Source organism: Epinephelus lanceolatus, chromosome 15, assembly GCF_041903045.1.
Source record: "Epinephelus lanceolatus isolate andai-2023 chromosome 15, ASM4190304v1, whole genome shotgun sequence".
In the NCBI taxonomy this organism is placed as follows: domain Eukaryota; kingdom Metazoa; phylum Chordata; class Actinopteri; order Perciformes; family Serranidae; genus Epinephelus; species Epinephelus lanceolatus.
The window spans coordinates 36,805,460-37,917,500 of record NC_135748.1 but is presented as its reverse complement, the minus strand read 5'-3'; the positions used below and the strand labels follow the sequence as shown (position 1 = coordinate 37,917,500).

The window sequence follows — 1,112,041 nt, the reverse complement described above, 5'->3', positions numbered from 1 at the left end:
GTGATATCTTTTTAATGCTAACAAGCATCATGAGACCAGTAGCTTGTTAGCTGCTGCCTGTAGTACACCCTGGGGGACCCGATTGTGTGTGAGATAAAATAAGATACACTGAGATATGATTAACTTTATTGATCCCTGAAGGAAGATTCAGTCATTGCAGCAGCAGACAATAGACAAGCAGATTGGACCACAGAGACCAGGAAGGTAATAAGGACTGGAATATAAAACTTAATAATCCCTGAAAATAATATTCATAATGACAGAGTCTCTGCGATGCAAATATTATGTTTCTCCCCAATGAGCTAAAAGGGATTTGTTCTATGATTGCAATCAACAGATTGGCAAATACACAGTCAGAATGCAGAGGTATCACACCCACTTTAAATCAGCAAAAAGCCCAAATAAATAACATTTCATCACCCACAAATGACTCACTGTTTCTCTGCAATCACCAAATAAAATCTTCAAACAGGAAAACATTTTCCAAGAAACACCATGCGCAAAAATGTTAAATATTAACAGCACTGAGGGTGCTGATGGCAGTATTTTGAAATAAAGATAGTGGGATATGTGCACCAAAATTCAAGTTAAATTTCCAATTTGAACACTGGTTTATATACCTCTTTGAGGTGGGTGCAGCTCAAGTTGTCTCGCAGGTTGGTGACTTGTTCTTCAGTTCCTCCTGTTCACATATATGTGTCTTGATCAAGACATTGAAGAACAGAAACATGATAAATTAATATATTGTAATGCTTAGATTCATTTTGAGATTGATTAAAGCTCTATAAACTCGTGTCTGCTCATGAAAATTACATTTCAGTCAGGAACACTTTAGTCAAAGAAAACTTAATTTCCATTTGTAGTATTATATTTGGTGGTATGGCTCTGTTCTGGGGCCCCGCTGCCTTTTCTCAGGCCTACGCAGAAATCCTCTTCCAAGCACCTACATGGAAAGTCTAAGGCAGAGAAAGAGCACACCTCCCTGCCCTTCTACGCGCAAACAAGGGAAGCATTAAGGCGGAGAGATCAAACCTCCCTGCCCTTCCACATGCAAACAAGGGAAGCATTGAGGCGGAGAGAGCACACCTCCCTGCCCTTCCACGCGCAAACAAGGGAAGCATTAAGGCGGAGAGATCAAACCTCCCTGCCCTTCCATATGCAAACAAGGGAAGCATTGAGGTGGAGAGAGCACACACCTCCCTACCCTTCCACGCGCAAACAAGGGAAGTATTAAGGCGGAGAGAGCAAACCTCCTTACCCTTCCACGAGCAAACAAGGGAAGCATTAAGGTGGAGAGAGCAAACCTCCCTACCCTTCCACGCGCAAACAAGGGAAGCATTAAGGCGGAGAGAGCAAACCTCCCTGCCCTTCCACACGCAAACAAGGAAAGCATTAAGGCAGAGAGAGCAAACCTCACTGCCCTTCCACATGCAAACAAGGGAAGCATTAAGGTGGAGAGAGCAAACCTCACTGCCCTTCCATGTGCCCACATGAAAGGCCTAAGGCAGAACAGAGCAGCATCAACGACAAACAGAAATGACAGTGATAAGTCAGACACAACATGAAAAGGAGGAGCTGGGGTGGAGGCAGGGTGCAGTGGGGGGTGCAGGGAGGCAGTATCAGCTGACTCCGTTCCATCAATCAGCTGCTCCATCAGTTGATTGGGCTGTTTGAGATCAGCTGATGCAGCTGGGATGTGAGCTGAGCTTAACGTCGTGTCCTGCCTGAACTAACGCTGTGCTCAGTATTTATAAGATTTACATTAAAAACACATTCCTGTGTGCCCTTAAATGGTTTGATTGTAACTCTTCACCTTTGCCTCATTTAGTTTGCCGCTCACCTGCAGCTCAAGGGCACCTCCTCGCCCAACCTGTTCTCATTTCCAGGTTGTTAAATACTGACACTTTATCACAGCCCTTGGCATGTGGAAGTGACAGACAAGGCACCTGTTTGCATCTCTATGTGATACAGAGCTGATAAACATGGTAACACCAGTTAATTAATGTTGTAATTAACGGTCGCGTTTAGGTAACAACACTACTTGGTAAGTTTTGGGGGTTTTTTTATAGATTTTATTTCTTAGTTTTTAAACACAAACAGACATAAGAAATCCAGGACAAACAACAAAAACTAAAGAAGAAGAAAGAGAAGAAATTATAAGATAAAGGATAACACACTGACAGTTAAAGGAAAGAAAGTACAATTATATGCCAGTTCGTACTATGAGTAGGTTTTCCACAGGAAGGTTGAGGCTCAAAGTTGGCATCCATGGGATAAAGACCGTGGGTGGTCAGGGGAAGGTCCAGCAGAGGCCTGGTGTCCTGGTGGATTGAAGCACAGTGTTACTGTCCAATGCAAAGAAGCAGTCCAATGTAGTTAGTCTGCTTGACTCTTCACCCTTTTGATATGTTCAATGAAGGGTCCCCAGATTTTAGAAAACTTTATGAGGGATTGTTACGTTCGTACGTACCAATGCTAACGCTGGAGTGTTCTTGACACTGTCACTAGTGCACTGCAGTTACAAGGTGAAAATGCTCAGTCATTGCATTGACTGATTATTTCGCCCATGATGTGTCGCAGTAGCAAATACTGAAACATTATATGTACACGTTAACAAGGTTAAAGACTTGATATTCAATGGAGGGATGCCGTTTTTGTGTGTCTGACTGTACCAGTATTTCTGATTGGCAGTTCTGAATACCCAGAGCACCACCATGATTTTTTTGTTAACAAGATTGAAAACATGACCTGAACTTGTATTTAAGCTGAAGCTGTGTGGGTCTGAATGTGGTTAGCAATTTAACGTGTTTTATAATTCCACCTCAGGGACAGGTAAGCTTTAGAGGTCAATTAACCCAAATAGTCATTACATTAATTATTGAAGCCATCCAGATGAGATCATTTGGTTATATTCACATTACACCGTATGTTTCTTTAATAAATCGCTATTGGCAGTTTGACCCTCTAATGCTGAGCCTGACTCCCTCTGGAATATCTGCCGCAGCTCTCTGATTGGCTCAGAACAAATGGAGCTTATCAGTGACATTGCAGGGTGTTTCCATTGTGCCCATTCAACCCAGTGTTGCAAATCCCTGCCCACGTATGAAGCGTGTGTATCTATAGGAGAGGTCAGAGGTCAGCCAGTCACTCTGCCTTCTCCTGCCTCCTTTTGTCTCCTGCAGGGACCTCTGGTGTTAAACTGACACATCTGTCGGGCCCCTGGCCGGGCCTCCTCTTTGCTGGAGCATCAGAGCAGAAGGCAGGAGAGGAGGAGGAGGAGGAAGAGGAAGAATGGAGCTCGTGCCTCCACACAAGACTCTTGCCACACACTCCATCTGGCCCGTGCCTCAACAGATGCTCTGACAGAGACCTCCTACACATGAGAAAACACACAGGTAGACTACCCACATGCACCGCAAATACTAACAGATGCATACACACACATCCTACAACACACACACACACACACCTTGTGGCAGCAGGTTTGTCCTTTTCATACCTCATAAGTCAATCAGTTCCTCCCACTCACCCAAGAAAAGCAATTAAAGCCATTCACAGTCAGCTCCTGTTCCTCCGTCGGCTCTCGCCAAAACACCATTATGTCCCCCCGTCGCCTCCCTCACCTCCCCTCCTGTCACCGTGTCACCTCCCCCAGATCCCATATCGCAGGCATTATTAGAAACCAACAAAAGGCTTCGCTATGCAAAGCCAGGGCCTCTCAGCCATGTCTGGTTATTGTGGCTGCACACTCTGCCTCCACATTCCTGCATACTTAAAGGAACATGTGCTCACGCTCACTGATAGAGAGATAGTAACATTAAAAAAATAATCACACACAGACATTAGCATTAAAGGGTAAATGTGAGATACTTTTCCTGCAATCTAAACAGCAATTAAAACCTGACATCCAGTAATTTCAGTTATATCTAAACCATATAAACAGGAGGTTTGAATAGTTTCTTTGTTGTTTCACTCCTCAACTACATTCAATGTTTTCTGACTTGAAAAGAATAATGATGACTTGTGGTGATTAAAGCCAGTGCCTTGAAATGTTTACGAAGGAAACTGTGCTGTATGTCGAAGGTGTTTCAAAATACAGAAACATTGCAAAGTCAAAAACACACAAGCCCAGAAAGCTACAGAGAGCGGGATTTATACTTCTGCCTCGAACCTACGGTGTAGGCTCTGCATTGTAAGTCTTGTGTGTGATTTATCCTGGCTTCATATGAGCAGAGGAAATCTCTGCAACTCGCTAGGCTAATTAATGCGATGTAAAATGCCATAGGCTTGTGCTAATAACGTTAGCATGTTATATTTGTTTGGGAAACGTGTTTAGTATCAGACAGTTGTTTTGTTGGTGAACCTTGTGAGTTGTAATGGAAACAAATTTTGTAACGTTACCTTTGTTAAATGTTGCTGTTGTCCCTGGCTTCATATGAGTAGAGGAAAAGTCCAGTAGCCGCTCGGCTAATTTGTACAATGTAAAATGCCATAGGCTTGTGCTAATAACGTTAGCATGTTGTATTTGTGGGGTAAATGTGTCCAGATAAAGACAAGTGTTTGTCTGTGAATGCTGCGAGTTACAGTGAAGCTGATTTGTGCACTTATGTTTGAAATTGTCTCTATTAAACCATGTTTAATGTGTGTTTAATGTGTGTTTTGAATCAACTAAACAACTAAGCCCAACACAGACTAGTGTTTCAGAGGTGTAACTGCAGAGTGACACAGACACGGTGTAGGTCACATGCCTAGGCTACAGTGTAGGTTCTGCATAGAGCTGACGCACAAGTATAAATCCTACTTAAAGGATAACTTCGGTATTTTTCAACCTGGGCCCCATTTCCCCATGTGTATGTGTACGTCTGATTCATAGATACAACTCGTTTTAAAATTGGTTCAGTATTGAGGGAGCCGGCAGCCGCGAGGTAGATATGGGGGCAAATGTGTCCCGTATAAGTTTGTGCATTAAAAGTGCTTTTTTCCGGTTCAGATCGCCAGTGCTATCTCTGTAAATAGCATACTAAGCGTTTCCCTTACCCTTCACTTCCTGTGGGCTGTGTGTGACGTCATCTTCCGAGAGCTTTGCTTGTTGCCGGAAGAAAACAGAGGAGCTATGCTGAGCGCCGCTCAGAGTGGCGCTGGTTGTCCCGGAGTACAGTTGAGAGTTTTACTGCATCAGTATCATGGCTGCATATTTACCTGATTTCGAGAATGAAGATTAGCCCTTTTATTACGATGGCCGCCCGTACTTATTTGAGCCCGAGTATACGGACGAGGAGCTCCTACAAATTGAAGAGCAGACGAGGATAGAGAGAGAGAGGGCCAACGAGCAGACGAGGGTGAAGCAGCGGCTGCACGAACGCGAATCTCTGAGGACTGGTGGTGCTCCTGTGGTTGCTGTGACTCCATGCCCACAGAGGAAGAATGTCTGTGTTGCAATGAGTGGGACCTGCTGCCCAGTATTCATGGTCTCAATGTGTCTTGGGATGATACAGAAACTACCAAACGCTGTGTAACTACGTTAGAGGATTCCCCCCCTCTGATCAACAGGGCAGTGCTGGATACCTTTTTTCATGTGCCCAAAATAAATTGGAGGAGGCGGCCAAAACCACAGGGACCAAATGGTCAACTATCCATCAAGTAAGTATAATAATATGTCTTTATGCATGTAATACTGATACCTAGAATCGTCTCCGAGACGCACATTTACTGTTGCATACTTTGCCCTCGTATATATCGTACTCTGTTTTCTTCCGGCAACAAGCAAAGCTCTCGCGAGATGACGTCACAGCTGGGAGGAGGTGAAGGGTCAGGGAAACACTTAGTATGCTATTTACAGAGATAACACTGGTGATCTGAACCAGTCAGCGGCAGAAAAAAGCACTTTTAATGCGCAAACTTATACGGGACGCATTTGCCCCCATATCTACCTCGCGGCTGCCGGCTCCCTCAATACTGAACCAATTTTAAAACAAGTTGTACCTATGAAACATACGCACACATACACATGGGGAAATGGGGCCCAGGTTGAAAAATACAAAAGTTATCCTTTAAGGCCAAATGTAAAAGAAAGAATATGTGGCTTTTTATGTCGTCTCTTTACAACACTTTTATTCACGCTGCAAAACAACAAAAAACAACAAGCATCTGTTGCTGTATTTGTGTTTTTGAATTGACGTTGTTTCTGAAGCTGCAGCTTGTTGATGGAAATGTTTTCGGCAGTTGTGGTGTGTTTGCCCTCGTCAGCCACCACAGAAGTGGCCTCTAGAGGCCATGCTGCACCTCACCAAACCAAAATGATTTAAAGCTACTGAGAGCACAAACAACAAAAAATGCAGACGAAACAAGCGGTAATGAAACGACACGTCTCTGGCTTGTTGCTGGGATGATAAAAATGGTGATTTCTCTACTTGTACTTGACTTTCTGAAATGAAAGAATGTGGGTACATGGTGTTCTCTCAGGGATAAGAGAGCACTGATACATTTATCATCTCATCCAGCCGACATTTATCATCTCGTCAAAGACGTCGCAGCCACTTCGAGGTCTATTTTTGCCTGATATAGGGAAGTAGTTCAGCTTGTGAAACTGAGAGTGGTGACAATGATTTAACGTGCTGCACAGCTGAAGTTGTGTGACTTGGAGTGCAAACAGGGGCCTCTGAAAAAGTCCAAAATGTGAATATTGAGCATCCACAACATCCAAACTACTTCAGAAATAATCTAAAAGAGTGCAGTCCTGCGTGGTTTACCCTCTAAGAGTTCAATTCCCTGTGCAGTGTTGAGTTTTGTATTAATGTTGCAAGGATTCATGTCCCACTGGGACTACCCATGCTGAAAATACATGCACTGATAGTCCTGTAAAGAGGCTTAAAGCAGTAACAGCATGCTGGTGAGGAGCTGATGTTATTTAATGTCTGTGTGGGAGAGAAATGTAGGAACAAAGGAAAGCCTGATTTATAGCAAGAGACTATCACAACTGTGGGTTTTCTCCCTCCTCACTGTGGCTCAATTAGCATGCTGCAGCAGGGTGAGAGTGAGGCTGTTACATGCTGAGCATCTAAATGTAGGAAATGGAAGCTTTAGAAGTTTTAATGGAGTGAGTGTGTTTGTGTGTGAGAGGGAGCTTAGTGAGGAGGGGGGCGGGGGGAAATGGGGAGATGAGCGATAATGCTGAGTCATATTGTACCGAGTCGTTCTGACCCAGTTCTCACTCACATCCTATTTGCCATCACAATTTATTCATTCGACACAGCGCTGGTACTTTCTCAGAGATGCAGCTCTTAATAATGCATGTCGACCTAAAGTGGAATTGGGAAAGCGGAGCCCAAAAGGCTGAGAGATATTGAAAACACATCCATTCCTCTGTTTTTCTACACTCAACTCGCACTCTTAATAAAATCACAGAACGCTGTGTCGATCTGGGGAAATGTTTTATTCTGTAGCATGAAATTGGCAAAGGTCGGAGTCTGAATTGTTTCAGTTGTCACGGATTTGCACTCACAGGGCCTCACGTACAGTCTGACAGTGTACAGATACAGATATACCTCTGACAGTAAACTAGAGGAGAGGAAAAGTTACTCACCTGTTGGCTAATGCTGGTTACTTAAACAGAACACATCTTTTAATGTCACCTCCAGTGGTGGAAGAGGTATTCAGATACTGTTCTTAAAGCGATTTTTTGAAGTGGGGTTGTATGAGGTACTCATCCATTGTTAGTGTGCTACATCCAGTAGATGGCAGTTGTCATGCCCCCAGTTTGAAGGCGCGGGCTGCAGTCCAGCCTTGAAGCTAAGCAACTAAACATATTAGAGCCCCTTAAAGAAGTCCCACCTAAAAAATAAATATCAGATTAAGTGCACGCTATATTGAGAGTATTTTCACTGCCTGACCTTTCCATCAAACTGCCTGTTTAGACAGGGAAGCCATTATAGCTTCAGTTCCCCGTCTATGCTCTCGTCAAAGCCAGACTGCATTGAGAAAAACACTAATTTTGGCTCTCTGAACACAGGAGCTGCTGGTCTGCTGCTGCCTCAAACAGGTAGTTCGTTTGTGTTAATGTGTGACTTTGATGAATCTGAATGAAACCTTAATGCCTTGACCAGTGGTCTGCAGCTTGGCAGGTGTCTCACAAGGTGCCATGCCACCTACCATTCCCTCCACTCTGCGATAACAAAGTCAGGCTATATACTGTGCCTCTTTAGAAATGTTGATACGATTCATATGAAACATAGAAATGTGAAGTATCTGAAACGTGCAGTGCCAACATTTTCCTTTGGCTTTCCTAAGATGTTCCAGCGCAGACAGTATGGAACATCTGCTTTAATGCATGTAAACATGTTCTGGTAGAAACCCAAAACCCAAGAATGAACCTGAAAATTAGCATATTAGGTCCCCTTTAAAATAATTAAAAGGGAAAGCAGAAAATCCTCACGTTAAAAGCTGGAATCTGCTTAGCAACCTCAGACGCAACCTGCTGCTGCACTCTTGAAAGCTGGCACAAGAGTAGCACCCAGCGCCCAACCTCGTGTTTTCCAGGCAGTTAAAGCCGCAGCATGTTTACGGGCCCTTATGTTTTCGCGTGAAAAACGACTTAAATGATTACTGAAATACTTGCCAATTAATTTTCTGCCAGTTGATCAGTTGTGTCATCTTTAATATTGTTCGGTAACTTCATGTATGGCAAAGCATTTTTTGAAAACATTTTTCATATTTCAGAAGATCCTAATTTGTAAGCTTTCAAATAAATGTGGTGCAATATTTCCCTCTGAGATGTGGAGGAGCAGAAGTACAGAGTGGCAGAAAATGGAAATGCTCAAGTAAAGTAAAGGTGCCTGAGTAAATGTACTTAGTTACTTTCCACCACTGGACACCTCTGAACAAATGGAGGTGTAATTACTTTTTGTGATGTTAAGATGACCAGCAGCAACAAGGACGCAGCTAATATTACTTATATATATATATATATATATATATATATATATATATATATATATATATATATATACTATGTAATCAGAATATTTAACTTTAAAAAATCTAATAATAATAATTTCTAACATTATTTGTCTCATCCTCTGATCTGATGCTTTTCTAACAAAAGTACATATTTCAACTGTTTGGTAACTGTGACTCTTGAACTCTTCAGCAGAGGCTGCTTATAAAGTTGATGATACAGGAATCAGATCTGATTCAGATTTTTCACTCGGCACAAGGCACTCTGGGTAAATGTGTCAGCTAAATGGCTACAGTGTAATATGAATGGAGAAGAAGTGGGGCATTCGCCTCCCACGCCTCCCTTATCTGAACATCACAATGAAGAAAATCAAGCTGACGCATAAAAAAAGTGCTGAGGAAACAAGACAGGCGCATCACATCGCTGCTTTATTCTCGCCGGGTTCACACGCAGGTCTGGAAAGTCTGGTGAAGTATGAGAAACCAGGTTGATAACTTCAAGGCTTTTAAAACTTTTGGCATCTCACAATAGAATCAATATCACCATCTCATGATCTGCATGCACGATTCTGCGGACTGAGCAGACTCTTAAAAGTTAACTGGTGGAAGCACGAAAAATGTGTGGAACATGAATTATTAAATGGAAACGCTGAAGGAACTCTGATCTTTCTGGACCTCAGAGGCTCCACAGAGAGCGGTGTGTCTGTCCGAATGTGTTGTTGCTGTAAGGTTGACCTTCATTGTGGTGTAGTTACACGGGGAGCTGGTGTGGATATCATTCATAGTTTGTAGCCTTGTTTGTTCTGCTACAAGTAACAGCTGTATAAAGTCAAATTTTGACACTATAAAAGTTTATTTTCTTAATCTTTTATGTGACAAGATAAAATAATTTCTCAAGTTGATTAAAGAATAACACATTAGTGACCTTGGCCCTATTTTTTAAGCATTTTTAAGTGACAGAGGTCAGAGGAGAATGGTCAGACTGGTTCAAGATGATAGAAAGAAAACAGTAACTCAAATAACCACTGGTTACAACCAAGATCTGCAGAAGACCATCTCTGAACCAACAACACCTTGTCCAACCTTGAAGCAGATGGGCTACAGCAGCAGAAGACCACACCAGGTGCCACTCCTGTCAGCTAACAACAGGAAACTGAGGCTACAGTTCACACAGGCTCACCAAAACTGGACAATAGAAGATTGGAAAAACATTGCCTGGTCTGATGAGTCTGGATTTCTGCTGCCACATTCAGATGGTAGGGTCAGAATTTGGCATCATGGATCCATCCTGCCTTGTATCAACGGTTCAGGCTGCTGCTGGTGGTGTAATGGTGTGGGGGAGATTTTCTTAGTACCAGCTGAGCATGGTTTAAACACCACAGCCTACCTGAGTATTGTTGCTGAGCGTGTCCATCCCTTTATGACCACAGTGTACCCATCTTCTGATGGCTACTTCCAGCAGGATAACGCACCATGTCACAAAGCTCACATCATCTCAAACATGACAATGAGTTCACTGTACTCCAATGGCCTCCACAGTCACCAGATCTCAATCCAGTCGAGCCATTTGCCAGTTGTTGAAGAAAGATTATCAACCCTAAACCACTGACACATGAACTCCAAACCATCGAGGCTCTTTTTAAACGGATGTTTATTTTATAATAAACTCAACATCTTTCATACCTGTGCTCAAACACAAAAATGAAAGACAGTCTGTAGCCAACTTGTGATCATAAAAAGGATCCTGTGAGTCAAAAAGTGACGGCTGTGATCTCTGCATATAGCTCGTTTGTGTCCATCGGCAGCTCTCTTCACCTTCACAAAGGCCCTGCAGCAACACTTTGAATCCCTCACCTGCCTACTTCGGATTACAGCGTCAGCCAAATGCTTAAAATGTAAATGTGTCTCCAAAGTGTTGTTTTTTTTCTTCTCCTCCCACCGGTGTATTTTTTATTCATTACCTTCCAGCTGTCTCCTCCAGGCTAGTGGGACGCCTCAGAGGAATTGGCCAAGTACCTCGTAGTTTTGGGGCCTTTGGGAACAAGGGATTTGGCTGTTATGGAGGCCTCAGGGAGCTTTGCTCAGTAACATATTGTGCCATATTTACTTAGTAGCGTAGAAGTCATGCTTACTACCCACACAGCTACACATTGGACATCTTTAACACTGAGGAGGCAGATTAAAGAAGCTCAGCAGGGGTCAGATATCCGTCATTCATGTTACTCGGAGAGAACTTTCAAATGTCTAAAAGTAACAAGAATCATTTGATGAGGAGGGGGTCAGAAAGGGAGCTACGGAAGGATAGAGATTGATTTGTTATTTCTATCATTTATCAGAGTTAATGGCCTCATATACCTTCGTTAAGGATCAAAGTGTTTGAATATGTGATGTCGAAGGTTCGTGATCCCTTCGTCAAGGTCTCTTAAGAAATTAAACTTCCTTTATGCTGTGATTGTCTACAGGACTTTTTTGGGTGCATTTCTTTTGTCACAGTCTGTCTTTGGGTTCATCCCAATATCCCTCCTCAACTTCTCTATTCTCCATCTTCGATCACTTGACAGGGAAATTGATTGACACCTGCCATCTTGAAGGACATCTCAATTCTTTAAATGCGCTCCGAGGAGTCAAGGAGAAAAAGGTTCCCCAAGGAAAGGCGAGGATACATGAGTGCAGCCTTTGCAGAAGACTTTAACTGACTGACACCCCCCTGACTGGATATCAGCTATTGATTCAGCAGCTGATTGGACCGATCTGATACATCACAGTATTAGTGGAGTTTTATACCAGAGGGAAACCAATAAGGGATTGAACTCAAGTGTATCACCCCCAAGTTCTATACTTTATTTGTTTTCTGATTCAACATCGATTTAAAAATCTGAACAAGGCTCTTTCAGTTATAGCAATAGCAGCTTCAGCATGGTGTAGCGCCTGACTTACCATCGATGGCTGTCCTACATCACCGCCTCCAACAAAACCAGACTGTCCCGGACGCCTGGTAACCGTTGATAAAGCCTCCTGATAGCTGATCCAGCTGTGATCAGCTGCCGCCGTCATCAGAAACAGACGCTGCTTCTAAAGGCATACATCCTAGTTTCTTCTCTCCTCCCATCCCATCCTCACATCTCTTCCCTGTGTCTTACAAGGGCGGAGCTAAGACGTGAGGAAGAGATGGAAGGGGGGGAAACGTGGATGTGAGATCAGGTATTGGGATGAGCCCTCTCTGTCCCTCCTCTCCAGCCCCATTACCTTACCTCAACCAAACCTTTCTCCATCCACTAGATGCCCTCGGACTTTCCTTCCTTTCCCCATCACCTGTCTGCCCTGCCCATCTACTCACCTGTTCCCACTTTTTGTCATCAGCCCTGCAGTTACCTGTGAGTCCTCGCCCATCAGCTCACCTGTCCACACTTTAAACCAGCTCATTTTTGTTGACTTCGTCCTTGTTGCTTTCTTGTTTTGTGCTTTTGTTTCGAGCGTCTGGTGTTTGAATGTTACCTCGACCTTCACCTACCTGCCTGTCTGCCTACCAGCACCTGCCTATTTGCCTACCATCACCTGCCTGTAAGCTGTCTGTGCAGTATATCACTGAAATCATCCTCAGCTGTTTGCATTTGAGTCCAATCCTTGTTCCCAAACTCCCCGTGCCATGACATCTATTTACTCCTCAGCTGTGCATTGTCACCAACACACCCTGCCAAACCATTCACAGTTTCTTTGCTTTTTTAAAAAAAAGAAAAAGGTGATGAAGATCTAAATTTCAAAACGCAAGCTACTTAACGGTGATATTCTCTTCATTCCACAAGATATCAGCCTGAAAATAGCCCAATCCATCAGATTTGGGGCACTTAGAAAGAAAATGAATTTTGGACACTTTACAAGGCCCCAACAGAAAGACTCATAAGTCAGATTTATTTCACCTTCTCCAGTTCTAAATTCGCAGCCCCCTGAAGTCTGTCTCCCTCCTACCAAATCACTTTCGCAGGTCATGAGGTTCAGCGTGTTGTTTGACACGTTTTCAGGCCAAGTCGTGATGAGATGATCCAACAGGGAGCATTTACACCAGCATTAACATGCAATATGTATCTTCTTACATTATCTGTATAATGACATCTGATTTACATTTACACATCATTATAATGATTCTCCACACATCATGAACAAAATTAATATGCAGATTTGGAGAGTAGAGCTGACAGACTTGTCTACAAACAAGGTGCTTCTCTGCTCAGTGGATGTGATGTGGGATACTCCAGAGGGACCGCCATGATGTGCACAGCGAGGGTATCATGACAGACAGTTGAAGGCATCCAGAGGCTACTTTTTCCTAGCCTTGCTAACGGGGCTAACGTAATACGTAAGGTAATAAGTGCCAGGGGAGAAGCTGTCTGTAGCGGAGTAAGGTGATCTTACACTTTCTTTGGGTGGATGTTTTTCTCAAGACTGTGGCCAGAATGTACAGATGCTATATCCCCTGCACTGACATGTGTGTTTACTTATCCAGGGTGTAAATGTTGTCATAGTGACAACCTGAAAAGACACATGCCATGTTTTAATTTGGATACTCTCCGTTATTATACCTTCATGTAGTACACTGTGTACATGATTTACTTGCTTGCGTAGTGCATGAGTTTCACCATGATAGTGTTGTCTCAGACTGAACACAGCTGGGCCGATGTCACAATGACATCATTTTATTATCTGGCGGTAAAGCTGCCTCTGTGTTACTGGGAGCCAGAATAGAAGGAGTCATGGCTCAAAAGCAGACGCCACTGCCTGTCAACAAAAACAAAGACAACTATGGTTAAATGTGATAAGACCAAAGGACTGGACGGAGGCCACCATCAGAAATGCTCACATGTGCAGCGCACACTTCATATCAGGTTAGGGAAAAAGTATTTCCTGTTGTAGGGATGAATAACATTATGTGTATTAAGGGTTATCATGTCCACCTCATCAGAAACTGGGGAGGGATTAAAGCCCATTCTCATTGAGGGCAAATATCCACACGGATTATTCTCGCGGAAAAATATAAAAGCTGATTTCATTGGTTCTTATGGAAGTTTCGTGCGGTGAAAAAAGATTCCGCCCGGACTTTTACCCCTGCGGAATTCACCAGCAGAACTACACAGCTGGGCCAATGAAATTGTTTATAGTGACGTCGCGCAAACCCGTTTCACAGCACCTCGTTTCACAGCACCCTGTCCTTTTTGATAAAAGACGGGATGATTTTTATGAACATTGAATTAAAGGACGTCTGGCAGTCCATTGTCCAGCTTGGTGGCTGCGGTGAGAGTGGTAAGTGCAAAAGAAAGTTGATGTTGACGCTTGTTAAACGTTAGCTTGCTAGCTTGCTGCTGCTGCTACTCTCGTCCACGTTCACCCACACCCGTTCACACTGTGTGGAATTGGAACACAACAACGCGAAATTCCGCACCGCGTCCATACCGTGGCTGTGTGTATGATTTAAACGCAGAAAAGCGCTGCACAAATATTCTGCATATCCGTCCCGCATTTCCGCATCAAGGCAGTGAGAATGAACCTTTAAGAGGAATATTGGATTTCTCTGGAACGCTAACTTTTTAGCACATTAGCTAACGTTAGCTTCCATAGCAAAACAAACTGGAGGAAACTGTTCAAGTGTCGTCCTCCTTTGTAAGATTGACTTCCTGTGACATCATCCATCCGCTGAGTGAGAGCATACGGGTCAGCCAGTCTGGTCCCGTTGGTCAGTGTTTACTTATCCAAGTAACACTGGCGGTCCCAGAGAGTGAGTGACCTGACTTGATGCGTTGGTAAACTCTGTCTGACGCTCTACACTAAAATGAGAGCCCTGTTGGTGGAAGAAATGGAGCGTTATATTTCTACATGAATTAACTAATGGTTAAGTTAATCACATATCACTCCACTCGGCGCTCTGCTGCTCCGTCTTGACAGCCAGGAGTGTCCAGAGTGCTCTCTGCTACTCAGAGAGTGCGGTGCTCTGGATAACCGCATGGTACATTGTGACAGCGTGAACAGCACAAACTGGAACAGTTCACTTTGTGCCAGAGTGTGCGCCGACACCCGGAATGAGTATTTCTGAATGCACCACTCACATCATCTTCCTCCATTGTCAAAAACAAGCCAACAGAACTCTCTAGCTAGCGCTGGCTAATGTCTGTGGAGAATTGTTTTGCCTCCAGCTAAGCCCTGCCCACCAAAAAACATCATACTGTTTGCTAATAGTAAAAGGGTCTATACTGTGAAGTCTGATCCTGGTAATGATGAGGAAGTCCAGAGGAAGATTTGCTTTAGTTGCCCAGGTTTATATGGATTTTCTCTTCAGTGCTGCTTTAAGCTTTGTTTTTTTGTGTGTGTGTTGTGAAGCTCATAACTTCACTAACCTTTGAAATCATTGTCTCAGTTGTATCAAAGCAGAACAGAAATCTTCTTTAACCATCTTCTTCTTTCTTCTCTCCTGGATGGCTGGAGTGGATTTAACCTCTGAAATCAATCGTGGATCAGTGGGATTCCCCCGGTCAGTGTGTTTCATGAGAGGAGCAGGTGCTCTTTGTGTTTGCTGTTCTTTGCGTTTAAAGCCGACTCTTATCTGCTCTGCTGCTGTAACACCTCATCAAACGGGACTCTTTCTGTTGCTAATGTTTCTGGGGGGTTTCTTGTGTTGCAGATCACAGAGCAGATCCTTTTCTATAAAACCTGCTGCACAAATACAGCTTGACTGATTGTCAAAAGTTGTGGCAGGCAGCTCCCTCAGGTCCAGCCAATCAGTATTCAGCTCTGGATCTGACCTGTCAGCACACGCTCGGTGGAGGCGTCGGACATTTGATCCGCCTACATGGCAACTGAACATTCAGACATATCCAGACGTGTTGGGTGGATTTGGGATAACCCTCTGTGTGTGTGTGTGTGTGTGTGTGTGTGTGTGTGTGTGGGTGTGTGTGTGTGTGTGTGCGTGTGTGTGTGTGTGTGTGTGTGTGTGTGTGTGTGTGTGAGTAAGTGCACTGTTGTGCTTCTAAATTCAGGAGACGCCCCCTCAGGCCTCACTCATGACCCACACACACACATATACACACTTGGTTTGTTGTAGATGCCCACACAGCTTCCCATGCATGCACGTGTCCACATGCGTGCACACACACACCAGATGACCTCAGAAAGAAAGAGTTCAGGCTGCAGATGTCTGCTTGTCGGAGGTGGTGATTGTGGATGTGTATGTGTGTGTGTTACCCCCTGACCCCAGCACACACCCTGAAAACACACACACTTTCACCTTCCGTAACCCCACCTAACCTCACTGACACACACCCGCACAAAAGCCGCCCACCCCGCAAAGCTGCGAGGGCTTTGTGTTCTTCTCTGCTTCCAGTTTGGGTCAGTAGATCCGAACAGGAATCTAGTCGAAGGTTCAGCTCTTTTGTTTTGATTTCACAGCGATGAGTTTGAGTCATTTATTTTTAGAACTCATTTGCCAGTTGCCTAATTGAGCGTGCACACTCTTTTTTTTGGTTGCTTCATTTTTATACGGTTCGATTTAGTCCAAACAGGACTGTCAGAACGAGTTTAAGTGACAACTTTTCAATCCAACCAGATCTGATCTCAACCTTCCTGTTGAATAGAAATTCACAGAGGGTCCCATCTCTGTAAAGTTGCAAGTCACACATAGGTCTCAAGTCTTTGCGCTTAAGTTCCAAACAAGTCACAGTGCACTCTTCACGATTGTGATGCCAATGCACGTTAGACATGTTGCAGTCTGTTTTTTGTTGACCACCGCCCAGTTTTGATACGTGAAGGAAAATATCTTTGGCATCATTTTCCAACTGACGCTCAGTAAAGCGACATGTAGGCTTGTCACGATACCAGAATTTCAGTAGTCGATACCAACACCAGTGAATTTTCACGATTCTCGATACTCATTCGATACCACAATAAAAATCAACAAACAGAGCTCATGTATTTCTAAATTCACTACTTTATTAAAACTGTTTCAAACTTTAACTCTAAGGCCTCATTTACACTGCAAGCGATGCGGCAGCACCATGTATTCACACCAAAACTGAACAGATGCGTCGCCCAGCAGCTGCTGCTGTCACGTCGAAATACAAATCATACCCGAACAGTTGGTGGCGGTAGTGCACCGTGTTTGCAAATCTTCAATAAACCCCAAAGAAAAAGAAGTGAGTTTGAACCCAAAGCTCAGGGTGGACAGGTTCGCGTGCCAGTGATTAATCCAATGCTTGGAGAATTAATATTTAGCACTACAAATGGGTAAGTACATGAAACATGTGCCTGTCAGGTCTCGCTTGGTTAAGGGGGAGATGTCTACGGTGGCAGAGAGAGGTCACAACCCACGCAAACTCGTGTTTTTTTGTTGAATACCGTGACCATTTGCTCACGACAGGTACCAACATATTTTTTGCATGTTGGCATCAACTCGAAGTATCGGTTCTCATGACAACCCTAGTGACGTTAATTCTCTCCTGCTACATGATTGGATGGTGTCAGATATGTTCAATCACACTGGATTTAGGGAAATAAGTATTGACTAGCAGGGAATGAATAGAGTTAACATTAGTTGATTCAAGAAATTAAGGTAAATAAATTGTTCTGTGTCCCACTTTTAAAATAACATACTTTATAATCTTTGGGCTCGGCAGAAGGTGTCAAGTATTTTCAAGTCAAAAGGTTCAAGTTCAAGTGAAGTCACGAGTCACTGAGGTTAAAATCAAAGTTTAGTTGCAAGTCTTTTCTGATTTTACTAAGTGTAAAGTCATCAAATTTGTGACTTGACTGTGACTTCAGTTCAAGTCATGTGACTCGAGTCCACAGCTCTGTATATTGATAATATAGTCGCAACAGTTTGTTGGTTCACAAATTCGGTCCCACCCACTGGATGGATTGACGTGACGTTTGGCCCAGATATTCACGTTCTCCTCAGAATGTGTTGTAACAACGTTGGTGAACTTTTTACTTTTCATCTAGCGCCATCGTCATTTTGATTTTCAACATTTTAATTTATGCAATACTTTCATTTGTGTCCAAACACCAAGCGACAACCTTCCAGCCTGGAAAATAAAGCTGATGCAGAACTTCCAAAAACTGCAGTTCCTCTAATGGCCACATGAGGCTGGCTTCAAAAGTAAGTAAATCCCCACAGACCCCCCGATGTTAAAATGCTCACCTTTACAGCAGAAATAAATATGTTTACAGCCTGGTACAAAAAATGCTTTTCCTCTCCAGAGCTAATTTCCGCGTTCGTGACAAATGTACAAGGGGTGAATTTTTATATAACTCACCCATTTAAGGCTTCAAGTTCTACATAATGAAGGCCGTGGCTGCTTTTAGTGACAGGTGGATACCATCCATTGACAACTTGCTACCACAGCGATCAGCTTGGTTTGGTAACGTAACCATGAGGTAACCTCAGATTGTTAGAATATAGCTGTAGCTTTCGATATTTCTCACATTCTAACAACGTCTTGCATTTGATTGTAGTAAAAGTCCTTCTAAGAAGTCTGATGTTTAGTTTTTTTTATAAGTACACTTTGTGTTTTAAGCATGTTTGTCGCTAATAAGAATAAGTATTAGCATTATCACAGTTAACCATAGCTGGAAATGCATCTTACTAAACAGGCTAGCAGCTAGCGTTAGGGTTATGTCCACCCTCTTATCCAAATGTGGTCACATATGGCTCCAAAAATCCTAAGACGGCCATGGTCAAAATACCAAACTCGAGGCTTCAAAATGGGAGTTCACTAACCAATGGGTGACGTCACAGTGCAAACACCCATTATTTTACATAGCCAAATACCTGCAAAACTAATGGCACTCCGATCAGCCTCTGATGTACTTTGTGTTTAGTGCTAATTAGCTAATTGATTAACGTTAACATGCAAACACGCTAAACTAAGATGATGAATATGTTAAAATTATACCTGCTAAACATTAGCATGTTATTGCATTATTATTCTGTGCATGTTAGCATGCTGACATTAGCATTTGGCTCAAAGTAGAGCCTCACAGTGCACCTAGCATCGCTGTATCTATAAATCCAATCCATCTATTTGACAGTAGAAATAAGAGAAACAGAAATCTATTCGATGCAAAGGATTTATACTTTAAACATGAAACAAACTACTTAAAGTAAATTTCTCTTCCCAGGTGAACATGTATGGTGTGTTTCAGATATGCAGGGAGGATCTCCTTTTCTTCTGTATGTATACATAACACACACTCACACACTTACACGTGTGAAGAGGTACTCATCTCACACAGAGGAGCTCTCATAAATACTACATCAGAAATACCCACGTACACGTGTTGCCTATAAATATGTAGAGCATCGCTGCGGGGGAATACGCAGGGTCACAGAGCAAGTGATGGTATGGGATAGATATGGATGTGTGTGTGTGTCAGTGTGTTGTTGTAGTGATACTCATTGATGAACTATGAACTTTTATCTTGTGGGATCGCCACGAGGCGAATAACCTCTACCACTTTAAACACACCATACACTGTAAAAACTGGTTCAGAATCATCAGTGTTTTATTGTTTATTTAGTGTTGGTTCCATTGGTACCATCCACAACTTTTCACAGTGGAAACAGAAAAAGGCGTACTGAACTGAACCGTACCGTACTGCTTGGTGGAAACAGGCTTTAAATTGAGACTCAGTTGCATTAAATAGCAGTCCACCTCTGTGTTTTGGTACAGTTGGTGTTCATACCTGATGTCTACTGTACGAAAGTACACAAAGTACACATGAACGTACTAGCGACCACCCAGTCAAGTGAATTAGGGAGCAGATTGGCGTACCATGCCTGGTAAGGTGCACAGTGTTTGCACTAATCAAATCAACTGGAGTCAAGTGTACTCTTACGAATGTGAAAGCACCCCAGTCTAATGGGGTCGGTTAGGGTCCTGTAGTAGTCTGTCATCCCTAATAAATTGGTGTGTCGTCATCATAGCAGAAAAATAAAGTTTGTTTGAGACACATGGAGAGTATGATTTGTGAAGTGCAGGAAGCATTACATGTTGGACCATAGCTGCTTGTTAATGGGTGGTGTGTTGTGCTGCTGTTTGTCTTGCTTTCTTTGTTATGGGATCTGTTCTGGTGAACCATATTTTGGGTCAAGTCTAATTACCAGGATTCAGGTTTCTCTGGGCCCTATTGGATTGAGTCCTAAATATTTAGACCAGCGAAAGACTGTTTCAAGTTCAGACTCCAGCATTTTGTTGCAACAGTTAGGTGGTAGCTTTAATGATGTTTCTACATTATAGTCTTTAGAGCATTAATACACAAATACAAAGTTTACAAAGGTATTTGTTCTGGGAATATATTTTGGTAAGAAAATCTGGGAAATATTTGGATCTCAGTTCCCGATATTCAATTCTTGAAAACTCTGGTGCATAATTATGAAAACTCCGATTGAAAGTCTTATTGCAACCCCCCCAAAAAATTTTACTAAATACCAGCAACCCTGGTGTCTGTCTGTAATTGTCAAACATTGCAGCGTTCATTAGCCTGGTTGCGCTGCCGTGCATATTTCCACACTTTGGACAACCAGTCTGTACTGTTGTGGGTGATTATGCGGCTGTGTTTTGAACCGGCGGCAGGTTTGCCTTTGTTAGCCGTCAGTCCTCCGGGGGTTAATGACCTAGAATCTGTCATCTTCTTATCCTCACCGATATGAAAAGAGACATTGTTTACATACATCTGCCTTCAAAGGGGAAGGCGCCCAATTTAGAAGCAGCAAGTCAAACACTATGCAGATGAGGCAGCTGAATGGAGTGAATAGACGACTCCCGACTGGAGGCACGCACGCCTTCACCCTCCTCGCCAGTCGTGTCCTGTGGGTGAGGATGGGGGGGACAGAGGCAGGTGCTGTCTCCCCCCCTGCAGAGCTCCTGCATTGTGGCTACTCTCAAAAAGGACAGCTGTTGTGTCTCGCACCCCCTCCAGTGTTGGCTGTCGTGTGTGTGTGTGTCTGGATGTTTATCAGAGTGTGTGTTCTATGAGCTATGTTTCAACAGGCTGTTAAAGAACTGAGGTGAAGTCATTTCTGCCCTCAGCTGTTGAGAGTTCTGCTTCTCTCGTCTGGAATAATTGATAATATTCTCACTTCTCACGCTTCCTGCTTACTTTGTCTGTTTACTTCATACTTTCATTTATTTTCACTCATTTAACGACTCCAATTTTTGACCTCTCTTCACCTCTCTGCAAATTGTAAATTCAGTTTATATAAAACTTTTTTCTCAGAGGCAGAGCTGCTCGGGAGCCATAAGTAATCTCAATGCAGGAATTAAAATGCAGGTTCAGAGTGAGATCAGTGAGAACCGTTGGTAATCAAGACAATCCTACGAACCCTGGCTCTCTTGCTGATGTAGAAAATCTTATACTCTTCATCAGTCTTCATTTTAACGAATAATGTGATAAACTTGAGGAGCCACAGTTGATCTTACTTGAATATATGTTTATTACAACACAAATGCACATGTGCATGGACAGAGACATACAGAGCAATGATTCAGCTCTATACAGTACATTTCGTACTACTGTGTCTAATATTGGAGTCTAAGCTTCTACAAAGTCTGGATGGTGTAGTATCTTTTTCCTCCACTTATCCTTTTTATTGATTTGTCCACAGAACACAGCACATTCTCACATAGAAACAAATCCCATCTAGTCCATCATAACATTCCCAGTTTTTTGTTCAGCTACATCTGCTGTATTTCCTCTCTAGAGTCCTCAATCAACAGATATTGAAACCATAACTCCAGTAGCACGTATGAAGTAAAGGTCAAATCTGGTCAGGTGTGAGTTCCTAAACAGCCCATCAAATCATTTTGTTTCTCTTCTAAGATGTCGCAATCCAGGGTAAATAGAAAACAAGCACAATTTTTGGTAATTAAAACAAATAAATTGTCCTGGTTATGGTTTACCTAATCTTATGGTTTGTATTTTCTTTCCTGCCTCTACTTCATTACTTTTTGAAGTTGTGATGTTGCAGTATCTTAACCTTCAGACACCCTGGAGCTCTACAGAGGACTCTGAGGTCTTCAAAAATATCTAAACCACTACCATGGATGAATTCATACGTCTCCATACAGTTATTATTATTCACATACTTTCACATGTGGTCATTTTCCATGACACTGATATATCAGGCCCGACCCTACACAAACCTGCATAGTTTATGACTAAGCCGAACATGAGCCTGAACCATGGCAGCAGTTTTAGGCCCCCGAAATTTTGTTGTAAATTCTTTTTTTTTGTAATATTAAAAAACTTATTACAAGCTCAAGTCCTAAACGTCTTTTCAGTGTGGTAACAGACATTTAAAATAAAGGGTGCATTTATAATTAGCTACTCAGAGCGCACTCTGACGCAAACTGGACCATTCAGAAATTCATGGCGCTATTTGAATCATCTTTTTGTTTTCTGGGCTGCCATCAGAGCTGTTTCTCTACCACCCTCCAGTTGTTTCCATCCATGGTTAACCACTCCAACAGTCATTCATTTTGCACCTGATGAATCTAAGTCCAATATTGACTTTTCTTTTAGCTCTGTTTTTGTCTCCACCAACTCCACCAAAAATATTCAGCTGTTAAACCCAAAGCTACGCGATAAAAGAAGCTGAAAAGCTTTGTAGAGCTGTGGAGTTGGTGATAATAGGTTTGTCACAATAAGCAGCCCCTCTCACATTACACATTCATTTGATCCAGTACTAATAAAGACACATATTGATTAGTGTTGCTTAAATAGTCATTGACTCAGTCCAATCTGTCTCTTTCTGCTCAACCTGCTCCACCCCCCAAAAAACCTACTTTATCCCGTCTTTGCCTCTGTCTCTCCCAACTCCTCTTTGAAGAGCTTTGGGGGTAACAAGCGTGTCTGGGGTTAAGATGAGCCCCTGGTGGGCTGACAGTCTGCCCCTTTGTCCTCTCCCACAGCCCAGATGCCTCCATTCGCCCCTCCAGTTTGTTGGAATGACCACATCGGCATCAGCGGAATGGCACCAGGAATTCTTTTGTGTCCACCCTGTTTAGCCTCCGCCGCCCATGCTGGCAGCTACCGTCCTCACCCCTCCACCCTCCACCCTCCACCCTCTAATTGAATCAGCTCAGAGTAGAAAAACACACAGTCTCGGTAAGAACGTCATTGTTTGGCCTTAATGTGAACAGGCAGCTGATGGGGTAATGGTTACATATCCGTGGGAATGTTGTCGTCATATGACACATTCTTTGGTTCGAGTGAAAAGACAAATATTTGGGCATTTTTGTGTATGAATCATGAGGTTCCACTGCCTAATTACAAGTCAAACATGTTTGTGAAATAGACATGTAAATTTATTGAGAAGAAGAGTCCAAATTCCATATTACACACGAATCAGGTTTTGTATTATGGCGGCTGTTCATGTTGAATAAGTGACCAAGTAAAATATTCTCAGAATATCAGTTCAAGGCTCGACATATGCCACATATTTTGCACTCTCAAATCTGTTGTTGTCAACATTGACATGTGCAAGGCCCACTTAAAATTGAGAGCAAGTGTTCCCAAGTGCATATTTTTCAGGGCACCACAGTACATGCAGGAAAGCTGAACATAAGAGAAGAAAAACTACATTCCAGTCTACTATGACCTACATAAATGAAGCACCTGTAGTTTTAACAGAGTTTTGCAGAGCTAGACGACTGTGTTTTTCTAAAATGATGAACAGGATCATACATAATATCTACACCGTACATGCCTTGGTTGACAAGCTTACAAACCTCTCAAAAACCGACTGCTGCAGAACTCCTTTCTACAGGGAAATGTTGCTTGCTTTTTGTGTTGAAAAAAAAAAAAAAAGAATCCAAACTATTAGACCATCAACACCACAATGAAAATATGCCATCTCTATGACCACCTAGATTCTGGTAGGTTATAGTCGCTGAGCAACATCAGGCGCAACACGTTACATTTTTACATTAAATTTGTATCATATTGACATTTCTAAATTGACGTAGTGTATGAGATGTTGTCCTTGGGAAGTGGAGGGGATGGTGCATGGCTTGTCACCTAGGCAGGACACATGCCAGGCTGCAGACAAATGTTTGAGACCAACAAACAACAAAAAACAGTTGTGATTTAATGAGTCAGTTCTGTTTCCAGCAGCTTTTTAGGCCCCAAACGTGTTTTGAGGCAACCCGTCACATATTCTGTGGGAATAACCCCCAAATTCCACTAGATGCATGTGGGTTGCGTCCACACTCCGGAATGGCAGCGGAGCCAATACATTTCAATTCTAGTCAATGTGTGAGCTTCCACCGGGTGCTTCTGTGCTGCGTTCCGGCTCCGTCACAGCTGCGGCGCTCCGGAGCCCTCCGCAGGACTTCTATTTTTGCCGGACGCCGGAACAAAACGCAGCAGTTCAGCACAGAGCAGATCGTGTGGGGCAGGAAGTCCTGCACAGAAACAAAATAAAACATCCGGTTAATTTTCAAAATAAAATACACAGTGTTCACGGCGGATCATATTTCCCTGCACTACACCTTGAAAACGTCGTAATAGGAGGAGGCAGGCCTGAAGTCAACAGGTCAGAGGTTTTCAGACGTCATTTCATCCCGTTGACACCATGGACGAGGAGATGTTAATCATGGAGGTACACCGAGATGTCTTCCTACTACTCCTCTGGTTTTGTGTTTCTGTTTATAGAAACTACATCTTGTTACATTGCGCGATTATGCGTGAATTCGCGAGATCTCGTGGGTCCTCGTGACACCTGCTGTCTGGCAGAGCTGCACCGCTCCGCACAGCAAACACAGCCATTGGGTGTTGACGGACAGCGGAGCACGCAGCAGATAACCAGCGCAGCCGTTCCATAATGGACACACATCCAGTGGAATTCCGGCGTAATACCTCCCCAAAACTGGTTATATTAAGCCAAAACGTGATCTTCTCTTGACCATAACCGAGTAGCCACATCAGGGGTGGAAGCAGGGACCCTCTACAACATATACTGTATAAAATTTGGTTGCATATTGAGCTGGGCCTACAATAACGTCCATAGTGTCATGTATTAACATACCCTTTTATGTTGCATTCAATACTGAGCTACTATAAAATTACTGGCAGATTTATATATTTATACATCATGTTTGTTTCTGAGGTGGAAGGTGTGTCAGAATCTTGTTCGAAAAGGTTAGAAAACGATCCATTGTGACCCACAAGAATGTCAGTACCCTTTGAAAAGTCATACGACTGATTGATCAGTATGTTTTGATAGTATGCAACTGTTAGCTAACTTATTTGCCGTGCCGTTATGGCTAACTGCCACACAGTGATGTAGTGCTAGCTAGCTAACATTATTATGCAAGGATTCATGGGTAACAGTTAGCCTGTCATTCATGTTATGTACTGTAAATTTTTCTTTTTCCCAAATAGGCCAATTTTTATTCACTGAAAGTACATTGGATTTATTTCAATTTGTATTTTCAGACATGTTTTAATTTTGGGGGGGGGGAAGAACGACAAAAGTTTAGATTTATACTTAAATTACCAAACACCCAACCCCCTGCAGTAACTCTGAGGACCCTCTGGGGGCCGCGGACCCAGTTGCTACATCATAATAAGTGACAATAGAATGAAATAAAAATATCTGAAACATTAGTAAACAGTATTTATAAAAAGATGGGTAAGGACAACTGTTGTATCCGACATCATGAACGTTTTTACCAGTAAAACAGCATTTTTATTAGCAGTTTAAATCACTGGCTTTGTCGGGATTGGGTTTCTTTCCTCTCAGACATGTACTGGGTTCAGGTCTGTCATATCTCAGGCAAAAACAGGTCGAGTAGTTAAGAATGTTGTGGGTCCCTTGGCATCCAGGTCCTTCATTTTGCCCTGTGAGGACCTCCACCTCTGACCCCATGACCCCCGATCAAATTGATTTTACACTGTACAGCAAGAAACATACTGTATAATCTTTCAACAAGGGGGATTTGAAACTCTTAGTCTTTGTTTACCAAGGTGGAATTTATTACAATAATCTGATTAAGGCAGTAATATGTGTCAGTTGCCATTACGGTCATGGTTCATTATGTTGTTTTGACTTAATTACACCAGCAGCTGTAACAAAGCTTTACAGTCACTCTGCATGAGAGCGTGAGCTAAATGCTGTAACAAACTACAGATCAGTCTGCAGGTATTAAAACATATCGTAATACAAAAATCATTCACATTTTCATCACTGAATTACAACCTGAATTACCCTGACAGCGCGGCATCATTGTGTTTAGTGTTTAGATGAAAGCTGTCATTTTCAGGACTTCAGCTCTGGCTTCATGTGTCAAAACACCATCCGCCTCCCAGCCACACGACCACGCCACCCTTCATCCACTGCCGTCCCTCATGATCGTCTCTGACAGCCCGATGGTTGATGTGTAAGCGAGCCTAGTGCCCAACAATAGCTTTAAAAATGGCCTCACGTGCAGCCAGACAGAGGTACAAACTAAGAAGTGTGTGTATCAGCCAATGGTCCTTTTTTTTTTTTTTTTTTTGATGAATTGATTCTCGCCAGACGTCAGCCTTCAGCGTGTGAAGTGATGAATGGGTGATTAATGTGGCCAGGATACAGAGCAAATCAATTTCTGGTGACCCGCCTTGTAGCGCTGACCCAGAAGGCAAGGCGCGTGGGAGTGTGTGTGTTACGGGGGTGAGAGGGAGAGCAGGGACCCACCAGGAGCTGCATCTGCATTAAAGGACAATTTACATTTTTAACATTTATTGTTTTTATTGATTGAACAGCAGGAGGAGGTGCTCGCTCTGTTTCGGCCACAAAAACACTTCTTTTCTGACACAGTGCCGCGCACAGAACGAGGCGTATAAACCTTTTTCATTTTCTCCCTCCCACTCACTCGTTGGATCAATCCTGACTCCATCAGCCATTAACATCCAGCAGTCACTGCACCTAAACCTTTGGGAATTATGTCCTAACCAGAGGTTGAAGTGGTTGGTTTGCTGCACAGCATGTTCTCACTGAGGTTCCTGTCCGTCTTCTAGTCATTGTTAGTTTGTTTAAAGCATGAAAGCAATCTTTCTTTAGATATTTGTTGCTCACAATCAAATGAAACTTAACTCCAGAGGTGGCAGGAGTTGTTTTAAGAAAAATAAGATTTAATCAGTTCGTTTTAAATGTGTTTGTTTGTTTGGGTTTTTTTGCATTTTATCTGGAGAATAGAGTTACAATGACAGGAAACTCTGGGGGAATTCTACAATTTTGTGTCTGAGTGACTCATAGGAACATGCATTTTTGAAATTGGTCCAGTGCTGAGGGAGAGTACTGCAGCGGTGACACAGGCTGCTGCATAAAGCCCAGTTCAGACCAAAGATTTGTGATGAAACGTTCTAAAAACCTGCCTGTTCACACTAATGCAACTAGATGAGTCGAGCTTGATTCGAGCTCAGACTGTCTAGTTCACTCCGCTGCAATTTTTCTCTGCAACGTTCTGAAACGGTTTTATCCCGTCGCGAATTTTGGTCTGAACTGGGCTTAGGCAGTCAGGGCATGTTCGCACCGTGAATGTACATCCGTTCTAAGTGTTTGTTTTTGACACTAATTGGCTCAGATTGTTATTGGGAGTGTCTTACAACAAAGAACCCTACAGAGAAATGAAATGGTTTTACTTACCCTTTGACTTGTTCCGGACTGTGTTTGCCCAAGTCTCAATGAGGGAGAAGTCTCACTCTTAAACTTTATGAGAGGTGGTTTGTTAAAGGAAGGAAACTGTGTAAAGGAGAGTGGAAGTTATAGTCATAGTTTGTTGTGTTGGAGTGGAGAAAGCGTATCTTACTCTGATCTTAAAGTTTTTCAGTGTTGTGCCTCAATATTTAGCTGATTTCAACAATGTTTAAAAAGTCTGCAAGATTTCTAAATGTGACTAACTTTAACAAAAGACAGACCAGAAAAAAGCAAAAGATAAGTTTTGATGATCGTACACCCACGTTATATGATGGTATATGTGTGACGTGATAGCTGTTGGCTGTAGGCCAACTGTTAACAGTCCTGTAACGTTACTCCCAGTCACCATGTTTTTCAGCTCAGCCTGTAGACACTGACCTCTGGTGGTGCATGATGTGCATTACATACAACTAGGGATGGGTCACGATTTTCGAATTTCGAATAGTCGTTTTATTTTTGAAAAATCGATTTTTTAATGCGACTATTATTCGCCGTCTTATTCCCCCCTTTATTTGACATGCAATTCAGCTCCTAACCGCACGAGGGCAGTATAGGATTGCTACAGCGGTGTGAGATGGGCTACCAGCTAGTTTGATGCTCTTCTACAAACAGGAGAAACATGCAGAGACTACTACTCCGCGAGGAATGTCCGCAGTCATTCGGGCTTTCATAGTCGAGCGCACTTCCACGTTGTAGTTTCCTGTGAAAAATCCCTGCGATGTGAAAAATACATGCCGAGCAGTCATTGGTACGCGGAGCTTTGCGCGCACAGGGCTTGCGGATGTCCGCTTTGAGTCCGCGAGGACCTCCGTGGGGGGCGATTATTCGAAAAATTGTCAAATAGTTGCCACGATTTTCGAATAGTGTTTTTGCTTGTGCTGCCCATCCCTACATACAACACATCACCTCAATAAAGCATCCCCTCTCGAGGTTAATAGAAAGATGAGCATCTGCATTTCTGACGATAATTGAAAATCATATCATCGTCATTTCTAAATACACTGGTTTACCTTAATACTGGGTCCCTGTAGTGTCCTTTCAATCATTTTGTAAGACGCTCATAATAACAATCTGAGCCTGTCAGTGGCAAAAACAAACACCTTCAGTGGGCATAAATTGACGGTGCACACCTGCCCTGAGTGGTTACATTGCGGCCTGTTTCACTGCTGCCGGCTTCAGCACTCTCTCTCAGCACTGGACCAGTTTGAAAATTTCTCTCTCCATTACTCACTAAGGGTGCTTTCACGCCTGACCCGTTTGGTTCGGTTCAATCAAACTCAAGTTCATTTGCCCCCTAAATGCGGTTCGTTTGGGCAGGTGTGAACACAGCAATCACACTTAATATGCACATTCAGCACATCCAATGCATCAAAACATTGTTTTCTAGTTGCAGCCGCGCCTCGTTTTTAAACTGTATGGTTTGACTAAAATGAACAATGACAGCAACATAGTCCACGATGAGCAGCGCTAAAATCAACCTGCGTAGTTGTCCCTCCATTGTGACATTAGAAAGTGTCACATTTATCTTGCAAGTGTACTCTTCTTCAACGTTTGCTTTACTTCCTGGATTTTTCTCCCTTGAAATTCTGGCCAATCAAGAGCAGCTTTCTCACACAAGGCATTTGAGTCATTTCAGTTTGACATCTGTCAGACACAAGGGGTTACACTTAACAGTATTTTAATTGTAGCTCTGGGAAGTGAACAGAACAGACATAATATTCTTCTCTTGGTGATGCCATGTAACAGTAATGCTGAAAGCTCCATACATCTGTGTCAGCATCTCTGCTGCACCAAAACGAGAAGGCTGTTTGTTGGCTCAGTCTGGTTTATATTGTTCTTCTGCATTCAGCTTCCCTTTAATGTTCTTTGTTGTTGTTGTGAATATGAGTTTCCTGCACAGCCTCATATCTGATAAATGTTAGAACAAGGTCACAGATAATTGTTGTTCTTGTAATATGGTAATATTTATTTTAAAAAGAACAGCATCGATTATTTTTGTAGCAACCTTGACTTTTTCTTGTCCAAACAAATGCCGGTTTCAGGCGTAGGAGTTTAACAAGTCTGACTGCTGTCTGAAAACACAGACTTGACTTGAGCAGTCCACAAAGGGACACTGGAGCATTTACCTCTCCCCTCTTCATTAACTAGCATCAAGGTGCCCTTGAGCAAGGTGCTTAACCCCCCACTGCTGCAGTGCATCTGCTCAGTGGTCAACAGTACACGACTTTGGCTGTACCGGGCAGATCCCAGATGTAGGCGTTTGTGTATAAATGAGTCTAATGAGCATTAACCTCGCAGAAATCATTCACAGCTACAGGCTGGAAGCAAGATCATGTAAACTGTACGTACTGTAATAAAACGCACAGTCTCTGAAGCCACTTTCTGTTTATGCACACAGCCATTTTACTCACAGTTTGACTCTTGGAAATATTAACAACCCTCACAGCAGAAAAGGACAAACTCCCCAAAAGAAAACCTTTAACAGGGGAAACATATGGTAATCTGTGCCATCTTATCACCTATGTATTTATTTCTGTAAATATATTGCACCACAGTAATTCCTTTATTGTCCATATTTACCGTAAAAAGCTGTATTAATTTTCTTGTTGTAGTGGTTGTCCTAGCTACTCGGCAGCAGCCATGAAGCTGTAAGCACAACACTGACATGTTGGCGCCTTACAAAGTTGATACGCCTCCATTTGCATACTTACATATCCAGAAGTTACAGAGCAACATGATAATTAATTTGGAGTCATGTTTGTGTCCACCTGTACCCTGGAAATCCAGAGTTCTCGCTGGAGCACAATTTGAATTTGCTCAGCGAGTCACTCTGGCAATCAGTAATGATGCTCATTACCCATGCCCCTGGAGCCGAGCTGCACCAATCACATCGGTGTATCTGATATAGGCGGGCCAGAGGCGAGCTAAACAGATGATGACAGTGCTGCGATGACGAAGTCCAGAATCAGTCAGTAAACATTGCAAGATGGCTACGGATGAACACCAGTTGTTGGAAACGGCTTTGGCCGCAGCAATGAACAAGTTAGACTTGGCTTTTTCTCTAAAAGAGGAACAGAAGATGGCGCTCAAGTCTTTCCTTTGCAAGAAGGACGTTTTCGCTGTTTTGCCGACCGGATACGGCAAGAGTCTAATCTACCAGTGAACTCCACTGGTAGCTAAGCTCTGGATACGTCACCCCGTGTATTCTTCTGATTGGTCGTAGTGTTATCCAATTGCGTGCAGTGATATTTACAAATGCATGCTTGGTGCCGCCCCTCGAGTTGGGCCATTTGCATTACTCATGGCCAGACCCTAAATCTTTCTAGATTTGGGTCTGGATTTCCAGGCTAGTCCACCTGATGAATAAAAGTCCAATATTCACTCTCTTTTAGCTCTATTGTTGGAATATCTGACTTACATTACATAATAACGGCCTAGTTGCCAGAAAAAAATGTTGGCATTGTACGTTTTAATAACATAGTAAAGTGTATGAGCTGACTTTGTCATTGGCAGGTAGAGGGGATGGAGGATAGCATGACATCTAGATGAGACAGCTGCCACGCTGTAGACCACTGCAAACTACTGTCGAGTCATCGTAGCATTTTCAGCAGCTTTTTAGCCACCAAAGGTAGGTGTTTCTTCATGACCTGCTGCTATGAGACTTTTCAGGATGGTGCCACTAAAAGCGGTTGTGTTTTATTACTGAGACATTGTTGAGTTTAAGCTGGCATTGTGCCACCAAAACCCACTTTTTTTAACCCCAAACCAAGCCACAGAGCTGAAAAACAAAGCCAACATAGAAGTGCAAGACTGCAATTCCTCTAATGGCCACTCGAGGCTGGCTCCAGAAGTCAGTCAATCCCCACAGACTCCCATAAATATGTTTACGGCCTGGTATAAAAAAAGTTTTTGGTCTCTATATCTAATTTCCCCATTAACAACATAACTATAACTTAGCTGTTTACATTTTATGAGGCTTACAGTTACACATAATTAAGGGCGGGCTGCTTGGCTGACAGGGTGTCTGCAAAGCGTTGCTACCATCTATGAGTCAGATCCATCCTTTGCTCCATCACAACACTCTCATGTCCAAATATGGTCACTGACTGTTATTTACTGTAAGATTAGGATTTTTTTCTTCCAATGATCACATCTTTGACATGGAGAACAGCTGCCTGCTGTGACTGGGAACTATGTTGATGAGAGTGGTGGCACAGAACCACAAAAAGTTTTATAGAATTAAACCAAAATTATGAACCACAAGATGTTAAATCCCTCCATAGAGCTGATGGGAACCTCAAAGTCTGTGACATTAAAAACAATAAAACAGCTGTTGTCTGATACAGAGCCATTAGACTGAAATTATTCATCGGATGTGACAGTATCTTTACATTGCAGCCTATTTTTAGAAACTCTGCTTGTTCTTTTGTTAGCACTGGTCACTGTAATACTCCCCCTGTCCTGTCAAGACTTGGATTCAAACACCTCCTCGGCGTGTCCTCGCTTTCCACTCCACTGCTCCTGCTGACACAAACCGAGAGAAATCTGCACTGTGGGAGACGATTAATGGGGTTCAGGTGCTGTTCTCTGTCTCTCTTTGTCTCCCCTTTGACTCGTGACCAGAACTCCACCCTGCGTGTTCACCACAAGGGTACAATATGGACACGAGCCGCTTTATCAGAATCACTCTATATGTCAAGGTCAGGAAATGTAAAACAATTCACCTTTGAATATTTCTCTGCTGAAGAGGGAAACTGCAGAGTGAATGTGTGCTGTCTTGAGTTCAGCACTGACACAAGGATGAGCAGGTTACCTTCTGTGAATCTAAAGGTGAGGTTTAAATCTCTAGCACATATGTTTTTTAAGATTTTTGGTATTTTGGCATGACTTAAACAATTCAGTAGTTGCTACAGAAAATCATCCAACAGCCGCCTTAGGATATAAATCATAGACATTTTTTGACAGCTAACGTTATATCAGCCCATTGCGTCTTTATAGCCGTCGTAGTTCTTGACAAAGCTTTGACTGTATAAATATTTTCTCCCTTTTCTGGTCCCCTTGTGACGGACGCTGCTAAGTTTTTGTTAACCTCTCTAACTCCGCCAGGACGCCGACGTCATAAATTTCTTTTATTTATTATGTATTTCGCACCAGAGCAGCCTAAACACACAAAGTCCAAAATCGCGATGAGTGGTGACAAGCCTTGTCTTTTTTTTGTGTGTGTTTTTTATTGTCTCTCCTCGATGACATTCACTTATAGTAATGAGTGGATCTTCAAACGTTTAAAAATATATATATTAATTTCCACCAGGTTATGTGAACTACATATATTCTAATCCTCACTCAGAGAGAAAAGCTCTGGCGATTTGCACTTGCCTGAGGAGGAGTAAAAGCACAAACCCACTATTTTTAAACATAATCGTGAGGGTCTCAGTCCAGTCTGGCCTTTTTTGTTGAAAATGTTAGCGCGCACCCTTGCTCTGCGGACAATAAATGAGGTGCAGAAGTGTCTATACTCCTACCATATAGCTCTGATCCAAAAATTATAGTTAATTTGTACTGAAAAATCTCCAACTAATTGTACTGGCACATTTTGTGACATGTTTTATGAAAAGGAGATATGATTTTGGCAGCTAAGAACAGTAAGGAGACAAAGGAGAACAGTGCCCTCCTTTCCTTGTGCTCCCCCTCTTTCTTCAACTCTTCCTCCTTCACCTCTACCTCTCTCCTGATGTCTTGGTTTAATATCTCAATTCACCAGCCAATTTCTCTTCCTCTCTCTCGCTTTCGCTCCCCCCACCCGCTGTCCTCCATCATCATGCCACTTCACAGTGGCAGCTTTGGAGGAAGAGGAGGAAGTGGAGGTACCTCGTTGGTAACATGGTCTTTAGCAGATCCAGTCATCACATGTTAACATAAGAGACATTCTGCTCTCTTGATATGCTCATGGTGATTGTAGAGAGTACACAATGTGTGGAGATGATTAAGATGATTAAATGGAGGCAAAAAGGGGAGTGAATGTAGGTGAAGAGCTCAGGCATCTGGAGGGAGCTCGGAGTAGAGCCGCTGCTCCTTCACTTTTTGATTTTGACTTTTGATGTCTGTGTCTACACTGTGGTATTACAAGTTTAATTCAAGTAAAACATCTGAATACTTCTTGAGTTACTGGGCTTAACTCTAAGGGTGCTTTCACACCTGCCCTGTTTGGTTCGGCTCAGTCAAACTCAAGTTCGTTTGTCCCCTAAATGCAGTTCGTTTGGGCAGGTGTGAACACAGCAATCACACTCAGGTGAGCACCAAAACAGCCAGACTGAGACCTTCTTGAAGAGGCGGTCTCAGTCCGGTTACAAACGAACTCTGGAGCGGTTGGTTTGTGGTGAGAAGGTGTTCCGACCTGGATGTGAAGCAACTGCAGTCACATGACACATTGTTTGGGTTAAACATGAGCATGTTACAGTCCTGGAGGATTATTAATGTGCACCTCCTCCTGGAAGTGCACTCTTCTTCAACGTTTGCTTTACTTCCTGGATTTTTCCTACATGGAAATTCTGACCAATCAAGAGCAGCTTTTTCACACAAGGCATTTGATCTGGTCCTCTTGTAAATGCTGCCGTGAGAACACGAACCAACTCTAGGCAATTATACAACTTTGTAATAAAATGAGTCCCTGATTCAGACCAAAACAAGACAACTCTAGGTCTGAAAGCACCGTAACAGACTTAAAAGCTCCGTAGAGCTGCAGAGTTGCCTATGATTCTTTGTGCTGCTGTGGTCATTTGATTCAAAATAATGATTAGTGGAGCTTTAAGGACCACTACAACCTTCAGCTCATGTAAAAACACAACCAGTTACAGAGTGGACTTCCAGTATCAGGTTATTTTTCTAATGGCAGTGATTCCAGAAATGGCCTCGGCTGCTCACACGTGAGGAGCCAGAGAGGAGCGGATTATTCTGTGTAATTGAGTTAACCTGGAACATGAGAGTGAGGTGTTGTGTTGAAGATGGAGAGAAGAGGAGGAGGAGGAGGAAGAGGGAGGGAGAGTGAAAGGCTACATTAGTTTTTTTGTATCCCAGCGAATGAGTCAGAGAATCAATCTCTTTTCTTTGAGACGACAATAAAGGAGGAAAGAGTCACTCATTATATCATTATGAAGCCGGCGTGTTTCTGACTGAGTGCCCTCGACGGGCCAAGAGTTAACTCTACACTGATATTATTTCATAATAATGTTGGCCTGTAATTAAATTTTCCCAATACTAACACACATTATGTTTTGTTACCATGGAAACGTAGATTCCAGGAGGCACATTAACCGTTAAATCACTGTATTCGTATTTTTATTTTTCAAATGATAGCACATAATTAGCAAGCAGTAACAAACAGCTCACTTCACAGAGTTATGTTTTATTATTTCAGAGGGAAAAAGTATTTGTTTTTAATAAAAAGAATATAATAATAATAATAATAATAATAACCTTTATTTATACAGCAACTTTCAAACAAGATGTGCAGCATAAACTGGTTTGCAGTAAGGGCAGTATAAGCACTGAGTGCTTCACATGAAAATAGACATAATGAACGTAAACAGACAAACAGGGCAGTTCAATATAAAAGGACATTTAAAAACAGTTTGAAACATGGATTAACTGATAATAATTTTACTTCCCAGAAGTGGTGATTTGAGATCCTATTAATCAAAGTCTCATATAGTATTTCTTCTTGTTGTCACCCTCTAGGCCTTCAGACGTCATTAACAATCGGAGCCTATAATTCCCAACAGGCACAGACTCACCAACAGACATTGATTCACCAAAATAAATGTCTTTCAGATTACTCCCAAACGTCTTCCCAAGAGTTAACCTCGCTGCAGGTATTGACTGTGCCGACTAAACTCACCACAGTCTTTCGTCATCAAATCCACCACCCACTAATCATAGCAAGACCATAAAACTTAAAATTATTTTTAAAAAAAAAAGGTTTATGACAAAATCACTTGACAACACCAACTCCTGTGTGCGCATGGTGAGAGAGGAGAGGGAGAGACGCTGTGCTGCTGCCAGAGAAGCCACTGAATGAGTTCACTTTGAGCGGTAAGTCACTAAGAGTCTGAGAACTCCGGGGCTGTTCATAAAACATTCAGGACGCCACAGTTTATTCCACACTACTGAAGCTGCTCCTCTTTTTGGAACCACCGCAGAGTTAGTAATAATTTAGCTTTAAGCCATGTTTGTTCTTGCCGGGGGTAACAATATGACATCAATATGTCAACAGGTCGAAATATTGCGAGTGTCATATTAAAAATTCTACCGGTATTTCCGTGAACGAGATGATATGGCACAGCCCTAATGAGTAGTGCTGGCAGTAGTGGTTATGTTGCAGTAGAGAAAAGTACAAGGCTGCTCAGCCACCAGGGGTCCTCACAAACAAAAATTGAACTTAAATTTGACCTCTTTTGGACTTTCTCTGTTAATTGTTTTATCATAAGTTTTAAGTATCTGCTCTTACTGGAATCAGCCTGTACAATACTCATGTTTTAACTAAATGGAAAACGTCTAAATTAGTTTGTTTTAAATTGATGCATCATCAGTTTTGATGATTTCAATTTCCAGAAACTGAAGTTAGCTTGTTATTGGACACATTTGTACATTTAGGGGGCAGGTTAGAGTTGTCAGGTCCTGCTAAGGGCCCTAAAGAGGCTTGGACAGGCTCTGCAGTAAACAACAGTAGTAATTGTTGTGTAGTTTTGGCAGTAGCACCTGTAGCAGATGTAGCAGTCTAAGCGCAGATGTTTATCCTGGTTAATTTCTGACCATGATGCCCTGTTTCATATTCATGAGCCTTTCCAGAATCCAGTTTACAATGGAAAAAAAAAAAAAAAAACCTGAAGATGTAGTTTTAGGATTTAATTGTTCATGGAAATTATCAGTTTAGGAATTAAAATATTATCAGGCATCACTCCAAAGCTACAAGAACTTCTATCCCCAGTCGCAACATCACAGTCATCATGCTGAGCCACATGACGCAGCACAGGAACCTTTTTTAACCACTTTGTCCTTAAATACCTGATAAACTGACAAACTTCACTGTGTGACATCAGCAAAGTTGAAATATGAGCAATAATTAATGAACGATAAGCCCTCTGTGCCTCTCTGCATATGAATAAATGTGAGGAGAAGCAGGGAGACAGCTGACCTGGACCAACCTGCAGTGACAGAAAAGTGATGGTCAGTCAGCGCCATCCAGTGGTGGAAAGACAACACTGCATCTTTGACTTTAGATCATCTTTTTCTTTGCTTCACTCCCACTTTATATTATTCAACTTAAAGTTAGATTTATTTCACATGAATGAGTAACAGCCATTGTTACAAAGGAAAGACATGATGCAGTGTGAAAAAGATAATTACATGATGATGGATTTTAATTCGTCTTGTGTCCCCCATTCTCCCTCCACCTTTTTTAAACTCCCCCTTGTTTCCCTCTCTTAATGTGAAATCAACAACTGATCAGTCATCATGTGTCTCATATATGTTTATAAACACATGTTCTGTGTGTGTGTGTGTTCTGCTGTACAAGCATATTTTGTTCAGCATATTAATTCCTTCCTTCCTTCCTCCCCTTTTCTCCTTTCCATTGCTGTTGCTATATTTCTGAGTTTTGAAATGGTTGTTTTATGCTTATTTGTGTCTGATTTTGATTGACGCACACCTGACTTTCTCTTCTCTTCTCTTCTCTTCTCTTCTCTTCTCTTCTCTTCTCAACCTTCCTAGCCCCCTCCTCCTCCTCCTCCTCCTCCTCATCCTCATTCTCATCTCTCTGTGCGTGTGTATATATACATATATATATATATATATATATATATATATATATATATATGTATATGTGTATATATATATATATATATATATATATCTATCAGGAGCAGTGGAGCACCTCCTCAGGCTGCAGAAAGACCAATTAATTAAAAACACTAATAACCCTTTCTCAGAGCATTTTCCTCCTCATACATTATTAATGTGGCTCTGTATGATCATTTGCAGGTAGTGTGTGTGTGTGTGTGTGTGTGTGTGTGTGTGTGTATGTGCAGTTTCTTGCTTAACCAGTGCCACTTTGAACAGATGTGTGTGTGATGGTGATTTTCACTTGGCGGTGCTCATTAAGAGCCAACCAGCTGAGAGTGAGTGAGTGAGACGACCTGGGTGTATATGGTAGTTCATGTTATTTGCATGGTAAGCGCTGGCCTGTGTGTGTGTGTGTGTGTGTGTGTGTGTGTGTGTGTGTGTGTGTGTGAGTGTGTGTGTGTGTTATCTCATTTGCAACCCTCGTTACAGTAAGTGGCAGCTGAGAGGACCCCGGGGCCACTCAGATGCAAAGAGGAGGAAATATCAAGTTAAGAGGTTAATGAAAAGGTTTTGCGATCCTGATCTGCTCCCTGTAGTGTTTCTCTGTCGTTTGATGCATAGTCGGGAAAAACAGGTGACACCAAAACCAAAATGCAAAAATCTGAAATACACCCATCAAATCACATACTTGTGTCCTAAAAAGTTCAAGAACCTTTGGGGCCTTGTTGATGAGTGAGGGCAGAATGGAGCATGAGATGGATCGGTGGTTTGGTGCGGCTTCTGCACTGATGCGGGCACTGCACCAGACTGGAGCTGAGCCAGAAGGCAAAGCTTTCGATTTACTGGTCCATCTATGTTCCAACCCTCACCTATGGTCATGAGCTCTCGGTTGTGACTGAAAGAATGAGGTTGCAGGAACAAGCGGCTGAAATGAGTTTCCTTTGTGCGGTGGCTGGTCTCAGTCTTAGAGGTAGAGTTAGGAGCTCGGGCATCCGGAGGGAGCTCGGAGTAGAGCTGCTGCTCCTTCGCGTTTGAAAGGGGTCAGTTGAGGTGGTTCGAGTATCTGATCAGGATCCTCCTGGGCGCCTCCTGTTAGAGGTGTTCAAGGCATGTCCCACTGATAGGAGGCCCCGGGGCAGACCCAGAACACTCTTTTTAGTGTCCACTATGAACCCGGTCAGACTGTTGAACGTCCAAGTGCTCATTAATCCCTGATTTTTACCACTGGCTGACTTGCTGTTATCGTAGGGTACTACTTATGCCACCTGTTGACTATAAATGACAAGCAATTGAAAAGGACCCGAGTCGAGACTTCTGCCAGTCAAAGCCAGTGGTGCATTCACATGCTCCTCCCATGGTTGTTGTTTTGACTCCGGTGTGTTCATGAGCTTCAAGTTGTACTGTGAAAATAACATAGATGCTACAAAGATGTGTTGTATTTTATTGCTCACAGCCGTTAATAATACGTTAATAACAAAGAGCAAAAGAAACACATCTGGTGAGTCTTGAGATGTGACCGGGAACTCATTTTTCAGATTGGCACGAACTATAACAGTGTCACAGAGTAAGTGACATCATATCCTGCAAATGCATCAGCTCAAAGGAACTGATACTGTGAAAAGTATTGGTTTGCCCGCTACTATGACGGAGCTGAAACGAGGCGGAGCAAGAACTGGACAGGTAACACTCAACATCAGACTCCTGCAGTGAGACTGAAAGTTAGTGAACTCGACAGGAGCGCTGCAGTCAAGACACATCTTGCCGTGTCTCATTAAAGAAAGAATAACTAAACTAAGCTCTCAGCATCTTTCTAAGCTACACGACAGAGTTTCTGCACATTGGTGAGTACAGCTGATCATGTCTACTGTGTTAAACAACCAGCATTACCACATACCTGCACTGTGCTCGCACAGGGTGTGTCACCTTTTCATTTAAGAACAAGACTTGTTAAATGAAACTTTTACTTACAGTACAGGCCAAAAGTTTGGACACACCTTCTCATTCAATGCGTTTTCTTTATTTTCATGACTATTTACATTGTAGATTCTCACTGAAGGCATCAAAACTATGAATGAACACATGTGGAGTTATGTACTTAACAAAAAAAGGTGAAATAACTGAAAACATGTTTTATATTCTAGTTTCTTCAAAATAGCCACCCTTTGCTCTGATTACTGCTTTGCACACTCTTGGCATTCTCTCCATGAGCTTCAAGAGGTAGTCACCTGAAATGGTTTTCCAACAGTCTTGAAGGAGTTCCCAGAGGTGTTTAGCACTTGTTGGCCCCTTTGCCTTCACTCTGCGGTCCAGCTCACCCCAAACCATCTGGATTGGGTTCAGGTCCGGTGACTGTGGAGGCCAGGTCATCTGCTGCAGCACTCCATCACTCTCCTTCTTGGTCAAATAGCCCTTACACAGCCTGGAGGTGTGTTTGGGGTCATTGTCCTGTTGAAAAATAAATGATGGTCCAACTAAACGCAAACCGGATGGGATGGCATGTCGCTGCAGGATGCTGTGGTAGCCATGCTGGTTCAGTGTGCCTTCAATTTTGAATAAATCCCCAACAGTGTCACCAGCAAAACACCCCCACACCATCACACCTCCTCCTCCATGCTTCACAGTGGGAACCAGGCATGTGGAATCCATCCGTTCACCTTTTCTGCGTCTCACAAAGACACGGCAGTTGGAACCAAAGATCTCAAATTTGGACTCATCAGACCAAAGCACAGATTTCCACTGGTCTAATGTCCATTCCTTGTGTTTCTTGGCCCAAACAAATCTCTTCTGCTTGTTGCCTCTCCTTAGCAGTGGTTTCCTAGCAGCTATTTGACCATGAAGGCCTGATTGGCGCAGTCTCCTCTTAACAGTTGTTCTAGAGATGGGTCTGCTGCTAGAACTCTGTGTAGCATTCATCTGGTCTCTGATCTGAGCTGCTGTTAACTTGCCATTTCTGAGGCTGGTGACTCGGATGAACTTATCCTCAGAAGCAGAGGTGACTCTTGGTCTTCCTTTCCTGGGTCGGTCCTCATGTGTGCCAGTTTCGTTGTAGCGCTTGATGGTTTTTGCGACTCCACTTGGGGACACATTTAAAGTTTTTGCAATTTTCCGGACTGACTGACCTTCATTTCTTAAAGTAATGATGGCCACTGGTTTTTCTTTAGTTAGCTGATTGGTTCTTGCCATAATATGAATTTTAACAGTTGTCCAATAGGGCTGTCGGCTGTGTATTAACCTGACTTCTGCACAACACAACTGATGGTCCCAACCCCATTGATAAAGCAAGAAATTCCACTAATTAACCCTGATAAGGCACACCTGTGAAGTGGAAACCATTTCAGGTGACTACCTCTTGAAGCTCATGGAGAGAATGCCAAGAGTGTGCAAAGCAGTAATCAGAGCAAAGGGTGGCTATTTTGAAGAAACTAGAATATAAAACATGTTTTCAGTTATTTCACCTTTTTTTGTTAAGTACATAACTCCACATGTGTTCATTCATAGTTTTGATGCCTTCAGTGAGAATCTACAATGTAAGTAGTCATGAAAATAAAGAAAACGCATTGAATGAGAAGGTGTGTCCAAACTTTTGGCCTGTACTGTATGTGCACTGTAGCTATATGTTATAAAGAAGACTCATAACATTGAAGTAATCCTACTTTGATATTTTCAAACAGATAATCAAGAATTCTGTCATTCTAGTTTTGCTTTTTCACACTTTCATTGTTGCTCTCATTGTTTAGATATGGCTGCTGCCGACAGTTCACTGTCTGAAGATCAGTTTCTGTGCTCCATCTGTCTGGATGTGTTCACTGATCCAGTCAGCACACCATGTGGACACAACTTCTGCAAGAACTGCATCACTGATCACTGGAATATTAATGCCCACTATCAGTGTCCCAACTGTAATAAGGTTTTTGACACAAGACCTGAGCTGCAGGTCAATACTCTTGTCTCTGAGATGGTTTCTCACTTCAGACAGTCAGCTCAACAGAGAGCCAGCAGCTCAGAGCAACAAGCTGCTGAACCAGGAGACGTTCCCTGTGACGTCTGCACTGGACCCAAAGTGAAGGCCCTGAAGTCCTGCCTGGTGTGTCTGGTCTCCTACTGTGAGACTCACCTGGAGCCTCATCTGACAGCGTCAGGCCTGAAAAGACATCAGCTGATCGACCCTGTGGAGAACCTGGAAGGCAGGATGTGTACGAAGCACGATAAACTGCTGGAGCTGTTCTGTAACACCGACCAGATGTGTCTGTGCATGCTCTGCACAGTTTTGGATCACAAGTCACATGATGTTGTTCCTCTAAAAGAAGAATATGAAAGAAAAAAGTCCAAGCTTGGGAAGACAGGGGCTGAAATTCAGCAGATGATCAAGGAGAGACGACTCAAGATCCAAGAGTTCAAAGATTCAGTCAGCATCAGCAGGGCAATTGCAGACAGAGAGATAGCAAACAGAAATCATGTCTTCACCAAGTTGAAGGAGGCTATTGAGAGAAACCAGGCCAAACTTATTGAGTCGACTGAAGAAAAGCACAGAATGACAGAGAAACAGGCTGAAGGCTTCATCAAAGAGCTGGAACAGGAAATCTCTGAGCTGGAGAAGAGAAGCGATGAGCTGGAGCAGCTCTTATTCTCAGAAGACCATCTTAACCTCGTCCAGAAGTTTCCATCCCTGGATGCTGCGTCACCCACCAAGAACTGGACACAGGTCAAAGTCTGTCTTCCTTCATATGAGGGGACTGTGAGGACAACTGTTGATCAGTTGGTGGAGATGTTCAAAAATGAGATGAAGAAGCTTCTCACAGAGTTTGAGTTAAAGACAGTCCAGCAGTCTGCAGTGGACGTCACACTTGATCCTGATACAGCACATCCCCGACTCATCCTGTCTGAAGATGGGAAACAAGTACATTGTGCTCATGTGAGGAAGAATCTCCCAGAAAACCCAAAGAGATTTTCTCGTGGTCTCTGTGTCTTGGGGAAGCAGTTTGTTTCTTCAGGAAAATTTTACTTTGAGGTTCAGGTGAAAGGGAAAACTAATTTGGCTTTAGGAGTTGTCAGAGAGTCAGTCAACAGAAAGGGGCCAATCACTGTAAACACAAACAATGGTTACTGGACAATATGGTCGATCAATGAAAATATCTGCCATTCCGTTACCGAGTCCTTGGTCCGTCTCTCTCAGAAGTCGAAGCCTGAGAAGGTGGGGGTGTTTGTAGATTATGACGAGGGTCTAGTCTCCTTTTATGATGTTGATGCTGCAGCTCTCATCTACATCTATACTGGCTGCTCCTTCACTGGAAAACTCCACCCATTCTTCTCTCCCTGTGCAAATCAGGATGGTGAAAACTCTGCCCCTCTGATCATCTGTCCTGTCAACTATACTTAGTGGAATGATGTCGTTTTCTGCAGACAGACTCACTTTGAGATGAGATGAGATAAGATGAACTTTCTTAATGCCAAAGGAATATTTTGCAGTTTTTGCTCCTTAAAGCAGCTGTGTGGAACTTTTTACTATTAATAAAACTGTCCCTAGTTCGTATTACCCCCCCTTGAAGATCCGCATATTTATTTGAACCCAACAGCGATAAAAAAGCCTTTCTCTATATGGCTCTTTAGCATAGCCTAGCTCGGGTCGGACACACAGCGGAAGTCATCAAAGCAGAATACAGCACCCGATGCAGAAGTGATTCTGCTCGCCCGCAGCGGCCCGCAGCGATTAAACCTCAGAAGAAGAAGGAGCCGTGTTTACAGTGTGCAGTACGCAACGGGCATTGCTGAACACATAACACCTAACAGTTTTACCAGAGATGTATCTATGAGGACTTGGTTGTACTTTTGATGTTGTGGCGGATAACGAAGGAGCATCATGTAAAATTATCTGTTACTGTGACCATGAACACAAATATACAGCAGGCAGTTGTCCTCAGTTTGTAAGAAATTCAGAGCTACACCAGAACATTTATGAACAGGTCTTACTTTACTACTAATTTGTGTGTAACTTTAGCATGTTAGCATGTTTCCACTAATTACTTGGACTGACCTAACGTAAGTAGCGTTAGCTTTGCAAGTGAAGGCTGCAGGTAACAGCTTTGCTGTGTTGGGATTATGTTATGTCTTCCCTGTGTATCTTCACATAAAAGAATACTCCAACGATTTGGGAGTTATGCCCTTTCTCTATCATTTTCATATTGAGACAACATGATCAATATCTTTTTTGTGCCTGTACGTACAGTGGCTGGGTCTCAGCGGTTAGCATTGCGCTTATAGGGGGTCAGTACGTCCTGCGCTGTGATCTGCGGAGGGATACACCGGTGAGCAGGCACAGATGTAGCTTGTAAACAAAACTCAGCTGTTTATTTAGCCTAGCGATATGTCCGGATTTTGGTAGCTGCAATGGACGACTTTGAACGCGATTTTGAAGAGTTTCTTGTAGCGGACACAGATCCAGAGCCATACCTGTTTGAGCCGGAGTACACAGATGAGGAACTCCACGTGTTGAATGCGAGAAGACAGGCTGAATCCTCCGCTCAGAATGGGATTCGGTGCTGCCATCGTTGGGGAGATATATCATCAGTAGGAAAAGCGCCGCAGAGAGTGCATCACAAGGAGTGAAAACTTTGCAGCAATCACTAATCCTGGCGTGATTTAAACTTTTTTTCATGTTCCTAAGATGAACTGGAAAAAACGCCCCAGGCCTGCAGGAGCTGATGGACAGCTTTCAGTTGGGTGAGTAATATCGTCCGTGTCGTCTCTCTGTTTGCTTTACCCAAGTGACCTAGCGTACCTGTCCCAGAGTCAGCTGCAGCTGTTGCTCACCGGTGTATCCCTCCGCGCAAGATGCACTGACTGTGCCATGCTAACCGCTGTCTCAATATGAAAATGATAGAGAAAGGGCATAACTCCCAAATGGTCGGAGTATTCTTTTCACATAATAATGCGGACTCAGTAGATGACTTGTTAACTGTTTATTCCTCCTTACAGCGAACGTACACAGCTGCTTCTCATTGTTTCCAGTAGCACAACAAGGGTTACTACATTACCCAGAATAACTTGAGGCTCACACTACTACGGTAGCCTTGGTAGCTCAAAATACACAACAGATTAGATTAGATCAGAACAGAAACACGACAGGAGAATTTACTGTCATTTCGCTGTTTCCACTAATTACTTGGACTGACCTGACGTTAGTTAATCCTCTCGCTCTCCAAAACAAACGCATGCGGTAATTTCCGGCTGCAGTCGGAATTTTACAACACCAGGCTGTGGGTGCCATACCGCTTTGACCAAAGGGGCGCTATAATCAACAAAAACGAAAAGTTCCGCACACCTCCTTTAATGTAATAAATCCGATAATTTAGTAGTAATATACAATGTCTGTTTTCTTCTGATTATAATTAACAGTGATTTTGCCGTCTTTATTTTATTATTATATGCAAAAAAGAAAAAAGTAATTATTTTGACCGGTATTGTGATTGCAATATGAGTCACAATTTTAATGGGAATGGTCATTTTTGGAGTTCATATTCAGTGGAAAAAAAAAAATATATATATATATATATATATATATATATATATATGTGTGTGTGTGTGTGTGTGTGTGTTAAAAATATAAAAAGATAATGTGATTTTTGCTGGTGTCTGTACCAAACGAGCATGTTTCCTTATGTCTGGAATATGATTTGTAGGCTCGGGGATCTCTGTAAACATGACTTCATTTATAGTGGTACGTTGTGACACATTTTGCCTTTATCCAAACATTGCAGCTCCTGTGGTTTGAATATTGCACTTGGCCATAATGAGATTTTGGTAATATTTTGATTAATAGTGGAGACCTTTATTACACATCCCATTGCTACTTTCTGCTGCAACACTATGATTTGATAACAAGTAGTTTTATTGATCTTGTATAATGTCGTGTAATCGAAGTGTTAAAGTGGTTCTTTGTTTATTTAGCTGAGCTACCTTCTGTTGTTTTGGATACTTTATATGCAAGTTCATCTCTATTTTTGTGTAACTGCCTGTTTGCCCAAACTACATCTGCTGTGATTTTTAAAAACTGATTAAAATTGAAATCAAACAGCAGGTGACCTTCATGCCTTTAGCCTACGTGTTCTATCAGTTTTAATCAATTTTTATTTAAAAAAGAACATAGATAATTTTTCAAATACAACTTTTTTTGGGTGACATGTATTAAATGGTGGATGTCTATGGTTAAAAAAAGAACTTCTCATGTCATTATTTTAAAAAGTTTGTAAAATTTCAAACATGACCTCCTTGTGTCAGAGCAACAGCCATATTATCTGTCTGCCCGTATGTCTGCGTATGCTGTATAATGAATCATTAGCAATAATAAATAACAAGTGTATTGTAGGCCTCATAGGTTTTTATTAAGCCAAGCATGTAGATAGGACTTTGTTAGTCATGATTTTAATACATCCAATGATACTTTTGATGTAAACATAAAGGTTAAAAGTCCAGCATGTAACGCTGTGCTCTGTTTCCATTAGTAAGGTTAAAAATGATAAGAAGCAAGTGGCACTGTCCCCGACAAAGGACATGGGTCAAAATGTGTATTTTAAAAGGATTCAAATTAACATACACTTCTAAAACCTTAATATGATATAGTTAAGACTCTCATAAATGAAAACAACATCCTTATGAAGAACAGAGACAAAGATATTTATACATATATATCAATTATCTCCCTTCCTGCCACTGCATGGCACACTGAGTGCTGGGCGGCCCTGTGAGCACCTTTATATCCAGGTGGGTGGCCACGCCTCCACCTCTCTCCTTCCTCTCCATCTGATCTCCCTGTGGTGGTGGCTGCAGCCTGGCACGGTGGAGCCTTTGTTTGGCGTGGGCGACAGCGTGGCCTGGCACACTTTTGGCACCCTCCTCATCCATACAGGTAGTTGTGTTGTCTGACTTTTCTCCATCTTGTCTGTCACACGGCTCCCAGCTGATTATCACAGCTGATTAATGCTATGCTTTATTGCTGCAGTGTGATGGAGCCACAGACCTTTGCTGCTCACACCCTCCTGTCTCCTATGAGGCTGTGCCTTGGCTCATTGGTATCTATGTGTTAAATCACTCCAGGAAGTAGACTAACCCTAAAAAAATGTATGATTACCAAAACTATGGATGGCATTCATTTGGTCCTATTTTTAGGCTGCAGTTTAGTGTGTGGTGTGTCACTGGGCCACCACACCCTAATATCTGCAGCTGTTGTGGCATTCAGTGTTTCTGGCTCTTTTGGCTCACAGCTCTATCTCCTGTGTCGTGGCTGCTTTGGTGTTTTGGCTGTTCAGGTCTTTGACAAGCTCCTCATGCCGTGTCGTCAAGCTAGTTTGCTGTCTCTGTCAAGTAGCTGTCTGTTAGTCACTCACTCTACAACAGGAAACAGCACTTCCTGCACATGGCTTACTGAGACACGTGAATAAACTGAGCTGTCTTTGTTGTTGATGATGACACCAGTGCTTTGCTTTTCCTGCTATAACAAGTCAAAATGTGTAAAAGAAAAGAAAAAAAAATACAGTATGCTCCTGTATTTCATAGACTGACCTCATCTGTTGTCTGTCTGTCAATGTATGCTCTATTAGCTGCTACAGAATCGTGTTTCAAAAGAAAGATGACTTTAAAAAAAAGTCTGCAATTATTACAGGGTGGCTGTATATAGCTTCCTCTACTTGGCTCCAATAGAGCTGAAACGAGGCGGAGCTACAACAAGACAGGAAAACAACAAGACTTCAACGTCCGACTCCTTCAAGGAAACTAAAAGTCAACGGGAGAACTGTAGTTGAGACACATCTTGCTGTTTGTCTTTGAAGATAGAATATAGGGAACTAAGCTCCCAGAGTCTCTGCACACTGGTGAGTACAGCTGATCATTTCTACTGTGTTTAAACAACCAGCATTACCACATACCTGCACTGTGCTCACACAGGGTGTGTCACCTTTTCATTTAAGAACAAGACTTGTTAAATGAAACTTTTACTTATGTGCACTGTAGCTATATGTATAGTCATTATACTTTCATATTTTCAAACAGATAATCAAGAATTCTGACATTCTAGTTTTGCTTTTTCACACTTTCATTGTTGCTCTCATTGTTTAGATATGGCTGCTGCCAGCAGTTCACTGTCTAAAAATCGGTTTCTGTGCTCCATCTGTCTGGATGTGTTCACTGATCCAGTCAGCACACCATGTGGACACAACTTCTGCAAGAAGTGCATCACTCAACACTGGAATATTAATGTCCCCTATCAGTGTCCCAACTGTAAAAAGATTTTCTACACAAGACCTGAGCTGCAGGTCAATACTTTTGTCTCTGAGATGGTTTCTCACTTCAGACAGTCAGCTCAACAGAGAGCCAGCAGCTCAGAGCAACAAGCTGCTGAACCAGGAGACGTTCCCTGTGACGTCTGCACTGGACCCAAAGTGAAGGCCCTGAAGTCCTGCCTGGTGTGTCTGGTCTCCTACTGTGAGACTCACCTGGAGCCTCATCTGACAGCGTCAGGCCTGAAAAGACATCAGCTGATTGACCCTGTGGAGAACCTGGAAGGCAGGATGTGTATGAAGCACGATAAACTGCTGGAGCTGTTCTGTAAGACCGACCAGATGTGTCTGTGCATGCTCTGCACAGTTTTGGATCACAAGTCACATGATGTTGTTCCTCTAAAAGAAGAATATGAAAGAAAAAAGTCCAAGCTTGGGAAGACAGGGGCTGAAATTCAGCAGATGATCAAGGAGAGACGACTCAAGATTCAAGGGTTCCAACGTTCAGTCAGCATCAGCAGGAAAAATGCAGACAGAGAGATAGCAAACAGCAATCATGTCTTCACCGAGCTGAAGGAGGCTATTGAGAGAAACCAGGCCAAACTTATTAAGACAGCTGAAGAAAAGCACAGAATGACAGAGAAACAGGCTGAAGGCTTCATCAAAGAGCTGGAACAGGAAATCTCTGAGCTGAAGAAGAGAAGCGATGAGCTGGAGCAGCTCTCACGCTCAGAAGACCACCTTAACCTCGTCCAGAAGTTTCCATCCCTGGATGCTGCTCCACCCACCAAGAACTGGACACAGGTCAAAATCTGTCCTCCTTCATATGAGGGGACTGTGAGGACAACTGTTGATCAGTTGGTGGAGATGCTCAAAAATGAGATGAAGAAGCTTCTCACAAAGTTTGAGTTAAAGATAGTCCAGCAGTATGCAGTGGACGTCACACTTGATCCTGATACAGCAAATCCCCAACTCATCCTGTCTGAAGATGGGAAACAAGTACATGATGGTACTGTGTGGAAGGATCTCCCAGAAACCCCAAAGAGATTTTCTCATGGTCTCTGTGTCTTGGGGAAGCAGTTTGTTTCTTCAGGAAAATTTTACTTTGAGGTTCAGGTGAAAGGGAAAACTAAATGGGCTTTAGGAGTTGCCAGAGAGTCAGTCAACAGAAAGGGGTTATTTAGTGTTAGCCTGAAGAATGGTTACTGGACCATACGTTTGAATAATGAAAATATCTACCATGCTCCTACTGAGTCTTTGGTCCTTCTGTCTCAGAAGTCAAAGCCTGAGAAGGTGGGGGTGTTTGTAGATTATGACGAGGGTCTGGTCTCCTTTTATGATGTTGATGCTGCAGCTCTCATCTACACCTATACTGGCTGCTCCTTCACTGAAAAACTCCACCCAGTCTTCTCTCCCTTTGCAAATCAGGATGGGAAAAACTCTGCCCCTCTGATCATCTGTCCTGTCAACTATACTTAGTGGAATGACATGTCATTCTCTGCACACACACCCCCTTAACATATCTTTTAGGTGAGGTGAGGTGAAGTAAAGTAAGGTAGAGTAAGGTAAGATAGACTTTTATTATTACTGAAGAAAATTTTTGCAATGTCTGCTTCTCAACGTAACAAATCCCATAATTGAGTAGTACAGTGTTTGTTGTCAATCCTACATAGCAGAATAACCATTTGATTCTCTTGAAAAGTAAAATTCATGTAGCAAATCTCCATAGTTGATGGTGATGTACAGTATGTGCTTGTTTTCTTCAGATTGTAATTATTTGCAATGATTTTTGCCTTTTTTTTTTTTTTTTTACACATCCCATTGTTGCTTTCTACTGCAACACAGTGATTTAAAAAATAATTGAACTTTTGTGGTATAACAATGAATCTAAGTGGTATACATGTCTTTAGAGTCACAGGCCCAGCTTGGGGATTTTTTATTTAGCCCAGTTACCATATGTTGTTTTCCATGATTTTTATGTAGATTGATGTCTATTTTTGTGTAACTGCCTGCTGGCTCAAACATCATTTCCTGTGATTTTATAAAAATGATTAAAATTCAAATTAAATAGCAGGTGAATTTGATGCCTGTATGTGTTCCTGAAGTTTTCCAATTTTAACATTATTTATCATTTAGAAGAGACAGATAATGAGATGATGACTTTTTTTTAAGTTTTCCTGGCACAGGGAGAAAAAGGGTAACACCCGCATACTAATATGTATGTATTTTTTATTTTAAAAAACATTTCCAGAGCAGTGTTTTAGAGCCAGTTTAACAGGTATTTAGGATTTCTCCTGTTCTTCCTTTAAATTAATCCAATATGTTATTGAACACAGGTGGTGTAGACTCATATATGGGATAATTGCTTTGGTATAATGTTTTATATATTAAGATATGTGTGTGTGATATTTTCTGGTACGTCTCTGTATTGCTATTTTTTTCTATGTACTTTATTGAATTGTTGGTTGTGAGTTTTATCACCATGAGAGGTGTTGATGGTTAACCACACCTGTCATCATAGAGCTCAAAGATTTTGAAGAATGATAGATGAAGATCTAAGTAGAATTGAAATGTTGTCTTGATTAAACTTTTTTTAGCATGGAGTAAATGTGCTGGCGTTACCTTTTTCTTTATGTGTGCTGTTTTTTGATAAGATAATACTTTATTTATCCCACACCTGGGAAATTCACGTTACAGCAGCTTAAGAGTCAGAAGCACAAGAAAAAAAGTTTTTAAAAAAGTGATTGAGTGCTACAAAACATACAAATATTACAACAGTACAAATAAAATAAAACAAAATAAAAATATACACTACATACACCTTTCACTTATACAGATACTGTATGTCTATGATTGATAGTTGCACAGGATAACTGAAATACACTCATGGTGTGTAGTTTATTTACTGTAGATATATAGAAATACAGCCTGTAAATATTAATGGCCAGAAAGTGGTAAAACATTATCACAGTAGGAAACTGCACAGGCATGTCATACAGTATAGATATAAGGATATGGCTACATACATGTAGATGTGAATATGTATGATTATGAATAAATTGTCCTGCACCTACATGATGAGCATATAATTAATCTCCTTTAAATTTTTTGTAGGTGACATTAATGAAAAGATGACTGTCTAACATTGGAATAGAACTTCTCATTTATGCATTTTAAAGAGTATGAAATTTCAGACATCACATACATGTGTCAGAGCAACAAGCGTGTCGCTGACATCTGCTGTGCACATTTATTCTGTTGTGCTTTGCCTCTAGATATGTGTTATACACTCTGGATCTCTCATTACTAGGATGTTTGAATAATAGAAGCTATTTATAAGTGAGAAAAGTGGGATTATTGTGCCTCTGTGTGGCATATCAAACCAGTGGGAAGAACCAGAGTTGAAGCTGTATGAAATAATGTATGAATAAAGAAGGAGTGCGCTGATTCTGTTAGATTTTTTTCTACATTTATTATTTTTACGGCTTTCTTTTAATAAAAAACAAAACAAAAAATGGATGACAATATGCAACTTAAAGCCAGAACAAAAACAGAGACACAAACAGTAGGTTAAGGTGAAGAAAAAGTAAGTAACTATGTCATAAATAGAGAAAATTCAATAAAGTAATAATAGAACAGATCACGGCAAAAGAAAGTGGATATTGGGCTTTCTTTCAGACTTTTTGCATTTATGGATGAAAAACTTTCCATATAAAATGAGAAGATTCAAAATAAAACATGTCCAGATCATTTTACCATAATAAAAAGATAACATCTGTCTCATACCAAAAGTTGCTCAGCTGAAAACAGAAAAAAAAAAAGTCACCAACAAAGCTGAAACATGGGGCGGAGCAAAAGCAAGAAGTGATTTTAAACGGCAGACTCCTGAAAGGAAACTGAAAGTGAACAGAGTAGCAGGAGCAAACCAACAGGAGTATTACAGTTGAGACACGTCTTGCTGTTTGCTGTTAAAGATAAATTATGGTAAACTAGGTTCGCAGGGTTTTTCCAGACTACACGACAGAGTTTCTGCACACTGGTGAGTACAGCTGATCATATCTACTGTGTTTAAACAACCAGCATTACCACATACCTGCACTGTGCTCACACAGGCTGCGTCACCTTTTCATTTAAGAACAAGGCTTGTTAAATGAAACTTTTACTTATGTGGACTGTAGCTATATGGTATAAAGAAACCTCATAACATTGTAGTATTCATACTTTGATATTTTCAAACAGATAATCAAGAATTCTGTCATTCTAGTTTTGCTTTTTCACACTTTCATTGTTGCTCTCATTGTTTAGATATGGCTGCTGCCAGCAGTTCACTGTCTGAAGATCAGTTTCTGTGCTCCATCTGTCTGGATGTGTTCACTGATCCAGTCAGCACACCATGTGGACACAACTTCTGCAAGAACTGCATCACTACACACTGGAATTTTAATGCCCACTATCAGTGTCCCAACTGTAATAAGGTTTTCAACACAAGACCTGAGCTGCAGGTCAATACTTTTGTCTCTGAGATGGTTTCTCACTTCAGACAGTCAGCTCAACAGAGAGCCAGCAGCTCAGAGCAACAAGCTGCTGAACCAGGAGACGTTCCCTGTGACGTCTGCACTGGACCCAGACTGAAGGCCCTGAAGTCCTGCCTGGTGTGTCTGGTCTCCTACTGTGAGACTCACCTGGAGCCTCATCTGACAGCATTAGGCCTGAAAAGACATCAGCTGATCGACCCTGTGGAGAACCTGGAAGGCAGGATGTGTCCGAAGCACGATAAACTGCTGGAGCTGTTCTGTAAGACCGATCAGATGTGTCTCTGCATGCTCTGCTCTGTTTTGGATCACAAGTCACATGATGTTGCACCTGTGAAAGAACAATATGAAAGAAACCTGGCCAAGCTGGGTAAGACAAGGGCTACAATTCAGCAAATGATCAAGACGAGACAATTTAAGATCCAAGAGTTCAAAGATTCAGTCAGCATCAGCAGGGAAATTGCAGACAGAGAGATAGCAAACAGAAATCATGTCTTCGCCAAGCTGAAGGAGGCTATTGAGAGAAACCAGGCCAAACTTATTAAGACAGCTGAAGAAAAGCACAGAATGACAGAGAAACAGGCTGAAGGCTTCATCAAAGAGCTGGAACAGGAAATCTCTGAGCTGAAGAAGAGAAGCTCCGAGCTGGACCAGCTCTTATTCTTAGAAGACCACCTTGACTTCCTCCAGAACTTTTCATCCCTGGATGCTGCTCCACCCACCAACAACTGGACACAGGTCAAAGTCTGTCCACCTTCATATGAGGGGACTGTGGGGACAGCTGTTGATCAGTTGGTGGAGATGTTCAAAAAACAGGTCAAGACGTTTCTCAAGGCGTCTGAGCTGAAGACGGTCCAGCAGTATGCAGTGGACGTCACACTTGATCCTGATACAGCAAATCCCCGACTCATACTGTCTGAAGATGGGAAACAAGTACATGATGGTACTTTGTGGAAGGATCTCCGACATAACCCAAAGAGATTTTCTCACGGTCTCTGTGTCTTGGGGAAGCAGTTTGTTTCTACAGGAAGATTTTACTTTGAGGTTCAGATGAAAGGAAAGCCTGATTGGGGTTTAGGAGTTGCTGCAGAGTCAGTCAACAGAAAGGGGCTACTCAGTGTAAGCCCTAAGAACGGTTACTGGACAATGCATTCGAGGAAAGGAAATTTCTACCATTCTTTTACTGAGACCTTCGTCCCTCTCTTTCTGACATCGAAGCCTGAGAAGGTGGGGGTGTTTGTAGATTATGACGAGGGTCTGGTCTCCTTTTATGACGTTAATGCTGCAGCTCTTATTGATGCCCATATTGGCTGCTCCTTCACTGAAAAACTCCACCCAGTCTTCCTTCCCTGTGCAAATCAGGGTGGTAAAAACTCTGCCCCTCTGATCATCTGTCCTGTCAACCCTACTTAGTGGAATGACATGTCATGTTCCGCAAAAAGACTGACTTTGAGGTGAGATGAGATGAACTTTCTTAAGACAGATGGAAATTCATGCAGTTGCAGATCTGGGCCCGTATTTACAAAGATTCCTAAGACTAAAAGTAGCTCTTAGTGACGTCATTCTAAGAAAAATCTTAGAATTCCTCTAATTCTAAGATTTTTCTTAGAATTTTCCCTTGGTAACATAAAGTTATTCACAAAGCATCTTAGGCCTTAAGAGAGCTCCTAATGTGAAAAACTGTTAAGAGGAGGGAGGGGGACTTTTAAGAAGCCTAAAAGTGTCTTAAACAGAGAAGATGGCAGTAAGACAGAGAGGAAGGAGAGATATTCTCCGTATATTGAACGACAGTGATTTAATAAGACGCTACCGGCTTGATCGTGCAGGGATAATGTTTGTGGTTGACCTCATCAGGGATGAGCTTACTTTTCCCACCCAGCGTAGTAACGCAATAACGCCTGAGATGAAGGTCATCACAACATTGCGATACCTGGCTACGGGAAAAATGCAACAGTGTAGCATTGATGACTTGGGTCTGTCACAACCCTCTGTCAGCAGAGTGGTCAGTCAGACCATTAGGCTACGGCGCTTTCACAGCCTCGTTTTGCTGCAGTCTCCGCTCTCGCTTTGGATTGCAGCACGTACCAGCACTTCTCGCGCTCATCGCTTGTGTGTAAAAGGAGAGGGAAGGACGCATTGATGTGTCTGGCAATGCGCTCCCAAGTCTGTCTCTTTGTGCCTTGATCCCGGGACCAAATTTCCCTCTTAAAACTCCTTTGTTCTCCTCCTCGAGCTGTGCCAACAGCAGGCACTGCTCTTCTGTCCAGTTCGACTTTCTCATTCTTTTTTTCTCCATTTTGTTTGTTGTTTTGGTCATTCTGCCAAATCAAACTGCTTTTTACAAGGAGGCCAGCAATCACAGTAATTACTGACAGCTGAGTCTGCATCCACCATTAATATCAAATAGATTAAGTAGTAAAATTACCAGCATGGCGAGTAAACATAACAATAAGCAAATCAATATAATAATCGGCATGGGAATGAGGTATGTTCAAACTTTTTGAAGCTATGTAACAATTAATTTAATTTTGCTGATCATGACATAAAATTATTTTCACGATTATACATTTCTTAATACAGTCTAAGTTCTATGAGAGGTTGATTTCACTGTCCATTCATTACTAGGAGCACATTTGTTTTTGTTTTGTTTTGTTTTTTTCTTTTTTCCTTTTTGTAACAACCAATCACAGCTTTTAGAAGACTGCGTCATACCTAGCAACAGGGTCAGCCACACCTCCTCACTAAGATAAAAGTTTCTGTCCCCTCCTTGCTCAGAGTTGCTCTCAGAAACTTCCTGAATCACTCTTAAGCTAAGATTCCTTGCTAGGAATTTTTAGGCTAAGTTATGAGCTCTCTGAGAGGACTCTTTGTGAATACGGGCCCTGATGTTTGATGTAAGTGTTCCCTTAATTAATTTTCTTGAGCAGTGTATTTTGGTTAATTGTGGAGACCTTTAATAAACATCCCATTGCCACTTTCTACTGTAACACTATGATTTGAAAACAAGTAGTTTAAGTGTTAAACCTGTCTTTAAACCTCAAAACATTACATCAGACCTAGCTTGGGTATTGTTAGCTTGGGAGTTACCTTATTTTGTGTAACATACTTTTTATGTAAGTTCATCTCTATCTTTGTGTAACTGCCTGTTTGCCCAAACTACATCTGCTGTGATTTTAAAGAACTGATTAAAATTGAAATCAAACAGCAGGTGACCTTCATGTCTTTAGCCTGCGTGTTCTATCAGTTGTCCAGTTTTAGCATACGTTTTTATTTTAAAAAAAAGAACATAGATAATGATATAATGACATTTTTTCAAATGCAACTTTTTTGATGACAGAGAAATTACCATGTTATCTGTCTGTGCATATGTCTGCTGCGGTGAATACATGTGTGCTGTCTAGATATCAGTTATACATGCTGCATCTCTCATTCCTAGGGTGAATAATAGAAAATATTTATGAGTTAGAAAAGTGGGATTATTGTGCCTCTGTGTGGCGGATCAAACCATTGGGAAGAACCAGAGTTGAATCTGTATAAAATGACATATGAATAAAGAAGGAGAGCACTGATTCTATTAGATTTTTTTCTATACTTATTATTTTCTACTGTTTCCTTTTTTGTAAGAAACCAAGGCAAGTAAGACTTCCCTGCTTTTCAAATAGCTTTCATTTAAATAAGATTTAAGAATTTTATTTGTCATATTATCATACATTAAATATTTTGTGGCCGGTAATTTATTTTAACAATGATTGATTTGCTACATAAGTGAAAAACTGATGTTTAAAATTGCCATTTTTACATTGACTCCAATTGTTCACATTAGAGCAAAATTCAACATGCTGTCAAAAATTCAGTTATTAAGACAAAAATCTGAAAATACACATATTGCATCTAGACAGCATGGAGATGTTGGTAATTTGTTTGTAACAATGATTGATTTGCTCCACAAGTGAAAAACTGATGTTTAAAATTGCCTTTTTTTGACTCCAATTGTTCACATTAGAGCAAAATTCAAAAAGTTTTTGAGATAAAATTCTGAAATTTGCCACACATCATATACCATGACTCAAGAATTTTGTCCTTTTTTTCATGAACATTGAAGATTTGTTTAGCAAGAATTTGCATGTATATGTTTACAGTACCGTTTACAGTCAAACATTTTGATGCACTGTAGGTTCAATTTTTTGATAAATAAAAAATCTGAGAAACATAGTTTTTGTAGGACAGTCTGAAGATGCTCTGTAGCAAGTTTGGTGTCAATTGAGCAAAAATGGTGGGAGGAGATAGGTTTAAGAAGTTTTACAGTTTTTGAAAAAACCTGATGAACTTCATAATTTTTAATAGGTTTAAATGTACAAAAGGTTTTTTTTTCAGTATTGGGGCTACAGTTTGATGGAAGTTGTGAAGTTGTAGCACATATAGTTGATTTGTTATGAATTTTCAAAGCCACCATCAGGACTATTGGCTTGAGTTTACAGCTGAAGATATCTGGCATGAGACTGGACCTTTGTGCAAAGTTTGGTGAGTTTTCACCCATGGGAAGTATGATTTCCTCGGAAGACGAAGAAGAAGAAGAAGAAGAAGAAGAATACCTAGGATTACAATAGTGTCCTGGCAGCTTAGCTGGCCGGACCCTAATAACTCAGAACAAAAGGGGTACAAATACTCTTTGAAATTAGGAAAAAGGGTTTTAAGGTGTTGTAAATATCCATAATTGACGTAGCTTTTTGATTTGTTATTTTAGTGTTTCAAAGTGCAGTTTCAGTTCATGTTTAACGTGGTGGATATTGGGCTTTCTTTCAGACTATTTGCATTTATGGATCAAAAACCATCAAAAAGATTTAAAATTTTGACAGATCATGTTTTACACAACAAAAACATGTCTTTTATGTTTTAATGACCTTAGTTCCACACAACATTTCAAAAACATGTTAAACATCAATCCAGAAGAATTTTCCAGCCTGTCTCATTTGTCACCTCCTCTTTATAGAAACAGTCTCTTCTTCACTTTTCATGACTTTCCTCAGATGAGCGAAACAGCGACCCCTTGCTAACTGCTGGTAAATGTCACCCAGCCCGTGTGGTCAAACGTGGTATTGCACCCTGCGAGGTCCACTCGATAAACAGGTGAAGTTAACAATATGTGATTAATAAATAAATAGCATGTAAATGCGGTCAGTGTCAAACTGCTGCAAAACAGAGAATGGGCAAGTCTCTGGAAAAGAAACCCTGAAGTTAACTGTGAAGCCAGTCATATTGTGACCTCACAACAAACAAGGAAAAGTTAACTACAGTTTTTAAGAGGAAACTAATAGGAGAGTTACAGTAGCTTGTTTGCGGTGATGCTAATGATGCTAGCTAACGTGTCTCCATAGTTGTCTGTTTCCATCTCAGTATTTTACAATCGTTTGGCTCTGTTCTCACAACAGAGTTTAAATTGGGGAAAATAAGAAGCAAAACTGGAACATTTAATTTAATGTGATTGAAATGCCTTCATGAACTGTGAACCGCTTCCTGTACTTTGCTTCCTGTTACTAGGACCAGAGCGATAGATAGAGTGGCGACACTCCCATAGGACTCCGTTGTAAAACATGGCGGACAGAATTTCAGGGTTATGGAGCCCTCTATAGTTCCAAACATTCCTCCCGTGGAGTCACACTCCGTTTATTTCAATGGCCGCACAACGAGAAACTCCTGAGATAAGGTGATGAAATATTGACCAATTTTAAGTCATTACGTGTGTTTATTATATCGGAGGTCCTTTATTATGTAGATATTGATTTTTTTGTATGTTCACAATGTAATTATGTTTTTTTTTTTGAGTCAGGAATTATGATCGGTTTTCAGCCATTGCCTGCTAGTTCATTAGCTCAACGTCGCCAGCTGTGGAGGTTTAGCACCGTTTAGCAGCTAACATTTGTGGTGTTCCTGTTTGATTAATGAATCACAGACAAATCACATATAGTTGGGATGATTAATAACGGGTTTTATTTAGATTTTATCATCCGAACCTGACGGTGTTAGCTAAGGGTAACGTTAATAGGATGTGTTAGCTTTTATTAGTTTTCTCAACTGTTCCATAAGAAGATAATGTAGGACAGGCACACATACTTCTGCCTGAGCCTTTATCAAATACCTAACGTTATGTACGGTGTATTCTTTTTATGTTTACATAAGAGTGTTATTATCTTATAATTTAATTCCTGTTTATATGTATGCCGTGTGATGACAGACTAAAATAGGACTACTACTACTTCACTACTACTATTACTTCTGTCAGCATTTAAGGCATATATTATGTTTAACTTGGAACTATGTCACAGTCACACTATAGAGGCTAGACAGCTTAAAAATGCTATTTCAGCTAGTCTTTGAATGTTACATTCATAAACTTAATCGTACAAGACCAAAACACTGCACAGTGGTTGAAACACTACGGGAGTATATCACAACACCTTTTACCACTGAATTAATGATATTATTTACCTCTGATTTAAAAATATTACATGTTTATATGGAACGTTGAGTTTAATTATTTCAAATTGTGTCTGTTAGGTGATCCTGAAAGAGCCCTGTGAAGTTTCTGCTGTCAAAAGACTCCACAAGTGAGGTAGCTAGAAATTACATGAGCAGCAAATTATTTTGTGGCTGTTCCTTTTCTTAGTTGTGTATGTGTGTCATGTTTTCTTCTTGCAGGGTTTGCTGTTCCTAAAGCTAAGCCTTTTCCAGCTCCAGGGATGGGAACAAAGTGACCACCCTTTGCTGAGTCACTTTTTTTTTTTTAGGTTTAAGGGTCTCTCCTGCCCCTTAGCAGGAGGTTGCATTGTCAGGCACTTTGAAGAGTAATCTTAGTACCAGGTACAACAGTAGTGTTACTGTTTTTACAGAATATGTGCTCATATTCTCTGTAAGCGTGTAAAAGGAGCTTGTGTTCCACTAGCGTGAGATAAGTTGCTCTTTGTTTATCTGGTGTTTCTATGGTGAATCGGGGCATACAAAGGTTAACATATTCAGAGTTTATTCAACCAATTCAGATCAGCTGTTCTAGAACTGAATGCTCAGTTTCCCATATTCAGAGTTCAATGTTAGACTGAGAGTTTGTTGAACCTCTGGAATACCTCTCAGAGCTGTTATAATGCTGACTGTTGCTATTCCTCAACCAGGCATCTCAGACCATCATTGGGTCCTTCACTAAAGATGTGAATGGCAGATAAGATAAGAATAATAACAATAAGAATAACTTTATTCAATTGTCTGTCAGCTCATTTATTATTTGCAAAAGAATTAAGCGTGATGGCTGTAGGTATGTAGGATCTTCTGTATCTCTCTGTCCTGCATTGAAGAGAGAGGAGCCGTCCACCACTATTTTTTTGTTCCATCAAGGTGTTACGGAGTGGATGAACCGGGTTATTCATGATGGCCTTGAGCATCTTCAGTGTGCATCTCTCCACCAGCTCCTCCAGTGTGTCCAACCACAACTTGAAGAGTTGTGTACATAGTTGTGCCTGCAGTAAATCTCATATGGCTTTTTTTTAACCATTTCATAGCCCCACCTTTGTTCTGCTGTCCTAATGCTGGAATATGATCTCTGTTAAATAAAATTGTTTTTCTTCTTGTTCTTAATGCCAAATTTATAATTTTCTGTGATGTAAGAGCCTTCATACATTGTCTTTTAATTTTTTCTTGTTCTCACAGACACACAGTTGCTCTTATTGTCACATTCATCGTTTAAATATATAAAATGTTTAACTGAAAACCATCATTTATCATCATTGTCCAATGTCTGGGAGTATTCACAAATAGCCTACATTAATCTCATGTAGCTACATAAGAGATGCATTGCACCAGATTACAGTTTAGTTGCTAATTTATCTGCAGTCCATGAAGCTAACACAAAGCTTTCCCTCCAAAAAAAAAAAAACACACAGAAAAACATGTCTAATTACGTTTTTAGTTGTTAGGCAGCCACTCAATACACGTAACTGACATTGATGTATACACAGTAATTCAATAAGAGTTGTAAATGTACCTGTGTACGGTTTATTTTAATATTTACCATTCAAAAGCGAGCTCACTGCTGTCTGTCCCAAAGAACATGACAGCGGAGACTGTGTTTGGAACTATTGAGGCTTACATGAACCACGTGACCGCTCTGGCGGCGACATCAAAAGCTGTCGCCACTCTGTTCTTATCTATCGCTCTGACTAGGACCCTACAATACCAGAGTGATGACACTTCCATTGACTCCTGTGGAATACTGAAGTTAAGCCTCAGGCACCCTCTAGTGGGGCATGAGCGCATTACCTTACAGTATGTCTGATGTGCACTTGCTTGTAAGTTGATGAAAATGGCCTGTTTTTACTTGTTTTTTCTTGGTCATATTAAGTCATGCTTATAATTTGTTTATTTCATAATGTAGAGAGTAACATTATGGTAGACAGCTGTTTTAAGAATCTACTAAGTGATAAACATGCATTAACATCAAGCTATTGGCCAAACTGCATGGATAGACATAATATACTGATGTGCTATGATACTGTTGGATGCATCACATACAAGTGCCTGTGTAGCTTAGTCAGCATATAGCATTCACATCAAATTGAAAGGTTCAAGGTTCGATAGGCTCCACCAACTCAATGTATGAACAGCTTGAGAAACTGTTTCTGTATTCCTTTTTTAACAGTACAGTACTCTTTTTAAAAGCCATATTCACTTGGTTTATTACAATATATCTGCATTTATATAAATGAAATGAACATGAAAATCTGTTTGTTCCAAGTGTCCTGAAGTATTACTATAGTTTATGAGACAGAAGAACATCTGCAGTTAAATGCCACTGACCTTACAGGTAAATAATCTCAGTGGCCTTCTCCAATGAAAAAAATAACTTACTTCACGAACAATGAAGCTGCAATAACTGAAACATTCAGCAACTAAGATATTTGCTTTGTTACATTGATGGGATTGCTGATGTTGTAATGTAGTAGGCTTGACTGTAATTTTTGCAGATGAACACATTTGAAACTTTTTTTTAATTTGAATTTTTTTTTTAATTTAGCGTGCAAACTTGCTTAGCATGTTAGCCATCCATAGAGTTGTGGAGCCACTTGAAAGTATATCATTATTAAAACAGCAGGCATTCATCACACAGCAATTAATGACCATTTGTTAAAATTTACCTGTAAACAGGTCACCGATAATCCTATTATGGTAGATTATGGTAGATTATGCTTTTAGGTTTGCTTGACTTTGGACTTGGTCGGATATGCAACGCGCTATCCCACCACTAGAGGGCATGTGACCAACTTACCGCTTTACCAATGTGTGTCACTATTCTGGTATTGTAGGATCCTACCTGTTACAGGTGTGTCATGCCAAAGGTTGCTCAGCTGGAGACAGAAAAATGTCACCAACAAAGCTGGAACAAGGGGCGGAGCAAAAGCAATACATGAGTTTAAACGTCAGACTCCTGAAAGGAAACTGAGAGAGTAGCAGGAGCAAACTAACAGGAGTACTACGGTTGAGACACGTCTCACTGTTTGCTGTTAAAGATAAATTACAGTAAACTAAGTTTGCAGGGGATTTCCAAACTACGTAACAGAGTTTCTGCACACTGGTGAGTACAGCTGATCATTTCTACTGTGTTTAAACAACCAGTATTACCACATACCTGCACTGTGCTCACACAGGGTGTGTCACCTTTGTCATTTAAGAACAAGACTTGTTAAATGAGACTTTTACTTATGTGCACTGTAGCTGTATGTTACAAAGAAGCCTCATAACATTGAGGTTATTATACTTTCATATTATAAAAACAAATAATCAAGAATTCTGTCATTCTAGTTTTGCTTTTTCATACTTTCATTGTTGCTCTCATTGTTTAGATATGGCTGCTGCCAGCAGTTCACTGTCTGAAGATCAGTTTCTGTGCTCCATCTGTCTGGATGTGTTCACTGATCCAGTCACCACACCATGTGGACACAACTTCTGCAAGAACTGCATCACTACACACTGGAATATTAATGTCCCCTATCAGTGTCCCAACTGTAAAAATATTTTTGACACAAGACCTGAGCTGCAGGTCAATACTTTTGTCTCTGAGATGGTTTCTCATTTCAGACAGTCAGCTCAACAGAGAGCCAGCAGCTCAGAGCAACAAGCTGCTGAACCAGGAGACGTTCCCTGTGACGTCTGCACTGGACCCAAAGTGAAGGCCCTGAAGTCCTGCCTGGTGTGTCTGGTCTCCTACTGTGAGACTCACCTGGAGCCTCATCTGACAGCATCAGGCCTGAAAAGACATCAGCTGATCGACCCTGTGGAGAACCTGGAAGGCAGGATGTGTATGAAGCACGATAAACCTCTGGAGCTGTTCTGTAACACCGACCAGATGTGTGTCTGCATGCTCTGCTCTGTTTTAGACCACAAGTCACATGATGTTGTGCCTCTAAAAGAAGAATATGAAAGAAACTTGGCCAAGCTTGGAAAGACAGAGGCTGGAGTTCAGCAAATGATCGAGGAGAGACGACTCAAGATTCAGGAGTTCAAACATTCAATCAATATCAGCAGAGAAAATGCAGACAGAGAGATAGCAATCAAAAATCATGTCTTCACCGAGCTGAAGGAGGCTATTGAGAGACACCAGGTCAAACTTATTAAGATGGCTGAAGAAAAGCACAGAATGACAGAGAAACAGGCTGAAGGCTTCATCAAAGAGCTGGAACAGGAAATCTCTGAGCTGGAGAAGAGAAGCGATGAGCTGGAGCAGCTCTCACGCTCAGAAGACCACCTTAACCTCGTCCAGAAGTTTCCATCCCTGGATGCTGCTCCACCCACCAAGAACTGGATAGAGGTCAAAGTCTGTCCACCTTCATATGAGGGGACTGTGGGGACAACTGTTGATCAGTTGGTGGAGATGTTAAAAAATGAGATGAAGAAGCTTCTCACAAACATTGAGTTAAAGACAGTCCAGCAGTCTGCAGTGGACGTCACACTTGATCCTGATACAGCACATCCCCGACTCATCCTGTCTGAAGATGGGAAACAAGTACATGATGGTGCTGTGTGGAAGGATCTCCCAGAAAGCCCAAAGAGATTTTCTCTTGGTCTCTGTGTCTTGGGAAAGCAGTTTGTTTCTTCAGGAAGATTTTACTTCGAGGTTCAGGTGAAAGGGAAAACTAAATGGGGTTTAGGAGTTGTCAGAGAGTCAGTCAACAGAAAGGGGCCAATCACTGCAAGCCCTCAGAATGGTTACTGGACAATAGGTTTGATGAATGAAATTATCTACCATACTGTTACTGAGTCCTTAGTCCCTCTCTCTTTGAAGTCGAAGCCTGAGAAGGTGGGGGTGTTTGTAGATTATGACGAGGGTCTGGTCTCCTTTTATGATGTTGATGCTGCAGCTCTTATCTACACCTTTACTGGCTGCTCCTTCACTGGAAAACTCCACCCATTCTTTTTTCCCTGTGCAAATCAGGATGGTGAAAACTCGGCCCCTCTGATCATCTGTCCTGTCAACCTACTTAATTTAATGACATGTCATGTTCCGCAAAAAGACTGACTGAGATGAGATGAGATGAGATAAGATGAACTTTCTTAATACCAAAGGAAAGTTTTGCAGTTTCCACTTCTTAATGTAACAGATCCCATAATTTAGCAGTAATATACAGTGTTTTTTTTTTTGTTTTGTTTTCTTCTGGTTATAATTAACAGTGATTTTGCCGTCTTTATTTTATCACAATATGCAAAAAAGAAAAAACATTATTTTGACAGATACTGTGATTGCAATATGAGTCACAATTTTAATGGGAATGGTCATTTTTGCAGTTCATATTCACTGAAAATATATATGTTAAAAGATATAAAAATGATAATGTGATTTTTTTTTGGGTGTCTGTATCAAACAAGCATGTTTCCTTATGTCTGGAATATGATTTGTAGGCTCGGGGATCTCTGTAAACATGACTTCATTTATAATGGTACGTTGTGACACATTTTGCCTTTATCCAAACATTGCAGCTCCTGTGGTTTGAATATTGCACTTGGCAATAATGAGATTTTGGTAATATTTTGATTAATAGTGGAGACCTTTATTACACATCCCATTGCTACTTTCTGCTGCAACACTATGATCTGATAACAAGTAGTTTTATTGATCTTGTATAATGTCGTGTAATCTAACTGTTAAAGTGGTTCTTTGTTTATTTAGCTGAGCTACCTTCTGTTGTTTTGGATACTTTATATGTAAGTTCATCTCTATCTTTGTGTAACTGCCTGTTTGCCCAAACTACATCTGCTGTGATTTTAAAGAACTGATTAAAATTGAAATTAAACAGCAGGTGACCTTCATGCCTTTAGCCTACGTGTTCTATCAGTTGTCCAGTTTTAACATCAGTTTTTATTGAAGAAAAAAAAAAAAGGACAAATATAATGACATAATGACGTCTTTTCAAATGGAACTTTTTCTAGGTGACATGTATTAAATGGTGGATGTCTATGCTTAAAAAAGAACTTCTCACTTCAACATATTAAGAAGTTTGTAAAATTTCAAACATGACCTCCTTGTGTCAGAGCAACAGCCATATTATCTGTCTGCCCGTATGTCTGCGTATGCTGTATAATGAATCATTAGCAATAATAAATAACAAGTGTATTGTAGGCCTCATAGGTTTTTATTAAGCCAAGTATGTAGGTAGGACTTTGTTAGTCATGATTTTAATACATCCAATAATACTTTTGATGTAAACATAAAGGTCAAGGACATGGGTCAAAATGTGTATTTTAAAAGGCTTCAAATTAACATACACTTCTAAAACCTTAATATGATATAGTTAAGACTCTCATAAATAAAAACATCATTCTTTGGAAAGACAAAGATACAGTATTTATAAATGTATATCAATTATCTCCCTTCCTGCCACTGCATGGCACACTGAGTGCTGGGCGACACTGTGGGCACCTTTATATCCAGGTGGGTGGCCACGCCTCCACCTCTCTCCTTCCTCTCCATCTGATCTCCCTGTGGTGGTGGCTGCAGCCTGGCACGGTGGAGCCTTTGTTTGGCGTGGGCGACAGTGTGGCCTGGCACACTTTTGGCACCCTCCTCATCCTCACAGGTAGTTGTGTTGTCTGCCTTTTCTCCATCTTGTCTGTCACACGGCTCCCAGCTGATTATCACAGCTGATTATCACAGCTGATTAATGTTATGCTTTATTGCTGCAGTGTGATGGAGCCGCAGACCTTTGCTGCTCACACCCTCCTGTCTCCTATGAGGCTGTGCCTTGGCTCATTGGTATCTATGTGTCAAATCACTCCAGGAAGTAGACTAACCCTAAAAAAATGTATGATTACCAAAACTATGGATGGCATTCATTTGGTCCTGTTTTTAGGCTGCAGTTTAGTGTGTGGCGTGTCACTGGGCCACCACACCCTAATATCTGCAGCTGTTGTGGCATTCAGTGTTTCTGGCTCTTTTGGCTCACAGCTCTATCTCCTGTGTCGTGGCTGCTTTGGTGTTTTGGCTGTTCAGGTCTTTGACAAGCTCCTCGGCCACAAGTGTCGGCTCTCCGCCCACCAAAGGCTGGGCTTGCTGCCCTATATCTTTTATTGTAATGAATGTATACTGCTTTACTGTGTATATATATATATATATATATACAGTACAGGCCAAAAGTTTGGACACACCTTCTCATTCAATGCGTTTTCTTTATTTTCATGACTATTTACATTGTAGATTCTCACTGAAGGCATCAAAACTATGAATGAACACATGTGGAGTTATGTACTTAACAAAAAAAGGTGAAATAACTGAAAACATGTTTTATATTCTAGTTTCTTCAAAATAGCCACCCTTTGCTCTGATTACTGCTTTGCACACTTTTGGCATTCTCTCCATGAGCTTCAAGAGGTAGTCACCTGAAATGGTTTTCCAACAGTCTTGAAGGAGTTCCCAGAGGTGTTTAGCACTTGTTGGCCCCTTTGCCTTCACTCTGCGGTCCAGCTCACCCCAAACCATCTCGATTGGGTTCAGGTCCGGTGACTGTGGAGGCCAGGTCATCTGCCGCAGCACTCCATCACTCTCCTTCTTGGTCAAATAGCCCTTACACAGCCTGGAGGTGTGTTTGGGGTCATTGTCCTGTTGAAAAATAAATGATCGTCCAACTAAACGCAAACCGGATGGGATGGCATGTCGCTGCAGGATGCTGTGGTAGCCATGCTGGTTCAGTGTGCCTTCAATTTTGAATAAATCCCCAACAGTGTCACCAGCAAAACACCCCCACACCATCACACCTCCTCCTCCATGCTTCACAGTGGGAACCAGGCATGTGGAATCCATCCGTTCACCTTTTCTGCGTCTCACAAAGACACGGCGGTTGGAACCAAAGATGTCAAATTTGGACTCATCAGACCAAAGCACAGATTTCCACTGGTCTAATGTCCATTCCTTGTGTTTCTTGGCCCAAACAAATCTCTTCTGCTTGTTGCCTCTCCTTAGCAGTGGTTTCCTAGCAGCTATTTGACCATGAAGGCCTGATTGGCGCAGTCTCCTCTTAACAGTTGTTCTAAAGATGGGTCTGCTGCTAGAACTCTGTGTGGCATTCATCTGGTCTCTGATCTGAGCTGCTGTTAACTTGCCATTTCTGAGGCTGGTGACTCGGATGAACTTATCCTCAGAAGCAGAGGTGACTCTTGGTCTTCCTTTCCTGGGTCGGTCCTCATGTGTGCCAGTTTCGTTGTAGCGCTTGATGGTTTTTGCGACTCCACTTGGGGACACATTTAAAGTTTTTGCAATTTTCCGGACTGACTGACCTTCATTTCTTAAAGTAATGATGGCCACTCGTTTTTCTTTAGTTAGCTGATTGGTTCTTGCCATAATATGAATTTTAACAGTTGTCCAATAGGGCTGTCGGCTGTGTATTAACCTGACTTCTGCACAACACAACTGATGGTCCCAACCCCACTGATAAAGCAAGAAATTCCACTAATTAACCCTGATAAGGCACACCTGTGAAGTGGAAACCATTTCAGGTGACTACCTCTTGAAGCTCATGGAGAGAATGCCAAGAGTGTGCAAAGCAGTAATCAGAGCAAAGGGTGGCTATTTTGAAGAAACTAGAATATAAAACATGTTTTCAGTTATTTCACCTTTTTTTGTTAAGTACATAACTCCACATGTGTTCATTCATAGTTTTGATGCCTTCAGTGAGAATCTACAATGTAAATAGTCATGAAAATAAAGAAAACGCATTGAATGAGAAGGTGTGTCCAAACTTTTGGCCTGTACTGTATATATATACATATGTGTGTATATATATATATATATATATATATATATATATATATATATATATATATATATATATATATATACATATGTATATATATATATATACATATGTATAATGTTAATTTTCCATTACACTGCTTTTGGCCTTAGTTGGAATTAAATGTAAAATTCATGTAATTATGTACATTTATATTAAGGTTTGGGGTTTTGTAGCACTGGTCAATTGAGTGTGAGTGAATGTGTGAATGAATGTGGGTGAGTTTTATACATATTGACCTTTGTGTTTTTCTTGTGTTTTTTCACCAGGATGATCCATAGCACCTCATGGCAGGGTTTCAATCACCCTCCTTTGCTGTGGGCGTAGGGTGGCAGTCCAATCACCTGGTGGTGGTGGTGTTTCTCACGATTTGTTTTTTGCATTGGTGTGCAGAGTCACAGGTCGTAAGTTTGCGGACCGCTTCCCCCTTTTTTGATTCTCAGCCACCTGTGGTCAGCCCCAGCTCTGATCTCACTTCCCTAAATTCTCCTGCCTAAGTGCTTGTTATTATCAGTTATTATCAGTTATTAGTTTATTGCTAAATCCTAGTGTCCATGACATTTTAGTTTTAAGTTTGCATATTGTTGGTTAATTTTTGTCAAAAAATATCCTTCTTTTTATGGTCACACATCTCTGACCCTGTGGATTCATTCAAACCTGTGTGACCTCATTATTTTAAAGCAGTGGTTCCCAACTGATCCAGCCACGGGTCCAGGTTTCTCCTTCCTGATTAGTTCAAGGTCCACACAGTTTGATATATTCAGCATCATACTTGCTTTATGCCGTGTCGTCAAGCTAGTTTGCTGTCTCTGTCAAGTAGCTGTCTGTTAGTCACTCACTCTACAACAGGAAGCAGCACTTCCTGCACATGAATAAACTGAGCTGTCTTTGTTGTTAATGATGACACCAGCACTTTGCTTTTCCTGCTATAACAAGTCAAAATGTGTAAAAAAGAATACAGTATGCTCCTGTATTTCATAGACTGACCTCATTTGTTGTCTGTTTGTCAATGTATGCTCTAGAATGCTACATGCTACAATGCTGCTACAGAATCGTGTTTCAAAACAAATATGACTCAAAAAAAAGTCTGCAATAATTACAGGGTGGCTGTATACAGCTTCCTGTACTTGGCTCCAATAGAGTTGAAAGGAGGCGGAGCTACAACAAGACAGGAAAACAACAAGACTTCAAAGTCCGACTCCTTCAAGGAAACTAAAAGTTAGTAAAATCGACGGGGGAATTGTAGTTGAGACACGTCTTGCTGTTTGTCTTTGAAGATATAATATAGGGAACTAAGCTCCCAGAGTCTTTCCAACATACACAGCAGAGTCTCTGCACGCTGGTGAGTACAGCTGATCATTTCTACTGTGTTTAAACAACCAGCATTACCACATACCTGCACTGTGCTCACACAGGCTGCGTCACCTTTTCATTTAAGAACAAGACTTGTTAAATGAAACTTTTACTTATGTGGACTGTAGCTATATGGTATAAAGAAGACTCATAACATTGTAGTATTCATACTTTGATATTTTCAAACAGATAATCAAGAATTCTGTCATTCTAGTTTTGCTTTTTCACACTTTCATTGTTGCTCTCATTGTTTAGATATGGCTGCTGCCAGCAGTTCACTGTCTGAAGATCAGTTTCTGTGCTCCATCTGTCTGGATGTGTTCACTGATCCAGTCAGCACACCATGTGGACACAACTTCTGCAAGAACTGCATCACTACACACTGGAATATTGATGTTACCTATCAGTGTCCCAACTGTAATAAGGTTTTTGACACAAGACCTGAGCTGCAGGTCAATACTTTTGTCTCTGAGATGGTTTCTCACTTCAGACAGTCAGCTCAACAGAGAGCCAGCAGCTCAGAGCAACAAGCTGCTGAACCAGGAGACGTTCCCTGTGACGTCTGCACTGGACCCAAAGTGAAGGCCCTGAAGTCCTGCCTGGTGTGTCTGGTCTCCTACTGTGAGACTCACCTGGAGCCTCATCTGACAGCATTAGGCCTGAAAAGACATCAGCTGATCGACCCTGTGGAGAACCTGGAAGGCAGGATGTGTAGGAAGCACAAGAAACCTCTGGAACTGTTCTGTAAGCCTGATCAGAGGTGTGTCTGCATGCTCTGCTCTGTTTTGAACCACAAGTCACATGATGTTGTGCCTCTTAAAGAACAATATGAAAGAAACTTGGCCAAGCTGGGTAAGACAAGGGCTACAATTGAGCAGATGATCAAGATGCGACAGTTAAAGATCCAAGAGTTCAAAGATTCAGTCAGCATCAGCAGGGCAATTGCAGACAGAGAGATAGCAATCAGAAATCATGTCTTCACCAAGCTGAAGGAGGCTATTGAGAGACACCAGGCCAAACTTATTAAGACAGCTGAAGAAAAGCACAGAATGATAGAGAAACAGGCTGAAGGCTTTATCAAAGAGATGGAACAGGAAATCTCTGAGCTGAAGAAGAGAAGCTCTGAGCTGGAACAGCTCTTACTCTTAGAAGACCACCTTAACCTCGTCCAGAACTTTTCATCCCTGCATGCTGCTCCACCCACCAAGAACTGGACAGAAGTCAGAGTCTATTCCCCTTCATATGAGGGGACTGTGGGGACAACTGTTGCTCAGTTGGTGAAGATGGTCAAAAAACAGGTCAAGAAGTTTCTCAAGGAGTCTGAGTTGAAGACGGTCCAGCAGTATGCAGTGGACGTCACACTTGATCCTGATACAGCACATCCCCGACTCATCCTGTCTGAAGATGGGAAACAAGTACGTGACGGTACTGTGTGGAAGGATCTCCGACATAACCCAGAGAGATTTTCTCACAGTCTCTGTGTCTTGGGGAAGCAGTTTGTTTCTTCAGGAAGATTTTACTTTGAGGTTCAGGTGAAAGGAAAGCCTGATTGGGGTTTAGGAGTTGCTGCAGAGTCAGTCAACAGAAAGGGGCTACTCAGTGTAAGCCCTAAGAACGGTTACTGGACAATGCATTCAAGGAAAGGAAATTTCTACCATTCTTTTACTGAGACCTTCGTCCCTCTCTTTCTGACATTGAAGCCTGAGAAGGTGGGGGTGTTTGTAGATTATGACGAGGGTCTGGTCTCCTTTTATGACGTTAATGCTGCAGCTCTTATCGATGCCCATATTGGCTGCTCCTTCACTGAAAAACTCCACCCAGTCTTTCTTCTCTGTGCAAATCAGGGTGGTAAAACGTCTGCCCCTCTGATCATCTGTCCTGTCCACCCTACTTAGTGGAATGACATGTCATGTTCCGCAAAAAGACTGACTTTGAGATGAGGTGAGAGGAACTTTCTTAAGACAGACGGAAATTCATGCAGTTGCAGATCTGATATTTGATGTAAGTGTTCCCTTAATTAATTTTCTTGAGCAGTGTATTTTGGTTAATTGTGGAGACCTTTAATAAACATCCCATTTCTACTTTCTACTGTAACACTATCATTTGAAAACAAGTAGTTTAAGTTTTAAACCTGTCTTTAAACATCAAAACATTACATCAGACCAAGCTTGGGAGTTACCTTATTTTGAACATAGATAATGACATTTTTTTCAAATGCAACTTTTTTTGATGACAGAGCATCAACAGTGTTATCTGTCTGTGCATATGTCTGCTGTGGTGAATACATGTGTGCTGTCTAGATATCTGTTATACATGCTGCATCTCTCATTCCTAGGGTGTTTGAATAATAGAAAATATTTATGAGTTAGAAAAGTGGGATTATTGTGCCTCTCTGTGGCGGATCAAACCAGTGGGAAGAACCAGAGTTGAATCTGTGTGAAATGACGTATGAATAAAGGAGAGCACTGATTCTGTTAGCTTTTTTTTTCTATACTTATTATTTTGTACTGTTTCCTTTTTGTAAGAAACCAAGGCAAGTAAGACTTCCCTGCTTTTCAAATAGCTTTCATTGTCATTTAAATAAGATTCTAGAATTTTATTTGTCATATTATCATACATTAAATATTTTGTGGTTGTCTCAGTTCATAGTATCTGTTTTTTTCTGAACTTCCTTCATTAAGTCGTCTTAAAAAGAATTATACCAAGAATAACTCAGAACAAAAGGGGTACAAATATTCTTTGAAATTATGAAAAAAGGGTTTTAAGGTGTTGTAAATATCCATAATTGACGTAGCTTTTTGATTTGTTATTTTAGTGTTTCAAAGTGCAGTTTCAGTTCATGTTTAACGTGGTGGATATTGGGCTTTCTTTCAGACTATTTGCATTCATGGATCAAAAACCATCAAACAGATTTAAAATTTTGACAGATCATGTTTTACACAACAAAAACAACATGTCTTTTATGTTTTAATGACCTTAGTTCTACACAACATTCCAAAAACATGTTAAACATCAATCCAGAAGAATTTTCCAGCCTGTCTCATTTGTCACCTCCTCTTTATAGAAACAGTCTCTTTTTCACTTTTCATGACTTTCCTCAGATGAGCGAAACAGCGCCCCCCTGCTAACTGCTGGTAAATATCAGCTAGCCTGTGTGGTCAAACGTGGTATTGCACCCTACGAGGTCCCAATTCCAATCCGATCCCTTACAGACTCACTGACTTAGAGGCGCGTTCATGTGAAGTGCGTGAGTGTGTGAGGGCTGTCCCATTGTCAAATTGTCAAGTCAGTGAGTCAGTGAGTGAGCCCTTTATGCCCCCTTACCGTAGGTCAACATCGATGCGGACTTACGGTAAGGAAATTACCCACAGTTCATAGTGTTGTGACGTCAAATACAGGGGTTGCCCTCGGAACACCGGAAGTAACACGGTCGGCAGATATGCAAACATTAACGTTATGGAAGGAGAGTGAAAAAATAGATAGATAAACAATGAAACATTACATTAACAAGGATTTAAGATGGTACATAAACACACATGAAGTCAGAGGAATACCAGTGGTTATATTCCACACACAAAGAATATATATATAGATCGATCGAGCTATCTATCTATCTAGATATCTAGATATATATAGATATATATTCTTTGAGTGTGGAATATATGCTGACAATAACCGATAAATGATCACGCCCAGAGCCGCCAATGTTAACAACATTTTGTAGAGAGGGGGATAAGTGCTGTCCCATTCCTATTTGTAGCATCCGGAGCCCTTTCAGACTCTCACACTCAATCACTTACAGCTGACGTCAGTTAAGTCAGTGAGGGTTCAGGGCTTGAGTCTTTAGGGGCCGGATTGGAATTGGGCCTAACAATATGTGATTAATAAATAAACAGCACGTAAATGCGGTCAGTGTCAAACTGCTGCGAAACACAGAATGGACAAGTGTCTGGAAAAGAAACCCTGAAGTTAACTGTGAAGCCAGTCATATTGTGACCTCACAACAAACAAGGAAAAGTTAACAACAGTTTTTTAGAGGAAGCTAACAGGAGAGTTAGCTTGTTCCCGGTGATGCTAATGATGCTAGCTCACGTGTAAGCTAGCAGCAGGTTGAAGAGGAGAGAAGAACCACTACAGCAACAAGTGTAATGAGACATTATATGATGTGGACACTTCATCTCCATGACAGAGACGACAGCTGGGCTGAACATCAAATAACGTGAGTTAAATATATGTTTCATCAGTCTGTTTGGTCTCTGGTTTCTCCGCTGATGGTGAAATGTCTCCATAGTTGTCTGTCTGCAGAATTTTACAATTCTTTGGCTCTGTTCTCACAGCAGAGTTAAAATTGGGGAAAAGACATTTAATTTAATGTGATTGAAATGACTTCATGAACTGTGAACCGCTTCCTGTGCTTTGCTGCCTGTTACAGGTGTCTCATGCCAAAGGTTGCTCAGCTGAAAACAGAAAAAAGTCACCAACAAAGCTGGAACAAGGGGCGGAGCAAAAGCAAGGCGTGAGTTTAAACGTCAGACTCCTGAAAGGAAACTGAATGTCAACAGGAGTACTACGGTTGAGACACGTCTTGCTGTTTGCTGTTAAAGATAAATTATGGTAAACTAAGTTTGCAGGGTTTTTCCAAACTACACAACAGAGTTTCTGCACATTGGTGAGTACAGCTGATCATATCTACTGTGTTTAAACAACCAGCATTACCACATACCTGCACTGTGCTCACACAGGGTGTGTCACCTTTTCATTTAAGAACAAGACTTATTAAATGAGACTTTTACTTATGTGGACTGTAGCTGTATGTTATAAAGAAGACTCATAACATTGAGGTTATTATACTTTTATATTTTATAAACAAATAATCAAGATTTCTGTCATTCTAGTTTTGCTTTTTCACACTTTCATTGTTGCTCTCATTGTTTAGATATGGCTGCTGCCAGCAGTTCACTGTCTGAAGATCAGTTTCTGTGCTCCATCTGTCTGGATGTGTTCACTGATCCAGTCAGCACACCATGTGGACACAACTTCTGCAAGAACTGCATCACTGAACACTGGAATATTAATGTCCCCTATCAGTGTCCCAACTGTAAAAAGATTTTCTACACAAGACCTGAGCTGCAGGTCAATATTTTTGTCTCTGAGATGGTTTCTCACTTCAGACAGTCAGCTCAACAGAGAGCCAGCAGCTCAGAGCAACAAGCTGCTGAACCAGGAGACGTTCCCTGTGACGTCTGCACTGGAACCAAAGTGAAGGCCCTGAAGTCCTGCCTGGTGTGTCTGGTCTCCTACTGTGAGACTCACCTGGAGCCTCATCTGACAGCGTCAGGCCTGAAAAGACATCAGCTGATCGACCCTGTGGAGAACCTGGAAGGCAGGATGTGTACGAAGCACGATAAACTGCTGGAGCTGTTCTGTAAGACCGACCAGATGTGTGTCTGCATGCTCTGCACAGTTTTGGATCACAAGTCACATGATGTTGTTCCTCTAAAAGAAGAATATGAAAGAAACTTGGCCAAGCTTGGATGGACAGAGGATGAAATTCAGCAGATGATCGAGGAGAGACGACTCAAGATCCAAGAGTTCAAAGATTCAGTCAGCATCAGCAGGAAAAATGCAGACAGAGAGATAGCAAACTGCAATCATGTCTTCACCGAGCTGAAGGAGGCTATTGAGAGAAACCAGGCCAAAGTTATTGAGTCGACTGAAGAAAAGCACAGAATGACAGAGAAACAGGCTGAAGGCTTCATCAAAGAGCTGGAACAGGAAATCTCTGAGCTGAAGAAGAGAAGCTCTGAGCTGGTGCAGGTCTTATTCTCAGAAGACCACCTTAACCTCGTCCAGAATTTTCCATCTCTGGATGCTGCTCCACCCACCAAGAACTGGACACAGGTCAAAGTCTGTCCACCTTCATATGAGGGGACTGTGAGGACAACTGTTGATCAGTTGGTGGAGATGTTCAAAAATGAGATGAAGAAGCTTCTCACAAACATTGAGTTAAAGACGGTCCAGCAGTCTGCAGTGGACGTCACACTTGATCCTGATACAGCACATCCCCGACTCATCCTGTCTGAAGATGGGAAACAAGTACATGATGGTGCTGTGTGGAAGGATCTCCCAGAAACCCCAAAGAGATTTTCTCATGGTCTCTGTGTCTTGGGGAAACAGTTTGTTTCTTCAGGAAGATTTTACTTTGAGGTTCAGGTGAAAGGGAAAACTAAATGGGGTTTAGGAGTTGCCAGAGAGTCAGCCAACAGAAAGCAGTTATTCAGTGTTAGCCCTCAGAATGGTTACTGGACAATAGGTTTGATGAATGAAATTATCTCCCATTCTCTTACTGGGTCATTGGTCCCTCTCCCTCAGAAGTCAAAGCCTGAGAAGGTGGGGGTGTTTGTAGATTATGACGAGGGTCTGGTCTCCTTTTATGATGTTGATGCTGCAGCTCTTATCTACACCTATACTGGCTGCTCCTTCACTGGAAAACTCCACCCATTCTTCTCTCCCTGTGCAAATCAGGATGGTGAAAACTCTGCCCCTCTGATCATCTGTCCTGTCAACCCTACTTAGGGGAATTACATGTCATTTTCTGCAAACTGACTGAGTTTGAGATGAGATGAGATAAGATCGAACTTTCTTAATACCAAAGGAAAGTTTTGCAGTTTCCACTTCTTAATTTAACAAATCCCATAATTTAGTAGTAATATACAGTGTTTGTTTTTTTCTGGTTATAATTAACAGTGATTTTACCGTTTTTATTATCACAATATGCAAAAAAGAAAAAAAAAACTTATTTTGACAGGTATTGCGATTGCAATATGGGTCACAATTTTAATGGGAATGGTCATTTTTGGAGTTCATTTTTCATAAATATACATATATATATATTGAAAAATATAACGATGATGATTTTTGCTGGGATCTGTACCAAACAAGCATGTTTCCTTATGTCTGGAATATGATTTGTAGGCTCGGGGATCTCTGGAAAACTAGTTCATTTATAATGGTACGTTGTGACACATTTTACCTTTATCCAAAAATTGCAGCTCCTGTGGTTTGAATATTGCACTTGGCAATAATGAGATTTTGGTAATATTTTGATTAATAGTGGAGACCTTTATTACACATCCCATTGCTACTTTCTACTGCAACACTATGACCTGAAGTGGTTTTATTGATCTTGTATAATGTCGTGTAATCTAAGTGTTAAACCTGTTCTGAAATTTCAGATCATCACATCAGGCCCAGCTTGGGTGTGTTTTGCTGTGATTTTTAAAAACTGATTAAAATTGAAATCAAACAGCAGGTGACCTTCATGCCTTTAGCCTACGTGTTCTATCAGTTTTAATCAATTTTTATTTAAAAAAGAACATAGATAATTTTTCAAATACAACTTTTTTTGGGTGATATGTATTAAATGGTGGATGTCTATGGTTAAAAAAAGAACTTCTCATGTCATTATTTTAAAAAGTTTGTAAAATTTCAAACATGACCTCCTTGTGTCAGAGCAACAGCCATATTATCTGTCTGCCCGTATGTCTGCGTATGCTGTATAATGAATCATTAGCAATAATAAATAATGAGTGTATTGTAGGCCTCATAGGTTTTTATTAAGCCAAGTATGTAGGTAGGACTTTGTTAGTCATGATTTTAATACATCCAATAATACTTTTTGATGTAAACATAAAGGTCAAGGACATGGGTCAAAATGTGTATTTTAAAAGGCTTGAAATTAACATACACTTCTGAAACCTTAATATGATATAGTTAAGACTCTCATAAATAAAAACATCATTCTTTGGAAAGACAAAGATACAGTATTTATAAATGTATATCAGTTATCTCCCTTCCTGCTACTGCATGGCACACTGAGTGCTGGGCGACACTGTGGGCACCTTTATATCCAGGTGGGTGGCCACGCCTCCACCTCTCTCCTTCCTCTCCATCTGATCTCCCTGTGGTGGTGGCTGCAGCCTGGCACGGTGGAGCCTTTGTTTGGCGTGGGCGACAGTGTGGCCTGGCACACTTTTGGCACCCTCCTCATCCATACAGGTAGTTGTGTTGTCTGCCTTTTCTCCATCTTGTCTGTCACACGGCTCCCAGCTGATTATCACAGCTGATTATCACAGCTGATTATCATTATGCTTTATTGCTGCAGTGTGATGGAGCCGCAGACCTTTGCTGCTCACACCCTCCTGTCTTCTGTGAGGCTGTGCCTTGGCTCATTGGTATCTATGTGTCAAATCACTCCAGGAAGTAGACTAACCCTAAAAAAATGTATGATTACCAAAACTATGGATGGCATTCATTTGGTCCTGTTTTTAGGCTGCAGTTTAGTGTGTGGTGTGTCACCGGGCCACCACACCCTAATATCTGCAGCTGTTGTGGCATTCAGTGTTTCTGGCTCTTTTGGCTCACAGCTCTATCTCCTGTGTCGTGGCTGCTTTGGTGTTTTGGCTGTTCAGGTCTTTGACAAGCTCCTCAGCCACAAGTGTCGGCTCTCCGCCCACCAAAGGCTGGGCTTGCTGCCCTATATCTTTTATTGTAATGAATGTATACTGCTTTACTGTGTATATGTATATATATATATATATATACAGTACAGGCCAAAAGTTTGGACACACCTTCTCATTCAATGCGTTTTCTTTATTTTCATGACTATTTACATTGTAGATTCTCACTGAAGGCATCAAAACTATGAATGAACACATGTGGAGTTATGTACTTAACAAAAAAAGGTGAAATAACTGAAAACATGTTTTATATTCTAGTTTCTTCAAAATAGCCACCCTTTGCTCTGATTACTGCTTTGCACACTCTTGGCATTCTCTCCATGAGCTTCAAGAGGTAGTCACCTGAAATGGTTTTCCAACAGTCTTGAAGGAGTTCCCAGAGGTGTTTAGCACTTGTTGGCCCCTTTGCCTTCACTCTGCGGTCCAGCTCACCCCAAACCATCTCGATTGGGTTCAGGTCCGGTGACTGTGGAGGCCAGGTCATCTGCCGCAGCACTCCATCACTCTCCTTCTTGGTCAAATAGCCCTTACACAGCCTGGAGGTGTGTTTGGGGTCATTGTCCTGTTGAAAAATAAATGATGGTCCAACTAAACGCAAACCGGATGGGATGGCATGTCGCTGCAGGATGCTGTGGTAGCCATGCTGGTTCAGTGTGCCTTCAATTTTGAATAAATCCCCAACAGTGTCACCAGCAAAACACCCCCACACCATCACACCTCCTCCTCCATGCTTCACAGTGGGAACCAGGCATGTGGAATCCATCCGTTCACCTTTTCTGCGTCTCACAAAGACACGGCGGTTGGAACCAAAGATCTCAAATTTGGACTCATCAGACCAAAGCACAGATTTCCACTGGTCTAATGTCCATTCCTTGTGTTTCTTGGCCCAAACAAATCTCTTCTGCTTGTTGCCTCTCCTTAGCAGTGGTTTCCTAGCAGCTATTTGACCATGAAGGCCTGATTGGCGCAGTCTCCTCTTAACAGTTGTTCTAGAGATGGGTCTGCTGCTAGAACTCTGTGTGGCATTCATCTGGTCTCTGATCTGAGCTGCTGTTAACTTGCGATTTCTGAGGCTGGTGACTCGGATGAACTTATCCTCAGAAGCAGAGGTGACTCTTGGTCTTCCTTTCCTGGGTCGGTCCTCATGTGTGCCAGTTTCGTTGTAGCGCTTGATGGTTTTTGCGACTCCACTTGGGAACACATTTAAAGTTTTTGCAATTTTCCGGACTGACTGACCTTCATTTCTTAAAGTAATGATGGCCACTGGTTTTTCTTTAGTTAGCTGATTGGTTCTTGCCATAATATGAATTTTAACAGTTGTCCAATAGGGCTGTCGGCTGTGTATTAACCTGACTTCTGCACAACACAACTGATGGTCCCAACCCCATTGATAAAGCAAGAAATTCCACTAATTAACCCTGATAAGGCACACCTGTGAAGTGGAAACCATTTCAGGTGACTACCTCTTGAAGCTCATGGAGAGAATGCCAAGAGTGTGCAAAGCAGTAATCAGAGCAAAGGGTGGCTATTTTGAAGAAACTAGAATATAAAACATGTTTTCAGTTATTTCACCTTTTTTTGTTAAGTACATAACTCCACATGTGTTCATTCATAGTTTTGATGCCTTCAGTGAGAATCTACAATGTAAATAGTCATGAAAATAAAGAAAACGCATTGAATGAGAAGGTGTGTCCAAACTTTTGGCCTGTACTGTATATATATACATATGTGTGTATATATATATATATATATATATATATATATATATATATATATATATATATATATATATACATATGTATATATATATATATATACATATGTATAATGTTAATTTTCCATTACACTGCTTTTGGCCTTAGTTGGAATTAAATGTAAAATTCATGTAATTATGTACATTTATATTAAGGTTTGGGGTTTTGTAGCACTGGTCAATTGAGTGTGAGTGAATGTGTGAATGAATGTGGGTGAGTTTTATACATATTGACCTTTGTGTTTTTCTTAGCATCCATAGCACCTCATGGCAGGGTTTCAATCACCCTCCTTTGCTGTGGGCGTAGGGTGGCAGTCCAATCACCTGGTGGTGGTGGTGTTTCTCACGATTTGTTTTTTGCATTGGTGTGCAGAGTCACAGGTCGTAAGTTTGCGGACCGCTTCCCCCTTTTTTGATTCTCAGCCACCTGTGGTCAGCCCCAGCTCTAATCTCACTTCCCTAAATTCTCCTGCCTAAGTGCTTGTTATTATCAGTTATTATCAGTTATTAGTTTATTGCTAAATCCTAGTGTCCATGACATTTTAGTTTTAAGTTTGCATATTGTTGGTTAATTTTTGTCAAAAAATATCCTTCTTTTTATGGTCACACATCTCTGACCCTGTGGATTCATTCAAACCTGTGTGACCTCATTATTTTAAAGCAGTGGTTCCCAACTGATCCAGCCACGGGTCCAGGTTTCTCCTTCCTGATTAGTTCAAGGTCCACACAGTTTGATATATTCAGCATCATACTTGCTTTATGCCGTGTCGTCAAGCTAGTTTGCTGTCTCTGTCAAGTAGCTGTCTGTTAGTCACTCACTCTACAACAGGAAGCAGCACTTCCTGCACATGGCTTACTGAGACACGTGAATAAACTGAGCTGTCTTTGTTGTTAATGATGACACCAGCACTTTGCTTTTCCTGCTATAACAAGTCAAAATGTGTAAAAAAGAATACAGTATGCTCCTGTATTTCATAGACTGACCTCATTTGTTGTCTGTTTGTCAATGTATGCTCTAGAATGCTACATGCTACAATGCTGCTACAGAATCGTGTTTCAAAACAAATATGACTCAAAAAAAAGTCTGCAATAATTACAGGGTGGCTGTATACAGCTTCCTGTACTTGGCTCCAATAGAGTTGAAAGGAGGCGGAGCTACAACAAGACAGGAAAACAACAAGACTTCAAAGTCCGACTCCTTCAAGGAAACTAAAAGTTAGTAAAATCGACGGGGGAATTGTAGTTGAGACACGTCTTGCTGTTTGTCTTTGAAGATATAATATAGGGAACTAAGCTCCCAGAGTCTTTCCAACATACACAGCAGAGTCTCTGCACGCTGGTGAGTACAGCTGATCATTTCTACTGTGTTTAAACAACCAGCATTACCACATATCTGCACTGTGCTCACACAGGGTGTGTCACCTTTTCATTTAAGAACAAGACTTGTTAAATGAAACTTTTACTTATGTGGACTGTAGCTATATGGTATAAAGAAGACTCATAACATTGTAGTATTCATACTTTGATATTTTCAAACAGATAATCAAGAATTCTGTCATTCTAGTTTTGCTTTTTCACACTTTCATTGTTGCTCTCATTGTTTAGATATGGCTGCTGCCAGCAGTTCACTGTCTGAAGATCAGTTTCTGTGCTCCATCTGTCTGGATGTGTTCACTGATCCAGTCAGCACACCATGTGGACACAACTTCTGCAAGAACTGCATCACTACACACTGGAATATTGATGTTACCTATCAGTGTCCCAACTGTAATAAGGGTTTCGACACAAGACCTGAGCTGCAGGTCAATACTTTTGTCTCTGAGATGGTTTCTCACTTCAGACAGTCAGCTCAACAGAGAGCCAGCAGCTCAGAGCAACAAGCTGCTGAACCAGGAGACGTTCCCTGTGACGTCTGCACTGGACCCAAAGTGAAGGCCCTGAAGTCCTGCCTGGTGTGTCTGGTCTCCTACTGTGAGACTCACCTGGAGCCTCATCTGACAGCATTAGGCCTGAAAAGACATCAGCTGATTGACCCTGTGAAGAACCTGGAAGGCAGGATGTGTAGGAAGCACAAGAAACCTCTGGAACTGTTCTGTAAGCCTGATCAGAGGTGTGTCTGCATGCTCTGCTCTGTTTTGAACCACAAGTCACATGATGTTGTGCCTCTTAAAGAACAATATGAAAGAAACTTGGCCAAGCTGGGTAAGACAAGGGCTACAATTGAGCAGATGATCAAGATGCGACAGTTAAAGATCCAAGAGTTCAAAGATTCAGTCAGCATCAGCAGGGCAATTGCAGACAGAGAGATAGCAATCAGAAATCATGTCTTCACCAAGCTGAAGGAGGCTATTGAGAGACACCAGGCCAAACTTATTAAGACAGCTGAAGAAAAGCACAGAATGACAGAGCAACAGGCTGAAGGCTTTATCAAAGAGATGGAACAGGAAATCTCTGAGCTGAAGAAGAGAAGCTCTGAGCTGGAACAGCTCTTACTCTTAGAAGACCACCTTAACCTCGTCCAGAACTTTTCATCCCTGCATGCTGCTCCACCCACCAAGAACTGGACAGAAGTCAGAGTCTATTCCCCTTCATATGAGGGGACTGTGGGGACAACTGTTGATCAGTTGGTGAAGATGGTCAAAAAACAGGTCAAGAAGTTTCTCAAGGAGTCTGAGTTGAAGACGGTCCAGCAGTATGCAGTGGACGTCACACTTGATCCTGATACAGCACATCCCCGACTCATCCTGTCTGAAGATGGGAAACAAGTACGTGACGGTACTGTGTGGAAGGATCTCCGACATAACCCAGAGAGATTTTCTCACAGTCTCTGTGTCTTGGGGAAGCAGTTTGTTTCTTCAGGAAGATTTTACTTTGAGGTTCAGGTGAAAGGAAAGCCTGATTGGGGTTTAGGAGTTGCTGCAGAGTCAGTCAACAGAAAGGGGCTACTCAGTGTAAGCCCTAAGAACGGTTACTGGACAATGCATTCAAGGAAAGGAAATTTCTACCATTCTTTTACTGAGACCTTCGTCCCTCTCTTTCTGACATTGAAGCCTGAGAAGGTGGGGGTGTTTGTAGATTATGACGAGGGTCTGGTCTCCTTTTATGACGTTAATGCTGCAGCTCTTATCGATGCACATATTGGCTGCTCCTTCACTGAAAAACTCCACCCAGTCTTTCTTCTCTGTGCAAATCAGGGTGGTAAAACGTCTGCCCCTCTGATCATCTGTCCTGTCCACCCTACTTAGTGGAATGACATGTCATGTTCCGCAAAAAGACTGACTTTGAGATGAGGTGAGAGGAACTTTCTTAAGACAGACGGAAATTCATGCAGTTGCAGATCTGATGTTTGATGTAAGTGTTCCCTTAATTAATTTTCTTGAGCAGTGTATTTTGGTTAATTGTGGAGACCTTTAATAAACATCCCATTTCTACTTTCTACTGTAACACTATCATTTGAAAACAAGTAGTTTAAGTTTTAAACCTGTCTTTAAACATCAAAACATTACATCAGACCAAGCTTGGGAGTTACCTTATTTTGAACATAGATAATGACATTTTTTTCAAATGCAACTTTTTTTGATGACAGAGCATCAACAGTGTTATCTGTCTGTGCATATGTCTGCTGTGGTGAATACATGTGTGCTGTCTAGATATCTGTTATACATGCTGGATCTCTCATTCCTAGGGTGTTTGAATAATAGAAAATATTTATGAGTTAGAAAAGTGGGATTATTGTGCCTCTCTGTGGCGGATCAAACCAGTGGGAAGAACCAGAGTTGAATCTGTGTGAAATGACGTATGAATAAAGGAGAGCACTGATTCTGTTAGCTTTTTTTTTCTATACTTATTATTTTGTACTGTTTCCTTTTTGTAAGAAACCAAGGCAAGTAAGACTTCCCTGCTTTTCAAATAGCTTTCATTGTCATTTAAATAAGATTCTAGAATTTTATTTGTCATATTATCATACATTAAATATTTTGTGGTTGTCTCAGTTCATAGTATCTGTTTTTTTCTGAACTTCCTTCATTAAGTCGTCTTAAAAAGAATTATACCAAGAATAACTCAGAACAAAAGGGGTACAAATATTCTTTGAAATTATGAAAAAAGGGTTTTAAGGTGTTGTAAATATCCATAATTGACGTAGCTTTTTGATTTGTTATTTTAGTGTTTCAAAGTGCAGTTTCAGTTCATGTTTAACGTGGTGGATATTGGGCTTTCTTTCAGACTATTTGCATTCATGGATCAAAAACCATCAAACAGATTTAAAATTTTGACAGATCATGTTTTACACAACAAAAACAACATGTCTTTTATGTTTTAATGACCTTAGTTCTACACAACATTCCAAAAACATGTTAAACATCAATCCAGAAGAATTTTCCAGCCTGTCTCATTTGTCACCTCCTCTTTATAGAAACAGTCTCTTTTTCACTTTTCATGACTTTCCTCAGATGAGCGAAACAGCGCCCCCCTGCTAACTGCTGGTAAATATCAGCTAGCCTGTGTGGTCAAACGTGGTATTGCACCCTACGAGGTCCCAATTCCAATCCGATCCCTTACAGACTCACTGACTTAGAGGCGCGTTCATGTGAAGTGCGTGAGTGTGTGAGGGCTGTCCCATTGTCAAATTGTCAAGTCAGTGAGTCAGTGAGTGAGCCCTTTATGCCCCCTTACCGTAGGTCAACATCGATGCGGACTTACGGTAAGGAAATTACCCACAGTTCATAGTGTTGTGACGTCAAATACAGGGGTTGCCCTCGGAACACCGGAAGTAACACGGTCGGCAGATATGCAAACATTAACGTTATGGAAGGAGAGTGAAAAAATAGATAGATAAACAATGAAACATTACATTAACAAGGATTTAAGATGGTACATAAACACACATGAAGTCAGAGGAATACCAGTGGTTATATTCCACACACAAAGAATATATATATAGATCGATCGAGCTATCTATCTATCTAGATATCTAGATATATATAGATATATATTCTTTGAGTGTGGAATATATGCTGACAATAACCGATAAATGATCACGCCCAGAGCCGCCAATGTTAACAACATTTTGTAGAGAGGGGGATAAGTGCTGTCCCATTCCTATTTGTAGCATCCGGAGCCCTTTCAGACTCTCACACTCAATCACTTACAGCTGACGTCAGTTAAGTCAGTGAGGGTTCAGGGCTTGAGTCTTTAGGGGCCGGATTGGAATTGGGCCTAACAATATGTGATTAATAAATAAACAGCACGTAAATGCGGTCAGTGTCAAACTGCTGCGAAACACAGAATGGACAAGTGTCTGGAAAAGAAACCCTGAAGTTAACTGTGAAGCCAGTCATATTGTGACCTCACAACAAACAAGGAAAAGTTAACAACAGTTTTTTAGAGGAAGCTAACAGGAGAGTTAGCTTGTTCCCGGTGATGCTAATGATGCTAGCTCACGTGTAAGCTAGCAGCAGGTTGAAGAGGAGAGAAGAACCACTACAGCAACAAGTGTAATGAGACATTATATGATGTGGACACTTCATCTCCATGACAGAGACGACAGCTGGGCTGAACATCAAATAACGTGAGTTAAATATATGTTTCATCAGTCTGTTTGGTCTCTGGTTTCTCTGCTGATGGTGAAATGTCTCCATAGTTGTCTGTCTGCAGAATTTTACAATTCTTTGGCTCTGTTCTCACAGCAGAGTTAAAATTGGGGAAAAGACATTTAATTTAATGTGATTGAAATGACTTCATGAACTGTGAACCGCTTCCTGTGCTTTGCTGCCTGTTACAGGTGTCTCATGCCAAAGGTTGCTCAGCTGAAAACAGAAAAAAGTCACCAACAAAGCTGGAACAAGGGGCGGAGCAAAAGCAAGGCGTGAGTTTAAACGTCAGACTCCTGAAAGGAAACTGAATGTCAACAGGAGTACTACGGTTGAGACACGTCTTGCTGTTTGCTGTTAAAGATAAATTATGGTAAACTAAGTTTGCAGGGTTTTTCCAAACTACACAACAGAGTTTCTGCACATTGGTGAGTACAGCTGATCATATCTACTGTGTTTAAACAACCAGCATTACCACATACCTGCACTGTGCTCACACAGGGTGTGTCACCTTTTCATTTAAGAACAAGACTTATTAAATTAGACTTTTACTTATGTGGACTGTAGCTGTATGTTATAAAGAAGACTCATAACATTGAGGTTATTATACTTTTATATTTTATAAACAAATAATCAAGATTTCTGTCATTCTAGTTTTGCTTTTTCACACTTTCATTGTTGCTCTCATTGTTTAGATATGGCTGCTGCCAGCAGTTCACTGTCTGAAGATCAGTTTCTGTGCTCCATCTGTCTGGATGTGTTCACTGATCCAGTCAGCACACCATGTGGACACAACTTCTGCAAGAACTGCATCACTACACACTGGAATATTAATGCCCACTATCAGTGTCCCAACTGTAAAAAGATTTTCTACACAAGACCTGAGCTGCAGGTCAATACTTTTGTCTCTGAGATGGTTTCTCACTTCAGACAGTCAGCTCAACAGAGAGCCAGCAGCTCAGAGCAACAAGCTGCTGAACCAGGAGACGTTCCCTGTGACGTCTGCACTGGAACCAAAGTGAAGGCCCTGAAGTCCTGCCTGGTGTGTCTGGTCTCCTACTGTGAGACTCACCTGGAGCCTCATCTGACAGCATCAGGCCTGAAAAGACATCAGCTGATTGACCCTGTGGAGAACCTGGAAGGCAGGATGTGTACGAAGCACGATAAACTGCTGGAGCTGTTCTGTAAGACCGACCAGATGTGTGTCTGCATGCTCTGCACAGTTTTGGATCACAAGTCACATGATGTTGTTCCTCTAAAAGAAGAATATGAAAGAAACTTGGCCAAGCTTGGATGGACAGAGGATGAAATTCAGCAGATGATCGAGGAGAGACGACTCAAGATTCAAGAGTTCAAAGATTCAGTCAGCATCAGCAGGAAAAATGCAGACAGAGAGATAGCAATCAGAAATCATGTCTTCACCGAGCTGAAGGAGGCTATTGAGAGAAACCAGGCCAAAGTTATTGAGTCGACTGAAGAAAAGCACAGAATGACAGAGAAACAGGCTGAAGGCTTCATCAAAGAGCTGGAACAGGAAATCTCTGAGCTGAAGAAGAGAAGCTCTGAGCTGGTGCAGGTCTTATTCTCAGAAGACCATCTTAACCTCGTCCAGAATTTTCCATCCCTGGATGCTGCTCCACCCACCAAGAACTGGACACAGGTCAAAGTCTGTCCTCCTTCATATGAGGGGACTGTGAGGACAACTGTTGATCAGTTGGTGGAGATGTTCAAAAATGAGATGAAGAAGCTTCTCACAAAGTTTGAGTTAAAGACAGTCCAGCAGTCTGCAGTGGACGTCACACTTGATCCTGATACAGCACATCCCCGACTCATCCTGTCTGAAGATGGGAAACAAGTACGTGATGGTGCTGTGAGGAAGAATCTCCCAGAAAGCCCAAAGAGATTTTCTCTTGGTCTCTGTGTCTTGGGGAAGCAGTTTGTTTCTTCAGGAAGATTTTACTTTGAGGTTCAGGTGAAAGGGAAAACTAAATGGGGTTTAGGAGTTGTCAGAGAGTCAGCCAACAGAAAGCAGTTACTCAGTGTTAGCCCTCAGAATGGTTACTGGACAATAGGTTTGATGAATGAAATTATCTCCCATTCTCTTACTGGGTCATTGGTCCCTCTCCCTCAGAAGTCGAAGCCTGAGAAGGTGGGGGTGTTTGTAGATTATGACGAGGGTCTGGTCTCCTTTTATGATGTTGATGCTGCAGCTCTTATCTACACCTATACTGGCTGCTCCTTCACTGGAAAACTCCACCCATTCTTCTCTCCCTGTGCAAATCAGGATGGTGAAAACTCTGCCCCTCTGATCATCTGTCCTGTCAACCCTACTTAGGGGAATGATGTCGTTTTCTGCAGACAGACTCACTTTGAGATGAGAGAAGATAAGATACCAAGATTCATACCAAAGGAAGTGTTTGTAGTTTTCACTTCTTAATGTAACAGATCCCATAATTTAGTAGTAATATGCAATGTTTGTTTGTTTTCTTCTGGTTATAATTAACAGTGATTTTGCCGTCTGTATTATCACAACATGCAAAAAGAAAAAAAACATTATTGTGACAGATATTGCGATGTATTATCATACATTAAATATTTTGTTGATGTCTCAGTTCATAGTCTGTTTTTTTCTGAACTTCCTTTATCAAGATGTTATAAAAAGGATAATACCAAGAATAACTCAGAACAAAAGGGGTATAAATACTCTTTAAAATTATGAAAAAGGGGTTTAGGGTGTTGTAAATATCCATAATTGACGCAGCTTTTTGATTTGTATGTCCGTTCAGTGTTTCAAAGTGCAGTTTCAGTTTATGTTTAAAGTGGTGGATATTGGGCTTTCATTCAGACTGTTTACATTTCTGGATCAAAAACCTTCAAAAAGACTCAACATGTCAACAGATCATGTTTTACACAACAAAAATAACATGTCTTTTATGTTTTAATAACCTTAGTAAACCTTTAAGTTAATTTAGAATAAAACAATTTTATATGTATTTATATACATATATTTATATATATATATATATCTATATATCTATATATATATATATATCATGTATATGTATATATATTAAAGTGTGTTTCCGGCAGTGTATAACCACCTAAAAATAAGAACTGTGTTTGTTACTTTAGAATGAGCCGTTTATCTCAATATATGGAGCGAGTCCTCATCTTTAAAGACCACCATGTTGCACTGCAATGATTCAGTTGTCCAGGAGGGACAGACCAAACACTGGCTCTACTCAAGGCCATTCATGTTATTTCATCGGCTGCCGTAGTACACAGTCCCTCAGTGATGAGAGTCAATAAAGTATTTAACATGAAACTGCTGTATTCGGTGTTTTACTGGTATAACCTGGTTTTGGAAATAAGGAGACCTCTGCGGATAATTCAGGTCACAGTAAAAACCTTGTGAACGTCTGGATCTGAAATAACGTGAGCAGGTGCTGGGCAAAGCGGCCACCTGCGATGTACCAAACAATGAAGGAGAAACACTGATTTGTAATGTGACACTGCTTTATTCAGTGGTTTTATTGGTTTTAACCACATGGTCAGATTGTTTTAGAGACGTAGAGACCTCTGCTGATAATTCAGCTCCTAGTAAAATCCTCCTGAACAATGAACATTGAAGGAATTCTAACCTGGAGGAGTTTCAGCTGGTTGCAATGTGCAATCCTCACCGGTGGATGTCACTAAATCCCTCTCACTCTTACACACTGGACCTTTAAATCTGTGATTGTTTTTAATGGCCAGAGCTCGTGGTATTTGGACAAAAATGATCTGTCGACCCCATGAGTTAGTTTTGTGGGTACCTGGTCATAAACCAAAGGAGTGAGTGAATTAAAAATTTGGCCAGATGATGGCATCATTAGATTTTATCCTCTGGTGATCTTGAATATAGATACAAATGTCCATGGCGGTCCATCCAGTAGTTGTGATATTTCAGTCTGGAGCAAACATGGTGGATTGACAGATTGACTTACATCGTCATACTTGGAGCTACTCTGCTAGCATGGCTAAAAGTGTTTCTTAATATTTCAGTTTTTATTGAGCTTTTATGGTGCGTACATATTACCAAGAAACTGTAGAAGTGATCAGGTGGCCACAAAGTCATTGCAACACAGATAATTTGAGGTCTTTTCGGCCCTTAGTTACTCAACATTCTCCGTTACTAATCCAGCCTTGGCCAGAAGCACTGCTGATTAGTGCAAATTCACACGTGATCTCTTTGTTTATAATTCCCCGCCAAGCAGATTTCTTTAGGTATGAGAGGTGAACGCACACATCTTCACAATAATTCACAGGCTATATCAGAGATTAAATTAGAATAAGTACATCCCTACTGTTTCCTTTTCCCCCTTTTCACTCATCGCACGGCTCTTCACAGAGAAAAGTGGTCGTTTAATCTTGAATATGCCCCAAAGACTCCAAACTGTGATTCAAGAGGATGTTTAGGGGCCCTGAATGGGGCTCGTCTCGTCTACTCTCCCCTTCTGAGTCAGACTAATCCAATATGACTGCTAATTAGATCATTCAAGTGTCTGCCACCCTGTCTGCAGCTCGCTAATGCATTACCAATACCTGCCTATACTGTCAGGATGAAGGAGAGCTTCTGTGACGAGACAGGAAATAGGGCAGATGATGGCCTATGACCGATTAGTCGATTGAAAGAAAATAATAAGATAAACTATTTTGATTAGCAATTGTTTCAGTCATTTTTCTAACTCTTTGTCATTTAATGATAGTAAATGAAGAGTCTTTGGCCTATTGGTTGGAAAAAAGAAGCAAATCACTTTGGGCTCTGGAAAATTGTGCTGATCTTTTTTTTTTTGCCATTTTATAGAGTAAACAATTGCCAATAATTACCAATAATTGGCACATTAATTGATAATGAAAATAATCATTAGTTGCAACCCTAGTGTAAAGTCTGGAGCTGCCATAGACAATGAATGAGACTGATTTTTTGGACTTACATGAGTTTTGAAAATGGGCGTAGTTGTAGTTCCCCTTCAAGGTGATCTGTAGTTTTAACCCTTAATACACAGTTTTGCCACCAGGTGGCAGAAGCTATGTTTAAAATACTGCGTAAAAACCATGCAAGTCACTGAATTCTCTGCAACAAGTTCCTGCAAATATTTCACAATAAAATACTTTTTTATAACATGAAAGATTCCCTCCGCCGAAATGATAAGGTGCTTTTAATTTTAAATAGATACAGGAAGTGTTGAGTTCAGGGGCCTCGCTGGCGTAGTGGTTAGAGCATTCGTTCCAGGGTTCGAATTCTGCTGGGGTCAACGTCAGCAAAGGTGTGCAGTTGCAAGAGGTTCCCACCGCCGAATCAAACGGGATCCGATAAATCGCGCCAGCATTTTTCTTTTAAAACTCTGTCAAGGAGGAACAGCACTCATTCTCATTCACGATCTCAGCTGACACCGTAGGACCGGCGTGTCGGGCTGTATTCGGGCTGATACTGTGTAGTCTGAGCCCAGCGTAAAGTGGAACACAGCCTAAATTATGTGTTATTTCCATGGCCCAGGAGAGTTCAAACAAAATTGAATGAAACAGAAAATGTACCCATAAACTCAGAACGTTCCTCTGGGTGCTCTCAGTGTCACCTGGAACATCTTACACCATTCATCGTCTGTGAAGATTTTACATTTCTTGTGCGTAATTTTACACACATTCTCCCACAGTCAGGCAGATTTGGTGTCTTCTTCTAACACTTTTGGTTCTCCAGTAGAATTTAAAATGAAGGCCTGTGGGTTTAACAGAGGTTTGGCTCTACAGCTGTTAAAGTGGTCACTATGTTGTTTTTTTTCCAACAGTATTTTTATTGATTTTAACAACAATAAACAAAGACATACATGTACATGCTAATGAAAAGGACACCAGAACAAAATCTTGGTACAATCGATGAGTATCAAACACTCATGTAATCCACCCCCACCCCAAAAGTATGACTTTAAAGATAAATAAATAGATAGAATAAAATAAATGATGAATGAATAAATGAGAGAGGAAATAGATAGAGGTTATATTAATGTACAAATTTTGACAATAGATAACTGGTTGTTTTTATACTGACATCATTCAGAGGGATATATTTTAATGGTGTTAGTGATACAGCTTATTGATTGGTCCTTGGCTAATTTACATGAGACATTTATATGAAAGTAAAGTACAGTTACTTTAAGATGATAGGTATCAGGTGTCAAATGTGCTTAGTTACATCTCATCACTGGTGTTATGTGCAGTACATACAGTTTCATTATTTGCCAGCAGATGGCACTGTTGTCTTGGCAAAGTTTCCCAGGTCACATGGAGCTGATTAGTGTTTTACTTTAGTCAGCCTGTGTGAATCCATCCATTGCAAACACACACACACGCACGCACAGGCGCGCGCGCTTGCTTGTTGTCAGGTATCAGGTGTCAAACTACCAACCACACACACTTGAGGGAGTGTCGCCACAACACCTGAGAAGCTGCGAAACCCCCTCAGAGCTCGGAGGGGACAGCAGGGAATGATAATGTTTATTTGTAAAGAGCTTTTTAAAACAGTCACAGTAATGATATGAGAAATGTTAAATACAAACAGAATCGGTCATTATATCAGAGAAAAAGAATTTATCATTTTTCTCCAGCACATTAAAAAACTCAATCAGTTTTACATTTATGAGGGTATTGTCCAAGACGTCACCATTGTCCCAAGATGTAAAACACATTTATTATAGTGTTCACCACATGATTTTTACCACAGAAAATACTTATTAGTGCAGATTTTATGATCTCTAAGCTACTGTGGGTTGAATCATAACCACTTGGATAATAAATCAGACATTCAAGGATTTTGTTAACCTCTTAAAACTCAGATTCTCTCTTATTATTTAGTAGTAGTTTTGGAAAATAAAAAAACTGGAAAAATAAAGAGGCTCTGTCTTGAAGTAACAAGTTTGTACTGATATGCCGACGGAGTCAAAGAGGAGAGGTAAGCTGTGTTTGGGTTTGTTAGGCTGCTATTTTTCATTATCACTAATGAAAATGCATGTGAGAATTTCCCAGAACCCAAGTTGACATGATAATATTGCCTTTTTTTGTTCAAACAATCCAAACCGCAAATCTATTCAGTTTACTAACAGCAAATATTCACATTTTAGAGGCTGGAATCTGTAATTTTGTAAATTTTTGCTTTACAATTGGTTTGAATTTAACCGATTAAAAACATTGACAAAAAATTCCCGTTGGATAATTGTTTCAGCTGGAATGTTCAGTCTCTTGTTTTTTATGTGTTCTGTTCTGTTTACTCAGTCTGATTAGACAAATAGATTTTTAAACATGGATGATGCACAGATGGAGTAGTTTTTTTTTTTACATTAACTCAGACAGTTACAGTGCCCTTTATTAGGCTTCTTTCCTCTGCTGTTTGGTGCACAATTTATTTGAAATTTTATCTAAAAATATTTAACTTTATGATCATTTTTCTGGAAGATTTCTTGTTGTATTTGCGATGTAGGCTGGGCCAAATGTTTGGCATGCCACTGAACTACCCAACCTCCTGAAACACGTTGGCATTGTATGTTCCTGCAAACCACGGATACGTTACAGTTGCACGTTATTTTATATCAGATACATTGACGTATAACGTTTTAACACTATTGAGGTTAATGTGTGGTAAGGTTAAGGGACAAAAACCTCTTGGGTATGGTTAGGAAAAGGTCATGTTTTGCTTTAAATATTCGGTTTTGGGGGCACAATTCCTGCTGGAAATGTGGTGATATGGTGGTAATAAACAAATGCTTTACATGGCACTATCTCCGCTGGAAGAGCAGCTGTGAGTCACTACCAAACAGCCACGCTTGGTGCCTAAAAAAGCTGCTGGAAACTCAGCAATGATTGGCTAAATCACAACTGGTTTTGTTGGTCTCGAACAGAGGTCTGGAGCTTGGCAGGCATCTCGCCTCAGGCTGTTCTCACAAACTGTTCATACGTCTTCCTACAAAAGTAATCCACCCAAATTTGAACATATCCCACGTATTTTGAAAGGCATGACCAATACACTGTAAACATGGAAGCAGTCCTGAGCAGTGTTGTAAGGAGGGTGGGCTGATGGATGGGTCACAAAAATTTGGACGTTCACCCGGGACTTTCCCCTGGAGTCGCAGGATCAAGACCATCTGAACTTTGAGTAGGGTTTGGATTTTTTAAGGTATGTCCTCACCATGTTCCTTTTCCCAAATCAAACCTCCGTAACTTTACATTAATTATGTAACAGTACATAACATCATTTGTGGGGTGCTATTTTGTAGGATATCATATGAAATACTCTATGAGAATACGTTGCTCGCCTAGATGTCACACCATCCCCCACCCCCTCCACCTCCTGATGACATAGTCAGCTCAGTTTATATGTTGATATACCAGCACCTGCCCACAGCAGCAGCACTCAGCTTATGGGGAAATGGGTTTCCTCTTTTGTTCCAAGCCCGGAGTAGGGGGTTGGGCTTTGTTGTTACAAGGCTTTGAGGTTACCGGCAGTTCAGTTTTCGGGTTTTGTTTCGCTTAGCTTCAGTTTCGATCTTTAGGGGTACGAGCTGGGTCTGACGGCTTACTTCGTGGTTGGCCCAAGGACTCCCCATCTTTTGTTTCTTTCGGCCGGGATCTCCAACCCTCTTTTGTTCCTTCCTTTTGAGTTGTAAGGATGGTTTGTTTCTTCTGATAATAATCGAATTTTGGTTATTTCCCCTTTGCAAATTGTGTCCAGCATCCTTCATATGTTCCGGTCTCAGCTGAGCCTTTTGTCTGTTAAGTGAGGCCGTAGAAGATACGTATGAAACATGCATACATATATCGTATTCGTGGTTTGCAGTAACATACAATGCCAAGATTTTCTTCTAGCAACCGGGATGCTCTAAAATATAAATTAATGAACTGACTTCTGTGGATTATTTAGTGATCGATTGATTGATAGTTGCAGTTTCTTCTAGTTTACTTTATTTTGAAATTCCATCTGTTATTGACCCGTGCATGTGTGCATGTGTGTGCAGAACACTCACAGGTACATGAGAGTATAATTTCTTGTTGGCAGCAATGAGAGTGAGTGCACTCTGTATAATATTATTCACCTTGCTACAGATGACCCCCACATGAAAAGCTGAATTTCCGTTACTCTGTGAAAAAGGACAACAGAGTTAATCTCACCCACTCAGGCCTACCTGCTGTCGCCGGGCGAACGCTACAGTAAACGTACTGATTGGCCATCGGCCTCCTGCTCCATTGTTGTGGCCGCGCTCCTGTTGTCTCATACCTCAACAGCTGTAATGAGAGAGGGAAGGCAGGGAGGTGGGGGAGGCCTTTTTCCCCTCCTGTAGGGAAGCTGTTGAGCTTAATGTTTAATAAGCCACTGGACACAGAAGGAAACCCGATCCTCTCCAGAGAGTGTGTTTTTGTGTTTGTGTATTTGTGTGTGTGCCCTCTCCGCGCATTTGTTGTGTGAGTATCCAAGCGTGCTGCATTATTCTCTGGTCAATGTGTGAATCAGATGCACTGTGTTGATTGGGCTGTGTTGTAATCGACTCTTTATTCAACTCAAGGCCAGATAGTATTTCTCCTCAGAGCCCTGCAGCTCCTGACAACACACAAGACTCCTTTTTCGTTTTGTCTTTTCAAGCTCAATTGATCAGGATTTTTATAAACAATGAATCAAGTGACTGTATCACGTGAAAGCCGCAGTTTCTTGTTTTGATGAATCCACAGGAAATTATCATCAAATCCTCTTTTTACAGCACGAATACTGTAGATCCCATTTTCACCAGGTATTAACATGTAATCTGTTACCTGTAAAGAGAAAGGCAGAAGATTATTGGATCGGACAGACCACTTCTGGAGGTGGTATTGCTGGCATCGTAAATGGATTCTAGCCAGGTGTTTATGACAACTGTACAGTTTGACCAGTTTTACACATAGCCACATAAACATCTCTGTTTGCCAGATCACAAATCAGATGAGAAAGGTGGACACACTGCACCACCGATTGAGACACATCCCTTTTAATGCATCAAGTAACTAATTAAAACCAAAGTTACAGACAAATGACAACTTAAGCATGATAAGAGCTACCTAAAATGACGGAAACAGTCTCTGGGATAAAGTTATCTAATGTGTGCTTTGATTTTTTTATTGCGGCCCATGTCTCATACGCAAACATGGAAGCGGCGGGGTTTATGACCTGTTCTACAGCCAGCCACCAGGGGGCGATGGAGATGTTTTGGCCTCACTTTTTTGGAGCTGTCATGTTGTCGATCTTTATTATACAGTCTGTGGTGTTAACCAGTAGCTGGCATGGGTGTTATAAAAACAGTGCTGTTGTGGCTAGCTAACATTAGCGTAGATGCTAGCAGAGCTGAGTTTTTTTCTTTTTACCTACAGTGGAGAAGGTGTGACCTGCCCTACTTTGCCTTACTTTGCCTCCAATTGGCTTACCCTGACGTAAGGTTGCAGCGATATACTGGTTTTGTGGTATACCGTGATTTAAAAGTTGACGGTTACCATACTATGTGCATTTGCTTATCTGCGATACTGAAACAAAAAAATGGACGGACAATCTCCTATTTATTTTAGTTATTTTCGAAGGGGAGACGTTTTACGCATGCTTCCATGAACAAAATGGTTTCAAGTTTTAATTACAGTTATAAAATGTTTGTTTAACTAACAATGACCCCTCCAATTTTTATTCCTTTAAGGGTCACTCTGACTGATGATAAAATAAATTCTGTAATACCGTGACATCGTGAAACTATGATACTTTCTGAGACGATTATCGTACCAACCCTACCCTGACAATCTCACCCTAACCAATGTTACTCCTATTAATTAAACTTACCCAATCCAACCAACGTAGGCAACAAGCAACAAGTACTAGCCAATCAGACGGCGGGTAGGGCAGGCAATGTGGCGAGCTAACGTTAGCTAAGGTGCTAGTGGAAATGGGATGTGGTCAACTAAAGTCCATAGTAGCTAACGTTAGCTGAGTATGTTAAACTGAAGTCCACAGTGCTAATGTTAGCTGAGATGCTAGTGGAGATCTAAAATCCGGGTCCATGTCATTGGTTCGACATCCCATTAGTCCGACTGTCCGCGGTGGTGAACGGCCCGCGGCGGGCGTATGGTGCGCCGCGACCGGCTTGAGGCGGAGCAGGCTCACGGCTTATGTGTTTGTCAATTTCTTTTTCATTTTAACCCACACCATGATCTTTTCCTGACCCTAACCAAGTGGTTTTTGTGCCTAAACCTAACCAGACCTTAACCACAGGGCATCATGATGATTTCGGAACGGACTTCGGAACAATGAGTTTAATATGGTCGGAACAATGGGCTGTCGAACCAATGGGCAGTTCCCCTAAAATCCACAGTCCTTGCTAACGTCAGTTGAGTGTGTTAAACTGAAGTCCACAGTGCTAATGTTAGCTGAGATGCTAGTGGAGATAAGTTGGTGGGAGGCCTGTGAGGGCAATGAGGTGCGATGGGACCAAAATTAATTATTGCAGCTTTAAAATGACATGCTTTGATAGGCATTAATTGAAGTGTCTTGTAATGCTGGTGGCTTGTTTGTCGTGCCATCATCAGTTTTGAAACACCAATGTGAGGGAAGGTTTTGATCAAACTAAGGGAATGTGAAAGTACAGTAAGTTCAGGAAACATTTTAGTGAGTTTCCACTGCGTCCTCGAGTGTGCAGTAAAAACTAGTTTAATGTGTAGTGACCCTTTCACTGCTGTCCCTCCTCGGAATGAAAGAACAAACAAACAAAATAAAACAGGAATACCGTGCATGCATTCTTTTGCTTAACTTGATATTGTTATTAAGAGCTGACTTTTTTTCCAGAGAGAAGGAAAGTTACCTTCCAGCAGCTGCAGGTTGACTCATCACATTGTTCCTCCCTTCATTACGGCACCGCTGCACCTTTTACTTAATACCTCATTGAGACCTTTTTTATTGTTTATCCACAACAGCGGAACAACCCTCTTTTTCCAGTTGAAAGACGTTAACTTCCCCTCTTCCATCATAGGATGAAACGTTTATGCCAGCATGCCATCCTTCTCATATCCCCTGAATCATATCCCCTGCATTGCATCCTTAGCATCTGTCTTCATCCCTTTTATCTGCTCTCATTAAAAATGTCTGCGTACAAGTCTTTATTCTGCTTCAGTTTTTTCAGCCTTAGCCTTGTTTTTTAGCTTTGGCTCCCTAGTCGACCGATAGTCGTCATTTAGGGCCATCAGTCGACTAGTCTCCTGCATGTTTACAGTATTAATGTAATGACTAAATGATATATTTTGGAGGTTTGAGTTGAAGGTGTGAGAAAGAATAGTATCAGTAACATTGTTAACACTGTGCTACATTACAGAGAAATACAAAACCGTACTAATGAACCTTCATTAATATAGGCCTATATTTTATCTACAAGTGCACGTCACACACTGAGCGAGCCGCCTGTTAATGACGCTGTGGGCTAATGGGCATGTAGCTACTTCCATGTTTCAGATGATACGTCATGTTTGTAGTCGACCAATGAAGATGAGTTTACATATCACCTTGGGTTCATCCTTCACCTTCTCAAAATGATCCCACACTTTGGATTTCCTGCCCGACATGTTATTAACTAGCCTGTGGAATAACCGCAGGTACCAGCCCTGGAAATTAAAGGCCATAAGCATGCCGGGTCTTTAACCTCCTGGAAAACGTGACCGCTATTCAAAAGGGGTTTTGATACTGGTATTGGTATGAGCTTAAACTGAGTCATCTGTGTGACTACATCCATTATAATAGCTGCTGGTTGGCTTTCAGTCCTCTAATTATGCTATCGTGGCATTCATGTGTGTATTTTGGGACCAAATATTTGTGTCTATCATTGGTAATGAACTACTAAAGGCAAAGAATGTAAAGATCATTCTGGTCCTCGGGGCTTTCAGCTGCACCTCATGGTCTTTATCAGCAGATTGAGTTTGCTTAGTTGTCATCACGTGACCTAAATATTTAAGTTAAAGGGCGGGTTCCATGTTTTTTTTAAATGGGGAAAGCCCACTCAGCTGTTAGTATAAAAGGAGTGATGTAGTTTAGAGTGGCAATCACTGATACTGAAAGCACTAATTCAGATAATTCGGAGTTTGGTTGTATAACGTATTTATCCACAGTCCACGTCATATTGTCACAGCTTTACTCTGCCGTCAGCCCTTTCCTACGGAGGACTAAAGCCGTTATTGCACTCTTCAAAGTCTTTGCAGAGCAACGGAGCTGTCGGTCGATCTCTGCCTCGATTGGTTAGTCATTTGTGTTGCTGTGTGACTTTCAGATCTGTACTAACCTGCCGTCCACAGCAGAAACACTGCTTAGCTTCGAAGATTAGTCAAGAAGATTGATGACATACAATTCTCAAAGACAGTGTGGCTCAGTCACGAAGATGCACATTGAGAGGGGGAATTATTCGTCACCATGTATTATGTCAGGCCACGAGGAAAAACGTTTTTAGAAAGGCTTGCAAAAACAAAATTCTGACACTAAAAGCTGCAGAGCGATATAAAACCTCAAAATAATGGACCCGCCTTCGAGGTCAGGTGCCAACGAGGGGTCAAACCCAGATGTAACCTTTTTGTTTCTGTTTATAGAAGATATTTGGTGTCCAGTCGTTGTAACACTCTGCTCCAGAAAGGATAGTAGATAGTAAGATGGCCTTGAATGTCACTGTCAAAGAAATGAGTTGAAACACATGGTCAAAGGACACCAGATGAGGTATCTGTTGTCATATCGTCCAAACTCCGAAGAGCCAGCAGATCACACACATTGCTCTCCCTCCACAGCTGTGTGCACCAGAGCAGCTGGACGCACACTGAGGCTACAGTTTAGGCACCAGCCAGCTAAGCATTCATATCAACCACATGGCGTTTGACTGGCGGTAATAATACAGCTTTTACTCATCAACGGTCACACTGAATGGCTATTCTGCTGCGGTCACGTGTCCCTTGTTGGCTGAAGCTGCTGGCCTGCCTCCTGTCCTGCGACTCGGGTAGAGTTACAGGGCAGCTAAAGCCTCTGATCTATTATTCATCTACTCATGTCAGATATTACAGGGGAACAGGGTGACGTGGGGAGGGGGGTGGCATGCACTGCTGCACCACAGGGTCAGGAAGTGGACACAAACACAGTGGCAAGTGAGCAGGCTGGCAATCAGATAGATGAACAGGCAGCCAGGCAGGGACTGAAGGGCTCTGTCCCTTACGATGCATCTGTCACAGTGTCCCTGAAAACACTGTGGTCCCTCTCCTACAAATGTCCCATCTGTTTCCCTGTTGTTGCTCTCAGTCCAAACTTCAAGAGTGACTGCAACCTTCACTGTAAGTTTGTTAAATATAAAGCCTGTATAACCAGAACTTTAACATATCAAAGACAAGTGCCATTTCTCAGTGGTGGAAGGCTTTTCTATTGGCACACCTGGCCACGCCGACTCAAACCATGCAGCTTTGATTCGCGCTTCCATTACCACTTTAAACATGCTGACTTGAGTCAAGTTGTGCCCGAGATGGGCCATCTCTTGAGTCCGGCCAGAATGCGCCCAACTGCATCCGAACAGTTTGTGGTGATGTCAGATGCATGAGCTTCGTCATCATTATTCAGGAGCAACATTCAGTGACGATTCACCAACATGTTTAAAATGGCCTCTATTTCCAGACATGGCAGATACTTCATCAGTTTTTACCATAGAATGAAACATATGAACGTATGTTCTGTAACGTCACATTGATTTGTAGACTTTTAATGAATTAACACCAACTGATGCACAGCAAACATGGAGCAGGGTTGTATTTTAGCATAGGAGCACAGCTTGGTTTCTGGGACTGTGGGCAGAACGTGGCTTACGCCTCCGACAGACTGTCAGATTTTAGCGATCTTTTAAATGTAGTGCAGCTACACTGTGTGACATATATCTGATAAACTTAGGTACGACATCAAGTTTGATGTATGCAGACTGTACGATGACAACGCCTGCTGAATTGCAGACTACAATGGTACGTCCATCGTCGTCAGTATGCATGTACAAAACATCATTAGCATGTGTCTTCCATCTACGCTGCCGTAGTGGTAAGAGAAAAATAAAAACAGACATGAACCCCTGCTATGGTGGTATTTATGTGTCGAAAAAAGTCTCAGGAGGAGAACGTGGACCGGGTCGTGTCTGGGGAAGAGAGGCCAACTTGGCATACCAATTTTGCTATGAGAGCTTGAAGTGTTTTTAGTAGCGTCTACTAGCTTTTAGCATTATTGCGCTGATCAGTGCTTTGTTCATGCTGCATTTCTATTGGTTGGTTAGTAGAGTAAGGTCGTAACACCAGCCACACAGTGAGATGGTCATCCCAAATTTCTGACACTGTTAGAATTTTATCCCAGGCTGTCTTTGATCGCAAGACTGTGACAGCAGCCAACCTCTCTCACTGTGAGACGTAGGACCGCTGTTTTAGAGCCACGACCAAAGATAGCACCACCTGTCTTTTACCTTGGTCATCTTGCGTCTGGCATAGCCCAAAATCACACAGTGTATACCGGGCTTAAATGTCAGTTTGGGTCTTCAGGTCAATTTTGCACAAGGAGTTCCAGCTGATTAAATCTGATCCTAGCTACACAATTATGTTTGTAGTCCAGTTGGACTCAATGACGAACTGATTAGATTTTGGTGGTCAAAGGTCAAGGTCAGTGTGACCTTGCATCCCTCTCATTCTCATTAACACAATATCTCAAGAACACCTTTGGGAATATCTTCAGATTGACACAAACGTCCTCTTGCACTGAAGAACAGACTGATCAGAAGTTGGTGGTCGAAGGTCAAAGGCTTCACAAAGATCTGTTCTTACTCAGTAATTCAAACGCTTCACACAAATGTCTTATAGGAAAAAAATGATGAAGTGCTGACATTTTACATCTAAAAGGTCAAAGGTCAGCTTCACTGTGACATCATAATGTTCTGCATAAAACACTTTTCTGGCCATTACTCAGCGTCATACCTCAGGAACAGAAGGAGAGACATTTGGTCAGATAGAGAATTGGTGACTCTTTGGTCCACCTTGAAACTGTGGCGACTTCCCTTTGATAATCGTTGACATACTGTATCTCAAGTTTGTGGCCATGATTTGTGTTCATTCAGTTATTTCATAAACTAATACAGATCCTCTCTATAAAAGGCTGTTTTTGCTGTCTGGTTTGGTAGTTAGTTGACTTTTTCCACAGTAGATCTTAGAAGAGAAAGGCATTATCATCATCATTGTATTGGCGTCACAGCATTTGAATGGAGACCTCTGGACGTTGGTCCAATAACGGGCCAGGCTGCACACCAGTCAGACGTCCTCCTGTGTTCCCAGTGAGACCTGGAATTAGCAGAGCACCCGTTGCCAGTGTGATCCATTTCTCTGTACGCATAACATGTGGAGGAGGGGGAGAAAAGACGGTTCTGAACAGGGTGAAAAAAAAAAAAGTTAAAACCTGACCCTGTCCCTGCACACAAAGCCTGGGGGTATGTGAGGGGTATGGGAGCAATAATAGCCCTGCCTAAAAATAAAAGGGGCAAAATGACAGTGGAGGATACCGTTACAAAGAGCTCCAGTGGACAAATAGGAGGGCCAGCGCTTTGAAGAGTTTCTCACAAAAGACGGACCACACACTCCCCCCCTCCACCTCCGCCGCCCGCTCGGCTCTCCCTCCGATCAGGTTCCCATTATCGGCGAGGCCACACGGTGGAGAGGGCAGGAGGGGTTTGAAATGCCTGTCAGAAGCCGCTCGCCTGTGTCCGGCCTGCATGGCTCATGTGAGGCACACACACACTCACACGTCCACACACACACACACACAAACAAACACATGCATGCCTGCCTAGTAATACTTCAAGGTAGTAGGACTTTCATTGATAGTTTATTTCCAGATCTTTTCTAAACCTGATCCTGATTTAACTACAACCTTTTCCTAAACTGTATTAATTCAGGGTTGCATTCTTGTCAATTGCAAGTTAAAACCTGCACTGGCGAGTAAAAAGATTGAGGTCAGTTGTCATCGATAGGTTGGTGAGTATGTGGCGGCACTTTGTCGGAGTAGATCGGCCTAAAAGGCAAAATGAAGAGCACAGCAGAAGCACTGTTAAAATAAATAAAATCGAGAAGTATTACTTGACAGATAAGGGGGAGGAGAGATCAGCTTTTTCGTGACAGCAACACCAAGATAAAGAGCTCTAGCCTTTACTGCAGGTACTCGACAGATCTTTTGTTTGTGTTCATTTTTATCTTACACAGTTTTATGGCCGATTGGAAAAAATTGTGGCCGATATTTTTTCAGTTTACTGGTCATTGGCAAGTGCATTTATTATTTGATATTGATATGTAACTAACAATGTGAGCAGAGTGACTCAAAGAATACTAATGTCGTTCTGTCAGTCCACTACTTAGCTTCAAAGTAGAGATGCACGATATTGGATTTTTTGCCGATATATAACAACCTATTCAGCCAATAACCATGGGAATGAGAGGCGTTTCAAAAATAAGGATTTCTCTCTGAAATAAATGTTGGTCGGTGGCTCAGACACACTTTTTCTTTTCTTTTTCTCCTCCTTTTCCAAAGAACAAGAGGACCAAGACTTATTCACGTTGTTGTACCTCCCCCAGAGTCCCCTCCATGACTTCTCCTGTAGCGACATAATCAGGTCAGAACTTTGATTTGTTCAATACTTTGGTTGATGACAAAATACCTGCATTATAATCCAGTGAAAACGTTGCCCTGCTGATGACACTCGAGGAAAATACAGGGGGTGGCCAAAGTCAGCAAAATGCAAAATGTCATGGCAATTCATGCAACAGTTATGGAGATATTTCAGTCTAGAGCGTAGACATCCTTATGAGCACTCGTAAATTGCCTCCAGTCTGTCACCTCACAGGTTCTGGGCAGTGTCACACAAAGAATAAAACCGTCTTGTGCTCCATTAAGATTTCTGTCAGGCCAAATTAACTGCAAGTGACCCCACTCTGAGAGCAGCCGCAGATTTACAGTTATATTAGGATTGTAGCCTAGAACCAGATGGGTGGGAGTTTTCAGTGTTTAAGGCCAGTTGTCACTCACAGGAAGGTAAACTGAACAAACTGAAACAATATTTTCCTGTGATTGAACGCCACGCTGCTCATTGTATTCTCTAATGTGGTAAACCACACCCATTAAGCAATTCAAAAGGCTTAAATAAACCATAAAATGCTTTCATACTCAAAGACAGAGTGACTGACAGAGTAGCTGTAGTGAGGCCTGGTTACAGGTGTGTGTGTGTGTGTGTGTGTGTGAGAGGGGGCCCAAATGTTGGACTACATTTACATGTCCAGGCATGTCTCTCGCTCTCTGTGTCCCACAGTTGGCCTCTGTAATTAGGATCTGAGAGGGTAATGGCCCTGTGCTCGACTCCCTAACACTCGCACCACCAACTCTTTCAGTTCAGAAACAGCAAATCTTTGTTGTTTTTTTTAAGGCAAAAAGTCAACAACTGTTTGCATTGTCTTGGCATTTCAGTTAAACCATTTTGATTAGATGCCTATTAAATTTTCCATGTCAGATTCCATCCTCATGAGTCCTGTTTAAAGGCAGCAGTGTGACAAACACAATTTGTGATCAAAACTAATTTATATATCCAGCACTGGCCGTGGTTGTTTGGTCACCTTGGGTATAAGACAGTGTGAATGTTTAAGATGATACAAAATCTCCTTGTTTGATTTCCTTGCAGACGCATCTGTATTATAGAAGCATGATATCCTTAGTTAGTATTACCCATTAGATGTTTACATGACTGGTATTCATGAGCCAGAAAATACTGCTTACAATGTCATTTCTGAAAACCGTGGTTACCCTACATACGTTTCACACTTCTCGATATTTTAGAGTGGCCTATTATATGAGCTGACTTTGTTATTTGGAGATTGAGGGGATGGTGGATGGTGTGTCATCTAGGCAAGATGGCTGCTAAGCTGTAGACCACTGTTCAAGACCAGCAAACAGAAAAAACACTGATTGTTTTCTAGTCATTAATATTTTTCCAGTGGCTGCTCAGCCACCAAACATGGGTGTTTTTTAGTGACCCGTTGCTGTGTTTCCAACGTGGACATTGCCACGAAAAATTGTGTGTTCTGTCTGGTGTTGAGTTCAAGCCAGGATTGTGTCTTCAAAAGCTGGTATTTCAGCCAAAACATGATCTTTTCTATCTTTTCAACGTATCTGCCACACAATTACATACAAATAAAACAGATTCAAGCTTTGCAGAAACGCACAATGCCAACATTTATTTTGGAAATTGGGTTAAGAAAATGATACAGATACCTTTATTCCACCCAATTATATGTACAGTATGTGGGTTTTTTAAACCTGCGATAACCTGTTAAAATATGCCGTCCACTATTTGGAAGATCAGCGGTTCAATCCCTGGCTCCTCTATTTCATATGCTGAAGTATTCTTGAGCAAGATACTGAGCCCCAAATTGCTCCTTAAGGCCGTTCCATTGGTGTGTGAGTGTGTGAATGATGACTGAGTAGCAGGAGGCACCATGTGCAGTAGTCTCGGCCTTGGAATGTGTGATTTGGACTCGTAGTGTAAAAGCACTTTGAGTGTTCGGAGGATTAGAAAAGCGCAACATAAGTGCAGTTCATTTGCCATTTCCTATATCTAGACCTGCGTACATGGCTCTGCAGTTGATGAGTCGGTCTTTCTGGGCTTTTTTGTTGTTGTTCTTGTTTTTCTCTGGTGTGTCACGTTCAGCGTCACAGCGGCTGTAAAGCAGGATAGTCAACAGTAGAAAGCAGCATGCAGGCCAGAGAAAAAATTATACGGTGGTTGCTTATTTTTAATACCTCTCTCTCAAACTGCCAACTACATTTTGAACAATGTTGGAGAGCACTGCTTGGATGGAGATGGACGGTATTTTGTGGTGGCGCATTATTGCATCGCTAAAAGGGGCTAAAATGAGCATGTCTACCTGGGTGTTATATTTGTATCACTGCTGGTTGAAGCCAGTCGGAGCCGATAAATACCTGTGGCTGCTGCAGAGTGATTTGTGATTACATCTTTTCTCTAAGTCCCTTTTATTTTTTACTGTAAGTCATTTACCCGTAGAGGACTTGGCGGTGGCTGACATCATGCATGTGTCACTCACGGTAGAACAGTTTGTACCGTGGCGCACCCCTTCTCCTCCTCACAGCCTCGTGGCAGGTGCTTATCAGGCCCACCAGCCGGACCACTCCTTCGGTACGGAACCGGGCCGGCCGGGGGAGGATAACGTGGCCCACTCCCATTTTCAACACAACATTGTTGTGCCTGGCAGCGCACTCCGCTCAGATTGAAATCTTGCGGGAGAAAGTGTCATTTCCTTAAGCTAAACCCACCCGAGTGCGGCCCACTGCCACCTTCCTAAGAAAGCCGGGAACTCACATTTCCAGCCCGTCTGTCACTCAGTGCAACACAAAATGACCATGTATTAACAATGCTGCTGCACCCTCTTGAGATCCTGGGCAGCGATAAACACACATCCACACACCCATGAACACATGTAGTCACACAGCTTTGGCTTTTTGACCCTAGACTCTCACATTTTCTCAGATCCTGATGGCTGTGTCTGTCTTCTGCTGTAGTCTTTAATCAAAGTTCCTTTTATGTTTTATCTTTTTGGTCATTTCCTGTTAAAGGATGAATGAGTGTAAGAGGGAAAGGTCAAGTGGAAATGGGGAAGCAAGAGAACCTGAATGCTAAAAAACCCAAAAGTAGACTGTATGTGCGATGTGAAGTGTACACAAGAGGAAGTTATCTTTTTTACAGCGAAGATGCGCCGAACGTCAGCACACTCAGCTGTATTTTGTATAAAGTGGACCCCTTGAGGACCAAATATGAGCCAGCTTGGACCCATATATGGCTCCTGGATTTAATGAGGTTTTGAGGGTGTGGACGCAGCTAAAGTTAGTAGCACTTATGCCAGCTTTGGGCCGGTATCAGCAACCGGAAACCAACCACTGAAGTTGAAGACTGATGTCATTTATCTTTTGTGTGCAAACTTGTGCAGAGTTTAGTCTGCTGTTGGGGCTGAAAAACACCCCGTGAAGTAATGTCTTTTTTTAAAATCTGATTTTAAAAATTCCCGGTTTTACTGACCCCGTGTGCAAACATCGGCTGCTTGGCGAGCAGCGTGTATAACAGTACTGCAGCTACTTTGAAAAAGAGGCATGACGTATTTTTTGCCTCTTCATTGTATTGTAGTAATGTGTTGAGCCAATCATGGTGTCGTCGTCGGATTTATATGCACTTGCATCAGTTGTACAGCTGTAGAATAGCAAAGCCCCTCCGGTGGAAGCTTATCTCTGAAGAAACATGTACAGCGATACATAAATAATTTTTTGATCCCGTTTGAATTGTGCTATGAATTACACACATGGTGTTTGTCAGCTCAAAAGATAATTTTGCAAGTCAAGAAAGTCGCTGTTTGGCGTAGGTGTCTGTAGCACCATTTAGTTTTGTGAGAAACTGCTCAGTAAACTACATTTCTTGTCTCGCACATTACACGTCACCAACACCAGTTAGCTAGCAAGCTGGATAACTTGGCTATATTCCTCACACAAATGTACAACTTAAGGTCTTTTAATTGGCGGGTTACGTGAAAGAACGAGCAAGACCTGTTGGTCACTCCCAGGCATCGTAGCTTCATGCTGTCACTTATGTGATTTGTGTAGTTATACTTAAATAGTTTGCCAAATTGTGACTTCCTTGACTTGCAAAATTATCTTTTAAATTGTCAAACACCATGTGTGTAGTCCATGATACAATTCACATGAGATCAAAAAGTCATTTGTCTCTTGCTGTCGACTAGAGCTGCACAATTAATCATACATTTATCGAAATTGCAGAGCTTCAGTTTTATTTAGAGGTAAAATGTGTAACAACATAGCGCTATAAATAAGGCACCGAGGAGCTATAGAGGTGCCCAGGCCCACAAATCATATTCCAGATTAGAGCTGCCACTAACGATTATTTTCATTGTCGACTAACCTGACGATTATTTCTTCGATTAGTCGACTAATTATTTTATCGAAAAATGTGTTAAAATGTTGAAAAATGTCGGTCTGTCTCACCCAAACCCCAAAATTATGTTATCTAATGTCTTGTGTCGTACTCACGCCAAAGGGTTTTAGTTCACCGTCATGGGAGAGTGTGTAAAGCTGCCAATATGTGAACGTAAGATGCTGCAGTAAGAGTATTTTGAGGTAGTTTTATAGCACTTTTCTATGGAAAATGACTCAAACCGATTAGTTGACTCCTAAAATAGTCACCAATTATTTTTATAGTCGATCAGTCATCGATTAGTCGACTAATCATTGCAGCCCTATTCCAGACATGAGGTAAGATGTTTGTTTGGCACAGAATCCCCCAAAAAATCCCATTATTTATATATTGTTTTCAGTGATAATGCAAAAAATGACAATTCCCACAAAAAATACCACTCAAATTGCAATCACAATATGATTTTTTTATATCTTGCAGCAGTACTGTTGACTACTGTCCATATTCTTTTTTAAGATAGGGTCCCATAGTGGTCCAGCAGTAGGGAAGGGGCTTCACCTCTCTATGCATATTTACTTTTGAAAGGCTTAATGAGATAAGTTTTTTGTTTTTTTTATTCTTCTCTGTTCTTTTTAAAAAACCGTGCCTCTGTTTCTACATTTAATAACACACAAAAACATTATCTCCAGTGGGACCATTTCATGATTTCCTCTCTTTTGGTTATTTTGGCCTTTTTTCCCCATCCTTTCTTCCTTCCGTCCTTCTGCACAAACTCTTTTCATTATCTCTTATCTCTTTTTTTTAATTAAAATAAAGTAAAAGTTTTCAGCCAACAGTTAAACTGACCTGTGCTTTTTTTAAACATTTGTAGGTCTGATCCAGGACCTTCATACTGTGCACGACTGTCAGTACAATCAAAGATGGCAGAGGAGTTCTTCCCTGGCCTCGGACTGGAGCACCTCTCAGCAGCAACTTGACACTGTCCGAACTGCGCCGACGCTGTGACTCCACTGGTACCTGCTCCACACAAACTTCACATTCCTCTAAAGTTAAAAAGTAATTTTTGCATCTAGAACCAGAGGAACTCACGAGAGGACACATGACAGTTTGCTCAGTCAAACTCAAGGTTCTCTTAGTTTTTTTTTAGAATTTCTGGGCGCGCCTGCTGTCTATATCACAACCTAATGGGGATTCAGAGTCACAATAGGGTGGTATAGACCTTTATGTGGGGGTCCCCTCCCTCTGAAGAGACATATTAACAGGCTTCTGTGACTAATGGATGTAGTGGGATCTAATTTAAAACCAGGAGGGTATCAAATCCACGCTTGCACAAAGACATTAAAGGAAATCCTCCGGGAGGCCGCAGAGTTTTGATCCCTGCCACCCCTCGTGGGACGCCCAGCCGTTCATTATGTCGGATAAAAACCAGGGCACAGAAAAGAAAATACAGTATTCTGTGCCTCTAATGTCCCTGTAATTTATCGAACGATACACAGCGTGTGTAGTCTGGAATCATCAGCATGTATCATGTCTCAGACAGGAAGTGTGGTGGGTGTGTGTCTGTGTGTTGCACTTTGTTTTTGATGTGTGGTGGGGGAGATTATGGCCCTCAAAGAGAGCAGAGCTCAAGAGAAATGAGTCAGAAACAATGGTGCCATTTTCAGCTTTTTTTTATTTTTCACATCTAGCAAACAATTAAACAATAAGTTTAGCGTCTACCTGGCACTCCTTACCAATCATTGCTCTAAACCAAGGTCGGCAACCTGCAACTCCAGAGCTGCATGCAGCTCTTTAGCCTATCTCCAGTGGCTCCCTCTGGCTTTGACAGAAAATATATGGATTGTTTTTGGCCTTAAGTGATTCTTTTCTTAGCATTTCATCTTAATAACTCTTAAGTACAAGTGTTAGCTGTAAGGGTCATTTCTAGCCCGTTCCTGTTGCCAGGTCATCATATATTGGCACTTTGTCATGCCCACTCGTCGCGTGTTATCAACAGCCTCTTGCGTCTTTATGACATGCACCAGGCTTTCAATCTAACTCCAACGTAAACCCATCCACGGCAGTGCCTGACGCTGAGAGCAAATGATGATGAAAAAGAGCGAGGAAGTCGTAGTAGTTGTGTTGCCTAAACCTAAGAGCAACTGTTTCACAACATAAACCACATGTTGCAACGTGGGTTTAGCTGGGCATCACCAGTGTTACTTTCACTGACGAAAAGTATGACGAAAATCTTTCATCAACGAACTTGGAGACGAAAAGGAGACGATGATGAACTGAAAATAGATCTTGATAATGAAAACTAAGGTGGAATCTATGTTTCCTTTTTTTGACTAAAACTGTGAAGAATAAAAATGACTGAAGTGTGACTGACACTAATAAGCATTTTTGTTCCATGACTGAGGCCTCATTTACACCGCAAGTGATGCGGTTGCGAAGCGGTCCATAATGTAAGCGTAGCGGCAGCACACATGTATTCACACCAAAACCGAACAGATGCGTCGCGCAGTGGCCGCTACTGTCCCATCAAAATACAACCCACACCTGAACAGTTGGTGGCGTTAAATCTCCAATAAACCTCAAAGAAGAAGAAGTGAGTTTGGACCCAAAGCCCAGGGTGGACAGGTTTGCACACCAGTGATTATTCCAACGCTTGGAGAATTAATATTTAGCACTACAAATGGGTAAGTAGTGTTTGTCTGCTTTGTATTACTACTAAACACGTGTTTGCGTGTTGTGACCTCTCTCGGCCACCGTAGATGTCGATTTTTTGTTGAGTACCGCGACCATTTGCTTGCAACTCGCGCAAAAAATTGGCATCTCTTCTATTTTCGAGCTTGCTCGCGAAAGCAGAGCGACTCGAGCAACGTGTCGAACGGATGCGTTGTGAATGCTCTAACCTGTTAACATGAAAATGAAATGAAAACGCGAGTAAACAGCAACCGTTTGCGAGCGCTACGCAAACGCATCGCTTGCGGTGTAAATGAGGCCAAAGACTAAATCTAAACAAGCAGTCAAAAATAACACTGGGCATCACATAGAGAAACTAAAGGGTGCCTTGTGAGTTGCTATGAGATGCTGAGGGGCGTGACAGACAGTTGGTATTTGACAACCTGGGAATGGAATGAGAACTGGTTGTCGTTTCACCCAAGAGGAGCTCTATCCTATATATTTTCATTGGTTGATTATCTTCTTGTACCGGAGGCCTTTCTCCTCATGGTGTCTGCAAGATTTGATCGAAGTCTGATTCGATCCTGGGTCTTTGAATTCAGAAAGTTGAATCAGGACTCCAAACTCGACGAGGCAGTTCAATCAGTTTACAGCAGGAGCAATGTTTTTGCTGACATCATGAGCTGAGTCATGCTGTGGTGATACACATAGTTTGATTTTGACAAACAAATAAATTCATTGTTTGCAGTGATAAAAATCAAAAATTATTTTAATAAAAAGATTATATTAAAATAATTTTTGATAAAAATCAAAAATTATTTTAATATAATCTTTTTTTGTTGCTGTTTTTTGCATCAAGCACCTACTTGTGATGAGGTAGCTGTGCTTTGGATTATTTCTTCGTCACACAATATGATGTGTGTCCAAGAAGTGATTTAAGAGATTTTTAACATGTTGCACCTGTTATTCTCACTGTGCATTTATAATAAAGAATGTTATATGTTTTAATAATAGAGTAATTTTTCCTGAAGCACGGCAAGATCTGTACATTTAAGGCACCAAAGGGACACAGAGACAGTACTGTGTATGTTAACTACCCAATAAAGACGTGAGCTTTAACTTCACCTTCAGCCCGGCCACTTTGGCCAGTAAGAAATGTACTTTTTGACTTTGACTTTTTTAGTCTTCCGAAAGGATATTTTACCTTTAGAGAGCAGAGATATTTCAATCAGGAGAGACAGGAGAGTGAAGTAAAGATAATATTTAAGAATATGAGTGTACAGATTAACAGATGATTTGTTCTGATTGAGATTTAACAGAAGTCTTATGACCGAGGGACATCTGAGCAGCAGCAGGATAAAACCCCCCATGGTGTCCAGACACTGGTGGTGGTGGCTGATGACTCTGAGGCTGATGGCTGATGAGGCAGAGGAGGCTGATGAATCCGTAAAGACTATGTGGTGATGGGCAGGTGGAGGGCACGACCGCAGCAGCAGAGAAAGAACCATATTTAAGATGAGGAGCAGTAACATGATAGGCTGACAGAGAAGGTGTGTCACTGTGCTATTGGTTGATTGTGAATCAGCTGATGACTCAATTGACCAACCCAGACAATGACACCCAGAGACAGTGAGTGAGCATGCATGCAAGGAATGAATGGCAGGATGAGAAAGAAACTTATATAAAAAGTATTACCTTCCTGACTGAACTTTTGCTAGAGTTTCTTTACCTTATCACTCATAAGATTGTTTTCGCCGGCCAGGGCCAGCTTCCTTGATGGCTTATTAAAAATTTAAATGTGGTGGCACTATGAGTTGTAGGAAAAATTCAAACAGTTGTGAGCCTTTGCCTTTGCTGTCACCAAAGAATCACTTTGGACCAAGTGTGGACTTTGAGTCGGGACAGTTCTGTGGATCTAAACGATGTATATCTCAAAACCTCTGCAAGTAAATGTAGAACCACCTACGCGGCCGGATGTTATGAAGAGTGAGTGGGAAAACCCTAATTTTTGATTGGTGTGAACCGACCCTCACATGCCTTCAGCAACACTTCTCTAACTGGGTTAACTGCTGCTGTAAATTAAAGGGACACATCGATCAATAAAATCTGGAGGCTGTCGTTCACTGTCAAACGCTCTGCAGTTCCAGTATCTCATCATAATTCCACACACCTGCTTTCAGCTGATTTAGACAGACTGTAAATCAGAGAGGACTGCAGGCTTCCACATGCTGCTGACTGCACTCAGATGTCTTTGCTTCATTCTGGCTTTTTAAAAATTGCAGATTAATTGTTCCATATTGGATGTAACAGCAGTGCTGAACTCCAGCATTAACATTACACAGAATGGCTCCAGGGGACCAACAGTTATTATTCTATAAAAATAGAATAATTCTGTATGACGTTTAAAACAAACAGACTTAATCATTTGCAAGATATCATGATTAAATTTGCCTTTTTTAATAACATATTATTAACGAGTTGTCCTTGGATTCAGTATTGCCTGAAAGAAGTTTCAGAGGCAGTTTTCCTTCTGCATACATATTTATTTTATTTTAATTTATTTAACTAAGATTGCATTTTTGAACGTTGCAGAGAAAAGTTGCAGCGGCGTGAACTGGCTCGTCTGAGCTCGACTCAAGCTGGCTGATGGTGTCACCTGCAACTGGTCAAATCACTGGCAGCTGGTTTTAGAACATAACGTATGTCACCTGTTTCTACAGCCAGTCAGCTTGTAGTGAAGTCTGCTGGTCAAGTCAAACAGACCACAGACGGCTTGTTTGCTTGCTGCAGCAGGTGCTCCGTCCCCGCTGAGCCCTCTGTTTCTGTCCTCACAGTGTGCCAGTGTCAGATGGTGGGTCACTGCTGCTGCTCGCTGTATGTGCTTGTGCTTATTTTAAGAAGCAAATTATATTCAATCACAAAATAAATCTGAAAAGCTGAAAATCAGAACAGAAGTACAGAGAGTTGTTGCATAGAGATGATACACCGTCTCAAACCAGCAAGTTTTTAGAATGTTGCAGAACGACGCATTGCAAGTTGTTTGTTTCAACTCGTCTCGTTGTGAATCGTTGGTCTGAGCTGGGCTTAAAATCCAATTTCAGACCCCAGTGGCTATTAGTCTGACAATAATAAGCCTCTGTGGGCGACGGCCAATATTTTGGGAGATTGCAAAAATATATGCAATTTGTTTTGTACAACTCATTCAAAATCAAAGGCAACATCTTTCAGTGAGAATAAAACCGCACTGTGATGACTTTGTGATATATACTAACCAAACTTTACCAATGGCCATGCATATTTAATCTAACTCACCTTGATTCTTTGAGCACATGCATTAGATCTGTATACAGCAGCTTCTGTCATGGGGATTTGTCTGTCTGATGTCTCCACATTTCAGCCATCTTCCAGTGTGTAGCAGTAGAAAGGTGTTTGTGTTCCACTACAAGTTACACATGGTGCAAAACAGCTCACCTAGGCTGTCCTGCAGGACATCAGGGAATCGCCTCGCACAGTCCTAAGCAGTCATTTTTGTTGGTAAATTTGAGTTGTTCCTGTTGCACGTCTGCATCTTTAGAAACTGAAACATGAAGCAGAGATGGGGACTCGAGTCATTGTGACTTGGACTCGAGTCGCTGTTTTGATGACTTGTGACTTGACTTGACAAAAAATAAAAGACTTGAGACCTGACTCAGACTTGGAAGTTAAAGACTCGGGACTTGGCTTGACTTGAGACACGATGACGTGAATGACTTGAGTGTTATTCACATCATGTTTTCGGTTAGAATATAAAATTAATAAATTAATTTAAAAAATAATGTCGATTACCTGGTAGGAGCGCAGGCTGAGAATGGCGTTGTCATGACTGGATCACTACCCTGTCAATCAGTCATGCCCTCTCTACGTACCTTATGTGTTTATTGGAGAAACAGGCCCTCTTATATCACATAGGCATCAACATGTCAGCGGGAGGGGTACCCAGAGTCATCGTCTTTTGTTATTACTATTATTACGGCAAAAGACGAACAGCACAGTGCAAGACATGTGGCATAAACATTTCGGACAGCCAGGCAACAACTTCAAACTTTGTTCGTCATTTGAAGAGCCATTCTGCCCAGTAAGTGCTCGTCAATTAGCTAATATTATCTGGTTAGTCGGTAGTTAGTTAATGTTAGCTTATACGATAAGGGGGTGGGGTGGGCGGGTTAGTGGAAGTTTTATTTGCCAAAATTAACCCCAGAAAACGTGAGCAAACATTCCGACCGGTTCATCACAAGACCAGCTGTATGTTTTATGAACGAGCAACACGGGGTTAAATGAGCTAAATGGGTGATTTTGGCTGCTGCCTTGGTTAGTGTGTGTGTGTGTGTGTGTGTGTGTGTGTGTGTGTGTGCGCGCGCACGCATGGGGGTCTTCCCTGCAAAGTAAACATTGCAGCGATGAAGTCAATGTTTACTGATAGTTACTTATATCTTGTCTTTTCACTTTATTAAGATCAGATTCTGCAGGTAAAATTGCAATAATAAAGTGACTTGACTTGGACTTAACTTGACCTATTACAGGACTTGACTTGACTTGACATAACCTGTGACTTGACTTGACTTGACTTGACTTGCCCAAGAAAAAATGACTTGGGACTTACTTGAGACTTGCACATGTGTGACTTGGTCCCATCTCTGACATGAAGTGAGTTTGGTGAAATTATGCGGGGAAACTGCTACAGTTGGTAAAACTCACAGGAAACTACAACGATTCGTCAAATCTGTGGAAAAGTTGGACACATTTGCATGGTCATGCCATAAAGTGTTGCAATTGTGACATCACACCATCCTGGAGTCGCTCAGATATCTGCATATGAATGCAGATGAATAAAAAAAAAGTGCTAAATGGTTAAAGACAACCTACTTTCATTTAAAATTAAATGATAAAAAAAACCTCAAAGCCCTTTTTTTTGCTCTGCACATGGACTGTTGATCTGCTGCTCAAATGTGATCAGTCAGTACCTCTAAGACTACAAGTCTCTACTGTAGCATCATATGATACAGGTATACTGCTATCGTAATGGCCCACCAGCAGATGGAGACATGAAATACAATACCTTTCAGTGTATGTAATATTCATTGATTGTGCAAATTAAAGAAAAAGCAGGGTGGCCGATTGTGATCGTTCATTTTAAAGCCGACACTGAAGATGTACCGATATTATTGGGAATCCCTAATATTAATTTAATTTAAAACCCACATGCAGGTCTCGTATAGGACTGTTTTCCACTGTGGCACAGCAACTTTAATAAAAGACTTTAATTATTTTTCTCCCAACTGGTGACAACTGGCCTTGGCTGCGTGTGGCTGTGTTTTCACGGTGCATGACAGTAACCACTTGCATACAGTGATGAACCGCTTTGCATGCGAGTGCCTGTGTTTGGCGACACACATCATGGTGTTTAGTACAGTGAATTGTGGGGTAGAGCAGTTATGACTTTATGGTTTAATTGCTCCTCTGCCCTGCTGCTGCGGTCGACAGCGACACGCCCAGCCCTTCCCTCTGCAGTAGGATATTTTCACAGGAGGTGGGCACCTGCCTCAGCTTCCTCACTGATTGTTTCCAGGACCGGGGGCCTCTATAGTCCTGACATTTTTTGCACTGAGGTAACGTTTCCTTGCATTATGGTCGCAGAATAGCTCCCCTTGTCTATTGTGCTGCACGTTAAAACTCCTTATGGATTCGTGAACAGTGATGGGGGAAAGTGGAGGGAGGGAAGGGGGGAGATTCCGGGGAATTCCAACGGCATTCCTATCAGATTGCCTTCCTCGCTCTTTTCTTTTTTCTTTCAGCATAATCAGTGCAGCTCTGTGGTGTCAAGGTCGTGTCAGAGCTCCCTGCTTGGCGAAAACTATTAACAAGAACCTGCGTGCTTTTGCACTTTGATGAGCATCTAAATAAATAAACGGTGATCGGAAATTAGGAAGTGAGAAACAGATTTATTTTCCTGAATGTTTTAAAAATAAAGCAATGTGAAGACAATGTTCGATTCAAGAACATTTCTGAAGCAGTGTAATTTAAAAAAAAAAAAAACCCTAAATGATCTTCTCCCAGTGGAACATTTTCTTTAATTGGTTTAAATTAAATCAAATTATTCAGTTAAAGCACTACCTGAGGCACGAGAGCAGTATGAAGAGACTACTGAGACAAACAACAATATATCTGGGTTTTTCCATCCCAAGCAGACGCTTAACGTGCAAACACTTTCCCACTTAAAGTATTCTGAGACAATCACGCAGCCATGCGAGTACCTGCCGCATCAGGTTTCAGAGCGATTAGACCCAGAATCCTCCAACAAAGTGCCCACAAATGATGCTGGAGGTTCTCTCATCCAAAGAAGAAAAGAGACAAAAGGAAAAGACAAATAAACACAATCCGAGGTGGAAAAGGCTTTTTATCTGTGTTGACGGTAAACAGAGAGAACAGAGAGTGTGCAGTCAGAGAGGAGCAGAGATGGGAGGTCAGTCTGAGTGCTGTAGGTCTGATGGTGGAGCGGCTCTGAGCGGGTCACTGTGTGTTTAACCAGTGCTGCTTGGGTTGACTCAAAAGCCTCAAAGCCAAATCCACCGTGCTGTTACTGGTTTCTGATCATGCAGCCATCCACCAATATTCATCAGTCATTAACAGTAGAGGAAAAAATACTCAGAACTAGAAAGTGTTATATTCAAAGTTTTACTCAACCAATTAGCAGCAAATTGTAAAATATATGTATCAAAAGCAAAAGTACCCATTATGTAGAAGCTGTGGGGGCTGAGAGAGCTGAATGCACTGCAGCTTAACAAACATGAACACGACATCTGCACCACTTTGACAACACAGACAACATTTAGAAAAGAAATGCTGCAAATGATTAAAACACAAGACAATTAAAACGTATTCGCAAATCTGACAACAAGAAAAAAAACTGATGAATTTCATTTGCAAAACGCAGTTTATAGACATCTTCAGTAACACTGGAATCATGCAATCACAGTGTAAAAATAAAATAAATGGTGTTACATATATCAGCACCAATACAGTGCGTCAATAGCAGAAATTGTGTGTGCCATATCATCTCGTTCACAATAGTACCGGTATAATTTTTAATACCATATGAAAAATTCATATCGTGATACTCGTGCTATTTCAACTTGTTTTACCCACGGCAACAACAAGCATGGCTGAAAGTTAAATTATGACAGACTTTGCGTTGGTTCCACAAAAAGAGGAGCAGCTTCAGTAGTGTGGAATAAACTGTGGCGTCCTGAATGTTTCATGAACAGCCCCGGACTTCTCAGACTCTTTTAGTGACTTACCGCTCAGAGGGAACTCAGTCAGCGGCTCCTCTGGCAGCAGCACAGCGTCTCTCCCTCAAACAACTCAATCATGTAGGATTTTACTAAAAGAAGGGAATCACCTGTTGATTTTTTTTTTATTTATTTGTGTATTTGGGAGCTGTTTAAATGTGTAATCTGTGGTAGATTTTATTGTGTTGAACTATTAATATTGTAACAGAATCTGAATCTCACTCTGAGTTACTGTTGTTGTTCACAAACTAAAGAAATGAGAGATCATTTTAGTTTTTACTGAATATTTGAAGCAAACTGTAAAACGATATCACTTATTTTGTTCTTAAATTAATAATAAAATATTTTTTAAAATTTATATCATCAAGAATATCATTATTGCAAAAATACCCTGAAATATATATCAATACCAAATTTGATACCACGTAAAAAACAAAACAATAAATCCTTTGTAATTGAATATAAACTTCTTTATCAAAAAACATGTAATTTCATTTATTTAAATTTTATTATAAATCCCTGATGATCCATCTCAAACACAAAGTAGTGATCTATGTGGGTTCATGATTTTGATATATTAACATAGACAGCAGTGGTCCAGCCACAGGGTCCAGATTTCTCCTCAGTCATTAGTTCAAGGTCCACACAGTTTAACATTTGGCATCATACTTCTGTTTGGCTCTGGTGGAGTTAGTTTGCTGTCTCTGTCAAGTAGCTGTCTGTTTGTCACCTTCTCTACAGCAGGAAACAGCACTTCAAAATTAAAGCTCTGTGGATGAAATTCACTGTACTTCAAAATAAAGTGTGTTCTTTACAAACTTGACACGTTCACGAGTCACTTGTGGTCCATTCAGAGTGGTTGTACGACCCACTAGTCGGGAACCACTGCCTACAGTGCCTATTTCAACTCCGTTCATCTCGTGTATGGTCAGATGTGACAGTTGGTCTTTGTGGTATTCTATTTGTCCCGCCCCTCCTCCACTGTGATTGTATGGCTGGGTAAAAAGTGACAGTGACGATGCTCAGCGCCTTGTCATGCTGTTTGTAGCGTGGTGTAAATATGCGGTGCTACCATTGCAGAGAATAAACAATTTATGTAAAAATATCTCAGGAAAAAACTATTTTCTTTTTGATGAGCCGAAGCGCAGCTGAACTTGTCGCTGTTCTTCAGTGTGTTGTTCTTCTTCTTCGGCACTGGTAGGTGTTCTTCTTCTTCCTTTGGCGTGTAACGGCAGACTAGAACACTTGTAGGCGTGTATGCTGCCTCATCAGGTCTGGAAGATTTGCATCCCCCTGTAATGGAATTTTAGCATTGACTTGTTACGGAAGAATCAATTCTCGTGATGTGCCTACGAGTGAGAAATCTTGAAGATGGCGTGTCTGAATTAACCGTCATTATCATAAGTGACTGTCATAGTGAGTAAAAGATGTATAAAATTTTACCGTCTGTTCAGCAGGTGGGATTCATGGAGCTTTGAGTTGTCAGTTCAGAAATTTCTTGATTCAAATCCTACCTGACCAGATCACATAAGTTCTGTAGTTACCACTACGAGTTATATCCTTCTATACAAGGTCCAACAATAAGCTCTGACATTTATTTTCCGCCTTAAACAACCCTACCCCTCCTGCATCCACAATTAAACCCCACAATATTACATCAGATAACTTCTAGTAAGCGACGCAGCTCCTAGACTACCACCTGATTGTTTCACGTCCTTTATAAATAATAGAGAAAAGCTAAATAAAGAAATAAGAAGCTGGCAGGAAAAGTGTCTCTCCTTCATGAGACAAGAGCCGGATTAGGTCCAAGTTCAGGAGGAAGGTTGGACAGAGGGAAACGTTGAGTGTTTGGAGGAGAAGGCCCCTGCTTGGATCAGCTCCAAAGCTTCAGCTCTTGTTTTTTTTTGAGACAGTGCCTGTGATGTTTGTCACTGCTGCCTTAATTCATCCTGCCACTGGCTCCTTGTCTGAGTACTTTTCTAACTAGGCCTGCATGTAACGTGTCAGGACTGCTGGCATGAAAATCCAGGACTCTGAGGAGTGAACGTTTGTGCGTGCGTGAGTCTGATGTCTCTCTGTACAGTATCTGTGTGCAGGCTCGCAGGTCCCCTCCACATCTGTATTGTATGTGTTTGTGTATTTGTGTGTGTTCGGGTGCTCCAGAGAGCACACAGGAACATTTTCCCACTGCTCCGTGGAGCCGCCATTCTGTTGTCGCGAACCCGCAGCCGCGCTGGTCATTGTATTTGTGTCCTGTGTATCACTTCCTGCGTCAGATTGTGGATTGTTAGCGAAACAATGGTGTGTTTCGCCTTGAAAGGACACCTCAATCATTTACCACTAAGCTGTAAACGCAGACGTATACGGCGCTGTTGCTCTGAGACAATATGTATTTTTCCCCCTGTGCTGTCACTTGAATGCAGCCTGAGCCCACAGTCGACGTAATGAATCATAATTTAGATATGAGCATAGACCTGATTTTTTTTCCCTGCAACATCTAAACACAATACAGCAAACTGCAACTGGCGTTCACAGCTTTCCCCATCAAGCATCAGGGTGCCAAGCTTCCACATCCCTCCCATTTCTGTTGATAAAAGAAAGCAAAAAGCAAAAAAAGGAGAGATCCTCCCAGAGATAATACAGGCAGTGATATATATTTACAGACAAAAGAGATGATTAATGTCTTCTCCTGGTGTTACAAAAGAGCCAGACTATAAAACAGACATATTTCCTGTGAATTCAGCCAGTGTGGGCTCTCACCTACTGTACTTAACCAGAGATAATCGTGTGAGCCAAAGCAAACATGCCCACCTCCACAAATATGCAGTCAAGCACACACTTGTCGCTCCTGGTTGTGGTTGTGGTGATGGTGGTGAGAGTGAAGCCTCTCCCGCATCCCAGCTCACCTCCCACCGAGGATGTTGTGCATGCAAAGGTCAAAAAAAAAAAGAGAGAGAGAGAGAAAAGAAATCAAAGCAAAATAAAGGCCAATGAAAGTCTGTCAGAAAAGCTAACGTGTTGAGACCAAATGGCATTCTTCAGGTCAGGAAGTCTGTCTTTATTGGGCTCCGACATGTTGCTGCTGCTGCTGTTGCATGACTGCAGTCTGTGTAGGCATGGAGAGTACAGTAACTCAGCGTCATCCCAATAACTGTGGCTAAGTACAGTATTGAAGTTACGGTATTTCAGTTGAGCTTTTTTGAAATTCTCTTTTTATTCATTTATTTCAGGGTCCAGTCAGACAGCTTCGTACACTCAAAGACCTTCTGTAGGACACCGTTACAGCAGAAAGTAGCATTAAAGTGCGTGTTAATGTGTAATACAGAGGCCAAAATGGACTGCTAAATTAAATGTAAATATAAGTATGAATACAGAAAAAACTTAAAGGAGAAGTCTGGTATTTTGCACTTTGAGCCCCATTTCTGGGGCTCAAAGAGGGCCAGCTGGCTCAAAGAGGGCCAGCAGATGAACAACACAAAGGCCTTGTGCAGATAAAACACACGAGACTCAGATCGCAGTGAGATACGGATGATACCTGCCATCCATTCAGGTGGTAATGGTGAGGATTTGACACCTTCAAACTGCGGAGTCCCTCTCACAGACCTTCAGATCTTTGTGTTGAGTGCACTGTGTCCTATAAGAGCCCAGCAGAGCGACACTCAATGGGTCACAGAGACCAAAGTCCTGATCTGTCCGCCCCCTCTGTTGACCCTGCGACTCATCACGCCCTGCTTAAACCTGCTTTGAAAGGGGACACGAGACATTTATTTTCCTCTGTCCTCTTTCCCTTCACGTTGTCCATGTGTGCAGTCATATAGCCATTATTAAACGCTTGTGTTTAGATGTTTAACCACACAAGTATTTGATCTACATGCTCACTGATGTGACTCCTCAGGTGTGCAGGATGCAGAGAGCTTCGTCCATACCTTTAAAAGCTTCCACAGAGTTCACAGAAAGCCCCTTGAGCTCGTGCAGGTATTAATTTGCAGTGATTACCTGTAGCTTCACAGGACCTGCAGCACCTCCAGCCCGCAATCTCAAACGGGGGCCTAATTGACACTGTCTGTGTGGAGGGGGTGGAGGAGGGTGCTGTTGTTTTGTCCCTTCCTTTCATGGCTGAGGGCTCCCCACCCTGCAGAGCTTAATGAGATGTTTACATGGAGCTGGGTGTGGGAACCGGGGCCCATATGCTGCTGTGTAAGATGACAGGGACCTGCTTTGTGTTTTTGGCCTTGTTAAGAGGTTTTAGTGTTGAAATCAGAGCCCTCGGCCCTCCGCCGACCTGCAGCGAGGTGAGAGACACTCGGCATAACATCTGCTGTCAGTCACAGTGCTAAAGCTGAATGGAAGAAAAGGGCTCCCTTTATGGAAACCCAGTTAAAGCCCACTTGAAAGAGACATGAGGTTCCGGCTTTTCGCAAGTAGGCCAACTCAGAAAGTTGCTTCAGTTTAACAGATACACTTCATTTCCTTGCCTTTTTAGTGAATTTTGAACAGCAGGTTCCCCTCTAATTTTTCTGGTTCATTGCCAGTATAGTACCTGCATTTTGGGCCGATAACAAAATGCTTCTTCTTTCCAATGCCGTACTTGCAGGAATACAGACGTGCCTTTTCCACAAAGCCCTTGAACAGTTCTCAGAAGTGACAGACATTGTCTAAAAGGTGTGGAGGGAGTTGGTTTCCAGACACTATCTGACCATCTGACAAGCAGTTCTGGCAGAGTATAATAGTGTCTTAATCCCTCAAGTGTGCCCAGTTGGATATGCTTGGAAACCATCTAGCCCAGTGGTTCCCAACTGGTCTAGCCCAGGGTCCGGATTTCTCTTTAGTCATTAGTTCAAGGTCAACACAGTTTAATATATTCAGCATCATACTTGCGTTTGTCCATGTTGTCGAGCTAGTTTATAGTCTCTCAGTGCTTCTCAAAGGATGCTTCCTTGTTAAGATGGGTCCAAGTCGGGTCCTACAGGGACTAGCAATGTGTCTTGGCATTCAGTGAACACATACGAGAGCGAGGTGTGCATCAGGTGAGCATCACTGAAGAGGCCCCGCCTTTAATACCAGCAAATTGTGCACAAAGAATTCTGGGTACTTCATGGCCGCTGAATTCTTTGAAGGAGGGATTCTGTCCTCGGTAGAATTCAAAGGATACTTGACACTGGAACTCCAATTTGCCTTCCCAAATCGCACTCTATCTCACCTTGACTCGTCAGCAGCTCATGATATGTTAACTCCTGACTCCCATCCTCACCTCATCACAAACTGTAGCCCGCGCCACTGCACACTGGTGGTTGAACTACTTATCCCACTGTTGTTGCAGCTTTAGGTACACTCTTCCTCTACCAGCCTTTATCAGAACTACTTGTCAAGCCTGCATTACATACCTTTGCATTCAGGAAAGAGACACTTGAACAAACTGACAGACAGATGGACAGACAGACAGACAGACAGACAGAGAGGTGTAAAGGTTTCAGTCTCCATCCTCCTGCTCGCTGCTGCTGATAAAGGCAGTAAACCATCAAGGCTCCAGTGTTATCAGACACACACCTTTAGAGCTGCTGCACCTGCTGTTGCTGCTGCTCACACACTGACCTCAGCTCAGAGGAACTGAACACACACCTGCTCACCTGCCACCTGCCCCATATGGGCATCTGCATTAGATATACTTGTGTGTGTGTAGGCGTGTGGGTGTAGATGGGTGTGTGCTGGTCGGAGGGGTGGTGTTGAGATTTCTGTGTGTTTGTGAGACAGTATGTTGGAGTGTGTGTGAGCATGTGCCATATGGTTTTATCTGTCGGAGAGGGTGTGTGTCGTGTTGAACTGTCTTTGAGGTTGAATATTTGTGGTTTTCAGGAGAGCTGTCAGAGTTGTGAATAGGGATGTTGTTCACTGGAAAAACCACAAGGACACACTCCTCATTTGACATTTTTAAGCTATGATTCAGACTTCTAATATTTCAAACCAAACCAGCAACTAGTGTCAGTAAGTCTGCTGAACCATCGCTGTGAAAAACTATTCCTATGGACAGTGTCAGGGGTAAAAGTAACAGGTTACAGTGACATATAGTAATATATTTACATTTACAGTGTCACTTGCAAGAAAGTTTTTTTTTCATTTTTCCACACTGATCCACTTCTGCCACTGCGTCACCACAAAAAATATCCCCTGAAGGTAATCGTGTCTTGTCATGTCATTACAGACTACATTACAGAAGGGTGTCGGTGCTTGCCACGTTTGGCGTTATCATGTTCAGTGTGTTTCCTGCAACATCTACAACATATCCCGTTCTGCTTTCCTGTTCTAAGCTTGCTTGAAAGCAGTGGGGATAAGGAGCTGGCCTCCAGTTTGTTTTTTCCTCATCCCACCCAGATAGCACACGAACATCTGGCCAACGTCAGCCTGATGTATCAAGTTTAGATCGTTAAGACGTAGCAGGGAGAGCGTTTGCTCATTGCCAAGACGTCGCTGAGACGTCGGCCTTTAATCGAAAATGACCACCACGCGACGTTCAAACGATCAATAAAAGAAGCTGCGCTCAGTAGGCGTTCCTTCATTAATATTCATATGCTTCGTTAACTACGACCTTTATTCATTTAGGTCGGACCTTTCAAACTACAAATATTTCACCATTCAATGTGAGAAATCAATGCTAACATTGAAAAATAGCTGACTGTTACCCTATTTCGTGTGTAAGTGTGCACAATGAAGAGACAAAAGTCAATTTGACAAACTTTATTTTCAAATTTCCACAAAAAATATCTGATGGCCATTTTTAGCATTTCAGCTGTATTTTAGCCAGATTGAAGGCTTTGGGTCCGTCACTCTGCTTCATTTAGTGTTGAAACTGTTAAATAACGGGATCCGGCGTTAACTCCGTTAACTGTTAACAGCAGCTCAACAATCAGTCCTTCATCTCGGAAAAACAGTGGTTTCAAAACTGTGCTATTACCTGTAGCCACCGGGTCAGTTTGCTTTGCAGAGGAGACCTCGACTGATAAATTGTCCATAAAATCACATTAACAACATACCGAAGGCATCCTTAAACTTCACTATTTGACCTGCGCGCTCCTCTCTGCTCCTGTCACCCACACTTGAGCACCCGTCCAGGGCCCCGGAGGTCAGGCCGGGGGGCTGCGGGACCACGGGTGGCAGCTCTGGGCACTTCCACTTTAACCCAAAACGAGTGCTCACGATAACCAGATGAGCAGATAACGTCAGCTAGGGAAAATAAAATGAAAACACCACAGTTGTAGTCTGTTAGCTAACATGAGCTAAACTGCTAAACTAGCTAACAGCTAACGAAAGATAACATTAGCTGGTGGGGACCTGTGCTATATACACCCAGTCGTGCCTCGCCATTCACCAGGAACCTCTTTTAACGGTCACAGAAGAAACAATAAAGCTATTTTCTGCCAATTTATTCCAGTTAGCTTACCTGAAACCAACTGCGATGAGATGCTGTGTCCTGCGAGCTCAGTTCCAAACAAACACTGCAGAGATGAAATTCAGCCTTTTGTGGTGACTTCCGTATGTGGGCGGGTATATTCTACGGCACTGGGCCCACCCAAAGCCGACGTAACAGAGACGTTTGATGAGCTGGGACAAAAGAGTATTAAAATTCCGCCCATGCGGCCGACGCTTGTCAGACGCTATATGTGTCGTCCTCAGGCCAACGTCGGCCATATGTATGTGTGCTATCTGGGCAGTAATCGGCACAGCCAGGTGATGCCATCAGATGTGCGTTAGTGTGTTCGCTGTTTTTCCATTCACATCCCTCACAACTGCAGGGCAACGCTGGCACACCGTCCCATTCTTATGCATAACTCTCTCTCCAGTACTGTTGTAGCTGACCGGCACACAGATGGGTCTTCCAGCTCTGGTGTATTAATTTTTGTTCATTATAAAATGCTCCAGGGATGATGTTTTTCTTAAGGCTGATGTGAAAGTTGGCATTGCACTGGTTCCCTCATCAGAAAGCCTATGAGTTTTCCATTGCTGAAAATAAGCTCTGTGACAAAACAAATGTTTAGGATAATTAGATGTTTTGTTTGGCACGATAATTTTCACAAGTAAACACCGTTTTCAGGATTACTGACGTCTAAAGGCCCTGACACACCAAGCCGACAGTCCGCCGTCAACCAAAAGTCGGGCCGTCGGTGAGCGTCTGTCGACCTTGTTTTTGTGGTGTGTCCTGCACCGTCGGCACTTTGGCCTCTGAGCTTGTCAGTGAGAGAGATCACTCTGATTGGCTGTTCAGGTTTAATTTCCTCGCCCCTGTAGTGAGTGAATCTGCCTATAGTGAAACCGGTGCTAACCGGTGCTTCCTCCTCAGGCTCCACTTCACTCAGCTGCCCACAGATCCGCTGCTTCTTCCCACTTTAACCTGAATAACAAACCGGAGCTAGCTGGGAGCGGCTAGTGGAGTGCCTCCGAGCTAGCCCCGGCTCTCCGTTTGAATCCAAACCGTTTGAATCCAAATGGAGAGCCGGGGCTAGCTTGGAGCGGCTAGTGGAGGGTTAGCCGCAGCATGACCGGAGGGAAGCACAGCCAGTTAGCCTCCGCTAGTCTCTGAGCTAGCCGACGTAAACAACGTAACAGTTGGCTTTCGTCGCCGTTAGTTCTTTGATGTCGGTTTGGTGTGTCCGCACCTTAAATGAATTCGCTAGAAGTTAAAAGTTAACATTAGGCCGAAACAAACTACACTATGGTCGCATGACCTAATGTCACCGCTAGGGATGAGCGAGTACACTATTATCTGTATCTGTGTCTGTATCTGTTTAATCAAATAATATATCTGTGTCTGTACTCAGAACGAGCAGTTGTTATTTTAAGCCTGAAATTTATATGGGTTGATCAGAAGTTGGAATATTTATTACCTATGAGAAAAGTATTTACAGAGCAGCCTTAGAATTCAGCTTCAGATCATTTAATAGATTAAACATTAATGAGGATTTTCCTTTATCAGCACAGATATTGACGATTGATACAATACTTGTATGAGTAAAAAGTGCATTATCTGTACCAGATACTCCTTTCAAGCTTCAAATTTCACGAGTGGGATATTTACTGATGTATTTTATGTTGCAGAATAAAACTTGAAAGTGTCTTAAGCTTGTGTTAACCACAGACCTTATTTCAGGCATCTAACCAAAAACCCATTCAAGACTTGAGATGAGGGAACCGTTAGTGGAGAAATGCTAACTCGTTTCTGTGTTTTAAGGCTCATTCTTGGCGGACACTGTAGGGACTGACTCGCACGCCAATCTGTTTGTTGTGCTAACCTCAACATTTGTTTATTGTCAGCTGCTGGAGTGGCTCCTGCATCGCAGACCACCTTGAATTTGTCTTTTTGCCTGTGGCTAGAGAACCATGATGTAATAGTAAAGTCTGAGGTGTTATAATGTAGAAAATCACAGACACAGCAGTGGATATTTTTGGCTTATTTTATTTAATATATCAGGACACTACATCAAAAGTACAACACAAAGAAATAAACTATGCCTCAACACCAGCAGTAACATGATGAACAACAGTGTGTTTAACTGTGTGTTTTAGTGTATCAGTGGAGCTTGGCTGATACATGAATGCTCCTTGTTACCATGGCTAGATTCTCTCATTTGCCACCAACAGCCAATCATGACGCTACTTAGCCTAGCAACCGCAAAATCATGAGATTTTGATTCCAGCCATTCAAGGCTCTTTATGTAAAAGCATCACTTTCTGCAATGCACAAATAAAATAAAATAATGATTGTGGGATGTGGTAAAACAACAAAAAAGTATTAAGTCTAAAGCAATAACATTGTGATGTTTATTTTAGCTTAATTAGTATGTTGATGTATTTTGACTGCGATAATTTGTAAGTGATACTGTATAAAATTAGTATGTATGTCTTATGGCTCCTTATTATTCTGTGACACTGTCTGCACCGTCTGATATGGTTCTTAATTCATGTATTTAGCTTGAAAGACAGACGAGTTGTATTGAACCATTATTACAAATTCACATTTAATACACATTAACCTGCTGTCTGAATGATATGAAACTGATCAGCTGGCTATTGGTTTAAAAAAACAGGCCACATGATCCCAGGTTATCTCATTGTTAGGAATGTTTCCACGGGCTGCATAAGACCTACGTAAACAGGGAAAACATGTGTGTGTGGGGGGTGTGACTCAAACACACACGGCAAGAGGAAGGTTAGTGAGGCCAGTGAATAATGCTTCATTTAGAATGCCTGTTCCAACAGTTCACTCGTAAGGTGCAGGTGTGTGTGTGTGTGTGTGTGTGTGTGTGTGTGTCTGGTCGGTATGTGCAGAGGTGGAGAGTGGGCTTCCCGTCTGTCAGCGAGCTGTCAGGTGATCAAACAGCCTTTCCTCTAAAGGTGTGAGCCTTTAAAGCAGAGGTGAGAGGAGGCGCAGACTAAGGTCAAACAGGTTTCTACTTTTTGACCCTGTCTACCTGGAGGAGGTCACATGACTCAGAATTCTGACTGTGGTTAGCTTCATCAATTTATAACACTCCAGCTGGCATAAAATATAACCTGTTGGCCACGACTTTTGAGAATGTAGCCTGTCAGAGTCAGTATTCATGCAGAAAAGTACGTCGGGACAGATCCCTCTTGACTTCGGATCTTTAACACAGAGAAAGTTTCTTTTTCTTAATAAATACGTAATTCAGAAATATTGTATTTGTGCATTTGCATCTCTGCAGCATGAATTCAAGGTTCGTGATTAGGAATAATTTTAACCGTAAAATTGCACATTTGTGTTGAGCTCTCGTCACTGACTACACACACATCTGTCAACACCTTCAGAAACACCGCCGTCCTATTTCCCAACATTAGTATCTGTTAATTCTCCAGAAATCATAAATGTTTCATTTGCCGCCCAGATTGGCCAATCCTGCCTACTGCACCTTGACAGCTTTTGCCTATACAGCACCTTCACTGCAGCTGTCACCCAACATGATGCTACATGATGCAGCCAGTGTGTCTTACCCTTTAAGATATGTTCTCAACCAGCAGCTTAGTCCTCACAGGAAGTATGTCCGAAGTGGACAATTCCAACACCTCATGATTGAAGGCCATTCCACACCAAGTGCGTATTTTTGTCCAAAGTTGCTGCACATTTGAAAATGAAAATGACCTCCCCACACTCTCAGTAACCCCATCTCATCAGGCCCTGGTTCGTCTCAGTCCATGGCAACAGCAACATTGTTCTGCTTAGTTTATGTCTCGTTCTCACATAGAAAAACTTTTCTGCAAAGTGTCCCCCAGCAATTCATCAGGGGATCTGCACTTCTCTTGGGTCCTTATACCCTGGACATCCTTCACCAAATCTCCTCCTTTACTGCTGTTCTCCTGTGGTGGTTCTTCATCACTGGCTCCTCCTGTGATGGTGACAGGTCACTTACTGGTGACAAGTCAGGTAGTCGATAATCACCTCCGGTTCTTCCCCCTCCTTTTCTTCTGCTGGACCTTCAGTGGTAGAATGGGCTTGCTGGGGTTTTTCCTTTTCATTATGTTCTTCTGCTGCTTCTGTGTTTTGCTCGTTTTGTGTTTGTGGTTCAGCATTGCTATTGTCTGGCCTTTTTCTCTTATGGAGGCTTCGAGGCTATAAGGCCTTCTGGATTTAGCATTGACGTCTGTTCTTGGACACGTTTGTACACTGGCTGTAAAACTTTTGTCCATTTGGATTTCCTTAGTTTTTTTTGCACTCGTCTTTCTCTTAAAGCCTCAGGGTGTAAAAATGGTGAGTAACAGTGACATCAGCGGTCAAATTCTAGATTGCAGCACTCACTCGCGCTCACTCACTCACCCCTCCCGTCGGGTAAGTGACGGTGGCCTTGTAGGACAAAAAGCCTTGCGCAGACAGATTTTTTCGAGTTTTTCAGGAGTATCTAGTGACGAGGTGAATATTTATTTAGGAATCTAAACCATGTTACGATATGATATAGCTTACCAGTGAAATATAGGTTATCTGTGAGATATATGTTAGGAGTGTTTTATTTCTAATTGTTAGCACAATAATGCTAAAATAACACATTTTATGTGATAGTCACGGTACAGTGTGGCAAATATAGGTTGGTACGATTATAATATATGCGTTTCCAGAGTGTTCTTCCACAGGACACAGGAAGAGGAGGAAGACCAGGGAGAGGAAGGGGGCGAGGGGGTAACGTTAGAGGCGGTGCAGGAACGGCCAGGCGAAGAGGTGTGTCTCGGCTACCCAGAGGGAAGAAGAGGAGGAGAGGGTGGCAGCCTTCGCAGCAGTGCGAGAGGAATCAACAGATTAGGCTGTAGGCTAGGCTAACCATTTAGCTGTAGCTCTGGGATAACGTTAGCCAAGGCTAGGATAACGTTAGCACGTAAACGTAGCCGTCACTCAAACTTAGACGAGAGCGAAAAGTAGTTGCAAACATGAAGCCAAAATGATTTTAAAATATCAGATTGAATAACCTGTCTAGCAGAAAGCAGGCAACCTCCACATCCCTTGTGAAATCCTTCTCATCAGGAGTTCTTTCCACCTGCAATAAGCAACGCCGATATTCACTCGCGTTTTGTCCTGTCCTCGCTTATCTGATCTTTTTCTTTTATTTGGTGGTGTGGTTTCCCTCTTACAGGGCAAAACGTGTGTGCTCCTCCATTTAAAGTGCGACAGAATCATAAAAGTACAAAGCAGGTTCACGCAGAAGCGCCCCGGATTGAGCTTCACCTTAACCGTCTCCAGTGACGGCAAGTTCTAGGTAAACGTGAAAGGCGAAGCGCGTGTATCTCTTTCGGCCACTGTATTCAAATATGGCGACACAAGAGGGCAGCCTCCAGCAGACCGCGCCCTGCCTGTGTATATATAGAGAAATCATTCTAAGCCTATGAGAAAGCTTCCATTTGTATGTGAATTGCATTATACTTCAGTAAATATATATTTATGAAAGCAATAGTTGATATTTGCTAATAAACAACCACTTAAATTACACATTGTAACTTTAAACTGATTTTTTTTTATCAAGAAGCAGTGAAGGAAATGTGGCATAACCTGCAGGACACATACACCCACAACAAGAGAGAGGAACAGGGCGCACAGAATCATTTCATAACTCAGATAGCCTGCTCTCAACAGGTCGGATAGTAAGGGTGTGTGGGTGGTGGGGCATAAGCACATAGCGAGCGGCAGCAGCGACCCACCGTCCAAGTACACTGCGAGGACAAAAACAGAGGGCTGGGCAGGGACGGAACACCTGCAGCAGCAAGTGAACTCACTGTCTGCGGCCATTTTGACCTGACCAGTGGACTTCACTACAAGCTGATTGGCTACAGAAACAGGTGATGTGCTTTACTTTCAAAAACCAGCTGTGGTAATTTGACCAGCTAGTTGCAGGTGGTGCCATCAGCCAGCTTGAGCTGAGCTCAGACAGGCCAATTCACACCACTGCTACTTTTCTCTACAACGTTCTTAAACAGTTTCATCTTATCATGAATCATTGGTCTGAACTGGGCTTTAAGAAACCAAAGTTCTGTGTCATTATTTTTGTCCTCTTTTTCTCAAACCTCCCAAACTGACAAACTGCAGATGCACACGTGCTGCAAAATCCTTATCATTATTTACTATTTTTGCCTCCAGTTTGTTTTCCAATTTGATTATCTGACTGTGTAGCTTGTGAGTGTGATGCTAATCAGCAGCCAACACTGAAGTTTTCAGAGGTTTGCACTGGCACATAAATGCAGCACAGACAGAGACAAGTGGACCAAGAGCACAACATGTCTGACAACATTCACGATTATTGGAGCTTTGCTTCCAGACGCTGATCCACATCTGAGTGTGACGCGCTTGTTCCAGACTGCCTGATAACTTACCTGACAGGACCTGAGGACTCCTGCTCCTCCAGACAGCTCACAGCTACTATGTGACCCAGACCTTGACCCCGCCCTGTGTTGAGCAACAGTGATCAGTCAGAGGGATAGTTGCTGCTTTGGGAATTGAGCATCACACGTTTGAATCCCTGCTGGGAACATGAGAGTGAATCAGTTACTGTCTCCACTCCCTAAACAACATCTTCACATGCAGACAAGGCACCGAGTGTGTGAATATGTGTAATCCTTTGTGTTTTTCTCAGGCAACTAACCCCTCCTGAGCTGCCTCTGTAAGCGAATGCATTTCAGTTCAAGTTGCTGGGTTATGCAAGGATTGAAAAACTAAGGCAATCACCTATTCTGAGGAAACGATCCTCCAATGTGCCGTCTTAGTTGAAAGACCACACAGGCAAGCTGCAACAGGACTGTCTAAAGTTTACTCTTTTGTCAGATAAGAGCTCGACTCAGTTCTGTTTGCATTCTTCAGGACGGGACTTGTAAACGTTTCTGTGGCAGCTCTCTCAGCCTGTTTGTGTGCTGTTGTACTCAACATTGTGTGCAGGAGCCGTGGGTGAAGGTGAAAGCGATTGTGTTTTTTGGAGCATATTCCTTCCTGAAAACACATCAGTCTTTGATATTTAACAAGATCCTTGAAACACAGTAGCTGCCGGGTCATAAAGAAAGAAGAAGAAAGAGCTGGAGGTCGGAAAGGGAAGTCAGGGGGTTCACAAAAAACGGAAAAGCAAATATGTGAAGACTCTGTCCCAGATTAGAAAAGAAAACTGATACCTAGTCTTAGAAAGTGATGTAGTTTTAGTCATCAGCAGAGTTCTGCTTTCAGGATTTGAGCTGTATGTTTTTGAGGCTCGTGCCAGCAGAGATTCTGTAATATTGGCAAATGAATTGAGGAAGTGAAAGAGATTTATAGCATCACAAAGGGAAGTCAAAGAAACTCAGAAGTTCAGAAGGGGCTTTATTTTTCTAGTTCTAGTTAATCAGGCCTGTAATAACTGGAATAGTGCACTCAGTAGAATCCAGATCTCCTCTCTGTGGCCGCCCGAGCCAATTGACCAATGGCTAAGTCCCATCCTTAAACACGATGAGCCAATCACAGTGCGTATAGCCATTCCCATACACTCAGACATTCTCTGCCTGGACGTTCATTGAAATGCATTACAGAAAGTCAGTTTTGTTCGGTTTTATGAGCTTTTTCTGAGATTTGAAGTATAAAAATGGTCAAACGGTGTGCATGGGGTACATGCAACTCCGACACAAGGTATCATGAGAGGCTGGGCGACTAGGTGTATTTTTTACACTTTAAACCACATCTCAACTGAGAAAAGTGTCTCCTTTGGATAAAGTTGTGTGGTAACGTTAGACCACAACATCAACTCAACGTGAATAAGATTAACAATGATGTCTACATCTGTTCTAAGGTAAGTCAACATCGTGTTTGAGGCAACAAATAGAAATATAAAGGAAAGAAATATAAAGTTATCTTTAACATCTCTAGCTAACATTAGCTAAAGTTAGCCTAACGTTAGCTCCTAGCTGCGTTGTTCATCATGTCACCTTGTTTGCTGGGAGTTCATTAGCCTATTTTGTTCTAGTTTTGTACTTTGGTGATCGTACATCATTGTTAGCTGTTGTCCAAAGGGCTCTAGTTAAGCTAACGTTAACTTCTGGAGCTTAGCTTCATTAACTTAACTTATCTGTAATGGCAGAGATAATAAAGGTTGGCAAACGTTATGCTGAATGATTCAGTGTAAATACTGTAGCACCAAACTAACGGAGAGACACTCTTGGTAAAGATGGTAAAAAGGCCGTTATCCTTTTCTCATATTCTGAGCCAAAAACCTTAACTTCAGTGGCACTTTAACTTGCTGTCTTTGATGGTGACGTCAACGAGATGCGGATCACAAGCGTACACTGTGACCTGTAAATTTTGGCTTGTAATTTAAGCTTTTCATCGACCTTCTCAACAATAAAATGATGAATATATCCCTCCAATGCGTAGTTTAGGCCCTTGTGGTTACTTCTCAATGACATCTGATCGTTATGTCCCCAAAAATCATCAATTGCCTCCTGCGAAATGCCGTGTACTGTGACACCTGCCATAGCGCCGGTCACTGAATGTTGATAGTTTGTCCGAGTGAGTGGAGGGGTCGTGGCTTAGCCATAGGTCAATTGCAGCCATTCTAGGACATGTTGGGTGTGGAATATATCTGCAGATTCTCCGGTTCAAAGAGAGACTTTTTTCTGGATGTCACAGCCTAAAAGTGCCAGTCCACCAGCCGAAATTCCCTAGACAATGCAAAGTACCCATTTTGGGTCATCTGACAAATTTTTGCTTACGGCACAGGCAGGAAGTTCCTGGTGCCACCAGCACACTGGAAAGCCAGACGCTGTTTATCTGCACACACTTCCCACACCACAGTGACACAGACCTGGTTAGAAATCAGTATTTAGGATCCTTTTTAAAAGATCTTTTGGTCATGCAGTAAGGTTATTTGAAGTCCAAGTGGGAAAGTCCGATATCTGCAACTATGAAATCAGCTGATAAACATTTCTACTCTGTTTGGTCAGAAAATCCAGTCTGTGTCTTTGAGTGAGGTATGCATAAATCAAGACATAACTCAGCTTTGAAATCCCAACCTGAGCTATTAAACATGTAGATGGTGTATATTTGGAAAAGTCAGATAGAGTTTGAGCAGAGTGAGTCGGTGCTAAATGAAGCCATCAGATCAACTTATTGGAGCAGTGAAAAGTGAAAGGGAGTCAGAAATCACTGACTTTTCCCGAGCAGGTTGGCACACGTTGATCTGTCCTCACCTGCAGAGCTGACTCAGGACTTCTAACAATGACAGAGGGAGTCTGAATATTTCATGTCCACTCGGATTGTAAAATACAGTCATCAGGCACAATTACTTTAATCACCAGGTGTGATTAATGCACAGGAATCTGTATCAGTGGAATTTGTGCAGAGACAGACCTGAACATGTAATGTAGTGCAGGACACACGTCATGGAAGGTATGTTATAACTCCATAGACAGTAAAGAGTGTATCTAACTATATAAAGACATCAAACTACGGCTGCATGACCTGTCCTCTGTTGGCACATTTACAGTCTGGATCCTCCTTTTTCTTCATTATGGATAAACCTTAAAACAATGACTTCATGCCCTCAGAGAAAACACCTGTGGATAGTAGCTGAAGTATCTGAAGTGACGCTGTGCTCGTAAACAGCGGCATCATATCTACACTGCGGCACATATCAGATCAGGTTGTGTAGACTTCAGCAGGGCTCTTGTTTAGTCTTTGCTCCGCATTAGAGGCCCCAGCAATGTGAGATGGGACTTTATCTTCCGCTGAACTTCTTAATCCTTCAAACATTCAACTGCAGAAAATGAAAACAGGCTTTTTTCTAGTTGTACTCATCCATCTCAAAAACAAAAGCCAACATGTACAGTAGATCTACACATACTGTACTTTACATTGTCCAACCATTCATGATCCCAGAACTTTTACAGGCTTTTTAGGGCATTGTTGTGGCCTAAAAGTCCTAATTTCATGGCAGTTGTTCTAAAAAAAAGTGATGCACAATTTTTTTATCAATTAAATTGTAGGACCAAGTGAAAATTCATTCATTCATTCATTCATTCATCTTCTAACCGCTTCATCCTCTTGAGGGTCGCGGGGGGGGCTGGAGCCTATCCCAGCTGACATCGGGCGAGAGGCAGGGTTCACCCTGGACAGGTCGCCAGACTATCGCAGGGCTGACACATAGAGACAAACAACCATTCACGCTCACATTCACACCTACGGACAATTTAGAGTTATCAATTAACCTAGTCCCCAATCTGCATGTCTTTGGACTGTGGGAGGAAGCCGGAGTGCCCGGAGAGAACCCACGCTGACACGGGGAGAACATGCAAACTCCGCGCAGAAGGGCTCCCACGCCCAGGATCGAACCAGCAACCCTCTTGCTGTGAGGCGAGAGTGCTAACCACCACACCACCTCCTCTCATTCTGCTTCCATACCACTCCTACCTGCCAGCCAGCCCCCCGTCAATACATTCCCCACTCTTGCCTGTCCACCATGCCCACCTCATCAAGGCAACTCAGTTCACCTGCTCCTTAATACTCACGAGCTTCGTGAAATTGAAGAACGGAGGAGGAGAGAGAGAGAGGCACAACAGGTAGAGGACGAGAGAGGAGGAATGGCTGCTGCAAGGCTGCGTAGCTCTGGAGATTGGTGGTGTACCTGTGAATGCTGTGCCCCAGTGCCCACAGAAGAGGAATGCCTCTGTTGCAAGGAATGGGACCGGTTGCAGCCTTATTTTCAAGGTCTGGATGTGACCGAGGACAAGACATCTCCACCTGGAGTAGTATCCAGCTGGGCTTTATCTAGAGCTGGCGAGATTTATTTTGGCTGCGCTTTGGAAAGCAGAGCTAGATGGTAAACAAACATAGCAGCACATCTGTAAGGTAAGACAACACATTTACATGTCGTTTTCTATATGTTCTCTGACATTTATCCTAACGATATGAGGCGGTCTTTGTGGAAAAAAAGCTTGTTTAGTGGACTAACTTTGCACTTGAAGGTTGCCCGTTCACTTACGTTTTAACAGGTCTGACGCTACTATGCGCCCCGGCTGTATCTAGGCTAACGGCTAACATGCTAACTATTATTTCTATGTCACTAGTCACTTGAAACAAATTTAGGACGATAGGAGACAGGTTGAAATAAACCAAAATTTCCCTTTAACATTGCGTGTGAGTACTTACCTGCTGGCTTCTTAACCATCCACCTGGCCACAACCTGCCTTCTGCCTGTTCCCTTCTGGTACATCTATGGGGGCCATGTATTTATCTACCTCTGGATGTTCTGCCTCCTCGACTATTTCCCTGCCTGCTCCCTCACAGTACCGTTACACACAGTTGAACTTTCAGGTGTGTGTGTATGTCCTCCATATGCCGGTGTCTCCCCTGCTCTCAGCTTCAGCATGGCCCACCGAAGCTTTTGGATTGCTCTCGTGCTGCAGGAGGACTCAAACTGAGGAGTTGAACTTCCTCACTGTTTCACTAAGCTGCTCGTTCTGTGTTTCTCAAAGTGGTGCATTTAAGACTAAAGCTGTGGTGCTGAAATGGGGTCCAAACCACACTTACATACATGGTCTTTACCAGGTATTTTTATCGGTAAATGTGAGACGCTCATGTTGCCCATGTCTGCATCTTCACAACCAGAAACAAGGAAGTGAGTTTGATGACGTTATGTGGCGGACTGCTATGATTAAAACTCAGGAAACTAGGATGATTGGTAAAAGTTGCGGTGATTGAACAAGATTGCACGGAGATTCGTTGAGGTAAAGTTAATTGTTACGATTGCAAAATCCTGGAGGGGCCGCCAGAGGATGAAATCCTCTGATTTCAGTAACTCTTCCAAAAGTTCCTTAAGAAGACAAATATACAGCTTTAATTTGAAGGAATGCATCGCTTGTAAGAAACAAAACATTCACTGGGAACAGGCCTTTTTAAGTGTAAAAACACAGCACAGAGACCTACAATTACTTGCACTCATTTTCATTTTTTGGGGGGGCCGTGCCATGGAGTAGAAGCCTGTTTAAAAGCACGATTGAATGATTGTATGTGTTTTATGTGTCAGAAAGAAGCCAACTTTCTGTCATCTACAACTTTCTCTTTAAACACAGGTTTGGCTCTCAGTGTGCCCGATTACACAATACAGGTGTTGTCAGTCACATTCTGTAGCTTAAAAAAAAGGAGCAATTAAATGAAAAGAAAGGAAGGAAAGCGTGATGGTATTATTGTATGTTTTATACGCTCATCTCTTGTTGAATATGAAATAATAGTCTGCAAATTCTATATTTGTTCTGCAGTTCTGCAAGTCACTGCAGCTGTCAGTGGAGTAAGTGGTGCAGTACTTTCATCTGGAATGTTGTGGAGACAAAAAGACTTAAGACATAAAGTACAAGTATCTCAGAGTTACACCAACAGAAGCCTACTCCCACTGTCAGAGCTGCCTTTATGTGAGACATATGCAGGGTGGACGAACAGAGCTGTAAGTTTGTGGTGTGACCACTGATCCTCAGCTACAGTCAGAAGCAGAGGATTCAGTTTTATGCAGCTAATTAACCTCATTACTTCCCCAGTTTATCTGTCTGAGCGGTGTTTCCCATACTTCCTTATCGCTGCTGATAAGAGCTGTCGTAAAGGGATGGACACAAGACATTTGTGTCTGTGTGCAGGCATGTGAATGAGTCATGTGTACACAAGTATGTGCAAATGACAAAATGTGTGTGTGCGTGCGTGTGTCTGCACCTGCTTCCCTGGGAGGAAACATCTGCTGCAGGGTGTCAGAGGCCACCTGTCTGACTTCGTCCTGACTGACCAGCCTGCAGAACTGATCTACTGTCTGCACCAGCTAAAGCTGCAGCAGGATGATGTGTGCGGGGAGAAACAGCTGTCTTATTAGACCATCCCCTGGCCCGCCATCTGAGACAGTGTGTGTTCGCTCCGTTGACCCAAATGAAAGACTGGTGTGTCGAATATGGCAGCAACAGGAAATCTTCTCTGCATGCTGGAAGTAACAGATTGACAGGGTTTTCATTCATGCTGGAAGGCTTGAAATTGCAGCTTTCCAATCTGGAAATGGTCGAAAGGATGGGAAAAATTGCCAGAAAATATCTTAAGCCCCCAACGCTCGACAAGAACAAGATTGATACCAGAAAGTTGTGCAAAGTCTGATAATAACAACTTATTTAAACATTCATCTATATTTTGCATGGCTACAGGAATGCCAGTATCTGTTGGATCTGAACCAACTGCAGTCACATGACACATTGTTTGGGTTAAACATGAGCATGTTACAGTCCTGGAGGATTATTAATGTGCACCTCCTCCTGTACTGCCTTAATATGCACATTCAGCACATCCAATGCATCAAAACATTGTTTTCTAGTTGGAGCCGCGCCTCGTTTTCAAACTGTATGGTTTGACTAAAATGATCAATGACAGCAATATAGTCCACGATGAGCAGCGCTAAAATCAACCTGCGTAGTTGTCCCTCCATTGTGACATTAGAAAGTGTCACATTTATCTTGCAAGTGTACTCTTCTTCAACGTTTGCTTTACTTCCTGGATTTTTCCGGCATGGAAATTCTGACCAGTCAAGAGCAGCTTTCTCACACAAGGCATTTGATCTGGTCCTCTTGTAAATGCTGCCGTGAGATCATGAACCAACTCTAGGCAATTATACAACTTTGGAACAAAATTAGTCCCTGATTCAGACCAAAGGAGACGACTCTAGGTCTGACAGCAGCCTAAGTGTGTTCCATATATTCCATAGGTGTTTGTATTTTGACGTCCATTGCAGGTAAAGGCATTTGCTTGTGAGCTAAACAGCTAACTGCGCTAGCAACAAACAAGTTGTGTGTAGAACAAACTATTTTTGAGCATTTTATATCTTAATAGGGTTGTAGAGTTGGGCCAATAACCAGTTTTGCCAGTGATACCAAATCGGCTGAACCAGCATTTGTCATTATGACACGTTTTGGCAGATTAAAAGAGTAGCCTACATCAGCAACCTGCTGACGGTGTCATCGTACAAAAAGAATTGATAGAGAGCAAGAATGAAAGGCTGCAGGTGAGCCGCTGTTGCTAGGTCCAGCGTTGAATCAGCAACCTGTGCCAATGGCGTCACGATGCTGAATCTAACTTGTATTGCATCAGTAATAAGCAACATGACAATGTAAGTGACGAAATGTGTTTGTTTATAAATGGACTAACGGAGCCACTTGTGTCAGACAGGCCTCATGCAGTTTACTGCCGAGGCGAGGCTGAACATGAAAGAGATCACATTTCAGTAGACGTAGGGGGGATGAAGATGCACACGGCATATGTTGTGTTTGTGTTTTTTAGGGGGTGGAGACAAGAGGGCTATCTCAAGCCTCCTTTATATGGCCTGTTCAAGTCAGGAATGTTGCACAGTTATTCTATTGTGACATTCTGTATTAAAACGCACAAACACCTAATGGGAGGCATTGTTGTTCTGATGAAAAATTCTGTATACTGGTCCAGTGTTTGGCTTTATATCAAACCAATTTGAAGTGTTTTAAACTGGCCCAACCTTAGAGGGTTGACAGTAGGGAGATAATGGGAAATGAGAGGGCAGACTGGTCCCCAGCTGGACGTTTGGATTGATGGTTGCTACCTTAAAACCATCAGCCTTCAGGGAGCTCCACGGTGTTTAATACTTTTAATCTGCTGCACAACTTGGTCTCCATTAGAATCCATTGTAACAGTTTTAAATTTAGGCTAATTACAGCTACCGTCCTCCACAGAGGAACAAGATACAACATTATCAAAGCCACTTTTCAAAGCCTGCAGGTGTTGAGCGTTTGATAGTTTTACTACAACTGGATTTTTGTTCAAGACGAGGCACAGTTTGGCCTCTCAGGTGTCTAAGTTGGACGCTCTGCTTACCCCTTCACTACCCCTTAAACTTAATTTATTGGTGCTGAACGCTGGCCTCGTTTGTAAATAATGTTTTGCAGAAACATGAATCCTTGGAGCACTTAGCATCACATTGAGATTCTGACAGTTTAAAATTTGGGTGTACTGTCACAATACCCCAAAGGTGTTTGGGCATACAGCAGCTTACAGGTGTCCTGTAAAGTTATTTACAAATTTCTGTCAATTATAGGGAAGCTGTCATGATTTAGATTTCCTAATGTGGGGCCAATTTCATAAACATAACTATATCAACAAGTTAACAGTTCAGGTTAGTCCCCCTAATGATCCATACAGACTTTTGTTTGAAGACATGTTCTGTTTCTAATAACTTGTCCATTTTATCTTTTAATTGAAAAGTAATGCATCTCCTCAGTTTTCAATTAGTCGTCAGTATTTCATCGGTCCCTTAGTCACAAAAAAGAACAAAAACATGAAACTATGAGGAACTGAACTTTGTCAAAATAAATCCAAACCTATATGACTGGACCATGTGTGAATTTAATGTGAAAGGACAGACACAGGAAGTGTCCACGCTCAGGTTAATCTCCAGGGTTGGTACCTGTGGTTATTCCACAGGCTAGTTAATAACATGTCGGGCAGGAAATCCAAAGTGTGGGATCATTTTGAGAAGGTGAAGGACGAACCCAAGGTGATATGTAAACTCATCTTCATTGGTCGACTACAAACATGACGTATCATCTGAGACATGGAAGTAGCTACATGCCCATTAGCCCACAGCGTCATTAACAGGCGGCTCGCTCAGTGTGTGACGTGCACTTGTAGATAAAATATAGGCCTATATTAATGAAGGTTCCTTAGGACGGTTTTGTATTTCTCTGTAATGTAGCACAGTGTTAACAATGTTACTGATACTATTCTTTCTCACACCTTCAACTCAAACCACCAAAATATATCATTTAATAATTACATTCATATCGTAAACACGCAGGAGACTAGTCGACTGATGGACCTAAATGACAACTGTTGGTCTACTAGGAAAATTCTTAGTCGAGGGCAGTGCTAGAACAGAGCATAGACACGTTTTTCTGTGAGCTCAGTTCCCCGTCAGAAATGACTAAATGTTTCTTTAATGCTTTCTAGCTTTTTTAAATCCTTCATAACTGTTGTTTTAATGTTCATGTATTTACCTTTTACGTTATGTCCTGGATATCCACATGCAACTTTGTATGTCCAAGATAGATAGATAGATATACACTGTAGATAGATAGATAGATAGATAGAAAGCATGCCTTCTTTATGTTTTAAAATCAGCTGAAAGAGGAGGGAAAGAACTACTAATTTTCTAGGATATAAAGTACAAAACAAAATCGAAATGTCTCTGAAATGGAGTGGAGCAAAAATAAAAAGTCTTCTTCAAATGAAAATACACAAGTATACCTAATAAACTCCAGTATTTGATTAAATGTAGTGGATCATGTTCCTCTGACCTCTGCACTGTATTTGGTGTTGCTGAGCGGTCAGTAGAGGGCGCTAACAGCCATGTTTCCTGTGCCTGCAGGCCAGTGAGCAGCAGCTCAGGTGTCCGTCACTACACACAACATGTTCCACACTCTGCGTGTTTTTATTGATTATTTATGGGTCACATTTAAAGCTTGACCTGTGTGTTTGTTTTATGTGTTAATATATATATATGAATTACAATCCTGTGTAGAAGCTGCAACAGAAACATATTTAGACCCAGATTAATCTCTTGGATATTAATACAGAGCGACAAATATGTTCAATAAAGGTGCATTTTACAATGTGAGCGTGATAAAATGACAAACACAAGCTCCTGTGTGAGAAAACTTGGATAATAAATCCATCAGCGGTCCTCCCCTTACTCCTTCCCGCCCCTGCTCTCTGATTGGCTCTCAACTACAAACGTCCCACCCAGGCGGCTTGTGATTGGTGCACGCTGCTGTCCATCATCGGGGGAGCGCCCGACTCTGGCTTTTGGCAACAGAGACGCACCGCTGCTCCCCTTCTCTGCTGTTTAGTGCGTCGAGCGGCGGAGGGAAGTGGAGTTCGCGCGTCTTGTTGTGCGTCCGTGGACCAAACAGCAGCAGCAGCAGCAGCAGCGGTGCGCCTTTCCTCCTCCAGAGCCGCAGGCATCCCGGGGAGCAGCCGCGCCGTGCATGCCTCGGACACCAGGAGGAGGAGGATACTGCCTTTCTTCTTCATTATTATTTTGACTGATTGAGACATAGATATTCTTCATTTCCCTCATGGTAACCAACACCGAGCAGCCGGAGACATGTGGAATAATCTGGGGAAACTGCACCGCTTCTCTCTAGTGTGTCTTCTCCTGACGCTGTGGGCTGAGGTGAGAACTTCATCTGACTCATCTCACAGGGACATGATTTTTTTATTGGTGCTTTAACTTATCAATCGAGTGGAAGTTTGCTTTTTGGAGGGGGTTAAATTCCAGTCTTAATTGAATCGCCTGCTCGGCAGTCGAATCATGTGATCTTAGAATTTCTAAATGTGCGCTTCCCTCGGGAGATAAATTAAGTTTAGAGACGGTTTCTAAAAACATCTAAGTGTCAGAGAACACAGATACTACAGTAATCAGCTGCCTTCTTGCAACATACACCCTTAGGTTATGATAATATTTGATTTAAGTGATCTATTAAGTTTCATCTTTGCCATTAAGTGCGTTAATTGGTGTTTTAGTGTTGTGAAATGCTCGGTGACGCAAACATTTGGGTGAAATAGCTTCACATGTCTGCAGTGTTTCACCTGTGTGCACAGTCGCAGAAGTCAGAGCGCGACCAAATCTTTGTTAGCTGTTTCCACTTCTTTTAGGAACAGTCCGGCTCTGACTCAGACCACAGGTTTTGTTAAGGTGGATCTTTTGTAGTGTTGAGCTGCAGCCTGATCTGCAGACTGAGCTAAATTGGAGCGCTGGGTCTCATTAACGAGCCCTGGAGTTCAACTGTGCCAAATGTACAGTAGTGTGGGCTGCAGAGCGGCTGCACGCTGCAGAAAATAAGTTACTTTACTGTTAAATCTGCTCATGGTGAGATGATTTAAGTTGTTTCCAACGGGAATGTCACTTCTGGTTGGTCAACTGGTATTTTCATGATCATGCCCTAATTGCCATTTGACTTATTAACCCTTAAAACACCAGGAAACCTGCATTAGACTCTAACAGAAATGAGGACATTATTGCACTGCACGCCTTTTCAGCCTCTCCCACTCTCCTCCCCAGGTGTCTCAGTCCACGGGTTACTTCGAGCTGCAGTTGATTTCGGTGGAAAACCCCAAAGGTCAGCTCCTGAACGGCGAATGCTGCGACGCGGAGAAGAGCGCGGCGGAGGGCCACTGCGGCGCGGACGAGTGCGACACGTACTTAAAAGTGTGTTTAAAGGAATACCAAACGGAGGTCACGACCAGCGGACCGTGCACCTACGGCTCGGAAACTACTAAGGTTATCGGTGGGAATACTTTTCAGTTCAAGGGCGGACAGAAAACCGGACAGAACCGGAACAATGACGCTGGGAAGATCATCATCCCCTTCCAGTTCGCGTGGCCGGTAAGTGGATCCCAGTGTCTCAGTGTGCAGGTGGAGAGTTGTATGAGTTGTTAAAAGTTGGATTTCAGAGGAGAGATTGCGTAAAAGTTGCAAAACATTCACCTGGATGCGCCATCAGCACTCATACACCATCATAAAACATGGTTTCCTGTTTATAATCTTCCATGCTGTGTTCCAAAAAAAAATGTAGAATTATCAAAGGGAGTTTGGATGTTTTGGTGGTGAATCATGACGCAGCCTTGAATGCTCAGCCCAGCTCGCACAAAGTGTAATTTGGCACATTTTGGCACAGTTTTCTGTTACAAGTCTGTCATTGCTGTCTGGGTCTGTGCATGCCGCTCATTCTTCCCTCCGCGTGGCAACTTTTGGCGTCTCTACATGATCAAACATCTCGTGAGGGGCAGCGCATTCCTCTCTTTGAGCTTTTGAGTGGATGTCTGTGTGTGTTTCTGATCAGGCCGGAGCCCTGAGCGCGCATGACGCATGACTTTTACGCACAGCCGCGGCGCAGTTGTGTCTCGGTTTGATGAGTTACCAAACAAGCTGCTGTTTGTGTGGCTTCAGTTACAGTGTGTGCAGGGCAGAGGAGGGGCTGCGGTGCCAGTGTTTGAAGGGGGGAAATAAGGGTTTCCAAGAGAGTGTTGATTAAGAAGTGGCAGGTAACTTATTATCTTATCTAAAGAGAGCAGCGGAGCCAATCAAAACCCGCTCCCGCGCCTTATTTGGAGAGCCAGCGTGGGAAACAGGAACAGTCCTGACAATCAGAGCTGTTAGGCCAAACAGATTGCTGTGTAACGAGGTTTAATGGTGAGAGTGACGTCCTGGGGGGGGGAAACGTCACAGGTTTGATTCCCAGAACAGCTGAGTGATCTGTCAAAATAAGAGTTATTGGTCACTGTGAGTCACAGTGGGAAACAGTAAAAGAGATGATTAAAGTCTTTAAATACTGTCAATAATCATGACTTTCTTTTAGTTTGCTGTCCTTTAATCGACCAAGCAGCCAAGAGAAAAGTAGTTTATGACTCTTTAGAGTGAGAATTTACTTCTCACCAAGTAACTGAGCTTTGATTGAGTTGTAAAAGTCATATTTTCTTAAATCAATTAAGATTTTAACACTTTATAATAACTAGTTTTAACTAATTCCTATGATTTTGTATCATTTGTCCTAATTGTAATGCAGCAATGTGACTAAATGTGTCATTGTTTTTACATTCTGACACATAGTTTTGGAAGAATTAGTTGGTTTTTATTGTAAACAGGTTGAAATAAGAAGAATGTAACACTCCGCGATTGAGAGCAATGATTTGGAGACATGGACTTTTGGAGTGAATGAAGCAAAAAGACAGACGAATTCGTGATTGTAGCTTCTCCAATGTAAAGATTTGCTATTTTTCTCTTCTTCAAATAACTGCAAATTGAGTATTTTGGGCTTTTTTTAACGGTTGCTTGTATGATATAGGCAGTGTAATGACTTTACTTTGGCTCTGGGAATGTGTGATGGACATTTGTTGTAAAGTTTTGACATTTACAGACAAAAAAATATGAAATACTCAGTAAATGCAGCCCAAGTTTTTGCACACATGCAGCAGCAAAACATTTAATTGCTTTTTTGAAATGCTCCAAGCTTGCAATCACTCAACTCCGATGCTCATTTCAGACATTCTTGCTGTGAAAAGGCAGAAAGCCCGTCTGTGTGTTCATGTCAGAATGTACATATCGTACATATCGGGTGCTTTGTGTGCCCGGCCGGCTACGTGACCTCTCCATTCATCACTCCTCATGGTCAGCTGTCAGCAGAGGGGAAGATGGAAGTAGTAAGTTGGGGCCCTGCGGGGGGATACGGTTACCACTAAGTTGTGTGTGACACAGGCGGTGGATATCAGTGTCACTGACTACTCAAACAAGTGAAGATCCTCGGTCAATCTGGGCTGGGGGATGCCTTTACCTCGCCGCCTCTCAGGTTCACGCTCTATCCGTTATTGGGTCATTGTCTCACTCGGCGTGTGTGGGGTCAGTATTTTCCACTATCCGTCCGGGAGGGGGTGGAGGAGTGTGTGTGTGTGTGTGTGTGTGTGTGAGGGTGGCACAAAGGAAGGAGGGTATCAGTGTTCAGCAGCTTCTTCTGATGAGGCTGTCAAGGTCGAAGCAGTTTAAGGCTTTTAAAAAATGTCATCACGCTTCATGTTTTTTAATCAGACGGCTCATAAAGTTTTCACTGGTTGGTTGTTAAATGTCTGTGACACGAACCTCTGTGCATTAAACACAACTGCACTGAAGGAAGCACACACGATGCCTTCTGCAGGCTGCAACTCGGGATCTGCTGTCAGTTAATTAATCTGTTAGTGTATGGAATAGAGCGGTGCAGGGATGGCGTCTTTTGTAAGCCAATTCAGAAGTTAACATCACTCTGGTTCCCTTGTCAAAAAGCCAGTGGGATTTTTCCATTGGAAGCTGAATTATCACAGAAAATAAGCTCTGTGGAAAATGTGTATGCTACTTTTCAGCAAGGTATTCCTCACAAATCAACATCACTATCACAAGACTTCAACGTCACCACCTCAACGAGGCGGCGTGACAACGTTCTGTGGTCTCGTTTAGTTTTTTGTAAGACATGTAAGAGCTTCAAAATTCACAAGTGGGGTATTAGACGCATTTTATGTTGTAGAACAAAACCTAAAAGTCTCTTAAGCTTGTGCTAACCACAGACCTTATGTCAAGCAATTAACCATAAACCCACTGACTGCAATATAAGGGAACTGGAAGTGCTAATCTGCTAACTCGCTTTCAGGTTTAAGGAGTCATTGTTGCAGCAAACTGTGTCTACAGAAGAGTGAAAACTGTCTGTCACTACTTCCCAGAGGTTCCCAAGGTGATGTCTTCATATGTCTTGTGTTGACCAATTGACAGTCCCAGAGTCAAAGATATTCAGTTTACAAGATATAAAACAGAAAAGCAGCAAGTTGTGCTGCACAGTCTGAGGAAAATATGTGATAATGTTGCTGAATATCATGATAACGATCTAACTTGTGATGAATGAACAGATATTAAAGTGTATAAGTTGGATTTTATGCTGCTAAACTCCAACAGATTGCTTGTTGAATGTAACATATAGGGTTTACAGTGTTTTTATTGAGCAAATTGAACACTGACCTGAACACAAACGCATCAAGTTATGTCTTAAAGTGCAGTTTTCTACACATACTCTCTTTTAACCAACTCAAAAAATCTCAGAGTGCAATATTGCAGTCGTTTGCAGTGTGTCTATGGCACAAGTTGACATCCTGATGATGATAAAAAAGCAATATATTGTGCAGCCCTTCTTTAATTAGTCCCTTGATTCAACTGATCAGATTTTGATTTTACTTTTATCATATCTAATGCCTGTTGATCCTTGAGAAGCGATCCCTCCTCTGAGGTTTTCCCTCTCTAATAACTCAGGGTGTTGTATATAGTTTGATTGCACAGCCTTCTCAGGCAATCTCCTCAATAAAATTAGGTTTCCTTTTCTGTTTGCACGTTGATCAAAAGTTTGAGACAGATATGAAATGACAGATGCCTCACTCTCTTCATACTTCACAACGCCAAACCGCGTCCTCCTCCCGCCACAGACTGCAGCTCGCACTGTGGTATGCTGTCGGCCAACAGACAGCGCTGACAGTCGCTAACAGAGTGTGTTTGTGCGAGGCCGTGGCCTGTAGCCTCTGGTGCTGCTATAGTGGACTCCCTTGGTCGGCCCCAGTATCTGGGCCACTGGTCCTGACATGAATTAGCCGCTGAGGAACATAAAAAAAGAAGGACATTGTTCTGCCCTCTCCTCTGCCGATCATTCCCCTTCATGCTAACCCCTCTGGCTGTTTGGGTCTTTAGTGACATCTTTTTCATGAAAGGGACGGGGGGGAGGAGGGGGGAGGGATTGACCGAGGGAAGGAGGGATGATGGGCACCAGAGAGGAAGCAGCCCCCTCTGTCAAAATAAAAAAAAAAACCCTCCACCCGGCTTCCTTGTGAGGTTTCTGTCACGAGGGAGGTGTATTTTTAGGACAGAAACTTAAGATGCTGCTTTTTTTTTTTTTTTTTTTACAGTCGCGAGTAAAGCAAAAACAAGCATTTACTTCTTCTCCTCTTCCTCCTCTGTTGCCCCCCTCTCACCCAAACCTTCCCCAGTGTCTGCATCTCTGTCTCCCTCTCTCCTTATGGGGTATTTTTAGAGCTGCTGTCCTCCCCTCACCCCTCTGTGAGTAAATCAAGGATCAAGGGTGCGTACTCCTTCAGTTTCATGGCCCGTTTTTTATTTATTTATTTTATTATTTTCCCTCCCCTCTGCCCCCGCTTGCCAGACTTTCCCCCTCAGCCTGGCAGATCTGAGAGGACAGAGGTGGAACAGCTGTTGTTTGGAGACCTCCTCCTCCTACTAGAATAAATGTTTTAGTGAAAAAGCATTAGGAAAACAGGCTATGATTACAGCGGTACCGAGCAAAGATCACCTCACCCGGAGGAGTATCAGTGAGCAATCACAAAGTGCAATGTTGGATGATGGTCTTCCTCGCTTGTTCCCTCGATGCCGTCACTGCCGGCGGTTGGCTCGTTTGGCTCATTTGCCGAGTGTGTCCTTGGCGCGCTCACCTGCTCTTCCATCAGGAGCTCTTCTCGGTTTGGCAATGCTTTTATGGTTGATTAGTTTTGGGAAAAGAGGAGGAGGAGGGTGTGATGTCCTCGTGAGTAGAGGTGTAGGATTGTTGTGGTTGGGTGTGTGAGAGAGATGATGTGTTACAGTTGGACTCCAGTGATGATCCTGCAAAATGCAGACGGACTGAAATGTCATATTTTTAGGCCGACAGATGCAAAGCAGCTGTGCAACAACAGGACCAGATGCTGCAACTAAGTAAAACCATGATATCCAGTCAGCTCAATAATTCATCTGCTCCTGCTGTTGGTGCCTCTGCTGATGTCATCAACAAACAATGTGTCTTTGTTCGCTCGACTGTTTGTGAAGACACGATGGCGAGTTTTGCAACAAGGTTGTCGGAGCCAGTGAGCCACCTGAAGCTGCAGCAGGTGTGCTTTCACTGAAACGAATCATGTCACAGTTTATGGGACTGTCATGACTCAAGAGAGCTACACTCTTAGAAGTAAGGGTGCTAACTAGAACCATAGAGGGTTCTTTGGGTTGCCCTCATTGGACAACACTTTTTGGTTTCTGGAAGAACCTTTTTCTGAACGTTCAACCTGGAACCGTTTGCAGCTGCAGCACTGGACTGTTAAACTGTAAACCATGGTATGAAAATTCACAGCTATCATACCATGTAGGCTACATTTGCTTGTCTAAGATGTTATGGTAAAGCATTTATTCAACCCCCCAAAAACATCCTGATATAATTCCTTTAGCAGTCATTGTAACTGATGATAATAATATTAATTGTGCAACACTGTGACCATGATGTGTGAAACCGTGATATTTTCAGAGATGGTTATTCATTCATTCTCTGTGACCGCTTATCCTCTTGATGGTCGTGGGGGAGGCTGGAGCCTATCCCAGCTGACATTGGGTGAGAGGCAGGTTTCACCCTGGACAGGTCACCAGGGCTGACACATAGAGACAGACAACCATCCACACTCACATTCACACCTACGGGCAATTTAGAGTCACCAGTTAACCTGCATGTCTTTGGACTGTGGGAGGAACTTCCAAACTCTGCACAGAATGTCTCCCCCACCCCGGGGTTTGAACCAGGAACCCTCTTGTTGTGAGGCAACAATGCTAACCACTGCATCACCCTGACGCCTGAGATGGTTATTGTACCGTGAAAATCTTCCTAGAACCCAGCATAAAGGGTTTTACCAAGAGCCATCTATGAAAGGACCCACCCACCCCCTTGTGAGAGATTCTCCAGAGAACCCTTCCTCTGTGCAGTAGTTCCACCCAGACCCCTCTCTGGGGGTTCAAATCTGAGCCTTTATGCCTTCTGAAGGTGTGAACAAGAACCTACCTGGGGGATCGACCAAGAACCTATTTATATTCCATGGGTTTCATCTAGAACCCACCCAGGGAGGCTCTGAAAACAGTAATTGACAACATTTCCATAAATCTCTCTCACACTAATCATGGTTCTAGTTATGCAGGTCAGCCTGGAGCCACGGGAACCACATCCAGCAGCCTTGGGCCTCATGAGGCTCCTAAAGGGCGAAGGCTGATGTGGTCCATGTGATCATGTTTTCAGGGGGTGAATATTTCATGAAATCATCACTCTATAGTTTTTACTATTGCAGCAGTGCAGTGGTTTTATATTAGAACCGAATATAAAATGCCAAGTACCAAGTACCAGGTACCGGTGATGGTAAAGATACCAACTAGAGGTTGAGGATCTTTTAAAAGCCATGCTTTCAAGAACTTGAAGAACTCAGGAAAAGGTTATTTGGATTTAAATGGTTCTTTGTGGAACCCTTAGTCTTGTCAAGACCCTTTAAAGAACCCTTTCTTCTCAAAAAGGGTTTTTTCAGAAGCACATAGTTCTGGGTAGAACCCCAACTCTTCAAGATGAACCCTTATTTCTAAGAGTGTACTGTAATGTAGTTAGCCATCTACAGCTACTTTTGCTTTCTGACCGAATCATCCTGTTTGTTTCAGTGTGTGTGTGACAGCTCTGGTTTGAACAGACTTTATTGGCACTGCCAGGAATGAGACTGACGAGCAGGACTTTGCTTCATGCATTCATGAATATACAACATCAAAACTCTAAAGGTTTTGTCTCAGAGGCGTGTTCTGCAGGTCAACCATGTTTCTCCTTTATAAGACAACAAATTCAGACCACAAAACGTACCCCGCTCCCTCTGCATCCCCCCCCCGCTCCGTGTGTCTTTAATAAGCCTAAGAGCCTGCAGCAGGCCACAGCGGGGCTCTGTTACGTGGTGTGTGCCGGCCAGGCGAGGCGGTTGAGCGCTCTCTGCTCGGTTAACTGCGGTCAGGACGGGCCTGCTCATCTTTCCCACGCTGTCGCTGGTTCCATGTCAGCTGACCTGATTCTGAGGCGTATAAATGTGTGATTAGCTGCTCAGTCTGTCCAGATGATCGATTGTCGATGCCGCGGGTGGATTTGGTTTGATGTGTGACTGAGGTGTCTGTATGGGCAGCTCTGTGTACCTGTGAATAAATCTGTTCTCACAGTTACATCATGGGCACACTTGGTTTTAGGTTTAGCTTAAATCTCTGGAGAGTGAATGTAAGTTCATTCAGAGTCCTCCTAAAATGCACTAAAGTTTGTGTGTTTGTGAAAGAGAGACCAGCTTTTTCCTGATCTTAACTTGTAAGCAGTCACTGAGGAGAAGTCCTGAAGTTCTTTAGAAGGAAATCGTCCCAACTACTAAACAAGCATGTCTTTAGATGGGATTGTTCTGGGAAAGCTGACTCATGTATACAGTAACTTCAAAGGCTTAGTGTGCTGTTTTTCAACCTGGACCCTATTTTCCCTTGTTTTTGTGTCTAATCAACTAATGGGAACAACGATTTGTTAGGGCTGCAGCTGGCAGTGCTGCAACAAGCTGCTATGTTACCAATCGAGGAATTGTGCTCCATTAATGTACGTCCACTAAAAGTGCTTGTTTTTGTCACTGACAGGCTCAGATTATTATAAACGTCTGACATCATTATGGAAAGGATCCCGACAGAGATAGACCTTTCTGTTAATGAGTAAAGTCATTTTTGTTTAACCAAATTCAGCCCTGAAATCACCATCGTCAAACCCACCAGACTCCATTTAAATAAACAGTGATTTTAGCGTGTGTGGATCCAGTATGTTTTCACATGTAACTGGGTGAATTAAGGGTTAATTTCAGCCAAACCAGAGTTTGTAATTGATGGTACAATGGAAAGATGAACCAAGAAGGTTTTTGTAAGTTTTATTTTGTTTCTGTCGACTTAAAATGAAGTGTGTTTAGTGTTTTTTTGAATGGGGTTTGGTGTGTTTGGCGATAACGATTTCAGGGCTGTTTCAGGTTAAACAAAAAGGATCTTACCCTATGACAAAAAGATCTTTTTCTGTCGGGATCCTGTTCATAATGTTGCCAAACACTTGGAGTAACAATCGGAGCCTGTCAGTGGCAAACACATTTTTAGTGGACGCAAAGTGCCCTGAGTGGTTACACTACAGCCTGTCTCTTTCAATACTGGACGAGTTTCAAAAACTGTTGCTCCCATTAGTCACTTAGAATAAAAAACATTAAAAAAAAAAGGTTAAGCTGTGATATCTCAACATGATAATATCGCCACTATGACTGTACAGAGAAATTGCAAGCGACAGCGCCCTTACAAAGAGCACCACAATGTGAGCGAAGCAGTCCTCCACTGAGTCCATTACCTATATCTGGACAGACGTGAAGCATTAGCATGGTTGCTATGGTTACCCGCTGTTTATCCTATACTGGGCACTGATATAGAACCGGTGGTTAAACTTGCACTATGTTTGAGATGTCCTCATATACCATTTCAATGGATGCCCGCCAGCCAATCGGGAGTGTTTTCTGCCATAGCCATGGTATACTGCTGAATCACTGCCAAGCCCGCTGCGTACAGTATGTACAGATCAGTTTCATGCATGTGAGTTTGTTTGCATGTGAAATGTGTGTGCAAGCTCATGTATGCAGTAAAGGAGCTTTTGCATGCATGTCTTTACAGCCCCATTTACACCAGTTATTAATAAGTGTTGTGTGTCCTGTTGTGTCGATCCCGTCCATCTCATTCGGTGCATTTGTTTCATAAGAATATGGATGTTTTTTAGATCTGATCACAGTGCGAGTCAGTCCGCCTACAGATATGGTTTTGCTGATCCCATAGTGTCCCCGTTGCAGTGCGTTCTGGGTGCATTTACACTTTGTATTAACATGATTTTTTCCCTTATCCAGATAAGACATCCACTCACAGTTTACATGCTAATCCCAGGTGTAAATGGGGTCTGTGTGTGTATGGTCATAATGTATGTATGTATGTATGTGTGTGTTTAGGCGAGGCCGGGGTAATGAAATGCATGCGTTGTGAGTACTGAGGGGAGCAGTGGTGATTAAAGCATGAGACACACACACACACACACACACACACACACACCTTAATTTCCCACTTGACTCCCAGTAGTTGTTCACAGGGCTAATGCAGCTCAGCTGGACCTCACTGAGAGACAGAAAGAGAGACGTTCTGAAAAAGGAAAAGGGCAGGATGGGAAATTATGTACATGACCAACCCCTCCATTGTTGCTGTATTTGTGTATCTCCTAATATCTCATATATCTCTTGTTTGCCTTGTCCATCTTCTCCTTTCTCTCCTACCAGGAGAAAACCCCGTAGCTACATATTTCGTGCTTTAGAAATCATTTGGCTGCCGTGTTCCTGTTCTGTTAGCTTGTTTTGCTAGCTTTGAGGGTGTGATCGCACCTACAGTTTGCTTTCTTTGGTCTGGAACAGAGTGGGAAAAGATCTTTGTGTTGTATTTTTGTATTTGGCTCATTCAGGCTCACATTGTGAAGCAGCTTATGAACCAAAGTTGCACAGAGTCAGAAGTAGAGGTTTGGATTCCCATCACGCACGAGGTTAGGGGATTTGTAAGCCATGGCCTGATTTTTATGGTAGTTTAACAGAGTCATTTGTGCTCACCCAGTTGGAAGATCTTTGTGATTAAAGGGGATTTTCTTGTGGTGTATTTTCAGCTGAGCATGAGAGCATTCTTCTCTGGAGTTTGTCCCAGTAAGGAGCACGTGAAGTGGTAGCTGGAAATGAACGACTTCCTAACATGACTATCGTTATTTATGCAGACAAATAAACCGAATTAAAGAAGTAAACATTTGAATTCAAGTAAACCGCTGCAACGTGAATGCACCATGACTCATCACTTGGCTTTACAGAAGTATGCTGGAGAAATCAAAAAAAGGCAAATCTGATGTCCCCTGACAAGTATTACTACAGCATTGTTCTTCTTCTTCTGCTGCTGTACGTTGCTGCAACGTGGATGTCATGCAGCCTGTCCTCTCCAGAGGGATTGGGTGAAGGTTCAGCAGGGTTTCTCAACACATCTGGGGCCAAAATCTCTGTCAGTAACCTTAGTTACCCAACTTCCCACTTCATGGAGAAACCCCTGTAGCACTCTCACACCCTTATGAATCTGCAGTATGTCAAAAAACTCTGCTCATTAGAGGTGTTTCATGTGTGTCAGGGAAAGTTCTGGGTTGATATGCGCAACTTAGATCGGTCTCAAAGGATAATGCTGGTTTATTTTAATTTGGGTCTTTGGGTCTTATTTTTGTAGATTTTCTATCAGCTATGATAACAGCAGGCAAAAGATCCAAAGCAAACGAATATAGCTGGCTTTACACCAAACAAACAGATTCCCAGTGTCAGCTGTGACACGCTCCCATGATCTTGAACGTTTGGTGTAAGTTGGTCATAAAACTCAGTCTGAGCTCTCTTAATCCAGTCTTTTCTTCATCTTGACATTCCAACAGAATCAAACATGTTTTAGATTAGGGATGCATGGTAATATTGGCACGTCATCGGTATCAGCTGATATTGGCTTTAAAATGAAGAGTCAGCCAATATGCTTTTTCTCAGGGTGCTTTCACACCTGCCCTGTTTGGTTTGGTTCAATCGAACTCAAGTTCATTTGCCCCCTCAGTGCGGTTCGTTTGGGCAGGTGTGAACACAGCAATCACACTCAGGTGTGCACCAAAACAACCAGACTGAGACCTTCTTGAAGAGGTGGTCTCGGTCTGGTTACAAATGAACTCTGGTGCGGTTGGTTTGTGGTGAGAATGTGTTCCGACCTGGATGTGAACCAACTGCAGTCACATGACACATTGTTTGGGTTAAACATGAGCATGTTACAGTCCTGGAGGATTATTAATGTGCACCTCCTCCTGTACTGCCTTAATATGCACATTCAGCACATCCAATGCATCAAAACATTGTTTTCTAGTTGGAGCCGCGCCTCGTTTTCAAACTGTATGGTTTGACTAAAATGAACAATGACAGCAATATAGTCCACGATGAGCAGCGCTAAAATCAACCTGCGTAGTTGTCCCTCCATTGTGACATTAGAAAGTGTCACATTTATCTTGCAAGTGTACTCTTCTTCAACGTTTGCTTTACTTCCTGGATTTTTCCCACATGGAAATTCTGACCAATCAAGAGCAGCTTTCTCACACAAGGCATTTGATCTGGTCCTCTTGTAAATGCTGCCGTGAGAACACGAACCAACTCTAGGCAATTATACAACTTTGTGACTAAACTAGTCTCTGATTCAGATCAAAGGAGACAACTCATGATGTTAATTCCACTACAGAAGAGACTTGATGATCACTAAAATTAGGTGGGGAAAAAGTGGCATTATCGATATCTGTATCGCTTATTGGTCAGATGAGTTGTTACTAGTGTTACACGGTATACCGGTACTAAAATAGTACCGCGGTACTAGAGTATTCCAAACGGTACTATACTGCATTTGGAAAATACCGGTACTTTGAAATTGATTCAATTCATTAATTTAGTTAATTTATTTTACTCATTTATGCACACAAATGCCTTTCTTGTTCCTATTGGAGCACAGATTGCGCAAGTGGTGTGTATGACAACACCTGTATCAACATTCGCAGCTGGCCCAAGAGAAAGTCTGCCTCGCAAAGGGAGACAACACGAGACAACACCAACTTAGTGAAACATTTGAGCAACCAAACCGTGACGTCCGTACCGAGGTACTTACCGAACCATGATTTTTTTGGTACCGTTACACCCCTACTATTCATTGTTCTAAAGGTTTGTATCCAAAAGGACTTTTCCTTAGGAAAAGTACCGAAGAGTATCAAAAAGTATCGCAATTCATATTGGTATTGGTACCGAAACAAAGATTTTGGTATCGTGACAACACTAGTTGTTACATATCAGCATATCAGATATCAGCAAAAAATCTAATATCGTGCATCCCTATTTAGCATATAATATAATTAATTTTCGGTCCTGGCTTATGCAAATAGTGAAGTTTGACGACATGAACACCAGCGACTGATAGCTGCACTCTCTCCAGCACCAAACAGGAAGCAGCAAACTGAGTAGACAGTAAACATGGAGAGGACTCTTGGGGAGGCGCAAGTATGTGAACAAGTCTTGGTTCTCATGTTCCGTGGAAAAGGAGGAGAAACTGATTGAGTTGTGGAGTCCATGTTTACTTAGATGAGTATCTGATCCACCAAGCAGCACTTATTTCAGGGAGAAATCCTAATTTTTGAAACCCTTCTCATTCCCACGGTCTCCTCCCACTAAAATAGCGCAGCTGACCAACAGAGGCTGGTAGCGTGTTGAGACGGCAAAATCCAAAATGTAAAGTTTGTACAGTTTATCTTTAAGGATTGAATTGATGCTGCATTGACAAGAATATTGTCGACATATGGTGCCTTTTATCTTGTGTTTCTGGAGTTGCATATTTTTGCAGACAAGTAAGGAATTCTTAGTATTTTATATTCTTAAAAGGGACTTTGGTGTGGTATTTCCCACCAGATGCGGAATGGGAAATATTCTTACAAGGAATCTTGTGGTAGTCTTGCAGTTTGTGACCCTGCGAGATCCCTAAACTTTGCAACATCTTATAGTGTGTAACTAAAAACTCACATTATCCTCACATGCGAGAAGGTGTCAGACTTTGGTGACATTCTTTTCAAAGTATTTTTAAAGTCTTGTAGTAGGCACAGGTCGGCCTTGAGTTAAGATTATTTTGTCAGTTGTAAAACCACATTTAGTAAATTAACTGAACTACATGAGTCAACATTTCTTTTAGTTTACTGCACTCTTCATCTTCTTCTCTGACTCGATGTATCTGTGTCTCTTTCTCTTTGTGCTCATACTTAAATGAACACAATGACACCTGTCCAACTCTGCACCTGAACTGCTGTCACGCCACTTGAAGTTTCTCCTCCCACTGAAGAGTGTATGTTAAAACAACAGTCAGAGTTTATGTTGCACGCAGCAAACTGTGGTCTCTCTCCTTCCACCTCCTCTCAACATGAAGCAGTTTTATAAGTCTTTACTGTTTGGTGCAGGGGGGCGTTTATTCGTCACATCTGCGCTCAGGTGGATCAATGATGAAGGAGCCGGTCGGGGTTTTCCCACGGCGTGAATATCACTTTCCCAGCAGCGCTGTGGAAACGAGGGCTGCCTTAACCTCTTTGTCACGGCACCTTTCAGCGGGAACAATGACTTTATACCTCGGCTTTTGTGCCCAGATATTGAGTTATCAAGACGAGCGCAGGGAGAGAAACGGAGAGCTGGAAGAGAGAGATGGAAACAGAGGGAAACGGAGATAGAGGAGGGCAGCTGCGCCGGGCAAAATGTCAGGAGTGGATTTGAGAGCGTTTACATAAGGCCTCTCTTGTGCTGCTCTCTGGAGTGCAACATGCTGAATCTGGTATTCACGCCTGCTTCAGGTGTTGGCTTCTCGCTTGACACGGAGCTCTGAATTTATAGCTGCATCCAGTTGTTAGCAGACGGGGATGAAAAGCCTTATTTAGGATCCATCTCAGCAGCTGCTGGTGTTCGTGTGTCATCTGCTGGGCCTCCCAGAGCGTCCCATCCACCTGATTTCCAGATCTTTCACTACTTTACAGAAACTAGAGCAGTGAGGAGATTACAGGGAAACATGTAATACAATGTCAGGCATCAGATGTGAGTCCCTCTTGCTTTGTGGTGACATTTGAGTTGTCGCCTGAACCCAATATGTCATCTTCCAATCACTCTGTGTGACTCCAAGTTAAAAGTCCTGAAGGGATTTAATTAATTTGATATTATATGAGATAAAAAAGAAAAAAAATATCCATACCCTCACCTTGCATTGAGCACATCATTTAAAAATTCATCAGGCGATTTGTCATTTTCTCCTGCATATTTGTGTTTGTGCTGTGGTTCCGTTGTAGCTGTTGCTTCCTCACGCTGTAGGACATTTGCGTAAGTGCTATATGTAGGCAACTGGACTTGTTTGAGTTTTCAAGCAGTGACTGGATGACTGAGAATGTTCACCAACACGACATTTGCGTAAGAACTACTTTACTAGTCTCCAAACCTAAATAACAAAATTTGTCATTCGCAGTTGGAAGCAAAGGAAACAGTTCTGTACATAGCACTCGCCTCAGCTCGCTAGTTTTCTCCACTTTGCATTAACGAAAAAAAACCAACCAATTGTCGAGTCCAGTGTTTCTCCATAGCACCCCTAGGGGTAATTTTGGAGTACTGCAGGAAGTACATAAGAAACTGTCAGAGCAACTAATCAATTACATGATGACAAAAATTGTCTTGCCATAAATTTAGTGATGGATTCTGAACATTTGATATGTTGCATTTCATTTTTTCCAGTTATGAGCTTGTAGTTTAGTAAACCAGACACCGATGGCGCAGCAATGTATTGTACCTTTTTATGTAGGCTTTTTTTTTTTGCCGCAGCCAGCAGGTTTATAGCTCGGTTGGTCGGTCAGCCCACAAACATGTCCCCAGCCATTGGCAGCCACAGTTTTTACCATAGGAGGCTGAAATTTTGCATGGAGGTCACAAATATTATGACTTCACAGTTGTTTTTCTTCCAAAATTGTCTGCACAATTTGAATAAACATTTAAATGTTTTGTTTTTTCCATGTCCAAAGAGTAAATCTTGAATAAAAAGTGACGCCTTTTTTTCTGTCAGTGTGCAGTGTCCTCGTGGGGACGTTTCGGTCCCCAGATTTAGCTGCAGAGTGAGTAACGCTGTAACGCTGCTCATCGGTGCAGGCAGCTGCGTACACGGACGGGCAGCTGCCTAGTGGAAGAGTCGTTCCTTGGTCAAACTCCAAGATATCTTCTGCCCTTTGTATTAAAGTGGTTGCTCACAGCAACTTGATATGATACAATCACAGGCCTTTGTTTGATATGTAGTGTCTGCAAAAGATGTTGTTGCACATTACAATCTGTTGTTAGCATAGTTAGCTTACCCATTCAAACTCTGTATGGGGAAAAAAGGAACCAATAGTCCAATATTCATATTGAAAAGGTCAAATCTAATTCGACTGACAGAATTTCTGAGTCAGGTACAGCCCTAGTTGAAAGTCAGTCTCCTTTTGATGCTCTGCTTTTTCTCAGTTAGCATCTTTACACCTGTGATGCCGCCGGTTCCTCCTTGTGTCGCAGGTTTCTACTGGTACTGGCATCCTTATAGCTCCATGTCTGAGTACACACACACACACACACACACACACACACACACACACGTACACACATCCATGTCATTTCAATCACGTCAAAGTCTCAATCATGCTGTGAAAACCTACTAAATCTCCTCAGTGAGTCACTGTGGACTTTTACGGTCATGGTTGGTCTGAATTTGTCTCTCTCCTTCTCCTTCTCTCTCTCTCTCTCCTCTCTCTGTCTCTGTCTGTTCTTTTCTTCCACTTCACTCTGTTTACAGCCTGTTATCGAATCAGTAGCTTCAGCCAAGCATTTGAACTGGTCACAGACACATTCCCAGTATTACACGAGTTTGTAGAGAATCTGTCAGACAGTCCACATTTTCACAACTGTTGTATAAAGGCCTTAAATATCTGGAGGACAGTTTTCACAGGGACTGTGGGGACTATTTTGCACCAGATAATTAAGTGAGCTTTATCTGAGAATTAATGCTGTAATGAGATTAAATATTCACTTTTATTATTTAATTTCTCTGTTCTTTATGCTCTGTTTCTGACAACCTTGCAGCCTTCCTTTATAAACTCTCTGTGCCCTGCTGTCACCGTGTTATAAAGCACAGACGCCAGAATCAAAACCACGGTACCTATTGTGATGCATATACCCTGAAGGAGATTCATAAACACCTCTGAGTCTAAGATTATGAGCTGTGAGATGAGTGATAAGTGATTGTGGTTGTGATGTGAGGTGAAGTAGTGAAAGATAAGACAGCATCTCTGCTCCTTCTTCGTGGTTGCAGTACACCGAGCTGTATACGCACCGTGGTGGTTGAGAGAGTGGGAGTGTAGGTTGAGTCGGTGCAGCCAGATTCCCGGCGGCAGCATCTGATTACAGACGATTTGACGAGGAGGTAATAAAAAACTGAGCACAGTGTTGTACTCAGATTTAATCTATGTACGTGCTGTGACTTACAGAGATCATCGGGCTGTGTTTGAAGTCTTTGGCACCTTTGTTTAATCAAGAACAAACAGAAATTGTGGAAACAAGTGGAAATACTCACCATGAGTTAGAGTCATTTTTTATCTTACTGTGTATCCAAGACTAAAAGAGTCATCTGTCTTTTCAAGTGTGTCACTGCATCAGAGGGCTAACCAATGGATTTAAGGCGGTGTTTTCCCCCACTGCTTTCTTTACACAACATACATCGATTTACTATAAAAGACAAATTCTCAGAATTCCTCTCCGTCGCTGGAGGAGCCGGCGTAACCTGGAGCGACAGAAATAGCTTTTCACGCGTTTGGTGTGGGAAAAGTGAATTGGGTCATTTTTCCATTCTGCAGCTCAGTATAAAGACCTGATTAGATTAGCTTTGATTAGATTTGCCGTCTGAACGAGGCCTCCTGGGGGAGGGCTGGTGCGGCGGGGCCTCCTTAGAGAGAAGAGGTGGTGCTGGTGGTGGCGGGTGGAGGAGGAGGTGGAGGGGTGGTGGGCTTGTTCTGTTAATAATGTGCTAAATTAACCATCCCAGCTCCTCTCTGCCGGGAGCGACATGTTTTATTCATGTCAATAGACTAACAGGTGTGACGTGACAGGTGTTGCCGCTGCTTTTTTTTCTTTTCTCCTCTGATCACAACTCGGGAAAAGTTGTTAATTGGGTCTCAGGATTTTTCTTTCTTTTTTTTTATACCACTAACGATTCCCCGCTGCTGTGAATTTTCAATTAAAGGAATATTCCTCTTGATTTTAGTCTACCTTTAAGTGGGAAACTCTGCTTTAAAGCGAAAATGTTCCAGATATTTGTGATGCTAAACACACATTGTGGTGTTTTCAACATCTTGTCAATCAGTATTTGATACCAGAACTTCTTTGAGTGTCTGCTGGTGATATTTTTGTCGCTCATTTTAGCTTCCCCGTCATTCTTCTGTTCATTACAAGCAAACCAAAAATGTTTTTCCCATTGAAGAGTCACCAAACACTGGGGATGGGTATTGTTAGGATTTATGATATTGATACCAAGCGGTAGTCTCTGGGGCTGAAAAATTAAGCCAACATGGAAGTGCTAAAAACTGCACTTCCTCTAATGGCCACTTGAGGCTGGCTCCAAAAGTGAGTCAATCCCCACAGACCTCCATGTTAAAATGCCCGACTTTACAGCAGAAATAAACACGTATACAGCCTGGTGCAAAAACAGTTTTAGTCTGTATAGCTTGTTTCCCCGTTCCTGACAACTGTACAGGAGGGTATTTTTTTTACACAACTCGCCCGTTAACATTTTATTAAGCTAGAAGTTACGCATAATTAAGGGAGAAGCCGCTGAGAGAAGGTCGTCTACTTATAGTGTCCTCGGCTTCTCAGTCAGATCCACCCCTCACTGTTCCACAGTGCCAGCCTCTCGCCCAAATATGGTCATGTCTGGCTCCAAAAAAGCCAAAATGGTTACAGCCAAAACGCCAAACTCAAACCAGTGGGTAACATCAAGGTAGCTATGTCCATTACTTTGACAGTCTGTGATCGATACTGGAAGTGCTTATCTATACTCTTATTGAAGTGAATCTCCATATTTTTTGCAGAAACTAAAGACATGACATGAAAAGATGTGGAAAGACTCACCAGTTATTTTATTATTTATCTGTTTTTACGGAAATAACGAGTTTAATTGTTTCCTGAGTTCCTTGTAAATCTAACGAAGGAGTAACTGTTACCAATGTCTGATCAACAGATGTCTGGTGCTGATGTGATGTAATGCTGCTTCACTACCAGAAGCTGAACTTAATCAATATTATAAATTAACAACAGTCCTTGAACTTCTCCAGAGCTAACAGAAATAGATGCAAAAAAAAATAGCTTGATGCTGGTAGCTTTCCTATCATCAGGGGACAGTCAGGAATATGAAAATGATGGCCGTGTCAGAATGAATTAATAATACATAAATTCAGATAGCAGCACTCTCCTCGGCTGCTCGATGATCCTCCTGACAGAAACTTTATAATCTGTCCATGTCAGCGCTGGTCCTCAAGGACGTCTCTGCTGACATCCAAAATTTATGACTGCACATGTGGACCATATGCACCGACTTCACATATGTGAACATGTCTGCTTATGTGTACAACCACTGTAGTGCAAACACTGAGCAGGCTGCAAGGAATGATTATTTTCATCATAGATTAAATCAGCTAATTGGTCATTTCTTGATGCAATATTTTTGAAAAGGACTTAAATTACTTAAATGTGTTTTGATATTCCAAGGGGACCTATTATCATGTTCATGTTTATTGTTGTATTTTGGGTTAATCTAAATTAATCACATACATCAACTTTTGCTATGAAAGTATCAAAATTTCAATTCAAATGAATTTTGGCAGATGTGTCGTAGCAAAGCTGCTGGATTTTGGACACGGACACTGCAGAGGACAGTGCTCCTATCAACAGTTCCATCTGGGCGGTTTTTTTAAATGTACATGTTCCATTCACGGGGCCAAGCAGTGTCATCTCGCCTGCCTCCATCATGCGACAAAGCCACTGCGGCCTTTAATGACACACCGGGTCAAAGTGCATCACGTAACATGATTATTCAATGTTAATTTTTGCAATACATTTTTTTTCTGTGATTAATTAATCGAAATTGATGCATTTTTTTGACAGCACTATCAAAAACATTTTCATTTTCCTCACACCTGTCTTCACCCTTTGCCTTAAACGCTCCATTTTAGCTTCAGTCTCTTTAAGACCTTCTCCCAAAAACAGCTCAGTCAGCACATCTCGGCATCTTTGCACCATCACTGCAGCTAGGAAATGACTGTAAAGGAGCATAGCAGCACTTTCTAGCGTGAAACACCACCAATTAAAGCTTCTAAACCAAAATCTTCAGAACTGGACATGGTCCAGTAGAAATACAATTCGAAATCAGGGAGAAATTGACAACATCAGCAATAGAGATTACATGTTTCCCTGATGTTAGCATGTAGCTACATGTAGCAATGTACTTGAAAAAAATCAAAGCTTCTAAACCAAAATCTTCACCATTAGACATGTTCTAGCAAATATCTGATCCAAAACTGGGGAGAAATTAACAAAATTAGCAACCAAAATAAACATGTTTCCCTGACGTTAACATGTAGCTACATGTAGCAGTGTACTTGCAGCCAGGGAATGACTGCGTTAACGGCACTTTCTTCTGTTAAAAAAGAATAATAAAAGCTTCTAAACGCAACCGGGCATGTTCCAGCAGGGATATGATGTAAAATTAAGGAAAAATTGACACCATTAGCAACCAAGATTACATGTTTTTCTGACATTAGCATGTAGCTACATGTAGCAGTGTTTGTAATGTGAGCACTTGAAGTAGCATGCCGGGAGCAGATGACCATATAAGGAGATCCATCACATTGTGACATCAGATTGTAGCTAAAGTAGGAAAAATGTTGGAAACAGAGTATTGAGAACGTTTTTTTGCTCACAGAGGTTTCTTTTACGTATACTTACTTCATTATTCGAAACTTTGGCCACATTGAATATGAACATCTGGCATTGTAACATTACATGTATGACAGAATAAAAAGCATAATAGGGCCCCTTTAACATGTGATATTTTCTGTCAATCTGCTCTTACCATTAAGTCTGTCCTGTTTTTCTAGTATGGAATGTGATAAATTATTATAGGACTGTTTGATTTGTATACAAGTGGCTTTTCTTGTGGTTTTATTTCCCACATCAATCTTTGTGTACTGTCCAGTAGTTCTCCAAATCATGGGGAAGTGATTTGTTTCCACTTCATAAACACCACACCCAATTTAAAGGCCACCAATGGTACATTATAGGCCAGACCATGGCCGCTTCAAAGTGGAATATTAAATTTTTTCACAGACAATAAATCAAGAGGGGAAGTGAAAGTGACTCAGAGAAGTGTTGTAGCAGCAGCGGGGGTACTGAGGAATAAATCTTATTAGCATGTATAGAAAACAGAATTCACAGAGCAGCTCCAGACTGTACAGTATATTCTCAGCAGAGCTGTGTGTTGCTGGCGGCTGTTCCTGCCGTAATTTATTCATTGAACAGGTGAAGGCGGCGAGGAGTGGGCTGGTTTCTCCTCGCCTAATGAAAACTCAAATCCCTCTGACTCCTGTAAATTGGTTAGGAGGTGTCAAGTGTCTCCCAACACGTCCCCACCCTCCCCACCCCTCCTACATATCACACACACGCATTTAAAGAGCACACACACACACACACACAGTCACAGTCACAGAGTCGACTCATAAGGTCGTCTCACTGCAGACAGCAGGGACGTGACACTTTGATCCTCCAGCTCCTGTCCTTCAAGGACACACACACTTTAGTCACACACACTCAAAAATGTATACACACACATGATACACACACTGGTGTCAGGCTGCTCTGAGGCCGTGGGACAGCCCCATCTGTCTGGCAGCCAGCGGCGGTGACATTTAAAATTGATTACAAAGGGAAAGATTGATTATGATAATGTCCACTTATTTTCAGTCATTATGGAGTTATGGCCCCTCGCTGGGCTCATTAATCACTGCGCTGTCATCTGGAGCTGATGGAGACGAGCCTCCGTCTGAGGTCATCGTTTGTGGGTTATTATATTCAAACTAATCCGAGTGTAGTTGTGAGACTCTGACCCAAGTAGTAAGGAGTGCACGTACTATTAACACTGCGCTTAATCATCTTAATTGAACAACTATAAGTCCGGTCTTTTCCCTCATCACTCCAGTTGGTGTGCCTTTATGTCATGCTGTGTCCTGATCAGTGGTGGAATGTAATCAAGTATGTGACGTCTCCTTTAAATCTACCTGGTTTTGTGACAGAAAAAGATCCACGAAGTTTCCTCAAGTCTTGTTAAAAATACGCGGTTTTGTCGCCAGAAAAAAGTTCGCTAAATTTTCTGATGCCTTGTTATAACTACCTAATTTTTTTCACCTGATTTTTTTGACTGAGAAACAGCTGCCACATGTCCTGACATCTCGTTAAAGAATACCTGGTTTTGTCGCCAGAAAACAGCTGCTAAGTGTCCCAACGTCTCGTTAAAAATACTTGGTTTTGAGATAGAAAAACGTCTGCTAAATGTCCTGACTTCTTGTTAAAAATACCCTGTTTTCTCAAGCACTTTTACTTTTCATGCGCTAAGTGCATTTTGCTGATTATACTTACATACTTTTGGAGTTCTTCTCCACGTTCGGCCCTAATGGTGTGAACGGGAACAGACAACCTGCTTACACCCTGTCTGAGACCCACCTGATGAGATTTACATGATAGTGTGATCAGTTTTCAGCTCCACAGGATGGCTCATCACATTTTTATTTGCAAAATAGAATCCTTTAATATATTGCTGCAGTTTTTCGTTTTATGACATCATTTTAGTAAAACCTGTGCGGGCACATTGCATTACATTCAGTTTTTCTGACTAAACATTGTTACATTAAAGTCTAGTAGAGATCAGGGCTGTCCTGAATGCTTTGAAGCATCAAAGCTTCAATTGTTGCCTTGGTAATTGGCGTTCAAATCAGTGTTCAGATGCTTCCACTTTTGTTTTTCACCACAAAAATGGTGGAGGAAATTGAAAGGAGGTGGCCAGTGTTGGTCGCAGTCAATGACCTCCACTGCAAGCATTAAATTGGTGGTCTGACAAGGAGAAGGAACACGTGACATGAATTGTGGATGGGTATCTGCGGCTGCCAGTTTTAGTGAAGCACTTGCTTTGCATTGACATTTCGAGTCAATAATAACCTACAGTAATATTGCTTGCAGTAGTCCACCTCCACACATGCAGGGGCGCAAAGTCCTACTAATGTTGGCTCAGGTGTTTGATTAGCATATATGAATTTGACTGATTACCATCAGCACTGTGTCCTGTCAGAGCTTCAAATATCTGTGGGTAGTTACCGCCCTAGGGAAGATGCCAAGTGGAGAAACAGGAGGTAAACCAGTACCAAAAAATGTAGACGAACTGCACTGTAACTGGAAGGAATATGGTGACCGCTTTGTGTTTGTTGCCTCGACTCATTTGTTTGGCCAATCAGGATCGGAAGCACTGTTAGCATTGTCTGAAGGTACAGAGAAACTGGGTTTAATCAGCTCCTGAGCAGGACTGAAATGTAGCTTCAGGTCAAAGTATGCGGAGAGCATCGACACAAAATCAAACATGGACACAACACATTATACAACTCTTTCTTTAAAGGTATAATATGCAGGAAATGTTGGCTACTGTTTGTAAGCAGTATTGCCAGCAAAAGTGAAAGTGATAGCCAACCCCAGAATCACTATAGTTGAGTTTCTCGGCACGGCAACTGCAGTTTTTGTGGCTTTCTCTTGGATGCCTGGTGCTTACAGTCTCACTACTGTTTTTGAAAGTCTTGAGATCACCAGAGCACTGTGCCCAGGAACTTCCCAAACTGTTTTTAGGAAACTCCTGCGTAGTATACCTGTAAAGTTCTGTCATACAATGGAGAAAAAGAAAGCTCTGTAACTCTGAACAGTTCTGCTGCTTGATGCTACATTATATTACTGCAGCAGTACTAACGTCCAGCAGTGCAGTGAGGCTCCTCCACCAGGTGGTTGAATGAAATATTTCCAGCAGTTGCATTTACAGTGTGAAGAAGAGAAGTTTGAAGCCTGTCACACACAGTGTCCCTGTCACGTCTTACTGTAGTGATATGACTGCCAAGCTCTACTGGCTCTCTCATGATGATGGTGTAAAACACGCTCAGAGGGGAAAGATGGTAAAACATAGGACTGTGAAAAAGCTGCTCTCTCTCTGGAAGTTACATGATGTTACATGGACACCTTCAGGCTCACAGAAGCTGTCTGATTTGCCTGTTGATTTACCAGGTGTGTGTCAGATTGGTCCAGCTCTGTGTTTCAACATTGGCAAATGAACTGAATCATAAGGGTTGATGAGGAACTCCAGGAAGTTCCTATAGACTCATGTGGGTTCAGAGGCTGAGGGTCTTGCTCCATCTCTAGGTATTTGTTGCTTAGTATGGATCAGGTCAGCATGTGTTTGAGGGAAAAGGAGACCTCAGCCTGCTTTCTTTTCCAAAAACTACCTTGATATTTAGTCACATAAATGTCTGTTCTCATGTATATGCACTGGTTATTATATCCTCTTTGTTCTTTTTACAGTTTTGACATTCAGCCACACATACAGCAAAACTGTGATCAGATCTTTTTCACTTTCCAATGACATCTTTGTGGGGAAACTTTACGCCGGCAAACAACAGTTTTAGCATAGTCATTGAATTTAGTCACATTTAGGGCTCTAGTTTCGTAGACCGGGCGCAGCGCACCTGCGCTTCGCCAACTGGGTGTGGCCAGGCGGATTTTGTAAGTTTGGCACACCGTGTGCCCTGGCGCAGCTACTCCTCTTTCCCACCTCCGTCCCTCCTACCGGCACAAGTCGGAAAGAGGGAGGAGAGAAGGCGTGGAGTGTGTTTTACACACATCACGCCAATCAAATGAGCCCCTCTCCTCACCCTTAAATGCGCCGCGCGAAGGCGTAATGAGAGTTTACTCAATTCACCATGGCAGAAGAGAGCAGCAGCGTCAGACGGCCAAACTTCTCCCAGGAGGAAACTGATGTTTTGGTCCGGGAGGTCCAAGCTCGCAGTGTCCGAATATACAGAACTGCGAGCAGACCTCCATGGCTGATGATGCAAAGGTAGCCTGGGGGGAGGTCACCACAATTGTAAATCAATGTTGTGTTTCTCTCGTGCGCGCTCTCTCTCTCTCTCGCAGTCTCACTCTGTTTCTTTTCTTTTGACTTTTCTAAGATGACAGATGCTGAATATATACTCCCTATCTGATGCTGTGGCTGTTTGTGGTTGGCTGAGAGGGATGTGAACTCATTAGTTTGCAGGCTGTGTTAATCAAATCAGGTTGGGCTTTCATTACGCGTGCCAAACGTGCCAAATGGTGCCAATCCCCTTTGATCTGACATCAGATGTGACGGGACAGTCGATATAGAGATACATTTATGTGCTGATTGCAGATAGTTGCATTGAATAGTGGTTTTTGGGTATTTATTGCATTATTAATGTGCCTGATATTCTGGAAACCTGCCTGTGAGGTTTTGGTGACGTGTGCGCACTGTCCGCCGGTCAGCCAAACTTCGGCTGCGCTCCCCCTGCGCTGACAGTAGACCTGGTTTTAGATAGCGAGCTTTTAGCGCACCTTCGGCGAAGCCTTTTGGCACGAAACTGTCACTGCGCCAAGCTGGATCTGTCGACACCTCCCCCTGCTGCGCCGCCACACCCATCTCAGCGCACCTTGGTCTGCCAAACTACCAAACTCAGTGCGCCTCAGGTTGCGCTGCTTGAAACTAGCTCTGCGCGGGGTTCGCCACCCTGCGCCACCTGCGCTGCGCCGGGAAACTAGAGCCCTCAGTCATTGAAGTAATGAGTGCGACTAGCAGTGACAACAGTTTATTCTTGACTTTGAAAATAGCATCAGACAAATAGTGTCTTTTTTGTTGCTATTTTCCAACATTTAATGTGACAAGAATTCATCAAAAAATGAAAATAATCATTCATTGCATTTCTACTGTGGGCTTCTTTCTTGTAGATGATGTCAGTAACATTTCCTTTCCTGGGGACCAAGTCCTGATTTTTAGGCATCTGACACCTTGTCGCCTTTCTAGTCTTCCGACCAATCAAAGCGCTTTTTATACTACGAGTGTAAATAAAATACACAATAAAACATGACTGCAATATATTGCGATTTATACCCTTTTTTCAACTGTAAATAATTTCCACAAAGGAAAACTTTGTCAGCATCTGTTTTATCTAAGAAGGTGAAGTTTTCAGTCTGTTCGTCTCACTGCAGCGATTATTTTTTGCAGCAAAACGTATCTAGTGGACTGAAAAAGCACTTGATGATATTATTCTAGGAGGTCACCTAAAGTTTAATTTGCATTTGTCATATTAATAATTTATATAACAAAAAAAAATAGCTGGCACTGTCTGACAATACAATAGTCACATGGCTGTTTCAGTGCATTTACTGTAAAGGTCAGAGTACAGGGGCACTCCAACTTTAGTGTGATGCGAGTGACGGCTAGCTGCCTCTGGACAACTGAGAAGCACTCAAGGACAGGATTTGATCCAGCTTGCCTGACTAAGACAAAGACTGCAGTCAAGCTAGCTGTCACTCCAATCTCCATGGTCAAACCAGCCGCTGCCAAAGTTGGGGACAGACGTGCAGAACAGAGCGAACTCCTTTCGACTAGAGAAGACGTAGTAATGTTGCTCGCAAAGCATCACACACAAACCAATTCTGACTCCTTCCTGGTGTTTTCACATGATATGCAATGGTGATTTAAAAGAATTAAATAGGGGGCATATTTGCAGGTCAGACTGGTGCACCTTGTCATAAAATTTAGTTGCACTGTCTTCAAAATGGTCGCAAAATGTGCCTCAATGGTCGCAGTCTGGAGCCCTGCAGCTCCAAACCTGCTTGTTGTGAACACACCCAAAAGCAACAACCGAATACTTGTAACAACATGGTTTCATATCTGACTCATGACTTGGTCTCTCCTGTGTCTTTTCTGTCTCTTCCAACTGTGAACTACCCAAATCTGAGCGCCATAAAATGACCTTTAAAGTGCAGTAAAACACTTAAGCCTTCTACCTTGTCGTTTCATGTTTCTGTCTTCTCCCTGTCTCTAATCTCTCCCAGCACCACTTTGTAACCTCCCCTGTAATCTTCCCTGCAGCCCTCACTCACTCTGAGTCAGACTTGGGTCATGGGAACTCACAGCTGCTCGTCCGGCCCCATGCAGTTGACAGACTGCGAGCTCCATTTCGGTTTGTTTGCTGATGCCCGTGAAAAAAAGGAAAAAAATAGCCCTGCACCTGAAACAATCCAGAGTTTGAGTTTGTTGCTGTGGGATGGCGGAGTCAGTCTCCTCTGGGAAGTAGGGCATAGTGTGCAGGCATGCTGCGCCTTTACACACAATATCCTCACAATACTGAACTGCAGCACCTAATAGTGTTTAATAATTGATTTAATGTTGGTATTAATCTACACAATACTAATAGCATTTCCTCTAATGAATGTGTTAACGTCTGTCACTGAAACAGACCCAGTGAAGAGTCCACCTGATCAACTTTAACTTCAGCTCAATGCTTTATGTACAACACGTGTCTAACTGGTGACTCTTAAGCGTTAAAGGGACAGTTCACCCGAAAACCAAATATGCATATTTTTCCTCTTACCTGTAGAGCTGTTTATCAGTCTAGATTGTTTTGGTGTGAGTTGCTGAGTGTTGGAGATATCGGCCGTAGAGATGTCTGTCTTCTCTCCAATATAACAGAACTAGATGTCACTCAGCTTGTGGTGCTCAAAGAGCCAAAAATATATTTTAAAAAAACTCAACAGCAATGTCTCTTTCCAGAAATCATGACCCGGTTACTCAAAATAATCCACAGATCTTGTTGTGAGCAGTTTTATGTGGGAACTATTTTCTTTCTACCGAACTATTCCACAAAGAAGGAGGCATGCATCTACTGCTAGCTCACCTAGCACCATTAAGCTAGCTAACGTTACTTTAACGCCATTAATTTTTATATCTCATGCTGTCATAAGCGCAAGCCTCTCGTCCATGAGTAGATGCACACTTCCTTCTGTGCAGGGATACGGTTGACCGGTTAGCACCACAAGCTGAGTGCCATCTAGTTTTATTTTATCGGAGACGTCAGACATCTCTACGGCTGATATCTCCAACATTCGGCAACTCACACCAAAACAATTTAGACTGTTTAAGAGCACTAATTGTAAGAGGAAAAATATGTATTTTTGATTTTGGGTTAACTGTCCCTTTAAGAAAACTTTAGCCTTAGGTACATTCGGTCTGAAAAAAATACGGTTTCTGGCGTGCAACAGACTTTGAGGTACGTTTTGTCTTGTTTGGTGGGTGTGTCAGGGGTGTTGCCCAATCAGCAGTGACGTGTAAATAAACCAAAGTCTAGTTGACCCTTACTTATTGTACATACAGTTTTTGTTTTGGCATTGTAAACATATTTCCCATGCAAGTAAAGCCCGTTTAAATTGAATTGAATTGAATTAAACCCTGTGGCATTAAAAGGCTTGTGTAAAACAACAGGTTGTTAACGCACCACCATTTTTCTTTAAAAGAACGTTTTGCTAAATTTTCGGGAGCGAGCTGAATGCAAGTTTTTTTAACCAGAAGGGAAAAATTTTCTGAAATTTGATATGACAAGAAGTAGTCAAAAAAAAAGTTAATAATCATTCATAGCAGCTCAAGTCCTGATTTTTAGGTATCTGTCACTGCAGTTTTGAATGTGATCGTCTCACCTGATGAAAGACGAATTTATTAAGTTAACGCTGCCTCATCTGAATATAAACTTCAGGGCTATGGACTAACTTCTCCTCTAGTAGCACTGCTGCTCCTTACTCAAAATCTGAGGAGCATCAGCACAAAAATTTGGAGCACCACTCAGATCATTGTATAGACTGGGGATCAAACTTGATCAGTGACTGAGTATTGAATACTATCATACTTTACTTCCCTAAGAAATGTGCAGTAGCCATTGTGTATACAGACTAGGGTATTAACGACTTTTTCAGGTCGACTTATCTGTCAATAAAGTCTAAGTCGAGTCGACAAGTCATTTGATGATGTCATCACATTGACACGGCGGAGGAAAGTGAAGTATCTCCACACATGTGATGTGTGTCTGTCACTCTCAAGGCCCGAACATACTCGGGCGTACTATTAGCGGAGTGGACTCCGCGAGGAATGTCCGCAGTCATTCGGGCTTTCATAGTCGAGCGCACTTCCGCGTTGTAGTTTCCTGTAAAAATGTCCGTGAAAAATTCCCTCGATGGGAAAAATACATGCCGAGCAGTCACTGGTGCGCGGAGCGGAGTCCGCGCGGTCGTAAAATCTGAGCTTTGCGTGCACAGGACTTGCGGACGTCCGCTTTGAGTCTGCGCGGACCTCCGCGGAGTCCATTCTGCGTACGTTCCGCTCGAGTATGTTCAGGCCTTCAGGTGTTTTCTCAGGCCTATCACCTTCTACGTTCTCTGCAGCCATGCCTCTTGTCTTGTTGTGGTCTTGTGTTAATTTCCCCTCTACGCGCCAAGTAACGTTACCGCCCTTTTTATGAAGTGACTATGACTATTGGTTAAGTCAAGGATAAAGTATCAGTGTAAGCCAATCAGAGGCAGCGATTGCATTCTGTACACAAGCGAGAGAGAGAGAGAGAGAGGGAAAAAACACACGACTTGTCAACTCCTCCCGGGGGGTGTCGACTTGTGCCACTGACGTCGACACGTTGACAAATTGACTTTTCTGTTAATGCCCTAGTACAGACTTAGTTAAAAAAAAGTTTTGTTATGCTGAGACAGTCTTTATTTCAGGCCACAGTATGCTGCAAGAACCTCTGAACATTATTGATTCCATCATCCCAAATGTCTCCCCTGCCACTTGAATTAAAAGGCACACACAGTCTTTGCCAGATCCCCGTGGAGAGGGCAGGAAAACCAAATTTCCCCATCGGAAATCAATACATTACCACACAAAGTGCCCTTGAGCAAGTCATCAAATCCCTGCTAGTTCCAGGGGCGCTGACCTCCCTGTGGAGCTGAGGAAAAGACGAAGATACACCCGCTGGGATCAATACAGTGTGATCGAGAGAGAGAGAGAGAGAGAGAGAGAGAGAGAGAGAGAGAGAGAGAGAGGGTGAATCCCTGCCTGAACTGGATTCAGATTTTGGCTCTGAAACCAGATTATGATAATAAAGCTGAGCCGTGTGGTGAAATATGAAGAAGGTGTTGGTTTCCAGGTGAATGTTTTGTTCCTCGGCAGAACAGTGGCTTCACTGGTTAACTAGCCCGGGGCACATGGAGGCTAATCAGTGACAGCAGTGTGGGAACGAGACTTACTTTCCCATCGTTATTCAGCTTTTATGCAGATTATGTGTGTGTGTGTGTGTGTGTGTGTGTTTGTGTTTGATAGTACATGTGTGTCTGTTTATGAGTGACGGCAGCTCGTATCTGAGTTTCTGTGCACGTCTGCGTCTTCAAGTGGGCATATCTGAGTTTCTGTGTGTGTATGTGTGTGCTGTGTTTCTGTATTAGCGTGCACTGTGATAACCTCTGCCCCCTCCCTCTGTGTGTTTCAGCGAGCGTACACTGTGATAGTGGAGGCGTGGGACAGGGACAACGGCACACACAGCAATGGTAAGGATCACCCTGCTGGACTGTTTTAAAACTCCTCTCTGCTCTCCATCCCTAATCACTCTGTCCTTTCACCCTTCTTCCTCTTTCGAAATGCTTTTTTTTTTACATATTAAAGCTCTAATAAATGTGATTTTGCTGATGTCACAGTATTTGTTTCATATTTTGGCTCGCCTGGCGGGTAACTATGGCTTCCAGATATGCTGCTATTAAGGAGTCTAGTTCAGTCCATATCTGATTGTTCACTGCACAGGAGATGATGTGTTCCTTTGCCAATACGATTGTCCTTGTTGAATAAGACCTAGCTAGCAAATGCTAAGTTGGTTGGTTGGTTTGTACACTGACACCTTTGCAGACGCAGCAGATTTGGATGAGCTGGCAGTAGCTTGAAAAAGACCAGAAACAGTGGAGGGAACGCTAACCTAATTCATGACATGAAACACCTGCTGTCTTTTGACCGAAATGAAAATCTTGTCATGTTTTTGGATCGTTGCTTTGTGCGAGAATGTCGCTTTCATGTGCACGTCTTACGTTCACATGACCTTCATTTTACAAGCCATCTCTGTTCACATTAGAACACAAAAACGACTCATCTGGCGTTAGCTGTCTGCCTTAGTCTGACATTGTTGCAAATGTTAAAGTGTACAGGCTAACGTTTCCTATTTCAAAACACCTTTTGGAGCTCTCATCATAGTCGATTCCCCTTTGACATAAGGACGTAGGAGCTCACTCAAAGGTACTAGTGGTAAGGGTTAAACGATTATCAGCCTGGCCGATTATTGGCTGCGATACTTAGCATTTTTACGATAATCGAATTAGGGCTGCAGCGATTAGTCGACTAATCGATGACTAATCGACTATTAAAATAATCAGTGACTATTTTAGTTGTCAACTAATCAGTTTGAGTCATTTTTCATAGAAAAGGACTTTAAAAGTACCCCAAAATACTCTTATTGCAGCTTGTTATGTTCAAATATTGGCAGCTTTACACACTCTCCCATGACGGTGAACTAAAACCCTTTGGCGTGAGTACGAAACAAGACATTAGATGACATCATTTTGGGGTTTGGGAGAACATTTTAACACATTTTTCGATAAAATGATTAGTTGACTAATCGAAGAAATAATCGACAATGAAAATAATCATTAGTTGCAGCCCTAAATCGGATGTCATAGCCGGTAAATAACTACAGCTCTGATGCCGCCGCCTCCCTGTCTGCAGTCTCCACATTGTTGCCTCCCTCATTGTCCCCCCCAATTACATTTTGAAAAAGTTGCTAGGCTAATTTTGCAATGTAGAACATCACAAGCTAATAACGTTAGCATGTTGTATATAGTGGGAAAAACATGTCTAGCTAAAGACTTGTTTTCGTCTGTGAACCTTATGAGTTATAATGAAGCCAAATTTTTCCCCCTTTGTTAAATACTGTCACAATGCAGCCGTATTTAATGCGTGTTTAAGGTGTGTTAGTTGAATCAATCAAACTTAGAGAGTAACCCCATCACCAGCTTTTGCGCCATTTAAGTAAATATAAGTTGCTTCAAGGCAACTCCAAGTGTTTATCGGTTCCAAATATTGGTTATTGTTGTCCTTGATGACTAATTATTGGTATGAAAATGGGCACTGAAACAAATGTATTAGTCCATCCCTAACAACTGATGCTTAGGACATGCAAAAGTTTTCCTTCCACGTCTCATCGTCAATAATCCCACTTTTGAAATTGTCCCTTTATCTGCTGGTTTGACGGGGCCTGATCCAACACTTTCGTTTCTGGCAGACTTCAAACCGTGGACACTGAGGTGGACTGACTAACACTGGGCTCAGCAGACACCTCAATTCGTCCATGGGGTGGTAGCAATATTAAGTTCTAATGTAAAGTAGTCGCTAGACCAATGAGTGCTAACAAATTGACAATCAAACTGGTCGTCTGCCATTGTTTTTGTGGTTTATGGTGCATGGTCATTGCACAAAGCAGCAGTAGGCATGAACTGAGGAGATGACGTCATCATTTCCCAAGCGCTCCATCTTACACGTCCAGATGGATGCAAAGTTACCAGAGATTTGAGTTGTCAAAAACTTAAGAGTGAATCTAAAAGTGAAGTGAATCTTTTTTTCTGTGCAGAGGCCAACACATAGAGGAAAGCATCCATTTTAAAAAGATATAGAGCCTTAGAAGATGAACAGCCGTCCCAAATATCACCTGTGAGCCGAGGCTTCCCGTACAGAGCTCTGACTTATGATTGACAAGTAGCCTGTTTGTGCTCCACCACCTTCTCCCCTTTCTCACCCTCTTCAGGGTCACTCAGACTGTTTTCGGCTCTCTTCTATATTAAGCCCGTGAGAGCATTGCATCGTTAAGCCATTAATTACAGACCGCAGCGCTCTTTTTTCGTCCCCCACCCCCCTCTACACTCTTTCCTCTGATGTCTGTCTCCTAATTAGCATCCCGACAGCTGTCCGGCTACCGCACGCCACTTCATTATCCAGAAACACTGTGACAGGCTGGCATCCAGACTGTCGTGCCTCGGCCTGGACGGCAGCTCTGCTGGTGGGACACTAAAGTCTCTGCCCGCTCGGCCACCTGTAGATGTGCCGGTGCGATGTCCAGAGGGGTTCTTTATTAATACTCATAGGCGGGAAGCTAGGAGGCAGTGACAGGCAGGCAGGAGGCACTGACGTCTCGACTGCCATGTCCCGTCTCGTAGGCTTGGACTGAGTGTTTTCTCATTGCGTGATCACGAGTTTGATTCCTGAATCTGTCAGTGAGTCTGTCAGCAGCCAAGTGTCAGAGTGAAACATTACCTGCTCGCTTTATTGCAAGTCATACTGGATAAGCTAAAAATATAAAGCTAATAAACTGAATTCCTCCATGAATCTTTGTCTGTGACGGTCCGCAGAGTTACATCAGGAGACAGTTGAAAGTTAATGGTGATTCTTTACTTTTCTGTTTCATTTTCACTCCTGTTTCTTGGATTTCCGACATTTTCGGGAATTACTTTGGACACACAGAGAGCAGGCATGAACCTGTCGCATCCAGCGTCAGTGATACTGCAGCATAATTAGAGAGAGAGTTGTCATGTGTTATGGGCCAGGTGTGCACAGCAATAAGAATCTGAGGATGCCCCGATCAAGTTTTGTTTTGCCCGAGAGCCCATTCCCAGTCCTCTGATTGTCTGCCAACACAAGTCCTCACAACACCGGGCTGTGTTTTCATACGTAATACAGCTCCGCATTTAATCTAAAGTGGAGCAGCAGTAAATTAAGTTAGTGAAACCAATTGTGACAGCTAGATCACTCTGCATCAGGAAAACACTTTGACAACTATTTGTGTTGTTGCCAAATATTTTGTACAGTACACAGTGATAGGGAGAGAGTTGACAGTGGGGATCTGAGAGGTTTGGACAGGATCTGTGCTGAGGTGATGAGGCTTATATTCAATTGGATGTTGATAACAATCTTGACAATTAAATGTTCAAGTCATTCATTAAGAAAATTGTCGATCATTCTCAGGTGTTTGGATTTTTTGCTGCTTTTCTCACTTCCGCCTTTCGTATTTTTCACTATCGATCAGTCTTGATGAATCAATTATTTGTCAGAAAAATGTCCAAAAATAGTGACAGATTTTCAGCCCAGTTCTAAATTCAAACACCCACAGTATTTTATTGACTTTATTTACAGTCATGGAAGAAAAATGTTTACACCTAAGAAGCTGAAACCAGAAAATGTTTTGTATTTTTGACATGAAAAATTAATCAAAATTGTTGCTACTAATCAATTTATCAGTTAATCTTCTAGCTCTGTTCAGCTTCTTATCATCTTAACTCAGATATTTTTGGTTGTTTGAACTGTTGGCCGAACAAACCCAACAATCTGAAGTAGGGCTGCGACGATTAGTCGTCTAATCGATGACTAATCGAGTATTAAAATAATCGGTGACTATTTCAGTCGTCGACTAATCGGTTTGAGTCATTTTTCATAGAAAAGTACTATAAAAGTACCCCAAAATACTCTTACTGCAGCTTCTTACGTTCAAATATTGGCAGCTTTACACACTCTCCCATGACGGTGAACTAAAAACCTTTGGCGTGAGTACGAAACAAGACATTAGATGACATAAGTTTGGGGTTTGAGAGCGATGGACCGACATTTTTCAACATTTTTCGATAAAACGATTAGTCGGCTAATCGAAGAAATAATCGACAGATTCGTCGACAATGAAAATAATCATTAGCTGCAGCCCTAATCTGAAGACACCATCTTGCGCTGAGGGCACAATTTTTGTGCGTTTTCTAGACCAGTGGTTCTCAAACTTTTTATCCCCAAGACACACCTGTATAAATATCTGTGCACAGAAGCGTCTATAATGTTTGTTGTCCTTCTTACACCAACATAACTGTTTGCTTTTATTCACTTATATCAAATAACAATTGACAACCAATCATTACTCATGAAATACTTATCAATAAAATGATTCAAGAATTCATTTTAAACGTTTTAAAATTACAAAAAAGCATCAATAATGGTGACAAATTACGTCACACCATTTTAGAAACACTGTTCTAGACTAAATTAATGAATTGGAAAATCAGTTGATCAAGTAATAAAAAGTTGGGATGGGACGAGTCTGATTCAGACACTTTTGAAACAGCGTCTGAAAAAAAGAAACAAATATTTTGGTGATTTTATGCACACTCGTTTCATTTCAGCTCTGCGTGACCATCATTACTGCACTTTGCTGTTATTTACAGTAGCACCCGCACTGCCCCGCCTACACATACATAAGCACATAACTTCGTAGCACAGGAGAGGACAGACAAGTGAGGCGAGCGTTACTTGAGTTAATGGAAAGTCGTTACGTTACGTGCAAGATCGCTGCCAATATCTTTTTATTACCAAGAAACGTATGGAGCATAAACACAAGGCAGTTTCGTAGCTGTTTCCAGGTGATGTGTGTAAATTTCTTAGTGTTGACATAACGTTTCAAGAGAGAAACAATGCATCTAAGAAGTGATCGTCTCGGGCCCCAAAATCTTTAGTTTCCAAAAAAAAGAAAATGCTAAAACTCTCTGTCAGTGTAAAGATGACTTCTGTACTGGTTCCTGCTTTGTGTTGCTCACTTGTTTTTCCCATTAGGAAATGATTGCAGTAAAAAAAAAAAAGCAAAACAGTGCTTCATATTGTGACTCATTTAAAGATCCCTTCATCTGTGAGAATCTCTCAGGACATCCTAATAAGGAATAAAGTCTGCCAAACAAAGAAATAATGAAGTCATCAGGATGATTACAATAATAATGTGATTACAGCAAGGTGTCTCCAGGTGAGGACCTGAAGGTAGTTTCAGTGTGTGAACAGGTCCAGGCAGCAGCAGGTTGGAGAGGCCTCGGGAAAGAGAGGCTCTGTGAAGACTGTTTATGCTTCAGGAAGCCCCCGCCTGTTTCAAAACAAGACACACAGGGCAGGAGATGTTGTTGACTCTGTGCGTCGGTGGATTGTCGGCTGGCGTGGAGACTCAGTGGAGGGTAGAGATATGCCGATACTGGGCATGTGTCAGGTGCTGGACTGTCAGGAGAATATCCAAAACGTGTGTCCACATAGAGGTTTTCTTTGGCAGGAAAGCAGCGGCAGGGAGCTGGGGATGCTTAATATTATGATATTAACGTTAGCGAGGTGTCTAACCTGATGCTACATTAACAGAGGGTGGACTACACAGTTAACAACAGGCTTACAGTGCTTAAAGTTCAGATATTTTCAACCAGAAGCGCTCAGAGCGGCTGCACAAAAAAGCTGGAGCGCTCTGAAAAAAGAAGCCTGGCGTGGCGCTTTTCTTCAGACAGCTATCTAAACTGCTGAATGAGTGTTGCTGATTTTTCCTCCAGGTGTGACAGGCTAGGATTCATCTTTCACGTTATTAGAATTAACTTTAAATTCTGTCCGATATCTGAAGTGTTTAAAACCATGTGAAATGTAACACTCGTCCCTCTGTATGTTCTGATATCATCACCATAACTGCTGAAGTTTGACAGTGTAGAAAAAGACTCCATTTTCCACGCTGTCCTGATTTACTGAGTCTCTCTGCGAGCTAACACACTGCCACAGATTTCAGTCCCACACCCACCACCTGAAACACCCAGGCACTCACTCACTGCTGTTCATCTCCAGCAATTAGATATAAAAATATAGACCAATCATGAGCTCTCTCTGTACTGGAGGAGACGCGCTAAGAGGGGCCGTTGTTACTAGGGAGAGCAGGAGAGAGTGGGCCATATAAAACCGGCTTATATAAACAACGAGGGGCTTCAGATCTGAGCAGCTGATCGAGTCGAGAGCAACATGATTGTCTGTGTGAAGAGAAGATTCGTTTTAGGAACAAAGCCTGGCTGTTTTTTTACAAAGACTGTTTTTTAGTTGTGTGCAACAAGCTGCTTGTAACTGGAGTGTTTTGTTTGGGAGCTGCAGCACTTTTGCTTTGACCTTTGACCTCTTTACAACTTGTCGCTTGTAACAGTGGTGATCTTTGAACTCAAGTCAGGACTGTGTTCACACCAACACTTTTTTTGTTTTCCCTCACCTGGCATCTGATGTTTTCAGAACGATGTACTCTCATTCTTTCTACATGATCCACAAAAGGTCTAAAATACTTAAATGCTCAAATTAACCCTTTGAAACCTGGAGTGATGTCACTTTTCTCGTGCTGCTCTCACACACCTCTCCCAGGTATTCAAACCTTTGAACCCTGAGCAAATTGATGCAATTTCTTTCAAAAACACGGGGAAAAAAGCAACGAGCAACTTGGTAAGAAATGTCCCACAAATTGCAAAACAGAAAAACAGATTTAGAAAATTATTTAAAAACAAAAACTCGGAAAAACACCACAAAAGATAATAATGATTCTTATTATTACATTTTAATATTATGTCACAAAATTATTTAAGCACTCTTTCAAGGTCATTTCCTCGTTTTTTGGTTGTTTTTGAACTTTTATTGAACTAACTGACTTGTTCTTAATTTTCTCTTTTTACTAATTTCTTGCTGATTTTTTTTTTTTATTTTCAATTTTTTGGATAATTTCTTCTTTCGTTGCTCATTACCTTCTTCCCGGGTTTTTAAAAGAAATTGAGTCATTTTGCTAAGGTTTCAAAACATTAAAACATCAGCACTCAACATTCAGGCCTTACTTTTAGAAATACATGCACTTACTTACAAAAGCCCCTGTTTTAATTTTACCAACGAAACCAAAGTTGTAAACGTGTTAAATGTTACCTAAAGAAAAGCAGCTGTACAACAACTTTTCAAAATAAAATTATGTAAAACTCAATTTTTATTCTTAGTTTTCAATGGTCAGTGATACAAACGTGTTTTACTCTGTCCCCCCCCAAAAAATGTTTTTTACGCACAGTGGTTTTAATTCCTAGCAAGGAACTTTTTTTTTTCAAAAAAAAAACAACTTTCCAGTAGTTTTATTTGAAGTAAATGAAAAATTAATTTGAACTTTTAAAATGACACAAAATGTTACATATTCATCAAACAAACTATGATTCAAAGCTGCAGGATTTGTCCTGCATAGAGAATTAGGCGGCGGCCATCTTGAGGTGGCAACATCTTTGCCACCACAAAAACACAAAAGGGAACAAAACTCCTTTCCCTGCCACCCTATCATGTTTTCATATATTTGTATATCGCCAGCTGGCGAGTTAAAACTGCAGTCAGCGTTCACGTACCTCTACATGTATGCCCTAAGGCCGTCTTTATGGCGACTACAACGTTTACACCAGTAAAATATAAGGAAATTAAACAGGTTTAAATCAACTTTTTCCCACTTTACTGAACACAGAAGTTTAAATAGACACCTGTAAAACATGATAGTTCAGCACAGTGCACCTGTAAACATGAGAGCCACATATACCGATAAAAGCATTTAAATTAGTAGGTAAATACTCATTATAAAGTGTCCTGATTTGTTGCGAGCAAAATCAAACATATTTCCAGGTGTGGGTACAAAAGGACTCGAGGACTGATACCCAGCTCTAGTTGTAATCGTCATTTTCCTCTATCATCAAATTTTTACACCTCCAACAGTAGATGATGCCAAACAACCGCCACTCCACCCAGCTTGGTCTTGGCAAAGTGCTGGAAACATCACTAAGTCCAAATTAGTAGAAAAAACTTCTGCACACACTTAGTGAAAGTGAAAATGTGTTTTCTACCAGTTAGAACTCCAACAGTAAAACACATAGCTTGTAAAACACCAGTTGACGGCACGGTGCACATGCAGGTGCACTGCTGTGTAACTGTTTACAACTTCAATGTGTTGTTGTCATATATAAAAGCACACCTGGAATGAGAAAGTCAGAACATCACTCTCACCTCAGCAGTGATTCAGCGATGAGAACCTGGTTGTCAGGCGGTTGTTTTGTTTGGAGGCGTCTTCCTCGAGGTGGTTCAGCGCTGCGCAAACAAACTTCTACAGCAACTATAACAAACCAATCATCTCTCATTTCATCATTACATGTTTATCAGAGGAGATAAAAGAGGCAGAAATGACCAGTGGGTCCTCTCTTCTCTGTGTGGATGTGTTTTAACCTGCCGCTGGGTGGAGTTAAAATTATATGGCACCAAATAAATTGCACTTAATCAGCTTTGATATGCTCCCCTGTGATTGCCAAAACGTTATAATGAACCTTTTTATTGCTACATGCAGCGCGCCGTGCATTCCACCTCAGTTAAGATGCAAATTACCTAATTTTGCCCACCTCAATCTTGATCATTATACGAGCTTGGCGCCACTTTACTTTTCCGATCGTGTAGAGTTAGATGCTGTTTGTGTGTGGTGACATAAATCAGTATCTGACACTGGGCTCTGCAGTTTATGTGCAGTTTTCCTGCCAAAACAGTGCCAGAGTTTTAGTCCCAATACATTTTCTGATACCTGGGGTGTTTTCATTTAACAAATTAGACAGGAAGGAAGCGAGCATTTTATTTTTATTACAATCATAACCTTTAATTAAACAGGAAAGGCCTTTGAGAGAAAGCTCTTTTTTACAAGGATGTCCGCAGTTCATATGAAACAGTAGAAGAACATGAAAGTAAAACTATGTATTAGCAAATTATTCAAGAAACAGGACAAGGACATCAACATCTGCTCATGGACGAGAGAGTCGTGTTCATGACAGCGTAAGATTAATGGCGTCCTCCTTGGCTGAGCTGTAACGTTAGCTAGCTCAGTGGTACTAGGTGAGCTAACAGTAGATGCACACTTCCTTCTTGTTGTGAGGAGTTTCATGTAGGAACTATTTTTTTTCAACCTAACTACACCCGCCAACTGAATCACTGTGCAGAAGGAAGCGTGCATCTACTGCTAGCTCACCTAGCACCACCGAGCTTGCTAACGTTACAACTCAGCCGAAGAGGATGCCATTAATGTTTGCATATCCTACCGTCAACAGCACGAACCTCTTGTCCATTAGTAGATGCACACTTCCTTCTGTGCAATGATACAGGTTTAATTTGGTGGAAGGATAATAGTCCCTACATGAAACTGAAACTATTTTCTTTCCACCGAATTACACCCCTGTCACTGTGCATTAGCAAGCATGCGTCTACTCATTGAGCTGTAACGTTAGCTAGCTCAGTGATGCTAGTTGAGCTAGCAGTAGTTGCACGCTTCCTTCTGCACAGTGATTCAGTTGGCAGGTGTAGTTAGGTTGAAAGAAAATAGTTCCTACATGAAACCGCTCACAACAAGGTCTGTGGATTATCTTGAGTAAGCAGGTCATGATTTCTGGAAAGAGACGTTACTGTTGAATTTTTCGCAAGCATTTTTTGGCGCTTTAAGACCACAAGTTGTATTCAAACACAATAAAATCGCAATCTCCCATTTATTTAGAGTTTAGAAAAGTCTCTTAGTGTCGCAAAGTGAAAAACCAGGCCATTTATCATCGCTCATGACAAACTGGATACGCAGGAAGTCATTGATATGTGGGGTAAATATGGAGGGAAATGTCTGTAGTCAAACCTGGTTGTTGAAGTTGAGCTTATACTGGCTACCGCGATGGTTTCATGTTATTCTCGGTTGATTTAAACCATCAACTCTGTCTGTGTTGGCGCTTTGCTCAACCCACGGAGGACAGCAACACTGTGAGCAGTGAGGATGAGCTCTTCCTTCCAGCTCTGTCTCATCCAGGTCACACTCTGCTCTGCGAGCCACAGAGGCAGAGCCTGCTGGGTCACGCTTCTTCTGTTCCTTGAGAACAAGCTAAAGGGCCTTTCCTATGTCGCCCTTCCTCGTCTGTTCCACGTCTCTTATTATTTCCGGCCTGGCTCCGATGGAGTCGGGGCTGGATATCCTGAGAGGGGGAAGCGAGGGAGGGAGGGAGGGAGGTAGGGGGGACAGAAAAGCATTTTACCAAGCAGGAAAAGTGAAAAAGCATTTGGTTTATCAAGCCCTCGCAGACCTCGCTCCTACACCCTCTGTTTGTGCTCGCTTCATTTTCCTATTCTTTCCCCCTTTTTCCTCTTCTCTTTTTTCTTCTTCCACATTCTTGGTGGAACAGAGTGAGGTTTGACTGGAGGTTACACCTTCCCTCTGATGTGTGCTAACAACAGGCATTCTTCGAAGCCTTGTGCGCTGTCTTATCTCACTAAACGCCGGGTTGTTGGGTCAAATCCCATAGCCGGACTCAGCCCTGCTCCTTGGAATGTCATTCAGAATTTTTGTTATTTAGGCTCTCCTATCTAACTGACCTAAATACCTGACCTTTTGAGTGTTTCTTTTTTCTGCACTGCTAAAATAGTAGTCGATTAGTCAGTCGACTGTTCAGTAAAGAACTCAACAGTGGCGCTGCTCTAGCAATGATTTGTTTGTCTTTCTTTCTCAGATGAGGAGCTGCTGATTGAGCGCAGCATCCACAAAGGGATGATCAACCCCGGAGAGGAGAAGCAGCCGGTGGAGTATAAAAGCTTGATCGCCAGCCTTGAGTACACCATCCGGGTACGCTGCGATGAACACTACTACGGCAGCAAGTGCAACAAAGTTTGCCGTCCCCGCGACGACTACTTCGGCCATTATGTGTGCGACCAGTTGGGGAACAGAGGCTGCATGGAGGGCTGGACGGGGCCCGACTGCAAAACAGGTACACGGAAAGACATCGATCATACCTAAAACAAGGGCTGCAACTAACCTGCTGATTATCTTTATGGTTAATCGATTAATTGTTTAGTCTATAAAATGTCAAAAAAAATGTGACTAACAGTCCAATACCCAAATATTCTTCATGTACTCGCAAAAATGACAAAGAAAGGCAACAAATTTTCACATTTAAGGAGCGGGAACCAGCAAATATTGGACATTTTTACTTGAAAAATGACTGAAACAATTAATCAATTATCAAAATAGTTGGTGAATAATTTTCTGTAGATTGACTTAACTTTAATTGGCCAGTCATTGAAGCTCTACTGTGAACACATGCAGCAATTCATAGGCTAATGAGGCTCCTCATTTTCACTTTTTACTGATTTATACTGAAAAAAAATAAACAAATAAATAAATAAAATAAAATATTATCAAAAATATTACCAATATCATAACTAAAAATTACCAATAAATAATTCAAATGGAGCCAAAAAATAATTGTAAAGCATTATTATTTCATGTGTGGATTGTAGTTTATGTATTTTATCGTGCCCTCCGTATTTACGTTGCATTGTGTATGTGTATGAAGGGTTTTAAACTGTACATTTTTAATTACATTTAAGGTCTACATTAAAAGCCCAACTAGGGACAAGAGTTGAAAATTAGCAATAGCTATAAACTCGACACATTAGTCCCATAGTCTGTATCGGACTTATGTTAAATTGCATCGTCCTTATCGAATAAAATAAAAAATAAAAATGAATAAATAAATACAGTTACGTTAGTTTAACTGCTGGTTAGCTAGCTTAAAAAATAATATTTTTTGCTTTCCTTTCATTGAATTAAAAATATCAGAACTCTGTTAATTTTACTGTTCTACGCATCTTTTCATAACTAAGTTTGTTTTCAGTTCCTTTGTTAATTAACTAGGCTCAGAACATGATTCTGAAAACAAAAAATTCAACAGGTTTTCTCTACGTTGGTAACTTTTATTTAAAAAATAAGTGTTATGATACTCAAGCAGCACTAAATGAGACAAATAAACTAGGAAGTTTAGTGTTTTTTTTCCTCTTGTGTATGTATATAATTTGATTAATTAACACTCAGTGACACTTTTTATGTTAGAAAAAAAAGCAAAAAGGTTAAATAAAATATTAATGATAAAAGAAAACATGTTTACAGCTGCGTTAAATGCCATCAGAGGTACTAAAGGAGGAAGAAGATGATTTTCTTTGTCATGTAATACTGTTAAGATGTAGTGACAGTTTCATCAAATATGACAAAAGGTTGTTTTTATAAAAATAACCTACTGTAACTTTAAATGCAAAAGCGTTAAATGGTTAAACTTGAGTTCCTGTGCTGCAAACACTGTGTTTAAAACATAAACCTCTCTCAGAATTCACATCTTACTCACCATATCTCAGTCTCACTTTTTTTTTTAAGAGTTAAATTGAATGTTCAAACTGCGGTCACGTGGACAAAGCTTTCTCAGACTCTACCTCCCCGCTGTCCTTTTCGGAAAACGTTTGGAAGTTCATTGCAGTTCATGTCAAGTGTCACTTTGTAAGAATCCAAAGAATGTTTGGAAACTCTCGTCACTGCTGGAGACACCTTCAATTTTCCAAACAACAACTTGCCATCCATTGTTACTGCTGCAGAGATTCTCGTCCTTCTTACAAACAAGAAAACACGGGAAATGAGATTTTAATGATTTGACCATCTGCACAGCGAGGTGCCAGACGAGAACTCAGAGACGATTGGACGTTAGTGGTTTTTAAAAATTGCTGATGAAATGGTGACAGATTGTGGAACTAACACAAACTTGTCACTTTCTCTTTCCTCTCCCCAAAGCCATCTGCAAGCAGGGATGCAGCCTCCAGCATGGGACGTGCAGCGTGCCGGGGGAGTGCAAGTGAGTCGGCTCTACGAGCTTTTGTTGTTTGTTTGTTTGTTCCACCTTGTTCGCCACAGAGAGCGCGGCTGTCAACTGATGTAAAATATGCTCTTGTTTGGATGGAAAGAGTTTAATGAGGTTAACAGTGGTGACACAACACAGTGATGAGGCGGCGAGGGAGGGAGAGTTGTTGATAACATACCACCGCCCCATCCTAGTTCTGTGAAGTGCCCCCCCATCCCTCCACCTCCATCCCTCAGCTCCACTCTGATCCAGAAGCCATTGTTCTGCTTCCTGTTCTAAAGCTGGCCTGCTCCTGCCTGCACACACACACACACACACACACACACACACAGAGGCCTGTTTTTTTGCTATATGTTTCCTCCCTCGTCGTCCTCCAGCAGCACGGAGGCACTGTGCCCCTTCTCCCTCCCCCTGCACCTCCCCTCTAATATCTACAACCCCCATCACCTCTTCCTATCCCGGGCCTTGTTATGGCTGGCACTCGCCGGACTCCACGCAACGAGCTGCAGACAAAAGGCAGGCAGAGAGAACGCAGCTAATCCGACACTTTAAAAGGGTAGAAAAACTCCCAAAGTAAATACATATATTAGTTACATAAATTGTCCCTAGGTGTGAATGGTTGTCTGTCGGATGATAGTCTAGTGACCTGTCCAGGGTGTACCCCGCCTCTCACCCAGTGTCAGCTGGGATAGGCTCCAGCCCCTGTGACCCCTAACAGGATAAGCAGTTAAGGAAAATGAATGAATGAATTTGCAGATAAAAATCTGTGCTTGGCATGATACGGCTTTTACTTGGAATGCTGTTTGTTTTGGCACTATTTGGCTTGCCTGCTAGAACCTGTGATATTTTCTCGTAAACTTACCCAAACCCAAACTGACCCTCGCAGTGGAGGACAGTCCAGTTACTCACAAAACTGTAAAATGGACGCATAGTGGACTATGAGCTTTTTAAAAAAAAGGCTTGCTTGTTGAACAGGAGAGGAGGCTGCGGAGGGAAATGTAGATTTGATTACATGTGGAACTGAAGTGTACATTCAGACAGACACACACACACACACACACACACGCACACAGAGGAATATGGAGAGGGCAGAAGAGGGGAGGGAGGTGAGGGGTTTACACAGAGGCAGGTTTGATATAGTTAAGATCTCACACAAAAAAAAAGAAAAGAAGGCTGACATTTCTCATTGGAAATGGCCGGAGGATTGAAAGAGAGAGGAACACCCTGGAATGTGCCTCAACATGTGATTTGGAGCTTCATCGCAATCAGGGGCACACACACACACACACACTCACACTGCTGAGAAACAGGAAGACAAACATCCATCCAACAAGCAGATGGATGCAAAGAGAATAAAAGATGTTTTTTTCATCGTGGATTCATAAAAGTCCTCATTAATCACAACTTGACACACTGACATCATCACTGTAAATTTACAGCTGTTAGCGCTAAAGCTAGTTAGCATCAAAACATAAAATATCAGCAAAATCATGGATTAGAGATTTTATAATTACTAGCTTCTTTTTTTTTTTTTTAACGCTTTCAGCTACATTTCATAGACATCATCAACAGATGTTTGCTCAGTTGTCACTAAGAAGGCTTCAGGCTACGTTCAGACTGCAGGCAAATCAGATTTCCTTCTCAAATCAGATCTCTAAGACAGACTGTCCACACGTTATTTACAAGTGATTTGTGTCCAGACATCACCAACCTATCTGCATGGGTTGCTGTGGTAACAATGTAGGAACCGGCAACGTTGTAGGTGCGCTGGAGATGCGGCTTTCCAACGCAGAAGCATGAGAAAGAGGTCCATCATTTCGCCCGCCAAACAATCACACTGTCAGGTCATGGTTATTTAGTGGTGCAGTGGTTAGTATTCCCGCCTCACAGCAGAGAGTTTGCATGTTCTCCCTGTGTCAGCGTGGGTTTTCTCCAGGTGCTCCAGTTTCCTCCCACAGTCCAAAGACATGCAGGTTAATTGGTGACTCTAAATTGTCCGTAGGTGTGAATGTGAGTGTGAATGGTTGTCTGTCTCTATGTGTCAGCCCTGTGATAGTCTGGTGACCTGTCCAGGGTGAACCCTGCCTCTCACCCAGTGTCAGCTGGGATAGGCTCCAGCCCCCTGCGACCCCTAACCGGATAAGTGGTTAAGGAATATGAAATAAATGAATGACTAAATGAATTGTTCTGCATGCGCAACACTGTGCTGGCAGCAGCATGGATACCTGTCAGCACTTCCATCACTCTGGATTTGACATCATCGTTGTGTTGCGAGTGACACAAAAGACACTTTGAAATCTGATTTGAGTGGCCAGAGCATAGAGACAGAGACATATCGAACCACCTGCATGTGTGGTTTGACTAGCATTTGCTAAAACTGCATTTCATGTGTCTCTTTTCCTTTTTTTATTTTGGCTATCCAGACTTTCAACAATCAATCTGGATGTGCCAAAAAATACTTTTGTTTTGGCAGTCTGAACAAGGCCCAGTCAAGTATTAAACTTGAACCATGCACGACTGTCAACAGTCGGTCATATCTGGTCACAGTCATATATTTTGAAAGCTTCAGAAAAAAAACCTTAAGTTGAGATTATTTTTTCAAACAGCTCGTCTAATTCCCATCCAAATATGGGAAAAAAAAGTGTCAGAGCTGATAGAAATGATTTCCAAAACTACAAAATAATACCCAAGTTTTAAGTTATCCTTAAGTTAAACAATACAATCAAATCTATACAACATACTCTAAACAAATGAGGGTAAATGTGATGTCAGAGAACGTGAAAGAGAGACAGAGAAGCAGAGCCTGAAGGGTTAACGACAGAGAGAAGCAGTGAGAAAAAGAAAGGGAGAGAAACAGCCTGGCAGAGGAAAACTAAAAATGTGTGTTTGGTATCTTGTTTCTTACACACAGCGCATTCACAACCTACGCTCCCTCATGTGACACTACTAAACATGTAGCTAGGCAACAGCGGGCTAAGTCCGTCCGCTGGATTTGGGCGCGAGGCCTGCCTGTAAATAATTCAGCGGTCCCACACACACACACACACACACACACACACACACACACACACACACAGGCCCCTCTACCTCTACCCCTGCCCACCGTCCCGTCCTCTGGGTGTGGTTTGTCTGAGGGGCAGCAGCAGAGCGGGGGTTTGTGGGCAGGCGGGATATTTTCGGCTCCGGCTGGCCCCCGCGGCCCCTTCCATTGATGGGACGGCAGCAGGCCGGCGACGGGGCTTGTGGGTAATGCCACCCTTGGCCTGTGGCTGCTCGAAACCATTTCCCTGCTCTCCCACACTGCAGCCAGACAGACTGTCCACGCTGCCACCGCTGCTGCACGGCTGACAGTGTGCAGGGCACCACCGCCGACCGCAGTGCCGGACAACACCACATACTGTAGTAAACAATAACAGCGCTGTCACACACACACACACACACACACACGCACAGGCACATAACTGGGCTTCACTCAGCGAGCAGCATCAGATTAAAGTTGTTGCGGTCGTGCATGCAGTTAAAGGCGTTTCAGCTTACAAATTGTGCATGAAGCAAAACTTGTGCATGTTTTAACACAACCAGACTTTCATCCTGGCTGCATTTTTATCATGTGAGTGTCTGATGAGTCCCTCATATCTACCCATATAAAAGATCCCCATGTCACAATAGGTGTTGTAAAGGCCCCATATTCTAAAAATGTCTGCATCTGAAAAATTGGACTCACAAATTCAAAACTATCTGCATGAATGAAAAACAGTAGAGATCAATAGAGTCCGGCAACTTGAAAGACAATATAAACCAGAGGTGTGGACTCGAGTCTCATGACTTGACTCACAAATGTAATGACTTTAGACTCCACTTGACAAATTCAGAGAACACTTGCAACTTGACTTGGATTTTAACACCATTCATTCAGTCATTCATTATCTGTGAGCCCTTCTCCTGGTCGGGGTCGCGGGGGGGCTGGAGCCTATCCCAGCTGACACTGGGTGAGAGGCAGGGTTCACCCTGGACAGGTTACCAGACTATCACAGGGCTGACACATAGAGACAGACAACCATTCACACTCACATTCACACCTACGGACAATTTAGAGTCACCAATTAACCTGCATGTCTTTGGACTGTGGGAGGAAGCTGGAGCACCTGGAGGAAACCCACGCTGACACAGGGAGAACATGTAAACTGCACAGAAGGGCTTTGAACCCCCCCACCCTGGGTTTGAATCAGGAGCCCTCTTGCTGTGAGGCGATTTTTTCTTAGACTTAAGCCTTTTGACTTGAAAATACTTGATACTTCTCCCAAGCCCAAAGATTGAAAAGTATGTTTTTTAAAAAGTGCCTTGAATCAGTTCTTTCCCTGAATCAGCTAACGTTAACACCAAATATTCCCAGCAAGTGGACACGTAATTGCTTACATCATGCACTTTATTTGAACCAATGCAACAGCATCGTGTCAAGTTGTAGGAGAGAACCATGAGGAGATACTGTAACGTTACTAAGCGCCAGTTGGAAAACATGCGGTGGTAAACAAAAAATTGATTTCAGTATGTTAACTGTGTGGGTCGAAAATTACAGATGGAGACACAACAAATGCCAACAAACTTGTTTTAACCAATAAAAGCAAACTGTAAAAAGATTTTGTAAATTTGCTGTACTAGTACTCAGTTGTTAAAATGGCATTACATTTGGTGAGGAGTGCTTTATGACTTGTTTAGGACTTGGAATTTGACTGGGGACTTGTCAGTCTTGACTCAGGGCTTGTCTTTCTTGATTAGGGACTTAAGTGCAAAGAAGTGCTGCGAATCATCTTTATTTTCAAAATCAATTAATCTGCAGATTATTTTTCAATTAATCTTTTGGGCTACAAAATGTCCAAGAATAGTGACAAAGGTCCATCCTAGTATCTCATAGTCCAAGGTGATGTCTTTAAATGTCTTGTTTTTCAGTCCAATTCCCAAAGTTCTTCAGTTTAATATGATATAAAACAGAGAAAAGCCGGAAATCTCCATATTTGCAAGGCTGAGAACAGAATTTTCTGCCATTTTTTTGCATGAAAAACTTCTTTGATTAATCAACCATCAAAATAGTAAGCAATTATTTTTCAACAATTAGTCAACCAATCATTGTAGCTGTGGTGCAAAGACTTGAGACTTACTTTTGACTTGCAAAGCACTGACTTGGTCGCAGCTCTGCTATAAAAAACAAGTAGAAGGTTCAAGTTTGAAAAGCCCAATGAGTAAAACTACAGTAGATGACACAAAGTGCAACAATCAGAGGTTTACTATAGTTCATGGTTAATCGCAGCAGTTGATTCCAAAAAAGGGCCGAGGTTCAGCGCCCTGCCCACCAGCGTGGTGCCTCCAGTCTGTCACTGTCTTCAGTTACTACTGCAGCTCACTACAGAGCAGCACACCACTGCTGCTAAGAGAAGTGTTTGGGTGGCATCCATTTTGAAGTGTTTGTGAGCCGGAGTGGAGGGACAGTGGTGGGGGTGGGGGTGAGGGTGGGGGGTGGGTCGCTCCCTAAAATAGCCCCGACGGAGAAATGACAGGACAGGTGGGGCAAGGTTACCACTGGCCTTGGAATAACAGAGTGCTGCCATAAACCAACAGATTAGCTAACCCTTCGCTGGCCTCCCCTTCGAGACGACTAACCCTCGTTCCACAAACCCGCCGCTCATTCCAAGTCTGACCTCTACGGAGCTCACGACACAGGAAGAGGGCTGAGAGGAGACACGCAACACATGACTCAAAAAGCAGCTTCTTAGTGAGTCCTTTTTGTCTGCAGTCTGAGCAGAGCTGAATATCTTTGTTTTCTGAGCAGTGCTGAAACAAAATCAGTACAAAATTATTGATGATCAGTTATTTGGTCAAAATGCAAAACTTTTCTGGCTCCAGCTTCCCTTTTTTTCACTCTTACTGGACAAAACAAGCAATTTAAAGGTGTCAACTTGGCATATTTCACATTTGATATTTTTTAGAATAGAAGAAGATGAGAGAAGTTGATCTTTATTGTCCATCAGGGTGGAAATTTGTCTTCGGCTCATCAAACACAAGACACAACATACAAAGCAGACAAGCAGTTAATTAAACAGACATAAAGATGTTGTTTCAGGATGCAGACACTAATTTCTAGTAAGTTCTTGAAGCAAGCCGATTTCGATTTCAAAAATCACTGGAAAAAACACAGTCCCTTTGAATTAAAAAAAATAAATCTTAGGATTCATTTAAAGACAGAAATGACTTCATAAGAAACATTTTTTTTCCAAAGTTACTCACAGCAACACTTAAAAATAGGCAGTACACTCTCAGAAATAAAGGCGACATCTAGAACCATATAGGGTTCTTTGGCTCGTCCCCCTAGGAGAACCCTTTTTGAATCCTGGTAGAACCTTTCAAAGGGTTCTACCAAGAACCCAACATAAACAGTTGTACCTGGAGTCATCTGTTACAGTTTCCACACAGAACTTGAAACAGGTTCCTGCACCTAATTTTGGAGCCCATCCCACAGGGCTCTAACTATAGTAATTGACTCCATTACCTTTAGACATCACTAGTACTACTCACGGTTTTAGTTTAACAGGTCAGCAGGGGGCAAAGAGAAGTAAGTCCAGCAGCCTCGGGCTTCATGAGGCTCCTAAACTACTGGGGCTAATTTGGTCCAGCAGAACCAACAACACACATGGTTCCCAATCAATTTTTCGGGGGTTAAATCTTCGTGAGAACACTACTACTACTATAGTCGTCACTGTTTCAATGGTGCTGTCGGGTTGGGAACTGAAACTCATAGGTCCCGTTTATACGACAACGATTTCAACTGAAAACAGTAAACTTAAGTTGCGTTTTGGCTGATCGTTTACATGACAGCGGTGTTTTGGGTGCCTGAAAATGCAACGTTTTGAAAACGTGTTCCAGAGTGCAATTTTTTGGAAACAGCAACGTCTCCATTGTCGTGTAAACTTGCAATATGCCGTTCCTCTGAAAATGGAGACTTTTCGCACATGCGCATTACACTTCCAGTCACTAGGCATGCACAAGAAAGTCAACCATCACAACAACAATGGCGGACTCCCGAGCTCTGCTTGTGCTGCTCACCCTGTTGAATTTATTAACGCTTCCCCATCATAGTGTAGATTTACTGTAGCAACTCCACCTCGTCGTCCGTCCAGACAAACGTTTGTGCGGTTGCCATTTTGTTTGTTTATACATCGCCACTCTGTAGAAGGAAGCGTAAGCGTCACACCACCAACTACTGGTCTGGCATGTATACTGCAGCGTTTTTGGTCATTTTTGTGGATCCGTGTGCACGGCGATTGTTATCAAAACGTTGTCGTCTAAACGCGGATTTTTTTTTTTCTTTCAAAACGAAAATGAGAAACGATTCTGTTTGCAGTGGATCGTTTTCGTATAAATATGGCCTGAGTCTCAAGCCTCATTTATACGTCCATTTCAAACGCTGTAAACGCCACTGCCCTCATACTTCCATGTGTTTTTTATGTTGGCGTAGATACAGCCAATAAAGGGGGGAATTAAAAGTTTTACACAACAACTAATGAGCAAACAGTGGTGGAGATTATAATGATGTACCTTGGAGCGGGGCAGCATTGTAGATGGCGGTGCACTGTGTGGCTGTTGTATACATGGCAACATATAGATGGAGAATTCTTGTCATTATATCACCAATTCGTTCCGCCATTACTTGAATTTCTTTGTCCTCTCCTACGCTTGAGAACTACCCTACACTGCCTCCACGATCTCCAGTGGTACTGCTCTGTTTCATCCGTATCCCTAAACTTTAAGAAAACGTGAACAAATATGGGCGAGATGAACGCAGACTACAGACAGAAGAACCCTTGAAGAACCCTTTCTTCTAAAAAGGTTTATTCAGAAGCAAATGGTTCTGGGAGGAACCTTCAGCCCTTCGGGAAGAACCCCTGAAGAACCCTCTAAAAGCATACAAGATAACTAGACTAGATATTCTCTTAGATTTTGGATGTCATGACATCGTTAAGTGTCGTCTTGACCTGGTTGTAAAGGCTGCTTTACAGTAAAGTGATGTCGTTTTCTAACCTTACCAGACTGTTCTAGCTGTTCTATTATTTGCCTTCACCCACTCAGTCATTATATCCGTGTTACTGATGATTATTTATCAAAAATCTTATTGTATAAATATTTTCTTAAAGCATCAATAGTCAGCCCTAGAATATCGTTATTTGGTGAAACATATCGTGATGTTTGATTTACACCATATCTCTCAGCCCAAAGATTACTTTACATGAATGCTTGCATGTCTTAAAAGCAGCATGACAGGACACACACGCAACACAAACACACTCTTGTTGCTGAGGAATGTCCCCTGGCTCTGTGTCCTAAGATTAGGCGCTGCAGCAAACGTGTCATTCACCTTGAGGAAGACGTTCTGTCCGGCAAATTACTGCTGTGACATTCAGCTGTGACTCAATCAGCTCTCCTGTGTCTCCTGAACCTGTCCACTCAGCATGTGTCCTTTCTTTTTTCCCATGAGTTGAAATGGTTAAAATGCATTTCCCTTTTCTGGCACCTACAGCATTCTTGGTGTTGACTTGGGGACGTTTGACTGGCATACTGCCCGACATCAAGGGCTCCTCTGTGTTTTTTTACACATAGTAAAAGTATTAAATTACTTGTTTGTTATCACTGCATAACTATCACTGTTTTTTCATGGCAACTCCCTGTGCGTTATTAAGTGCCTCTGTGTGCCTGATATTCCCTCAGGCTGGAGCTGTAAATAAGAACACATTCTCAGTGTGCTTGTGAAATAAGAGGCACTTATTTTACTGAAGAATCTACTCAGCCACTGTTGCACCCACTGAACTCTGTGCTCAGCAGACGGTCTTTTGATCGTCAGTGGTGGCACGAGCATTTGAGTATTTACTGAAATATTAGCAACATTAAAACAACTGAAGGAAATCTGAAACGATGGAGCACAGCTGTGTTGTTGTCGGACCCTGGTCTGAGTGCCCAGTGCTACGTTATGTTAAGCACAAGACTAACAATCAATCCAAAACATTGAGTTTAGTCTTACGAAAATGAGATTTCTCATTTAATAGATGAGCAACCATTTTAACTATGTGACGTTTATTTACAGTGTTTGGTGCCGATGGCAAAATACAGTGTGTACGCTAACTGAACCAAATGAAAAATGCACCAATCTTAAACTTCACTCCCGAAAGACGGGATGAAGGATGAAGTTTAGTTTGGCTGTTTGGGGAAAATACTCCCTTCTCTAGTTTGGGGTTTCAGGTCACGTCAAGAAGGAAGGAAAGAGGAAATGTAGGACAAGATGAAAAGAGGAAATGAAATAAGATAGGAAAGGGAAAAGGAGGATGGGAAGGAAGGGGGAAGAAAGAAGAAATGCATTACAGTATCATATTTCCTCCCAGGTGTACAGTATGTTTCACTGTTGAACTATAAAAACTAACCGTCCTCTCTGCTGTGTGTTGCAGGTGTAACTACGGCTGGCAGGGTCCGCTCTGTGACGAGTGTTTGCCGTATCCTGGCTGTGTTCACGGCACCTGCAATGAGCCCTGGCAGTGCACCTGTGAGAAGAACTGGGGAGGTCTGCTCTGTGACAAAGGTCAGATCTCTTTCTCACACATCCATCCATTGGATATCTACACTTGAGATGTACAGGGTGTTGTCCCCAACAACTCAGTTTCAAGTTTGCCACGTGTATTCCACGCTGTGTGGAAACAAATGATGGAAAACAAAAGTTGCAAAGACAGAACGTCTGAGACGCCACAGTATGATTTGCAGAACACATAAAAACAGAGCTATTGTTAAGTATTTTTTGATTTCCAGTGCGTGAGCTAAAAAAATCACCTTTGTGTTACGCCACATCAGTGGGAAGAGGACACCGTGTGATTTGTCAAGATGTAGGGGACGAAAGTAGAAGTGACATTTTCTGTAAATATCTTTCATTGTTTTCCTGGTAACCCGAAATCAGATGCTTTGGAAGAGAGAAATGAGTGAAATGGAGCCTGTGAAGTTTTTATGTACGACTGTTAAAGAGCACAAAGCTGCAGAGTGATGAGAAGTTTAACCATTTAAATTACATTTGATTAAGTTTGTGTCAGGTAAGTTTTTTGCATTGATGCACACAGAGTGGGTCACATCAGCGTTCTTTGCTTTGCAGATCTGAACTACTGTGGGACCAACCGGCCCTGTAAGAACGGAGGGACGTGTATGAACACAGAGCCGGACGAGTATAACTGCGCCTGTCCCGACGGCTACTCGGGCAAAAACTGCGAGATCGGTGAGTCTCTAAATCAGGGATACTCAACTTGCTTTGCCTGGGGGCCGCTTTGGAAAATGATAAGTGGCCAGGGGCCAGTCTCAAAAGCCCTGCACAGGTCAGGTGTAGGCAGCAGCAGTTCTTGGATTTGAGGACTTTTGGGGTTTAGCCTGGACCTCTGTTGGGCTTTCAGGGGACCCTCCACTTTTGGTCCTTTTTATGCACCCTGGCACCTTATTTACATTAAAGATGAAAAAAAGAATCCTTTTGGGAATCAGCTTATTTTCACTGCTCCAAATCAAATAAACTTGGTTCCAGAATCCAGGTTTTTGTGCCACTTCACTTTCAGTGCAAATTTCTGAGGAACCGGATGGATCTGATGAGATTTCTAATTATTTTTACTCATGTTTCTCTCTTAATTTTTCTCTTCAGCGGAGCACGCCTGTGTGTCCAACCCCTGTGCCAACGGAGGGACGTGCCATGAAGTCCCCTCAGGATTTGAGTGTCACTGTCCGGCAGGCTGGTCTGGGCCGACCTGTGCTAAAGGTGAGGGGAGTCTACAACCCGTTTAACTCTTCTACAGACAAGATGAGGCAACCGTATCGTCTGTTCGGTTGCATATAACTGATCACTGTTTTACAGAGGGTCTGTTTTCAGTGACCTAAAGCACAGTTTGCATGCGGACAAAAGGCTAAAATGCATAGAAAAAGCTACATTTTCAAATATACATCTGTACATTTGGACTAGGCCTTAATTTCTCCAGTTGTAGTTGTAGTTTTCTCCAGTGATCATGGCTGCAGTATTCATTGTGGTTCATATTTCAGACACAGATGAATGTGCCTCTAGCCCCTGTGCTCAGGGAGGAACCTGCATGGACATGGAGAACGGCTTCGAATGCGTCTGTCCTCCGCACTGGACGGGCAAGACCTGCCAGATAGGTAGGTGATTCATATGTTGGTGCTTTTCAAATGTTGAGCAGGGTTGTTTATGTATATGGGATTATTATTAAATATTAAGTGGCATTTATTAAAATTTGATTTGGAACATTAAAATGTCAATACTCTCTGAAATCCTGTTTCAAAGTGTTGTTGCATGCTGGATGATATTTTGCTGTGATAAAGCCAGTGTGTTTCTGTGTGTTGCGCCGACAGTGAATGCCATGCGTCCGACTGTATTCCAGGAATCCCATTTGCTTGCAGAGTTACAGCATATCTGGGTGTTTGTTTATCCTGCTGTGTCGTTTAACCAGTAGTATGACTGCGGGAGGGCCACTAATTTCAAATGAGTGTGTGTTTGTGTATACGCACACCGAACGGAGACACTCGCTGGGTATCGTCTACAACTCGAGCCAGGTGACTTGAGTAAAGCTAAAAATAACCTCCAGCCTGGCAACTGCTAGCCTTGGGACAAAATATACTCCACCAGGGGGTTATCTTTGGCTCCAGACTGGGCGTAACCGGGTTGTATGTACGCTACGGTGAGGCGACACCCCGACATAGCGGAGCCCTCACCCCCTTCGACCTCAGCCAGGAAACACTTTATAATCTGTAAACATGCGCAGGGAGCAGCCGAAATGATTTGGTTTGTGTTACTGATTCTGTCATTCTCAGCACGCCTCCCCTTTCAGGGAGCAGGGTGGTACCTGGGAGAGAGCAGCGTGAGGAAGAGGAGGAGGAGGGCTGGTGGTGGTGGGGGAGGTTGGGTTTTTGGGAATGGGTTGGGGTGTTTAGTTTCAGCAGCCCAACAGGTGCCGCTTACCTCCTGGGAGTAGTATTAATGCACTGTGTCGGTTTATAGTGAGGGAGGCGGCGCGGCGATAGCTGCCTCTGAAACTGACCACTTGGAATGCCGCAGGTTGGCCTTCAGGGAATGCAATAGAGAGACATTAACCCTGAGGGAGGGGTGGGGGGGTGAGGATAGAGCAGTGGAAGACATGAAACCCTGTCAGACATGAGCTTCACCCTGTAAATGTTCTGGCAGTTTTACATGTTTGAAAAAGACCTTGAGTCGTTTACCCATAAAAGTCATAAAAGCAATCTGACAACATGGTGCCAAGTAACGTAACTTAATCCAGTCACATTAAGATAAAGGCTTCACCACACACACAGGCTCAAATATGCATATTAGAGACTTTTAATGTTCCACACTGTAGTAAACGTCTCTCTCAGTTATCATTCCTGATGCACGAGGAGATAAAGTCCTTTTAATAACCCATGAAACTCTGTGAATGAGCCTGTTTTAATTTGTAGTTCTTCTGACGTCAGATGAGCTATTTCTAAGGGTGTGTCTTCATTGTAGCTGCAAAATGGCTGCCAAAATAGCGGCTTCAGTTAACATAAGCTCTACCCCACAGAAGCAGAAAACAGTTGGAAGTCAGAGTTTAGAGAAAACCTCATTTCAGTGCGCTGTACGACTTGAAGCTAGGCTTGGTGGTGGGGCTTCTGAGCAGGTCCTCAGCTCTGTCATTCATTCTCTCTGTGTGTCTCGTCTCCATTTTTGCAGACGTTAATGAGTGTGCGGGGAAGCCTTGCCTCAATGCTTACTCTTGCAAAAACTTGATTGGTGGATATCACTGTGCCTGCTTTCGTGGATGGGTTGGCCAGAACTGTGACATCAGTTAGTATCAATCCAGCGGATTATTTAGTCTGCAGCTTCCTGCGACTCACCTGTAGCACCGAGGAGACTCGAAGCCTGTCATCTTTGCTGGCTACCTTCTGTTCCACTAGCTTCTGATCGCTTCTTGTCTTCTTTATAGGCTGAAACACTGGGTTTTCTCACCGTGATATAAGATAAATTAGAAGTTATTATAATGGACGGTAAAATTTTGACAATATTCTGAAGAAAAGTTTGTATTTATTTTTAGGTGCAGCTTCCGTAAGCTTCCATTCAGCATGCTAATAGCTAATAGCTACAGAACGTCAACAAGCTGAACACACATCTGCAGCCTCGTTGTGGTGGTGACGTTGAAGTCATGCGACCGTAGTGTAGTTCGTTTTGCAATAATCCAAAACCCAATCAAAAAATCCCGTAGGCTTTTTGACGAAAGAACCAGTGCAATGCTAACTTACTCTTTAGCCTATAGAAAAACGTCATCCTTGGAGCACTCTATGTGAACAAAAAAATAAATTTGGGCCCTTTAGATGATTTCTTTATCTTAGACTATGGACAGAAAAACACAGTAACATGTGTTGTGACTATTCAGAAAAAACGATGAAAAAAAAACCCTGTATGAGAAAATCTTTTAAGTTAAAGGTGCTGGTGGAACAGAGGCTAGCAAGCAAAGTTGTCTGGACTTCAGCTCTTAATTCACCCTCCTTTCTCTTGCCTCTCGGATGGCTGTTCATACCTGCCACACCCTGGCCTAACTCTTCTAAGTTATGAGACTAAACCTTTTTCATTTTTTCTGACTGTTGTAAATCTTTTCGAGAAAATCTTGAGGGGTAGTTTTGACTTCTGCGGTTTGGTCTTATTGCATGTTCTCACTGCACCTGTGAATCTGTATCTGACATTTCCTTGGGCATGGACCACTTTGCTTTGTTTGTGTTGACCACTTCTCTGTAGCAGCTGCATGTTCCAACACCACTGCATGTTCCATCTTCTAGTTCGTCAAACTCAAACCTGATGTTTCCTCTGTTTGTTTCTTTCTTAGATATGAACAGTTGCCATGGTCAGTGTCAGAATGGAGGGACCTGCAAGGTGAGATTCACAAGCTCTCAAGAACACTGAGGTCTTTGTTGGATTTATATACATATGAATGTAACCTGATGCAGCAATGGAGCTGGAACAAGATCATAGCTGATCGTCAAAGTACCTGTCAGAACGTAAAAAATATGCTCGGGGGTATTTTGAAACATTGGTTATCAACTTGTTCGGCCTGAAAGGGTTTTTTTTTCATTTTCTGGTTTTAGTGAAGAAGTAAAAAATAAAATAAGGTGCTGTCAGGAGGATTTTAACAAAGTGCAAGTACATGTTTTGACACAAACATTTATACAGCTACCTGAATCAGTGTTGAAAACCATCCTGAATACAAAGCATTCATAGTTGTCCATTTCTTTTTGACCCACGTATCTCAAATATCATTTTTAATTTGAATCACGCTAGGATTAATTCTCACAATTTCAGATTGTTAAACATACTATCCCAGATGTTTTTGTAGCTCCCAATATCCCCAAGTCTCTGTCTAGCTTAGTGTTGATGTTCTGAAACTCAGCGTAGTCCATAAAAGGCTGTCTAAAGCTTTGCTTGTGATATTGGGTGCCAGAATAAACCAGAATGATAGAGGACACTTCTCACTTTATCTTAAGAAAAGATTATAAATTTGAAGCTCTGACACTTTGATCATCTGCGTCTAAATGAAATGTGACAGCAGAGTTTTTGATAACTTCTCGTTCCAGGAGGTGGCCAGAGGCTACCAGTGTGTTTGCCAGCCAGGATTCGTGGGTCGGCACTGCGAGGTTCAGAGAAACCGCTGTGCCAGCAGTCCATGTAGGAACGGTGGCCGCTGCCACGCCCTGCTGGACGGGTTCATGTGTGAATGCCTGCAGGGCTTCGCTGGTACAACTTGTGAGGTGAGGACTGGATCCAGCCAGTTAGATACACTGTAAAAAAAAAGAGAGAACAGTTTGGTGCTTACACTTTGGTGTTGTGTTTCACTGCTGGGGAGGACACACCCCTAACTCCCTGTTTTCCATCTGTAGGTGCAGAATGACCCCTGCAGCCCGAACCCATGTCACAATAAGGCCCAGTGCCACAGCCTGATGGGAGATTTCTACTGCAGCTGCCCCGACGATTACGAGGGCAAAACCTGCTCAGAGCTCAAGGACCACTGCAAGACCAACCGCTGTCAAGGTAACAAAGCACAGATAGAATCTTGTAAATGATTTCAAGATATGTTTTAAAGGAATACTTCATCTACCAAATGAATGATGTATATCAGTAACTTACCCCGTGTTAGGTTGATTTTGTGAAGGAAACTCTTTTATCTCATACCTCTGGTGAACAAAGAAAAGTTCTTGATAACTTGAAGTTGTAGAGGTCCATGTTTAACAACAGAGAAACTACAGCACATTATCCATTTACAAAGTCACACAACTCATGCAGTATAATCCAAGTCTCATTAATCCAGTCATGTGATCTGATAGTGAAACTTATCTATGCTCTCTTCAAAGCCAGACTCCATTTACAAAAGTCATTTTTCCTTGCTGAACACAGGAGCTACTGCTCTACCACTGCCTCGATAGGTTAGAGTATTTGTGTTCATGTGTGACTTTGGTGAATGCGAACTAACTGTTTAAACACCAACGTCAGACAATAACACAAATCAACTAATTGATTGAGGCAATGGTAGACCAGCAGCTCCTGTGTTCAGTGATGTAAAATTACTGTTTTTGTCAATGGAGCCTGGCTTTGAAGAGAGTATAGATAAGTTTCACTTTTAGAAAGGCTCGTCTGTTTGGGAAGCGCTCAGCATAAAACTGGATAAATGGGATATTGCGGCTTCCAAATAACTTAAAAAAATAGCCGCCCATAGACGCCATAACGGGAGATATGATGAACTCACTGTCTTTGGTTTAGTTCTACTCACTGTTTGATGATTAAGGGTGCTTCGGTTGGTTTAAGAGTTGACTGATTTGCAGGATGTGGGGAGAGCTGCAAGATAATGCTAACTGATTGTCTTGACTGTCGCAATCAAAAGAATGAAACATTCCCCAAATAACCAGGCCTTTACTCAAAAAATAATAGGAAACCAGGACGTGCTAGAAATGGCTCTAACATGGGACTTGGATTATACTGCACAAGTTCTATGAGAGTTTATTAAACATGGACCCTTATGACTTCAGTTCATCAAGAATATTAGCTTTTGTTGGATTTGTTGTCACTGTCAAGTTTAAGTGACGAATAAATTGTAACACAGGTTGAGTGATTGATATACAAATGGTCATTCGGGGGGTGAACTATTCCTTTAATCAACGCATACGTTCTATTCTAACTGTCCGCCCTGCTCATTTTCTTCACCTTCAGTGATTGACAGTTGCACTGTAGCCGTGGCAACCAACGACACCCAAAAGCGGGTGTGGCACATCTCATCCAATGTGTGCGGTCCTCACGGCCGCTGCATCAGCCTGCCTGCTGGGAACTTCAGCTGCTCATGTGAGCCGGGATTCACTGGCACCTACTGCCACGAGAGTGAGTCATTATTAGCTCGCATCACACACACACACACACACACACACACACACACACACACAACTCAACACACAGACTATATTTATCATCAGTTACCGTCACTGGTAACCACATGATTCTTACGGTAATTCAGACTCCAGTTTCACTAATCATCACTCTCTGAGTTTGGTTCAAAGCAGAAGGAAAAAATAACAGAAAACGGAAATCCAGAGGAAAACATAAACTGGAAAATGCTGAGGAATATTTCACGTCCGATTACTCTGTGGGTTTTGATTATGTACTCTCACAGGATGCTTTTCAAATTTTGTTTTCAAAATCCAACTTCCTCTAATTCAGAAAAGCTGATAGGAACAGGAAAAAATAATTTTGTAATAATTTTTGTGTTTACCTTTAGAATATCAAAAAGACTAAATAGAAGTGGTGGATATTTTCACATTTTAGAAATTTTATCAGATGACAATATGTGTGTATCCAAGATGCCAAAAAACCTGAAATATTTGGAATTCTTTGGACCTAATGCATTTTGAAAATTGAATCACTAAGTCCAGAAAAAAAATTAAATGAATAACTTGACATCTGTGAATATCTCACCTCTCTCTGCCCACAGACATAAACGACTGTGCATCATCCCCCTGTAAGAACGGAGGCACTTGCATCGACGGGATCAACTCCTTCGAGTGTTTCTGCCCAGACGGCTGGGAGGGCAGTCTATGCGATATTGGTGAGTAAGTGTGTGTGTGGGTGAGTGTGTGTCTGAGAGAACAGGGTTTTTGGGGTCAACGTGCTCAGCTCAGGTATGCAAATTTTAGGGCAGGCCTTGCTAAGTCATGCTTCTGCCGGTGAGTCACACATCCTGGGAGAATTCATCAGTGGCCTCCAGCAGCAGAGGAATGATCAGCAGTCTGAGAATCTTATGGAAGACAAAACAATGGAGGATTTGTTTTGGAGATGAAAGGAAGCGGAAAAATGTGGCAGCTTAATCAGCTGACTGATTCTAAATCTGTTTTGTAACAAGCACACAGCTGCTGACATTGTTTGGTGTGCACATTTGCAGATGACACGATTACCTATTTGAATATTGAGAGGGAGAGCTGGTCCAAAAGCAGTGATGAATATGAAAAATGTAATATATTTGCTTATTAAAACTTTATCAATATGGCAATCTTAGGTATCTGATGCAAATATAAAACAACCACATGCAAGGCCATAGTGTTAAAGTCTATTATAGTGTTGTTTTTGGGCTTACAGACATTTGAAGATGTAGCTCTACATTATGAAATAGATTTAAAAAGTCATTGTAGAATCAGTAGCTTAAATACTTGCACTGACACACTGTGATTTTGTTCCAGATGTGAATGAGTGCAACAGGAACCCCTGTCAGAACGGAGGCCAATGTGTCGATCTGCTCAACGACTTCTACTGCAACTGTGTGGACAACTGGAAAGGAAAGACCTGCCACTCACGTAAGTTGATATAAACATGTGTTAGTGATTGTTGAAACACTTGTGACTGTATGTTGTGTGTTTGTGACGTCTTCATAAAAAATCATGGGCACTGCTGAGGTGCTGTTGAGCAAGACACCGAATCCCGAACTGCTCAGGGTGTCTGTCCAAAGCAGTCCCTTCAATCCGACATTTCTCCATTTGATGCATGTATAGGTCCTGTTTGTGCATGTGTGTGTATTTTGGGCCTGTGTGTGTATGACAACAGAATAAAAAAGAAATTGATATATAGAGTATCTTCTTCTTCTAATACCAACCAATTTTAACCAATAATGTCATGACATCCACCAACTTTTAGCCGCACAGAGCTAAGAGCATAGACTGTATAAAGTAATAGAAGCGGCTACAGTGACGTCAGCCATTAGTTTGTGGACTCTCTTTTGAAGCCTTGAGTCTGGCATTTTGAGGGTCGCCATCTTGTTACAGAGCCAGAGGTGGTCACATTTGGATGAGAGGGTGAAGCGGACTCATAGATGGTTGCGACACCTTGCAAAGAGCCTGTCACTCAAGCGGTCCCACCCTTAAATACAAAGCATAACTTGAAGCCTTAATAAAATGTTAATGGCGGAGTTATATCAAAACTTTTACACCATACAGTTGTCATGAATGTTGAAGTTAGCTATAAAGAGCAAAACTATTTTATGTACCAGGCTGTAAACATGTTTATTCCTGCTGTTAAATTGGACATTTTTCGTGGGGATTGACTGGCTTCTGGAGTCAGCCTCAAGAGGCCATTTGAGGAACTGCAGCCATGTTGGCTTCATTTTTCAGCTTTGGATGTCACTGCGTGGATAAGATAGTTCACTAGCAAGCATTAGCATGCTCAGTCAGTGTTTTGCTTCCCCAAAATTGCTTCCCCATTTTGAATTAACTGGTGTCTGTGACAGCTTCAAGGCATTTTACAGTGGCTTGCTTCACTTTGTAGTGATCAAATCAAATTTCTCCCAACATTATATCCCCAAGCCTGTCCCGTTTCACTGGGAAATACATCAGGATAGGGACGCCAGATACTCATAAAATTCACTTTCATCCTTACTGCAATTGTTATAATGGAGTACGTGAACAAAAATTCAAGTGTAGCCCATGAGTAGCGTCTTTGTCCTCTGTTTCTATGTTCTCCAACATGTCAGGTCTTATATTCTTTAACTGCCTCAGCCTCTAAATCTTTCTGAAGCATGATGCCCTCACTGCTGGCTGCTGTGCAGGCTTGTTCTCCGCTCTGACGGCGTCTCTGAACTATACTTTGGAGCTGAAGAAACACTGGCACAGAGTCAAATGCTTAAAATGTGTTTCCCATGCTGCCTTATTCCAGGTGAGAGCCAGTGCGACTCCACTACCTGCAGTAATGGAGGGACGTGTTACGACCACGGAGACTCTTTCCTGTGCAGCTGCCCCTCAGGCTGGGGTGGCAGCACCTGCAACACAGGTCAGGCGCTCACTGCACTCTAATTACACTGTTGTGGCTCTGGTAATAACAGTGATAATACAAAGGGATATTACGTAGTTACAATCTGTCAGACTGTGATCACAGGCCGGAGAGCAGCTCTCACACTGTGGGCTGGTCAGAATAAAAACATTATTTATACAAGGGAATCTTTGGTTTTGTTTTTTAGCCAAGAACAGCACATGTGACTCGGGTCCTTGTGAGAACGGAGGGACGTGTGTCGGAGGGGGAGACGCCTTCACCTGCATCTGCAAGGACGGCTGGGAGGGACTCACCTGTGCACAGAGTATGTCACTGTTAGAAACCATGATCATGTCGTAACGGCTGTGAAGTGGAGATGGGAATATTTACAACTTGAGAGTGCTCGCGTCATCGGCAAGTCAAGGCAGTGGCATAATTGTAGAGGTGGTCGTGTGAACATTAAAGTACTTTTATACTACAAATTTATCCAGTAAAGTTTAATCACCTTGACTTTAGCTGCGTTTAGCTCCGTATTATTTAGTGCCAAGGCAGATAAATCAGGGATTTCTGATTTCCTTTCCATAATAACAACTCGGATGTTGACATGAACCTGCTTGTGGAACTCCTAAATGTAGCTGGAATAACTTAGAACACTCCTTAATAATTAAGTTATCACTTTCGGGGGCGTCGGTGGCTTAGTGGTAGAGCAGGCGCCCCATGTACAAGGCTGTTGCCGCAGCGGCCTGGGTTCGACTCCAGCCTGTGGCCCTTTGTGCAAGCCTGAAAATGAAGGAAATCTGAAACGATGGAGCACAGCTGTGTTGTTGTCGGACCCTGGTCTGAGCTGGCCCAATGCTACGCTATGATTTGCCAGTCTGCGTCCAGGGGCGGGACTTAGCGAAGGATCAGTTGCAATTTAAAACTTAGTAATTTGGTCTTCTTTATCTCTCTTTCAGATGTCGATGACTGCAATCCCCATCCTTGGTAAGAGCGATTTCTTTTCATTATTATTCTATTCTTTTATTTTCATGGCTGTGTAGAAAGTCCAGTGTTAGTGCTGCTAGTTGCAGTTTTCTGACAAAGTCTCAAAAATCTCTCTTTGTTTTAGCTGGATTCTTTTTAACTGTAGAAACCTGTTTATGGCGTCCAACAAGTTTTTTATTGATCAGTTGGAAGTTGACGTGTTCAGTACAGAAGCCCTGCAGACAGATCATCACCTCTTTAACCATTTTCTGCCTGTTTTGGTGCTGAATACGAGTCAGATTCCTCTGTTATCTGATAGTTAGTTAAAGCTGAACTCACTTGATGCTGTAATTTGATTCAACTGTGGTGGTCTGGACAGAAGCCCTAATTTCTAGTGACTATTTATTACTGCTGGGTGCGGCACCTTTGATCCTTACCTCCGCTCTGTTGACATTTGTATTTTGTGTGAGTCACTCTGGGAAAAACTCCAACAACCTGAGATTCACTGTTTCGACTTGAGAGTATGAAACAGAGCGTGGAGCAGCTACGAGGTCTCCCAGTGATTCTCACGCTTTCAGATCTGATTTAATGCCCAGAATTTTCCTGTTAAAGATTGTGGATGAAAATGTGCAACATTGTCTGATTCTCAGATGGGAGGTTTTGCTGCTTTGACTTTAATTCAAATAAAAGAGAATACCTCACCCCTTAAATGACCATTTGTACATCAGTTATGCACCTTGTTACGCTGGCATTGTGAAGATATCCTTGTTTTTTCACATTGCAAAAACGGATAGAAGTCTAGATGAATTGAAGTCCTGGGTTCCCACATGGACAACAGGAAAACTATATCAAAACATCTGTTCTCAAACTCTCACGCCACTCATGCAGTGTAATCCAAGTCTCATTTATCCAGTTGCATGCTCAGTACTTCCCAAACACACAGCCCTGTCCAACGAGAAACTAAACCGTAAGTGAGACTTATCTGTGCTCTCTTCAAAGCCAGACTCCATTGACAAAAACAGTAATTTTACCTCAGTGAACACAGGAGCTGCTGGTCTACCTCTGCCTCCATCAGTTAGTTTGTCTGTGTCATTGTGTGACTTTGTTGTTTTAAACGGTTAATTCAGATTCTCCAAAGTCACACAATAAAACAAACAAGCTAACTGACAGAGGCAGCGGTAGACCAGCAGCTCCTGTGTTCAGCGAGGTAAAATCAATGTTTTTGTCAATGGAGTCTGGTTTAGAAGAGAGAGAAGAAGGATTAGCGAAAGTTCATGTGTTTGGGAAGGATGGAGCGCAGGACTGAATAAATAAGACTTGGATTATACTGCATGAGTTGTGCCAGAGTTTGTAAACAGATGTTTTGATGTAGTTTTGCTGTGGCCCCCTATGACTGCTGTTAGTCAAGAATTTTCTCCATTTTTGGACTCTTCGTTCATCATGATCTGAAGCAAGGAAAACAAACTTATCTTCACAAATTCACCTTAACACAGAGTGAGTAACTGATATACAAATGATCATTTGGGGGGTGAAATATTCCTTTAAAGGTGTCAACTTGAGTTTAAGGAAATTGCAATTAGCATTTTTAGTTGTATTTTTATCATTTTATTGATACAAAAACACTCAAGCAAAGAAAAACTAGGGACTCCTGATAGCTCCACTGGATCCGAGAGGCTTTCTAGGACAAAAGCCTCCCCTTCCCCTCCCCCTCCTCCCCTCCTCACCCTCCTCTACAATGACTGACAGGTGGATTAGTGGTGGTTTTAGTTGGAGAGGGTTGAGGGAGAGGCGGGCAGGAGAGTGTGAAGAGACACCCCTCTCACCATTCACCAGCCTCGACCTGGGGGTAGCTGTGAGGAGTGGAGGTGTCAGGGGGGCTCAGTATGTGGTCAGCAGGGATTTACATATGAAGTCTGGACATTGATCAGGGATCAGCTTCAGCCTGCTGACACTCAGAGTCTCTGCAAACTCTGCGGGAAAAAAAGAGTGATGGTTTGCAGCTCAGAGGGCAGAACACGAGACAAACCAGCGGAGTTACTGACCTCGAGGGTTTAATGTGACAGACGCTTGTGTAGCAGTGTAGATGTGTTGATGTAGTAGAGTGGCTGTTTGGTGTGAGGATGATTATGAAGGACAGATGATGAAGTTTTTTTCAGAGCTAAACCTGCTACAGTTACTTTCATAATCATTTCCTGCAAAGAATTTCACCGGATCAGTCATTTCTAAAGAAGTTTTCTTGAGGATTTAATGTTGTTGTTATCGTAGTAACATGAAGTGAGAGTACAGATGGCACAGATGATGAGATTCTAATATTGGATCATAGTTATACAGAAAAGGGAAGTTATATTGGTGAATTTGTGACATTAGTGTTTATGAAACTTCCTGGGGAATAACCTTCTTCCATGTGAGCTCCTTTTAGGAACTATTAGAAAGTGAGGAAACCAAAACCATCAACTAAATTGACGTCATGCAGCCCAGTGGGCAGGATGAGATGCACTTAAAGGTTTAATTTCCACTGAATTTCTGCAGGACTTGTGGTTAAAGGGACAGATCACCCCAAATTCAAAACACATATTTTCCTCTTACCTGTAGTGCTGTTTATCAATTTAGATTGTTTCGGTGTCAGTTGCCGAGTGTTGGAGATATCAGCGGTGTTAAAGCCATTTCTAGCAAGGCCTAGTTTCCTATTATTTTTTGAGTCTCTCTAATGCACCACCTGACCTGGCATCTAGGGAGTCTTTAATTAAAGGCAGGTGTGCTGAAGTGAGTGTGGAGCATGGAAGACGCCACGGGGTTACAGTTGTTAACCGCCGTGTGTTTGGTTAATCTTAGTTTTTAATTGTTTGTTGAAGTCGTTTAATGCCCCATTGATTTGAACTTTGTTTCTGTAAAGGCCTGTTTATTTGGGGAGTGTTTGTTCGGGGGACAGTGACAGTTAAGACAGTTAAGACAATCAGTTCGTAGCGTCATCCTGCAAATCTCCATTCATCCCCCAAATCAATCAACTCTTAAACCAACCGAAGCACCCTGGTTGATCAAACTGAGGAAAACGAAACCAAAGACAGTGAGTTCATCATAGCTCCCGTTGAGGTGTCTGTAGGCGGCTATTTTTGAACTTAGCGGAAGCTGCAATAAGCTGTAGAGATGTCTGCCTTCTCTCCAATGTGATGGAACTAGATAGGACTTAGCTTGTGGTGCTTAAAGACCCAAAAAACTCAACTGCAATGTCTCTTTCCAGAATCATGACTCAGTTACTCAAGATAATCCACAGACCTTGTTATGAGCAGTTTCATGTAGGAGCTGTTTTCTTTCTACCAAACTACATCTGCCAACTGTATCACTGTGAAGAAGGAAACGTGCATCTACTCATGGACGAGATGCTCATTTCTCGTGACAGCGGAAGATGTAAACATTAATGGCGTCCTCCTCGGCTTAGCTGTAACATTAGCTAGCTCAGTGGTGCTAGGTGAGCTAGCAGTAGATGCCCTCTTCCTTCTGCGCATTGATACGTTTGGTGTAGTTTGGTAGACAGAAAATAGTTCCTGCATGAAACTGCTCACAACAAGGTCTATGGATTATCTTGAGTAACTGAGTCATGATTCTGGAAAGAGACATTGCTGTTAAGTTCTTTAAATGTTTTTGTTTTTTTTGGCACTTTGAGCACCACAAGCTAAAGGACATCTACTTCCATTATATCAGGAAGGAAGGCAGACATCTCCAACACTCGGCAACTCACACAGAAACAATCTAGACTGATAAATAACACTACGGTGAACCGTCCCTTAAAAGAATCCACTTAATTGCCAGAATTAGTCCACAGTGACACATTATGAGCTTTTCATTATATGTGAAGCCTGTCTGACGGACGTAAACTAATATTACTAAATCTTGAGACGTGTATTCCAGCCAGGGGATGTCAACACCAAATTCCTCAGAGTCAAACATATCTGCAAGTGAACTTCTTCAGTGAAATGATTTAGAGTGTTGACAGTGATTTACAGTTTTCTAAATGCACATCTGAAAGAAGAGCGTTTTTCCCCTCAGGGAAGAAACGCAGAAGGAATTCACTTTTTCAGTGTCTCTTTGAACCTGTGTGATGTCTGCAGCAGCACTGAACTCACATGTTGCTTTCTGTTTCCTTCTCTGCAGCTACAACGGAGGCATCTGCGTCGACGGTGTGAACTGGTTTCGCTGCGAGTGTGCCCCAGGATTCGCCGGACCCGACTGCCGCATCAGTGAGTCCCTGGGAACTGGAGGGGGGCGTGTGGAGGGGTCAGGTGGGCGGGGGGTCAGAGGTGAAAGGCCGCGGCGGGGGAGCGTGAGCCGATTGTCTCAGGGCGACAGATTAGGAAGCCTTTTAGGAAGACGGTCTTAACCTCTCCCCTCTGCGCTGAGCCGAGGTCAGAGCTGAGGCTCGTCAGACGGGTCGGTGCGTTCTCCCGCGGCCTTTTGGGAGAAATCTCCTCAGAAAAGCCTTTTCAGAACCCGAGTGTTATCCAATTGAAGCGTTTCAAACCAAACTGCTATAAACCCTTTGTGCAAAGAGCGATCCTCCGAATTCCATCACTCATTGAAGATATTTAAATATAACGGTCGGATCTCTCAAAGCTCAGTTTTTTCTCAGCGAGAGTTAAGCTTCGGAAAGACTTGAAGAAGAGATCAACAATGCCAGTAAGACCTGTGTGAAATGTATGAATTTAGATGAATAGATCTGCTACTGAAAAGGTGCTGCAGCTCTTTCCATCAGTCCGTGGATCAGTCTTGTCTTTTCTCCATATAATTAGAAGTTTTTTTATGACAAAAATTGGTGACAGATCATAGTTGTTATCTGGACACTCGGTTTCCAGCTGCTGTGGCAAAAAGGGGCCCGATGACCTTAACGGGATGGTGCAGATCTTTTTAAGTTGGGTTGTATGATGGACTTATCTAGACTTGGTGTATTACCTACAGCAGATGTTTGTTGGCAGGCCCCCAGTTTGGAGAAGCAGACAGGAGTACTGACATGGAAGCTAAGCAGTGTACTGCTGTGGATGGGGGCAGCAGCAAAACATGTTTTTGCCACCTACAAAAAGTCATTGTAAGTACATGCTATATTTAGAATAGCCTCCGTAGCGGTACTCTTGTCTGCTTCTTCAAACTGGGGGTGTGCCAAGTGACATCTACTGTGGGTAATACACCAACCGCACACACACCCCCACCCCTTCAAAAACAAACAAAAACTTCTGTACACTGTGTGTATTTAACATACAGCTCTGTGGTTTCTCTTACAGACATAGACGAGTGTCAGTCGTCTCCTTGTGCCGAAGGTTCGACCTGCATGGATGAAATCAACGGCTACCGCTGTGTTTGTCCTCCAGGACACGCTGGACCTCGCTGTCAGGAGTGTGAGTACCATAAGTCTGGATCACAGTGTTTGCCACCTGTTGAGTTACAGTTACTTTATTAGGTTTGGTGGATTTCCAGCAGGTCATTGGTGAAGTAAATGTGAAGATTGACAACTGATCCACTTCCTTTTGTTCTCATCCTCTTTTTTATTCTCTCCAGTTATCGGACTCGGGAAGTCATGCCGTCACGCTGGCCTGCAGTTTCCTCATGGCAGCCGGTGGGAGGAGGAGTGTAATGCGTGCCAGTGTGTCAACGGATACGTTCGCTGCTCTAAGGTCAGGGTCACAATGAGGACTGTTATTTTACCAAAGTAATGATGTTGTGTAGTGATGACCCAGCACGTGTTCGCCATTGTTATCACAGTGTTCGTGCAGCCAGTTTTATGAGAGCCACATCAGTAAAAATCCCTGTATCCATGTTCTTCCAGGTGAGGTGTGGTCGTCGGCCCTGCCTCCTCCCAAAGGCTCTGCCTCCTCCTGCGGACACAAACGCCCCGTCTTGCCCCGGAGGTCATGAATGTGTGGAGCATCAGTTCCTCACCTGCTTCTCGCCGCCATGTCACCAGTGGGGTGTGTGTTCAACGCCAGACCCTCCAACGCCCCTGCACACCCAGTGTGAGCCCAACAGTGGTTACCTTGACAACAGCTGTGCTCGCATCACGCTCATCTTCAAAAAGGACAAAGTGCCTCAGGTAAGGCATTGAGACAACTTTCCTTGTGTAGATAAAGAAATAAACAGGTGATATACCACTGTAACTCTTCATATTTTTGAGTTTTGTACTGTCAGTCAGACTGAAAAAGTAATTTGAAGATGTTGCTTGGGGAATATGGACATTTCAATGGCTGTTTTTCACAACTTGTGACATTTTATACACCAAAAAAATGAATCAAAACATTAAAGAAGTGGCCTCGACCATCGACAGCAGGGTCAGTTAGGCTTCCCTATGTCTCAACATCTGCTACCACTTTGCTTTTTAGCAACACTTTTCTAAAATTCTTGGTGGTCCAGAGTGCAAATCTGTGGTTTTTACACAGAAGTCACATTTTTCGATGCTTTTTAAGTTAAGAAATCATGAAACATGTCAAAAACGGCCTCAGCAGTAACAAAAATGACGGGTGTTGTTTTTAGAAGTTATGTTTAACGGTAACAAACATATGATTTTTTTGCGAATTAAATGTTCTGTATCAAAGCAGGACTTTAAACACAGAGGTTGAAGCTCTGTTGTGAATTAAGAGACCGACATTTTATCAGCCCCGTTAGCACTGCTGTAACTAGAGTGTGTACGCTTTCGATGAGCTCTCCCTGAGAGAACAGTCTGAATTAAGGCCGAGGAGACAGTTGGAAACCACCAGTGAGCCTCCGATCCAATCATCAAGTCATTTTTCATTCTTGTTGATATGTCACGTCATAACAACACATTGGAAATCATTTTCCTACCACCCTGGATTGTTAACATTTGATAATTGCTGGATTGTTAACAATTGGGGGGCTGGTAGAAAATGACTTCAAATGTCTCGTTGCTTGAATTTGCAACCGCAAACACGTACACACACGTGTCGTTCCTCACTGTATACAGATGGGGGTCAGTTTTTGACTTTCGACAGCTTGCCCTTGGCCGTGCGTTATGTAACTTCCCAATGAAGACGCTGATGTTTGGATGCCGAGGAAACAAAATCACGGAGGGAAGAAAGTCAGTGAAGCTGCAGTGTTAATCAGATTTGGACGTCGTTTTTGTTGATGAAAAATAAAAATAGCTGACGGCAATCTGAAAGGGGCAGCACTACAGTACATCTTCTCATGGACGAGTCTCTCATGCTTGTGACAGTGCAAGATGTTCAAGGCCCTGATCACACAAACAAAGTGTTTTAGCAGCTGGAGGCGCCTTTTTGTATTTGTGTTTAATGAGAATGAAGCTTTTTGCTTGCGATTTTTGCATCATGACACACCTCGTATTTCTGTGCTCTAGCGCCTGCCATTTTTGCTGGAGTGCTCTGAACGCCTCAAGTTTAAAAAACGTAAACTCAAAGCGGAAAAGCGCCCCACGTCATCTCTTTTTTCGAATGATTTGAGAGGCGGGCCTTCTGTCATGGTCACAACAAGTTTACAGTTGGTAAACAATGGAGTAGAAACTGGTGGTGGCGGTTGCTGGATACCCAGAGCTATATGGCCCAATGATAGACAGCAGGTTGTCAAACTGCCCCTGAGTCATCCTAAAATATGCCTGGAAACAGCCATCATGGAGGAGAAGCTCCTGGACCAACTGGTGGTACTCCCCATGATCCAGCCTCTTTTTTAGGGTCTCATGTACCCACACAGATCTCTGTTTATCTGCTGACAGCCTGTCACCCTCAACCAGAGCTACAGACAGCACCCTCTGCCTCAACATGTCAGGAACTAGCTAATAATTACTGTCAAATGACTCAAATAAATAAGCAGCGCACCTCACGTTTTGCAACCAGCAAAATGTTCTCTGTATGACTGGGGCCCAGTGGTGTCGTCCTCAGCTGAGCTGCAACATTAGCTAGCTCAGAGGTGCTAGGTGAGCTAGCAGTAGATGCACTCCTCCTTCCTCACAGTGATGGTGGGTGTAGTAACCAGGTCATGATTTCTGGAAAGAGACTTTGCTGTTGAGTTTTTCAAATATATTTTTTTGGCGCTTTGAGCTCCACAAGCTGAGTGCCATCTAGTTCCATTATATTGGAGAGAAGGCAGACATCTCTACAGCCAGTATCTCCAACACTCGGCAACTCACACCAAAATAATTTAGCTCTATAAATAGCACTACAGGTAAGAGATAAAATATGTGTTTTTGATTTTTGGGTGAACTGTCCCTTTAAAAAGACACAGTTTCAGTCAGGACTAGTTTATCTTAAAGCCGCCTCTCCTGGCCCTTTTATGGAGAGAGAAACTTAAACTGCGGTGAGAAATAAAGTCCATAAACGTCCAGTTAAAGTAGCAGACGTGTTCTGTTGTTAACGAAGCTTGAATCTTCTCCCTCTTGTTGGTCCAGATGGTGTTTTTGTTGTTTACTACTGTATCATGAAACCTTAACTGGCCCCCTGCGGCAGGTCTGAATAAAGTTTTATGAATGGAAATGAATCTGTTCCTCTGACGAGATACTGATCTGAGATCTGAGCCACAGTCTCCCCTGCTGGGCGAGGCCCTCTGATTGGCTGCATCTGAATCAGACTTAGGAGGAATTAGAAGCTGATTGTTCCTCGCCAGCAGTGCAGATACTAATCTGTCTTATCTGTGTGTGTGTGTGTGTGTGTGTGTGTGTGTGTGTGTGTGGCAGGGCACCACTGTGGAGAACATCTGCTCCGAGCTGAGGTACCTTCCTGTAACTCAGACGCTGGCCGAGGAGCGAGCGCTGCTCATCCTCTGTGACCTGTCCTACTCAAACAGTGATGCCGTGGAGGTCGCCATGGTGATTATTACACACAGACACACACATGCCTGCCCCAACTGTCTCTGTGGTGGTCTTATATTATCTTGATACATGGTCAATCTGTATACTGTAGTTTATAATATTTTGCTACAGCAGTTTCAGTCTCTGAATTTAAATGCTTTGATTTTTGTCAATAATATTAATATGAAGTATTGAATTTTATTTAAGAAACAGTAAGATCCAAAACATACTCAAAGCCAAAAATATAAACAAGTTAACGGTGTGGTTTATAGATATGTGTGAGGAGTGGCTCATAGCGATGTAGGTACAATATCAAATCTAAAGTGCAGGTAAGTGAATATTAATAACAATTTTTTTCCTGGTTGTTACTACATTAAAGTGTGTTAAGCAGGAGAAGAAATGCTACTTTTCCCTCGTGATGATACACATATTTCAGGATATACAGATGCATGACAAAGATAAGACAGTGTACAGCACACAGTGAACGTAAGGAGTGAAGTATATCAAGCTAATTGATCTTCAGACATGATTTCATTAAGTTATAAAACAGAAAAAATTGTGACAAAAACCTTAAAACAATCTTGAAAACGTGTCTGTTGAAGAAAAGACTGCTTGAAGACACACAGCTTCTGAGACACGCAGTTTTATCCAAGACAGCTCATGCTTCAGACGTAGCTTTGGCTGCTAGTGCAACACCCCAGCTCAGTCTCTCCTAACACTAACTTTAACATCACACACCACATCATTCTTTTAAAGGATAAATGTGGTTATTTTTTGCTTACAACTTTGGTCTTAGTTTCATTGTCATGTCCCGTTTTTTCTATCGGTTGCAATAATGTTGTACTCACCAAGTTAATTGCTGAGATCTGAGAGCATAGCATTGTTGTCTAACGTATCAAGAAACGCAAAACAGGTTGAAAACAAGCCACCAGTTTAGGAAGATTATCTAGAACAGTGGTTCCCAACTGGTCCAGACGCAGGGTCCAGATTTCTCCTCAGTCATTAGTTCAAGGTTCACACAGTTTAATATATTCAGCGTCATATTTGCATTTGTCGTCCAGCTAGTTTGCTGTCTCTGTCAAGTAGCTGTCTGTTAGTCACTCACTCTGCAGCAGGAAACAGCACTGTGCACTGTGCACACATTCACTGTACTTCAAAATAAAATGGTTTTTATTTTACAAACCTGACACATAAGCAAGTCACTTGCGGTACATTCAGGACGGACCCGTGACCCACCAGTTGGGAACCACTGATCTAAAGCAATTTATTCAGCGATAAGACTGAAAGTTAAAGGGTAAGTTCGGTATTTGTCCATGTTTGTGTCCAAGTGACTAATGGAAACAGCCATTTTTGAAATTGGTCAAGTATTGAGCGCTAGTGCTGCAGCTGGCAGAGTATGAATCACTCCAAGCATTTGTGCACCGTCGATGTACGTCCTCCACAAGTGTTTGTTTTTGCCAGTGATAGGGACAAATTATTATTCTAAGTGCCTGACAACGTTTGGAACCTTACAGAGATAGACCTGTCTTGTAACCAAGATACCCATATCGAAATCACCATTCCCGAACCTACCAGACTCCATTTACAAAACAGTGATTTTATTGTCGTACAACACACTTTATTAAAAGCCAACAGAAACAAAATCAAAATCACAAGAGTCATCCTAGTTTGTCTTTCGACTGTTCCAACAATCGCCAACTCTGGGTTGGTTGAAATTAACCCTTAATTCACCCTGTTAGATGTAAAAATATGCTGCTCTATACAGGCTAAAATTACCATTTATTTAAATGGAGTCTGGTGGGTTTGATGACAGGGATTTTGGTGCTGTTCTGGTTAAACAAAAATGATCTTACTCTTAGGTCTATGTCCGTAGGGATCCTTAACATAATGTTGTCACACACTTACAATAATAATCTGAGCCAGTCAGTGGTAAAAACAAGCACTTTTACTGGACGTTAATTGGTGATGCATAATAGAGTGTGCCAGGGCTGATGTCAAAACCTGGAAGTTTAGCATTGTGCTGTTTCCCGGAAAAGAAAGTGAATGTGATTTTTGCATTGCGTTTTGGATTATGTCAGAAAATAAGCTCTGTGGCTAACACAAGTTTATGATACTTACAGGTTTTGTTCAGCGAGATAATCTTCACATATGAACACCTTTCATACCGCATTTGAAGCTTAAATGCGATCGCCAGAAGTAAAAAGCTAACGTTAGGCTTTAACGGACTACATTGCTACTCCACGGTTGCATTACACATGTCGGACTGTATAAGCTAAATAAGAAGCTGTAATGGCGGACTGCCAGCACTCTCGCCTGTTCGGGGGTGATGACGTTTAATGTCCCCGACAGGGTTTGTAGTCGTATTGAGCAACTTGTTAGCAACCGCCTTTTTTACAACACGTAAAAGCTTCAAAATTCACAAGTAGGGTATTTACTGACGTGTTTTATGTCGTAGAACAAAACCTGAAACTCGCTTAAGCTTTTGTTGACCACAGACCTTATTTGAGGCATTTTTCCAAAATCCCATTCAAAAAACTTTTAGACGAGAGAACCGGAAGTGCTAAAAGCGCTAACGGAGTTCCGGGTTTACTGGCACACTCTATTGCCCCAAGTGGTAACACTGCAGCTCTGTCGTTCAATACTGGACTAGTTTTTTTTAGCAATGTTGTTCCTTTTCATCACTTAGACAAACAAACGTGGGAAAATGGAACTTACCCATCAACACATCTGAATTTATTATCCAGTACAAGATAACACACACACACACACACAGATTTAGACGATGCTTCCTTCGCTCCTCCTCACTTTCTCTCTTTTCTTCTCCCATTTTGTCAAATCACACTTAATTTGTCACTGCAAATCGTTTCCAGAGGAGTCCAGTAAAGTCTGAGCGTTTTCTATTTCCAGTTTCTTTCCTCTTTGTTTTAATAAAAGAAACACAGAAGAGAAAAGACAGAGGAGGGAGAGGCGTTTGAAACTTTTAACAACATCTGGATGAGATTTAGCTTTTCTGTTGGGACACCTTGCTGATCTTTGTCTCTGCTCTCCCTCGTCTTCCTCTCTTCCATTCTGTCTTTTTTTTTTTACATGTCCTGCATTCAATTGCTCCTTTTTTGTTTCTCTTTCTCTCACTCTTTCTTTGCTGCTGTCTTGTCCACCCCTCTCCCTCCTCTCTTGTCTTCCTCTCTCCTCTTCTCTCCCCTTCCCTCCTTCCTCTCCTCTCGGCCACCCAGGCTCGGGGGAAATCAGTCACTTCAGGGCTCTAAGCTTTTAATGGAGGGGATTAGTTCCCTTTCCTCTGATGTTTGCAGGCCTGTTTTGAGCGACAGATACAGGAAAAGGAGTGGCGAACCTGACATCCACCCAAACCCCACAACAAGGCTTTCACGAAAAACCTCACTCCCACTCGCTGCCGACTCGTGTTGCAGCAAAATGTCAGCGCTCATTTCCAAGTGTGGGTGAAATCTCTATAATCCCACCGAGCCTCGCGGAGTGCGGCCGCTTGTGTCGATTTATTCCCGTCCAAAAGGCTCTCAGTGTGTTTGTAAACCCCTGAAACGCTCTGCTGCGAGGCCTCCAACCTGAGCAGGAAACAAGTGGTTCAATATGTTGCAGTGTGTGTGTGTGTGTGTGTGTGTGTGTGGGGGGAGGGAGGAGAATGAGGAGAATGAAGAGCACTCAGTTTGTCTTCATTTGGAGAGTGAAGCGTCCCCGCTTTATCTTGAGTGCGTTGGAAGGAAGATCAACAGATCTGAGAGTAGTTTTTCAAGTAGTTTAAGCAAAATATTTGGAGGCAACATTCAGACGTGCTGTTGGTGAAGCCTCGAAAGTCAAGTTTAATTTTATTCTCCATCAAGTCTGAAAGTCTGCCTGAAATTCGTTCTCAAAATGGGCAGGATTCCCCCTGAAATGCTTCACATAGACGAATTCATACAGTTTCTGGAAGCTTAACTACACTTACAACATCCTTGTACTATTCTTACTTCAGATTGCATTTCATGGCTCACCTCAGGGTCCTCTTGAACATATACGTTGCAGTAATTTGTCTGTTTCTTCTCCTCTCCAGTGATTGTCTCTTTGAGCTGCATCAGTGTTCCTCATCTTTCTTTTGGTTGCTCCCTCTTCTCTCTTGCTTTCATGCTCTGTTGTTTCCCTGTTGTATGAAAAACGGCATTTGCGTGGCAGCTTAAAGTTGAAGTCTGTAACTTGGCTGGTAAAAGTCACGCTGTACGTTATCAAGCAGCTTATTTTACCGTTGTTAAGTTCAAGTCATGGATATGTTTGGAGCCATTTGGCCTGAGGGTTGGCCTGTGTTCACACCGAACGTGAAGCACGTATCGGGCCACTGGAGTGTTTTTTGGAGTACTTTGCATTTGCAGAATATCCGCCATTGACAGCTGTGCTAATGGTCCTGCTAACCCACTTGGGAAGGAAGCTAATGGCTAACTTGGTTTGCAGTAAAGTGCAACCGATAGCTTGAATCAAGTGATGTGAAAACAGTTAACACAGAGGCTCCGTTCTCTGAACCAAGACAGTATCACAATTTATTATTTTTCATACCATCGCGGTAGTACATTACACTTCTCCTTTTTTGATCTGTCTCTGATAGGGCTGTACCCAAATATTCGAATATTCGTTTCTATGGGTAGGTATTCGTTATGACAATTTGGTATTCGATATTTGTGTTTTTATTTATTTATTTATTTTACATATTTTTTGGTGCTAAATGTAGTCTTTTTGTTGTTGGTAAATGTAGGTTATCAATAAAAATCAAAACTTTTAAATTGCATTGTTAAAAATGTGAAAATATAGTATCGCCTACCAACTGAGCTTGTGCACACGGCACGCTTGAGCGCATCTGTCTGAGGCTGTGGATCAGTGCCAAGTTTTACCACTTTATCACTATTCCCTCTAACTTGTAGCTGTTTTTTCGTCATCTTTTGAATTTAATATGAATTATGGAACCGTTTTTGTCAACATTTGTTTCCCCTGTTTTGTACAATAAATTATTGTTTAAAGTTTCAACAAGTTTCTTTTGCAGTGCGTGACACAAGTGTGTTTTGAAAACGACCGCGGACTGTCACCTGCTCAATGCATCAGTACCTTCGGACGCTATGACAGTAATAGATTATAGATTAATAATAATGTCAAAATATCATTTACAGACCGATTTAACAGACGATCACTGCTGCCCGACCCGCAGGTCCATTTGCGGGACCCGCGGGTTACGGGTCGACCCGCGCATCACTACTCAGCTCAGTCTATAAAGGCTGTACACAACAGTAAGGCTATAGACATTATATTCTATTCAGGCCGGCAGAACCAGCAGCGCATCGGCTCTACAGTGCACAGCACTGCTGATTAACCATTTTATTGCAGCACAGAGTGTCTGCCAGCAACCAATTACTTGCAGAGGCTTCCTACAACTAGTTTCAAAGGTTCCGATTTAATCAGAAGACAAATTAAACAGGATGACTAGCCAATGTGAAAATCAAAAGAAAGCATAGAATAATGTACTGAAGGAGACTGTTGTGCCATCACATTTTTTTGTGGTTTGAGAGCAAAGATCCGGTCGCCACTGTGCAAAACTCCGCAACACAATTAGGTCCGAAAAAACCCCGGAGTAATTCTGCACAGGTGCAAATGGTAGCTGAAATTTATTGGACATCACCTGTCACAAAATGTGTGTGAGAATTTCTTACATTGTAAGTGCTAGATTTGCGGTGATCGATGAACTAATGCGCAATACCTGCAATCTGAAATTCAGGCCCTGATAAATGATAAACTTAAAATCAAGGTCTTCATTGCTTGTTCAATTGTAAATTTAAAATGCAACTTAACAAATGAAAGGATAAGTTTAGCCCATGAAGACACACATGAAAGAAACAACAACAGTGGACTGTATCCTAATTTATCTACCAACAAGCATTTTGTGTGTATCAAAGCCTGATATGTCCTAATCTTCTGTGCCATAGCTCTCCATTGTTGTCCAAAAATGACTATAAACACATCAGTGAGTGTCACTGTTGCACTGGGTGACACACACACTATAGTTTATTTTTATCCCACACACACTGTCCTGCTGCCCCAAACACTCACTGGAGCACCAAATGTGGATTAATCCACTGTTGAAAGTAGTCCCTGACTAATTCACTGTTTCCTCCTGTTTGTGTGATGAAGACCACAGTGAGCAGCTGTTTGTGCTCTGCCAGGTGCAAAGGTTATATAATAATTATTAGCAAACATTATCAAAATGACACCATGTGATACAAGTGTATAAGGAACAATATTTTTAATGATAAGTGAACACTGCAAAGAAGCTGCCAAGCGTTTGATCCCACCTTTCAGTAGGTGATCATTGTGGATACTCAGCCTCAGTCAGCAGTCCTGAGGTCGGATCCTCGGCCTCGTCTCGCTGTGATGTGGTCTGTCAATCACTCTGGGGGCGGGATTAGAGGTGTGTGAATGAGCTGCTGATTTTCTCAGGAGAAGAAAAGAGGAGTGTTTGTCCCCGGCCGAGCAGGGAGCACAGCTGGCCTGTTCTCTATTGTTTGTCCTAATTGAACTGCACAGCACACAGCTAATCCCCCTCTGCCCCCCCCCCCCCCCCCCCCCCCCCCACCACCTCCCTGCTCTCACCCTCAGCACCTTATTAGGCAATTAACTCCACCCTCTGTGGTCTCAGCGGGGGGGTCCGCAGCCTGCCAGATGTTAGGATGAGAATCTCTTTATTCTGACAGATGAATGTGTTTTTTCTTTCTCTTTCTTGTTGTCCTGCGTGGCCTCAAGCAAGACTGAGACCATTTGGCAAATGGGCTTTATTTTCTTTCTCTACTGTACTGTTGAATCTGTGCTCTCAGGTTGTTCTCTAAACCCAGAGCTGTAGCATGTTTCACCCATTACTGACAAATCAGCTTTTCTTTAAGTTAATGCAGACCAGATTTTAGGATTCTCTGTAATTGAAACAACTTTTAGGTGCTCAACATTTCCTTAAAGTTGACTGAAACCTGTCTGATGCACCAAACCACCAAATACACATTAGTCTTGTCATGGTGGCCCTAAAATAACATCACAATATTTCAGGGGTTTTTTGTGACAATGATCTTCTTATCAACGTGACAGTAAAAAAATATAATTATTACTTTAACAACATAGAAGTGCAACAAAATAAATGATCTAGTTTTACAGTTTCCTTCAAATATTCCATAAGAAATTAAAATGATCTCTAATTTCTTTACTTTGTGAACAACTACAGTAACTCGGAGTGAGATTCAGATTCTGTACACAATATTAATACCTCAACAAAATAAAATCGACCTCAAATTACACTTTTAAACAGCTCCCAAATACAAAAAATGTCCCGTTTTTTTCCCACCTGGATGAGCCTATGAAGTAATGGACACAAAACAGCACAACTACATGGAAGTCGTGCCTGTGTGACGTACAGCGTCTCCAAATCTGAAATGTGAAAACACTCAAGCTAATTGTTTTAACATTAAATGCAAAACAAATTGACTCCTGTCCTTCATCTCTCTGTGTCTCTCTGTCTCCATCTATGCAGTCCTTTGAGCAGGACGGGCGGTCGAAGGACAGCGATCGTGGACAGATCCAGAGGGCAGCGAGCGCCATCATCAACGCCCTCTCCAAACGCCACAACAGCACCGTCATGCTGGCCGTGGTGGAGGTCAAAGTGGAGACGCAGGTGGAGCCGCCGCCTGTCGGTGAGTCACATGATCTTGATTTTTGTTGAATAGGTAAATAATAAAACTGGAGAGAAAATCATGTTGTTCTGTCCTCAAGACCAGTGGTTCCCAACTGGTGGGTGGCGGTCCAAAGTGGGTCATGGGTCCATTCTGAATGGGCCACAAGTGACTTGCAAGTAGTAAAGTAAAAAAACACACTTTATTTTTAAATACAGTGAATTTCTGGCACAGCGTTTTGATTTTGATGTGCCGTTTTCTGCTGTAGAGTGAGTAACAGCTACTTGACCGAAACAGCAAACTAGCTTGACAACATGGTCAAAACGCCAAAACGTCAAGTGTGACAGTGAATATATTAAACTGCAGGACATTGAACTAACCATTAGGAGAAATCTGGACCCTGGGGCTGAACCACTTGGGAACTACTGCTCAAGAAGATAAAAAAACGTCTTTGCAGTAGTGGGCTGGGTGTTCTGGGTGTAAATGCATTTTGAGGGTAGGGTCAAGTCCTTATTATTTCTCACTCAGAAATGTCCTTCTCACAGGTTACCTGGTCCCGGTGCTGTGCGTCGTCTTCAGCGTCCTCTGGATCTTCTGCATCGTTGTTTGCGTCTGGTGGACCCGCAAGAGGAAGAAAGAGCGCGAGAGAGCGGCCCGATCCGAGGACACGACCGTCAACAACCAGCTGGAGCCGCTGCGGAGCAACGCCCTCAAGGACAACCGTGACAAAGACATTCAGTACGAATGCAAGAAACTGATGGGCCCCTCCGACAGGACGGGCGACGGGGCCGAGGGCGAGGAGGAAGGGGAGCAGGAGGGGGAGCAGGAGGAAGACGAGGAGAGGGCGCTGGGCATGGGGGAGAAGTGTCCGCCGCAGAAGTGCTCCATAGCGGGGGCGCAGGACAGGGGGGTGATGGGTAAGGGAGGGGTGATCTGCACGTCACGCAGCGGTCCGGTCAAGGCGCCGCACCGGACAGCGTACAGCCCCAAAGACAACCGGTGTAAAAACCTGAACGCCGCCAAGCTCAGCGAGGACATTAAAGACCACTATGTATGAACACATGAGCGGAGGAGGAGGGACCTTCCTGAATCAAAGAAAAACAAACTGCGATGTCTTCAGCGTCACTGACTTTTCAACTCTTAAAAGCACCAAAAGTGAAGATTACAGATGCTTTAATTTTCTATTTTTGTTTGTCACATCTTATTTAACGTCTTTGTCTGCAGCACGGAGGCTTATTTTACTAAAAAACTACAAAAAAAATACAGAAAACAAACAAAAAAAAAAGACGGAAAATAAACAACACAGCTTCTGGATTTCTGGTTTTCTCGTCACACTGTTGGAATCAAGAAGAATTTTCTTTTCACGGCTCCTGATTTTTTTTCTGTTTACAAACAGTTTTCATCAGAACTAACGCTTCCCTTCTGTTTCTCTGTCGGAGATCTAACTGGACGCCATCGGCTGGCAGCTGTTAACATTGTTTCTACTGTTCCTGTCTGCCTTAGCCCAAACCTGCGGGCCTTTTCTACACTGTCTTGATATCGTGTCTTTTTATAAAAGAAAACTCAAAAAAAAAGTTTTATATACATTTAAGTCCTTGAAAGTTGGCACAGAGAATCCACTGTATGATACCCGGCATGAGCATTTTTTTTTTTGTTTACATTCATAAACATCTTTTCCGTTTTGTGTTGAGGCTTAAAGGTTCTTACGTATATCCTTTGAAATGATTATGTCACTGCTTCCTGCGAGTCCACATGATGATTTTTCAGTATTTGCTTTGGTAGAAAAGTGCCTTCAGCCCTTATTTTTTTCTCCTTTCCTCTCCTCCTATAGAGTTTATGCAGAATTTAAAAACATATAAAGGGAAAGATGTCCTAGTAACAACTCTTCATACCACAGTAAAGGTTATTTTCTTTGCGATGTGTACATATGTAAATATGAGAAAAAAATGGCTGTGTATATTTGAATTTAGTAACTTAAGTGATGCTTTGTATGATAGTTATTCTAAAGACTGTTTTTGTGGTTGATGTTTTTTTTTTAATGATGTCATTCCGTTTATTAGTGTCTGTCGACACTAGGACAGGTTTTATACAGATGTTCGGACTGTGTCCAGGGTCCCACTGAATCATGAGCATTGGTTTAAAAAAGAAAACTGTTTGTTTTTATGTGTTATGGTTATTTGTTACAGCTGTTCAGAACACAGACACAGAGTTTGGAGAGCTGTTTGTTCGGCCTGTCAGTCATTGTGAGAGGTTGTTAGGATGTGAGAGGCGTCGACTACCAGCTCAGTAGTCAGTGTTACCTCCATAGAAACCTCCTCTCCAACAGTCCTGTTCATTTCAACTGTTTTTTGATCGTGTAAAAAACAGACTCCCCCTCATATGCAAGATTTCTTTAACAGCTATTAAAGGTTTAGGTTTCTGAGAGTTCAGACTATTTTTAAAAGCCCTTATACGCTTAAAAATCTGTATGTCTTCTGGGCCACCGTACGTGCAAAAATCACCCTTGGAAAACCATTTAATTTTTATTAAATGGCTCAAGTATGTCAGTGGGCAAATTGTGCTTTAACCACAACCCTCCAAAAAACAATCTGAGATCCTGTTTACAGCTGGTATTAAAACACGTCTTTGGCCATCTGATCACAGTGGACAGCACTAAATACAAGTGTCAACGACCACCAAGATGCATTGTGATCCGATCAATCAAACCACTTGCTGAAGTGGTCTAGGACGCATTTGACCACATATCTTTTGTGGTGTGAACACTAAGATGTCCTGATTCGTCCCCGAGAAGGACGTAACAGGAAAATCCGTCATCAGTTTAGGACGTGGTGGTTGTTTTTGGGACAGAGGTGGACGAAGTGTTGCATGACTGTCCATCGTCTTGCCCCCTAGAAGGAGATGTGTTGATCTTCTTCGGCGTTATCTTTTTCCGACATCTTCGGTGATCTGATCTCAGTGGACAGCGCCAAACACAAGTGTAAACGACTACCAAGAGGCATTGTGATCCGATCATTCAAACCACTTGACAAGGTGGTCTAGGGCACGTAAACACTAAAACGTTCTGATTCGTCCTTGACAAAAATGTAACTTGAAAATCTGTCATCAGCGCAGGACATGGTGGTTGTTTTGGTGACAGAGTTGGATGAAGTGTTGCATGACCGTCACTCAGCCTAGAACGCATTTGACCACATGTTTTGCCGCGTGAACACTAAAATGTCCTGATGCATCCTTGACAAGGATGAAACATGAAAATTCGTCGGCAATGCAGGACGTGGTGATTGTTTTGGGGATATGATGCATGACTGTCCATCGTTTTGCCCCGTGGAAGGAGATTTGTTGAATACCCCTGAGCAGCAGTGTCTTTTCCAACGCAACCGCTAACATGAATAGCAAGCATGCTAGCAAGCAGTTAGTGAGAGTGTGGACGAAATAACTGTGCATGGCGCTCTTTGACCTTCTAGCCTAAGTCATGTAGGGGATAACAAAATCTGAGCACAAGTGTAAGAGAAGCGTGATGGACACAGGTGTCAACGGTGATGTTTTTCTCGGCTGTCCACTTGTGTTCGAATCACCAAAACGTGTCTTAATACCAGGTGTAAACAGGTGTAAATGTTTTTTTTTTAGTAAGACAGGTTCTAAACGATGCTTGTGGAAGTACTTTGGCAAATTGTGTTAGTCTGTTTCCGTTTTTTCCACATTTCATGCTGGTGTTTCACGTCCTTCTGGCTGTATGTTTGTATGTAAATATTAAGAACACCCTGTTAGCGTCCTGTTGAAGAGCATCAGTGCACAGGGAGGTAACACCTGAGAGCAGCCAGCAGGCCTTTTTGGTTTCTTTTTGTGTAAGATTTTTGTTAACGGATAGAGCTACGTGTCTTTCTCCAAAAGTCTGGAGAAGTGAGACATTGCTTGTTTATTGTGGCAAGTGCCCGAACCCTCCTTATTGATCCAGAGTTCACTTTACTTTGAAATGATGCTGCAGGTTGAACATTTCTGCACTTTTTTGTTCAATAGTACGACGGAAAATGACTTAAGTCCAGAATTACTCCCTTATTTGAGTTTTAAATACTTCCAACATAAAAAAACAGTCAGCTTCTTTATAGTGAGCGATATATTGAGATGTATGGACACTCTGTCAGAAGTATCGGACACACATCTCTTAATTTTGTGATTTCACAGCGTCCATTTTGTTACATTTTTTTCATCCCTTCTAAATATTTAGAGACCACTAGATCAAAAGTTCTGAGGAGCTCTGCTGCCTAATCCATCACCTGCTCTTATAGGGACTCCAAATGGTGCAAACTACAGTAAAGTATCCCTGTGCTGCATCAGAGAGTCAGGTTTTGACCCAGCGCTGATGCATCTGATTTCTATTTTCAATACTCACTTTTACGGGTCACAGGGTCCAAACAACTTTGAAGCACTGCTGCCAGTCTCCGTCTCTTCGGCCTTCTCGTACTTCAGTTATAAATCTAGTATTTCACAGTGTGTTGACAGTGGAGATGCCATGCAGGGCAGCAGGGTGTTTAGTGAGTATGAAAACCCTTCTTGTGCTGCGCCCCCCCCCCCGACATGCCCTGCTACAACACACTGAGTCCCCGTCATAGACAAAAGGTGTGTGGTTTGAGTGGGAATCGACTCACAGCGGACGAGTGTGAATCCTAAATGTTTTTCCCCATTTAGCCCCGCCTCTCCTCGTGTATCTATTCTGGTCTAATGAAGGGAACAAGTTGTATTGTTGTTGATGTTGTTGTGGTTGTTGTTCAGTGTTTGTAAAGAGTCTGTTTCTGCACTAAGAACACACAGGAGAAGAGAAACGTTTAGCATTACCTCCACAGTGGTAGTGAAATTAAAAAGAGTCAGATATCGTCACTATTTTGTGGATGAACATTATGTTTTCAAGATTTTATGTTTTTGTTAATAATGCTGATGCAAATCATGTAAAACCCAAATTCATACTCTGTCAGTAAATCTTACGTTGTGTGAGTCCCACAGGAGGGGCTGAATGTGCAGAACATTGTAATTATTTTGTACAAAATTTGGTAAAAGTCTTGGTTTGTTAGTGGATTTTTTTTTTGTTTGTTCTTAGAACAATCCTATTATTTATTAAAGTATTTTATACCAAAGTTCATTTGGTTTGTCTTTTTTTATGTGAACATATTTCAGGCAAAAGTGTCTCATGACTGGTCCTCACTAAAATGAATGTTGGAGATATCAGTTGCAGAGATGTCTGCCTTCTCTCCAATATAATGGAACTAGATGTCACTCAGCTTGTGGTGCTCAAAGTACCCCAAAAAATACATTTGAGAAACTCAACATCAATGTCTCTTTCCAGAAATCATGACCTGGTTACTCAAGATAATCCACAGACCTTGTTGTGAGCAGTTTCATGTAGGAACTATTTTCTTTCCACCAAATTACACCCATATCACTGCGCAGAAGGAAGTGTGCATCTACTCATTAACGAGAGGCTCATGCTCGTGACAGCGGGAGATGTAAACATTAATGGCACCCTCCTCAGCTTACTTGTAATGTTAGCTAGCTCAGTGGTGCTAGGTGAGCTAGCAGTAGATGCACGCTTCCTTCTGCGCATTGATACAGTTGGTATGTCTCTTTCCAGAATTCATGGCCCGGTTACTCAAGATAATCCACAGATGATGTTGTGAGCTGTTTCATGTAGGAACTATTTTCTTTGTACTGAACTACAGGACAGGTGCATCTACTGTTAGCTCACCTAGCACCGCTCAGCTGACGAGGATGCCATTAATGTTTACATTTCTTGTATTTTTTTTTTTTGTAAATCCTTTTTTGAAATTTAAAATAACAAAGAACATGAGGTTGTCGTGGGTGTTGCAAGGACAAATCGCAGTACATTTTCACTTACATCCTGGCATACAGTGTCACACTTTTCTCAACGATTTTTATACCCAATGTTTTGTACAGTTTTCTATCTCAAGCCTTAAAATAAAACTCTTTCCATACGGTATATTTAGTTTATAATCTACAGCAAGTTGTGGCTTTCCTGCTACTTGACAAAAGTATCTTTAATAAATATTTGTCTTTGTGTGGGACAGTTACATCTCTAACTGTCTGGAGGATGAGCCTCTCCTCCATGAGTAGATGTGCACTTCCTTCTGTGTGGTGATACAGTCTGTGGGTGTAGTTTAGTAGAGAGAAAATAGCGCTATGTGTAAGAGGCAAAATATGTATTTTTGATTTGGGGGTGAACTGCCCCGTTGACTTCTTTCAAATGTATGTATTTTACAATAGAGAAGGATTTGGGGATGAGGACTAACTAAAGAGGTTGGCAAAGTCATTCAGGTTTAAGGTTTTAAGTGGAAGACAAACTCACCGTCTTGAAGTTTAGTTCTTGTATTTTAGGTTTCGGAAAAGCAATAAAGATGCTTGATACTATATAAGATATTTTAAATAGGCTAATATATGGCCAAACAATTGGTGTTTGGGTTACAGGTTTGGCAAATGGTCAGTTGCTTCATTAATACTTACTAAAGAAATGTTTGTCGTTGTCGAAGGCTTTTGGATTCAAAATGAGACATCCAGATTTTGTAAAAAAAAAAAAAAATCCCATGTATCCAAAATTATTTAAATATATATATCAATAATTTTGTCTGAGATGGAAATTCATCTGTTTGAAAATTAAGTCTTGTACAGTCTCCAGGTAGCCAATCAGCCACCTCTCTGCCACCCGCCTCATTTAGCGCCACACCAATGAGGTGTGTCCTTAGCGTGCCTCCATCTGCCCCTTTAACGACACTGTGGGAAATGATTAACATTAGCCCGCTCTGCATGAAAGCCTCCCAGCAGCTGTGCTGGATATCCATAATGCTTGGTGGGACATTATGTGCCGTGCTGTGTGTTCATTAACCCGACAGTTGTTTTGGGAAGAATGGGAAACGTGTCTGGAATCCTGGATGGCGCGGCGCTCGGGTCACACGCACGTACAGCGCACGGTCGCTGACCTACTTGGAGAGGAGTACAATGAAGGAGAAGGAGGGATAATGGTGTAGTAGTAGGAGGAAGGGCCGGTGGTGGCATTAGGATCGCGTGTCATCCTACAATGCAGCGTGTAAGCTGACGCCAGATTCATACAGGAGCTGGTTATAGTGAAGGCTGCTGGTACACAGGTTCAGTTTCCATGATGGGCTTTGTGATGTCTCAGGAACACAGAGAGTGTGTGGAGCTTTGGGTCTGAGCATGACAATGACACACCTGCATTAAACTCTTCATAGAGCAGGAATATTATTGTTATATGCAATTAAATTAAATGATCTTCATCAGCAGATCAAGTCGAGATGTTTAAATTCCACCCTTAGTGTACCAAATCTCGTCCAAACTCAGAAGCTAAGCAGGGTTGGGCTGGTACAGTACCTTGACGGAAGACTGCCTGGGAAAACCTGGTGCTGGGCGGTGTGGTGCTGCAGTGGTTAGCATTGTCGCCGCACAGCAAGAGGGTTCCTGGACATGCAGGTTGACTGGTGACTCGTGACTGGTGTTCAGGGTGTACCCCTCCTCTCGGCGTCTCAGTACCCCCCACTGTCAGCTGGGATAGGGTGGATGAGAGTCGAAATGTCTTTAAGAAATGCAAGCAAGTCCAGTTGCCTACGATATAGCACTTAGGAAAACAGGAAGAGGATAGCGCTTTTATTTTCCATGATAGCTATTGGTAGCTATCCCCAGTTACCAAATCAGTGTAAGTTCTCTGCAGTAGCTATCCCCAGTAGTGGAAATAGCAGGTGGTGGAACAGCCGAAGTAACTGTGGAAACTGTGGTAGATGTTGGGCTCTGAGACAAACAGAACGTGATCAGGTTGTCTTTACAACAGCGACACCAGCAGTAATACCACTGTGAAACGCTGGGGGATCATGGATCTTCCTGTCCGTGTTGGGGCATCTACAGCTCTGGGTAAACTCCATCTGCCTCTAAAGATCGTGTCATATAACTGAAGTCCAGAACAATTGCTAAATGAACAACTATTGTGATGAGACTGTTTTCTCAACTTGTGTCTCCAAGGTCAAGAATGAACCTTGGAGACACAACTTTCACACCAACCAAGACAAGAAGTCACTGAAATTTAAAAAAAAAAAAAAAAAAAAAAGTTAACACTTCCAATGTAAAGGATAAGTGTTAAAATCCAAAGTTTAGATCTGTTCGATGTATATCCAGTATCAAATCTGAACATTTTTACATTCATTGATGGGAAATAGAGGTTTGCGCTTACTGCTGTAATGCGCATGCGCACGCACTTGACCGTTACAGCTTCGTGTAGTTCAAATGCACAGATACGTTGCGGATCAGCGGGACTGTTGGACCAGGGGAGAAGGAGCTGACGGAATAATCACGCTACCTACAGACTTTGTAAGTACCTGTGCTGCTGTATTTCAATAAAAGAAACCAGGAATTAGCACTATTAGTTTTATTTTAGCCGCTCACGATGCGGGCTAGGCTGCCGCTGTGCCAAGCTAGCTTGGTGTTAGCATGCTAGCTTGGTGTTAGCATGCTAGCTTGGTGTTAGCATGCTGAGGTGTGGACCAACAGTAAACATAAACATGCTGCTAGACTGCTTTCCCCGCACCTGTGTGTGTGCGCGTGCGTGTAATATTGGCTTGTGTCACATGGTCTTCATTATCTCTTAAGTGGAAGCTGTAAATGTGTTAATATAACTAAGTATGACTGTTGTGTGCTGCTGCCGCTGTTGTTGTCACCCTTAAGTCAGAACCACCTGTACAGGTAAATATTACTGTAAGCATTTTGAGGTTTAAAAGGGTGATGGTGAAAAGACGTTCAGAAAAGGTTCAAAAGTGAAAGTACTTTCACTAACTATTTAAAGACATTGGTTGAACTGTTACATTTAGATCATATTTCAGTAGGATTTATAATATTGACTTTCAACTGACAAATTTGGATGTGGTTTTTTTAGTCAGGCTTCTACGGAAGTGTATTGCATTCACTGACAAATAAGAAAAAGCCTGGTTTTTCTGATTTTTTTTTTTCGTTTTTCTGAGTAATTTTTTCCCTGTTTTTCAGGGTATTTTCTTCTGTTTTTTTTTGTGGTGATTTTTTTTTCCCGAACAAGGAGACGAGATACTTCAAAATCTCGCGAGAAGCTCCCACCTGGCACCTGCAAGTGACCCCTGCATCCATGGTGACTCCTGCTCATGGATGTATTTTGCATCCGTGCTCCTGCTCCTACACAATTTCAACTACGGGATCAATAAGGGTAAGGCACGTAATTAGTTACACACAGGGTATGATAATCTAGCTATGTTTTCTACTGCATCCTTCTAGTGTAGGCCTATGGCTCAGTGTAACAGGTTAGGTTAGTAACAGGTTGTAACAACGTTAGCTGACAAATGTGTATGGGCATGATTTCAGTTGTCAGGTAACGTTAAGCTAACAGTTTTTTCCATCATGTTGGACATTGTTACTCATCACAAATTTGTTAGCTAATGTTGTTACAATCTGTTACTAACCTAACCTGTTACATTGAGACTAGAAGAATTGCAAATCTCAGTGAAATATGGTCTAAATGTGAACGTTCAAAGTCTACAAATAGCCTAGCTGGTGAAAAAAAGTTTACTTTTGACCCATTTCTTAACGTCTTCTCACCAGTGACCATAGTCGTTTTTAAATGTTTTTTTCAATGAAAAAATGTTTGCTGGGGTGTTTATGTGTTTTTGGTTAGATACCTGACAGAACGTCTGTGGTAACACAAGCTTAAGAGGTTTGTACGTTTGTTCTAAGAAAAATACAATACAGTAAATTCCTTACTCGTAAACTTTGAAGCTTCTATGTGTCTTGCTAACAAGTGGCTAAATGAGGCTGCAGAACGTCATCACGCCAACATGGACATCTTAACAGCCTTGTTGTGGAGGTGATGTTAAGTCATGCAACTGTAGTGTGGTTTGTTCATAACCTAATGTTAGCTTTTACTTCTGGTGATTGCATTTAAACTTTAAGAATTCTAAGAGTTGTGTTTGATTGTGAAGATTATTTTGCTGAACAAAACACTTAGGTATCATAAACTTTTGCTTGTGACAGATCTTATTTTCTGATGTAAACCAACATCCAATGGAAAATTCTCACATGCTTTTTGTCGAAGGAACCAGGATGATGTTAACTTCAGGGTTAGCCTAAAACAAAAAAACTTCATCCCTTCAGCACTCCATTCACAAATTGCGGCCTTTTGGTGTTTTCATATTGTGTTTACCAGCCCATTAAATGACCTGCAGATGTGTATTTGTGACCATGTTAGTGGAAGGTTTTTTAACCCATTTGTTGCTGACTGCTGTTGATTCATAAACAAGACACTGGAATGTTAGAAAACAATTTACCATTCTGTTGAAAGTAAAAACCCTGTTTGTATGGACAGTTGTCAAAAATACAACCCCATCAGTTACATTTGAAAGCAGCTTTTAGCTCATCACACAGTTGTTCATTGGCTGTCTCAGCTGTCACTCACTCGTGTGGTTATTCATTGGCTCTCCACAGGCCACATGGCATCAGGTTATCCAAAGAGCAGCAAAACTCTTAACAAAGTGACAGGAAAGAGCAGATTTCAGGAAGTGATTTATTTAGTGGTATTTTAGCAGAAATGAATGTGTACCTGTGAACCTGTGAACACCTGAGCTGAGGAAGCGGCTGCAGCAGTGCTGTGGTGAGTGTCTGCTGGAGGTTCATGGTCACATTGTTTGTTGTTGTTCAGTGGCTGCCACATTGAGAAAGTCATTTGTGTGTGTGCGTGAAGAACTAGAGTGGTGACATGTGTTTCCACCTTGTGTCTCCAGCTGAGGAGGATGACTGTAGTGATAGTCATGGGATGAAGTGTTATGTTGAGCCACCAGTTGATGAATAATGTCCAAGTGTAATGTTGTTGGCTCCAGCTCCTCTCTTGTCCTGACTAACTGATAATCAGGCTCCACCTGAACTGAGGCACACAGTTAAAAACACACCTGTAAAACAGCTGCGTGCAAACACCAACAGTGCTTTGTTGAAGCTGTCTTATTGGACTGAATACATTTAAAAGACATTCATGTTTGGTGTTGTGATTGTGTCCATTGTAATGAAGGGTGTTGTATGCTTTGTGTCGGAAACAAGATAGTTCATCTCAAGGGGCTATCCACTAATAAACTTTGTTTAATTTCAAACCAGAGACGCTTTAAATAAGCCAGAGCATCTACATGTAAAGATTTACAATTTACAAGACAAGTATTACGATCTGTCCAAGTTTCCTGTCACCATGGCAAACCATCCTAAATCCAACTGCCATTTGACAGAACGTGACGGTTTCACGGTCCATTTGATGCTCGTCCTCTTGGATCGTTTGAACGACCAACACAAAGTGGTCTCCATGGTGACACGATGAAGGGTTAGCTTGATGTTTAACTGAAGTTCTCACATCTTCTTCATCCGCACAGACGACTCACTGTGGCAGATAATCTGCTGGGAAGATGGACGGCTGACACACCACAGTCACCAGATGTTTGGGAGCAGTGACGACATCTGGGTTAATAAGGTAAGAGGAGCAAAGACGCTGTGGATGGATGGATGGATGGCTGGATAACAGTAGCAAACCTTTGTTTTAAAGTCAACATTCTGGTTGTTCCACATAAAATAGGAAGTCATTACATTATTTATTGTCATATTTCATAGACAGCGATTCCTAATGAAGAGTTATTTATTGATTCTACTCAAGCATATATAAACTAAATAACTAAGTTTATATTGAAAACAAAATCATAAGGCTTGAACCAGTAGTTGTGCTTTAGTCCTGCCCTGAATGTAGCAGAGCATCTTCTCACAAGTCCAAATAGGCCAGAAATGTCCAGCAAATTCCTCCAAACAGTTTGTAAGGTTGAATCTTTCTTTTCATTGTTGCATCTCAACTTGAGGTGATGCTGGAATGTAACGGCATGCACAGACTCTCTGCGGCAGTTTTTATTCCTCTGCGCTGGCAGTAGCTGTGGTCAGGGGCATTATGTTTTCGAGTTGTCCGTCCCTTTCTCATGAACGTGATAGGGAATTTCTTCTAATTTTGCACAAACGTCCACAAGCATCAGGCTTGTTTAGATGTTCCTTTGCTTCTGATGCTGAATTTTATGATGAGGCCACACGAAAGGTTTTCTTCTGATGTGATGGTACTCTTCCATGAAGGTCATATTTGTACAGGTGTCACAGTAGAACAGTGCACCACCACTCCAGAGTCTGCTAAATCATCCTGCAGGTCTTTTGCAGTCAGTTGGGAGTTTTGATTTGCCTTCTAACAATCCCACGAGCAGCTCATTTAGAACGTTTTTCTGGTCGCCCAGACCTCAACTTGACCTTTACAGTTCCTGTTAATTGTCATTTCCGCAGTACATTATTAACTAAGGGGAAACAGCTACCTGAAAACACTTTGCTATCTTCTTATAGTCGTCTCCTGCTTTGTGGGCATCAGTTATTTTAGTTTTCAGTGCTAGGCAGCTCTTTAGAGGAGCCCGTGGCTGCTGATTGTTGGGACAAGGTTTCAGGGGTCAGAGTATTTATAAAGCTTTAAAATTTGCATCATCTAACAAGCTAATTAAGGTCTGAGACCCTGTAAATGTTGTCTGAGAGCTGAAATGTCTTTGGGTGCCCTAACTTTTGCATGATGCTTTTTTTCATTTTTTCGCTCTAAAATGGTACAAAGAAAAATAACACTCTAATCTTCCTTGAAATGTTTAAAAGCATCTTTAACTTCATGCCTTTTGGAGGATCAATTCATCTTCTACTTATTCACAGTAAACAAATTCTGACCAGGGGTGCCCAAACTTTTGCAGCCACTGTACACTTTGAATATTATATGAAATGGCTGGAGAAGGTGAGGTTAAGTCACCGTCAGACGGGTATCCGAGCAGTGCCAGCCTCGTCGGGGTATCACAGTAAAATCCGAGGTATTCCCTGACCTGCTGCTCTGGCGCCTCTCAGCTTCTAAACACAATGACCCAGATATAATGAAGCTGAGAGGCTCAGTGACTTTCCACGGCCTCCTCCGGCTTCTCTCACACACACCCTGTCTCCGCACACACACACCTGTTTTCACCGGATCACCAGCAGCGTGCTTTAGTCTCACACACTCGAGTGATGATGAAATACTGCCACAACCGCTGCTGCTGGACCACGTCCCTGTGAGTGTCTGTGTCAGGATCCAGCTCAGTGTCCACATCACTATTAATAAACTTACAGCCTGCTGCTCTCGTTGGGTTTCCAGTCAGAAGTGGTGCAAGTCTCCAGTGAATCTCTTAAGTTCTGGCAAAATAAAGTGAAGTAGTGTATCAGCTAGTTTTAGACAGATATAATATCTTTGCTCTTCTTTGTAATATGACCAGTGGCTTCATGTTATTCATGTATGTGTTGCCCCGCACCGCCACACAATAACTTAAATATGGTATAATAAGTGAACAGTACAAAATTCTCATTGTCTTGTGTTCTAACACATACTTTGCTTTGTTCAAAACAACACCTTTGTCTTTACATATTCTATACGAGATTTCTATGACAGTTTATCATCCATTTTTACACCCAACAATCTGAACTGAGACACCCTTTCAATGTTAAGTCCATCTATAGACAATGAGACCATTTCATCCTTATTTCAGTTAGCAAAAACCATAAATTTAGTTTTATTCACATTTAAGGATAACTTCCTGCTTCCTGCTAACACTCTTACATAATGTCCAGAAATTAAAAGATTGTGTCATCGCAAACAACACAATATATATTTGACGTTTCACATATATCACTGATAAACAATATAAAAAGTCTAGGCCCCAAAACAGAGCCTTGTGGGACTCCACATTCAAGCTTCAATGACTCAGATGTACCACCAGCAAACTGTACATATTGTTGTCTGGTATCTAAATAAGTTCCACAAACATTAACCAGTATAAATGTATGATATCTATACTACCAATTATTTTATTATTTAATCAACTTGTTCTGCTATGTTTTTATTTATTAATGAAATAATTTGTGGCTTCTGATTCATGTAGACCCTGTGTAGTTTTTATCAGCTGTGATGATGGCGTGCAGGGTGACATGACACAAGGTTAGAAACTGAACTGGTGATGCTGCAGTTATATACACCTCAACAGCTTTACTGTGTTTGTCTTTCTGGTGGAGTGGAGGGCTGTAATAGTAAGTGGCTGCATGACATGAATGCTTTGTCAACAACAGAAGCAGAGGCAGGTATACAATGGCAGTGAATGTGAAAAAACACGTTTTCACCACAGCCAGGCATTAAAAAGTAGCTTTTTCCCGTTGTTTCTGGCCCGTCTTTGATAACTGCTAATTTGTATTACATATTTTTATATGTCGTTCAAATAAGCAGCATTATTTCTCTAATTAATTACATTATGAGCTTCTGTACGAAAGACAAAAGTACCTGCTAATGCCCTGTTTGTATGGGACTAGTGTTGCCTGGAGACCTCTAGTAATTTGTAATATTTGCGGAGGTTGTCTGTCTGTGATCTTAATCCTGTGTGAATCTGGCACGTCTGTGATTTGTCAAGGGAGTCTTGATTTACAGCTTTGGAGTGTTGGAGATATCGGACCTAGAGATGTCTGCCTTTCGTGGTTCGAACCCAGGGTGGGGGAGCCCTTCTGTGCCCTTCATGAAACTGCTCACAACAAGGTCTGTGGATTATCTTGAGTAAAAGAGTCATGACTTCTGGAAAGAGACATTGAGTTTTTCAAATTCATTTTGTGGTGCTCGGAGCACCACAAGCTGAGTGCCATCCAGGTCCATTACATTAGAGAGAAGGTAGATATCTCCAACACTCAGCAACTCACAGCAAAACAATCTAAATTGATGAATAGCACTACAGGTAAGAGGGAAATAGGTAATTATGATTCAGGGGTGAACTGTTGCTTTTGACAGATGTACACCTGATACCTGGGCTCCATGTAGCTACATTCAAATATTCAAATGCAGTCACTTTGCCTAAAGGAGCTGCTAACCCTAAAATAATGTAATCTCTTTAGGTTTCTGAAGTTAGAGGATGATTTCTGACAAAGAAACATGAACCCCTTCAGGACCCAATATCAGCTGAGCCCTCATGTACCAATGAGATGTGTTTGACGCAGATGCTGCAGAGGCTCAGGGTTCAACAGCATGTTAGGAGGAGGTGAGGGGAAACTTGCACATGGATAGGGAGACAGGGAGGGAGGCAGGAATGCTCGGTGGAGCTCCTGAGGACAGCAGGAGAGCCGGATTCCTCCTCGGAGCGACCACGCCTCAGCTTCTCAGCTGGCGGTGAGCCCTCCAACTCCTCCCAGGGTTAGGGCCGAGTCCACATGTTCAAACGGAGATGAAAGGCCCCCGGTAGGAAGGTTGTCGGTGCCAATACCAACCGCCTGCCAAGTAAGCCCTGCTTAGCGGCGCTCTCCCAGATGTTCCCGACACTGAATATTCTGCTCTTCGCCTCTCCCCTGGGGACGAGGAGGGAGCCTCCGCTTGACCCCTTCACATCAAAGTGTGGAGGAGGACTCAAAACAATGAGCACTTCCAGAGAGAGAAGGAGTGAAAGTTGTGTGTGTGTGTGTGTGTGTGTGTGTAGAGAGTGAATCAATGATTTAGGAGGGTAAGAAGTGGGTTGGGCCCCTCATCAGAACAGCTGACGTTAATGCCTATGTCCTGTGGGTATGTATTCAGAGAGCAGAGAATAGGCCAACACATACTTTGAGCCCACGCCCGCATCCTTTTGCTAACAACTTCATCCATACTGTACTGAACACACACACACTATGCTGTACACACACACTGCACTGTATAAACTGTACTGTAGAGAGAACATTTTTTACTGTTTACTCATTTTGTAACCCGGATGCAAAATGCAGCCTGTTGCTTTAAGAGTAGGTCATAATGTCATGTGACTGCTTGCCGCCAATCAGTACAGCATAAAGTTGTTTCAGGAAATAGCCTCCGTGCTGCCGAGCCGCGGTCGTGACATATGTTTGCTGCAGGAGCTGCCTACCGTATCACCGCGCTACCGCTGTGTTCCGAGGTTGTCACTAAAAAGTGAACTGGCCAGGTTTGATGGCGAGCTACAGGACATGTTAACCTGCCCGGAACTACAGCCAAGCTACCTCAGCCTAGCGGCCTCACTGCCGGTCCTGGTAGGAGGCTCCTGGCAGCCATAAATAGACACTTAAGAACATTGCCCATACTGCCCCTACACCCACCAACACTCTGCTCAGATGGACTCTGCTGATACACTCACTTGAACTATTGACTCTCATAACCTGGAAGGAGGACGTATTAATTTGGGTCGTTTTAGGTTGCTTATGGTCTATGGCTTGGGGTTGAATATGAAATGAATTTGAATTTGAATTTTTTTTGCTTAATATTGTTTATTTATTTGTTTTGTTTATTTATTATTTCAATACATGGTACCACACCAAATAACATTACTGCCTTCGTGTGTGTGATTCACGACTGTCCACTTCCTCCCTGAGCCGAACCAGCCTCTTCTGTTACCTAGCCTAATTAACTAATCAAGTATAGCAAATCAGTTGAGCTAGCATTCAAGCTAGCACAGTCGTCTTTTATTCATATATGCTACAATTTACTCAGAGATTTTTTTTTTACCTACATATGTAATATCTTTACTAGGATTGCCCTTGGCTAAGAATTTTCCTAGTTGACCAATAGTCGTCATTTAGGGCCATTAGTCGACTGGTCACCCGCAGGTTTATGATATGAATGTAATGATTAAATGATATATTTTGGTGGTTTGAGTTGAAGGTGTGAGAAAGAATAGTATCAGTAACATTGTTAACACTGTGCTACATTACAGAGAAATACAAAACCGTACTAATGAACCTTCATTAATATAGGCCTATATTTTATCTACAAGTGCACGTCACACACTGAGCGAGCTGCCTGTTAATGACGCTGTGGGCTAATGGGCATGTAGCTGCTTCCATGTTTCAGATGATACGTCATGTTTGTAGTCGACCAATGAAGATGAGTTTACATATCACCTTGGGTTCGTCCTTCACCTTCTCAAAATGATCCCACACTTTGGATTTCCTGCCCGACATGTTGTTAACTAGCCTGTGGAATAACTGCAGGTACCAGCCCTGGAAATTAACCTGACTCCTGTCTGACTGCTGAGCGTGGACACTTCCTGTGTCTGTCCTTTCAAATTAAATTCCCACATGGTCCAGTCATATAGGTTTCATTTATTTTGACAAGGTGCAGCTCCTAATAGAGTTTCATGTTTTTATTTTTTTTTCTCGCGACTAAGCGACCAATGAAATTTTGCAGACTAATGACCTTTATGGTTGCCCTAATCTCTAGGCAAATGACCGACATGTGTCTGCTATCATTTTGAGGAATGACGCCCCATGTGGACACTTCCCACTGTTTCAGCTGAAGCGCATGAGTCTTAATTAGAGCATTTTGAGCTACAGTTGTAACAGAGCTAAAAACAGCATTGAGTACCAAAATGCGGGAATGAGTTAGCATTTTAGCACTTCTGGTTCCCTTGTCTTAAAGTCTTAAAGTTTTTTGAATGTTTTTTCTTTGGATGTCTAAAATACGGTCTTTATTTTTTAAATTTTTATTTAAAATATGTTTATTGATTTTTAAGGGGAAAACAATACACATAACACTAACAGAACATACAAACAAAACAGCTGGACTCACATCTATGAATGGAAGAGACTCGGACATTACACACTAAAACCAAAAGAAAGAAAAATGAATGAACCCCCTATTACTTAAACTCTCTTATAAGAGCAGTTGAAATATCTAATCCAGTAAAAAAGGCTCCCATGTTCTGTGGAGCACATCGTCTTTCAAATGCAGGATACATGCCAAATGATCCAAATATATATATTTAAGTATTATCTCACATCACTGCGTTTTAGTTGGAACACGATTCATACTTGATACATTATCTGCATTATCTTGTGTTGCAACCTGCCAGACACTTTTTGTGTGATCGGGGCCCTAAAGTGCTGGATGAAATCATGGTACCCACTGAGCCTGCATGTCAACAGATCCGTTACCATGACAACAGAGCAAACTCTATCCACCGCAGAAGACAGCATAGTTGACAGACCTACAGCTGGTGCTGTATCACAATTTCCAGGGTGAAAATTGAACTTTACTGTTTAAATTTAAATACACTGCTTGGGTGATTTAATCTAAAACAATGCATGTCATTATCAGAACTGAATTTCTTTCTTTTTTTTTTTTTTCTTTCATAAAATCTAAATCTGCAAAGTAACTAACTATTAGGGGTGGGAATCTTTGGGCACCTCACGATTCGATAACGATTACGATTCAGGGGCTACGATTCGATTATAAAACGATTATTGATGCATCTTTAATTTATGTATATTGATGCACTTTTTCACAACACACATTTCTTTTTGTCTCACTGAATAAGCAGTCAACACTTGCAATTTTTAAAAACAGTGCATTTGTAATAAAGAGTTGAATTCATTTCCATTATATTTTATTAAATATATATATATATATATATATATATATATATATATATATATATATATACATATATATATATATATAAATGGAAATGCGTGCAAACTGGAAAAGTTACAACTTTGTTGTACGGAACCAAAGGTAACAACAGATATCTTAAATCACAAGATAAAATGCGCAGTTAGAGTAACAAATGATTCGGTGGCGACAGACGTCCACGCATCACATGTAACTGCGATCATACCTGCCTTCAACAGTGAGGCCATGACTTCTGTTTTGGTTTGGTTGTAGAGTGTCGGTGAAATAGCGTTGGGATGGGATGGTGTATCTGGGCTCCAGTGTATGCAGCAGTGCTCGTAATCCCTGATTTTCCACGACAGAATAAGGACGCAAATCCTTGGCAATAAATGCTGCGATGGCCTTCGTAATTCGCTTCGCCTTTTCAGATGAGGGTGGCAGCTTTCTAATTGCTTCCTCGATTGTTCTCTGGTCAGTAGCGCCACTAGTTGCCGCAGCAACAACAGCCTGCCGTCTCCCTGACTCCTCCGTCAGGTGGAATCGAGTTACATGGCTTCTCATGTTTGTTGTGTTGCCAAAGTATTTTATTTTAGCACGACACAGCTTACATATAATGTAGCTCTTGTCCAGTTCGCTTCCGCCGTCAACGTTGTAGAAGCCGAAGTATTTCCACACATCTGCTTTTAAATAAGAAGGAGCTGTTCGGATCTCACGGCGAGGTGGGTGGCGGTCAGCCATGTTTGTTTTCCTCTGTGCACGTGTCGGCGTGTCTGCTCCAGGTGCGCATCCCAAAGTGTCCCAGAGATGACACGTACCGCGGTTCTTAGTTCCGCATTATTTAGAACCTTCTGTATTACTCTAATTAACAGATTTAAATAATCGAAATTTGGACGTTTGTGAATCGATTCAGATTCGTCCACATCCGAATCGCGATGCATCTATGATCCGGAAATTTCCCCCACCCCTAGTAACTATATCTGTGAAATTTTTGTAGTGGAGTTAAAAGTACACTGTTTTCATCTTAAAGGCGCTGTATGTAAGAATGTGGCCAAAACGGTTACTGCACTCAAATTCAAAATACTGCCGCGAGTCGTGTCCGCCCCCCCTCCCCTACAGATTCGAGGTTGCTGGACAGCGGCACGCTGGAGACTGATTTGTTTGCCCATGGGCGGCTGCCGTGGCAGGGCCGCATTGCCACATCCTTGATCTTTGGTTTTCAAGCGGACCGTTCGAGCAAGTCCGGCTTCTCTGCTGCTAACGCTGCTGCCAGGATACAGCTGAGGAGACTGCTAATGCTATGTACCGGGACACTGCTAATGCTGCTTGCCGTGCTGCTGTAGCTCAGTTGTAACTGTAACTGATGCTGAGACTCTACTGACTGCGTGACTGGTAGGCGGCAGTGGGTGGCGCAACAGGCCAAAACACAAATTCAAAACATAAACATGATTTGCGGACCGTAATTTTTTTTTTAAATGCGAATATTCTGGCTGTACTATTGTTGTCGGTGAGATCAGTATGTTATATGAACATTATTCCTTAGTCTCTGTAACATATTAGGATGATTTTACGAGTATTTGCTTTAGATTTCTTACATATAGCTCCTTTAAATGGAGTGACGCTGAAGAATTAAGTAGCATAAACTGAAGGTATTAAATGGAAAATGTGCAGGTGAATAATTACGTTTAATTGACTGCATAATCATAAGTGTCCCTGAACATTTTTCCTCTTAGCCTGATTAAAGGAAGTATTCCATATTTGAATGAGCATGAGTTTACCTCAGTGCACACCTACTGTATTTTATCTAAACACTAAAACGTGTCTAAGTAAGCAGTAATAAGAAGTAATAAAATCAAACACACAGGGTGGTTAGTCAGAATCCAGTGAAACAGTTCATTTCATTGCCTTTTGAAATTGAAAGGAGTTTGATGCGGCACGCCTGACGTACATGCACACCACCCAAGGCTACACATTTTATAGACAAGCCTCGACTGAGAGAGGAACGCCGTAACTCCCAACATCATCCACCTATTCATCACAACAAGTGGACTGGATCTGTTTCATGTCAGAGTTTTACTGCACACACATAATGAAAGCTGTGGAGACGCTTCCACTATGAGGAGAAAAGTATTGTGTCACTGTAAAACACATTATCTTGATACGCTTACATAGTTGTGCGTGCGTCACGCTGTTAATTTGCCAAATGATGTGTGTCTATAAGATTTCAAAATGTTACAAAAACAGCCTGAAGGTGAAAGGAAAAGTTCAGCTCTGGTCGATCGTCATAAAAGTCAGTGTGGTTTCTGCACTCGCACGTACAGATGCCGAAATTCAAAGCACGTATTTTAAATAAATACTATCATCAGTTCAGCAAAAGTATGCGAAACACAAAAAGTAAACAAAAGTGAAATATTTTTACATCAGAGATTTTACAAAGTGTATTTGTCTATCACTATGTTCAGAATATAAGAATATACAAAATGATGTTAAACAAAGAAAATACATGCAGATAATATACAAAAATAAAGAAATAAATTAAAATAGTAAAAGTACTACATTTCTGTCTTTGAAATAGTGTGTAGTGCATTTCAGAATAAAAATACAGAAATATAGTATGCAAATTACCATGCCCATACCGACATTAATTAAACTATATATTTTGGGTATATATTATTTATACAGGACTATATAAAAGACAAACATTTATTCTAACATTAAAAAGCTAAAAAAAAAAAAATCAAATAAATTTAATTAGTAAATAAATAATTTAATTTCACCTTTCAGATGATGTGGGACGCCTCTGATGCAGAAATTAAAGCATTTTGAATTTTTTTTACACTTTTTTTACACAGTAGGTTTATAGGAAAAAGTAATATTGCAACGTTGGGCCCACCTGGGAGGAAAACCTCTGTATTTCTTCTCACAATGTCTGAACAAATATACAGAACAACTGAAGCTTCATTTAAAGACATAAGTATTATAAAGATAATAATGAAAATAAGCATATCTGATACATTACAACCCAATCACCAGAAAAATGTTGGCATTGTATATTTCTGCAAACCACGCATACATTTGTACATTATATACAAACTTAGATTTCAACCACACTATGGTTAATGTGTGGTTATGTTTAGGCACAAGAATCACTTGGTTATGGCTAGGAAACCACAGGAATCAAACACTTTTGGTGGCTCTATCCTGGCAGGAAATGCAGCCATTTCTCTGTGGAAAAAAACAAAACGGCTTTTCACTGCACTGTCCCGGCAGGAAATGGAATTATGTCTTGCTAAAAAACAACCGCTTTTGCTGGCACTATCCCAGCAGGAAATGCAGCGATGTCCAAGTAAAAAACAAACACTTTTGGTGTCATTATCCTGGCAGGAACCACAGCAATTTGTTGGTAAGAAACACTCAATTGTGTGCTACTTTTGTGCCTTGTCTTTGCCAGCTTTCAAGAGCACAGCGGCAGGTTGCTTTAAAGTTTCTGAGCAACCTTAAAGTGCACCCAAAAATTAAAATTCAGCCATTATCTACTCACCCATATGCCGAGGGAGGCTCTGGTGAAGTTTTAGAGTCCTCACATCACTTGCGGAGATCCCAGGGGAGAGTGGGTAGCAGCACAACTCCACCTAATGGAGGCTGACGGCGCCCCAGATTCAAACGTCCAAAAACACATAATTGAAACCACAAATAGTATGGAGATATTTTGTGGTTTCAATTATGTGTTTTTTTTAATCTGGGGCGTCGTCATCCTGCATTAGGTGGAGTTGTGCTGCTACCCACTCTCCCCTGGGATCTCCGCAAGTGTTGTGAGGACTCTGAAACTTCACCAGAGCCTCCCTTGGCATGAGGGTGAGTAGATAATGGCTGAACTTTCATTTTTGGGTGCACTTTCCCTTTAACAAGCATTGTATCATAGCCTACTTACCTGAAAACCTGAGTGCAGAGCTGATCTTCTTCCAGACGCTGCTTGTGTGTAGGCCTATCGTCCGTGGGACAGATGTAAAGCTCTGGCAGCTCTGTGTTCCAGAAGTTGAACTCTGTTTATCTCAGGGTGCAGCCATTGCGCCCAGAGAAACAGGTGCACGTGTGCACGCTGTGATGTGTTGTTCAGGTGTTGCCGCACATCTGCATTAAAAACAACGAATTCAAGGGTGCAAAAAATGCAGCATGTGTGTGAAAACGTTTTTATTGTTTGCTGGTCTTGAACAGTGATCTGCAGCTTGGCTTGTGTCTCACCTCAGTGACACGCCATCCACCATCTCCTCCACGTCCTGATGACAAAGTCGGCTCATATATTAAATGTCACTTCTGAAATGCTGAAATGACACGTCTGAAACGTAACGAATTCATGGTTTGCAGAAATGTACAATGCCAACATTTTCGTCTGTCCACTGGGCTGTACATAGTGTATGTCTGACTTTGAGCAGTGTGAACCAGATCAACAGACTGACTTTCTGACCTTTCACTCCCCTCTCCTTTAGCCTGTACAACACACACACACACACACACACACACACACACACACAGACATGACACGGGGCGAGCCGGACCTTACGTCATGCCATTTGCACGCTGTGAGGTCGAGCCCTGGGGCGTTTGGGTTGAGACAGCGTGGTGGACGGACCACTGTGTCATCAGTTGGCCGGAGGTGCAACAATAAGGCTTAATGCGTGATTAAGTCCCAAATCAGCTCTCATTATGAGTGAGCACATCAACTGTGAGTGCAGCGCGGCTCCCTTTCAGAAAACTGAACCCTGCATCCAAATCACACACACACCCCTCCCTCTGAACTCGTACTGTGGCTCCACTGGTTTTTGCTGTTTTAGTCTCTTTGCATCTTTGAATCTGTCGTCATTAGCAGGCGTCTGTCTTCTGATACTTTATTTAAAGCTGTAACACGCGACCTTTCAACATGAGTCAACACATATTGTTGGTGCCGCCTTTAAGTTCTCGCTCCAGCGCCTGTCATTCAACTTGATGAACTGTCTAAAACATGTAGCCCGAGGGCGAGGTAACCACCATCCCAAAATCCCTCACACATACTAAAGACACATATTGTAAATGTGCCAAACCCCATTCAAACGTGTTTCAAAAATAACCCCTGAGGTTGAGTTTTTAAATGCTTACGGTCTGCAGTTGTTTATCTTCACTGTTAATTCTGCTTTTTGCCAATTTGACTTTGATTTTTGACATTTTCAAATGACTTCCCTCTACGTTAATGACCTCTGACCTCACTGTGAGCACCACAAGAGCCTTAAGTCATCAAAAACAGTAATGAAAATAACACTAATATCTGCTGCTTTAATTGATAGTCTTTCAGTCAATACCCAGAGTTCATGACCATAGCTAATGAAGGGTTTTAAGATGTTATATAATCAAATATAAACTTCATTTGTGAAGTTCTGATCACAGCACTGAATTTGCTGATGAACTGTGTTCAGTGGCTCACAGTGTAGCTGGAATGTGAGCTGAGCTTGAATTGTCCTGTCTGAACTTATGCTATGCTCAATATATGCAATTTTTTGTCTTTGTACATACACGCAGTGCTTATCATGAATCGACAGAGATTTATGCATCAGGCCCCTGGGGTAACAATTACATGATAACGCAGTGCGCGTGTTAGTAGCAAGGAGCAGTTGATGTAATGATTTTATTGACGTTCGAGAAAATACGCAAAGTTGGACTGTGCTGATTTCAGCTAGTTTCGAGGTGAGATAACGTCCCTGATCTTAATCTCTCCCACAAAGTAGTGTTGCAGGGTATACTGGTACTGACAGTAGGCCGCGGTACTAAAACACCACAGTACATATGATACCATAATGTTGAAGTACCGTAGTACCACGGTACCTCACAGTACCACTACTGTGGGAAAAGTTCAAAGTCCAGTCGCAAGAGGGTGAGTGTCCAATAATGGCACGTGCTGGCCACCTGGCACTCAATATGCTGCTGCAGTGGTTTGTATCCAGTGACATTTCAGGTATTAGCTGAGCTACTGAGTATCTTTAAGCAGTGAAAGTTATTATTTATTTCTTTTTACTTGTGGGCTAAATTTGTTTATATATGCTACAGTGATTTGTTTTCCACAGAGCTCTACGGTGCGAGCATTTTACTCGCATTTGCAACTAAAAATAGTTTTGTGAGAGCAAAAGAAATCATTCAGGAGCACGCTGTGTGAGTACAGATTTCAACCAGCAGCAGAAACGAAAGGCGAATCCTGCCGGTTGTGGGTTGAACGGGGGTCACAGACAGGAATACGGCAGAGCACTATAGCCACAGCAAGATAACGTGGTTTACCAGCGACGGAGAAACCCGGCTCCAGGTCCAATACTTTCCTCTTCCAAAAGTACCTGAACAGCGCACTTTAGGGACTGTTCTTTACTTGTCAGGGGAGGAGGGTGGCTGGTTGATTTTTATTTTATTTATTTATTTATTTTATTTTGATCCCCCCTATGTTCATCACTTATTGATGCTGTTTTTGAAGTATGAATAAGTCAGTAAGTAATTTTTTCCATTGAAATATCAGTGATGTATTATAGAAAAGTGATTTATCTTTTTATAAATGACAAAAGACACATCTGCCTCATTTTTGCTGTGGTATCATGATACTACTCAGAACCGTGATATTTTCACTGGTATCGTACCGCGGGTCCCAATTTTGGTACCGTGACAACACTACCACAAAGCTCTGATTGGTCTTTTGTTTCTTCAGCCTGGGGCAGCAGCTGTCAATGACCTCCCAAGATTCATCAGAGTTGCTGAAAAAAAAAATATATATACTGTGTCTCCAATGTGGGTGCTGTTTCAGACATCTGGGACCGGGACATAGCTCCTTAGTTGCACCCAGATAATCTGCCCAGCACAGTCACAGACAGACATGGTGATGATAAGTGGTGACCTGAGTTCTCTTCACTGTATCTCACAAAACAAGAAGAGTGCTTGGTGTTTTGCCATCTTTGTAATTCAAACATAATCTCAGTAACCACAGCTGTAAGTGTTGCGGTGAAAGCGTTTACCTGTGGGTCTGTAGGCACATTTTGTTCATGCTACCTGTGTACTCCTCCCTATGCTTACTTTAATTACCAAAGGCCAAATATAAAGGAATTCTTCTTGATGATGATGAAAAAAACATTTTTGCAGCTTACACAATGTTTTTTTTTTAAGTTCATGCATTGTAAAGCAATATGAAAACAGGGTGAGATCTGTTATTGTGAGTAACAAAAGGCTTGACCAGTATGGATATTTGACAGCAGAATGAATTTTTGTGCGCACAGAATTCCTAAAAGTAATTTTTGCTTACATTATTTCATGTATTTAAATGGATACATTTATAGAAAACAAATTAAAAAAAGAAAAAGCTTTGCTGTAATTTTTACTAGATTTGTTTACATGGATGTTTACTGTATCTAGGCTGTCCAACTAGTGCACGATGATAATTTAATGTTACTGACCTACAGCAGAATCATATCATGATATTAATCTCTTACGTTCATTGCCAAAAAGTCAACAACAGAGAGACACAAAACAACAACAACAAAGGGATGCGAAGCCAGTACAAAGACACGCAAAATGACTTTAAAGGGGACATTAAACAACTGCAAAGAGAAGCAACATTTCTAGAGGGGGACAAAAGACAACAACTACAGAAAGACAACAGTAAACAACTTCAAGACAAAACAACAAGATACAAACAACAAAGACTCAAAATAACTACAAAAAGATGCAAAACAACTACAAAGACATGAGAAATGACTATGAAGACGACATTAAACAACCACAAAGAGATACAAAACAACAAAGATACACAAAGCAACTACAATGACGCACAAAACAACAACGAAGAGATACAAAACAACTACAGAATAATTACTATAAACATAAAACAACTTGCAGAACAACATGCTCAAACAACTGAAATAAACAACAGCACTGAGATATAATACAATCACAAATGGACACAAGATGACAACAACAACAACAAAAACACATGACAACTTGAGAGATGCAAAACAGCAAGATACAAAACAAATACAAAGGCGTAAAACAACCACAAAGAGACACAAAACTTTACCAGAGTGACATAAAACAACTACGAAGGGGCACAAATCAACAACAAAGAGACAGAAAACAACTACAGAAAGATGACGGACATAAACAACTACAAGACATAGAAAACAACAAGGTACAAAACAACTACAAAGAGACAGAAAACAACAACAAAGTAACATAAAACAACTACAGAAAGATTATAAACATAAACAACTACAAGACAGAAAACAAGGTACAAAACAACTACAAAGACTCAAAACAACTGCAGTGACATAAAACAACAAAGAGACAGAAAACAACTACAGAGAGAGACAATAAACATAAATGACTTTGAGACATAGAAAACAACAAGATACAAAGCAAATACAAAGATGTGAAACAACTACAAAGAGACGGAAAACTTTACCAGAGTGACAGAAAACAACTACGAAGGGACACAAATCAACAACAAAGAGATACAAAACAACTACAGAAAGATGACGAACATTAACAACTACAAGACATAGAAAACAACAAGGTACAGAACAACTACAAAGAGACAGAAAACAACTACAAAGAGACAGAAAACAACTACAGAGAGACGACAGTAAACATAAATGACTTTGAGACATAGAAAACAACAAGATACAAAACAAATACAAAGACGTAAAACAACTACAAAGAGACGCAAAACTTTACCAGAGTGACATAAAACAACTACGAAGGGACACAAATCAGCAAGAAAGACATTCAAAACAACTACAGAAAGATGACGAACATAAACAACTACAAGACAGAGAAAACAACAAGGTACAAAACAATTACAAAGAGACAGAAAACAACTACAGAGAGACGACAATAAACATAAATGACTTTGAGACATAGAAAACAACAAGATACAAAACAAATACAAAGACGTTAAAACAACTTCAAAGAGACGCACAATGACTACAAAGTGACAAACAACAACAAAGAGACACAAAACAACTACAAAGAGAAGATTATAAACAAAAAATGACTATAGTGTGACATAAAACTACAACGAGATACTAAGTAACTCCAAAGAGACATACAGTTGTTTCAAAGAGACAGACAACGACAACAAAGAAACCCCAAAAGATTCAAAGGAGATGCATCTTTGTGTTGGGAATGATTTGAACCACATCACCTTGTCCTATGACCTACATTTAATAGTAGGTCAAAGTCAAGCCACGACCACAGATTACACTTGTGTCTCGTAATATGATGGAGTGGATGGTGCATAAGATGAGTTTCAGGAGAGGCTCTTAAAGACAGTAATGGTCTTTCATGCAGCATGTCTCCGTATGTTTTCCCCCAAAAAAGTTCTTTCTTCTTCTCTGACATTCATCAAATCCAAACTCCCCTTAAGTGAAACATCACACTCATCTGTACATTGTATTCCTGCATCTGCCTCATCGGGCACATTTTACCCGCACAGCACCAGTTCTCTTTTGTGATGTGTCTCACACTTTCTCTCCCCTCTCTCCACGCTCACGTCTTGCTCGCACTTTCATCAGACTCCAACCTTCCATCTCCCTCCACAGAAACTGCCAGATTTGGTTGGTGCCAGGCAACACCTCTGTAACATTAAATCTGCCTCTGTCTTGCTCTCGTTAAACCCCATCCTCAGTGAAGGAGAGCATTGTCTTGGACTTTATATCTGTGCTCTCGGCTCCCAGGGCACATTTCACTCATACCACTTTATGCTACCTGCCTATCATGGCTGCACCACATACGCTAGGTGCAGTGCCATAGTTCGATGTGATCAAAGGCTGATGGAATGATAAACCAAGCTCCTTTTTTTTTTTTTTTAAGCCCAGGCTAATCATTAGAAACCTCCTCCACTACCCTCAGGATTTTGGAGGAGCTGAACTGGCATTTCACATGGCATTTAAACATGTTGAGATCCGCCTGTCTCAGAGTGCAGCGAGAAACGAAAGAGAGTTTGCGAGAGAGAAAAAGTTACCTTATAGCTGCTGTCAGATGAGACACTGCTGCAATTTTGACGACTTTTAGCGTGCTTCTGCTTGAGTTGAAGGATTGATTGTTTGTTTTTGGGTTGAGGAGGTTTTACGACCCTTGGGCTGACGAAGCCCTTTGAACATTATCTGCTAAATTTCCCAGATTTATGGCTGTCAATCCAAAAGCTGCTCTCCCAAAGTCCTAATTCTGCAGAAAGAAACAGAAAGAAAGGTTTTACCCAACATCAGGGCAACACTTGTCCTGAATTTATAGAGCGAAACATCAGATTGCAGATATACAGATATTGTATATTCATCCAGCATCAGGACAGTTACGCAACAGACATGAGGACATATTACTGTAAGAGGCCCTCTCTGATCGCCAACATATTTCTATTTAGGTTGGTTCCCTGATCCCACTGGACTGCACCATGTGTTCTGCACGTAAAAAACACATATACAGATATTTCTGGTTATGATAAACATGAGGGTTCTGATGATGAACATGTGAGATGCAGTCTGTATCCCTCTGGTGTCTATCTGTCACACCCTGCACAGCTACAGACAGGTCTGCCAGTGCACAAAGTGTACTACACATGTCAGCGGTGTAAGGTAGTTACGATGGGCCCCACTGCACGCTATTATGACGGGCTCTAGTGCCCCCTAGTTACAAGCAATGAAGCACACGCAGAGTTTTAGGCCTATATATGCTGCTTTTATGTTCAATCTGCTCGCAGATGTGCCCAGCTTGTCAGTGTGCAACATGCGCTTCCTTCTACAGAGCTGTCATGTATGAACAAACAAAATGGCAACCGCACAAACGTTTGTCTGTACAGATGACGAGGTGGAGTTGCTACAGTAAATCGACACTTTGCTGGTGAAGTGTTGATAAATTCAACAGGGTGAGCAGCACAAACAGAGCTCAGGAGTCCAACATTGTTGTTGTGATGGTCGACTTTCTCTCACATGCCTAGTGACTGGAACCGTAATGCATATGTGCGCATGTCTCCGTTTTCAGAGGAACTGTAGCCTGAGTGTCAGACTGAAGCTCCCAGAACCTTCAGTCTGACATGGCTTCCTTTGAAGGCGATTTACAAGGGGGAGGGAATTTGATTTTTTCCCTAACCAATCAGTAGAGATCAACGACTCACCCAGAATCTGACGTCATTAGTATCCATGACTCGGAGGTGCCGAAAACAAGCGAGCATTGCCCGTTTAAAATGTCTCCGTCGTCATGCACGCCCAGCTGCATCGCCATTAAATCCAGTTTAGCAGCTTCCTTAATTTGGTCCTCCATTAACGCGAGTAGTGGCGAAATACCTCGATAGCGTCGTTAATGTGGTCTGTAGGATCTGTAGCGGTCGCCATTGTTGCTATCCTCACCAGTTACCCACCGGCGTACAGCTTGACATCAGCGTGGCGGTGATTGGCTAATCGCTAGACCCCCGGCGTTCATTGGTCCGTCCATCGTTTGGACGAGATAAATCGCAAATTCATTGAAGTATGCCAGACCAGTAATGCAAGCCTACTCAGTTGAGTGGGCGGGGTCTATGGTCTGGAACCAGGCTAGAGGAACTGCATATTGTAAGTACATGACAACGGAGACGGTGCTGATTCCAAAAAATTGCACTCTGGAACCCGTTTTCAAAACGTTAGGTTTTCAGGCACCCAAACGTTGCTGTCGTGTAAATGATCTGTTGTTGCATAAACAGGTCCTCAGAAAGTAAATTCCACCACATTATGGTTTTATTATTCTTGCAAGGTAACATGTGAATGTTTCTGCTGTCCTATGTGGGCCACCGTCGTGACTTTGATGAGCCCAGGGACCACTGCTCTGCAGACAAGTCAAATGTAGCACCTTTATTCACACCTGAAGCTGATTGTTCTTCTGATTCTGCGCCATTTTTTATATACTATGGTTCAATACTAACACATTTGATGTCAGAGAGAAATAAGCAGATGTAAAGCTGCCAGCAGCCCAGTGGTGCAAAGTAACTAAGTACATTTAGGGCTGCCACCTAAAAGTCGATCAAACGTTAGTCGACCAGAAAGGTTGCTAGTTGGCAAGATTTCATTGGTCTCTTAGTTGCACAAACAAACGTGAAGCCCTATCAGGAGCTGCACCTTGTCAAAATAAACCCAAATTTATATGACTGGACCATGTGGGAATTTAATTTGAAAGGACAGACACAGGAAGTGTCCACGCTCAGCAGTCAGACAGGAGTCAGGTTAATTTCCAGGGCTGGTACCTGCGGTTATTCCACAGGCTAGTTAATAACATGTCGGGCAGGAAATCCAAAGTGTGGGATCATTTTGAGAAGGTGAAGGACGAACCCAAGGTGATATGTAAACTCATCTTCATTGGTCGACTACAAACATGACGTATCATCTGAAACATGGAAGTAGCTACATGCCCATTAGCCCACAGCGTCATTAACAGGCGGCTCGCTCAGTGTGTGACGTGCACTTGTAGATAAAATATAGGCCTATATTAATGAAGGTTCATTAGTACGGTTTTGTATTTCTGTATTTGTATTTTCTTCTGTTCATAGTCGAGACTTAGTACTTTGTGATGGCACGGTGGTGTGGTAGTTCGCATTGTCGCCTCTAAGCAAGAGGTTTCCCTGTTCGAACCCAGGGTAGGCGGTTTGAACCCCAGAGTGGGGGAGCCTTTCTATGCAGAGTCTGCATGTTCTTTGTGCGTCAGCGTGGGTTTCCTCCAGGTACTCCAGCTTCCTCCCACAGTCCAAAGACATGCAGGTTAATTGGTGACTCTAAATTGTCCGTAGGTGTGAATGTGAGTGTGAATGGTTGCCTGTCTCTATGTGTCAGCCCTGTGATAGTTAGACGGTTACGGAAAATGAATGAATGAGTACTTCATCCACTGTAGCAGCTTTTGGGACTTTGCCAGGTCCAAACCATCAGGCCTCGTTTTCAAACCTGAACACAAAACCTAATTTTTAAATCTCTGAGCCTGAGTATTGCAGTGCAGTGAATAACATTCAGATGATGAAATCTTTGCTGAACTGTACTTGATGATTCACAGACGCTCAGGTGTGAACATGGTGTCATCAGTAATCAGTTTGGCAAACCCTTGAATGTTCTGTGATTTACTTCACTTTGGTATGAACACGTCATCGCTGAGGCTGAGTTTGCCAGACCCTCCTTAAAATCTTCACCGTAGGAAACATACAAGCATTGAGTTGGTTTCATGAGGAGTTCTACATAATCGATGATTCATTGGATTCTTTGGTAGCAACACTGAATAGTTACTATCAAGGTGGGGTCTGACTATTTGTTGTCTTTGACTGTGGGGTTGACTAACATCCAGCCAAGTTATTGTATAATTTATAACTCTGACCACAGCAGCTGTCAAAGTACAGAAAGGGTTGAGTATAAACACGGATCAATCTGACAGGGGAACACGACCAGCATATAAATCTTCTCTCAGTTCCTCGGCTTTGATGTCCGACAACAGAACAGACGAGTGTTTTTCTACCCTGCAAGTGAAACCAAAGACCTGAGCGACTTTTGAGGAGGTGGTCGAGGACTTGTTTCTGCTGACCTCGACTCAGAGAAAGCCTTTGAACTGAACACCTCTTAGCAGGCTTGTTGTCCCCTTTTTCTGCTGCCGGTCCTGGATGGATGACGGGTGGGATGGATGACTTCTCTTGAAAGGAGAGGTTCACTACTCTTTAGAGGGAGCTGAGCTGAGACAACAGCAGCAATGCTAAGTGGCTCCTGTGAAGAGGCGTGCAGACATCCAGACGGGGGTTAATGGGCCACTTCACCTTAGAGTTTCCAGGTCAGATCTCAAGATAGACATCAGCTCTGAGACACAGGCGAACCACGACCCACACGAACACCCTCAGCTCAGGCAGGAGGGACGAGACGAAACCTTTCTGAAGACAGCTGCAGTGATGAATTGATTGTTGATAGTTGTCCACTGTTATAATTGCCACCAGATCTGATAATCAGTCAATCAGTTTGAGTTATTTTTGAAGGAAAAAAAGTTGCACTCAGCTGCAAAACTTTATGGCCATGTTTGTGCTATACTTTTGTGCATTGGACCCTGAGAGTGGGCAGGTAGTGTTTGCAAGTGATGCATGGCGCTGTCAGCAGCCGCAGTTGATTGTGAGTTTGCCCCTTATGTGTCTCAGCTTTACCTGCATGCCTCAAAATACAATGTAAATGCAAAATGAATCCACTGCCAGGCTGAGTCAGATTTTATTTACAGTTCAGCAGCAGAGAATTAAAGTCTTTTCTGTGTGGAGGCAGGTGAAACATTCAACTCTTTGTGTCTCAACATGGTTCACTGCTTCTTCCACACATAAATAACTAGGATGCTTCTTCTAACTGCAATGGAATTTTAATGCCTGCTGTAAATGGATCCATGTGACATAAATCATCATTCCCTTCTGCTTCAACATGTGGAACCTGAACATCCCAGTTTTCACAGAGCAGAAAGTGTTAAAGTCTGTGATACAGACATGGGCAGAAAGAGAGAAGAAACCACATCAGTGTATGTAAATCAAGACATATTTCTGTACTTCCTGTGCGATCTCCACCCCCCTGCAGCCATCCTACACCTCAGCCCGGCCAGTGCGGGCAGGTCGGTGTGTTGGCCTGCGCTTCAAAGCTTCGACTTTGCTTTTAACCAAAGTCTGACAGAGGGAGAGTTGAGTCCCAGATGCTTCTTGTGGAAGTCCAGCAGAGTGCCAGGGGATCTGAATAACTGACAGACAGACGGAGAGACAGACAGTCCGCAGATCCTGGTTATCGCTCTGGTGTCTCCAAGCTGCTCGACACTCTTCTCACTTCAGTGAAACACAACTCTTATTTTAACACCATGATCGACATGTAGACCTCGTAACAGGAGGAGGAAATACCCGCTGCAGAGGCATGCAGATGGGAAATTTGGCCTCAGCATTAAACTTACTGATTGTTTCCAAAGCCAAATGTATTAATAGAGCCCACTTGAAGTCAAATTTATTAGTTGAAGCAAAAGTCGTTTGTGTTGTCAAATAAAGTAAAATATATTACGCATTACTCTTTTTAAAACTAATTATACTACTTCACTTATTACTCCCTGCCGACAGTAATTTGTTACATCACTCGTTATAGTACTTTTCCATTACACCCCATAAAATTAGTAGTGGCGTATCTCCCCAAAATTCAGATATGTGCCTCTGTGTGTATGTCAGGGTGATCATCATTAAGTGTAGCTAAGGCTAGATAGCTTATTTTCAACCTGGGTGTTTTTCTGTTGCCCTTGACCGTTATTTTCCTGAGGCTTTACCTGAAAGACAGAGAGTCACTCGTGGAGCAACATTTCATCCACAACATATCCAGCCACCAGCTTCGTTACTTCTTTGCAGCTGCAGCTGTCCACGAGTAAAATCCAGTTTTGGTTGTTGAGCCAGTGTAGCGGTACAGCCAACCTCTGTGGCCGTGGAGGGCTCTCCTTTGGTGGGGCGTATTTCCTGGATCTTCATGTTGTTGTGTTGTCTGTCATAGTAGCTGAGGTGTTTCAGACCAGAGGTTTGAGGACGTGTTTATTTGCAGTGGAAAGAGTTTTAGTCCGACTACCTGCAGCAACAGGGTTCTTGTCAAAAGCGGAGTTTTTTAGCGAGTCACGGCTGTGTTTCCTGCAGGGAAAGTGCCAGAGAAGGGCGTTGTTGTTTTTTACCAGGCTATCCCTGCATTTCTGCCATCATTTTTTTCATTATTTATTTATTTTTTTTTCCAAGACAACGCTGGGCCTCCTCTCAGGATCGTGCTGCAAAAAGCGTTTTCTTTTCTTGTTTTTTCCTGAGCCATCGCAGCATTTCCAGTGGGGATTCGTGCATGTATGTCACCTGGAATGACAGCTGCTCTACTGCTGTTAGAGACCCTTACAATTCTGACACAGTCACTAAAATGCGTTTATATAGACAGAAAAAAGCAGCACCTACATTCATTTGAATGAGGCCACGCTGTTGATGTAGCAGGGATCATATTTCCGAGGCTTCAGGCAAAATACTGAAGGGTCGTCTAGCAAAAAAACAAAAAAAGCTGCCTCAAGTTATGCCAAAATGCAACACGCTGTAATCCCACATGGCTGATGGCCAGTCAAATGTATGATTACATTGTAAAGTAAACACTATTTCTACTGATTACCTCATCATCACTGTGGTAGATGATAAAATGATTATTGTCGTGATAACTTTCCAAAACATTAAAATCCTTCCTCATAACATTATAAACCACTGAATGGTTGTTTTGGTATGTGATAAGCCTACAGACTCATAGACCTGTTACTCCGACTGCCTTCCCTAATTGTTTTTCATCATCTGTCTGGTACCTGAAACAACATGCTCCCACCAACACAAGCCCTCACATTCTTTAAATGCACTTTGTGGTCCTGACACCCACTCATGTTCCTACTGTAGTGATGCATATAGTCTTACTAAACAGCCCTCATCTTTAAACCTTCAGACCCTAAAATATTCCCTTTCACTTTTGTACATTGTTTAGGATGCTTCATCATGCGTTTAATAAATGTGCTTTAATTACGCAATGTCACACGAGGGAGTGTTGATGTACTGAATATCAGCACGGCTGGATTCAGTCATAGGCACAAGCTCATATTCAGAACAACAGCACGACCTCAAATTTGATAATACTTTCATACAGCAGTTCTACAAGCGCCATTTATTAGTAAGGGACTGAAAGAATGAGGTTGTGGATACAAGTAGCTGAGTTTCCTCTGTGGGGTGTCTGGGCTCAGCCTTAGAGATAGGGTGAGGAGTTCGGACATCCGGAGGGAGCTTGGAGTAGAGCCGTTGCTCCTTTGTGTTGAAAGGGGTCAGTTGAGGTGGTTCAGGCATCTGATCAGGATCCTCCTGGGCGCCTCCTGTTAGAGGTGTTCTGGGCACGTCCCACTGGTAGGAGGCCCCGGGGCAGACCTAGAACACACTGGAGGGATTACATATCTCATCTGGCCTGGGAACACCTTGGGGTCCTCCAGGAGGAGCTGGAAAGTGTTGCTGGGGAGAGGGACGTCTGGGGTGCTTTGCTCGGCCTGCTGCCCCCGCGACCCAGCCCTGGATAAGCGCGTGACAATGGATGGATGGATGGTTGTTACTTTAATCACTTATTAGGCTCTGCCAACACAAAAGGTTCTGTGACTAGACAGTTGCCAAACAACATGAACATTCTTGCACACTAGCTTGTAACTTTGTCTAAGCTAGGTCTACTTTGTATTATTTACATTTATCTGTATATTTATATTTATCGTACGACCAGTGAAATCAGAGTCTGCTGACAGTCGCTTTGTTGGTGTGTTTGTAGTCGACCAATGATAGACAAATGTTTGCCTGCAAGCGGTTACGGAAAATGAATGAATAAAGATAAATGTACATAGAGCAAAGTACCTGGCCCGTGGTAACATGTAGACCTAGCTTACGCAAAGTTGCAAGCTAGTACTAGCTAGCACTGCTGAATTTTCTCTGAAAGTTTCGAATTCATGGAAACTGACCAAAAAGTAACAGTGCTTAAAAACCATGGTACTCTAGTTAACTATGTGGAGAAATCCAGTTTGGGTTTCAAGGCCAGTTGAAACAGCTGCCTCCATTACTTGCTCTAAAGGATTGTCATCAATATTGCGGGTGATTAGCGCCTTAATAATGCTGCCTACCCTACTTTCAGTGACATCCCTGGCAACCCAACAAAACCCGTTGAGCACCATCTGATACGAGCACATTGTTCGGCTGCAGCTCAGGTTTCCACACTGTCACCTTCCACATACAGCTGGACACCAGCTCTGCACTATTTTTACCAGCTAAAACACACCTGCTTCTGATTCACTTACACACATGCTGCACCGGTGATCATCACCAGCAGGTCGGTTTGCTCATCCTCCCAGAGAAACGTGCGCAACAGAGGAGGGCTGGATCCACTCATGGGGAAAAATGAAGGCTTTTATTTCAAAGCCCGATCCGTTTTCAGGAATTCGTCAGTCAAAACTTCAAAGATGCAGATGACTGAATCCCCCAAATATGTTAGAATTTGGTTGGCAAAGGGCAACTCTCATGAGTTTAATGCTTCAAAATGACAGTGATTCTCATTCTTCGCAGTTAGGGAAGTTAAAGTGGAACTAAGCTTTCCTTTATGCAAACTTGGGGCCGAATTCACAAAGGATGGATAGCACCATGCATTGTGTATCACTTGCAACAGCTACCCGCCTGATCTTAAAGTCCAATTCACAAAAGATATATTGCGCTAATGATATTACAGTACAAACATGCCAATAATGTTTTGCCTCTGAGTGCCATTTGCCTTTTCATTGCATCTGATCGCTGTTATCCATTTGGCAAAGTATAAATGTTGCCTATGTGCCAAAAACGCAGGAGGCAGAACAACTGCAGAGAGAAAAAGAAAACTGAGATTTTCAGATGTCGAGCTTCAGGTCCTGACAGACAAAGTGCAGAGGCATTCCTCAAAACTTCAGGCAAGGAATTTAAATGTGACAGAGAGAAACTGTACGTGACCACAAACTCTCTGAAGGTGCTAATAATTTCGCTGTAACTGTGTGTGGCTATTAGGGCTGATCTTTGTGAAGTGGACTGTTTTTGCTATGAAGCTCATTTGCATAGAACGGGGCAATTTTGCACCAAACGTGTGCATCTTGGGTGGCAGTAGCTCAGTCCATAGGGACTTAGGTTGGGAACCGGGGGCTTTACCCATTCTACCTTCACTTGGGGCAGTTTAACTTGCATATTGTTGATTCATTTTTGTCACATGAATTCCTTCTTTTAATGGTAACACGTCTCTGACCTGTTGATTGATTCGAACCTATGTGACCTCACTAGCTCAAAGCACTCTTGATAATTTCCTTGGGTGTAGGTGGCCAAGGTGGCATTGTCACAACAAACTCCACTCTCCTCCTCACACGACACTGGCTTGTATGTTGTTATTTGTAGTCTATTAAAAACATGGGTATTTTTGTACACGTAGCTTTTTTCAATGTGTTTTGCCTTTTGTCGACACGCAAAACTACGTCTTAGGTCTCTAAAAGCAAACCTTTTGTGAAACTCTGTCCAGGGGGAAGATTTTCTGAAACTCTGTGCACCATTGTCCAAATATTGTCTTGTCCTGTACAAGAACATTAGGTCCCTTTTCAGAAAACTTTACTTGCAATAACCAAATTGTCAGTCCATCCTTGACAGTTTGAAAGAATAAAGTCAAATAGAAGTGCTATATTTGCTGAGATCAAGACTAATTCTTAGTAAATACTGATTTTATCTTGGATTTGGTTACAAAGGTGCATCCATCCTGTTCAGCTCTAAACTCAGCGACACACTGACTTAAACTCATAGTCTTTTATTGCTGCATGTGTGGATTCTGTCAAACAGGAAATAGCTACCAGATCCATGTGGCGAGGAGTGAAAACATTACAAGCCGTGATAGCTGCATACCTCGTCTGATGCCAAGTGCCGTAACAGCTGGAGGCCAAGCATTAGCGTCGAGTGTCATCATCTGTCTTTTTCTTTTAACGTCATTTTATGTGTCAAACTTTGACCTCAGAGTTTTCTGTGCAGACTTTTCAGCTCCACTTACATTCCCCCTGTGCTGTGCTCCTACAGTGCTGATCCTCGACAGCTGATTTAGAGAGTTAGTCCTTCGTCAGGTCTAAAAGGTGCTGTAAAATACAACAAAGCATCAGATCCAAGTCCAGTGCAACGTCAAAACTCAGCAGTAGTAGTATTGTTCTGTCTTAATAAGTTTTGTAGCAATTTGTGAAAACTACATTTATTCTCAGCCCAGTCGTCAGAATGTTTTCATTTCACATTTCTGTAAATGATGATGCAGACATGATCTAGCCTGGTTCCAGACCATAGACCCCGCCCACTCAACTGAGTAGGCTTGCATTACTGGTCTGGCATACTTCAATGAATTTGCAATTTATCTCGTCCAAATGATGGACGGACCAATGAACGCCGGGGGTGGGGGCGGGTCTAGCGATTAGCCAATCAGCGCCACACTGATGTCAAGCTGTACGCCGGTGGGTAACTGGTGAGGATAGCAACAATGGCGACCGCTACAGATCCTACAGACCACATTAACGATGCTATCGAGGTATTTCACCACTACTCGGTTAATGGAGGACCAAATTAAGGAAGCTGCTAAACTGGATTTAACGGCGATGCAGCTTGGCGTGCACGACGATGGAGACATTTTAAACGGGCAATGCTCGCTTGTTTTCGGCACCCCCGAGTCATGGATACTAATGACGTCAGATTCTGGGTGAGTCGTTGATCTCTACTGATTGGTTAGGGAAAAAATCAAATTCCCTCCCCCTTGTAAATCGCCTTCAAAGGAAGCCATGTCAGACTGAAGGTTCTGGGAGCTTCAGTCTGACACTCAGGCTAGACATGATCCTTTTTTTTCACCAACCCAAGTAGTTTTGTTGCTTTAACCTAACAGCAACCGTTTCACGTTAAACATGTGTTACAACATGTTTTAGCTGTGCATCACACAGACATGCTAAAGGGTGCCCTTTGCATCACTATGAGACACAGAGGTGTGACAAAGTGTCACAACTTTACAGCAGAAATAAACATGTTTACAGCCTGGCACAAAACAAACAAACAAACAAACAAAAAAACGGTTTTGGTCTCTATAGCTAATTTCAACCTTCATAACAACAGTAAGGGGTGCAGATTTTTATGTAACTCACCCATTAACATTTATTAAGGCTTAATAACACATAATTAATAGCAGGCCACTGTGAGTGAGGTCTATGTCTATGAGTCATATCAGAGATATTGGATAAAGCGAGATACCCCACTCAGCTCATTTTCTGATTCAGTGACGTCAGCACCACGCCCCCGTAGGAGACTTGCGGCAGCTCTGAATGTATTGTCGTCAATGAGGAAAATGAACGTGATCACAATTTATGGTCAATTCTTTCGCCTTGTAGTCACTAAAGTAAATATTGGGTTCATTTTCCACAAGCCACACATCTTACCAACATTCTGACACTAAAGCTGCATTTTTCATCCGCACAGATCAAGAGAAAATTAACTTTGTTTGAGCCCTGTCCATCTCAGAAAACAAGTTCTCGCAAGATCTTGTGATCTTGATAAACAGGCGGTAAAATCACAGTTAGCTTACAAACAGTTATTTACCGCTAGTAATAAATAAAAAATGCCCAAGCTTTGTGCAGTAATAGGCTGCAATAATAGGAAGAATGTATTTTCATTCCACCTGCTTCTCGATCCGCATACACAGACATCCACAGAGCCTCTGTTCAACACGGTGGTGGGGAGGGGGGGGTTGAGGGAGAACAGGCTCTGATTGGAGGGAGAGCTAACCACGCCCACTTAGGAGACAGGAAGAGTAACCGTTTTCTTAACATTGGATAAGCCTACGGTGGGGTATCTCCTTTATCCAATATCTCTGGTCATATCCACCTCTCGCTCCTCCACAGCTCCACCTTCTTGTCCAAATATGGTCACTTCTGGCTTCAAAAAACCAAGATGGTGACTAGGGGTTTGCCATATCACCTCGTTCCAATAATACCGGTTTAACTTTTTAATATGATATGAAAAATTCAGATAATGATACTTGATACTTGATTACTTAATACTGTTGACGTCATACTGTTACCCACAGCAACAACAAACATGGCTGAAAGCGAAATTATTACAGACTTCGCAGTAGTTTCAAAAAGAGGAGCAGCTTCAGTAGTGTGGAATAAACTGTGGCGTCCTGAATGTTTCATGAACAGCCCCGGACTTCTCAGACTCTTTTAGTGACTTACCACTCAGAGGGAACTCATTCAGCGGCTCCTCTGGCAGCAGCACAGCGTCTCTCCCTCTCCTCTCGCACCGTGCGCACACAGGAGTCGGTGTTATCAAGTGATTTTGTCATAAACCTTTGGTAGTGTAAACCTACGTGACGCTCCATATATGTGACTGTGTGATAGTTGTGGTATCATAACAGCCTGTCACAGGTTACAGCGTGATGATTAGAGGAGAAATGGCAGAGCATAAAGGTCCAGGTGGAAAAAAACAACTCAATCATTTAGGATTTTACTAAAAGAAGGAGATCAACTGTTGATTTATATATATAGATCCCAGGGGACATTTTTGTATTTAGGAGCTGTTTAAATGTGTAATTAGTGGTAGATTTTATTTAGTTGAACTATTAATATTGTAACAGAATCTGAATCTCACTCTGAGTTACTGTTGTTGTTCACAAACTAAAGAAATGAGAGATCATTTTAGTTTTTACTGAATATTTGAAGCAAACTCTAAAACTATATCACTTATTTAGTTGCAATTCTATGTTCTTAAGTGATTTTTTTTATATTAATTTGTCATATTATCAAGAATAGTGTTATCACAGAAATACCCTGAAATATTATGGTATTATTTTAGGGCCATATCGCTCACGCCTACTGGTGATAGCAAAAATGCCAAACTTGTCCATTATTTCATACAGTCTATGGGTGGTATTTGGCAACCTGGAAATGAGAGAGGGTTGTCAGCTCGGTTTGAAAATTCATTGACTGAGATTTGTTTGCACATGTACTGAACAAGCGGACTGGATGACTGCTGACTGAATATGAGGAGCTGCTTTAGTCAACCTCTGTCTGGAATGGAAAGTAGGCTTCTGCTCCTGATGAGCCTGACCAGGATGAACTGGTGTAAAAATGGATGGATGGATAGAAGTAAAACTAACACTAGGACAGTGCTAATATATGATATAATACTATTTTAAAATTGCACTTAAGTATAAGACTTGGCGTGAATGTACGTACATCCCATCAGTACCTGCAGTTAAACTTTCTTGACGATTTGTGTGTGTGAGAATTTAAAAAATGTAAAACTGAGAGCACAACACTCACAAGAATACCAGTCAATGAAGAAGAGACAGTAACTGTGTGTGTGTGTGTGTGTGTGTGTGTGTGTGTGTGCTGAGGACATACCATGCCTGATTATTCATGCTGTGAAGACAGTGGCTGGGCTTGAGGTCTGCAGCAGCTGTTCTTTTCGTGTGTGTCTGCGTGTCTCAGAACAAAGCAATCATGACAGTTTGACTGTGGTGATGTTCATGAATTTACCGTACTGAACGTCTGACTGACCTGACTCACTCACACTGACTAGACTCAACTCATCACATCATCACACACGTCTCCTGAAAGGTGAACATTCTATATCAGACACACATGCGAAGAAAGTACAATATGACCTGATGATATCTATACAAGAACAATGAGCTAAGATGTGAAACTCGTTCGCAAGAAGTGTCACATTTTCTATATTTAACTATTGTTGCATGGTGCATTCAAGGACGACCCAATGTTGAGGATTTAAAAGTTGGCTGCTAAAAAGCATGCCACTCATGACATCAAACTGAAAGGACAGATGATTAACATCTATAATAGAAAGGATGATCTGACTTTGGTTGCAGTTGAATGATCTAATCATATTATTTTTTTAAAATTGTAATTGAAGCCTAAAAAGTGAGCATGAGTGTAAATCAGCTTTACCGTAACCTACAGTGTGATGTTACCGTGGTGTTGTGACCTTTGAACACCAAACAGTAAACCAAGACTACTGGCCAAAACTCTGCATCACCACTAATCCCATCTCACATCACACTTCCCAGAGAGCGGATTAGTCGGTTCTGTTTGCTCTGTAACCTGGAAACATGATTTCCACTGACTCTGTGGATCTGCCAGTCATCTTTGAAAAGTTGTAAACTGAGACATAAACAAACGAATCAGATATAGCCAAACGTTTTTTTGTTCCACATGTAGTACTGTAATCAGTGCTGCTGCTGCTGTAAAGCTTTTTCTCCGTTTCCACTGTGAAAAATTGTGGATGGTACCAGTGGGACCGTTCCGTACCACCTCCATATTTGGTCCCCCCTCTGTTGGGGTACCTAGCACACAGATCTGGTACTAAAAGGTGGAGTTGTGAACACTGCAGTCTGATTGGTCAGTAGAGGACGGTCACTCTGCTCAGGGCTGAGTTGTGGCTGGATCTGTAACCACTGTTCATACACACATGGTTGGGTTTAGGCAACAAAAGCATGTGGTTGGGTTTCAGAAAAAGAGCAGGGTTTGGCTTTAGAATCTTATGGGATGTGAACACTGCTCTCTTGGGTGAAAGTGTTTGTTGGTTTGGTTGTTTAAGGTAGCACATGGTGAGTAATTGATATACAAATGGTCATTATGCAGGTCCTCCTTTAAGGAGTCACAAACCAAGTAATCTCTCTGCAATTCTGCAATTTACATTGTAGAATCTGTCGGCAGCCCTGTGTGAAAGACGGCTAGAGAGGGGGGAGGGTGGGGCTTTGAGTTTGAACGATGCTGCGCTGTAGCCAATCACAATGGAGGGGCCGTGGCCAAGACGTGCAGGTGTCCCCAGGAAATGTGTACCTACAGAAACAGCAAGCTCTGCGTCCATGGCGACCGCTCCACCCAAAACGCCGTCTCGTCAATGTGAAAAAATTTTTTTTTTCCAGCGGATGTCTGAGTTACAACATGATTGAGCTAACTGGAGTAGTTTCATGTCGTATCCGACAACGGGAGGCTTTTAACAGATCACGTCCTGATGTTAGCTTTGCTAACCGTTCCTGTCAGCTGCAGCCACTGATGCTTTTTAGACATCGTGATTTCCCATAACTGAATAAATACTACACATAGCAACACAAAACTGCTTTGCTAGCTCAATCATGTTGTAACTAAGATATCCGCTGGAAAAAATATTTTATTCACGGACTGTTTATTGAGTTATTACCTTATTTTTATACAGTCTGTGGTTATTACAGACACCGCTAACGGCTAACATTAACAGCTAACGGTTAGCCCAGCTAATCTACGATAACCATGTTATTAATTACAAAACGTGCACACAGAAATAGTAACATTTGTTCAATCATTGTGTTTATAGACTTAACAAACATCAGATTAGTCTACACGGTGATATAGTGACGTGAAAAATGTGATATATAGCTAAACACGGCGATTCCCTGGGGGCACCGGCGTGGGCGATCGCCGAGGCCCCTGCACTGCCTCCAGAGGTAAAGGAAGAAAAAAAAAAAGTTGTTTTTTTTCCCCAATGGATTTCCAGATTGCAAACCAAGAAGCTTGAGAACCACTGTGTTACACGCTACTTAATATTATTTGTACTGCAAAGCTATAGGTAATTATGTCTGTAATCCAGTCATTGTTCTTACAAGTCCTCATTTTTTATTTACTAATTACTCACCAGTCTTGTCTTCACAAACCCGTATCATGATTAATCAAACTTCAGGCTCAGTTGCTGACTCACTGTGTGGGAACCAGCTGTTTTTTCACGTTCAGTACCCCGACAACAGTAATTTCATGTTTGCTGTGGTGAATCTGGTGAAACCACGACAAACTTTCTCAAGGAATTCACCAAAAGCGTATAATCACCTTTGTGGTTGCAAAGAAAAGAAAACAAGAGCTCGGTGTCTCCAGATGGTTCTTTACATCCACCAATTATCGTTTCTTCACAAACGGCTTCAGACCGGAACATCAACAGCTTAAATACGTACAGCTGATCCGCTGCGTGGGAGACATATTTTTGTATTCTACTATGACTTCTCTTTCTTGATCTAATGATGATCCTTTCACACGCTTGTGGATTGCCAACACAAACCTTAGAGATTGGTGTAATTCATCGCTGATCCTCTGGAACATCGGGAGAAAAATATCCTTCTGTAAGAGACAGGAACTTTTCTTTGCCATGTTTGTCAGCAGGAGACGCTGGTGTGTGGCAGTCTTTAAGTCTTGTCACATTTTTGGTGACCTGATCTGATAGATATGATATCAGCCGATGCAAGTGCTCTACCTTAACTAATGCAGTGCTCTTTCTCCTCTATCTTTCTAATGGACTTTAATGGTAACTTTGTTGTTTTTCAGCCTGGACCCTATTTTGCCATGTTAGCTGCGAGTCAGGCTGCAGTGAAACCACTTGGGGCAGTATGCACCCTCAATATACGTCCACTAACAGTGCTTGTTTTTGCAATTGACAGGCAATTATTGTTACGTGTCAGACAACTTATGTGAAGGATCCCTACAAAGATGGACCTCTTTGTTAAAGAGTAAAGTCCTTTTTGTTTAACTAGGACCAGCTCTGAAATCACCATTGTCACACCCATCAGACTCCATTGAAATAAACAGTAATTTTAGCGTGTATAGAGCCAGGATGTTTTGACATTTAAGGGTTTACTTTAACCAAACCAGGGTTGGTGATTGTTGGAACAGTGGAAAGACGAACCAAGATGGGTTTTGTGAGTTTCATTTTGTTTTTGTTGATGATGATAAAATTACTGTTTATGTAAATGGAGTCTGGTGGGTTTGGCAATAGCGATTTTTGGGCAGTTTGTGGTTAACGAAAAGGATCTTACTCTTTAACAGTCCATTGTGTAGGATTTAGGGGGATATATTGGCAGAAATGGTATAAATATTTAGAACTATGATTTCATTAGTGTATAATCACCTGAAAATACAAATCGTTCCTTACCATTCATTGTTATCTTAGATTGAGACATTTATATCTACAGGTGGGAGTGGGTCCTCTGCTACAGAGTCCACTACGTTGTTGTAAGTGTTAGGGGTAACGCGTTACAAAACCAACATATTAAAGTAATACATTACTTTTTAGCAGAAATGAAGTAATATAACGCATTACCAACAGGATTTCAGGTAATAATACCCATCCACCCCTCCTACCTACTTTCCTTGGACTTTCACTGCCTTACATTTCATTCTTGTCCTGCTGTGTTCCCCAATGAACGCTGCAGAGCGCTGTTAAGTGTCAAGCCGACGTTGAAGGACTGCTTTTTTCAGTGTCTGGATTTCGACAACTTCGGAGCAAGACCAAGTTGAGCATATGTGACATAGGCAGTAATGAAATCTGAACACAACTGGAGATACATGATTGACATGGGTGTGAACAGCGATGTGTCTTAGCAGTCCACTTGTGTTTGGATCACTAAAATACAAGTCAGTGTCAGGTTTAAACATTCTTAAAATTCTGGGTGCATGATGATGATGTTCAAACTAAACACAGAAATCCAACAAAGTCACATCCTTCACTATAGCTCCAAAGAAAGAAAATGTACAGTAAATGTGAGTTTCAGAGGAAGTCTCAGAGAAGGAGCACTTGTCAGTAGGCCATAAAGAAGTTTGGAAATCTACCAGTCACATATTTTCTGTCAGCATCCATAGACCAGAATGTCAACAACTGAAGCACGCGTGGGAGACGCAGCATATTTTGATATTTCTATGGAGTCTGTATTAATCTGGTGATTACCCTCATGAAAACCTGCCAACACAAACCGCTGCAGCCAATGGACTCCAGCACTGACTCCAACCAAAACCACTTTTCTCTCTTGGTCGCTGATCCTCAATGAAAGAGAAGGACGACTTAGTGTGACAGAGACTTAGGAGTGATTAATACTCTGAGGTGTGCTTCTTTGTTCCTCTTTTGAACATTACTGTCAGCGAGCTAAACCCTCTTCCCTGCCTAAACACGCCGCCCTTGCCGTGCCTACCTGTGCTTGTCTGGGCAGACAGCGCGTTGAGGCCGAGAGTGATGCAGTGATGGGTGAAATACTTTGGCACAGATATAAACATCTTTTACACATAGCCGCGGGGGCCCATGCGCTTTTCCCAAGTGACTCAACAAGAGAACCTGCATGAGAGGGCGATTTGGCTTTTTCTCTCTGTGTTTGAAGGGAAGGAGAGGCTACCGGTGGCACGCCCATATCTGAAGGTTTCCCTGGCAACTTCCTGTAAAGATCCTGCAAGAATTGAGACGCCACAGAGGAGAAGAAAAGAATAGTGCTTTAAATGCTTTGACCTTTCTTTTGCCTTGACATAAGTTTTAGCTGTATAAAAGGCATTTGAGGTCACATAATCCTGTAATTCATTCTGAAGATGTTATCTTTCTGAATGATGAATGGTGTCAAAGAATTCAAAAATGTCTATAACATTCGAGGACATTCGAGTGAACCCAGTGACATTTTCCCTCTTTAGAGATGTTTTCTTCTGTGAAAAGTCACAAGATTATCTGATGGTAGAGATAACTGAGAAAAGGGCTTCATAAGGCACAGAGTCATTCTGAGATCTGCACAAAGGCAACAAAGGCATAGAGTCAAAATAGTAAGGTCCCCTATTGACCAATCCTAAGAGATGTTCCCACAGTTTCTTTTGCACATTGGAAAACCTCTTGTTCAGTAATATTACATCTGTTCTGTTAAAGCTACAGTTGGTAACTTCTATAAAAATGATTTTCTGTTGTATTTGCTAAAACTGTCAGTACATCCACACAGTATAGACCCTTTTAGGGTCAATATCACAATGTTGCGTTTTATTAGCTGAAGGCAAAACACAACTTGCCCCCACCGGGCTGTAGGCTACACAAGAGTCTTGAAATTTCATCTTGTTGTGTTATTGGGAGCCAGAATAGAAGGAGTCATGGCTCAAAACCAGCCGCCACTGCCCGACAACAAAAACAAACTATGGTTAAATGTGATAAGACCAAAGGACTGGACGGAGGCCATCATCAAAAATGTGTGTATGTATTAAGGGTTATCATGTCCACCTCATCAGAAACTGGGGAGGGATTAAGTAGAATATTGGATTTCTCTGGAACGCTAACTTTATAGCACATTAGCTAACATTAGCTTTGATAGCAAAACAAACTGGAGGAAACTGTTCAAGTGTCGTCCTCCTTTGTAAGATTCATCCATCCATCCACTGAGTGAGAGCATACGGGTCGGCCAGTCTGGTCCCGTTGGTCAGTTTTATATATTTAAGTAACACTGGCGGTCCCGGAGAGTGAGTGACCTGACATGGTGCGTTGGTAAATTCAGTCTGACGCTCTACACTAAAGTGAGAGCCCTGTTGGTGGAAGAAACAGCGTTATATTTCTATATGAATAAACGAACAGTTAAGTTAATCACACATTCATGCTTCTTGGTGCTCTGCTGCTCCGTCTTCCCAGAGTGCAGACGGTGTGCTCTGACACTCTAAGAGTGCGGTGCTCTGGATTACCGAACGGTACATTCAGACAGCACTCGAATTTACGAACCGTCCAGTTTGTGCCAGAGTGTGCTCCGACACTCTGACTTTCTGAATGCACCACTCACATCATCTTCCTCAAACCAACAGAATTTGAAAGCTAGCTCAAGCTAATTTCTGTGGAGAATTGTTTTGCCTCCAGCTAAGCCCCGCCCACCAGAAAATGTCACACTGTGTACTAGAGTGAAAGGGTCTATTACATGAGACACATGTTAGGATGTGTTCAATAGCTGCACAGACCACCACCATCCATAACGCTGCTTTTGTTTCAAGTACAGCATTATGACTTCCTCTACCGTCCCCTCATTTGTTGTTGTATGAAACTTTTGACTCCACCCTTTAATGCCATTAGCTGGCTGTATTGACACCAACATTAAGGACACATGGACGTATGTGGGCAGTGATGTTCACAATCTTTGAAACAGGCACGTCTATTTTCGTAAGTTAAGGGAGAATAAATTGACAGGGCTGAAAAATGGGGCCAACGCCAAGTACCAAAAACTGCAGTTCCTCTAATGGCCACTTGAAGCTGACTCCAAAAGCAAGTCAATTCTCATAAGCCGTCATGTTAAAATGTCCAGCTACAGCAGAAATGAACAAGTTTACAGCCTGAAACTAAAAATGGTTTGGTCTCTGTGTCCAAATATGGTGACTTCTGGCTCCAAAAAACCAAGATGGCAATGGCCAAAATGCCAAACTCAAGGCCTCAAGATGGGAGTTTACAAAACGAGTGGGTGATGTCACGGTGGCTTTGTCCATTATTTTTATAGTCTTTGTCTGATTCACTCATGTCATTTAACTGGCTTTGTTTTAGGATCTGGAAATGGAATGAAAACACTGTCCACTGGTTTTTGATACCAGAAAACTATCCAATTCGCCCAGCAAGCGTGAAGTGGCAAAGTATAAGTGGTGTATTACGTATCCCCTAGGCACATGTTTTGACCATCTTCAAAGTATCTTTGTAGTTTGTAATCTGGCACAAGAATAGGCTTTAAAAAGCCAAACCATTAGATTGGAAAGCTGGAGTTTGGGCTGGAGACGTGCTGCTGTTAGCAACTTGCTAGTACACACAACACATTTGCGACTAAAAATAGTTTTGTTCGAGCAAATTAAATCATTAAGCACGCTGTGTGAGTACAGATTTCAACCAGCAGCAGAAACGAAAGGCGAAACTTACCGGTTGTGGGTTGAACGGGGGTCACAGACGGGAATACGGCGGAGCGCTATGACCGCCGCAAGATAATGTGGTTTACCGGCGTTTCGCCATACGTGAAGAGCCTGGTGACGCAAGGCTACCGGCGACCGAGAAGCCCAGATCCAGGTGAATAAGTTGGTGTCATGACTGCCCAGTAGTACCGGAACAGCCGAGCCATAGCGGCACACAGGTATGTGATGTGTCAGAGGAGAAACGAGCTGTTAACATTTCCACAAACCTCACCGCACTTTAGGGACTGTTCGTTACTTATGAAGGGACTGTTCTTTACTTGTCAGGGGAGGAGGGTGGCTGGTTGATTTTTATTTTATTATTTTATTTTATTTTGATCCCCCCTATGTTCATCACTGTTTGATGCTGTTTTTGAAGTATGAGTAAGTCAATAAGTAATTTATTCCATTGAAATATCATTGATGTATTATAGAAAAGTGATTTATCTTTTTATAAATGACAAAAGGCACATCTGCCTCATTTTTGCTGTGGTATCCTGATACTACTCAGAACCGTGATACTTTCACCGGTATCGTACCATGGGTCTCAATTTTGGTACCGTGACAACACTACTGAGGACTGTATGAACAGTGCCTTGCGTTAAAAGACACGGCAGGGACATCTGGGGCCTCCTGTGTCAAGCCCAAGCAAGGTCGGATTGCCGATGCATTCAGTAACATAATGCCATACCAATCGATGTCCAGCAGGCACAAAGACATTACAAATGCTATAACGTACCATATTGCTACACATGATTCCCGTGTATTCAGTCATTAAAGAGGGCTTCCAGAAAATGGTTCGGACTCGTTTTTTTTTTTTTTTTTAATTTTTTATAAAGAATGCTTAGTTTTCACTGAACCCATAGTCATATCGTATCGTATCGGTATCGAGATATCTGGCATAAATATCGAGATATGAAATTTTCTCCACATCGTTCAGCCCTATTAGTAGGATGTTTACCTGCTTTCGTGTTCAAAAAACGCTTTATTCTCCTCATGCTGTCTGTGCTGGAACACTTGAATTCAGTGGCGGAAGGTAGTGGGTAGCCCTGCAAGGTAGCCCCAGTGCACGCTATTATGAGGGACACTAGTGCGTCCCAGTTACTAGTTATGAAGCACACACACAGAGTGTGTATATATATATATGTGTGTATATATATATATGTGTATATATAGTGCGTCTTACTGCCACTTGTAAGTTATATCCACTCGCAGATGTGTCTAGTTTGTCAGTCTTGAGAGATTTTGCACCTAACCTAGCTACTGTAAATCGTTTAGTCTCGTTACATGATTAAACAGAGGCTTGATATTGGACATCATCATACAGATTATCCAACAATCATCATTACATATCTGTATATGACAAAACTACAGAAGAAAATAGGAAATTACTAGTTTAACGAAATAGTTTTTTATATTTAATGTAGAATAAGCATATAATTTGTTATAGATTGTTACTGTTTTACAAAAACAGAAAGCCATGACGGACATCAGTTTTCCTTTTTGAGGGCTTATATAGAAAATCACACCATATTTAATTTAATGTGAATTCTTTTATGAACAAGGGCGTATTTCAAGGTCTCAATCAGGCCCCTCCACCTCACGGACCCCAGTGCCTGTTTTTTTATTTTATGTATTTAACAGGGACAGTTCACAGCTACTTAGCTGCACCAGAGTTAGCTATAAGCTAATTTTCATCTGTAGTCCCTGGGCAGGAAACAGAGACTAATTTATCTGCTCAAAGACACTATTTTATTAAAAAATACAATTACAAAATAAAACACAATCACGAGACAACGGCTTTGGCAACAACAATAAAACTACAACATTAAGATATAACAATATTTCATAATGTTAGATCAAGTGTTTGAGTTCATGTGTGATGGGTACATGATTATGTTGATTTTAGCCATGATTTTGTCTTAATTTTAAAATCAACAATGTCTTATCTCACTTGGTACTGCGTTCCAGTAGCTCGAACAGAGAAGACTAATCTACCAAACTCAGCATGTCTGTGCTGAACTGCACTGTCGCCTCTGTTGGTCGTCCTAGATGTTCTCCCATTATCTGAGCGTAGTTTTATAAACTCTTCTAATGGAGGTGCAGCCAGATCATTAACACCACTGCTTGTATTCATGCTCATTCTGAAATGCTCCATTTTTGGTGCCTTTCTCCTAAAGACCCCCACTTGAAAAAGCCCAGTCTGCTCTGATTGGTCAGTGTTTCTGGGTCTTGCGTATCTCTACACTGTCATTGCAGCCAGGAAATTACTATAACGGAGAAGCAGTCCTCCCTAACGTGAAATGTCAACAATAACAAACACAACCGGACATGCTCCAGCAGGAATGTGATTCAGAATTGGGGAGAAATTAATATCTGCAACCGCAACCAAGATTACATGTTTCTCTGACGCTAGCATGTAGCTACATGTAGCAGTGTCTGTAATGTTAATACGAGCAGTAGCGTGCCTGCAGCAGGTGACCATGTAAAGAAATCTGTCACGATTAGCTTGTAGCCAAAGTAGAGAAAACATTGGAAACCGAGTACTGAGAAAGGTCTGAGTCTGAGGTTTTACTTTTACATACATTTACCTCAGTGTTTGTAACTTTGGCCACATTAATGTGAACATCCGACATTATACACATTATCAGAAAATAAGGGAAAACATAATAGTTCCTTTTTGATTTTAGTGCCGAGATGACCCTGCTTTGCAGAGACACTTTCAAGGTGTGATATGCAGACTCTGAAATGTCAGTAAATCAAATTACTTGTGCAACCCTGGTGCAATTACATTAAACAAATAAAGCCATGCTTGATATGGCCAGTAACCTAATCTCATACCTGTGGTATCACTGATACTGTTCCTCAAAATTAAGACATTCCACTCAACCATGTTCAAACAGAATATGTGCTTCCTCATCATTTCTTTTCTCTTTGGTTAATGAAGAGAAGAAGAACAGGAGATGTCTAGATTGATTTGACTATGAGCCATTTGCCTTAACACACTGCCAATAACAGAGATCTTATTGTAGGTATGTTCAAACTGATGAAACAGCGCCCTCTTTCTGTTTCTTCTTTTTCCCATTAAACCCACAAGATCCCATAAGAGTTCAAACTGTGGTAAAGAAGCCAGAAAGGGTTTTGTTGGCTTAATTATACTTTCACAGTAAATTTGATGGTGATATATTACAGCTGAAATGGTAAACGTCACACCACCATTGTTTGCGTCTCCTTGTCATTCATTGCAGAGCACAAGTTCCCAGAGGATGAGGATTCTGTCAGTATGTCGTGTGGTTCAGAGGGAAGAGTTCCCACCTTTGTGCAGTCGGGATTCACAGACCTTGCTCTGCTGTGGCGGCTCTGTAATGGCCTCTTCCACTCTTGTTCTCACATGTTGTCTTTAGTTTGGCTCAGAAAATGAATGGGCACTTCCTTTGGCAAAAAGGGGAGAGCAGTGCGTCTGCTTTTTCCGGTGGTTTGGTCGGTAATCATCACCTCTCAGTTTCTGAAGATTTGCTAAGCGTCATGTTTGAAAACCACTTACTGCATCATTTGTTCAAACTCTGTCAGTTTTAGATTCGCTAAAGATGGGGAGCGGGCACAGAGCCAGAGGGAGTGGAGGCTTCGTGTGTGTGTGTGTGTGTGTGTGTGTGTGCGCTGCATCATGTCAGAAAGGCTGAGTGCTCTGTTATCCATATGAACAGTATGTTTCAGCAACTCTGAGTCGGTGTGTTAACATGTTTGTGCATGTTGCATATCAGTGTGTGTGTGTGTGTGCGTGTGTGTGTGTGTGTGTGTGTGTGGTGTGTGTGTGTGTGTGTGTCAGCAAAAGTATGGAGGTGTTAGTGTAGAGGTTGTTCTTATGTCATCCAGATTATTATACAGTAGCTCTGCTTGGAAATGCCCTAAATGACTCAGTGTGTGTGTGTGTGTGTGTGTGTGTGTGTGTGTGTGTGTGTGTGTGTGTGCTCATTTACTGGACTCCTATCTTTGTGGGGACCTATTTGAATCATAGACCTTTAAAAGGGATGGGGTTTTTTTAAATGAAGGGGCTGGTTGTAAAAGTGCTGACTTTGTGGAAAGGTAGGACATGTTGCAAAGTGGGCACATTGTTAGGAGGTGGGGACATTTTGGAAAATTGGGACATTTGGTGAGTGAGAAAATTATAGGGAAGCAAGGATATCTTGGAAAATTAAGGCATTTTAGTAAGTGAGCACGTTATTTGGAAGCTGGTACATATTGGAAAATTTGGACATGTAAATGGGCATTTTTTAGAAGTGGGGACATTTTGGCAAATTTGGACATGTTCAAATGTGCAAATTATTTTTGGGAAGCGTGGACTTTTTAGAAAGAGAGCACATAATTTAGAAGTGGGGACATTTTGGAAAATTTTGACATTTTGGTAAGTGAGTATATATTAAAAGGCGAGCATATTTTTAGGAGGTGGGGACATTTTATGAAATAAAAGAGGTAAGAGGTTTTTTTTTTAACCTGAGGACATTATGAAAGCATCTGATCTTTTAGAAATCTTTTAGGAAATAAAGTCAGTTTTAAGAGTGTGGGCCTTTTTGACAGTGAAGAGTTGAGATCTCAGGCTCTAGTTTCCCGGCGCAGCGCAGGTGGCACAGGGTGGCGAACCCCGCGCAGAGCTAGTTTTGAGCAGCGCAACCCGAGGCACACTCAGTTTGGTAGTTTGGCAGACCGAGGTGTGCTGAGATGGGTGTGGCGGTGCAGCAGGGGGAGGTGTCGACAGATCCAGCTTGGCGCAGTGACAGTTTCGTGCCAAAAGGCTTCGCCGAAGGTGCGCTAAAAGCTCGCCAGCTGAAACCACGTCTACTGTCAGCGCAGGTGGAGCGCAGCCGGTGTAAGCCGAAGTTTGGCTGACCGGCAGATAGTGCGCACACGTCACCAAAACCTCACAGGCAGGTTTCCAGAATATCAGGCACATTAATAATGCAATAAATACCCACAAAACCACTATTCAATGCAACTATCTTCAATCAGCACATAAATGTATCTCTATATCGACTGTCCCGTCACATCTGATGTCAGATCAAAGGGGATTGGCACCATTTGGCACGTTTGGCATCCGTAATGGAAACCCAACCTGATTTGATTAACACAGCCTGCAAACTAATGAGTTCACATCCCTCTCAGCCAACCACAAACAGCCACAGCATCAGATAGGGAGTATATATTCAGCATCTGTCATCTTAGAAAAGTCAAAAGAAAAGAAACAGAGTGAGACTGCGAGAGAGAAAGAGAGAGCGCGCACGAGAGAAACACAACATTGATTTACAATTGTGGTGACCTCCTCCCAGGCTACCTTTGCATCATCAGCCCGTGGAGGTCTGCTTGCAGTTCTGTATATTCGGACACTGCGAGCAGACCTCGCGGACCAAAACTTAAGTTTCCTCCTGGGAGGAGTTTGGCCATCTGATGCTGCTGCTCTCTTTTGCCATGGCAAATTGAGTAAACTCACATTACACCTTTGCGCGGCGCATTTAAGGGCGAGGAAAGGGGCTCATTTGATTGGTGTGATGTGTGTAAAACCCACTCCACGCCTTCTGTCCTCCCTCTTTCCGACTTGCGCCGGTAGGAGGGACGGAGGTGGGATAGAGGAGTAGCTGCGCCAGGGCGCACGGTGTGCCAAACTTACAAAATCCGCCTGGCCACACCCAGTTGGCGAAGCACAGGTGCGCTGTGCCCGGTCTGCGAAACTAGAGCCCATAGTCTCTTTTTTAAATGAAGCAAAGTGAAGATGAACGACCTGTTAAGACTTACCTTTTAAAAACCTATGTTTTTATTGACTTTTTTTTATTAGTTGTGATATAAATTCATCTGTTGGACCTTTATGTTGCATCAGCTTGTCGTATTGTGAAGCACTTTGTGACAGTGCTATAACCGAAGTGTCATTATTATTTTGGGAATTTGGGACATTCTTCAAAGAGCTGTGACCTTACCATTAACCCTGTTCTGACCCCAGAGCTACTGTAGTGTGTGAAGCCTTGTCTAAAAGGCTGAGGAATGCATAACACACTTAGCGAACACTGTGTGCAGAGTAATCTCAAGGTGAAGTGGACAAATTCATACAAACACAGTCATGATAACTGTGTGTGTTTAGCGGCATGTGCATAGTTACTTTGCTGGCCGAGACTATTTACTGGAGTTTACCTGCCTGTCACTCATGCGATATTTAAAGATAATTACAAGCACAGCCGCTCTCAGCTTTCAGTGTCTGATAGTCCACCACTAAAAGTTTTGTTACGTGTCGTCAACAAAAATGAAACATAGATTTTGTCCTAGGTTTTATCATCAAGATCTATTTTTTGCTCATCATCTTGTTTTCGTCATGGAAAGAAGATTGTTGACGAAAGCTTTTCGTCATAGTTTTCGTCAGACGCTAAATGGAGCCTTGTGCGTTGGCATCAGATGCCCAGGGGCAAGATAAATCTGTATATAATGACCTGGGAGTAAGTCCAGGCTGATATATACACTATATATACAAATGTCTGAACTAAATGAGTGACCAGCATGGATTTTACAATACCTCTGTCATCAAAAGGAAACACTAGTTGTGTTGGCAACAGAAGGCAGCAGGTCTCACACACACTGTGTGTGGGTTTAAAAACTGGGGCACAACTTTTGGCACAGCGCCCCCACCACCCTAAGATAGCAAATTAGAGTACAGATGAATCAACAATGTTACTAAGGAGTTAATTTATCACCAGTAAGGGAAATTGCTGTGATGCAGATTGCTCCTTGGTAGCACCAAACTCTGAAGCGTTCAGGTAGGTGGGGAGCTGGTGGTTAGATTTTATTGCAAAACAAAACAATTAGTATTTGATCAACATCCCTGCAGTGCCCTGCAGAGAAAATGTGGGGCAGTAAAACTCGTTCCCCCCTTTTTTTACAGCCTGCCAAGAAAAGTGCTCGAGTGCTGAGCAGCTCCAGACTGTCTGTGGGAGTGGCAGACTGATGACTGGCTCCTAGCGCTAGACACTGACATTCCCATCCTTCACACACACATACACACACACACACACACACACACACACACACACACACACATCATGTCTACACAGGTGTACATGTGTGCACATGTGAACCTGATCACATGTATCAGCCCCACCAGTCTGCACCTGACTGCTTTGCATGCAGACGCAAACATACATGTACACACACCTCACAGTCATTAGAGCGCCCACTCACACTGACACACACCCTTTCCTCCCTCTCATTATCAGTGCTCTCTGGCACCAAACTGCAGGTAAAAGAAGACCAAAGCAAAGCACCTTCATTACTATCTGAGGCTAATACAATAACTACCACGTATGTCCCCTTTGTCTCTCTGCGTCTCTGTCCCGACCTCAGCCGAGTCATTCTGACTCCACCCTGCAACTTGTTATCGGAAGATATATTTCTGCTTTTATGCAGTAGTTGTAGTACTTGTATTTTTGTTGATTTGTCATCACAATATTTGCTCATAACTTTTTACTTTCTGCAGTAACATTATAACACTGGACATGCAATACGAGTGGCCGGATCATCGGACTTTTTTAAAAAAACAAACCCTCGCCATTTCACCAAATCCTTTAAATAAATTATTTGGTTGAGAAAAGTCTCCAAAGCCACACAACACCCAGACCATATCATTGTCTCCACCCTGCCAGGAAAATAATTTTCATTTAAGCAGTGCACTTACAGCAGGTGATGTTTAAGGCTCATGTACCTGAGTTTCAGTTTAGGGAATGAGCTTCCCATTTCCTCTCTAAACAAGAAAATTATACCAAAAGTAATATTTTGCAATGCAGTATTTTGGGTTTAACTTTCTGTTGTCACGCAGGGATAGTCTCCAGTACTCATTGACCATAAAAAGAAATAAATAAGTATCAAAATGTCTCACAATGAACATTTTCACATGTAGAAGTAAAAGCATTGATAAAATTTATACATTGATGAATCATCATTCATGTCATTAACAAAGCAAACCTACTGCAAGCTCCATATAGTAGCTGCTCTGGAGGCTTTGATCATATCACACCAGTATTTATAACGAAATCCTCAGTGAAAATTGTCTTAGCTGCATGTATAGCAGTGTGTACACTAATGTGTCTGGGGTCATACTGAAGGACCACCTATTCAGCTGATGCTTATCCGACTCCCTAGTGGCCAGACAAACTTTCGGTTGCTGCTGTTACAGGGGGTAGACATAGCACTGAAGGACTGTCTCCTGAGCTGCTCTCCTCCTGGCAAATGGTCAGTTCAGTGTCTGTCTGGCTAGCACAAGCGAAAACAGAAAAAACTGTTTAACAAGAAGATATACTTTGTTAATCCCGAGGGGAAATTCAGTTTTTTCCACTCTGTTGTCATACACACACACACAGGCCCAAAATGCCCACACATGCAGGAACAGGACCTACACATGTATTTAATGGAGAGATGTCAGGGTGGGGGGGCTGCCCATGGACGGGCGCACTGGAAAGTTGGAGGTTCAGTGTGTTTTCTTGGAGGCGAACTGGCACCTCTGCACCTGCCACTGGCAACTCTCTAGTTCCCATCCCAAGTCATATGGACTGAGCTACTGTTGCCTGAAACAGCCCCAACAGTCCCAACAGACTCACACTGAAACGGCTCCACTCTGTCCTTAAACCCGTTTATAACTGTTGGGTAACGTTAGCCATGTAATGCTAACAGTTAGCGCTGTCACTGTGTGTGTGGGTGGGTGGACTTAAATCAAATGTCCCTTGGTGCGGAGCTCACACTTGCGCAACATTAGTCTCCTATTAAATGAAATTATGTATATGTTTATTTGCATATAGAGCAGTGAAGTGAGATCCCATCATAAGTGGTCGATTCACTTATGGAGACAAACTCTAATGTGAGCAGAGTTAGAGCTGTCCACTTGTGATCAGATCACCCAAGACGTAGGTATGTTAATAGCAGGTGAAAACAGGCTCAAAGTTTATCCTTGAATGAATGTCGCAACTTTCCAATTGAGTTTCAATCTCCAACTATTAATGTTGTGAAGAGCCAAAGTCCTGACACACTTCCAGGTTAGTTTCTGTCTCAGTAGCTTTCTGTGCTTTTTATATTTTTCCATAAAATGACTTTTACCTTGGTCTCTTTGAAATCCTGACTCATGCTCCTGGAATTTTCTGTCCAGAGAGATACATAAATATCTACTACTGTACTAAAATTGCAGACGTTGTTTGAGACAGCTCATTAAAATGGTCAGAGTCGATGGTAACAAAATAAATCAACTTGGAATAAGGACAGGAAGTTTTTGTGTTTTCAAAAAAGATCCAATCTGGCTGAAGCTAATGGAACAGAGGCTTACTGAAATAGTAGGACAGGACACTTTCTGCCAATGCAGTTCAAGATGTCTGCTGTGTACTGGGTCGGAGATGCAAACAAATTGCAACATGAAAATGTCTCCATTTTAAATGTGTATATAAAAAAACCTAAATCATAATAGTGGACAGTTTTTTCATGATATTTAGGAAGTGAAGTTTTTGAAGATGTCACAAAATTACACATTCTTTAAAAGTAATAAACTCCAGCTACCAGGACATATTGAACAAAGCACAACTGAAACTTGTTGCTGCTTGTCACTTTCAAAGCCAAGAAATTAGAGGTTTCATTTGGATATGTGGTTGTGATGCCTCAAAAATGTGCCAAATTGCTTTTGGTTGAAAATGCTTTTAGATACGGGTCCTTGGAGCATAAAAAACTTGTGGAACGGTGAAGTAAAAATATACATTTTCAGCATTTCTCTGTAAATATGTACATGTCACAATAAGACACGCTGGCTTGGGAGGTGAAAAAGGTTAACTTAATGATGATTTCATACACTGAAATGAGAATAAAACATGATTCAGTGGAATAAGGCTCAAACATATAAATAACTAGAGTCCCACTTTCTGTGGAAACATCAGCGTTTGATTTGTGGCATGACTCAAACTCATGGCGCTGAAGTCAAAGGACTGTTGTTTACATAATTTGATTTAAGGTGTGTCTCAGTAACTAATTATCAAATATCATTATTGCCCCAGAGCTTTCCTTTGAATTCCCATTAGTAACAGTGAAATATTTTAATTTGTTCAACGCAGGGAGAAGCAGAACCAAACCACCCATTTCAAAAGTATTCACCCTGAGGGGTCCTTTCCTTCAAAACTCCATTGTGTTCAGGTACACTGTGAAACTACTAATTTTAGGTCATCTGCATGTTTCTGAAGGAGTGCATGCAAGAGCTAGTGTGGAGTAAATGTACACTCATATCCCAACCTGAGGCAAGTGAATCCCATGGATTATATGACTAAGAAGTGCTACGTGTTACGTGGCCCTTGACATTTCCTCAAGCACCTAAAACATGGTGATTTTTATATTATTTTATTTTTAATTAGAAGTACAGTACACAGAATCTAGAACTGTTGACATTTATTTGCTCTCTCTCTTGTACTTGCAGGTTCTTTTGGTGCTCTGTAATTGTCATTTTATGTGTGCCACTTGGTTGTCACCTGACTCATTTCACGACACATAGTGAGTGATGATGGATTTCATCAGCTGATGGTGTGACCAAGAGCTGTATTCAAAAGCCAATGTGATGTCATCCCTACTTGTCATACTTTGAGGCCTGGGCAGAATCCCCCCACATCACTGTAATGACACTGGGAGCTGCCATTTTCATTGTATCTTGACATGGAAGGGATTTGGGGTGAGATTTAGGCAATTTAATACAGACACTAAAGGGTCCCCCTGGTGTCATTAGCCTATAGTGATGGACACTGCCCAAGTGGAGTATTTTTTGACACCTTATGAGTGAGACAAGGCTGCAAAAACTCACATAAACCGTGTTTATGGTTTGTTTGTCCAGGAGCTCTGGCTAACAAATAAAACAGAAGAAGTCTGAGGAAGAGTCATGTGGCTCGAAATGTCACTCTGCATCAAAATCCTTCTAAACAGGAGCTACTTGGTGTGAGGACTTACTTGTCTTTTACTTTGCCAGACAGTTCTTTGGTCCAGCATCCACTCCACTGGACGTTAGGATGTGCGTGTCTTTTGTACTGTTTTGCTGGTATTATTATCTGTGCTAACTGGTTGTCCCAGCCCACCTTAAAGTTCGGGCCTCTTGCTAAGGCTGCTAACCCTCCTAGGTAATGTGCTGAGAGAGTTCAGTCTTGGTCAGTTGTTTTCCCGATTTAAGGCTAGTACACATTACAAGATTTTGAGTGTTGAGTGTCTTTTGAGTCTACCAGTCTCGCCAACTGCGTTACGACCTCTGTGTGCACACCACAAGATTTCTCCACCGAGCCCTCGCCGACAGAGCCCCAGATAATGTGGTGACGTCACCAAACTTGGAGACGACACATCATAAAGGCATGGATATTCTTCCTGGCAAAGTAATGTGTATTTCAGGCAGAGACGATCTTTGGTCACGTAACGCCAGGGCCACACCGCCCGCGGAAGCGCTGTGAATAGCCTCGAAGTGCCTAGAAGCGAAGCCAGTTTCCTTTCAGCGCCCATGTTAACCAATTGTGTCATCCACACCGGCCGCGGAGCTGCCCTGCAGTGATCGTTTCGGCGTCTGGTCTCTTTTCTGCGCGAGCCGCGAGTGAATGTGTCAAGCCGGGCAGTTACCCATGATGGAAAAACAGCCCCAAATGTGATGGAGACAACAGCTGGGAGCAGAACCGCTTGTTGACCGGCGTGGAGAAATGCGCGTCTGACGGCCGAGATCCACCGGGCACGTCAGCAGCGCGACACGTCTGCAGCGCGAGTCCCGTAGCAGCTCGCCCCCCTGTTAATCAATTACAGCGGCTCCACCGGCAAAGGGAGCGGCGCGACAACCCCCGTCTGCCGCCTGACAACTCTCTATTTTAGGCTGCTCTTCTATTTTTGTTGCGCTACGCTCCCCTACGTAACCCTCCAGCAGATAAAAACTACATGAAATAGTGTGCTAAAGGAACACAATGTATTTTTAAATGAATAAACCATTATCAGAGGTGATATGTGATGATTTTTTTTCAGGCATTTACCCATGTTTATCCGTGACATTGTGTAAATGTCTGTGGCGGACATTTGAAAGCGAGTAGATGACAAACAGTAGCCTACAGTAAACTTGTAGATAACTCAAATATATGTAATAACTTAGGTGGAAAATGCTTTAACATTTCATGGCTCAGCAAACGGTAAACAACCCCGCTGGCTTCTCTATGTGTTGCTTCCACGCAGTCAGTGGAGCCCAAATGAATACGCCGCGACGCTACACTGACGTGACGCTTTGCAGCCGGTGGAACCCGGCCGTAATGTGAACGGGCTCGCGTGAGAATTTCGGTGCGCTGCGATCGCTGCCCAAACGTACCTGAACAGCCGAGCACACAGGTATGTGTTGTGTCAGAGGGGAAACGAGCTGTTCACATTTCTCTCTTTGTGGCAGGTAACCATCCACAAACCTCACTGCACTTTAGGGACTGTTCTTTACTTATGAAGGGACTGTTCTTTACTTGTATGTTAATCAGTTGGTGCAGTTTCACTTAAGTAAAAAAAATGACTGAACAACTTTCACTTGTATTGGAGTAATATTTGACCAAGAATATCTTTACTTTCACTCAAGTCATGTCGTTGAATACTTTGTCCACCACTGGTCAGACATTCATGTTTATATAGGGCAGGCCCTGCTGTTGCAGTCTGGTCGAGCTCAAATCTTATGTCTCAACTGTCCAAAGGGGACTGAAGTCAGTGATTCATGTAAAATTCCTTAATGAAAGATTCTTTTTGTACTGTAGTAAGAATACTACAGAATTTAGTAACCCAAATATTACACTTAACTATTGAAACAGTTATTCATATTTTAGCATACATTATTACTAATATTAGTGCACACTATTAAAATATTGATTGAGAATTGCATACAAGACCCAAATGACATGCTAAATAATACTGATAGCAAATTACAACACTTAAAAAGCAATTTTTATTTTGTTGGCTGGTAAAATATTTGCCTGGCTGGTAAAAATTTCACTTACCAGCCAGCCTGGCTGGTAAGTGAAAAAGTTAGTTTTGGACCCTGGACGGATATATATAGAGAAAGGTGACATTTAGAGGGCAAGCCCAAAAAAGCAACTCCACTTTAGAGACGAGCCCAAAAAAACACAACCCACGACTACCAATATTTGTAAGCGACAAAAAAATAAACCCAAAGTCGCGGCTAATAAGCGGACCTAGCAACCCTGCGGCTTGTCCTCCTCACATTTCTTCCGTCCTCCTGCGTACTGACGTGGGACGTATCCCTCCTCTCATTGGCTGATGCTCTTTGTCAGTCGTGTCAGACTTCTCCAGTTTTCTAGCATGCCAGATATCCAGTCCCAGTCACAGATGAGGGGGCGACTTGCTCGTAGGCTTGTTCACACATGAGGACTCGTCGTGGCAGACTATCGGCCGACTCACCTCCGACCCAAGGTGGCTCTCAAGATCCTCTGTGACATCACAATCACGGTGAAAATCGTGTAATGTGAACTAGGCTTTAGCCAACTCCAAAATTTTAGCTTCTTTAGCTTAATTTTGTTTTGTTTGTTTCATAACTGAGACATATCAGTATAAAAGCCTCTGACCTGCGCTGAGTTTGCGCTTGAGTACAACACTGTGTAGGTCAAACCGGCCTGACAGAGGTTTAATGTTCTGTGTGTGTGTGTGACTACAAAGCGTGAGAACATGGAGGTTATCATTTGCTGCTTTGTAGTTTTTTGCATCGCTGCTCGCTATATTCTGACATTTGCGAACGGCCCGGTGGAGGTCAAACGCCAACAGTGATATACTGTTGTGTGTGTATCTGATTTACTGTGTGTGAGAACGTGGAGCCTGTCATTTCACAAAACCACATGACTGGCGCTAAAAAGAGGAGGAGGAGGGGGATGTGTGTGCGGAGGAGGGGGGGGGGTTAAGACCGCATTTGGATATGTTAAGAAGTCCTTGAAGGGTGGTTATAATTGTCAGATATACCAGCCTGACTCATTGTTTACGGCTCGCGACAAAGGCCCGTGTGTACTGTAGCCTTCCATTCATCACGCTACCATTACTGATTAGGCCTGTGCTGAGTTATGGTGGGAACCAGTAACATTTCCTCCCTCATGTAGACCCGGGTTCCTGCTGATAACAAACAACCGCACAAAGCCCTGGTGTGTGTACGTGCACCGCAGCCTGTGTTGTGTTGCATTGCAAGGAGAATGGTGCATTTGAAGGCCCCGTTGCATTCACATTGGTGGCGGGGTATTAATAGATTTATGAGACATGGAGGACCCTTATATAAACCAGGAAATACACATCAGAAGGAGGTTCCTCCCAGTGCCACTTATTCTATTTTCTATTCAATCACAGTCCTTGTCAACACGTGGGCGAACTTTGAGTGTGTACCTGTTAACTCCAGTTGAGGATTTGATTCATATACTGTTATTAAACACAGTGTTTCCTTCTGTACGTGACGTCCTTTATATTTTCACGTTATATTGTTTCACACAGAGGACACTCTTTTTAAGAAATTAATTTAAAAGACTTTTTAGTGACCAAGTCTCATGGACATTTCATGGAAGTCATAAGGTTATTGACTTACACTTAAAAAAAGATGAGAGTGGAACGCATCATATCATAACATTATCATTTGAAGTTAACTTGGAATTACAATAAAACGTCCTTCAGCGAGCTCACCAGAAACAAGTGAACGTGTAGAGCTCTGATATTGTTATTTTGCAATGTATATGGTCTGAACTTTTAGGGCCTGTACACATGCCACGTTTTTGCGCTTTCAAATTCATTTTTTTATGTACACGACATGTCATTTGACGAGGACCAACCAATCAGAGCCAACACACATCTTTCCCTTCGGTTAATATCAGTCTGTGATAAACATGGAGAAGAAGTTAATCATTATGCTTTAGAGCTGCCAGAGCTTTACATCTGTCTCACAGACGATAGGCCTACACACTTATAAACAGCTCCTGGAAGAAGATCAGCTCTGCACTCAGGATTTCAGATAAAGAGGCTACAATACAGTGCTTGTTAAAGTTGCTGCCACTGTGCTCTTGAAAGCTGGCACAGAAAAGGCACAAGAGTAGTGTCCAGCGCCCAACCTCGTGTTTTCCAGCCAGTTTAAGATGCAACATGTGTACGGCCCCTTAAGTACTCTATGCATTGTAGATTCTAGCATATTATATTCATGACAAAGTTATGCATGTCTCTGTCATTGTTATTTTTTACAGTTATGCCCTTTTGTTGTAATTGGTTATCTTTATGATTGCTAGTGTTTGCTTCTGTCAGCTGTCAAGCCATCTGCGGCTCAGTCATTGTGATGTATCGTCCACTGTGCAGAGGATTGTGGGTCAGAATAGCCAGAAAGGCATGCTGGCTTGAATACTGCAGAATCGACTGTATGCAGTAGGACATCCTGGTATATTTGACATACTGCATTTGAAATACTATGTACTAGGACATACTAAATCTTTTTCTGCCACACTAAATAGTATGGTAGTTTGGGTATTGGACGCACTGCAAAAAAGAAAACAAATGTCGTTAGTGTGCATGTTCATGAAACCCACAGTGTCTCAAACCCTTAAATGATGATGATCCAACACAGTTTCCACAACCAGAGCTGTCATTCTATCCACCAGCTACTAGCAACTAGTGTTTTTCCAATCACTTGTCTTTATGTGAAATCAACAGTGTGGAGGTGACAGGAAATAACAAGGGAGAGATGAACAGTGACATGCAAAGGCCCTTAGCCAGACTCTACTGTAAGGCCAGTGGCTCAACCAAGAGAACACCCCATTACTGAGATAGCTGAGAAAAATGTTTTGCAACCCTGTTCATTATTATTATATTTATCCACACTAATACTAGAGACGTGTCTTTATGGATGGCAACATCAGTTTGTTGGTCTCTCAGTCCACCATTTTGGGCCAGATTTAATTATATGAAGAACTATTGGATTGATTGTCATATAACTTTAACTTTCATGGTCCCAACAGGATGAACCCTGATGACTTTGGTGATTCCCTGACTTTACCTTTTCCATGATGTTGACATTTTAGGTTCCCTGTTTGATGTATACATACGTTTAGGCCTAGTTCACATTACACAATTTTCACCGCGATTTTGATGTCGCAGAGGATCTTGGGAGCCACCTTGGGTCGGAGGTGAGTCGGCCGATAGTCTGCCATGATGAGTCCAAATGTGTGAACAAGCCTACGAGCGAGTCGCCCCCTCGTCTGTGACTGGGACTGGATATCTGGCATGCTAGAAAACTGGAGAAGTGTGACATGACTGACAAAGAGCATCAGCCAATGAGAGGCGGGATACGTCCCATGTCAGCACGCAGGAGGACGGAAGAAATGTGAGGAGGACAAGCCGCAGGGTTGCCAGGTCCGCTTATTAGCCGTGACTTTGGGCTTGCTCTCTAAATGTCACCTTTCTCTTTATATATCCATCTAATAAGTTATTTAAACGCACGACAGTCGCTTTCGGTTTTTTTTTTTTTTGGGCTTGTTTCCATAGCCCTGGTTGCTTGTTTCTCTCCCAAGATCTGGCAACACTGACAAGCCAGCAAGCAACAACAATGGCGGTGTCCACAGGATCATGGGGAGCGCAACACTGGGAAGAATATCCATGCCTTTACGATGTGTCGTCTCCAAGTTTGGTGACTGTGACGCTAATGCTCACCATTTTGATGCACACTTCCCGTTCACCAGTCAACCCAGCGCTCATCTTCCATAGCTAGATTTGTCTTGTTTTAGTGCCGTGCCAGCGCTGCAGAAAGTGAAAGTGAAACAAGCAGTGGTAGTGGGCCAGATCCAGATTTTCTTCTTATATTTTTTTATTTTTTTGTGGGGAAATCCATGTTTAACAAAATATTAATCATACGAAAGTACTTATAAACGTGTGTGAAGACTATACAGTTGTATAAATACCTTAGTTCTTGTACGTTATAAAAAGAGTCTGTGCATCTGAGCTGGAGATTTCACGTGTTTGTTTATGGAGCCCATACATTCATTATACCAGTTTTATGTGGTTTTATGGCTTATGCTACTTTATGTTTATATTACATCTTACTTTATTGCTGCACTAAATCAAAGTTAAATTCTTTTGGTTGTTGCATTGACTTGTTTTCTTCCCCACAGGGACCAATAAAGTTTCATCTCCTGCCTCCTCTACAGCCACTCCTACAGGCTGTTTCTGTAAGTGAGAATATGTTCTCTCTCAATCTGCCAAGTACAATAACCCTTTAAACTGTATAATGCATTAATGAAGACAAATGGATCTGTGTGTGTGTGTGTGTGTGTGTGTGAGCTCCTCTCTCCTTCTGTTCCTCTCTGAATCCACTGTGTTTGGTTTGGTCTCCAAGCACCCGGATCATGTTTGACGGCGGCTTAGAAGGAAACAAAAAAATATCTTTGCACTCAAGGTGCTTTGGAGAGGTTGAGCCCTGTTTGTTCACCTGTGTTGTGTTGTGCCTTTTGGGTACAACAATCAGCGCAGTGTCTGCAGGGAACATTAGCTAAGATCCTTTGTAAGCCAGACTAATTACCATGAAAGACCTCCACTGGAGGAGCTGATCACATGTTCAGCTGCACGGTGGTGGTACATGTTTAGCTCCTGGCTAAACAACACAAACCTGTTTAAAGTCGGTAAGGGTTTGAGCATGTGATTTTTTATTTTTTTTTTTGCCATTTCTATTAGGCCTTGTGCAAAATGATCTGGTAAGGATTATACTGTATAATGTGTCAAGTAGGTGTACTCGTGAGAGATATGAAAGAAGTCAGTACAGCACGTGTGCATGCGCTCATGAAACCAGGTTACGCTGGTAATCGGAGAATGAGTTTACATGCACTATGGGAGCTTAGTGACTGTAAATCTACGTGTGCGTGCAGCAGGTCAGTAATCAGATTTCTCCCCTGCCCCCAGTCGTATTTTTGAAACATAACTTATTTAAAGGGTCTTAAAAAACATGTCTTCTTAATGGGGTTCTTATCAGGGATGGGATCCTCCACAAACACACTATTTATTACCTCTGTGGAGTTTGCATGCTCTTCCAGTGATAGTGTGGGTTTTCTTCAGCCTCCTCCCACTGTGCAAGGGTTTATTGTTGACTGTAAATTGAGGTGTGAATATGACGGTAAATTAGCCTTGCATGGCCAAACCAACTTGCAAACTCTGGAACCTCTCAGTTTATTTTCATTATCAACAGCCATAGATGCTTTTGGATGCTTGTGGTAGACCTACAGCCAATCAGAGCAACCAAATGTAACGTGACATCAGTATGTCTGTGAATGAGTGTTGCCATTTTTGCCATCAGAGTTTGAAAATAGTGCTGCAACAGAAAGTTCCACATCAGCAGCGGCCATCTTGGTCATTTTCAGGCCTCTTCTTCACTGAGCTAGGTTTATGCTTGCCATAGTGTCCCTTGCTCAAGGGTGTGCAAACCGAAAATTACATCATCATATACTTTGCATTAAGTGAGAAGGCTCTTTAGGTTGTCAGTCATCATATCAGACCCGCCCTGTATTAAATAAAGGGCTGTGACTGGCTGGAAGCAGGTCAGATCGGGTGGAAAATCTGTTTGTTTAATTGAAGGGGACCACACACACGCACACACACAACTGCCAGAGCAATTAAAACATGAGCTTTCAAATTCATCTGGTTCCCAAGCTAAAGTTGGATTTATACTTGTGCATCAGCTCAATGCAGAGCCCACACCCTAACCTACGCATGTGACTTAGGCTGTTGTGAGCATTTATACTCATGCAGTGGTGTGTCTGTGTCACTCTGCAGTTACATCTCCAAAACACTAGTCGGCGGCGGGGTTTCCTTGAAGTGCTGTAAAGTTTAGTTGATTCAAAACACACATTAAACACACATTAAACATGGCATTATAGAGACAATTTCAAACACAAGAACACAAATCAGCTTCACTGTAACTCGCAGCATCCACAGACAAACACTTGTCTTTATCTGGACACATTTTCCCCACAAATACAACATGGTAACGTTTTTAGCACAAGCCTATGGCATTTTACATTGTATAAATTAGCCTAGCAGCTAGCAGACATTTCCTCGACTCATATAACGCCAGGGACAACAGCAACATTTCACAAAGGTAACGTTACAAAATTCAGCTCCATTACAGCTCACAAGGTTCACTGACAAAACAACTGTCTGATACTAAACACGTTTTCCAAACAAATATAACATGCTGACTTTATTAGTGCCAGCCTATGGCATTTTACATTGTATGAATTAGCCTAGCGATTAGCGGAGATTTCCTCTTCTCATATGAAGCCAGGATAAATCACACACAAGACTTAAAATGCTATTTATGTGGAGGCTTTATTGTCTTCACAATTTATTGTTTCTTATCTGTGAAATTAAAGTAATGTTAAAGTTTCCACTGAGGGAAATGGTTTCAGCTTACAGAAATAAACAGGAGGTCTGTGTCACCGCCACTTGTAGTGACATTTCTGAGGAGGTGCACGTCAGGCTACGGTGTAGGTACGGCCTCACACATGTGAAAACCCAATTAGAAACCTCAACGTGAGTACTGTGTGTGGCCAGGGAATTTCTCTGACAGATAACAATATATAAAAACAACGGCGGCAACTTAACAAACCAACAACACGATGTTAACAGCATGATGTTAAATCTGCAGCTCTTGGGTGACGAATTTAGCTATTTTCTCTATGACCTTCCGTATGTACAAAACAGTATATTGTATCTTTGTAGACTACAGCTGTGTGGGAGAAAAGAAGTGTCTGTGACTGGTAGCGGCTAACAACAGGACAAGCCTGATTAGCGAGACACAGAGGAGCGCTGGCTCTGCATTCCCAGCTGCCTCTGTCCTGAACACACTGTCAACAGCACATCAGCAAACCCCCCCAAACCCCACCCTCCCAAAATCACCCTCCAGAGAGGTGACACACATCCACTGTCCTGCAGACCTGGGTAGTGTCAGCAGCATGGCAGTGGGGACAACATGTCCCTGCTCTGCTGAAGTGCTCCTGAGCAACTGTAAGGACTGAAGTACAGACGGTCACTCTGGGGGTCAATAAAACAGTCTCTAACACAGGATGAACATCTGCTGGATGCTTCCTGTCCTTTTTAATAAGATCTTGATGCTCTGAATCCTCTCTGAGTCTGTCATGAGGACACAGGATCTTCAATGATACTAATTTCAAGCGATACAGACTCTCAGAAGTTAAAAGTTGGCGGCTAATTGTGTTTGCGTTGTGAAATTTAACTGCTTGAATGCACAATTTCCCTCTTCCTTCAGTCAGGATTAAATGAGGCAGCGGAGGAATGTGGCAGAAGGTGTGATGCATTTTTGGCAGGAACTTAAAAGTTTGCTTGCCAAATCAGGAAGTAATACCTCAAACACGTACAACACTGGGAATTTCACGAGCTCATCTTCATGTAGTGGTGTGTTAATTTCTTCTGCCAAAGATGTTTTCAGTCTCATTTGTCTGTCTTGTGGTGCAAAGTTAGAGCCACGGGCCAAAGACCAAGTCATTATTCTTTTGGTTCATTCAGACTTTTCTTTTTTAAAGCAGACCTGTTTTTCTCATCAGCTCCTCGTCAAGCAATGGGGTCCTAGATGAACACACTGTTAATGGCCAAAGTAAGAATGATTCTGATTAAAGAAGGGCTTTGTTTGGGGAAAGGTGACATCAGGTATTTCTAAGCATCTATCAGAATTTAGTAATTGGAAACCAAACAGACACATTTTAAGTATGGATTTGTTTTGTGTAAGAAGAGTTGTTCAGTCAAGTTTTCAGGTGCTTTTAAAGGAAGTTTTGACATTCAGGACCTATGCTTAGTGACTTTTCTTGCCAAGAGGTAGGGTGCTGTCAGACCTAGAGTCGTCTCCTTTTGTCTGAATCAGGGACTAATTTTGTTCCAAAGTTGTTTAACTGCTTAGAGTTGGTTCATGTTCTCACGGCAGCATTTACAAGCAGACCAGATCAAATGCCTTGTGCGAGAAAGCTGCTCTTGATTGGTCAGAATTTCCATGTGGGAAAAATCCAGGAAGTAAAGCAAACGTTGAAGAAGAGTACACTTGCAAGATAAATGTGACACTTTCTAATGTCACAATGGAGGGACAACTACGCAGGTTGATTTTAGCGCTGCTCATTGTGGACTATATTGCTGTCATTGTTCATTTTAGTCAAACCATACAGTTTGAAAACGAGGCGCGGCTCCAACTAGAAAACAATGTTTTGATGCATTGGATGTGCTGAATGTGCATATTAAGGCAGTACAGGAGGAGGTGCACATTAATAATCCTCCAGGACTGTAACATGCTCATGTTTAACCCAAACAATGTGTCATGTGACTGCAGTTGGTTCACATCCAGGTCGGAACACCTTCTCACCACAAACCAACCGCACCAGAGTTTGTTTGTAACCGGACTGAGACCACCTCTTCAAGAAGGTCTCGGTTCAGTTGTGATAAAATGATTTAATCTTGCGTGCTCTTCCAGTCTTTCCAAAAGTTATCAGACTGAATGGATTAAATTCTGATAGTGAAACGAGTCATTTCGTGGGGGTTGTGACGCTCATTAAAATTATTCATATCCTTTACAATGCAAGTCTATGAGAAAAGGTCTTTTTGGGCCCAATGGCATCATGAGAAAGACATAGAAGTTGTAATTCCACAGTTTTGCCACCATGAGAATTGGCTTAAAAGTGCAGTGCCAGTTCCTGGGGGCTTGGTAGAAAGCAAAAGTGAAATATACTGCCAGCACCGGTGGTTGGCAGGGCGAGATCAGGAGGCCAGGTCCAGGATTTCTCAATGAAGGAGCAAGAGTAGATCTGCTTCCGGCCTCTCTTCAGAGTATTTTTACCTACTTTCAAACATGTCTGGGGGAGATTTTAATCATACACAAACAGATCTAAAAACAACAATTTGTGTTGAGTTACAAAGCAACGTTTGAATGTCAAATATAATCAAAAGAAGATGTCAAGGAACCAAAGTGGTCTGAAACCAATGGTGTCAAGGACAAAGTAACACTAGGGGCTAGAAATTATTTAAAAAATGAACAAAACTAAAGGTTATTAAGGCTTTAATTTATTTTTATACAATGGTGTTTTTGAAGCCGGATGTACTTCTCCAACCCTCACACATGTTTACAGTCAATGTTGTCGTCTGGAGCACATTTCCTATTCATCACGCATCAATCTTCTCCGACATACACACACATACGTCCTGCAAATCTGACAACTTTATTGTCCATTACATTGACAACATATGGAACTCTGTCTCTGGCATAACAACATGGCGGTTAAAAATAGATTTAAAGCAGGGTCTGACAGATTTACAGTTCATGACATAAATAACATAAGATCCTTACAACCCCGCGGACACCATATAAACCAACAGGTGTCCTCCGCGGTATTGTTCAGATTGTTCTTTCAATCACACTCTGTCTTCTGCTCACATATCCATGTTCAGGCTATGTGTGTGCAGAACTCAACAGAAATTGATTTTTAAAGAATACACCAAGTACTGGATTACAGGCTTAAGCAAATAAATTAAGGACTTTAAAACGGTTGCAATTCTTGCAGTTAAGACCAATTTTACCACTGAAAATATATCTGAAACAGTGTTCAACATTTAACCTCTTGGATTTCCCGGTCTCCTCGGCAGCATTAGGAGCTAAAACATAAATAATTCTCACTGATTCGTGCTCTGGCTGTTGATCACTTGACATCATGACACACAGGGTTCTTTCATCTGAAGAATCACTGTGTTATTCTGAGGAAGTCATTGGTAACGGTTGGTATTTGTCTTCATGCTTTCCTTGTACCTGTCGATCTGAAAAGCTGTGAGCATGGAGACGAACGAGTCAAGCCTGGATTCAGATCATCTCCACTTCCTGCCCTTTGAGCTACGTGAGGTTTAGTTTGGTTTGTGTTTGCCATCTTAGGTGATAGAATTGTGGGTCATAAAATGGATGCTCAAGGTCTTGGATTACGAATGGCTGAGTTGCATTGAAGGCTGTTTTTAGATACAGCTGTGATGGTGTTACTGTTTCAATTAGTCTCAAATTATTGTCATATGGGAAGCAGAGCAAGACGGGCAACAGCCCAACAGAAGCATGAATCATTTATCATCCACTTGGACCAGAACAGTCAGAAGTATGCAACACTGTCTTTCAATGAATGCACAAAAGATACAGGCAAAAGATAAACAGGGAGCCAATGGGAAGTTATGATTGAACAGCCAGGGAACCCACTGTGCCATGTAACTTTGTTGGAGAAATACCGGTCGTTGCTGCCACCCAGTCCACCTTTTATCTCAATCCAAAGAGGACAAACTACACCAACAATCTGTGGTAAGTTAACACTTCAGTAGTGTATTATCAATTAGTTCATTATTAAACCCTGGTGTTCATGACATCCATCCATCCATCCATGCATTTTCAACGGCTTATCCAAAGATTGGTGGTGCAGGCAGAAGACTGAGCAAAGTACCCCAGACATCCCTCTCCCCAGCAATGCTTTCCAGCTCCTCCTGGTGGATCCCGAGACCTTCCCAGGGCAGACTAGATATGTAATCCCTCCAGCATGTTCTGGGTCTGCCCCGGGGCCTCCTACCAGTGGGACCTGCCCATAACACCTCTAACAGGAGGCGCCCAGGAGGATCCGGATGGGATGCCTGAACCACCTCAATTGACCCTTTGATGTGAAGGAACAGCAGCTCCACTCCGAGCTCCCTCCGGATTTCTGAGCTTCTCGGCCTATCTCTAAGGCTGAGCCCAGACACCCCACGCAGGAAACTCATTTTGGCAGCTTGTATCCGCAATCTCATTCTTTCGGTCACTACCCAGAGCCCATGACCGTAGGTGAGGGTTGGGATGTAGATGGACCAGTAAATCAAAAGCTTTGCCTTCTGGCTCAGCTCCCTCTTCACCAGGATGGTCTGTCACTGCAGAGGTTGCACCAAGCCGCAGATCCATCTCACGCTTCATTCTGCCCTCACTTGTGAACAAGACCCTGAGATATTTGAACTCTCTCGCTTCGGGCAGTTTAAGTTGCATATTGTTGATTAAATTTTGTAAATAAATTCCTTCTTTTTATGGTAACACGTCTCTGACCCTGTGGAACATATGCGACCTCATTAGCTTAAAGTACTCGTAATAATTTCCTTGGGTGAAGGTGGCCAAGGTGGCGTTGTTGCAACAAACTTCACTCTCCTCCTCACGCCACACTAGCTTGTATGTTTTTATTTGTAGCCTATTAAGACCTAGCCCACACAATTATTTGTGTACATGTAGCTTTTTTCAATGTGCTTTTTTCAAAGTTTTACATCTTTAAAAACAAACCTTTTGTAAAACTTTGTCTAGAATGAAGATTTTCAGAAACGTTTTCAGCGTTGACATGTAGACAAGGAAAACAGAGTTTTTGGCTTGTGAGTGTTTGCTGTTATTCCTTTAAATTCCTGTCGCAAAAAAAAAGAATTTCCCCTCATGGGGATGAATAAAGTATATAAGATAAATAAGATAAGTAAACATCGGGCAGCAGTAGCTCAGTCCAGACCAGTTGTGACCAGAATAGCACTGGTTGCTAACAGGCGTTTTCGCAACAGAGATTTGTTCATAACTGTGTGTGGATTTGTTTTTTGAAAACGAAGATGGGAAAAAAACTCTTTAAAAAAAATACTCATTACCAGCTTAATTAGACCTTATGCTCCCCTTTCTCTAGCTAAGTTGTCAGTTGCTAGCTAACGGGGCGACACTGTAACAAAATTGATATCATAAACAAGTGAAGACTACTCAGGGAAAGTGAGAATAATAGCTGCCAATGGTAGATACATATGTGGTTATAATATGTGGTAATGTAACTGCAACATGATCAGATGGCATGTTTTAGCAGCCTGGGGCAGCTTTTTGAAATTGTTTTCAATGAGAATGAAGTGTTTTGCGTGCTGTTCCTGCATTGCTGAGAGCCTTGTATTTTTCCACTCTGTCTGCCTCGCATTTTTGCAGGAACACCTTAAGTTCAAAAATATCAAAGGAGAAAAATCTCCTGACGTCAATGGCATTTTTCCCCATTGTCCAATCAGATTAAGTGTAAGGCGGGCCTTCTGTGGTGGCAATAACAAGTTAGCAGGTTTCAGCTAGCATGGTTTGTGTTAAGTTAACTTAAGCTCAGTTTCAACGTTGTCCTAGGCAAGCTGCAAGACATATTGGGTCCATGTTGCCACGGGTTTGTAAAACAGTTGACACTTTCAACTGCATCTGTGTGTTGCTTGGCAACCATTCTGCTAAATGTTGCTGCAGAGCTACTTTGCTTGGCAGAGAATGATTATTTGTTATCAGTGGATTAGCCAATCACATTTTTTGTTGATTAGTGTTTTGTTTTATAAAACATCGCCAGGTACATGTAGTACCCTTTGCTCCATGTTGTACCTTACAACACCCAAAAGCTGTTCTGAAATCTCTGTAAACCATTTACTGTCTTGGTTTGTTGCTTAATTTTGAAACGCAGAATAAAATATTGTCAGAGACATAGAGCACAGAGCAACAAGGGACGGGACTTTTTCCCAAAAAAATCGATTGATTTTGACTTATTGGCAATTAAATGACAATTGTTTAGAACATAAAGAATACATGGATCAACTGTCTGACTGCAGGAGACTCATTAGAATCTACAGTAATTATTATGAATCCAAGTTGACTACAGCTGCCATCATCCAATAAAAAAACAAACCACAAACCCCTACAGGAGGTGATTATTTCATACTCTACAGAAAGCTTTTCAGTGGGGTAAACCTTTAATGATTAAGGACGTTTGTAGCAGCAGTTGCTGTACAGTTGTAGACGGACTAATCAGATAAGGAGGCCATGCCAGGCAAAAGTCAGGAGCCTTGAAGGAGTGAAATCCAATCTGTGGCGGGGTGGAAAGGATGTTCTGCCAGTCAGCCACTCTCTTATTAGGACATGTGGGACCAGCTGTTTGTGTATGTTTGTTCCTTCGCCTGGCTGAGCACTTGAAGAGAGCGATTCAATGCTTCTTTGGCTACAGACGGTGCAGATCCAAAGACAAACGAGTGCACAAACACATGGAAGTATGAGCATGCATGCACACAATTATCCGGCACTCAGACAAACAAGCACCTGAACACCACCACATGTGGAAACTCAGCCTCACAAGCAGATTATCACGCAAACACACTCATAGTTCATTTAGCAGTGTCGTGGTAACGGTCCCTGTTTCTCCTGGTTGCGGTTCATTGGTCCTGTTTCTTTCCTCCTGGTTGTGAGGTTTCGCAGCACTCGGCTGACCTTTCTGCTGACGAGCTGGTTAGCTGCTACAATGAGCGTGTTAGCACTTGCTGACCTGACTTCACATCAGCTATTCATCGTGATTGTTCATTCACTGTATCACAAGCAGAAACTTAAAGTATTTTTTTCTCCTTCCTTCCTGAAGAAGCTTTTCCATTGGTAGTGTGTTTTTTCCTTCCTTACGTTTTCAAGGGACCTGTTCAGGGTGTACCCTGCCTCCTGCCCAATGTCAGCTGGAAAAGGCTCCAGTTTCCCTGCAGCCCTGAATGGGATAGGCAGTTAGAGATAATGAATGAATGACTGAATGAATTAACATTTTCAAGGACCCAAAGTTCATGAAACTCTTGAAAGATATAAATAACCATACAAATCCTTAGTACGGGAATCAGAGCTACTGTAGTACTCTGTGACAGCAGAGATATGGAACAAACAATGGAGCTGGAATTAGTCTGGCCCAGTTACCAGAACAGAATGTTGGCATTGTGTGTTTCTGCGAACCACAGATATGTTACACTTGAAGGTTTTATACATAGCACATCAACATTTCTACATAAACATTTCTAGATGTAAATGGAGGTAGAGGGTATGGTGGATGGCATAAAACCTAGGCAAGATGGAAGCCAAGCGGCTGCAGACTGTTACTACTGTTTGAAGCCAACAAATGACAAAATGGGTATTTTCTAGTGGAAAAAATAGTAGCATTTACAGCTTTGATGGTTGCACCAGAACCAGGTGTTTTTTGCAAGACATTACAGCATTTCCAGCAGCGATTAAGGCACCAGAACTGGGTATCTGGGTATTTTTTAGCAAGACATTGAGCCTATGTAGACCTGGTATTAACTTATGTTTTGGGTGATCCTATCACAAGTGGACAGTGCTAAATACAACTCTAAACGACACTGGACAATCAAATCACCACATACCTTTTGTAGTGTAAACACTGATACATCTTGATGCAAGGACTTCGTCGTCAGTGGAGGACGTGGTGGTTGTTTTGTTGACAGTGTGCTAACGCTTAATAATCTATCACTCGAGTTGGATGAAGTGTTGTATGACGATCCCTTATTTCGCCTTATGGAAGGAGACTTATTGAATTCTGCTGACAGCGGTACCTCCAGCTGTACTGACGCAATTGCTAATATGACTAGCAAGTATTCTGTCCAGAGCAGCAAGCAAAAGTGTGGATGTAGTAACTGTGGCAGTAATGAAATCTGAACAGCGATCAGCTGGATGATGATAGGCAGATGTGTGAACAGTGATGTGTCTTGTGTCCACTTGTGTTCGGATCACTGACACACATGTTAATATCAGGTCTGAACAGGCTCATTGGGTCATTTTGAGCCCCTTTTGCTGCACCAAAACATTTGATTATTTACAGCCGCAATTGTTCCACCAAAACTGTGTGTTTTTTAGCAAGACATCGGGGCATTTCCAGTTATGATAGTGGCACTAAAACTTGGCGTTGTTTAGTGAGACATGGGGGCATTTCCAGTGGTGGTTATGGTGACAAAACCAGGTATAATAACCCCAAACACGAACTTTTCTTGACTTTAACTCAGTGATTTTTGTGCCTACACCTTGACACCTAACCCCACATTAACAACAGCGTTGTTCAAACTTGAAGAAATGTTGAGTTGTGTTGATTACTCACAAGAATACATTGAAGCATGAAATACCAGCAGTGCAAAGTGTTTTTGGTTTCACTGAGTGTGAAAGTTCATTCAATTTAAAGTTCAATAGACGATTGCTAGATATGCTCGAAAGTTGCACAAAAAGCTTTCGGGTGGACCTTGAGTTAAGACTTATTTGTCAAAGAAGAGGTTTATTTGTTGTTGTTTTCTGTCAGGACATGTTTCACTCAAAGATGTCGTCATCATTAGCACGTCAGGAGGCAGAGAGGTCATGATTTAGTGTGACACACCCAGGTTGGTAAAGAGTAAATAAACCATTTTTCTTACTGAGTTCTTTACAGCTACAAAATAGGTGTTAATGCACAAATCTAAAGGAGCTGCTGTATCGAAATCTCACAGCATAGACGTGGGGTTTCATGGTGTCTGTTAAACCTGCACGTTCACAATCATATCAATGCAAACATGTCGGCATGCACGTAAAAGACACGTGTGCATTCACATATACAATGGTGCATATACACAAGCATGCTTACAAACATTTCTACACAAACACACTTGCTCCAGACTCCTCCTGACACACACACACATTACACACACACACCTAACACACTGTACAGATTTTCCAGAGAGCTCCCCTCTGACGCCGGCTGAAAATAGCTCCATCTCGGTGTGTGAAGTGTCCAGGCTCTCAGAGCTGATTGTGTGGCCCGGAGAGAAACAGTGTGAGGCTGTGGGATGTGACAAGAGCGCCGCCGTGGGTGGAAAAAACTTCTCTTAAAGGAAAATTCCACCCACTAATCCTCTTCGATATCAGCAAGTGTTGAGGCTCGCTCTCCTGGAGCTCAGTCTCAGCTGTGGGCCGTACGTGGGTAAAGTTCTGATTGTGCTCTGTAGACAGTTGAGTCTAACTGAGCGTTGATAGCAGTGCTTGCAACTTAAAATAAAATATTCTTGAATGTTTATGTGCTTTCAAAGTTATTGGATGCATCAACGGTTGAATGTGATTGGCCAGAAACACACACCAAAACAAAAATAATGAACCCAGAAATGTGCTGTTTCTAAGCCAGAACATTTAGGGTGGTTTTTCCTTTAAGAGAAAACACCTACACATGGTATTAAATGCATAAACACACACATGCAAACACATACATGCACACAAATAATTAAGAACTGACACATTTATCAGGTGTTTATTAATCAAAGACTGAGTTCTTAGATCTGGTTGTGTGTGTGCATGCAAGCATATGTTCATGCATGTTCAAGATTGTGTGTGTGATCATGCATGTGCTTGCAATTGTTTGTATTTTCAGCATGTGAACAACAGTAGCGACTGCGTGCATCTATTATGAAAGCCTGTGTGGGTGTAAAGCGTCTGTACACAACAGAGAACACCACAGAGCAGCAGCATCATCACTCAGTTTAACAGCCACAGTTAGCAGCAGTATGATTAGCATTGTTGCTAAAGCGTGAGAACGTCCCCCTGGTTTATGTGTGTGTGTTGTCCTCCACAATCCAAACTCTTTCATCTTTCTGTTCTCACGCCTGTCAGGACTTCCTGCTCACGCCCAGCTGGCCCCGCCCTCTGCATGGCCGTCAGCCCGCCCGCACGCTGTCACTGCAGCGTGCATGTCCTTCCCTTTAATCGTATCAACCCCTCTAATTGGTCTTCTGTGTCTTTAAGATATTGTTGTGCATTATCCACTCTGAGATGTGTTTATGTTCCCTGTGTGGTGTCTCTTATTGTGAAAGGCAGTGCATGTGTTTGTACACAGTGCGGTGAGTAAAACAGAGGAGAGTGTTACATCTGCGGGTAACCAGACACTGTACTGTAAGGAAATGCAGTGGGTGTAATTATCTACAAACACATCTGTAGGTGCAGGCGTTGATTTACAGGATAATAAATGACAGAAATAATGTTTGAGAAGTGTTTAGTTTATGATGCGTTATATAATCCTGCATCAGGACATGAGGTTACTTTGATTGGATCACTAAAACAGACTAAAGCTTATAGAACATAGATATGAATACTTATTAATTTATTATTAATTGATAAAGTATTTTCCTGAAGTTTTAATTTTGATATATTTATTTATCTTCATGAATCATCAATCAGCCTTTACAAAAAATCGCAAGAGTAAAAACATTTAAAACCTTGACAGTGACCTTTAAAGGACCATACCTGTCATTTTACATATTTAAAACGAATTATACTTGGCATATCTTAATCTTAAGGTTGTTTTCCAGCGCAGTATATACACCATGAAAAGTCAACTTGCAGAGGTCTGAAGCATGTTTGAGTTTGGCGACTAATCAAAGTATCATGTTTTCTTATTTTATCATCAAGTTCAAACATGAAACCATTAATACAAAAACAAAGGGCGATAGTGCAGAGACAACAGTTCACTAATAGTAAGAGAAAAACTTAAATAACCTCTCGGGCCGGTTGCACAAAACACCTCGGGTAAGATTTTCCTTGAAGTCCATTTTAAGGCTTTCTTACAATAAAATCAGTTGCACAAAACACCTCTCCTTAAGGTTTTCTTCAAATGTTCACCTAAGTATTTGAGGTTTTCTCCTTATCTTGATCTAATACTTAAGGAATCCCTTAAAGTTAGTTGAACTGTCGCACAAAAGACTTTAGGAATCACAAGCTTGAGCGCAGGCAAACAAATGGTTGTCATGGAAACTGTAATATTTTATCACTGTAAAGTCTCTCAATGCAGTAAATGCCTTAATGTTTTTACTTAACTAAGGAAACCTACTGAGGGATTCTGTGCAACACCCTTAAATAAGTACCGCAGCCTAGAAAAAAATGTGTTAAGTGTCATACTAAAGGAGAAAATTTAAGGTGCCAGGAGCCAGGTGCAACTAAAATAAAGTGTATTCAGACACATTGTTAGTGTGTTGCATTGACCAACAAAAACCTGGTCTGAAGTCAGAGTGGTGCCGTATTTTCCTGCTGTTTGAAGGGTGCATCATTCAAATAGTAAGATGTATCTACACAGGCGGGTTCACAGCGCATGTGGACTCTGCTTGTTACGCACACAGGGATGCACTGGTGGTGGGTGAAATAACACATCATGAATGAGAAGGATATTGATAACATATTCTCCAAAATATGAACGTAGCAGAGAGCAGAGCAGAGCTACAGTCTGACTCCCTATAAAGAGAAGATGTGCCCATATAGGCGGGTTCACACATGTGTACACTGTGCTTGTTAGGCACACAGTGATGCACCATTGGGTGAAATAATAAATAATTATTGAGGAAAATATTACATTCTGTAAAATGTGAACATAGCAGAGAGCAGAGCTGCAGAGCTGCTGTCTGACTCCTCGTTAAGAGATGGCTATCTCCTCCTGGTCTTCTTCTATAGAGAAAATCAAGATCATTTTGTGTGCGCAAAATGGACTCTAGAGCTCTTTGCATTTTTATTTTTATTTATCTATTTTTTATTTATTTATTTATTTTTTGGTATGTGTGCATCTGCACCTGTTGACTGACTGATATATTTGGTAACTATCATGAGAAGACTGCAACCTCACAATGTCTTAAACCTGTCTATATGTGTTACATCTTTAGCTGCTTGAGGGGGGGTGGGGGGAGGGATATCTGTTTTGTATTCTTTTTCTTCTGTGTATTTGTTTTATGTATTTGGATTGAAACTTCAATAAAAAGTTGAAAAGAAAAAAAAAAGAGATGGCTGTGCACATTTACGTGAGGAGCAGTGTAACTTAATTGCTTACTTCAGAAGCTAAAAGTTTAGTTCTGTTTCCTCTGTCAGGTTTATAGCTACAATTTTTAGTTTTGCTGCTTAAATGTTCCACCATATTTGCTGCAGCGACATTACAGCTGTTATTGCATTTCTCTTAGCAGAAAACCACTTGCTTCTGTTCCTTTATTCTAAACCCAGCCACGTGTTTTTGTTATTGAAGGGGGAAAAAGTAAATTTGCCGCATTTTACCAGCGTAGTGTGTTTATTTTGAAAGAAGACAATGCATGTAACAGGCAGAACTTGACACCATGTCCCAGAACGTCAACAACCACTTAGGGTACCTTGGACGTTGTATACGTAGAAAGTCCATGACCAAACGTTGATATGTGACGAGGTTGGAGTGAGAAAGTGTTGTGTACTCAGATAAAATGTTGCTTCAAGCTAAATTATAACGGCAGCATGCTAATAAGCTTAAATTACAATACTAACGTGATGTTTGCCATGGTCGTCATCGAAACCGAGCTTAACTAACATTTGTCACACAAGTCCAAGGGTATTTGGTCATAAATCCAAGTATTGGACAATTAAAATACTTGAAGAAGAAGAAGAAGGCTTCAGTTCTTGTTTTCACTCGCTAACATCTTCATAGTGACATGTATGCTTTGGAGAACAGGTTATTAGTGGTGTAAAGTCTTGTAGATTTGTTGTAAGGAAAGTAAAGTATACCAAAACTTCATAATGCTCCTTTAAGCCATTATAAGTGAATATCTTTCAGTGTTATAACCATACGGCACTGCAGTGTTTTTGCAGAAAGTGTCATTAGACTTTCATAACCATGTTTTTCTTTTATTGCAACACCAATAGTATCCCATAATCCTACACTTCAAAGCTCTTTGGCTGCTGCTCTCATCATTTTATCACGTTTTTCTCTCTGTGAGAAACTGACTACATGACTCATTGTTGTGAAGGTGAGAAAATGAGTGAGAGATGACTAAGTTCACAGGCAGGCACCACATGATTCTCAGTGTGCTTAACGTCTTCATGCAGGCAGGCTCTGCTTTATTGCCCCCTCTGTGTGACCCCGGTGTAGTTTGGAGGGGCCGACGCTATCATTAGCAGGACCTTTGGCCCTCCCCTTCACTCTGCAGCCGGGCAGCCAGCTGGTCCCGCACTCCCTCATTAGCCCCAGTCCATCTCATCTCCACTTTACCTGCTGGTCATGTTACTACCCTCCTCTTATCACAAACACCACGTAAGCGGCTCTCTTTAACCTTGCCCCCCCCTCGTCTCTCCCCCGCCTCCCCCATATCTTAATCTGTCTAATGTGTGTAAATAACGCTTGCGTGGTCCAGATAGCTTTTGTTTTACCATCAAACAAGCCCCGACCATGGGAACCTGGTCATTAATTACCATGTGATTCATGGTTATGGCTCTGTGTCTCGTCTCGCCACTAGTCTGTCATTAAGACTTTCCCAGACTTCCCATCCCGGGCCTCTCCCAGCTAACAGCTCACCCACACCAGCACTCAGCCCAGCTAAATCATCACCACCACTCACACACAATATCAGCACCTTCTCTTCCACCAGGAAGTACACACTTGTTTTCATGCATATTACAATTACCACCACTGTTGCTCTAAAATGAAATGTGGAAATTGGGCCATTACAGCTGCAGGAGTACGATGTTAATCCACAGATTTACCTGCAGTTATGTGGAGGTGGAGCCAGTATCATGACTGTGAGAGAAAACTTCTGGGTTTAAAATAAATCTTAGGGTTTATAGATTATCAAGGTCTAGTTGACTCAAACTAAAGTTTCTGTCAGCATTAGTAAAACCATTTCTTTTTCTCAGTCATGATGTAACGTTGGTTTACAATTTCAGAAATCAAAGAAGACAGTTTTCAAACAGTTTCATCTTTAGATTGTGATTAAATTAGACTCCTGCAGTTTTTTTAAGATTATTTTTTGGCCAATTTTTGCCTTTATTGATAGGACAGATAAGATAGACGTGAAAGGGGGATGACATGCAGCAAAGGGCCACAAGATGGAATTAAACCAGGGCTGCTTCAGAGGACTCAGCCTATATGGAGAGCACGATCTACCAGGTGAGCTAGAGCAGTGGTTCCCAATCGGTCCAGCCACTGGGTCCAGATTTCTCCTCAGTCATTAGTTCATGGTCCACACAGTTTAATACATTCTGCATCATACTTGGATTTTGCCATGTTGTTGAGTTAGCTTGCGGTCTCTGTCAGCAATCTGTCCGATAGGCCCTCACTCTACAGCAGGAAACAGTACTTCAGAATAAAAGCTCTGTGCCGGAAATTCACTGCACTTCAAAATTTAGTGTTTTTTACAAACTTGAGTAGTTTAAGAGTCACTTTTGGTCCATTCAGAACGGACTCGCAACCCACCAGTGGGGAACCACTGAGCTAGAGGTCACCCCTAGACCCCTGCAATTTAAATGAGCTGTGTTTTCTCCTCTGTAGGTTTCTGGTTTCAGAAGAACCTTGTGTCATAATGTTCAAGATTGCTGGTTAGAAATGTTAGAAACTAGTTTGGGAAGCTCCAGCCCATCCTTATCCCCAGGTCATCAAATATAGATGCTTTTGGTGGTGTTTGTGCATGGTGTTTGTTGGCGGTGTTTTTGTGTACCCAAATGTTGTTGTGACAGTTTGTGAAAATAAATTTCCCCATGGGACAATAAAGGCCATCTATCTATCTATGCTTTGTCACGCTCTCAGTGTGTGATATCCATGGCAGAGGCAACCTTAGGCATCTTTATGAGACACACCTGGCTTTCAACTAACTCCAATGTAAACCCATCAGGGTAATACTTGGCTCTGAGAGCAACTGACGTAGTATAGAGAGAGAGAAATTACATGTTGGGTTGGATGAGTCAAACAAAACCAGACTTTCATCCTGGAGACTGCTGTTTGTGTCCAGTGTGAAACCAAAAGTTAAAGTTGTTTTAACGTAATGTTATGCAATGTACATACGGTCATCACGCACTGACGTCATTCATGTTACATACACTCATTAGGTACACCTTGCTGGTACCAGGTTGGACCCCCTTTGCCTTCAGAGCTGCCTTAATTCTTGGTGTCATAGATTCAACAAGATGCTGGAAACATTCCTCAGAGATTTTGGTCCATATTGACATGATGACATCACACAGTTGCTGCAGATTTGTCGGCTGCACATCCATGATGAGAATCTCCCGTTCCAGCACATCCCAAAGGTGCTCTATTGGACTGAGATCTGGTGACTGTGGAGGCCATTGGAGTACAGTGAACTCATTGTCATGTTTGAGATGATGTGAGCTTTGTGACATGGTGCGTTATCCTGCTGGAAGTAGCCATCAGAAGATGGGTACACTGTGGTCATAAAGGGATGGACACGCTCAGCAACAATACTCAGGTAGGCTGTGGTGTTTAAACCATGCTCAGCTGGTACTAAGAAAATCTCCCCCACACCATTACACCACCAGCAGCAGCCTGAACCGTTGATACAAGGCAGGATGGATCCATGACGCCAAATTCGGACCCTACCATCTGAATGTGGCAGCCGAAATCCAGACTCATCAGACCAGGCAATGTTTTTCCAATCTTCTATTGTCCAGTTTTGGTGAGCCTGTGTGAACTGTAGCCTCAGTTTCCTGTTGTTAGCTGACAGGAGTGGCACCTGGTGTGGTCTTCTGCTGCTGTAGCCCATCTGCTTCAAGGTTGGACAAGGTGTTGTTGGTTCAGAGATGGTCTTCTGCACACCTTGGTTGTACCCAGTGGTTATTTGACTTCCTGTTGCCTTTCTGTCATCTTGAACCAGTCTGGCCATTCTCCTCTGATCTCTGGCATCAACAAGGCATTTTGGCTCACTTGATATTTTCTCTTTTTCAGACCATCCTCTGTAAACCCTACAACCCATGTTGTTGCTGTGCAGTTCTATATTTGCAAGGTGCTGACACAGTTTGATACATATGTTACAAGAGGGATAGCTCAGTGCTTAGTGTATGCGCAGCAAATTTGAGGTCAAGCATGAGAGAGTCACGGATGCACTCAGAGCAGACAGGTGTTGGTGATCGGAGCAGGCAAGAAATTAGCAGTTAAGTTGTCAACTGCTAGTAAATGAAGGTGCAGGTTTCAGTTTGTCTATGAATAAATACTGCAGCTCCCCAAACCCCAAGCAAACAGTCTCCCTTGTGCTTCCTGGCCACGGTCAAGAAGCTGAAGCTGGACAAACATTTGAGGCTGTGGGCATGTTCATAATTGTCATGGAATGCAGTGTAGGTCTGATTAAAGACCTAGAATTAAAACAGTCTTCAATTATTTGTCTCAAACATCAAATGATATGCTACTTTAGTACACTGAGATCAATCTGGCCACAGTTTAGCACACTGCTCAGCCATATACTTGGTTTCCACCTTGTCTCGTTTCCTGTTGTATTAAAGACTGAAGCTGCCACTCACAGGAACAGAGGGGCTGCCGTCAGTCTGCTGTCAGTTGCTGCTCTCAGTTTGAGGTTTAGTAACAGCTACAGACTGGATGGGGATCAGGCCAAGAGGCTGGCAGGAGTAATCTTACTGCCACCCCCCCAAACACCACCTCTCACTTTGCTCTCAGTGTTTCTGCTGCATGTGTCTGCAGCCTATATGGAAGCTCGCTAGTGACAAAGTCAGTTGGGCCCAGAGTGTTATTTTGAAGTTGTGAGCCACCGCCAGCAGTTTTGATCCACAGAATAATTTGTTCTATGAATAGTAGGGTTAGGAACGATTAACCAATATGACCGGATATCCGGTTTGACAAGCGAGAGATACGGCTGCGTCGGTAGCAGCCTCCTCAATCAATACGAATCAGCCATGAATCCTTAGATGAATCATATATGTAGGCCTAATAACTTAGGTGGAAAATGCTTTCACATTTCATGCAGCCTACATGCAGCCTCTCGGCTCAGCAAACGGTAAACAACCCCGCTGGCTTCTCTACGTGTCGCTTCAGTACGCAGTCAGTGGAGCTCAAATGAATATGCCACGACGCTACGCTGACATGACGCTTACGTTTGCGGCCGGTGGAGCCCGGCCGTAAAGGCGAATCCTGCCGGTTGTGGGTTGAACGGGGGGTCACAGCCACAGACAGAAATATGTATTCCTGTCAAATATGGCAGCCATAGTGCTCCGCGGCGCAAGATAACGGCTTACCGGTGACCGAGAAGCCCGGCTCCAAGTCCAAGAAGTCTTCGTCGGTGTCATGACTGCCCAAAAATACCTGAACAGCCGAGCCGTGGCAGCACAGGCACACAGGTATGTGACGTGTCAGAGGAGAAACGAGCCGTTAACATTTCTCTCTTTGTGGCAGGTAACAGTCCACAAACCTCAGCGCACTTTAGGGACTGTTCTTTACATGTCAGGGGAGGAGGGTGGCTGGTTGATTTTTATTTTATTAATTTATTTATTTTATTTTGATCCCCTCTATGTTAATCACTTATTGATGCTGTTTTTGAAGTATGAATAAGTCAATAAGTAATTTATTCCATTGAAATATCATTGATGTGTTATAGAAAAGTGATTTATCTTTTTATAAATGACAAACACAGAGTGTAGCAAACACAGAGAAATAGTCTGACATGGTTGACACCATGTCAGACTATTCTGTGTTAAGCTGCTAGTCATCACAGTCCATGATATCAACTAATAACAGGAGATGTCAGATTCTGCCCCTACATTGCATGTTATTATTTTATTCTGCTTTATGTTGATATTGTACAGCGTTATGATGAACTTTATTCCAGACTCAAGTCCATATAAGATACATACAAAAACACAGACAATGTGTGATTTTGTTGCTGTTTGACTTTTTATTTTATTTTTGCCAGTGCCATACAGCAACAATGCTTGGGGATGTGGTCATATACAAATTTGAAAATACTGTAAGAATGTCACTTTTATAGAATTGGCTTCTTTATTTTATAATATATGATTAATGTCTACATCAACAAACGTGAACCATAGAATCGTATCAAATCGTATCGAATCACAACGTTCCTACACTGTATCGAATCGTATTGAATCATTCTGTATTAAAAATAAATCGTTTTTGAATCGTGTTGTAACCCGTGTATCTAGATACGTATCGAATCGTCTATCACAGAGAGATTCCCAACCCTAATGAATATATAAACAGTTTATACATGAAAATAAAGAAGAGGCCTTCTGTTTTTAAAAACAAAAATGTTTTATTCTATCTTATTTTTTATAAGCACTTGAATTTCTCTTTGAGGTATAGCGGAAGACATTGCCATGTTCAGTGATCGTTCAGTGTTCTGTTGTCTCCGTCTCCTCTGTGGTCGTCTTGTCCGTGTGTCACTGTCACCGTCATAGAGATCCCGTTTCATCCCACCAAACTCGTTTGCTTCTTCGTCATTAGCTTGACAGGCATCTCCCCTAGGTGTCCTGCTATCCAACATCTCCTCCCCTTCCCCATGATGAAGTCAACTCCTACACTACATCACTATAGAAATGTTGACATAGTACGTATGAAACGCACAAATGTAACGTATCCGTGGTTTGTAAAAATGTACAATGCCAAGATCGTCTTCCAGCGACTGGGCTGATGCTGATTATAGTCAGAATCTGCTCTTGGCTCATGCGGTAGTTTGGGCACTAATAACCCTCCATATCTGTCTTGGCTGTGTGTGTTTGTATACTGTATGTGTCTGTGAGTGCTTGGTGTTTTTTGTGTGGGTGTTGCTCCAGCTGCCCCAGACTGTAACTTACTCTACCCACGGTCTGTGCCCACACACACATACACATACACACATACACACACCCTACTTGACCCCCTCAGCCCAAACAGTTGCTCACGTCACTTCACTGAAGGCGAGAGCAGTCAGACTCATGACTGTAAACCCTCTGCACGATCATCAAATGATATTAGCAAATAAATTCTGGTTTCAGGTGTCTCGACGTCTCACTTTGCACAGTTTGTGAGGTCCTGCTGTCCTTGAAATGTGTGTGCGTGTGTGTCAGCATGGACATTGAATCTCTGCCTGCATCCACCCCATGGCATTATCACTCTGATTTTTGACTGTAGTTCTTTAAGCTCTCAGCAGAGAGTCAAAGCGTGTTGGCAGATTTAGAGCTTAAATGCTGCAGCTTTCAAACATCCTTTCAGATAATGTAGTAACTGATGTTTTAAATGTCCACTGTGTAGGATTTGTGGAAAATCGTTGAAATGGAATATAACGCAATTAGTGTGTTTTCTTTAGTCTATAATCACTTGAAAATAATAATCATTGTGTTTTTGTCACCTTAGAATGAGCCGTTTTTATCTAGATAGGGAGCAGGTCCTTCTTCATGGTGAACGCCACGATCAGTGCCATGTTTCTACAGGAGCCCAGAATGGACAAACCAAACACTGACTCCAGACAGGGCTATTAGTAGACAAGCAGTGGTAGAAAAACACCAATGTTTTTTTTAACATTTAACGGCATTATTCAGTGTTTTTACCGGTTTAAATCACCTGGTCCATTTGTTTTAGAGCGGAGGAGACCTCTGTGGCAATTTGGCTCATGGTAGAAAACCTCCTGGATCAGAAAAAAGGTGAGCGCACATTAGGTTATCTGAGAAAGTGTGAGCACACATAGCAGGTGCTGGGCTAACGACCCATCTGCGACGTCAGACATCAGAGAAACATTGATTTCTAACGTGAAACCGCTTTATTCTGTGTTTTTAATGGTTTTCTCACCCCAACCTCGTCACATATCGACGTTTGGTCATGAACTTTCCATGTGCAGATACGACATGAAAGGTACCCTGGGTGCGTTGGTTTTGACGTTCTGGAACGCCGTGTCAAGTTCTGCCTGTTACATGCATTGTCTTCTTTCAAAATACACTTGTTTTCACAGGGTATTTATCATTTACATACAGTCTCTTTCAAAATAAACGCACTACGTTGGTACAACACAGCAAATGGATGGTTTTTGCCTCCAACAGCTAACGCATGTGGTTAGGTTCAGTAAAAAAAAAAAAAAAACAGGGTTTGGCTTTATAATCTTACGGGACGTGAACACTGGCCTCCCGTGTTTGTTGAACCCATTCACCACCCCTCCCACCCGCCCTACTTGGACTTTTGTCACCTTGACTTCTGTTCATGTCTCTCCGTGTTTCTCTCTGATGCCGCCAAGCGCCTTTAAACTATAATGGCAACTGGCCATGTATCATGCCAAAGTTAAAGGACGGCTTTTTTGTCAGTGTCTGAAGCCACAAGTCACTGCCCCAAAGCCGGATTCTGACAATTTCGGAGTGAGTCCAGGATGCCCAGCAAAAACTTCCTGAAGGTTTGGCTCTTACGTTATCAGAGAAAAAAGGTGAACACACTTTAGCAGGCACTAAACTCGATTTGTAACCTCAAACTGCTTTATGCAGTGTTTTAAATAACTTAAGTCATCAGGTCTGTTTGTTTTGGAGAGGAGGAGACCTCTGCGGATAATTGTTTCTCGGTAAAGAATCCTGGACGATGAAAACTAAAAGAATTCTAACCGAGAGAAGTTTGACGTGGTTGCAATCTGTAGTCTTCACAGGTAGACGCCACTAAACCCCCTAAACCGTACACATTGTACCTTTAATGCTCATATCCTGCAAAAAAATAATTGTAGTAACTTTTATTGCTTAAAAAAACAAACAACAAATAAATATCAGACAAACATGACATCACAATAGGGAAACTTGTACTGATAGTTTTCTCATTCAAGCAGTCTCAACAGTGACACACATACATGCACACTAAAACACAGGAAGTATAAACACACACACCGTCATACAACAGGAACATGACACTCAGGGGACAACACACACACACACCTGTACACACACACACACTCAGAAACACACTGACGAAAGAATGTGCAGCCACACACAAACAGCGATGTTGTGAATTTATGCTCACACACACTCAGAGTGTGAAGCTCTGGTTCCAGCAGGTTCTTCTGATCCTTTATGTGCTTCCTCTATTTTTAGACACCTCATTAAACTGGTGCTAATGATTCTTAGCCGTGTAAATGGTCTGATAAGCTAATTATTGGAGGAGAAAAACCTATTTCCATCCCACCCACATAAAGGCCTCTCTGCGTCGCTGCTCTGTTAAAGCCTGTGTGATTAATAGCAGAGGTTTGGCGTGTGCTGGGTGTTTTTATTATCACTGGAGAGAAATTCCCTGCATCCACCGACAGTGGAAACATTTACATAGTGAACATCAGAGACGGGCTTCAGCTGATCTAGTGGTTTCTATTTGTTCTTCATATCGACGTGTTGAGAGGTTTGAATCACTGATATCGTTTGACTGTGACTGAGGATTACTTTGAAATGGTTTCGCTTTCCTCCTTTCTCTTCCTTAATGTCAATCATTGCCTTCCCTCATCATACCTCCTCTATGTTATATCTATGTTTTATGTCAGTCTGTCTCATTCATGTTCTCCTAATTTTTCTGTCTCGAACTGAAGTGAAAAGTAACCCAATACATTAAGGTACTCAACTTTTATACTATAAAAAAAGAGAAAGTCAGAAGGAAATAAGGGGAGAAACAGGAGAAAAAGATCAGTGCACCACTGGGATCAATTTGTGTTCACATGTCTAGATAAAAACTAAAACAAGTCTGCGGCCAGAGCAGCTCTGTGAGCAGAAGTAAAAACATTAGCATGCATGCAGTGGCACTGCTAACATGCTAATGGTAATAATATTGCTGATAATATTAACTTGGATTTAAATAGCATTTTTCAAGGTACCCATGGCATATTTTGTGGTTTGAAATCTTTGCACATTTAAGACAAAATGCAAACTCAGATAGTTTTTTTTTTTTTTTTTTCAACAGGTTTGATTTTCTGTGTTTTTCCACATCTGTCAAAAGTCTTTGTTTTACCAAGAAGCAGTGAACAAAATGTGGCATCACCTGTTGGATACATCCGCCACAAGAAAGAGGAATGAGAGGCATGGTATCATTTCATAACTTAGATAGCTTAAATCACCAGGTCAGAAAATAAAATTTAGCCAGGGAGGGAACTTGAGTAAAGAGAAACAAGGGAGCCAATGTGTCTTTACATTTTGTCTTGTATTGTGAATTTTTGTAACAAATTGAACAATGAAATGCATCAGAGTCAGTGCACAAGGTTTCTGTGCGTAAGATTTTTATTGTATGGCAGATAATTGTCAGCATTACCACCTTGTGGTGGTATACCTCCGTATGTAAGTCAAGTTGCAGTTACAGTTTACATTCAGAAAAACGTCAATCAATCAGTCAGTTTTATTTATAAAGCCCAATATCACAAATCACAGTTTGCCTCACAGGGCTTTACAGCATATGTCATCCCTCTGTCCTTAGGACCCTCACAGTGGAAAAGGAAAAACTCCCCCCAAAAAAGCCTTTAACGGGGGGAAAAAAACGGTATAAAAAAACATGGGTGCTTCACACACATCACGTATGTTTTGACCACCAAATTCTCATCAATTCATTATTGAGTCCAAGTGGACGTTTGTGCTAAATTTGAGGAAATTCCCTCAAGGATTTCTTGAGATAATGCATTCACTACAATGTGATGGATGCAGGGTAACATTGTCCTTGACGTTTGACCCATGACCTACGACCTCCAAAATCTAACCACTTCATTGTTGAGTCCAAGTGGACATTTGTGCCAAATTTAAAATAATTCCTTCAAGGTTTTCTTTAGATAACACAAATACAAGAATAAGACAGACAAGGTCACATTGTCCTTGACCTTTGATCTATGATCTACGACCACCAAAATCTAACCACTTGTTGATGTTTGTGCCAAATTTGAAACAAATTCCTCAAGGTGTTTTGAGATATCATGTTCATGAGAATGGAATGGATGAATGGACAGTCAACATGAAAACATTAAAATGCATACGAAAAATATGGACTTGGTAAACATATGCCTTTAGTTCAGGATGTTAGCATGCTAACATTCGCTAATGAGCACTAATCACAAAATACCATCTGAGGCTGATGGGAAAGTTGTTGGTTTTGCATGTAAAGTTAACGGATCACCAACGGGAATGTATGAACCAAATTTTGTGCCAGTACATCTGGTAGATGCTGAGATATTTCACGCGATAAGTGAAAAATTTCACCAGTGGTGCCAGAAAAAAAGTCAGGGTCTGAACCAAAGTAGTGGTCCAACAACCTTGAGGCCAGAGACAAAAATGTAAATCTGAAACTGTTGAATTAATAATAAAGGTCCGACCTGTGTCATATGAGGAACAAAAATCCAGTTTGTGAAGAGCATCATAGAAACAGCAGGTCTGTGCTCAGTGGGCCGTGCTGCAGTCACCACCGTGTAGCCAGAGGACAAGCCCAGGCATGTGAGCTGACCCTGCTACACATCTCAGGATCCACAGGAATGTGAGCTGTATGCATGTGCTGAGGGGTGGGGTGACAGTGGTGGAGGTGGTGGCTGCAGTGGCGGTACACGGTGCAAAGGTCCATCTATATAACTGTCGCTCTGGTCATCATGTCGGCTTACAGAGGGAGGAAAAAGCGGAGGAGGGGTTCAGTTACAGCGCCTTAAATCATGTTAGCATGTTTGGTGTTTACATGGATGCTTCAGTGACATCAAGTCTTCATTTTTCATCAGTACACACACACACACACACACTGATGTGTTACAGTGCAACACACATAGGAGAGTGACTGTAGACACTGAGGCCTTAAACTGTGGGAGGGTCAGAAAATGACATCTATATCACTGAAGGCCTGTATTACGAAGAAGGATCAGAGCCATGTTAAAGAAAAAAAAAAGGTCATAGATTTCAAGAATAAAGTCAAGAATAAAGAATAAAGAGAATGAAGTCGTAAATCTAGGAGACAGAAAGTAATATTACGAGAATAAAGTCGTAAATCTACAAGAATAAAGTTGTAAATCTGCAAGAAAGAATGTCAATATTTCGAGAATTAAGTCGTAGCTCTACAAGTCCATTGCAAATCATAGAGAATAAAGTCATAATATTACAGGAATTATGTCGTAAATCTGTGAGAATAAACTCGTAAATCTACGAGGATAAAGGTGTAAATCTGTGAGAATAAAGTCAGAAATCCACAAGAAAGAATGTCCGAATATCACATGAATACAGCCGTAATCTGTGAGAATAAAGTCGGAAATCTCCGTATAAAAGAAAGTGATAATATTACGTGAATAAAGTTGTAAATCTACGAGAAAAAAATGCCATAATATTGCGAGACAGAAGGTGTAAATCTACGAGAATAAAGTCGTAAACCTACATGAAAGAAAGTTATAATATTACGAGAATAAAGTCGTCATTCTACGAGAATAAAGTTTTGTGTCAATATATTTTTTCAAACTCTTGTTTTTGTCATGAGAACTTTAACACGGAATGCCAACATTACCTGGCCAAAGAGCGACATTATTCATTTATTTATTTTTCAGAACAAAGTTGATTTTTCTGAGCTTTCGCACTGTGAGTAAAGGAATCAGCCCATCACGCTGTGCAGAATAACAACATGGAGGCTCCATAGTCTGAACCAAGACGGCAAACGTTATTACTCCTTTCAGCCTTGACAAAGGCGGCACATACCAGATATAAATCTTATTCATGATTTATAGTTTTACAACTCTATGATCTTATGAATCACTTCTGTTTCATGATCATTATGTCTGTTTTCACGTGAAGCACTCAGTGGTTATAATGACCTTATTGTAAAGTATTATTAGTAATATTCTTAATATAATAAGGACCCATTCTCCACCTGACACATTGTTGGATGGTTCACTCTTTCTTTGGGCAACTGCACTGCCTGTCACTGTCTATATTTATGCCCCTGAGGTAAAGTACTGATAGTGAAGAAGAGCAGCCTGATGTAGCTCCAGTTTTGGGGATTTTCATGCTTCCAGATAATCTGAAGAAAGAAAAGAAGGAAAGAAAGGAGGAAAGATAGAGGGATAAGGAATGAGGAGAGAAGGAAGGAAGGTACGATTGAGAAAAGAGGACCGGAATAAGGAATAAACATGGAGACAACGAGGGGAGTGAGGGTAAAGGGTACATACAAAAAGAAGGAAGGGACTAAGAGGAAAGTGAAATCTGCAGAGAGCTGTATTTTCCAGTTTCCATCAAGACGTGTGAACGCAGTCTGACCCCAGACCCTTTAGTTTGCGGCTCAGTGTCAGCATACATGATCTGTTTTGGCACGAGAGACGCAAATATGAGCCGCTCTGGCCAATATATGTCTGCCAGTTTAGACAGATTTCTTGTCCCTGAACAGAGCAGCGCTGTGCCTGATACATTGGTAAATCCAGGCTTTAGGCCCTGGCTGCGTAAACTACGGGTTTCCAGAGGTGTGTCACGCAGCTGAAGTGGCCCCCCGGGGCAGTTTGGGGCTTACTGACTGGCACTGCCTGTGCTGCCTGCACCACCAGCATTCAGCGGCGTGTTTACAGCCTCCTATCAGGCTGCGTTCACTCTCTCAGGTTACAAGTGATAAAATGCTCGATTAACTTGGGGTTAGTTATCTCCGTCAGAAAATGTCACACGCTAGGACAAACCAACCAGAGCTGCACGTTCACTTTTCCTGCAAGACTGATTTCAAAGTGGTGAACAGTGTTAATACCAACAACAGTCATTTAAAGGTGCATCCATCAATTTGAGAGTCTTCTGCTATGATTAAACGCTTTAATAAGCTGCCTCGGCTGCGAGCGTTGAAAACAAAGTCCGTCCTGCAGAGTAATTTGTTTAAACGGACCAGTGAAATCATCATCAGTGATTACGGTCATCAGCAGCTGACCAGCTTAACTCTCATGACAGAGCTGGACATTTGGATGCTTGTTACATCTCCCAGACTTGTGTTTTCGGTCACCCTCTTCCCGTCTGCACCTGCTGACTGTGTTTCTCTCCGTGACGCCACTGTCGCCAGTAATCATAACCTCTTGTGAACAAGCATAAACAGACATTAAGCCTGCTGCTACTCCAGCCTGCATTTAAAAGATTGAGCCTGGACGCAGATTTGCCCCCGTATAGATTTTCCCCCACCAGTGTACAGTAATTAAAGAGATCAGCTCACCATAGTTGAGGTTCAGCAGGCTGTGAGCTGCAGCATGTTGCTGTCTGTAGCGCCCCCAGGTGGAAAAGCATCATATAGAAACTCTGATTTAAAAAGAAAGTCACTGTTGCCTTTTTGTGCTTTGTGTTTTTAGATTGTTGCAGTGATTGTGGCACCTATTCTGTGTTAGGGAGCTGATTAGGACGCAGCACCTGGCTGTTGGTGTGGTCTCACATGGAGGTCAGAGGTCAAGAGGTTGTTGGCCTTTGACTGAGACGTCAGGCGGCAGACAGCCAGTCTCACCTCTCACTTCACCTCTCGTTGCTCCCGGCTGATTTACAAAGTGTGAAATATTGAGGAGGGTGGAGGACTGAAGGAGACGGCACGAGGAAATCCACAAAAGACCAATAATATATTTGCATTTTAAATTATTGTTCACATTTTCTGTTTTGATTCTTCCTGCTGTATGTTTCGTTGGTGAATCTTCTACTCCCTGCATTCTATTATTAATTGCGCCTTCATGCGTAATTGTATTCATTTGTTAGTTTATTTCATACAGCAAGAGCTTTGCAACAGACTATAGGCACAGTTGGCAGCACAGGGGGGCACTGGGAGGGGTAATGCTCGTCCAACCCACCCCAGCTTCCTGGTTTGATCCCGCTGGCCAATTGGGGTCCTTCTGTGTGGAGTTTGCATGTTCTCCCTGTGTCAGCGTGGGTTTCCTCCAGGTGCTCCAGCTTCCTCCCACAGTCCAAAGACATGCAGGTTAATTGGTGACTCTAAATTGTCCGTAGGTGTGAATGTGAGCGTGAATGGTTGTCTGTCTCTATGTGTCAGCCCTGTGATAGTCTGGTGACCTGTCCAGGGTGAACCCTTCTTCTCTAGGCTCCAACGCCCCCTGCGACCCTCAACGGGATAAGTGGTTATGGGTAATGAATGAATGACTGAATATCAGTTAAAGTATAAACTATATTCAGAAAATTTTCACCTCTTCGCTCTGTTGTCAGACAGTCCATTTTGACAGGGTGCTGAAGCTGTTGCATCCATCTGTCACAAAGCCAGACTTCATTGACATAAACAGTAATTTTACCTGGAGCTGCTGGTCTACCACTGCCTTGGTCAGGTCATTTGTGTTATTGTGTGACTTTGGTGAATCTGAACTAACCCCAGCATTTCCCAAACATTCATTTATTTGTGGCGACCCACCACAAAATCAATATCACCTGCTACATATGGATTTAATGTTTCTGAAGGTGCAAACATTGCTCTCACTGTCTCTGTGTCTCTGGCTTTTAAATAAAGTTAACTAAATAGACAAATGGACAACAGGTGCAGGATTAAAACAACATAACAGAACACATAAAACAGGCCGTGTGTGTGTGTGTGTGTGTGTGTGTGTGTGTGTAATGTACATGCGAGTGCAGGCGTCACAGATCAGGCGTGTGTAAGTGTGACAAGTGCAGAGTGTTTAGATGCCTTTAAACATCTGGCTGGGGCGACAGATGCAACTTTCCCCTCCAGGCTTAAGGTTCATCACGATTTGTGTCGTATTAATATCCTGAAACATCAGGTGTTAACTCTCAGCTCTGTCCACTGTCTTCACATTAGTTTTGTCGCTGATTGTTTGGATCTGATAAAAGGCTGGAGACAGCTGGGCTATGTATTTATGAAGAGGACTGTCTCTGGATGAGACATGTTGCAAGTGCATTTGTTGAGGGCAGATTTAAACTGGCAGTGACGGGGAAACAGTGCCTCAGTCCATAGAGAGTCGTAGGGTCACTGGTGTAGGTCCCAGTGGCTCGAGGCATACTGCCTGTGCTTCCAAGACATTCTAAGCAAGCTGGAGGAGATGGGCATCCAGTGTATGTTCGAGCAGTGTTGGGAGGAAATCAAAAAGTTCAGACAACACTACACAAAAGTTGCTGACTTCATAAAGCCAGTGGATCAGGCAGAAAATGTTCATTGGTTCACGAGCACTTCATCAGCTGAAGACACCTTCAAGCAGGTAGCGCTGTTTTATGGAGATGCAAATCCCTGCTGGGTCAAGTTGAGCCAAGCCAGCACATGTGTATGTGAAGCCCCACTGGTGCCCCTTGGCCCCTAAGGGTCTGGGGCCCAGGGGCAGTTGCCCACTTTGCCCTGCTGGTGGTAATCCAACTTTGCATCTGACTCTGCATGAAATGTTTTTTCAGATTACAGTTTTGTTTTTTTTAAATTGTTGATTCACATCTTTTTTTGCTTTGATTAATTAGCTTAATTCTTATATAATAAATCACATGACAACACTGACAGCAAAGCAAACTTTTCTCACCACAAATGTTTCTAGAATCCAGTGATCACCTGGTGACTCTATTTGCTCAGCAACACACCGTCCTGTTTGATCTATCCACCCGGCCTCACCCCTCCCTGCTGTGTCACCGGTGATTAGAGATGTGTGTGTGTGTGTCTCCTTTGAACTTCGCCCTAATAGGAGGCCGGGCTGCGTGTCGGCCGAGCTTCAAACCCAGTTGTGTGGCCCCGAGTGGCCGACCTGAGGGCCCGAGTTTGTTTAGCTGCCATTCAAGTGCTCTTAAATGGAGATGTCTGCTGCCGTGTGTGTGTGTGTGTGTGTGTGTGTGTGTGTGTGTGTGGTGGGGGCATATGGTGGCAGTAGACCTCGGGGTGATGAATGGCTTGTCTCCCTCCCCCCTCCCTCCCTCACTTCACCCATTTGCAGCTGATCACCTGTTCTCTGGTCACAGGGAGGGGGGTCTGAGGGTTCGGAGGGGCGCAGTACATGTTATTGATTTTCTCCTGGAGTGTTGGTGGTAGCTTGTTGCAGCCGGCTCTGCAGTTGGTCTGTGTGTGTGTGTGTGTGTGTGTGTGTGTGTGTGTGTGTGTGGTTCTGTTTGAGATTCAGACCCTGAAAGTGAGGACATTCCTGACCTCATCAAACAGCTTTTTGAGTGTTAAAATTTGGTTTTAAAGTTGAGGTTTGCCCTGGGTTTAAGTTTAATAATAAGTTTAGGTAATGTTGAAAGAATCTAAATATAGAACCTCAAGAGTGTGTGTGAGTGTGTTTGTGCCTCAAGTGTGAGAGAGCAAAAATAGAGATGTGAATATGTGTGTGAGAGTGAAAATGAGCAGTGGTGGAGGAAGTTTTCAGATCCTCTACTTCAGTAAAAGTACAAATACATGTACTATTAGAAAACAGATTCTTATGCTGTGTGGGCAAATTCAGAAGTTCAATTGTTTGAATCAACTTAACATTGCAAGTAAAGCTGGATTTATACTTGTGTGTCAGCTCTATGCAGAGCCTACGCTGTAGCTGCATGTGGCCTACGCTGTTGTGAGCATTCATACTTGTGCAGTGGTGTGTTTGTGTCACTCTGCAGTTACACCTCCAAAACACTAGTAGGCAGCGGAGGTTTCTGTTAAGTGCTGTAAAGTTTAGTTGATTCAAAACACACATTAAACACACATTAAACATGGCTTAATAGAGACAACTTCAAACAGAAGTACACAAATCAGCTTCACTATAACTCGCAGCATTCACAGACAAACACTTGTCTTTATCTGGACACATTTTCCCCACTAATACAACATGCTAACATTATTAGCACAAGCCTATGGCATTTTACATTGTATAATTTAGCTGGGCAGCTAGCAGACTTTTCCTCTGCTCATATGAAGACAGGGACAACAGCAACATTTAACAAAGGTAACGTTACAAAATTCTGCTCCATTACAACTCACAAGGTTCACTGACAAAACAACTGTCTTATACTAAACACGTTTTCCAAACAAATATAACATGCTAACGTTATTAGCGCCAGCCTATGGCATTTTACATTGTATAAATTAGCCTAGCGACTAGCGGAGATTTCCTCTGCTCATATGAAGCCAGGATAAATCCCACACAAGACTTAAAATGCTATTTTTGTGGAGGCTTTATTGTCTTCACAATTTATTGTTTCTTATCTGTGAAATTAAAGTAAATAAAAGCTTTGTTTCCACTGAGGGAAATGGTTTCAGCTTACAGAAACAGACAGGAGGTCTGTGTCGCCCCCGACGAGTAGTTACATTCACCGCGTTGATTTGATGCATAAGTATAAATCCCTCTTAAGATGAACTATTCCTTAAAAAGGTAGAGGATACACTTCTTCAGACTGATGGAGACGCAGGTCAAACCCACACCAACCCTCCTCCCAACCAGAGCTGGACGTAGGTCTTTTCCCGTGTGTGTGTGTGTGTGTGTGTGTGTGTGTGTGTGTGTGAGAGAGAGAGTGTGTGCTGGGGACGACACACTCCTGCATGTTGGCATTTTTTCTGTCTGCAGGAACGACAGATTAATTAGAGTGTGTGAGGCAGAGTTACAGCAAATGAAGAGGAAAAATAGGAAGTGATGAATAACTTTTTATAACTTGCAGAGAAAATAAAGGTCTAATCAATGTTTGTATTAACAGTCAGCGAAAAAATGATACATACATTTAAGTAGGCCTGCTGTGTGTCTTGCTCCTCCCCAGGACAAGATGATCTCCAAAGGAAATTCATGGGATGATAAGGTTGCTCTGTTAAATTTATGTATACATTGCAGCTGTTTGCTACATTTACCAGGTGGATATTGGTTAGTTTTGTGTTTACGATGTGTTGTGTCGCCCCCAGGTGGCAAAAAAATCAATTCATGCAGGTTTAAGTTATACACATGCTGCATGATTTTATCATTCTAATATTTGCAGTGAATTAGTATCAGTAGACAAGTATAGAAGAACGTTAATTAGGCAGTTAAGTACAACAGACAAGAACAAACAGCCAAATCATGAATATTTTCAAGTAGGGTTGGGTCGGTACTTTTTTTTTTTTTTTTTTGAGACCGACCGGACCACATACGTCATTTTATAGCCGTAAAGGCCCAAACATACTCGGGCAGAACGTACGCGGAGCAGTGTCACACAAAAGACTGCTTGGCATGTATTTTTCACATGGCGGGGATTTTTCATGGACATTTTTACAGGAAACTACAACGTGGAAGTGCGCTCGACTATGGAAGACTGAATGACTGCGGACATGACTCACGGAGTCTGCTCCGCTTATAGTAAAGATACTGGATTACTACCGCCTTTGCTTATAGTACGCCGAGTCTGTGAGCACCTGTGTCTGCCTCTTCGCCAAGTGCACAGCGAGCAGGAGAGAGGGGGGTGGGGCGGGGACTGAGCTAGGGGGTGCGAGTGCGCATGCGCCAAGGCCTCTACTGTAGCCTGGAGTTTGTTTAACAGTGACGGAGAGTCGATAATGGCGGACAAGTTCGTCTTGAAGAAATAAAAGAATGCGCCAATATGGCAACACCTTGGCTTTGAGCCAGACAAAGGAGGCAACCCTTGTTTGCACTGACTGAGTAAGCTGCAAATTTATTTGTAAGGAATAAAAGAAACAACTTGTTACTGTCACTCTGTTGTCCTGTGGTCATTTTTTTTTATTTTAAATGAGTCAATTGTGCCCCCAAGTGGCGAAAATCCGGTATTACCGACTTGATGCATTTTTTTTCACAAAAACCGGACCGTTCTTTTTTTTCTCATACCGACCCAACCCTATTTTCATGGCAAGCAATTATTTGTTAAATTTTACATTCATATTGAATGGCGCACAGTGATTCACAATTCAGCAGCAGTTAATCTTTTTTCAGATAATATGCAGGCTTCACATTCATACTGCACGGCGCAAAGTGTCTAGTACTTCAGCAGCATTTAAAGCCCGACATGGTTGTTGAAAATTGTGATTAAAGGCTTCAAAGGGCCCTTAATGAAATACTTAACAATAAATTGTGCTAAATTTTGACTGTTTTCTGAGGAACCTATTAGGAACCTCATATCCAAGTGTGTGCTAAAGCACTTAAAGCTACTCTTACCTTTCTTTCATTTCACAAAGCACTTAGAAAAAAATTGAACATCCACAACTCCCGCCTCCCTCCAAAGTCCCATCCTCCTCCTGCAACTCCACTTCCCTCTAAAGGCCTACTCCCCCCTCCTCCATTACGTCCTCATTACGTCTATGATAGACGTAGGCGTTGGCAAGGTAACATTAGATACACGGAAGAGGAGAGTGAGTGTAACGTTTAAACCAAGACAGTCAAACACAACCCTGCAGCTTTAAAACTCAACCAGACTCAGTGATGACTGATGAGTTTTAGAATAAGGTTACAGTTCTAGTAGTAGAACGTTACTAGTAAGTGGAAACACACAAGGAAGATAACGTTAATGTTTCAGAGGCTACGCTACAGTAGGCTAACGTTAGCCATTAGCAACTGGATGCTGTGTTGTCATATAACGTTATATGTTATATTAGAAGCACACTAAACATAATGTTACCTGTCCTGCACAGGCAAACGCAACCCTGGAGTTTTGAGATTTATCCGGGGTCAGTCATTACTGATGAGTTTTGTAATATAACGTAAATGCTAACGTTAGATAGTACTGGTGATGGGCAACAAACAAGGAAGATAATACGGAGGCTCAGGCTACGTTAAGCTACAGTAGGCTAACCGTTAACAACTGGATGCTGTGTTGTCATATATAACGTTATAGTCTTACATTAGGCTCGAGGTAAACTAAAAATACCTGTCCAGCAGAAACTGTTATGGGTGGGCTGTTGCACGAGCGGTTATGTCAGTCGGTGGCCTCCACATGGGGAAGACAGACAGGACGCTCAATCATTGCATTCAGTCCGAATGCAATGATTGGCCAGAGTTTTCTTTGAACCATATGAGAATGGTATAATTATGAGTTTTTATCTCTGGTGGAATCCACTTACATTTCAGTGTGCCATCAGCTTATTAATAACATTTTAACCTAAACAAAGAAAAGCGTAACATTTCCAGAAAGGTAAGTGTTGCTTTAACATACCATTTCCTAAATACTGTTATTTTCTGACATTTCCAAAAAACATGAGAATGGTCTACATCAGAAGACACTCTCGCCAACATTTCTGGCATCTATAGAAGTGCTTACTTTTCAATTTTGGTGTAATAAAGAAACAAATCAGATTCTTCCATGAGAATCCCCCTCCAGATTCACGAATTAGGGTTTGAGTGGTGTATCTTATCTTTATATCTTATGCCTATCTCCGTCTGAAATTTCTACATTGACTTATCTCTCCCATTTCACCTTGATGTATTTAGTTGAATGTTTGTCATTTGTGTTCAGTCCTTGATATCCTACTTCAGCTTTAAATACTGTTTTCCTTTTGCATGTAAGACATACAGGTTCAATAAGTCACTCCAAACCCATTGACACAAAACATTTAGAATAATGGTATATGACACATACTAAACTTTCTAACTGCCGTTACATTGATTTTCTTATTTGGTATTTTCAGTTTTGAAGCAGTAAACCTTCAGGTTTGGTGCACACAGTGAAGTTAAAACATGAAGCTGTGTTGTGCAGAGGTGTGTAGGATGTCTGTTTGTGTCGTTGTCAGCAGTGCAGCTGCAGGATTTGTCTCTGAGTGACATCACCACAGACAGTTCTGCCTCTGTTGTTTGCAGCTTTTTGAAGGAGTTGTTTATATTTCAAAATTCCCAGATCACAGGCAGGAAGATCATCATTATGCTCGCAGATCACAGGAGTAATGTAGGTGACGCGTGTTTTAAGTTGGATTTTCCCTTTAAGCCTCTTAAGGCCTGCACTTGAGAAACAGCTGTAACTCTATGATCCTTGTTTGTATTCATCCTCCCGACTTCCAGCAGGAAAAAAAAAAGAGAAGCGTATCGGCCGCTTTTTTCAGCTCCTTTGTTGTTTGGGGTCTTCACAAGAAATCAAATCTTGTGTGATGGCGGAGCACCTCTTTACAGAGACCTAAAAAAAACAGAGCGCAGCCATTGATGATGCTGACACACAATACCATATCAACGCAGCCCTCCATTGTTCCGCACAGAGTAAGGCGATTCTGCTTGTCATCTTTGGCAACAAAAGCTACCAGCTGCCTTTGTGCGGCCAACAAGTGTCGGTATTCAGCCGCACAAACGCGTCAGTCAACTTAGACAGTGGTGGGTTGAGACATCTCTATAGGTTGAGTGAGGCGATGTTCTCCTGGTAGCTGAAGGGGCCCGCGAGGCAGGTTTCCTGGCAGGAGACGTGGGTGGGTGTTGTCGTACACGTCTATATCACAAGAATGGGGAGTGCTGAGGCTCCTCGCCCTCACATTCCTCTCTGCTTGTTGCTTGTATTGTCAGCAACCGAGAAAATTATCAAATTAGACTGTTGTAATTTCGAGTCTCTGTGGTGGCCGTTGAAGTGGAGAAGAGGTTGCTGTAACAATCAAACAGCTGTTTTTCTCAATAACTCGTAACTTTCTCAATAAAGTCCATTACATCAGTATGATTCCTCATGGAAAACTGCTCCACTGCGCTGGGATCTGCATTATACTGTAATTTTAAGAAGTGCTTTATCAGACTCTTGGAGGTCTGGAGAAAAATTTAATGAAATATATTGGGGTGTTCCCCAGGGTGTGATTCCAGAAGTCTAATTCCTGGTAGCGAGACCTCTGGCTTGGTACTGCGTTCCAAAATAAAGAGCAATAGGCCACGTTACTGGATGGAAGGTCGGGCAGGGGTTCATGTCCTTGTACTAGTAAGGGTTACCTGTTCTGTGAGGGACTAAAGAAGAACTAAAGGCCAGGGTATGCTAGAAACAATTTAGTTTTTGTGAAGTGTTGTCTCATTTCATGTAAAGGCAAAGGGCTGTTGTGTAGGATGAGTTCGTCTTTTGGTTTCCTCTCTGTTGTTTCTGCCTTTTACTTTCTTATTTGTAGCACAGTGTTTATGACACTATTTGTTTCAGCTGCTTGGCGAAGGTGGAAAGAGGTTGTGAAAACAACATTGACATATAATCACCTTTAAAGTCAGTTTGGTAAACTTTAGGGCTGCAACTAACGATTATTTTCATTGTCGACTAATCTGTCGATTATTTCTTCGATTAGTCGACTAATCATTTTATCGAAAAATGTGTTAAAATGTTGAAAAATGTCGGTCTGTCTCTCCCAAACCCCAAAATTATGTCATCTAATGTCTTGTTTCGTACTCACGCCAAAGGTTTTTAGTTCACCGTCATGGGAGAGTGTGTAAAGCTGCCAATATCTGAACGTAAGAAGCTGCGATAAGAGTATTTTGGGGTACTTTTACTGTACTTTTCTACTCAAATTGACTCAAACCAATTAGTCGACTACTAAAATAGTCTACGATTATTCTAATAGTCGATTAGTCATCAATTAGTCGACTAATCGTTGCAGCCCTCGTAAACTTACTAGCAAACTGATGCTTTTTCACACATCCAGCAGTGACAGAGCAGTGTGATGCATGATGGGCAGTTTCCTGTCGGGGCCGTAACAATTGCCATTAAAGCCTGTTATTATAATAACTGGGAAACATGCGGGCTAACAGGGCTCTGGTGCAGCTAGGTAGGCCGACCCCCTTCTCACTGGATAGCAATTACTATAGAAATAGCCATGATATATCTACAATGGTACTCCACTAGGATAGAAACTGTTCACTTCAAGTAAGTCAGTTCCAGAGCAACATGATCACTCATTCTGAGTTATGTTTGTGTCCACCTGTTAAATTTAAGTCCAATATTCACTCTCTTTTAGCTCTGTTTTTGGTCTCCACCAACTTCTGAGGGAAATATGTGTCTCTTTAGCCCCTAAATGCTCCACTATGTTCACCAGCTAATCTCTCACTGTGTCTGGTTGCTGTTTACAGGTGGTGCACAGTAAGTTCTTCAACTTTAGTCTTTGATTCAAGTAGAGTTGGGTTGATTTTCAGGTTTGCCGGTCTAGTGTACGAGCTTAAACTGGTTTTATTTTATGTAACCTAGCTATACTGGAAATTTTCCTTATGACACGTCCTGGCAAATTAATAAATAGCCGACATCGGCAACCTACAATATTGAGAAGATCTAATTTAAGAATGAGCAACACATGGCGTGCTACTTAAGGTCTAGTAAAAAGATAATGTGTTTTTTATGGTGACGAGACAAAACACAGCAGAGTTAGTCTCAAAAAAACCTCGAGCTGCACCAATATTTTGGATTTGAAAGCGATGGGATAAGTGAGTCAAAAAAATAAAAACTGCAAAAACTCCTCCCCTCACTCTTCCCCAGTCCCACCCTCTTGTCCAAATATGGTGACTTCTGGCTCCAAAAATCCAAGATGGCGATGGCCAACACCAGCAAAATAAAGGAGATCAAATGTAAGTAGAGAAGGGAGCGAGGTAGAGAGATGCACACTGTCTTTAGATGCACAGCTGAATAATTAAGCCAACACAGTAATGCCAAAAACTGCAGTTCCTCAAACGGCCACTCGGGGCTGACGTTAAAAGCACATCAGTCCCCATAAAACCTGATATTAAAATGCCCAACTTCGCTACTCCACAGCCCCACCCTCTTGTCTTAATATGGACACTTCTGGCTCCAAAAATCCAAGATGGCGACGGCCAAAATGCCAAACATAAGGCTTCAAACCGATTGATTATATGTCTGTTATTTTAAACAGTCTGTGGTGTACACACTGCAGGAAAAAGGTGGTAGTAATACATCTAACTTGCACGCAAGATTCATTACGTTCTACTTCGGATTGGCTGCTGAGTCAGTTGCAACACCTAGTGGTAAAATTCTGTATAGCTGGCTTAATATTGAACCGGTATACAGAATGTTTAAATCGGCCCAACTCTACCTTTAATGCATTTGTGAAATTGCATATAGTCAGTGTGACAAACACAGGTGGAAGGCAGAGCTCTGCACCAACACTGAAACTGTAAACCTCCATGTTCCTTGGAAGAGCTTTGATTTAAAGTGATTCTGTATGTGAGATGTTGAAAGTGGCATCAGGTGTGATACGAAGCAGCGCTCAGGTCTCGTGTTTCTGGGTCTCTCTTAAACACACAGCGAGTGTTGGGATTATCTTGTGATCTGCAGAGCAGTGCTGGGCGGCTTTGTGCTGTACAGGAAGTGTGTAAAGATATCCCAACGCTTCCCCGTATCCTGGGGGCTGGAAACCACATAAAGGAGAGAGAACAATACCGCCAGCGCCGGAAATCCTGCCATCACAGACAGGTGGGGTGACAATGGCTGTCCTCCCTCCATGTTTCTGTTCCTCCCTCCCTCCTTCCCTCTCTGCCTCATCCATCACTGTTTTCTTTCACCTCTCACTTCTCCTCCTTATCTCCCTTCCATCACACTCTCACCTCCTTTATTTTTGTCTCTCCACGTTCTTTCTCCTCGTCATTTCTCTCACTTTCTTCTTTCATTCTTTCTCCCCATGTCTCACTTCCTACTCTGTCTTTTCTTTTTCTTTCCACCCATCCTTCTATTTTTTTTACTTTTCTGTACTTTCTCGCTCCTGCTTCTCTTTTGCTCTCATAGACACGCCTTCTCTGCCTCATTCAAGATGTGAAGCACATTTTTGTAGGCGGCACGACTGCGTATGAAGTCAATACAAAGACACAACTGGACACAAAGAGAAATTCACCAGAGCAATATTTTGTGAACATAAGTACTCTTACAGAGCAGTTTAAAATCCTTAAAATATTAAATGCATTAAAAATATGAGGAAGGAAATGCATTCTACTCATTCTGGTTTGTTGGACCTCAAGAACAAACAATTTGTTTTCGTTGAACTAAGCATGACCACAGTAGTTTTAATATACTGTCGATAAAAAATAATAAATTAAATAAGATGTATACAGTTTTCTTTTTCCTTCGTTCATCTCTCTGCCCGTCTTTCTCAAACTCCTCTGCAGCCCAAGCTACGAGAATATGTTGGCCTCGTGTGTTTTTTGTTACATTGGTATGTTCCATAGGTATTAAAGTTTCTAAAGTGATGCAGTTCAAATAACATATATGTGCTGATTGTCATTGGGAGGTGGAGGGAATGGTGTTGGTGTGACACCTAGGCAAGAGAGCTGCCAAGCTGGAGGCCAGGGCAAACCCAATTCACAAAACCAGTTGTTTCTAGCGAAACCTTGGCGGTATTTCCAACGGCAATTGTGCCATCAACTGGATGTTTTTTAGCGAGACATTAGCAGCATTTTTGGCCATAATTGGGCCACCAAAAGCACATTAATTTTAGCAAGACATTAGCAGCATTTCTAGCAGTAATTGTGCCACCAATACTCAGTGGTTTTTAGTGAAACATTGGTGGCATTTCTGGTGGCAATTATGCCACTAAAACTGGATGTATTTTAGCGAGACATCAGCAGCATTTCAAGTGAAAATTGCACCACTGAAATGGGATGGGGTTTTTTTTTAAGTGAGACATTGCCAACATTTTTAGTGGAATTTGAGTTGACAAAACCGATTGTATTGTAGCTACATATTGGCGGCATTTCTAACAGTAACTGTGCGACAAAACTGGATGTTTTTTAGCGAGACATCAGCAGCATTTCTAGCAGCAGTTGTGCCACCAAAACCAGATCTTTTTATAGCGAGACATCAATAGCATTTCTAGCAGCAGTTGTGCCACCAAAATTGGATGGTATTTAGCAAGACATTGGTGGTGTTTCTAGCGGCAATTATGCCACCAAATTGATGTTTTTGAATGAGACATCAGCATTTCTAGCTGTAATTATGCCACCTAAACTCTGTGTTTTTTAGCGAAACATTATGCCACTAAAACTGGTTGTTTTAGAGAGACATCAGCAGCATTTCGAGGGGAATGATGTCCCCAAAACCGGATTTATTTTAGCAAGACATCAGCAGCATTTCCAGCGGTTATTGTGCCCCCAAAACAGGATGTATTATAGAGACATCAGCAGCATTTTTAGAGGCAATTATGCCACTAAAACCAGATGTCTTTTAGCGAGACATCAGCAGCATTCCTAGCAGTATTTGTGCCACCCAAACTCAGTGGTTTTTAGCAAAACATTGGTGGCATTTCTAGCAGCAGTTATGCCACTAAAACTGGTTGTTTTTTTAGTGAGACATCAGCAGCATTTCAAGCGGTTATTGTGCCCCCAAAACAGGATGTATTTTAGCAGTTCATCAGCAGCATTTCCAGCAGCAATTATGCCATTAAAACTGGTTGTTTTTTAGTGAGACATCAGCAGCATTTCCCACAGTTATTGTACCCCCAAAACAGGATGTATTATAGAGACATCAGCAACATTTCTAAAGGCAATTATGCCACTAAAACTAGATATTTTTTAGCCAGAAATCTGCGGCATTTTCAGTTGTACCACCAAAAGTGAGTGTTACTTAGTGAGCATTTCCAGGGGCAATTGTGCCATAATGCCTAAACATAACCACATGTTAACACAGTGTACAACATATCCGCTACATAATAACATACACACATCTGTTGTCTAATGTTACATATCCTTTGTTTGCAGAAATATACATTACCAACATTTATTCTGACAGGTGGGTCGTCCTCCGCTTCCTCTTCACTTCTACATTCCTATTTCTTGTCTTTACCATCCTTTCTTTCTCATTTCTACATTTTTTTCTTTTCATTTTATTTAATCTCATTTCTCCACTTCTCTTTATTTGTCTTCCCTTCCCTCTCCCCCTTTCATCCACCTGCCCTCATTTTCTCTTCCCTCTCTCCTTTCCTACCTTTTATCACCTCGATCTTACTCACATGTCACCTCCTCATTTCTAATCGCCTTATCTCCCCTCCTATCTGTGTCTCATCCCTCCTTCCTCTCACCCTCCTCCTCTCCCTGTCTCCCTGCCTATCTGTTACAGCTTCTCTCTGTTGTTTTGGCTTTGTCTCTACCATTGCATAATCGCCATCAACCCGGGCTCTGCCACCAGCCGATGGCTCGCCTCGGGTTGATTGACGGTGGGAAGAAAAGAGAGAGTGTTTATTTTGATTCCTCGCCTGTCTTATCTGACGGGACGCGTAATTATCTCCTCAGAAGAAGGAGGTTTGTGGAAGGAAATGGATTCTGCAGAGTTTGAAGTGACAGTGGAGAAGATGTGTGTGTTTCTGCTCAGACATAATGTGTAATCATGTTTTAGGGTGTGTGTAAACAGATTTCTCACAATGACAGTTTTCATATCCTGCTGCCACAACAAGGTAGTTTCAAATAGATATAATAGAGGAGTGTTGTGTGACATAAACACCCTGTGGTGGACACACAGCTCTGTGGCTTCTGATTAACAATAGCTGTGAACATCTTGATTGCTATCTGCTGCTTTTGTTGTCACAAAACTGATCATTTTCACTATATTTAATTATTTTGTGATAACATCATAACAGCTTATTTGCTTCAAGATATCTGTTCCATTCAGCCTCAGCGAGACAATGACTCATGCAAGGATGTTCTTCTCTTCTTGTCCTAAACTTCATGTAGATTTTCCATGAGGTCTGCTCATAGGGATGCTCCAATAGAGCTTTTCTAGAGGTACTTTGGGCCGTGTCAAGTCAAATCGTCCCTAAATTTGGCAGTACATCCATCTGTCCTCGTGACTGCACAAGTTGGTCAAGATGATGAAGTGATGTCAGGCCAAGACCCTGGTGAAGATGACGAGCATGAAGATGAGCCTCCCTAAGATGATCTCTTACAGTTTGTGCAGTGGATTGCTGATGTGGTGCGTGACATGGAAGGAGAGGAGTAGCAGGGGACTAGGGTTCAATCCCCCAAGCAAAGGGTAGCGCACCAGACCTGAGGGCCGAGGAAGAGGCATGTCCAATTTTATTTTTGAGTGGGTGGTGGCTATTTGATGGTTTGACTGAGGGGGCGGAGTCCCGGTTGATTCTGTGGTTATGTTGGAGGTGATGTTGGGTGACGGTGGAGTTGTGGTGGCTTACTGTAAAAATGAGTGGCTTGGCTGTGGCAAGTTGAGGTTCGAGTCCCAGTCCTGGCTGCACCAGTTCCCCAACCTGTGGGCCCCCCAGGCAGGCAACACCCAAACATAAAACATATATCATTATTATTATTATTATTATTATTATTGTTGCAAAACACACAAGAAACAATAGCTCGTACATTATGAGTGGGAGTGTGCTATTGTAGAATTAAGAGAATTCACAAGTGCTAAAAGTTGTTTAAAATATCCAGTCATAAGGCCACTCCTTAAAAACTCATAAAACCATGAAAAGGGGATTTTTAAGTGCTTAAAGTAATTAAAAAGTACACACAACTATCACACATTCACACATGGAGTTTTTTGTGGAGCCCCTAGCGTCACATAGGTTTACATTACCAAAGGTTTATGACAAAATCTCTTGCCGAAAACCAACTCCCGTGTGCGCACGGCGAGAGAGGAGAGGGAGAGAGAGAGAGAGTGCTGCCAGAGGAGACGCTGAATGAGTTCACTCTGAGCGGTAAGTCGCTAAAAGAGTCTGAGAAGTCCGGGGCTGTTCATGAAACATTAACTCACTCACTCACAAGTTCTCCAGCAACACATGTTGCACGTGCTACGCTAAATCACGGACGTGAACCAGCTCCTCTTGCTCCGCTGTCTCTGTGCTCGCAGCCATTTTCACACTGAGGCAGGTGCGATGATGTCATCGACGATAGGACGGTAGAGCGCAAATCTCCACCGTGGGCCAAATTTATATCATTTCTACCGTCTACCGCATATACCGTGCAGCCCTACATTTAGCTCTGCTTTCCAAAGCGCGGCCGAAATATTGCGAGAACAAGCAGTGATCTCATACCGTCAGCTAACTATTATTTTTATGTCACTAGTCACTTGAAACAAATTTAGGACGATAGGAGACAGCTTGAAATAAACCGAAATTTCCCTTTAACAGAAGCAACACTGGAGATGTGTTGTGGGAGTGAAAACGAACATTCAGTTCACAGGCAACAGCTCTGGTGACATTCCTGCAGTCAGCATGCCAATGGCACACTCCCTCAAAACTTGTGACATCTGAGGCGTTGCAACTGCACATTTTAGAGTGGCCTTTTATTGTGGCTATCACAAGGCACACCTGTGTAGTAATGATGCTGATTAATCAGCATATTGATACGCCACACCTGTCAGGTGGATGGATTATCTTGTAAAAGTAGAAGTGCTCATTAACACGGATGTTTTTGCAGTGACACGGACACTGCACCAGACCATCGTGGTGAAGAGGGAGCTGAGCTGGACGGTGAAGCGTTCGATTTACTGGTCCATCTCCATACCAACTCTCACCTATGGTCATGAGCTCTGGGTAGTGACTGAAAGAAAGAGGTTGCGGATACAAGAGGCCGAAATGAGTTTCCTCTGTGGGGTGGCTGGGCTCAGCCTTAGAGATAGGGTGAGGAGTTCAGATATCCGGAGGGAGCTTGGATTAGAGCCGCTGCTCCTTCACGTCAAAAGGGTGGTGGTTCTGGCAGCTGATCAGGATCCCCCTGGGTGCCTCCTGTTAGAGGTGTTTCGAGCACGTCCTGTTGGTAGGAGGCCCTGGGGCAGACCCAGAACACCCTTGGGTTTCCCAGGAGGACCTGGGCAGCGTCACTAGGGAGAGGGACTTCTGGGATGTTTTGCTTGAATATGAGAATAATGATGAAAAAAATATCATACCTTCCAATGTCACAAATCATATCAAAATTGAGATACCAGTCGCGCCCAAGATGGACCATTTCTGCCGTCAGGCCAAAGCACGCCTGACAACCTCCAAGTGGTTGGATGCAACCGTGTATTGGAGGCAGGGCTGTGTCCATTTCTATGAAAGTTGCCCAGTTATTTTTCATGTACCAAGAACATCTTCCTTGAGTCTTTGTTCAGACTCTCCTCACTGAAGAAATGGCAGCACTGGCCCTTTGGTCAAACACTGTAAAGGACCTAGTTGTCATCCACCATAAGTAACCTCCTGTGGTCGAATTAATAATGACGTCTGTCTCTAAAAAATTGTGTGACAACCCTGGTAAATCTATTAAGGATGAGGTCTGGGTCAGTGGTTGGACGCCGAAGTCAACAATGGTTTCTTTTAAAGATGATCGTCCCCTGAATGTTTCCTAAACATAACCACACATTAACCATCAAGTTGGCAGATCACAAACAGTCATGAGTCATTTTTTTAAGTGGTGGCGGTCGACTCAGTTCGTCCTTTAGGTTTGAGGACTTGCTTGCACCAACAGTGTTTCCGTCTAGCTGTTTGTCCTTTAAGTGTCCGGTTGCCTCAGACAGCAGCGCCTGACCCTCAGTGGCATCTCGACCTGACAGACGCTCTCTGTGTTTGTCTGGCTGAGGATGAGAGGTGTGTGTGAGGGAGCTCAACAGGTGACACTAAACCACCAGTCAGAGGAGGACAGGCCTGGGACGTGTGTGTGTGCGTGCGTGTCCTTGTGACCATGTGTGAAGACAAGTGAGTGAACATATATCATGTGAGTGATTGGAGGGTTAAAGTGTGTGTTCTTTTCCCTGTGTGAGTGTGATGCCTACATGTATTTCTGATCATGTTTGTGCTGTATGCTCTGTGTGTGTGAGTGTTCCAGGAAAAGCATTCATTGTATGTGTGTGTGTGTTTTTAGTTTGACTGATGACTTGACAGCCGTCAGCAGCACAGACTCCTGGGAGTGTGCAGAGCAGATGCCTCTGAAAGTCGATCCCATTGTCTCATCTTCAGTCTCCTTTACTGCATTTTCAGTTGTTGTCTAGAAAGAGAGGACAGGGCAGGGAGATAGGGGGGTGTACAGTTTAATAAGACTGTTTTCACAGTTGCTCCTCTTCTCCTGGAGACCGCCTGCTAAAGCCGACCTCGCTGTCGGCCTGGGGCTGAAGGTCAGGGCATCCTGATCTCAGGGGTTCCAGTTCCTCGTTTGTAATCCTCATCATAAAGTCTAAAAAACAGAGATGTAACATGTAAAGTTGGGTGTTGGTGAATCTTTTCTGATGCCAATACTCATTGTTAACATTCAAATTAAAGAAAACTTAGGTTAAACTTGATTAAAATTGTACTTACAATCTTACAGTTTGCACATGTCTATAAAAACATGAAGATCTACAAAATCAGTTTCCTGAAATATGACATTAAATATTGGCCAGAAAAGTGTTTCTGCAGAATATTATGATGTCACAGTGAAGTTGACCTTTGACCTTTTGGATATAAGATGTCATGACTTCATCATTTTATCCTGTTAGACATCTGTGAGACGTTTTGACATGATTCATGTATGGATTTTTAAATTATGGTCAAAAACACGTTTTGTGAGGTCACACTGACCTTGACTGTCAACCACCAAAATGTAATCAGTTCATTGTTGAGTCCAAGTTGACGTTTGTGCCAAATTTAAATTATTAAATTTCCACTCAGTGTTTTCTGAGGAAACTCCCTGTGGGCCTTCTTGAAATACAGTGTTCACAAGAATAATAGGGATGCAAGGTCACAGTGACCTTGAACCTTGGCCACTTAAATCTATTCAGTTCATCATTAAGTTCAAGTGAAAGTTTGTGCCAAATTTAAAGAGATTACCTCAATGCATTTCAAAGATATCGCCTTTATAAGAATAGAACAGACATGAGGTTGCAGTGACTTTGATCATTGACCTTGAGCCAGCAATATCTAATCACTTCATCCTGGAATCCAAGTGAACGTTTCTGCCAAATTTGAAGAAATTCCCTCAAGGTTTTCTGGAGATATGGCATTCACAAGCATGAGACAGAAAAGGTCACGGTGATACAGACCTCCTGTCTGTTTCTGTAAGCTGAAACCATTTCCCTCAGTGGAAACAAAGCTTTTATTTACTTTAATTTCACAGATAAGAAACAATAAATTGTAAAGACGATAACACCGAAAATTGCATTTTAGGTTTTGTGTGTGATTTATCCTGGCTTCATCATGAACAGAGGAAATCTCCACTAGTCACTAGCCAAATTAAACAATATAAAATGCCATAGGCTTGTGCTAAAACATTAGCATGTTGTATTTTTGGGGAAAATGTGTCCAGCAAGAGACAAATGCTTTGTCTGTGGATGCTCCGACTTAAAGTCAAGCTGATTGGTGCACTGAAATTGTTGCTATTAAGCCATGTTTAATATGTGTTTAATGTGTGCTTTGAATCAACTAAACTTTACAGCACTCCACAGAAACCCTGCTGCCGACTAGTGTTCTGGAGGTGTAACTGCAGAGTGACACAGACACATCACCGACCAAGTATAAATGCTGACAGTGGTGTAGGCTCTGCATAGAGCTGACACACAAGTATAAATCCACCTTAGCACAGGGTGTGTAATTGATATATAAATGGTCATTTGTGAGTGAAGTGTTCCTTTAAGTGACACAGACTGAAGCTCAACCTCTGGTTGTTAGGATCTAAACTTAATGTCTGTCCTTTCTATTTTTGTTGTAAAGTCAACACTGATAAATCTCAGTGCTTTGATACCAACAGCAGACGGGTGGCACAGTCACTGACGGGGTGACTGAATGTGTTTGAAATGTAGCGCACCACACACACTCCTCAGCCCCTCCGTTTTACTGCGTTAAACTGCCTTTTAAATGCACTTTCACAAATAACCTCACCACATCTTGTGTCTTTAAGTGCCGACACTCATTCCAGCTTGATTTATTGATCGAGGCGGTCTTTGTAGAAACGGCTGTAATTTTTTTTCTAATGCAGTAATTACCCTCATGTGGTTATCATTCCATGTCCAAAAACCCTCCAGAGGGCTTTTTAATCTGCGTGCCAAGACATGATGTAGTCAGTCAGAGAGAGCGAGGCGGGGACGACAGGCGAGAGACGAGACGCAAGACAATGTGGAGACACTGGGGCTCTCACGGCGGCACCAGGTCTGTCAAATCTGCTTTTTCCATCCACCACTACTGTTAATAAAAGTCAAATGTTGGGGGATTTTTTTATTGACTTTGGTGTTAATCAGACCTCTCCTGCATCAGACGGCTCTCCCTGCTTGGCAGCGTTGGTGGCTTTAGAGCCGTAAGAGGGTGATGCTTTTGAAATTCAAGGGCCGGGGAGTTTTTACTGCCATGCATGCATTGACATACACAGTTTCTCAAAATAGAAACACTCAGAGTCATTTTTCTGCTATGAATCATACCAGTTAAATAAATGAGTCCCTGCACTTCCTTGTAAACATTGGAGGAGATGACAGCATCCCAACAGCCTGGATGAAGTTATTGGCTTCAGTGATTGCTGTGACATAATTGATGTTTTAAATGAATGCACGGCACAAGCAACGACACAATTTGGCATTCTGCGTCAACAGTGGTGGATGACTTTTGAATTTATGGCACATCAGAGTCACTTTGCTGAAATCATGATTTGAGACTTTCTTAAAGACCGTGAACTTCGGGATGCTGGTACTTTTTTCTAATTCAGGAGTTTGGACAGTTCATTTTGGGTTTCTACTAGAGCATGTTTACATGCTTTAATGTTCAGAAAACATTAACATTTTTTGTAGCAGACTGTAAACATGTTTATTTCTGCTGTAAAGTTGAGCATTTCAACATGGGGGTCTGTAAGGATTGACTCACTCTTGGAGGCAGCCTCAAGTGGCCATTATAGGAACTGCAGTTTTTGGCACTTCTACGCTGGCTTCATTTTTCAGCCCTGCAGGTCGCCGCTTGGTAGCTACATGTAGCAGTGTACGAAATATACACACATACAGTTGCGTACCTGGAGCATATCGTCACATAAAGAAATACATCACAATCTGACATCATCTTGTAGCCAAAGTAGAAATAAACATTGGAAACAGAGTATTCAGAACAGTCTGACGCCTGAGGTAGTTGCTCACAGGGATTGTTTTTTTTACATATGTTTACCTCATTATTTGAAACTTTGGCCATGTTTAACTTGAACACCATTATAACATGTGATTATAATATGTGACTCTTTGCAGCTCTGCCCTGATAAAGGTGCAGTTCCACGCTGAATGTGACGCTGTAGGCTGAGTGAAGGGTGTGATCCTCGCTCTCAGGCCTCAGTGCTTAGAAAACAGAGGCAGCGGAGAGCTGACTCAGCATTGGATAAACCTGCTACGATCAATTAGCCGGCGGAGGCACACGACTGTAGCTCATAAAATGTTAAAACAATCTGTCGTTAATCTTTCCATCACCACCTCAAGTGGAGCTTGCCAAGCCAAGGCGTTCCCCAACTCACCATGACAGAGTTTGTCTTCAGGCTTGCGGAGGCGGATGATCCTCCCTCCTGTCAGAGGAACAAAGCACCAAACTTTAATCATAGCAACAAGAACTTCAAGCAGGATTTGAAAACCTACATATAATGAGCTACACAGACCGAATCTTTGATCCAGAACAGCTCTTTACTTACTGTTCTGTGGCCTGAACCAGGAGGATCATGTGAATCCCAGAGTTAACAGTTTGTTCTGACTCCAAGAGCGTCAAAATACGTTGGTTGGGTACTGTCCCCCTTTGTTGCTATAATGGCGCAGTGGGCATTGTTTAGTGTCTGTGTAAGACGTATCAGGCTTTCAGCCAACTCCAATGTAAACCCATGCTCAGGTTTGGCTGGAGGGGAGTTGACTTGGTCCAACAACCATCAGACTTTGATCCAGAAGAGCTGTTTTCAAGACCAACAATCAACAACATTGGTTGCAGCATTTGTGACACTCAAAGCCAGGTGTTTGTTTTGTTGGCGACATCCACAATATTTTCTTCACTATTACCAAGTTATTTACTGCCTGAACCTAACCACCGGCTTCCTCTCACTGTTGCATTTGTGTCACTCAAAGCCAGGTTTCTAAGCAATATGCCACTGCCTTACAGACTGCGTTTGTGACTCTCAAAGCTAGGTGTCTTTTGGCGGCACTTCACTGCCTTTTCGGTGGCATCTGTGGGACTCAAAGCCTGGTGTTTTTTTGTTGACATCCATAATATTTTCTTAACCATAACCAAGTAGTTTTGATGCCTAAACCTAACCGCCAACCCCTTCATACAGCTGCGTTTGTGCCTGTCAAAGCCAGGTTTATTGGCAATATGCTGCTTCCTTTCTTGTAGCCTTTGTGGCGCGCAGAGTGGGGTGTTTTGGGTTAGGGTTTAAGCCACGTTTGTAGCACTTAAAGCCGGGTGTTTTTTAGCGACTGCTGCTTCCTTTCCGATCGTGTTTTTTGGCGACACCCACAATATTTTTGTTGCCTGGAACCTAACTGCCGACTCTCTCTTACTGCTGCATTTGTGCTACTTAAAGCCAGTGAGTTGGTGCCTAGGTTTAGGAAACAAAACTTCTTGGTTATGGTTGGGGGAAAAAAAACATCCAGTGGCAAAAGTGTTGCCGAAATGGCAGCAGTGTGGTGTTTAAAACCATCTGGCTTTCAGTGTCACAAAGGTGGCCAAAAAGGCAGTGACGTGCTGCTAAAAAACACACCAGTTTGCCACAAACGCAGCTAGGAAGGCAGCAGCATATTGCTTAGATGCCTGGTTGGGATCGAGGTCGGAACATGTTCTCACCACAAGTGCGAATATTGTGTTCATGCCTGCCCAAATGAACCACAGTTCGACTGAACCAAACCAAACAGGGCAGGTGTGACAGCACCCTTATTTGTGGTCTGATAAACAAAAAAAGAAAGAGTGAGGCAAGGAGGAGCTGAGCTAATGCGCTGCACACAACTCCACAATGAAATAAGATTATATAAATCACTGTATGGCAAACACTGGGTTACTACATGAAACATGTGCGTATGCCCGTGGTCATCTGGTGGGAGGAGCTGCAGGAGGAGGGTGTACGTTCAAATTCTGCACTTTTTTTTTTTTTTTTCTTTTTCCAATAAACCAAACACCCCAGCTTTAACGAGCTCTCCAGAAACTCTCCCTGTGCTCCTAATGGACAGTTTGGCTTATTTTGGAAGGCATCAACAAATGAACAGTTTTGTTGTTAAGGTTTGGTCACTTGTTAATCGAGGAGTTTGAGTCCCTACTGCAGTGGGAAACTGTTGGGTTTAATGGACAGAGACTTGTAGACCGCTCCCATAGGACACACAGTAGTCGGCGGGGTAAGAGAGCACAGCTGTGATTGGACCTGCCCTTTTGATTACGCCTTTGTTTTTGAGTAACATAATTTTGAGCAGCGAGCGGTGCCAGGAAGCCATGAAGAGATATTTAAAGTTCATGACATCAGCTGAGATCACTGCAGCTGTGAGTAAGTGAACAATTAGCTACGTTTTATTAGCACTTTGTGGTACTTTATTAACGCTAACGCCCTGTCACAATGCAACAAACAGATCCTCCATCTGCTCTCGTTGAGCAGAAGTGAAGTTCTCGGTGTCTGTTCTGCCTCAGAGCTGAATTAAACTTGAAGGAAAATGTTGTGTGTGCAGAGAATCAAGTATAAATACTGTTTTCACTGCTTGCAGACCACATATCCTCTTCAAATTTAATGCCATGGTGAAAATGAGGGTTGCAGTTGCAGTTTGCCTCCACCGTCCACCACAGTCTCCTAAATCATGCCGGGGAGGAGGGTGAGGGGGGTTGTGGGTAAGTCAGCATGTTTGTTTTACAGTGATTAGCCTATTATGCGGTCCGGCGCTGCCAAGCCCCGCTGAGCGCTACACGCATGCCTCTGTGACCTCGCTGAGCCCAGTGGGTAAGTCGCGGGCGTCGTTATGGTCGCTGCCCTCTACGGCTGACACTCAGCCGGGCGGGGCTCGGGCTCCGTCGCTGTCGTGGAAACCGAGGGGACGGAGGTCAGAGAGGTCTGTGAGTTCAACGGTGGAGAGGTCACAGCAGGTCAAACACACTGTTTCTGTGGTGTGTTGTGTCAACACTGTTAAAGTGACACGGCACAGGGGACTGTGTGTGCTCGTGTGTGTGTGTGCAATAATAAAATGTAGATTTCCTCTTCCTCTGAAACCCAAGAGAGGAGCAGTTGTTTATAGGCACCAATGACAGCTATCTAATCTGTGGTCATTTTGGCTTCAGCGACCGATGGAAACACAGGATGAGTGAGGGGGACTGGCTGGTGTGTGTGTGTGTGTGTTTTCTTGGCTGCGTGTGTGTATGTGTGTGTGTATAGCCTGGTGGCTTCAATTGCGTGTCCATAAAATTGCGAAAGAGAAAAGCTGCATGAGGCCGTCGGTCAGATTTGGCCCGTGTCGTCGGCCTCATGGATTTCCTAAAACAAACTCCGGCTCTGACAACTTTATGGTTTGACTTGAAGCAAACAGGCTACAACTGCATTTACGTAAGAAACACGGAAATCAAACAGTAGCAATTTAAAAGTAGCAGCGTCTAAAAGAGTCTCGAGGTGCTCCACTTTTACTCTTTCCTCATTTAAACTCAACATAATACAAAAGAGTTGACTGTTTTTGTCACATGTTGTAACATCTGAAGAAGAAAAATACAACTGTCTCTATTTAACTGTGTTTGTAACTTAAATGTGTATTGTGAAGATCTGTTTTTTATTTGAGATTGAAAGTCCATTCTTGTCCTTGCACACCAACTCAATCTGCTGAAGATGTGTGTGAAGCTCCAGAACAGCTACAAAACTGACTATTGGGGAAATGTCAATCTTTCGTTTATACTCTTATAATCTCTTACACATAACTCTCTGTGATCTCATCCCCACATGTCATATTTTGCTGCTTGGGCAGGAGCCCCAGGCGTTTCTAAAATGACACAGAGCCTTTTGCACTGTCTTGGTGCAGAAGGGGTTGGCAGAAAGAGCGAGCTGGTGCTTAGGTTTAGGCAACAAAACTACTCGATTATGGTTAGGGAAAACAAAAACACCCAGTGTCAAAAATGTGTGTTGTTAAAAACCATCTGGCTTTCAGTGTCAGCTGAAACCAACTGCAGTCACATGACACATTGTTTGGGTTAAACATGAGCATGTTACAGTCCTGGAGGATTATTAATGTGCACCTCCTCCTGTACTGCCTTAATATGCACATTCAGCACATCCAATGCATCAAAACATTGTTTTCTAGTTGGAGCCGCGCCTCGTTTTCAAACTGTATGCTTTGACTAAAATGAACAATGACAGCAATATAGTCCACGATGAGCAGCGCTAAAATCAACCTGCGTAGTTGTCCCTCCATTGTGACATTAGAAAGTGTCATATTTATCTTGCAAGTGTACTCTTCTTCAACGTTTGCTTTACTTCCTGGATTTTTCCCACATGGAAATTCTGACCATCTGAATTACAATATGGTCAAAGTTTATTGTGGGGTTTTTGCTTATTGACTTCAAGATGAAACTGCCTACCCCAGCTTTAAGTATGTACTACCAGTTACCTGGTGTTAATTAAACATGCAGTTTTGTTACTGCATGTGAGCACTGTCAGCTGATGTCTATCTGTGTATGATAGTGCTGATACTTTGAACAAAGTGAACTAACCATGCTGTACAGAAAACAAATTAATGTGACCTTGGCAGCATGGTCATTAGATGTCAGGGAAACTGCTGTGGCTCAGCAAGTGGAGCAGTTTGTCCACTGTTTGCCTTGCATGGCAGCTTGCTGTGAACATGAAAGTGAACTCTTTGACTTTCTCTTAAAGCTGTCATGTCACCTCGTGGTTGTATGCCTCTGGGAACCAGTCGAGTTGTAGTTACAGTTTATATCCATGTTTGTCTTGATTCATTACAATGCTTCAAGTATGGATGTTGCTGCAAAGAAGCTACATATTTTAAAACACTGATGCTTCACACACTTCTTTAACCCAGCAGCACAAATCTGTACAATCAGCACAGTTTCAAGAGTGACATCGATTCAGTATCTGACCAAATGTTTCCCCATCTGTCCCTGAGTTTTGACATTACAAATGGCCAGAAAAGTTTTTGTAGATTATAATGATGTCACAGTGAAGCTGACCTTTGACCTTTTGGATATGAAATGTCATCACTTTTCAAATTTTGTCATAATTCACATATGAAGACTTGAGTTATGGCCAAAAACATGTTTTGTGGGGTCACCATGACCTTCACCTTTGACCTCCAACCACCATAATCTAATCCTTGCATCCAAGTGGACATTTGTGCCAAATTTGGAGAAATTCAAAGAGAGATATTGTGCTCACGAGAATGGGACAGGCGAGGTCACAGTGACCTTGAACCTTGACCTTCAAACACCTTAATCTGATCAGTTCATCTTGAGTTTAAAGAAGCAACAGACAGCATTTTTGCCTGTATGTATCATTATGAAAATAATGTGGGTTGCACAGAGTAGTATACACAGTAAAATCAGACTATCAGCGTTTACATAGGTTACTTAGTGACTTTGCAATAAGCTTCTGCCACCGGGGACGAATTTTCGCGGAAAAAAATCTGCTTTACGGCAGGAAATGCGTCATGTATTGCCAAACTGGTCAGTCAGCCAATCAGGGACTTATGAGGAGTTGGGCATGAAATAGCTGAGTCAGGAGCACAATAGCAGACGGACAAAGTTTGGAGACAAGTGAAAAACGGCCTCCCAAAAGAAAACAAGCTCCTCTGTCTGAGGAGGCGAGGATGCACAAAAAGGAGAGTGATAAAAGAAGAGGAAAAACAAGAGTAAACCTCAGTCAGGCGTTCAAGAGATGGAGGGAGCTCCGTGACCAAAGAGGCTTCAAAACCGGTGTCCAGCTAGCTTTCTTTCTGATGGATCAGTAAGTAACACGGCTAAATGTTAGCTAGACCAGAGAGGACTGTACTGTACTGGCTGCTAGTTCATTCCTAGCTGGCCAGCATCGCAAATCGCCGCAACCAGGGAGCGGGTAGCGAGTGTTGGTCAGCTGACATCCTCGTTGCCATTCTACTGCAGCCCTCGGACAGTGATATTACCCTGTTGTTTGAACTGATACTGTACATATTGGTATCATTTACTGTGAGCTGTTTGTACTGGTACTGTGCATTCTGGTATAATTATTTGCATTACTACTTGTTTTTTTCCAAAGATAAATCTGATAATTGTTGCTCGGTCTCTTTACTCATTTATTTAGTAGAGTGTCCACACATCTTCTCATTCTACATATACATAGAGGTATACTGGTGGCTTTACAGCCTACATTTTATTGATTATCTCTGATCCCGACGGTCAATTTGGTCTTTGCGACAGTGCGAGCAACACCACTGACGCTAGGTGGCGCCAAGCTAAAAAAAACCCCGAATCCTATCTGTTGCCTCTTTAAGTGGACATTTTTGCCAAACTTGAAGAAATTCCTTCAAAGTGTTCTTGAGATATCACGTTCACAAGAATGTGATGGACCAGGTCACAGTGACCTTGACCTTTGACCACCAAAATCTGATCTGGTCATCCTGAGCCTAAGTAGATGTTTGTGCCAAATTTGAAGAAATTCCCTCGAGGCATTCTTGACACAACAACCTTGCCCTTTGACCACCAAATTAAAATGGACGGTTTTGCCATAATTTGAAGAAATTCCCTTATTGCGTTTACGAGAATGAGACAGACCAGGTCACAGTGACCTTGACCTCTGACCCTCGACCACCCAAATCTGATCTGGTCATCCTGAGCCTAAGTGGATGTTTGTGCCAAATTTGAAGAAATTCCCTGGAGGCATTTTTGAGATATCACGTTCACAAACAATGGGACTGATGGCTGGACGGACCACCCGCAAACATATTGTCTCCGGCTGAGGATATCACTGGCTTATATGTGAGGCATGAAAATAAAATTGCAGCAGACAGAAGTTGTGCACAACCTGACATGTGAAATCAGTCGGACATCATTGCGAACAGAAACCAGACTTGCTCTCACAGTTTGCTCTGTCCATGCGGGGGGGTGTAGAGAGCTGTTGGCAGGGAGCAACCAAACCTTAGACTCAGTGTCCACTCTCGTAGTAAGAGCAGCAGTTAACCATTGTTGCGCCACTTGAGTGTATTTGTGCACCCATGAATACTGTCCACGGTTTCACCATGCACAGTCGTTTCCTAACTCCCAACCATCCAGCTGGTTTCCAAACAGTTGTGACTGCGACGGTGAAAACACAGCGTGCGTATGTTCACTTTCTATTCAGGTCAGTTGTAGCAGTGTACACTGGCACGCAGCATGGTACTTCTGTAATATGTCATTATGGCTGTATGGAAGCTTTTGGAAGAGCCCATGTCACCAACAAATAACATAGCAGAGGAGAGGGACTGTTTTTCCTGCCTTTGGCTACATTTGGACACCCCCAACCCCCCGCCCCCGCTCCCGCCCCCACCTCCACCCCCCCGTTGTGTAATCCTACCACTGTCACATGCATGTCCCTCTGTGTAATTGAAGTGGTTGAAAAGAGAGGAGGGAGGGGAGGGCAATAAGAATAAGAAGCGTGGTTACATTTCAGCCCGCCTGGTGCCAAGCTCCTATTGAAAATATATGGGTCCGGGCCTAACCCCCACGTTTCCATGCCTCCCCCTGCCATGGCAACAAAACATGGAAATGTGAAAACAATGTGAGCGTGAGCAGTTTGAGCCATGCCCACCACCACAATGAGCCGCGCAATTAGCCGTTTGGGCCGAGGAGGGGGCCACTTATTGGATTTGAGAGGGATGAATTGTGGATGCGGGCCACTTGAGGGATGCCGCTTGATAACGCCGGTGCAGGATCTGGTCCAGGATCTGGTGTTCGGTGCGGGTAGAGTGCCACTACCTCCCAGTTCCAAAGGCAATTAGCCTAATGGAGCTCTCAGCTGGCTGCACATTACTGGTTTGGATGAGGAGCGGGTGTCACTACTCCACATAATCAACTCTGTTTGCTTTATTTTCTCCTCTCTGGTCCTATTATCTTATATTCTGAAATATCTGCTGAGCCCATTGACCTACAATTGTGGCTGACAACTGAGAATAAAAAGCAGTTTTCATTTGGAGATTTTTAAAACAAACTCTACATCAGCTGTTTGCTTTATAATATCTCATGGCAGTTATTTTGAAAGCAAAATCTGTGAGGCGGCGAACACAGTCTGTTGTTAACAAAATATACCCAGAGGTGTCAGATCAGATCAGGTTACACCAATTTAATCTGGATTTTATGCCTTTGAAAATGTATTTTCTGCTGCGAGTATTCACTGATCTCTGCAGATTACATTAACTGAAGTTCTGTTGCAATAAATGTCAGATAACTTTATTCATCTCCACAGGGGGAACTAGTGTGGTCCACATGCACAGAGACAAATAACAAAAATCAGACAATAGAAAAAGTATTCAATAAAATCGCTCAGAAACTAAAGAAAAGGCGATCTGTAACTGAAAACAGGGGCATAAAAAAGGTAATAAACATGAAATTAAACCTGAAAGATTTGATCTAAAATACAATACAATATTTGTGAAAGAAATAAAGTATCTTTTCAGAAGACCTTTAAAATTAATCTGGGGGGATCTCTGCATCTGTAATGAGTCACTCAGCAGGAGAAACATGTTTTGTGTCTTTTCAAGAAAGACTTCACGATATCAGCCTGGTTACAGCCCAACACAGCATTGTACGGTGTCCACACAGATTGTGAATGACAACGAATGTCGTATGCGATAATCCATCCTTTCATCTGTGTAGTGTGTCATAGTAGACGACAACTGACGCCATGTCTGGGACTCCTCACGACGCTCCAACAGAAAGTCTAGCATGTTTGAATTTCTTCTCCTGTTACAGCCGTCAATTCGACCAATAGGAACACAGTGATCTGCTGCTAAGACAACTGTATGACAACAACACCCGAGCCTTTTAAATATTTCCTCTAGAGACGTTACCACAGAGTAAAAAAGGAAAAATGATGGCGTGAAACAACAGAGGCACTTTGTCAGCCTGCTGAGTACTGCCATTAGCATCAAGCTAGCAAACAGTGTTACTTTTTCATAATGGAGGATATAAAGTAATGAAAATATATTTATCAAGTTCAGGCCGGTAGATTTGACTCTCTGCTGGCGGCTTTAAGGTGAAACAACTCTGTTCCCCACTCATTCCGTGTTTGTATCTTTTATACAGAACAGCAAAGCGGAATAACGGTTTAACATTCCCGCCTTGAACAGGCAATGTAAAGAGGTTACAGACTGTGGTGACACATACAGACAGCCTGTCACTCATGCTACTCGGTTAAGGGAGCGTATCTATGTTCCCAGGGTTCTATGTTTCCCGGGTTCTATGTTCCCCACTTAACCCTGCAAAAAAGGTTCTATGTTTCCCGGGTTCTATGTTGCCCGCTCAACCAAGTGGGAAACATAGAACCCTTTTTGTGTAAGCGGGGAACATAGAAGCTTTTTTACAGGGTTAAGTGGGGAACATAGAACCCTGGGAACATAGGGATGACCCCCTCGGTTACTTGGGGGAGTTTGAATGCTAAAATATTTTGTGCTGACTTCCTTCATTTGCGCAAATAACGTCATATGAGCAGGAAATAGCTGAAAAGATAAATAAACTTCCGCTGGCACATCCTCACCTTCATACGTCCTCGGAGGATCTCAATGCTGATTGGCTATCGCGGCGCAAATTGGTCGCTTAAGTTAAGATTTTTCAACTCTTGCGAAAAAGCATATGATGTGAAATTGCGCTACTTACTTCATTTGCACCACTTAATTTTTGTATTTTGCATCATTCGCATTGCAGCTATCGCGTCCATTGCGTCACCCAGCAGGAATTCGCGTCTAATCACGTTTTTACATCGACTTTACGTGTAATTCACTTGTGTAAATTGTTTTATTCATGCCTCATGTGAACACAACATAAGAGTTAATAAGATGTAAACACTTGACTTATATAAAAAATCACCTCCTGTACAGTTTACATGAATGTTGAAATAATCTGTAGAGTATAAAGACTTATTCTCGGAGCCAGCCTCTAGTGGCTGTTCCAGGAACTGCAGTTTTTTGGCTCTCATTTGTTGGCTTTATTTTTTCAGCCTCGTAGGTTGCTGCTTGCTCCAAACTGAAGTATAATTCTTTCATTGTAAACCTTTTGAATTATTTTGGGAGGAAAAAAGAGAGAAAACTTAAACAAAAATAAAATACAAAGTTGATGTTTTACTCTCGATCACGTGTGTTTTTATAAGAACAGGACAGACACAACACATGGCAGGACAAACACAATAAATAAGATGTCTTCACATGTACCCACATGCTATTATTAAACCAACTCAGGTTGACACAGGATCCCCTCTGAAGAGCTTGCGCAAGGATCAAAAGTACCTCAGATTCCAGTCTCACTGTCTCCCCTCCACTTCCTGCCAGAGGAGGAGGAGGAGGAGGATGACATGATGTCAGAGATAAACTGGATTGTGAAAGTGTACATGTGTCACATCGGCATGTTGCGTGTGTACAACGCTTCCAGTCCCCCTCGGTGCTTTGTGCCAAACACTTAGTGTAATGTTGTAACAGCGTCTCTGTGGCGAAAGTCCTCGTGGAGCTTGTAAAGTAGGTCTTGTTCTGAGTGTCGTTTCATCTGCAGTCAGATTCAGTAACTGCTCCAGTGCCTGAGCTGTGTGCTGACAGTTGCAACAGTGGTTCATGGTGAAGAGGAAGCAGTGGTAATACTGTTAATGCCTCTAAGCTGGGAGAGCTTTTAGATATCTTCTGGTGATATGAGCACAGTGTCCGATAAGTCATCAGTTCTGAACAGTAATATTCTTTGTGCCCTTCGTCAGTTTGTTCACAATCTGATCTGCCACGTTGGGTACATTTAGGTAACTTGCAGACTCCACACCAGCCCCAGTGCTCTTTTAATTTTTTTGTGCGCATCAGTTATGCAACTACAGCAACTCTAACTATTAGAGAAGCTTGTCATGATGGTGAAGAAGGAACCAGTGTTCAGTTGCGTGTGAATGTGTGTAGTGGTGTGAGTGGGCGCGTTTGTGTAAAGAGATAAGATGAGTCGGGAGGACAAAGATAAGTGCATGACAGAACATGTGGAAGGATTACATCATTGCTTCTTAAATTTAATTTTTGGGAAAGTTTGAGACTTTCTGTGGTTATTTAACGTCACATCGCTTCAACCTTTGTCACCTACGACCCTAATACACTCAAAAATTGACACATTGTTTAGCTTCACTCAGAGCCCACAGGTGGGTGCTGAGATGGAGGTGAAGGTGGGGCAGCGAGCAGTAGGAAAAGGTTAAGCAGAGCACTGACGGCTGAAATACACTGTAACACAGATCCAACATCCTCTGAGGCTTCACTTTAGCGCTGACACACTGTCACCATCAGAGCTGTTAACAGAGATCAGCAGGTGTCTGTCTGTGTTTATGGTCACAGAGAATCATGAAGACGCTCAGAGGTCCCACTGAACACTCTGTAAAATGTTCACTGCTGACAGTATAGATGGTATCTGTGAGGCAGCACTGCACTCTAGTGGTGTGTTGAGGGTACTACACCTTAGTAGATGAGCCTTTTTGTGGTCTTCTTAGGCTCTCATACTTATGTGATCGGAGGTCATTTAGATGTTCTTTCATTCAAACCTTTATTTAAAACTTGGGAAATTAATTTTATTTATTTATCTGGATCCCCATCAGTCAGTACTAAGGTAGCAACTACTCTTTCTGGGGTCCACACAAGCAAACGAATACATAATTAAAAATCCAAGGCGAAAGGAAATGAATTACAACATGAAACACCACAAAACAATGATTAAAAAACAAACAAAAAAACAAACTCAGTTTAAAAAAAAACAACAACATTCATGCCCACAAATACATAAAGCACTGTTAAGAGGTCATGTCCACTTCATGTATCCCTGTGAGGCTCTGTTGACACATCATACACATGACTGAAGACGTTCAGCAGGCTGAACACACACTTATGAAACACAACTCCTGTGATTTAAGTAGAAACATGCTGTTCTGGAAACAGGAGCGTGATGACCGCGTAATGAGTTTTTCTCCTGAAAACCCGGCAGCTTAAATTAAGTTTTAATTCACCTGCAGCGTTATTAAAAATGTTCATAAAAAGCCAAAGTTCAGATGAGAAATGTATTCCTGTTTGGTTTGATTTGATTTGATTGCTCAGAATGATTAAAAGCTGCTGTGTGTTTAAATTCCTGCTGCGATAGGTCAAAATATTCTAATGTGCAAGGAGATTGGATTTTGATGAGTTTTCTGTCAAATGATGCTTTTAACCTGTTTAAAGCAACAGTTAAAGAGTGGACAAAGTGTGTGTCTTTTTTGGGGGGCTCAGAATTATGATGTATTGTGAAAAACAAGCAAGATTTTGCGTCATTTAATTCTTATCAATGCATATTAATGAATGAGTTTATCGTCACACATTGCTCTGATGTTTGGTGCAGCTTCTGCAGTGATGTGAGCGTTGCGTTGGACCGTTGTGGTGAAGAGAGAGCTGAGCCTGGAGGCGGTACTGGTCAGTCTACATCCCAACCCTCACCTATTCTGTCTGGTTTTTATAACAGACAATCTGTTCATCAGAGCTGTGCCTGTAAATAATTCAGAGTAGAGCCGCTTGCGTCAGCCAGGTGGATGTTTATGGACGCCAGTGATGCTCTGAGAGATTCTGGGAAGCGCTGAGAGCAGATTCTTAGAAGGCAGCCTGTCGTTGTACAGGTGTACACAGCTGAGTACATCCAGTCCTCTGCACCCACCAAACCTGGAGCCAGGATAACTGTTGGCGTTGTGCCTTTTTGCAAGCCATGGGTACGATCCATTTGTACGCTATTATGTTAGTGGATACATTTAAACTTTTCATGTTTTTATGTTTCAAGAACACTGTGGTTAATGTGGGGTTAGGTTTGCACAGAAACCGCCTGGTTATAGTTAGGAAAGGATCATGTTTTGCCTAAAAGGTCTTGCTTTCGGTGGCACAGTCGCCACTGAAAACAAGATGATGTCTCATTAAAAAGAACTGCTTTTCATGGCAGTAACCCAACAGGATTCAGAGCAATGTGCTGGTAAAAAACATTCACTTTTTGTGGCACTACCCCTGGTGGAAATGCAGCGATTTCTCAGTAACAAACAACCCCTTTTCACGGCACTATTGTGGCAGGAAGCACAGCAATGTCTTGGAAAAAATGACCACTTTTCATGGCACTACCCCGGTGGAAACACAGCGACGTCTCAGTGAAAAACAACCACGTTAATGGCACTGTCGTGGTAGGAAACACAGTCACGTCTCAGTAAAACACAACCACTTTTTGTGGCGCTATTATGACAGGAAACACAGCAATGTCTTGGTAAAAACACCCATGTGGCAGGCATTTCATCTAATAATAATAATAATAATTATAAAAATAAATGTTGTTTATAGAGCATTTTTCAGAGCACTCAAAGACACTTTACATTAGTTAAAAACAATCATAAAATATAAAACACTGAAATAAATTCAACATTATTCACGCATTAAAAGCTGTTTTGAAAAGTTTCGATAAGTGGTTTGAACCGGGACATGTCGGTGCAGTCTTCAGTGTGTTTGGGTAGAGTGTTCCAGAAGGAGCGGGCAGCTAGGGAGAAGTTTCTGTCGCCCCAGGTCTGGTGCTTGGTCCTGAGTGGTGGAGTCAGGAGGCTGGCAGTTAAGGAGCAGAAACTGTGGGCAGTGAGTGTGGTGGTGGAGCAGGTCAGTGAGGTTATGGAGGGCTTCATGAGTGAGGAGAAGGAGTTTGAGTTGGATGTGATGAAGGCATGGGTGAGAGTTTCGCCAGCAGAGGGGGAGAGTGATGGGCGGAGACTAGTCTGAGTGGCCTGAAGTTCGTTGCATAGATCAGCCTCTCATTGGGCGGAACAAGCCACCTGCTGAAGTCCCGCCCTACCACCTCCGGTTGTGTAGCAGTTTTCAACCGTTTTCAACACGTCCTTTACTAACTTTTGCGGTGTTTGATCTTGCGGGGATGTAGCCATTTTTCTGCGATGGTTCACGTCCTGTAGGTGATATTTTTGTGGGCGTGTTACACCAAAACCTGTTTCCCCCCAGCAATATTTTTGCAAGCGCACCGTTGCTGTGGCACCGCCCAGAACAATCTTAAAGTGAGAGTTGGCGCAGCCAGACCTTTCTTTTCTTGAGAAAGGTCTGGTGAGCGAGACTAGGCAGAGACAAGCTATGCTTTTTAGGTGGAAGAAGGCAGTACTGATGGTTTGATTGACATGTTTTTCAAAGGAGAGGTTGCAGTTGAAAATAAGGTTGCGGATCCCAATGACAAAGTCAGCTTTAGAAACGTTGACATGATATGTATGAAACATACAATTCAGCATATTCATGGTTTCCAGAAATACACAATACCAACATTTTCTTGCAGCGACCGGGCTGGTTATAATCAAGACTGTGACTAGACGACGACTTTGAGGGGTTGAAACCAAGTCAAGACCAGACCTGTGTGACTCCCACATTGCATGAAACACTTACGATAAAATGTGAAACATGCAAACCATACGCACTCCTCAAATTAATGTGAAAGATCCACATTCTCATAAAAACGCCTCCAGAAAACAAAAGACGATTGATCTTTTATTCACATTTATTTTGCTGTGCCATTTTAATGTGTGCTGCACAGACATTTAGCGACATCCCTGCAGTTGTGGTCTTGACCACTCTTGAAATAAAATGAGTCCTGTTTGTCTGAGACTGCGACTCATTGTCTCCAGACCACCTCTGAAGTGTACTCCACTGGCACCCATCCATAGCGGAGGGAAAGTAAAATGCATGAGGTTTCAGAGAGGACGCTGAAAAGTTAGAAATTATATGATTATATGTTCATCATTTACGTGTCTGAAAAACAATGTGGGGATGTTATCATTATGTCAAGCTCTGAGTTAAGTCACCCTCCGTCCGTCCACAGTTACCACAATTTGTTTCAATTTAATGCAGTCAGTCAATTCCCAAGTGTGGCTGTCACTTTAAATGGATCAGACTTTCATTTTACAACTTCTTCATGTGCAAAATAGAGAAAAAAAAAAAATTTGGAGAAAGTTTGAAAAGAAATTTCAAATGATGATTTTTCGGCAGCTATTTGTGAGATTCTGACAGGGAATTTTCCTGCAGATGGGCGGGGCTGCTGCAGGAGCCGAGAAGGAGTCTAGCACGTATCAGAATTAAGGTACAACAATAACTCCACACTGTTGAAACTAGTAATTAAAAACAAGCCCAGAATTCAGTTATATATCAACATAAATATTTCTGAATGTTCTTTCCTTTATTTTTCATGTGTAACTTCATTTTCGAAAAACTTTGTCAGTGAGCAGAGCGGAGCAGTTAATGTGTAAGTCTTTTTTTTTTATTGATTATTGATTTATATGATGATTATAACACATGCACAACATGTTACTGAAAGCATCTTATTTTTTCTTGTTAGCGTTGATGTTTAATAAACGTGCAATAGCTTGAACTGCAGTGCACCAAATGTGCCACTGTCAGTGGGTATCTGTATATAGACATTTAGCATTTTAAAGAGATGAACCACTCTGAAATAAAATTCACGTCTGTTTCTCGACTGATTTGGGACAAAAAAATCGTAACAAACTCCTCCAGTAAAGTGTGGCTGCTGTTGTAGAGTCTCCGCAGGTTAGAGCAGCTCCAGGATTTTAATCTGGACAACATCACAACAGTCTGTCACTCAACTTAAAGCTCATTAATGGACCTTGTCTTGAGACTTTGTCAAACTATTAGCCACACTGATAATGAAGCTGTTGTCCGAACATATAACATACTGAGGTCTGCAGAAAAAATGAAGGTAAATGGTTTCAAAAGTGAAACTGAGCAGAAAAACTTGTTCCTTATCAACAGATGGCGCCATTAAGCCTCCTCACACCTTCGTCTCTCTCCTACAGTGACAAACTCCAGCCAAGCAGAGATTTCAGAGTGAAGGTGAGACACGCTGTCTGATTATCACTTTTCCTGGGTGGTAGACACACACACACACACACACACACACTTTACTTTACCATCATAACTAATTCTGCTCCCCCTAACTCTTATCCAAACTTTTACCAAAGTCTAGTTCTAATCCGAAACCAGCTAAAGCCAGCCTTTCCAGCTCCCAACCACATCCAAAATTGGGCCACCTCTCTCCCTCCAAGACCTGGAAACAGTCACCCATGCTCTCATCTCCTCTAGTTTAAACTACTGTATCTCTCTGTACACTGGTATCAGTCAGTCCTCTTTGTCTCTCCTCTTACTAGTCCAGAACGCCACTGCCAGTCTCCTCACACGTACCCGGAGGAGAGACCACATCACACCTGTATTGGCCTCTCTCCACCGGCTGTCTGTAAAGTTCAGGATTGATTTTAAGGTTCTCTGGTTTGTTGACAAAGCCACAATGGTCTGGCCCCACCCTACATCGCAGACTTTCTAACCCCTTATTCTACGCCCAGGTCCCTCAGGTCAGCTGACCAGGGACTTCTGGCTGTCCCACGCTTCAGATTGAAGCTCAGGGGTGATCGTGTCTTTGCTGTGTCTGCCCCCAAACTGTGGAACATTATCCCCCTCCCAATTAGATCCACCCCTGCCATTGACTCTTCTAAGTCCAGGCTCAAAACCAATTTTTATTCAACAGTGTTTGAATCCCCCTGATGTGTTTTTTTCGACGTGTGCTTTTGTGTGTTGTGTTTCTGAATGTATGAGCTGTGTACCTGACAGTTATGTTGCCACTTGTGTGTGTGTGTTTTTAGCATCTTACTCACTTTGGACAGCACTTTGTTTTTAAATGTGCTTTATGAATAAATTTGATTTGAGTTGAAACCTCAAAACTATTCTTGACCCTAAGGGTGCTTTCACACCTGCCCTGTTTGGTTTGGGTCAATCCAACTCGAGTTCATTTGCCCCCTCAGTGCGGTTTGTCTGGGCAGGTGTGAACACAGCAATCACACTCCAGTGTGCACCAAAACAACCGGACTGAGACCTTCTTGAAGAGGTGGTCTCAGTCCGGTTCCAAAGGAACTCTGGTGCGGTTCATTTGTGGTGAGAACGTGTTCTGACCTGGATGTGAAGCAACTGCAGTCACATGACACATTGTTTGGGTTAAACATGAGCATGTTACAGTCCTGGAGGATTATTAATGTGCACCTCCTCCTGTACTGCCTTAATATGCACATTCAGCACATCCAATGCATCAAAACATTGTTTTCTAGTTGGAGCCGCGCCTCGTTTTCAAACTGTATGGTTTGCCCATGCTTGCTGTTTAACTGCAATTCAAGATTGTTTGTCACCATTTGGTTGCCATATTGCTTCCTGTGGAAAAACACACATGCCATCCATAGATATAGATGCCGCACCCTGGCCTGTGTGCTGCGTCAATACCGGCGCCATCTTGCCTAGGTGCTCTGACCGGTTCAGACCCGTGTCAGACTCGGCAAAAATGCCACATTTTTGCTCTGCATTTGGGTGTACGAACGAAAGAAGTGTTAAAACCAAGCAGAAGGGAATAACATTCCACAGGTAAGAAGTTGTTTTACAATATTTTACTGTTACAAACATGTTTAATGAGATATATATCTCAAAAAGTGATCCTTCTTTTAAGCTAATCAAGTAAAGTAACTGTCCTGATCTGGTCCTAATGCCAAGTTAAGCTAACGCTATGTCACACAACTTAAAGAAAAAAGGTTAACCTTTATATAATATTACTTATAATTACTTAATTATGATGCTTTGTCAAACAGCTATGTCGGTGTATGTGTTGTTCCAAATTGTCAACTATCTGTTTCATGGCACCAACGTGACATAACGCAGTATAACGTTAGTAGTTAACTTGTGGCCTGAATTGTAACTACAAATTATGTGGAACTGCGTTTTTCTGACACACTTATTTTGTGTGTAGTTTCCCAAAAACACACAGATAGGAGACGGGCACGGGTAGCAGCAGTGAGGAGAAAGGACTTTGTCCCGAGTGACTCCTCAGTCATCTGCAGCTGTCACTTCAGACCTGAGGACTTCGACAGGACTGGGCAGACTGTCCGTTTAAGGGATGGAGTGACTCCTTCAATTTCAATTCAATTTTCAATTTTATTTATAAAGCCCAATATCACAAATCACAATTTGCCTCACAGGGCTTTACAGCATACGACATCCCTCTGTCCTTAAGACCCTCACAGCGGATAAGGAAAAACTCCCCAAAAAAAAACCCTTTAACGGGGAAAAAAAAACGGTAGAAACCTCAGGAAGAGCAACTGAGGAGGGATCCCTCTTCCAGGACGGACAGACGTGCAATAGATGTCGTACAGAACAGATCAGCATAATAAATTAACAGTAATCCATATGACACAATGAGACAGAGAGAGAGAGAGAGAGAGAGAGATGCAGGTAATGACAGTAGCTTACAACAACATTAATGAAAGTAATAATATTATAGTTATAGTTCTGGCTACTGTGGTACAATATGTTGAAAGTATGTATTAGTATCAGACAGTATACTTGTGTGACAATAGTCATATGTGTATAATAACAGTAGAAGTATGACTAATGACTAATGATGGCAGCAGCAGCAGGAGGCATCTGGCAGGACCACGGCAGCAGCACAACCACACACGTCACACTGTCCAGGCACCGCTGCGGTATGAGTTATTCTGAGAGACAGTGGAGCACAAAGGCTCCGGAGAAGAAGCCGAGTTAGTGACATCCAGAATGGCCGAGTTAGCAAGATGCAGTAATAGGATGAGAGTGAGAGAGAGAGAGAGAGAGAGAGAGAGAGAGAGAGAGAGGGAGAGAGAGGGAGCCCGGTGTATTATAGGGGGTCCTCCGGCAGACTAGGCCTAAGTCAGCCTAACTAGGGGCTGGTACAGGGCAAGCCTGAGCCAGCCCTAACTATAAGCTTTATCAAAGAGGAAAGTCTTAAGTCTAGTCTTAAATGTGGAGACAGTGTCTGCCTCCCGGACCGTAACAGGAAGATGATTCCACAGGAGAGGAGCCTGATAGCTGAAGGCTCTGGCTCCTGATCTGCTTTTGGAGACTTTAGGGACCACGAGTAACCCTGCGTTCTCAGAGCGCAGTGTTCTGGTGGGATAATATGGCACTATGAGCTCTCTAAGATATGACGGAGCTTGACCATTTAGAGCTTTATAAGTTAACAGTAGGATTTTAAATTCAATTCTGGATTTTACAGGGAGCCAGTGCAGAGAAGCTAAAACAGGAGAAATATGATCTCGTTTCTTAGTTCCTGTTAGTACACGAGCTGCTGCATTCTGAATTAGCTGGAGAGTTTTTAAGGACTTACTAGAGCTACCTGATAATAGAGAGTTACAGTAATCCAGCCTTGAGGTAACAAAAGCGTGGACCAATTTTTCTGCATCTTTTCGGGTCAGGATAGGCCTAATTTTCGCAATATTACGCAGATGAAAAAATGCAGTCCGTGAGGTTTGCTTTAAATGAGAATTAAAAGACAAATCTTGATCAAATATTACTCCGAGGTTTCTTACGGTAGTGCTAGAGGCCAGAGCAATGCCATCTAGAGAAACTATGTCATCAGATAAAGAGTCTCTGAGTTGTTTGGGGCCAAGAACAATAACTTCAGTTTTGTCTGAATTTAACATCAGGAAATTGGTGCTCATCCAATTTTTTATGTCTTTAAGGCAGTTATGGAGTTTAGTTAATTGATTACTTTCTTCTGGCTTCATCGATAAATACAACTGTGTATCATCCGCATAACAATGGAAGTTTATAGAGTGATTTCTAATGATGTTACCTAAAGGAAGCATATATAGAGTAAATAGGATTGGTCCGAGCACAGAACCTTGCGGAACTCCAAAACAAACTTTGGTACGTAAGGATGATTCATTACGAACGTCAACAAATTGAAAACGATCAGATAAATAAGATTTAAACCAGCTTAGTGCTGAACCTTTTAGGCCAATTAAGTGATCCAGTCTCTGCAGTAGAATTTGATGGTCAATTGTGTCAAACGCCGCACTAAGATCTAATAAAACAAGAACAGAGACGAGTCCTTTGTCTGAAGCAATCAGAAGGTCATTTGTAATTTTAACTAGAGCTGTCTCAGTGCTATGATGCACTCTAAATCCTGACTGAAATTCCTCAAATAAATTATTATCCTGGAGAAAATCACACAGCTGGTCTGCGACTACTTTCTCAAGGATCTTTGACATAAAGGGAAGATTAGATATTGGTCTATAGTTGGCTAACACCTCTGGATCCAGGGTGGGCTTTTTTAGGAGAGGTTTAATTACAGCTACCTTAAAAGACTGTGGTACATAGCCTGTTAATAGGGATATATTGATCATATCTAATATATGAGTGTTAACTAAAGGAAAGACCTCCTTAAGTAGCCTAGTTGGGATGGGGTCTAAGAGACACGTTGATGATTTAGATGAAGAAATCACTGCGGTCAATTCTTGAAGAGAAATTGGGGAGAAGCAATCTAAATATATATTAGATTCTACAGCTGTGTTTGAGGTTAGATAGGTAGGCCTACCATCCGAGGGCAGGAGGTCATGAATTTTGCCTCTAATAGTTAGAATTTTGTCATTAAAAAAGCTCATAAAATCATTACTGCTAAGGGCTAAAGGAATACAAGGCTCAATAGAGCTGTGACTCTCAGTCAGCCTGGCTACAGTGCTGAAAAGAAACCTGGGGTTGTTCTTGTTTTCTTCTATTAATGCTGAGTAATAGTTTGCTCTGGCATTGCGGAGGCCCCCTCTTATAAGTTTTGAGACTGTCTGTCCAGATTAAACGAGATTCTTCCAGTTTGGTTAATCGCCAATTCCTTTCAAATTTTCGCGATATTTGTTTTAACCTACGGGTTTGAGAGTTATACCAAGGAGCAAACTTTCTTTGCTTTGTTAACTTCTTTTTAAGAGGAGCTACAGAGTCGAGCGTTGTTCGCAGCGAGCCTACGGCGCTATCAACAAAATGATCAATTTGGGAGAGGTTAAAGTCGGCACGGGAAACCTCTGTTACTGAAGGTATTGGTATTGAATTTAACGACGAAGTAATCTTTTCCTTAAATTTTGTGACAGCACTATCTGATAAACATCTAGTATAGTAACTGTTGCTAAGTGGCGTGTAATCGAGTAAAAAGAAATCAAAAGTAATCAGATAATGATCTGATAGCAAGGGATTCTGTGGAAAGACTTTTAGGTTATCAATTTCAATTCCATACGTCAGAACTAGATCGAGGGTATGGTTAAAACAGTGAGTGGGTTCATGTACACCCTGACTGAAGCCAATGGAGTCTATTAATGAGATAAACGCGGTAGCCAGGGAGTCATTATCAACGTCGACATGAATGTTAAAATCGCCTACAATAATAACTTTATCTGATTTAAGAACTAAACTGGATAAAAACTCTGAGAATTCAGATACAAATTCAGAATACGGGCCAGGAGCACGGTACACTATAACAAATAAAAGTGGCTGCGAGGTTTTCCAGGTCGGATGTAAAACACTAAGAACGAGGCTTTCAAATGAATTATAATCTAGTTTAGGTTTAGGGCTGATTAACAGACTAGAGTTAAAAATGGCTGCAACTCCCCCTCCTCGGCCGCTGCCTCGAGGAATGTGGGTATTATTATGACTGGGAGGAGTGGACTCATTTAGACTAACATATTCATCTTGACACAGCCAGGTTTCAGTGAGACTGAGTAAATCAATATGATTATCTGATATTAATTCGTTTACTAACACTGCTTTAGACGATAGAGACCTGATATTTAACAGTCCGCATTTAATTCTCCTGTTTTGTCTTTCTGTCACAGAAGAGGTTTTAATTTTTATGAGGTTGTTATGCACAACTCCTCTTTGTTTAATTTTAGATTTAAATAATTTAGGTGGTCGGGGGACAGACACCGTTTGTATAAAACTATGAAAACTATGGCTGGGTAACTGAACTAGAAGCTCAGAGAGGCGTTTAGGACTGCAACTCTCTGTCCTGGTCTCAACTCTGGGTTGTCAGGGATTTAAATTACTAATAAAATTTGCCAGGTTCCTAGAAATGAGAGCAGCTCCATCCAAAGTGGGGTGAATGCCGTCTCTCCTAATAAGACCAGGTTTTCCCCAGAAAGTTTGCCAATTATTAACAAAACCCACATCGTTTGCTGGACACCACCTGGACAGCCAGCGGTTAAATGATGACATGCGGCTAAACATGTCATCACTGGTCAGATTTGGGAGGGGTCCAGAGAAAACTACGGAGTCCGACATCGTTTTTGCATATTCACACACCGAGGCAATATTAATTTTAGTGACCTCCGATTGGCGTAACCGGGTGTCATTGCCGCCGACGTGAATAACAATCTTACTGAATCTACGTTTAGCTTTAGCCAGCAGTTTTAAATTTGATTCAATGTCGCCCGCTCTGGCCCCAGGGATACATTTGACTATGGCCGCTGGTGTTGCTAATTTCACGTTCCTCAGAATAGAGCTGCCAATAACCAGAGTTTTATCCTCAGCGGGTGTGTCGCTGAGTGGGGAAAAGCGGTTGGAAACGTGAACAGGCTGGTGGTGAACCGTGGGCTTCTGCTTGGAGCTGTGCTTCTGGCGAACCGTAACCCAACCTCCCGGCTGAACGGGAGTTACCGGAGGACAGTTAGCAGAGGCTAAGGCTATGCTATGTGGCTCCGCACCGGCTACAGGGGGCTGGCTAACTACCGCAGCTTTTGAATGGTTTTCCATGGTGCGGAGCCGCGCTTCTAATTCACTAAGCCTCGCCTCCAACGCAGCAAATAAGCTACACTTATTACAATTACCACTGTCGCTAAAGGAGGCAGAGGCATAACTGAACATTTGGCACACCGGGCAAGAAAGAGCAGGAGAAGGAGAAGCCATGGCTAAGCTAAAGTAGCTAACAAGGCTAAGAGCGTGCAAACAACAGCTAAGAGATTAGCGAGAAAGTCGTAGAAAGAAGGAGAGCTATAAGTGCTTAAACAGAACCAGTGTGGGTTATGACTTGAAGTAGACGTTAAAGCAGCGTTAAAGCAACTGAGGTGAGAAAGCAGGCTAGCAGAATTCACCAGAGCAGTACAGAGACACTGTCACAGAAACACCGGAAATGACACAACTCGCTTGCGGTAAGCGTCAGTGTATTATATTTTCCAGAGCATCTCTGCAAGGACTCCTAAAAATAATACTACTGTACACTGTATTTTTTGTAAATATGACATAATAATGTAAACAGTTCTGTGTCCAGGCTCCCATGAGCACTGTGGTGTTATACGTATGAGATTAAAGCAAAATTTTGTGTAAACATGCAGCTCTAAGTCATTTATTTTCACTTGTACAAAACCAGCATTTGTTAATCAGAATGTGTAACTACACTGCAGCTCGGCACAACCCTGCTGATACACTATTTTTTGCACATTGTGTGAAAATAAAATGTGAATAAACATTTATAATCAAAATTAATAATTAAATGACATCATGGTGGGCATTGTACATCTAGTAAGAAAAAATATTTATTACATGGGGAAAGTTTAGTTTAAATGTGTTGTAGAACTATTACTGTTACTTTATCTACATAAGATCAAATGTTTTGGTATGAAAAGCTGCATTTTTTATTTAACCAAGTATCCTGTATCATAACTACATGTCTGACGATTGTAACAAACCAAACCGCATGAAAATCGGTTGAGAATTCAGCGAGTAATGATGATTTTAATCATAAATAATCTCCTGCCTCAATAGACATACATGCATTAGGCAGCGCGGCTCCACCTGGGCAAGATGGCGGCCGCGTTGACGTATCGCTTCAATGAGGAGCGCCGTTGAATGCAGCATCTACGTATATCTATGCACGCCATCACCCACCAGCGGGAGCATTTATTGGTCCAGTAGGCGCAGTGCATTGTGGTAGTTGTATATCTTCTACCTCTTGAGCAAAAGCGAATGCCACAGCCCATTTCCTCTGTTTTCTCTGATCATGTGGCACCAGTTTAAGAAGCATTTGCATCTTGTTACTGCACAAAGAGCCCAGTTTTATAAAAAGGCCGTCTTTCCAGCAGTGAAATATTTCTTAACGTGCTGGGCGATTACCAAAACAACGACCTAAAAGAGGCTAAAATGCGACGTAGAGCTCAGAGGACCTGCAGAGGCGGTAAGTTTGTCACATTTCCATTGTTAATAGAAAAATAACGATGTGTGTAGCTGTAAACAAGTCTCCAAAGCTGTTTGATCGGAGCAAGTTATCACACAGCAGCTCAGTGAAAATGGATATGGCACTGTGAGGATGAACCACGCCTGTGTTTGCACAGATGTACAGTTCTTATAACACAAGATGTTGTGATGTCCATACATGTCGGCTTAATATGAAACAGGCAACCAGTAGATCATCACACCTGGTGCTGTCTCATTCCTGTCTTACGCAGAAAGAGAGACCGGGTCTTTTCCCTGATTGAACGGCCTCCTCCTTTGTGTTGCACACTATTCCCTGATTTTACTCTGGATTTCAATTTCCATCACATCTGGACACTGAAAGGCCCCTTTGTGCGACGAGAGAACAATGAAGACACAGAAAAAAGACGGCGAGTGAGGAAGAGGAGTTCGAACCTTTCCGAATATACTTTTCCTAGCACCAAACTTATATTAACCTCCTCCTGTTCCTTTGTCAGAGATAGTGCGGTGCCAACAGAGAAAAAAAGGTCAGCGCTGAATAGTGTCATTGCTTTCGTGAGGCAAGGAGAAGCCCGCTCTGTGCATTTAAGTGTCTGCCAGTTCCCAGTGAAGACAGTTATTTGGGAAGGAACAAGAAAGAGGAAAGAAAAGAAACGTCTAATAAAAAGGTTGATGGATGAAAAAAGAGGAAACTCTATCTTTTTGACAGCAGGTTCACCAGTAAAGCCAGAGTCAAATGAAGGGTATTAGATCTCCTCGGAGGAGACGTCTGATTTGCTTGCATGAGTATTCAACTGTCACCTCTGCGTTTCTCCCATAAAGCCCTCAGGATTTTATTGAAAGTGAGCAAACACTCCTCTCCGGTTACAGCTCTGTGCTGTAATAAACTGTGTTTACTTTATCAGTCCCAGAATTAATGAGACTAAATGGTTGGCTGAGATTATCTGCAGGGATGAAGCAGATAAGCTGTTCTGAAAATCTGCAAAGTTTCATGGCTCAACTACTGTAGTTTACAGGAATAAGAAAAGTTACAGCGTCAGGAGAACGATAGACTCTTGACACCAAATTCAGTGATGATTTTATGAGTGAAAAAGACAAAAACACACTAGAAAAACCGTTTTGTATGACAGTTGCAGCTGAAACACTTAAAGCAATCAAAGTGTCAGCTGAAGTTGAAGCACTGATGGATCTTGTTGGGAAGTATCAGAGGAATTGTAAAGGCCCAGACACACCAAACCGACATTAAAGAACTTGAGGCGACAATGGCGAACTTTTGCATCGCCTCATGTCGCAAGCGTCTTAGCCAAAAAGTTGCACCTGAACACACCGCAGAGTACAGCCAATGGCTGACTAACGTTCTGAAATAAGTCTCCATGCCAGCAGGTGCCGGTAGTCTGTATTCGTCATTCAAAAAGGTAAACCGGAAGACAGCATTCAAGACGCCAGTTAGCACGTTAGAACAAATGATATTAACCGTGTGCTATCACACAACAACACAAACCATGATGAACTGTTTCTGCTGAAGAGCTCAAAGGCTAAAAACATAATATTACTTAATATAACTAGTTTGTTTCATTGCACAGCCTCTTGACTGTAGCCGTTTGTTTGATTTCGTCACTTTAGTTTCTCTTCTTGTGCACAGAGCTGAACTGCCAGTAGGAGTAATTTCATTCACCAACTGGCTCCATTGTCGCCGACGCCAATTCAACATGTTGAGTCGGCAAAGAAAAAAAAACAAGGACAAGGGCAGCACGAACGGACGACTCTTGGCTTGGTGTGTCAGGGCCTTGACTAGTGTAACAGCAGCAGAAAATGGTTTGCTTCCAGCAGCAGCCAACAGTGCAGAACACACAGCAAAAACTAGGGCAAAAACACTCACCGACAACCCATCACTGATTGAAGGCCCACTGTCAGCTTGATTTGTCAGGACCAGTTGAATTTAGTTAAAGGGTAACGTAGGCATTTTTCAACCTGGACCCTATTTTCCCGGTGTAAATTAGTCAAAGTAAATTAGTCACTGTATGTCCATGTAAAGTGGTTATTTTCACCACACACAGGCTCAGATTTTTAAGTATCTGTCTCCCCTGTAGCTGTCATTTTTGCATCAAGTTTCACGTCAAACCGTTTTCGTTTTATCTTTTTGGATGGTTCTAACATAAAAATGACAGAGTTAACAGCACCTGTTACCTCCCTCCAGACCTTTGATTTACCTGTCCCTGTCACACCACTACTAACAGAAGAAAATAAAATGGTTTTTCTCAACCCCACTTCATCTAAAATAACTTCAATCTCACTGTCAAAAAAGTTTTTCTTTCACTCCCTGTCTTTCTTTGTTGACTCCATGTTCACAGGTCGACAGGATGCACCTGTCCTTAGTAATTATGGCCTCCATATATGGCGGCCACTGGCTATTCATGGGTGGGGATGTAGGCTAATTGCTGATAAACGGAAGCGTGCTGTCAATTTGCAATTGATTGGCATTCATGAACATACATACATACCTCCGATCAGATCCTAGTTTTCTGTGGCGTTCATGAATCCGCGGTAGGGTTTTAGTACCGAGGTTTTTTATGTGCAAATCTACTCGCAGATTTATGAACATTTCATGAATGAGACCCAATATACCCTGCTCTGCTCCGCCTATGTGACGCAGTGCCCCGTGTGTTTCAGCTGTAAGAGCTGAAAAAAGGTCAGAGTCAGCTGAAGAGAGTAAAAGATGAAAGCAGCTGAAATGTGAGTCCATGATCAAGCAATGAAAACAGTTAAACTGTCATTTAAAGAGCCAGAGATTAAAGTAATCCAAATCTGAGTTTGAGTGGTGGAGTAGTTGAAGAGTGTGTGGTGGTAATGGTTATAGTGTTTAAGTTGCTGTTTCAGCAGTGACAGCTGCCGTTGATCTGTCACTTTAGGAAGTGTCGGCTGATGTGTTGAAGCTAAGTACAGTTGAACAAAGAGAGATCTTACGTACGATTGTGTTCTCTGTAAGACGATAGTGATCTGCTGTAAATGCCATTTGGTTTTTGTATCTGCTGTAAATCCTGATCCTTTTACTAGAGCTGCACCTGCTGCACATTATAAAGAAACAGAGAACACGACTCAGCTGCTGAGAAACCTTTCCTCCTAAAATGTATTCACAAGCAACTGCAGATAATGTGGCCGGCTTTTCACCTGCACATCTACTCTGCTCAGCAACTGATAAAATCCAGCTGTGTGTCACAATTTCACACTACGTACTAACAGTATACGGTATACATTTTATTACCAGTGCAGTTAGAATACATACAAATTAATTTACAAGATGTTTGCCAGTGGATGTCTATCAGACTTAGAGGCTTTAAAATACCTCTGCTAATTAAAGGGTGACTGAAAATATTCAAAGCTGGTCCCAAGTGACTAATGGGACCAATCATTTTTGGAAGAGGTCCAGTATTGAGCGAAACCGCTGCAGCGAGCACCAAAAGAAACGGGCTGCAATGTAACCACAATTTACGCTAGACATCTAGAGATGGGTCAGTGGTTTGGTGCGGCATCTGCAGTATTGCGGGTACTGCACCGGACTGTCATAGTGAAGAGGGAGCTGACCCAGATGGGGTAGCTTTTGATTTACTGGACCGTCTACGTCCAAACCCTCACCTGTGGTCATGAGCTCTGGGTAGTGACCGAAAGAATGAGATCGTGGATACAAGCAGCTGAAATGAGTTTCCTCCGTGGGGTGTCTGGGCTCAGCCTTAGAGATAGGGTGAGGAGCTTTGACATTTGGAGGGAGCTCGGAGTAGAGCCGCTGCTCCTTCGGGACGAAAGGGGTCAGTTGAGGTGGTTTGGGCAACTGGTTAGTGTTACCGGTTCAACCTTTCTTCCCTTTAAGGGCGGTGGCCTTGTGGGTAGCCTGTCAGGGTGTGACGTGTGCTCTGGTGTGTGTGGAGGGAAGCAGCTCTCTCGCAGTGTCATGGTGAAGATGGCATTCAGCAAATAGTGATGACAGCAGTAGTACTGAGTGTCTAGATAAACTCAGGGCTGCTGTTGGACCTCATGAGAAGGCCACGTTTGTTGTCTTGCGGTGAAGACTGCAATAAAGCCAATGTTAGTTGAACGGCATCTGATCGCCTCACCATCCTTCCTTCTGTAGAGTGGTCCAGAAGCTACTTACCAGCTGATGACGAGCCAAGTTAAATTGACCATAGGTGAGGATTGGGATGTGGATGTTCCCAACTACAGTTCAGAGCCAGTAAGCTGTCACTGAGAGAGGTAGCATAAAGGCCCATTTATGCTCAACGTTAAATACGGATCTGGATATGGATGGAGCCTTCTGTCCGTGCTTCGCGGTCATTTCGTCTGTATTTCTGCACGTTTCCATAAAGCTTACGGATACGGGCCAAACGGAGCAGTACTACCGGGAACCGTGGGGGCAGTGTTGCTGTCACTACCCGATACGTAGCTCTAGTGAGACACGAAGAAGAAATAACAATTCAATTTCTCTCATCGGCAGTACTAGAGAAAAGAATTCTCCGTCCTCCAGTTGTGATGTATTTAACGGCCTCACCGACCACCGCCTCCTACAACGCTGCCCCTGTTTTTGTCTTTTATACAAGAGGTACATAATCAGTATCTCCTCCACAGTCGCCATGTTTGTTTTTGAGTTTGTTGTTGTCATAAACTTTTGACGCTGGGCTGCCTCCTGGTGGATATATTGGTTGACATCCATGCCGACGTAAAGGGCGCATGGAAGTATGTGGGCAGTGACGGTAACATCGTTTGAAACGGACGTGTACATTTTCATACGTAAAGGGAGCATAAATTAGCCTTTAGGATGCTCCATGGGCACCGTTAGAGGTGTTCCAGGCTCGTCCCACTGGTAGGAGGCCCCGGGGCAGACCCAGAACATGCTGGAGGGATTACATATCTCATCTGGCCTGGGTACACGTTGGGGTCCCCCAAGAGGAGCTGGGGAGAGGGATGTCTAGGATGCTTTGCTTGGCCTGCTGCCCCCACGACCCAGCTCTGGATAAATGGATGAAAATGGATGGATATAAGACAGAGCAGTAAGATTATCATACAGGTTTTAAACAAACTCCTATCTTAGCCAGACTTACTTGAAAAGAAAATGAATTATTGGTTGCAAATATTCATCACAGTCAATGGGCAAACCTCCTTGTGCAGTCAGAGATTATTGCAAATAATTCAGATGTACTCTCTTCAGCTTTTACCTCCAAATAAAGTGGTTTGTATAAAGTTCAAGATAAAAGTATATTTTACTTTCCTCACAGGCTTCTAAACATGAATGAAGGAACAAATATGTTACTAAAAACCTTTTTTTGCTTCCCCACAGACGTATCTGTATGTGCAGCTTCTCTTTTCCAAACATCCGTGGGTCTTTGGCCCCCTCATGTCTTTATAATCTTGCTCTTTGACATAATTCAATGTCATTTAGATATGAATCCTTCTATTAGAGCTGGGCATGACTTGAAAGCCTGCCCAAGGTTTAAATGATAATATTTCATACGCTGGACCTTCTGTGTGTTACTCCATGTTCTTGGACAAGAACACTTGACTATAAATTACCACTCAAGGCTTTTATACCAAGGAACAGTCTTCAAAAATCCCACAAAGTCACATGCAGCAAACACATGGAGCTTCTCTGTGACGGCTTGAAAAGAACATGTGCTCTCAGAGTTAAAGGTTTGAATTCAGACTGTTTATCAGCGGCAGAGCCCTCCGGCAACTTCTTTTCTTTAGACTCTCCACTGTATCTGATAAAGTCTTTATACTCATTAAATAAAACATCAGAAACTTCTACACTCAAGTGTGTAATACTGCAGAACAAAGCACCCTCATCCACAAAAGATGAAAAAGTAGCCTTAGTGTCATCAGTTGTTTGGAAGCCAGTGAGGGATCACACCCTGTTGCTACACAAAAATACCTGGTCTCTGCCATCAGGTTAGGGTAGTCCATATTTAGCAATTCACACACTACTGGTTTCATACAAAGGTTTTAGTCGTACTAAAAAAATATCACAAACTGTTTTAACATACTAAATAGCATTTTAGTGTGGAATTTTGGATGCAGGCTTTGTGCCTATCTGATGATACAGCCCTTGGTAACTCACACCAAAACAATCTAGATTAAGTAATAGCTGTAAAGGCAGGGAAGGACAAACATGTATTTTGATTTTGGGGGGTGAACTGTCCCTCCAGGTCTGAGTTTTTGCAAAACATGCACTCAGTTCTCTCTGATGGGTCGTCATGTTCCCTCGTCTTCTGTTTCAGAATGGTCTTCTCATCATTTTCTGCAGCAGCGTGCTGAGAGACCACCTCCAACTTCCACTTGTCTGTTATTTTCGATATCATTATCCTGTTTGTTACCATGTATTAGGTACAAATGTTGATTTGTGGCTTCTACGTCATTCTCAAAAAATTGCGTTGCATAGCAACCAGGATGATACTGATGCTTGATGCCCTCTTGCTCTTTCTGTTCTGGTGACACACACACAGCAGAACTTGGTGTTTCAACTTGAGAAATATGTTCCTCATCTGATCAGAGCTTTTAACAGCAACACAGTGTCTGTGTGTCTGCAAACTTTGATTAAATGAGTTGTCATCCACTTAAAGTGATGAACTGCAGCTGTAACAAACATCAGGTTTGACCCTGCTGGTGTTCATTAAACAACGCAAGTGCTCTGGAGAACATACATACCATTAATGACACATTTTCAGTATGTCACACAATGCAATCAGAGCCATGTAAGAAATATTTCCCTGAGACACAAATACTAATTTGAACCTAAATACTTAATGGTAACCCTTAATAATAGGTATTTATGAATGAATAAATTCATTCATTCATTCATTTTGATTTCAGGTCTTGTCAAAAGGACGCCCCATCCTGTCACAGTTATGACACAAACAGAGAAGTAAAACATACATATGTTTACACATAACACATAAATCACACACACAGGTGGAAGTTAAAGGGACTATGGATGGCGTGACACCAAGGCACGATGGCTACCAAGCTGCAGACCACTGTTTAGGACCAACAAACAACAAAACTGGTTGTTTTTGTAGGGGCTAAACACGGGTGGTTTGTAGCAACCAATCATTGTGTTTCCACCAGCTTTTTCGGCACCAAATGTGGGTGTTCTGTAGCAACTTGTTGATGTGTTTATACTGGCTTTTAAAGGCACCAAACATTGGTGTTTTGTAGCAACTCCTACTGTGTTTCCAGCAGTTTTTTAGGCACCAAATGGTGCTAAAAAGCGCTTTATATACACCAAGCATTGGTGTTTTGTAGTGACCCATCGCTGTGTTTCCAGCGGATTTTTAGGCACCAAACGTAGGTGTTTTATAGCTACCTGTCACTGTATTTTTGTGGCTTTTAAGGAACCAAACATGGGTGATTTGTAGCAATGCATCGCTGTGTATCCAGCAGCTTTATTGGCACCAAACAGCGCTAAATAGCACTTTTTAGGTACCAGTCATTCGTATTTTGTAGCAACCCATGGCTGTATTTCTAGTGACTTTTTAAGCACTAACAGTGCTTTTTTTCTAGCTACCTATGGCTGTGTTTCTAACGAATTTTTAGGCACCAAATGTGGGTGTTTTGTAGCAACCTGCCACTGTGTTTCTAGTGGCTTATAGGGCACCAAACATTGGTGTTCTTTAGCAACTCACACTGTGTTTCCATCAGCTTTTTAGGCACCAAACATGAGTGTTTTGTAGCAACTGTCCCTGTGTTTCCATCAGCTTTTTAGGCACCACATGTGGGTGTATTGTAGCAACCTGTCGCTGTGTTTCTAGTGGCTTATAGGGCACCAAACATTGGTGTTTTGTAGCAACTTACACTGTGTTTCCATCAGCTTTTTTGGCACCAAATGTGGGTGCTTTGTTGCAACTTGTAATTGATAGTATTTTACAGAGGCATCACTGCTTTTCCAGTGGGAAATGTGCCCCAGAAACCTAGTATTTTCAGCAAAAGAGAAAGTGAAAATTCTTCAAGTTACTTCACCAAGATCACAGTAACTACCTTGATACCATAAACACCAGTACTTAAGTTTGAATCCTTAATGACATATTAGGTGGAATTTAAATGCTGTCTGTCTTCACCACAAGGTGATAAAGGAATGGTAGAAGGAAAACATGTGAGATGGATATGATTGAGGTGGGCGAGGTAGATCTTGTCATAGAGTTGAGATTTGAAACATGGTAAAAACATACCATATCAACGCAGAGAACTATTTTAATGCAGTGGAAAAATACAAGTTGAATCAGTTCACTTTCCCCTGTGCGCGACGCCCAGGTTGGGTAAACAACCTCCACGTCTCCATGGCAGCAGAGAGCTGCGAGCAGTGCAGCAATGATGCAAAAACACCCCCAGCTCCAAATGTAGAATTTCACTTTGGTCTTTTCTGTGTGACCAGGCATTTCTAGAAGATGTACCTGTTTCACCCATGTGACAGGACAGATGTGATGATTATGAATTAATCAGATTTTGGTTACGTAAAACAGCCCTCATGCTCTCTGGGCTTGGTCGAGGGCCAACAGCTCAGCTGCCACTGTGGACTGTGATCAAGGTGTGAGACGTTGGAGGAATTCCAACATAAAGGTGACTCCTTGGTTTAGATGATGCAGGCAGATCTGATTGTTTGATTTTCATTTGTATGACTCACTTCGGTAAAAAAGTTGGCGTCCTATAGCTTTAGGATCATTCCGTTTTAAATGCTCATTGAGGTTAGATTTCTGGTTTGTTTGGTTATCTCAGAAAGCTGTCAACATATTTCATGTACATTTACCTCAGAGGTCTGGGGTGGACTATTTTTTGTAGCAGATTCAGATTCTGTAACATCATGTTGCCACACCAGTTTTATCCTTATCACTTTTTTCTGCCTTTTTTTTTTTTAATCAGACTTTTTTTCTGATGCAGAACAATCACCACTCCACCCAGCGTGGTCTTTGCAAGGTGCTGGAAACATCAATGTTTCACTTTATTGTTGAGCTTTCTGTCTGCTTAACCTTCAGAGCATACATACTGTAAGGCAACAATGGACAGGCAGGTAAAAGTGAATGACTCAAAACTCCACCAACTGCTGCTGAAGAAAAAAGTAAAGAGTTCCACCTGTGCTGCGTTCATGGACCCGCACAAACCTCTGAATTTAGAGAGGGAACACAGACTGATACACAAGGACATGCACACAGGCAAAAAAAGTCTGGACATTACTGGACCCTGTTTTCCCAAAAACAGTACCTCCTCTTTCTTAAAATAGGATAATTAAACAAATTAATTCACTGAATTGCTCCCAGATGGCCTGATATTTAGGATTTCAGTATTTCAGGACCACATCAGGCTGTGGTGTTTTTATGTGAGTGTGTCATAACTGACTAAATTACTCATCTTCATCTCCTCTTTAAATTTTAAGTTTTTACCTCCAAAACTGCTTAAATGAAAATAAACACTTTGGCTGCTCAGTAAATGGCAGAGAGCTCCATGAATGTGTACTGAGATGATTAAAAACAGATTAAAAACTGATGACTCACTTTCCAATTTTCACCGGCGCCCATACCCCAACACACACACACACACACACACACACACATACACACACACACACACACACACACACGGTGATGTCTCCTCTCCCTTAACCTTATTTGTGTTCCTGTCCCTGTCCTCTGTGTGTCTGTTTGTTGGCTTTAAAGGTTCAGCGTGGGTGAGCGAGGGGTGACTGCTAAAAGTCCCATAGCAACAAGCAAATAATAAACAGATTCCAGTAAACAACATGGATGGAAGGTAAACTGGATCGACCAGTTTCTGTTTCTGTCCCTAAGTCTGTGTGACTGACTGTTTTCTGCAAACACAGGACAAATACATCTGTCATTGTGTGTCCTGTGAGTTAGGTACATGCTTTTTTATAACCATAATTAAAGGGGAACTAATGTGTTTTCCAACCTGGGCCCTATTTTTCGATGTACTTTTGTCTAAATGAGTGATAGGATGTTCAATATTTGACATTTCTCCAGTACGAAGCTAGGGCTGACCTGCCTGCAGCCCATGTGCATGCGCTATATTAAATAATAGGCCACTCAGACTGCATCAAACAATGTGCATTTTTTTTCACACAGATAGGCTCGGATTGTTGGTATAATTATCCGACAACATAACGGAAAGGAGAAATGAACATCTGTTTTTACCTTTAGCTGGATTCGGACATGTTCGTCTGCCTGTTGCCGCTCCCTCTCTCTCCTCGTCCGCTCTTCAGTTTCAATGAGCTCTGCGTACATGTACTCCGTGTTCAGATAAATACGGGCAGTCATCAAATTCAAATGGCTCATCCGGATCCAGTTGGTCAAAATTGGGTAAAAATTTGGACGTGTTTGTTGTGGCAAATAAAAACACTCACTCAGAGAGTGAAAGTCTGGCTCTGAAATCTCACGTCTTGCGAGATTTGAGTTGTTGCAGGAAGTTGCCGCTGGACTTACCTTACAAACGCAAGGAGCAGTGGTGTGCACAGACTTTTTGAAGGGCAGGGTCAAAAAGAAGAAAAAGGGCACATACACCGCATTCTCGCCACCTTTTGGCTCCCAGGAGGGCACTTCAGCGCGCGTTTTGGCTCCCAGGAGGGCACTTTAGTGCGCGTTTTGGCTCCCAGGAGGGCACTTTAGCACGCGTTTTGACTCCCAGGAGGGCACTTTAGCGCGCATCTTGGCTGCCAAGAAGGCACTTTAGCATATGTTTTGGCTCCCAGGAGGGCACTTTAGCGCAGGTTTTGGCTTCCAGGAGGGCACTTTAGCGTGCATTTTGACTCCCAGGAGGGCACTTTAGCGCATGTTTTGGCTCCCAGGAGGGCACTTTAGTGCGCGTTTTGGCTCCCAGGAGGGCACTTCAGCGCGCGTTTTGGCTCCCAGGAGGGCACTTCAGCGCACATTTTGACTCCCAGGAGGGCACTTTAGTGCGCGTTTTGGCTCCCAGGAGGGCACTTTAGCACACGTTTTGACTCCCAGGAGGGCACTTTAGCGCGCATCTTGGCTGCCAAGAGGGCACTTTAGCGCATGTTTTGGCTCCCAGGAGGGCACTTTAGTGCACATCTTGGCTGCCAAGAGGGCACTTTAGCGCATGTTTTGGCTCCCAGGAGGGCACTTTAGTGCGTGTTTTGGCTCCCAGGAGGGCACTTTAGCACGCGTTTTGACTCCCAGGAGGGCACTTTAGCACGCATTTTGACTCCCAGGAGGGCACTTTAGCGCGCATCTTGGCTGCCAAGAGGGCACTTTAGCATATGTTTTGGCTCCCAGGAGGGCACTTTAGCGCAGGTTTTGGCTCCCAGGAGGGCACTTTAGCGCACGTCTTGGCTGCCAAGAGGGCACTTTAGCATATGTTTTGGCTCCCAGGAGGGCACTTTAGCGCAGGTTTTGGCTCCCAGGAGGGCACTTTAGCGCAGGTTTTGGCTCCCAGGAGGGCACTTTAGCGCACGTCTTGGCTGCCAAGAGGGCACTTTAGTGTGCGTCTTGGCTGCTAAGAGGGCACTTTAGCGTGTGTTTTTCAACAGTTGGGCCAAGGGGGGGGCAACCGTCCACCGTTAGTGGACGTTGTTTGACGCTGTCTGAGAGCCCTATTATTTAATATAGCGGGTGCTGACTGGCTGCAGGCAGGTCAGCCCTAGCTTCGGACTGGAGAAATGTCAAATATTGAACATCCTATCACTCATTTAGACAAAAGTAGATTGTAAAATAGGGCCCAGGTTGAAAAACACATTAGTTCCCCTTTAACCATTTTACTCACCGGCTCAGTCGCCAGCTGGATAATTCTACTGTAGAAACGTTATCTTTATTGATTTTAACAACACTCAACAAAGACATACAAATACAACCACTGAGTATTTAACACCAGTGTTGGGGAAGTTACTTTTAAAAAGTATTGTTTGCTCGTTACTCGTTACTTCTTAAAAAAAGTAATCCCTTACTTTACTTAGTTACCCTCTGTGAAAAGTAACTTTTTGCGTTACTCGTTACTTTTATGTTACTTTTATGGTGCTTGACTTTGGGTAGAACCCCATCTCATTTCCTAAATGTGAAAAAATGCGAGTTTCCCACTGGTATTTACCACTTTGGTGATAAAATAAAGATTAAAGAGTGAGAGTTAATTTGTGTTAACTAGGCTACATGAATTTGTTACATGACAGATTACTACTACTAATAGCCTATTTGCCAGACCTGCTGCATCACTGAATGAGGAAAATATTAATATTCACAGACACTATCTTTGAACAAATAGTGTCATATTCATGAATAAATAATTTTCTGTTCTGTTATTACGTGTGTAACTGTGAGACTGTGTTTGTGTAACAGACTCATACTTTGCAGTAAGCTACAGACCTGCACGAATAAATTAATTCATTTTCTCTTCTGGTACAGCGCCAGGAATGTAGGCAGGTTATGACTGTTGTTTTCTGCCAACACAATGCTGCATTTTATTGATGTTTTGGGGGTCGTTTTGATTTCCTTTGAGGTTCCGGGGTCGTATGTTGCCCATGTCTGAGGTCTGACTAGCGAGGTTAACGTTACATTAAACAACACTTACCCAGCCATACAAGTGCAGTTCGCTGTCAGTATATAGTTGGTCGACTTTTTCAGAATCGCCCAGGTCTTGTACATTAGTTAACGTTACTGTTTTGTGTCCTTGTCACTGGCTCGGCAGTACTTCGGTCCGTAGAGCACAAAAACCATCAGATAAATCCCGGTATTCAATATCTTGGACATGACCGCAAAGTACAAAATTATATACATCAACGGATTTATATGCCTTGAGTTTTTCATGCGTATAAACGCTGGGTTTCTCCACAAGATATAAAAAAATGTCCGGCCACTGTAGCTTAGGCCATTTCGTTGGGTCGGTGACCCACTGACCCGACATTAAGTACGGGTCAGGAAACCTCACTCCGTTGCTAATTGTTAGCTTATTACAATAAGCTAACCTGTCTTCGGTTGACAAACCGTTAAAATAATCCGAGGAGGCGTGTGTATCTTCCATATTCCTCATACGATTCTTGATTTTGGCACTCCTGTCTGTACTGTTGACATGGCAACTGTCACAGTTCCTGCCTAGTGCGCAGCTGAGGCAGACAGGCAGTGTCACTGTCAAATCTGTCCCCGGGAAAAGTAACGTTGTGCCCAACTGACAAAGTAACTACGTTCCGTTACCATATTTTCAGTAGTAACGCGTTACACTACTTTTTACCCAATTAAAGTAGTTACGTTACTGTAACGCGTTACACACAACACTGTTTAACACACATGTAATACACCCCCAACCCCAAAAGTATAGCTTCAAAGTCAAATAAAATTCAAAAAATGAATGAAAAAGAGAAGGAAGAAAATCATAGATTACAGGTTGAGGATTGTATTGGCGCAATACAATACACTTCAATTTAAACACACGTTACATTAATGTACAAATTTGAGCTTGCATTTCCTCTTGTTTCATACACTAATGTTTCCTCTCCCTGAAAGAGTGCAGCAATCAGCTCACTGCCTAAATTATAAAATGTCATGTCTGTCATGCAGCTCATATCCTTGCTGAACAGGGAGTTTCTCATGGAAAACCGCCGTCTGGGGTTTTGTGTCTGGGGGTCAAGGACCGTATGCAGCCCGTGTCCTGCCAGAGAATTTAGAGAAAGCCCTTAAATTTCACGGACAAGAGAAGGATTTCCACAAGACTGGAGGTACAAGAGTTCAAGGTAACCTCTCCTGCCGCTCCTCCTCACTCCCACACTGCTCTGCTCCGCGGATCCACATCACAATTAAAAGCCGGCAAAAGCTCAAAGACGGTTTGTTACAGTTGTGAGGGAAGGAGGTGATGTAACTCAGGACTGTTTACGATGTATTTTTACTTCTAGTGTGAGTGTTAAGTGATATTAAACAACAGATCTTTTTTTGGAATGATAGCTTTTAGCCTGATAGTTTCAGGATAACTTTACATGTTTAAGGACTTAAAGGTTGTAAATTACTTCTTTAGTGTGATCTGTAGGATTTATATAAAAACTAGTTAAGGCTGATATTGTGCAATGTAGCCTGCACCAGTGTTCTTTGATAGGAAAGCAGCCTTGTCGACTTTTCCGTCATCCAGAAATTCCAAATATGCAGAATGTGTCCACTCCAGTTTTGGTTGGTTATCAACAAAATCTCATAAACTTAAGCTCATGTGTCTGCCTGCAGTCCGTCTTCTCTGACATCTGTTGACCGTTTTATGATGTATGAAAAAGTTTTAAAGCGGCATTCGTTTTTTTCTCGACCATTTGGGGGCAGAAGAACTGCATGATAGGCTAAACAACACATCTGGCAAATCACTGCCTTATAAAGATATTAACTGATATATTTACTGTCGCTCTTTTAGTAGATCCAGCAGAGCGAAATTATCAGTCATCTGAAGTCATATTTGTGTCCACTTGATCAGTGAAAGCCTTAAACTCATGTCCGCTCTGTTTTGTCTCTACCAAATGTTTAATCATTACAATAATATATTCAGGGGATTGTGTAGCTTTGTTGCATGTGCAGGATAGTTCCCCAGACACATTTTGTGCGGCCTCTAAAAATGACCTGAAATACATGTATTATTTTATTTGATTGGTTTACATCATCCACATTCCATTTCATTACTTTCAATACTTTCACTTTGCTTCCATTTCATACACCGCTCAGCTACTGCATCAAACTGCGCCCTGTCAGGTTTGAAATGACAGCTTGTAGAAAGCCCCCCAGTCGCCAGAATAAAATATCTGCATTGTACATCTCTGCAAACCACAGATATGTTACATTTGTACATTTCCTACATATAATATTAACATTTCTAAAGTGTTGTAGTTTAGGTTATATGTCCATGAGCTGAGTTTCTCATCGGTAGGTGGAGGGGATGGTGGATGGCGTGACAACTGCTGCCAAGCAACAGACAGCAGCAGACAACTGCTCGAGACCAACAAATAAGAAATTGGGTGAGTTTTGACGAGATGTCAGGACATTTCCAGCTGTGTTTATTGCAACAAAACCCACGTTTTTTTAAGCGACACGTCAAGACATTTCCAGCCCTGCTTTCTGCGACAAAAGTTTTTTTTGGTTTGTTTTTTTAACATGTCAGGACATTTCCAGCCACACTTGTTATTAAGATGTTGGAACTTTTTCAGCCATGCTTGTTGCGACAAAACCGTTTATTTTTTTGATGGCACGTCAGGATATTCCCAGCCATACTTGTTGCGAGGAAACTGGGTATTTTTTTAACAACACGTTGGGACATTTCCAGCTGTGCTCATTGTGACAAAACCATTTTTTAACAACATATTGGGATATTTCCAGCCATTGTTGTGACAAAACCAGGTATTTTTTTGACGACACAGTGGAACATTTTCAGCTGTTTGTTGGGACAAAACTATTGTTTTTTCAAGCTGTGTTTGTGTCAACAAAACCAGGTATTTTAAGGCAAAACATGATGTTTTCCAAACCTTAACCAAGAGGATTTTGTGCTTAAACCCAACCACACATTAACCACAGCTTTGTCGCAACATAAAGATAAAAATTGAAACATAAAGTAACATGTCTGTCTCAACATATCCACCACACATTAAACATAATATAGCATATCTGTTGATGTACGGTGTGCAGAAAAATACAATGCCAACGTCATTCTGGCATTTGGGTCGCAACTAGTGGCACCTTGCGAGCTTTGCAGGTATGATGTTCTGTTATCAATGCTAGTGCTATTAGCTAAGATAAGTGATTTTGGTGGACAAGTCAGCAGTTTAATGTGGAAGTGAGATGGAAAAGATATTTTGTTTTATGTGTGCACTTCTCCAGTGCTGCCCTCAGTCACACGCTGGCTCTCTGAAGTAGCACTCAGTCATCAAAACTACCACCTATGTAGAGTACGTGCCCTCAGCGTGAAGTCATGTTTAAAGTGTTAGCGTGTTAGTTTCCTGCTCAGTCTCAGTCTAACATTACATTCACTAAGCAGAGGCTTTTGTCCAAAGTGACTTGCAACAAGTGCATCACCCAAGACTGGAAGTGCATCCCCAAACTTATATTATTTCTCTGTAATTACACATAAACACACACACACACATACACACACACACACACAAACAAACAGTGAGCAGGAAGTAAAATGAATGAATTCCAGTTACTGAAATACTACTTCTACATACTTGAATCGGTCCCATTTGTGCTCAACTTCAAAATAAATGAAGAATAAATAATTTAATTAGAAACCAGGAGAGATTTAAAATCCAGCTCTGACCTGAGCACAGCTCTGAGTTCCCCTCTGGACCCAGTGAGATGATACATTCGTTTTTCCTGCGCTCTGCTCTGCTCCTCTCTCTCAGAAGACAGCTCTGTCCTGATACTAATAATCCATCTGTCCCCTGACTTAACCTTTGATTCACCTCTTAGTGCATGCAGCAGAATATTTGGTCTATTACTGGAGTAATAGACAGATGGAGAATGAAAGCGCTGAGAGTCCAGCCCCTTCTATCTGTCCGTCATTACTGCCCGAGCAGCCGAAGCACAGAGGGCCGCTGAAACTAATTCAGACATGATTAAGGACAAAAGATGGGCAGAGGATGAATCAACTTACATTTACAAAAGAATTTGGACTTGAGAGAACCAGAGCGGCTCCACATCGATGGAGATACACGGTCTGAACACATGACACATTCGCTCAAACACAGAGCGAAATTCACAGCCCTCCCACACACACATTTCCCTGTCTGAGGGGGAGGGCACGTTTATCTTTCTCTCTCCGTCTCTCACTGGTCTCTGTGCTACTGGAGCAAAGGCTAAAGGAGAAGAGAGGACACAGGAGGGAACACACAGTTCCTCCCTTCACTCAGGAGTTTTTGGAAAGGAAATAGTCCGCTGGTGCTGCCTCGTATAGCACAACATCATGCTGCAGTGTGTGTCAGCGGCGAACACGGCAGATAGAATTATCAGAGGATAATTGAAGTGGGCAGAGAAAGAATCCATGAATCAGAGGAAGTATTCTGTGTTTCTAAAGGACTAAAAGCCTGAATGAATGAGTCATATGAGGCAAACATGTAGAGAGGAGAAAACAAAGCTGGACTCTATTTGCTGCTTTCTCCTCCAGCCTTTCCTCTGTTCAGCATGTCACATTTAAAGTATTCAAACACTCCTCATAACAAACTTGCAGCTGCTGCAACATTTGACTTTGTTCCACTTCAGTTGTATATATTTCACATAGATCCGTTTTTTCCTGACTCAGATCTATTTTTATTTGGGGGAAAACAGTTGAAACAACTGAACAATGAAGCTGATTCTTTTAAGTTAAAGCTGCTAATAACTTGTTTTGTTGACTGACTCATCCCTTCACGCTGTCCTCCAAACCCTTAACCCATCATATCTGTTATAGCTTACGGTCAGTCATGAGACAGGGTTAGAAGCGTGCCATTCACACCTTGTGTGATGGGGTCAAAAATTCACTTTGCCGCCATGTTTTGCTGTGTTTATCATTTATTTGCATGTTCTTATCAGTGTGCTGTGCTTCTATTTTACCCTGTGAGTTTTTATATGATTTTATTTATGGTTTTATTTTTAATCGCTTTGCTTGTTTTTGGTCTGTTTTGACGTGTGTTTTGTTCTGTTTTTTAAACAGCGCACTGTTGAACTGTCATGACCCTGAGTAAACCAAGCAACTGAGAGACGAGCAGCCCTCCCGAGAGCCATCAGCCACATCCACGAGAAGTGCAGCAAGGAGATGTGCAGCTGACAGCGTCTGCCAGTGCCGTTCTGCTCAGGCCTGGGTCTGCAGCGGGAAGTCTGTAGCCCAGGAAGTTGCAGCAATTTGGGGTCAGCATGAAAGTCGTGTAAGGCTGGAGTTGGCGAAAGGGTGCCGAAAGGGTGGATGACGACACGGAAGGAGTTGCTGAATGGGACTGAACTGCTTGATAGGGTTTTAGCTGACTGTTGAACAGCCATTTTTAGTGTTTTAGCGAGCCCGAACTGTATTTTACTGTTTTTAGTATTTTATTAATGGTGTTGCTTTTATACTTCAACACTAGTAACTGATGGTACCATCATTGTTTATTCTTAAATGTGACAAATTCCATTTTAAGTGACTTTTATTCTCCTGCTTGGTTTTTAAATCTGCTCCCCTGATTTTTTGTAGAGCACGTGTGGTGTTGTCGGTATTCAATTCCATCTAAATTTCTAAATTAATTTTAAAGCACAAAACAGTTTAGTTGCTGGGCTATAACCATATTTCCACGCGTGCTCACTCTATCTCTAGCTGTCATCGCGCGGGGCTGTCAATGGAGTCACCTGCTGTTCTACTGCTGATTCACAATCAACCAATTGCACAGTCCTTCTCCGTTGGCCTAAGGCAGTAAGATGATAGGGTAACACTTTACTTGAAGGTATCTACATAAGGGTGACATGACACTGTCATAACTATGACATGACACTGTCAAGAACTTGTCATAAACATTATGTACATGTCTATGACTGCTGTCATTAAGCGTCATTCGGTTTTTGTAATGACAAGTTGACATTGTTTGGGTTGTCTTGATTATGACAACTTGACATTAATCAAAGTGACATTACCAGAAGTTGTCTTTGTCATGACAAATTGACATTAAATTTGTTTGGGATGTCCTTATAATGACAACTTGACATTAACCAGGATGACATTACCAGAAGATGTCTCTGTATCAATTATTATGTCACCTGGTCATAAACGCAAAAAGAGGTGCATTTCTTGTTAATGTCAAGTTGTTATGACCAAGACATCTTCTGGAAATGTCACTTTGATTAATGTCAAGTTGTCATAATCAAGACAACCCAAACAATGTCAACTTGTCATTACAAAAACCGAATGACACTTAATGACAGCCGTCAGAAACGTTTATGACATGTATATAATGTTTATGACAGGTTCATGACCGTGTCATGTCATAGTTATGACAGTGTCATGTCACTCTTATGTAGATACCTTCAAGTAAAGTGTTACCCTATCATCTTACTGCCTCTCGTTTAAATCTGTTTTTTTTCTGCCTGCAGCGGTGCGCACCCTCCACCTCCCCATCACCGCCTAGTCTTCTCAGATTCATCAGCCATCATCCTCAGAGTCATCAGCCACCAACACTTCCACCAGTATCTGGACTCTATAGGAAGATTTATCCTGCTGCTGCTCAGATGTCCCCCAGTGTCCAAGCACCAAAGACTTCTGTTACATCTTAATCAGTATAATCATCTTTTAATCCGCACGCTCATATACTATATGAAACAAATCTTCGCTTGATTCATCTGTCTCACCTGGTTGAAATACATAATTAATATGTTTAAGTCTTGTTTAGTTACCAAGAGCACATGTGGTTGAGCAAACACAGCTGAATGTCGCTGTGACACTTTCTGGGCTAAAAGGGAACATTCTCCACCATCATTTTATTGTTACAAGGCGGCATTGACAGTAGACTTTACACAAAAGGCCCAAATGAGTCTGACTTACCCTTTTGGCCCTTTTTAAGTGGCCTCAGAAACTATTTTAGAAAATGTCAAACAAGCTCTGAAATTCAGGTCAGTGAAATGATCTCATTTCAGCTGTAAAATATGCAACTGTACAACTCTGAGCAGGCTGACCACCTCGGCTGCATGCAGATTATGGCTGAAATAAGGCAGGATGACCTTACAGTGCTGAGAGGAGTTTGGGAAATATAAATCAGGGCTGGAGATCTAATGAAAAGGCCCGTTGAGAAGCTGCAAATCCTCCCGAGCCACATCACACTGCCTCAACTTAAAACAATGGTTTAATTTAATCACATCTCCACTGTTTGTGAAAACAGCACATAGGCAAACAAAAATACTATTTTGAGTGGTTTGTTGGTGAATTAAGCACTTAAATATGAGGGAGTCATGTGTATAAACCCCTCCAGTGTTTCTATTCTAACATAGTTAACTCTACTCTAAAAGAGCTGTTGCACATTGGCAGGTCCAAGTGGCAACAAGAGGGAACTGTTTTAAAGGTGTGACACTTTCAATCCACCTCAGACAGCATGTTAATGTTTACTCGCGATAATTTATAAGAGAGAAAAGACAGAAGAATAACTGATGTTGTTAAAGGAAATGTGAGCAGAATCAGCAAAAGAACACTTAACAAGTTAGGGATTTAAATTTTATGTGTGGTAAATTATTACCTGTGCAGAATAAGGACAGACAGCAGGTATTGTAACTCTCTGACTAAGGTTTCTTGATCTAATTGTAAAAGCCACAGAAAGTCACCTGGATAGTCTACAGGTACATAATGACAAAAAAGGTGTCCATCCATCCATCCATCCATCCATCCATCCATCCATTTTCATCCGCTTATCCAGGGCAGGGTCGCGGGGGCAGCAGGCCAGGCAAAACACCCCAGACGTCCCTCTCCCCAGCAATGCTTTCCAGCTCCTCCTGGAGGACCCCAAGGTGTTCCCAGGCCAGATGAGATATGTAATCCCTCCAGTGTGTTCTGGGTCTGCCCCGGGGCCTCCTACCAGTGGGACATGCCTTGAACACCTCTAACAGGAGGCACCCAGAAGGATCCTGATCAGATGCCCGAACCACCTCAACTGACGCCTTTCGACGCAAAGGAGCAGCAGCTCTACTCTGAGCTCCCTCCAGATGTCCAAGCTCCTCACCCTATCTCTAAGGCTGAGCCCAGCCAGAAGAAGGTGTGTGGAATTTAATTCAGAAACAACCATTCCTGTATGAAAACTCATAAGTGTATCAGATCCACTGGAAGAGGTGTAAACTACTTAATGTCTAAGTTCTAACCCTTTGGCTTCAATTTTGTTTATCACGTCCCGCATCATATTTGACCGTGAGTCTCTCCAAACTTGTTTGGGTGTAACATTTTTTTAACTTGTGACTTGTCTTGAAAAAATGTGCTGAGATTTCTAATCAGTCACCTCAACAAACACTGTTAACATCTCTGTTGTCACCGTGCCACAGTGTCGCCATTTTGGCACCTTTCAGGTACCTGCAAAAGGAGGAAGTTATGAAGTGGATACAGTAACATGAGCACTTTTTAAAACTTTGCAAAGCAGCGCAACAACGCCCTCAGAAATTACCGCAGAGTTGAATCAACACAAAAATGAACACAAATCAGTTGTAAGGCTGTTATAAATTGCACAGATGCTCAGGCTGCCAAAGGCAAAAACTGAGGCAAAGAGCAAAGTGCAATAAACAGTGATTTGACTAGAAAAACAAGCTTTTTAATATCCAGGCCAGCAGAGAGCTTTAATTTCAGATATTTCTTCTTGTTGATTTATCTAATCTTTAATAGATTGACAACAGTGGTGTAGTGGAGGGTATATGCAGGTATTCAGGGTATACCCATCTCTTTTTCTGGCTGTTAAGAGTATACTCACCTATCAGCCAAAAAGCAATTGGAATATATAAGAGAGTATACCCACTTTCTCCACAGTAACCTACCCATCTACCAAGTACTTCACTCACCTCATCGACTACCACTACACCACTGACTGATGCCAATATTAGAAGACATGGTCTTGTTTCTAAATTGTAATACAGGCTCATAATCTGATAATTCTCTCAGGCTCATTTGTCTTGTTGGCAGATATCATATTCATAAAGCTAGGGTGCTTTAGATAACACTTAATATCTGTCTGTTTTGTGTTTAACTACAATATATCTTTGACTCTATTTTTAAGATGGCAACAAACAAAGCTTTTAAAACATCTCAAATAATTGGGAAAATTATGTTGATTAAAACATGATTTTTTTGTATTAGTGTATTAGTTTGTTTCATGTTCTTCCTTAGTTGTTTGATATTGTTGTTTCACATATGATGTAAACAATTATCATTTTAAATAAACTGAAATGTATATAACTGTGCACAGTGTACTGTTTTATTATTTTTTTATTTTATCATAGTTTATCGTACTTTATTTTATCTCATTTTTAAAATTTAATTAATTTAATTTGAATTTATGTTTAAAAATAAATTTATTTTGTTTTTTTATTTAATTTTATTTTATCGATGAATTTAAAAAAAAAAAGTCTCTTCTTCCCTCTTGGTCCTGGTGGAGGTAAGGAGCATGCGCAAAAGCATAGAGGCTCACCCAATCAAATAAGGTTATTTTCTACATTTGACTTGTAAACGAGTGTGATTTGTTCCCTTAAGACGTCACTCTTACGTTACGGCCAATCAAAACTACCAAATGAGTGTGGGCGGGGCTGACCTTGCCAACTGCAAGTTGAAGTTTGTGTGCGCCGTTGGTTCGGTTTCGCCAAGTACTTGCTGAAGGAAGTCAGACATATCATGACGTTTTCCGTGAAATTAAAAAACACAGGAGGAGCTACTATTTTTTTTAATTAACATGTTAAAGCTAATGTCCATAGCAACATGTTTAAGGATATAACGGTTGGAGGAGGACGTACATGAAACGAGTTAGCATTTGGTTAGCTTAAATTAAGCTAGCAGGAGAGGAACTGTAATGGCCGCCATTATGCTCGCAACAACACCGGCTAACTCGGCTTTACCGCCAACAACTCCCTGTTTTCACCGAGCAGCTGAAACACAAAGTAAAATCATGGATGTAAGATATTTTCCCAATAAGAAACTCACTCCTAAGAGTCATTGCCAAACTTTTAATGGCGTCTCGCTGTTGGGAGAAGGCGTTGTCCACAACAAACAGGAGGACACAGTGTCTCTGAGCATCAATGAACACCTTCACTTTACTGACAGAGTCATGGGATTAATTCACCTCCATATTCAGCAGGCAGCTTCTCCTCCATAAGACACCAATGGTAAGAGGAAACTACTTCAGTGCGGGCTGTGGCAGTTAAACGACTGTAATGCTCACAATATATGCTCCAAATGAATATGCACTGGAGTCATGACTATTGTGTTGTTGGTATTGTATTTATAGTGATTAAATAATCTGCATAAGGCTTGATGTTTGGTTAGTTTAGTTTAGGCGTGGTTGGTTTTCCTTTGGCTTTAGGTCTGTACATCTCAACTGTTTTTCTGAGAGCATATCACCTGCCAAGTGCATGTGTCAATGCATGTTAGAGCCTATTACAAGCCTGCAGGAAGGAAGTAAAATAAATATTCAAGTTTCTTTTATTATTGTTTCTTTGGTGTCACTTTAGTACATTTGGCATAGCAGGATGATCATGGAAAATGTAGACTTAGGCCTATCTTTTTTTTTATCACTAGCCCATATGTCTTTTAAGATAAGACTTAAATGATCCCACACTACAACACAGCAGCTCAAATAGCACAGATATAAAAGCAAGTTGAATGGATTACTTTTAGAGGAAAGATAAAATACAAAAAGATATACATCAGAATTAGAAAAATATGAAATATAAAGTACTAAATTTAGACACAGCTATACACTCAATACTATTTACTCTATACACACCCTTCACTTGTGCACACACGAGAAGAAGAATATGAATATATGCAGGGTATATATATATTGACAGCTGTACAGGATACTTGCACATTGGATGTAATACACATGGTGTGTAGCTGCGTGTAAACTTTAAAACAATGCAGAACGATTTTAACAGTGTTGCCTTGCAAGAGCAGATACCATAGGGAGGTGTACTGCAGAGAATATCAGTAGCAGACATTTTGCACTGGGGAATAAAGGTTCACACTGGGGAATAAAGTAAGTATATATTGCACTGAATTCACAGTGTAGAGATACTGTGTTGGTAAGGGAAGAGTAAGGATTGCTGTGGTTATACTTCTTCAAACGGCACTACAGCTTATGTGAGGTTTCAAAATGTTAAAGAGTATGAAGCGGCCAATAAATAGAAAAATATGCCGCGTGTAACAGTCATAAATGAGCATAAACAAAGTTGGCAATTGACCTAGGGCCCCATCCTCTCCCCAAGGCCCCTGGGTCACCATGCAGCAATTAGTTTGTGGTAATTGACTGCTAATTGTGTGTTAATAGTGTATGCAGCACTGATTTACAACACAAACTGACATGATAGGGGCCCTGAAGCATTTTAATGTCTTGTGGAAGGGCCCCAAGTTAAAAGTCTTTGCAGGATGTTTTGTATTTTTGTGCTTTTTAAATAAATTAGCACTAATAGATACACAATACACACAGATTTGGATTTGGGTTGATCCGCCCTGACCATTATGGAAACACCAACAAACAGCAAACATCTGTGGCTTCAGATAATATAGATGTTTTATAGTCTTTATCGTGACATCAGTGACTGCTTACTGGAATTTTGCTTGATCAAAATTTATCCCTGTGACTCGGATGTTGCTTTAAAGTGTAATTTAAGAATAGAGAGGTGGCTGAAATGAATCATCCAAACCAAAGATGCTGCAGACGGATTTATGTGAGTAATGTCACGTCAGTTCTGCTCTTTTCTCTTTGTTATAAATGTAATACACTTTTATATGAGCATAAATTGTCTTGGTGGAGACGCATTGTGCTCTCTGGCCCTGTTGGCCTCATGTTGTTTTGATTGTGCTCCATCTCTTTTAATCATTAACTGAGCAGATGAAAGAGGCAGGGAAATCACGGAGATATGTCCGGGTCTAGCCTCTATAGTATTATTATTTGTTATTATTAATACATGACTTAATACATGACAAACGTGTAGTGAAGAGAAATTAACATGCAGCATTTTATTTTCGGGGTTTTACCAACATTAGAGTAAAGTTTGTGACCCTTCTCCCGTGCGCAGCGCAGCGCCGCCGGGCAGCTCTCCAAAAAGGCGTGGCCAGTGACGTCTCCAAATCGGCCAAACCTTAAACCTGGCACTTTGAGGAAGGAGAGGGGATGAAGGGAAATATTAATGACACGCCAGGAATGGAGAAGTTCCTGGAGGAATAACACGGAGGAATAAGCGCCGCGCCGACCCGTGATGTCCGATCATAGTTTCACTTTTACGCATCACGCTTTTTGTTTTTCTGCCCTCACTGACTGTGTGCAGTAGCAACGGAGGCGCTGAAACCTCCGTTAAAAGTCCGACAGCAGCTGCTAATCTTTGCCTCTGATCACCGCCGGGACCCAGTGACAGGTCTGTGACATTAAAGCAAAGGTTTTTATTAATAACTTTTCTTACAACAGACGCAGAAAGAGAGTTTGACCGCAGTGCGTTTAGGAGTAAAAGTAAGCAGTGTTCTCCAGTCTGACAGGTGCAGCTCTGCTCTGTTCCTCATAGTTATGTCTTTTTTTTTTTGACTGAGTAGAAACAGCTGGCTCTAACTTTACGTGGTGCTTTGCAGCTTCAAGTGTATAACAAATTAATTAGGTTAATAGTTGTGGTTAGCTGTCGGGGTGCCTTATTTAGTAATTGTTCTGCTGTGAAACAGGCAAAAGGTCAAATATGGTTAAAGCAAAGCATGCACTGATTCATCATGCAACTGCAGGACAGGTGTGTAATTCCACTAACTCAAACCCACCCGGGAAGTCATAGTCGAAATAGTTATAAAATCAATTTTATGATTATAAAACTTATCGGGATTTTATTGAAGTTCACTCCAGAGCTAATAGAGCAAAATCATGATTAATACAAAATTATTCTGTTTGCTTTATTGATTAAAAATAAAGCGTAGAGCTCTACAGAGAGACTACCAGACACAAAGCATGTCAGTAGTAGACAGAGCAATCTCAACACAAAGTCCATTTCTGCTCTGGAGCTTTCACTCGTCCCACCCAAACATCTTCTGCAGACAAAGTAGACGTGGAATTTTAGATTTTAAAATTTCCATCTTTATACACAAAGAGTAATATTTGTACACATTACATAGATTAATTGCGTGTAAAAATGAATGTCCCAATAGAGAAACAACAGAGACCTTAGACATGGACTAATTGGCTGCCCCTCCTTCCTTTTCATATGGCTGCATCTTCCTCAGTGTCTCAGACACGAGAAAGTGGAGACCTGTGAGCCCTAAAGTGGAGCCCAGATACCGCTGGTCGTCCACCAGCAACATGGGGAGTATTTGAATTTCAGTTTTTGTTACACTCTTTAGAAACTAGCACAGTGACATCATGTAATGCAAAGACTGGGGCTGTAAATGCTGATGCTGATATTCTGAGCCCAATTTTCATATTTACATCCTCAAAAGGTCAGAGTATTTTTGTCGAAATTTTACTTGTGATGGAGAGAAAAGACTGTAAACGCATAAAAAGATGTATGATAGAGATGAGTGAAAACTAGACAAGCATTTTATTAGAATAACTTGTGTAAAGAACCTCCTCTAAAGAATTAGTCGTAATAAATATATGTCAAAATACATATCTGTTCCATCACATATCTCAGTGCAGCCCTAATAAGGATGACAGTTGTACGATTCTTCTGTCTCTGCAGAGCTGCACTGCAGCCAGTTTGTGCACTAAATCTTTTTCTGCAGCTGATGCGCATCCAAGATATGAAAGAAGTTTGCAAACCACAAAACAGCAGGCGTAATTCACTCCAATCAGATCTGTCAGTTCAGTTTTCCTCGCTGAAAATCTCCTTAATATTTCCATTCGGCTCCTGCAGGGAGTTAACGCGTGTCTGCAGAACTATAGAAGTGACTTTACATGTGTTTTTATGTTTCTTCGTGAACTTCCTGCAGACCCTCACATGCTGTTACTATACAGTTTATTACAACATTACTGTTGTTTTTTTGTAGGGGGTAGTTTCTAATCTTTTGACGCCGCTGGTGATTATTTTATCGCATCAACAAAACCCGCCCTATCTGCTCCTGTGCATCAGGCGCTGGAAACCAGTGAGGATGTAAGCTTGTCAGCCTCCTCTCCTCAGCCTTGAGACTGCTCACGGTGTAATTATAATCTGGATGTTGCTGTAAATACCAGATTCCTTTTCCACTCACAAATAACTTTGCAGTGGGGGAGTCGAAAGTGTGTGTGTATGTGTGTGTGTGTGTGTGTGGAGGAGAGGATTCAGGGAGGTCCTACTGCCATTACCAGAAATAAAAAGTCGGACTTGAAGTACGTCCCCTTCCGTTATCCAGGTTTCACCCACATCGGAAAGTACTCCGCCGGCCAGCACCAAAAACTTGCCAAGGTCACGCTGCTCAACAATTCCTGATACCTCCCCCACTCCATCCAGGGGTCATCCATCATAACCCGAGTACAGAGTGTAACTAAAACTCGGTGCTGTGCATTTCTTTCCTCACTGCGGTGGCCATCAGTGGGTGTTTCCAGGCAGGTTAGAGGAGGGTGTGGTGCCGTCACTGTGTGTAGTATCAGGGTGTAATCACACGTTGGAAGCGGTTTCTTTGATATCTTTATTGTGTTCATTTGATTTGTGTTGCAGCAGTTTACCACAGACCTGAGCATCCTGAAAAGATGTCTGACCTCTGAGCAGAAAACTGGTGTAATTTGAGCCACTTTAGGCGACAGAGAGGATATCTGGAAAGCTGCACGTAACTCTGTTGGTCAAAATGAACTCAGTGAAAACCGTTGGATGGACTGATGCTTACAGCTGCTTCCTGCTGTGATTCTGAAGGAATATTTCAGTAGTTTTGACTTCTTGAAGTTTAAGGCACTCCAGTTTAGAGCTGAAACAATGTTAGAAATTAACTGGCGGCAATAATTCCTGCTTCTCATGCGTGCTGTGAAAACTACCTTTAGATTAAACTCAAAGCTTTTTGAGACAAGACGTTTTCCAAACAGTTTTTTGTAAGTGTAGTGAAGGTGTTGGTAGTTTAATATGGGAAAACATAATAATGCACAGTAACTGTGAGACTGAAAAATGAGTAGAGTCTACATCGGCACTGTGCAGGTTGGGTTTCAGAGCGAGAAGTGGATGGAAATGGCACTGGCTGAATATGACGAGAAGAAAACTGAAAGCTGCTGTAAACAATGCAGGTTACTGAGCATTTATAAACGGCTTTGCGCAGAGAGTGAGAGCAGGGCAAGGAGGGGCTGAGCGAATCAACAGGTGGGCTCCATTTCAGTGCGCAGGTGCTCCGTAATTGTCAGCTGACAAACAGACAACAATGTTTTAAATTATTCCACAGGCTAGTTAATAACATGTCGGGCAGGAAATCCAAAGTGTGGGATCACTTTGAGAAGGTGAAGGACGAACCCAAGGTGATATGTAAACTCATCTTCATTGGTCGACTACAAACATGACGTATCATCTGAAACATGGAAGTAGCTACATGCCCATTAGCCCACAGCGTCATTAACAGGCGGCTCGCTCAGTGTGTGACGTGCACTTGTAGATAAAATATAGGCCTATATTAATGAAGGTTCCTTAGGACGGTTTTGTATTTCTCTGTAATGTAGCACAGTGTTAACAATGTTACTGATACTATTCTTTCTCACACCTTCAACTCAAACCACCAAAATACATCATTTAATAATTACATTCATATCAGAAACATGCAGGAGACTAGCCGACTAATGGACCTAAATGACGACTATTGGTCGACTAGGAAAATTCTTAGTCAGGGACAGAGTGTAGGTAGATGTTTTGTGTGCAAACCTGTGTGTGTGTGTGTGTGTGTGTGTGTGTGTGTGTGTGTGCACTGTGTCTGGCTTGTGGGTGGACACCTGAAGAGTTTTAACACCTAGCAGTGCATGAAGTTCAGACATGGTTCGACATAAGCATGACCTTTTCTTTATGATGTTAAAAATACACATTGAGTGGGATTCATACACCTACACTGATGGACGGACGATACAGATTGCTGACGTAGCCACATTTAATGGGCTAACTTTCTGAACTAAGTTTGGCCTCTTCATGTAGCCTGTATCATGTTTGATTCTCATGGATAGATAGATAGAGAAAATGTACCCGTTATTGGTCTCTTTTGGATAGGGATGCACCAAAATGAAAATTTGTGGCCGAAGCTGAATAAAATTAAACACTTGGCGGAATGCCGAATACCGTTGTTTAGTTTTTCATTAGTTTTAGCAGATGAACCCCCTCCAGATTAGTGTTGTCATCGTACCAATATTGGGACCCACTGTATGATACCAATGAAAATATCATGGTTCTGAGTAGTATCACGATACCACAGCGAAAATGAGACAGATGTGCCTTTTGTCATTTATAAAAAGATAAATCACTTTTCTATAATACATCAATGATATTTCAATGGAATAAATTACTTATTGACTTATTCATACTTCAAAAACAGCATCAACAAGTGATTAACATAGGGGGGATCAAAGAAAAATAAATAAATAAAATAAGAATCAACCAGCCACCCTCCTCCCCTGACAAGTCCCTTCATAAGTAAAGAACAGTCCCTAAAGTGCGGTGAGGTTTGTGGACCGTTACCTGCCACAAAGAGAGAAATGTGAACAACTCGTTTGTCCTCTGACACGCCACATACCTGTGTGCTGCCACGGCTTGGCTGTCCAGGTACTTCTGGGCAGTCATGACGCCAAGAAGAGGACATTATTGGAGCCGGAATTCTCCGCCGCCGGTAAGCCTTATCTTGCGCCACGAAGCACTATGGCCGCTGTATTGTTGCTGCTGGTTGAAATCTGTACTCACACAGCGTGCTGAATGATTTATTTTGCTCGCACAAAACTATTTTTAGTCGCAAATGCGAGTGTGGTGACGGACGGAGTAAAATATAGTCACACTGCCGACATTTTACTCCGTCCGTCACCGCACACTGTTTGATTGCATTATCAAAACATGCCGCTATCATTCGGCCTTGCTTTTCACTTTTTCTACCGAATACCGAATGTGTGTTTTTTGCAATATTCGGCCGAATATATTTGGTTACCAAATATTCGGTGCATCCCTACTTTTGGATCATTCATCAGATGCAACAGGTCTCAGGGTGAAGGTCAAAGGTGTCTTGCTCAGTGTCACTTTGGCAGTTTGGCAGAACATGACTGTTGTCTGTTGTCAGCTTCTGCTCTGCTGTTTGCTGTCTTCACTCTGTGTGGTGTGTGTGTGCTTATGTTGAGGTCAGACCTCACACAGAGGCTGCAGCATCATAATAAATGACAACAAAACGTTAGAAAGTCTCAGTAAAAGAACTGATAATGTCAGAGCGAGGGTTGCAGCAATATACTGGTTTTAAGGTATACCGTGATATAAAGTTGACAGTTATCATACTGTACATTTGCTTATCTAGGATATTTAAAAAACTGCAACTGGACCGAGAATCTCACCTTTATTTTAGTTATTTTTATCAACAAAATGGTTTCAAGTTTCAATTATAGTAATAAAACGTTTGTTCCATTTTTGTTCCGTTAAAGGTTTTTCTGACTCATAATAATATAAAGTCTGTAATACGGTGAAACTGCAATATTTTCTGAGATGGTCATTGTATCGTGTTGTACCGTTGCTCTCTAAAGGACAGTCTCTACCGGAGAGTAAAACCTGTGAAATTTGTTTCTACGGACCAATACTTTATTTTCAGGCTGTAGTCATCTATCAGTCAATCTAAATTATGTAATATAAACACATGAAATAAAACTAAATTAATATTAATTTTGAGAACAGGTTGATGCTGCTGCTGTTCTAAAGGTATATTTAACTGCGGGTAACCGTAGCAACAGTACATCTGACTGGAGATGTTGATCTTTATCAACAGTTAAACTTTACACTGTAAAAATATCAGTCATGATTGGTCTCATCTTTTTGTTGTTGACATTGTATCAGCACAATAATGCACTCTGAGCTGTTCTGATAACTGCAATTTTTTAAAAATTATTTAGGGACTGTACACATGTCAAGTCTTTAATCGCCTTGGAAACGTAAGGTTGGATACTGGGCGCTACTTGTCCATGGGTCAGATGTAAAGCTCTGGGTAGCCCTGCACTAAAATGAACTTCTCCATCTTTAACACAGACTGATGTTTACGGAAGAAGAGGACGGTATCTGTCGGCTGTGGTTGGTTGTTCCTCGTCACATAACATGCAGTGTGTGCTGCCAAAAGCTGATCTTTGTTTATCTCAAGGTGCAGTTGTCGCGCCTGAAGTGTCTAAAGTCGGCGCCTGGAAGTGGGCCTGTAGGCTCCCGAACTTGAACCTCTTGTCTCTTGTCAGTTGTCCTCAGATGTCGATTCTGATATCTTAGGCTCAGCTAGTAAATACTTAAAGAAACACTGGAAACAGGCAAAGTCTGATGCAATCAAGTTTAATGTGTCAACAGGCTCTAACACATACAACTTAGCGAGTCAGACTCCGGAGTGTGACTGAAAACTTGGCTTATATGCTGGTGGAGATTCAAATGAGTCTCCACCTCTTTTTGCTAATCCTTCCCACTCAAGTCCAATTCTACTGGTGGAAAACTTTCCTTTGTGTCCAATTCTGATTGGGCCCGTTTTTAATGGTGTAATGCAGCCTGGAATTTCCCAAATCTTCTACCCTTAGGTCTGGTTTCGCTTTCACTCTATTTTTAAAAAACATGTGACTTTTGGGGACTTTTTATACAGTCCTTAGTGCTCTCATTCTTATACAAAGTGAACCTTTAGAATACAATATGTGAATGTGTGTGTGTATTACAACATTTGAGTATGTTTCATCATTAACCAAGACATAGTGTTTTCTTTCAGTAGGTGCATACAACATGATTATATAGTCTAGTGCTATGAATACTTTGACATATACAACAATGTTTTATCATATTCAGATGCAGATCAAGGAGTCTTATAATGCCTTGTACATGAAACATGATTATATGATCTTTTTGTCTCTTAATCAACTTATGTATCTTAACCTTGTTACTTGATTTGTTGGACACAAACTTTTACACTACACGCCCTGAAAAATAGGCATGTGCATTACATTGACAACATTGAAAACAATGCGTTTGAGGGCACAAAAAATGCAGCATGTGTACCGGCCCTTAGCCTGTTTTGTAAAGTGCTGCAGCAAATGATTATTTTGATTGTCGATTAATCTGTCAGTTATTTTGTTGATTAATTGATTAGTTGATTGGTTTATAAAATGTCTAAAAAAAAAAAGGTGAAAATTTTCAGTCAGTGTTTCCCAAAGCCCAAGATGTTGTCCTCAGAGGTCTTTTTTTGTTGTCAACCCCAAAGATATTCACTTTACTGTCGCATAGGGAGTAAAGAAACAAGAAAATATTCACCTTTATGAAGCTGGGAACAGAGGATATTGTCTTTTTTTAATAACTCAAATTAATGGGTGATTAGTTTAATAGTTGACAATAGGGATGCATAATAATAATAGCATGTCCGTGGTATCGGCCAGCATGCTTTTTCTTAATTTGCACAATGAATGAATATTACTTACATACATTGAAAAGTGTTTGATAAGGAAAAATATGGATATATATCAATATCAATATGGGTTATCAGACAAATTACTTGCTATATATCAGATATTGACACCTAATTAATTGCGGCTTGAGTCTACAGGTAATACATTACTGCCAGACATGCCAAAAATTATCAGTAAAATTTCCCAGCGTCCAGTGCAACTAAATCTAAGTGCATATTTTATCTCTCTGACAGTCCAAAACTCAGTATATCAGTTTACTGTAATGCATGACCTCACATTTAAGAAAGGGAACTTAAAGGGATAGTGCACCCAAAAATGAAAATTCAGCCATTATCTACTCACCCATATGCCGAGGGAGGCTCAGGTGAAGTTTTAGAGTCCTCACATCACTTGCAGAGATCCCATGGGGGAGTGGGTAGCAGCACAACTCCACCTGCAGGGCTACAGGCCACAATGAGGCTAAAAACAGAGTTCAAATGATGTTTTTCCAAACAGCTTTTTATGTCGGGGCTTCAGGACACTTGGATCACTATGGACGAGCAGTATGGAGATATTTTGTGGTTTCAATTATGTGTTTTTGGACGTTTGAATCTGGGGCGCCGTCAGCCTCCATTAGGTGGAGATGTGTTGCTACCCCCTCTCCCCTTGGATCTCTGCAAATGATGTGAGGACTCTAAAACTTCTTCATTTTTGGGTGCATTATCCCTTTAATAACTAACGGCATATTCGCTTATAAATGACATGAACTAATTGTTTCAGCTCTACTTAGCCCCTGTATTGCCCTGTGTTTTAATTTTTTAGACATTTGTAAGCTATCACAGTTAGTTTGACTGAAATAAACTTGGCACCTTAAACCATTTTAGTTTAATATTGTAGTAAAATAATTTAATTTCTGATATTTTACTCCTGAGGAAAAGAGAGACACTTGATAAAAGTCTGAAAAGACGATGAAATGACTCACTAAGGATGTGGTGTATTTTTTGGAGTACAGTACAACAGCAGCCGGAACAGACCTGTCTGTCAGGTAGATAGTGCAGCAGCAGTGACAAGTACAATTACTCCAAATCGTGACACTTTAATCAGCTTGTCGATTCTGCTGAAGCCTCTTGCTGTCCAGCTCCTCCCGCTCCCATGTAATCTGTCCACCTCTTCAATTCAGCTCAGCCCGTCTCCTCCAGCAGCTCCTTGTTGGCTTTGTGAGGCTCGGAGAATGGAGGAGTTGAGGCTGGCTAATGGTTTTACTGGGGGTCTTTGTGTTTCGGTATGTGCTGCTGGCTGTAAGCCTTCTTCTGAGGGGAGGAGGGCTCCACGCTCTTTTATACACAAGAAATAAACAGGTTTTTGATATACTGGCTGCACACCGTACCCTCAGGAGAAACTTATTGTGTTTTCATTCATGTCATGTGTCCGTCTTGTTTCGTGCAACCCACTCCTGATATTTCTTGTTGCTGACTCATGCTTTGTTAATGCCTAATAGCAGTGTGTGCCCCCTCAACTTTTCATGTGCATGTGCTGAAACTGATATATTTTATTTCAAAGTGCAGCTCTGACAAAGATATTTGTGTTGGTGAAGACGGACAGACTTTGACCTTATCTACTATCCTCCAGAGGTGGCAGACCTGAGCTACCTTTGTGGTCAGAAACATTATCAACGTTTTATTCCTCATGTGAAATCTCATTTTTAGGAGAAAGAACACTCTTTTTTTTCAGTGTGAACAGGGTCTTGGACTGACTTTATTTCTCTGACTGGAGTCTGCAGGGTGTTCCAGGTTTTTCATTATTGTTCATTCATAAATCACAATGGAGTGCCAGTTTATTACAACATATTTGAGCTTGATATTAAAATCAATCTACTAATACATGCTTACTTGTAATGTAAATAACTTATTAACATCTGTCAATCTGTCATTTTCATTTATGGCTCAGACCTTGGATTATGCTCTTGTACAGAACAATTTAAAGCCGCTACAAGGAACTTTTAACTGGATATGCAAAAGTCTCTCGTTTCTGCTGATGTCTGTGCGTGACCTACAACAGCAAATGAGACCATCGGTGTGAAGATAAGCTATTTCTATATAGTGTATATCCATACCTTTAGGAAACTGTCTCCGGGTCCGCCCCAGGTCGCTTCCAGGACGAAACAATTTTCGGCACTCAGACGGCACACGTCATCTTACCTAGCTGCTTACATTTATAGTGACTCTTATAAATAGTCGCTATTCCTCCTCCTCGACCCGACGTCCGCGGGGAGTTAAAATAGCAGCAATCATCGGGTAAAAGTTCTGTGAAAGCACTGGACTCATCAACAGTCAGCCACGTCTCAGTCACACAGAGAAAATCCAATCCTCGGGAAGTCAGGAAATCCTTCAGGATAAACGTTTTGCTCGCTAGTGATCTAGCATTTACCAGCCCAATCCTGGCAGGAGCCAGTGGGTCCACGGCGTTAGCTGTCTGGGGTGCCACACACAGAGACCGCAGGTTGTGCATATTCACCCCGCGCCAGTGGGCGAGGAGAGCAGGGGCCGCGGGGCTGGAACACCTCATCCGGGCCGACGACAGGTACCAGCCAGGCGTCGACAGGGTCCAGCGAGTGCAGAGAAATAAAGAGGCGAGGCACTGCTCCATACTCAGTCCAAGAAGCTGTGGAAGTGCTCGCCAAACAGGCCTTCAGCCTTACCAGCCGACCGCTGCGTTTACCCCAGCGGCAGTGGCGCTTATGCCGGAGAGGTGGAGCTGGGGCGCGGCAGAGGTGAGCTGGGATCCCCGATTGGAGCGGGGGCAAATTTTTCCCGTCTTGTTGTTTCATTCATCCCCAAAACAAACGCGAGCCAGGTAAGCGTCTTTACGACAATACGCGCTAGAGCTCATGGGAAATGTAGGCTTCATTCCGGCAAAACACTACCGCTTTTGTCCACAGGGTCGCCAAAATCAACTCAAAATTAAAGTTCCTTGTAGGGGCTTTAAACATGGGTAAGAGTAGAAAGAAGAATATTTCTTAACCTCAGTATTTTTCAACCTGGACCCTATTTTCTTGTGTTTTGGGATCAAATAGAAACAAGCGTTTTTGATGGCAGCAGTAAAACAGGCTGCAGTGTAACCACTCTGAGCATTTGGCACCCTCAGTATACATCAGTACACAGTACACAAAAATGCTCTATTTTACCACTGATAGGCTCAGATTATTATTATGTGTCTGACATTATAGAAAGGATCCCCACAGAGATAGACCTTTTTGCGAAAGACTAAGGGTGCTTTCACGCCTGCCCTGTTTTGTTCAGTTCAATCAAACTCAAGTTCGTTTGCCCCCTAAGTGTAGTTCATTTGAGCAGGTGTGAACACAGCAATCACGCTCAGGTGTGCACCAAAAAAACAGGACTGAGAAGTTCTTGAAGAGGTGGTCTCGGTCCAGTTACAAACGAACTCTGGTGCGGTTCGTTTGTGGTGAGAACATGCTCCAACCTGGATCTGAACCAACTGCAGTCACATGACACGTTGTTTGGGTTAAACATGAGCATGTTACAGTCCTGCAGGATTATTAATGTGCACCTCCTCCTGTACTGCCTTAATATGCACATTCAGCACATCCAATGCATCAGAACATTATTTTCGAGGCTTTGGAGAGCGATGAGAGCCTCCGTCTATTTATGATTTTTTGCCTGGCATAGGTCCAGCATAGGGGTCTTGTAGGCAAGGAGGCTCGCCGGGCCTGTAGCATTGTAGGGGAAACACTGCGATCAAAATCCTAAACAGTCAATCATCGATAATCGAAAATCGATGCCCATCCCTAGTCTGCGAGCTGAGCTGCAGCTAACATTAGCTCAACTTGTTTCACTACTAACTTAGATCCTCCTTCATCAGGTTAACCCTTTAAAACCGGCTGGACCGCCCGCGATCCCATTTGCATATTGATTTTTAAATGCCGGTAGAATTGCAACCAAATAAGATAGAGCAATAATTCTTTTTGCATTTAAAACCGGAGGAGTTACTCTAACTTATCATGCATTCATCATGTCCCAGAGTGCTGTTTCCTTGCACTGACAGGTTTGTAGAAAAACAGAAAAAGCGCTAAGAACAAAAACATTATAATCCTGATCGCGGGTATTCACAGCACTTCCTATATTGGACTAAACGTCATCATGTTGTGAGCATGAACTGTCACGTTATTTTCTTGCGTGTCTTTCTCACGACACTACCCGCGGCAACAAGGAGTGACGTCATTTCCGGGGAATTCCTCTCTTTCTTCCGCGGTAAATATTTCTCTCAGCTTGCAGTCACATACTCGCTCTCGTTTTGTATTTTACTCTTTCACAACAACACTTAGACACACACACACACAGATACTCACCACACACACACACACACACCAGACACTCACCACATACTCGCACACATATATTTATGGAACCACAACAACCCGGATGCGCGAAACGGCTTTTCTCCCGGTGCGAAGCTTTCGAGCTAATTACAGCGTCGGATGAAGATTCAGTCCACTCATCTGGTCCGGATTCTGCCGACAGTGGAGATGACGCCGCCCTCATCCAAGGGAGAGATACCTCCTATGGCATGTATGTATATATTCATGAAATATTGTTTGTTTTTGAGTTAGAGTAAAGTAAAGAAAATATATATGTAACACAACTGAAAGCATTTTGCACTAAATACGCACCATTATTGTCTTACTCTCATGTTGAACACATCTAGCACACTGTGTAACATCTGTATGCAGAGTTGACGATGATGAGGAGGAGGAAGTGGGGGGGTCTCCTCGCCCTGCACCCCGGAGGGAGGCAGAGGGGGAGGAAGGAGTCGGTCTCCAGCAAACAGAGGCTCCAGGTCAGAGACACTCCCTGGCAATGCAGCTGGCTGGAGAACCAAAAAGGAGCCTGACATCTTGCCACATCCCCTACCACATTTTCTGCCCAAAAGGAGGCCAGGTGTGCAGCCACCCCTATCACAGTATGTGGACAATCCCTCTCCATCTGAGCTGTTCAGGATGTTCTTTCACCGGGCTGCCATCAAAACACTGTGTGCTAACACCAATAAAAATGCAGCAAAAATATTGCTCATCGTGGACAGGAACTGTCACAAGACCTGTCACAGCTCCCCTGGTGCTATTGAAAAGTAATGTTTGACTTTGAACTCGGAACTTTGGTTGTTCTATTGTAAATAGTTTATTTTGATGTACATGTTGTATTTTTGCTAATTGTGCACAATATGCATTTAAATTTTGTTTTTGTCACATTTTATAAAAATGAGTGTATCTCAAAAATTAAGTTATGAAAACACTCAAAATAAATTTTCTGTGGTTTGAAAGGATTTTGTACAACTTTTTTACATTTACAATTTTGAGGGATACAGTCATGATATTTCTGTATTTAGAAAAATATGTGTAAAAACAAAAACGATTTTCATTTTTTTAGTGGTTTATTGCACTTTTTAGCAATTTCTTTCATTAGTATGGACATATGTCCACACATATTATTAAAATTTGGGATTTAAGGGTTGTATTGGTGTATAGCATATTAAAATACTCCAAAAAATGGCCCTACAGCAGGAAAAATTGTAAAGATATGCTCTGGCGGACTTGTTCTATGGTAGGTCATAAAGGGTTAATAGATACAGTTTCGATCAAGTTCTAAAAAGTGATGGTAACCTGACTTGAATCAGTAATGTTTTAATGTCTACCCATCTGCTTATGAAAACATCTAATGACACTTGGTAACTGTTAATGAAAACAGAACTGGTTATAGAGGTTAAGCATTTGGGCCATTTTGAGAAATAAATATGTGTGATTTTGCAACCACTGGGTTAGATTTCCCTCCAGTTGTATTCACATATTCAAGACACTATCAAAGGTGTACAGCTGAATTTGAATGTGTTTTCAAATTGAACTTTGGACAGCACCAGAGGATTGTCCTCATGTGTCTATAAATTGGTGTGCTTTTCTTTGTATGTTTGTTTAGAGACCAGATTAACATTCATATGTGAATAAATAAGTATAATAAAACACAGAGTTGCATTAAGACAGTGTCCTTTGACCCTTGCCTGTCTGCTGGTTTGCCATGGAAGCCTGCCATGAACAATAGTCTGTCCAAAGCTCAAACTTCGGCTCGAGGTTCTGGCAAAACAGTTCTTTCACACAGTCGATGGGTAGAGCCTAACTGTCGAGCCACGCAGCCCGCAGTAGTACGTGAGTCATTGAATCTTTTTCCAATCATTTCTTTTGGTTCATTGTGACGTTTTTGAGCTTGTGAATGACATGTGGTTGGCGAAATGTTTAACTGTGGACTTTCACATTAAAAACAGACTGAATTTTAATTTAGTTTAACCAAATAAAATCTGATTTGGGCAATTCTGAGAAGATATTCAGGTGTTAACTGTCAACCAGCCTGTAGACAGTTTTTTTAAAAACCATAATTGTTTCTTTTATTGTGCATCTCAAGATTATTCTCTTAACAGTCTAATTTTCTGACTTAGAACCAGTCTGTAAAATTCACCCCTCCTTCAGTGTAGTTGCTTGTTTTATTGGCCTTGATCTGGTTTATTAGCTCTTAAAATTCAGTTTTCATGGGCAGGAAAACATTTTCATTTACCGTACCAGTGGATTTATCTGATAGCATTATCCATGGTCACTCACAAACAAGGTAACAGCAGAATAATGAGTGTGAGTAGATAGCAAAATATGGGCTAACAGGACAGTTTTGTCTACCGGTCAGAGGCCTATCAAATCAGGCCTTCAGATCTGTTTGAAGCTGCAAAGCCAAAAAAAAACTAGGTGAATTTTATGTATCGGACAAAGTCTACCATCTCAAAGTTGCTTAAATTAATATGAATGTATTTTAACCCCCTATAGTCAGGAATTTTTCTTCTTTCATGGTGTTTCTAATAGGAAATGTGGACCTACATTACAGTTAAAGGAGGAATGGACAAATACTGGACTGGAAGGTATACAGAGTCTTCTACAGTCATTGCCAGTTGCTGTTGACAGAAAGCTTATTTTTGTTGAATTTTATTGGGTGTTCTGTCCCTTACTGTTCAAACAATGTATAATGCTGCTTTAAATAGTTCAGGGGGGTCTGGAGCTTTGAGTATGATTAAGTCACATCATCTAAATACTTGCATTAGTGAGCTATTTGTTGTGGTAGAGTTTGAACTGTAGGTGGTCAGTCTCAATGGATGTCTTCCAGACTTAAATCTGATAGTGAAAACTGTTTGTGAGCTGATATAAGCTGCATCCCAATGTAGGGGCTGAATTTACCCTTTGCTAAGTCCCTCCCCTGGACGCAGCATCAGGTCGACTCAGACCAGGGTCCGCTCCATTGTTTCAGATTTCCTTCATTTTCAGGCTGGTTTTGTGGATTTGGAGTTAATGTTGTGCCTGGGGAACGTCGTGTATTAATGATACTCGTTACCTGGAGAGGTTGGAAAAAGATAAACGTTTCTTCCCTGTTCCAAAACCAAAATCAGACCCTGAAAAGTGTAGGGTTAGCTAGCTAGCTACTGAAGATATAGCCTACTGAATGTATACACATGCTGCTTTTGAACCAGTGAAGGGAAGCAGGGAAACTTTGCTGATATTCAACCAGCTGTGTGTCATCACATTGTGCGCAGATTAATGTTGTTGCTGGAGATCACTGCCCGTCCGGCGGCGGATGTCCAGGTGCTGGCAGAGACACGGGGGCGAAGCCAAACCCCGTTCATCTGCACACACTGTGATGCCACACAGCTGGTTCAGTATCAGCAAACTTTCCCTTTATATTCATTGTCTTGTGTGGCGATCAGCAGTGATGTGGTGGTTCACTTTTACACTGTGATCTGTAGCCTATAGTTCGGCTTTAGCTTCTAACTATCTTTGTCTTTTTAACCTGTTGTTGCTGCACAGACTGTAGCCCCCTCTGCCTGCTTCTCTCTGGAATCAATCTTTCATTTCTCCAATAATATGATAATATTTCTTCAGGGAGTGCAGTTAGTTACAGTGTGGGCTCTATGCTTACTCCGACAGCTTGTCAGACCATCACAAAGGGGCGGGGCTTAGTGAAAGGTCATTTTATACCTTGACCTTGACCTTGAACTTGAACTGTACAGCCTCAGAGACCAAGACTAATGATGTGTTCAGTTGCTCAAAAGTTTCCAAGTCACTAGGAAGTTGTTTCCAAAGAAGGAAACTAGGACCATGATAGCTGAGTTTACAGTACAAGCTGTGATGTTTAACATCAATACATGATCGACAGCTGACAAACAGTGTATTAAGTGAACAGCAAATATCCTGCATCTATGTAAATGTATCTGTAATTTCCTGTGATTATCAAGTTTGAGCAGGTTATGTGCATAATGTGGCCATGTGATGAGCATACAGTCATTTGTGGGACACTGCGAGGCTGCAAGGGTTGTAATGATAGTGATTTGCACGGTACTATAACCATGTCAGATAGTATCGCGGTTTCATTGTATCATGGTATTACAAAATTTATATTATTATCAATCAGAATGACCCTTAAAGGAAGGAGAATTAATTTTTGGTTTAAAAAAAACCGTTCTGTTAGAATAATAGTCATAATACGTCTCCCCTTTGAAATTAACTCCGTCCAGTTGCATATTCTTTTTCAATATTGTAGATAAGCAAATGTACGCAGTATGATAGACGTCCCTTTTTTTTATCACGGTATACCTTGAAAAAAGTATATTATGGAGTTAGATTTGTCTCATTAATACCTGTAAATGCACAGAGGGTGATCTACAAATATTTCTTGATCTGCACACGTTTCATAATTATGTGTGTGAACAGATCGACAATCTGTGTGTAAATGTGTAATCTGTAAATATAAAACACATTCCACAAATACAAAAAATATCTGTGAATACATTCAATTAATTTGCAAATAAATGAAAAGCATTTGTGAATATCTTCCTAACATTTACAACTTTCGAACAGGCATTTGTGAACTCAGTTTTTATTTGTGAATCGAAAAAACATTTGTGGATCTCAGTTCTACGCATGTGGATTTGCTTTTTACACACACAGATTTTTGAGACAAACTTTCTGCTGGTCCGAACGAAAATGCACTTGTATCACTCGGCCATCTTCGGATAGCACGTGATCACCCAGCTGATGACGTCATTTCCACATGTGAAAGTAAGAGCACGCAGTCTTTCTATGAGCTGTTTTTTGTTGTTGTTTTTTTAATAATAATCAGCGATAAGTAACGTGCATTCATTGTTTTATGTTAATGTCATACAGTGAGTATTAGTGTGTGTTTATTTGTTCTATGTATCTGGCACACACTTTTGTATACATTTCTGTTTGAGTATGAAAGGCACGGTGGCTTGGCTGCTTCTTCAGTTGGCAGTTATCAGCCAACTCATCCTTTATATTTTTCATTTCGAGTAGGATTAAAGTCACAAAGCACTTCACATCTTATTATTAGTGTACTCTTACTAATGTAGTTGTAATGTCTGTGCTGACTGCACCGTGTTTAGTTAGGTTACATCGTTTCAGTGAGGTTACGTTAACTGTTGTAAGATATGACAAGTGGCAACACCCTGGTTAAGGTCTTTGATAGAACAGCTGTTGGTGTTGGTAGCTCTTTTTGTTTAGAAATGTAATATTGTAGTTGTATTGTTCGTTGTTAATATGTAGATTGCGCTAAGCTAACGTTAGCTACTGAAACAGCATCTGTTTCCATGGCAACAGTAAACATTTATGTTGCGGGCTGGGGGGACAAAAGCAGGGTGCAGCATTTTATACATTGTAAATAGACCAGAAGTCAGTACCATCCAACCTGTAAAAGATAACTTGTGTCATGTTTCACTTACCATTGCATTTATTGTAATCATGCACCACATTTGTTGTTTTTAGCATAATTGGTATTTTCTATATGTATAATCAGTTGGCAGTTGTTTTTGTTTGGCCAGCAGACCTGCTACCGCCATCTACTGGTCAAAGTGTTTTTGTGTCATCATGACTTACGGCTCTATTGAAACTAGAAAACTCAGCAGTTAGAACATAGACTGTATGGGTTAGATCAGATGTAGGTACACTTATATTTTGCATTTTTATTCATTCTTATGAATACAAATATATTTTATGAATAGCTGTATTTATTTTCTATTATTGTTTAACGATAAAATGGTCTTTTAAATGCTGTGCTGAAAATGTCTAAATCTTAAACCCCATAATTTTGTACTGATTACACTAGCATTGAAAGGTTGTGGAAAGATGTCTGGATGTCAGTTACCAGCATCTTCTACCGTGGCCCTCTTTACAGGTTGGATGGTACTGACTTCTGGTCTATTTACAATGTATAAAATGCTGAACCCTGCTTTCGTCCCCCAGCCCGCAACATAAATGTTTACTGTTGCCATGGCAGCAGATATTGTTTCAGTAGCTAACGTTAGCTTAGCGCAATCTGCATATTAACAATGAACAATACAACTACAATATTACATTTAGGGATGCACCGAAATGAAAATTTGTGGCCGAAGCCGAATAATATTAAATGCTTGGAGTACCGAATACCGAATATCGTTGTTTAGTTTTTCATTAGTTTTTGCAGATGAACCCCCTCCAGATTAGTGTTGTCACGGTACCAAAATTGGGATCCACTGTGCGATACCAATGAAAATATCATGGTTCTGAGTAGTATCACGATACCACAGCGAAAATGAGACAGATGTGCCTTTTGTCATTTATAAAAAGATAAATCACTTTTCTATAATACATCAATGATATTTCAATGGAATAAATTACTTATTGATTTATTCATACTTCAAAAACAGCATCAATGAGTGATTAACATAGGGGGGATCAAAATAAAATAAATAATAAAATAAGAATCAACCAGCCACCCTCCTCCCCTGACAAGTCCCTTCATAAGTAAAGAACAGTCCCTAAAGTGCGGTGAGGTTTGTGGGCCGTGAATGGCTCGTTTCTCCTCTGACACGTCACATACCTGTGTTCGGCTGGCTCGGCTGTTCAGGTACTTCTGGGCAGTCCACACGCCAAGAAGAGGATATTATTGAAGCCGACTTATCCGTCGCCGGTAAGCCAATGGCTGCTGTATTTGACAGGAATACATTACTGTCTGTGTCTGTGACCCCCGTTCAACCCACAATCGGTGGGATTCGCCTTTCGTTTCTGCTGGTGGTTGAAATCTGTAGGCTGCTCGCACAGCGTGCTGAATGATTTAAGCCTATTTTGCTCGCTCAAAACTATTTTTAGTCGCAAATGCAAGTGCCGTGACGGACGGTGTTATAAAAATTATGATTACATTGTTTAAGCATGCCATTGTGTTGTGCAAGAGTGGAGGATTGTTCCTGTTTCATTCTATAGCAACTGCAACATCAGTAGGTAGTTAAGGTTAAGGGAAGTCCGACACTATATCTGTAAGAGGAAATGAGAGAAACAGAGGGTCGGAGACAGGTCGGGGACAGTGTCATCTGGAGGACAGTGGGACAAGACGTCACACCAACTGAAAACCATTGTTATCAATGAAGTCTGTACTTGATAGATTAGGGGAACTGAAACACACGAACTCCAACGCCCAATTATACTGTATAAAAGCTTGCAGCAGATGCTCCTCACGGAGCCTTTTCTCTGTAACCTCATCTTGTGTGTTGCACTGTGAAACGCTCCTCTTGTACAAGATAATAAATTTTGTTAAACTTTGATATTTCAGCTCCGGTCTCTATTGTCTTAAAGGTCATTACAAACAAATTCTTATGACAGATGGATCGCCACACTGCCGACATTTTACTCCGCGCGTCACTGCACGCTGTTTGATTGCGTTATCAAAACACGCCGCTATTATTCGGCCTTGTGTTTAACTTATTCCACCGAATACCGAATGTGTGTTTTTTTGCAATATTCGGCCGAATATATTCGGTTATCGAATATTCGGTGCATCCCTAATTACATTTCTAAACAAAAAGAGCTACCAACACCAACAGCTGTTCTATCAAAGACCTTAACCAGGGTGTTGCCACTTGTCATATCTTACAACAGTTAACGTAACCTCACTGAAACGATGTAACCTAACTAAACACGGTGCAGTCAGCACAGACATTACAACTACATTAGTAAGAGTACACTAATAATAAGATGTGAAGTGCTTTGTGACTTTAATCCTACTCGAAATGAAAAATATAAAGGATGAGTTGGCTGATAACTGCCAACTGAAGAAGCAGCCAAGCCACCGTGCCTTTCATACTCAAACAGAAATGTATACAAAAGTGTGTGCCAGATACATAGAACAAATAAACACACACTAATACTCACTGTATGACATTAACATAAAACAATGAATGCACGTTACTTATCGCTGATTATTATTAAAAAAACAACAACAAAAAACAGCTCATAGAAAGACTGCGTGCTCTTACTTTCACATGCGGAAATGACGTCATCAGCTGGGTGATCACGTGCTATCCGAAGATGGCCGAGTGATACAAGTGCATTTTCGTTCGGACCAGCAGGAAGTTTGTCTCAAAAATCTGTGTGTGTAAAAAGCAAATCCACATGCGTAGAACTGAGATCCACAAATGTTTTTTCGATTCACAAATAAAAACTGAGTTCACAAATGCCTGTTCGAAAGTTGTAAATGTTAGGAAGATATTCACAAATGCTTTTCATTTATTTGCAAATTAATTGAATGTATTCACAGATATTTTTTGTATTTGTGGAATGTGTTTTATATTTACAGATTACACATTTACACACAGATTGTCGATCTGTTCACACACATAATTATGAAACGTGTGCAGATCAAGAAATATTTGTAGATCACCCTCTGTGCATTTACAGGTATTAATGAGACAAATCTAACTCCATAGTATATCGCTACAACCCTAGATCCAGGAACTAATTTAGGACTTCGTATAATTGTGACCCTGTTCAGAGGCAACGGGGAAGGGTGCATTGTTTTGCTCAAGAGGCCACTTTGACCGGGCATGTGCGATGCACATGTTGACTGTTGATGCGATTAACCTTGGGACTATTTGGCATGGTGTCTCCTGGTTGCTCTGCAGTCACCTCTCAGCCATTGAGGGCTTTCGAATAACAATGTCTGAGCTTTAAATCTCTCCATCATTATTTCCAAGTCCAGTTTTGGTAGACTTCAGAATCTCTCGAGGAAGTAGTGGTTATCAGCAATCTTTTTGTTCTGAAATATGCATTTATCCACTTAATTTTGGAGCCATTTTAATTCATCGTCACATCTGCTTAATTTAGGATGTTTTTTTTTTTCTAGTTTCTTGTTTGACCTCAGGAAGGGGAGAGGCAAACATGTCTTTAAAAACTTTAGAAGTTGTATGTCACTTTAAAAGAAAAGCAATGAGCAATAAAATGTGCCCGTACATGCGGTGTACTCAGGGGTTTTGCTGCTACAGCCTGACTTGGTCTGGGAACAACTGTAGCTCATGGTCGCTAATGTTAGCCAATGTTTGCAAACTTTGAATAGATATTGCCGTGTTAGTGACATAACTGAGGCAGTTTTAACATTCATCAATATCTTGTAATTATGACATGTTGCTAGAGTTGTTGCTATTCTGTGACAGATTTGCTCACTTAAATGTGAATTACTGTAAAACCAAAATGTATAGCTTCATGTCGACTTCTTTTGCCACCAGAAAAAGTATTCTCTATCTTGCTCTGTATTCTGTGCTCAGTAATTCTTTCTCTCAAAGTGCTGTGGATGATCAAATTGAGGCAAAAATATCTGAAAGCACAATTGACATAATAATAGAATAACTTTATTTATTGGAACAACAGAAAGCCAAATAGTCCTACCCAAGCCAGACAAAATGAAGGTGAAATTAAGATCAAATTAAAACAAGAAGACAAAAAATGGCAGATGCAAAATGTCAGTATAAATAATTACAATTAAATAAGAATAAAAAGAATAAAAGTAATAAAAAGACAAAATAAAAATCAGTAAAAAGACGACATCACATAAAAGCAAGTCTATAGAGTGCTCCAGAGGACGTTTTTCTGTAGGCTGACGCATAATTTAGCTTTGCCCTGGTTCCCTTATCAAAAGCCTGTGGGATTATTGCAGAAAATAAACTCTTTGGCAAACAAACGTTTATAATACTTGCACGTTTTGTTCCGCAAGATAATGTGCACAAATGCTCCTGCCAACAGTAAAGTGCTGTAGGCTGTAAATGACATACTCTAAGGTGGCATGATTTAACATCCATGCCACAACAAGGCTGTGAAGCCGTCCGTGTTTGACTTGGTGATGTTCTGTAATCTTACTTAGCCAGTTGTTAGCAACCACCATTTTTAAAGACACTCAAAAGCTGACGTACTTTATGTTGTGGAACAAAACGTGAAAGTCTCTCAAGCTTGTGTTATCCACAGACCTTATGTCAAGCATCTGACCAAAACCTATTCAAAAACCCATTGACTTTAAGACGTGGCAACTGGGAGTGTAAAAATGCTAACTTATTTCAGGGTTTTAGCACTCATTCCTGGGGCACTCTATAAAGATGAGCCTATCTTGGGAACAGCCAGGAGGGCCCTTCAGGCTGTGAACTGGCTCATACTGGGACAAGATTTCTGCTATGTAGCTTCTAAAGTGATCAGTAAAATCTTGAAATCAATTCTAAAACAATCAAGGAGCCAGTGGAGAGAAGGCAGGATTGAGGTGATGTGATGTGATCAGTTAAAACCAGTAAGAAGCCTTGCTGCCGCCCCAGACATCCCAGCTGTGTGTTTGTGGACTTTGTGGTGTCTGAGGGTCAGTGTGCAGAGCTGCTGGCTGCTGCGCTGCGGATTCTTGCACTGATTAACCAGATGATGGCTTCTCTGGCACACTTTGGTTACAGTATTTTCCAAGCTGCGCGAGGTCACACAAGGTTTTCACATTTTATGCTTTTATGTTCTTTCTCATAAACAAGGATGTTCCCAATATGCTAATTTTCCTGAAGTTTAAATATTAAATACTTGGACTAGCTTTCTTGTCTCAAACAAAGAAAACACCCAGGAAACAGTCAAAATCTCACACATTTTTGTCTGAAAAATATTGGTTGTATTTTAACAACCATTTGAAATCATTAATTTCATTTTTTAATAACTAAACAATAGGGATGCACCGAAATGAAAATTTGTGGCCGAAGCCAAATAATATTAAGTGCTTGGCCGAATACCGAGTACCGAGTACCGAATACCGAATATCGTTGTTTAGTTTTTCATTTGTTTTTGCAGATGAACCCCCTCCAGATTAGTGTTGGGACCAAAATTGGGACCCACTGTGCGATACCAATGAAAATATCATGGTTCTGAGTAGTATCACGATACCACAGCGAAAATGAGACAGATGTGCCTTTTGTCATTTATAAAAAGATAAATCACTTTTCTATAATACATCAATGATATTTCAATGGAATAAATTACTTATTGACTTATTCATACTTCAAAAACAGCATCAATGAGTGATAGGGGTGGGGGAAATTTCCGAATCTTAGATGCATCGCGATTCGGACGTGGACGAATCTGAATCGATTCACAAATGTCCAAATTTCGATTATTTAAATCTGTTAATTAGAGTAACACAGAAGGTTCTAAATAATGCGGAACTAAGAAGCGCGGTACATGTCATCTCCGGGACACTTTGGGATGCGCACCTGGAGCAGACACGCCGACACGCGCACAGAGGAAAACAAACATGGCTGACCGCCACCCACCTCGCCGTGAGATCCGAACAGCTCCTTCTAATTTAACAGCTCCTTCTACAACGTTGACGGCGGAAGCGAACTGGACAAGAGCTACATTATATGTAAGCTGTGTCGTGCTAAAATAAAATACTTTGGCAACACAACAAACATGAGAAGCCATGTAACTCGATTCCACCTGACGTAGGAGTCAGGGAGACGGCAGGCTGTTGTTGCTGCGGCAACTAGTGGCGCTATTGACCAGAGAACAATCGAGGAAGCAATTAGAAAGCTGCCACCCTCATCTGAAAAGGCGAAGCGAATTACGAAGGCCATCACAGCATTTATTGCCAAGGATTTGCGTCCTTATTCTGTCGTGGAAAATCAGGGATTTCGAGCACTGCTGCATACACTGGAGCCCAGATACACCATCCCATCCCGACGCTATTTCACCAACACTCTACAACCAAACCAAAACAGAAGTCATGGCCTTACTGTTGAAGGCAGGTAGGATCGCAGTTACATGTGATGCGTGGACGTCTGTCGCCACCGAATCATCTGTTACTCTAACTATGCATTTTATCTTGTGATTTAAGATACCTGTTGTTACCTTTGGTTCCATACAATGAAGTTGAAACTTTCCAGTTTGCACGCATTTCTATTTATATGTTTAATAAAATATAATGGAAATGAATTCAACTGTTTCTTATTACAAATGCACTGTTTTTAAAAATTCCAAGTGTTGAATGCTTATTCAGTGAGATAAAAAGAAATGTGTGTTGTGAAAAAGTGCATCAATATACATAAATTAAAGATGCATTAATAATCGTTTTATAATCGAATCGTAGCCCCTGAATCGTAATCGTTATCAAATCGTGAGGTGCCCAGAGATTCCCACCCCTAATAAGTGATAGGGGGGATCAAAATAAAATAAATAAAAAAAAAAAAAATGATTTAAGCCTATTTTGCTCGCTCAAAACTATTTTTAGTCGCAAATGCGAGTGCGGTGATGGACGGATCGCCACACTGCTGACATTGTACTCCGCCCGTCAAGGCACGCTGTTTGATTGCATTATCAAAACACGCCACTATTACTCGGCCTTGCTTTTAACTTATTCCACCGAATACCGAATGTGGATTTTTTTGCAATATTCGGCCGAATATATTCGGTTACTGAATATTCGGTGCATCCCTACTAAACATTGTTTTGGTTGAAATGTGTGGCATTATGCCTCATGAACATTACACATTATCCTACAACACATATCAGCAACTCCCTAAATAGAATTTTCAGATGATACTAGGGCTGTACCCAAATATTCGGATATTTGAATATATGTTTCTATGGGTAGATATTCGTTATGAAAATTTGGTATTCGATATTCGTTTTTTTATTTACTTTTTTATTTATTTATCTAATTATTTTTAATTTTTTTATATATTTTTTTGGTGCTAAATGTAGTCTTTTTGTTGTTGGTAAATGTAGGTTATCAATAAAAATCAAAACTTTTAAATTGCATTGTTAAAAATGTGAAAATATAGTATCGCCTACCAACGGAGCTTGTGCGCAGCACGCTTGAGCGCATCCGTCTGAGGCTGTGGATCAATGTCAAGTTTTACCACTTTATCACTATTCCCTCTAACTTGTAGCTGTTTTTTCGTCACCTTTTGAATTTAATATGAATTATGGAACCGTTTTTGTCAACCTTTTTTTTTTACCGTTTTGTACAATAAATTATTGTTTAAAGTTTCAACAAGTTTCTTTTGGAGTGCGTGACACAAGTGTGTTTTGAAAACGACCGCGGACTGTCACCTGCTCAACGCATCACTACCTTCGGACGCCATGACAGTAATCCAGTAAGCCGATAATGTCAAAATATCATTTACAGACTGACACCCCCCACTCGCTCTCTCTCCCCCATTTCACTCTATCCTGTACATTAAAGGCAAAAAGCCTTTAATGTACAAAAAAACACCACTGTTAATTTAAATGAAGTCTGGTGGGTTTGATGATAGTGATTTGGGGCTGTTTCTGGTTAAACAAAAAGGATCTTTACCTGTTTAGAGTCCTTCCCATAAATGATCAGACTATGGTTGGGTGATAAAATGATCTTGATAGGGAGAATCTTATGTCAATAAGGATGATAAACTTTGTACACTTTTACTTGATATGAATGGATCTAAGAGCATATAAATGCAACAACAGTCAGCCAGTCTGCAGCCTCTCTTCTCTCTGCTCTGTGTCGCTGCTGCAGGAGGGCAGAGCATTTTAAGCATGCTTTTAGCTATCTTGTCCTACATAGGCTATCCCTGTATTTGCAAGACATAAGGTGCTCTCAGGCTGTGTGTGTTTGTTGCTTAAAGTAGAAAAGGAAATGGTTAGCATTTTGATGCATTTGGTATATCAAGTTTTGCTACCATAATGCTACTGTTTTGGTTAGGAACAGCTGTGCTTCATGTTAGAGGCTAAGATCAGCAGCAAAGAAGGCAATGACGGTCCTAACATGCTGATGTTTACCAGGTCTGTTTACCTTTTTCACTGTTTAAGCTTAGACTGTTAGGATGCAAGTGTTTGTTAATTAGCTCATAACAAAAAGTCCATTAGTTTTACAGATATCTGGTGATAAATCAAAGTACTTGACACATTTTAATTTTGACTTGATGGTGCTAGACGGGCAGGGTCTGAAATTAACACCTGCCAAGTGCAAATGTGGAGGTTGATTTCTGTTTGGTGAGTAAATCTCAGAAGACTGTCCACCACACTGGTGGGTAAATGTTTGTACCAAAATCGTGTAATTTAAAATTATGCTGTGACTCTCGACTGCGTTTTGGTGTCATAAAGAGGCACAATGTTCTGTTGCTTCCAGGCTGCTCCTGTGCCATATATGTAATGGTGCCAATGAAAAAGACCATCTAGAGTGCTCCTAGTTTTGCGGCACTGTTTTCCAACACTGGACAACCATTACTTGCTGCTGGTCTGCTGCTAGCTGCCATTGCACCCGTACTTATAAAGGTAATGAAATAATAACAAGGAGGCCATGTAGTCTGAACCAAGATGGCAGACCGTAGTGCCTCCCACATTGTCAGCAGCAGCTCATCAGCTTCGCTTCTTCTATTGTTACCTTTCACAATAAGAGCCTTGGACATAGAGGGCCTACACCGCATCACTGCTTATCAGAGGAAATATTCAATCCATTCAATAGTAGATGCAATATTTCAGTGTGGTTTTAAGTGTTTGACCAACTGACCATCGTTGTCCCTGCAGCTTCACTGCATGGCTCAGGAAAACTTTGGACACATCAGCTCTTGGCAAGATATCATGGCCCACTTTTGTTTTCCTTGTGGTTCACTTGTTGGTCAGCTAACAGGATTTATTGTGCTGGAAGATATATTTCAAAATGTCAAATCAGTGCTTAGTGGGAGCTGCTGAGTTGATAGTCAACTGAAAACTCCTTTATGGCTTATACTAAACCCAGAACTGTTGTTTCCTGTGAACTTTCGTTAATAAAATGTCATCGATTTTGGAGTTTGGAGATGATATTTGTGTTTTGATGTCCAGAAATCCACCTTTTGCCGTAACCAAATCATGCAACCTTTCACCTTTATCATAATTAGTAGAGAGACCATGACGCGATGGAACAGCGACATGAGACTGGGCGTTTGTGTCATCGTTTTTGGCCATAATAATATGCCATGTTTGATTTAAATTGGAATTAATGTTGTAACTGTAACACAGCATGTCTCCCCCTCTGCCACAGGTTTCACCTACACTAGAACATGCAATAAAGGAACCAGCTGCTTCATCATACTCATCACTGTGAACACATACAGTTGGTTCCCCCTGACATGGCCTCCTCCCCTGAGCTGGATGCTGACTCCTTACCGCTGCTTCAGCTACAGGAGGTGGACTCCAGCAAATCCTCAGAGAGGCCAAGCTCCCCCGGAATGTATAGCACCTCTGTGGGCATGGACAGCCACACCATCTGCATCCCCTCACCGTACAAGAACAGTAGCCACGAGTACAACCATGGCCATGGGCCTCTGACCTTCTACAGCCCGTCTGTGCTGAGCTATGCTAGGCCGCCCATCACTGACAGCCCGTCATCTCTGTGCCCCACCCTTAGCCCATCAGCCTTCTGGCCCTCCCACAGCCACCCCAACATGCCTTCACTGACTCTGCGCTGCCCTCAGCCTCTCGTCTACAATGAACCCAGCCCACATGCAACCTGGCTGGAGCCTAAAACCCACAGCATCAACGCCAGCAGGTAGGTTTACCGACACTGACCCATGGATGGAAATAGTACAGTAATAATTAGGGATAGACCGATATGGATTTTTTAGGGCCGATGCCGATACCGATTTTTTTCCATCACCCTTAGCCGATGACCGATTATGGACTGCCAATTTTCTTGAGCCGATATTTGGGGCCGATAATGCTTTTGCTCCCTCAATTTACATCAAAAAAATGACACAATGATAACAAATATTACAGGTCTCAAGTTTAAAATAAGAAACATTTATTGAACAGTAAAAAATACTAAAACAAGATGGAAAGTTGAGGTAGAACAGGTAGAATATTATTATTATTATTATTATTATTATTATTATACATTCAAATAAAAAAAAGAGTTCAGTGCTCTTAAATCTTCCAGTAATGTCTTTATAAAATAAACAAATATTTAAGCTGAAGCATAAATAAAACAACAGCTACTGTACACAGTAGGTTTCAACAGCTTTGTTCAACTTAACCACATACTTTCAAATGAAAAAAAGTGCCAGGGAAAAATAAATCCGCGAACCCACGCACGTATCAGCCGATGCCGATACAAGTAAAAAACTCAAATATCGACCCGATATATCGGCCGACCGATGTATCGGTCTATCCTTAGTAATAATAACTAAAAAAAAATATTAATAAACAAGGGTGTTTGAGTGGGAGTGAAAAATGGTCGGCCATAGCTTTCTGTCCTTAAACAGGCCTCCAGGAGCTTTGTCCCATGCCTGTTATAAAGCAAGTTTTGTGGCAAAAGAAATGTGGTTTCATATTTGGATTGGAGTCTTTAGAGCTGTGCAGTCCAATCTAAGTATGTGACGTGGCAGTCTTCAATGAATCCTGCTGATGTGTGCTTTTGGACTGTGATTAGTTCATTGCAAGAATACCCTAATCATCAATATTTTTTTCATTTCTTTGCCTCAGAACTGAGCGTTTTCCTTTTAATATACTAGTGTTGTGCCCGTTCAAAACATGCCTGTTCAGAACAGGCCGAGTGCTTGGCCTGTGGTGTTACTGCTCGTAGCTTTCTCAAGAACCGCTCATACTTCACACCCGACACCGTGCTTCCTTTGGTCCTGAGCAACACACCTGGATCTAAACAGCTATAGATTACTTATGACATTTAGATATGAAAAACATTAACTTATGTTGCTGTTCTTACTCGTTGTACCCAGAAATATTGTACAAAAGGCCCCCAAAACACTTTAAAAATGTACTTCAACGGTGTACTACTGACTTACTGTGTAGGTATATTCCTACATCTACTTCAGAGGAAAACATTGTACCACAACATTTTCCCAACAGTGACATATTACTGGTTACATTACAAATTCAGGTTTTATTTAGAAAATATAAATACAAAGCTTTATGCCTGTCTTTAACTTCATGTCAAAATTAGGATGCAGGACCGGTGCTATGTGTTATTAACTCTCAACTCTCTCTCCCCACCCTTGCTGCTGCATAGAGCCACAGAGCACTGTTTTGTGTTTATTTAAGGCTTATTAATATTGAATATATCGCTTGTCCAAATGGCACCAATGATGGTGCCATGATGCATCGTCATGCATCTGAAAAATTTCATTTCTATATATGACTTATTTTCTTACTATGTGAGTACTTGCTACTTTTAAGATATGGCATACTGCATTTTTAGTAATCCATAATTAAATAACAGGTGAATTTACTTGAGGTACCACCTGGCTCTTGTACAGGTCCCCTTTCCCTTCAGTCTTACAGCCAAAATGCTTCCATACCCAAGCTTTTAAATCAGTTGTATTGTGTCCATCTGTTGTTGGATATCGCACTGTAATATTTCACTGGAAATAGTATGCAGTTAGCCTACTACTAATTTTACAGCTTTACTTTGCTGTTGACAACCCTTTCCGACAGGGAACTAAAGCCGTTAGCTATGCTCTCTTCAAAGCCACCAGACTCAACTGACAGAAACAGTAATTTGACCTCACAACACATGGGAGCTGGTCTACTGCCAACTGTTCATTTAGATTTTTTGTTATTGTGTGACTTTCGGAACCAAACTAACTGGTTCCCAGCAGTATGTGGGTTTATACTGTATGTAGCAACGACTTCACGCAGAAACCCTCATAAGATCATGGGGTCATTGCCTGTGTGTCCTTGTGTATCAGTCTGTGTCCCCTCTCTAAATTTGGAGGTTTTTGTGGGGTCTTGACCGCAGCACAGACAGAACTCTTCTTCTTCTTCTTTTTTTTTTCTCCTCAGCAGCAGTTTCTGGAGTTGAAACCCACTGTGATGATGAATAGTAGGCTGACAGGTGTGTTCCTGCTCGATCTTAGACAAATGATTTTCACTCACTGATTCCAGTGGATGGATTAACTCTCAACGCAACAACTGATTTAGGATTCATCCCTTTTTTCTGTTGCTGTTATACTTTATATTTAGTCATTATCTGTGCTACCAGAAGGTAGTCATGATGGCACTGGCCTTAGACTGAAGATTTATAAGCCCATTGTCTTTCAGTAATAGCCGCTGTGAAGTTTTATGACTGAAATGTGGTTTTGGAGACATTTTCAGCAGCAGAGTTGGAGGACTAATGATGGGTGAATGAAATTCCAAATGTCAGGTTGTCCCTTTTCACAGTGTTCGTATTTCCTCCTGCAGCTCCATCATCAGCAGTGACAAGCTGCTGGCGAAGAGATCAGGGGACGGAGAGGAAGGCATGAACTCCTCCTTGTGTTCATCCGCAGTGGGGAAAGCCGACATGCACTTCTGCGCCGTGTGCCACGACTACGCCTCGGGTTACCACTATGGTGTGTGGTCCTGTGAGGGCTGCAAGGCTTTTTTCAAGAGGAGTATCCAAGGTAGCAACTCTGTCTTTCTGTCCATGTTTATTCACAGTGTATTCTTTCTTCTCGTCCATCAAACTAATTCTGTCTCTCCTTCTCAGGACACAATGACTACATCTGCCCCGCCACTAATCAATGCACTATTGACAAGAACCGACGTAAAAGCTGCCAGGCCTGCCGGCTACGTAAATGCTATGAAGTGGGCATGATGAAGTGCGGTAGGTGCTCATCTGTTTTTATACTTATTAAGGTTCTTGATGATTTGTCATCTTACAGCAGCACAAAGGTTCAAGCACTGAAAGTGAAAAGTCGAGTAGTGCCTGTCAGCTCAACCGTTTTTTTGCACAAGGCTGTAAACATTTCAGCATGTTTCTGCTGTAAAGTTGGGCATTTTAATACAGGGGTGTATGGGGATTTATTCAGCCTCAAGTGGACATTCAAGGAACTGCAGTTTTTGGCACTTGCGCATAGGCTTCATTTTTCAGCCTCGGAGGTTGCTGCTTGGATAAAGACAAAGATTCTGTTTGTTGAACCAGACCCACCAGACTCCATTTAAAACCATATTTTTATCATTGTAAAACAAACTTCATTCAAAGTCGGCAGCAGCAAAATAAAACTCAAAACAACCATCTTGGTTCGTCTTTCCACTGTTTCAACAATCACCAACTTTAGTATGGGTGAAATAAACTCTTAATCCACACAGTTTGATGTAAAGAAATATGCTGCCTCTATACTCACTAAAATGACTGGACTGCCTGTGTCCTGAGTGGCGTTAGAATTCTAATCTGTGTATATCAGTGGCAAAAACAAGTGTTTTTAGAGGACATAAAGAGGCAGTGCACTGATGCTGCTCATTAGTCACTTATCATAGACACAAAACATGGTAAAATAGGGGATGTTACTTGTTAATTTCTGTTAAGTGAGTTGTTGTACAATAATGTGCAAAGTTCAAGTTCCTCACACTCGGTGTCATCTAAAATAAGATTTGGTTATTGAAACATTAAATTAATGATTTCAAATGGCTATTCAAATATAAGCAATATTTTTCAGACAGTGATTAAAATGTGTGAAATTTTGACTGTTTCCTAGATGTTTCAGACAAGACAGCTAGTCGAAGTTTAAACTTCCATCTAAATGTCAAGGAAATTAGCCATTAGGGACATTTCTGTTCCCGAGACAGAGTATAAAAGAACAAAATGATCACCTCATGTGACCTCACGCAGCTTGGTATATACTTTAACCAAAGTGTGCTGAGCAATTTAGGGACTTGGGACTTTAGAGACTGTACAAAGTCTGACATCTTCACACCTCTAGCTCTCCACTCATTTAGAGTCCTTCGCTTATGATGTATATTAAAAACAACGTTTAAAAAAATGTAAAATAACAGTCTGTGTATTCTTGTCCAGTCAAGAGTGCTGATGTCCAGACTTGAGTTGGCCATTTGAAAATGCTCCTTGTACATTTGTCTAGCTGATTCCTGACAGCAGCGCTCTGCCCTTGAAAGCAGCATTTCCAGGAAATTTTGACTATCACTATTTATAACAATTTAAAGCTGACCTTGAGATTTCTGTTACTTGTGACATATTTTATGTTATGACACATTGAGCGCTTTATATTTTAAATCTGGTCTGACCCTGGTTTGTTATTTCCACACTTAAACACTTCTTGTCCAAGTAATACAACCGAACCAGCTATCGGAGGTTCTGCTCATAAGTACAGACTCTGCTATGCTCTAGCGGTCATACCTCCCTGACATTTCACCAGGGTATATGGCAGGGGTCGCGTTAACCGGATATTCTCGGTCATTGACCGTTTTTTTACAACAATGACCGGAAAACCTGAAGGCCGTCGATCATTTTGACCGGTTGCAATTACCACCCCTGCCCACTTGGCGGTGGAGTGCACAGTCAGTAGTTTAAGTGGCTGCCGTTTTCACACTGCAGAGAAAAAGTCATTCATCTGCTTCATGTAGCGTTGTTGACATAACGCCCTGGACACACCGGACGCGGAACCGAGGCGCAGCACCCAGCAGTGGAGGCAGTTTTCAATCGGTACCCATGTTAACCTATCTGACTGTCCACACAGGCCGCTGAGCAGAGCCCGCGGAGGCAGCGCTTTAGTTTGGCGTCTGGTCTATTTTTCACGCGAGCCGCGAACGTTTCTGTCAAGCTGGATCGAGCGGATCGTACCAAACAGGAAGTCGGACACAGAAAAGACGAGAGAATCCGGCCAGTTTTCAAAATAAAATAACAACAGCACGCACTGTGGAACGCGAGGAGAAAATACCGTGTTTATAATTTAAAAAACACAACAGTGCATAACCGAACACATTTTTCAATACCATAATCACTTCATTACAATGTCACCAAGCCTACAGGCATAACTACATAGCACCCTGGACACACCGGACGCATTAGTGCCGTCCGGTGTGTCCAGGGCGAAGCCTAATGGCACGGGTGTGTGGATGTCTGTTTATCTTTTCGTTCATGTCCTTATTAATGCACACCTTATAACTTGCTTGTTGGATTTATTAAAAACGAACGAATGAAAACTAAATGTCTTTGAATATCTTTATTATCATTTAAAAACGAAAATTAAAACGACCGGTAAGAATAGATTATGACCAGATTTTTTTGACCCTGTCGGTCAAAATGACCGACGACGAAAAAGTCTAGCGCAACGTCTGGTATACGGTATATGACAATATATTTAAAGCAGTTTCAGGTGGGATATGTGCTTGAGTGTCGAGTTTGCTTCGTTCATTAAGCTCTCCTAGCTTTTTTAGTGCAATAAATAAAGAGAATAAGAAGTCATCACTAACATCACAGCTAATGTGACAGTCCATTCTCTTGCCGTCTTCATCCTCCAGGTGTAAGGCGTGAACGCTGCAGCTATCGAGGAGCCCGACACCGCCGTGGTGGACTCCAGCATCGGGAGCTCACAGGCAAGGGTTTGGCCAGAGTGGGGCCAGGATCTCAGGCTCAGCGACATCACCACCTGGAGGCCCCACTCGGCCCTCTCCCTCAGGCCAGCCATGCACACAATTTGGTCATGAGCCCAGAGGAGTTCATCTCCCGCATCATAGAGGCGGAGCCTCCAGAGATCTACCTCATGGAGGACATGCAGAAGCCCTTCACTGAGTCCACCATGATGATGTCCCTCACCAACCTGGCAGACAAGGAGCTGGTTCTCATGATCAGCTGGGCGAAAAAGATCCCTGGTAAGACCCAAACTGTCAAGTTCAATTTTAATGACTACAGAGCCGAGCCTCTTCCAAGCTATGATAATATATTTTCACTTTTTAAATCATACTTATTTTGATATACATTTATTACACAAAGTAACTTTATATGTTTTTGTTCAACTGATTTTTACTTTTTTATAGATTAAATTTCTATATGAAATACGTTAGATATCTAAAACAAGATAAATGCAGAACATATTGGCGGAACCTTTATGGTAAAAAGAACGAGGCGCCTTCCGCCACGGGAGGGGCTGTTGATGACGCTGCATGTGCAACCCACTGGCGGTGGACTAACAGGAAACAGCTGATAGCAGGAATGAGCAGCTAGTAGCAAAAGGGAAACAGAAACCTGAAAGACACTGTAAAAATGAGCAACTGAGGAGACAAGGAATTGCGCGCCCTCCTTGTCCTCGCAAGCGAAGGGGCCATTAACCATCAAATGACGGGGATGGTGAAGGACGGGCTGACTTGTGAGAGAATCGTCAGTCGCGGTTTCCCTCGGAGTACGTCACTGTTTATGTCACACACTGAGCACACGTTTTGTTACTTGCTCACGCCCCCCATTGCCCCGAGAAAGGCGCATTCTGTATGAATAAAAGTAGGCAGGCGTCATTTTGCTGCACTCCCTGATTTTGTTTTTATACTGCCAATGCTGAAAGAAGGCTTTCCTGCAAATTTGCACAATTCCTATTTAAAAAAGAGCTTTAATTTAGTCTCAGTATAGACTTGGGCTTCAGTGAGGAACTTTAAATTGAGACCAGTTTACAACAAGACTGGAGACACTCTGTGTGGCTTTGCTAAGTAAAAGAGCCGTGTCAAGGTTAAGGTCAGGGTAAACATCAGGGCCATGTGTTCACTGGTCACAATTCTAGGTCAGTGGAAGCACTTTGGCTCTGTCACCATCAACAGTGTGTGGAAGTCAGGCTTGCTGAGAACCAGAAAACAGGAATGAGGGTTATAAAGGTAAAAACAAAGCTGAGGCAACAGTAAACACAACCTCCACCCATCATTCATGTCAGTGTGTCAGATGATACGTGTGATAAACAAACAAATGAGATAATGGCTGCACGGATAAACAGAGACTAATCATAGAATATAATCGCTAACCTTTTCCATCTAAAGTCGTGAATGTCTTTATTTCTTGACTGATCCTGGTTCCCTTCCCTCACGTTCATATCCCTTTTTATATGTCTTACTCTCCTTTCCTCTGCTCTCCTCCTCTCAGCCAGTGTTCGGCTCAGCAGGTAACTCCCCAGGAGAGGTGTTAATGTGAGGGGATCACAAAGACTCACTTTTTTGAATAGAGACCGTACTCCCTGACTTTTTTTTCTTCACTCAGACAGAAGTGAAAATGAGTGTGCATTGTCGGATTTATAAAAGATCCAAGAAAGCACTGACAGGTGAGCGAGGTGCCGTCAAGCTAAATTTATAGTTGCTGCAAAGTGATGTCATTGTCACAGTTAGCTGCTACAGCAGTGCTGTCTGAGATTAGGGCATTTCTGTTAATGTCTAAAACTTATAAAGAAATGATGGATGGATGTGGTTTTAACAAACACTTTTTAACTTCACATACTTTTTTAACAGCCAATAAATGAGAAGACCGATAGGAATGTGATCTTTATGTGTTCAGGTAGGCGATACAGAACACTGTATACCAAGTCTTTTTTTTTCCACTTAAATCTTTATTAAAACTGTTTTGTGTCATTGACATGTCAGTTACAACAGTATGATAAAATAATAAAATTACTGAAAAATGAGAAGGACCAATGGAACACAAACTGCCTGGGTAAATACACATTTTTACAGTCTTAATGATTAGTGTATCTATTGATTATTATTCCAGTCTAGTGTCTTTTTGACTCTTGTATAGAGCCTATTTCTTCCATTTTCTTTCTAGTGGTGCTTCTTGTAGTCTCAGTATAGTTCCTTTTCCACTGTAGGAACTTTTTTCATTTACCCGAGGTTTTGAAAAGCCTCGGCGTGTTTCCACCAGGGTAAAAACCTTTCCCTCAACCCCAAACTTTCCCTGAAAAAAGTACCTAGTAGGGGGGTTGGACTTTTCAGATTACCTGGAATTCTTGCTGAAGAACGCTGATTGGTGGTACACACACTTGCAGCGTTCTGCACTTCCTGGCACAGGCAGCCGCTGCAAACTTTATTTAATTTCTACAAGCTTCACTTCGTTTGTGTTTTGATTAAGGATGGATACAGAAACCCAGTACTAAATTAGCCCCGGGGCTAAATTATCAGAGACCGTAGTATTGATAAGCGCTAACGGTATTGGTTTGTTTGTGCCACCGCTGAACACCTCCACATCGACACACAAACACACACACACACCGATACGGTAACTGGTGAACAACCAAGCGGCCCCGGTAGAAACAAAGTGAAGATAACTCGAAAATGACAGCGAGTTGACGGCAGCTATACTCGTTACTGTAAGTGACATTAACCCTTAGCGAGTAAAAAGCCAATACTTTATCAATACATGTGTTCAGTAAGCATAAACATGTAGACAGTGATATTCAGTGTGCTTCGCCCACAGTCTCTCATCCACCGACACTGACGTTATGTCTTACACAAGGACAGCACGCTAGTTCAGCTGATAGTGAATTGTTACTAATAAGCTCAGATAACATCTGTCTGTATGTAGACTAACTTAGTTTGACACTTATCTTAAAATACTTTTAAACTTAGCTGCTGGGTGAGACAAATCATCTACGTCATCAAATATCTATCACTAGCAAAAACATCTTCAGAATATTTACATAGGTAAAGCACCAAACAACAGGTAGGAACCTCATATCTTAGTGTATGCTGAAGCTCTTTACATAACATTTCCCAAAATACAGTTAGTTTCTGACATTTCCAAAAAACACACGTGGTCTACATTAGAAGACCCGCACTCGCCAACATGCTTACTTTTCAGTTTTGGTGTAATAAAAAAACGAATCAGACTCTTCCATGAGAATTCCCTCCAGGTTCATGAATCAGTAGTTGAATGGTCTATCTTCCACATTTTCTGCCAATCTTCCGCTGAAATTTCTACATTGAGTTCTTTCTCCCATTTCACATTCATGATATATTTAGTTGAATGTTTTTCATTCGTGTTCTGTCCTTGATATAATGCCGAAATTATTCTTGTGTTACTTTCCTGATATGCTTTAATTATTATTTCGATAGCACCATTCACCTCCTTGGAAGAATCTGATTTGATTCTTACATCCTTTTCCAAAACACACCCAGCTGTTATTCCTTTTACTCCCCATTGCTTAAATCCTTGATTGTATTTTGCAGGTTTCAAATTTCTGTCATAAGCTACTCATCTTAAAATATTTGCCTCATTTTGAATCTTATTCTTTTTGATTACTTAAAACCACAGATCTAATGTGTGCACAGTTATTGGAGCAATGTTAGATTTTAGTTCCTTGTATAGTTTATCATCTCAAATCATACTTTGATTTGGAATTTGGTTTGTCTCTTTTTATATATCTTAACATTTTATATCTTAACAACAGGTGAATTTGGCCTTAAATGCAAAGTGTAAATATGTCCCAGCTACTTAAAGCACTTCGGAATCCAGGCAGAGTATGGATATGATGTCATTTATGTTATGTTTTTCTCTGTGTGCTGTGTCCTCAGGCTTCGTAGAGCTGTGTCTAGCTGACCAGATCCACCTTCTGAAGTGCTGCTGGCTGGATATCCTGATGTTGGGCCTGATGTGGAGGTCGGTGGATCATCCTGGAAAACTCATCTTCTCTCCAGACTTCAAACTCAGCAGGTTAGCCGGTTTGGCAGCTTTCATACTTCTGTCATCAGCAGTCTAATGCGCAAGTAGCTGATTTGTTGGATGGCTTTAAGTGTTTTCATGAAGTTGTTCACGGGCCAGTGCGCAGGTCTGATATCACTGGGTAATGTCTCTGTGAGACAGGCTCCTCTGACTTCTACTCCCGCAGGCTAAGGGTTGTTAACTTTTGCAGGCAGTGTGTTTCTTCATGTCCCTGTACAGGATGTCTGCCAGCTTTAATGAGTCCTTGGGTTGTTTTGCAAATGAATGTGCTGAACAAGCAAGATAGTTCTGTTTGATTTCTCTGTTTGTGTCTAGGGCTGCAACTAACGATTATTTTCATTGTCGACTAATCTGTCGATTATTTCTTCAATTAGTCGACTAATCATTTTATTAAAAAATGTGTTAAAATATTGAAAAATGTTGGTCTGTTACTTCCAAACCCCAAAATTATGTCATCTAATGTCTTGTTTCGTACTCACGCCAAAGGGTTTTAGTTCACCGTCATGGGAGAGTGTGTGAAGCTGCCAATATTTGAACATAAGAAGCTGCAATAAGAGTATTTTAGGGTACTTTTATAGTATTTTTCTATGAAAAATGACTCAAACCGATTAGTCGACTACTAAAATAGTCACCGATTTTTTTGATAGTCGATTAGTCATCGATTAGTCGACTAATCGTGGCAGCCCTATTTGTGTCATAGCATTGGTAAAGCAAAGCTATTTGTGACGTTACCGAGTACTACTTTATTGTTTTCCTGAACATAATGTGAAGTATGTTTTGAACATATGAAGTTAGTCCTTTTACCAGTGATCTGCTTGGCTGAGATGGGACAGGTAGACCAGTGAACTACAGTAACATTTATATTGCGTACCAGGGCTTAAAGGAATACTTCACGTCACCTGGGGGTTGAAGTGTTTCTCTTAGTTAGCTTTGCTCTTCTTCCTTTTTTAAGTACTTTAGCATTTCAAAAGGCATTATGGAAACCTGACTACTAACTATTCGTAAGGCCTGGGAGAACAGGTGGGTCTTAAGCTTGACTTTAAAGGATCACACAGTTGGTCTCTGTCTGCTTTCTCTCCAATATAATGGAACTGGGTGGCACTCAGCTTGTGGTGCTCGAAGAGCCAAAAAAAAAAAAAAAAATAGATATGGAAAACTCAACAGCAATGTCTCTTTACACAAATCATGACCCAGTTACTCTAGATCAGTGGTACCCAATTGATCCAGCCACAGGGTCCAGATTTCGTCTTTGTTTCTAGTTAAAGGTCCACACAGTGTCGTTGAACTAGTTTGCGGCCTCTGTTACGTAGCTGTCTGTCGTTCACTCACTCTACAGCAGGAAACGGCACTTTAAAATAAAAGCTCTGTGCTGGAAATTCATTGTACTTCAAAATAAAGTGTGTTGTTTTTTTTTTTTACTAACTTGACACATTTGTGAGTCAATTGTGATCCATTCAGGATGGACCCAGGTCCCACTTTTGGACTGCGACCCACCAGTTGGGAACCACTGCTCAAGATAATCCACAGACCTTGGGTCTGTCCCAAGTCTCTTATTTTATAGTGCTACTGCTAGCTCTTCGCTTGAACCGGAAGTCGTTCGAGGTCCGCCATCTTCTAGGCCGTCCCAAGTCTCTTATTTGTACAGCGAGGAGCTAGCGCTAGGAGCTAGCAGCAAGCTTTAAGCAGCTACGAGCTAGGATGGTCGAGAGCTTCCTATCCGTAAGAGTTTTTCAGCTGAATGCCATGATGTATAAATACCCGCCCTCTACATCTGGCACATTTGAACGAGATGGCGGAGAAACAGTACAAGAGTAAGTACCCGTTACATGCGTTCTTTGCAATGAATCGCTGTAATTCACGTACTTACTTCAGAGAGTCATGATATTTCATGCAAGATTGTTATGTTGCAATTAGGTTTATTTCAGTCACAATCCGTTGTGTTGTTCATCGGACTGTCGGTGATGTGCAGCTGCTACATGCAAAAGTGTGTGACCAGAGTCATGACGGCGGGGGGTGGGGGCTACTGTTTTGGTCAGCAAATATAATGAGACTTGGGATGTACCCATAGTAACGGCAGACGCCGGCTGCATTACGGAGCAGATCCAGTGGTGCCGCCGTCATCAGGAATGGACGTCGCTTCACGTGACGCTTCAGTGGAAAGGACGTCTCATGTCTCTTAAACTGACAATGCTCGCTCATCACTCCTAGTGCTAGCTCCTCGCATTTTTTCCTAGGTGGGAGGGGCTAAACAGCTAGCAAAGTCGGCTAGGTAAGATAACTAGCAGTAATTTAAGAGACTTGGGACGGACCCCTTGTTGTGAGCAGTTTCATGTAGGAACTATTTTCTTTCTACCGAACTACACCCACCAACTGAATCACTGTGCAGAAGGAAGCATACATCTACTGCTAGCTCACCGAGCACCACTGAGCTAGCTAACGTTACAGCTCTGCTGAGGAGGACGCCATTAATGTTTGCCATGAACAGGAGAACTTTAATACATGAGTAGATGTACACTTCCTTCTGCACCATGATTTGGCTGGTGCATTAAGTTTGCTGGAAAGAAAATAGTTCCGACATGAAAGTGCTCACAACAATGTCTGTGGATTATCTTGAGTCACCAGGTCAAGATTTCTGGAAAGAGACATTGCTGTTGAGTTTTTCAAATGTATTCTTTTGGTACTTTGAGAACCACAAGCAGAGTGCCATCTTGTTACATTGCATTGGAGAGAAGGCAGATATCTCTACAGCCGACATCTACAACACTCAGCAAATCACACCAAAACAATCTAGACCGATAAACAGCACTACAGGTAAGAGGGGAAATATGTATTTTTTGATTTTGTGGCGAACTGTCCCTTTAAATTAGATTATGCAGTACTTCCTCCACACATTACTGTGTTGGAAATCCCTTTATTTGAGATTTTATGGCACTTGAACTGTCCCATGTGCAGCCGCCATGTTTTCCATAACAGTGATGGTGGTTACAGTACAGTCTCCCGACGTTGTCACAGTCTGATGCATTGACATCACACAATAAGCAGGGAGTTTACTCAGACCTTGAAACAGTGAAGATATCAGCAACACATGTTGCAGATATATCTTTGATTCTCCTGAGCTGCCAACTCTTTTCTTGTATTTTATCACTCCCTGTTCCTTTCCACAGTGACCTTCAACTTTGGCCAAACAAGGGTTGGCAGCTTCTGGCACTTCACCTCACCCTTTGTATTCAGGGCAAACATGCTGTAATTAGGCTGCCACTTTACCAGCGCTGTGGATTCCTTACGAATCCTAGTAAACCTGTGATCCTGTAATTTGTCAGCAGTACCAGTTAATGACACATTAAATCATCATGTTCATTGTGGTGTTCAAAGTGCAGAGGACTGGTGACAGGAAGTCAAGCTCAGATTATTGGCTGTAACTGTAGTTAATGCATTTTGCAGAAAGGTGTGCATGACCGAATCAAACATACACAAACACACATGACATGCTGTCTTTGTGTGAGTGCATTGTCTATGATGGTGACATGTTTTTTATATATATTCCTTTACATTTTATAAGTTTTTATGTTTGCTGTTGTGGTATAATTTTCTTATTGTCAACAAATCCAACAGCTGGACCCAAACCAACAACGTTAGTGTGTCTCTCAAAGCTGTCTGGCTTCCTGTGTGTGCTCTCAGCCCTAAGCCCACCGGTTCCTCCTGAAGATTAAAAGCTTTAAATACAGAGAACAAATACAAAGTTTATGTTTTAATAAAGGTCAGTAATTTTCTAAACAGGAGGATATTGTGCATTTTTTAGGAGAGTATTTACAGTTGTGGATTAATCCACATTTGGTGCTCCAGTGAGTTTTTGGGGCAACAGGATAGCGTATGAGGGATTGAGGCAGAGTAAACCAAAAAGTGTGTTAATGGTAGGGATGTCAGTTCTGGTTAGTTTTGCTTTTGATAGCCTGATGACTATAAACCAGGTAAAGTTTTAGGAGAAAAAAAAAAAAAAGCAAAATGACATGAATTCCGAGACCTTTCGTTTGGTGCTCCATTGACTCAGTGAGCCTTATCGCCGCATATCGAAGCATTATCCATTTAGAGGTGGTTACACTTTATTGTCTTGTTTTGTCTATGTTTCGCCTGTAATGTCATTTTCTATTGGCTTTGCCGACAGACAGCCAATTTGGTGCATCAGCATATGGAAACATGGTGCCCTCTGCCCACCCTCCGGTCTTCACTAGATAGCTAGCCGCCCTACAGTTCGGGGGGGGGGGTCAGAAAGGGGGCACGATGTTTAAACAGCAACACCATCATGGGTCAGGGTGGCCTTACCAGTGGTAATTGCCAAATTAAAAACTCATTAGCTTTGCTGTGGCACAACATAATGCTGATACTACTACTAAACTGAAGGGTGGCATAATTAACCTGCAGACAGACGTGGGTAACCGCTTTTCATCTTATGTGGACACTAGTAGAGCCCTGTAAGATATATCTGGCTCTACTTGTTACATCCATTGTTGGGTTTGGTCTTTTAACAAAAAGAAAAATACAGAATAATGCAGCCTGTTCCTGGTGTGACAAAGAGAAAGTAGACTGAGATAATGAGATTACATTTCTGTGAGGACAGTAGGAAGTCTTTCTTCCTCGACTGGTGGGGTGAGTTTAGTGTTGACCTTTCTTCCCCCACTGCCACGGAAACTATCACTATAGACTTAGGTTAACCTTGATGTGTTTTCATAACACAGCCTTATTTTTCTCTGTTGAGTGGTCCCTGTCAGCCTGTGGTAGCCCTTTCTCCTTGGACAGTCCAGGAAAACATCCTGGATGCTAATCCGTTTACTTAACACAACAAGAGGCTCAAACAAACACAGAAAACAGATTTTTTTGTCTCTAATCAACTCCCCTTGTGCCCTTTGGATCTTTTTTCTCCATCACTATTTTACTAAATTATCCGCATGGTTTTATACTAAATTACTCTTTTCCTTTTCAGCCAGTTTGTATTTAAGACTCAAAGGACAAAAATGTGTTATAGAGAGAAGTCACCACATTGTGAACTGCATAGTTGGAAACCATTTGCTGTTGGTGTCTCTGAAACAGAATTTGTCAAGTTGAAGGTGCAAAGTTTTGAAGATAACAGGACGATAGTAAATGTTGTAACCAATCAACACTTGATGTGAGGAATCTGAGTAAAGTTGATTCATCCAGCGCCTGTACACCGCATAAATTTGCATCACAGTTGTAACGCCAGTGATCAGATCCAGATCCTCAGAGTTCATTTTGCATCTTTAATGTGCTGTTCAATGGTAAAAAAACATCAGTATCAGAGCACTTAGGTTCACTTTGACAGTTAGTTTGCTCTCTGTGCCAACTAATAAGCTGCAGTGTTATCATGTGTGATAACACACCTGCCAACAAGGAAGTTGTTGAGCTGGATCAGGTATTGTTTTAGATGCTAGTATGATAACCTAGTTTCAGGACTATGAATTCACATCCAGCAGTTGAAACAGTGAAGTGAAAGGAATTATTATTACTATTTACATGTCCTCACCTTGGCTCACTCGCCTTGGCACAAACTTGGCAGTGAAAAATACAATGACGTGCATCCCAAATGCTGCAGATTGACTGACAGCTGTCTGTTAACTATAGTTTGTCATCGTCATCGACATGCATTTTATTGTAATCCCATTTCGAGATTGTTTTATTGCCCAGCCCCAATCTTTCTCTCGTCTGTCTCTGTCTTCTCTTGTTTGTCCTTTTTTCTTTTTCTTTCCATCTGTTTTTAAATTTTTGTTTCCCCTTCCTCTTCATCTTTCTTCCACTTTTCATTCCATGTTCTCTTGTCAGTCAAATTTAGATAAATCATATTGGCATAAACGTCACATTACAGTTACATTATTGCCAAAACTAAATCACATATTCTCTCTTTGTCTTCTGGCGATGGCTCCTCTCTTCATCTCTCTTCCCCTTCTGTGTTTTATCATTTAGTTTTCCTCCTCTTTTCACAATCTCTCTGCTGCTTTTCTCTTTTGTTAATGTCATCCCTTCTCTCTGACTTTCCTATGTTCTCAGTTTCACCCTCTGTCTCCATCTGTGTCTCCGCAGGGAGGAGGGACAGTGTGTGGAGGGCATCGTGGAGATTTTCGACATGCTGCTGGCAGCCACCTCTCGGTTTCGTGAGCTGAAGCTTCAGAGGGAGGAGTACGTCTGTCTGAAGGCAATGATTCTCCTTAACTACAGTGAGTTTTGCTGACACAGACAAACCGCGGTCTTCACTTTTTTTTCCCCTGTGACAAATGAGTGTGTTTGCAGCGAGCCTCTCCAATCCATGTATCAGAATGTGTTTTTGGTTCTTACATAACCCTGATAAGCGTGTCGCTCTGCGTGGCTGTGGTTGCTGACATTGTGATCTGGAACTGAGTGGGTCAATGACACCTGTTACATATCTGACCCACATGATGGAACAGATCTGAGCAGGAAAAAAAACAGACTGAACATCATTATTTAGTTTAAAGTTGTTTCCATTTGATTGTCTTATTCAACTAATGTCTTATAGATGTGGTGCAAAGTTAAGCCATAAACTACAAAGCTGGGCTGCAGATGGCCCCACCATATTGCCTTTGATGCAACACACAACATTTTTACTCATAACTCCTCAACCTCTGAAGCCCAGTTCAGACCAAAGATTCGCAATGAAAAGAAACCATTTAAGAACGTTGCAGAGAAAAGTTGCAGCGGTGTGAACTGGCCGGTCTGAGCTCGGCTGATGGTGTCACCTGCAACTCTGCTGGTCAAATCACTGGTGGCTGGTTTTAAAACGTAAGGCACGTCACCTGTTTCTACAGCCAGTCGGCTTGTAGTGAAGTCTGCTGGTCAAGTCAAAATGACGGCGGGGACAGAGCACCTGCCACAGCAAGCAAACACACTGCGTTTGCTTGCTGTGGCAGGTGCTCTGTCCCCGCTAAGCCCTGTGTTTCTGTCCTCATGGTGTGCCGGTGTCAGATGGTGACTAAAGCCTAGTTCACATTACACGATTTTCACCCTGATTTTGACGTCGCAGAGGATCTTGAAAGCCACCTTTGGTCAGAGGTGAGTCGGCAGATAGTCTGCCACTACGAGTCCTCATGTGTGAACAAGCCTACGAGCAAGTTGCCCCCTCGTCTGCGACTGGGACTGGATATCTGGCATGCTAGAAAACTTGAGACGACTGACACGACTGACAAAGAGCAGCACGCAGGAGGATGAAAGAAATGTGAAGAGGACGAGCCGGCAAGCAACAACAACAATGGCAGCGTCCACAGTAGAGCAGGGCGCAAATGACCTGCACGCCTCCAAGCTGTCGGACATCCCTGTTGACAAGTAAAGTTTAGCACCAGGGAACTTCATAATATCCTGTTTTGTTCAGGCGTGACAAAACCTAGTTTGGTGACATCACTGCATAATCTGGGCTCTGTTGGTGAGAGTTCAGTGGAGATATCTTGTGGTGTGCACACAGGTCGTAACACAGTTGGCGAGATTCCCGTTGACAGAAACACACGTTGCCAAGTATGAACACTCGAAAGATTACAATAGTCTCTGCGACTCAAGACTGGTCGGCCAGTTGTGTAATGTGAACTCGCCTTAACTGACTCACTGACTAAGTAATTGGCGCTGGTTATTTATATTATTGTGGTGTATTTATTATGAACACAGTCCATCTGATGCTCGTTTTGTTTCTGTTTTCCACTGTTTCATCACTACAAATGCAGCTGTAGCCAGTATCTCACTATCACTATCCTCATTCATATTTTAAGAAGCTACAAATTATATTCAGCCATAAAATAAACCTGAAAAGCTGCAAATCAGAACCGAAGTACAGAGAGTTGTTGCATAGAGATGATACACCATCTCATTTAGTTGCATTGGTGTGAACAGGCAGGTTTTTAGAACGTTGTAGAACAGTGCATTGCAAGAAGTTGCCTGTTTCATCTTGTCTCGTTGTGAATCTTTGGTCGGAGCTGGGCTTGAGGAAAAGAAGACAAAAAGGATTTCAGATTGTATACAGTTGTCACAGATTTGGTTGTAAGACACTGAAAGAAGTTATGCCTCTTTTTGACACCCCACTTTAAAATCCACAAATAAATTTATTTGTGGGAAACCCTGCATTGCTTACAGGTGGCATTACATCAACATGTTAGATTTAAATGACCATGGTGGTTGATACACTGATACAAAGCCTTCATATTCCTTTTTCAGTTAGTTAAAGACTAGTGTAAGTAATGGAGAACCTCATAATAAAAACCATTTTGCAACCAAGTTTGGTGCTCCAGGGTTTCTCTACACGAGTCCTTGGATATGGTTTTATTAAAAGTCTAGGTGATCCTCCCACAGAAGTCAGATTGGCAGAACTTTCGGCTCGTTTGAAGAAGGCTTTGGATGAAATGACCTGTGGAGATGGACTTTATTGGTGCAACGCTTTTGTTTTTTAACCTTTCACGTGTTCCTGGCGGTCACTGCGTCCTCTCCCAGCACCGCCCGTGATCACTGTACAGGTTTCACTGAGGTGAGCGACCTCTCTGCATGTCCTAACAGAGTTTAACACAGTTCCTCCCTCACAGACGCACACAGGGTCCCTGCCAGACTCTGTTCTCTCTGTTGACTCTGCTCCTCTGCAGCTGGGGTAAAAAAAAGAACAGATTGTGAAAGAAGTGAAATCGAGTTTGAAAGTCAAAGAGAACAGGGAGGAATTTAAGGATTTATGTATTTGGACAGATGGAAGGTTGTGGCTCAACAGCTCAGTCTGTCCTGGTGGGTGGACAGCTTAAACTTTCTGCTGCCCTTTAGTCTTTCATCTGAAGTGTCCAAGTGGTGGTCGCTGTTATTAAATTAAAGAAATACAGCTGTTAGCATGTGATTGTTTGTTGGTTGTGTGAATGTCACAGCTTGGATTGACACACAGATGGGGTTGTACCATTTATAATCTTTCGGTTTTCAGTCTTATCACATGCACGGCGTCCAGAGCCAGACAGGAAGATGTCAGCAAGCACAATTTAAGTTTCTGGTTACTGTTAAGAGTTGTCACTTTGACCCAGAGTATAAAAAATACTGTCTTTACTTTGATTAACCATGTTTAGTCAAAGACGGTAGCTGCCAGTCAAACCTGTGGACTTCTCTACCTGTGGATCAGAATACACAAGTGTTTTATTGAAAGTCAAACCTGTAGCTAAGTGCAGTGTTTGGAAGATGAACGAAAACAGCCGTGTTGATTAAAATAAAGGCCATTCTTAAGTGTAAACTGAATTTGGATTTGGAGAACGTCATTGATTCTCTAACTTTGTCCTGCTGTGAAAGATGGAGATATTAGCTGAGCGGTGAAGTCTGTTGGTTCTGATGTGTCTAATTGTGCTTTCACATTTAACCAGTTTTAGTTTGGTTCAAACGAAACGTCTGTTGGCCATGGTAGTGCAGTTCATTTGGGCTGGTGTGAAAGCTGTCAGTGGAACCCTGGACCCGCACTGGGCCATTGGTGAGCATCTGCCACCCTCGTGTGTGTCACGCACTGATGACCCACGTCGGCCCCGTAGGCTTTTTTTTTTTGGGGCCGACTCAACATGTGAACCCCAGACCAAACTACGAATCCGAGAGGACTCTGTGGTTTGAAAGCAAACAGACAACAGGATTTTATGATAGCAGATAAGTCGTTTGAGCATGTTACAACCCAGCTTGTAAAGAGAAAGGGAGGCGACAATAAACCAGATTTTCTTTTCTTCTTTTCAGCAAAATAAAGTTATTTATTAACGGAGTGTGAACATTTTGTACAAACAAAAACGTGAGTCAGACTACAAAGGCGAAGGGCTTGTAAACGTTACTAATCTGACCTAAAGAAAACCAGAAACGAAAATAAAAAACCTGTTTATCCTAATTTACCAGGTGGAAAACAAAAAACGGATGAAACACCAACCCTTTACCTAGTGTTTTTAACAGGAGAAATAATGCTGCATACGTGCCTGCATTCATTCATTCATTTTCCATAACCGCTTATCCCATCAGGGGTTGCAGGGGGGCTGGAGCTTATCCCAGCTGACACTGGGCGAGATGTAAATATTAGAGTACTAAGAGGAGATATCCTGCCATTATGTCAGATCTTAACTATAGGAACAGGTAACATGTCAGTGCAGGTTAAAAGCTGTTGAAACTGCTGTGCTTGTACTCAACTGTGTGTTTTTCAGTTCATTAAGTCCATTAAAAGTTCGTGTCAGATCACACAGTAGGGAGTCCTGAATCGTTAATGGTTTTGCCCTGATGAAGACGGTCTAGTTGAAACGTTGGTACTTGAATAACAGAAAATATTTTTGCATCGAGTCTTAGAGTGTGCGCCTGACATCTTTTTCAAATTTGTATTTTTTCGTCAACGGTCAGCATCTCTCCCACCTTGGTGTGCGCTCCTCCTCGCTCTCTACCTCTGATGTAAAAATGACAAACGTGTGAGTCTGCTAAAATGTTGCTGTGCTGTGTGTTGCAGATCTGTGTACGAGCCCCCCCCAGACAGCCGAGGAGCTGGAGAGCAGGAACAAGCTGCTGCGTTTGCTGGACTCCGTGATCGATGCTCTGGTCTGGGCCATTTCCAAACTGGGCCTGTCGACCCAGCAGCAGACTCTGCGCCTTGGACACCTCACCATGCTGCTCTCCCACATCCGCCACGTCAGGTACAGCCAGAGACGGCAGGAAACAGTCAATCCGCAGCAGAGTCCAGAGGGGGGAATCGAAAAAGCATGCATACTTTGAGACGTTTAAACACTGGCCAGCTTTATATCTGTTTTATTAGTTCACTCTCACAAATGCATTCGTACCTCAGTGCTCAACAGATTTAATTAATCACATACAGACACGACATTTTAGACTTTCCAAAAAGCCAATAAAAACATCCTTGTTGCAGTTCAAGATTCAAGATTCGAGATTCAAGATTCATTTATTTAGTCCCGAAGGAAATTTGTGTTGGACATGCACAGGCTGCTACCTAGTTGATAGTGATGGTAATAAAACTTTATTTATACTGAACTTTTCATACAAGAAATGTAGTCAGTGTGTTTTTTAGCTTAAGTTAAAGAGAAATGTGACACTTAAACACTAATTAAAAAATAAATAATTCAGCTTTATGAAGCTATACAGACAAGACAAATAATATTCATTTTGGGAATTATTATGGAATTGGTTTTAGAAGCTTTTATGAGCCCAAAGGGTTAAAATTTGGAGACCACGAAGGAGCGTACCATCCTGTCAGATCTGTATCTAATTTTGGGGGGATTTTCATTCTTAAATATAATGTTTTCACTTGATTATGCCAGGAGGGGATCGTGTGTTTGGTTGTGTTTGTGCATGTGTTGGTGTGCGCACATGGATGCAGGTGTGTGAGTGTGTTTGTCTGTCCATAGCTAATCTTGCAAAGAACTGGACCAATCAGCCTAATAATTGGTGTGCACATATGTGATTGTATGCTCAAGGACGTCTCAATGGTGCAGAAATTGTCTGTGGTCAGCTGGGGTGGCTGCCTGGCGGAGCTCTGGACTCTGAGTGCACTTTTCTAGTTAATAAGGAAACCTCTCAGGTTGATAAATTCCCTTTTAAAAGTTAGATTTTATAATAAAAAATTCATGGATATGAGTTTCCTCCAGGTGCTCCAGCTTCCTCCCACAGTCCAAAGACATGCAGGTTAATTGGTGACTCTAAATTGTCCGTAGGCGTGAGTGTGAGTGTGAATGGTTGTCTGTCTCTGTGTGTCAGCCCTGTGATAGTCTGGTGACCTGTCCAGGGTGAACCCTGCCTCTCACCCAGTGTCAGCTGGGATAGGCTCCAGCCCCCAGTGACCCCCAAGAGGATAAGTGGTTAGAAAATGGATGGATGTACAATGTTAACAGGTGGACTGTTTGTCAATTAACATCAATATTCCAAGATGCAGAACAAAGCAGGAGGCAACTGCAAACAACACTGACCCACATATTGGGACACAGTAGCTTCCACAAAACACACGTCTACACAGTCACAGAAACCACCAATGTGTTGGTTTGTAAAGACGTCAGTTACTATTGCTACAGAGCACCCAGCTCGTCTACAGTGTATCAGCTGTTTCCAAACTCCTCCACATCCTTCCTGAGATACTAAAATAACGCCACAAGTTAGAAACACAAACCACAGCTCTGAGACTTGTGATCCACTCTGTCCGCTCGCTCAGGGTCTCTTTGGTCTTCTCTTCCTCTGTAGTAACAAAGGCATGGACCATCTGTCCTCCATGAAGAGGAAGAACGTGGTGCTCGTGTACAACCTCCTCCTGGAGATGCTGGACTCCAGCACGTTCAGCAGCAGTAGTCAACCGTCATCTTCGCCAAGCTCTGAATCTTATACTGACCAGCACCAGCACCATTTTCCCCAACCCCCGTCTCACCTGCAGCCGGGTTCAGAGCAGACCCTTGCTGACCACACCACTGTGCCTCCACATGGACCTGCCGAATCCCAGATGCTTGACAGACACCTGCAGACTCTGCCCCTCCAGTCCTCTCCTCCTTTTCAGAATTTAGTGGCGGCTCACATGGACAGCAACGAGTAAGTCACAGCGGTGGAGGGAAAACTTTGATCTTTAGTTAAACTTAAATGGTAATGCCACCAACTTGATGTAAATGTAAAAGTTATTCAAGTAATTTTCATAAAGTTTCATAGTGAAGAGAAGAAATTTGGTGTGAGGTAAAAACTCACATCAACAGTTTTCATGCTGTAGGTGCAGTTGAACGGAAAAGATTTACTTGAGTAAATGTACTCATCTGCTTCACCTCTGGTAAATAACTGTATAACTCTCCCTCACAGTTACAGCCATCCGAGCACTGGTCAGTGGATACAGGAGACGCAGGTCCATCAGTGGAACCAGTAGACTACATCATGGCTGATCGAGTTGCCATGGAAACTGCCTGATAAGGGTGACAGGACTAAAAAGAGACTAAACTGAGACTGAACCCTTAATGGCTCTCCGTCCCCCAAAGATCGTGAAGAGGAAGAGAAGAGGAAAAACACAAAAAAAAGGATTTTAAAAAGTGCTTTTGTGAGGTAACATTTTTTTTCTCCTGTCGAGATGTTTTTAGTCTTTGAAAAAAAAAAAGTTTTGATCGAATGTATATTTTGCGTGCATTAATATTTCTTGTGAATGTGCACTACAGTCGGTGTTCGCGAGGACATCGCTGAACCTCTGCCAGTCAGTTCGAGCTCTTTTTTGATATACTGTATTTGTATCTCGTTTTTCACCTTGGTGTAACGTCAGAACAAACTACGATCTGCAGTGACTCACAGAAAGGTGCATGTAGTCAACACGGTTCACATCCATTCTCATAAGGGTTGTTGGTCATACAGCTAAAAGAAAAAAGGGGGCAGTGTTTTCTATCACTGTGGTGTTTTTCTCCTTCACTACTTCTGTGTACTTTGGTGTTTTAATCTGTGCCTGTTCATCCAGGATTTTTCTACTCTCTTTGTACAAACTACAAGTTGCAGTGGAGTCAAGATGCAGCAGTTTGTGGCCTTTTAACACGATGACTGTTAACACTAGCTTTCTTCTCTGTACATCTGGTTAAACTAAGGCTGGATTTACACACTGCATGTGTGGCAAAGATTCAATCTAGGAAACACACCTCACCTGTTGGTTTGTGGACTGCTCTGAAGCCTCAGTTTGGCATTTTGGATGAGCACCTAAACCATTATCTGTATCTGTATCTGTTCCACAGACTAAATTATCTGTATAATGTACCTGGAATGGGTGGGGTTAGAACCGGGTGTGGGTGTGGCTTAAACTGGAAATGGGTGGGACCAAACCAGAAGTTATGTTGAGCCTGTAACTAATTAGTTGCTACTTCATTACTAATTATTTATTAGAAAACTACTTACAGAACAAACACAGGATTGAGCTACCCATATAAGGATTTTCCTTCATCACTGGTGCAGATATTGACACATTTTACGTACTCGTAGAAAGTACATTATCTGTACCGGATTCACCAAAAATTTGTTTAATTTTTTCTCTTAAACCCCTGCCACCAGCAAAACTGAACAAAGTCTAATTTAACTTGACAGACTTCGGTTGATGACAGGCTAAACTCTTAAAAGGTAAATGTAAATATATCGAACAGATAACAGTACGCTATATTTCGTGCCACAACATCAGCATTACCTTCCACATAATGATTTGTTACTTTTGACCCTGCACGCCCTGCTCTTACGCATTCTCCCTCTCAAACACATCAGCCCGTCCGCGTCTGTCGTTTTTCCAGTCTACTTAACATGAAACCGACTGTGTTCCCATGGTAACTGGAAAATATGACACCTACAGTAGCTTATAAAATAGCTGTGTGAGGCACTGAATTTGATCAATTCTGTGGTTTTTTAGACCACAAATGAGATAAGAATTAGCTCGTTAGCACACCCCATGGAACTCTACCAGCAGCAGCACTGGGTCAAACTTGTGTAACAGCAGCAACAGAAAGTTTGCAGATCAAGCACACAGCACCAACCATCAACCCAGTCAGCATGGAGACATCTGAAGTGGTGTTTTGAACATACCTACCAAAATTTACGTGAATGGGCCAGATGGTGGAGCTGTAAGGCTGACATTGGAAAGGCTACGCCCCTCACTCATTGAGCCCGAATAATTTGAAATGTGACACGCACGTCCAGCTTAATAGCTCTACAAAAATGCCTCTTGGACCGTTGGATGTTCGGCCTCCTGAATTGTTTTAAAAACGGTCAAATGAATAGAACTTGAATTCGATGAAGATCGATCAAATGATGAAAGATCGGCATTAATGACAAACCTTGGCAAGGGTAGGATTTAGCAGGAAATAGGCCATAACTTGAGTGTCCTTTGAGCAGTCCAGATTAAACGAATTAGCAGCTTTGCTACAATCCGGCATGTTTACAGAGATGTTTGATCAGTGTTCATTAATGTGCATTGTCCCTATCCAAATAAAGTAAACTAAACTAAACGTGATGGACACCTTAAGTACTAACATCTGAACGTACAGACCGAGTTTCGTTCATTTCTGATAAAAGGGGGCGAGTGGTGAGATTTTTTGTGCTGTTATTAAAATGCTGCTTACATTGTAATGGTGGGACTTCTTTAGACAAATAAAAAAGCAGAACGTATTTTGCTCAGTCTTGTGAAGCTAAAAACCTGCTTTCTTCTGTTGGCTGAAAGGGCTTGAACCCTTGGATTGACGCTTGCGGCTATATTATTAGTTGTTGCTATTATTATTGAATCCGAAGTACTTACAGATTTTCTCTGAACATTCCCTTTTTGTTTTAGGAATTAGATTTGCATATTGGAAGTTTTGTCTTTGCCCTATTTAACCTAATTAAACATGATGAAATTATCAGTGTCCTTCACATTGATTTATGCACTTCCCAAATGGATACCACATGAACAAAGAGCTGAATATAAGCATGAGTCCAGAACTGGCTTGTTTTGTTGTTCTTGGCTTCACAGACACCAGAAACTGTTGGCTTAAACTTTCTGTCCTCTTACACGTTTAAAGCCTCGTGTTTTATTTGCTATGGTGGTTTTGATTATGTTCTCATTAACCACACCACTGTTCTCCTGGAGGAAGAAACCAGTCACTTATTTTGCACCATCCAAGTTTGAATCACTTTGCTTTGATCGGGCCAAACAAACTGAAAGAGTCGATCCTTCACAAAATTGGATTTGTCCCCCAAACGCATCATTTAGGTCCTTTTTGGACGTCTCCTCAAGAGCTGTACCACTTTTCTGCCAATGTAAATCCAGCCTCAGTGCCAGAATGTCCTACTACTGCTGATAGACAGATACATGTTCACTATCCTTTCTTTCCTGATGTCTGTAGCTTGTACATGCACGCACACACGCACACACACACACATTCATATCTTGTGTAAGTTTCTGCCTGTCCGTTCTGAGCCTGGGTCTTTCTCTAACCCAGCGATACCGTAAACACACAACCACAAATCATGGCAAACACAGTTTATTGTCAATCAAAAAAAAGGACAATCTATACATCCCATAAATAAGAGTTCACAAAATAAATCAAACTTTACACACTGTTTGTTGTTTGTTTCTGTTCTGCTGAGTGTGAGGTGAGGCTGAGAGTATGTACAAATCAGGATCAAACACTGAAGTTCAAATCAAATCACACACACTTTTTAACATTTAGGATCCATAATAATAACATTTAATGATCTTTGATTGTGCATGTACACAGCTACATTTAATGCCCAAAGGATCACTTACATTCATGTTCTACTCCAAGTCTGACTCGTGAGGTTTTGACACTGGTCCTTCAACTGCATGACTCAAGAGTTTTAAAGCAGCGTTCAGGTAAATCACTCATTTACTTTATAATATAAACCAAAAGCTGTACTTTTAAATGTCAGGTTTTGTTTTAACCTGTTGGATGTGTCATGTCTGCAGGGCTTTACTCCACAGGGCTCGGAGGACTTGGGACAGCATTGGGTAAGTTCTAAACTTATAAACTTCGTAAAAGGGTAAAGTATAGATCATTTAACATAAGATGACTCAGCCATTTAGTTGTTAATGTCTCAACACAGGACTTATTATCAAATCCCAACACAGATGAACCTCTCTTTAGAACGTAGATAATACTTTTGATATTACAATGAATGAACTGCAACTTAAACCCACTGAGGATCAACTCCTAACTCTAGAGCTGTACTGAACTTTAAGCCTGTTACAGGTAACCGTTTTGGTTTTATAGCTGCAGAAAGATCAGTTGGCTGAATCTGTGTCTGTTGGATGTGTTAGGGCCCTGACATACCGAGCCGTCGGGTGATGCTGGTGAGCATCTTTCCCTTGGTTTTGTGCTGTGTCCTGTACTGTACTGTTGGCACTAGTTGGCCCTTGTCTTCTGTTGTTCGGATGCTTCAGCGCGTTGAAATGTTGCCGCGCCCTGTGGAGCCTGTCGGTGAGTGAAATCACTGTTTGTTTTCCTCACTTCTGTTTTATCTTCTCGCACACTGAGCTGAACTGCCAATCAAAGGACTAGAGTCCGGAGGGTATAAGATCGACTTGCTATTTTTGGTACGATTTTTTTTTTTTAAACTGTTGATCTTTCAGCAGAAACGGTTCGTACTTGTTTGTGTTTGTTTGCTAGCACACAGTAAATAGCCTTTGTTCCGTCAGCATCAGGTTGTGTTGTTAATATGCTAACTGGCTAACTAGCATGTCGAGTCCGTCCTATCCAGGCCTCCTGGAAGTGCCCCAGGCTTTGAAGCCAATTTTCATAATGGCCAAACCACATAACTACAACTTTTGGGTCCGTCACATGGTGCCATGGGACCCAAATAGACTTTTCCCAATGACAGGAAAGAGACAGCTGTAAATCAGTGGATACATTATTTTGAGAGAGTCAGCCCCTGTGAAGTGGCTCATTTCAAGATCAGGATTTAATCCATTTGGTCCACTTTCATTTCTAAAGTGTAAAAGAGACGCATGATTAAATATTTGTCACCATTCAAGTTAGCAGAGCGCTAAATCTGAAGGTAACAGCTCGGCTGCCGCAAGTCTCTAGTGTGCTTGCTCTGTGGGCCCCACAGTATGGAGATCTGGGTACTTTAATACCGCAGACACTGAGCTTTTTTGGCTTCACGCGCAACTTTTATAGAAATGAATGGGGGCCGACCTCCAATGCTGTATCCAGTTCTCTTTATACACCCATGGTCCTGTTGGTCTTCTAGTTCCCCTTTCTGAATGACGAATACAGACTACTGCCGCCTGCTGCTATGGAGAGTTATTTCCTCTCATGCAGGCACATGAATGTACATGCGAGTTGGCTGTTGGTTATAGTCATTGTGGTGTGTTCAAGTGCAGCTTTGTGGCTGAGAAGCAGGCGATGTGAGGTAACGGAACAGTCGGCTTTCCTCGCTACTAGCTCCTTGATGCTGGTTTGGTGTGCCTGGGCCTCATGTAGGCAGTTTGTAATGCTACCATGTTGGCTGAAAGTACTTGCTGTTGTTTTAGCAAGGTATGTTTTGACACTTTCTGCCCCCTGGTGGTCAAGAATTACATAATGCCAATCTTTTAGGTTCAGCGATCTGCTAAAATACTTGAACCTCCAAGCCACTGGTCATAAAGTTCACACACTCATAGGAACAAATCTCAAACTGTAAAATCAAATTACTTTGATTATATTTCAGTGCCACACTCAAACTTAAATGCAGAAACAATAATTTAGCTATTTCTTTCTCAGTAGTTTGCCCTTATATACAAAAATCATCAGTAACATAAAGAACATTATCTGATAAACTTACGGTTGTTCAGTTGGCTACAGAAAGGCATGTCTGCAGATGAGTCACTGCCATCATTTAAAAAAAAAAAATTCATCTTACAGATCATTTCTTCTTAAATATCTCTAAATCAACTCTTCTGTACAAAATGTGCTAACAACAAGAGGCTGCCTTCTATGAAAAACAGTACAAATAGCTGCAGTGGTAGAAAATGGCTGGTGTACTTAATTTCTGGATGCTTTGGTAAGAACTGTCGTTTATCCTTCAGATTAGATCCCACAGACTGTAGTGAAAGTACAAAAATGAAAATATACTGTAGGTATTAAAATAAATCTCAAGACCTTTTTCTCTTTGCACCGTGTGTTGGAGATGTTTGGTGGGGACGTTAGACAGTGACTCTACATATAAAAATGACAAAACTTTAAAACAAACCAGTGATATGGCTTCTTTTTGTTTAACTGTGGAACTCCACAATCAATAAATACGTATTTAAATACACCAATAATATTTAGTTTAAAAAAAAAGAAAAAAAAGATGAGGCCTCTACACCTGAAGGGTGGTGCCTCCTTGTGTGGCAGGGAGAAGGTGTCTTTAAATGTACACCATCACACTGTGAAGGATTACAACCTCACATTTGATTAAGTCCGTCAGTCCTCCCCAGATCATGGGAACTCGCTGGGTGTTGTGGCAGTGCTCATGTGGGCGGAGGGCCGTTGGTGTAGCGCAGCATGGGGTAGAAGGAGCGGGCGAAGTTGTTGGACAGTGTACAGCTGTAGTTCTCTTCAGACAGAGGCACCAGGCAGGCCAGAACCAGCAGCATGAAGAAGAGCAGGTGTAGGGGGAAGGCAGCTCGTAGAACCCGGTAGAAGAAGGGTCTCTGTGGGGAAGAATCCCTCCTCTCCTCCCTGGATGGGAACAGATGTTATGGTTGTGGGTAAAAGATCAGTTTTGCAGTAGTTTCACATACAAAATAACGTAACTTGCAATTAAAAAAATCAAGTAATACACAAACTGAAGTTAGATTAACTTTACCTTCTTGTGGCAGGCTGTCCAACTGCAGCTGCCTGTAGACCTGCAGCCTCCTCCTAAGGAAAGAAGTCAAAGATGTTAATCACTTGTTATCACTTACTCCAACTCATTACCTCACCTCTATAACAGAAACAATAAACAAGTACAATTTTCCACTTGTCCAACACTGTGGCCGAGAGTGCTATTGAAATCATTAATTTAAGTAAAAGTAGAAATACCCCGTGGCATGTTTTCTTAAGATATGTACATTTGTGTTAGAGGTTCAAATAATGTAAAGAGGGTCCAGTTTGCACTAGGGCTGTCAACGAATATTCTAAATTTGAATTTAAATTCGAATTTGAAAAAAAAAATTGGACCTTCGAATGTGAAAATTGATATTCGATTGTGGAGAAGAAAAAAAAAAACCACCGCAGCTGTCCTCTTTGCAAGTGGGCGTTGGCCTGGGCCGCTGCACTGAAAGCACTGCATAAGGCCACACCTCATGTGGAGGTGCTGCGAAGTGCAGCGCACCGAAATTCTTGCACGAGCCAGAGCACTTCCGTTCACATCAGACGCGCATTTCTCCATGCTGGTCGACAAGCGTTTCTGCTCCCAGCTGTTGTTTCTGTCACCCGGCTTGACGCATTCGCTCGCGGCTCGCGCAGAAAATAGACCAGAGCCGGCCACGGAGCTGTGCGGCGCGGCGGATGACAACGGTTAACATGGGCACCGAAAGGAAACTGGCTTCACTTCGAGGCTCTTCGCAGCGCTTCCGTGAGCGGTGTGGCCTGACGGGTCGGGGGTCCTTGTATTAGTTTGAACTCTTGTGGACATAATGCGAAAAAAAAAATTCGAATGGTTCGAACCTATGAGTTATTTTTAGAAGGAATATTCGAATGTCATTTTTGAGCAATTTTGACAGCCCTAGTTTGCACATTGGGAATTTTTTATGAAATTTTCACGTTTTGACGACATGCTATACTATGACTTTTTTTTCATCATTTTTGACGTCATGCTATACTATGACTTTTTCCATCATTTTGGATGACATGCTATACTATGACTTTTTTCATCATTTTGGACGACATGCTATACTATGACTTTTTTCATCATTTTTGACGACATGCTATACTATGACTTTTTTCATCATTTTGGACGACATGCTATACTATGACTTTTTCCATCATTTTGGATGACATGCTATACTATGACTTTTTTCATCATTTTGGACGACATGCTATACTATGACTTTTTCCATCATTTTGGACGACATGCTATACTATGACTTTTTCCATCATTTTGGACGACATGCTATACTATGACTTTTTCCATCATTTTTGACGACATGCTATACTAAGACTTTTTCCATCATTTTGGACGACATGCTATACTATGACTTTTTCCATCAATTTTGACGACATGCTATACTATGACTTTTTTCATCATTTTGGACGACATGCTATACTAAGACTTTTTTCATCATTTTGGACGACATGCTATACTATGACTTTTTTCATCATTTTGGACGACATGCTATACTATGACTTTTTTCATCATTTTTGACGACATGCTATACTAAGACTTTTTCCATCATTTTGGACGACATGCTATACTATGACTTTTTCCATCATTTTTGACGACATGCTATACTATGACTTTTTTTCATCATTTTGGACGACATGCTATACTAAGACTTTTTGTCATCATTTTTGACGTCATGCTATACTATGACTTTTTTCATCATTTTGGACGACATGCTATACTAAGACTTTTTGTCATCATTTTTGACGACATGCTATACTATGACTTTTTTTCATCATTTTGGACGACATGCTATACTATGACTTTTTCCATCAATTTTGACGACATGCTATACTATGACTTTTTTCATCATTTTTGACGACATGCTATACTAAGACTTTTTTCATCATTTTGGACGACATGCTATACTATGACTTTTTTCATCATTTTTGACGACATGCTATACTGAGACTTTTTCCATCATTTTGGACGACATGCTATACTATGACTTTTTCCATCATTTTTGACGACATGCTATACTATGACTTTTTTTCATCATTTTGGACGACATGCTATACTAAGACTTTTTGTCATCATTTTTGACGTCATGCTATACTAAGACTTTTTTCATCATTTTGGACGACATGCTATACTAAGACTTTTTGTCATCATTTTTGACGACATGCTATACTATGACTTTTTTTCATCATTTTGGACGACATGCTATACTAAGACTTTTTGCCATCATTTTTGACGACATGCTATACTATGACTTTTTTTCATCATTTTGGACGACATGCTATACTATGACTTTTTTCATCATTTTGGACGACATGCTATACTATGACTTTTTCCATCATTTTTGACGACATGCTATACTATGACTTTTTTCATCATTTTGGACGACATGCTATACTATGACTTTTTTCATCATTTTGGACGACATGCTATACTATCACTTTTTCCATCATTTTTGACGACATGCTATACTATGACTTTTTTCATCATTTTGGACGACATGCTATACTATGACTTTTTTTTCATCATTTTGGACGACATGCTATACTATGACTTTTTCCATCATTTTTGACGACATGCTATACTAAGACTTTTTTTCATCATTTTTGACGTCATGCTATACTATGACTTTTTTTCATCATTTTTGACGTCATGCTATACTATGACTTTTTTCATCATTTTGGACGACATGCTATACTAAGACTTTCTGTCATCATTTTTGACGTCATGCTATACTATGACTTTTTTTCATCATTTTTGACGTCATGCTATACTATGACTTTTTTCATCATTTTGGACGACATGCTATACTATGACTTTTTTCATCATTTTTGACAACATGCTATACTATGACTTTTTCCATCATTTTTGACGACATGCTATACTAAGACTTTTTTTCATCATTTTTGACGTCATGCTATACTATGACTTTTTTCATCATTTTGGACGACATGCTATACTATGACTTTTTTCATCATTTTTGACGACATGCTATACTATGGCGTTTTCCATCATTTTGGACGACATGCTATACTATGACTTTTTTCATCATTTTTGACGACATGCTATACTATGGCGTTTTCCATCATTTTGGACGACATGCTATACTATGACTTTTTTCCATCATTTTGGACGACATGCTATACTAAGACTTTTTTCATCATTTTTGACAACATGCTATACTAACTAAGACTTTTTCCATCATTTTTGACGACATTCTATACTATGGCGTTTTTATCACTTTTTTCAACATATTATACTATGGCGTTTTTATCACTTCTCATTCGGAATGAAATAAATCTGAATGAAATCATTCAGAATTAAAGTCTTTCCAGGTAGTTTACATGGGAAATATTCATTCCGAATGAGGGTTTACATGGGAGATCAGTTCAGTCGCCTGTATTCAGGTCTGTGCAAGGTTTGGGGCAGGGAAGGTTTCTGATTGGATAGGGGTGGGGCGGATGTTATGTGTTTACGTTTACCGGAAGAAAACACTGTAGTCCTCGCTCCGGATAACAAGATGCTTGACGGCGCCGTTCTTAGTGCGTTTTTCGGGCTTGTTTTGCTTATATTCGTGAAGCAGCAGTACGACAACAACCTTGTTCTGCTAATGCTTCGTCTGTTGAGGAGGAGAAGGGAGGTAGAAGGTCAAAGAAGAGAGATAGAAGACCGTGCTGTGGCGAATGGAAACCGATGAGTGCAACAAGTCCAACTGTTCTATCTCAGCCTGTTGCTATGCAGCCCGTTGCTATGCGCGCTATATACGTCATCGCGCCAGAAGGGCAAGGAAACGAGCATGCGCAGAAAGACCGGAATGAATTTAAAGAGGAATGAGTGTATACATGCACACAAAATTCTTTCATTCGGAATGACAAACGGAATAAACCACCCCCTTTAATCGGATTTAATTTTCAATCGGAATGACCGTTTACATGATCACTTTTAATCAGAATGGCCTTTCATTCAGATTAAAAGTGGAATTAAACTGTGCATGTAAACGTACTGAATGTTGGGATGGGGCTCTGACACCTGGACAGTATCTACACCAACTGCCTGAGAAAGAGAGCCAGCAGCTTGTCCAAAGACAGAAGTCATCTCAGCCACCCACAGTTTGAACCACTGACTGAGGAAAAGCTTCTTCCCCGAAGCTGTGGCCCCCATTATACCTCACAACCCCCTACCCCACCCACCCACAACAGTAACTCAGACTGATAACACACCCACCTTTAGGAATGACTACTGATGCAATATTGCACCATTAGATCCAGCAGAGCGTCTCCTCAGGGACTGCTTTTACATGTTAATATATGTATGTGGCTGTCCTGCAGATACTATGAAAGTAGTACTTGTTTGTGTCATATGTATTTATGTGTTTGTTTAAATGTTGATCCTTGCACAGATGTCACTCAAAGCTTTGTTGTACCTTGTAAATTGACAATAAAGTCCATTCTGCTATATAAAGTCCATTCTTGTACTTTTTTCGAAATACTACTATGAAGGTTTTTTTTTTTTCACTTTTTTTTGACATACTATGATATTTTTACCACTTTTTTCGACATACTATACTATGGCGTTTTTACCACTTTTTCTGACATACTATACTATGGCGTTTTTACCACTTTTTCTGACATACTATACTATGGCGTTTTTACCACTTTTTTCGACATACTATACTATGGCGTTTTTACCACTTTTTTCGACATACTATACTATGGCGTTTTTACCACTTTTTCTGACATACTATACTATGGCATTTTTACCACTTTTTTCAACATAGTATACTATGACTTTTTTTTATCACTTTTGTCGACATGCTATACTATGGTGTTTTTACCACTTTTTTCAACACACTACACTGTGACTTTTTTATCACTTTTTCGACATACTATACTATGGCATTTTTACCACTTTTGTCAACATACTATACTATGGGATTTTTATCACTTTTTTCGACATACTATACTTTGGGATTTTTATCACTTTTTTCGACATACTATACTATGGCGTTTTAATCACTTTTTCGACATACTATGATATTTTCACCATTTTTTGCGACATACTATGGCCTTTTTTTTTTTTTTTTTAAACTTTTCGACATACTATACTATGATATTTTTACCACTTTTTTCGACATTACTATACTATGATATTTTTACCATTTTTTCGACATACTATACTATGGCATTTTTACCACTTTTTTCAACATAGTATACTATGACTTTTTTTATCACTTTCGTCGACATACTATACTATGATATTTTTACCATTTTTTGCGACATACTATACTATGGCATTTTTATCACTTTCTTTGACATACTATGATATTTTTACCACTTTTTTCGACATACTATACTATGATATTTTTACCATTTTTTGCGACATACTATACTATGGCATTTATTTTTTTTGACATACTATACTATGGCATTTTTACCACTTTTGTCAACATACTATACTATGGCATTTTTACCACTTTTGTCGATATAGTATACTATGGCATTTTTACCACTTTTTTCGACATACTATACTGTGACTTTATCACTTTTGTCGACATGCTATACTAGGGTGTTTTTACCACTTTTTTCAACACACTATACTGTGACTTTTTTATCACTTTTTCGACATACTATACTATGGCATTTTTACCACTTTTGTCGACATACTATACTATGGCATTTTTACCAATTTTGTCGACATATACTATGGTGTTTTTACCACTTTTGTCGACATACTATACTATGGGATTTTTATCACTTTTTTCGACATACTATACTTTGGGGTTTTTATCACTTTTTTCGACATACTATACTTTGGGGTTTTTATCACTTTTTTCGACATACTATACTATGGCGTTTTAATCACTTTTTCGACATACTATACTATGATATTTTTACCACTTTTGTCGACATACTATACTATGGCCTTTTTTTTTTTTTTTTTTTTTTTTTTTTACTTTTTTCGACATACTATACTATGATATTTTTATCACTTTCTTCGACATACTATACTATGATATTTTTACCACTTTTTTTGATATACTATACTATGGGATTTTTATCACTTTTTTCGACATACTATACTATGGTATTTTTACCACTTTTGTCGACATACTATACTATGGGATTTTTATCACTTTTTTCGACATACTATACTTTGGGGTTTTTATCACTTTTTTCGACATACTATACTATGGCATTTTTAACACTTTTTGACATACTATACTATGGCGTTTTAATCACTTTTTCGACATACTATACTATGATATTTTCACCATTTTTTGCGACATACTATACTATGGCCTTTTTTTTTTTTTTAAACTTTTTTCGACATACTATACTATGATATTTTTACCACTTTTTTCGACATTACTATGATATTTTTACCATTTTTTCGACATACTGTACTATGGCATTTTTACCACTTTTTTCAACATAGTATACTATGACTTTTTTTTTTATCACTTTTGTCGACATACTATACTATGATATTTTTACCATTTTTTGCGACATACTATACTATGGCATTTTTATCACTTTCTTTGACATACTATACTGTGACTTTATCGCTTTTGTCGACATGCTATACTATGGTGTTTTTACCACTTTTTTCAACACACTATACTGTGACTTTTTTATCACTTTTTCGACATACTATACTATGGCATTTTTACCACTTTTGTCGACATATACTATGGTGTTTTTACCACTTTTGTCGACATACTATACTATGGAATTTTTATCACTTTTTTCGACATACTATACTTTGGGGTTTTTATCACTTTTTTCGACATACCATACTTTGGGGTTTTTATCACTTTTTTCGACATACTATACTATGGCGTTTTAATCACTTTTTCGACATACTATACTATGATATTTTCACCATTTTTTGCGACATACTATACTATGGCCTTTTTTTTAAAAAAAAAAAACTTTTTTCGACATACTATACTATGATATTTTTACCACTTTTTCGACATACTATACTATGATATTTTTACCATTTTTTCGACATACTATACTATGGCATTTTTACCACTTTTGTCGACATACTATACTATGGCCTTTTTTTTTTTTTTTTTTTTTTTTTTTTTACTTTTTTCGACATACTATACTATGATATTTTTATCACTTTCTTCGACATACTATACTATGATATTTTTACCACTTTTTTCGATATACTATACTATGGGATTTTTATCACTTTTTTCGACATACTATACAATGGTATTTTTACCACTTTTGTCGACATACTATACTATGGGATTTTTATCACTTTTTTCGACATACTATACTTTGGGGTTTTTATCACTTTTTTCGACATACTATACTATGGCATTTTTAACACTTTTCGACATACTATACTATGGCGTTTTAATCACTTTTTCGACATACTATACTATGATATTTTCACCATTTTTTGCGACATACTATACTATGGCCTTTTTTTTTTTTTTTAAACTTTTTTCGACATACTATACTATGATATTTTTACCACTTTTTTCGACATTACTATGATATTTTTACCATTTTTTCGACATACTGTACTATGGCATTTTTACCACTTTTTTCAACATAGTATACTATGACTTTTTTTTTTATCACTTTTGTCGACATACTATACTATGATATTTTTACCATTTTTTGCGACATACTATACTATGGCATTTTTATCACTTTCTTTGACATACTATACTGTGACTTTATCGCTTTTGTCGACATGCTATACTATGGTGTTTTTACCACTTTTTTCAACACACTATACTGTGACTTTTTTATCACTTTTTCGACATACTATACTATGGCATTTTTACCACTTTTGTCGACATATACTATGGTGTTTTTACCACTTTTGTCGACATACTATACTATGGAATTTTTATCACTTTTTTCGACATACTATACTTTGGGGTTTTTATCACTTTTTTCGACATACCATACTTTGGGGTTTTTATCACTTTTTTCGACATACTATACTATGGCGTTTTAATCACTTTTTCGACATACTATACTATGATATTTTCACCATTTTTTGCGACATACTATACTATGGCCTTTTTTTAAAAAAAAAAAAAACTTTTTTCGACATACTATACTATGATATTTTTACCACTTTTTCGACATACTATACTATGATATTTTTACCATTTTTTCGACATACTATACTATGGCATTTTTACCACTTTTGTCGACATACTATACTATGGCCTTTTTTTTTTTTTTTTTTTTTTTTTTTTTACTTTTTTCGACATACTATACTATGATATTTTTATCACTTTCTTCGACATACTATACTATGATATTTTTACCACTTTTTTCGATATACTATACTATGGGATTTTTATCACTTTTTTCGACATACTATACTATACTATGGTATTTTTACCACTTTTGTCGACATACTATACTATGGGATTTTTATCACTTTTTTCGACATACTATACTTTGGGGTTTTTATCACTTTTTTCGACATACTATACTATGGCATTTTTAACACTTTTCGACATACTATACTATGGCGTTTTAATCACTTTTTCGACATACTATACTATGATATTTTCACCATTTTTTGCGACATACTATACTATGGCCTTTTTTTTTTTTTTTAAACTTTTTTCGACATACTATACTATGATATTTTTACCACTTTTTTCGACATTACTATGATATTTTTACCATTTTTTCGACATACTGTACTATGGCATTTTTACCACTTTTTTCAACATAGTATACTATGACTTTTTTTTTTATCACTTTTGTTGACATACTATACTATGATATTTTTACCATTTTTTGCGACATACTATACTATGGCATTTTTATCACTTTCTTTGACATACTATACTGTGACTTTATCGCTTTTGTCGACATGCTATACTATGGTGTTTTTACCACTTTTTTCAACACACTATACGGTGACTTTTTTATCACTTTTTCGACATACTATACTATGGCATTTTTACCACTTTTGTCGACATATACTATGGTGTTTTTACCACTTTTGTCGACATACTATACTATGGAATTTTTATCACTTTTTTCGACATACTATACTTTGGGGTTTTTATCACTTTTTTCGACATACCATACTTTGGGGTTTTTATCACTTTTTTCGACATACTATACTATGGCGTTTTAATCACTTTTTCGACATACTATACTATGATATTTTCACCATTTTTTGCGACATACTATACTATGGCCTTTTTTTTTTTTTTTAAACTTTTTTCGACATACTATACTATGATATTTTTACCACTTTTTTCGACATACTATACTATGATATTTTTACCATTTTTTCGACATACTATACTATGGCATTTTTACCACTTTTGTCGACATACTATACTATGGCCTTTTTTTTTTTTTTTTTTTTTTTTACTTTTTTCGACATACTATACTATGATATTTTTTATCACTTTCTTCGACATACTATACTATGATATTTTTACCACTTTTTTCGACATACTATACTATGGCGTTTTTATCACTTTTTCAACATACTATACTTTGGGATTTTTATCACTTTTTTCGACATACTATACTATGGCGTTTTTATCACTTTTTCAACATACTATACTTTGGGGTTTTTATCACTTTTTTCGACATACTATACGTTTTTATCACTTTTTCGACATACTATACTGTGATATTTTTACCATTTTTTGCGACATACTATACTATGGCATTTATTTTTTTTTACTTTTTTTGACATACTGTAATATGGCATTTTTACCACTTTTTTCGACATACTATACTATGACATTTTTATCACATATCACTTTCGACATACTTTAGTATGGCTTTTTTTTTTTTAATCACTTTTGTCGACATACAATACTATGATATATTTACCACTTTTTTCAACATACTATACGTTTATTTTTTTTACTTTTTTCGACATAGTATACTATGGCATCTTTATCACTTTTTCTGACATACTATACTATAGCGTTTATCTTTTCTACTTTTTCGACATACTATACTATGGCGTTTTTACCACTTTTTTCGACATACTATACTATGGCGTTTTTACCACTTTGTTCGAGATACTATACTATGGCGTTTATTTTGTTATTTTTTTCGACATACTATACTATGACGTTTTTACCCCCTTTTTTTTTGTTTTTAAACCAAATTTTTATGCTGCAGCATACAATAACATTTTTTCAGTTTGATTAATTTTGGCATACTCTTCTATGACAGTTTAAAGTAAAACTAACCTATGATATTTTTATGGCATACTATGAGTTTATCATGAGTTTATTCATGAAATTATGCTTACTATTGTATGACATTTTTTGTTTTGATAATCAGCATGTATGTGCAGGAATGTTCGGTTGCAATTTAGCATTTTCACTGTGAAATACTGCATTTTTTACTTAAATAATTTGAATTCTTTCTACAGCACTGTAATTTTTGAGGCAATATCAATAAAATATATCCTTACATTAATCTAGACAACAAATAACCTGACCTAATGTTAGTGTTTGAGTTAAAGTTCATAAGTTACTGTGGGTCACAGTTGTAAGCCTGCAGCCTGTGGAGGGTAGAAAGGAAAGGTAAATATGAATGTACCTTGTGCAGCAGCAGAGGAGAGTGGAGTGTTCCCAGACCAATGCTGTCCAACTCCGAGCTGGTTGAGCAGGTTTCCTGACACACAGACAGCAAACAGACCATCAGATAAGACTGATGAAGGCCTTACTTTAACTTTGATAATATCTCATTTATGGTTTTTGTTTTGTGGAATCTTGAACACTAAAGTGACATACATACATTCATTTTATTTTATCTTTTTATTTCCCTCTGATACAGACAGATATTTCAACAGATGTCAGATGCTACTTGTCAGGTCAGGTTTATTTATATAAGCCAGAGTCATAAGTTTTTCCCTGCCTTAAGGTTTTCCTAGGGTTCAGTCTATAAAAACAAATGTCCATTTTACCTCTTAATTACTAAGTGATACTGACAGGCAGGTTATAAAACATTATGTAATGACCTGAGCAGTGTCTGTGGCAACAAGCACCTCAAACTGAAGGTGTGCTTTATATATGTATATGTTAAAAATGTATACAGCTGTAATTTACTTTGATCAGCTCATTACATTTTGATCTCTCGCAAATTTTAACACCATCTGTCAGGAAAAACACTGAGAGTATGAAAACTACATCACATCATAGTGTAACCAGACTGAGAGAAGGACCCACCAGTCTCCCCTGCAGCGTGTGCAGGTCAGCAGCCACCTGTCGCAGAAGGAGATGCAGTTTGTTGCCGATGACGTGGACCTTCTCCTTGGCCTCCACGCTGTCTTCTCCGGTGGCCTCCAGGAGGAGCTGAGAGGAGATCTCCTGCAGCGAGGAGACCTGCCGCTGGCGGCTGCAGAGCTCCTCCTGCAGAGCCTGCAGCAGGGGGCGACAGAGAGCACAGCAGTCAGGTCACAGCTGAGACTCAACAGACAGTTAAACATCCTGGAATTCTGTGTCTGATAAATGAGTTTCAGTTCAGTCTTCATTGGGATCAAAGTAGGGTTTGTCAAATTATTCATGTACATGTGTACATGTTCAGATTTATGCAGATTTGTTCCTGTTAAAGCTCAGGGCAGACTGGAATACACATGCCACTGATGATATTGTAACATCTGTATCTAGTAAATTAAAACTGAGCTTTGGTCAACATAAACATGTCACACCTCTGTTTTCTCTTGTCTCATTTGTTGGCTGTGAGTCTGTTTGCACAACACAGGTTTTGGTTTTTGTGAAAAACTGTGCAGCAGACATTTTTTTTCTACCTACAGTCAGGTCCATAATTATTTGGACAATGATACAGTTGTCATCATTTTGGCTCTGTACACCACCACAATGGGTTTTAAATGAAACAATGAATACCTGCTTAAAGTGCAGACTCTCAGCTTTCATTTAAGGCTTTTTTCAAAAATGTAGTATGAACCGTGTAGGAATTACAACCATTTCTTCACACAGTCCCCCGACTTTAAGGGCTCATAAGTATTTGGACAAACTAACATAATCATCAATTAAACAGTCAGTTTTAATACTTGGTTGCAAATCCTTTACAGTCAATGACTGCCTGAAGTGTTGGACACATAGGCATCATCAGATTCTGGGTTTCTTCCCTGGTGATGCTCTGCCAGCCCTTTACTGCAGCCGTCTGCACTTCCTGCTTGTGTTTTGGGTGTTTTGCCCTCAGTTTTGGCTTCAGCAAGAGAAACGCTGAAGTGTTTGGGGCGCCATTATCTGCTCAGATTCAACCAAATGCTTCAAAACTCATTAGACGATGCTTCACAGTGCAGTTGGACAATGACCTGAAGCATACTGCAAAAGCAACCAAAGACATTTTTAAGGCAAAGAAGTGGAATGTTCTGCAATGGCCAAGTCATATCATCTGACCTGAATCCAACTGAGCATGCGTTTCTCTTGCTGAAGCCAAAACTGAGGGCAAAACACCCAAAACACAAGCAGGAAGTGCAGACGGCTGCAGTAAAGGGCTGGCAGAGCATCACCAGGGAAGAAACCCAGCATCTGATGATGCCTATGTGTCCAACACTTCAGGCAGTCATTGACTGTAAAGGATTTGCAACCAAGTATTAAAACTGACTGTTTAATTGATGATTATGTTAGTTTGTCCAAATACTTATGAGCCCTTAAAGTCGGGGGACTGTGTGAAGAAATGGTTGTCATTCCTACACGGTTCATACTACATTTTTGAAAAAAGCCTTAAATGAAAGCTGAGAGTCTGCACTTTAAGCAGGTATTCATTGTTTCATTAAAAACCCATAGTGGTGGTGTACAGAGCCAAAATGACGACAACTATATCATTGTCCAAATAATTATGGACCTGACTGTAATTCCATGATTTCATGACAAATAATTGAGACAAAGTTGTATTGGGGCTGAACAATATGAAGATATTATATCAGTATCAAGATATGAGACAATATATCATGCTAGATTTTTGATATTGCTGTATTGTGATATAGCATAAATCGTGTTTTTTCCCTCCTGATGTAAATTTGCTCACCCTCAGCATGTCTCTGTGCTCCAGCAGGGCGGCGCGTGACGTCGACTGGTCGCTGACATTCACAGCGCTGAGTGTGTTCTCAGCCTGAGCGAGCCACAACAGCAGGGAGTGCAGCGTCTCATTAAACTCCTGAAGAAGAACACAGAGGTCAGAGGTCGTAGGAGCAGCTCGTCTTTCGTTATTCATTTAAATGTTAATCAAAACTATGTGTATTATTTTGACTCTGTATTCTAAGCTGTACATGTGTTCATCGATGACAGACAGGTTTAACTGCAGTGAGTGTCCATGTCTGACCTGACACTGCATGAGTGCAGAGTGCAGCCTCCTCTCCCAGCTCTCCAGGCCACTGCAGGCCTGCGTCCAGCTGTGATTGGCTGAGCTGAGAGCCTCCTGCAGCTCCCGCAGCTCGGCGCTGTCGCCCCGCAGGAAGTGGCGGCTGCTCAGGTTGGCAGAGATCATGAGACACTTGTAGCTGTTGAAGGTTTTCTGCATCTCCTAGATGAAACAGGCAGGAGATAAATATCAGTGTGGATGTGATGAAGTGTGTATCTGTCTATATGATTAGACGGTGCTGCTGCTGCACCTTATGTTTCCTGATGTTGATTTCGATGTCTCGGATACTGGTGGACGGTGCGATCCGCTGTAGCCTCTCCAGCTCTGGCAGCACCCTGCCCAACCAGGAAGTGACGTCACAGAGGTCAGAGTTCAGCTTCCGCCACTGCTCCAGGTCCTGCTTGATGTCCGTCTCGTTGTTGAACTTCTGTGCTTGTAGCAGCTCCCAGCGCTCGATCACACCTGCACAGACAGTCACAGTTAATGAAACACTGTCGAACACTGCTGTGAAGTGATTCATGATATATTGTTAGATTGTCATTTCAACTTGCAGGACCTCCATCAGAGTGACACCTCTCACTCTGCTGTTTCCTCTCAGTCAGCGTACCTGTGCTGGTCTGTTTGTCGGCCGTGCTGCTGGTCAGACCCGAACCCTCCAGCTCCTCCTCATCGTTCAGGATCAGCTTGACTCTCTTCACGGTGTTGATGCTGCCACTGCACTCCGACATCAGCTTAACCTGAACACAGTGTGCGTCCACATCACTTTAACCTCAAACACTTAAATTCCTTTGGACACAGAAGCTTTAAGATGTGTGACTCTTGGTTTGTGCGTCCTTACGTAGCCCTGCTGGTGGAATGGAGTGCTGGTGGTGTGTGTGGGAGATGAGCTCAGGCCTCGGATCATCTCTCGGGGGACTCGTTTCCTCTCTGGGGAGCCGGGCTGGTGCCAGCTAGGCGGGTCGGTCACTGACTTCACTGAGGAGAGAGAAAAGGAAAGAGTTCAGTAAAAATGTTGTAACAAATAAGAAGAAATGGAAAGAGGAGTGAAACCAAAAAGGTTAAACAATGAACCACAGAGAGAAAACAGAGCGATAATTGAAAAACAAAGACCATAAGAATCATCCCTGAGGTATCACACAGTCTTATGAACAAACAGAACACCTGACGCATGCGTAAAACTGAAGTTTCTGTCAAATACAACATGCAAAAACAGCATCAAAACAAATGGACTGCACAAGTAAACAGCACCCATTATCACATCATGCAGGTCTTTGTACTTTATATGTCATTGATATCAGTCAATGATAAATTGTCGTAGTGTGCAGCTACTCCTGTAACTGAAGGTACACAACATGAGGCAAAACTAGGAAAAACAAGGAGTCTGTGACTTAGATGAGGGATGGGGATGTGGGGTTGCTAGGAGACGGGATGCAGGCCCATAAGCACACAGTGAGGCAGACGCATGCAGCAGGCAGAGTGCCTACCCGACGCAGCTTTCACTGCTCTGACAGTCGCTCTAACAAAGGACTCTGAGCTCTCTGTGACCTTCATGTCTGTAAGAAAGAGTGGAGGTCAACAGTGTCTGGAACGAGCTCCACACGTTATGAAGCCCTGTCAAGTATACCGAAGGAATATTTCACCTCCCAAATCATCATTTATATATCACTTACTTGTTGAATTTATGGAGAAAATTTTCTACATAAACAGCTCAGGCATGCTACTCGTCCGTGCATGAGACCGTTTATGCGTTTTAAATTGTAAGGTTTTAGCAAAAATGCATGTGTTTACCTGACAGGGCGCTGAAGAAGGTGGAGTCTTCGTCGTCTTCGTGTGACGACGATCCTCCCACATCAACAGTGTGGTCCCACTCCAGCGGGATGGAGTCCACGCTAACGGGGGTCTCTCTTCCCGACCGCTCCAGAGGGGGCGCTAGGAGGTGGCACATGACCTGCCGTCCAGCTGAGACTCCACCTCCTGCTGAAACCTCCCCCTCCTTCTTCCTCGCCTCGCTCCAGGAGGTCCCGTTGGTCAGATCAGGTGAGTCGTCCAGGTCTGTGTCGTGGTCTGACAGCTCCCTCTCCTCCTCCAGAACCTACACAAACACAGAAGAAGGAATTAAGTATTTAAAGCTCATGTTGTCTGGTGAGATGTTCATCTGTCATCAATCCTGGCCTCAAACATCTGTGAGTTTGGGTGTAATTAAAAAGATAAATGTATATATTTGGCACTGACTGGGCGTCTGTTGACAAGGCGGTGGTGGAAGCGAGCCACTCTGCCGAACACCTCCTGGCAGTAGGAGTGCAGCTCCTCCAGCTCGTCCTCGATCAACACGGCGTCCAGAGGAGCGCTCTTCTGGATCAGGTTCTCCCCGAACACGATCAGGGCGTCGATCTTGTTGGTGTTGAGGGTGATCTCCTGCTGGAAGCCCTGCAGAGCGTGGCATGACGAGAAGAAAAAGATTCAGTTTGGTTAAAGATGAGAACTGGGTGCTAATTTCTGACACACTGCAGGTGATCATTTATCAAAAGTGTAACAGTCAGTAGCAGACTTACGTTCAGCTGTCTCATCTTGTCTTCGATGTCGCTCTCGGAGAAGTGCTCCACGTTGGTGAGCTGCAGGTCCATCTCTGTCAGCCAGACCAGGATCCCCTCACGAGTTCCCTCAAAGTCTTCTCTCTGAGAGGTGAAGTGCTGCAGGAAGACGGATATCATTATTGAATGCTGTTAAGATACTCAGAGCAGTATGACTAACAGTAGTTAAGAGTATTTTTAAATATCCCACGGAGAGAGACTCTCACTGCAGCCTGTTTTAGTTTGTTCTGAAAATGTCGGCGTGCAGCCTCGTTCTGTGGACGATAAACAGGAAACCCTAGGTACCATGTCTGAAGGGTTACTGTTGGCTACAAAGGTGCCATACTGAAAGTGTTTGGTGGGAACAGAGTTTATGTTACACCACTACAGAGAATAAAAATGGGAATTATTACACACATCCTCTGTCTGTGGTGCTGAACTCAAGATTTAAAGTCACAGATAAGAAAAATCGAGGAGCAAATGTATGAATTGAATGAATTCCTGATCTCAACACCATGATATATCCAATTTGAGCCCTTCTCTTCTTCCTCTCAGTCGGCCTATGTTCATTCTCTCTCGTACATTAATCACAGCTGACCCTGGTCCGCTGCACATATCTGTAAATGTGAATATGGCTTATAGGGGCCGAGCCCGCAGAGGTCAACAGCACCAGTCAGAGTTCTTTGATTACATGCAACCTTTATAAAGCAACATAAACATCCTCCATCTGCTCAACGCCACATGCCGCCATGCAAACGGCTTCCTGCCAACGTGACGCCTCGTGCCTCGTCACCGTCTGAGAGGTGACCTAAATCCTGACGGCTTAGAGCTGAGAGCGGGGAGATGCTCCACAGATCAGCTGCAGAGGGCCGACACATGCTGATGTTTACTCTCTGACAGTTGATCTCACTCATTTGTTTTCAATTTCATGTTTGTTGCTGCTGATTTATCAATCTTTAGCTGCTGTTTGAGGAAGCTTCCAACACAGCTGTAAATATATGCTGTAGTGTAAGATCTCCTCCTCGTCTCACCTTGAGTCTGCGCAGAACAGAGGCCACCCTCCTCTGCAGGCTGTCCCACCTCTGGTTTCCCTCATGGACCATGACTTTAAGTTTGCTGGCAGCATCAGTTCGGTTCTCCCGGGCCAGACGGCGATACTGTTTGTTCACCAGCTCCAGCTGTGTCAGACGCTCGTGAACCTGCCGCTGGAACGCCTGAGAGGAGAACGGAAATATGAGTACAAATGAAAAAGTCTTCTGTTGAAGTTTTCAAGAGGTCACGTAATTATTTTCAGTTGGTGTTGTGTGAGAGATTTACACAAGTTTCTCCTTAAGAGGCATTTTAGATTTCCAGATGTGGCACCCTGGATTGAACATTCAACGGCCGAAAACATTTCCATTTGGAGAAACGTGCTGCAGCTCCAGAAGCAATGCAAATTAAAAAAAAAGCTTCTGAAAATCCAAAATAAATAGAACAAAATGTATAACGGGAACAAAAACATATTTGTTTTCAGGCTTTGTATGTTTGTGACTTTGCATGGTTTCTGTATTTGCAACGTTTGTTGTGACTTTTTTTGTTTTGATTTTCTGAAGCAGATTTTTTCATTTGCAGCATGTTTCCATTGTTGTATTTATTTTGACTTTTCATATGTATCTGTTACAGGGTATATGCAGGAATCCTGAGGTTAATTTCAATACCTTTTGAAGACATTTTTAAGACCTTCCAAAAAAACCTTAAGACCTCATCGCCACTTTAAGCTGTCGTTAGCAGCAACGCGTCTTTAACTTAATAAACAGTTGTAGTTTGCAATTTAATCTATGGAGCACAAACATACAACAGAACTCAGATAAGATGAGAAGGATTTTTTATTGTCTTTTGCTCCTCTGTTTCGTCGTCGCGTGATGTCGCACAGGTACGCGCACGGCCCGAGCGGCAGTCCGAGTGTGTCTACCTACACACCGTTTGTGATAGTCACGAGGAGGAAAATAAGTTATACATTCATGGATACTTTTTGTCCAAGTTTGAATGCCAAGAAAATTTAATACTTCATAAAATTGCAATTAAGACTTTTAAATACTTTTTAAGGGCCTTCATTTTCCAACATTTGATTTAGACCCTGCAGACACCATGTTTTAACTGGCATCATTTCTGAAGCTGCAGCATGTTTCTCCTTGTGGAAATGTTTCTGGTCATTGTTGCACATTTGCCCTTGTTGGCCACCGTAGGATTGCTCCCACTTGTGAAACACTTCTCATCCAACATAAAACGTCTCTGATTGGAGCTTGAATGACTAATTGAGTGACTGATTTATGTACATAAATACGTTTTAAATTAATGCAACATCAGATTTTGAACTTAAAAGTCCAGCAGCCAACCAAAGGCTATGATCGAGGGCCAAGTCTGGATTTTTGGGAAGGGAGGGATAAAAAAAGGAAGGAAGGGAGGATAAAACCAAAAACAAAGTACACATGCTCTTTTTCTAACATTTAAATAAAGTCAGTCTACAGTCTGACAGAGTCACACACATCAGGCCTCCACCAGCAGCTGCTCCGCAGGATTAACAACCTCTCCCAGTCACTTTATGGATTTGAAGTTGACTCTAACCATTACGCTCCCACAGCTTCCATTACACGTCTCTGATGGCCAGTATGTAGGTCACTGGTCCTCCGAAGGATGAAGTGTGTTTAAATATCACCACCATCTATACTGGATCCCTGTTGCCGTGGTGATGAGGGCCCTTTGGCAGAGTCCAGATTACCAAATGCTAATCTGTGTTTCTAAATCCAGACTGACACATCAGAGGTTACCTCCGAGTGTCAGGGCAGCACAATACACCTGAACCTGACGCTGCAGCCACACTGGGACATGTGGTGTGTAAGATGAGTGTTTGAAACAGCAGAGTGAGACACAGATCTCTGTTAGTGCTGAACTCCATCTTCCAAAGCTGCGGTGCATTTCTATCATTTTATTTTCTGACAAAGTAAACAACAGCAAACTGGTCCCAGATGTTGGACACTTCCACTGGCCTGTTGTGGAACATATGAGTCCAAATGCTGCTGTGCGAAGATGGAAAATATTTCACTTTGGGCTCATTTTAAGAGGAAAGAAAACAAAAAGACACAGCTGACTGATATTAAAATGGAAAAAAGAGCAGTGCTGAATTTCTGTTTGTTGTTTCTTTGTTTTACGACATTAAGTCAAGTCAGAATAAAAAATATTAGTCTGAGTACATGTTTACTTTACTTTGTGCTTGTCAACATTTGCAAATAAAAAGATGGTATTTATAAAATCTAGAATCATAAATTACATATCTGCCTCAGTTTTATGATCTGAAGAGGGGCTTTAAAAGACTACATCAGTAGAATTAATACTCACTTTTCTTACTTTCTAATTTCATTTTTCTCAATTTGTTCTCCAACAAATTATTGGATGGTGATGTTGGTCCTTTAATTTACCCTGTAGAACATTTTGGTCCAGGCAAAATGTTGCAACTACTGGACTACTTCATTTATTGTACCCAGAGGATGAATCCTAGGGCTCTGTTTAAACAATCTATAACATGGTCTAAAGTGCATGGCATGAGAGCATATAGGGAGAGTCCAGCTCCACATCTGCTCGTCAAACGGTGCATAATCTGAGCGCAAAGTGAGGCACAAGGGGCAAAGGGGTTGTATTCAGTCCCTTAATTAATCACAGGTGTGTTTTGGGTGTAAAAATTATACAACCAATCTCCTGTCATCCTGAAAATCAAGCCTAGTAAATCTAGAAGCATCTCGATATGTAGAGGGAAGTTAAGTGATAGGAAGTTTGTCATAGATGATGAGGACATCCCAACAATTAGGGAAAAGTCAGTAAAGAGCTTAGGTAGGTGCTACAATGTAGAGTTGAATGATAAGGAACAGGTGGTGAAATTTAGAAAAGATGTGGCTGAAGGATTGGATAGAATAGATAAATCAGAACTTCCAGGAAAGTTGAAGTTGTGGTGTTTGCAATTTGGGCTATATCCTAGGTTAATGTGGCCATTGTCAGTTTATGAAATTCCAATATCTGTTGTGGAGAGAATGGAAAGGTCGGTTAGCTCCTATATTAGGAAGTGGTTGGGCGCTCCTAGGTGCCTAAGTAGTGTTGCATTGTATGGAAAAGGGATACTTCAGCTGCCAGTATCTAGTTTAACAGAGGAATTTAAATGTACCAAGGTCAGGACAGAGCTCTTGTTATGTGGGAGTAAGGACGTGGTAGTTAGGAGTGTGGTTCCAAATCCAACCAAGGGGAGGAAGTGGAACCCAAGATCGGCAGTTCAGGAGGCAGAGGCAGCTCTTAGACATGCAGAGATTGTAGGTAATGTTCAGTTTGGCCGGGGAGGCCTGGGGCTTGGCTCAGGCAAACCGGTATGGAATACAGCAGGCCTCAAAGATAAAAGAAAGCTGGTTGTAGAACAGCTACGCAGACAGGAAGAGATAGTAAGGGGTGCAAAGGTAGTGGCCCAGGCTAAACAGGGACAGTGGTTGAATTGGGAAAGTGTAGAGAAGAGGAAGCTTAGTTGGAGGGACCTGTGGAGTATGGAGGAGAATCGTATTAGATTCCTGGTAGGGGCTACATACGATGTGTTACCAACCCCCCAGAACCTAAAACTGTGGGTAAATGAGGACCCATCATGCCCATTGTGTTCACGTACCGCAACTTTAAAGCATATTTTGTCAGGCTGTAAAGTTGGCTTGTCACAAGGCCGATATACATGGCGACATAATCAGGTGTTGAAATGTTTAGCTGCAGGCATCGAAAGGAAACGAAGACAGGTGAATTCAGAAGGTGTTAAGGATAGGGGCTTAGTAATTCAGTTTGTCCGTGAGGGAGAGAAATACAGAAGGGATAAGTTAGTGAGGAGGCAAGGGTGTGGCCGCCTAGAAGGTGCTTGTGATTGGGAAATGCAAGTAGATTTAGGGGGAAAGCTTGTTGTTCCTCAGGAAATAGTCTGTACCAGGCAGAGGCCTGACTTAGTGTTGTGGTCAGTGAGTCAACAGATAGTTTATTTCATTGAGCTGACAGTTCCTTGGGAAGACTCAGTGGAAGAAGCCTATGAAAGAAAAAAGCTTAGATATGCAGACTTAGGAGCAGAAGCTGAGCAGCGAGGATGGAAGACTAGGATTTGTCCAGTGGAAGTGGGGTGTAGGGGATTCATAGCAAGATCAACTGTCTCACTCCTGGGGGAACTCGGAGTGCGGGGACAGAATTTGAGGAAGACAGTGAGGGAAATGTCAGATGAAGCAATTAAATGCAGCCAGTTTATCTATTACAGAAGAAATAATGTCAGCTGGGGGCCAGCAGGGGGAACTACTAAGCAGGGCACATAACTCCTTGAGATCAGGTGGAGAGATCCACTTCCTGTCAGGAGAAATCCAGGAAGAGGAAGTATTTAAGTGTGGGAGTGGCCTATTGGAATCCATTTTGTTTGAGGCCATGCGGCAAGGTGAGTGTGCTTGCTGATCCTGTAAGTCCTTTAACTTTAGCTTATATTGTAGTTATGCTATGTAGTGTGTGAAATAGAGTATGGTGAATGTGACAGGAAAGCTAGTATCAGCATTGCTTCTGCCTGGAGCTCGCATGTATGGAGCCTGGGTTTGGTTGAAGATGGCAGTGCTGTTTGGGCTGAGAAAGCCATGTGTAAGTAAGAAGGAAATCCAGGAAGAGGAAGGTTATTTAAGTGTGGGAGTGGCCTATTTGAATCCATTTTGTTTGAGACCATGCTGCAAAGTGAGTGTGTTTGCTGATCCTGTGAGTTCATTTATCTCCTTTAACTTTAGCTTACATTGGAGTTATGCTATGTAGCGTGTGAAATAGAGTATGGTGAATGTGCTAGTAAAGGTAGTATCAGCATTGCTTCTGCCTGGAGCTCGCATAAACGGAGCCTGGGTTTGGTTGAAGTTGGCAGTGCTGTTTGGGCTGAGATCACTGTCCAGCCTCCTGGAGGTGTCATTGTTGTGAGGGCTCGTCCTGGGGAGGTAGACTGTACAGCCTAACCCGGCGGGGGAGTGTGATAGCCTAACAAGGCTTCCTTCCCTGGGTCTACCTCCTCTGTGGTAGTATAGGTAAGGTAAAGGAGGTTGTTGGGTTGGTGTGGGGAGCAGTGAGACCTGGCATTAGGGGAGTGTCTCTGGGACGCCAGAGATCACTGTCTAGCCTCCTGGAGGTGTCGTGGGACTAACTAGACGAAACACCGGTGAAAGGAGGTTCCCACCCGATGACCCCAAAGACATGCTAGTTATCACTGCTCACGGGTCTGTATAGTTAAGCCTTGCCATAATAGCTTATCGTAGGGCTTAGGAGGATTATTCACTGAGCGCTGATCCCTTTTTTTTTTTTTTATTATTATTAGAGCACAAACTTCTTGTGTTTATTTGAATCCTATTCCCTTTAAAAGTCAGGCGCACCTGCACCTGACACCTGACAACATAATGGCAACTAGCAAGGACCCAAAAATCTTTGTTTATTCCCTGAACCTTTCCCCTGGTGCCAACATCCGGTCAAAACGTCATGCGTACACAAATAATTTGAATCTAATAGTGAGTTTACTGTTACATTTACACTCATGCCCCCCAGAGGATGAGTTTTTAAGGTGGCGGACACTGTTAGTGCCACCATCAAGCTAAAAACTAGAATTTACAGAGCAGGTTAGCAACCAGATAAACTCTTCTGATTTTAATGAATATGTTCTTTCTGTACCATCGTCATCAGGACAAACATCAAATCATTTATGTAAAGTGAACGGACATGTAACTGGTCTTCATGTTAATTTATGGTCTTTTTTTCCTGTATTCTGCCAAAGTTTAAAGTTTGGAAGAATAATAAATTTAAAGAAAAAAAAAAAAGAGCGAGAGAGATTTGTCCCCTGACCTCAAACTTCTTGAGCTCCTCCTTGGCGCTGGTGTAGAGGACGTCAGAAGAGTCTGGGCTCGCTGCGGTGAGCTCAGCTGTCTTCAGCCAGTCTTCAAAGCGAGAGAAGTCGTCCAGGAACTTACACCACAGACGCCACGTCTCCTCAATCCTGGAATCAATCAGTCATTTAATTTTTTTTGTGTGATGACAAAGGTCAAGTGAGCAGCTGAGACAGTTCATTTAAATACATTCATTTAAAAATATGTTTCTGTGTCAACTGTTCTTCATGAAACATGCAGTATAAAGATCGACTGACTGATCACTTAAGTTCTATATAAATTTATGTATGTTTACTTTGTGTAGGAGTATTAACAAGTGTCTATATAAATATAACCAAGTTAAATTTAAGACTTTTTAAGACCTTTTTATACCATCTTATATGAAATTTGGAGAAATTTACAGTCATAGGACCGAAAATATTTAAGACCCATCAAATCTAAATGAAAGACAATTTAAGGCCTTATTTTAGGAGACTTAATTTAAGACATTTTAAAGGGAAATTTCGGTTTATTTCAACCTGTCTCCTATCGTCCTAAATTTGTTTCAAGTGACTAGTGAAATAAAAATAATAGTTAGCATGTTAGCCGTTAGCCTAGATACAGCCGGGGCGCATAGTAGCGTCAGACCTGTTAAAACGTAAGTGAACGGGCAACCTTCAAGTGCAAAGTTAGTCCACTAAACAAGCTTTTTTTCCACAAAGACCGCCTCATATCGTTAGGATAAATGTCAGAGAACATATAGAAAACCACATGTAAACGTGTTGTCTTACCTTACCGGTGTGCTGCCATGTTTGTTTACATTTAGCTCTGCTTTCCAAAGCGCAGCCGAAATATCGCAAGAGCAAGCAGCGATCGTGCCTGAAATTTCTATAGCTCTAGATAAAGCCCAGCTGGATACTACTCCAGGTGGAGATGTCTCGTCCTCGGTCACATCCAGACCTTGAAAATAAGGCTGCAACCGGTCCCATTCCTTGCAACAGAGGCATTCCTCTTCTGTGGGCACTGGGGCACAGCATTCACAGGTACACCACCAATCTCCAGAGCTACACAGCCTTGCAGCAGCCATTCCTCCTCTCTCGTCCTCTACCTGTTGCACCTCTCTCTCTCTCTCCTCCTCTGTTCTTCAGTTTCACGAAGCTCTTCGTCAGTGTATTCTGGCTCAAATAAATAAGGGCGGCCATCAAACTCTGCAAAATCAAATTCCTCCTCCACAAAGTTGAAGTCTGGCAAAAAGTCAGCCATTATTCTATAAATCTTTCATAAAATAAATGAATGAAGTTTTCAGGCTACTGTCCAGTTCTGCCTTCCAGCTGTTGCTGCTTGTTCAGGCACGCTATGAGATCACTGCTTGTTCCGCGCTTTGGAAAGCAGAGCTAGAGGGATAAACAAACATGGCAGCACACCGGTAAGGTAAGACAACACGTTTACATGTGGTTTTCTATATGTTCTCTGACATTTATCCTAACGATATGAGGCGGTCTTTGTGGGAAAAAAAGCTTGTTTAGTGGACTAACTTTGCACTTGAAGGTTGCCCGTTCACTTACGTTTTAACAGGTCTGACGCTACTATGCACCCCGGCTGTATCTAGACTAACGGCTAACATGCTAACTATTATTTTTATTTCACTAGTCACTTGAAACAAATTTAGGACGATAGGAGACAGGTTGAAATAAACCGAAATTTCCATTTAAGACTTTTTAAGGACCTGTAAACACCCTGATTAGGTCACCATGTCAGGTCTTATTTTTCTGTTATGACCAAACCTGACATTATAAAGACATCATCAGGAGATTTCACTTTATTTTTAGACCCTAATTAAACATTAACGCTGCATCTGACTGCTCACCTCATCCTCCTCTCCATGGACATGGCACATATGTTCCTCCAGCGTCGGTCCAGGCTGCGGGTGGTCTGCTGGATGGAGTCGTTCTCCGAGTCGCTGCCGCAGGCATCTGCATCGTGGAGCAGGACGTCACAGAGCGTCAGCACCGACGCCACGCTCTCTGTGTGCTGCTCGATGTCCCGCTGCAGATCCTGCAGGTCAAACAGCACAGATACACTTCAGTCACATGGACTCACATGCAGCTCATTTACACATTGATACAACAAGATGCTTAGAAGAATACAGTAATAGTTTTCAGCTGCCCAAAAAAAACCCAACTATAATTTAGACAAGCATTTGTTCCTGAGTGCAACAGATGATGTTCAGAACAACAGTCATTCCTAAAAGCAGCAGTGGAGTGAAACAGGGAAACAACAAGACTTAACAAACATTAACTTCTAATGTGCTGATGGTTTTCACTGTCAGTCGTCCACAGAGCTCTGAGATCATTACAGGACTTCAACAACACATTGGGACTTCTTTGGTGAGAGGGAATTGGTACGTAGCTCCTTCTGAAGACTGACAGCACTTTTGTTGTTCAAAGTTACCACTCTCTGGGTTGCCATGGAGACAGATGAAAGCTTAAAGAGCCCATCCACACAGGAGTCATTTCAGCCATCCTTCATCCTCTAATGGAGAGAGCTGCAGCCTTTTCTGAGGCGCCGTCTCTTTCAGCCGGCGCAGCTCTCTGCTGTGCTTCTTCCTCACTTTTTACCAGTTCACTCGTGTTTTCTTTTTTGCATGTCCGTCACACGTCTCTCCCTCTCTCTTTCACGGACCATTTCTTTCTCCAGACATGTATTCTTTCCTCAGATATGTCTCTGTCCAAAGTCAGACAGGCTGCTCAAGATTTCAGGTGAATTTTATTTTTCTGTCAAAACCCTCGTTGCACACGTGTTAAGTGTTTTGGAGAGGAGAGAAAATGATTAGCAGGAAATCATCAGTGCCTTCAACAAATGAGCATCTGACCAATTTTGTTGTCATGAGAACAAGGTGCCCCGCACACTTTCTGTGTGAGAGATGCATTTTTATGCCATTAAATTCAAATGTAGAGAGCCAGTCAAAAGTCCCTACGCACTTTCTCATTCAAGTAAACAGTAAAGTGAAAATTAAAATTTCCCTCTTATCTTTTTTTTTCAACTTATGCCTGGCCCTAAAAGTCTTGTGTAATAGAAAGAGGCCTTTACGCTGATGGCAGTTTGAGAGACTTTTTGGTGTTTTTTTTCTGACAGTACTGTCCTTGTTGATATGTTGCTGTGGTGTAATCTTATGTAGGTACATGAGGTCATTATTTCTCACTTTTAAGGTGGATTTATACTGCCGTAGCCGACACACGTGGCCTACGCCATTGTGAAGTAAAGTGCTGTTTAGTTTAGTTGATTCAAAACACACATTAAACTCACATTAAACACACATTAAACCCACATTAAACATGGCTTAACAGAGACAATGTCAAACACAAGTACACAAATCAGCTTCACTATAACTCGCAGCATTCACAGACAAACACTTGTCTTTATCTGGACACATTTTCCAAACAAATACAACATGCTAATGTTATTAGCATAAGCCTATAGCATTTTACATTGTATAAATTAGCCCAGCAGCTAGCTGACTTTTCCTCTACTCATATGAAGACAGGGACAACAGCAACATTTAACAAAGGTAACGTTACAAAATTCAGCTCAATTACAACTCACAAGGTTCACTGACAAAACAACTGTCTTATACTAAACACGTTTTCCAAACAAATATAACATTCTATCGTTATTAGCGCCAGCCTATGGCATTTTACATTGTATAAATTAGCCTCTGCTCATATGAAGCCAGGATAAATCACACACAAGACTTAAAATGCTATTTTTAGGCTTTATTGTCTTCATAATTTATTGTTTCTTATCTGTGAAATTAAAGTAAATCAAAGCTTTGTTTCCACTGAGGGAAATGGTTTCAGCTTACAGAAATAGACAGGAGGTCTGTGTCACCCCGAAGTGTAGTTACATTCCCGGGGAGGTGCATGTCAGGCTATGCTGTAGGGTATGACGTAGCGTAGGTATGGCGTCAATTCGACGCAGAAGTATAAATCCTGCTTTACATTTGACACAGTCTGATACTGGTGAAGTAGAAAACCTGCCAAAAGATCAAATCTCATTTTTCTTCTGTCTGAATATTTCTCTTTCTAACCCTTTCCACCCCTCCACCTCCTCTCACACCCCAAACCTTTCTCCTCTCAGTGAAGTAGCACAAGTCCATTTTCTTTCTTTGGGCTGCAGTCTGAGGCCGAGCTCTCAGTCCATTTACCATCTCTCAGCCCAGTGTGACAGCTTCCTCCTTCACAAACACCCCTCTGTCCTGCAGCTTGCTGAGATTTTACTTAGCAGCACACATTACGCTGCTCCTCTGTTATTATGCCGTGAACCACTACAGGGTGGCCGAAACACAAAGGGTTTAAAAGCCGGCGTGCATCACTAGTGTGTGAGTAAGGTACTTCCCTGCCATGTCTCCCCTTTAAGTGGAGTCTCCACTCTGCCCTGAGCCATCGTAAAGCTTTTTAAGCCTGTTTTCACCTGGAGGATGTCTGAGCTCAGTGGTTAGATGGAGGTGTCAGGTGGGAGGAGGTGCTGTTCCATATTTGCTACCGCTGTGAATTACCATTTAAAGTTTTCTTTAACTCATAAGTCTCATCATCCCTTCACAAAGACACACCAGAGTCTCCTGTTATGCTTATTTATTGTACCTTTGTTCCTGAACTCTGTCAGTTTGGTTCGGTGAATAACTCTAAACATAATAAACCATTTAGCATCTGTCAATCTGATGCTGACGGAGAAGTGAGACAGAGGCAGGAAACTTTGAAGTGCTCACCTAACATTCAGTACGTTTACATGACATCAGAGGAAATCAATTTATTGTGTTTGTCCGACTAAAACAGGACTTTTAAAACACATTCAAACAAGTTAGTCTGACTGAAATCGACCAAATCAAACTTCTCAAAGTTGGACTAAGGGGCCGGACACATGCCGTGTTTTTTGTGCCCTCAAATAAGTGTTTTCAATGTAGACGTGCAGCAGACATGCTCAAACGCCAAAGCGACGCCGTCCCAAGGACAATATTTTTGGCCTAATGCACTCTTACAAAACAACGTCTGGAAGAAGATCAGCTCTGCACTCAGGATTTCTGGTACGTAGGGCATGATACAGTGCTGGTTGTGGTTGTTTAGCAACCTCTGACGCAACTTGCCTCTGCACCTTTAAAAGTTGGTACATAGTAGGCACAAGAGTAGCGCCCAGTGCCCAACCTCTTGTTTCCTAACTAGCTGAGGCACTCGGCACATGCTCCACAGTGTCCGTCCCAGTTGGATCAGCCTGTGATTTCAATTTTTTTGTTTGATTTTCGGTGTGATTTTGAATCCAGCCCTCAGTGGGCTGATGATTTTGGTTTTCATTGACCGTAGTTATGCCATTTTGTTCTCAACAAATTGCACAGTGTACGTCAGTAAAGATTTTCAACTTGAATAATTCATTCATCAAGATCTGATGTGTGTTTTAAGGGTTCCCTTGATTTCTTTGAGCAGTGTAGTTTTGCTGTTGTTAATCATCAATCATCAACAATTCATCAAGAATTTTCTCCTTTTTTTGGATTTTTCGTTCACTTTGAAGGCGTGCGAAAAAAACAAAATTTTACTTACAAATTCAGTGTAAGACAGGCTGAGTAACTGATATACAAATAGTTATTTGGAGGCTTAAGTACTCCTTTAGCTAATTTCTATATGCAGAACTGGCCACCTGAAAAAACCTCTCCCAATTTGCTTCTGTATGGAACCACAGCCCATCTGACCTCACTTTTTCCCTTACTAGATATGTGACCACTTTAAAACTTTGTACACACTTTCATGATTGAATAATAAGCTGCTCAAACAGAACTGTTTGTCTTCACCCACCTGCTGCTCAGCAAGTTTCCTCTGAATCTCATCGCTGTGGCAGACGTTGTAGACCACCGGCTTGGCCAGCTCCGCCTCGATGCGAGACAGCCATGTCCGCAGGTTGCTCATGTTCTTGTCGAGCTGCTGCACCGTCACCAGCGTCTCCTTCAGCTTCCTCACCCTGCGGAGAGAGAGATGTCACGTTACAGAAGGTGTCCCTTGAGTTCCGCTGGTCAAAGATCATCAAAGCTGAGATTGGTCAACTGGTTTTGTTCTTCTGGTCTTCATTTCCTATAAAACTGGTCTGAACTTTGTACATGATTCCAGTATCATACAAAAGTCCTCCTGGGTTGTGACAACTCTATTATCAAATTATTCGAAATGTTTCTTCGGCTAAATCGCTTCAATTTTCATCTCTCTTGCAAGCGAAGGTTAAGACGCATTTTCTGCATATGTTCTCAATCTTTGCAGATATTAATCCCCTTTTATTTAAAGCATGGTCTCTGACATCGACAGGTCAACTCTGTGCATCTTTGCACTGTTCAAACACATAAATAATCAGAGTTGGGACTCTGACATGCAGCGGGAGGACAACCTTACATTTGGCAGTCCGTACTCAGAATCACACCCATCACCCTGCCATTGTTAGCACTACACTCGGCTCTTTGCCACAGATTATCACTGTGGCGGCTCGTCGCGGTGTCTGAGAAGAGCTGCTATCATTCTCACGTATGACACAACAGGAGGCATTATAGCAGAGCTATGGGCTGACCTACATCTGACTGGGAGCTGGGTGGTGTCTGGGAGAGAGGCTGCATTCCAGTTCAGCTCTCAGGTCAGGTCACTAACCAACACAATGCAGAGAGGGTGACACTGCACCGTCATGTGACTGCAGCCGGTGAGAGCATGCATCCAAAATCCACCTCTCTGATCAGAGTGTGTGTACATGCGTGTGTGTGAGAGAACGGGGGGAGGGGGTGTTTGATGGGGGGATCAGACTGCACTGTAGACACATCCAGAGTTCAGTCTGCCTGTGCCATCGTTGCCCTGAACAAAATATGTCGCTGGTCATTCTGAATGTGACACTAGTGATAGGTGACTAGTGTAACGTGGAAATCACACTGACAATCACATTTCAGCTGTGGACAGGGTTTCCCACACATTCATTTATTTGTGGAGGCCCAGCACGATATATCAACACCTGGTGCCAAATATTGATTTATTTTTGGAGCTGGACCAACATTAGGAGCGCTGTTGGAATATATACTGTTAAGTTATTCATTGCTCCACACTCTCAGTGTACGGTGTACTCTGGGCACAAATGGAGCAAGTGCGCTGAGTCTAAAACTTTGCCTCCACTCGCCTCTCTGCTCCTTTCATCCATCGATCTGATGTCCCCCCACGACTCAAACTACACAATCTGCTGCTGAGGAGAAAGTACTCATGAAAGAGTTTCTGCATTCACAGACCCGTAAAACCTCTGAATTTAGAGTGGACACGCACAGACACCCATTTTCGACTTGTCTTACTTGAAGAAAAGCCACTAATTCAGTGTTAAACACATTTCATTGATCATAGATTCCTCACAATAAAAATCCCCCGTTATTTCGTTGGGTATAAACTTTTATTGTGAAGCAGCAAAATAAGGAAATGTCGAGCTTTCAAGCAGCAGCTTCACACAACTTCCAATACGGCTGATAGCAAACATGAAACAGTAAAATAAAGCAGATGTCTAAAGTAAAAACAGGACGCAGGAGAGAAACTAAACTCCAAACCACAGAGATTCAGTTAGAGGCTACGAAATGATACAGGAGGCAGCAGGTTGTGCAGACAGACTGCGCCACAAACAAACACATTACAATCACTTCACAAGTTCATGGTGATGTTCTATTGATATTACCACTGATAACTCAAATGTAATGTTTTATGCTGGTTCAGAAACTATTTAAGGTGCCCAGTGTTGATCTAAGCCAGTGCACCTGACTGATGAAACAAAGCAGCAACAAGCAGCTGACATCCAGTCGTCACTGAAGCTGCGTTTAGCTGTGATTTCTGGCCACACACGGAAAACTATCAGACAGGAAATTAAACAGTCAGATGCTGACGCTGCAACAGCAGAGACTGTAGGGGGTGATGTTCCTGTTCCTGGCTGTTCCTGTCCTGTTTTTGGCTCCTGATGCATCTGCATGCATGTGTATGTGTTTGTGTACGTGCATGCAGGTGTGAGCTCGAGGATGCATGTCTCCACAGTGTGTGAGGACGTGGCAGTACATGGAGGGGCGGAGAGCAACATCAGTGACATCAAAAGCATGCTACTGCGATCACTGATGGACATCTATAGGCTCAATGCATCCACACACACACACACACACACACACACACACACACACACACATCTGCTGTCCAAGCTGCCTCCTAAATACCAACACACACACGCGACGACTCGAGCTGTGTTCTCCACTGAATTTGCTCTGAATGACTCTGCATGCGTCTGCCTGTCTACATGCCTGCACCGACAAAGCCCAGCCCATCCCCCTTCGCTCTTGCTCTTCGTGTCTCATCCACCTCCTTCTCCTCCTCCTCCTCCTCTTTATCACAACACAACACCCGATCGGCTCCCCTTTCACCCGCCTGCCTCCTCAGCCTCGTGCTAGCCGGGTGCACCGGGGCGCGATGAGGGAGAAAGGTACTTACGGGCTGGTGAGGAGGCTACTCCATGATGATGGCTCATCCGCTGGCAAGCACTACCCCCCCTCCACCTCCTCCATCCCTCCCCTCTCTCTCTGCAGTCTGTCTCCTCCTCCTCCTCCTCCCCTCTTTCCAAACATCTGGACGCAGTAACAGGTTCACTCAGGGTTACACAGCATCAGGAGCTAACTGACTATGACTAAATTATTTTCATTATTTATTCTTGTGTTTCTACAACAAATATATTTATTATCTAGTCTGAAATGTTCCACGTCATTCTCCACCTCTTTCCTTTTTGAAATATACAAATGAATTTTTTGTTCCGTTAGTTGGTTAATCTTGAGAATGTAAAGCAGGGTTCCCACACCTTCTGCAACATCAAATTCAAGAACTTTTCAAGGACTTCCCAGGCCCAGTGCCTACAAATTCACCCCGTTCACCTGCAGCCATCATATCCAGAGTCCAGGACGAGCTCAACAAAGGTTCATTCCTCTACTCATCCAGAACATCAGCACTTCTCCATCTTCCTCTCATCTTATCTTCACCACCTCTACCACCACCAACGTCTAGACCGAGGGTGGTTCCCTATTCAACTATGGATTCATCACCCTCCTTTTATCATACCATCTTGATGGGGACTAATCGCCAAATCATCCACATTTTTCATTCTCATGTGCACATGTTGATAAATATTCTTTTTACTATAAAAGTGAATCTCTCCTGATTGAAATAAAGCTTTAGCTCCAGCCCAGGCACCAGAAGAAAAAGTTGGAATTGTACGTTTCTACAAACCACAAATACGTTTGTACGTTTCATACGCAACTTCAACTCAGCAGGACCAAAGATCGTCTTTGAGGCACTTCAGAGTGGAACCGATTTAGGTTGGAAACAAGCCAATCTGTGAAACAGTATTATCACTTTACACCACCCTGCAACAACAAACAACAACAAGCCAACGAGCAGGAACAAAGAAACAGAAGCCCATTAAAGTCAGTCAGGTCTTGAGCAGATTACAGGTGCAGCTGTCGATCGCTGTTACTGTTTACGGGATACAACCTCGGACATTACCGCCAACAGGGCTGACACAGACAGACCCAGCGGGGAACCTCAGTCTGGAAAAACCTCCATCTGCCACTGTCTTCCATTTCAATTACCCCAGCCTGGGGTTCAGCGCTCTATGAGCGAGTCGTATATTACAGGGCTGAATGATGAAAACTGGTAAGGGCCACAACAGGTGGAGGAGGAGAGGGAAGAACTACACACGAGTACAGAGAAAGAAAACGTAAATCTGAAGCCCCTTTTCAGACATGGGATACATATCACGGCCGCCTTCGACTGTCTGTTACAGTAATGGCTTCATGATCATGTGATGTTTGGCACCTGGTGCGAGAGACGGAGCGGCTGCACGTCTGTAAAACAGCAGCGAGTTGAAAAGTAATGATATTAAGGAGGAGTGTTTTTGTTCCCTCACAGGCTGCATGTACTGCTTAAATAATTACCGCCGTGATTCTAAAACTTCTCACAGTGAATCACCTCATACATTTCATCATCATCGTCACTAGTGTCATCGTCTAATAGAGAATTCTGCTGCCCTATCTTACACCTGGGACAAAGCCGTGCAAAGTGCAGCACAGCTACCTTTTCTGGTTTCAGACCAATGCAGTTGACATTATCTCAGCACCCACGTTGTGTGGGGAGCCAAATTGCTTGCACCCATCTGTTTGCCCATGGGTGTGCAGGGCTTAAAATGAGGTGTGTTCAGGTGCATTGTTGGTGTGTTACTATTTTGAAGCAGCAGAAAGCGATTGTGCCATTGACCAACAAAAACCTCGAGTCTCATTTATAAAACAGTGCATAGGATCCATAATAAAATTTTACGTACGGACAAAAGCCAAAAAAGGCGTGCGCCAAAAAATATTTTCACAATCAGGCTTCCACCTCACCAACTGTGTCACCAGTTAACTGTCTCCAACATGTTTGTAAGTATGGGTCAAAGTTTCTCCCGTCAAGTCTGTTTTTATAGATCACAACCTTTGCTTGGGAAGTCGCATACACATCTTTCAGGCCTCATTTTGTGCGTACACAATGTTTATAAATGAGTATTTTCCTGTTGTTGAAAGGCGCATTATTCAGATAGAAAGATGCACCTTCATAGGCGGGTTCAGGGTGTGTGCACCCTGCCTGTTACACACCCTGGGATGCGCAGATGGGTGGCAGGTGGGTGAAACAGTACATCATTAATGAGAAAAGATATCAAGGACATTCTGCATAATGTGAACATAGCAGAGATCAGAGCAGAGCAGAGATGCTGTACGACTCCCCATTAAGAGAGACGCTGCGCACATTTACACACTAGGAGCAGCGTAACTTCGCTTCACAGCTGAAAGCAGTTGTGCCTGGTCTAAAGTCAGAATGGCACAGTATTCTGCTATGGGGTGCATCATTAAGATAGTAAAATGTTCCTACATACTGTAGGGGGGTTCTTAACCTGTGGACACTCTGCTTGTTACACACAGGCACACACCTGCATGCACATACACAGAGAAAACGTCTGGCAACAAAGCAACGCCTCTTGCATTTTTTAAAAGGACACACCCTCTCGGAAATGTGCGCTCCCGCTTTTCTCGTCCGAGCTTGAAAATGGATGCCGAGAGATTTACCTCCGTTTTATCAAACGTGTGCTCAGTCCACAAGATTGTGGAAATGAAGGACTTACAGTGACTTTGTTTAAAACTTTTAACGCAGTCCGACTATGTTTACGAGCACAAGAGTTCAGTGAGCCACCGAAGGACAACCCTGCGGATTTACTATTGGTTCTGCAATGTAGGGAGTTTTTTTAAACTCTGAAATTGTATCCGCCCATCTAAACACAAAATCAGGGAGAAAGTCATCAGTCTTTAGTTAAGCAAAGCATCTAAAGACTGACTTGTGAGTCTAGGTTGCAATTGGGTGAAATAATACATCATTAATGAGGGAAATATTAATGACATTCTATAAAATGTGAACAAAGCAGAGATCAGAGCAGAGCTACTGTCTGACTTCCCATTAAGAGAGACGCTGTGCGCATTTACACAGGAGGAGCAGCGTAACTTCACTGATTATTTCAGAAGCTAAAAGTTTAGTTCTGTTTCCTCTGTCAAGTTTATAACTACAGCTTTTAGTTTTGCTGCCTAAATGTCCCATGACATTTGCTGCAGTGACATCACCACTCTTGTTGCATTACTCTCAGCAGAAAACTGCTCGCTTCAATGATTTGCTGAAACTCCATCTTCTCACAGTCCTGTGTTCAAACACAACAAACCACTGCATTAAGCGAGCCAAGCCAGCGTCATGAGAAGTGCACCATCATCACCATGACGACCAGATCTACGACTTGAAAAGAGAGCCGAGCAGTCGTAATTAAGCACTGTGTTGTTTTAATGTCAGTATTAAACTGCCACAGAACATGACACTAAATAACATGTAAAAGCTCCACTTGAAATTAACGACTCGATTAACCATAGTTTAGAAACAAAAACACGCTGTGTGACAGTGAAAGCAGGAGATTTGCTGCACCAGGTGTGAGGAGACGCAGACTGAGACGGAGGAGGCTGGAGAGCAGAGACATTGCTTTTTAAAGACAAACATCTGCCTCGCGTGCATCTTATTCAGACAATGAGGAGAGAGGATGGTGGCCCCTGAGGCTGAGGGCCCGTCGGCACAAAGGCTCGTGTCAGCAGACGGCAGCTGCTGGGCTGGGTGACGGAGCACCCGGTTTGTTCTGGGGGACAAAGGCGAGCAGCGGGCCAGTGTCAACGCATCTAATCCCTCTACAAGTCAAACCTCAGCAGTCATCTGCTGTAACTTAGCTGGGCAGGACGCAGACAAAGGCTGAGGGTCAGTCATCACTGACTCTGAATCAGCTCCTCTTCAGCTCCATCAGTGCTTATCAAAACGTGTGACTCAGTGCTGCAGGACTGTGGCAACGAAAACACTGACTCATTCAGGTCTGTGAAGTAAACTACTTCATTTTATGTTGTGCAGAAGAAGAGGATTAATGATGGAAAGAAATAGTGACATGGAGACAGGGTTAAGATTGAGAGATGTGTACTTTAAACGTGACCTGGGTATCTTTCAACCTGGATCAAACTTTCCAGTGTTTTTGTGTGTAACACATTTTTTGAATAGGTCCAGTAAAGAGCAAGACTGCTGCAGCCTGAAAGTACTTGTTTTTGCCACTAACAGAACCAAATTATTATTCAAAGTGTCTGACAATTTATGGAAAGGATCCCTACAGAGAAACATTTTTGTTGAAGAGTTAGATCCTTTTTGTTTAACCAGAAACAGCCCCAAAATCGCCATTGCTTAACCCACCAGACTCCATTTAAATAAACAGTAATTTTATCGTTATAAAGCACACACAATATTAAAAGCTGACAGAAACAAAATTAAACTCACCAAAGCTGTCTTGTTTTGTCTTTTGGCTGTTCCAACAATCACCAACTCTGATTTGGTTGAAATAAACCATCATTTTACCCATTTAGATTTGAAAATATGCTGCCTCTATACACGCTAAAATTTGTGTTTATTTAAATGGAGTCTGGTGGGTTTGGCAATGGCAATTTCGGGGCTGTTTCTGGTTAAACAACAACGATTATACTCCTTAACAAAAGGTCTATCTCTGTAGGGATCCTTTCCATAATGTTGTCACTTCTGGCCAAACAAAATCTCCAACCTTCAACTGTACAAGAAAACAGATAGCTGGAGCATCATCAAGGAAATCACACAAACGTTTGATGGCATGTTCTAAGAACAGAACAGGGTCACATCACGAGAGTTGCCTTGAGATGGACACCACCAGAAAAAAAAACAAAAAAAAAAACAAACATGAAATGGCCCAAAACCACCTGGTGCAGAACTGTGACACTGGAAAAGATAAACCTGTCATGGGGTGAGACACAAAATGCTGCCAAGGATTGAATGCAATGGAAATAGCTCATTGAAGACTTAGGTCCCATAGACAATAAAGAGGAGTAAGTAAGTCAATTGATGGCGCACAAATGCCCTGATTGGTTATTTTGCAACCTGGCACTCGTTCAGTACTGGCCTAGTTTCAAAAAATGTTATTCCCATTAGTCATTTAGACACAGAGACATGGAAAAATAGGGTCCAAATTGAAAAATACTAAAGTTTAAATAATGAAATGTTTCGGGAGGGTTTGTTTGAGACTTCATGAATTAACTTAATACAGCCTGAGACTGTTTTTGCACCTAGTGGCTATAAATGGTACTGCATATTCAGGCATCTCTGCTTTGGTGATGCAAAGGTTCAATATTTACTGAGTCGGACCACTGAAAACAGAGTGCAGGTGTACTCAGCACCTTAATTCTAACCAGCCTCCTGCAGCACGTGTTTCATTGGCTCAAAGAGTTGGGGTGTGTCTTCTCTCAGCGTGCGGGTGGATTAGGCTACAGGAGGGTTAAGTGAGGGCTGGAGCCCAGTGATCTACAAAGCTACTTTTAGCTGTGTCTTTACTTTTTACCCACCACACACACACACACACAATGCTCAGATTCAGGAACATGTTATAGTAAAGCTGATCATTAATGAATAAACACTTAAAGTTCTGATCCTGAAACTGCTCCGATGGTTTCGAGGTGAAGAGCATGGACGTGACAATAGTAAAATGGTTCCCTGATCGTGCTAAGCAGCTTGTGAAGACTCCCCATGTTTATCAGCTTAGAGGCTTTTCACCCCCTCCACTCCAAAGCAGATCCTGAGCCTCAACTCCCACTGTAGGTTTTGGCTCCCAAGATGATCATTATAATATGACAAAACATATTCAGTGAAGCGCTAATAGGTTAGAGATATTCACGGCTGTCTATAAACTTTGATCAGGAGCTGTTTCTCCTGGTTTGGGCCCCTAATGAAAAGAAATGTTAATGCTACAGTAGCAACAGTATTTCAGACAACAGTTTTTGTGTCGTCATCTTGGCCCCTGTGCACGAACGTTTTTCACAAATAGAGAATTGGCCAGCCTGCACAGAGCCCTAACCCCGACCCCCTCCACCGCCTCTGGGATGAACCAGAACACCAACCGAAATGGTTATTGTCTGTAGCTGTGGTGTTATAAAATCTAAATCAACAGTGTGACAACGGCACATTCCATCACAGACACGAGGCTCGTGCCTCAGCAGCGGCTCATTAACAGGCTTAGCCTCGTTATGCTGGTCAGTCCCTGAGGGGGCAGAGGGGGGGGGGGGCAGCTGAGGGGAGGGGAGACGAGGGTAAATCCACTATTGTGTGTCCCGCTCCCTCTCCACCCCGGTCCCCTTTCTATTGTGTAAGACAGAGGGCACATCTTTGAACTAACAACCTGTCAGTCATGATGAAGACTCTCACCCTCGTCTGCCTCGTCGCTCTCTGTCAGTTTTTGCTTTGACTGGAGATTTGGGTTTTCAGGTTTGTAAGGCAGCGGATGACTCAACCTGTCTTTTTCAACAGCTTCCACTTTAGTGAGAAACGATGAAAAAAGTCACACGTAATGAAAGTGAATAGACGACTGACTGAACGTGGAAAAACGTACAGTTCATTTGATTTGTAAATGGATAAACGTTTTCAGAATGTACTTCCTCTTTACACTAAAAAAGGGAAACATTTGAAGGGCATGTTATTTGTGGGTTATTATGTAAGGTTTTACTGGTCCAGTCCACTTGAGATCACAGTTGGTTGCATGTGGCCCATTAACTAAAATGAGTTTGACACCCCTGCTTTAAACCAATTACAATTGTCTTGGGCGGCTCTACGCCCAGGATGCAGCGACGGTGCTCTTGCAAAATAGTGTCGGGAGGGTGAGCTCTGGCGTTAACGTGGTCAAATCCCTGCAAAAGAAAGGGCCACAGAAAACAGTATGAAGACGTCTAGAGTGCAGGTTACTAGCTCTGAGGCTGTTGTTTTTTCATGCAAAACGCTGAAACAAAGTGTGGAGATAGGTCTGGCTATAGCTATAACTGTAGCTGTAGGTTAAACTATCATTTATAACAGTCAGAGAGTCTTAAAACAAACCGTTATTAAGATGAACTTGCTAAAATAAGGGAGATAAACAGAGGCTAAGGAGCAACAGAGTAGCCACAGTCACCAAACAGCCACCATATGGCAGATCTAAGTCAGTCATTCCCATAGAGGATAAGTCACCTCTACCCCCACCCGACAGGTTTAACCCATCTGGCTCCAAGACAACAGTCCACTGTCACTCAGCTTCACTCAGTTCAGCTCAGTTTGCTCTGATCTCGTGGATTTTATGAACTTGCAGAACTCAGAGTGCATTACGGTCACCAAACAGGTTATTATCAGTCATCAGTTTAAACTCACTGTCCTGTTTTTTGCCAGATATGTGCCAGTAATTGCTGTGCACTTCACCACCCTGCATCCAGTCTGCTGCTCAGTGATGACACCGCTGATAATAATTGCTGTGCTGTTTGACAATGGGAAAGCGAAGTCACTGAAAAAGAGCAAGAAAAGTCAAAAAACATGCACTAATGTGGTTTCCAGGATCAACTGTGTAAACGCTGAGAACGCAGAATTATCTTGAAAATTAAAGAGCACTCAAACTAACACAGATCTGAGACAGAAGATTCACATTATGGCATCAGTTAAACAGTGAAGCCAACTGTTGACTGACAGGTGAATTTTGGAAAGTACAGTGCAGAAATGCTGATGAGTCACACCACGACACTGAGCACCAAAAATTAAGACAAACTGCCAAAATAAATAAATAAATAAATAAAATAAAAATATTTGCAACATGTAAATCAATGCAAGGCTGCTCCAGGTTTCAGTCTTCTGATTGGCCAACATCTTCGTCTTTGCCTGGCTTAAGGGTCACAGTAATATTGCCACCTATAGGTTGGCACACTCGTGACAGTGCTTCAATTGTGTTTTTGCATTTTCATTTGGACAGAGATTTCTTTAAACAGTGCTTGTGTGGACAGGATTTTTCGAGAACGAAGGAGGAAAAACCCTGTTTGCAAAAGTACCTCTGCACATGTGGATCAGAAATAGACCCTTTTCCCAACCATTTTCCATAACTTTCCAAACCCAACAATCACACCTGTTCTACAACAACAATTGGCGAGGTGTTCGGAGGAGCAACAGTGAGCAGGGTTGGAGTTTCTCAGGTTCTCTCTTCATTCTTCATACCTTGAATGTCTTCTAGGGGATGATCGCTACCTTCAGATGGAACTTGTGAGATCTTGGTTACCACATGGGAAGCCGTGTACACCGTATGTTTGGCATTCAAGTGGTTAAAGTGTAAGAGCACCACACCTAGGCAACAGCAACTGGACACTACTGTCACCAAGGCAGGAAATACAAAGGCATAATGACAGAGAGATGAGGTTGTTGGGAGTATCAAAATTTCCCTCAGACATATAAGGCCCTGTTTAGACGGCAGCAGTTTCTCTTAAAATGGAAAAGTCTGTCCTTTGTGTTTTAAAAAACTTCTGCGTTTATATGACGATGTTATTGAAACGATCACACGGAGCCGCAAAATCTACTGGAAACGCTGTAGTATGCACGCCAGGCCCAATGGGTGGCAGTGTAAATTTGCAAAGCAACGCCACGGCATGACGCCATGCGCCTGCGCTGAAGCGCCTTCCTCTTTGCTACAACACGATTATTACAAACCAAAACAAAGAAGACACAATGGCGAAAGCACGCACGGATAACTTTGTCTGGAAGGACGACGAGGTGGAGTTGCTACAGTAACAGATCTACACTTCACTTCAAATCAACAGGGTGAGCAGCGCAAACAGAGCTCGGCATTGTTGTTGTGACGGTCGGCATGCCTAGTGACTGGAACCGTAATGCGCATGTGCGAAAAGTCTCCGTTTTCAGAGGAACTGCATATTGCAAGTTTACATGACAACGGAGACGCTGCCGTTTCCAAAACATTGCACTCTGGAACCTGTTTTCAAAATGTTGCGTTTTCAGGCACCCAAAACGCCGCTGTCGTGTAAACGATCGGCCAAAACGCAACTAAAGTTTACCGTTTTCAGTTGAAATCGTATAAACGGGACCTAAATTTACGAAGAACACGTCTATACAACTAAAATAACAATATAAAACCTTTTCATCCACCAAGAAACGTCCACAGCTTTCACCATTACGGAAACATCAGCAAACACATCACAACTTGTGAACTCTGCCTTTAGATGTGCTCAGAAAACCAACTTCGTTTGAGTCAAACTGAAAACAGCAGGACACGATCAAATTGCCAATTCAATTCAAATCAACTAAACAAGACCTCCTTCTTTTCCTTCATATTTACTGTGTCACAGTGGATCAGCCGATGGTTCATCTCACTGTCACTGTGTATATTCACCTTGTACCTATCAGTCACACTGCACAATGCTGCTCCATGTAGATCAGCAGTAGAGCGGCACTAAGCTGAAGCATGAACATTTCACCCGCTTCCAGGCACCACTCATCTGTGTATTGGACTGAGATTTGCATTTATGGATTAATATTAATGTCACTCTATCTTCTGTTGGCTCTGAGCTTTTCCATTTTAATCTGCAGCCACAGTAGAATAACAGCTGTGCTCTGCCTGCTCCTGCTCTCAGAGGTGAAAACCAACAACGCACAGATAAAGCTGCATGGGTTGAACTGCAGCAGCAAGCAAATTTGGACTTTAAATAAGTCTGTGATGCCTTATAACAAAAGAAAGATTCAACAGGTTTCATGGGACATGGAGTCTTAGATTTGAGAAGCATTTGTTAGCAGCTGATGATCATCTTACAGTCCAAAACACTTACTCTCAACAAAGCACGTCACAGAACAGACAGTCACAGGAGACAAAAACATCATTCATAAAAGATGCTAATTCCCCCTTACTGTTCATTCTGCAGCACCTACAGTGTGACTTTAAAACAGAGTTGTTCACACTGTGTCGCAGCTAGCTGGGTAACGTCAGTGCTCTCTATAAAAGAGAAGCTGGTAAAAGTCCAAAGTACAAGGCTGCAGTTACTTCACCAGCAGAGAATTCCTCACAGTTATCACTGAGTCTGTTTTCAAGTGGGGTTGTTAAAGTCTTACGATCAACAGAGTCATATGAATCACAGTTATAAAGAAAAGGAGACGTGATTTTCCAAATGAGGGCGAGGTGATGTCGTTATCACAAGGTAATGGTCTGGTCAGAATGACAGACCTCTGATTGGTGCAATAACACACGATTATGTTGCATTCATGTGGTGTCTGAATATTATGAAAAAATTAGTTGACTGGAAAAATTATGTGATTGTCTCCACCAAATCGGAACATCACTTCGGAAAGTCAGTGCAAAATGTGGGGACTGTCAATTGTTCTAAAGCCTTGTTAGTCCTAAAAATGTCCTACTAGTCAGACAGCCCATTTCTCTGACAGTTCTTCATCCCCAAATCAAACGTCCATTGTTGTGAAGTTACGTTTCTCCAAAAATGCACACTCCTTGCAGTTGGACGATTCAATCGACACAACAAATCGCTGTGTTGATCTTGAAATTAGGTTTAGGTACAAAATCCACCTGGTAAAGGTGAGGAAAAGAACATGTTTTGGCTTAAAGCACCATGTTTAGTGGCACAAAAGTCACTGGAAAAGCAGGGACAGGTCAGAGAAAAACTCCCAGGTCTGTGGGTCAAACGCTGCTGGGAAATGATGCTAAGGGTTGGTAAAAACATCCACATTAAGTCCTCAAATGCTGCTGGGAAACACCTCTAAGGGTCTGTAAAAACACCTGGGTTCAGTGGCTCAAATGCTACTGGGAAACGGCACAAAGGGTTGGTAAAAACACCTGAGTTTGGTGCTCAAACAGCGCTGGAAACACCTCTAAGGGTCAGTAAAAACATCTAGGATTGGTGGCTCAAACGCCATTGGGAAACTGAAACTAACTGCAGGGAGTTTATTTTTGGAGAAGCTAGACTTCAGAGCAATGGGCGTTTCTTTGTGGGATAACGGGCTGTCGACAAAAATGGACTTTTAGTCCAGCGGGACATTTTCCAGACTAATGGGCCCTCAGGGAACAATAAAGTATATTGTATCTATTGTATCTATCGTATCGCACCATTTATCACTTTTTTGCCCACATGTAATTTGTAAAATAGTACTTAAGTTTGTAACTGTTATTTGCTGTCCACGTAGAGCGTATGAGATTAGTTAGAAAAGTTGCTAACCTCAGGTAAAGCAATATTTTAGAGGTTTTATAAAACGCACTGGTGCAAAAACAAGTCTGGGACAAAATCACTTTGTAATGTGAATCTTCACTGGGACGTTAAACGCTCTGAGCCATACAGCATCCATTTTGTTTCCACAGTTTGACCTAAAAGCTCATGAACACAGCAAAATCGGAAGAATGATTTCCCATCTCAGGAAATGGGATCATCCCAGGAGCATGTGAATGCAGCATAAAGATAGAGCTCCCATATAGACGGCAAACAGAATTGTTATCATGGTGCTCTTGGAATGTTGACACACAGTTTACCAAGGTTTCCTCCATTTTTCTTCCCACCATCGTTTCTTTTCTTACCTGGCCTCTATGTGGTCAAACAGATGCTGCCAGCGGTCGTTGATGTCCTTCAGCTTGTCGTTGATCTCCGTCTCTTTCGTCTTGTTGCTCGCTGTGATGAGTTGTTCTCCGAGCTGCTTCAGATGGGTTTTATTCTCACTGAACAGGTTGATCTCTTCCATGCAATCCTAACGGAGAGACACAGAAGACATAATCATTTTCAAATGATATGAAATGATATGCTTATATGTACTAAAAAAACTTCATAACTTCTCTACAGGATTCAGTACATTTTTTTCACTGTGCTGCTGTGAGTATGACATTAAGGACAAGGTTAGCTTTATGATGGCTCAAGTAAGGATAAATAAAAAAGATGTGGCATTCATTTAAAACCAGATCAACTACACTTTTACTAAAATTAAACTTAATTTACCCCCAATTCAGCAAAAATCATGACACCTTCAGACTCTGGAAGTTTGCCAGAAAGCAACACAACTCAGGGAAAGACTCTAAATTTAAAGCTCCAGAGCCTGAAAAGATTTAAACCCCCCGCCAGGGCAATAAGTTTGGGTTTCTATAACAGCAATCGCCTTTACTGCTCTCCTCTCCCCTCCCAGTCACCCTGCGCACAGCGTGACAAATGAAAGGGGCTGTGAGTTCGACACAAAACAAACCCGCGTGGCCCTGCTGGGGCTCAAACAGCTGTCGTCTCTTTAACAATCAGGAGGGAATTCACAGCTTTTTGAAAATCCCAGACCGTCCCTCTGCCACCCGGCCCAGCGTGCCCCAGTGCAGAGCGCAGAGCTGACGCAGCAACATGAATCTAACATCACATGTTCTGCTCCATAACTTAACTTTGTTTCAAATATGTTCTGCTAATAAAACTTTATTTTATACAGTGACAGAGCAATATCACTCTCACTAGAACTGTTCAGTTTCATAACAACAAATACCCTTAAATAACCTGAGAAAAGCAACATCTCATTCACACAGTGAACTTTGATCATCAGCTCTGATGAACGATGATTTTACATCCACCTTAATTCATGGCATTAATCCAATCTGTATCAATCACTCCACTGCAACTCAGTACCTACTGAAAGTGTGAATGGGAGTGTCTTCGCTGCAGGCTCCTACCTTTTTGAGCTTCTCCACCATCTCCTCGATGTTGAGGTCCGAGTTGTGCGCGACCTTGTTCTCCATCTGTGTCAGCCACTCGCACAGCTCCTTGTTCTTCTCGTTAAAGATGATCCACGCATTCAGACGATCTGCGATCTCCTGTTTACGCAGAGACACCTGACACAAAGAGGATTGGAGGGAAGAAATTAAATAAGCTTTATTACTTTAAGACACTTAGTCGCACTGTGTATGCATAATCTGCGTCTTAATGTTACTGATACAGATGCACCCAGTCATATTAATTTACTATCGTTTTAATTTGATTTGAGCTGTAGTGGACAGAGTTGGGAGGGGCGGAGAAGTTGGATGGCATGTACAAATGTGTTTATAGCTGATCCAAAAGGCCACCCTGGAATAGAGCCAAATCAAGTGCCATAATCTTTAAAATTTGGGGATAATGGCATACATTTTTGAACAGTCTTTCCTGGAGGGTGTTCACAGTGTTGCAGTTGGTTGTAAAGGAAAAGGGACGCAAGTAATTGTATGAAGAATGAAGGACTAGAGCTTGAAAGAAAAAGTCTGAACCCTGCTTACTTTCACACCTCCACACACACCTGGGCAATCACAGGGTAAAGTTAGTTTGTCCGTTGAACTGAATGTTTCAGAAAGTTACAGACACTGAAAGCCCCCCGTTTCCAACACTTGAGAGATGTCAGGGAGCGTGTTTCAGACACTGTTCCACAACATGACAAATATTTTGTTTTCTTTCCAGGCATGCAACCTGATTTAATCCCTACTCGCCATATTCCGATGCTTGGGCAGAAACCTCTGGCATTATTATAATGACAGCAGGGCCTTTTGTGTTGAATCTTGACATAGAAGGGGACGGCAGATCTTGATGCAGAGGGGGTTGGATGTAAGTTATATTACTTGGAAGGGGTCAGCGATTAGGTTTTGGCAACAAAACTTACTTGGTTATGGTTTGGAAAAGATCAAGGTTAACTAAAGACTCGTGACAAAATAACTTGACAATGACTTTAAAGCCCCTTTTACACTGCCAGATTTTCTGTGAATGTTGGGCCGATTTGGCGGCCAGCTGCAAGCGTTTAGACACACAGAGCTGGATTGGCGAGTTGATCCGAGGCGCCCAATTTTCCGCCTCGTAGGGTAGTCATATTGGCGGAACCCTTTAAGTTTAAACAGACGGAGGCAGCCTTCCATAATGGTAGGTGCTGGTGATGACTTGTGGGAGGAGCTGTTGATGACGCCGCACGTGCGAGCCACTGGCGGTGGATAAACAGGAAACAGCTGATAGCAGGAATTAGCAAGCAGCTAGTAGCAAGAGGGAAACGCAAACCTGACAGATACTGTGAAGATGAGCAACTGGGGAGACAAGGAATTGCGCGCCCTCCTTGTCCTCGCAAACGAAGAGGCCATTAACCGTCAGATGACGGGGACGGTGAAGGACGGGCCGACTTTTGAGAGAATCACCACCTGACTAGCCGCAGCTTCCCACCCACGTCACTGTTTACATCACACGCTGAGCTACACGTTTTGTTACTTGCTCACGCCCCCCATTGCTCTGAAAAAGGCACATTCTGTATAAACAAAAGTAGGTAGGCGGCATTTTGCTGCACCCCCCGATTTCGTTTTTATACTGCCAATGCTGAAAGAAGGCTGATTGGGCTTTCCTGCAAATTTGCACAATTCCTGTCTAAAAAGGGCTTTAGTTTCACACGGGACACAAACACCAGTCTCCTGAGTCAAAGTCCTGTGCTTGTTGAGCCATGCCAAAATGAGCTCACTGCTACCCCAATGTTGAATGAAGGCAAAACTGAAGATCACTGATGTGGGTGAATGTTTTCCATTATTAAACACAGGGGGCAGCACTGAGATCATTACTGCTTGGCACAAAAAAAATGAGATGAAGAAGACTTTGAATTCCAACAACAACTTTGAAACCATGGGGTTTTTATGCTTGGAGTACTTTAAAACAGGCTTCAAACTCTCACAGAAATATATCTGGGTGACTTTTCTACCTTCCCTGTAAAGCAGCACACAGACACTTAAATATTAGGCCTGATGTGGATGAGACAGCCCCAAACAGGGCTGTAGGTGCAAATACACAAACAAAGACTAAGTCAAATGCAAACACACAGACAGTAAAAAGTGAAAGTCAGTATGATCACGACGACTCCCCATCCCCCAAACTCATTTCAATACACAAGCTCCTCTTCTTGAAGCCTCTCAGCTCATTACAACATTTCTCTCCTGTCACCATCTGTTCCCCACAATGCCCCTCATCCCCTCTCAACCCCCCCACCCAGACCTGTTGGTCTCTTCAGTCGCCCTAAAAAGACTCACAAGATTTACTAACTAACACCTCATTAAAGGCTTTGACTTTAACACTGATGACTGGAAAACAAAGAAACCGTGAACTCTGTTGAAACTCAGTGTGGCGTATACACTGTAGCTCTGAGAGCTGTCAGGAACATGTCTGCTCTCAGTAAAAACTAACTTTGATTTCATAAAGAAAAGTTCTGCTTTGCGCCTTTTAGTCGCCGCACCAACTTTCCCTCGCTGTCTGCTCGTCCTGGAGCAGTTTGATGAGCTAAACTATCTCACCTGACCTGCTGCTGTCCAAAACACACACACACACGTTCACTAAGAAAACAGAGTGAGTCACTGTTTGGGCTGAGCTGGTTACACGTGTTAACTCCTCATTGACAAACCTTCCACAACCTGCAGTCCTATATAGTTTTCAAACAGAGTCTATGGTGGATCCAGACAAGCAAAAAGTTTGACGACAAGGTGTCTGGTTGTGCAGCCTAATTTTTTAACTTTATATGAACTCTTTCTGTTCTCAGGTCATGATTAATAAGGAGCCATAGCTTTCCAAAAACAACCGGTATTTGCACCAGTAATACTTTGAAATTACTACCCTTGGTGATTTAACTTCATTTGATGTAGAACAAATTACACATATCACTTAAAACACATACTTTCCAATCTGTCCAGTCACCTCATGCTGTGCAGCCAAACTTTGTTCCACAACACAGGAAGATATTTCAAATTTTAATAAAGATCCCAAAGTTTCCAGTGACACCAAAACATACTGAGCTGAATTTGGGCAACTGTGTATAAAACGATGAGACATCGACATGACTGGAGCAGTAATAAAAGTCTTAGGTTGAATACTGTACTTATCGTAAACATAAAACAGCTTTGATTAAGAGCTGAAGCAAGCTAATAAAGAATATACGACACGATACTATGAGATACTGTGGAATATCATCATTTTCCAAACCCTTAAAATACATAATATCAAAGGAAACCATATGTTAAGGTGTTAAAAATGGGTCGCCAAGTGAGAAAGAAGTTGAATGACCAGTGTTATTCACTCTTACCGTGCACTTTATATGAATTTCTGCACCGCCAATGTGTTAAAATTACTTTCCTGGATAATTCAACTGCATTTAAGCTAGATAAAACACTTAAAGTAGAAAATTTAAGCAAAGATGTTAAAGAACTTGGTAATTTACTTTGTCATGTTTTGCCATTGAACTAAATATAAGAAATAAAAGCAGATAAAGAGCAGAAGCAGCTCATTCTGACAGGTGAAAACTTCACCACACATGAGTCCCATCTGGTTTTATCTTCAGGCAGCAGGAGCTGAGAGCATCACACCCATCACACTAACCTTGAGGCAGAGTTCCTCCCACTGACAGTGCAGGTGCTCCACCTGCTCCTGCAGCAGTAGGACATCGTCTGCGATGATGTACTGGGACAGATCCGTCTTCATGGTGCTCAGCTCCGTCAGGCTCTCAGCCCAGTCCTCCAGGGAGTCCTCGTTCTCCTGCATACCATAACACACCGACAGCCACAACAGAACCGTCAGGGACCCCCTCCAACAGCTCGCGCTCTCTCACAGCTACTCCCTAATGTCCCTCTGTGTCCAGCCCCTTTCTCTTTCTCTCTCTGTCACTCTTTTCTCTCTGTCTCTCCGCCCAGAGAGGATTAAGGGCCACAGGCTGTGGGCCGACTGGGGGAGGGGTGAGTGTGGAGGGGGAGGGGACTGAGGGAGGGGTGGAGGATGATAGGTCAGAGAGGATGAGTTGAGTCAAACCTGTTTCAAACTTGGCTTTGCTCTTTTGGAACTCTAAGTGACTGTTTCCTGCCACACTCACACTGTGTTTTAGGTCTTCCACTGTTTCCTGACGTCCTTACACTAAATGTCTAGATCTTAAAAGGAGGCTTACTTTGTTTGTTTTTACTATAAACCTTTTACAAACAACTGTTTTGCCTGCAAGACACAGTGTAGACACAGACTGCTAATGATATGAAAAGTTACATGAATGGGAGCATGTCATATATGTGTCGAAAGATCAGACTCTTTTTAGTCATTGTGTTCATTTCAAAAAGATTTCTCTGTTATGAAAATAATCCTGGAACAATGCATAACAGAGTATACACCCACAACATTAAAGGAATAGTTCAACATTTTAGTGTATATTTCTATTTGAGGGTTCTGGGTTCAAATTGGTTTTAAATTATTTGATTATTTCAGAAAATCCAGGTAAATCTAGTGGAAATGTAAAATGTAAATAACTCTTAAAGCTGGACTGTGGTGGTTTTGTCTCCCCTTCTGTGTGGCTACACAAACACTGTCAATGTGTGCTCGCAACATATGCCTACAGGTAAGTTTGATGCATTTCCTCCGCCCCCCAGGAGAGCTCTCTTCAGCCCTGTTTCCACCGAGCAGTACAGTACAGTTCATTCAATTTTTTTCATTTCATCAATCCTTCCACTGAACATTTCTTTTTTATGTGGTGCATCCGCTTCAAAAACTTTTTCTGGATGCTTCTCAGGATTTCCTGCCACAGTTTCTGCCAACTCCCGGCTGCTGCTTTGTCGCTTTGACTCTGCCTTATTCATTTTTAGGCTTATTTTTAAACTTAATTTCAAACTGTAGAAAATTATAGTATCTGGAGAAAACATCAGTCACGCACATTCACGCCCTCACAGGTTTAACTGAGCCAATGAGATTACTGCTGCCTCCACAGTGGATCTCCACAGAATGTTTCATGTAAATAAAACTCTGCTAGTGGACAGAGAAATTCTAAATCTATTTCAGTGATGTGTGATATTTTGTGCTGAGTTGTGTTTGTGTGACCAGCTGTGTGCACCTTGTAATATTTCTCGGTGCTCTGCAGCTCATCGTCAAACTCCGGCATCGACTGGTTCAGTCTCGTCTTCACGTCCTTCAGCTGCAGCATGCTGTCAGCCAGTCCGGCCTCGCAGCGCTCCCAGTTCTGAGACAAAACAAAAACAAACTCGCTGATCAAACAGATCAATGGTCAGAGTTCTTACACAGCTGATTGGCTTTGAGAACGACCAGAGAGCCGTTACACTCTTTTGTCTTTGACTTCCTAAACATGTCCACAGTCATTAATTAGAGCAGATTGGATTAACTTGGCTGCTCTCAGGCAAACAGAAACCATCAGAGGCTGCAGGGGACAGATGGAGGACTCATGTGTGTCTCTACAGTCAGAGAGGACAGGTGTTTGTCCGGGTATAAATAAACAGAAACTTAACTCTTGCATCAGACTTGTGTATCACAGCGACCTGCAGCTGATCCAGAGACACTGAGAAGGCGGCAGATTTATAAAACCACAAGACGACTGTTTATGTTGTAATGTTCTTTCCTGTTACTTCTTATTTTAGGGTATACCTTCCTGCAACATGCCACATTTCACAGGTCCACAATATAACCACACACTTTGGAAACTGTGGGCTGCAGTGGAACTATTTGAATATCTTTATGGCCTGTAAAAATGTTGCTGTGACTCGTACCTGCTCTTGTATCTTGTATTTTGCTGTACGTGCAAATAAAAATCCAGACCCCCTGCCTTAAGAGAATACCTGCCACGTTGTTACTTGCGCAATTCAAATGGAAATCTGACAGAATTAGAGGAATGCGGTCACAAATAGTTGATCACATTTCATCTTTAGTTAAGGAAATAGAAATGCAATAAAATTTGAATAAATATCTGACAGAATTTAAGAGTAAGAGGATGATGTAACGTCTCAGGAGACCAACAGTGCAGCACTCTAGCTGATGGATGCGTCCACTCAACAGATCATGTTTCTAAACTGCATTGATTCTGTATATCCAGTGGAATCTGACTCTCCCATTGAACTGACTAGAGGCCACTGACTTGGTTTCATGCAGCTGAACCTCCAAGAAAAAAGAGTCATCCAGCGATAAAAAGGTCATATTTAGGTCATATTTAAAGAGATCTGTACCAAGATCACATTTCTGCACATGTTCATTACTGTCAGATTTCTCTTTTTCTCTGCTCTCTGTTTTTAAACTTACAAAAACCACAGATATGTATTTGTTGAAGATAATTAACTGAGCATAGTTAGGGACAATTTTTGAAAATGTTTGTGTAATGTTGGGACAGAACTCACGATTCAAACACGTTCCCTCCTTAGGCATGACTTAATTAATATTGCAAATAAGATAAAATATATAGTTAAGAAAATCTGAGAACCACAACATCAATTACAGCAGTTTGTAACTGCAAAAATTCAATAGACCAAATCACCATGACATCGCGCCAACAACAACAATCACGTGCAGGTAGACAAGTGGAAATTTATGTCAATTGCTGAGATTAAGAAATCAGTAAACTTGTTTATTTCTGTCGTCATTTTCAGCTGTAACTGTAACGTTTACAGATAAATAGTTAAACACGCTGGTCCGCTCTCTAATGGTTCTGCTGTGCTTATTTTTTGTACTTGCTTTACTAATGTTGTTGACAAACCAAATCTACTTGCACGGAAGCTAAAGAATGCACTGCTGTGCACAGGGCTGCAGCAAAATGTATTTTAGCCGCTAAAAAAAAAATCAAAATCAGTTCAATTGTAGCTTATATTTGAAATGTTTTCTTTGCTCTACCTTACACACTAATTGATGGAGGCAGCGGTAGACCAGCAACCAGTAAAATTATTGCCTTTGAGGTAATGGCTTCAGCCCCCAGTTGGAAGGAGCAAGCAGCAAAAATATTCTAAATATAGCGTACACTTTAACTAATGTGGAGTTTTTGGTTGGCATTTTTAGGTAGCTTACACCTTACTTACTGAGGTAGCATTTGCTCAGCAATCACAACTGTCAACAAACATTATGATATGGTGCATAAAAAGGCGATCAGCACTGCCCAGAGGCCAAAAGATGTCTTAACATAGCTTGTCTTGTCCAACCAACAGTACAAGACCCCAAAAAATATTTAATTTACAACAATATGAAGCAGGAAAAGCAGCGACGTCACATCTATGAGAATGTAAACAGAGAATGTTTGACATTTGTCTTGCACCACCAGATGCATTTCTTTCTGCCCTGAGAACAGACCACTTATAACTGATCCATTTTAGGCCCAGTCCAGGAGCAGAACCTTGGGTTTGAGTCCAGATCAGATCCAAATAAGGTCAGTTAAACCAAGTCAAGCCACATTAATAGCTAAGACCAAAAAAGGCAGCAAACAAAAACAACAGCCGTGGAGCTGATACAAACCACATGCAACATACTAGAGTAATGCCACTGAGATCCAAACTGTCTTGCACTTGAACACACATCCAAGATGTTCCTGAAAGCATCACTTCATCCACAGCTAAACCACAGTGAGACGCAACAACTGGACACAAAGTGACTGAGTACCTTGACGATCGCCTCGGTGAGGTCCATCCTCCGGCCCAGCAGGCTTTGCAGGTTGTCCCACTCCTCCTGCAGGCTTCCCAAATCCGTCTGCAGCTGAGTCTGGGTCTCCTCGTCCCCCATGGAGAAGAGCTGCCGGCCGACCTCCAGAGTGTGGATGAAGCTGCACTGGTACCTCTGGAACAACAGCTCTGTGTGCTGAGGAGCAGGACGGAGGACGAGAAAGGTTAAAGATGGTTTTAAAAAAAGGAGAGGGGAGGAGAGACAGAGAGCTAAACAATAATCTGTGATCTTTTTAATGAAGGGCTGCTGTATCTTCACTGACAATCAATTCAAATCTCATCTCCTCTTTTCATAGTAATCAGAGACTCAAAAAGAATCAGAATGGAAAGTGTCTTCCTCGTCTCTTTTGATGTAAATGTAATCAGCAGCGGTCGTTTCTTTTTCCCACATCAGTCCTCAGACAGATGTTTTCTCTCCTGTTTGTTTCAACCAGATCTTTATCTGGATTAAAAACCACTCTACAGACCATCAACTCTCTGCAGGCGTCTTTTACAGTTATGACAATGCACATAAATCAGTTTGGTTGTTTCTGAAGGGTCTGAAAAATCCACAAAGTAGTTTTAGGGAAAGAGGTGGAAACTAACCTTTGGTCAAGCACTGTACTTGTAGTTAACTCAGAAAAACATTTCACTCAGAAACATGAAATGTATTGAAGACAGTAATGTAATGTGACGTCATTACCACCACAGTCACGTCACAAACACACCAAGAAGCAGAGAGGTGCGGCCTGCTTCAATAATTGTATTTCTCTGCAGCTGGGAGATTTGTTCATGTGTTTCACGTGGGAAGAAATGATTTGTAACATAGGTCAACATATCAGGAGTCACAGGACTCTGTTTACCAATTGGCTGTGGGTATTCTCTAACCACAATATCGCCAGCTTTTAGATTGGCTGCACTTTGCTGCACAATCGGATGGCTGCAGCTCGCTGAGCTCGGAGCAGCCGCTGCAGCTTTCCATAACATGGAGATACACCACATGCAAGACCTGCCCGACGCCCTGATGGTCTCGCTTGCTTAAGCTGGTGGGCGGTGCTTGGTTTTGGCCAGGCTGTTTTCAAGATGGCGGCTGGGTCACAAACCTTGTCATGGGTGCGTTCCAAATTGCATACTTTTTCAGTTTTACTTTTATTAGGTATTGCAGCTGTCCTTAAAAAGTAGGGGTGTCCTCGGCTAAGAATTTTCATAGTCGAATCTGATTTGACAGATTTTTCCTTTAGCCGACTAATCGTCAAATCATGTTGTTTCCCCCTCATTGATTAATGAGCTCATTTGCGTCAGTTTCCGCTCCAGAGAAAAGAGCTAAAACACCCAAATAAACAAATTTAATTCTTCAGTTGGCATAATAAGATAATAATAATAAAAGTAAAAGGGTTATCATTTTATCTTTATCTTTATTCCTTTCACTTCATCAAGGTATGATACTCTAGATGAGCAGACGCGCTGTAGCCTCATCCATGTCTTTAACAGGAGTCGTTTCTGACCCGTCAGAACTTGCCATTTCATTCACAAATAAACATCCAAAAAAATCATCAAAAGGTTTAGAAACAGTTTTCCTTCTTTCTGACTTCAAGTTACTTCATTAATCAACTCAGGTTCATAAAAGTTCATCCACACGGACAGTGCGTCACCACTCTCAATTGTTTGGCCATGTCGGACAAAAAGTAGCCAAATAAAAAATCAGAGTCTATCAAGAAAACAATCAGCGGTGAAATTCATTTCAAGACACTTCAGGTAAACAAATAATCCTTCAAAAAAGTTTGATTTGAGAGCACATACCTCCTCCACCGTAAATCATCACTACATGATTCCCGAGCGCAGCACCACTGCTGCTCACTGCTCCCTCAGGGGATGGGTCAGATGCGGAGAACAAATTACACACACTCAGGTGTGCGACAATCAGTGGGACTTTAACTTTAAATCACCCTAGGCCTCGATGCTGCTCTGATGGTCCTGCAGTGCACTCACTCACCTCAGCTTATTTGGATCAAGCAACTGGGTGATTTATTCATGCGTAATAATGATTATGCCTACTGATTAAACGCACGCGTCATTTTCAATTTTTTATTAACAGAAATTAGGCTGATGTTTGTATCAAAATAGGCTATATATCATGAATTACTAGAAAACAAAAACATTCTATGTCAAATCAAGATGTTCAGCAGCAGTGAGCACCCCCATATAGCCTAGTCAGAATGGTACGGTCTTGTTTCATAACCACATTTTGCGACGATTCGTCGGCCAGACTGGCAGTCGAATCAGACTTCTCCAAATCGAATCACTGAATCATCGACTATTCGGGGTCACCCCTATTAAAAAGTGCGCACTTTTGTATGCAGTCTGCACACAACTGGGACATACTACTTCCCCATAACATTATGCCCTGAACTTTGACCTTCTTACTTGTATATCTGTTACCATGGAGATATAACAAAATGCAATTCACAGCTCTGCTGTTGTTATTTTGCAGTATGTTATAACTGCATACACTGTAGATTCTAACATATTCACAATCGTAAAATTACAGAGCCTGCACATTTCTCTGTCACTGTTATTTAATACTCTTGTCCTTTTATTGCTGGTTATATTTCTGATTACTTTATATTCCTATTATTACAAATCAACTGGTCATCAGTAACCTGAATGCGTTGTCGTCTAGCATTGCAGCTTCTGACAGCTGATCTTCAGCTGCGCAGAGGATTATGGGTCAGAATAGCCAGAAAAGCATGCTGGCTTGCAGACTGCAAAATCGGCCTCAATGTAGTAGAACATCCGGGTATCTTTGGCATACTGCATTTGACATACTATGTATTGGGACGTACCAAATCTTTTTCTGACACACTAAATAGTATGGTAGTATGGGTTTTGGGACACACAGCATGTTACAGCTGAACAGTACACTAAAATCTGTTTCTGAAAACATCTGAGGTGAGAAATCGGCAATGTAGTAACAGAATCTTGATTCATCTTTAATCAGTGCTGCCTAGTTTAACAGTTTGATCTGAGTTTTGTGTTGCAATGGATGGATCTTATTTGCAAAAGTTGAGTTATGCAAATTCAGACATGGGAAATGATCAGTCAACTCGCCATGTTGTATCCAATATGCAACATGTGGCTGGATCTCCTGCTCTCCATAGAAAGAGAATATGATACGTTGATATGAACGTCAACAGACCCAGTGTATCTCCATCAATAGACACTGCATGGCAATTCGCCGCTGCTTGGTGTGTTTTTCGGTGTCAGGCTAAAATCTTTCATCTGATGGAATAAGGATTTGTCAGTAAGTCACATTTTTACAACCCTGTTAAGTGACTTCATTCATCCTTTAACTTCGTAACAAAATTTGGAAAAATTCCATATTTTTACTCCCTGGTATTTAATCTAAATCTCCAGATATTCCAGGCCGGCAGCCGTCCGTCTCACCTGAAGGTCCTGGAGCGAGTGTCGTAGCTGCTGCACGCTGCAGTGGGCAGGTGTGGTGGGAGGAAGGAGTGTCTGTGTCTCTGACAGGAACCTCTGCAGCTTCCTCAGGCTGCGGCTGTACAGGTGCCACTGCTTCACCAGCCCCTCCACCAGGGAGCGCCGCTGGTCGGCCCGCTGCACCGCCCCCTGCCAGTGCTCCCTGAGCTGGGCAAGCTTCAGGATGAAGTCACTCCTGGATACAGCAACACAGTCACAAAGGTCTAAACTTTTTCCCTTCCCATATCATACATGTATTTTACTGTAAGATTTTCTCACCTGTCCTCCACCTCTCCTTTCTGCAGCAGTTGGAGAGCCTCAGTGATGACTGAGTGAAGGATCTGGTGACCAGTGGACAGCTCTGCCTGAAACCGCTGAAACATCAGGAGAGATCAGGATTATATCTCTGTGTGTTTTTGATAAATCTATGAGTGAGTCTGTTAATCATGTATGATACCTTGTGTGTACAGAGTTGCTGTCTAAGGCCGATGTAAGAGCCGGCCACATCTACAGCCAGGCTGTCCTCCATCCTCTGTAGGAAAGACATCCAGCTCTCACACTTGCGCTCAAAGCTTTGCCACCTCAGAGCCTCCGTCTGCAGCTCACTGCACCACGAAAAGCAAAAAACACCATTAGAGACACTTTATCTGTAATCTAAGAAAGAAAAGTACATTTTATTTCATGCATATTTACGCCCCAATCTTGTATTGGTTGTCAATGAGAGTGCATTACTGAGTGCATCCCATTTTTCTGCTTCATGTGTATTGTGTTTTTGCAGGAGCACCCTGAACACCTCGAGTTGAACCATGAATTCCTACTTCAATGCCTACTTAAATGGCTTTCTGGGTAAAAAAAAAAAAAAAACTGGCTTCAAATGTTTAATTTTGTACAATTTCACTGAGTTCTGTGAGTTTTTACACATTTACCACTTCTGCATTTTCTTTTTAGCATGACAACTATGTTTTTTTTCCACCTGGGTGTCTTAGTGGAGTACAAAACAGCTTTTGGTGCTCAAAGTGCCAAAAAATACACTTGAAAAACAAAGGATCTGACCTGCAGGCCTCCTCAGCTCTGGCGGACGCGTCGGCCCAGCAGCGGTTGAGACGTTGTAGGCGGCGTGCTGCAGCGTCACCTAGCGTCACGCTGCGGCTCTGCTCATTCAGCACATCCAGGTCAGCAGACAGGCCGCTCAGCTCCAGGAGGCCAGACTGGAAACATATGGTGGCACCTCAGATCACAGGGGATCACAACAGTCTGGACTACTGCATGTGTGACATCACAGCCGAGGAGCACTACACGCTTCTCACACGGTCTTCGTTCCTCTGTTTCCATTTTCTCTTACACTGAGTTTTCTAGTGACTGAAATTTCTCCTCTCAGGTGCAGACAAACCCCTGATTATTGACTTAAGTCGTCCCCTTCCATTAAAACCAAAATTTAACATTCATTCTGCAAATAAATTTACACATCTTTGGCTTGATTACTGAGTAAGTCTTTCTTTTTTCAAATAAACCTTTAAAAGCTGTCAGCTGGGCGTGATTGTTTCAACCTGTGATAAATACAAATAAAACTTTTAAAGACAACTGAGATTTAAAATTCAGTCTTGACCTCTAAAACGTCATTCATTCATTTTTGTTGGAGGCTGCGGGGGGCTGGAGCCTATCCCAGCTCACACTGGGTGAGAGGCGGGGTTCACCCTGGACAGGTCACCAGACTATCACAGGGCTGACACATAGAGACAGACAACCTGCACGTCTTTGGACTGTGGGAGGAAGCTGGAGTACCTGGAGGAAACCCACGCTGACATGGGGAGAACATGCAAACTCTGCACAAAAGGGGAAACAGCAATTGTCAAAAAATCTCACCACAAGGTCCATTTAGTAGCTGGTCTGAAGCTTTTGACACCAACACAGATGACAAATCTTTAAAGTGCTTACTAATGGAATATGAACAATTCAAAAGCTCCAGAATAAGTCCAAATTTTTGGTTTTGGAGTGTATATATAGATTGTATCTGTAGCAGGTACAACATCACATTTATTTTTTCAGGAAGCCGAGGTCATCTGGAGCAAACAAACAGATCCTAGTATATTTCCCAGAGTGTTAGGCAGTATGGGATCTGTGCATGGCACTAGGGAGTTGTGATATGCTGATAGTGGCGACAACTGTAATATTGACATCAGGTTAATAATACACATATGATAATATTGTGTAAGTCAGTGGTTCCCAGCTCACCCAGCCACGGGGTCCAGACTTCTCCTTAGTCATTAGTTCAAGGTCTGCACAGTTTAACATATTCAGTGTTATCCTTTAATTTGGCCATGTCGCCAAGCTAGTTTTTGTCTCTGTTAAGTAGCTTTTCATCATTCACTTATTTTAAAGCAGCATCCAGCATTTCAAAATAAAAGCTCTGTGCTGGAAATTCATTGTACTTCAAAATAAAATGTGTTTTTTACAAACTTCACACATTCTGGACCATAAAGAATGGACCCGCTACTCAATATTGGACTGCGACCAACAGTTGGGAACCACTGCTGTAAGTAATTCAGTGTCTCTTAAATCATCTTTCTGTTCTCACTCTGTCTTCTCACAATGCCACCTGGTTGCCTTTCCACTATTTATTAAGTGTACTTGCTCTTTTTGTATATTTTTTTACAGTCATAGTCACATAGTCTCTCCCTGCCTCCGTAAATGACACAAAATGCACAATGAACAAAGATTTGACTGACAGCGTTTTTCCCCCCTACAAATATCACCATAATATCATTATCGTGAACTCCTTGGCCACGAAAATCATGTAGTGAAAATCTGATATGGTGCCAGCTCTACATGGTTCAGTTGACTCTCCGTTCAGCTTAAAGCTAGACCACTACAGATCTGCTCAAAGACTGTGGGTCAAACACTTGGGTCACATTCCCAAACTTAAATAATGTTGTCTCTGGCTGGTAATATTACATCAAACTCTCACATTTTATATGAAGTATATCAGCTGTTTTCAGCACACAGAAGATTCAGAGTCCCACAGGCTCGACTCAACAGGCTGAGGAACTCTTTTGTTCTTCAGTTTGTCAAACTACTAAATCAGAGTTTGGGTTTAAAGTAGCGTCAGTGACACTTACACCTCCCGCTGCAGGAGGAAGACCCATAAGCCCCGTTTCCACCGAGCAGTACGGAACAGTTCAGTTCGCATTTTTTCCATTTCCACTGTGAAAAGTTGGGGATGGTAGCAATGGAACCGTTCTGTACCGTCCCCATGTTTGGTCCCCCCTCTGTTGGGGTACCTAGCACACAGATCTGGTACTAAAAGGTGGAGCTGTGAACACTGCAGTCTGATTGGTCAGTAGAGGACGGTCACTCTGCTCAGGGCTGAGTTGTGTCTGGTTTTGAGGCTCATGTAACCACTGTTCATACTGTGGAGAGTTTTATTAGTAAACTGTAACTATAAAATGAAAGGATGTTTTGCTGCCTCTCACAGCAGCTGGAGTCTGAGAAAAAATAACTTCATTCACTGGGCCGACTGCCGGCAGCTTTTAAGGTGGAAGGTTAACTTGTAATGTTACTCAATGCATGAGTTGATGACGTGAATCCATCAGCACACCTTAAATTTCACTGTGACAACTCTGACTATCACTTTAGTTTTTATTGTCTCTCTTAGATGACAGACACTTTTAGTAATGAGTGGATCTGCAAGCGTTTAAAAATATATATTAATTTCGACTGCATTATGTAAACTGTGTATATCCCAATCCTTGAGGAAAAAAAAGCATTGCGGAGCGTTGTTCCTGTGGGCTACAGCCACACTAAACCCCTGAGCTTGCCTGAGAAGAACTAAATGCACAAAGCTGCTATTTTTAAATATCCCATGGAGAGAGACTCTCACTGCAGCCTGTTCTATTTTGTTCTGAAAATGTCGGCGTGCAGCCTCGTTCTGTGGACGATAAACCAGGTGCAGAATTTCATCTGCGTACCGATAATGAGGAAATACAACGAGTGAGTGACAACAACCCCGCCCACATTTAAGAGTACTGCTTGTGGTGGAAACACTAGGGTCTAGGTACCATGTCTGAAGGGTTACTGTTGGATCCAAAGGTACCATACTGAAAGTGTTTGGTGGAAACGGGGCTTGAATGTTGTAGAAAACACCCGCCACCCAGCACATCGCCTTCTCTCATTCCTTCCCTGAGGTAAACTTCTTCACAGCATCAGAGCTCAGACCAGCCCCCTCAGACAGTTTTTATCCCCAGGTGGTTAGATTACTGAACAGGAAGTGCTTTAAATAACTCAGTGTTGTCGGTCACAGGACACATATCTAGCACTTTATACATCTATAAGTGCTGTGAGGGTCCTTATTATTGGTGGCTTGTATTTACTCTTATTTACATATAGTATTACGTGCTCAGAGAGCAGGGAGGTGCATTTCACTGAAATTAAATGTACAATGTACATTTAAAACAAGCAGCTACAAAACAGACTCTGTGGTGAGATTGTTTGGACTAATTTTAAAGAAATAATTATTTTGTATTCTGATAAAAAAAAAACACTGGAACGATTAAATTCATGAAAAATTATGACATGAAAAATCTTAAAACAACCTGATTCATACAGAGAAAACATTTCCAGCTTTCCAATATATCTAAAACAATAACAGTCCAGACGTGTGAGTATCTTGTTCTTGTGGCTTTAAGTATAAAAGAATAAGAAGCAGCACTACAGTCATTCATAAACTTCCATTCATGCCGTCTCACCTGGTCTGCTGTCCAGCCCACATCGCGCAGACGCTCCTGCCAAAGCTCCAGGTTCCTCTCCAGTGACTCCAGGGCGTTTCCAAACTCCTGCAGCCGCTCGAGCTCCTCCTACACACAAACATGGCACATGACTCACGACCATCTGTGTCTTAATTTGTAGGTCAGTGTGACACTTAGTGCACACAGGTGGCAGGTTAGGACACAAATGCACAGGTAAGGCAGCACTATGAAAACATGCCTGTGTCACAGTCCTAAAATATGTCGACCTTATACTTTCTAATCAATTTAAGAATAATTAATAATGTTAATAAATCCTTTTGGATGATCAATAAATAATAATAAAGCAAAAAACTGCATGAGGTTACGATTAACACTGTCCTCAGGTCAGATATCTCATGTCTTCATGTATCACTGTGAGCACTTTGCTCTGACTCTGACTTTGCTGAATCCCATAAATAGCCTCATTCATTCATGAAGTCGTACCTGCAGCTGACCCAGCTTCCACGTCACCGTCTGGCTGAGCTGCTGAACACCACGTGACAACAACCGGCTCTCTGATTGGACCAGTATGGCAGCTGAAGGCTCCAGGTTGCTAATTACGTCCTTGGAGGCCCCCAGCACCCCCTCCAGGTCGGACTGCAGAGTGTCCGTCCTCTGCAGGAGACTCTGGAGCAGAGGTGGACAAACAGGGACACAGGTTTAAGTGAAGAAACATGAGGACTGGAGAGTTTCTATAGTGTTATAGTGAGCAGTTTGATTGTTCTGCAACTGTAAGGTCTGGTTTTGCGTATTAATTCAATCTTTGCCAGCTGAAGCAGTAAATTCAGAATGCAGCAGGCAGGCTTTCTACTGGTTTTAACAGACGACTTCACATCACCCCAATCCTGCTTTTTCTCCATCATCTCTCTGTTTATTTGAGTATTTATTTTAAATTTTACAGATCATTTTTAAAAGGTACAGTTGGTAACTTTTATGAAAAGTTGTGTGTCATATTTGCTGAAACTGTCATTATATTATAAAAGAAGTACATGTGACAGATACTCCACTTCCTGTTGCCTTTAATGGCATTTGCTAGAAACACCGTGTCACCAATAACCAGTCAGGGCTGAGGAGTCTCTAACGCAGCTGTCAGTCATGTCACAGCTGGTGAGTTTGTCAAACTAGGCAGCGCTGATTAAATATGAATCAAGATTATGTTACTGCATGGCCCATTTCTCACCTCAAATGTTTTCAGAAACATATTTTACTGTTTAGCTGTTTAGCTGCCCACCTGCTGGACTTAGCTTCTCATTTTATAGCTAAACAGTACACTAAAGCCCCTTTCCCCACTGGACAAAAAAACCTATTAACACCCACTAACATCAGGCTTTTGTATTTAATGCGAAAGCTTATAATTTGCATTAATTCCCAAGACATACAGGTATTTATCAACTCCAGCTCTGATTGGCTCAGATGGGCAGTAATGGAAATACAATACAACACGCTAATTTTAGCCCCTTTGATGGTGTAACGCAATGTCATACTGGCACAAAATACTATCTGTCTCTGTCCAAGTGCTCAAAAATTGTTCAAAACTGTGTAAAATTGAGCTGTGTGCACGGCTCTGGTCTACGGGCAATGGGAAAAAAGTCCATCACCTGTTTTTAAAGGGTGTTCCCACACTGAAGAAACCAACAAACGCGCCCTAATTTTGGTGGAAAAAAGGGTAGAAAATGTTTCTGAAAATATCTGAGGTGAGAAATAGGCAATGCAGTAACAGAATCGTGATTCATTTTTGATCAGTGCTGCCTAGTTTGACAGTTTGACCACAGTTCATAAGCAGTGATTGACATGATTGACAGCTGTGTTAGAGACTCCTTGCCTCTGACTGGTAAGGCCCTTAGGATTGCTACAAGGCAATAGAGTAGGCAGAGGAATATTTTTCCACATATTATCAGTCTCATTTAGTGCTGTGTGAATACAGAGACAATTTCAGCAGATATGACAAAAAGTTATTCTTCATACAACTGACCAACTACTGCTTTTAAATCTCCTTCGGGTCTGGCCCCGAGCTACAGAGCAAAAAATGTTGACCCTTTATGAGGCAGATACAGCCTTCGATCCTCAGGTGAGGCTCTTCTAGCTGCTCCACAGTCGAGGCTTGAATCTAAAGGTGACTGTGCTTTAACCATCAGCGTCCCTCGGCTTCAGAACAACCTGCCTGAGGAGGTAAGGCTCACAGAGTCAGCTCATCACTTCTTAAAACCCATCTTTATAGGGTTCCTGTTATGTAATGTCATCTTTTTCTTTTCTTTTCTCTGTATCACTTTTGTTGCTTTTAATTTTGTTTAATTTTCATATTTATTAATATTGCAATTTCGGTGTCTGCATCTTATCTTAACTTTACTTTAAACTTTTGTCTTGCTTTTATTTAGCTTTCTGTACTTCCCTCTCAGTATCTTGCTTTTACTTTGTCTGTCAACCTCAGTCGCCAGAAGAAAATGTTGGCATGGTACATTTCTGCAAACCACAAACATGTTAATTTGCACGTTTCATACGTATCTTATCAACATATCTAACGTGGCGTGGTATATGAGCTGACTTTATAATCAGGACATGAAGGGGATGGTGGATCACCTAGGGAAGACACCTGCCAAGCTGCAGACCACTGTTTGGAACCAACAAACATTTTGTGATTTAGCGAGTCATTGCTGTGTTTCCAGCAGCTTTTCATTTAGAGGACATAAACTGGAGCTGTTGGAAAAGAAAAGTTTTGCATTGCTGTATTTATTTACTTACTCACCTGAACGCTGCAAATCTTCACAGCAACCTGCTCCACAGTGTTATCGTCTCCAGGTGCTCCACTCAGCGCTGATCTGACGTCACTCTGCAGCGTCTGCAGCCGCTGGGAGAAAGACGCAGCCAGCTGGGCGTAGACCTCCCACACCTGCAGGACGCTGCGACTCCTCTGGAGCTGCTGGTCCAAGGCTGCGGACACCTCAGTCCAGCTGGAGGATTGATTGATTGAGGAGTGTGACAGTGTGTTGTTTCTGTATGTGTGTGTGTGTGGTTGCATGCAATCTGTCTCACCTGTCTCTTTGTCTGTCCAGCCGCTCTGTGAGGAGGGCGGCGGCAGCAGGACTGATGATGTCTTTGAGGGAGGAGGCGGTTTGACTCAGTTCGTCCCACTCTGCCTCTGAAGCTCCTGTCTCCTCACGAAGAAGCTGCTTCGACACAACAAACACCAGTCAGTCATCACCGGTACAATATCAACAAGATCTGAATATGAGTTATGTTCTTACTGACACTGGAGCCAGAAACTTGTTGTCCGTACTCCAGAACAAGCTGGTTTGAATATGAGGTGCACCGATCCTACCTGCAGCTTCTCATGGCGATCTCTGTGTGCCTGCAGGGAGAGCTGAGGGCCGCTGTGATACTCAAGAGTCTGAGATGTCCTTACTGTTTTCAGCAGCATCTGATTCAGTCGCTTCTCCACGCAGCTCCACAGCTGCTGGGCTCCAATCAGCCTCTCTTTCACTGCATCGTACTGTTAAAGAACAGACAGGATGATCCAATAATTAGGGCTGCAACTAACCATTATTTTCATCGTATATTAAGCTGTCAGTTATTGTCTCGATGAATCAGTAAGTTTTGCCTATAAAATGTCACAAAATGGTGGAAAATGTCTAAAGATGAAGTCCTCAAATGTCTTGTTTTGTCCACAAGCCAAATATATTTAGTCTACTGTCATTACTGACTAAAGACGCCAGAAAATATTCACATTTAGGAAGTTGGAACCACGAAATTTTGATTTTGTTTTTCGTGCAAATGTCCTCAAATCAACTAATACATTATCAAATTAGTTAGTCTAGTTTTTTGTGTTTGCTTCTTCCAAGAAAGATAAAAGTTATACAGCCCTAAGTATCGGTCATAAACTAACAAAAACTACACTAAAACACAAACATTTCACTTTCACTACATTTTCCCTCAGTGTCTGTTACCCGTTGTGTGAGAGCAGCACAGGCCTGGATGGATTTATCTGTCTGAGAGATAAAATCACAGCTGCTGTTTCCTCCTTCACCATCAACTTTGTTTCTCAGCTCCAGAAGAGCTGCAGACTTCTGCCTGATCGTCTCCTCTAGACGCTGAAACACAGACAAAACAAGGAGCTGAAACCCTCTCAAAAGCAGTACGACTCTTTGTGACTGACATATTGAACCTGAAATGTCAGATGTGGTTCAGGTGTTGGGATTGATGTCAGAGACAGATGTGACCTCTGACCTGGCAAGTGTTGATGCTCCTTTGCAGCTCCATGTGGCTGCTGGGTGTCTGAGCTGAGTCCATCCAGCAGTTCTGATCTGTGATCCAGCTGTTGATGTGCTGCAGTCGGGCCTCCTGCTCCGCTCTGCTCCTCAGCTCCTGCTCCGCCTCCTGGATCTGAACACAAACAACAACAGCAGGTCAGACATGTTTCCTCTAACAGGGAGTCCTAACAGTGCTATGGATGAAATCATAACTGCTGCTGAGCTTGCATGCCAAGAAATCTATCACCATAAAAACTGAGCATACTCCTGATGAAGACTATTTGATGTAGCTGAAAGCTCCAGATAAAGCTAGTAAGTCAGCATTGATTTGGAATAGTTTGGTCACATGTTCATGTTTGTATCTGACCTGAGAGTTGAGCCTCTCCTGCAAACTGAGCCACTGATGGTTGAGACGACCCTGCTCCTCTGCAAACTGCTTGTGTTCGTAGCGCCTCCTCTGGCCCTCCTCAGTACTGCATGTCTCTAACGGCTGGCTCACGTAGTCCAGTGTGGCCTGATGGGCCGACATCTCTGCCTGACACTCCTGAGACAAAGAGACAGAGAGAGTCAGTCAAACCAGATACAAGATACCAGATGCAAGTACACAGACTCTTACCAGGACCTGAATTAATGCACTTAAAAACTCCCACTGGCGGCTGAAAACATTTAAGTACTCAGGCAGAACACTTGTAGCTGTCCATCATTAAGTCCTTTCCTACCTTGCAGTATTTCAGGAGCTGACTCAGATCAGTGTTAGTGGACGAGGTTTGGTTGATTCTGCTGCGATGCTCCTCCAGCAGGATCTCAGCAGCTTCCAGCCAGGCCTGCAGCTCCAGCAGCGCCCCCTGCTGGGTCGACGTCTCCATCCATCGCTGAGGAGAAGAAAAAGATGTCAGTCTTTATTGACACGGCCAAAATACTACAAACTTTTCTGCTCCCACAAACACAAGTGGTGACTCTGCAGTGTTTCAGTTCTCCGATCTCCATTAACTTTAAAGTAAAAACTTTTTGTACTCTAAAAAAGCCAGAAAAAATTTAGCTAGTCCAGGATCTTGCTGCCCCTGTTGGAAAGTAGTTCCAGTCTGACAGTGTCTCTGTTACGTTTCAGGGTCCTCAGAAACAATATCCTTTACTGGGCTCTTTTGATGATGTGGGAGGTGTTCAGACTCCAGGTCAGGTCCTCAGCTATGTGCACCCCCAGGAACTTAAAGCCTGCGACCCTCACTGCCTCTTCCCCGTTAACGTACAGTCAGCTGTGATGGGTTTTGTTTTAGTGTTTGTTTCTGAGAGACCTGTGTGATGCATTTATCTGAAATAAGCTTAAAAACTTTATCTCTAAAAAGTTTATCTCTTGAAATTAAAGGCAGAAAAAAGTAAAAGGAGGAGAGAGGACGATGAATCGAAGGAGTCGACAAAAACTGAAGTGAGGAGAAGAAACTAACAAGAACAGCAGGAGGAAGAGACGAGAGGGAATGAAGAAGAATAGGAAGAGAGCTGAGAGGAGAGGAGGTTGGGAAGATGGGACAGAAAGGCTGAGGAAGAGGAGAGGATGGAAGAAGACTGGAAGAGGCAGGGAAGCAGAATTAAAGAAAGAAGGATCCAGACAGACAGATGGATGGGGGGAGAATGGTTTCACACCAATAAGGGCGAGAAGAGTCCTCAGGATGGCTTTGTGCTGCGCGGTGGGGATGTTTACAACTAATTGGTGACAGGAAGAATGCAGCGTGGTTTTTGAATATGTTCTGTGCACATGGGCAAGAAGAAGCAAATTTAGGATCAAATTTTACATTTTAGAAATTCGTGAGGACGAAAAAAATTAATTTCTTTTGTTATTTTGGTCAAAAATACCACAATAAAAAGGTCAATGAATATTAAGAAAAAGTTGTTGAAGCCAAGAGAGCACAAACACCATCCGTCTAAGTGACAGCAAATCAATTTAAGTATGGCTTCAGGCAGCAATTTTCGAAGTTCAAGCCAACTTAGAACGATAGAAGTTAAAAGCAGCGAAGGATTAAGACCTTTGATGGTGTCTGATACCTGTGTTTAAAAACAACGAATAGGTTTTACGACGATCGGATGGAAGCTTATTCATTTATGACCACACTTGTGCTGGACCATGCTCTTCTTCGGCCGTGACCCTGCATTGGTCAAAAACATTTTGCGCACATTTCAGAAGCTTAGTTAAAATATCCACTGAGTTTGGTGACGTTTGGACAAACTGTCATTAATTTATGGCCAAATTTGCACCAGGACGGTGCACATGTTTGGATGTGGTGGCGCCCCCTACTGAGCATTTTCAAAATAGTTTAACACACGTGGTTCAACATTGTTATGAAACATATCCTGTGAGTTTTGTAATGACTGGACAAACAATTTTTGATTTATAGTGTGATTTGTATCGAGCCACGCCCTTTATATGTTTTATTTTATTTTATTTTTAGAGAACGCTAATGAAAAAGTCTATGGAATTTTAAAGACAGCCGGCCAACCTGAGCATACAGGATACAGTGATGAGTTAGAGGCTTACACGTCCAAAGTTTATTGGTTAAAAGCTTCAAAACGAAAAGATTAAAACGAACTTGCAAACTTCAATAAGCTTGGTCCAGAAATGATCCACAGAAAATTAGGCAGAAATTGGACCTACAGTTTAAGAGGAGACGTCAAATATGTGTCTTCAGAAATTCAAAAAGGCAGAATATCTAGTCAGGTGGACTTTAATGTTCCTTGAGGCAAATTTGAAGAGTGTGTATGTAACAAGTTCTGTGCATATTAACTTTATGGAAGTCACAAACTACTAGTAAATCTCCTCACCTTATGCAGAGCTTGTTGCAGGACAGGAACATCAGCCAGCAGACTGGACCAGTCCAGCTCTATCTGTCTGAGGTGTGATTCAATAGAGCAGAGATTTGGGTCTGAAGTCTGAGAGAGTGAAGTGTCTTTGTCCTCTGGGAATCTTTCTGAGTCTCCGTCTTCCTTCCTCAGCTGGAGCAGCTGGGTTCCAGCACCGATTACAGCCACCTTCAGGTCAGATTTGGCCTCAAGCTCTTTGGTCAAAGTCTAAAACAGAACAGGTTTGTTATTGTGTTTTGCACGACTGGGTAGTCTGTGGGGTCATTGCCAAAATATCTGATATTTTCAACTTACTTTTCAGCTTATAAACACTCTGACTTTTTGCAATTATAGGAGGTCCAGTGTCCAGTGTGTAGGAGGTTCTGACTACACAGCGGTTGAGAGATCGACTATCATCAAAATGGTCAATCTCTCAACCGCTGTGTAGTCAGAACCTCCTTTTAATCCTATTTCATTTTCTGACTTCAGGAATCCGAAGGCCAAGACTGTGCTCAAGTCTTCATCATTACAATATATGAGGTATTTTAAAATGTATGAAATGTTAAGGAGCTCTTTTCTCAGTGGAGTTTGTTATGTATAATGAGTGAGTTTTTTGGGTGTCTCTCCAACTGCTGCTCACCACAAACTGGAGGTATTGGTCACGCCTCTGTCTGATGTCCACCTCCTCCTCAGCTGAGACAGAGAGCTGACTGCATCTGTCTATCAGCTCTCTGGCCCCGCCCATCCAGTCAGCCAGTACAGCAGAGTCACGGAAAAACCTGTTTATTAGTGGAAAATAGAAAATGTTTGATTAACGAATCCACCACAATACTGAGTTGTCTGAATATGTTTTATTTAAAGTTTACTGTATTAAAATTCTCATTTAAATTGTACTGCATATATAGATTGGGGGATTAATGTCAACATTTCAATGAAAATCAAAAAATACAAGTCAAAACTAAGCCTTATGAAAAATATTTGAAACAATTAATACTCCTTACAGTTTTCTTTAGTCGAAACAGAGGACAAGTGTTTCTCATCTCTCACCTGCTCCTCAGCTTCCTCTTCCTCTCTACATCTGTGCATTTGTGCTCCATCTTCCTGTGCAGAGCTCTCCAGCAGGTCTTCAGCTCTCTGGTGGACACGCCCACTCCTCTGCATCCCGCCGCCTGCAGCCAGAGCCCCACCTCCAACATCCGACTGAACCGCGCCTTGTTCCCCTCCAGAACCCCACGCAGCTCCTGTCACAAAGACTAAAGTTTATAAGCACTTAACACTTACTTGATTACTCAGTTAAAGAGTTAGTCGAGAGGATCACTGTAACTTTCATGTTTTTGTGTGTTTGGTACATAGACTGTATAAAATAACGGAGATAGCCACAATAAACTGAATTTAAAGGTCAACCAGAGGCGAAAAGCTTAGCTTAGCATAAAGACAAGAAGCAGGGAAAAACAGGTAGCATGACTCCATCCAAAGTTTGAAAATACACTGCCTAGCACCTGTAAGCTCTCAAATTAGCACACTGTATCGCAGTACAGCCAAAACTGATGTAAAACTGAGTAAAGTTGAGCCTGGTGTTGTAAAACTGAGTGTAACACACTGAGTCTGAAATGTCTCCCTCCCTCACTGCCCCCTTCCCCACATCTTTCACTACATACACTCTTTGTTGACCGCTGAACACGCTGCAGTGCCTACTGTAGTCCATCTCAGGCGAATAAGAGACACATTTCCAATCCCACAGCAGAGCAACAGGGAATATGAACCATAATGCTTTGTAGATGGAGGTCTCTGCTTGGCTAATAACTCACATCAAAGCACAGGGAACATCATGTACCCCTGAAGAAAACAACCCATTTGCTTGTATTTAATTGAGCCAATTAGGTTTTGAGTGCAATGCACGAGGCGCAGCATGGAGAGTGCCCAACAGTCTCCAAATGAGCAGAATGGAACATTGACAAAATGCGCTCGGTCCGATGGTCGCCTGCTTGTTGGTAAATCACAATTATCCTCCAACAGAAAGAACATAAGTATTAATCAAAATTACCTGGTAGACAGAGAGCTTCTCTGATATCTGCTCCTCACAATCAACCCCCTCGTGCGTCTTGGGAAATGAAGTCTCAATGGATGTCAGCAGGGATCCTGACCAGGCGCTGTCCTCCTCCCACTGTGACCACATCTGAGACAGATGGAGAAATGACGGTAGTCAGAAGAGACGTCTCTGTTTATTCAGTTTAACTCTGAGATTGTTAATGATTCTTCTGATTCTAATACTAATATGTTTAAATCTAAGAGTCGACAGTAGGGCTGCCCCCTTATAGTCGACCAAACGTTAGTCGACCAGATAGGCCAATAATCGGCAAGATTTCATTGGTCACTTAGTCGCAGGAAAAAAACAAACAAACAAAAATCGTGAAACTCTATTAGGAGCCGTACCTTGTCAAAATAAATCCAAATCTATATGACTGGACCATGTGGGAATTTAATTTGAAAGGACAGACACAGGAAGTGTCCACGCTCAGCAGTCAGACAGGAGTCAGGTTAATTTCCAGGGCTGGTACCTGCGGTTATTCCACAGGCTAGTTAATAACATGTCGGGCAGGAAATCCAAAGTGTGGGATCATTTTGAGAAGGTGAAGGACGAACCCAAGGTGATGTGTAAACTCATCTTCATTGGTCGACTACAAACATGACGTATCATCTGAAACATGGAAGTAGCTACATGCCCATTAGCCCACAGCGTCATTAACAGGCGGCTCGCTCAGTGTGTGACGTGCACTTGTAGATAAAATATAGGTCTATATTAATGATGGGTCATTAGTACGGTTGTTCTGTCCCCAGCAGGACATTATTTTTCTTTAGTTCAGTTATCTCCTCTTGCTGTCAGTAGTTTGTATTATTGTAGTGTGTGCCTTTAAGTATCTGATCTTTGCACCATGTGACTCAGTAAGGCAGTTTATAACGAACAGGGCAGCCACAGGACTGCACATGCTGTTTCAATCTGCTGCAATCTTAGACGTCTCTGGTAGCATTCTCGGTATGTCAAATGAAAGTTGAAGTATTGTTCCTTTGCTTCTGTTGCATATTATTGTTCAGTTTAATGTACAATACGATTATTTTCATGATTGTTAGCTCACATGGCACCATGCTAGCATGCTACAGTACGCTAGTAGGCTAGTCTTGGTTTGTATTGTGATACATGCACATTTATTTAAATATGTGATAGAGGTTGTTTTACTGTACATACAGTACTTTGTTTATTATCGCACTAGTTCATATTATTTTGCAAGCTTTAGATTGGCTACACCGTAGGTTAGCTACACTTTATGTTAGCTACTCTGCTGGCTGATATATTTTCTAATATATTTTGGTGATTGTGCTTGTTTTTTCAGTTTCACCCTTTTTCTCCGTCAATAAACTGACATTCGAAGATTTCAGTCTCCAGTACTTGATGGAGGAAAGTGTTTAGCTGCTTGTCAGTTTGCACAGGGTTACGTGCATGTGGGACAAGACAACGGTTTTGTATTTCTCTATAATGTAGCACAGTGTTAACAATGTTACTGATACTATTCTTTCTCACACCTTCAACTCAAACCACCAAAATATATCATTTAATCATTACATTCATATCGTAAATATGCAGGAGACAGCAACGGTGCGCTTGCAAAAATATTGCCGGGGGGAAACAGGTTTTGGTGTAACACGCCCACAAAAATATCGCCTACAGGATGCGAACCATGGCAGAAAAATGGCTACATCCCCGCAAGATCAAATACCGCAAAAGTTAGTAAAGGACGTGTTGAAACGGTTGAAAACTGCTACACAACCGGAGGTGGTAGGGCGGGACTTCAGCGGGTGGCCTTATGAGATGATGCTTAGCAAGCAGCAGCCTCTGCGGCTGAAAAATGAAACCAACATGGAAGTGCCACAAACTGCAGTTCCTCTAATGGCCACTTGAGGTTGGCTTCAAATGTGATTCAATCCCCACAGACCCCCATGTTAAAATGATTTTAAAGCAGAAATATACATGTTTAATTCCTACATACAAAGTTTTGGTCTCTACAACTAATTTCTATGTTCACGACAGCTGTATGGGAGGTGAATTTTTATATAACTCACCTGTTTACATTTCATGCATGAGGGCAGGACAGCTTTGAGTGACAGCCTGTGCCAAGGTGTTTAAGGCGCGAATGTCACGTTATTCAGCCTTGCTGTTCTGTATAAAAGGTACGATCCCAGAGTGGGAATGGAAAACAGAGTTGTTGCTGCGCTGTCACCTTTAAGCCGACAGCGCAGGGAGTAACAGCACCAAATCAACATCAGTGTAAAAAATGTGAGCCACCAATACCAGACATGGTCTGATGGAGGTGCCGGAAAATTTCAAAAGCAGCCAGCAGCAGTTAGCAGTTGATTCACAGAGTAAGAATAGCAACTGAAAATGTCCGCGAATTGAGATAGCAATCAGTCTCGGGAGCTCCTTCCCCTTCCAACAGAGGACAAGATCAACCGCCATATAACAGGGACAGTAAATGATTGTTAATGCCATGTTGTGCCTTTGTGTTTGTTTAGAGAGCCCTGCCCAATGTGTTTATGTCATACTAAAGGCCGATGATGTCTCCTTCGCTTCCAGAATGCCAGCATGCTATCTAAAATCATACTCTGGGGTGACATTATGCGGGCATTATTTGGTTCTGTATTAAACAGCACAGGTGGCATACTGGATGGAATTCATTATAACCCCATCATGGGATCTTTGTGTCAAAGGGGCTTATGAGTCAGATCCACCCCTGACACCTCCACAGCTCCCCTCTCTCATCCAAATATGGTCACTTCTGGCTCCAAATATCCAAGATGGCGATGGTCTAAATGCTGAACTCAAGGCTTCAAAATGGGAGTCCACAAACCAACTGCTGTCTATGATGCTGATGCTTTCATTCTTACTTACTCCTCAAATAAATAAGCTGCGTTCCATCCACTACCTGTAATGTTTCCTGCATCCTGGCCCCTTTCTCCAGTCCATGCTGCTGCAGTTGGGTCACTTCCTCCTGCAGGCCCATCACTACACCCTCCCACCTCTGGAGGGCGCTCTCAGGGACTCTCTGGGTCAGATACTGCAGGATCTTAAAATGATGCCCCAGGAGCTGGAAGAACTTCTGAAAACAGAAATGGATGTTTCATTTAAAGACTGTATTCTTAAGCTTTTACTTTTAGAAACTGAAACTGTGTTTTCTTTGTATCCCACAGACTGACCGTGTGACTGCTGAGCTGCTGCTGGAGCTGAGCTCTGCTGTGGAGCTCTGTGTCAGGCTGCTGCGCCAGGCGCTCAGAGCCCAGCGCGAGCAGCTGCTCCAGGCTGTGGACCAGCCGCTCATACTGCTGCTGCAGCTCCACACTGTTCTTCAGTTCCTCACAGAGGGAGCGAACACCACCCACAGCACTGGTCAGCTCCCCCTGCACACAGAACGGAAACATAACATCAAGATGTAGACATGCTTGTGGCAACTGGATGATCGCTTATTTAGTTTTATCTTTAGGGAGTAAATTTCCACACAGCAGACTGAGATTTAACATACATTAGCTACAGAATCATACCTGCAGCTGTGAGGCCTGGTGGATGAAAGATGCAGGCAGGTTGTGTCGGTCAGACTCCTCCAGCAGGGAGCTCACCTGCTCCACCTGCTGCTGCAGAGACTCCTGCATCTGAACCACAGCCTGGAAGATAAACACACATTTACACTGTGTCCAATACAAACTTCATGACAAGCAGTCGGACCTGTTGAATCACTTATCTGAACATGCCTACGTCTCTGGCTAACCCTCAAGTTGTTTAGTTATTTACATCTCACCGTGCCAGCATCACAAACAGCTTGCTGCATGAAGGTAAATACTTCTCTACCACAGTGTCAGTGACACAAACACAACACATACTGGTACATGGTCTACAGTAGGATGTTACCAATTCAGTATCTCTGTGCTATGACTCACAGTGTTTTACTTACCGCAGTGACATTCATTTTGACACCTCTTAAACCTCTTAAAACAAACTTTCATCGGAGAGCCTTTCCTGATTTTACTTGAGTTTTAAGTGTTTTTTATTTCCTCCTATTTAAGGGTCACTGTGATTGATAATAAGATAAATTCTTCAACACCGTGATACCAAAAACTGCGCTATTTTCTAAGACGTAAAAATCTAATGCCATTGCAACCCTATTTGTAAGCAATAATCACAATGGTTGCTGATCGATTTTCTGTCAATAGCCTAATCTCTGCAGCTCTTAAACCATCAAACATTCACTCAGAATCACTCAGATTATGAGCAGCATGTTAAAGTTAAATATCTCTATGGAAACAGTACCTGTAGTTGTTTGTTAAGGCCCAGGCTTCCATTGAATTCATGAGTTATTTGGTGAACCGTCGCCTGGTTAGAAGTGAAGGCTGCATGCAACTCATTTAGTTGTATCTGTTGGTTAAACACACACACACTGTGTCTGTAAACTGTGGCATGCAAACATCAAAGGTTTCATTTTCAATAACAGGAAAAGATTATTTCTGTTTTCAGACTCCATTTAAAAGTTTATAATAATACTTGTGATATAAATATATTAGATAAGGTAAGTGTGGGACTCGTTACATAGAGGAGGTGAGTATAATTATAATAAAGGACAGTAGGACAGCTAACACAGGTTATAAACATAGATACAGTCAACATTAAAATAAGATTAAATATGAGCTTATTCAAATATCCCATGGTGCATCAGTGTGTTCTTGTTTTCACTTGTGAAATTTAATTAAAGTTAGTGATGATATCTGACCTGTTGCTTTGCCGTCTCCTCCTGCAGGTGTGTGAGCTGCTTCTCTCTGCTGCTCAGCGCAGCCTGGACCACAGGAAGCACTCGACACAGGTCATCCACACACTGCTGACCACACTGTGACCCCAGGACACGGCTGACCTTTGACCCCTGAGAGGACAGCTCGCTGCCGAGGGTAGTCAGCTCTGCCGAGAGACTCTGTAAAGGAATCAGAGGAAGGCCTGTTTAGAGAGAATCTGCACCAGAGTTCGTTTCGACCACCTCTTCAAGAAGGTCTCAGTCCAGTGTGATTGCTGTGTTCACACCTGCCCAAATGAACGGCACTTAGGGGGCAAATGAACTTGAGTTTGATTGAACCGAACCAAACAGGGCAGGTGTGAAAGCACCCTTAGTCCAGACCACAGCAGTGCATCGCCTCACCCAAGACCAATCCCAAAATAACTGAACCCTGCTGAGTGTTTGCTGTGGTTAGTCCGACCTGCAGCTGCAGCAGCTTCAGCTGTGTGTCTTCTTCATGCGTCGTCCGAGCAGGCGACTGCAGCAGGTTGTTGATAGAGGACAGAGACAGGGACGCTCCGTGTAGCACATGAAACAAACCCTCGTCCAGCGTCTGATGGGCGCCGTCAGCAGCTGAGGCCTGGGGTCGGACAGGTTAGTCAAGCTGTTAAAGACTTACAGACGACAAAACTTTAAATGATGCAAGTATTTAATCAATCAGGTGGGAATGTGTTGTTGCTTTTTCTGACTGTTGTCATGATGCATTTAATGTCAGATCGTATACAGAACATCAATCTGGAGGAAGAGGAGGAAGAGGAGAAGCTGGTATCCTCCTAAAGGGTGTTGTTTGAGGAGGCACGACACGCATCACTCTCAATGATTTTCTTTCGTGTTTGTTGTTTCCTGCTCTTCATCTTGTTAAGTGTGATGTCAAAATGTGTGTCCTGTGGTGGGCTAAGACAAAAAAAACATGTCGGGGAATCCATCTTTCATTTCCAGCTCACAAGATTTCAAACAAAGACAAATGTGGTTTGAAATCTGATCTACAAAGACTCAGTTGTGTTTTTTACGCTCTAATACAAACAGCACTACTCTTCTTAAATGTGTCAGTGTTTATTAGAGTTTCTGGGCTCTCTTGTGGAATCTGAAGTTTCTTTTTTCTTCTGTACTATTCATCACTTACAGTATGGGACCTTATAAGAGAGATATAAGTTAGGAGGAGCTGGAGACCGAACCACTGATCTCACGATTAGTGGACAACCTGCTCTACCTTCTGAGCCACGGCCGCTAAAGTTTACATCAACCCAGTCCTCCTCTGATTGGGATTTAATGTATCTAGTTCCTGAAATGTTGAGGCAGAGGGTACGTGCTGTGGCTCTGGTTGAGGGTGAGAGGCTGCCAGTAAATAGTTTGTTGGGCACAGGGAAACAGAGACCTGTGTGGGTACATGAGACCCTAAAAAAGACGGTGGATCATGGAGTACCACCAGTTGGTCCAGGAGCTTCTCCTCCATGATGCCTGTTTGCAGGCATATACCAACGGGCCGTATAGCTCTGGGTATCCAGCAACTGCTGCCACCAGTTTCTCCTCCATTGTTTACTAACTGTAAACTTGTTGTCGTGACCACCACAGAAGGCCCGCCTCTCAATTCATCCGAATAAAGAGATGACATGGGGCGCTTTTCTGCTCTGAGTTGAAGTCTTTTCAGTTTGAGGAGTTCAGAGTGCTCCGGCTAAAATGCCAGGTGCCTAGAGTGCAGAAATGTGAGGCGCATTGCAACGCACAAACCACAAGCAAAAACCTCTAATCTCATTAAAAAAAGTTACAAAAAGCTGCCTCCAGCTGCTAAAACGCTTTCTGTGTGACCGGGACCTAACTGTGCAGAGGGAAGCATGCATCTACTGCTAGCTCACCTAGCATCAGTGAGCTAGCTAAATGTACAGCTCAGCTGAGGGAATCTTTAGTTACAGTCACTCAGTACGTTTACATGCACAGCTTAATCGAGCTATGCTCAAAATTCGATTTTGGCGTCTAATTGGACTTCTGTGAGAAAATTGAATTACTGACGGGAACGTGTTTTCCTCCTCAACACTATGTGGCGATATGCGTCGTTTCAGCTGGTTAATACGGCCCCCTTTCCGGTTAACCTATTACGTCACTTAATAATAAACAACTGGAGTCAGGCGGCAGACCGGCATTTTCGAACAACAGCAAGATGGATAATCGTACAGCTTTGTTCATCTCGTACGTAATGTATGCGTTACTACTATCCTTCGTGGTCATGGTGATTTTGAGAGGCAGACAAGAACGCCATATGCTGTTGGAGGGCTACAACAATAGCATGTCTTGTCTGTTCCGAGGTCATACGCCAGCGCGGGGGATGTGGATCATGCGCACATGCATTGTCTAGTTTAACTCCGATTACGGCGTATACATGCCGGAGAAAATCGAATTCCAATCGCATTATCTGGGTGTCTTAATCGGAGTCGGAGAATTCCGATATTAGTCGGAGTAAGGCGTTTACATGCACTTCAGTTGTCTAGTTATAGTCGGATTAAGGCAATAATTCGTTTTTTTCAAGTGTGATGTAAACGTACTGACTGTCCAGTTGGGGTCACGTCCCATCATACATCTTCTCCGATAAACAGCCATGATAACTTCCCTGTACCTGACTCTGAGTCTCTGTCGCTGTGTGTCCCAGCTCTCTCAGATGGCTGATGTGGGTTTGGAGCTCTTTCAGGGTTTGTGTGCCAATCATGTGTCCTGCTGTTCCATCACCGCGCCTCGTAGATGAGTCTGTCACCTTCAGAGAGAGAGAGACAGAGAGAGTCATAGACCAGGAGACAGGGAGAAAAACATCAGAAGCTGGAGACGCCCACGACTCTTAACAAGCCCCGCAGGAGTCCCCATAACACCACCGAGACAACAAAGTGCCTTTCGGCTCAAAGAAGGTGATAATCAAGCACGGTGAGAACACCAATTTTCCTTTTCTCTTTTGTATTTGAAAAGTGATAATCAAGCACTTCACGATGAAGGCCGTACCTGAGAGGGAGGAAGAAGCCAGCTCTCTTCCAGAGCCAGCAGCCGACTATGAAGGCCATCCCACCTCCTCTGAGCACAGTCCTCCTCCACATCGGCCACAGCAGGAGGCGACCTTCAGGGGAGGACAAGGCTGGAAACTAAGATTTCATTTTACTTCATCACCTTTCTGTCTCTTTCTTTCCTTCCTTCTTTCATTAAGGAGCCTTTGATTGGTGGTAGGCTAGTTTGAATCTGATGTCTATTTCTCTCTCAATCCTCAAATTAATTTCAAATCTAATATAGTGTGTTATCTGTATGTTATAGTATGTTTTGTATTATTTATCTCATTCTACTGCAGCTGTGGTCTGTCCTGTTGTGTTAAAGATGCTGATACTCATTTCTTGAAAATTCAGGGAAAACAAGTTGATTTGTGCTAAATTGAAATTGAATTTGACAATATTTTTAATTTATTTTAAGTAGAAATAGACAAGTTTTTTGCTCTAACTTATCACTGTAAAGTAAACGTTGATAGTGACACAATCAGCATTTTGATTTACTCCCAATGAGTCTTGTTTTTACAATGCAAATCTGCCACCAAGTACGATCTTCAGAGAAAATGAACGCTTGATTTACGGCACAAAGAAAGTGCATCAACCACCAAAACAGGAAGAAGACGGAACTTTTGTTTTCCCTGATAGCGAAAAAAACCAAAGTAACTGTGAAAAAAAAGCAGTGTGTCCTGTGTTGTTGGTAGTTGCTCGGTTCTGGTTGTCTGTTCCCACTTTAAATAAAGGCACAACATGACTTGTTACAATAAAAAAGTATTATTGTGTAGGGAAACTGGAAAGAAGAGACATTCAAGCTAAAATAAAACATAAAATATAGCCCATACACTCTGTAATATAAATACTTAGAATATATATAATACTGGTCCATACCCATTGAGTGCACAGTTTCACATAGTGTGTGTTTGGGATACAGGTCATAGGAAATTGCAGATTAAATAGTCAGCTGAACCCATTAAGAAGAGCAATGCATTCAGAGTTTTTGTGAATGTGACAGTACAATTGCTTTATTGAAAGTACAGTAGTACATTTTTCTGTTGTTATAGCGCCGCCCAGTTGCCAATTAGAGTTAAATTTCTCCAGTCACCTTGAGGCGTCCTGTTCTACATATCTACCAAGTTTAGTAAAAATCCATATGGCGGTTAGGCCTAGATAATAAATTAGCTCTCCAGCGCCCCCATTTTGTTTGATGGGGTCAATAATGGAGGGGTCCCCTCAGATTATGTGTGGTCATATGCCTACAAAGTTGCGTGGTGATGGGTGAAACCCTTGAGATGTTATACACCCTTATGTGATGAGCCACGCCCTCCGCAATATTCATTGCCTTATAGAAGCTCAGTTTTAGTAAGTTTTCCAACTTTTGCCAAGAGGGAACTTTAGATATTGGTCCCTAGATTATGTTCACCCAGTTTCATGCAGATCGCTCTAACTTCCTAGGAAGAGATCAATTTGAAGTGTTTTTCAAAAAATTCAAAATGGCGGAAAATCTATATAACCGGAAGTTATGGGTTCTTGAGGCAAATGTGTTCCTCATGAGGAGAGGCATCTCTGTGCAAAGTTTCATGTCTCTACGACATAGAGGGCATGAGATATGCCCATTCAAAGTTTGCAATTTCAATCGGTTGCTATAGCGCCCCCCTTTGGCCAATTGATGTAATATTGCTTCGTTCGCATCCTCCCATGACCCTCTACCACTGTGCCAAATTTCACATGGATTGACCAAGTCAGTGAGGAGAAAAACGTGGAACTGACACACAGACAGTTTTCGCCATTATATAGTAAGATATATTACAGTGTAATGGTTGTTACCATGGTGACACCTGGCTGTGGTCCTCTGGTTCTTGACTGTTGAGTCGAGCTCTGCTGCCCTGCCTGGCGATGGCCTGAGTCAGTCCTCTCTGCTCAGTCAGCTCCTGCTCCAGCTCCTGCACAACAAGCAACAACAGGGTGAACAGTTAAAGGTTCAGTGTGTCAGATTTAGGGCGATTTAATGGCATCTAGTGTTGGGGATTGCAGACTGCAACCAGCTGAAACTTTTCCCAGTAAGAATTTCTTCAGGCTACCCGTCACTGAACTGCTGCTTGCTACAGTGGCCGACACAAAGGGTAAATGTCTCTGTCTAGAGCCAGTGTTTGGTTTGTCCGATCTGGGCTAAAATGTTGCATCAATGGGACCGTTCACCTCAGCAGTCAGTAGAGTTCAGTACCTTCTGCTGCTGCAGGCTGCTCTGTCTGAGCAGTTTGTTTCTGGGTGAGGAGAAGATCTCCTGAACACTGCTGCTGCGCTTCAACCTCGACTCCGGGCGGCGCTCTGGCAGAGGTACAGACTTCTGAGGAGAAACAGGTGAAGAAGAAACAATGAGGGAAAGATCACTGTTGTAGCTCTCAGCATTATCTAGTTCATTATCCGTGTATAGAGTAGAGTCTGACACAATAACTGCCTGATTGCAGTACCAATCATCACCCTGAGGATATGTTATTTTGGAGATTGAGGAAGTAAAAAAAAACTTGTCATCAATTTAAAAATATCTGATCACAATCTGTTGTGATTTGGACTAAATTCACCAAACATGAGGACTTCAAACTTGACTTGGACAAAACTGCTCTAAGACTTGACCTTCGCAAAATCTGGCCTGACTTGACTTTGACTTGAGACTTGAAAAAACAATAAACAATAAAACATTACTAACTCAGCGACAGGTGGGCCTCGGTCTCAGTAAACACAGCAGACATGGACCTTTAATATTCAGCACTCAGACTTTAAAGACTTTCATTCTGACTTTCAAATTGCTAATTAAGACTTGTGACTCGACCTGCAGGTGTGAAACCAAACAAACCTGCTTTCAGTGCTTGTGAGCCTGTAATGCTTTATCAGAATCAGAAATACTTTATTGATCCCTGAGGGGAAATTATTTATGTTACAGGTGCTCCTTAGAAGAGAGGAAAGATACATGAAAATATAAGAAATTTAAAAAGCCAGCACAAATACCAAACTTAATAAAGCAAAAAAGTAAGAAAACCGAGAAAAACAAGCAGGAGCGACTGCAACAGGCTGCACGCGCGGGCGCATGCGCACTAACTAATCTATTTTCAAAGGTGTTATTAATAATTATCAGAGAGTGACTTTGCCATATGTGCACCAGCTGCTCCGCTGTCAGAAACAAAAACACCTCAACATCCTTTTAAACATGTAACCTACACAAAAATGTCAAATGAGAAAGGAAACGTCCAGAGGAAGGATGTTGATGACTCATATGTAAGATTATCAAATAAATAAATTATTTTTTGTTTTTCAATCCTTTGAAACCTGAGCACATTGGCTTGGTTTCCTCAGAGTTAAAGCTGAGTAAAGTACAGAGCTGTTAGCATAAGTTACCATGGTGATTTATCCCGGTAAAAAGAGAACCAGCTTTGTAGAACTGAAAACCCAGAGTTAACCCTGAAGTTACCTCGCTAACTCCAAATCCTGCTTCGTAGTACAGACCTCTGGACAAACTTTCAAAGCTTTTCCATGACTTTTAAAGGACTTATGTTAACAATTTTTCCTTCTTGCCCCATTTGCCTGGCATTTTTCAAACAAATTATATTCAAATTCCACTTAAACATAATTTCAGATAGCTGCCACACCTCAAAGGAGAGAGGGAACGCGAGGAGAAAATGGAGATATGATGGTAAACACATCGACACGCATTTCAGCTACGCCTACTTGGGAAGTTATCCAGAGGAGATTACTGTCACAATGTCATACACACAACATTCCATGACTTTTCCGGGTTTTCCATGACCCTGGGCACCTTGTATCCAGCCGTACAGACTGCATGTACCTGTTCCTGCAGCTCCTTGTGTGCGATGAGTCTCTCCTCGTCCTGTCTGTCCTGCAGCAGCTGTTGGAAGGAGACCAGGTTGGCCTTCAGGAGCTCCAGTTTAGACGAGAGCAGCTCAGCCGCCTCCTGCTGGGACCCCACAGCTCCCAGTTCATCCTGCTGCTGCTGCTGGTGGTCGACTGCCTGGCTGTGCACTGACAGGCCGGCAACCCTCTGCTCGATCTCCAGGAACATCTCCTGCACATGAACACACACACTGGTGTCAAATCATTCATTCTTTTAATATACATATCAGAGAGAGACTTTAATTTTGTCTGTGTGACATTGACAATCTCTGATCTGAGGTCAGGTGTAAATACTGCAGCACAAAGGTTCATGTATCATTTTGTAAGCTGGATCTGGGTCATGAATGAAGCGTCTCAGTGAACGAGCTGCTTTAGTTTATCTGAATAGGAGACAAGATCTCATCAGCTGCTGTTTGTTTTCCCACAATGCTTCATTCAAACGTGACGTGTGACGGAGGGACGTGTTTAACCTCTGAAACTTTAATGGAGGCTCCAGTTACACTGTGTGGGTCAGCAGGGAGTGACTCCTGGGAGGGAAGACCTGCCAGAGCTTTGAATGAAGACACAATAATGAAGCCTGTGAGGGCATGACTCTATTGACTGAGAACTATTACACCACAGACTGAATAACAACCAAGCGTCAAACATCCATAACGAACTAAAGTCTGTCATCAAGATTGTACTCGTTTTGTACTGTACAGGTACCTCAAAGGTTTTGATGAACTTGTACTCTGCATGAGTATTTCCACTTCTTATCAGAGGCAAATATTCTATGTTTCACTTCACCATATTTATCTGATAGCTGCAGTTACTTTGCAAATTCAAATTTTTTTATTCAACACGAGATAAGCTCATAAAATAAGGATTTTGGCAACATGCTGAAAACATAAAGGCTTCACTATGAAGCCCATTTCTACCAATGTGCTGGGGAAAAAAAAAAAAACAGCACCCAGTGTCACAGCAGGCTGATGGCCAGCAGCTGCGCCGGGTCTAACCAGTGTAACAGCAGCAACAGAAAGTTTGCCGACCCAGCTTGGAGTTGGGTGGCTGTCTGGTCCCCTAGAGCTGGGGTTTGGGCTTGCTGGATTTCCTGGGCTTGCTGAAGATCCTATAAGTCATTATAATGAAAAACTCGTTTGAAGTAATGACATGGTTTGTCATTATGATGAGAAAGTTTGCCGTTATAATGACTCACAGGATATTTTTTTGTTCACAACATTGGCTGAAATGGGTTTCCGTACTTAATCATGGGAGTTTAGAAAATTTACCAAATATTTGCAGTGTATGTCCAATTTTATATCTTTTTAAATTAATTTTTACACCCTAAAAATTTGTCTCCTCCTGATTTCTTGGATGATCCTTACGGAAGCAACAGAAACATAAAAACACTCTAAATTCTTATTATCAATATTGTATTTTTGCAGAAAAGTCATTCCCTCTTTTAACTAAATACAGACATACAAAAGTTTGTGAATATGTAAGCGATGAAAATAAAAGAGTTTTTACATGTCATCTCTGTTAAGGTGATATCATTTCTCTCTTTGTGAGCTTAGAAAATTCTCCTACATCTTAGGCTTAATAAACATTTAAAAACCCACTAGATATTCAGGAAAAATATGGAAGCCTGTAGCGACTTTATTAAAATGGTAATGTAAACTTGAAAATGAAACCGCAATTCCACAATAACACTATAATTTTCAATGTGTCGTATTTGAGTAAAAACAAAAAATGCAGTAATCCAAATTTCATTTTCACATATTTCTATGGGTGTTCCATGACGATTAAAATCAAAAGGGAAAACCTGTGTGACATTTAATCTTCAAAGTTGTACTCTCTGTACAGTGGACAATATTCAAATGTTAAGTCAAATTTAAAAATGCAATATTAACAATATACCTGATTTCCATTTATGCAAACAATGATCAAGTCAAAATGAAAATAAAAATGCATTCGACATTTAGGGCCTGTTTATTGGTTTCTATGGAAACGTGGACAGGAGAGACGGAGATTTTGGAAAACGATGAAGTTGCAACCCAGTTTGCACATGCCCATTAGGCGCCTTGGAACCACAACAACAATGGCGGATATATGCCGGGTTGTTTACGTATTGTTAGCACTTTTGGGGCTACTTACGAGCTTACAAATGAACTTAGCACTGCTGCATCAACATCACCGCTACATTGGCGCACATAGACGTCTGCTGTGCCCAATATTAGTAAGTGCATAGCAGCTAACTATGCTACATGGGGTTAAAATGTAGTTTATCATTGTTTATATCACGAGCGCCAAGAGGAAAACAAATCACTGTGCATGTGCAGAACGTTCTTATATGGTGTTTGACATATGGCGTATCGCCACCTACTGGCCTGGCATGCTAATTGCAGCAAAAATCTGCCGTTTTTGCGTTTTCATGTAAACAGGGATATCGTTTTCACAACTGATCGTGTAAACCCAGAATTTTTTTATACGGGATAAATAACAATCCGTTTTTATTTGTATCGGTATCCGTGTAAACAAGGCCTTAATATTCAAAAATTTCAACTGCTGTAAAGGAGAAGATATTGAATCCAGTTTGAAAATTAAAATGCAGTGTAAGAAATGTAACCTAATTTTCCATTTGTGCATGGAGAGGAGTCTGGAAAATCAAAAGGTTTGGCACAGATGGGATGCACATTTATCATTTATATCATGTAAATATATCCTTTAGATTGTTTATATAAGATTACCAGTGTGTTTTCTTGCCAGATTCGCTCACAGCTCGCAGAGAAAATGGACCAGACATCGAAACTATTGCTGCAGATCACCACTTTCATTTTAATATGGTCATTCAACACCTACAACAAGTATGTTACAATGAAACCTGGATTACTGCGTTGTAAAATTTTAATATTTATTTATACGTGTGTGGAAAATTATAACGCTATTGTGGAATTACATTTTCACTTTCAAGTTCACATAATCATTTTAACAAAGTCCCCTGCCCTCGTCCCTATCAGGAATTTGGCTCATGGAAAGTTCCCTTTTTCACAGGACAGCAACAATATGACTAAAACACTGTGTTAAAATATCTAATATATATTGATTATACAAGGTAGTTCATTATTTTAAAAGTAACTTTGGGGGCTTCTGCTGTGACGTCTGCAGCCTGTTTACATGTGTTTGTTTGGTCGTCAGGATGACCTGGCAGAGTTCAAATCTACAACACTTGATTAGTTGGTTTCTGAGACCTTTGCCAGTGTGGTCACCACCTCTGCAGCCACACTGCACCCTCAATGCAAATACCAGCAGCTGGCATCTGGTGTTTGTTAAACTCTGAACTCTACAAGTCATTTGTTTTCTCAGCTGACGACTGCAACGTCCAGTGAAGTGGAACTAGAAATGTTTAACTAGCACATCGCTGTACAACAATACATTACTGTCTGATTAAAGCTGCTTTGGGTTGATGTTTAATGAGGCAACTGTTGTTTCACTTTCTCCAGCAGTCCTGGTTTGAATGGACAGACAATGCTTTTTACAAGCTGACGTAAAGCAAACTTCAAAGGTAATAAAATCAGAGCAGGTGACAGTTGATGAACCCTACTCTCTGGATCAGAAACAGAAATACGTTACTGATCCCAAAGGAAACTGTGGAATTCCACTGTGAAAAACAAACCAGAACTCTCTCTAAGAGCAGGTTTAAGAAGGGCACAGGTTAATAAGTGACTAGTTGAAGAAATGTTTGAAAAAAATGTTTTCAACTGCTTATCGAAAGCCAGGTCATGGGCGCAGCAGGCCGAGCAAAGCACCCCAGACGTCCCTCTACCCAGCAAAGCTTTCCAGCTCCTCCTGGGGGACCCCAGGGTGTTCCCAGGCCAGATGAGATATGTAATCCCTCCAGTGTGTTCTGGGTCTGCCCCGGGGCCTCCTACCAGTGGGACATGCCCGGTACACTCGGCGCCCAGGAGGATCCTGATCAGATGCCCGAGCCACCTCAATTGACCCCTTTCGACATGAAGGAGCAGCAGCTCTACTCTGAGCTCCCTCCGGATGTCTGAGCTCCTCACCCTATCTCTAAGGCTGAGTCGAGCCACTCACGGAGGAAGCTCATTTTGGCCGCTTGTATCTGCGATCTCAATCTTTTGGCCACTACCCAGAGCTCATTAACATAGGTGAGGGTTGGGACGTAGATGGACCAGTAGATTGAAAGCTTTGCCTTCTGGGTTTGGAGAGAGATACTTCCCCAAGAGAGGAAGTTGAAGTATCTCGGGGTCTTGTTCATGAGTGAGGGTAGAACGAAGCGTGAGACTCATCTGAGGAGTTGATGGTGGCCTCTGTCTAGATATCTTTTAGTATTTATGCTGAGCTGACAATTTAATTCAAGTTATGCAACATCAATGAAAGTAGACATAGAAGCAAGACAAAACTCTAAGTTCAAAGATTTTTAAAATTAACAGATTGTGATAATTGATATGAACGTTACGAATCTCCAAAATTATTCAGACTGCAATGTATTTTTAGTTCGAGAGTCTTTGTGCGAATGGATCCTCCAACCCAGGAAACAGTGGTACAGTAGGGCAATAAGGAAACACACACACACACACACACCAAATGTATCAATATGACGCTTGTGTTTAGAGCTGTAAGAGGTGACTGTTGGCGTCACTGTGTTATCAGCTCTGAGATAGTAAAAACAGTATCGAGCTGCAGAGGAGGCTACCAGACAGACAGACAGTCTGTTACACACTCTGCTCATCAATATGTTCAACTTTAACCAACTTCACATTTCCAGTTGATGAACTTTGACCTCTCCATGCACACAGCCAGATGTGTCTCAACATCTTACATCGTAGCCCAGCAAAAAACACAACATGGGAGGGAAATTTTAAGCTGCCAGTTTCTTAACTTTGCAGCTGAGCTGAGATTCTGCAAGATCTGAAATAAGCAGCCGTCACTAGGAGATGATTTATGAGTCATATTTCGCTCTGTCTGAAAAAATATTGTGCAACTTGAAATGCTGGTTAAGTCACGTGACTCGTCCAGTGACCTGTGACTGTAACTATTCTTAGGCCCAACAGAGGCAGGATTAATCTGTCAGACTGCTGAAGTGCTGATTTGAAAAACTAGTTTAACTTCTCAGATGGTAACTTGACTCTGAATCCTGCTTAGAAGTTGACTCTGTCCCTGAGGGAAAGAAAATTATCGAGAGAGTCCGTGTTACTTTCAGTCCGGAGCTGTTTGTCATGGTTTGGTTTGGTCTGATCTTGACACTGCAGCACACAATGATATTTTAGACATCAGTTTCCTTCAGTGGCCGCAGTTACACAAATCCAGCAAGTGCAAACCCCGGCTCTGGGGGACCAGACAGCCACCCAACGTGAAGCTGGGTCAGCAAACTTTCTGTTGCTGCTGTTACACTGGTTAGACCCGGCGCAGCAGTCACAGAGGCAGGAAGTGAGGCGGAGGGTTGGTGGACTGGCTTGCAGCTTATTCTTGTCTCAGTTGTGGTCTGATAAACAGAGAGAGAGACAGCCAGCTGGTCCTGAGACTCACCTCCTCTAACAGTGCAAGGCCTCAGGACAACCCTCACACAATCCAGCCCAATTGACTTATAGCTAAAGAAAAAGAAAACTGCATCTACAATGGTCTTAGTCCTACCTGTTTATCAGATTTGCTTTTATCGTAGGAACCCTCTAGAACTCTCATGTCCTCTGGTAGAGTGGCCTTTCAATCATCCACCAAAGTTAGAACAAAAACCCACGGTAAGGCATCAATTTAAAGCAAACTCAAGACCTGCTTTTTTAGCCTGGCTTTTAATTGAACTTGGACTTTTTAATTATTTGTATTAATCTCTTTTTCTAGCATGGTTAGCACTGTCGCCTCACAGCAAGAGAGTTCCTGGTTTGAACCCAGGGTGGGGGAGCCCTTCTGTGTGGAGTTTGCATGTTCTCCTCGTGTCAGCGTGGGTTTCCTCCAGGTGCTCCAGCTTCCTCCCACAGTCCAAAGACATGCAGGTTAATTGGTGACTCTAAATTGTCCGTAGGTGTGAATGTGAGTATGAATGGTTGTCTGTCTCTATGTGTCAGCCCTGTGATAGTCTGGTGACCTGTCCAGGGTGAACCCTGCCTCTCACCCAGTGTGAAAAATGAAAAAGAGTAAACTGCTTCTGCAAATAAACGGGTTTAAAACAACAATAAAAATAAAAAATATTGAAAAACTGAATAATACATTCACTTAAATGGTGCTGAACCTACAGCTCTATGTGACCCACTATCTGAAAACATTCACTCTTCAACCTCATTTAGCCCTGCATGAAATCTAGACATCATTTGACCTGAAACTCCTGGGAGTGACCTGGTTCCCAGGTGGGCGGAGCTTACCTGACAGGTGAGAAGTTGCTGCTCCACGCTGTCCTGCATGGCTGACGACCCAGCAGCTCCACTGGCTACCAGACTCCTCTGGGCTCTCTGCAACCACAGCTCCAGCTGGCTGATCCTCTCCAGGCACACATGCAGGACACCTTCACGGGGGCGGGGCCCAGGCTCCTGGGACACAAACACAACACACCCGGCTGAGCCGCTCTGCTCCAGGGTCGCAGGTAGAGAGTGGAGAGGGGGGAGGAAGGGAGGGAGGGTGAAAGGGGTCCTGAGCAAACTGCAGCTTTAGGTTGACTCCACCTGAACAGGTTGGAGCTCTGATATTGATCTGAACAGATAATTCTGACCTGTAACTCTACTTCTCACACTACAGCCTCCAGTCTGCCTGTTTATCCCTCTCCCTCTTAGTTTCTCTTCTCTTTCTCTCCCTCTCTGCTCCACCCACCTGTGGTACAAACCACTTCCTGGAGCGGTGGCAGGGCACCAGTGACAGCAACTCTTTATCACAGGAGTGACAGAGACACAGAGAAAGAGGAGAGGCCTCAGGCTGCAGGGGCGGAGCTGAGACTGAGGGCCGGCTCAGCTGAGTAAGCAGTCAACACAGAATACAAACACTTCCCTTTTTCTTCCTCACTCTCTTAATGCAGCTCAAAGCTGTCAATCATCTTTTATCGTGTCAGAACTTCATCTGTAGGCTCTAGTGTTCTTTGTATTTCTTCCCCTCCTCTTGAAACTTCTCTGACCCATACCTGAGCTTCCTGTTCAATCAACTATGAACATTTTGTGCATTTTGTGCAAGTTCAGACTCACAGTGCATCGAATAACTGATTTTCTTTCATGACTGAGCCCCGTGACCACAGTTGCCAGGAGACTACTGAGGGTTTGACAGGAGGTGAACACCAAGAGTCAACAAACCTGCTTTGAATGTCAGGATTAATCACCTGACTCAAACATCCACCACACTTTAATGTCACTGAAGTCTAATGTGAATAAACAGAGCCCTGTGGCTGTTAGAGAAGACTTTTTTTTATATAAAGGACTGCCTCAAATTATCATTTTTTATATATACATATATTTTTTAAGTTTGAACATATTGAGGAAACATATTTTTAGTAACTTATATCTTCAAATTACTTTTAAAGCTGTAGTGTGTGGGATTTAGTGGCATCTAGTGGTGAGTTTGCAGATTGCAACCAGCTGTCCTCCCATGTCCCAAGCACATAGGAGAATTACAGTGGGTGACGCAAAAACATGAATGGCCCTATCTAGAGCCAATGTTTGTTTGTCCATTCTGGGCTACAGTAGAAACAACATGGCAGACTCCATGGAGGAGGACCCGCTCCCTATGTAAATATAAATAGCTCAATCTAAGGTAACAAAAACATGATTCTTATTTTGAGGCAGAGACTGGACAAAGTCATTGTTTGTATGCACAATTAAGTCTCAAGTCCCAAGTCCTTAACTTTGAATTTTGGGTCTTAAACAAGTCATAATCTGCTCTTCACCAACTGTAATGCCATTTTAAAAGTAATGTATTAAATGAACAAAATATATTAAATACTAAAAATACAAAAATCATTAATGCTTTCAAAAGTGAAAAACAAGTTTGTTGGAAGTTGTTGTGGCTCCGTCTGTAATTTTCGACCACACGTTTTGCATACTTTTTTGTTATCAGTATATCAATATTAAAGGACACATGGAATGAGAGCATGAATTAATTAATTTTACAGCAGGGTTTCTACAGCTTAAGGCGAGTGGGAGTTAAGACTTTTTAAGACTTTATTAAAAAGTCACTTGGAATCAAATTTTCGACCAGTTTTATTTAAGACAAAACGTAAAAAAAGTGAAAGACATAAATTATTTCAGGATAGGGACAGTTTTGCCCAAATATTTATTGTAACATAAAATCTGACTTTTTGGATAAGTTAATGTGAGAGGCATTAAATTAAATTATTGTCGTTTTTTTAAGGACATTCTTTACTTTGAGAGTTTACAATGCAACGTCAGGAAAAAATAATTCATAAAATTCCTTCATCCCATGTTAAGACTTGAGGGACTGATTTAAGACATTTTAATACCAATTAAGGTATTATTTCAAGATGAATTCAATGCCTTTTAAGACTTTTAAAGGATCTGCTTGATCCCTGTACAGTACAATTTAGTAATTCAAGGGCACAAGTCATCACTTTAAGAGTTAAAATTACTAAAAAATAAGTCTTTAAAATGACAAAGTAGTAATTTTTAGTAATAAATCCCTAATTTTAGGACAAAGAATGCTCCTCTTGACATGTCCTGGGCTCTGTATGAATATATATTCACAAATATAAATGCAAAATGTAATAGAAATGCATTAAAGATATTTATTAATATGTTTGTACATCAAAATGTCCTAAGGAATAGTATCTGATATCAAAATTTAAATATTGTACTTTTGTATATGTCCTTTTTTTTGTACGTTTTAAACAATATTTTCGAATGCACAAATGGACACCTGACACATTTTTGGAACTGCTCCTGCACTGTAATTTGAGCAGCATCAGTAAATAAAAACAAATCTTTGCAAAACATAAATAGATTAAAGGTAAATGCAGGTTAAACAAACACAGCATTCACCAGGGTTGATGGCGCAACCTTAAAACCAACCATTAAACCAACGAGTAGGTGATTATATCTTGTAACTCAACGGCAGATTTGTCAACTCAGGTCATCAGTGAGTTATTTCTGTGCAACCAGGTTCCAACTCTGCATCCTGTACAGTTAGAGGGTTAGGAAGGGGACGGTGCTTTTGTTTGTGTATCATGCTGAAACTGGGGCAGAGTGTTATTTTTTTAGTCTTTTTTTGGAATATTAGGGCAGCTGCAGGCCCTCAGTGTTGTCCTGATGCTACAGTCTGAATGTGGAGGTGGAGGAGGGTGGAGGCTCTGAGGCCTCTGCTTGTTCTGCTTATGTTATACGGAGTTGAGCGAGGGCGTATGCATGTGTGGTGGCTATGGCTGCTGCTGTTTCTAGAGGACTTCTGAATCGGTCTTTTAAAGTCTGACCATGTACTGCTGTCCCCCTCACTTCTGTAAAAGGTGTGCTTGAGTCCTTAGTGAGTGTTTTTGGGCAGGCGTGACTGAGTCCTTGGCCCGTGTGTCTGCTCTGTGTATATACTGTGTATGTCTTCAACCCCACTGGGTCATTTCCCCTCCACACAAGCCCCCTCTATCCCTTCATGAGCTCCTGACACAGAGAATGAGAGACGGAGGAGTGGATCACTGTTGTGGGTTTATTTGTATTTGTGCTCTTGTTTGGATATGTAGACAGAATGGAAAGACAAAAGTGGAACAAGTACAAGTACAGCACATGCCATGTAACTTAAGACATCTCAGTACCACTGCTTCCAGGTGAAAACCTTGTATCTCCAAAAATGGTGGCTTCTCAGATGTTGTTGCTGTTGTTAAATTGATATGAATGAAATTATGGATGAGCCTTGATCATTTCAGTATGATCTCTTTCATTAGGTAATAAGAAACTTAAACTAAATTTGGAGTTACGTGGTTTTCACCTGCCAACAGCAGCGTGTTAATCAGTAATCATGTCACACCAGTGCATTTTCATGGCCAACAGTCATCTTAGAAAACTTTCTTAAGTATAAAATCTGCATTGTAGAGAGTGAAAGTAAATATGCTGATTCATAACAAAGCGGGAATCTTTCTCCACACTCTCCTGCTGCCAGGCAGTGACTGAGCAGTTTACTGACCTAATAATCAATCAGTTAATCGATCAACTCTGTAAACAAGAATTTATTATCATGTTCAGCTTATGGAAATTCAAATGGCAGGTGCAGGTAAGCAAGCAAGTTTATTTTAACAAATTCGCTCAGCATTTGCTGGTAAATGAGCTCAGACAGTAAATGAAAGGTCAACAATTGAAAAGTTGAACTAACTTAAAACACCATTCCCTATATGATACATTATAAAAACATGGTTCACACAATGTGTCTATTAGTACACTTTATAAAAACATATTAACCCATCAGACTTAAGGTCCATGCAGAAGCTTATTACAGACCAAAAACCATCCACCCCACATGCTAAATGTCAAGTCTGCTTTCTGTTTTTGGTAAAATAGTAACCGTCACCTCGTCAAACACGTCTCACAAAATACTGTGTTGTCGTCTTGAACCACGTCTCAGTGGCGAGCACTCGTCAACAAGTAGGCAGAATCATTCATCAGGATGGACAAGCTCAGTAGTCCTTCATGTAAACACACAATTCATTTTGGAGAAAGTACATCTTTGGCACATGTTTGATTTTAGTACTTAGTCCTGAACTCTATTTTATTTTTCATACTGTAGTAAGAAACACTGACAAACCATCAAATGTCTAATGTAAACAAACTGTCCAAAGCTTCGAACTGCTGACGGCAATATCTGGAATTCTCTGCCATGTAAATGCACTGAGGGTTGAGACATTTCAAGGAGGACCTGAAGATCTAGGCTTGGAGCCAGAATACTTGAGGCACTCTAAACTTGGTTCTAGAAAAATGAAGGTTCTAGGTTTAGTTCTAGAAGCGTTCTGAATTTGGTTGTAAAGAAAATGGTTCTAGAAAAAGTCAAGTTCCAGTTTTTTTTTCTACAAGGATTCCTAAAGGCACTACAAGTTCTATTGATAGATCTAGAAGAAGTTGAGAAATCTAGAACAGGGTCTAGAAAAAATGGTGTTCTAGGTTTGGTTCCAGAACACATGGGGACTGGAAGAAAGATATGGCTCAAGAAAAACATCAAAGTAGCTCTAGAAGACATACTGAGCTCTAGATCTGAGTACAGAAGACGAGGCTATAGACCTTAATCTAGAATAATTTGGGAGTCCCAGTGTCCCAGGAGTTCTAGGGCTTGTTCTCAAAGATTCTAGATGAGTTCTTGAAATCTAAAGCTTGATTCAAGAAGACATTGGGAGTTCTAAGGCTAGATCTAGAAGGCCTTGGGAGATCTAGAATTGGTTGTACCGTCTAGACTGCAGAGCTGTAGACCCATGTCTAGGAGAAGTGGGTTTTTACATGCCTAGATCTCTAGAAAAAAAACAAAACACTGCATTTATTTGCTCTAGAAAAACGTAAAGTTCCAAGTTTCCTCTGAAATTCTAGAGGAAGCTTTGACATCTAGGCTTGATTCTAGAGGACTTTAAAGATTGGACCGAGAAGAGGTTGGGGGATCTAGAAGAGGTCGCACTGTCTCTAGACTGAAGAGATGTACATCTGTGTCTAGGAGACTTGGGTTTTACATACCTAGATCTCTAGAAAAATGTAAATTTCCAAGTTTGCTCTGTTAGATTCTAGAGGACTTTAAAGGTTGGACATATAAGAGGTTGGGAGATCTTTGGTTGTACACATTGGTGTGCTAGGCTTGGTTCTAGAAGGAATGACAGGTCTGAAAACAACAGGGATTCTAGAGAAGGTTCTAGAGGAGGTTTCGAGTCCTATGGTTGGGAGTTCTTGAATTGGCTGTAGAGAAAATTCGTAAGTCTTCTCTGATTCGAGAAGAGGCAGTAAAATCTAGGCTTGCCTCTGAGGTTTAGCTCTAGCTCTGCACATGTCTCTAGAAGAAGCTGGAAGTTCAATGCTTGAGTCAAGAGGAAGTGAAAAGTTCTAGTGATAGAAGCTGTAGATCTAGGAGACTACACATTTCTGCTGAGAGTCGGGTTTGGAGACTTTTACGGTGGAGGCGTTTACCATGCTCTCAGGCAGTGACTGAGCTGTGACTGTGCCGGGGGATTTTGATAAAGCTTCAGATGAACTTGCTTCTGTGGTGTCAGTGGGGCTCTCAACATCCTGAAGAAACATGAGGAGGGTTAGAAGATCAGTCAGGTCAGTCAGTTAAACACATACAAAGGGTTTCCACCAGATAGGGATCACACAGTTACCAATACACTCCGTTATGGAATTACATCACGTAATGTTATGAACATCTCTCTGTTTTGTTGTCCTGCTGTATTGTAAAACAAATTCAGTGGCTCATATTGGTGGTTTTCAATACTATCAATTCCTATTTAAGGATTTGTTAAGAATATGGAGGCTGATGTCAATCATATAAATATAAAAGGGAAAATTAGCTCACTGTTTTGAGCAGACATGCAGCCCGTTGTTTTTGTGTTGTTGTTTTTAAATCACATTAGTAGTAGTTTTTGGACAATAATAAAGCTGTATGGAATATCAGACTTTGGATACAAAGGCAAGACCCGTTAGCAGGATAAATTTACTGTTGGGGTTGTTCTTTAATCTGTTGCCAGTACCAAAACAGAAAATATTACCACACTTCTCCTATTTTTTTTTTTTAAGCCGAAATTTCAATAGGAGCCAATGAGAATGTTTCACAGTGTTGAGGGTTGACTTACCTGTCTAACTTCTCCAGTTTGTTCAGTGGTTAGTCCAGTGGCACCTTCAGTCTCTTGTGGGACAACCAGAGTTTCCTAACACCAGCAATGACACGTATTAAAAAGGCTGAATGAACAACCACACCAAAATGTTTTGTGTAGGGATGCACCAATCTGACTCAAGTCACAAACTGTAGGACTTGAGACTTGCTTGATAAACACTGATGAAAGACTTGTATTTTTCTAGATATTGAGAAGTAACCTTTAAAAAAGTAGAGCAGACAGTGACATGAGAAGAAAAGACTCAGATTTACAGTACCTGAGTAAATGTATTCAGTTTACATTCCACCACTGGGTGCAGTTTATATTATCTTTATGAGTTTTGAGTATGACTTGACTCAACTTGCTTGATTGATTGTCACCACAGTGACTTGACAGTTGAAGGTTATGACTCGCATATGTGTGTGATTTACTCCAACCTCTGATGCTCACTACGTCATGCATCTGCAGCACGCTTGTAGACCACATAGCTAAGGGAGCTAACAACAATTATGTCCAATGTTTCGAGGTATTTCACACCTGTTAACCACAAGTTCTACAACTGCTTACAATATCTGCAAAGCCAGGCCAAGTGTCTGCTGCAAGATTTATTATAATTTTATTACACTTCGCCATTACTGACATGTTTTTTTGGTTTTTTTTTGTTAATTGTCATAATCTTCTCTGGACTCTCTTTCTGAGAAGTCCATCTTCCTTTTTTGGGTGTCTTTGGAGTGTGGGCAGTTGCTGCCAATGTTGGAATAGCAACTTTCCTTGTGGGCAGGGCTTGACGCTAACTTTTTTCCCAAGGAGCACATGTGCTCCTAAGTTGAAAAAGTAAGGAGCGCACAAAGAACTTTAGGGGCACAATGTAAATTGATCAAATAATGTGTTTTCCGTAATAAACGTGATGCAAATAGACATTTACAAGCAAAATTATTTAATGAATTTGTATACAAAATGTACAGAAAGGTAAAATCATCAAGTTTTGAAAAAGTATTGCAATTTCATTTTGTCTTTAATGTTATTATCTTATATATATTATCTTTGCAATATGATTATCTTATATAATGTTATTACTATCCTAAAACATTCTCCAGGTCCTCTGAAACTCTGCAGGACTAGCCTCTTTCAAACAGTGACGCAGCATGCGCCCTCTCGCGCGCCACTCAGCTTGGCGGCAGAGCAGTGCGCTCTTGCGCCGCGGTAGCACATACACAATGAATGGGCTCGTCGGCGGAGGTCTGTGCTTTGCGCGCTCTGTGCAAAAAGGGCTTTATTTCCACCCTGCCCAACAGCGGGCAATAACTGCGGGAAGAACAGGTTTCTCCGGAGGACCACCGCTTTTTCCGGTCCCTCGTCTCCGCTAGACTTTGACTTATTTCCACCCAGCTGACAGCCTGGCCGTGGAGAATGGTCCCTAACTGCGGGGAGAACGGAGCAGTCTTCCCCGGAGGTCCGCCACTTAACCCGGTCCATCTCTCCATTTCTACGCTGCCGTCAGTGGGACTTATATTCATTGTGCCGACAGTGGCTTGGAAAACCGCCCATAACCGTGTCACACGGGGAAAAGGAAAGGCGACTGGAGTTCCTCCAACATTTGCGGTTAGATTATCATATTTTTTTACTGACAAAAATATAGGCTGCTTCGACTGTTTTTATGCGCACAAGTGCCCCTAAATATTTTTTACAGTTCGCACACACCTATTTTTTGTCGCAAATGTGAGTGAAACGCTCGCACTGTCGAGCCCTGCTTGTGGGGTTCTCCACCACTGAATCAGGCTTTTACCGAAGGGACGTGCATGCTCATCTGTATTTGCCAATAGGAACAAGGGGTGGGTGATATGGCCCTAAAATAATATCATGGTATTTCAGGGTATTTTACCAATAACAATATTCTGCTGCTGCCAGAGTTCCCTCTGAGCGGTAAGCCGCTAAAAGAGTCTAAGAAGTCCGGGGCTGTTCATGAAACATTCAGGACGCTACAGTTTATTCCACACTACTGAAGTTGCTCCTCTTTTTGGAACCTCCAGGGAGTTGGTAATAATTTTCAAAAGTTGTTGCTGTGGGTTAGCCTGGAAATCCAGACCCAAATCTAGAAAGATTGAGGGTCTGGCCATGAGCAATCAAAATGGCCCAACTCGAGGGGCGGCACCAAGCATGCATTTGAAAATATCACTGCACGCAATTGGATAACACTACGACCAATCAGAACAATACACGGGGTGATGTATACGCTTAGCTACCAGTGGAGCTCACTGGTAGATTAGACTCTTGCCGTATCCGGTCGGCAAAACTGCAAAAACGTCCTTCTTGCAAAGGAAAGACTCGAGCGCCGTCTTCTGTTCCTCTTTTAGAGAAAAAGCCAAGTCTAACTCGTTCATTGTAGCGGCCAAAGCCATTTCAAACAACTGGTGTTTATCTGTAGCCATCTTGCAATGTTTACTGACTGATTCCGGACTTCATCGTCGCAGCACTGTCATCATCTGTTTAGCTCGCCTCTGGCCCGCCTATATCAGATACACCGATGTGATTGGTGCAGCTCGGCTCCAGGGGCATAGGTAATGAGCATCTTCACTGATTGCCAGAGTGACTCGCTGAGCAAATTCAAATTGTGCTCTCGCGAGAACTCTGGATTTCCAGGGTAGCCGTGGGTAACAGTATGACGTCAAAATGTCAACAAGTTGAAATATCGCAAGTATCAGAATATACATTTTTTCATATCATATCAAAAATTATACCGGTATTATCTTGAATGAGATCACATGGCAAACCCCTAATAGGAACATCCTCTGTCAGAAATGACCTGTGATTGGCCAAAGTCTCCTGTCACACGCTAGATTTTCTAAGCCCTGAAAATAGAGCCAAGAGGAGGTGCAGAGGTCTATTTTTCTCCCAGACCACTTGAATTACACTATGCTCAAGGTTTATTATGGATTTTTTTCCCAGTGTTGCCAAAATAAAACTGCCCAGCTTAGGGTCAGGCCTGATGTCAAGCCTTACACATAAACGAATAGATCCCATTCAATTCCACACAGTGAGGCACAGAGTTTATTAATTAAACACTGGAATCAGGTTGGTACTCATTATAAGCTGATACCAAAAGCGCAGGTATCTGACTGAGAAAGTCAGATCAGTGCATCCCTAGAAAAAGCTGAAAGAGAAAACTCTGATGGTAGCCTTTTATAAGTTAACAGAATTTATTCATCTACTGTGCTGTCACAAAAAAAAATAAACGCTGTTCAATACTGTCCTCTAGAGGACAGTATTAAACGCTGTTCAATACTGTCCTCTAGAGGCAGAACAAAATCCAGAAACAGATGTGCAGGGAGGATGAAGTAGAAAAATAGGAATTGGAAACTGCAGTAATGAAGAGATGTATTAGGGATCGGGGAAAGGTTTGTTGAAGCAGCAAGCAACTAACATGATAAGTAGGGAGATGGTAGTAGAGGTGAGGAAGGTGAGGGAACTGCCAGCAGTGATGTGGAGACCAATGTGACCCAAGTCAAAGGTCAGGAATCTGAAGTTTTATAGATGTTAGAAATTATTTACTTGGAACTAGATTGTTGGGATTTATGCCACTGGGATCAGTCCTACAGTCTTAGGTGAATTATCAGTCTAAAGTTATTTATTTAAGGCATCCAGTGTGGTTAACACATCCCAACTACATTGTAAGTAGCTGACCATGGGTCACAAGGAACTCCGGGATGGGGAAATAGAGGTGACAAAAAGAACAGATGGAGGACAGAGAAAAGAAACTGGATGAAAGGTTTTTCCACAGCAGCTCTAGATCTTCTTTACCTCTGGCGAAGCGCCCAGGAAAGCATCCCAGAGCCACCATAAAACACCTCCTCCACCTTCTTCCACTGTCTGCTCCTGACTCTCTGTTTTCTCTGTGGCTTCTTCAGCCTGGAGCACGCCTTGATGCTCCCACTGCTGACACGGAAACACGCTCATGTGCAGAGTCACACGGGGTCTTGAGGTGCTCAAAAAGTGCTGGGACACTGAGCTGCAGGCTGGCCACTATTGCTGATATCAACTGTTTACTTTTGCACTAAAAGTAGCTATAATACATGTATATTTTTAACCTTTATAATCTCTCAAAGACGAGGTATGTTTGTTTATTAATAACCGTGATATTTCAAAAGCTTAGCTGTTGATTTCAGTGTAATTTAGTTAAAACCTATGGACCAAGGAAAAAGTAAATAATGTGCTTTTTAAATGAAGATCAAGAAATTAATATAATTAAGATATCTTAACACTAAAAAATAAATAAATACAATTGAACGTTTTCACCTTCTTGGTCTGCCCCCTAATAGTCGACCAAATATTAGTCGACATGAAAGGTCATTCGTCAGCAAGATTTCATTGGTCACTTAGTAGCAGAAAAAAAAGTGAAACTCTTCACACTTCAGCCTTAGATATGTCAATACTTTTTGAACACTCTAGGATCTCCACTAAAAAAGTTCTGTGGGTTTAATCAAAGATCGTCGATGCCATGTGATGGGCGCAGTTTGAGAGGTTAACATGAAAGCCAATTTTTGGTGGGTGTTAAAATGTCTTCTCACTAACGAGTGCACAGCAAATCAAAAACTTCAGCTCGATGTCCCACTATCTGCACTTTTATAGTAGTATAGTACTCAATGTATACTCATAATAATTTCCAAAGGAAAAATAGTAGTATCAAGCATGCAGGGAAAAACACAACATTTGGAATATGGTAACTGTTAACTTTGTTAAAAACACACACGGAGGAATGGGTAAGCAGGAATGTTAGTACCAAACACTCTACACTTTGTTCTACCTTATAAGAGTCACCTTTAAACCTTAAACAACCAAATGTAGTGATTATTTGATGATCCAAACCCAGGTTTTATAATCCAGTGATGTTAATTTCATGTAGATTACAGTGTGAACACTCTTTGGTGGCACACCCCTGAAACTTGCACACGTGAAGACACAGTGTTCACCAGTCTAGTTGTTACTTGCAGTGTTCAAACATAAGTATGTGATTAAGTATGTATTATATCACCTTTCAAGGTCAAAGTGCTTCACTAAACAAATGATGGCAAACAACATAAAACCAGAAGGATGACCCCCGGGCTTCCTTACCTGAGTGCTCTCAGGTGTCCAGGACTGTCTCTGTTCAGGTGAGGACTGCTCCACAGTCTGCAGTGAAGCTCCTGTTCTCTTCAGTACATCCTCTCCAACATGAGCAATTCTGATTTGGCCCTGCTCTCCTTGTTCCTTCTGAGAGGCAGCACACATTATAGTTTTTCTTAAACTTTCTTAAACAAATGATCTAGCATTATAAGGTTTTAAGTCACCTAACTGATGTACTTTAACTACTGTTGCAGTCATTGTAGAACAAGATGAAGCTGCACTTTTTATTTATTCTTTCATACATTTCAAAAATTAAAAATTTCAAACACTCAAAAACTGACAGGATTTAAACCCCCCAAATCTTCTAAGCCACTTTAAATTTGGACAGTGAACCAAACTCACCTCAGCCTCCTCTGAAGCGGATGTTAGGAGCTGAGGCTGAGAGGTCGTCTGTTTAGCTGACGGAGCTTTGGCTTGGACCGGAGTTGGAGGCTGCTGGATGAACAGAGCAGGGACCTTCTACGAGAAGAGTAAAGCAGAGGGTTCAGTGGAAGTCACTTCCAGTTAAAGGGCAGCTAACAGTTAACTGACAGATTTATTGACTGACTGACCTTCTCCAGTTCGAGCAGCAGAGTCTGCAGCTGGTCCACGACACCAAAGACAGTCAGAGTCTCTTCAGCCTTCTCTGGAAGACACAGGCCGGGTTTACACTTCTGGATCTCAGCTACAGTCCTCCTCATGGACTGGATCCTCTGCTCCACAGCCTGTAACACATCATAAGGGTGTCAGAAAACAGATATTTTTTGGTATCACTCATTATTTTAGTCTTTTCTTATACACAATAACACCTTCTTGATATTAAATGAAAAGCAATGATAGAAAAAATCTTTCTCCACATGTCACCTTGAGGCTTTCTTCTCTGGGGCTGGGGAAAGTCTCTGGAGATGATAAGAAGGTCTTGATCTCAGCCACATCAGTCTCCATCCGCCTGACTTCACTCTCAATGGCTTCCACCTCCTAAACAGCAAGACATCCATCAATGTAACTGACATATACAAAACAGAAGAGTACATAAGCAGAGGCCTGAGCAACAGATCTCCTGCTAAAAAAATATAAACCAACAGAAGGATTGAAGGAATACTTCACCCCCCAAAATGATCATTTGTATATCAATTACACACCTCGTGTCATGTTGATTTGGTGACACTCTGATGAAGACTTGGTGCTTTGGTTATCCATGTATTAATAAAGAACAGTCAGAGTGCCTCAGATGCATTTTTGGACTGCCTGTCGTTTTTTTTATCTTTAACAAAGAATAAAATCTTAGACTCACATCAGCAGCATGCCCCAGCTGAGACAGAGGAGCAGTGAAGCTTTCCTGAACATTGGCCACTTGTTGATCGACTTCAACCAGCTGTTCCTGGAGAGTTGTGATGTCACAGACCGGTGACATTTCCTTCAGGACTGAGCTGAATCCCTGCAGAGTGGTTCGGATCTGTGCCGAGTCATCCAACACCATCTGCGACACAAGACAGGAATTAGTGTTGACAAAGGAGCTGATATTCAGTAAAGATCTATCAGGAAGTATTTGATTCTTTTTAAACCTATGCAAAGTGTAGTGTTGAGAGGACAGACCACAGTTCAGTGTACCAACCTGCAGAGTGTGAACGTGGCTGCTGAGACATTTAGCGGTGGTGTAGATGCAGGGAGTAGCGAGCCATGACTTTGCCTCAGTCATCCAGCTTTTAGAGCTGGTAATCATCTCCTGATGCTCCTGAAGCCATGTGTGGATCTAACCAGATAACACAAACATTATTTAGTTTAAAACCTTCATCAAGAAACAAAACCAACCGAAGTGTGAACACTGCTGCACAGCTACAGTAAATACACAAGAAAGTGGTGTTTACAGTACATGTAGGGAAAGAGAGGTTGCGGAGCTGCAACACATATAAGAAGGGCACAATGAGTGTTTCATAATGAGACTGTTAAAAGGTCTGCTAACAAGATGTTTGCCAGTGATGACTGAAAACAAATAGTAAACATTAATTAAATACACAGTTCTGGGCGGCATGATTTAAGACTTGCAACACCAAAAACACATTTGCTGTCTGACACCAAACAAATCCGGAGACACGACAGCTCGTAATTACAACTCTGAAATGATAAGCATGGAATTAGGCAGGTGTCCTTAAACACTGGCAGTTTCATATGAGAAATGAATGGGAAATGGGACCTTGCTGAGGAGGGTGGTCCTCTGCTCTGCCTGCTTGGCGAGGTGGGAGTGGAGCTGCTGGACCTCCACAAGTCTCTCAGTGAGAGCAAACGCCTCCTCTGGTTTCTCCAAGTCCTGCATGTCCACCTCAAGCGCCGCCAGACACGAGTGCCACACGTCCAGCTCGTCCCACACACGCTGAGCACAGACACAAAATCATATAAAGGTTTACTGACGATTTATTGTCTCTCTTAGTTGTATGTGTACGCTTGAATGTAGTCCACAAAGGTCAAAGCAACGAGTGATAAATCACAAACCTGCAAAGTTATTCAAGGTGGTAAATCTTAAATACAAAAAACTGCATTGGATTACAGAATTCACGGAGGAATAATTCTGAGTCTATTTTACACCTCTGTGTCACTACCCACCTTCTGAGTGATCTTTGCTTGAGTCACATTGGGGCTTTTCTGTTCAAGTCTTTTCTGAACTGACGTCAGGCCAGCATGGATCTCAGACAGCTTCGCCGCCAGTCTGTGGACGGGGCCGCTCTTCTCCACCGCCTCTGCCACCTGATGGATGAATCAAGTTTAAACATCAACAACGACAGAAGGAAAGAAATTTTCGCTCTCAGGACAGGCCTATAAAAGCCTCCGCATACGCTTGTTTCTCACTGAGAATGATCAAAAAAAAGACACTGGCACTGAGGAAAAAATGCTATGTGGACACAGGCCATAAATGGGTAGTTTATTGTATCCAACATTATGAATAATGTCAGATGCGTCATATGAAGAGATGTCTGTTACGAAATTATCTTTAACTGAGTTGATTTTTTAGGATTTTCCACGCCAGCCTGTTCCCATTGTCATCACTCATTTTTCTTTCTTAGTAATTTCTGAACCATATACAGATGTGATCCTATTAGATCACCGGTTCAAGCTCACAAAAGTATACATTGCATTTCCAACGTTTAACACCTCTCCCTGTAATTTGGTAACGAGGCTCTTTAACTCCTCCCTAAAGTTTCCTGTATATTCAACCAGCTATTCTACATTTCTATACTCTGTATTCTGCGATTCATTCAGCAGTTATGTTTAAATCAAAGTCCTGCGTACCTTTACTTCCACTTGCTGCAGCGATTTGTTGACCTCCTGCAGTTGGCTTTCGATCTCAGCCGGGACCAGAGTGTACATGTCTGAGTACTTCATCTTCAGGCTCTCCATGATGCGCTGGACCAAAGCCTTCTGGTTACACAGCTGGCTGTGAACCTCCTGAAAACCAGAGAGTGAAACAGAGACAGAAGAAAAGTTGTTTAAATAAACATTGCGCAGAAACCCAAATGAAGAAGGTAGAATGATGAAGTCTGCGTTGGAAAGAGAAAACACAAAGTCTGAACGGAAAAATCTCAGTGTTAATGTTTGTGAGGACCATTTGTCAAAATTCTCCTTCAAAAATCACTCTGGTAACGTCCAGTTTGACACCTCACTTCCTCACAAGCATCAACATCAGCAACCCTTTTGTGAGGAAGGATGTAATTTTTCTGTAACTGTGTAATATTTCACTCAAACTGTTGATATCTTGCAGGTCCTTAATACAGAAAAACAGACATCGATCTCATCTCCATCTCTCTGCTAGTAGCTCTCATTGCTTTGTTCAGCAGTTAGCTCTCTCTCCTGTGCCACATTCATCAGACAGAGCCTTCCTCTCCAAAGTCCTTCAATTACACAATAGTTAAGTGAAACTCTTTTCACGTTAACAAGATTCTACTTCACAGTCACAGCCTACATTAAATATAAAATCTGTTAAAATGTGTGAGATAATACAGAAGAGACTACCTGGGTTTGAATATGTCCGATGCTCTGCTGAAGAGGGAGGTGCATCTTGTTATCACTATGGGAAACTGAGCGTGTGTGTGTGTGTGTGTGTGTGTGTGTGTGTGTGTGTGTTACAAAGGATGGGACGCTTTCTTTGCATGAGAGAGTGGGACACAGTGAGTGCAAAGTGTGTATGTGTGTGTGTGTTTGTTCCTGCATGTCCATCTTTGTGAGGACCAGTTTGCTCTCCAAGAAATGGAGAGCAGTTTTGGAAAATTAGCAGGTTTTAGGAGAACATGGCCACTTCAAGTACATCCGTCAAATTTTTAAAAAGTGAGGACAATTTAGAACATTTAGACATTTTACCAACGAGAGGAAGTTTTGGGAAATCTGTACATTTTAGTAAAGTGGGTACATTTCAGTAGGGTGGGGACGTTTTAGGAAAGTCTGTACAAAGTGGGTACATTTTGGGAAAATGACGTTTTTTGAGGAAAGTGGGGAGGCTTTAGAATGGTCTACATTTTAGGAAATTGGGTACATTTTGCGAAAACGGGATGATTTTAGAAAAGTATGTGCATTTTGGGGATGTTTTAAGAGTCTGCTTGTTTTAGGAAAGTGTTTTTTTGTTTGTTTTTTTAAAGTGGGGGATGTTGTCGTAAAGTCTGCACATTTCAGGAAAGTGGGAATGTTTTAGGAAATACTGCATATTTTAGGAAAGTTTGGATGTTTTACAAAAGTGGGGATGTTTTCATGAAGTCTGCACATTTCAGGAAAGTGGGAATGTTTTAGGAAAGTCTGCTCGTTTTAGGAAAGTGGGGGATTTTTTTTTTTCCAGAAAAGTGGGGGATGTTTTTGTTAAGTCTGCATGTTTTAGTAAAGTGTGGATGTTTTAGGAAAGCGGGGGATATTTTTTTAGGACAGTCTGGGTGTTGTCATAAAGTCTTCACATTTTAGGAAAGTGGGAATGTTTTAGAAAAGTCTGCACATTTAAGGAAAAAGTGGATGTTTAAGGAAAGTCTGCACATTTAGAGAAAGTCTGCAAATTTTAGGAAAGTGTGGATGTTTCAGGAAAATCTTGACATTTTGGGAAAGTGTGTATTTTTTTTCAGGAAAGTGGGGAAGTTTTAGGAAAGCCTACATTTTTAGAAACTGGAGATATTTTAGGAAAGTGTGTACATTTTGGGATAATGGGATGATTTTAGAAAACTGTACATTCTAGGTACGTGAGGACATTTTGTAAACTGATGACATTTTGTCTGGTCCTCACTTTGTGAAAGAGCTTTGTAATGGTTAAGATGTGTTTTTTGGCAAAGTGTGACAATTAGGTTTAGGGAATGTATTATGTCAGTGAGGGTCCTCACAAGTACATAAGTAGCAATGTGTTTGTGTGTGTGTGCGCGCGTCCCTGGAATGACTTGGCTACAAAGGCCACCTGGAAGATCCACTTACAACACAGAACAAAAGGTGTCTGGTACAAGAGGAGGGGTGAGGGTAGAGGGAGTGATGGGGTGAGGGGGTGCTCAGGTCTTTCATCAACACAGACCCTCTGCAAGGGGAAGGGAGTGTGTGTGTGCATGTGTGCATGTGTGCGTGTGCGTGTGTGTGTGTGTGTGTGGAGAGAAAGCCGGAGAGGATGGGGAGATGTTGGCCTCTGCTCAGGTTTCGGGACAAAGGGCAGAGTGATTCTGCGGGTTGGTGGGTTCATAGCAGTGAACACCAAACAGTGTCCGGGCCTGAGGCCAAGCCAACGGTTAAACTCAGACGTTTCATATTTACCGGACACCTGCACCACACAGCCTCTCTACATTTATTCAAAACCTGTATAAGCTTTAGATCTGCAGATCTGAGGAGCCTTCTGTATTAACAAATTAATTCACTGTTTTCCATCCTTTTTTCACCAGATTTTAAACACTCACTGTAGATATTGAGACCAAAACCTCTGCAAATCTTGCAAAACAGTATTTGTAAGCCCGCTATCAGCCGTGCACATGAGAATCAAACACACTAGCTGTACTGATGCTGAGTCTACCCACCATATATTAACGTTAATTAGACTGTCATAATGTTTATAATGCATCATTTTCAGTGGTAGTGGAGATTTCTCACTGAATGTTAAGACAAGTGTGTTTCATGTGGTGTGATGTATAAAAATAGCAACACGCTATGATGCTGGTTCGAGTGAGAACAAATGTATCATTGTGTTTTTAGTTCAAATGATGAAACTGTCCTCTCTCATTAGAGACTCATTGTTTACACTCCACTGCAGGGAGAGAAACACTTGAACTCTGAGCTCACTGTGATGTGCTGTTTAGATTAATGGCCTCTGTGGGACCTGGAGACACCCAGAGGTCCTTCAGAGGGCCCTGGGAGCTGCCTGCTTATTAAGAAAAGCATATATTCCTTATTCCTTATAAGACCAACTGAAATTAAACTGAATGTTTCTTTTCTGACAGCATATATGTCTGCTCCTTAAATTAAATGCACTGTCCAAGACACTAGTTTATATTCTACACTTGTTAGTCTCATCATAATGTCACTTATGATTATCTACTAGAATACTCTTTGTCCTCTGTCTAAGGAGATGAAGTACTTGCTTCCATATAACCAGTCAAATTAATTTTAAACCATATTTGCACAAAGCCGTAAGGTCTCCGTGACATCTGACAGCTGGTACTAACAAGCTACCCGTGGGACCAAGTGACATGTTTTAAGTCATTGGTCAAACAGCCTCGCCAAAACAAAGCAATTTATATGAAATGATGGTGGACTGAAAATCCTGCTGCACTGGGCTAGCATTAGTACTGTAGCTTAAACTGAATAAAGTTCTGTGAGTCCTGTTAAGTGATTCTCTGTAGGGATGGGTACAGTAACTCCGACATTACCGGTTCTGCTCTCGGTATTGGAGAAATTAAGAAAATTGATTTCAATGTACAAGTTGAATGGATGGTGATTTGCTCGTTAAGCTGTCAGCCAATCGCAGGAGGGAAGAAGAGGAAAAGAGTCAGCCCTGGCAACCCTGGAGAGATGGTTGCATGGTGAAGAGCAGCCAACAGTTAGATAGTGAGCCGACAAGAAGTGACTGTAAGCACGGGACAGCTGCAGAGTGTGGGGTTTTTGTTCAGTGACTATAAATGACTGTAAAAACCATTTTGACAAAGTGCTGTGCTGGAAGAACTGTGGATGGTTTAGCCTGCTAGCATCTAGCTAGCTACTTTAGCAGCTTTTCGTAGTGTGGACTTTAGCTTGCCAGCCATTAGCTAGCTGAGCAGTTCATGTTGGTCTGTGGATCAAGAGAGGATAATGCGACATCAGAAGAGGACAACACAACACTGTGGGACTCATCCTTGGACATCAGGGTTTTTTTGGCATCAGCTTTTAAATGTAAAACTTTTTTTGTAAAATTCCTTCTTAGGCAGTGGATTCTGGATTTACCGTGGTCAGGAGCATAACTAAATTACAGAACTCTGAACGCACAGACTCACTCCTTTGAGCTCCAACGTACATCCTACATAGACTTCCACAGTCTGCAATGGTAACACATCTCTGGGCCCAGTTGTTTTATTGTTCAGTATGTTGGAGGCAAAAGTATCTCAAAGGATACTGACCAAAAAAGACGAACAGCAGGTGTGGTGTAGCCCTGATGATCACTAAAGTCCCACCTGAAGCTCTTGTGTGCTGCTGGTCTGCTTCATCTCTGACAGAACACCATCTGCGGCCTCCAGCCAGACTCGAACGCCCTGCAGCTCCTCTCTGAGCTTTTCTCTGTCCTCCAGTTCCATCCTGGCTGCCTTCAGACCCTCCTTGCTCCTCTGCTTCACACTGTGAAAACACACAAACACATACGTTCAGCAATTTATTAACTGTTTTTTAGCCTCTCACCTTAAATCCATGAAAGTCAGAGTCTGCACTGAGCATAAAATCCACCATTAAGTTCAAAGCACAGATTCTCATGGTAGTTAAAGTACCAGGGCTTGAAGCAAGAAAAAATCCTGTGCCTGAAATTTTTTTAGAGGGCCTTCTGCGCTAGGGGGGTCCGGGGGCATGCCCCCCCCCCCCCCGGAAGAAAATTTTGAACATTTGATGTCTAAATGAATTAATCTGGTGCACTTTGAGAGTATCAATCAAGTATCACATCAAGGAGCTAGAATAACAATTTCAAGGTTTTTAATAATGAAATATGAACAGTTCACCAAAAAAGGAAAATTTGGTCATCAGCTACTACAAAATGGTTGGGGCCGGGCAATTTTAGGCAATTCTGAGCAACAAGTGGCAGAATAGGAAGACAACAAGAACGCATTAAAATGTACGTTTTACATCAGTTTAAGCTTGAACTCATGACCTCTGACACCAAGGAGCATCTTCTATCTGACTGAGCAAATTTGCAAGTGACAACTCATTGGTGGCTTCACAAATTATCTCACTTATCTCTACCACACCGCCTCTTTCTCTTTCTGTATGTGTGAATTGCAACCCCCAACCTGTAGCCATTTCTCTCTCTCTCTCTCTCTCTCTCTCTCTCTTTGTGTGTCTGTCTGTTTTCATCTCTCTCGTGTCTAGACCAAACTGAACAAATATTTATAGACAGACAAACAACATCATAATTAAACAGGCTTTTATTTTTTAAATTTATTTTATTTTGAAAATTGGCCGGATTCTCTCATCTTTTCTGTGTCCAACTTCCTGTTTGGTATGATCCGCTCTATCCAGTTTGACAGAGGCGCTCACAGCTCGTGTGAAAAATAGACCAGATGCCGAACTGAAGCCCTGCAGTGCGTGAGCCTCCGCGGGCGCTCCGCTCTGCTCACCGGCCTGTGTGGACAGTCAGATAGGTTAACATGGACGCCGACTGAAAACTGCCTCCGCTGCTGGGCGCTGCGCTTCGGTTCTGCGTCCGGTGTGTCTGAGAGAGACTGTGAAAACTTAAGGCCCGCCCTACTCTGCCTCTGATTGGCTAGAAGTCCTTGTTTACCTTGAGTAATGTGATACACCATTGGTAGTTGGAACTATCACTTTGCTTTGCTTTAAAACGACTGGTTAAATCACTGTTGCTACGGCAAGATGATAAAATATTCACGAGAAAAAAATATTCCTGCACCAGAATATCCCTGCGCCAGAAATCCGGCACCGTGCCGGAGAACTTCAAGCCCTGAAGTACTGTCACTTTAAATGTATTTAAATACTGCACAACCTCAGAGGCACTGCAGTCTATGTCCGACCCACTTTCCCCTGATTGCTTGTTAAAGCATTGCATTCAGGCTTATGGGTAATTTAGTTTTTTGTTTTGCCTTGAAAATAAAAAGTCTGCTCAATTTAGATTTTACAAGAGAGAAAATCATTATGAGCAAGGTCTATTATAGCATTAATAAAAAGAGGATGCCAGAGTTTGAAAGATAAGTGTCAGCATCTGAGGAGTGACTGTTGGACTGTTTACATGAGATTTAAAGCCAGGTGATGCAGGAAGTTTACACTTATTGATGCACATGATCCTCTATATAACTGAAAAGTGACCAGTCAGAGGATTTTAAACTGGACTAGATGTTTACCATAAGTCTTCATAAAGTTATGAAGTGCACATCAAACTCCATCTTACCTGTTGTATCGACCCTGCATCGCCTGCAGCCGCTGACAGAGCGGAGTAGGAGGAGCTTGTTCCAGGTGGGCGGGAACACCCTGCAGCCGCGCAGTGCGCAGTTCCAGTGCGGACAGGGCTCTGTGTTCACAGTCCAGTCTGTCCTGGTACTGCTCCCAGGACTGCAACAGCTCGTGAAGGTCCTCAGTGGAGGCCTTCACCCAGGAGCCATCAGGGAGCTCTGCCTCCACCTGATCTAGGAGGGCAGAGGCGTTCTCCACCTGAGAGGAGCGACCATACACAGTCTTAATAATACCTCATTGTGATAAAAATAAAGTATGTGCAAATAAAGCAAAGTATAATGAAGATGTAGTTCTATTAGCAAGATAAAATTGTGCAATTAAATGTTCTTTCAGTTTGATTTAACTGGGGACTTTAAATGTTTTGACTGGAGAAATGTCCATTTACAATGTCTGTATGGAAAGGCATGGCTAAGTCATTATTTAATGTGGTTGTGTACTCTAGAGCTTAAGCAGTTTCCTCATAAAACAACACACTGCTCTTATTTTCATCATTCAGCTGCTGCTCATAACAAAACAAAAAAACTTACACTGTTGGTGATTTCGCTCCATTCTGCGATGCTCTGCTTATTACGAGTTGTCAGCTCTCGTGTGCAGCGACGTAGCCTTGCTACACGTTTCCAGAGAGCAGCCACGATGGCCTCCCTCCCTCCACGACAGCTCTGCTCTGGGCACCACTCTTTCAGCTCCTGTAGATGCCTCTGCAGGGACTCCACCTCCTCGGACAGAACCTGCATGAGAGGTAGAGTTAATGAGAATTTGTTTTTTGTTTTTTAAAGTGGCAAGGAACAACAGAGATCCATCAATTTTCATATGAGGTTAAAACTGAAAAGGAAAAAGATTAAAAACATTATCTAGGTCTAGTTTTTAATCCTTTTTGACAGTACTTTCACTTTAAAACACAACAAAGTCATGAAAAATATGGGTCACTGGAGCAGTGAACCTTCGGAGAGGACAAGTCTCATACGTACTCCGAGCTTGGCTTGCTGGTCGGTGCAGTCGGCGAGACAAGTGACCTTTTGACAGATGAACTGTGACAGGCTGTTCTCTGCGCTCTTCACACTCTGGATAATTTCATCTTGGTACTTAGTGTATTTTCTGTGATGTTCTGCACAACTGAAAGACAGAATTTAAAAAATATATATTCAATAAGAAGAAGATATTTCCTGTTCACACGCACAAAGACTTTCAAACACACAAAATGACTGCATAGTTTAATGTCTTCTGTAGGGTTTGCAGCCTCTTCCAGGTAATATGTGTTCTGTGGCCCAATTTGTGGGCGATAAAACACATATTAGTCTTTGAAAAGTGCAAAACTGATATGATATGCTATGGATGGAGGTTATTATTATTATCATTATTACCAATAATACTATCAAATCTCAGTATGTGTAAGACTGTCATGTAGAAATCTGATCTTGGATTTGTTTTAAATATATATTTGTAAATACACCAAGAAAAAAAAAATCTATGCTGCTACCAAAGCAGTTATCAGCAGGACATAAAACACATTTGTTTTTTCTTCACATACATAAATACACACTTGCATCTTTAAGACCTTTCTGATAAATTGAGAAATTAGAGTTGAATCTGTGAGCCAATTACCTGCTGAGACGCTCCAGTCGTAGGTGTCCCGTTGCCTGGAGAGTGGACATCCTCACCAGGAGCTGGCTCAGAATGTTCTCCTGGAACTGCTCCAACTTCTGGGGGCACAGGTAAGGATGCAGGATAACCTGACTCTGGAGTTTCTCCACGTGGGTCTGGAACTGCTGCTGCAGCGAGACCAAAGCCTGCTGGGTCTCCTCCAGCCGTTCAGAGCAAGGTCCAGCAGAGCCCTGCGGTGGCAGCAGAGAGAACTCGATGTCCCGCAGGAATTGTGCTGCTTGTCTAACAGCACATGTGTAGCCTCTCAGAGACTCCTTGGCCTGGGAGATGTTCTCCTAAAATATAATAAACACGGTTTGTTTAATAACTGTGCACTAATTATATCAGAGATAACATCATAGTCTTGGTATTCAATCCAGTTTTGTAGATGATTTGGACCATATTATCAAGGCAATGTGTTTTCCAGAGTGTGCACAATGCTTTGCTAAGTACAGTATGATTCACAGTTGAGGCAGGAAGTGCACAAGACAATAGACAATTTGTAAAGGTTATCTTCCAAACCCCCTCTAAACTGGGAGGGTTGTTTAAGCAAATACCCGATGTAGTATTAAAAATATAACCTGCAGAATACATGTTGAGTGACTTTCACTTGACTTAGAATAATGTAAGACACTCTAAGTTGTCAGACAGAGAGGCAGATGAGTAGGGAGTTTCAGGTGCTCACAGTGATGACACAGCTGGTTGAAAATCGGCAAAGTTCCCATCGACAATAAAGTCTTTGTCAAACCCATAAAAAGCATTTGGAAATCACCAAAAAAGAAACAAACAAGAACATCACAACTTGCCATTTGAGAGTCACATTCCCTGAGGACTGATTTCTTCAACTCCATCAGATCTTTGGATCCACTTCCTTTCCTACTTCCCTTCTTTTGCTCCAGAACCTCCAGTGCTCTTATCCTTGACTCGACCGTCTTTTTCAAAGACATAATTCTCTGGTATTCGTTGTCAATTACTGTTTCATTTGGTTCCAACATGGGGAGTGTCTGGAGTTCCTGCTGGCTGTTCCGGAGGAAGGCCTGAGTGGATGCCTTCTCTGAGTTAAGGTCCAGTTCCTTCTGCAGGCTCCACTCAATAATACTGAGGTTGTTGTAGAGCGTCATTTCCAAGGTATGAAGGCTCTCCTCGTTCTGTTTCAGTCTCTGTTGCTCTGTGCTCAGCTGTGAGGGGTAAAGGTCAGCAGAGATCATCTGGAGCTTGGAGCCAGCTTCCTCAGACATATACTTTATAAGAGGAAGCTGGACAAGGAGGGTCTGACAGAGTTTACACCTGTCCTCAGGCTCCCTTTTGTCATCTTTGGTGTGAGAGACCTGCTCCTGAACACTCTCCCTGAGGTCCTCCACACACTGCCTCTTGTTCAGGTACTCCTCGTGACCTCTAGCTTTAATTTCCAGGGTGACCATTTTGCTGAGAAGTTCAGAAATGACTGAGTGCAATTCTCTTGACTTTTCTTGGGGAATCCACGGTTGCAGAAGGTCAAGCTGGGACTTGTGTTCTAAAATCATGTGTTTGAAAGGCTCCAAAGCTTGCAGGGACTCGCTTGTGATGGGGAACTTGTGTCTATTCACATCTACTAACATCTGCCTCAGGCTTGTTTCAATGATGATCAAGTTTTTCTTGCTCGAATCTACAGTCTGAGTGAGTGTGTCCAGCTCATTTTTGTTGGCCTTCTCATAGCTACTGATGGCTCTGATGTCCCTCTGGAGGTCTGTAAGCTTATCAAAAAGCTGGCAGTTCTCTGTGATACTGAGTTCAGGGGCAATGTCTTTACTCTTCATTAAAAGAGCCTCACAGACAGCGGCCTGCTTCTCAGCCTCAGCCAGGGTCTCTTGGATCTGACGTACTCTACGATCAAGTTCAGTCGGGCTCCTGAGCTCACTGTCTGGACTCCTGGAGGCATCTCTATGCAGATGAGCCAAAACCCAGGAGTCCAGGTCAGCAATCTGCTCTGACAGTTTCTCTCTGGTCTGCAGTCCTGACTCTATATCTCTCACAGCCTTGGCTAGCTTCTCAGTGGTTAACTTTGAAAGATCTTCAAGGGATTCAAGAGAGGAGCGCACCATGGGCACCTCCTCAGCCTGGTCCAGCTGTGGAAGAAGCTCCGTCACCTCCTCTACCAGGGACTCCAGTTGGCCCTGTTTGGCCATGACCTCAGACTGCAGCTTCTTCAGATCTCTGAGTTGCCTGTGAACCTCCTCAGGGAGGAGAGCCACCCTCTTCCTCCTGCCCTCAATGTCACTCTCTGTTTGCTTCGCCCAGGCAAAGCCATCCCTCATCACCACGATAATTTTCTCCATGATGGGGTTGGTGCTGTTCTGAGTTTGTGAGGACACCAGTTCCTCTGTACGGCAAACTTGGTCTTTGATCCTCTGAAGCCCCTGCTGTATCTCTGTTGTATCCCTCTCCCTTCGCAAGCGTAGAACTGCCTCTGAAAGCTGCTGCAAATGAAGGTATTTCTGCTGGGCAGCTTTAACATCAGCGTTTGCCACCATCAGCTGCTGTGCCTTCTTGCAATTCCACTGCGTAGCTGAAGGAGACATGGCTTCAAGGTCTTTGCTAGTTGTCTCCAATTGTTCCTGAAGACCTGATATCGCCGACAGAAGGCTGCTGGTCTCCTGAGCATGGACATTTGTGTGATACAATGACCTCTCCACAGCCCATTCTAGGCCGCCCCACTTCCCTTGTAGGTTCTTCAGCCCAGTCTGTGCGGTTGCTCGCTCAGAAGAGCTGAGGTGGGGGCATAACTTGGTATGGGTCACGAGCAGCTCCCCAAGTACTGTTCTGTTCTCCTCCGTACTTCTCAGTAAGGCGCACAGTCGCTCTGCCTCCTTGGAGCTGCTCTCCTCTGGGGGCCTGAAAGAAAAAGTCAAGTCTTTAAATCATGTGCTTGGCATTTACAATCTTATATATGTCTCATGCAAGTATGAGATTTACATTACATCCAATATTAATATAAAAATATTGTTTTAGATAGCTTTTTAAAACTGTTGTTCTTCCAGTGTAAAGTCATCTCAAACATTATTTAAATCACAATTTTAGAAAATGTGTGTTTGAATCTATATATTTTGAGGTAAGAAGTATCTAAAAAATAAAAATAAAATAATTCAGATTCTGATAAATGATAACAGAAAAACAAGAAATTAAAAGGGAACCATAGACGACACTCACGTTCTGACAGCAGCCAGTTCTGTTGTCAGTCTATCCAGTGTGTTCTTAGCTTCTTGGGTCTGTTTGCAGTAATCAGTCACCAGCTGCAGTTGGGCCTCTTTAGTCTGGATGACAGCAGCTGCATCCTGTACAGCTGCAGTCCACTGGTCCGTTACATGCTCCAAAGCATCCTTGTTCTCAGCATCAGCTCCTTTCAGCTGAGAAAGCAATGACACCTGTGCCTGGGCAGTTTCTCTGCACTCCTGTACTCAGCAAGCGAAAGAAAACACAGTTACTCAAAGTACATAGTTTATTGAGATTATCTGATTATTACTGAACAAAAGTAAAATGCGGTTTAAAAAGTGGTTTAAACAGCTACAATGGTAAGGTCCTGTTGTATAATTATTTTGACGAATGTGTAGCTGTTTTTAATATCCACCTTTTGAACAGGCTGGTACAGATAAGCATTAGAGATGCCCAATTCAGGAGGCACTTTGGCATTACTTCCCAACCAGCTGTCCAACTCCAGTATCTACAAATCAAGCTGCTGCTATAAATCATTTATTTTTCACACCTGAACTTCCTCCAGCTGCTTGGCCATGGCTGTTGGGTTGAGCTCAGCTGGCTGGTTCTTGCAGCTCAAGACTTTCGACACCAGCCTGCTTAGACGGTTGTCCAGATCACTGGTGGATGTAATCAGACCCTCTTGAGCAGCCTCCAATGGTTTACCCTTAAAACAAAGACACACATCAGTCTGAAGCCTTAAAAGTCAAGTTGAGGCCCCTAAATGGGTTTTGGTGTAGTCCAAGCATAATCAAATTTTTAAAAAAAGGATCTTACTTTAAATTTATGAGCCCATTTAAGGCCTATAAACTGAAGAGGTTTTCTGTAATTACACTGCATTAATGGCACTGCACTGTGAATTTTTTAATAAACAGTGGATCAACAGGAAGGAAGAGAAGAAGGCAATATAATGCAACAACCATGAGCTACATTCAAACCAGCAATTCTGACATCACACCACTGTTCCTTACACTTAAAGACCTTATGTGTACGATTTGACAATTTTTAACACTGATGACTCTTGGTGGCAGTTTCAAAAAAGACACTGTGGCACACTAATGATACCTCAATAAATTGACAGGTGGGTCCTGTCCCTGAGAGTAGGTGTATCTCTGTGAAGATGGTCCTCATGGCGGATCCTTTTGGTTCCCTCAGAGAAAGCTTCTCAGTCTTCATAAAAGCTGCTTCTGCTTGAGTTTTGCTTTCCTGAAGGGGCAATCCCTCCACCAGGCTTACCTCACCCCAGATAACGTCAGCTGAAGATTTCTGAACTGCCTGCAGTGATGCAGGGGATCTCTTGTCAGTCTTGTACACCTGCTCCCATTGTGGACACAAAAAAGACAGAATTAATGCCAGAAAGGTTCTGACAGACGACTGTACATCGTGTCGGTTGAGCTAAGAAAAGAACTGTGTCTCTCTTTATGAAATAAGTCCATCCCATTTGAATTACTCTGAAAGTCTGCCAAGCCATACTCCCTTTGACTTGCCATACGGTGAAAACATTTATATGGAAGCTCATATTACGACCCAGAGGCAATGAAACCATTGGTAGCACAGGTGTCTCAAGTTTCTGTTCTTTGCTTTGCCTGTAATGCTAATAAAATGTGCTAATAAAATGTATCTGCATATGCCTCTCGTGCAAACCTAAATGAACAGTAAATATAACAAGAATTTATGAATATTGTAAACTTTTACAGAAGCTGTAAAGGTGCATTTACCAGTCATCAATGCACCTCTAAAGAACATCGGGGCAAGTGCAAACAAGCACATGCAAGAGACTGAGCATAATAGAGGGTTCACACGTATAACTTGCCTGGGGCAGGAAAACTCCTTTTTTTTTAATCCTTCTTTTCATTGGATATTGTTGTCTCTCTCACACTGTCTGTCTCTCTGTCTGCTCAACTTGTCTTTGAATATGTAATATTATCTTCTATTGTAGTTACAAAAGGTATTCTGCATTGTTAAACTGACATTTCCCGGGGGGAAGGGACTGAAAACTGAAGAGGAGAACTTGTCCATTTTGTTGACACTATATCAGTGAAACATCTAAGTGTGGTGGGTAAAGCAGTGGAGAGCATGCATTAAACACCAAAGACATGATGCACATGCAACGTAGTGATGAGTTACTCCTGCTTTATTATACACTACTAGGATTTTTAATAGACATGCATCAAGTAGACTTGGGCGGTATCACAGTATATCACGATATTTAGAAATTTTAACAGTATGATTTTCAATACTGTCAAAAATACAGCTGTCATCTCCTTATTAACCTCATACTGAAGAGGCTGGAATGAGAATGTTTTACATGTAGTGTGCATCACGTGCCACCAGAGGTCAGTCTGGTGCGACATGCAGCTGAGCTGACTGCAAGTAGTCGGAATAACGTTACAGGACCAAATGTAAACAGACAACCCGTGTCGTACCCACAACAGCAGAGAGAGAGCGGAGAATTAACTCTGTGAATTAATGGTTCATTTCAATCAAACCAGAGGTGGTAATTGTTGAACAGTTAACTAACTTACTCACCAACTTATAAGACTAACCAAAATGATTTTGGTGAGTTTTATTTTGCTTTTGTTTGAATCAAGTGTGTTTAAGGATGAGTTAAAAAAGGTGATTAAGCTAACGTTAGTCTTAGTTTGGTTAAGGACAGAAACATAAATTCGGAAAGGGAATGGTTTGTATTTATCTGTTCAATAAAAATACGTGGAAGAATATTACCTCTCTTCTAGTCTCCTCTATCTAGTGAGTTTATCTTTTTATTAGACCAGAACAAGAATGCTTGCAGAACATAGCAAAGTCACCAGTCGGGTCTGGGGGTGAGGTGGGAAAGTGCCGCACGCAAATACTGTCATATACTGTATGCCCCCGTGCAATCCTGGATTGTTATGAAGGTATGGGGGGGGGATACTAGCATGATAGCATCACGTGTTAACTTGGTAATGGTAATCCATTTAGAATTACCGATGAAGTGTGCCAAAACCAAAATTCACTCCACCCAAAACAAACGAAACATAGTGGCCTTAATGGGAGTACTCTTACACGTAATTTTACTACATCATATGTAACTGCAGATTTGTGCCCCCCAGTGTCTTACCTGTGGCAAATCCATTCTCTGCAGTGTCACTTCACTAGTGCTGTGGGTCGTGGCACTTGGGACTTTAACAGTTTGTGTTTCAACCCTGACCATCGTTTCCCTGTCCTTTTCCTGAATAGTCCTCTTCTTCTCCTCCGTCCATTCCTCCTTTTGTTTTCCCATTGCATCTGTTGCATGCCCCTCAGTTTCGGCACTTGGCACCACACTGGGTTCAGACAGGGATCCAGTAAAGCTTTCTTGTATTTCTACAGTTGTCATTTTAGTGGTGGTCACAACTTTGTGTTTTTTGATTGTCTCAGACAGGATATTTGATTCTATCTTTGGTTCCTTTTCTATTGTGACAGATTTGTATTCATGTACACTCAAGAGAATGTCTCCCTTTTTAACAGTCTTTTCATCCAGGCTCTGGGGTACATCATGCAAGTCTTTTGTGGACAATTTAGCTTGCATTCCTTGCACGTCACGATCCTTGACTTCCTTGGGTTTCTCCTTTGGCTTCACTTCCACCTTGGCCATCTCAACTGCAGCCATTTCTGGCTCAACAGCAGCTGGTGTCAGGTCTATCTTTTCTGGCACTTTTTGACCCGGGATATCTGTTTGATCTTTACCGGTCTTTGGTGCCTTTGATGTCGTAACAGATGTGATTTCAGTCTGCTTTATAGTGCCTTGTGTACCTGGTTGTAAAACGCACAGCCCAGCTACTTTGGGGATATCCTCCTTCCCAACAGTCTTTTCATCCAGGCTCTGAAGTGCATCACGCACATCTTTTGGCGACACTTTAGCTTGCACTCCTTGCACATCATGATCCTTGCCCTCTTTGGGTTTTTCCTTGGTCTTCACTTCCATGATGGCCGTCTCAAATGCAGCCTTTTCTGGCTCAACAGCAGCTAGTGTCAGGTCTTTCTTTGTTGGCACTTTTTTGCCCTGGATATTTGTTTGATCTGTACCGCTCGTTGGAGCCTTTGCTACAGTAACTGATGTGATTTCAGTCTGCTTTATAGTGGCTTGTGTTCCTGGTTGTGAAATGCGCACTTCAGCTCCTTTGGGGATTGCCTCTTTCCCAACAGTCTTTTCATCCAGGCTCTGAGGTGCATCACGCACATCTTTTGTCGACACTTTAGCTTGCATTCCTTGCACGTCACGATCCTTGCCCTCTTTGGGTTTCTCCTTGGTCTTTACTTCCACCATGGCCTTCTCAACTGCAGCCATTCCAGGCTGAACAGCAGCTGGTGTCAGGTCTTTCTTTTCTGGCACTTTTTCGCCCTGGATACTTGTTTGATCTGTATCGCTCTTTGGAGCCTTTGCTACGTTAACTGATGTGATTTCAGTCTGCTTTATAGTGCCTTGTGTACCTGGTTGTGAAATGCGCACTTCAGCTCCTTTGGGGATTTTCTCCTTCCCAACAGTCTTTTCATCCAGGCTCTGAGAGGCATCACGCACATCTTTTGTCAACACTTTAGCTTCCATTCCTTGCACGTCATGATCCTTGACCTCTTCGGGTTTCTCCTTGGTCTTTACTTCCACCATGGCCTTGTCAACTGCAGCCTTTCCAGGCTGAACAGCAGCTGGTGTCAGGTCTTTCTTTTCTGGCACTTTTTCACCCTGGATACTTGTTTGATCTGTGTCGCTCTTTGGAGCTGTTGCTACAGTAACTGATGTGATTTCACTCTGCTTTATAGTGGCTTGTGTTCCTGGTTGTGAAATGCGCACTTCAGCTCCTTTGGGGATTGCCTCTTTCCCAACAGTCTTTTCATCCAGGCTCTGAAGTGCATCACGCACATCTTTTGTCGACACTTTAGCTTGCACTTCTTGCACATCACGATCCTTGACCTCTTTGGGTTTCTCCTTGGGCTTCACTTCCACCATGGCCTTGTCAACTGCAGCCTTTGCTGGCTGAACAGCAGCTGGTGTCAGGTCTTTCTTTGTTGGTACTTTTCCGCCATGGATACTTGTTTGATCTGTATCGCTCGTTGGAGCCTTTGCTACAGTAACTGATGTGATTTCAGTCTGCTTTATAGTGGCTTGTGTACCTGGTTGTAAAACGCACACCCCAGCTACTTTGGGGATTTCCTCCTTCCCAACAGTCTTTTCTTCCAGGCTTTGAAGTGCATCACGCACATCTTTTGTCGACACTTTAGCTTGCACTCCTTGCACATCACGATCCTTGCCCTCTTTGGGTTTTTCCTTGGTCTTCACTTCCATGATGGCCGTCTCAAATGCAGCCTTTTCTGGCTCAACAGCAGCTGGTGTCAGGTCTTTCTTTGTTGGCACTTTTTTGCCCTGGATACTTGTTTGATCTGTACCGCTCGTTGGAGCCGTTGCTCCGGTAACTGATGTGATTTCAGTCTGCTTTATAGTGGCTTGTGTACCTGGTTGTGAAATGCGCACTTCAGCTCCTTTGGGGATTGCCTCTTTCCCAACAGTCTTTTCATCCAGGCTCTGAGGTGCATCACACACATCTTTTGTCGACACTTTAGGTTGCATTCCTTGCACGTCACGATCCTTGCCCTCTCTGGGTTTCTCCTTGGTCTTCACTTCGACCATGGCCTTGTCAACTGCAGCCTTTCCAGGCTGAACAGCAGCTAGTGTCAGGTCTTTCTTTTCTGACACTTTTTCACCCTGGATACTTGTTTGATCTGTATCAGTCTTTGGAGCCGTTGCTACAGTAACTGATGTGATTTCACTCTGCTTTATAGTGGCTTGTGTTCCTGGTTGTGAAATGCGCACTTCAGCTCCTTTGGGGATTGCCTCTTTCCCAACAGTCTTTTCATCCAGGCTCTGAAGTGCATCACGCACATCTTTTGTCGACACTTCAGGTTGCACTCCTTGCACATCACGATCTTTGACCTCTTTGGGTTTCTCCTTGGGCTTCACTTCCACCATGGCCTTGTCAACTGCAGCCTTTTCTGGCTGAACAGCAGCTGGTGTCAGGTCTTTCTTTGTTGGCACTTTTCCGCCATGGATACTTGTTTGATCTATATCGCTCTTTGGAGCCTTTGCTACAGTAACTGATGTGATTTCAGTCTGCTTTATAGTGCCTTGTGTTCCTGGTTGTGAAATGCGCACTTCAGCTCCTTTGGGGATTTTCTCCTTCCCAACAGTCTTTTCATCCAGGCTCTGAGGTGCATCACGCACATCTTTTGTCGACACTTTAGGTTGCACTCCTTGCAAGTCACGATCCTTGACCTCATTGGGTTTCTCCTTGGTCTTCACTTCCACCATGGCCTTCTGAACTGCAGCCTTTTCTGGCTCAACAGCAGCTGGTGTCAGGTCTTTGTTTTCTGGCACTTTTTCGCCCTGGATACTTGTTTGATCTGTATCAATCTTTGGAGCCTTTGCTACGGTAACTGATGTAATTTCAGTCTGCTTTATAGTGGCTTGTGTACCTGGTTGTGAAATGTGCACTTCAGCTCCTTTGGGGATTTTCTCCTTCCCAACAGTCTTTTCATCCAGGCTCTGAGGTGCATCATGCACATCTTTTGTCGACATTTTAGGTTGCATTACTTGCACATCATGATCCTTGCCCTCTTTGGGTTTCTCCTTGGGCTTCACTTCCATGATGGCCTTCTCAACTGCAGCCTTTGCTGGCTGAACAACAGCTGGTGTCAGGTCTTTCTTTTCTGGCACTTTTTTGCCCTGGATACTTGTTTGATCTGTACCACTCTTTGGAGCCTTTGCTACGGTAGCTGATGTGATTTCAGTCTGCTTTACAGTGCCTTGTGTACCTGGTTGAAAAACATGTACTTCAGCTCCTTTGGGGATTTTGTCCGTCCCAACAGTCTTTCCATCCAGGCTCTGAGGTGCATCATGCACATCTTTTGTCGACACTTTAGGTTGCATTCCTTGCACATCACGATCCTTGACCTCTTTGGGTCTCTCCTTGGTCTTCACTTCCACCATGGCCTTGTCAACTGCAGCCTTTTCTGGCTCAACAGCAGCTGGTGTCAGGTCTTTCTTTGTTGGCACTTTTCCGCCCTGGATACTTGTTTGATCTGTATCGCTCGTTGGAGCCTTTGCTACGGTAACTGATGTGATTTCAGTCTGCTTTATAGTGGCTTGTGTACCTGGTTGTGAAATGCGCACTTCAGCTCCTTTGGGGATTGCCTCTTTCCCAACAGTCTTTTCATCCAGGCTCTGAGGTGCATCACACACATCTTTTGTCGACACTTTAGCTTGCATTCCTTGCACGTCACGATCCTTGCCCTCGTCGGGTTTCTCCTTGGTCTTCACTTTGACCATGGCCTTCTCAACTGCAGCCTTTCCAGGCTGAACAGCAGCTGGTGTCAGGTCTTTCTTTTCTGGCACTTTTTCACCCTGGATACTTGTTTGATCTGTATCAGTGTTTTGAGCCTTTGCTACAGTAACTGATGTGATTTCACTCTGCTTTATAGTGGCTTGTGTTCCTGGTTGTGAAATGCGCACTTCAGCTCCTTTGGGGATTGCCTCTTTCCCAACAGTCTTTTCATCCAGGCTCTGAAGTGCATCACGCACATCTTTTGTCGACACTTTAGGTTGCACTCCTTGCACGTCACGATCCTTGACCTCTTTGGGTTTCTCCTTGGGCTTCACTTCCACCATGGCCTTGTCAACTGCAGCCTTTTCTGGCTGAACAGCAGCTGGTGTCAGGTCTTTCTTTGTTGGCACTTTTCCGCCCTGGATACTTGTTTGATCTGTATCAATCTTTGGAGCATTTGCTACGGTTACTGATGTGATTTCACTCTGCTTTATAGTGGCTTGTGTACCTGGTTGTGAAATGCGCACTTCAGCTCCTTTGGGGATTTTCTCCTTCCCAACAGTCTTTTCATCCAGGCTCTGAGGTGCATCACGCACATCTGTTGTCGACACTTTAGGTTGCACTCCTTGCATATCACGATCCTCAGCCCCTTTGGGGTTTTCCTTGGTCTTCACTTCCACCATGGCCTTCTCAACTGCAGCCTTTTCTGGCTCAACAGCAGCTGGTGTCAGGTCTTTCTTTTCTGGCACTTTTTCGCCCTGGATACTTGTTTGATCTGTATCAATCTTTGGAGCATTTGCTACAGTAACTGATGTGATTTCAGTCTGCTTTATAGTGCCTTGTGTACCTGGTTGTGAAATGTTCACTTCAGCTCCTTTGGGGATTGCCTCTTTCCCAACAGTCTTTTCATCCAGGCTCTGAGGTGCATCACGCACATCTTTTGTCGACACTTTAGGTTGCACTCCTTGCAAGTCACGATCCTTGACCTCTTTGGGTTTCTCCTTGGTCTTCACTTCCACCATGGCCTTCTCAACTGCAGCCTTTTCTGGCTCAACAGCAGCTGGTGTCAGGTCTTTCTTTTCTGGCACTTTTTCGCCCTGGATACTTGTTTGATCTGTATCGCTCTTTGGAGCCTTTGCTACAGTAACTGATGTGATTTCAGGCTGCTTTATAGTGGCTTGTGTTCCTGGTTGTGACATGCGCACTTCAGCTCCTTTGGGGATTTTCTCCTTCCCAACAGTCTTTTCATCCAGGCTCTGAGGGGCATCACGCACATCTTTTGGCGTCACTTTAGGTTGCACTTCTTGCACATCACGATCCTTGACCTCTTTGGGTTTCTCCTTGGTCTTCACTTCCACCATGGCCTTCTCAACTGCAGCCTTTTCTGGCTCAACAGCAGCTGGTGTCAGGTCTTTCTTTATTGGCACTTTTTCACCCTGGATACTTGTTTGATCTGTGTCGCTCTTTGGAACCTTTGCTACAGTAACTGATGTGATTTCACTCTGCTTTATAGTGGCTTGTGTACCTGGTTGTGAAATGCGCACTTCAGCTCCTTTGGGGATTTTCTCCTTCCCAACAGTCTTTTCATCCAGGCTCTGAGATACATCACGCGCATCTTTTGTCAACACTTTAGCTTGCACTACTTGCACGTCACGATCCTTGACCTCTTCGGGTTTCTCCTTGGTCTTCACTTCCACCGTGGCCTTCTCAACTGTAGCTTTTCCAGGCTGAACAGCAGCTGGTGTCAGGTCTTTCTTTTCTGGCACTTTTTCGCCCTGGATACTTGTTTGATCTGTATCGCTCGTTGGAGCCGTTGCTACGGTAACTGATGTGATTTCACTCTGCTCTATAGTGGCTTGTGTTCCTGGTTGTGAAATGCGCACTTCAGCTCCTTTGGGGATTGCCTCTTTCCCAACAGTCTTTCCATCCAGGCTCTGAAGTGTATCGCGCACATCTTTTGTTGACACTTTAGGTTGCACTCCTTGCACGTCACGATCCTTAACCTCTTTGGGTTTCTCCTTGGGCTTCACTTCCACCATGGCCTTGTCAACTGCAGCCTTTTCTGGCTCAACAGCAGCTGATGTCAGGTCTTTCTTTGTTGGCACTTTTTTGCCCTGGATACTTGTTTGATCTGTATCAATCTTTGGAGCCGTTGCTACGGTAACTGATGTGATTTCAGTCTGTTTTATAGTGGTTTGTGTACCTGGTTGTGAAATGCACACTTCGGCTCCTTTGGGGATTTTCTCCTTCCCAACAGTCTTTTCATCCAGGCTCTGAGGGGCATCACACACATCTTTTGTCGACACTTTAGGTTGCACTCCTTGCACATCATGATCCTTGACCTCCTTGGGTTTCTCCTTGGTCTTCACCTCCATGATGGCTTTCTCAACTGCAGCCTTTGCTGGCTGAACAACAGCTGGTGTCAGGTCTTTCTTTTCTGGCACTTTTTCGCCCTGGATACTTGTTTGATCTGAATCGCTCGTTGGAGCCGTTGCTACGGTAACTGATGTGATTTCAGTCTGCTTTATAGTGGCTTGTGTACCTGGTTGTAAAACGCACACTTCAGCTCCTTTGGGGATTTTGTCCGTCCCAACAGTCTTTTCATCCAGGCTCTGAGGTGCATCACGCATATCTTTTGTCAACACTTTAGCTTGCATTCCTTGCACGTCACGATCCTTGCTCTCTTTGGGTTTCTCCTTGGTCTTCACTTCCACCATGGCCTTCTCAACTGCAGCCTTTCCTGGCTGAACAGCAGCTGGTGTCAGGTCTTTCTTTGTTGGCTTTTTTTCACCCTGGATACTTGTTTGATCTGTGTCGCTCTTTGGAGCCTTTTCTACGGTAACTGATGTGATTTCACTCTGCTTTATAGTGGCTTGTGTACCTGGTTGTGAAATGCGCACTTCAGCTCCTTTGGGGATTGCCTCCTTCCCAACAGTCTTTTCATCCAGGCTCTGAGGTGCATCACGCACATCTTTTGTCAACACTTTAGATTGCACTCCTTGCACATCACGATCCTTGCCCTCTTTGGGTTTCTCCTTGGTCTTCATTTCCATGATGGCCTTCTCAACTTCAGCCTTTTCTGGTTGAACAACAGCTGGTGTCAGGTCTTTCTTTTCTGGCACTTTTTCGCCCTGGATACTTGTTTGAGCTGTATCAGTCTTTGGAGCCGTTGCTACAGTAGCTGATGTGATTTCAGTCTGCTTTACAGTGGCTTGTGTACCTGGTTGTGAAATGCACACTTCAGCTCCTTTGGGGATTTTCTCCTTCCCAACAGTCTTTTCATCCAGGCTCTGAGGTGCATCACGCACATCTGTTGTCGACACTTTAGGTTGCACTCCTTGCATATCACGATCCTCAGCCCCTTTGGGGTTTTCCTTGGTCTTCACTTCCACCATGGCCTTCTCAAATGCAGCCTTTTCTGGCTCAACAGCAGCTGGTGTCAGGTCTTTCTTTTCTGGCACTTTTTCGCCCTGGATACTTGTTTGATCTGTATCAATCTTTGGAGCATTTGCTACAGTAACTGATGTGATTTCAGTCTGCTTTATAGTGCCTTGTGTACCTGGTTGTGAAATGTTCACTTCAGCTCCTTTGGGGATTGCCTCTTTCCCAACAGTCTTTTCATCCAGGCTCTGAGGTGCATCACGCACATCTTTTGTCGACACTTTAGGTTGCACTCCTTGCAAGTCACGATCCTTGACCTCTTTGGGTTTCTCCTTGGTCTTCACTTCCACCATGGCCTTCTCAACTGCAGCCTTTTCTGGCTCAACAGCAGCTGGTGTCAGGTCTTTCTTTTCTGGCACTTTTTCGCCCTGGATACTTGTTTGATCTGTATCGCTCTTTGGAGCCTTTGCTACAGTAACTGATGTGATTTCAGGCTGCTTTATAGTGGCTTGTGTACCTGGTTGTAAAACGCACACTTCAGCTCCTTTGGGGATTTTGTCCGTCCCAACAGTCTTTTCTTCCAGGCTCTGAGGTGCATCACGCACATCTTTTGTTGACACTTTAGCTTGCATTCCTTGCACATCACGATCCTTGCCCTCTTTGGGTTTCTCCTTGGTCTTCATTTCCATGATGGCCTTCTCAACTGCAGCCTTTTCTGGCTGAACAACAGCTGGTGTCAGGTCTTTCTTTTCTGGCACTTTTTCGCCCTGGATACTTGTTTGAGCTGTATCAGTCTTTGGAGCCTTTGCTACAGTAGCTGATGTGATTTCAGGCTGCTTTACAGTGCCTTGTGTACCTGGTTGTAAAACATGCACTTCAGCTCCTTTGGGGATTTTGTCCGTCCCAACAGTCTTTTCATCCAGGCTCTGAGGTGCATCACACACATCTTTTGTCGACACTTTAGGTTGCACTCCTTGCAAGTCACGATCCTTGACCTCTTTGGGTTTCTCCTTGGTCTTCACTTCCACCATGGCCTTCTCAACTGCAGCCTTTTCTGGCTCAACAGCAGCTGGTGTCAGGTCTTTCTTTTCTGGCACTTTTTCGCCCTGGATACTTGTTTGATCTGTATCGCTCTTTGGAGCCTTTGCTACAGTAACTGATGTGATTTCAGGCTGCTTTATAGTGGCTTGTGTACCTGGTTGTAAAACGCACACTTCAGCTCCTTTGGGGATTTTGTCCGTCCCAACAGTCTTTTCTTCCAGGCTCTGAGGTGCATCACGCACATCTTTTGTTGACACTTTAGGTTGCATTCCTTGCACATCACGATCCTTGCCCTCTTTGGGTTTCTCCTTGGTCTTCATTTCCATGATGGCCTTCTCAACTGCAGCCTTTTCTGGCTGAACAACAGCTGGTGTCAGGTCTTTCTTTTCTGGCACTTTTTCGCCCTGGATACTTGTTTGAGCTGTATCAGTCTTTGGAGCCTTTGCTACAGTAGCTGATGTGATTTCAGGCTGCTTTACAGTGCCTTGTGTACCTGGTTGTAAAACATGCACTTCAGCTCCTTTGGGGATTTTGTCCGTCCCAACAGTCTTTTCATCCAGGCTCTGAGGTGCATCACACACATCTTTTGTCGACACTTTAGGTTGCATTCCTTGCACGTCACGATCCTTGCCCTCTTTGGGTTTCTCCTTGGTCTTCACTTCCACCATGGCCTTCTCAACTGCAGCCTTTTCTGGCTCAACAGCAGCTGGTGTCAGGTCTTTCTTTGTTGGCATTTTTTCGCCCTGGATACTCGTTTGATCTGTACTGCTCTTTGGAGCCTTTGCTACAGTAACTGATGTGATTTCACTCTGCTTTATAGTGGCTTGTGTACCTGGTTGTGAAATGCGCACTTCAGCTCCTTTGGGGATTGCCTCCTTCGCAACAGTCTTTTCATCCAGGCTCTGAGGTGCATCACGCACATCTTTTGTCGACACTTTAGGTTGCATTCCTTGCACATCACGATCCTTGCCCTCTTGGGGTTTCTCCTTGGTCTTCACTTCCACCATGGCCTTGTCAACTGCAGCCTTTTCTGGCTCAACAGCAGCTGGTGTCAGGTCTTTCTTTGTTGGCACTTTTTCGCCCTGGATACTTGTTTGATCTGTATCGATCGTTGGAGCCTTTGCTCCGGTAACTGATGTGATTTCAGTCTGCTTTATAGTGGCTTGTGTTCCTGGTTGTGAAATGCGCACTTCAGCTCCTTTGGGGACTGCCTCTTTTGCAATAGTCTTTTCATCCAGGCTCTGAGGTACATCACGCACATCCTTTGTCGACACTTTAGGTTGCACTCCTTGCACATCACGATCCTTGCCCTCTTTGGGTTTCTCCTTGGTCTTCACTTCCATAATGGCTTTCTGAACTGCAGCCTTTTCTGGCTGAACAGCAGCTGGTGTCAGGTCTTTCTTTTCTGACACTTTTTCGCCCTGGATACTTGTTTGAGCTGTATCAGTCTTTGGAGACGTTGCTACAGTAGCTGATGTGATTTCAGGCTGCATTGCAGTGGCTTGTGTACCTGGTTGTAAAACATGCACTTCAGCTCCTTTGGGGATTTTGTCCATCCCAACAGTCTTTTCATCCAGGCTCTGAGGTGCATCACACATATCTTTTGTCGACACTTTAGCTTGCATTCCTTGCACATCACGATCCTTGACCTCTTTGGGTTCCTCCTTGGTCTTCACTTCCACCATGGCCTTCTCAACTGCAGCCTTTTCTGGCTCAACAGCAGCTGGTGTCAGGACTTTCTTTTCTGGCACTTTTTCGCCCTGGATACTTGTTTGATCTGTATCAGTCTTTGGAGCCGTTGCTACGGTAACTGATGTGATTTCACTCTGCTTTATAGTGGCTTGTGTACCTGGTTGTGAAATGCGCACTTCAGCTCCTTTGGGGATTGCCTCCTTCCCAACAGTCTTTTCATCCAGGCTCTGAGGTGCATCACGCACATCTTTTGTCGACATTTTAGGCTGCATTCCTTGCACTTCATGATCCTTGCCCTCTTTGGGTTTCTCCTTGGTCTTCACTTCCATGATGGCTTTCTCAAATGCAGCCTTTTCTGGCTGAACAGCAGCTGGTGTCAGGACTTTCTTTTCTGGCACTTTTTCGCCCTGGATACTTGTTTGATCTGTATCAGTCTTTGGAGCCGTTGCTACGGTAACTGATGTGATTTCAGTCTGCTTTATAGTGGTTTGTGTACCTGGTTGTGAAATGCGCACTTCAGCTCCTTTGGGGATTGCCTCCTTCCCAACAGTCTTTTCATCCAGGCTCTGAGGTGTATCGCGCACATCTTTTGTCGACATTTTAGGCTGCATTCCTTGCACATCATGATCCTTGCCCTCTTTGGGTTTCTCCTTGGTCTTCACTTCCATGATGGCTTTCTCAAATGCAGCCTTTTCTGGCTGAACAGCAGCTGGTGTCAGGTCTTTCTTTTCTAGCTGAACAACAGCTGGTGTCAGGTCTTTCTTTTCTGGCACTTTTTCGCCATGGATACGTGTTTGATCTGTATCAGTCGTTGGAGCCGTTGCTACGGTGACTGATGTGATTTCAGGCTGCTTTATAGTGGCTTGTGTACCTGGTTGTGAAATGCGCACGTCATCTCCTTTGAGGATTGCCTCCTTCCCAACAGTCTTTTCATCCAGGCTCTGAGGTGCATCACGGACATCTTTTGTCGACACTTTAGGTTGCACTCCTTGCACGTCACGATCCTTGCCCTCTTTGGGTTCCTCCTTGGGCTTCACTTGCACCATGGCCTTCTCAACTGCAGCCTTTTCTGGCTCAACAGCAGCTGGTGTCAGGTCTTTCTTTGTTGGCACGTTTTCGCCCTGGATACTTGTTTGAGCTGTACCGCTCTTTGGAGCCCTTGCTACGGTAACTGATGTGATTTCAGTCTGCTTTATAGTGGCTTGTGTTCCTGGTTGTAAGACATGCACTTCAGCTCCTTTGGGGATGGCCTCTTTCCCAACAGTATTTTCATCCAGGCTCTGAGGTGCATCACGCACATCTTTATTTGACACTTTAGCTTGCACTCCTTGCACGTCACGATCCTTGCCCTCTTTGGTTTTTTCTTTGGTCTTCACTTCCATGATAGCTTTCTCAAATGCAGCCTTTTCTGGCTGAATAACAGCTGGTGTCAGGTCTTTCTTTTCTGGCACTTTTTCGCCTTGGATACTTGTTTGAGCCGTATCAATCTTTGGAGCCTTTGCTACAGTAGCTGATGTAATTTCAGGCTGCTTTATGGTGCCTTGTGTACCTGGTTGTGAAATGCGCACTTCAGCTCCTTTGGGGATTTTCTCCTTCCCAACAGTCTTTTCATCCAGGCTCTGAGGTGCATCATGCACATCTTTTGTTGACATTTTAGGTTGCATTCCTTGCACATCACGATCCTTGCCCTCTTTGGGTTTCTCCTTGGGCTTCACTTCCATGATGGCCTTCTCAACTGCAGCCTTTGCTGGCTGAACAGCAGCTGGTGTCAGGTCTTTCTTTTCTGGCACTTTTTCGCCCTGGGTACTTGTTTGATCTGTGTCGCTCTTTGGAGCCTTTGCTACGGTAGCTGATGTGATTTCAGGCTGCTTTACAGTGCCTTGTGTACCTGGTTGAAAAACATGTACTTCAGCTCCTTTGGGGATTTTGTCCGTCCCAACAGTCTTTTCTTCCAGGCTCTGAGGTGCATCACACACATCTTTTGTCAACACTTTAGCTTGCATTCCTTGCACATCACGATCCTTGACCTCTTTGGGTTTCTCCTTGGGCTTCACTTCCACCATGGCCTTCTCAACTGCAGCCTTTTCTGGCTGAACAGCAGCTGGTGTCAGGTTTTTCTTTTTTGGCACTTTTTCGCCCTGGATACTTGTTTGATCTTTATCGCTCTTTGGAGCCTTTGCCGTTGTAACTGATGTGATTTCAGTCTGCTTTATAGTGGCTTGTGTACCTGGTTGTAAAACGCACACTTCAGCTCCTTTGGGGATTTTGTCCGTCCCAACAGTCTTTTCTTCCAGGCTCTGAGGTGCATCACGCACATCTTTTGTTGACACTTTAGCTTGCATTCCTTGCACATCACGATCCTTGACCTCTTTGGGTTTCTCCTTGGTCTTCACTTCCATGATGGCCTTCTCAACTGCAGCCTTTTCTGGCTCAACAGCAGCTGGTGTCAGGTCTTTCTTTGTTGGCACTTTTTCGCCCTGGATACTCGTTTGATCTGTACTGCTCTTTGGAGCTGTTGCTACGGTAACTGATGTGATTTCACTCTGCTTTATAGTGCCTTGTGTACCTGGTTGTGAAATGCGCACTTCAGCTCCTTTGGGGATTTTCTCCTTCCCAACAGTCTTTTCACCCAGGCTCTGAGATACATCACGGACATCTTTTGTCGACACTTTAGGTTGCATTCCTTGCACATCACGATCCTTGCCCTCTTTGGGTTTCTCCTTGGTCTTCATTTCCATGATGGCCTTGTCAACTGCAGCCTTTTCTGGCTGAATAACAGCTGGTGTCAGGTCTTTCTTTTCTGGCACTTTTTCGCCCTGGATACTTGTTTGATCTGTATCACTCTTTGGAGCCTTTGCTACAGTAACTGATGTGATTTCAGTCTTCTTTATAGTGCCTTGTGTACCTGGTTGTGAAATGCGCACCTCAGCTCCTTTGGGGATTGCCTCTTTCCCAACAGTCTTTTCATCCAGGCTCTGAGGTGCATCACGCACATCTTTTGTCATCACTTTAGCTTGCACTCCTTGCATATCACAATCCTTGACCTCTTTGGGTTTTTCCTTGGGCTTCACTTCCACCATAGCCTTCTCTATTGCAGCCTTTTCTGGCTGAACATTGGCAGCTGTCAGGTTTTTCTTTTCTGGCACTTTTTCACCCTGGATTCTCTTATGATCTGTATCAGTCTTTGGGGCCTTTCCGATGGTAACGGATGGTACTTCAGGCTGCTTTATAGTGGCTTGTGTTCCTGGTTGTGAAATGGGCACTTCAGCTCCTTTGGGGGTTTTCTCCTTCTGTACAGTCTTTTCATCCAGGCTCTGAGGTGCATCACGCACACCTTTTGTCAACACTTTAGCTTGCACTCCTGGCACATCACGATCCTTGTTTTCTTTGGGTTTCTCCTTGGTCTTCACTTCCATGATGGCCGTCTCAACTGCAGTCTTCTTAGGCTGAACATCAGCTGGTGTCAGGTCTTTCTTTTCTGGCACTCTTTCACCCTGGATACTTGTTTGATCTGTATCAGTCTTTTGTGGCTTTGTTTTTTTAACAGACATGATTTCAGGCTGCTTTGTAGTGGCTTGTGTACCTGGTTGTGAAATGCGCACTTCAGCTCCTTTGGGGACTTTCTCCTTCCCAACAGTCTTCTCAACCAGGCTCTGAGGTACATCATGCACATCTTTTGTCATCACTTTAGCTTGCACATCTTGCACATCACGATCCTTGCCCTCTTTGGGTTTCTCCTTGGTCTTCACCTCAATGATGGCCTTCTCAACTGCAGCCTTTTCTGGCTGAACAGCAGCTGGTGTTAGCTCTTTCTTTGTTGGCACTTTTTTGCCCTGGATACTTGTTTGATCTGTATCGCTCTTTGATGCCTTTGCTATCTTAAGGGATGTGATTTCAGGCTGCTTCATAGTGGCTTGTGTACCTGGTTGTAAAACAGGCACTTTTTCACCTTTGTGGATTTTCTCCTTACTGACAGACTTTTCATCAAGGATCAGGGTTGCATCATGCATGTCTTTTGTCATGCTCAACTCCACAGCATGCACTCCTTGTCCATCACTACCCTTGACCTCTTTGGGTTTTTTCTTTGTGGTTTTCATGCACTTCAGGTTAATCACTCTTTCACTTGGTTGCACAGTGTCATGCTCAGACGAGCTTACCTTTGCAAATGTTGTCTCTTCACTTGGCTGCACAGCTGTAAAAGCAACAGAAGTGGGTTGCTTGGAGTCACTCAGAATCACATTCTCTTGCATTTCAGTGGGAATTTGTTGTGTTTCTACTCTTGTCTGAATTGCAGCCTTCTCTAGCTTGACAGCAGGAGTAGTTTTATCTTTGTTTTCTGGGGCTCTATCACTCCGAATGCTTGTTTGAACTATATCTATCCTTGTCTCCTCTGTACTTGAGACAGTTGCGTTTTCATCCTTCTTTAGACTGGACGGCATATCTAATTGTAGGGTGCGCACTTCAGGGCCCATTTGGATTTTCTCCATTCTAAGAGTCTTTTCATCCAGGCTCTGGGGTACATCACACACATCTTTTGTCGACACTTTAGCTTGCACTCCTTGTACGTCATGATCCTTGACATCTTTGGGTTTTTCCTTGGTCTTCACTTCCACCATGGCCTTCTCAACTGCAGCCTTCTTAGGCTGAACATCAGCTGGTGTCAGGTCTTTCTTTTCTGGTACCTTTTTGCCCTGGATACTTGTTTGATCTGTATCAGTCTTTGGCGTCTTTGTTTTCGTAACAGGAGTGAGTTCAGACTGCTTTATAGCTGCTCGTGTACCTGGTTGTACAATGCACACTTCAGCTCCTTTGGGTATTTTCGCCTCCACAATAGTTATTTCATCCAGGCTCTGAGGTGCATCACGCATGTCTGTTGTCAACACTTTAGCTTTCATTTCTTGCACATCACGATCCTTGACCTCTTTGGGTTTCTCCTTGGTCTTCACTTCCACCATGGCCTTCTGATCTGCAGCCTTTTCTGGCTGTACATTCGCTGATGTCATGTCTTTCTTTTCTGGCACTTTTTTGCCCTGGATACTTGTTTGATCTGTATCAGTCTTTGATGCCTTTGCTATCTTAAGAGATGTGACTTCAGGCTGCTTTATAGTGGCTTGTGTACCTGGTTGTAAAATGAGCACTCTTTCCCCTTTGTGGATTTTCTCCTTGCCAACAGTCTTTTCATCCAGGCTCTTGGTTAAATCATGCTCTTTCTGGACCCCATGTTCCTTGAGTTCTGTAGGTCTATCCTTTGCAGTTCTCAAGAGTCCTGTCTTAATATCAGTTTCGCCTGGTTTTATTATGTCTTGCTCATATAAGCTTATTTCTATAAATTCTGTCTCTGTTTTGTGTGGTTGCAATGATTCAGAATCAGAAGGGGTGGGTTGAGCAGAGCCCCTTTGAGCTACACTGTCTTGACATTCAGTACCACTTTTTTGCACCTTCGTCTTTGTCATTTCACCTGCAGCTTTCTCTGGCTTTACATCAACAGGGGTAATGCCTTTGATTTCCGACATGCTTTCGCTCTTGATGCTTGCTTGGGCAGTATCTTTCATTGGCTCTTCTGCTGCTGTGACAGATGCTTTTTTATCCTTCTCTAAATTGGTGGGTTTATCAAGTTGTGGGATGCGCACTTCAGGGACCATGTGGATTTTCTCCTTCGTAACAGATGTTTTATCCAAGCTCTTGGGTACACTGTCAATGCTTTGTGTTGACAGTGTCGGTTGCTGCTCTTGGACACCATGTTCCTTGACCACTTTGGGTCTTTCCTTGGTGGTTTTTAGGTGCCTTCTTTGAGTCTCAGTTTGGCTTGGTTTTGCCATACCTTGCTCAGATATGCTTATTTCTACAAATTCTGTCCCTGCCTCATCTGGGGGCAATGCTAGCGGATGCTGTTCATGGTGTTCAGTACTGCTTTCGCGCACTTCTATTGTAGTCATCTTAATTGCAACCTTCTCTGGCTCAACATCAGCAGTAGTTATATCTTTGTTGTCTGGCACTCTTTCGCTCTGGATACTTGTTGGAATTGGTCTGATTGCTTTTGTGACAGATGCATTTTCATCCTTGTCTGGACTGGTTTGTATATCTAGTTGTAAAATGCGCACTTCAGGCTCCAAGTGGATTTTCTTAACAGACTTTTTATCAAGACTCTTGGGTGCATCATGCACATCACATGTCAACACTTTAACATGCTCTTTCTGTATATCATAATCCTTAAACTCTTTGGGTTGTTCCTGTGTGACTTTCAGCTGACTCACAGTTTCACTTGGTTTTATTATGTCTTGCTCAGCAGAGCTTTTTTCTGAAATGTCTTTCTCTCCCTTGTAAGGCCATAGCCCTGCAAAAACCACAGAGGTGGGTTGAATGGAGTCACTTTCAACCACAGTCTCTGCCTCCGGCTGACTTGGCTTTATTTCATGTGTTGGTGTGACACCTGTATCAGGCAGATCGAGGACTAGGTATCGCTTCTGTTTCTCTTCTGTGTTTTCCCATAACTTGTGTATGTAGTCTGCCACACTTGGTGTATCAGAAGGCTCAGGGGAGAGAGGCAGCTGTGTTTTAAGCACTGTGCTTAAGTCTCTTTCTGTAGACTGAGTAATGGTCTGCTGTGGGGCCTCTTTAGATCTGTCTTTAGACTGCTGTAATTCACTGGGTGTGGGGACAGACTTCAAAGGTACAGCATGATGAGATGAAGTACAAGTATCCACTTTTGTGTCTAGAATAACTGTAGCAACTTTCTTTCCTGGGAGCTCCTGAATGGTGACACCAACCTGAGGAGTAAACATCTCACATACTGGACTGACATCTTTAACAGTGGTTTGACTCTCCTCAGCAGGTATCATTTGTTGAGGGACACCTGATTTAGCATCATCCTTGATTGGAAGTTGTCTTTCACCAACAATATCAATTTTCTGCATTGTGGTCTCTGGTGCTTGTAGTTGCTGTGAGTCCATTTCCACAAAAGGTAAGGTCTCTGAAGCTGTGGTAAGCTCTGAACTCTTAATCTGTTTCTTATCTTGTTCGGGTTCCATATGAGCCATCTGTGTGGGTCTAGAAAGTTCTGGACTCTTTGGCTTTCTCCAGGTTGGTGCAAGCTTAAGTCCTCCCACAACAGCAGTTTTTATTTCCTTTCTTGAACTAGATGAAAACTCTTGATTGGTAGGTTCCCCCTTTTTCTGTGTTGGTTCTGTATCCGCAATGTTTGGAGAAGATGTTTGATTCTTTGACCTTCTCTTTGGAGGAAAAATTTCAGTTTCTTCCACTACAGAGATTTCAGTCAGCCCTGTGACTACCTCTAAATCTGGGGCAGGCTTCACACTATCACATTTCATCTCTGTATCTTCAGGCTGTACATCAGTAGATCTTTCAAGTATCTTTTTCAATGTTGACGCTGTTTCTGGCTTCTGACTGACCTGCTCTTCCTTGGTCTTTGTCAGCTCTGTGGTAGCAACTTCTGGAGAGGGTTTAAGACCCTTGGACTTTCCTTTGGTAGGTGAGAGCTCTCCCTTTTCCACAACGGTAATTTCAGTTGTTGTTGTGACCAATTCTTGAGCTGGAGATGGCTTCTGAATGACAGTATCTCCCTTGGTCTTTGTCACCTCTGTGGTAGCAACTTCTGGGTAAAGTTTAAGACCCTTTGACTTTCTTTTGGTTGGTGAAAGCTCTGCCTTTTCCACAACAGTAATTTCAGTTGTTGTTGTGACCAATTCTTGAGCTGGAGATGGCTTCTGAACGACATGCTCTTCCTGACTCTTTGTCACCTCTGTGGTAGCAACTTCTGGGGAGAGTTTAAGACCCTTTGATTTTCTTTTGGTTGGTGAAAGCTTTCCTCTTTCCACAGTACTTAATTCAGTTGGAGTTGTGACCACATCTGGGGTTGAAGATGGCTTCTGACTGTCCTGCTCTTCCTTGGTCTTTGTCAGCTCTGTGGTAGGACGCTCTTGGGGAACTTTAGGACCTTTTGGCTTTCTTTTGGTTGGTGAGAGCTCTTCTTTTTCCACAACAGTAATTCCAGTTGTTGCCGTGACCAATTCTTGAGCTGGAGATGGCTCCTGAATGACAGACTCTTCCTGCATCTTTGTCACCTCTGTGGTAGCGACTTCTGGGGAGAGTTTAAGACCCTTTGATTTTCTTTTGGTTGGTGAAAGCTTTCCTTTTTCCACAGTACTTACTTCAGTTGGAGTTGTGACCACACCTGGAGTTGAAGATGGCTTCTGACTGTCCTGCTCTTCCTTGGTCTTTGTCAGCTCTGTGGTAGCAACTTCTGGAGAGGGTTTAAGACCCTTTGACTTTCCTTTGGTAGGTGAGAGCTCTCCTTTTTCCACAACAGTAATTTCAGTTGTTGTTGTTGTTGTTGTGACCGATTCTTGAGCTGGAGATGGCTTCTGTATGACAGGTTCTTCCTGACTCTTTGTCACCTCTGTGGTAGCGACTTCTGGGGAGAGTTTAAGACCCTTTGATTTTCTTTTGGTTGGTGAGAGCTTTCCTTTTTCCACAGTACTTACTTCACTTGGAGTTGTGACCACACCTGGAGTTGAAGATGGCTTCTGACTGTCCGGCTCTTCCTTGGTCTTTGTCAGCTCTGTGGTAGGACGCTCTTGGGGAACTTTAGGACCTTTTGACTTTCCTTTGGTTGGTGAGAGCTCTCCTTTTTCCACAACAGTAATTCCAGTTGTTGCCGTGACCAATTCTTGAGCTGGAGATGGCTCCTGAATGACAGGCTCTTCCTGCATCTTTGTCACCTCTGTGGTAGCAACTTCTGGGGAGAGTTTAAGACCCTTTGACTTTCTTTTGGTTGGCGAAAGCTTTCCTTTTTCCACAGTACTTAATTCAGTTGGAGTTGTGACCACATCTGGGGTTGAAGATGGCTTCTGACTGTCCTGCTCTTCCTTGGTCTTTGTCAGCTCTGTGGTAGGACGCTCTTGGGGAACTTTAGGACCTTTTGGCTTTCTTTTGGTTGGTGAGAGCTCTTCTTTTTCCACAACAGTAATTCCAGTTGTTGCCGTGACCAGTTCTTGAGCTGGAGATGGCTCCTGAATGACAGACTCTTCCTGCATCTTTGTCACCTCTGTGGTAGCGACTTCTGGGGAGAGTTTAAGACCCTTTGATTTTCTTTTGGTTGGTGAAAGCTTTCCTTTTTCCACAGTACTTACTTCAGTTGGAGTTGTGACCACACCTGGAGTTGAAGATGGCTTCTGACTGTCCTGCTCTTCCTTGGTCTTTGTCAGCTCTGTGGTAGGACGCTCTTGGGGAACTTTAGGACCTTTTGACTTTCCTTTGGTTGGTGAGAGCTCTCCTTTTTCCACAACAGTAATTCCAGTTGTTGCCGTGACCAATTCTTGAGCTGGAGATGGCTCCTGAATGACAGGCTCTTCCTGCATCTTTGTCACCTCTGTGGTAGCGACTTCTGGGGAGAGTTTAAGACCCTTTGATTTTCTTTTGGTTGGTGAAAGCTCTCCTTTTTCCACAGTACTTAATTCAGTTGGAGTTGTGACCACACCTGGAGTTGAAGATGGCCTCTGACTGTCCTGCTCTTCCTTGGTATTTGTCAGCTCTGTGGTAGGACGCTCTTGGGGAACTTTAGGACCTTTTGACTTTCCTTTGGTTGGTGAGAGCTCTCCTTTTTCCACAACAGTAATTCCAGTTGTTGCCGTGACCAATTCTTGAGCTGGAGATGGCTCCTGAATGACAGGCTCTTCCTGCATCTTTGTCACCTCTGTGGTAGCGACTTCTGGGGAGAGTTTAAGACCCTTTGATTTTCTTTTGGTTGGTGAAAGCTTTCCTTTTTCCACAGTACTTACTTCAGTTGGAGTTGTGACCACACCTGGAGTTGAAGATGGCTTCTGACTGTCCTGCTCTTCCTTGGTCTTTGTCAGCTCTGTGGTAGCAACTTCTGGATAGGGTTTAAGACCCTTTGACTTTCCTTTGGTAGGTGAAAGCTCTCCTTTTTCCACAACAGTAATTTCAGTTGTTGTTGTTGTTGTTGTGACCGATTCTTGAGCTGGAGATGGCTTCTGTATGACAGGTTCTTCCTGACTCTTTGTCACCTCTGTGGTAGCGACTTCTGGGGAGAGTTTAAGACCCTTTGATTTTCTTTTGGTTGGTGAAAGCTTTCCTTTTTCCACAGTACTTATTTCAGTTGGTGCTGTGACCACACCTGGGGCTGAAGATGGCTTCTGACTGTCCAGCTCTTCCTTGGTCTTTGTCAGCTCTGTGGTAGCAGGTTCTGGGGGAAGTTTTAGACCCTTTAACTCTCTTTTGGTTGGTGGAAGCTCTCCCTTATCCACAACAATATTTCCACTTGGTGTTGTGACCATTTCTTGAGTCGAGGATGGCCTCTGAGTCTGAGGGCCTTCCTTGGTCTTTATCAACTCTTGGGCAGCAAGTTCTGGGGAATGTTTAAGACCCTTTGACTTTCCTTTTGTAGGTGACAGCTGTTCTTTTTCCACAACAGTAATATGAGTTGTTGCTGTGACCAACTCTTCAGTTGTAGATGTCTTCTGACTGACAAGCTCTTCCTGACTCTTTGTCAGCTCTGTGGTAGCACCTTCTGGGGAAAGTTTCAGACCCTTTGATTTTCTTTTGGTTGGTGACAGCTTTCCTTTTTCCACAGTACTTACTTCAAGTGGTGCTGTGACCAATTCTTGTGTTGAAGATAGCTTCTGACTGTGAGTCGGTTCTTTGACCACCTCTGGAGTTGAAGACTTTTGACCATCATGCTGTTTCTTTTTTTGCTCAGACTCCAAATCAAGTGATCTAACATGGGTAACAACTGCTTCGTAAGTTTTGGAAAAGTCACCAGTGTTTGACTTTCGGGTGGTCGGTACAAGTTTTGTTTCTTCAGTAACAATACTCAGGTCATTAGAACTAAAAGATGATTTTTGATCTTTAGGTTCTATCCTTGTCTGGTGTGGCTCAGTGTCAGCATGTTTAAGAGGAGTTTCTGTACTCTTTGACTTCCTCTTAGGTGGGATAAGCTTAGTTTGTTCCAGGACAATAGTTTTAGCTTGTGCGTGAACAAACTCTGGCTCTGCAACTGTGGAAACCTCAACACCCATTGATTTCCCTCTGGTTGGTATAACTTTTGTTTCTTCCTCAGCAACAGTTTCAATTTGCTCCTCTGAGCTCAGTGAAGGCTTCTGACTGCTAGGCTCTTGCTTTGACTGTGCCACCTCCTCTGTAGCATGTTCTGGGGAAGATTTTGGATCTGTTGGTTTTCTCTTGGTTGGAGAAAGTATTTTTTCTTTCACAACAATAGTTTCAGTTAGTTCTGTGGCCACCTGTGGAGCTGAAGAAGACGTCAGGCTGTCAGAGGCAGAAGCAAGTGGCTCTGAAACATCTAGAATAATGGTTGCTACACGCTTTGTTTCTTCCACAGCAGCAGTTCCTGTTGGAGTTATGAGTGATCCCTGAGTAATTACAGTTTTCACCATTTCAGGCTCCACATTAGTCTGGGCAGGCTCTGTATCAGTGGCTGAAGTCCTGCTCTTTCTCCTGGATGGTACAAGTGTAGTTTTCTCACCAACATCAGGTGTAGACTGCTCACTGACCTTTTGTATCGGCACAGGTTCCTCAACAGCAGATTTGATTTGCTCAGCTCCAACAGGCTCAGCTGTGGTATCTAGTTTTCTACTTTTAAACTGTGCCTCTTGAGAAGTGGTGTCACGTTGTGCTATAAAAGGTTCTGAAGCATATGTTGGACTCTGAGATTTCTTTTTTGTTGGTTCAATTCTGGTTTGCCCCACACCAGTTATTTTTGTGTCTTCCATGACTACTGTCACAGTAGGCTTTGATGTTTTAGCCTCAGTTTGCAACTGAACTGAAACTGACAATACATCCTCAATAGATGTAGATGTTTCTGTCAAGGTAATGTTTTTTTGTTGTGTAACTTGAGGTTTTTTCTCAGGTGAGCGCTTGCTTTTCCGAGGTGGTGCCACTAAAGATGCCTTTGTCTCCTCTCCATTACCGTGTGGTACATCAGACAGCTTTTGTTTACTCTTTCCATCAGGTTCCTTGAACGAAAGAATAAGAATGGCATTAATTTCTACTGAGTTAACTGAATCTTTCCTAAATATAATAAGCAGTGTTTAATGAATTACATGGTATATAAATGTATTTCTACATGATTTAAATACCTTTAAGCTCTGGCTGAGAGAAGCTTTATGAGTGTCTGCTTCTCTGAGTGTCTCTGAACCTTCTCTCTCCAGCTTCTCAATCAAGACTGGCATCAAACAGTCTGTCAGAAACTGCTTGCGTGAGAGTGCTTCCTGCAAATTGGCCTGCAACTTCTCACCTTCCTCTAATGTCACCTAACCCCAGGAGGAAAAAAATATTTAAGTGTTAGTAGAGATGAAAAAAATGCTTGTTTGCGAATAAAATGTTGACAAATGTTACACTTCAGAAATCCTTTAATTCACCAACTTTTCTATGGTGACAAACTCATTTGTTTTTCTGTTTCCATTAAAGTATATTTTCCCAACAAATTTGAAACATAATTCTACCTGATTCTGGTTTAGGGTGACTTTAGAAAATCTGTGCATGTAAGAATAAATGACACTCTTTATATGTCCACCATCTCCCAGCAAGATGCCCCTGAGTGACACACTAACAATAGTAGAAGACTAGATATCCCAGGCAGCTCTCAGATGTATTCAACTGTACAAATGTTTACCGAAACAATGTACTTACATTACCTAGCAACACAGTAAAATCATTAAAAGACAGAAACCTTCACAGAAGAACTGGACTCTGGTGGTCGGCTGAGGTTCCACTCCTGCAGGGCGTGAAGAGAGTCCATCAGACAGCGAGCCGTGTTTGCAGTGCAGGTACTCTTACGGTCACTCAGCCTGGATTTTAGACTGTAGACATAATTGAACCACATTTATTGTATACACAACATCTTGCATGGTATCAGCATGTATTATACTCAGTGAGATTAAAATGAAAACAGGCAAATATGTGCATTTTTTTCTAGTATAAAACAGTGTGCAAAAGGAAGACATTAAAATAGTCATCAGATAACATGTAATCTTTGGATGTTTCAAAGAGGTTACAAATCAGGAGAACTCTGTGTTTCCATGTCATTGACAGAGGGCAGAATGGTTCACTAAGACATGTTTCTGGTATGTAAGAGTGATTGAAAACCAAACTGAAATAGAGGGATGCCAGCTGACCTAAAATGTCATGTCATGTTGAATCTGTTTAAGTAGGCTATCATCTTATGTATGCAGATGATTTGGTAATCTTCTGCCCATATAGTGCTGGCCTACAACAGCTGTTGGAGATTTGCTTTAACTAGGGGTGTCAAATTATCGCGTTAATTGTGAATAATTAATTACAGCCATATTTAACATGCTATGTTTTTTTGATGGAGTTAATCTCATTTTCAATCTCTAACTTTACTGTTTCTGTATGCCACAGAGTTGCCTTTTACAAAATCCATCTGTAGGTGTACGATTGGGCTTCTTTGTGCTTGAGTTGTGGGAGAGCTGCAGCGCTACAGAGCAGAGTCCAGCATCAGCATTGATGACTGTCCCCTGCAGTGGCGGTCTGCTCACTCAGGAGCCTATAAAAAGCTGTCTGCCCTAGCACGCAAGTATCTGACCTCCCTGGCAACCTCCGTGTAATTTTCGGGACAATCAGGGCAGGATTCAGGATTCAGGACAACTGCTTGGATTTCGGGACTGTGCCAAAAAATTTGCGACAGTCCTGAAATCCAAGCAGTTGTCCTGAATCCTGCCCTGATTGTCCCAAAAATTACACTAGAGCAGAGTCTGGAGTAGTTATTGCCCGATAAAACATTAAAAACTGATCATGGTGATTGAGTTGTTATGCAGCTCCCACCGGCTGCACACTGGCTGCAGCAGTTCCTACATGAATTATGGGTGTTGTAGTTTGAAGAAGAGAAGACAGCGCAAATTGCCGCCGCAAGGACAGGGAAAGCGCCGGCAGCCACGAGAAGGAGTGATTTGCACGTTGCAGTGCAGCCTCTTGTTCTAACTGTTTAAAACTGTTCTATAAACTGATACAGCTGTAACGAATGTACCAGGTGTCTTTTATTTTGTTAGCTTTTATTTTTTATTAAGTTTAAGTGCACTTACATTGATCACTTCCATGAAATAAAACGAAAAATTGGAAAAGAGGAAAATAATTTAGAAAATTGTTAAAATAAAATTAGGGAACTGATCACAGATGTATTGTTTCTGTGTGTTTTTACATCTATTGTTGCGTTAATCTGCAGCTATGGTTTTAATAAAGCTGATATGTCATGGCAGTCAAGCACCCCCCTGGTGGTAGAGACTGAAGGTTGCAGCACTCTTTATTGGGACTAATCTCAAAAACAACAGAATGTAATGGCTAGGTGTACTGCATCTGTGTTCAAGTGTGTTATTGTTGAAAACAATAATTATGACTTTATAAAACCACTTTTTGTAATATATATCAATCTTTTGATCATCTGCCACAATAATGTAATGAATTTAAATGAAAATACCTCAAGTTGAGGGCTTTTCTCAGCAATTTTGAGATTAAAAAAGAGATTAATTAGATCAATTAATTACATATCATAATTAATTAATCTCTCCATTTTTTTAATCTCTTGACAGCACTAGCTTTAACTGTGATGCTGATTTTGACCTCAAATATAATGCCAATAAGAGTAACATTATGATAGCAAGTGAAGAAGACTACACGATGGTGTAGTGCCAAATGTTTGCAAATGTTGGTGTGCCTACCTGCCCAGCTTTAACACGAAATCTTACATATGGATATGTGTGCAGGCTCTCTGTCTCAGAAAATGGTATCATCCAGGCCTTGGCCAACCCTGAGCTGAGCTCAGTCAGGTTTTCATCTAGACTGTGGGGCCACTGGCTCTCCAGCTTGTTTGTGGGTGCAGTTAATTGAATTTTGTTTTATATGAACGTTGCATTTAGTACATAGACAATTGTCTGTGTTTATGTGGTAGGTTATGGACGTTTCTGTGTCCTTAATAAAGTCATTATTATTATTAGTATTATTATTGCCATATAAAGTTGAGGACGTGATCTGTTATAAGCACCGTACCTGTCATGTTGCTGGCATAAGGACTGCACCACAGTCGTAATTTCTGCTGGCAGCTCATCAGTGGCAGGAGTAGCTTTTACTTCCTGGTTAAGGTCGTGAACTTTTACACCCAAATCTTCTAGAGATTTCTCACAGTTCTGAGAGAGGAAGAAGAACAACATCATGTAAGTGATATTTACATGCTGGCAACAGTCACATCAGCAAAACTCACATACCTGCAGGTGGAAGCAGTTTTACATTAATGATGAGCTATCAACTCCAATATTCACACACTGTGTGAACTCATCATACTGAGATAATAACAGGTTGTTACATCAGGTTCTGTGCTTGAATAAATAAAGCAGTAATAACCTGAAGGCTGTGCCAGTGCTGTTGGAGCTGAGTGATGTTGTTATGTGGTTCGCTGTAACTGAGCGCCTGGTCCAGAGAGCGGAGCTCCCACTGCAGGGCTGCTGCTCTCTCCTTTAGCCCCTTGGCCCTCTTGGCCAGCTGACCGTCCAGCTCCTCCAGCCGCGTCTCACAGGTCTTCAGGCGCTCCTTCACCTCCCACTCTGAGGTGGCACAGAGGTCGTGGAGTTGGCTGACCTCAAGGGTCAGGGCATCCCGTCCTCCAGGGGTGCAGAGGTTCAGTAAACTGTCTCTGGCAGAGTCCAGCTCCTTCATCTCTTTATTCTCCCTGTCCACTGTCTGGAGTAAGGCCTGGCATTAGGAGAGAGACAGAGGAGATCCAGATTATTAGAATGCAGAAAGAACAATTTTTCATATCCTCGGAGACACCTTTTGACCATCTGGTTAAAAGTTATATACACTATATATAATATTCAAAAACATAAAGATTTGGGCATTGATTGACTCCACAGATATCCACAGATGAGACGTGCCATTCATTGGTGAAAAACTAAACATGCATAAACTGTCCAAATGTGAATCATCATGTCTTCAATATCGCTCTCAAATGTCTAAGAAAATAATTCCTTTGTTACCAGCAAAGGGATTCACTCAATTTGGTGCAACAGAAATATATCAGTGACAGATTAAACATGGTGCCACTGGCTTCTCTCCAACTAATAGTTGTGTATGTGTTTTACTATCTGACCTTCAGAGTGTTGACGGTGTTGTGCAGGCCCTGTCTGTCTGCTGGAGGAGCTCCCAGGCCTTTAACCTGCTCCCTCAGCCAGTCCTGGGCTGCTTCATGCTGCTCCACCAGCTGGGTGCACTGCCTCTCCGTTAGGATGCCCTGCTCCAGATTAACCGCTGCCTCCTGAAAACAACAGGAATTGCATTTTTACAGACAGAGAAATTAGGCCACTGATCAGACTCTTGTTATAATGAAATTTGTTTGGACAGATAAAATAATCTTAGACGAGATATGTTCTACTTGAAAAAGGGAAGCTAGAGGGAAAGAAAAGGACAATGGAGTGGGCCGGGGAGATGATCTTGTTCTTGTAGTTGTGGCTGTGCTACATACAGAATATTAATACTCCTGTTTTAACTTCTATCCAGAAGAAGAGACCACACCTAGCCAGTGTTGTAAAGACAGAACCATCCATGAATAAAGGAGCCCACGAATAATAAAGTGTAAAAGATATTTACACTTATATTGATTTAAAAAACAGACACTTTATGAGTGGAAAACATTTCATACCTTAGAACTTACTGATAAAATTGCCATTCATAATAGTTGTGTCATATTTAGACATGTTTAGATCAACATATTGTCTCAATGGAAATGGAAATTTATATCACATAATAAATTATGACATATTTGTAAAGTCTTAAAAAGGAAACAAAAACAATACTTTATCTTCAGGATTACTGTGTATTGTGTCATTGTAGAGTGCTGGACTTACAGTCAGCTCTTTCAGCAGAGCAGGAATGGCCTCTTCCTTGGCTGCCCAGGAGGGATCTGACCAGCCAGGGTCCTGTGTGGTCTTAAACAGCTCTGCAGCCTGCACGTGAACAGTGTAATACAGTGAAGATGTTACTGACTTGATGTTACATCTGACTGTGCAAGCAACTCAACCTGAGAGAGCATATTGCAGCTATCTTGAACATATAGTTGAACCTGCTCTGCTGTGGGGTCTCTACCTGTGTGCGGACGTCTGAGAGGACAGGGGCCAAAGCTGTGCTCTGGTCCAGCAGGCTCCGGGCGTTTTCCACCGCCTGCCTCCGCTCTCCCAGGCCCGGCCAGGGGAAGACACGTGGCAGGTTGGACGTCTGCTTCTGCAGGTCAGACAGACTGGCCTCAGTCTGCTCTCGCTGGTTCTGACAGGACGCCATGCGCTCCACAACACCCTTCAACTGCCTGATGGGGGACAGCACATTATGGGTGACATGAAAAAAATCTGAATTTTAATTTATGTCAGTCTAAATTCATCCTTCAAATTCAAGGGATCACACTCTGTAAAAAACATGGATACGATATGATGTTTGTGTTCTTATTTGGGTCTGTTTGCCAGTTACTGGGGCCAGGAAATTCAAACTATTGAGAAAACAAGTTCCTTATATAGCATGTAAAAACGCAAAAGATTTTTGAGTATTGTTCTGTAAAGTCAGAGATTTTTCAGAGCAAGAATCTAGCTGCCCTCCATGCATTTGTATCTAGCTTTTAGCTTTTTTGGACACTGTACTGGCCACTGGTTAAAGGGGCTCTATATGACACTCAGAGGGAATCTATGACACCGAGTCTGATCCAAGCTGACTGCACAAGGTTCTTAACATGGCAGTGACTGGGCCGCCAACTAGCAGCAACTACAGCAAAAGTGCAGACAGAGCTATCAGTGTTAACCAGTAGAGTCTGACTGCAAATACAGGTGTGCCTTGAGATTTTGGCTTGCCTCTCAGTGTGCCACGGCACAATAACTTTTGAAAACCACTGGGTTAGGGTAAGAATGTCAGGGTTAGCAAATCAAAGTCAGAGTAAGGCAAATGAGGGCGGGTCATGCCTCTGACACTATAGGGAAAAAAAACTTACTGATGGTAGAGGGGTGGAGGCCCAACTGTTATTGCCCTGTCTGCTCAGGACACCATTACTCCATTATATCCCTACATAGCAACAGCTGTTTGCTGCTTTATCAATGTTCTGAATGAGATGTAGAGCTCCTTTAAGGCTGACCTCTGAAAACAGGCTTTTTTTTAGTAAAATCTCACAATCAGACTTCATCTAAATATTTTTACTCAATTATTTCCTTTTAAAAAATGATTTCAGACTGTTGCCTGCAGCTGTAGTGGGCTGAACCTTTATAACAAGCTTCAGGCAGCTCATCTGTGTGAGCTCACACAGTGACGTTTATGTAAAAGGAAATAAACAAATCATGATTTTCCTTCAAAAAGCTAAAAACAGCTATCTGTACCTCTGTGTCTCCTCAGCAGCCCGCAGGACTGTCTTCCACTGCTGCTCAGTATCTTTGACCGTCTGCTGAACCTCCTGTCTCTTGTCTTTCTCCAGGTCTTTTTGGTCACACAGACTCTTAGCTCGTTTCTTCAGCTCCATCACTTGAGCCTCACCGTTGGACTTGGAGCTCAAAATGACCTAAAGACACAATCATTAACAGTGTTTTTATTAGATATGTGTTGCTTTGTAAAAAACCTGTCAAATGTCCACCGCACAGATGTAACAAAGAACTTTCCTGTGATTGAAAACAATGCCCAATTACTTACGATTTTCAAAAGCCACCATAGTTAATGTTTCACCTGTGCTGTGTTCAGCCTGTCCTCTATCTGAGCACGGCTGCCCTGAGTGCCACTGCCTTTGGACTTGGCCTGTTCCTGCAGCTCTTTGACCCAGGTTTTGGTGTTCCCTGCTTGGGTATGGAAGGACTCCAGCTCCCTGGAGAGCGAGTATTGGACCTCAGCTTTCTTCAGAGTGTTCTCTGCCTTCTGCAGGACCGTCTTCCACTGCTCCTCTGAATCTTTCACTGTCTGCTGAGCCTCCTGTCTCTTGTCCTCCTCCAGGTCCTCCTGGTCAGACAGACTCTGGCTCTGTCTCCTCAGCTCTGTCAGCTTGGAGTCTCCCTCAGGCTTACAGCTCAGGATAGTCTGAGGGTTAAAAAAATGTATACTTCTAAAAAAAAATTGAAAAATTAAAAGAAATACTATTGACAGGCCAGTAAAAAAAAATATGACAGTGGCAGAGGAAAATGCCGGTCCTGTCTGACAAAACTATCTGAATGTACAAATCAGTCTTACAGATTAGAAGTGAAAACATGTTAATCACAAATAACATAAAAAAGAACAGCACGAAAAAACAAAACTATTTTTGCTCAGGTTGAAAAAAGCATGCATGAGTGAAGGAATGAAAACTTGAGACATGCTTCACAAAATTTAGATAATATAGTAATTAAGCAGACCCAAAACTGCATGATTTTTGGCTTAATGCCACACTTAACAGAACTGTTATGTTAGAACAAACCTTTTAGTGTTCATACTGACCTGTGCTGTGCTGATTATCTTTTCAGGATCTGTCTGACTGTCCAGAGAGACGAGGCTCTGCTGTTTGTCTTCCAGCCAGGATTTGGTGTTTTCTTTCAGGGCTTCATATTCCTTCAGCTGGCCCTCCAGAGCAAACTGCTTCTCAGCCTGATCCAGAGCTTCTTTAGCATTTTGCAGGACTCTCGTCCACTGCTCCTCAGCGCCTTTTACTTTTTGTTGAACCTCTTGTTTTTTGGGCTCCTCAAGGTCCTGACCGCTCAAGCTCTGGCCTCGTCTTCTCAGCTTCTGGATCCTGGAGTCTCCTTCGGGCTTGGAGCTCATTATGGCCTGGGGGTGGGATACAGAGGTCACATATCATGGTAAAGACTTGCCATGAAAAAAATCTGTGAGTTCAACAGCATTATTGTTATTGATGCTGAGACTGAACCATACAGTAAATGTAACAAAAACTGAGCTAAAAGAGGCTTTAAAGATTTTAAGTAGTTGAAAACCCATCTCAACATCATCTCTCACTGCAACATGACTGACCCTCCTCCTAACCCGTCAGCTCACCTTTGCAGTGTGCAGTTTGTCCTCAGCTGTGGTTTGACTCTTCAGTAAGTCCAGTCGCTGTTGGAAGTCTGTGAGCCAGCAGTGAGTGTCCTGCTGCTGGGTGTCAAATTCTTTCAGCTGGAAAAGGAGATTATACCGACATTATGAGGTGGTTCAAAATGGATCAATTAAAACTTCCTTTCAACAGGAAGAGTCATCCTGATAACTCTCTTTCACACTGAGCTGTCTCACCTTCAGCTTTGCCTGTTCAGTCTTCATGGTCATCTCGACTTCTGCAGCTGCTTCCACCTGTTTGGCAGCCTGCAGGACTGTCTTCCACTGCTCCTCTGTGTCTCTGATCGTCTTCTGGACGTGGGCTTTCCTGCCTTTGTCTGCGTCCTGATGGTCACAGAGAGTCTGTCCCCGTCTCCTCAGGTTGTTCACCATACAGTCACCGTCAGGTTTGGAGCTCAAGATGGCCTGCAAACAAAACATGCAATATTAATTAAATGTTATGATTTGTACCAACTTTCCAAGCAACAGTCAGATGGAAGGCAGGAAGTGAAAAACCTATATAATATGTAAAATGGAAATAGAGGACCATGACTACGATGAAGCTCCAAGCAGCAGCTATTGTCAGAAAATTTAAACTCTGAAACGTATTCAGAAAACATACTGATACTTCAGTACAGTGAGTTCAAACAGACCTGAGCTGTGTGACATCTCTCATCAGGTGGTGTGTGACTGCCCATGGACTGTAGCTGCTGCTGTTTGTCTCTGATCCAGGACTGAGTGTTTTTACTCTGAGCGTCAAAGTCGTCTGAGAGACTTCTGAGCTCTGCCTGCCTGGCGGCCTGTAGGACTGTTCCCCACTGCTGCTCTGTGTCTTTTATCACCTGCTGAACCTCTGGTTTCTTGCTCCCCTCCAGATGTTTACACAGACTTTCACCATGTGTCTTCAGGTCAAGCACCTTGGAGTCTCCCTCAGGTTTGGAGGAAATAACAGCCTGAGGGTGGCAAAAATACAAAGGTTTATACAATACTGACACTAAATTATATTTTCTTGTAATAGGAACTTTACAACCTGAGATGTGACTTGTACACTCACCTGTGCGACCTGTAACCTTTCCTCAAATGGCATGTGACTACTGAGGGGGAGCAGCTTCTGCTTCTGCTCTTTGATCCAGGACTGAACACCCTCACTTTGGGTTTTGAAAGAATCAAAGTCCTTTTCAGTGGAAGCTTCGGTCTTTGCCTTGTTGAGACCCTCCTCAGCAGCCTGCAAGACTTTCCTCCACTGCTCCTCTGTTTGTCTGACAGCGTCCTGAACCTCTCGTCTCTTGCTCTCGTCCAAGCCCGGGTTGTCACACAGACTCTGGCATTTTTGCTTCAGATCCTGGAGCTTTGAATCTCCTTCAGGCTTAGAGTTCAGTGTCACCTAAAGACAGCAAAGACGTGTTTAGGAGATTTTGCTTCTATCTTCAGAAAAAAAGCCTTTACAAGATGTTTCAGACATTACAACCTTCACAAACTGATCCACAACCAACTTACTTGTGCAATCTGTAGCTTTTCTCCGACTTGTATGCAACCACCAAGCGACTGTACGTTCTGCTCCTGTTCTTTGATCCAGGACTGGATATTTTCATTCTGGGCTTTGACAGCATCTAAGTCCTTGTCTAACTGGGCTTGTGTTTCCGCCTTGTTGAGATTGTCCTCAGCTGTCTTCAGAGCTGTCTTCCACTGCTCCTCTGTTTCTCTGACAGACTGCTGAACCTCTTGTTTCTTGCCCTCCTCCAGGTCCTCCTGCTCACACAGACTTTCGCTTTTTCTTCTCAGGTTGCTCACTTTAGAGTCTCCCTCAGGTTTGGAGCTCAGGACGGCCTGGTGACAAAATGGGGGGAAAAACTTTTAGAAAAGGAAAATAAATCTTAGTGACATTAGTGGCATGGCTATAGGAAGTACGAATATTAATCAGTCAATCTGTTGATTGAAGTATTTCAACAGCTCTCGAATGAATTGACCTTTTCGTTAAGCCCCGCCCCTTTGTGATTGTCCGACAAGCTGTCACAGTAAGCATAGAGCCCACACTGTAACTAAATGCACTCCCTGAAGAAATATTATCATATGTTTGGAAAAATGAAAGAGTGATTCCAGAGAGAAGCAGACAGAGGGGTCTACAGTGTGTGCAGCAACAACAGGTTAAAAAGACAAAGATAGTTAGAAGCTAAAGCCGAACTATAGGCTACAGATCACAGTGTAAAAGTGAACCACCACATCACTGCTGATCGCCACACAAGACAATGAATATAAAGGGAAACTTTGCTGATGTTGAACCAGCTGTGTGGCATTGCAGTGTGTGCAGGTGAACAGTGTTTGGCTTCGCCCCCGTGCTGCTGCCAGCACCTGGACCTCCACCTCTGGACAGGCAGGGGGGTCTCTGAGGGAAGTCAAACAACATTAATCTGCACACAATGTGATGACACACAGATGGCTGAATATCAGCAAAGTTTCCCTGCTTCCCTTCACTGGTTCAAAAGCAGCATGTGTATACATTCAGTAGGCTATATCTTCAGTAGCTAGCTAGCTAACCCTACACTTTTCAGGGTTTGATTTTGGTTTTGGAACAGGGAAGAAACGTATATCTTTTTCGAATCTCTCCAGGTAACGAGTATCATTAATACACGACGTGCCCCAGGCACAACATTTAGCTCCAAATCCACAAAACCAGCCTGAAAATGAAGGAAATCTGAAACAATGGAGCACAGCTGTGTTGTTGTCGGACTCTGGTCTGAGCCAGCCAGATGCTACGTTATGAGTGGCCAGTCTGCTTCCGGGGGCGGAACTGGACATTCATGGTCCTTAGAGGATAAATCCAAATGACTCTGATGATCCCTGACTTTTTATCTAGTGCCACAAACAGGTTAAAACTGCCACTTGTGCAACAGTTCACTTCATGACAGAATATTTATAAAACAGTTGACCTACTTTCATTCAGCCTCAATTGTACATTGAGATCAAAGCTACCATAATATGCTAAGATATGAATATGAGTTAGCCTGAGTAAGTTAACTTACTAAAAAAAAAAAAAAAAAAAGAAATAAAATAAGTGTAGTCTTAATCGACTGGATTGGATTTCAAACTCTCTTTCACTGACCTGTGCTTTCTGCTTTATCTCCTCAGTCTGGGTGTCTCTGCCGGTGGAGGTGAGGGGTTTCACAAGGTCAGTTATCCAGGTCCTGGTGCTCTCGGTCTGGGTATTAAACTTGTCAAACTCCCCCTCCAGGGCGCTCTGGGCATCTGCCTGCTTCTGCAGTCTGGCCTCCAGGTTACTGTACCGTTGTATCAAGTTATCACCGTCCTTCAGGAGGCTTTCACCTCTGACGCCTTGTTTGCGTAGTGATGCTAACAGCTTTTTCAGGCTCTCGACTCTGCCACTGTCACATGGACGGTAAGATGAGGAAAGTTTGTTTGTACAGCACCTTTTAACAGCAGCAGGCAATTCAAAGTGATTTACACAAGACATACAGATAGTAACATATAAAAGAAACACAATTCAAAATAAAAAAGAAAGTGAGACAGAAGGATGACAAGTGGAGAGGACAAAAGCATCTAACAGCATGTGGTTCATCTGTATTCTGTGGATTAACAGTGTTTGGCTTCAAGCTCTAGTTTTTGGCAGTTTATCTTATTTTAAATCAGAAGCCCTTCTGTGCAGATTTCTCCAGGTGCTCCAGCTTCCTCCCACAGTCCAAAGACATGCAGGTTAATTGGTGACTCTAAATTGTCCGTAGGTGTGAATGTGAGTGTGAATGGTTGTCTGTCTCTATGTGTCAGCCCTGTGATAGTCTGGTGACCTGTCCAGAGTGAACCCTGCCTCTCACCCAGTGTCAGCTGGGATAGACTCCAGCACCCCTGCGACCCCTAACAGGATAAGCAGTTAAGGAAAATGAAGGAATGATATGAGAACGAATGAGTGTTCAAGATCACCTCTCATCCTGAAGGTCTGTGAGTAGAAGTTTGGCATTGACAGTCTTCGCAGACTGTTTTTCTTTGGTCTGCAGCCACTCACGGAAGCTGTCATGTTGCATCTGCAGACTAGAGACCAAAAGACACAACTCAGAGAGCATGTTTCAACATTTTTAACAGTAGGGCTGTCAAAATTGCTCAAAAATGACGTTCGAATATTCGTTCTAAAAATAACTCGTAGGTTTGAACCATTCAAAAAAAAATTTTTTTTCGCATTATGTCCACAAGAGGGCAAACTAATACAAGGAAACATACTTGTATATGTATTAATACAAGGAAACATAACTACTTGCTTACTATTTCAACATAAACGTCTTTGAAAACATTTAGGCTACATACCTACACATTAAAACACATAAAACAATTATCTTTAACATTACGTTATAAACGATCGCGGACCTCTCGCTTTTTTTCAAATTCAAATTTAAATTCGAATTTAAAATATTCATTGACAGCCCTAGTCTGTAGTTTGTGAGATTACAGATCAGAAAGTCCTGATTCTACACTTAACATCATGACTATTACATCAGCAGAAGCAGAAATATATCTATCATAATTTGCTGACTTGCTGTTCAGTGGACCAAAGAAGTAACTAGAAAAGCACTCGGAGAGCACAGACCTCCGCAGCAGCTCAGATTTCCCGCTATTTTATTATTTTATCCACTTCGCTTCAACCGATCACCACCAAAATGTTATCATCTGTTCGTTGTCCCATTATCAAGCTTTCCTGAAAATTTCATCAAAATCCGTTCAGAACTTTTTGAGTTATTTTGCAGTCAAACAAACAGACAAACGCCGGCTAAAGCATAACCTCCATGGCGGAGGTAATTACCTGTTCAAGTCACTGAGGAGTGGCTCCATTTGTTTCTGCTTGTTGTCACAGTGGGTTCTGAACCTGCCCACCTCCTTCTCCTGCTCCTTCAGCCAGTCCTTAAACTCAGAGAGCTGCTGAGGAGGAACCTGCTTGCTGCCTCTCTCCAGCTGATCTTTCAGCTGCTCCAGACGTCTCTCTGCATCCCTGGATTTCAAGAAAGCCTGATGGACATTAAGAAACCGTGAGGACCCATTCATCATCCAACAATCTACAGTATGTATAGATGCGTCAGCTTAGTCAGCCACTTACAGTGAGTTTTTGCAGGGATGTTTCCACGTCTGCTCTGCTCTCAGGCTGCTCAAAGCACTCATTGACAGACAGCTGCAGGTCCTGGAACCACTCCTCAAACGACTGCTTTTCATCTGGAATAAAAACAAGAAAAATATGACCCTCGTATGAGATTACAAAACATGATTCATAAATAAAATATTAAAGAATAGCTACAAATTAGGTTCCATCATACAGTGCATCTTTTACATTTACTTTTATTTATTTTTTTGCTTTGTTGCAAAATAAATCAGATCATGGACTGTTAAAAAAGGTTAATAAATAAGTTTGAGTCTTTTGGTATCCATTGCCAATGCTATAGTGCCATGGCAAAAATAAACAGAGTACTTTAAAAATCATAATTGACTATACATGAATGAAAACACACTCATGTTAGACCTACTGACTAACCTTTGATAACCTTGAGCAGGCCTTTGTCCCTCTCCTCTCTCTTCAGGTGGATCATCTCCTTGGTGCGGGAAATGGCCTCCTTCAGCCTGTCGCAGTCTGCAGACAGCGCCTCCAGCACCTGAGGACTGGCCACGCTGGAAATCAAACCAACCTCCTTCAGCGCTGCCTCAGCCTGCTCCTCCTGAGTCTCCAGATCGTCACACAGATTCTGGTGAGGAGATAAAACAGTGGCAATGCTGGATGTTCTAGTGACAGTAGAATCAAAGGAAAAGAGCCACGATCATTAATGTGAATTAAATAAACTCCAAATTTTGTTAAAGAATTCAAATTTCCTTTTCTTAATAACACCATTCATCAGCATTTTTACGTTCCTAAGAGTGTACACAAGTTTGACATATTTCTTACACTAATTCTGTCATTATAACCAGACGGTACTGTAAATTTTTTAATGTCACTGTAGATGCTGATATACCAACAACATACATCAGGAACACAGAGGGCAATGACAGTGATTTATTTGACATAATTTTGTGAAGTTAGGGCCCCATTATCATCCTTACAGTATGTCAAGGTCAAAGGCTTTTTTTTTTTACTAAATCATATCAAACTGTAAAAGCTGCACACATGTGACACTGAATTCTGAAAATCTGGAAGGCAGAAAATCACAGAAATATATAGTGTGGGGTATATATGTGATTTTTTTTAATCTACAAATAAGCTCTATCAAATAAAGCATTAAACAAAAGTGAGTTACAACATGTAACAGCTGTGTACCTGTAACTCATCCTCCACCGTTGGTTGTGACGCATCAACACTGTTGACAGAACACTGGATACCCTCTACAGCGCACTGGCACTCCTCTATCTTCTCAGTTAGGTGTTTCTTCACAGCTACCAGTTCCTCAAAGACGTCGGTGCAGTCGGCAAACAGCTCCTTCACCTGCTCCATCCTCTTCCTCAGCTGGGTCTCCATCACCTTATGGAGACATTGTAATAAGGATACAGACATTGTAAAACTAGAAAGTCAAAGAGAGCGCAGAACCGAGGCCAAATGCCTTTTCTCGTAATGTCAAAGGTGCAATATAGCTAGCTAATAGCTGCCACTCTGCACTGTGCACTGTGCATTGCCAGGCATGTGTGGGAGAGCGGTGCACATATGGTAGTGATGATACTGCTGTTGCCGCTGATAACACTGTCCTGAGTCACGACTGTGGGTGACTAACTCCGTCAACGCTGTTAGCTATGTCAACACTGTTGCACTTGTTGTCACTGCACTGCTAGCTACCCCCATTTCAGCTCAGCCACCTCCATGTTTGCTGCTGATGTTCTAGGTGAGAGCTGTGTGCGTGCAAATCCTGGCCCAGGTTATCAATGTCGCATACGTCTAGTTTAACAAAAGTTAAAATAATTTATGTATTTGCTCCCTGATTCAGATCCACTCCAATATATAATAAGTTCTTCCTCGGCCCATGCCACACCCTTCCAGCAAGTTTGAGGAAAATTGGGCCAGTAGTTTTTATAATCCTGCTGACAAACAGCCGAAAAGTAACCTTTTTGGCGGAGGTAACAAACACTAAATTTGAGAGCCAGAATACAGATCTATAAGCACTGAAACTCACCTGCAGCTCCAGTGGCGCCTCCCGACTCTGCAGCATCTCCTGGATCTCGACAGACTTCTTGTGGAAATGTTCAATGTTCTCCTCATTGGCGTGGATCTCATCCTACAAAGCAACAAAAATAATAAAACTCATCTCCTACATATAAATGATATATATGTGAAAAAGTAAAAGATCAGGGAAGAGGCAATTTTTAAGTGTCACAATAGTTCACTGTTTTCCATCTAAATCTCCAACAAATGCTCTTTTTGGGACGATGCTCAGACTAGCAGGGAACAATAAGAATTTTAAATCTATGGGGAATCCTACCCTCATGGCGAGTACTTGTTGCTCATTGTGGAAGGGATGGCTCTCAGCAAACAGGACCAGTTTGGCCCCTGCCCAGCCGTCCACCTCTCCCCCCAGCATCAGCTGCTTCTCCCACAGCTCCAGCCCCACCTGCAGGTTATCCATGTAGGTATCTGTCTTCTCTGTCACCTGCAAGGGCATCAAAAATAAACATTCAGGCAAGTTAAGTTATAAAAAGAAGTTTTACAATCAGAATTTATAACATTTAGACATTTTGTAACTTGTGCAGATTTAAAATGTAATTGTAATTTTTCTCACAGACAGAGCTGGAGATGCTGTAATCCACTAGGGGGAGCCAAGCAATGTTGTTAAATTTATTTTTCTGACATAGTAACTAGACAGCTAAACTTACATCTATTTGTTTATAAATATGAAAAGTACTCATTTCATATGCTCCTGTCTGATTTTTCGGGGAATGAGACACAGTTTCTTACATCCAGCCAGTTGTCCATAAGTGTGTTAGCCTCTCCTTCAAAGGGCACCTCACTGCAGTCTGGGAACTTCTTCAGTTGAGTCTGCAGCTGTCGGCAAACACCCTTCATTTCTTCCACGCCCTCTCCAATACCACCCAGCTCTTTCTTAATGTCACGGACCTGAACAGACATACATGTGAGCATACAGTAGACCTGAACACACAGTGACTGAGCTTATTTTAGAATGTGTCTGCCATCTACTGGTCTTTTTCATTTACTGTGCATGTGTCCTAACACTCTTATTACATGTAAATCCTGTCAACTGTACATGAAGGATTTCTGCAGACACAACAGTGTTGTTTCTGTGGACTGACCGTGGTAATGGTTCTCTGCAGGTTCTCCTTGCCCAGGTAGGAAGCCCGCTCACTGATGGTCTGCTCTGCTTTCTGCATGGTGCTGCTCAGTTGACTGCGGCAGCTCTGGAACTTTTTCAGAAGCTCCAGCAGGACGCTGCACTGCTTCTTCCTGCCACAGGAAGACAACAACAGAAGGGATTTTAAGCCATGTCTTGCCTTCTGTCAGCCATACATACAATGCTTTTGGCCTGACATACCTGTGTGCAGCTGAAAATGTTCACCTTAGCACCCAAAAAGAATTGTAAGACACAGTTGAAACGGTATGAGATTTTCAAGGTATGATAACTGTTTCAGAAAATATCACGGTATTACAGAATAATTATTATTATCAGTCAGAATGACTCTTAAGGAATAAAAATTGAAGGGTTATTTTTGGTTGAACAAACATTTTATTACTATAAATGAAACTTGGAAACACTTTTTTTTGTGTAAACAGTCTCCCTTTTGAAAATGACTACATTTTATTCAATATTGTAGCTAAGCAAATATACACAGAACGATTACCTCTAATGTTCATATCACAGTATACTTTGAAACAGGTATACCGCTGCAACCCTGCTGTATGAAGAGCTTACATGAATTTCCTTCTAGCTAATATTACTATTTTTATTACAGTATCCACATCCAGTAGAAGTTACAGTGACTAGTCGGCTAAGGTCAGTTTGTTACACAGCTTAACATATCTGTTTATGTTAACAGTTACAGTGTAAGCTCAATTTTAACACATTTTCCATTTCAAAATGCCATATTTTTCCAGACTTTTCTCAGTGGGTTGGTCCAAAAACGTTTTGAGTCTGGGCATAGAGGATGTTGTGATCAAACAACAGTACTTCCGCCTTTGCATATGGCTTACAATTGCCACCTTCTGCATGTTTTAGATGTCAAATGATTTTACACAAAGTTTGTGTCTAGCTTTCTTTTCCCATTTAGAATCCTTCGCCAACCAGGTTTTATATGTACGATTGCCAAGCCAGCTCTCGGAAAACTTGCATTTACCCACTGTGGCCATTTAGTCCAAACTGTTCTGCAGAAAGGTGGACAACATTTTTTAAGATTATTCACTGTGTCCACGTAAGAGATGACAGACGCAGCCATAAAGGTTTCCTTATGCTGAAAAGATTTACTTTTCTGGTAACATCACCGCATAATTCAGAAATGTTCAACAAGCTTAACATTTGGTAATTTGTGATGCTTATATATATGCAATTCAATAATTTGCCACATTTTATTTCAAACTAATTTGGTCTCAGATTTCCAGATTTGGTTCAGGTATAAGGCACTTAGGATAGAGCTGTTCTGCAGGCTGTGACGTACACTTATAGAGAAGTGTGAATTCAGTTGTACGCCGTTCTTCTCGCCTTGCTTTTGACGGCATCAGGCTCCCTCTGTCCTGCAATCTCTCACACAGTGCTAAACACCAAGAAAAATACTCTGCTTGTATGATCTATTTATTTTCAAAAATCCTAACTTTATATTTTAGAATTCAGAGCAGGGGTAATAGTCAGGAAACACTAATATTTTTCCATACTTATCCAGACCTGGAAATTACTGAAATTAAATTCCATACATCTCCATACTGTGTAGGAACCCTGAGCTAACACATATTGCTGAGGTGGCCAGCAGTCACTTATTCTTTAATGAACCGGCTCCTGTTTAACATACCTGTCAGAAAAAGCTCTCTGAATCTCCTTCCACTGAGTCTCCACTTCCTGAAGGACGTGCTCTTCTCCTCCCTGTTTCTCCTGAAGTTCACGGAGGTTCTTGAGCTCTGCGTGCTGCGCCTGCACCTGACCGTCCAAATCTGACAGGGCACGTAGCCTGGAAAATACAGGATCATTATCAAGATGTCATTTTAGGAATTCGGCTTTTAATTCTGCAAAAAGATTTTGCAAGTCTTAGATTTATATTCTAAGAAACATCTCGTGTGCATGAAGCAAGCCAACTCTGATTCATAGAGTAAACTTTAACATACACCCCAATGAAAAGGATGCCATTAAAAACAACATCAGAACCCTAACCCTAAAAAACAGCATTAAGGTATTAAAAATTACAACCATGAAAAAGAAATCTTGAGTATTGTTGCATCAGCATGAAGACAGACAAAACACACCTGTTTTGTACAGCAGGTATGGTGGGCTCCTTCAGGCCTTGTGTTTCTATTGTTTCCTGCAGCTTACTCAGCTCCCCCAGCAGCGTCCTCTTCCTCAGGCCCAGTGATTTGCTCTGTGTCTCCTTCTGGAGACCCTTCTGCTGTCCGGCCAGCCCGCTGTCAGCCTCCTCCAGCCTCCTCAGCAGAGCGGTCACCATGTCCAGGCAGGAGGCCGGGACACCTTCCCTGGTGACTGTCAGCCTGGCGCCCTGCAGGAGCACATCCAGCTGAGGCGCCTTCTCCTTAAGACTGTCAATGCTTTGCCTGATCAGACCCAGCTTGGAGCGACAGTCCTGCAGTACCACAGGGTCACTGCAGGGGGCGCCCTGGACTCCAGAGATGTCTTCATCCACAGTGCGCAATGACATGAGGAAGCGGTCGAGGGCACGTGCGGCTGCTTCGCTCTTCCGGACCTGCTGTCGGAGCTGATCCAGGCTGGCTTTGTGAGTCTCAACTTCTCGGGACAGAGGACAACTGTCTCTGGGGTCCAGATCGCTGGATTCAGGGTCTAGACGGGACAGCTGGTCCAGCTCGCTCTGAATGTTGTCATCCAGTTCCTATCGTTAGAGGAAGCAAAGTGCAGCGTAAGCTAAGATGGCTAGGAGGTGTGAGATTTGTTAACAAATTCAATATGCACATTTTTCTGCCAAAGCTGCTTCAGCTACAAGCACAACGTTAAGATTCATGCTAAAGTGCATTCAGACTGCAGCAAAGCATTTTTCCGTTTTTATTTGCCCAAATCTAACTTGTGAATTGTTTTGACCAAAGCAAGACAACTCTAGGTCTTAAAGTGCCCTTTATATAGGCTTTTTTTTTCTTTCTTTTTTTTTTAACAAAAATGTTTTGCACTGGTCAGAGGAGTACTTGGCTGAAAACATATTTCAAATAGGGTATATTGCTGAAGAAACATTTTCAACCCACATGGACGTCTTCTGTTTAAACACACCTTTAGTCTTGATCATCTCTTGTGATTCTCAGCAATCAGTAAGAGGTTATATACTTCTGGTAAATCTCAGCCTCAGAGAGGAGTCACTATCAATAATATTGATTATTGCATACATGACTTCTGTGTCACAGATGGACAGAACACAAATGAAAGGTATTGATGGCTGACAGCGGACCTTGATATCTTTCAGGATGTTGGTGTTGGCCAGTGTGAAGGCAGTGACGTCTTTGGGCTGTCTCAGGTAGCGGTCCAGACGGTCAGTGAAGTCCACCATGTGGTTCTCGGTGGAGTCGATCTGTCTGAGGGCGGCGCCTAGCGAGCTACCCCTCTTCTGAAGTTTGGACTGTTGGCTGCGCCACTGCTCCTGCAGCTCAGCCTTCTCTTGCTCCAGACCAGTGTTCCCGCTCAACTGGGAACACTGTGAGCACTGGTTCGCATACTCAGACCACAGAGACTCTGTCTCTTGCCTCAAGAACTGGGAAAGAAGGAGTTCGACTCAAGATTACTGGCATGTCACGGGGATTGATTCACTTAGTAAATGTAGTACAGAAACAAATGTCAACACCAGAAACTGAAACAATTGACTGAATTTAAATCCCGCGGCCCCCGTTATTCACTGTTGCTAAGTCGGACAACTTTAACAAAATGAAACACGGCAGCAATGGTTCCGCTTAGCCGGCTGCTGCAATGTTTATGAGGTAGTTTCTGGGCATCAGGCAATACAGCTTCAAGAACGACAGAAAGGACTATGGAAGCGCATCTCCACATTTAAGACTAGACTTAAGACTTTCCTGTTTGATAAAGCTTATAGGTAGGGCAGGCTCAGGCTTGTTCTGGACCAGCCCCTAGTTAGGCTGATATAGGCCTATTCTGCCGGGGGACCTTCTATAATACACTGAGCCCCTTCTCTCCTTCTGTCTCTCTCAGATTCTGGAAAATTGAGAGAATCAATATAAGTTGAAAAGCATATCGCTAACTCAGCTTTACTGCATGTCACTAACTCGGCTTGTTCTCTCATTACTGTCTGTCCTGCATCTCTCTCTGTCTCTCTTTATGTATCATTTTGTCATATGGATTACTGTAAATTTATTATGCTGATCTGTTCTGTACGACATCTATTGCACGTCTGTCCATCCTGGAAGAGGGATCCCTCCTCAGTTGCTCTTCCTGAGGTTTCTACCATTTTTCCCCATTAACATTTTACAGACCGTGGTGCTGACCTAACGTTTGTGTCTTTTTACTGTAGAAGGTTATGTTAGTTACTTTGGGGTGGCATGTAGCCTTACAGTAGTAATATGTCATCCTAATAATATATCAGCTACCAATCAATCTGTCCTTTTCCAAATCTCTTGAACGTTGCCACATAAATGAGGAAGCATAGCTTGCTGATGGTGTTGATACGACATTAGGTTTACTCTTAGGATGTAGCCATATTAGCTGGCTTCTTAGCTTTCATATTGCTAACAGTAGCTAACTTAAGATGTGACTATATACAATTTAATGTCTCTGTGAAGACTGTGACAGTCTCCCAGCCAAACATTTAACCTTCTTCAAATTGAGGTTTTCTTTTCAACAAAGACGAGTTTAGCGCACAGCATATCTAATTCTAACAGCAGGAAAGGGGGAAGTTGAGCGAGGTCCTGTTGGTTAACAAGCTTGCTCAACTGTTACTGTAGCACAGAGCAAAAAGGGGCGGGACTAGGGAGGGTTAATTGTCTAATAATTAGTCTAGATCTATATTTCTTTCTGTTGCACACAAACTTAAAGCATACCTGTATTTCCTGGAGCCGTGTATGCAGACCTTTCAGAGAGACAGAGTCAGAGGGGACATCCTCGATGCTCTGTTCATTTTTAGCCAGTTGTGCCTGCAGAGCCCTTTTACAGTTCTCATATCTGGAGATTTTATGAGTCAGAACAAAAAAGACAATGACTAAACGTAGAATATAAAGACCTCCAACTAGTTTTGATCAATACATTGTATGTTATGTTAAATTATAATTATCGAAGCTAAAACTGTGCTTAAGGGGATAGTGCACCCAAAAATGAAAATTCAGCCATTATCTACTCACCCATATGCCAAGGGAGGCTCAAGTGGAGTTTTAGAGTCCCCACATCACTTGTGGAGATCCAAGGGGAGAGTGGGTAGCAACACAACTCCACCTAATGCAGGCTGACGGCGCCCCAGATTCAAACGTCCAAAAACATAGAATTGAAACCACAAAATATCTCCATACTGCTTGTCCGTAGTGATCCAAGTGTCCTGAAGCCCCGACATAAAAAGTTGTTTGGAAAAACGTCATTTGAACTCTGTTTTTAGCCTCATTGTGGCCTGTAGCTCTAACTGCCTCTCTGTACACTGTGCTCACGTGTTCTTTTGAACGTTTTAATCTGGGGCGCCGTCAGCCTGCATTAGGTGGAGTTGTGTTGCTACCCCCTCTCCCCTGGGATCTCCGCAAGTGATGTGAGGACTCTAAAACTTCACCTGAGCCTCCCTCGGCATATGGGTGAGTAGATAATGGCTGAATTTTCATTTTTGGGTGCACTATCCCTTTAATTCAGAATACCTTTCCAAAGCCTCCTTTTTGGTGACTTCATCGTCCACAGAAGGGTGCTTTTCAACCTCCCTCTTCGCTACACCAGCTGTCTTCACTGGCAACACCTGAAAAAAGAGGAATAGCTTGTTAACTGTCATCTCAAACCTCTGGAGCTGCTCAGTGGTTATCTGTAGAAGACAATATAATCTTACAGGTATAAATGCGGACAACGTGGAAATGTGAAAAATTTGTGACGGGAGACATGCTAGCATGTTCTGCAAATGTTTTCTGAGAGAAAAACTGTTTAACTAATTGCCGAGTTAAATCAAAATAGTACATGGTTTCAATGGGAATGAGTCATACCTCAGCTGAGACCAGAGGTTTGTCACTTGGTCTTGTGGGTTCCTTTTGTGCGGTCAGATCCTCACTGAAGGCAACAGGAATCCTGTGAAACAGAAATGAGGAGAATAATTCGGCTTGTGTTTCCGTTTAAAATTTTATCTGAGCCGCTGCACAAGACAGCGTCTGTCTTAAAACAGCCACAAGTAGCACTGGAATGTTTGGCTTATGAAGTTTGAAGAGCCTCATGACCTACAACCCATAACAAATGACTATGTAGAAAAAAAATGATCCTCCATCTCCAAACATCAAATGCAACGGGTCACATAACTTCATATTCAGAAACTATTAAGACAGGACAAAGAATCTGTCAAGAGGCTGAGATAGTGTAATTCAGTACCACAGGCAGGTCAATTTAGGATAACAAATAAATGACTTTCTCACTGTCTGTTGTTTAGAAGACTGTATTACGCACTCAATAATATCTTGCCTCGAATCAGGGAGTGGCGCGTCTTGGTCTCCGCTGAACTGTCGCTGAATGGCAGCCAGCCTCGTCTCACATTCCCTCAGCTGAGTCTGGGCCAGGCGGTGAGCATCCTCAGGGCTCAGGGTGTCACACAGCTCCTTCAAGGCCTCGAGGTGCTGCCCTGCTTGGGCAAAGCTGCCCTCGGCTGAGAAACAAGCCTGGTGAATGTTGAAAGAGTGAAAATGAATAAACAGGCGTGCTAACAACTGGATCTGAAGCCAAATGATTAATGCTTCCAAGGCTTACAACCCAATCTTGTTTTAGTTTAAGATTTTTGTTTTATTTTTTAGATGCATACACATCTGAAAATACTATATTTATATTGTTAGCTTTGCTTGTCCTGTGTAACAGCATCTAATATGACAAAATCTCATTTATCTCTCAAGCTTGGTTTTGACAGCTTGACAGAAATACTGCAACACACAAGTTAACCCCCAGATGACAGCAGCCCACAGATGAACTGCACACAACAGAATGCTGTTTTCATTTTCAACTGAAAATGTGATTTCCTCTATACTGTTGAGATGTTTATTAACGTTACTTAATTTAGTTTTTTTATGTTGTGTAGGTTTCCTGTGTTTTTCTTCTCTGACCCAGCAAGTTACAATAAAATCAAGGTACTAAACAGGGCTATATAGTATGGAAGCCCATTTCTGACAATGTTGTGGATAATAAATCCTAAAAGAAAAGTCAAAAGTGAAAATGACTAACTTTCTTGAAATAATAATTTAGTATCTCAAAATAATGAGAAACTTTCTTTAAGTAATTAGAATCTCAAAATTGTGTTAGTATCTGAAAAAAATGAGTAAATATATCAAAATAATGAATTTGTATCTCAAAATAATGATTAAGTATCTCAAAAATGATGACTTAGTATCACAAAATAATGAGTTAGTATCTCAAATAATGACTTTATATCTTAAAATAACGACTTAGTATCTCAAAACAATGACTCAGTATCTAAAGAAAAGACTCAGTATCTCAAAACAGTGAGTTAGTATCGCGAAACAGTGAGTTAGTATCTCAAAAAGTGAGTATCTCAAAACAATTATTTAGTATCTTAAAATAATAAGTTAGTATCTCGAAACAATGACTTAGTATCTTTAAATATTGATGTAGTATCTTAAAATAAGAACTTAGTATCTCAAAAATAAGTTATCTCAAAGCAACAATTAAGTATCCAAAAATTATGAGTCAGCATCTCAAAATAATCTTTTTCAAAAATTATGACAGTCTCTCAAAACATTACATTTCTCAAAACAATGAGTTTGTATTCCAAAACAATGATGTAGTATCACAACATAATGAGTTAGCATCTCAAAATAACGAAAATATATTTTCAAAAATTATGACTTAGTATAATGTCTCATTATTTTGAGATACTAACTGATTTTAAGAAAGTTTCTCTTGATTTTGTGGCATTTAGTTGTTATTTTGATAAAGTTTCTCTGTATAATGACTTGTAATGATTTGTTCCATTACACTGGCAGAAATGGGCTTCCATAAAAGCGAACTGTGAACACACCCAACAAAAACAGCACTCTTTTTAAAGAGAACCTAGAATGAAGTGTTGCAATTACCAAGTCCCATGAGTCTCCTTGGAGGCATGCAAGGAAGATGGAGGAAAAAGGTTAGTCAAGCAGAGCAGAGAACCTGGCTGCGTACCCATCCACCATAGCACACCTGCCAAGAATATAGCTCTTGTAATTTAGCTACCTGCGCTTGGTTTTCTAAGCTGGAGCTTAACTGCATCTCACACTGCAGGGCAGCTTTGTTAAAGTCTTTCCTTGTTACTTCAACACGTAATTGTTGTAAAAAGCCCAAGATCTCAGCTCTCGCAGCCTGGGAGATAAAATAAAATAAATTCAAAACAACCACATGACATGTTAGAACACAGTATTCACTAAAAAGGTTTATAATATGAATGCTTTATATGCATGCAAATTCATATCTAAAGCTGACACAAGCAGAAAATGTTGCAACAGCTTTAGTACATGGCTGACATGCACAACCAATTATCTGACACACTTTAACCTCGAAGAACACGTAAAGCCTTATTAAGACTGCTGAACTATCCCCCATTAACAGTTTTTAAAGTCCCACACATTAATATAAATCTCACACATTAAGTGAGTGTGTCCTACCTCCCACTGTGTCATGACAGACTGGGTGAAGAACTCCATGTCTCTGAGCTGTGACGGGGTACAAAAGGCCTCCATGCCTTTGGCTGCCCTCAAGAACTCCTCAAGCAACTCAGGGTCCAGGGTCTTCAGGGTCTCCTGAGGGGAAAAGCACATATATAATTGCAGACTGGTTCTTGGAAAATTATTCAAACTTATTCAGTTAGAAACTTCAGATAAAAACTTTAATAGGACAAAAGAGAAGTAGCGTGTTTAATGTGGCATATTTTATCTGAAATATCTTCCCTTTAAGAGTTACTGCAGCACACACTTTTTATCTACATTAATTCTTCAGCCCCTGTGTGTCATAAACCGACGTCGCCACAGAGCGTTTACAATATCAAATGTAGTTTTCATGAACTGGGTGAACTGTTTTAAATGCATGAACATTTTGCAAATTAAAGCTTACTGATTGAGGGTACTCATTGATTATGATATTACAACACAGAAGTGGTTAAAATTACCTCTTTCACTGATGCTGGCTCAGACGATAAAGATTTGTCTTTAAACACATTAATGCATTCCATGATATGCTCCTGCAGACAGTGCTTGGCCTCCTCAAAGCCATTTCTGGCCAAAGCCTGGGCCTTGGCATAAGCCTCTGTGTAGGCCTGGGGAGGCGCCTGGGCCAGGGCCAGAGGTTTCATGCATAGTTCTGGTGACTCTGACAGGGACTGAGGCAGCACATTGACCTGGGGGAGGAGAACAGTTTGGGGCTGTTGAGGTTTGGGTTGCGGAGGAGACTGAGTTTGAGGTTTTGACTGTGGAGGTGGTTGGGTCTGAGGTCTGGCCTGTGGGGGTGACTGAGCCTTAGACTGTGGTCCAGTTTGGGCCTTGGGTAGTGGTGGTGACTGAGCCTGAAGTTGGGGCTGTGGCAGTGTTTGGGCTTTGGGTTGGGTTGGCGACTGAACCTTGGGTTGAGCTGGTAATTGAGCTTCAGGTAGTGGCGCTGTTTGGGACTGTGGTTTGGGTTGTGGCGGTGATTGAGCCTTGGGTTGAGTTGGTGGCTGAGCTTCAGGTAGTGGTACTGCTTGGGCCTGTGATTTGGGTTGTGGTGGTGATTGGGTCTTAGGTTGGGTTGATGACTGAACCTTCGGTTGGGTCTGTGATTGAGCTTCAGGTAGTGGTGCTGTTTGGGCCTGTGGTTTGGGTTGTGGTGGTGATTCAGCCTTGACTGTTGACTGAGCCATGAGCTGAGGGAGTAACTGGGGCTCAGGTAAAGTCTGTGCCACTGATTCAGCCTTGGGTTGTGTTGGTGACTGCACCTTAGTTTGGGTCTGTGGCTGACCCTTAGGTTGAGTTTTTGATTGGACCTTAAGTTGGGTCTGTGATTGAACCTTGGGTTGAGTCGGTGATTGAACCTCTGATTGAAGTAGTGATTGGGCCAGACGTTTGGGTTGTGGAGGGGATTCACCTTTTGGTTGAGTTGGTGATTGAATCTTCGGTTGTTGTTGGAGCTGGACCTGATGTTTGGGTTGTGGAGGCTGCTGCTGGAACTGAAGACTGGGCTGAGGCTGCTGAGTCTGGGCCTGGGGTTTTACTTGTACCAGTGGCAGCGTCTGGATGTGTGTTTGGGACTGGACCTGCTGCTGGGGTTGGATCTGAGGCTGAGAAGGAAGCTGAGGATGGGCTGGGTGTGGTGGTTGCGATTGGGGAGGTGTTTGAGCTTGCATCTGAGGCTGAGGGTGACGCTGAGGTTGATGCTGAACTTGTGAATATTTCTGAGATTGAGGCTGGGGATAAGGCTGGGGATACGGCTGTGGCTGACATTGGGGCGGTGCCTGAACCCAAGTCTGTTGCTGAACTTGGCCTTGTTGCCCCTGCATATGAAACATATTATAAGCTCCCATTTGAGGTTGATGTTGCATGGAACTCTGGGGTCTCATTTGGGGTTGTGTTTGAGCCCAGGGTTGGGTTTGTGTTTGCATCTGAGGCTGAGCGTATGATGGCCCCATGTGAGAATACCCAACCTGAGGTCCTTGTTGGGGCCCAACTTGGGGCCACTGTTGTTGAGCCTGAACTGCTGGGTAAGCCTGAGACTGTGGAGCTTGACCTCTTTGCTGAGGGTATGACTGGGGAACTGGATGCCTCTGCTGGGCAGCAGGCTGTGTTTGAGGCTCTTGTTTGGGTGGCCACTGGTGGGTTGGAGACTGTCCCTGGGAGTAACCTTGGGGGTAAAGAGGATGTTGTGCTGGAGCTTGTGGATACTGGACAGACATTGGGGATGAGCCTCTAACTTGAGTCCAAGCATGGATTTGGCCCTGGGAAATATGGCCTGGGTGCTGGACCTCGGGCTGAGCATGTGCGGGATACTGAGTCATCGGCTGAATAGGACCCTGAGGCCGGACTACATGAGGAGCTTGGGTCTGTTGAGCTGAAGGTTGGGTATGACTTGGCTGGGCCGTTGGCTGAGCATGGGTTTGAACCTGGGCCATGGACTTAGGATGGATTTGAGACTGGGTCATGGACTGAGGATGGGTTTGAGGCTGGATCATGGACTGAGGATGGGTTTGAGGCTGGGTCATGTACTGAGGACAGGTTTGAACCTGCGTCGTGGACTGAGTATGGGTTTGAGGCTGAGACATTGACTGAGGATGAGTTTGAGGTTGAGGCACTGACTGAGCATGGGTTTGAGGTTGGGTCATCTGAGCTTGTGTTGGTGGCTTAGGGGATGGCGGCCTGACAGGAGACCAGGACTGTGGATGACTTCGAAGCTGAATGTGGGATGGCACAGGAGGCGGTATTTGACCCTGAAATGAAGCTTGCATAGGGGAAGAAGGTTTGACTTGAGAAAATGTCTGCACTTGAACTACAGGTGGGCCAAGAAGTAGACCCTGCGGCTGCACAGATGGTTGAGGTCCACCTGAGGCACATGTTTGGGATTGAGTCTGAACCTGAGGCTGGAGCTGTTGTTGTGTCTGCTGCTGGGTCACTGACTGTGTCTTCACGGGGCCATAGGGCTGTGGAAGAACTTGTGTTTGCGGCTGACCTTGGCTCACTGTGGTCTGGGGCGTGGTCTTCAGTGGTTGCTGACTGTCTGTGGAAGTGAGGGACATACTTGCGGACTGCACTGGCACGTGGGCCGCTGCCTGAGTTTTAGCCTGAGCAGTAGTTTGGGGCTGTGACTGACTTGGGGCCTTTGTTTGTGGGTGAGGCTGAGCCATAGTAGCAGTCTGGGATTTAGCCTTGGTGTCTGAATCTGGTTGAGCCTGTCTTACAATAGGCGGTGGTTGTTTTTCTTGTTGTTGTTGCAGCAGCAATTGTTCCTGTTGCCTTTGTTGTTTTTCCAGTTGATGTGGCTTTTGTTGCTGATGCTTCTCTTTTTGTTGTTTTTGTTGATGTTGCAGTTGTTGTTGCTGCTCTAGATTTTGAGGTTGCTGTGCTTGTTTTTGTTGCTCTTTTTGCTGTTCTTCTGGCTGCTTAGTAACCTTTGCCTGTGCCTCAGGTTGTGGTCTAGTAGATGCTGTATGCTGTGTAACAACCTGAACTGATGCCACTGTTTCTCTGGTTGACTGCAGCTGAATCTCCTGAGTGGAATCCTGTTCTGGTTCTGGAGTGGGAGTTTTATGCTCTCCTGAGCCTGGCTTCTGAAGCCAGGGCCGGTTCTTCATGGCCTGAGTCCTTCTGCTCTGAAGCTCCTGGGAGCTCAGATGTGGTTTCTTTACTGGTGGTTGTTGAAGGGAAGTCTGCTCATGGGGCTCTGGTGTTGGCCTCTCTGTTACCACTTGCTTAACTTGGAATTGATGCATTTCTACCTGCTGCTGCTGCTGTTCCACCTGTTGCCATTCCTGCTTCTGCTGCAGTTGTTGAGGCTGTGTTTGCATTGGCCCCTGCTGTTGCACTTCTTGTGGCTGCTGTTGCTTGAGTTCTTGCTGTTGTAGCTCTTTTTCTGTCTGTCTGTCAAGTTGTCCTTGCTGCGGTGGCTGTTGCTGCTGTATCAATCCTTGCTCCTGAGTCTGCTGTGGCTTTTGCACGGCAGCCTCTGGCCAGGCCTGAGCATAGCCTTCTGGTGGCGACTTTGTCCTGGTCTGCATGACAGCTTGTGCATAGGTATATGGCATTGTAGGAGAAGTCACCTTTTCTTGTCTGTATTCCTGCAGCACTATCTTTGGTACAAAGGTTTGACGCTGATGAGAAACTAACGTTGTCTCAGGCTGCTTAGTTGGCCATCTGTCTCTGTCTGACTGTGTCAGATATTGAGAACTCTCTTTAGCCTGTTTAAAGACTTTGGATGGAGGAGACACTTCTGGAGGGCTTCTGCTTCTGCTTCTGTCTCTTCTGGCTCCCAGGCTGCTCAGCATACCTACAACTTCCTGGAATTGAAATCACACATATTAGAATAAGTGACACATTAATATTCTCTGCTATGTCCTTCCTGTTTACCGTTGTATCAAGAACAGATCATGCAAAACTCAATGGCTTGCTCAGGCTATGTACAAAAAGAAAACTAACCTGTGACTGTGCAACAGCAGCTCGCACTCGGTCCTGCATGGCGGTGGCATGGAGGTACTGGATGGGTGAGTTTTTCTGACCTGTCATCACCATCACCTGCAGGTCCTGCTCTTCTGTAACCACCTGGCCCTCCAGCTGTAGACCACGGGAAATCAGGGCCTAAGGGAACAAATGGTGTTGAACAACCATTAGTGTTTCCTCAATGCCGCGTAAGGATTTCTTAATGAAAAAACAATAAGCTTGTCATTGGAGAGTCCACTATTTCAGAGTAACACATTTGCATAAACCATCACAGCAGGACAACCTTTTTATTCTGTGGACCATCTTACCCTGGCTCGTGGGTCCTGGCCCCGCTGTTGTTGTTGTTGTTGTCTGTCTTGGGCCCTCAGCAGCTGGTAGAGCTCACTGGCCTCAGTCTCCCAGTGCAGGAGTTCAGCCATACGACTGTCCAGACCTGACACACTGTGCTGTAGCTCTGTACACACCTGTTCTGCCTCCATCAAGGTCTGCATCACCTGGTGACATTAAGGGAAAGGATGGTAATGAATGGATAAACTAACAGTACATACTGTACATTCACGAAACGTATCTGCAGGTGGCTATTTAGTGACAAAATGTGATAAGCGCAGTAGCAAAACACAAAGACTTGGATGCTTTTGAACACAACTGCATCAAAGAAGTAATAAAAGGAAAGCAATCATTCGTACTTCAGGTACAGCAAGCTTCAGTTTCTGTAACTGATCTGCTGGGCATTCTGGGGAGGAAGCCAGACCCTCAAGATCCAATTCTTTTATTTTCCTCATTATGAACTGAAAGAGAAAGCAAACAGTGAACTCTACAGAGATGTATCTGGTCATGAAAAGTAAAATTCTCAAGAACTCTTTGATTTGACAGGCAAATGACTGCATGTGAGATCTGTTATTTCTAATTAGCTCTGTAAGTCCTAGGCCCTTGTTGCTCTTTGCCCCAATAACAGGTGAACTTGGAAGACGGCAAACAACAGTTGACTTTCCCCCTTTCCTATTGTATTAGATATGCTATATGCTAAGCTAAACCTTTGGTGTTTATTTGGATATACACAACATCTAACATCTATCATTCCATCGTGAATTTATCTTTCCATCGCATACTGTAGTCCTCACTGTCGACTTCTTGAAGCTTTGTTGCCTGATGCCCAGATCTAACCTAGTCTAATACACACTGTGGGACCAGGCTAAACTAAACTGATGTCGCCATGTCTCTTTTTGTCAAGCTTGTTTGACCAAGCGACAGTAACTACAGTGGATGGGACTTGGGTTGTGTCAATTCTGACCAGACTGCTGTTTTACATGTAATCATTACACTGTGTTATCAAAAGGTTTAAGTGATTTTGCTGATTTCTAAGATCTTACTTCGATCTTAGGCCAAAATGTGTAACTTTCTGATTGTTGAAAACAGTTCTGCTGGACTAGCTGTTTGGCAGGAAGTTGTTACTGATTTGATCATGATTTTAAATCAATTTAATATATATATATATATATATATATATATATATATTTTTTTTTTTTAGAGGTACAAACCTATGCGGTAAACAAGACACCAGATTTTTTCCAAATGTTGTGAAATTAACCATGTGAGATTTACCTGCTCAGAGCTGAGTTACATTCAGACGTTAAGACAGTTAACATATGACTCTACACCATTCTGCCAAGGTGTAGTTCATTCATCAATTAGTCCTACCTGTATTCTTTTTCTGTAGGTGCGTAAGGGACCTCCCATGGCCTCCAGAGGCTCTCTGAGAATCAGAGTGGCTTCTCTGATCAGAGCTTGGATGTCTTGGGGTCTGGCCTGGACGTCAGCGCTGGGCTCAGCCGTGTTGTCCTGGAAAAAGCACAAGTTACACTGTTAAATATCAGGTAGACTGAAAAGCAAATTCAATACTCGCAAAGACAAAAGAAGCTTGTGTAAAACTGATTACTTGCTTTTAGCCTATAAGTCAATCAGTAAAGTGTTTGGACAGTTAAGTTTGAACTATAGTGCACTTGTTTATGCAGTACAGCAATTTACACCAGCATTTTCATGGACACTTGCTTCCTGTACTTTAATATCACAGTGGATATGATACAAGAGTCTGATGGAATCACTTCACAGATATTTTACTGAGGTGTCTCCAACACCTGTCCAATATGCAACCAGAGAAATGAAAGAAGCCACATAATGATACGCTATAATCACAGACTATAAAAGCTTTGCATTTATAATTGCCTCCAGACAAAAAGCAAAGGTGGAGTACAACTTCCAAACTCGAAGCCGCTCCTTCAAATCATAGCATGGGAATAATTAGAACAATGGGACAATCGGAGCTTCAATTCCAAAGGTATGAGCCATGAACCTACCAAAATTCCTGCTGTCATTCAACAGAAAATAAACAGAGAAGAAACTAAGCCATCATGTAACAACAAAGCCAGTCACCCTGAAAAAACAAAAAAAGCCTCGCATATAGTTACATATACTGAGTGCAATATGGTACATGCTCTATCAAAAATATCATCTACAGTACTTTCACGCTGGCTAAATACACTGATTAATCCACTGGCAAGAAATGAATTGACAATAAAGCATCAGACTGACTGTTTCTAACCAGCCAGGTTTTCCTTGTTCTGTAACTTACAAACGTGTTTTTCTTGACAAATTCGGCCCAGTGCATGTTGAGTCTGCGCAGCTCCTCTGCCAGGCCCCTGCTGGTCTGGGGGTCTGTTGACTCGATCAGGAAGTTACCCACCTCGTTCAGGTGGGCCTGTCGGGATCCCCACTCCGCCATCATCTCTGACGTCATCTTAACAAAAACATGATCAAAGCAATCATAATCAAGAGAGAGGAGGAAGATTGAAGTGTGTAAAAAGACGTGTCTGTAACAGTCGGCTATTCTATTATTTGTTTGTGACATATTTTAGTTGATGTGGCAGTAATACCTCTGGTCTTTGGCCATGGCTGTGTGCTGCAGAGCCTTGCTCCAGCCAAGCCTGCAGGGAGCTGAAGCAGTCACTGTAGGAGTCCCAAGCAGACAGGACCCGTCCCATGGTGCTCTTGGTTTTGGTCACCTCTTCCAAAACCGCAGTGGTGTCCCCTTCCAGCTGCTTCACCTGCTGACTGACCTGGTGGTAATCTGCAGCTGAGGAGCAAACAGAAATAGTTGTTAATGTCATGCCAAAAATAAGTTAATTAACTGGCCCATGACCAGGGAAGGTTTCAAACAACAAACAGTCATAGAACACTTACCGAGGGCAGATTTGCTTGAATATTTCTCAGAAACCTGCTTCAGCTTGTGAAGAGCTGATTCTAACAAAGAGGGTAGCTCCTGTGTGTTCACCAGGTCCTGTGGAAAAAAGAAAACGAAAGAAAGAAAAGTTAACCAAAAAAAAAAAAAAAAGTCCATACGATAACAAACCGTAATAACATAGCGTAGCGTAACATAACAACGTTCATTTTTGAGTAGAATCAACATTTCTAAATGGCGAGGTGAAACAATCAGAGATGAATTCTGTTATTCTTCAACTATTATCAATAGAGGGGCAAAAATGTTGGTTGAAAGTCTTTCTAGAGAGTGGCACCAGAGGAAAGGCCATGCTGTTACTAACATCAAAAGAGGTTTTCCTCTTTACAGTGGCTGGTTTCTAACATCTCTGTCTCAGCTGTATATTGTCAGATGTTAAGCATGCTAATTGCATCATTTACTGATGGTAACATTAGCTGTATTGTGTTTAGTATTACCTTAGCTTTAGGAAAACAATCATCAAAAATAAAAGGCCCAGTCCACATATGCACAGGAATATTTATAATGTAGTCTTTTCTGTGCGTTTTTTGCCTTTTGTCAATGCACAAACTGCTTTTTACATCACCTAAAACAGGCCTTTTGTAAAACTCCATCCAGGGTGAAGTTTTTCAGAAACGCCGTTTGCAGTGGTGATGTGTAGTCAGGGAAAACTGAGTTTTTGGCTTGAGACTTCAGACTTCAGAGTGTGCGCCATTATCTCCTTTGTGAAACATCACAAATGAGGCAACAATTTGTGCAACATGACCAAAATAATGCTTTGCCGACAGGACTTTTTATATATTTCCACATAAACTTAGTTACTCTTGCAATATATTGAGGTACAGAGGCGTCCAAATCAAGCAGCTGAAAAATGAAGCCAGCATGGAGTGCCAAAACCTGCAGTTCCTCAAATGGCCACTTGAGGTTGGCTCCAGAAGAAAGTCAATCTCCACATACCGCCAAGTGTCAATATGTCCACTTTTACAGCAGGAATTAACATGTTTACAAACTGGTGCAAAAAATGGTTTTGCTCTCTATGGCTAATATCCCCGTTCATAACAACTGTGCAGGAGCTAATTTTTATATAACTAACCTGTTTACATTTTGTTAAGGCTTAAAGTTACTTTGAGTGATAGGCTGTCTGCCGATAGTGTCCTCCACAGCGCCACCCTCCCGCCCAAATATGGTCACTTCTGGCTCCAAAAAAACCCAACATGACCATGGTCAAAACGTAAAACTCAAAGCTTCAGAGCAGGAGTACACAAACTAATGGATGACGTCACAGTAGCTACCTCCATTATTTTAACAGTCTATGTTCCCAATGCAGTACGGAGGTCACTGCTCCAGGTAGCCTTCTGGTAACCCTTTTTTTTTTCAGGCTTCTGATTGGGCAACATCTTCTGTCCTGCGTGGCTTTAGGTCTAAGGTTATATTGCAGCCTGTTGCTGTGGCATGCTCTTGAAAGCACTTCAGTTTTATTCAGGTTTTCATTTGGTGCTGAAATTTTTTTAATAATGCATGTGTGGATTTTATTTTATTTTTTTGAGAATGATAGAGGGAAACACCCTGTTTTCAAAAATACCCATGTATGCATGGACGAGGCCTGATACGTATGCATAAAGCAACCTTGTTCCACTTCCTTCAAACCACTCGCAATGAATGAAATAAGTCTGCAAAGATAATGAATCTGACCTAAAAACTACTCACATGCCATTCTTGCAGCAACACCCTGACAGCCTCTGGGGAGATGTAAGGTCTCTTCCAAAGCCGCAGCTTGGTCCTGATCTGCCCCAACAGATCTAAAACTGTGTGACGGTGCTCTCTGTAATCCAGCTTGATCCCATGGTATTTGGCAGTCACTCTCACACTGGTGAATCTGGTGAAGACGTCAACAAATAAGGTTTGAACATTATCAAAAAAATAAACAAACGACTTGGACAACCTGAAACCTAATGATATGTATAATGTTTCCATGAAATTTCCATGATATAGAGCCAACATTCCTGAAATACACCAGAAAAATCCACAATCTTTAAGTTCGTTTTGCTTCTCTAGTATCAGAGGTGCCTCGCTAAAGCAACATTTGACACCACACTTTATTATCACATAACAGAATGATACCATTTGTGGTGTGTTGTAACTCTTTCAGGAGATTTTTCCCTGTGCTTAAACATCGGCCTTGATTATATCCAGGTCATGACATTAGATGTACTACTAGGACATTTTACTTATAGAGTAATTTCATTCTTTTCAACCTGGACCCTATTTTCTGTTTTTGTGTCTACGTGACTAAGAGAAACAATCTTTTTGATACTGGTTCAGCAGCTGGGGAGTGGCGCAACAGGCTGCAATGTAAATACTTGGGGCATATTACTGTCAAAAGTGCTTGTTTTTACCACTGTCAGGCTCAGATCATTATTCTAAGTGTCTGGCAATTTATGGAAAAGATCCATGCAGAGATAAAGAGTTGAAGAGTAAGATCCTTTTTGTTTGACCAGAAACAGCCACAAAATTGCGATCACCAAATCCACCAGACTCCATTTAAAGACATCATGGGGTCATGATTGTAATATTGTGGTCTAGTCGAACAGATTTAGGTTCAAAACACACATTATTTTTCTTTTACTACCCATTTCTGCAGCACCCCTGCACTCCTTCTGAAACACACTGTGCAAGCTTATGTTCCGCCTCCTCAGATGCCCAGTCTGCTCTGATTGGTCAGCTTGCTCAGGTTGTTGTTTCGTAATTGGTGCAATACTTGTAAGAGCGTGTAACGGAAATGTCACACTCCTTATCTTAACTGGATTTCACCTCCTGAGGCTGCATGAGCTGCTAAAAACATTGCTGTGACTAAGGTAACAACTGCATCAGGTCTCGTAGGAGTAACCGCTGTGAAAACTGATGCTAGTTCATGAAGCAGGCCTCAGGAAAATGAATGGAACACAATAAAACGTTGTTATATAGTTGAGGAATAGCGTTAAAAATAGTTCCAACCACTTCATCTCTTCTTCCTCTGGCAGTCCAAACAACAGTAATTTGCAGCCACACCAAAAAAAGCAGCATCTCCTCAACATGGACAGTTCAGACTCTCTGCAGCCTCTGCTCCAGCTCCCTCTAAGTAGGTTTGTTCGGGGGCGTGGCCAAGTGGCCTGCAGGTGGGCACTGTGTACATAGATAATGTGTTACATAGTGATGCAACCACGTTACGGAAATACAGGCAGGAATGCAAATGAGGCGCTTCAGGCAGCTGTGGAGCTGTGTCTGTGGGGAGAGAGAGCTCCCTTTAGCCTGGACGTTGGGCTTTTTTACTTAGCAGACCAGACCACTTTGAGGCTGTTTCTGGTTAAACAAAAATGATCTTAGTCTTTAACACAAAGGTCTTTCTCTGCAGGGATCCTTTCCATAATGTTGTCAGACACTTAGAATAATGGTCCGAGCGTGTCAGCGGTAAAAACAACCAGTGTTAGTGGAAGCAAATTGATGGTGCAAACATGTCCCAAGTGGACAGACTACAGCTTATATCATTGCAGCTGGCTCCAGCCCTCCTACTTAATACTGGACAAGTTTTAAAAATCTTGTTCCCATTGGTCACACAGACACAAAAACAAGGGAAAATAGAGTCCAGGTTGAAAAATACCAAACTTAAACAGATCAATCAATTCTAGTACCGTCTGGGCAGTACACATGATTTCATAAATGAGCACACAGACCACCTGGTAAAGTGTTCTCACCTCCTCTTTAGTTCATCCATCTTGTCAGTAGGAACCATCACGTTTCCATACTCGTCCAAGTTTTGGAAGGACTGGAAGGTCTTCACATGCTGCGGCATGTCCTCCAGGCAGACCTACAGCAATACTGACCAGTGAGCACATTCACATGCATATTTCTGTTTAAATATAAAATAGATTCATCATTTCTGCTCGTCAAGGTCCATGTTTTAATGCCTCAGAAAGGAGGTAAGGGTTTCCACATTATCCCAACAAACAAATGTGTTCCAGGAAGTGGCTTATATGCCAGTTTGTTTGATATTTGTATAATATTTTCCTGAACAGTGAACTAACAACTGAACACTCAGAATAAAGGAGCTATTCTGCAGAAGTTATTTATATATTAAATGTGGAAAACCCTGCCTGAGGTACCTGGGCTGACTAAGTCAGCATTGTTGTTTATTTCACTTCCTAAAGTCGTATAGTTGAAGAGTTGGACGCAGTAAATATTTACTTTGAGGAGCTCTTGTTTCTCCCTGGCATCGTCAGCAGCTCGGCCGTGGTCCTGTGGGTCACCCTCCTCCTCGGCCAGGGCGTTCTCCGTTTTCAGCAGCCAGCGAGCCACCGTGTTCAAGGGTGCTGGAAGACTCTTATCTAACTCCACTTTGTATTCACGTAGCTAAATGACAAGACAGAGACAAAGAAGCCCATTTTATGACATGTAAATTCAGTGTCTTTCAAATTAAACTGCACACAGAAACGAGTTCAGTGTGGAAGAAGACTATAGAGTAGAGAGGTACATGTATACTGACGTCTGCGGAGCTGCATACACAGAGAAGTTGCCACAATAAGGATTAAGCTATCAATATTTTTGAGGTTGCTGGTCCATAATATGTTTTTATATTCAAAATTCAAGATTCAAGATGTATACTGTCACTGCAATTATACAAGTACAATCATGTGAAATACTTTTGCTGCATTAAAGAGAAACATTAAAATATCAAGATAAGAACATATCAAATATATATTATATATAATGACTTATACAAAGACAAAATGTGTATATGTATATATTTGTCTTAAATGTATGTATTTTTCAAATATATATTTCACAATAAAAAAATAATGCTTAAAACTGCCAAAACTAACCAAAAAAACACAATAAAAAAGGTTAAAATACACACACACACACACACACACACACACATTTGTCTTGAATGTACTGTACACAAATATGATATCGGATATATTCAGTATAAGGTTTTTAAGGTTTGGACAGGATGACAGATTTGAGTGAAATTGACCTTTTCAGTAAGGTTGTCCCACGCGTCTCTGAGAGCCCGCTGCTCATCGCTCAGTTTCGGGGTCCGTCTCATCGCTGTCAGTAAAGGCATGATGGGACGCCGCTGCTCATTAAAGGACACCAGAAAGGTCTGAATCACCTGAGGGATGAAAAAAATGTAATGTTTAATGCCACTTGGTGATAAACAATAATATTAATGACACAATATGAACGTACTACAGTTAATAAGACAATGATGCATGATACTTTAAAATTCTACAATATTTCCTTAATGTATCTTGATAGGAAGTAGCTGGAAACATACATGGTATCTCTCTGAGTAGCTCTCTCCCTCTGTGGAGTCCCATCCCTCCAGCAGCTCGTCATAGGCCTGAACCAGCCAGCACGTCACTTCCTGTGCCTTCTGAACAGGTGTCGCCTGGCAACATGGAAATAAAACAGTTACTGACTGAGGACAAATGGACAATTACAAGCTAAATTCAGTTGTTCATTTCTTAGCACAATGTCATTCATGGTCAGTGATATTTAGTTTGACATAGATAGCTTAATCTTTGATCTCCACCCTGAGGTCAAAAACCAGAAGAAAAAAAAGATAAACTTTGTCAAACTGAACAGCTCAAAATATCTGTGTGAAGTAACTGCAGTGTTTTGCGTTTTGACCAAACTAAACTAACCTAAACTAAACATCCCATACCAGTGCAAAGAATTGTAACCAGTTGAGGCCAGAGCAGGTTATCACCTGATCTCTACACCCACCAACTGTATCACTGTGACAGCCTAGCCATTAGTGTTCACTGCTCATGCTGTCACCAGCACGAGCATCTCATCCATGAGTAGACGCACACTTCCTTCTGTGCGGTGATACAGTTGACGGGTGTTGTTCAGTAGAAAGAAAATAGTTCCTACATGAAAATGCTCACAACAAGGTCTGTGGATTATCTTGTGTAACCAGGTCATGATTTCTGGAAAGAAACACTGCTGTTACGTTCTTTAAACGTATTTTTTTAGCACTCTGAGCACCACAAGCTGAGTGCCATCTAGTTCCATTATATTAGAGAGAAGCAGACATCTCTATGGCTGATATATCCAACACTCTGCAACTCACAGCAAAACAATCTAGACTGATTAATAGCACCACAGATGAGAGGAAAAATATGCATTATTGATTTTGGGGTGAACTGTCTCTTTAAAAGACATTACTGACTGCAGTTAAAGAGCAGTTCTCGTCTATCTAGTGCTCATATACAACTGTGTTACAATTTTGTAAACAATGTTCTATTTATTAGGCAATAAACCAAACCATGGAATCAAAAAGCTTTCCCACAAGGCACCAGTCATGAGATGCTTTACACAAAACATAATGGCAGCTGGTGTGCCAAAATGTTTTGTGCGTCAAGCAAGCCTGTACAGAGCAAAGTACGAAGCCCATACAGAGGTATGATCTGGCAACACAGTTGGGTCCTTATTTTACTTGTAAGAAAATGGAAAATGGTTGTGTGAGGACATAGTTGGATATAATTTAATGAAACGTATAAAGAATTCAATGTGTAGTAGCATCAAGGTTTATTTGTTACAATTTTGTGCATTATATGCAGAGTAAGAGCTGCTATTTTCAAATGCATTTTCAGCTGTGTTTCAAAAATTTCAACACACTCCTGTTTTTGCAGATTGTTTTCCAGACTCTGTGCCCTCCACCCTAAAATGTATCTTGCACAATCACTGCAGGATTAGTCCTAAATTTGAAAATGAACACCTCTTGGGGGGTAAAGAAACAACTCACAAAGTAGATTAAAATCTCAAATGTCTACAGCAGCCACATCCGAACATGCTGATATCTTGTCAAACACCAGAGCCAACAGGTGTCATGTCCACTGTGACTGATCTGTCATGAGCTCTGCGGCAGGCTTTACCAACAAGAATGTCAGTGGAGTGAAGGAGTAGCTGCACAACACAGTCAACCCATGAGTGTTTTATTCATCTCATGGGAGGCAGAGAAACACACCCTCGCTGTGGTTTTGGATGTGTTCCCAGAGAACAGGGCAAACTAGTTTGATTCTGCATGATCAGTCCTGCTTATAACCAACATATGATTTAAAGGTAATCTTGCCTCTTAGAGACCGACTTTTTCATTTGAGTAGCTGCAGCCCCGTCCCAATAAACAACTTTCCTGGCGTGTCTTTATGAGACATAATCATCAGCAGTGGAATCTAAAGTTATTTGCGGGTGCTGTAAGGGTTTTGTGCGGCTGATTTACACCGTGTGACACAGCAGTAAAGAGGCTGACAATTGCCAAGCAGCAAGCCAGAGGGTTTCCAAACACTTTGCATGAACGGAGAAAAACAGCAGCTCTTTTAAAGGCATAAAACAGTGACAGGGGGGTGTGGCACTGACGCAGATACAGGAGATTCAGGCAGGTTTTTATGCACCACCCTAGGTTTGTTTTTGTTTATTCATCCAGTTATACATTTTCTGACCTATATTTTACGATTAGCCCACAGTTACTTTGTGAAAACTGTATTATCTGAGCACCTAAAAAGGTTGCAGAAAATCCCATCTGAAAAAAAAACCTAGTGATTTCATGGAGAGATTAAGGCATATATTAATTATGATTTAAGGTGTCACTGAATCTTTTGCAAGGTACTGTGATTGGTGAGAGGTGGACAAAAGATGAGAAATGAAACAGAGGTGGATCACGACTGTCGGGTGTACCTGTCGCAGAGGTGAGGCAGAAATAGCAGGAGTGTAGTGAACAGGCAGGTCGACAGGAGAAGGGCTTTTAGGGACTGTCAGGTATTGTGTCTAGGAGGGAAAAGGGAAGGGAGGAAAGAGAGAAGGCAAAAGGAGGAAAGAGTGAACAAAAGGATGCCAAGAAAATAGAAAAAATCCCAAACAAAAACTTAGAGAGGAAAGATACATGAATGCTCATGATAAATTAAATACAACTTGGATACAACATCCAAAAACATTCAAGTCCACACTGATTTATTGGAAGCTGATATAATTTTATCATGTCTTTATCTGTATCTGTATATATTCTGGCCAATAAGCATAGAAGAAATGGCAGAGAAAGTGCACCCGAGGTAACAAGTATGACACTGACTACATTACAAAGCAGACTGCTGTTGTTTACAAACTGTTTGCAGCGCACGAGTTGACAGAAACTGAGCAGAAGGTGGTGTGGAGTGTGTCAACAACAATACATTTATTGTTGTACTGTGAAATACCCTACCTCTGGTTCCTATCTTCAGAACAAGTCTTCAGTGACCAGATCTAAAAATGTGCATGCCTTTGTCCACGCACTGTTTATATCCATGGTTATGCTCAAATATTGATTTTGGCAGCAGCACAAAATCATCAATCAGACTTTGCAAACATGAAGATTGAAGCAGGTTGAAGAAGAGGAACCCACAAAGGTGATCTGGTGAGTTGCAGGTCAGAAAAATCTAAATATCTAGTTTAAATGTGCAAAATCTGGTTGAAATATAAAAGTGTTTTTAGATATCTAGGTTGAATGTTACTGTTGCAGGTCTGGATAAGACAGCTCTCACCTGCACCCTAATTGTTGGCACTGGACTGCTGCAGTTTAACAGCTGAAAACATCCTAAATTCCTACAAGTTACACTCACTTTAAAACTTTTCTGCAAACACTGCTGCAGAGTGAAACAGTGCCCTGTGCTGCTTGATATTTATCAAGAAAACATGCAGTGATACAGACCTGCATTTCTTCCTCTGTCACCGGCAGGTCTTTGGAGTACTGCAGGAACTGAGCCACGTAGGTCATGATGGACTTCTCATCAGGATCCCGGACGTCCACATCTGCATCCACATCACATTCCTCCATGGTCACTCTCACACTATTGTCAGAAGTTTAGACTAACACATGAGCAAGCTCCTGCAGCAGGTGGAGTTTAATGCTGGAACCTGAACAATGAAGGTGTAGCTCCTCTGTTTTTAAATCATCCGTCTGATAAAAGTTCTGCCCATGAACTAACAGGCAGAGAGAAACAACTGAGGGTTTTATACCGGAGTGAAGCAAACACACGGCAGGCAAGTCAGCAGACTGTCAGATCGCCATCCCACTCGCCCTCAGGCTCGCTGGGCATGGCTCCATCGCAGCGCTCAGCTACACTTACATTCACAAAGATTCACATGGCACCACCTCAATTACTGCTACCCAAGTATGTCAGTGACAAATCAGATGAATCACAGTTGGAAAAGAGTGTTTGTTACAGACGCAAAGGCGTGGAGGGAAGAGTTACAGAGTCAACTAAAGACTGAAACAGAGCTTTCCAGCAGAACTTCGTGCAACTATGGCAAAATGATTGTGGGGGACTGACTAGTAACTCATAAATCAATCAAGTGAGACACATGGCCAATCTGTGTCAGTCCGGGTTGTGAAACTCAGAGGGCTGTCAAAATGTTTTTGCATCATCATCAGCTTGAGAAACTGCCAAGGAATTAAAAAAGAAAATGCAAAGAAAGCGTTTTGATATTTCATGCACTTGGAGTGTAAGACACGGACTGAGAGTCTTTATGGACAGTTCTTCAAACAAAAACATTTAGATTTCAGTCTCAGCTTATCATATTTGAAAACACTGGCTTCTAGTTTCACATCAATGGGCCGACAGGAAGACCAGTGGCCAGCAAACGTACGTAGTGATGGGCTAAATAAATGTTTTAAACTTTTTGAACAACTCTATTTAATGTTCGTGAAGCTCAGTTCAGACCAAAGATGCGCGACGAGACAAAACCGTTTTAGAACGTTGCAGAGAAAAGTTGAAGCAGTGTGAGCTGACTGTCTGAACTCGGCTCAAGCTGGCTGATGGCGTCACCTGCAACTCAACTGGTCAAATCGCCGGTGGCTGGTTTGAGAACATCAAGCTCGTCACCTGTTTCAACAGTCAGTAGACTTGTAGTGAAGTCTGCTGGTCAAGTCAAAATGACAGAAGACGGTGTGTCCACTTGCTGCAGCAGGTGCTCCATCCCTGCCGAGCCCTCTGTTTCTGTCATCACGGTGTGCCAGTGTCGGACAGTGGGCCGCTGCTGCTGCTTGTTTTGTTTCTTTTTTTCACGGTTTCATCACTACTACAAAAGCAGCTGGCCAGTATCTCACTATCTCTATCCTCATTCATATTTTAAGAAGCTACAAATTATATTTAGCCACAAAATAAGCCTGAGAAGGTGCAAATGAGAACAGAAAGACAGAGAGTTGTTGCACAGAGATGATACACCGTCTCATCTGGTTGCATTGGTGTGAACAAGCAGGTTTTTAGAACGTTGCAGAACGACGCTTTGCAAGTAGTTGCCTGTTTTAACTCGTCTCATCGCAAATCTTTGGTCTGAACTGGGCTTCATATACCGGGTCAGGCTGTTGAATGTCTGAATGCTCATAAATCCCCACTTTTCCCACTTGCTGTTGAGAGTAAATGAGAAGCGATTGAATCAAACTCTAGTCCAAACAGCCCGGCTGCTACACTCACTGAACGAGACTGAATGAACGGTTATCTCAAGGTGAGACATCTGCTAACGTAGTGCAGCAACAGCACCAAATTAACAAGTGAGGAACAATTAAATTAGGCTCAAGTTGAGACCTCCACTAGCCAAGGCTACATACAAATGTTTTCTAATGTCACGAGCATATAATATTTTAAAAATATTGCTATGATACTTCCTGAAAACAGCAGAGTGACTCACCATCAGGATCCAGCAGTCTGGGGATCCTCAGCTCTCTCTCTGCGATGCTGAAGGCCTCCTCCAGGTTCTGTTTGTTGCTTCTGGTTCTGGCTTTGGACAGATCCACCAGGTCCGGCCGCAGAGCGTACTGGATCGCCAGGAAGGCCACTCCACTCCTCCAGCTAGTTTTGAAGTCTTTCACATTTATTGAACAGCCAGCTCTGAGGAAGACAAATCATTTTATTACTATTATAATAAAGATCATTGATGCTGCATGTGCTGTCTGTGTGTCTGTTTGGATACTTGATTTGACTGCACTTAATTATCAAAATACTATCTGAAATTTGTCTTGTGTCCCAGGACATACACCGTTTCACATAAATACACATACAAAAATACAAAACACAACATTTACCCAACCAAACAAAACAATACTACAAATGCTACACATCACATCAGACATTACGAAAAGTAGATGCAGTGCCAACAATTTAATTGCTCCCTTTTATAATCAGTGTTCAACTCAGGTACACAGAGGCCAACAAACTCTGATTTAGTAGTTTGACAGACTGACGAACAAAAGAGTTCCTCAACCTGTTTAATCAAGCTTGTAGGACTTTGAAGACGCCGCCAGACGGCAAAAGCTGATATTCATAAAACAAAATATGAGAGGGATCTGATGTAGTATTACCAGCCAGAGACAACAATGAATATCATTGCTGCTAAAAAGATTCAGAATTGTTAAAGATAAAGAACAAACAAGCAGAACCCATTAACTGCTAAGATTAAAATTATGAATGTCACCACGGATTAAAAAGACAATAAGCAGGACAATAAATAGACTGAATCCAACAATATAAAAGACAGAGAAAAACCACCCACAGTATTCAAAGTATAAGGCATATTTTAAAACTAAGTGCAGGACTTTAAGGAAAAAACAATAATGTTTGGACCAATAAAATAAAGGTAAAATAATAAAAACTTAATTAAAAATTAGTTTTCAAAACTTGTACTTCTGCTACTACTGCCTTGCTTTGGGCTGGGGCTCCACGTTGTGTTGCTTTATTTTGTTTGTGGAAGACTTTTAAAATGGGTACATGAATATTTCTTTGAAGTGTTTAATATAAAAAATACATCCTGGTAAATACTTTTCAGGTATGTATGTATGTATCAAGATTTCCATGTAGTACTGATAGAGCTCCATGTACAATCAAAAGTCTATTTGCAAAACTATGTTATGGGCTTTTTAACTGGAGAACACAATACGAAATGGCAGCAAGAAGCACATGAACTTGATAATATTTCACGTTTATAGACAGGAATGAAATATGTAACACAAAATACTCTTAAAGCCCATGTATTGAGGAAAGTGTTTTAACAGGTTTTGGCAGGCAGCATCTGAACACCTACAGCTCAGACAGCAAAGCGCTGATCAGGTTTTGATCTTTAGCCCAGACCTGGAAATTACCAGGAAGTCCCTGTGTGAGAATCAGTCACTCCTTACATCCTTCACTTGGCCCACAACAGAGCACTTAATGTTTTTCAAGGCTTTGACAAGTCGATATCATTGTAACCCTAAATAAACCCTTCACAACACATTTAAATGTATCCTTGTTCATTGATACCATTCAGCTGATCGGGTGCTTACTTGTGGCACTGTTCGCGGACCCACAGCAGCAGGGCCTTCTTGGCAGAAACCCTGAATCGGTTGTGTAGTGGCGAGCCTCTAGGAGGGACGGGACTGCTGCCGGCTGAGCGGCTCGACAGGGTGGAGCGGGAGTCTAGACTGGCCAAAGACTCCATGGAGGACTGACGGGAATCGAAAGAAAGGCCGCTGGCCAATTCCTCGATCTAAGAAAACCACCAACACACAATTTACATTTGGACACTCAGTATCTCAGCAAAAAAAAGTGTAAAGATACAGAAAAAAGCTTCACAGCTGGACAAGCAAGATTAGAGAAGGGAAGGGAGACCAGTTCTGATGTAGAGGATAAGAAACTTAACATCACACAAATGACACCAGAATCTCATGGGACATCTTTTGCTTACAAAATTTTTAAAGTTATTAAGCTTAAATAAATGTGTTCAATTTTAGCATTATAATTGGTTTCCTCGCTCCACTAATTTATACCGCTCGTTGGTTGATAACAGCTGTAAAACTGCCACCAAGAAATCAACTCAAATCTAATTATTGTATCCAAAAAGAAATTGAAAATGATCAAAGTGCAGAAAAATAAGAGAAAACTGTTCAACATTCTCAAAAAACTGGCGTCTTATAACATGATGTTTTATCTCGGTGAGGTAAGAAGGAAAACAGAAAGATCAACAGGAAATTATGACCCCTAACAGACAAGAAGAAGAAATAAAGAAAAGGAAAACCTATGAAATGTAAGCATATTAAACTCACATGGTACTGTAGGATGATTGTCCATATGAGGCCAAGGATGATGGACGGTTTACCATCAATAATATCAGGAATGTTTATGTTGACTAGTTTGATCTGGGGAGAAAACAGGACAGTTTTCAAGTTGCACACATTTCCAGTTGGTGAATGGGACAGCAGTTATCACAGTTTAACCTATAAATACAATGTCAATGTTATTATCTGTTCCCAAACTGCATCATCTCCCTGATTTTGTTTGTGTCAGTAGTAAAGTTCTCCCTATATGTGTGGTGACTGCATGTGAGCTCCTTTAGTGTGTCATTTACCGACTTCTTCTTTAGAAAGGAAAGGGCTTTCTCAATGTTGCTCCTGTGCTGAAACATTCCTCTGCCTCTTTCCCGACTCTGCAAAACACAACCTCAGAGTCAGTCAGTGGGCTCATTAAAACTATCGGCTGTTGACTGGAAAGCATGTTGAACTGAGAGGGGACTCACAAGGCGCTGGCCGCTCATCACCTCCAGCAGGTCCAACAGTTTGGAGCCATCACGGAAGTCATGGAACAGATCTACGACCATACATGGTGGCCTCCGCTGTCACAGCAAACACACATTTCATGTTATTTATGTTTACAGTTGCAGCTATAAAACAGTGATAGCTACACAGAGGCTACAAAACCTGTTCTATTGATACAGATTTAATATGCAGACATGTATTTCACAGCTGGAGTGATGGCCTTTTAATAAAGCTAGGATGTCTATGCAGTAGACAGACACAAATACTTTTGACAGTGGTGCTAGAGAACCAGAGAAAACAAAGAAAAGGACACTTTTATTCAAGAGGGAAAAAACCTACAACCTCGGTGCTAACAAAATAGCATTGGTATTTTGACTTGTATTGTTTAGTAAATTGATTGTTCATTAATTGTTAACGTTTTCAAGGCAAGGCAGCTTTATTTGTAATAGCACATTTCTTACACAAGGGCAGTTCAAAGTGCTTTACAGAGCAATAAAATATGAAACATAATAAAGGATACAGAAAAGAGTACAGAGAAAAAAGATATAAGGTAAAATGAATTACTAAATAATGTAAGCTTCTTGTAACGTTACTTATTTACACTAAAGGAGGAGATTTGAAGGCTTTGTTATTTACAGGTTATTATACAATGGAGATCAAACTGGGCTGTATGTGACCTATGAACTAAAATAAGTTTGACACCCCTGCTTTATACTGTTTGTGTCTGTAGTGGCAGCATGAGCGGTGGGCAATACGAAAATGCGGAAGCACAGCCCACAGTTCAAGCAACAGCCCGAGAGCCAGGTGTTGTAAATTACGTAATCCAGCGGACTTCAGCTGTGGGGCGAAAGGAGGGATATCTAGGCGCTGGTGAGATGGAGAGAAGTGTACCACCGTTCATTTGCACATACTGCCCACGTTGTTTTGATACAAAGCTGGCTGAAAATCAGCAAAGTACCCTTTTAAATTAGCCATGCTTACACAAGAATTCTGGTAACCATTTTTCTCAGAAAGACAGAGACTTTCTTATCACTGGTGTTAAATTATGTCTTAAAATTGATGACGTGTACAACATTTTTCTTTCTTTTCTTTTTGGAAAACTGGGAGATGACAAATCCAAATCGCAGCTTTTGATTTTTTTATGTTAATGTGGCTTAAGCTGAGGGATGACTTGCTCCTTGTGACATCCAATTAAAATCAGTTAAACTTTAAAGGTCGTGGTGGCCAAGCTCAAGACAAGGCTGTTTGTTAGTTTCTGAGAAACTGAGATTTTGGACATGGAAAATCTTCTCCAGATAAAGATGATTATTGTGCTTTTACAGTTTGCGTTTGAAAGGCCACAAATCATCGTTCTGATCTCTGTCATGCAACAATAAATAACTGTCAAGCAATACGCACACACTATTTATTAAAGGCGACTGCTGCAGCACCATAATGAAACCACTCTGCACCAATTCTGAACCAATCAGGATGGAATTGAAAAACAGACCTCATAGTCTGTCACAACAAACACTATGTGGCCGTGCCTGCAGTCGGCTAAGGACAATATTATACTGTATGTACGTATTTCCTGTGGCACTACTGGCACCCTAGTAACAAATTTATTTAGTTTTTATGATGAGTCAAGTTTTATAATGACAAATTTATTGTGATTATTATTTGGTAAATAGCTTTAAACCCCGTTTCCAGAATTAGTGTCGACATCACAGACAGGCCGGAGAACAGGTAAACAGCAGACAACAATATGAGACAGCAGCACAGAGGAAAGACAACTCTAGGTGGTTACCTCTTTTTATCTCTTACTCACTCAGTCTGTCTCTCGAACTCAGCGAGACTAATTTGGCATAATGTTTGAGCACTGCTTGGGTGATGTCAGACAGTGTTATGTGATGGCTCATCATTGCATCTTGCTAGTTAAGGGGCTAAAATTAGCTCATCCATCCAGGTGTTGTGTTCTTATCAATGCTAACCAGAGCCAGAGGTGATAACCTGTGACTACCTTGGAGTCATTTGACCCGGGTGTGAATGTCAATTAAAACCATTTCTGCTGTATTAAAAAGCCTGATGTTAGTGGGAGTTAGCATTTTTTTGTGCAGTGGGAAAGGAGCTTTACTAACCTGATTTTTGGCCTAACTATATTCCATTTATCACATTTTTGCATGGTTATATTTTGCTAGATGCAGCCCACTGACAGAGGGAACAATGATTTATTAAAGCGTTAAAGTTACCTACTATTAACTGATCAGAGACGTGTTTGTGTCGGCATATAGACCAGGTCGCAGTTCAGAAATGCCCGAGATATGTCTGAGGTCTTTGGGGTACACTGTTGCCATGACTCCGCTGTCCATCAGAGGGCACTGAGATGTTTATATTTCAAATCTAAAATCTGAAATATCCTGTGCAGTCAGGCAGGAACCTCCAGGGCTAAATAATAAAGCTGACGTTAAAGTGTCAAAAATCGCAGTTGCTCTAATGGCCACTTGCGGCTGACTCCACAAGCGAGTCCATCCCTTCCACACCCATGTTTAAATTTTAGCCAATTTCTTCGTTCATGACAAATTAGACGTTTACATGTTATTAAGGCTCTAAATTATGCATAATAAAGGGCGTGGTTGCTTTGAGTGACAAGTGGGTGTTGCAAGTCGCTATCACGGCACCGATGTTGATTCGGTAACCCTAGCTGTAAATTAATTGTAACATTTTGGTCACCTGCAGAAGTCTTGTTTAGCATTTGGTTGCACTAAAAGACCCTCTATAGTCACGTCTGGCCACAAAAAACCAAGATGTTGACAGCCAGAATCAGCCGGAGTCTACAAACCAATGGGTTACGTCATGGCGGCTACGTCCATTATTTTATACAGTTTATGTGGGCTATACATATCTTGATCCTTTTCTTTTATTACCAAATTAATAACATCCCAACATCCTTGTTTAACAAGACAAGACAAGACAAAGCTTTAATTTTTTTCAGAGGGAAATTGTTAGTGCAGTAGTTGCAGTAAAAAGTAGTCTTTAAACTCTTGTACTCTAGAAAGACTGCAAATTGAAGATTTCATTTTATATTTATGATAATACAATGTCCATAGTGATATTTGAGGGCAATACTTGATGGGCATTGTGGGTATCAGCCTTAAAAAATGCAGTATACCGCCGGTTATCTATTTTCAGTTTCTGTCTTCTTGTGTTGAGATATTCAGCAGTTAAGTATCAGCTATTTTTTCTTCCATTAAAAATAATCTATAACAGCAACATACATCTTAATTCTCCTTCCTAATTAATAGGGCCTTTTAACTGCAAATCATTTTTAACCTTGTAGTCCATGGCCTTAATTAACATCTGAGAGTAACACATGGGAGGAGGAAACACTGAATATGAAACAAACCTAAAAGATAATTCCTTGAACACATATTACAAGTCCCAGATTAGCCTATAAATAATATAACATGACTGTATCATTTAGTCAGTAGAGAGGAATTAACACCTTTCTCCTGAAGAATTTATCATCAGGTTGTCTGCACCACAGAATAACCTTTGCTTACTAACACTGCCTGTTGAATGTCAGTGATTTAGGACTTTCCAAAGTGGACACTGAGTATTACTGTCACATGTGACAAAAGGCACTGTTGTAATGTGAGCCCTAATGTGGATGACCACCATAGGATTAACAATTATCTCCACTATTCTGTTTATTGGCAGAGTCTCAAATGAATCCAACACTGAGCCCAGAGCTGGCTGGACGTCCAATCGAGGGTGTGTGTTTGGTGGGTGTTGGTGGTGGAGGGAAGGGAAGGGGAGGGGACGATGGTGGCCGTCTGTTGCTGTCTGTCTGTGTGCTGTGAACCTTGGTCCTCAAGGCTATATTTATGTACACACAGCTCCCCACCTCCACCCCTCTGTCCTCCACTGTCACACTCACAGCTGACCTCCAAAATGAGAGCTGACAATCTGTTGCTGACTCATGTTAAGAGGTAGTTTAGGAAAAAGACTTGTCGGATGTTTCAAAGATCGAAATTCAGGCCATGTCCTGCAAAAACAAGCTGTTGACTGCAAAAAGCCCTCCAATGGTCATAAAAAGTTGGATGTGGTCGTGATTTTCATGCTGTATTGATAATTGGATTTATTTTGGTTTCCTCAGCTCTGAGAAATTTTAGAGGAATTTGGTATCGTCAGCTGACACAACAGTGAATGGTGTCCTTAGACTAGATGCTAAATGTTTTAGAGGTAGCAAATATAAAATCAAATGTGCTGTTGTGATGCGTTTCCCCCCAGTATGCACACTGGTGGGCAAATACATGAAGGGACTGCACAGTTTTTACAGCCACTTAAGACAAAAAGAAACTGCGTAATTCTCAAAGTACTCGCAAAAGGTTAAATGCACCCCTAACTGAGCTGCCAAGCAAGTAGCGTCTTGGTGCTCCTGTGCTGTTTGCACACACCATAAAATTTCAATTAAAAGCCTGGTCCCAGTTTAATGCCAAATCCCTTTTAATAGCCTGGTATGGTTATACATTTTGACAAATAAACGCCTGTCTCAATTAGAGCCCTGGTCTGGTTGCTAAGTTCTTCAGATGTATAAAACCGGGGGTAGATCAAATGACTGATTATCTGAAGCCTAATTTTTAGTTATATTCATACTGGTTTACATAAACAAATTGATTTTATTTCCTGATCTTTGCTGAGCAACAGTTCTGTGTGGAAGGAATTAAAGGCCTATCCCAAATATAACCGAGCTGATTTAAGCAAATAATAACCCGAGCCATTAATTGATGTTTTACGGTATTTGAGTTAGGTAATATGCAAACACTTGGCGCAAATTTTTCCCATTTCTATGCAAATGAGCAGATTGAAATTACAGTTTTCTCGTTCCCTCTACCGTTATTCTGCCTACTGTGTTTTGGGCTCAAAGGCAACATCTATACTTTACCACATGGGTAACTGCAATCACACAAGAAAAAGTGCGAATTGCACACAGCTGTAAAACTGTATGGGCATGTTTACGCTGTTATATCATTAGTGCAATATCTGTTGTGAATTGGACCCTGAGACGAAGCAGATAGCATTCGCAAGTGACGTGCAATTAATGGTGCTATCAGAGACCGCAATCTATTCTTTGCACATTCACCCCCGAGGGTAAAAAATTAGATTCGTACAGTTTTCATGCTGTCACTGATGAGGTTAATTAGCACAACCAATTATTTCTTGATTTTCTCAGAAATCATAAGAAAGAAAAAGCTTCATTCTTCATTCTGTTCATTCTAATACTATTGATTGAACACATTATTTTCACACAAAATGTGTGTTACTGGAAGTCACTGGTTACAGAAACATATTTATCATGAGAGGTTAATAACAGATAGATGCACCATATTTTTTAATTAACCTTTTTATATTAAGGGAATATGTGTGCAGATGAGCACAAGTCGTGATCCCTCAGCTCATGCCCTCACATGCACAAGCTCACCGACTTTTGTTATTAAGTTGCATCGGCTCAGTTTAGGGAGTGGAAATTGCTGTGTTTAAATTAACTGGGTAAATGAACTTAATTCACCTCTGGCGGCATACTGGGTCATTTCAGCAGCAGTAAAGGGCATGTAGCTAAAACAAGCTGTATGCTTTTTAATGAATACACTACAGCTTTGAGACAGAGTTCAGAGACACAGCTCACCTTTGCCAGCTGAGCGTTGACCCAGTTGGTGAAGGTCTTCTTCTGGATCTGTTCTTGTTCCACTGTTAGAGAGGAAGAAACACACAATGTCAGGTTTAATTTATAGTCACATCAAAACAATAAATCACTCAAGCAGTGCAAATTTAAATCACAGGCATTAAGGTCATGATGCTATATACAAACTATTTATACTGAGTGAGACTGTGGAGTAGTCTCGATATCCTAAATTGCTCATATTATTAGCAACAGTGTGTGTGCTGCTGTGTATCTCACTGGCTCAGAGAAAGCAGTTAATGGCAGACACCACGAGACTGAAGGCGACTGGACATCACTGTCTTCTCCAGAAAAATGACAGAAATGACAGAAACCAACTCAAACTCGACAGCAGAGGATTTGTATCCGTCTCACATAGTCAATGTTGGTTTCGTTGTTATAATGACCACAAGAGTGCTTATGATTTAAAGAACACTTCACCCCAAAAGTACATATTTTTCCTCTTACCTGTAGTGCTGTTTATCAGTCTAGATTGTTCTGGTGTGAGCTGCTGAGTGTTAGACATACTGGCTGTAGAGCTATCGGCCTTCTTCCCAGCATATTGAAACTAGATGGAAAGAATACTTTTGAGAAACTCATCATCAATGTCTCCTTCCATTAATCATGACCTGGTTACTCAAGATAATCCACAGACCTTGTTGTGAGTAGTTTCATGTGGGAACTATTTTCTTTCTAGCTAACTACACCAACCAACCGCATCTCCGCACAGAAGGAGCTGTGCATCTACTCATGGATGAGAGGCTTGTGCTCGGCTGAGTTGTAACGTTAGCTAGCTCAGTGGTGCTAGGTGAGCTAGCAGTAGATGCACTTTTTGTTTTGCACAGTGATACGGTTGGTGGGAGTAGTTCGGTAGAAAAAAAATAGTTCCTACATAAAACTGCTCACAAAAAGGTCTGTGGATTATCTTGAGTAACTGGGTCATGATTTCTGGAAAGAGACATTGATGTTGAGTTTTTGAAATGTATTTTTTGGCTCTATGAGCACCACAAACTGAGTGCCATCTAGTTACATTGCACTGGAGAGAAGGCAGACATCTCTACAGCCGATATCTCCAACACTCAGCAACTCACACTAAACCAATCGGCAAAACATGGTTGCTTTAGACAATGACACAGAAGGAGGAAAGCCAAACTGAGCTTCCAGGGTAGTTATGGAAGTCTCAGTGAAAACATAAATCAAAGCACAATGCGTCATCCGGTGTTTGGGTAATATGTAACTGTCAGCTGAAGGCCTCATAATAGTTTATATTTGTTCATTAGAATCACAGATGTTTCACCACAGCCCTCACCATGTCAGTGTTCATTTCATTTAAAGAGTGGGCAGTCAAAGAGTTTTGTTCACCTATTGTGAAATTATCCAGGTGTTTACGACTACATATAATAACTTTACCTTTTATAAAAGCAGGTTGTTATGGTAGCTAACACCCAGCGGTTTGCCCAATTCAGTTTGGAAAGTATTTGGTCTGTGTGTTGCCTGAACAAGCAAAGAGCCTCAGTGCGATAATGAAAGCCACAGAAAATAATTCAGCACAAACAGCTGCGAGCAAGAGAATCTTCAGATAAAGCACATTACCATGTATCCCACATGAGGTTTGGTTTTTAAGTACTTTACATTTGAAAGAGAAAAAGCAAGTTATTGTCAGTTCTGCAAATAATTTCTAAACCACTAGATCTGAAGTACAGCTGGAATGCAGTTTGGCAGAGAGGAGCTGCAAACATGTTGATTTCAAGTTCCCTGCCAGTGCATGTATTGAAACAAGACCAGTGTTTCCCACAGAATTCGAATGACTGTGGATTAGCAAACTTTGTTTTATTTGTGTGTGTGTATGTGAGTGTCCCGTCTAAACTGAACTGATCGAACAATCAGTTTATGATCAGATCAATGAATTAGAGGAGCAGCTCCTGCAGAGGCACGTAAAAGCAAACCTTTAGACCCATCACTGGCCAGGGAAGTGCACGGCTTCCATGGGAACATGGGAACACAGCAGGTTGGAAAACAAAGGACAACTCTAAAGTGAGACTGCTGTTGTTTAAAGTCCCTTATAAACTGAAAAGTAAATACCACTAACTTCTGAGGGAAATGTCTTTATTGTTTGATTTTTGGGTCGCTGGAAATAAAAATTACAAAGATAATTCCTGATGTTGAGGACAAGTCTGATGACATACAGACACAAAACTCAGGTATTTTTACTGTATCTGTATTGAGAGCAGGGGTCGCGTTAACCGGAAATTTTCGGTCATTGACCGGTTTTTTACAACAATGACCGGAAAATCTGAAGGCCGTCGGTCATTTTGACCGGTTGCAATTACCACCCCTGCCCACTTGGCGGCGGAGTGCACAGTCAGTGGTTTAAGTGGCTGCCGTTTTCACACTGCAGAGAAAAAGTCATTCATCTGCTTCATGTAGCGTTGTTGACATAACGGCCTGGATACACCAGATGCGGTAGTGCCGCAGAAGTCCTGCGAATATACTCGCAGGCGCTTGACTGTCCACACAGGCAGCGCATTTCTCCTGCGCTCTCCGCGCCGGTTAAACATCGACTCCACTCGTTTGTTCCCGTCAGTACTTGTTTTTTCACATCAACAGGTCATTTTAAACATGGGTAAGGCCATATTTTAATCGTTTTTTATAACGTAGTAAGTTAATGACAGTTTGTCATTGCATGTCCATGTATTGAGCGTGTTGGATTAACACTGAATGAATAGGGCATATTGTTCTGACCATTTAATTCATGTAGTTATGTCTGTAGGTTCGGTGACACAAAATTAAAATTGTAATGAAGTGATTAGGGTATTGAAAAATGTGTTCGGTTATGCACTGTTGTGTTATTTTAAATTATAAACACGGTATTTTCTCCTCACGTTCATCGTGCATGCTGTTGTTATTTTATTTTGAAAATTGGCCGGATTCTCTCGTCTTTTCTGTGTCCGACTTCCTGTTTGGTACGATCCGCTCTATCCAGCTTGACAGAAGCGCTCGCGGCTCGTGTGAAAAATAGACCAGACGCCAAACTGAAGCGCTGCGGTGTGTGTGGATGTCTGTTCATCTTTTCGTTCATGTCCTTATTAATGCACACTTTATAACTTGCTTGTTGGATTTATTAAAAACGAACAAATGAAAACTAAATGTCTTTGAATATCTTTATTATCATTTAGAAGCGAAAATTTAAATGACCGGTAAAAATAGATTATGACCGGATTTTTATGACCCTGTCGGTCAAAATGACCGGCGAGAAAAAGTCTAGTGCAACGTCTGATTGAGAGATATTCCAAAGTAAAAGTCCCACATTTTTACTTTGAAAATCTGAAACTTGATGTGCCATTTAAAAAAAAAAGGTTGCTCCATAATTCCTGAAAATAACTGAGATACTTGAGTACAAGACATTTCACACTAAATCCATCCTAAAAATCAAGAATCTTCACTGCAATATTATGCGATGGATGATGGTTTCAAAGGTCCATCCCACTATCATCACATTCGAGTGTATGTGGCCCCTGGACTAAAATGAGTGTGACACCCCTGTTCTACGAAATAGAGTGTTGTATTTCTACAAGGATTAATGAATGGTTAGAGTACAGTAACACACGAGCAAATGCAGGCAATTGACCATCGCCTGCCAAGACAATACTGTGCTAAATGTGGGAAGCGTCTGACATGACAGACAAATGTTTTATTTGCCCCCTTTGCTTGCACTGAATGGAAGTGAACAGGAACCGAAAATTTGCCGGTGTTACTTTCGCTCATGTGTACCCTTAAGTTTCAGTATCACTGCGCCTGCCATTTTGCTAGTTTGTCTGTAGCTAGAGTTTGCTCTGTGCTCTGAGAGTGTGGTGCTCTGAATAACGGAACAGTATGTTACAACAGCACTCCTAACGACCAGTCCAGCTCCAAAATTAGAAAATCAGTGTGTTGGCAAATAATGATATAGAGATGGGTTGCTACAAATAAATGAATGTATGGGGAACCCTGATAAGACATTTTATATGTGTATTTATTGACATGTATTTAAATATACTGTAGACACATTTATATATTTAGAATGTGCTGATCAAAACACGCAAAGCAGGTTCCTCTTATATGTTGAACATATTTTGAAATATACACTGTACTGTTGTACAGTTCTGGCCTCTTAAGAGTTGCAAAAAGAGCATGCATAATCAGTGAGGCAAAGATTCAGTCATGTTTATTTAAGATGGGATTTGTTGATTACGCTTAAGGGAAACTGTTAACATACAGTTTATGCATAAATACAAACTATTACACTTATCTGAGACAGGCTACAGAAAGGATTTAGCATTTAGATAATACAAAGATCAGTCACAGTAACAACAGATCTGGTCAGTTAATGGTCCACCACTCACCATCATAAAGCTCAATGAAGTCATTCAGGTCCCTGGCAGTGTGAAGAGTCTCACAAATAACCCAGTCCTCATTCTCCATTGTCCTCATAAAATCAACCCTCTGGCTCAACAAACATCTCAGTCAGACCTTTTAAAAACTGATTAACGATCAAGATGGTTGCTCAGTACAAAAATGGTTGTAAAAAGCAACACCAGTTGTGAGGCTGGAGCTATAAAAGATGTTACCCTCACAAGGATGTATTCCAATTCTTCCACTAATTCTTCCACTGATCTTTCCTAAATTGCCTCCCTAATTAGATCTTGAATACTCATATATAATAATAACTAAGGTCCAGTTGATGCACCAGTTTGTTTGCTATAGCGGCTAAATGCTAACAGTCCCTTCCTGTCCATGCTGCACTCCAGCTCTCCTTCAGGCGGTCTGGCCCTATGAGATGTGTTAACAGACAGTTTACAGACTATTTTCTGCTTTAATATGTTTAACAGCAGGCCGCCTTTGGCTTCAGTTCACTCGCAGTCTAATCTTAATCATAGGGAGCCCTCATGATGACTCAGACATCTTGTTATAATTAATCTGGTGTCTTCAACAAAGGTAAGGGAAAAGGGGAAGAGGGATTTCTTTCACAACAAGACCCTCTGACTTGTTTAACATCTGGAGGGAAGCACTGCTTATCACTTATCTTCAAACTCGCAAAGAATGATGAGCAACCTAAAGTTTTCAAGAGTTCCTGGCCAGCAAATGCAGAGGATGAAGAAACTGGAGAGCAGTGACACATTTGAGAGTTGGCCAGAAGAATTATTTTAAACAAACCCATTCGGTCACTGCAGTGCTTTCAAGCCTGTGCAAGAGTGCTACCATTTTAGTAGCTGTATAAGCTCCTGAGATGAATCCCTGCTATTTCAATAACAGAATTCATTAGAAACACAAATAATGACATTTTAGAGAAGAAACAAAATCCTGAATAATTATCACTTCCATCTCAACAGAAATGAAACATCATGTTCTGGGTGTATCAGCAACTGCAGAGTTACAGTAGCCACGTACTAACTGTACACATTAGACTGTACATAAAATATGTGAATATGGAACGTGTTTTTCTTTTTAACTTCATTTAAAGACAATAAAGTCCATCAAATAAATGTACTATGTACAAATCACAAAGCAATATTTAAGAGGAAAATAAAATATATCCAAAAAGGTGACTGAAATCCATTCAAAGACATAGTTAAGGGATTCAGTGACATTCACAATGTTCATTGTACCATTCAAAGTTGTCAAGGACTTAAAAAGTCTAGAACCTTTTGACATTTACTCTCCATTTATCAAATGTGTCTTTTTGCACTACATCCATTACAATACCATCACAGCTCATCTCAGTGGTGGTTGGCTTGTTAAGAAACTCAAAAGACTTTATAAAATGTCAACCAACACCAGAACATTTTAGGATAGTGGTCACTTAAAACGTGGGCGGCAACAACTCTGCCTGATGGTGTTCAGGTGATGTGATCATGTGATTATGAAACGATTATTGATGCATCAAAATTAAAAAACGTACAGCCCGGTCCTAAAGCATTGTTACAGGTGATAATATTGTTGAGAAATGGCTTTTAAATCTCTGATTATAGCAATTTTTGGGGTTGAGACACAGAGCACTTTCATATTATTTCACTGCAGGTCAACGGTGGCATTAAAGCTGGATCTGGGTCTGTCTACTTCAGGCTGCACTGCCATCTGATATAGAGGCATCAGTATTAAATTGAGACTGTTTGATAACTAGATAGAAACTGTGTACCATAACGGAGTACAGATGAACTGTTCTGAAGACCACCTTCCCAAGTGGATTTGAGTACAGATTAGCATATAGTGTCCAAATACGTTGGACTTTGGGGCCAAGTGTACTTGGATCTGGGCCCAGGTCCCTGACGTGAAAACCTCCATAATCTTTCAAGAGAGCATTACAATGTATGTAAGAATCAGTTTTCCCCCGTTCCCTATAACCACGTATGTTTTGTTAGCTTGTTAGTTAACCTAGCACCTGTTCAGGAAACGGTCACAGTTTTGTTGACAGCAGATTTACTAGTATAAATACAAAACAGTAGTATACTGATAGTATCATTTAATATACTAAATTAGCCTGCTAGAGTTTTCCAAAGATGGCTAATAAGAAAAACTCAGCTGCAAAGCTTCTAATTGTTTTAAGAACAGGCACACCCCTCCAAAAATCTAGTAAAACTGCAAATTTAGCAGTTACAGTCCCAGAAGTATCTGACTGGTAGCTGATGTAAATTTTCCCACAGTGAATCACATACATATTTCCTGTAAAGCAGACATTATTTACTCCTCTTAAATGTCACAGCACACATTAGCCTTCAGGGCGATGCTCTATTGTTTTACGCATTACTGATATAAGGTAAAGTCTCTGGACAGGTGCCAAGCTCTCACTTTGTCTTTAACTTTTATTCTAACTGACTGTTTTTGGGCAAACCCTAATACAAAGTCAAAACAGGAGTTTTTCTTTTTTCTAAGAGGAGCCAACGCATTATTTAGAACATGCCCACAAATCAACATAGCGGTGAATTTCCTGGACTAATATGGGTGACTGAAGAAGTGGATGCATGCATGACTTGGTAGGAGAAATATTTTCTTCCTAACAGGTCCAAAACCTATCCTGGCCCTAAGAACAAACTTTACCTCAAAAGAGAAAGAAGCCTGTATTTGACTTTTGATCCATTTGCTGATAAAAAATACCCCACTGCTAGATAGACACATCACGGTTCTGAGCACAACTTATTTTCAAAAGTGTCTGAGCATATGATGAACTAAAATCTTTCAATTCTAGACTGATATAATACATCTGACTATCAAATGTAGTGTAGTTTTTGTGTGTAGTTGTACTGTAGATCTACTACAGGAGTCCGCCAAGGGTAAACATCTCCATATGCTGATAATAATATCCATTAAAGTACTGTGCTTTCACACAAGCTCTACACATTCAGTTTTTTTTATATGCCAATAAAATCACTACCATAGAGACAAATAAAAACTCACCCATGATGGGATCACTCATGCTGATTCAGCAGGGAATCTTTCCAGCTCAGCAAACTGGTGCACATGAATTTAAACTTCTCTATTGTGCAAATATATAGTTTACCACGCTGACTCTATACACTTCAGATCCATTGTTTTAGGATCAAGGATGTAAAGTAAAAAGGGAAATTACTTTGAGAGTGATTCCCGTCTGACCAGCTAACAGTCTACATAACATTTGCTGCCTGCAGGGAAGCAGGTGAGATCAGCTGGGCTCCGCCTCTTTTCAATCTGACTCACAGAGGCTCAGACCTGCTGTAACAAGACCTAGTGCTCCTGCAGACTCCTGGGTAATTTATGCTACATAACATGGAAAATATGGGTCAAATTCAAATGTTAAATGGGGTGAACTCAGATGTTTACCTAACCGAACAAAACCCCTGCACATGAGTGGCCCACTAATTGTTGAAAGGGACTGGAAACATGAGAGACAGTGAATTAACACGCTGTGATGTTGAGGTGGAGGAGTGTGCGGAGGCTGTGTCAACAACTGATGTTGATGAACAACTGTCACTGTCTGTTCCAATCATCTGCATTGTGATACGTGTCTATTTTCACTCACTGTTTAAAGGGACGGTTCACCGCAAAATCAAAAATACATATTTTTCTTCTCATATGTCAAATCAATCATTTAATCAATGATCTATGTTGTGGCCGTTTTTACTAAGGTCCCACAATCTATTTGTCACGTAGATATACAAGGTACATGTTCATGTTTCCATAAGGTTCTGATAATGCATGGTTTATACAGCAGTGATCCACAGCAGGAACGGGACAGCACCTCACATTCCCACCGTCACACCAATCCTTATTCACCATAAAGCACACGCCTCCTCTCCTTCTCTTGCCACAGCCCTCTGCTCTGTCAGATTGCCACATAGAAAAAGAGTCACGTAGTTGAATGGCTGCTGTCCAGGAGGTTGTCCATTTTATTTTACAACGCCTGTACAACAGCTAGCAGGATGCTAATTCAACCATGCCCATCCTCTCCATCTTTCCTTGATGTTTACGTTTGACTACATTTGAAATCTTTAATCTGTCCAGCTAGCAGATGAAGCAGGAGGAGAGTTTACAAACTGGTGAGCTGATTCTTACATCCTGATGAGTGACTTGCAGCTGTATGCCACCACTGTCTTACACCAACCACGAAAAGCCACACAAAAACTTGCAAAATAGACATAAGAGCCTAAATTTAGCTCAAATTTAGTGACAGAGAGATATCGTCATAAACATAAACACGATTCTTGTGTTGGGGATATTGGCCGTAATGGTGTCTGCCCTCTCTCAAATATAATGGAACTAGATGACGCTCAGCTTGTGGTGTTCAAAGCAACGAAAGAGTACCTTTAAAAAACTCAGCAGCACTGTGTCTCTCCAGCAATCATGACCCGGTTCGACCTTGTTGAGCAGTTTCATGTAGGAACTATTTCCCTTCTAATGAATTTCACCTGCCAATTGTATTACTGCGCAGAGAAGCGTGCATCTACTCGTGGATGAGAGGTTGTGCTTATGACAGAACAAGATGTTAAAATTAATGACGTCCTCCTCAGCTGAGCTAACATTAGCTAGCTCAGTTTCATGTAGGCTTCCTTTTGCGCTGTGATGCAGTTGGGGGACAAGTTTGGTAGGAAAACAGTTCCTTCACAACAAGGTCTATGGATTATCCTGAGTAACTGAGTCTGGAAACAGTCACGACTGTTGAGTTCATCAAATGTATTTTTTGGCACTTTGAGCACCACAAGCCAAGTGTCATCTAGTTCCATTAAACTGGAGAGAGGGCAGACATCTCTACGGGCGATATCTCCAGCACTCTGCAACTCACACCAAAATAATCTAGACTGATAAACAGCACTACAGGTAAGGGGGGAAATATGTACTTTTTAATTGTGGGGTGAATTGTCCCTTTAACTTCTGGCTGTTACAAATTGCATTAAGTTCTCATGAGGTGCATTTGTACACTTTGTGAAAGGATGGCATTAAGATTTGTTTTGATAATGATCAACAATTTCATCTGCTGTCTCACTTTAATCCGTGCACTGTAGAAACCATAATTCATTTTGAACAGCATTCATCAAGTGTTAAAGATGTGAGCTCCACCATGGATGATGAGTTGTTTCTGTCCAATTATGCTCATTTGCAGGAGGAGGCCACATCAGGACACACAAACATCACAGAAATGAAGGTGCATCATAGCTAACACTTAATAAAATCATGAAGATATACAGTTATGAAACAACATGCGTCATTGTTTGATGTATGTACGATTATCACATTCCCTAATGACTAATTAAGATAGGAGCACAGAGCATGGCTCAAGTTATCAACTTAAAGAGATTATTGTTACAGAGCCTTCATTGTTTTGATACTGGAGAAACCTGCCTGGGGATATTCAGCGACTCTGTGTTTCATGTTTGCTGTTTTTACGTTTACTATATTTCTACATTTCCTCGTGTTCTAGTGGATGTTTCTGTGAAGCACTATGCCTTGAAAATATGACATTACCTTTACACAAGGGCCTTTTTAGGATGATTTTTTGAAAGACTTAAGATTATTTTCACTGTATTATTTGATTATTTATGTAATTTGTGTGTTTATTTATGTAATTTTAAACTATATTTCTTTATATATTCTAGAGATGCATTATGACCATGTATCAGCTGATATTGACTTTAAATCAGAATCAGCCAACTTGCTTTTTCTTAATTTGCACAATCAATAATTATTCCATACATTCCATACACAAGTATTGTATTTCGAGTCTCCATCAGCTGGTGGGTCATCATGATAAGAGTATGCATGTATAATAAGATGTAAAGTCCACTACAGAAGAGACTTGATGATCACTAAAATTAGGTGGGGAAGAAAGTGGATATGGATATCGGTATTGGTTATCAGCCAAATGAGTTATGTATCAGGTAGTCTCTATATACAGACTCTACATTCAGTGAATGTAGAGTCTGTAGACAAACCCCGGAGATCTTGCCTCCGGAAGAAGAGCGGAAGAGCCCTGGTCTCCGGCTGTAGGCTGTTGTAGTCCGCGTGATATTGACCAATCACGTTTGAGCCGGCTGCAGTTGTTGCCAGGTTAAACGGTCCGTGCGGTGAACTAACGAGGCGGAACATAATTGGCGTCACTGCAAACTGTGAATCCATCGCAGTGGTTCAGCATATTTACTTATATATAAACGGAAGTCGGAAACAGAAATTCGCCTCCTCCGCCCAAATCAAACCGGAATGCCAAAAAATTGGGGGTCTGCCCCCAGAGGCTGTATCGCCGTCTGCTGGAAGTCAGACGCCGAATACAGCCCATGGGTTCCGAGAATGTGTATCAGGATATTGGGAAAAGATCCAATAATATTTGTAATTTGTAATAATATTAAAAAAGTATTCAAAGTGGAATAATAGCACAAAGTCCTCATGAATCGTCACATGTTTGATCCCTACAGGAGCCACTAGATAACCATCACGCACAACAGCTCTTTCTCAAACTTTCCTTCTGTTTTGACACAGTTAATCGTTTTAAAAGCAGCAAATTATAAAACCAGATTTTATCTGCTCAGTACAAGGAAAATTGTTTCTAACCCTGCTGATGATGCAAACACTGAATACACCCAACACCATTCACACACAATCTGAGCTATCTTTACTGGCATTCTTTTCATCATTCCCACTTCAGATGACCACAGATAAAACAAGACCTTCCCTCTCTTGTTTACAAGCTGGCGTGTCATGGGGGCATTGAGCTTACATCACCCATTCTGCAAATTTTACTAGCTGGAAATTACATAGCTGGAAAAACGTTTACAAGGTTTTCATAGGAAAAAAAAAACATGTTCTAAATGCGGAGAGGAAATGTGGGGAGTCATGTGCTTAAAATAGTTCAGTGTAGACGCAAGAATGGACCCAAACACAGAGGAGAGGTGGGTGGATAGAGAGAGAAAAGCAGCTGGGAGAGAAAGCAAGACATGAGGAACATGTAAGAAACGTGGGCAGAGACGTGTAAACATCATGAAACAATCCACATATTAAAGATGCAAGAATGAATAATGAAAGAGGGAGATGGGGACAAAGAGAGATAAAGAAGAAGAACTGAAGAAAGAACTGGAAGAGAGACAGAAAGGTTTTACAAAGTACAAAGAAAAGATGAAGCAGTGCCAGATTACCGGGCAAATAGTGCTCCCCTCTGCCCACCTCAGAGTTTAAAAGGTAACTTTGATATTCAAACTGGACCCTATTTTCCCATCTTTTTGTGTTTAAGTAACTAGTGGAGACAACAAATTTTGAAAGTGGACCAGTACTGAGTGAAAGCCCTACAACCCGCAGCAGCAAAACAGGCTGCAATGTAACGTTAATAGGCAACTGCACACCATTTATGTCCATTAAAAGTGTTTGTTTTTGCCACTGACAGGCTCAGATTGTTACTGTAAATCTCGGACAACATAATGGCAAGGATCCCTACAGAGAAAGACCTTTTGTGAAAGAGTAATATCCTGTTTGTGTTACCAGAAACAAAAAAAAAATCACAATCACCAAACCAACCAGACTCCATTTAAATAAATTTTTATCATCGTATAACACATTTCATTCACCTTCAATAATGACCCAGGTACCTTTAACAGATCACTTAACTTCACTTATAGAGCTGAAATACACCACACTGGAGATCAAGCAGAAGTCAAAATTATGAGTCAAAATTCCTGCATCTGTCACACACACTGTGAACATACTAGTCATGCCATAAATGCAATGAAAAGAGTAAGATAAGACCCTCTGGGACCAAACTTTCTGTCAATCACCAAAACATATAAAGCAGTTTCAGGATTTCTCATCGAGTAAGAGCAGTTATTACTGGATGACTAATTTTGAGCTTTATAAAACTGGAGATCAAACAGATATTCTTATAGATAAGTTGACAAAGTTGAAAACCAGCTATTGAGAACTGATAAAATGCCTTTATGTTACAAGCAGTGAGAACAGGATCAAATGACAAAGCTGGCGCATCACAGCTTTGCTTCAAACATTCAGAAACGCCCTGGGAGACAGCGACTTAATGAGCGAGAAGCTTTTATTATCTCCTCCACCCTCACGCTTTCTCCCTCCGGATGGCTCTTTGCAATATGACTCATGTCTCTGTGAGAGCAGGGGTTCAGTTTCGGCAGATTAAACAGAGCATGACCTCGAAAAAAGTGACAAAAATGAAACAGGACAGAGCCAGCAGCGAGCCGAGATGGAGTCATCAAACTGCTCTCCTGAGTGAGACGCATAACTAAGGCTTAATAGTTATTATGTTGCCACAGTAACAAAGATAAAACACTGAAATCAAGACATGAGGCTTTTCTTTTTACAGTTGCATGACCTCAGACTTCTCTCAAGGCGAGCAGAAACCAGAAACAATGAGCCTTCACTCAGTTTAGCCTGAATGCCTGTTGAAGTAAATCATCAAAATAAAAAAGCACCACAGTTGCTATAATAACCCAAAACTGAGACCAAGCTTAGGTATTCAAAGCACACAAAAACACCTAATCTGATCTTTCACATACCTGTAAAAACAATACAGGAACTACAAAACAAATCTTAAAGTATTAACCCACCAAACCATGATAAAAAACAGTGAGAAACACTGCACTGTAATCTTTACTAGAGGAAGAAAGAGACTGACCCTGCAGCAGCATGTGGACATTATCGATGTCCAGGGGGATGGACCCCCTCTCCACCACATCATCTCTGTAGTAGAAGTCTGACGACATACTTTCTCATCCACAGCCTCCGGGCAGCATGGCACCGCTCTGAAACAAAGAGAAACAGTCAGTGTTAGTGCCGTACAGTGTGGCTTATAAAGTGAAGCATGAAACTATCTCTCATTAAAGGTTTGATGGCACTGTGTTGAAATTTCTGGCCATTAAAACTGACTTTCTGTCCAAAATTTTCCAGGGCTGGTACCTGCGGTTATTCCACAGGCTAGTTAATAACATGTTGGGCAGGAAATCCAAAGTGTGGGATCATTTTGAGAAGGTGAAGGATGAACCCAAGGTGATATGTAAACTCATCTTCATTGGTCGACTACAAACATGACGTATCATCTGAAACATGGAAGTAGCTACATGCCCATTAGCCCACAGCGTCATTAACAGGTGGCTCGCTCAGTGTGTGACGTGCACTTGTAGATAAAATATAGGCCTATATTAATGAAGGTTCATTAGAACGGTTTTGTATTTCTCTGTAATGTAGCACAGTGTTAACAATGTTACTGATACTATTCTTTCTCACACCTTCAACTCAAACCACCAAAATATACAGTGGTGGAAAAAAGTTTTCGGACACCCTTAAAATTTTACACAATCTCAAATATTATCATGAAATATCTGTGGAAAAATCTTTTTTGTGTTTCAAAAGGTGTGGCTGCATTAGACAGATACAAACAAATACAAATTATATTTTTTTGTTTATTGTTTACAAGAAAAACTAACAAAACTAAATTCTTGACAGTTTCAATATGTCAGTTCTCAACATTGTCGGTATCAAAGTCAACAAATAACAGAGAATGTGTTCGAAACTGAACAAAAAATGAATAAACCATCACATCATCAAATTAATATTTAGTAGTCCTGCCACTGGCACGTAGTAGAGCTCTAATCCTGGCTGGCATGTTCCCCACGAGCCTTTCACACTGTTGAGGGGTAATCTTGTCCCATTCTTCTTGAATTACTGCTTTTAATTCTTCTAAATTCTTTGGTTTATGCTTTGAAACAGACCTTTTGATAATCCACCACAGATTTTCAATGGGGCTCATGTCCGGGGATTGAGCTGGCCACTCTAAGACCTGGATACTGTGCTCCTGCAGCCAAGTTCTACTGGCCTTGGATGTGTGGCAAGAGGCATTATCTTGTTGAAACATCCAGTTTTTACCTCGACGGAACAGTGCACGCGCAGAAGGGAGCATGTGGGTTTCGAGAATGGTACAATACTTGGTAGAGTTCAATGTGCCATCACAGACAGTGAGATGACCAACACCAGCAGCACTCATGCATCCCCAAACCATGATACTGCCTCCACCATGCTTGACAGTAGGTACTGTACATGCTGGAGATAATGCTTCGCTGGCCTTCTGCGTACCCTCACATTAGTAGGAGGAAGATAAAGCTGGAAACTGGACTCATCTGACCACAAAATCTTCTTCCAATTCCTGGCTGTCCAGTTCTGGTGTGCCTGGGCCCAACGACGCCAGGCTAACCTCTGTCTCTCATTGATCAGGGGCTTCTTGATAGCCTTGTAGGACCTTAACCCATGATCTAAAAGTCGGCCATGTACAGTGTGGGTGGAACACTGGACACCAGTTTGGTTTGACCACTGCTGCTGAAGCTCCTGTGATGTCATTCGGCGGTTTTACCTGCACATGCGGATCAGGATGTGGCCATTTCTTGCTGAAGAAACCCTTGGACGCCCAGATCTTGGTTTGTCTTCCAAGCTGTTGGTTCGTCTGTATTTCTGCAGAGTGTATCCAACTGCTGAAGGACTGCATCTGCACTTCCTGGCTATCTGGCGGCAGCTGTACCCTTCCTGGCTGAGAATCTTTATCTTCAGGCGTGTTTCCTGCGTTAGGTTCCTTGTTGTAGCCATTTTTGTGTCTGAAGAACTTTCAAATGTGCTGGCTTTATGTAGACACGAAGCTTGGCAACAAAAATTGTGTCTTTTAATAAAAAGAACGACCTTCATCACTGATACCAAAATGACCCAATACTCAAAATTTCTTATGTATTTTTATGGAACCAATTAATTTTAAGTTTTTAATGGCTTTTTTAGGATTTATTTAGTATTTTGGCTGTGACTGTTCTAAAAGAAATTGCACTTGAAGACCTAAGAGTGATTCTTAATGCAATATTTCACAAATGCATGGGGTGTCCGAAAACTTTTTTCCACCACTGTATCATTTAATCATTACATTCATATCATAAACATGCAGGAGACTGGTCGACTAACGGCCCTAAATGACGACTATTGGTCGACTAGGAAAACAGACAACCATTCAGGCCCACATTTACACCTACGGCCAATGGAAAGCCACCAATTAACCTGCATGTCTTTGGACTGTGGGAGGAAGCCGGAGTTCCCAGAGAAGACCCATAATTTTCTGTGCCAGGCATTTTGATAAATTAAACTGCTTTTGATAAAAAAAAATCTTTGTCTTCAAGTGCTCTGCAAGGCAACAAAAGGATCTAGACCACAACCACAGTCAACAAACACAGATGGACAAAGGAAACAGCCCAACAATTTCAGAGACCTTGAGTTTGGCAGTTGCATCATTCAAAGACACAGAAAGCCACGTATCTCCACAAAGACCTTTCAACAAGCCAGCAGAAACACTTTTATAATACAGTCGGGGGGAGTCTATCATCTTTCATAGAGCAATGAAACACTGTTCTGTCAGTTTACATTGATTGCTGGATGAAGGGTGCCGGGTGTTGGGCTGTGTTTTTGTCTTGTTCAGTCTGGCCCTAGGATACAAAAAAGTGAACTGAGAAAAATGTGTGACATTTAGACAAGTTTCCAAATACGCCTGCCGAAACAAATCACACCGTGATAATAGAGAGGGGTCTTTGGTTTGTCCAAAATGTTTTTTGACAGTTTAGGAGAACAAACAGGTGAGTGAGCCTAAAATAAAAGAGTGAAATAGCACTACGCCTCACGAAAATGTCAGAGCAAATGTCAGACCAGGTCAAATAGTAGCTGTTGGTTTGTTTTAACCTCCCTGTACTGCCGGAGGCGGAGGGGGTCTCAGTCAAATGATAAAATCAAACAGTACTGTGTTTTATCAACTTCCTAATGCCTCAATCCCTGTTGCATCTAAAGCTTGGTATACACTGCGGATCTGGTCTGTCCCAGACAAAAGACCTGAAAGAAACGTGGCACTCAAACAGCTGTCCTACGTCTCACAGTGAGAGAGGTTCAAGGATGGCCGTTGTCATGGTCTTGTGATCAAAGACAGCCTGGGATAAAATTCTGACAGTGTCACAAATCTGGTATGACCATCTCACAGTGTGACTGCTGTTACCAGCTACATCTACTAACCAACCAATAGAAAAGCAGCATAAACCCAAACAAACAGACAGACAGCAGCTGGCCATGGAGGCAAAACACGCTAAAGAAATGTGTGAGATTCCAGCAAAGAGGAAAACCTTGTTGAGTTGTGGCAGCAGAAGCCTTGCCTGTATGATGTGTCCTCCAGCTCTTACTGTACCATGATCGGGTAAAGAAGGACGAAACATGGAGGGAAAAAGCGGCAGTGTTGCAGCTGCCAGTTGAGCAACCTAGCAGCTAGCAAACACACACAGACACACCACAGTAAATAGTGCCCACAAAACTCTAGGTTAATTGATAATGGGACCCTCTATATTGTGCTTCACAGTTAGAGAAATAATAACCTGTATAGATAAAATCACATCATTAAAATCTATATATGACATGTATGCCATCTACAATATGGTCAAACCTTCAACCTAACAGACACTGGCATATTTGTCTATCAAGATATTCTGCTAAGCATAACCTCATTGACAGGGGTAATGACAAAATTTCACACAACAGAACAACACGACAGCCTCAATGTTTCAGCTTGTCTGCACACTTTATGATTTAAGACACTGCAGGCACATTTTCAGCCTTTCAATTTCAGACTCAGTCCACATTGCTCACACACAATATGTGTAAAGAAAGGCTGCTGCAGAACCTGACGTGCCTTTTGGCTGAAGAACTGCCAGTAACACATATAAAGTGATCGTAAGACTCCTGCCTGGATGATACGGTGCCAAGAGTTCATAAATATCGGCTTTATTGCAGAAAACCTGATGAATGCTCAGCAAAACTATGAATTTGATTAAAAAGAGGAGAGGCTTTCTTTAACTTGATAGATGCCAACTTATTAATGTCAATATACAGTTTTTCTTACATTCGCAAAACCCTTCAAGCTCATCAATTAGACCTTTGTAAAGTCAGCAAATGATGGCCTGGCTGTGATGCCTTCCTATGACGCATTCTGTGTAGCTGGCTACAAGCAGGGGTGAGATGATACTAGGGCTGCATTATATGCCAAAAAAAATTATATTGCAATTATTTTGACAGATGTTGTGATTGCGATATGAGTCGTGATTTTATGATTTCAGGAATGGTCATTTTTGCATTTCATTTTCACTGGAGAAAAAGAAAAAATGTACCAACCAAGCACGTTCTTTTACGTTCTTTACAATGCTTCATTTATGGTATGTTGTGACACATTTTACCTTTATCAAAATTACTGCCTAGCAATTGTATGCCTCTGTGCACCACTTGCACTTACAGTTTTCATCCACGTCTGTGAAAACATGGATGTTTCACACACATCTTCACCCAGCAGCACAGAAGATCTGTACAATCAGCACAGTTTCAAGGTGGGTATCCAAAATGAGTGTCAGCAATTCAGTATCTGACCAAAAGTCTCTCCTTCTGTTCCTGAGAAACTGTATGACACTGAGTAATGGGCAGAAAAGTGTTTTTGCAGAATGCTATGAAGTCACAGTAAAGTTGACCTCTGACATTTTGATATAAGATGTCATCACTTAATTTTATTCTATTAGACATGTGAGAGCTTTTGTCTTAATTAGCATATGAATTCTTGAGTTATGGCCAAAAACATGTTATGTGTGGTCACAGTGACCTTGACCTTTGACCTTCAACCACCAAATTCCAATCAGTTCATTTTTGAGTCCAAGTGGACGTTTATGCCAAATTCAAGAAAACAAAATTCAAAAGATTCTTGAGATATTGTATTCAAAAGAGGAGACGGATGCAAGGTCACAGTGACCTTGAACTTTGACCACCAAAAGCATTTCAGTTTTTCATTGTTGAAACTAAGTGAATGTTTGTGCCAGTTATTCTTAGTTATTCTTGAGATATCACGTTCACAAGACGGATGCAAGGTCACACTGACCTTGACCTCAAAACCAAATCAATTCATTGTTTTGTTTTGTTTTTTAAGATTATTTTTATTGGCGTTTTGCCTTTATTGACAGGACCGAGGGTGAAATGGGGAGACAGAGAGAGAGAATGGGGACTGACATGCAGCAAAGGGCCGCGAGCCGGATTCAAACCCACGGCCGCTGCAGTGAGGCAGTGCCTCTGTACATGGGGTGCCGGCACTATCCACTACGCTACCGACGCGCCCAAATCAATTCATTGTTGAGTCCAAATGGACATTTGTACCAAATCTAAAGAAATGTAAGCATTCTTGAAATATCATGTTCAAAAATATGGGACGAATGGAAGGATGGACAGAGAGACAATCCAAAAACATAATGCCTCTCGCCTCAGCTATTGCCGGCACTGAGGAATAAAAATTGCAGCTCCTGCAATTTGGATGATGTACTTGATGGTATTGCAGTGTGGATCATATTTTGATTAATTGTGCAGCCCTAGATGATATACAATTTTCTTGCAGACTGTGCTAAAAACGCGCAATAAGTTGAATAAATTTCCATTTTGGAGAAAATCATAGATATCCTCAGGAATTATTTGAAAAAGTTGTCTAGCATGCTAACATACAGTCCCCAGTGTTTCCCATTAATTAACGAAACTATGGCGGCCCGCCATAGTTTAATTTGACCCGCCATAGTTTCTAAATAAAAGATTTAGGCTACCGAAAGTATTGACTTCTAATGATATAAATAATATCTCGAACGCTGTAGCGTTTTGTGCCGATGTGCTCAGGCTGTCAGATCCAGCGCTCGACAGTGCAAGCGTTTCACTCGACTAAAAATAAGTGTGTGCGAACTGTAAAAAATATTTACACCCTGCTGCTGGGCAGGGTGGAAATAAGTCCTGCAGAGTTACAGAGGACCCGGAGAATGTTTTAGGATAGTAATAACATTATATAAGATAATCATATTACAAAGATAATAAGTTAAGATAATAACATTAAAGACAAAATTAAATTGCAATACTTTTTCAAAACTTGATGGTTTTACCTTTCTGTACATTTTGTATACAAATTCATTTCAATTTCAATTTACAATGTTCAAAATCCCCCCCCCCCCAAATAGTTTCCCAAAATCCTGTGGGAAACACTGGTCCCATATTGATTTCCTCATTTATTTTGAGAGGAGGGGGCACATTCTTCAGTAATTCCAAAATTCTAAACCTGTCACCATGGCTGAAGGCCCATTTATTATGGATGACTGTTTTTCACTAAAAATTGTGTTCACTAATAAAAAGACGCACATCCTATCTGTGATGCAATAAAGATAAACGTTTCCTAGTAAGTGCCATTCGATGGCATTTTAAGAGCTTAAGCATATTTTGATGATTGATTTGGGTTAATATAATGAATCACAATTATTTTGGACAGGTTTATCATGACATGAAATTTTCATTTTGGTCCATGCCTAGCTACAATTATGAAACAATGTCACCTCATTTTAACTTTCTCCTGTCAAAGCATAATTAGATTTCTGAAGAAGTATTTTGCAACCATCTTTCTAAATGATAATAAATTCAATAAGTCAAATTAGTAGCAAACAACGTCAAAGACTTATTAATGTTAATTAAATAACTTGATTAGCCCACATTTGACAAAACATCTGGCCTTCAAACACTCAAACAAAACCTTGAGGTTGTGGAGTATTTCCAAACACTGTTTGTCGGAGGTTAGTCCCATGCCGCTGTCGAACCTCTACACAAGACTGCTGCAGTAATTAACACGTGCAAGACGTGAACCACTGCCCTCTAACATTAATGTGAGCACGTGGACACATTGACATAAAGCTATACGAAGAATTACATGAGTGTATGTGGGGGTTAAACCACTATAGCACGGCATCTGAGCTATCCCAAGGCTTCATGTCAGCTGTGGACGGACCGAGAGGGGGGAGGAGAGATGAGAGTCAGTGGACAGGGGTGAGAGACAGAGAGGGTAGTGGGAGTCCAAATAAAACTCATACAGATTAACTAATAGGAAACTGTCATAGGACTCAAACACAGATATCATCTGAAGGAAAAGACTGCAGCTTCTTTGTGTGTAGCTAACAAAAACAAACTGTAAAAGGTTGTTGTACACTGCTGTGAGTCACGACTGGTGTGGAAAAGGCAAGCAACCCCCAGTGATAGATCACATGTCACTTTGTAGTGAATTTGAGTTGTTGCCATCAGGTCATCGGTTGGTTATTGATCGTGGATATCACTGCATAAAAAGCACTTTGTTCGTACTTGTAATGTTTTGTTATATTTGTCAAATGTCAAGGAACATACTTCCAAAACTAACTAAGAGAATGGGAAAGACTGGCAGAGACAAAGGAATGAATAAGTGAGGAAGACCAGTCAGACCCAACGGCTGAAGACAGATAAAGAGATCAAGAGAGGATGAAGCACAAAGAAAGTCAAGGAAGGAAAAATGCAGCAGAATAGAGGAGAAGAGAATGAGTCAGTGAAGCAGAGAGATGTGAACCTAAAGGGATAAAGATAAGAGATGGTTTGAAAAAGAAGGAGAGAGTAACAATAAGACTATAAGTAAGAGTTAGAAGAGAATGAAGGGCGAGCATACAGAGGGGCAAGAGACAGAAACAGAGAGCCCATGACAGAGACTCCCTGAGCCAAAGTCACAAGTCTCTTCGGTCAGCTCTAATTGTAGCAACAAGGCAGAGGGCAGTGAAACATGGAGCGCACTGTTGTGGAAAAAGCACAGGGAGGGGGGAACGACATGAAGCCACAACACAAGAATTACATGCTTTTTAAATGTAATTGTGCATGTATTTATTTATACATTATTATTATTATTTATAGCACTAGCCTGTGGGGATGATGATGGAGGAGAAAGCAAGAGTGATGCATTCAATCAATGTTCACACCTCCAAGATCCACGGGTCAGCCTAGTTAACAGGCCAGATCAACTAACTGCAGCAGCTACACGTGTCATTTTATGTCAGTTATTATTAAGGTTGGGACGATATGCTTATCTCATACTTCAATACTACCATGATACTTGGGGGCTGATTTGATACACACTGCAAAATGTAGGTATTGTGATTGGATATTTCACATTTTGTACCACTTCCTCTTTCCTCTTTCAGATAAATCAGAAATAATAAGTGTCTGAAAAGACATAATTCCTGTTGCCAGTAGGTGGCGCTATATGTAAAACCAAATATTGGCTTATAGATATGTTCAGGGCGGGACTGTCATCAATCCTGTGACATTTGAGGAAGACTGGACAATGTATGTTGGAGTTGTAAAGTACTTCCTGTTTTGTGGCGGTACACGACTAGCTTAGCTTGGGGGCTGTTTCATCGAAATCTTGTACTGAGCCTTTTTTTTTTTTTTTTTTTTTTTACAACCAAGCATACAACCCCTAAAATATCAAATTTTTCACCACTTCTGATATGTCTGCAAAGTTTCATGAGTTTTTGAGTATGATAAGTCCCTCCCAAATGCAATTTGCCCCCCAAATTGCAATTGGGGGGGGGGGGGGGGGGGGCAGAGTCTGCTTGTGCATAGGGCCCAGAATTTTGTTGCTACACCCCTGCAACTCATCATTACAGCCTCAGTATGTGAATAAGTTTCCTGTGGTATGAAGCAATGTAGTGTACATGTCTCTGGCTTTTATTGCTCAAGGTAAGAATGGAAGGAGTAAAGCTAATGCGCTGCTGCTGACAATGTGGGAGGCATTGAAGTGTTTGCCGTCATGGTTCTGAGTATGGAGCCTCCATGTTATGTTTTCATAACCTTCATGAGTATAGGTGCAATGCTAGCTAGCAGCACACCGGCGGCAAGTGATAGTTTAGCGGATCAGCTGATGTCCCATACAGTAAACTGTGTCCCAAAACTAGGAGCGCTGAAGACGGTCAGTTTTTGCAGCACCAATTAGATGCGTTCACGTGGGAATCAGACAGCAGAAGAGTAGCCTAGGAGCGCCCTAAATTTCACCAAAACGCGGTAGAGACTCTCAGCATGTTTTCTTTTTAGTTAAACTTTTTTGGTACAAATATTTACCCACCAGTGTGGCTGATAGCCAGCTGAGATTTACTCGTCCAACGCAAAATCTACCAGCATCTAGCGCTTGGCGGGTGTAATTTTCGGACCCTGCCCCACTCCTAGTTAGTTTTTTTTTTTTTTTACAGATTCATAACCAAGAAATTTCAAAGAATTTGACTTCCTTCTGATTGGTTAGAGCAAACCAAAACAAAATAAGTCCCCTGCCAACAAAAGCTTGTCTAATATGACCACTGTCTGACTGAAAAACTGCTCCTGCTACTACCAGTCTATATGGCATTTGATAGTATTTGTGTTTAAAAACAAACAAACAAAAACACATAAAAGCTGAACTACTGCTGAACTGATGTGAAGTACTGGGACAAACACTCTTGACATCCACACTTTTTACAGTAGATGTAAACAAACACCTGTGGAAACCACATATACCACATTCCCACACAGCTTCAGGTTTGACAACAAGTGCTTTCTCTGTGGATGCTTCCTTCTAAGCATCAATGTCATGACTCACACTGCAACAACAACACTCTCATTAGTCTTCTCTAAATGACTTCCAGCAGGTCTTTGTACTCTGCTTAAGCCTAAGCAATAATAAATCAATAGCATCTGTGCTGCTGAACCTGTCACACAGAGTCTTCACAGACACACCCTGGAAGATATGATAATAGCAAAAGGGAGAGGCAATCTGCTTTCATTTCACTGAGAACACAACGCACAGAGGTTAATTTGGGACAAATATCCTGCAGGCAGACTTTCAGTGTCATGGCATTTTAAACGTGCATGATCTCTGGTGGTTTCTGCAGCTCCTGGATGAGCTGTTGCTCTACTGACATTTATCTAAAAATTAAAGGCAGCCAATAAACACCAAAGATTGAAACTAAAACTTTGTGCCACTTCCCACACTCCAAAAAGAGCCACAGCAGAAAGAGTTAAAAAAATGTTTTAAGGCAATAGGGGTTGGGATTTACAGAGACATACAAAGGCAGATCGTTTGGATTGATCAACTGACATTGCCCAAAGGTCACCACCACTCCTTTATTTCTTTGCGTCACTTTCAGAAAAGCAAGCGTTAGTCACAGCCTCTATCCAGACTTTCCTGAACGGTCAGGATGTGAACCCTCTGATCAGCAGCGTGTTGCTCTAACCTTTGAGATCCCCCGCATGCCACCAATCAAACCAGGTCACACTACCATGCATGCCATGATATGCATTTCTAATCCAGTGTGCTTAGCAGAATGATTCTCGGGTCACTATAATTATGATCTACACAGGTGGATTGTGTCAGTGTTGTGTCATCTGCTGTAACAGCTCAGAGGTGTGGATTTACGAAGAATTTAATGCACGACTCTGGATGTAGATTTTACCATGGTGTCGCCAGCTTCTTCCTCTGTTATGCATTTTGCCATTCAACCTCTGGGCTAAAGCTTGGGGCGGAACGTGTGGAGGATGTGCAGAGCACCTAGACCATTGTGGGTCCGATTGACTGTATGCATTACATATGTATATACACTTTCCCAACATATGCAAGTTAGCATCCGCCAGTTTGTAAATGCTGGGGACTGATTCTGTACATTTCTAACAAAAAACTTTGGTGAACTCAACACACCCAGGTTTACATTGCTGGCAAGTAGATTCTCTGGAAGGCTGGTGATTGAAAATTCAATTTTCTCTGAATTGAAGTACAGAAACAAATTTAGGCCAAAGCAAGTGTAATTTTGAAGACAGAAAGGTCAATTTGAAGCTTATCAACTTGGGAAGTTTTCTATGTGCAAGTGAAGCAGTGACATTAAACACAAAGTGATGAAAAGTAATCATTTTTGATGAGAATTTGTCAAACAGAGACAGTAATTATTTTGTTTTTTTGTGATGTTGTGTGTGATATTTTGAAACAGAATAACAGCAAGCCCTAAAATCTTACTTTGCTACTTTCCCCTTTGTGTCAGGATACTCCTTGCCAAATTTCATACTTGTATGACAATTTACCCTAACCCATTGTAATGCCCTAAAATTTGCATATACACCATTTTGCCAGAGACACGTCCCAAAAAGGGGGTTTTGAGCCCCCTCAGACCAAACTGTACAGCGTTGGGGGTGTTCGTTATCAGCTTATGATGGCCCAAGGTGAAGCTTTACAGAAAATAATAATGAAAAAAAGGCAGCAAAGAACATCATGAGGTCTGGACCTGGCTCCCGGCCTATATGCAGGAGTAATTGGACTTCCAATGGCATTATCTTGGTGTGTTAGTCCGACTTTGAGAAGTACAGTTTAGTACGATTTCAGTGAGATGAACATGTTTAAATGTATTTTAAAAGTCTGCCAGGTAAACATACTGAATACCCTCTGACAACATAACACCACCATTTCCACCATAAACCAATGGTTACACAAACGCTTTAACCAGTAAAACCAGCAAACATATGTATATATATATTGACATGGTGGTGCAGAGAAAATTATGGTGCGTGAGCTTCAAAAACCAAGTTTATTCATTTAAATATTCTCCTCCATCTTACATCAGGACTACACTGAAGTAACTGCAATGACCTGAGATGGAAGAGCCACACAGTGTAGAGTAGTAGTTACAGGAGTAGACACACTGCAGCGGTATGCTGAGCCCTATGGCTTTCAAAAAAGTGTTGCAGGGTGGCCTAATTTCAAACTGTCAAACCATAATGCTCAACAGTTTTGCTGAGTGAAATCACTTGAGAGCCACATGTCTCTGAGCACATAAACTTGGAAGCCAAATAAAAACTAACATCGACAAACCGTCAGTGTTAAAATGTGATTCTCAGTCTCAAATATTAAAAACTTAAGGTGTGTTTTCTCCTTATGACATTTTTGTCAAAGCAGTCGTCATAATACAAAGTCTGAAGCCAGTTTAAGGAGGGGCCGTGCAGCAACATGCCCTTCAAATTAAACTGGAAATGTCATTAGAATTGATTAGATTTCAGACATTGTGACAAAACTTGTTGTCATATTCAAGGGAAAATAAGGAATACATTATAATACCATGCAATTATTCTGACATCATGCAAAATACATGACATTAACATATCCTATTTCAATGTCAACACATTTAGAATGAGTTATTACTACTATTTTACATTTGACCAGTTTTTAGACTACTGCTGTATGTTATCAAGTGTTACAAAGTGACTGCAGGAATGTGAGATAGTGTCGCTGTTATGAAGCTGTCAGGGCCCCAAAAATAGCAGCAGGGAACACGTGCGTACGGCTGCTTTCAGATCAGTTCAGCTGAGCCATATAATGAGTCCTTGAGGAAGACTAGAGGACTTTTTAATAAAGCACATAACAAGCGACTGCCCTGCAGGTTTAACAAGACTGTAATGAGAAATCGGTTCTTGTAAAAAAACACACACACACAGCAGAGGAAACAGGGGGTGACAGCAATATCACGATGGTCTTGGATCAATTACAGCTGGATTATGTAGCCTAACCCTCAAATGACGCACCCAAGAGCCAGTGCGTTAACTGCAGATACTATTCGTTAGTCTAAATTTCAAGTGAATATAAAGATCTGAAAAGGTGGTGGTACTTACATGCAGAAAAGGAGTGCGTTTTGGTGATGAAAGGTGCAGCACAGATGCAGGTCTGGACAGTGATTTCCAAAGTGGAAGCGCAGATCTTGCTGTGTAGTAGCTGGTGGAGATGAAACCTGAAGCGCAGTTTGACAGATCTGCAGCCTGCAGAGCTCCAGGCCGGGCCGGACTGTCACCGGAGAAGCCAGAGCCATACCGGGGGCCGAGCAACAAAAAAAAAACTCACTGGGAGACTAAATATAGAAACCAGCCAGGGTTCAACACACACACACCCCCTCCTCCAGTTTGGCACCGGCGGCTGTCACCTGAGTTAAAGGTTTCAGGCCCTGAGGTTTAATGTCAGCTGACTCTGGAACTGATCCCAAACCTGGCAACCTGAACTTCAGTTTCCTCTCGTTCATTCATAAAGACTGCAACAGAATGGAAACTATACATACTGATAAAAGAAATAGACAAAGACTGAGGTTACTTATAAAACAGACCATTGTTAGGAAAGCAGGCTCTGACGCCATATGACCAGTAACCAACGTAAACCCTAGTAGCCAAGCATCCTGAGTTGGCCTAATTGAATAAATAAGCAAACAACAAACACCAAAACACTCAAATGCAAAAACCCACTACAACAGCAAAATGTCACCTTAAGTTTTTCTGCACTACGGCAACTCAAGAGGGACATAAACCTAGCTAGCTAGCTTAATATAATGTTATCCTCCACAATATCACTTTCAAATCAATAATTTAAATCACAAAATATGGTTAGCTGTGTTTAGCTTATGGCAAGTGACATTAAAATTAGCTAACATTGTCTTTTAGTTTGCCGTGAATACGCACCTGTTATGCTAGCTGACGTTAATTAGCCATAAACGTTAGCCAAACGTTAGCTTACTGCGGTGTCAGTTGAAACAGCTAACGATAGCTAACTAAGACTCTCTTTCTTATCCAACCGCTAATGAAACAAACGCCATTTAATCTCGGTAGGCGGTGTGGAAACTTCTAGCTAACGTTGACGCTAAATTATCAGTGTAGCCATTGCTGACTAAATGCTAATCTTCAACCAAGTTAGCTAACCTGTCCCGTCCAAGCGTTGTAAAACATTTTAAACGGTTTGCCTGACACAACCGAGGCAACTGAAATTAAAAAAGTCATTGTGCCGTATGGAACAACTTCATATTAAAATTTTAAACGTTCATTTTGTCATATATTTGCGGTTTGTACCATGAAAACTCAACGTTAGGGCGGTTCATTGCCGTTTGGGAATCGTTTGCGCATGCGCATCTTTTCTTGAACAACTTTACAAACAAGGCAGGTTGATCATAAAATCATTGTGTGTCTGGAGAGTGAAAGAAATACAAATGATTAAAATAGAATATTTAGAAAACATTCAAAATTTGAAAATACATTCAAGTACATACAGTAAATTATAAATAGGTTAGGACATTCAAGCTCTATTCATTTATGCAGTTTTTCACCTCTTAGCAGTGCTTTTGCAGATATATTTCAGGGATTTACAAATAACTGAAATTTATTACACAAATATTATTATTAGTAGTAGTAGTATTGTAAAATAATTCTCTCAGGCATTATCATTAACAATAATAATAAATGCAACTTATTTATAGGCGCCTTTCAAAGCACTCAAGGACACCCTACAACACAAGCTTAAAAAAACAAGCAGCAATGTATCCATAGGTCATAAATCAAACGATTCTGTAAGATACAATAAAGGTTACTAAAATAAGTAGACAAAAATCATAATTATAAATATTACGTATAAAATCATCTTTATAAAGTCATCATCAGTGCAGGTCACCATATGTGTGTCTCCATTAAATCAGACCAAATATGCCAGCTTGAAAAAGTGTGTTTTCAGACAGGATTTGAAAGTGGAAATGGAGTCAATATTATGAATGTTGTAGGGGAGAGTTCCAGAAGCGGGGGCAGAACATTCTGGGAGTACAAGCGACACAATGTGAAGTGACACAATTTAAGCAGAAACTGTAAGCACGATGGCAATGAAAAATAGAAGATATACTTTATTAATCTCCTGAGGGTTTTTTCACTCTGTTATCATATACACACAGGCCAGAAATACACACACATGCACAATCAAGACCTGTACATGCATTAAGTGGAGAGGTGTCAAGGAGGGGGGGCTGCCTATGGACAGGTACACCAAGCAGTTGGGGGTTTGGGTGCCTTGCTGACGACTCTCCGGTTCCCAACCCAAGTCCTTATGTACTGAGCTACTGCCGCCCCAAAAGGGACAGATGCAGGTGCCTCCAATAGGGGGTTACATGCAAATTGTGCAGTCCTCTAATATAGTGGTCCAGGGACCCCCAGGGGTCCTTGAGGGAGTTTCAAGGGGTCCCCAGAAAAATGGAAAATAGTTTGTTTTCACTATTTAACTACAGAAGTGAGCCCAGTGTGAGTAAAAGTCAAGAGTGACTACTCTGATTCAATTCCTCCACTGTAACTACTTTAGAATTTCAATCTTAATCATATCTAACAACCAAAATATTTTTTTCAGATGGAGCGCCCTGAAGCTAAATCTAAAAGCCATGACCTGATAGGTGTCAATTAAGGGGTCCTTGGCACAAAAAAGGTTGAGAGCCACTGCTGTACTAGCTATATATAGCATGCAAGCCACCTCACAACTTTTGTATAGACGATTTATCTATGTCAAAGTTGTGAAGTGGCAAAAATGGTTGTTGCAAAGTTCTAGTTACACCAGGTGATCAAAATGTTTAAAAGTTATTGTCCCTTTGATGGCCACTGACTCTGAGTTGGATTCACAGTAATGACCTTGCTTGTGACCTATTATTTCAATTGATGCATTAAAGGAGCTCTAGCCAAATATTTTTATTTTCTGTTTCAAAGTGCCAGGCATGTTTATGTTGGTGCCTGCGTGTGCTGTTAACCTCAAAGTAAATTAAAGTGCTACACCTATGATCCATATGTTTCTCAGTGTGCCTCTGATTGCTGAGGAGCTGACACAGAGGTCAGAGTTCACACAGGCTCAGAAAAGCATGGAGCTCCCATGGCCTGACAGATTATATTTGCAAAATATAAGACTAAATTTGAACCTTTTTTCCTCAGATACTCTTAAAAACTATCCAATATTTGTCAATAAAAATCAATTACAGTAAATAAATGGTGGCGAATATGGGTACCGAGCTTCTACAGGTGACAAAGGAAGGACACAAAATTGTGTGAACTTGCTTTCTAAATATTGGTGAGGCAACAGAAGCAGCAGCAGGGGCACTGGTTGGGAAGCAGTTACCTTGCATTTCAGGCGGTAATGTATACCTAAAAATATTTCTATTGTTGTGTTATTTACTCAGCTCCAAATTAGGTATGCACATTTGGTGTTGACCTGGTGTCCACACCACATTATGAACTGTAAAATCTAAAACAAATATAACATTGGCTGGAAACCAAGAGAACAAGTTCCAATAAACTTTAAAACATTAGAAACAAAATTAGAAAGTCAGGAAGTCATCACAGCAAGAACTGATTAAACTGCTGCAACTTATTTTTGGTGAGTATCAATACCACAAGTGAGCACCAGAGGTCAGCACAACATCATGATACTGTCAGGCTGGTGACATCTGCAATAACCAATAGGATTTTCCCAGTGTTTCAAGAGTGTCTGGATGCCCGTATTAGGAAGCTACATGCAAACTGTGCAGTCCTCGAATGCAGTGGTTCCAAACCGGCGGTCCAGGGACCTATATAGGGTACAGATATTGCACAGTGTAGCACACAGATGTTGCACCTGATGATTGTAAACTTTTTTTTTCTTTTTTCTTTTTTTTTTAAAAGCAAGATATAATAAATAGACCAGCTGAATGTCTGGATTCACATTACTGCATGTGCCAAGTGAAGTAATAATGATTGATTGTCAGTAGTCCGTTCTCGTACGTGTGGTCTGCTAGGAGCAGTGTTGGATGTACAGTCTGACAGCAGTAGGAATGACGGACCTGCGGTATCTCTCCTTCACACAGTGGGTAAAGCAGTCTGTCACTGTAGGAGCTGCCCACTGCTGTCAGAGTGTCCTGCATGAGGTGGGACATGTTGTCCATAAAGGATCATAGCTTTTTTCTCACACCACCTCCACAGGGTCGAGGGATCATCCCAGGACAGAGCTGGCTTTTATCTTTTGAGTCTCTTCCTGTCAGCTGTCGAGATGCTGCTGCCCCAGCTTACGACTTCATGGAAGATGGCTGATGCCACCACAGAGTCAAAAAGATCCTTAAGAGTGCCCCCTGTACTCAAAAAGACCTGGGACTGGTTTCACAAAACTCTATGACACTATTTTTCCTTGCACAGACTCCTTTAATATGGTTTCTTAGTTAAGGGAAACGTGAACTCATTTACTGTGTTGAAAGAGATTTTACAGTGCTAAAAGTTTCCATGGAGATTGTTGGTTTGTTTGGACTCACGCTTGTGATGCCTGTTATTGTCTCACAAAGTTAGCTCATAGTTAAAGTGAAAAAAAAAGCAGAAGAAAAGAAGACAAGAAAACCACATTGGTCAGAGGAGGAAAAAGTTTACACTTGTGGAAGAATACAGTCATAAGCAGCACAAACTGCAAAATAAATTTGATCCCCAAATACCAGAAAATGATTGTAGGAAGAAATTGTGACGAAAATTAATCCTGTCACATCTAAAGTGTAAAATCAAAATTGTATCCATTGGGTTCTCCTGGTCGCAGAATACTCTTCTGGAGGTGTGCTAGTTTTTTCATTTATCACCATAAACTCAGCCATGTTGCAGTTAAGATAGAGTCAGAGTTACCTTAAGTGCTTTGTGCTAAGATCTTTTGTGCAACAGTCTAGGGATTCCTTAAGAATAAGACAAAGACAAGGAGAAAACCACGAATACTTAAGTGAACATTTTAAGGAAACCTTAAGGAGAAGACTTAAAGGGATAGTGCACCCAAAAATGAAAATTCAGGCATTATCTACTCACCCATATGCCGAGGGAGGCTCAGGTGAAGTTTTAGAGTCCTCACATCCCTTGCGGAGATCCAAGGGGAGAGGGGGTAGCAACACAACTCCACCTAATGGAGGCTGACGGCGCCCCAGATTCAAACGTCAACAATGAACTTTTGTCGGTGGCAGTTGGTGGTGACTTGCCTAACGTTTTCAAAAACTTTTTAAAGTCTTCCTCAGACATTCACACACAGTCCACAAGACACTCTGAGGACTTTTATCTTCCATATTGTCGGACTCTTAATCATTGAAATACAGAAGACAGTCTCTTTGGAACAACCTACCTTAATCTTCACAATCATCATCTACATTAGTGTTACTAAAAAACATCTGAAAAGGACTCTTCATTCCAACACTTTATTGATTCATTTGCAATTTGAGATGTGACACAGTCCCTCCAAATTGGCCCAACCAGCCCCTTGGCTCATGGACTATTTAATCTATCTCTTATCTATAGATTAGTTTATTACTTTGTTGACCATGTGTCCTGATATCAGCGAGCTCCAGGGGTCACATTTTGGCTTCACTTCTTTCCCTGTTAAGTTTTCCATGTGCTCACTGAAAGGATCCTCTCACAGTGAAATACATATAACTTGGCTGAAGTATTAGGAATCCTGTTATTGCCCTTACGCCCCTCAGGGCGAGTTAAATTAAGCAGAAAACTTCCCCATAAGAGTTAATGAAGTATGACAAAAAACGGAGCTAAAATCTTTCATTTGCAGTCCGCGAATAATTACACAAAAGCAGGATTGTGGAAATCCAGGCTTACTCCCTTTGTACTGGATTACAATTAACCCCAGTGTAATCACCACTGTTATCCAATTACATGCATTCTGTGATTCCACACCCTGCACATTGTTCATTAATAGTCTCCAGTCTTCCTGATTGTGAGGAGGACACGGTGTCTGAGAGGAGTGTGAACCTGTCCCCGGCTCATCCTCCTCAATATTTCCTCTAATCTAACTTTAATTGCTTGGCCTCAACTTTCAACTTCACTTTTAAAGATTTATTTCCTGAACTGCTTGAGAGCAGTTCTGCTCCAGTGGCTCCACACGCTGCCCGCAGGGGCTCTGACGATGGTAGTTTCTTGATGAGGTGCTTACTCACCCAAATCAATTCTTCCCCCCTTTCTTCACGTCTCTTTTCTCCTTCTGTCATTGTCTCCTGCAAGGCCTGACGCATCCTCCGATATGCATCCTTTCTGTCTTAAGTGAAGCTTTACAATGCCTGCAAGACATGGCATGAGTAATAGCCAGCTTTCTCTGCATGCGTGAGGAAATGTCTCCGGAAACAAAAAGAGACATAACGAAAAAGTAAGCGACAAAGTGGCAGCGGTGCTGGAGCTCAGGGGTGAAGTCATTACAGTCGGCATGTGAGAACAGGAGCAGGGTCTGTCTCTGGAGCCAGCTAATTGAGCTCAGATGAGTGGGAGTAGACACAGGTAGCACTGTGTTTGAGTGTGTTGTTCCCCTTTCTTCCGTGTGGATGACTACGAACAAAAAGGCAGACTCTTTGCCTTAATCAAGCTAATGGAGTGGGAACAAGCTGTTAGGTGAGCTAGATGGGCAGCGACAGGTAGAAGGGCCTCCGGGGGATTTGGGGAGTCAGGGGAAGGGAGAGACTGAGGTGAGGACTTCAGCTTCTGATTGGCAGGACACATGATGATAAAAAGCCCTGGCTTGTGCTGTCAGATCCATTAGCAGGTGGTTCAGGTCTGAGGAGCACACACTGACAAGTACTGAGGTTCATGTTCGCCGTCCACGCTGACAAAGAGTGACTTCAGAGCTGATAATACTGGCCTGAACTGTGAGAACAGCTGCTTGTTTCCAGCACTTAAACTTCTGTGCTTCACTGTATTGAGTGTATATTCAGTAGTCAACGCTTTGATCCTTGTGTTTGGCTGCTGGACAGCAACTGTGAGTCATAGCTGAGATGATCCTGCAAAGGAAGAAGTCACAATGGTGAGTGAATTCAGTTTTACTGCTCTCTACAGAGTCCTGGTTACATTGATTAAAACCTCACCACAAGGTCAGTTTAGTAGCTGTTCTGGACCTTTTGATCGTTATCACCTGAGCTTCTAACACATTCTGTCTCCGACCTCGTCACATATCAATGTTTGGTCACGGACTTTCCATGCTCAGATACAATGTGCAAGGTACCCTGGGTGCATTGGTTGTTGACATCAAGTTCAGCCTGTTACATACAGTCTCTTTTAATATAAACGTGCTACGTCAGAACAAGAATGTGAATTGACTTTTTTCCCTCCAAAAACTAACGCACGTGGTTGGGTTTAGGAAACAAGAACAGGGTTTGACTTTATAATCTTACGGGACGCGAACACCACTCTCCCGGGTGAAAGTTGGTGTTTGCTGGACCCATCCGCCAGCCCTACTCAGACTTTCGCTGCCTTAACTATCATTCTTGTCCCATCATGTTTCCCCCTATGCCACCAAGCGCCATTACACCATAACGGCGACCAAGTCATTGCCCAAGCGCTAGATTTTGACAACTGTGGAGTGAGAGCAGGTTGGATCCTCAGCAGTAGATGACGTTTTTTCATGGAACATGATATTTTTGTGAGAAATGTGATCGACAGCTACTAAATGGCCCCTTGTGGTGAGAGTTTTTTCCCCAAATGCTGTTTCCAAGGTCACCAATAACCTTTGACCCAGGTGCAAAGCAAGATGTTGTAAACATCTGGGGCTCAGCCCACATCTAGGGGGTTCTGGGGCATGTTTCCCCACTGAGATTTTTCTTCCTCATTTACAGCAGCTATATACATAATTTTCAAGCCATTTGAGATGATAGAATATCTAAAAATCATATGTGAAAAACATGATAGTTGCCAAGAAAAGAATGATCCTGTAAAGCTGTTATCCTATGTCGTATCTAATTGTTCTCCAGCTGTCATCATCATTCATCATGAGTAGGGTTGCAACAGTATGAGATTTTCACTGTACGATAACCATCTCAGAAAATATTGCAGTTTCATGGTATCACTGTATTACAGAATTGATATTATCATCAATTAGAATGAACCTTAAAGGAATGAAAACAGAACCTAGCTGGCACACAAACAACCTTCAATGTTGAAATTATGTCAGTTGTTGTTTCAACATTAAAAAAAAAACATTGAAACAACGTTTAATTCTAATGGATGTAAAAAGGTTGACAAAAGTCTCAACATTGAAATTTCAGAAAGATCTGTTTCAACATTGAAACAATATTGAAACAACGTTAACAGTTTATGAAACAACATTGAAACAACATTGATTTTATATCAAAATCAAACATAACTTAACAGTGAGTCAGACATTGCATCTAATGTTGATTCAGCAGTGAGTAATCATTAGAATGGCAGCTGGGAAGGGTCATTTTTGGTTAAACAAACATTTTATAACTATAATTGAAACTTGAAACCATTTTGTTGATTTAATGGAGGCATGTGTAAAAAGTCTCCCCTTTGAAAATATCTAAAATAAAGGGGAGATTCTCCGTCCAGCTGCATTTGCGATATTGTACGATAATGGTCAACTTTTATATCATTGTATACCTTGAAACCAGTGTATTGCTGCAACCCCACAAATGAGAGGCAACATTTTTTTGGTGTTACTATTCTTAAGTAGGAATTTGGTGTACACAGCATTAATGATCTTGTAACCTATTTTTATTACACTGTGCTGGAGTTCACAGGATGAATGTTGAGTTGACGAATCTTCTACTTAAGTACTTGTACAAAAACATAAATTAATAAATATAAATATGAACATCTTCATTTTTATACATCAGTGTTGTAGGCCTAAAACAGTTCTTCTCCAACTGTGAGAATGTGAAGCCTCTATACCAAATAAAAATTGTTTTCAAAACATTTCAACCACTAAAATGTGTGAAACACATCTGTTGCTTGGCACCTTGTCCTTGAAATTATGCTGAACCTCAATAGCAGTAGCTGGTCTTGAGTCTTCCTAGCTGCTTAGCAATGGAAGCCAGTGGGTGTTTTACTTTGTGGTGGTTTAAGAAATCTGTAAAACGGATCTAAAACTTTTAGATTTTGAAGCCCCAACGAAGATCTGCAGTGGTTGAAACATGTTGGCTCTTAATGATTTAGCTACCTCAGTAAAGGCTGTTTAATACCTCCTGTCTCATTTTCTACTTTTTTGGAGTGCCTGGATTATCTTTCTGTGTATCCTGTTGTTTCCTGTTCTTCATGAGCACCTGACACAAGGTTTTGATCACGCTTAATTCTGCAGAACAACCAGTCGTCTTGCTCTTTTTCAAAAAAATAAATATATTGGTTGTCAGTCATATTGGCAGAAATTGGCATGTTGGACAATTCTGATATTTTATTTTAAGCCGATATTGGCTGATATTGTTGTCCATCCCTTAATATTACTGACTACTTATTTTCTTTTAGTCCCAGACCCCAAGCTCATTGGGATTCAGTCTTTGCCCTGCTTTAGTGTCCTTGAGCAAGATACCTTTCTGGCTTCTTCTGCACCTGTTCTTTTAACCTGGAGCTTATAAAGCTTCTCATTTAAATCCATCTTTTCTTCAACTATGAAAACACAACGTGTAAAAAGACGCTTTTGTTGCTGCTTCCCAGCCTCAGGAGGCCTGGACTGCTCCTGTGCTGGTTCCTGCTCTGGATGTCTCTGCAGCCACACTCTCCCCACCTGGCGTCAGCCGTCAACCTGCGGCGCTTCATTGGCTGCGCCGTGCGGGAGTTCACCTTCCTGGCCAGGAAGCCTGGCTGCGGGGGGCTGCACATCACCACGGACGCCTGCTGGGGGCGCTGTGAGACCTGGGAGGTGAGCGGCTGGGAGACGGCTACTGTACTGTACACACAGAGAGGAGGAGAGGAGTGTAAATGTGAGAGGTGACGTAAACAAAGCTGACAACTTTACACAGAAGACAACAGTTTGCTGTTTCCATCAGGCTACATTTAAAGAATGAGGAGAAGAAGAAAAAGATGGATTAAATGCAGATTCAGCCAGCCAGATGAATACACCGAGACAGACAGCCAGACAAACACTATAGATACAGAGAGAGAGAGAAGTGATCCCCATGGAGAAAATTTGTTTTCGCTTCCCTCCCTCCACAGAGAGGTCAGTGCAAGGTCGGCTGCGAGTGCAGGCAGGATCCAGCTGCAGGCGGATACAGTAGATAGACGGACACATATCAGAACAGATAGAGACACATATGCACGTCAGCTGTCAAAGGAAAAACAAGTTCTGTGTTTATAATAAGTGACTCAGATCTCATTTTTGTCACATAGTAATGAGCGGCTGTGTGAAGTATAAATCTTGCATGAGAATGGAGGAGGACAGGAGGCTTTTGGAGCAGCGAGCACTGAAATTGAGTTAACGTTCTGCAAGAATGGAAAGCAGCGTGGAATCCTGAGATTGAAGTGACAGCAGCAGTTTCCTTAACAATGCCTCAAGTGCATAAATGACACAATTGGATTTCATAAGTCGCCGCATACTGATTACAAAAAAATGCGTTGAAATCTCAACTTTCATCTGGTACATTGTGCTCAGTGACAGGAGGCATTAGGAGGCTCATGACTCTCTCTGCTTTATTATTGCAGTGCGGCTGGTGTGCGTGCACGAGGCCTGAGCTTTGTTCTGTGATACTCTTTGGATCCCCTCGGGGAGGAGACTCATCTTTGTGTCTGCTCTCCCCCACAGGGAGGTCAGAACGCAGTGGATGTCCTGCTTTAGGGCCAGTCTGTAGGACAGACAGTTAGGGGGTCAGGGGGTCACAGGACAGTCTCTAATTACAGCCTTACCTTCTGTGCATTCAAGCTATGATGGAGGATTTTTAATAACTGCATCAGCAGAATAAGATTAAATTCCTGGAACACAAACACTACTAGCAATTAACAGAAGCTTTGCTGATGTGACACAAACATCCCTTCAAACACAGCTTCATAACAAAATGGAGGTTCACCAGCATATTAAAACAAGAAGCTAATAAGGTGGATTTGTTTCTGGTTACTGTGACATAGGAAACTGTAGGTTGGTTTGAAGCTGGAAAAAATTAACAAAGGTTCTTCTTGGTAAAGTTTTTGACCATAAGTGGTGCTGGAGAGAAATGTTCTAATGAGTGGGTCCTCCTATTGTGTATATGTTGTGCTCTTAAGGCACTTGAGCCTGTATGTACATGCCATGCCTTGAGGTGATTTGACAATGCAGAGGGCGGTACTGAATATCAACAGGTGGTGGATGTAATGAGCTGTAAAGGCCACTAAAAAAGGAGAAGAACAGGACTGCAAAATGACTTGAACACTTCCAGCCCATTCACATTTTCAGAGTGTCAAACACAGCAGCTTGGTCAGTAGCCTTTAGCATCACATTCTGACGCACAAGGCGCCCTTTAGCGTCTGTAGGAGACATACCACGCTTTCAACTAACTCCATTGTAAGCCTTCAGCGGCAATGACATACGGAGAGAGAGAGAAGTTCTGCGTAGGGTGTGAGGGTGGTGTTGTGAGGGGTCAAACAAACACCACCACATCATTTATATACACAGCATACGCACAAAACGAGGCCTGAAAGAGGCGTACGTCACTTCACATGCAAAAGTTGTGATGTATAAAAACAGACTTAATGGGAGAAACTTTGACCCATGCTTACGAACATTTTGGAGACAGGAAATTGGTGACACAGATGGTGAGGTGGAAGCCTGACTGTAGAAATATTTTTTGGCCCACGACATTTTTGGCTTTTGTTCGTACGTACATATTTAGTACGGATCCTACCCATTGTTTGATAAATGAGACCCCGGACTTCTTAATTTCACCTTCCCACAGTTTTTTACATTACAGTTAACATTATACGCCACATAATTTACTTATGTCACGTAACAAACGTACTTACCTGGCTTTTTTCTAAACCTAACCAAGTAGTTTTGTCGCCTAAACCTAAAGTAGTATTGGTGAGGAAACCTTTGTTTCCTGTGAACACAAAGTTTATTTCGAAAAGATACTGTAGCATGTGAAATTGACACGCTGTCCCAGAGTATTAAAAACTGATGCTAAAGGGGAACCTAGAGCGTCACAGTTTGAAGCATAGGGCCACTGACCAGGCTGCCGGAAAGTTGGGAGTGACAATATCTTTACAGTATGAGTTTCTCATGTTTTATGAGACAGGAAATGCATTCATCATGTTTGCTAGTTCTTAAGGATGTGGATTTATCGTAAGTGCGATATCGTAGGCAACTGGACTTGTTTGCGTTTCTTGAAGATGTTTCGCCTCTCAAGCTAAACGCAAGCAAGTCCAGTTGCCTACGATATCGCACTTACGATTACCATGACCTGGATGACTGAGAATCTTCACCAACACAATGTGGATTTATGTTCCAATTTTAAGGTTGTACCACATCCCACATATTGATGGAAATATTAATGAGTCTTTGAGAAAAAAAAATAGCAAACAAACCCTCTTGACTTTAACTTGAGTTTGACTGAACTGGCATTGTTAGATTGGTATTGGAACCAGCTGGTGGTAAAATTTAACATGAAGCCAGCAAAAGCTCAAACTCTCTCTAGATGAATTAGCTATTTTGCATAACTAAGATGTTGCTAATTAGAGCAACAAGCTGACAATAGTTTTCCATCACCTGAAAGCCCCCTGTAGAAAATAATGACACAGTCAGAGCTAACCTCCAAAGTGAACATCATCAAATATTTTTATATTACTCATAATCACCATTTTAGGAGAAAAGTTATGAAGATGATTGGTTTTTTTTTTATCTGTTTGTATTTCCAGAAGCCCGTCCTCGACCCTCCCTTCATTGAGTCCTACCAGCGTGTTTGCACCTACAATGAGACCCGTCTGGTGACTGTGAAACTGCCCAACTGCCTGCCAAACGTCGACGCCACGTACACCTACCCTGTGGCCCTGAGATGTGACTGCGGCGTCTGTCTGACCAGCACCACTGAATGTATAACGTCTGTCTAACACAAGTCACAACAGGCAGGATATACTTTTTTAAATTGTGCTTTTCATCATAATCTACAGTTATGTCATATATCATTAGTTGAGTGAAATGTTCGAGGGTAAATCAGGTTTTTCTGCCATGTATGGACAATTAAAAAAAGAACAAGGTGAGAAGGCAGCTAATAAAAGTCTTCTGCTCCTGCTAGCAGCTGAGAAATGTAATCATTGCTCTGTTATCTAAATTTACTAGTTAGCACTGCTAATCTTCAAAATTCAAAATATAGGCTATACTTATTCTGCTGATGTTTGTTTATAAAATAAAATACTTGTTTGTTTTTTTTACACTGTTTGGATTCAAATTGCTCTTAAAAGGATAGTGCACCCAAAAATGAAAATTCAGCCATTATCTACTCACCCATATGCCGAGGGAGGCTCAGGTGAAGTTTTAGAGTCCTCACAACACTTGCGGAAATCCAAGGGGAGAGGGGGTAGCAACACAACTCCACCTAATGGAGGCTGACGGCGCCCCAGATTCAAACGTCCAAAAAAACATGATTGAAAGCACAAAATATCTCCATACTGCTCGTCCGTAGTGATCCAAGTGTCCTGAAGCCCCGACATAAAAAGCTGTTTGGAAAAACATCATTTGAACTCTGTTTTTAGCCTCATTGTAGCCTGTAGCTCTAACAGCCTCTCTGCAGACCGTGCTCACATGTGTGCACAAGTGTTGTGAGGATTTTGAAACTTCACCTGAGCCTCCCTCGACATATGGGTGAGTAGATAATGGCTGAATTTTCATTTTTGGGTGCACTATCCCTTTTAAAAGGTTCTATGACAAAAATGTAATGTGCAGAAAAGAACAGGTAAACTTGAGTATGTACTCCTGCTTTTTTCTACTTCTATATTCACTTTTAAGAAATGTGACAATGCCTTTTTTGGTTTTGTTTTGTCTTGTAAAAGATTGTTTGGTAAATTTAAAACGAAATCTAAGCTCTGAGAGGCAAGGGAGAAAAAACATGTGGTGATCCATTTCCTGAATCTGACCTAGAGTGTTTATTCTCCTGTGTTTTTGACTGAAGAACTGTTTTTTTTCTTTTAAGGCTTTGCTGGAATGATCTTTCACAGTTCCACATTTTTTGCAGATGAATAGTTTTTTTGTCGTGATAGTGGGCTATTAATGTCGGCCACAAGAGGCTGAGCTGCACCTCTAACCCATGTTCTAAATAAGATTAAAAGAATTAATGTTTTCCTCCAGGTGAGTTTTAATTTCTACATGCACTCTAAACACAAATATTGTGTGTTAGCAACTTTTTTACTCACTAGCTAATGAGCTAACAGGCTAACAGCTAATGGCAGAATAGCTAATGCTAACAGAAGATAAATGTCGATTAAAATACATGTCTAGCCAAAAGAAAGACATGACAGTAATGCAACATAACTTGCTCACACACAGTGCAGTGTGTTTAGAGTGTTTCGAGAAAAACAACAAGAACAAAACTTGGAAAAAAAAGACAAATGCTTTTAGCTTTATTTAGAAAATGGGGTAGTGGTGCACATGGCCTAAAACAAACAAACAAAATCATGATGTATTTTTCCATCTTCTCTGGAGTCCATAAGGAGACAGAAAAATAAATGGGTGAAAAACAAAGATAAATACTGTTGTGTTGCACATTTGCTGATTTGTGGTGATGTGTGCAGTGAACCATCGAGACACATCCTGAGTTGGGATAAAACTTTCTGTTTTCCAAGCTCGTTTTCACATTTAAGAGTGGCAGAGCTGTGTCAGAGCTACGAGACCAGTGATGTGAGAGAAGATTTAGAATTCACCACACCTGCTGACAGAGGCGGCCTTTGGAATCAGGGGGCCCGTTTCAATACTTAATATGGGGCCCTACCACGTAAAACATAAACATAATTATGTTTGCCAGCTACGCGTCCTGCGTCCGTGACGCATTATAAGCTGAAAGAACGCAGTAAAGTCATCCATGTGTCCCAAGGACGCACATATTTTCCCATGTAAAACGATACATTGTGACCAAGTGTTAAAATCATAACCAGGGCAAGAAACCGGGACTCAGCAGAAAAGGCAAGGATTCAGGTTGGTTTGCAACAAATAAGGATATGGATACTTTATTGTCCCTTACAATCCCCTCAAATTAAATTAACAACAAAAATAATGAGTGCTCCGCGTTATTTTTGTCCAGTTGTGGTCAGAGCACTCTCTCCGTCAGAGAAACGGAAATAAAAGAGAAACAACTTTCTACAGATTTGTTTTCAAAATTCAGCCAAAAAATCAAAAATTCAAAATTCTCAACTTAAATTAACAACAAAACTAATGAGTGCTCTGCGTCATTTCAGCACCGTGGACAGCTCACTACCTGCATGAAAAGACAGAGACAGACGGAGGAAAAAAAGAAAGGTTTCGTTCTGCAAGGTGACAGACTATTGCAATTATCCTTTTCATGATGTCGTTCCAGTGTTTCTTCTCCAGCATTTGTATTTCTTGGTATGTTTTGTCAATGGCACTGTGCGTTCTTACACGCGTCTCCAGCTCACGCCAGCTGCCCATGTTGGAACGGTGTGCATTTGATTTCTCATGATCCTGGAGTGTGAGAGTGAGTTGTTCCCACATTCTGAAACCCCCGTCAGTGAGACTGTGATTTCGCTTGCCAAATAGGGTACAGCAGAAACAGAAAACTGAATCTGATGATTTTGAATACACTAACCATGATTTGCGTATTTTTTCTCCATTTTTCATCCTTATGAAATATCTGTCACTGGTAAAATGGCAGCGTGTTTGGCTCTGTGGGAAGTTAAAGTCCTCTATCTGAACGGGACCTCTCCGAACAATATCGATCCATTGGTCACTGGTAATATGCTCTGGCCAACATGCCGGGTCTGTCTCTGTGAATGGCAGTGGGACTTTCTCCCTGGCTGCAGTACTGGTGGTGGCATCTCCCTCACCTGTCTCAGCTGTGGGACTATCATCATGTGGTGCTTCAAACAATAATGTATGGTCATCATTATCACCAGCTGTTTCAGTAGAAAGGTCTTTATTTTCACCTTCTCCCGTATTTGTTGTTTGGCTGGCGTTATGTGAGTGGGTTGCAGCCGCTGCTGTAGTCGGTGCAGCTGTTATAGATGCAGGACCAAAGAAAGAGGTCACTTTTGGAAGACTACTCACAGCTTTCCTTTTGATGTCTGCTAGTTTTCGCTTTTCAGCACCACTCTGGTATGTGCGTTTCATTTTGTAACGTTAGGGATGTTAGCTAGCTAGTTAGCTGATGGCGGGCAGTGATTTATTATTGTGTCTTCCTTGTGGCATTTATTTTTTTGTCAGTCAGTTGGGGGCCCCCTGGTGGCCGGGGCCCATTTCAACTGAAACGGTTGAAACATAGGTAAGGCCGCCTATGCCTGTTGATCTCGGCTGTATTCACCTTCACCAAGCCCTTTGTCAACCAGAGGCACTAATGCATCAATAAACTGTATTTTAGAGTTAATTATGTAACTTTTACTGTTGTTTACCAAATTATTTCTTAACTAAAATAAGGAAATGACTATCCAAAAAAAAAAAAAAAACATGGTAGAAAACATGAAAGACATTTTCATCTTTTTTCATTCGAGTGCTTTTTCAGTCGCAAATGATCAGGGGCAGGTTTCATTCATTGGATCTTTATATCATTATGTTAATGACTAACGTTAATGGGATTCATTTCAATTCTCTCAGTGCTTCCCCCCATGAGGAGAAATTTGTCTTTCCTCGTAACACTGGTCTACAGAGAGGTCAAAGGTCAGGCTTGGCTGCAGGGACTCTGCAGTATACGACACTTCAGTAGGGCAGACGTTCACTGTCAGAGGGGTTCAGACCTTCACATCTTACAGTCATTCTTTTAAATTTCATAGATTCATTTTCTGTAACTGCTTATCCTGTTGGGGGTCATGGGGGAGCTGGAGCCTATCCCAGCTGTCATAGGGCGACTATCACAGGGCTGACACATAGATACAGACAACCATTCACACTCACATTCACACCTACGGACAATTTAGAGTCACCAATTAACCTGCATGTCTTTGGACTGTGGGAGGAAGCCGCAGTACATCCACCCCAGGTTTGAACAAAGACCCCTCTTGCTGTGAGGCGACATTGCTAACCACTGCACCACTGTGCCGCCATTTTGTTGTCTTTTTAAACCTTTAAACATTTTTCCTTCTAAACAAAGCAATCAGTGTTACAGTGATATTTGTAAGTGACTCTTAATTACGAGCCTTTCAAAGAACAATCATTGATGGGTGCCTAACAATGCGACCCCTCATTAGTGCCTAATTTACTGACCTGAGCTCTGAGGCCAAACTGGTTAGTCACCAGGCAGAAAAACAGAGTCCTGACTAAGTGTTGTTATTTGTATGACTCCCAAGGAGAGCAGGGTTTATGTAATCCCTGAGTGCTCACATGTCACCGAGGAGCTGCAGGGCTGTGTTTGAGCCCCAGCGCTCAGAGGGGAACTGAACACACTCCTCCCACCGTACAAACCCTCCCTGCTCCTCTCTCTGTCTCTGCTCGGCTTTGTTAACACTACGAGTCTTTATACTTCAGCTGTGCATGTATCTGATTTTATTCATGGGTGGCTATTGATATGTGCGCTATCATTAGGGCTGCTTATTTCAAATCTATGCACCAAAAATAAAGAAAAAAAGAACACCTGAAAGTTGATGTGTGTTTATTTTGAATATTTTCAATACTGAGTGAAAACTGCAGCTCAGTCACTAGAGGAAAATGTTTGCACTGTATGTTTCTGCAAACCACACGTGTTACATTTGCATGTGTCATATGGATCATATCAGTGTTTCTACAGTAATGTAGTGGATGAGCTGACTGTCAGCAGGAGGTGGAGGGGATGTGTATGGCACTGTACCGAGGCAAGACGCTTGCCAAGATGCAGACCACCGTTCAAGACCAACAGACAACAAAACTGGCTGTGTTTTAGTGAGTCATTGCTGTGTTTCCAGCTTTTTAGGCTCTATATGTAAATATGTTATAGCCACCTGTGTCTGTTTTTCTACTGGAGATAGTGGAACAAAAAGCGATTGTATTTTCTTGAAACATCACTGCTTTTTAGCTGGGGACTGTGCCCCCAAACCGAGTACTTAAAACCAAAACATGATCTTTTGTTGAAACATAAAGTTTCATAATAACATGCAAATGTTTGAAATGGGGATAGGGGTTAGCTAGCTAGCTATATACAGTAGCATACTCCCTGGAGATTTTGAAGGCTGCAACATTTTCTGTCCACTTTTCTTTTTTGAAGCAAACACTGTTGTAAATAGTGACTCTACAAGATGCCCAGCCTTTGCAATATCTTATTGTGACTAAAAACTCTCTGACCCATGACACATTGTCTTTAGATGTGAGATGGTATCAGACAAACCCTTTGAAACCTGAGCAAATTGGCTTGATTTTTGTTTGTTTTTTTTGTAAAAACATGGGAAGAAGGCAGTGAGCAACTTAACTAGAAATGACCCCAAATTAAAAAAATTACCTGAAAATGAGGAAGAAAAGAACAAAACCCAACAATAAACATGGAAATGTCCTGAAAAAAAGTTTTAAAATTAAAAAATGTATACATATATATTGTATGTATTCCATTACATAAGTTTGAATATATGATTCTAATAATCATAAATACGGATTTCTGGACATTTATTCATTATCCGTAATGTTAATCCAGGTTTTCAGGACATTTTTCTTAAAGAAATGTCTAAGAATTTCCTGTCTTTCTCTACTTTTAATAATTATTTTCTTGTCAGCTTTACCAATTTCTTGGTCATTGTCATTTTTTCCTCATAATTTTGAAAAAAAAAAACAACAACAAAAAAAACAAACCAGTTTGCTCAGGTTTCAAAGGCTTAAATGCTTGTGAAAGGCACCTGAATTCAGCACAAGAAAACTCAGGTTTCAAAGGGTTAAATACATGAAAATGTATCACACTTTACTGACCACCAACAATGAAACATTATAATGAAGCATACATTATTATAGATGCATCAATATGTATGTCACTTTATTTAACACATACAATAAGTTATGATACTGCATGGACTGTTTTAAAACACTGAGTCCTGACTACAGTTGATTGTTGAGGTGTGTACAGATGAGTTTAGGTATTCATAATGCATCATAAGCCCCATCAGTCGACCTCTAGTTTATAACTAGTTAAGAGCATCCACTTCTAAATCATTATTCACATCTATAATGTTTTATGATTGTTGACATAGTGCATCAGGTGTCTGTGTGTGTTTGGGTCTAAACTTAAAATTGCAGGACCTCATACAGGTGTTGGATAATACCGTGGTGGACATTCCCCAAACAAACCATAAACTATTTTCCTGTTAATAAGAAACAGCTACCTGAAATAATAACTATTATAAAATTTCACTGCATTTATATCTATTTTATTGAGTATACTCAGTCTTTTGGTGGGTTCAGAGCTCAGCGCTTCACTTTGACTGAACTAATCCCATTATAGGATCAAACCCTTCGACCTTCCGGCACCTGACGTCTCTCTAACCATGAGGTCACCTACATGACGCTCAGTGACACCTTGCTATCATCCTGACTGACACTGTGTCAATTAGTGCGGAGATAATCGTTAGCTCTTATTGATTCTGCTACACTTTCAGAGCCTGAATCACTACATTGATTTATGTGGGTAACTAACAAGCTGACTTCCTCAGCTGAGGTCAGTTTCAACACGGTGAATGACGTTAAGTGAAATATAGCCTTCAGCTAATAGAACCTCACTGATTTCATCTGTGTTTTAGATGTTTGAAAGTCAGCTGAAGATACACTAAAACATCTCTTGACAGGACAACCTTCTATCAAGAGGCCACAGTTACATCTACTTATTTTACAGCACATGTTGGCCAGGAGACCACACTGTCATCCATGTGAGCGAGTGAAATTCAGTTTCCTGCACTGAGTACACATCAGATGTTTAACAGCTGAACCCAGGATCTTCCAATTACAGAGCAGTCTGCAAATCTAAGGCCAAATGAAAATGACTTATGACTTACTGGTTAATTACCATGCCTGTTAATTACTTGATCTCAAGCCTCTGTTAAGTTGCTCTAAAGTTTAGACTTTTTAAAATGTAGTTTAAATTTAAACAGTGAACTCTTTCAAAATAGCAGTCTTATGTTAGAAATCCAAATATCCAGCGTTCATGTTGACAGCTGTTTCACATTTAGTCTTAGTCTTGAGACAAAAATGTGTCTTAGTTTGGTCACATTTTAGTCATTTTTATCCTTCATAGTTTTAGTCGACAAAATTAATGATATTTTAGTCAACTTTTAGTTGTAGTTTCTATGTTTATTTGTTTTTTATCTGTACACTAATCCAGTAACGCTAATTCATGTATCAGAAATTAGAATCAAGGGGACAGGTTGTATAAAATTTAATTTAGACAATTTTCTTCTACAACTACAAATAATTTCTACACACTTACAAAGCTGCACATCACCATCAGCTGTTGCAAAATTGTTGAAATCCGGCGCTAGGGAAGTGACTCACGGTGTCAGACACTGATGAAAAATGGCATCCTTTAATTTTGGTATGATACGCAGCTGGTCACTGTTATAGTTTAACGGCGCCCAGCAGCGTCAGGGGAAAACGCAACAGGACAAAAGTTAAGGAGGTGAAAGTCCGAGTAGGGCGAGTGGGAGAGGTGGTCGATGGGTCCAACAATCACTGTTTTACACCCAGGAGTGTGGTGCTCGCATCCTGTAAGATTCTAAAGCCAAACCCTGTTCTTCTTTCCTAAACCTAACAATGTCAATTCATGTCGTTGTACAGATGTAGTGCATTTAAGAGACTGTATGTAAATGTTACATTTCCTGTGAAAACAGGACACAACAAGTGTATTTTGAAAGAAAACAATGCATGTAACAGGCAGAACTTGACTCGGCATCCCAGAACGTCAACAACCAACACACCCAGCGTACCTATTACGTCACATCTGGACGTGGAAAGTCCGTGACCAAACGTCAATATTTGACGAGGTCGGAGTGAGAATGTGTTGGTTTTGCAATCAAAATCTAAAGCTGTATATAAGGTTTGTCTTTTTTACTGGACTAATGAATGTTTCTATTGCATCAGAACCTTATGTGATGGTAATGATTGTTCCAGGTATTAGTCAGGTGAGTCATAGCTTGTGAAAATCTTTCAATTTTTATTGCAAAACACATGAAAATATAGCCAAATGGTGATAATATTTTCTTCTTCAGCAAGTGACCATGGTATAAGTGGGATAATGCCTTAAGAGACATCCATAATCAGGAAATAATGACCTCCCTGTCGTCCATTAATACATGATAATGGACACCCTGCAGCCAGTCTTGAATAATACTCCAGGCCTAATTTCCATTTTGCTTGCAGGTCACTGTCATTTACATTTTACCAAAAACTGAGTGTTGAATAAACATTTAGTTTCAGTTCTGTGTACACATAGTTTACAATGCACTTTAACTCTCCTGTTTGGTTCATCATCCTGACACCCAGTCAAAAGGAAAACAGGGAATTTTTGGATTCTCTTCTACAACACTAAGCTGATAAAATAACAATGATGGCAGCTGTTTACGTCATGCAAATGCTCTTGTTTGCAGCCATAAACTCTGCAGAACTGTGTTTGTGAGCAGAACAGAACTTTATCCTGTCATAGAAAAGAAACACAAAAGCAAACAGCCGTCTGCGTGAGTGCTGAGGAGGCTTTTAAGGGCGAGGGGGAAATAGAGAGGTTAAAAGGAGAAGCAGAGGAGAGGTTAGCTGTCTGGACTGTTGGCTCTCCTGAGACCTCTGTTATCTTCAACAACCCTGACAGGAGAGTCGCTCTGATGACCCACACTGCCCTAATCATTCCTGACATTACCACTTCCTCCTTCGGCTGTGGGAGGAGGGGGGGGGGGGCTATAATGCAGAAGCAGAGAGGGAGGAGGAAGAGGGGGAGCAGGCTCTTAGTAAAACCATGAAACCACCAGCGAAGGTTCCTAACCTGAGGTCTGTGACCTCCTCTGGGAGCTCAGGGGAGACGCAGTGACTCATATTGGAAGCTTTTTATTCAAAGTGAAAGTAGCTTATGCCTTCTTTTTAATGATCCTTATTAATCAAAACTATTCTCTGTCCTTTATACCTCCAATTAGGTGATGAGGTAATGAGGTGCTCTGAGAGCTAAGCTGCAGCTGAGAGCTGATTTGTTTTTGTTGTTATTTATCCCCCCTTTTGTGCCAGGGACACAATGATATCTGCATTATAAAGAAAAGTGAACTGTTTTAAAGTCATCCAGCCCTTCACTGCGCTACCTTTGAATGAGCACAAATCCAATCAAACAAATTTACTTAACAACCTTTAATACAACCTTCTTTAACATGAAAACAGGCTGTTCTCATGCACTGTTTGTACATTTTCCTACAGTAAGTAATGACCCAAAATTCGTGCATATCCTACGCAATCATGAGCCAATATTTTGTGTACAAACCACATATTTGGGAAGGCACCAATTGCAGGACCAAAGTGCTGGCAGGAGTAAAGAGGGAAGCAGCACCTGTAAGGAGGCAGGTTGGGATGGTGGATTGGTCACAAAACACAGGACTTGCCCCAGGAGACCGGTGTTCAGAACCCTGTGAACTTCAAGTGAACTTTGAGTTACTTTAAAGTACATTGTCAGCCACAGTAACTGTACTTGCCTTAATTGCCAACCTCCTTAAATTTATGTTGAGGACGTAACTTTATGTTAAGCATCTTATGTCTTTTTTGGGGCGTTCATTTTTGGGATATTATATGAACTGTTGTATGAGGATACATTGATGAAAAACAACTTTATTAAAAAATGACGATAAATATTACTATAACACTTCAAATAAAAGCCTAGTGCCAGTTAAACGTCCAGTCCCTTTTACTAGCCGGGTGTGGCTACACATTTTGACAATAAAGGCCTATCTCAATTAGACGCCTGGTCTGGTTGCCATGTAGTTCGCTTTTATAAAACTTCTTTGGATGTATAAAACCAGACTGTTTGCTACCAGCTGGAGCTAACATTAGTTAGTAGCTTAGATTGTACAAACAAATGTTTAAACTTTTGTAAATATGGAGATGCTACACATATCATTATTTTGGTAAGTTTCTCTGTAATTAAATCATTCAGTTCATTTTACTGAAACCGTGAGCACCAAACAATGATTCATTTGGATTTACTGGCCTGGTATACATCATAATTGATATTTTATTCCAAAACAAAATTGTAAACAAGTTCATATTCACACTGGTTTAAATAAACAATTTGATATGGATATTACTATTGATATACCTTTATATTGTATTTCTCATCCTTGCCGAGTAATAGTTTTGTGTGAAAGGAATTAAAAGCCTTTCTCATATGCACGTATGTCCCGAATATACGCCTGCTCAGTTCAGTGAGTTATGCAAATAATAGCCTGGGGTACTAATTGAAGTTTTATATTATATCATAATTCCTTCTCTAATATCTAATATTCCTTTATACAATGCTCATTTTTACTGAATTGAGCTTGAATGCAACATAATGTAACTCAGTGCAACCTCTGTTCCAGCCGCCCACTGCTAACAGCTAACAGTCAACGTTAATTAGCTCTCTTCCTGCCAATTCTGAAACAACAGGCATGTCCCCTGACCCACTGATAGTAAGCTTGCTGCGTCCTTTTCGTGTTGAAGGCACTGGAATGTCTCTGTCCATCCTAGACCTGTTTTCTATTGTCCCCAGGACGACGGACGCCATTTGCCTCAAGCTCTGCTTTTCAAGCTATGCAAAGTTGATGTGACAACAAAAAAAATTAAGGCCATTGCAATCAATGAGTGCTGTCTTATTTACAGGTAGGCCGATGGCAGTCAAAAAGGTGAATATGGCCGATCAATTGGTGCATCCCTAATCAATACAAATATATCTGCAATAAGGTAATATCATCTGATATATATCAGACTGATGTTACCCGTCTAGCTTGAATAGAAACATCTTATTTCTGTTGTGGTTGGTGATCATAAAACATGTGACATGCAGCTTTCTAGACTGCAAAAACTAAAATTTGAATGACTGTTACATCAGCCTGGCAGTTACACACCTGAAATCCTCTGACACCTTCCAGGCCAATCAGGAACGAGTATTCTCCATGGCTACTACTGTAAGTCTAGGTCACTATAACAAGGTCAGGTCTCCATGTTCTCTCACTAGTAAACTGTAGGTTGGATTAAGGGCAGCTTCCTCTCCACTGCCCCTGAAACAGCCTGACAGGTACCAACTGTGGTCATGAATTATACAGCCGCTCCTACGGGGACGTGAGGATGGCGAAGGAGGATCTGCGAGGATGACGAAGCTTCGACGGAGAGAATGGCAGAGCAGCTCTGTTGGGTAAGATTTCCCCAGGGACATACCCGAGTGTCTTTGATTGTTATCGCCTTTATTACCATTGACATGTAATATGACAGAGGCGGCGTGGGTGAAAGTTGATTGATGAACTTGCTTTTGCAGGAAATTCTGCACACAGCGTTTTTTCTGTTGCGGAATCATGGAAATGAATAATTTACCAGTTTGCGTGCTGGTTTTGGACAAAGGAGGATGAGGAGAGGACATCTGGAGGCACTCGTACTTTGAGCCTGCTGCAGCTCAAAGGGAAATACTGGACTTTTACTCCACTACTTTTATATGATGCTCAGAGTTTGTAGTTAGTTTGCAGATTTGTCTTCATGTTACATTCAAAACATGAGCTAAGAATCTGATATAACTCAGTTAAAGAAGGATAAAATATAATAAAAAAATACAAGAAATAAAGCGCAGGAATAAATGGCCCCTAATTTCACAAAGGAAACAAAAGTGCAGCAGAGAAATCAAATCAATCTGAAGCACAGGAAAAGGAGAGTTTTAAATGAATCATTGTAAGTACTTCTACAGATACAGTCCATCAGCCTATCAGCTCTAATTACCACTGACGTGTAATACAACTGTGAGGGGTGGTGGTGAGGTCACAGCACGCCCACCTCCTCTGCAGGAGATAAAACAATAATGCCACTACAACATCGGGAGGTCACTCCCCTACCACTATACCACTGTGTTAGTTATTACATAATCCCATTCAGACAGAGATCAACAGAGAAAGCAGTTTTTGTCTATACAGGTTCTACAGTCACATTTGAGTGTGTGCATTCATCCTGAGGTCATGTACAGAATTAAAGGCAATCAAAAGAAATGGAGTTCCATTGTGAAGGTGTTTGTTATCTAATGATCTGGTGACCATGAGCACAGATAGAGGAGTAGTTAAAAAGAGGAGAAGAGAGAGATTAGAAATATACTCACAAAAGGAAACTATCATTACTGTCTCACAGTTGTATGCCTCCACGCACCAGTCAAGTTTGTCTTACACTTAACATCTATATCTGTAAAACATGGATGCTTCACATCTTCCCCCCAGCAGCACAGAATATCTATACAATCAGTACAGTTTCAAGGTGGGCACCAAGATTAGTGTCACCAATGAAGTATCTGACCAGATGTCTCCCCCTCTGAGTTATGACTTTTAATAATGGCCAGAAAAGTATTTTATGCAGAACAATATGATGTGACAGTGAAGTTGACCTTTGACCTTTTGGATATAAAATGTCATCACTTCATTTCTTTTATCCTATTAAACAGTTGTGTTAAGTTTTGACATAATTAGCGTATGGATTCTTGAGTTATGGCCAAAAACATATTTTGTTTGGTAACAGTGACCTTTGACCTTCAACCACAAAATTCTAATAAGTTTATTCTTCAGTCTAAGTGGATGTTTGTGTCAAATTTAAAGAAATTCTATTGTGGTGTTCTTGAGATATAATGTTCACAAGAATGAGACAGATGCAAGGTCACACTGACCTCCAAAATCGAATCAGTTCATTTTTGAGTCCAAGTGGACATTTGTGCCAAACTTGAAGGAACTCCCTTGAGGTGTTCTTGAGATATCATGTTCAAGAGAATGGGACAAGCAAGATCAAAAGGTCACTATGACCTTTTCTGTCCCATTCATGACCACCAAAAACTAATCAGTTCATTGTTGAGTCCAGGTGGACATTTGTGCCAAACTTGAAGAATCAACACGGAAATTGTAACTGAAGAATACTATTATTCATTCTCTTCGTTAGTGAACAATATTCTAGCCTACTGGCAGGCCTATTTGCTACCATAGCCTCCCTAGTTAGCAAGCTAACTTGCTAATATTGTAGCCTATTAGCAAGCTCACTTGTTTGCATAGCCTCCCTAGTTAGAAAACTAACTTGCTAATATTCTAGTCATTAGCAAGCTCACTTGTTAGCGTAGCCTCCCTCGTTAGAAAACTAACTTGCTAATATTCTAGTCATTAGCAAGCTCACTTGTTAGCGTAGCCTCCCTCCTTAGAAAACTAACTCGCTAATATTCTAGTCAATAGCAAGCTCACTTGTTAGCGTAGCCTCGCTCATTAGAAAACTAACTCGCTAATATTCTAGTCATTAGCAAGCTCACTTGTTTGCATAGCCTCCCTTATTAGAAAGCTAACTTGCTAATATTCTAGCTGGAAAGCTTACTTGTTGACATAGCTACTTAGCAAGCTAGCTCGCTAACATTCTTGTCTATTGGCAAGTTTACTCATTGACATAGCCAACCTAGTTAGCAAGCTAACTGGCTAACCCTGCAGTAGCTTACAAGGTTTTTGTTCAGTGTAACTGAGGATTTTGTTTAATTGTGTTAACTTTAATTTGGAAAACTAGCTTAGCTAAGAAGAAGCACAAAGGAATTTGCCAAGTAGGCTGTCCTACTTGGCAAAACCACATTGTGCCCCATAAATGCATGTGCGTCTATCATAGGAATGCTGCAGTATCTAACGTATAACACGACACTCCTGAGTGACACCTTTGCCATGTGTGTGTGTATATCCTTCATGAGAACAAACAAAATGTGGTCCCACATTTACAGCAAAACTCAACAGGGAACCTTTATGACTCCTTTGTTTAATCCATACACAATAATTTGTGGTTTTATGAGGTGTTACATGCTGTAAATAATTCTTAGCAAGCATTGACAGGTGTAGTGACTTCAGAGTATCACTGTCATGGTGAGGCTGCCAGGCAACCAGTGAAGATATTGCACAGAAGTACTGAGTGGATTGATTATTTGTAAAGAAATAGCTGCCATAAACTGTTTACACATACGTTTACCTACTTACTTATGCAGCGTTCCTGTAAGGCCAAATGGAGTGCACTCACAGTGTGGAGGTAGTGTTGACAGCTCAGCGGGCTCAGATCCTGGATATTCCCCAGTCTGCTTTGTTTCCTCCTCCTCTTGATGATGCAATCTGCTGAAATCAGACATATGTCCTTACATGTATGACAGAGATCCAGAAAACATCCACACACTCACACACACAAACACATGAACAAGAGTCACGACTATGTGCAGTTACACATGCAAACCTGCTTTGTCACATGTACACACAGACTCAAAGTCATGCACAGACACCATTTCTTTTACTTCCAGAGGATTCAGTCATGATGAACAGTGTGATGATGAAACAAAGGCCCTGTGGAAGTTAAGACACAAAGACATGCAGTTATTTAAAGGAGAAAAGTCAGATCACCATGATTACATTAAGCTTAACAGATTTTAATTTTAACCACAAAATCTACAACCATAGTAACTGGAGACTTTGTATTTTACACTTAAAGTATCCTTTATTGCCACCTTGTGTCTTTGTTCTTCAGTCTACATGTCTGATCTCTGCTGTGGTAATATCTCAACTGCCTCCAGGGATCAATTAGGTCGGTACAGTGCATCTTGTCTTGTGTGAATGTTTTGATTTGTGGACACAAAGAACAGCAGATCCAACATTCTCGTTTCTTAGATCTGCTCCCAGTGATGATCTATTGATCCAGGTTTGCTCTTTATTTAATCATTATAAGAATGGAGGGAGGGAGTTCAAGTGTCTCAGGGTCTTGTTCGCAAGTGAGGGTAGAATGGAGCGTGAGATGGATCAGCGGTTTGGTGCAGTGATGCGGGTGCTGTGCCAGACCACCATGGTGAAGAGGGAGCTGAGCCGGAAGGCAAAGCTTTTTGATTTACTGGTCCATCTACGTCCCGACCCTCACCTACGGTCATGAGCTCTGGGTAGTGACCGAAAGAATGAGATCGCGGATACAAGCGGCTGAAATGAGTTTCCTTTGTGGGGTGGCTGGGCTCAGCCTTAGAGATAGGGTGAGGAGCCCGGACATCTGGAGGGAGCTCAGAGTAGAGCAGCTGCTCCTTCATATTGAAGGTGGTCAGTTGAGGTGGTTCGGACATCTGGTAAGGATGCCTCCTGGGCACAGAGTGAGGGTAGAATGGAGTGTGAGATGGATCAGAAGTTTGGTGCAGCTTCTGCAGTGATGCGAGCTCTGCGCCAGACCGTCATGGTGAAGAGGGAGCTGAGCCGGACGGCAAAGCTCTCGATTTACTGGTCCATCTACGTCCCAACCCTCACCTGTGGTCATGAGCTCTGGGTAGTGACCAAAGAATGAGATCGCAGATACAAGCGGCCAAAATGAATTTCCTCTGTGGGGTGTCTGGGCTCAGCCTTAGAGATACGGTGAGGAGCTCGGACATCTGGAGGGAGCTCAGAGTAGAGCCGCTGCTCCTTCACATCGAAGGTGGTCAGTTGAGGTGGTTCGGACATCTGGTAAGGATGCCACCTGTGCGCAGAGGTGTTCTGGGCACGTCCAACTGGTGGGAGGCCCTGTGGCAGACCCAGAAAACGCTGGAGGGATTACATATCTCATCTGGCCTGGGAACACCTTGGGGTCCCCCAGGAGGAGCTGGAAAGCATTGCTAGGGAGAGGGACGTCTGGGGTGCTTTGCTTGGCCTGCTGCCCCTTGACCAGGCCCCGATAAGCAGATAAAAATGGATGGATGGACTTAGAATGGAGATGTTGTGCAGACATTAACGTTTCTATCATACTTGCCCCACAAATCAGCAGTGTTTTAGTTGCTTTCGTATCAGTTTAATTTGGTATGATTGACTCAATAATGCCAGAGTTGGAACTACTTAAAAAGACGCACACAAATTGTTACCCCTAATTTTGAGTAAAGTTGTAACCAGTGAATCACTTTTTAGAGTGTGCCAACACTTCCAAAGTCAATAATCAATGGGCAGATTTGATTTTGACTTGATGGAGGTAAAGGGTCCATGGGGAGACATTTTCTGTTAAAAGTCAATTTTCCAATTCCTCACAAAGGCCTCCAACATCCAACTGATTCTTTACAAGATAATTAAAGGTTTTATGCATTCAGCCTCACCACAGTATTTCCCCTGTTATAGACAACAGCTAAGGGGAGGGGATGGATAACATGACTGTAGTCTCCACTCTAGAGCAAAACGTTTCATCCTCATAAAGCTCTGAGGGCAAACTGCTGCATCTCATATCATAAAGAAGACGACACATCAAGACGTCTCAGTGCCTGATAACTGACTATAAAGAGATGAAAGCAGCTGATGCTAAACAAGGTACAAAAAGAGCAGTTGAGGCATTTTAAAGCTTCACTCTCGCTGATATTAGCTTTTACCTGTACTGTAAATATAGTTGCATTTAGAAACATTTAAGTCCATACATTTCTTTTATATTTCAGGTGCCAGTTGTGTATCATTACTGGGGCTCTGCTGTCTTGTAGAAGGTTGTGTAACTGCTTCAGGGTGAATAAAAGGGTTGAACTCAGAACAAGAAGGGCACTTTTCCCTTTCAGGTGGTTCCCTTACATAAATTGGATAAAAGACTGAGAGACTGTCCCAGTTTGGGTCTGAGAAAGTGGAATATCATCACACTGACTACTTGTTTTGCATATGTGATGTGAGAATTATGCTAGGCTATGATATTTATCACAGTTTATGGCTGTGGCATGGAAACAAAAATAGTTATTTCACAGATCTTAATTCATCTTCTGGTCGCAGAAGTTTTACTGCAAGAATGAACTTTCATGCATTGATGAAATGCTAAATTCTGATTAAACCTGCAATGTGCAAACTCATTGCCAGGTCAAATACACAGCTTGGTCAGCGGCCCTTGCCCATCCCACATTTGTTTGTGGAGCCCATGTGGGTAGTTAATGAGCTGAAAAACGGGCCATATATGGGACTGTCCAATGGTTCCATAATGGCGCCATGTCAATTGACCATATGGGTGGTTTAGATAAGATGTTCATTTTGGGGCCATACCCACTTGGTGCCCAGTTAGCCATAGCATAACCCATGTGGGGCCCACTTGGGTAAATCCACCCATGTGGGCACCTGGTATGGAGCAATTATGGAACCCATGGTCAGTCCCATATAGGGCCCATTTTTAAACTAAGTTACTAACCACATGGGGCCCACATACAAATGTTGACTGGGTGGCATCCAATGCTGACACCAAAGACACCCTTTCGTGTCTGTGTGTGACTCACCAGGCTTCCAGCCAACTCCAGTGTATACCTATCTGTGGCAATATTAGACGCTCAAAGCAACTGACGTAGTATAAAGCAAGAAAGTCTGTGAAGGGAGGAAGTGGAGTGATGGCTCAGTCAAACAAACTCAGGACTTTCAACCAGGAGACCACTTATCGTATCCATGGATGTATAAAGAGAACGGGACACAACATTTGAGGCGGGCCCTGCTCATTACTTTGAAAATTGCTCAATGGTGCATGAAGCCAAAAAAGTACCATATTCCTGGGTATACATTTACCTGCATTGTTGGGCCCATAGAGCAAACGCACCACAGACTTTCTCCAGCCAGCACCTAACCGTCACAGGTGTGGTTCAAACCCAGATGCAGCACCACAGACAAGAAGGACACGTGGCGAGGTAATCGACAGCACAGGAAATCACAGGCTGCACAACAGGTAAACTCACTATGGAGGGCTGGGTGACGGTCTCTCCAAACAGCCACAGGGATCAGGCAAACAGCCACCAGGAAGGTAGAAGCAGAACTCTTGGTCCGGGACAGAAAGCTGAGTGGTTTACCAGGAAGCACACAAAGCAGGAGAGTCAGAGACAGTTGGGGTCGGCAACAAGGAAGCAGCCCCGGAATAAATGCTGGAAAGTCTCGCATAAGTATGACAAAGATGGTATGTATGGCAGGTCATCAGTGCCCACTGTGATACTAACTTGCAGTTCAGCCCTCCACTAACTTAAATGGAGATAAAATTATTTAATTGTGCGGCTTATCTAGACTTTCAGAATGTTATCAGACCAAATGGATCACATTCTGATAGTGAAACAAGTCATTACACCAGGGTTGTGACGCTCAAAAAAAAAAGTATACGCTGATTTAGACTTCAAAACAAGTCCTCCAACCCATACAACAACTCTTGACTTTGTCTGGGTGCAACCAACTGCAAATCCCCCCTCATGGAAGCTGGATCAATAAAGCATTACAAGAATGTCCCTTGTGTGTTTCTCTCTGCTTCATTGGATATCACTTCCTCTTTTGAAAGTCATTTTTGTCTCCCTGAAGAGCAAACCGTTGTTGGTACGGTGATGTTTAGTGGCATATTGTTATAAGTCAGCCCTCAATCATTGTTCAGTTTCATTTCATATTGTGCGTACTGAGTAAAGAAACACCAGAGAGCTTCACCTTTAGACATGAATGGGAAATCTTCTGCTTTTAAAGTTAAATTTCAGAGGTTTTCTAAGACAGCAGACGGTCTCCCGAGTTGGTAAAATTAAATCTGTGCCATTAATCTTTAATGTTAATATTACCTCTGAGTTCTTACTGAAATATAGTATCTCATTCTCAAACCATCTCCCCTAATCATCAGTATTAAATGAGTCATCCAGCCGAATCTGCTCTGAGAACAATACACATGAATAATAAATAAGTTTCAATGTGGCCTTTTCATCAGAGACATTGAGGAGTTTTTTGAAGGCTTGATTTCTGCATTTTAAAAGTAGCAAAATCTATGCTCTTTAGTTAAAATAATACACGTGTAAAAACTGTAAGACCTTTTGATATAAAATCTCTAGAGCCGCATATGGCTCTGGACCCAGCGGTTGCCTATCCCTGTGTTAGAACGTGAATCATCCAGGTGACAGCTGAGTGTCCAACCTGCTCTAATCCCAAATCGTCAAAAAACAATGATTTGTCATGCCCCTCTGTGTCTCATAGCGACACACAGGTTGCCCAGCTGAAAAACATTGTATCATGTTGTTTATATTGTGAAATGGGTGCTAAGTTTGGAGAAATGATCATGTTTTGGGGTAAAATAAGTACGTTTGTTAAGCCAAGTCACATAAATAAGTTACAGGACTGATGTTAGTGCACAACAAAAGTGCATAAGTCGTAAAACACTGACTTTTGGTTTCACACTGGACATGAACAACAGTCTCCTGGGTGAAAGTGTGATTTTGTTTGACCAATTCACCTAACTCTCCCTCCCACCCTATGCTGACTTTCTCACTCTTTACATTACATCAGTTGCTCTCAGCATCAAGTATTGCCATGAACAGGTTTACATTGGAGTTAGATGAAAAAAAGACAGCAAAGGCTGCCTTTGGAGTCGCTATCACACACCAAGGGGCATGACAAAGCGCTGGTGTACGACGCCCTGGGAATGAGCCTTTTGCATCTGTATCATGTGTCGGTATTTGATGAAAGCCTGACCCGCCGTGTCTCATAAAGAGGGCAAAGCTGCCTTTGGTTTCGTTATCACACGCTAACAGGGAATGACACAGTGCCGGTATGTGATGCTCTGGGAATGAGAACGGGCTGGTGTGTCACATGTAGACGCCAAGGGGTTCCTTCAGTATCTGTATCACATGCAGAGAGGGTGTCGGTATTTGATGACTTGGGAAAGTGTCGATATTTGATAAAGGCCCAGCCTGGGGTGTCTTATAAACATGGCAAAGGCTGCCTTTGGCTTTGTTATCACATGCCAGGGGGCATGACAAAGTGCCAGTATATGACGCTCTGGGATTGAGAATGGTCTGGTGTGTCACATACAGACACCAAAGGCATGTCTCATAAAGATGGCAAAGGCTGCCTTTGGCGTCATTATCACATGCCAAGGGGCATGAAAAAGTACCAGTATGTGATACCCTGGTAATGAGAATTGGCTGGTACGTCACATGTTGCGCCAAAGGGTGCCTTCGGTATCTGTGTCACACGCCAAGGGGCATGAGAAAGTGTCAGTTATTGATGACCTGGAAATGAGAACATTTTAACAAATTTTACTCAATAATTTTACCCAAAATGAACTATATACTTTAAATTTGAAACCACAAGCTGTGCTGTAATGTTGTTTGGCTTTTAAAAGAGCAATAAAATCCTGAGTGAAATTCTTTTTAAAGCACTTGAGAGAAGAGAAACTACTAACTCCTACATGTTGTGATTGACACTAAAAAGAAGCAATTGTGGAGTAAATGAGCTTCAAAAGCACCTTCACTTCAAACTGCAGTAACTGTGGTGAGAGAAAAAGCCTCTCACAATTTCACTTTTCAACCAGCAAAGTTTTCCAAGAGAACCTGCCGGCACATCCCGAGCTGATGGGTGTCAGTTTGGGTAAAAGAGTGTGTCTCTTCCTCTGGATTTGAGGAGAGGCTAATGGGGATAAGCATGGGCTCCATCTCAGCATCACAATGAGGCTCAGCTTGAATTTTTTTAGAGACAGCGGAGGCTTCAAGTGTCCTGGCAGAGCTGCAGGTGGGCAGGCTGGAGCTGCCGCAGAGTCTTGACAGGCTAATTTCTCCTCTGTGTTTTTGCTTTAGCTCTCCGTCAGCACTCGCCATCCACAGGAAACTAACCGTGATAATTCTGCTGCCTGCCGCTAATTGGCTGTGGAGATTCGGAGCCTTTCACACCACAAATGGTCCCTGATGTCAGAGAAGTGCCTGATTGGATTAGTTAGACAGATTAATGGATAGAAAGGCAGACAGGTAAATAGCTACACTGATAAGAAAATGGCTTCAAATGTTTTTAAGGCTGAAACAACCCAAACTATAGCAACGCTGACAACACTCAAAGTCTGTTCAAACGTCTAAACTGTCAAAGCACCCTAATGAGATTCTGTGGTGTTAAACTACAGATTATTTCATATTACGCTGATCCTCTTAGAAAGCAGCAGCCAGGAGCCTGTAATATCAATTCTGCTCACAGAGACAGAAAGCAATAGAAAACGTGAGACGTGAGGAGGACGAAGCGCCAGAGGAGAGGGAGAGAATCACTAAAGGTGTCTGAAAAGGTTGAGCTGCAGGACAGAAAGAAAGGTTCGACAGTTGAAGTTTCCAACATCTCTCTCTGACTTCTGAGAGAGCAGTTAGTGTAATAAGAACCTGCAGAGAAAATCCAGTCGTTCAAGTTCAGAAATAATAAACTGGACTTTCATTTATTTCTGTTTTTACATTAACTGCAGAACTGTGTCGCTCTTTGTGCGGTGAAAAAGCCGCAGGGTACATCTGCATGATGCGCTCTCCTGACCAGAGTTTCACCTATTGTCCAGCAGTAAGGCAACAGAGTCTGCAATATTATGTCCATATGGAACTACTCTGCATTAATGATTAACACTGGCGGGTTTGTTTTTCTTTACCTATAAAAGTTTTAGAGAATACATAGAAATTATTAACCTCAGGGGCTAAAAAATAGGCTTTGGATTTCAAGAGGGCATAAAAAATACACAGTAAATAATAACAGCTTAATGAATCCAGCATTCTAAACTGGGAGATACACTCAGTTGCCAGTTTATTAGGTACACCTAGCTAAAACCATCCCAGTCTAATACAATAGTCCTGCAATAAATCTTTCCTCAATCAAGGTTATAATGTGTTGAGAAGTGTTGATTCCACTCACATCCAGGCTAATCTCCACCTTTTCCGTGTACAGATACAAATGATTGAGTTGGTTGAACAGATACAGATACAGAGAATGCTGTACTTGCTCATCCCTGCTACACATTTTATACATCTCTGTATAATACAATTCAACAGCACCTCAAAGTACAGCCTTTGAAATGATTTAGTTTTCATCCAAAACTGAACACCTTCATGAAGGGAGAACTTATCTCAGGACTGTTGTATTAGACTGCATTGGTCACCTGGGTATACCTAATAAACTGGCAACTCAGTGTTAATTTTCACAGCATGCTTTTACTCTCCAACAATTTTTTTTTCTACTTTGACTACAAAATGACAGTAGATCATGACCCATTTCTTTATATTGTCATCGGCTCCATGCATGCGACTGCAAGTGTTTACATTACGTAGCTTACAGTACACTGCTACATGTAGCTACATGTTAACATCAGGGAAACGTAATCATAGTGGTCGATGTTGTTAATTTCTCCCTGTTTCAGATTTCTGCTAGAACATGGATTGTGTTTAAAGGCTTTTACTAGTGATTTTTCGTGCAGAAAATAGTTTTAGAAACTTTTAGGTGTTTGTTTTTTTTCAAAAACACTGCTACATGTAGCTGCATGCTTATACGTCGGGGAAATATGGACTCTCCGTTGCTGATGTTGTCAATTTCTCCTCGATTTCGAATCATATTTCTGCTGGAACATGGCACACTGGTACACTGCTACATGTAGCTACATGCTAAAGTAAGGGAAACATGTTTATTTTGGTCGCTAATGTTGTTAATTTCTCCTCAGTTTTGGATCAGATTCTTGCTAGAGTATGTCCAAATGTGAAGATTTGATCTTAGAAGCTTTTAGGTTTTTTTTTTTTTTTTTAAAAATACTGTCACATGTAGCTACATACTTATATGTCGGAGAATTATGGAATCTCTGTTGCTGATGTTGTCAATTTCTCCCCGATTTCAAACCATATTTCTGCTGGAAATGTCCAGTTGTGAAGGTTTTGGTCTAGAAGCTTTTATTGGTGATTTTTTCACAGTTAAAGGTGATGCTAAACTTCATTAAAAGTCATTTCCAGGCAGCAAGTACACTGCTACATGAAGCTACATGCTAATGCAAGGGAAACATGTTTATTTTGGTTGCTAATGTTGTTAATTTCTCCCCAATTTTAGATTAGATTTGTGCTACATGTCTAAATGTGTAGATTTGGGTTTAGAAGCTTTTAGATTTTTTTCAAGTACACTGCTACATGTAGCTACATGCTAACGTCAGAAAGATGAGAAATCTCTCTTGCTCACGTGTCAATTTCTTCCCAGTTTTGAATCGTATTTCTGCTGGAACATGTCAGGTTGTCAGTATTTTGGTTTAGAAGTTTTAATTGGTTATTTTTTCACAGTAAAAAGTGACGCTGTACTTCATTAAAGTAATTTCCATGCAGCAAGTACACTGCTACATGTAGCTATATGCTAAAGTTAGGGAAACACTTATATTTTTGGTTGCTAATGTTGTTCATTTCTCCCCAGTTTTGGATCAGATTTGTGGTACAGTATCTCACATAAGTGAGTACACCCCTCCCATTTTTGCAAATATTTTATTATATCTTGTCATGGAAATATAGACTATAGACTATAGAAATGACACTTTGATATAACTTAAAGTAGTCAGTGTACAGCTTGTATAGTAGTATAGATTTACCTTCTTCTGAAAATTACTCAAAACACAGCCATCAACATCTAAACAGCTGGCAACATAAGTGAGTACACCCCACAGTGAACATGTCCAAATTGTGCCTAAAGTGTCAATATTTTGTGTGCCAACCATTATTATCTAGCACTGCCTTAACCCTTTTGGGCATGGAATTCACCAGAGCTCACAGGTTGCTTCAGGAATCCTCTCCCACTCCTCCATGATGACATCATGGAGCAGATGGATGTGAAGACACCTTGTGCTCCTCCACCTTCAGCTTGAGGATGGCCCACAGGTGCACAGGTGAGTTTAGGGCTGGATACATACTTGGCCAGTCCACCACCTTCAGCTTCAGCTTCCTCAGCAAGGCTGTTGTCATCTACTAGGTGTGTTTTGGGTCATTATCATGTTTCTCCCCCAGTATAGATTTGTGCTAGAACATGTATAATTGTCAAGTACACTGCTACATGTCGCTACATGCTAACATCAGGGAAATATGTACAGTAATCTCTGTTGCTGATGTTGTAATTTTCTCCCCAGTTTCAAATCCTATTTCTGTTGGAACACGTTTTGGTTTGGAAGCTTTACTTGGTGATTTTTCATGGTAGCAAGTGCAGTGAAACTCATTACAATCATTCCTTGACGCCAAGATATGGACAACCCAGAAACACTGAACATTCAGGGTGGAGACAGGTGTTAATAAAGTGTTTTTGGATATTAAAACATGTAAACATGTTCTAGCAGACACCCAAGTATGAACCTGAAAATGAACATAAGATCCCCTTAAATCTCTTCGAGTGAACTTTGTTTGTGTATGTTTCTTCCTTACTCATAGCTCAACAGGACGAGGGAAGGTGAAGGGCTGTCCTGCGGCACAGAAAGCGGCCTCTTTGTGTTGTTTCAGCTCCTACTGGGTGCCAATACAGATCAATAAGAGCCATTGATTACTTAATGCTCCTTTTGGAAAGTGAGTGAAGAGGAAGAGGTTTCTAAAAACAGAGAGAGACAAAGACAGACAGGAAGCCCAAAGAGAGTATCCCAGACGGCTGTTTATTATTCTGACACTACAGTTTAGGTGTGCAACTGTAAAACAATACATGAGTCAGTGTGGGATTTCAGTGCTGCTCCCGACCATTGCTTTAACAAAACAGTAGAAATTGATAACATTCCAGTAGAAAAAAGAGAGAAGCTCTTCCTAAAAGGCCCCGTTTATTAAAATCATCCCAAGTTTTAAGGAGCGAATCCGAGCTAAAGCTGAGACTGATGAAAAATTAATCCCGGCGAAAAAAATCCTGCAGGTTGCGTCGATTTTGTGAGATTATGACGTCAAGCGATAAAGAATTCCATCGCTACCCAGGAAATGACTTCCATTTGTTTTAGTGTCATCTTCAGTGCAATATGCGGAATCGAATCAAGCCAAAGGATAATTTTAATAAATGAGGCCCCTCGGTCGTGCCCGCCCGTCCCCAGAGAGGTGGATTCATGGTGTCAGCCGGTCGGCACGACGCAGACAGACTGCACATCATCAGCATGCTGAGGAGAGTGTGATGGAGTTATAGGATGAGGGATCAAAGAGAGGGGAGAGGACAGAGAGAAAGCTGGATCAGAGGGGTGAAAGTGGAGAAGAGAGAGGAGCCCCTCGAGGGGAAAACAAGATGCTGAGAGAAGGGAGGAGGTGTTTGTCCGCAAAAGACGGTCACTGGATACAAGAGGGCCTCCTCCACTGTCAGGACAGAGGGACAAAGGAAAGAAAGAGAAGCAGAGAGGAGAGTCTGTCCCCGAATGTAAAGAAATGAAAAGCAACTCTGCTGCCAGAGAAAATTCTGGAGAGCAGAGTGAGGGTCAGGTGGGGGTTGTACATTCAAGTGGCAAAGCCGAAAAATCCTGTGCTGCTAGGTGTGTGTGTGTGTGTGTGTGTGTGTGTGTGTGTGTGTGTGCCGGGCTCAGATCACAGGAGTCGCCCTTCATTCTCTTGTCAAATTAATAAAGAAGAGGTTGAGCTCACCGCCGCTCGCGTCTCCGCACAAAACCTGACAAAGTTTCAGGCAAGTTCGCTTACAGGAGAACTCTCTAAGTGGATACGCGGTCGAAGCCGTCGGAGGAGACTCCTGTCCTGCATCTATATCTCATCGTGTACGTTAACTGCTGAGGGAGCGTTTCTGAAAATAGATTCACTGTACTGCAAATGTGACTTTTTTTTTTTAGAGGAAATCTTAGCCAGCATTAGATTTCAAAGTTTTTCAGAGTTCCTTCTGAAGCTCTTCCTGTCAAATTTCTAAAATGCACAGGACACAGGACTGCAAACATATGTAGAAAATGTATGGAGCCTGGAGTGCACCACTGAAGGGAATATAGACTTTACTGTGTTAAATACACTCAGTCAATAAATTGATATATTTATAAATCTAGCGTAATCTGATTAATAAATCTGCATTTAAATAATGCATTTTAGAATTAAAAGAAAAGATCATATTTCTGTTTTGTCATTCTGCCTTTTTCTGTTTTACCATTTATTAGGAGCTGCAGCTCTGTGACAAACACATCTTTAAATTCAAGCAATTAAAATAAAAAATAAATAAATTAAATAAAAATTAAACAAATCAATAAAAAAAAGTAAAATGTTTAAGCAGGAATAAAAAGTGAGATGTAATTTGATAGGCAGACACAAAAAATAAATAAGTAAATAATAAATAAAATAACAAAATTTATATTTAAAAGCTCAATTTTTATATCTGATTATTAATTCATTGTTTGAATGAAAAAATAATTATTAACTTGCAAAAATAATGCATTGGTTATTCTCTTGCTGAAATATCTAATGCGCAATTTAACATCCAATTTTATTAATTTATTTAGCTTTATTTTTTTTTTTTTTAAAAAAAAAAACCTGGTTGATCTTTTAATCAATTTTAAGTAGAATGCTGTGGCCAGTTATCCATAAGATACATTACCAGTAGGTGTGTTGTAAATGTATGAAGGTGGATTTTTCTTTCAAACTGAGCTGGAAAAAAACAGTCATAGTTTCTGTAAAAAGTGGAGAAAATCAGAATCAGAGCTGCAGCTGTTGCTGGCTTACACATCTTTAAATTAAAACAAAAAAAAAAGAGCTAAATTTTAAATGTTAAAACAGGAAATGTAAAGTTAAAAGCGCATTCAAAATTAATTAAAAAAATTGATTTAATACTCAATTATTAATTTATCATTTGAATTATTAACTACCAAAAATAATGCATTGTTGTTGTTTTTTTGCTGAGTTATATAATGCACGATTTAGCATAAATTTAATTAATTGATTTAGCTTTTTTTTTTTCCTCAATTATAAGAAAAACGCCGTGGTCAGTTATTTATAAGAGATAAATTACCAGTTAGTATATTGACAGTGTTTTAAGGTGGATTTTTATTTCACACTGAGCTGGATAAAAGTCAGACTTTTTATATGAAATGTGGAGAAAGTCTAATAAATGAAGTAAGTAAGTGGAGAAATTAGAGGTCTTCATGGGTCAGAAAATGCACCCATGGTTAACGTTCCCTGACCCTGATGCTCACACTCAGAGACTCTGTTAGCAGCATGTTGGTCCACTGATACCTGCCATTTTTCCTAACTGAATGCCCCCCCAAAAACATTCAGGTATTGGACATATTAACAAGAACCACAGCGATACAATGGGATCCAATTCAACCATATAACTGAATACAATAGGACCCATCCTGACAAGTGATGCAAGTTAACTCCAAGAGAGGTGAACTTCAACATGACTCATGTCTGTGAGAAGTTTTTGATCGTATCAGAACTTATTTAGTTTTTATCTTACGTTCATTCAACTGTCGAAAGCTTTTTGTAAAGACTTGTTTAGCTTGTGTTTTGTTGAGTTTGACCTGAGGGGGTGCACCACAGGGAAGTCCATGCTTTTACTGAAACCAAAAAATGGCATTTTATATTTCAGACTCGGCTTCAGTCAACATTTAGCATGTTAAAGGGACAGTTCACCTCAAAATCAAAAATACATATTTTTCCTCTTACATGTAGAGTATGAGTTGCTGAAGGGTGAAGATGTCGGCTGTACAGACATCTGCCTTCTCTCCACCATCATGGAACTAGATGGCACTTGACTTGTGGTGCTCAAAGCGCCAAAAAAAGAAAATTGAAAAACTCAAAAACTAATCCACAGACCTTGTTGTGAGCAGTTTCATGTAGGAACTATTTTCTTTCTACCAAACAACATCCACCAACTGTATCACCATGCAGAAGGAAGTGTGCATCTACTGCTAGCTCACCTAGCATCACTGAGCTAGCTAACATTACAGCTCAGCCAAGGAGGACGACATAAATGTTAACATCTCGTGCTGTCATGACCACAAGCGTCTTGTCCATGAGTAGATGCACACTTCCTTCTGCGGATTGGTTAGCGGGTGTAGTTCAACAGGGAGAAAATAGCTCCTACATGAAACTGCTCACAACAAGGTCTGTGGATTATCTTGAGTAACCAGGTCATGATTTCTGGAAAGAGACATTGCTGTTGAGATTTTCAGATGTATTTTTTGGCAGACATCTCTACGGCCGATATCTTCAACACTCTGCAACTCACACCAAAACAATCTAGACTGATAAATGGCACTACAGGTAAGAGGAAACATTTGGGGTTAACTGTCCCTTGCTGATATTTAGCATTGTCACAGGTTGTTAGCAAATTAGCATGTTGGTGATTCAGTCATCTGTTGCGGAGCTATCCTGTCAAGAACTCTATTGTTGGACTTGTGGGAGTTTTTGACCTGCTGGCGGCGCTATAAAAAACTTCTCACAGTCATTATGATTCAGCCTCTGGGGAGGAGAGTGTCAAACTGACAGAATCGCTGCTTTCCTTACAAAAAGAAAAAAAAGAGGAGACAATTAATTTTGAATCTATGCTACCCATCATTTAAGTGTAGGTGTCTGTTGGTTGGTGAATATAAATATGTGACATCTTATCTGCACACAAACAAATCCTCAGCCCCTCCTATAGATATATCTGTAATAATGACCCTAATCATGGCTCACCTATTGACACTATACACTATGGAATAATAAAAGTCCATCAGAATCAGTACGAGAGTCAAATGTTGCATAGCTTTGCGTGATACTCATATAAGTGACATGTCAGTAAGATAAAGAGATATGACGCATGCTGCTGCTCTACACAGGTACAGTGGTAGCCATCACGGAAATCCTCTGATAGATTAATCTCTGCATTCATGGTAGGAGGGGCCAGATTGCCTGAAACTGCTGCCGAGGCGTCCCTGAGCAAGGCACTTGCCCCTGATTCTTGCAGGGGATCTGCTCAGTGGCCAACAGCAGAGAGAGCGAGGAGAAACTCCTGATGGTGACGGAGTGTGAGTGCGAGGCAGGTGCAGGAAACAGGCTCGTGTGCGCAGGATGAAATACTCGTCATTTAAATACGGAAGCTATTAAAATGGTGTTCTTTCAAAAACGTTCCAAAGTGAAACCTGATTAGCATATTGTGACAGAAATCCCATGTCTCAGTTCGTCTTCAACCGGTGTGATTTTATGCCAATTAGCATTACAAAGTTATTAGTTTCACCACTTTCCAGTCTGTTGACAACACAGTCTCACATCATGATCAACTTCAACCAGGATAGAGAATTTTAATATCAGTGCAGTGAGTGGTTCGGTGGGAAGTTTTGAGAGCCAGGAATTGTTTTGTTTTAGTTTATACTTTTTTTTTTTTACCAGGGATGAAAAACGTCTGTTGACATTTACGTTATGGATTCTTTCTCGTGCACAGCTACCTATTATATCCTCCTGAGACCCTGTGTCCTCAGACAAGACATCACCTTTGGGTTTACTTGACCTTATACATCAGTCTACTTAACTCAGACCTGATGTCCTTGATCGTGGACACTTTTTGTGCCATCTAGTGGTAGTAAGACCACAGTACACTAATCCATGTAAAAACAAGATGGCAGCCATCTCTGCCAAGTCAGTCTGCAGCCGATCCCGACCCAAAAGTGAACAAGGTCCAAAACCTGATCACATGTTATGATTGAAACTTGTTTATTTATGAATAATAATGTTTGTAGTTTTAAATGGCAACAAATTTGACCAATTTTGACCAATTTTAGCAACGGCAACAAGGTAAGACACTGTTAATTATGAAGTACTCGCTTGAGGACACTGGGACATGTTGAGTTTTTCATACTTATCAGGTCCTACTGATCCCAAATAACTGGGAGAAATTAAAAATGCATACCAAACTAAGTTAGTTCAGGTCTCAGGAGGATATGGATCAGGCTGCACAATATTTTGAAGTGGTCATCATGAGAGATTATCTGATAATGATGCCGTCTGATTTGAAAGATATGTCGAACCATAATCACTCCCAACTTTCACCAATTGGCATGACGCAGGAGGGAGGGATGAGGCGTGTCCGTGAAACTAAAATCCAATAAGCCAGACATTTACGCAATCATGCAGCTACTTATGTCACTTTTCAAGTGCAAACAAGTACAAGACTAAGACTGTCTTCAAGGAGAGACTGTCCAGAGTGTGCACAGTTATCCACATTTGTACGACTCATCATGCCTCACTCCATTCTATGTGGCAGGCTTCTTATGACGCCTTCAAGTGCGGCCATTTAGAACAGTATGTATTTCTGTACATTGACATGTCCTCTACAGGAGGATCCTTGTCATAATTCAGTTCTTTTTAAGTATATTTTGACCTACAGACTCCCTGGATTAGCACTGTTAAAGGAGCTATATGTAAGAAATCTAAAGCAAATAGTCGTAAAATCCTCCTAATATGTCACAGAGACGAAGGAATAATGTTCATATAACATACTGATCTCACCGACAACAATAGTACAGCCAGAATATTCACATTAAAAAAAATTTTTTACGGTCCGCAAATCATGTTTATGTTTTGAATTTGTGTTTTGGCCTGTTGCGCCACCCACCGCCGTCTACCAGTCACGCAGTCAGTAGAGTCTCAGCATCAGTTACAGTTACAACTGAGCTACAGCAACACGGCAAGCAGCATTAGCAGTGTCCCAGTACATAGCATGAGCAGCCGGCTCCTCCTCAGCTGTATCCCGACAGCAGCGTTAGCAGCAGAGAAGCCGGACTTGCTCGAACGGTCCGCTGGAAAACCGAACATCAGGAGACGCAGCGACACAGCCCTGCCACGGCAGCTGCCTGTGGGCAAACAAATCAGTCTCCAGCGTGCCGCTGTCCAGCAACCTCGAATCTGTAGGGGAGGGGGGGCGGACACGACTCGCGGCAGTATTTTGAATTTGAGTGCAGTAACCGTTTTGGCCACATTCTTACATACAGCGCCTTTAACGTCCCTTGCATCCAAATGATCATGAAGGACATCTGTGAAACTAGTGTGCACACTTAAAGGGGAATTTCAGTTTATTTCAACCTGTCTCCTATCGTCCTAAATTTGTTTCAAGTGACTAGTGACATAGACATAATAGTTAGCATGTTAGCCGTTACCCTAGATACAGCCAGTAAGTGAACGGGCAACCTTCAAGTGCAAAGTTAGTCCACTAAACAAGCTTTTTTCCACAAAGACCGCCTCATATCGTTAGGATAAATGTCAGAGAACATATAGAAAATGACATGTAAACGTGTTGTCTTACCTTACCGGTGTGCTGCCATGTTTGTTTACCATTTAGCTCTGCTTTCCAAAGCGCGGCCGAAATATCGCGAGAACAAGCAGCGATCTCGTACTGTGTCTGAACAAGCCGCAGCAGCTGCAAGGCAGAACCGGACAGTAGCCTAAAAGGTTCATTCATTTATTTTATGAAAGATTTATAGAATAATGGCTGACTTTTTGCCAGACTTCAACTTTGTGGAGGAGGAATTTGATTTTGCAGAGTATGATGGCCGCCCTTATTTATGTGAGCCAGAATACACTGACGAAGAGCTTCGTGAAATTGAAGAACAGAGGAGGAGAGACAGAGGTACAACAGGTAGAGGACGAGAGAGGAGGAATGGCTGCTGCAAGGCTGCGTAGCTCTGGAGATTGGTGGTGTACCTGTGAATGCTGTGCCTCAGTGCCCACAGAAGAGGAATGCCTCTGTTGCAAAGAATGGGACCGGTTGCAGCCTTAGCTAAATGGTAAACAACAAACATGGCAGCACACCGGTAAGGTAAGACAACACGTTTACATGTGGTTTTCTATATGTTCTCTGACATTTATCCTAACGATATGAGGCGGTCTTTGTGGAAAAAAAGCTTGTTTAGTGGACTAACTTTGCACTTGAAGGTTGCCCGTTCACTTAAGTTTTAACAGGTCTGATGCTACGGCTGTATCTAGGCTAACGGCTAACATGCTAACTATTATTTCTATGTCACTAGTGACTTGAAACAAATTTAGGACGATAGGAGACGGGTTGAAATAAACCGAAATTTCCCTTTAAGTATGACACAAGCCGGGTCTTCATTAAATGTAGAGCAAATTTTAACCAAACTTTCGGAAAAAAATGGCAAAACAAAATACAAATTTACGAGCGCTTTTCCATCTACGACTGATATGTGAATATTGAGGGTTGGCTCATCGAGGTAAGCAGTAGGTGGCGCTAGTTCTCCAGTCAGGTGCCATCATACCACTGCAGGAGAAAAAGACACAAAGGAAAACAATGGTGCTTCTCAAAGTCAAGGAACAAACGGCCCAATTTCAAGGAGACTACGTCATCAAATCCCACCAAAAGACTTCGAAGTAGACCTTTGAATTCTACAGAGAATTGAATCCCTCCTTCAGAGAATTTTCAAGAATGCATGTGGGTATACTAAGCGGGCATGAAGTACCCACAAGTTTTTGTGCACAGTTTGCTGGAAATGAAGGCAGGGCCTCTTCAGTGATGCACACCTTGGCACTCGCTAGCCTGTTCCAATGCGTGTTCACTGAATGCTAGTAACGAATCATGCTTGGCCTCTGTAGGACCCGACTTGAAGGACCTGTCCTACCAAGGAAGCATACTTGACTTTGAGAAGCACCAAATGGGAGAATTATAATGTACACTGTCCAGCACAGCGGGTGATGAAAATGGAGAATTTTGAACAATGATTATTACAACTATGTGCTCTTGGAAGAGTTCTGTTCAGACATTGATGTGTTGTAAGCCATCAAGAGATAACAGAGTGAGCTCACAGTGGCCTTTGCAGTTACAGGACAAATTGCTTATGTTATGGTACATCATCTTTTTATTTTTTCAGCCTAATGTTTTTTAGCTTTAATAATTACGAAAGTGGTTTCATTTGTGAAGGTTATCTTGCTGACGTTAGTTTGCCACAGAGCTCATTTTTTTGGCAATAATCCAAAATCCAATGGAAAAATCTCACAGGCTTTTTGACAAGGGAGCCAGTGCGATGCTAACGTCCATGCCAGCCTACAGAAAAATGTCAACCCTGGAGCGCTCTATGAACTCCAACATGACTACCAGAAGATGTGTTAGGTGTCACTGACCCATAACCTCTAAGGGTACTTTCACAGCTGCCCTGTTTGGTTCGGTTCAATCATACTCAAGTTGGTTTGCCCCCTACGTGTGGTTCGGCAGGTGTGAACACAACAATCACACTTGGGTGCGCACCAAAACAACCGGACTGAGACCTTCTTGAAGAGGCGGTCTTGGTCTGGTTACAAACGAACTCTGGTGCGGTTCGTTTGAGATGAACCAACTCTAGGCAATTATGCAACTTGGGAACAAAATTATTCCTGATTCAGAACAAAGGAGACAACACCCTCAGACACTTGAGCCTGTTTCCTGCCACCTGTTCATTCACTCACACTGTGGATAATAAAGCAGGAATTACATGAATCTAGTCATTTAAAACTATTTGAGGCTTCCATGATGGCTACCGTACATCTATGTTCTGCCTATTCTTTTTATTCTGCCTTATTAAATATGATTGTGTGTGTGTGTCGTGTGATGGGTGCTGCTGCGCTGCAAGGTGAGTGGGGGACAGTGTCTGAAAACCTCGACTTCTGACAAAACCGACTGATCTGCCTCCTGCGAAGAGAACGTCTCCCTGGGCCTTCAGGGTTCACATCAAGAAGACGCCGCCACACTGTGCCCGTGTGCGTGTGAAGTGTGCGTGTCAGCTCCTGCACACACACATACACACACACACACACGCATATATACGTACGCACTCTGGAGCATAAAACTACTCCTCTGCATGCAGATTTAGAAAACTGATATCATAAAAAGTACAATATTCCATTTTTTATTACTTGAGCTTTTTGCGGCGAAGCTGCTGTCGTTAATGGAATTCAGAGCGGGGCTTCAGTGCGACGCTCGCTGGTTAAGACTGCCGTGTGTGGTGCTGGGGCTGTGGGATTACATGTCACTGTGCTGAGTGGACTTTTATGTGAACTAAACTCCGTGTTATTTCCCCAAAGCCTTCTTGTCGTCCCAGCTTTACCCAAAGTGCATTCTGCCATCCCTGATTCATGCAAAGGAATGGAACAAAACAAAAAACGTCCTTCAGTCAGCGACATGACAACAAAAAGTATAACCAGAATATTCTAGTGGCGTACCCGAGCGATGCATAGACACGAGGAGGATTCTAACAAAATAACCATTTATAAGGGTTTACCCGACATCAAACTGAGGACATTTCCGTAATCAAAAATAGAAATTATTATAAGAAGCAAAAGTGATAATTAATATAAAAACATACTGGAAAACTTCCGTCATGTGTTGAGGGATGCGTCTTCATCACATTTGGGAATCAGTGTTCTTACAGGGCGAAGCTGAGTCTAACTTCTATTCCATCTCACAGGCAAAGGAAAAAAAAAAAACTCCATCCTTCCCAGTTTCTCTATTAATAAATAATCCATGCACAATCCCTTTGCCAGTAAACCCTTTTGTTATTCAATGTTTATAGTGCTACCAGTATGCAAACCCTGAATGTCCACATAGTAAATTATCAATGAAAAATATTCATATGTACAGTGTAGCTCAATAAAATGTCAGTTCTCTTTAAATTCGATTTGCATGCAGTCAACTGCATAATATACAGGCAATAAGTACGTTCAGTAGTTGTTTCTTTGGCAGGCCAGAATCCAGCTGGACATGCATAGAGAGGTATGTACAATCACAAAAACGGGATCCAGGTCACTGCGGAGTCACGACTCTCACATGACCCGGAGGTAAAAGTCAGTGTGCAAATGTTAAAGAAGCCAGTTTTGTTTTTTTAATCTCCCAGGATTAAGACCAGTGGCGTAACTGGTGCCCAAAAATCGAGCGTAACCTTGAACTGATAATCGTGATCGTAGTTGAACAATGTGCCATGTGATCACTGTGTGTTCCAGTACACTCCCTACACCACTGGTGAAGCTCTCTTCAGAGCCCGTCGTCCTTCTCTGAGTCTGGAGAAACAGGCCTAGAAACGGTGAAAATGTCCTGACGTTGGATTTTGGTTTTGGGTGTGGTGGAGGCGGACAGCGCCCCCGTGGACGGCCGCTTCTTGTCTGAGAGCAGTTTTATAATTTCAGCTACCTGACTCTCCAGGGCGCCCAGACGGCCTCCCAGAGTCTGTATGTCCTCCCGGAGCTCCAACCGGGTCTCGTGCAGCGCGGCCTGCAGGGCCTGCTCGGGGATGGGGCAGAAAGGGTGAGGAGACCCCGCTCCTCCGGGGAGAGGGCTGTGGAGGAGGGGGGTGACAGCGGCGGGGGTTCGTGCCTCCCCCGCCCGGTCGATCCGCAGCTCACTCTTGGTGATGCCGCTGTCGCAGGAGTCTGTCTTGCGGAGGGGATTGTTGCTGGACACCCCGCCCTCCTCTGTATCCCCACCTCCTCCTGCTTCCTGACCTTTACCCTCCTGAGATAGCATCTCCACGGAAACAGCCTTGACGTTGTTGTTCAGGCCCTCCTTCCTGGCCTCCACTGGAGCCATGTTGTTTTTCAGGCGCATCCAGCCGCTGGCCTTGACGGCCGGCTTGGCCAGCGCGGGGCTGGTGCTGATTTTAAGCCTGACAGTCTGCTCACCTCCACCTCCAGCACAACTGGGCTGCAGCTCCATGATATCACAGTTGTTCTGCTTGGCGGGAGGCTCGCCAGGATGGCTGTACGCCAGAGAACTCTGCATGGGCGTGACCTGAGACACGGTGAGCACGCTGCTGCTGGGCGGAGCCCCGTTCTGCATGGAGGAGGGGGGGCGCTGCAGGCTGAGCGGCAGGGAGTGCTGCAGGCTGGAGTGGCCCAGCTGCAGGCTGTGGGGGTGCAGGTGCTGGTGGTGGTGCTGCTCCACCTGCAGCTGGTTCTTCTCCACGTCAAGCTGCGAGGCGGCTGCGGCTCCCTGGTTGCGGAGCTCCTTCTGCTGCTTGAACTTCTGGAAAAGCTTCCGCACGGGATGGTCCTGCGGGATGGTGAGCTGCACCTCATTCTTCGCTCGCTGCCTCTCCTCTTCCTCCTTCTTCACCTCACTGATCTTGCGGAAAATTATCTGCAGGGGAAACACACGGAAAAGAACAACATGGCGCTTATCAGAACATTTATCATTTCATATGAATACTATGAATAATAATTCCCTCTGTGGCGTTCTCTGCTGAGCCTCGCACATTTATCATCGGAGATAAAGGCTCTTTCTACAAGAGCAAGAAAAAAAAAGGGAAATTTATTATTATGGAAATCTGTCAGTCTGTCTCAACTCTTTCCCTTGAGCACATTCACATGTCAGGAAATTCTCTGCAGTGCACTCAGGTACTGCAAAGTGTAGCTGGCTCCTGGAGATCTGTGTTAAATTATCCATCAGTGCTCCTCCACCTCCCCCTGTATTATTCAGCCTAAGTCTGGCGCCACTCTCTCCTGGCTCCCCTTACACACTAATTACATTAGGAATGACAGAAATCCCTGCCAGGCAGGCAGCCAGCCATCCAACTGGCGATTTAAGTGTTATTCTTAGTTAAAATGATAATGCTCCCAGTAGCTGGAGTTATAGATGGAAGAGAGGAGAGCCGCCCACCTTGCTGTCCATCCATAATCTACCCAACCGACCATTTTTACCTCCTAAACCTCCGCCTGCACTTCCTGTTCATCCAGCCTCTGCTGCCGAGAGCTTCCTGAGCCAAACTGACCAAGGTCTGCGCTCAGCGAGAAGAGTCTGTCATCTCAAATCTCCACGGCTGCCTGCAGCCATAACCTGGAAGATTAACACTTTTAATTAAATTAACTCTGACATGTAGAGTGTGCTTTGATTAAAAGTAATTGAAAAGTTAGCACCGGTGGGTTTTGTTTTTGTACTTGTCTCTTTCTGAGGAGAACAATGAGTTCACTGTCTGTGCGTATAAATCAAAACAAGAATCCATCACAAGTGAGTGTCACTCTGCATTAACTTCAGCAACTGCCGTCCCTTCCTGTTGTCATGTAGAGAACCAAAACGCATCAGAAATGTCTCACAAAAGTGCAGCTGAACAGTGAGGTGAAGAGCACTTCAGCGTATAAATCTAAAAAAATACCTTTCAGTGTGTAGACGGAATGTTTTGGTATTTTTTCTATTTATTTTTCTATGGAAACACAAAACAATTATTAAATTTGTCAGTCACGTACTGTAGTGAATATTCTCTGAGAGCTGTCCACTAAACCCACTAAATACCCACAAAAGACTGATGCAAGTTATGGGAACAGTAACTTACGTAGACCTAGAGAGATCTGTCTCGCTTGTTCATGTTAAAAGTTTTTTTTTTGTAAACAATAAAGCAATTTTAAATCTAAATTTGAAAATGCTACATTTTCTGAAGTAAATGGAAGTGTGCAACTAAAAATGCAGCTGAAACAATGACACAGCAAACAACTTTGACTTCGTCAGGGTGAGTCAATTTTTTTCTGAGGTTTTTATTCCCAGTAGTGTTTGTTTTGTGTCCAGAACTTTAGATTATCAAAGTTATGTTTTAGCTTAAAATGCTATTTTCCCAAGCCCCTCGAAAAATGTTTTCCCATGTTCTGCGTGATGATGTTCATTCATTGATTTTCCGTAACCACTTATCCTGGGTTGCATATGTTGCTGGAGCAGCAGTGCACCCTGGACAGGTCGCCAGACTATCACAGGGCTGACACACAGAGACAGACAACCATTCACACTCACATTCACACCTACGGACAATTCAGAGTCACCAATTAACTTGCATGTCTTTGGACTGTGGGAGGAAGCTGGAGCACCTGGAGGAAACCCACATTGACACGAGGAGAACATGCAAACTCCACACAGAAGGGCCCTGGCTGGCTGGTGGATTCAAACCCAAAACCCTCTTGCGGTGAGGTGACAGTGCTAGCCACTGCAGTGAACCATTAATACCCACATAATCAGGCTCCCAAGGTGCTCAGTGACCTTGTGGTTCCACTTAGAGCTTCTGGCATCAGTAACAACAGTTTTTTTCTGTCATGGAATTAACGTAGAATTCTTTACCTGGAGAACTCAAATTGGATCCTGATCCTTCTTGTTGCTGAGTCTTTTGTATCTTAAGGTCCAGCTAGGAACGGGCAAATTAGCTTAGGCTATAAATGCTGTGGTGTGTGGCATTTATGTATGCTACATACTTATACATGCCTATACAAATAAACATTAAATAAAATAAATAAATACACAGCTATATATAAACCCTTCTAGCCCGCCTAATGTTCCTCTTTGTGACTGAGCCGAAGAATTTTGTGTTGGTGATCTTCCAAATCAGCTATATTCATTTAACCCCTTAAACAGCAGGGAAGCTAAGCAATGTACTGCTGTGGAGGTCACCTTAGTGCACATAAGATCTGAAAGTCACACCATAACAGAGACAAACGAACCAATGGAGGCAGTGGTTGATCCGCAACTCCTGTGTTCTGCAAGGTAAAATTAGAAAAGGAGTTTGGTGGCTTTGAAGAGAGCGAAATAATGGCTTCAGTTCCCTGCTGGAAAGAGCTGTCTCACAGCAAGGTAAAGCACTGAAAATATTTCACTGTCTATGGATAAGTGCCTCGTACAACCGCACTTTGATGAAGCTGAAGCATCGAAAGGTACCAAAACACTGAAGAAAATTTAGGTACACGTTACACTGTAGGTGATAAAGTGTCAGCACTAAAAGGTTTTGATGCCACTTTAACTGCAGGTGCTGAAAGGAGGTGAAGTGTTAGTTGAAGTGAAAGTGTTTAACTAGAATTTAACAAGTTTTAACTAACATTAAAGTGTTGACAGGAGTTGAAGTGTCAGTTAAAGTAAACTACCTAAAAGGAGTCGAAGTGCTAGCTGAAGGGACGATATTGAAAGAAGTTACCAGAAAGTGTTAAAAGAAACTCAAGTGACAGTAAGTCAGTGTGTTGAAGGTACCCTAACTGTTGGCTGAAGTGAAAAGAGTTGACAACAGTGTCAGTTGAAGTGAAACTTTGGAAGTGAGATTGTCAGTTGAAATAAAAGTGCTGAAAAGAGTCTTACTTGAAGTAATGGAAGGAGTCGAAGTGTCGGATAAAGTAGATGGTTTCTTTCTCCAAAGCTCTTTGATACTTTGATACAAATTGAATGATGTGGAGCTTGGAAAGATGGCACACGTCATGCTTTCATTCTTGTTTTGGTGTTTAACATGTTTTTGGGTTAAATGTTTTTTTTGACACCTTTGTAAATACAAACATTTTACAGGTTTAATATATCTTGTTCTTGGCTCAGATGGCCCAAGAAACACAGTTTCTGTGTTTGAGTCCAGCCTGACAGGACTCCTTCCTACACCTGACTGGACAAGCACACTACATGGACTTTAGAATATCACCTTAGAAAACATGGTAGCTGTCCTGGAAATCATTTAAATGATCCACTACATTAACATAAATCAAAAAAGTGTGAATGAATGAAAGCAGGAAAAAGGTCATGACATTGCAGAATTAAACAGGTTTTATCTAAAGTGCTGGATTCAGAGGTGATGAATCATAATGTAAGATGTGTCCTGAGGTTGCTGATTGGTTCAGCTTCCTGCTGCTGGGCTCAGCAGAGTCTCACCCCATCTACACCTGCTATTAACATGTGATTTGTATCAGTAAAAACTCATTTACTGCAGGTGTAGGTGTATGCAGAATGCCATCAGATTGGCCAGACCTCATCTGGAGGTGGTCTGGATTGCACTGTTATCAGATGTCAATGATAACAAACACTAGGCGTTGCAAAGATACTATGGATGTGACAAACACAGACTGTAGGGAAGGTGAGGTAGGTCGGTTGTTGAGTTCACTGTTTCAAGACTGACAAGTTGACAAGTGATTGATAGACATGAATTCTGGTACGGACATTAATGGTCGTCAGACAATGTACCCTAATGATCTTTCCTCTGAAGGCACAGACACATCAAACTGACTTCAAAGATCTAGCAGAGACGAAAGCTGTGTGTCGGCCAAAAAGTTGCACATGAATACACTGCATAGACTACAGCCAACACCCAACCAGCACGTACATTCTTCCACCTGCATGATAGGCAAGAAGTCTCCACACCAGCAGATGGTGGTCATCTATAATCATTCAAAATGGAAACCAGAGGCGTGTATGGAAGCTAGCTAGCACATTGACAATACAATCCAAAGTTGAAAGAATAGAGCATATTTACTGTGCGCCAGTGAATAATAACACAAACCATCTGGAAATGTTAATGCTAAAGAGCTCATTGGCTAAAACAAATAATCTTACCAAATGTAACAAGTCTGTTTTGGTATCATGCTGGTTTCACACTGGACGCTGGAAGCTGTTAATTGTCGCAAAGTCGCCTGTCAGCAGTCACCTGGCTGTTCACACCAGAAGCACATTTCTCTGCACTGATCAGCAAGCAACTATACTTCATTTAATTCACACGAAGAAATCTGCCTCTGTCTGCCTGTGTCTGATTGTCTGATTGTGTGTATAATTGCGTGTGTATGGCTCAGGGGCTCTGCTCGTCTCTTTGACTTGCTGTTTAGACACATCTGACAAATATGTGGAAGCATGGGATGCATATTCTATCATTTATTATACTCAGATCATTTATATCATATCACACTTTATTTTGTTTACATTTTCAGTGTGTTTTCTTGCCAGGTTTGGTCGTGGCTTGCAGAAAAGAATAAACCAGATGCTGAAACTATCATTGCAGATCATGAGACGGCCTGGGAGCTCAGCACTGTGCTGCGTCCACATGTAAACAGCCCAATCGGTTAACAGGGGCACCAAAAGCAAGTGGGCAGTGATCCGCGGAAAATTGGCACACGTCTAGACACTTCCACGTCCAGTGTGAACCCAGCGTCACTTTCTCTTGACTTTAGCTTTTTGTTTACTTGCCTCACTTCTGTTTCTCTTCTCATGCGCTGAACTGATCTGCTATTAAATGTGATTTCATTTACCAACAGGCTCCGCTATGCCAATGGCAATTCAACATGCTGAATCGGGGACACACCGCACTAACCAGGGTTGCAGATGAACTTTGACCGACAGCTGACCATCGGCTTGATGTGTCAGGGAGTAAAATTAGAGTAAAATGTCCCCATTACTGTTTGATAGATTGCCATGAAATTTGGTATTACGTCATTTCCTGTGTCACTTCTTCCAGTGTTTCTGTGACAAAACGTAGTTTCGTGACCAGACATACTCATCAGGGATTCCACCTAGTTAAAGATCTTGTAGTGTGTGACCCCTGTCGCCGGTCAGTCATGTAGTGTAAAGACTATGATGCCGACATCTTGCGTTGTGTGAACAGTACAACAATCTGACGACTTTGACAGTTGTGCAGTGTGAACTTGGCATAAGGCAAAGACTTTGTACCTTTGATTCCTTGTATTTCAATCAAGCCAAAAATAATTACAACTAATCTTATTCAAAGTAAAGATAGAAAACCATCATGAACTGCTGGAGCTGGTAGAGAGTGTTGTTGTATCCCCGATGCTGCAGGAACTGGCAGACACTCCCATCAGCCTCAGCTGTACTGTGAGTTTAGCATGCTAACACATCAGTGTGTTTTTATTGTCGTTGGGCACCATGCTACATGTTGTTGCCAAGTAGCTCAAAGCACCAGTGTGTCCAAGTGGAGCCTCACAAAGCTGCCACTGTGTCTGTTTGTCTAGAAGCTCTGTCACATGTCACTTTCCTGTCAACTAAACAACTGCTCAGCGTGCTCTAGTCTCTACCCACAGAAACTTCCAGCTAAACCTTATTATGTCACACTAGTTTTGGGTCCATTCTGTCCATTGTATTGGTAATAGGGGCAGAAATTGTCCATTGGACAGCTCATCATCCTACTCTGAAAAACACTGTGACATCCATTTGACAAAGAAAGGTGAGAACAACTGACAGCTGCTCATATAAGAACCTTATGGACACCTGAAGTTTGTGTCCCACAGACATTAACACAAAAAATGTTCTCTGCAGGTCTATTCTCAGCATCTGTCACACCGGAACCTGCCTCAGCGAGGACTCAAGATTCTCTGGATTCTTTGACACTCACAGTACGGCTTGTTGTGAAGGGTTCAGTTTGTCTCCTGGTTCTGACTGTTGAACTTTACCCCTCGAGCAAACCTTCACAGGGCATGGATCACTTGACAGGGGCCAAAGAGCCAGTGGAAAAGCCCTGATAGTTGGGGACACACGAACAGATTTGAATCTATGTGGCGCAAACGGAGGCAAAAACATTTCCATCTGAGTTGAAATGTTTCAGCCTGAGTGAAACTTTTAATTTTAACTTTATGATTTCCATGTAATTAAGGGGATATCTGGAACCTGGACCCTAATTTCATGTTTTTGTGTCTGACAAAAATTTTGAAATTGGTCCAGCATTGAGAGTGGCAAAACAGCTGCTATGTAAATACTCAGGGCATTTTCACACCGTTAATTTACATCCCTTAAATGTGCCTGTTTTTGCCACTGACAGCCTCAGATTGTTATTCTGAGTGTTTGACATGGACCCTAAAGAGAAATGAAAAGTTCTTCCACACCTTTTGGATGCTCGGCTCCAACTAGAAAACAATGGTTTGATGCATTGGATGTGCTGAATGTGCATATTAAGGCAGTACAGGAGGAGGTGCACATTAATAATCCTCCAGGACTGTAACATGCTCATGTTTAACCCAAACAATGTGTCATGTGACTGCAGTTGGTTCAGATCCAGGTTGGAACACATTCTCACCACAAATGAACTGCACCAGAGTTCTGAGACCACCTCTTCAAGAAGGTCTCAGTCTGGTTGTTTTGGTGCACACCTGAGTGTGATTGCTGTGTTCACACCTGCCCAAAGAACCGCACTGAGGGGGCAAACGAACTTGAGTTTGATTGAACCGAACCAAACAGGGCAGGTGTGAAAGCACCCTAAGATGCAACGGTCTGACCTCCTGACACTGATGAATACTATGGCTATTCAGACTTCAGTTCGTAGGTATAAAAGCAACCCATTTGCCATAAGAATGTCGATACTGGACGAATGCAAAAACTCCTCATTTTGTTCAGTGCTAACATTTGTTTCACGTCTAATACCAATGTCTTCAATTTTCAGTTCTCTCTTTCTAAAATATCTGGCATCAACGATAGGAAGTAATGGAGCTCTGGTTTAGATCTCATGACACAATCAGAATTTCAAAGGACAACACTAGGTTAGAAAACTTTTTTGACGAAGTAGACACTCAGTATTTTACCCAGATCCAGACTTTGGCTCCCCGTTAAGGTTTTAAATCAGTTGACCATGCAGTAATGGTTGGCAGTGTGACACGTCTTAAAGCGAGTGCTTTGACCACGTGGCACCAGGTTGAGTGGCCTGACACTTTTCTCACACTGAACCTAATTTCTCCTGACCCAATTATTCCGTCCTTCTGTCTCCTCGACAGCCAGCGCTCACATATGGAGCCTCATTCACAGTCTGAAGTAGCCGTCCACTGTGACACATGCACAGAATAACACAGAGAGATGAGTAATGCAGCTGAATGGCTCTCTCTCGTCAGCATCTGAGAATTCGTAAGAGGAGGCAAGATAGATGAATGGCTCCTTGTGAGACACTCGGATGAGCAGCTGTCATATTAACGCAGTGAGTCTCTGTATGAAGACAGAGATTATAAAGAGTGAGCTCTGCTGTGCTGCTTCACAAACCTTTGGTAATGCCTTTACCAGTGTAGTTGAAAGGTTGAGGTGACATAATGGCTGCAGTGATGATTCACATCACATCATATCATCAGCCAGACCTCTGATGACTCAGCACCTGTTTATCTCATGAACCAAACAGGTTATGAAAGTAGACCACATTGGTAAAAGCACAGTCTCATGTTAATCAAAATGTTCATTCATCTCCAGCAGTGAAACTACTTGTGTTTGATTTTCTCCTCTGGTGAGTAATTTGCTTCTTTGAGAGGCTTTTTAAATGCTGTTTAACTTCTATTCACCTGAAATATACTTGAGTTGATTATTTTCTTATAACATATTTTCAAATTTTGCACTTTATATGTTTCTGCTCAGGAGGAGCATTTTTCTCTCTGTGTTCCTAATCACATATTTTTCCTTTTACTATCAGTAAGTACTGCAGCTGCCCTTACAAAGTACATACTGTTGCATGGTGTATGCATACAACTGGGGCATACAAGTGCATCATAACATTGCACCTTGGTCTTTAGCCCTCTTGATTGACATTATTACAAAACACCATTCACCAAGCTTGCCAACGACAGTCTCCAGGGCTCTGCAATTTGTGTTGTTTTGCTGCATGTTCTTCTTCTTCTTCTTCCGAGGAAATCCTACTTTCCATGCGCGAAAAATCACCAAACTTTGCACAAAGGTCCAGTCCCATGCCAGATTGCCTCAGCTGCAAAAACAGGCCAATAGTCCAGATGGTGGCGATTTTAAACATCAGTTTTTCACTTATGGAGCCAATAAATCATTGTTAAAAACCAATTACCAACATCTCCATGCTGTCTAGATGCAATTTGTGTATTTTCGGATTTTTGTCTAAATAACTGAATTTTTGACAGCCGTTTGAAATCTGCCTTTACACACTAACAGTTGCTGTCTTGCACACAGGTGACTGGCTGAGTCAATTTGTGAAGCTACATGTGACGTTTCTGTTTGCCAATTAGCCCAGTGAGATAGAGGATGGTTCTTTGTGTTGAAGATTGTGAGTTCAAGCCTCAGCTCGTGTAACATTTCCATATGAGAAATCTACCCAAACTTTTCATAAAGGTCCAGTCCCATGCCAGATGTCCTCAACTGGAAACACAAGACAATAGTCCTGATGGTGGCGCTACAGCAAGCCTCTAAATTTCAAACCTTTGAAAATTGATAACAAATCAACCATATGTGCTACAGCTTTGGAACTTTCACTTTGAAATTTGCTTTTCCATGACATGGATGGCTACTGTCTGGCACCTTGATGCTTGGCTTAGTCCATTTGTGAAGCCACACAGGAACTGTCACTTGCCAATTAGCTCAGTGAGATAGAAGACGGACCTCAGTCTCAGAAGTTGTGAGTTCAAGCCTCAGCTAAGGCAGAACGGACATTCTAATGTGAAAGTCCTATGTTCAGGCATTATGCTATGTGGAATAGAGACTACCAAGGTTAAAACAATTATGATCCAGGCAGTTTTGCGGAGAGACAAATACTCTTTATCAACACTTTCCCCTGTTATCCCATGTCTCTTTTCCCTGTTTATTTGGCTTAGCTATCAGTCAATATGCAGAGTCTATCCAATAGCTACTTTTACATTTTAAAAAATGTTTTCATCTTTGTCACCATGGATAATGTTTAGCTCTAAGCTAGATCAGGCCAGTTTGTTCATAATTGCTAGCAGTTAATGTTATTCTTACTTTCTTGTTCTTGAGTTTTTTCTTTCCTTTGTATATTATGAGTCTGATCACTTCAGCCACTCATCCACAATTTGAAGGGCATGCCATAATTATATGATGTAACTTCTATGTTGTGATATGCTTTGTTTTAGTGTGTGTGTTGCTCAGAATTGCCTAATTTTGCCTAAAATTGCCCGGCCCCGACCATTGCTGTGCAGCAGCTATAATTTACTGTTGTAATGTCTAGCTATTCACTTACTTTTTCTGTGCTGCTCTGTGAAGCACTATAGGCTGCTTGATTGTATGAAAGGTGCTATATCAATAAAGTCTGATTTGATATTTCTGGTTCATCATTTAAGTGTATCTAACTGCACTTAACATGCTTATCTTCTCATTGTGACCACACACTCAACTGTGACAATGGTCTTATGTGAAAGCGACCAATGCATCCAGTAAATCAGCATCATATTCATGTATCCTTTATGAAAGAAGAAAGAAATAATCTACAGGAATAGAACTCAGGTACAAACAAGCTCCTGAAAAGAGCAGAGTAAAAATACTCTTTGCAATTTTGCCACCAGTAACCATTGGTAACCAATTTCAAATTAAAAAAAAAAACAACACATTTTCTTTGAAGTAAAGATGATGAGAAAGAATAGTATGGTGTTTTTATTGTATCTCTTGTTAGCAATGCATTGTTTTGATCTTAGATTATTTTCTTCAATTATATTTTATTTAATTCCATGTAAGTGTCTCTTACTCTCTAAAGTGTTTTCTGATCTGAGACTGTAGCTTCGAGAACCCCTGTGTCCAACTGACCTCCAGGTCTCGAAGAAAAATGGTGTCTTTATGTTGCTTTTACAGCTTCTCTCGAAGGACCTGAACCACAGTGATTTGACGGAATTCATGTTACAGATTAATCAATTGGATGAATAGATTTAAACATAATTTACTTGCACAACATCGCATGAGGAACAAGAACACAGAACTCAGCTGCTAGTTTTTATTCTAGATGTCTAATTAGGAGCTGAGATACCAAGCGACATCCCAATCGCCAGAATAAGTGCTGGCTATTTTTATGTTTTTGCAACCCACATGTTACATTTGCATTTGTACATTTCATGTGCAGCAATGTTGAATGTCAAATTTCAAAATGTGGTAAACGTGCGGTTAGATTTTGCCACAAAAACCACTTGGTATGTGTTCGGAGAAGATCTTTTTTAGGCTTTAAATATCTGGTTTAGACACTACGAACATGGCTGGAGATGTCCCGTATTCACATTCAGAAGTACCCACTTTTGTCGCTACAGACTGCTGGAAAGGTCCCAAACTCTTGTTAAAAAGTACCTGCTTTTCTCACACCAGACATGGTTGGAATTGTCCTGAATTCGCATTAAGATGTACCCACTGTTGCCGCTACAAGCACAGCTGATGTCCGAAACTTGCATTGAGAAATACCCACTTTTGTTACCATGAACATGGCTGAATATGTCCCAAACTCTCATTGAAAAGTACCCGCATTTGTCTCTACAATCACAGCTGATGTCCCAACTCACATTAACAAGTACCTGCTTGTTGCTACAGATGGCTGGAAATGTCCCAAACTTGTAAAAAAGTACCTGCATTTGTCACAACAAGCACGGCTCAATTGTCCTGGGCTCACATTAAGATGTCCCTGCTTTTGTTGCTGTAAACACAGCTGGAAATGTCCCAAACTTGCATTAAAAAGTACCCGCTCTTGTCCCTACAAGCACTGCTGATGTCTCAAAATTGCATTAAGTACCTGCTTGTCGCCACAGACAGCTGGAAATGTCCCAAACTTGTTAAAAAAAGAACTGCTTTATTCATGACGAACACGGTAATAAATACCCACTCTTGTTGCTATAAACACAGCTGGAAATGTCCCAAACTTTAATTAAAACGTACCTACATTTGTTGCTACAACTACAGCTGGAAATGTCCCAAACTTGCGTAATAAAACACCCACTTTTGTCACTACAACCATAGCTGGAAATGTCCCAAACTTGTGTAATAAAACACCCACTTTTGTCGCTACAACCACAGCTGGAAATGTCCCAAACTTGTGTAATAAAACACCCACTTTTGTCGCTATAAACAGAGCTGGACATGACCCAAACTCTTGTTAAAAAGTACCTACTTTTAACTTTAAACACGAATCTCATTAAAGAAAAAAAACTGCTCTGGTTGGTCTTCAGCAGTTGTCTGCTGCTTGGCAGCTGTCTCATCTAGGTTTCACAACATCCACCATCTCCTCCCCTCTGGATAAGAAAATTAGCCCATATACATGTAATCTGAAAGACGTCGCTTTAAAAAAGTTGATATGATACATATGACATGTAAAAATGTAACATGTCCTTGGTTTGCATGAATGTACAATGCCAACATTTTATGCTGGCATTTGACTGATAGGACAGAAAACCAGTGCTTTCCTTGTTGCAAGGAGTCGAGGATCTCAGAAATCTTCCACCACCTCTCGGATCTCTGAAATTACGGCATGAGCAGGTGTGATTTTGTAATTAGAAAAGGGAGTTGATTCCCTCCTGCTGAGGAGGCTGGTGAACCTGTTCAGAGGCAGTCTGATTGGAAAAACTAGAGAGGAACTGGTTCCTCACACGACAGCTGTTGCAACGTTTTGCCAAAAGTTTAGAATTAATTTAAAAGCCGCACAAAATGTTAATAGAAACAAAACTCTACAGATGCATAAGAAGCTTTCCAGTCATTCAGACCACTGTGTGCTCTGGTTCTCTCTTCTTTCTTATGAACAAAGAATCTAGATCTGCAAAGATCTGCACTCTTACGACCATTTTCAAAGCAATATTCACATTTGATTAATAAAACCTACTCAGAAAGAATTTAATTTAAAGAACTGCACTTGTGATGTATGAATTTCAAATGAACTTTCATGTGACTGCAGCGGAGAGAGCACAGTGACAGATTATTATGGCGCAGATCCAGTGAGTCCTCCTCTTCACATCAGGAGCCAAATTGACACATAAATCTTATAAAGCATTTCTGGAAGAGATGGAGTAAGTTAGAATCGACTCATCGTTGGTAATAAATTCTGCTCTTGTGTCTCTTGAAATCCTTAGCCAGTGTCTTCAGTTAATGCAAGATGGGCTATGATTCAGACGCTGTTTTTACAGCGGCACAATTTATAGAAAAGGAAGACAAGACAAGAAAATAGAGGAAAATGTCAGACAAATATTATGAGAATGGCGGAAAACAGATTAAAACCAGTGTTGCTTTAAGAGAAAAAAAACGCAGCGGATGGGTTGGTGGTCGGGCTGGGTGTTAAAAAATTATGCTACCAGTACTCTCACATCTACGGTTGGTAACTTTTATGAAAATAACTTGTTGAAACTGTCACTATATTCTGAAACAGGTAGATGAGAAACATAATCTGTGAAAAAGCCATGTTGCTCCTCCACTTCCTGCTGCCTCTGATGGCATTCACTAGACTGTGGTGCAACAAACACAACCAATCACAGCCAAGGATTCTCTAACGCAGCTGTCAATCATTCCAATCACTGCTCGTGAACTGTGGTCAGTGTGTCGAACCAGGCAGGGCTGATCAAATATGAACCAAATTGTAGCCTTAGATATTTTAAAAAACATATTTTAGTGGAGTGCAGAGGATTAGATGACACCATAAAGCCCACAGGCTTATTTCTATTGTGGTCCTCAGAGGAGGGGGCAGGATGCCAAGTCTGGCAAGGTGCAAATGCAATATTGATATAATCACATAAAGTAATGAAAGAAATAACATGAAAGGACGACTCTGTGTGTGAGGTCTCTACTCTCAGAGAGCACTTGCTGGTCACTTCTTCAAAGCCTGCTTAAAATCTTTCACTTTCACAAAAACTGGAAGTTTATTCCATTGAACTGCAGCCGTGTATAAAAAAAAGTTCTTGCCTTTTGTTATTTAGTTTTAAACTGCATTTACTTTTACCACCAGTAACTAGAGGTTCAGCCAAATCAACCAGGACTGAAATCTTTGGGATAACCACTTTAAGGCAATGATCATCTTTAATTATGCAAATTAAGTTGTAATTGTATAGATTCTAAACTTTGGTGCACTTTTAGAGGACTGAGTTCTGTTTGTTTAAAGAGTGATATGTGTAAACCAAAAAGTGCACTGACAGAAAAAGGACTCCGAGTTGGTATGTGAAAGTATCAAACCTAGAGTTGTGATATGTTTTCATGTGCAGGTTTACATTAATAAAGGTAAAATATCATTTTTAAAGGTCCAGTGTGTAGGATTTAGTGGCATCTAGTGGTGAAGTTGCAGAACAGAAACTTCTCCCATGTGCCAAGCATGTCGTTAAACTACAGTGGCTGACATGAAATAAGGAGTGGTCCTACATAGAGTTTGATGTGTCCGTTCTGGGCTACTGTAAAACTGGACAACTGGTTTGTGCGTTTAGTCCTTCTAAGGCAAGCTCAGGGGTTTAGCGTGGCTGTAGCCCAAGTGAGGATTGGGATATATGCCGTCCCGGTCAAAGTTAATATATAGATTATATGTCATATAAAAACTAAAGTAATGGTCAAAGTTGTCAAATTGAAATTTAAGGTGTTTATTGATTTACGTCATCAGCTCATGCATTGATTAGCATTACAAGTAAACGTTCCACCTTAAAAGACTCCAGCTGCTGTGAGAGGCAGCAAAACATCCTTTCATTTTGTAGTTACAGTTTACTAATAAAACTCTCCACAGTATGAACAGTGGTTACATGAGCCTCAAAACCAGACACAACTCAGCCCTGAGCAGAGTGACCGTCCTCTACTGACCAATCAGACTGCAGTGTTCAAAGCTCCACCTTTTAGTACCAGATCTGTGTGCTAGGTACCCCAACAGAGGGGGGACCAAATATGGGGACGGTACTGAACGGTTCCATTGGTACCATCCACAACTTTTCACAGTGGAAACGGAAAAAAAGTGTACTGAACTGAACCGAACTGCTTGGTGGAAAAGGGGCTAAAGTCTGAAAGAAGAACCTTTTAAATTAAGTCTTTTATTTTATACTAAACAGTTCAACTGAAACTTCATTTTAATGTAGAGTAACTGGTAGCTTAGCTCACTACATTTTCCAAGTAGCTTGCACTAGGGGTCACTAACGGATGTCTTTCCCTGCGTGTTCACATCATCTGTGCAAAGAAAGACTGAATTGCTGCTCATGTGTGGCATCAACCCACAGTCTCTTCTGGACTGACTGACCCCAAGTCCACACTACCAGCTACAGTATGTTACTGTACGTGTTCAATATTTCTCTATATATTGTCTCTACATCAGCTCCATTAGTGCTAATGTCTGCACATCACTACTCCTGTGAGTTCTGCTCTTAAAACCTCTGTAGCTCAAATACATTTATCGCCCAAAATAAACTGTATCAACCTACATGGGTAAAAATGCAGAAACATCAACCTCATTTATGATTATACAACAAATCCTTAGTGCAAGAAATGGTTGTAGTGTCAACAGCTGGTGGCATTTTGTGAAGTAATGCCTGCTCTGCTGCTTTACACTGGGAAATGTTCTGCCACAAATATGCAACAAGAGCATTTAATTTTCTAAAACAGGGAATAAAGACGAGCGTATTATTCTAAGAGAAGCAGCGTGTATACACTTGTGTTTCCTGCTCCCTCTGCCTCAGACAGCTGTGGGCGCAGAGGCGCTCTAAACATTGTGGCACCAAAAACTATTTTTGTCTCAGACTTCAAAGCTCTCGTTATAAAGATAGTTCAAATATAAACTGGATTTCAGCGTCGATAAAACCCTTCCTCAGAACGGGAGCACCAGCGAGCAGACAGAACAAATGCAACATTATGTTTACGAGCCGCTTCGGATGTACGTCGGCTGTTTAAATATTCAAGAGCAGAGCAGACGGAGAGTGTCAGGGTTTATTTAGGGTTTCACAGAGAGACGCTGGTTGGGCTGAGTAATGTCTTCATTTCATCCAGGACGTGATATTCCGACTGGAGGGGAGGAATGAAATAGAAAACATTCCACACTGTAAATCTGAGAGGAGAGGAAGTGAGGAGGAAGACGGTGGAGGAGAAATATTTTGTAGTATTAGATGCAAGTACAGACGGTGTATGATATATAGCACTGTGGTGTACTATCTGGTGATGCTATGCATACTATTGTGTTGCCTGTTAAATGCTTACACTGCACGACTTGGTTTGGCGATGTCATTATATATTATCAATTATGTTCCTGCTAATGAAGCAAATTTAAATTTAAGAGAGTAAAGAGGAAGAAAGACAATAGAAACAAAGGAAAAAGACACAGAGGAGGAGAAACTGAAAAAAAAACACGGTGAAAAATAGGGGAGAAAAGAGGGAGAAAGGAGAAGGTAATAAGATATGTGAGAGTAAAGACTGGCCTGGAGACACAGAGTAACAGGACAGAGGCAGCATGATCGTAAAACTACGTGGACTATGATGAATATGGCCGACAAACAGAGAAAGAAAAGAGTAAACTAAGAGGAAATGGAAAACAAGGTCGACAGAGGGAGGAAAAAGAATCAACGTTATATGAAACTGAAGAGAAAGACAAATAATCAATCAATCAATCAGGACAGGTTCATCATCCACAACACAAAGAAACTACAGTATATCCAGAATTCAGACACTCGTCAATCTGTGACGACATCACCCCCGTCCTTCATAACTTCTACTGGCTCCCCCATCCCCCAGTATATCCACTACCCCGTCCCACCTTAATATATTTTATTAAATTTCTTCAAAGTCTTCACTACAAATGAGTCGGGACAGACATGGATTTAAACTGCAGCTTGACTCGTTGGTGGAGATATTCAACCCTGAGGCAGTAAACGGATTGGTTTATGTTCAACCCATAGTATAAAGAGGAATGTATACTTCTGCGTCAAATCGACACCCTACCTGTGGCGTAGGCTCTGTGTCGAAGTAGAGCCTACACCGTAGCCTGACGTGCACCTCCCCAGAAATGTAACTACACGTCGTGGTGACACAGACCTCCTGTCTGTTTCTGTAAAGCTTTTATTTACTTTAATTTCACAGACAAGAAACAATAATAAATTGTGAAGACAATAATGCCTCCAGAGAAATAGCATTTTAAGTCTTGTGTGTGATTTATCCTGGCTTCATATGAGCAGAGGAAACCTCAGTGATGTAAAATGCCATAGGCTTGTGCTAATAACGTTAGCATGTTGTATTTGTTTGGATAACGTGTTTAGTATTAGACAGTTGTTTTGTCAGTGAACCTTGTGAGTTGTTAAATGTTGCTGTTGTCCTTGGCTTCATATGAGTAGAGGAAAAGTCTGCTAGCCGCTAGGCTAATTTATACAATGTAAAATGCCATAGGCTTGTGCTAAAAACACTAGTATATTGTATTTGTGGGGAAAATGTGTCCAGATAAAGACAAGTGTTTGTCTGTGAATGCTGCGAGTTACAGTGAAGCTGATTTGTGTATTAGAGTTTGAAATTGTCGCTATTAAACCATGTTTAATGTGTGTTTTGAATCAACTAAACTTTACAGCACTTCACAGAAACTCCTCCACCGACCAGTGTTTTGGAGGTGTAACTGCAGAGTGACACAGACACACCACTGCATGAGTGTGAATGCTCCCAGTGGTGTAGGCCACGTACATAGGCTATGGTATCACCAGTGGTGCCATGCTGGTATCTATGGCACATTTTTAGTTCTGCGCAAGACCTTTCATCATGAAAGCTTACAGCGCTGAGATACAGAACATAATTTTAGGAGCTCCCACAAAAAAATTTGATTTTGAAATTTTGAGCAGTTAATATAAAAGTTCAAGATCCCCTGAGTGCCTCTGTATTTACACAATTGTGTTAAAGTAGAGACTGGCCGGAAGAAATAAACAAAAAGAGAGAAAGAGGAAAAGAAATCAGTGAGTATGATCCTGAATATGACCAGAAAGAGAGCCGATGATTTCTGCCTCCTTATCCACCAAACTCAATATCAAATGTGGCCCATGAGGAATTCACTGCAAAGCATTGTGGGCCATGATTACCTCCAGCCTCTTTCTCTCAGAGCACTTTTTATTTTGATATTTCCTCAGCTGATGTCACTCTCCTCCATCACTCTGCATGTGCCATCCAGGAGGAAATCAGTCTCTCTTTTTATGGTTTCTTGTTTATGCAGAGCTGGCGGCGGTCGCACAGTGCTCCACCTCTCACATTCATCACTGTAATCGTCCGGCAGGAAGCGGCTGCGTGTGTGAATGTGGTGAGAGAGCGTCGTGGCGGCGTGCGGGAATGACAGAGGAGCCCATTAGAGAGGAGCGTGACTTGTTTGTGTAACAGGTCACATTCAGATAAACCAGCAAACACAACACAGACCAGCAGAGCAGAGAACCTGAGACACATTTAACTGAGCTGAGGCTTCAGACGGGGAGGCAGCTGGTGTGAAGACTCTAATTTAGACCCGCATGAAGGATACAGTGAAGATCAAAGATTGCCAGTGTAACAAATAAAGGTCAAAATAAAATAACTCCTGTCAACTGCTGTCTCCAACTTAACCTTTTAAGCACATATTGATGAGAAATTAAAGGGCTCAGAGGAAACAGAATTTGAACATCTACAACTCCATGACAGTGCTGATGAAGCTCATGTGATACGATCAAAAATCCGGATCACATACCAAAGGTAACTTGATACTATTTTGTCAAAAACTTTTAAATTAGTTTTCAAGATTTCATAAAGTTTTCAGTTTTAGCCTCTGATTTTTGTCTATTGCTGAGCATGAAAATGAATTCTTGACCTTAAGCTTCAGGTGCCATGGAGTTAAATCCAGCCGGCTCTCAGTGAAGAACGTCCACACAGGTCGATTATATAAGCAGGTTATTACGACCCATACTTAACATTTATTGGAGGAGTGGTGGATGGGTCAAACAAACACAGGACTTTGACCCAGGAGACCGATGTTTGCGTCCCAAAGTCAACACTGACTTCTCTTAATGATGGTATGCCACTATGTGTAACATGCTACACTAGTGACAAATATGACGTGTTGTATGTCTAGGCTGACCAAACGTCCTCTTTTGCCTGGACATGTCCACTTTTCACGTCCCGTCCGGGGCGTCCGGAGGGTTTTATAAACTGATGATAATGTCCGTTTTTCCGTGTGTTTGTGTGTGTGTCTGTGTGTGTTAGAGTGTAGCACGGGCAGCATATTTCTGTCTGAACCCGAACCGAGCCCGACATTATTTAATGACCAAAGCACTGAGTTTGTGTCACACAGTTGTTACGGTTACAGGGTATTTACGGGCGTGCTCAGCGGAGAGGGAGACCTCCGTGTTTGAGATGGGAGTGGGAGGCGGGAGGTCTGACGCTCAAGATGCAAGAGGAGAGGGAGACATAAAACAAAATAAGATAAAATAGGAAAAACCTGTCTCCCTCTTTTATTTTATTTTCAGCATTTAATCAAGATGGAGGTGGGCAGCTGGAGGTCCAAGACTTCCAGCGAGGAGAGAGGTAAAACAAACAGCCAATGTCTGTCTGTGTGTGTTATGTTCAGGTGTTGTCATGTAAATAACAGTGCCCAAGCAATAAACAGGACAGACAATAGGATTTTATTTATTTTTACACTACATTTTCACTGAAAGCTGACCGAATCCGACCCGAGCCCGAATACAATTTATAGCTACATTTTTGACCAAACCCGGCCCGACCCGTCGGGTACCATCGGGCTCAGATTGCCACACTCTAGTGTGAATATGTGTCCCCTATTAGGGCTTATCTGAATTTCTGTCTTTGAGAGATATTATTTTGTAATATAACTGAATTTTCTATCCATACATATAAATTTTAAATATATTAAAATGATAAGGCATCTTTGAGTAAACTGCGAATATCATTTAAGTAGGCTATGTCGTGGCCGGCCGAATGTCCTCTTTTTTGGAAATCAAAATATGGTCACCCTATGTATGTCACGTGACAAAAGTACTCATCTATAGAGTGTGCCAGTAAACCCGGAACTCCGTTAGCGCTTTTAGCACTTCCGGTTCTCTCGTCTAAAAGTCAATATGTTTTTGAATGGGATTTTGGTAAAATGCCTCAAATAAGGTCTGTGGTTAACAAAAGCTTAAGCGAGTTTCAGGTTTTGTAAAACACATCAGTAAATACCCTACTTGTGAATTTTGAAGCTTTTGCATGTCGTAAAAAAGGCGGTTGCTAACAAGTTGCTCAATACGACTACAAACCCTGTCGGGGACAGTAAACGTCATCACCCCCGAACAGGCGAGAGTGCTGGCAGTCCGCCATTACAGCTTCTTATTTAGCTTAAACAGTCCGATTTCCCCATTATACAATGTTTTTAAAATAAAGCGGCCGAAATCAGTTGAAAGCTTAGTAGCGGTGATGTCAAGAGTCATGCGACTGTGGAGTAGTCATGTAGTCCGTTAAAGCCTAACGTTAGCTTTTTACTTCTGGCAATCGCATTTAAGCTTCAAATGCGATATGAAAGGTGTTCATATGTGAAGATTATCTCGCTGAACAAAACCTGTAAGTATCATAAACTTGTGTTAGCCACAGAGCTTATTTTCTGACATAATCCAAAACACAATGCAAAAATCACATTCACTTTCTCTTCCAGGAACCAGCGCGATGCTAAACTTCCGGGTTTTGACGTCAACCCTGGCACACTCTATTGCTAAAGCATGATGTTTTTTCTTAACCTTTCCAAGTAGTTTTGGAACAGAATGAAGGTTATGATATTGTAACCCTAGTTCTATTAGCACAGGCAGAACACTCTACTGGACTCTCTGTGTAATACGTCTCTAATCATGAGGATGCATTCACGCACTAAGAAAAGCACAAATGTGGCCGGCCAATCAGGACATGCCTACCTGGATACGTGCAGAACACACAGTACACAGGGAGACATTCTACACCCTCTTCAGCGAGCAACAGAGGAACTTAAACTTTATAATACCGTAGCTTTAGTTTTTGCTGTAATAACCTTATTACTGATATTTTAATCAAACAATTTTTGTCAAAATAAAAGCACATGGAGACATAACACAAACTAAATCCCCACACACTGTGTCAGGTCCGTCTTCCAAACACCAGACAGGCACAGGACAATCATTTTGTGAATCGAATGCATCCTTCTTAAGATGTGAATCTAAAAATACACTACTGAATATCTGCCCTGATGGAGTTAATCAGCCGAAATGACACAATCACAGAGAGCTCAAAAGCTTCACGAGGACAATCTAAACCGACAGTAGAGGTCATACAAGGTCATGAAACCTTAGATTGGAAGCCAGGAACTGAACCAGAAGTGAATAATGTTCTGTCTCTGACAGTTATGAGTTATTACACACTTCTAAAACACAGAACATCGATAAGGAGGAAACTTTTAAATGGACTCTTTTGATTAATTCAATATTTGCTTTAATATGAAATGAGTTATTGAGTTTTAAAGTCATCAGCGTGACTCTGCTTTTTATAGAGAAATCCCATTCGCCATGTTTTTGGTATTCAAACAGGAAGTTACATTAAGACACAGAGAATATATTGTCTTAAACATCACTTTTGTAATAATAAGCTTTTTAATCAAATATTAAGTAATAACTCCAGGCTCTTTGGATCTAGGACTTTAAAAACTAGGAAGCTTGGGACTTCAGTGAGGAGAAGAAAAGGAAGATAAGTTGACTTTTCTTTTTATGTTGACAGAGCGAGTAGGAGGAAGATCTGGCAAAAAGGGATGCTGAGAAGGAACAAGAACTTTCTCTTGATGAATAAGTTCAGAGCTGAGAGCAGAAGATAAGGAGGAACTCTGCTGTTCTGACTGAAGGGAAGTGGAATTAAACAAAAGCTCTACAGTAGGGATGAACTAATTGGAGTTTTTGCCGATATCCCATGTGCTGATATGTAACAACTCATTTGACCAATATATCGATCCACCTTTTTCCCCACCTGATTTTAGGTCATCAAGTCTCTTCTGTAGTGGAATTAACATCATATTATACATGCATTCTCTTGTCGTGACGGCTCACCAGCAGACGGAAATGGGGTTTTATTTCTAAAAAATCTTAAGGATTATAACTTTAAGTGAATTAAAGTCAGACTGAAGACAAGGGATGCAAGATAATATCGGTATGTCACTGGTATCAGTCAATACTGGCTTTAACACTAACCATCAGAATCGGCCAACATGCTTTTTCTTAATTTTTACAATGAGTGAATATTACATACATTGACAAGTATTGTATTTTATATCCTGTTTTGATGCTTTTGCCATTCCATGTGTTTCTATTCAGTAACTATGTCTGTATTTGGAAGTTTTCAGTGTTAGTGGCAGGGTCCGCCATCCTGGATTCAGTATGCTTTCATATGTATGAGGGAATCACAAGAATGCAATATGCAATTCTGTAAACAACATTCAGACACACATCAGTGCAAGAAACAACTATTTGCTGTGGAAAGATTTAGTGGATTAATGGCGTCCTAAGCAGAGAATGCAGTCATGCTCCCTCTGTGTGTGTTGTAATCTCAGCATCTCCTTTAGGGCTCTGATACACCAAGCCAATGGTCAGCTGTCAGTGAATGTCAGGCTGTGGATGAGTGTCTGTCACCCTTTTGCAGTGTATCCCATTGGTACTTATCGACCCTTGCTGGGTATTTTTCAGCTGTTTCAGCATGTTGAATCAGAGGCGGAGCCTCTGATTGGCAGTTCAGTTCAGAGCATGAGAAGAGAAATGTAAGTGCGGAAAGCTAACAAACGACTGAAGTCAAGAGGGCGTGAGATGGAACTTGTTATACTCTGCAAGATTATTATTTTTAGCCATTGAGCTCTTTAGCACAAACAGTTTGAAACTGTTAACTGGCTAACTGGCTAACTAGCCTCTTGAATCTGTCCTGTCAGTCTTTGGGTTTCCCTTTTTAAATGACAAATACAGACTATCGCCTCATACTGGTACGGAGAGTTAGGTGTGAGGTGACGCAAAAATTCGTCTTAGTTTCCACTAGTTCTTTGATGTTGGTTTGGTGTAGATGGTGTGGAGGGTCCCTGTGTGTATCCCATTGGCTAGCTCTGCACTGCCCTTATACGGCTGTTGGCACTAATAATGCTGTCCCAACCCACAGTTTCATTGCGAAAGCGTAGCCCTTGCTCTCCGGTTTCCCCTGCTGGTTAACAACGTTAGCCCTGTCAGCACTGTTACCATTGCTAGCATCGTTTATGGAGTTAGTATTGTTAGCTGCTAGCTGCCGGCTCAACCAGCACCCAATAAGAACTGTGTGCAGACAACCTGAATCAGACTCTGATTCATATATGCTCTAAATGTCATATACAGATTAGTATGTTGTTACTGCTGATGCTAACTAAACATTTTCTTCTGCATTTGCTTCACATATAAAACATAAAACTAGCAAATAGCGGGTCCATGTCATTGGTCCAACAGCCCATTGGTCCGACAGCCCATTGGTCCGACCTCCCATTGTTCCGATGTGTGATTACACTAGGCTATACTGTATTTGTGTACCATAGAGGATCAGCAATGCAACAAAAGTATGCTACTGGTCGAGACACAAGTGTTATAGAGAGAAGAAAGTGAAACACCATAACCTCCTGTTATTATCTCTGGGGTCGGGGTTGTGTGGGGAGCTCTCCGCGGTGCTGAACAGCTCCCAGCGGGCGTATTTCTGCCTTGATGGTGCGCCGCGACCGGCTCTGGGTCAGCAGGGAAAGGCTTGAGGCGAAGCAGGCTCACGTCTTATGCGTTTGCCACTTTCTTTTTCATTTTAACCCACACCATGATCTTTTTCTGACCCTAACCAAGTGGTTTTTGTGCCTAAACCTAACCAGACCTTAACCACAGGGCATCATGATGAACAACGGGACTTCGGAACAATGGGTTTAATATGGTTGGAACAATGGGCTGTCGGACCAATGGGCAGTTCCCGCAAATAGCAGGGTGGCTTTTATTGCAAAGCTGTAAAGGACAGACAACGCATTTATCTGTGAGGTTAGCACACTGTTGGCCAAAATGTATTTTATCCAGAGAAAGAGCTGTACAAAACCACTGTACACTACCTGCTCTGCAGCAAACAGCAGACAGACACAGTTAAAGACAAGCTGGAGAACATAGTGGAGCATTTAAATGAGACAAATACTTCTCTCATGAGTTGGTGGAGACCCAAAACAGAGCTAAAAGAGAGTTAATATTGGACTAATATTCATCAGGTGGACTCAAACATAACTCAGAATAACTGATAACATTCCTCTATGTTTGCAGGATGTGCAAATAAGAACCTACTATGACCAAATAACTTTGTGGTCACAATCTGTTTCTGCTGAAAACAAGTGGCCAAAATAAATCAAAACAGGTGAATCATCCACATGCTTGTTTTCCTATGTTTAACAGATGCATTTCCACTTCACTTAATTAGATTAAATGTTGCTGCAGTGCATGCTGGGTGTCAACATCCCTCACCATTTAGCTGTAATGAAGGCCAGGTGTGTGTGCGTCTCTTCCTATCTGACTGATTATGACGAAGATGAGAATCAAAAGCTGTGTTAATTCACCTTACTCTGCAGGCTCTGATGTACAAAGAATTCATATAATTAGCAGCGGTGCGGCTGCATGAAGCCAAAGCCAGCTCAGCACACTGAAACACATCCAAACACTCCAATCTGCAGCTGCCAACCAGCAGTCCATCAGACAGTGTAAATTATATAAAGTACTCCGAGTAATAAAACATGATGTAATGGCGGTGGAGGCGTTTTTGCTTTTATCCCACATTAGCTGCAGCTATGCAATAATAAAACAAAGAAAATGGTTTGCAGCAGCGAGAAGTGGAGGTTTAACAGCTCCAGTAACAGGCAGCATGAAAAAGGATCCAAATGCAGACACAACTGGTTGAGTTATATGTTTATGCAATTCAAAAATCAATGAACAGGCTTGGAGTTGTCAGAGGAGGTTGACAAATGTGAGTGGGCTGAAGCAGGTAGGCAGGTACAGGAGGTGGGCGCACATGACAATTACAGGCTTGATTATAGTTCTGATTTTAACTGCTGAGACAAAACTGAAGATGTTATCAGCAGTGTTAATTCCATGACCAAGAACTATGACTATGTTCATCAGTGACCTTTGTTTCAATGACTAAAATAAGACGATGACGACACGGCACCGACGTCACCGTGACTATGTCAACATGCAATACTGCTGACAAAAAAAGAAGAGACTTAAATGACATATAAACAGTATTTCCTCCACCTTCCACCTTAAAAGCTGCCGGCAGTCGGCCCAGTGAATGAAGTTATTTTTTCTCAGACTCCAGCTGCTGTGAGAGGCAGCAAAACATCCTTTCATTTTATAGTTACAGTCTACTAATAAAACTATGCACAGTATGAACAGTGGTTACATGAGCCTCAAAACCAGACACAACTCAGCCCTGAGCAGAGTGACCGTCCTCTACTGACCAATCAGACTGCAGTGTTCACAGCTCCACCTTTTAGTACCAGATCTGTGTGCTAGGTACCCCAACAGAGGGGGGACCAAACATGGGGACAGTACAGTACGGTTCTATTGGTACCATCCACAACTTTTCACAGTGCAAACAGGAAAAAAGGGATTGACTTGCTTCTGGAGCCAGCCTCAAGTGGCCATTAGAGGAACTGCAGTTTTTGACACTTCCGTGTTGGCTTTATTTTCCAACCCTGAAGGTTACTGCTTGGTTAGGACCCTTCCAAAGCAAAAGAGACAGCAGCTTTGGTGTCTTTTCAACATCATGATCCTCATCTACCCTTTACTGTCTGTGCCTGTAGGTTGCTGGGAAAATAAAGAGCAATATAGAGATCACAGGTCAGACCGTTGATGGAGGGAGCTGAGGAAGAAGTAGTGAGGTAATCTGTCCAGTGTGCTTCCTAATGGACTGCCCTGGTCTTAAGCTGGACCATCTTACACATATCTTTTTCTTGTTAATATATTTAGGACAGTCTTCGCAGTATTTATCAAGTCTTCATTAAGGTCCAGTCTGATTCTCATGATCTTAAATTTGAGATTTGCTTATGATTGAATTAGAGTCACAAAACATTTGTTTTGACAAAACTAAATACACCACCATCATCGTCACATGATCAGAGCTGATAGCCTACCCTATAAACTCCATATACAACTTAATTAATACTCAAGACCAGATTCAGAACCTGAATTTCATGGGCCCTTTTTCTTGGTATTTTTACCTTTTCTTAGAAAGCTGAATGTACCGAGGCAGACAGGAAATGAGAGGCGAGACAGAGAGAAGGGTACGACATGCAGCTAAGGTCCCCAGCCAGAGTCTGGGAGGCTGTGCCCATGCAGGTGTCAGCGTGACAGGTGGAAGTCGGGTAATTCCTCAGAGATGGCGTTTGTGTGGGAAGTTTAATCCTGAATCCTGGAGGAGAAATTCTGTTTGTGTGTGTGTGAGCACGAACAAGATATGTGTGTGTGGGTGCGCTCAATCCTACACATGATTAAATTCTTTTTGTTGAGTTGTAGTTCTTTGTTACACACACACACGCACGCACACACACCAGCAGCAGCAGTCAGAGTGATGGATAGAAGCTCAACTGGCGCACACAACAATAGCTGGACTGAATAAAAGGATCTAAACTGGACCGCAGGCTCGCGTGTGCTGGATCTGACTATCGACTGCAATCCTGCATCAATGAGAAAATGAAATAACAATAAGAGCAAGCGGCGTTAAGCAGCGGTGAGGGAGGAACGTTAGCACTCTGTTCTGGCAGACATCGAAGGAGCTCGTATCATAAAGCTGCTAAAAATAGAAACAGTGAGAGAGAGACTGCTGGGCAGGAAACAAGACTGCGAGAACAGATACAATCTGCAGACTTAGGAGAGGAAAAGAGACTTAGATCATCTTACTGTGAGGTGCTCCACAGTTTCTAATGACTTACAGATAACCCCAGTGGTTATTAAAGCTAAACTGTGAGTTCAACTCTTCCTTCAAGAGATTTAGATTTTCATTTCATTTGTTTTCCACCAAAACATCTGATCTTGCAAAAATCCACTCAAATCAATTAGAGCACAAGTTTTTATCGTTATATTTAGGCACACAAAGGACATGAGGGTTAGGGAGAGGTCGTCATTTGGTTTAACTAGTGCAGTGCCAGTTTGCTGCTTTCTGGAGAACCGCTCATACAAACCACAACCAACACTGTGATTCTTTGGGTTCTGAGCAACACACTTGGACCTCAAACAGCTATAGATTCATTATGATGTTTAGATATGAAACATATGGAATTATGTTGCTATTCTAACTTCTTGTATCTCACAAAAGGCCCCTGAGACAAAATGTCCAACTCAGTGGTACTTACTGTGTACTCCTACTAGTTCTATATCAGAGGAAAACATTGTACCACTACATTTACCTAAAGCCCAGTTCAGACCAAAGACTTGCAAAGAGACAAGCTGAAACACACAATTACTTGCAACATGACGCTGCAACGTTCTAAAACCCCTGCTGCAAAGAGCCACAGGACACTGATTGCTTTTTTATTCTAAGTTTATTAATACTCAACATATCATGTGTTCAAATCAAACCTTATTCGACAGTGCATGTCCTCAGGTCCCCAGCAATACACCCGCCAAGTGTGAAGAAGATCGGACGAGGGGTTCATAAGATATGCGAAGGACACATACACAGGCATAGATTCCTTGCTTTATAGTTATTTACAATTAGACCATAGTGACTCAAGACACAATAAGTCTGTTTATAGCAGGTATAAATTTATATCTTTTGTAGTGTAAATGCAACGGCATAACAGGAAAATATGTCATCAGTGCAGGACGAGGTGGTTGTTTTGGTGACAAACACCATTTTAGGAGTTGGACAAAGTGTTCTGTGACTGTCCGTTGTTTTGCCCTGTGGCAGGAGACCAGTTGAATTCTGCTGACAGTGATTTCTCCAGCTGTACCAACACAACAGCTGACATGAGTAGCAAGCATGCTGACAAAAGTGTGGACATAACTGTGCATGGGGCCCTTTGACTGTCTAATGAAAGTGATATCTGATCATGAGCAGTCAGCTGGAGACGCATGGGACACAGGTGGGAACAATAATGTGTCTCGGCTGTCCATTTTTGTGGGAATCACAGAAACACATGTTAATAACAGGTGTAAATGAGCTCATAGTGTTTATTAATTTTCACCTGAAACCCCAATCCTTTCCTAAGGCACAAACACACGCACACACACACTGTACTGTGCATACTGTGTGCGCAGGTAGCTTGTTATCTGAGCTCTTTGTCTCTTGCCCCCATGACGCATCACAAATGGGCCTAAGGGACTGAGGGGGGAGTGAGGTCTCCCCAGGTAATCCTGCCTGTCATCTTACTCCCTAACTCCCAGACACAGACACACACACACACACACACACACACAATCCAAGAGGGGATATATACAAAGACACACATAGCGACTAAAAATACACATGAAAATACAAACAGACATGGTGACACACACACACACAGTTTGCTACATGTGCACATTATTATGCCGCAGTTAAGTTAAGGCTTTAAGCTTATCAACACAGTGGTTAACATGTGGTTATATCTAGGCCTAAAAACACTTGGTTATGGTGAGGAAAAGATCATGCTTTGGCTTAAGATAATCGGCTTTGGTGGCACAGTCGCAGCAGAAAAAACACCCACATTTGGGGGCTAAAAAGCCACAGTGAGACAGTGATGGGTCACATGTTTGGTGCCTAAATAGCTGCTGGAAACACAGCAGTAACTTGCTACATCACAACTAGTTTTGCTGTTTGTTGGTCTCAAACAGTGGTCTGACGCTTGGTGTGGGTGTTACTATAATATTGTTAATATGATACATAAAAAGCAGGCAAATGTAACATAGTCTTTGTTGCAGAAACACACAATGCCAACATTTTCTACTGGCAACAGCTATACATGACATGAGACACACATGGGCCCATTTTTGTCTTTTTTGGGGGAACGGGGGTCTTTAGGGGAAGATAGCAGGTCAACAGTATATGTCACGTAGAGGTGGTAAACATCATCTGAAAGCTGTGAACCTGGAGATTAATTCGAGATGTAGCTCAGCACCGTGTGTCACGTTTTTCTAGTCATAAATCTGTAGTAAACACTTTGTTTCAGTTAGGCGTCTATTCAAATTTTAAAGGTTTGGAATGTATATGATGGCCTTTTCCACGTCAATTTTGTCTCATGAGCTGTTGTACTAATTTGTGGATTGATCCTATTTGTTACACAGCTTGGGTGCTAAATTCAAGAATGTTTTACTACTTGAAAATTATACAAAATATCAAAATTCCCCCCCAGAATGCCACGTTAAGACACCAAGACCTTTAGGAACACCACAAAAAAAATCCATGCTGTGGTTTGGAATCAAAACCTTTGATACTCAGTGATTTCTATGTGATAGGAATTTTCAGTGATTGAAGAGCACACACTTCTGTTCTGGAAACTACTAAGAAACCCCCGTATTGTCAATATACCCATGAAAGCCATCCATCCTCTTAATGCCTGAGGTCTGTAGTTCGGGGTTGTAAAGTTTAATGAGGCTATGATTATCCAAGAGGTCACTGTAGGTCATTTTATACAGTCATGTCTGTTTAAAAAATGGTCTAACTACAATGAAATGGCTGCTAAGGGGGCTAACATCATCACAGTAATAAATTTGGGCTTAATGAAATCACAAGAGTTTCAGCTTTCCAATCAAACCCAATTTATGCAATTCCAACATTGTTTAAGGATCCCAAAATAGCAATAGTTTAATAGTAGTCTTGAGGTGAGGGGTTAAGGGAACTGAGTGAAAATGGCTTTGCTGTTTTTCCTTCTCAAATATTTCGCCTAAATTTGGGACAATATTTAGCCCCTTTCCTGAGAAGCGAGCATAACACAGCAGATCCCGCCGGACTCCTTAAGTCTTCTAGTTTTATATGATATCAGTATCATCACTAGCTTAAAACTCAGCCCTCTATAGCCTCTGAAAGATAGGAATGTTGGCTAGGATTACAGGTGACCCAGTGGGTCTCAGAGGGTTAATGATATACAAAGAAATGTGCTTCACAAGTGAAATACTAAAACTGCTTATTTTGTAACAGTCACAGTAAAAATAACCCAACCTCATTAAACTTCAATTAAATTAAATGAAAGGAAGCAGATCATCACATCTGAGAAGCTGCAGTTAATTTTCATATTTTACTGGATCAATCCACTGATGATCTTAATCAGCTAATTGTTCTGGCACCTACAGCACACACAGTAAAGTCAATCACACACATACACGGTGCACACAGGCCTTTACCGCTGCAGCATCAGAGGGGAAGACTAAAGGACGGCATGTGGACTCAGCTGCGTCCACTTCTCTTAAGAGCGTGTTAGTTTTCCTCTTTTCTGGCAACGAGTCCACAGAGAAAATCCTCCCTCGTCTTTCTTTAATGCAGCCCCGACTTCTCCGGAGAGACAAACACAGGAGGGAAAAAAATGGGTTACTTTTTCCTCTTAACTTCAGCGATTCATTATTTACCAGACAGGGAGGAGAAGAAGGAAATGAGACTGTGTGCATGGATGACTTATTCTCCTCTCTGCTGCACCTTGTCCCTAATGCTCCTGCCGAATCCCCACAGTCCACCAAACACACACACACAAAGGTAATGTACACACAAACATGAGCACACATACATACAAAGATGCTCCCCTATAGGCACATATAAGACTCTGATACGCTTCACAGCTCACATTCATTTAGACACACACACACTGTATATGCATTGAGCTCTCCTATTTGAATCTGATTCAGCAGTTCAGTCCAGTGACTCTTTTATTGGAATTGATTTATACAAATGATTTTCTCACTTTGAAAATATTAGATTATTGAAGTGTTTCTTCATGTATAAACTGTGAGCTTAGTAGAGTGCAGTCAGAATAAAATAAATACTGAAGAGCTAACTTTTAGCTTCATTTTGAGGATGTTTTCATGCATATTGGGTGAACAGTGTACGACTTGTGATTTGCTTATACTCGGTTCTATTGCAATGTCCAAGTTAGCGGCCACACAGCAGGACAGTGACCTCCAAAAAGTACAAAACAAGATATCGAATTTGTAATGGGCTAATGAGCTCGACTCAAGCCGGCTGATGGTGTCACCTGCAACTCAGCTGGTCAAACTGCTGGCGGCTGGTTTTAGAACATAAAGCACATCCCATGTTTCTACAGCCAATCAGCTTGTAGTGAAGTCCGCTGGTCAAGTCAAAATGACCACAGACGGCGTGATCGCTGTCCACCGTAGCCAGTATCTCACTATCACTATCCTCATTCATATTCTAAGAAACTACAAATTATATTCAGCCACAAAATAAACCTGAAAAGCTGCAAATCAGAACAGAGGTACAGAGAGTTGTTGCATAGAGATGATAAACCGTCTCATCTGGTTGCATTGGTGTGAACCGGCAGGTTTTTAGAACGTTGCAGAACGGCACCTTGCAAGTAGCTCCCTGTTTCAACTCGTCTCGTCACAAATCTTTGGTCTGAACTGGGCTTTACTTGCATTCTTTTCTTTCAAAATACACTTTCGTTTTCACAGGAAATTCACTGTTTACATACAGTCTCTTTCAAAATAAACGCACTACGTCGGTACAACATCGCAAACTGACGGTGAACTAATGACAAGCCGCACTTGAGTAGGTTTACCAGTGACTGACTAACTAACTCCCTCGCAAAATGGATGGCACTGGACTGCAGACCTGTCTCAGTGGTGGAGGATAGGAGGACATATGTGTCCAAAATCCAGCAGCTTTACTACGACACATCTGCCTAAATTCATTTGAACAACTTTCACAGCAAAAATTGATGTACGCGAGCATGAAATTAACTTGATTATTTTTTTCATTTGATTTACAGCCCTAGTATTGTTTGATTATCAAGCAAAAATGCCAAACATTTGCTCCTCAGATGTGATAACTTGCTGCTTTACTCCTATTTATCTCACTGTTAAATGATTGCATTTGGATTTTGGGCCGTTGGCTGGAGAAAACAAAACATCTGAAGACATCATTCATTTTAAAAATGAATTAAGTAAACTCCAGTTAGTCAGTTTCACCACTGTGACTGTGCTACATCATCAAAACACAATATATCACTGTTTAAAGTACATTAACTAGGACTCAGCTACAAACACTGACCTGTATCAACCTTTCGATCTCAAGAAGCTGCTCAACATCATCTTTGTAACATACCTGCTCTCACACACACTGCTAACATCATCCGTCATCACTCAAAGACACACACACACGGACAATGTATGCGTGACTGCACACACAGCGAGCTCCTCCACCCTCCTGTGCACACACATACGACTTTATTCTTTATTAAAAATCCAAGCTCCTCAGAAACACTTGGGGGCGGTGCTGAACGACAGCAGGGAGAGAGGTAACAGAATGTATTAACTGTCCTTACATGCAGTCACGTTACATCTGACAGCAGTGTTATGGTAATGTTGTGAGCGTTAAAAGGCTGAAGATAAACACACAGAATAAATACAATTAGTGCACGTTTCATTGTGCGCTCCTGATTGGGTTGTGACTCATCTCAATATGAAACATGCCAGCTGCATCTAACAGGGCTCCTTCTCTTTGTGTTCGCTTCACGGGTGTTAAAGATGATCGGCACTTGCAAAGCTTGGTGTCGAATGTGGACTTAAAGGAAAATAAAAGACGGTCACATTGTGTTTTGGCCCTTCTGAGTGGAGAGATGTAAGGAAAGTAAAATACTGAGTTCAGATAAGAAACAGCGAGGGACAAATGATTTGATTTGACTTTTATTCTTCAAGGTCATGGCTGGTTTTGTCTTTACAAGATCAGGTTCCTTTCAAGTCTGTAAGTGATCTTACAAAACTGTGCTGTGACTGAGCAGCTGGATCTTTTGTTGCTCCTTTGTTCCATTTGTTTGAGCTTTAATAAACCGGTTTACTCCCCAGCCTGCTGGTACCTGCTTTAAATGAGCTTTTTCGAATTTCAGTTGGTCCGTCAGTCCAACACTTTAGTTTAGAGAGACATATCTCAACAACTATTAGATGGATTCAAATGTAATTTTGCATTTATGGTCTCCAGAGGACGCATCCTGATAACTTTGATGATCCTCCGACTTTTAATCTAGTGTCACCAACAGCTCAAAATCTCCCCTCCTCTCCTCCACAATAATAAAAGTTGAGCCAAATCTAACACCGTAGAGCTGAGCCTAACAAGCAGAGCCTGAGATGTTTTAAAATGGCCACCGTACAGAGGATAAAGCCTTTTGATGAATTGTGATGAATCACCTAGACTTTTGCAGAGGTCACATTTCACTGCAGCTGACCTGCAGATAAGAAAAGAGTTAAGTCGCTTTGGAGAGTCTCACTAATCACTGTGATCATGTGAGGAGTGTGTGAATTGTTTAAATGTCCTGTGGGCACGTTGTTCTGTGAGCTAACATTTGTCCTGCAGCTCTTGTTCAGCCTTCTTTCACGATAAGCCAGTTCGCCCGCGGTTACATTTTACATTTCTATTTTTAGCCTTGGAAACTCGGGGCTAACCCTGCTGCCAAACAGCCTACTTTAGATTGGACCACAGTGAAGTGATCACCATCGACTACACGACCCTCAGGCCTCGGATTAATATAGAATGTCCCAGAATGCCTTTCGCCTCGGGCTACGTGTATTAGATACAAATATAGAAACAAAAGTTGCTGAACCAAATCTGACACATGGATCGCGATATGTCCTTTCTATTATTGCGCTAATAATCTCAACACCGCAGTGAGTCGTCAAGCACGATGTAACTGATGAGAACAAATACACTTTAAGATGTAATAAATGAGAAAAAGACACTGGTAAAAGAATTAAAGTCAGCTGTAGCCCGAGAGCACACAGATGGCCTCTGTGTGTGTGTGTATGAGAAGAATATACTTTGCATAGCGTGTGATGAACAGAAACAGTTCGTGTATTTTTGGTACATGACGCAGATGATGCTTTTTTAAGAGCACACATCTGCAGCTGGGATAACCTGAAGACCTCAGTTCCTCCCTCTGTTGGTTTTAATTCCAGATGTGAACAAAAGAGACAAAGATAAAGTGATGTATCCGACCCACAGAACTCCTCAGCTTTGTTAGACACAGTGACAGTGAAGCAGCGAGTACTGGAAGTTCCGCAGCAGATCTTCCATCGAGCTGCACGGCTGTCAATAATTACTGACTTTCAAAAATGTCAGAAATAGAAATTTCCAGCAGAAAGCCTGTGGCGTGTTGCGGCATCACCAGCTCCAGAGGTGGCGTCCCACAGCAGATCCTACACCTCTGACCTTTCAAAACAAGTGTGTCGACTGCTTCACTGGTTTCACTGCTAACGTGCTGAAAAAGACAATGAAAGTCACAAAGGCAAAAAATCGATTGTGGAAGAAAAAAACAATTAAAATAAATCAATAAAGCCGTTATTTGTGTGTGTGAGACTCCATCAGAGCACACACGTCTCACAGAGCTGAATCTAAATCTGGGGGCTAATAAATGTAAACTGCCTGGATCTGAGTGCGAGCGGAGAGCTTTTTCGCAGGAGGGGGCCGATGGAAGCAGACACAACTTCCTCTCAGCAATCAGTTAATTATCACGTTAAACTTTGCTCCTCTGTGAGTGAGCAGAGCGAGTGTGAAGCTTTTGGAAAGCGGAGCTCTGAGCGTGCTGCTGGTCAACAGCCTGTTATAAAGAGCTTCTGATAACTGTGCTGGCCGCACGCTGATTATAACATCATCATTGGATGAAGTGTGAGAGTGAGCACATGCACACAGATACATACAAACAGTGGTGAGAGTAGTGCTCAAATCACAAAGGAAAAATTCTCTATTTTAAGTCCTGTACTGGACCTTTAACTTGGAGAAGATAATGAGTAAATCACAAACACTATCAAATGTTAAGTTAATTTTCCCTGCTGGGCAAAAATCTTAAATCTCCAGTTTAAGGGATTTTTTAAAAATGTTTTGAGACCATTTCAGGATCATATGAACCTCTGTCAGGACAAGTTAGCTTGTTTAACCCTTTGAAACCTGGAGTGACATCACCTTTCTTGTGGCAACTTTAGCAACTATTTAAACCTTTGAACCCTCAGCAAATTCATGCAATTTTGTTTCAAAAAAATGGGGAAAAGGCAACGAGCAACTTGGTAGGAAATGTCCCACAAAGTGAAAAAATAAAATAAAAAATACATTTAGAAAAGTATTTTAGGAAAATTGAGAAAAAAGACAGGGAAAAACCATATATTATTATTACTATATACTTAAAAGTATGGTACAGAATTATTATAATTTTCAAGCACTTTTCCAGGTCATTTCAAGGTCTTCTTTTTTTTTTTTTAAAAAAAATAATAATAATTTTCTTGTTTTTAATTTTCTCCTTTTACTAATTTCTTACAAACATTTGGATAACACTTTACTTGAAGGTCAGGTCTATAATGCATTATGAGCAAATTCATAAGACATTACAACACATTTATAAAGCTTTATAAACGTCGTTATAAATGTTTATAATCATGTTTGACAATTTATAACAAGGTTTATAAAGTATTATAAGTGGTTACATAATGCATTATAAATTCAGCATTCATAATGCTTTATACTTCCATGCCAAAGTGACGACAGTGTTTGAAAGAATAATCTGAAGTACTGGCATTATTCCGTTTCAGAAATTAAGCATTTATTATATGTCAGAACAGTTCTTTGAGTCTTTATAACTGGCTAAAGTTATGATAGTTATAATGTGCTATGTATCCCAGTACTTCAGATTCTTCTTTCAAACACTGTCGTCACTTTGGCATGGAAGTATAAAGCATTATGAATGCTGAATTTATAATGCATTATGTAACCACTTATAATACTTTATAAACCTTGTTATAAGTTGTCATACATGATTATTAACATTTGTAACAATGTTTATAAAGCCTTATAAATGTATTATAATGTCTTATGAATGTGCTCATAATGCATTATAGACCTGACCTTTAAGTAAAGTGTATTTGCTCAAGTTTCAAAGGGTTAATACACAGTATGAACTGTTTTCGGTAACACTTTACTTGAAGGTATCTACATAAGAGTGACATGACACTGTCATAACTATGACATGACACTGTCATGAACTTGTCATAAACATTATGTCCATGTCATAAACGTTTATGACTGCTGTCATTACGTGTCATTCGGTTTTTGTAATGACAAGTTGACATTGTTTCGGTTGTCTTGATTATGAAAACTTGACATTAATCAAAGTGACATTACCAGAAGTTGTCTTTGTCATGACAACTTGACATTAAATTTGTTTGGGATGTCCTTGTAATGACAACTTGGCATTAACCAGGATGACATTACCAGAAGATGTCTTTGTCATAACAACTTGGCATTAACCAGGATGACATTACCAGAAGATGTCTTTGTCATAACAACTTGACATTAACCAGGATGACATTACCAGAAGATGTCTCATAACATTAACAGGAAATGCACCTTTTTGTATTTATGACAAGTTGACATAATGACTATTATAAGATGTGCAAGATTACAGACCAATTCCAACACTCGGTCAGATAGATGTCTGGCAGGATATGACACAAAACTGGCTGTCATGACACCATTATGACAGTGATATCTTAATGACAAATCAAAATGGTATCACTTTACTGGAGGTCAAATAATTTATTCATTACACTGTCATAATGGTGTCATGACAGTCAGTAACTAATTTATCTCAAATGTTGGTTGCAAATGTGTTAAAATTCATGTTAGTTTGTGAGCATGTCTCCTTTTCCAAGATAATCCATCCACATGACAGGTGGGGCATATCAATAGGAATATCATCCATAGTGGGTGTCCCAAATGGGGCAAGAAAAAATAATCTAAATGTTTTTCTTTTACTATTCTTTACTAATACTATTTCAACTATTATTTTTGAAATATTACATAAGGCCACAACAGCATAACTACAAAGCAAAACCTACTTAATCATGGAAAGGCTTTTTTTTCTGGGTTCCTGCCGCCCCATGGCCCTCCTCCTCCTCTATGACTGTCAACAGTGTGTTATGGAAGTATTTTGCCCAGCTGCTTTAGAGAAGTGTCCATCAGCCTGTCCAAATAATGTCCATGTTTGCAGGTGTTTTATACCCCCAGTAATTAATGAGTTCAAACATGTTATTGGTGACTGAAATCAGCCTGCGTGGTTGGGCAGTGGTACTCTGATGCTACAATAAATTTGCCTATTTCGTGCCAAATCTGCCTTTTGTTCAGCTGTTCTCAACACCTCTTTGTTAACTACTGGAAATGATCATGTAATTCAATGAGTTTCTTTATTTTCTGTGAAGTTTTAACGAATGACTCACAATAATTACACCTCCGCTCTCAGTCCATGGTGCTGAAATATGCGTCACAAATAGATATAATGAAAGTTTTCACTGCTCAGTCTAAGCAGCACATTCAATGCAAACATTGGGCATTGTGAATGTGACAGAGAGCTGATTTCAATAGCATGGTATGTCCCTGATGTTGGCCATACATTTACTTTATACTGTTCTGTATCTCTGTTTGGTGGATATTTCTGCTCTGAGGTTAGTTTAAAGGACTAAACTTTTCTCTACAGGCTCAGAAAATTATCCAAAACAGTTAAGATAACATTGAAATGGGTGTTGTGGAGTGAAGATATAATTTCTGAGCTTTTTGGAATATTAATATGAAACTGAAAGAAGACACTAGTTCCTGCAGCAATTGTATCTGATACTGACGGCTGTTTTCCCCAGTTGGAAAACAACTAAATTAATCAGAGTTGTTGGTTGTTGGTTGGACTTAAGGCCAAAACACACCGGCAGCAAACAGCACACATGAAAAAATACATCCCATTATTTTCAATGAATAACCCCCGAACCTGCGGTGGCTAGACACCCCTGCAGGTTCGGGGCCCAAATTAAAGAGTCTGTAAAAGTAGTAATAACTTAGTGTGGTTGTCTGTTGATGAGCTGCAGCAAGACGCATACAGTGTATGCTAGAGACAGCACTGGACGCATCACATGATGTGCCGTGCCGCGGCAGCAGTGGTGAGTTTTCAGCTTTAAAATGAGGACGTCATCCTCTTGTACCAGTCAGAAAAACGGCGTCAGAGAAATTTTGAGTTTGAATAGTTCAATGCAGCTGCACATATTGTGATGAGTTGACTAAGACATATTTTAATAATGAGTAAAAAAGTTAACTGCTACTTGCTGTGTTGCGAGAAATTGATGTCGGCGAGACAGATATGTCAGCTGCTACTGAGTTAGTAAATGGCTGTGACAAACGTCAGACTAAATACTTTGGACTCCACTATGTTTTAACTTAAGCTGTAAAACTTTCAATGCTTTAGGTTTTTTCTTGTCATTCAGTTTTCTTCTTTGTCTCCTTAAAGATTTAATCACAATTTTGTACATTTTCCTGCTTTAAGATGAGTTTAATGATTGCATTTTTCTCTTGAGGGTTAAAAATGTATCTGAAATGGAGTTCTTGACCTGGAGCAAGGCTGTTTTTTCAAAGATCCTGAAAAGCTATAGCTTGCCCTTTCTACCTGACATCCATATTTTATGACCTAATCCACAGTTTTGACTGTAAAACCTGAATATGCAAACTCCCCCAAATAAATGTACAGGATCAAAAACAGCCAAGTTGCCTGAATAAAATGTTGTATGTTGATGTAGCTCTGATTACATTTATAAGAGCTGACTTTGTCATCGGTACTTGGAGGGGATGGTGGATGGTGAACACCTGGACGAGACACCTGCAAAGCTGCAGACCACTGTTTGAAACTAAACAGCAAAACTGGGTGTTTTTTAGCGAGACAATGCTGCAATTCCAGCTGCGATTGTGACATCAAGAGCAGGTGTTTTAGGCCAAAACTTGATCTTCTCCTAATCTGTGGCTAAACCAGGGGTAGGCAACCTGCGGCTCCGCAGCCACATGTAGATCTTTATCCTCTATTTTTATTTTCATACGTCATTGTTGCCATCATTGCCTAAAGGGATTTTACATCCTGTGATTGTAAAAACGTGGAGCCTATACACTGATTAAAAGAAATGTTTTAACATTTCTTCCACTGAAATGTCATATGTCTATGACCTGGTACCTTTTTCTCTAAATTTCAACTTCAGTGACGGTGGCTCGGTTATGACTATGGTTTGCAGAAATGTACAGTGCCAACATTTCCTCTGGTGATTGGGATGAGGACAAAGTACAATAAGGACAGTACTTCCTCTGTCATGTTGTGGATGGACAAGCAGAAAGCGGAAATACTCAAGTAAAGTACCAGAGACTCTAAACTGCATTTAAATACAGAGCTTGAGCAAATGCACACACAAAAATACTTCCTTTCACTTCCTGTTTCCCTGCTTTTAAAAATATGCCCTTAACGGTCACTGTATACACATTTTACTGAGGTGAGACAACACTCAGCCACACACACACACACACACACACACACACACACACACACACACACACACACACTCCTGCTTAGTGAATCTGCTTCGATGCACAAAAGGAAGTGTTACTTGAGTGTAGGCGCACACACACACACACACACACACACACCCTGCATGCACACTTTATTGTCCGTCACATGAATAATCCAATAGAGGGCTGGTAAAAGCCTCCCAGTCTGCAGGCTTGAGCCCTGAAGTCTGTCGCTCACAGCACACAAGCTGTCCCAAAAAACCCAGAGCAGCATGTGAAGCCTCCCAGCAGACGCCGCTAACAGCTCCTCCTCATCCAAAAACACAGTTACGAGCCTGTTTACTTGTTTATTTAGGTTTCTAAAACTCCGCGGAACAGGGATGAATACCCTAAAGATGGAAACATGGCGAGTTAACTGCAGCCAGTTCCTCCTGGTGTGGATTCAGAGCAGTTTGTCGGCAGTCACTCTCTGCTGGCACTGCGGACTGGCGTGTGGCCGTGTCAGGAAATCAGATTTCAAATGCCAAGTGGAGAAATATTACGGCTTTCATCAGGGCGACACTGAGGCGAGAACTCCGGGCATATACACACACAAAACTATATTTACATTTTGGAATTTTAAACGGGACACAGGCCTCGTGTTGCAGAAAGGAAACTGATATAAAGGTGAGAAACAATCTCAGAGTAAGGTGGGCTTCTCTGAAATGCTATCAGTGAAACATGTCAGCGTTATCACACTGCTCCTGAGACATGTCCAAAAATGCTGACCTTGGCATGTACAGTGATTCTGACCGTGATAAATAATCATTAGCATTTCACTGCTGATAAAAGGGAGATTCCTCCTGACAAAGAGGAAGCTGCAGCGCTCTGACTCGAGGATAACGAGTCCTGCTGACACCCTTAAGCAACAGCAGAAACAGCAGATCTGCAGTTCTAGAGGTAATACATCTGGTTTAGACAGGTGAAGAGGCGTTTAACAGCCCTGGGGAGGCAGTAAAAAGAAGAGGCACACTTACAGAGTATTTACGTAATAAGAGCTCTGGTGACTGGAGGTTTACTACGACTGTGAAACTCCAACTGCATCACGTTTTGGCTCACGCTGTGCAGGTGCATATTCTCTCTGTTTACCTCTCCACTAAATCTGCCACAAAGACTAATGTGGTGTTTATAATGGTGAGGACCTGAAGTCCACTCTCTGTCAAAAGTCCTGATACACGAGTTCTTTCACTTCCTCTTTCTTCTGACTAAAAGTGAGAGAACGCAAAAATTTGATGTATGAAAACTGAGCCTATGACTAAAGACAATGCTCATGACTGTACATATATTTTTTTGTTTTATCATATTAATGCATATATTGTAGTTAAAATGTTGACAAATACAGCCTCAGCACAGTGACGATATGTATTTTATTTTTAATACTGTTAATTAAAAATAAATGTAATGCACATTTTCATTGCTTTATATTTAGATACTTCTAGTTCATATTCTTATAATTCTCTGTTCTTTACATTTGAGCGACTGTAATGAATCACAATTTCCCCTCCAGGATCAGCCACAATTTATTAGTAACACTAATGTTTCAGTCCTCCTGGACCTTTGTCAAGAGTGTTCAACACACTTCACTGAACACTCTTGACAAAGGTCCAGGAGGACTGAAACATTAGTTTTACTAATAAATTGTAAAGCTGAGCAAGGACAGTGTGCAAGATTTTCTCAAGTGATATTATTCAACACACCTGCATCTGAGACAGTTGGCTGTATGAATACCTTTCTTCAAACCCTCGAGGAGCATTAAGGTATTTCTGATTTTGATTCTGAAAAATCATCCCTACTTCATGGACACTGCAGACTCTGGAGCCAAAATCTCTACAGAGACATATTCAAACTTTAGATTGAGTGAGTGTCCAGCTGTTCAGCAAATAAAAAGACATCTAAACGCAAACGACGGCTGAAACTCTTCACCACTTCTTCTCCAGAGGACGCAGAAACAAAGCATACTTCTTACAAAAACAGAACCGGGAATGGGATCCAAAATAGAGCCATCAATCAGAACCAACACTACCCTGATGCATTTTGTCCTGTGATCAGTTTAGTTTACCTTTCTCAATATTTATGTGTACATGTGGCATTTGTTGTGTAATGCAGACCTTGGCTCGTTTCCCATGAAGTGCAATAAGTTCTTCGTTCCAGGGCAGATAGATTGCCTTAACTATAATACACTATATGTTGATGATAATATAGCATTTTTCCATATCTGGCCACATCACGTAAATTCAAATAACTCATGGCAGAGTAAATTCAAACAGCCCAGTTGCCTCAAAAAAAGTTGGTATGTACATTTCTGCAAGCCACGCATATATTACATTTGTATGTTTCATCGGCATCATATCAGTGTTTCTAAAGTGACGTAGTTTATGCACTGAATTTGTCATTGGGAAGTGGAAAAAAACAAAGGATGAGACACTTGCAAAATTACAGACCACTGCAGACTGCTGTTCAAGACCAACAAACAAGAAAACAGGTTGTTGTTTTTTTATTTAGCAAAAAGTCATGTCATTTCCTGCTGGAATAGTGTCATGTTAAACAAGTCTTTTCTACCAAGACATTGTTATGTTTCCTGTCAGGATAGTACCAGGACAAAAACTGTATCGCTGTGTTTCTAGCGGACATTGTACCACCAAAACCAGGTACTTTAAGCCAAACATGATTTTGTCGTAACCTGACCTAGTTGATTTTGTTCCTAACCCTAACCAAAGGTTGCTGAAATGTTGAGAAATGTAAAGATTAAACACATCCTATACATAATAACATGCAAATGTGTCATGTATCTGTGATTTTCAGGAATGGACAATGCCCACATGTATTCTGGGGATTGGGTTGGTTCAAAAGAGGGAGCCCAGGATAAAAGGTCCAGCAATAAATAAATCAATAAATAGATGAATAATAAAATAAAATAAAATAAAATAAAACAGCCATTATTAAGTAAAGTGTCAAAGTTTGAGATCCATCAAGTGTGTAGAGATGCAACCAATCTGGATAGCTCCACTGATATAGTTGAGTATGACAAACAGAGATAACCAGAGCTGCAGCTGGAGACATTTTGGTTTCTGAGTGTGTGTGTACAGCTGTCAGTTTGCAATAATGCTAGTATTTCAAGTCTTCAATGTTGAGAAAAGTTTTGCTCACCACCACTTGAGGCAACTGATGTCCAAAGTGTACTGGTGCAGCTCTTATAGCATACAGATGAACAAGAGACTGACAGATAGAGAAACTGAAGGATATGGAGGGCCAAAAGTTTTGGGACACTAACATACTGTACTGAATCTTTGTATTAATTGTGATTTTTTGCCAAGGATCAGACACTGTGTTATTCAGGACACATTCACCACAGACAGTTTAAGGCCTACAGAACTTCATTAATTCATTAATTTTATTAACCTGACTTCTGCACAACACAACTGATGGTCCCAACCCCATTGATAAAGCAAGAAATTCCACTAATTAACCCTGATAAGGCACACCTGTGAAGTGGAAACCATTTCAGGTGACTAACTCTTGAAGCTCATGGAGAGAATGCCAAGAGTGTGCAAAGCAGTAATCAGAGCAAAGGGTGGCTATTTTGAAGAAACTAGAATATAAAACATGTTTTCAGTTATTTCACCTTTTTTTGTTAAGTACATAACTCCACATGTGTTCATTCATAGTTTTGATGCCTTCAGTGAGAATCTACAATGTAAATAGTCATGAAAATAAAGAAAACGCATTGAATGAGAAGGTGTGTCCAAACTTTTGGCCTGTACTGTATATACTTTTGTAGTTCTGTCTCACAGAAGTGATGTATAAGAGATATTTCAGGTGAGTTCACTGTCAGCCTCACTTCAACATAACATAAGATAAAGAGATAAAACAGATGTGATTCAGGTCATAAATTAGGTGTGAACTACCATATTGCTGCTGCGCTCATGAATGAGCACGGCTCTTTATCGCTGCATTTGAAGTTTATGATGCCTCAGCTTCTTCACCGTGTGACCATGGCAACCACAGAAACCACAGTGAGGGAAACAATACAAGAGTTGATTTTTACTGATATCTACTGAATGGTTCACGTCTTCACCAGCAAAGAACAGACAGATCGATGATGACAGACCAAGTAAGTCGTACCACCATAAGTATCAACATAGCTAAAAGTACTGCATAAAAGTTTGATATGTCCAGTTTCTGCTACTCCAAATTCTAGTATGAACACAAACATAAAAAAATGAACTATTAGATAATCTCTTTTGTCTTTTATGGATTCACAGATGCAGCCGAGGAAACCACCACAGCCACTGTATTTCCTCTGTGGTGAAATACTTACGAGCAAATCCATTAAGCCATCATCATCTATCTAACATGATGAGAGGAGCCTGTTTAATCGGGCTGTGAGAATACATTTGACAGACAAAGGTTGGGAACTACTTCTTTACAGGGCGGGCTCATCACCATGTTTTTTAAAATGGAAACACCCAATCAGCCCTTCGAAAAAAGCAGTGATGTTGGTTAGAGCAGCAGTTGTGCCTGCGGTAACATATTTTTGCCGAGGGGTGTTGCACAGTCTAAGGACCCGATCACACAGAAAGCATATTAGCAGCTGGAGGCGCCTTCTTGTAATTGTTTTTAATGAGAATGAAGCTTTTTGCGTTGCGATGCTCATGTTTCTCTAGATGCCCGGCGTTTTTGCCGGACACTCTGAGCTCCTAGAGTTGAAAAAAGTTCAACTCAGAGCGGAGAAGCACCCCATGCCATCTCTTTTTTTGTCATCTTTCTTCCCATTGTCTAATCTGATGATTTGAGAGGCAGGCCTTCTGTGGTGGTCACGACAACAAGTTTACAACTGGTAAACAATGGAGGAGAAACTGGTGGTAGTGGTTGCTGGATACACAGAGCTATACGGCCTGGCGATACACAGCAGGTTGTCAAACTGCCCCAGAATCATCCTAAAATATGCTAGGAAACAGCCATCATGGAGGCGAAATTGCTGCTCGTCTAAAAATAAATACGACCTCACAATGTGTCAGTCATGTTTGCCTAAAACTTTCATTCGTCATTAAAATTTTCAGAGCAGGTTCGATTTTCTGCGTTTTTCGCACCTATCAGAGCCTTTCGACTCGGAGACGTTCGATCAAAGAATCAACACAGCCGCAACAAGACAGAGGAACAAGGCACACAGAATCATTTCATAGCATGGATAGCTACGTTCAGCAGCTCAGATAGTAATATTCAGGTGGATGACGATGAAGAGGAGGAGGATGTGGACCAAACAAAGAATGTGGAGGACAGAGAGGGAGGACAGCTGAACTAATGTGCCGTCCACAGCAGTATATAGCTTAGTTTCCAATGCCAGGTGGGGGATTAGAGGAGTACAGCTAATGTGGAAGATTGATTACACACAATTCTCAAAGCAGATTTGACTCAACGTCTGCAACGTCCTTATGCAGATCATTTGTGGAATAACATTTTTGGAAGGGCTTAGAAAAATTGCAATTTGATTTGAATGCTTGTATGTGAATACATGAAGAACACTGCTGGCAAGCTAAAACCTCATAAATAAATCAATAAATAAGTTATGGACCTGCCCTTTAACCTACGGAACAATGGCTGGCGTGTTACTGGAAAAGAGACATGATTACTAACGGCTCGTTCTCAAATACAATCAAGCATTTTGCCACTGAGCAAAAGAGATAAAAATTAAAGAGTGTGACAGAGAGATAGAGGCTGAGAACAAGCTGGGGAGTGAAAGGAAAATGCTTACGGAGGCAGATTGGTAGTCAGCCATTATTGCATGAGTGACAGGGCGAGTTAGGGCTGACACACATTCTGGTCTCCTCAGAGTCCCGCAGGCCACGTCGGAGCTCCCCCTAGAAGTTGTTTATCTTCATCACGGTGGCACTCCAGCAGCTGTCACGCATCCCGGGAACAAAAGAGCTAACTGAGGAGAGGAGAAACGACTCTGCCCACATCGCCATTTCTGTTCTGTGTTTACACGAGGGGACCACCGGGTCACTTTCCTGCTGCAGGCAGCAAGAAAAGTGTCCATCTTAACAATTAACTCAGTTTGGAGAGAGTGCTAAAGACGTGAGAGTATTTCACTCATTCCCACAGCAGCTCAGCTTGTTTAAAGGCGCGTTCATGAATCAAGACACATTCTACTAAAGCAGGTGGAGCTGCCGACCCATGATGAAGGGAGATTGTGTTTAAAACAAGAGCCATTATCTCAGGGTAATGGTAGTTTTACTTTTTAACTGGTTTTAAAGCTTCACTTAGCAGATTTGAGTGTAAAGTGCTGCTGTGTAATCAGCCTAAATCACACACTGGGGATGCAATGCAAATGAGCATCCTGTCCTTTCCAATTAAGAAGTATTTTTTTCCAGAATAAATCTGTTAACTAAACCTAAAGTTTCCTCAGCACATTATGAGGCCAGTCACTCACATCTCAGCAACCAAAGACAACGTTCTACTTGCTCTGGTCAGTAAAAAGAAACAGAAATAATACACTCCAGGCGCTGAGTTTACACTGAGGCTTTTGTTTTCTGGCGCATTTAGTGAAGCGTGGCCTCCGCCATGAGCATGCCAGTTTCATTATGGGCAGATTCCCAAATAAAATCAATAGGCCCAATCAATAAATATTGACTTCTTCCTGTGGAGCCTACATGAACGCTTCAGTTGCACTGCTCTGTCTTCTCTTTTGATTTGTATTTCAAGAAAGTGCCTCCAGCTATGTGATGCCTTGAGCTAAACTCTAACTTCAGTGTGCACCATGTTCACCTTTGCTACCAAATTTCAAGAGAACCCATCCAAAAGTGTATCGAAACATGTCATTACAAAACAGAAATGTGAACCTCATGGGGGCAAGACAGGAAATGTCAGGGGTCCACCAAAGTTGGTAGGATTTATTCTCTGGGGAACATGAAAGCCTGCATAAATATCCTCTTATACCATCCAATAGTTGTTCACATATTTCAGTCTCGACTAAAGCTTGATGCTGCTACTGTGGCCAAAAACACACAAGAAATAGGGCACACAGCAAATACCTCAGAACTTGATTGTAAAAATGGGGATTTTTAAATCAGATATGCATCAAATATAATGTATGGAAAATTCTTTAAAGGGATAGTTTGGATCTTTTGAAGTGGGGCTGTATGAGGCATCTATCCATAGTCAGTAGCCTCTTTCACACTGCCTCTTCAAGGTAGGAATTTCACGTCTTATTCTGCCTCGCTGTGCTGCGTAAAAGGTACAATCACTGAACAGAGGGACAGAGTTGTCTTGTCTTTATCGGAGGAAGTAACAGCGCCGAAATGATGTCTGTATGAACAGGACAGCCGGCAGGGCAGAATCATGGGCGGCATTGTGACTTTTTGACGACCTGTTATGCATGCAACCTACCAGGGGAGATTTAAAAAGTAGCTGATAGCAGTTAGTAGCTAACTCAAAGAAGAAGAACAGCAGCTGAAAATGTTCCCAAATTGGGAAAACAGTAAGGTCCAAGAGCTCCTTACCCTCTGAGCAGAGTACAAGATCAGTGACCATATAACAGGACTGCGAACAGCTGTTATCGCCATGTCATGCCATTGTTATTGCTTTCAAAGTGCTGCCGGCACACACGTTATATGTCGTACTAGAGGCTGACGCTGTTGGGTTACATGTCACACCTGTCACGCCTCTTTTGCTGCTGCAATGCCAGCATGCTGTCCAAAATAACACAATGGAGCAGCATGATGCCACCGTTAGTTCTGCGTAAAAATGCAAAGGAGGTATAAAGAAGGGACTTCGTAGTGGCTGTATAGCGCAAAAAAAAAAGAGAAGATGTCAGTTAGCACAACCCCACAAAAGACATAAAGTTGTATATCACAGTATGATTCAACTTAACTGATAAAAAAGACAAACATAATTTCGTAACTGGTGCCCTAGAGGTGAAGCTTGACTATACTTAAGCTCGACAGGAGCTCACTGGACCTGTTAAAACCACAGACGACTTGTTGGCTGTTATGTGGTTCTAGCAGATTATTATGATGACGTCACAGGAGCTTGTATGAAGTGTCCTGCGAGACAAAGTCTGGGCATTTTCAAGGTGCGTTCACATGTAGTTTTATTCACTGTAGATCTTTACAACAATTTACCAAAAGAACAAAGCAGGCGTGCCTTATTGCAGGATCCAAATCTTTGTCATAACTTGCCATTCTCAGCCTGTAAGCTGTAAGCTCGGAGGTTGTTCTTGTTGTTTCCCATAGTGAAGGGGATTTGGAAGCGGTAACACCCAGATAGTGGAAGGAAGAAAGAAAGAATGCCGGCTGAAATCAGCAGCCCAATGGCAGGCTTACAGCCACAATCAACATCCGGTGAGTCAGACAAGTGACAAAGCAGCTTGAATCTGTGAGCAGAAATCTGGAGTTTAAGCCCGACCAAAGCTTGTGCACATGGAGAGCACTAAAATTACAGAGCTGGATTGATATGCTGCCATCCCTTCCTTCAGGCATGGACAGATCTCTGCAGCCTGCATTTGGATAATTTCCTTTAGACAAAAGCGATCGATATATATGTACATGTGTCTCATTTCAATTAAAACCTGTTGTTACTAAGGAGATGGAGCCAGGGTCAAATCAGTGTCTCGAACATTTGAATGAAGAACTGATATTTTCTACAGATAGATTTGGACTTAAACATGTTTACCCATGCTCTCACACACATTATACATTCATAAACACACATATTGTGGTGGAAAATAAGGGAAAAATACCTATTTATGATTAAAATTCCAGAGTCAAAGTAAAGAACAAATGAAGCCAAGTACAGAATAAAATTCAAAGAGCATGCACGCATACAGTCACACACACCTAGACGCAGGGCTGGGCAGATTAAAAACATGCATCAATAAATTATATTCTTTAAACTATGAACTTATAACACACAAACAAACACACAGCTCAGAGCAAAGAGGCTGCCTGCTCAGTGAGAATGTCAAAAGGGCACAGGGCATTATGAGTCCACCAGTACAGTATGTATAATTTATTGTGTTTGAAGCACACTGACAAAAGGAGCTACTGAGTGGAGAGAATATGAGGTATGAAAAACAAACGTAAGGATAAGCAAACAACAGAGTTACGATTGTGTGTTTATGGTTTGTGTGCCTAAGCCTTCTCATAAACGTAGAGAAATGACAAAAATACTCGATCATTTAAAGGAATTAGTCTCCCCCTCACGGTTCAGCCGCCCAATCCCAGATTTTCCTCTCAGATTTTCCATCAGACGCCTCAGTCTTGTCTAATAAAGCCTGGTTTATTTTCTCATAAACATTATTGGGTGACTGACAGTTGAAGCACTTTAAGGTTTACATGGACATTTAACTTAGCAGAAAAGTTGAAGCACTGTTGGATAAAATATCTGGTTATTTGATAAAAAGTCACAGGGTACAAGAAGCATATAAAACAAGACGAAAATGTTTATTAGTTGTAGTCACATTTTAGTAATTTCTGCCCTTCAAAGCTTTAGTCTAGACGTTTATTGTAGACTCTGACTCATCAATTTTACTGTTAAGCAGCAGAAAAATAACTTAATTAAAGCCTGATTTTTTTTATTTATCTGCAACATGTTAGTTAGTCTGGAGGTTGAATCACGTGTCCTCTCACTGAATTGGTGATTAAAAACTAAACTTTCAGCTGTCAGAGAAAACTGATGTGAGTTCAGACTGTTTACTTACAAATAACTGAGCCTCCTACCTGCCTGTCAAACACCATCAAACCATCAACCTTCCCAAGACAGTCTGGATTTGGGTGCAGTCTTGCGGGGATCAACAGCTGTGAAGTCTGGCGGCCAGTGGCTGCTTGCTCTGCTGCCTTTCAGCGGCTAACAAGCGGAGCTAACTGCTAACAGCCACCGCTGCAACTAACAAACTCCACAAGTCCATTCAGCAGCTCCAGCATCCTCAGTCAGACACACACGGCTGATTATTTACTGCTGAATGGCAGCTCACAACTTGCACCAATTGCTCTGGTGTGAGTGTTTTTGCTGGTTAACAAAACATCCAGGCACAGACTATTTACTGGAGTTTTCTCATGCAGCATTTCAAGAGAACTGCAAGCACAGCTGTCCTTAGCTTTTAATGTCTGATAGTCCACCATTTTCACCATGACTCGTCTCATCAATGAAAATGAAACTTTGATTTTGTCTCAGTTTTTATTATCTTGATTTAGTTTTAGCTCGTCATCGTCTCGTTTTCATCATGAAAAAAGGTTGCTGTTTGAAAGTTTTCTTCATAGTTTTTGTCAATGAAATCAACACTGAAACAGGTGTTCCCTAATGCATACTCATGGGCTTCTCCTTCACAACAACAGCAACTGAGGCTCAGGGATATTAAAATATACAGCATCATCCACCAAACCAAGAAACCAGGAAAACAAAAACAGAACTTCTACAAATCCAAGCTGAACTATTCATAACTAATGGCCATAACATGACTCTATCCTGTGTTCCTACGACTCAGTGTCAAAACTCATTCGCTCATTTGTTCACTAATGAGCGGAGAGACCCGGTGGTTTACAGCACAGTATAATGAGCATTAGATCGAGGTTTCTGAAATGTATGAATCATCATCATTTTGCATCCTCAGGTGTAGGATGGCATAACTGTTCATTTTTGTGCCTGTGAAATGCATTTTTTTTATGTGGGGTTATTATCAGAAAGTAGTATAAATAAATACAAATGGCCAACAGTAAACGATGCACTGTACAGCGCTTGGGACACAGCCCTGGATAGAACTTTCATATGTTAATTTACAGCTGTACAAATACTTCAAGATTAACAGACACAGCCTCTAACTCCTCGACAGAAACATTCAGAGAGCCAGTCGAGCCCTGATTGAGGCTAAGACCCCAGGTCCACCAAAGCGTTTTTTTTCCCCAGCTGAAAGCACCAGGTGCTGCTCAGGAATGCCCCGCTGGGAGCATTTAAGAGGGCTTTTGAGGTGCAGAACTTTTTCAGCTGCTATGATATGGGAAAGCTGCAGAAGTAAACATGCCAGCACAAGGTAGAGGATGTGCTTTGGATGAGGGGAAAGGTGAAGCGAGCAGGAAGAGAAGCTGGACCTGCTGGTTTGTGTGGGTTCATGAGAGGAACAAAATACATGTACAGTATATTAAGATATTCTTCCTACTTTGGTGTTGTTGTTCAGCACCTGTAAGATGTGACGGTTTGTCTTCGTAGTATTTGTCCCTCCTCCACTGTGACTGAATGGCCACAGTGACAGTGAGGAGCACGGCTTTTTTACCCAGAGTTGAACCTTTTTGTCTCACATTGCTCAGGGAGAAAACACCCAACCAGCAGTGCTCGGCACAGAATTCACATCATAAATACTCAAAGCCTTAACTCTTTAAAAAACACACTGGCTTGGGAAAAAACTCTTTGGTGGACCCCAAAGCAAAGCTTGCCGTTTCTCTTCCCCACTGCCAGAGTTAACCTCTGGTGTCAAATAAGCATTTTTTCCAGTTAAACTAAAGTAAAATAACTTTACTGACCCTTCTGATAAAACTGTAAAAAATAAAGCCAGAGAAAATAGTTGCCACAATTCAGGCTCATAAGTTAATAACCAACATGCTAGAGAGCAGATGCTAATTCTGTAAACCCAGCCAGGCCTCTGTCGGACAGAAATGTACCACACTAAACAGGACAAACTATCAGGCAAAGCAAATTCTCTTCTTTTGTTTTCTTTGATATGTAGCTATGATAATTCAAGTTAATAAAGGAAAATATAGGACCCAAAAGTGGTTTATGTTGTGGAAATCTTAAAGGGCCAGTGTGTAAAATGGGTTGAAAACAGTGACATCAGTGGCCAAATTCTAGATTGCAGGGCTCACTTGCTCACCCCTCCCGTCGGGTAAATGACGGTGGGACAAAAAGCCTTGCGCACAAGTTTTTCAGGAGTAGGTCTATCTAGCGACGAGGTGAATGTTTATTTAGAAATCTAAATCATGTTACGATATTGTAATGAATCCATCACGAGCAGGAGACCAGAGGAGCGTTCAGGAAAAAGGCCAGTTTATTTGAGCACTCCAAAAACTCCGGTAACACTCCAGGGGGTAAAAGACTCCGTCCCAAACTCTGACTCTTCTGGCGTAACAGACACACTTAATAACTTTACACACATACTCGTTTACCATACCAAGTGGGGACCCCCCTCCCCTCTCTGCTCCACCAATCTCCAGCCCGCACACTGACTGACAGCGTAACCTGTAAACAGAGCTCAGCTGTTTATTTAGCCCAGCAATATCTCCGGACTATAGTAGCTGCAATGGACGGCTTTGAACGCGATTTTGAGGAGTTTCTTGTAGCGGACACAGACCCAGAGCCATACCTGTTTGAGCCGGAGCATACAGATGAGGAACTCCATGTGTTTGATGCTGAGCGGGTGAGAAGAGAGGCTGAATGCACAGAATGGGATTCGGTGCTACTGCTGCCAGCGTTGGGGAGATATATCACCAGGAGGAAAAGCGCCGCAGAGAGTGCATCACAAGGAGTGAAACTACTAAGACTCTGCTGTTTCCTCCTCCTTCTTCCTTCCTTCCGCTGTCTTCGTTGGTTCATTTATACACGCGAAACGCGTTCTCTGGCTGGCTGGATTGTCCGCTCGGTCTGCCGTATATACATGGCAGCGCAAGATGGCGATCTCTCTAAAGCAAGGCCCTTGCTATATATATATATATAAAACCATAATTATAAGGCTACGAAAATCAAACGAATTTTATTTTATAGCGATCATACACTTGTATAAACATATTAATGGGTAGAATATTCAGATTCAGATTCAGATTGACATTGACAATAAACCATGCCAAATATTACACACTGGCCCTTTAAGCTCTTTCAAATGCAGCCACTGTATTATCTTTATAAACTGGGGCTCCTTTAGGTAAACATCTTGAACTCAGGCTGACTGTATGCGAGCTAACATAGAATGAGTAAACTGAAAATTAAAGATCCAATTCAAGAAGATAATATCAGACAGAATAATGTAGTGGTAACCAGATGCCACTTAGGCTGAATATCAGGCTGAATACAACGATGTGATTTGTGTAAATAAAAGTCTGTGTAGGCTTTGACCATACCTGAGCTGGTATATGTACGTTTGGCTTCCACAGATATTTGTGTGAAATTTTTAGGTCTGTGTGTGTGTGTGTCCAAAGAGCAGGGTACCTTACCCGCTTGCGCAAGTTGCAGGTGAGGATGAGGTTGCGGGAGAAGGAGTTGGCGAAGGCGGTGTAAAACTCTAGCACTTTGAGCAAGGCTTCCCTCTTGATGACGTGGAGGTCGCAGTACGTTAGCGCTCTGACGTTAGCGCACGCATGTGCCAGGGTGGTTTCTTTCCAGAAGACGTCCCCAAACACGTCACCTTTACCTGAGGAGACATTAATTATTGACACATCAATTGGTTAATAAAGCTGACACCTCGGGTGAAACAAGGGAACTGAGTCTTGAATTTATCTTAATTAATTATTTATCATAAGCTATAAAAATATAAATAAAAGATGGTTTGGATTTATCCCAGGTATACATTTCCATTAAACAGGTTTTGGGACCATTGGTTGGACAAAACAAGGATTTGTGGTTTTAGGACTTTAATGATTCATAGTGATCAAAGTTTTTCATGATTTCCTGATAACTTGCAGACCAAACTATCAATTGAATACTCGGGAAAAAAAAAGTCGTTAGTTGTAGCTCTACAAAATTACAATATGAAACCCCAGATATCCTTTACCCTCAATATTTTTAGTAGTAACTACCATAAAATTAATACTAGGCATGCAACAAGTGGTTGTTTTTCACTTCCTGTTTCAAAAACAAATGCAAGGCAACGACAGTATTGCTCAGAGGACTGAAATTATGGAATTATTTGCCATTGGATATTACACATGTAAACAGTGCAGCTGTTTTTAAAGAGGTTAAAGAAATACCTGATGGCACAGAACATATTTGAAGACTGCCCATCCCATAACATAATCAATCGCCAATGTAAAGTGACGTGACAAGCAGATTATCTGTTTTAGAAAGTTATGGAAACTGTCTGTCAAAGTCCTACCAATGCTGACGTTGGAAAGAGTGTTTCAGGTACTGTTAGATGATATAACTAGAACTTGTTTTGAAGATTTCTGAGGCCTTCACACAAATTGGACCTCTCAGTCTGTTAGAAGCACAATCCATGTATATCGAGTGAATTTGGAGAGCAGTCCTGGATTCAAGGGTTGTTAATGTGCGCTGAGGAGCCAGTCTCTTCAGCTAAAGCTCGCTAAGGAATGTGTTTTAATATTATCTTTATATAGCCGTATTTTCATACCTTCACACAATGTTTATTCTCATCTATTGTGACAGCTACAAGACCACAGAAGAAGACATGGAGGCAGGAGAACTGAAGGTGCACGAGCTGGGATGTGCTAATTGAGTAAGTCTGACAAAGTAGTCTGACAACTGAATATAAATTTCATGGGGCTTTGACGGCAGCAGCGTCCTCTGTTGTGGACCAACACATCACATCGAGAGTCGTCTTAGTTTGTGTCATGTTAGAATATTAAGAGGACGTGTGGAAGAAAGAAGTTCATGTGACTAATTAATTAATTACAGGATGGTGCTGATTAGCTGCAGGGATATACATTGACAATAAAACATTATAAATAAACCATCTGCATCTCTGCATCAGGCACACACTTCCTCCCTTTTTCTTTCCTTAGCAACAGTTTTACCTGGCCAGGTCCTTAGCAACCAGAGCTGCTGATTTCACCACACACACTATCAGACCTGATACCAAGCAGTAAGTAGCAGGTACAGTTAGAGCGATTTCATCAGTTTCAGATCCAACATAATAGGAGTGGATTAAGGAGGAAACTAGAATTACCACTTTGTAGTTGTGTGTGTCCGCCAACCTGTCAAGTTTACACCCCTGTCTGTCCAGACTCAAGTGAAGCCATGACAGGAGACAATGCTTCAAATATGGACGTTGCTGCAAAGAAGCTACAAATTCTAAAACTTGGATTCTTCCCACACATCTTCCACCCGGCAGATCAGATCTATACAATCAGTACAATTTCAAGATGGACACCCAAGATTAGTGTCACTACTTCCGTACCTGACTAAATGTTATGACGCTGAATAATGGCTAGAAAAGTAGGGGTGGGTGATATAACCTGCGACAGACTGTTATGATACCAGAACTATCACACATTCACATGTATGGAGGTTTTTTATCGAGCCCTGAGTGTCAGTAGGTTTACATTACCAAAGGTTTATGACAAAATCACTTGACGACACCAACTCCTGTGTGCGCACAGCGAGAGAGGAGAGGGAGAGACGCTGTGCTGCTGCCAGAGGAGCCACTGAATGAGTTCCCTCTGAGCGGTAAGTCACAAAAATAGTCGCGGAGTCTGCAATAATTTTGCTTTCAGCCATGTTTGTTGTTGCCGTGGCTAACAGTATGACGTCAATATGCCAACAAGTCAAAATGTCGCGAGTATCACAATATGAATTTTATGAATGAATATACTGGTATTTTCGTGAACGAGATGATGTGCCACACCCGTAAAGAAAAGTGCTTTTGCAGAACATTATGATGTCAACGTGAAGTCTACCTTTTGATTAAACACTTGAAACATGAAATTTAATCATAAGTAGCATGAAGTTTTGAGTTATGACCGACAATATGTTTTTTGAGGTCACAGTGACCTTGACGTCTGACCTTTGACCACCAAATTCTAACCACTTCATCGTTGAGTCCAGGTGGACATTTGTGCCAAATTAAAGGAAACTCCCTCAAGGTGTTCCTGACATATTGCATTCACAAGAATGACACGGATGTACGGGCCAACCACCTGAAAACAGGATGCCGCCAGCAATGGATGTTACCCACGCAAGGGCATAAACACATGGCAGAGAAAGAGGAGAAAAAGAAGTTTTCATTCTAAAACTTTGACTCACAGCAGAGTGATGTTGCATCCAGAGTGTTAGTGTAATGTAATTCAAAGAGAAAGTGGTGGCAAAACTGAGTTGAAGAAAGCAGGTGGTGGCATGTACAGTAAGAGCAAACTGCATTAAGAGGTAGAATATTTGATGACTGGGTTCTTCATTGAGTTTAGCTGTTGGAGATTTGGCAGTGCTGCTTGGAGAGCTGTCAGTCAAAGTGAACACCGCTGGGAGGCAAAAAGATCAGGAGCACATGAAAACCTTTCCCTTTAAATATTCATCACAAAGCCCAAATGACATTTAAAAGTGTGTGTGTCATTTGTACAGTTTCCTGCACAGTCAGTTAAGTAAAATAGTTAAATACCGTAAAACTTGGTGTATAAGTCGCACTTTTTCCCCCTTTTTTTTCATCTAAAAAGTTGGGTGCGGGTTATAGACTGGTGCGACCTATAGACCAAGGTAAATGCTGACATATGTAATTTGACCCACAAGATGGTGCTACATTAGGCTGACCAAACGTCCTCTTTTGCCTGGACATGTCCACTTTTCACGTCCCGTCCGGGGCGTCCGGGGGGGTTTTATATACTGATGATAATGTCCGTTTTTCCGTGTGTTTGTGTGTGTGTGTGTGTGTGTGTGTGTTAGAGTGCGGCACGGGCAGCATATTTCTGTCCAAACCCGAACCGAGCCCAACATTATTTAATGACCAAAGCACTGAGTTTGTGTCACACAGTGGTTACAGGCTATTTAACAGGCCGGGCATGCACCGTGGGTGCTCAGCTGCGGAGAGGGAGACCTCCGTGTTTGAGACAGGAGCGGGAGGCAGGAGGTCCAACGCTTCTAGCGAGAGGAGAGGGAGAAATATAACAAAATAAGATAAAATAGGAAAAACCTGTCTCCCTCTTTTATTTTATTTTCAGCGTTTAATCAAGGCGGAGGCGGGCGACTGGAGGTCCGCTTCCAGAGAGGAGAGAGGTAGAAACAACACCCAGTGTGTGTCTGTGTGTGTTATGTTCAGGTGTTGTCACGTAAATAACAGTGCCCAAGCAATAAACAGGACAGACAATAGGATTTTATTTATTTTTACACTACATTTTCACTGAAAGCTGACCGATGTTGTTATACCGTAATTTTATTTTCTGAAGAGGTTGTTTGGAAAATTGCAATCTGAAAAGTAACCAAAGCTGCTTAAGAGATTATTGTGTTTTGAATGTGTTTCAAATTTAAAAAAAAAGGGAAACAGTGTAGGAATAACCTGTATAACGTTTTTATTAACAAATAGTAATATAAAACCTTGTTTTCCCTGTTTGAGACCTTAAAAAATAGACTGTGACTTATATGCCAGTGCGACTTATATTCCGAGTTTTACGGTAAATGTGACATAAGGATGATGTTATATTCGTGCACAAATGAACTCAAGTCTTGTGGAGTCTGAAGCACTGACCCTCTCTAACTGATCTCCTCTCCCTCATTGGTTCCAAGCCAACTGCAGCCACCTGGACACTTGACTTATCAACTGCCAGCATAAATTCCCCATGCTAATCACCCATAGCAGATGAACGTGTGTTTATACCTGTGAGTGTCTCCTGGGCAACGCCACAGTTGATCTGACAATAAGAGGATCATAATCATAAGTAGCATCAAATGTGTCATCTGTCATCAAACACTGCAGAGTGTTATCAAGAGAAACTAATCTGCATGAATGTTACTCACTGTTTTAACCTTCAAGTTGAGAAGAAACACTGAATAATCTGACCGTGGATTGTTTGATTTTTACCTCAGTCAAGATATATGACACTGCAATATCATACTGGGCGGGTATCCTCTAAAAATTATGATACAAGTACCGATACCAGTACGCTTAAAATTATACTAATACCAATATGGTACTTCACATGATACCCTTAATGCGAATAAGCTGGTGAATGTTTCGTTGGCTTCTCGGCATGCTGAACTGCCAACTGTGTCAAACACACTGTCAACTTCACCACACTGCAGACTGTATGTGGGGATTGTAGCATGTTGCTGCAGGAATGTGAGCTTTGCACCGAAAATAAAAAGGTAGCTTGTGGACATGTTATCTGCGTTAGTCTATTTATGTTAGCTGTGACATGATGACGTTAACGCAATGCTATTAGCATCTTGCATTGTTGTTGTGGTCGAGTCATGCTCCACCTAATGGGCTGACTATCAACTTCAGGCATCCCGTCACTTTTGCTGCAGTCCAATGACTCCATGGGAACAAGTCTTTGCACTATAATTGGTCTTATTGGCTTAAAAAGCACAGGCAGTTGCTTTTTGACTTTGTTCCTGGTTCTTCGTATCTCACCACAAATCTCACACTCTATTGTATCAACACTTAACTTGTCTGAAGAACTGTGTTGTTTTCAGTGCTCCTAGTTAACGCCATTATCGTGACGTCACCAACCAGCCTGTTAAAAGACGGTTGCGCCCAACTGGCAAAAAGAGGGATCTGGTTTTCTGGCAAATATCAGGGAATAACAAGTTTGATTGCAGTCTAAGGTAAAAATCGAACTACAGTCATATTGTTGCATGTTTTACTTCCACTTTAACAATATCATTTATCAATACGACAATATGACTAACAAATCTGTAGATGATGTGGTTCTGTTGGCTTCATCACACTGTGACCTCCAGCACGCACGGGGGCGGGTTCAGCCGAGTGTGAAGCTGTCGGGATAAGAGTCAGCCATGGTTCTCTGCCGGAAAACGGTGGATCACCCCCTTTGGGATGGGGCAGAGTTACTGCCTCAAGCGAGGGAGTTCAAGTATCTCGGGGTCTTGTTCACGAGTGAGGGTAGAATAGAGCGTGAGATGGATCGGCGGTTTGGAGCAGCTTCTGCAGTGATGCAGGCGCTGCACCGGTTTGTCGTGGTGAAGAGAGAGGGAGGTGAGCCGGAAGGCGAAGCTTTTGATTTACTGGTCAATCTACATCCCAACCCTCACCTATGGTCATGAGCTCTGGGTAATGACAGAAGGAATGAGATACAAGCGGCCAAAATGAGTTTCCTTCGTGGGGTGTCTGGGCTCAGCCTTAGAGATAGGGTGAGGAGCTCAGACATCTGGAGGGAGCTCGGAGTAGAGCTGCTGCTCCTTCGTGTTGAAAGGGGTCAGTTGAGGTGGTTCAGGCATCTGATCAGGATCCTCCAGGGCGCCTCCTGTTAGAGGTGTTCCAGGTACGTCCCACTGGTAGGAGGCCCCAGGAAGAGCTGGAAAGCGTTGCTGGGGAGAGGGACGTCTGGGGCGCTTTGCTTGGCGTGCTGCCCCGCAAATGAAAATGGATGGATGGAGTAAGAAATCTCTAAACTACGTCAACATTTTAAAAAGTTTATTGGGAAAACTCTGCAAGTATAAACAGAAGTTTTTAGGTTCACACTGCTTTTTCCCTCTTATGTTGATTGATTTTTATTCAGTGCTCAGCTCTCCTGCTCTTACAAACAATTAAAAATCAACAAGTTCTTCTTAGAATATTGCAGAAACATATCTGCTGAAACCCCCTGAAGTCAAATAAATTGTTTTCTGTGTCTGTCCTTATTTATGTTAAGGTTTTCTTTATTTTTGTACTATTATGTAACTATTTAATTTTCAGCTTATTTAGAATTATTGCTTCTCTCTCATTGCATTGTTTTATTTTGTTCCCATCCCTTTTTTATATTTATATTTTTCTTATTATTATCAGCTCTCCTGTATTGTGTTGTTTTATTTTGTTTTTGCCTGACGTGAAATGTATTTTTTTACTGAATGGTTTTGTTGAAAAAGAAAAGGAAAAGAAAAGGAAGAAACTAATCCAAGAGCACAGACTTTTGTAGATAAACTCTGAAGAGGCTTTCATAATACTGTATTTTCAATCAACAGCAGAAGGTGAGTCATAAAATACAGAAATAGAGCAGTAGGAGAAAACACTATCTTGTGAAGAAATATAATGGTGCTTTTATGACACTTCTCCCTGAAGAGATCTTTGCACTCTGGCTGTAACAGGCAAAAAAAAAGTGAAATCTGGGCTAATCAGGACTCAAATCTGTGTCAAACCTGCCACAACCATCAGCTCAGCATTTTTCTGAGCAGTCTGCACTGTCCACAAGCTGTCGCAACACCCTGAGTAATAGACGTATCCGGCATGCCGTCGCAAAATGCCGACAGAGCGTGTGTGTCACTGCGAGTGTGTGAGTGAGTGGATCATCATCTCAACTATCCCTCCTCTGCGCCCCCCGAGGGCCCCCTTCTCTCCGAAATATCCAACAGTGACTCAGGCAGCAGGACTCGTCTGGAATGAGCTCCCCAGAGATCCGCACCTCCTCGCCAATTAGCCGTCTGGATGTGGATGTGGTCACACAGGCCAGGGGGTTGGCGGAGGAGGCGGTGGTTGTGGTGGCTGTGAGCGCCGAGTGTGACACTTACAGTGGGGTCAAAAATCACAGCGAGGACTGTTATGATTGGCTGGGTGGAGATGGATACATCGGTGGCGTGACCCCTGTCGCCAGGCTTTGTAATGCTGCTGATTACTCACTCACAAACAGAACCGCTGCTGATATTATTCTGCCTGACTGCTCACAGGGACTAAGTGTTTGATATACACTGCTACACACTGAATATGACACACAAAAAGGCCGTTCTGCCCTCGGTTATGTGCTGGAATAATATATGTACCAGCATGTGAAGTGTTAGCGTATACTGGGTTTGTTGCAGTAGTGCAGACAGGTGACGGGGTGCAGCGTACCAAGCTTCATGGTGTTTACAGTAAACAGGTTATTAATAAGGTTCAGTGGATTCTGAAGTGTCCTAATCACCCAGTTTGACCTCCTTACTTTAACTTTCTATCTTTGGCTTGATCCACTTGTAAAAATGTTCTTCTATATACATTTTTTACACTATTTACTTTCATGTTTTTGACTGTAGATTATTGTTGTTTGTTGTCAACACTGCATTCATGACGCCCGTGTTTAATGTTAACTCTCAGCATAATAATGTCCTTGAGGAAGAGAAGTTAAACTTTAGGTAACATCTATGTTCATATGGAGAATATTTAAAATTAGGGTGCAGCTCTCTCATTTTTGGGCTGTCAAACACTGATGTATTGTCATGTCACTCTGCATCTGATAGCCATGCACAGGGTATCCTTCATGTGACGCACAGCTGAAACACACTGTAACATGTGGTTAATGTTGTGAAACAGTCGCAGTTAAGTTTAGACCAAAAAACTTCTTGATTAGGTTTAGAAAAAAGATGAAAGATATTTCCAGTTAAAAGAAGTCCATTTGATACATAACCTGACATATGTATGCCACACGAGTGACGCCAGTGCGTGACAACCATGAGAAAAGTTTGTCGGGTTATAGTAAAACAATGGTGACTTTCGGTTTCACGCGGATGTAGGCCAAAGTCCTGCGTTATTAACAACACAAGTTGAACCTTTGACCGTGTCGTCACAATCGTAACTGACGTGGAGGACTCCAGCCATGAAATTGCAGCCCGAGGAGGTGGCAGCCTACATGGAGTTCAAGACACCCAGTTGGGATCCTTTTAAGGTTTCATGGTGTTGGAAGGAGCACACTAAAATGTTTCCTAACCTGGCAGTGATGGCATGGAATATTTTCGCCAGTCAAAGAGACTTTTTCTCTTTCTCTCTTCTCTTTCTATGGGTGGGTGCAGGTTTTCAAAAATGGACACATTAGTTACGTGACATTAAGTTAAAACACCACTGACTACTGGTTTTATGTGGGACGTGAACAGCAGTCTCAAGGGTGAAAGTCCAGTTTTGTCCACCCTATACAGACTTTATTTCTCTTTTTTATTATATCAGTTGCTCTCAGAGTCAAGTATTCCCAAAAATGGGTTTACATTGAATTACATGAAAGCCCGGTGCATCTCATAAAGATGCTAAAGGGTGCCTTCGGTGACGATGTCACATGCCTCGGGGCCTGACAAAGTGTCAGCATTGACAACCTGTGAATGAGAACAAGCTGACCTTTCAATTGTGCACTGTCAGATTTAAGAGTTTACAGTTGTTGTTGGTTATTTATATTCTCTTTCTTTCATCAGGTACCTGTGGAAGGTAAGCTTGATAAAAGTCTGATAACTGGAATGTTGTTAAAGCTTTTCTTTGGTCAGGAGTTTTTGATTCAGCGCACCTGTTTCTTTCATTTCCACATGAATGCAGGAAGATATTTTGTGTGTATAGGGCTGTCTGGTATACATTTGTGTGACAGTGTCCTTTTTGCCCACAGATATTTTGGTTATTTTTACTATTTAAAGAGCAGAAAGACGCTATTCTTTACCAGATCATTACTTTGCTGTGGTCAGTGGTTACATCAGGAGGATACCATGCCCTGGGCATATTTTTCATCAGATGTACCGTTCCAGATTTCAACCACAACAAAATGTTTCGTAATGTGTCACAGAATCTGAAATCTGAGATTTGGAATATCTGTCCAACATACAGACTGCCTTTGACTGTCCTCTGTTTGCAAGACCTGGTGTATTTGTTCAATCACATCCCATCCTGCATCCCTTTCAACCCCTGAGCATTTAATCCCCATGTTGCGGTGCGCACTAAAGACCACTGGTACATGTCGGTCTAAACAGAGTGATGAGCAGTGCTTTCAATGTTGTACTCTGTGAAAATCATGTTTTCCTGTTTGCATCATGACCCCATGCTGTCCCTGCTGTGGCAGATCATACAGCAGATGTAAATGTTTTTCTACTAAATATGCTGCAAAACGTTCGTTATCTCCTTATCATCATGACCCCCGTGACACCAGTGTAATAACCCTTTGATCCCACTGGAATCATGCTGCATAGTTTCATGTGTAGTCTTCAGTTTAATGGGACTCAGATACAGATCTCAGTATCTAGTTGGAACAAACCACAATTAAAAAAAGGGGGTCTTGAAGGTCTGGTTCGTGCTTTTCTTGTACGTCTACCACTAAAGGAGATCCCTGCTTAAGCTAATGGTGATTATTTATTGACTGGTTTTGGTTTTCAATTAACTCTGCTGCACATTTTGTTTGTCTACATGAGGATCAACTCACAGTTAACATCCTGACAAATGTGGAGATGCCACTTAATGCTGCTGTAGCCTGTATCCCCCCCATCAGCAGAAAAAGAAATTGCTTGTGGGCGGGCAGGCAGGCGGGCGGGGTGCGCACCCTCGTATTGCTTTATCTTGCATTGCAGCTCATCGTGCGTTGGTCCAGTGTGAGGCATCTCAGGCTGATACTTTCGGCTGCGTGTGTGCTGATGCTGCTGTTGCCCCCGTCATGCCATTATCTCGGAAAAACCAAGTGGGTGGAGACAGTTGTACAGCTGCTGTGACACTGATCCGCCAACAGCAGCATTAATGGTCCTTATTGTATCAGGAGCACTACTATTAGCATTTGAAGAGCCCTTTTTAATAATTGACCGCAGATAAATAGTTACTACACAATGTGTCTAGTACAGTTTTAATTTGTCCAGTTTTAGACATGAATTCATGAATGATTAATGAGGACGGCTCAATATGTTCACTGTGCAAAAAATAAAGCAATAAAGAAGTTTACTGAAGCTCATTCTGTTCTCAACAGGAGGAACATGATCTGCCGAAAAGCCCCAACATGATCAGCACGATATAAATCATAACCATTTATGGTAATGAGACCATTAATTAAGATAACTGATGCATTAATTACGCTGCTGCGTCTGGTCTCCACAACATATGGGCAGTGTTTTCCTCAGGGTAAATAAAGTTCTATCCTATATGAGTTTCAGATCACCTATTAGTTTCTAAAAAATCTTTTTTTTAAAGATGAATATGCAAATGTGTGCAGCATGGTCCTTCAGAATTTGTTGCACCCAGCCCACATGGACTTATAAGACACCAAAAAATATAGCTGCAGTAGTAAAACAATCGAAAAATAACTACAAATGAAATGTGCCACAAAAAAGTCTAACTCCTAAAATCCTTTTCTAGTCATCTAACCAGCAAGAGTCAGTTGAGATGAGGGACATCAGCTCAACCACCAGAAAAATGTTGGCTTTGTACGTCTCTGCAAACCACAGATAAATTACAATTTCACACTGTTATGTGAGGGATACGTTGAAACATTGCATTTTAACTGTGGTTAATGTATGGTTATGTTTATGCACAAAAAAACATTTGGTTATGGTTAGGAAAAGATCATGTTTTGGCTTAAAATACCCAATGAAAGCAGCCTGATTCACCAACGGCAACGTCCAGGGCTGAAAAATGAAGCTAATTTGAAGGTGCCAAAAACTGCAGTTCCAAAAATGGCCACTTGAGGCTGGCTCCAAGAGTGAGTTAATCCCTGAAGACACCTATGTTAAAATACCCAACTGTACAGCAGAAATAAACATGTTCACAGCCGGGTACGAAGAACAATTTTCGACTCAATAACTAATTTCTCCGTTCATGACTCCTGCACAGGTCGTAGATTTAATATAACTCACCAGTGGTTTTAAGCCTGTTTTTTTTGCTAGTAAAAATTAGCATTAGCATTATTACAGTTAACCATAGCTGTAATTGCACTGTGTTGACGAAGCTTCCACCTTCTCTTTCAAATATGCTCACTATTGGCTCCAAATGCCAAAATCATGGCTTAAAAACTGGAGTCCACAAACCAGTGGGTGACGTCTATTATTATTTTATAAACTTTCACTAACTGACTAGTTTGAACCATGGACTGTACATAATGATGAACGACACATTTCTACTTGTTCGCACTGCATGGAAGTGAAGCTAAAATAATATCCAGGATACAGCCGCTGCCATCTTGCTCTGGTGACATCATTTGCAGCCAGAGTCTGCGCAGTAGTGATCTCCCTGGTATAAGGCTTCCTGCCTATACACCTGTCTGACTAATGCCAAGCAGTGCCACTGAATACAAGCCCACTGATTGGCTCATACAATTGTCAATCATGTTGTAAAACCCCTGTTTTATAGCATTAAATAAATAATTAAAACCAATTTTATCAGGAAAACGAACACTTAAACATACAGCAGTGTGATAAACTACCTTAAATGACAGAAACCATCTCTGGGAAAAACGTATTTGACGTATACTTTGAGTTTTTAGTTTGGCCCATGTTTCATCTACTAACATGGAGAGGGCAGGCTTTATGACCTGTACTGCAGCCAGCCACCAGGGGGCAACCGAGATATTTCAGCTTCACTTTTGGGAGGCTGTCATGTCGTCCATCTTTATATACAGTCTATGGTTTGAACAGTAAGCTTTAGCTAAGCTTTTTCGCTTACTTGCTGAAAGTTAAATGAGACTGACACCACCCTCATATCTGTCCGTTATAAGAAGTTGCAGCCGGTTAGCTTAGCTTAGCATAAAGACTGGAAGCAGGGGGATGCAGCTAGCCTAGCTCTGTCCAAATGTAAGAAAGGTCTTATCTTGAAATTTGTTAGATACATGGTACATGCTGTTTGGTGCATAATGTTGCCAAAAAAGGACAGGGGATACTTTTGTATGAGATGATAAATGTCACTTTCAAAGGATGATATCTGAGCCTGAAGATGGTCCTGAAAAGCAGCACTGCATTAACACATTTTACAAGAATTTCACTGTATAAAGTTGCCTTTCATCATTCTCCCTTTAACCTGCACTCTTAATAAATTCCTCCTTTAATGTATTCCACATCAAAACAGCCCTGCACTGATTCTTATTACTGGATCTTGTAATGCAGCCAGACTCATATGTGGTTGGAGGCTCATCTCCTCCTGTTCACCGCTGACGTACTGCTTGCTGGGCCAGAACATATTGCTGTGTGAATAGAAGGGCAGACTAAAACCCTACTCTCATAACCAAGCATGAATAATGGATTAAGAAATTAATCAGCTCACCATTTTGGCAAAAACAAAAAAAAAGATGGGGAGTGAATTTTCTCAGAGCTGGAGCAGAATTCATCAATAGATAATTCAGGCTAAAGGGCAGATGGTGTGTGGTCATCTGTTTATCCAGCTGTTCTGTTCGCCCCCGGGAGGCCGACAATTAATCCAAGTTTTCGTAAAAACAGGAAAGTTTAACCAAAAATAAACCTTGTGAGGAACTTCATGAAAGCCAGGTAAATGAGAAGTGGCTGGAAGTGAAAAGTGACCGGATATCTCTTTCATAAATATGTTTTTGGCACAGGTTTACCAAGTGGTATTATTGTTGGAGCTGCTGTCACAAGAGCAACCTGACTGCTTTCAGTTTTTGTCACAGCTTAGCAGCTACCACAGTTTCCACAGTTATTTTGGTTTTTCCGTGATCTGCCATTTCCGCTACGGGGAAATAGAGGCTTCAAAGAACTTATATAGATACTCTTTGGTAACTGGAGATAGCTACCGGGGAAAAGCAAATACTATCCTTTGGTTGTGTAACGGTTGACTCCCTTCTATGTGTTGTAAACTAAGCCTTAACTTTCCTGGGAGATCGTATCCAGTGGCAGACAAAATCACATAGTGAAAGCGGGGCTAAAGGGAATGGACCTTGAACTAATGACTAAGGAGGAATCTGGACCCTGTGGATAGACCAGGTGGGATCCATTGTAGTTACACGATATCTAAAACAAACAAACAAAAAAAACTATCGATGGACCTTGACATAAACCAGTAGAATAACCCAACTGATCTAGTTTGGATTTAAGGGGTACTTGTCTTTTTCAGTTGTCATTCTTGCATTAGTCCTGTCCTGTCCTATCCTATCCTATCCTATCCTATCCTATCCTATGTAAACCATATCCTTTCCTTTCCTTATCCTATCCTCATCCTATCCTATCCTTATCCGTTCCTATCTTTATCCTTTCTTTATCCTTATCCTATCCTTTCCTTTCCTCATCCTTTCCTATCCTTATCCTATGCTATCCTTATCCTTACCCTTACCTATCCTTATCCTTTCCTATGCATATCCTATCCTATCCTTATCCTTTCCTTATCCTTATCCTATCCTATCCTTTCCTTATCCTATCCTATCATACCCTTTCCTTATCCTATCCTTATCCTTATCCTATCCTATCCTTTCCTTTCCTTATCCTTTCCTATCCTTATCCTATCCTTTCCTTTCCTTTCCTTATCCTATCCTATGCTATCCTTATCCTTACCTATCCTTATCCTTTCCTATCCTATTCCATCCTATCCCATCCCATCCTATCCTATCCTATCCTATCCTATCCTATCCTAACCTTTCCTTTCCTATCCTTATCCTTTCCTATCCATATCCTATCCTATGTTATCCTATCCTATCCTTATCTTTTCCTATCCTATCCTAACCTAACCTAACCTTTCCTTATCCTATCCTATGTTATCCTATCCTATCCTTACCCTTTCCTTATCCTATCCTATCCTAACCTTTCCTTATTCTTTCCTTTCCTTATCCTTTCCTATCCATATCCTATCCTATGTTATCCTATCCTATCCTTATCTTTTCCTATCCTATCCTAACCTAACCTTTCCTTATCCTTTCCTTTCCTTATCCTATCCTATGTTATCCTATCCTATCCTCACCCTTTCCTTATCCTATCCTATCCTAACCTTTCCTTATTCTTTCCTTTCCTTATCCTTTCCTATCCATATCCTATCCTATGTTATCCTATCCTATCCTTATCCGTTCCTATCCTTATCCTTTCCTTATCCTTATCCTATCCTATCCTATCCTTTCCTTATCCTTATCCTATCCTATCCTTTCCTTATCCTTTCCTATCCTTATCCTTACCTATCCTTATCCTTTCCTATCCTTATCCCTATCCTATCCTAACCTAACCTAACCCTTCCTTATCCTTTCCTTTCCTTATCCTTTCCTATCCTATCTTATCCTATCCTATCCTATCCTTATCTTTTCCTATCTTATCTTATCTTTTCATTTCTTAAATTCAGTATTGGTGAAGCCCAGCCATTGTAAACTTTTGCCAACGGTCTTGTCTTTGTCATTGATCTTTTATCATAAAATGCTGCTCTGACATTTTCACAGATTGATCCAGAGTTACACATTTTTGTTCTGCAGCTGTCAGTAGATGTAACAAACGACCCAGTCCCCATTCTTTAGACAAAAACCAGAAAGTGTATTGACTTGTACTTTGCTGCTGCAGGACTGATGCAGCGTCACATTAATGGTTTCTGGATGGTTTTCAAGCCTCCAGAATCTCTTTAATCAGGACAAACCTTGTCTACTGCCATCTACGTACATTACTGACTCTGAGATAGACTCTCCCTGTTATTCATCACAGCTGCCTCCCACAGTCGCTGCTCAATGAGTTTGACATGGGGCACAGTAAGCCAGGTGGATGATGGGAAATGAGGAAATGAAAGGGTTATTACTTTTGAGTATTTACAGGGGCTGCCACAGTATTGCCCTGTTACTGTGGGAAAGGTATTGTGTTCTTGTGCATGTGCGCTCTCATCTGCACTTGTGTATGAGATCCTGTGTATGTTTGTGCATTCGTCCCCCCAAGAGGGAACTCATTTCCACAGTCTATACATGGACGCATTAAAGAGCCATCATAAAAGATATACACACTGGTATCCCGACATGTACCTTTGCTGCTTGAGTGTGCGTGTGTTTGTGTGTCAACTGGATACCAGTGGACACTAATGAGAGCAGAGTATGTTACAGCCTCAGGGAGCAGCCTCACTCCTCAGCCTGGGGAAATCAGTGGCTTTAAAAACCACAACCAACACATTCTGCCTCCATCGTTCTGTGCTGCTTCGACTTTGTCTCATCTCCCCCCATCCTTCGATTCTCTCACAGATTCTCTCAGTCTCCTCCTCCATCCTTCTAACCTTTCCCTCTGTTTAACTGTCCATTCTCCCAACTTTTCTCTTTAATTCCTCGCCATAAATTCCACTCCTTCCAGTCCCCTGTTCCTTCATCCTTTCCTTGGCTTCTTTCTTCTCCATCCATCCTCTTCTTCTATTCCTTCTACTATAAGCTATCAACTTTCTCACCTTTTCTGTGCTTCCATCCCCTCCCCTTTCCATTTCATCCCCCCCTTTGTCCTCCTCCATCTCATCTTACTGCCTCCTCTTTTCCTTCCTTTAAACCTCCTCTCCCCTCCTCCCTATCCTCTTCTCACCATCCCTCCATCTTTTCATATTCTAATGTGCTCAGTAACTGCTCATTTATGCAGTCAGCCCCACTGTGTGTGTGCCCGTGTGTGTGCAACATGTATATATACCATTACGATAACAGAGTAGCTACCATGAGCACTTATTGCACCCAGGACTGTGCAAACAAAAGAGTGCCACTAACAGGATGCTGCATAAACAGAAAACCAACAGAAGCCTCTGGCATGCTTAGTCGCACCTACACTGCTTGACTGACAGGTGACAGAAGATAGCACCTGGTGACTAAGATGAAAACACAAAATAGAACTGGGGGCTAAAACTTTACAGCCACACTAGTGTCTTAATGGCAGTGCTGATTATGTGTGAGAAAACAAAACTGTTGCAGGGATAAATAATTGAGAGAAACTAAATTCGGAAAAACCTCAAGTTTGTTGCGAGAGAGGCAGAAGATGAAAGACCATGTTTACCAAACAGTCTGTCCTCTGTACAGTGGCCAGTTTAGGACATTTCAGCTCAGCAGGCTCAGTTTTACATTGTCAGACACAGATTAACCTTCTTTAGTCTTAAAGCACCCTTCCAGTGTATTTTAGCATTTTAATAATATTTCATATTTCACCGAGTCTGTTGATTAGCGACACTGTCAACCAAATGTTTTTGACAAATAAATTAATGTTTTGCTCAAAGTTAAAAATAGAAGGTTGCTGCTAAAACAGGAAGATGACGTATGACTACAGCAGAATCTGCAGGTCATACATCCTGCATGCTCGCACAGGTGCACTGTTATCAACATCATAAACATCACTGAGAGCTAGTGAGTCAACTTATCTTGTATTTTACCATAACTGTAGCATCACAGCCTTAGTTATATACCTCTGTACAGTTGCGCTCTCCACCTTAGTGTAGTGTATTGTTTATTTCCATAATGATATGTGTAGCATAGGTAAAGTGAGTGGCAGCAGTCCACATAGCAACTTACACAAAATCCCACTGGCAGAAATGATGCTGCGTTCCAGTTTCTGAGCCCGTAAATCAACACTTCAAGTCACGACTCACGAATTCATAGCATTCCAGGCAAGTCACGCCAAACTGTCAAACCAACATGGCGGACCATGCGGGGTTTATGTTTGTTTATGATCACTTCTATCGCCAAAGGTGCCGGTTCCTTGCTCATTTGAGCAAAACGGAGGAGGAGAAATGGCGCATAAGGTCAAAGATGCTATTATACTTTTTATTTTACGTTATCTGTGTGTTGGGAAACGTATTTTGTATTGACTTATTCTTGCACTGGAAACTAGCTGTTAGAGCGGCTGTTAATAATGCGTTAACATTAGGGTTATTTTTGTCTATTTTTCACCATATATCACTTGCATCAACACCGCATCAACAGGGCTGCCATTGTTGTTTAGAGGAGTAAGGTAATTGATTCAGACGTCAGAAAGTGTAACTGGGAGTACATTGATCTGGTACGAGTTCACAGGTGGTAAGTTACGGGTTTGACTGCCGTTCCAGTGCACTTTCACGGGTGGAAGGTTGTAAAAACACGAGTTACAGGTTGCCTGGAACACGCCATAACACAACGCACCGACTGTCAGGAAGGACAGACATGTAACCAGGGTCCACCGTCTGAAATGCAGTTTCGGGACTTGTGTAAAGTTTGCACCATCCACCAGCATCGGCTTCTAACAGGTGCGGACACTGAGAAATGTCCTGTTAGAGAAATAAAAAGAATCACAGTGCTGCCCAGGGTGGTGCTGAGCTGAGGCGATTGTGGCCAATACTGGTGGACAGTGCACCTCCAAAACTTCCAGTAACTGTGCGGCAGTGCGGCTTCCTGGTAGTGCAGCAGCTACACACTTCCTCGTCACTACAACAATCAACAACTGCAGCAGGAGGAGACGATAAATAAGAAAGCAAGTGAAAGAGAGAGGGAGTCGCTGTGTTGTGCTAATTGTTGTCTCATTTGTGCGCTGATAAAAAAGCAAATTTATCAAAGTAAGTGCCAAATTGCTGTTTTCCAAATTACTGTAGCTGCAATCGTGTTGCTATAGTTATGGATTAACATTACGCCCGACTATTAACCACACCCCAACTCTTTGTTTAAGAAAGAACATTACCCATTGAAACTGATTTGAGGAGGAGGCTTTAAGGCTAATTTATGATCAGCATTAGATACATATACAGACACGGACGAGGCCTTTTGTTCGGACTCTGCGTTTGTCCGTATTTGTGCACGTTTTCTGAGAGTTTACGGATACACACAAAATGGAGCACTACCACTGCCGCAAAAATAAGACGCATCAGCTGATCCTGGACAGCAAAACAAATCGATATAATCTTTTAAACAGCTGGGCCCTGGGAATGAGAACAGGCCACTCCCTTTGCCATGTGTCCTTTTATCCAGCTAACATGAACACAAACACACACACACACTTGACCTGGACCTTGAAATTTTTCAAACAACCGACAGATCGAGCTACAGAGCTGCTGGCAGCAGCCAATAAAAAGAAAGTACACAGTACATTATTTAATAATTCATGCGTCTTGAAAGGAAAATCGACAAAATCTTCCAAATCCCTGCTTATTCAAAGGAAAAGATAAATATTAATCAAAGTCTTCTCATAATAAATCTCTATAAGATATCATTGTTAATCTATGGTTTTGATCTGGAAAACACGTTCAGGAAACTTCATCATCTTTCCACCCTCCTGCTGACATCCCTGTGTATCCATCCCCAAACTACATTTAAAGCAATGACAGGTGGCAGCTTTTACAGTAAACTACTTTGACATAAGAACATTTGAGACCATTTTTCTCTTATTGTACCTCTTGTCTCTTTTCTTTCTCAGCTTTTTGTTTCCCAACATGAGCTCTGGTTCTGGCAAAACTTCCCTTTACTTCTCAGCACAACAGAAAAGAAGAATCTGGCTAAAAACAAGACAGCTGTCTCAAGGAAAAGAAAAACCTTCTAGGAGGGAAACGTTTTTTAAGGAAGAAGCCTCCTTTTCATGCTGTGAACACACACAGACAAACCCCTTATCAAGCTTCCCCTTACAGCCACTCTCTCCTTCAATCCTTTTTGCTTCCTCATTCCAGCTCTCATCCCTCCACCACCACCACCTCCTCCTTCTCCATCCATCTACCACTAAGCTCCTCCCTCCCTCCTTCTCCTCCCTGTTGAAGCTGTGATCAGCCAGCAGCTTTGTTCTCCTGCTCAAACACAACTGCAGCTGTAAGCATTGTTGTTAAGGAACATTTCTCTGGTTGCTATCCAACACAAAGTTTGACAACAACTTGCAAGCTATTCAATTAGCGTCAGGGAGTTTAGTCATTTTTCCAAAATGGAGTCTGTGGACCTCTGAGGGTCCTTGAGAGATTTTCAAGAGCTCACAGAAAATAAGCACTCATCTCACTGACACGCGTGGAGGGACTGTTCGGCTTCTCCTCAGCTGCAGTTACACATCCAGCTGTGATCAGTCACACTGCAAGATATTTCTCACAAAACAAAACCTGATTTCTTTCAATAAAATCTCAAATAAAATCCAGTGGTTCAATAACGGCTGAATTTCATAATAGTCAGCCTGTTTGATAATAAAAAGTTGTGATCCAAAAGTCTTGGAAAAGCTCAGCTACGACCAAAGATTCAGGATGAAACCATTTTAGAATGCTGCAGGGGAAAGCTGCAGCGGTGTGATTTGGCCCGTCTGAGCTCGACTCAAGCCAGCTGATGTTGTCACCTGGGATTCAGCTTTAAGCCCAGGTCAGACCAAAGATTTGTGACAGCACAAAACTGTTTTAGAACATTGCAGAGAAAATTTGCAGTGGTGTAAACTGGCCGGTCTGAGCTTGACTCAAGCTGGCTGATGGTGTCACCAGACACTCAGCTGGTCAAATTGCCAGCGCCTGGTTATAGAACATAAAGCATGTCACCTGTTTCTACAGCCAACTGGCTTGTAGTGAAGTCCACTGGTCAAGTCAAAATGACCACAGACAGCCACAGACCGTCCCCGCCAAGCCCTCTGTTTCCGTCCTCACGGTGTGTCGGTGTCAGATGGTCGCTGCTGCTGGCTGCTTGTAAATGCTGCCGTGAGAACACGAACAAACTCTAGGCAACTAAACAACTTTGTAACAAAATTAGTCCCTAGCCCCTTTTACACTGCCAGATTTTCCGCGAATGTTGGGCCGTTTGCTGGCAAGCTGCGAGCATTTATACACACAGAGCCGGATTGGCGAGTTGATCCGAGGTGCCCAATTTTCCGCCTTGTAGGGTAGACATATTGGCGGAACCCTTTTAGTTTAAACAGACTGAGGCGGCCTTTCGCAACGGGAGGGGCTGTTGAAGACTTGTTGGAGGAGCTGCATGTGCGAGCCACTGGCGGTGGATAAACAGGAAACAGCTGATAGCAGGAATTAGCGAGCAGCTAGTAGCAAGAGGGAAACACAAACCTGACAAACACTGTAAAGATGAGCAACTGGGGAGACAAGGAATTGCGCGCCCGCCTTGTCCTCACAAATGAAGAGGCCATTAACCGTCTGATGACGGGGAGGAACGGGTCGAATTATGAGAGAATCGCCGAAGGACTGACCAGCCGCGGCTTCCCTCCCACGTCACTGTTTACATCACACGCTGAGCTACACCTTTTGTTACTTGCTCACACCCCCCATTGCCCCGAAAAAGGCGCAGGTAGGTGGCATTTTACCGCACTCCCGATTTTGTTTTTATACTGCCAATGCTGAAAAAGACTGATTTGGCTTTCCTACAAATTTGCACAACTCCTATCTAAAAAGGGCTCCTGATTCGGACCAAAGCAAGACAACTCTAGGTCTGAAAGCCCCCTGTGTCATAAAGAAAACAGAAATTTTGACCTGATGATATGGGATCACCAAAGTGATAACAATTTATCTTGAATGTGTGACCAAAATTTCACGGCAATTCATCCAACAGTTGCAGAGATTTCCTTCAACCTCACGGTGGCACTAGAGTTAGTTTGGTAGTTTAATTAGTTTTCTTAATCTGCAAACCGAAGTGTGTGGAAAAAGGTGGTGGAGCAAAAGACTGATAATTCGAAGTCTATTTCCAGTCTTCATTTCCACAGCATTAATCCCGTCAGTGCAACAACACAGTCGTATTCATAAGTTTCTCTTTCTCTATTATTTCATTCACACATTCACTGGTGTCATTCACTGGGATGAGCTCTTCTCTGCTGTGATTTCATTATGTCACTTCCTGCAGATGTTTAACTACACCTTTCAGAGGATTCTGCTCCCTGAAGGAGCGCTGAGGTCTTTTAATATGAAACTGTGTTGACTGTGCATTAACAGCAAACAGCAGCAAACTGACATGGCAAACAGGAGCAGCTGAAAACATACTGAGTGTTTCCACTAAATATATATCATCCAACATATTGTACTTGTAAAAACAGGGGAAATAAAAGCCTGTCTCTAGTATATAAATGCCTGATTCAATTTTTCATTGAGGTACAGTATAAAGGCCTCGCCCACTTTGAGAATTTAAACTATTTTTACATTAAATAAGGCCTGCGCTCTGATATAAACATATTTAAGATGGTTGATGGCACAAAATAATTTGGAAAGCCTTAAGTGAAGCCACCAGATTTCACAAAGTAAACGATATAAAAATAAAACCAGCCAGAAAAGTTAATGATTGCTCTGCTTTCTTCTGGAGAGTGTGATGGATCAGTTTAAATAGAGGCTGTGGCATAATTACCACTCATCTGTGATGCAGTTTCCAAAATCTTTCTGCAATATTTTTAAACTTTTTTTCTTTTGCAACAAGGCGACTGATGTAAAATAGTACATTTGTGAAGTATAAAATTACAGTGTGTGCCTCAGATATTTGGTGAAGTGTCCAGAAGTGGCTGCTGATATATTGGCTGAAGTTACTGTAACAGGAAACAGGAAATCTGAAGCTTCTCTCTTTGTGACACTGATGCTGCTGAGCTCTGAAAAGGCCTGAAGCCCAGTAAATCCAGAGTTAAATGGAAAACAACAGCAGGCATGTTGAGAAAGTATTCTCCTTTTGACCCTGTCCATCTCTGCACGGCAGCAGCAGCTCCTGACGACAGCTTACTGACAAGGTATTGACTGATGTCCTCAGCGTGATGAAGCAATCTATAAAACATCTAATATGCTCTTTATGAACCTCTGACTGCCGCCGCGTCCGACTCGCCCTCCTAATGAAGTTAAATAAGTGGGAAGGCAACACAAAGGAGCGGCTGCAGACAGGCCCAGACAATCAGAGCTTCACTCCACCATGCTTTTACTTTCCTCTTCCTTCCTCCCCTCCCATCTGTCTCCCTCTTCTATTATATCTCCCACATACTGTGTCTCATGCTTTTAAACGTCTGTCCTTTCCAAACAGTATTTCTTTTCTGCTATGATATATCTCCATAATTCTCTTCCCCTCTATATTCTATTATTTTTTCGCCTTTTTCCAAATTCTTCTTTTTCATTTTGTCTATTTCCACAGATTAAAAACTGCAGCTGCAACTCATTCTCACTATCTGCTGCAGTGGATGTATAGCTCCAACATAATGGATTGCGATCTCCCATGCCAGCAACACAGATCACAATCCTGCAGCAGTTCCTATGGGCATCGTCCTGAATCACAATCTTCCATTACAATGTAACATTGATTTATTTCAGATAGTGTGGCCCATTTACAATAAAAAAACTGTAATATTTGCAATATATTTTATATCAGCAACCTCGATGAACTTAGGATGATAATTCAGTCAGCTGCAGCAGGCAGCAGTGCTGTAATGAATACGAAGAGGACGATCAAGAGCTAACAAATCCAACATGTATTGACAAATATTTTTTTACCCTAAAGGAGCTTTTTAGCCTCTTTTAAAACCTAGTTTTGGTTTCACAGTTTGGTTCATTCTCAGCAATCAGCTTTGTTCCAGCACAAACAGTCTCTGATGATGTAACTGTGCACGACCTGCTCTGTATAAACATCAGATGTTTTTAGCAGAAGTTTGCGGAGACCAAACGAAAAGTAAAATGAGAGTGAATATGTGGGGAAACACTAGTGCAATGTGATGATTACGTTGCTCTGTATCTGCTTGAGAACATGTTCAGTAAAATGTTTTAAGGCACTGATATATCAGGGAGCAGGACTATTTGACTGTGAGGTTGTTTTAATGCTTTTCTGGCCAAAAACAGATTAAGGCCCTGATCACACAGATCATGGTTGCAACAAGCCTCTTCTTCACTCTAGATGTCTGGTGCTTTTGCCGGAGTGCTATGAACTCCTCGAATTGAAAAGTTTTAACTCAGAGCGGAAAATCATCTCTTTTTCATCATCTTTTTCCCCATTGTCCAATTGGATGATTTGAGAGGCGGGCCTTCTGTGGTGGTCACGACAACAAGTTTACAGTTGATAAACAATGGAGGAGAAACTGGTGGTAGTGGTTGCTGGATACCCAGAGCTATACGGCCTGATGATAGACAGCAGGTTGTCAAACTGCCCCTGAGTCATCCTAAAATATGCCTGGAAACAGCCATCATGGAGGAGAAGCTCCTGGACCAACTGGTGGTACTCCCCATGATCCAGCCTCTTTTTTAGGGTCTCATGTACCCACACAGATCTCTGTTTATCTGCTGACAGCCTCTCACCCTCAAACAAGGGCTACTTTTTTTTACTATTGGCATTCAATTAAAAAAAAAGGCAGCGCAACAGTTGCATTAGAGAATCTTCGGCTCTCATTGGTTGGGTTGGGTCGGTACGAAAAAAAAAAAAACGGTCCAGTTTTTGTGACAAACCGCATCAAGTCGGTAATACCAGATTTTTGCCACTTGGGGGCGCAATTGACTCATTTAAAATAAAAAACGACCATAGGACAACAGAGTGACAGTAACACGTTGTTTCTTTCATTCCTTACAAATAAATTTGCAGGTTTAGTCAGTGCAAACAAGGGTTGCCTCCTTCGTCTGGCTCAAAGCCAAAGTGTTGCCATATTGGCGCATTCTTTTATTTCTTCGAGACTAAATTGTCCGTCATTACAGACTCCCCGTCACTGTTAAACAAACTCCAGGCTACAGTAGAGGCCTCGGCGCATGCGCACTCGCACCCCCTAGCTCAGTCCCCGCCCCACCCCCACCCCCCTCTCTCTCCTGCTCGCTGTGCGCTTGGTGAAGAGGCAGACACAGGTGCTCACAGACTCGGGCGTACTATAAGCAAAGGCGGTAATCCAGTATCTTTGCTATAAGCAGAGCAGACTCCGCAAGGAATGTCGGCAGTCATTCAGGCTTCCATAGTCAGTCAAGCGCACTTCCGCGTTGTAGTTTCCTGTAAAAATGTCCGTGAAAAATCCCCGCGATGTGAAAAATACATGCCAAGCAGTCTTTTTTGTGACACTGGTGTGCGCGGTTGTAAAATCTGAGCTTTGCGTGCACAGGGCTTGTGGACGTCCGCTTTTAGTCCGGGCGGACCTCCGCGGAGTTTTTATTCTAGCTATCCTAGAGGTCAGTACGAATTACCTTGGACCCATGGAGGAAACTCATTTCAGCGGATTCTATCCATAATGTCATTCTTTCGGTCACTACCCAGAGCTCATGACCATATGTGAGGGTCTGGAATAGAGATGGACGAATAAATCGAGAGCTTTGCCTTCCGGCTGAGCACCCTCTTTGCCACGATGGTTTGGTGCAATGCCTGCATCACTGCTGACACCTCACCAACTGCCTTCCACTATCTTCTTGCTGAGGACCATGGCCTCAGACTCGGAGGTGATGCCTCTCTTTTCAAACTTGGCTTCAAACTGTTACGTAACAAACTTCCTTATTACGACCCAAACCACAATTTTTTCCTGAACCTAACCACGCAGTTTTGGTGCCAAAAGTGAGACTAAAACCCAACCAGACCGTTTTACAATGTTGGATAAACACCTTCTGGCCTTCTGTTAGGTGCAGTGTGTCCTGTCTGAAACCTTATAATGGCAGTGACAGCAACTGATAACCTCCATTTAATGAGCTGATAACATCTACTGAAGGTTGCTCTGTATTATCTATCGTCAGTGATGTTGTTGTGCTGAGAGAGCTCTGCCATTACCTTGGTGAGTTGCATATCGTATTGTGACTGGTGGATGTATTTCAGAAAGCCAGTGTTTGAACCAGGACGTAGATGAATGCCTCCTTCTGGTGATAATGGTTCTATTTTCAGGAAACCAACCCTGAATGTTGTTTGGATTATTGTTGCCATAAGCTGGTAAGTAGCACCAATGAATGCCCAACTTTTAAATTTCACAACAACAGAGACTGTCAGACTGACTTATATTGTTGTTGCTGAGTAAAGTTGGCATCTGTGACAGTTTAACAGCTTCTACCTCAAAACTTCTCCACACCAAACAATCTGCGCAGCTTTGCACTCGCTCTCTGTTGTAATAATCTCTCCTTCTTGTTATTCGCTGTCAGTAAACACTCATCTGGGGTTGGCTGATGGTGATGAGAATGTGCACGACACTGGCTGCTGCAGCCATGTTTGCCATCAATGCTATCTGTGCTTGTCTCAGTAAAAAGCAGTTTCAGTGACATTATCTCTGCTGGCTTCTTATTCTTCCTTTCCCATTGCCTCATTCTTCTCCTCCTCATGAATATTACAGCACGAGGCTGCAGAGAGCAATATGCGCCGCAGCAGATAAGAGTCTGACTGTTTGTGTTTAACACTTGAAAGTCAGGAAGAACGTCAGCTGATGGCCGGTTTCCAATGTGAACGATTGAAGTGACTCAGCTTTCATCCCTTCGCTTTCTGCGTAATCGCTGTTTACATTTTCAAAAGAGAAGTGTAAAAATGGCAGGTATAATCATGTCGCTGTCAAGTGATTTTCACTTCAGTCGAAGGATTATGCTTTTTTCTGTTTTTGTGTTTTCTGACCTGCTGCGATTATGAAAACCATTCAAATCGGACAAGGTCAAAATGCATCTTCCACAACCAAAGAAAAACAGCATGACAGCTTTGCTTGCTGCATGAAAACATGACATTTTGGGGATAAAATATTTTTAACACATCCAACCGTCACCTGGTTGATCTCCTCTCAAACAGCACAAACGGATGCTGCTTTTGTAAAATCTAAGTGTATTTAACTTTTTAGTTGTTTCTCTTTTGCTTTATTCTGTCATGTTTCATTCATCTAATGTTCTTCCTGTCTTTTTTCTGACATCAACCTTCAGGACTTCATGAGCTGCACGAGACACATAAACTATGTTTTTATGATTCTGTTATTCCCAGTATGAATCAATTAGTTATTTGGCATTTACAGCTTATTTTAGATTTGTACAGAAATTTCTCAAATTGCCAGACTGTTCAGCCATGGTCGTATTTTGCATTGTTGCAAGGTGTCAGTGGTTGGTGGCTACGGCAGGTGATTGGCGCGTATTAATGATGGCTCTCTACCTTAAGAGCCAAGATGGCTTTGGCTCTGCGGCTGTGGAAGGGCACGTCTGCCTCACCTTCCAACTGGTCACAAGCACACACACAGACTGAATGAAGCATTTGCCATGCTGATGGCTTTGTTTGGCTGGAGGTAGCAGGGATGGACTGCCTATTTAGTTAACCTTGGTTTGTCGTGTGTACTTACACTGTACTTGAAGGTCAGTGGTTGTTTTTTTTTTTTTTTTTTTGTTTGTTTGTTTTTTAAATTTTCCTCAGGTTAGATAGGTTGCTTCTTGAGTTTAGGGGTGTTTTGCTTTCTTTTGTTGGCCTTGGTCACCCAGAATTCTGACCAGGAACCCAATATATTCATCTATGATTGTGAATAAATTAGACTGTTTGCTTATTAAGTGATCTGTCTTTGCGGCTGATTGGGACGTGGGAAGACAGGGGCTTGTTTCATGCTGTTTCATGGTCACCCCTGGACGGGGCACAACACAGATTCTGGGTCCTATTTAAATGATCTTCACTTCACTTCACTTCACTTTATTAATTTGTCCCTTGAAGGGCGATTTGGTTTGCAGCAGACAAATTCAACACATACATTCAACAGTCACAATTAGACATAAAACCTGAGTGAATTACATCAAATGCACAAAGTGCACAGTTTACAGTGCAAAGAAAGAAAGAATATAGACCACTAGTCAGCTTATATGCAGTAGCCTACACAGTAAAGTGCGTAGCAGATAAATAAATAAATAAATAAATAAAAAAATAACTAAATAATCTGTACTGTGTGGTCTAAAGTTGTGGTTCCCAAATGGTCCAACCACGGGGTCCAGATTTCTCCTTAGTCAGCAGTTCAAGATCCACACAATTTAAGATATTCAGCGTCACACTTGGCCATGTCGCCCAGCTAGTTACTGTCTCCGTCAAGTAGCTGTCTGTTACAGTGTGTTCACACCGGGCGTGAGTAAAACATTCGCCTCGCTCTACTTGCGCGAGTTTGACCGCTGGAATATTTAGTAATAGAGAGCGGGCAGGGGCAGGCAGGACAGCAGCACGTCAGTGACGTCGGTGATGACAGGAAAATCTCAACGCTGATAGGCAGCTCGGACACAGTATCAAGTGAATATTTCGCTCGAGTTCAATATTTTGAAATTGCGCGGAGAGGCGAATGATGTGAATTTCACGTGTTCACTCCATTCGCGTCGCGCCATTCGCATCATTCATGCCGCCAGCACAAATTCGCGTCTATTCGCGTCTTTACACTGACTTTGTATGTAATCTTATCGTGCGGAAAATTCACCTCGCGCCTGGTGTGAACACACTGTTAGTCACTCACTCTACAGCAGGAAACTACACTTCAAAATAAAACTCTGTGCCGGAAATTCACTGTACTTCAAAATAAAGTGTGTCTTTTACAAACTTGGCACTTTCATGAGTCACTTGCGGTCCGTTCATAATGGACTGGCAACCCACTTTTGGACCGTGACCCACCAGTTGGGAGCCACTGGTCTAAAGTGAGTGGTGCAAGTGCATTCAGGGTGTGTCCAACCACTTCTGTTAGTTAATTATAAGTATTGAAATTAAAAAACATAGCTATACATTTTATATAGAAAACAAAACCTAACTCTTAACCTCTGAAATAATCAATAAAGTTTCGCTGCTCCTCATGAATAAATGTGCACAGTGTCTCTTTTAACTGGGAGTCAGACAGCAGCTCTGCTCTGATCTCTGCTGTGTTCACATTTAGAGAATGTCGTTAATATTTTCTTCATTAATAATATATTATTTCCGACCTGCAATCTATCCATGTAACCCAATGTGTATAACAGGGAGAGTGTACGCACGCTGTAAACTTGCCTATGTAGGTGCATCTTACTACCGGAATATTGCGCCCTTTAAATAGCAGGAAGTACTGCAACATTCTGACTTTGGACCAGCTAACAATTGTTTTTGTATATTAAAGGTCAGAAAAGGTGAAAATCGGCCCATCACAACTTCAGTAGAGTCCAGGATTAGTTTAAATGTCTTGTTTTGTCCAACCAACAGTGCAAAACCCAAAGTTATTTATGATATACACTAACATAAACCAGAAAATGCTGCAAATCCTACTAAGTGTCACTTTAACACTTGAGGCATCTACTAAATGACATGAGCACATACCTAAGATGGCGATGACCTCGTCGTCCTGGATGACCTCCAGTGACCCCGACACAACGAAGCACAGGGTGTCGACGCTCTCTCCGGCGTGGAAGATCAGGTCTCCAGGGGCGCAGTGGGTGGTTTGAAACTCCACCGCCAGCGAGCGCAGGCAGCCGTCACTGGCTAACCGGAACGCAGGATGTTCGTTGAAAACCTGAGTGAGAGAGCAGGAAGTTGATATTCATCATCTGTTCTTTACAGTTATACTCTCGCTACAGTAGCAGCACCGTCTACAGCTGCCTTCACATGATTACAGGCAGACTTGCTTAGCGCTGGTTTGAGACATTTGATTGAGTAATGCAGCAGTGTTTTGAATGTTATGCATCATGCAAGTTTTACACCTCAAATTTCTAATTACTATTTAGTAGTTCTTTTATCCAGCTCCTGATGACTCTTGATGCAATGAATTGATGAACACTCATCATATTTTGTGGTTTGTGAAATTCAAAGTGATAAAAATAGTCTTTCAGAAGAGAAGTTACTCATTCATGTTACAGCTGACCAACAGTTTCAAACACAGAATGTGCATTATCAGAAGTGTATTAGAAAAAGAAAAGCTTAAACACCCTCCAAAAAGTTAGCAAGTGGAAGTCTGTTGTGTTGATGTATTTGTATTCGTTAGTCTAGTTTAAAACTACTGTGTGCATTTACACAAATTTAACAGTTTTGTGCACTTTTGTCTGCGTGAAATATCACATCGATATGAAAAAATAAATACTGCCCAAGCCTTCTTTAACACTTTTGGCTTTTGAAATGCTAGCAAAAGGTACACTGCAGCCCGTAGAGGACACTATCAGGCCTGTAAATGAACACAGAGGTCATATGCTGATATCAATTGACATGAAAATGAAGCAGCTTCTGCACAGTGAGATAATACAGCACAGTAACAGTGAAGCCTTCATTTGGTTTGTTCCTTATTTCACTGAGATGAGTTGAGTGTTTTCATATCAGCGCTTCCTGTCAATCACCTGAAGCTCCCGGGAAGAAATGTAAATCTCAATCAGGAAATAATCCCTCAAAACCACGTTGCCTTACAAACGTCACTGTCACGACTGTGTATTTTCATAAACCGTTGTTTGGCTGGGACAGCAGTTGGCTCTCTGTCAGCAGTCCCAAACTGCAGCACGGAGACACCGAAGTGTTTGAAGTTTGAGGATTTCAAAACCCCAAAATCTTCTAATGTGACACGGTTAAACTGCACACACTATGTTTATGGGGCTGGCTGGTTTGTGATGGTTTACATCAAAAGAAAAAAGAAGCAAAAGACTGTTTGTGAGTCCGGTTTTCTTTGGAAACATGGAGTGCTCACGTACTGCTGTTTTTCAGGAACATTTTGCATTTCATGTTTTCATTCATGAAGTCTCACATTTTCAACCAGATAAAACAAACAAAATCTTTTAGTACTGGGAAAGGAATTAGTATCAGGGACTTTTATTTTTACAGACTTATTAGCATACTACATGCATGTTCATTATTTTTGTTTTTCATTTTAGTTTTTACCAGATTTTAATCGAACTAACTTTAAAAGAGCCCAGAGTGCTTAATGAGCACTACATTTGCATTTCTGCTACAATTTTTCTGTCATAATTTTTATTACTAAGCATTTTCTGATGTTTATTCTTTGCAAAAGGACCTAATTTATGGTAAAATGAGGGGGGACAGTGCCTTTTTGCAAAACAATACAATGGCTTTTGGATTGTTAAAAATCTGTTTAAACTGCTACTTTTGAAAAATCCATTTATCTTTGGTGAAATTTTTCAAAATGAAAGCTCAGAGTCATCAGCTTGCCTCGAGCTCATTAAGGGGATAGCTGGGATTTTTCAAGTGGGTTGTATGAGGTACTTATTCATAGTCATTGTATTACTTACAACAGTGGCGCCGGTATCTGTAATCCTGTTTGGACTGTGCGTACATTATTTCAATGATTAATCATCCTATCTTGAAAATAAAATTGTGACAAAAGCAGCAGAACGTGTCTTTGGTTCTTTGTGACTGATGAAGGTGCACAAGATGCATTTTTTGGCTGTGTCCGCTCACTATGACGCAGTCTGCTAGCGTTACTGCTGCTAGCATTAATGTTACAATGACAAAGGCTAGTCCAGGCACCCGCATTGCAAAGCGATGAGCCCTGGGGGGAATCTACTGCTGCGGCTCCCCTCATCAGTGACTGCTGTGCGAGCTCAGAATACTTTGATGTTTTGTCTCAGGAGCAAATATCATTGGTAAGGTAAACACTGTGATGAAGATTCTCCTTAAGATGCCTGTATCCACCGCCAGTGCTGAGCGACCCTTCACTTGTTTACATCACTTGAAGACGTCATGACTGACGAATGACTGAGTGGACTTGCACTGATGAACATCCATTATGATATTGGAAGTGATGCAGAAGCCGTTCTACCAGAGTTTGATGCAACAGGGAGCTGCAGAATGAAATTCAAATAGGTTGGAATACTATTTAATTTTCTCATGGAGGAGGTTCCTGTGTGTACTATGAAATATCATCCTGCCAGCACAACTGACTAACAATAGATGGCAGCTGGGATGCCTCCAGTTTGGAGAAGCGGCAGGGTTATCGACAGAAGCTAATAGGGCCCGACCGATTTATCGGCCGGCTGATTTAATCGGCCGATTATAGCCATTAGAGAATAATCGGCAATCGGCCAAAAGCTGGCCGATTGACGCCGATGTTAACACTTATATTTTCATCACTAATAAAATGCAGGGAATATGGTGTTAAACCTACCTCTGTTAAATTGGCAATAATAAGAAGAACTCTGGTACTGTGAACATACATGTGAATGTCTTAATTCATATAGACTTTGCATGATTATTTTATTTCCCAGAGGTTTACTGCCTTTTTGCACATAATATTTTTGATTTATTTTGTGTTCAAATGCTGCTTGTTCCACACGATTTCTGATAATAAAAGTGTTTGAAAATAGTAAAATGTTCTTCCTTCAATTTATATCTTTGTAAGTGTTAGAATTATATTTAAGCCATCAAAAGCAGGTATTTCGGGGTTTTTTAAATTGAAAAACGTAAAAATTTAATCGGCCGATATATTGGTTATCAGATTTTTTTTTATTACATAATATCGGAATCAGCATCGACCCCAAAAAATCCCTATCGGTCGGGCCCTAGAAGCTAAGCAATGTACTTCTGTGGAGGGGGGCAGCAGCAAAGCATATTTTAGCCACCTACAAAAACTCAATATGCATTCAAGGCTCTGCTATATCAAAACTATTTTTACTTCTTTACCTTGCAGCAGACAGCCCTTTCTGACGGGGACCTGAAGCTGCTCTCTATGCTCTCTTTAAAGCCAGCAGACTCCTTTAACAAAAAGATTAATATAACCTCACAGAACACGGGAGCTTCTGGTCTACTGCTGCCTAAATCTGTTAGTTTGTGTTATTGTGCCACTTTGCTGCATCTTAAGAAACCCTTTAAAACACCAAAGTCATGCAATAACACAATCAAACTAACTGATCGAGGAAGCGGTAGATCAACAGCTCCCGTGTTGAGAGGTAAAATTACTGTTTTGGTTGGCGGATGGGATTTGAAGAGAGCAGACATAACAACTTCAGTTCCCCGTCGGAAAGGGCTGACTGACGGCGAGGTAAAGGAAAAGATATTCTAAATACAGCATGCACCTAAACTGATATTGTTATCTTTTAAAGTGGGACTACTTGTAGGTGGCTGAAATATGTTTTGCTGCTGCCCTTGTCCACAGCAGTACATTGCTTAGCTTCCGTGTTGGTACTCCTGTCTGCTCTTCAAACGACGGGCATGGCGACAGACATCTATTGTGGGTAACACACCGACTATGGATCCATCATCATGGATCAAGTTCATCATACAGCCCCACTTAAAAAAATCCTATCTATCTATCTATCTATCTATCTATCTATCTATCTATCTTTATTGAGCAGCATCAACCTACACTCCTGTAAAATCACTGCACTTGATAAATAAATAGCTTGTATTTGAAATTAAATGTAATATGAAATAAAGACATTGAGGCACCATGAGCAGCAGTCCCTCTGAATGACAGGACTAATTTTAGTAGCTTCTGAGTGTTTGTCATTGGAGATGGTTGTTACACAGCTGAAGGTGTCCTTTGTCCGATGCCAGCTCAGCAGTTTGAGTCTGCCAAAGTTTTGGGTCTCATATCAGTCATGTCCAGTGATGCCCAGGAGCTTCTGACTGAGCCCATCTACTGTACCCAGTATTTAGTTATGTAATAAATGCACATGAGCACTGGCACTCAGTGTGCTCAGTGTAGTGAAATCCCACTCCAGTTTGTGTGAAGATGGCTCAATATGGTTTTTGGGGCCAACTCAGGTGTTTGGAAATGTTACTGCAACCATTAGACATCCGCCCTCTGTCTTAAAAAAGACATTCACACCTACACATTGTTTTAATCCTAGGTTTAGTTTGATGTGTGTAAGTAAGTGCAAGTGTTTGTAGCTGCACTAGTATTTGGCACCACAACCTGTTAGTGTTGACAAGATACTGGAATTTAAAATTGGAAACAAATACCTTAAAAAATGTGATACTATTTTTGATACTATGGGGAAAACTGACATTAAGGGCTAACAAGTTTTGTTTTTTTTTAAAGATAAATATAACAAGGCTGCTACATGATGACAACAATTTTTCTCTTCTTAGTTAGCTGAAGAAAACAGCAATGAGAAAGCTCAGGTGGGACCGGTGCATCGATACCACGGATAATGAGTATCGAAACTGTTTCAAATATTTAGTATTGATGTGTATCGGTAAATTAATATTTCTGACAGCACTGCAACCTACCAAACATAGGCTGAACAGAGAGAATGATAAATGTTACTGGATGTTTTTTCTTACTCTTTTTGTTGAATCCTCTCATGTAGGATTTGTAAATGTCTAACTTTAGCACTCCTCAATGCACCATACAAAGAGCCATACATGTCCTTTTTTGCTTCTCTTTCTCACATATCAATTTTTTTGAGAAACGAAACCATGTGCCATCAGAGTAGTCGAGTACCAGGGGTGTCAAACATGTCAAATGCAGGCCAGGAGCCGCGTGCCAAAGCGTATAATCTCGTCCACTCAATGATTTTGCTAAGTAAAAAAATTGCAGAGAAGTCATTTATTCCACTTTTTTTAATTAAATGCACTGCTATTCCTGTTTGTTCAAATGAACCAGTTCCTGTTTCTTCACAGAGGTAAATGGGGAGCCAGTGTGCTCGGTGTGCTCACAGCACCTTTCAGTACTCAAGGAATATTATAGTCAGCACCACTATCAAACTCATCATGGCGAAAAATACAACACCTTGCAAGGACGCCTCTGGTCTATTAAATGGCTTTAAAAGTGTTCACATGTATCAAACTGTGACCTAACTGCATTATTATCCCCTGACTTTTCACATGGTCAAAACACAGAACTCACACCGTCCGTCCCATTTCCTTTTGTATACAGTGAAGCGCTCTGATACATCTAATGTAGGTCTGTAGATAATGCATAGATTCGTACCTTCCTGTTGAGGTGGACACAGATGTCGGCCCGCATGTCCTTGGGACAGATGGATAAGACCTGGAAGACAGAGACATAAGGGGGTCAGACTGCTGTCTACAGAAATTCTCTCTCAGGACTCAACCTGGTAGAAAATAGTCACAAACAGTATTTGACGGAGGTCTGTTAGCAGCGAGATGACAGTTTAGAAGCTTTATCAGGTAGTGAGGATGTTTTTGTACTTGTGTGCTTGTTCTTCTTCTCACTGAAAATGTTGGCTTCTTATCTTATTGCCAGTGTGTGGAGGAGGAAGCGATCAGGTCATGGGTCCCAAAGACCGACACAATCCTTACAGAGCCACACATTCACGTCAGCCAAAATTACACAATTTGAAAGTTTGTAGATGTACAACTGAGTTAGCAAACCCCACTGGGACAACCAGGAAGTGGTCCTTACTCATGCCTACCATACACTACAAGACTTTTAAAAGACTAAAGTCTGACACCCTCTCACATCTAGAGACATGTTATTTGTTACAAACTTAAAGGCTTTGCAAATACTAGCGGTCCTGCAGGGTCACTGTTTTCACGACTACAACTAGATTCCCTTTAATGTTATTTCCCACCCTGCTCCTGGTGGAAAATATTATGTCAACCTCCCTTTTATGAACTATTACAAGTCCTAACTGTTTTAAAAAAAAAAAACCCACGTAACTCTAGAAAGACAAGATAAAAGACATCATTTATCTTGACAGTATTCTTGTCAGTTTGGCATTAGGTAAACTGCAATTTGTGTACAAACTTTACATTTGGATTTTGTCGCCTCACTACCAGCCTCTGTTGTTTAACTGCACTATTTTAGTGGCAGGAGACCATGGAAATGAGGCAAAGCCCTTTTAAAATTCAGATTTCTCACTAAAGTAAGTGCTGTTTGGTGGATCAGATACACAAAGAATTAAACACAGACTTTTGTTCACTCCACAACACCAGTTTCTCTTTGTTTTCCACAGAACACTAGAACCAAGACATGTTAATGTTCTTGCACCTCCCCAGAATCTTCTCGATGTTTACTGTTTGACTAGTTTGCTCCAGTTTGGATCAGAACCATTGCATTTCTCACTCAACATCTCTATTGTTGCCTTCTCCATCCTCTCTTTCCAAATCTGTAGAATAGGACAAGCCCACTTATGTGATCATGGTTCACACTTCACACACTTTTTTTTTTTCTTTTTTCTTTTCGGGTTCCAAATCAATTCATTTTTTGGTCAAAATGCTCTTAACGATTCAAACCTAGGGGCGGGAACAGGGATGGAAACCCATTCCATGTTGGTGGAAAAGGGGTACTATTGGTTGTTGACAGTGATCACATCACTGAACTTCAGAGCCAAGACGAAAAACTGACGATAATATTTCAGTCAGGACCACTTTAGTCAAAGGCAACTTTATTTCCATTTGCAATTTTATATTTAGTGATATCGTTCTGTTCTGGGACCTCTCTGCCCTTTGAAGTGTCAAAAATCGGTGCCTGGAAGTGGGCCTGTAGGCTCCCGACCTTGAACCTCTTGTCTCTTATCAGTTGTTCTCAGATGTCGATTTGATATCTTAGGCTCAGCTGGCAAATACTTAAAGAAACACTGGAAACAGGCAAAGTCTGATGCAATCAAGTTTAATGTGTCAACAGGCTCTAACACATACAACTTAGCGAGTCAGACTCCGGAGTGTGACTGAAAACCTGCTCTCAGAACCCTGGCTTATATGCTGGTGGAGATTCAAATGAGTCTCCACCTCTTTTTGCTAATCTTTCCCTCTTAAGTCCAATTCTATTAGTGGAAAACCTTTCTTTGTGTCCAATTCTGATTGGGCCCATTTTTAATGGTGTAATGCAGCCTGGAATTTCCCAAGTTTTCCACCCTTAGGTTTGGTTTCGCTTTCACTCTATTTTTAAAAAACATGTGAATTTTGGGGACTTTTATACAGTCCTCAGTGCTCTTATTCATACAAGTGAACCTTTAGAATACAATATGTGAATGTGTGTGTGTATTACAACATTTGAGTATGTTTCATCATTAACCAAGACATAATGTGTTCTTTCCGGAGGTGCATACAACATGATTACATAGTCTAGTGCTATGAATACTTTGACACATACAGCAATGTTTTTATCATAATTAAATGTAGATCAAAGAGCTTTATAATGCCTTGTACATAAAAAACATGATTATATAAGTTTCTTAATCAATTTATACATCTTAACCTTACTGCTTGATTTGTTGGCACAAACTTTTACACTACACCTTCCACGAGCCTATGTTGAAAGATGAAGGCAGAGAGAGCAAACCTCCCTGCCCTTCCATGCGCCTACATGGAAGCCTAAAGTGTCATTCTCACTGCCGCGATGCGGAAATGCGGGATGGATTTGCGGAATATTTGCGCAGCGCTTTTCCGTGTTTAAACCACAGGTGCGGTATGGATGCAGTGCGGAATATCGCGTTGTTGTGTTCCAAGTCCGCGCAGTGTAAATGGGTGTTGTTGAGCATGGATGAGAGTAGCAGCAGCGAGCTAGCAAGCTAACGTTTAACAAATGTCAACATCAACTTTCTTTAGCACTTACCACTCTCACCACAGCCACCAAGCTGGACTGCCAGATGTTGTCCTTTAATTCATTGTTCATAAAATCGTCATCGTCGTCGTCGTCGTCCTCCGCTTATCCGGGTCCGGGTCGCGGGGGCAGCAGCCTCAGCAAAGAAGCCCAGACAGTCCTCCGTCAGCTCTTCCGCGGGAACCCCGAGGCGTTCCCAGGCCAGCCGAGTGATGTAGTCCCTCCAGCGTGTTCTGGGGCGGCCCCGAGGTCTCCTCCCGGTTGGACATGCCCGAAACACCTCCCAAGGGAGGCGTCCGGAAGGCATCCTTACCAGATGCCCGAACCATCTCAACTGGCTCCTCTCGATGTGGAGGAGCAGCTGCTCCCGGAGGGTTACCGGGGTCCCGCCCTGGAGCCAGGCCTGGGGTTGGGGCCCGTGGGCGAGCGCCTGGTGGTCGGGCCTTCGCCCATGGGGTCCGGCCGGGCCCAGCCCGAACCGGCTACATGGGCTCGTCCCCCTGCAGGCCCACCACCCGCAGAGGGATCCAGAAGGGTTCGGTGCAATGTGGATTGGGCAGCAGACCAAGGCGGGGGCCTTGGCGGTCCGATCCTCGGTTACAGAAGTTGGCTCTTGTTCATAAAATCATCCCGTCTTTTATCAAAAAGGACAGGATATTGTGAAACAAGGTTTATCAACCTTTATCCCATACTTTCCTGTCTGACAAGATTTTGGACTCTCCCGGGTTTGCGCGACGTCACTATAAACAAACAATTTCATTGGCCCAGCTGTGTAGTTCCACCAGCGAATTCCGCGGGAGTCTGGGCGAAATTTTTTTTCACCGCACAAAAGTTCCACTGTGGTGTGCAAACTTCCATAAGAACCGCGAGAATAATCCGTGCGGATAAGACCAGTCCAAGACAGCTCGGACTGAGTCTTATGAGCACCTTACACCAAACAGTTGAGATCATGGGAGTGCGCCACAACTCCAGCAAATTCCTTACCATTTTATTCCAACATTGTAAATTTGTCTGTGACAGTGAAATGGCTTGAAAGGTTGGTTCAAGTGGTCAAGTTGGTTGGTGTACGGCCGGCATCAGGCAACTGCCGAGTTCTTAATTTCCTGTAATGAATCAAACAAATACTTGAGTGTGTGAAAGGTCTGGCTTCCATTCAGTGGCCACCCAGCAACATGATATATAGATAGGTTCTGGGTCAGAGCTCAATGAGCTGCAGAAAAAGAAAAAGCTCAGTTTCTCGCTCAAAATCACTTGAGCCGAGGGCAGCTGTCGGGGGGGGGGAAATCAAAACCCCAAACTTCCAAATGAAGAACTGTCTGGCTCTTTAATAACCCACCGAGCCGTACACCAGGTCACTGTCTGTGTATTACTGCAGCTTATTCTGTTTCTGTATTCATTAACTCCCTCTGGATACAAATGTGTGCCAAAAAGCAGAGTCCGTAAATTGTAATCGCTTTGTCCAGCTCATTACACAAATTCTGAAACCCAGCCTAATTAACTGAAGCATTTAGGTAAAACACAGAAAACAAAATATTATCCCATCTTCCACAATCTCCCCTTGTTGAATACGAACAAAACCGACCAAGGGGAAGACAGTAAATCATCTAGAAGCCTCTGCAACATCAAAACACAACACAACAGCCTTTGAAAATCGTCTTTGCGCTGTTTAAAGCGTGGGGTATTAGTAGCACCGAGATGCCCTGGGAGCCTCTGGTCTTTTTTGGTGTGTACTCGCATAAACAGCTGACTGTGTACAGTGTAAGGGGTCCCAAAGTGACAAAAAATATCCACTAATTGGCCCCAGCTCTGACTGTGAGGTATTTATACCGAGGGCGCTCTCGGCTTATGTCTCTTCAAGAGAGTATAATTATCTGAACACAAAATGGAAAATGGAATTGATGGGGAGGAGGAGGCTTATGATCTAACGAGGGAGAAAGAGAGCATGAATGTCAAGTGGAAAATGCTGAGGAAATCAATTAGATGGACAAACAGCCCATTACAAGTGACAATTATAATGAGGAGATTATATGAAATAATGAACTAAGTCACCAGTTTGATTCAGAGCCATTTTGTTGGACGATAAAAATGAATAAAACCATCACAGTCCTCCTTACAGCCATCTAAGGTCATGATTTTATGACTCGCCGGTTTCCACTTCAGCAAAGATTCTGCACTGAAAACACTTTATTCTAATGTTCTTCCGGAGGTGACAGAGGGGACGTAAGAATAAACCGAGCCAGATATCAAAGAGAATTTGAGGCTGCAGCGGCAGCGTTTGATTTGGAGCAGAGCTTTCAGAGGTCTTTGCCAAACTACAAACTCCTAACTTTACACAGACATGACAGGTTAATGTTTAAGTACAATAATCAATGTCTACTACAGTTAGCACAAATCACTGCATGTCTCCAGGTAGTATTAAACCTTTCCAGTAAAAGTAAAAACAAAGAGGAAGAAAAGACGCTAAAGAGAACAGAGCTGGTTTTAGTCTGACACCAGAAATAACAGCCTTTTCATGTGTGTTTACTTTTATTACATTCTTCTTTTTGCCATCTCAGCCGCTCTGAAGGCTGCTGCTGCTGCAGGTGATGCACTGCTTCATCAGTGGCTTCAGCACTTTACATGTGAGGTGTCTGTGTTGTGCACGGGTGCAGATCAGAGCTCATGTTGGAGTATTTTGGAAAGATGAATCATCTCTGTGGATCAATACACGCACAGCATGGAAGCTGTTCTGTAAATGTGTGTTTTTTAATCTTTTGTTCCTTCAGTTTTGAGCAATAATTGTAGCTGAGCCAGCTGGATGGTCTGAAGCTTCAAAATAAAACGATAATCTGTGAGGTCACATAAAGCTGGGCCGGCACTGCTGTTTGATGTTTGCAGACTGTACGATGACAACGCCGACTGAATCCCAGGCTATGACGTACAATGCAATAGCTCAACCAAAGATATGGCCACATTTCTTTCATGATGGTCATCTCTCATCTGGGACAGCCCAGAATCGCACAGTGTATACTGAGCTTACGACGTCAACTCCCTCAGATCTTACCTCTGAAATCCAGTATGTATTTTGCATTTTTCTGCAGCAGTCGGATGGGGGTGAGGTGTGTGGGAGGAAAAACACAAGAAATCAATGGATTATTAAGGACTGTAATTAGTTAATTACATTAAAGTTCTAAGAATCTAAATTATGTGTGCAGATAATTGCAGCCTATAAGCTGTGTGATGTGTTTGGGTGCAGAGGGTCAAAAGTTCGCCGCTCAGTGTGTGTTTGGGTAAATTAGGTAGGAACAGTGTGTGACTGGTGACTGGCTTTGAGGCATTTCGTTGGCTTCATGTTGTTTTCCTTCTTTATGCTTGTCTCAGTGTTTCTTCTCACTTGTTTTGTGATGATGCGATGTTTATGGCTTCTTTGTGTCTTTGTGACATGGCTTTCGGCAAATGTAATATTCTTGTACAGCTGTATGAACGGCTACAGCATCCAAAACTGTCTCCATCTACATTTTGCCTCCTTACATTTTTTTGTAATCAGTGCGATGGCAAAAAGCTGCAGTGTCTGGTTTTTTTTTTCAATCCCAGCCTGGATGATTACTGTGGTAAACGAGAATTACCGCCTCACAGTTGTAAGCCTCCACCAACCTGCCAAGTTCCTCTTACAGTTGATGTCAATGTCTGTGAAAAGATGGATGTTTCACACACATCTTCAACCCGGCAGCACAGAAGATCTATACAAACATCACAGTTTTTAGGTGGACACCCAAGATTAGCTGAATTTGAGGAAATTCTGTTAAGGCCTTCTTGAGATATCATGTTCACGAGGATGAGACAGATGCAGAACCCCAGTGACTTGACTACGGACTGCAAAAATGAAGCCAGTTCCTCCTTGATGCAAAGTGGATGTTTGTGCCAAATTTGACTAAATTGCCTCAAGGGGTTCCTGAGATACCGCGTTTGCAAGAATGAGACAGACAAAGTCACGGTGACCTTGACCTTGGACCAACAAAATGTCATCAGTTTATCCTTGACTTGAAGTTGACTTTTGTGCCGACTTTGAAAAAATTGCCTCAATGTGTTTTTGAGATATCCTGTTCACAAGAATAAGACAGATGGGGTCACAGTGACCTTGACCCTGACCTTTGACCACCAAACTCTAATCAGTTTATTGTTGAGTCCAAGTGGATGTTGGTGCAAATGTGAGGAAATTCCCTTATGGTATTCTGGAGATATCGCATGCACAAGAATTAGACAGATGCAAGGTCACAGTGATCTTGACCTTCGACCATCAAATTCTAATCAGTTCATCCTTGACTTAAAGTTTTAAAAATTTCCTCAATGTGTTCTTGAGATATCACGTTCACAAGAATAAAACAGATGAGGTCACACTGACTTTGACCTTTGACCAGAGAATTCTAATCATTGTTGAGTCCAAGTGCATGTTTGTGCCAAATTTGGAGAAATTCCCTCAAGGTGTTTTTAAGCTATCACATAAATGAGACATAAGTAGATGCGGATGGGTGGACAACCTAAAAACACAACAGCCACAGCCACAGCTGTCGCCAGCGCAGAGGCCTCAGTGTGACCACCTGAAGACTTCCGTCAGCTCAACCTTTGAACTCTCACCTTCTCGGTGTCGATGCCTTTGGACATGGACCAGGTGGAGACGATGTAGTCCATCACCCGCTCGCTCAGCCCCTTCGGAACCTGGTAGAGCTTCAGGAAGTCCCTGACGTTGTTGAGCATCTCGTGGTAACGGTTGGTGTTGGCGTACATCTGCTGGAAGATGGTGGTCACATTTCCAAAGATGGTGGCGTAGAGCAGAGCTACAGAGGAAGACAGAGGAGAGGGATGAGCACACACGCGCCATTTTCTTCTTTCTCTTTTTACTCCTTACTTCTTGGTTTCAACCTTTTTTCTCATTTCTTTCTTTATGTTGTCCTCATTAAAGCGTTTCATGGAGGTAATTATGTTGACAGCAACATAACATCCACTTACACTCTCTAACATTCTCTCTCACACACGCAAACAAGCCCCATATCCTAAAATTGCCAATTGTAAAAGCATTTAATTGTGTTGCTGTGCTTTAAGTCTCCAGGGCTGCAGACCTGTTTGGAGGCTGATCAGCAGCATTTTGCACACCTTGGCCCAGTGTGACCCATGCATACCAGCCAGAGGAGCAGTCAGTCCTTGGTGGGCAGATCAACTCTCACAACACTCCTCCTTTTGGCAGCTTTTGGTCCCCTTTCCTTGTTTTACAGTATAACATCCATGCAACATCACTTACCCACTCCTAACACTACTGACTTAATAGAGTCCTCCCATCTATTTGTTTGACATGTTTCAAAATCACCATCACCAACCTCACCAGACTTCATTTAAAAACAAAACCAATTTAAGTGTGTATAGAATCGGCATATTCTCACTATTAACTGGGTGAATTAAGGGTTTATTTCAACCAAACCAGAGCTGATGATTTGACAAAAAGGCCTGTCTCTGTAGGGGTTATTTTCATAATGTTATCGGACACTTAGAGTACAACAATCTGAGACAGTCAGTAGCAAAACAAGCACTTTACAGTAAGTGGACAAATTTCCAGAGTGGTGACATTGAAGCCTTTTCTGTGGCTGCCGGCTACAGTGATTTCATTCAATACTTGACCAATTAAAAAAAAGAAGTTGATCCCATTAATCATTTAGACATAAAATCATGGGAAAGGGTTGCAATACACCAAAGTTATCCTTTAACATGAGTTCTACTTCTTTGAGTCGTTCTAGTTCTGGAAATTTCAAAAGGTTTTACTCTCATCGTCCTTCTTCTCATCTTGTTCCCTTTATCCATGCATGAAAGCTCCAGAAATATTCCAGTTGGACCTTGTGCTGAGAATTACTGTTAATACTGACTACAAACACCCTTCTAAGTATTCCAAACATCATTACAACCACCTGGAAACTCTTGCAACTACCCAGGAACCAACAAAGCCCTTCCACTCACCAAAAATCTAACATCTAACAATGCCCAAACAACCCTTTAGCAACACCACTGCAAAAAAGATCAAACCCAGCCAGATTCTTTTCAAGCAATAAACTTTAGACAATGTTCCTTTTTGTAGTTCACATTTACAACCTAAAAGATCAGGTTTCTTATGGTAATGATCTCAGGGTGCTTTCAGGCCTAGAGTTGTCTTGCTTTGGTCTGAATCAGGGACTAATTGTGTTACAAAGTTGTATAATTGCCTAGAGTTGGTTCGTGTTCTCACGGCAGCATTTACAAGAGGACCAGATAAAATGTGTTGCACGAGAAAGCTGCTCTTGATTGGTCAGAATTTCCATGTGGGAAAAATCCAGGAAGTAAGCAAAACGTTGAAGAAGAGTACACTTGCAAGATAAATGTGACACTTTCTAATGTCAGAACAAGGCTGATTTTTCTGAGCTTTGACAGCGCAAATAAAGGCATCAACCAATCAGTGGCGGATTTCTTGCAACTGTAAAGAATTTACATTGTTGATGATGTGAATAGATTTGATGTAGAATATTTGTAGGTGAGTATTTAGCATTCTTGTGTCTTTTATTCTTCATGCCTCCTTGTGTAAAGGCCCTGCGTCACACTGGGGTAAGGGAAAGAAAAATCAGATGAGGAGGGAGACGGACATTGTAAAAAGGCAGTTGTGATTTAATTAACGCCTGATATGCAACAGCGATTACAACAGTGCGAAAAAGAAGAAAAGGGACGATTGCTAGAAAACAAACATGTATGACGTCTCCCGCAAGATGACAAGCTGTATTAATAGCAGCTTTCACTGCTGAGGAGGCTTTCAAGAGGAGGAAGAGGAGTGTTTTTTCCCCATTTTAGAACTTCAAGCCATTGTTACGGAGCCGTCAGCCTCCTCTGTACCCTGCTGCTACAGTTTCCATAGAGACCTCACTCGAAATAGTTCCCTCTTTTTTCCCCTTCGCTGCCTCCTCACAGCAAATAAAAATGACAAAAGAAAGAAGAGGAGAAATAATAAGTTTAAAGACTTTTGGGTTGAAAAATGGAGTGATCTGTTAAAGGAAAATGTTGGACAGACAATGTCTGAATGTGACTGTGTGTTTGAGATAAAGTGCGAATATGTATATGTGAAAGGATAAAAAAGAAATTGATGGGAAAAAAAGAGAGAAAACCAAATAAAGAAAACCAGGAACGCAGTGCAAGCAAAGGAAAGTGTGTGTGTGTCAAATCTCACAGAGGCAATGAGTGTCAGAAATAAAAGAAACGAATACAAAGACACAAAGAGCGAGTGTTTGGATGAGAGACAAAAACAGAAAAAGGCAGAGACAGCCAAAGACAGAAAAGTGTGCCGTGTCAGCGGTGAGATAAACAGCGTTCCAGTTCAGTTCTTTCAAAGTCAGCAGCCTTTCCAGGACCTTCCAGGACCTTTCCAAGACCCTGTCAGCTGGGTAAATTAGGACTCAGACAACACTGCCGATCTGGAACTCAAAGCTCAGAGACTCAGCTCTCACCTCCACCAAACACAGGACTCCTAATTGGGTGACTTGTTGGCACAGCGGTTGGCCAGCGTCACCTCAGTGCAGAGAACGACCAGGGTTTGACCCCCCTCCAAGTGTCTGTGCTGAGCTCAAACAACCTCTTTGTGTTTGCCAGGATTTGAAGTAGTTAGTTCAATCTCTTTGGCAAATTATCCTCCAGTTCAGTTCATTTATCAGGTGAGAGGGAAGAAGAGACACCTGAAAATGTGACTTTCAGTCCTCTAACAAGAGAAAGTTGGACTCCTAGTGTGAAGAGTGCGAAGATAGGCTGTGGAGAAGGATTGTTAGCAAACCAACTGAACTCAAAACTACTAATTAGCTAATTAGTACCATTTGTCAGCTGTAAATAAGGTCTGGCCATGTGTACTTTGAAATGTCAAAGCAGCTTGAGACAGAGCTCCAAAGAAAACAAACTGAAAGACCCACCGTTACAGAAGCAGTGTGCAGGAGGATAGGCAGTTTAATGAATGTCCTGTAGATGCGGGTGTGGTTTTGGCAGGTGGTAAGACGCAGGGTCAGCACTGACGTCACACTTGTGGGTTGGTGGTATTGACTAATTAGCTACTATTTGCCACACCTAAAGGGAGAGGGCTGGAAAGGCTTTTGAGCTGAACGGGTACACCATGAGGAAGATGCTAGAGGCGAGGCATTTTGAAGACAAAAAGAGACTGAGGAAGCATTTGACACGCCACCACGAATTATCCACATAAATTCACCTTTACTGTGAACAACCACGAAGAAGAGCGAGCTGGCCGACTGGACCAGCACCTGAGGGGTGTCCAGGTCCGAGTGAACTGGTCGCAAGGAGCAAGAGCGGTGGCGGGGGACAGGTCACACTAACCCAGGGATGTCCAGGTGCATGTCTCACGTCTAACGCAACATGTAGGGAAGGGCACTAAGTTACGGGCTTGCTAGGCTTAGCTAATGAGGTTTCACCAGCCTGGTTTAGCACAATAGTGTAAGAAGGTAAGGACTTCCTGCTGTACTCTCAGCAAACACATGCTAGGCCTTACCTCGTGTTAATGATGTTTGAAGTTCAGCGATTTCTCTCGACCCCTATTTGGCATTTCTACACTAATACTGCACAGTGACGGCTAAATGTGTCTCTGCTGATTCAAGTAATTAACCTTGCTTACCTGACCTTGATTAGCTTGTGTTTGGCCTGTGTGAGCCTGAATAAACCAGATTACAGGTAAACGTTTCCACAATCGCCTGAGCCAAAGAAATTTAAGAACTGGGTTGATCCTGCTCTTTTACGTCCACAACAGTTTGTACTTACTGTATCACAAGGTCTTCAAAACAGCTCTAGAGAAACCTAGTAAGCTGATTAAGTACAAATATTTTGTTAAACTACTATTTCCAAACTCTTATCCAAAGTTTTTGACCTTCAGTAAGATCAGAACTGGTCAGTTTGTTTTTTCTTTCTCCGTCCTACCTCTCTGCTCTCTCCTGTCAAGTCCGCCCCAGCACCTTAATGTTAGTACATATACTCCACTGGTCAAAAGAAACGTATACATGGTTGTGTTCGTAGACGGTCACTCCAATTGCCAGAGTGCTCTCTGGCACAAACTGGACTGTTCGCAAATTCAAAGCATTGTTAGATTATATCATTGAGTATTCAGAGCACCACACTCCCAGAGCAGCAAAGCATACTCTTGACTCTCTGAGGAGACGGATTGTTAAGTGCTGTGAAGGTAACACTTTTTCAATTCATTAATTCATTAATTCATGTAGAAATAGAGTGTCCTACGTCTTTGAACAACATTCACACTCACTTTCACACCTATGGGCAATTCAGAGTCAACAGTTAACTTAGTTAGTTAACTTAGTTAACTTTGGACTGTGGGAGGACACTGGAGTGCATGGAGAAAACCCACGCTGACACAGGTAGAACATGCAAAACTGTGCACAGAGGGGCTCCTCCACCCTGGGTTTGAACCAGGAACTCTCTTGCTGTGAGGCGACAATGGTAACCACTGCGCCACTGTGCCATCCAGTTAATATTAAGGACTATTTCTCTATAGGGACCAATCCTATATGTATATCTCATATATGACAACATGAAACTTGTTTGTAAAGGTTTCTTAAAAGGCATTAATGGTTCTAGAAATGAATTTGTCAATTTAAGTGAAATCGAAATGGTGATTTTTTTTAGAGATGACCTTGTAACCCTGGTATTTGGCCTTTGAGCCCTTGAGAAAAACTGCTGTGTTGCAGGCTAAGTGGTCTTGCCCCTAAAATTACGAAACTCCAGGCCTGCCAACATCACTCTGCATCAGTCTATAAAAAACACTTATCTAGTCCCATGAGAAACTGTATGAGTTTAGAAGGTTCATTCAAAGTACTCAGGCTACAGTTTAAAGCTGTCATTTCAATACCATATTTGAAATCTGATATGTCCCCCCTGGGTCTATTTATTTAAATATGTCTCCGTTTTCCAGCTCTGGTGGCCGGGGAGAGACGGACTGCTTGGGGAGTGATGGTCAGGACGGGGAGCAAATGAAGAGCTTTATTTCCTCATATTTATTAGTTGATGGAGCAGCCTGGGGGAGGGAGGACCAGACGCTGTCAAAGCGAGGCGCTCATCAACCGGAGAGAGTCTTTGCAGAAAGTTTGTTTCTAAATTGACTGTGACACTGAAAAGGAAAATATATCAACGTGATCATTTGGTTGCATTTGGTCGGTCTGTTCTGGCCTCCTGACGCTGCACTCCCAGAGATCACCTGGAAGTCGCACAGTGAGGGCAGGGTCTATGATGTCTTAAGGTAATAGCTTTTGGAGCAAAGGAGGAACGATTAAAGGTCAGTGCTCAGCTTCATGTCAGCACTGCATCTATGCTCAGCGGAGGAAGAAGCAGAACCACGTCCCTTAACATCTGATGTAACTTCTGTTTCATTACTATTTCCGGCATCCTCTCTTTGTCAACGTGTCAATTTTTCTACCCCAGGAAAGTGTAATTATCTATTTTGGTGTACATAACTATATTTGGAAACTATCTTTGTTTGATGATAATTCTGATCTTGACGTCACCAGATGAGGAAACTGTTTCTTTTTTGGTGAAACAGAAAGACTAGTCTGACATCGGTCTCTTTGATCCGTCTCAGCTTCTCTTTCAGGTGATGTAAAAGATCTCAATAAATGATATTTCACCTCAGTTCCCCTCACTATTCCCCTGTCATTACTTTCTAACTTTTTAAGGGCGAATTGTCAAAACGGGACTGGTGACGAAATCAAAACTACACATGTACAAAGCAACTTCAAAAACTGGTGACGGGGTCAAACAAAGCACAAGCATTTAAACTCTCAGACTGATTTCTGAACAGTGTTGCTTTTTGGGTAAGAAATCAGTAGAGAACAGAAGTCGCCTTCTTCTGTGTCATGTATATTTTCCTTTTGCGGGTTTCGGACGATCTGCCCGAGGAGTTTAGGATGATTTGTCAGAGCGAATGAGTGTGAGGGACAGAAATCTGTCAGTCCAGGAGGAGAGCAGGAGACATAGTGTCACCGCCTGAAGCCCAGACACCCAGAAAATATCAATCACAACACTCCTACATGAAGAGACAGCCAGCACACGCACAAAGACTCACATACAGTACAGTACTACTCACACACACACTCTCATATATATATATATATATATATATATCTATAAGCACGGAGGAACAAGCACAAAGACGGTCTCTAGTCCACATAATTTCAGTCTGAACTGGTTGACATTATCTAATGCCGGTCTTACACCAAACTACTTTCCTAGCTATTTCACTGTTGCAGACAAATTTCTAATGTCGGAATAAAATTACAAGAGTTCTGCTCGAGTTGTGACGCTCTCCTATGATCTCGTCAATTTGGTGTAAGGTGGTCGTAGAACTCAGTTCAAGCTGTCTTAAATCAGTCTCTTTCTTGTCTTCACGTCCCAATAAAATCAAAGGCGTTTAATACTACCATAAGTTTTTAAGTCTTGGCTCATGCAAACTGAAGTTCAATGACATGAACAAAGTCAATGACTAATGGCTGCGCTCTCTCCAGCACCAAACAGGAAGCAGCAAACCTGATAGAGAGTATACATGGAGGGGACTGCGGGGAGGCGCCAGAATGTGGCTCTCTAAACAGACTCAAAGTGGTGATTCAGCATTTGCCCATATATGAACACTCCACTTCAGAGGAAACTGTTGCTTGTCCACGTCCAAGTTTGGGTCCAAAATGTTCTGGATATTTCTGCTACGTTAGTCAAGACAGGTGTCTGATGTGCTGCTGCTGATGTTGCAAGAGAACTAGACTAAACAAGTGCAGTAAAGACTAATTAATGAATTAGTTCATGATGAATTTGGAATTGCATCTCTGCTTTTTGCAGATGATGTGGTTCTGTTGGCTTCATCACACTGTGACCTCCAGCAGGCACTGGGGCAGTTTGCAGCCGTGTGTGAAACAGTCAGTATGAGACACAGCACCTACAAATCTGAGGCCATGGTTCTCTGCCAGAAAACGGTGGATTGGCCCCTCTGGGTTGGAGGAGAGTTACTGCCCGAAGCAAGGGAGTTCATGCATCTCGGTGTCTTGTTCACAAGTGAGGGTAGAATGCAGTATGAGATGGATCTGCGGTTTGATTTACTGGTTCATTTACAGTTGCAATCAAAATTTTTCAACCCCCATTGCGTATTAGGCTTATTGGCAAAATGTACAATTTTTCAGCTGTTTGCAATAAACAAAGTAGACAAGAACAGTTGAAATAGTTTAATAAAACTAATATTACCATGGTTTTTATCCAAATTCAACACAAAATGCTACTTTTAATCACTACTGCAGTCTCAAAATTATTCAACCCCCTGTCTCAAGCACACCTGATGCAACTAATCACAATTATTCAACCCCCTGTTTCAAGCACACCTGGTGCAACTAATCAAGGGCTTCATTAGTTCAGGTGTGCTTGAGACAGAACACATAAATACCTGGACTGGCTAGGGGTTTGTTGAGAGTGACGTTTGATTGCATGTTAGAAATATGGCTAAGTCAAAAGAATTGTCCAAAAAGTTCAGAGAAGAAATCATTGCCTTGCACAAACAAGGAAAAGGATACAAAACGATAGAAAAAGCTCTGAATGTTCCTAGAGATAAAGTTGGAAGCATAGTTCGCAAGTTCAAAGTTAAAGGAACAGTGACTACACTACCTGGACGTGGCAGAAAGAGGAAACTATCAGCGGCTGCCACCAGATTCCTGAGGAGGCAAGTGGTCAAAAACCCTCGAGTGACTGCAAAACACCTGCAGCAAGACTTGGTGGCAGCAGGCACTGAGGTTTCAGTTTGTACAATACGGCGCATACTAAACACTGAAGGGCTCCATGCCCGGACTCCAAGACGTACACCATTACTGACCCAAAAGCACAAGAAAAGTCGGCTCCAATATGCTCAAAACCATATAAATAAGCCACAGAAGTTTTGGAATTCTGTTCTGTGGAGCGATGAAACAAAACTGGAACTTTTCGGGCCTATGGAACAGCGGTATGTCTGGAGGAAGAAGAATGAAGCATATGCTGAAAAGAACACCCTGCCTACAGTGAAGCATGGCGGTGGCTCAGTGATGCTCTGGGGCTGCTTTGCTGCCTCTGACACTGGAAACCTGCAGCGTGTGGAGGGCACGATGGATTCAGTCAAGTATCAGGAAATCTTAGGTAAAAACGTCGTGCCGTCTGTGAGGAAGCTGAAGCTTGGGCGTCATTGGACCTTCCAACAGGATAATGATCCCAGGCATACCTCAAAGTCCACCAAGGCTTGGTTTCAGAAGAAGAAATGGAAGATTCTAGACTGGCCGTCACAGTCGCCTGACTTGAACCCCATAGAAAATCTCTGGTGGGATTTGAAGAAGGCGGTTGCAAAACGCACACCCAAGAATATTACTGAACTGGAGGCCATTGCCCATGAGGAATGGGCTAAGATTCCTCAGGAACGCTGTCTGAAGCTGGTGTCTGGCTATGCATCACGTTTGCAGCAGGTCATAACAGCAAAAGGGTGCTCTACTAAGTGCTGAAGATGCTTGTCATGAAGGGGTTGAATAATTTTGAGACTGCAGTAGTCATCACCCTGTGATAATCTTTGATTTTAGATTTGTTTTAAGTTCCTTTAAAGAAGGAGCTGCACACATAAAAGCTTTTTTTTTTGCCAGCCTCTCTCTGTAGATAAAAACCTGAGCACACCTCTGTTACGCAAACAAACTAAAATAGCAACACAAAGTGAAAACAAAGCAGCCGTGGCCTTCAGAGGAGCCACCTCCATCACGAGCCATTGAGCCCAGTCCATTTGCTGCTCAGTGAGCCAAGTCGGCGTCCAGGCTGCATCACAACACATTACACACTGACAGGACACTGCGCTCCGCCAGCCAAACACTGAGAGAGCCAGTCAGCCGTATCACAGTCCAAACACCCAAAAAAAAAAAACCTACTGTATAAATCTGTTTTGACAAGCAGTAATTGTGCATCAAGAGCTCTCTGGGTGAGTAAAACATTCTGCCTGATTGTCTCCACATAAATATTGACTGAAAAATCTGCAGAGGCATCCCGCCGTTAGTCACACACCCCGCTCCCTCAAGCTATACAATCATTTCTGTAATTATGACTCTCACTATGGTTCTCGTATCACTGTTTTCTTAAACATTGCATTGTTTACTCCTCATTAGGTCAACTTAATAGACTACGCATCGCCGTGCAAAAATGATAATGGGTTTTGGAGTGAGTGGGCTGGGCTGCACGTGGGGGGGTTGATGTAAGATTAATGTCGGCACCCACTTAACACCCAAACACCTGCAAGTCATGTTACACTCCAGACATCAGGGAGGTTTAACATGTACGGCTTGTATCAGGGGAAAAGATCTGCCAGAGAAGAAAAACTCAAACACTTGACTGAAAGTGTAACTTTAGATAAAAATATAACTTTCTTCCTTTTTTAAATGACATGTTAAATTTATCAGCTGTAACATCCACCAAGGCTCAGTCCATTCAATACAGCCTTAGGGCCTTTACACAGTGGAGGTGTTTCTTCGTGCGATTAATTCACACTCCAACACGTTCACGAGGATCAGAATGGGGTTAGAAAGGTGATTTAAGTGACTTTTTTTTTTTTCAATGATTTTTTTTGGGCAGCTAAGTGTGAAGGGGGGAGAGAGAGAGGGGTAACGACATGCAGCAAAGGGCCACAGGCTGGAGTCGAACCTGGGCCGCTGCAGCAACAGCCTTGTACATGGGGCGCCTGCTCTATCCACTAAGCCACCGACGCCCTGATTTAAGTGACTTTGACGGTGGCATGGCAGAGACTGAGATGCAACTGCTAGAGCCATAATCTGTTTGGAAACCAAGGAAACCCAAGGAAAACAAACACACACATATTTAGTTAAAAAATGTCAGTCAACATCACATAATGTGTGTTTTTTTTAATCTTGGCGGAAGGATTTTTCGGTAAAAGTCAAAACAACAAAGATATGATGGGTTAAAGTGTCATTTACCGTGCCCACTCCATTGACTCCAATAGAACTGACAACAAAGTCTGTTTCCTCAAACACTGTCACTGTCGTCGCGACCGTTCCATCTTTATAGTTCTGTCATCACTGTGAGGTTGCCAGGCTGCCATCTGAGACGCCTTTCTTTATGCTAAGTCATGCTAAAGAGCTGCAGCTTCATATTTAGTGTACAGACATTAGAATGATATACATCTTCTCATCCAGCTCTTAGTAAGACAGAGAATAAGTATTTCCCAAAATGATGAACTGTTCCTTTAAAACACTGATTCCAAACTGGTCCGGCTACAGGGTCCAGGATTCTCCTTAATCATTAGTTAAAGGTCCACACAGTTTAATACATTCAGCATCATACTTGCGTTTGGCCATGTCGTCAAGCTAATTTGCTGTCTCTCTCAAGTAGCTGTCAGTTAGTCACTCACTCTACAGCAGGAAACAACACTTCAAAATAAAAGCTCTGTGCCCAAAATTTGCAGTACTTCAAAATAAAGTGTGTTTTTTCACTTGTCACTTGTGGTCCATTCAGACTGGACTGTGACCCACCAGTTTAAAAGACGCAACAGTAAAGTGACACCAATTCCAGTAATGAAAATTGTCAATATCATGTTTTTAAGAGGAGGAAATTAACAAAGGACATGAAAAGACGGAATAAAAGAAAAAAGATGTGGGGGCCGTTTGTGATTTGGGGCTGTATAAATACAGCACAATTTGACTTGACCTGACCAGACATCTTGGTCACAAATATTGGGTTTTGAGTATGAGCGGATGGGTATGTTAATGTTGGCAGGAGGGCAGGGGATGAATTATTTTTCTTTTTCATGTGTATTTAAATTGGTATTTATGTCTTATCTTATTCTGTCTATATTTGAAGTGTTAGTTTATGTTAGCAGGAATTTAGCCTGTGTACTGCGAACGCTCGCCTCCCCACATGCAAATGTTCCACCAAAACAAGTTCCCTCCCAACAATATTTTTGCTGGAGCACCGGTCCTGAGCTCAGTGCCGCCCAAGACGACTGTGATTGCTTCAAAGAAATACAACCAACCCAGAGTTTTTTCCCTGAGTGTGTAATTATGATGGGTTTAGCCAGAGCACTCTCCAGCGCTGGCACAGTGTGAGATAGGTCTGGCTCTGCGAGACTGAATTCACAATAAGGGAGAGTCATTTAAATGCTTTTGAAACATTGTTCACTTGTAACATAAACTCACTTTTAAACCAAAATGACCCCAGTATGAAACATTATTTGACTTCCAAATCTATGCTTGCTGGGTAAAAAAAAAAAAAAAAGAGAGACAGAAGGAGAAAAGGAAGGAGAGAATGACAGATAAAGCAAGCTTTTCTACGATCATATCTTAAACTGAATGTAAAGTAACTGCAGAATAACTACATGCTACAGCTGCCACATACATGTTGCAAAGTCATACAATGACGCTGAGGAGAAAGTTTCAAAAAAGGAAATGCTTGTCACTCTGGGAGAGTAAAAAGATATGTACAGAGACATCAGTGATGCTGATGACAAACACTTGAGGCTCAGAGATGAATCAGCACCTTCAGTCTTTTAATTACACTCATGAATCTTGATTAAAATAATAAGTTGGGGACAGTCGAGAGAGTAGCAGGTAGGGACTTTACTGAATGGGGGCACGGTGCTTATTTGGGAGCATGTGTTTTGTTTTGTAGAAGATCCTTCACTCATTTAAACTTCGTCTATTTGCAAATAAGTCGTAGGCTTCGAGCTGTGTTCAGGACCTTATTCTTTAAAAAAGTTTCGTCCAGAAAGCAGCTTTTTCGATGAACAGTTCAGTTCAACAATTTTATCAAATCTCGCCTTTGACTAAGTGCTGTGCTGAGTGGAGATGTCAACGTTTAACCTTTTATCGAGTGCAGAGAATGTTTCTGACCGGTTACACATGTCAGTCTGTGAGTATGGGTCTGGCGGAGCAAGCTAGTGCGACTGGCTAGTAACGCCGTCCCAAGCCAGCGGTGTTACTGTGAAAACATTGCGCCCACCTCTCCTCCCAGGCAGTGTTAATTTTCGTAGATGAAAACTATGACGAAAATTTTTCATCAACCACCTTTTTTCCATGACGAAAACAAGACAATGTCGAGCTAAAAATAGATCTTGATGCTATAAACAGACGAAATCTATGTTTCATTTTCATTAACGAAGACAAAACAGCCGTGCTTGTAATTATCGTCAAATGCTGCATGAGCCACAGGCTGGTAAACTCCAGTAAATAGTCTGCACCAGGAAGTTTCACTAGCCAGCACAAACACTCACAGCAGAGCAGTGTCAGCCGTTGGTGCGAGTTGTGAGCCGTAATTAAGGAGGAAATAATCAGCCGTGTGTCTGACTGTAGATGGTGGAGCTGCTGAATGGATTTGTTGAGTTTTTAGTTGCAGGCGGCTGGGGCTATTGGATACAAACCCGACTCTTAAAGGGATGGTTTCCAGGATCTATGTGAATATCCAGAAGGTGGCTTCCCCATCCCTTGATTACATAAAAAGGAAATGGGAGGAAGAGTTAGAGTTGGACATATCGGAGGTTGACTGGAGATGGGCAGTAGAATTAATACACTCTTCTTCTGTATGTGTTAGACACGGATTGATACAGTTTAAGGTGTTACACAGACTTCATTTTTCAAGGGACAAACTGGCAAGGATTTATCAGGGGGTCACATGTTCTGGTCTTGTCCCAGGCTGAAAGAGTTTTGGACCAAAATTTTTAAAACCTTCTCATCCATTTATAACAAAACTATAGAGCCCAGCCCTCTGGCAGCCATCTTTGGTGTGGCACCAGGGGAAGCACAACTAACGACTGCTCAAAGGAAAGCAATGGCATTCTCTTCATTGTTGGCCAGGAGATTGATTTTATTTAACTGGATAAAGGCAACACCGCCATCTCACAAACGATGGATGGAGGAGGTGATGGCACACCTTAAATTAGAGCACCTTAGATTTACATTGCAGGGCAACACTAAGAGATTCTCTAAGGTCTGGCAGCCTTTTATTTCTCATTTTGAACAGGAGCTTTCATCTGCTCCAACATAACTGGCAGCCGCCAGACTTAACAACTAATCTCACAGGACTTGTACCAAAGCCGCACCGTGTAGGAAAGGTTTATGGATTGATGGTGTTTGACAGGCAGGTAGGAGGCTCAGTTAGGCTATCTGTAAGTTAACAGTATGAACTCAGATAAGTTTTCTCTGACAGAGCTGAAAGTTTAGTTTTAATCATCAACTCTTTAAGAGGACATGAGTTTAAACATCCAGACTGCAATTGTGCAGATTAAGAAAGAATTCAGGCTTTAATGAAGTTATTTTTCTGCTTCTTAATAGTCAGATGGATAAGTCAGAGTGTACAATGAACCTGGGGACAAATCCTATTTGTCTCTGATTAGTTATTTGTGGTGTCAAAGTTTTTGCGAGCATAAACAGAGAGATGTTGAACTTGTTTTCGTCAATGTTTTTGACGACTAAGGCCTTGTGTACACGGATACCGATACAAATCCTGTATAAAAAAAAATGCATATTTACACGATCAGTTGTGAAAACGATATCCCTGTTTACATGAAAACGCAAAAACGGCAGATTTTTGCTGCAATTAGCATGCCAGGCCAGTAGGTGGCGATACGCCATATGTCAAACACCATATAAGAACGTTCTGCGCATGCACAGTGATTTGTTTTCCTCTTGGCACTCGTGATATAAACAATGATAAACTACATTTTATACATTTATAGTTAGCTGCTATGCAATTACTAATATTGGGCACAGCAGATGTCTTCGTGCGCTGATGTAGCGGTGATGTTGATGCAGCAGTGCTAAGTTCATTTGTAAGCTTGTAAGTAGCCCCAAAAGTGCTAACAACACGGCATATATCCGCCGTTGTTGTTGTGGTTCCCGGGTGCGTAATGGGCATGCGCGAACTGGGTTGCAACATCATTGTTTTCCAAAATCTCCATCTATCCTGTTTACACTTGTCCGTAGAAACGAGTATTTTTTAAAACTTTCACTTTGGAAGCTGTTTTTGAAAATCTCCGTTTTCGTCGAGAAAAATGCCAGTTGTGTAAATGATATTTGCAAAGGCAAAGATAAACACCCGTTTTCAGAAATATATGGAACTGTATAAACAGGCCCTAATAACTATGAAGGATAAAAATGACAAAAATGTGACTCAAACTAATAAGCATTTTCATCTCAAGACTAAATCGAAAACAGGTGTCAAAATAAACACTGCTCCCACGTCAATCCGATGAGTGAGCGGCTCAATTTTGAGCTGCGAACGCACTTTAGAGTTACCTCTGTTAGCACCGTTAGCAGTGTCAACACAGCTCGTAGTGCTAACACATTTACAATGCTAAAGGGGTTTTGCTGCTCAAAATAAAGCCGCTTCTTACCAGGGATACCAGAGGGTGGCCACCGTGTTTCCGCAACAACGTCGTTTCCGCAACAACGTCGTGCTGCTAATGAGCAGCGCTGCTAACTAGCTCCCACCCAATCAAGGTAGTGAGCAGTGTAGAGCAACCAAGGCTAGCTAATTAGTGGAGATCGGAAAGTGGGCACTGTGTTTTCACATGTTAAGGCAGCCAGCTATCTGTCTACCAGCAAAGCCAACAAAATATAAAATAAAAGGTGAGATATTTACATCGTAAAACATTTAATTTTCATCAACTAATTGGACAGCGCTTCAAAATGTGGTGCTAAAGCTCACTGAGTTAAGCACCAGATTGCAGGGAGAGGCAGTTTGTATTTCATTCATATGTCATTTTATCATGTCAAGCAAAATGTTACGAGGGGCCTTTTCCTTGTATTTCTTTGTAAGGTTGTCTGATAATTGGCCGTAGCAGTTGTATGTACATCCATTAACATCTGTGTACGTCAGGTGCTGGATACACAGATCAATGCCATGAAGAACAGGCACATTATACACATGTCGCTAGTAAAGCCAGTTTCTCCAGCGAGCTTTGACTCCAGTGTGCAGATGACTTTCTACTTGTCACAGAGCTGATATTAAAACTCATCTTGGACAAAATGGAAAAAAGATAAAACAGAAACACTGATCAAACTCATTCAAATGGTCTTACTTACTTGCTTACTGGTATGGCATTTTTCCCAGTTTTTGTAATCTGGTTTTCATAAGCTAACGATGAATGACAGCGAGAGGCTTTTCTGAAGGTATGAATAGAAACTGGTTCCTACAGCTCTGCCAACTGTGTGCAGACAAACCAGGAATAATGAGAGCGAGACGGGTAACCTCGATTATCAGCACAAACTTGGGGGGAAAAGAAGGGATTATCCTTTCAATTATTCCACTGTTTCACTGAGTTTAAATCCCTCGGAATAAGAACATATCAAACACACAAACAATAAGAACTAATGAATTCTTTTCTTGTTTTCATTGTTTGTGCACAAATGTTTTTCATCTCATGTTTTGAAGTCAGGAGGATGGAGTGTTGCAGTTTCACTAATGGGACCTGAATTAAAACAGCACAAATAAGCCAGCTCTGAGGTTTCACCACTGACGGTAACAAGGCCTTCAGGGGCCGAGCGGGGCCTCCCTAAGGACCAGGGGCCGGGCCTCTGCAGGAGTAATGAAGCCATGGAGGACCTCTCATACTGAACCAGTGCCTGGTAAACATCGGGATGGTTTTCATGAGGAGGGACAAGTGAGGCAGAGCTGGGGACAGATTAACCTGTGAGCTGGTTGTGCTCACTGCTGTACTGTTGTTGACAGTTGAATATCAGTCAATATGTGGGGAAAGCGATGCTGTCGTATGGTAGTGTGTGTCAGGTCAGAAGGTCATGTTCGGATATGGACAGATGAAATGAGGAACAGCGTGGAGAACAGGTTAGCCCGCAGCAGATTTAAAAGGTAATCTAAACCAATTTAAAGGAGACCTATGATGCTCATGTTAAGGTTCATACTTGTATTTTGGGTTTCTACTAAACATGTTTACATACTTTAACACTTGTATTCACCCTGTGTCTAAACAAACGTCACAATGATGTCAGTTTGCTAGCTGGAGGTAAAACATGCCTCTCCACCACAGGGCTGTAGGCTAAATAGGAGCCTTAAAATGTGGTCTTGTTATGTTATTGGGAGCCAGAATAGAAGGAGACATGGCTCAAAACTTTAAAAAAACAAAACAAAGACAACTATGGTTAAATGTGATAAGATGAAAGGACTGGACAGAGGCGATCATCAGAAATGCTCACATGTGCAGCGCACACTTCATATCGGGCTAGGGAAAAAGTGTTTAGTGGCCTTTGCCGTTATAGTTTAATGGCGCCCAGCAGCGTCAGAGGAAACCATCGGGACAATAACGAAAGTTACGGCAGTGAAAGTCGAAGTGTAGTGGGCTTTCAACCCCAACTTTCACCCGGTAGATGGTGGAGTTAATAAATGTTTGCGCGCCTTAAGATTATAAAGCCAAACCCTGTTCTTTTCTTCCTAAACCCAACCACGTCCATTTGTTGTTGATTTGAAAAGTCAATTTGTAGTGTTATACTGTAGTGTTATAATTTTGGAAGAAACTGCATGTAAACGTTAAATTTCCTGTGTAAACAGAAGTGTATTTTGAAAGAAGATAATGCATTAAACAGGCAGGACTTGTCACAGTGTCCCAGAACGTCAACAACCAACGCACCCAGGGTACCTTGCACGTCGTATCTAGACGTGCAATGTCCATGAGTTCGGAGTGAGAATGTGTTGTTTAACCAAATATTTCACAAAACTGGCTACACACCCGACAGGCTGACCTCCTCTCTTATTTGTCGCCATGAATTATTGGTCCTGTTTTGGTCTCTGTACTGCACCATGCACATATCCCACAAGACTGGATAATGAAAAACACTTAAAATTAACTTTTCTGCTGTCTCTGCTGGGATGTTTTATCTATCTGTAGAGATGCATTTCTTTGTGTTGGACAATAGGGGTGTACGCCATATACTACACGGAAATACAGACACAAAAGTCCTCTGTGGAAGCAAGGCTTAAGGGCCAGCAGCGTGAGGAAAAGTGTTTTTTTTTGTCCTTCTAATTCACACATCTTTTCTTCATGACCTGCTGCCTTATACCAACAGTGTGTGTTACTGTAAAGAGTTGCTGCTCTTTGATTAGTCCTTGATGGTTCGTCAGTCAGAGGCTCCCAGTCTGCCCTGTACAGGGCGTTGGCATCAGATGACACCTGCAGCAGACATTGATTGACCTTCCAGCTCCTGGTTTCGTCTGACTTTCGCTCAGGGAGGATTCGAGGTTGCACTGACACCAGGTAGCAGACATGTCGAGGGATCTAACATCTGACAGCATTATTCACACTCTCTGCTCCGTGAAGTGACTTTTTAACTGCGGTGACTTGGTTCAGCAGGCGAGACAGGTACAGAGCAGCGATTAGAGCTCACATGCTCTGGGACTCGTGGTAATCACAGCTTGGCCCCATTTTCTGTGCACTGTCAGCAATTATACTTGAGGAGGACCAATCTATCATGCCTGGCACCTGCTTGATTCAATTATCCCCATGCTACCCGTCTGACTGTGGGCTCCTCACTTTCTGCTCCGACATAAATCATACGAGCAGAAATTAAAAAATTATAATAAAAATAGCGGTGATTGCCTCCTTTAGAGGCTTTTCACTGTGGGAACGATTGGGAGATTGGGTTCATAAATGAATGAGCGGGGAAGAGATTCACCATAAGGATTACAACTGGTGATAATTATGGAAATGGGGTGTGAATCACTACACACACCCAAACCCTCGGGTGATTTACACAGCACACGTAAAATAGATGAAACTGATATTAATTATTTATGGCTGAGCTCTTGTGTAAGAGTGAAATTCATCACTGGTAATGTTTGTATTTTATTTTATTTATTTATTTATTTTTTTTACAAAAGCGTCACTAACAGCATGCTGGCAACTCAGCACACTTTCAAACACGTGCCAATGAATGTGCTTTAATGTTCAGGCATTCACACTTACTGTATATCCACAGGCACTCACAGTCACACATGCAGATACACTAATCCATATATGGACACATACTGTGCATACTCTGTAAATACACTCCAATAAAAAGACACCCTCAGATACACAAACAGCCCTACACAGGCCATAAATGACACAAACAAACGAGTGACAAATTAAAATAAGAAAAACAACAGTAAGGTCTTAGCAGGGTGTTAATCCACTACAAGCCTCCAGACCAGATTCACTGCGCCTTCGCACTTATTCTCTAAACCTGTGAAACTCTACAGAAGGTATGAACGCTAGTCCTCCAAAAGATATTCATCATTTGGTGTAGTGATAATGATTCAGTCAGTCCAAGGCCCAATCCCAATACAACCGATGCCCCAACCACTAATGCTGTACTCAAATGGAATCAGGAAGACGGTTGACGGCACATCTGTTATCATGTTACTGAACAAGAGCAGGACCGTAAAATTAGGAGAGTCCACCGGAGAATAACAGCAACCATAATGATAGACAGTTAAAATACTTTAACCTCTGCGATTCACCTTGACAGAATTTACAACCAGATGTTACATAGCTTCCACACACAAGGAGAAAACACGCAAGCATTCTGGACAACTGACCTTTCGCTAAGTCCCGCCCCTTTGCGATGGTCCAACAAGCCATAAATATCATATACAGTAGATACCTCGTTAACGGCTTCGGCCCGTTTCAGCGATGCGTCAACGTTGCCGCCATCTTGGGGAGGCCACTGCTGGCTGGCTAGTACTGTTGTGTATGGTAATAACTCTTCAGCAAACTTGGCGTGCTCACTCAAAAGTCTCAAAGTGTAATTGGGTGCCGGTCCAAAATATTACAGCAAAGCAGAAAAACCCGTCAGCACTCACTAATCAGTATAATTCTTTTTAATATAGTGGACTGAACAGCAGCAGTCGAATGGACGTGTTTCAGCTCATAGTTGTCCTCAGAGTTAGGAAATGGCCACTTTAGAATGAAATTTTAATCCACAAAACTCGTTCAGGGTATCAGAGGATAACAGCTAGCTGGAATAACAGCTACACTTGAAATGCACAGAACCCACATTTTGAAAATGTAAAAAAAAAAAAAAACCTTCGCTAATGTGTTTCAAAAATGTCAGAACGGCTCGTCTGTCGTAATCCAAGTGCCCTGAAGCCGCGGCATTCAAAATTGACTTGAAAAAACAACAAACAAAAACTGCTGTGTTTACATGGCAACTCGCGCGAGACTCGAGAACTAGCACCACCTCTAGCCATCAGCTAGTCTCATGCGAGTTGCCATGTAAACACAGCACTCCTACCTGTTATCCTCCGATACCCCAAACGAGTTTTGTGGATTAAAAACTACACTGGACTTCTTGTCGACATGAGGGTCAGTAAGTACTGTCTGTATTTTCATTCTAAAGTGGCCATTTCCTAACGCTGAGGACGGCTATGAGCTGAAACATGTCCTTTCCACTGCTGCTGTTCAATCCACTATATTTAAAAGTATTATACTTATTAGTGAGTGCTGTTGGGTTTTTCTGCTTTGCTGTAATTTTTTGGACCGGCACCCAATTACACATTGAGATCTTTGAGTGAGCACACCAAGTTTGCTGAAGACTTATCTCCATACACAACAGTACTAGCCAGCCAGCAGTGGCCTCCCCAAGATGGCGGCAACGTTGACGCACAGTAGCCACAGGAATGAGTCATCTATGATCTATGCAACAAGCTGTCACAGTAAGCATGGAGCCCACACTGTAACTAACTGCACTCCCTGAAGAAATATCATATTTTTGGAAAAATGAAAGAGTGATTCCAGAGAGAAGCAGACAGAGGGGTCTACAGTGTGTGTTTGAAGGATATATCCAGGATGTCAAACTGACTCAGCAGCAACAACAGGTTAAAAAGACAAAGACAGTTAGAAGCTAAAGCCGAACTATAGGCTACAGATCACAGTGTAAAAGTGAACCACCACATCACTGCTGATCGCCACACAAGACAATGAATATAAAGGGAAAGTTTGCTGATATTGAACCAGCTGTGTGGCATCGCAGCGTGTGCCTCCACCACCGGACGGGCAGGAATCTTCTGGGAAAGTCAAACAACGCACATCTGCACACACTGTGATGACACAGCTGGTTGAATATCAGCAAAGTTTCCCTGCTTCCCTTCACTGGTTCCTGTACAGCAGGGTCGGCCTTTATTTCACTGTTATAATCATTAAAAAGCAAAAGCAGCATGTGTATACATTCAGTAGGCTGTATCTTCAGTAGCTAGCTAGCTAACCCTGCACTTTTCAGGGTCTGATTTTGGTTTTGGAACAGGGAAGAAACGTATATCTTTTTCCAACCTCTCCAGGTAACGAGTATCATTAATACACAACGTGCCCCAGGCACAACATTTAGCTCCAAATCCACGAAACCAGCCTGAAAATGAAGGAAATCTGAAACGACTGCATTAGAGTCAATGGAGCACAGCTGTGTTGTTGTCGGACCCTGGTCTGAGCCGCCCCGATGCTACGTTATGATTGGCCAGGCTGTGTCCGGGGGCGGGGCTTAGCAAAGGGTCAATTAGTTTAAGTTTCAAAATTGCAACAGGCATCGTATTATCTTTGTTTAATGTCATCTTAATGTATAATGGTCCTTTTTCGTAGCAACTATAACAAAAAAAATGCTAGTAGTGTGCTGATGTCTCAGTAGCTAGCTAGCTGGCTAGTTATGTACCTAGCTAGCTAACGTTAACTGCTTTGCACATCACAGTCCTGCATTTTGACATATTTCCATGTTGCATCACCCATTCTTCGATGGAATATGCCCAAAATTTAACGTAAGTCCAGTACTTAAGTTTCGGCACTTGTTACCGCTCCTCTAATATCAGTTCAGACTGGTAGGGTTAAGAGCACGGGTTGCCAACGTTAGCTTACAGAGCTACAGTGCACCGATATTGGCCTGGTAATGAAGCAATGTTTCTTTTTTTATTCGATGACTTGTCTAATCGTTTGATGGTGTGGGAATGATGCTTTTCTATCGCAATCAGTTAAATGGCAAATGTCATTGTGATAATACCATTATTGCCACTGTTGCGTCTGCTCACGAAAAATGACATCCGACGTATTACGGTCTTGTCCCATTTCACAGGGGAAGATTTCAACCACTACCCGTGTAACTCTGATCCTAAGGGCAGAAGGCCACTTCAAAATGAGGGGTAGGCTTAAAAATAATAAAGGGAATCAGCCTAAATTCTCCCACAGGTGTTCAACTTGAGATCTGGAGACTGTGCAGGCCATGGTATATGATTCAAATCGTTTTAATTCTCCATTATCTTAAAACCATTTCCCGGCTGTGGGCATTGTCATTCTGGAGAAGACTCCTACCATCCCGGGATAAAGACGATCACTCAAAATAACTTTGTATTGATTTGCAGCAGAGCTATGGTCTATGCCCGTATTCAGCCAGACAACAGCAGCCAGCTCATTCATTTCAATGAGGCCACTGCATTGGCCAGCGTCATCCAGCAAGACACTGGGTTGGACAATCAAACACATGCAAGTGCACATTCCTGGTATGGTAACAGTGTTTCCCTCACAACAAAGGATAAGAAGGTTGTCGCCATGATAAGTTTCCAGCATTGTAAAATCTCATGCCTCGTTTCACCCAAACTGAACTTCCTACATCACTTTCCATCGTCTTACTGGTACCTGAGACAACACAACCCTTCTTGCATAGTTTAATACAGTGCCGTTTTCATGGGAGAAATGGATCAAAACGAAGCCGGATTATCAACCCCTGTAGCATAAACGCACCACCACACCCACTCAGGGTGCATTCACCGAATCCATGAAGATGATGAAGGCTGCCTCATCTGACCATATAAGTTTTTCCCTCATCTCAGTGCCTTTGGTTTTTGCACCACTGAACTATCAAATATGCTTTTATCTTTGTAATGAGCTCTTTGTACACCGCAAACCTGGGAGCCCGACACAATGTAGTGGCCAACGGACCGTTCATTGCTGACAGTGTGATCATTGGCTGCCATCTCCGATTCTATATCCGTTTTGTCTTCATTGACGTCATTTTCAGCTGACACAGAAGCAGTGGGAGTGGTTCAAGCTAACGTGTGTGATGTACACTGAAGAAATATGCCACTGAAGAAGCTGTTATATCTGTAAGGTGACTTACAGCAGCTGTATCCATCTCACCAGCTCTTGTTGCCAGGAACACGGCATGGCCATTTTTTGATCTAACAAAGCTCTGATCGGCTCTGGTGATTTTCCAACAAGGGAAACAGCTTTCAAGGAGCAGTACACAAGAATCAGAGTCTGGTGCACATTCCGGGATGCCACTGTCGGCATCACTGATAACATCAATAAATTCACTGAGGTGGCATTAACTTGTAAAACAACAGAAGCAGCTATACCTAAAACAACAGTTAAATCATTCTACAACCAGATACCATGAATCACCAGAACAATCTAAGATGCCATAAACACACACACTGCAGCCTTCAGTTTAGGGCTGCATTGTGGAAATATGGACAGTCATAAAAGAGCAGCCTACAATGTAAGAAGAGCAGAAAAAAGGACTGAATTACAATGCACAAATTGAAGGTGCTAACAAGATCGCATTTCACTGGAGTTCTACCTTTTGATTTGCAGGAAAAATTGGTGATGTGGGTAGCAATGCAGAGGTGTGAAACCAGCCTGGATCACATCCTGTATCGAGCTGCCCTTTTGATTTTAGTTATGCTGCGTATCGTACTACTTTACAAAAATCATGACCATCAATTTTTAAGGTTTGACCGAAATTTCAGTACCTTTTTTTCTGAGCTAAAGAAGACTTCAGTCATTCTTACTACACTGTAACATCCAATCCGCCCATGACACAAAATTTTAACGTTGAGTCGACACAAATGCCTCAGATTGTCATATCGACAAAAAAAACTTCATGTTCACTTGAGACCGTAAGTGCTATATCGTAGGCAACTGCTTGTGTTTCTTTAAGATGTTTCGCCTCTCACCCAAGAAGCTTATTTAGTTCTAAATGACTGGTACGAACTTGCAGGCTTTAAACCCAGTGTGGATGGGAACCCTTGCAGAGTCGTAGGGGTCACGTGAGCTCTTAGTTCCAGAGTCGTTAAGGTCACAATGTGAGTCGTTGACCCACCTGGCCACCATGTGAGTCATTAGGGTCAGGTGGGACCAGGGGTGAATGGGTGTGAAGTCATCTGGGGAGGGATCCCAAGACAGCATTGTATCACTTGAGACAAAAACTCATTCCTTGTGAGCTTGACGTATTTTTTTTAATGTTCAATTCATAAAGCTAATTTTGTCTCACTAGTTCACGGCCAATAAAGAACACTATCATTGTGCACTTAACATATTGTGGCATTTCTGGAGGAGCCAGTTCACACCGCTGCAACTTTTCTCTGCAACGTTCTAAAACAGCTTTGTCATGTCGCAAATCTTTGGTCTGATCTGGGCTTTAAACAGCTGCTGCTGCTGTTAGCTGGTGCTAAACTGACTGTTTGTTGGGAGGAGAGCAGCTCCTGTGTCAGCAGTAGGGCTGCACAATTAATCAAAGTATAATTTGAAATTGCGATGTGGCCAAGTTCAACATCCAGATTGCAGTGCCTGCAATTCTTTGATTGAGGTCGAATATGTCAAAGCTTACCATTATAAATGAGGCACTGTGATAAGACAGAGATGCCCCAGCCTACAAATCATAGTCCAGATGTTAAGCAAATACGCATCATCATCATTTTTATATTTGTTTCAGCCCTAGTCGGCAGCAACGGAAAGCTGGGAGCCGGATAAGCAAGGAAGTCAGCTGAGAAGGCGGTCCTTCGATGTTGCCCAGGACACATTAGCATAGACCACCTCTAAATGTGGTCTGAGCAATCAGAACTTAAGATGCATTGAGGACACGCTGGGTGCATTCACACCTGTCCACTTGTGATCCGATTACCCAGGATGCATGTTAATACCAGGTGCAAACAGGGCCTCTGTGATGAGAGCTTTTGCTATCCATGTCCACATAATGACCTCTCTTAAAATGTCTTTCTTCCTGCCATCTTTAAAATCAAGGTCAGCTGGTCCTGCACAGCATCTTCACACACCACAGAGCATGATAATTACATGAGCAGAGAACTAATTGCTTCGTTATATCATGCAGTACACTCATTTATTCAGATTTCTGCTTTCATTTATCACTTGTCTGGGCAAAAATGTTTCTCCATACTGAAAAATTTTCAGTGCTGCAGAAAATCAGCCGTGTTTTGATGCATTTTTAACGCCGTGCACACAGTTATGAAAATGTTTCATAAGGCCAAGAGTTGCAGAAATCTCTCTAGTAAAGAAGCACCTGCTCCTCCAACTGAAGTAATAACAAATTCCCCAAAATAGGAGCCACAAGGTTACACTTGATGACAGCAATATAATCTCACAGCGTGGGCTCTTGCTCTTTCTGTGGTTGCCATGTCAACAAGTTAAGTGAGGCAGGTCAGGGTGAAAGAGGATAGAGGTTCCCCTTCTCTCTGCTGTTAAATGTCTGGAGAACAGACTTTCCTGACAAGCCTCACTCTGCCTGAGGAGGCTGAGCAGACATCTATCTGCACATCTGTCCACCCAGCTGATAGCTGATATCTTTCCTCTGGTCTGATATTCACCGTATTTGACAGGTAAAAGAGTAACAGGCTGTGTGTAATCTGTGGCCAGCGGGTGTAACTTAATTTCCTGCAGTGGTCAGACTGTTATGTCAGGGTGTAAGAGAGAGCTGTGAGTGCAGCTGGGTGGGTTCATTAAAGGTCATGTCAGTCAATCCTTCCCAGGAAAGGGGTTTCAATATGACACAGATCTTCAGTTGGGTGTTAAATGCCTTCACAATCCACTTTTCTTACCGCTGCAGGCAACTACCAACCCAAGAGAAGTTATTCCACAGGTTTTTAGCGGCCTTATAGAGGCACGTAACTGGTTGTCAATGTCAGGGTGAAGTCTGAGGCCATGGGCGGACTTTATGGTCGGGAAGGTGGGGATATGGGGAAATGTCCCCACCATTTTTCTAATTACCTAAAATTGTCCCAGCCACTAATTTGATATTAAATCCTTATGTGTTTAAATCAGATATAATTTCAATTGGCTCTACAAAGAGTTAACTTACTCATGATCCTACTAGATGAAAAATAGCTTCTACTGGTGTTTGTTCCATGTGTTTTTTTTTGCCTCCATTACAATGCAGCAATGTGATTGCTTAAGTGCACTTTGGATGAATCAGAAACATAGCAGCCGGCCCAGTCAGAGGAAAGAGCTTGATTCTAGGGCACAAGACAATCCAGGCTGTTGTTTTGCAGGTGCTTTGCCGTCTGTGATCCTGACATTATGGCACCAGCATCAAATTAAACACAGTGATTGTTCAGTGATATGAACGACACAGCCGTCCTGGGCTGGCAAATGTGTACTTCTGTGTGGAAACGATGCCATACCCTCCACCACTGCCTGACCTACACCTCCTCAGAAATGTAACTACACATCATAGCGACACAGACCTCCTGTCTATTTCTGTAAGCTGAAATAATTTCCCTCAGTGGAAACAAAGCTTTTATTTACTTTAATTTCACAGATAAGAAACAACAAATTGTGAAGACAATAAAGCCTCCACAAAAATAGCATTGTAAGTCTTGTGTGTGATTTATCCTGGCTTCATATGGGCAGAGGAAATTTCTGCTAGTCGCTAGGCTAATTTATACAATGTAAAATGCCATAGGCTGGCGCTAATAACGTCAGCATGTTGTATTTGTTTGGAAAACGTGTTTAGTATAAGACAGTTGTTTTGTCAGTGAACCTTGTGAGCTGTAATGGAGCCGAATATTGTAACGTTACCTTTGTTAAATGTTGCTGTTCTCTCTGGCTTCATATGAGTAGAGGAAAAGTCCACTAGCCGCTAGGCTAATTTATACAATGTACAATGCCATAGGTTTGTGCTAAAAACATTAGCATGTTGTATTTGTGGGGAAAATGTGTCCAGATAAAGACAAGTGTTTGTCTGTGAATGCTGCGAGTTATAGTGAAGCTGATTTGTGAACTTGTGTTTGAAATTGTCTCTATAAAGTCATGTTTAATGTGTGTTTTGAATCAACCAAACTTTACAGCACTTCACAGAAACTGCTGCCAACTACTGTTTTGGAGGTGTAACTGCAGAGTGACACAGACACACCACCACACAAGTAAAAATGCTCCCAACGGCGTTGGCGACATACGAAGAGTCTGCATAGAATTGACGCACAGACCAGGAACTGTGACAGTCTTTACCATCGTTGAAAAGCAGCAGATGCCACATACCTAAACTTTGTCTCATGCAGAGAAAGCCCAAGACGGGTTAAGTGTCTGTCAGCAGGTCCAAATGGGATAATACCACATCAGCAGAGCAATAACATGATGCACAGCTGACTATAGGGCAGGTATTGCAGATTTTCTTCTCTGATCATTATTAAATAACGATTTTATTCTTGACTTCTCAGGGAACACAGATATGGGTTATATTTTGAATGCCTATAAAGGTTTTAACATGAGCAGAAATCTTGCTGAAACACATGTGAGCTAAAGTCGAGGGCTTATTAAATTAATAAAAATGAATTAATGCATTATTGATGTGAACAGGCGGCACACACACATTCCTCCTCAATAAGAAAAAAAGACAGAAAGGAGGAGGAAAGAGTAAGTCATGCCTTTTTGTGTGATGACTCAGTAGGAAAACATTAGGTGAGAAAAGTTCTATTGGAGAATGAATATTTAAAAGTAACACAGAATGCCTGAAAGCCTTATTGTATTATATTCCATTAGACTTTGAATTACAACCCGCAACCTGAATTTTGTGTTTGCCTTTACAGACAGGTGTTTCCAGCATAAATTGATGCATAAAAAAAACAGAATGCAGAAATAAAGTGTTGGATGTTTAAACTGTCTAGAGTCTAACATTCCCAAGTTTATGGCGAGGGAGTCGCAATTTGACTCCAACGTCACCCAGTTAAACCCTGGATTAGACAGTGACTGATCACCACCAGCAGCTAAGTACTTGATAAACGTGATGTGGTCACAAACCATTTCCTGCCTTTACAAGTCAACCAGCATCGCCTGAATGCTCCATTGAACAATGGATTGTGGGATACTAAGAGCTGAGAGCTTATACACTGCTTCCCCTTCAGGCCCTGATCACACAGAAAGTCTTTCAGCAGCTGGAGGCAGCTTTTTGTAATTGTTTTTAATGAGAATTAAGCTTTTTGCTTGCTTTGTTTTTTCAGACAAATAACATACACAACATGTCGCAACACACTTCACAGCACACACACACACACACACACATATATACATATCTGGGGGTCACGTAGTCATGACTAAGCTTCCCTCTGCCCACCAATTTAGAAATGCCATTAGCATGTGAACTGATTTCCGCAAAACAAGTCCCATAACATTTACACATATATATGACACACACACAAACTGACAAGCACACACATACACACAAATGTGCATTCATATGGAGTATGTACACATGTAGGCAAGCAGGCAAAAAACAAATAACAGCATAAAGTTTAAGAAAATAAAGTTATGGGCTCCGCATAGACCCAATCTATCTATTCCCTTAGCTCGCTGTCTTTGCGTTGCTATGCGCCTGGTGTTTCTGCGCTCCAGGCGCCTGCGTTTGTGCTGGAGTGCTTTGAACTCCTCGGGTTGAAAAGAGCTCAGCTCTGGAAAAGCTCCTCACGTCATCTCCACTTTTTTCACGTTGTCCAATCGGATGATTTGAGAGGCGGGGCTTCTGTGGTGGTCACGACAACAAGTTCACAGTTGGTAAACAATGGAGGAGAAACTGGTGGTAGTGGTTGCTGGATACCCAGAGCTATACGGCCTGATGATAGACAGCAGGTTGTCAAACTGCCCCTGAGTCATCCTAAAATATGCCTGAAAATGGTCATCATAGATGTGAAGCTCCTGGACCAGCTGGTGGTACTCCCCGTGATCCACCCTCTTTTTTAGGGTCTCATGTACCCACACAGATCTGTTTCCCTGTGCCCAACAAACTGACACTATCCATTTTAGTAACTAGCTATTCATTTCTGTGAAATAAAAAAACTAAAATAAATGGTAGATTGATTACACAGGAAGGTAAGAGTAAGGAGGTGATGGGATGGTTGCCTGGACACAATAGAAAGGAGCTGCAAGCATTTTCTTTTCTTGTGGCATTCAATTAAAAAAAAGGCAGCACGGTGTGCCTCGGGTTTTGCGACCTGCAAAATGCTTCCTGTGTGATCAGGTCCTTAGTCTGGCAAAATAAGGCTGTATTTCTCTGCCATATTTGAAGGAACTAAAAAAAAGAAAGAGGTCTTGTAAGCTAGTCAAGACTTCTACACTTCTAAATGTACAGCTTGGACGCAACACCAGGGCAAACTGGAATGGTGAATGCTTGACAACAAGACACCAAAGCTACCCAGAGGTTACCCTCGATGTGTCTCTGTGTCTGTGGCACAAACACACTGACGCTGTGGACTGAAGCATCCACAGATACATAATGAGCCTCCTCAGTTTATATGAATACAGACAGAATCACAGCCTGCTGGTCTGTCACTGCTTGTAACCTTTCTGACAAATAAGCACATCGTTAAACTGGATAGATTTGCTTCCTCAGGGTTTCCTTGAGTCAATATAATGACGCTGAATGCCACTTCTCTTCCACAGTGCACATGGAGCAGGACACAAAAGCAGATCTGCAGGGTGAATAAATAATTGTTTAAAAAAAAAAAAAAACAAGTGTGTGTTCTTTGTTTAGCTCGCAGCGTCTCAGTGACAAGATCCGTGTTTGGCGAGACACTTTGCTAAAAGACCTTGTGGTGAAAACACTGCAAGGAAAGCAAGAAAATTATACTCCTCACTTTACATCTATTATTCAGTGCGCCAAGGTGCCCAGTGTGCTGCCTCCGCCATGTTTAGCATTCTGTTACGAGTAACGTCATGACTTTCTAAAGCTGCTGAGGAGAGGATGGCATTGTGATTCAAAAGAATAAGACTATGAGGCTGTGACTGGTAACGCAACCTCCAGAGGACAGAGTGATGACTGCACATACCACCAGGAGATTCACAACCAATCGTGCACTCACTGTATCGAGGCACAAAAACAAAGGAGGCTGACAAAGTTAAAAAAGTACAAATGCCAAAAGAAGGTCACTGAAACTAATCCCTGGACGAGTTGGGAAAAATGTGGGTGGATTAAATAAACAAATAACACTCTGCTCAACCTCTGAAGCTGGCGCTGAGTTGTCCACAAGGTAGGAAGCTGTATTTAAACACAGCCGTGCTACTGAGTGTCCAACAACAGAGGACTGGAGTTGTAGTGGGCAGGTCCCAGGAGTAAATGTGAGGAAGTGTATGAATATAAAGCACGGTACTGCTGAAAAATGTGCTTGGAAAACTTTTGAAAAGTTTCAAGTTTTGCGAAAAAGAAAAAAAGAAAAGAAAGACTCAGTTCAGGCACACCAGATATTCCACAACAAAACTTGGAAAGAATACCAGACAACGAAAGTTTTGCAGGTATGTATGTCCAAATGCATTCACTGGTGCAGCTTCCAGTACATCTCACATCTATTGTGTATGACATGTAGCTGCTATCATTACTGTAAAAAACATAGACAGGAAAAAGTAGCCAGAAAAAACATAAACAACCTCGGTGACTGAGTTCAACCAATGTAAAGGCTGTAACAGTCAAGGAGGTAAGGAGGCACCAAGGCTACAGGCAGTGTTCATTTTGACAGCTATCAGATTTAGTCATGGTCTTGAGACAAAAGTGCTTTTTGTTTTAGTCATTTTTATCCTTCATAGTTTAAGTCAACAAAAATTCAAAATGCTTTAGTCGACAACAATTCATGACATTTTAGTCCGATTTTACTCATTATGCTTTAGATATGTTCTTTTATCTTCAAAGTAATCCAGTTAAGCTGATTCATGTATCAGAAACCAAAAGTCAAGGTGACAGGTTGTATAAAGATTTCTAATCATTTCTACACACTTACAAACTGTCATTTCTCCAGCAGTGTTTGACAGGTTCAAGGGGTGATTTACGAGCACACACTTACTGATTATCATTTGAAAAGCCCAACATCTCTATGTTTATACTCTCAAAAACTTTGACACCATAAATAACTCATCTGAGACAACAAGGATTTGTTCCCAGGTTCGTTGTAAACTCTGACTCATCCGTCTTACGGTGAGGAAGCTCAGGTGAGTTAAGACTGTTTCTTCACAGATAACTGAGCCTCCTACCTGCTTGTCAAACACTATCAACCCCGAAAACCTTCCTGAGACAGTTGGGATTTGATTTGATCAACAGTTGTGAAGTCCAGCGGCTGGTGGCTGCTTGCTCCACTGCCGTTCAGCAGCTAAGTGGAGCTAGCTGCTAACAGCCACCGCTGCAACTAACAAACTCCACAAATCCATTCAGCAGCTCCACCATCCACAGTCAGACACACACGGCTGATTATTTACTGCTGAATTACAGCTCGCAACTTGCACCAATGGCTGGTGCTGCTCTGGTGTGAGTGTTTTGCTGGCTAGTGAAAGATCCTGGCGCTGACTATTTACTGGAGTTTACCAGCCTGATGCTCATGCTGCATTTGAAGATAATAAGCACGGCCGTTCTTGGCTTTCAATGTCTGATAGTCCACCACAAACATTTTCGTCATGTCTAGTCAACAAAAATGAAACATAAATTTCGTCTTATTTTTTATTATCAAGATCTACTTTTAGCTCATCATCGTCTTGTTTTTGTAATGGAAAAAAGGTCAATGATGAAAAATTTTCATCATAGTTTTCCTCAACAAATTTAACACTGGCTGCAGGTTCTCTTAACTTCTTTAATCGTGCGTCCAGAGCTCCGATTTTGTCCAAAAACATTAAACATTTTAACAAGCCACACCGCTGCACTGGCTGACATGTTCCTTTGTCACCTTGAACACGCACTGTAGTTAATTTTGACTCAAGCCCACACACCATCCTCCTAGCCTAAATACTCACCAGAGCACCAAATGTGGATTCATCCACTGCCGAAAGTAGTCCCCAACAAATGCGCTATTTCCTGCTACAGTGACCAGCTGTAGCTGTGTTTCTCCCTGTGCACTTTTCTTTTAGGCATACATCTCGACACCAGCTTTGCAAACTGTTGGCTAGTTGCTTTGTTTATAACGCATCCATGACAACACAGAGCTGACTGTAAACAGGCAAGAGGCCATGTTAACAGTGGTAAATATATTCCGAATGCACTGTGTACATGTCCAAAGGATGCTTCGAAAACCCAAATAATACAGGCCACATGTCTTAATCAGGAAATGCTTCATTTGGGATAGACCGAATCACAATGTTTATTTACAATAACTTCCTGGTAGGAAATCCTTGTGTCATGTGCCACTAGTCCACACTCAGTGCTTGGTCCTGACTGGCACTTGAACCAGCGACCCTCCAGTTCCCAAGCCAGGTCCCTATGGACTGAGCTACTGCCGCCCTCAGAATATGCCGGACTAGTGGGACAAAGTAATCAGGGACATAAATGACTTTGCTTCTCACAGTTTAAGAGTTATGAGTAAAAATGGTACCGTGGTGCAGCTGTCTTCACCAAACATTTATGACTTTCCCTGCAGCCCATGGCTGAACTATCTACTAAATTTTACTGAAATCTGATTGGTGGTTTATCCTGAAAACTAACAAACCACAAACGGGGACATAAAACTTGACCTCGGAGGAGAAGGAGGAGGAGGAGGAGGAGGAGGAGGAGGGGGTGGTGATAATGGATCTAATTTCAGGGGCAGACGGTCTCCAGAATTGGGCTACTTGATGTTCACAGACTAATTCTGACCCTGATGAGTCAGAGGAAAGAAGAGAAAAGAGAAGAGAGGAAGAGAGAGGAGAGGCTGGGCAGATATAATGAAGGAATGCCTCGGAAAAAAGGGTGGGATGAACAGTGAGAGGGCATTGGAGAGGAGAGGCAGAATGGGATAGAAGAGAAACAGTGACAGAGAGAAAGAGAGAGCAAGATGGCTCTTTATGGATTAGAGGACTAATCGCCTCACTGTTGCTGCTGTCAGATAGAGAGGCCACACACAGTACAGCCTCCCACAGCATCCGCCAAGACAATACACAGCTCCCTCCCTCTCTCCTTTCCACTCCTTCACCATCCAATTGTTTCAGGACGGAGAGAAACACATACACTATGTGTTTGCTTCTCTCTCCAGCGCTCGCTTTCCAAACTAATCAGGGCATCTCAGCTGAGGAGCCAGAGGGGAGAACGACACCCTGAGCTGCTTCTTTCCATCCTTCCATCCCTTCCTTCCTTCCCTCCTCCTCTTCTTTTCCTTTTTCATCCTCGCCCACTTCTCCTTCCCTCCAGCACCACCATCCTCCCCCCTTACTCCCCAGATTCTCCCGGCATCATTTTCATCAACCCGTCTCCTCCCCTCTCCTCCCCCTCAGGCCTCTGTGGAGAGTTGGATAAGTGGGCTGCAGTGGATGGGTGGGGGGGGTGGCGGGTCAGGAGGACTTCCAATCCACTCAGTGAAACCCAAACTCGTCTTGGGGATTGTGTGGAAGCAGCTCCCAGCTCCAGGAGAGTCCTCGCTGGAGCACTTTTAGCATCAGGCAGGGTTTTAAGTCGGATAAATACTTGGCCAAGGGCGAGAGCGTCAAAGAGGAGATCTCTTCTCTGAGCTTTCCTTCCTCCTCTCGTCCCCTCCCCTTTTTTCCTCTCCTGCTGAGTCTGGTAAGTCTCTTCCGCTTAGGATACACAGCCATCAAGCTGGGCTCCCCGGGCCAAATTGGCCATATCCTTCCGCCCGGCTGCGCGCATCACTGGCACTGCCAAACCCTTTTGAGACCAGGTAATTCCCATAATACCCTGCGAGCTGGAGCCCGTCAAGTGAGCCTCGCTTTCTTCATACACACTGCCTCACCCCACTTTCCTCTTTGCACCACATAAATTTAATGGTGTCGAATCTCAAAATTCAGTTTTCCTGACAAGAAGTGAAGATTTGCTGTCAGTGAACCATTTTCTCTTCTGCTGCAGTTCAGTCGTTTCCTGTTGTGAGAATTTACTTGTGTCGGGCTTAAATCTTTTGAAATTATCTTCATTAGTGGAACAAAATGGACAGGCTGATTAACCTCCAAGTGAAGGTGCTGGGAGAGTGAAGTTTTGATATACTTTAGACAAGTAAAAATTACTTTTTGGGAGATTCGATTTCACAGAAAGGTCGCTGGAACCAAGTGACACTGCCTCACAGCAATGACAGTTAATATTCCAGACTCATTAAGAAACTAGAAGAGCACTCAGAGAGAGGAGACCTCCGCCAAAGCCAATGGTCCAGTTGTCTCTGATATGCAAATCTGTAAGCACAATGTGTCTGAATCTATTTCCAAAACTATTAGAATTATGCCAAATATGGTTGTCCCTAGATGAACCTCATTGTTCCAGCTACGCATTTCCTACGTAGCAGGGCCGTCATCACCTATCTAACACTGGGGGAGGGCATTTTAAATTGACACCTTCTAACCCAACCCTCCAGGCGGGTCTGGGAGAAAGTTTTAGAACCTTAACAGCTTAACTGAGCATTTGAGAGCGTTATGAAACAAACATCTTAGATCAGGGGTTTTCAAAGTTTTGATGGCTGGGTGCCATTTTAGGGAGCCAGCATGTAATCAAGCCCTGCACAGGAAAAGTGCACACGCTATGACTTTTTTTTATGACTCGCTATGTCTTCTTTATGAATGTTTTTATGATGTACTATGTCTTTTTAATTACCTTTTTTATGACATACCAACACTTAACAAAAACTATAACATTGGACAGTGATACAGCTGACATATTACATTCTAGTTTACCACTTTTTGATACATCTGAAAGTAATGAAATAGAGACATCCATTCATTTTCCGTAACCACTTATCCGGTTAGCCTATCCCAGCTGACACTGGGTGAGAGGCAGGGTTCACCCTGGACAGGTCACCAGACTATCACAGGGCTGACACATAGAGACAGACAACCATTCACACTCACATTCACACCTACGGACAATTTAGAGTCACCAGTTAACCTGCATGTCTTTGGACTGTGGGAGGAAGCTGGAGCACCCGAAGAGAACCCGCACAGAAGGCCTCCCCCACCCTGAGGTTCGAACCCCCCACCGCAAGTTTGTCATTGAGGTGACAATGCTAACCACTGCGCCACTGTGAGTTTCAAACACAGTTTTAATGATACTTAAAACTTCTAAAAAGGTAATACTAACCATTGGGAATTTCACCACGATTTATTGTGAATTGTTGTAACTGTTTCATCCCTACATGCCACACTGGTGCTGCATAGTGCAGCCAGGATCGGAGCCCCAGCTCTTCCCCATCGCTATGTGGTTTTAACTCGCTTTACCACTGTGATCCAGGTGCCCCTGTTAAATTTTTTTTTTCTGTTCTGTATCATGAAAAACACTGCCAGGGAGAGACTAGTCTCTATATACAGACTCTACATTCAGTGAATATAGAGCCTGTAGGCAAACCCCGGAGATCTTGCCTCCGGAAGAAGAGCGGAAGAGCCCTGGTTTCTGGTTGTAGCTTGTTTGTAGTCCGCGTGATATTGACCAATCACGTTTGAGCCGGCTGCAGTTGTTGCCAGGTTAAACGGTCCATGCGGTGAACTAATGAAGCGGAACATAATTGGCGTCACTGCAAACTCTGAATCTATCGCAATGTTTCAGCATATTTACTTATATATAAACGGAAGTCGGAAACGGAAATTCGCCTCCTCCGCCCAAATCAAACCAGAATGCCAAAAAATCAGGGGTCTGCCCCCAGAGGCTGTATCGCCGTCTGCCGGAAGTCATACGACGATACAGCCGATGGGTTCCGAGAATGGGGAGAGACTGACGGCATCAACCTGGTCTCACTCCAAAGTTTTTGAAATCCAGCGCTTGGGCAATGACTTGTGGCGTCAGACAGCAACGAACAAAGCAGTCCCTTAACATCGGCATGATACGCGACCGGTCGCTGTAATAGTTAAACGACCCTTTGTGAAATCAGGGTGAAACGCGGTGGGACAAAATCAAAAGCTAATGCAGAGAAAGTCCGTGTGGGGTGGGCAGGAGAGGTGGTTGATGGGTTGAACAAACACGACTTTCTCACGAGAGAGTGGTGTTCGCATCCTGTAAGATTGTAAAGCCAAACCCTGTTCTTTTTTCCTAAATCCGACCATGTGTTTGTTGTTGAAAGAAAAAAAAGGCAATTTGTGGTGTTGTACCAACATAGTGCTTTTATTTTGAAAGAGACTGTTCATAACCATTAAATTTACCGCGAAAATGGAAGTGAATTTTGAAAGAAGACAATGCATGTAACAGGCAGAACTTAACACGGCATCCCAGAACGTCAACAACCAACACACCCAGGGTACCTTGCACGTCGTATCTAGACGTGGAAAGTCCATGACCAAATGTTGATACGTGATGAGGTCGGAGTGATGATTGCTGACTTGCTTTTTCGCCTTTACAAACAAAAAACAGTCAGAAAAGGAATCGACTCTCTCAGCCAGTTACACTGTGTGGCATTGTGTGCACTGAGGTTAACAATAAAGAGGCCTGAATGTACTCTGAAAATATTTTTTAATTCATACTTTGAGTCAGAGCTGTGCTTTGTGTAACCTTTTCAGCTCGCCGATGTTGGTGTCAAGAACAAGAAAGCACTAACTGGCAGTGTCAGCTGGAGTGGGAAGATTATAGGAATCAGACAGAAGAGTTTGGGTTTAATAGAAAGGTCTAAAACAAGGCTTTTCACACTGTAATCACTGTTATTCCTTAAGTGCATGTTACAGTCTGCTTAGAAAGAACAGGAACTTTCATCTCCTCTGAGATCAAACCACCAAACAGACGTTTCTGAGGAACTTTAACACGCCATCACGGCTGAATGAACATTCTGTCAGGTTAACATTTTGTGATTCTTTTAATTTTAGATAACGAGGGAGCTGACATGCCCCTCTGTGGGTTAAAAAGCTCCTCCACCTTAGAAAACACGCACAACAATAGACAGCAAATACATGGCTGTCAAGATAAAACCAGAGCAGTTTTCATAACTTCTGAAAATCTCCACAACACAAGTTTTTTTCTTCAGTGTCAGCCTCACTTTTTATTGTGTTAATGTGGCTTTATGCTGCAGAACTAAGAGATAAGATAATCCTTATTAGTCCCACAGCGGGGAGATTTGCAGTCTTACAGCAGCAAAAGGGGAAAGTGCAATAACAAGAAGCATTAGTAAAGAAAGAAAGAAAGAAAGCATGATTTAATAAATAAGTGAAGAGTAAAAAAAGCCAAATATTGTAAGTAGACAGACTGAATGGTTGAATACCAAAAGCTAAAAGGTCTTCTGAGTATTCAGTAAAGACTGAACATGAATAAAACAAACTGCAATTTATAAATCTGCTGTTCAATCTGCGTTGGATGGACGCAGTTAATATTCTCATGCTGCTACAGAGACCCGCAGGCTAAAATGTTTTTTCTGATATTCACCAATAAACCACATATTTTGCTTTCCGTGCAGGATTGACTCAGATCTCTTGGTCTCATTTCTGTATTGAGTCATCTCTGTCTCAGATGCTACTAGAAGATGACTCAGCTGTTTACAGATTGCTTACACATCAATAAGTTCTTTGTTGATTTATAACAGAGCTCCCACGTGAAGATCGGACTCCCCGCTGAATAAATACAATCCCAGCAAGCATTGTTTGTTTATTTAAGAGCTTTTGAGGACGAGTTACAGCTTTTTAATTAAGTGAAGCAATGTAACGAATGTCTTCATCAAAATAAGACCAGATATTGGCAGTAAGGAGGTTTAAATTTCCAGCTAATAGCTGTCTCTTAATGAAAGGACAGTTTCTGGGTCTTGGTTGCATAAAACCACAGACTGTAAAAAATAACGATGGACGGACGTCACCCACTGGTTGCAGCAACACATTCTCACTCCGACCTTGTCACGTATAGATATTTGGTCATGGACTTTCCACGTCCACATACAATGGGAAAGGTACCCTGGGTGTGACAAACTGACATTTTTTTCTCCTTCTACAACAACAAACACACATGGTTAGGTTTAGGAAAAAGAACAGGGTTTGGCTTTAGAATCTGACAGGATGCAAACACCGCTCTCTCGGGTTAAAGTTGGTGTTTGTCCCGCTGCATTTCCCCCTGATGCTGCCGGACGCCGTTAAACGATAATGGCAACCAGTTGCGTATCATGCCGATGTTAAAGGGCGCCTTTTTTCGTTGGTTTCAGACACTGCAAGTCAATGTCCAAGTAGTCTGAGTGGGCGGAAGTTCGCTGCATAGATCGGCCTCTCATTGGGCGGAACGAGCCACCCGCTGAAGTCCCACCCTACCACCTCCGGTTGTGTAGCAGTTTTCAACACGTCCTTTACTAACTTTTGCGGTGTTTGATCTTGCGGGGATGTAGCCATTTTTCTGCCATGGTTCACGTCCTGTAGGCGACATTTTTGTGGGCGTGTTACACCAAAACCTGTTTCCCCCCGGCAATATTTTTGCAAGCGCACCATTGCTGTGGCACCGCCCAGAACGATTGTGATTGGTTGAAAGAAATACAAGCAGCCAGGGCGTTTTTTCTCCAATCTTAAAGTGAGAGTCGACCCAGCCAGACCTTTCTTTTCTTGAGAAAGGTCTGGTGAGCGAGACTACTGTCCAAGCGCCGAATTTCAACGACTTTGGAGTCGGCATTTTGGATGTTTCCATCTTGGATTTCAGGAACCAAAAATGAACATGTATGGATAAGAGGGTGGAGCTAACCTGGCTTTGTTGGCACAGTGCATTACAGTAAGGTTGGGCAATATAACGACTACGTACAATATTTCAATATATTTACAAGCAAGATATACATTTAGAAAAGACAGTTTATATCAATATAGGGTCAAGTTGCATTACATAATGCCATTGTTCCAAAAAGCTGAGCCTCTCCTCTCTCACACTCCCCACACAACTCTGCCCCACTCACGCAAACCTTTTCCAGTAATACTCACTCAGACACAGAGCTGCTCCTCCGTTTAATCTCTACAGTGAGACATCGGTCTGTATGTTGCACATGCTACACTATATCAATCTGAGATTAATTAAATTACCGCAGTAGCACACATGCAGTGCAGTGCTGTGCTGCGTGTGTGGGAGACAGGGCTGCTCTATTGTGTCAGGTGAGAGTTTGTTTGCCAGTTTGTGTGTTGTTGTAGTCTTCTGTGTGACACTGAGACAGTGCCCGGTTGCAGACGACAAATACGTTTTTAAAAAATGCAGCAACAACACAGACATTCCATACAAGATGTATATGACACAGACAGTATCTGTCACTCCCTCCCTCGACCTCTCTGTTGATGCTCTGTGCAGAAATAAGATTAATAGCCTAAATAAATAAAATTATTTAAATCATTTTCCAGCACTAGATTCATTTGAAAGGCCAACAGATGTAAAACAACTTTTTAACTCTCCCAGAAATGAGGGGGTTAAAATGTTGTATCAGATTTGACTTAATTGATAATCAAAATAGTTGCCAATTCCTTTTCTGCTAAGTGACTAATTGATTAATCGACTAATAGTTTAAGTTGTCCTTGTACATGCTGTATAACTCAGGCATTAACTTCTCTGTTCCACCTGATGGCACCAACAATGATGTTTGTGTATTTAAACACAGTTTAATGAGAGAGGGTGAACGCTGAGCCCTTCATGGTGACTGGACAGTGAAGGCGAGCTCCGCCTGTTTCCTTTTCAGTCTGCAAAGAGAGGGTGAGTGTGTGTGTGTGTGGGTGCGCCGCGTATATACGCTGAACAAAATATAAATGCAACACTTTTGTTTTTGCTCCCATTTTGATGAGCTGAAGTAAAAGATCTAAGACTCTTTCTATGCACACAGAAGGCTTATCTCTCTAAAACCTTGTTCACAAATTCGTTTATATCACACTAATGAGCACTTTGTCAACATAATCTATAATCAGGTGGGGCATATCAAGATGCTGATTAAACAGCATCATTACAACACAGGTGTGCCTTGGGATGGTCATGATTAAAGGCTACTGTAAAATGTTCAGTTTGATCACACAACACATGCGACAGATGTCACAAGTTTTTGGGAAGCGTGCCATTGACATGCAGACTGCAGGAACTGAATGTTCATTTCACTACCATTAGCAATCTCCAATGTTGTGTCCGAGAATTTGGCAGTACATCCAACCATCCTGACATCCTCACCATGTTTAACCACACCAGCCCCAGACCTCTAAATCAAGCTTCTCAAGCTTCAAGATCATCTGAGTCCAGCCTCCTGAACAGCTGATACAACAATTGGTTTGCACAACCAAAGATTTTCTGCACAAACTATCAGAAACCGCTTCAGTGACATCATCACAGCGGCTGGTCTTAGACCATCTTGCAGGTGAAGAAGCCAGAAGTGAAGGTCCTCGACTGGATCACTATACAGGTTGGATGTACTGCCAAATTGCTAACGGGATGGTATTTAAACTTGTCTTTCTAGTTTTCTAACCACTGAAAGTGCTTTTACACAACATGTTGAATTCACCCATTCACACACACACATTCATATGACTACTCCCACTACTACCTCTACATGGCTACCATACAGGGTGTCACCTGCTACTCAGTTAACCATTCACACACATTCACACAATTTGGGGTTCAGTATCTTGCCCAAGGATACTTTGACAGCTGGGGCTCTAACCCACTCTACCTCCCTACCAGAGCCCCTCCATTCTCGGACACAACATTGGAGACAGCTTATGTATTGAAATGAGAATTCAATTCACGGAAAACAGCTCTGGTGGACATTCCTGCAGACAGCATGCCAATGGTCCGCTCCCTCAAAACTTCTGACACCTGTGGCATCGTGTTGTGTGATCAAACTTCAGATTTTAGAGTGGCTTTTATTGTGACCATCCCAAGGCACACCTGTGTTTGTTAAATCTGTCGGATGGATGGATCATGGATTATGCTGGCAAAGTTCTGATCAACACGGGTTTAAACTTTGTGAACAAAATTTGGGGAACTGAGCTTTTCATAGAAACAGTCTTAGATCTTTTAATTCAAGTCATGAAAAATGGGAGCAAAACAAAAGTGTTGCATTTGAATAAAGCTCCAAACCAGAGGGTGATAGTAAATAGTTAGAGGTTTACTTAAAGGTGTAGTGTGTTGGATTTAGTGGCATCTAGTGGTGAGGTTGCAAAACTGAAATTTATCCAGTGTGCCAAGCATGTAGGAGAACAAAAAACACAATATCGCCACTGACAGTGGAATTCACTCATTAGATTTGGGCAAAAACATATCAACATGGACAAGTTTCAGCTAAAAGAGCCATCATCAGCGACCATGAATGTTTTGCTGAGTTGTCTGTCCCGAGCTACTGTAGAAACAACTTGGCAAACTCCGTGGAAGAGGACCCACTCTGAATGTAGACATGAACAGCTCCTTCAAGGTACCAAAAACACAATCATTCTTATTTTCAAGTGATTATAAACTCATAAAAACATTTGAATATTATATTGACTCTCTGCCAATAGATGCCCCTAAACTCTACACACTGGACCTTCAAATAAAATAATGCAGCTTTCCTCTTTGAATTTGCCACATGTGCAGAAGAAGAGCCCTCCATGCTCCTATCAATCAATGTCACACAGCTGTTGTAGAGGACAAGAGCTCGACAAGAAAAGGCAAATATACTGACAGAAGTACAGCAGTTATCACATCCAGCACTAGTTTCCCCGTAGCCTTTATTGGACTCGTATTGTATTTGGATAACGCGTAACCCCTGACTGACAAGACCCCGAGATAAGTTCAAGTATCTGGCAATCTGTAATTCAAGTATCCTCTACTCCACCTCTAAGTGTATCTTCTTCGCTGTAGGTGTGTAAAGGTAAACAGTGGATAGGATCAGGTGTTAAAAAAAGAAAAGGCACTGTGAGGTCAAAACCATCCACTCAGAACAGAATATGTAACAGTTAATGCAGAATAGATGAAGCAATCCACCATGACTACTTACTGTATTATTGCACGCACCAGTACAGTATAGTTGTGTGCTTCAATAGTGCTGCATGAGCAGGAGCATAAGGGCTGAACAAGTGCTTCCCTCTGCCTCTGGCATTTGTGTTGCTGACTTTACAGCATCACAGAAATATTAAAAAGAACAGCGTCCCTTCATATTACATCACTGCTGCTGCTCTATGAATGTTTTAGAGACTCTATATGTACTCTGAAACACTGCAGATGGTAAAAGATTTCATCCTTTGACTGGAGTTACTTGACTGAAATAAGGTCTCTTTGGATCCATGTTAGAGTTGGTACATGGACTTTTAATGTTTAAACACTATTCATGAGGCTTTGACAGGAGAAAGTCCAATTTGTCAAGGGTACAATCCAAATGACACGTTTACTTTTAACTCTCTTTTCTTATGGTAAAATAGTGATCTTTTGTTAATGGACTTCTCCTGATCAGAATCCCTTCAGTGTTCATAGTTCAAGAGGGTTTTAATTGGGAGCAGAATTATCCACCGAGGTCTCTTCCTCCTCCAAACAAATGGACCAGGGGTCTCATTTATAAAACATCACGTAGGATCCATACTAAAAATGCACATACAGACAAAAGCCAAAAATAGCGTGCGCCAAAATACATTCAATTCAATTCAGCTTTATTTAAAGTGTAAAATCACCATAAACATAGTCTCGAAACACTTTACAGTTCACATAGACAAAAATACATTAGAAAAATACAAATTACAAAAAAAAAAAAAAAATTACAATTTACAAATAAGCACAATTATTTATATTAAAATAAAATAAAAAAAAAGTGCTATCAAGTTGTGCCATATGCTTGGGAAAATAAATAGGTTTTTAGTCTCGATTTAAAGATATCAATGGATTCAGCATCCCTTACTGAATGGGGGAGCTGGTTCCAGAGAAGTGGGGCACGGTGGGAAAATGCTCTACCACCTGCTGATTTTTTGTGAACTTTGGGGACTGTGAGGTAGTTACCATTTTGTGAGCAGAGAGCACGTGTTGGAACGTATGGAGTGATTAGTTCAGATAAGTATGGGGGTGCTAGGCCATGCAGAGATTTGTAGGTGAGTAAAAGCAGCTTGAAGTCTGATCTGGACTGGATCGGGAGCCAGTGGAGAGTGATTAAAGCTGGGGTTATATGATCATATTTCCTGGTTTTGGTCAGTATCCTGGCTGCTGCATTTTGAACAAGTTGTAATTTGTTTGTGCTGCACTGCGGTAGGCCAGAGAGGAGGATATTGCAGTAATCTAGTCTAGATGAAACAAAGGCGTGAACTAAGATTTCTGCATCTGAGGTATTTAACAGGGGACGGATCTTTGAGATGTTGCGTAGATGGAAAAATGCTATCTGAGTGATTTCCCTGATGTGAGCATCGAAAGACAGAGATGAATCAAGAGTCACACCAAGGTTTTTAACTGTTGAGTTTGGGGTGACAACACAGTTGTTGATGTTTAGACTAAGGTCAGTGAGGAGTGGTAGTTGGGTGCTCGGGCCTATGATTAGTAGTTCAGTTTTGTTGGCATTCAGTCGTAAAAAATTTTGTGACATCCAGTGAGTAACAGCAGATAAGCAGGATTCAAGATTTGTAAGTTGGGATTGATTGTCGGGTGTAAGTGGAATGTAAATTTGCGTGTCATCGGCATAACAATGGTAGTTAATGCCAAATCTACGAAATATGTCACCAAGAGGCAGTAAGTATATACAAAAAAGTAAGGGACCCAAGACAGATCCCTGTGGTACACCAAACTGCACTCAGGAGGATATGGATGTAGTGTTTTTATATGAGACACAATGCTTTCTGTCACTCAGATAGGATTGTAACCAGGAAAGTGCAGTACCATGGATGCCTACGTGATTGGACAGACGATCTAGCAGGATGTTATGATCGACCGTATCAAAAGCTGCACTTAAATCCAGGAGAATGAGAAATGAAGAATAATTGGAGTCAGATGCAAGGAGAAGGTCATTGGTTATTTTTGTGAGGGCAGTCTCAGTGCTATGTAGTGACTTGAAACCAGATTGAAAAGGATCGAGGAGGCTATTGCGTGAAAGGTGATCAGTAAGTTGACTGGAGACTATTTTTTCAAGGACTTTTGAGATGAAAGGGAGATTTGAGATTGGTCTGAAGTTGTTCAGAACTTCAGGATCAAGAGTAGTTTTTTTGAGCAGTGGTTTGATTAATGCCAGCTGAGAGGGACCTGTTAATAATGTTGAGTAGCGGGGTGCCTAGAATCAGAAGGAGGTCTTTAATTAGTTTTGCTGGGAGAGGGTCAAATAAACAGGTTGTAGGTTTAGATGAGAGTAGTAATTTAGAAAACATATCTAGAGAGATGGTCTGAAAGTGCGAGGGTGTCATAGTCTCATCTAAGATTCTTAAAACTGGGCTAGGGGATGGGTTTACACACTTATTAAGTAGATGGCTGCTAATTTCATCTCTAATACAGGAGATTTTGCCATTAAAGAAATCAAGAAAATCATCAGCTGTAAATGGAGAGTTAGTATCAGAAGAGGGTTGGCGAGTGAGGTTTGCAACAGTGTTGAACAGGAATTTTGGGTTATTTTTATTTGTGTTAATAAGAGTTGACAGATATTCAACATTCAACAGTAGCTACAATCAGACTTCCACCTCACCATCTTCCTCGCCGATGTTCCATCTCCAAAATGTTGGTAAGCATGGGTCAAAGTCTCTCCCATTAGGTTTGTTTTAATAGTTCAGAACTTTTGCATGGGAAGTGGCATACGCCTCTTTCAGGCCTCATTTTGTGCATACACTGTTTATAAATGAGACACCAGGTGATATAAACCGGTGAAAACACTTAATGAGCCGTTTCACATTACAAATCAGTGTTTCTCCTACCCTTATCAGCATGTCGCAAATGGTCCTATTGCCCGGCGCCTGCAGATGTGTTCTTATGTATTTATTTATTTTTATTCAGATTTTCAGGAGGTTTTTACCTGCTAAATTATCCATAGAGGTCTCTTAGTCTCCAAAACAAATGGACCTAGTGATTAAAACTGGAAAAAACATTTAATAAAGCAGTTTAACAATACAAATCAGTGTTTCGCTGACGCCGTTAATTAACTTAGAGACGGGCCGCTAGCCCAGCACCTCATATTTTTTTCTAGAAACGTAGGATCCAGACCTTTAGGAGGTTTTTACCAGGAGTTGAATTATCCACAGAGGTCTCTTCTGCTGCAAAACAAATGGACCCATTAATTTAAACCGCTAAAAACACTGAATAAAACAGCTTCAGTTTCTTACATTGCTTGTCATAGAGGGGCTGCTAACTAGGGTGGCTAATGCAACAACCCGGTCTCATTCCGAAGTCGTCAAAATCCAGTGCTTGGGCAGTGACTTGTGGCATCAGACACTGACAAAAAAAGCCGCTCTTTAACGTCGGCATGATACGCGGCCGGTCGCTGTTATAGTTTAACAGTGCTCTGTGGCACCAGGGGGAAACACGGCGGGACAAGACCAAAGGTTTAGGCGGTGAACGTCCAAGTAGAGTGGGCAGGAGGGGTGGTGGATGGATCCAACAAACACCAACTTTCACCCATAAGAGCGGTCTTCGCATCCTGTCAGATTCTAAAGCCAAACCCTGTTGTTTTCTCCTAAACATAACCACATGTTTTTGTTGTTGGAGGAAAAAAAAGCCAATTCCCATTGTTGTAGTGACGTAATACCTTTATTTTGAAAGAGACTGTACGTAAATGGTAAATTTCCTGTGAAAACAGTAGTGTATTTTGAAAGAAGACAATGCATGTAACAGGCAGAACACGGTGTCCCAGAACGTCAACAACCAACACACCCAGGGTACCTTGCACATCACATCTAGATTTAGAAGGGCCATGGCAAATTGTCGATATGTGATGAGGTCGGAATGAGAATGTGTTGGATGCGAATATGCGAATGGCCCTATCTACAGCGAGTGTTTGGTTTGTCTAGGCTGACCAAACGTCCTCTTTTGCCCGGACATGTCCACTTTTCACGTCCCGTCCGGGGCGTCCGGGGGGTTTTTATAAACTGATATAATGATATAATGATGATAATGTCCGGTTTTCCGTGTGTTTGTGTGTGTGTGTGTTAGAGTGCGGCACGGGCAGCATATTTCTGTCCGAACCCGAACCGAGCCTGACATTATTTAATGACCAAAGCACTGAGTTTGTGTCACACAGTGGTTACAGGCTATTTAACAGGCCGGGCGTGTGCTGTGGGTGCTCAGCTGCAAAGAGGGAGACCTCCGTGTTTGAGACAGGAGCGGGAGGTCCGACGCTTCTAGCGAGAGGAGAGGGAGAAATAAAACAAAATAAGATAAAATAGGAAAAACCTGTCTCCCTCTTTTATTTTATTTTCAGCTTTAATCAAGGCGGAGGCGAGCGGCTGGAGGTCTGAGACTTCCAGCGAGGAGAGAGGTAGAAACAAACAACCAATGTGTGTCTGTGTGTGTTATGTTCAGGTGTTGTCATGTAAATAACAGTGCCCAAGCAATAAACAGGACAGACAATAGGATTTTATTTATTTTTACACTACATTTTCACTGAAAGCTGACCGAATCTGACCCGAGCCCGAATATTTATAGCTACATTTTTGACCAAACCCGGCCCGACCCATCGGGTACCGTTGGGCTCGGATCGCCACACTCTGTATGTGTCCCCTATTGGGGCCTATCTGAATTTCTGTCTTTGAGAGATATTATTTTGTAATATAACTGAATTTTCTATCCATACATATAAACTTTAAATATATTAAAATTATAAGGCATCTTTGAGTAAACTCCGAGCATCATTTAAGTAGGCTATGTCGTGGCCAGCCAAGTGTCCTCTTTTTTGGAAATCAAAATATGGTCACCCTAGGTTTGTCCATTCTGGGTTACTGTAGAAACATGGCGATCTCCATAGATCTCATTCTAAAGTAACGAGACACAACTATTCTTATTTTCAGGTAACTGTACACTGAAAAAAACATACTTATCATATTATATTTCACTTCTGCAAATATATCCCCCTAAATCCAACACACTGGATCTTTAGGTAATATTTAGTAAAATAATATAAAAATTGATGTTCCACAATTATTAATGTTTCCTGTGGGGAAATAAAACATTTAATTTGGCAAACTCTCTGAACAAACACAAGAGAGCTGAGGAAGATAGCCCTGTTATTTACGTATGTGTTAATTATTATATTCAGTTAAGCCTCTGATGTGTTCTCAGCACAGATGGAGGCTGTTTCTTTTTCTGTGTGAGAGAAAACACTGAACCGTAAATATTACTGATAATGTGTGGAAGGTGTTTTGTAATCCCATGTGAGGTGAGATCATGCGTGCCGACGGTGTGATGGGCCACGAGATAGCATGACAAAACTATGCTACTACAAGTTGTTAATGCTATTATGTAATGACATATAATGAGACCATATGGAAATTATTATGGGTAATTATGATAATCGCTCTTTAATGGTGTTTGATCAAAGTTTTATTGTTCTATACATTTAGTATTGTGTGTCAGAGTGCAGAGCTGTGTGTGTGTTTCTTCAGAACTCTGTGCACGCTTCTCCTGAGTGATTGCTTGTGAGTCGAGCATGATGGCGTGCCTTCGCACAGGGAGGTGTGCGCCGGTTCAGAGAAGCCTGTTAAGGTCTGGGCTGATGGCCGAAGATACAGTTAAGTGGCCCATTCATCCTGAGCTGTTTTGTGACAAACGGGGTGCGAGACATGTGGGAGGACAGCTGGGAGAGACGGACAGAGGGAGGGGACAGTAGGACTCATACAGATCGGCCTCAGTTCCACTAATAGAAGGAAGAGTCATTCAGATGTCAGTGTGCACACAGTCCTCTGGTTCAGTCTGGGTCGAGTGTATGAGATGACGGCAGACAGACAGACTGGCGGACAGAAGGACACTGACAGAAGGACGGAGGGACAGATTGTCAAATGGGAAGCTTCAGAGTCTCTTGCTTGAAAAGGGCACAAGGGAAGTAAACAAGTGATATCCCTGTCAGCTTTATTGACAAAATCATATTATCAAAAAACTTCTGCGACACTAATGTTACACTATCAAGCAAAGCAGCATGATAAAAAGTCCAACAAAATACATGTGGAAAAACAACACAAAATCTAAAATGAAATGAAATTTTTTCAGCAGCAAACTGGGCAATGTAAAAACACCTGCAGTCGTAATCCAAATTCCCCATTTCAAAAAAAAAGACTGAAGTAGAGAAGCGCACTCAGAGCGCAGATCTCTGCCAGGTGGCACTCACTGTATTTCCTCCTTTATCAGTCTGCACCTCGTTTATCGTCCACAGAACGAGGCTGCACGCCAACATTTTCAGAACAAAATAGAACAGGCTGCAGTGAGAGTCTCTCTCCATGGGATATTTAAAAATAGCAGCTTTGTGCATTTAGTCCTTCTCAGGCAAGCTCAGGGTTTTAGTGTTGCTGTAGCCCACAGGAACGACGCTCCACAACGCTTTTTATTTCTCTGAGTGAGGATTAGATTATATGCCATCCCCAGACAAAATTAATTTATATAAACGCTTGAAGATCCACTCATTATTAAAAGTGTATGTCATTTAAAAACTAAAGTAATGGTCAGAGATATCACAGTAAAATTTAAGGTGTGTTGATGGATTCACGTCATCAACTCATGCCTTGAGTAACATTACAAGTTAACGTTCCACCTTAAAAGTCACTGGCAGTCGGCCCAGTGAATGAAGTTATTTTTTCTCAGACTCCAGCTGCTGTAAGAGGCAGCAAAACAATAAAACAATAAAACTCTCCACAGTATGAACAGTGGTTACATGAACCTCAAAACCAGACACAACTCAGCTCTGAGCAGAGTGACCGTCCTCTACTGACCAATCAGACTGCAGTGTTCACAGCTCCACCTTTTAGTACCACATCTGTGTGCCAGATACCCCAACAGAGGGGGGACCAAACATGGGGACGGGAAGTAACGGTTCTATTGGTACCATCCACAACTTTTCACAGTGGAATCAGAAAGAAAGCGTACCGAGCTGAACTGTTCCGTACTGCTTGGTGGAAACGACGCTTAATAATAGACGCACAACTATCAAGGAAAAATGAACAAATCAACATAATCTGCAAGTTTATAAAATCAGACAGGCAAAACACTCCACTTCTGAAACACTCACACATGCGGAGGAAGAAACAAAACCAGGTTGCAGCAGGACCGCAGAGAGCTGCTAATCGGTCCAGTAGTTCGCAAGATTATCTATGGACGGACACACCCATGCACACGACCAAACACGTGATTCCCTTGACATTTACGCCTGGTGGATAATAATAAACGTAACAGCACTAAGTCCAAACTGTTCATTTAGTTGTTCAGAGCCAGCAGAGTGTCTAAATGCTGCAGCTGTATTGGTTTTATCAGTCTGTCTGAAGAAAAGAAAGAGTTCTGTCCTTGAAATGATTTGTGCTTTTTCTCCCTGGATGGATAAAAGCCCTCACTCAAGAGTTTTGTACTTTGGGTTTTCCAGCATGTACAATACCACCACTGAGCCTTCACATCGTGGAGCTACAGTAAGAGATATTACATTAAAGTACTGTCACATCACATGGTAGTCATTTTTCTACTGATTGGTTACTGAACGTCAAGACAACAGTTTTTCCGAATACGAGCCTGTCGCAGGCAGAAGCAGAGAGAGGAGGGGAAAATAAATGGACAATAAACATTTTTTATTCAGATCATGTCTTTATGTATATGGTTCCTGAAATGAACGAAGACAAAAACAGAGATGTGAGCCGTCAGTGCAGGTTGGCGATGCATATAATAGTATATCAGGCCTGACTATCAGCATCCAGCTCGAGTAAAGCAACACAGATGGAGATGAATCAGTTTCAGAGGGGCTGAGGTGAGACCTGCATACTTCCCTGGGCATTGGCAATCAAAGGTGTAAAGCCTTGTAGCTGGTAAAATTCCCAGACTGTGTATCAATCAATTTGCTTCGGGGTGCTTTCACACCTAACCTGTTCAGCTCGGTTAAATTAGCGCAGGTCTGTTTGCCCAGTTGGTACAGTTCAGAACCAAGAGCGCCTAAAAGTGAGGGTCTCGGTGTGCTTCATGGCAGAGTCTGGTAAGGCTCATTTGTCAAACCAAGCACATATTTTTTTCCAGAACATATGTGACTTAAGCACAATTTCAAAAGTTAAACTACTAATAAATCCATCTGCTGACCGTGAAATCTGTTTGTGATCTTATAATTGATCCATATAAAACCATGTATATATTTCTGCAAATCATTTGGTAACCATAGTAACATGTACGCACATCAGTGTGGGTGTTTTCCCTGATTAAAAAACTCTTAAAGCTGCTGTGCTTGTACCTGACTCAGTGTACTTTGTTAGTTCATTAACGCCATTAAAAAGTGTGAGAGAGTGATCCCGAATCATCACTGTAAAAGACGTCTCCTTTTCATCCCGTCTCTACCTGGTAGTCATTATTCATAAAATGCAGTTGATTTGCAGTTGTGCTCACAATCAGTTATTTCTTTGTGACACCAAGAACATAAATGTACACATCCGAAGCATTACAGTTCTGCATAGACTTCTGTCAGTCACCGTAGGTAGAGTTCATTTGGGCCTTGATGATGCAAGATGACAGTAACCAAAACTGCACAATCAACAAGTTACCTGTTGTTGGTATAACTTCATGTTCACTCCTCTGGGTTTGGCTGCAAAAAGTCAGTGTGAACAGGAACCGCACACAAACTAAATGCAGGGTGCTTTCACACCTGCCCTGTTTGGTTCTGTTCAATCGAACTCAAGTTTGTTTGCCCCCTCAGTGTGGTGCAGTTTGTTTGTGGTGAGAAGGTGTTCCGACCTGGATGTGAAGCAACTGCAGTCACATGACACATTGTTTGGGTTAAACATGAGCATGTTACAGTCCTGGAGGATTATTAATGTGCACCTCCTCCTGTACTGCCTTAATATGCACATTCAGCACATCCAATGCATCAAAACACTGTTTTCTAGTTGGAGCCGCGCCTCGTTTTCAAACTGTATGGTTTGACTAAAATGAACAATGACAGCAATATAGTCCACGATGAGCAGCGCTAAAATCAACCTGCGTAGTTGTCCCTCCATTGTGACATTAGAAAGTGTTACATTTATCTTGCAAGTGTACTCTTCTTCAACGTTTGCTTTACTTCCTGGATTTTTCCCACATGGAAATTCTGACCAATCAAGAGCAGCTTTCCACCTAAAGTGGTCTGTGGTTGGTTGTGCTAATAACTAACATTTAAATTTAAACATGTATTCTCCTTTCTAGTCAAATGTAGAGTGGTAATTTATTTTCAATTATTCTTACTTTTTCATTGTAAAATACTTTCTACCTGCTCAGCTTTGTAAAAAGTCCTTCAAATCAAACTGTCTGAGAATGAAAAAAAAAAACTCTGAGCTCGCTGAACTGCTCTCAACTCACGTCTTCACTGAGGCTGTGACATTTTAATGGTTTGTGAGAGAAAAGGGTGAGGAACAGGTGTGGTTTACTGTACATGTAATGTAGTATGAAGAGCTACAGCTGCTGTGAGCGCTGCTGCAGTAACTTGAACTCTTTGATCAATTTCATATCTCTGTCTGACTGAGATCTCTGAAGATCACAGTATGGTTTGTGTACATTAACATCTTTCAGATATATGCAGGTACACGAATGGATGGGAATAAAAGAGTCAGAGGATGCAGTGGATTGACTGTTAGTCCTCTCTCCAGACTTGTATCTTGTCTGTTTTGAGAGATTTCCCCTCATTTAAAGCATCAACTGATTAACTCGTCCAGCTTCGTTTTCATGCTGCCAAAGCCGTCGCCTCCAAACTTGGCATGTCAATGCCTCGCCACAATCAACCACAGAGCCAATCAGCCCTCACCAGGACTGAGCTGTCTGCCATTTTCCCTCAGGACAAGACATCTGTGTGGCGCTCAGCCTCCTGTCACCAACAGAGAGCATTTGTCAAGTGAGATTAACGTTGCGTCAAAAGAAGAAGAGAGGTCAAACAAGAGTTTAAACAGGCAGAAGACCGGACACACAGCATCTGACCCAGACATCGTCTTTGGTCTTTATCATTCACTCACTGTCTTTTAGTCCCTCTGTCCTCATGTTTCACTGTCCCTCCCTCCATCTCCTGTTTTTTTTTTTTACATAAATATTTGACATCTCACCAAAAACAATGTATTTCTATTCTAAAGGCACAAGTCCTGAACGTCTAAAAAGGACATCTTTGAGAAGAAATACATCTTTTGAGAGCTGATAAGGTGAAGTGAATGTATTGTCTGTAAGCCGCATCAATCAATCAATCACAGTGATTGGAGTAGTCTGACAGATCCTGACACCATTCTGCTGGATGACAGTCTGAACAATAGCCTCTACCCTTATTCACTGAAGGTTAAGGTTTCATTTCGCCTCTGCCTTTGTTATAAACAGCTACAGATGCCCCGACTTCCATCAATCAAATGACACTGCATTATGGAACAGCTTGTTTTGACATTGTTTATTCTTCTGACTAAACTTTCAGTCAGCTCCGTTCTTTAGACTTCTATTCTACTTAAAAACTCTACAAGCATCTTATTATGTATATCCATAGAATGTTTCCATTGTAATAAATATTGAAATAATTATTCATCGTCCTTTAGCATGTCATTTCTTCATCTTTTAGTGTAAGTTAGCTCTTTAGTTCATCAAGAAGACCACTTCAATGAACTGTTTCTCTAAGCCCCGACACTAAGTAAGCATGGAGCCCACACTGTAACTAACTGCACTCCCTGAGGAAATATTATCATATTTTCGGAGAAATGAAAGAGTGATTCCAGAGAGAAGCAGACAGAGGGGTCTACAGTGTGTGTTTGAAGGATATATCCAGGATGTCAAACTGACTCAGCAGCAACAACAGGTTAAAAAGACAAAGATAGTTAGAAGCTAAAGCCGAACTATAGGCTACAGATCACAGTGTAAAAGTGAACCACCACATCACTGCTGATCGCCACACAAGACAATGAATATAAAGGGAAAGTTTGCTGATATTGAACCAGCTGTGTGGCATCACAGTGTGTGCAGATGAACCATAATGAACGTGTCGCTGCCAGCACCCGAACCTCCACCGCAGCTGTGAGCCTTTAGCTCCAGTTAGCAGAAGGGTAAACTATTAGCCACATTCTCTTTCCATCTCATTGTGTTGTCAGTCTCTCTTTTTCAGACTCTTGATGATAGGTCTGGCTTTTCTTTTTGGGTTGCTCTGCAGTGTCAGCAGTTGTTGCCAATGCTGGGATAGCAACTCTCTCCACAGGATTCGCTGCCATTGAATCAGCCTTTCACTGAAGAGATGTGCACGCATGTCTGCATTTGTAGAACAGCCAAGAGGATTACCCTCCCTCTGAAATAACCTGTGATTAGGCATGTGCCGGTATGAGATTTTGACGGTATGATAACCGTGGGCAAAAATACCACAGTAATCGGTATTACCGTGGTAATAATAATAATAATAATAATAATAATAAAACAGGCGTCGTCCTATTTTCGTGCTCTACACTTTAACACGGTAGGCTAATATTCGTTTGACCGTTCATGAGCGACAGCACGTACCAGGCATCTCCTGTCAGTGCAACGCATCATCACACCAGTTGTTTAAATGTGTAATATAGACCCGTTAAAAGTAATAGATCCGTTTCTTAACTTCATGATGGTGACTCCGCCCAGCAGCTCGTCGTTGCGGACAGCCAGCTGCTGGTGACAGGGGATGATACGGGTCTTCTTGTTGTCGCGGGCAGCATTTCCAGCCAACTCCAGGATCTCAGCGGTCAGATACTCCAACACAGCCGCCAGGTAGACGGGGGCACCGGCACTGACACCCTTGCATAGTTTCCTTTGCGCAGCAGCCTGTGAACACGGCCAACTGGGAACTGGAGCCCAGCACGGGAGGAGCGGGTCTTTGCCTTGGCTCTGGAGGTTCTTCTGATAGCCTAAATGGTCCCACACCACCGACTTCGTCCTTTTCGCTGGTGGGAAAAGTTCAGCTTCGCCTCCTCCAGCCATGTTTGCAGTTTGCACGTGAGTGGATTTACACTGATTAGTGACGTACTGACTGACTGACTGACTGAGGCTGCCCCCCCCCAATAATTGTGCTGACTGCAGCGGCTGCACATGCATGATTTCAGTGTGTGCCAGTTAAAATGTACGACTGGCACAGAGTTATTTCTGAGTTTTGAGTTCCTGCAGTTCCCATTTATGAAAAGTAGCGTAGGTTACACCGTCGGAACGGAAAATGGGCGGTTAGTGACACCGTGACATTCTTTTACCATGGTAAACTGTGACGCCGGTAACCGGCACATGCCTGCCTGTGATTGGATAAAGTCTCCCGCCACCAGCTTTCTACAACCTGAAAACAGAGCCAAGAGGAGGGACAGAGGTCTAGTTTTCTCTCAGACCATGTAAATTACAATAGGCTCAAAGGTGCTCCCAGTGGCACCACCCATTAAACACTGAGAAAATTTTGCTTTTGTTTACCTCCAGTCATTAAATTTTCAACCACACCCAACTCTTTATGAATCAACTGAAGTGCAAAACACTTTAGAACGGCCTGGTATGTTCAAATAAACACAAGAAGTTTGTGCTCTAGAAAAGGATCAGCGCTCAGTGAATAACCTCCTAAGTCCTATGATAAGCTATTATGGCAAGGCTTAACTATACAGACCAGTGAGCAGTGATAACTAACATGTCTTTGGGGTCATCAGGTGGGAACCTCCTTTCACCAGTGTTTCGTCTAGTTGGTCCCACGACACCTCCAGGAGGCTAGACAGTGATCTCTGGCGTCCCAGAGACACTCCCCTAATGCCAGGTCACACTGCTTCCCACACCAACCCAACAACCTCCTTTACCTTACTTACACATGGCTTTCTGAGCCCAAAAAGCACTGCCACCTTCAACCAAACCCAGGCTCTGATATTAAGTTACTGTTTCATGACTTGGTGGCTTTAAAGAAAGAAACTTATGAGTCTTTATTAATGACTTTCTAGTATTTATTACATTGAACAGTCTTTTCCTGGTGTATTTAAGTGCAATAAAGACAGAGGATCAACACCAGCTAAACTTACTTTTCACAACCCCGAAAATTAGTTCTCATTAATGTCCTATAACTGATCTGTTAAGCAGCTCTGCAGTGTTGTCAAACTGATAACTCATATTGTAATGCTGGTAGAAAAGTCTGGAAACCAACATGAATGCCCCCTGTGTCTGTCCGCCTCACTATCAGCTCTCACTAGCTGAGATCAGGAAACTGCCCACACAGCCTGTGTGATGGTCTTCCACGCCAAGAAGACTATCAGTCACAGCCAGACAGAACTGACAATGAAGAGCGTATCATGTCTCTGTATTGTTTACTACCGAGCTGAGGCTGTTTACTGTCCAGTTGCCAGGAACAAACAATATGGAGGACAGCCCAGGGAGGCTCCGGCTTGGCCCTGATTCTAAACTCCGGGGCAGGAACAGATCGGACCGATACAAAGAGACAGAAACTCTCTTGTTCCAAAATGAGATTCGGCCATTTTATAGTGCCTGCTCTCACCGAGTGACTGATGGGGAGAAAGGCTTCACGGTGCTTTAAAAATGACTAAATCATAACACTTTCCACGGGCAGGATGCTCCGGAGTTCTGGCACACTGAAAATTGGCTTGAAGAGTTGTACAACATGAGAAACAGGGGCGTCTCCTGCCAAGCACTTTAAGGAAAGATGTGGTAACACTTGAACACTTTTGAAAAGAAGCGCTGGTTTTGGGCCTTTCCAGCAAACGTCGGTCGGACAGTGATGTTGTGTCCCTGGCCAAAAATGGTTCCGGTTGGACACCAAAAACTGCAACGTGGTTATGAGGCAGACAGCCAGATGGTCACGTTGTTTCTACGTCCAGTGACTGTCCATTCAGACCCCCCATACACATCAGGAAATATAGATCATATTGCTATGAAAAGACAATGCATTTATCTTTTTTTAATAACGACATCTTATTGACAATTTATTTGCTTGTGAATAGTTGTGTTAGATATTCACACTGTGACGTCCACTCTTACTCTATGCCCATTTTTTGAATACAAACTATGTTTAGGGATGGAAATTGATAAGATTTTATTGATACTAAAGTCATTATCGATACTTTTTTCCAGAAAGGCTTTGGTTTATTCTATATAGATAATGTCAGATACCTTATTGATTTCCTTATACTCCTCATCATTACTGTACATGGATAAAAGTAGGCCTGCATAGACGCATGACTTTGACACAATGGTATCTGCAGTAAACTGGACAGTGAACACTCAAACTGCTCTCATAAAACCCAGACTCTGTTGACAAAAACATTAATTTTACATTGCTGAACACAGGAGCTGCTGGTCTACCACTGCCTCGATCAGTTAGTTAGTTTGTCTTAATGTGTGACTTTGGTGTTTTAAAGGGTTAGTTCAGATTCACCAAAGTCACAAAATAACTCAAACAAACTGCTGATCAAGGCAACGTCAGAGCAACAACTGTGTTCAGTGATGTAAAATTGCAATTTTTTGCAATGGAGAGTTAGCCTGGAAATCCAGACTCAAATCTAGATAGATTTTGAGTCTGGCCCTCACCGATACACCCTTCCTACCCAAGGGGCGGCACTGAGGCATATTAAATGCCGCCGCACACAATTGGATAGCACGATAGCCAATCAGAGCAAAAAACAAAGTGACGTATTCACTGCACTGAGCCCCATTTGTTCGCCGACCAGTGGGGCTAACTGATATATTATGCTTTTGCCGTATCCCCGCGGCAAAACGGCAAAAACTTCCTTCCTGGAAGTGAAGGTTGCGTAGTTGGCTTAGCGTTTCTTCCAAAGCCAAATTGAATGGACGCAGCCCTTCGGCAGCTGCCATCTTGGCTTCATCATGTTACGCCTGCCCAGAGCCCGCCTCTGTCAGACAGACTGATCTGATCGGTCTGATGGAGATTCAGCGGGCTCTGCTCGTTGGGGCCAGATCCCTTTGCAGTGCAAATTCGAATTTGCTGGGGGCGGGGCATCTGGATTTCCAGGATAATGGAGAGTGGCTTCGAAGCCAGAATAGATAAGTTTCACTTTCAGTTCATTTTGAAATACTAATATTTTAGCAAAATGCATGTGTTTGGGAAGTACTGAGCATACGACTGGATAAATGAGACCTGTATTATACTGTAGGGGTTGTGTGAGAGTTTCTAAACGGATGATTTGATGTAGTTTTGCTGTTGTTAAATGAGGACCCCTATGTCTTCCAATTCATCACAAATTCTCTCCATTTTTGGATTCTTTGTTCACCATGGAGGCATGTGAGAAAAACTTTTTTTTTTTTCACAAATTCAATGTAACACGGGGTGAGTTATTGATTTAAAAATGGTCATATGGGGGTGAAGTTTTGCTTTAAGGCAAGAGGAAAAACAGTGGTTATAGTAAATAAACTATGGTTGAGGTAAGAGGTCAGGGGTTGGCAACTAAAACACCAAGCTGAGGTTAGGGAAAGGTTGCAGTTATGGTCAATAAAAGTTAATATTTAAAATTAGATACACTTAAATCCACTGATGAATTTTAAGGCATCACAAAGAATGTGGTGATAGAGACATGTGCTTGTTTTTCTTGAGAGGCCACTGTGTTTGAATAGTTGTTGTGTTGATTGGCTGCTGCCTCAGCCAGGTCTCTCTTGGAAAAAAGATTTTCAATCTCAGTAGGACTTCCTGGCATGTCTGTGACAGGACTCACAGTCTAGTCTCCTGCATCAGAGCCAGACCACACTAGACATAAATTGTGTTGTGCGAAATTATTCAATATGTTTGTGATTCCTGGGGCTACTGGGCTACAAACCTTATGGTGCACACAGGTTGTACTGCTGTTGGTGTCTAGAGAGCCTCAGGTGCAGCAAATAGACCAGAATGCAATGCAGACACTATACAGTTCAAATGTTGAGTAACACTTTAAGGTCTTTTGGGGGGAAAATTAAACTAGAATAGAAATGAAAGAGGCCACGAAACATGATATCAATAAATGTCTGAGGGAATATTTACTTCCTAAGATGCACTGCGTTATTCTGACAATAAATGGCCAACAGAAACACTATGCCTATTCTCCTGGTGTAACAGAGCTTTCTATGAGCCATTATGTTTATGGAGCCAAAAAAACAAATCTAAAAAGGTCCCATGTGAGCAGCCTCACATGTGTACAGCTTATTTGCATGATGAGATGAACCCTCATGACTGTTCAAGCATGCAAAATGTGTTGAATAATGTACAGCAGCTCTGGCCCAAAGGCAGGAAGCTTCGAGGAAGAAATGCAACTGATAAGCACCAGGTCAGACAACTGCAGGATACAAGACAGGTACAAGAATCCACGCTCAGGTACGTCTGAAATGCTAAACAGCCTGCAGGTAAACAACATAGACACAGTATATCAGTTACGTTTGGACAGATTCAACCAAAAAATTCCACCTTAGGAGAAATTTCACGTTCCGAGATGCCATTTTTAAGGGGATTTTTGAGGGAACACTGCAGTGTATTTATCCATTATTGACACCATGAATGTCCATGCTCTGTTATTTAACAAAAGGTCACTGCTGGCTGCACACTGTGTATCCGTTTAACCTTAATACCAGTAGATTGACACAGCTGTTCTGTTTGTTATTCCTGCGTCAGAGCCTCCAGGGAACCACTTGGTAGGAAAAGAAGTACACACTGTAAGAATCTGTACTCTCAGTTTTGCAGACTGTGCATACAGTTTAATAATTGATTCGCTGAAAGTAACTTTTGCTCCAGGATATAGACATTGTTACACAAGCTCCATCAGACCAGCGCAGACAGCCAGAATACCAGAGAGGAAGGCTTTTGCAAGAAATCTCCCCTAACAGACTGGAAGGGTTTAATCCATGGCCACCAGATATAAAACAGTACACTCTTATAACCAACATGAGTATTAATTGCCTTCATTTCCCAGTGGAAGCTGCTCACATCCTTAAACCATGAAAACCTGAGAGGCACTAAATGTTGGATCTACAAAAGCTCCATTATCACGATGACATCAAACAACCAATTAAAAGAGGTGACAGACATTTTATGCAATAAGCACTCAATCAAAACACAGCTTGTTACACCAAGTAACCAGGAGTGTGTCTCAGATGACATACTTCAAATAGTACACTTCAAAGTAGTACAATAAGTACTTATTGTGTGGTGCACTAATTTCAACAAGGCAGTGTTGTCTCAAATCCCGCACTGTTGTTTTGCGCTTACCAGAAGTGACAACGGCCCTTGTAACAGCCTCTCCTTCTTCTTCATCTCCTTTTTAAAAGGCTAATTGCAAATGGACAGTGGAACATTATCACCAACATTTGACTGCTATCTCCACCCACATATAAACCAAACTTGCGCCACAACGTCAGTGTGAACCAACAAACTCATTATTTATTAAACTAAAGACTCTTAAATTTGAAGATTTAGTCAACTTAAAACAGCTCAAATTATGTACAGCGCAAACACCAATTATTACTTTAGTATCCAGAAGTTGTTTCAGAAGAGAGAAAGTTAACATGCTATCCACCTTATTTTTCACGGAAACACGGAGGCAAAACAGAACGCAGCCAGCTTCCGTTTTTTTTGTGCGACACTTCTGGTCCAGCACTCTTACCACTGTGTAAATGGGAATCACCTTGTTGTTTACCTGCTGAGTTTAGCTATATATATATATATATATATATATATCTCAAGCAATCATATTTTTAACGCCACTATATCACCGTTTAGACTAATCTGATGTTTGTAAAGTCTATAAACACAATGATCGAACAAACGTTACTATTTCTGTGTGCACGTTTTGTTTGTAATTGATAACATGGTTATCGTAGATTAGCTGGGCTAACCGTTAGCTATAAGCCGTTAGCCATTAGCGGTGTCTGTAACTCAATAACTCAATAAACGGTCCGTGAAAAAAAATTTTTTCCAGCAGATGTCTTAGTTACAACATGATTGAGCTAACTGGAGTAGTTTCATGTCGTATCCGACAACGGGAGGCTTTTAACAGATGATGTCCTGATGTTAGCTTTGCTGCTAGTGTTAGCTGTCCCTGTCAGCTGCAGCCACTGATGCTTTTCTAGACATCGTGATTTCCCAAAACTGAATAAATACCACACATAGCAACACAAAACTGCTTTGCTAGCTCAATCATGTTGTAACGGCTGGATGGTTGATGCGTACATGCTGATTCGGGTGCTATCAGAGCCGATCCGCGCATCACTATGGCTTAATGATCAACTCAGTCAATAAAAACAACCCGTCCTGTGTTAGGAGTGTATTTCGCTGACAGAAAGAAAGAAAGAAAGAAAGAAAGAAAGAAAAGGGTAAAAAAGATAGAAAAGCAGCGTACACCTCACATATTTATTTCTCACAGTTGCGCACACGTTTGGCTGGCATGCAGAAGCACCGTCTGTGTGTCTGTGTGTCGAGGGTGCGAGCTGCAGCGTCAGCTGCTCAGGTAGAGAGGCTGTGTAGCCCAGTGTGTTTTTTCGCTGATTCGGTTCTGCAGGTTCTCTGCTGGTACACTGGAGACGGGGATCAAGCAGTTTGTCTCACTCGGGATAGATTGTGCTTTTTTGGTTCATAGTTTTTGAATGACATGTGATTTATGCGCGTTTAGAGGGAATAAATTTCTGTTATAACAGAACGTGGACACCTATATAAAATACACAGACTAACTAACTAACTAACTGATTGACTAACATAAACAACTGAAAATTGAAAAAAATTAGCCTGCACCGTTAGCTCCGGTAAGGGAAATCATGAGGGAAAGCGGCTGACCGGAAGTCACACACAAAAAAAACAGAAGTTGATTACTATTTACTTCCGTGTTTGAAAATAAGGTGGATAGAGGTGTTTTTGTATATTTAAAAACCCATTGGCAAACCAATGCCAAACTACATTATTTATCAGTCAAAGGAGTGAGTTTATGGAACAGTTGCAGTGAGGAACTGGAAACATGTCGAACACTAAGTAGGTTTAAACAAAAGTACAAAAATACGTATTACTCAAATATGAAGATGGATGATCAGACTGTAATACTGACTTAGACAAACAGGGTACAGCAACTTAAACTGTGTAAGTTACCTTTTGTTACTTGTAGGTGTTAAAAGCTGTAGCTTCGGCCTACACCTTTTTCAGACTGCAGAAGTATCTGCCATTTCCTGTGAGAGGCTGTGACTTCATTTACATGAATTTGTAGATTAATACATGATGTTTGTATTTCTATTTGCAGACAGAAATAAATTCTAAATTCTAAATTGATTGAAATGTGCTGCCTTAGCTAGAAGCAAGTTAGCTATCCAGCAAATTCTTACATTAGCTAGCAAGCTAACGTTAGCACTCGTAGTCTTGTTTGTGGTACCAAATCATTACAGAACCAACAAACATTACTGATGGCTTCTATTCATTAACAGTATTAGTACTTAGTGCATAAAAAACTGAAATGTGTATGACGTGGCAGTGTTCACTGTAGCTAGCTCAGGCTCCTTATTGTCCCCAGCCGCCATGTCTACAGTTGAGAAGTTTGCTACATCTCAAAGATGGTGACCATTGAGGGTGAGAAGTGTTCATCATTACATACTCAAATTTTGAACTTAAGTGCGCCAGTAGTTCACTGCATTTTCCCGTACTATGCAGTGTGAACTGTGTGACACACAGTTGTTTTTTTGGAGTGTCCAGTTTAAATAAGAAATGGGATAATGCCCTGAGACTCACTCTTGTCAGTATCAGATTTCCTTCCAACATCCTTAAAAATGTCTATAGCCTGGAAGTCTTGCATCATTTTTACGACTCTGCACCCAGCTGTAAACAAAAATGAACAGAAAAGCTGAGTCTTTGTTCTCATCTGCACTGCTCCATCTGCGAAGTGTGTGTGGTCCTCTACGGAGCGTCTACCGAGAGCCTGCAACAGCATTTATCTGTCTTCCCGTTTGATGCAACACATACTGTAGGTGTTGGATATATAAATTTCACCAGAAAGGGAAGAAGGAAGGAAAACAACCCTATTGCTGGACAAGAACACATTTCAAAATTCTGCAGAACTCCAAGTCTTTCTTTTCTTCAGTACTGAGTCTGTACATGACAACTACAGGATGGTTAAAGCTAAAAAAAAACAAGACTCTAGTTGTGGCAAATGTTCATGGAGATATGGTGATGCGAAGATCAAGAACATTAACTTTGCAGTCAGTGATTCTCATTAAATACACTTTCTGTCAGATTCAGCCAGTATCTCCTCAAGGTCCACGAGCTGTCTGTTCTGTGTGTGCGCTGAAAATTAATCTGGTGTTAATTAACCCAGTCTCACTCTGAGTTAAGTCGACGAAAACCAGTGCCAGAGAGGACAAAAAGATGCCCTTTCACGTCAGCATGGTACACGGTCGGTTGCCGGCATTAATACTTAAAGGGAACCAGTTATGCTTTTCCTTAATTTCTGTCATACTGTATATAAAAAGTTGGTCTGTACCCTGTTAGTAAAAACCTCAGGCTTCAGACTGTTCTGAATACTCTGAATACTCTTCCAAATTTTTTTGACTCTCAATGCAAGCTGATGTCAGTTTGTGACCTGATTTCTTGATATGGTCATCTGCTCTTGCCAGTCTTAACATTACGTAGCCCACACTGCTACATGTAGCTACATGCTAACATCAGTGAAACATGTAATTTTAATTGCTGATGTTGTTAATTTGTTGGTGAGTTTGGATCAGATTCTTGCTGGAACATGTCCGGCTGTGAAGATTTTGGTTCAGAGGCCTTTATTGCAGATTATTTTCAACCCGGTTGGACTCATAAGTCATCGAAAACCGGTGCTTGGTCAGTGACTTAGAGCGTCACCAACGTAACCAACACCAACATCGGAATGATAGACGGCGGTGCCCGGCAGTGTCAGGAGGAAACGGGGCAGGACAATAACGAACATTAAGGTGGCGGAGGTCCCTGTAGGGCGGGTGGAAGGTGTGGTTTATGGGTCCAACAACGTCAGACTTTTACCCAGGAGGGCTGTGTTTGCTATTGGCAAAATGTAACCACGTGTGTTTGTTGTTGAAGGAAAAAAACATCACTTAATGGTCTTGACATAGTGCATTTATTTAAAAGAGACTGTATGCAAACTGTTCGTTTCCTGTGAAAACGGAAGTTAGTTTTGAAAACAGACGATGCATGTAACAGGCTGAAATTACGACGTCCCAGAACGTCAACAACCAAAACACCAAGGGTACCTCGCATGTCATATATCAACATGGAAAGACGAGGTCAGAGTGAGAATGTGTTGCACTCATACACAGCCCTGGCCGTGACAAAAATCACACAGCACTATTCTAGCCAATCAGCAACAGCTAAGAAGTCATTGCCTTGGTGATGTGCGTCCATGAATTTGGCTGGTGGAGCTTCTGAAGGAGCTCTGACAGGAGGAGTCTGTGTTTGGGTGCTGAGTTCAAGTATCACCCACCTTTCACCATAACTGCTGACTCCATCTTTAACTGAAAGTCTGGGATGGAACACAAGCTCCTGTCTCAATGTCACAAAAGTCTTGTGTGAAGCTTTACAGCACTGAAAGATGAAGCCTGATGAGGTGACTGTGTGAATAATTCTCTCTTTTGAAATGCAAAATACTGACGTGTTTATTGTAGTAGTCGATTCAGTATATTTATGTATTCTCCACTTGCTGTTAGCCATAAATATTTTGTTGCTCCCTCATTTATTCAGATGATTCCTCACATTAACCACAGGGAGCACAGTTTGCCATTAATTATGTGTGTCACATGCTCCCTTCTATTATTGTGTGTAAGTTTTCTGCAGCTTTCATCATCCGTATGCTGTCGCCTGCTGCGCAGATCTGTGTGCAGCCTCTGAACACTGTAAAAACAAATTACCGACACTTCTCTAGTTCACACTCTCCATTAAACCCACCGCAAGATTTCCATAAAAAGATCAATAATAGAAATAAAGTTTGCGGTGTCACACTGTAAAAATGTCCAAATGGTGTGGTGATATTTCAGGAGGCCTAATAGATTAAAAGGCTCTTTAAACAGCAGTTGACATCAGACAGCAGGAGCACAGTGGTGGTGATGGTCATTAGGATAAGATGTGAAATTGAAACAAACCCTGCTAGTATCATGTGTCTGGCAGATTAAAATAAAAACCAAAATAGGAAATATGTCAAAATGAAATATTCTTATATTGTGTGAACTATAAGATACTAGTCCATACCCATTGAGTGCACAGTTGCCCACATACAGTTTCACATGGTGTGTGTTTGGGATACAGGTCATAGGAAACTGCGGATTAAATAGTCAACTGAACCCATTAAGAAGAGCAATGTATTCAGACAGAGTTTTTGTGAATTTGATAGTACGATTGCTTTATTGAAAGTACAGTAGTACCATTGCCAATAGTGGGATAGTTAGTGGGCTAAAACTGTACATTAGTAGTTGAGGTAGCACGTTAAAAGGCAGATAGTTAAAGTCATTGCCTTATAGAAGCTCAGTTTTAGTAAGTTTTCCAACTTTTGCCAAGAGGGAACTTTAGATATTGGTCCCTAGATTATGTTCACAGAGTTTCATGTAGATCGCTCAAACTTCCTAGGAAGAGATCGATTTGAAGTGTTTTTCAAAAAATTCAAAATGTGGAAAATCTATATAAGCGGAAGTTATGGGTTCTTGAGTCAAATGTGTTCCTCATGAGGAGAGGCATCTCTGTGCAAAGTTTCATGTCTCTACGACATACGGGGCATGAGATATGCCCATTCAAAGTTTGCAATTTCAATCGGTTGCTATAGCGCCCCCCTTTGGCCAATTGATGTAATATTGCTTCATTCGCATCCTCCCATGACCCTCTACCACTGTGCCAAATTTCACATGGATTGACCAAGTCAGTGAGGAGAAAAACATGGAACAGACAGACACACACACACACACACACACACACACAGAGTTTTCGTCATTATATAGTAAGATGTTACCCAAGACGACTGTGTCTTCATATGAGGGCATCACATTTTGGGTTTACTTGTCCTTATACTTCATTCAACTCAGACCTGTTGTCCTCATTCATGGACACTTTTTGTGCCATCTAGCGGTAGTAAGAGCACAATACACTAATCCATGTAAAAACAAGATGGCAGCCATCTCTGCCAAGTCAGTCTGCAGCCGATCCCGACACAAAAGTGGACAAGGTCCAAATCTGATCACATTTTATGGTTTCATTTATGATTAATAAAGTTTGCAGTTTGATATGACAACAAATTTGACCACATTTAGCAAAAGTATCAAGCTAAGATGCTGTTAATCAGGAAGTACTTGTTTGAGGACACTGGGACTTTATTGTTGTTCAGATTTAGGACACTGGGAAATTAGAAATGCATACCAAACAAAAGTTCGGGTCTCAGGAGGCTAGGTCTTCCTCTTAACATGTTGGGTGTAGGTTACATTACAGATCATGTTCTCCAGGAAGACTTTCAACACACCACAGGTCTTATAGATCAGACCGGAGATGTGCTTCGCTTCAGCATGGCAAGCTGGATGGTGGATACAGTGCTCAGTGATTCCCTGGATGTCATCAAATAGGACTTCACGGTGAGGCTTAGTGCCTTCAACCGGGTCCTTTTCCTCCTTTGCCTCTGCCACTCAACTTTTCTGATTAGTCACCCTGTTCAATAGGCTGCTTCTCATTAAGGCCAGGAGTCGACAACCTTTACTGTCAAAAGAGCCATTTTTGACCAAAAATAATTTAAAAAATCTGTATGGAGCCACAAAACATATTTGAGGCTTTTAATGAAGGTCACACAGCCTATTAAGTCGAAATTAGCCTGTACTAATAGTCTAAATGAGCATTCACTCTGCAGGGCACTTTTTATGATCATTTGGTACTTGAACTTTGCAGAGCTGCAATGAAAGCAAACAAATCTCTCCATACACCACTTAATTCTCCAATTTATTCTGAGACATTTGCTTTTTTGGATTTGGCATCCACAGCTAACCAGTTAGGAAGATTCAAGACTCGCCACTGCTATCGAGGTTCAGCAAAATTTAAAGGAAAAGGTGCCAGGCAGTAGATGCATTACACACATTTCAGATTTTATTTGCTATAGACGCTTTTCCTTTTTACAATTGGAGAATGAAAGAATTTCTTTAGGCCTACAACACTGATATCTAAGAATTAAAATATCAAAGAATACCAATTATTCATTTCCATGTAGTTTTTTTTTTGTTTGTTTTTTTTAAATGGTAAAAGCCACAGGGAGCCGCTAGAGAGGGACGAAAGAGCTACTTGTGGCTCTGGAGTTGCAGGTTGCCTCCCATTGATCTAGGCTATCTAATTCCAAGAAATTTAATTCAATGGGCTTGGAATGCAAAAAAGACGGTAATATTTCTGTTTGTTGTTGTTTAAATGTAGACAGTAGGGATGTAACGATACCAGAAACTCACGATACGATATTATCACGATAAAGAGTCCACGATACGATATATATCACGATATTTATACAAGGGGAAAAAAGAGAAAATTTATTGTTAAAAATAGCTATTTTATTCAAAAATAGTGCATGTACACTGTACAGCATGTTATTTTTAACTTGGAAACGTATCATAAACAAATCAACACACAGTTGAACATGTGCTTTCATTTCCCCCCTATTACTGCTAGGCAGGCAGACATTAAAGTGCCATAACAAAGTCATGTCAATAAAACTATAGTGACAGAATATGAAAATGGAAACATTCAGTATTTTTTAACCTACTCTGAATGAAAGTAGTGTAGTACTATTACTAGAAAGTCATCTGAATGACATCAAATTATGAGGATAGAGTCGTCTTAATATTCATCAAATATACAGAACTTAGAAAAATCAGACCCTGCAACAACAACAAAATTAATAAATTAGAAATAATCTAAACTCAATAACACACAATCCCTCACTCACAGATACACAGAGAGAGACAGAGAGAGAGAGAGAGAGAGGTGGGTAGAGATGTGTGTAAAAGAAAACCAAAATAAATAAAGCCCAGCCATTTCCCTGGAAGCCATAGAAAAACTCAAAAACACACATTCACTCAGTTTGTTCACGCCAGGTTGACAATCTTGACATCAAGGAGACCCTAACACTTTCTCAAAACAGGAGATGAGGAGAGGAAAGCTCTGGTCCTGCACTTTCATGTGATATGCGTGGCATTTCTGTGCGACCCTGCATTCGCGAGTAATCCATCCAACAGTAATGTGTGTGCAAAGCTGTATGAAAGCTTTGTTATACATTATTTTAGTGTAACTTTATCATTTTTTTTCACTGTGAAAACATTGGACCACCGACAAGTGATCTTGTCGGAAAGCCACGATTCCGCTGTGTCACGTGATATGCGTGGCTTCTCGCTATGACGAACGGTCGCGGAGAGAATCCACAGAGAAGAACAGTCAATCTCCTTACTTTTATTCACTGTTTCCTCCAGTCACGCACGGGTCAGAGTCGAAGGCTGAGAGGCTGAGCTGTACGAGTCTGCTCTCACCTGCGCGTGCAGATGCATGCAAAGGATTATGGGGAATGTAGTCACACAGTCATATTACCGGCTCTGTAGGAGAGCGCAGCTATATAACTACCGTGGCATTCCCATGACGGTATCGAGAATTTATTTTTTCACGACACCGCGAAATTCGATATATCGTTACCTCCCTAGTAGACAGTGATACGGCTTTGTAAAACATATGTGTCACGTGTGTGTATAACATATATGTCCAGTAGTCGTACTACTGTATAGTGTCGGAATTCTGGAATGTTAACAGCCAATTTGGTCATCAAAAAACAAATCTGATATGAACTCTGGTGCAGTTGGCACGTACAGCAGTTACAAACCCTGCCAATGTGGCAAAATAATTCATATCGTATCGACCCTTGTGGCTACACAGATGCAAAATATATAAAAGTTGAGTTCTGGAGCGTTACTCTTGGTCGAGTCTTCTCAGAGTAGCACCTGACAGGTTGGATCTGGATTGGATATTTTGATACATCAGAAAGTGAAATTCTTACCCAATGGACACCCCAATGGAAAGCCCATGGAGAGTCCAAAAATGCAACAGGTTAATTCCAGTAAATATCCAAAAGTCACCATAAACCATAAAGGTAAAATAGTAAAAAGCACGTTCTACAGAATGTGTCCAGTTCACATCAAGTTAATACATCCAGAATGTCATCCTCCTCTCTCTACATGTCGTAGAAATCTGCACACAGTATTCAGTGTATACAACAATACCTTTTGGCCCAATATTCACAGAAGATAAAAGGTCACAGAGTCACCAAAATTCACCAAGTCAACATTCTGGATCATTAAAATTCAACTACATTTTGTGGCATTTTCGAGTGTTGGACTGACCAGCCCTCATCACCATCCTCAGACTGCACCACTAACTTGGCAAAAACCAGACAGTACTAAAACTTTAACACAGCACATCACGTTGCTTCAAACATCAATATATCATAAAAAGTCCACCACCAGCATTCCCAGCTGCTCCCTAAGTGGATTTTCTATCCGTATACACACATTGTAGGAAAGTAAAGTGATATCTGCTGAATGAAAATGACCTACTGTTAAATTTCACCCTCCAAAATGCACCAAAACCACAACACCAGATACTGCACAGCTTCCAGCGTCCTGCCACAACAGCACAGTCAAAGTAAAAAGCAGCCGCTCGTACTTACATCCCACCATCATCATGGCCACAGAGAAGATCTTCTCCCCGTCCGTGGAGGGGGCGATGTTGCCGAATCCGATGGTCGTCAGGCTGGTCATAGTAAAATACAGAGAGGTGATGTACAGAGAATCCTTGCCAGGGCCGCCCTCCCATTGGCCAGAGCCACTGGCGTTGTAGCGGTAAGGTGATCCAATGCTGATAGCCAGCTGGTAGAGCCAGCTGTCCATCTTGATGGTGTTGGTGGCCTCATCGATAACCTCGTAGTCTCCGATACTGTACCTGGTGAGGACAAGGTTTCAATTTGAGTATGTTGAGTAGTATGTTGAGTATTTATGCTAATGTTCAGGTTCATACTTGTATTGTGGTTCTCTACTGGAACATGTTTACATGCTTTAATGTTCAAAGAACACAGTTTCCCTCATTCTGTCTGTGCTCTAACACTGTATTCACAGTCTGCTCTGATTGGTCAACATTTCCAGGTCTTTTACATCTTGGCATCCCTGTACTGTCATTGCAGCCGCGCAATAACTGTAATGGAAAAGAGCAGCACTTTCTACACCAATCACCAAAATCACCAATAAAAGCTTTGAAATCAGAATCTTCCCAACTGGGTATGTTCCAGAAAGAATCTGATCTGAACTCAGCACGAAATTAACGACAACAGCAACCAAAGTTACATGTTTCCCTGACGTTAGCATTAGGGTTGGAAGTTAACTTTTTTGTGCACCCGACACTGTGGCTGGTGGATTCCAAAATCTACCAGCCACTCAATCGATGCAATTGTTTTTTTCGGCTGGTGAGTGAAGTAAATCCAGCAGCCAATTGTTTGGCTGGTGACTGGTGCTACAGTAATTTCCAACCCTGGTTAGCATGTAGCTACATGTAGCAGTATAGGCTACGTCACAAACTGACGTCAGCTTGTCTTGAGAGTCTAAATAATGTTGGAATCAGAGTATTCAGAACAGTCTGAAGCCTGAGGTTTTTATTCATAGGGTTTACTTTAACATACTTTTACCTTATTATTTGACATTATGGCCATATTCAATATGAACATCTGACATTACAACTTTATATTTACTGTATGTCAGAAAATAAGGGAAAAAAATACAGGTTTCCTTTAAGTATTTTCCATCCACAGTTTGTTTTATCTATTCACAATCTTACTTCAACTTTGTGAATGACACAATGTGGACATGATTGCTCACAGTCTGTCTATATTAGTCAACAGTTTCTGTGCCAAATGCCTACATAATACTGTATGTCTAGTGTTACTAACACATCTCGAAATGAACTTTGGTCAGCAAGATTAAAAAACTGCCTGACTCAACCCTGTCTCTGAGAAAAAATGTTCATACACTGCTTAAATGCAAGAGCAAATACATTTTGGTGGTAACACAAAGCCGCCAGGATTATGTTTTTATATCAACATAATGAGAAAACGTATGTTTTTGCAAGACGTTGAAACTTCCTAACAATGTCCCATTCTTACAATATAATAATCAATCATACTGAAAAACTTATCTGTAGGAATTCACAGCATTCAGTTAAGGTTAGGAAAACATGCACAGTGAAGAGACAGGTTGAGTTTTAACATGTAACAGAAACAACAATCTGAATATAATCCAGGGAAGCAAAACAAATTAATAACATATAAATAAAATGAGACAGAGTTGCCTGACTCTTGATAGAAACTGCCTTTTACAACTCTCAATCCTTGTCAGCAAAGGACAAATTCCCCCTTAAAGACACTTCAAATACCTTAATCCCTCCATTCTATATGCACACATCATTTAGCATACACACTATCTCTGAATTCAATGCCTCAAATATCAAGGACTACTTAAGCCAACCATAAATATGGTTATTAAAACCATCAATGATTCATGTAAGAGCAGACTGAGGGGTCTTTGGTCTGTCAAGGCTCATATTCAGTTATTAATATAAGTTAGTTCATGCACTTTTCACTTCCATTTTAATATGAAAAGTTAATTCAGCTGTGGAGGTGTAAAAGTGCTCAGTTTGGCAATTTATGTGCGGTAAAGCTGTAAAATGACCCCAAATATAGCAGTGATGATCAAAATATTGCTGCTGTTTTTAATGTCGGGAGTATTTGCAGTTAAGGAATGATTTGAAAAGGGAGTCTGTGTTTTTTGGGAGCAGAAATAGTTTGCTATAGGGCATAAAGACATGATGACAACTGATGTTGTACAACTTTGGAGGAAACTAAACAAGGCTTGTAGCAAGCAGAACAGCAGCAGATGCTTTGTGATGCACAGAACAGGTGGGGAGGGCGGGAGCAGTGTTTAGCATTCATAAGCAATTAGGAACAATTAGGAAGATGGGTAAATTCCCAGCAGTCAGCAGGAGCTTATGAATGGCACTAAACTGTGAGGGAAAGAGAAACAGTTCCTTCAGTGGCCGTAAAACTCATAAACAAAAAGCAGTTTACCAGATGCAGGCGAGCCAGTGAGCCACCAGTCCAAACACGCAGACCAGCAGGACCAGAACAGCAGCACCGTACTCTAGGTAGTGGTCTAGTTTCCTGGCCACCCGGCCCAGACGCAGCAGGCGGACCACCTTCAGAGAGCTGAACAGACTGCTGATGCCCTGAGGGGAGGAAGGAGGGAGATGAAGGGAGGGAGGGAGGAGACGGAGGAGGATGAGAAATGTGAAGAGGTATATGTAAGGGAAGGTATAGGGAGGAGAAGGAAGAAAAGGGGGAAATGAGTAGAGACAGAAAGAATCGGTCATTACAGGTAAAAGTCAGGTTTTAGTGTAAATAGTGAATGCATTCCTTGGGCATTAACAAACTGTTCACTGAGCCCAGAGACTTTTAAACACTGTAGACAGAAGCAATTAAAGGGTAAGTTCCATGTTTTACAACCTGGACTCTATTTCCCCATGTTTTTGTGTCTAATGCCCCATTTCCACCAAACACTTTCGGTACAGCACAGTTCAGTTCGGTTCAGTTCAGTACACTTTTTTTCCGTTTCCACTCTGAAAAGTTGTGGATGGTACCAAAGGAACTGTTCAGTACCGTCCCCATGTTTGGTCCCCCCTCTGTTGGGGTACCTAGCACACAGATCTGGTACTAAAAGGTGGAGCTGTGAACACTGCAGTCTGATTGGTCAGTAGAGGATGGTCACTCTGCTCAGGGCTGAGTTGTGTCTGGTTTTGAGGCTCATGTAACCACTGTTCATACTGTGGACTTTTAAGGTGGAACGTTTACTTGTAATGTTACTCAATGCATGAGTTGATGACGTGAATCCATCAGCACACCTTAAATGTCACTGTGACAACTTTGACCATCACTTTAGTTTTTATTGTCTCTCTTAGATGACAGACGCTTTTAGTAATGAGTGGATCTGCAAGCGTTTAAAAATATATATTAATTTCGACTGCATTATGTAAACTGTGTATATCCCAATCCTTGAGGAAAAAAAGCATTGCGGAGCGTCGTTCCTGTGGGCTACAGCCACACTAAACCCCTGAGCTTGCCTGAGAAGGACTAAATGTTTACTTGTAATGTTACTCAATGTAAGAGTTGACGACGTGAATCCATCATTCCTGGTGAATTCCTGGTTTTAAAAAAGGATCTTACTCTTTTACAAAAATGTCCATCTCTGTACGGATCCTTTACATAAGTTGTCAGATGCTTAAAATATTAATCTGAGCCTCAGTCAGTGGCAAAAACAAACACTTCTATTGGACGTAAATCGACGGTGCCAAATGTCTCAAATGGTTACATTGCAGCTTGTTTCGCTGCTCCCAGCTCCAGCCCTCCTCGCTCAGTACTGGACCAGTTCAAAAAATTGTTGTTCCCAATAATCACTTAGACTCAAACACATGGGAAATAGGGTCCAGTTTGAATAACACTTTAAACCTTTTTGTGCAGTGAGACTTCATAAAGGCTTTTATAAGGAAGGAAAGTACATTGGTGGTAAAGGAATACAATGACAACAACAGTGTTATCAGCTTGTTTTCAGTCCGCCCACAAATGAATAGTTCCTTTTCATAAAGTGCTTTGTATTCATCTTTAAAAAAACAAACACTACCATTATTTGAAATACACAAATGAGTGTCTCTGCACAGACACCTACACACACCGTAAGTAAGAAAGGTGTTAAGATGATCACATCCATACCAGACGCTTCTTGTGCTTTAGCAGGGCTTTTATTTATAAATGGAGTTATTTATGTATTTCATATTTTAAATCATAATTGGAAAGCACTTAGAAACAAAGCTAGAAATTGGCACTATTGCATTCAAAGCCACGCTTCAACATCCATCAAAATTGTTTCTCAATAATGAAATTAATTTTGTCCATGTTACGCAGCTCTAAGCTCAAGAGGCAGCCAGAAAAGGTCTCTGCAAAAACTGAGAAGATAAACACAGTAAAGTTCTTAATCCAAACTTATCTTTCAAAACACTATTCGGTAGTTAAGTTATTAAAGCCATGAACCATCTTCAGCCTTAAGTAAATAAATAGGCACATTTACGTTTAATGAATGTGACATTTTTGTTTTTATGTTGGCCAGAAAAGTGAAATCTAAAGTCTTTCTTCAGAGTCAGATCAGTTTCAGTGGTCTGGTATGAGGACATTTCATGTTATGAGCACACAGATATTCACTTGGCACAGGTTACTTTAAAAGGGTACGACTGGGAGTATACGCACTGAGACCAAACGTGTCTTTAAACTTGTTTCCTTTAGCAGGTGCCAACTTGTTGTTGACTGGATCACAAAGTGAATTCCAGTCTTTTGAAACTGACTTGTTTGGACGTCCAAGCCCCACAAATGCTTTTAAAAAGGCTTGATACACACACACACACAATATCATGGTTGCCAGTGTTGCTATGCCTTCCTGCAATCTACAACTATTGTGTTACTAAACGGCCAGATTGTACAGATAGCTCTCTAAATGGTGCCAAGACTACCCCACTTTAACACCATGCTAACAAGGTTTGCATGATGTGACGATACACACCATGGGAAAACTGTAATTTGTCTACATTTGGAGATTTTGCCGCTGATTCTACAGAGGTATCCATCCTTTTAATTCTCAGGTTGTATGAGGCCATTGTGAGCAAACTGCAAACACAACCCGCCTCCAACAAAAAGCACGGCTCAAAGTGCAATTTATGGCCCCTAATAAAGCCACCCACATTAAAGTGCAATGTTCTGTGTCCACTATGTTTTAATCACATTTGGGAGCAAAAACAACAAATGTGTTGCCTCAAATAACAACAAGTTGTTTTAGTTTTGCAGTCTTGTTTTATGCACAAAGACTCATAGAAAGAAAAGCAGAATGTGTACAAATGTAACAGGTTCATATCACCTTTACGTCTCTCTGGTCATTGTTTATTTTTGACTGAGAGGACCTCCAAACACCAGGAATATTGTTGAAGTTCAGAAACCCTCCTATGTCACCCTTTTACCCATTCCCCACTCCCATTTTGTCCAGTTCCCCTGCAGGAGAGGTGGGTGTAACTTCTTTTGGTCCTTTTATTATCCTAATCCATCCCAGTATTTCTCTATTTTTGTTTATATTTTTGTTTCCTCCAGTGTTATAACGTCCGTTGATTTTATTTTATTTCAACCTGTCGATTTATTGATTTCAATCAACTGGCACCTAAAAATAGTTCTTTTAAGAGTGAGTGCTACTTTAAGTATTTACGCTCGAGATGTCATGCCTCAGCAAACCCGTCAAGTTACACTTACAGTTTACATGCATGTGATGTCTGTGATAACATGGATGCTTCACACACATCTTCCCTGGCAGCACTGAAGATCTATACAATCAGCACAGTTTCAAGATTAGTGTCACCAATTCAGTGGCCAGAAAGGTTTTGCAGAATATTATGATGTAACAGTGAAGTTAACCTCTGACCTTTTGGATATTATATGTCATCACTTCATCATTTTATGCTGTTAGACATTTGTGTGAAATTTTGTCATAATTAGTGTTTGATTCCTGAGTTATATCCAAAGACATGTTTGGTGAGGTCACAGTAACCTTTGACCAACAAGTTCTAATCAGTTAATAAGTGGACATTTGTGCCAAATTTGAAGACATTTCCTCAAGACGTTCTTGAGATATCATGTTCACAAGAATGAAACACACAAGCTCACAGTGACCTTGACTTTTGACCAACGAATTCTGATCAGTTCATTCTAAATTCAAAGTGGACATTTGTGCCAAATTTGAAGACATTTCCTCAAGACGTTCTTGAGATATCATGTTCACAAGAATGAAACACACAAGCTCACAGTGACCTTGACTTTTGACCAACGAATTCTGATCAGTTCATTCTAAATTCAAAGTGGATGTTTGTGCCAAATTTGAAGAAATTTCCATAAGGTTTTTTTTTTTTAGAGTAGGGATGCACAATATTGGATTTTTTGCGGACATCTGATATGCCAAAATATACCTCATTTGGCTGATAACCGATACTGATATTGATATATCTACTCTTTTCCCCACCTAATTTTAGTAATCATCAAGTCTCTTCTATGGTGGAATTAACATCATATTATACATGCATACTCTTATCATGATGGCCCATTGTGCACATAAGAAAAAGCATGTTGGCCGATTGTAGTCCTATTTTAAAGTCCATATCGGCCGATACAGATGACGTGCCGATATTACCGTGCATCCCTACTTGAGATATTGCATTCACAAGAATGAGATGAAAGCAAGGTCATAGTAACCTTGACCTTTGACCACTAAAATCGAATATGTTTATGCTTAGGTCCAAGTGACGTTTGTGCCAAAGCTGAAGAAATTCCCTTAAGGCATTCCTGAGATATCGCTTTCACAAGAATGAGACAGACAAGGTCACAGTGACCTTGATCTTTGACCACCAAATTCTAATCCATTCATCCTTGATTCAAAGTGGATGTTTGTGATAAATTTAAAAAAGTTTCCTCAAGGTGTTCTTGAGATATTGTGTTCACAATAATGAGATGAAAACAAGGTCAAAGTGACCTTGACCTTTGACCAACAAATCAGTTCATCAGTTCTAATCAGTTCATCCTTAAGTCCAAGTGACATTTGTGCCAAAGTTAAAGAAATTCCCTTTAGGTGTTCTTGAGATATTGCGTTCACGACAGCCACGATTATTACCGGCATGGAGGCATACAGCTCCTACTCAGAAATCCAGTATCAGCCAAGCTCTAGCAGTAACTTGCATAAACACAAATATAATTTTAATGCACAACACCACAAAGCCTTGCCACACATTATCGGTAGTCTGAGAACAAATTCAGTGCATTATTTTTCTGCCCCAGTCTAGCTGACCTATGTCCTCCAAAGGGCCTGGTTCATCATATTCTCTTCTACTCCACAATCTTCACCACGCATATACAGCTGAGAAAGAGGCTCAAAATAAACAAGAGTGATTGTTTTTAACCACAGGAGCAGCAGCCAGGACCCGGAGGCGTCGGCATGCACTGCACGATCCGTTTGAACACAATTAACAAAGCTGAGTGTTTGGAGCAGCCGTGGCCGACACTGTACAACCTGAAGCTAAATATATTTACCAACACTATAAAAAATACAAGAATCTCCTCATTTTGGAGCATAGGAAGAAAAACAAGTAGATGAAAGCCAGCAGGGTTATCTAATGATGTAGGCTATGATGTTCTGTAATTAAGCTGGAGGCCGCTGAGTCCGGGGCAAGCTGCTCTCACCTCCATCCTGACATTTACTTCCACCCTCAACCTCTCCACCTTCAGCTGCAAACCAGACCCATCCAGCCACTGACCTTATTTTAACCCCAGTAATAGTCCTAAGTTGCTCTCCTCTGCTCCACATTCAGACATGATTTCGCTCTGTGGTTTAAAATGTCTGACAGTGTTCAGTTTCCACGATAGGAAGACTGATATTCAGTGTCCTGATTCTGTTTTGCACTATTCAGCATCTTTCTCAAGATTACGCCCTCTTCTAACCATAGCCTCTGTTCCTCTAGTTTCTGTAACTCACTGGGTTTTCTCATCCGTCTTAATAAAAAGCTAAAACACACTCCCAGGGTTGTCTGTCCATTTTTAAAGATACATTCTACTGCACTGCACAGTAAAACTCAAATAACACGTAGATAAAACAATTATTTGTAAGCATTTAAAAGCTACAGCTTCCATGAGGCTTTGACAGCAAGCACACGAATGGAACAGTTCTACAAACAGCTGAAAGAGGAATTATGCTGAGGTAGTTTGAGAAGATTTGTTTGAACATCCTGCTGAAAAGAACTGCAAACCTGTTACCACCCTCTATCAGACCCGTAACAGGTGTATTTATTGTTCAAGGATACACTTTTGATAGCATATCTATTTAAATAAAACTAGACTTACTGTAAATCGTATGCCTCTACCCACCTAACACATTCTCACTCCGACTTTGTCACATATTTTGGTTTGGTCATGGACTTTCCATGTCCAGCTACAACGTGAAAGTTATCCTGGGTGTGTTTTATTTAAAATTAAAATTAAATTAACCATTTACATATAGTCTCTATCAAAATAAACGCACTATGTCAATACAACAAGGTGAATTAACGTTTTTTTACTCCAACAACTAACAAACATGGTTGGGTTTAGGAAAAAAGAACAGGGTTTGTTGGACTCATCCACCACCCCTCCCATCCACCTTACACGGACTTTTGCCGCCTTAACTTTTGTTCTCGTCTCACCGCATTTTTCTCTGGCGTCGCTGAGCACCATTAAACTAACACAGAACGGCTCATATTATTCCAACATTTAAGGACGGCTTTTTTCAACAGTGTCTGATGCCGCGAGTCACCTTGACCACCAGAATGTTTCTGCTTGAGTCTGAGTGGACATTTGTGCCAAATTTGTGGAAATTCCCTCAAGCCCTTCTTGAGTTATCGCATTCACAAGAATCAAACGGATGAGGTCAGGGTGACTTTGACAACCAACTCTAATAAGTTCCTGTGTAAGTCCAAGTGGATGTTTGTGCCATATTTGAGAAAATACCCTCAAGGCATTCTTGAGATATCGCGTTCACAAGAATTAAACGGATGAGATCACAGTGACCTTTGACCACTGAACTCTAATCAGTTCCTGCTTGAGTTTGAGATAAAGTATAAAGTATTTCTGATTGAGTCCCTGTGGACATTTGTGCCAAAGAGTGCATTGTTGTACACCACGCAAACTAATTTCCTCTGTTTGAGAATCTGTAAAAGCTCGTAGAGCAGCATTCTCAGTGATCACATTAGTAAACAGCCGAGGTCTGCCATGAGATATTTACCACACTACATTAACAGAACATTTACTTCACACAGTCACAACACTGGTGTTGGCAGTGATCTGAAAACTAAACAAATTGACAAGTGCTCCTTGGATTCAGACGAGGGAGACTTGTTGACTGGAGTCTTTCCAGTGAGATTACGGGGTCAAGTACTTTAAATTCGCCTGATTGGAAGTAATTTAGCAGTTAATCATTGTGTGATAATGAAAGCCAATTTTGTTGGGAACTGAAGTTACTTTGAAGCTGCCTGTCTGGGTTTTAAAAAGCCAATTACTGTATACTTAACCAACTAAACAAAATAAACTTTAAAAATGTCTATTAAACATCCTATCAGTATACAGGGCTTTGTTCAAACTGCCAGGCCAAAGCCATCTTTTGGTGTATCTAGATTATATGCAGATTGATCTTACAAAGTCTGGACAGTGGAAAAAAAAGAAAAGAAATGCAGATCACATCCAAAACGCATTTGGAGGTAGACTGAACAGTCGGCAGAAAAAAATGTTGGTATTGTCTGTTCTGCAAACCACGAATACATTACATTTGTAGGTCTCATATCATATCAACGTTTCTAAAGCAATGCAGTACATGAGCTGATTTTGTCATTGAGAGGTGGAAGGAATGGGGGATGGTCACCTAAGTGAGACACCTGCTAAGCTGCAGACCACTGTTCGAGACCAACAAACAACAAAACTGGTTGCTGTTAGCAAGTCATTGCAGTGTTCCAGTGTCTTCTAAGCCAGCGAACATGAGTATTTGTTAGTGACCTGTTGCTGTTTCCACTGAGCATAGTGCCACGAAATAAGCCAAAGCTGCATTTTCAGGCAGCTGTTTTTTTATTGAGATATCGCTTCATTTTCAGCTGGGACTGGGCTTCCAAAAGCAGGTATTTTAAGTCAAAACATGATCTTTTCCTGACCTTAACCAAGTGTTTTTTGTTTCAGCGTAATCCGCGACATGATGACGTTATATCCAGAATGACACAGGTGCTGAGCCGCCGAGTGTTACAGAGGACTACATAGAGAACAACAGTTTTTGGACAGTCGCTTGTTGATTAATTGATCGTTGATGGGACTGTTTGGGGGGTGAAATGATGGACCTCCATTTCTCTTACTCCTGCATTGGAAAGCTGTGTCACCAGCGTAGCTACATCGTTACTGAGGCCTGAGTCGTTACCACAGCATCCCATGTAGATCGGTTGTCTTGGCACACAAATCTGAACTGATTACTTGCAAATAACAGCGTGGACATTCAGTCCATTAATAAAGATCTGACTTGAGAAACCAACCCAGTTTACCAGCAGTCTGATCGTAGCGTCAGACCAGGTGTCAGTATCTGTGTAGCTACGCTGGTGACGCGGCCTCCAAACCCTAAAGCATGAGAAATGGAGATCCATTATTTCGTCCTACAAGCAATTGTGCTGTCAAGTCGTGGTTCAGAATGACCCCAGACAAACTCAGTAACAGAGGTGGCTGGTATCCACTGTGATATTGTGCTGCAGTCATGGCAGGCTTCACTGTGCAGCAAATGATGCTTCTGAAGACACTGTGAAATCTGATTTGAGTGGCCAGAGCAGCCAGACAGAGACGCATATGTATGTAAGTCCAATTTCAAAACACCTCAGAATGTGGTTTGGATCTGAAAAATAACTTTTCATGTTTTTCTTGCTGTCCACCTTTTCTAAACTAAATCTGGACATGCCAAAAAACAGGTTTGAGCTGGCAGTCTGAACAAGCCCTGAGCCTCCTCTCCTGTCAAAGCCAACATGTGACCTGCTTCACACCCCAGCCCCCCTCTCAGGCCCAGTTCTTGTCACAACAGCAGTCCTGGTGTCAGCAATTACATTACCTGCTGTACCACAAATAAAGTCCCAAAACATGGCAAACACTGGAGATTTGTCGAAGAATCTGTTATTGTCCTTGAGAAAAGTTCCCAGTGACCTGGCCTGGTTTTCACCTCCACAGGACTCAGGAGGTCTTGGCTGCACCTTCACCTCAGCTCACACTCCTGATGGCACAAACCCAGCCAGCCCTCCCTGCCTCTCTCCAGCTACAGCTTCAAAGGCCTCCACTGGGACTCGGACGGTTCCCAGCTCATATGTAAATGCCTCTAAATTAAGTAGCCACAGGACGGAGCAAAACAGATGAAAAGAGCATGAGTCAAGAGCGAGCAATGCATGTAGAATCATGTCTCATAAGCACCTGTTTATCCAAACAGAGCCTGGAGAAGTGAGACAGCATATAGACGGAGATTACGTGTCTGCGGGGAAGCTCTTTTCACAGCGCCGGCTCTTTCTCTCATTATTTTCTAAGCAGAGGACGCACTGTTGCATGTTCCTGACAGCACAGGGAGCTTAACGCATTTTCAGCGCTCAATCCGGTGCGCATTAAAAATTTAAAACGTCCCGGCTTTTAGCAAAAGAGCGCCATGCTTCAATTGAGTTTTCAATTGTCACTCTCCACCAAAGGCAGAACCTTCCCCAAGCTGCCAAAGCTGTAAAGTAAAGGTGCTTTTTGTACAATTTTTAATCCTGTCAACATTTGAAACATGAGGATAAACGTCAAACTGAATATGTTTTTGATAGTTTAGTTCCACACAATACATTTGGCTTAATAGCTTTTGTATATCTCCCTTTGACACATGAAAGACATACAATATAAACTATCTGTGGGGATTAGTAGAGTTAGGCAATCAGCAACTGACTGTAATATGTTCAACCAAAAGAGCAGCAAAGAAAGAGAGTTTTGTTTTTAACTAGTTTCTCTTCATCTCTCTGTCTTCTCCACACTCCAGACCATCCATCCTTCATACACATTTCCTTCTGTTCTTCTATTTTATGCCATTACCCATCTATTCATCTCTCATTTAATAGGTATTTTACACAGCAGACATTTGGACCTGTCACAGCAGGAAAAGCACAGGTGCAACTAAAAACATTAACAATGACTCTGTTCTATTCTAATGTCCCAGTAAGCCAATGACAGTGGGCCAGCATGCATAACACCAGTTTGCACTGGTATTATGCACATATGGGCCCAGTTGTCCAAAAAGTTTGATTTGGACTGAACTCATTCACATTTGTAAATCCCATGTTTTGCCATCCAGGATCAGCTAATCCATTTCACTTCTGTGCCGTTTTTTTTTTAAAGCAACACAGTATTGGATCACCCTGATCCAGACATAAACTTTTCAAGATTACTTAATCTAGATAGCCACTGCTCTAAACAGGAGTACATATCACAATGTGGGCTACACCCTATGTCAACAATAACTGCCTTTTTTGGGTCTTCGGCATCTCTGTGTCTCTGCATTGTTGTTGCAGCCGGGGACGTTGTTGAAGCGGACACTTTCTACCACCAGAAATCTCCAATTAAGCCTCTAAACACAACCAGACATGTTCCTGCAGGAATGTGATCGGAAATCAAGGCGAAATGAACAACATCAACAACAGAGATTACATGTTTCCCTGACATTAGCCTGTAGATATGGAATGACTGATGGAGTGTAGCAGCACTTTCTAATAGGGAATATCACCAATAAAACCTACATCAACATCCACACAATTGGACATGTTCCAGCAAGAATATTTTAGAAATCAGGGAGAAATCACCAACATCAGCAACCAAGATTACACAATTTTCTGATGTTAGCATGTAGCTACATCTAGCAGTGTACCTGCAGCCGTGGAATGACTGTAACGGAGTATAGCAGCACTTTCTACTCTGAAAAATCACAAATAAAACCTGAACCAAAATCTTCACAACTGGACAAGTTCCAGGAGGATTATTATCCGAAATCAGGGAGAAGTCCCCAACATCAGCAACCATGATTACTTCCATGCTTCCCTGATGTTGGCATGTAGCTACATGTAGCAGTGCAGGTAATGTCACAATCTGATGTCAGCTTGTCTCAAAAGTAGAAAAAAAAAGGTTGGGAACAACATTTAGAACGGTCTAAAGCCTGAGGTCTTTGCTAAAGGGATTACCTTCCATATGTTTACCTCATTATTTGAAACTTTGGCCATGTTTGACAGAAAATAAGGAACAGCCCAACAGGCCCCCTTTAGAGTTCAACATAACTGCTGAAAGTCAGTGCCAACACAGACGGGAAATACGACAAAGTTAGTGCACCTTCTGAAATGTCATTGCTCAGCAGCACACGCAGAGTTCAAGCTCTAAAAGTTGCAAACACCAGCAATTAGACCCATCCACTGGAAAGAACAGCAAAGCAACAAAACCTCTCTTCTTTTCTGGTGTTGTACTCTGTGACACAAACAACAAACAAAACCAACAGATATAAAGACTTCAGAAATGCTGCTGCTTTTTTAAATTGCAAGAGACACTAAAATTTTTTAACCTGAACAGAAATATTGTCTTGATTCACCTTCAATCCCTCGTGTCGCCACTCTCCTATTCTACATTTCCACTTTTTTAATCATTTATTTTCACCAGACAATCCCTCTTTAAGATTTTATTAAGCCAGCGCTCTCATCCATAGCAACTCCATCCTTCTTTTCATCCCTCTATCACTTCATCTTCCCTCCATCCACCAATCTTTACTTCACTTTTACCTTTATGTCATTCAACAGACACATTCAACTCCACCTTTCCTCTTCTTCTTCCTCCCTCTCTCTGAGTTACCATGCAGAGTGTATATCCCACCCCCGACTGCACGATGCACAGCTTCCTCCCGGCACTGTCAGCTTGGCCGGTTATGGCAGTGGCAACATGCACGCCACGCAGAAAGGTCATCCTGGATTAGACCTTTCTGAGCCGCCGCGGCGCCTGCAGATGCATCCTGTGAGCTCCCATCGGCCTGTCGGGCTCCTCAGTGACAGCAGGTGGCTTCAGGACCCGTGGGGGGTTCCTCCCTGCCTGACTCCAACCCAAGCAATCCCCCAAACCCCCAACCTCAACACACAAACACAAACACACACTGACTTTTCACACCATCTCTGCTGCAACGTGACAAAGCAGCAGCACAACTCCCCATAAGAATCTTACATCATTTTCTTGTTGTTTTACAGCCACTGCCGGACTACTTCAGTGGTGTTGTTGATGTAACTGCTGACCTGTATGTGCTGGTGTAGGTGTTGCTGTATCTCCAAAATGTCAACAGGAAGAAACACAGAGAAACAGTCTCTTTTTGTATAATGTGTAGGTCTTCCTCTTATCTTTTGTATTGGATAAGAAAAGATTTTACCTGCAATATTGATAGCTGAGATTTGTGGATGTGCCAACAAAACTATAACAGAGTCTAATGGGGTAAACAGCATCAGCAGTCTGACTAACTACTAACAGAAAGGTTCTGACCCTAAGGCCAAACATTACATTAAACCCCATCCTCAACCTGAAGCTCACCACCTGTTGCTGTGTTTCCATTGGCTTTTTAGGCTCCGATTGTAGGTGGTTTGGAGCAACCAATTAGTGTGTTTCCATGAGTTTTTTTGGCTCTAATCATAGGTGTTTTGTAGCTACCTGTCAGTGTGTTTCCATTGGGGTTTTCACATCTAATCATGGGTGTTTTTAGCAACCCATCAGTGTTTTTCCATTGGATTTTAGGTTCCAGTCATGGGTGTTTTGTAGCCACTTGTTAGTGTGTTTCTATTGGCTTTTTAGGCTCCAATCGTATGCGGGTTGTAGTGACACATCAGTGTGTTTCCATTAGCTTTTTGGGCTCCAATCATGGGTGTTTTGTAACCACCTGTTGGTGTGTTGCCATTGGCTTTTTAGGCTCTAATCATGGGTGTTTTTAGCAACCCATCTGTGTGTTTACATGAGCTTTTTGAGTTCCAGTCATGGGTGTTTTGTAGCCACTTGTCAGAGTGTTTCTATTGGCTCTTAGGCTCCAATCATGGGTGTTTTGTAGCCTCCTGTCGGTGTGTTTCCATGAGTTTTTTTAGCTCCAATCATAGATGTTTTGTAGCTACCTGTCAGTGTGTTTTCATTGGGGTTTTCACCTCTCATCATGGGTGTTTTTAGCAACCCATCAGTGTTTTTCCATTGGATTTTAGGTTCCAATCATGGGTATTTTGTAGCCTCCTGTCAGTGTGTTTCCATGAGCTTTTTTGGCTCCAATTACAGGTGTTTTGTAGCAACCTGTCTGTATGTTGATCAGCTCTTTAGGCCCAAAATGGGTGTTTTATAGCAACCAGTCTGCAGGGATGATGCCATGAAAAGCCAGTGTTTTATACCAAGTGACTGCAGCTTTGCTTGCCAGGATTTTGCCCCTACAGCCGGGTATTTTAAGCCAAAACATGATCTTTTCCCAACCATAACCAAGGGATTTATGTGCCAAAACCTAACCTCGTGTGTTGTATATAATAATGTTTGAATGTATCTGCTATATAATAAAGTGCAAAAGTAGCACATTTATGGTTTGCAGTAACACACAATGTAAACATATTTCTGGCGACCGGGTTACAAAAACAACAAAATAAGACATAGATTGTACAGAGGTCTGCTTAAATCGAACTGATGTTAAGATATACATTATAAGTAAGATGAGGAAAACTTTTCAAGTGGAGAGAGGTTATAGTTTGGGCTTGGTAAAGCCATGTATATGTATGTGTTTGTGTGGATGTGGATGTGTGTGTATGTGTGTGAGTTGGCAGTGCCTGCATGTCACAAGCTTGGCAGCATCTTGAAACCTGCATTAAAATACAACTAAAAATACTTTCTGCCGGCTTCAGCCATCAGAGACGGCAACAGGGGAACTGCAATGAGTCTATAATAATCTCTGCCATTTTCTTTCACGCTGCACCTTAAGCCACCCACATACTGCCCTCAGTCAGCATCCATCTATTCTTCCAGCGTGCTAATACGGGAAAGCAGCAACAAAAACGTCAATTTAGCAAAGAGGGGAAGAGAGACTCTGACTGTGTCCTCTTTCGTGGCTGGAAATTTACGTGCCATTGATTTCCTCTCAGCTTGTCTGCCCGACTCGCTGCTGTCTGCTGTTTAAAGGACAGCAGCAGAAAACTTTACCCAGCGGGGTCTCATCGAATCCATGAGCAACCGGCAGCGAGAAGCCAGAGGACGAGAGACACCTGAACGAAGACACAGTGCACTCCAGACACCTACTGGAGCATCACACAATTCAATACACTGTTTAGTCTGGTGGAGGACACAGTCGGCCAGCAGCAGGAGAGCACACACAAACACACATGAACCCATGGGGAAGTTATTTAACAGAGACTGTTAAACTGAGACATATGGGCTCAATATTGACCTCAAATATAAATATTTAAGCCACAGATGTCACATTTCCGTTTCATAAAAAAAAATATTTTCTTGGCACACTTTGTTTATGCACTTGGTAATGTTTTCTGTAACTTAAAAGAATATCCCAGGTGGGCAATTATGCCTTAAAGTCCTTCACGGCCTGTTGGATAATGTTCCAGGTTGTAATTTAACTACTTAACATTATACCAGAGCCGTGGGAAACACTGGTGTCTGACTGGCTTAAAGTTGTTAAAAAAGGTACATCAGGACACGTAAAAACACAGTTTTGGGCAGCAATTTAAAGGGATAGATTTGATCTTTTTTTAAGTGGGGTTATATGAGGTATGTATCCATATTCAACTAGAGCACTCAGAGAGCGCAGACCTCCACCAAGCAGCTCAGATTTCCCACCATTTTATTATTTTATCCACTTTGCTTCAACCCATCACCACCATCATCTGTTCCTTGTCCCATTATCAACCTTTCCTGAAAATTTCATCAAAATCCGTTCAGAACTTTTTGAGTTATTTTGCAGAAAAACAGACAAACGCTGGTGAAAACATAACCTCCTTGGCAGAGGTAATGAATTACCTACAGTGGATGGCAGTCGGCTGGCCCCCTAGTTTGGAGAAGAAGACAGGAGTGCCACCACAGAAGCGAAGAAATGTGCTACAGCAGCAAAACGTATTTTAGCCTCCTGACAAAATCAGTATCAGTTTAAATGTACACTAGATAAGTTTCACTTTCAGTTCAGTGGTGAAAATATTCTGAAAATATCAGAATATTTTCACTGCTAAACTGAAAGTGAAGCTTATCTATGTTTTCTTGAAAGCCAGACTCCATTGTCTAAACAGTAGTTTTACCTCACTGAACACAAAACCTGTTGGTCTACCGCTGCCTCGATCAGTTAGTTTCTTTGTGTACTGTGTGATTTTGGTGTTTTAAGAAGGTTAGTTCAGATTCATGAAAGTCACACAATAACACAAACTAACTTACTGATCGAGGCAGTGTTAGACCAGCAGTTCCTGTGTTCTGCAAGGTAGAATTACTGTTTTTCTCGATGGAGTCTGGTGGCTTTGAACAGAGCGAACTAATAGCTCCAGCTCTCTGTCAGAAAGGGCTGTCTGACAGCAAGGTAAAGCAGAGAGAATATTCCTAATATAGCTTACACTTAATATTGATTTTTTTAGGTGGCTAAAATAAGTTTTGCTGCCATCCCTGTCCATAGCAGTAGATGGATTAGCACTCCTGCCTGCTTCTCCGAACTCAGGGTGTGCAGACTGCCATCGACTGTAGGTAATACATCGACTATGGTTAAGTACTTAATACAACCCACCTCTTAAAATCTGAACTATCCCTTTAACTACTTTTCTTCACTCTTACTCACGGTATATTTAACTGACAATAACCATAGCAGCAATCCTGTCTACAGGGCAAAACATGTCGCTGTGCGGACGTCTTTCACAGTTCCAGAGGAAGACAACAGGATTGCACGGAGGGTCTCATCTCCAACCGCCCGACACCCCACCAGATCAACAGACTTCCTGCAGCTATTAAACAGGTTAGACGCTGCACTGAAGGACCATCTCCAGAGTGTTAGCACAAGCTAATTAGCAGCAGCAGCTCACATCCAACACCAAGCTTTTAAAAGGCTCGACTCTGTTGTTAAACGTATTAATAATGGGTAGCCATGTGATGCTACAGTTAGTGATTGTTTGTATCGTTACCTGACAACCCAGTCTCTCTCTCTCTCTCTCTGGCTGTATGTGTGTGTGTTATATGGGAGCAGGGGCGTTGAAGGTAGACCATTTGAACATACCCCAGAAAATCTCCCTCTCTTTCACAGCCTAATTTTGGCAGGTATGGAAGAGTCAGAACTGTTCTTTGTTTTTGTTGTGTCAGCAATAGTGATGTGAGTTTGATTTGATTAGGTCAGAGCTATGGAATATTAAATCAGCCAATTTCTCACTACATCTCAGCCTTTCTTACCTTCAGGTATACATAAACAACAGGTTATACACTTATTTTTAAGACAGAAAAATGTGAAATTGGTAACCGTATCAGTTATCAGCCATGAGATGCAGGTAAACGTTGGTTATCCGTATTGGTTGAAATAATCCATATCGGTGCATCCCTATATAAAATGGTTGAAATCAGCAAATGTTTAATACTCTCTTTGTTAAATGACCTAAATTATTAATCAATAATCACAATTGCTGACCAATTTTCTGTCTGCTTGGTGCATCGACTTCTGTAAAACCCAACAATATATTTTTTCCTTGTGTCAAGTTTTTAGGGGTTACTCAGGGGCCTGTCATTAGGTGTACCTAAGCTAACCCATACAACTGATATTTAATTGGTCATGGTAAATGATCCCTAAATTAAAACCTACTTCAACTTCCAAAACAAACAAATTAAACTTATCAAAGCAAGAAACCGTCCAAAAAATATTTTTTGTTGCAACTTAAAGAACTGCTAATAACTATTTTAAAAAGTTTTCCTGTGTTATGTCGGTCTAAATGTTGTTAAAGACGAGAATAAAATGCTGAAGGAGGTGTGGAGCAATTTTTTGGCATAAAAAAAATAATACATGTTGAAAATTCAGCTGCTGGCAGCTTAAATAACTGGTATTATTATTATTATTATTACTGGCACTCAAAAACTCATGTGATTAAGCCCCCAGTTGGCAGACACACACGCACACACAACACAGTGCTGAACGTCTGTGCACAAACACACACCCACAGCATGTGTTCAAAAAAAATGTTGTTGTTGTTGTTGTTGTTTTTTTATACAACAAATACACACCCACTCATGAACAGATTAAATGTTCTACCATAAAATCAGAGAAATGCAGGAGTACAACATTTGTTCTTTTTCATTTCACAGTCAGTAGATTGGTCCTTCCACTCAGGCTGAGGTCTAATTAATTCAGCGGGAAATCAAGTAGAAAATCACCTCTAATGGACTTGCGGCCATATTGATATAACTCCTCGATATCTGACGGGTGCAAATAGCTGTGAAAAACACGCAAAGCAGGTCTGAATCCTCAAACAACCTCACGCAGGATTCAAACAACAGGTTCAGAATCTAAAAACTCTCATACCCAGAGGAACATACATTCAATAACAGTTGCAAAATAATAAGACACCAAATCAACATGCTCTGTGAAAGCTTGTGAAGAGACGCAGTGACATTAGATTTAATTCTGGTGAAGGAAGCCAAACAGCTGATGAACAGAGCAGGAAACCATCTTTAACGCCTGATAAACTCACATCATAACCACAACCCATCCTCATTACACTCGGTTCTAATTCAATTCTACATGCTGGCAGATTCAAATACATCCACGTGACCCTACAATGAGGGTATCGACTTTTAAAGCATTTCAATAATTAATTTCAAGCTATTACATGGCCTGCTGAAGGACCACTCGAAAGTTTAGAAATTCCAATTACTCTCCACTTTCACGAGCAAACTGCCATCTATTATCTCAGCCTGAATAAAAACAGAGCACCATCAATTATTAATCAGTAAACTTAATGAGCTTATTAACTAAAAACAGCACCTGCTGTTGTGTCTTACACAAGAAAAACAACCACACAAGTAGCTTTGTGAGGATGACACATTAGAGCTTTGAGCTAAATGTAAGGTCGCCACACGATCTGGTTGTTCCGAGATTGTTCTCTCTTTTCAGCGACTGCCCCTGAAAATGAGGACTCTTTCCCAGGACATAAATTGTCACTTTTTTTGGTGAAAATGTTCTTCTAATTTATAATGTCAGAGTTTCAAATAAAACCAGATTCTTCTCTGTTTTTTCCTTTTTATGTTTAGACATCCAAAACCGTATCTGTAAGGAGGTAAAATGAGTCGAACACAGCGACGACTGGCCATGTGCCGAAACTTCTTTTTAATAGGTAGCAGAAATGTAAAAGTTTACCTCTTCACCTAGCAACTGCTGCACGTGCTGTCACTGTCTTAGGAAGGCTGTCCAGTCATTTCACATTACTGTGTTAGCAGGCTTCTGTATTATCCACTGTACCGTGAGAGCTTTACGTCTCGTTTCCACTTACATATGCGACTGGTGTCCATAGATTCGCAAATATACGGATGATGCCTCTAGTGTCCAACGCAGGGTGCATTTCTTTACAGATGGATAGAAACCTGATAGAAACTACCTGTTCTTGAGACAAATTACGGACCGAAATATTACGGAGGGAAGGAGTTTCGCAGGCACATCGGCTATCGCAGAGATTCCCATAGGAATGAATGGGCTTTCGGTTGACTCGTCTCCGTACACATACAGTACAGGCCAAAAGTTTGGACACACCTTCTCATTCAATGCGTTTTCTTTATTTTCATGACTATTTACATTGTAGATTCTCACTGAAGGCATCAAAACTATGAATGAACACATGTGGAGTTATGTACTTAACAAAAAAAGGTGAAATAACTGAAAACATGTTTTATATTCTAGTTTCTTCAAAATAGCCACCCTTTGCTCTGATTACTGCTTTGCACACTCTTGGCATTCTCTCCATGAGCTTCAAGAGGTAGTCACCTGAAATGGTTTCCACTTCACAGGTGTGCCTTATCAGGGTTAATTAGTGGAATTTCTTGCTTTATCAATGGGGTTGGGACCATCAGTTGTGTTGTGCAGAAGTCAGGTTAATACACAGCCGACAGCCCTATTGGACAACTGTTAAAATTCATATTATGGCAAGAACCAATCAGCTAACTAAAGAAAAACGAGTGGCCATCATTACTTTAAGAAATGAAGGTCAGTCAGTCCGGAAAATTGCAAAAACTTTAAATGTGTCCCCAAGTGGAGTCGCAAAAACCATCAAGCGCTACAACGAAACTGGCACACATGAGGACCGACCCAGGAAAGGAAGACCAAGAGTCACCTCTGCTTCTGAGGATAAGTTCATCCGAGTCACCAGCCTCAGAAATGGCCAGTTAACAGCAGCTCAGATCAGAGACCAGATGAATGCCACACAGAGTTCTAGCAGCAGACCCATCTCTAGAACAACTGTTAAGAGGAGACTGCGCCAATCAGGCCTTCATGGTCAAATAGCTGCTAGGAAACCACTGCTAAGGAGAGGCAACAAGCAGAAGAGATTTGTTTGGGCCAAGAAACACAAGGAATGGACATTAGACCAGTGGAAATCTGTGCTTTGGTCTGATGAGTCCAAATTTGAGATCTCTGGTTTCAACCGCCGTGTCTTTGTGAGACGCAGAAAAGGTGAACGGATGGATTCCACATGCCTGGTTCCCACTGTGGAGCATGGAGGAGGAGGTGTGATGGTGTGGGGGTGTTTTGCTGGTGACACTGTTGGGGATTTATTCAAAATTGAAGGCACACTGAACCAGCATGGCTACCACAGCATCCTGCAGCGACATGCCATCCCATCCGGTTTGCGTTTAGTTGGACGATCATTTATTTTTCAACAGGACAATGACCCCAAACACACCTCCAGGCTGTGTAAGGGCTATTTGACCAAGAAGGAGAGTGATGGAGTGCTACGGCAGATGACCTGGCCTCCACAGTCACCGGACCTGAACCCAATCCAGATGGTTTGGGGTGAGCTGGACCGCAGAGTGAAGGCAAAGGGGCCAACAAGTGCTAAACACCTCTGGGAACTCCTTCAAGACTGTTGGAAAACCATTTCAGGTGACTACCTCTTGAAGCTCATGGAGAGAATGCCAAGAGTGTGCAAAGCAGTAATCAGAGCAAAGGGTGGCTATTTTGAAGAAACTAGAATATAAAACATGTTTTCAGTTATTTCACCTTTTTTTGTTAAGTACATAACTCCACATGTGTTCATTCATAGTTTTGATGCCTTCAGTGAGAATCTACAATGTAAATAGTCATGAAAATAAAGAAAACGCATTGAATGAGAAGGTGTGTCCAAACTTTTGGCCTGTACTGTACATAAGTGGAAACAAGCTGTTACATGCAGAGATTATTTTATTTTGAAAGCCCCTGACCTGATGTCGCTGTGCTGCTGTTAGGATGATTAAGATGTCTAGTGTCAGTTTCTGGGGCGGCAACTAGCTCACCTGGTAGAGCAGTCGCCGCATCTACAGAGGCTATGTCCTTGCTGCAGCGGTTGTGGGTTAGATTCTGGGTTTTTTCGGACCTAATTGTATTGCGGAGTTTTGCACAGCGGCGACCGGATCTTTGCTCTCAAACCACAAAAAAATGTGATGGCACAACAGTCTCCTTCAGTACATTATTCTATGCTTTCTTTTGATTTTCACATTGGCTAGTCATCCTGTTTAATTTGTCTTCTGATTAAATCGGAACCGTTGAAACAAGTTGTAGGAAGCCTCTGCAAGTAACTGGTTGCTGGCAGACACTCTGTGCTGCAATAAAATGGTTAATCAGCAGTGCTGTGCACTGTAGAGCCGATGCGCTGCTGGTTCTGCCGGCCTGAATAGAATATAATGTCTATAGCCTTACTGTTGTGTACAGCCTTTATAGACTGAGCTGAGTAGTGATGCGCGGGTCGACCCGTAACCCGCGGGACCCGCAAATGGACCTGCGGGTCGGGCAGCAGTGATCATCTGTTAAATCGGTCTGTAAATGATATTTTGACATTATTATTATAATCTATTAATCTATAATCTATTACTGTCATGGCGTCTGAAGGTACTGATGCATTGAGCAGGTGACAGTCCGTGGTCGTTTTCAAAACACACTTGTGTCACGCACTCCAAAAGAAACTTGTTGAAACTTTAAACAATAATTTATTGTACAAAACAGGGGAAACAAACATTGACAAAAATGGTTCCATAATTCATATTAAATTAAAAAAAAAAAACAGCTACAAGTTAGAGGGAATAGTGATAAAGTGGTAAAACTTGGCATTGATCCACAGCCTCAGACGGATGCGCTCAAGCATCCCGTGTGCACAAGCTCAGTTGGTAGGCGATACTATATTTTCACATTTTTAACAATGCAATTTAAAAGTTTTGATTTTTATTGATAACCTACATTTACCAACAACAAAAAGACTACATTTAGCACCAAAAAAATATGTTAAAAAAATAAATAAATTTAAAAAAAAAAAAAAGTAAATAAAAAAATGAATATCGAATACCAAATTTTCATAACGGATACCTACCCATAGAAACGAATATTCGAATATCCGAATATTTGGGTACAGCCCTAGAAACCAGAGGGTGGGCGCTGCATTTATGCAACAATGGCATCCTGATATCAGCGGTAACCCCTAAATGAGTGAAGCACATTGTGGTGATTTGCTGGCTTGTGGGATTCACGAACGCACTAACATGCAACCATGTCCAGACCATCTACCACAACAACAAACAGAGAAGCTCAGATTACAACACACAGAGGGAGCGTGACTTCATTCTCTGCTCAGGATGTCATTACTCCACTGTATCTTCACAAGGCAAATAGTGGTTTGCTGCTCCAGAGTCTGTGTTTGTCACATCCATGGCATCCTTGTTGTCTCTCACTGTTGAACAGTGAGAGACAACAGAGTTCAACATCTCTAATTCAAAAGTCACTGCTCCAGAAACATTCTTGTTTCTGAGGAGGGGAACAGTTTGACAAAATCATATCCAAAGCCTTTCCTCGTCTGTCTGTCCTTGCAGCTTAAAAAACTAAATCTCAAACCTGCATCACAGAAGCAAGCGTCACTGTGGTCCGTTTTTATGCTTGGTATAAACATCTGATCACGAGCCTTTATTCATAAGCATTCTTGTCCTCTCAGTTCTGGTGACTGTTTTGGCTGAATGTTTTTTTTTTTGTCCTAAAAATATGGCCACACCACACAGGTGTTATTCATACCTGTGTGAGATCTGATAACAGTGTGATCCAGACCACCTCCAGATGAGGTCTGGCCAGTCTGATGGCATTCTGTATGCATCTACACCTGTAGTAAATGAGTTTCCCTGATACAAATCACATGTTAACACCAGGTGTACAAGGGCTAAGCTTCAGCTGAGCCTCGCAGCTGGGTGCTGGACCAATCAGCAAACTGCAGGAAACAGTTAACATAATGACATGATGATTCATCATCCCTTAAGTACAGTAATCCAGCGCTCTGGATATAACATGCTCAATTCTGCAGTATCATGACCTTTCTCTCGTCATTCTGACTTTGATTTAAACAATTTCCAGAACTGTTTTGTTGTGTCTTCTACAGTGTTAGTCTACAGCCCAAGTCATGTGTTTGTCCAGTCAGGTGTAGGAAGGGGTCCTGTGATGCCTTAGCGACGGTCAAATCGTCTGTTGGTCAAAATAAATAACTGGCTCAATCATATTTTGATCAATACATATGGACACCATCCCTAACCCAAGTTAATTTCCAATCAGCAGGCATCCAAGAGACATAGCGCCAAAAAACGCATATATAGTGAGGCTAAACGTGACGTCCTGTAATCCTGGTTGAAGTCAAAGCATCTACCCTCAGAAAGTTCGCAGCAGTAAAATTTGCTATCGTCCCTTGAACATTTTTACCTCTATGCACACCTTTGTTCCACTCACAGCTGAGAAAACCATCCAAAAAAGCCAAGCCGTACCTCGTCCACGTTCTCAAAGGCGTTGATGATGTCATAGGGCAGGCAGGACAGCAGGTCAATGACAAACCAGGTCTTCAAGTAGTTCATACGGATGAGTTTAGGGTCAGAGATGACCTCTCCGCCGGGCCCCACGAAAGTGGTGTGGAAGTTGAGGACGATGTCCACCAGGAAGATGACGTCCACCACGCTGTCCAGCACCAGCCACACGATGTTGTTCTGCTTGGTCTTGAAGGAGACGTTGTAGGGCACCATGATGGCCGTGTAGAAGGTGAGGATGAGGATGACCCAGTCCCAGGTGGTCTTGAAGGTGCAGTAGTGGAGGATGATGTGGGGAGGGGTCTTGGGGGCCTCCTGCTTGTACTGAGGGAGGATGTCGGAGTTCAGCTGCAGAACCTGGAGACAGAGAAGAAACGTTTACTCGAAAAAAAAGCTTTATTGAGTTTCTGTTAATCAGGTACACTTTTCTTCCAAGAGTGAATTAAAATACCCTTTCATTGATACATACTAAACACACTGAAAATCAAGAATCGGACTGAATTCAACTTTTAAGTCAGTACCATCGTTTAAAAACTTCATGGACTTGTCTCTGTGTAACTGTTTGATCCAGCCAACTTCTGAATCTCATTTGCTCTCTTATGTTTACTTCATTTATGTGTGTATTTATGTATTGTATGTATCATTAATCTTCTTTAATGTGTTGTCCCTTGCCTGTGCTTACTTCATCTATTACTGTATGTATTTTACAATTTTTGTTTTCTAAATTACTTTCTGTAAATCATTTTGTTCCCTTATACATAAATAATACTTAATTTTTCCTTTTGAAGAAAATGTTAACAAGATAACAACCGAATATGTATTCATTTTTTCCATTCATACCTTATTTTTCTACTTTTTAATTTAGATTTAGTAACATTTGTAACACACGATTTCCATCTTTCTATACAATTATTCTTACACTCCAATATGGTAATATTGTAACATGGAGCACTTTTATGTAGTTTACTGTATATATTACTTTTCTTTGTGTATTTATGTTTAACTCTGCAATGTATGAATACAAAGTAAATTTATAGCATTTATATATTTATTTTTAATACATTATGCATACCAAGCATCTTGAGCACAAACTTTTTCCTCAAAGGGAACACAACATGAAAGAGTACAAACCATAGAATAAGTGAAGTTATGAATAAAAAAATTCAAAATTATAAAATATATCCAGCCCTGAGCCCTTCTGGTATAATCTAAGAAAACAGGTGAATTTTATAAAGAAAGTATTTTTTCTGTCTATCTGTGAAAATTAGTGTTTTTTTTCTCACAAAATATAAAAATATATACTTTTCACCTTTTTTTACAGATGAAATAAAAAGATTTGAAAAATTAACCTGAGAAGATTAACCTGTTTTCACAAATGAAAAAAAATATCAGAATTATCCTAATTTTTTCTCCCCGTTTTCAGGTGAAAAAAAAGTACAAAAATGATCCTTAAAAAAATCACCTTTTTTAATAGATAAAAGAAAAAGCACAAAAATTATCCTGAAAAAAATCACCTGTTTTCACAAATGAAAACAAATATCAAAATTATCCTAATTGTTTTCCGTGTTTCAGATGAAAAAAAGGTAGAAAAATGATCCTTAAAAAAAATCACCTGTTTTCACAGAAGACATAAAAACTGGAAAACTATCCTGAAAAAAATTCACCTGTTTTTACAGATGACAAAAAAAAAGTTATCCTGAAAAAAGAATTGGCTTTCATAGATGAAAAAAAAGAAAATTTATCCTAAACAAATTCACCTTTTCTCATGAATAATAATTTAAAAAAACACCTGTTTTCACAGAATGGAGAGAAAATTTTAACATAAAAACATCTCCACAAAAAGAAAAGTCTTGCTTGCCTCTTAGGGCTTCCGTAACAAACAAATTTTTATCTCATCATTAACAGAGCAAAATAAAACAAAACAGTATAGATCACTAATGTTATAAAACATGTACAAAACAAATTACTTTATTTTCCTTTTTTAAACTTTTTTTTTACATGTCATACATTCAAAGATATTCAAAAGGATTAAACTTATGCATTTTTAAACAAACTTTATCTCTAACAAGTTCACCTGTCTTTTACACTCAACAAATTAAAACTTCATCTATTTTGCTTCTGGCCCAGTCTTGACTTTATACTTTAAACGTAGCACAAAGACAACTAACCTGTTTTATTGATTTGTAGTCTGCAGTTCAACACGGTGAAAAGTTTGGTTTATTTTCTGTAAATTATATTTCTAATTTTCGGTTATATTTGTAAGACAAACCTGAGAAATAGAGCTTCACCAAGTAAATGCACTCCAGGTGTTTTATAAAAGGTAGGATACTAGAAAGAAAAAGCAAAAGAAGGATGAGGTGAAATTAATCTTGTGAAACAGATGAAAGTGATTAAGGAAAAAGTAAGCACAAAAACGACTTTGCTTTTTAGTCTAGTCATTATTACCTACTGCGGCTAAAGAGAGGGGGAGAATAGAGCCAGAAAAGTATATTAAAATTTGTGATGTTTTTCCTCCCCTGTTTCCATCTGCATTCATCTCTCTTGTTGCTGTGCACAGCTCCCTGTGACAAAACTGCATAATGAATAAATCTGGCTTGAAATGAGAAAGAAATGAGAAAGAGAAAATCAGATGAGAGGAACACAAGTGTTGACCAGACAGATAAAAAAAACAACCAGTCATTATATTTTGCAGTGCGGTGACGATAACTCCTGCTGAGCTCAGCCTCCTCTGCATAACAGAGACGGCATTAAATCATACACACAGCAGTTTGATTTCCTCTGCAGGCCACAGAGAGATCACACATCAACCGCTCCACTCATTTTACACTCAACTGCATATTATTCTGTTTTTATCCAGCTGCTACAGAGATGAACTGTAATATCGTCTGCAGCCCCAAATATATTATACATGATTATAAATCAGACTCATTTAAACACGTCCTGCTTTTTAAAAGAAAAACACTACCAAGATACACTTAAATATCAGCTCCAGTACACTGACGGAGATACTTATGCAACTTTAATGACAAGTTCTAGTGGTAATATTGCTGTTTGACAAATACTGCTTCCACAAATAATACTGAGGACAATATTTAAATATTGTTAGTAATACTGCTAATAAGACATGTTGCTGCAGTAACTACCATTATTTCTATTTCTTGTCATATTACATTGGTGAGACTACTTCTAGTAGCACTGTTGCCACCACAATGGTATCACTACCCACTAGTACTTCTACAGCTAATTAGGGCTGCAGGATATATCTATCAGGCAAATAAATTATTAGGCAACAATGGGACATTTTTATTTATATGCATTATTACGATACTTATAGCATAGATTATAGCAGATATATAGCAGCAATAATATGAAGCCAGACTGCTTTCATTGACTTAACAAGGGCAGCAACTACACACCCGACAAAGTGAGTGGCGGCAAATGTACCTTTAAACTTGGTTTGCAAGCTGCCAATAAACACAGAGAGGGAGAACAACAACAACCGCAGCATCTTTCCTAGAGAGCAAAACATGTTGCGGTGTGGACGTCTTTGACAGTTTCAGAGGAAGACAAAAGGATTGCGCAAAGTGTCTGATCTCCGACCGCCCAGCACAGGTACGACACAGCGCTGAAGGACTGTCTCCAGAGTGTTAGCACGAGCTAATTAGCAGCAGCGGCTCACATCCAACACCGAGCTTTTAAAATACTCGACTCTGTTGTTACACTCATTAATAACAGCTAGCCGTGCGATGCTACAGTTAGCGATTATTTGTATCGTTACCTGCCGACCCAGTCTGGAGCACATCTCTCTCTGTCTGTGTGTGTGTGTGAGTTGAGTGTTCATGTGTGAGGCGATTCAATAGCGCATCGCTACTCTACTTAGTAGCTGTAGGCTAGTCTATCATGGGAAGGTGAGACGGCACCTGGGTGTGTTTATAAAAATGCAGCATGACGATATAAACATTTCATATACCAGATATATCGTGGGCCTACCATAGGCTGACCAAACGTCCTCTTTTGCCTGGACATGTCCACTTTTCATGTCCTGTCCGGGGGGTGTTTATAAATTGATGATAATGTCTGGTTTTCCTTGTGTGTGTGTGTGTGTGTGTGTGTGTGTGTGTGTGTGTGTTAGAGTGCGGCACGGGCAGCATATTTCTGTCCGAACCCGAACCGAGCCCAACATTATTTAATGACCAAAGCACTGAGTTTGTGTCACACAGTTGTTATGGTTACAGGCTATTTAACAGGCCGGGCGTGCGCCATGGGTGCTCCGCGGAGAGGGAGACCTCCGTGTTTGAGACGGGAGCAGACGGCGGGAGGTCCGAGGCTTCCAGCGAGGGGAGAGGGAGAAATATAACAAAATAAGATAAAATAGGAAAACTTGTCTCCCTCTTTTATTTTATTTTCAGCATTTAATCAAGGCGGGCGCGGGCAGCGGAAGGTCCGAGGTTTCCAGCGAGGGGAGAGGAAGAAACAAACAGCCAATGTGTGTGTGTGTGTTGTGTTCAGGTGTTGTCATGTGCCCAAGCAATAAACAGGACAGACAATAAGATTTTATTTATTTTTACACTACATTTTCACTGAAAGCTGACCGAATCCGACCCGAGCCCGAATACAATTTATACATTTTTGACCAAACCCGGCCCGACCCGTCGGGGATGCCTACCGTCGGGACCCGTCAGGCTCGGATCGGGTAGCCACACTCTAGTGTGTGTATGTGTCCCCTATCTATAGGGGCCTATCTGAATTTCTGTCTTTGAGAGATATTATTTTGTAATATAACTGAATTTTCTATCCATACATATAAACTTTAAATATATTAAAATTATAAGGCATCTTTGAGTAAACTGCGAGCATCATTCGGCCGGGCCGAGTGTCCTCTTTTTTGGAAATCAAAATATGGTCACCCTAGCCTACCATAAACTACAGGTTATACAGTTCTTTTTTGATTGTATCAGTTATCAGCCATGAGAAGCAGGTAAATATCGGTTATGGTATCAGTTGAAAAAATCTGTATCGGTGCATCCCTTCAGCTGATACTAATGCAGCAGCAGCTGCTACCACTACTGGTGCTGTTTCTTCAAGTGCTATTACTACTACTGCTGCTACTACTTCTACTACCACAACTACAACTACTACTGCTGCTGCTTCTCACCATCCATAACTACTGCCACCTCTATATTTGTAGCCTACTTCTCCTGCTACTACTTCTGCTAGTACTATAATTAATAACACTATCATTGCTACTACTGTTACAAACACTTCTAATGCTACTGCTGCCTCTACTAGTTGTACCACTGTTAATGCTACCACTACTACTACTACAGCATCTATAGCTACATGTACTGTTACTACTCACTTCTACACTTGTAATACTGCTTCTACTACTGCCACTGCAACAGTGTCTATCACTACTACTACTATTATGCTTGACGTATCTGCAAGTCACAAGTGTCCACACCATCAGACACGATCCTTCACTGGCGTCCTGTGTGGCAGGCTTTTGCCTGTGTGTATACATCCAGCATTTTCGACTGCGGGACACAGATAGGCAGAGAAAATGGACAACAATGCTGTAGGCGTGAGTTTTTGATACATTACTCCCCACATTTTATGAGGATATCAGTTTGTCACATGGAGAATCTTGCACGGAGCACGAAAGATCCAAATGTTTCCTCATCATGAGTCCCCATCAGTTCATGTCTGTGCAGCCATCCATGCAGAAAGCATAAGTGAGGCTACTGAACTACTCCTGCAACTGCTACTACTGGTATATTTACTGTAATGAACAGGATCAGACTTAGTGTTTATAGTGGTTATGTTATCAAGACGGCAACCTTACAGCTACAAATAATGACAACACATTCATAGGAGCTAGTCTCAGTTAGCCTTGGTTAGCTTTAGTTAGCCTCTGTTAGCCTCATTTATCCACACAGTAGGACTCAGTGTGGTGTGAAGTAACAGGGCGGGCCGGTAGAGCTGAGGATCAACAGCTGGCTTCATAACGGAGGAGCCGCATCTCATCTCATCCTCATCATCAGAGCTGCCAATTAAACAGCCCGCGGTCAAGAGCAGTACCGCCGCTCAAAAATTAGACTGCCAATTAGGAGCCCAGCAGCGTTGTGGGGAGGAAAGAAAACTCTGCTTATGTGACACTCGACAGCGTCCTCAACAGAAGACGCCAGCTGTGCCTTTCAGGCTACGGAGCAGATGGATCACCTGCGATATCTATTGAGCGTGCTCAGGACGTTATGCAACCCTCTCCCATCCTGCACCAGGCTGGGAAATGGGGAGGAGGGTGGATTAGCTTGGAACTTATTTTGCCTTTTTCTCCTCCCTGCCAACACTAGCGCTTTCTTGCCTTTACATTCTCCTCTTCCTTCCTGTCACATCTCTTACTCTCACATCCTTCTGTCCTTCTTTACTTGCATAACTTCTTTCTCTTTTCCTTCTCCTTCACTACATGATCTTTGTTCCTTCCTTCCTACACAACTTGAATTCCTTTTAAAACGCCAAAGTGAATCTGAAACTTCATGTTCTCTTCTAGACATAAGAAAACCTTATGTTCACAATCACCTTAACTTTTGTAATAATGCAAATGACCAGAAATCAAACTTTGGAGCAGCTTACCCAACAGAATGCTGCGTGGTTCACTCCATATTTCCCATAAGCCCCAGAACATCCCACTTTAAGCTGTGTTTAGATGATACTGGAGTCGTCAGAACATGGCGTTCTGTTTTGTAAATATGTCTAACATCAATATCCAAGTCATATTTATGTCTGACAAACAGATTTATCTGAGAACTCCCAACTTGGTGCTCAGTAACGCAGAGTTAGCAACTTTAATCAATATAGTCCTAATTTGCAAATGCGCCATATTTTCGAACCCTCAGTCATAAATATGAGACTGCTTCTCATCTTTTTTATCATTTGTAGAGAGTAAACATACATTTAATGGACAACTTTAGCATAGCAGTCAAATTATAAGGTCCTTTTAAGTGTATATTTAGGTAGTTGTGAAGATATACTATACAGGATTTTCTTAAAAAACAATGTATATACTCTTACAAAAATAATCCCTCTTAATCATCACTTATGGCCCACTAGACGTGTGTGGTGTTATCTGCAGCGAGTCTGCCTGTATTATGCCTTATATTTTACACACAGGTGAATCTGGAACTTTATAAAAAGTAGTGACCAGGTAGTAGCAATACACATCCAAGAAGAAATTACAGACACAGCGCAGAAGACGGCAAATAAAGCAAATTGTGATGCCAAGAATGAGTGAATCTGAGGTTGGCTTTCATTTTCACTAGCGAGCACTGAAGGAGAGGACAAGGATAATGATAATTAATATAATATGGCAGAGTTGTAGTTCTATAAAGTACATCTTCATAGGAGTAGTTAAAATTAAAAATACTTTACATTAACAACCACATAAAATGTCCTTATATGTGCTAATGACTACATTGTTATGTGTTATAAACAATTTTTTGCTATATGTTTATATAATGGGTTAGGAGTTGAAGTAAAGAGTTGGTTCTTCTACATTTGATAACATTCATGTCCTATTACTCCATGTTGCCAGCTCGGCTTCTTCTCCGGAGTTTTTGTGCTCCACTGTCTTGCAGGCATAGGCGGCGCTGGGGGGCAGGCTTGGAGGTGCTTCAGCACCCCCAAAGAAGCCCATAGCACCCCCGTAGCACCCCCAAGAAATGCCCAAACAAAATTTCATTTTTTCACTGTCACTGAATAAAATTGTTTTTGTTCAATTGTGTGACATGATCTGGTGGTCATATTATTAATAGGCTATCTATGAATAGGCTAATGCATCAACGATAAATAATGTATTATCGGGTGCCCAATAAGACATTATTTACAGTAGGCAGCACCTCTTGCCTCCGGCGTTTGAAGACATACCTGAGGAACAGCAGTGGCAATATGTGCAACAGTAAACTGGCATTCTTGACCATAAACACCAGGAGGACCAAAGATCTGGACGCAGATAAAATCATCTATGCCTTTGCCAGCAATCACAGTAAGAGACGCATCATTCTTCTGTAAAAACATCTAGTGGTGAGTAACAATATATCAGCCTGCCATAGGCGCAGTACAGGGATTATTTTTTATTATACTCTGGCATAGTTGATAGTGTTGTTGTGTTGCATTAGTGCAGGCTGTAGACACTTCCTGAGGTTTCTACCATTTAAACTTCTTATGGGGGTGAGTTTTTCCTGATTAGCTGTGAGGGTCCAAAAGACAGAGGGATGTTGTATGCTGTAAAGCCTCTGAGGCAAATTGTTATTTGTGATATTGGGCTTTATAAATAAAATTGATTTAAAAATTGTCCCAACTCAAGTGGATGGAGTCGGTTTGATGAACAATAGAAACACTACAGCCGTTCACGTTCATGGCAGATGACACTGCAAAGATAAAACGCACATGTTTTTACAGACTGCTGACACAGCTGGAACGTTTAGCACGTGCTTGGCACCACAGTTTACACAACATATGTTCACAAGTTTGTGTAGATGCTCACAGTGTTGTATTTATAGTTAGTATTGCACTCATGGTTCTTGGTGTGGATGGCCTTTTACGCAGACATTTCTGAAAGCCAGAAAGGACTGAATGTCATTTTTTTTAGTCAGCAAAGATTTCAGCTAGAAAGTAGAAGAAACTGTATTATAGATGTATGATTTCATGCCTCTGGGTTTTAATGAGCTGTAGCTTTTTGCATGCTTTTACTCCTTTTATTTTTGTATAAAAATAAGAATCCCAGTGATGCAGAATGTCCACAAAGTTGGTGGACTCACAAGAGACAGATTTAAGAAATGAATGGTCAAAAGTGAAGCAGAGATATCTTGATTTTTAGTCTCTAGTTTTGGACATTTTTCATCATACAACCCCCCAAACTCAAGCCCACTTCTCCCAAACCACACTCCTTCAGTTTTCTTTTAAAGGTTTGAAGTCTTAAGTTTCAGGGGTTTACCATTTCCATCTTTCCTTCCTTTCACTTGCTTGCCTCCCTCCTGTCCTTATTTGCTTCCTTCCTCCCTAACATAATTCCTCTTTTCTTCCTTGCTTAATTTATTACTTCTCCTTTCCTCACTTATTGAAATACATCTCTTTGCCCTTTGATTTTTCCCCAGCTCTCTCATTTCACTGCATCTTTCCTCCTCCATTCCATCCTCTCATCCCTCCTTCTGCCCTCATCCCTCTTAAACAGCCCTGGAAGTAACACTTTTGCTAAAAACCCACACTGCTTCTCGCCTCATGTGTTAAGCAGGGATGAAACTCAAACAGATTCTGATTAAAGGCGATACACCTCACTCAAACCCTCATGAATAAAACAGGTGGGTGCGCTCCGGCAAAAAAAAAAAAAGAAAACATAAGCCATCATCTCACCCCGAAATCCATTTTCTAAATTTCCAGCAGCAGTCACAATCATTCAGAGTGCCCACAGCACCCTGCTTCTGTCTCCCCACCCAACATGAAATATTAATGACACCCGCAGTCCACAGGAGCACAGCGCTCCCGGGAAGAGAAAGCACCGCTCGCTGTGTCAAACAACTGCAGTTCCAGGGAAGTTGGCATGTGCGTGTAAGTTGAGGGAGGGTGGGGTAGGATGGATGTATTGAGGGAGTGGCTGTGTGCGATTAAGTAAAGTATGCATGTGTTGCTGTGTCAGTTTATTAATGCATGCATCAGTGTGTGGCTGCGTTAACTCAGCGTTAGTACAACAGCTTGAATGTGCACTTAATGTTTTATGTAAAGATTTATTTGTGCAGAAATAATAATAAGAGCAGAGAGTTGCCATGGTGGCATATTTGTACAGCCTGTGTGCATGTGCAGAGGAGTGTCCTGAGGTGGCCTGCAGCAGTGCTAACTTCCAGGTGCCAGGTTACCTGTTGTGGCACTGCTGGTTTGTTGTTCATTAAATGAACACTAAAGTCACGTTTGAGTTCAATCTTGTAAGTTTAGGATTTGACTATGTTGGAGCTTTCCAAAGCATTGAAGAGGCTGATCCTTCAGATCGATGTTTTGTTTTGTTTTTTTAGCAAACTGACACTCTTTGGTACCATGTTTAGAAAGAGCACTTCATCTTTTCAGACAGACAAATGAAACCCATGCTCACTGAGAGATTCCATTTAAGGAGCTAATCGAACAGTGGCTAGCTAGAACATGATTTTAAGACATCGGCTTTCAAGAAGAAAGGGATAATGCCCTCGGAGGTGTCAATTATCAGGAGCTCATGGAAAACGGGGAGGACAGAACCTTCTAACACAGAGCATTATGTGGCTTATACCATGGTCACTTGCCAAAGAAACAAAAATAAGACCATTTTGCAATAAAGATCTACAGTTTTCCACAAGCCATAAAGCCCAGTTCAGACCAAAGATTCACGACAAGACAAGTTGAAACACACACCTACTTACAATGCACCATTCTGCAATGCTTTAAAAACCTGCCAGTCACACGAATGCAACCAGATGAGACGGTGTATCATCTCTATGCAACAACTCTCTGTACTTCTGTTCTGATTTGCAGCTTTTCAGGTTTATTTTGTGGCTGAATATAATTTGTAGCTTCTTAGAATATGAACGAGGATAGTGATAGTGAGATACTGGCTACAGCTGCATTTGTAGTAGTGACCAGCTGAGTGTCAGGTGACACCATCAGCCAGTTTGAGTAGGGTTGGGTCAGTTCTTGGTAATACCAATTCGGTTCGGTACTCCGTCTTGGACCGGGTTTTTTTTTTTGGAGACCAACCGGACCGCATACGTCAGGCCCAAACATACTCAGGCGGAACGTACGCGGAGCGGACTCCACGTCTGGACTGAAAGCAGACGTCCGCAAGCCCTGTACGCGCAAAGCTCAGACTTTACAACCATGCGGACTCCGCTCCGCACACCAGTGTCACAAAAAAGACTGCTCGGCATGTATTTTTCACATCGCAGGGATTTTTCATGGACATTTTTACAGGAAACTACAACGTGGAAGTGCGCTCGACTGGAAGTCCGAATGAGTGGGGACATTCCTCGCGGAGTCCGCTCCGCTTATAGTACGCCCGAGTCTGTGAGAACCTACGTGTCTGCCTCTTCGCCAAGCGTACAGCGAGCAGGAGAGAGAGGGGGGTGGGGTGGGGACTGAGCTAGGGGGTGCGAGTGTGCATGCGCCGAGGCCTCTACTGTAGCCTGGAGTTTGTTTAACAGTGACGGGGAGTCTGTAATGGCGGACAATTTAGTCTCGAAGAAATCAAAGAATGCGCCAATATGGCAACACTTTGGCTTTGAGTAAGCTGCAAAATTTATTTGTAAGGAATAAAAGAAACAACGTGTTACTGTCACTCTGTTGTCCTATGGTCGTTTTTTATTTTAAATGAGTCAATTGCGCCCCACAGTGGCGAAAATCCGGTATTAACGCCTTGATGCGGTTTTTCACAAAAAACGGACTGTTTTTTTTTTTCTTTTCTCATACCGACCCAACCCTAAGCTTGAGTCATGCTCAGATCAGCCAGTTCACACCTCTCAACTTCTCTCTGAAACGTTCTAATATAGTTTCATTTTGTTGCGAATCTTTGGTCTGAACTGGGCTACATGATCGCACACAGTGTAATGCTGTGCAACACCTGAGCTAAGTATGGACCTTTGGCCACATGATGACACAATGATGAGAACCAAGAGACGTGGCTGGGAGCTCTGGGGAAAGCTAGCAAGTGGACCACGAGTTTCACCAGTGAGAGAACACTGGGGACTTGGTTTCTATGGTTACCTGCTGTTAAATATATCTCGCAAACTGCTTTGGAGCAACAGTTATAAGCAGCATGACCTTGATATAATGTGTACAGTTTGATGTGTACATATGTTCTGTATGTGTGAGTCTGCAGGTGCTCACCTCTGCCAGTCTAGACTGTTTATGGCTGACTTCATGTTTGTCGATGGGCGCCAGCTTCGGCAGCGTGTTGCGGTTGTTGGTGAGCGCTCGTGTCAGCCGCGCAAACTTGGTCCATCCTGCAGAAATGAGACATTAAACACAGCTTAGATCACAGTCATGACAACCCAACAACTTTGAGAATGCTTCTCAGCTGCAAACACAAACACAGTCAGATCTCAGACACTATTGTTGATACTGTCCCTGACTCCAGTGGGGACGTACTGGAGTTACAAAATATTCCCACAGCCCCCACTTGTACCTGCCACTACAGGGCTGGAAGGATCTGTGTTTCTCCCAGTGGGTAGTTCATATTTACAATAAACCTGACGTGATGTAAACGCAGCATAACCCCCGGGTTTTATGGCAAACATCCGCCCTGCAGAGAGTGTCCTTGAACACAACTGAATCTCCAGCAGCTGCAGGGTTTCTGCAGGGTGTCCGATGTGCTCTGACCTTCGTGTTGAAGCAGGAGATGAAGGAGAATTTCTCCTTCAGGGGATCAATACCATGAAAGTTATACATTTAGCATGTTTGTCTTGTGAATATGAAGGGTAAGGGGGGAAAGCAACTGTCTGTGGGTACGTATTGAACTTCAAATCATTGAAAATGTATTCTAGCCTTGTCTTAGTGTAGTTAGTGCTTTAACCACTTGTATACTCTTTTTGTAATCAGTGCTTACAACCAAGATTGTGTGGAAGATGGTAAACTGGGCACATTAGTTCTTTCCTATGGGATCATGGTTTCACACACGGCAGACAATATGCAATACTATGAAACATGTACACATACACCCAGTGAGTGCTGCAAAATAGTATTTAAATGATAGAACTGAATTTATATTAAACATTTCATAAACACAGCTAATATTGTTTCGGATTACATTCAAGAAATAAAGATTCACGATGGCTTAACTGACTGCCCTCCCCCAAAATATGACCATAAAAATCATTTGTGCAAGCAGCAATTACAACCCATATGTACAGTTATCGTTGGGCAGCAACCTCTAGTGGCTGAGGTGATGCAGTATAAAGAGCGACAAAGTGCGAGTGGGGAGTAGGTGGGGTGGATGGATGAGTCAAACAAACAAACACAGGACTTAATACAAAAAGTATTTATCTTACATAAGAAGACTGAAGTTTTGTAACAAATGTACTTCATTTATCCCAAACCATGATCTTTTCCCTTACCTTATCATGTAGTTTTGTTGCCTAAATCGAACCGCAACCATTTCACGACGTTTACAACAACAGTTAATGAACATTCACAATGTCGTTTTTGTGTCGATCTTCTGCCACCAGTAGGGGCAATAATTCGGGAGACCCTCCTGTAGGTAGGACCAAACAACCTATGTGGTCGTACGGGTTGGAGGACTTGTTGGCTTAACTGTTTCACTGACCAGTATTTTTAGTAGTTTACTTGGGACTCCAAACAACTGCAAAACTCATCTGTAGCCCAGATTTAGCATGACAGGTTAACAGCTACATTACTGGGGCACTTTGCAGTTACTTTTTCTTATTATTGTTTTATTTCTTTGCAGCAACAAAAACACAGGAATGACATTCAGATATGAAGGTAGGGGTGGTAGGGTTGTTTTTACCATTGGCCATCAAACTATATAACTCCTCCCCTTTCTGCAGGACGGACAGATGAAACATTGGACACTAATGTATCATACTACTAATGTTACTCCAAACATCTTTGCTAGCTCCTCTTTCAGCCCCCGGTATTTTTCCAGCTTCTAGTGTTCGTTCTTTCTGATGTGGCTGTCGGTAAGGATTGCTACATCTATCACCACTGCCTTCTTCTATTGTTTGTCCATCTACACGATGTCCGGTTGGTTGGCCATCACCAGTTTGTGTTTGGATCTGGAAGTCCCACATGATCCTAGCTAGGTCTTTCTCAACCACCTTCGGAGGTGTCTTCCATTCTGACCTTGGGACCTCCAGCCCTTACTCAGTGCATTTGTTCCTGAAAACTATGCCAGCCACTTAGTTATGGCGTCCCATGTTCGCTCTTGCTGCCGGCATCTTACACTTTGTTATTATGTGCTGAACTGTCTCAGGAGGATATATGACTTGGCAATGCTGATTCGTGAACCATGTAAACCATAGTAACTCTCTCCTGCCTGCCTGCCTGTGGTGAGACAGGATAGGGAGAGACAAGACTGAGTTACGCTGAGCAGCCAGCAAGTTGCTAAGAGGGTGTGAAAAGATTAGGTTGAAAGGTTTTTTCACCTGCAATTTCTTCACACCTCCATTGTACTTTGTATTATTCATTTTGGCACACTTTCATTGCAGTTGCAGTTTAATGAAAGTAATGAAGGCAATGAGCCCAAAGAGGGAGGGGCTTAAAGATAATGTGACTGGGCCAGTATTGTGCATCCTGATCAATATTCCTGCATTTTCTGCCCAACTTTATATTCCTTTCTGTAACTTTAACTTGTACGTGACCTTTTTATTTGTCACCTCAAAGCCAGTGATGAATACACTCTCGTTTTGGGGACCGATAAGCATTTTATCATACTGTTTTTAAAAGGTGCTATATACATAAAGCTTATTATAAATGCAGTGAAAATGCGCAGCAAGCATTGTGAAAAATTACTGTTTGGAGCCAGAGTTGTGTTTCATCCATTCCTGTTTGTGTCCAAAATTTGAGTTCCAGCTTTTATTATCATATTAGAACCATTACTGCCAAACAAGAAGCCCGTGTTCACTCTCTGTCTGTCTAAATGATACAAGCCTGTTGAGCAGTGGTCATTTTCTGGCCACGGTTTTGGAGGACGGGTGCTCCTACTGTACTGCTCTATAAATAAAATCAAATGTTTGAAAGGGCAGAGAGTAGCACAACAGAGGCACACCACATACAGTAGTCACACATCGTGATCGACCGGACCCTTTGAAGGGACCATTACCAGTAAAAAGTGGACTTTGAAATAGCTTTTAACCCCGAGGCCTCCAGCTGCCTGAACAGCCCCCCCATTTCATTTCAACCATTCAGTTCTCTGTGCAGCAGTATGAGTGAAGCCAAACACAGCACTGTGCTGAGACCCATATAGGATGAATATCAACAGAATACTTTACTTTGCGTCCCAATCACTCGACTCCCCTCCAGGGAAACTGTTGCATTGGCTTTTGTGTAGCTTACTATACATCTTCATTTGTAGAGAAGCTTCTCTTATGGGATTTTCTATATGCTAAACTGGCTCTAGATCACCAAAGATAATAGGCCTGGGTGCTCTTAGCCAAAATGGAGCTTTTTCCAATATCTTTGCAGGAGGAAAACTGCTGCAGTAGTGCTTTTATCGCTCACTATATACTGCACAGTATATTGTCAGCTGTTCAGAAGCATTGGGTTCAGTGCCTCTGGGCTCTGTGCAAAGATAATTGTCACTTGCTTCTCCTAAGCTAAGCTAATAGCAAGAGGCAGTATCTATCTATCTAGTAACTATCTATAGAAGCCCTGCAACTTAACATGACTATTTACATCTTAAGAGGCTTTTTCTGCATTTCCAAAACTAATTTCCAGGGCTGGTACCTGCGGTTATTCCACAGGCTAGTTAATAACATGTCGGGCAGGAAATCCAAAGTGTGGGATCATTTTGAGAAGGTGAAGGACAAACCCAAGGTGATATGTAAACTCATCTTCATTGGTCGACTACAAACATGACGTATCATCTGAAACATGGAAGTAGCTACATGCCCATTAGCCTAGCCTGAGTGTCAGACTGAAGCTCCCAGAACCTTCAGACTGACATGGCTTCCATTGAAGGCGATTTATGAGGGGGAGGGAATTTGATTTTTTCCCTAACCAATCAGTAGAGATCAACGACTCACCCAGAATCTGACATCATTAGTATCCATGCCTCGGGGGTGCCGAAAACAAGCGAGCATTGCCCGTTTAAAATGTCTCCGTCGTCGTGCACGCCCAGCTGCATCGCCGTTAAATCCAGTTTAGCAGCTTCCTTAATTTGGTCCTCCATTAACGCGAGTAGTGGCGAAATACCTCGATAGCATCATTAATGTGGTCTGTAGGATCTGTAGCGGTCGCCATTGTTGCTATCCTCACCAGTTACCCACCGGCGTACAGCTTGACATCAGCGTGGCGCTGATTGGCTAATCGCTAGACCCTCGGCGTACATTGGTCCGTCCATCGTTTGGACGAGATAAATCACAAATTCATTGAAGTATGCCAGACCAGAGATGCAAGCCTACTCAGTTGAGTGGGCGGGGTCTATGGTCTGGAACCAGGCTACCATTAGCCCACAGCGTCATTAACAGGCGGCTCGCTCAGTGTGTGACGTGCACTTGGAGATAAAATATAGGCCTATATTAATGAAGGTTCATTAATACGGTTTTATATTTCTCTGTAATGTAGCACAGTGTTAACAATGTTACTGATACTATTCTTTCTCACACCTTCAACTCAAACCACCAAAATATGTCATTTAATCATTACATTAATATCGTAAACATGCAGGAGACTAGTCAACTAATGGCCCTAAATGACGACTATTGTTTGAGTAGGAAAATTCTTAGTCGGGGGCAGCTCTTATTGACTCAATGTATTTATTTAAAAAGGTTTAGCAAAGGACAGAAGTTGAAGGATGTTTTGAGAAGCGGATCCTTATGAAGAAAAAAAAAAAACGTTTTTATTCTTGACATTTTAAGTGAGACTGTGACCTTTGTAAGACTGCTAACAAAGGTCACAGTCTCCTCTTACAAATGAAAACTTTAATTATGAGCAGTGAAACACATTCTTGCTCACACATCAACACACTCAGCTGAGGGGTTTCTGCAGCCTGGTCCACCAGTCGCTTCAGGTGGCTAATAAAAACAAATCTTTGATATCTATTGCTGAATAATACACATTACTGAGTCAGTCTGAGTCCTCTCTACTTGTCAATCAATCAATCAATCAATCAATCAATCAATTTTATTTATAAAGCCCAATATCACAAATCACAATTTGCCTCACAGGGCTTTACAGCATACGACATCCCTCTGTCCTTAGGACCCTCGCAGCGGATAAGGAAAAACTCCCCAAAAAACCCCCTCTAATGGTTTAGAGGGTTAAAACACTTGTGCAAGTGTTTTAGCAATTGCCATTATTACAAAACTGTCATTGCCAGTATTCAGAAACATTTACATGAGCTCACTTTAAATTGAGGCTGTGTAACAGTCTCCCCAGACTGTCTTGAGTTGGCCACTTTAATGACCTCATTATGAAAACTCACGGAGAGTAAATGAAAAAAGGGAAAAAACAAGAACACTAACACCAAGCTCAGAGGTTTATCTGAGATCTGGCACCGTGCCTTCAGTCCCAGAGGAGGACAGGAAGTCTCACCTGTGTGATTTGGATGAGGTTGAGAATTAAAAGAATTTAATATTATACTGTTCTTTTAATCATGATCTTAGTTAAGCTCCTGAAAACAGATGAATGTATGTACGAGAGCGCTGTATGCTTAATTTGTTCATTTTCTATCTGATATCGTGTGTGTGACACATGTACACAGACCGTTCTCATCCTTACGTGGTCAAATACCAATGCTTTGCCACGCCCCTCAACATGTGATACGGTAGCCAAAGGCACACTTTGACGTCTTTATGAGACGCACCACGCTTTCAGCTAACTCCAATGTAAACTCCAATGTAATGTGAATGCAATACTTCACACTGAAAGCAAGTGACTTAGAATAAAGAGCAACAAAGTCAAAGGGGGGGTGATGGGTCAAACAAAACAAGACTTTAACCCGTGAAATTCATGACACCAAAAGTCAATATTGTTTTTATATAAAACTGCATTATTTTCGTGTGGTTGTCGCGCACAGCCGTCATTCACGTGACATATTTATGTGACGTTATTATTATGTAACAAACATACTTATTTAACCAAAAACATGATCTTTTTCTAACCCTAACCAAGTAGTTTTGTTGCCTAAACGTAACGTAGCCGTGCATCACATAGAGACATTAAAGGGTGCCCCATGTGTCGCTGTTAGATGCTGGGGCATGACAAAGCATCGATATTTGACGACTTGGGAATGAGAATGGGTTCGGATACAATCCTGTGACCAGAGCTTTTGGTTGGTATGCATTTCTCCAAGGTATTTTATATAAGTAGGACCTGATAATTATATAAAGGTGTCCTCACGCAGGGGCAATGGGTTCCTTTTTAATAGTCATAAGAATGTAATAAAGTATAAAACTGCATATTTCAATGCCTGAACATGGCTGTGCAAAAACAAAATTACAAACAATTCAACATTTGCTCAGTGTTTTGTAATTCCACAGGTCAGGGATCACCTTTAAGTCCATAAAACTATTAAAAACTGTGCATTTCAATGCCTGAACATGGCTGTGCAAAAACAAGATTGTAAATAAAGCAACACATCTAAAAGCCTCGTGATTTGTTTGTTTAGTAAGTCTGTATGAATTACCCTTGCTCCATACTCCAATCAAGCAATTAGTTCATTCTTGAGTTCAGTTAGAAGTTTGTGCCAAATTTGAGGAAACTCCCTCAAGGCCTTATTGAGAGACTGCATTCACAATAATCTGATGGACATAAAGTTACACTGACTTTGACCTCAGACCACAAAAGTCTAATAGTTCATTGTTGAGTCCGAGTGGATGTTTGAGTCAAATTTGAAGAAATTCCTTCAAGGTCTTCTTCTGATATCACGTTCAGAAGAAGGAGACAGACAAGGTCTGTGACCTTGACCTTAGTCCACCAAATTCTAATTAGTTCATCATTGAGTCCAGGTGAACGTTTGTGCCAAGTTTGAAGAAATACCCTCAAGGTGTTCTTCAGACATTGCGAATGCAACGAATGCACAGACGAATAAATAACCTGAAAACATAATACCTGGTGCAGAGGCATGAAAATATTTATTCATCTGCAGGAAACAAGCGTGTCTTAATAGCTCGCCTTGTTTTATTCTTTTTAAAGATATTTTTTTTAAGGGCATTTTTGCCTTTAATTGATAGGACAGTCAAGTGTGAAAGGGGGACAGAGAGAGGGAGTGACATGCAGCAAAGGGCCACAGGCTGGAGTCGAACCCGGGCCGCTGCGGCAACAGCCTTGTACATGGGGCGCCTGCTCTATCCACTAAGCCACTGACGCCCCGCCTTGTTTTATTCTTGTTATAAAACTAGTAAAATATTGATCAGGTTGACTATAAAACAAAGAGAGCAGCCAATAATCTGTCTGTCTGTCGTGAACACGGACGCAGCGACTAACATTATCCAACATTAGCCATTGGTTGGACCTGACCAAGAAAAACTGTCTGTACTCCTGCATCTGTTGTTTTGCTTATAAATTCAACTTTTCATTTAAATATAATAAAGAAGTGCTGTTTCTTCATTTTTAAATCTCACAGGCTAACTCATTCACTTTTTGCTGAAACGGAAGTTTGCCTGTAGCAGCGTAGTTTTCCATTATTGTATTGCTCCATTTACTTAAGCAAAGGTCTTAAGTGCTTTTCCTATAATGCCCATACAGTAGCAGAGGTTGCATAATTCACTGAATTGTGTGCATGCATCATAGAGCACCATGCCCTGATGTGTTTGAAAATAATGGCGAGCCATTGGCTCAGAAAGCAGAGCCAGAACCACTTTCATCATGAAGAAAAATGGAGGAATTTGTCTTGGTGGCGCTCATGTAAATACATCCTGACAGCTTCCAGGGAGCCTGTAAGCTGTACATACTGACACACAAGGACAAAAGGACCTCACATAGAGCACGAGGTGAAACTGCAGGGCAAGTAAATACGAGGTCCTTTCAATGGTTAATATTAATGTAGCTGCTATGGTTCCCCTCAAGAGTGCAACACCACTTGATTTATCAGACTGGAGCACAATGGAATTGGAAATTAAAAAAAGAAAAAAAAAAGTCGTAAAGGCCTGGGCTAAAAATAACAGGGGAGCAGAACTGGTGCACGCACCACCAAAGTGAATTCTGAAATGAGATTTTGATCAGCAGCTCCACACCGAGGCGGCTGGAACTGCATTTACAGAGTGTTTTGTCCTCAAACAGACAGACAGACATATGTAGGACATCTGATCGGCACACAAGCTGCAAAAACTGTCCATATTTAGCACCTGTCTTTAACATTTAGTAGTGTGGGTATTCTTTTTGCTGCTCACAGTGGAAGTGGATGAATCGGGCTTGGATGTTAAAGGAAGGGGGGAGCAGGAGAGTTCAGTATGTCACTGAGGTTATCACATGGGCACAGATGTTCGGTTGAATTAACTCCGCAACACCTGTGAGGTCCAGACACATTAACACAGCATGCAAAATGTTAATTTTCAAGTGTGTTGTTGAGAGATAACAGTGTTGTCCTTTTCAAATGAAACTGATGTTTAGGATTTAAAGCTGCGTTCACACACACACACAATATGTTTGGAACAGAATGTTTTGTTCCATACTTACAATGTGAGATAATACGACTGTCGATGCCGATACATGCCAATATATTTAGTCCAACTTATTGCAGAGAAAATCAAGTCTCTTCTGTGTCAGACTCTTACTCTTATTGCAATAGAGTGGCATTGGTAGATGTAGTCTAAAGCTCGGTTCAGACCAAATATGAGACGGGTTAAAACAGGCAACTTCTTGCAATGCACTGTTCTACAACGTTCTAAAAACCTGCCTGTTCACACCAACGCAACTAGATGAGACGGTGTATCATCTCTATGCAACAACTCTCTGTACCTCCGTTCTGATTTGCAGCTTTTCAGGTTTATTTTGTGGCTGGATATAATTTGTAGCTTCTTAAAATATGAATGAGGATAGTGATAGTGAGACACTGGCTACAGTTCCATTTGTAGTAGTGATAAACGGTGAAAAACAGAAACAAAACGAGCATCAGATGGCCAGTTCACACCACTGCAACTTTTCTCTGCAATGTTCTAAAACAATTTCATCTTGTCTCGAATCGTTGGTCTGAACTGAACTTTACAGCGAAAAGCTTTCCAAAATGTGCACATACAGTGAGCAAAATAAGAAAACTACTTCAACTCAAATTTGTAATATTTCGTTTTATGAAACATTTTCAAACAGAACCGTAAAATTCAACCTCCTTTAACGACTTGGATGATGTTCTCCCTGAGATAATCCTGACATTAGCCACAACCAAGGTGAATTTTACCTATTTTAACTAAACTAATTATTACATCATCCAATGGCCTTTAACAGAAGCAGAAATGTTCATTTTGAGCCAATGCCAATATTTGAGTTTAAAGCCAGCATCTCTGACAGCTACCACTGGAGACATGGAGGTCATACCCCAGCTAATATTTCTGGGAATTACAATTACACACATAGTGAGCATATTAGTATATATGTTGGGTTATTGGGCAGATTGGATGAATTTCAACAGAGTACTTTATTCTGAGTCCTCATCATGTTTTGTCCCTGGAGGAAAACCATTGGCTCCAGATCACTATAGGTAATAAGCCTGGGTGCTCTCAGCTAAAATGCTGCAAAGAACATGAGGTCTCTCCTGTAAATGAATTAGCATATTGTTAAGCCTAGTCTTTTTGTGATGGTCCACTGGCAGATACAGAAAATGCTTCTCAAAATGTTCACATTCAGTGGGCCATACAAAATAACTTCTTCAATTTGGCTTACATGTAAAACATGCCGTATTTATTTTTATTCAATGTTTCAAACAAAAATGTAAAATTCATCCTACATAAAAAGGCTTAAATGATAGCCATAGCCAGTGCAAATTTGACCTATTCGGACTAGATGAAGTTACATAATTAAAGCGCCATCTTGCTGGCTTGTTATTATCGTCAGAAATGTTTTTTTTCAGGCCGATGCCAATAATTCAGTTACAATTAGTCAAGCTTATATCTGCTGGTACCGATGACGTGCCAGTATCATTGTGCATCCCTAGTAGCTTCCATTGAAAACAATGAGGTCAGGTCCCTGGTAATATTTCTGGGAATAACAGTCACACATGGTAAACATATCATTATTATTATTATTATTATTATTATTATTATTATTATTATTATTATTATTATTATTATTATTATTATTATATATTGGGTTATTGGGCAGTGTGGGATTGTTTTAAGGCAAAATATCTTTGACAAAATAAATCTGATTTTTTTTTCTTTTAAATACACAATAACATATACAATTGTGTATGGAGATAAGAACTTATAGAACATATTACATTTTGTGATTTTTTGTCTGGGTATTACTTAGGGAATTTCAACTAACTTATATTAAATCTTTTGGTCTTTTTGTTAAAAAAAATTAAATAGAAAATATATATATATATATATATATATATATATATATATATATATGCTCACTGTGTCACTGTAAAAAATGGCAATAATTAATCTTTTTTTTGTGGTTTGGACTTAAGAAAATGAGGATTAATTCACGAAATAATCGCCACTCTGCTGTCGAATGCTGCTTTTTGATGGGACTGTTCTTACACAGGCAGCCAAAGATGTGTCAACCAAAAGCAGCCTAAATCCAGTGAGCCATATGGGCCGGCTGTGGTTCAGAGGTAGAGCGGGTCGTCCACCAATCGGAAGATGAGTGGCTCAATCCCCGGCTCTCCCAGTCTGCATGTCGTAGCATCCCTGGGCCAGATTCTGAACCCCAAAATACTCCTGATGGCTGTTCCATCGGTGCGTGAGAACACGTGAATGGTTACTGAGTAGCAGGTGGCACTAGGTATGGTAGCCTTGGCCACCAGCTTGTGACTGTGTGTGTGAATGAGTGAATGTGACATATAGTGTGAAAAAGCTTTGAGTGGTTGGAAGACTAAAAAGGTGCAATCCATTTACCATATATGCAGAAAGGTCTCTACATGCTCGTGAATGGGTTGAATGATGGGCGTTTGCTTTGATTAGTGCAAGTTGTCAAATATGTCTCACAAACAAAATGAAACAGGCCACTGGTTGGTGGACTAGTGATCTACGCATCAAGAACCAAGACTGGCTCAAGTGTTGGTCCAATATTGGAATATTCCCAAAGCTGGCTCAAGTGTAGCTGCCTTGTGTGAATTCAGAATTTAGACTTAAATCAGTGTTTTTGCAGGGTTGTCAGTTACTGTTGGTAAATACACTTCCAAGCAAAAGAGAACATAAAAGCCAACCTCATTTGGTGTTCCGCCTCGCCATATTTGCATTTTTTTGGCACTGTGTCTCTTGAATGAGTACAGATTACGTCCTGGAACCTGGTTATTACTGTAGAATAAAACTCGACCTCACCTCAGTGCTTTGGTGAACACAGAAAATAAGAAAATACAGGCAGAGGGCAGAGTCTCTGCAGACGAATACACCACCAGATGTGTGATGACTGAAAGGGATTACTTCTGTCTAAACCTATACATTGTTTTCTTGGAAAATCCTGCATTGTACACCTTTAAAGAAGATATTTAAAGAAAACATTCCTAATCCTCAAAAACCAGCTTCACAACTTCCATAGTGCAAAATACTTTTAATATCTTTAAGGTGAATATCATGGCGCCTTGGAACAATCTCCAACTACAACAGTACGAAGTAAAATCATAGATTTAAAAAGTTGAATATTTCAGCTTAATGCCTGAGGCACCCGTGTTCTTACCACAGCACTCGTCACTCATTCTGATCAGCTGTCTGCATGAAATGATGTCTCACCTGAGGCTGAGGCTGAGGCACCTGCCATCTGTGAAGCTTTTACACGTGCTGACAAAGCAAACATTTAAAACCGCCACTGTGCACGGAAACGACAACATGATGTTTATTTATTTATTTCACTTTTGCATCTGCCACATGTTTAGCTTTGTGCCTCTTTCCTTTCTCCCTGCTCTCCTACACTGATGACGCTGACACCATTTACAGTATCGGCTCTGCCGGTGGCCAAACTGTAATAGTCTGAGTGGGCGGAAGTTCGCTGCAAAGATCAGCCTCTCATTGGGCGGAACGAGCCACCCGCTGAAAGTCCCGCCCTACCACCTCCAGTTGCAGTTTTCAACACGTCCTTTACTAATTTTTGCAGTGTTTGATCTTGCGGGGATGTAGCCATTTTTCTGCCATGGTTCGCGTCCTGTAGGCGATATTTTTGTGGGCGTGTTACACCAAAACCTGTTTCCCCCTGGCAATATTTTTGCAAGCGCACCGTTGCTGTGGCACCACCCAGAACGATTGTGATTGGTTGAAAGAAATACAAGCAGCCGGGGCGTTTTTTTCTCCAATCTGAAAGTGAGAGTCGGCCCAGCCAGACCTTTCTTTTCTTGAGAAAGGTCTGGTGAGCGAGACTGAACTGTAATAACCACAACAAGTGGTCATGTACGCAGCAAAAACGTATTCAATCTAAATCAAATCTCTATGTTCTTTACATGCTGACCCGATGAAACCCAGCTGGTGACTCACTCCACGTGCACACCATTAAATGTCCTGGCAACAATACATAATGTAGTGCACATTAGGAACAGTAAAATGATGAGGCAATTTTAGGCAGAACTGGCGTGAACACACAGGGTCACAGGGTGCAGATGATACTTTAAAAATCTATTTTAAGCTGAGGATGGACATCTTTAGCAGATCTCTCTCCCGCTCAGCTGATGCTGACATGCTGTGGCGTGCCAAGCCGCCGGAGCGGCCAGAGACAAAGCTGAGAGCAAAGTTTCAGTCTGCAGCACGAGCAAACTCAGCTGCCAACGCCTGCAGCAGCGAATCTCCCTTCCTCGCACGCGGCCTCTCCCACCCCTCTGATCAGCAGGCGAGTTATACTGCAGCCCAGTACGCTGCTCTGTGACACAGCAGGCTAACGCTGCATCCTCAATGTGGCCGCTAACAAGCCGTTCTGTAATGAAATACACAGAGGTACTCGCTGGCTTCAAATAAACCCCAAATGGCAAAGTGCAGCCTTGTTGCCAACATGCTTTTGTTTCAAGAAGTCTTTTTATTATTAGGTACATGACTTCAATAAAATGCCATCTGTTTAATAGTGCAGTTAACTTTTCATTTGCAACAATATTTCATTTCAAAATGTCTGAGAATCAGAAGCCACGCTGGGAACTGAAACAGCTCTGACCAACATTCAACAAAAAATGAATCACAACATGACCAGCTCCAAAATGAGGACCTTCCAGACCAAAGCAGCTGTTATTTTTTCGTCAAACACCTATGTTGTGGAAGAAGAAGAAGAAGAAGAAGAAGAAGAAGAAGAAGAAGAAGGAGGAGAAGGAGAAGGAGAAGAAGAAGCTATACTTTATTAATCCCAGAGGGGAAATTCATTTGTTTTTCACTCTGTTGTTATACACACAGGCCCGAAATATACACACACATGCACAAACAGGGTCTATACATGCATTAAATGTCAGGGTAGGGGGACTGCCTTGGACAGGTGCCCTGAGCAGTTGGGGGTTCGGTACCTCGAAAGTGCCCAGGAGGTGAACTGGCACCTCTCCAACTACCAATCCACGCTCCATATTCGGTCTGGACGGGGACTTAAACAGACGACCCTCCAGTTTCCATAGACTGAGCTACTGCCGCCCTACAATGTAGCAATAGCACCTGTGCCCATCTGTGCACTGTCTTAAAATAAGGTGTGGCGTATTGCCATTTTTAGGCAGCACAAAATGATTGCATCGTTCACCAAGAAAAACCTGGTCTACAGTCAGAATGGGGCAGTATTTTCCTGCTATTTAACAGGCCCATTGTTCAGATAGTAGATGCACAGGTTCACAATGCACGTACATAATGCTGGTTACACTTATAAAGACACGTGAATGGTTTAAAGAGAGAAATATTTAATATGTTCTTTAAAATATGAAAGTAGCAGAGAGCACAGCAGAGCTGCTGAGCTGCTGTCTGTCTCACCATTAAGAGACGCTGAGCAACATTTACACACCAGAAGCTTAAAGTTTAGACCAGTTTCTTCTGTCAAGTTTAAAACTACAGATTTTAGTTTTGCTGCCTAAATGTCCTTAATATTTGCTGCAGTGACATCACTGCTCTTACTGTATTACTCTCTGCAGAAAACTGCTCACCTTGCCAATGTGTCAAATCCACCACCTAAATAGCAGTGCGCCAGATGCAAGGGCATCTGGTTTTCAATGGAAGTAGGAGATGACAGTGATTGTTTAAGTTTATGTTATGCCCAAAACAGACCTATGATTAATTGAGGGACTAAATAAAAACCCCTTTGTGATGTGCCTTACTTTGTGCCCAGATTATGCATCGTTTAGCAAGCAAAAGTGGAGTTTGAAACACCCTAAATGCACTCGCACCATGTACTTTAGACCAGTGGTTCCCAACTGGTGGTCTGCACTCTAAAAGTGGACCTTGGGTCCATTCTGAATGGATCCCAAGTGACCCACAAACGTGTCAAGCTTGTAAAAAACACAATTTACTTTTATGCCCAGTAAATTTGGGGCACAGCGCTTCAATTTTGAAGAGCTGTTTCCTGCTGTACAGTGAGTGACTAGTAGACAGCTACTTGACAGAGACAGCAAACTAGCAAGACGGCATGGCCAAACCCAAGTATGACGCTGAATGTATTACACTGTGTGGACTGTGAACTAATAAGGGAAAAGGAAATCTGGACCACATGGCTTGACCAGTTGGGAACCACTGCTTTAGTCCATGCCCTATACAGTAGATCACTTAAATATGGCCCTGTAAGTTTCTTGAGTGGCTTTTGTACTGTTACTTTGACTGAAATGTGTCTGGCTGACCTTTGGTAAGTTTTTTTCTTTCTCAACTCACGGATGAGAGAGAGAGAAATCTCAAGTTTCTCACACCATCATCAGAAGCAGCAGCAAACTGGCAAAGACGTCAACGCACTGATGTGACAATGTTAGTTCCAGTCAAGCTCTAATTGCATGTTCAACCCATGTTGTTCACATGTCGCCAAGCACACATAATGAATGAATAAACAAATCACACGACAACTCCGAGCAGGTCTCTGCGGCAGGGGGGAGGAAGGGGGTCGTAACTCCCTGCATGTGTGCACACGTGTTTACATACTGTTTGTTTGTGCATTGAGAAGGGGGACGGGGGAAGGGTGAGGGATCCTTGTCAAAGGGCAAAGACACCCGCTCAGCGACGCCGACGACGACTCCCAGGGCAGGAAGCTGACACTGTGTATCAGTCAAGGCACAGAGGACAACACCGCCACCCACATCTCCCGTGATTCCTGACAGCATCCCAACCTCCTCAAACACAACCTGACAGCTCGAGACGTTCCCGCATCGCAGGGAAACAAGACTTGACTCGCTCTTTTTCATCCAGCCGCAGCTTGGGATGAAATAAAGAGTGGAGGGGAAAAGATTTGCAGCCAGCAAAAATGTTGAGAGACTTCTCAGTGGGAGAGAAAGGACAGGAGAGGAAGAAGGGGGAGAAGGAGGAGGAAGTGGAAGAGATGAAGGAGCACAAGGAGGTGGAGGAAGAGGAGAGTTTTAGGAAGAAGGAGAAAGAGGGGGAACAATTGAGACAAAAGAAAATATGAAGGGGATGATAAAGGGGACAGAGGAGAGTGAAAAAGTATCAACAAGAGGGGGATAAAAAGAAAAAAGGAGGATGAGATGATACAAAACCATGAGCATGAAAATATCGGGGAGGAGGAATATGAGTGAGAGGTGAAGAACAGAGTAAAGAGGAAGATAAACTACCAACCAAAACAGAAAGAGGAGAAGATTCTGGAGGAATAAAAAATAAGCTGAGAGAGGAGAGAATAAAGAGAAGGGTGAGGAAAGAGAAGAAGACAGGACTGAGGGCCCTGTCACACCAGGCCAACTGCCAGCTGTTTGTCAATGTCAGGCCGTTGGTGAGCATCTGTCACCATAGTTTTTGCTGTGTGTCCCGCACCACTGACACTCATCAGCCCTTGTCGGCGGCTTGTCAGCCAATTCAGCATGTTGAACCTGCAATGAAGCCTGTCGATTAGTGAAAGCACTTTGATTGGCTGTTCAGCTCAGTGCACAAGAAGAGAAACAGAAGTGAGGAAAGTAAACAATTGACTAAAGTCTTGTTATATAAAGGTAAAAATTTGTTTTTTTAGCCATTGAGCTGTTCAGCAGAAATGGGTCATAATTGTGTGTGTTATCATTCTCAAGTGCACGGTAAACATCCTTTGTTCTTTCAACATTGGGCTGTGTTGTAAATGTGCTAACTGGCTAAATAGCATGTTGAATCCATCCTATCAGTCTTCAGGTTTCCCTTTTTGAATGACCAATACAAACCACTGCCACCTGCTAGTTATGAGAGTTATCTCGTCTCACGCAGGTGCAGAACATAGGTGCTAGATGGCTGTGGTCTTTGCGGCGTGCGCAAGAGCAAAAGTTAAGCCGAGACACAGGCGGCATGGGCCGACACTGGGGGGACACAACAGTAGGACTGTGGGGACTGGGCTTTATAAATACAATTGAATTGAATTGAATTAAATTAAACAGAACTTTAATTGAAAGCCTAGTCCCAATTAAATGCCCACTGCCTTTTATTACCCTTTTTTGAAATAAAGGCTTGTCTCAATTAGAGGCCTGGTCTGGTTGCCAAACAGCTCATTTTTATAGAAGTTCTTTGGATGTATAAAACCTGGTTGTTGGCTACCCACCTGAGCTAACAGTTAGCATACAGATATAAATGTTTAAACGTTTGTTAATATGGAGATGCTACACATTGTAAGCTAAGTTAGATTCTCCAAAACTGAAATTGTTAAGTTCATTTTATTGAAACCATGAGCACCAAAGAAGACTGTAATTCATTGAGATTTACTGGCATGACAAAAAAATGGTGACTACCTTCCTCTGAAGCTGTTGTAAAGTCAGATTACGTGTCCATTCCTTGATAACCCAGTGAGCTATTCATATTCTATCAGTCCGTAAGGGTCCACTGATGAAAGAATGAGGAGGGTTTTTCATAAAAATGAATCTAAGTTGTGAGTATTGTTCTAACAGGGTAAAGCGGTGTTGGGTCGGTATGCTGGGTGCCATAATTCTTGTGTGCTGTAAAAAGAGTGTCATAATTTTGTCTCTCTCTGATGCCTTGTCTGTTGAAGCTAGATTAAATGAATAAATTGTAAATGTTTTCCAAAGCCTAATTTTTATACAGGTATAATCATACTGATTAAAATAAATAAAAAATGTGATTTTTTTGCCATCTTTGCTGAGCAACAGTTTTGCTGCCTGTCCCAAGTATAAACCTGTTGACCTCAGTGATTTGAGCAAATAAAGCCCAGGCTACTAATTGAATTTTTACTGTATTGATGTTTCACAGGCATAATGCATACATGTAGATTATGTTAGTTTAGCATGTTAGCATGCCAAAGTACAGCTGTAACAGTGGAACGAGACAACGTAAAAAGAGGATAAAGAAGATGATAAAGAGGAAGGTCAAGACAGAGACTGAGGACATCAGTATGAGTGAGAAGAATGAGGCAGAAAAAAATGGAAGAGCACAAAAAAGGAGATAAATAAAAAGCCAGAGACTGAAAATGACAAGCGAAGAAGAACAAGAAGCCAAAGGAGGAGGATGAACAATAATTGCATGTCCCGTCAGATGCCAACTGGCATTACATTTTGCAGCCATGTACTCATTTGGTTCCCACTCACAAATTTTGTCACATGTCATCCCCCGTACTGTTCCTTCTCTCCTGTAATGTACTATCTACTAAAACAGAGACACCATGAAAATCACCTTCTCTAGTGGTTCAGTACACTCAGCTGCACATCATGTACTCAGAACATCACGTTTTCAAATCCATCAAAGATTTCTGGTCCCACATCATGTCTCTACCCTTTTTGAAATTCTACTGTGAATTATCTAATAATAAAACAGACTTCCTGCCAAACATAATCATCAAAAACAAAGAGAGAGTTTGCCATTTGTGGAGAGATGCTTTTGGGGAGCTTCTTGGAATAAAACCACCTGCCTGTCGCAGAGAAACACTCACCTTTAGTGGTTTCGTCTTCAATTGGCTGTTTGAAGAGAGTGATGTCCTTAAAAGTGCAGAGAAACAGAACCACCTTGTCATTCTCGTTCCTGATGGGAGCAACTTGCATGTAGAACCACACTGGACTTCCTGCAGAGACATTAGACAATCTTAGCTGTGTCCCAATTAGGTCTGTTAATATGTTTTTTGATTATTAGTCGATGCACAGTGTGAGGAGACAGTGAAGATTTCCCAGGGCACAAGGTGACGTCTTTTAATGCCTTTTTTGTCCAATCAACAGTGGAAAAACTTTGTAAAGATATAAACAAAGAAAAGCAGCAAACTCACATTTGAGGCTGAAATTAGAGAACAGTAGCTGTTTTTTGTTTGGTATAAATGACCTAAAAGATTTATCCATTGCTGAAATTGTTGTTGATTCATTTTCCTGTCAACTCTGACACCCATATTTGCACTGTTGACCATGAGAAAGCTGTCCTGACAGAGCTGACCTTTGAGAGAATGGAGAGACAAAAATAGAAGAAGCTACGTCGATGTCGCACTATCCACTTTATTCAACCCTCAACTGCCTAAGTGTTAATCTGCTCCACAAATGTTATAGGATTCAATGGTGCATCTACACCCACCGACCACTTTATCAGGTATATTCAACTGCTTATTAATGCAAATAGCTAATCAGCCCATCACGTGACAGCCACTCAATGCATTTAGGCATGTAGACATGGTGAAGACGACCTGCTTAAGTTCAAACTGAGCATCAGAATGGGGAAGAAAGGTGATTTAAGTGACTTTGAACGTGGCATGGTTGTTGGTGCCGGATGGGCTGGAGTATTTACTGGGATTTTCACACACAACCATCTCTAGGGTTTACAGAGGATGGTCCCAAAAAGAGAAAATATCCAGTGAGCCAAAATGCCTTGTTGATGCCAGAGGTCAGAGGAGAATGGCCAGACTGGTTTAAGATGATAGAAAGGCAACAGGAAGTCAAATAACCACTGGTTCCAACCAAGGTCTGCAGAAGACCATCTCTGAACCAACAACACGTCCAACCTTGAAGCAGATGGGCTACAGCAGCAGAAGACCACACCAGGTGCCACTCCTGTCAGCTAACAACAGGAAACTGAGGCTACAGTTCACACAGGCTCACCAAAACTGGACAATAGAAGATTGGAAAAACATTGCCTGGTCTGATGAGTCTGGATTTCTGCTGCCACATTCAGATGGTAGGGTCAGAATTTGGCGTCATGGATCCATCCTGCCTTGTATCAACGGTTCAGGCTGCTGCTGGTGGTGTAATGGTGTGGGGGAGATTTTCTTAGTACCAACTGAGCATGGTTTAAACACCACAGCCTGCTCAGTTTGAACTTCAGCAGGTCGTCTTCACCATGTCTACATGCCTAAATTTATTGAGTTGCTCCAATGTGATTGCCTAATTAGCTATTTGTGTTAACAAGCAGTTGAACAAGTGTACCTAATAAAGTGGCCGGTGAGTGTATGTAGTTTGGAATAGGGGCACAGTTTAAGTATCACATTTATCAAAAATCAACATTCATCTCACATTTGTTAGATGACATTTAGAGATGAACATAATGAAAATTGAGCTGTTTCATTCTGTAGCACAGATCCTTTTATGCTTTCAGTACAAGTAACAATGAAGTGCGTTACCTGATGTACCCAAAAATCTTTATAAAGAACAATTTGATCCTTCTACTCTCCTTATTGTCAATGAACACGATGTTGATCATTTCTTACACGCTGTTGAGATTAACCATATTCAAACAGATGTGGTTTTAACAACCTCATGTCAAAGTTATAACTCTAAAGGAACTCATTGTTCTTTTGTACACAAGAGCCTCGAACGAGTTGAAGTTTTCGTGACTTTACTACCTCCTTACAGACTTTCGGGGGAGCCAAAGCTCAACAAAGTTACACAGACCTTATGCCATAATTTCTGTGGGTACAAGTTATTCGTAGTCATCATCCATCTCATTTATATCCAGCCTCCAAAAGAGCCCCATTTTTCATGATGTGTCAGCAAATTTGAGCCACTTTAAAATTGATCCTTCACTTTTTACAGTTTCAGTATCCCCGCCTCGCGCTCCTACACCTCGCATTTTGCGCTTTTGGGTGATCACACTTGGGAGACAGGAACATTCAAGACTATTTTTGTCCGCACACTTTGTCCATTGTGGTCCTCATCGACACTGCTGATCCAGAATTTACTACTCACCATAATGCTGCTCCATCACACTGGATAGAAGAATTATTTTTTCGAACGCTAGTCGACCTGTTGAAGTTTTATTTCATCCATATTTTTTATTTCATTTACATTAAGATTTACTGAATCATTCATCACTTCCCTTTAAGGGTTTTATCTAACCTCTATCCATTGATCTGTCCATTATCTGGCATATAATATGAGCAGTAAATCACCCAACCTCAAACTTGTAGAGGACGAATAAATTGAACAAGGACGTCAAGAGGAAGTCGAAAAAATCACAACATAAGAAAGAAAAAAAATTGAATATCAGCAAAAATGGCAAAATCTTAAAACATAGAGGATGTTTCGACAAAAGAATTGGCATAAAAAAAATCTATCTACACAAGAGAAAAGTTAACACCAGCATTCCTCAGAACCTACAAATTTATGAGTTGTTAAACCTGCATTGACAGATTTTTTTTGGCCACTTGGGGGCAGCAGAAATCAGCTGTGAACATAACACAGACATATTATCACCTTTTAAAGTAATATGGCAGACTCATTCCCAAATATTTGCTTATTTACACATCCAGCAGTCCCACTGGAGTGGTGTTTGTGTCCAGCTGATGGATGTAAGTCCAAAAATTAGTTTTTACTTCATTCTACTCCTTTTCGAGCATGTTGACTTATGTTGGATGTAACTTTTCTTTTTAATTGTGTCGTTTGCTTTGTTCTTTTTATTATTATTTTCTATTATTAATAGTATTTTCTTGTTCACTTACTTTTTTGTCTGATTTCAGTGCTGTATGGTTTACATGTTCGAAATAAATAAAATAAATAAAAATAAATAAATAAATCAAATCTCTTTTAGCTCTGTTTTTTGTCTCCACTAACTCTTCAGCTGCTAAATGCTTCACCATGTTCACCAGCTGGTCTCTTATTGGGCCTGAGCGCCATTTGCTGCTGAGCAGGTATAGTGTACAGTGGGTATATCAGAGCCAGTTGGCTAAAAACAGCCAAGAAAAGAGCCAAGGAGCCAGAACAATAATAGCTTGGTCATTTTTAGTTCATTGGATAAACTTTAGAAAAGCAAAAAGACCTGTTAGTTAGCACCAAGAAGCCTCGAATGAGAGTATGGCATTAATAGGTCAATAACACAATCTGTATTATTAGAGAAGCTCTACATCATATTCATCCATTTTCATCAGCTTATCCAGATTCGTGTTGCTGTGGCAGCGGGGCAGCAGGTCAAGCAAAGCACCCTAGACCTTCCTCTCCGCGGGACATGGTTGTAAGTCTAGACTGGATGGGCAAAGTCCCACGACCCCTCACACAGGGTTGCACGACCAGGATGGAATCTGCCTTGCTCCTTCTGAATCTGGAGTTCAGCAGTCTGAGGTTTGACAATCGGTCAGTGCCTCCTTTCCAGCACCCTGGAATAAACTTTCCTAGGAAGAATGAGCAGTGTGATACCTCGATAATTTGAGCACACCCTCCCTTTCTTTTGAAAATGGGGACCACCACCAAAGTCTGCCACTCTACAGGTACCGTATCTGACCTCCACGCGACACTGAAAAGGCGTGTCAGGCAAGACGGCCTAACAATATCCAGAGCCTTCAGCATCTCAGGGCGAATTTCATCTGCTGCTGGGGAGTTTTTTGACTACCTCAGCAACCTCTGCCTATTTACATGATATTCAGAGCATCAATATAGCAGCTAACCACTATTTACTGTGTAACAATATAGTGGAGTAATGGCGTCCTGATCAGAGAACAAATACACACTCCCAATGGCTAGCTAACTGCCATCACTTTTGCCATCACTGAGCTTATTTGGCGGTTACTCCTGGTATCGAGACAGCAGCACTACAGAAGCATAGCGCTTACCCTTCAGATTCCCCCCCTTGCATCAATGTCTATTTCCAGCGCGGCTCTGTCAGCACTGTTGCCGTTGTAAGCACTGTACGAGCTGTTTGCATCATCAAATACTAGCTGCCGGCTCAGCCACCTCCATGTTGAGAGCCATGGGGAGACAACCTCTGAATCATAGATACACTCTGAATATCGCATAGAGTTCCTGTTAAAAAGTCAAATTTAAAGTGATGTACACAATATATTAAAAGGATTATTACATAATTTTAAACTGAGCGATAGCTTTAGTGTGAAGGTTAACAGGGCGTTATGGCTGAAAATGATTAATGACAATGTTTAGAAGATGATTCAGTAATTCAGCATGGGAAAATGCCAAACATCTGCTGGTGCAAACTTCTTTAAAGTGATAATGTGCTGCCTTTCTGTGTTTAAATCCATGCAAATTGAATATATTTGGGTTTTAGAACAAGACGTCATGCTGGGCTGTGGGAAACTTTGATGAGCATTTTTTTTTTTTTTACCATTTTCTGTCAAAACAGTTAATCAAAGAGAGAACTTATTGGATAATGGAAATAATGGTCAGCTCTCATTTTATATCCTCGTGTCAAGAGACAGTGTCAAGTAATGAAGCAAGCTGGCACTCACTGTTCTTTCTGTACAGCAGGATTTCGAAGCAGTTGGACTCATAGTTGTCGAAGGTCTGTCTGACTTTGTCGATGGTCTTCTTGTCCGTCAGCTCTCCGTACATAAAACTGGAAAAGGAAACAGGCGGTGTGAGAAACAGCAGCGATCAATACTGAAGTGATCCTTTAGCCTTTCGCCCTGTGTTACAGTATATCACATATGTTTGTCGATCTGTTACTTTACCATCAAGTGTCCCATTAAGTTATATGTTTGGTTTTTATAGAGTGCATTGACGCAGCAGCAGCATAAATTCCGCCCACAGTGAAGGATTGAGGATTGGTTGTGGATTGGTGCAGCCTGCATTTCCCGGCATGGTTGTAATTATTCCTTAAAAGGCTGAGGACATTTTAATCTGTGCTAATATAATTAGTCTGAGTGATTACTTTCCTTCTCAACAGCCGCAGTGTCTTAAAGGACTAACACACACACAGAGGTGCAGTTAAATAATAAAATATATGTATCCAGTTCACAGTATATGTTTCCTGCTTATAGATCACTAAGAAAATCACAGAGAACATTTTCCAGTTCCTCGTGTCATTATTGGGGATATTCTTACTTCATATATTTTAAAAATGGATGAGGAATCTAAACATGGCCGCCAATTCAGCACAGTCACATCTGATCTCCAAGTGCATTACCGGCTATAATACTCCAGAGATGTTGTTAATAATCTTACAGGTTAATTTTTTCGTAGTGGTTTGGTTCATTAACAGAAAAGCTCAAAGCAGAAACACCACAGCGCAGAGTACTAGAGTTGGGTACAGTTCACATTTTAATCAATACCCATACTTTGGCACCAGTATCCAATAATCCCTGTTTCAGTACTTTACTTTCTCTATAATAACAAGAACGTTATTTTTGATTAAGCTGAAGGGATGGTGTAGCAAATAATAAAAGCAGCTCTGCTCCTTTGCTCTTTTCTAATTACACATAGAGCTAATCTTCTGTCTCTATTTGTGTGTGTGTGTGTGTGTGTGTGTGTCTGCCTGACTAGCAGTGATAGTAGGCTATTGCTAAAAGAATATAGAAAAGAAAATGAACCACATGCTGAAACTACCACGACAGATCAGTGCTGCAGCGATTGTTTTGGCACGCTTGGGAGTCGTAGGAGTGGCTGCAGAGCTCACAGGCTGGCTTCCCTGCTTTACAGCGCTATTGTCTAATGTCTGAAGTTGAATCCGGCAGCTATGCGAAGCTCTGTTGCAGGCCTCAGAGCTCTGTTGCTGGCTTCAGGGCACTTCGCCTCACTTCCACCTCCTGTCAAAACCCAGCGTTCTCACCGAGAAGTGCTCACAGGTACAGACATTTGGCACCAACTGATTTAACGTGAATCAATCATTCATTCATTTTCTGTAACCACTTATCCTGTTAGGAGTTATGGGGAAGCTGGAGCCTATCCCAGCTGACACTGGGTGAGAGGCAGGGTTCACCCTGGACAGGTTACCAGACTATCACAGGGCTGACACATAGAGACAGACAACCATTCACACTCACATTCACACCTACGGACAATTTAGAGTCACCAATTAACCTGCATGTCTTTGGACTGTGGGAGGAAGCTGGAGCATCTGGAGGAAACCCACGCTGAGACAGGAAGCGCATGAAAACTCAGCACAGAGGGGCTCCCCAACACCAGGGGTTTGGACACCCCACCCACCAGGAACCCTGTTGCTGTGAGGCCACAGTGCTAACCACTGCACCAACATGAATCAGTACTGGGTAATTTGCTCGGTTCAGTGCCCAACTCTACTGAGAACTTTAAATAAAAATGTATTAAACAACTATTTCCTGAACATGGGACATTTAAAATAAAAATTGTATATGAACCTCCATAATGGAGTTGTTTTTGCCAGCTTCAATTGTGAAAGAATGCTTAATTCAATCGTTTTTAATTTAATTTAATCATGTATCTACTGTAAATGTAAGACTATTTGCTGTGCTCTTTTGTCTCTTTATTTTCACTTGATTCAACCTGCATTTTAAACTTTGTTTCTCTTTAATTGCTTGGTGGTACTTTTGCACTTTTGTAATTATAACACTTTTACCATTGCTGTATTTTTATTTCTCCGTGAAGCACACTGAACTGCCCTGGTGTATGAAATGTGCTACACAAATAAAGCTGCCTCGCCTAAAGAGACCTTTGCATTAACTCTGTTGATTAGTAGATCGATTTATAGCAGCACAGACTGCAATTACAGCGGAGAGAAGAAATGGGTAAGGTAGCTTAAATATCCTTTAGCTGAGATGCTCATGATCTGAGAGGGAACCCAGTGGAGCTCCAGAGATGATAAAACAAGAATGATAATTGTATTTCCTGCTTGAACTTTTACCTAAAGTTTCATTGCATAATTAAATTTCAGTATATTAACAGTAATTTGAAAGGAAATTTGGGGATTTTGGGACACTAACAGAGCAAGAGGGCTCAGCTTTAATGAATTACAGCTAATGCCTATAAACAGCAGCAGTGGTCCCTCATCACAGGTCGTCTATGAATCATGAGCAGTTCTACTAAAGACTGAGTTTTGCTTCAGAACTTCTTGGATTGTTTCAAGGCTCAAAGTGGTGAAACTACCAAATATGTCACTTGTTTTTTTCTTCTTTCCTATCACTTTAATCATCTAGTGACATCTCAGATTCAACCTGTGACCGTAGATTGTATAAAAATAATGGACATGCGATGTCACCCACTGGATTGTGGACTTCCATTTTGAAACCTCAAATTAGGCATTTCTGCCGTCCCTATTTTGGATTTTTGGAGCCAGAAGTGACCAGCAAGCCAAAGAGGCCTCTTTCTCTTTGAGTTAGCTGATAACTGCTACTTCCTGCTTTTTAAATTTTAAAATCTCCTGGCGGTGGGTTTCATACTTAATACAAATAAGTCCGGACACCAAGTAGCTCCCATTTAGAGGGATTAATGTAATTTTTCCTTTTTATTTAAATTCAGAAAAAGAAATCATCAGGTGCAAAGCCACTTGCAAAGTACCCTTTTTTGTAACTGACAAAACAACACCATGCAGACAAATAAATAGTCAGATAATAATAGAAAAAAATGCACAGATGAATAAACAATTAAACAGAAAGAAAACAGAAGAATTTTGACGCAGAATGACATTTCAAGCCACACAGCTCTACCTCAGACTTCTGCTACAAAAAGTTGCCTTCTAAAATACCCATAGTGCTGCCTCCATATTTTTAAGATGGCAACTTTCTATCACATATTAGAAGTCTGAGGTTGAGGTACGTGGCTTGAAACGCCACTCTGCATTAAAATCCTTCGAAACAGGAGCTACTTGGTGTGCTGACTTATTTGTTTTAAGTGTGAAACCCACCACCAGGAGATTTAAAAAGCAGCTAGCAGCAGTTAGCAGCTAACTCAAAGAGGAAGAGCAGTTGAAAATGTCTTCATATCGGGGAGGTCCGGGAGCTCCTCACCTTCTGAGCAGAGGTTGAGATCAACCACAATGTGACAGGAATGGTGCCATGTTATGCACTTGTTTCTTTGGTCCAGTCTTTTGTACTGTTTTTTCACACTTCATACATCATCAGATCGTCACTACTGTCCCCTCCATGGTCCTTAATTAAGCATAACTTTATGCCTTAATTAAATTTAAATTAGTGATTTATATACAAATTCACACCCCAAATTCACACCCCATCCATGACAGTTGTCATGGATGGGGTGTGAATTTAGCAGCAATGCTTTAGGGACCAAAAGCATTGCTGTACCAGGCTGCAATTTTTTTATTTCTGCTGTAAAGTTGGACATTTTAACATGGGCTTTGACTCTCTCTGCGAGTCAGCCTCAAGTGGCCATTCAATGAACTGTAGTTTTTAGCTTCACTGCAGCCTCATAGGTTGCTGCTCACCTGTGACCCATTAGAGGGTCCTGACAAAAATTGGCAGCCACCAGTTTATAGCACTCACTTGTCTCTTTACACCACAGTGCATGTGACCTGCTCTAACCCCAGTTTTATTATGTGAATCACTGATACGTCTGCACCAGTGTCACAGAAGTCTCACAATTGTACTGGAGTCAAAAGATCAAAAATAACTCCCCAAAAATGAAGTTGGACTCCATTATTAAGCCCCCGTTTTCCATCACCTTGGCAGCAGCCTGTAAGTTCAAGCTCTCAGTGGGCTCCTCTGTCCTTTGAGTGTCACGTCTGAGTGGATTGTCGGTCTCAGTGTCCTCCTCAGCCCAGAGCAGCAGGGAGTGGACGGATAAATCCCAGTGTCCCTGTTCTCACTTAGCTCGGTGTCTGAGGAGAGGCTTTTTAGCCGCCGGCTAGTCAAGGCCATCACCCCCGGTCAGATCTGAGAGGCGCCTGAGGAGAGGAGTCGTCCTTTGGAGTCAAATTTTAAAACGTCCTGACTGACAGGCAAGCAAGACACCGTCCTCAAGCTGGACTGGGCAGAGCTCCCCCGGCAGCTTGAAATTGGATTCATTTCAGACTCTCACTGAGTGGTGTGCCATCTCTGCCTCTGCCTCTCTCCCTTAGACCAAGTGGAAACTCCAGATGCTTTTTTTTCCTCTATAGTGTGACTCTGCTGAGCTTCACACTTTCCTTGCATGATATAGGAGCAGCAATCACATCAAGCAGCAAACGGAGTTAGGATCATGTAAACAGCTCTCCAGAGCAGCGCTGAGCGGCTTTAATGATCACTGGCAGAAGCAGGAAGGTACAAAAGATTGTCACTTTCTGATCTTTTCACTCTCTTTCCCTCTCCCTCGCCCTCACGCAGCCCTTAAATAATGGATGAAACTGAATAAATAGGATATATTCAGTGATTTTTGCAAGATAAATGGAGCACTTTAAAAAGGACACGGTTTTAGTTTTAAAAACAATGACTCATGGTGTGGTTTTATCTCATAAAGAAGCTGCTGCTGTGAAAAAATATATTGGTTTTTATTAGTTCCGCTTTAAATGAAGCATTAAACCATTAAAAACACATAAACCCAGGGGTTAAATAATACATACGCTTACTATACATCCAGTAGGAGAGTGTATGCAAATGTAAAGGAATTACACACATGAAATGACAGCGTACTTAGTGAAGCTTTGAGTGCAAGCAACAAAACTTAAAGCTATGGTCTACGTTTATAAAGACGATGAGAAAGATTTGAAAAAAGCACCCCCCCCCCCACATAGCAACATACAGTTACATATAGCATACAGTTATCTATGTCACAGCATCCACAATAAAAACTAAATATTACCTGTTCAACAAAAACTCCGCTGTTTCAGCATCACTTTTCAGGCCCAGATCTTGCCGGAGCCTTCTCCATCGATCAAAAGAACTGAGGAGACAGAACACTGCGGCGCGCGAGAGCGCAGCAGCTCTTAACTTTCTCGTATATGTAGTTTTGTCCGCGTTTTTCTGCTCATGTCGAGCAGATTTTGTGTATAGTCGGCAGGACATTATCGACATCAGCTGGAAGTGCAAGGTTGACATCACGAGAGACTTTCAAAGGGTACACAACATCCCGGACACCATCGGCAGACCTGCGGAGTCACTGTGGATCTGCTGCCTGAGTAAGCGACGCAGACGCCGAAGGGAACGAAGGCACTCAGGGATATTGGCTAGGCTAAAGAAGTACCCTCACACTCCGTCACTGCCGAGCAGCTTCCTGAGAAACGCCAGATCTATTTCGAACAAAATGGACGAACTGGAGCTATTGATTGCCTCTAACCGCTACGTACAGACCTGTGGGATTATGATCATAACGGTAAGATGGCTTCACACGCTCATACCTGATGCTGCGGTGCAGCTAGCAGGCTGCACTAGCCACCGGCAGGACAGAAACATCGAGTCCGGTAAGAGGAAAGGAGGGGGGCTCTGGTCTAACAACAGCAGGATCATTGCTCACCATTGTTGTTCAGACCTTGAGGCTCTCTCAATGTCCTGCAGACCATTCTACCTTCCCCGGGAACAGAGTGTTGTCACCTTCTCAGCTGTCTACATACCACCAGATGCTAACGTCCGCATTGCTCTTAGTAGCTTAGCAACCATTGTAGACAAACTGCAGCACGCCCATCCCGAGGGCCTTACAAACCGCTCGTACTTTCAAATGCGGAGGGGGGTTGGGACGAGGCGGGACGAGGAGCAGAGGAGTGTCAAAATGGAGCAAGGGGATTGGATGGAGGGTAAGAGAGAGAGAGAGCGCAAATTTGAGCAAGGAGTACCTCCCATGAGGACCGGATGGCTATGATTGGTCAATTTCTTTGCAGGCCTGCAGCCACCAGAGAGAATGGATTTTTTTGGTTCCTTTTGCTCTTCACATTGTGTAGCTAGCACTATTGGGCCATAACCACCATCTAAATGATGTTAATAATAATGATCAATCTTTCTAAACGTAGACCATAGCTTTAAACAACAATAATGGTGCACATTTCACATGATTAAATGATCAATTATAATACAAAATATAAGCATGAATTTCACCTGCATGTGCTGCTCTTCTGCATAACCTCAGCCCTGTGGAAGCCAGACAGTTTGCAGAATCCGTCATTGCTGTAAACTACAGGCCACTCCACGATCTGGGCGTTTCCCAGGAGGAAGCTGGTCTCTGAGAGATGGACAGGACGGAGAAAACATCAGCATCAAATATGATAAACAGATAAAAGGCTGCAAAGTGTCATAACCTCTGGAGGAGACTGTACAGCTGCATGTTAGACTGGTCTAGACAGTGGTGGTGGAAGAAGTGTTCAAGAGTTCATGTGTGTAAAAGTATGTAAGTATTGTCAGCTAAATGTATAAAAACAGTCACTGTGCAGTAAAATGTTCCCTGTCAGTGTTTCAATATTCTATCTGATGTTTTTGGATTATCAACACATCTGGAGGTATGTGGTTTTCTCTCGACAGGAAGGGGATAAAAAACTCAGGAATTCCTGTGAACATCTATAGCTCAAAACTTTTAAATCAGATCTTTACTGGGGGTTGACGTGTTTCAATGTCGATTTGGGTCTCATTTATCCTCTCCTATAGAATATTGTTTCCTGAATTAACATTCAATTTTGATTTAATTCATTAAACTGACTTGTACTAATCCCAGATTTAATTTAAAGTTCTTCTCCAGGCATTGATTAAAACCCTAAAACTCATCTCTGTTCATCAGAATTACATAATTTTGTTCTCATGAAAATTCACTGTATGCCTAATAAAGGCTTAGATGTAACGCTACACCTTTGACTCATTTGTTATGTACATATTTATGAATTTGCAAATTAGCGCTGCCCCTCAGCTGCTCGCCTGCAGCTTAAGCGTACCTGCTCAGCTTCACTCATCTCATCAAAGATACAAACTACTGCTTGTAGGATATAACATGAGTTATATACACAAGACTACAAGATCAAACAGATAATGTGTTGCTTATGTCAGATAAACCTTGTTCTCAATCACCAGCTGTGACAATTCATCAATTCATTTTTTGTAGCCTGTTGGGGGTCGCCGGGGCCGACTATCATAGGGCTGACACATAGAGACAGACAACCATTCACACTCACATTCTCACCTACGGACAATTTAGAGTTACCAATTAACCTGCATGTCTTTGGACTGTGGGAGGAAGCTGGAGCACCTGGAGGAAACCCACACTGACATGGGGAGAACATGCAAACTCCACACAGAAGGGCTCCCCCACCCTTAGTTCAAACCAGGAACCCTCTTGTTGTGATGCGTCAATGCTAACCACTGCACCACCGTGCCACCCCAGCTCTAACAAGCTGAAATGAAAGTGAAAATAAAACTTAACACAGATACTACATGGCTTTGTTCTCTGATTTCCCTCGTTTCGCAAGTTGAGGGGTTGGTGGGTTGATGGGTTTGGTATCTAAGGTTTATTACATGTTTTTCAAACTGTAGCCGTTTTTACACTGACTGTTAAAAGGTGGGAATGTTGCGCCGTTTTTCCACTTGACTGTTCTGTATCAACAGTACCATCACAAAATGGGGAGACAAATTTATCTTGCCTTTAAACCCACTGCTGGGATAGTAACCGCAATGAATCACTGTCTGTGTAAAAAAAAAAGTGTGAGCCAGCAGGACGAGACAGTTGTAGCATGATGTGTTATGTGTACAGCGCACCACTGGAAGATTTGAAAAGCAGCTAGAGGCAGTTAGCAGCTAACTCAAACAAGAAGAACAGCAAGTGAAAATGGCCACAAATTGCCGAGACACTGAGGTCTGGGAGCTTCTTACTATCTGAGCAGGCGACCAGATCAGTGCCATATAACAGGGACAATAATTGGTCATTAAGGCCCTTGTTATTGGTTAGAAAGAGCTGTCTGACTCAAACACTGCTGTGTTACACGTCACGCCTCTTTAGCATGTGGAACAGGTCTGCATGCTATCTTAAGTCAAACACTTGGGAACCATTATGCTGCCGTTGTTTGGTTCTATGTAAAAAAGCAAAGCTGGCATAATGAAGGGTCTTCGTCGTGGCAGTATTGCGAGATATCTGTGTAAAAAGGTCTTGTCGGTGGTACACACGGTGGTAGGCGAAAAAGCTAAGCCATGACGTTGACTGCTAGTTTCGCTCATGTCTTGTAGCAAATAAAAAGCATCAATAAAAACACCATACGGACATTTTAACAATGTTAAAAACATTGAACATTGGAAAAAAATTTCCTGCAAAAACAGTAGTGCTTTTTGAAAGAAAACAATGCATGACATGGCATCCCAGAGTGTCAACATCCAACACAGCCCGGGTACCTTTCACGTCATATCTGGACATGGAAAGTCCACGACCAAACATTGATATGTGACAAGGTCGGAGTGAGAATGTGTTGGACTGGATGTGGTTTTTAAACTGTGCAACACAGATGGTATTACATCTACATCTGGTTTGATCATTTTAAACAAACTTAGTTGAACAACAAATAAATCTAATCTCAAATTTAAATGAATCTCTGTTTGAGCAACCTATCATTTGGGTTTGTTGCTGGTGTAACAAGCCTAAATGTTCGTAACTTTAGAAAAACTCTTTGGAGTCAAAAGGTGGAAACAGTCTATGTGGAGAGCAGGACAGATTACAGCAGTAACTCTTTCAAAGTACAAACCGTGAGTTTTATAGCAAAATAGATATAGATATAGCTGCAACCTACTGCGTGCCCTTTGGCTCTGAAGTGCTGAGTAAGACTTGCTTCTAGAGTCAGTTTGAATCATCTCGACCTTTCTGCTCTCCTTTTTCATGCCAGCCAAATGCTTATCTGGATTTTCAGCTGAAAGTGGTTGAACATTTAGGATTCTTCAACCCCAATTGTAATTCTTTTTTACCTGAGTGCCAGAGGCTTATTTGGTTCTTTAAACCTCCTCTAAACCCTCTCAAGTTAAACCTTGTAAGTGCTCAGATAATATTCTTATTAGAGCTGGAGAGTCACTGATACAGCTTGTAAATTATTAAACAGTCCAGTCCAGTGAAACCACACTGATGAATTAATCACTTTCTTTCAGTGTGAGTAACTGAGGACTTAAGGATATTTCAAATTTCATGTTAATATGAATGATAATCTTGTGCCAAAGCTTGGATTAGAATCAGATAATGTCCTGTCGTATTACTGGACTGAGCAGTGGATATCAGGCCCTGCCTTCATTGAAACCATCAGACACCTAACTTAAACATCCGCACTTCCTCTCAGTGTTACCGTTTCCCAAATCAGAGAGCTGATATCTCTAATTTATTCAGTTTGAACCAGAATCAGAGCTCCTCTCTTCTGGCTCAGGCCTTCTAGTTGTTTTGAGGGTTAAATCAAAGGTTTGGTGAAGCTGCGTTTGGCTTTTATGTACCCAGCTGCTGGGATATGTTGCCAGATTGTATTAGATGTGCTCCAATATTCACATTATTTAAAAGCAGACTAAAAACTGCTCTCCTGTCTATTCTTTTTATTTTTTTTTATTGTGTTCAAAGAGTATTCATTTGCTCTAGTTATTTGTGTCTAATGTGTCTATACACATATGTATATGGATATGCTGTATGTGTATAATTATATAGGCCTACTACTTTTACTTTACTCTACATTAAGGATGCGCGATAAAATCGGTACACAATGGTATCGGCTGATATTGGCTTTAAAATGAACTGATTCGGCCAACATGCTTTTTCTTATTTTGCACAATGAATTAATATTACATATATTGAAAAGTATTGTATTTCATGTCTCCATCTGCTGGTGGGCCGTCACAATAAAAGCATGCATGTATAATATGATGCTAATTCCACTACAGATGAGACTTGATGATCACTAAAATTAGGTAGGGGAAAGAGTGGATATAACAACATCAGTATCGGTTATCAGCCAAATGAGTTGTTATATTGGATATCATCAAAAAAAAATAAAAAAATCCAATATCGTGCATCCCTACTTTACATTAGACCCATTTTTGGACCGCAACCCACCAGTTAGGAACCACTGTGCTAGCATATATAGCCTAAATAAAGTTTACTTAACACTGAACAGGCCCCATATCCACCTTTTTGCTTAGCTTCAACAGCCTGCTCAGTCATTAAACTATAAAGAGCTACTAAAGAACAAAGAAAAGTGTATAAGTGCAGGTAAGTCTGTTGGGCCTACTCAATAACAGGTGTGCTTTTTACCTGTGGCTACACACAAAGCACTTCCCTCCAAAGCAAAAGCTAGCAAACATTGTTTGCCTAAGACAAAACTAAAACCTGTGCTAACCAGTCTTCAGTGTTACATGTCATTATATGTGACAAAAAGCATCCCTCTGCTACTTATTAAAGAAAAACCACCTCTAACAGCAAATGGGGACACTAAATAACCTCTCATACTGTAGCTACAAAGCAGCCAGGCCACACAAAGCTGTTAGCTAGCATGCTAATCAACACTGCTTCTGAAAGAGCAACAACAAACAAGCCACCGCTGCTTTAACACCACCAGGTCCGGCTTTACTTACTGTAATCCACCAGTCACCTTTCTTCTCACACACAGCCACTCACTGGCTCTACCTGCAGTGTCAGCCATGTTTCTTACAGCCTGCTTAAAGCCCCGCCCTCTTATAGCGGAAGCTCCGCCCCTCGGCTTGCTAGCTTATGTTAGCATTAGCTTCTGTGAGCTAATGTCTTTGTTTTATAGAGGGTTTGTTTCACATTTTCTTCGTGAAAAGTTCAAAGACATTTCTGGAGTTTTATTCTGACACAAAATGATATCTACTTCCTCGACTGACCTCGACGACGGTTGACGTATTCAGACTTTAGTTAGGTAAAAGTACAAAGTATTAGCATCAAAATATAGGCTACTTAAAGTACAAGAGCTAACAGTGGGCCACTCATTATGCAGAATGGCATATTTCAGAATCATATCATTGTATTATAATTATTGATGCTTCATGTTTAGCCTAAATGTTCCAGTCTGTAAAGGTGGGGCTAATTTCAACTACTTTACTGCCACATAGCTTAATATGCTACATCATCACTTGTTAGTTGATTTATGGTCTACAGAATAAGCTGAATAATAAAAAGTAGTATAAAGCAACTGTTAGCCTACCTAATGTTGTCAGATAAATGTAATGGAGTAGGCTAGCTACGATATTTGCTGTAGAGTCTTTCAATTAGAAAACATTACGTTTAAGGCCTCTGACTTGTTCGGACACGTGTTCTGGGCAACAACAGTAAACCCATGTCCAATTTTCTTTTGAGTGCGGTAACCCATTTGTTTTGACTCATGCTCACCTTCACACAGGTAAAACATTGCATGTCCATTACTCATCTCAGGTAAGTGTCCATTCAACAGTTCAGTGCCTGTCAAAGGTACGTTTCCATTCATCAATTTCAATTTCAAAATGCTACAAACTCTTCATGCTGCCACACTTAACATGGTCAAAAAACTGTTTGATCCCCACATCACACATCTGCTGCTCATCACCTGCCTAGTTGGTAGTAGTAGTAGGGCCTACCTTACATTTGCACTTAAGTACAACAGCAGTCTACTTGACTAAATGTAGATTCCACCACTGTTCTGCTGGATACTAAAATTTGAACACAACTAGGGCTGGGCAATAAATCAATGACATATCATAATATCGTAAGTGTTGTCTTTTCCTGGTTTAAAAGGCTGTATTACAGTAAAATTATGTAATTTTCTGAATTTACAAGATTGTTTTAGCTGTTCTATTTTTTCCCTCTATCCACTTAGTCATTATATCCACAGTACTAGGGATGCAAAATATTGGATTTTTTGTTGATATCCAATATGTCTATACAGAACAACTTATTTGACAAATAACCGATATCAATAAATCCACTTTTTTCTCCCCCAAATCTTAGTAATCATCAAGTCTCTTCTGTAGTGGAATTAACATCATTTTATACATGCCTACTCAGAGACATGAAGTACAATACTTGTCAATGTATGTAATATTCATTCATTGTGCAAATTAAGATAAAGCATGTTGGCCGATTTTAATAGTTCATATCAAAGCCAATATCGGCCGATACTGACGATGTGACGATATTATTTGTGCATCCCTACACATCAATGATGACTATTTTTCAAAAATCTCACTGTCTCAATATTTTGTGGAAAGCATAAATACTCAATCCCATAAATCTGTTGCAATATCGATATTGAGGTATTTGGTCAAAGCTAGTGTGCTATTTAATTTTCTCCGGCTGTGGCTCAGATGGTAGAGCAGGTTGTCCACTAATATAATCTGAAGATTGGCCATTCGATTCCCATTTACCATTTACCGTATTGCCCAGCCTTAAACAAAACGATTAATGTAACCATAAAAGTTCACTCTTGAGCTTGGCCTAGTTTGAGAAAACAGTCAAGTGTTAATATGGTTGAAAGCTCCAGAAAAAACTGTTAAGTGTGTCTTGAGGCTGGATTGTTTTGTGGCTCTATACTTCCAAAGTCATGAGTTAACATTTATACTGAATTTATAGGTTGACATGTGTGACACAAAATTGTAACAACTACTGAGCTGGCATTAAAACAGATTCATCATTCAGCTATCACCCAGTGAAAACTATGTGATATAGTTGAAAGCTATTTGAGATAGTAAGGAGACCTTGAGTTGAAATTTTTCTTTTATTTGCATTTAACTGCTTCTAATAGGCTCTGACTGTAATAACTGCATCTGACACTAATGGACATATTTCCCAATAATTTCACACAGATCGGAGAAGAATTGGGGGGTAAAAACTTCCCCCACTTTACTCACTTTTAAAATTATATTAAACTATATTCACACTCTTTAGTTAAGCCACACAATAAGACAGCTGGTAATTTCAGCTACTGACAGAAATTACTTGAATGTACATCTTAATGCACATGTTAATGTATTTCTGGAATGTAAATAGCCGCCTGCATTATCCTCCTATTTAATTATTTATCATGAAGGCTATTTGTTGGGTAATTTTATGCTTTTATTCCCTGGCATTATATTTCCTCTTGTTCTCATAAATGTTTATATGTTACTGTATCTGTGTTTGGATGATGAGGTAAAAGCACCATCATTTTACATGTCTTTTTTCCCATGTGGTAATTTATTGAATTTTGGATACACAATACAGTTAAAGGTATGGACCAGTTGTCCGGTCTAAAACAAGACAAACTAACCAGATCCTTGACCAGCTGATGATGAATTCATGCAGCAGATCAGTCTGCAGGCTCCTGCTGAGGGGCAGGAGAGTGTGAGGGTGAAGGAGATAGTAGGCATCTCCTTATTAGCAAAAAATTATCGACACCCCATAATTTTCCTGCCCATCAACCCCCTTGTTAAAACTTAACAAGCACACTAGCAGCTGCGGTAGAGTGTAAATACAGATCAGCAGCCTGGTTAACGCCACACTGGAGAAACATCTGCAGTGGAAAAATACCACCAGCAGCTCTTTTATAATCACATAGATATTAATTATTCATTTGAGATATTCTGCATGGCAATACAGAATATATCCCCGGTCACCAGGGAGAACAGCAGAGGTGGTTTTAACTGTTTAACTGTTAACTACAAACTGCTTAGACCAGACGTTGCAGTGCTGTAAACCATCCCCCACTTGCATGTCATATGTTTTTAAATGCATGAAAATCATCTTTATACTGATTAATCAAGGGAAAGTTCCAGTTTAGTTCAACTGGGGTCTTGTTTTTGTTGCAACACAAGGATGTTGCTGCACAAGTAGTGAGCACACTTGTTGCACAGGAAAACTGTGTGCATACATACAGGCCCAATAGGGACTACAGATGGAAATTAGCTTATAGCCAAATCTGGTGCAGTTAAGAAGCTGTGCACGGTCCCTGTTAGATAAATGAAATAAATACAGCTATGTTCACTGCAGTGGGTCAAAGTTAAAGCATGACATCGGTCCATAAACTGTGATGGATGTTTTACAGCAAACATTTTGGGAAATAATTTGACTCTCTTATCTTTGTTTTCTCTTCTAAATAAGTTTGATTAACCTGGGAATTTGTTTAAAACCTGTCTGACTGTCTGATTGTGTCTCTGGACCATCTTTCTTGAATCTTTTCGCAAACCTAACCTACGTACTTTACATTGAGTATGTAACTTTGATTATTGCACTAAACCTAACTTATGTATCCTTAAATTAAGTATGTAACTTTACACTATGTTCGTAATGTAATGTCATCCAACCATGTCTCTTTTCCTGAGCCTAACCAACATAAATTTGTTTTCCTAAACCTAACCTACGTAACCTCATGTTAAGTATGTAACGTGACGACACCTAACCATGAATCTTTTCCTAAACCGAACAGAAGTGAATTTGGTGTGCTTTACCTAACTTACATAACCCTATGTTAAGTACATTTTACGTTAAGTATTTAATGTGACGACATCAAACCATCTTTCTTTTCCTAAACCTAACCTACGTAACTTTGAGTACTTGACGTGACAACACCCAACCATGTTTCTTTCTTAAACCTAAACTACTTATCTTCCCACTAAGTACGTAACTTTACATTAAGTATGTAACTTTATGTTAAGTACCTAACGTGACAACACCCAACTATGTTTCTTTTCCTAAACCTAACCTATATAACTTTGCGCTAAGTACTTAACGTGACAACATCCAACCATGTTTCTTTCTTAAACCTAAACTACTTATCTTCCCACCAAGTACATAACTTTACATTAAGTATGTAACTTCATGTTAAGTACGTAATGCGGTGACATCCAACCATGAATCTTTTCCAAAAACCTAACCAACATAAATTTAAACGTAACCAACATAAATTTACTGTCTAATTTACGTAACCCTATGTTAAGTACATAACTTAAACTTATAATATATATATAATGTGATGACACCTAACCATGTTTCTTTTCCTAAGCCTAAACTACATAACTTCACATTACGTACATAACTTTACATTAAGTACGTAACTTCATGTTAAGTACTTAATGTGATGACACCGAACTATATTTCTTTTCTTAAACCTAAAGTGGTAGGGGTGCTAATTCATTTGGCACTATTTCATTAGATATCAAACGAACCATTGCATGAGGACCAGTTACACTACTGCACATTGATTACATACTGTAAATGGTCCACTGTAATGGATTCCCTACGGTATCACAAGTCTTGCAAGTCGTTTTGTTTTATAGCAGACAGATAAAGACTGGATCCAGCAGCTCCTTGAAAGGTCAGAAAACTATCACCTGCTTTAGAAGATGGTCAGTAGTATACAGAGAGACACCTACAATTTGTACTTAATGAGCTAAAGCTGCCAATAAAGTCTTTCAACACCTGCCAGATCTACTGTACTTGTAACTTTGGCAGGTAATCATTCATCAGTAAGAGAAGTGCCTCTTTTCCAAAAAATTGTTGGCTAATAAAAGACAGAACTCAGGATGAAAAGACACGGCAACAACTCTTCAGATTTGTGCATGCCCACAAACATTACAGGCCTGCAGTGTTCCCCAAACCATATGTTTAGAGCAAGGAGGATAAAACCTGTGAAACAGCATTTAAACTATGAAAGGACACTCAGATGTCCACAGTGAAACCCACACCCATTAATTCTTGAAGGTGTGTCAGCAGCTCTTTGCTTTTTACAGACCCATGAGTAAAACCACTTGACTGATTTCACTTGGCAGCCTTCTGATGATATAAAAAAAAAAGTGACGATAATAAAAATGTTGCAGCTGTAGTCAGGGAAAAACCTCACTGACTGGGTGGTATCTGATTTTTAATAAAACATAAACTGGTTCTGTTTACCAGTCAGACTCACTCCAATCAACAAATGACTACATAAATACAGAGGGAAAACTTGCATGTTATTTCAGACCAAGCGAGTATATTCTGAGCCTCTACAGTGACCTTTTATTTAATGTTAATTATCTGCATGAAGGTGGAACAACAGGCTGACAGAATGACACTAAAAAGAGAGCAGAGGAAGAGGCTGGTTTACCAATTTTCACCTAAATATCATTTGGATTTTTTTAAAGAAGCAAAGTTTTTTCAGACTGATTTTCAACTGGACTTTATGTCACCAGTCATTTAAAAGTTTTTGTTTTTTTACTGCTGCAAGAAAACTTAGTTCACTGCAGTTTACAGTCAGTAAATGTAGAGAAACTTATCTGCTGGTCATGTTTTGTAAATCAAATTTGCTTTGTGGCGGTTAAAGCTAAAAAAAGTGAGTACTTGACGTGCTCCACCCACCTGAACGCAATTGCAGACCAAGTACCCTCCCTTGTGGCAACAGCCCTTGTCAATGGCAGTGGCCCCCCAGTAGGACAATGCACCATGCCACACCAAAAAAATTTCTCAGGAATGACCTGAGGAATGGGAGAAAGAGCTCAAGGCATCGACCTGGCCTTCAAATACCCCAGATACCAATCTGATCTAACATTTGAGAGACCTTCTGGTTCCCCAGAGGTATCCCCAATCGACGGTTGGTGCTCCTTGGACCGGACTTGGCCCTGACCTGTCAAGGCATGGACACAGGATCTCTGGTGGTGTCCTATAATGTCTGGCACCAGGGTGTTAGCATCAGATCTTTTGAGTCCTGTGGGTTGTGAGGTGGGGTACCAGCATGTCCCACAGTTGTTTGATCAGATTGGGATCTGGGGAATTTGGAGGTTAGGTTGACGCTTTGAGCTCTTTTTTCTGTTCCTCAGGCTATTCATGAGCAGTTTTTGTGGTGTGGCATGGTGCATTGTCCTGCTGAGGGGCAACAGTTACTGGGAGTGCTGTTGCCATGAGGGCAGGTACTTGGTGGTACTCAGGTGGCATCCACATGAATGTCAAAGCCCAAGGGTTCCCAACAGAACATTGCACTGTACCAAAATGATCAATGTTGTTCACTTCACCTGTCAGTGGTTTTAATGTTTTGGCTGACCGGTGTAAGTTAAGGTGGCAAAGAGTCCAAGTGGGACAGGCGGGCGGGAGGGGTGGTGGATGGTTCCAACAACCACCACAAGGTTTGCTGGGCCCATCCACCACCCCTCCCGCCCGCCCTACTTGGACTTCTGCTACCTTAACTTTCATTCTTTTCCCGCTGCGTTTCCACCTGATGCTGCCGAGCGCCGTTAAACTATAAAAGCGACCGGCTACATATCATGCCAATGTTAAAGGATAGCCGACTCTATGCTCTGCAGATTAAATGAAAATTAGAACAAACAGCTACGTGCAGCCCAGAGAATCAGGTTTCTGCCTCGAATCTAACAATGTCCAGCTCAGTCTTAAGACGGTTGAGCCAGACCTGACAGAGTCTGAGCCTGACAAGCTGAGTATGAGATGTCCTAAAATGGCCACCATACAGAGGATTAACCCCTCAAATTAAGGCAACAATATGAGCTTTCCTCTGGCACCACCCACAGGACAAAGTTAACATTTCCTGCCCAGCTAGTGGTGATAAGAGAAGGTTTGTTTCTCTATTTCATTCCTGAAATATTGCTGATTCAGTGGTCAGAACAACTCACACAAGACTGCAGTACATTATGGGTAAGCTCTGGGTCACACCTTTAACGCAGAACAATCCAGAACAATATGAGCCTCATCTGTTTTCTCTGTCTCTTTCCAAACAATTACTGCAGCGATTCTTCAGCACAAAAAGGAACTGTAGTTATTTAAACTCATCCTCTTCTTGTTTTAAGGCTAAAAACCTGCCGGCTGCAGCCTCCTGTGTGCCCACCAGTATTAAAGAGCTGACTAAGACTGAATGCAACACCCAGAATCATCTTGCCCTTTCCTGCTCTCCTCTTTCATCACAACCAATTACTTAGCCGAACCGAGGCTCCTCAAGGCCGTCAGCAACAGAGGCTGCTTGGAGAAGTGTAGCGTCTGAAACAGTGTTCGGACCATCAGGGGACTCAAACTCTCCACTGAAACCCACTGATGAGATTATTAAGCGTTAACGGCTGATTCAATTGTCAGGGAATTCTGTAATTCTGTTCTACATGAGATCTTTTAATTTCAGATCTAATTCACAGGCAAAATGAAAGACTCAAGTGAAACAAAGAGTGCGCTCATGCAGAGGAAACGTGTGGAAACATGCAGGTTTTTCAGCTTGTTTTTCTGTTACAGTGATCACAGAAACCTCAGTATACAGATGCCAGGATTTTAAAAACATCGAGGTCATGAGTCCCACTGACACACTCCAAACACCCACAGGAAACACTGACCCTGACTGGAACCACTGCCGATTGCATTAACCCGTGAAACTCAAACTGAATTCATCAAAATTACACTTACTTAGTTGCAGACTGTTTAGATCACTGCATGTCATATAGGCTACATTTTGTCCTTTTCTGTCACTGAATACTGAAAAAGAAAGATGAGTGGCAGAATCTATCTTCGGGTATGGATTACATGGGTTTCAGGAGGAGATCTGTCAGTATGATTAAGGTTCTTTATACCAAACTTACTGTTAAGCAGCACTTGGGCTGTCCTTTAAGCTATTCTCTGTCCACCAATCTACAGGCTGAGGTAGCGATGGTCAGGGGAAAGGTCATTTAGAAGCATTAAGTGATGTTTTCTTGCACAGTTAAACCCAAATTAAAAACCCTGTCTATATGACCTCAAACATATCTTTGGGATCTCTCAACTGGAATTTCTTGTTACTTACCAGCCAACACTGATACTGATATGTAGTGTGATAAAATAATATTGTTTGGACAGAAAATCCCGCACGCTGTTCTTGTTCTGCTTCACAGTTTATTAGCAAAGCCAGATATATACTTCTGCGTGGAATTGACGCTGTTGCCTGACGTGCATCTTCCCAGAAATGTAACTGCATGTCATGGTGACACAGACCTCATGTCTATTTCTGTAAGCTGAAGCCATTTCCCTCAGTGGAAACAAAACTTTTACTTACTTTAATTTCACAGAAAAGGAACAATAAATTGTGAAGACAATAAAGCCTCCACAAAAATAGCATTTTAAGTCTTGTGTGTGATTTATCCTGGCTTCATATGAGCAGAGGAAATCTCCGTTTGTCGCTAGGCTAATTTATACAATGTAAAATGCCATAGGCTTGTGCTAATAAAGTCAGCATGTTGTATTTGTTTGGAAAACGTGTTTAGTATAAGACAATTGTTTTGACAGTGAATCTTGTGAGCTGTAATGGAGCTGAATTGTGTGCTGTTACCTTTGTTAAATGTTGCTGTTGTCCCTGGTTTTATATGAGAAGAGGAAAAGATCGTTGGCTGCTAGGCTAATTTATACAATGTAAAATGGCATAGGCTTGTGCTAATAATGTTAGCATGTTGTATTTGTTTGGAAAACGTGTTTAGTATAAGACAGTTGTTTTGTCAGTGAACCTTGTGAGTTGTAATGGAGCCTAATATTGTAACATTTCCTTTGTTAAATGTTGCTGTTGTCCCTGGCTTCATATGAGTAGAGGAAATGTCTGCTAGCTGCTAGGCTAATTTATACAATTTAAAATGCCATAGGCTTGTGCTAATAATGTTAGCATGTTGTATTTGTGGGGAAAATGTGTCCAGATAAAGACAAGTGTTTGTCTGTGGATGCTGCGAGTTATAGTGAAGCTGATTTGTGTACTTGTGTTTGACATTGTCGCTTTTAAGCCATGTTTAATGTGAGTTTGAATCAATTAAACCCTGCAGTTGACTAGTGTTTTGGAGGTGTAACTGCAGACTGACACAGACACACCACCGCACAAGTATAAATGCTCACAAGGGCGTAGGCTACAGTATTAGAGCTGAGGCACAATTATAAATCCCACTTAACTATGCTTCGGTCCTCCTGGACTTCGTCAAGAGTATTAATTAAATAATTAATTAATTACAACATTGAGTTTAAACAGAAACTGCTCCGCCCATTTCACAGGTGTGCACAGGTGTGGGGGGATTAATCAGCTGGGCATGATCCTCAACAACTGCTAACAACCTGTGCCCCTTATGTCACGCACCCCACAAATGAAACAAGGGAAAAAGGAAAACATAGGAGAGACCTGGAAACCTCAGTCTCCTCACATAATAAAGTCTGTTTACAAGATTATTTACACAAAATACTGATCATATGAATAAGAACAGATAATATAATAAAAGCATTACACTGGAAAGTAAAGCTCCAGATTCATGACGTTATTTAGATGCATTATCAGAGACAGGATCTGAAGAGTCGATGCTCAGCAGATTAAAAGATCTCTCGCTGATCGACTTTAATAAGTCTGTTTAGATTTCATTCATGTTTTGTTTGTTTTTTTATTGAATTTAATCGTGAATTTTTATTCTATTAAATATTTATTTGTGTTTATTTATTTATTCCTTGTTCCACACCAATTTTTTTTAGTTACATTGAATCCTGTAAACAACGCTAGATGAGCAACCACTGAAAGCAGCAATATTAACAAAGGCCACATTCCATTTAGTCTCCCAGTAAGCCATCACTAAAGTCATTCATTCTACCTGTGCTCTTCCTGCTTTGCCAAAGCAAGATGTCCGCCACGAGAAGAGTCTATTACAGGAATACTTCACCCACAGTCTTCATGACGGCAACTTTGTTTTCTCGCATGCCTCCACAGAAACCGGTGAACTTTTAGTAATTGATTAGGGTCCACGTTTAAGAACAGCAAAACTATATCAAAACATTGTTTTACAAACTCTCACACAACTCGTAATCAAAGCCTGGTTTATCCAGTCGGATGCTCAGTACTTTCTAAACATATGCTTTTTTGCTGAAGTGAAAGAGAAACCTATCTGTGCTTCAAATCCAGACCCCAACTCTAGTAATGTAAATTTGTTAACTTAGGTTCAGGAGCAGGGCCACACCTCAACCACACCTCAGATTGCCTGCCAAGCCTACTAATACCTGGTCAACTGATCCTCTGTTTGTCACCCACCCTCCCTTCCCTTCATCCATCATCCTCCCTACCTCATCCCTACCAACATCCCTTCATCCTCTCTTCCCTTCTCCCCTCATCTCTTCTTATTCAGTCAGGTGCATACCTCTCCCATGTCTCATTCTAGGAACCGTCTGGGGCCTGTAATGAGCTTAGGTCTCCCTCTCTCTCTGCCCGATCTCCAATACATCCTCCCAGATCAACCTCTCAGAAGACATCCCTCTGCCACCATTCCTCAACAACTAACACCACCTGAATTACAATTAAACATTTAAACGACATGTTATTGTGGCGTGCTCCTTGCCAGTGAGAGGCTTTTTAGCAAAAATGCATGTGTTTGCGAAGCACTGAGCACACGACTAGATAAATGAGACTTGTATTACACTGCACGAGCTGTGTGAGAGTTTGTAAATGGATGTTTTGATATAGTTTTGCTGTTGTTAAACCTGGTCCCCAGTCAATCAATAAATCAATATGTTTGCTGTGGAGGCATGCGAGGAAAACAAAGTCTTGTTCAAAAATTCAAGGCAACATGATACGACTGATATACAAATGGTGGTAATTTATGGAATGGGTTAGATGAGGAGTTTAAGGGAAGCACATCTACAGAGTACTTTAATGTATCATGTGCAGGCACAATGTTTTAAGGAGGTATGCAGAGGAAGAGGGGTGATGCTGATGAGTTAGATGGGATGGGGTTTGTATATTTAATATCCACGACTGTTGTTTATTTGTCTTTATTAATGGTTAGAAATTAGTTTGAGATAGTTGTTGACAATTTCTTTTTTTAAATGAGACACAAGTACTGAGAGGAGGGTAGGATTATATAGGTGTACACTACTTCCTGCTAATTTTTGAGCATGTCTGTTGATGTTTTGTTTTTGTTTTTATTTTTTGTTTTGCTCGAAATAAAGTCATTCATTCATGTGCATGACAAAGCAAAAATATTAAATGAATTGATCAGATCTGTCTTGGATAACCTATATATATATATATATATATATATATATATATATATATATATATATATATATATATATATATATATATATATATATATATATTGGGCATATTCCTGAATACATTTACATTTAATTAAACACAAATGTATTCCTGAATACATTTGTGTTTAATTAAATTACTATGAAGAGGGGGCCAATGGGGGCCCATGGCTCATTTTTTGCTGCGGCCCTGCCTTTAACTCTGAAACTGTGTTATGTTTTATTTGCTCCTCTATACAGAACACTACACTAAAACATTACATTTTCTAAAAAGAAGTATAGCTGTTGACTTTAATCAAATATTTGTGCTGATTATTGTAAAGAAGGACGATCTCAAAAACTTTATTTTATATGTCATTAACTGGCTTTTGAGTTTGTCAAACTAAAAACCAAACTTTAGTGTGTTTAATGTCATTTTTTTGTCTCTAGATACCCTGAACATGTAGTCAGAATTGTAAGGCCATTATAATTATATCTATATGTGGATATTGCCTCTCATAAAGCCCCGAGCACCACAGCTTGAAAGGTTTTATGGTCTCTCTGTCTCTATGTACTGTATACCTATTTGGATCACTGACAGCTTATTGGCTACAGATCGTTGTTGTAATGAAGTAACATAGAATAATAAATGCCAGAAAATAGTAAAACTATGAACAAATCAGAACAATAATTAGTTGCAGCCGTGTGTCTGGTATTCACTGACAGGTCAACAAATGTCTGATCCTGCAGATGTGGTCCATGTTACAGTTTTAGCCCCAGAGATTCCCCAAACTTAAAGGCAGCAGCATCAGAACAATCTCCTCACATCATTCCAGCTAATTGCTTTTTTGTCTTCTCGAGCAGAAGATAAAAAGAGACACCACACCAACCATCAACTACAACCAATGGCTCCCCAATTAGGGCCCAAACTCTCCCTCAAGGAATCCATGGCTCTGCCTGAGGCGCAAACACCGCGATGACAGACAGACACCCCGCGCACCCTCCCCATCCACAACCCTGGCTTCCACTCCGGCCAATTACTCCTCTGACTTTTCTGGGAAGATAAAGAAATCAATCTAATCAGAGGAGAGGGCGCGTGTTTCTCAGGCCGGTGCCAAGTCCGCTGCACTTTATAGCGCAGATGGAGACAGGGAAAAAAAACCCTGAGCTGTGTCCTGATAAAACAAAAATGCAGCTGAGTAATTCTGAAGACATTAAAATGATGAATAACTGAGAGGATATTTATCATTTAGTCCAGCTGATCGCTCGTTTTACTTCACAACCTGTCACTTAGTTTGGTCCCATAAACAAAACGCAGCTCTACAATATTACATAATGACGGAGCGCACATTTAGGAGGTTTATTACATTTCAAAGGCGACTCCCTCCAGGTGGGGACACGTTTCTAAAAATAATAATAGTATTAAAAAGAGGCGTGTGAGCGTGAATGGTTGTCTGTCTCTATGTGTCAGCCCTGTGATAGTCTGGCGACCTGTCCAGGGTGTACCCTGCCTCTCGCCCGATGTCAGCTGGGATAGGCTCCAGCCCCCCCGCGACCCTCAAGAGGATGAAGCGGTTAGAAGATGAATGAATGAATAAATGAATAAATGAATAAAAAGAGGCAGAGCTGACAGGTAATGATCAGATGGCTCCTGGTTTACTGGCCGAGCCGCTGCCGATGTTTATTAGTACAACCCGGCGCGTTAATGAGCAAAATAAACTTTTAATCCTCAGTTAAAAACGCAGCGTTTGCTCAGAAGCACTGCTTTTATTCGAACATAATAATCTCATATGATTTAGAGACATAATTTACATGATATAAGATCGAAAAGTCGAACACAGGCTGATGTGGAGGGGATTAAAACGGTGCGTAACAGTGACTCCGGGGAGCATCTTGAGGCAAACAACCGGCGACACGACCCAAAATTCAAGCATGTTTTCCTCAAAACTGCAACACATGTATCTCCCAGTGGAAATAATCCCTTGAACATGTAACTTAGATCAGTCTAAGGTTACTTATTATGATGTATGACACACTCATGTCGCCTCAGAGAGGGGGAAACTCCATCACTGCGGAATAAATGCAGGTATAAAGTGAGATTATGTGCCTTTATCCTCCACCAAACCTCCGTGGTTGCACTGGTATGAAAATAAAAATAAAAAACACAGTGTATTCCAGCAGCAGAGTCCGGGTCCAAGCCTCCTGGTGAAACGAAACCCCCCAAAACAAGCCTCGCTCCGGCGCGCGGACTCACCACTTGAACGCCGGACGATGTTCTCCAGAAAAGTGTTCTGCGGTGCCACAAGCCCTCTCTTTCCCCCGGGCATCCTGCTGCGGGCGGGCGGAGCTGGTGTCGGTCAGGGTCTGTGGCGGTGTGTGTGCTGCTCGGTGGTCGGTACTGACGCTGGCTCTCAGTCGGACCGATGGAGAAGCTCATTGTAACCGTGCGCTCTGGCTGCTCGGGGCGCACTGAGCCACGGCGGCGGCGCTGCATCCCGCTGCCTGACCGGAGCGCCAGGACGCATGCGTGTCTGCTGCTGTGGGCTCGGTCCTCCAAAATAATGATGATATGATATGTTTAATGTCTGTGTCGTAGCTTATGTGTGTAATTATGTCAGGAATAAAATTAAACGACATTTTTATAAGACTTGGACTTGGTCAATTAATATATTTATAAACAGCTTAATAAGTACAGAAAATATATTCAGGCCTTAAGTTTCGTTACAGTATCAGGGTTTTGTTGTTGTTGATGTTTTATAAAAATGTATTTAGTGTTTTCTATCTACAGTTTGAACACGTGCCACTTTCTTATAAATAATGATATTATATTACAAGTCTGCCTTTATAACTAATGGCGTTATTAAAGGTTAACAAACGTTAAATAATGCTTTATAATGCATTAATGAGATCAACTTTGGGGTTGCCAGGTTGTGAAAAATCCCCCCCTGGTGAGACAATAGTCAATAAAGATCAATACATAACTAAATAATTATAAAATACTCTGGAGTCTCACTTTGCAATGCGTTATTAGTCTAATAAATGATTAATTCTGCAGTTATACATGTTACTGAAGTCAATAAAGGGTTTCTGCAGCAATTGATTTTGTTTGTGGTTGTAAATATTGATAAGTAATTGATTAATAAATTGTAGTCCACAGATGCTGTGCAGCCTAGAAGCATGTGAAAATGTCAAGCAGCCTTTTTTTTTCTTCAATTAATTCAAATGCATTTGTTCCTGCTCCACGCATGAGTGTTTAATTTCCATTTTTTCTTCCTTGTGCTGACCCTTTTCTTCAAGAGCACCTGTGTTTTTTCTCAAGTCTCATATGATAAAGACGGTCCTCAACACACTACAACCTCATTCTCCTATGTCAGAATGTCTATTTTTGGTTTTAAGGGAAGTTGTGTGCTGGAACTACAAAACTCCCCTTAGAGCAAAGAATTTTCATCATTATACTTTTGTTTCTTTATAGAATTAACAAACAAGATAGATAATCCAGTTGCCAGGAGAAAATATTGGTATCGTACATTTCTGCAAACTACAAATATGTGGCATCTATCCGTTTCATATTTATCATATCAGTGTTTCCAAAGTGACACAGTATACAAGCTGACTTTGTCAACAGGTGGAGGGGATGGGGGATATGATCGATGGCATAACCCCTTGGCGAGACGCCTGCGAAGCTGCAGACTACTGTAAAAGACAAAGGTTGCTGTTTTAGTGACCTGTCACTGTGCTTCCAGCAGCTTTGTAGGGACCAAATGTACTGTAGGTGTTTTTCAGTGATGCATTGTTGTTTTTTCCACCGGGGTTAGTTCCTGAAGAAGTGATTGTTGCTGTGTTTCCTGAAGGGATTATGCTATAAAAATTTTTATTTTTTTTACTGAGACATTGATGCAGGGGCTTAAATATAGACAGTGCAGGCAGTGCACTGGGGCCCGTGGGGTGTAGGGGCCCATAACGAGAGCTGTCCCTTGCAAGTGACTTAGGTTGCCACCATGAATATATCCTCCTGAGACCCTGTTTCTTCATATGAGGACATCACATTTTGGGTTTACATGACCTTATACTTCATTCTTCTTAACTTAGACCCGTTGTCCTCATTCTTGGACACTTTTTGTGCCATCTAGTGGCAGTAAGACCACAGTACACTAATCCATGTAAAAACAAGATGGCAGCCATCTTTGCCAAGTCAGTCTGCAGCTGATCCCAACACAAAAGTGGACAAGGTCCAAAACCTGAGCACATGTTATGATTGAAACTTGTTTTTTTATGATCATTAAGGTTTTCAGTTTGATATGGCAACAAATTTGACCAATTTTAGCAACAGTAACAAGCTAAGACGCTGATAATTAGAAAGTACCCGTTTGAGGACATCAGGACTTATTATCATCTTGTTTTAGGACACTGGGACTTTATTATAGCGTTGATAAATCTCACATGTTCAGTTGCTTTGAAAATGAGAAGAAAAACAAAGGAGGAGTAGCAACAAGATGAAAAATGGTCATCTCAATCTTAACAGGTCCTAGTTATCCCTAATAGCTAAGAGAAACTAAAGCACATGCCAAACAAAAGTTTGGGTCTCAATAGGATATACCTGTGTTCTAAGAGGAATGATAAATAAAGAATATTTCTAATTTAAAAATGATGTTATTGATTACTTTCATTATAGCATGCAGTGGGGGCCCGTTATAACTTCCTTACACCACTGCAGATGGTTTCTCCAGCCATGATTGTGCCACTTAAACTGCGCAGTTAGTTACAGTGTGGAAAAGAAAGAAAGAGCCACACTAGCTGTATTCCCCTCCTTCTGCTCTTTATGCTAAGCTAGGCTAACCAAGTCCTGATGTCAATTTTTTACTTAATGCGCAAACATCCATTGAAAGCGATATCCTTTTTTTTTTCATATAACTGTTGGTAAGAAGAGTAAAAAAAAACATATTTCCCAGAGTGCAGAGCAATTCCTGTAAGAAAACCACCACCCTACATCAGAGACAACAAGCTACAGCAGATTAACCGTCTGTGAAGTGGCTAATAACAAGAAACAGCTCCTTGTTTTACCGTGCTGAGGTGACAACAGTCTCTCCCTCTCTGCAGGAGTCCCTCAGGAATGCTCATTAGCTTGCATGAAGGGTTAACAGGGCCCAAAGGAGCCAAAGGCCCAAACCAGGCATCACACTTCTGCACTGGCTGTCTGCTCGACCTGACGCCACCATCTAAAGTATTGACTGGAAAAGAGGCTGCGCACCTATTTATAGCTTTAAACAGTCTCGTATGCATTTAGGTTGGTGGCATTAACTTTTTTTTTACTACGGCTTGTAATGACTGGAGCACATTAAGGTACGCTGCAGGCCTGATTGAGGGCGTCAGGTTTCTATAATAACTGTTCCTTTAAACAGGACACACAGACATCAAGGAAATCATTTCGTCACAGTGGTTCCCAACTTTTTGTTGAAGCAATGTCTACCTCTGACCCCTCATCACTGTTTTCGGTCTGGGTGTTAGTAGTGAGCAGCTCAACCAAAAAAAATGTCTCCACTTGCTTCATTTAAAAGATTTTAGAGCCCTGAAGTGGTGAAACAATTCAGTATTTCACAAAAAAAAAAAAAACATATAAAAACAGGAATAATAAATATAATTTAGTGAAACAGAAATTTGTTATTTGTCTTTCTTATTCCTTTAATTATCTGGTGCCCCCTCAGGTTTTTATGCCCTCCTTGGTGGCCCCTGACCCCCCCAGTTTGGGAGCCAAAAACCTAAGATGCTACAATCTTCGGTAAGAACTCAGGCAAACAATGCATTATATAACCACAATAAAACCACGACAGGACCAGTATAAGAATATAAAGAGTGGTTTTAACATAATGAAACCCAAAATCAATTGTAAAAAGATGACTGAAAACCACAGTTAAATCAATATAGAAATAATCCATAGAGTGTAATTGTGTTACTTCAGAGCAGGTTCACGTTTTCTTGATTTGGTCATAAAACAATACTTATGTACCAATACTGAAAGTGTTATTGGTTGCTGTAATTGTTTCTCCAGTCCATACTGGCAACAGGGAGATCCCTTCTTAATTTTAAGAGATTTAAAACAGAATCAACCTTGATATAGATCCTACCATGAAGCATTGAAATAGTCAAATTAAAGCAACTTTTACCTTTCTTGCATTTCACACAGCACCTAGAAAAAATTTGAACATCCACAACTCCACCTCCCTCCAAAGGCCTACTTCCCCCTCCTCCATTACGTCCTCATTACGTCTATGATAGATGTAGGCGTTGGCATGGTAACGTTAGATACACAGAAGAGGAGAGCGAGTGTAACGTTACAAATGCAACCCCGGAGTTTTAAAACTCAACCAGACTCAGTGATGACTGATGAGTTTTAGAATAAGGTTACAGTGCTAACGTTAGATAGTAGCATTAACGTTACTAGTAAGTGGAATGTTAAGCGAGCGGTTACGTCAGTCGGAGGCCTCCACATGGGGAAGACAGACAGGATGCTTGACCAATCATTGCATTCGGACCAAATGCAATGATTGGCCGGAGTTTTCTTAGAACCATATGAGAATGGTATAATTATGAGTTTTTATCTCTGGTGGAATTCACTTACATTTCAGTGTGCCATCAGCTTATTAATAGCATTTTAACCTAAACAAAGAAAAGTGTAAAATTTCCAGAAAGGTAAGTGTCGCTTTAAATATGTGTCTTCCAATTGTGCTGTATTTTTACTACCAAAGTCCCATTTCATGTTGTAGTTATATAAAGAATTGTTTGCACCGCGTTGATGAACTGCCTCTGCTGTTTGTGGTGGTAACATCCCTAGAGGAAATATCTACAATTGTCCACGGCAGTAGATCACGCTGTGTTCCTATTGGCTGACGGCTGTGACAGGAGAAGTTGTGAGAGACAAAAAGAAAATCAAACATGTTAGACTTTCTGTCGTGACGTCGTGAGGCATTCCAGACGTGGCGTCGGTTGTCGTCTACTATGACACACTACACCAGATATATATATATATATAACATGCACGGCTGGACAGGCTCACCACAACAAACCACAGAGAAGCTCAGATTACAACATACACAGAGGGAGCGTGACTTGCGTCTCTGCTCAGGACATGATTACTCCTCTATATCTGTACAGAGCAAATAGAGGTTTGTTACATTATTAATGCTCCGAATGTCGCCTATGGAACCTTTAAGATGGAGTTGAAAAAAAATGTGAATCTGTCCTTTAAAATGAAGCACCGTCTCCTTGCAGAGTCTAGTCGTGAAGGGTAAAGTTATCCAGTTATTCACACATGGGAGATACAAAAGATTAAAGAGTCATTTCTCTGCTCTCCTCTCCTGTTGATCCTGTCACAAACCCTCAGATATATCTTGTGATTCCTCGAGGGTTTCCAAACCCAAAACACACACAATACTTTACAAAACTCTACCGACTACCATAAGTCACACTTTATGACACAAACAATGTATCATGAATATGATCTGAGTCCTGCAGGTGTGAGTTGCTGCAGGTGACACACTCACTCTGATGTTTGACTGTATCTCAAAGTCTTATTTACAAATCTCTCATCTACATTTCTGCACCTGTTAACACCTGCTGACTCCCATCTGATGCTGTCGAAACCACCTCAGAGGAGGTATTACAGCATTGTGTGTGTGTGTGTGTGTTGCCAGTAAACGTACATGGTTCAAAGCACTCCTGTGGGACGCCCTTAATTGTCCCACTTGCATCATGGGGTATCAAACATATGTGACAGCGCAGGTCGGACAGCTGTCGGCAGCTGTAACAGGCTGAGCTCTGCAGACGAGCTTCTCTGTCTCACTGCGCATACATACACAGATGTACGGAGGCTCATTGAAGACTGCTGTTAGAGAGGACTCAGTAAATGAATGGAGGTGGCTTTACGTTGATAAGGAAGGAGGAGGGGCCCTCTCTGCTATTGAGACTTTCCCCTCCAGAGTATTATTTTGACCGCCAGCATTTTTGATCATATTCTCCAATTCACTTACGAGACTCACAGAATAATTTGTTCTATGAATATGTGAACAGTATGTACATTAAAATAAAGAACATACCTTCTGTTTTCATACTTAAAAAACATTTTATTCTGTCTTATTCCATTCGTTTTTAATCAGCACTTGAATTTGTGCATTTTCATTCAAAAACAGAAAACTGCATTTTTGTCAAAGACAGTCATTTTCAAGTATAAAATCAATTTCACATTTACATTTTTTTTTTTTTTTCATTTTCTTATGTCAATTTCGAAAATAATAGTCAGTTTGAGGTATAGCGAAACACGTTGCCACGTTCAGTGATCGTTCAGTGTTCTGTTGTCTCGCTCTCCTCTGTGGTCGTCTTGTCCGTGTGTCACTGTCACCTTAATGGAGATCCGGTTTCGTCCCACCAAACTCGTTTCGAAATCAGATTCAGAATGTTGATCAGAACAGGAAGTGTCGGAGTCTGAGTCCATCAACATCTTCACGGCTTGCACAGCCATCAACTTTTCAAGCAGCGCCAGCATTTTCGTGCACTTGACAAGTGGCTACATCTCCTCAATAAACATCATTTTCTACTGGTTTCTAATGTATCTTCTTCTTCGTTGATTTTTGGAAGTGCTGTTCTATTTCAGATGTGTAACAACGCCCCCTATCTCATAACAGTGAAAACACAGATTGCCATAAAATCTCGTCAATGGCGAGGAAAGTCTTAAAGTGGTTGGTCAGTGACTTCCAGTGTCAGACACTAACGAAAAAAGCCATCTTTTCACGTCAGCATGATACATGGCCACTCGCTGTTATTGTTTAACAGCGGCCAGTAGCGTCAGAAGGAGGGACATCAATGAATGAATGAAAGGCGGGCAGAAGGGGTGATGGATAGGTCCAACAACCACTGACTTTCAACCAGAAGGCCTGGGTTCGCTTCCCATAAGATTGTAAAATTTTTCCAAAACCCAACCACATGTGAGTGTTGGCAAAACGTAACCATGTACCTTTGTTACTGAAGGAAAAAAGTCAATTCACAGTGATGTACAGATGTAGTGCTTTTATTTTGAAAGAGGCTGCATGTAAATGTTACATTTCCTGTGAAAACAGAAGTGTATTTTGAAAGAAGACAATGCATGTAACAGGCATGTAACAACCAACACACCCAGGGTACCTTGCACGTCGTATGTGGACGTGGAAGGTCCTTGTGACGAGGTCGTAGTGAGAATGTGTTGTCCCTCTCTAAGGCGGCAAGAGGAGCTGTCGCAGGTTTTCATAAGCATGGATAAAAATGACTTCCATTTTATGTTCTTCATATGTATTAGTATCACTTTTATTTGATTTGTATGTGCTGCTATTGTTTACCTGAACTTTAATTTATTATCCTATTGTCATTTAAATGAATGAATGAATTAATAGAAATAAACTTATTCCCAAGCCTCTTTGGCTGCATTTCTTTACTCATCAAGTGTGGGTGTTTGCCATTCTTAGTTGATAAGGTCCTTGTTTTTTCCCCAAATTGCACAACAGGCAAACAAATCTAATCAACACGTTCTTTGTTCCAAAATACAATGAAACCTCTAATTCCATCATGTGTTGGCACAGAACTCACATTCATAGGAATGTGTCGTTTCAGCCATCCCAAAGGAAATGCTACACTTAAGAGGAGTGTGGTTTGTGAGCTGGCATCAATACAGACTCACTGTTGGAAGGTTTTATAACCCACTCCCACTCCATGGTTTATTTATCCATGGTTAATTGGTTTGGGATGGCACTTATTATATTGGACCCTCTATGTGAGTGGAGTGGAAGTGGGTAGGGACAGGGTGCGGGGGCTGGATTGGAATTGGGAAAAAAATCTATCTTTTGAGTATCAAACAATCTCCATTTTAGGCTCGACAGGTGTTTGGAAAAAAAAAATTGGTAGCAGCTGTGATCACAGCTGCTACCAATTTTTTTTTTTTTCTGAAATCATGGCAGTTCCATCTGATCACAAGCTGTTTTTCACCACCTAAAAATGTATTCAAAAGTCATGGGAACTTCTCACACCACATTAAACACCCCCTGTTTGCCACTGTCCATCTGTATGCTCCAAAGAGTTATATTCCCTTTAAAATATAGCTGAATATACTGCCTCTCTTTTAATTCACATGGTTAAACTATTATAAAAGAAGAAGGAATTATATGCTGACATTATACGCCAACCTTGTCTCACTCCAAAGTCGTCGAATACCAGCACTTGGTCAATGTCTTTCAGTCAAACACAGATGAAAAAAGTCGTCCTTTCCAGCATTACATGCAGCTGTATAATTCTGTAATAGTGACCGGCAGTGTCGGGGGAAACGCGACCGGACAATAACAAAGGTTAAGGGGGCAAAAGTCCGAACTGGGCGGTTGGGAAAGAAGAAGACAATTCATGCAACAGGCAGAACTTGACACGGTGTCCCAGAACGTCAACAACCAACACACACGGGGTACCTTTCACGAGATATCTGGACAAGGGAAGTCCATGACCAAACACTGATATGTGACGAGGTTGAAGTGAGAATGTGTTGCACTCGTAAGCCATACTTTAAGTCCTGACTTTCAAGTCTTGAGCAAGTCGGAAGTTGCTGTGGTGAGAATCAAGCAAGTGAAGTCGAGTCCCTGCTGTAAGTCAAGCAAGTCAAGTCATATGAAATTCTGATAATCTGGTCAAATGTTAGCTTTCTAGCTACAATGTTTGACCTGATGTTAGCTGGTTGAATATTTTCTTTCTAGCTAACATTTCACCAGCCAATAAGCAAATAAGTCAGCTAAAAAGACTCGTTCATGTACCTTTCATATGCTGTAGAGAGAAGGATGAAAGTTAATACGGCAAAAGTCAGAGTAGGGCGGGCGGGCTGGGAAGTTGATGGGTCCAACAAACGTCAACTTTTACCCGGGAAAGTGGTTTTCACGTCCCGTGAGATCATGCATGTATTAGTTGTTGGAGAAAAGAAACGTCAATTTGCCTTGTAGTACTGACGTAGTGCTTTTATTTTGAAGGACACTGCATGTAAATGTTAAATTTCCTGTGAAAACAGAAGTGTATTTTGAAAGAAGACAATGCATGTAACAGGCAGAACTTGACACCTTTCATGACGTATCTGGACGTGGAAAGTCCATGACCAAACCTAAAGGGAAATTTCGGTTTATTTCAACCTGTCTCCTATCGTCCTAAATTTGTTTCAAGTGACTAGTGACATAGAAATAATAGTTAGCATGTTAGCCGTTAGCCTAGATACAGCCGGGGCGCATAGTAGCGTCAGACCTGTTAAAACGTAAGTGAACAGGCAACCTTCAAGTGCAAAGTTAGTCCACTAAACAAGCTTTTTTTCCACAAAGACCGCCTCATATCGTTAGGATAAATGTCAGAGAACATATAGAAAACCACATGTAAACGTGTTGTCTTACCTTACCGGTGTGGTGCCATATTTGTTTATCCCTCTAGCTCTGCTTTCCAAAGCGTAAAAAAATATATCTGGCGAGAACAAGCAGCGATCTCATAGCGTGCCTGAACAAGCAGCAACAGCTTGGAAGGCAGAACCGGACAGTAGCCTGAACGGAGGAGGAGAGAGAGAGAGGCACAACAGGTAGAGGACGAGAGAGGAGGAATGGCTGCTGCAAGGCTGCGTAGCTCTGGAGATTGGTGGCGTACCTGTGAATGCTGTGCCCCAGTGCCCACAGAAGAGGAATGTCTCTGTTGCAAGGAATGGGACCGGTTGCAGCCTTATTTTCAAGGTCTGGATGTGACCGAGGACGAGACATCTCCACCTGGAGTAGTATCCAGCTGGGCTTTATCTAGAGCTATAGAGATATATTTCGGCCACGCTTTGGAAAGCAGAGCTAGATGGTAAACAAACATGGCAGCACACCGGTAAGGTAAGACAACACGTTTACATGTGGTTTTCTATATGTTCTCTGACATTTATCCTAACGATATGAGGCAGTCTTTGTGATAAAAAAGCTTGTTTAGTGGACTAACTTTGCACTTGAAGGTTGCCCGTTCACTTACGTTTTAACAGGTCTGACGCTACGGCTGTATCTAGGCTAACGGCTAACATGCTAACTATTATTTCTATGTCACTAGTCACTTGAAACGAATTTAGGACGATAGGAGACGGGTTGAAATAAACTGAAATTTCCCTTTAATTATGTGTCGAGGTCAGTGTGAGAATGTGTTGTCAGTCCCACACTTCTGCCTCCTGCTTTACTGCTCTTTAGCAGACTCAAATCGTGACTTACAGCATAATTTGTTTTGAACTCATTTAATAGTTTCATCACAGATAAACCTCCGTACACTGTGTGTTTGGTTTGATGTCTGTCAGAGAAAGTGATGAGTCAGTGTTTGCATTAGTGTGTGTGCATATGTTTGTGTGCCTTTGAATTCTCTGCACCACTGATCTTATCTGTGTGTGTGTGTGTGTGTGTGTGTGTGCAGGCGCGTGCGTACGTGCGTGCGCATGTGCGTGTGTGTGTGTGTCAGAGGGAAAGCTTTTCGCCCGACACAACCAGAAAATGAGCCTCATCACTTGGGTAAAATATCGTGAGTTCAGGTCCATTACGCAGGATGTACCGAGGCCGTGTTTGCTTTTTAAAGTGAGAGTCTGCTGGTACTGCGAAGAAAGACCTCAGACTACAGAGTGAGTTCACTTGCGCTGGTAATTTTGGTGATTTAGGAATTTAATCTTGTTCTGTTAAACTCTGCATTTTTTCCAAAGAAAACATAATAAGAATATGAGTGTTTATAATCCCATGAGCATTAACAAAACAACAAAGTGCGTTTGAGCTGAAGGAACCTGGGAGTTTTTGCATCTCACCCCAACACTGCAGCACGTGTCGCACCGGACAGTGAGGAGAGCCTCCGCAGGGATTTGATGACTTTAATCACTCTAATTACACTGCATCACTAACCCTCAATTATGCCCGATCAGCATTCAGCAGGCAGGCCCGCATTGTTCATGTGGAACAGACGCTCACGACCACCAGCCTCGGAGTGAGCCGTGGGCCAGCCGATGAGCCTGACAAATGAATTTGACTCCAAAGAGATGCGTGCAAATCACCTCATTGACAGAACAAAGCACTCGGCACCTAACGAGCAGCAACAGTTAGCAGAGGCAGAGAATTTGTTTCTGAGCATTAGTTATTTCTAGCACTGCTGCTCATTGAGCAGAAACGAGTAAATGTCACACGGTGGAGATCAAAGGCAGCAGTGGGACGATGTGGACGCCTCATTTGGGGAGGGGAAGTGGGAAGAGGAGGGGATAGAGGTATTGAACCCCCCCTAGCGCCGATCAATGCACCGCCTGCACATCTGGAGGGAGACTAGCTGCATCCCTCCTTATTGACCTCAGAATTAATTAGTCCAGCTTCCACCAGTGCTATCTGTCTCTCACTGGCCTTAAAAAAGAGAAGGGGATCGAATATCAAAGCGCTGACCCCCGAAACAGACCGCCAGCACTGCTGCCCCCGCCAAACTTCTAACCCCAGAACAAACTTTTAGCTCCATCAAAAGGTTGAACTGAGTAGAAAAAAGACATTTGGTGTTGGGGAAGTCAGTCAGTGTTTAACGCCTGATGGTAAAGCAGGCAGCAGTGAGGGGAAGCTGGGAATAGCAGAGCCCAGGGAGTTGGTGGTAAATGGGTTTTGTCTTCTATGGACTTGTCTCAGCTGTATCACCAATCTGCTGCGTCAGGGGACCAGCAAGAGCTTTAAACTGCGGTCAATAGAAACAGCTCCAATACACTCACTGGATAAGGGCTCTTTCCACTGCTGGGTTGACCTGTTAAAATTCTGCTGTTGGGCTTCTACTGACCCCAAAAACATTCTCTGGGCATTCATGCATCACCTTTAAGTTCCTAATAAGAACAGACTACACAGCAGAGTGCACATGGCAGCTTCATCAAACACCTAGAAACCAACAAGTACTCTTACAACTGGAAAAATACAACCTGACTTCGGTTTTCTGTGTCCATCAGTTTGTGGTCGTTTGATTAAAACTTTATTAAGGAACACGTATCATGTGAGCGCAATATAACCTAAAATGACAGGAGATATAAAAAGGTATCCTGTCGAATTTATGTTTACATTAAGGGTGACATCACAAAGAATGGATTGCGGCCACTGATAGCACTATGAATTGTGCATCACTTGCAACCACTATTTGCCCCTCACAAAGTCCGAAGAGTCAAAGGTCAAAGATATTGCGCTAATGATATTACAGTGCAAACATACCCATAAAGTTTTGCAGCTGAGTGCAATGTGGCATCAGATATGGATGCACAATACATCCTTTAGCACCTGTAGATCAGCTGAGACACACTGGGCTTTCAACCAACTCCAATATAAACCCATCTGTGTCACTATTAGTTATTCAGAGCAACAGAAGTAGTATTAAGAGTGTGAACGTCTGCTTAAAGTTACAATGTGTAATTTACGTGGTTGTTTATTAGCAAATATCAACTATTGCTTTCATAAATATATATTTACTGAAGTATAATGCAATTCACATACAAATGGAAGCTTTCTCATAGGCTTAGAATGATTTCTCTATATATACACAGGCAGGGCGTGGTCTGCTGGGGGCTGCCCTCTTGCGTCGCCATATTTGAATACAGTGGCCGAAAGGGATGTACGCGCTTCGCGTTTACCTAGAACTTGCCGTCACTGGAGACGGTTAAGGTGAAGCTCAAACCGGGGCGCTTCTGCGTGAACCTGCTTTGTACTTTTATGATTCTGTCGCACTTTAAATGGAGGAGCACACATATGTTTTGCCCCGTAAGAGGGAAACCACGCCACCAAATAAAAGAAAAAGATCAGATAAGCGAGGACGGGACAAAACGCGAGTGAATATCGGCGTTGCTTATTGCAGGTGGAAAGAGCTCCTGTGGAAGAACACTCCGAAAAGGCATATATTATAATAGTACCAAGCTATACTTGCCACACTGTGCCGTGACAATCACATAAAATGTGTTATTTCAGCATTATTGTGCTAATGTTTGCTCGTGTTACCAAAACAATTGAAGATAAAACACTCCTAACATAACGTTATATCTCACAGATAACCTATATGTCACTGGTAAGCTATAACATATTGTAGCGTCCGCCAGGACATGTAGAAAGGATGATGCAGTTATTCGGCAAACCACCGTTTATTACTGAACAGTACAGGTTACTGTTGGCCGTAACTACGCCAAAACAACCAACAAACAAGAACTTAGCTGTAACTCCAATTGTGCACTCCTGCTCTCTCCTCCAGCTCGCTCATACTCACACCAGCACCCGCACTCACACAGCTCTCATCCCCGTCACACTCGCACCCCGCCCCCCTACCTATACTCATTCAATCCCAAACATGCCATTAAGTCACAGAACATTGACATTATAACAGAACATTTACTGCGGGGTCGCTACAATATCGTAACATGGTTTAGATTCCTAAATGAATATTCACCTCATTGCTAGATAAGCCTACTCCTGAAAAACTTGAAAAATTCGTGGATGATGCCATCTCTGTCTGCGCAAGGCTTTCTGTCCTACGAGGCCACGTCACTTACCCGACGGGAGGGGTGAGCGAGTAAGCCCCGCAATCTAGAATTTGACCGCTGATGTCACTGTTACTCACCATTTTTACACACTGAGGCTTTAAAGTGGACAAGACTTTGACCCTGGAGACCAGTGTTTGTGTCCCATGTGAAACTAAAAGTCAGCATTCCCCCAATCCCAAATGGATCCCTTACAGACTCGTTGATTCAAGCCCTAAGCCCTTACAGACCTAGGACCAATTCCATTTCTTCCCCGTAGCCCTTGTCTTGGCCCTTCCCTTTGGTTTTGCATGTTCACATGAGGGGAAGTGGTGTCCCAATTCTCCGTCCGGTTAGCTCTTAAACGGAGCTCTAAAGGAAAGAAATGGAATTGGTCCTAGGTCTGTAAGGGCTTAGGGCTTGAGTCAACAAGTCTGTAAGGGATCCATTTGGGATTTGAGTTATTTCCTCAAGTGTGTCATTAGTACCTGAGTTTATTGACGTGACTTACATCAACCACAATCTTTTTCTAACCCTATCCAAGTACTTTTGTTGCCTAAACCTCACCGCCAACTCCTTCTACATCAAAATTCAACTCAAATGCAGCCCAAATGCCAGAAGACAATATTGGCATTGTATATTTCTGCAATTTTTCCATGTCATATGTAAAAATATTGGCCAAATATAACCACATGCGTTTGGTGTCAACAACCAACGCACCCAGGGAACCTTGCATGTCATAGCTTGACGAGGAAAGTTAACAACCAAATGTCGATATGTGACGAGGTCGGTGTGAGAATGTGTTGGTTTTTCCACTGGGGATTCTGCCACAGAAAGCAGTTGATTTTTACAGAGACATCACCAAGTTTACAGCTGTACAGCTGAGACTGTGCCACCAAACCGGGTATTTTAATCATTTTCAATGAACACAATTGCCAGGTCACAAAATGTTGATAAAGAACGGATTTGTAGAGTGTGAAAACTGAAAACTATGTTTAAGCGCTCACCGCTCTTACATGTACTTACAGTAAGGCAAAGATCATGGTCTTGGTTGAATATATCAGTTCAAGGTGACATGAAGCAAGAGACTTGTTTCCTGTATTAACTAACCAAAGTGCTTTTGTTGCCTTAAACTAACCACACAAGAGACTGTGTGCGAATGCGAACCCAAGTGTCTGTTATCAAAGTCTTGCGCAGTGTTTGCTGATCATCCACCTCGACCACTTCCGTACAACTTCAGCGTGGTGCAACAACATAATAATAATAATAATAATAATACTACATTAAATTTGTATAGCGCTTTTCAAAGACCCAAAGACGCTTACATAGTAACACAAAAGGGGTAGTGACAGACGGGGGAACAAGCAGAAGACAACATAGCGAACAAAAGAAATGATGGGATGTAACACAGGCGGTATAGGAACAGTCAGTGGGGTGGAGGTGGTTAGGGGTAGGGGAGGTTGAAGGCTTGGGAGAAGAGGTAGGTTTTCAGGCGGGATTTGAATATGGGAAGTGAGGGAGAGTGGCGAACAGGTTGGGGGAGGGAGTTCCATAGTTGGGGTGCTGTTCTGGAGAAGGCTCTGTCGCCGAAGGTTTTCAGTCTGGATGTTGGTGCAGTCAGGGTGAGAGTGTAGGAAGATCGGAGGGCTCGGGAGGGGCGGTGGGGGATGAGGAGGTCAGACAGGTAGGGGGGGGGGGCCAGGTGGTGAAGAGCTTTGAAAGTGAGGAGGAGGATTTTAAAGCTGATGCGTTGTTTGATGGGGAGCCAATGGAGGGAGTGGAGAACGGGAGTGATGTTCTTCACGGGACCGGGTGTGGGTAAGGAGGTGGGCCACAGAGTTTTGAACCATTTGGAGTCTATGGAGGGAATGGGAGGTGATGCCAGTGAGGAGGGAGTTGCAATAGTCAAGGTGGGAGGAGATGAAGGCGTGGATGAGGGATTCAGCAGCAGGGGGAGAGAGGCAGTGTCTGATTTTGGCGATGCGGCGGAGGTGGAAGTAGGAGGTCTTGACGATGGAGCTGACATGGTGATCGAAGGAGAGGGTGGGGTCCAGGATAACGCCGAGATTGCGAACATAGTAATTTGTTGACTGGAAGAAAAGCACCCTGAACATACTGTAATCTATTGAGTGATTACAATTCCCTCAAAACATATCTGGCAAAGTTTTAATTAGTACTAGGATTTCAAGGTGAAAGAGGTGACGCAGCACAAAAACAACTCCGTATACCTTAATAACTACAGTATGTTTGGACAAAGGACCCCCTCTACAACACAGGGCTACAACCCACGTTCATCAACATCGTACCACAGTGGTGACAATTCCCAACAACTATGCAAATAGGGACACTGGGGGACACTTTGCAGCCTAAACCTTTATAGCCACGTGGTGTCACCTGGTGGGCGCATGAACAGCGTGCTGTGGCATCGAGCAAAGCCTCTTCCGCTGCACTTTAATTACAGAACAGTTTTTGTATCACAGATGTAAATGTTTGTTATCTTCCAGGCCGACAAGCTTTTGGAGGAGGTGCCTTAGGTAAACCTGCCTGCGATCACTTTGTCTCGCTGTTATTGCTAATTACAGCCGTGATGCTCCCTCTGTAGTTTGTGTCTCTCTGAATCTCCTTTCCTCTGTCTGAATGTTGCAGCATGAATGGGCTTATTTTGGAGCAGTGATTCTGTAGCTTTCGGTTAATCATTCCCCTCTTAATCTCGGGTACACAGTCACAGTTGCAGTGGCATAGTGACACACAGGATACAGTTAAATAACCGCCTCAGGAGCCCGAAATAAAAGCCTAAATTGGAGATGTATTTGAGGGCAAGAAAGAGGAACCATAACGCCTCTTTCTAACTGAAAAAGAAAAAAGTTACATCATTTCCAATGTCTGTTACACCGACTTTCCATGAATATTAGCACCATTATCAGCCACATAAAGATGGTGGCTATGTGTCAGTTTGGTGGGAGCAAATGTGAGCTGAGTATCCATTGAACAAGAACCTCAAAGCAACAACAAGAATAAAGAAATGCAGGAATGAAACAGGACAGGAAAAAAGATCACAGCATTTTTTTTGCCTGAGAAGTGGCAATGTCCATCTGTCTGTCCAGTGTTCCAATATTTAACCACTGACAACATTTTCAATAAATTTGCTGTATACTTATGATCCCCAGAGGATGAATCCTAATTTGAATTCTGATTTTGCTGTTTCTATATTGCAACCATCCGACCAACTGCTTCGGGCCAAGCTATCTTAAAAAAGATTCCCTGTTCTGGTAGTCAGATTTTGGTAGCAGAAAACGCTGACGTTAGCAAAGGAGAATATTTAGAGATTGTTCACTGCTTTTAATATCTTGGGGTCATTATGAATTATCGAGGAGCTGCGTATGCAAGTTTATCGTCTTCTGTAAATGTAGAAAATGTATTTACCTGTTGATATCACACTTGATCTTTTTGACAAGCTGGTTACACTACTCACGTTGTACGCATGTGAAGTGTAGGGGTTGGAAACAAGAGACATACTGGAATAACTACATCTCAGATCTCTAAAATATACCCTAAAAGTTAAAATGACAACCTGCAATAATATGGTCTGTGGGGAGTTAGGAAGATATCGCTCTGTATTTCAGTTAAAAAGAGAATTATTGGCTACTAGGGGAGGCTGATAGAGGATAAAGAAACTAAACTCAGTCGAATAATGTACAACTATTTGCTCAGCCTGTCACCATGGGTCTTGCAGGTTAAGCAGATACTGGATGAATGTGAATTGTCTCACTTCTGGCTCACACAAAAGTGTAACAACATCAGAGGCTCAAAGATCAGTTCATGCACAAGTGGCAAAGCAAGCTCAGAAGTATGACATCATGTGATATATATGTCGGAATTAAACAATAGTTTAAACTGGAGAAGGATCTGTTACATGAAAACCAAAAGTACAGACAGGCTATTTGTAATTTTACCAGAATTCCTAAAGTCACTGGAAGATATAAAGGGCTCAATAGACACCAGAGGATCTGCAGCCTCCTTGATGATGGTCATGTGGGAGATGATTGAATGTCAGAATGTGAGTTTAATGACTTACAGAGAATGGTATTTGCCAAAGTATTATCTAAACCACCCATGTATGTTTAAATTATTTTGTTATTAGAATCAGATAAGCCCAAAGTGGTGCGTTTTTGGAAAAATGTCCTTCCTTTGTTTCAGTAACATTTTTTCCATCCATCCATCCATTTTTATCTGCTTATCCAGGGCCGGGTCGTGGGGGCAGTAGGGGCCAGATGAGATATGTAATCCCTCCAGCGTGTTCTGGGTCTGCCCCGGGGCCTCCTACCATTTTTTTTTTAAATGATAAAATGAAATGGAATTTCCATAAAATTTGCTGTATTTCGTTAAAATGCCATAAATTTCAATATTTTTGATCACTTTCTCTCTTCATTAGGAAAAATTTGTCCTTGTCCAAATGAGCCAAGATTTCCAGACGTAGAATAAAGGTTTTTGACCTCACCATTAGGTCAAAATTTTAATAAACTAGTCCATGACATGATATCTGTGGGAGGATGCGAATGAAGCAATATTACATCAATTGGCCAAAGGGTGGCGCTATAGCAACTGATTGAAATTGCGAACTTTGAATGGGCATATCTCATGCCCCGTATGTTGTAGAGACATGAAACTTTGCACAGAGATGCCTCTCCTCATGAGGAACACATTTGCCTCAAGAACCCATAACTTCCGGTTATATAGATTTTCCGCCATTTTGAATTTTTTGAAAAACACTTCAAATGGATCTCTTCCTAGGAAGTTTGAGCGATCTGCATGAAACTGGGTGAACATAATCTAGGGACCAATATCTAAAGTTCCCTCTTGGCAAAAGTTGGAAAACTTACTAAAACTGAGCTTCTATAAGGCAATGAATATTGCGGAGGGCGTGGCTCATCACATAAAGGTGTATAACATCTCAAGGGTTTCACCCATCACTACGCAACTTTGTAGGCATATGACCACACATAATCTGAGGGGACCCCTCCATCATTGACCCCATCAAACAAAATGGGGGCGCTAGAGAGCTAATTTCTTATCTAGGCCTAACCGCCATATCGATTTTTACTAAACTTGGTAGATATGTAGAACAGGACACCTCAACGTGACTGGAGAAATTTAACTCTAATTGGCAACTGGGTGGCGCTATAACAACAGAAAAATGCTTAAAAATGGCTAAAATGCGACTGATCACTGTGGCTCCCCCTGTGGACCAATGTTTGTTTGTTTTTTCTAATTTTTGGTTTGACTAAGTCATGGTATGGTCTGCTGTACTCAATGGGTATGGACTAGTTTTCTATATATTCATTGTTCCCACAGGATGAATCTGCAGTTTAGTAACTCCTGACCTTTGAATATTGTCACCATCAGGACAAAATTTCTCCTTTACCAACTGGTCCATGACATGGTATCTTAAAAAGTAATGCCCCACGTTCCATATAATTTGCTACGTGTATTCATGGTCCCTAGAGGAAAAAAAGGAAAGAGCTTGGTGACCTCCCCACCATTAGACAAAAATGTCTCCTGTTCGTGACGCCAATTATGTAAGGAAAATGCTCAACTTCAGCAAACACTTGAAATGAAGAGACTCTGAGAACCACGGAGAAAAGTTACAGCCAACGGGGTTACTTTAATCGCAGAACGTTAGCATACAACAGTATACTAGTCTACACAACAAATCAGTTGGAAACAGCCCTGAACAATGACCCTTCAAGTACTTTTATACTGGGCGTCTGCTTGTTCATGTACGTGTGTGTGTGTGTATGTGTGTGTGAACACGCTTGAGTCGTATTTTCTGGGAATCCAAAGTTCTCCTGGTTTCCTACTTATTCCTAGAGCTGGATTTCGTGTGTCAATATTTTCTATCTCTGTCTTTCTGGCAAAAACCTGGGTCCTTTTTGCTGCCAAATCTGATATTTGACTAGCTGCTTCCTAAACCTTGTGTAACTGACCTTATTTTCACCTTCAGTATAAAATGATACATTATCTGCCTCTACAATCCACGACACTGTGTCTGGAAAATCAATGCCCTGATTGTCATGACATTTGCTGTATATTCATGATCCCCAGATGATGAATCCTAACGTTTTTGTGACAGCTAAAGTGTTTCTCTAGTGGCGCTGTCAGGAAAACTTGTTCTTGACTAAGTATTTTTAAAACAAATGTCTAGATTTCTGTGAATTTTGATATAAATTTATGGTTATGTTTTTTAGGATGTTTTTTTTTACCATACAGTTTCACTGCAGATGATCTGCCTTATCCGTCCGCCTGCAGAGGTCTAATAGACTCTGGTTACGTAAAGCTGGATAACAGCGCACAATAATTTTCACCACCTCAAGGCAAAACATTCTGAATTTTAGATATAGGCCTACATTACCTCCTCTATTTCTGTAAAATATATGGGCGAGTAGTGGTGCTTTCACAGACCTTTGGGTGAGTCACCATCCTCCATTTCTTCCCTCAGTGACAAACTCATGATACTGAGGGCGAAATCTTTCTAGTGTTAAGATACTGTCACTTTTCTTGTAGACGTCTCTTAGGTAATGGCTACAGGTTGGGGACAGGTGAAATATGGTGAAACATTTTCCAGCAGTCTAATGAGAAATTATACTTCAAGATAAAGAAATAAATGTCTTGATGAGGTGATAAATAGTAACAGCAGGAAAGGAACAAGCTCCATCGGTTAGTTAGTAATTACCACTGAACTGCAGACGAAACAAACGTTTGAAGTTTCTCAGGAAGACGCACAGTGAGTCACCTTGTCACCCACAGTGGGCTATTAACAGCTCTGGTTTCCATGTGAACCGGGAGGATTGTGTTGTTTCAATGGGCAGTAACAAGGTGCATGACAGTGAGGTGAGAATGAGGATGAAGTCTGAAGGTATTTTATTAATGAAGAATGCATGATATGTCTCCTGTATGTGAGGACAAGACAAAAAAAAGATAACTTCACAGGTCACGGTATAACACCAAGTCAGTTAAACTTCAGTTTTATATGTGGTGTCCACAGACAGTTTCTCTCTCCTTATCCTTCCTGACTGATTCTTCTCTAGTTTTGTCTTCTGCTAGTGTCCTTGTCAATATTGGTAGCATGAGGCGGTACCTGCAGCCCAGTCAGGTTGCACAGGTAGTCCAAGGTTTGCTGTATCTCCCAGCACAGTCTCAAGAGCATAGAGGAGATACCAGGAGACCGGCCATTACACCAGGAGAGCTGGACAGGGCCGTAGACGGACATCAACCCAGCAGCAGGACCAGTATCTGCTCCTTTGTGTGAGGAGGAACAGGAGGAGCACTGCCAGAGCCCTACAAAATGACCTCCAGCAGGCTACTGGTGTGCATGTTTCTGACCACAATGTCAGAAACAGACTCCATGAGGGTGGCATGAGGGCCTGACGTCTTCCAGTGGGACCTGTGCTCACAGCCCAGCACCGTGCAGCTCGACTGGCATTCACCTGAGAACACCAGAATTGGCAGGTCCGCTACTGGCGCCCTGTTCTCTTCACAAATGAGAGCAGGTTCACAATGAGCACATGTGACAGGCGTGAAAGAGTCTGGAGATGCCGTGATGAACATTATGCTGCCTGTGACATCATCCAGCATGACCGGTTTGGTGGTGAGTCAGTGATGGTCTGAGGAGGCAGATCCTTGGAGGATCACACAGACCTGCATGCCATAGTCAGCAGTACCCTGACTGCTGTTAGGTACCAGGATGAAATCCTCAGAGTGACTGTCAGAACTTGGTTCCTCCTGGTGCAGTGGGCCCTGGGTTCCTCCAGGTGCAGGAGAATGCCCAGCCTAGGCTGACCAAACATCCTCTTTTGCCCAGACATGTCCACTTTTCACGTCCTGTCCGGAGCTCAACTTGAATGATCCATTCATTAAAATCTGATGAGCGATTAAAGTGTTCCCTTAATTTTTTGAGCAGTGTACGATGATGATTACAACTGATTAAATGTGAAAGCATTACATAAGAAGAGAGCATTAAATGACCTACAATGAGATGAGAAAACACGACCTCAGATGATGTGAGATAAGATGACACATGAAACCACATGTTGCCATAACAAGACATGAGATATGAAGTGCTGTTACAGCAGAAGCAAACCATATTCACCACAACATTATTCATCACGAGCAGACTCAGTCACGCAGCCAGAGGAGCACAGACAACAGCAACAATTAAAACACACACAAAACAACCTCACATGGTGCACCTGTACATGTGCGTGCATCTGTGCATGAACAAGCCCCTGGATTTATGGGTCAAGAGGTTTCGTGTTGGTGTTGTTCCAACTACAAGTGGGGGGAAAAATTGGACTATTTCAGGAGAGTGAAATCAGGCTTTTAAAACGCTCGGGCCCGCCACCTCAGTCAGGGAGTTGGAGCGGCTGTGCGAGAGGTTTTTACACGATGTGACAGTCTGTTTCGCAGCATGGTGCATTAAGTCGTGTTAAATATTTAGCTGCGCTGCCTTGAAACAGGCAAAATGGATGTTTAGAGTCCTCGGTGGATTTCCAACATCTTCTGGCCTCCGGGTTTCTCTTCTAACAAACAAGCGGAGCTCTTTCACAGCATCTGCTATACGTTTACTGGGATTAATTAATGGCACAGAAGCACGCAGGATGAAAATAAAGACAGGAATGGTCCCAAATGAACATTTAGGGAATGTAAAGACGCAGAGGGGCCACTTGTCTGGCTTTATTCTCTCTTTTCTTTCTGTATCTTTGAAAAGTACACTCGGAAAAGTGGCAGCGAAGATGCTTAACAATCATTCCAGACCAGATTCAAAACCAGATTGTCACAATCAGATTAACTGAGCCAGTAGGGTGGCCCAATCTAAAAATACTCGTGCCTTATCAACATGAATCACAAGCTGCTGCAGTTATAACAAAGAAGCTTCACACCCCAAATAACTGAGATGGTTTTAAATTAAATCAACAAGCTGATGAAATAATGAAAATAAAGACTGAGCAGCAGGATGTGGGTGAAATCTCAACTCAAAGTCAAACTCTAAAAAAAAGTTCATTAGCACGTACGGCCATAAAACAAACAAAACAATCTGAAATAATAGCCTGCTAGAATTATTTTGTTTAATGTTTCTGGTGCAAAATCGACTCAGACGTGCTGTTTGCAAATGTGTGGGAGTTATGACTCTGTCTCCTCACATCTGTGCACCTCCTCACACACCAATAATCTAATATCACACTAATGAAATATGTAGGAGGGAGGCTAAGTCGTCTGTTTACGCAGACGGATGTAAACATGATGCATCCTGAAATTAAACAAAGGAATTATCATAGCTTAAATGATATTTGACCAACTTTATTTTGGCAATAGTTTGACTGCTCAGCTTATTAAGGAGGTATGTTTCAGAGGACCCAGTGAGGAGGTTTGTCTGCTTCGTTGAGGCAGGTTTGCTCCTTCAGGTGTTGGACCTGCAGTAGTGCTCTTGAGGACATTCAAGGACACTTCAGGGAGAGTCCTGGGTCCAGAGACAAGTCACTGTGACACAGCGTGACATTAAAGAGCTGTGTCCTGTGCTGCAATCTATTGTACTCAGAACTTGGAAAGAAAAACGGTCTTCGACATGTCGGAACCTTGAGCAAGATCCTGAGTTAATAACTTACTGTCAATGTACTTAAAGGGAAATTTCGGTTTATTTCAACCCGTCTCCTATCGTCCTAAATTTGTTTCAAGTGACTAGTGACATAGAAATAATAGTTAGCATGTTAGCCGTTAGCCTAGATACAGCCGGGGCGCATAGTAGCGTCAGACCTGTTAAAACGTAAGTGAACGGGCAACCTTCAAGTGCAAAGTTAGTCCACTAAACAAGCTTTTTTTCCACAAAGACCACCTCATATCGTTAGGATAAATGTCAGAGAACATATAGAAAACCACATGTAAACGTGTTGTCTTACCTTACCGGTGTGCTGCCATGTTTGTTTACCATCTAGCTCTGCTTTCCAAAGCGCGGCCGAAATATATCTCGCAAGCTCTAGATAAAGCCCAGCTGGATACTACTCCAGGTGGAGATGTCTCGTCCTCGGTCACATCCAGACCTTGAAAATAAGGCTGCAACTGGTCCCATTCCTTGCAACAGAGGCATTCCTCTTCTGTGGGCACTGAGGCACAGCATTCACAGGTACGCCACCAATCTCCAGAGCTACGCAGCCTTGCAGAAGCCATTCCTCCTCTCTCGTCCTCTACCTGTTGCGCCTCTCTCTCTCTCCTCCTCCTCTGTTCTTCAATTTCACAAAGCTCTTCGTCAGTGTATTCTGGCTCAAATAAATAAGGGCGGCCATCGAACTCTGCAAAATCAAATTCCTCCTCCACAAAGTTGAAGTCTGGCAAAAAGTCAGCCATTATTCTATAAATCTTTCATAAAATAAATGAATGAACTTTTCAGGCTACTGTCCGGTTCTGCCTTCCAGCTGTTGCTGCTTGTTCAGGCATGGTATGAGATCGTTGCTTGTTCTCACGATATTTCGGCCGCGCTTTGGAAAGCAGAGCTAGATGATAAACAAACATGGCAGCACACCGGTAAGGTAAGACAACACGTTTACATGTCATTTTCTATATGTTCTCTGACATTTATCCTAACGATATGAGGCGGTCTTTGTGGAAAAAAAGCTTGTTTAGTGGACTAACTTTGCACTTGAAGGTTGCCCGTTCACTTACGTTTTAACAGGTCTGATGCTACTATGCGCCCTGGCACTGAAAATCAGTGTGTGTTGGACTCACCCGCCCACCCTAATCGGACTTTCGCCACCTTAACTTTCATCCTCATCCCACCACGTTTCCCCCTGACGCTACTGGGCACTGCTAAACTGTAATAGCAGCTAGTCACAGATCACGTTGAAGGACGTTTTTGATGTCGCAAGTCACTGCCCAAACGCCGGATTTCGACGACTTTGGAGTGGGACCAGGCTCACACTTCATCTCTAGATGAGATGGTCGAGCCTCAGTAGACTAAACTATACAAGCAGTTCTCATCAACCTGTAAAGGAAAAGTCCCTAAAACTCGTGTCATCATCTGTGTACATTCAAAAGAGTAAAATGATAAATATAAGTATAAATATAATGCTTTTAAAACCTCAGAGAAGGAGGAGGAGGCTGTGAAAAGGAAAAGAGGCCAGCTTTGTGTAAAATAAGCCTTGGTGTGCAGACAAATAGGATTTGTGATGCGTCATTGATTTGTGCCGCAAAAGGGGTGAAAATTAGCATGTCCACCTTAGTGCCATGTCTCCATCACTGCAGATCAGAGCCATTTGTCCCAGGAATGAAGGCGGATTGTAACGTTTTCCGCTAAAGAGAGAGAGAATACAGCTTCATAAACCCACTGTTCAGTGTTCTGGCATCTGATAAGCCTTCTACCTGGATATATAACTCATACTGACCTTTCTGATTTGTGTTTCATCATCTCACTAACTCCTTAAATAGCACAGCACCACCAGAGTCAACTTTCATCTGGGCCTGAAATCACACAGAGCCAAGGTGCTTTGATTCAAAGGGACTCTGTCTGGGAACATCTCGTCTTTATTCAAGCAACCACAGCAATAGGATGGCAGCAAAAAAAAAACCCCAAAGCTCTGAACCAAGTTTGTGGGCAGCTGATCTTGGTGAGCGTCCCCTGATTCAAATAAACACGCTCAATAAACACGTAAAGTGGGAACCAGTCAGAGCAACAGGGGAGGTTTTACAAGGTGACACGTGCTGCTGGTGTGTTTGTCTGCAGGGGAGTCAGGTCGATGTGTTTCACATTAACGCAGCCTGTTGTGTATCACGGATTCATAACTGTGTGTGTGTGTGTGTGTGTGTGTGTGTGTGGGCTCGCGGCTCCTCCAGCAGCATTATTTATGGCAGGCGAGTGGGAGGTTTCATACGTTTTAATACTGTCTTCATTGACTACAAGGAGGGTAAAAAAGCTTTTTATGTCATTCATGTTATTCTGAAACAAGCACGACTTTTTTTTGGATCTCATTAACATGACAAAATGTTCCTTTATGAAACGTATAGGCTATCCTCGCTGCATCAGAGGGAGAATCCCTATAGGCGTTGCATTTCCACATCACAGAGAGCTAATGTGGACTGAACTCTTGGCTGCTTCTCTTGTTTTTATATGGGGAATCACAAAATGGCAAAGATTAGCCAGAGGCGATGTGGCATTAAGAGGCTTACATTAATATACATGCATTCATTACTTCATGGGGATTAAGGTGCAGCAGGACGGAGGAGAGATCCAGGCGGAGGAGAGGCACAGAGATGGAGGCTGAGAGAGACCACAGAGGAAGAAGAAAGAGAGGGAGAGATGATTGTGTAAGGATTTTGGCAAAAGGAAGGGAGAGGAGAGGAGGAGGAAACAAGAGGAGAGAAGAGGAAAGACAAGAAGATTAATGGAGAAGGAGAAGCAGAGGAGGAGAAAAAAGGAGGAGAGGATGAAATGAGTATAAGAAGAGACACTGAAAGAAGGAAACACACAGAGGTATCACCTCCTTTGCATGTTTCCTTCTTTCAAGGAGGGAGCAAGGGAAGAAGGGAAGCAAACCCCAGGGGACAAAAAAATGAGGAGGAGAAAAGAAGAGAAATAAAGGAGAGAAGAGATAAAAGGAAAAAGAAAGAGGAGAAGAGGAAGAGAGGAAACAAGGAGATGAGAGTAAGGAAAGAAGAGGAGATGGGAAAGAGGGAGGAAACAGAAGACAGAAGAAAAGCTGAGCGGAGGCGGAGAGGAAGAGATGAGAGAAGGAAATGAGCATTAGAAAAGACACTGAGAGTAGGAAACAAGGAGAAGACATGAGAGGCAAATAGGAAACAAGGAAAGGAAAGGAATGGAAAGGAGAAAACCTCAGAGGACATGAGAAAACAAGAAGAGGAGAGTAAGGGAAGAAGATGAGATAGGAGATGAGGGAGGAAACTGAAAAGATGAGTGGAGGAGGAGAATAGATGAGACAGAGGAAGATGAAGGAGTAAATGAGCATTAGAAGACACATTAAGAGAAGGAAACGAGGAGAGGACATGAGAGGCAAAGAGAAAACAAGGAATGGAAAGGAGAAAACCTCAGAGGCCATGGGAAAACTAGAGGAGGTATAAAGGAGAGAAGGGGGGTAATGAGGAGAGGAGGTGAAAGGGGAAAAAGAGGAGATGAAATTACTGGAAAGGAGTGGAAAGGAGAGGAGGAAACAAGGAAATTAAAGGAGAAAGGAGAGGATAAAAGAAAGGATGGAAATGGGGATAGGAGGAAAGAAGGACACCAGATAGGAGATGAGGAAAATTGAGGTGAGGAAAGAGGAGGAGGAGGTGGAGAAAAGAGTAGAAATACAGGAGAGAAGAGTCAGGGGAGAAAAAGAGGAGACGAGTGTAAGAGGAAAGAAGAGGAGAGGCGATGAGAGGCAAGGGAAGGAAAGGAAAGGAGAAAACCTCAGAGGACACGAGAAAACGAGAAGCAATAAAGGAGGGAGACAAGAAGAGAGGAGGTGAAAGAGGGAAAAACAAAGCAGAGATGAAAGGACTGGAAAGGAGAGGAGGAAATGAGGAGAAAGAAGAGAAAAGAAGATGAGAGGCAAGGAGGAAACAAGGAAACAAAAGGAAAGAAGGAAACCGAAGAGGTGATGAGGAAACAAGAGAGGAGGCAAGAGAAGAAGAAAGGGAAGGGGGGAGGACAAAAAAGAAAAAGAGGCAAGGAAAGGAGGAGACAGTGAGGAGGAAACAAGGAAATGAGTGGAGAGGATGAAAGAAGTGGAGAGGATATGAAACACATGATGGAAACAAGGATAGGATAGGAAAGGAGAGAGGGGATGAAAGGAGGAGAAAAGGGAAGAGAATGAATAGAGGAGAGAAGAGAGTTTGAAACATTAAAAGAGGAGAGGAACTAAGAAAAAGAGGGGAGGAGAGGGAAAGAGGTCCCAGGAGAGGAGGGAACAGTGGAGGGAAGGAGAGAAGATGAGAAAACAAGAGGAGAGGGGAGAGGAGGAGTAGAAAGAATGACAAGGAAAGGAAAGAAGGTGGATGAGATGAGATGAAAAGAAAGAAGGGGGGAGAGGTGTAAACAAGAGGATAGGAGAGAAAAGGAGAGGAAGAAAGGAGAGGAATGATGGAGGGATGGAGAAATAAATACTGTAGTGTGAAAGTGAAGAGAAGAGACACAGAGACAAGGAAATGGAGGAGAAAACGAAAGATGAAAGATAAAAAGATGCAGGGAGGAAATGGAGAAGGAGGAAGAGGAGGAGGATGACTGCAGTGATTTGGCAGCAGCAGAGAAAAAGGAGAAGAGGCGCAGACAGGAGGAGGAGGAGGAGGAGGAGAGGATGATTCCTCTTCTTGTTTAGTGAAGAAACAGACGGAGGGAACTCTGTGAACTCCAAAATAAAAGCGTGAAGAGCGTGACAGAGACATGACTCGGCACAATAAAAGAACCAGTCAGTGTGACTGCTCTGAGACAGGCTGCTCTTTCTGCTGGGTAATAATAATAACACTAAGGGGCCACTCCGTCAATTTATTTGTTTGTTTAAGGTCTTTATATTATTTGTGATGGAGCCGTTAACAAAGCCAGGGCAGCACATTAATGAGATAACATAAAATTATTGATCATTTAAATCAGAGTGAGTATCTTTTACAGGCTTTAATAAACACGTTTGATTGTTGTTGGCTTGAAATTGTGTTTTGTGGTGAAGCAAAGTCTTTTTACTGCTTTATAACAAAGTCACTCCTCTTATGCTTTTGTAATTCGAAGGTAGAATTTTGTCCCTACTGGGCTCCTGTAGGAATACAGACTCAAATCAACAGTCTGCCAGGATACATTCTTTCAATTCAACACACTCCAAAGCAAAAAGCCAGGTGTCTAACCTCGTTAACATGAATGGAGTGGACAAAACAATGAAAACCAGTGAGTATAATCCCAAACAATTCACACATGATAGAAAAGACATTAATAAATGTTGTCTTTTTTTGGAGAAAGAATGCAACAGCTCCAGCAACAGATAAGAACATAAATAAAATATAGAGAAACACATAAAGCCTGAGGAGAAAGTCTTTGTTAAATCAAATTACAAATCATCATCTTAAATTACAAATGTGTGCAGCTCAGTTTATAATTTCCTCCCTCAGAGTACCCAGTCACTTCCTAGAATAAATAATTTATCTCCTCGGATTAGAGTAAACTCTAAAACTCAGTGAACAGAGCATGACTCCCCCTATAGGCCAATATCTGCTACTACAGCTGAGTGCTGAGTCAGAGTAGTAGTAGCAGAGTCTGTCCTGTACAAATCTAGAATAGATAAATACATAAATAAATACATAAAAACATGAGCCAAAAGATGTTGTTCTATTGATCAATGGTTACAAACAAGTGTACATCTTAATAAAAACATCATCTCAGTGCTCTCCTTAAAACAATTCAAACTGTCTGCAGCTCAGCAGGTAGAACGAGTCGTCCACTGATCACAGGGTCGGTGGTTCAGTCCTCCTCAGCCAGTCTTCCTGTCCACATCACAAAGTGTCCTTCAGCAGACACTCAACCTCAGCTGGTGTTAAACTGAGGCAGCGACACCACCATGAATTAGTGAATGAGAGGCTGCTTGTGAAGTACTTTGGATAAATGCACTAAGAGCTCTTTAAGAACATACTGAAGGTTGAGCTATTCTCAGAGTCTTGGCAGTGATGTCTTATTAGAGACCGAGGGCAGCGTCACAAGACAACAAGGACTAAAGCTGGATATCTGCTTTTCTGGGTGCAGGCAAGAGAACGTACATGGGACATCAAAGAACTCGTGGCGACAAAGGCCGACTGTCGCGTTGCCTCACGTCGCCTGTGTCTCAGCCAAAAAGTTGCACTTGAACACATCGCAAAGACCACAGCCAATGACCAACTGTGATGGTACATTCTGTGTCTGCGTGAAAAGAAATAACTCTCCATACCAGCAGGTGGCAGTAGTCAGCACAGTTACAGCACAACCCGATGTTGTCAGTTGTTTACTTTCCTCACTTTTGTTTCTTTTCTCGTGCACAGAGCTCACATGATGCTGAATCTGCAAAAAACAGATGACAAGGGCCGACTAGTGTCAACGACGCAGGACATAACACAACAGCTAGGACATAAAGACACTCGCAGACGGCCCGACATTGACCAGAGGCCGATCATCAGCTTGGTGTGTCAGGGTTCTAGAACTGTAAAAGCTGGAAGTTAAATTGAATTAACAAAAAGTTGAATACAAGCATAAATGTCCTTAACGTTGTTATCTGAATGGTTTCTGTAGCTGAAAGTTTTACAAATGAAACAAGATAGCATCTGTTGATCAGCGAGCTTTGGAGCTGCTACCCAGCCAACACATGTATGTAGGCCCCACATGGGTAGTGCTGGGGTTACCTGGTACCAAGTGGGTATGGGCGCAAAATGGGCATCTTATCTGGGGCCCACTTGGGTAAAGTAAGTAGGTCCCACATGGGCTCACCATCAGGGTCCTAACTGGGGCCCTAATGGGAAATGAGTGCATGGGCTCAGGATGGGCAACACCAATGGGGCCCATTGGGTAAACCAAGTGGGATAGACATGCGCACACACAATCAATCCCACATATGGTGATTACATGAGTACAAGATAGTGGACAAAGAGGTCATCAGTGTATGGGTTCAAAATGGGGAAATATATTTGGGGCCCACCTGGTCAGACGATATGGGTAAGACGTGGGCAAACACAGGCCAAACGTAGGCATCTGTCTTTGTGGGTCCAAGGGAAGGAGGATATTTGGGAGCAGGCTGGGCACTGAGCTGGGGCCCCTGTATTGCTTACATAAAGGCAAACACAGGAAAAACCTGGCTGTAGCTTTAGCTTTTTGTGTGGACGTAGTAGGTGTGTTCTTGAACTTTGGATGGGACCAGGCTTGCTGTTTACCCCTGCTTCCAGTCTTTATGCTAAGCTACGCTAACCACATCCTCATCCCACTCTGATAGACAGCGGATTTCCAAAATGTGGAACTATTCCTTTGCACCAGATCAACTTAACTGTGTCTCAGTGGTCAGCAGATAAATGGCGTCCACCCTGACCTGCTGACAGTGAGCTGTGGACGTCTGTATGAACCAGAGTAAGAAGCTAAACACAGAGGCCTATAGATATATAGAGGCGTGGGAGTGGGTGGGCAGTGTGGGGGTGTAATCAGCTGAATTATCAGCACTGTGGGCTAATTAATTATGACAGTACTCTCAGTGTGTCATTGCCTTTTGTTCTAAAGAGCTCGGAGCCAAATGTGCACTGAGGCGTTGAGAAGCTTCCAGTAATTACACCTGGACCAGACGCGGAGTCTTCCTCTTCACTGCGAGCTGTCAGGGTTTCCTGCTCCACAGGTGATACTAATTAGATAAATGGTCACCAGCTCCACCGGCACACCTCCACCCACACTCCTAATTACAGCCCACTCTGTCTCCGCTCTCCCGTGTGGTGCAACACCGACACAGGACCCCGACTCCAGTGACACGCTGGAATAAAAAGATTAAACTCAGTGTTCTGCTATCAGCTCCTACAAGCTGCTGATAATCGGACACATTTTTCATTTTTGTCTCAGTGCTGCTCCACATGACATTTGAGATTCAGCAAACTGAACTTTCTGCTTTAATTTGAGAGAATTTGCAGCCAAACAGGGAATCATTAAAGGGTAACTTTGGTATTTTTCATCCTATTGTCTCATGTTTATGTGTCTAAGTGACTAATGGAGGCAACGACTTTTGAAATTGGTCCAGTGTTACAGAAACCGCTGCAGGCTGCAATGTGAAATCGAGGGGCAATCGCACACTGTCCATTTACTTCCACTGAAAGAGTGTTTTGGTCACTGACAGGCTCAGATTGTTATTATGTGTCTGACAACATTATGAAAACGATCCCTACAGAGGTAGACAAAACTGTCCTGGTTTATCTTTACGCTGTGCCAGTACAACCCGGTCTCACTCCAAAGTTGTTGGGCAGTGACTTGCAGCATCGGACACTGACAGAAAAAAGCCTTCCTTGAATGTCGGCATGATTCGCGCCCGGTTGCTGTTATAGTTGAACCGCTTGGCGGCGTCAGGGGGAAAAATGGCGAGACAAGAATGAAAGTTAACGCGGCAAAGGTCCGAGTTGGTGGTGCATGGGTCCAACAAACCAATTTCCACCTGGGAGAGTGGAGTTCATGTCCATGTGTTTTGGTGTTTGAGGGGAAAAACACATCACAAAAACACGTGAAAATAGCATCAAGATTGAAAAATACTGGAGCTACCCTTTAGCCCTCTTATGTTTATTCTTATTTTTGTCTAATTCTACTAATGCACATATTGTAGTTACCATAACAGCGCAATGCATATTTTATATTTCTGAATGTAAAACTAGTTCAAACAGTGTAATGTAGCACAGTGCTTGTGCTGGTGCTGATGGGGATCCAAGGAAGGAAGAAAGACAGAAACAAAGTTCCAGTGACAAGCATACTGACACATGCGGAGGACTCATACTTTCCAACAAAGTAAAGGGACATTGTATGTGTATGATGACAAATTAACAAAAAAAACCAAAAACCTGAATGCAATGAATACAGTCAAACGATAGACACATATTAAGAGTGATTCTTCCTTAAATTCACAGCTACATCAGTTCCATGATGTGTAATAATAATTTCAGTTGAGTTTGAAAGAGCAGCAGTCACTCATAAAACATAGAAATAATAAATCAACTTTAATCTAAATACTAAAACTTTTCAGTTTCTTTTTGAGGAAACGTTTTGCTTGTCAGCGTGTCATTTTATCACTCTAGTCTTTATTTCCCAACAGTCAGGACTCACTACAGTCAGCACAGATTTATCCCTACAGAGCTTCATGTCCAACCCCTGTTGAGAATTTGACTCTTAAATCAAAGTTTCGGATCATTTCTTGTTTTACACTCTGTACAAAACTCTCTACTGCAGGTCTCTGCTGACCTCTGGTGGCAGATTGCGGTACTGCACACTGCATTGACATTCAACAAACAGAAGGTGACTGTTTAACACTCAAACAAATACTGAGAAAGCAAAGTGCATTCACTTACGATAATAAAAAAAAATTGCCCCCTTTTTCTGAACTGACAAAGTTATTATCTCAGAAACCCTTGAGACCAGAAACAACACAATCTAAATATACGAATCCTTCACTCACATGAAACTCCAAAAACACTTACTCAACAGCAGTCTGGACTTAAGAGTGACGCTCCACCCAAAATACTATGGATCACTCACCTCCTGTAGACGTCAGCGTGAGCTCTGAGGGCAGCGGCTGTGCTCAGCGTGGACTCCAGTTTTCAGAAAACATCCACAGAAACTTGTCCTGCAGTAAAATCCACTCCTCCTCTGTCCGTGTCCCAGAACACTCACCAAATTATCACTTTAAACACACACACAGTCTTTCAGTCCAAACAAGGCCCTGCAGAGCTCATTAGGACACCTGTCTAGTGCATGTTTACCTGGCCCTCTTCCTCCTCCTCCTCCTTCTTCTGCCCCCTGATTGGTCAGGAGAACTCAGGTGGATCCACATCACAGCTCACAAGGCAGAGAAGTCATGCTGCCACTTCTTAAAATCTCTTTAAGATGTCTCAGAAAAGCTTATAAGCTTATAAACATCAGTGAAAAACAAGAGGAAATGTCACCAGTGAATCTCAGGGATAAGGGACTGTCTGGATCAAGCCCCCAACAGCTCAGGGTGTCTGTCCATGGGCAGCCCCTTCACTCTGACATCTCTCCATCTAATGCATGTATAGGTCCTGTTTGTGCATGTGTGTGTATTTCGGGCTTGTGTGTGTGTATATGTATGTGACAATAGAGTGACAAAACTGAATTTCAGGGATTGACAAAGTATATCTTCTTTTTCTTCTCCTTAAATATGACGGTTTCCAATCTAAGCAACACACCACCATCAATTTGAACCATTCTTAAACTGCTGTAGAAATGTCTGTGCACAGGATCAACACAGCCTCTTTACCTGCTGATAATATACCATATAAACATGAGGATATCTGATGTGCAGCCAGTTACACTGACCTTTAAATCTGGAAATAATATGTGTTTAGATCACTACATGGCAAAATCAAAGCAGAAGAGGAGGAGGCACAACAACAGGACACACACAGGAAGAAAAATAATAATGATAGCTGAATTCCAGTTCGCTGCTTCAGTTGCTGGGACACTTATATATATATTTTTTTTCTTTTACTGTTGGGGGCACCATATGTGGATTCATCCGCCACTGAAAATTGTCCCTAACAAATGCAGTATTCCCTGCTGTTTGTTTGATAACAGTGACAAACTGTTTTAGGAAATTACTGAGACTTTATTTCAAAATGAAACTATGTACAGTCAGGTCCATAATTATTTGGACAATGATACAGTTGTCGTCATTTTGGCTCTGTACACCACCACAATGGGTTTTAAATGAAACAATGAATACGTGCTTAAAGTGCAGACTCTCAGCTTTCATTTAAGGCTTTTTTCAAAAATGTAGTATGAACCGTGTAGGAATTACAACCATTTCTTCACACAGTCCCTCGACTTTAAGGGCTCATAAGTATTTGGACAAACTAACATAATCATCAATTAAACAGTCAGTTTTAATACTTGGTTGCAAATCCTTTACAGTCAATGACTGCCTGAAGTGTTGGACACATAGGCATCATCAGATGCTGGGTTTCTTCCCTGGTGATGCTCTGCCAGCCCTTTACTGCAGCCGTCTGCACTTCCTGCTTGTGTTTTGGGTGTTTTGCCCTCAGTTTTGGCTTCAGCAAGAGAAACGCATGCTCAGTTGGATTCAGGTCAGATGATATGACTTGGCCATTGCAGAACATTCCACTTCTTTGCCTTAAAAATGTCTTTGGTTGCTTTTGCAATATGCTTCAGGTCATTGTCCAACTGCACTGTGAAGCATCGTCCAATGAGTTTTGAAGCATTTAGTTGAATCTGAGCAGATAATGGTGCCCCAAACACTTCAGCTTTCATCCTGCTGCTCTTGTCAGCAAGACAAGACTTCACTAGAATAAATACAGAGGGTTTATCACAAGATGCAAACCATTGGTTAGCCTTAAAAATGGAAGGCCAGATTAGAGTTTGTCAAAAACCATCTAAAAAGCCTGTACAGTTGTGGAACAGCATACTATGGACAGATAAAACAAAGATCAACTACCAGAATGATGGGAAGACAAGAGAAGGAAGAAGGGAAGGAACTGCTCATGATCCAAAGCACACCACCTCATCAGTGAAGCATGGTGGAGGTACTGTTATGTCATGGCCATGTATGGCTGCCAGTGGAACTGGTTCTCTTGTATTTATTGATGATGTGACTGCTGACAAGAGCAGCAGGATGAAAGCTGAAGTGTTTGGGGCACCATTATCTGCTCAGATTCAACCAAATGCTTCAAAACTCATTGGACGATGCTTCACAGTGCAGTTGGACAATGACCTGAAGCATACTGCAAAAGCAACCAAAGACATTTTTAAGGCAAAGAAGTGGAATGTTCTGCAATGGCCAAGTCATATCATCTGACCTGAATCCAACTGAGCATGCGTTTCTCTTGCTGAAGCCAAAACTGAGGGCAAAACACCCAAAACACAAGCAGGAAGTGCAGACGGCTGCAGTAAAGGGCTGGCAGAGCATCACCAGGGAAGAAACCCAGCATCTGATGATGCCTATGTGTCCAACACTTCAGGCAGTCATTGACTGTAAAGGATTTGCAACCAAGTATTAAAACTGACTGTTTAATTGATGATTATGTTAGTTTGTCCAAATACTTATGAGCCCTTAAAGTCGGGGGACTGTGTGAAGAAATGGTTGTCATTCCTACACGGTTCATACTACATTTTTGAAAAAAGCCTTAAATGAAAGCTGAGAGTCTGCACTTTAAGCAGGTATTCATTGTTTCATTTAAAACCCATTGTGGTGGTGTACAGAGCCAAAATGATGACAACTGTATCATTGTCCAAATAATTATGGACCTCACTGTATTTGTGTTTTTACAGATTTGAGTTTTCAGGAGGAGCCAGTGAGCCTGGAGCTCAAAGTCAGAAAGTACTGAGACGGACTGACACATTGTTAGTTTTGGTGTTTTGATGGGATTTGTTGACAGAAAAATATGTATCACCAGACTGAAAGTAAAGAGCTGCATGTTTCTCTGACACCATGTGCTTCATATGAGCATAGTTCATTTATTTCTACAGCACAGCAATAAACTTAAATAGTGCTTCAGCTGCTCTTTTTCAAATGCAAATAAAATAAAATAAGTTTGAAAAACCTTTTGCTCAACCAGCTGTTGGACTGATGGCTGAGTAAAGAGTCTATAAAGAGTCATTTCGCCAATTTACGCAGCTGCTGGTCAGTTGAGAGACAAACCTGTTTCTGTGGTTCTATTTTTCTGTGCTTTATGTTCATTTCCTACCAACAACATGGGCAAAGCAAAGACAGTCCTCACGACACATAAACCTCCTGTTGTGGAGACGAAGAAAAAAACTGCTGCAAAGAGGGCAGCCAAAGGAAAGGAGGTCAAGCAGGCTGGAAATGGGAACACTTGACATGCTCACTCTGTACTTGGTGATACTGCAGTTGTAAATAAGTATATTTACCAAGCTTTATATTACAGGATGTCATGTATAGGTTCAGTTTGGGCTTGCAGTTGATGTAACAAAAGTTTATTGTCACATTCTATGTCCATTTAAAATTGATTACTGTCCTTATCTTGTAGAGGGGACATGTTTAGTTTGTCAACAAGTTTGATTTGAATCTTATTTTAAACACTATAAGGCAGCTAAAGCATATTATTAAAGATATTTTTTCCTTTTATCTCCTTATATTTTAATGTTCACCTCATGACAAATTGCTTACTTAAAAACACTGTATGTTGACACAAGTTCCAGTCAGTGAAAATACCACAGAAGAATACTGGTATTAGGTCAAATGATTGGTACATCCCCAAAAACCATGATCAGGAGTCCTGTAAAGTTGTTTCTGCTCTGACTGAAGATTTTCTGATTTTAATGTCTGATCTAAATGTTCTTGAATAAATAAATGTCAAAAAAAAAGAGTCTAGTTACTGTAGTGTAGTGACTTTTCCTCTGAGATGTGCCACTACAAAATGGGAAATATTATTTGATTTGATTATTTGAAGTGATCTTTTATTTATGTTTATTTTGTTTAATGAATTTTGTTTTATCCCCCTTCGTATTAAGATATACAGATTGGACTACAGCTCATGAACGAGTGGAAAATTTCTCCCTCCTAAAAATACCCAGGAATCAAAGTCAAGGATCTTTGTGATGTTGAAGGACGATCATTTTCTGTTTCACACTGTGTTCACCTTCACCTATGTCGGTGCCTGCCTGTTGTCACTGGATTTGTCTGCTGTTTTCTTTTCATAAAATAAAGCATATAAAAAAAACCCAGCAATCTAAATTCATAATTCATATACCCGCCACATGTTCACACTCTCACACACTCACGCCCTGTGAACCCAGTAAATAAAGCAATCCAGCATCTGGGCTTTATCACAAAACAGGTTTAATTTAATATCTCTTTATTTTTTAAAATAATTAAACATTTGTATTTCTCCAACCCTTTTTATCTTTTTTTTCTCTTTTTTTTTTTCAGTTTTTAAATCATATTATATCCGGGCCGTTCTAAAGCACACATTAATTCTGCGAGGGAGGAGGGGGGAGGTTTCACCGTCACACTCCCAACAGGGGCAAAGTGGTCTGCTCCGTGCCTTCCCTCTCTACTCCCCCACCCTCGCACCCTCCCTCCTATCTGACCCTCTGACCCCATGACTCCCTGCCTACCTGCCCTCACCCTCACCCCCCTCCCTCCCTCCCTCCCTCCCTCCCCAACTAAAAAAAATATATCCAATGGTCAAAAGAAACTTCATCAAAATATCCAAAATGAGATAAAAACCAAGAGGAGAGGGAGGAGTGAGAGACAGAAAAAGAAAAACAGACTAAAAGGGGGGAAACACTATCATAAATACCAGGAAGTCTTGTTCCATAATACCTCTTTATATACTGGATACTCCTCTCCACAGTTTCCTAAGCAAAAAACATAGGCTAAATTACTACAAGATACAAGATTATCAGTGTACTGCATTCAATAACAATGTACAGGGTTGTCTTTTTTTTCCTTGTTGTAATACTGTGAAGTCAACGCGGCGCCCCCTGGTGGGTGGAGGAAGAGGGGAGGAGGAGGAGGAGTGGCGGGGGGCGAGGTGAGGTGAGGCAGGGGCGCTCGTCTTTTTCACAACAGGAGGAAGATTTTTGGCGCTCCTCTCAAGACTCTTTTTTTTTTTTGTTTGTTTTTAGTTGAAAGTCCCCGTCGTGGCCGGAGGGTACCAGTGCCAGACTGATACCAGGGGTACCTGGTACGGCAGGTGAGGAGAAAGGGAGGGGTCAAAGGTTACAAAAAAAAAAAGAAAAGAAGAAAATGGAGGAGAGGAGAAGATAATCAAGTGATGAGAAGCAGTCCATCATTTTTAGAGGAGGAGGAGATGTATGGAGTGCGTTTACATGCAGAGTGTTCAGGATTCTTGTATTTTCACCAGCATGTTGCACAAGTCACCAAAATAAAAGATGGCGGACAGGTTTCGAGCTCATTCAAGCAGCAGCCAAACAGGAAACAACGCCTGACTCTTCTTTAAAAAGTATTTAAGGTGATGTCACACAGGCAGGAGTCGGGTTAAACATGGCATTAAATTAAATATCTGTGCATCAATATACTTATTGTGTTAGATAATTAATTAGGTCATATTTATTTTGTATATTTTATTTTGATTAAGTTTGTCTTTTTGTTTGCTGTTTAAAGGTGTCACTGCTGATACGACCACCAGATGGCACCAAAGTAAAGGAGGAAAAACCTCTACTCCAGCAAATAGTGGTTCAAGTCATCGTTTCAAACCCCAGTTGTGATTTACAGTCAGCAATTTATGTTGAAACCATTCAGTGTTTCTATATTCAGTAATTATCTCTCCCTATATATGAAGTTGTTTTGTTTGTGGCGGGGTCCGCCACTGCCGCTTGGGATTTAGTGATGGCACGTGCTTTAAATTTGATCATTTATTCATTTGCCATAACCGCCTATCCCAGCTGATATTGGACGAGACAGGCCGCCAGTCGATCACAGGGCTGACACATAGAGACAGACAACCATTCACATGGCCAGTCTAGAGTCACCAGTTAACCTGCATGTCTTTGGACTGTGGGAGGAAGCTGGATAAAACCCACACTGACTCGGGGAGAACAAGCAAACTCCACACAGAAGGGTCAAGGCCAGCCAGTAGATTCAAACCCGGAATACTCGATCTCTTTAATACAGCTGCATCAGTGTTTTCATTTCTTAACCGTTAATGCAAACCAAAATTAAAGGTATACGATGCAGGATTGACGGTTAGTGATTCAAAACCCACTCGGTAGTGAAAGGTAAAGTTGAAGCCAACCCAAGATTCATGCTCATTTGCCGTTTAGCCTTGCTATATTAGCGTTTGTTTTCCGGCGCTGTTTTCTTTGGATGCCTGCTGCTATTGGTCTGGCACCTGGTCGCTGCCTTTTTATAAAACCCCACCTGAGCCTTGTGGGGGTACACGCCCATAATAAGAAAATCCAGACAGAGGGTGGAGTCTCTACAGGTCACAAGTGATGACTGAGAGGAATTACTTTCATTGTCTTTTAGGAAAATCCTGCATAGTGTATCTTGAACCGTCTTTAATATAGAGTGTCACTGAAGTTCTTCTCAAGCTGATATTTGGTGTCAAAAACATGATTTTAAACTGAACTCACTCATGAAACTGAGCTGGAGTTTTCTTTAAATGAACAACTGCTGCCTTCTGATGCAAACATTGTGTTGTTCTCACTATTTTGAGATCGCAACATACAAATATTGAGGCATTTAATTGTGTATTTTGAGGTGGATAGATGGACACTTAACTGAGTGCTGTCAAACATATCAATTTATTGATACATGTCATTTGGGAATATTTTCAGTCCTCATTTTCACTCCTATTGATACACGGTACCAGCAGGACGTCTCGCTCTTATTGTTGCTGTAAGTCGTCATTGTCATGTTATAGCCTTGTTAAATTATGCTCTTAATGTCCCACGTGGTACTGAAAACAGTGTCGATATTTTTAAAGGTTTTGTACTAAAGTTAGAAATCCCAGTATCGTCACAACACCAATAAAACAATAAGTATATTGAGCACAAGATTTAATATTCATACAATTAACTGTTCCATGAACATGCATGTAAACACACTCAGAGAGGAGATGTGTGTGTGTGTGTGTGTGTGTACTGAGGAAGTCCCTACTGTTGTTTTTAAATGCATTTTTGTTCAGTCCCCCCCCCCCCCCCCCCGCCATTTAAAACAGGAAGGAGACCCTGTAGACAGGTGGGAGGAACCCTAAGGGGGCAGAGGGGGACCCATTATCAATCCAGACGTCCCACACGAGGGGCAGAAATGACAGATGCACCATTGGAGGGAGGGAGGGAACAGAAAGATGGAGGCAACGAGAGGAAAAGCAAAGAGGAGAACCAGGAAAATAAAAATTACACACGGGACTGTACTGAAGAAGAAGAGTGGGATGAAGAGTTAAAATCAATCTATCTTCTCTTTTTTTTGTTGTTTTTTGTTTTCCAAGAGTTCGTTTCACGTCCTACAGTCCAAAAGTTTTTTTTTGTTTAATTCCCCCTCCCACACAAGTCATTTTCTCATTTTCTATTTTTTTCTTCCGTTTTTTTATTATTATTGTTTTGTTTTTCCGTTTGCAATAATATCAGTTTAAGGGAAAAAAAAAAAGAAAAAAATAATTATTTACAGTGCTGTTGAAATAATGAAAACAGACGTGATGAATCTACTGTAAAGTAAGTCGCACAAACACAGGAGAAAAAAAAAAAACATAAGAAAAAAAAAAAAAAAAAAAAAACAATTAAGAAACCAGCGGGCGCTCCGTGTCGATCCAGAGACGATGGCCTGTATCGGGGATTTCTCGGAGCTCTGGGCAGACATGGCTGATGTGGAGGAGGAGGGGGGAGTCAGGGTCAGGATGGAGGGGGGGGGGGGGGGGAGTCACAGGGGGAGAGGAGGGGGGGGAAAGGGCAGAGGGGAGCGCGGCGCTGTCTTCGTTAAGTTGGGATGATCCCGTCGCTCCTAAGGCCCCGCTTCAGCTCCAAGTCCTCCAGCTTCTTCCACAGCTCCTCCCGCTCCTTCTCCTTCTTCTTCTCACTGCAGTAAAACAACATGGAGGACCAGTTTTTATTGTGTGTCTTAGACGCTGCAGCCTGGCTTCAGTGTTCTGAATCCCTGCCAACATCTCTGACTTGTTCAGTGACAGTACTTCAAAAAAGAGGTAACAAGTGTAGCTGAGCTCAACGCAGCTGTACATCCTGTTTGAAGCCGACTCACAGAAGTCTTACACTGACATATTTCTTCGATGGAAATGAACAAAACAAAGAGTCTACAGTCATGCTAGCAGCTCTGACGCTGAACTAAGACACAGCCGAGCTTTGACCTAAATGCTAACATGCTTATGTTTAGCAGGTTTACCATGTTCACCATCTTTACATGGACACACATGGTACGATTTGAGCCTGTTTTAGAAATGTTCTTTAATTCCAAATCCTACTGTACGAGTCAATTGTCTGTGATGTAAAGCCAAAGCTTTCGATTTATGTGCTCATACCGTATGTGTAAAATAGACCAGTGCTTCCCAACTGGTGCAGCCACGGGGTCCAGATTTGTCCTGAGTCATTACTTCAACGTCCACACAGTTTAATTAATACATTCAGCATCATACTGTCCCTGATGTCTCTGTCAAGTAGCTGTCTGTTAGTCACTCACTCTACAGCAGAAAACGGCACTTCAACATAAAAGCTCTGTGCCAGACATCACTGTACATCACAGTCACTTGCGGTCCGTTCCGACTGGGCCCACGACCCACCAGGTGGGAACCACTGCGATAGAAAATACAACTGCCCTTTAGCCACCTTGCATTCTGGCTACAGACTTTTGTCAGTAATGATTTGCTTGGGAGCTATGAAGCAGGTGGAAGTTTGCTAGCGGAGGTCTGTAACATCACACCAGTACATATATATATATATATATATATATATATATATATATATATATATATATATATATATATGTATATTAGCCGTGAGGAGGAGGAGGAGGAGGAGGAGGAAACATCAAAGAGACAAATATGTTGCCACAACTCGACTAACCTGGCCTCCATATTTTCCATCTACATAGCTAACAGTGTCACCATGGCACATTCAGAAGCTAAAAACAACCAAAATTTCTGACATGGCATAAACCTATCTGAACATCTGACGGCCGGTCAGGAGCAGCTGGTCAGGCCATGATTGGTTCCTGCTCCTCATTGACGCCAGACAAAGCTGGTATTTGTTCTGACTCTTAAATGAGTTATGTGGCTACAAAATGGTGTCAGAAACAGGCTCAGATCGTACAGTGCATACCCAGCTTTAGTATATAGAGTTTGCTAATCAGCAGCAAACACAGTGTGGGTATTTGGTGATAAATAACACCATATTTGACCTGATGATGGAGCCTAATGAAAAGTCAGGGAGTCACCACAGTATTATAAGACATCCTAAAAAAGGGCATGAACATGTGTAGCAAATTTCATAGTAATTTATCCAATAATTTTTGAGACATTTTACTACAAAACCAAAGAGGTCAACCACACAGTGCCTCTGGAGGAAAAGCTGGGATCACCAAAGACTGTAGGATTCATCTCCTGCGCACCATGACGGTTCAAGTGTAATCCATCCATCAGATGATGAGATATTTCAAACACACCAACAACACAGAGCTAGTGTAGCTAGAAATAATAACTTTCTCAGAGACTATTTCAGACTACGCACATGTGTGGTGTTTACACAGACAGCGTTGCTGCGGGCCACCCATAACCCGTGTACAATGAGTTTGTCTTTGATAGCAGCCATCAATATTTTACAATAAAAGACTTATGTTAACAAATGAATGGATTCTGACTACAGAAACACTGCAGGGCTTTGATTTGAAACTGACAGACAATGAAACTGTAGTGAAAGGTGTGTGGTGTGATGTCAATATGACCACCAATAGATCCTTTTCTATTTTTTTTTTAAGTCAGAGTGAGTATTTGGAGAATAAAGTGGGACTGGTGTATCCCTTCTACTTGACACTTCAGTGAACTTTGAATCTTGAATAAACACCAAACCTTACTAGTCCAGACGTTCTCTCCATTAAACCTACTAAAAGTTAAACCCTATTTCTGTTGCTGTCACTAAAGCCGTCACTCATTAGCGCTGCTGCTTTCATACCCACAGCTAATATTAATCCTGGTATTTGCAGTGTGATGATAGTAACACTGCTGTCGTCGTGTTAAGCAGCTCCCCGCAGGGCTCAGACACTATCACATTATTCATGAGTGTGATGATGATGATGATGATGATGATGATGATGATGATGATGTGAGTGTGAGCAGCTTCTTACCGCTGGCGGTCCGACTTGTAAGTGGCTGTGAGTTCATCAAATAAGGTACTGTTCATCTCCATGAAGGCCTTCAGTACATTGTACACCAGCGCCACGATCGCCCTGCGGGGAGGGAGGAGCAGAGAGGGGTCACAGGTCACAACTGGTGATGTCACATCCAGATTTACAGCGTCTATAAACTTTTATCATGCGGGAAAATTTATTTAAAGAGCAACTTGGAAGTGACACTTCTTACTGAGATTATACTTAAAGGGAAATTTCGGTTTATTTCAACCTGTCTCCTATCGGTCTCAATTTGTTTCAAGTGACTAGTGACATAGAAATAATAGTTAGCATGTTAGCCGTTAGCCTAGATACAGCCGGGGCGCATAGTAGCGTCAGACCTGTTAAAACGTAAGTGAACGGGCAACCTTCAAGTGCAAAGTTAGTCAACTAAACAAGCTTTTTCTCCACAAAGACCGCCTCATATCGTTAGGATAAATGTCAGAGAACATATAGAAAACGACATGTAAACGTGTTGTCTTACCTTACTGGTGTGCTGCCATGTTTGTTTACCATTTAGCTCTGCTTTCCAAAGCGCGGCCGAAATATCGTGAGAACAAGCAACGATCTCATACCATGCCTGAACAAGCAGCAACAGCTGGAAGGCAGAACCGGACAGTAGCCTGAAAAGTTCATTCATTTATTTTATGAAAGACTTATAGAATAATGGCTGACTTTTTGCCAGACTTCGACTTTGTGGAGGAGGAATTTGATTTTGCAGAGTTTGATGGCCGCCCTTATTTATTTGAGCCAGAATACACTGACGAAGAGCTTCGTGAAATTGAAGAACGGAGGAGGAGGAGAGAGAGAGGCGCAACAGGTAGAGGACGAGAGAGGAGGAATGGCTGCTGCAAGGCTGCGTAGCTCTGGAGATTGGTGGTGTACCTGTGAATGCTGTGCCTCAGTGCCCACAGAAGAGGAATGCCTCTGTTGCAAGGAATGGGACCGGTTGCAGCCTTATTTTCAAGGTCTGGATGTGACCGAGGACGAGACACCTCCACCTGGAGTAGTATCCAGCTGGGCTTTATCTAGAGCTGGCGATATTTCGGCTGCGCTTTGGAAAGCAGAGCTAGATGGTAAACAAACATGGCAGCACACCGGTACACATGTGGTTTTCTATATGTTCTCTGACATTTATCCTAACGATATGAGGCGGTCTTTGTGGAAAAAAAGCTTGTTTAGTGGACTAACTTTGCACTTGAAGGTTGCCCGTTCACTTACGTTTTAACAGGTCTGACGCTACTATGCGCCCCGGCTGTATCTAGGCTAACGGCTAACATGCTAACTATTATTTTTATGTCACTAGTCACTTGAAACAAATTTAGGACGATAGGAGACAGGTTGAAATAAACTGAAATTTCCCTTTAAGGTCTGATGGAAATGATGCTTTCAAATTAATGTATGATTTTATATTTTTTATTATTATGTTCAAGTTGCACAATGTCCAAATATTTTTCCATCAGGAGAAAGAACGGAGCGACAGGACTTCAATCCCCTAAAATAATTCTCAATTACAGCAAAGGGCTGTGGGTTGGAACTGAACCCGTGAAATTGTTTACAGGAAACAGTCTTCTCAAGTGGTGGAAACAGCTGAGTGTGTACATTAGTTAAAACACAGTTGTGAGAAAAACGGGAAAAAACGAGTGAGCTGCAAGAATCAGCAAAAATCCAAAGACACCACGTGACTCAGTGTGTGAACAAAAAATCAGGATGAAAATCATCTTAAACAAACTAAAAGAATGTGGATGTTTCTTGTTGAACATTTATAAAAACTGAAAGGAACGAGCTGAAGCAGAGGTTTTTTTAAAGTCACTCACGGGTTCCAGTGCTCTTTGGAGATCCTGTAGAGGCTGGCGAACATGATGGGCAGGATGACGCTGGAGTTCTCCTCGATCAGACTCATGATGTACTCGTTGTTCCAGTAGTACAGAGCTCGCTCTGCAACCTGAGGCCAAGGAGACAAACAAACACTCAACGCTCTGTTTCACTTTTTAATCTCAAGTGTTACCTCAAATTTCCAAATATCTTTTTATATAGAAAAGCTTTAAAAGTTTTAAGTGTTCCCCTTGAACCAAACTGCATCACAAAGTCCTGAATGTTTCGGATGGATGGTCCCTGACCTGGAAATGTGGGCTGGAGACACATCTGGAGATCTGTTTGAAGAGCGGCTCCTGGATCTTGACGAACTGTGTGGGTTCAATAACGTCCAGGATCTCCTCCAGCTCCCCTAGAAACATCACCTGCACCACAGCACATGAGGGAAATGTTACTACACACACAGACCCACAAACACACAGAGTTCACACACACACTTCAAACAATATGAAATGAGCCTCACCTCTTTTTGACTGCAGGTTTTTGGCCAGAATTTCAGTAAGCCTCTGATGACCTGAGGAGGAAGAGACACAGACACTGACTGTTAAAACTCCTCCTTTCACCTACATGAGGTGCTTTCTGCACCTTCTCTGATCAACCTACACCTCAGTTATCTGCTGTAGTGACAATAAAGTTGCAGGACAAGTGGAAAATGTAGCAGCACAGGTATAACATTCAATAAGAAAAGCTGCCGTCACACAAAAGATCAACTTCAGATAAATTCACTGTGGCAGTAACTGATTAATTTAACATGACTGTTCAACTTTGAATGACAGAGAAACTTTCTAAAGGGGACAGAGAATAAATGCTCTGTGTTAAGATTATATAATACAGTCAAATGACAGATGTCTTACTGTTGGTGTTGGTGGACACTTACTGGTTCTGTTAATGTTGGGTCTTTCTCTAGGAACTGTACAATGCAATACGCCAACTGTAGGAAGAGAGGAGAACCATGTTAGAACGCACTTTAGCTCATGTTACATCAGCAGCTCAGATAAACCAAAACTGGAACTGCTGTTAAAAAAAAAAAAAAAAAACATTTTAACCTGCCCCATTTGTCAACAAACTTAATGACATCTCCCACACCTGCCTCTGTATTTTCTGGCTGGGCAGAAGCTCAAATGCCACAGTTTGGGTTCGTAATTTTCGCATCTTACTTCAGATTTTCACATTTGAAAAGTTCCTAGAAGCGTTTCCACTTTTACAGGCAGGGGGCTAAAACTAAACCCTCACCTGCAAATATTTCTGCATCAAACTATGCACACCAGCAGCAGTATGAATTTACAACAGCTGACACTTGTTCAGTAAAAGGTTTTGATGCAAACATAAAATAATTCACCTGCAGTGACGCGAAATTGCCACAATTACAGGAATCGTATTGACTTGTTGTATAGCTTGAGCTACTGCTAAATATTTCATTGAGTTTCCTTTGAGCGAAATGCTCTGGGTGAATTTGAGGTTCCTCTGCTACATAATTACGCAGTGTAAATGTCTAGGGCTTTTATTGTTATTTAACTATTATTCAACCAGGAAGTCTTATTGAGATTGAAAATCTCTTTTACAAGAGAGAACTGGCCGAGGTAGCAGCCAATCAGAACACACATAAATGCAACAAATACAACATATAATACAAAAATCCACAATTAAATCAGCAGCTATTTAAACATAGTGACCTCTCAAGAGAAACAAGCACATGTCTCTGTCACCACATTCTTTATGATGCCCTTAAATTCACCGATGCATATAAGTGTTTGTAATTTTGGATTTTTCAACCTTGTTCCATAAAAAAAGAGGTTACTTTCTGTTGCCTAATATTCATGATCTGTGTCAAAGTACTCGACAAAAACGAGTTCAAAAAATATACTGACATGCAAATTAATCACACGCACACACACACACACACAAAAAAAGCCCCAATGAGTAAAGGCATTAATGCTGTTTGTTTAAAATCTTGACATTAATAAACTTAAGGAGTAGTTTTGTTAAACCAGTCTGTAAAGTTTCAGCTGCTATGTGGCTCACGCAGAAGAAATACTATGACTGTTACCAGGAAGCAACTTTACACACAAACATTACCTGTGCGTGGAAGAGGGACAGACTCCTGACAGTGTGGAGGGGGATCAACACTTTGACCAGAAACTGTTTATGCTCCGCTTTCAGTGGCAGAGCGAAACCATTGATTATACTGAGAAAGACAGAGAGGAGAGGGGAGACAGGAAAAAAATAAACATAAATTAAACATGAAGACATGAAAGAGTTTCATTGTGACCCTCTGAAAGCAAGTGGAAGATCAATGAGCAGCAGACAACAAAAAAAAAAGACTGTTTATATGGAGGATGGAGCCGGAGGAGAAATAAAGAGATGTAACTGCTGCTCCAACCTTCAGGCTCACAGACGTGACTCTTCTTTAAACTCCAGACTCACAAATAACAACCACAATCCTCCACTGGGTCTGTCTACATCTTATTGTTTCAGAAGGAGCTTTTAGTGGAAGGACAAACTGTAAAACAGACTGAACCTATCATTGGTAGGTTAATTAAATCAACATTTAGTCTAAAAATTTAACAAATATTAAAATCTGGGGGCCTGATCTCTGACACTGATAGTGTTTAAGCCATTTGTGCCACAGTGTTTGTGTAGATCAGTCCATATCTATATTGTAAGTTGTTGCCAGTTAAATGTCAGAGAGATTAAGATGTTAAATTTGTCAGTCAAGTAATCTGAGTTATTATTTTTAAGCTAAGTACTCACCAGGAAACTCTTAAGGGAAGATCCTAAAGTTTGTCTCCTGTTTTTTGGGGGTAGTGAGGTTTAGTTTTGTAACTTTACTTTTTCTTTGGTCTTTCATTTAGTGATTTATTTTTAGCCAGGACTGTTTGGTTTGTTATTTTGGCTCAGGCTCACACTGACCTTCATTTTCAGTTTCCATATTTGGCAATTAAAGTTTCAGAAATGTCAAAATCAGACTCCTCATATTCTACATCTGGTTTTATGCCACTCTCTTCTCCCAGAGGAAAGAGCTTCCCAAACTTTTGGTATGTGAATCCTGAGAAAAAAAAATGTCTCCAAGTATCAGACACTTGAATTTAACGCTTTTTAAGCCCTTGTGAAGATTATTTTTTTATCCAAATTCAAGATGTATTTCTGGACAAATAATCTCTTTCTTATTTAAGCATTGAAGGTAAATATAAGGTTAATATAAGGTATGAGGTAGGTTTTAAACTTACTTAAAGTTGCTTATTTTAAAGCTAAATTTATCTTTAAACTCAATTTTCAATCACTTAAAATAATATTTTTATCTTTGCACCTCTTGTCTGCACTTTCCTTTTTCTAAATTGTGATATTTTTAAAATAAATAATGTAAATGTAAATCATTTAGTACCTTGTATATCTTTTTTTCTCTTTACTCTTTTCTGTATGTTTCATATTTTATTGCTCTGTAAAGCACTTTGAGTTGCCCTGGTGTATGAAATGTGCTATACAAATAAAGCTGCCAAATAAAGCAGGTAAGTGCAAGTATGACATAAAAAGACAGCATGAGGTTCAATGGTAGGTTTAAAGATTTGTAACATCAGGAGTGTAAACTTTCAGTCAGAAGAGTTTGACTCATTCTGGCCAAAAAGAAATGTTTGTGGCAATTAAGACCTCATAAAATTAAATTTAAAGACTATTTAATGACTTCTGAGGCCCAATATTTATGAAAGTGAATTCAAATCATTTTACACTATTTTAAGGAACTCCAGAAACCTTGACAAAGTCATGTCACATCACCACAGCTGTGTTTGTGAGAACTTCAACAAATGAGTGATTCATTCTGTCTCTTCAGGTTGTTTTATTTAAATCACTCTGAAGACACCTGAAGAGGAAGAAATATCCTCGCCTGGTGAGACCATCCTGATGACGTAAGCTCAACATCCTGCTGTGCTCTCTGCATCAGTCTGGACTCAGTGACGCCTCAAACACTTTCAGTGGGCGGGAGCGCTTTCCTTGACAGACAAACTACTTCAGCCAATCAGTGTAACAAAACACCAGGAAACATCTTCATCACCAGCAGAGCCTGATGGTATATCAAGTTTTTCCCAAATCCAGTAGGAAGAACGGCGAAAACGGCTTATCCTTCGAGAAACTTCTTGTGTAACTGTTGTTATCGACTCTATTTCTGCATGAACTACTTGACTAACATTACAGTTAGCTGTTGCTTTCAGAGCTGCCATTACTGTTCTGCAAGCTGCAGCATGCATTTTACGTCATCAACTACAACACAGTCCCTGATTGGCTGCTTATGTTACAACTACAGTACAAATCCCAGTTTGGCCCCGACTGAGTTTTAACTTCTGCAAAGTGTATCAGGCAGCAGAGTCAGACTGATGCAGAGAGCAAAACAGATGTTGAGCTCACGTCATCAGGATGGTCTCACCAGGCTACAAATATCTGCACTTCATAAGGAGTAAAGTAAAGATTAAAAGAAAGTCTCAACCAACATGGGACTGCATTTTGTTTGACCAACAGTTTAAGATTTTCTTCCAAATTCCAAGATAAAGCTGTTAAGGGACTAACCTCAGACTATCCATTTTGTTTTGTTCCTTGTCATAACTGTTAACTTATCAACTGATGAACTCATCGCAGTATCTTTCTGCTGCTGGAGTTATAAAACGTTTCACCTCCTCTGTGTCGAGGCTATTCAGTGAAGGGTGAGGCTGGGACATGCTCTTTGACCCCATGGTAGCTGTGGGGTGTGTCACATGTGCAATGTAATGGGAGCTGTGACGTTGGAAGGTGACAGCAGATGGCACTGGAAATAAAGGGAAAGTGTTCGCTCAGGTGCTTTTTGGGTGCTCTTCTTTAGCCTCCTTGTGTGTGCTTGGCTTGACAGAAGTTTTTGGGTATACCAGAGTGGGTGGCGGCAATAATTGAGGAATTGTGTTCTCACCCATATCTTTATTTTTTTTGTAATAAATTTATTACAACCCAAGGCCAACTGCAGACGCTTCGGGGAGAATTTATACTTCTGCGTCAAATCGACACTGTACCCTACCCCGAAGCCTGACATACACCTCCCCACAAAGGTGCACGTGTTGTACCCCGATGATATGACATGATATAACTTCTCCTCTTTTTAACTTCCTTGCTCTGTGTCAGGAAATAAACTGAGTATAGTTTAAAAGTAAAGTAAAAAATGATTATCAGAGAGATCATTAGTTAATTTTAATCCAACTAAGGGACCAACTGGCCTGTGGTTTCGTCTTATTCTGAATCTCCTCAGGACTATGGACCTTAGTTTAAATCCCCAAATCGTCAGTGAGTGTGGCTAAACATTATATCAGATACTCAAGAGCACAGAAGAAGCTGTACGCAGATTATGTAGCTACATTTTACACGTATCTCATTTATCAAAGATATAAGCAGCAACTGTGATCAGTCTCAGGGAATCGCCCTCAACCCTGTCTGCATGTTGAACCCAAACAACTCCTGACACGAAGCTGATAAACTGTGTGTGTAACTCAGGTCTTATTTTTATGGATTAAAAAGACTGTGGAGCCAAGAGGTTTAATTTATTCCTTATCTGCAAGTCTAACTCTGCTCCTGACTCTTCCCTGAACTTTACATCTCTACTCTGATTTGGCTCCATAAACACAAGATTTTAAGTTTCATCATTTCCATCTTTTATATTCTGGGGTTTCTCTGGGTAAAAAGATCTTTATCTCCATGAGGGTGCATGATTAAGATAAAGATAAAATCATGCGCATATTGTTGTGACTAAACAAAAACAGGCAGCTATCAGGGTTGAGCTCAGTTCTGCTGGTGCGCTCAGGTCTCTGGCTAAAAGCATCAGCTAACAGAGGAGAGTGTAAATGTGTGTCTGAGGGTCGGAGGCCTCCACATACCTCCCCAGGATCTCCAGCAACTCAGCCACCCCGTTGAAGTGCTCCGTCTCATAAACAAAACTGCGGAGCAGACAGAGAGGGAGGCAGAGGGAAGAGGAGACAAAAGACAGGAGACAGAAATGGGACTCAAGTTAAACAACTACTACAAATGAGCAGAGACGGCAAAAACCAGATGATCTGTAAATGAAATTATCCACTGAGGACTATAAATGGTTGGCAGAGAGACACCAGGAAATCATTTGTGGGAGGACATGAAGTCCATGTGTGTTTAAGTCTGTGTCAACGCTGCACTCTATAGAAACCACTGAGAGAACATCAGAGGGGTTGTAAAATGCAAAGTTGACGTAGGAAACAAAATTTCTCGACCTTATGTTTTCTGATATTCAGTTAGCTGAGAATATGGCGGTGTACACTGTTAAATCTGTGAATAAATTTCACCAGCTAGGGATGACGTAATTGTCTCCCTTCTACTGATCATGCAATCATTTAGTTTTTAAAAACAGTGAAAGAAGATCAGTGGAAAAAAGACCAGAGGAACTGTGTTCACAGACATTGTAAATGGGATAGGAAAGTCTTGGGAATCTGTTAGGGTGTTTCCTTTCTCTAGATATTTTATCTCATATCTTAAAGGGTGTGTCCACCTGCATTCTTTTCCATGTTGTTCAAATGAAAACGCCCACTCAGCCGTTAGCAAAAGCAGAGGCGTAGGTTACAGTGCTGATGCTCCTCTGTCACCCAAACACACTCCATTTGATGTCAGAGTCATTATGGAGCGAGAGGAAAGTGTTAGTTTAGAAGTTTTGAGCTTGGAGGTGGAACATGGTGCAAAGTTATTATTGTTAAACCTTTATTTAACCAGGTGAAGAAAACACTGAGATCAATGTAACACCACATCTGTACTGTATGACTAGTGCTGGGCAGTATCCCGGCCTTCCCACATGATACAAGTTCTTCATATACCACCATACCTGCGCAGAGCTGATACACTTGCTGCAACTCTTTAACAGGCTGCAAAATACTGTACAGATGACACAGAGTAATTAACAACAACAGCTTGAGTTTCCTCTTCTGCAAAAGCATATTCTGACTTCCCTTCTCTAGCGTAGCCTGCAGACTGTAGTTTTTCTGTGACAATGTGCTCGTTGTTTACATAACTCATGAGGAAGGCAACATGTTGTCATACAGCTGACTTGAGGAAAGCAGAAGGATTTTCCAGTTCTGTTATTTCTCCGTCATCTCCGTCTCCCGCAGTTACCACGGTGTCTGGAAGAGCGCAGCTGCAAGCTAACGTTAGTGGTGAGCTCCATAGTGTGGTCTTTGAAGTGTTTTTCCCTGCCTTCAGGGTGCACTCAAGTCAGATTTTTTAAAAACAAAAAAGCCTCCCAACAGCAGACACAGCTTCTCTCTTGGCACAAGTTCTTCTGGTGCCTCTCTGGCCTCCATCTCCATCTTCAATCTTTCTTTTCTGATTTGAATGTTCTGCAGCAACAGAGCCTCTCCCAGCTGCCAACAGACTGTTATGCTAACTGGCTAGCTAGCAAGCTGTAGTATATGAGAAACTCCTATCACATGGGAATGCCCAGCGCTATGTATAGACACATTTATAGCTCCATAGTCAGTGTGAAGTACATGATGAACAGCACGCCCCCAGTTTGGAGAAGCAGGCAGGCGTAACGCCGCATGACCTAAGCAATGTACTGCTGTGGACACCAATCAGAAGCAGTAGTGGACCAGCAACTCTTTTGTGTACTGTGGGGTAAAATGACTGTTTGTGTCAAATGAGTCTGGTGGCTGTGGACGGGGACAGCAGCAAAACATATTTTAGCCACCTAAAAGAAGCAATGTCAGTTAAACTGTATGCTATATTTTGATTATTTTCCTACTTCACCCTCTTCAGAGTCACCAGACTCCTCTGACAAAACAGTCATTTTACCACACAGGAGATGGACATTGCTGGTCTACTGCTGACTTGACTTGTCAGTTAGTTTTTTTGTGTTTTTGTTGTGTGACTTTCAAACCCAAACTACCTTGGTGTCCACAACAGTACAGGGGTTTATATATGTAGCAACGTCATTATGCAGAAACCTACATCAGGTCTTGTGGGTAAAAGGATTTGAATACATAAGGAACACTACGGTGAAACCGCAGAATGATACAAAAAAAAAATAGAGCTGCCCTTTAAGCATGTGTGTAACTATGTCTGTGTGCATTCGCAGACTGAAGAATACTGTATGTTCTGCAACAAAGACACCTTTGTCAATCCCCAGAGTATGTGAACAAAGCAGAGTGCGCGTATCACACAAACACTACAGCTATGTATGAGACTAAGGGCTGCCCCCTTATAGTCCACCAAACATTAGTCAACCAGAAAGTTCATTAGTCGGCAAGATTTCGTTGCTTGCTTAGTCGCAGGGAAAGAAAAAAAAAAAGACACCAAATGTGTAACTATTGGGAGCTGCACCTTGTCAAAATAAATCAAAACCTATGTGACTGGACCATGTGTGAATTTAATTTGACAGGACAGACACAGGAAGTGTCCACGCTCAGCAGTCAGACAGGAGTCTGGTACCTGCGGTTATTCCACAGGCTAGTTAATAACATGTTGGGCAGGAAATCCAAAGTGTGGGATCATTTTGAGAAGGTGAAGGACGAACCCAAGGTGATAAGTAAACTCATCTTCATTGGTCGACTACAAACATGACGCATCATCTGAAACATGGAAGTGGCTACATGCCCATTAGCCCACAGCGTCATTAACAGGCGGCTCGCTCAGTGTGTGACGTGCACTTGTAGATATGCAGGCGACTAGTCGACTAATGGCCCTAAATGACGACTATTGGTCGACTAGGAAACTTCTTAGCCGGGGGCAGCCCTACTGAGAACTTCAAACCGCAGAAATTACACATCAAAATAACTGCATGTGACAGATTTTGATTTGTTTTATGTTGATTTTGTTTTTAGCCTTGAACACAGTGTACTTTTAAGAAGAATTGTTTGTGAGAATTAGAGTTGAATTTCTGCTGTTTCACTATGCTTAGTTTTGTGTTATAATTTGTGACAAGAATTCCCATGAATCCCAGTACAAAACTAACATTCCTTGGAAAGTAATGATTCAGTTGAAGTCACAGGAAAACCTTCAACCCTTGAAGTCTGAATCAACTTTCCTTTAAATCACCCATGATGTCATTGTGTAAGCAGCTTTGAAGTATCACCTACTGCACACTGGAAACTGAAGGGGAAAAAGGACTTGGCTAGAATGTGTCAGGCTAATTAAAAAGGATAAATATGGTGCAGAGAATCCTCTCATTTGTATGGTGTAAATACATTAGGAGCAGACACTTATACGTTTGAAGAACTGATGTCTACTCACCGTAGAAAAATATTATTGATCTGTTTTCGTATAAAAGCCCTCAGACCCAGGAATTTGCCGTAGATTCTATGCAAGACTGTCTTCAGGTAGTCTCTCTCCCGAGGATCCTCGCTGTCAAACAACTCCAAGAGCTGTACAGAGGGAAGGGATACAGACAGACGAAGGAAAATCAGACAGAGAGACGACAGGAAAACATTGAAGCAAAGAGACAGACAGGACAGCGGGGAGGAAAAAACTTGTGAGATGGGTCTACAGAAGACATTTGAAGCTGACACTTTACTCGCAGACTGACTCAGTGACTCACCTGTAGGACAAACTTCTGGTCTATGTACTTTTTGGCAATGCTGGGCTGGAATTCCTGACTCTCCAAGAACCGGATGAAGAACTCGTATACCAACTGGAGAGAGGGGCAAGAGAAAGAGGGTGGATGGATGGATGTGGGAGGGACAGAGAGGGAGAGATAGTTGTTAAAACAATAAAAAATTCCACTGTTTAATGTCTGCTGCTGTGCAGGAAGACTGGCTGCAGTTTGTGTGTGTTGAGTTTTAAATTCACTTAGTAAGAACTCTTGATTAACTTTGGACACAAATTAGAGCCAAACTTCCCGCTGTTCAACAACAAGCTGATAAAAAAAAAGACGAGAGAAATCCAAAAACTGTTCCTCTGAGAAATGAGAGCCCTTAAACTGCCCCTGTAAACACGGGGACGGGACTGGATTAAAGGGAAAGGTCAAAAGGTCACAAAAGGTTCTTTGCAAGGAGGGTATACATGAAAGAAGTAAACAGGTCACCATTATTGCGGTGGTGTCTCCCTGCAACACATGCATGCTTGAACTCAAGCTGAAGAAGTGCACAAATTCCTACTACTGACTTCAAAATTGACTTCTGCAAACTTCAACTTTGGAAAGAGCTTTACTTCCTGTTTGAGACCATACACTTTACACAGAATCCCTGGGCGTGCAGAGGACCAGGTTCTTTGCTAGAAGTGGTTCAAAAGACTTTGTTCCCAATAACAACAGCACAGTGCAGGGTCCAGTGGTAATGTTTTTTCACTTTCAAAATCAGGTAAGTGGGTCAGTAATCCACTCAATTTTTACTTGCCCCTATACAAATAACTTAATTTATTAGTGGTTATCAATTAACAAAATACATGTGCCTTTGCAAAGAGACACCATTTTAACTGCCTTGCTCTCTAACTTGCAGCAAAATGTACAACACATAGTTATGCCCACAAATAACGCCACAAGGGCTGGAAATCAACTTTTTGTCAAACTGCCACTGTGGCTGGTGAATTCCAAAATCTACCTGCTACTCAGTAGATTACCATTGTTTTTTGGCTGGTGAGTAAAGCAAATCTGGCAGCCACGTGCATATTTTAGCAGCATTTGGCTGGCGACTGGTGCTCATTTCCAACCCTGAACATCGACCAACTAAACTCTCGTTTCCAGGAAGACTGAATCATTTCCCTTGCATTTTAGCTCATAAATAGGGATGCACAATAATACTGGAACGTCACTAGTATCGGCCAATATCAGCTTTCAGCCAACATGCTTTTTCTTACTTTGCACAATGAATGAATATCACATACATTGAAAAACATTGTATTTCACGTCTCCATCTGCTGAAGGGCCATCATGATAAGAGTATGCATGTATAATATGATGTTAGTTCACTACAGAAGAGACTTGATGATGACTAAAATTAGGTGGGGGAAAAAAGTGGATATATCGACATTGGTTATCGGTCATGTAGGTGGTGTATATCAGCATTTCAGATATCTGCAAAAAACCCAATGTCGTGCATCCCTACTCATAAACTTTGTCTTCACGTGTTTAATTCTTTTTTGCCACTTGCTAATCGGGCGAGTTTCTAGATTTACTTGCCAGATGTGGCATTTTACTTGCTTCAGGCAATCCTTACTGAGCCCTGATGTAGCTTTTGGTTAACAGCCGTCAGTCTCTATTCATCAAACATGATCAAGCAAGTACCATCAGTTAACAATGCTTAGTGGGCTAACATTACAGTCCAAAGGCTGAGGTGGTCCCACAGAATAAATAATTCAACTAAATACATGTGGTGTTAATCTATAGCCTATAACATTAACTGCTCTGACTAGTGTAACCTAACAACCACAAAGTAAACACTTTGGTATCACAAACAGAACACATACAATGGTGTTAAACAAGTAAGTGCGTTGAGTGACTCTCAGCCACATGCGTTGTGGTTGCTCTTATTGACGGCAGCTGTTAAAAACAATTCATCTACCCATGCTGCTGTCACTACGAGAAGGCAGCAGCAGACAAGTCACTATGACTTACCACCGCAGTAATGGCGGCGCAGCAAGATGGCATAAAAAATGTTTGGATTGGCCGGGACATGGGTAAATAAAGGGATTTTGATTGGGGGGAGAAAGTTGTTTATGATTTTGGAAAAATCAGGCAAATGAGACAAAACAAAAAAGAAAAAAAAAAAGGTTTTACCAGGAAGCTTCTCCTTGAGATTTGCATCTCATTTCTAAAGGAGTCCTGGGCAGCAGGCACACAGAGAAGGAGGAGGGGAGATGAGAGACCAGAGAGCCTGGCTCTAGACATGGACCCAAAACTGGACCCGAAACAAAACCCACTTGACCAGCCAATGATACTGATGTCTCTCAAGTAATTCAACATTTTGGGGACAGAAAATCTATCCCACTCTTGTGCCTAGCTTAGCATAAAGACTGGAAGTGAGCCTGGCTCTGTCTGACAAAAATGGGCCTACAAACAATTCTTAAGTTCACAAATAAACACGCTGTGTGTTGTTTGTTGAATCGATACACAAACAGAAATGTAAAAGACAATTTGGGATTTTAGGGGGAGTCAAATCGTGGAACTATTCCTTGACAACCAACAGCAGGGTGCAGAGACTGTGTGCCTTTATCAGGGTCGTAGATATGATCATCGGAGGGTTGCAAGGTTTTGTACCATGGTGTCTGTAGGGTTAAACTTAAAGTTGGGCTCACCGAAAGTATCTGGCAACCCACGCTATAGCCATAAACACTGCACAGAAATGTTGGGCAGACAGATGTAGCTCCATTGTCTGTTTTGTGTACCAATTAAACAAGATACAAGGTGTTAATTAGTGAATACACAAACACACTCCTGGAGCAGTGTTTACCTGTAAGTGTGGCCAGGAGGCCTCAAGCGTGGGCTCGTCTTCCTCTGGGTCAAACTCATTACTGTCACTGGGCGGAAGGGTCCGGAATATGTTGTGAGACACCTGAGACAAAAACACAAAGACGGAAATATCAGCTTGAATACAACTGAGATATGAGTGCTTTCAGCTGAGAACTTAGTATGTGTGGTGCTGTGGACCTTAACAGCACCCTTAAGATGACTTTTTATGCAAATGTATCCTCTGAACAGTAAACCCACTGTACAGACGTTAACTGTACCTAGCGAGCAACATGAACACAGACGCTTTCCTCCAGTTTATCTTCCTTTTTCCTCCTTTGTCATAAAGCCTGACAGATTTTCAATTTACAAGGATGCATCTTCCCTTTATTTGGCACATTTGCATCATCACACATCATTTTAATGTCTTTGTATGCCATCGTGATGCCACTAAAACTCTGCTTTGTGTCCCTGCAGGACATCCAACATTGACTACACACGAAAAACACTGAGAAACATTCACAGGACTAAAATCTATTTACTTTTCAGAGAAATGTTTTCATTAAAATTCATATTTGTTTATAGTACAATCTCTTCATGCTCTTATTTTGATAGAAAAGAGGCACACTGCAGGCATTAGTCATTTGTGTTTTCAATATTACCATAATAGCTTTCGTAGTAATTCACTTAGTTTACATGCACACATTGACCTTTCCACTGCTGCTGAGTTCACTCAGTTGTGTTTGCATTTTGAGCTGTTCTCTAAAGTGGTGCAGAAAGACGTAAAAATCTACAAAACTGACGAGAGGAGATTGTGACGTTAATATATTTACAATAAAACTGACTGTTAAACCAGCCACAGCATGATTGAGCTTGTGTTATTTAGACACTGCTGTGTTTTTATTTCCCTTTTCTGTAGCAGGAGGTTTCTTCTGGGACACACTCACATGAGTGTGTGTGTGTGTGCGCACATCAGGGTCACAAGACAGTGAGAGTGGAAAATGGGTCAGGACCCGAGTACAAGTCCGAGTGTGGTGAGTTTATAGATCTGCAGGAGGAAGTTGAGTGTGACTTTTTTTTGCGCTTAAAAGCTGCAAATGAGTAAAAACCAGCTTGTGGTGTATTTCATTTTGAGTGCAAATCTCCGCTCCTCCCTCCTCACCATTTTGACGACCTCAGGGTAGGCCTGCTCTGTCAGGTAGCCCCGGCTGACGGTCACGTAGTCCACCAGCTCGTTGAGCGTGGAGCGCTTGTACTCCTTCATCTTGAGGTCCGACAGCGTGTCCATGAAGTCAAAGACAGTACAGCACTGCTGCAGCTTCTTCAGGAACAGCTCCGGCTGCTCCGGCGCTGGCACGTCTGGACGGGAGAGATGAAGAGGAGAGCCAGTTTAATTGGTGCAGAAATAAATGTGAACCATGCAGACCGTTCCTGACTCCCACAGAGGTCAGAGAGCTGCAACACACAACAACACAGAATCACAGAGGTGGAATAAAGACAGTGGAATTGAAAACAGAGACATGGGGTGTCCTGGTGGGACATTGTCTGGGACACACTCTGTGCAACTGTAATGTCACCTGTTTGATGGCAGCTAAGAACTTCTATTGCAAGTCATTCTTCCGTCTGTTTAATTCCTCTATTCACGTAGTTATTTATTAGTTTATTGTTGCTTCATTGTACTGTTCTTACAAGTTATGTTGTTCTTCTCAATGTGTTGTTGTCTCTTCTACTGTCAAAATCTTGACTGACTTTTTGGGAAGCTTGCAATCACATCTCACGTTCAGTGAGTGGTTTACTCAGTTGTCACCTGACTCAATTATGGAACTCATGTGACAACAGGTGAGGGCTTTATGCAACTTTGGTGACACTTGTGTAAATTTCATCACGTGATGATGACCATGAGATTTAGTTTAAAGCTCCACATTTAATTTAAGAATTTTGGATTTTGGGCTGTTGGTCGCACAAAACAAAATATCTGAAAACATCTCACTGGGCTCTATTTTCTGACAATTTTATAAACTTAACAATAAAGGGAAAATAATTATTAGTTTGATTGAAAATAAAAATAATAAGGTGCCAACATTATCAATATTTATGGATAATTTTCTCCTTCATTTTATACATCTAGTCCTTGAAAATAATCTTCATTTTGGTAAATTTATTTTTTCTGACAATTAAAAAAACTAAACAATTAAGGGAAAATAATTATTAGTTTGAAAATAGAAATAATCCAGGGCTACTAGTATAAATATTTATTGATAACTTTCTTATATATATAACTTTTTACACATCTAGTTCTTGAAAATAATCTACATTTATATTACTAATAAAAATAATCAGCCATTACAAATTCCTAAAAAAAAGAAAAGAATAAATTTTCCAAAAAATAAACAAATAAAAGAATAAGAAAAAAAGAAATATTGTATTTATTGTAAAATATTCAGTTAAAGAAACATACACTCCTGCGTAAACTTAATTAAAGAACAACTGTGTGAAAGAGGAAAAAAGAAAGCCAGTTGTTTTCCTCGTTTAGAAGCCAATAATGAATTTGTTTTGAAGATGCCCGCCATTATTCACACTAAGTGATATGTTTCACACTTCCAGCAGCAGCAAGGTCTGTCTGTTTGGTATAAATAGAAGATGAACTGTGTGGTTAACATGAGCAGGGATAGCCGCAACAGCTAAAAATAAATGTAAGATCTTGCAAATTACAACTTCTAAAAATGCGAGTTAAGCTAAAGGTATTTACATATGGACTTCACTCATTTGTTGCTGAACACAAAGGATGCTACAGACGCACACCTCAGGAGAAAGAGAGTTTCCTGCTCTGCGTTAGCTTTTTACTTATTAATCTTTTCTGCAAAGCCTCTCTGTACGGGGAGGCTGAGTACAACACCCTCATTATCCAGCAGTGAGTGTTTCAGCAGTTGAGCTGTCACAAACCGTACGGATGTACAGGCAGAACAAGTCGGCAGGTGTCTTTATTCTGATCCCACAGTGAGAGACATGGCGGAGGGTCGCGCAGAGTTCAGACCTGCAGGGAGAAGCACGACGCTCTTCCCTGATCGCCAGAGCTGATGTTCCTGTCCCAGCAGGACTGGGCCATTATTATGTAACAGATAAGCTGCTCCGAAGGCAGCATACCAGTGGCACTGGGGGTGTGTGTGTGTGTGTGTGTGTGAGAAGTGTGCTCCCAAATTACACTTCAAAGTGCTCGTTTGTCATTCTGAATTCGGCTGCACTTCATGTTGAGTCACAAACGGCATATAAATGAGTGAGAAACTTTTCAAGTAACAATGAAATGACTTTTTGATCTCTCCATAACATTCAAAATGATTAGTTGATTCATTCATTTACAGACACTACCCCGGGCTCTAGGAATCCATTTTCTGACATATTACAGATCAAATGATTCATTGATTAAAGGAGAAAACAGTCGGGAGATCAATGGATAATGAAAATAAATGTTAGCTGGAGCCCTACAGCTGTGTAACAGTATTATTATAACTCTGGTTTGGTGGTTGCTTTAGATGTTGATAAAAATGCTCAAACCATTAAGATTTCTGCATTATTGCTGATATCCCTGAGTTGTCGCTGTGCCTGCAGACATCAAGCGTGTTAAATTTGTTCTTTAAAAAAACCTTTTCAGGAGAAAATTTACAGAAATTAGATTTTTTGGGTGACTGATGCACAGGTTGCTGTTGTAGTTCTTCTGCGTAAACTCGACCCTATGCTGTAGCGTAACTTGCACCTCCCCTGAATGGTAACTACATGTTGCCGTAACACAGACCTCCTGTTTATTGTTGTAAGCTGAAACCATTTCCCTCAGTGGAAATTAAGCTTTGATTTACTTTTATTTCATAGATAAGAAACTTAAAATTGAGGCCAATAAAGCCTCCACAACACAGCATTTGAAGTCCTGTGTGTGATTGATCCTGGCTTCATATGAGTAGAGGAAACTCTGCTAGCCACTAGGCTAATTTAGTTATGCTAATAAAGTTAGCATGTCACATATGAGGGGAAAACATATACATATAGACCGGCAACATGTGTAGGGTCAAACATCATGAGAATGGTGTTTAGAGGCCATAAAACACCTGAAGAAATCTACTTATTCTAATCAATAACAATGGATAATTTCTACATTTTAGGATTCAATAAACTCAAATGTAAGACAACATATTTACATTTAAGGCTTTATGTGTGTGTGTGTGTGTGTGTGTGTGTGTCCGCTGCAGGGAGACTGAAAGGTGTTTGGCTTTGTGTTCTTGGCCTGAAAGTTAAGCGGGAAGGCCTTGAGCCAGGAAGAGAAGCTAAGCTAAACTCATTAGCACTCTTTTCATTCATTCATTCATTCATTCATTCATTCATGTGTGGCAGGTAACAATTTGAGCCCAATGAGAAGTAAGTTCTGTGTTTCTGTCTTTCACTATGACATGTCGGGGGGGGGGGGTTACCAAGATTTCCTGACTTGACAAGGTTCAAAATGAACCTTTAAGAAGTCACAACACAGGCTACTTGTGAGTCAAGACATGGCTTGTGGTTAAAGAAACAATCAAGACTTCATAAAAGGTTCATTTTAGATTTTGTCAAATCAACATTACGTCACAACATAAAGATTTTGCAGGCCAATTTTTCCTAGATTAAATTAAATTCAGCTGATAAGAAATGAATAGCAAACACCTCTTCCTGAAGCTCTGACTATTCAAACTGAAAGTGCCATTTCCCATCCTGGGAAACAACCTTCAGCAGATCTCATCAAGCGCATTTAAAGTGATTATTCCAAACGTTTTGATCCAAATGCCACTAGTTACTCACGACCTGCTGGCCTCCTGCTTCAGTTCAGCTCATTGAGGCCGAGTCCAACCAGGCCGGTCACAAACAAATCCAAACCTCTGATTGATTGGCAGGAGTCCTGGGCTTGCCAGGCTTTAATCCCTGCTCCACAAACTAGCTTCCTCCCACAATACCCAGTGATTTATCAGAGCAAATGAATTTAACTCTGCTGACTTTTCGCTTAATTATTCATTTCAAGCTGAGATATTAAATCATATGCAACCAGGAGAGAAAATAATCTAAAATCTGTGGAGGATACCTCAGTGCTAACCTGCCAACAAGATCAAACACGTTCCTCTTCGCCCTGCATGTGATATGATCACTCAGTGCTCCAAATACCTAAAAAAAAAGAGTGCTGACCAGAATATTAAGGTGGCTACAAAGTCTACATGTCCTTGAGCAAGATATTCAGAGTTTTTCTTGCCTGGTCTTTTTAAGTGCTCTGGATAAGACCATCATAAATTCTGTGATAATAAGGAAACAGAAGCAAGTGTCAAAGCTGCTGTAGTCAATATTTCTGTATTAACAATGGATCAACTGAGCACACATCCCAGTTGCCAGAAGACAATGATGGCATTGTTACTTCTGCAAACCATGAACGTGTTGCATTTGCATGTTTCATAGGTATCATGGCAACATTTCTTGAGTGACGTAGTATACGAGCTGACTTTGCCATTTGGGAGGTGAAGAGGACAGTGGATGATGTGAAACCTCGGCCAAACTTGCCAAGCTACTTCTCGAGACCAACAAACAACAAAACCGGCTGTGATGTAGCCAGTCATTGCTGTGTTTCCAACGGCGTTTTAAGCACCCAACACAGGTGCTTTGTTGCAACCTATTGGGGACAGTGCCACAAAAAGCAGTTGTTGTTTACAGAGACACTGCCCCCAAAGCCAGGGATTTTATGACAAAACATGATCTTTTCCACAACCAAGTGACTTTTGTACCCAACACCAAACAGCAGACAGACAATTATAGACACCAGCCAGTAAAGAAAGTGGAGCATTTAGCAGCTAAAGAGCCACATATTTTTCTCAGGAGTTGGTGGAGGCCAAAACCAGAGCTAAAAGGAGAGTGCATATTGGATTTCCATTCATCAGATGGCCTCCAGATTATTGCTGATGTTGCTCTACATCTGCTGAATGTGTAAATAAGAGTTTGCTTTGTGTTTGTAGATTGTTGTGTTTACAGTGTTTCCAAGGCCCTCGATTGGACAAACGAATCAGTTGATGCGGTTTAATGCTTCAGTGTGCTTTCATACAAAATGCTTGAAACCATCTGAATGAAAAATTAGACAAAGTCACATCCGCTTTAAGCAGTGATTGACCAGGATTCTCTCTTTATTCTTTACACAACTTTGGTCAGGTTTCGTTGTGTACAAATGAGCACAACAACATGAGTGCCTTCTAGAAGAGACTCAAAGTGTTTCCAGCTGTCCCCTTTTCTTCCCACCTTCCAGTGCAGCCATTCAGAACATGGTTGGACAACATGTCATACAACCTAGTTTGTTTGAAGACCTTATGCAAATGCAGAAAACTGTGAAAACGCAGTTCATGTATCAACGACCATCCACATTTCTGCTTTCAAACTACTGTCCACAGAGTCCTTAGTCAGGACTTTGTCCCACCAGGTTCACTTTCTCTACACTGTCTGAAATCTAATAAGATGTAAAAATGCTAAAAACTATCAAGTAATGATAAAATACCAGAGACAAATCAAAACGGAGGATTTTAAAAATGCTGTTTGCTCAAAACAGATAACACCACAGTTATATGTCTATATGTGAGTATGCATTCTTGCCTGTAAACACATCTGCATTAGGGTGAGGCGATATGGCGTTAAAAATATTATCACTCCTCCTCAGTCTGTTTTTCACCATGACACACCCCTAATATAGATGCTGATGGATTGTGAAGTGTGGACAAAAAAAGGTATGTGTTACTCGAGACAGGATTTGGTGTTGGAGACTAAAATGTTAAAAAAATTAAGACTTAAGGATTCATTTTTGGTTTGGTAATCCTGGCAAAGCACATGACTGATAAACAGTTGAAGCACATGGATCAATTTGGTGGTACTTTGCGGAAAAAATCTGCCAGGGTCGTTTTACAGCTCAAAACAGATAGGTTAAGATGGCTCAAATAAACATTAAAATGTGTTAAAAATCTTCAACATCTGACCATTTGAGGAGAAAGGAGGCGTTTCCTGTCCTGCAACATGAACCTGGCAGATCAAGCGCATCTCAAGTGTTGTATTGTAATATTAAAAGCAAACTCTACAAAAAGATTTTGTAAACTCTCGACTTCAAGTATGCATATCTGCAGGGCGGTGCAAAGTATTCACAGAGGACTAGACAAGGCGGAGGGTATACAGAGGTCAGGAGATGGAAAGAAGAAGCTGGAATAGGATCTGAATAATTATATCTGAAATACTTCTAATGCAGTGCAATAATATGTGCATGCTTGTTTTATGTGTTGCCTACAGTGTGTGTGTGCAGCTCCTTGTGAGTGGGTACAGTAGTGTACAGTATGCTGTGGTTCATTACAGTAATTACTGGCTGCAGGATACGGGGTCGGCTTGTGTTACGGAGCCCAGGGCCTCGGGATCCTGCAGCTCTGCCGCTATAGGAGCATGTGAACGGCCTTAAAGGAAGCTATTAATAGACAGATAATCACACAGGACACAGTAATCCCTCTACAGAGACACAGAGAGAGCACAGCGAATGGGCTTGGAGCAGGGCGAGAGAGTATGAATGTGACTGTGGGAGAGGAACAGAAAGAGAGAGAGAGAGTGTGCATGAAAGTGTGTGTGACTGTATTTAAGCATGTGAGAGAATGGGTGTGTGTGTGTGTTGGTGTAGCCTAGAATAACCCAGAAACTACCCTTCATACAGATCAGCAAGGAAGAGCCCTGGAGTGGAAGTGCTGCCACACACACACACACACACACAGTTACACACACTAATACACACCATCTTAGCCAGGCTCATACATCAGCACAAAGTCAGTCACCAGGCTTTCACCACCATATATCAAACCTCTGCACGGGATCCTGCATTACATCATTTTCTTTACTTGTATACAATTAAGTGTAGGACTACTGATGAGTGAATGTAACCAATCATTGATCCTGTATCCTAAATTTTCGATGAGAGGCTGCAACAAAAAATGGAGAGAGGCAGGGGTATGACATCCAACAGTCCCCTGGCTAAGAATCAAACTATGGACGTTGCAGTCATATAGCACACACCCTAACCATTAGGTCACTAGAGCTGACGATTAACTGATTAGTTGGCAACAATTAAATAGATCGCCATTTAATTTAATAATTGATTAATCCGTTTAAGTCATTCTTAAGGACATAAAGGCAAAATTCTCAGATTCTAGCTTCTTAAACGTGAATATTTCCTGGTTTCTTTACTCCTTTATGACAATAAACCAATTAATTTTTGGGATTGCGGACTTTCTGCTTTATGATGAATTAGTTATACTGAACACCTGATACATTTACATGCACACTAACATTCCACTGTATCGCAACACTTAAGTTTTCAAGGTGGATGAAGGAATGAGAGACGGAGGCCGTGTTTGTATGGCTAAACAAGTCAACCACAATTGGAAAACTGGCACATGCTACAGCGGTTACATATCTTGACGTGATGAACAACATGTTAAGTCGCATTAATCGGTGAATGTAAACAGGAATATTAGCAGAATATTCATTTTTATTAGCAATGCAAAACAGCTAAGTAGGACTATTGTCTTTTTCAGAATAAGGGCAAAAACCAGAATATTTTCAGCATGTAAATGAAGTCACTGACGACCCTCTTCAGTTAAAAATGTCATTTGATCTATGAATTGTCAGGAAATATATTTTTAAAAAGCCCATTAGTTGCTAAACTCAAATCGCTTGTTCTGTCCAAACTTCAAAAGATATTTACCATCATGAAAGATGAAAAACAATCAAACATTCATTTTTGAAAAGCTGATTTTTGGCATTCTGGCTTTGTAATATGTTGTGATTACCACAACTTCTGGCAATTCATTTTCTATCAAATCACATCTTCCGTATTCCTCCTGGCCTGGTAGTTGGAATCCTCTGACTTAAATGATTAATCAAACATCATCAATTGTTACTGAATAGTTTTCTGTTCATCTATTCATCACCAGATGTTTCCTTCCTCCTCCTCCGCAATAGTTTGACAGATGGCAGCTAATGTTTCCTCTTCAGAAGCGCTTAAAACACACACCAAGGATAACAGGACACACTAAGAAGTTAAATATTTTGCATATATCCCTGCCTAGGTTTGGCCTCATGCACTGAGTCTCAGCTCTGCAGCCTGATCTCAAACCACAACACACCTAAGAGACACCTGACTACAGGTTACTGCTGGTTGTTCGTGCTTACATACCAAGAATAAGGCATAAAGGCAGAATGGAAATAAATATACCAGCAGCAAGCAAAGGGCTGACAGTTGTCAAGGCAACCAGCTTCTTTCAAATCACAAAAACTCAGTATGTCATTGCAAAGGACAGAAAAGGAGATTCAATGCCTTGGACAAAAAATGAATACATAAACTGATAGCCAGAGGAAGCTACATGATGTTATATATGACATGTGACATGTATGATGATTATTTATAATAATCTGATTAAAACACCTGAAGCTGGTCACTTTCTTAAAATGCATAAACTGGCTACTCATAACAGTGTTTGCAAGCCCACGCGTGTTTCATTCATAATAACTCCAGATTATCTCCTTTAAAAGTCACTCAAATGAACGCACTGACCAGACCAATTTGTCATAAGACCTCAACTGATGCTCTTTCATGTTTAAAGTGCCCATATCATTGAGGGCATTTACTTTTACCATCCATCTTTATCCCCAAATCCATTTAGCTGGTACAAATGTGATCTTTTTTAATCCAGCAGCCACTGTGGGCAGTGGATGAAATCAGGGTTGAAATGAGTGTTTGGCAGTTGCTGATCTACTCAGTCAGCCTCTCTGTGTATAAGCCAGCCATCATGTTCAGGATTATTTATGGCTGCATCACAGCAGCAACTGCTAGTAGAAGTCAGTGTGGCCAGTGAAGTGAAGGGACTGTGAGGAGTTTTCTGCAGCTCCAAATGTCAACAGAAGGAACCTGACAATGTTTAGGTTGTCAATGATTGTTTGGGTTTGGATGTTAAAGATCAGTTTAAGGAACTAGGAGGGGCGTCTGCTTCTGCCTTGAAAAATGCACAGTAACGGGCCGTTGTTGCGTCATGTGCGATTGCACAAATTCATTATTTTAAATAAAGACACGTGACAGGATTTCAAAACCAAAGTAACAGTCACTGCTCATTTGTTGTGAGGCACCTGTTTTGGGTGTGTCTGTGGCACATCAAGATGGAAAAATCTCAACTATTTCAAACGCAGTAGGCATAACACAGGTCATATGACAAAAATTAACCAATCACCTGCATGGAACATGTCTCAAAATCTTCCAACAGCTGGTTGAAAGGTCAGCCAAACTTTGAGGGATTTGCAGTGCTGGACATACATTTATCTCTTTACTCTGTTTAGTCAGTGATGCTTGCTGCTAAATTACCACAACTTCATCATAATTGTCACTGCATCATGCAGGTTTGGGTTGATTAGCAAAGGCAGGTGCAACAGGGCACCTTAGATAGAACAATGAACTCGACACAGCTGACTTCATCCACGCAACATGAACATCCCCGAATGCATCCAGTCAGCTACTCCAAAAGGAATCAATGCAATTGCTCCTGCAAAAGCAAAATGGTGAGTTTGTTGCTTCCGTTTTCAGCAGATCAAATAGGTGTGTTGTTGGGCTTGTTAACAGGTATTTCACCAGTTAGAGAAACAATCAGTCAATTACTTGGGGGGATCAAGAATAAAGCATTCTGAGACCTTGATCACAACAAGCCAAATCTTCATCATGGTAGCGAGGATTGGATCCGCTCGTCTGTTGCATTTCAGCTTGCAAAACGCGTCCGTTACTATATACAAACTTGTAGCGGTGCAGATTTTGTCGTGCCTTGTGTTTCTGGGAAATGAGAATTCGAGGACGACTGGTGACACCAGGTCGGAGAACTATAAAAGCACCAATATTTCTTATGAAGCTAACTGGTCTCATATCAACACGACTATTCTGAGATGCTTTATGAGTGCGGCCCCGTCCTGTGGAAACACTGATGCTCTGCTCTGGCTTCGGCCTCACCCTGATCTTCTCCTTCCTGCCTGCCTGCCTGCCTGCCCTGTTCTGTTTCTCAGCTTTGGAAGAGACTCTCATCTGGGCTCCCTTGGCAGAGGAAGAGAGAAGTTGCTGCTGCTTAATTAATGGTGGAAAAAAGCTTAACGACTCACAGCACGAGAGAGGGAGAGAGCAAGCAGTCGGATGGCTCACCACAGGAACTCCTTTAAGTTCGGCTAATTACATAACGGCATCAACCTATTGAACACAGGGTCAGGATTTAGCAGCTTGCATATGTACACATCTCTTTTTAAGAAAGATTTCGATGTTGTTTAATAGGCTTAACACGATGTACAAATCTTAAGTGGGAAGACTCAAATCAGCCACTGATTATTTTACTAGCCAAACATGATTTGGCAGAGTTTAGAGACTACAAGGAGATCACATGGTCTGTTCACAGTGAAGAACAGTCTTCAAAAGTAACTGCAGCACTGATACAAAACTCAGACTATTAAGAAAATTAAAAGGATGAAAAGAACTGTTAAATTTTGGGGATGTACTTATGTTGATTCTGTATAAAGTCTGAAAACCAAGAATAAGAGCAGGAGTCGACATGGATCCTACAGCTGAACCACACTCTTCACTCTCACTGCTGGGAGAAAAAACAAATGCAACAAATACAGACAAGGTCACAGTGTGGCTTTTGGGGTTCTCTATAAGGCAGCGCCGAAGTCAAGAGACTCCAAAGTTATCTGACAAAATGAGTTTGAATCTCACAGACAGTGACTCTGCTGGACACCGTGGCCAGAGCCCCCATTTCTTCATGACTTCACATAGCTCTTGTACTGTGGTGCATTTAGCCACTAGTGTTGTCATGATACCTGCATTCTTGAAAAATATTGATATTCTGTGACGATTTTCAATGCCACAAGGCAAAAACTGACATTACGTGCATTTAATTTAAACTTTTTAATACAAGGTAAATATAAAAAGGCTACGGACCCTTCTACTGTTGGCAAACAGTTTGGCGTTTTTGGTGGGTGGGGCTTAGCTGGAAGCAAAGCAATTCTCCACAGTTATTAGCGATCGCTAGCTAGCAAGTTCTGTTGGCTTGTTTTAGGTAATGGAGGAAGATGATGTGAGTGGTGCATTCAGAAATACTCATTCAGTGTCAGAGGGCACTTTGGCACTAACTGGATTTGAATTTGTTTGTCTGAATGTACCGCTGGGTTATCCAGAGCACCACACTCTCAGAGTAGCAGAGCGCACTCTGGACACTGTGTCTGGGGATACGGAGCAGCAGAGCGCCGAGTGGAGTGAATGTGTGATTAACTTAACTGTTTGTTAATTTATATAGATATATAATGCTCAGTTTCTTCGACCAACAGGGCTCTCATTTTAGTGTAGAGCGTCAGACTGAATTTATGAACACACCATGTCAGGTCACTCACTCTCCGGGACCGCCAGTGTTACTTGAATAAGTAAACACTGACCAACGGGACCAGACTGGCCAACCCGTATGCTCTCACTCAGCGGATGGATGATGTCACAGGAAGCCAATCTTACAAAGGAGGACGACACTTGAATGGTTTCCTCCATTTTGTTTTGCAATCAAAACTTCTGATGAGGTGGACATGATAACCCTTAATACATCCATTAACACAACAAGACGACATTTTAAGACTCCTGTGTAGCCTACAGCCCCGGGGTGGCGAGTTGTGTTTTGCCTTCAGCTAATAAATTGACGTCACTGTGATGTCGGCCCTAAAAGGCTCTATATTATGACAACTGCTTGTCATTCTTGGCTAGTAGCAGTGAACAGCAGAATGACTGTGGTTAACGATAATAATAAAGAGTGGAAAAGCGAAGCTGGTGGCTGTGTATCAACACTGCAGAAAATAACTGTTTATAAATCGATATTTTTGACAACACCAATGTTTAATTACAAAAATATATAAAATACTTGAAATGCAAAGGATTTAGAGGGTTGAATGAGTCCAGAAAAACAATAATTGCACTGTGTAAATATCACACATGTCCTTCGCCATCACACCATATCATTGATTTGCAAAGAAAACACATCTGGGAGAAGCTACAGGAGAAAGATTTAAATCCTATAGTTTACAGTTACGTTGCACTCATTTAGCAGATGCTTTTGACCTAAAGCATCTGCTAAATGAGTGCATTAAAACCACACAACTGGGAGTGTATCTCTTTTAAATAAATAACTAAAAGCATTTTCAGTGCAAGAGTACAACTGCTTAGAGATGTGATTTGAGCTGTTGCAAGATACATCTCAGATGACTAACAACACAAGTTTTCACTACTGGCTGGAGAACTTCAGACTATCATCTTCACAATGGTCAGCAGCTGAGAGAAAAACAGCTACTTTCTATTTCATTAATGGAAAATACTTCCCTGCTATTTTTAGGTTATAACGTTCTGCACACAGTGCTGCAAAGATCTAAGTCTAGGAAAGTGTAAGATGACCAGGCTACGCACTCTTTAAGAACAGTCCACACACACTCAGTGTAAATGGGAAAGCCCCCTGTCTATAAAAGCAGTGAGCGTGTGTGACCGGGAGAGCGGCAGGCTTGAGTTACGGCAGCAGAGAGAGGCCAACAGATGCGATCAGCAGATGACTCGACCCCTCTGCCTGAAGGTCAATTTGTAGGATGTTATGTACCAGCTATGACGGTGTCATGTATGTACACACAGTCACGGGGTTCAGCCATCATAAAGGTATAAACAGTGGAGGTTAACATGGACTGGGGATGAGTAAAACAATCAGGTAGACATGCAGGGTTATTGATGGAGGAATGTCAAGGCGCTGCAGGTGTGACCTTTGCTCTCCTCACTGCTGGTGGCTTCTAATTAACCTTATTTACAGATGCTTTTCAGACTCACCCTGCTTCAGCTTCCCAGAACAACCAACCAGTCTTCTATTGTTGGTCCGGGATTGATCAAGAGTTTTTAAAGCCACTTATTCACCTTTAAAAGCAATCTTCTTAGGGGCTGAATTGTTGGTAGATTAAGCTTTCTAAACCATTTGTCTGAGTCACTTTAGATAGGAGCGGCTGATAAATATATACATGTAAAGCGAAGATTAAAACATAAAATATATTTTCCAAGAAAGCCTAAAACAGACAATAAACCTTACCTTTATGTCTGACAAAACTCTTGTCACTCAAAAGGACCAACTGAAACGTGGCTGCTTGATTGATATGTTCTCTACAAGCTGGTGTCTGTGCTCAGCGAAATATAACAAATAGTGATAACAGATCTCAGCTGTATCTAAGTTATCAAAAATCAAGAAACCTGAACCAAGATTCCATGGGAAATCCAAAAGGATTCAGATTCTATGAGCAGAACTGATTTCAATAAATTCAATAAATTTTATCAAACTGCAACCCCAATCAGCTCCTCCAGGATGTTCGATGTTGGGACAGCAACCATTGACGCAAATTTAACCAATCCTTGTGAATTCTTCACCATTTGTCCATTCACTGCCACTTTTCCACAAATTTGACCAATCATCAGTTTCCTGTGAATTAAACCAGTCATAGCAGTCACCCACAAAACGTCACCAAACTCACTTTCTTGGTTCTGGTTGTGAAGATGCAGACATGAACGTCTCACATACACCAACAAAAATTACTGCTGAAGACCATGAAAGGCAATACTGCAGTGGTGGAACATGGATGACATCGATTGACAACCATTTTTCTACCGCAAAACGCACTTGAAGATTGGCTAAATCGTGGGGAACAACAGACAGACAAGTAACCATGACATAGGCTCTGTTGCAGCCAATCTATTGCACGTGCTAGGGGTGTAATGATCAATCGGTCTGGATCGATATACTGATTTAATGATGAACAATCCAATATCATCAGCGCAAAGTGAAATCATTGATCCATATCATCATTTTTAGGATACGCCTTTATTTTTAAAAATCCGTGTCACTGTAAAACAGCAGCAGGCAGATGGCAAGCAGCCAAGAGAAAGACGATGAAGGTGACGTTACAAACTCAGGAATAAATCAACAGTGTGGAATATTTTCGATTTCAGAGAAAATACAGGCACATGCCAAAAGAAAAAAATGCCATTTTGAGACAAAATACGATGTACCTGCCTGGACGAGCGTCTCACTTCACTAAGTTGTTGCTACAGCAACGTTAGCTGCTCTGTTTCAACAATGTTGGACTGAAAAAACGTGCATGCAGGCTGAAATTCACCTGTGCTGTTCTGTCAGTAGATGCAGTGACTTGTATCAACAGTGCGTGAGAAAAAATATAAATAATTTGTTATTATTAGTGGAGGAAAAGTCCGCTAGCCACAAGGCTAATTTTTGCAATGCTATCCTGCTTAAGCTAGTATTGAGTGACTAGCAAAAAACAAATGATTAATTTATGAACCTTGACAGTTATTGCTGAGCTGAATTTTACACTTTTGTTAAATGATATAGCTGTTTATCCATGGCTGCTGGGAGACGTTTACCTTCAGGGCTTTAAGCCAGATAGCCAGTTATATATGATATGATATCGTCCTCCATCAATCAGAGGGCCCTGAATCGCATCAAATCGTATTGTGGCAGACTTTGTGATATCAGCAATTATTGTATCTTTGGCCAAAGAATCGATATAATATTGTATCGTCATGAAACTGGTGATTTACACCCCTAGAAAGAATCAAGGTGAGTAAGATTACATATGCATGCTTAGTGCCTTGGAATTTAATGAATTACAGACACACGAAAACTAAACTATTTTTGTCATTTTCACTTGCTTCTGCAATTTCTTTGAAAGAAACGCCTGAAAGAAAAACATTGCAACATGCATTTCTTTTTCACAGAAAACCTTATGCAACAATCCCTCCACAGAGCTGCCAAACTGTGAGGTACTGTACAGTTTAACTGATTCACTAGCTTAATATATGTTGAGACTAGATTTTTTTTTAAAACTGGCAACATAATGCACAATAGATATTAGAGGTGAAACTAGCTTTTGATACCTTGTAGATCAAAATGTATTGACTTTGTTTTTTTGAAAAGAGAATCTGGCACAGGAAATTTTTATGGGAATTTAAATTTGTTTCAACTTTCAGCTAAACAAGCTATCAGACTAAAAAGTGACACATATAAGCACTGCCACCAAAGCAGAAACTGTGTGTCATGTTTCCTGTCGAGGACAGCAGTTTCCCAGCAGTCACTGCTGTCGCCACTGGGGCCTATGAGCCACTGAGGTTAAACATTACATAAAGGATTACAGTGAGAAGAGATGATAAACGCTGACTGTCACAACATCTGTTCTGTTTAGTCTTCAAATAAAAAAAAACACAACAACAATGGGGACAGACGTGACCCAGCAACATGGCCAACATCAGCTGTCGATGCAGATCTCCACAGGAAGCTGGCACACAACCAACTGGTCAACTATCATGATATGCGATGACATTGACATGCAAGTACACATGTGCATGCATATGGTTGTTGCAGTTAAGCAGGGTCTAGTGCCAGACACACAGCACAATGCAAACGTTTATGTGACTCCTGCTGCAAGCGTGGCTGTGTAGTCAGCTGTTATTGTGTTAACTTCTGCCAGGCTTTTTGTGGGAATTACTCTGAGTTTAAAGATAGATTTTCATTTGGACTAACTTACAGAAATCTACCTGGTGTCTGGTGCAAAGAGAGAACAAACAAAGATGAACAATTACAGATGTAAAAGGAGTTTAGATTGTGGTTTGCCAAATATATTCAACAAGCCACAGTCTCATTACAGTGTCACTTTAAGGGTGTAAACATGCAGATTGGGACAGATAAAAGAAGAAAGAGAGCAAAGTGGACTGCACCAGTCAGAGCAAAACAGCTGTCACCATGGCAACCGAGTCAAACAGTCAAACACATGCTGACCTGGATTCACAGTCTACCAACATGGTGCAAGTTGTGCAATACAGAGCTCTTTGGCTGCAATTCCTTTAATGTTTTTGTTGATTTTTTTTTTTTTTTTTGTATTAACCCTTAAAAGCAGATATTTCTGCTCGATGAATGGCTTAAAATGAGTGTGTCACTTTTGATGCCACTGTGACTGCAAATGACTATCATGGGATAATGGTAAATGCTGAAACATAGTGCAGTTTAACAGAAGCACATTTAGAGAAGACTCATAAAGTTAATAAACTGACACACAAATGGCAGTTACACACTAATACCCAGCTCAAGTTTGCGCACACACTGGTTACAGGTCACAGCTGCGACATCCCTCATTGTACTGAATTAAGCAAAAGCGTGTTTTTTGCATTCATTTTTAAAAGGTATGAAAGTCACAAGAACCAATACTTTAGTACCGAATCGATGCCAAATCCTGGAAATGTGACAGTACGTAGGTAGATACTGGGGATGCAATTCCTACGGACGTGACTGAGTAGCATATATGCATGCAAGTGTTCTAGTCTGCTGTTAAATTTCAAGGGAAGAAGAAGAGCACCTAACAGCAACGGACTACAACACAGCATCTATTCTGCGCTAAATCGCTGCAAGTTAAGATTTTTTTTTTTGTGGATGGTGTGAGTTGCAAAATGTTCAGCTTTGGGTAAAACGATGCACTTGTCACTGTCACATTTTACCCTACAATCCATTCATAGTGAGAAGGGGCGGGACTAATAGCCTTCGACAAAGAACACCTGTCACATCTTAATTGTACAAGTGCAGACTAGTGCTTTGTGTTCAAGGCAGATCATTAGGGATTAAAATAAAACTTAAATTAAATCAAAATGTTTTTAAGAAAGGTGTGTATGTTTATTTTGTCTTTTACCATGGTATTGAATTGGGTATCAAGACTCTTGGAATTGTATGGGCACTGGTTTAGTCTCACTTTAAAGGATTAACCAGTTATGAAAACTGTTCCATTGTTTTCTTGATCAACTAATCGTTTTAGCGAAATGTCTGCGATAAAAAAGAACAACACCCATGCAGCAATAAAATCCAATGACATCATGTTAAGGCAGGCTGTGTGCTGCAACACAGTTTGATGTTACTTCCTAGTTTGAAACTGTACAGCAGCAGATTTAAGATCAGATACCAGACTTGTTACTGTATTACAGTCAAAGTCTGATATTGTGAAAACACTGAAGGGAATGTTCTTACAACTCAACACAGAATAAACATGCACTCACTGTACATACACGTGCCGGCCCAGTACAGGTAAAGGGTCATGATTTGTGTAATGGAAAACATTTGACATATAGATATATGTTCATAAACCAGATACACACTACCAGATACACACTACCCATGTCTCAATGTCCATGTTCTCAAGTCTCATCCAAGCCTTGCAAGGCGCCAGGCTGCTGTCAATCATTAACACATGCAGTCGTCCTGGGTAAACTTTGCTCCCAGCTACTATAGCCAACAACATGGCAGATGGCAGAGCTACAGAGGCCGTAGTCACTTTCACTCTGGCGTTTAGGTAACAAGGTGTCACAGTACTAAATGTCTGAATTATAACTCACTATACGGCTTCTGCGAGCTCCTAATGAGAGCAAACACTACAGGAAGCATCATCAGGGTTTCATCAGTGATGAAGAACTTGAGCTTTTTCTTTTATATTTCCTTTTGAGCTGCATATGAAAATAAGGCTTTTTGGTTTTTTTGCCTTGTAGGATGAGTTCACAATTTTTAAGTCTTACTTAAAACATAATCAGGTGCTCTAATGAATATTGAAACGTGTTTCTTGCTTGCTGTAATCATTCCTCCTTGTCACACTGGCTATTAAAAGATCCCTTCCTAATGTGTTTCCAGTGTAAGTGATGGAGGACAAAACCCACAGCTCTCCATTTGTGCAAATGTATTCAAAAGTTTCTAAAGCGTTTTAAGAAGGGACCTCCTAATGGCCAGTGGTAACAGGATGAGTGATTACAGTAAGGAAAATCTATTACAGTGCTCATTTGGGACTTGCAAAATTTTGAACCTATCCTTTAAGCGTGCCCTGGAGCACTTTTATTACCAGTAGCCCTTAACCAAAGAACACAATCAATAAATGCCCTCAGACAAAAACAGCAGCACCTTATGTCCTTCTCTTTGAATCAGTGATGGCGAGATTCGCCTTCCTGTTGATGGATTCTGGTGCTAAGTTAACGCTCGGTGGGGTTAGGAGTTACATCCCCAGCACAGCTCAGTGAGTAAACAACTTAAAAACATCCCCAACCCTTCCACTGTGAAGGTTTCAATTCCTACTTGAGCTGTAAATGCTAATGATGCTTGTTGCGTTGGTGGATAAACGCCTCCGTGAGAAGGTTCATCGTTTTACAATACTTTCTAATTATGCGCCTGTCTGATTCAAAAACACAAAGTACTTTTACAGGGTTTTATTTATTTCACACTACCTCAGCACTGTGCTGTGAATAGAGCCTAAAGTGGCACTTTAATTGCTATTTGATGCCAATCAACTGTTTGCTTACAATCAAGCGCTGTGTGCAAAGCCAGGATGGTACAAAATGTTACAAGTGTTGAACGTTATTAGCGTCAAGAACTCTGCTAAGGATTTATGTACAAAAGAGCTGAAAGGATTATTTGATTAATCAATTGGAAGAAAATTAAAATGCTACAACTTTGACTAAGTTTTAATCATGTGGATCGTTTTTCAAGCAAAAATGCAAAATAATTATTTATGAAATATTTGTTGGTTGTAGCTACAACTGGGTGATATGGAGAAAATCAAATGTCACAATAATTTGACCAAGTACCTCATATAAGGTCTTACATCATGATATAAATATAATATCAATATATGGCTCAGCCCTAGCTAGGGTTACTCTGCAACAAAGTTGAAAGGATTATTTGATTAATCAAGCGAATGAAAATGAATATGCAACAACTCTGAAGTATGAATCACTTGGGTTGTTTTTCAAGCAAAAATGTAAAAACTTTGCTGGTTGCAGCTTCTAAAATGTGAATATATTCCTGGTTTTCTTTTATGGTAGTAACGTCATTGGGTTTTGGACTTTTGATCACACAAAACAAGCAATTTAAATTTGGAATTTGGGCATTTTCTTCTATTTTCTGACATTTTATTCACCAAATGAGTAACTAACTAATCAGGAAAATTATTGAAAGATCATACAAAAAAAATGAGGACATTTTCCAAATATTATTTTGTCTGAATAACAGTTCAAAATGACATGAGAAAACCAACAAATCCTCAAACTGGAGTTACTTAAACTTACAGATTTTTAGCATTTTTATTTGATAAATTGTTTAAAATGCTAAATCAATAACTGAAAAAGTTGTCTATGCATTTTCTGTCCATCAGCAATTTAATGAACAGACTCTCAAAGCAGTTTCAACACTGATATTAACATTATTCCGACAATTAATTGGCAAACATGGTAATAAAGATCTTGCCATTTTGTCTTGAAATATTAAGTATCATTTTCCCCAAAGGAAAAAACACAGGTCCTTAAACAACTTTACAATCACTCTAGGTCCTAAGGTAAAGGCTGCTTGAAACTTAAAGGGTTAAATAATGTAACTAATTAACTCTTCTTGCTAACTAATCACTTATTTTCGAATCCAAGACATCAGTATCTACAGTGGTAGAGTAGCGTTGTTTGGCACTGGCTGTACAGACCCTCACATAACTGACAGGTCACAGGTTTGAACCTGACAGCTGATGTGTCACGTCAAAAGTTTCCTTCAGTGAAGACACTGTTCTAAGAGCATCAGCTCAAAGGCTGAGATGTAAAAGCTGCTCTGAGGCAGCAGCAGCAGCAGGAATGATCATCTGACGGTTCACACAAAGACTGCGTTCACGAGTCCAGGTGAGAGGGCCGGGTCGCTCGCAGGACTCACATAGCAGGAATTCCAACAGACATGTGCACTGCTGAATCAAACTCAACACAACACAACACAGGAGGTACCTGTCCTTCACCTCGGCTCAATCACCACCTTCTGCTGCTGTATTCTCAGAACACAAGAGCTGAGACACGCACGTTTGTGTGGTGTCAGGAGAAGATGTGTCTCCATCAGTACAAGATTATTGTCACTGCCATGAATCTGATTCTGGTTGGGTTCATTTCAATTTTGTCGATTAGGACTGAACCTCAATATCTACTGTAATATTTTTGGTTCAGACTGTCAAGAACAAAAACTGTCAAGCCCCAAAATTCAAGGCCAGATTTTGCACCCACTTTACTTTGATGAGTTTCTAATTAGTTACTCATTTAAATCAGAATGGTGCCAATTTCAGATTGTTCATTTTAGCAATGTTCTTACAATTGCTTATGTTTAGACAACATTTTAATTTGAGACGAAGAAAAAGATGAAAGGGAGGGTTTTGTAGAAAAAAAGGTGTATAAAAAGTATTGCTTCAAATCTTCAAAATCTCAGGTTTCTTATCAGCACTGGTACATCAAATACGAATTCCATTATCCCATAATCAATGCTCATTTCTCCCTCAAGTAAGTATTTCGCTGCTGGAAAGATGGTACTTTCATAAAATTGGGCTGTCTATGCAGTAGAAAGATGCAAATACTTTTGAAATTGGTGCGACATGACTAGAGAAAACAGAGAAAAGGGGCTGTGGCATTTACTTTTGCTTGAGAGGTAGAAAACCTACAACGACCAGAATGGGACCAATAAATGTTCCCGCTGGTGGGCGACATAAGGCGAGCTTGACATTTTTTTCACAGGAAACAATATGGTGGCTGGCGGGTAACAAAATCTTGTATAAAAGTCAAACAGTGAACTAAAATATGTTTCTGGAAATATTTTAGTCGAGAAATAGGCAACGCAGTAACAGAATCTTCAGCACCGCTTAGTTTTAACGCTTCATCTGTATTTGACAAAGGGAATCCAGGGCGAGTCTCTCTCAATCCGCTCTATGTTTTCTGTGTCCGTGGTGGCAGGCATGCATAAGTATAAACCTGTAGTTCAAGCAACAGTCCTTGAGCCAATGAAAATTTGAGCTGAGAACTGAGCATGGAGATCTGGGCACTGATGTGATGGAGAGAAGTTTACCACAGTTCATTTACACATACGGCCCAAACTGTTATGACACAAAGCTGGTTTTAAATCTGCAAAGTATCCCTTTAAGATCATGCCTGTCGATTCCAATTAGTCTTAAATCCTAGTACAGATTGTTGTTATATTATTTGGAAATTAAAAAAACTACATAATAACTAACAGGGTTGAACTTATGAGTCGAGTTAATTGATTAATCAACAGAAGGAGGAACTTTGACCATAGAGTAGCTTTTAGGTCAACTGACAAGCAAAAATGTCCAATACTTGGGCTGTAGGTAATATAACAGCCATTTTTTAATATTTTCAGATGTTTTACAGACTAAACAACTTGTATGGAAACATTATTGATGGATTATTTAAGAGTTAAAATGATCAGTTGTTGATACCCTTGCTGCAGTTGTTGTAAACACTATACTCGTGTACTGGCATGCTGAACAACAAAGCAGGTGGAAGCTCAGCAGGTCCAAATTTTACTTTCAAAAGCCAAAAGGTGCGTTTCTTAATGAACTCCTGGTTCTTCTTCGGATCTGCTTTGAATTAAGAATATGTCTGAAATCCATTCACAGAATGAATCCACCCACACAGAACGTCAACACTTACTCAAATACCAACAAACACATTCCTCCACATAAAATCATACATTTAAAATGCAACCACTCCACATGTGAACTTTCCATTCTCCTCTCAGCAAGTGAAAACACTCTTCTTCTGTTACCATTCCCAGTCCATTTTAAGTCTACCTTTCCATCTGCCTCACACACACACACACACACACACACACACACACACGCCAGGCTGGGCCGGCTGGTAGCAGCGACAGCCCTTGACAGCAGAGGCTAACTTTAACACTCAATGTTCCTGTGCTAGCTGGTGAGCGACCCCCCCTCTCCACATACTCCACACACATTCATGAATACTGTCACTCACTTAATCAGGCTTCCTCTCCCTGTTGGGCACCAACAGAAGAAAACGACAGTCATGAACGTTGCGGTGTGAGCTGATATGAGCCAAACATGAGGACAACAGAAGTTTGGTGGACCCACGCTCCTTCTTGTGGCTTGTTTGTAGCGAGTGGGGCTGGAAAAATGTAAAGAGACACCTCGTGGATCAGGTTTCTCCTGAGGGGAGGACGCGAAGGGGAGGGAAGACGAGGCAACGTGTCGGTGGGCTTCATTGGTCAAAGAGAGACCAGAGGAAGCCACAGAGAGAGAGAAGGAGAGAGAGACAGGGGCGGGCTGTGTAGCATTGTACATCTCAGTCTCACTCTTTATTTCTATTTTCTGCTCCTCTCTTTTTTTAAAAGCCTGCTGCCCAGAGAGGTCAGAGACAGATCAGCCCTCCTACATGAGGTGGACGTGAGCCGGAGACGTGAAAGGAACCTAATTCAGGTTGAAAATGCTGGCGACACGCTCAGCCACATGAGGATTTGGCCCACATTAGCCTGGGTTGCTGCTGAAATCAGATATCTGCTCTTAACAGGCTCTGTTTGTCATGTTTTCTCCCAATTTATGCCACAGTGACTGATAGGAGGGGGCGATTGTGAGATGTCACAGCAGCTAATGTCAGTATGAGAGGAGTTGAGAGAAACCTCCGGGAGAGCTGGGAGGAAAAAAATGCTCAAGTCACAGGAGGAGGAGAGGAAACCTGATTTTTACACACAAGTCTTTCTCCTCTCCTCATGCGGACACTGGTGGACTACAAATTTACTCTTTCAGTTTACCTGCCAGACTTATCAAGCACAGGCAAGTGTGACTTCAACAAGAATAAATGTCTGTTTTCCTCTATGAACAAATGTTGGAATACTTTAATGTATTTGTCTTTTGTTTGGGGAAAGACAAACAGGAGTTCAGGTATGCTTTGACTACAGGAGTTCTTTCTTTAGTACCTTTTCTTACCTTTTAGTTTAATGTACGCTTATAAAACGTATTTATTATTAGTATTGTACGTTATTTAATGCACACATATAATATTGAAATTCCATAAGGTTGTGGGACTTAGAAAGAGAGACTCAGAAAAATGACTGGTCAAAACAGGAGCAGCAGAGACTGAGACATGGGGACTTTTTATGTAAAGTTTTGCACCAAAATCACCCCCAAACATCTGGCTACGCCAGTTGTTATTACAATGTTATGTTATACAGTCACTCCAGGATTTTGGAGAGGTTGTTGCAGCCTGAAATGCCTGGTTTCACAGCAGCTTTTCAAAAAAAAACAAACTGTGATGCATCTTGCAATGTTTATAGGAATTTTTTCGCCATGCAACACAGCGTCGAGGGACAGTTTTCGTGAGCTGCTCACCAGTTAGCACAAGGTAACACTGCAAAAGGTGATCCCATCCCTAATTGTCATATTTTGGCGCTTGGGCATCAGCCCCGTAGAGGCGGTTAATTGAGTTCCTGATCTCACACAAACACCGAAACGGCTCAACCCTGTCTTTAGACCTGTTAATAACCATTAGGCAATATTAACCTAATGTTAACCCAATGATACTTCCGCAGATTCACCGACGAAAACAACTTTTACTTCCTCTACACAGTCAAGTCTGACTGTGTTCTCCGCCAGGGCCGAACCAAGGACCTCACTAAACCATCCAATCAGTAGTAGCGACGGACGGTGTGTACAAAGGGAAGGGACGCGAGCTTAAGACCCGTGCTTAGTGAGAATTTCTCGTTCATGGGAAGTAACTGCAATCCCCAATCCCTATCATGAGGGGACAGCATGTCGAAGTATCCTTGGGCAACTGAATGCCAAATTTCTCCCGATGGCTGTTCCATCGGTGTGTGTATGTGTGTGTATGGTTACTGAGTAGCAGGTGGCACCATGAACAGTAGTCTTGGCCACCAGTGTGCGAATGTGTGAGTGAATGCGTGAATGTGACATTAAGTGTACAAGTGCTTTTAGTGGTTGGAAGACTAGAAAAGCGCGATACAAGTGCAGTCCATTTACCAGTTAACTGTGTGATGCTAACAGTTAGCTGTGTCACTGTGTGGGTGTGTAACACTGTCCCAGGCACAGAGCTTTGGTCCCGTAGCACTAGTCTCATGATAAACAAAGAGAAAGAGGGGCTGATCCAATGAATATGCTGCGAGCAGCTCTACAGTGAAATGAGATTGTACCATTTTTACATAGTCAAATGAATAATTAGCGTTAATGTTGCGACTGCAGCATCCTAACACCATGGAGGGGCTAGTTACAGACCAGAGTGGCTGTGGGTTTGACCATGTTTGACCAGGATAGTAATTTGCAATTGAAATCTTTGTCATCTTTCAACTACAGTGACACTGACCTCTCCAGACATTTACTCTGAACAGCTGGTGGAAATCCTTAAGTGACAGACTCATACATTCAAGAATTTTGGTCATAACACAACTGTTTGAGAGAAACTGATGAGTAATCTGTATTCAGATCCCGAAATAGGGTTTTCAGAATCTGATTAAAGTGGAAGTTACGTCTGCATGAGTATTTATGAAGGTATAAGGAAGTTTGGCGTGCTACAACTTTGTATTTACTTTGTTTCTATCGTAACCATTGTCTTATCATCTGAAACCCCGGCACTGGCTATTCAGATCACAGTGATGAGTCACCGCTTTATCAAAAATGGATATGGTTGAAAGAATAAAGAAACACTGCAGGTTGAGGCAGAGTTCAGGCATTTTTTACTAATATCTTGACATCCTGATATGTAATTGAAATGTTTCAATGCCACCGGATGGATGGAAGAAGAGAAGAAAGGGAATGAAAGAAGGATGGTATGGACAGATTCCCAGACAGAGAAGAAGTTGAGTTTGTCTGCCAGACAGGAACCATCTCCTTCCCCTCCTCTTCCTCCATCTTTCCTTCCTCCACCACTGAACATTAAAGGACTCTTAATCCTTCCTCCAGGTTTCCCGCCAGCCTCTTCACCTCTCGCTCTTGTTTGCATTCTTTGTTCTACCTCCTTCGGCGAACATCTCTGTGGTAACACTTATTGACGCTTAAACTATGCAGCAACTGTAACATGTATGTAAATGAGATTATATAAGTCCTACTGTATATTTACGATGTCGCTGCACTCTCTTCTCATACCATGCTACATGAAAGGTGGATTCATCCAGGCCATGTGATGTGTTTGCCAACTCCAGTGGTAACCGGGAAGCTTGCTGGCAATTTTTCCTGCCCTCCTCTTATGAATGTTTATTACTTTAGAGAAAACTTTTCACCGTGCACACGCTGGAGCACAAAAATCATAGAAACCCTTGGGGTCCACAGGCAGGAAGAGCAGGTTATGTTTTCAATTTTCCTCTGGATATTTCATCTTTTTATTTAACCTCTATTGATTCAGGAGACTCCGGCTGATGCTGTCCATGTTTCTTGTTTTTGCTTCACATTCACAAAGTTGTATACAGTCCCACTCGGGAGCTGTGTAGTACAACCTGAGCCCTGTGCTGGGAGATTAAGGGCTTGCTCAAGGGCAGTGTGCCAGTAGCTGTTGAGGGAGCTGTCATTCTTATAACCTTTTTTCAGATTTTCCTTTCTGTTACAGGATTCAAACCACAATTAATACAATACAATAATCTTCAGTTTTAAACACAACAGAGGTCCAACAAAAGTTTGCACTAGACTTTTTTTGATGGCCTATATGGCTGTTAATATTCTGCAATTCCCAACGTGTACAACTACCAGACATAAGTTTTAAGTAGCCAAATAATAGCTTACATTTAAGCAGCAGTAAAACACAATTACTATGATCCTCTTTACAGTCCAAGCCTGTCATATTAAATAACTTCAAAACAAAATGGCTTTAATGAAGACACTGTCTACTGAGAATAGTGAATAATCAGAGAACATGATTGGCAGAAGCAAAGGAGGAAAGGGACTTGGTTGGAGACACCAGGCCCCACCATAAAGTCCTCTATGAGATCTTCCAGAGATTCACCAAGCGCCCTATCCACTGCTAGGCTGGCCTTGGTGGAGTAAAGCGTATCTCTGGTCTGATCTATTAGGAAACCTGCGTCGTTCTAAAGGTCTTCCTGGAGAACGCTGATGCCGTATATGTCGTATTTCCAATCAGACATTTTGGCCATTGATATTTTAATCTGCCGGATAACTACATGTGATACCAGCTAAAAGCCAGCATATGCCAGCTAACATAAACACTGGGTCCAACTTGTCTTGAACCGCTGAGTACAGGATGTTTGGTTCACCCAAAGAACGAAAACATTACTGTCAAATTAGCTTATAATAGCAAGGGCAGAATATGAAATTTTAAGGTGCATTTCAGCCTCGAAAAAATTGGCATTTAAACAGTTGTCTGTCAGCTAAACCTTGCTAGTCCAGTTTGGATGTATAGCTCATAAACTATAAGAAATGTCGTTGGTATGACCAATGCAAATGAGAAACCAGAGATTGAAGAGCTTCCAAGATCAATAACATCTATTGTTTCTGTAACATGTTACTACACTGGATTACAAATGATAAATCAGATGTCATAAAATATGGGTCAAAACTGTTCAACCAAAGTTGTCCAAACAGGCCAAACCATTAGAGACAGCATAAACTTAATGTGTCCTGTCCTGTGCTAATATCTGCCGAGCCACAGATTTTGTGTACTCTGACCCTGAATGGCATGTGGTCCTAAATTAAACTCAAATTACAGATGGCACTTTAATCTAAAAGATTTACTGCTGCAGCTTGCGACAGGATGCCACTTCTCAGTCAACCAAGACCAAGTACTTTACAGTCATTATACGGCACTATAAGACAACACACACACACACACACACACACACACACACACACACACACACACTCACTCATGCCAAACCTCTGAGGGACACACACACTCACTCATGCCAAACCTCTGAGGGTTTTTCTGTTTAATTATACACTTGTTGGATATTATGAACAGGCTATTTGCTTCAGACACAATGCCAAAACAGTGGTGTTAACAAAGACGGCACTGACTAGCTTGTCCGAGCTTGTTCACTACTCTTACACATGACGTCACAGTCCCTTGTACCACAAGGTCACAGTTTTTCCAGTGAGGTTTCATACAAAGCTTTCAGATTTAGCTGACTGGCAGCATGAAGAAAAGGACTCATAGTTTCACTAAAGCACACCTCTGCAGCTCCATCTGACCTGTGATGCAGTGTCAGGGTCCCAGCCTCGAGTTACTGAACACATTGACGCCAGGCAGAACACTGCTGTAAGGCTCGGGGATTTTCACATGTGAAAATCTGAGATCAAGGTACATCCTGAGCCTCTCTCATCTTGTGGGCAGCTTCTTGGTCCTGTGAGTCCTTATTTTAGAAAAATTCAACTATCTGTTGAACCAGAGGGCACTGCTTTTGGTACCAAGTGAAATCAACAAGGTCTATTGTAAAGAATTCCTACAGCATGCGTCATCTTTTTGCCCGGGGATCCCCTTGAGGAAACTGCGCCCTCCTGGTCTTCCTCTAAACGTCTAAGAATGAGCTGCACTGCCAACGACGGGATTTATGTAATCCACCGTGCTTTACCAAGACCCCGCTTGTCATTTTCTGGCTGAAGTCTGACCTGTGACGGTGATTAACCCTCATGGAGGAAGGAGGAAGAGGATGAGGGGGAGGGTTAAAGATGTGATTTGTGCATCTTGATGATGTGCTTTTGCAGTCTGCTAAACCGACAGCGTTGAGTACAGCTGTCCAGATATACGCCCACCTCTGCTGCTGTGTACATGTGTTCCTCAAGGCGGGAGGCAAACACAGAGAGATTATGGAAATTAAAAGAGAGAAACATGGCAGAGCAGCTTCCTCTATTAAAAATAAAGATATAAAGGACACATGAATATATGCAACAAGACATGAGAAAAGGTTAAATGAAGGACAAGCAGGAGAAAAGGTTTGTTTTTGTTGAGTTGTAGCCTGAAAATACAAAACAGAGGAATCGCATCCCCACTGCCACACTAAGTGATAACATCCTCTACGAGTATTAAAAAATGAACACAAGGCAAGAAAACAGGAAATCCTTTTTCAATAACAGCGGAAGTTATGCTCTTTTAAGTGTCCTAGAAATAAAAGATACCTGTTGTATTCCCCTCTCTTTTCTTATGAAACAATCATGCGGCAATGTATACACAGCAGGAGAACAGGAATTTTTACTTCAAAAGGAATAGGAGACGTGTCTGAAAGTATTTACAGAAAAAAACTACAAAGAATCTTTCATCTAAAATGCCAACAAAAATGCAGCATTGGGGTAACAAATAAAAAGATGTAGAAACGATCTTGAAAATATATATATCCCTGACCTCTCTCTCTCTCTCTGAACGCTGGTATAAAACATTCCCAAATGCCTTGGGGGGACCGCAGACTGCCAGCCAGTTTATAAAATACAACAGTGTCCGATACGCATCTCGCTGGCGGTTACATACGGCTCAGAGATTAGAGGTAGAAGAGCCTTTAAGTAAAAGGCAGTGATTGTGCGGTGCACCTGAAGCCCACACGTGTTATGGTCATCTGAAGCTGGCTCCCACAATGGCTGATTGCATTTACTAATTCAGTCTAACTGGTTGCTGTCTAAACACATCAAAGAGAGTCTTACTGTTTATCTGAGGCTTAAGGTTCACAACAGACAAGTGGAAGAGGCAAACTTAATCCTTGTTCTTCCACTTGGTTTACGCAGACATATATGGGAGTGGAGGTAGGCTCAGAGGGTAGAGTGGTTGTCTTGTGACCAGATGGAAGGAGTCCTGATCCATATCCTGGGAAATAAATAAGACACTCCTGCTCTTTTACAAACTACAGGCTGAGCAGAACAAGTCAAAGTCTTTATAAACCAGCTCTGACTACACATGCAACTGGTTAACCTTAAAGAATAAATTGGGTTCACTTTAGTGAATTGTGCATTTGTTTCCATCTCCACACTCACATCTTTAAATCTGCATGCTGAAGCTGTTTCTGCTCACTCATTACCATCAGACATCTTGTAACTCCTCATAATCCCACACTAATCTTCAATTTTTAAGTGTGGCTCCTTCACTGGAGACGCTGTTGTTGTTGCTCTGAGGTTTGGTTGCAGTTTAAAGGAATAATTCAGCAATTTGGAAACTTAACATATTTGCTTTCTGTCTGAGCAAAAGCACAAATACAAACAGAAAGGCAAGCAAATTAGCATTTGTCTCAAAATGTTGATTATATTCGAATGTCCTTTTAGTCTAATAGTTGCATCAATGCATCTACTGCTAGCTCACATGGCCACTTAGCTGGCTAATGTTACAACTCGGCCGAGGACATTGATGTTTACAGCACGTGCTGTCTCATCCATAAGTAGATGCACACTTCCTTCTGTACTGTTGTTAAAAGGAAAATAGTTCCTCCATGAACTCAGAACAAGGTCTGTGAATTATCTTGAGGAACAGAGTCATGATTTCGGGAAACAGACATTGCTGTTTAGTTTTTCCACTTTTTCTGACACTTTGAGAACCAGAAACCAAGTACCATCTAATTCCATTATATTGGAGAGAAGACAGACAACTCTACAGCTCATATCTCCAACACTCAGCAACTCACACCAAGACTATCTAAATGAATAAACAGCATTTAAACTAAAAGGAAAAATATGCAATTTTAATTTTAGAGTGAACTGTCCCTTTAAAACTGCAGGATTGTGGTCCAATTTCATGATATAACCATCTTTCCTTAGTTTTTAGCAGAGGCCAGCTAATATTAAGGCCTATTCTCTGTACATTACAATATTCATATACAGAAACATTAAGCAAAATGCCATAAACTAGCTAAAACTGGCACATTAATGTTACAAGCCGCCAACAAACATCAGCATCACTTTGGTCTGCCATCAACAACACTATTTCCACACCTTGTCAACACAAGAGAAATGTCTGCCTGAAGCCTTAGTCACTGAAAGATGATTTAAAAAAATAATTTTGGCTGCTGGAATGTATTTCTACAGCTCAGAATTATGTCAGCTGAATCAGATTTGGCTGTTCAATACGAATATTTGACAATTCTTTCCTTTTTTCCATATAAAATTGGCTCAGCATGACGTTCAGTGTGACAGCCTAATTCATGTAATAAAGCAAACAAGCTAACAATGCTAACACAGATCGGAACGGTGCAACATTTTTTGCAGATACAAGCTATCAAACAAAAGCCAGAGACTGTCGTATTAACGTGTTGTGCGCTGTATATCCACCACTTCTCAGCAGAAGAGTGAAGATCATGTTATTTCAGGGCATTCCCGTTAAACGTTTCTCCTCCTCTGTGCTGTTGCATCTTGTCCGAAGCTGACTGTACCAAAGAGTAGCGTGAAAGTCAAGAGCGCTCACTGTGCAGCTAACTCTAAGGACGTTTTGGTCCCCTGCACACTGACTAGCATGAAAACAATAAGAGTGCTTGACTTGAAGCAATTTCAGTTGACTAAGGGGTCTACAACTAATGATTCAAATCTCTGACCTTCAAGGGGCAGCCCAATTTATTTCCCAACACAGCCCCACTGAGGCTTATACCTGTTTGCTAACTTTCTAATGCTTGGTAAGAATAAGAAGGTAGTCATTAGAATGCCTAAATATTTTTTTGGTATTGATCAAAATGTCTCTTTAGAACATAGTACCTCAAATACTTAAAAGCTTGCCTCAAATGTCTGGTAAGATTTGTAATGTGCTTTACTTATTCTTTAAACCAACAGGTCTTGATTTAAAACTGAATTTGTATTGTTTTACACCGTCTTTGATTCAGGTTAAGTTCTTGCACACAAAGAAAGTGGAATTAAAATTAAAATGCTCATATTGGTACCAGAGATGAAACTCAGGCACTGCATGTAAAGATTCAAATGATCGCCAGCCACAGTACAGTGGTGACACCAGGTCATACCAGAGAGTCTCTCAACAAAGTCCTCCATGAATCTCAATCATAGTCTGGGAACCAAACTGCAGACTCCTCCACTCTCAGCTAATCATGATCATGCAGATTAATACATATAGCGGGAAATAATGGAAACACCCTCATTATCTGCTCTGCACAGACCCTCCACCAGCGGCTACACTACCTGTCCTTACAGAGGCTTTGCACCACCCTCAAACAGAGCTACACATCACTGCTCCACTCAAACCATGACTAAAAAACACGTGACTGTGTTTGCTTCATATTGTACAGTATGTCTCTGCAGGAACAGAGTACAGTACAGGAGCAGCAGGACAGGGAATAACACCTAGCAATGAAATCTGTTATCGGTGACATGTCCGACTGTGTTTCTAATTCCGCCCGACTCCGTTGTAAGCAAGCCACCTCCTGAATCGAGTGCGCGGGTGAAAAAGCAAGAGTTCCAGTGGAGCTGCTCGGCGGTCAGGAGCAGCAGACTGTGATTGTACTTAAGAGGTGAGAAATGTGTGGAGCCGTGTGAATGTGAAGTGAACGTGTGAAACTGAAGCAGGGAGCTGCTGAAAAAGGCCGACCATGTGCCGGCTCAGTCACCGAGCTGCGGGTAAATACAGTACGACTATAAAAGACACGAAAATAAACTATGACAAGAACCCAAGGTACATTCTGTCTGTTTTACACATCCAGCATGGCACCTGTTGATCGCAAACTCACTGTACAAATACACAACTGAACTGTAACAAGAGAACAGAGAATATATTTTAACGTCGTGTCAGCAGAGCTACAATAAGCTGTCAATTAAATTGGAGATCCTCAACTGTTTGCTATTCAAAATTCCCATGAAAATCCCAACAAAATCCCAGCTTTAAACATACCAATACTTCTTCAAAAATAAACAATATCAAGTAAAGATGAGTAAGACATTACTTGAGTCACAAGGTAAGAATTTAAGCCTGGCCCAAAACCTCTGAATCACCATTGACATCCACTATTTGTTCATTAATTTAAAGAGAAAACAGCCTGATAATCAGGATACTAACAGATGACTTTACACTTGTTGTTGTGGTGATGCTACAGTAAAGTATATGCAATGTCAGGCATCAAAAGCCTTCCTTTTACGTTTAAAAAAGTGTAAATACTTCCACTCATTATCTCAAATTGTTCAGTGTCACGATTCATCCGTTCACGGCTCCCTAGATTCCTGCATTTCGCGCTGACAACTGTTGTCAGCGCGAAAAATCAAATCAGAGTATTCTGTGAACATATCCAGCTGGAGTACAGAGCACGGCCTGTTGCAATCATACGCTGAATTTTGAATTCAGACAGATCATCACAGATCAAATAATTTTTTCTTAAATTCAAACAGTAGCCTTAATTTCAAATAAAAAAGCGACCGTCCTAACATGCACCATTTGGCTAAAATAAAATCTGCAATCTCAGATAACAAGATAAAAAAATATCCAACACCGTGAAAGAAAAATGTATCTCCTGAGTCTGAAATGATTCATACACTAAAAGTGGATCTTCATTTTGTATTTGGAGAAAATGTGATTTGAAAACAAACAAGGGAAATCACACATTCTGTGCATATCTTGCCAAAGCCGTAAAGACGTAATTACTGGTGTGAATTTTGTCCGATATTTAAGCATGCAATTTCAATAAAATGCAACGACATTTTTTACTGCTTCTACTTGAATAACGCTGCATTGAGAGATATTAAAATATATCAAAGTGCAATAAAAATAATTTTCACAACTGTGATCATGGTATTTAAAGAATAATTTACATTTTTTTTATATTATTCTCTATAATAACATAGTCATCATCCAGGTGGAGTTACTGCTGTTTCACAAAAGGGAAATGAGACAATATGCTCTCTAGGAACCTTCTGTATTTCTTAGAAACTACTAAAAAAAGCTGATGTTTGGGTTTTTGCTTCGTTGTCAAACAGTGCGTACTCCTCCTGGAATAAGTCTGTGTTGGAGCCCGCAGGTCAGGTGTGTTGCTGTGTGCCTGTAGCATGTAGATGTTTACATAAGGACAGCCAGTGTAAGTGGAGCATGAACGCACACTCGCACACACCACACACCACACACCACACAGACACATTTTAACATACAAACACAGGGAGGGCTCAGGGTTCCCTTCCTGTCCTGATTACAAGCCCCGCCCTGCAGAGGAACCAGAAAGTGGTTTTCCATTAAAACTCTCGACAGGTGACGGCTCTGTCTGGTTTCTGTGTAGCAGCATTCCTGCTGTCAACACCACACCACACCACTGTTGTGTTTACAAAACGTGGACGAGGTGTCTCATTGTGTTTTACTACGCCCAAGTGCATACCACGCATCGCACAATTCACTTTGAGCTGCGGTGTGATATGCACATATCAATACGTTCCACTGCTTAGTGACACAATGGCATTCTTTAGAGACAATACAGTATCACGTCAGAAGGTTACTCATTTCCAGTCCCTAATAATTAAGCATCACAAATACATTTATTGAAAAATTTGAGGGTCGGGAACTTCCCAAGGGGTTGTAAGATGACTCAAAGAGGTCACATGAGGATTAACAGGAAAGAAGCCACCAAAATACATGTTCTCTCACACACATTATGTTTGGCTTTTGGCTTTTATCCAGGTCAAATACTGGAAAGCTTTAGCTTATCATAAAATCTGAGCATTATTTAAAAGGTATACTATGTAGGATTTTCCTGAAGAACAACATAAAGACTCATACAGAAGTCCTGCTATAAGTGTGTGGTAGTTCAGGACATTAATGGGTGTAAACCCCACAGCACTCAGGTGAGGTCGGGACTTTATAAAAAGGTAGCAACCAGGTGCCACACTGCAAGCAGCAGGCATCCGAAGACGTAGTACTAAAGAGACAAAATGCCAATCGAGAGTGAATCTGGGGTTGGCTTTTACTTTTACTTTTGCTGGCGAGTGTGTTCACAAACAGTAACTGACATTCCTGCATAGAAAAACTTTAAGTGTTCAGTATGTAACTCTGCAGAAAGATAGTTGACTGATGAGTCTCATTCCCAGGTTGACTGGGAAGACTGAACGACCAACCCAAAATCGTTGGTATTTGACGACCCTTTAAAATCTGAGAAGATACAGACACGCTGTAACAGAGGTGATGACTCACAGGGACACGAGGTTTGTAGGTAAAATTGATTTAAAACAATAAAAACATAAAAAAATTCTCTGAACATTTACAATCGGAGAATAAGAAGACTGAAGACATTCTCTCAATGACAAAGGCAGAGAGCAGCACTGACCTGCCCTGTGCGATCATCATGATGATCTACCTGTCTAGGCACGTAGCTAACACACACACACACACACACACACACACACACACACATAGAGACACAGACAGACAGACAGAGGAGCAGGCATGGAAACAACAACAGCATTCAGACACAGCTCGACTCTAAAAACGGGCAAGGCAGGAAAATAACTGGCTCAAGTTTAGCAGCTCTGGTCACCGTTGCACCAGTTTCATAAGACTTTCTGGGGCTCAAAATTTCGACACGGCATCTCTGTGCAGAGAGGCGCTTGGGAGACAAACACACTCTGAGTGCGTGGTTTAAATGTAAGACAAGCAGGAGCAAAGGTGAAGCTAATTAACAGCTGAATCTTGACACCACAAGGCAAACACAGAGGAACGGAGAGGTTATCTATCGGCTTCAAGATCGGTGGGTCCATGCACATAAAGTCATGTCATGCAGCGAAGACTTTAAATCCAAATAACTTCATTTGAGTTAAGATCCGTAAGTCTCCAAAGACACCACATACGTCAGGCTGGATTTCAGGGGTATTTGTGTAATACGATGGACAGAATGACACAGAATATTTGACAATAAATGTCCATGGCGGCACTCAAACAGGGGACGCTGTGACCACGTGGTCAGCATCTTAAACTGAAGGAAATTTCAACATCATCAAGTCTTTAAAAAGGTTAATACATTTCATTTTCTATCATTCCAAGATGATATTTGGAATTTTAGGGCTGGATTTTTATGTAGATGTTCAAGGATAAGACTCAAGTTAACACCAACTTAAAGTTACTCTTCGTCATAAACTGAATATGATAACTTTTGCAGCTACAAGTAAATTTCAACACTTACTCAATGTTACTGTTTGGCTGGGCTGTCACCCCTTTAGCTCCAACATTCTCTCTCACACACACACACACACACACACCCTCTTACCCTTGAGCAGTGGCAAGGGCGTGAGCTCTATGGGTTTGCCCTGAGAGCGGAACTGGGACGAGCTCTGCGACCGCTTCTGCTTGGCCTTCCTGACAGACTTCCGTGAAAATCCGTCCACTTTGTCCACAGATGGAGATGTGGTGGCTGCCGAGGACATAGCCCTGCTGGGAGAAACACACAGGGGGGTGAGCGGTTGACACAATCACATTAGACGTGCGTTTAGAGAGCGCTCAGTTCACCGAGGGCGGAGTGATTAGCCACAGAGTACTGACAGGTATACAGAACTGAAACTGGATGTCAACTGATGTGGGTTTCTGTGGGATAACGTATGATATTCAGTTCTTATAAATCAGGCGATATTCATGTAAAAACAAATACAAGACTTCTGTTTACCCCTTGAACTTGATTTCTATTGACAAAACTAGCGCGTTCAAGTTTTATTACTTGAGATTGAAGGCTTTTTATGACCCTCTGAATGTTTGGAGCTTCAAAGTGTGTAAATAAGACAATATGACTAAATATAATTTACAAATGATCCGATACAATGTGAAATTATCAGATAAATTATCAATCATTATCAAGAAATGTTATTTCATCGCTTATTTTCAATAACAGGGAGTTTAATTTTGATTTTTTTTATTATAGACATTTTTATTTTTCTGACTTCATGAAAACAAAACAAAATAAAACAAAAAAACATCCCCACAAACCTATTTCTTTAGCCTCCAGCATTTTATCCACAGTCTCACAACAAACCTGTGCAGCCGCAGTAGCCGGCCTCATTTTCCCAGCATGCGAGACTATTTAGGCTGAGGCCTGGTTACAGTCCACAAACGCACCGCCTTCCTACCTGCCAACGGACCATCACACTCACACACACCAGTCTACCCACAACAATGGGAGCTGCGGCTGCGAGGCGTCGCCGCAGTGGGAGGAAGCCGAGGAAATGTCCACTGCTGTGTGTGTGCTGCTGATTACGTCTAAAAAACTTCTAACGAGCAGACAACAACAACAAAAAAAAACAAGCCGCAGCAGAAGTCACACTTTTCTGAGCCACACCCAGAAGCTCATTTTGAGTGTCAATCGACTTATTTTCTTACTCTGTGTCGTTAACTGTCACATAAGTTAGCATGTAAGCCACAATAACTGGAGACACTGAAGTCCTGCCCCAGTCCGCACTAACTCACAAAGGCCTGTGAAGAAATAAATTACGACTCTAGCAGAAATGGTTATGTAATAAGACATGAATGAGACGCTGCAGGCTGTACTCTATGCTGGCTGCATCTCTAATGCTCTGTCAGAGTCACACAGGCAGTCGTACAGTATGTCCACCAGCAGGCCTTGTATGTAACACAGCGGACAGAGGAGGAGGAGAGGCACCAGGACACACTCGGCCTTCAGTACAAACACACACACACACTCACGTCATCCTGCTGCCTGAGGATGTGGACAGCACTAGCAGACAGTGAAAGCCTTTTACAAGCTATCTGAGGCAACACAGCTGAGCGTCCATCATCGCGTACAGTATGCCGCAGTTTTAAAAGTGATTAATGATTGCAGAGGAGCATGGCGTGGCATCCATCTGTGGTTTGAGTCCATCAAGGTGTGGATGCGATACGACTGTGGAGGAAGATGATAATCAAGACTGACAACTGTGATTAATAAAGAGAGATCCTGAACTGTTTACATTTCAAATCTCTCTGTTTTTCAGGCCAGTTTGTGCATATTTACACCAGCCTGCCTTCTTTTCTTTTCCAGACCCATATCTGGACTCTACTCAGGGAAGCCTAAGTGCCCTATTTTCCTAACTTATATCAAAGTTTTCTTTTTGATTAATTGCTGCAACACAAACACGATGTAATCCTCACACATCTTGTTCAATCAATGTAGTTTCTAGATGCTGGTTAGCCTAATATTACACTTATACGAAGTGTAGTAGTCGTCTGACGCTAGCAGAGGCACTCTTTATTTCAGGCGAGGCAGGGTGTCTCTGCCATAAAACAGTGTAGGAAGTTGCAGGAACCCGTTGCTATTTAATCACAACACATCAGGAGCTGTAGCAGTCAACTGATAGGAAATTAATTGCACACCATATTGGTAATCGACTCATCATTATAAAGCAAAAAATGCCAACATTAGCAGGATTCAGCTCCTCAGCAGGTCAGGATTTTCATATAAGGAAGTATCAATTTATTAGCTTAACATCAATATCAGACAACATTTGCCTTGTTAACTGCCACTGCCCTATCAGCAAATAAGATGACATTCACCGATGGCAGTAGCCGATGTTTTTCTGTTGTGTCACATCAGTTTTTGGCAGGCTAAAAAGCAGGGCTCCAGACTTAACGTGCCCTGTTGTAGACGTTAGAAACGATGTACAGAGGACTTGCCCTGGACGCCTTCAAGATGACAAGTCACAGTAAATTCGATATCGACACGCAGAGCCCCAACCTATTTTTTCCCTGATAACATTACATCACGAACAACTAATCAGTGTTGAAATCGGCAGGAGGAGAGCTAGTTTATGTTAGCAGCCGATGGCCAGGACGAACTAACCGAGGTTGCATTAAGTTACATTATGATGCGTTCAAGCTCAGTACGAGCTCACGGGCTTTAAAACAGTTCAGTTATTATCAAAAATGAAGATTTCTTTGTTTCCCTGGCACAAAGGGCAACGTGAACAACATTAAATAACATCAGTATCAGCCCAGAATTTCCAAATGCGCACATCTTTATCAAAATCTTTGTGTAGTTATAGGAAGACAACCACTTAAACATGTCACCATTGTCTTCACTGTTCATTTTCTGATTTACTAAACCTATAATTGTTGGTTGAAGCCCTGGACATGTCTCAAAAACTAAGAACCTTTACTTTAACTAGAGCACAGGGGGGCGTAGTTTTTTAATTTACCACAACACCCTACAGATGCAGATTCACATATGACAAAACCAATTACATGTAAATGACAAAACAGTCATCTGTCAGCACTGCTCACTGTCTCCTCTTTCATAACCACACAGCTGTTAATGATCCATCCGTATGAATGCCTTCTGTTGGGCATCATCAGGGCGGGTAAATACCTCCAGCTGAACACTGATCTGTCTTATCACTGGCTGTTAACTCACCATTAATCTGTGAGTCCTGCTATGTGGTAAAAATAAAACTGTGACTGAATACAGAGCACGCTACAGACTGTACTGTACATGGGGAAAAAAAAGAAATTTGCTTCCCTGGTTGACAGTTTTGCCTTTCAAATTTTGGCACAGGACTATTCAAATGTCACACAAAAGTGGGTCCTGACACTATCTCAAGCCTCAGTGAAAACACAACAAAAAAAGTGCAAATTGACACCTCAACGCCTCTGTGTGTGTGTGTGTGTGTGTGTGCTATGGAGCCACGCAAAGACCAGACAAAGCAGGACACAGCCTCTGAAATTCACCTTCACTCTGAGATTATCTCCGGCTAATGGCTTATCGTGCCAAAAGCTTTGACGTACACACTCTTTGACACCTTTAGGCAATCAGGTTTTTATACCTGCAAATAGTTAAATCTGCTATTTGTGGAGTTGTGATGACGGTGTGGAGCAGCAGCTGCCATTAAATGTCCAAAAATGTTTCGCTCACACGCTAAAGGCGAGTTTTCTGAGGGAGTTTTCCTCATCCAAACTGAGGGTGAAGGACTACAGGGTGTAACAGAGAGCTGAAACAGTTAGTTTGTTAATTGATTAGTTGATGGACAGAAAATTGAACTATTTAAATAATAATAAAATATTGTTTTAGGCATTTTTTATAAGAAATAACACCACCCTTTCTCTGGTTGCAGCTTCTCTTATATGAAGATCTGCTGCTTTTCTGTTTTATATCATTGTATACTCAATATCTTTTGGACTGTTGGACATACATAACAAAATATTTGAAGATGTTACCTTGAACGCAAATTTTATTAACAATGCAATTAATTGATAATGAAAATAATAGTTAGTGTTGCATGCTGCACAGCTTTTACGGCCCTCTGAGTCTGTGATTTGGGGCTACAGAAATAAAACCACTTTAAACTAAGCCAGCACTTTTTAAAATACTACCCTCACATACGCACTGCATCCTAATAAGACTTTGGATCTCTGCAAGGATGACTTAATACAGCCAGTCAGCTTCACTCAGCCCTGATCAAACACACTGTGTCTGCTGCATTTCAGGATGCATCGGCGAAGTTGTACATCTCGATCAGTAAGCAACTCTCAGTCTCTGCCAGCTACATCACCAACGGCAACAATGAATAATCAAAGAGCTGCCAATGCTTTTATGCTTTCGCCACCTGGTGAATGCCACCAGTGGACAAAACTACAATCCCTCAGAAAAACCTATGAAACATACAACTGGAGCTCCACTTACCTGTGCAAAGGGGCACTGGAATCCCCATGTACAACCATCAGTCCCTCACTGTCTCTTTCTCTCTCTCTCTCTCTGTGACTAGCCGGCTAATGGCGAAAACACTCCAGTGCCACCACAACACACGAGGGAGGCAGACTACGGCGGCTGGCCAGGCGTATGGCAACCAAGCACCAAAGCCATTCCCCCTCCCATGCCTCTTACATAAGAGACCAGATGACATCCAAACAGGCTCGGGGAGGGTGGGATTAAAGAACAAGGAGGAAGGAGAGAGGAGGGGGCACAGCGAACAACAGGGAGAGCGACAGAAAGAGAGGAAGAGGAGGGAGGGAGGGAGCTGCTGTTCGACAGGAAGTCAACAAATAGGCAACGGCAAGGCAGAGCGAAAGGAGCTGAAGCGAGGGAACAAACACGTACAGGAACACACACGAGAGATAAAAAGGAGGCTGGCAGGAGGAATGCTCAAGGATCTCGCCTGTGGTCCAAAGTTAAAATTCAAAAGCCCCATGAGCTGCAAAAACCAAACAAACTGTGGGTATGAATTAGCTGCTTTGCTGCAACACTTCATCTAAATTCACGTGGGCTTTCTATGGACACTAATTTAGTGATGAAAAAGCAGGTAGAGGCATTCACTCCTGATTTCACTCAACTACAACAGTGAGACCCGTTCAGAAAAATACAAAATGCAACCTTTAACTCAACAGACTAAACATTAGTCGACTAACATTAATTTCCAGCGGTTATTCCACAGACTAGTTAATAAAATGTCGGGCAGAAAAAAACCAAAGTGTGGGATCATTTTGAGAAGGTGAAGGACGAACCACGGTGATATGTAAACTCATCTTCATTGGTCGACAACAAACATGACGTATCATCTGAAACATGGAAGTAGCTACATGCCCATTAGCCCACAGCGTCATTAACAGGCGGCTCGCTCAGTGTGTGACGTGCACTTGTAGATAAAATATAGGCCTATATTAATGAAGGTTCATTAGGATGGTTTTATATTTCTCTGTAATGTAGCACAGTGTTAACAATGTTACTGATACTATTCTTTCTCACACCTTCAACTCAAACCACACAAAATATATCATTTAATCATTACATTAATATGGTAAACGTGCAGGAGACTAGTCGACCACTGGACCTAAATGACGACTATTGGTCGACTAGGAAAATTCTTAGTCGGGGGCAGCCCTAGAAAAATTCTGATACCAGTACCCTTAAAGTGATACCAATACCAAAAGAGTACTTAACTGAATATCTTCAATGTGAGTAGCGTGTAGTGTATACCTATACTTTTGAATGTTTTGGTGGCATCTCGGCACACAGAACTGCCAATTCCATCAAATACACTGTACTGTAGACTCCACCCCAAGGACAGTTGTGAGAGTCCGCCTGGCCACAGGTACAGTGATAAAGTTTACTGTTGGTATCACACTGCCAACATTACCTAATGGTTATTAACAGGTTTTACAACACAGTTAAGCCACTTTGGTGTCTGTGTGAGTTCGTTGGGACCGTTTAACGTCTTGCTGTTGGATGTCAGCCATAAGTCTGCTGATCCGGGAGGGACTCAGGACGGTCCGGGATCATACACACTGCACAAAAAGGATCAAATGTGGGTATCGTTTGACTGGAGACGTTTCTATACTACCTGGTACTGGGTTATTTTGGTCGATACCTTAAAGGTATCTAATACAGATACCCAGCCCTACTAAACATCGTCTTTGATTTTGGATATTCTAATAAAATAAGTGTTGTCTCTTCCTGGTTTTGAAGGCTACATTACAGTAAAGTGATATGATTTTCTGAACTCACCAGACTGTTCTCACCTTTCTATTAATTGACTTTACCCACTTAATCTTCTATCCATATGTTACTGATGATTATTTATCAAAAAATTATTGTGTAGCCTACCAGTAAATATTTTACGTAAGCACTAACAGTCAGCCCTACAATATCACTGCAATACCAATATCAAAGTCTTGGGTCAAAAATGTTGTGATATAATTTTCTCCATTGCTCAGCCCTATCTTAAATGTCTTGTTTTGTCCCTCCAACAATCCAAAACCCAAAGAAATTTGCAAAAGGGGGTTACGAAACATTATTTATAGTGACAAAAAATGTTCTTAAAAATATATATGAAGGGCTTGAAACGTTGTGGCCATGTGCATAATAAGCAGGACAGGGTTTTTTTTTTATATTACTTGAAAAGCAACAAAGGAATGTTCTTAATATCAATTATTCTACAGACTATTTGTTGACTGAGTAATTGTTTGATCTTTAAAATTTGCCAGGACCCTTGGTGATGCCTTCAAATGTCATGTTTTGTCCATCCAACAGTTTGAATCTCAAAAATATTCAGTTTGTTCTCACTGAAGACAAAGAACAAAACAGAAAAATAATAAATTTTGAGCAGGGTTTTTTGTCAGTTGACTAATCGTCTTACTGTTTCAGCTCTGAAAACTGTGCACACACACTCAACAGATTAATATTCAGTATCTGCAATTACAAAGGGAACCTCTAAAGCATCATTCACAACCAACACAAAAAATGTCCTTAGAGCAATGTATTAAGTTTAAGCCATAAAGTCCTTCAACTTTGCAGCCATTACCAATCAAGTTTCATGCTTATCACAGCTGCAAATTATTTATGCATAACAAAGAGTACAGCTTATTTTATATATTAATATCCTAGGGTTACTGATAAATGGATAAGTGGTCCCAACACTAATTACATCAGTATGAATCCCGGCTGTAGCATTTCAAATCCTTCTGCTACTCACTTCTTCAGAAAGTCTCCTGTTGCCATTATTGACTGAATGCGGCAATCTGACAGCACGTCTAATTGGTATGATTCATTCACAGGATAATTGCACTGTTCACACAGTCAAGAACAAATGAACTCAGCAACTTTCAAACACACACACACACACACACACACAAAGCCATACAGGGCTGATAAGACAGAGGCAGTTACTACACCAGCGTCATCATAAACACAGGAGACTTTGGATGTTGAGCTATCTCAGCAGCAGCTGGACCTGCCCTCAACGTGGTGTGACATTCAAAAACCTTGAAGGTGAACCAGCGTGACAGTACCAAAACCAGGAGTACACCTACACAAACACACACATGCACTGCAAATACCATCACATATAACGCATAACACCACACCTGGCCTCTGGCATGCTCCTGTCATTCACACATCACTGACATGGCAGAGGCTCGGTGGAAATAAAAAAAAAACATCAGTACTGGAAAGTAACTACATACCTTTGCTCAAGTACTGTACTTAGGAACAATTTCAAGGGTGCTTTTAGCGAGTATTTCCATTTTCTGCTACTTTATACTTCGGCAAATATTACACTTCTTACTCCACTACATTTATTCTATAACTTTATTTACTACTGGGGTTGGAAATAAGCACCAGCCACCAGCTAAATGCTGGCAAAATATGCTGCATAATGCAAGTGGCTGCTAGAACTGCTTTACTCACCAGACAAGAGAGCAATGGTAATCTACTGAGTGGCTGGTAGATACTGGGATTCACGAGCCAGAGTGGCAGATGGCCAAAAAATTAACTTCCAACCCTGATTAAAACTGTAGTTACTTTGCAAATTTAGATTAATAATCCAAACTATAATGCATTATTACAGATTAAGATGAGATACGGGGGAAATCCACAAGCTAGCAGTTTATAAAGTGGTTAAAATTAGCAGCACTTTTACTATCTTTGCCATTAACGTGAACCAAACATCAGTGCATCAATTATAATCCAATTATATTTGATCTTGTAATGAGACATTCTGCATAATGAGTATATTTCCATGTTGATACTTTAAGTACTTTTACTTATGATTTTGAATGCATGGCTTTTAGTTGTAATAGAGTAGTGCTACACTGTAGTATTGCTATTTTTACTCGTGTAAAAGATCTAAGTACCTCTTTCACCACCGGTCATCACCCCTCATCTTTATCTTTCTGTATCTCTCACTCATCATCACTATGTTTCTACCTCTCATCATCCATGTCACTACAGTGTCATTAGTGGCGATGATCTCTCTCTGCCTGGTTGTAAACACACACTACAACACAACATGTCGAAACAATGTTGTCCATTACAAGCAAACATGACAGACCTGTGGCATATTTAGACTTTGCCAGACACAGTATCTTGGTGCAAAGCCAGTCAGAGTTCATGTCGTATTATCACCACACATTTGACAGTTGGTTTCACTTGACAGGAAAGCTAAACTTGTCCCAGGCCAGATTCACAGGGCTTTTTTCAACCCATGTAGGATTAAACATCAGCATTTTACTTTTAAGTAAACCTGCCCATGGCCGAATGCTTTCCTGACATCAGCTCTGCCCTGGAAAGATCAGCCTCTAAGCCACCACCTAAGCCAAATGACATAATAAAGATTATATCAATTTACAGTGTAATTTCATGTTACTTATTTACTGTTATCAACCAGAGCAGCAAAGTAGGCCATGAGCTGCATGAGGTCAAAAATCAAGCCGTTTAGGAGAGCTGGCGTTAGCTTGGCCATGTTGGGCCTGGCAGCAGCATAATATTCAAAACTTGACAGCGCGATAGCCTCACTAACGTTAGCTAGCTAGCTAGCAACGGTAGCTTCCCGATTAACCGTTACAAAGCGTTTGATTTCAACGCTTACACCGTTAGTTAGAAGTCTCCTCTCACTACACAAAACAATTATACATCACTAACATTGAGACAATGCAGCATTTCAACATAGCTGCCCATTTTATTTCAGAAAACGGCATTTTAGGTAGCTAGCTAACGTTAGTGCTACGGCTATCGCGGGTTAGCTTACATGTAGCATTAGCATATTAGCCACCAGCAGCTAGCTCCCAGTGCATATGAAAACATTGAATAGATCAATTCTTAAATCTATGTGTGTGCTGATAAAGTAACGTTACCTGGGCGGACTTGGGCGATCACCCATCATCCCAGATGTAAATACAGGGGGGCAGTGCTAATGCTGCTACCGTTAGCTAGCGCTCACAGACTGACAGACCGACTTGGGTTGGGAAACACACACCGTCCCGAGTCCCGACCCCCGAGCCCGACAAGCTGCAGCCGACCGAGTTGGCTGTAAGCTCTCCAATCGTAGTACTTTACCTTGATCCTCTGTGGTTCGCAACGGAGACGGCGGCGGAGGAGTTATCCTATGTTTTGGGAAATCTACCGGGCTAACTGTTAGGCTACCTCCAGCTCGGTGCAAACAGCCTTTCCCAAGCAGCGGCAAAACAGCAGGAAAATCTGGCCTGAAACAGCCAAACCCACGAGTACCTTTTTCCTTCCAACGGAATAATCCTCAAACTCCCATTAATAACAAAATACGGCTATATAAAACGATTAGATTAACGCAATTACATTCCTGTTACTGATTCAATTGCTTGTCTTCCCCAAACCCCTGGATTTTGGTGTTTTCCTTAGCTCGTTTATAATTCGGGGCTGTTTCTTTTTCACCCTATTGTCAACACTGCTGGGTTGAGACCATGGCACACATAACAGAGACGCACAGAAGCGTGCTTGACGCGGTCGACAGCGTACGTACGACGCTGATTGGCCGCCGGGAGCACTGTCGCGCTCTGTGATTGGACGAGACGCGCTGTCAGTCACGGTGCAGAGGGAAATGAGGCTCTGGATCCGTGGGGTAGGTGGACGAGCAGGGACAAGGGAAGAGATCGGGGCAGAAAGCAAAGTGTGTGTGCGGAGTGTCCGCCACACAGCGTGCTGCAGGAATGAGGCTAAACCTGTCCGAGGCCCAGCCCTTCGCCTCTGCACTTCTTTACCCGTACTTTGACGGCACACTTGACCCAGCTTTACTGTGCAGATATTACGCTTTCAGCCGGCTGCAGCAGCGGTGTGAGGGGAGAGTGGATTTCTGTGCAAACCTGGAGATTAGAGAGGGATATGTGAGCAGGAAGAGAGTTACATAACTATCATATATAGGTCTACTATGAATGTAGTGCTAATGCCAGAGCACCGGACATGGGCGTGCATGTAGGGGGTGTGAAGGTGGCTCTGTCCTGGCTGTCTGCAAATACATTTTTTTCTGAATAATAAAAAATTAAATCTTTTTTTGCTCATAAATGTTAAGAAAAGTTTCTATGTTCCAACTTTGCAGCCTTGCTAGAAACAGACCGGCAAACAAAAACAAACACAATAATATACTTTTAATAGGGCTGCACAATACAAAGAAAATTAAATATCCCAATATATTTTCTAATAATAATAATAATAATAATAATAATAATAATAAGGTTTGGCTTGACTATAGATAAACTATACTACTACTTTACTATACTACTACAACTACCTCTCCTTTGCATCTTTTGATAATCACTACCTCTGCATACTTCCAGCTACAGAAACTATTCAAATGTCAAAACATTCAGCTATTTAAGGACATTTATACTTTAGTTTTTTCTACTTTTTATGCTTCTTGAAGTATGAACTACTGCTATTACTACTTCTACTACTGTTATTCTAACTACTACTACTTCAACTATTGCAAGTACTGCTGCTACTACAACTACAACTAGATCTGCTATTACTACTATATCTGCATTATCAGCCATTATTTTCAGTTCATTCAGCATACACACGTATTTTCTGCAGGAAATGTATTTTCTAGTTTTTACTTAAAACCTCAATATTGCAACAATAATCTAGAGTTGACTATATAATATTTTGATAATAAGATATTTGATAAATAATTATCAGTGATGTGGATATAATATATAATAAGTGGGTAAACGAACAATTTTTAAACACTTTTAAAACCAAAAAAAGACAACTCTTACGATATCCAAAATCTATAGCATGATATTAATATATTACATATATACATATTGGTGGAGGAAGTATGTACTGTAAGTATAAGTATATTCAAGTCAAAATAGAAAATTACTCAATTACAAGTAAAAGTCCTGATCTAGCCTATAAATGTTACTTAAAGGGAAATTTCGGTTTATTTCAACCTGTCTCCTATCGTCCTAAATTTGTTTCAAGTAACTAGTGACATAAAAATAATAGTTAGCATATTAGCCGTTAGCCTAGATACAGCCGGCGCGCATAGTAGCGTCAGACCTGTTAAAACGTAAGTGAACGGGCAACCTTCAAGTGCAAAGTTAGTCCACTAAACAAGCTTTTTTTCCACAAAGACCGCCTCATATCGTTAGGATAAATGTCAGAGAACATATAGAAAACGACATGTAAACGTGTTGTCTTACCTTACCGGTATGGTGCCATGTTTGATTACCATTTAGCTCTGCTTTCCAAAGCGCGGCCGAAATATATCGCGAGAACAAGCAGCGATCTCATAGCGTGCCTGAACAAGCAGCAACAGCTGGAAGGCAGAACCGGACAGTAGCCTGAAAAGTTCATTCATTTATTTTATGAAAGATTTATAGAATAATGGCTGACTTTTTGCCAGACTTCGACTTTGTGGAGGAGGAATTTGATTTTGCAGAGTTTGATGGCCGCCCTTATTTATTTGAGCCAGAATACACTGACGAAGAGCTTCGTGAAATTGAAGAACAGAGGAGGAGAGAGAGAGAGAGAAGTGCAACAGGTAGAGGACGAGAGAGGAGGAATGGCTGCTGCAAGGCTGCGTAGCTCTGGAGATTGGTGGTGTACCTGTGAATGCTGTGCCCCAGTGCCCACAGAAGAGGAATGCCTCTGTTGCAAGGAATGGGACCGGTTGCAGCCTTATTTTCAAGGTCTGGATGTGACCGAGGACAAGACACCTCCACCTGGAGTAGTATCCAGCTGGGCTTTATCTAGAGCTTGCGAGATATATTTCGGCCGCGCTTTGAAAAGCAGAGCTAAATGGTAAACAAACATGGCAGCACACCGGTAAGGTAAGACAACACGTTTACATGTCGTTTTCTATATGTTCTCTGACATTTATCCTAACGATATGAGGCGGTCTTTGTGGAAAAAAAGCTTGTTTAGTGGACCAACTTTGCACTTGAAGGTTGCCCTTTCACTTACGTTTTAACAGGTCTGACGCTACTATGCACCCCGGCTGTATCTAGGCTAACGGCTAACATGCTAACTATTATTTCTATGTCACTAGTCACTTGAAACAAATTTAGGACGATAGGAGACAGGTTGAAATAAACCGAAATTTCCCTTTAAGAAGTAAAAGTACAGAAGTATAAATATAGCTATGCAGGGGCATGTTCATGGGTGTACATGTAGGGGGTTGAAGGGTGGCTCAGTTTTGACTATCTGCAGATTCCTACTTTTTTCCTAATTGTTAAAAAAATAAAACCTTTTTGTTCATAAATGTAAAGAAAAGTTTCTGCATTCCCATTTTGCAGCCTTGCTCGAAAAAGACTGGCAGAAAAAACAACAACAAAACAGGAGATATGGAGAAAAAGTTTTTGGCGAATAACTCAACATTCATAGTGTGACAATAATGTAGGGTTGACTATTGGTGCTTTCACATAATATTTACACAACAGGATTTTTGATTAATAATTATCAGTGATGCAGAGGTGATATCGCCTGTAATAAGCCCGTAAAGGCAAATAATAGAACAACTTGAACAGTCTCATAAGCTTAGAAAATTATAGTACGTTAAAAACAAGAAAAGACAACACTTGCGATTTTTAAAATCTAAGACCGTATCTAGTCTTATATCATGATATTGATACAATAGACATACTGCCTAGCTCTGCTATATTACTATTTGCTCAAGTGTGTACAATGTAGTAGGCTACTGCACTTACAATGGAGAATACTTATGTAAAAGTTAAAAAAAATACTCAATTACTAGTAAAAGTCCTGATCTATAAAAGTTACATAAGAAGTAAAAGTAAAGAAGTATAAATTTAGCTAATGCTGGCGCACGTCCATGGGCGTACATGTAGGCGGAGTGAACAACATGTTCCCTACACCAGTGGTGGAATGCAACAAGAACTTTACTGCAATACACATTTGATGTACTCGTTCTTCCCTTGAGTCTCTTCTTTAATGCAAACTTTATTACATCTCAGAGGGAGATACTGTACATTTTCACTTCACTGCATTTCTCTGACAGCTTTAGTTACTTTTCAAATTAAGATTTCTGTGAACAAAACAGAAGGAGAGTTTATAAAGTATGATATTTTGTTATAATTCAAGCTTCCCAAGAGTTTAAACAAGTACCGCTGGAGCGATTAGTCGATTAATCAGTTACTTCATCGACATAAAATTAATTAGCAACTATTTTGGCGGTTGAAGTCGTTTTTCACGTTTTCAGCTTGACAAATGTAAAAGATTTGCTGCTTTTCTTAGTTTAAAAATGAGCCAAATAAAACCTACTTAACAGTGAGATCCTACTTTTAACATGAATACAAGAGGAATAATGATCTAATGATATCATACATAATAGTAAAACAGTCACAGGGGACATTTAATAACTAAACAGTTGGAGATGTGGGCTAACTAATAGTAGAAGGTTGTAACTAATACGTAATAGCTCATACATAAAGGCTTTTTAAATCTAAATGTGAAAAGTAATTATACTAGAGTAGATGCCAAATAACTGGAGAGGTGTAAAAAGTACAATATGTCTCTTTTTTGTGAAACTAAATTATTCATGTAATAAAGAAGTACAAGAACAGCACCTGAATAACCTGTTAAAAAATAACAGCTGCTTTTAAATAACAGACTCTCCTCTTAATTCTGGTGGCGTTACAGCTCGACCTGACAAACAATGTAAATCTTTGGAAAAATATGACTACTTTTTAAACATTTCTATTCACTTCCAAAAAGCAAAAGCCATGAGATGAAAAGGGTTCAAATGTATAATTTATTTTGGGAAATAAATCCATCTTATAAATAGCCTATTTAACACACATTAAAGACCATATACTCAAAATGGATAATATACTTTCAGTATCAATGTTAAAAAGCAGATGTAGTTCCTGTTTGTACAACTGCACACAGACTTTTCAATAATCTTATTAAAACATGTAACCGTCAAATTAGTCAAGTGAAAGGTATCATTAAGAAAAAAAACAATGAACTGCTTTGAAAAACCTAAAAACATGAACCTGATTTGCACCAGTGGTTTTACTACAACTGCTCTACAAATGCACTTTGTCTTCATGTAACACTTCATCTTTTCCAGAATGAATCTCTTCAGTTCATCTGCGTTTAATAATTTAATGACTCAGCCTGTCTGCTCACCTCACAAATATGTGTTTCCTTTCATTATAACAAGGTGCTCAATAAATAAAAGCCCCCGTACAAAGATCACTGAATCACCACAGAGAACCTTTAATGTCTCTCATGTGATTTTGCAGTAACAGCCTCGATCTCTGCAGGATTTCTCTGCAGTCACGCTCAGAAACACAGACGCACACTCGCACTGCCAATCATGTTATTCCACTCTTTGCTATTTGAGAGTGAAAGCTGCTCTCAGCGCGATCCTGCTGTGCCGAGAGGCTCAGGTGACTTTCAGGATGTGATGCAGTAATTACAGTCGTCCTGCAGCAGCTTTAAAGGAGGAATATTATAACGACTAAATGTCACAATGGTGGACAGTTTGATAACTTGGTAAAAATCTTAATTTAAAAAAAACAGAGAAACCTCATTTGTGTCTCAGCTGCATGCTAAGATTCACAGTAAATTGTTTTGTCAGTTAGAAATCAATGTACGTCACTGTTTTGTCGTGACAGTAAAGTTACGCAAGACGTGCACCGACGGTTGTCGATCAAACTTTGCAGAACCACAGGCAATTAAACTTCACAAAGAGAAACAAACAAAATCTTTTGACAAATATTTAATGATTTTGTTTGTTTGGTTGGTTTTGTGAGATCCTCTTGGAGCTGCTCTGAGTGCTTCTTCTGTTCCCTTTGTGCCTCTCATTGACGGAAAAACTATTCCATCAACACTTGACTCAAAAATCAAAGGAATTTAAGTTTTTAAGTTTTGGCGAGTTTTGTCACTTTTCCAGCGTGAACATACTTCACACACAAAACCTGCTCAGATCTGGTATGTAGCATGTTGTTGAGACACAAGATCCCGCTTCCACCTTGTATTAACATTCAGTTTGTATCTGGATATCTAATCTGGATTAAATAAACAGGTTAATGAAGATGTTAAAGGGTGACTTGAGTATTTTTCAACTCAGACCCTTTTTTCCCATGTTTCGGTGTCTAGATGACTGATAGGAACATCAGTTTTTGACACTGGTCCTGTATTGAGAGAGACTGCTGTATCCGATAGCAGCAAAACCAGCTGCAATGTAATCTCTAAGGGCAATTGTACGTCATCAGTTTAAATTTACATCCCTTTAAAAGTGTCTGTTTTTGCCACTGACAGGCTCAGATTGTTATATTAAATGTCTGACAACATTCTAGACAGGATCCCTACAGAAAAAGACCTTTTTGTCAAAGAGTAAGATCCTTTTTGTTTAATCACAAACAGCCAAGATAGCTATGGTCAAACCAGCCAGACTCCATTTAAATAAACAGTAATTTTGTCATCGTTAAACACACTTCATTTTACAGCCAACAGAAACAAAATAAAACCCACAAAAACTATTTTGGTTTGTCTTTCCACTGTTCCAACAATCATCAACTCTGGTTCGGTTGAAATAAACAATCATTTCACTTAGTTAAATATTAAAATATGCTGACTCTGTACACGCTAAAATTACTGTATTTTTAAATGGAGTCTGGTTGTTTCCACAACAGCAATTTCAGGCTGTTTCTGGCTAAACAAAAATGACCATACTCTCTAAAAAAAAAGGGTCTATCTCTGTAGGAATCCTTTGCTTAAATTGTTGGACACTTAGGGGCTGTGCACATGCCACGTTTTTTGCACGCTCAAATTCATTGTTTTCAATGCAGGCACACTCAAAGGCACACACGTGTTCCCAACCTCAGACGCAACTTGCCACCGCGCTCCTGAAAGTTTGCTCATAAAAGTAGCTCCCCGCACCTGACCTTGCATTTTCCAGGTGGTTAAAGACGCGGCATGTGCACAGCCCCTTATGGTAACAATCTGAGCCTGTCCATAGCAAAAACAAGTACAACCACTGGGGGCATTTGTGCACCATCAATTTAAGTAGTACGCCATTCTTTTAAATCCTTGTTTTAAATCCTTGAATTGATATATTGATCCAGATCGATGTATCATTACACCCTATTCACCAACTATATATTTTGTAATGTAATGTAACGTTACATAGGACGTAAACTGATGGTGCTCAAATGCCCCCAGTGGTTACAGCGCAGCCTGTTTTGCCACTGCTGACTGTTTGCTCAATACAGAACCACTTTCACAAGAATTATTGTTTTCATTAGTCACTTACACCCAAAAATGTGAAAATAGACTCCAAGTTGAAAACACCACAGTAACCCTTTAATGCATGCAGATTGCACTGCAGTGAGAGTGTGACTGAATGGGTCAGACCACACCTAAAGGTGGGCTACTTCTCAGTTTGCAATTACCTGTCACCTTCTGTAACTTGACCCTAACCTTGCATGTCGTAGCACCCCCCATTGCTCTCCTTTCACCAGCTCTACCTGGATCTGATCATAGTACGGGCAGAATCAAGATAACAGGATCACTTATTAATACCAGGTGTGAAAACAAAGGTCAGAGGATCAGATGTCAGTATGAACATAATGTATACAGATCAAATGTTAAGACCAGGTGTGAAGGTGCGGTCACATTATGATTCTGTCAAGCAAAATTTACCCCTTAAAAGTCAAGTGTGCAGGATTTAGGGTGCAGAAATGTTTATGATACTTATGTTTTCATTGGCCTACAAACACCTGAAACTAAAATTTGTGTTATCGTTACCTCAGAATGAGACATTTATATCTACATAAAATGCAGGTCCTCTTCTGTGGAGTCTGCCGTCTTGTTTCTACAGTAGCCTTTGCCTGATATCAGACAGAAGTGTCCACTCGCTAGACACTGTTTCCAAATTCAGTGTGACATTGTGTCCACTCTTTCCGATCTCGTGAGGGACAGGGATTCGATTTTCCCTAACCAGTCATTACAGACCAACATATCCATCTAAATCTAACATCATTTTAAGCTCACAATGATGCGCGGCTATGCCAGCATACCTGTTTTGACTACTTGATTTTGAGAGTGGAGTGGAGCGAAGCAGGGATGCAAGGTGATGGATTTTTTGCTGGTATCCAATATGCAGATACCAAACAACTCATTTGACCGATAATAAATACCAATATCAATATATCTACCTTTTTCCCTACCTAATTTTAGTGATTATCAAGTCTCTTCTGTAGTGGAATTAACATCATATTATACATGTACATTATCTCACATAAGTGAGTACACCCCTCCCATTTTTGCAAATATGTTATTATATCTTTTCATGGGACAACACTATAGAAATGACACTTTGATATAACTTAAAGTAGTCAGTGTACAGCTTGTATAGTAGCATAGATTTACCTTCCTCTGAAAATTACTCAAAACACAGCCATCAACATCTAAACAGCTGGCAACATAAGTGAGTACACCCCACAGTGAACATGTCCAAATTGTGCCTAAAGTGTCAATATTTTGTGTGCCAACCATTATTATCCAGCACTGCCTTAACCCTTTTGGGCATGGAATTCACCAGAGCTCACAGGTTGCTTCAGGAATCCTCTCCCACTCCTCCATGATGACATCATGGAGCAGATGGATGTGAAGACACCTTGTGCTCCTCCACCTTCAGCTTGAGGATGGCCCACAGGTGCACAGGTGAGTTTAGGGCTGGATACATACTTGGCCAGTCCATCACCTTCACCTTCAGCTTCCTCAGCAAGGCTGTTGTCATCTACTAGGTGTGTTTTGGGTCATTATCATGTTGGAAAACTGCATTGCGGCTCAGTTTCTGAAGAGGAGCGATCATGCTCTGCTTGGAATTCATGTTTCCCTAAATGAACCGAGCTCCCCAGAGCTGGCAGCACTCATGCAGCCCCAAACCATGATGCTGCCACCACTATACTTGACTGTAGGCAAGGGACAGTTGTCTTGGTGCTCTTCACCAAGGTGCCACACATGCTGAAAGAGCACCAAGACAACTGTGCAGTGTCTATGATGTTAAAAGCACTCACAATTGTTGTTTCATTTCAATTGTTGTTGTTGTTTCATGTCACAATGTCACAAATTATTCAACTTGACCTTGATGGAGTGGGCTGATTCGAAGGTCTGGACTGAGGCAACAGTGGTCCAGAAAGGACAAACCAAACACTGGCTCTAGAACGGGCCATTTGCCTTTTTCGCATTGGCCACCGTTTCTCCCCGACACCAGGGTTGTAAAACTTATTTTCAATTTACAGGATGAAAGCTACTCGCTGTTTAACTTGCTCCTGAAACCTGGCACTTCTTAACCTTCACAAGTGTATCACCATGAAGTGTGCAAGGTCATCCAGTGGGCTGGATTGGACCCCTTGATGGGCTGGTTCTGGCCTGGTCGTATGTTTAACACGCCTGCCCTACACACTTGGCACACGGTAGAAGTATGCATTGGTTGCATTCTGCAACCTCACCACTAGATGGCACTAAATCCTGCACACTAGACCTTTAAGAGGATGTGATGTCACAATCTGATGCAGGTATTAAATAAATATGGATGAGAACGATCACAGATTGTAAACACAATGTATTAAATATAGTGATAAAGCATGCTCAGATAATTTCTTCATTTTCAGACACAGAGCTTCAGTGTTTGAGCACATTCGTCTGGTCAAAGCTGAACAAAGGAGCAGGAGCAGCTGGAGATCACACTGAAACAGGAAACACACACTTGGATTTGTCCATCTGAGTGAACACTCAGAGGACAGAAATGTTAAGTGACCAGACCTTTTGTGTAATCACCAAAGTTAGTGGCTTTTCGAGCACAAAGAATTCTTTTTCCTGAGTGCAGAATGTTCTTTATCAAGTTTGAATTTGATTTCTCTCAGGAATAAAACATTGGCACAGGAGTGAGCTGCCACCAGAGTCCAGTTAGTGTGACTCAGTGTTTGACATTTCCATCCTTGGCTACGCTGCCTTCTTTTCTCTCTGGTAGCCGTGTTTTTTATGTGGTCTTGATTTGACTCTCAAAGCTGATTCGCTCTTCAAGGACTCCTTTTTCCCTTTCATGAGCTCCTCCCCTCCCGGTTTCCATAGCAACAGCTGAGCATCCTCACCCCCGGTGACCAGAGCCTCCCCCGCCGCATCCCAGAGGAAGCAGCGTACAGTGGAGGTGTGGCCGTCCTTGAGGGTCCTGAGCAGGCGAAGCCCCCTGTCGTCACACTCCATCAGGTGGAGGTCCCCGCTGTTCTTCCCTCCGACCACCAGCAGCTTCTGGGCCTCCTCCAGCCAACTCCCCCCGACCAGGTAATCTACGCCTCCCCCGTCAGCCAGCACAGTCAGGCTGCGAGCGTCAGAGGTGCTGAAAACAGTGAGGGGCTCGTCTGTGTCCAGCTGACCCAGATCCCACAGGTGCAGCCCCTCGTCGTGGCTGAGGCACAGCAGCTGGGTGTAGTCCGCTCCGGACCAACAGACGGAGCCAGCAGACGAGTCGCTGTTACAGGTGGCCAGCAGCGCCTCCTCCTCAGCTCCTCGGCTCAGGTCAAACACATTAACAAGGCCGTCTGTGGAGCTGGACGCCAGGCGGTCTTTGTCTCGAGGGTGGAAGCACACCTGTGTGATGTCATCACTGTGTGACTCAGAATACACCCCGAGGAGCGCACCACCTGGTTTCCTGACGTCCCAGAAAACCAGGAAGCTGTCTTCATCGTTGACCTGCTCGGTGCCTGCACACAGCAGCGTGTCGCTGCAGCTCAGGTCGAAGCTGCAGTAGCTGTGTGACGGGTCGCTTTTAAACACCTGGGCTGCGTCTGACCCGGGACGGCGGACGTCCCACGCCCGTACCGTCCCATCAGCAGAACCAGAGTAGAGGAGGTCAGGGGAGGTATGGGAGAAAACAACCCCACAGATCGGCCCACTGTGGCCCTGATACTCTCCCACCATATTCAGGGTGTCCTTGTTGTGGAGGTGGACGGTGAAGTTGGAGCAGGACACAGCCAGCAGGGCGGCCGGCTGCAGGGCGACGTTCAGCAGGTAGGTGGGTTCCTCTGGACGAGACCGCCGAGCGATGGACAGACCTTTGAGCTTCTCCTCCAAACCCTCCATGGCAGCTCAGCATTGAGATTCAACCACACTGGACAGGAAGAAGAAAAACACAAATTTAGAGCTGCATCTCAGCAGCCACAGCTACTCCATGAAATCTCTCAGAAAAAAACACCCACCATATTTGTAGTCTTAAAACTTTTGCACATCCCCTCGAATATATTTTTGCACATTCCTGCCGGGCACACAGTTTGGTTCGGTCACCTCTCTGTGCAGTAATAAAACAAACTGTTTCAACTGATCCACACTATGTGGAAAATAATAGGTGTCAAAGAGCACGTTTCGATGCAGTCTATTTTTGGACAGGTTACTCTCAGTCGAGCCGATAAGATCATCAATGACTCCCCTCATGGTCTGTGTACAGAGTACGAGCTGCTGCCCTCTGGGAGGAGATTTAGAGCGCCTGGTTACAGACTGAGCAGATTTAAAAATTCATTCATACCTCTGTTTGTAAAGTTTTTAAACAACAGCAGATAAAGTCAGATCTGGCATTGGATTATGATGAGTTGCTGAATTGCATTTTTTAGCATATGATGTTATTTATTTATCTACCTTTTCGTGTTTCTTATTGCTACACTGGGTATAATGTTGATTTGTCTATGTACTATGTTGTATGTTGTATTTCTATGGCTGCAGTATGGGTGCAGGGCTCAAGACAAATGTCCCACTCTATGGAACAATAAAGTTCATCCTGATCTATTTTAGTGGTATTTCTTAAACATTTTCATTTTATTTTTGTAGTTCTATATGTCCCCTACCGATGCACCAAAGCAAATTCCTTTTATGCGAAAACCTACTTTGCAAAAAAAAATTTTCTGATATATAAAATATAATGTACAAAAAAACAGTGAAAACGTCACCTCCCATTCTGTGACAAGACTCAAATCAAAATGTTGATTCTTTAATGTATGCTTGCTTATTGGCCACGGCTATGTGCACATTAAGGTATCATTTTTAATGTGTTTTTAATCATTAGAAACCACTTTGCAATTCGGCATACAGTAAGTACAATAAACGACAGTTATAGTATAGTATTTCCAGTAATATGTAGATATTATTGATAGTATTTCCACCCTCTTTCACCGTAATAGCTTGTCTTGTGGTGGATGTATCTTATGCCGAATTAAGCCACGCTGCATATTTATTAATAAGGGTTTAAGTTGTATTTAATGTGATGTTTGTATTTGCCGTTAAATGAAGAAACAGAAAAAATATACATTTTTGTAAATGAAGTTTGGTGTTAGCTTCTTCACCTTTGACAGATTGGAGCTAAATTCGGGTCATAATCACAGTTTCCATCAAAAATTGTGTCTGTGTGTTTTGTGTTATTATCAATATGTTATGTGTTGTTTAGTTAGTTCAGTTTAGTTAATTAGTGTGAAACGTGTTGTTACTTTTAACCTACCTACTCGGTAGAAATGTTCGAATATTAAGGAGAAACAGCCGTAAACTCTGTAGACTACTGGGACACGTCCGTCGCCATTTTGGACAAAACACTTAGAAAATATTAAGAATTATTTTAACATTAAATTAAATCAAAAACGTTGGGAAAAGCACCAAAAATGTCATCACACTACTTCTGCTCAAAACAAGCATGGAGGAAATGGTCGGTGTGACAATATTTATAGCCGGGTGGGAACTTTCCTTCAATATATGGTTCCGCTGTTAATGGTTCCGCTGCTGTTAAAAAAGTCACAAAGGGTTGTTAAAAGGTATTACCTATACAATATCATTTATAATATAAAGCCTATAATAAATAATACTCGTATTATCGTATCGTATACTATTACTTTGTTTTAATTTCATCTTGTTTTATTTAACTTTATTTTTAGGGGGAGTTTGAACAACTGTTTACCCTTCAATAACTTTTCTGCAGATATGAAGTAGATGTGTTCAGATTAATATAACATTTGGGCTATAGATTTTGTTTTAAGTAAAAAAAAAAACACACCAGTTTTCTCCAGTGTAAAAATCATTTCATCATTCACTGTAGAGGGATTTTAAGAAATATTCATGAATTATTTTTATATTATATTATTTTTTAATTTTTTTTAGACATATACAAGCTGACACTGGATTATAAATTGGAATAGAAATATATTTTTCTTACTTCTCCTTATTATTATTATTATCATTATTTTTTAAATTCTTTAAATTTTCAAATATTCTAGCTTGCTAGAAAAAAAGGACAAATAATACCAAACTTTTATTTTATCACTATATTTTATTTTATTTTTGTCAGTATTAAAAATTTTGAACCAACATTTGCACCACCATAGGACACTAAAACTCTCTATTTAAATCATTTAAATGAGCTCAATTCATCATCTTTTCTTTTGTACAAGAAATGCGAAAACTTCTTTACAGTAAAAGAATCTGATGCCATCTGGGCCCAGTCCTAATGACACATCTGTAGTTTAGTTCAGGTGTGAGTCCTCAGCCGTCCAGCAGGGGGGAGCAGCAGCTTTCAGTTCTCTCAGTGAATGAGGCCTTAGAGCTTTCCATCTGACCCAAATCTGAAGTGACACATAAACAAATTAAATAAACCCTCAGTTTTAACCTGTCGAGACTTTTACTGTCATTTCAGACTCAGAGGAGACGCTGGAGGGAGGAGAAAATATGACTCATACACTTGGTGTACACAGTGTCTTCTTCCACATGTCTCCTCACAACTTGACTCCATATATTCTTCAGAGTTACAGATAATTAATGTATAACTCTACAGGCTGACACTGACCTGCTGTGACCTGAAATACTGCAGTAAAATAATGCTTATTGTGTAAAGTTTTCCATGCAGACAGAGAGTATTAATGTCTGATCCTGCAACAGTGAGAGGGTTTAAACATCAGTAGGTGGACCTTGAACTCAGCATGGTAACAAGCTGCTCTCACAGTCACAGGAAAAACACTGAAGTACGTAACTTCCTTTGGTTAACACTCACCAAAAAATCTTATCAGATTTCAAAAAACATCTTTTAACTGTCCACTCCACCTCGTCCTCAGAGGCAGCAAGTGTCTTTGGTTCAGTCTTAACCAATCAAACATGCACAGACATTTACCCACAACCTGCGTGCTCTCAGTGTTGCTGACACACCACCCGACAGAGGAAGAAGAAAGAGAAGTGTCTTTAAGGTTCAGCCCAGCAGCTGGAGTCTCCTCGGCTGCAGCCGGACAGCTCTGGCAGGGTGAAGTGGAAAACTGGTCGTCCTGTGTGACACCACATCATCTGCTGCTGCAGAAACGTAAACACTGAAGGGACGATGTCAAAAACCCTCAAACATGATCTGCCACTGGAGCTGCTCACGTGCTCATATTTAGTGCACACTATGTCAGCTTTGTACCATCTATTTAGAGGAGTTAAGATAATAAAAGACCAGCAGGTGCATCATTTTATCTTCTTTTTTATTTCAGTTAATTTCACACAAACAATCAGACAGAGACAGATCCTCATTTTGAAGAATAACAATAAAAAAATACTGTGAATCTGCATAAAAGCTCCTTTAATGTCCACATGTGTGTCACCTCAGGACACGACACAGAAATGCGAAGGGTTTGATTCCAAAATGAAAAATATGACACCTGTTTTAAATGATTAATCGACTTATTCAATGAAACCTGTCACTGTAACTAAACAGATTGATTTGGTTTGGGACAAACAGACAAAACATCTTTTCTCATGCAGTCTCAACAGTCAGTGGATTAAAAACACACTTGTGAATTTATCAAACATCAATGTTTGAGCTACAGTGACTCACATGTTGTTAACTTGGATGAAGGCAGTCATTAACAAACAGTGGGAAACTAAAACACTTGAGTCGTTTCTTCCACATTGACGCGGTCACAAAGTGCAAAAGCCAACACGACAGGACAGAATGAAAAGAATTAAAAACAAAAGTCGGAACTAAAGTTTTCACGCGAAACGTTAAATGTTCCTGAACAACCATAAAGGCACTAAAGCGAGGAGCAGCTACACACACACACACACACATAGATCAACCACCTCATACATTTGGTCAGAGTGGGAAAATAAAAAGTCTCTGAGATCCAGATTTAAGGAAGAAAGAAAACACGTTGTTTAGAGCAGAGCTGAGCCCTCAACCTCCAGAGGAGCTGAGAATGTCACCTGTGTTCAGTTTAACAAAATCGTGACTTGTGCATTTACTAATAAACTCTCTGATTTTGTTGAGATGAATAAACATGTTTGGGCTTAATATGACAAATCTTTGATTAAAAACAAAATCTGGGGAGTTTCCAGATGACTGTAGCCACCACAAAACCACAATATTTGGTCTCATACAAACAAATTTGGGAAATATGACATAGTTTCAGGGTGCTGGGATTCTATCAGATGGCAGAAATTTGGTATTTTAACAAATTAAATTTGGGATTAAACTAATTTTGGAAATTGAAACACAAAGAAAGGGGAATTCTAAGAATAAAATTAAGAATTTTAATCCTTGGATTGTAACATTTTTGGGACTATACGACAAATAAAATTTAGAATTTTAACAAATTTGGGGCTTCTGTGAAACTGGGTCTACTTACGGCAACAAAAAGTTTGTCTTGGGTGCGTTGGTACAAAAGACAAACAAGAATACAACAAAAATACAACTGAGCTGGACAGCCACAACAAAGGTCTGCAGGCTGAGATCAACGTGAAAATAGTCCAGTTATTTAAGACATCTGTGCACAAAAAGAAGGTGCTCAAAGTGCCAAAATAATTAAAGTGAATTAAAAACAGCGGCTCATGTTTCAGTCGTTGACTAGTAGCTCTAATGATCTTTTTGTGCATGGAACCCTTAAATAAATTGACTATTTTCACATTGATCTCAGCCTGTGGACATTTTTGTGGCTGTCCAGCCCAGTTGCATTAGTGTGCAGGTATCGCCTCTATGGTCCTTAGAGTTTAATTAAACATCTTGTATTATAACCACAGACTGTAAACATAATGGATATACGCCATAATGGGCGTGACATCACCCACTAGTTTGTGGAGTGATGTTTTGAAGCCTCGTTCAGTTCACCATCTTGTTTTTTTGGAGCCAGAAGTGACCATATTTGTGGGAGAGGGCGGCACTTTGGAGGAGCGAGGGGTGGATCTGACTGAGAAGCCAAGCACTTCATTGGCAGACAAACTGTCACTCAAACTGCCATGCTGAACTGTAAGCTTTAATGAAATATAAATGGGTAACTTAATTAAATTAGCTATAGAAATTAAAACTGTTTTTGTACCAGGCTGTAAACGTGTTCATTTCCAACCTGGTCTCACTCCGAAATGGTCAAAATCTGGCCCTTGGGCAGTGACTTGCCAACAGCATGATACGCGGCTAGTCACTGTTACAGTTTAAAGGTGCTCGGCTGCGTCAGGGAGAAACGCAGCGGGACAAGAACGAACGCAGAGCAGCTTTCGCATCCCATAAGTTTATAAAGCTAAACCCTGTTTTTTTCCCTTAGACCTAACCACGTGTTAGTTGTTGGAGAAAGAAAAGCGTCAGTTCTCGTTGTTGCACTGACGTAGTGCATTTATTTTGAAAGAGACTCTATGTCAACTTTAAATTTCCTGTGAAAACATTTCACATTTCAAAGGGTGCTCAATGAGAACAATCACCAAATCCAAATTCAAGGATGTAAGGGCGCTGTAACAATTAACTGTGTTTTTAAATTACAAAGTCGATGTTTTACTTTTTACATATTTGCACAGTTTTTATTTTCTTTGAGTTATTTTAGTTTATTGCTGTAAATTCAGTTTAATAGTTGTTGTGCAAACTTAAAATCCATCTTCAGTCATCATCAAACACAAACTGAAACACAGATGACATACAGTCTTCCATTAATCCAACACTCTCTGTTCAGTCTAACACACTGGTGAACCTGAACATGGGTGGTGGAGGTCTCACAATGGAAGCACAATTATCATCATCACTGTCAGGAAGTTTGGTTTTATCTCATTTATCAATCTCACTTCCCTGATGGCTGCTCCGTCTGCGGGGGAAACTTCCTCCTGACGGGATGTAAACACCATCTGACACGTGTTTGAACACTTACAGCTTCTCCTGTTTATCACTGCTTAACCTCACGTATCACTATCTCACATAGTGTCCCAACAACCTTTGACAAATTCAGTCACAGGTCAAAATGGTTTACACCAAACTTCTTTAACATCTGTGTTTGTTTGTCGAACTCTTCCCAACTTTGCAGACACACAGAAACTCTGACATTTAACCTTTTTGCGTTTCCATTTATGGACCCAATCCCATTAGACTCTATGGTCATTTGAGGTGTCTGCACAAACACAATCCCACCACAGGATTCACAGAGTTTGTGTTTTTCGTTGATGAATCAAAAAAAAAAGCGAATGGGGACAAACTTCCTGTTTCACTGGTTCAGAGAGGAAACCACATTCAGACAGAAAAACGCTACAACAAACAGAATTATGTTCGTGCACGAGGCAAGGCCGCAGGAAGTGAAAGGAGGCGGGCAGAGGAGACGAGTCATCTCAGCCGCAGGTGAAGCTGGTCCGTAAGTCTGGGACAATGTGAGCAGGGTTGGGTCAAACAGAAATAACGTAAAATAAGATGACGCTTAAACTGTCACAAAAAAATCACATTTTAAAACAGTACAAACTGAATGAAAACTGTAGGTTAATTGTTAAAAATTCAGATTTAAAACTGTCCTGAATGCTGCTTTGTTTTCAATAGTTTTCTCAGAACGTTTTGGACCAGCTTCACCCTCTCTGCCCGGCTCAGGGGGAACACAGTGCATTCTGGGAAACAGTGCATTCGTATTAGGACAGTACCGTACACAACAACAACAACAACAACAACAACAACACACAAGTCAGCCTCCTGCTGCAGCTGCTGCCCTCACCCATGCAAAATAAGAATCAAGAAAAGTTTGTTTTTCTGTGGACTATTGTTGGTCTTCAGTTCAAAAGGTAAAAGGTCACCAGCAGCCCCGTCAGCTGTCCTCTAAGAGTGCCCTTGAGCAAGGCACTTCTCCTACAGCTGCTGCGGTGGACAAACACGAGGAGGAATGTGTGAATGAAACATCAGGCGTCCGTCCAGATGTTCAGTTATTATCAAGTCCAGGACAGAGACTCGGGACAGACGCTGGACACTAAAAGGTGTGAGACACAGTGATCTCTAGTTACACCTGGGTATTACTTTTCCGTCTTTACCCAACAGTTAATTTAACAGGGGACTTCAACTCATCTTCACCTCGAGGCCGACTGAGCGACAAGCTTATCAGAGGTTTTGGGTGGTGTAATCAAAACATTTTACACAAGAGAAAAAGACACAATAACAATCTCAACAAAAGATCCACTTACTGGCTTTTTCCAAGGTTTGCAACAAGTCCATGTATCAGTCAATATTATCTTATCGCAGGTATTTATGGTATCGGCATATATGTCAGCTGATAAGTAGAAAGAAATAGCGCAGAAATTCCAAAGGTTGGTTTTAGATGTTTAAAGTTCTTTCTTGACTTTGTAAAACAAACCACAAGTTACAATCAGCATCTGTTCTGGAGTGACGAACACATTGAACTGTTTCTAGGGCTGCCCCCGAACACTTGACCAAACATTAGTTGTCCAGAGAGGTCATTAGTCGGCAAGATTTCATCGGTCACATTGCCCATGTTGGACTTTAATTTGAAAGGACAGACACAAGAAGTGTCCACGCTCAGCAGTCAGACAGGAGTCAGGTTAATCTCCAGGGCTGGTACCTGCAGTTATTCCACAGGCTAGTTAATAACATGTCGGGCAGGAAATCCAAAGTGTGGGATCATTTTGAGAAGGTGAAGGACGAACCCAAGGTGATATGTAAACTCATCTTCATTGGTCGACTACAAACATGACGTATCATCTGAAACATGGAAGCAGCTACATGCCCATTAAACCACAGTGTCATTAACAGGCGGCTCGCTCAGTGTGTGACGTGCACTTGTAGATAAAATATAGGCCTATATTAATGAAGGTTCATTAGGACGGTTTTGTATTTCTCTGTAATGTAGCACAGTGTTAACAATGTTACTGATACTATTCTTTCTCACACCTTCAACTCAAACCACCAAAACATATCATTTAGTAATTACATTCATATCGTAAACATGCAGGCGACTAGCCGACTAATGGCCCTAAATGACGACTACTATTTGACTAGGAAAGTTCTTAGTCTGGGGCAGCTCTAGCTGTTTCAAAGAAGCTAATAAGGACGAGTGAGGGCTCAGAAATACTGGACTTTAAACGTCTATTGTTGCAAATTTTACTTGCAGAGGAAGACCATGTAATATGATTGAAAGCTCCAGAACAAATACTAAATGGCCCTTGTGGAGAGATTGTTTTTGTCAAGCATTTAAGCACTGATAGGTAAATATTTTGGTCACAATTCTCCAATAACGTAGAGGATCCTTTTAAAAACTGTTTATGTTCGGTAAATTTGTTAAAAAATCAAAGTCTCAAACATCCAGTGTCAGTCAGGCTACACTTTCAGTCACATCTCATGGTCTTCATCAGTCCTTTACGTTCTGGAAAAAGCTGTTAAGTTGATGTTGTGTTGATTTTTTTGTTCTGTTGAACAACTGAAACACTGACTGGGTTACTGAATGATCACTGAGCATGTCTCATAAGTACACTGTGGTGCTGCTGCTATAAACACATAACTAACAGTGACAATGGTCGTCTGTTTATTACTACTGGACCGTCCACTGACTGAACACATCAGTTTCCATATGTAGGACGTTTCTCCAATCCAGAAATGCCTATGATTTACAGATGTGTTGTAGTGGTGTTGTAATGTCGGTAAAATCTCCTTACAAAATGTAAAGCAGGCACAGGGAGAACAGTTCATGTGTGTCCGGTCTCACAGGTGTCGATCAGTGATTCCACACTGAAGGTTAAAGGGCTGCTCAGCGGTCGGAGGGGTTTGTTTTTACTGTGACTCAGCTGCTGCGTGGGAGGACAACAGGAGGAGAGAAAGCTGGAGTCAAAGTCCACGTGGACGCTGAGGAGTCTGTTTTTCTTTCTGACGGCTGTTAACAGACAAACTCCTGGCTTTCAGATCATTCTGGAAACAACTCGCTGCACGTTCTCGTTATGAAACACTGTTTATAAGGATGTTTTTTATGCACGTGCATCCTTTGCACGTCTGTTCAGATCTGGTTTCTTTGTCTTTCAGCAGGCAGCTGATTCAGACACACAGACACTGACTGAGCTGGTGTCGGAATGTCAAAAACAACAAAAAAGAATTTTAACTTAAAATAAAATCTATAAAATTCAATATTGCTATGATATAACAAAACAATTTCTCTGACTATTGCGAATCTGGAAACAAACATTTTAAGTTTTATAAAACTTTTAATAAAACAAAGTATTTGAAAAGCTCGACTGGAACACGTGAGTTTTGATATTAAAATATTTTTATGACCACGAAAAACTCTGTAGCAATAGTGGGGACAAGATTTCAAAAATAAAACAAAAAATCTTGGAAAAAAGTTATAAAATTTACAAAATTAAGTCATAAATATGAGAAAAATGTCTAATACTTTTGGGAAAAAGTAATTATTTTAGAATATAATTTTATGACAAAAGGTGAAAGTTTGCTTTCACCTGTTCTCTTCAACGTGTTTTAAATTTTTATTTTAATTTAGACTTATTCTAAAAATGATGATTATTTCTCATTCATTTTTTCCCCAAAATATTTCCACCTCATCCTAAAATAAGTGGTTCACCTCCTGTGAGATACAAAGCTACAAATCTTCATTTAAAATATAAAATATTTTTGCCTGAGCTGAATCGACCTCCTCCCGTCATCGTCTTGACCTCCCTCCGCCTCTCCACGCTTCTTCCCTCCTGAGAGCAGCGTTATCTCCACCGCCTCCTCCCTCCGGATAAAACTCTCCTCCGCACAGGAAGTGGATGCCATCAGGAGCATCTCTAATAGGAAGTCAGTTTATAGTGTTACAAGAAAAAAAAGCTGAGCCACGTGGACAGATTCCTGTCATCCCATTTTAAAAAAAACATATCAAAAACTTCTCTGTACAGTTCCCAAACACAGTGAGGCTTCCTTCCTTTTTCCTCTGGATCATACAGTATGTGCCCGGTTGTTGCTTTTCTCCGACAAGAAAAAACAATCCATCGCAGAAGAGACGATAACTTGTCTGAATAAAGACAGAAACAGTAAACAGAGCAGACAGAGTGGGGAGAGCCCTTTAAGGAAATACTGTACACCTGCAATTAAACACCTCAAAAATGAGTTCAAGAACTTGAAACCACAGGCGTGTCCACTCCACAGGTCCACAAGTGAAGTAGAAATCAGTCTCCATCAGGATAAACTCTGAGACAGGAATAAGGAAATATAAAATCTTATTGCTTTGAGAAGTGAGACAGCTTAGAGGACGAGAGGAAGATTAACTATTCATTATTAAGAAGCTTCCTGACAAAGAACCACACAAACTTTAAACACCCAACTTGAGTGGAAACAATCAGTCAGCAAACAATGTTTCTGCAACTATTTAAATACTGAATTAATCATCATTTTTCACCCAAAAGCTTCAAATATTCTCTAAATGCGCGGATTTGTCTATTTATATGATTTCAGCTGAAGGTCTTAAGGTATCAGGGCTGCAGCTTGGACTAGACAAGACATTTTTATTGCTTAAACAAGGGTGAAAGTTGCAGCTCTTCACGTCCACCAGGTTTTAAATGAATTTCTAAACACTTTTCACCTGGTTAAAGACTGACAGCATTTTGTGAATTTGCTGCTGAATCCTTACTTTGCATTCAGGTGCACGTAACACTGATATGTTGCAAATGCTAGGAAAATTTCAGTCTTTCATAAACGTACTTGTGTGGCTCTTTGTCAAAACTCTTAATAATAATTATAGCATTGAAAATAATGTGAATACTAAGACACAGGTTATTTCTCAGTAGCGCTCAGTGGCGTTTTCAGTCTTTCAGAGGCCACTGTTTAGTAAGAATTAAGCTGGTGCAGGAGGAGTGGATGTTTGGCTCTGATCCAGTGCGTCCTGGGATCAGCAGGAGCCATTTGATTTGATTTTAAATAAATCTAAAACAACAGAAAAGAGAGATATCACTCGCCACAGGTAGAACTGATAACAGTCAAAGCCAAATTTACAAGACTTCCCAGCTGCTCCTGGTTCATCCTACCTGAAGGAAACCTGAGGCAACGATGGGAGAGACTGAGAAACTGATAACATGTCAGCATCCAGATCAGCTTTTAGGCTTTAATTCACCTTAGTTGAACCCAGAGGAGGAAAGAAACGGGTTCTGGGTGTGAAATATGATCTGATAACAGCATTCGGTGAACATAAGTCAATCACTTTACTGTTTTCAAGCCAGCGACTGACTGAAATCAGGAGAGCTGAGTGTAGCTGAAGAGCAGCGGCACCAAGAAGAGCACGTTGAAGCCCACCGCTCCATAAACGATGTAGCGGTAAGGCAGCTCCACCTCCATGTGCTGCCTGGCCTTCCTCACGTCTGTGCTGGGCACCCTGAACACCCAGCACACCGCCGGGATAGTGATGGCCTTCATCAGCGCCCGCGTGGCCATCAGCACCAGCACGCCCAGAACCAGTCGCAGCAAGGTGACACCCACCAAGCCAGCGCTGAGGGTGGACATGGTGAAGGGGAGCTGGTCCGCTGTCGGGTCTGGCATCAGACCCAGGTAGTAGTTGACGTGGGAGGCGAGGGCCACGCCGGCACCTGTGCCCAGGATTTGAGCAGTGTCGCCCCGTGAGGTGCTCCACGTGTCCAGGGTGAAGGAGAAAAGGCCCAGGCCCAGGTGGAGGGAGATGATGATGAGCGGAGCGTAGCGGCAAGTCAGGTTGAAGCCGTCGATCAGGTCCAGCGCCGGCAGGAAGAAGAGCAGGATCAGGCTGCTGTAGAGGAAGCCAGCGATGACGTCCTGGAGGAAAAACAAAGAGGAATAGAAGGTTACATTTGACGGCATCATCCAGACTGAATCACAGAAGTCAGGGTCATGTTCAGGGACAGAACATGAGTGCTCTACAAACAGATGTAGGGTGTGTATTCATTACATTTGTGCAGATGTCACTGACAAACAATCTCCACAGCCAACTAATAAATAAAAAAACATTTAACAAATCATAAATAATCAGACACATTTATTGCTTATAGTGAGAGCCATGTGTAGCAATAACCTTTACAGGGAACTCCCAAGTGATTACATGACTAATAACATGAGTGTTCAGGAGCAGTCAGTCAGACACAAGTATCACTCCTAAAATTTCCTCGATTTTGCAACTGAATCATAAATTTGGACATTTGTTCTGTAGATATTTATGGGTGGGTTTCCTGCTGATGGATAAAGGAAGTTGAAGACAGGAAGCGGGAAATCAGCGAGCTCAACGTGGCAGTGAACTCTGGACTCAAACACAAAGGTCATCACAGTCGTTTATTTATTGACCCGAGCAGCAAACTGACAGCTGGTTTCCTGTTCCAACGTTTACTGTACGTGTGGATTTAACCTCTGACGAAGCTGACGAACTGTTTCTGAACTGATGATTCAGAGAAGTAAACAAAAACGGTTGGACTTTTTGCATCTGGTCAGCATCTTCATTAGTTTTAGAGACAACCTGAAATAAATTACCGTAAAACTTGGTGTATAAGTCGCACTTTTTTTCCCTTTTTTTTCATCTAAAAAGTTGGGTGCGGGTTATAGACCGGTGTGACCTATAGACCAAGGTAAATGCTGACATAGGTAATTTGACCCACAAGATGGCGCTACGTAGTAATTTAAACTCATTCGTTTTTGGGATTTGAGTAAGCATGTATAGTTACAGCCCACACTGTAATAAGGTACTGTAATGCTGTCTTCTTAAAAAAGAAAAAAGAAGTTTAACGTTAATTTAAACTCATTTTTATGGCTCAGATGTTGTTATACCGTAATTTTATTTCCTGAAGAGGTTGTTTGGAAAATTGCAATCTGAAAAGTAACCAAAGCTGCTTAAGACGTTATTGTGTTTTGAATGTGTTTCAAATTAAAAATAAAGGCAAACAGTGTAGGAATAACTTGTATAACGTTTTTATTAACAAACAGTAATATAAAACCTTGTTTTCCCTGTTTGAGACCTTAAAAAATAGACTGCGACTTATATGCCAGTGCGACTTATATTGTTTTACGGTAAATGCTTCAGTGCAGCTATTTCTACATTTACTAACTTCCTACAATTATCAGCTGTGAAAACTAAAATGTGAAAACAAGTAGGGTCAAATATTCCACTACCAAGAACTGTTAATTTTCATAATTTATCAAAACGGTTACAACCGGCAGCACAGAAGATCTGTACAATCAGCTCAGATTCAAGGTGGACACCCAAGATTAGAGTCACCAATTTAGTATCAGACCAAATGTCTCCCCTTCTGTTTTTTGAGATATGGCGTTGAGTAATGGCCAGACAACAGTTTTTACAGATTATTATGATGTCACAGTGAAGTTGACATCACTTCATCATTTTATCCTATTAGATATTTGTGTAAAACTTTGTCCTAATAATCATATGAATTATTGAGGTTATGGCCAAAAACATGGTTTGTGAGGTCACAGTGACTTTGACCTTTAATCACCAATCTTCTAATCAGTTCATTTAGGCAAGTGGTTTCCAAATGGTGGGTCACAGTCCAAATGTGGGTCTTGAGTTCACTCTGAACGGACTGCAAGTGACTCACAAATGTGTCGAGTTTGTAAAAAAAATGCTTCATTTTGAAGTACAGTGAATTCCCAGCACAAGCTTTTATTTTGAAGTGCCGTTTCCTGTAGTAAAGTGAGTAAATAACGGACAGCTACTTAACAGAGACAGCCAAATAGCTCAACGACATCATCAAATGCAAGTATGACACTGAATGCAATGAATGCTGTGACGTGACCTAATGACTGAGGAGCTGGCTGGAACAGTTGGGATCCAGTGATTTAAGATTACAAGTGGACATTTGTGCCAAATTTGAGGAAACTCCCTCAAGGCCTTCTTGAGATATTGTGTTCATAAGAGTGAGATGGACGGAGGGTCACAGTGACCTTGACCTTTGACCACCGAATTCTAACCACTTCATTGTTGCGTCCATGTGGATGTTTGTGCCAAAGTTGAAGAAATTCCCTCAAGGTGTTATTGAAATTTGGCTTTCACAAGAATGACAAATATGCAAGGTCACAGTGACCTTGACCTTCTTCCATCAAAATCTAAGCAGTTCATCTTTGAGTCCAAGAGAAGGTTTTTTTGCCAAATTTGAAGAAAATATCTCAAATATTTTTTTTCATTTTCCTGAAATTGTATTATTGACTTCATATAACACATAAATTAAATTGACTGAACTGCTTGATTGACAACAATAAGATTGATAAGGGTGACCTTGAAGGTCCCTCAAGGCCTCCTTGAGATATTGCTTTCACAAGAGTGAGATGGACACAAGGACACAGTTAATTTGACCCTTGACCCCTAAATTCTAATCAGTTCACTTGGGATTCCAAATGGATGTTTGTGCCAAATTTGAGGAAACTCCCTCAAGGCCTTCTTGAGATACTGCATTTACATGAGCGAGATGGACTAAAGGGTCACAGTGAGCTTTACCTTTGACCACCAAAATCTAATCAGTTCATCTTTGAGTCCACGTGAACATTTGTGCCAAATTTGAAGAAAGGCCCTAAATGTGTTCTTGAGGTGACATTATGCATTTTACTGAAATCATTTTTCTTCTTTCATGTAACAAATAAATTGAATTGATTGATTCGCAAGAATGAGACAGATGAAAGGGTAAACAGTCAGATTGGTGCATCTTAAGTGTGTCTCATTGGTTTGCATGGCTGCCCTTGAATATTATGTAAATGAGAAGCCTGGTTAAAGTATATGTATGGGTAAAATTCCTGCTGCGAATGTCTTAGCCATTTGTATTTTATCCAGATTATTTTAAAGACTCTCAGTAGGGGAAGTTGGTGGAGAGTGTTAACAAACACTAAGTCCCTCATCAGGCTGCCTTAGGTGTGTACAGTATTTACTTTGTCAACAGCAGTGTCTGCTTTCCCTGGTTGAGAAATCAATGAGGGTTACTGTAAATTTACACCACTCTCCATCCACCGGCCAAACGCTGGAACATTTCAGCTGCTGCCTGGCAGGTTAGCCCACTTGGACGGCCACACTGGACGCAAACCAAGGTCCTGTTACAGTTTAAATATCTATCTGGCTGCTTAAATACACGTTGTGGTACACATAAGCCCTGATCTCACAGTGGGTCATTAACCCGTGCTGCCGTCACATGCTGGCACACCGCTCAGCAGGAACTCGTGTCCCAGCAGACTGACTGACAGTACAAGGTCACATTTTAATGTCTGACCGTTTAAAGGCAACTCAGCAGTGAGATAAGCAGCAGGAAACCCCTCAGAGGGTTACTGTGATTTATCACCTCACTGCTGCCGCTGCAAACTTTTATCAGCCCTCTCTGTCCTAATGACAGTGAGTGAAAGCTTTCAGCTGCCTCTAATTTTCTCCTCCACTGACACAACTAGAGGGAGCTCTGCAACTATACGAGCTGCTGATCTAAAAATGTCCAGAAAGAGGACAAACGGGTGGCACAGATCCCTGAAGGAACAACAAAGCTCATGTTATTCAGAAGATGCTTTTATCTTAAGTGCTTTATAATGAAAATAAATATTGTTAACATGGGCGACCTTAGTGGAAACAGAGCTACTAACAACCCTGTATACTACTCATGCCTGCTTTAATGACTTAATGGATCCTGCAGTCAGTTTCCATTAAATGATTATACAAGTTCAGTTTCTGCAACAGCGGTGAAAAGCATGTGAATGATAACATTCTCCTTCATGACGTAAACATACAGCCAACTCTAGTTAGACTGCTTTCACTGACTTGCCTTTCTTACCCTCAGTTGTACATAAACTGCAGTTTATACACTTATTTTTAAAATACAAAAATGAAATTATTGGTTATCGTATACCTGAGAGGCAGGTAATTATCGGTATCGGTTGAAAAACTCCATATTGGTGCATTCCAAAAGTAAGTGTTTAACTTTTTCTAAAATGCTGCCGTAAAACAACTTGACAGTGGGGCATCGGTGGCTTAGTGGCAGAGCAGGCGCCCCATGTACAAGGGTGTTGCCGCAGTGGCCCGGGTTCGAATCCAGCCTATGGCCCTTTGCTGCATGTCATCCCCCCTTCTCGCTCTCCCCCTTTCACACTTACCTGTCCTGTCCATTAAAGGCAAAATGCCCAAAAAAAATCTTTAAAAAAAAAAACAACAACTTGACAGTGATCATAGAGGAAGTGGAGGACCTCTTGTACAAGAATATTACAGGGTTTGCTGATAAAAACTTGATTTGATTTTTAGATGTAGAAATGAAAGGGACACTGTTTTGATTTTAGCATCTAAGTATTAAAAATGCTGTAGTAAAAGAGCAGGAACATAATGACAGATGAATTTCAACAAAGGAAAACAAGAAAAAATTAGAAACTCTCACATTTTAATTAACCTTTGTGGCTATTAAAGTTTAAATAACTGAGTTTACAAGGTGCAATTGAATGCACCATGGTCGGTGTCCACACGCTTTGCCGCAGAGAAGGTGGACTATTGCACGCAATGTTTCTGTAAGTTATTAATAACTCAGAACGCAGCAGGTCGGACTGCATCATTAGATGCAAATCTAGCGCTTCACTACAGTTCCCAGCTACAGATAACCGCCCGCAATTTGTCTCATTAGCTCCTTTTCCTCAACAACAGACACCCGATGCTCATTGCTGAATTGCTTTCTTGAGGTCAATCCCTGAGCTGAGGATGCTGGCCTCAACTATGTCTGACACTTGCCACCTTGTGTCAGTGTCCACCACCAGTTCACTGGTGCAAGAACATGACAAAAACACAAAGCGATTGAATACAGACTTGGACGTCAATTACCATGGCAATGACTGAAGAGACCCTATGGTAAATGACAGAAAAAAAATGATTTCTTTTGACTTCTGAGATCAAAAATAGGCTGAACGGAAAACAAACACTCACATGACCAAAGCAAATATTGCTAGCTATCTTACAGCTACTTGGTACTTTGAGTATTTGGGGTGAATAAACACGAAATGTACAAACCGCAAGTCAAATTTGCACAAATGCCCTGACTCAAATTTGCCTCCTTTTTCTATCTTTAATAGGAAATGTGTAAAACAGTTTGAAGGTGATCGAGTGTCATGTTGATCCAGTGCTCACCAAACAAACACAGTAAGGGTTAAAATATACTTCTCACATAAATTAGCACAAAAAGCCTTTAAAAAGGAAAAACACCACAAAATATGAGTGAAAGTTCACAGCGAGCGGTCTGATGAAAAGGTCTGTAGATGTCAACATCATCATCATCATCATCATCATCAGTAGCAGAACAGCTTTTTGTCTCCGAGCTCTTCCTGCAGAACAAAGAAAGAGGAAGTAGTTCCATTGGGTGTGATGATTTCCAGATCACATTAAGGGACCGGCAGGCCTGGCAGAGCCAACTGCTAATGGCTTACTATGTGTTCAGGCTCCACTCCCTGAAACACAACAGTCCTTGTGTGGCCTGACGGTGGAGGCTCCAGAAGAGACGTCAGACTGTTGTTTTACAGGGTGGGAATGAGCTCTATCGACCAACAGATTTAATCCATCTCATTTTACTTCAGTTCTGAGGTCTCGACCTGAATGCTGTTTCTGACATCAGTGTTTAAACACATCTAGCTCATGTGGTGGTTAAAGAAAACATGAAGCTGTTGTGCTGCCTGTGGTGATTTTTGCTCTAAAGGCCCAGACACACCAAACCAACATCAAAGAACTAGCGGCGACTAAAGCCGACTGTTGTGTTTCCTCATGCCGCCTGTGTCTTGGCCAAAAGATTAACTTGAACACACTGCAAAGACTACAGCTGATGGGCAAACAGCATGTTCATTCTTTCCTTACATAAGAGGAAATAACTCCCCATAGCAGCAGGCGATGGTAGCTTGTATTCATCATTCAAAATGGGAAAACAAAAGACTGACAGGACGGATTAAAGCTGCTAGTTAGCAAGTTTGCACATTTATAACACAACCCTGTGTTGAATGAGCAAAGCATATTTACCATGCGCTAACGAACAATAACACAAACAATCACTAACCATTTCGGCCCAATGGCTACAAACGTTATTTACTGACAGGCTCTATCACCCCCGTCGCAGAGTCAACATGCTGAATCTGACAAAAAAAAAGATAAGGGCTGACGAAGGCCAACAATTTGGGACACACTGCAAAACCTAGTGCGACATGCCCTCACAGATAGCCCAACGTTGACCAATGGCCTTTAACCTCCTACAGTTTTCTGCAAAAACAAAAAAGTCACTCCTTCTCGGAGCTATAACTCTCTCAAATCTGGACACGCAGACATGGTACACATATCTTCTAGATCCAGCCTGACTTGCATTTTCTGAAGATATTATCTTACAAATAAACATCCATAAATCTGCTTTGAAAGAATAAAAAAATGCTCTTTTTGACTTCATAACGTGCCTGAGGATCATCATGTTTTTAATTTGTCTTCAGCATCAAAGGAACTGATTGATTATTTTCTGTACATCCTTAGGTAAGAGGGGTGGGACAAAATATTGATACAGGAATATATTGTCTCCTCTTGCAGTACATTATCAATACACTGGTGCTAAATGTTTCTGACTAACCAGAGTCACACATGACTCCGCACATAAATGACAGGAATGTGAACGGAAGTTAACTAACTTGCGGTGAAGGAGAAACTCACGGGGAAAATGGCAGACAGTTTGGACAGCGGGGGGAAAGAAATCAGAGAAGCACTGTCATCTTTCAAGTCAAATGTTCAGGCCCTCTTTGGCATTTAAAACACAGATGGGATACACAACGTCTATACAAATGCAAGAAGTGTCCTGTGAAAGTAAACAGGTGTTATTCTTACAATCATACTCATTAGACCTCACACTGTTCATGGTTAAGATATGTACGATGTGATGCTCTCACATGCCTTTTTGTTTACTTTGCCTCTCCTCCTGTTGCACCTGCTTTTCCTGTTTCAGTCTCCCTGAGGTTGCTGAGGTGAGACTGGATGACAGGTTGGAGTGTGGAGAATGCTCAAGAACAGGGCAGAGGTTGTACATTTTTCAATTTGGTTCACTGCAGTGCGCTTAGCTCTGTAAGAGTAAGTCTTTAAAAAAAGATGGTAAAGTTCAAAGTTTTTTTTTAAAGAATGAAAAGTATAGCCTACAGTAATTCAGGTTCAATGTTAAAGCCCACCAGCTAAAACTGACTGTTCCATCCCACTGAACTGGTTTTAAGTCTAGCAGAGATCCCAAACTTTCCAAAGATACAAATATGTCTGGATTACAGGGATTTTTCCGAGCTGATGTAATGATGCCGGGATAATAAAGAGCATCTTTGGTTTGAAAAGTTCACCATATTACAAGTGGTTTGATTGAAGCGTTGGACAAAGCAGAGACAGTGTGGAAAAATATGGTTTCTTTCAGCTTGCTTAAGGGGAAATTTTAGGGAAGATCATAGGTTAAGGGATTATTGTGATCCTACAGATAATCTGACATCGCTAGTTACTGGAGGAAAACACAGTGAAAACACAGGCCTGGGCTGAAATGTAACGGTTGCCATGGTTACAGACATTATTTACCTCCTCATGAGATCGAGTGCGAGGGGAAAATGAACATGAGGAGGAGCTGCAGGAGTTTCTGGGTTGTAGACAGATGATTTTATCCAGACAGGACCACAAGTGGTCACATTCATGTCTTGGGTGACATGTGGGAACAGGAGGAGGAGGAGGAGGAAGAGGAAGAGGAGGAGGAAGAGGAAAGGGCTGCGAGACCTGTGCACTACAAACTGTAACAGGAAGAAATAGTAAAAGTACTTAGCAGGAGGGAAACAGGTGGTGAAGTAGTTCTTCGCTGTTAGTAAACAGACAAACAATGCACTTGAGCGTGTGATATTTTTAGTGACCGGACAGTGTTACACCCTTTGATGCATTAGGTCCAACAAAATACATCTGCAGACTTTACAGCAGTGGTGGAAAAATATCCAAATCTTTTTCTTAAGTAAAAGTTGCATTACCGCATTATAAAAATACTTTATTACACATAAAAGTCTGCATGATTTTTTTTTTTACTTAAGTAAAAGTCTTAGCAACAGAACATACTTCAAGTTTCAAAAGTAAAAGTACTCAAAATGCAAAGTGGCTACTGTTGGTGTTATATCTGATCATTATAAGTGATGTATCAATATCCTCCTGAGACCTGAACTTTTGTTTCGTATGCATTTTTAATTTCTCCTAGCTAATTGGGACCAATAGGACCTGATAAATATAAAAAACTAAACATTGTCGACAATAATAAAGTCCCAGTATCCTCAAATGAGACGATAATAAAGTCCCAGTATCCTCAAATGAGACGATAATAAAGAAAATAAAAAAAATAAAAGAAAATAAAATTCCAAAGTCAAACGAGTACTTCCTAATTACAGTTTCTTAGCTTGTTACTGTTGTTTGTTAACAAGTTTCAACTATAAAATGTGATCAGGTTTTGGACCTTGTCCACTTTTGTGTCAGGATCGGCTGCAGACTGACTTGTCAGAGATGGCAGCCATCTTGTTTTTACATGAATTAGTGTATTGTGGTCTTACTACCACCAGATGGCACAAAAAGTGTCCAAGAATGAGGACAACAGGTCTAAGTTAAGAAGACTGAAGTAGGGCTGCAACGATTAGTCGACTAATCGACTATTAAAATAATCAGTGACTATTTTAGTCGTCAACTCATTGGTTTGAGTCATTTTTCATAGAAAAGTACTTTAAAAGTACCCCAAAACACTCTTATTGCAGTTTCTTACGTTCAGATATTGGCAGCTTTACACACTGTGTTTGTAAAATCTGAATTTGTAAAGTAATATTAGCTCTTAAAAATATGTAGTGAAGTGTAAAGTAGAATATTTCCCAACTGGTCAAGCCATAAGGTCCAGATTTCTCCTTAGTGATTAGTTCAAGGTCCACACAGTTTAATACATTCAGTGTCATACTTTCATTTGGCCATGTTGTCAAGCTAGTTTGCTGTCTCTGTCCAGTAGCTGTCAGTTAGTTACTCACCAGTTGGGACCACTACTCTAAAAAGTAGTCACCGACAGGAACAATCAAACATGGTGAGTAATGCTAGTGTAGCAGCTAACACTACAGCACACCTCTTGGTTGAACGAAGCCAGGAACTGTTTTTATTTACAACGACATGGACATGTATGTCCACGTAGCTTTGCTGAAACAGCAAATTTAGGAGGATGACACTATTACTTGGAACTGAAGTAAACAATGTCCAGCATTTTAGCAAGATTAAGCCCTCTTGAGGAATGGCTAGAAACATACAAGGTGTATAACTGAATTTGTTTAACTGTAGTAGTTGTGGCAGTAAATTTAGATTTACAAAATGTTATTTGAAAGTAATACACAAGCAAAAATACTAAATCTCACTGAATCCAAGTTTTAATCATATTAAACCGCAGCTGAATTTTATCATTCTTATCATGTTTAAGAATAAAAAGGAAAACGCTGGAGGTGGATTTACAGCATGCAGTCTTGTGTTAAGCAGACTTCCCCTGAACTGTCCGAGGAAAAAAAGGAGTTTGATAAGTTACACTCAGATACAGTTTTTTAAGTTGTATCCAGACCGTACTAGACGTTTTGAAAACTCTTGAAGCAGCGTGGAGCCAGGGAAGCCTTCGAAGGTGTGTTTTCATATGAAAGTAAACACATATTAAGAACTTTTACAGACGTCTGAAATGTTAAGTCTTGTTACTCATGAATGTTATTCATTGAGATTATAAGGACTTGAGTGATGTCTCACTGTGTCAGCACCATAATCACGTAGTAAACTCCCTGGGGATTTCTGATGTCTGATTTTCACCAACAGTTGTGTCACTGTTAGTTCTGGGATACACTTGAATCTGGTTAAATGCGAGCACAAACAAGGCGTGCCCTGAGTCGCAGGATGACTCATCCTGTGTTCTATAATTTACTCACTTTGAATTTTAATCTAATAAACTGCTGAATTAATCAGCTTATATATCTTTTCTAGGTCAGGCTTTGTTTATCTGGGGAGACAACAAGAATATTTCTCTATGAGATGGTCACAGATGGAGAGTCTTGGTAAAGTACATAAAGCAGCGTGAGCTGGCAGATGTGCATGTGGTTCCTGAGGTGAAGGTCTCAGCCGCGACACCACCTGCGGGCAGCCACAGAAAGTCCTTTAAGAACGTCTCTGATGTGGAATTACCTTCTAAAGTTTGTCTGGGAGAGTGGCCAGTGTACCGTAACGTCTGCTGGACCCACACCGCCATCCATCACCGCCATCCCTCCGACACAGCTGTGATCACGGAAACTGTTGCCACAGCGATAGACAGCCCAGCCCTACGAGTGCACCAGGACTGACATCATTTCCCAGTGAATGAAATTACCCCATATGGGGGTTAATGTGACCAGCGCGTGGACAGAAGAACCCACACATACAGCTGCAGTGACTGTTTGAATTATTTGGCAGAGGATTAATGTATAAAAAATAACGTATGAGCCAAAACAATTTGTCTGAATTAAACCAGGTCTGTAACCACCTAGAGGTCTGAGGAGGAACTGCATGTGGAATCAGGAGGCAATTTGTATTAGATTAGTATCTTTATCAATCCAGATAGTTTGACTGGATTATTTTGAATTTACTCTCTGCATAATATTTACACTTCATAAAAAACTAAACAAAATTCTGAGCTAAAATCTATTTTGGTGACATCAGTGACTTCATTCGGCACTAACAGAAACACGTGGTTGGAGGCCTGTTTGAGGCACTAACACAAACTACAAACCTGTTTCAGAAGGGCTGCCCCCCGACTAAAAATTTTCCTAGTCGACCATCATTTAGGTCCATTAGTCGGCTAGTCTCCTGCATGTTTCTGATATGAATATAATGATTAAATGATATATTTTGGTGGTTTGAGTTGAAGGTGTGAGAAAGAATAGTATCAGTAACATTGTTAACACTGTGCTACATTACAGAGAAATACAAAACCGTACTAAGGAACCTTCATTAATATAGGCCTATATTTTATCTACAAGTGCACGTCACACACTGAGCGAGCCGCCTGTTAATGATGCTGTGGGCTAATGGGCGTGTAGCTACTTCCGTGTTTCAGATGATACGTCATGTTTGTAGTCGACCAATGAAGATGAGTTTACATATCACCTTGGGTTCGTCCTTCACCTTCTCAAAATGATCCCACACTTTGGATTTCCTGCCCGACATGTTATTAACTAGCCTGTGGAATAACCGCAGGTACCAGACTCCTGTCTGACTGCTGAGCATGGACACTTCCTGTGTCTGTCCTTTCAAATTAAATTCCAACATGGTCCAGTCATATAGGTTTGGATTTATTTTGACAAGGTGCAGCTCCTGATGGAGTTTCACGTTTGTTTTTTCTGTGACTAGGGGACCAATGAAATCTTGCTGACTAATGGCCTTTGTGGTTGATTAAAGTTTGGTCAACTATTAGGGGACAGCCCTAATCACCACTGTAGATATTAAGTAACCAGTAGGAGAGGGCAATACGGCACGTTTAAATTTTAAATTGCACCTTCTGTAATTCAGTCCTATTTATGACACTGTTAACCTGTTTACATTTCCAGTACTGTGTATATTTGGTCTTTGCACCTTACTGATAATCTTAATTGTTAATATTTTGTTTTATTTGCTGTCTATATATATATTTGAACTCTTTCCCACTTTGTATTGCAATTGCTATATAACAACTTCCATCACAATAAATAAAGTCTTATCTAATCTTTTATGTACTATTACATCCTGTGTACTAAGATTCAGCACTTTTCCTGGAAAATCAATACAGACACTATTTACTGACATAAAAGTCAGGCCCATATACATAGTATGTTATATCACCCACCCCGGTCTTACTCCTCACCTTTAAGGCCACCCACAACCTAGCTCCTCTGTACCTCCCCAAACTCTTGCACATCCACACTCCCATCCGTACTCTCAGGTCTTCCTCCTCCATCCACTGCACTGTCCCACCAGCCTGCCTGACCACCATGGGGTCTAGAGCCTTCAGCCACTCTACCCCCCTCTTTAAACTTTTTTTATGTCAAGTTATTATTTTTATTTTTTATTTTCATATTACTTTATTCCTTATCTCGTTGACTTCATGAATGTGTTGTTATTTTCTCTATCTTTGCCTGCAAGGTGACGTTGAGTATCTTAAATTATTATTATTTCTAACTCAAGGTCCAACTGCATCTGGTCAGGACTGTGAGGTGCAGCTGAAAGCTTCTGGACAAGCTAAGGAAAAAGGACCTTGAGTAAAGATTATTTTGTTGAGCTACTATCAAAGTGGCAAAGAATGAACTTTCCCACTCAAATACAAGGACTTCTTAGTGTGAGGGCAGAGGGAGACTTGCAGGAAAGCAGTTTTACTTTCATTCACAACAGCTGGTTCATTAATGTTCTTGTTTCAGTGTAGCAGTTTATAAGTTCATAAAAATAATTTCCTGGATGTAGTGCTCTGTTTGTGCTCTGCAGATGCTGTCCAGAGGGTTTAAATCTCACTAAAGCCACTAAAACATTACAAGTGCACGTTACTAAGACAAAGGCCTTTATACGTATAGGCTGTTTAAAATGCACTGATGTGAGCACACTCAAAATTTCTACAGATAAATTTTTGCTTTTCAGAGTAGCCTCTTCAGAGTCTCTCATATCTCATGTGTAGGTTGCAACTCAGACTGTGGGAAGGTTTCTAATACAGTAGAATACCTGGGGCCAGATACACACAACCCTGTGTTGATTCATGACTATAACTGTGTGTACGCACAAAGGCAGAAATATGCACACACATTCTTTTCATCAGATTTATAAAGCTGTTCGAAAGCCTGATTCTGCTTTATAAATCTTGATCATTATGGCGATGGGTGCACGGGCACAAGCCTCATTTCCACACCCACAGTTCGCCATAAATAGATACGCCCTTAAACATATGATTGTATATAGACACCTGTGCCCCTCTACCACTCATTAGACCTGTCAGTGAGAAAAACAGTAACGATAGAGCAATTTTAGCGACTGTGTTACATCGGTGAGGTTCTCCAACCGTGCCAGAGCAGCTGTCATTACACATGGCTGTGGATGTTTGTCTAATTAACTAATTCATCACATTCCAGCAAACCATCATTGCGGCAAAACCTCAATCATCATTATCAAACGTCAGAAGGATGATCAGTGATTCATTCACAGTGCTCATGTGGAAACTGGCTTTACAAAGTGCTTCACGGGATATAACTAAATGACAATTAACAGGGAGACAAATGTAAGTAAAATTAATGCTGAAATGTATCACTCATAAATAGTTTAAGATCAACTTTATAAATGTGTCTTTGATTCACATTTTTCAGAACGTAACCTGCAAAAAGAAATAATCGAATCCCTGAAGTTGCCAAACAACCTAAAAACATTTTATTTCTGTCTCTCAACTAATACTTAATCCGCTCTTTATCATATCACCCCAGCTATCTCAGCCGAAACTGTGTGTATGCATGGTCTGAAGAATGTGTGAAGTGCACACATTTTTCTTTTATAAATGCCAGATTATGAATGGCAAAAGGTGCACGCATGGTTTTTGTGCGTACACATTGTTTATGCGTCTGCCCCAGGAGTAAACACAACCATTCATTGATGTCACATTATGTTTTTCATGATTATACCTGTGTTGTACGGCAGCAATCTTATCAAACCAAAACTCTGCTGTCGGCAGAAGTCTGTTGACGTCAGAGCAGTAGATGAAGGATGAAGGGGCAAGTTTTTGCAGGCATGAATATTCCTCAGTAAGAGCTAAGAGAAGCTGACATTTATTGTCTTCACTACTTAAATCTGCACGGAGAATGAGACACAGGCCCGAGCATGCTGAGGACACAATGCTCAGATGAGCTGTGGGGGTAGAAGGTAGAAGCTGAAGAGGCTCGGCTCAAAACCCAAAAGAAAGACAAGATAGAGGTCCAAGAAACAAAATTAAACTAATTAAACTACAATTGGTTCCTTCATCATCAAAATTTCAGCCTAAATCAACTTTGTTCTGTGTGAAAATTTAAATGCACTTAAAATTAAACATAAAGTAATTTGAGGGAACAACTGACACACTGTACAGAAACACGGTGGTGCACAGACATTGTCTCGGTCACATTCCTCCGGTAATAACAACCCCTGCCGGGTGTAAATGAGTAGCAGACACCTGGCAGATGTTGGTAAACTGGAGGTGGTTTATCCACATGGAAAAACTATTGTTTGGAGGCTTAAGTTCAGACTCCACCTCCTGCTTATAATCATCGGGTGGAATGGTTTCCTGTTTCACACCCTGCCTGCTGGTCACACCACACAAATAACACAACAAAGACAGACAGTTGCTCTCCACTCCAAATTATTTGCTTCTTGTTGCTTCGCTTGGATGTTTGAGCTTCACTGTGCGGAATGATGCACGTGTGATGTTTGTTTCCACATTCATCAGCTGATGAAGCTCAGTTACTGACTGAAAGCTGTGAAAAAGCTCCTACCTTGGGCTGAGATCATTGTGACACCTGAACTGATCCACAGATCAAAGAGGAATATCAGTGCTCCACTACCACAACATGCACTAAGACTGGAACAGAGTGCTACTTCACTATCAGCTTGACATGTTGCATGAACTATTGACCAATCAGTCAACTAAGATAATCAATAAAAATGGAGGAGGGCACTGGCAGGCAGAGCTGTGCTGATCTGAAAATGTGACTCTGGGGCGTCGGTAGCGTAGTGGATAGTGCCGGCGCCCCATGTACAGAGGCGATGCCTCGCTGCAGCGGTCGCAGGTTCGACTCCGGCTTGCAACCATTTGCTGCAAACAACTCATTATAGCTTTACTTTTGTAATCACATCACTACTGACTTGAAATACAGCAATCACATCAGTGGGTTTCAGAATGTGTCACACTGTGTATGCACATCACAAAGCAGTAAGCTATTACTATTTTATTATTTTGATTTTGGAAGGAAAGATGACAAGAACACTATTGCTGCAGCTAGTTGTACTAAAACTCTTTCCACTGCAAATCACACAAACTCAAACCTCCGGTCTGGACGCCTACTATGGCTAACACAATAATGTGAAGCTCCAGGAAACACACCCCACCAAAGGTGAGCCGTCCTCAGCCACGAAGGTTGGCTGTAGTCCTACACTGGCTAAACAACCAAAACTGGATTTAAATTGTGGACAGTTGCAGCTACAAAGAACTAATGAAACTTGTGGCTGGATATGTGATGGATGAAATGTTGCTCCACGAGTGACTCTCTGTCTTTGAGACAGAGCTTCAGGAAGATACCGGTAATGGGCAACAGAAGACAGAAACATTTGTAATCTATCTTGCATTAGTCTCGCTCACCAGACCTTTCTCAAGAAAAGAAAGGTCTGGCTGGGCCGACTCTCACTTTAAGATTGGAGAAAAAAACGCCCCGGCTGCTTGTATTTCTTTCAACCAATCACAATTGTTCTTGGCGGTGCCACAGCAACAGTGCGCTTGCAAAAATATTGCCGGGGGGAAACAGGTTTTGGTGTAACACGCCCACAAAAATATCGCCTACAGGACGCGAACCATGGCAGAAAAATGGCTACATCCCCGCAAGATCAAACACCGCAAAAGTTAGTAAAGGACGTGTTGAAAACTGCAACCGGAGGTGGTAGGGCGGGACTTCAGCGGGTGGCTCGTTCCACCCAATGAGAGGCTGATCTTTGCAGCGAATTTCCACCCACTCAGACTAATCTTGCCTTAGCTACACTCAGCCTACCATTGACATTGAATTGAATTTTGGGGAGATATGCAATAACCAATTTTAAGAGGTGTAATGGAAAAGTAATATCACGAATAGTGTAACAAATTACTATTGCCAGGGAGTAATAAGTAAAAGGTAATATATTAGATTTTTAGAGTAACAAGCCCAACACTGATCTGAGGCCACAGAAAATACACAGCTGTGTGTCGATTATGAGGGTAAAGTCTTCCAAACCTTTCTGTGTGCATCTGTCACACAAACCTGGTCAATTACCAAATTATTTTCCTACATATGTCCCTTTTTTTCAGATCTGTGTTGTAAACATGTGTGGTTGTTCTGTGCGTTGCACCTCTACCGTTACACAGGTGATTGTGTTGCTGACACCAGAGCCAGACGCCAGCTCGGTCCTGGAGCTGAAGTGACTGCTGGTCAGATACTGTTTCCCACAAGTCAGCTATCGTGTTCAAACGGACAGGATGACAACAAACTGGCACTGCAGGTGGCAAGGCCGACACCATCTGCGTGTGTGTGTGTGTGTGTGTGTGTGTGTGTGGGGACATACCAGGACTGAGTGCATTCCCATGTAGATTCGGCTGACACAGACCAGCAGACACCAGCAGAGAGCCAAGCTGAAGCCCAGTGTGAACGGGTACTGTGGAGGTGACAGGAGAAGCTGATCAACACAACTACACACCTCTGGGAGATTAAACTAATCATGCAGTCTTATAATTTGCAGCATTACAGACAAAATGTAAAATTACTTCTAATGAACATCCTTTTTGATTAATTAATAACTCCATAAAATGTTAGTTATTTAATCACAGAGCCCTGAGTAGTGTTGTAAAATTGCTCTTGGTTGGTCATCAGTGAAATTACCCTAAAGTGTTTAATTACAATGATAATAGTAAATGTTCATTTATGTAAAGCTGCAACCAGCATTTTTTTGATGTTTTTAACTTAATACCAAAAACGCAATGATGAAACAACACAAGTTCAAGCCCGAGAAAAAACTTGAAACACTGACTGCAGCTTTTATCAGGAAGGAAACATGTTTGTTAGACCTCTAGTATAGACACAATGCGATAACCCCGCAGAGAACCTTTAGGCATTGAGTGCAAAATGTTTTTATTATTAGAGATGCACCGATTGATTGACTGATGACCCGAATCGGCTGACATTTAGCTTGGTGGACAATGACCAGTGACAGGCCAGTCAGTCTTAGATAGAGTCAATCCAGTGCTGATCAAATTAACATGCCTGCCTTGCACGATGTTTTACATCAAGCACACAATGGCACAGACAGTAATTCATTAATGTTATAGCTGCTCCATCCCCTTCTCATTCCCAGATTGCTAAATAGCGACGATTTGTCACCCCCTCGTTCATGACTTTTCAGCCTCACTTAGTGACTTTATTTCTAAAAAGTGACAAGGGACAAATCTGGCAACTTATTCAGACCATCATCTTTTCTCATCATCGTGGGATCTGTCCTTAATTCTTGCACCATGCACACAGTTTCAGGTGAGCAGGAGGTGAGAAAACGCTGCTCACTGCAACAGCAGTAATTAATATATAACCTACTGGACACACACCATCATAAATAGTTCTGTATAAATAAATAGACAATAAATACATGGTTTTAGATAGATAATACACAGCTGACTCCATGTAATAGGCATTAATACACAGTCCAGAATAATATTTTCTCTGATTCTTGTCTGATATGTGAATAATTCATTTGAATATAAATCTGTTGCACCTGTTTTCTTTTAGGAAAGTAAAACATTAGATAAAGTTGGATATACTGCACTTCATTTCAGATGGATTTTATCTGCACAAAAGCTCTGTCCAGCGACCTGGAGCACATTTTAGTTTAAGTGATAGTGAGAGGATGTCCTGTAACCTGGTGCAGCTTTGGAGAAAACATAAACGCAATTTAAAAGTCAGTGTTTTACTATGAACACACAATCGAATTACTGGAATTGGCAAAAAAACCTGAATTGGCCGATTAGATCAAATCTAATCTGCATTGGCTTTGCCATTATGCAACACATACATATATCTGTTGCTGAGTCTCTGCATCAAAGCTCATCTATCACACTCCTGCCTGTTTTATTGCTCTGATCTGGTGATTGCAGTGACAATAACATGATTGTGCATGCTGGAGTCTTCATTGAGCGTACAGCTTGTAACAAGCCTCGATAACACATTGCTGTGATGTCGTGGATATAATGTGCACTGGATACAAAGGACCTCATAAATATTTCAGCAATTCTGCTGTTTCCTTATCAGATGAACTTGTCGTCCTGCAGCAGGGCGGAGTAGCAGGAGAGGAAAGAGAGGCTGGGTTCACTTCACACTGCAGCATGAAGTGTTCACAGTCAGATTGTTTTCCCCTCATGTGACTCAAATTTCCTGAGTTTTCTAATCAGTGCAAACTGCGAAAAGCTGCACACAGTCCCAGTTCCTCCATTTGGATCTGGGTCACATGAATATATGGCTTAAAATCAAATCCAGTGAGCCATGAGACCTACATGTGGGGTTGTAACTCAGGCTGTGAGGTTTTCACAGTAACCATCTCAGAAAATATCACAGTCTCACAGTATCACAATATACAGTATTACTCAATGATTAACATCATTAGTTACAATGACTTTTAAAGGAATGATTCGTTGAACACAAACTTTCTAAAAACTGAAACTTTAAACCATTTTTAACAGAAGTTTGTGTAACAAGTCTGACAGGCAGTCAAGGAGAAGTGAAGATGCGCACATATAGTAGGGTTTATTCTCTTTCCGGCTGCATTTTTATACCATAGATAAGCAATGTACACAGTATGATAACTGTTAATTTTCATACCATGGTATATGGTTTCACAATATAACCGCTGCAACCCTTAACTCAAAAACAAATTATTACATTATTAGATGGCCTGCAGCTTGTCAGAGCAACATCAGCATGATGAACAAACAAAACCAGGGGGAACTAACACTCACAAACACACACCTCCACGCACACACACTTGACCTCTGTGCCATATTTCAGACTCCTAGGGCAAAAACCGTGGCCACCAAAGGGTGGGGGATTTTTGTGGATTGACTGACCAACCAACCACCAGAGCGTACGATAGAGCTGCTGGTCGCAGCCACTAAAATTAAAGCTCAGTCACAAACAAAAGGCACTCAGTGCCACCCATGTGTTTCAACATGCACAACTGCAGTTTAGAGGTCCTGAAGTACACTTAACATCCTGCCATCCCAAAGTCTCTGGCCCACGCTAAAGGCCTTTGCACAACAAGTCCATATTGTTTGTCCAAAATTGTTGCACATTTAAAAATATGTAAGACCTCATTGTGTGTCAATCATATGTACACATCGTTCCCAAACTTTCATCTGTCATTGAACCTTCTGGAACAAGAAGCTTTTTAGAGGAAGTTCAATTTTCTGTGTTTTTTCACATCCAAGATGCAATAAAAGAAATGTGGCGTAACCATCTGGACACATTTATCTGCAACAAGAGAAAAGAACGGGGCAGAAGTGGACAGAGGGTCAACAAGGAGATGAGGTAGATGGAAGCAATGTTCTTGAAATCTTTCACAACAAAGGGAAGGTAACAATGATGCTTACAGCAGAGTGCAATGGCCGTAGCATGATTTCATGACTCGGGTAGCCGTGGGGCCAAATGCGAAATGTAGGCAGAGAGTGGTGACAGCCAGGGAGGTAGCTCCATTGGAGAGAAGCGAGAAGAAGGGAGGAAATGTGTCTTTCCATTTTGCCTCATATTGCAAATTTCCCTAACGAAGAGAGCAATTAAAGGCACCGGACTAAGTGTGCAAGGTTTCTGTGTGGAACCATTTTTATCAGATGACAGATTACAAAGGACTTGGTGTCCAAAAGCCTTCATGCTGCAACTAATGATTGTTTTCATCACAGATCAATTTCAGATTTCTTTTCTTAATTAATCATTTCATCATTTTGTCAGTAACATGTCAGAGAATAGGAAAAACTCACACTACAATTGAGAGGCTGAAACAAATGTAAAAACTGGTATTTAAGCTAAAAAAAAAATCACTTAAATATAAATCACATAATCAAAACCATTGCCTGATAATACAGATTCTCTGTCAACTGACTAATGTCTTCACTAACTGATTGTTAAAGTGCTAAAAAAGGTCAGATATGAGCTGCAACACGCAGGTCTGCAGTGTGAATGCAGGCAGAAAAACAGAAAAAGAAAATGAGTGACAGTTGAGCCCGGAGAGAGAGAGAGATGTCAGATGAAAGCTGCTGAGGTTTGCACACTTGTTTAAACCCTTTTGTTCTCTTCATTGTTGCTGAGACAGCTCAGATTTCCTCTCACAGGCCAGAATTACAGGACAAATCCCAAACCCTCACCGACTCCCACACCTCCAGCCTTCAGGGGGAAACGTTGCATCAGAGCAGTTTGATGGAGCTGGTAATTTAACAGGGATAAGGTGCTACTGCTGTCTACTGAGAGCTGTAGGCTGCAAATAAGGTTAAGATATATGACTTTATTACATGTTTATGTGTCACTATCTTACACAAATACAGTTTATACTGCAATGTGGGGTGAAAAATATTTGTACAATTTAAAATGCAGTATTTAATAAACACTTATCTCAATATTTAGCTGTTTACTAAATGTTTAAAACCATATAGTTAAAATGAAATGCTCCAGGTCTCATTTAAAACGTATGCGCTGCACCATTGAGAAGCTAATGTCTCAGCTACACTGCGACCATCATATAAAGACACACATCACTTTCAACCTCTCCATCTGCACTTCATGAACCCTGCTGTCCTTGTAGAGTGTGTACACATGCAATGTCAACTTATCTACTTTGTTGAAATCCTCCTGCAGTCAGTGTTTCAAGGTGACAGGAATAACGCATGCAGTAAACTGAAAGACAGCCGTAATGATGTCGTATAAGAGCCATTTTACAACCTGCATTAGCCTGATGGATAAAAAGATGTTTTACTGCCAGCGGTGGCTGCTGAACTCCAGCCTCCAAGTATTCCTGTGACACAGGATAATGGCTGCTTATCTGCCCCAAGAAGTTGTTTGTGAAGTACACAAATAACTACAGCTCAGATTGACCTGCATTCATCCAAAGGTATGTGCTGAGTACACAGCTCGTGCTTCATGGAAAAGTAAATAAAACTAATCACATATTTTCACTGGCGTATAATTTGTCCACACTTTCTGCCCAGTTCAAAAAATTATCGAAACTTGTGCTAGAGTTTGGTACATTTATCTTTTTTGTGCTCGTTTCAGTTTTTCCACGCAGGCTTGAGAAGTTTGATGTTTTAATGGGACAACAAGTTGGTCACTGTTAGGAAACTTTGAAAAAATTCAATTTTGATGCAAAGAAGCAAAATGAGAAGCGGCTCCAACTGTTTCAGTTTTATATATTTTGATGTGATAAACAGCATGTTAGTTGGAGATTAGCACCCGCCCACAGTCAAATACTGGTCACATTTGCAAGTGGCTGCTCGATTAGCTTCTTTCACCAGCCAAAAAAAACAAAAAAAACAAAACAAGAGTAGTGTAATTCATGACTGGTAGATTTTGGAAGCGACCAGCCACAGTGGCAAGTGCACAAATTTTAATTTCCAACTCTGGCTGCATGTAAAGGGGAGTATTAGTGGTATATTCGTTTTTGATGGACATTTAAAGAGCTTAGTTAAAATCTTGCCTTTTTCGAAAGAAGGGCAAAAAAAAGAAACGGAATTTTTGTGCATGTAAACATAGTCACTGTCGGCGTGAACATTAAAAATCAGAAATCCATTTACTGCCAATTAATTTTTCACATACAAGGAATGTGCCTTGGTATTCTGGTGCAGGACAGAGAAGATAAACATAATAAGAGTAAACAAAAAAGTACTGCAAAAGTCAAGAATTATAATAGAAATACTGCAATAAAAAATATGTAATATATATATCTGTTTTAAATGAAAAGAGCTGTGCAGGGTTTAAAATATAATGGAGATGTGTGCATGCTCAAACATGATCACAGTGACAATGACGTTAGCATTTAGCTCAGGGCAGCTAGTGTGGCTGTGGATTCTTGTTCCCTAACCATTTTTCCATTTTAAAATCCACTCCCTAAACTAATTTCTAGCAGCAGTTGGCATACGGGAGGTACAGATGTTAGTCTCATATTCTCCACATTAATCTTGCATTTACATTTTAGGCATTCACATATACCTGAGTAAGACATTAGCTGTGACAAGACAAAAGCTGCTGCATGAAATATGTCAGACAGCTCCTGTGAGAACCTCCTACAGGTGTCTCTCTAACCACAGGGCTTCACTGTTAAGTGTCAATTATAGACTTAAATCTCTTTTCAGAATGAGGTCAGAGCAGAGGGAGGGTTTTGGTTGAGAAACAGGCATCTTTATGTGTGTGGATTAGCTGTAAAGTCGGGTCAGGCGCAGCTGCCTGACGTGCCTCAGATCAACACTGAGAAGGGGGGGGCCGAGGAAACCATGTGTGGAGATGCTGCCCAAACAGCGTCCTCTGTTCATATTCAAACACAGTATGTATCACTGGGTCCCACGGCCGTGTCTGCATCCTCGCTCTGGCCTTGCGCCTGTGACCGCGGCGGTGCTGCAGTGGTTGCTTCGTGCAACGTTTTATGGACGTGGTGTTTTTTTTGTGTGGTTTGTGGTTCCCTGCACACTGCTTATTGAATGTTAGCCTCAGTGTAGGGATTTGCTCCGTGCACCCTCACGTGACATATGACTGCACATACATACAGACACACACACACCCAAACCACGCAGCTCCCAGGGTGTGCTGTGTTTGACTTTCAACACTGCCAAGATGTAAATTAGTCTTGTCTGAGGCCGCGAACAAACCAGTTGTGAATATCCCTCGTATGGTGGCAGCAGATAACACGGCAGAGAAAGACGAGACCTAATTACTTATTACGACATGTCTAATTTGGTAACTACAAAGTCCAGCTTCACACATTTGCAGCTCCAGATGTCAACGCCAGAAAGACATCATAAAAATCTGAACTACTGCAGCTCTTAAGAAACAAACATTATTTTCCTTCTTTTGAATTCAGCAGACAAGATTCTGGTTTGATATGATCGCAATCTGATTGAAAACACAATGTCAAACTCAGTGTTGGAGTTAGGAAATGCTATACTGTGAAACTCACTCATGTTTGCAGGAAAAAGCTGCACTGTTCCCACCTAATGTTCCTGCTCGAGGGAGAGGAAGTCTCACACAAAGCCTGTTTGCCATAATGTTTTCTGTTCTGGCCCTGCTGGGTGACGTGATGATAATTTATATCACACAACGTCTTTTTGGTCTCATTTTTCAGTTGAGTAACTCTTAGATTCTTCTGTCTCCTTTGCATCTTTCTCTCATCCCTATACTGATTTAATCCACCTCTCATCCTCTCCTCTCTTTGCCCTTATGTCTATTGTCTCCTCTTATCCTTCCTCACTTTCTGCATTAATCCCCACTTCTCTCCCTTATGCTTTCTCCATCTCTTGCCCTTTAGCCTCATCTTGCTTTATCTCCTGTCATCTATCTAATCTCTTATCTACTTCCTCCCTCTCCTTTGCCTTCTCTCTCCTTCAGCTGCTCTTTTCTGCTCTGTCCCTGGTCCCCTCCCTCGTTTCACTCTTACCAGTATATTCCATAGGGAGAGACACATCTGGCTCTAGTTACTGTCTGAGCTGGAGGAGGGATGGGAGGAGGACTGTCTCACTGTGGCCCATCCGACTCCACGCATTCCTGCTTTGCTGAGACAAGTCAGCTGAGGCAGGGAACGTACAACGGGAAAACTCTCAAAGCAAGCAGCAAAAGATGAGAAGGACATCCTGCTCTGGTCACAAGAATTAAGAGTTATCTCTTAATATCTCCATATTATTTGACTCTGGACTGAATGTTACGATTCCTGACACTTTAGAATAATAAATTATGTGTATATTCATTTCATTACACCATTGATTGATCCTGAGTCATGTCAGGAGATATCCAGTAATTCTGTAGCGTGAGACATTTCTTCGTACACCACTCCCCTGAAATACAGGGAAATGTCAAGTCAGGGAAATGTCATGTTTGATCCTCCACCCCTTTGACGTGTGAATGCAGAAACTGTCAGCATTGTGGACAATATGGGGTTCTTATTTATAACAACAAGGCAGGCATTGAGAGTGTGCAACTGAGAGTAGTAGTGGTAGAGAAGTATATTGCTATTTTTGCACAATGCAAGAACAAATTTTTTTTCATAACCTAAATCTATAAATTCTGTTCTTGTCTGTGAATTTTTTGAATAAGAAATAGTTAATTAACCCGACAAACGTTCTTAGTTTGTGCAAACGCACAAGTTTAGATCAACTTTGTGTACATTTCATGAACAAGCTACAAAGTTTTGCAAGTCACACACAAGTCTGAAATCTTCAAGAGCAATATGTTCTAAGTCACTCCCCAAACTTTTTGAGTCCTAAACAAGTCACTGTTTGTCAGTGGACTGGTGTGCACTGCCAAACACACCTCCTGCTCGTGTACTGTAACTGGTTGCTGTCGGATTCATGATAGCAGTGACAGATGTCAGACATCACTGCAACAGCCTCAAGGTCAAAATTTGTTTGTAGTAAAATAAAATTGTTGTGTGATTAAGAAGTTGGTGCAACCAATCTACCAACAGCTTTTAAGGCGTAGAGATGCATGCCCAAAAGAAAAGGAGGACAGAAGCCTTGAGAAAACCACTTATCCTGTTAGGGGTCATGGGGTGGGGGGGCGGCCAGTCAATCAGTGCCAAATGCCAATACCTGGTGACAGCGCATCCGGGTGGCGGAAGTACCGAAAAGGCCCCGAAGCCAGGAAGCCGGCCATGGAGCTCCACGGCCAGCAAAGGCTTCCCGGCGAGCCGAAACTATCACTGCAGCGCCAATAGTGTCAGTGTCTGGTCTATTTTCTTTACTATTTTATTTTTGAAATAGCCTGATTGTGATTTTTAAATTACGTACTTATTCCACGTATTTGTCAGCATCTAAAGAGAGGAAGACAAGCAGACACACAAGCAATCGGCGAGACAGACAGACAGACTAAACTCTAGGTGTGATAAGAGAAGAGCAGAGGGGCAGAATAACTTACTGACTGGTGCGGAGTAAAAAGAAAAAGAGACAGAGCGAGACTACGTCACCCTGCAGCTTGTTCAAAATTTGCATTTTTCATTATAACAGAGAAAAGTACCAAAAAAAGGTACCGAATTCCAGGTACCATACTGTACTTGTATGTCCTGCTGGGGCAAAGTTAAAGAATGACGCGTGAGACCAAAATAAATGTGAGAGCATCAGGTTCAAAAAGTGAGACGGTCTTATCTGGTGTTCCACACCAGCGAGTCAGCAGCTCGTATTTTTAGACCTTGAATAGAGAGACTGTGTTGTTGAAAGTGTTTAACAAAGACATGAGCAAATTATTTGCCAAATTTTAGAGCTTTTCTGAAATGTCATACCACCCGTGTGTGCTTTCAAACTCAGGTTGATGAGTAGACTTGTGGGGAGAAATGAGAGAGAGCTACAGACACTAAATCTGTCTTATCTTGCAGCCCCACACTCAGAGGTCAGGGGTCGGCTTTCTTATCTCCTGCTCAGACAGACAGACAGACAGGGAGGCAGAGTCATAAATCAATCTCACCCTCTCGCCTGCTGGGATTCAAGCACAATACAGTGATCCCACGCGGCTTTCTTTTCAGAACCGGGCTTTTCTTCCCCACCCACACCAAAGTAATGACTGTTAAACATTGAGCAACAATTTGGAGAATATGACAGGGCATTATGGAAATTGGAATTGGAACAACAAGTGGTAATCAGTGCAGCCTCTGGCCTGCAACTGCAGATAATTGTTGCGAAGGAGTCCTCAAATCAGCAAGGAAAATGTTCTTTTCTTTGCAGGAGCCGCTGCATCAAAGTCCACATTTTGAGCACACTTCAGTTTTGTCATTTCAACAGTCTGAAGGTACAAAATTCTCAAAAATGACTTGAACAAAAATAATTACATATTAATAGTAAAATACTGTAGCGCAATGTTCAATTTTCTTTCATTGGGCTTTGTGATAAACAGATTATTTCAGCTCTAAAACAAACAGCATAAATTTGCCATAAAAATAAGCATCCACCACACAATGGTTGAGTTTTCTGTGTCTCTCTGTTCTGAGAGAATTAAATAGACTTCCTGCAGTTTGTTGATCACGTTCCTCACAATGTGGATGCACAGTGAGACAATGGAAGTGGACTACACAGACTTTCTGTTGGCTTTTACGGACTGGACACAATGGAGTGTTGTCCCTCCTGGGTGAATGGGAGGAGATAAGAAAAAGACCAACAGGGACTGGCCTGTTAAGACAAAAAAAATCCTGCATACATGTTTTCGGATGATTTTGGACACGTCAGTTAGTTTTTATAAACTTGGCCAAAGTTGGGGAAGCGGTGGAAGTTTGTTTGAACATGTAGCCACACGCAAGCATGCTAACAGTTACTTATCGAGGTGTAATATCAGACAGGTGTTGGCAGGTTGCATGCATGTTAGCATGGTAACAAGTTAGCATTTGCCTGAATGTGCCGCCCATTTTTGCAACCAAACTGTAGTCTTTTTTTGCCTACACGATGTCAGAAAACTGTGAAAAACGTCCATCACAATTACTCAAATTTACATGTTCCAACTGCTTGACCAAGACTAAATAATCCAAAGATGTTCAGTTTGCTGCAGCACAGAAATTGGACCCAATGATCTCTGACATTTCTGGCTAAAATATAAGTGACTAATTGATCATTAAAATTGTTGCTGAATTATTCATTGATCTGGGCTCTACATATTTTACCCATCTACAAACACTCTCCTCTGCAGTGTAAGGAGCCTTACAGCATCACAGGACCGTCACTTGGCTGCAGACTGCAGACTTTTAGTCTTGTTGTACCCACACTGAGCTTGTTTTCACTGTAGTACAAGCACTAAAGAGTCTGCAAATGTGCTCATGCAGCCAAATAGCCGCCATAGCTCCTGTCACTGTATCCACTGGGCCGACCGCACATTAATTTTTAATGACGCAGCTCAGGAGGGCAAAGTCTCGGTGATCCTGTATCAAGAGTTGCCACTTGGCAGATGTTATCTTGTGTTGCTGTGGTGTGAAGGTGTCCTTGAGCAAGGCAGGGAAAGCAAAGTGGGTGAGTGTGTACATCTCTGTAGGAAGATATTACAGATCATATTGGCTTTATTAGAGAGGACAGCCTCAGTGTGGAGGGCAGAGAGAGGGGATGACATGCAGCAAAGGGTTGCAGGCTGGAAATGAACCCACAGCCCCTGCAGCAAGGACACTGCCTTCATATATGGGACGCCTGTTCTTCCCACTAAGCCTCCGGGCACCCATATATAGTATCGTTGGGTATCTTGGGGGGCATTATGTAAAGTCTGTGTTCATCTGTATGAAGTCTATACCCCCTTCAGTCATTCTTGTGTCACTATATATGCTGAAAATATGTAATAAGAAACTGCAAGCTGAGGGCTGCATTTTTATGTATGTTTTTATGTCCTTATTAAAATTTCAGCCATACTGTTTTAGTTAAAATGTTATTTCTTAAATTACTTTAATTTTCTGTAACTTTTAGAGTTCAAAATGTGACCCCAGGTTGCCAGTTTATTATTTATACTTCATTATTTGTAATTTTTGAGAGGTGATATTCAACTTTATGGAAGTTTGAAGGCTGTAGTTTGAGATGCTCTTCAAATACACGTGTGTGGTATAATAAAAGGCTGTTCTACTATTCCACAGATCCTGTTTCAGTGTCTTTGATCCAACTCTTTAATTAGAGGGCTCGTTCCCCAAACATGTTTGTCTGTTGTGTACTTCTCTCGCAAAGGTAGCCTAGGCAGCCAAATAAAGGTACCAGCCTCACCCTGCTGCTCTTTAATTCCACCTGCACTTCCTTGCCAACTAAAGTGGGACTGTGTGATGGTGGCAGTGGTGATAATGACTGTATTGCTAGTTTGTGAATAGGCAAATAGAGGAAGATGATGTGAAGCATCACAAGAGGAACTTTCGCAATTTCCCACGTGGAAATTAGGAGGAAGTATCTCCTGACAACTTCCCTTTCTCTTCTGCTGCTGCATTTCAAATTTCAGATATATTTTTGACACTTAAAGAGGATGTAATTTGGATGTACTGTACCTCCCACCGGCCGTAGGTCATGAAGAACAGGGAGAAAGGGATGGCGGTGCCCGACATGGCGTGTGTGGACGGCATGCTGTACTCAGAGTTGTAAAACATCTCCACTTTGACCACAGGTGGTGAGGCGGGTCGCGACCACCCGATCACATCCTTAGTGCACTGCCCCAGGTACATGACCCAGACCCACACCATGATCAGCCTCCTGCCCACGAAGGCGTCCATGTTCCAGATGACGAAGGGGAAGAAGGTGATGTAGAAGAGCTCGTTGCCCAGCTCGGTCCCGAAAGTGAACATGTAGTACAGGAACCGGTTCCCGATGAGGAACTCCTGCCCGGCATCGCCTGTTAGAGAGTTTTTGCGGAGGGGTTTCACCGTGCTGCTCCCTGATGGACCCGGGGCTTTACCGCCCTGCTCCTCTGGCTCCCCGTCGAGGCTGCGACAGTTGTTACTCCCCGCACCAAACGTCTCTCCCCCGGCGGTCGCCCCGGACACAACTGCTCCATTCTGGGGAGGACTCTCACTTTCCTCCCCTCTCTTTGTCGCCACGTTTGAATCAATACCCCTCTTCCGTACACCCGCTGCTGCTGTTTGCACTTTCTCCCCTTCCCCTGCTCCGACACCAGCCGACTTCTCACTGTCATTTCCCCCGGCGGCGACGTGATGATGGCAAGCCCCGTTGTTCTGCGAGTGAGTCCGGTCCGCTTCCGCGCTGATACCCGCCGCACAGACGGTTCTCGAAAACGTCCCGTGTACACCACAGAAGCGCTGAAAGCGGGCGACAAGGTGGGGGTCTTGGAGATAGTGGTACAGTTCTACAAAGCGGTTACTTTTCTCCATGCTTACCCCGGTGTATTCACCCCCCACACGGCTGAAAGAAGGAACACGGACTCCGCTACTTTCCCCCCCGAACACTGGACGATGGACGCTAGCTCGCTCCGGCTAACGTTAGCTAGCTACAATCCCGTGCATCACAGCAGAGTGAACCCCGAACTGTTTTTAAACTACAACAACTTATAACGGCGGGTGGAGTTATTATTTATAAGTAAACTCAATTGTGTTTCCGTTGAGAAGATAACGGACACACCGGGCGGATCGGTTGGTTCTTGTTCGGCGGCGTCGGGATGAGTTCAGAGACCCGCTATCTGTAGTACATCCTGAAACTGACAGATCTACGGAGACTCAGGGGAGCGCGCCTTCCATGGTGCCTTCGGGCTGTCGGAAATTTCACAACTCTACGTTCAAAGCCTTCGTTCTGGGAAGTTAGAGGCTTTTATCAACCTTGGTGGGGAGTGTTGTCTTTTTATAACAAATGGCTGTCGTTAAAAATGGATAATACGCCATCATTTAGTTACACTGACATAATTTACTTGGATGCAAACATTTCAGACACTGTTTATCTTGTCATTATTTTGGGTAAACACCACATTTCATACTTGCAAGTGAAAAGGATATACTCCCTCTTCCACTCTGTTAATTAATAACTTTGCCAACTACCTCAAGCTGCTAAAATATATAGAAAAATTGAATAGTAATCCTTAAACTTGTATACTTGTATTCCTTGACTTGTTCTGTACATTCTCCCTGTGATAAATAAAGGGGGGAAAGTACTTCCTGGTCATTTTATATGGTTTTATTTATTGTTCAGTACCTGTTTACATCTCTATGTGTATTTGACTCTCTGTGGGACTGATTTTTTTTTATATACTTTCCTATATATCTTTATATTAAGATACACAGTATCTGTATAAGTGAAAGGTGTACATAATTTTATTTTATCTTATTTGTATTTTTGTAATATTTTATCCTTATTTACCACTCCTTGTCCCGCACCCTAGTGTGGGATTAATAAAGTCTTATCTTATCTTATCTTATCATATCAGCAAATATCTCACAAACAAGCCAAAGACCCAAGCTTCTATACTCAACCACTGGACACATAGACCTTAACTGAACAGATGAACTATATGTATTAAAATGTCTGTATAATATGAACTCGTGTAGACTCAATATTGGCTACAGCCCTACTAATAAACTGTACTAAAATGGCCCTCCATTTTCACTACATCTTCTTTAATGGTGACATTAAATTATGTTGATTGTGAAAGGCTTTTTATTAGGCCCATAATGGCTACATGTTTTGTTGATATTAAAAAGCAAAGATGCAAGATGCCAATGAAATGTGAACAAAAATATAAAATGATAGGCTTAGGCTTTATTAAAACTATCTTACAATGAAGAAAGAGTTTTATTACTATTCACCATTATTACATTGTTCCAAGAGCGAATAGTTTTCGGATCTACATACTTGATTGGGCATTGAAGGTATTTCGGATTTGAGCCTCTAAAGTTTGAGCTTGGTAGGAGGACATGAAGGCAACAGGAGTTCCCGCGCGCACGCACAATAGACATGATTAGAACGTCACGACGTAACGTGACCGCGCTTTGCCTGGAGCCTGATATTGTGCAGCTTACTTTTCACTGTCTTTTCATCAGCCTCTGAATATTACAAACAAAACTGAATCTAAAATACTAGATTTAAAAAAGGTCTCATTTTAACTGATCCTGATTGTTTGAACACCTGCTTACAAGAAAGATGAATAAAGAAAGATTGTGAAAATGCATCTATTATTATTACTGCTTGTATTGCTGCACAAAGACGCATGGAAACACACAAACATTGTCACCTCACATACTTTATTTGATACTCAATCACCTGAAAAAAAGTTCACTGGCCCTTTTTCCAAAATAGTTTATCTTAAATATGGAATATGCATTTTCATCAAAATATAAATTCTTGTTTTAAAATATCAAGCTTCTCTTTAATAGTTGCCTGCAGTTGTTGTTGTTTTTTCCATTGTAGTGATTGTTATCAAGATGCAAATTTAAAACCCAGAGAAACTCCTGGACTGAACACTCAAAACACAGAAAGAGACACTTAAAGGATGAATCATTAATCACCGTTGTCATACAGCACGCATGTAGTGCCCTGTTAAATAATAAAATATCTTCTGACAGTTTAAAAATTCAGTCTCTGCTATCACAACCAGGACTGATGGTTAGAAAATATGGAGTATAATATCAATTTAAAGACATTCTGCTCTTCGAAATCCATCTTTAAAACACCACAGGGGTGGAAATCAATCACAAACGGATTATTTGGTAGCAGAAAATAAAATGTTGTGACCTCTGAGAGCTGGAGAGAATGAGAGGAGATGCAATTTTCCTTTTCTGAAACCACAAAAAAGCAAATCATGACCTATTTTTTTAACATATGGCGAAATAGGGAAACGACAAAGAAAGATTATTATCCTTTTCAGTAAAACTTTACTTTAAATCCCACTATTTAGCATTATAAGCACTAAAACATTTAATAAATGGTTTATAACACACTTTAATGTAGCTGTATGCAGATACAAGGACACTTTAAGTGTGCAGTACTTGTTGGGAATTATAACTTCTCCTGTGAAGGCATATTTTATAGTATTACATCTGCATTTTACAATGTTGTCACTCATTTACCTACAGGAGGAGTTAATAAACACTTATATCTGCTTATAACTGAATTATACTGTTATGAACCATTTGTATGCTGCTTATAAATGCTTAACAATGGGTTTAAAGTGTTACCATCTTATTACTTGCATTGTGAGATTTGAACACATCAGCCACTATAAATGGCCTCAGTATGAATTATTTCACCAGCAGAGGGCAGCAAAGTGATGCAAAACACAGGACATCAAATACAGAGAGAGAAACAGTCTTCCCACGGGCGGTAAATGCACCTCAGAGGATGTAGTGTCTTGAGATAGCATGACGATTCACACAGTCCAGGGAATGTTACACAAAATATTTCATAAATCACACAGTAGCATAAAAAGATAACAGAAGCATATCAGCGCATATTCTCCACGCAAGCCAAGGTGCATCAAAAAAGTAGCCTGCAGTCTGTAAATCCCTGAATACGCTCACGGTTTTCACATGAGCAACAATGACATTAAAAATCAATTACACAACACCAACAGCCCGCTTCAAAGTCTCTCACATTTGCACGTATAGTAAAATGGCAGTGACGCTGCGACAGAGTTTGACATCAACATCAGAGACCCTGCTGATCCTGAAGCAGAATGAGGGTTTCTCAGCT

The 1,112,041-nt window shown here is 41.8% G+C and overlaps 16 protein-coding genes and 1 long non-coding RNA gene across 33 annotated transcripts; 12 read left to right on the top strand and 5 right to left on the bottom strand.

The window, feature by feature from the left end:
- The first annotated feature begins 39,174 nt into the window (after nucleotides 1-39,174).
- Nucleotides 39,175-44,999, top strand: LOC117267381 (E3 ubiquitin-protein ligase TRIM21-like). The gene is made up of 2 exons (XM_078175283.1): nucleotides 39,175-39,348; nucleotides 41,245-44,999. The coding sequence occupies exon 2, from the start codon at nucleotides 41,247-41,249 to the stop codon at nucleotides 42,882-42,884; it is 1,638 nt and encodes a 545-aa protein (XP_078031409.1). The 5' UTR covers nucleotides 39,175-39,348; nucleotides 41,245-41,246; the 3' UTR covers nucleotides 42,885-44,999.
- A 99-nt stretch (nucleotides 45,000-45,098) lies between these two features.
- Nucleotides 45,099-50,807, top strand: LOC117266603 (E3 ubiquitin-protein ligase TRIM21-like). Of its 2 annotated transcripts, XM_078175281.1 has the most exons (3): nucleotides 45,099-46,409; nucleotides 47,163-47,370; nucleotides 47,615-50,807. In XM_078175281.1, exon 3 carries the CDS (start codon nucleotides 47,617-47,619, stop codon nucleotides 49,252-49,254), a length of 1,638 nt encoding a protein of 545 aa, XP_078031407.1. In that variant the 5' UTR covers nucleotides 45,099-46,409; nucleotides 47,163-47,370; nucleotides 47,615-47,616; the 3' UTR covers nucleotides 49,255-50,807. The 2 variants fall into 2 exon arrangements, with proteins under 2 accessions (XP_078031407.1, XP_078031408.1); XM_078175282.1 differs by lacking the exon at nucleotides 45,099-46,409 and having other exon boundaries at nucleotides 46,831-47,370.
- Nucleotides 50,808-51,612: 805 nt separating this feature from the next.
- Nucleotides 51,613-55,509, top strand: LOC117266602 (E3 ubiquitin-protein ligase TRIM21-like). The gene is made up of 2 exons (XM_033641857.2): nucleotides 51,613-51,814; nucleotides 52,081-55,509. Exon 2 carries the CDS (start codon nucleotides 52,083-52,085, stop codon nucleotides 53,718-53,720), a length of 1,638 nt encoding a protein of 545 aa, XP_033497748.2. The 5' UTR covers nucleotides 51,613-51,814; nucleotides 52,081-52,082; the 3' UTR covers nucleotides 53,721-55,509.
- A 6,251-nt stretch (nucleotides 55,510-61,760) lies between these two features.
- Nucleotides 61,761-65,933, top strand: LOC117266903 (E3 ubiquitin-protein ligase TRIM39-like). Its single transcript, XM_033642320.2, has 2 exons — nucleotides 61,761-61,923; nucleotides 62,192-65,933. Exon 2 carries the CDS (start codon nucleotides 62,194-62,196, stop codon nucleotides 63,862-63,864), a length of 1,671 nt encoding a protein of 556 aa, XP_033498211.2. The 5' UTR covers nucleotides 61,761-61,923; nucleotides 62,192-62,193; the 3' UTR covers nucleotides 63,865-65,933.
- Nucleotides 65,934-67,735: 1,802 nt separating this feature from the next.
- LOC144467032 (E3 ubiquitin-protein ligase TRIM39-like) lies at nucleotides 67,736-71,621 on the top strand. The gene is made up of 2 exons (XM_078175277.1): nucleotides 67,736-68,969; nucleotides 69,236-71,621. The coding sequence occupies exon 2, from the start codon at nucleotides 69,238-69,240 to the stop codon at nucleotides 70,873-70,875; it is 1,638 nt and encodes a 545-aa protein (XP_078031403.1). The 5' UTR covers nucleotides 67,736-68,969; nucleotides 69,236-69,237; the 3' UTR covers nucleotides 70,876-71,621.
- A 102-nt stretch (nucleotides 71,622-71,723) lies between these two features.
- Nucleotides 71,724-75,975, top strand: LOC144467033 (E3 ubiquitin-protein ligase TRIM21-like). Of its 2 annotated transcripts, none has more exons than XM_078175279.1 (3): nucleotides 71,724-73,199; nucleotides 73,413-73,821; nucleotides 73,917-75,975. In XM_078175279.1, the coding sequence occupies exon 3, from the start codon at nucleotides 73,919-73,921 to the stop codon at nucleotides 75,554-75,556; it is 1,638 nt and encodes a 545-aa protein (XP_078031405.1). In that variant the 5' UTR covers nucleotides 71,724-73,199; nucleotides 73,413-73,821; nucleotides 73,917-73,918; the 3' UTR covers nucleotides 75,557-75,975. The 2 variants fall into 2 exon arrangements, with proteins under 2 accessions (XP_078031405.1, XP_078031404.1); XM_078175278.1 differs by having other exon boundaries at nucleotides 71,726-73,199; nucleotides 73,413-73,649.
- A 3,388-nt stretch (nucleotides 75,976-79,363) lies between these two features.
- LOC144467029 (E3 ubiquitin-protein ligase TRIM39-like) lies at nucleotides 79,364-83,243 on the top strand. The gene is made up of 2 exons (XM_078175274.1): nucleotides 79,364-80,591; nucleotides 80,858-83,243. The coding sequence occupies exon 2, from the start codon at nucleotides 80,860-80,862 to the stop codon at nucleotides 82,495-82,497; it is 1,638 nt and encodes a 545-aa protein (XP_078031400.1). The 5' UTR covers nucleotides 79,364-80,591; nucleotides 80,858-80,859; the 3' UTR covers nucleotides 82,498-83,243.
- Nucleotides 83,244-83,377: 134 nt separating this feature from the next.
- LOC144467030 (E3 ubiquitin-protein ligase TRIM21-like) lies at nucleotides 83,378-87,457 on the top strand. 2 transcript variants are annotated; one of them, XM_078175275.1, is made up of 3 exons: nucleotides 83,378-84,821; nucleotides 85,035-85,271; nucleotides 85,539-87,457. In XM_078175275.1, exon 3 carries the CDS (start codon nucleotides 85,541-85,543, stop codon nucleotides 87,176-87,178), a length of 1,638 nt encoding a protein of 545 aa, XP_078031401.1. In that variant the 5' UTR covers nucleotides 83,378-84,821; nucleotides 85,035-85,271; nucleotides 85,539-85,540; the 3' UTR covers nucleotides 87,179-87,457. The 2 variants fall into 2 exon arrangements, with proteins under 2 accessions (XP_078031401.1, XP_078031402.1); XM_078175276.1 differs by having other exon boundaries at nucleotides 85,035-85,443.
- Nucleotides 87,458-141,358: 53,901 nt separating this feature from the next.
- On the top strand, nucleotides 141,359-223,410 carry LOC117267093 (protein jagged-2-like). 2 transcript variants are annotated; one of them, XM_033642748.2, is made up of 26 exons: nucleotides 141,363-141,642; nucleotides 142,531-142,854; nucleotides 172,181-172,238; nucleotides 183,111-183,365; nucleotides 185,216-185,276; nucleotides 194,768-194,898; nucleotides 195,457-195,576; nucleotides 195,988-196,101; nucleotides 196,380-196,493; nucleotides 198,058-198,171; nucleotides 199,205-199,251; nucleotides 199,950-200,123; nucleotides 200,253-200,403; nucleotides 201,577-201,741; nucleotides 202,349-202,462; nucleotides 203,091-203,204; nucleotides 204,556-204,669; nucleotides 204,857-204,973; nucleotides 205,605-205,632; nucleotides 209,761-209,846; nucleotides 210,882-210,995; nucleotides 211,156-211,271; nucleotides 211,424-211,687; nucleotides 214,292-214,423; nucleotides 221,967-222,126; nucleotides 222,651-223,403. In XM_033642748.2, the coding sequence occupies exons 1-26, from the start codon at nucleotides 141,574-141,576 to the stop codon at nucleotides 223,160-223,162; spliced, it is 3,768 nt and encodes a 1,255-aa protein (XP_033498639.2). In that variant the 5' UTR covers nucleotides 141,363-141,573; the 3' UTR covers nucleotides 223,163-223,403. The 2 variants fall into 2 exon arrangements, with proteins under 2 accessions (XP_033498640.2, XP_033498639.2); XM_033642749.2 differs by lacking the exon at nucleotides 198,058-198,171 and having other exon boundaries at nucleotides 141,359-141,642; nucleotides 222,651-223,410.
- Nucleotides 223,411-229,566: 6,156 nt separating this feature from the next.
- Nucleotides 229,567-383,259, top strand: LOC144467028 (uncharacterized). 3 transcript variants are annotated; one of them, XR_013493412.1, is made up of 11 exons: nucleotides 229,567-230,481; nucleotides 231,151-231,343; nucleotides 233,541-233,638; nucleotides 352,407-352,461; nucleotides 352,600-352,623; nucleotides 353,148-353,228; nucleotides 371,102-371,192; nucleotides 374,960-375,132; nucleotides 376,296-376,383; nucleotides 379,050-379,243; nucleotides 380,453-383,259. It is a non-coding gene; the product is annotated as an uncharacterized LOC144467028 (long non-coding RNA). The 3 variants fall into 3 exon arrangements; XR_013493411.1 differs by lacking the exon at nucleotides 380,453-383,259 and having other exon boundaries at nucleotides 379,050-379,803; XR_013493413.1 differs by lacking the exons at nucleotides 376,296-376,383; nucleotides 380,453-383,259 and having other exon boundaries at nucleotides 379,050-379,803.
- A 2,919-nt stretch (nucleotides 383,260-386,178) lies between these two features.
- esr2b (estrogen receptor 2b) lies at nucleotides 386,179-439,451 on the top strand. Of its 4 annotated transcripts, XM_078175272.1 has the most exons (11): nucleotides 399,775-399,796; nucleotides 400,496-400,551; nucleotides 413,013-413,519; nucleotides 416,165-416,364; nucleotides 416,451-416,567; nucleotides 419,219-419,569; nucleotides 423,236-423,374; nucleotides 429,474-429,607; nucleotides 433,870-434,053; nucleotides 435,606-435,944; nucleotides 436,203-439,451. In XM_078175272.1, the coding sequence occupies exons 3-11, from the start codon at nucleotides 413,101-413,103 to the stop codon at nucleotides 436,264-436,266; spliced, it is 1,947 nt and encodes a 648-aa protein (XP_078031398.1). In that variant the 5' UTR covers nucleotides 399,775-399,796; nucleotides 400,496-400,551; nucleotides 413,013-413,100; the 3' UTR covers nucleotides 436,267-439,451. The 4 variants fall into 4 exon arrangements, with proteins under 4 accessions (XP_033497703.1, XP_033497702.1, XP_033497701.1 ...); XM_033641812.2 differs by lacking the exons at nucleotides 399,775-399,796; nucleotides 400,496-400,551 and adding an exon at nucleotides 386,179-386,449; XM_033641811.2 differs by lacking the exon at nucleotides 400,496-400,551 and having other exon boundaries at nucleotides 399,681-399,792.
- Nucleotides 439,357-659,696, bottom strand: syne2b (spectrin repeat containing, nuclear envelope 2b). Its single transcript, XM_078175419.1, has 129 exons — nucleotides 659,526-659,696; nucleotides 646,615-646,741; nucleotides 633,453-633,514; nucleotides 627,769-627,864; nucleotides 627,601-627,678; nucleotides 627,299-627,391; nucleotides 626,540-626,742; nucleotides 624,913-625,112; nucleotides 622,934-623,034; nucleotides 621,928-622,017; nucleotides 619,523-619,636; nucleotides 619,220-619,357; nucleotides 618,430-618,594; nucleotides 617,940-618,052; nucleotides 615,916-616,084; nucleotides 614,175-614,271; nucleotides 613,868-614,067; nucleotides 613,567-613,731; nucleotides 612,636-612,776; nucleotides 611,624-611,725; nucleotides 611,246-611,431; nucleotides 610,917-611,075; nucleotides 606,929-610,777; nucleotides 606,429-606,563; nucleotides 606,001-606,126; nucleotides 604,234-604,442; nucleotides 603,783-603,864; nucleotides 603,450-603,544; nucleotides 602,658-602,778; nucleotides 601,061-601,360; nucleotides 599,901-600,496; nucleotides 599,453-599,608; nucleotides 597,749-597,899; nucleotides 597,396-597,554; nucleotides 596,923-597,090; nucleotides 596,617-596,718; nucleotides 595,773-595,973; nucleotides 594,999-595,206; nucleotides 594,570-594,682; nucleotides 594,279-594,481; nucleotides 593,408-593,515; nucleotides 592,575-592,854; nucleotides 590,972-591,301; nucleotides 590,529-590,858; nucleotides 590,128-590,427; nucleotides 589,673-589,900; nucleotides 589,442-589,558; nucleotides 588,890-589,216; nucleotides 588,152-588,496; nucleotides 587,812-587,990; nucleotides 586,547-586,763; nucleotides 586,309-586,407; nucleotides 585,555-585,719; nucleotides 584,810-585,157; nucleotides 584,459-584,595; nucleotides 582,126-582,255; nucleotides 581,533-581,706; nucleotides 559,054-581,409; nucleotides 557,019-557,267; nucleotides 556,465-556,620; nucleotides 555,912-556,153; nucleotides 553,532-555,596; nucleotides 552,687-553,021; nucleotides 552,053-552,197; nucleotides 551,612-551,812; nucleotides 551,023-551,282; nucleotides 549,092-549,251; nucleotides 544,734-544,889; nucleotides 544,050-544,190; nucleotides 543,643-543,819; nucleotides 543,064-543,201; nucleotides 542,743-542,928; nucleotides 542,313-542,426; nucleotides 542,021-542,173; nucleotides 541,812-541,928; nucleotides 541,419-541,556; nucleotides 540,108-540,242; nucleotides 536,289-536,363; nucleotides 535,565-535,725; nucleotides 529,918-530,197; nucleotides 523,497-523,733; nucleotides 521,880-522,002; nucleotides 521,483-521,598; nucleotides 519,630-519,741; nucleotides 519,256-519,390; nucleotides 517,069-517,227; nucleotides 516,594-516,788; nucleotides 516,137-516,241; nucleotides 515,374-515,493; nucleotides 515,032-515,232; nucleotides 514,761-514,934; nucleotides 511,829-511,960; nucleotides 510,832-511,025; nucleotides 510,425-510,563; nucleotides 509,767-510,012; nucleotides 507,675-507,827; nucleotides 507,323-507,499; nucleotides 506,933-507,088; nucleotides 506,653-506,796; nucleotides 506,028-506,198; nucleotides 505,742-505,875; nucleotides 505,455-505,659; nucleotides 503,156-503,338; nucleotides 502,673-502,780; nucleotides 498,984-499,138; nucleotides 498,388-498,535; nucleotides 498,210-498,304; nucleotides 497,895-498,126; nucleotides 494,413-494,607; nucleotides 491,879-492,004; nucleotides 490,393-490,548; nucleotides 486,711-486,869; nucleotides 485,595-485,761; nucleotides 471,386-471,548; nucleotides 467,413-467,600; nucleotides 465,526-465,676; nucleotides 459,666-459,848; nucleotides 458,617-458,754; nucleotides 458,297-458,491; nucleotides 457,853-458,156; nucleotides 456,903-457,039; nucleotides 456,672-456,801; nucleotides 456,315-456,526; nucleotides 456,026-456,226; nucleotides 455,732-455,860; nucleotides 453,904-454,095; nucleotides 453,275-453,349; nucleotides 442,683-442,735; nucleotides 439,357-442,555 (listed from the first exon to the last, which is right to left on the bottom strand). Exons 2-129 carry the CDS (start codon nucleotides 646,700-646,702, stop codon nucleotides 442,345-442,347), a joined length of 49,602 nt encoding a protein of 16,533 aa, XP_078031545.1. The 5' UTR covers nucleotides 646,703-646,741; nucleotides 659,526-659,696; the 3' UTR covers nucleotides 439,357-442,344.
- Nucleotides 659,697-666,059: 6,363 nt separating this feature from the next.
- gphb5 (glycoprotein hormone subunit beta 5) lies at nucleotides 666,060-672,837 on the top strand. Its single transcript, XM_033643592.2, has 3 exons — nucleotides 666,060-666,480; nucleotides 669,123-669,327; nucleotides 672,288-672,837. The coding sequence occupies exons 1-3, from the start codon at nucleotides 666,452-666,454 to the stop codon at nucleotides 672,477-672,479; spliced, it is 426 nt and encodes a 141-aa protein (XP_033499483.1). The 5' UTR covers nucleotides 666,060-666,451; the 3' UTR covers nucleotides 672,480-672,837.
- Nucleotides 672,838-703,878: 31,041 nt separating this feature from the next.
- On the bottom strand, nucleotides 703,879-954,192 carry kcnh5b (potassium voltage-gated channel, subfamily H (eag-related), member 5b). Its single transcript, XM_033641955.2, has 13 exons — nucleotides 953,991-954,192; nucleotides 935,914-936,037; nucleotides 929,431-929,537; nucleotides 924,718-924,846; nucleotides 906,775-906,890; nucleotides 894,844-895,236; nucleotides 872,251-872,408; nucleotides 869,809-870,080; nucleotides 801,582-801,781; nucleotides 794,391-794,450; nucleotides 788,840-789,032; nucleotides 760,472-760,668; nucleotides 703,879-708,467 (listed from the first exon to the last, which is right to left on the bottom strand). Exons 1-13 carry the CDS (start codon nucleotides 954,061-954,063, stop codon nucleotides 707,367-707,369), a joined length of 3,123 nt encoding a protein of 1,040 aa, XP_033497846.1. The 5' UTR covers nucleotides 954,064-954,192; the 3' UTR covers nucleotides 703,879-707,366.
- Nucleotides 954,193-994,296: 40,104 nt separating this feature from the next.
- ppp2r5eb (protein phosphatase 2, regulatory subunit B', epsilon isoform b) lies at nucleotides 994,297-1,057,078 on the bottom strand. Of its 7 annotated transcripts, none has more exons than XM_033642508.2 (14): nucleotides 1,056,776-1,057,073; nucleotides 1,047,239-1,047,402; nucleotides 1,012,285-1,012,481; nucleotides 1,011,127-1,011,228; nucleotides 1,008,279-1,008,371; nucleotides 1,007,975-1,008,105; nucleotides 1,004,605-1,004,664; nucleotides 1,000,796-1,000,904; nucleotides 999,597-999,650; nucleotides 999,183-999,233; nucleotides 998,965-999,084; nucleotides 998,662-998,789; nucleotides 996,803-996,904; nucleotides 994,297-994,528 (listed from the first exon to the last, which is right to left on the bottom strand). In XM_033642508.2, the coding sequence occupies exons 2-14, from the start codon at nucleotides 1,047,393-1,047,395 to the stop codon at nucleotides 994,429-994,431; spliced, it is 1,404 nt and encodes a 467-aa protein (XP_033498399.1). In that variant the 5' UTR covers nucleotides 1,047,396-1,047,402; nucleotides 1,056,776-1,057,073; the 3' UTR covers nucleotides 994,297-994,428. The 7 variants fall into 7 exon arrangements, with proteins under 7 accessions (XP_033498399.1, XP_033498395.1, XP_033498393.1 ...); XM_033642504.2 differs by lacking the exon at nucleotides 1,056,776-1,057,073 and adding an exon at nucleotides 1,056,574-1,056,744; XM_033642502.2 differs by lacking the exon at nucleotides 1,056,776-1,057,073 and adding an exon at nucleotides 1,051,631-1,051,785.
- Nucleotides 1,057,079-1,061,451: 4,373 nt separating this feature from the next.
- wdr89 (WD repeat domain 89) lies at nucleotides 1,061,452-1,069,405 on the bottom strand. 2 transcript variants are annotated; one of them, XM_033642801.2, is made up of 3 exons: nucleotides 1,069,212-1,069,405; nucleotides 1,067,926-1,068,014; nucleotides 1,061,452-1,067,837 (listed from the first exon to the last, which is right to left on the bottom strand). In XM_033642801.2, the coding sequence occupies exon 3, from the start codon at nucleotides 1,067,807-1,067,809 to the stop codon at nucleotides 1,066,673-1,066,675; it is 1,137 nt and encodes a 378-aa protein (XP_033498692.1). In that variant the 5' UTR covers nucleotides 1,067,810-1,067,837; nucleotides 1,067,926-1,068,014; nucleotides 1,069,212-1,069,405; the 3' UTR covers nucleotides 1,061,452-1,066,672. The 2 variants fall into 2 exon arrangements, with proteins under 2 accessions (XP_033498692.1, XP_033498691.1); XM_033642800.2 differs by lacking the exon at nucleotides 1,067,926-1,068,014.
- Nucleotides 1,069,406-1,071,190: 1,785 nt separating this feature from the next.
- On the bottom strand, nucleotides 1,071,191-1,109,069 carry sgpp1b (sphingosine-1-phosphate phosphatase 1b). The gene is made up of 3 exons (XM_033641886.2): nucleotides 1,107,901-1,109,069; nucleotides 1,096,255-1,096,344; nucleotides 1,071,191-1,079,726 (listed from the first exon to the last, which is right to left on the bottom strand). Exons 1-3 carry the CDS (start codon nucleotides 1,108,735-1,108,737, stop codon nucleotides 1,079,175-1,079,177), a joined length of 1,479 nt encoding a protein of 492 aa, XP_033497777.1. The 5' UTR covers nucleotides 1,108,738-1,109,069; the 3' UTR covers nucleotides 1,071,191-1,079,174.
- Between the last annotated feature and the right edge of the window lie 2,972 nt (nucleotides 1,109,070-1,112,041).

Excerpts from the sequence above, each read along its gene's own strand:
- LOC117267093 (XM_033642748.2), top strand. The coding sequence starts at position 141,574 with ATGTGGAATAATCTGGGGAAACTGCACCGCTTCTCTCTAGTGTGTCTT. Across the intron at positions 196,102-196,379 it reads TGGGCCGACCTGTGCTAAAG|ACACAGATGAATGTGCCTCT; the intron begins GTGAGGGGAGTC and ends TTCATATTTCAG. Across the intron at positions 200,404-201,576 it reads CAAGACCAACCGCTGTCAAG|TGATTGACAGTTGCACTGTA; the intron begins GTAACAAAGCAC and ends CTTCACCTTCAG.
- LOC117266903 (XM_033642320.2), top strand. The coding sequence starts at position 62,194 with ATGGCTGCTGCCAGCAGTTCACTGTCTGAAGATCAGTTTCTGTGCTCC.
- ppp2r5eb (XM_033642502.2), bottom strand. The coding sequence starts at position 1,051,668 with ATGGTTGTACATGGGGATTCCAGTGCCCCTTTGCACAG. Across the intron at positions 1,012,482-1,047,238 it reads GCCCTTGCCACTGCTCAAGG|ACGTGCCAGCGCCGGAGCAG; the intron begins GTAAGAGGGTGT and ends TCTCCCGTCCAG. Across the intron at positions 1,011,229-1,012,284 it reads ACCCTGAGGTCGTCAAAATG|GTGTCTCACAACATATTCCG; the intron begins GTGAGGAGGGAG and ends TTTTTGTCTCAG.
- LOC117266602 (XM_033641857.2), top strand. The coding sequence starts at position 52,083 with ATGGCTGCTGCCAGCAGTTCACTGTCTGAAGATCAGTTTCTGTGCTCC.
- LOC117266603 (XM_078175281.1), top strand. The coding sequence starts at position 47,617 with ATGGCTGCTGCCAGCAGTTCACTGTCTAAAAATCGGTTTCTGTGCTCC.
- sgpp1b (XM_033641886.2), bottom strand. The coding sequence starts at position 1,108,737 with ATGGAGAAAAGTAACCGCTTTGTAGAACTGTACCACTATCTCCAAGAC. Across the intron at positions 1,096,345-1,107,900 it reads TGACCTACGGCCGGTGGGAG|TACCCGTTCACACTGGGCTT; the intron begins GTACAGTACATC and ends TCACCTCCACAG. Across the intron at positions 1,079,727-1,096,254 it reads TGGGAATGCACTCAGTCCTG|GACGTCATCGCTGGCTTCCT; the intron begins GTATGTCCCCAC and ends TTTTTCCTCCAG.
- LOC144467033 (XM_078175279.1), top strand. The coding sequence starts at position 73,919 with ATGGCTGCTGCCAGCAGTTCACTGTCTGAAGATCAGTTTCTGTGCTCC.
- LOC144467030 (XM_078175275.1), top strand. The coding sequence starts at position 85,541 with ATGGCTGCTGCCAGCAGTTCACTGTCTGAAGATCAGTTTCTGTGCTCC.
- gphb5 (XM_033643592.2), top strand. The coding sequence starts at position 666,452 with ATGATCCTGCAAAGGAAGAAGTCACAATG. Across the intron at positions 666,481-669,122 it reads CAAAGGAAGAAGTCACAATG|CCTCAGGAGGCCTGGACTGC; the intron begins GTGAGTGAATTC and ends GCTGCTTCCCAG. Across the intron at positions 669,328-672,287 it reads GGCGCTGTGAGACCTGGGAG|AAGCCCGTCCTCGACCCTCC; the intron begins GTGAGCGGCTGG and ends TTGTATTTCCAG.
- LOC144467029 (XM_078175274.1), top strand. The coding sequence starts at position 80,860 with ATGGCTGCTGCCAGCAGTTCACTGTCTGAAGATCAGTTTCTGTGCTCC.
- kcnh5b (XM_033641955.2), bottom strand. The coding sequence starts at position 954,063 with ATGCCCGGGGGAAAGAGAGGGCTTGTGGCACCGCAGAACACTTTTCTG. Across the intron at positions 801,782-869,808 it reads GGCCATGATGATGGTGGGAT|CTCTGCTCTACGCCACCATC; the intron begins GTAAGTACGAGC and ends CTTCCTCTGTAG. Across the intron at positions 760,669-788,839 it reads CGAGGTCATCGCCATCTTAG|GTAAAGGTGACGTGTTTGGG; the intron begins GTATGTGCTCAT and ends ATGTCTCCTCAG.
- LOC144467032 (XM_078175277.1), top strand. The coding sequence starts at position 69,238 with ATGGCTGCTGCCAGCAGTTCACTGTCTGAAGATCAGTTTCTGTGCTCC.
- syne2b (XM_078175419.1), bottom strand. The coding sequence starts at position 646,702 with ATGTCGTCAGACTTCTACTACAGAGATGATGTGGTGGAGAGGGGGTCC. Across the intron at positions 511,026-511,828 it reads AGAAGCTCTCTGTCTACCAG|GAGCTGCGTGGGGTTCTGGA; the intron begins GTAATTTTGATT and ends TCTTTGTGACAG. Across the intron at positions 455,861-456,025 it reads CTGCACTCATGCAGTGTCAG|GAGTTTAATGAGACGCTGCA; the intron begins GTCAGACATGGA and ends GTTCTTCTTCAG.
- esr2b (XM_033641812.2), top strand. The coding sequence starts at position 413,101 with ATGGCCTCCTCCCCTGAGCTGGATGCTGACTCCTTACCGCTGCTTCAG. Across the intron at positions 416,568-419,218 it reads AGTGGGCATGATGAAGTGCG|GTGTAAGGCGTGAACGCTGC; the intron begins GTAGGTGCTCAT and ends TTCATCCTCCAG. Across the intron at positions 419,570-423,235 it reads CTGGGCGAAAAAGATCCCTG|GCTTCGTAGAGCTGTGTCTA; the intron begins GTAAGACCCAAA and ends CTGTGTCCTCAG.
- wdr89 (XM_033642801.2), bottom strand. The coding sequence starts at position 1,067,809 with ATGGAGGGTTTGGAGGAGAAGCTCAAAGGTCTGTCCATCGCTCGGCGG.
- LOC117267381 (XM_078175283.1), top strand. The coding sequence starts at position 41,247 with ATGGCTGCTGCCGACAGTTCACTGTCTGAAGATCAGTTTCTGTGCTCC.